Below are 814,156 nucleotides of genomic sequence, written 5' to 3'. Positions count from 1 at the left end.
ACCAACTTATGTTTCTATAGTTTACAAATAGTGTCTTTTGACCCTAATAAGCTATTTTACTTTAATAAAAATATCTTCTGTTTGCCTCATGTGATTTTCACATAGGAATCTGTATTCCCCATTGTCTATCCCTTTCTGCTCAGACAGCTTCTTCTACTGCTCCAGGGTCAGTGCCCATGGGAAGGGGCCCCTGACTGGGATTTTAGACATTGTCAGATGCAGCCCATGTATTTGCATGTGGGGAAACTGCGGCTTGGAGCTGTAGAGAGGCAGCTGGCTCTTGTTCTTAGGTAGTTTTGATGTGGCTTTCTCTAGATCACTTGCAGCTCCAAAGCTGCACACAAGTGCCTGAAGTGAGCCAGGTTTCCCATCAGCCCAGTGGAGGCTCCAGGGCCTGTGCCTGCCTACCTGCCTCTGGGAGGGGGCTCTGGGGCTGAGGAAAGGCAGTGACTGCAGGCCTGAGGCCCATGACCCTCAGGGGTGGAACAGAGAGGAGGGGTGGCCCCCATCATGGCAGGGTGGTCTCTCTGAGACTCCTGCTCTGTGGCCACTCTAGCTTCAAAGGCTGCTCCAGGCTCCCAGGGTCGCTGGAGGCTGCAACTCTCCTTCGCAGGTGTCGGGGGCGTCTACTGGCCCAGGGTGGAAGAAGGCCTTGTTCTTGGCTGTGTGACCTGCAGCACATCCTTTTCCCTCTCTGGTTCCTTATCTGTCAAATGAAGGAACGTGTGTCCTTATGAGCATTTACTGCACTCGCCAGGCCCTGTTCTTGCTCCTACATAACTGGCAAGGAGATGGGGTTCAGAGAGCTGAGGGATGAGGGGAACAAGGATTTGAACCCACATCTTCCATGGTAGTAGTTTTTGACTGCTATGCTGCACGTGTTGTTAATCTGTTAGGACCCTGGACCCTGCCAGTGAACATGCATGATGAAAATGTTTTGATGAATCTCCTAATTGTAAGCTAAAGGCTAGAAAGTTTGGCTTTAGACCTCTTTCCTTTCCTTGGTTTTTCTTTCCTTCCCATTCCTAGTTCCCAGCTGCCTCTAGGAAAGACCCCACTGTCCCTCCCAGTGTTGGGAGTCTTTCATTCTCTCTTTTCCGCGTGTTCAACAGTTACTTCTTCAACAAGAATATATCCATTATCTATGTTGCGTGTTGCTGGGAACTTGAGATGCAACTGCTAACAGAACAGGCGGTCCCTGTGGACATGGAAGTTTGAGTTTCTACGGAACATGGTCAGGTAAAGACGCAGGTACAGTCTGGTGCTGCGGGGGCAGGAGTGGGTGAGGAGGGGAAACACATGCCCCCGAGTGAGAGTCACAGGGAGCAACAGGAGAGACAGAGACATGCAGAGACCGGGGGAAAGCGGGTGAGACTCACACAGAGCAAGAGACAGAATGTGAGAGATGGAGACACACAGAAACACAGGGAGGCAGAAGCATAAAAAAGACAACGCGCACACACACACGGCCAGGGAAGAAGAGGTACCATCCAAATGGAAACACAGAGGCAGAGACCCAGAGAGAGAGAATGAGAGGGCGAGAGTGTAAGACAGAGCAAGAGTCATTCCTGGCAGAGGATGGGTCAGCATGGCGGTTCAGATGCAAAGCTTTAGAGTCAGCAGAAGCTTTAGAGTCAGGAGACTTCAAGTCTGAACTCAGGAAGGGTAATCACTTGGGTTTGAGGAGTCTCTTCCCCTCTCAGAGCCAGTGCCCTGATCTGTAAAATATGGATGATGCACCACATCTGTGAGCTTGTGGAGATGAACATGAGAAGGCCCTAAAACAGAAGGCAGCCGCTTCAGGCCCCAGGAGTCAGGCACGGCCTGGCAGAAGCGGCCTGCAGCATGAGACACTCTGAGTCTCTGGTGGTGGGTGCTGGTGCTGGAGATGTCCTGACTGCGTGCAGGCTCGAGGGACTGGAGTGTGTGTGGACAGAAGGTCTCTGTCCCGGGGTCTTGTCTGGGCCAGGAGGTACACCTAGGACCTCTTTTCTTTTTTAAAAAACATTAGATCTTGGATAAGTAGAACCTCATTTCTGAAGGATGCCCCAAGTGGAGCCATCTGGCAGGGCCTGGTTTCACCTGTGGCCACTTAGCTGCTCTCTATTTGGCACAATGTGTTGAAATCCCTTTTTCTTTCCTCCTCCCTCGGAGGGGGTGGAAGGCATGAGTTTCAGGAGCTTACTTCCTGCTTTCAGAGTAGGGCCTCTTCTTGGTTTCGACTCTGTGCACACCAGGGAATGTGGGCTTTGGTAAGCGTGTGTGTAAGTGTTGACATGACTAAGGAATCTCCCATGTGGGCTCATCTGATTGACAAGTCCTGTGGGGTAGCCTTAGCAGATATTATTGTGTGCACTGTCTCTGCCTGTTGTATACAATGGTCACTTTCTCAATTTGTGGGTGGCACACGCCAAACACTCCACGTGGTGCCTGTGCATAGTGAGTAGTTTACTGGGGGGAATGAATATTATCATCTTATTCCCTTTATATAGATAAGCTGAAGCTCAAGAGACGTTAAGGAAGTCAATGAAGTTCTCCAGGCTTGGATTCTATCACGCAGGATTGTGTTTGGTTCCAGGTGACAGCAAAATGACTACAGTGGCTTAACCAAAGAGTGGACTACTTTGCTCACATAACCACAGGTCCAGAGGCTGTTTTTCCAGGGCTAGCACAGCAGCTCCCTGGTGCCCAAGTATTGCTGTCTTCCTGTTCTTCCATCCTTAGCATGTTGTGAGACAGATGCTCCATAGGTATTCTGGTATCCCCACAACAGGATGAAAAGGAAGGAGAGGGGAAGGTGGACAGTGCCTGTGACAGGAAAGCAAAACCTTTTCAGAAATCCCTAGTAGAGCACCCTCTACATTCTCACCGTGCTCCAGCTGCAAGTGAGTTGGGGCAGATGAATACTTTTACTTGGGCATGCTGCTGCTCCAAACAAACTCCGAAAGAAGGGGAGAATGAACATTAGCTGGGCAACTACCAATGAGGCCACAGTGGAAAGTCCTTGTAGCCTTATGTCTCCAAATGCCATGTGGCTTCCTTTCCACCACTCAGCTTGGACTTTGCTTTCTTGGATCCAAAAGTCCAGGTCTTTTTGGTCCATTCTCTAGCATCTGCCCTGTAGGTTATTTTGGCTGGATACTGACTGTATGCAGGGCTTCTTGTCAGTGAGTGCTAAGGATGCTCCCTGTGCACTTGGCGTCTACGGAGGGGATGCAGAGTGGGGGCTCAGAATAGGGCTGGGCAAGGAAGGCTTCCTCTCACAATTGCACTCCAGCCTTCTTCCTTGCTCTGTTTGGCATCAACAGTGGATGTCCCTATTGCAGGATAAATGAGAAATCCTAAGCCATGGAGACCTTTAGGAGCCTATTGCTGAGGCTTTAGTGGCGGCTCATTTATCAGCTGTGGAAGTTTTCCTGAAGCACTGATTGAAAAGACCTGTCAGCTGCAAGATTTATGAACTTTATCTCAAGAATGACCCATCTGTGCAGCACCATCAATCTTTCTGAGCCACAAACTGGAGGGTGGAGGTGGGAGAGATTTGGTGTTGGCCTCTTGGAGGCAATTTTCCCAACTCCCTTGTCCTCTTGCCCTCCAGCACGTCCTCACATTTAATGACAGCCCATCCAGTGGTGTCCTCAGCTGAGCTGAGCTGAAGGAGGTCACAGAAATGATGTGAACAGGCTTGCTGCCAAGGGGCTGTCCCAGCTCTGTGTCCCCCAGGTGTGGGCCTGACGCTAGCCTTGGCACAGAGTAGGGAGGGAGGAATATCTGGGCTGGAGGGGCTTGGGCCTTGCCCTGCATCTCATAAGGAGGATGTGAAGCAGCATGGAGAGGGTGGAGTGAGAACCGGAAGATCTAGTCTCAAAACATCATTTGACGATAGGGCACAATGGTTAAGGGCACGGGCTCTGCATTGGACAGTGTGGATTTAAATCTCTGTCTGTGAATTACTAGTAGTGTGACACTGGTGACAAAAGGCCCTCCCAGGACAAATAGGTCCGCACAGGCAGCGCACTCCAAGGGTGAGGAAGCCCGCACTCTAGGGGAGCTAACAGCCCCCTGCGGGCCTTTCTCTTGTTCTGGACCTCACCTCCACCTGCAAGCAGCAGCCTGGATCTGAGGTGAGAGTGTGCAGGCGAAGGCTGAGGCTTCATAGGGCTTTCCAAATATATTTTCCAGCCACAGATCCATCATTTTAATGTAACCCAGACCTCCTATTTGAATGATTAACTAAGGAACTGTCTGTCCTGATGCCAGCAACTGCTGCAGAGTCCAGATAAGGATGCCCATAAAACCATCTCTAGGCAGCCAGATGAGGCTTTATGCATGTCCTAGAAAGGGTAGTTTGATTTCTAGCAGCTTCTAGCAGAAATTTTCTATCTGGATCTGGGAAACTGCTAGGCACCAGGAGCCTGTGAACACAGGCGGGCCAGCCCCAGGTGGCTCCGGAGGCCCATGTGGAGATGGGTGGGGTGAATGAGAGAATTAGGCTTTGCTGTAATGCCAGCTATACATCACGGGGTGCCAAAGTGAACTCCAGAACTCTGGGGTGGTGTCATGGAGCCCTCCCACTGCCAGCCTGGGGGACTCTTGTCCACTGTGAAGCCCTGGGCGGGAGCTACCCCCTTTCTGAAGCAGACCCTAGCTAGCTGCCGCCTTCTCTGAGCTGCTTCTGCACTTTGCATGTGTCATGCATGCACTGCATATTTTTGAGTGCTTCATGAGTGTTGGGCTCTGTGCCAGCTCTAGAGATAGGATGTAAATCAGAGGATCCCTGTCCTCATGGGGTTCATGTCATGTTGTGGAACAAAGTCATCAACAGGGAATTACAATATGGTTTGGTAAGCATAAGGGTTAGGGAGTGAAGGGGCCTGTGGAAGCACTGAGAGAGTCAGGGCAAGTGTCCTGGTGGCAGTGATGACAAACTGAGTTGTAATTTTGGATGAATGATGGGTGTCTACCAGGTGAGGGGATAGATGTAGGTGTTAGGGAGGAAGGAGGAAGGAATTCCAAGTGCAGAGGCCTGGTGGCTAGAGAGACGGCCTTTATGGGAAAGCACAAACACTTCAGTGTGGCTGAATCGTAGTGAATGAGGAGAACATGTGGAGAGAGATGTGGCCGGAGAGTGGGCAGGGCCCATGTCACAAAAGGACTTGAAATCATGGTGAGGAGGTGACCCTCTGTCTTGAGGTCAATGAGGGAACATCAAAAGTGTCTAAGATTGGGTATCCGAAGAAACAGACTCTGAGATGCTGAGATTTTCATGCAGAATGTTATTGGTTAGTGCTTTTGGCAATAACACCCATGAAGGGGTGAGGGAAGCAGGAGAGGGCAGAGGGTGAAGAAGCTGCAGCAGAGGCCCTAGAAAATCCCATGGGGAGCTCTGGAGTTGGATGGCCTTTCAGTGTTGTTCTGAGTTGACACAAGGGAGACAACCCTTTGTATCTTTGCAAAATTAGTGATTGACACCAAAAGTCCAGGCAGCCAAAGAAAAAATAGGTAAATTAGATTTCATCAAAATTAAAAAATTCAGTGCTTCAAACGATACCATCAATAAAGTAAAAAGGAAACCCACAGAATGGGAGAAAATATTTGCAAATCATATATCTGATAAGGGTGTAGTATCCATAAATATAAATAATTCTTACAACGCAACAGTTAAAAGATAAATAACCCAATTAAAATAGGCAAAGGATTTAATTTCCAAAGAAGATATTCAAATGGCCAATAAGCACATGAAAAGATGCTCAACATCATTAGCCATCAGGAAAATGCAAATGAAAACTACAGTGAGATGGCACTTCGCACCGCTTAGGATGGCTGTAATAAAAAAGACAATAACAAATATTGGCAAGGATATGGAGGCATTGTAATCCTCATACATTGCTAGTGGGAAAATAATATGGTGTACCTTCTTTGGAAAATGGACTGGCAGTTCTGCAAAAAGTTAAATGTAGAGTTACCATAGGGCCCAGCAATTCCACTCCTAGGTATATACCTAAGGAAACTGAAAACGTGACCACACAGAAACTTGTATGTGACTTTTAATAGCAGCATTACCTATCATAGCCCCAAAGTGGAAAAAAAGAAAACCCCTACATGTTCATCAGCTGATGAACGGATGAATGAAATGTCATATATTTACAGAGTGGAATATTATTTGGCATGAAAAGGAATGAAGTTGTGATACATGCTGCCATAAGGGGGAACCTTGAAAACATGCTCAGTAAAAGAAGTCAGACACAGGAGGCCACATGGTTCATGCATCCATTTATATGGAAATCCAGAACAGGTAAATCCATAGAGAGAGCAAGTAGATTAGAAGTTGCCGGGGGCTGAGGGGAGGGGGATAGGGTGTGGCTGCTAATGGGCTTGGGGTATCTGGGATATCTTTCTGGGGTGATGAAAATGTTCTGGAGATAGTGATGACAGTTGCACAACTTTGTGAATATACCCAAACTCACTGAATTGTAATTTAAAAGGGTGCATTTTTATGGCATGGAAATGATGACTTAAATAAAAAACAGTCAGTGAATGTGCATCCCCCCACCCTCGAACCCCACAGGTCATATAACTGGGTGAGGCAGCTCCCTTTGGCAGAGGGCGGTTTCTGGAGAGGAGCTCATCTGTGAGCATTAGCAGATGAACACTGTAAGCAGGCCAGAGGGGTGAGTGCCTTTGGGGATGTGGGTTACACACCACTGCATCCACTGCTTTATGGGTAGAAGTAGCACAGTCAGATTGTCGCTTTAGCATGTGACTCCCATGACAACCCTAAGAGGCAGGCATTATTATCTCCCCTTTAAATGAGTGAATCAAAGCCCCAAGAGGTTAAATAGCTTGCACAGGGGCTTGGCAACTAGTGACGATTTGGACAGGAATGTGAACTCGTGTCTAGCTCAGATTGGAGGCCATGTTCCTTATGATTCTGAGCAACTTTGTGTTCACTCATTCACAGATTTGTTTCCCCTGAAAGATTAATTGGCATCTACTACAGATGCTGTTCCACTGTGAACGTTCGGCGCTAGTATTCTCCCAAGCCACAGGAAAAAATTAATGGAAGAAACAGCATTTCCTCATTTTTAATCTTTTTTTGATGCAAATTTTTGCTTAGACTTTGACAACTTGTTTCTACTAAAATATAGTATCAGAAGGCATCTTATTTGTCAAAAATATTGTAAACTTATCTTCATCAATATTTCAGTTTCCTGTCGGATGTTCCCACACCTAAACACATTCCCTTGACAATCTGGGGAGAGTTATGGATTTCAATCATTGAAGCCAGGGCTGATGGAGATACAATTTCACTGCCCTTTTCCCCAGGCTTCTTCATGAGGCTGCGTCACTGTGGCTGATGGAGAATCGAGGATGTTATCCTTGACATATATGCCGCCGACTCACTCCCCTGTCAGACCTGCTCTTTCCAAAGTCCCATATTGGTGCCTTTTGGATACACCCTGGCTAGGGGTAGGGGAGCAGAGGGTGTTGTCAGGGGCATCTGAGATGCTTTTGGTAGATTCTTCTCCATATGAGGGAGGGTGGGAGAAGGTGCATGGGTTGGAGCTGTTTAGCAGGGAGACAGAGTGAGCACCTGGAAAGGCACTTTTCAGATAACAGGACTATGGGGGTGATTTTCAAGATGCCCCCATGTGAGGAAGGAAGGACCCACACATGTTGCTCTGCTTACTTACTGTCGCCTGAAGTTTCATCCTTAGAGCTCAGCCATGGAGGATGTTGATGCTAGTAAAATGAAAACACCCCTGCTGCCCAGGTTACAGCCTCAGTGGTTATTCCCATCTTGGTGTGAATGCCCAAGCACATTTCCACAGTGGGGGAAGCAAAGGGCACTGAGGACTTGAGTGGTAGCCAAGAGAGCAGGGAGGGGAAAACTGGGGGCGAAAGAGCAAAGTAGTAAAGAGGGCTCTGGGAGTGCAGTGTCTAGTTATGAGCCTGGTTCTGAGTGTGACCCTGAGCACAGTCTCTCTGAGTTTGCTACCTCATCTTTGAAGTAGAGGTAATAATAGTTCTTACCTTGTTGGGTTGTTGGAAGGATTAAATGAGATAATACATATTTGGCAGGCATACATGAAAATATAGTCATATGAGCAGAGAAAAATGCAGTCTCTAATAGTGTTCTAATTTGTCTCACAAGTTTCCCACTTACTGGCTTGTGGGAAGGGAAACTTTTCAATTTTTGTCTAATCTGGTAAACGTAGACTTGGTTCTTGCCTAGTCAGGGCTCAGTTGCAGAGAGAGAGACATATAGCAGGATATTTAGTGGCTTATGAAGTTGTTGGAGAGGTAAAGAAACACACTTGTAGGCTGCCATGGCTCTCAAAGCTATACTGCTGAATTAGGGTGCCAGGGGTGTGCCGCCTCTGCCCCAGGCAGGAACCTGCAGAACTAGAAACAGCTCCTGTCCCCACCTTTGCCACAGTCTACACTAGGAACATGGGCACTCCACAGATCCTCAGTGCCCACTCTCTGTTTCGCTTCCATGCATCTGAGTAGCAGAAGCTAAACTGCATTCAGAAACCCTCGCTGCAAATGAGTCTGGAAATGTAGTTTTTAGCTTTCTAGCCTCTTGGTAATAGGAGCGGGGTAGAAAGCCTGTGGAACTATCAGTCCTCATTGTTTGCTACATTCCTCCCATGTGGCTGCTCAACATCTGCACACACCCTTCTTCCCATGCGCCTAAACAACTATGGTGAGAACTGGCTCCTTCCTAGCCTGGTACAGCTATCCTCTGTGAAAATTAAAACATGCTTACCCTTCTTCCACAAAGGGAAAGCTTCAAATGTCATCAGTCACTGCATCTCTAGGTGGCATTATCCCTCCTCTAGTTTAGTGACAATTCTGCCTTAATATCATATAACCTGAAGCCTAAATGTGAAATTAACCATAGTATATGCTATGCAAAGTAGAAAAAAGGAGAGAAAGAGGGGAATTGAGGTCTGTGTGTATGTATATTGTATAACATGCCTATATACTCACATATCTGTTGGTTTTTGTGGTATAACAAAGTGCTCCGAAACTTACTGGCTTGAAGCAATCACTGATTATTTCTCACCATTCTGAGGATTGGCTGGGCAGTTCTCTTGGTCTGATGTGGCTCGGTTGATCTCTGCTGGGCTTGCTCATGCATCTGTCATCAGCCAGCACATCAGCTAATGGCTGGATGATGTAGGATCACTCAAATATCTGGTGGTTGGCAGGTTATTGGAGAGGGCATCTCATCTCCCAGCAGGTTAGCTCAGGCTTTTTCACATGGCAGTCTTGGGGTCAAGCTCCAATGTGGAAACACTTTTAGAGCCTTTGTTTATGTTGCATTTGCTACTGTCCCATTGGCCGAAGCAAGCCACATGGCCAGCCCAGACTCAAGGTATGGAGAAAGACTCCATCTTTCATTGGGAGGTAAAGAATTAATGGACATCTTAACCATCTCCCATAATATGTGTGTACAAGACAGACCATATGTGGGGCCATCAAATAAGTCTCAATAAATTTTAAAAAGCTGAAGTCATACAGAATACTTTCTCTGACCACAATGGAATTAAACTGGAAATCAATAGCAATAGTATATCTAAAAAAAAAAAAAAAAAAAAAAGAAACCCAAATATTTGGAAATTAAACCAAAGTCCTCATAAGTCCTCATCAAGGTTTGGGGAGGTTGATAGGGACCTGTTTTCACTTTTCCTTATCCCCATCTGGTCTTAATTTTTTCACAAGGATGGCAAAGAGTTAGGAAATTTGTCAGATAATGGTTCTTTATTCTCTCAGGCACAAACTGTTGCCACATTTGCTGATGAAAAAAGTTTTTTTTTGCTTGAACTCGGGAGGCAGAGGTTGTGGTGAGCCGAGATTGCACCACTGCACTCCATCCTGGGCAACAGAGTGAGACTCTGTCTCAAAAAAAAAAAAAAAAAGTTTTTTTTTCTAAGGACTGCCTTGATCAAAGTGGCTATTTGTTAAGATGGCTTTCATCATATTCCAATTGTTCAAACTCTGTTTTCCATCTTCTGCTGATTGGCTCTAAGCATTGGGCCATCCTCCTCCTGACCTCAGTGCTCTCCTCAGGCCACCCTCTTTGCTGTCGCAACTGTTAAGCAGAATGTGGTTATTATTACTGGTTTTCCTAAGTGTCTGGAGAACTGGCACAGACTCTACTGATATAAAAAACATATCAAGAAGCCTCTGGTATCCTATTCTGAGCCTAAGGCACACATCACTCACTAATCGACGATGACACTGGCTTACTGACCCCTGCAAGACAAGGCACCAGGCCGCCCCTGCCAGTCAGTTGGAGTTGGCACCAGGGATGAAACTGATTTGCCCTTTCAGTTTTAAGCACTTGCCCTTGGGTTTTTCTGTCTGGTGCAAATATGATATATTGTGCTGATGTTCCAGATGTTGGAGGCTGAGGTTTGAAATGTTGTATACTAGGAATACGCTACACCTGTTCTAAGTGCATGAAATTGACTACATGCAACAGTGAAACAAGTTATGGCTCTTTCCTCCAACCCCGGTCCCTGTAACAGTGTAAAATTTGCAATTTTTTTTCAAGTTGGAAATTTAAAAAAAATACCCTGTGTAGTGCTATGTGAGCAGACCTAACATTAAGCCATCTGTGCCCTCCCTTGAGCCGTCTTCCCCCTTTATTTCCAGATCTTAGGGACATCCTAGAAGCTTTTTTGTCTTCCTGTAAAGAGGATCTCAAAGATTTTAATAGTCAGTTCTGCCCTGCAACATGGGAAAATACCTTACTTGCACACCAGAGGCCCCTGTTTGATTTAGAAGTACAAATAGTTTAACAGCTACCAGCTCTTGAATTTCTTCTGTGTGCCAGGCACTCCCCTGAATAATTTATCTGCACCAGCTCACTTACTCCTCGTAACAGTCCTGAGCACCTGGTATTAGCATCCCCATAGTGCTCATGATGAAATGGCTCAGAATGGTCAAGTAACTTGTCCAAAATTGCATGCTAGTAAAAAATGGAGTTAGGATTGGAATCCAGGTCTGTCTGGCATCAGAACCTTGATTAGTCCTCTCCTCGGTCTCTCCCTCAGGGGATGTGATGCTCTTTGTTTTGGGGCTTTTATGCTCCTCTGCCTTTTTTCCTGCTTTCTCCCTACGTTTTACTTGCACTAAATCAGATGCTTTTCAATCTCAATCCCAATCTCTCTTTCGCACCCTCCATGCCCCCCACCTGCTGCCTGCCTCTGCTAGTCTGCAAATGTTAGGCATCCCTCAGGTAGGGACAACGTCTTTCATCCCAGGCACCCAGCTTAAAACACAGGAGTCCTGGAGCAAGGAGATTTGCCTGAGAAATAAGCAAATGTCCCTTCTGGAGAGCAAAATTTGAAAGAGGCAGAGGAGCTCAGCAGAGCAGGGGAGGAATGGGCACGGAAGAGCTGGTAGCAGCAAAGTCAAGTTGCACTGACCTCACCAGCTTCGGGCCTTAGACTGAGAGATTTATTCATTGTTTACTCACTGGACTCGGGTATCCCTTGATGACTAAGACTTGCCTCTAGCAGTCACATGTAGAGTGGGGAGAAAGTCAGGTACACACGGAAGCCTGCAGCTGCTGAAGAGTGAGAGGCTGGCATGTGAGGAAAGAGACTTCTCTTTGGGGCTGCATCCTTTGGGTGCCGGGTCATACTGAAGCTTCAGGCCATGCTCTGCATCTTTTCTCACTGCTCTCTGTTTGGCTAGTTGCAAAGACCAACAACCCCTTCCCCTATCCCTTTTGAGGCTCAGATCAATTATTAAATATCAGGAGGTAAGTGCTACTCACTGCCTGGTAAGAAGCTGCCCATCACAACCCAAATCCTGTAAGCCAGGGAGTCTGTGTACCTGACTTTTGGTTTAGAACCCACACTGAGCATTCCTGTGTGTTTTCTCCATCTGCAGTGTCTTACAATTCATGGAAACATTTTACCTGAGGGTCTGGCCCTTAGGTGTCAATAGCTGTACTTTGGTTTCAACTGCTTGGGATGAAGAGGCATCACCTCATGCTGCTCAATCACTATGATGTGTCCCTGTGTTTTAGATCAGACTATCTCATACATATCCTTAACTGTAAAGAAAAAATATCTCCAGCCTTTCCACATGTTGTGCTGGGACAGAAATGTAATTTTCTTTGGAAGAACCTTGGTGATGATTTGCCCAAATCCCTGGCCTGGTAGAAGTTGGCTCTGGAGGAACCCTGTCAGCTGTCTCTCTCCTTCCCCGGCAAGTTCCATCTCCTGCCTTTTCCCGCCTTCAGCCTTCTGGGATCCAACACACATGGATTTGCCTCTGGGTCTATTCTATGTACAGACACCAAACCAAATGGGAAAGCTTCATCCCACCTAACTGGGCCTTACTGGAGAAGAGAAAGAAGTGCTGCAGTTTCTCGTGATCCTGATGGTCTGATTTCCTTGAGGCCCCTGAGAGAGGTTGGTTTTGACTTCTTAGGTGTTGACCAGGCTTTTTCTGTTAGTGTTAGACCTTGAGACTTAGTATTAGCACATAATATTAGACCTGGGCCCGGGAGCAAATTGCAGTGTTTTTTTTTTTTTTTGCCTGCTTGCTTGGCATGTAATAATATTAGACCTGGACCCATGTGTTCCATCCCGTTGGAGCATGCTGACTATGGGACTGGCAGCAGGGGCGTCTGCCTCACTATCTCTGCCTCTCATACAAACCCTGTGCTGACAATTCCACATTGTTTTTGTAGAAGCGCTGCCTCAAAATGGTAGGAGAGAGGCAGAGTGCTCCCAAAGTCTCAGCATAATTTGGTTTTATTACAAGGGTTTTCATTTTGATGGCAACATTATTCTTTTCACGGAAGAAATTATCTTCAAATTATTTAATCTCACTCTTTTTTCTCTGGGGATACTTTGGGGTATATTGCTGCAGTCTTTATAGATTGCTGGAAAGTAGCTAGCCTGTCTATCGTTTTAATCATTATCACAGGCCCACATTTGGAGGGGAATAAAGTCTCTTGTTACCACAGAGACATTTGGTCCCTGAAATAATCCTGAAATATCTGTGCTTTCCAGAGTAGAAGCATTTAGCATCTTTTATTTCTCCAAAGGAAAATATTATCAAGCTAGGAAGAGCTGAAGATTTCGGTCAAGGAAGGTTAGGAAAGAGATTGACTCCACCATCTTTCTGGGGTAATGTGTTACCGTGAGATGCAGATCCTGGGCAGAATATTCATTTTAATTTTGCTGTGGCCTAGGAAGCCTTACAAAATCATAATAGTAGTTGTTGATAATAGTAAATCAGCCAGATAAGCTGGGATCTGGAGAAGAAGACCCCTTAGGGGTAAGTGGTAGGGCTCAATCTGATGAAATCAGGACAGGTGGCACCATGGTCCCCAGCTTCCAGCCCAGAAGCAGCCCTGGAAGGGAATACAAGGTGAGGGAGGGTTCCAAGTGAGGCTGAGGCCAAGGCTGCTTGAGTCTCATTGGCTTCTTGAGCCAGCATCAGGAGCTGAGCAATCCCAGACCTTTGTGCCCTCCTGGAGGGTAGGCACTTTGTGGAAACCTGTGCCTCCTGGTCAGGTGAGTATCAGGTGGTCTGAGGAAAGATCTGGGGACTGCTGCTGTGGATTAATCAGGGGGAATCCTAGGAGAGTGGACCAGGGCACCCTACAGACCCATAGAGACAGGAACACAAGGCATAGGTGGCCACTCCAGTTAGCTGCCCTCAAAGTAGCTCTCAAATTCCTGAGGTTGGAATGCCCTTCCCAGACACATTCGTTTACCTGGCTCAGGCAGCCCCACTTCCTGGCAGCCTCTGCTTTTGACCCTCCTTCCCTAGCAACGTTGATTGCTACCTCCTTTGTGTCCCTAAGGGACCTTGTGCCGACCCTTGGTGAGGTACCTCCACCCTCAAATGCAATCATCTGTTCATGATGGCATGCTTGTCTGTCCCTAGAAGACTGTGAGATCTTTGAGGACAGAGCCTAGCATAATTTCTGGCCCAAGATATGGACTTCATAAATGAATGACAAAGTGCTCACTGGCACGCTCCATATAGAAAGACACAGAGGGTGTGAAACAATGGCGTATGCGCTGGATCAGGGCTTGATTCCTGGAGCAGTCCTCACTGACTGTGTAGCCTTGAGTAAGCCACTTCACCTTTCCGAGACTCTATTTCCACGTCTGTTGCATAGAAAGGGTGATCCTGAAGGCCTGAGGCTCCCGTACTGGTCAGGTGGAGGGATGGTGCTTAGCCCCATCCTGCGTATGGATGTGGGTACAGCTGCCCCCAGAAAGGCCTCCTGGCAGGGCTGACATGGTCAACTTCGTTCTCCCAGATGGATGGACCATCTTCCAGGGTGGAAGGTGTGATGCCGGCTGACACAGCCTGCTGGGTGCCAGGCTTTACATGCATCATCTCCTCCATTCCTTGCAACAGCCTCACGCAGTGATTTCCACATCACAGATGGGAAAACTCAGACTCAGAAACAGGAAGTGCTTTTCTCAAGATTCTTAAGGCTGTAATCCTGGTAGTCTGACTCCAGGACCTTGCTCTTAACCATGGTGCTCCACTGCCTTTCTGTGCCTTAGAGGAACCTGGGGATCAGTGAGACCATGCCAGGGTAGACCTGCCCTCCAAAGGCTTGAAGTGGAGGGTAATGAAGTCTGCCCTAGAGACAGGTGGAGAGGGGAAGGGAGAGCCGTCACCGTTAGTCCTGGATTCGGGGTTCTCAGGGTCTTCCCCTTCTGAGAGCTACACTCCAATGGCCTCAGGGGCCCAGGACCTGAACCCTTGACCTTTAGCTCTGTAGCTGTTTCTCTCTGTTTTACAGCCCAGCAGGCAACAGGAGGCTTGCTGTCTGCCAGGGACAGAAGTAAGAACCATCATTCTCATTCTCATTGCTGAAGAGGGAACTGTCAGCCCTTCCCTCATCCCTCCGCCCCCCTCAGCTGGCTTAGCCAACAATATCTGAGAGATGGCCCAGGGGGCCCAGTAGGAGGCTTAGCAAAGTGGCTAGAATGTGGCTCAGAAGTCAGGCAGACCTGGGGCTCGAGTCCTAACTGAGTCACTCATGAGTTGCTTCACTTTTCTGAGTCTCAGATCCTTCACCTGGTATACAAGGCTTATTTGAAATGTTGCTCTGGCTTTCAATAGCTGCTCAATAAATTATAGTTGTTATCATCATTAGTAGCCCTGGGGTGGATGTGGGGGTGAGAGAACCGGGGGCTGCTCTGTGAAGCATGAGTGGAGGTGCGCTTATGGAGGGCTCGGGGCTGCCATGAGGGCTTAGCCTCAGCTGTTGGCTCCATCGGGCATGGCACCTCCTGTAGGTAGAGTTATTGCTGCCTTTTCTTTTCTGAACTCAAGCATTTGATAAGGGCAAATGTGTTCGTGGATCCTGCCTAGAAAAGTTGATTTGAGAGGAGATAAAGGATGGCACTTAGAAATGACTGGATATATATTTCTGACAGTATCAGGATTTTTATTTAATTAGAAAACATTTATTTCCCACTTATAAGTGAGAACATATGGTATTTGGTTTTTTGCTTCTGCATTAGTTCACTTAGGGTAATGGTTTCCAGTTGTGTCCATGTTGCTGCAAAGGACGGGATTTCATTCTTATGGCCGCATAGTATTCCATGGTGTATATATAACATATTTTCTTTATCCAATCCACCACTGATGGGCACCTGGGTTGATTTCACATCTCCCTAAAGATGGGAACAATAGACACTGGGGAATATAAGAGAGGGGGTTGGGGACAAGGGTGGAAAAACTACCCACTGGATTCTATGCTCACTGCCTGGGTGATGGGTTCATTCATATTCCAAACCTCAGCATCATGCATTTGTAACAAACCTGCTTATGAACCCCCTGATTCTAAACAAAGTTAAAGAACAAACAAAAAAAAAAAAAAAAAAAAAAGAAAGAAAAAAGAGAGAAAGAAAGTATTTATTTGGGATTTGGGCTGGGTTTGGGCTGGATTTCCCTGCCTCTTGATATCTTGTTTCTCCCTTTTGTGAAGCACTTTGATGACATACATCTTTTCCCATCCACCAAGGGAGGGAGGTTTGTTTTCACCTGTTTTCCTCTCAGGGGTGCACCTCCTTCCCCTGCCCCAGGGAGCTCTGGTTGGGGACAGCCACTTAGCTGTCAGTGGGGAAGGGGCCCACATCGGGGAGAGAGCTGGGGAAGCAGCTGCCCTTGGCTTTTTCCAGTATAGGGTAGTGGTGTTTGGAGAGGCTGAGGCCTCAGGAATGTCATTCCTAGAACTCAATGTTGGGCCGTTGCCCCCAGAGCTATGCAAGGTCTAGATGAGAAGGTGTTGGGCTCCAGCTCTTCTCTGTCCTATTTGCTACTCCCCCTCCCCAATCCCCACCAAAAATGTCACCAGACTTTTTTGCATAGCTCACCACCACCTCAATCTACCATCCTCTCCAGGCCACCCTCCACTCCTACCTGGATGAAAGCATTAGCCTCATAACTCGTCTCTCTGCATCCAGCTTCCCACAGCCCTCATCCATCCTCTGCACAACAGCCAGTGTGACCTTTCCAAAATGGAAAACTGCTCCTGTCTCTTGCCAGCTTAGTGACTTGCCATGGTACCTGACACATTAAAAAAAAACCACTCCAAACACAGCCCCCAGAGCTCTTTGTGCTCAGGTCCTGTGTCTCTTAGGCCCATCTCCTCCTACCCACCTTGCAACAACCTTCCATCTGCCACCCCAGCCTTCCTCCAGCACTCAGACCTCAGGGCTTTGCCTATGCTCTTCCTCTGCCCTGTGATGTTTTCTCACCCCCACTCTCCCTTAGCTCCATGAACTCCTACTCACCTTTCATGTTTCTGCTTAAATGTCTTAAGTTAGGCCTTGCATGACCCCATCAAACTAAATCAGATTTCTTCATCAAATACTCTCACAATTTGCTTTTCCTTCATGGCATCCATCACAGTCATTAATGACATATATTTTGAAGTTGCTTTATGCAGGGTCTCTCCCTAACAGACTGTGGGCTCCGGGAGAATGTGTTGCATAGAGACTGGTGCACAGTAGGTGCTCAAGATTGTTTACTGAGTGAATGAATGGAAGTTTCTCTTTTTTCTCTACATTGAGCCTACCTCTTAGGACTTTCTCTGGAGATGATTCCCTTGTATGTTTTGAACCTTGTGAATTTTGACTGTACAGTAAATTGATGCTCAGGAAAGAAGACGCTCACGTTGACTACTACCCACCCCACGTCCCTATTCATTTCTGATCCTCGGCAAGGGTCGTGCTACTTTTCCCGGTGTTGTGTGCAGGCCTCCCTGCTTTTCTTGGAGCATGGTCACAGGAATGTGTGAATATCCTCCCGGAGCTCAGTGTGATCCACCATTCTTCCATTGAAGAGTTTCCTGTCCTTCTGCCATATGGACACACGGGCTTTTCATCACGCCTTTGGTGAGCACCAGGCACAGTGCCAGGCCCTGGAGGGAGTCGTTACAAGTGTAAGCTGTCAGGTCAGAGAAACCTGGATATGACTCCTGAATCCATCACTTACTAGTGGTGTGAGATTAGGCCAGTTAAAACCTCTCATCCTCAGTTTTCTCATCTGTAAAACAGGGATAATAATAGTGCTTAAAGCATGGCATTGTGGAGAGGACTGAAAGCGGCAGGCCATGGAAAGCACTCAGGACAGTGCTTGGCACATGGTAAGGTGCACAGATGGTAGCTGCTGCTGCTGTTATTAATGTCAGGAAAGGGAAATTAACATTGGTCAGGCCGACACTTCCATAAATCCTCTCCGCAGTGTGACTTGGTCTCTGGTACTGTGGGTTCCTGCTGGGAGGAGTGGAGGGCCGAGGCAGGTGGGCTGTGGAGAGGCACACAGAAATCTGGTGGCCCTGTGGGACTCTCAGGAAGTTTGTTCTGGTTGTGTGTATGGGGGCCTCCCACTCAGCATATGGGGCTGCTTGGCTGGGAGCCGCATTTCCATGGGAATCCACGGGCTAGTGGGTCTGAGCTGTGTGCTGAGATCTGTGGGATATTTTATTTGGAGAGAGACAGAAGAAACTTCCATTAGGTTTCTTGCTTCTCAGAAGACACCTCTCCTTGGTCTCGGAGGGCTTCAGACAGGGGGGTTGGCCCCACACAACAGCGAGTGAGCTGGTAGGGGTGGCATAAAGGTGAACATGGGTCCCCTCCACTGCGTGGTGGAGGCAGCTTCTTTCCATTTCTTGAAATCACAGATTCCTAGAGGTAAATGGGAAGTGAGGGATCATTAAGTTCAATCCTGCAATTTCATACATGAAGAAACTGAAACCCAAGCGAGCCATTCTGCTTCGCTGTGACTCAGTTTCCTGATCTGTAGACTAGGGACATGAACATCTCCTTTGCAGACTGGTGTGAGGATTTGGTGTATGCAGTCCTTGGCTTGCAGCAGGTGCCCAGGCAATTTCACTTCCTTCCTCTGTGCATGCCACTCCCACATTCTGCTAGGTTTCTCTTACCGAATGGAGGTGACAGGTAGATTTCTGTAGGGATTTCCAATATAATTTATTTTTATTATTTTTTATTTATTTTATTTTTTGAGTTGGAGTCTCGCTCTGTCACCCAGGCTGGAGTGCAGTGGGGTGATATTGGCTCAGTGTAGGCCTTGCTTCCCGGGTTCAAGCGATTCTCTTGCCTCAGCCTCTCGAGTAGCTGGGACCACAGGCACACGCCACCACGCCTGGCTAATTTTTGTATCAATATCATTTTCATATGTGCATAATGGACAGCTTTAGCCCTGCAACCACAAAACCTAAATTTGAATCCTTGCCGTGGTACTATTGGGGAAAAATATCCTCAAATTGGACAAATCGCAGGACGTCTTGGGAACTTGGCTTCCACATCTAACTGGAGAACATCGGCTCCTTTCCCTCACAGGGCTGGTACAGAGCTTGGGTAAAATCATGTACATTAAAGGGCCTGCAATATCTAAAATGCCCAGAAAGCGGAAGGCACCATCCTTTCTGCTTATCTATGTTGTCTCTTCCATGCCCTAACATGGATTTTTCTGTGAGAGGAACGAGGTCTTCAGGATTGAGCTGTGCGTGGGAGTATGAGTTGGAGTTTGATCTGGTTCTTTGAGTGAGTCTACAAGTATGTACAGGTCATGAGCTGGTCTAATTGATTCCCACCTGCAAGTTATCTTCCCCTTTCTTTTCCCTTTTTCCTAATTTGTATGAAAGCTGGGCCTTCTGTCCTGTATGTTGCTTCTGGTGGTGATCTATATAACCAAGAGTGAGCAGCTGCTGAACTGGCTGGAAATAATCCCAGACTTACTGGATGAGAGCATTACAATCTGATCCTAATTCACAAGACTAAGGGTTGAATTCCATTGCAGAGGAGTCAAATCTCTGGTTTATTTACAGGAAAAAGGGGCAATTTAATCTGATGCATGTAATGAGGTTTTTTTTTTTTTGAAAACAGCAATGGTAATTGTATCTTTCTCATGTATAGTTAATTGCATCTTTTAATATTTTCCCTCTAATGACATTTATTCTTTTATCTTCCAGGCATCTTTAGTAAATTCGTGTCTTTTTTCTCATTAATATGTGTATTAATCCTCAAACATTTATTGTGCTTCATCAGTAAGGTCAGAGGATGAACAGAAATTTGGATTTTCAGCAATTAAAGCTACAGCCAGGTCAGATCACAAAATATAGGATTTCAGTCTGCTGATGGCTTCATTGCCCAGCATTGGTTCTGGGGATCAAGAAGCTGGCAGTGAAGAACAATTCAAGGTCAGTTTTCTTTCTGACTGTTGGGGCATTTTCAGCTCACTGCCTGGGGCACTGGGGATGTCTGAGGTGCGATCTTGCTGGCTTCGATACACATGTATCCTAAGAAGCATGTTCCTGAGAGAACTAGTCTCAGTCTCTATAACAAGTTAGGGTTTAGGATTCAAAAGCAATTATTTTAGAATCTTGTTCTCTTGCCAAGTCTTCTTGAAGCTCTAATACCTAGTTTCTTCATAGGTAAGATGGAAATTAATAACATTAGTAATAATAATGAGAATTCTCATTTATTGAATACTATGAGCCAGACTAGGCATTTCACATAAATTACCTCATTTGATCCTCATATGAACCCAAAAAGAGAGGTGCTAATTGTGTTCCTTTTTTAATAGATGAGAGAATTTGGGCACAGAGAAGGTAATCAATTAGCTTACTCAAGGACACATGGACAGTGAGAGGCAGGTCTGGAGTGATCATCGGGTAATGAATAAGCCCTGAATTGGGAACGGAGACTTGGATTTCAGCCTCGATTATCTCCTTCTAATTCTGTGACTGTGGAAGTCACCCAACTTCTCTGGGTTTCAGGGTTTGTTTTGGGGTTGTTTTTGTTGTTGTTTGCTTGTAAATGGAAAACATGCTTGGAAAAAATGGACTTAAGCACTATTTTAGCTCTGACATTCTGGAATACTGAGAAATTCTGCTGAGAATAAAAAGGGCCACTAAAGCGAGCTGAATAGAATTCTCTCCCATGCAGAACACTCCAGATGGCCTTGATTTCTAGTGGTGACACCTCTATGCCAGTGCCTGTGATTACTTTGCAGCAAAGTTCCTACCAGGCTCCGAGCAGTTCTCAGCCATCTCACACTCCAAGCCCCTTGAACATTGCCCTCAATTTCGCAGTTTCTCCTCATGTGCCCTGAAGCCCAGGCTGCACGTAAACAACCAGTCCAAGAAGAATAATTCTGCTTCTTGGGATTGAGGAGTGTATTCATTTTCTGTAATTCTTTGTAGCAGAGTGAGCATACATTATAGAGTTCAAGTGTTTTGAAAATAAGCTGTGAAGAATTGTTATCTGCTGAAAGAACTGGCAGTTTGTCAACGTTCAGCAGCTGCAGGGCTGAGTGACTCTGGGCAGTGTATGCTGTCAGTGCTGACCCCAGGGAAGTATGAGCAGAGGAGGAGGGGACAAGGAAGGGAGTTCTCCTCAATCTCTCAAAGAGAAAAACAATTTAGCTGTTGGAGGTGTGAGAGGACTTTTACAAGAGCCTGAAAGAAGCTATGTCAATTGTGACACATAAGTCCTAATTTGCAGCAAGATATAAAAGTAAAATTATAAAAACGCTGGTACAACTCAATCTTATCATCTTGACCTACCTGCTGTTCTCATCCAGCCCTTAGAACTCATTTGCTTGTATCAACACTAACAAATCTCAGTATCCTTGATAAACTTTTTACTTTCCTTCAGCAATTTTGTAGTTCATATTTCAGTTATGTTGAAAAATAAAACAGAAGCCTTCTTTTTCGTTTTGCTAATTGATCTTTCAGTGGTGTCTGCTTTTGAAATAGCCTGTTTTTTCCTCTCTCTCTCTTTCTCCTCCTCCACCTTTTCCTGCTTTCCTTCTCTCCCGCCACTGCCTTTCTTTTATATATATTTAGAATTCTTGGAAGAGGTTGCTCAGTTATCATTGATCTCTCAGGTTAGGAGTGGTTGGCAAGCAGGACCAGAACCATGGACAGTACCACACACGCGCTTGCTTCTCCAGATGCACCATTCTGTTTAATTAAAACGCATTTAATGGCATCACCTTAGGGCAAGATTGAAACCTGTAGAAAAAGTTTATATACTCATTTAGAAGCTACAGAACTGAAAGTGGACTAATATGTCTCTTGTTGTTCTAGGAAAGAAAATGTTTTATTCCTAGGAGCCTAACAACTCCAGACAAAATTTGTGTCAGAAAGTTGCTAGTTGTTAGCAGGGAATGAGGATCCTGTGACAGCTGGTAAGATTAAGAAGGAAGAAAAAGCCAGAGTTGACTTTGATTGGAAGTTTTGGGACCAGATTTGGGGCTGTGTATTCCTCCGTGGAGACTAGTGAGGGGTTTGTCTAGGGATCTTGGTCAGCCTGCCTGAGATGGAGACATCTGACAGTTGTAGGAGTTATGGATGAGAAACTGGGGTATGTTTTGTTCTCACAGGAATAGAGTATCAAATGACATGCAAATGACATGCAAATTGGCTGCCACTATTTTGCTGCCATTAGCTAATGTAGTTTAAAGGATGTCACAGAGCTAGGAGAGTAATAATCTAAGTATCAGGAACATCACCTAGAATAAGGGATAATTCAATAGGGTAGAGCACATTTTCCCAAATAGCCACGATTAGGGGAGGCCCTCTGTTGAGGAATGAAGGTTGAGATCCTTTGCTGCTCAGAGGATCTGGTCCTGGAATTAATAGTAATGTAGAAAGGGACAGAGATCTTATGAGGTTCATGTAACATTAGAGATTCAGAAGTATTTAAATATGATTTTATTTATTTTGTGGCGTGTGATACATGCAATTACATAATATAAAACTTAAAATGTGCAAAAGATGTTGTGATGTTTTTATTGTCATGCAGGAACATTTAATTTTGGCTATTTGAATTTGTTAAATTTGTTCTTTTATATCTTGCTTTTGTGTCATTTTAAAAAACCTTTGACTTTAAGATTATAAAAGTAAAAAAATTATAAAAATATATATTGCCATATACTTTGTCTAGCACTTTTATGGTTTTATATTTTTAAATGTTATTATGAAAAATTTCAAGTAGCTCTCTCTTTCCTGTTTGCAGCCATCTACTTCTCCTAACCAGAGGTAACTGTAGTTATAAATTTTTCATGAATCCTAAAATATACTATGCACATAAAAGTGTACACCTACCATATTTCTCCCTCTTTGTACACAAGTAATAGCCTACTGTATACCCTTTCTTTTTCAATTAACATAATGCAACTTTCTTTTTCAATTAACAAAATGTCTTAGAGGTAATTTTATGTCAGTACACATCAAGTTGCCCCATTCTTTACAGATTTCAAAGACTTTTAGGATATGTGATTCTATTCAAGCTTTGTACCAGCCCTGTTCCATAAGTAGACAGACATTTCTGTGTTACAGATGAAGAAAACTGATTTACCAAGAAGTTCTGTGACTTGCCCAATTCTTATTTTCTCCAATAGTGATGGGCAGGATGCAGACTCAGGTCCTGTGGTTCCAGTGCTAACGCTCTTCTTTCACTACACACAAACATTGTAGTGAGTATTCCTCTAAAAAGCTCCCTGTCAACTTCTTCTGGTAGAATTGAATTATCCAGTTTTCATTTGTCTTTATTTTATCCATATCTAGATTGGTAGCAATTTTATTTCAGTATATTTTACATATAATTCTACCATGCTCAGGTTTCCCTTGTTGCTAAGTCAGCTGTCTGTTGAACTCATTCCCCTTTGTCATATTTCTCTGAGTGTTTTTATGTTTTTTTCCCTTTATCTTTGGTGTTCTGTGCTTTCACTATATCACGTTTTAAGGTGTGTGTGTGTGTGTGTGTTTTTAAATCGTATTCTTCTTGGGATTTGTTGGGCTTTCTGTGGATTGGTGTCTTTTATGTGTTCTGGAAAATCCTCTCCAAACTTTGCCTCTGACTCATTTTCTCTTCTTTCCTACTTTTGGAACTCTGGTTAAACATGTTAGATTTTTTTCACTCTACTTCCTTGTCTCTTTGTTTTTGTAATAGATTTTATTGGGGTATAATTCACATACCATACAATTTTTAAAAGATACAATTAGATGGTTTCTTAGTATGTCCAGAGTTGTAAAACCATCATGGCAATTAATTTTAGAGCTTTTAATCACCTAACAAAGAAACCTCATGTCCTTTAGCTATCATATCCCAATTTCCCAACTTACCTAACCCTAAATAACCACCAGTCTACTTTCTGTCTTTATATATTTGTCTGTTCTGGACATTTAATATAAATAAGATTATATAATATGTGCTCTTTTATGAGCAGCTTCTTTCACTTAGCATAATGTCTTTAAGATTCATCCATGTTTGGATGTATCAGTACTTCCTTCCTTTTAATGACTGAATACTATTCCATTTTAAGGATATACCACATTTTGTTTATCCATCCATCAGTTGATGGGCATATAGGTTTTTCCCCCCACTATTTGGCCATGCTGCTATAAATATTCATGTAAAAGTTTTTGTATGGACACACATTTTCGTTTCTATTAGGTGTATACCTAGGAGTAGAATTACAGGAATGGTAACCATACATTTAACTTTTTGAAAAACTTCTAGATGGTTTTCCATAGCGGTTGCACCATCTTACATTCCCACCAGAAATATATGAGAGTTTTTATTTCTTCACATCCTCACCAACCTTGTTATTATCTGACTTTTTGATTATAGCTGTTCAACTGGGTATAAAATGATATCCCATGGCGATTTCAGTTTGCATTTACCTGATGATTAACAATGCTGAGCTTCTTTTTAAATGTGCTGACTGGCCATCTTCTTTGGAGAAACATCTATTCAGAATTTTTGCCCATTTTGACTGAGTTATTTGTTTTCTTAAAAAATTATTAAATGTGTTTTTATATATTTTGGATATAAGTTTCCCATCAGATACAGTTTGCAAATATTTTCTCCCATTCCTTGGATTGGTTGTCTCTCTCTTTCTTGATAGTGTCCTCTGAAGTAAAAATGTTTTTGAAGAAGCCCAATGCCTATTATTATTATTATTTTTTGAGACAGGGTCTTGCTCTGTAGCTCAGGCTGGAGTGCAGTGGCACGATCACGGCTCACTGCAGCCTTGACCTCCTGGGCTCAAGCAGTTTTCCTGTCTCAGCCTCCCAAGTAGCTGGGACTACAGGCATGCACCACCATGCCCAACTAAATTTTAAATTTTTTGTAGAGATGGCATCTCGCCATGTTGCCCGGGCTAGTCTTGAACTCCTGAGTTTAAGTGATCCTCCCTCCTTGGCTTTCCAAAGTGCTGGGATCACAGGCATGAGCTGCTGTGCCTAGCCTAACTTTTCTTCTTTTATATCTAGCATGTTTGGTGTCATATCTAAGAATCCATTGCCTAATCCAATGTCATGAAGATTTACCCCTATGTTTTCTTCTAATAATTTTATAGTCTTGGCTCTCACATTTAGATATTTGATCCATTTCGAGTTATTTTTTGCATATGATGTGAAATAAGACTCCAACTTCATTCTTTTGCATTGGTCATTCGGTTGACCCGGCACTATTTGTTGAAAATATTATTCTTTCCCCATTGAGTTGTCACAGATCCTTGTTGAAAACTAATTGATCATAAACATATGGATTTATTTTTAGACTCTCAATTCTATTCTATTGATCTATATATGTCTGTCCTTATGCCAGTAATACACGATCGTGATTACTGTAGCTTTGTAGTATGTTTTGAAATCAAGAAGTGTGAGTCCTCCAATTTCATTCCTCTTTTTCAAGAGGGTTTTGACTATTCTGGGTCTCTTATATATGAATTTTAAGATCATGTTGTCAATTTCTAAAAAGAAGCCATCTGGAAGTTTGATAAAAATTGCACTGAATTTGTAGATCAATTTGTGGGAGTCTTGCCATCTTAACAACATAAAGTCTCCTGCTCCATGAACTGGGAATGTCTTTTCATTTATTTAGATCTTGATTTCTTCCAACAATGATTTATAGTTTTTGGAGTATAAGTTTTGTACTTCTTTTGTTAAACTTATTCCTAAATATTTTATTCTTTTTGATGCTATTTTAAATGGAATTTTGTTTGTAATTTCACTTTTGGACTGTTCATTGCTAATGTGTAGAAATACAATTAAGGTTTTATATTGATTTTATATTCTGCAACCTTACAGAACTCATTTATCAGTTCTAGAATTTTTTAGTGGATTCCTTAGGATTTTCTACGTTTAAGATCATATAATCTGCGAATATAGTTTTAGTTCTTCCTTTACAATCTGGATGTCTTTTAATTCACTTTCTTTCCTTATTTCTCTGTCTAGGACATCTGACACAATGTTGAACAAAAGTGGTGAAACTGGATACCCTTTTGTTGTTTCTGGTCTTAGGAAGAAAGCATACAGTTCTTGTACCATTAAGTATGAGGCTAGCTGTGGGTTTTTTGAAGATGCCCTTTAGCATTTTGAAGATTTTCCCTTCCATTCATAATTTGTTGAAGGTTTTTATTTTAATCATGAAAAGCTGTTGGATGTTGCCAAATGCATTTCCTGCATCTATTGAGATAATCGTATAGTGTTTGTTTTTTAATTCTGTTGATATGGTATAATACATCAATTATTTCCATATATTAAATATCCTTCTTGTCTTCTTCCCATATTTTCCATCTTATTATTCCACTTATATTTTATTGTAATGTGTGCCTCCCAACTAAAATATGAGCCTGATGAAGGTAGAGACTGCATCTTGAAATTGATTCTTGGTTTTCAGGTGGGAGATCTTTGTGGATCTTGAAATATGTGAACCCACTAAACAGCCACCTGGCAAAATACCACTAAGAATAATGGAGAGAAAAACTAAGTTGGATTGAGGTGTGTATTTCTGGGTAGTCACTGGGGCTCAATCACCAGGGAGGTCTCTTTTCCTTACAGACAAGTCTTCAAGCAAATAATTCAAATTTGTGCCTCAGCAAAATGACAAACCGTAGACTTCAGAGTCACTCTTGGATCTCATAAATTTCCAGTGCTACATTCTCTGGGGCCACAGGCCACTCATGTTCATCCCTATGGTACCTGGCATGTTTGGAGGAAAACAATTATTTGTTCATTTTATTAGGACCGTGTTCCATGCACTAAGCAGCGGGTTAAGTTCCGAGGTGATGGAAATGCATGAAATATGGCCTTTGCTTCAAGGAGCTCAGAATCATTGGAGGTAGAAGACACTTAAAATACAGGTGAAAGTGCTATGGTGGTGCAAACGCAGAGGAGGAGAGAGGATGAGGCTTCCCGTAGCAAGTGAGGTCTGAGTTTCCCCTTTCTCACCTCCACTCCATCTCCTGGTCCAAGTCACCATCCTCTCTCTCCTGGAATGATAATAATGTAGGAGCCTTCTAACTGACCTCCCTGCTTTTCCCTGCTACCTGTGCCATTCATTTTCAGTAGAGCATCCAGAGTGGTCCTTGAAAAGCTTAAGTCTTCTCATAGTTATGGCCCACACTGACTGCCTATCCTTCCACAGTTAGAGCCCTATTTGCTGCCATGGTTTACAAGTTCCTACCTGATCTGGTCTTCTACTATGTCTCTGACCTTTTTTACACTTTCACTTTTGATAATACCACTGCACACCCTAATTTCCTTGCTGGTCTGCAACCACATCTCCACCTGGGGTCTTTCCTTTTTTGCCTTCCTCTTCCCGGAATCAATCTTCCCCAGATAGTACTCCTTCATGCTCCCTCGGCCTCTGTGCAAAGCCCTTGTGAAGAAGGCCTTCTCTGATGTCTCTGTAGAAACTGAAAGACTATTTCTCTCACTCCCTCTCTGCCTGAATCTGCTTTTTCTCTATACCACTCATTCATTTGTTGATGGTCTGTCTTTCCAGACTAGAATGTAAGTTCCACGAGATCAGATATTTTTGCCCACTTGATTGATTATTGTTACTCCCATTGCCTGGCATGTTTCCTTGCACATCAAATATTTGCTGACCAGCTTAATGCACTGACATCCTGGAGGCTGAGTAGGAGGCACTTAGGATGAAGAAATGGTCTGGAATATGGGATAGATCGGGTGTTCATCGAACTGAATGATTTATTTTCCCCACATGTAAGGGTTGATTTTTGGACTAGATGGTTGCTGATGTCTATTTTCATCAACTCATGGTACCTCAAAATGGCAATTTTGGAACCTAAAGTGGACCAAGGGTCTATGTGAAGGACGCTGACAGCTTTTAGCAATCTGAAGGTGGAGGCATGCCTGAAGACACCACAACACATTTCCAGGCAGTGAACATGGTTCCTGAAACTGCAGCTGGTCATGGAAGCCACCCAGCACCAGTTCTGAAAGCATCTGGTTCTCTCATCTCAAGAACAACCCTTGCACCAAACCCCAAAGCTCAAATGTAATAAGAGGCTTCCTTAGCATAATGTATTATTAACAGCCACTGGCTATTGAGTGCTTCCCTTGTGCCGTACTCAGTGCTGGGAGCTTAACACAGTTCTCTCTTTTAATCCTTTGAGTTATGTATTGATATCATCTTCATTTTACAGATGAATAAACAGAAGCTCAAAAGATGTTTATTATTTGCCTAGGGCCATGTGGCTGGCAAGTAGCTAAACCAGTATGTTTTAATTCCAGTCCACTAGAGTCTAAAACTCATGTTCTTGGCGACATTGTATATCCCCAGATCAGCCACCTGCAACAGATATATTACTTCTGAGGGTAAGAACACATTCCTGCAGTTTCTCTGCTTTTCTGCCTTTGGAAACACGGAGAGAAAGGTCTGGCTGGAGGACCCATGAAACAGCAGGGAAGAAAGAGGGAGGTGGAGAGCCATGGAGACGACTGGAGAGAATGCTATTGTACAGGAGATGTTGGACTCTATGTATGTATCACAAGCTAATTAGGAGAACAGATTAAGCTGCTTTGGTGTCAAAATAGCTGTGGGGAAAACAACCTTAATAGCAGGTTGCAGATGAAAGAAAATGAAATGAGAGAGAAATGAGGAACATTTTAAAAGAAAACAATCAGGCTGGAGGGAATGGAGAGAGGAGAATAAAATAGTGTATTTTAAAATTAAATAAATTGGCATGGAGTGACTTATGCAAGTCTGGTGAGTGACAGTGGAAGAGAGTCTAGTCTCACAGTTTCCTTAGCCTCAGTGTTTGCCATGTTCAAAGCCCCACAGTTTCTAGGGTACAGGAGACAGAAGAAGGAAGATAGTAGGCAATTTGAAGTGAATCACCCAAGAACAACTTCAGGGATCAGAGTGTGCTCTTTCCCTGCTCATTCTCAGCCTGGCCACTCCCTAAGATTCTGCCCTGTTTCCCTCTTCTCATTCCTCCCAGTGAGATCCCTGGTCATTCTATCCCTCTCATGAATCACCATCACTTAGTGGATGGCTCTCAGATCCAGGTCTCCAGCCCAGATGGACCTCCTGAGTTCCCTAGCTTTTGCCTACCCCATCCTGCACTATCTCACCTAACACATCAAAAAGAAAACTCATCTCCCTCTCCATGTGCCCTTCTCAGCACATGGTACCACCATCCACCCAATTACCTGTGCCAGAAAACTGGGAATTTTCTTGACTCTTCTCTCTCTCGTATACCCATCAGTCAGTCACTGCATTCTGTTGCCTCTACTTTCTACATTTATCTCTAATCAGGTCAACATTTCTCTTTACCTTACTGCCACTGTCCTGGTCATCACTTATATGTACAACTGCAGTAGCCCAAAGAATTGTTCTGCTCCATTCTTCCCACTTCCCAATCCATTCCCCACACAGCAGCCTAAGTGGTCCTTCCAGACTAAATCTAATCATGTCACCTTCCTTCCTGAAAACCTTCAATGTTCCTTTTCTTTTCCGGTTATCTATTGCTACATAAGAAAAGACCCTAAAACTCAGTGACTTAAAACAACCATTTTATTATCTTTTATAATTTGTGGGTTAGGAATTTAGGCAGGGCTCAGCTGGGTGACTATTCTGTTCCATGGGGCATCAACAGAGTCAGTTAGTGGTATTCAGCTGGTAATCGGCTTCACTCACAAATATGGCACTTTGTGGGGAAGGTCAGAAGGCTAGCCTCAGCTGGGGCTGTCAGCCGGAGCTCATACATGTGGCCCCTGCAGCATGGTGGTCTTAGGGTGGTTGGTCTTTTTGCATGGTGGCTCATGGCTCCACAAGTGTGAGCTCTAGGGAACAAAGTGTAAGGTGCAGGGTGTTTTATGGCCTAGCCTCAGAAGTCATGTAGCACCATTTCCATACTACACTATTGGTTGAAGCAGTTACAAGCCTGCTGAGTTTCAAGGAGAGGGGATATAGACAGGACCTCTCAGTGGGAGAAATGTCAAGGAATTTGCAGCCATGTCTTCTGACCACCCTCAGGGTAAAGAATGGCCTCTGTAGCATGGTATGTGTGGCCCTTCATGGGCTGGCTCCTGCTGATCTCCTTCCTGCCCAATATTCACAAATTCATTGCATTTTATGCTCCAAGGCTCCATCCATCCTTAGTTACTTACAACTCTTTAAGTAGTCTGAGCTCTCTTGAACTGTTGGACTCCTTTCTCTGTTTAGAATGACCTTCTCACTCTGTATTCATTTGACAAAATTCTATTCCCATTCAAGTCTCAGCTTAAGTGCTACTCCTTGTAGGGAGCTTTCTGTGAATCAGTCCAGGTTAGATAATTTCCCAGGTGGTCAAATAATACTCATTACACAGTATTGTAACTGCTTGTTTAACAGCCTACATCTGTCACGAAACTGAAAGTTGTTAGAGGGTAAGACTATTACTATTCATCTCTTTCTCAGAATTTAACACAAGATCTGGCACATATCAATTGCTCAATAGATGTTTATTGAATCCCTTACCCTCTCTGTGTCTCAGTTTCCTCATTTTTAAGTTGAGCAGGTTGATTAACAGTTGGGATGGCAACTAGGTTTATTTTATGTGCGGTTGTCTCATTCAGTTACTTAGCATAGAACTGGAAAGAATTCTGAAGTTATTACTGGATTCGTCAAGAAAGAAGATGGTGATCCATTAGTGATGTCTACCATGGGCACAGCAGAGGGAAGAGGCAGCATGTATGCTGTGCATTTGACACACCTAGATTAGATCACCTCCAGGGCTTCTCCAGCATTAAATGTCTGTACATAGTTCTGTCTATATCACATTTATCTAGAATCCCACACTGTAAGAACTGGGAGTGTCCCATGGTATCACTCAGTCCAATGTCTTCATTGCATAGATGAGAAAACTAAGACTCAGAGGGAATTAATTCACCTGGATGTCAGAACCTGAGTACGAGGACAGATCTAAATTGAATTAATTTGCACTTACCTAAGCCAAGCAGGAATAGAGGGTTATTATATAATAGATGCTAATCTCAGCTCAATATTTATTCTCCTTTACCTACTCTGAGGTATCAGACAACTTGGAAATAGAACAAACTGGGTTTTAATCCTGGGCACAATCACTCACTAGCTGTGTGTTCTTGAGGAAATTACTTGACTTTTCTAAATTTCAGTTTCCTTTTCTGTAAATTGTGGATAATATCTACTGTATAGGTGAGACAATTGTAGGGAGAACACTTTTCACGTTTCTGGAACACAGTAAGGACTCAAATGTTAGCTATTGCTACTAGTAGTAGTAGTATGGCCACCTCTGGTATTATCACTAAGCTTTTTACCTGGCTTACTCCCTAATGCTAGCACAGAGACCCAAGCAGTGCGGGTTGCAAGGCACTGGTTATCTGGACTCTCAGGAGTGACTTGGTACTTTGTTAAGGAAAATTTAAAGAATCCATTTTCCCCAACCAAAATGCTTTGAAACTGAATGCAGTGACAAACTGTGGCTTGCTCCTGGGAAATGTTTCTAGACCACTATCAGAGCAGCCACATTTTCAATCAGGATTTCTATAAAGGAGAAAGGGTAGCTCATCTAACAGGCCAGATGCTTGATCAGATCTAAATAGTTTTGTCTTTAGGAAAGAGAGGGAAGAAATGGTAAAAGTCAATAGAAAACAATTGACTTCAGACAAATACATATATCTATCTCAACCAGAGGGGATAGGATCAGAGTCTCCCAGTGTTTGGGGTTTTTCACCAAAAGTTGAATACGAATGAATTAAGGTGAGCTGACTATAAAGTTTAAAAAATAAATAGTTTGGGGAAAATCAATAGAAGGTGATTATTGTAGAGGCCTGGCATAGGAGTGAGGACTTGGGGAGCAGCAGGGAATGGTTAAGTGTTAATCTGATTTGGGGAGGGCTAATGCATGAAGCTCTCCAGGCAACAATGACAAATGCACTTCTGATCATCTCCATATTAAATTTAGTATCAAGGAGGGGGACTTCTCTCTCTTCAGTTTCACAGGAATGTGATTAACATGGATATGAAAAAAGTTAAAGGAAACAGAATTTGATTTGAACTTCATACCTATTTCAGTGTGAAAATTAAGATGTATTTGTAGGGTTTTAGTGGATAAGTTTACAGGGATTCTAAATTATGATTATACCAATTCCATCTTGTACTTTTCTTCCTCCCTTTCCCGTTTCCTGGAGGTGTAAGTCTGCTGAGAATCAAGCAGAAGGAAGAAAAAGCCAGCCCAGCTGAGGGCGAGCCTTGCTAGGATGGGGAGGAAAACCATTTTGGGAACACAGCAGGGTGAAGGATCTCAGGCTGGTTGTCGACAGGGGAAATGGACCCCTTGGTTTACCCTGAACCCTGAATGGGCACTCTGAATTTGGAATAAGAGAGTTGGACACAAGAAGGAGGTTCTCTACAGTAATTCTAAATTTGATGGTCAACAGTTGGCTTTAGTGCTGACATGTAATAGGCTGCAATTCCATTGATAGCGGTCCCGGTGGCACAACTCTGAATTTTCTTCTTCCTGCAGTCACTCTCCCTCACCTTTTGAGTAAAAGGTTTAGGATTCAAAGGCTGATAACGTAAATGGCTGCCTATGGGCATCTGCACCTGGGAAGAACTCTTCCCACCGAACAGAAACACACCATCAGTGACAGTCCCCAGAGGGTAGTGCAGGGTTTGCATGCTAAGATTCTCTCCCTCAATTTTCACCTTTTTGGGGCATAGTGAAGGAAAAAAGGGGCAGAAGAAATCTGGAGCTCCTCCCATTTTGACAGTGAAGGCGCCAGCAGCTTTCCTGCCTTGCGTTTTGAACACAGGCTGTGCTTTGTGGCTGTCCTGCTATGGTTTTTCAGATTTACTTTTTATAAGAGGTACCTTCTTGGAGTGTGCTTACACATTTATCCCCTTTAGGGATAGGCTTTCTTTGAACATGTTCTACCTTTAGTAAGTAATTTAAGGAACACAGATCATTGGTCTGGCTATACATTAGAAAACAGTGTAATTAAAGGGATGGATTTAATTGAGAAATTGACTCAGAGCTCAATTTAGCATCATCATCCAGGCCAGGCAGGGTCAGGCTGACGTCAGTGGGAGTCTGGCTGCCTCAGGAGTTGGGGACAGAGCTTGCTTGATTAAGGTGTTTCCTGGCAAATGAAATTAAGCCTAATGATTTTCAATGAAAGGGACTGCTAATTGGGGAGGCAGTGCTGCTTAATTGGGATCATCTGCAGGTAATTAAAGGCTTCCATCTGATGGCCTTCCCTGCTTACGACTCTGGGAGGTTAAGATAATGTGAGTGATACAGACGTTTTCAGTCCCCTGTGCAGAACCTCTCCCTTTGACAGAGGGCTGAGGCAACCCAACTAGGGTACCTTTCTAGTCCTTGGAAAATAGTGCTTAGAGTGATGTCTTCTATAGACCCTCAGAAGCCTGGGTGAGTTTAGTTCTCTGGAGCAAAGCTGCTGCCAGGGAGTCTGTGAGCTCCCTGGAAAGGGGAAAAAAGGCAATGAGGTTACATGGCATGCCAAGGAGGTGCCCTGTGTTTTGGTTTTGACACCCTGACCTCAGAGACCTTTGTGTCATGTAACTCTGGCTGAGTAGGACATAAAGTTGACAATCTGATCTTCTGTAGAGATAGGTATCCTGCCCCATGTGGGAAGGAAGTCCTAGTATAAAACACTCTGAATTAGGAGTTGAGAAAACTGATTTCTAGTTCCAAATGTACTGCCAATTGGCACTGTGACTCTTTCTCTTTAAGCCCCAGTTTTCTCATCTATAAAATGGTAATGGTTATACCTAACTATGGACTATGTAAATATCCTTTCATCTAGGTATCGGGTAAGGCCTGGGGAAGGATGAAATTTTAATCTGTGTTTTTTTTTTTTTTTGAGACAGAGCCTTGCTCTGTCGCCCAGGCTGGAGTGCAGTGGCGCGATCTTGGCTCACTGCAAGCTCCGCCTCCCGGGTTCACGCCATTCTCCTGCCTCAGCCTCCCAAGTAGCTGGGACTACAGGCGCCTGCCACCATGCCTGGCTAATTTTTTGTATTTTTAGTAGAGATGGGGTTTCACCGTGTTAGCCAAGACGGTCTCGATCTCCTGACCTCATGATCCGCCCACCTCGGCCTCCCAAAGTGCTGGGATTACAGGCGTGAGCCACTGCGCCTGGCCTTTAGTCTGTGTTTTATGGAACTTAGTCTAGTGGGGAAGACAGACCTGTAAACTAACAATTGCCTTTTGGTGTTACAAGCCGTACTGGGCAATAGAGGAAGAGGTCAGTCATCAGAGAAGGCTTCAGAAAGAAGGGAACATGAAGTGAGTTTTTCAAGAGAAGAAGTTTTATGACTGGATGAGGCAGTTGGAGAAGGTATGCCAGGCAGAGAGAACAGGGTGTGCAAAGACACAGGCATGCAAACTCTAGGGCACATTCTCGGGGATTGTCCCTGGTGGTGCATTTCTGCTGGGTGGGAAGGATGTGAGTTGTGGGGAAGGAGAAGAAAGGGGAGGAAATGAGGCAGTGGCGGTCACAAGTGACAGATCATAAAAGGTCATGTATGCTACTTAGGGAACTTGCTTGGGCTCTCTCTAATAGGCAATTGGTGGTCACCAAAGAGTGTTAAATGTAGGAGTGACAGGTCAGAACTGAGTTTGAGAAAAGCCACTGATAGAAGTGTGCTCCCAGGCTGGGCACGGTGGCTCACACCTGTAATCCCAGCACTGTGGGAGGCTGAGGTGGGTGGATCATCTGAGGTCAGGGGTTCAAGGCCAGCTTGGCCAAGATGGCAAAACCCTGTCTCTACTAAAAATACAAAAATTAGTTAGGCATGTCACATGCCTGTAGTCCCAGCTACTTGGGAGGCTGAGCCAGGAGAATTGCTTGAACCTGGGAGGCAGAGGCTGCAGTGAGCTGAGATCGCACTACTGCACTCTAGCCTGGGTGATAGAGCAAGACTCTGTCTCAAAAAAAAAAAAAAAAAAGAAAAAGTGTGCTCCCACACTCTGAAGAGAGAGGCTCCCTGGGATCTGACTTTCCAAAGGAAACTTTGGGGAGGCTTTGGACTCCCCACCTAGTTTCATCGGATAAGAGGAGTGAGATAGGACCAGAATTTGGGGCATCTGGCCTCCCCAGGAGGCTTAGAAAAGAGAGCTCTGGCAACAGGCAGGAACCCAGCCCAGCTCTTGAGTTTCAATGGCTTTTGAAAAACATGCGATGAAAAGCAGCCGAGACTGGAAGGACAAAGGTGAGCTGGAGCCGTGGGTAATTGCAGCTTTCACTGGGACTGCCATCTCATGTTCTCTCCTTTCGTACCTGGCAGTTTGGGTAATAGGCAGAGCATTCATGTTGCAATGGATAAGGTAGGGTCCCATTTCCAATTTTTTTGAAAAGCTGTTCCCAAGAGTTGGGTCACCTTAAAGACTCAGTATCAACTGTTGGTGCCAGTGCAGTCTCTTGGGACTAAAGCTATTACCTTCTAACCCCATCAAAAAGCATCTTCAGTGTTGAAGTTTTTTGAAGTGTTCAGCTATGATTCTCTACAAAGTACCTTTTTGAATAGCTCCTGTGCAAAGTATGAGTTAACGGGGCTGAGATAAACTAGATGGGGTATTTCTTGCTTTTCCATCTGAAACCTGAACTGATCCACACCTCCTCTTTTTTTCTTTTTTCTTTTTTTTTTTTTTGAGATAGAGTCTTGCTCTGTTGCTCAGGTTGGAGTGCAGTGGTGTGATCTTGGCTCACTGCAACCACCTCCGCCTCCTGGGTTCAAGTGATTCTCCTGCCTCAGCCTCCCAAGTAGCTGGGATTACAGGCGCCCATCACTACACCCAGCTAATTTTTGTATTTTTAGTGGAGATGAGGTTTCACCATGTTGGCCAGGCTGGTCTCAAACTCCTGACCTCAAGAGATCTGCCCACCTTGGCCTCCTAAAGTGCTGGGATTACAGGTGTGAGCCACCACGCCTGGCCCTCTTCTTAACTCTTACAGCATTGACTATCTGTACCACCCCTCAGCAAAGAATGCCCTAGGCCAAGAGTCAAATGTATGTGTGTGTTCGTGGGAAGAGGACTGCTGGGCACATTTTCAGAATTCTCATTCCAAAGAGCAAGTTCAATTTCTTTCAACTTGTTTTGTTGTTTCCATTTGACATCCTGGGTTAAAAGAACCGGATTAGAACAAGAGTGTGAAAGGGCCTTTTCTTCAGCGGAAATCACAGGATGACCTACCTCTTTCCTCAAGCCCCTAGAGGGCAGGAGCCTGTGTTTTCTCCACATTGTTGGGCGGAGTACCCATTAGTTCTTTAGGACAAACTTTACACCATTGACCACGTGAAACTGATTCACCCAGGGTGTGTGTTTGTCTTATTACCTTGGTACACTCTTGCTGGATGAATGAATGAATGTACTTTATTCTAGGAAGGTGTTTCCCAAAAGGGAAACATAGGAGCTGTGCTTTAAGATATATGCCCACACATCTCCAAGCCTTTGAAAGAGCTGTCCTACATAAGCACCTTCTCACTGTGCTTCAGACAAAGCCCAGCCTCTTTACCATGGCCCAGCCTCTGTGGACTCTGTGGCCTCGTCTAGCTCTCCTGGCCCCGTTCTTGCTCTGTTTCAGCTGCACAAACCACTTGTCATAATCCCATTCCAGTGACACAGTACAGATGGTTCCTTTGACTGGGAGGTTCTTTTCTTCCATGTCCAGGTTAATTCCTAGTCATCTTTTAGCTGGCCGTGGGGAGGCCTTCTCTGACCCCTAATCTACATTAGGTTCCCTTTCTATTCTCTGTCATCAATCCCCATACTCTTACATCCCTTATTAAAATGTGTCCTTCCATATTTATGTGTGAGATTATTGGCTTAGCCACTCTCCATGTCTAGACTCTAAACTCACATGGGCTGCACCTTGTTCTGTCTTAGTCGCCACTAAATTATAGTGCTCTGTACAGGGCCTGGCATATAGTGGGTGCTTAACATATGTCTTTGAGGAAATGAATAAGATGTTGACTCTTAGTTCAGTGTAGCAACCAAGGTGGCCAAAACTGGGAAGCATTAGCTACAGTGCATACAAGCCTAGGTCGGGCCCATCCTAGGAACAATGATGGCCACAATGCTTCTAGAACTTTCCTGCCTCTACCCAATAGGGGCTATTGGAGCAGAGCAAAGAGGTTCATGCCAGGATCTCAATGCTTCTGACTCAGAAGTAGTTCTGTATTTGCTTTTCTCATCCTTTGACTCCTGAAGTACCCTTGGTACTTTTTTCTCTCTTTGAAGGGTTTGGTGGTCTGATGGGCTGGGAGCCCGTATGGGGATGGAGGAGGGATGAGCTTGTTTGGCCAGATTGGAGGCTGGCAAAACAGTTTTCTTAGCACGGTGTCTGTTGATGAAATACCTGGAGCCAGTTGTGAGAGGTTATTAATCTCAATTAAATCTGATTATGACATGATTGGATTTGGAAAGAGACTGTCCAAGTCAAGTCTGGCCCTCTTGATGTTTACTTAATGGCAGGATCATATCACACAGACTGGTGTCCACGTCGGACAGAAGGAGAGCCTCTGACACCTCCAGGAAAGAGGGTCCGGGTGTTGTGGATATTCAGGTCCCCAGCCCCAGAAGGCTTCACAGATTGTAGGAGTCTAATTGCTGCTGGCTTCTTGGTGAGATGTGACACTTATTTTGGGAAGTTTATTAATCATTACAGTTATGGAATTATTACCTTGAAAAATACCACTTTCATTATCTTCCCAAGAAGGATGTATTGGTAGAGGACTTGGTCCTCAGCATTAAGCCAGAAAAGCAAGCTGGCACCAGTAACTTCCCAGGTTCTGCTGAAAGCCAGATGGATTCCTGAAGAGACAGGAATATTGGCCTGACCTGGTGGGCTGATAAGGGCTGCAGCTGTTGAACACCATGGCTCAGCCTGCTGTTATCATAGGACACAATGAATGGGTCATTAGCTTGTAGGCCAGACTGGCTGGGCCAACTGTGAAACTGTTAGGTGCCAGCCTGGACTCAGAACTGCAGAGGGCTGGGGAGCGATTAGCTACTGAGTGCTAGAAAAATGTTAACAGATGAATCGCTGCCTTTGTACAGAACATGTGCCTGAAAGTACAGGTGAAAATCAAATAGGTCCAAGTTGAACAATAGACTTATGTGTTATAAGGGAGTCTGTTTTCAGAGAACAGGAAGGATCACAAAAAATTTAACATATTTAAGCATTTAAACATTATTGATAATAGTATGGTAGTGCGTCATGTATGTTATTTCAAAAAATAAAACTTACTTTTATTAAAGTAATATATGTTCATACATTAAAAACTCACAATGAGCTGTAGCAGTCAAGAGTCCTAACCCTCATCATTTTCAGTCCTCTCCAGGGTCCACTACTTTCAACATCTTTAATATTTCTTTAGAAACTTACCTCCATATTTGTAAATAATATGCTACTACTGCTATTTCTTGACTCACTCATTTTGGACATTATTGAATTCTTGTTAGAGTATGGGTAGGTTTAGGATCCTTATACACACTCCCTTCTATTTACCTACCCCTACCTCACTGCCTCTTCCCCAGTAAAATGACATAATGTATTTTGGTTGAATTAGGAGTCTATGGTTACATTGGTATGATGACGATTGTTCATTGATAAGCCAGGTAAAGTACTACAGTTGTTTTCTTTCTTTGAGAATTTTTATTTTGTTTTTTATTTTTACTTGGTTTTTATTGAGAATTTTTATTTGGTTTTTATTTTCTAGAGTTAATGTCTTTTTCTATTTTTTACTCCCAGACCTTTTGTTACATACCTTTTTTTCATTAGACATTGTCACATTTCTATCAGTTTTTCTTTTGGCAAACTACATATCAATATTCTATAAATTTTGTGTTATTGTTTTCCTCCTGGAGTCCCCCTCCTTGGAAATTTCCATCTTCCTGCTTCTGACTTGTACTGATTGTTCTATAGCTGATATGGATTGGCTGTGTGTCCCTACCCAAATCTCATCTTGTAGCTCCCATTATTCCCATGTGTTGTGGGAGGGACCTGGTGAGAGGTGACTGAATCATGGGGGCGGGTCTTTGCTGTGCTGTTCTTGTGATAGTGAATGGGTCTCACGAGATCTGATGGATTTAAAAACAAGAGTTTCTCTGCACAAGCTCTCTCTTTGTCTGCCACCATCCATGTAAGACATGACTTGCTCCTCCTTGCCTTCCACCATGATTGTGAGGCTTACCCAGCCACGTGGAACTGTAAGTTCAGTTGAACCTATTTCTTTTGTAAATTGCCCAGTTTCAGGTATGTCTTAATCAGCAGCATGAAAACAGACAAATACACTAGGCGTTCATCACTTGGGAACACTGTAGCTTTTCTGCTTTAGATTCTCTGCTAAAGTTATGAGTTTGTTCAAGTTTGAAATGTTTCCATTTACTCTCAACTGCAGAGGGCTGGGGAATGATAGTTTTGGTGGTTATAAAATCTCAGGTTTAAACATTCACTCGAAAGCAGTGTCCCATTGTCTTCTGCACCCCATGTCCAATTCTCACCTCTTCTTTGGTCTCTCTTTCTAGAAAAGTGGAAACTAGGCAAAAACAACTTTCAGGAAAAATTCTTTATCTTTGTCTTCCAAATCTTCCATTGAATTTTTCTATTTGAGCTATCTTATTTTTAATTTTAAAGTTCTTTCCTGAACTCTGTTCCCTTAAAAAAGATAGGATCCTATTCTGGTTTCTTGGATGTAGTATCTTATTTTTTTATTAAAAATTTAGGAATTTACTTCTCTTTATTAGTTCATTTTTTTTCTGGTTCTTTCCCTTTTTCCTGTTTTGCTTTTTCTTTCACATTGGAGGGATTCCTCAAATATTAAGTGATCCTGCTTGCTGTTAATATCTAACACTATGGTTTTTAAAGGCTCTTTGGCAGGTAGGTATGTGTGTGCATGTGTGTATGTGTAAGAGAGAGAGAGACTGGTCAATTATTAGGCTTCACTGTAGTAATACCAGGCAAATATAAGAATCTGGCCATCTTTTCTATGGATAAAAATCATCTTGTCTGTAGCCTAGGGGAAAAATGCCTTATTCTCAGCTTTCTGGGAGTGCAGCAGAAGAATGGGGACTGCAGGCTTTAAATTAACCTCCCGTTATCTCTAGTATGCCTGATGGTTTGAGTCCAGAGCCTCTCTTCTCTAATTTCTCCAAAGAATAAACCTTTGGTTTCTTTGGGAGTAAGGTGGATGGAATTAGTCACTGGGCTGTGTGGAGTTGGAGAGGAAATCTTGGGGCATAGTACTTCTGTATGTCGACTTTCGATAAGTCCTGTTTTCAGCATTGTGCCTCCCATTCCCAACCTTCTGTCTGTTGTTGCATATAGAAACTTAAGTCTTGAAGCTTTCTGGAAGGTGTCGAGGGAAGAATTAGCTTGTTTATTATAGCGATCTCCATTTTGTGGGCACATTGGCAGTAGCTTCCTCTGCTCTGCTGTGTAAATTACCAACCCTGCATTTATTTGCTGTATTCCTAGTTTGTAGAATATATATATATATATTTTCGAGACGGAGTCTGTCTGGACTGTCAGCCAGGTTGGAGTGCAGTGGCATGATCTCGGCTCACTGCAAGCTCTGCCTCCTGGGTTCACACCATTCTTCTCCTGCCTCAGCCTCCTGAGTAGCTGGGACTATAGGCATCCGCCACCATGCCTGGCTATTTTTTTCTATTTTTTAGTGGAGACGGGGTTTCACCATGTTAGCCAGGATGGTCTCGATCTCCTGACCTCGTGATCCGCCTGCCTCGGCCTCCCAAAGTGCTGGGATTACAGGCGTGAGCCACCGCGCCCGGCCTTGTAGAAATTTTTCATTCACTGTTATCTCCTCTCTCACTCTCTTTTCCTTTGGTTATTTATACTTAAAATTATTTTACTTTCAGGCCGGGCGCGGTGGCTGACGCCTGTAATCCCAGCACTTTGGGAGGCCGAGGCGGGCGGATCACGAGGTCGGGGATTGAGACCAGCGTGGCCAACACGGTGAAACCCCGTCTCTATTAAAAATACAAAAAATTAGCCGGCGAGGTGGTGGGCGCCTGTGGTCCCAGCTACTCGGGAGGCTGAGGCAGGAGAATGGCGTGAACCCGGGAGGCGGAGCTTGCAGTGAGTCGAGACCACCTATGCACTCCAGCCTGGACGATAGTCAAGAGAGACTCAGTCTCAAAAAAAAAAAAAAAAAAAAAAATTTACTATCATTTTAGTGGGATTTTCAGAAGAAGAAGAGACAAATGCTTGTGGTCAAATTTTTAAAAAATATTTTTGTTTATTTTTCAAAAATTACACATGTAGTTGACTGGGTTAGGTCCAGCAAGTACTATTCTGCTTTTGTATCGTCAAATAAACTTTATCTTTTTCTAAACTGTACAGTGCTTATATGCTGTTTTTCCTCTAGTAATAGGTCTTTGGTTTTATCCGCCTATAATCTAATATTAAAGAGTTGGTAAAAATAAGGAACAACACACAAATATAGTAAAGCTAACAAAACTGAACTGCTGTTTGGGGAACAAGGCCACCCAGTAATAACTTGAAATGTTTGTCCATTAGTTAGGAAAGTCTACCTTTGGAGAACAAAGAACAGATTAGAAATGATCATGTATAAGATACAAAAGTTAGACGTGGCATTTATTTTTATTTTTATTTTTATTTTTTTGAGACGGAGTCTCGCTCTGTCACCCAGGCTGGAGTGCAGTGGCCGGATCTCGGCTCACTGCAAGCTCCACCTCCCGGGTTTACGCCATTCTCCTGCCTCAGCCTCCGGAGTAGCTGGGACTACAGGCGCCCGCCACCTCGCCCGGCTAGTTTTTTGTATTTTTTTTAGTAGAGACGGGTTTCACCGGGTTAGCCAGGATGGTCTCGATCTCCTGACCTCGTGATCCACCCGTCTCGGCCTCCCAAAGTGCTGGGATTACAGGCTTGAGCCACCGCGCCCGGCCAGACGTGGACATTAAGGGCTATTAGTAGACAAAACTAATGAGGTTTCCTATTGTGCTTCTCCCCACCTGCCTTCACTTTCAGTGTGTCTACAGGACGCCAGCAACCCACTAGCTCGAACTCCTTTCATCCTTCAGCACCCAGCCCAGACAGTTCTGCCACTGAAAACCTTCTCTCTTTGATCCTGGCAAGGCAAATTTCTCTGCAGATACTTTGCTCTTGCTTTGGTTTCCAAATGTCCTTTTGTGAACTGGTGTGATGAAATTTCTCTGGTCTTTGGAAAAATTAGAAAAATAAGGAAATGTAAACTGTGTATTTGTGTGCGTTGTGGATATACACATGATGTGAAGTGCCAACTCTTTTTTTCTGGTGAGGAAATTCATTATGAAACTTCATTATGAAACTGTCCTTTATTTTTTATTCTTAGATAATAAGGAAATGTCTTTCACAAAATAGTGATGTTAGTAAATAGTAGACAAACAAATGTTTGCTTGGCAAAATAACAGGTTGTAAACATCAGAAGCCTAGCTTTGAATTAGGGGACTAGAATATCACATGGGAGCAGTCAGCGCAATAAACCACCTGATACAGCTTGGCTGTGTCCCCACCCAAATCTCATCTTGAATTGTAGCTCCCATAATCCCCATGTGTCATGAGACGGACCTGGTGGGAGGTAATTGAATCATGGGAGTGGGTCTTTCCCTTGCTGTTCTTGTGATAGTGAATAAGTCTCATGAGACCTGATGGTTTTATAAAGGGCAGTTCCTTCCACATGCTGTCTTGCCTGCCACCATGTAAGACGTGTCTTTGCTCCTCCTTTGCCTTCTGCCATGATTGTGAGGCCTCCCCAGCCATGTGGAACTGTGAATCCATTAACCCTTTTTTCTTTATAAATTACTCAGTCTCAGGTATGTCTTTATTAGCAGCATGAGAACAGACAAATACACCACCTATGGAATTAGCTACATACTTTGCACTTAGTCTTTGCCTTTCTTACAGCAAATATCTCTGCCATGAATTCTCATTCCTATGCTGAGTGTGTAGGGTCTTCAGAAGACACTCAGCACACCCCTGGAAATTAACGGATAAACTTATCACATTCCCTGGCTGCTGGGTTAAGCTTATGAGCTTGCTTTCAAGGGGTTGGAATTACTTGTATGGGACTCAGGTCTTTCTGTTAATATCATTGTTGTGTGTTTGGTGCCAGGGCACTTCCCTGCCTTTCCATTCCGCCTGCAGCTTTTATAGGAAGGCCAGCCCCAGCTTGGCAGCATCCCAGGGACCAAAATTCTTCCAGTACTTCCTCTTCCTTCCTCCTCAGCATGACCTACATCCTTCCCTTGCCTCTCCCACTTAAGCGAGTTCCTTAAGGGACCCTGTTTGATTCATCACCACATCTTTACTCTCTTCTGGCAACCAGCCCAATGCCTGGAACACAGTAGACACTCAGTCAATGTCTATAGAATGAATAGTAAAGAATCATGCCTAGAAATTTCACAGTACATATAATTTGCAGGTGCCTCCATGCTTTCATCATTTACTAGAAAAAACAAATGAACACTGAGGACTTTGTAAATCACAAATCCTAAGAAATTCATGGATGACCCTGTGTAAGAATTTGTGAACCTCTTAAAATTATGTGAAAAATCTTGTGTTTGGTTGAAGAATGTGCATTTTTCTGGGGAAAATAATTTTCATGACTACACCTTTAAAAGGTTAAGAGCAATCAAAGAAAATGAGGCTTGGACCTATGCACAAATATACCTGAATATACATTCTAAGATGGGAAGTGCTGTATCGATACAAGAAATTGTTATTATTGTCTTCGGGAGTCTTGCTTTGGATTACCTGACCTTCTGCCTTGACCACATTTTTTTCGTCATTGCCATCCTTGTTGGAAACTCTATAGCTTTGGGGTCTAGCATTTTACCACTGGAAATGAAGCCTGGAATTTTAGAGTCAGAGTCACCGAGCTTATTACGTGAACCTAAAGCTCCAGGTGACTCAGAAAGATTTTTAGGTTAATAACTAACTGGATTGGGTAGAGTGTTTTGTTTCACAAACATGATCATAATTTGCTCTTATTTACTTTTAAATATAAATGATTATTCAGTAGTTTTTCCTCCTTTTTAAATGGGCTCTTGAAAACATTGCTTTAATGAAATATAAAACTTAAAAACAGCTGTAGTGTTGGTACGTAATGATTGAAGTGTAATTAAGAGTTGTAATTATTCCCAATTAGGCATTTGGAATGCCAAAGTAGGAGCTCTAATCAGCTCACTGTGCAAGGGAGGATCAGACTTGAAACAGGGACAGGTTATGGGGTGGGGAGGGGTTGACTTAGGGACCCCCAAGCATCGAATTGAAGAGGTCTGGTCATGGGATGGGACATCTAGGGATTGATTCCTCATGTGTGGTGGGACTGTAGAGGGAAGGAAGGCCCCAGCCTTCTCAGGTTTAAGGAGGGAAGAAAGCCCTGCTCAAGGGAAGGTGCTTCTGATGAATATTTCCTTGGACTTCTAAGCCTTAATTACTCCAGATCAGACAGACACTCTGGAATAACTTCCTTCCCTTATGAAAATGTAAGTCACTTGAAGGCATATCGGGGGCCAGAAACTCCATCCTCTGTAGTCCACAGGGACACCATGACCTGGTGTCATCTCCAAGGCTGCCAGCTTTCCCCACTCCCACCATTTTGTGCTGCCTTACCCTCACCTGCCTTCTCCAAGGCTCCACTAGAAACCTTTCCCCACCTTCTTTTCACAGTTAATATGACAAGGGTTCTGTACTCCCATGGCCCTTGGGCCTCCCATGGGCCAAAAGGAGTAGGAAACTCCATTACCTACCTATGCTTCCTCTAGGAAACTTGGTGTAGATCAGAAAATGTGGTGGTGACTTCCCACTTCTGCTCTGGTTATGAGTCTCCCTAGGGACAAGGGAGGCTGCAGAACCTTTTTCTGCTGTGAGCTCATGAATGATCCCAACTTATGACTTGATGACGTGGAATTAACATGGGCAGCAATGGCTTAATGCCTGTATCATTCGGCTTGTGAGGATGGTCCTGCTGATGTTGTTATTTTCCTTGAACCCTGCTCCTGGATGACGACAGTGCCTGGACCAGGGTGGAGGAGGAGGCAGGTCTGAGAAATGGCATGCCTGACAGAGTCATCAGCTGGGAGTGCAGGCACATGTTGCAGAGTCATGGTGGGATATGGCTGGAAAGGTCCCTTACAACCAGCTCACACTAGTAGGCTTTGACACTTGGGTTTTACTTACCAATGTGGGTTAATATGGGCTCACTGGAGGATTTTGAATAAAGGAAGGACCTGGCCAGAGTTGGGCTTTGGAAGATTTGTCAGGCATCCTGTTTGGGGGTGTTGATAGGTGTGGGGAGCCTGGAAGCAGAGAGATGTACTGGAGACCGATGTTCAGTCCAGGGAACGGTGGTGATGAACTGGGAGCAGGCTGACCATGGGAATGGCACGGGAGGGCCATGGGCTGATAGGTTAATGGGTAGGGTATGGGGAATAGCAATAGAGGAGCCCAGGTACCTAGCAGGATGGCACAGGGGAGTAAGGAGGAGGGGGCCAGGTAGAAAAGTCAGGGTTGGGATATTTTGAACTTAGATAATTGGAAGGATTAAAAGAGAGAGGTTAGGGGGGATGTGAGACTGTTTGGGAACAAGAGCAGGAAGAGACTGAGTTTGGGATGAGTCATATTGTTTGAGAGAATGTCCATTTGGAAATGTCCAACCAGCATGAGGAGTATGGGAGCTGGGTTGGCGCCTCTGGGTTGGGAGAGTGCCCAGTGAAAATGCAAGATGATGAGGACCAAGTCCCTTGCATGGGGGTGGGGGGTGACTATGTGAACCCAGAGCCAGGAAAGAGCCAGGGGAAAAATACATCTGCTGGCAAAGCCAATGGCTTTCTTGGGACCTTCATCCTTAAGGACTGGAGCAGCTTGGATTGGGTCTGTGGACTCACTGTGACTCTGGTCTGTTGAGGGCATGAAAGGAGGCTCCCATGCTGGTTAGTAAGCTCTGACCCCAGAACTGGGCAGATCTGAGTTCTAATCCCGTTGTACACTTCTAGCTGTACAGCATTGGCTAACTTATTTAACCTTCAGGATGTCAATTTTCTTATCTGTAAAATAGGACCTGCCTCAAAGATCTTGCAGCAAATATTTACTGAGCACTTTTGGTGCGCTAAGCATGGTGGGTTTACAGAGATGAGATGTGACATCTCTGCCTTCAAGCCATTCACCACCTAAAGGAGAGACAGAACGCCAAACACAGTAAAATGTGGTGGATGCTACAGAGCCTGGACCAGGGAGGGTTAGGAGCTTGTGGGAGGGCCATCAAAACTGGACTCGTGTGTGTGTGTGTGTGTGTGTGTCGGGGGTGGGAGAGGAAGTTTCCTGGAGGGAATGTTGCAGATAAATTTTGAAGATTAAGTAGAAGTCAGGCCAAATGCTTCTCAACCTCGGCTGCCCATGAGGAACTCCCTGGGAGTCAGGGTTCCACCTTGACCACCTTGACCAATTAAATCAGGATCTCGGAGTGGGAGTTGAGGGGTGGGTTGGATAGGGCCCAGGCATTGTTATAATTTTAAGGCACGCTTGTAATTCTCATGTGCAGCTAAGACAGAAAACAACTGAATTAGCCAATGGGGGAATGAGGAAGAGAAAGTGAATCCTACGGGAAAGAGTGCTATGTATGAAATCTCAGACGGGCAAGAAGAAAAGATTCAGAGGGACGGTAGAAATTCATTTAGCATATGGTTTTAAAAACTGGAGTTCATGGTTTGTTAGTGAGTCATGAAACTGATTTACCATGTCATGACCTGCTTTAAAAAACAAATAGAATGGATGGAACTGAAAATATCAGGGTACACGGTACATAGTAAAGATCACTGTTTCCAGAAACTTTTGTTTCACAAACGCATGTGGGTATGTGCCCAGGGCCCTGCAAAATGTACCTCTTGCCCTGGGCACAGTCACAGGCTTCTGGGAATGTCGGCTCAGCTGGACTGAGTGCAGGAGTTGGGCGGTGATGGGGAGGTGATGAGGACTGGGCTGTGAAAGGCACTTGGGCTCTGTCCCTAGAAGAGGGAGGAGCCTTTGAAGGGTTTTTAACAGACAGCAACAAGGTCACCTCTGCATTTCAGAGCCATCCCTCACCTAGAGCGCAGCCCGCAGGAGGAAGAGAGGCTGTGGCTGTGCGATGGCCGCAAGGGAGGTGATCAGGTGTGACTGGCAGCAGCTTAGGGAAGGAGTGGAGGGGACACAACAGGAGGACACTGGGGCTGATGGATGGACCTCGACCTCTGTCCTCATCTTTCCATTATTATTATTATTATTATTATTTTTTTTTTTTTGAGACAGAGACTCACTCTGTCACCCAGATTGGAGTGTGGTGGCATAATCTTGGCTCACTGCAACCTCCGCCTTCCAGGTTCAAGTGATTCTCCTACCTCAGCCTCCTGAGCAGCTGGGATTACAGGAGACCACCACCAAACCCAGCTAATTTTTGTATTTTGTTAGTAGAGACGGAGTTTCACCATGTTGGCCAGGCTGGTCTCAAATTTCTGACTTCAAGTGATCCACCCACCTCCACCTCCCAAAGTGCTGGGATTACAGGCATGAGCCACCGCGCCCGGCCTGTCTTTGCCTTATTGCTCTTTCTGTGGCAAGTCCCTCGGTCTCTAGCCAAGGCACAGACAGTACCTCCGGTCAATCACAAGGGCTTGATTTACAACCTCAGTAGCATTTTTCTCTCATCTCTCTACCCGCTTTCTGTCTCCATCTGGGGAGCTCAGCATCACTTCAATGACTCAAGCAGGAGGGAAAGAAACCTCCGGAATCTTTCTTTAAACGAAGGCTTTTTTTTTGGGCTTCCTGCTCCCCTAGATGCAAAAATAGCAGAACAGATGTAACTAATGCTTTAAGAGAAAATTTCCTTTGAGCTGATATCAAACATAAATGTTGGGCCCTGATGGGGATGTTCAGAAAGTTCTAGGTTGGAAAACACTCCATTTTATCTCATTTAAGGATGAACACTCTGTGGGCTCTCTCTTAACAGCAGGATTTGTGGGGCCTTTGTGGTGCTAGAGGCTCAGATGAGGGGTGGGAGAAGTCAAGCTACAACCTTCCTCTGCATCTCCCTCCTGGGCTATGTACTGGGGATAAAAGAAGAATAACAGGCAGCACCTGCTGTGAGCACACTTGTAGTGAGTGAGTGGCACCACCAGCCACCATGAGCCACCTCCTATAGCCCCTCCCCACCTGGGCCACCCTGGCCCCCTTGCTGTTCCTGCCATACCCACCCCTGCCTTAGGGGTTTCATTTCTGCTCTTCCCTCTGCTTGGAAGTGTCCTCCCCCAGATCTTCACAAACGTCTCTACTCATGTGCCACACTTCCTGCAGGTGGCCTTTTCTGACCACCAAGATAGATTTTTCTTCCAATTTTTAAAAATTTGAGTCAGGGCCTTGCTGTGTTGCCCAGGCTGGAGTGCAGTGGTGTGTCCACGGTTCGTTACAGCCTCAAACTCCTGGGCTCAAGCAATCTTCTCACTTCAGCCTCCCGAGTAGATAAGACTAAGGGTACATGCCACCACGCCTGGCTAATTAAAAAAAATTTTTTTTTTTTTTGTAGAAATGCGAACACACTGTGTTACCCAGGCTGGTGTGGAACTCCTAGCTTCCCAAAGTGTTGAGATCACAGGCGTGAGCCACCATGCCCAGCCTCTTCCAGAACTTTTTCTCTCTCATCTTGCTTTAATTTTCTTCAATTGCCCCGGCCCCTACCTAATATAATCCATTTGTTAGTTTTTGGTGGTCTTTTCCCTCAACTAGAGGGAGAGATCCATGAAGGCAGGGACCATGTCTGTCCAGGTCTGCCTCGTTCACTGCTGTGTCCCTTGTGCTGGAACATGTGCACGTGCAGTGTATGTGGCGTGAGGCAACTGGTGCTGAATAAATATTTCTTTAATGAATGGATGGTAGATGTGGGCGTCACTGATGGATTGACACATTCATTCTGCATTCAACCATGTGTGAAACACCGTGCTTGCTGGTGAAGGAGGTTTGGGAAGTTTGGTTCATGTCCTGGGGCTTTTGTGGGAGACAGTCACTTGTGGTGTGACACCACATGGTTTTGTACCCAAGTATCTTCCCCTGGGGCTGTGATACAGTTTGGTTCTGGGTCCCCACCCAAATCTCATCTCGAATTGTAATCCCTATAATCTCCATGTGTCACAGGAGGGACCTGGTGGGAGGTGATTGGATCATGGGGGTGGTTCCCCCCATGCTGTTCTTGTGATAATGAGTGAGTTCTCATGAGACCTGATGGTTTTATAAGTGTTTGACAGTTCCTCCATCACATGCTCTCACCTGCCGCCATGTAAGATATGCCTGCTTTCCCTTCCAACATGATTGTAAGTTTTCTGAGGCCTCTCCAGGCATGCAGAACTGTGAGTCAATTAAATCTCTTTTCTCTATAAATTACCCAGTCTCAGGCAGTTCTTTATAGCAGTGTGAAAATGGACTAATACAGGCTGGGACTTTGCTCAGAAGGCACCCTACTTCCCTTGGGGCTTCCAGATGGTTTTTTTTTTTTTTTTTTTTTTTTTTTTTGAGACGGAGTCTCGCTCTGTGCCCGAGGCTGGAGTGCAGTGGCGCAATCTTGGCTCACTGAAAGCTCTGCCTCCCAGGTTCACGCCATTCTCCTGCCTCAGCCTCCTGAGTGGCTGGACTACAGGCGCCCGCCACAGTGCCCGGCTAATTTTTTGTATTTTTAGTAGAGACGGGGTTTCACCGTGTTAGCCAGGATGGTCTCGATCTCCTGACCTTGTGATCCGCCCGCCTCGGCCTCCCAAAGTGCTAGGATTACAGGCGTGAGCCACCGCGCCCGGCCCCAGATGGGTTTTAGTGGTTTGTCCTGGGGGACTGACAATAGGAGTCCACGTCCATGCTGAAATCAATATGTAAGTTACATCTGAATAGGCACTGTGGTTTTGTAAGCACATATACCACCAGGCTCAGATCTGGGACTCAGCTGCACGCCACTCCTTGTTCCTGGAGCCTGTGTTGCATCCTTCTTCCCGTGTGTTCTCAATGCCTCCCTCCTCTGCACTGAGGCCGAAATCTCTACTTCCTTTCTTTGTTCCTTCTGTCATCCTTTCAGCTGGATTTGAGGCTGATGGGAGTTTCAGGTCACAAACTCAGAGGTGTAATGTGTCTCATTTTCTGTAAATCTGAGTCCCCATCCCACCAGGCTGGCAGAAACTTGGGCTCAGCCATTCTTGGGTACTGCCTCTCCTCAGGCAGTGCCAACGGCTTGGAAAGCCTCTGCCATTGGCCACTGAGCTGCCATCCTTCTAGCCACATGGTCCCCTAGGTCTGAGTTCCTGCTGTTTCTTCCCACACTGGGGCCCTGAGCCTCCTGTCCACTCTGCCTACTGCGTAGGGGTGGCCATTCCCACTGCACACCATGTGTGTTACAAAGAGAAACAGGAGGCCTTGTCGGTGCCCTCAGAGATCAGCCTGTGTAGCTGCAAGTCACAAAGCTCTACATGTAAAAAGGACAGGCAGCAGATTATGTGTTAAAAAGACCAAAGGTGGCTAGGCGTGGTGGCTCATGCCTGTAATTGCAGCACTTTAGGAGGCTGAGGCGGGTGGATCACGAGGTCAGGAGATGAAGACCATCCTGGCCAACAGGGTGAAACCCCGTCTCTACTGAAAATACAAAAATTAGCTGGGCATGGTGGCACGTGTCTATAATCCCAGCTACTTGGAAGGCTGAGGCAGGAGAATTGCCTGAACCAGGGAGTTGGAGGTTGCAGTGAGCTGAGTCGTGCCACTGCACTCCAGCCTGGTGACAGAGTGAGACTCTGTCTCAAAAAAAAAAAAAAAAAAAAAGGCCAAAGACTCCAGCAGTTGGGAGGAAAGTGAGGGTGGGGAGGGTTGGAGAGATGGTGGAGGGCACCTTGCAGGGAGACAATGGTAAACCTGCATTTGGAGAGAGGGCTGATTTGAGGGTTTTTGTGTGGGTGTTGGGGAGTTTTGTATGAGGGATGAGGAGAACTTAATCCCCATCCCCCATACAAAACCCAGCCAGCCAACTCCACAGCCAATATGAGGTGAATCTGCTGAAAGAAAGAACCAACCTGACCTATTGAACTCTGAAGAACTTGAAAAGTGTGCTTGGCTATTTCTGCATCAGTATTCTCCCCCCTGCTGCCAGCCAGGCCTGACAAAGTTGGGTTTGAGATGCTGCATCTCTGGATGGCTTTGCCTCTCTTTATAACAATGTGTGGCTTTGAAATGTAATATAACAAGTTCGCCTGTCACAGGCCTGAGCAGTTCCTCAGCTGTCGCCCCCAGCTCTGCTTCTGCTGCAAAGGGGCCACATTAGAATCCAACCCTGGAGAAAATGAATCTGGAGTTTGTGGAAGATGGCAGGTGCTTTTTATAGCTTTCAATGGATTTTGAGTGGTGCACAGAACTGACAAACCACCTCTCGAGGCAACGGCTCCTCTGGACACAGTGTTTTGAAAAGGATTCAATTCCACTTAAATGATGACATTTTAAGTATTTTTTTTCCACATTCTGTACCCCCTGTCTTCCTTTTTCTTTTCTGTAGGAAGAGTGTAGTGTGAATTAAAATTGCCTGGGAAAATCTAGGCATAAATATTAAAATGTTTGGCTGCTGGTTAAAGGAAATTTATGTTTGCAATTTCCCACTGTTGCAGAAGCTTGCTTTTATTTTTAGCGGAGGTTGTTATCCCCAACTTCAGAAGATGTTCTTCTTGGTGTTTCTCCCTCTTTCTCTACAATCCCTCTGTCCTGCTCTGCCACACCTCTGTGTCTGGAGGTCTTGGAAACAAGTGGCCATCATCTACAAAGCAGGGGAGCAACATTTGAATGGCCATAGGGTCCTGCAAGTAATCAAATATTGGAAAGGGAAGCTGCTGCCCCGCCAGCTGTTGGTCATCTCAAGGACGCAGAGCTGAGGGTGGGGGAAGGCCTCAGAGTTTTCATCCAGATTGTAAGGTGAAATTTCTTGAATTTTAAATGTGGGTAACTAAAAAACAACCCCACTATGTGGCTGAATAAAACACACTCATCAGATCCAGCCCTGAGGCTACCAGTTGGCAGCCGCTGCCATAGATGCATTAGGCCAGTTATGGCATCTTATCACACAGTGATAAGTCCAAGTTATCCACCAGCATAAGGAGTTCTCTCGACGCCTGCAGACCTGCTTGGCCGGCAGCTGCCTCTTTAGGGATAGTTTTAGTTTGAAAGAATAACTTTGTGGCATGGAAGAAAGAGCCTCAGCTCTTGTACTTTTGTTCAAGTTCTGCAACTTCTGGGGCCAAGTGACCTTGAGCAAGTTGCTTGAACCTCGTGGGTCTTAGTTCCTCTAATCTTTTAAATAAGAAAAATTATATCTGAATTACCTACTAGGTTTCTTTCAAGGCAAAAGGATCACATCAGTAACCATGACTGGAAAAGTGCTGATACCAATTGCTGTTCTTGTTTTGAGTGGCCAGCATGTGGTGGGAGGGAGTTGTGAACCTGAAAAGATGCCTACTCCATGCCTGTCCAAGTTCCAGCCTGGTTCTTAGTTCTGGCCTAAACCCAAGGGAAGTGAGGCTTTCTGTCTGTAGCAACATGATTTCCCAAAGCCATCGTGGCACAGAAGGCAGAGTAGGGACAGGCAGGCGGGAAGCAGGGGCACCTCGGACCCTGCCCCACCTCACCTGGCTCTGTGGCTCAGAGTATCTTGAAGAACTGCGTCTTTACCAGTTTGTTTAAATAGAACATTTAAACACAGAAACATGATCTAGGATAGTGTTTCCCAAACTGCTGTTCTAAGGCACACTACTCTCTAGGATGCTGAAGGAGAGGAGAACAGGATTTCACACTCAGCTAAGCTGGGAAACATCGCATTAAAGTTAAACAGGTTTCTTTCTTGCAGGACTGTGAGTTCTTTTTTTCTTATGCAAATGCATACTGTGAGGTGAGAGCTCACCATATTTCTCAAACTTTTACTTACAAGCTCTCATTGGCATTTCATTAAGAGGCAGTGTGGGTAATGCTGACCTAGGTTAGTTCATGCATTTCTTCTCTCCACAGAATTTTGTTGCATGTCACTTGAGTACTGGCGGATAAATGAGCCAAAGTCGACCTATTCTTGGCCCTGCCCTCCTCACATTGACAGTCTAGTGGGGGAGGCAAGCAATAAACCAAGTAAGCACACACTTAGTGTAGAGTCACGGCAGGAGAGAGCCCGTGTGGGAGGAGTGTGGTGCCCTGGGGGTTCTGCCCCTCTGTGTGGGTGTCCTGGAAGGAGGGAACACTTTAGAGGATGCAGAGGCCTGAGCCAACCTTGAGAGGCCAGAGCCAGGAGGTGTGGGTGGACAGAAGTCAGTGTGTCCATAGCCCTGGGAATGAGGGCTGGGGATGTGTGTGGGAGGCTGGAGAGGCAGCAGGGCTTGGCCACAGGAAGGATTTTGGCCTTTATCCTGAGGGTAGTGGGATCTCCAGAATCTCTCTTTGGAGGGAGAGGGGAGGCAGAGCAAGAATATTGTTTTTGTTTAGATTTTGGGGTAACTTGTCAGGGAACTGATGGAGACTATGGGGGAGGCACTAAAGCTTCCCTAAGCCATGACTTGGTGTGGCCATTGGCTGACATCTTTGGGCTGCTGGGGCGGCTGGGGAATGTCTGCACAAGGGATGCCCCCTTTTTGCTGCCCCAGTTGCAGGATGCCTTTACAGACGGAGCACATAGATGACAAATAAACGCCGGCTGTTTAGAGCAGCACTGAATGTTTTGCTCTGTCTTGTTACGTGACCTGTGGGTGCAGTCAGCTTTCCACACAGAGGTACTGTTTCCCGGGAAGGATGCTCCTGCCTGCTGGGAAACTAGTGCTGGGACAGCCAGGTCACAGTATGGTTTTTCTTGCCCCTGTTTGCTCTGGAATCAAGAATGTGTTGATTGTGTCTCCCTGAGGACTAATATCCCCCTGAATTTCATGTTACTCAGCCAGTGCAGCGTGGAATGCCCTCCATGTGTTCATGCTTCATTCCATGAATATTTATTGAATGTCTTGCCAAGCATGGGAGATAGGAGAATGAACAAGTTAGGCAAGACCCCTGCTCTTACGCAGCTCTTCTACTAGTGGGAGACAGACCATGAAACAAGATTGCCAAAGGTGAAGGGCCCCTTCCTAGTTCAGGGGCTTCAGGGAAGGTTTCCAGAGGAAATGCTATCTAGGGTGAAGAATGAGTACACACTAGCCGGGTGAAATGAGGGGTGAGAGAAGAGTTCCTGGAGAAGAAGGAAGATCAGACACTTCTAGAGGTGAGAGAATGGGGCTTGTGCAAGACTAAGGGGAGGCTGGGTGCGGAGGCTCATGCCTGTAATCCCAGCACTTTGGGAGGCCAAGGTGGGTGGATTATCTGAGGTTAGTAGTTTGAGACCAGCCTGACCAACATGGTGAAACCCTATCTCTACTAAAAATACAAAAAATTTAGCTGGGCATAGTGGCAGATGCCTGTAATCGCAGCTTCTTGGGAGGCTGAGGCAGAAGAATTGCTTAAACCTGGGAGGCAGAGGTTGCAGTGAGCTGAGATTCTGCACTACACTCCAACCTGGGTGACAGAGTAAGACTATCTCAAAAAAAAAAAAAAAAAAAAAAAGGTAAAGAGAGATTCAGTGTGGCTGCAGCATGGGTGCAAGGTGAGGTGAGGAAACTTTGTAAGATTTCCACTTTCCTTGCTCTCCTGGAGAATGTGTGGGGGCGTCCTGAGTAGTCTTGGTGGCAATTGTCCAGTGCAGTCATCCTGAGCACACTAAGTCCTATTCACAGCAAACTAAGCTGTGCTTCTCAGCCGACGGCACCCACAGGTCAAGTAACAAGACAGAGCAAAACATTCAGTACTGCTCTAAACAGCCAGTGTTTGTCATTCTATGTGCTCCATCTGTAAAGGTCTCCTGCAACTGGGGCAGCAAAAAGGAGGATCCCATGTGCAGACATTCCCCAGCCGCCCCAGCAGCCCAAAGATGTCAGGCAATATGACGTCAGGCAATACGGCCTATATGAGGGGTTGTGACACTGGTGATGTCAGAAGTCACAGGAAGTAATTATTGCAAACTCTTGCAGCATGCTTACTGCTAAGAAGCCTTTGCATGGATGTCCTGAGTCCTGCACCCGTGAATTGACATAACTGCAATGACAAGGAATGGCTTTTTGTCATTTAATGAAAGGAATGGGGGATAGCAGAGCTATATTGGCTGCAGTGACCTTTCACGGTAGGCAGAGAAATGCCAGTGTTGAAACAATTATCTCAAGTGCCCGCGGGTACCAGCTTCCTGTTGATAACATGTGCTAATTACATTGAAGAATTTAGGGCAGATGTTGTGTCTAGAATTAATTGGCCTGCAGAAAGGCCGGGCCTGGCTCAAGACCAGAAGGAAAGATATCAGCCTCTTTCAGCGCTGAGTGTGTGGGGCAGCTTCACCCTCTGGCTTCCTCCTTTCGTGACTTCGGATGAGGTTCCTCTCTCCTCCAGTCGCTGTGCTTTATTGTGCTCTCTTAACCTTTTCAGTGAACCAAAAATCTGACTGGCCAACCACTCACCCGTTTTTCTGTTTATAGTCTTCCAGACCTGCAGGGGAGGAATCAGTGGCCAGTTAATCAAAATACTCTATGCGGAAAAGGTCAGCATGGTGGGGCCCCTGTAATATATTTCCCTAGAATGGGAGGTATTAGCATTCTGCCTCTGCATGCCTTTCTGGATTACCCAAGTCAAACCCTGTGGTCAGGAAATTGCATCAGTCCTGTGGGTTCCTGATGGCTATGATTTTAATTAGAGAGAGGAATGGTGCCAAGTCTGATCAAGTTGTTCTTTCCTCCTACTGGACCACTGTTATTGGGAAAGGTGGGCAGCGGTGATGGGAGATGCTCAGTGATTTCCCTGCTGAGAGCACCCAGTCCCTCCTCTGGACTCTCTTCTTTTCCAACAGCTCATTACAAGTGTAAGTGCTGATGACAATATTAATTAGCCTTTAGCCGGGCTGCTTTGCACCAAGCCCTGTGCCAAGCATTTCACGTGCACCATCTCATGGAATCTCTGTTACAGCCATGTGAGTTTATTATGCTTCTTTGTGAGACAGGGAAACAGAAGGCCAGAAAGTATAACTAACATGCTTAGGCCACCCAGCTAGTAAGCAGGAGCCAGGATTTGAACTCAGAGAGTTTGACTCCAGAGTCACTTTGTATCAGTCCCCTATCCCTACCAGATCCTGAGTTCCATGAGGACAGGGATGGCGGCATGCTGTTTTGTTTACCCCATGCCTTGGCTCCTAATAGACGCCAAATACAAAGGGTGGGGGTGCTCACAAGGCACTTGTCAAGTAAATAAATGAACTTAACACCCAAAACTTGTATGAGTGTGAGAGCAGGAGAAGTCGTCCGGAATCAGGTTCATACCCTTTCACCCGCTTTTGTGTGTTTTACAGACAGGATCTGGAGGGATGGCGTGAGGGCCCAGGCATAGTGCTGGTGAGTGGTTTGCTGTTCTTAAAGAATCCAGTGGGCCGGGCGCGGCGGCTCACGCCTGTAATCCCAGCACTTTGGGAGGCCGAGGCGGGTGGATCACAAGGTCAAGGATTTGAGACCAGCCTGGCCAACATGATGAAACCCTGTCTCTCCTAAAAATACACAAATTAGCCGGGTGTGGTGGCACATGCCTGCAGTCCCAGCTACTCAGGAGGCTGACGCAGGAGAATGGCGTGAACCCGGGAGGCAAAGGATGCAGTGAGCCTAGACTGTGTGTGTCATTGCATGCTAGCCTGGGCCATAGAGCAAGACTCCATCCAAAATAATAATAATAATAAATCCAGTGAAAACTGCTGTGGTTGTCAAGTACACTCACTTCTGAGAAATAAAGACATTGTTGCCATTGAAGGTAATCGTGGGCCATTTGGTATCATTTCTTATTTTCCAAAATCTTTAGCATTGAAAACTCTAATCTGTAATAGTCAGCTAACCAAAAATAGAAGAAAACTCTAGACATCTTCATTTACTTTTCAGATATCTTTAGAGAATTTTGTCCTCCAAGTGAGTGGTGGGATGGGGTGGGGGCAGGACGCACCTGCAAATGTCTCCGTTACTGAACTCAGCACATTGATTTTCTGCAGTGAATGTCTCTTATTTTTATTGTAGAAAGCTATTTCATTTAGAAAAATTTAAATTATATAAACAAAACAGAAAGACAAGAAGAATACAGTAAATAAAAGTCCCTCGAAAACCAACCACCCAGAGCTAACTAGTAATTTGGTGAACATCTTTCCAGAATTTGTGTGTGTATAAAACACAATTTTAAAGAGAGTAAAGTACTGTAAATACTCTTGTGCAATCTGCTCCCCTCTCTCCTCATTTAATATACCGTGGCGATCTTTCCATATCAATGGAAATATGATATGATATGATGCTCTATTATTCTTTTTAATGGCTATATAGGACTCTATTGTGTGGCTGTTTCATGATTGATCCATCCCTTATAATGTACACTTATCCACATTCATGTGGCACTATAATTATCCATTTAATCATTTGTCTGTCCCTCTATGCTGTGAGTTCATTGAAAACAGGGACACAGCTAAACCCACGGGCATTCAATAGGTGTCCTATAGATGTTTGCATGTATAGATGGGTGGATGAGTGAGTGAGAAGGAGAGGAAGAGGCTTTGTTTGGTCATTGCTGTGGATGGTTTCTGGCTCAACCTGTCTGAGTGACAGCCTATTAACCCAGGGCTGGAGGAGGCATTTTAGTGATTATATAGCTGGAGGGCTCTTGTTCTTTTGGTGCTATGAGGAAGTATTTCTGACACCAATCAGATTAATTCCTGATCTTCCTGAAGGGAAGTCCTTGGTTTCTTGACCCTGTGGGTTACTTTCCATGCAGCTGCAGCCACTCTTCTGCTCATCTCTTTCAAAGGCGCATTGGCTGTCCAGGAGAAAATGCCTCTTACACATTCTGGGAAACTGGAATTGGCTTTTTGTGGGGAGTTGAGGGACAGTGTCAGGGATAATGGTCTCTCTCTCTCTCTCTCTCTCTCTCTCTCTCTCATGTTTTAGAGTTCTGTGCTGGATGCTTAACCCGATTCCAGGGATACAGAAGGTGCTGGAAAGTAAAAAGAAAATAAAACCTCCAAGATCACTAAGTGAAAATAAAATTAACATCCCAGAGGCCTGCTTCTGGGGACAGTGAAAGGTAGAGTCAAGCTGGGGATTCTTAACCTCAGACACAGCAGTGGGAGGCACACAGATGGCCTTCACAGGGTCCATAGCTATTGTTAGATTCTCACAGTGTTTTGAGACCCCAAATATGTTTAGAGCCCTGTTTGTAAAGGAAAAGCAAAGTAAATACTGGAGCCTCATTTTCCTTATCTATAAAATGGAGCAATAGCTACTACCTTACAGAATTGGGTGAGGATTGATAAAATAAGATATTTAGAGTGCCTGATTCAGGGGCATGGGAAATGGCTACTATTACTGATGCTTACAGGGTAATGCAGTGTGACTTTCTCTGCTCCAGGGGTGACTGTCTAGTCCAGCATCACTGTGTGTGTGTGTGTGCGCGCGCGTGCACATGTATGAGTGTGTGTGCGTGTAATGGGCTATAACCAGAGATGTGCTTTAGCAGTTGCTGTAGTCTAAATGTTTGTGGCCCCCCCACCTGCCCACCCCTTCATATGCTGAAACCTAATTCCCAATGTGGTGTTATTAGGAACTGAGACCTTGGGGGAGGTGATTAAGTCATGAGGGTGGAGCCCTCATGAATGGAATTACTGCCGTGATAGAAGAGGGCTGGGGAGCTTGGTTGCCCTTTCTGCTGTGTGGGAACAGATAGAAGATGCCATCAGTGGAGACTCCTCACCCAGCACCAAATCTGCTGGCACCTTGATCTTGAACTTCCCCAGCCTCTGGAACTGTGAGTAATACATTTCTGTTGTTTACCTATTACTCAGTCTAGGATATTTTGTTACAGCAGCCCAAAGGATTAAGACAGCAGCCTTGCTCTGACGGAGTGTTGGTCCAATGGACCAGAGAGAGAGACAGAGAGAAAGACTGGAGCCCAGGTAGAGGTTGTCTCATTGTCCCGATGTGAGCCTGGCGGTGCTGAGGATGGAAGACGAGAGAAGAAAAGAGGAAAAGCCCATTAGGACTTGGTGACTAGAGGTGGAGTTGAGAGAGAGGATCAAGAGAAAAAGGGGTAGTGGTGGAGAGGTTTGTAGGAAGAATTCAGTTTTCTCCTATTGGGTTTGAGGAGAGGTAGACTAGCGGAAATCTAGCAAAAATACAGGTCTCAGAAACATAATCACTTCGAGCCCATTTAGTTCTTTATTTGCATGAATTGCAGTTTATGGGGATTTTTGGATTTTAGCTAAAAGAAGGGGGCTGGCTTCTGGTAGAGGGAGAACCTGGAGCAGAGGGAGAAGGAAGGGTGATGGAAGGGATGCCCTGTTGTCCCAGCCCAGTCCCTCAGTGTGATGGTGAAAATGCTTAAGGAGAGAAGCTGAAGTTGCCATTTTTGCAAAGGACCCCATAAGTCATGGAGCTGCTGAGGGATGCCCTGTCCCCACGCGACAGAGTGATGCAGAGTCAGGGCAAGGGGATTTTCCACTTGGGTATAGAAGACAGAATGAGTCTGTAAGCACTGGAGGTGTCAGGAGAGGCACTTTTTTTTTGAAATAGAGTCTCACTCTGTTGCCCAGGCTAGAGTGCAATGGCACAATCTTGGCTCACTGCAACCTCTGCCTCCTGGGTTAAAGTGATTCTTCTGCCTCAGCCTCCCGAGTAGCTGGGATTACAGGCATGAGCCAGCACGCCCACTAATTTTTGTACTTTTAGTAGAGATGGGGTTTCACCATGTTGGCCAGACTGGTCTTAAACTTCTGACCTCAGATGATCCAACTGCCTCGGCCTCCCAAAGTGCTGAGATTACCGGCGTGAGCCACCGTGCCACACCAGGAGAGGCACTTTTGGAGTGGATGTTGGCATATGTTGATGTATTTGTGATGGGTACTATCAGAAGCAACAGAAATGAGACTCTCTTGTTGAGTGTAGGGGAGAATGTAGATAAGGCAAAGGAAAGATGGCTGATCCTGCATAGTGATCACAGATGATAGATAGGCTTATGAGCCAAGGGACACTCCTTGGGACTGTTAGGAGATGGAGGATCTCCAAGGACCGGAGGACTTTTGTAAGTGCATAGGGCAAGAGTAGGGAATCTGTTTTTAAGGTCAACGTGCCTTCATTTCCATCTATAGACTGGAGAGACCGGGGAATTTTTGGATAATGAAAGTATCTCCCTGAATGTTGGATTCAAGGAAACTCAATTCAAGAGTTTGTAGACTCAACTGATAATTTTTCCCCCAGCTTTCAGTATCAGCCAGACCTTTGGGTCTTTCTCTCTCTCTCTCTCTCCCCCGCCTCCTTCCTTCCCTCCCTCTCCAACCCTCTCCAGCAAGAATCTGCATCTCAGTCTGGGTCTTGGCAAAGAAAAGCCAGCAAATCAAAAGAACTGAAGTTCTTGATTAGAATTCCAGTTTTTTCAAGCCCACGGCTGTAGACCCATCTCTTGGGACCTCATCACCTCGCAGTTTGCTCTTGTGTGAGTGTTCCTTTGTAAGGTGACTCTGTGGGTAGAAATATCTAGAAGCCCTCTGTTGAGAAGGGGCCATTCATTTCCCAGCCTACCACATGATGCTTGAGCTCCAAAAGGCCTTCTGGGCAGAGCCGCCTGGTCAGCTCTGAGATCCACTGAGTGTGTTTCAACAACTGTCACCAATTTCCAACAACTCAGGGGCTGAACTTAGAGCCTGTGGCTAGATTCTTGGGTCTCCCCTTTCATTCTCTCAGTGTATCCACCTTTTGCTGTCACCCACCCATGAGGCTAGTTCTCACTTTCCATTGTCTTCCATGATTATTCCCCATCTTCCCCAAAGAGGAATAAGATGTGGTTCCAAGGGGGCAGAGTTTTCAGCTTTTAGGCCAGAGATGAGGCATGGGCTTGCCAGGTCCCAGTCTCTCTCTCTCTTTTTCATTTTCTTTTTTTTAAGTTAAAAAATTATTTACTTTTTAAATTTTGTGGGTACATAGTAGGTATATATTTATGAGGTACATAAGATGTTTTGATACAAGCGTGCGATGAATAATAATCACATCATGGAGAATGGGGTATCCATCCCCACAAGCCTTTATCCTTTGTGTTACACACAATCCAATTATACTCTTTTGGTTATTTAAAAATGTGCAATTAAGTTATTATTGACTATAGTCACTCTGTTGTGCTATCAAATAGTAGGTCTTATTCATTCTTTCTAACTAGTTTTTTTTGTATCCATCAACCATCTCTACCCCTGTCTCTTTTTGGTCACACCATACCTGGTGCCCAGTGTCTGATGGGAGTCTCACACCTGTCTCCCAGTTCTCCTGGGCAGAACCCCCTGCTGTCACCCTCCTTGACTTCAAACGGATGCCGCGTTGTCACAGGGCCCTGAGCTTTGCTGGGTGGTAGTGGGTGCTCACATGACCATCTTCTGTTGTAACACCTATTAGATTCCACATCTTTCCTAAACTTGTTTATGGTGTCCAATGCCACCACTTAATGGTAATAGGTTCTACATGCACCTAACATTGTCAAGGAACTTATTTATTTCACAGAAAAAAACTTTTCTACTTTAACAACTCTTTTTGGATGGAAATATTTTAAGATTATATTATAAACTTCCTTGCCTTTATGATCAGAGTATTGATTATATTAGTAGGAACAATTTTTATTAATCCTGTGGTAAGACATATGTATTTCCCTCCCTCCAAAAATCTGTGTTCCATGGGGCTGGGCTTTTCTAGTTCTGCACCTGCTCATTTTTACTCTCCTCCCGTGCCCTCTCATTTTTACTTTTTTACTTGCCTTGCCCTCTCATTTTTACTTTTTTACTCTTTTAAAAAATGTTGGTGCAGTGCGGTGGCTCACACCTGTAATCCCAGCACTTTGAGAGGCCGAGACAGGGGGATCACTTGAGGTCAGGAGTTTGAGACCAGCCTGGCCAATATGGTGAAACTTTGGCTCTACTAAAAATACAGAAATTAGCTGGGTATGATGGCATGCCACTGTAGTCCCAGCTACCTGGGGGGCTGAGGCATGAGAATCTCTTGAACTCAGGAGGCTGAGGTTGCAGTGAGCCAAGATCATACCACTGCACTATAGCCTGGGTGAGAGAGTGAGACTCTGTCTCAAAAAAAAAAAAAAAAAAAAAGTTTAAAATTTTCCGATTGTATCATGAGGTCAGGAGTTTAAGCCTAACCGAGATGGTGAAACCCCATCTCTACTAAAAATACAAAAAATTAGCCAGGCATGGTGGTGGGAACCTGTAATCCCAGCTACTTGGGAGGCTGAGGCAGAGAATTGCTTGAACCTGGGAGGCAGAGGTTGCAGTGAGCCAAGATCACGCCATTGCACTCTAGACTGGGTAACAGAGAGAAACTCCGTCTCAAAAAAAAAAATTTTTTTTCTGATTGTAATAAACACATTTACCTAGAAAATAGAAAGATACAAACAAATATGGAGAAGAAAATACAAACAAGTATGAAGAATAAGCATTTTTCCATCTAATTCTTCCCTCCTCCCTTCCTCATTACACATATGTATGAAAATTCAATCATACTGAATATATATTAATATATATTTCATATTATTGAGCTACTTTACAAAATGATTGAATAGAGTTTTATCATAAGATGTACAATTTTAATTTACCTCATCTCTCATGATTTAACATTCAGGCAATTTGAATTTTTAAAACTAATTAAATGTGTGATGAATATTTGTGGGTATTTTATCCTTATTTTTAATTTTTTTTAAAAGATAGATGCTTAGATTTGAGATTAATTTGATCACATTCTAGAGTTTTGCTTTGTTTTTTTTTTTAAGCCCAATTTCACTGACTGACCATACCAATTGTTGCTGATAGCAACATCCCTCCTCTTCTCATACATTGCTTGTGAGAGTGTAAAATGGTACAACCTCTTTTTTTTTTTTTTTTTTGAGACAGAGTCTCGCGCTGTGTCACCCAGGCTGGAGTGCAGTGGCGCGATCTCGGCTCACTGCAAGCTCCGCCTCCCAGGTTCACGCCATTCTCCTGCCTCAGCCTCCGAGTAGCTGGGACTACAGGCGCCCGCCACCACGCCCGGCTAGTTTTTTGTATTTTTAGTAGAGACGGGGTTTCACCATGTTAGCCAGGATGGTCTCGATCTCCTGACCTCGTGATCCACCTGCCTCGGCCTCCCAAAGTGCTGGGATTACAGGCTTGAGCCACCGCGCCCGGCCGGTACAACCTCTTTAGAAAAGAGTTTGACAGTGTCTCCAAAAGTTGGCTTATCATATGACCCACTCCTAGGTACTAACCCAAAAAGAGAGGAAATATATGTCCTCAGAAAGACTTTTACATAACTGCTAACAGCAGCTTTACTGTAATAGGCAAAAATTAGAAGAAACCCAAATTTCATCAATGGATAAATAGATAAACTGCAATGTATTAATAGAATGGAATACTACTCAGCAATAAAGAGCAATCAACTATTTTTATGTGCAACAACATAGGTGAATTCCAAAATCATTTTGCTGGGTGAGAGAAACCAGACAAAAAAGGAGAATACACTGTGTGATTCTGTTTATATAAAGCTCAAAAAATGCAAACTAATCTAGAGTGACAGAAAGCATAGCAATAGTTGTCTAGGGATGGAAGAGTGGGAAGAAGTGGTGCAGAGGGTTTACAACAGTGCTCAAGGAATATTTTGAGTGATAAACATGTTTGCTATCTGGATTGTGGTGATGGTTTCATAGGGGTACATATATATATATATCAGAATTTATCAAATAATACACTTAGGTATAGTTTATTATATGCCAATTATATTTTGATAAAGCTAGTTCTTAAAAAGATATTGTTGCATTTGGCCATTTGTTTTCTAGGAAAGTAGTAGTTAATATTCCAACTAGGACTGTGTAAATCCCTTCTCACCAGATTGATGCTATTAAGTTTTATAATTTTTGAGCATCTGTGATCAATCAAATAGGTAAAAAACTGATATACATATTAAGGCTATTAACCCTTATGCTTATGTTTATTTTGTATACCTTCCCTCCAGTTTATGGTTTTAATTTTTATGGAGAATTTGTGATACACAGGAATTGTAAAAAGTTACAAGGTTAAATCAATTGAGCATTTCTTTTATGTTTTTCTGCCTTCCTAATGTGCAACTTTTAATTTTGGAAAAAGGATTAGTCAAGTATCTTAAAATTTCTCTTTAAACAAGAGTGAATGAGGCTGCAGTGTAGAACTGTGATTTGTTTTCCCACATAGTAGTATGTGTGAGTTTGGTGACAACTGTTTAAGCCCTTTCAAGATCATTGTTTTCTAAGTTTATTGTGTTGAAATACTCTTTTTAGTGTTAAAAAATTGTAGGCCTCCATATGATAGTGATTATACTTTTAGGGTCTGTTGATGGAGAATATATACTGACCCAAAAACTCCTACATATTCAGTTGCTTTTAAAAATGAATTTGCTAAGCCAATGTCTAGAAGGGTTTTTCTGACGTTATCTTCTAGAGGTTTTATGGTTTCAGGTCTTAGATTTAAGTCTCTGATCCATCTTGAGTTGACTTTTGCATAAGGTGAGATATGAGGATCCAGTTTCCTTCTTCTTTATGTGGCTTGCCAATTATCCTAGCACCATTTGTTAAATAGGATATCCTTTCCCCACTTTACGTTTTTGTTTGCTTTGTCAAAGATCAGTTGGCTGTAAGCATTTGGCTTTATTTCTGGGCTCTCTATTCTGTCCATTCATTGGTCTGTGTGCCTATTTTTATACCAGTACTATGCTGTTTTGGTGACTATGGCCTTATAGTATAGTTTGAAGTAGGGTAATGTGATGACTCCTGATTTGTTCTTTTTGCTTAGTCTTGCTTTGGTTATACAGGCTCTTTTTTGGTTCCATATGAATTTTAGGATTGTTTTTTCTAATTCTGTGAATAATGATAATGGTATTTTGATGGGAATTGCACTGAATATATATTGCTTTTGGCAGTATGGTCATTTTCATAATATTGATTCTACCCATCCATGAGCATGGGATGTGTTTCCATTTGTTTGTGTCACTTATGATTTCTTTCAGTGGTATTTCATAGTTTTCCTTTAGAAGTCTTTCACCTCCTTGGCTAGGTATATTCCTAAGTATTTTATTGTTTTGCAAGTATTATAAAAGGGGTTGGGTTCTTGATTTGATTCTCAGCTTGGTCACTGTCAGTGTATAGCAGGGCTACTGATTTTTGTACATTGATTTTGTATCCTGAAACTACTGAATTCATTCATCAGATCTAGGAGCTTTCTGGAGGAGTCTTTAGGGCTTTCTAGGTATACAATCATATCATCGGCAAACAGCAACGGTTTGACTTCCTCTTCACTGATTTGGATGCCCTGTATTTCTTTCTCTTGTCTGATTGCTTTGTCTAGGACTTCCAGTACTATGTTGAATAGAAATGGTGAAAATGGGCATCCCTGTCTTGTTCCCATTCTCAAGGAGAGTGCTCTCAAGTTTTCCTCATTCAATGTAATGTTGGCTGTGGGTTTGTCATAGATGGCTTTTAGTATCTTAAGATACGTCCCTTCTATGCAGATTTTTGTGAGGGTCTTAATGGTAAAGGGATGCTGAGTTTTGTCAAATGCTTCATGACCAAGAACCCAAAAGCAAGTGCAACAAAAACAAAGATAAATAGATGGGACTTAATTAAACTAAAAAACTTCTGCACAGCAAAAGAAATAATCAGAAAACAGACAACTCACAGAGTAGAAGAAGATCTTCACAAGCTATGCATCTAACAAAGGACTGATATCCAGAATCTACAAGGAACTCAAAGAAATCAGCAAGAAAAAAGCAAATAATCTAATCAAAAGTGGACTAAGGACATGAACAGATGATTCTCAAGATATACAGATGGCCAACAAACATATGAAAAAATGCTCAGCATCGCTAATGATCAGGGAAATACAAATCAAAACCACAATGTAATGCCACCTCACTCCTGCAAAAATGGCCATAATTAAAAAAATTTAAAAAAATAGATGCTGGTGTGGATGTGGTAAAAAGGGAACACTTTTACACTGCTGGTGGGAATGTAAACTAGTACAACCACTGTGGGAAACAGTATGGAGACTTTTTAAGGAACTAAAAATAGATTTACCATTCGATCCAGCAATCCCACTACTGGGCATCTACCCAGAGAAAAAGAAGTCATATGAAAAAGACATTTGCACACTCATGTTTATAGCAGCACAATTCACAATTGCAAAAATATAGAACCAGCAAATGCACATCAATCAATGAGTGGACACAGGAAATGTTGTATATACATACAATGGAATACTACTCAACCATAAAAAGGAATAAAATAATTGTTGTTGCATTTGCAACAACCTGGATGGAGTTGGAGACCATTATTCTTTTCTTTCTTTTTTAAAAAAATATAATTTAAGTTCTGGGATACATGTGCAGAACGTGCAGATTTGTTAAATAGGTACACATGTGCCATGGTGATTTGCTGCACTCATCAACCTGTCACCTACATTAGGTATTTCTCCTAATGCTATCCCTCCCCAGCCCCCACCCCCTGACAGGCCCTGGTGTGTGATGTTCCCCTCCCTGTGTCCATGGGTTCTCTCATTCGACCCCCACTTATGAGTGAGAACATACAGTGTTTGGTTTTCTGTTCCTGTATTACTTTGCTGAGAATGATGGTTTCCAGCTTCATCTATGTCCCTGCAAAGGATATGAACTCATCTTTTTGATGGCTGCATAGTATTCCATGGTGTATATGTGCCACATTTTCTTTATCCAGTCTATCATTGATGGGCATTTGGGTTGGTTCCAAGTCTTTGCTATTGTGAAAAGTGCCGCAATAAACATAAGTGTGCATGTGTCTTTATAGTAGAATGATTTATAATCATTTGGGTATATACCCAGTAATGGGATTGCTGGGTCAAATGGTATTTCTGGTTCTAGATCCTTAAGGAATCACTACACTGTCTTCCACGATGGTTGAACTAATTTACACTCCCACTAACAGTGTGAAAGCATTCCTATTTCTCCACATCCTCTCCAGCATCTGTTGTTTCCTGACTTTTTAAAATGATTATCATTTTAAGTGGCATAAGCTTGTATCTCGTTGTGGTTTTGATTTGCATTTCTCTAATGATCAGTGATGATGAGCTTTTTTTCAGACATTTGTTGGCCGCATAAATGTCTTCTTTTGAGAAGTGTCTGTTCATAGCCTTTGCCCACTTTGTGATGGGATTGTTTTTTCCTTGTAAATTTGTTTGAGTTCTTTGTAGATTCTGGATATTAGCCCCTTGTCAGATGGGTAGATTGCAAAAATTTTCTCCCATTCTGTAGGTTGCCTGTTCACTCTGATGATAGTTTCTTTTGCTGTGCAGAAGCTCTCTAGTTTAATTAGATCCCATTTGTCAATTTTGGCTTTTGTTGACATTGCTTTTGGTGTTTTAGTCATGAAGTCTTTGCCTATGCCTACGTCCTGAATGGTACTGCCTATGCCTACGTCCTGAATGGTACTTCTAGGGTTTTTATAGTTTTAGATCTTACGTTTAAGTCTTTAATCCTTCTTGAGTTAATTTTTGTATAAGGTGTAAGGAAGGAGTCCAGTTTCAGTTTTCTGCATATGGCTAGCCAGTTTTCCTAACACCATTTATTAAATAGGGAATCCTTTCCCCCTTGCTTGTTTTTGTCAGATTTGTCAAAGATCAGATGGTTGTAGATGTGTGGTGTTATTTCTGAGGCCTCTGTTCTGTTCCATTGGTCTATAGATCTGTTTTGGTACCAGTACCATGCTGTTTTGGTTACTTGTAGTATAGTTTGAAGTCAGGTAGCATGATGCTTCCAGCTTTGTTCTTTTTGCTTAGAATTGTCTTGGCTATATGGGTTCTTTTTTGGTTCCACATGAAATTTAAAGTAGTTTTTTCCAATTCTGTGAAGAAAGTCAGTGGTAGCTTGATGGGGATAGCATTGAATCTATAAATTACTTTGGGCATTTTCACAATATTGATTATTCCTGTCCATGAGCATGGAATGTTTTCCCATTTGTTTGTGTCCTCTCTTATTTCCTTGAGCAGTGGTTTGTAGTTCTCCTTGAAGAGGTCTTTCATATCCCTTGTAAGTTGTATTCCTAGGTATTTTATTCACTTTGTAGCAATTCTGAATGGGAATTCACTCATGATTTAGCTCTCTGTTGGTCTATTATTGGTGTATAGGAATGCTTGTGATTTCTGAATATTGATTTTGTATCCTGAGACTTTGCTGAAGTTGCTTATCAGCTTAAAGAGATTCTGGGCTGAGATGATGGGGTTTTCTAAATATACAGTCATGTCATCTGCAAACAGAGACAATTTGACTTCCTCTCTTCCTGTTTGAATACTCTTTATTTCTTTCTCTTGCCTGATTGCCCTGGCCAGAACTTCCAATACTATGTTGAATAGGAGTGGGGAGTGAGGGCATTCTTGTTTTGTGCTGGTTTTCAAAGGGAGTGGTTCCAGCTTTTGCCCATTCAGTATGATATTGGCTGTGGGTCTGTCATAAATAGCTCTTATTATTTTGAGATACATTCCGTCAATACCTAGTTTATTGAGAGTTTTTAGCATGAAGGGGTGTTGAATTTTATTGAAGGCCTTTTCTGCATCTATTGAGATAATAATGTAATCATGTAGTTTTTGTCATTGGTTCTGTTTATGTGATGGATTAAATTTATTGATTTGTGTATGTTGAACCAGCCTTGCATCCCAGGGACGAAGCCAACTTGATTGTGGTGGATAAGCTTTTTGATGTGCTGCTGGATTCGGTTTGCCAATATTTTCTTGAGGATTTTTGCATCGATGTTCTTCCGGGATATTGGCCTGAAATTTTCTTTTTTTGTTGTGTCTCTGCCAGGTTTTGGTATCAGGATGATGCTGACCTCATAAAATGAGTTAGGGAGGATTCTCTCTTTTTCTATTGTTTGGAATAGTTTCAGAAGGAATGGTACCAGCTCCTCTTTGTACCTCTGGTAGAATTCAGCTGTGAATCCATCTGGTACTGTGCTTTTTTTGGCTGGTAGGCTATTAATTATTGCCTCATTTTCAGAACTTGCTATTGGTCTATTCAGGGATTCGACTTCTTCGTGGGTTAGTCTTGGGAGGGTGTAGGTGTCCAGGAATTTATCCATTTTTTTTCTATATTTTCTAGTTTATTTTCGTAGAGGTGTTTATAGTATTCTCTGATGGTAGTTTGTGTTTCTGTGGGATCAGTAGTGATATCCCCTTTATCATTTTGTATTGTGTATATTTGATTCTTTTCTCTTTTCTTCTTTATTAGTCTGGCTAGTGGTCTATCTATTTTTTTAATCTTTTCAAGAAATCAGCTCCTGGACTCATTAATTTTTTGAAGGATCTTTTGTGTCTCCATCTCCATCAGTTCTGCTCTGATCTTATTCATTTCTTGTCTTCTGCTAGCTTTTGAATTTGTTTGCTCTTGCTTCTCTAGTTCTTTTAATTGAGATGTTAGGGTGTTGATTTTAGATCTTTCCCACTTTCTCCTGTGGGCATTTAGTGCTATGAATTTCCCTCTAAATGCTGCTTTAGCTGTGTCCCAGAGATTCTGGTACATTGTGTCTTTGTTCTCATCAGTTTCAAATAACTTATTTATTCCTGCCTTAATTTCGTTATTTATCCAGTAGTCATTCAGGAGCAGATTGTTCAGTTTCCATGTAGTTGTGTGGTTTTGAGTGAGCTTCTTAATTCTGAGTTCTAATTTGCACTGTGGTCTGAGACTGTTTGGTATGATTTCTGTTCTGCATTTGCTGAGGAGTGTTTTACTTCCAATTATGTGGTCAATTTTAGAATAAGTGTGATGTGGTGTTGAGAATAATGTATATTCTGTTGATTTGGGGTGGAGAGTTCTGTAGATGTCTATTAGGTCCATTTGGTCCAGAGCTGAGTTCAAGTCTTGAATATCCTTATTAATTTTCTGTCTCGTTGATCTAATATTGACAGTGTGGTGTTAAAGTCTCCCACTATTATTGTGTGGGAGTCTAAGTCTTTTTGTAGGTTAGAGACCATTATTCTAAGTGAAATAACTCAGGAATGGGAAACCTATGTTTTCACTTATAAGTGAGAGCTAAGCTATGAGGATGCAAAGGCCTAAGAATGGTACAATGGACTTTGGGGACTTGGGGGGAAGCATAGGAGTGGGGTGAGGGATAAAAGAAGACACATTGGGTGCAATGTAGTGATAGGTGCACCAACATCTCAGAAATCACCACTGAATAGCTTACCCCTGTTTCTTAGAAGCCTATTGAAATAAAAATATTTAAAAAATGAATTTGCATTGTAATAATCACCACAGTACTTACATACATTTTGGGAAATGGTGTACCTGTGTGTGAAATACATATTCTGTCTACAAATTTGGTGTGCCTGAGGATGCTTGATCCCCTGTAATAATTTCAAGGCCTTTCAGGTTTGGGAACGCACCCTGGGAACCACACCTTTCTAGGTAGAGCTGAGACTCAGGTATTTTCCCTTTGCTGAAACCTGTCCCTTCCTGTAGACTACTTTCAGCTGCGAATTGTGGGGATGTGGGTTTGGGGCTTCCAGGAAGCCTGAATTTGGTGTAAGTGGGAGTATTCACAGGCTTTTAAAAACTTTTGTCTCCAACCTACCTTTTTCAGTTATGAAGGAGCATCTTATTCAAGAGTCCTGAGTGTGGGTGAAAAAGATATTAATTATACCCTTCTCATTTTCTTTCCAAAAGGGAATGTCTTTACCCATAACAATCAGCATATGGCTTTTTCCTTGTTCCTTTGTCATTTTCTCTCAGGGGACTGGAAGCATGCCTGTTTTAATGAGATAACATGTGAACTGCCCAGCACAGGGTCTGACTATAGTTCATGCTCAACAAATCTTTGTTCTTCTCTCCTTCCTTCTTCTATTTGATAGCAGGTTCCAAGCTCACATGCAAATTGAGCATTGATCTCACAGCAAATATGTTTTGGCTTAGTGATGAGTCCACTGAAAAGGAGAAAGTTATTTAAATTATTGAAAAACCTTAATCCATAAGTTCACATAAATGTTGTTTTGAACTAATAGTTTTAGGCACTTAGGCTCCTGTGTTCCATCTTATGGGTGGTTAATGTCTCTTGGTGTTACATACCAGGCGAAATCTCTCTTGCTGTCACATACTTTAAAAATTCAGGCATTTGAAATTTTCTTTTTGTTAAACTTGCAGTGGAGTATTGGATTCCTTGGTTCATTTTAAAAAAAGCCCTTTATCAAAATGTTAAGCTTGGTTAATTTGCATAAAATATTTCTTCTGCAATTTATTCCCTATTACTTTTGAAGCACAAATTGCCTCTGCTGCAGCGTGGAGTGCTTGTGATGGCACTCAAGCTATTAGGGCGTTCAGTTCTAGGAATGAACAAGTCTCAGGTTTGAAGCTCAAGGAGACAAATTGGAATCTTGTCTCACTTTCTTGGGTGATCTGAGTTGATTTGAATAAGGAAAGAAAGAAAAGGAAGCCAGGCTTGCAAGGAGAGGGTTCAAAGGCCTAGGCTAAGATTATAGAATGGTGTGGATAGAAGCTGGGATTGGTTTTGTGCTCACACGTTCTCAGGGAGCACAGGAAGAGGAAGAAAAGCCTTGGGGATATCTCCAGAAAGAAGCTCAGTGACAAATCTAATGGGCATTTACAGTGGAATTCCCCTGCTTTCCATTAGCCCAGAATCAACTCTACATTCAAACAGGGAGTCAGAGTAGCTGGTGGATATCAATGCTGAAGGAAATAAACAAGCTTCAGCACAGCAAGCAGGCTGTTGGGAAACCAGAGGCTGAGAGACTGTCCTGGGGCTTGAGTGACAGGAGCCTTGATGGTTCTGCCTTTGCCCAGAGACAACCCACCTCAAACCCGGGTTTGATGCTTTCTATGCAGGGCAGCAGAGGGGAGCCTTTCTGCACTTGCTGACAACCCCTCCTTTAAGGCGAAGCTACTCAGCCTGAAAAACACTGACATTCACAAATAGCAGATGGGCAGGCCATAATTAGGCAGTTGCTGGCTCCTCTCACTCCACTTTTCTTAGAAAGGGGAAAACTCACAGAAAAGTGGGGGAGGGTTCCCTGCTGAGGAGAGGTCTTTCCTTTGCACACAGGAGTTTCTTCCTGACTCACCCTAGGCTTTTCTCTGAAAGTTCAGGAAAAGCTAATGTTAGTAGGAACAAATTTGGTGAAAGGTGGGATTCGTGTGCAAGGAGATGGGTTATTTTTAGACCGGTGTAATTAAAGATCCATTTATGTCTGAGCATCCTTAAACAGACAAATATAAAACTCATGAATACCAAATTCTATTTGGGTAAGTGGCTGGAAGCACACACACATTTGCACATATGCACACTCTAAGCTTGTCTCTGTCTGTTCACCTAGAAATAAAGGCCACCACCCATCTCGGCTCAGGGCTAATGAATTTTGAGCCTCGCTTCTTAGGGCTACAATAAAGAATTCTTCAACTCTATGTTTAGATAGGAAATCAGAGCTGATAGAGGACATCAGTGCTGAAGGAAATGCCGAGAATCAGAGTAGGTGGTGGATGCTGAAGGGAATAAACAAGCTTCAGGACACCAAGCAGGCTTTGGGAAACTAGAGGTTGAGAGACTTTGGGGTTTTAGTGACAGAGGCCGTCATAGCCCGGCCTTTGCCCAGAAACACCCGCCTCAAAATCAAGTGTCCTGTTCTCTCAGATTTTGAAAGTCTGGTTCTCTTGCAGCCTGAAACCGGAGATGATCTGAGATCAATATTGACAAGGGAGAGACCAACATTTCTTCTGAATTGCTTTTCTCCTGGGACTTAAATGTTCACAACCTAAAAACAAAGAAGTCAATGATTGACAGCTATTGAAAAACAGTTTGTTTTTCACTTAAAAATACTTAAAAAATAAGAAAAAACACAAATTCCCAATCTCATAAAAGCCCAGCCAGTCTAGAAAATGGGGAAAACTTCCATTTTCAATAACTTAGTGGTAGTGAGAGAAAGGCCACTGATATAGACTTTCTCCACATCAGAGATATCACACATCTCCATAACACATCAGAGATAATCATGTGAAATTACTGCAATCATGTTGTTTTCCAAGCAAGTGGGTACAGGTAGATCTTTGGATTTCAAATGTGCTGGAGTTTAACGACCATATCTTTTGCCACAGAATCCAGCAGAGGCCCCTCTCCCTTTTTCCCTCTCTCCTCCGAATGCCACACACACAGGCACATGTTCTACACAAATCCATTCTATCCTGTCTGGTGTTTATACCCCTGTGATGCAGCATCTGAAGGAGAGAGAAAGCAACCAGGGGAGCCATAACTCTGGGTGTCACTGAATCACAGAGGGGATACATAGGACAGTGGAAGTGCCAGGGACTATGGGAGAGAGTGGACATGTCCTCCTAGAGTTTTCTCATCAAGGACTTGAATGAAGATAGAGAGTATCTTCTCAGCAACAGAGATGGGAGAGATGGCCAGTATGTTGAATGACAGGTTCAGGGGTCAAAGAGAGCTCGACTAGAGGGAGCGGAAGCCTGGAATTCAACAAGGCAAAAGCTAAGGGGGAAAAGGTAAGGCCTAAACTAACAAGGGCACCAACACGGAGTGGAGGAGGAAGGACTTAGCCTGTATGGATGTGATTTGGGGTTGTAGGTGATTGAGAGGACATTCTAAGTCAACAGTGGGATGTGGGATGCAGGGAAGTAAAGTGATCTTTGGCTCCTTCATTAGAGGTCTGACTGGAGTGGAGGAGCTGACAACCCTCTTCCATTGTGGTATGGACACATTGGAGCATCCTACTCAGGTCAGGATCCCCCAGTGAGAATGCACAGAAAACTGGAGTGTGTTGGAGGAGGGTCCAGGCCCTTGGAGGAACTGGAAACCCTACCAATGAGAGGGGAAGGCATTGAGCTTATTTGATCCAGAGAATTGAGGGCTGTTGAGTTTATTGTAAAGTATCTGCAGGACTGACCTATGAAAGAGGGATTTAATTTGTTCTGAGTGGTCTAATGCAGGGGTCATCAAGCTATGGTCTGCTTCCTGGTTTTGTAAATAAGGTTTTAGTGGAGCACAGCCATGCTATTTTATATATTGCTTATGGGTACTTTCATGCTGCAATACTAGAGTTGAATAGTTGCCAGAGAGACCATATGGTCCATAAAACCTAAAATATTTACTATCTTATTCTTTTCAAAGGAAAGTGTGCTGACCCCAGGTCTAATATATGGGAATAAGGTCTGATTTAGAGGAGTTGATGGTGAATATTTTAAGAAGGCATATTTTACTCAATAAAAGGAAGAAAAGTTAAATTTAAGGTATTAGTTGAAGGTAAGAGTTGAGCTACCTTCTTGGTGGGATTGAATTAGAGGCAATTCAACCTTTAGTGGGTGTTTGGTCTTAGTGGCCTTTGACTGTTCTCCAGTTTTGGGCATTTCTGATTCACTGCCTTGTGAAGTTACTTAAGTTACTTTTGGTTTATTTTCTGATTAACAAATATGATCACCTCTATTCTTCCCTACCCTCCTCTCCTTACACACAGAACTAACATCTTACTCTGATTTGTAACTCCTGCCATGGCTAAGGTAAGTCTGCCCTGCACTCTCTTCAAGTATGTTTATAATGAGAATTCTAAGAGGGTCCCCTTTTAGTGTTTCACCTACAAAGATGTCCATAGGCAGGCAATTCAGGGGCAGTATTATAACAACAATCTAGGGAGGTGGTATGGATTAGAAATAGTATAGGTCTTAGAGCCAGTCTTAGGTTTTAATCTCAACTCTACCATTTACTGTGATGTTGAAAAAGCTTCATTCATTCATTCATTCATTCATTCCTTTATTCATTCAATGTGTATTGGATACCTACTATGTGTCAGGCACTATTTAAGGCACTTATGATATGTTAGTGAACAAAGGAGTAAAAATTCCTTCCACCTGGGAGCTTATAGTCTTCCAGTGGAGACAGATAATAAATATAGTAAATATGGAAATTATGTAATATGTTGGAAGATGATTAGTACTATGGAAAAATAGAAAATAGAGCAGGATAAGAATATTTGGAAACTGAGGTTTACGGTTTAGAAAAAAATCAGGATTCCTTCACCTCCTTTTAGTCTTTGATTAAATTTCACTTTCTCAATGAGGTAGTCTATCCTGACCTTAAACAGTGAATCAATAAAATACCTGCTCTGCCATTGGCCTCCCCCAACCTGTAGAAGGAATCCCATCCTTCTAACTTCTCATACCAAAACCCTGTAGTTATCCTTAAATCCTGTCTTTCTCTCACATTCCCTGTCCAATCTGTCATTAATCTTTTCAGCTCCCCACCATTTCTCCTGCTATCACTGCGGCCTAAGCCATTATCATCTCCTACCAGGATTTCTACAGTAGCCTCCTAACTAATCTCCCTACCGCTGCCCTTGCCCCCAGTCATAGGTTGAATGCCCCCCCAAAAGATATATCCACATCGAAACCCCTGTAACCTGTGAATATGACCTTATTTGCAAAAGACATTTATACTGTCTATCCTGACCTCCTCCTTGAGAAAGTGAAATTTAACCAAAGACTAGAACGAGGTGAAGGAATTGGCCACCCAGACCTCAGGAGAAGATCAGGGCATTAAGGTGGGGTCATCACTGGTGTGTTCAAGGAACAGCAAGGAGACTAGTGTGGCTGGAGTGGAGGGGCAGGAGGGAAAGCAGTGGGGGAGGAAATCAGAGAGGAAACAGGGGGAGAGTGGGAGCAGATTCCTCAGGGCTTCGCACATACTTTGTCTTTTACTCTGAATGAAATGGGAAGACGTTGTAGGAGCTTCCATTATGAATAAGGGAGTGGATCTGACTTTTGATTCAACAGAATCTTCTGCCTGCTAGTTGAGATTAGATGATAGGGGCGTGTATTTGTTTTCAGCAGCTGCCAAAACAAATGACCACAAACGGGGTGGTTTAAGACATCAGAAATTTATTCTCACAGTTCTGGAGGCTAGGGGTCTGGTCAAGGTGTTGGCAGAGGTGTACTCCCTCTGGGGCTGTATTAGTCAGGATTCTCCAGAGAAACAGAACTAATAGGGTGTGTGTATGTGTGTGTGTGTGTGTGTGTGTGTGTGTGTGTGTTTATATATGTACGTAGACAGTCCCTGACTTACAGTGGTTTGACTTAATAACTTTTTGACTTCACAATGGTGTGAAAGTGACACACATTCAGTAGAAACCTACTTTGAATTTTGATCTTTTCAATAAATCACATGAGATATTCAATACTTTTTTATAAAATAGTCTTTGTGTTAGCTGATTTTGCCCAATAGCAGGCTGATGTAAATGTTCTGAGCACATTTAAGGAAGGCTAGGCTAATCTATGATGTTCAGTACGTTAGGTATCTTACATGCATTTTTGACTTACAATATTTTCCATGTACAATGGATTTATTGGGTTATAACTCTGCCCAAATTGAGTCAGCCTCTGTGTATGTATGTGTACACACACACACATGCACGGGCGCACACACACACACATATGTAGAGATTTGTTATAAGGAAATGGTTCACATAATTTTGGAGGCTGAGAGGTCCTAAGATCTGCAGTTGGCAAGCTGGAGACCCAGAAGAGCCAATGTGTAGCTCCAGCACCAGTCCAAAGGCCTGAAAGCCAGGAGATCTGATGGCGTACGGTCCAGTCCAAAAGCAGGCAACCTTGAGATTGGGAAGAGCCAATGTTTCTGTTTGAGTCCAAAGGCAGGGAAAGACCAGTGTCTCGGCTCAATCAGTCAAGCAGGAGGAGTTCTCTTACTGGGGGAGGGTCAGCCTTTTTGTTCTATTGAGGCCTTCGATTGATTGGCAGAGACCCTCTCACATTAGGGAGAGCAATCTGCTTTACTCTTCTACTGATTTAAGTGTTACTCTCATCCAAAACACCCTCACCAGACACACAGAGTAATGTTGACAAAAACCTGGGCACCCTTGGCCCAGTCAAGTTGCCACGTAAAAGTAACCATCACAGGGACTCTAGGAGAGAACTTGTTCTTTGCCTTTTCTAGTGAGTAGTGACTCCAGATAGTCCTTGGTTTGTGGCTGCATAATTCCAATCTCTGGTGCTGTCTTCACATGCCATCCTCTCTCTCAAATCTCCCTCAACCCTACTTCTATGGGGACGCTTGTCATTGGATTTAGCCCACTCAGATAATTCAGCATGATCTCATCTTGAGATTCTCAATTATATCTGCAAAAACGTCTTGTGCAAATAAGGTCATATTCACAGGTTACAGGGGTTTAGATGTGGATGTATCTTTCTGGGGCCATTCAACCTATGACTGGGGGCAAGGGCAGCGGTAGGGAGATTGGTTAGGACACTACTGCAGAAATCCTGGCAGGAGATGATAATGACTTAGGCCAGAGTGATAGCAGGAGAAATGGTGGGTTGGATGGGGAGTGTGAGAGAAAGACAGGATTCAAGGATAACTCCAAGGTTTCGGTATGAGAAGTTAGAAGGATGGGATTCCTTCTATGGGTTGGGGGAGGCCAGTGGTGGAGCAGGTTTTTGATTGATTCACAGTTTAAATTATTTTTTGGTGGCGCAGATCCAGAGTTCAGTTTTGGGCATATTAAGTTTGGAGTGTGTTAGGCATTCAAGTGGAGCTATTAAGCACGCAGTGGGATTTACAAGTCTGAAAACTGAGAGGAGACATCTAGACTGGAGATGTGAATTTGGGAATTGTCTGTGTAGGAAAGGTATCTTAAAGCCTCATGACAAAGTTTCTTAACCTCAAGGAATAAAAATGCAATTATGTGGAAAGGTGTGTGGAATCCAGTTTGTCTGGGAAGGGCGAGTCCCAGGCTCATCTGGGGTGATACCCTTTAGTCCTTGCTACTCCTGGGACTTGCTACTCCTGCACTGACATCACCTGGGAGCTTGTCAGAAATGCAGAAGTTCAGACCCCCCACCCCACAGCATCAGAACATGCACAGTACAAGATCCCAGGTGTTTTCAAGGCATGTTGAAGTTTGAGAAGTGCCATTCTCATCAGTACAATTGCTCACCTCACTTTCAGTGTTTGCGGGATGGGCTTAATTTAAATTTTCTGGGAACACTCATTTAGAATGTCTGCTAGAGTGAAACAAAGGATTAGGGAAAATTCTACGGGAAAGGGCAGACACCTCATTATCTAAAAGGTGTCCCCAGAGGTCCCGCAAGGTGCATCAGCCTCAGGGGAAAGCAAGTGCGAAGGTGCAGGTGAATGGGGATCCTCGCTTGTTGACCATTTGACTCTTCGTACCAGTTTTCACAGCCCAAGAGTCCTTGTGATATTTCTTCTCTTTCTCCAACCTCCTCTCACCACCTGCTGATACAATAATTGCAAATTTTACAGTCCTTAGAGGATCTGGGGGCGCCTCAGGTACATGAATTTTTTTTTAACAGATAGAATGTGATTTCTCTAAAAGTCTTAAAACATGTATTTTAGAAGGTGAGTCTATCTTTTTCCCTCTGTTCAGTAAGGTTTGTACGAAAATAATCTATAAATCCTTGTGTGTGTAGGTGAATAGACTAATTTTAGGAGATACTCTCTCCTGGGGAATGGCTTACAGCCTGAGGACAGAGATACTGATGTAATTCATCTTAACCCATGATTTGAGAAATCCACTTTCAAATATTTGCTTTATGAGGATTTTGAGAATAGGTATGTCTTGTTTTATATGATAAGCCCATTTCAGAAGACTTCTCATGAACTCCAACTTCTAGAAGCCGAGTCACATTTCTCTATTAACTAATGTGATCATTTCAGAGACACTTTGCCCTCATTTCTGAGTGAGGCACAAGCAGAACTTATCTCAGCTTGGGAATAGGGTGACCAACTGTCCTTGTCTGTGACTGAGAGGTTTCCTGGGATAAGGACCCTTTAAAAAATAGACAATACTTTTAGAGTAGTTTTAGGTTCCCAGCATAAATGAACAGAAAGTACACAGACTTCCTATATTACCTCCTTTCCTACACATGCACAACCTCCTCCACTATCAACAATCACCACAGAGGGAACATGTGCTACAATCAATGAACCTACTTTGACATGTTATTATCACCCCAAATCCACAGTTTACATCAGGGTTGGTGTTGTATATTCTATGGTTTTGGACAAATGTATAATGACATGCATCCACCATTATAGTATCATACAGAATAGTTTCAGTGCTCTAACAATCCTCTGTGTGCCACTCGTTTTTCCCTCCTTTCTCCCAAATCCCTGACGACCAGTGATCTTTTTACTGTCTCCATGGATTTGCCTTTTCCAGAATGTTATATAGTTAGAATTGTATAGTATATAGCCTTTTAAGATTGGCTTCTTTTACTTAGTAATAGGCATTGAAATTTCCTCTATGTCTTTTCCTGGATTGATAAGCTCATTTCTTTTTAGTGCTGAATAATATTCCATTGTCTGGATGTATCACTGCACTGCTTACTTATACATTCGTCTACTGAAGGATATCTTGTTTGCTTCCAAGGTTTGGCAATTATGAATAAAGCTGCCATAAACATCCATGTACAGATTTTTGTGTAGACATAAATTTTCAACTTATTTGAGTAAATACATATGAGCATGATTGCTGGATCCTACGGTAACAGTATATAAGAAATTGCTGAACTGTCTTCCAAAGTGGCTGTAACATTTTGCATTCCCATTGGCAATGAATTAAAATTCTTGTGGCTTCATATCCTCACCAGTATTTGGTATTGTCAGTGTTTGGAATTTTGGCCATTCTAATAGGTGTGTAGAGGTGTTTCATTGTTGTTTTAATTTGCAATTTCCTAGTGACATTTGATGCATCTTTTTATATATTGATTTGCCATCTGTGTATCATCTTTGGTGAGGTATCTGTTCAGGTCTTTTTATTTTTTATCAGGTTATTTGTTTTCATACTGCTAAGTTTTACAAGTTCTTTGTAAATTTTGGATTAAAAGTTCTATATTAGATACGTCTTTTGCAAATACTTTTCTCGTGTGGTTTGTCTTCTCATTCTCTTGATCATGTCTTTCATAGAAGAGAAATTTTTTATTGTAAGGAAATGTAGCTTATCAATTATTTCTTTCATAGATTGTGCCTTTGGTATTGTGTCCAAAAAGTCATTACCAAGATTATCTAGATTTTCTCCTGTTATCTTCAAATAGTTTTATAATTTTGCAGTTTATACTTAGGTGTATGATCCGTTCTGAGTAAATTTTTGTGAAGGTTGTAAGGTCTGTGTCTAGATTCATCTTTTTGCATGTAGATGTCTGGTTCTTCCATCCACATTTGTTAAAATGTCTATATTTTCTCCATTGTATTGACTTTACCTCTTTGTCAAAGATAAGTTAACTATATATCTATGGGCCTATTTTTCAGCTCTCTCTGTTCCATTGATCTATTTGTCTAATCTTTCACCAATACCACACTGTCTTGAATACTATACCTTTATAGTAAGTTTATAAAAAGTCCAAACTTGGTTATTTTAAAATTGCATATATTTGAAGTGTACAATGTGATGTTTTGATATAGTTATCTTGATATACATACACATTGTGAAGCAATTACTATGGTTAGGCAAATTATATGCTCATTGTCCCATATAGTTACTGTGTGTGTGTGTGTGTGTGTGTGTGTTATGTGTGTGTTAAGAGTGCCTAAAATCTACTCTCTTGGCAAATTACCAGTATATAGTATATAATATAATATTATTAACTATAGTCCTTATGTTATACACCACATCTTTTAAACTTACTCATCCTCCATGACTGCAACCCACCCCTCCATCCACCTTTTTAGTTTTTTTTTTTTTTTTTGTATATGTAACCACTTTATTGAAGTTTGATTGACATACACAAAGCTGTTTGGATATATGGTGGATATGTTAAATTGCTTGAATATAGGAATCACTTTACTATGTGTGTATGTGTATCTATCTATCTATCTATCTATCAATCATCTATCTATCTCAAGATCACTACAGTCACGTGCTGTATAATGACATTTTGGTCAACAGTGAATAACATATACAACAGTGGTCCCGTAAGATTATAATGGAGCTGAAAACTTCCTATCACCTAGTGAAGTCATAGCTGTCATAATGCCTTGACTTTGTAGCTACCATAAAGTTGTAGCACAGCACATTATATGTTTTAGGTGATGCCGGTGTAAACAAACTTACTGTGTGCTGCCAGTTGTACAAAAGTATGGAACATACAGTTAGGTTCAGTATATAATATTTGATGATGATAATAAATGACTATGTTAGTGGTTTATGTACTTACTATACTACACTTTTTATTGGTATTTTAGTGTACTCCTTCCAGTTATGAAAAGATAGCTAACTATAAAACAGCCTCAGGCAGATCCTTCAAGACATATTAGAAGAAGGCATTGTTATCATAGAGAAGGCTGCTCCATGTGTGTTATTGCCTCTGAAGACCTTTCCGTGGGACAAGATATGCAGGTGGAAGACAGCGATATTGGTCATGGTGGAGGAATTACCCTGTGTATGTTTGTGTCATAGTTTAAAAGTTTTAAAAGTTTACAAAAAACTAAAAAATTCTAAAAATAGAAAAAAGCTTATAGAATAAAGACAAAAAGAATAAGGCTGTAAAATGTGTTTGTATTTTAAGTTGTTATCACAAAAGAGTTAAAACATGAAAAAAACTTAAAAGTTGATAAAATAAAAATGTTACAGTAAGCTAAGGTTAATTTATTGAAAAAAGAAAAAACTTAAAAAATAAATTTAGCATGGCATAAATGTGTTGATAAAATCTACAGTAGTGTATAGTAATGTCCTAAGCCTTCACATTCACTCACCAGTCACTCATTGACTCACCCAGAGCAAATTCCAGTCCTGCAGCTCCATTCATGGTTTGTGCTCTATACAATTGTACCAGTTTTCATCTTTTGTATTTTTTTTTTTTTTACTGTACCATTTTTATGTTTGGATATCTTTAGATATACAAATCTTATCATTATGTTATGGTTGCCTGTAGTATTCAGTACAGTAACATGCTATCCAGGTTTGTAGCCTAGGAGCTATAGACTATACCATAGAGCCTAGATGTATATAGTAGGCTATACCATTTAGATTTGTGTAAGTACACTCTATAATGTTCTCACAATGATAAATCGCCTAATGATGCATTTCTCAGAACAAGTCCCCATTGTCAGGTGACACATGACTGTATATCAAAACATCATGTTGTTCACCTTAAATATATACAGTAAAAGAAAGAACAAAGTTGGAGGACTGACCTGGCCTAACTTCAAGACTTACTATAAAGGTATAGTATTCAATTCAAGACAGTGTGGTATTGGTGGAAGAACAGACAAATAGATCAATGGAACAGAAGGGAGAGCTCAGAATATGGACCCATATAAATGTAGTTAACTGATCTCTGATAATACGAATGAATATATATATATATATATGTGTATATATATATTTATTTTATTTTATTTTATTTTATTTTTTGAGACGGAGTCTCGCTCTGTCGCCCAGGCTGGAGTGCAGTGGCGCGATGTCCACTCACTGCAAGCTTCGCCTCCCGGGTTCACGCCATTCTCCTGCCTCAGCCTCCCGTGTAGCTGGGACTACAGGCGCCCACCACCACGCCCGGCTAATTTTTGTATTTTTAGTAGAGACAGGGTTTCGCTGTGTTAGCCAGGATGGTCTCGATCTCCTGACCTCGTGATCCTCCAGTCTCCGCCTCCCAAAGTGCTGGGATTACAGGCGTGAGCCACCGCGCCCGGCCAAAAAATATGTATTTAATGTATACAGACTTGATGGGTTTGAAGATAAGCATACACATGGGAAACCATCACCACAATCAATGCCATAAACATATGCATCACCTCCAAAAGTTTCTTCCTACCCTCTTTATTATTATAATTATTATTTATGATAAAAATACTTAACATCAAATCTACCCTCTTAGTAAATTCTTTTTTTTTTTTTTTTTTAGACGGGGTCTCCCTTTTTTTTCCCAGCCTGGATTGCGTTGGGGCGATCTCGGCTCACTGCAAGCTCCGCCCCCCGGGTTCACGCCATTCTCCCGCCTCAGCCTCCCAAGTAGCTGGGACTATAGGCGCCCGCTACCGCGCCCGGCTAGTTTTTTGTATTTTTAGTAGAGACGGGGTTTCACCATGTTAGCCAGGGATAGTCTCGATCTCCTGACCTTGTGATCCACCCGCCTCGGCCTCCCAAAGTGCTGGGATTACAGGCTTGAGCCACCGCGCCCGGCCCCCTCTTAGTAAATTCTTAAGTCTATAATACAGTATTGTTAACTTTAGGCACGATGTCTTTTTTTGTTTTTGTTTTTGAGACAGAGTCTTGCTGTGTTGCCCAGGCTGGAGTGCAGTGGTGGTATGATCTTGGCTCACTGCAACCTTTGCCTCCCAGGTTCAAGCTATCCTCATGCCTCAGCCTCCCTTGTAGCTGGGATTACAGGAACGCACCATTGCGCCTGGCTAATTTTTGTATATTCAGTAGAGACAGGGTTTCATCATGTTGGCCAGGCTGGTCTTGAACTCCTGGACTCAAGTGATCCACCCCCACTAGGCCTCCCAAAGTGCCAAGATTACAGGTATGAGCCACTTTGCCTAGCCATGATGTCTTTTAATTGGTGTGTTTGGATCACTGACATTTAAAGTAATTGTTGATATAGTTGGATAAATATCTACCATTTTTTGTTACTGTTTTTCTATTTATTCCCTTTGTTCTTTGTTCCTATTTGTCTTCCATTATTTTTCTACCTTTCTTGGTTTTAATTGAGCATTTTATGTGACTCTACTGTCTTTTTTTAAGCATGTCCATCATATGCTAAGAAGCGTATACTTTTAAATTTTTAAGTGGTTGGTGTATAGTTTGCAATATACATTTACAATGAATCCAAGTTCATTTTCAGATAATACTATATTGCTTCCCGGGTAATGCTAGTACCTTATAATAACAAAATACTCATATCCTCCCTCCCATCTCTTGCATCATTGCTGTTATTCATTTCACTTATGCATAAGCTGTAATCCTTGCTAACATGATTGCTATTATTATTTTGAACAAACTGTTATTTGTTAGGTCAATTAAGAATGAGAAAATAAGAGACTTTAATTTACTTTCAATTTTTCCTTCTCTAATGTTCTTTCTTTTTAAATGTAAATCTGAGTTTCTGGTCTTTATAATTTTCTTCTTTGAAGAGGTTTTAGTATTTCTTACAAGGCAGGTGTACTAGTAACGAATTTTCTTAATTTTTGCTTTTCTAAGAAAGTCTTTATTTCTCCTTTACTTTTGAAGGATAATTTCACAGAATATGGAACTCTAGGTTGGTGAGTTTTTTTTTCTTAACATTTTAAATATTTCATCCCATTATCTTCTTGCTTGAATGTTTTCCGAAGAGTCAGATGGAATTCATATCTTTGCTCCTCTAGAGGTAAGGATTTTTTTTCTTCTTTGGTTTCTTAAGAGTTTTTCATCTTTGGTTTTCTGCGGTTTAAATTTAAGGCTCATGCCTGTAATACCAGCACTTTGGGAGGCTGAAGTGGCAAAATTGCTTGAGCCCAGGAGTTTGAGACTAGCCTGGGCAACATGGCGAAACTCTGGCTAATTTTTGTATTTGTTTATCGAGACAAAAATGACAAAAATTAGCCAGGGGTGGTGGCATGTGTCTGTCGCTCAGCTACTCAAGAGGCTGAGGTGGGAGGATTGCTTGAGCCCAGGAGGTTGAGGTTGAGGCTACAGTGAGTGGTGATTGCCCAGCCTGGATGACAGACCCTCAAAAAATAAAATAAAATAAAATAAAACAAAAATAAATAAATAAAAAAAATAAGAAGAAAATAAAAGAGAGAAACTAAATGTCCAGTGTGGTTTTTTTTTTTTTTTGGCATTTGTCTTGCTTGGTGTTCTCTGTGGTTTGGTGTCTGACAGTAATTTTGGGGAAATTCTCAGTCATTATTGCTTCAAATATTGCTTCTGTTCCCTTTCCTTCTTTCTTCTTCTGGTATTCTCATCACACATGTGTTATTACATCATTGGTAGTTGTCCCACAGTTTTTGGATATTCTGTATTGCTTTTTTTCAGTCTTTTTTCTCTTTGATTTTCAGTTTTAAAATTTCTAGTGACATATCCTCAAGCTCAAAGGTTCTTTCCTCAGCCATGTCCAGTCTACAAAAGAACCCATGGGAGGTATTTTTCATGTCTGTTACAGTGGTTTTTATTTTATTTTTTATTATTTTTAGAGGTAGGTTCTTGCTCTGTAGCCTAGGCTAGAGTGCAGTGGCGCAGTCATAGCTCACTGCAGCCTCAAACTCTGGAGCTGAAGCAGTCCTCCCGCCTAGCCTCCCAAGTAGCTGGGACTACTGGCACACACCACAATGCCTGGCTAATTTTAAAAACGTTTTTGTAGAGATAGGGTCTCACTATGTTGCCCAGGCTGGTCTTGAACTCCTGGCTTCAAGCAATCCTCCCTCTTCGGCATCCCAAAGTGCTGGGATTGCAGGTGTGAGCCCCTCCCCTGTGCCTCGCCTGTTAGTAAGAATGCATTTATTTCTAGCATTTCTGTTTGGTTCTTTCCTAGAATTACCATCTCTCTGCTTATGTTACTCATCTGTTCTTGCATGTTGTCTATTTTTTCCATTAGAATCCTTATTGTATAAATCATAGTCGTCTTAAACTCTTGTCTGATAGTTCCAACCATCCTGCCACACCTGACTTTGGTTCTGACACTTGTTCAGTCTCTTCAAATTGTGGTTTTGGCCTTTTAGTGTGCCTTGCAATTTTTTTCTTAATAGCCACACCTGGATGTAGGGAACTCTGGTAAATGGGCATTTAGATGTGTGGTGGTGAGGTGTTGACTAGGGGAGGTGCTCTATAGTCCTATAATTGGGTTGTGGTCTTTTAGTGAGCCTGTGCCCCTGGATTGTGACCTTCATAATGTTCTCCAATGTTCCCTGTCCCCGACCTTGTGCGGGACAGGATGGTCAGAGATGGCCCGAGTTGTGTATTCTCCTTCCCCCACAAGGAAGGCCACAGTGGGATGCAGTTGGGTATTTCCTTTCCCCAGTTAACCTGGACTCTGATACAACCCTGATAGGTTAAGCTCTGCTAAAATAGTTTGTCTTGCGGGCAGGCCTTATTAAGAAGGACAGAATTCCCTGGTGTATTTCAAAATGGCTGCTTTCCCCCTCTTTCTGCCGTAAGCATGAGGGGATTTTTCTCCTGCCTTCCCTGTGAGAAACTGGTAGACTTCTAGAGATAAGAGTCACAGGAGTGTGAGGGCCTCTCTATAACTGGGGCCCCCTGTAATTTTTAACTCTCAGGCTTGTCCACCCTGAGCCTCTAGCAATTCATCAATTACAGTTCAGGTCGTCCTACTGCAGTACTGGTTCCCACAGAAGTTTCTGCTCATGGGCTTCTGCTCTGGTACGTTGTGATTTTCTGTCTCTGCCTCTCTGTATGTCCAACTTTTGGGGCAGTGGTTTTCCCCATGAACCTCCCTTTTCTGATGAATCTGAGAAGAATGATTAATTTTTCAGTTCGTTTAGCTTTTTACTAAGACAGGGTGATGACTTCCAAACTCCTTACATGTCGGATCAGAAACTGGAAGTCAGATACGGGCCTTGCCATACTAAAATGGGTACAGTTCTTGGAAAACCAGAATGGTTGATCACTGTAATTGGGAGTAAAAATTTCCTGGATCCCGTCTGAGTTCAAGTGAACCCCCTGGGAAATGGAATTCAGTGTGTTGGAGCCTTAGTTTCCTTTGGGTGAAATGAGAGAAGGTTGACATTGGGCTTCCTTCTATCTACTTTTAAGTTTGTTGGATCTGATTTTCTTATGCTGGCTTTTCTTAAAGCAAGACATTTCTGGACTTAAACTAGTGGAGACTACTTGCTAGGGGACAAAACCTAATTCTCTTGTTAAACATTCTTATCCTTGGCTTGGAATAATCATGGTTTGGAAGGCACAGTGACCCTTTGCTCTCAAAGGGCCTGCCTGCTGTTTTCACCCATTACAACATTTGTCACACAGCAGGGAGGTTTTGCCCTTTAACATCACCTATTTCAAAACAGAACAATTTTGGTAGGTATGGACTTAGGATATTCTGCCCTTTTTGTTTGAACTTGACTGAAAGGATCTGAAGTAGAGGTAGGAGCAGGGCAGGGGTATGGTGTGAAGGCCTGGCCCAGCCTATTAACCGAGGACACAATTCTTGCAGGTTGGCCTCTGATTTACTTCTTTCCAAATGCCTTTCAGCCTCTGTTATCTCCAATTATTCCATGATCTCTGATTTGCCCAGCAACATAATCAGAAACATTGAGTGCGTCATTATCTTCCAAAGTCCACAGCAGAGAAATAGCTAAGACAATTTTTATGAAATTGTAATGTGCCCACTTGAACGCAAACCCTAATTTCCTGAAGTCTAGCTGTAGTTTGAAGAATTGCCTGATTTTTAAAAGTTGAATTTCGCTGTCAGAGAGGCTGCCTATACTTACTGCCAGCATTGTTATTTATCTTTATGTATTTTAGTCTTAGCTCTTGAGTATAAAAAGCTCTCTCCTTCCTTCCCTTCCAAGAGTTGAGTTTCAACTGCGTGACTAGATTGTACAATTTTGCCCAGGCTTAAGGCTTCGCAGGGAAATGGAACATGCTGCTGTCTCATTGTTTCTTCTGGCAAAGGATAGATTTTCCCAGTGGCAAATAGATATGGGGAGAGGTCGATTCTAAAAGGTAGAATGGGCCTTAAGAGGTCTTCTGCTCCAGCTCTTTGCTCCCTGGCAGAATTACATTTGAACCATTCCAGGTAGAAAAGGGGGTGTCACAATGTCCCTTGAGAATCATTTCATTCCCAAAAGAGTCTTGTGGAAGGTCTTTAATTTCAAGCCAAGTCATCCACAACTGCAGAGGACAACACTACATAACAGGTATGGTTTTAAGTACTGGGATATAGCAGTAAGCAAGATAGGTGAATAAATAAGAAAATCAGTAATACTATCAAGAGAATAGAACAGGGACATGTGGTAGAAAGGCCTAGGGATGCAGTGAGGGTTATAGACCTTGAAAGGAAATGGGTCAGGAGAGGTTGGGTGAAGTATGTGGTCATATTTAAAATGAGGTCTGGATGACAGTCATTTAGATTCTATCCCATAGACAACCAGGAACCAGCAAAGATTTCTCAAATGGGTGAACACAGTATGATGTAATCAATAATCCATAATCATACCTGGATAAGCATATATGTCTTATTTTTTAGAAGAAGCTCAGCCTGGCCAACAGGGCAAAACCCTATCTCTACTAAAAAAAAAAAAAAAAAAAAAAAAAAATTAGGCGAGCGCCTGTAACCCCAGCTACTTGGGAGGCTGAGGCACGAGAATTGCTTGAACCTGGGAGGTGGAGGTTGCAGTGAACTGAGACTGTGCCAGCCTGGGTGACAGAGCAAGACTCCATCTCAAAAAAAGGAAGAACCTCCGTGAAGTAACTATTATTCCCATTTTACATGCAAACATTAAGATTCAGAGGCCTCAGTGATCTTGTGCCGGAGAGGACCGACAGTCTCATTCGTTTTGATGAGCAATGTGGAGACCCCTTTCCTTTTCTCATTCCCTTCCGTTCCCCAAGGCCACACAGGTAGTCTAAGGAACTGGCTCTTTTCCACATGTTGTCTGTTTGACCTTGGGTCAGTCATCTTTGGAATGAATTTGCCTATCTATAGATGGATGAGGTGCCCTCGAGAGGCCTCACAGACTTCAAATATTTTGAGCATGGAATTCATCCTTACATACACTCTTTTTAGGCCCAAGGGAAGCAAGATGTGTGTGTGTGTGGGACTTCTGGCTCTTTTTATGAGTTGAGGGATGGTAAAACAGGGAGCCATTTCCTCTCCCCTGTGACCTGGAGGGAGAACCACAGAACACACCGGGGTCCTTGCCAGCCTACTTTGGGGGTGTTCAGCTGCTTTTGAGACCCCACATTCCATCTGGTCCTTATAATAAATGGGTGCACACACGTGTATCTCCCCCTTTACCACCATCCTCATGATAGTGGACTTAACACTGACCTATTAGGTTGTTTATTATGAGGTGAGGAGTAAAAACAATCTTTGTTAATTTCTCAAAAAGTAGGTCAAACATTCCGAATCTGTTATCGTGTTATTTAATCTTCAGATATTAACTCCCATCTATTCTGCAACCTCCCCTGGGGAGTTTGCAATGAGAAGGGATGTTTTATAGCCTGAAGTGTGTGTTTGATGATCTCTGCCTCATTAAATTGGAATAGAACCCGTCATTTGTTCTTCTAATAGACACTTAAACAACACACCATATATTAGCACTGTTTGTTACAGTTTCTCTTTGAGATACCTAAGCAGTCAGAAAGAAGCCAAGGTCTTTACCCCCGCTCAACCTTCCCCCACCCGAATGCCCTGGCCATTTCTGGGACTGTTAACAATAGATGTTAGGACGTCCTGCCCCTCCTCCACAGGGCAATGGCTCTATTTTTTTGTGGTGAGGGGAGGTTGGTGATGACTTCAACAATTGTTTTGTGGTAAAATACATGTAATAAAATATGTACCATCTTAACCATTTTTAAGGGTTCAGTTCAGTGGGATTAAGTACATTTATATTGTTGTGCAGCCATCACCACCATTCACCTACTGTACTTTCTCATCTCGCAAACCCAAAATTAGATACCCTTTGAACATTAACTCATCCTTCCCTCCTCTCCCCCATCTCCCCAGCAACCACCATCTTACTTTCTGTCTCTATGAATCTGGCTACTTTAGGTACCTGTTGGGAGTGGAATTTGTCCTTCTCTCACTGGCTTCTTATTTCACTCAGCATAATGTTCTCAACGTTCATCCATGTCATAGCCTGTGTCAGAATTTCCTTCTTGTTTGGGCTGGGCGCGGTGGCTCACGCCTGTAATCCCAGCACTTTGGAAGGCCAAGGTGGGCAGATCACTTGAGGTCAGTGTTTGAGACCAGCCTGGCCAATGTGATGAAACCCTGTCTCTACGAAAAATACAAAAAAATTAGCTAGGCGTGGTGGCACATGCTGTAATCTCAGCTACTTGTGGGGCTGAGGCATGAGAATTGCTTGAACCTGGGAGGCAGAGGTTAGAGTGAGCTGAGATCATGCCACTGCATTCCAGCCTGGGCCACAGAGTGGGACTCTGTCTCAAAAAAAAAAAAAAAAAAATTCCCTCCCTTTTTTAGGGCTGAGCAGTATTCTATTCAATGTATAGACTAGTTTTGTTTCTCCACTCCTCAGTTAATGGATACTTGGTTTGCATCCGTCTTTTGGTTATTGTGAATAAATGAGGATGGCCTGAATGTGGGTGTACAAGGATCTGAGTTCCTGTTTTCTTTTCTTTTTTCCTTCCTTCCTTCTTTCCTTTCTTTCTCTTTCTTTCTTTCTTTCTTTCTTTCTTTCTTTCTTTCTTTCTTTCTTTCTTTCTTTCTTTCTTTCTTTCTTTCTTTCTCTTTCTTTCTTTCTTTCTTTCTTTCTTTCTTTCTTTCTTTCTTTCTTTCTTTCTTTCTTTCTTTCTTTCTTTCTTTCTTTCTTTCTTTCTCTCTCTCCTTCCCTCTTGCCTGCCTGCCTGCCTGCCTTCCTTCCTTCTTTCCTTCCTTCCTTCCTTCCTTCCTTCTCCTTCCTTCCTTCTTTTCTTTTCTTTTTTACTTTTCTTTTCTTTCAGCAGAGTCTCACTCTGTCACTTAGGCTGAAATGTAGTGGCATGATTATAGCTCACTGCAACCTCTGCCTCCTGAGTTTAAGGGACTGTCGTGTCTCAGCCTCCCGAGTAGCTGGGACTACAGGTGCCCTCCACCATGCCCGGCTCATTTTTGTGTTTTTAGCAGAGATGGGGTTTTGCCATGCTGGCCAGGCTGGTCTTGAACTCCTGGCTTCAAGTGATCTGCCTGCTTCGGCCTCCCAAAGTGCTGGGATTACAGACGTGAGCCATTGCGCCTGGCCCTGAGTTCCTGATTTCTTCTTTTGGTTGAATACCCAGAAGTGGAATTGCTGGATCATATGGTAGTTCTATTTTTAATTTTTTGAGGAAATGCCATACCGTTTTCCACAGGAGCTCCACCATTTTACTGAATCTATGTATAATTATTTTTATTGTTTAAATTCTAATGATATATAATTCATTATACATTCAAATATTTTACAGAAAAATTTCCTTTACCTTAAAATATTCTTTATGTTTCCTTTGGATCCTTGTCAGTAGGTCTCCTTTTGGAGTCATCCTTGACTTGTCTTTTTTCCCCCTATATCCAACATTCAAAGAATGAGGAAATTCTGTCAACTTGGTCTTCAAAATATATCCAGGATCCCATCAATTCTTATCACTTCCACTTGCCTGACTTGCCAGTCTGCTCTCCCCAGAGCAGCTGGAACAGTCTTTCTAAAACCTGTCAGATCATGCCATTCCTCAGCTTGAAATTCTCCTAAGGTCTTCCGCATTTCATAAAACCAAAGGCCTTACCATGGCTGCATGGCCCTTCCATCCTTGTGCCTCCCAAACTCGCCTCCCATCATCCCTGCCTTTCCTGAGCTTGCCTCCATCATCCCTGCCCCTCCTTGATCCTGTTCTCCCATCATCCTAGCCGGACCCGGAGTTTCCGATCTCGAGCCTGATCTGGAGTTTTCGATTATCTCGAAAGTTTCGGACCACGAGGACCTTTGAACGTCTCTCGACCTTTGATCTGAGCGATCCTTTGTTCCCCGACCCGGAGTCGATTATCTCTTTGTTTTCCGGATCTGGCTCGATTATCCTTGCTCGACCTCGTCGATTATCCTCTCGGTGGTTTCCGACAGCCGATTATTCTTTGTTTTCCGGACAGCCGATTATCCTTGTTCTCGGATTGTTTGATTATCTCTTTGTTTTTCGGACTTTGTCTTGATTATCTTTGTTTTGACGATCTGTTTTTCCGGATCTTGTCTTGTTTAAGCGATTCCCGGAGTTTTTCGAACGGTTTATTCGCCCGGATTTACTTACGTCTTTAATTTTTCCGGACCTCGATTATCTCTCGAGCGCTGATCTCGATGTCTCTCGCTCTGGATCCGAGCTGACGGTTTTTCCGGAAGATTGTTTTTCCGATCTGAGCCGATTATCTCGATCTCGAAACTTCGAAGCGATTTCTTCCGATCTCCGGAAAGTGCCGACGAGATCTTTGAAGTGCTGCCTGATCTTTGTTTGATCGTGAGTTTTTCCGGATCTTTTGACCGAGAGATCTTCTGGATTTTTCTGACCTGACGAGCCGGATCTTATTTCTCGAAGACGGAGTTTTTCGGATCTTTGTCTTGTTTTTTGAAGCGAGTGAGATCTTTGTTTTTATTTTTCTGGATCTTTGAGCGAGATCTTTATTTCGGATCTTTGAGTTCGCGCGGAGTTTTTCTGATCTTGTTTTCGACTGCATCTTCCTGTAATTTGCCCCATTATCCCTGCCCTCCTGAACTCGCCTGTCATTATCCCTGCCCCTCCTCCTGAACTCACCTCCCATCATCTCTGCCCCTTCTGAACTCACCTCCCATCATCCCTGCTTCTCCTGCAGCCACACGGGTGTTCTGGCTGCTTCTGGAACACCCAGGTGTGTCCTTTCTCATCTTTGTACTCAATGTCTCCTCCCCTGGGGCACTTTCACTTCCACCTTCTCCCCTACCCCAGCTGCATGGCAGGGTCCCACCTTCACTTCCTCTGTTCAAATATTACCTTCTCAAATAGGCCTTTCCAGACCACCCTATTTGAACGTTTAAACTAGCACCCTCCCCACTCACTCCCATCCTCAACCCTGCTTGATTTTCTTCACAGTCCTTAGCTCCACCAGTCACATTTACCTGTCTCCCATCTCCACCACAAGGTAAACGCCATAAGAAATATACCCTTTTCTGTTTTGTTCATTTTGTATCCCAGAACCCTAGCAAGGGCTGGTGTATCTAGGAATTCCTACCTAGTCCTTGAATGCATGTTCATACGTGCATTTCGTATAGTAGTGATAAACTCTTAAAAGGCTCTGGAGTCAAATTTCCTAGTTTCTGAAATGGGTTCCAGTTTAATTACTTTGAATATTTTGCTTAAGCTAAACCTCAGTTTCCTCATGTGAAAAATGGGGACAAATAATAACACCTCCCTCATAGAGTTATACCTGAGGATTCAATCAGATAATCTATGTAATGTGCTAGTTGCTACATCTGCAAATGATAGGTGATCAAAAAAGTTATTTTGTTGTAATTGATGTTATTCTTTTGATTTCTGCATTTTTTTTTTGCTTGATCTTGTTTCATGTGCACAACAGCAAATATCATGTTTTAGGGCTATATGATCTGCATTCTAATGGTTTGTGACACCTGGCTTAGCCATTCCCCAGGTAGATGATTATGGGCTTTTTTTTCCCATTATAAATAGTGCTGTGACCAGCTCCTTTGTACACCCTGTAAATGTGTACTTTTTGTTCATCCTTGTTAAATATAAACTGTTTGGGATGCTGTCTTTTATTTGGCTTGCTGGATGAAAGGCTTGGAGGTGGTCATGTGTCCTTTCTCCACTTGGCTGACCCAGCACCCCCGGCCCACTTCCAATGACACCAGCTGGACACAGTGCTACTGCTTATGGCTTTTCTGGTTGAAGTGGAGGCTGATGAAGGGCAGGAGTTTTTCTGTGGAGGAACATGACATAGAGGAAAGGGAACAGGCTCTGTGACTAGGCAGACCTGGGGTAGAATAACAGTGCTGATGTTTCCTAGCTGTAGGATCTTAGTCAAGTTATGTAACCTCTTTCAACTTCAGTTTCCTTGCTTAACACAGAAAACTGAGATGACCTACCTGAAAGCGTTGCTGTGAGGACTTCAGATCCCATTTGAAGCACGTTTGGTATAGCGCCTGGCACACGAGAGGTGCATAGACAGTGTCTGCTGTCATTATTGCTATTTTTCTTTGTAGGGAGATAGTCTCTGCCCTACAGGACACTGGTTAATGGGGGAGGGTAGGTAAAATGTTAAGGTCGAATGATAACATTGCCACTCAGTCTCATGGAAATGCAGGTCTGTCTAGTGTCTTTGTGCATTGGAAGATAGGTTCGGCCCTGCAACTTCCCCTTCTAGAAGATGCTCTGACTTGGTTTAAACACCATCAGTGAAAAAAGCTTTCTTTCCCATCTAGCCTGACCCTTCATTTCATGGCGTTCATCATGTAAACGCTTGAGGCTGGTGCCATCAGGGGCTTTGCCCGAGATGACTGAACTGGTTGGCTCTGGCCTGAAAACACAGATCCTGGCACCTCCAGTCTGGCTGCCTCCTCTGTTAGAATAAATCTGCAATTGTAACCCCAGAAGAATGATGCAAGTCTTTCTCCCTGTATTTTTCTCTTCTCTTTTTAAAAATGCCATTTATTTTAGAGCCGAGAGAACATTCAAAGTCTGAGTTAGAGGTTTCAAATGTGTGATGCCTGGGGAAGGGGGCTGGTGGGACACCTGATGGCTCTGGGAAGAGATGCGATTTGTAAATCTTGTTGAGATCTGAGGTGAGAGGGAAGACTAGACACACGAGAGAGAGAGGGAGAGAAGATAATTAAAACAGCGACAAAGATAGGATTATTTATAATGGTACAACAGAGTGAGTGAATTCAGACATGGACCTGGGTTCTGAGATTGCAAATAAGATGTATATATATACTCCAGTTGAAGCTGACTTAAGCAAAGACAAACTAAATGGAATGTGTTGACAAATGTACCTGGCTGCTCACCTTCCCCCTCAGCTCTGATTTTCTCTCTGCTGGCCTTGTTCAACATCTCCTCCAAGAAGGGCAGGATGGCCACCTTTGACTCCTGGCTGTCATCTTAGCATCATCAGTGAAAAGACACCTCTTTCCTACTAATTCCAATGAAAGCCCTATAATTGAGCCACACTGGCCTGGCTTGGGTCATGTGCCCATCCTGAACCAATGACTGTGGCCAGGAGAATCATATGCTTGTTGGGCAGGCTGGGCCATTTGTCCAGCTTGGGAGGCACCTGCCTTCCTGCGTCATATGGGCTGAGGGAGGGCAGGAGGGGCCCCTCATAGGAAAATCAGAGCATGTTTAGCAGAAGAAAAAGCAAAGAATACCGGGCAGGCAGAAGTCTCAGGTCTCTGCTCCATTTATTATGTGCTGATATTTACTCATCTGAACATTTGCCTTTATGCAAATGAAGGGTGCCCCATGAATGGCTTGTGTCAGGTGAATAAACCCAGTCTTCATAAGAATAAAAATATAATGTATCACCTTTTGTAATTTTCTTACAACCTTTGTACACACCACAAGTAGGGGGATTGTACATGACTATTGAATTTGAGTTCAATAAAAGATTTGTACCTCCTGAATTACACTTCCACACACAAGATAGGATACATTAACTTAATTACTGTTGGATTCAATAACATAGGCCATTGCCCTGGGAATTTATTTTGTGTTATACTCAGAGAGAGAAACTAGGCATCATTTCTAAAGGCAGTCAATTTCCAATTATCCATGCTAATGGAAGAACACAGCATGTGGAGACTCTAAATACAGTTTCTGTTTGGTTTAGGGAGTGGACATGATTTTTTATTTATCTACCTGAGTTATTTGTCTTGCTTGGGCTTAGGAAATGTTAAAAAGAGTTTGCATTATCTGGGTCTATACTTTCTTCTTTTTCCCTTAGTTTACAAAATGTGAAGTGTATTTTATTATTTGGATTAAAAATTTTCATTTTGAACTAATTTTAGACTTATGTAATAGTTGTACAAATAATATAGTTTCCTTATACTCCTCACTCAGCTTAGCTTAATGTTAACATCATATGTAACCATAGTACAAAGCCAGAAACTAACATTGGTACGACACTATAAACTATAGACTTTATTTGAATTTCACCCATTTTCTACCAATGCCCCTTTTCTGTTCCATAATCCCACATTTAGTTGTTATTTCACTTTAGTCTCCTCCAATTTTTGACTGTTTCTCAGTTTGTCTTATTTTTTATGATCTTGACACTTTTGAAGAATACTGATCGGTTATTTTGCGGAATGCCTCCAGTTTGGGTTTGTCTGATGTTTTCTCATGCTTGGAATGAGGTGGGCATTTTTGGCAGGAACACTAAGGAAGTATCCTCTGTGAATTGTATTAAGAGGTTCATGATGTCAGCATGTCTTATTATTGGTGATTTTGACCTTCATCCCTTGGTTAAGGTGGTTTCTGCACCGTTTCTCCACAATAAAATTACTATCCTTCCTTTTATAATTAACAAATATCTTCGGGGAAATACTTTGAGACCATGCAAGTCCTGTGTTTCTTCAAACTGTCACCTGCTAATTTTACCATCCATTGATAGATCTTGTCTGCAACAGCTACTGTAGTGTTTGCCTAATGATGATTTTCTATTTCCCTTTTTCCTTCTACATTTATTAATTAGAATTCTACTGTAAGGAAGAACTGTCCTTTCTTCGCTATTTGTATGTTTATTTATTCTGTGGGTTAAATCCAATACTATCATTATTTTTTTTTTCCAAAATTTTTCTAGCTTTGATCATTAGGAGCTCCTTTAGTTTGGATTCTATTCTTTTATTTCTTTATTCAATAGACTTCACTTATTTAGAGTAGTTTTAAGTTAACAGCAACATTGAGCAGAAGGCATTGATACTTCCCACCTACTCCCTGGTCCCCCCACATGCACAGACTCTCCTGTTATCGACATCCCCTGCCAGAGTGGTACATTTGTTACAATTGATGAATCTACATTGACATCATCTAAAATCCATAGACATGATGTTTCAGTGGGTGCAGTACATTCTATGGGTTTAGACAAAGTCTAATGACATGTAGCCGTCATTACAGTATCATACAAAGTAGTTTCTCTGCCCTAAAATGCTCTGTGCTCGGCTTATTCTTAACTCTCTACCCTCTGTTTTCTGGACACCACTGATCTTTTTACCATTTCCATAGATTTGCCTTTTCCAGGGTATTGTATAGTTGAAATATCGTGCAATCTGTAGCCTTGTTTCAGCCTGGCTTCTTTTGATTAGTAATATGCATTTAAGTTTCCTCCATGTCTCTTCACAGCTTGACAGTTCATTTCTTTTCAGTACTGAATAATACTCCATTGTTTTGACATACCACAGTTTGTTTATCTAGACCTTATTCTTTTGACAAATCCACATCCTTTGTGAGCATTTTCTGACTTTCTATCACCAAAAAGTGTTCCAGCTTTATCTCATATTTTTCCTGCTTTAGCACTGAAATCAAGCACTTTTCAAGGAACCCTAGTTCTTTTAATTGAATAGTGCTTAGAATAGAATAGTGCTTTGAAACCAAGACCTAGGGACTGGGTATTCTTATTGATCCTGGGTTGCATTTGTTCTAGACCCTCTCCATAGAGCTAGGAAATACATGTATTTTACTAATCCGTACATATATACCATCTATATTTCTTGCACCATGGTTTGATGAAAGGAGTGGCCATGGTTGCAGAGATAAAAACTATGTATGGTCCCAACAATATGTGTTCCCTTATCCTAAGGCTAATTTAGCTACTGCCACAGCTGAATGTTCCATCTGCCAGAAACAGAGACCATTGCTGAGCCCTTGTGTATCAGACCTCTTCCAACTTGGAATGGGCAATGTTTTGTTCTGACTGGGATTGACATGTATTCAGGGGTCAGCTTTGCCTTTCCTGCCCACAGTGTCTCAGCCAGCACCACTATGCTAGGGACCAAATCGGTGTCTGATCTACTGGCATGGGATACCACATTACATTGCCTTTTATGGCAAGGAAGGTATAGCAGAGAGAACATACCATGAGATCCACTGATCTTTTTAAAAACTATACCATCTGAAAGTTGCTGGCCTGGTTAAGGATTGAAACAGCCTCTTGAAGATATAACTGAGGTACTAGTTTAGAGATGATATTCTGCAAGGATGGGGCAAGGCTAAAGGATCCTTTAGGGTGAATAGACACCTTAAACCAATAGACATTAGATGGTGCTGTGTCCCTAGTAGACAGAATACACGAGTCAGAGAATCAAGGGGTGGAAGAAAGAGTACCCCTGCTCATCCTCATACCCCTCCACCCTGGCAGCCATCAGCCAATGCCAGGGGGAAACAAAAGACCAACCCCTCAAAGGGCACCAAGAAGGGGCACCAGCTCTGTGTTTCTGAGCTCCCTGGGGACCGGATGGAAGTGGTCTCCAGCAGAGATCACACCTTTGCTTGGCTTTCTTCCCCTGAACTTGTCTGCTTCCCTTGCTGTCCTTCTCAGAGCATGCTCTCAATCAATCACTTCCTCAAGAATCCTTGTCTCAGGCTCTGCTTCTAGAGGGATATTGCTAATTGGTCATTTTTACTCAATTAATGTCATACTTTCCCAGCTCTTAAATATTCTCAAATAATAAGATTTCTAATGGCCACATGATGTTCTATTATATGAATATAGTTTATTGAACCAATCTGATTCTAGACATTTAGGTTATTCCTGAGCTTTCACTATTATAAATAATTTAGAGAAGAACATAATTGTTGCTAAGCCTTTGTAAACGTTCTTAATTATCTTTCAGATTAAATTCCTATGGGTGAAGTTACAAAGTCATGGGTCACAAACATTTTATGGCTCTTAACATAAATGTCAAGAACCTTGGCCTCCAAGAGGACTGTACCAGTTTATGAGCCCACAAAGACAGCAACTTTTTTTTCATTTTCGCCAGCCCAGAGAATAATGGTTTTTAAAAGTATCTGCAAATTTGACTGGTGACTTATTATCTCAATGTGTTTTACTTTGGTTACTGGGCAGTTTGGTTATTTATATTTCTTTGGTGAATTGTGTATTTAAGACTTTTGCCCATTTTCCCAGTGACGTATTTTCCTCATTAATTTTTTTCTCTTTTTTTTTTTTTTTTTTTTTTTTTTTTTTTTTTTTTTTTTTTTTTTTTTTTTTTTTTTTTTTTTTTGGAGACAGAGTCTCACTCTGTTACCCAGGCTGGAGTGCAGTGGTGTGATCTCAGCTCACTACAATTGAGTTCAAGAAGTTCTCCTGCCTCAGCCTCCCCAGTAGCTGAGGCTATAGGCATGGGCTAATTCTTTGTATTTTTAGTAGCCACGAGGTTTCCCCATGTTGGCCAGGCTGCTCTTGAACTCCTGAACTCATGTGATCTGCTCACCTCAGCCTCCCAAAGTGTTGGGATTATAGGCGTGAGCCAATGCGCCTGGCCCCTCATTAATTTCTTTGAGCCTTTTTTTGGTAATTGATTGAAAGTACAGGGAACTTTCAAGTTTAGATGTAAAGGGCACCACACAGCTTTTCACAGAGTGCAACAACAGGGTAGAAGTACAATGGCCCTGTCCCTTCATTTTGCAAGAGAAGAAACTGAGTCCTAGGAACGTCCAGGGAAATCTGGCATTGATTGAGCCAGGCCTCTTGACTCCCAACAGAGTTCTCCCTCCACCATCTTTGTCAGAGTGAGGGCTAAGAGTTGACAGAATAACAGCCACTATTGCCAATCCAACATTAATCGTGCACTTAGTATGTGTCATATTTGGTGCAAAGCACTCTATGTATATGATCTAATCTTCTCAAAACCCTGATAGGTATGTGCTATTATGACTACCACTTTACAAATAAGGAAACTGAGGCACAGAGAGGGTGAAAATCGTGTAGAGGTCATCCATGCTAGGAACCCTTTGGAAGAAGAAAAAGAACAGTCCCCATGGTTGTGCCCTAACATAGTCACAGCTTGTCCCTGGTGCGGTTCTTTTCCTCTTCCCTTCCCCCCTGCTAAAGTCATTCTGTGCACCCAATTCTGTAACTTGCTTTTCTTTCACTCTATGTTTCATGTTGCTTCATGGATTTTATAGCCATCATTTTAATGCCCTGCATAATATTCCTTTGTTGAGCAGATGCTAAATTCTTGAATTTAGTGTACTCCCACTGAAGATGTTGGGAGAATTTCTGGGGACCCCTGCTGTCTCCCCTGCAGTTCTCCCTGGCTTGATAATTCCCTTTTCACTTCATGCCTTGAGTGAAATGATACAAATTTAACTTGCAAATTGCCCAAGGATGTCTTTCATAGTTGGAGGCGTCTGTAAATTTTATGCAAATATGTGTGCAGCCAGGCGAATTCTTTCCAATGCTTTGACCTTAAGAAAAATCTGGTGGAGATGAGTGTGTAAATGGTTAAAATTTCTTCTCTGAGCCTCAGTTTCTCAGTCTATAAAGGGGTGAACTAACCTGCTTGTGTAAGCCGCATGTGTGAAACTTTAAGGAAAAATTACATGGTATGGAATTATGAAATCCTATCAATTTAAGGGGTACAAGTACAGTTTTATTACATGTATGTATCGTATAGTGGTGAAGTCTGGGCTTTTAGTGTAACCATCACCTGATTCTTGTAGCTTGTACCCATTAAATAATTTCTCATCCCTTACGCTCCTCCCACTCTTCTAAATCTCCAGTGACTATTGTTCCACACTCTATGTCCATGTGTACACCCTGTTTAGCTCCCAGCCGTAAGTGAGAATATGCAGTTCTTGAGTTTCTGCTTCTGAGTTGTTTCACTTAAGATCATGGCCTCCATTTCCATCCATGTTGCTTCAAAAGACATGATTTTATTCCTTTTTAAGGCTGAATAATATTCCATTCTGTGTGTGTGTGTGTGTGTGTGTGTGTGTATGCACCACATTTTCTTTAATCATCTGTTGATGAACACTCGGGTTGATTCCATATCTTTGCTTGAATAGACGTTTCTCCAAAGAAGGCCTACAAATGTCCAACAGATGTATGGAAAGATGCTCATTGTCACCAGTCATCAGGGAAAGGCAAATGAAAATCACAAGGAGATATCATCCTACACCTGTCAAAATGGCTATTACAAAAAAACCAAAAAAGACAAGTGTTGGTGAGGATGAGGAGAAACTGAAACCCCTGTACACTGTTGGTGGGAATGCAAAATGGTGTAGCCGCTGTGGAAAACAGCATGGAGATTTCTCAGAAAACTGAAAATAGAACTACCATATGATCCAGCAATTCCACTTCTGAGTATTTTTCCAAGAGAATTGAAATCAGGGTCTCAAAGAGATATTAGCCTTCCTGTGTTCATTGAAGCCTTATTCACAAGATATGGAAACAACTTAATGTTCATGGACAAGTAAATAAAGAAAATGTGACATATATATATATGTCACACACACACACACGTATATACACTGCATGATTCTTCTTATATGAGGTATCTAAAATAGTCAAACTCGTCGAAGCAGAGAGTGGAGTGGCAGTTGCGAAGGGCAGGTGGAAGGGGGAGATGGAAGTTGCTAATCAACAGGTATAACATTTCAGTTATGCAAGATGAATAAATTCTAGAAATCTGCACAACATTGGGCCTATAAATGACAATATTTAAGCATTTTACACTTAAAAATCTGTTAAGGGAGTACGTCTCATGTTAAGAGTTTTTAGCATTAATAATAATAATAATACTGATGCCTTTACAATGTTGTTCATTCCTGGGTGTTTGAGCCAGTTCAATTTAGTGTGCAGAACCTTGCTGACCCATCTGTATTCCGTTTTGGAAGTTTTGGTAGGAAATATTTACAGGAAGTATGGTTTTGCTTCATGCCAGCTCAGTGGGTGGTTTTGGAATCCCTTTTGAGTAAGTTAACACTCCAGTGAGATGGGGCTTCTCAGGGGGCGCAGCAAACAAGTTGGGTTCATTTCGTTGTGTTTCCCGGGCCCTTCTGGCTGTGTGGGACTCCTCCAGCTCCAGTTTTGCTCTCTGGTTTGCATCCCAGCTTGAAAGCCATTTGGGGCACTTGTTCCTCAAGGAACTCCATTTTGCTCCCAGTCCTGGGATCCTCGGTGAGCTGGAGCCTCTTTCAGCACCCTTGTCCTGTGGGGCACAGCCACACTCTGTTGACTCAGCACTCACCATCTTCTATTCCCCAAGGCGTGAGCCCGCATTGCACCCACACTGTGCAGTCCTTCTAAAGGCAGCCATCTGGCACTGACCCTGAGAGGAAAGGAGGGCCCTGCCAGCCTATCCCAGAGCTTCGCAGTGTGCGTGGAGCCTGATGCCAACATGTGGTTGCATTTCTCTTTGTAAATGAATACAAAGCTAATGAGAAAAAGAAAAAGAACCTGGACTGCCTTTCTGAGTAAGGAAAAGAAAACTGTCTTCAAGTCTCAGATGGCTTGTTATTCAGCCAACAGAGATCAGGTGTGTACATATTTTCCATCAGACTATGAAGCGCATAAGGCTTGCACATCAAGGGAAATGCCGTGGGTTCCATGGGCGGTGGCAGCAGTGTGCCTGAGTGCTGTAGTGGGTCATAGTGGGAGCTTTCACGTCAAGCAGTCCCCGGCTCTTCTTCCATTTACTCACTGAGTCATCTGGGATAAGGGATCTCTCAGCTCTGGGACTCAGGCTTTTGTTTTTAACACGAGGCTTCTCACAGTGCCTATTTCATGGGGGATTGTCAGGAGGATTACATCAGATAACACACAGGACTATAGTGTCTGACATGCCGTAAGTGCTCATGCATGTCAGCCCATGTTGTTAGTCTTGTGGGCCTCATAATTTTTTCCTCTGTAGTCAGGGCTTGAGCATCCTCTTCTCTGTTTCTGAGTAGTTGCTTTGCCATTAGTTTTCTGGTATTTGTTTTCATTTCGTTGTGAGGTATTCATTTGCTTAAAATCAATTCCTCCTAAGGTGGGTTGTCCATACACCATGGCTCTGCATAGAGGAAAGAAAGCAAGAAGGCATATGTGTGTGTGTGTCTGTTGGTGGTGGGGGCGGGTGTGGGAAACGGCTGTGAGGGACGCAGGGAGATGGAGTGAGCCTGGCTCTGCTGAATACATATAATCAATGGGTGAAATCGACGTGTTCGCAAAAGTTACAAGCCCTGCTGGGTGAGCTGCTTTCAATGGTGTCAAGAAATGCATTTATTTCATTACTCCTCTTCTTGGGACGAGGAATTTTTCCAACATCATCTTCAAACCACAGCAGAAGAACCTGGGAGTGGGAAGGTCATGTAATTCCCTCACTGTCCCTACTTTCTATCCAAGGGGTGTTTGGGGGTTAAAATATTCAACATAAACCTTGGAGCTTCTCTGCTTCAAAGAAGGGAAGGAAACAAATACATTGAGCTATGAGTATTTATTAATTCACTCAATATTTATTGTGTACTTATGTCCCTTTTTTTCAGCACTATGGGTTCAGCAGCGAATGAGACAGACCCAGACCCGGACCCTGCCTTTGTGCTGCTGAATGTCAGGTGGGAAGATGACATCAAGCAACTGTGCAGCTGTCATGAGTGCAAAGTTGTGAGGGTCAGGGATGACTTTTCTGAGGACTTGCAGAAGTTGTGGCCAGAAGGGTGAGTGAGGCTGTCCAGGAGAAGAGGGGACAGGGAGGAGAGCATCTCAGCAGGAGGGAGCCCTGCAGGAAAGGACCTGAGTGGAGGGGGCAGGATGCTGGTGACCAGAGCATGAGGGGCAGGAACATCCAGGACAGAAAGAGCTAGAGGCCCCTGGGCTTAGCAGGATGCACCGGGAGTCATGGGGCAGTGCCTGGCCTTTGTCCTGAGGGCACAGGAAGGGAAGTAAGTAGAGAAAAGTGATATTTACCCTGAGAGAGGACCACTCTGGCTCCTGTGTGGATAATGAATGACCATAGGTGAGCTGAGAGAGGGAGACACTTATAAGGACTCTGTGGTGTGCAGGTGGCATGTGGTGGGAAGTAGAGTCTAGAGGTACAGCAGTGGGGAGTGGGTGGAGCTGAAAGGAGTGAAAGGGAGATTGACAGATGAGTGAGTCACTGAAAGTGGGGGCTGAGAAGGAGGGCAGAAGGACACTAGGGTCTGGGTGGGGTGGGAAGTGGTTTCCCCAATGTGGGGACACAGGAAAGAGGGTAGGTTTAATGGGGAGGATGCAGCTCAGATGTTCAATTTTGGACACACTGAATTCAGAGAGTGCCAATGAGACAGCGAAATGGAGATGCCATGTAGCAGGTAGATATATGAGTTTGCAGCTAAAAATAAATCTGTGTTGATGATAAGGTATTATAGGCACCTCTTTTATTGGATGGAGCCCAATGGGTGATTTGATTCTTGCCCGCATAGCATCATGAACAGAGGGCAGTGGGTACACCTAGAACTTTCTGCAAGTAGGTCCATCTTTCTCTCACTCTCTGTGACCTTCAGCAATTTATCTAGCCTTTCTGGGCTCCCCTAGCCTCAGCATAAAATGGTGATAGTTATGTCTGCTTCTGACTACCAGTAGCACTTGTTTGAGGATCCATTAAACTGAAAATAAAACATGTGGGTCTCGTAGAAATAAGAACTATGTTAAAACAAGGAGTTATTATAGTTGTGCATAAGCCAATGAAAAACAGAAATACAGCCCCAAGGCTCAGTATTGATTTTGGTCCCAGGTGCTTCCCGCGGCCGAATAAATCTGCCATTTCTCCCCTCGAGTGCTGGCTGAGCTGATGGCAGGTCTCCAGCTCCCAGTCTCCTTGCCCCTGCTCCAAGGTTATGTCCTTCCTTGGCTCAGGCCAGATCCAGCATGCCCACACCTGCCCGGGCTCCTCTGGTCACCCTTCCCATGCAGGGGATGGTTATGGGGAAGATTCTAGTTGTAAGTTGGAGCATGACTAACAGCAGATGCTCTCTGATTAAACTGGGGACAGGTCTTAAGGAAAGTGGAACTTGGATCTGCAAAACAAGGAATTTAAGGAGGACAAAGGAATGGCCCTAGACAGGGTTTTCATACTTCAGGATGCATTAAGGGTTATGGAACTTGCTTCATTCATTGAACCACTGGATAAATATTTATTGAGGGCCCACTGAATGCCAGGTTCCGAGATTAGCCCAGGGATACAGGAGTGAAAAAGACAGTGTTTGCCCTCTTGGAATTAATATTCAAACTGAGGAAGAGAGATATAATAAACAAAGGAGTAAAACACTCTTGAAGGACTGAACAATCAGATACAACAAGAGAGAACACTGATGTGGCTGGGAAGGAAGTGTCTATCTTAGAGGGTGTGGTCAGGGAAGGCTTCAATGAAGTGGTGACATTTGAGTGAGACCTGACAGCTAAGAAGGAGTTGCCTTGTGAAGAGCAGGGAAAGGAACACTGTGGTCAGAGAGCCTGGCCAGAAGAGAGGACCTGCGGGGCCCAAGCTTGCTAAGTTTGAGGACCATGAGAAGAAATGTGGCTAGAATCTAGGGAATGAAGGGCAGAAGTAAGGGACCAGATGGTACAAAGTTTTATGAGTAATGGGAGGGAATGTGAATTTTTGTTTTACTGTCATGGCAAGCTATTGAAAGGTTTTATGCAAGGGAGTGATTTCTATTTTAAAAAGATTGCTACATATATACAATGGAGTACTATTCGGTCATAAAAAGAATGAGATCCTGTCATTTGCAACAACATGGATGGAACTGGATATCATTATGTCAAGTGAAATAAGCCAGGCATGGAAAGACAAATGTCACACGTTCTCATTTATTTGTGGGATCTAAAAATCAAAATAATTGAACTTATGGACATAGAGAGTAGAAGGATGGTTACCAGAAGCTGGGAAGGGTAGTGGAGGGTTGCGGAGAAGGCAGGGATGGTTAATGGGTCCAAAAAAATAGAAAGAATGAATAAGACATAGTATGTGATAGCACAACAGGGTGACTATAGTCAATAAGTTAATTGTACATTTAAAAATAACTAACAGAATGTAATCGGATGGCTTGTAACACAAAGGATAAATGCTTGAGGGGATGGATACCCAATTCTACGTGCTGTGATTGTTATGCATTGCATGCCTGTATCAAACATCTCCTGTACACCATACCCCATAAATACAAACACCTACTATGTATGCACAAAAATTTTAAAAAGAGAAGCCTCTCTTAAAAGATTGCTCTGACCTGAGTAGATGATGGGTTGCAAGGGAAAGGAAAGAATCAAGGAAACCAGCCAAGAAGCACCACAGTTCTCCGGGTGAGAAGTGATGGTCTTGTGGACTTGGGAGAGTCTGTGGAAGTTGGGTGAAGTGGGTGGCTCCAGGGGATGTTCGAAAGTGGAATGGACCCCCCTTGCTGATGGATGGGAGGTGAGGGGTGAGGAGATGGATGAACTGGAGATGGCTTGCGGGGTTCTGACTTAAGCAGCCATGTGGATGAGGATACATTCACTGTAACAGGGATGAACGGAAAACACAGATGCATGGAGGACATCCAGACTTCTGTTTTGGCCTGGTCACAGGTCTGACGTGCCCATGGGGCATTGAGGAGATGTAAAGTATGAAGCTGGAGGTGCAGTCGGAAGTCATTGGAATTTCCGGGCTGGAAGCGTACCTGGAGGATCTCAGCATACGAATGGACTTGGGACCTGGGGAAAGGGTTTTGGGGGAAAGAGAAGAGGGATAGGTCTGAGCCCCAAGAAACCCTGGAATATCAGCAGGAATGACGGGGGAGGAAGCAGGAAAGCCAGGAGGGTTAGAGCCACGGGAGCCAAAAGAGACTGCTCAGAGGCCACACCGGCGAGGATCGAGGGTACCCACTGGGTCTGGTGACTTGGAGGAGGCTGCTGATGGTGACAAGTCATTTCAGTTAGTGAGGATGAAAGGCAGATTGGAGTGGGTTGAAGAATGAGTTGGAGGTGAGGAGGCAAAAGTGACATTTAGGGACAACTCCTTGGAGAGATTTTGCTATCACACTGGGCAGATAAATGGGGAAGTGCTGCTTACTTGGGTTTCTACGAACATAAGAAACAGTCTCTTCATCATTTCTAAACCTCTCTCCCACTCTGATGCACCCACCCACAGCATTCCATGATAAAATAAACCGTGGATGATGTGCAGTCCCCAACATAGTAGCTGTGACTCCACTCCTTTTTCTCCTTTTTGAGAAAGTTTCTAGGAATGCAAATCAGTCAGAGTAATGTTGGGAAAACCACAGATCTGCTGACTTCCACACATTCGACTATTACATGTAACCAAATTATTTGTAGCACAACTTATTATTGACCACACCATACACTATTGTTGGCATGCTGGCTGCGACGTGTTGTTGTTCCAGACATGGTTGGGTGGCATTCATTCATTAAATCATTCATTCATTTGTCAAATATTTTCTGAGCATTAACAGTGTGTCAAGAGCTTGTACTCTGGGCACTGGGAGAAGTGGTGAACAAGACAAACATAGCCTCTGCCCTCAGGAGCTCTAGCCAGGTGGGGAGGCAGACAGAGTAAGTGATATCAATTGAGCTTACGGCCAGAGAAGCACTGTGTTCTCAAAGACAGCATCACTGTGGGTGCTGGCCTGGTCCACAGGCGTAGCAAGAGTCTCTCTGAAGAAGTGAGGATGAATAAGCAGAGAGCAGAATTAATGAGACTTGTGCTGGGACTGGGTGTGGACAGAAGCCCAGGCAGAAGTGAATACCCAGGAGTGGAGGGAGGCCATTTCCACTGGGGTCAGGGCCAGCCCGTCCAGAAGGTCTGAGAAGGAGGAGAGAGTGGGGTGAGAGGGAGGGTCCAGACGTGCAGGGCCTGGGGGCTCAGGCCGGGATATTGGTCTTTATCAGGAAAGCATTGTGAAGAATTTTGTGTTGAGGGGAGAAGGGTGATGGGATGGTCAGACTTGTTTTGAAAGAGCGCTCAGGTGTCTGGGGAATGGGGTGTAGTCGTACAGAGAAAGGTGATAGGCCAGTGTCACCTGTATACAGGCAGGGGAAGGCATTAAGTCCCTTCCAGCCCTATTTCACCAAACATTGCTGGGTATTTGGAAAGGGGGTGGGGGATGGGGCAGGACCAGCTTCCCACTTCTCAGTGTTCTGTCCCTGTAGCCTGATCTGTTTTTCCTCTCTCCCCTCCCTCCCGCCTAGGGGAACCCGACATATTAGTGCTGGGGCCGGTTCTCAAGGGGCAGGACGGTGGTAAGCATGGCATAGGGCGCGGGAGTGCAGAGATGCAGGTGGGTGCATGACTTGGGATGGGCAGTGCAGATATTCACTTATCCAGGGAATGGCAGGACAGTGGTTCTCAAACTTTGCTGTGCATAAAAAACGCCTGGGGAGCTCATTAAAAGTGCAGACTTGGAGGCTTTCCTAAGGAATGCTGACTCAGCAAGTGGGGCCAGCGGGGCAGGAATCTTCATTTTTAAGACGCTCGCTTCTCTCTCCACCCAGGTGATTTTGATCTAGATAACCCGATGGCCTTCCTTTTGAGAATGCTTCCATGCGGGCCTGCGTCTTGGCCTCATATCCTCATATCCTCAGTCCCCTTTTCTGTCTCGCACCAGCCTGGGCCTGAAAGCTGATTTCAGCCCTGCATTAGGATGTGAATGACCACGTTCCGGGCTGAGGCGGCCGGGCTGTCGGGCCGGCAGCGCGCGGCCGCCAGGGGGCGCCAGAGCCTTGGCTCGCGCGCTCGGCCTCCTCCGCCCGCGGACGCCGCGCCCGAGCCAGCGAGCGAGCGGAGCACAGAGCTGCGGGCTCACAAAGCGGCCAGACGCGCGGCGGCGGCGGGTGGCAGGAGCGCAGGGACGCGAGCCCGCGATCAGCCTTTCGGGCGACCGTGCCGCGGGAGCTCGAGCAACTCGGACGCGGGGACCCGGGCCGGCCCCAAGGTACGTGCCCAGCGGAACCCCGCGCCCCAACTTGGAGTAGTTGGGACCTCCCCGCGGCCGCCTAGGGGGCTGGCAGGGTCAGGGCCTGGGGTTACCTCCGTGTGCCCTTCTTACCCCCGAGACCGCAGGGCGCGCGAGGGAGACCTTTCCCTTAGCTGTGGTCGGGAACCCCCCAGCTGCTGGCAGTCCCCACCCCGCTTGCCGGAGCTCGGGTGCTGCTGGAGCCCTGTTCTCCCCTCCCCTGCCCCAAAGCTATGTGCACCGTCTGTGGGAGTGTGGCTTGCGGACCCGGGCTCCCCGCTTCTGGGGAGGGGTACCAAGCCCCTGATAGGAAGGCGGCATCTGTGGGACACTCGGAGAATAGGCGAGAGGGGTCCCCTGTAGTTGGACGGCAGCCTCGGATTCGTGACGCAGCCTCCTCGTTCGTAGCTTAGTCCCCCATTCGTGAGAGGGGTCCCTGGGTCCAGAGGCGCGACAGGCGTCCCAGGTGCGCGAGCGCAGCCCGTCCCCGCTGCGGGGTCCCCTCCTCTGGGCTGGGGCGCTGGGACGCCTGGGTACCTGGGGCTCGCGGCCGCCCGCCCTCCCCGCTCACCGCCCCGCGCGCCCTGCCCCGCAGATGCCGGCAATCGCGGTGCTGGCGGCGGCCGCCGCGGCGTGGTGCTTTCTCCAAGTCGAGAGCCGGCACCTGGACGCGCTCGCCGGAGGCGCGGGCCCCAACCACGGCAATTTCCTAGACAATGACCAGTGGCTGAGCACCGTCTCCCAGTACGACCGGGACAAGTACTGGAACCGCTTTCGAGACGTGAGTACCTGCGCCACCCGGCCCTGGGGGGCGCGGAGCCTCTCGGAGGGGACCCCTGAAACGGGGTTGGTGTGTGTGTGTGGGGGGGCAGGTGGGCATCTCCCGTGGGGGCTGGTTGGTCCCTGCTTCCTGGGCACGGTCTTGCCTGAAAGGAACTTTAAAGAGAACTTCGAAGGCTCCATGCGCTTACCTGTTACCTGTGGGCCAGGTGTGTGCATTTGTAGGGCTGCGGGAAGTGACTGCACTAAAATACTGCACAGATCACCAGCAGCTGTGGAGAAAGAGGTTCTCTGAGCTTCCGACTTCTAACCGTGATGGTAGACTTTGCCTAGCTTCCGAGAAGACCGCCCCAGGGCAGCGGTGGCGTGGACCATCTCTAGGGTGTGTCAGGAGAATCCCTGCTGGAGAGGTTGGGTCTGGGAGTGGTCCCAGCTATTTATGGGGGAGTCAGGGGTTGCATGTCTGTGTGTGTGTGTGTGGGGGGGGCGGTCATGGCAATGGGCTTGATAATATACAGGGAAGGTGGAGTGGTTTGACCCTCGGAGTCTTGAAACAGGAACAGCTAGCCTGTGCAGTTGGTCCCCTGACCTGAAAGGGACCCTGGGTGGCAGCGCATTGCTCTTTCGAGGGAGCCCTGGGAGTGGAGAAAGTTACTCTCGGACACCCAGAAGCACACTTGCGGCCTGTTTCTGCCCCAAGGCTGGCTGCCACTCCCCAGGTGTGCCCCAGGGATGTGCGGCAAGAGGCATCTGGTGCAGTCTTTCCAGCAGATGGCATCTCCTCCGTTCTGTGGGCGCCTCTGCCAGCTTCTTCAAGGACTGCCCCAGCTGGCCAGGGCCTTCCCCTTCTAGGTGACTTGGAAGTACCATATTTTATGGTACTTAACATTAGGAATTCCTGTTTCTGAGAAGCCTTAAATATTGTAAAAGTGCCCAAGGCTTAACAGTAAAAAAGGAAAAAAGCTTTAATGTTCAAATGCACTGTTTCTTTTTGTTTCTGATCAGTTTTGGTGTTAAATTAATATTTTTAGCAGCATGTGTTTTTAAAAAATGATAATTTGACCTATACCACAGACCTCCTTGTTAATGTCATGGGGCATGGTTTACAGACTCTTTGAGGTGGAATATGTATGGGGGTCAACTTCCTCCACTGGACTCCTCTAAGCTCTGCTCTCAGTATCTGCAGGCCTTGCAGTGATGGGGGATTTGAGAAATGGAATGAATTGCAGATGTTTCCGTACACTTTCTAAAGAGCACCCTCTCCAGATCCCTATCCAGAGGAGATGCACTCATAGCTTCGTGTGGGGGCTAATCACTCTCCTCTCTGTTCCTCCTCTTCCTCTTTCTAGTTGATATTGGACTGCTTCTCTTGGAAAGGGGATTTCAAACACTTTCAATGAATAGCCACAGTTTTTTGGGGCTTTTAATCAAAATTGTAATTTCATTAAAATTTTTAATTGATATATAATAACTGTTAGGGTCTTACTTTTGCAGTAGATATGCCCCCTACTTTCCTCCCCTACACCAGTGAGATTCTTCCCGTTCATTGCCCCGTTCCTGACCTACTCCTTTAACTGCTCAGATCTGAGAATCCTGCATTGATTACCTTTGCCTGTGGGTGAAAAAGATGCCCAAACCATGAAGAATTCACCTGGGGCAGAGATAATTTTGCTTTTTGTTTTGTTTTGCTTTTACTTTTCTATGGTTATGTTTTAGATAGAGTTGAGGAGCAGGGCAGTTGCTTGACTTTGCTAGAGGTGGAAGAATTGAGCCAGGATTAGAAGTGCAGGGCCACCTCTGTAGATGCCTTGGTGCTCCTGGCAGCTGGACTGGGTTGAAAACACTTGTGCTTGTTGGATCTTTGGATTATGGAAAGGTTTACCATGCTTTCATGCCTGTTCAAGATTTTCTAGTCTCAGTGTATCATAAGCATGATATTCTGAATTCCTGCTTAGCTTTAATTTTTTAAAAATTGGGCTTCTCTTCATTTCCCATCTTTCTTATGGATGGTGGTGACATTTTTAGATCTTTGAATCAGTGTGTTTCCAAACCTGACTGAGGATGAAGCTCACCTGAAGTGCTTGTTAAATTATAGCATCCATGGTCCTCCCCTGGAGAATCTGACTTTACCTTTCTGGGGTGAGTGCAGGGAATCCATATTTTAAGCAAACATACTAGGTTATTATTATGATGTTTAGGAAATACTGCCTTTAGATAGTGTATAAATGTCCAAGACATAACAAAAAGAAAAGCTTTTATGTCCCAGTACACTATTGTTTTTTTTGTTTGTTTTTGGAGCAGTTTTAGACATTACACTAATATTTTTAGCAGCATATATTTAAAAAATGATAATTTAATCCAGCATGCCATTAAAACATCTAAAAATGTTCAAAAAATATCCCAAACATCTTCAACAATCACCCATTTTAAATGCTGTATGGAGTCACCTGACACTAACAGTGGCTCAGACATAGTTTAATGTCATTAACCTCCAAAGTGTTGTAGAACTCAGACCAGACACACTTTTAGGGCAAGTCCCTGGAATAATCACAAAGCCTGAGCCTGGGAACATGGGGTAAGAATTTGCTTTCTATAGAAACCTACTATTCAGTGGGCAATTGATAAAGCCTGAGCTAGTCTTGCAGTTGCTCAGCCAGCTTAATCATTTTCACTGAGCCAAGCCTTGCTTGAGGTCGACAAAGCCCCAGCTTCTTTGCTATTTCTTTGGTTGTTTTGTTGAAGCTACTGATAACTTTGAAAGGCTGTGTCCCACAATTATTGTTATGATGCCTGTCAATTTTTGGAACTGATTGTGAAAGAGAACTTGTGGCTTTCCTCCTGACTTGTCTGTTTTTTGGACTTGGGGGAGAGAGATTCAGATGTGATTTTTGAACCTTGGAAATGGAAAACTAAGGGCCGTTGTTAGAGAGTTGATTGTAACCCTTGGTTGTTGTTACAGGGTCAACTTTGAAATGAATATGACAGTGGGGTGTGTGTGCCATCTCCCTGTTGGGTGTGCTGTGACATTGCCAGAGGTGACCTGGCAACCTCTACTTATCTTGAAAACTGTCCTATTGCTCTAGATATATAAATACTTATTGTCCCCTTATTTTTAGAAGTAAAGTATTCAGAACAACTCCATGGTTTATTCCCTGGAGTTACGGATCCAGGACAAATAGAACAACATTCAGATGATTGCCCCTAAATGTATTTGTGGTCTGTTAGTTTCGTCATTCTTCTTTTATAAACACGAGCTATTGGGAAGTTTTGGCCAGGCGGAGGCCCGGACTTTTGTACACAATGTTAAGGAGGCGATGAAGAAGCAGATGTCTGTATTAAGTTGTTCAATAATTTTCCATCTTTAGCCGACATGCATTTAACTCCTTCACGGCTTGAGGTTGAGGAATCAAGATGCCACAACCATTCTCCTAATTTTTCTGAATCTGATTTGGCTTTGGCTTTCCATGACCATTACTGTAAGGAAATTTTCCTCTGTTCATTTGTACATTCATGCATTCCAACAAATATTTATCTACCATTGGCTAGGCATTGGGTTATAGGAGTGAACAAGATAAATACGTGTAATGTCTTCTTTCATGTAACCTCTTGCCTGCTAGAGGAAATTCTTCAATGTATGGTATGCTGTCATAGACTTCTTATTCTGTTTTCTTTAAAAAAATTTTTTTTTTCTAGAAACATAATACAGTCTGGTTGTAACTGAAAGATTAAAACGTTGCAGAAATCGGTAATAGCTAACATTTATGGAGTACCGAGTGTGCCAGACACTGTTTAAGCTACTTTCCACATATTATCTCACTTAATATTCATAACAGTCCTATGAGAGAAGTACACTTATTATCATCTCCTATTTTCTGGGAGGTTAAGTCTCTTGATCAAAATTAGAGCTGAGATGTGGAGGAGCTGGGGCTGGAACCATGCCATCTGACTCTAGGCTCTCTCTGTACCACAGCCAATCAGGAGTTGAGTGGATTTGGGGTGCAAGCCTCCACTGATAGCACATTACAAGTTTTTCCTGCTTTATGAATGAGGGCAATCCATGAATAACCTTAGGTTAAGACCAAGTGGGATGGGAAGTCAGGTGGACACAATGTACTGTTGGGGTCATGTCAGAGCTTATCTTCTCCTAATAATGAGCTGCTGATTTGATTAAAATACTATTGTTGCTTACACCATACATGACATTTTCTTTCTTTTGCACACATGAAACCCTGACATTTAACTTTAGGATAATTACCTTTAGCGGGCCTGAAGAATCAGAAGTGTTGCCTTGGCTGGCATTTATCTTACTGTGGAGTGACCTGAGTGTGTAATTCTAAGAAGAGCACAAGGACCAACTTCTGTTCTTTTTCCTTCTGGCACATGCTCTGTGGGATTTGGTGGTCTTTGTAGCAGAGCTGGGGTGGCAGCAAGCATCTGATCTGCTCATTTGATCTTAATATATCCGCTATAATGAGTTTCAAGGGCAAGTGGAGCCTATTGATAAAACAGTGGCTGGCTCAGTCAGTGGGGCTGGTGACAGAAGAGGTGGTATGGCTTAGTGGATCAGTCATTAATCTGTCACCACGGAAACTCAGCCCGTAATCGAGAGTAGCAGAAAATCATTTTGATTAAACAGGTTCAAGGAGACTTAAATGAGTTTGTGATCCTGACTGTCTTTAATGAACCCACTATCTTAAATCCCCTGTACTAGCTGACCATTGATAGAAATAATTATTTCACAGGGATCATTATAAAGGGACAGTTTAAAAGTTGATAGGCCTAAGAGCCTTGATGTCTTCTCTGTCCTTACCGTCAGTGTGCCCTTGCCAGAGAAAAGCTAAGTCTTTTTAGATGGCAGAACTCCTTGCCCCAGTTGGCCTTCCCAGGCCTCTCCGTGATACTTCAGCAGGACTGTATCACTGGGAGGATAAGTGCTCTCCTATGTTCTGATGAGGCCAGTTTCAAAACTAAGAAGTGGCTCCAAATGGATAATGAACCCATAGTACTTGCCTAGAGGAGTGGGACCTCATCATTCACTCAATCACTTTGTTACTTGAGGAGACAAAATAATGTTAGTAATTAAATAATGTGTCATAATTTCTTATTGATTGACTCAATATAATGTGTTTCAAACCAAACAAAATATCTAAACACAAGAACATTCAGGATGACTCATTTTACCTTTCTGTGGTGAGGTGACTGCCTGTGTTCCTTGGAAAATTCAGAAGACCCAGACTTACACTTGGTCTTATCTCTCCAGGTGAGATAGTTACAAACAAAATAAATTTCCTCTAAGAGATTATGTAATTCACTTAAGGTTACAAGTATTTGTCCATCATGTTTCATTCAGTGTGAGATGCCACCAATGGTGAGATGCACCATTTTAATGAACCGTCAAGGAGTAAGACAGTGCCTGGTGTGAAGAGTTTAATAGACCTCTGGATAAAGCTGGAATTCCAAAGGGCTACACCGTCTGTGTAGAGGTAAACAAGAAATAAACTCACCACTAAGGGAAGGGGCCACAGCAAGGCTACTTGCCTCTCTCCACTCTGCATTGGTGGATGGAGAGAAAAGATATGCTCCAAGCAACTGAGCAGGCTGGCACTCTTGCAGGTTTCTAGTCTACATGCACACTCTCATTGTGCCCTCCCCCTATAAAAAACTTACACAGTTCATTTAACTTAAAACAATCTCAGATTATTTATCATCTCTGAGCCTCTGACTCCTCATTTGTTAAGAAGTGATGATAATATTCCTTTGGTGAAACTCTAGATTGCAAGTGGTTGAAATGTGGTCCAAGCTGGCTTAAATGGAAGAGAAAACATATTCACTTGTATAACTAAAAATTCTAATAAGCTGTGGTTTATTTAAGGCTGGATCCAGGGGCTCAAGTTACATCATAGGACTAGGGGTTTGTGTGTGTCTTATTCTGTCTCCCTGCTCTTATGTTGGTTTTGTGCTCAGGCTGTTTGGTTCCATGTAGTGGCTCATGGCAACTGCAAATCTGCATCATCATAGTTTTCATGTTCTCAATAGTGCCAACAGTAGTCCCAGAACTGAGACTTGTCAGATTTCCCAGTGTTAGGCACCTATTCCTCTGTCAATCACTTTGGCTAAGTTGGTAGAGTATGCTGATTGTCCAAGACTGGATTATATGCCCAGGGCTGGGGCCTAGGGCTAGAGTGGCGGAGGTGGTTTCATTGGATCCCACTGTTGATGGATGGTAGAAGGGTAATTTCTCAAGGGGAAATGGATGCCTGTTGGGCAGACATCAACAGATGTCCACTGTGTTGACCAAGCTTATGGGTTTAGCATGAAGAGTAAATTGGTTAATGCAGGTGAAGCTCTTAGCACAATGCCTGGAGTCATATATACTCAGCAAGTGGAGGCTATTCTTTTTATTAATGTCAACAACTCCTATAGTACTGTTATGCCATATTCCTCGATTTATAGTTGTATATATCTACATTTTAGCTTATTTATTAGTTGGATGCCTCTTGAAGAACCTAAGTCTTGTCATGCCTCACACACAGCAGGTGGCCAGTAAGCATTTTGTTGACTTGAATTGCCTCCTGAGCAAACCTCTTGGATGAACCTGAGGAAGGAAAGCTTTTACGAGCATACTAGGCACATTTGTTTATAGTCTTTCAGAGGTGGAAATTCTCAGGGTCACACATATTGAAAAAGTGTTTTTTAGTCTAACTCCTATCTCTAAGTCAGGACCTCACCCCTTTGTAATGCCTTTTAAGATACACCATTGTATATAGCTTGGTGTCCTCACACCTTTACAACACAGAGCCCCACTCAGAAAGCTGCTCATTGAGTGTTAGAACGAATGAATGGCTGAGTGCACCAGGCCAGAACTTTCCACACCTCTGGCAAGTGGAGGGGTTCACTGCAGAGGGCTGTCATGGCAGAGTGAGTCATACTAGCTTTGAATGTGTATGTCTCACTCTATTAGTAATTGACAATGATGATGGATACTAACAAATGCAGTGCGGTTGAGAGGCAGAGGGAACCCAGCAGGGAAATGCAACCTCCCTCGCAATTCCAGCACAATCCCTGATTCCGTGAAAAGCTCTTTGAGGCTGAGTCATATTGTGGTGTAAGTGCCCACTCTTAACCTGAGATCAAGCTTAGGTCTTTGGCTAGAGCATCAGTTTCCTCTTCTGTAAAACTGGAATGGTGATACTTGCACTGTGAGGCTCTGGTGGAGGACTGGGTAAGCACGTGGCACAAAGTAGGTGCTTGTGATCTTTGAGTGGCTGGTGTATCTATTTTAATTCATAATGATCTATAATCATTTAATTTAAGGGAGCTTACTTCTTGTCTGGCTTGTGAGTGTGAGTTGTTGGCACTCAGCTCTAGATACTGCTTTCTGTCTCTTAGAAACATGTTGGGGGAGTTAGTTCCATGATCCTGAGCCTGTCTTCACTCCATTTCTTGCCAGTCTGGAAGGCTGTGTGAAGTTCCATATGGCCCATTCTTTGTTATTTTCCAGTTGTAGCTCCTGGCACAGAAGATCTTGCTATCATATTTCACATTCTTGCTGGACCTCCTCCCCGAAACTGGCAACTCACATCATGAAGTATCTGGGAGGGGGTTTGTGCGCAACTGTGCCTGAAATCCGAGTTACGCGAAGGGTGCCCCTAGGAGCTCTGTTATGCAACCAAGCACTACTTGGTGTCACTTCAATATTAAGCTCTGAGCCAGTTGCCTCCAGCTCGTCTCGAGAGGTAGAAACCTCATCTTGTCCTGCCAGAGTGGTCCCAGGCAGGCTTTATGGGCACCAGGGGATGGAATCCATTTTGAGACAAATGATCCAACCAGCCTGTGTATTACTGCGGCGTTCTCAGCACCCTCTGTACCTCTGGTGCCCATAATTTGGTCTTGATTTTGCATCACATTGGCATCACTATACTTGGGGAAGTTCTTGCAGGGTCTAGCACATGCTTCTTGGCACTCAGGCTGTCCCCAAGCTCCAGATTTGGCGTTACAACCAAAGGAGAATACTAGTAGGATTAGCCAGACCTTTGATCCTTCTCTCCAAAGACCCAGTTCTTGCATTCCAGATCATTACAGGTCATCAGAAGGTCTGTCATTCACTACAGCCCAAGCAGGTTGGTTGTGGCTTAGGAGAAACCCAGCGATAACAGTTAATGCAGGTAGGGTAATTTGTTGTCACACAAATATTCTTCCACTGCCAGCTATGTGCCAGGCCTCTGCTAGGTGCTGGGTGAAGAAGATAGACACGTTTATACCTTCCTGGTGTTTATGGTCTAGTGTGGTAGACAAATAATCACAAAATAATCATTTAGGTTCCTTTGAGAAAAGCGCTACAAGGCAGAGGCACCGATGCTCTCAAAATATGTCATGGGAAAGGGGAAGAGGAACCCATTAACCTTTTTGGCTGGGGACTGCTTCTCTGGGAAGGACATTGAAGCTGAGCCCTGCAGGAGGATGGCAGTGAACCAGGCGAGGAGAGGCCATGGGAAGAGCGGCTCCAAAGGCCTTGAGGTGGGAAAGACCTTGATGTGTTTTCATCAGATGCCTTGGCCCTAGGGTTCCCTTAAGTAGCAAGCTTTCTCCTAGTGTATTTTAAAGCACACTTCACATGTTTTCAACTTAACACACATTTGGGGGCAGGGGAATGAGTCAACTGCAAAAAGTGAGGCTCACAGATGGCCCAAGTACTTGGAAGAATGGCCTGTTCTTTTCCTCCCCTCTTTGTGCCTCACACTGCCATCTTCTGCAGCCATCTCTATTGTATAAACATCCATCACCCTGGTCCCCCACTTAATCCTTCCTACCTCTGGTGTCCGTAGTCTGGAAGTTTCTCCTTCCCTGTGTGGTCAAGTGTCCTGGGCTTTAGAGCTCCTACAGTTCCCACTGCTGTTTAGAAGTAAGAAGACCATAGTGTTTCTGGGACAGAGTGGTGATCTATGGAGTTTATATTTTAAAAATGAGACATGGGGCTTCTCCTTCCCCTCCTCCCCTCCACTGTCGCTTTGAGATTAAAGATGAAAAGCAAGACATCCCCACTGACGGATCAGCGTAGCGGCAGAGATGGACACGCGTGCGGTTACTTCAGCACCATATGGGGAGTGTGTGGATAGCATGTGCACCTTCTTGCCTTTGGGTCTGAGTCCGCCTAGCGTTCCTATGACAGACATGAGGGTAATGATTTCTTTTTGGGGAAGATGAAAGATGCATTCACAGACTGGTGATGTGAATTATTGGAGGTTCTTTTAGAAGGGTATTGCTAAGATCCAAGTTAACTTGATTGGGTAGCTTTTCTCATGGTTTTATGAAAGTATACCCTCTCACTTGATCCTTAAAAACACACTTTTCTCTGGGGAAAGGGAGGAAGGGAGGACATATTATACAAGGATTTGTAATGCTTCCCAAACCCTTCCTGTGTGATCTGGGACACACCACACTCCAGAGGGCACCGTCAACATTCCCCAGCAGAATTATGTGGTGGGTGGGTAGGCATTTATGTAAAGTCCGTCGGCGCCTGTGATTGGAGCAGGGAAGCAGAAGTTACTGCAGGTGTTCCAGGCAATCTTTGCACAAATAAAACATGGAGAAAACAAACATGCAGAGAGCAGGGCCTCCACTTTCTATTTCAGATGTACTTGTTCTGTCCTGCCATGCAGATGGAGTCACACTCTAACTCAAATCTGAGAGGCCTGGCCAAGGCAAAGAGAAAAGATGCCCAGAGCGGTCTGTTAGAGTGGCATTCTCAGACTAACATCTTTACAGTCTTGAGAAATCACTGTCAGGGTATATTTAAAATGCAGATTTCATCCTCCTAGTCCAGAGCATAGTCTTTAGCAGGTCAAAGGTGGCACCCAGGAACCTGCATTTTAAATAAGCAGTCCAGGTGATTCTTTTTTTTTTTGAGACAGAGTCTCGCTCTCTCGCCCAGGCTGGAGTGCAGTGGCGCAATCTCAGCTCACTGCAACCTCTGCTGCCTGGGTACAAATGATTCTCCTGCCTCAGACTCCCAAGTAGCTGGGACTACAGTCATGCACCACCATGCCCAGCTAATTTTTGTATTTTTAGTAGAGACAGGGTTTTGCCGCATTGGCCAGGCTGGTCTCAAACTCCTGACCTCAAGTGATCTGCCCGCCTTGGCTTCTCAAAGTGCTGGGGTTACAGGCATGAGCCACTGGTCTCGGCCTAGTCCAGGTGATTCTGATATAGGTAGTTCTCAGACTGTATTTTTAGGAAAATCCTAGAGAATTGTTATTCATCCCAAATAGCCAACACCATTTAGCTGCAATGAATAATAACATTTTAGACAAAATGAGCATTTTATTTTGAAGACTTGCAATAGATTAATATGAGTGCAGTATTTTCCCCTTATGCCAACAGGGCTACCATTCACAGCAGAAAAAATGGTCTTGTTTTCCAATATGTGACTCTACATAGGCCTTAGCAACAACTATTGTCATGAGGTTTTCCTGGAATGGAGTAACATTTGGGTCTTGATTGGCTGCCAGGGCCCAGGGATGCTTGCAAACATGAGCACAGTGGAATTGATGTAGGACCTTCTACATGACAGAATTCCAGGGGATCATCTCAGCATATTTGTCTCCAAAAGGCCTGATTCTAGCTAACTCTGGCCTGACTTTATATCTTCTCTAACACAACTGATGTGTTTTCTGGACAGATGAAATGAAGGAAATTGACTCTGACATTGGTTTTAGTTTATAGTGAAAATAGTATTGAAACTGAAGTGGTGTTAAGGGTATGTAACAAACAAGGAATGGTGGATGTAATAAAGAATGTTTACTCTTGGGCACTGAGATGCAGATACTGATAGTCGGAACCACAGAGGGAGTCTGAGACACGGGGGCTGGATGGTGACATTACCTGATACTCTTTTTTTGGTGTAGTCAATTCTTTTCTTGGTTGGCCAGATTTTTTATTTTTTGAAAGATCAGAAGGCATCCACTCCCCTGCCCCCCCGCCCAAAAAAAAAAAAGGACTCATCAAAGTTTAGAAAATTTATGAGCGTCAACCAGACTTGGCAGTATTCCTCATTCTGAAGTCATTCTATTCCTACTGAACAAACTCTCAAATGTTCTTTACCCCAGCTTCTTGAATTTCCTTTAATTAATGGTAAATTCATGGCACCTAAAATTGATTAAAAAAAAAATATTGCCAAGAGGAAGAAAATAGTTAAATCTGTTGGACAGACTTATGTGACTATTTGGGGGCCTTTCCATTGTTCCACTGTTAGGGGAATATGGGGAATTTCTGGATCTTTTCATGCTTATTGGACATGATGATTCCCTGTGACTTCTGTGGACATGGTTGGCTGGTATCAGCACTTTCATCTGGCCAAGGCCTCACTTCCCATCTGAGTCAGCCAGCCTTGTCATGACTCTGGACCTGGTCTGGAGCCTTTGTCCAGCCACCTGGAATGAGGCCTGCATCACTTCCAATGAATAAGACAGTCAAATGCTATCCATAGCAAACATAAAATAATACTGTATTTACTTTTAGAGAAATTGTGAGATTTTTACATGCCAGAATTGTTGGTTTAAAAATTCCTATATCAGAAAGACCTTTTCATGTGTTTTTTGGAATATTTTGTTTCTTTCCATGGCCATCCAGGTCCTAGATATTTGCCTTTTTAGAAACCAGATCCTGGTGCACTGATTCAGTAGGTTTTGTTTATTCATGCATTCATACCAAAGATACTTATTGACCAGGCTACCATGTACCAGGCACTGTGCTGTGCACTTAGGATGTAGCAGAGGGGAAACAAACATGATTCCTGTCCCCTGGTCAGGCTGCAGGCTTTCTATTTGCGACAAAGGGAAGAGAAAGAGGTGCTTGGAAGTCAGGGAAACCTGTTGCGAATTTTTCTGCAAAGAAAAGGGCCTGCTCTGCAAATGGCCCAGAGCCGTTCTGGCAAGCGGGGCTTCCAGAGGCGTTGTCCTTCTTGTGATCCAGGGCCCTGTCTCTGAATCTTTCTGGTGTTCAGGTCACTTCAGCTTGCCTCAGCTCTTCCTGGCATACATGGGCAACCTCTGTCATTTTACCTAATTTTATGAGTGCAGACACTGCCCACAGGCCAACCTGAAGGTGCTGGCCTGTACAATCAAGGTGGAGAGTTCAGATAAGACAGAACTTGTGTGTGCATACATGCCGAGGTGTGGTGAATTTAGCCTTGTCAGGGCTGTTGGTCGAGGGCTGTAGTGAATGGAGAGAGAATTATGGAGAACACACCCTGCCCTTAGCAGCCCTGGATTGGTAGGGAGTGTGTTTTATTGGAGCACAGTGTACCGAGATCGAAAGGTGCACATTATAAATGTCCCACTTGATGCAGTTTCTCAAAGTGAACACACCCAAACAACCAGATCAGGAAACAGAATATTACCAGCATCTTCGAAGACCGTTTCATGCCCCTAGCGGTCACTGACTTTTAACACCATAGATGTGTTTTGACCATTTTCTTACTTGTATAAATGGAATAAATATATACTTTTAAATGTCTGGCTTCTTTTTTTTCCAACATTAAATTTGTTATACTTTTTTTTGTTTTTGTTTTTTTAAATTTTTCATTGCTGTATAAATATTCCACAATTTATTTTGTTGAAATATATTTGTTACATTGTTATATAACAATATATTGTTGAAGGGCAGTTAGTTTCCAGTTTTTGCTTATTACATAATAGCGCTCTCTGAAGCATGTCTTTTGGTGAACTCATGTACACATTTTTCTCAGGTACACACCTAGGTGTGGGAATCCACTGGTCACCATTAAGATAGGTGAGTGTTTAACTTAAAGAGATGCAGTTAACTAGTTTTCCAAAGTGGTTATGGCAATTACTCTTTCATTCATATGTAGAGGTTCACTGGGAGCAACATCTTTTGTTTTGCTGATTGAGAAATTAAAAAGAGAAATCCTATAATCTAGCCCATACATCCAATTCAACAAAAACGTATCAACTACGTGTCAGACATTTGCCTACCCTTATGAAAATTATGTTCCAGTTGAGGGAGAAAAGCAACACAGTTAAAGATACAATGATTGGTTTTAAGTGCTAGGGACAAAGATACCCTAGTATAGAAAGAATATAGAGGGGATATATTTATGCTCTAATGGTGGGTCTTCCATTATTCTTTTGGCTTTACAGTGTTCTTTTCCCAATTTCAAGAAATAGATAATTTTTAAAAAAGAACTATTCACAATAGCAAAGACTTGGAATCAACCCAAATGTCCATCAGTGACAGACTGGATTAAGAAAATGTGGCACATATACACCATGGAATACTATGCAGCCATAAAAAAGGATGAGTTTGTGTCCTTTGTAGGGACATGGATGCAGCTGGAAACCATCATTCTTAGCAAACTATCACAAGAACAGAAAACCAAACACCGCATGTTCTCACTCATAGGTGGGAACTGAACAATGAGAACACTTGGACTCGGGAAGGGGAACATCACACACCGGGGCCTATCATGGGGAGGGGGGAGGGATTGCATTGGGAGTTATACCTGATGTAAATGACGAGTTGATGGGTGCTGACGAGTTGATGGGTGCAGCACAGCAACATGGCACAAGCATACATATGTAACAAACTTGCACGTTATGCACATGTACCCTAGAACTTAAAGTATAATAATAAAAAATTTAAGAAAAAAAGATACAGAAAAGTGAAATTACTTCCCTCCAAAATGCACTCACCTTGAATACTTTTTAGGAAGGGTCTATTTGCCTCAAGTAGACTTTTGAATACGTAAGTTTTTATTTTCATGGTTAATATCATGCTGCTTATATGATTTGGTGCTGTCTTTTTTCATGTAACAACACAACATAAACATTTTAGTATGGTACTATTCTTTGTAAATGACATTTTAATGGTGTTTTTGAGTCCAGTGAGTGTAGATGCTACAATATACTAAACTAAGGTATCTGATGGTAGGCAATTGATTGTTTCTATTTTTTCCTTATTCTAAATAATTGTGTGATGAATATTTTTGGTTATATGAGTCTTTCCACATTTACAATGATTTCCTTTTGGTATATTTCCAGAAGTAGCAATGCTCGGTGTGCCGGCGCGTGTATTTTAAAGGGCGTTGATGTATGTTATCATGTGGTACCGATTCTACCCCTGGAACTGTAGAATGTGTGTTTTATTGCAACGTTTCCAATGGTGGGTGTCAGTGAATTTTGGTAAAGAAGAAGAATTTGATGGAAACATGGCATGCCAGGTTATGTGCAAGTACTAAATCAGCACAGGTAAGGTGATGCATGATCATCAGAGTCCCGATTGGGAGGAATGTTTTTCTGATCCCACTTGAGTTTTGTTAGGGAAACAGGTGTGAGAGCCCACAGCTCACCCAGAACTGGGGAGCAGAAGCTGCTGCCCTTCCTCATGCTTGTGCCTGGCCTTGGGAATGCTTTGCAGGGCCTATTCTCTGAAGAGCCCTTTGAACTGGTTGTGGGGATATTAATGAATCCCAGCCTTGTTCCTAATTAGGAGCAGGAGCAGATGCTCCAAGCTGGATTTTAAGTGAAATTGCTGCTGACGGATGCCCTGCTCCTGGTGCAATGTATAGATGTTTCAATGCCCTTGTGGTGGATGAGGGTGAGAGGAGATCATTAAAACCCAAGTCCATTCCCACCACAGTGGTAAAGTGGTTTTTCCTGTCGAATACAGACAAGGCTTGGGCCCGCATCTCAGTCTTCATTTGTGTTCAAGACATCTACTTGATTTTCATTACCCAGGTTTTCCTCCCACCGCAGGCGTGTCTGGTGCACTCACCTCAGAGAGCAGGCAGGGAGAAGGGTTTCCCCGGGTGCTGTCTCAACATCATGAATGAGACAGAAAACACAACCGTTCTCTCGGTCTGTATCAGCTCTTTGGGACTTCTCTGCAGGCCTAGGGCAGTGATTCCTAGCCAGGAGATTTTGCCCCTAGAAGACTTTTGGCCCTGTCTGGAGACATTTTTGGTGCCATACTGGTTGGAGAGTGTGCCACTGGCATCCAGTGAGTAGAAACCATGGGTGCTGCTAAACAGCCTACAATGAACAGGGCAACCTCCCTCCAACCCAAAATAAATTGTCACTAGGGTCAAGGCTGAGAAATTCTGGCCTAGAGATACAGTTGCTCCTTTTACAATTATTTTTTAATGTGAGATATAGTCCAGGTGGATGAAGGTAAGATTGTTGTTTATTTGAGAAATACATGTGCCAGGTACTCTCCTAGGATCTGGGACACAGGGCTCCTCTTGTTTGTGACGTTTTGACTTTTCCAGAGCCAAGAGAAGGGAGGGCTAACTGAACAAATACATTATTTTTTATCTTTTATTTTTATTTTTGAGATGGAGTCTCGCTCTTGTTGTCCAGGCTGGAGTGCAATGGCGTGATCTTGGCTCACTGAACTGTCCGCCTTCCAGGTTCAAGTGATTCTTTTGTCCCAGCCTCCTGAGTAACTGGGATTACAGGTGCCCACCACTACACCTGCCTGATTTTTGTATTTTTAGAGGAGACAGAGTTTCACCATGTTAGCCAGTCTGGTGTCAAGCTCCTGACCTCAGGTGGTCCGCCCGCCTCGGCCTTCCAAAGTGCTGGGATTATGGGTGTGAGTCACCGTGCCTGGCCTAAATACATTACTTTTTATATCTCAAGGAAGTTTGACAGATTATTACATCTAATCAGGTATAATAAAGACTATGATTTTTATTATTTTTGCCAAGATAAATGGCCACTGGGAGATGTTGTTTATTTACCTATGAGTTACAGTAAATTGGCTGCACTGTGAATCAGAGAGCCCGTTTGATTTCGTTACTCTGAGGAGTAGGAAAATGCAGCATAAAAGTATTGCTCTTCCCCAAGAGAACTGACAGTCTCCAGATGGATGGGCTGGGTATTCTCCCTTGATTCTTGTTTCTACGCACATCTTGGGTAGTATCTGTTATTTCCAACAAGATGATCCTTGTTCACAGCTTGCTTCTTTTTCATCTGCTGCATGGCAAATTTTAATGACCCGGTCCCCTGAATTCTATAGCAGTGACAGCCAATGCCACATGGCTGGGTACTGGGGAGCATGTTCCTCACCCTGGTTCCTGTTTGGTCAGTTTGAGGCACACCTGGATTGTGAATTCCTGTGTTCCAGGCCTTGGCTCCTGTATTGTGGCATCTAGAAGCCTCTCTAGATGGTCAATATACATTTGAGGCTGTGCTGGGAGAGCGTTTTCTCTTTCCCTGTATAATTCTAGTATTTCTGCTTTGGGGTGGGAAAGGGGACACTGTCCATAACAAAGTGATCAAGCCCACCAGCCTCTTGGAGGATGTCTGATCACGTCTCTACTTCTGGTTCAAGTCATCTGTGAGTTCACATCAAGTCCATAGGATAGTGGAGATGGGGAACAAATGCCTCTGCTCTATTTGGATGTTTCTGCAGCTGCTGCTCATGGGTGTGAAGTCTTAGTCCAGCATTATGTGGTGTATGTACCATGTGGCCCATCCCATGGCTGGCAGAGAGAGTTCCCTTGGGCATTTTCTGCAGTTTCCCCTTCCCTCCCCTGCCCTTTATTCTGTATCCCTCCTGAAATCCTCCCAATTTCTATCCCCGATGTCCAGCCTGGGTTGCTATCTCTGCCCTGGCCAGTCACTTGCCAGGTAAAGGTCAGATGTCTTAGGCATAGGTAGGAGTATGGGAGAAAAAGTCTTTTGGGTCCAGTCTGAAAGGCCCGTTTCCCTTTAAATATTAACTTCCTGCCAGTATAACTCCTGAGCAATTCTAAGCTAAAGTGTATCTTTCTCCTTTCCAGTCTTGAGTTGAAAAGTCCAAAGGCCTACTGAGCTCTTTGGCATACTTTAGGGGGAATGGAAGACAGAGAAGAAAACCTGTAGTGTCATAGCCATAGTCTGCTCCCTTACCGCAGCTTGGCAGGACCCCATCCTTTGAGGTGCTCACACAGACCTGTAGCTGACATTGCTACTCCATGACTCGTCATCCGACAAGGGACCTTGACACTCCAGGGAATCTTCCGGAGTAACCTTTTAAGATACTTGTTATAGTTTTAAAATCTTTCCCCTCCATTCCCTTCCCCACTACAGAGTTAGTGTTCATGTGAAATGCATGTAAGACTGACCAGCAGAATGGTTGAGCCTCTGCAGAAATAACACAGATGTTGATGCATAGGCAAGAAACGCAGTTTGTGTTTTATGGGACAAGGGAAGCAGATAATAATTTTCTTCCCATATTTTTGATTTAGTAAAATTTTGAGCTTGAGAGATGCTAGATTGTCTTAATTACTGAATACTTGTGTGCTAGGCATGGTACCAGGCCGGGGGTGTGAAATTCAAGACTAAATCTTGGCTCTAAGGAGCTAAGACTATACTTGGATAAACAGGTAAATAGTTGTAACACAAGTGGATGTGAGGGAAGCATAGGACATCAAGGGAGCCTCAGGGAGGGTCATGCGATCCCAGTGGAGAGGTCAGAGAGGCTTGCAGAGAGAAGGCATCTGCTCTGAATTGTGAAATGCCTTTTGGAGAAGTATCAGAGGAAGAGGGCAAGGGGGAGAATGATGTGGAGAGTCTGTCACCCAAATAAACCCCAGAGCCTCACACAGCCAGGGCTTTGCTTAAAGTTCCATTCACAGATGCACATCCACCAGCCAAAGGAATTCGAGAGGAGTTTCAGTTTTTACTTCAAGTAAACAATATTAAAGAATACTCAAAATCATAACCCACAGTGAAGGTTCTCCAGAGCTCTGTCTTCCTCTTCCTCCTCTTCCTCTTCCCTCCTCATTCTTTTGGTCCCTTTGTGTGCTCAGGAGTCTCTTTTATGACAACAGCATAAAACTCTTCTCCTTAGCCAGGAGGTATTTGCCTCTCCGGTTAAATACTTCCCACTTTCCCCTGGCTTCTTAGGTGCTCTTCTACCCTCCTGACTTCCAGGCTAGAAATAGATAAAACGGTTCTTTAGAGGGCATGGGGTGGGTGATACGGAGTGGGGAGAAGTTGGGGAAGCTTGACATCTTAATAAGTCTCCTCCCTGTCACACTCATGGGCCATTTGGCCGTTCAGTGCCCATCCTCTCAGTAATGATAGTTGGGCTCTTTCTTGGACACATTATTTTCAGGCATCCTAATCTCTCTTTCCCAGTGGGTGTACCCTCTCTGTGCAGAGCAAAACAACTCTATGTCCAAAAGAAGCAGGAAGGCCACATAATAGGATTAGCATGTCACAGTCAGTAGAGCCGATTAGAACTAATTGTCTTGGGGCACTATTGATTGTCTTTTGGAAATTATTTCAGTAATACGAGTGAATGAGTGTGTGTGTGTGTGTGTGTGTGTGTGTGTGTGAGAAGGAGAGCAACGTGAACAGCTGCAGCTTTCTAAGACCAGTCATAAACACATGTCCTTGTTTACCAAACATGTATGGGCAGCCAGCGTATTGAAGAATTTCAGCTTGGGAAATAAACACGAGGCAGTTTTGTTTATTTTTAATTGCTGCTTTCCCTTAATAACATCTTGGCAGATTGCATCGTTTTCTATCATTTTTAGCCTTAAAACTAAGTCCAGTTGAGTTTACAACTTCCATCTTACATCAGATTTGAGGTTTTCTCTTCCTCTTCCCCTGCACAGTCTTGACTTGTGGCTTGAGGAGTCTGAGTGGGGATGAATGTCTGATTGATTATTTAACCTTTTTCCTCCCAGGCTTGCCATCAAGGTGTGCCCTCTAGAGGACCAGGCAGGGGACTTGCCTACTATATAATTTCTTGATGCAGTGGTTTGAATCTAGGTCAACCTCTTCCTTCCTATTCCACTTTTATCAGTTAGGATGGGTTAAATTATGCTGTGGTAACCAATAACTCCATATTAATCACACTTTTGCTTAAAATAACAAAGGTTTATTTCTTCTCATGCTACACATCTCTCATGGATTGGTAGGGGCTCTGATCTGCGTTGTCCCAGGACACCAGGCTGATGAAGGCTCCATCTCTGTGCATTCACAATCACTGTGCAAGAGGAAGAGTGTGCTCTGGGGCCTTGCATTAGCAATTCAGTGCATCTTCTTAGAGGTGATGCCATTTTTGAGAGCAAGGTAGGTCACATGGACAGACCCCCCATCAATGGGCCAGTTAAAGGTGATGCTATCATGTGCCTAGGAGGTGGAGAAGTCACATGCTTGGCCAGTGGTATTAATACTGTCCCAAGGGCATCTCCTCCTGGAGATCTATCCTGCAGCCTTATGCTACTAAAGTCCTCTCACCTGTAGGTGGTCCTCATGGGTGGATATACATGCAGCAGCTCCAGCTGAGCTACTGTTTGTGATGCTCCCTAAACTCTCTTTCCTTGCTCTACTAACCCATGGGGACAGAGACTTCCCTAATGCTGCCTCTTCTCTCAATTTGGCTAGACCTCTTGAATTCCCTTTTCTCTATTCAGTTAGTCACAGGACAGATAAGCAAGCTCACTGCCTGAGAAAAAGCCCAAGTGGGGAAACAAATCTTCTCTTGTTGCTGGTGCTCTAGTTTTTGAGCAGTTCTCCTATCTAATATACCCTTACATGGCACTTGAATTGGGAACACACCTCAGTGGGAAAACCTGGTAAACCTTGCGTGTCCCCAAAGGCTGGTGACCGCCACCTTCTGCCTTTGGTTTTCTTCTCATACAGGTGAGGGGAGCAGGGAGGGCTGGTGTGGAGTAATGGTAGGGGTTAGTTCTTTCTACCCCTTTTATGAAGCTCTCTGGGTAAGAATTGTTCTTTCACATCTGAAAGCTTGTTGCCTGCCCCCCTACCCCTATCTTCCTTATCGTTATTATTTTTAGAATTGTCAGGAATTTGGTGTTGAACTTTGGTCTTAGTCAAATTTGGGTTGGGGGTGGTGGTGAATACAAAGTTCCATTTAAAAAATACAGTCTAGATATAAGAGACCTAACTCTCTGCTTGGAAACATAGTAGTTTATTGATAAATAGAAAATCTTACTAATGTATACCAATTTAAAATTCCTTTAGATTTGTGGCCTAGCTTATTTTGGTGGAACTTTTACTGAACGCAAATTTCTTTTTCTGTTCAAATCTACTAGGGACTGGGGAGAAAGCTTGTTTAATTTCTAAAAACAAACATTTTTTTGGGTCATTTAGTTTATGTTGCATTTAAAGTAAAACTAGTGATTATTTCAAATCTGAATGTCTCTGACATGTGGGACTTGGATGTGATTTTTACTTTAAATCCAGTAATTTCTCCCCTTTTTGGGGATACCAATGCCAGGCTTGTCTCCTGGAGACTTTGAATCTTGTCGCAAGGGATTTTGTCTCAGGCCCTCAGGCTTGGTTATCTGATCTGTTGGTGGGTGACTCCAGCTCACTAATCTTTGCTCTAGCAATAATAACAGCTGGCATTTATTATGACTTAGCCTGTGCCAGGTGCTATTCTAAGATGGCCTTGTCACTGTTTTCCTCTGTGTTTATCCGTCCTTCCATGCTTGTGTACATCTACACATGTACTGGACTTCTATCCAAGCCTTACACATAGCCTGTTAAATCTTCCTGGTTCTGCTAGAAGATCCTATTACCTCCGTTTTATACCTGAGGAACCTGAAACACAGGATGAGGAGGTGACTTGCCCAAGTAGAAGAGCTAAGGAAAAGAAGGGGCGCTTAAATCTGGGTTTGACCCCAAACCTGCATTCTCCAGCATGCTGTGTTGCTGAATGAAGTCCACTTCATTCTGTTCCCTGGCTCGGCAGCCAGCAAGTTGACAGAAACCAGGACCTTTTCAGCTTCCTTACATGAAGCCAAGTGTCCCTCTTTCCAGAGTCAGCAGGATATGCTGATGTGTGGGAGCTGCTTTTGTCAGCTTTTTACAGTGGTCCTTAGCTTCAGGTGCTGTCTGAGCTGACAGGTGGAGCTTAGCAAGGGGTGCTCTGTTGAAAAGAGGCTCTGTTTTCCCCCTCAGATGTGATCATTCCCTGGAGAATAAGTGGGGAAGCGTCACAGTCCAGTGGACATTGACCTACTCTAGCTGCTGTTAGGGGTTGTCAGCAGGTTGACAGGTTTGCTTTGATATCTTAGCCAGCAGGCTGGCCCCCTCTGCTTCCCTGCAAGTTATACTGAGAAATGCTTCGGAAGCTAGAGATGCAAGTTGGCTATATCCAAACTGAGTGGTCTGCAAGTGTCTTCCCAACCTTGAAGCTGATGAGAAAGACATCTGGATCGTGCCTCTCCAGAATTCTCTGCAAGGGCCTTCCCAGTCCCACTTACAACACTAAATTCACTACTTAAAACAAAAAACAAAACATAACATAAACCTCACTTTTTGAGAGAATTAATCAGAAGGAAAACCTGTAATCCTGTTGCCCCAAGATAGCTGTATTGCTCTATGCATTTATATATTCACACATATACAATTTTAAATGAAATCATGAGTTGTATATGCCCCCTTCATTTTAAAATGCTACATAAACATCTTTCTGGGTCATGGCATGTACTTTGACCATGACTGCCTAGTATTTCTTTGGGTGGATAGTCCAATAATTTATTTAAATAAGGCTTTTTAAAACATTTGGACTGTTTTCAGTTTTTCCCTATTATAACAATGTTGTGATGAACATTTTCGGTGATTAAATCTTTGTTCATCTTTATTATTTCCTTGGGATACATTTTTAGTAAAAGCACTGCTGAATTGCTGGGAAATAAGAATATGTATATATATATATATATATATATATATATATATATATATTTTTTTTTTTTTGAGACAGAGTCTCATTCTGTTGTCCAGGCTGGAGTGCAGTGCCACTATCCCAGCTCACAGCAACCTCCGCCTCCCAGGTTCAAGCGATCTTTCCACCTCAGCCTCCCAAGTAGCTGGGATTACAGGCACCTGCCTCCGTGCCTGGCTGATTTTTATATTTTTAGTAGAGATGGAGTTTTACCATATTGGCCAGGCTGGTGTTGAACTTCTCACCTCAAGTAATTCACTTGCCTCAGCCTCCCAAAGTGCTGGGATTACAGGCGTGAGCCACCGTGTCCGGCCAGAAATCTAAGACTTCTGATGTGTTTTGCTGAGCTGCACACCTGCTCTTCCCCACTCAGCCTGAGAAGGTCATGTTTCATGATACCAAGGACATCGCTGACACCCCTAGAAAATGTTAAAGTCCTCTCCCTTAAGGTCTCAAAGTTCTTAGTTCTTTCACTGACCTATTCCTTCCACCTTCTAGATCTCCATTTTTCTCTTCTAAAACACAATGCTGACTTTCTTTAAGTACATAATACCTATGCATGGTTTGAAATATTTCGAAAAGGATACAGCGAATGTACTTGCTCCCACCTCTGTTTCTTATCTGCCCTGTTTTGTTCTCTGCTTCTCTTTGCTACCTGCCGTAGGTCACCATCTTTATTAGTTTCTTACACAGTCTTCCAGAAATTGCGTATGTGCATATAAGCAACTGTATAATTTGGGGCCTACCAGAGAGTGGAGGGTGGGAGGAAGGAGAGAATCAGGAAAAATAACTGTTGGGCACTAGGCTTAATACCTGGATGATGAGATAATCCGTACAGCAAACCCCCATGACATGAGTTTACCTATGTAACAAACCTGTGCATGTACCCTTGAACTCAAAAGTTAAAAAAAACCCTATAACTTGCCCCCTCCCCAACATTTTACCCCAAAGTAGGAGTCTATACATGCTGTTCTCTAGCCTGCCTTTTTAAACATAAAATAAAGAAACTTTAAAAGTAATCAGAACAGAGACAACATCTTCATCTTTTTTATGTTTAAAGACCCCCTAAGCTGAGTTTGGTGGCTCATACTATAATCCCAGCACTTTGGGAGGTTAAGGCAGGAGGATTGTTTGAGGCCAGGAGTTCAAGACCAGCCTGGGTTACATAATGAGACCCCCCATCTTTACAAAAATAAAATTAGCCAGCATGGTGTGCTTATAGTCACAGCTACTCATGAGGCTGAGGCAGGAGGATGGCTTGAGCCCAGGAGTTCAAGGCTGCAGTGAGCCATGGTTGTGCCACAGCCCTCCAGCCTGGACAACAGAGTGAAACCTTCTCTCTAAATAAATAAATAAATAAATAAAGACACTTTAGGTGATATATTAATTATCTTATGTTTTCAGTAACAAAATTATCAGACCCAGGAAATTTAATATAATAGTGATATCAAGTTTGCATTAAAATGTCTTTAGCCAGAACCTTGTTGAAAAACATTTTCTCTTACTTTCCAAAAGCATTGTATATAACTGTGTTTTTCTTCCATTCCAGCGTCTGTGAGATATTGCATTTGGTTGTTATGTCACCTTTGATCTAGAAAAGAGAAGAGTACTGCTACCATTTGGGGGAGAGGGGGGTCCTTCAGGATACTATTATTTTTCAAGGGTTCAGGCAGGTTGTCGTGTTGAATGTCACCCCATCTGTACTTGTCTGGTTGCTTCTTCACGATTGGACTCTGATCAGACACTTTGCCAGGAAGATCACAGCAGTGCTGGGCTGTATTATACTTCCCGCTGTATCACATAAGATGTCATGCCGCCTGGTCTCACTGTTGGGGATCCTTAGTTTGATCACTTGGTTAAGGGAGTGTCTGTCGGCTAGTTCAGTGTAAAGGCACCCTGTTTCCTTTGTATCCAATAAATAATCTGTGAGATGGAAGTTTGAGACCATGTGAATATCCTGTTCTTCAACAGCCTTTTACCCAAAGACTTTAGCATGCATTAATGGTCCTTTTGCTGTAGTATTACATTGCAAAGTGATGATTTTCCAAAATTACCCACATTTTTTTCACTAGTATTTTTTTTAGTAAAGAAGAGCTCTCTCCCACCTTGTTAATAACACTGTGGACTCCTGGATTTTCTTTCAGTTCATTCACACCGATTACCATTCAGTGTGTTGTCATGGACATCACTGTGCCTATTGATACACTAATTGTCCCAAATCTGACCATGGGAGCCCTTTCAAACTTGCTTTTCTGTTCTTTTGAGCACTCACTTACTTTCTGGCATAATAAGATATTCTAGGCTTATCTTGCATTTCCCCAGTCCTGGAATCAGATCCAAAGAATCCTGGTTCCTTCTAATGAAGATTGGTGTTTACAAACCAAGATCTGGGGGCTGGGTGTGCAGATTGCTATCAGGACTTGTCATTACTTTGAGCCACTTTAAGTGCGCAGAGGCAGGAATGCTATAAATTATGAGCTCTTATCGATACTTTCAGTGTAAATCAAACACCATACCATTAGACTCCATAAAATAGGCTCTTTATTTTTCCCACAGTGAGAACCCTGATTCCAACTAATATCAATACATTTACTTATTTATTTTATTCTATGATGTATGCAAGAGTCTAGGAATTACCATACTGTTAATACAACAGACCTACCAAAAGTTAATACAAAAGACCTACCAAAGTTCAAAATTTCTTTTTTTTCTTTTATTTTTCCATAAGTTATTGGGGTATAGGTGGTATTTGGTTATGTAACTTCTTTAGTGGTGATTTGTGAGATCCTGGTGCACCCATCACTGCTGCAGTATACACTGCACCATATATGTAGTCTTTTATCCCTTACTGCCCTCTCACTCTTCCCCCCAAGTCCCCAAAGTCACATTGTACCATTCTTATGCCTTTGTGTCCTCATAGCTTAGCTCCCACATATCAATGAGAACATGCTATATTTGGTTTTCCATTCCTGAGTTACTTCACTTAGAATAATAGTCTCCAATTTCATCCAGGTCACTGCAAGTGCTGTTAATTCATTCCTTTTTATGGCTGCATAGTATTCCATTGTAAAGAAACCACAGTTTATTTATCCACTCATTGATTGATGGGCATTTGGCTTTATTAAAATTGTTGAAGTGAGGTTATCCTAACAGTGTGGAGAAAATAATTCGGGTGCTGTAGAAAGTCAGCTCTTTTTGTTCTTGCAGTATATCCCAGTAAAGGTTTAAAGGAGTAGTATTTTGAAAATTACTTGGACCAATTCTTATTTTTAAAGTGATTTTGTTTCTATGTTAATATATGATTAGGTTTTCTTATTGCTGTTTATATTCAACTTTAGCTTTGTTCATCACTTTAAAATTTCTTGAAAATATAAAACATTTATGTTCAAAATCAAAACTATATGGAGAGGAATAGAAATCTTACTCCCTGTTACCGTCCTTCTCACCCCGTTCCTCCTACCCGCTGTGGGAACCATTTCCAGTAGCTGCTAGTTTATTATTTCTGTGTTTGTTTCTACAAAAACAAGCATGTATATTTGTATGTTTTGTTTCCTCTTCTCTCATGTGTATACATGTATACCTGTTTACTTTTGGACTTTGCTGTTTTCCACTTAACAATACATGGAAACAGCTTATAGCAGTTCATCAAGATCTTTCTCACTCTTTCATATGGCTGCAGAATTTTTTCCATTGTGTGGATTTATAGTAGTTTATTCAGCCAGTCTCCTATGGGTGCACATTTAGGTTGCTTTATTCATGAGGGTGAGTGAATAACCTTGTGCATCTGTTGTTTCATATTTGCAGAGGTGTATATCTTTGGGGGTAAATTCCTAGAAGGGGAATCGCTAGGACACAGCAGAAGCATATGCAGGTCTGTCAGCAATTGCCAAATCCCTCTCCACGGGGCTGAATCATTTTGCACTTTAACCGGCAACATAGAACAGTGCTTGGCTCCCTACAGCCTTGCCAACAGAATATGTGATGAAGCATTTGGACTTCTGCAAGCAGGATAGGTGAGAAATGGTATCATGGTGTAGTTTTAATTGGCATTTCTTTTATTATGAGTGAAGCAGAGCATCTTCTTTTTAGGAATTTTGTCCATTTTTCTATTGGGTCCTAATTCTTTTTCTTTTTGAAAGTTGCAAAGTATTCCATTGTCTGAATGTACTTTGATTTATTTACCTTGTCTCCTATTGGTGGAAACTGGGGTTGTTCCCTATGTTATGCTGTTAAAAACAATGCTGTAATGAATAATCTTAGGGAAGCCTCATTTCACTCGTGTGCACCTGTACTTGTAGGTTACATTCCAGAAATGAATTTGTTTGGTCCAAGGGTATATACATTAGTTATGTTAATGAATGTTGCCAAATTACACTCCCCTTCCATGGGTTGCCCCAGTTAAAGCCCCCACCAGCAGCACACCTGAGTGGCTATTTTCTCCCAACTGACTGACTGATTTCCTGATAGGAAAACATGTGATCTCAGTGAAATGCTAGTTTGCACTGAGCGTTTTTTTTGTTTTTGTTTTTGTTTTGTACACTTAAGACATTCTTTAAAGGTTTGAGCCCCCTTTTTCCTGGCAGAATCCCTTCTTCCTGGATGAGGTGGTGATGGGAGAGTCAAAGAGAAGATAGTATGATGGGGATTACTCCTGTCTGACCAGAAACTCTGCCTCTGGAGAATCAGCCGCAGACTGAAGTGCTCATCAAGTCTCCCTGTTCCTAAGGTCCACTCCAAGTGTGGACAGGGTCTGCTGGCAGCACTGAGCCAGGGCCCCGGGCATGTCCTCCCATGAATTCATGGCAGTGAGTCTTTGGCAAGTCACCTTCCAGATGAATTCCTTAGTAGAGAGAGAGTCTGACTCTGGAATCACAGTTTGTGACTTGAGGAATGTTTTCATCCATCTTATTTCTGCTCACCCTTGTCAGTTGCTCTGTTCTCCTCTCCTGCCCAATCTACCTGGGTGAAGTTACTCTGCCCTATTATTTTCCATGCCCTCAGTTCCCATGGGTATGTGATTACCTCTTCGCTGATTGCAAGGCTGTGGAGTTCCCTGATCACCTTGTTCTCAGCCTCTTATTTCCCTGCTGAGAAGTGGAGAGAGTGATGGGGCCCCTCCCGCTCTTGGGAGACGCTCCTTTTCTGGCTGCCGAGACCTTGCCATCCTAGGCGTGGTGCACTTTGCTGTGGTCCTGATCCGCTGACTGCTGGCCTCCAGGAGCCATCATTATTTATGCTGGGTAGGAAAGGACTGCTTCTGGGCTTTCACATTACTTTAGAATAGTCACCAGGGGCCTGCAGTTTCCAGCAATGTTTGTTAGCCACACTATGTCAGAAAAAGCAGTGGTGATGGATCTTTCTCTTGATTCTGGCAAATGTAGATGCACAAATAGGAATAGTGGCTACTACTGACTGATAATTTACTATGGGCTGAGCACGTTACTTGTATTCCATTTAACCTTTGCAGCAACTGAATGAAGTAGGTGCCATCATCATCTCCATTTTTACAGAGAAGGAAGCTGCCCAAATCCTCACAGCTATTGGGTGTCAAAGCAAAAACAAACAAACAAACAAAAACACAAGTAATTTAACTTTGGGGAGTATTATGATTTGGTGGGGATGGCAGCAAAATCTGCCATCTAATTATGTAAAACATAAATTTCGCTTATTGAGCCTATGTCGTCTGACTAGATCAGCCAAGGATCACCCTGTATGGCTCTGGGGACCTCAGCTTGGATAGGAGAGTTGGACAGAGCTAAGTCCTGCACAGACCAGGTGGAGCTGTTGATCAATAATGCCAACATTTAGTGAGCGTTTACTGTATGCCAAGTTCTGGGCTGAGCACTTTGTGCAATTAACTCGTATTACTCTCACAACAACCCTATGAAAAAGGAACTGTTTTCCCCCCAATTTACATTTACACGTAAGAAGACTGAGGCCCTGGACACTAACCATGTTCCCCAAGGTTGGATGACTCACCACTAGAGAGTCATGATTCAGACCTGGCTGATCTGCCTCCGGTTACCCACGCTCCTAGCTCCCATGCTACACTGCTTCCTGTGAGGCTGGGGAAATTCCGCCAGACGCCGGGCAGCTTCCTCCAGGCAGATTCTCCCTTTTAGTACTGGAGAGAAGGCAACCAAAATTTTTTGCTGTTTACTGTTTGGTGAACCAGTGACCAGTGATTTTAAGAAGCAGATTTCCTCTCTGGCTTCGGTGGGCTTGGTACCAAGTCACTCTCCATGGGCTGCAGAGTGCATGGCTCTTACATGAGCCACCAGACTACACTTGGAGATGGTTAACCACTTCAGGGCATGGTGGGGTCTCGAGGGCACCATGCTCAGCAGCTGCACCTTCAGAAGCCTTTCCAGATGTCCCTGTAGCCTCCTCTACCTCTGTCTGGGTTTGGACTTCTTATTAATACTATCATCACAGTGTGGGGACAGCCTCACCTTCCACACTGTGCCCGTGGATAAGACAAACAGCATAGCTCTTATCTCAGAAGGCCAATGCCAGGATGGCTGACTGAGCTTGACTGACCTCTTTTCATAACAATACCTTGCATTTCTCTTTAAATTTTTCTTGATCAATCAGCAAAAATTTAAAAGCATGTTCTCAGTGTCACAGGGAGACACAGAGACACTGCTCTTGTGGAACATATTGTTTAACTGAGGATGCACCCACAAATCCGTCCACAATAAAGGGCCGAATACATTTCACTGTGGATGGAAATCCATAAGGCAGAGCCCGGGTGAGTGCCACAAACATCATGCAGGCCATCTGTGGCCTCAGTGGAGCAGGAGATTACTGTGGCCTAGAGTCTTTCTAAGGGAGGTGGAGCTTCAAGGGTAGGAGATAACTTATAGTAGCAGCATCATGGAGTGAAGAGTGTTCTAGGTCCTGAAAGGTTTTCACCACCAGCCTGTGGGTCCCGGATGGGAATGTCAAGTTTGGGCTGCTCTCAAAGCCCACCTCATAGCAGCATAGTCAATAGTGGAGCATGACTGAGTAGTGTCCACAGCCGCCGCCCATGAAATAGCCTCTTGGGTAGGGGTGGCCAATGAAGGCATTTCCATGTAGCAGCTCATCCATATCACCAGCCCACCCCCATGACGGAGGTCCATGACAAGACAGTTCTGAGCCATCAGGAGCATTTACTCAAGGAGAATGGGACATGTATATCACAGTCTTTCCAAAGTATGTTGCACTGAACTTTAATCCCATGAGAATAAATGATTCCCTGGAGAAGTACATAATATACTCCCTTTAGATATGTGTAGTACATATTAGTTTTTTAAGGGCTCTAAGATGTTCTGTAGTTAAAGAAACCTATTTAACTTTTCAATCCATTGTTTTCCAAGCTTACTGACTATGGGATCTCCCTACTTTTTTGTATAACTCTTATTAATATTCATAACAGTCAGGGTTTGTGCCTTAAACAAAAAACTTTGGAAATAGTGAGATACTATATTTCTGAAAGATTTCCATGGCAAAAGCACTTAACTGCTAAAAAGCTGTTGTATTTAAAGGTTCCATCTCTTGGAGGATTGAATAACAGAGTTGTTCCTGGCCGGTTCTGGAAAGCTGACTACATATTCGTGTTTCCTTCCTGAGTTAAAATGTTAAGTTCCTTGAGGGCAAGCAATGAAATCCTAACATCTTTTGTATCAAGCCCACAGCTTTCTCAGCACTGACTATGTAATAGCTATTCAATAATTACGTGCTAATTGATTGATTGAAGGCGTTTGTTAAAGGCCAAAGAGTTAATTAGTTGATGCTGGAATCCAGTTCTTTCAACTTCCAGCCAGAGGCTTGTTTTGTCAGCCCACAAACTCTAAATTTAGGGCCCTCCAGCTTCCTACAGTTTACCAAAACTATTTTAAAAGGTTAACTCTTTTATTAAGTAGTTTTCTGCAGGCCCATCATTCCTGACTCCCCTACCCCCATTATCATGGGCCTTAATTGTGATGAGGTGGGTGAAAGGACAGTTGTCGGCATGTGTGTGTGAGTTGGGGGAAACGGCCCTTCTTTCTCAGTTTTATCTCACTACAGCTTCTTGACCCAGGAAAGCATGTAACTGTGAACATGCTGCTTCATTCTCCCTGTGGCTTTTACTTTGGGAATTCGATCCTGAAAGTGGGGCTGAAGGCAGGCTTTTCCCATAGCTGATTTTCAGCTGACACTCAATTTTTGAGCATAATAAAACTGTGTTACCAGTTCCCCAAATTTCCACTGCATTATTATTATGTATGTATTGGCTGCTGACAGTGAACTTGGGGGTTTCACAGCATCAGTAGAAAAGATGGTTCTTTTTCAATAGGATTACAATGTAGGCCATTTGCCATAAGTATATCAGCCCAGGTTAATGTGTCTGTAATGAGCAACTGTTAATTTCTTTCCCTGTACAAATGTATCAGATTTCAGATGTATTGAAATGTGTCCTTTTATGGCTGGTACTTGAACCTGCAGCTTGCTGGTAAGCAGGAGAAAGCTCTGGGCAGAATTCAAATGCCTTGCAGCAAAGTTCTTTAAACATCCACTGGTCTGTGTCTGGTTCTGGGTTTATTCATAAAGCACAGCAATCAAAAGAAAAGCATCTTTGAGTGTTTCAGTTTGCCTCTGCCATGTACTGGCATCCCTCTGTTCTTTTGAACTCCAGGAGTCACTAAGTAGCATTACTTATGTAAAAACTGATTGAATTTAAAGAAATGGAATAAGGAGTCTTCATTGTTCTGAGTGAGTGTCTTTTGGTTAGCAGCAATCCATTGTAGTGAGATCTGATTTTGGTTAGGGACAGTGTGTCCTATTGTATAAAGCTGTTTTAATGGAAAAATTATTAAAATAATTCTAAGCCCTGAAGGCATTGGAGGTTTTAAAAGTGTGGAGGATTGAGACCAAAGGGGATTTTATTAACTCTGTTTATCTGGATGTTTGTAGATCTAACCTGAACCATGGAGGGCCAATTTGCCTGAATTACATTGTTGAATTTAATTTAGTTGAGAACAAGGGCCAATTAGAAACGTTTCTATTTGATGTTGCTTGGGCACATATCTCCTCCACCCTTCCATTTGCTGAGCCCCTGCCATGTGCAAGACACTTTCAACCTCACAGTCTTCATAAACTCTATTCCCTTTGTGTCTGAAATGCTGTCTCTTTACCAGCCCTGCCCTTTACCTGGTAAACTCTTCCTCATCCTTTTTGTCTCAGCCTGACTCTCTTCCTTAGGGAAGCCTTACTTGAATACCAAGCAGGTCACATTCTTCCTGCGGTGTTATCAGATGTACTTTTTCTTCATTACCCTTGTCATGCCTTTAAGTCAATGATTTGTTTTATTTCTTTAATATCTGTTTCCTCTGCTACGTTATATGTGTCATGAGAGCAGAGGTGTGTCTGTTTTCTTTAATATGTTTTCAAGGCTCTTGCACAGTGCTTGGCACCAAGTAGGTACTTAAATAGTTGTTGAAAGAAGGAAAGAGTTGGAAGCTCATTGTGAAGATTTTGGTTTTTCAGATTGCAATAGGTACACCTCTAAGAACGTCCCCAAATATTCTCACCTGACATTTATGCCCTTGTGTAGTCCTCTCTCCCTGAGTATAGGCTGGACCTAGTGACTCATTTCTAACCAGTAGAATATTGCAAAAGTATAGGATGTCACTTCTGAAATTAGGTTACAGAGAACTTGGCTTCCAACTTGTGTGCCCTCTCTCACTCCCTTCTTTGCCCACTCTGATGGAGGCCAGTGGCTATGCTGTAAGCTACCCTACCAGAGGCCTAGGCCATGTGGCAAGGAACTGGAAACTTCTAGTTGCCAGCCAGTGAGGAGCTGAGGCTGTCAGCCTAGTTGTCCCTGAGTTCCTGAATCCTGCCAACAACCACGTGAGTGGAGTTTGAGGTGGCTCCTCCCTCCATCCAAGCTTCCCATGAAACCTTGGCAGATCCCTTGATTGCAGCCTGTAGAAACCTTGAGGCAGAGGCACTGAGCAAAACTGTGCTCAGATTCCTGACTCAGAGAAATTGAGATCATTAATGCTCACTATTTTAAGCTACTAATTTTGGGGGCAATTTGTTATGAAACCATAGATAACTCATACACAGATTTTTCTCTATTAGGTTATTAGCTATAAATGATGCTCATGGAAACTTAATACAGGTGAGGTCTTGTGCTAAACACTTAAGATGCACACACTTACCTGTTCCTCACATTAACTCTGTGTAAGTTCCATTATCTCCATTTCACAGATGAGAAAAATGAGGCAAAGGGAGATTGAGTAACTTGTCTAAGTCCTTGGCAGAGCACTGGGAGTATGATCCTGGAGTCTGTTTTACCCATCAATCTAAAGGTAGACTATGACTTGTAATTGCTTTGGACTCCTTCCTCACCTAAAGACCAGGGCTCCTGACTTTTTGAGCTTCCAGCACTCAGTGCAAGTAAGTTGTTCAACTATTCAGTATGAAGATTTGGGCAGTGGCTCAGCTTGGACCCTGTCTCTTTAAGGAGCTGAAATAAGCCCCTTTAGGAGGGATCCAGCTGTTGTTTTATTTAGGCATGACCCTCTTAATACCCTAGGAATTAGCATGCTTAGTGTGGAAACCCAGAAAGAAATTCTGGTCAGCCACTCCACTTGTGTCCAAGAATAAAATCCAATCAGGAACACAAAAGATGGTGGCTTTTGGAATAAAATGAGCAGCATCCACTGTGATTACAGCTTGTTTTCAACTTCTGCAAGATGAAATTAAATCGAGTAATTGTTTGCACATTTAACCACATGACTCTGATTTGTCTGAGGCAGATTGTGGCATTGTGAATATTTAAACCAGTAATAAAGTCTTTAAGCTTATGTTCCATTTTATCTCATTTATTTGTAGATCTTAAAATGTAATGAACAGAATGTGAGATGTTTGGGGGAAGAGACAAATGTTGTGTACTATCACTGTGGATTTAGGTTATGAGGTTCTAAGACCTTGTGCTATAATTTTGTATGCATTGTGATTCTGAGCCCTGCATTCTGGAATGTATGTTCTTCCTTAGAAATATTGGAAGACCAAGACGCTTTTGTTGTCTATTTTTCTGTTCTTTGGTGTGATTCTATATCTCTTGCCTCAGAATTGATTTTTGGCAACTTCTTGAGTACTGTGGGGTTGCATGATAATTGCTTACCCAAATAGATTTGTTTTGAGTGATTGCCAAATAACCCGGCATATACAGATACAGATTGCAAATAAGTGTTGGGTATAAAATGTGTCTTGATTGTGTGACTACTTGAAATGTTGCATCAGATCAGACCTTGTATTGCAGAGATATGCCTGTGTATCTAGTAGCAAAAACCCCTGGCAGTTCAACAGAAATTTTCCAGCTAAACAAGAATCAAGTTGGGGCTCTCAGGAAAAGATGAGTTTATAATTTTTAGAAATTATAAGCTTACATATTAGTCTTAATGTTGTTATGACAAGGAATTTGGGTGGAACTTGGATTTTATATTCCAAGGCTTTGCTTTGCCCATGGTGTTCAGCTGTCATGATTTTAATTTTTTAAAAGCTGTCATGATTTTAATTTTTTTAAAGCTGTCATGATTTTGGCAGCTTTCTGATGTTGGAGTTGTTTTCTAACCTCAATGAGATCACAAGCAAATTAAGTAAGTATGTTTGATTTGGTAGTCTCTTCAACAATCTAAATTTGGAGAAATGTGTTCACTTATTTTGAGATCTTATATCTTCTTTGTTGAGGTATTTTATGAATATAACCAAAATTGATGGCCTTGGGTGCTTATTGGTTACTTCTAATTCAGTCGTGAATCCTGGACTCTGGTGTTATCTGGCACTCCCTTCCTCTGCACTGGCTTCTATAGCGTTGTTCTCTCAAGGTTCTCTGCACGGTCTCTCTGATACCTTTGGCGCTGTCTTTTTGTCTAGGTCATGTTGTTTCTCCCAACCTTTAAATATTGGTGATTCTCCAGGGTCCTGTCCTCAGACCTCTTTGCACCTTACTAATCTCTCCTGGATAATTTAATCCACTGGGAATGCTTTTGCTGCCACATATATGCCCACACTCCAATACATGTCTCCAGTCCAGGTTGTTCTCCTAGGTTCAAGATATTACTCCTTCCTTTGCCCAGCAACCTCTCCACTTGGATGGCCCCTCCACCTTGTCACCCCACAGTCAGCACGTGCAGACCTGAGTTCCTCTTTCTTCTAGACCTGCTCCTTTTCCTCTTGCTTCTCATTGTGGTGAGTGGCATTGCCATTCATCCTGTCACCTAGACTGGCAGTCTGTTGCTATCTACCACCCCACCGCACCCCACCCCACCCAGGCCTGACCATTTGATGTCCTCAGTTGCTCTCAAACCCATCTTCACTGGCTTCTTATCAGTCTCTTAGTTTAGGCCCATACCGTTTCTTGCCACACTATCTTTTCCATATTCTTAATTTTTTTAAATTATAATTTTTAATTTTTTGGGTATATAGTAGGTATATATATATATTTGTGGGGTACATGAAATATTTTGATACAGGAATGCAATGTGTAATCATCATGTCACAAAAAATTGAGTATCCATCCCTTCAAGCCTTTGTTTATTTATTTATTTATTTATTTGAGACAAGGTCTTGCTCTGTCACTAAGGCTGGGGTGCAGTGGCATGATCATGGCTCACTGCAGCCTTAACCTCCTGGGCTCAAGTGATTCTCTTGCCTCAGCCCCCCACCAAGTAGCTGGGACTACAGGCATGTACCATCACACCTGGATAATTTTTGTATTTTTTTTTTTTTAAGAGATGGAGCTTTGCCATGTTTCCCAGGCTAGTCTCAAACTCCTGGGATCAAGTGATCTGCCCTCCTTGGCCTCCCAAGGTGCTGGGATTACAGGCATGAGCCACCGTGCCTGGCCCTCTCAAGCGTTTATCCTTTGTGTCACAAACAATCCAGTTACATTCTTTTAGTCATTTTTTATTTTTTGAGATGGAATCTTGCTCTGTCGCCCAGGATGGAGTGCAGTGGCGTGATCTTGGCTTGCTCCAACCTCTGCCTCCCGAGTTCAAGCGATTTTCCTGCCTCAGTCTCCAGAGTAGCTGGGGCTACAGGTGCACGCCACTGTGCCCAGTCAATTTTTCTATTTTCAGTAGAGACGGGGTTTCGCCATGTTGGCCAAGCTGGTCTCGAACTCCTGACCTTGTGATCCGCCCACCTCGGCCTCTCAAAGTGCTGGGATTACAGGCATGAGCCACCACGCCCAGCCTCTTTTAGTTATTTTTAAACGTACAATTAAATTATTATTGGCTATAGTCCCCCTGCTATGCTATCAAATACTAGGTCTTATTTATTCTATTTTTTTTTGTACCCAGTAACCACCCTCACCTCCCTCCTCCCAACCCCCACCCCCCCACTACCCTTGCCAGTCTCTGGTAACCATCTTTCTACTTTCTATCTCCATGAGTTCAATGGTTTTGATTTTTAGATCCCACAAATAAGTGAGAACATGTGATGTTTGTCTTTCTGTTTTCTGTGCCTGGCTTATTTCACTTAACATAATGATCTCCAGTTCCATCCATCTTGTTGCAAATGACAGAATCTCATTCTTTTTTATGGCTGAATAGGACTCCGTTATGTATATGTACCGCATGTTGATGGGCGCTTAGGTTGCTTCCAAATCTAGGCTATTGTGAGCAGGGCAACAAACATGGGAGTGTTGAATCTCTTTAAAATACTGATTTCCTTTCTTTTGGGTATATACCCAGTAGTGGAGCACATCACCTTTAAGCCACCTTCCATATGGATCTTGCTCTGAGCTCCATATTTCTGAAACCCAAATCTGATCTTATCACATTCCTGCTTAACATGCTTCAGTGGTGACTCCTCGTTGTCCGCAGTACTAAGTCCAAATTTTTACTGTGGCCCATGAGGCCCCTGAATGATTTGGCTCCTGCTCATCCCTTTAGCCTCATCCTTTTCCACTCCCTGAATGGTACCGAAACTATCAGCACTTGTTGAAGCTGGAATGAACTTGCTGTTCTCAGTGAAGCCCTCCCTGTTCCTTCTAGTGAATTTTTGGTTTTGTATTTGGCTCCTAGCCTCTTTGTTCATCTCTCTGAGATAATATTCAGCATGCTACATTCTGACATATGGACTTGTTTCTCCTCATCCCTTTCTTTGCAGACTCTCTTAACCTTTTAAGAGCAATTTATCTGAAATAAGAGCAATTAATGACAATAGTTTACATTTATTAAGCCCCTGCTTAACGGTCTAGACACCATTCTAAGTGCTTTGCAGGTATTTTCTCACTTCATACTCACAGTAGCTTCATGCCATCAATACCACTATAATCCTCATTTTTTCAGATAAGGAAACCAATGCACAGGCAAGGTAACTTGCCCTGGGTCATACAGGTGGGAAGTGGTGGAGCTAGGGTTGCAAGCCTGGCAGTCTGACCACGAACCTGCCCCTTAGCCAGTGCACGATCCAGCTGCCCAGTGTCTGTGGCTTGCAGGAATTAGTCTGACCTGAGGAAACCTTTCTCACCTCGGAGTGTGAGCCACGGCCTTGTCTGTGTCCAGCTGCAGTGAAACTTTGGGCTGAATGCCTGACTGGTTGGAAGCTCCAGGCTCTGGCTGCTGCCAGAGGAATAACAGATGTGGTTCCTGCCTTTGGGGTCTTTCTGGATCCTGGCTGTCAAGGAGAAATGTGTATGCTAGAAACAATGGGAAATTCTACCAGTGAAAAATAAGGGAAAATAAAGTGGCTGTAAGGGTGTGAGGTTTGCCCAGATGGGGCCTCCTGGTGTCCCTGGCCCAGAGGCTAAGCACAGGGGACCATCAGGACCTTCCCACTTCCTCTTGCTCCAGGCTTTAAGTGCCAGCAGGTGCAGGCACAGATTGGGCGTTAACCCCTTCAGCAGAGTCAGAGGGTCATGGCTCGAGTCCTCATTTGGCCTTTTATCTGGGGCTCTGGATGAGTCTCCTTGTCGTCCTGAACCTCAGTTTCTTCATCTGGTGATGTTAACAGTGGCTTCATGGGGAGTTTGAGGATCACAAGAGATAATGAGATGTGAAAGTGCTTTGTGAGTAATCAAATGCTACATAAATGGTGGTAGTTTTTATTATTAGATCATAGAGAGGTTTGCTGGAAGATATTTCTGATTTATCTGAGTTTCAGTTATTGTCTCTCTATCTCGTTAGTACCAGTAAGTGAGACTTGGGGGCATTTTGCTGTTTCTAGGTTAGGAAGAAATTTTCTTAAAAGGCAGCTCTGCTTTTCATAAAGCCTCATTAGAGCCCAGAGACAGGGGCAGAACAAAAACGCAGGCCCTGGAGCACACTGTGACTTGCAGCCTAAGCTTTCCAGGAGACTCTCATTTCAATCACAGTGGAATGCCAGTGATCTTACCCTTGTCTCTCCCGCCCTTAAGTCCACGGTTATGGGAGTTTTATTAGCAACACTGACAGCATTTCAAGGGGCTGCCCCCAAAAGCTGCTTCATTAATGAAGACATTTCTGGAAGTATCCTCTCTCGCTGACTGTGAGTTCAGCCGGTTCCCCGTGGCTTTTCCTCCATTTGATGTGAGCATGCACAATACCCAGCTACCAGTGTCTTGGATGCAGATGGTTTAAAAGAAACTAGAAACTCTGTAGCTGCAGTCTCTTTAAGATCTGCCTGAGCATCACATACCCTTAAACAGATTTTCTACCCAGGGAGGTAAAGTTTCATGGATCTCCCAAGACACCGACTAATTAATTATTCCATTCATTTAACAAAAATGTATTGAGCACTAATGTGCCAGGCACATTTATAGATCCTGGAGAGACAGACTTGAGCAAGATGGAAGAGGTCCCTGCTCTCCTGAGTTTTATATTCTAATAGGGCCATGGACAACAAACCAACCATGTACATATATTAGAATCTCTGATAGAGCTATGTCCAGAGAAGAAGACATGACGGGGAGATGTGACACGTGTGATATGCCTCCTTGGAGGCACAAAAGTTAAATAAGAGCAGCCAGGAAGACCTTGCAGAAAGTTGAGTGGAGGCAGCTGGGTTAAGATCTGGGGAGAGGCATTCTGGTTGAGGGAGCAGCAATGCAGATACCCAGAGGTGGGAATGAATATGGTGTGTTTGAGGAATAAAAGAAGGATGTCTAGAGTGCATTCAGTGGGCAGCAGTGTGGTAGAATTGATAGGTAGAGCTTTGTGGATCATACAGGGCTATGTAGATCAGTGTAAGGAATTGGATTGTATTTGATGTTAGAGATCACCTTCTCTACTCATCAAGTTTAAGTGCAACAAGTAGAAACTCAGAGTGGATTTGCTTGGAGAGTCTTTGTAACTCCATGTTACTTGCCTCTCTACTAGAGACAGTCACCATTGTCCTCTCTGTCTGTCCAGTATTCATCCTGGAGCCTGGCCTGCGTCTGCTGGCTGCTGGACCAGCTTACTTCAATGTCTCCTGTAGGGTTGGGGCACAGGAGGAGGGCAGGGAGCGGCTGCTGAGCTCTACTCCTCGGCTCTTCTGTGTCCCCTAAGTGCATTAAACAGGCTGGTCCTCATCCTGTACCTTGACCTGGAAGACTCTCCTTGGAGGCCTCATATCCTAAGGGCTTACTCCCCTGCCATGAAGATTGTTAAGCATATAGGGGTGGAGATTTTCAGAGGAGTCCTGGTTGGTAGACTCCTCACCTCGCAGATGCAGAAGCCAGATCTCCCAGACTTCTTGAGCCTTTGCTTATTCTCCAGCACAAACCTTCTCCACACTGACCATCTGTGCCTGATTCATTTGTCTTTCCTATTTTCCTTAAATGTACCTGCTCAGGTGCTTTAAAAACTAATTCAGTTCAGTGAATTGAATCCACACCTCTTAGCTTGGATTTCAAGACCCTTTACCATTTAGTCCTACTTATTGCCCCATCCTTCTCGCTCATACTTCTACACAGATTCTCTCCCATACCGTACATGTTTACCCACAATCTGTAAATACCACTGTCCTGTCTGCATCTGTACATGCCAAACCCCTTCTCCTAACGTACCTTTTCCATTATCCTGGCACTCCAGGAACACCTTCAATTTCCAGTTCAAATCTGCCCCTCTGGGCAGCCTTCTCCAATTGCTTTAATTCATGAGGATCTTTCACATACCTCTGAATAGCTTTAGTGCTTACAGTCTTTGTAATGGCCTCACCATGTAGTTATTTTACCTTTTTATCTCCTCCAGTGTACCGTCAGCTCCTGGAGCGCAGAGCACTTGCTTTATTGATGGTGTCGATAAAAGCCTCAGAGATGGTGAGGATCTGTGAACAGGCTTGGAACCACATGCACCTCCTTCAGGTCAGGGTGGGAGTATATTCCCCATGAAATAGTTTAGAAAGATGGAGTAGCATTGCTTAAATTTCTTGGTGTTCCGGTCAGCAATTCAGATAGTTTCCAAAAGAAGCCCCTGGCTGCAATAATTCCCCGCGACTCCAGCTGTGAGCAATGAATTAAAGAAAAAGCCTTGCATTAGCCTCTACCTCTTTGTAGAAGGCAAGGACATCCTGCCCTTGGAACCACCTCTTCATTGTTGGGAAATTCCCCTAAGGCTTGGAGTTGGGAGTTGCCGATTTTTGTCTTATGGGGAAGGTCAGCTCTGGAGATGGGTGGACCTGGTCACAGAGACTGTCTTGTTGCTTCTGGCATTGATTTGATAAATGTTCTTTGTCTCAGTCTTGAGGATGCTTCCCCTGCCCTTAACTTCAATAATAGGTCTTGTTTTTAGCTCACAGGAGACTACATGACACGTACACCACACCCACTCAGTTTGAGCAAAAGCAGGCCCCTGTCTGGTTCAACCTGTAGTCACCACACACTCACTTGATATAGGGCATTGGACTAGGGCTGCTGGCCTCACTGCACCACCTGACCACATGGAATTGTGTGTGCAGCTTCACTGGGAAATGGTAAGATACAGCCAGACTTTCCTTCCTGTCTGTTTTCCTGTTGGTAAACATCATTCCAACTTAGCACAACCAAATTGGTAACCCATCTTTACGAGCTTAGAAGATGGTAAAACCACCCGAAAACAGTTGCTTCTAGTATTTGTTTTGACATTAGTGTTTCTATAGTATTTTATTTTAGCTGGAGGTCTAATCCATGTATTGTCATTTGATGCTCAAGTGCTTCCCTTATGCCCACAGAGCACATGTGTTTTCTCAAAGGGACAATGTGATACACCCAAGAATGTTGGATGTTTTCTTGCCTTTATTGGTAAAGGCAAACTAACAACAACAACAACAACAACAACAACAAATGGAACTCTTACTCCAGGAGAAATTTAGTTGGAGCAAAATGAGATAATTGAAGAATAGTAATGTTTCTTAAATTTAAAACACATGAGTTTTTACCATATCTTACCATGAAAACTTGACTGAAGGTCAAGATTCACTGACTTTCTCAGGAAGAGTGAATTATTTTGCAAAGTTAAGGAATCTAGGGGCTAAAGATGTTGTCCCATGCAGTATTTAATACTTTCTGTATTTTAAAAATTTGTTTCTCTTATTACAAAAACAATAGTAACATATGTTCATTGTAGAAAATTTAGAAAATAGTGTCAACTCTTGTTTTTTTTTTTTTTTTTTTCTAAGACTCTTCCAGGCTGGTCAAGAGAACCTGATTATGGAGCCAGGTTTGGAAATGATGACCAAAGCTTGCGGTGTCTTCAGGAGCATTTGCTGGCCAGTCCATATGTCTGAAACATATGTCACAAGAAAGTGACACTGGTGTCTGTTTATGTGGGTTCTTCACCAGGTCCTCTCTCCCATAGCCTGTTTCCTCTGAAGTGTGCTTCTCTGACTTATCGAGAAGAGTTCAGCCTAACCTAAAATGAGAGCTTACTGGAATGATGATGTTGTGGTCCATAAATAAATCACGTCTCTTCAAAAGACACCTCAACATTCCTTTAAGTCTCTGCTTGTATTTCCTAGCAGTGCACTGGCTGCCATTGTTTTCTTTATTTTTAATAACCACAAAACAGAATTGAGTCATTTCTGTGGGTTTTCTCATTTTGTGTCCTTCGGTTTATCCCCCATATGCAGCTCCCACTTTGTTTAAAACTGAAGGAGAGTTATCTTGTTCGAGGAACAAATTCCCTTTTATCATCCTCTGGGATAATTAGACAAGCCAATATGTTCTTGTTGAAATTAAAAGGAATGTAGTAATTCTGTGAAGGTAGGCTCAGTGCTTTTTAATCTTTGCATCTCCAGTGCCTTTCATGCTATTTGGCACATAGTAGGTACTCAAACAAGGCTAGCTAAATTACTGATTTTAAACACCAACACATCCTTATTAGCTTATCTCATTGAAAGAGGACTGTCACACTGATACCTCTAGGGGCACCTTTTCACAAGTACTGTCCTGCCTGTGCAGCCTAATGGAGCAGCCTTGTCTAGAAGGAATAGTCAATCCAGAGTATGAGATTTGAAAGGCTCCATGATTCTTGGTATGGTGAAAACAAAAATCTCGAAAAGTGACATTGAGTCTGAAAGCTGCTCATGCTCTCCTACTGCCCCACACTGATGTTATTCATCAGTCTCCTCAAGCCTAGGAGCATTATATTCTGCTCAAACTCATCCTGCATGGATGGACTTTATCTAAATTCTAATCCATGCCAGCAGTGCTTCCACTTTATATCATTCTGATCCAACCCATTCATGTCTATTTTCTCTTTGATCTTCCTCTGAAAAATTTATAAGGACCTCTGCAGGTATCTGCGTATGTGTGGGTTTCTGCTCAAAACCAGCCACATGTGAAAATCCTTCTTCTTGATAGTGAAGCCTCATCTTAGCTAGTGATTTCTCTATCTGATGAGTTGTTTTCAAATTTCAATTTATTCTCTACTGAATGTCAAGCTAAACTGAGAGCCCCAGACCATTAAGTAGGATAACTATTTGAAAACATGAATTGGCCAAACAACTTGCAGACTTACTTCAGATTTACTGAATAGTTTCTTGAAACAAAGCTTAATATACCCACTAGCAGAGGTATAGTAGTTGGTAGTATGTATTAATAATGAATTTCTTCTGTAGGTGTCAAGCTATCTTGTATTGAATTAGCCTGTTTGGTATTACGATTATAGTCTTATAGATAAAATCTATATACATTTCCCTTTGGTTCTAGGTGACTAGTTATTGTTTCAGTCCACCATGGTATCTATTACAGACTTCTGTCATAGTCCCTACAGACAATCACTTTACTGGTTATGGGTTCTTTCCTTCATCATTCATTATTACCTCCTTGAGGACAAAGACTTTTCCCTTTCATATACATTCCCAGTGGTGATAATTGTGACAGAACATAATACCATTTAGTAAGTGTTCATTGATTGAATAAATACATCAAAAATTCTAATTAAGCCGATGGGTCAAAAACACCCTTGGGTCATTGGATATAAAGATACAATCTGGGATCAGGGGTTACCAAGATTCTTTAGCATTTAATATAGTTAGAGAATTAGAAGGTATAAAGGGCACATTTCTTCTCAGTTTGCCAAAAGGAGAGAAGAAATCATTGTATTTGTAAGTATTAAAAGTATGTACAAACAGCTCCATGAATTATGATGCATGAGTTATTGGTTATGTTAGTTTTGTAATAATACAGAATCCTGTTTCTCCTCCTGTTGAAAGCTGTGAGCACTGGATTGAGCAGGAATCTCCTGAGAAATAGGAGAAGCAACTGGGGGGTGGTGATAATTAAACACTGTGGACAGCTACAGAAGTTTCTCAGATTCAGGCTGTGGCCCCTCATATGAGCAGTCTCGCTTATTAAATTGGACTAGGAAAAGAAATTAGTCTCTGAATTCTTTTCCTCCTTCTCCTCCTTCTTTTTCTCCTTTCTTCCTTCTCCTCCTCCTCTTTTCTTCTTGCTCCTCCTCTTTAGAGATAGGGTCTTACTCTGTTGCCCAAGGTGGAGTGCAGTGGCGTGATCAAAGCTCACTGTAACCTTGGGCCCTTGGGCTCAAGTGATCCTTCTGCTTCACCTCCCTTGTAGCTAGGTGTGCACCACTACACCCAGCTATTTTTTTTATTTCTACTTTTTGCAGAGGTGGAGTTTTGTTATGTTGCCTAGGCTGGTCTAGAACTTTTGGACTCAAGTGATCCTCCCACCTTGACCTCTCAAAGTGCTAGGATTACAGGTGTGAGCCACTGTGCCCAGAAAGTCTCTGAATCTTAAGTCATGAAGAAAGCTGGTGGCTGGCAGGAAGGAATGATTCCATTTTAAGAGAAGATCCTCTAAGAGTGTCAGATCCCCAGGGCTGCAGGTATTACAGACAAGGAGCAACCTGTTGCTATAGACCACATCAGCACAGATACCCATGGTAAATTGTTGCTATTATTCCAGGCCATCTGAGGGTTATGACTTTGACTGACTGCTGTCTCTTTAGCATTGTCTTTATTTAGGCTCCAAGAAGCAGCTATTCTTCTCATATACCCTGTTAGACCAGCCTGGGCCCTGTCTCCTAGGAGACATGCTCGATATTCTGAGAGAAACTATCTTAGTTTGATTCAGGAAGGCTGGTGTCTACAGGGTGCCCTGGAAACAAAACCATCTGTAAAGAAGGATCTTTACTTCTTGATGAGTTACTGTGAGACTCCGAGTAAGTCCCTCCACCTTTTCTGGCCTCAGATAACTTTATTGTCCTTTAAATAAGGTGGTATGTGTAAATAGACCAAGATCCTTTGAGGAAACATGCTCCTGAAGATGAAAGTGAAGTAACATTATCACAATGATAAATGGGTGCATTATCTTGTGTAAGGTACGAAGTCTTGTTACAGCCTCAAAACGTGGCCCCATTTCTCCACAATTCCTAGCTAAGTGAACTAATAACCCAAAGGTTTGAGAATTGAACATGTATCTGAAGAAGCTTAGCCTTTAAGACAATGGAGGTCTTGTTTGGTGATAAATTTACTTTGGAAAAGAGAGACCATTTTCTCATGTATTATTTTCTCTTGGTAAAAAACAATGGAACAGATAGATAGATATATGCTTCATATTCAAGTGTTCCAAATTATGCATGACAGCTTTCCAAAAAGCTGGCATCTAAAAGCAACTCCCCTTTTGCATATATATGATTTGACAGCATTCTTGGTCTTGGATTGTATAAGAGCTGTCATTTATTGCTGTGATTCAACAATTGTGATTAATTGTTCAAGGGCCTTCATTGTCCTTTGCCAAAACAAAATTAAGGGAAAACAACGTTCTCATCATGCCAATCATGTAACTTTAATGTTTATTTATCCTTCCATAGAGGAATCAATATCCTATTTTTGAATGAGAATACAAATCACTGTGAGCCTCTCTCAAACACTGCTGGAATAAATCATTTTGAATTCTTCTAGGGGACTCACCTCATTACCTTAGCAAGTTATATCTCATTGTTCACCCCTTCCCTCCAGACTCAGCAGATTTTGAGGGACTTGTATGGATCTATAGGGATGTGGACTTTCCTTTAGGGTCTTTTGGTTATGTAAAAGAGATTTTAAATGCTCTTTCATGTGAATGTTATTGAACCACCTTAAGCAGGAGCTCACTGATCCTCTGAATGTGTTTCTCATTCTTCTAGGTATTTTTGGGGAGATCCTTGCACTGACTTGTAACCCACCCTGTGGTTGCCAGAGTTGGTGTAGGGGTGGCTGTCCTCTTAAGTCTGGCTTTCTGTCTGTTGTTGAGCTCTCATTAATACCCATCTAGGCCCAGGTTTTGCTTGTTAGATGAGCCACCTTAAGTTGTATGAGCTGGGCTACACTAACAGAGGCAACAATTCTATTTTATCCTGTGGAGATTTATCTTCACTATTCTCACCAATGCTATTCTTGAATGCAATATATGGACTCTGAAATCTTGTTTTTCTTACTTTTTCTTTCTGATCCCAAGTAGTATCTGTCTTTTTTTCTTGATAATGACATCCTTGTACATCATAATGTTTGTCTTTAGGGAGCATGGCATGAATTTGCATTCATCCATGCACAAATAGCTACATTTAGTTTGGAGAAGTGAAACCCAGGGGAGAAAGGGACTCCACTACAGTCACATTAGACCTCTAAGACCTTGATTTTTCATTTACTTTTAATTTTCTGTACCCCCTGTACCCCCACAGAACAGGGAAATAAGAAACACACAAGGACACCGTGATCATGTCTCACTCTACCCCTTAAACTGCATCACTGTTGTAGCATAGATACCTATGGGGCAGTGGTAATACGCATCTCAGCAGTGCTACTTGGAACTGTCCGTGGTCCTGATAGTCTTATTAAGAAAACTATTCTTGAACAAGAGTGCAGCCTTGGATGGAATGAAACCTTTTGCCCCCTGAAATTAACGCTCTAGATTCCCATGGCTGGGTTTTGCCATAATGAATGAAATAGAAAATTGGGGATGATTGTTTCACTAGATTGAGCCAAAATAATGGTTTTAGCTTTCAGTGCCTTGATATTTTGGGTCCAAGTTTTCTTGGTCTTAGACATTGGAAGAATTTCTTACTACTGGGCTGTTTTTGGTAGATAAAGCTCGTGTTTTCATTTTTTCTTTCCTGTAGCTACCCAAGAGTATCACAGAGAGCACACAGGGAATTGACAATTATTTTTAATGAGAGGTGTATGTTGAAGCAGCTTCTTACTCTGAATTTCCTGCACTGCTTTTTAGTGGAATCAGGTAGTTTGAAATGTGCTTCTGGTACCGTTTGCATTGACAGTGAATTTCATAACCACTTTCTGGAAGGACCAAATGGGCCTTTTTTAGTTTTATTTCAGAAGTATGCCTGATTTTTTCTAAGCAAACCTAGTAGTTGTGACATTTGGGGAAAACACAGCTCTCTAATATTTGCCTGTGGTTTGAATGAGGTGAAGAACATGATAAAGTGGAAAAGGACTTAAAAGTCAAGTAATGTTCATCTTCTCTTTTTCTAAAACTCAGATTTATGGACTTGAAGATGTCCTGGATTCTTAGGGTGCTAGTGCCCTAGAAAATTCTTAGGAAACAAGGCAGTACTTTTTTCTCCACCCAGGTAGCTCTGCCACTTTGATACTAGCACCAGGACCCAAAGTGATATTGAATTTAATGTATATTTCTTCAGAATTTATATCTGGGCGGTGGAGGAAACAGACATAGGATAGATAATTGCCCATGTGCCAAGGGTACCATGTAAGCAGAGAGGGAAACTATAGTTTTTGCATTTGAAATGCAAGTAATCAAAATACAAGTACCATTGTGAGTCAGAACTATGCTTTGGGGATTTGTTTTTGTTGTTTGTTTTCTCACTAAGAATCATTACATAAGGTATTAGATGAGACATGTCACCTATGCACATTACAATTTCAATTTTTAGGGTGTCTGTTAGACACATCCAAATTAAAAAGATGACTTCTTTCAAAACTGTTGTGTTATAAACCTTGAATCAGACTCACTTTTCTTCTTTACTAAGTGGCAGTAGGTAATAGCCAATGGAAATGGGGAAAAAGATAACTAAATCATTTGGAATGTGGTAAGCCCCACCCTTTCAAAATGACAGCTTCATAATGACTTGGCAAAACACTCCATTTTCATATTTTCTTAGTATGTGCAGCAACAAGCCAGCAGAATTGGTATAAAAAATACATATCATTGGCAAAAAGCTCATCTAATCATAATATCATTTTGATGCAAAACAAAGAGCATGTGATGGCGAAGTTATATACCACAAATGTAAATAATTAAATTTTGGCTTGTTTTACAAAACATACTTTCAAGGTTTTCTACGTGGTTAGTGGCCTAAAGTATGTAGTTGTTATATGGATTGAACATCCCAAATCCAATATCTGAAACACTGGAAAATCCAAAACATTTTGGCCATCAACCTGATGCTCAAAGGAAATACTCACTGGGGCATTTTGGATTTTCAAATTTGAGATGTTTAACCAAGGTCAGTATATAATGCATGTATTGCAGAATATGGAAAAAATCCAAAATCTAAAACACTACTGGTCCCGAGCATTTTAGGTAAGGGAAACTCAACCTTTAGTGTCTAAAATTACCCTAATTTGTAGAACTCAAAAGCATACGTGCTTGCTTACTGAGCTAAAAAGTTATAGGACTGGCTGAAGGATACAAATGTAAATGGGTGAAGCAAATCAATGGATTCTGCTGGCAGCATCTTATAGAAGCCAGAATTAGTGTGCTGCGATAGGATTAAGATTTCAAGTGGAGGCATAAAATGTGTGTGCAGGACCAAACACAATCTGAATGGGCTAAATCCATTTTTTATTTCTACATAGATCAAGGGAATGAGATTTACCAAGATGATGCTTGTTAAATATTCAAATGAGAGCTGGGTTTCTGTGGTGTTGCAGGGAAAGCACATTAGCTGGATTAGTGCAGATCTTTCATATTACTTTGAGGTAGATTTCTAGAGTCTGTTTATGCTTAATGTAATTCTTCTGTTTGTGTTTATTGTCACTAAAAAAAGAAGAAAAGGAGATGACAGATGTCCTGCAAAATTGAATACATTGTAAAAAGCACTGTGATAGCATTGAGTTCATCCCTGCTAAGGCTGAGACGTGAGCTTGGGGCAACATTGAAACTGTGTATTGTGACAGTGACATTGAAAAAAATTCTGCATTGTGCAGGAGTGTTTGGGGGTAAGCAGAGATGGAATGATCAAGCATGGCTTCTGGCTGCAAGGAGCACGCAGTATAAAAGAATCGTGTATACCTCAGAAGGGGAAAACTGTTCTGTTTTAGACTAAGGGTCAAGGAGGGAGAGGTATTCACCCTGTGGCCTGTGGCTTACCTGAAAAGTTTGAGTCCTGGGTAGGGTGGGTCTGTTCCTAGACTGGGCCAGGTGTGGGGATTATCAGTGGCTTCAGAGCAACTGAACTGCTATACTGGGAGAGACTTAGGATCTTTGAGCAAGAGAATGCTATGATTGCTCTTGCGTTGGTGGAATTTACCTGGCTTGGATGGGCAGGGCAGGTGAGCTATTGAGGAGTCTGGAAGAGAGGACACTGGTCGGGAGGGTATTTTAGTAGTTTGGGTGAGGGAGAGAGATGGAGCAGCCACAGTGAGAATGGATGGGATGACATGGATGCAGCATGGAAACAGAATTGGCAACATCTAACAGCTTTCAGATGCAGAGGGCTAGTGAGGGGAGAGAGCCTATGACTTCATGCCCAGGTAATAGGAAAGATAATGGTGCTGTTATCAGGAAAAAAGAGGGAGAACAGTTTTGAAAGAAGCTGAATGTTGTGAAATTTGGAGCTAACGACTGTCTACATAATTTTCAGGGCCTGGAAAAAAGTGAAATGTCAAGCCTCTTGTTAAAAAGTTACTAAGAATTTCAAGATGGCAATAGCAGAGCGTGGCCCTTCTAAGCATGGGCCCTTTGTGAATGCACAGGTCACACATCCATGAAGTCAGCCCTGATTGGGCTGGAGGTGCTGAGATGCATGTACACCCCACACCTTTCCTGGGGAGATGCACCTGCCCCCATTTTTGGAATGCTAAAGTTAAAAACTCAGAGCAGATTTGCATGCACTGGTGTAGGATGCCACAGAGTGGTGACCAGGGCTGAAAAGGACAAGAATCACAGCAATCTTTGAGTGGAACCAAACCCACTCTATCCCAGTGGGCTAACAGCTATCATTACCAAGGGTGATAAATTCCCTAGAACAGATGTGGAGACACAAGTCCTCTGATAGTTGTCATCAATTGCAATTTGAGTGAAAACTATTAAAGTTAAGAAGAAAGGTCCTCCATCTTGCCCTTCCCCACCCCAGCATCTCACTCCCCCAAGGGTATAGCTTGAAGATTCCCTGGGCTTTTTTGCATTGAGGAAGGAAGATCCTGTGCTTTTTGGGAGGTATCTACCATGTGTTTTTGGACACACTCTTCTAGAGAGTTTTTAAATGAATGCAATCTTGTTTAATTTTTAAAAATTAATGGTTCATTTATTTCTTATTTACTTTTTGTTTCCTTTCATTTTCTTTCTTTCTTTTTTTTTTAGACAGCCTCTCACTTTGTTGCTGAGGCTGGAGTGCAGTGGCTATGATCATAGCTCACTGCAGCCTGGGCTCAAGTGATCCTCCTACCTCAGCCTCCTGAGTAGCTGGGACTACAGGCATCTGCGACTACACCTGGCTATTTGTTTCATTTTTTTTTCGTAGCGATGGGGTTCTACTGTGTTACCTAGGGTGGTCTGGAACTCCTGGGCTCAAGCCATCCTCCTACCTCGGCCTCCGTTAGTGCTGGGATTACAGGCATGAGCCACTGTGGTAGGCCCCTTGTTTAATTTTAGACATGGGTTTTGCCTTGTTTTACAGATAAAGAAACAGGAACTTAGAGAGGCAAGAGGCTCTGAAATTTGACAGTTACTACTTGGCAGAACCCATCTCTGTGATGCTGCCTCTCTTTGCTGGCCATGGAAACACAGACAATCAGAATGCTTAAGATTGAAAAAACACAGTTTTAGCAGAGCTAATGTTAAAAGTACTTTCTGAGGAAACTAACTGGTTGTTTTATTTAGGGCTGAGAGGAGAGACGTGGGGTGGAGCAGAGGATATTTTTGAGTCAAAATTATTATACATGTCTCTGACACATGGCCCAAGAGTGCCTGTATCTGCTCAAGGAGACTGTCTCTCTTTTTGTGCCACTGGGCAGAAGGCATTGGGCCCTTGGGTCAGTTGAGAAGAAATCATTTTCTACTTTGCAACTGTGACCAGCCAGCAGGCTGGAAAGAGTGCCAGGTCCTGCAGCTGTCCCGGGGGCTGAAGCCAAGCATCTCCTTCCTGGCTTCTTAGCAGTTCTGATGCCTTGAAGAAGGGCCTTGAGGGTAGGGAGATCACTGGAAGACTATGGAAGAGAGGTGACACCTGAATGAAGAGTGCTGTCTCCCTTCCCTGGCACCCCGCTGACAACTCTGTGGAAATCAGGTGTCAGGCCAGATTCCTGCTGAAGGGCAGACCTTCTTCTCTCAGGCAGGGCTTTTCTGATAGGGCCCTGCCCCACGGGAGGAGGGAAGTTGGGAGGGCACAGAAAGTAGAGCAGGTGCCAAGTGCGGGATGTCTCTGTACAAAGTGTCTGCTAACTCTGAGAAAGATGGAGCAACGGAGAACCTGATGCTTTGGAGTTTGAAATCATCATTGAATTAATTCTGAATGAATGGTTCAAATTGATTGATGGGGAAAAATGTCTTTGATATGCTGCTGTTTATACATGCAAGTTCAAGGAAATTTTACTGTAAAGTTAAAAAAAAATCTGATTATTTGTCACTCATACATTCTTACCTGTATTTGAATTCCATTTAGTGGCTACACCTAACGAAAAGAAATCACTGAGTCCTGGCCCCTGTAGTAGGTGTTTGGAGATCCCTGGGGTTGCATTTCACAGTGGAATTCTATCCAATCCTCCTTACCCTAAGAGCCCCAAAGAAACAACCAGATTTCTAATCAGATGATGGTTGGTTGAAGGAGGGTGACCCTAACTTGCTCTCAGATTGCGTGCCCTCTGTAGTACGAACATGAGGTGAGGTGTGGTTCTGACTGAGATACCAGTAAGTGGGCATGTATTTTATTTTTATTTTTGAGATGATGTCTTACTCTTGTCACCCAGGCTGGAGTGCAATGGCATGATCTTGGCTCACTGCAACCACTGCCTCCAGGGTTCAAGTGATTCTCCTGCCTCAGCCTCCTGAGTAGCTGGGATTACAAGCGCCTGCCATCAAGCCGGCTAATTTTTGTATTTTTAAGTAGAGGTGGGGTTTCACCATGTTGGCCAGGCTGGTCTCAAACTCCTGACCTCAGGTGATCTGCTTGCCTTGGTCTCCCAAAGTGTTGGGATTACAGGCGTGAGCCACTGTGCCCAGCTGTATTTAGTTTTTAATACCAATACTTAATGCCTATTTGATGTTGGAGACGGAATAATATATATTATGGAAAGCCAGGCATCAAGCCCCTGGGCTTTTGAATATAGCCGGATTATATCACCTACCTTGAGGTTGCCGATGTTTTTGGCTGGCTTTATAGGGGCAGATTAAATTTATTTGGGAATTTTCTTGCAGGCAGAGATGGAATCCTGGTCATTTCTCTTATAGGTATGGTGATAGGTTCACAGATGCCTGAACAGGTGAGTAGGGGGGTTTAGGGAGGCGTTCCCCACTTCTGGCTTGCAGATCCCTGGGAGAGGTGGGAGGTATGGTGATGGTGGTGGGTCATGTGTTGTGGGGGATGATTTCAAGCTGGTGAATCCATGTGTTTGCCAAGCTTTGCCTATTACATGTGTGCGATTGAGTGTAATATAATACTGATTTATTTCAAAACACCTCTGATTTGCCGGTAGCTTTTTGTCACAGTGTACCTATTTTAATTAAGGTTTTTCCAGATATTGAAGGGAGTCTCCTCAGACAGAAACAGAACAAGTAGAGGACCCCTGGTTTAGGGAAAAGCTGCATCCCTGCTACTGGGTCATGCTCTTGTCTGTGCATCCAGGGACATACATTATGAAGCACACGTGACAGTCCTTTAGTGTGGACACTCTTCGCCTCTGCTGGTGAAGGCCTTTCTCAGCTGTTGCCCTCCTTTGCTCCACATTAGGCAAGAAGGAGCAATAATTTATGTTAGGAAACAATGAAAAACGTTAGGCTGACCTTTTGTTCAAAATAGGCATTTCTGCTTATGAGAATCTGCTTATAAGAATTATCTCCATATCTGTACTCCCCTATTCATAGCAGCATTAACCACAACAGCCAAGAAGTGGAAGCAATCCAAGAGTGCGCTGATGGATTGATGGGTAAAGAAAATGCAGTGTATACATACAAATGGGATATTTTTCAACTTTAAAGGCAAGGACATTCTATCACATGCTACAACATGGATGGATGTTGAAGACATAATGCTAAATGAAATAATCCAGTCACAAAAAGACAACTACAGTGTAATTCCACTTTATGCAGTATCTAAAGTAGTCAAACACATAGAAACAGAAAGTAGGATGGTCATTGCCAAGAGCTGCGGGGAAGGGAAATGGGGTATAGTTTAATGAGTATAGGGTTTCAGTTTTGCAAGATGAAAAATTTCTGGTGATGGGTTGCACAACAATGGGAATATACTTAACAGTATCGAACTGTACACTTAAAAATGTTTACAATGGTCAATTTTATGTTCTGTTTTTAAAATTACAATAAAAAGAATCATTGCATTTTCTAGTTTCTAAGCCATGTTGATTTGTGCCCGTCTTGTCTTTTCCATGGTGTTGGCACCTTCCCAATTTTCTCATACTGTGCATCTCACATACCTTCCTCCTATGGGAATTCCTCAGAATGCAGGTTAGACTTGTTCTGGGATCTCTCACCTGTGGGATCCTGCTGAGACCAAAGGGAAGACTGCCTTTGCCTCTGGGCCCCTGCCATGGTGGGTGTCTACTCTTCATGTCTCCTAGCATCTATAATCTGTTTCTTCCTGGCCCAGCAGCTCTCTGGAGATCTGTGTCATTTTCTGCAGCTGCATTGATTAGTTGCATCATTAGGTTTACTTTAATTGCAGTGACTCTGCTGTTAACGATTTATACAAGGTACAGCAGGAAAAAAGTCTTTGGGTGCTTCTTTCTCCCCCAAAGATAAAATGTAACCATTTTCCCATGTCATTTGAATTTTTATTGTTAATAAATGCCTGGCACTGTTTTTTTTTGGTGTGATGTTTAAGTCCAAGGGGATATGTGGAGCCTGCATATACATAATTTAATGCAGGGCATAGAATTTTAGTGCTGGAAGGGATTCCTGAGAGCTTTAATTTCAACTTCCTTTTTTTTTTTTTTTTTAATAGGGGAGGAATTTGGGGCCCTGATTAGGGAAGTATTTAATGGCAAAACTGGAATCAGGCTTAGGTCACAGTTTGTATTGTGTGCTCTATTTCTTGATGCATCCCCTTGGAATTTATAAAACTATATCTAGTTCCAGGGATCTGAACACCATTCATTTTAGAGCATAATATATCTATTAGCTTGAAGTGATTGTATGTCCAGTCTGTCAGCAGTGAGAAGTGGCTGTACCTTTTACAAATTCTTCAGACCATGTCTGAAGTCCTATGTCAGTTGCCTTCTCTTTACCCCAGATAAGTGCTTCTGGTGCCATGTGCAAAAGTCACCTTTTGAACTTAATGCTTCCAAAGAGTTGGCTATTAGAGGATTGCTGGATTAAATAGTTTTGAAAATGGAAAAGTTCTTCTATAACGTGACAAAAATCATCCTTGAATTAACCTTTCTTGGGAAATAATGTTTGCATTCACCTTTGACTCCCTCTTCCCTTTCCTCATTTAAACTTGTATGATACTCTTCAGGGACCTTATACATTACTTCCTGCGAGATTATAAGCTTCCTAAGCCTCCCTGTTGCCTCTGAGTGCCCAGCACATGGAAGAGAGTTTTAATTTTTTTTTTCGTCTTAATCTGGCTGTACTGAATTTAAGTAGACCGTTCATAGGATTGAAGGAAAAGTATGATCACAAATAAAATACAGCTTGCTAATGCAATGTGAATATCATTTTGTAACCAGTTAGAATTAGCCACACCCAGTTTCATGGGGAGGTGAAATTTGGTCTCAGTTCTGAAGAATGGGCAGATAATTTGTGAAGATAATTTTAGTAGAGGAAAAATAGCATACCCAGGAAGAAGGGAACATAGAGAAGGGGGAGTGGAGGAGAAAACGCAATATCTAGGGTGGAGGTGGGCAGTGGACTTTCCTTTTGGAGTGTTTACTTGGCTCGTGTGAGCCCTGATACTCTTCCTCATTCTCCACCATTTGTAGTCGTGGGCTCCTCCATGGCCATTCTGTCTGGAAGCATCCTGCCAGATATCTACATTTGATTGAGCTAGGGACAGGCCCCTAACCCAAGATCAGAGTCTCTTTCCTGAGTATTTGGACTAGGAGCTGGGAGAGGAACTTAGGTAGCTGGATTTGTGTCATGTGAGCTTGGGAGCTGGGAGGTAGATAACCTGGTACCTGCCAGGAGGCTGGACAACCAGAAGAGAATGGTCAGCAGAAGATGATTTTCCAGTCCTTAGGGCCTTGCCTGGTTGTAGGGCCTGGCCAAAGGCCTGCCTGCACATCCATGTCAATATTCTTGTGGCTGCGGCATAGATTCTCTGCAGGTCCCCACTCTCCTCTGGGGAGAAGTGAAGATGACTATATTACTTGCATCTAAGAGTGTTAAGAATAAAGGGAGTCTCAGGAAGCAGAACGAGTCCTGGCTGTATCTCAGGAGCTTGTTGCTTGGTGTTGATCCCCTTGGAGGCCAGGTCTAGTGGCTTGCTTGGTCTTAGTGTGCCTGGGTCAGTCTGTTCTCTCTGCTGTGACTTAGCACCTCTGGCCATTCTGAGCTCAGCACCTGAGAGAGGGGATCATTGGTTGGAAGCTTATGTATATCTGGTAAAGCTTGGACACCTACACTGCATTCTGCACCCAATCCTATTGTGACACCAGGCAGAGCCCCTGTGATCCATGCTCAGGCACTTGAGAGGGTGAGTGAAGGAGCCAGGGTGCTCCAAGGAGCAGAAAGACATCACAGGGAAGGTGATGTAGGGTTGGATGTAGGAACCTGCCTTGTGGACAGGGGGAACAGGGGGAGCATCTAGGCAGAGGTAGCAGGATGTGGGAAGAGCAGATGGGGAAGAGCATGACACAGGGGATGCAGGGAGAAGTCCAGAGCAGATGGCATTTGAGAGAGAAAGGGAGCTGTGGTTGCCCTCACAGGTGGAAGTTAGGTCACAAAGTGCCTTTGGAGCCTGGCCTAGGCTCACTCTTCATAGGTAGGATGACTGTACATCTCACTGTGTCATGGTTTATGCCTGTTATCCTGGTACAATGATGAACAGTGCCCCTCTTTCACTCCCAAAAGTGCCCAGGTTTGATAAGAAATGATATGTTTGTCCTAATTTTAGATGATGGGACCTGATGAAGGATTTTAAACAACAAAGGGACAGGGTGAGATTTCAAGTTAGGGAGATGATTCAGGAGGCAGGGGAGAGGATGGAGGGACAAGAACATGCCTGGAGGTCAGATTAGAGAGAAGGGCCTGAGCAAAGCGGTGGTAATACAATGGGGAAAGACAGTGCTCATGTGAAAGCTAGCAAGGAGGTACAGACCACAGCCCTTGGTGAACCCATGGCTGTCTGGAGAGGGCACGAGTGAGGGTAGCTGAATAAGGGCATGCTTTGGCAGGGGTGCAGTTGAAGTTTGTTTTAGGTCTATGGTTTGGGGTCATGGGGAGGCCGGACAAGGAGTCAAGTGTGGACCTGAAAGTAGTGGTCTGGGGCCCAGGAGAGAAGACTGCCCTGGGACAGACATCTGCAAGTCATTTGGTTGTAGGTGAAAACTGGATCCATCAGTGTGGATGCTACTGTTCAGGGGAAGTGGTGTCACGGAAGAAGAGAAAATGAAAGACTAATCCTTTGTTTAGGGATACAAGTGTTTAAGGAAAAGGCAAGAAGAAATGAGTGCTCACAAAGTACATTGAGAAGGATTAAGGAGAGAAGGAGAAGACCTAAGGGCATGGCAGGGTAGTTGTTACCATGAACTGGAGGTCTCCTATGACTCACATACTATGCTGAGAACTCCAGGTCCCTCACTTTGCAAATCTGCAGCAGTTTTGCAGGTGGGTGGAATTAGCCATGACTTAGGGGCTCAGAGTTTAAATAACATGTCCAAGTTTAGCTGTCCAGCCAATGTGGCAGACCTATTTTTTGTTTTGTTTTTATCAAAGTCCATGTTCTTTTCCACCCCATGGGAATGGTGGTAGTAGCAGAGATGGAGGCTCCAGAGTCCAGAAAAGCTCCTCCTTTAGGGGACCTCAGCAACTTAGGCAGGTGTCAAATTGGAGGAACTTGAGCATTACAGGTGCCAGTGAGAGGGAGGCCCGCTGGGTTCATTTCTCCGTTGGCCCCACTGAGCAGGTCACATGACAGAGACCTGGACAAGAAGGCTGTTTAAAATGGAACATGAAAAACAATGCCAGGGATTTAATTGCACCATGAATTGTGGCCAGAAAAGGAACCTAGCAACAAACTCATTTTCTGTTGGGCACAAGGCACAGAGGATCTACTATAATTATTTCTGTTTTTTCCCTTGTTGGCACGTGCCTCCCTATTTAATATTTCCTTCCTTGAGTGTACATAGTGGATCAGTTTTTATCTAAGGTACTGTTGTTAGAATTGTCTAGCTACGTTGTAAACAGTTTGTGGCATCCTCAGTTAGTGTGAATGTAGACACACACCTGAATCTGGCATTTATGGAGCACCTACTCTGTGTGCAAGGTAGTGTACTTCAGTGTTGTACATGCACTATCTTACTTAATTCTTGCCACAACCATGTGAGTTAGGTAATATTATCATCGTCATTTTACCAGTGCAGAAACAATACTAAAGGAAGTTAGCAATTTGTACAAGATCCCATGGCTAATAAATGGCAAATTGGGGATTTGAATCCAATTGTCTCTGGCCTTCCCAGTTACTCTCTACATCTTCTCTGGGCTGGTGTCTTACCAAGTCAGAACCTCCTTGGCCTGCATCTTTTTTTTTTTTTCCCCCCTGAACTATAATTGTTCTTGAAGACTCGTAAGGGCTAGCATGACTATTTAAAAAGTAACTGGTTGAATGACCCCAAACATTTCAAACAACCCACGTAGAGGCCTTAGTCTGCAGTTGGACTAGCTGAGGTCTTGGGATTAGCTGAAGTCCCAGGAGGAGTGGATCAAGATCTGCCAGAATGTCATCAGTAAGTGAACATTCCAGGCCTGTCACTGACAGACTTTGTTCTTTTTGCCTCTTTAGAAGTGGAAGGAGGCTGTTTCTGAGACTCAAGAAATTGTGATGCTATCAAACACCGTGTGGCCTTTAGGGGTGGCTCTGGTGCCTTTATTATTGCAGGTGACATGCTTTCTGACTCTGTTGGGGGTTCTGCACCTGCCTAGTTGTGAGTAGGTAACTGCTCATCCCCAGAGAGCTGGAGTGAGTGTCATTTTAAAAGCCAACGTCTTACTACATAGACAGAAACATTCCCTCTGTTTGAGATCTCTTGCTTATGGATTTTCTTTTGTTACCAGAGTGGGTCTGTGCTCTTTTGCTAGTGAATTACCCAGGAGTCAATGGCCCATGCACAATGGATTGGTGTTGCCATCCATGCAGCATAAGACACAGCTGCCAGCCCTGTGTGACTGGGACCCAAGGGTCAGAGCCTCTGAAGTGATTACAAAGCTCTGCCATTAGCCATTTTTTCCTTTCCCTTCCTGTATGCCAGGGAGCCCTGCAAATATGCATTTGCTCATTTGCCTGTGGTGAGCAGTGGTTTAAGCCTGGCGGGTGGCTAAGATGGCTGATTTGATTTATCTTACTAAATAGTATGATTTGATAAAAGTCGGAATCATAGACTTAAAGCCGGAAGGAACCTTGGTCCAGTCCCAGCGGAGAACACCAAGGCTGCAGAAAGGTGGCGATTTCCTTGGCTAGGTCTTGAGGAGACTCCGAGGTGACAGCTGAGGCAGCGGCCCTCTGCCTTGTCCCCTGGTGATTTTTCTCTGCTACCACTTCAGATGTCTCCATGGCAAATGCTTCCAAGGCTGGTCCTGTTGCCTAAGAAAATTGGAAAAGAAGATTATAAAGAGATTGGAGAAACCTCATCAGTTTCCCTGTAGCTGTTGGTGAGTTTCTTCTCAGCCACTGTAATGTTGAACATCGGATTGTGACTCACCTATTTCTATCCAGAATCACAGGAAGAGTTGTGACGAATGTTCAGTCACCTGCAGACAAGTGAATGAGCATCAGTTGTCATATTAGAAAACTCCTTTATTCTTCAGGTTATTAAAGAACTATTACTGCCCTCCAACAGTCATGTAATAAGTGAAGCCTCCTGAAGCTGAATGGCAGCAATAAGTGCCTCATTTGCACCTAAGGATTCACTTGCTCTCTCAGCAAGATCTGGGTCAATAGACATTATTTTCATAAGACATTCATCTTTCTTTACTCATATTAGACAGGCTTATTTTTTCAGGAACTTGCTTTTGAAGCAGTAGGCTTTGGGGAAAAAATAAAACTGGCAGATTATAAGAATAAAAGCTTAAATCAAATTTAGATATAAAAAATAAAATATAACTTCCAGGGAACCAAATCACGACACCATTTCCATTTATATCAACACTTCACCATAATGTGGTTTAGACTCAAAATTTGGTTCTGAGTTCTGTAAGATGATTGCTCATAGCAAAGGTACAGTTATACCCACTGGATGGTGCTTAAGTTGGAGAGATCATTTTAAAAAGATCATGAACAGCAAGTGGCAGGGGTTAACCCTTGACATAATCAGATTTCACTTACGAGAATTTGTCATGTAATCATTCCTGTAGCTCTTGGCTTTGCTCTTTAACGAACATCCCTCCAAAGCTATCTGTACATATTCTTCCCTACAATTACATTCTTGGGCCATGCAAACTTATTTCTTCCCTCCCTTTCTCTCTTCTTCCTTTGTCTTTTCTTTTTCCTTCCTTCTCTATTTTCTAGGAGCTTTTCTCAAGTTTATCTTTCAACTCTCTATTAAGTTTTCCATGTCTGTGAATATACACAAATATAGAAATGTAACTTTCCAAGCCTTTTTCCTTTTGTCTTTCCAGATGTTGTTTTATTTTATCATATTATTACTACTTCACGGTTACTATCCTTTCTTATCTCTCTAAAGATATTCATGGTAATTTTAAAAAAGTTTTTTCTCCCTCCCCGCAGAGTTTTTTCCTCCAGGGTTCTTACTTTCTTTTCCCCTCTGTTTTGATCTCCATTTTCCCATGAAAGGCTTTCCTCCGATGTCTGATAATATTCAGTTGTTGGTTCATCTGTAAGAGGGACTACAAAGCTGTTTGGAGGCTTTGATGTGTGGGTGGGGCTAGTCGACTCTGAGCTTCACTGTAGGGTGATCTGGCTGGGCTGTTTGATTAAGAATCAGAGTTGGTATCTTTAGGTCTTTCCTCTTAGGCTTCTCAGACTCCTCAGAGAAGATGCTTATCATCTCCCACCTGTAGAGTGAAGGGCCAGCTGCCATTTTTACTGGAAGCCTGCGAGGATGAGAAGGTTGTGTTTGTGTGTGGTGGAGTGTGTGTCTTGGCATCTCCCTTTAATACTCCTAATTTAAATGAGGTACCACAGCCTTAAACCTATGCCCTCAATGAACAGATCCTGTGATATACCAGTTAATAAACCTGCTGTATTTTGCCATGGGAGAGAAGGAGCAGGCAGCTCTGTTGTACAGTGGCAGAGGAGGTCTAGGGGCCTGACTGCTTGTTGATCACAATTGCAATGAATTCTTCTTACTTTAACCCTTTCACCCCCTACCTCTGGAGGAATCTATTAATATAGCATGAGCTCCTCAGCCTTTTGGGACTCCCAGTGTTAAATGGATCAGTCCTTAGCTGTCCCTGTGCTAGTTTACACTTCAGTGTCCTCAGATCAGCAGAGACTTTAATGAGTGAGGAAGCCCAGGGCAAGAGAAGGGAAGTAGCTTGTCTGTCCTCACAGAACTAGTTAGGCCAGAAGCTGGCTTAGAAACTGGGTCTTTTGACTTTTCCTCCAGCATTGAAACTATCCTGTGTACTTCACCACTGTGTCACAGCCACACCGACATGCAACATCCTCATCCTCTGTCCCTTCATCCCCCGTCCTCCCCTTCTGTTTCATGTGACTGCCACACTAATCCTATGAGTTAGGCTTGATTATCTTGATTTTACAAATAAGGAAACTGAAACTCAGATGGTATGATTTGCTTGTGGCCACAGAGCTATTTAGTGGTAGAGCCAGTGTCTGACTCCAAAGTGTGCTTTACTGATGCATTGTACCCTCTTAAGTCACGTGTTGAGCTGTTGAGCCTTGCCTAAAGAAACCAAAGTTTCTGAAAACTTTACTTACTTTTATCATGGACTTTTACAGCTGACTTGACTTGGAAAACATAAGTAATGGCTATTTTCCTTGTGATTAGAGAGTCTGTCTAGTCTACCTCCTACTGCTCTCTCTGCAATTCAGCAGCCTGCCTGCCAGTTCATTTGGACTGAGAAGAGATGCTCCCTTCCTTTTCAAACCTATGGGTGGGAATTCAGACAGACATGTCATCAGGTTCAGCTTGGTGGCGTGTGTGTGTGTGTGTGTGCATGTGTGCATATGCAAATATCTCCAAATGAAATTTTAGAAATGAAGTTTTCTTACAAAGGCACACAGTGGTGATAGATCGGTCAACACATTCTAAGAGGCAAATTGGTTGTAGACATTCCCTCCCAGGGCAGGACTGGGTTCACTGATTTGAGGACTTGTATTTCTCCTTTGGGTTGTTTAGGAGGTGCACTGAGGAGCTGCTTGGCTTGGGTTTTCTCTGTTCCCTGTAGTCTTCCCTCTGTTAGGCAAAGTGTTACCCTGGGGCATTCCTCTCCCTTTCCCACATCCCATTAATCTGCAAGTCCTCTCATTTTATCTTTAATTATATTAATCCAAATATGTCTTGAACTCATCTACTCCCATCTCTCCTTGAGGGCAGACCGCCATCATCTTCTGCCTGGACCCATGCAGGAGCCCCCAGTTCCTGGTCTCCCTCCCTGCTCCCTACTTCTTCCCCCACTGCCCCCTTCCCTCTCCCTCCCTTTTTCTCTTCTCTTTAAAAAAGCTCATAATGTATTCAACCTAAAAAAGGAAGAAATTCTGACATATGCTAAAACATGGGTGAAGCTTGGGGCCATTATGCTAAGTGAAATGAGCCAGTCACAAACAGACAAATACTGTTAGGATTCTACTTAGATACTTAGAGTAGTCAGAATCACAGAAACAGAAATTAAGGTGGCAGTTTGTGGGGACTGGATGGGGAGAGGGAATGAGGGGTTACTGTTTGATGAGTATAAATTTCGGTTTCTCAAGATGAAAAAGTTCTGGAGATTGGCTTCAGTGAATTGACTTTGCACTACTGAACTGTAGACTTAGAAATGGTTACTATAGTTTACAATAATCTGTACATTTCAAAAGAGCTAGAAGAGAATAATCTGAATGTTTCTAGCATATGTAAATAACAAGTATATAAGGTGGTAGATACCCCAAGTACACTCATTTGATCTTTACAAATTATATGAATGTGTTAAATTATCACATGTATTCCATAGGTTTGTACATCTATTGTGTATCAATTAAAAATTGTTTTAAAAAGGTTAAGATGGGCAAGTTAATGTATATTTTGCCACAATTTAAAAAAACTACAGGATTTCTTTTAGAAGTGATAAAAATGTTCTAAAATCCATTGTGGTGATAGTTGCACAACTCTACTAAAACCTATTGAATTGTGCACTTTAATTGGGTGAATTGTATGGTATACGATGATGATCTCAATAAAGTTGCTTAAAAAAACTTAATCTCTTATTGCATACCCGCTTTTTAATATCCATCAGGGCTGACCTCTGTCTCCTCTGTGCTCCTCTGCAGGGACTCAGAGATGGTTTTCATGAGGAGATATCTCTGTCTTGGCTCAGCTTCAAAGGCTAGTCATTCTGTCCCAAACTGAAGTTCCCTAGAAGGACTTTGGCTTGGTTGTACGCACCTCTTGGGATGAGATGGAGGGTCAGGAGTGGCGGGAGAGTGTACCATGATGGCAGAACTATCAGAGGTAGTTGTGTGATTATTTTAAGATGATTTTTTATTCTTTGAAAATATAAAATTGGCACTGAGCATGAAAGAACAACTGTGAGTCTGTTACACAATGTAGCCCACCCAGTTCTGTCCTGATACTAGGGCTTTTGGACCCATTTGTCATTCATTCATTCCGGAAACGCTGGGCCCTCTCTGTCAGACCCTAAAGAGAGACAGGCATGTCTTTCATGATGTGGTGTTGAAATTCAGGCATACAATCTCAGACTTTCTTTGCTTGGTGTAGTTTACTTAGGAGTAAAAATGTATAAAACACACAGGAATAGCATAACAGGAAATGTTGCAGAATCCATATGAGGAAAATCACAAAAATTTACTGACTGACATAAAAAGAGACTTCAATAAATGGAGATGTGTGCTGCCAGTTTCTCTCTGTGTGATAAAGATGTCAGTTCTTTCCAAAGTAATGTATCATTTCACCCCATTCTAATCAGCATCTCAGCTGGGGTTTTCTTTTTCTTTTTTTGGATTGTGTCAAATTATTCTCAAATATGAATATGCTGGCTGGAATTGCTAAAAAATTTTTGGAAATGATGCATAATAGGAGAGATTTGCATTTCCAGATATAAAACGTACTCAAATGATGCTAATTAAGACCACGTGGTTATTATTGCAGGAACATGCCAGTAAGTGGAACAGAATAGTCTAGAAACAGAGCCTAATGTGAAAGAGGGTTTAGTGCATGATGGAGGGAAAGGATGAATTATTTAATATATTCTAAGTTACTACTTGGAAAAAATATGATTAGAGCCTTTCCTCACCCTATATACCAAAATAAATTTTGGTTTGATGCAAAAATTTTAATAATAAACGAAAAGTAGGAAAAATTGTGGGTAACTCTGACATTAGGGAAGTCAACAGAAACAAAATATCACCAGAGGAAGAAGACTCATTTCTCCATATAAAATTTATATATATATATATATATATATATTTTTTTTTTTTTTTTTGAGACAGAGTCTCACTCTGTCACCTAGGCTGGAGTGCAGTGTGGAATTCTGGCTAACCGCAACCTCCACCTCCTGGGTTCAAGCAATTCTCCCTGCCTCAGCCCCCTGAGTAGCTGGGATTACAGGCATGCGCCACCACGCTCGACCAATTTTTGTATGTTTTAGTAGAGACTGGGTTTCACCATGTTGCCCAGGCTGGTCTTGAACTACTGACCTCAGGTGATCTGCCCGCCTCAGCATCCCAAAATGCTGGGATTACAGGTATAAGCCACCACACCCAGCCAAAATTAGTGTTTTAATAAGTAAAAAAAACTCCCCCAAGAAATTAAAACTAAGATGTTGGTAAAAAAAAATCTAAGAAAAACACACGCAACAAAGCATTAATTTTGTTAGTATATAAATAAGAACAATACTAAAACCTTAGTGGGAAAATTGGTGATGGGTGTAAGATGGCAATTCACAGAAGAAATACAAATAGCTAATAAACACGAAAAAAATCTTAAACCTTTCAATGCCTCCCACTTTACTTAAAGAAATACATTTTATAGGATGGCTTATATGTGCCCCTTAAGAAAATCATGTTTTCAAAGAACCCTTAATATCCTAAGGAAATGAGTTTAATATGAAGCAGAAACAACAGGATACAAAATAATGTATCAAAAATCTGTAAAACAAAGAGAAACATACAGAAAATTGGTAAGACATTCACTGAAAGTTAAGTAATACTCTTGGAAAGGAAAGAAGAGAGTTTTAAATTTGAGCTATTTATTACACCATTGGTAGAAATGTAGATTGGTGTATAACTTTTAGATAAAGCAGTTTGGCAGGTCTTATTAGGAACTTTAATGAGTCAATGAATGCCATCTGAAGAGTTTATTTTTGAGAATTCCTCTTAAGGAATTAATTAGAGATGCAATCATAGGTTTACCTATGTGAATGTAAGTCAGTTTATTGATGAAAGTTTAAAAATTGGGAACAAGCTATAAATCCAGCAATGATAGGTTACTGAAAGAAATTAAGTTAAATGCACTTGATGTCATGTTAATGATAGAACAAGATGTAAGATTATAAATATAACATGTCCACATTGTGGTAAAAGTATGTAAGCATAGAAATGACATTGGAAGTAAGGAGAGCTAAATGCTAACTGTGATCATACATGGTTAGTGGGATTGTTGGAAATTTTAATTCTCTGTGTTTCTTTATATGTTTTCCATATTTTCTTCTTTGAACATTTATTACTTTTATAATCAGAATCTTGTCTTCATAGAATACTTAGTATTTAAGCAAACAGTTCATTGATATTTCAGGAATTATACAAATTCTCTAGGCTGCTGATATTTACCAGTTAACATTCTTTAGAAATGGAGAAGGGAAATCTTTTTCTCAATCACTTTTAAGGATTTGTACCTACTTCCTTGAGATCTAATATAGTTTGAGTGTGAGACCTGAAAGGTAATAGTAGGAGAGTTCCCATTTATCCTGCAGATCTATCAAAGATCATTGGAATGGGGGATGTGTTTTAGGAGTTGAAGTAAATTCTATTGTGAAGGACTGAAGATCAATATAGAAATGTCTCTTTTTTTTTTCCAAATGACAGCTGAGGAAGAAAGATAGATCATTACTCACTGCCTATTTGGAGGCTGTTCATGAACTGCTTTTAAAAACCAGTGCTCGGTTCAGCAATTTTGCCATGTCTTCAGATGGCCAGTTTTGGTGGATCTATTTAATTAGATTTAAACATGGCATCTGTAGCCCCAGTAAATTCAAGTAATTAAGCTTCATGATTTCTTGTGTGTTATAAATGTCACTAAAATTGCTGTTGCAGAACAGATTATTTCTTTGGTAATTGCAATTTTTGTCATGAATTGTTTCATCACTTATAGTGATTAGAACTTAGAAATAATTCCTTAAAATGGTCCTCAATTGAATACATGTTTGTTTGCTTTTTTTGTTTTTAAATTGGGTCTCCTTGTCCATTTTTTTCTCCTCAATTATTTGTGCTAGTGTACTTGCCTTCCATATAGAAAAGGACATGGAAAATGCTTTCAAAGGGCACAAGGCCCAGAGTTAGAGTTGTCCTGGGAGGGTAGCCTCAGTGTTTCTTTAGAAGGGAAGCTCTGTTCTAGTTGGTTTGATTCCATCTGGGAGCATGCATGATATAGGTTTTTGGGAGGTCAGGACTGGCCTGTGGTGTCCATGAATAACCAAAGGCCTTTTGAGATGTTCGCCTGTTTGCTATGTTCCTCCATCTCTTGGGAAGTAGCCTAAACAATAGTAACACCAAAGAGGTGGTTTTGGCGGCCAAACGGGGCCTGCCTCTCCTGATCATCAATGCTAGACATCTGTAGAGATTCTACAGATCCTCCAATCTGCTGGTCAATGATTGAAATGACAATTTTGACAACTTGATGTGTGCTAAGAGAGTCCTAGGTGCTGCGGATGCAAACACATCTTTATCTCCCGCCCTCCTCCATGAAATGAATATGTTGACTTCCCTGCCTGGTGACTGGCTGTTGTCTTTTCTGTTCACCCTAATGTACAGTTCCCTCCAACCAAACAAGAAGCTCTGCTGTCTCTGCTCACATTGCTGCTATTTCTACCTGGAATCATCTACAATGCTCCTTCTGTTTCAGCAGTAAAGGTTCTGATTTTTCAAGTCCAGCTCCATTTCCATCTCTTCTTTGGAACTTTTATCAAACTCCAAAGCCAGAAGCAGTGACTCTGCTTTCTGAAGATTCTGCATTTGTCTTCAAGGCAGGTGCTACATCTTACCTTGTAGTGTGGCTATTTGTGAACATCTTTTTTTTCTCACAGAGTTGGAGACGGAGTCTCGCTCTGTCGCCCAGGCTGGAGTGCAGTGGCCGGATCTCAGCTCACTGCAAGCTCCGCCTCCCGGGTTCCCGCCATTCTCCTGCCTCAGCCTCCCGAGTAGCTGGGACTACAGGCGCCCACAACCGCGCCCGGCTAATTTTTTGTATTTTTAGTAGAGACGAGGTTTCACCGTGGTCTCGATCTCCTGACCTTGTGATCCGCCCGTCTCGGCCTCCCAAAGTGCTGGGATTACAGGCGTGAGCCACCGCGTCCGGCCATTTGTGAACATCTTTTTGCTTTCCACAGGGCAGGAAACCATTTGACTTACCTTTGGTTTCCTAGAGAAAGAAGTAAATATGCTTGTTTGCTGTATGGATGAAATGCCTTTTAGATATGTTGATCTAGGACAAATATGCAATGGGGGCAAGCACTTCAGCATTTGACCCAGGGTTGTACCCAGCCAGTTGTATTGTCTGACAACTTACTGTGTTACTGAAAACTCAATAAGATGATAATATCAGTATTAGGCTCAGTAATGCAGGTCATCATTTTGTTTCATTTTTATTTTAAAAATGTATTTAAAAATGCAATAAAATATAACATAAAAATCACTATTTTAATCTGTGAACTTCTATGGCATTAGGTATATTCACATTGTAGTGCAACCATCACCACTGTCTAGCTCCAGAATTTTTTTCGTCTTGCATAATGGAAACACTGTTCTCCTTTTCTCCCAGCCCCAGGCAACCACCATTCTACTTGCTGTCTCTATGAATAGTCTGACTACTCTAGTTGCCTCACATAAGTCAAGCAGGTATTATAATAGCATCTGTCTTTGTGGGTCTGGTTTATTTCACTTAGCATTATGTCTTCAGAGTTCATTCACGGTGTGCCATATGTCAGAATTTCCTTTTTTTTTTTTTTTTTTTTTTTGAGACGGAGTCTCGCTCTGTCGCCCAGGCTGGAGTGCAGTGGCCGGATCTCAGCTCACTGCAAGCTCCACCTCCCGGGTTTACGCCATTCTCCTGCCTCAGCCTCCCGAGTAGCTGGGACTACAGGCGCCCGCCACCTCGCCTGGCTAAGTTTTCGTATTTTTTAGTAGAGACGGGGTTTCACCGTGTCAGCCAGGATGGTCTTGATCTCCTGACCTCGTGATCCGCCCGTCTCGGCCTCCCAAAGTGCTGGGATTACAGGCTTGAGCCACCGCGCCCGGCCTAGAATTTCCTTTTTTAAGGGTGAATAATATTTCATTGTATTATATACTCCATTTAAAAAAAATCTTTTCACGGGTCAGTGGACACTTGGGTTGTTTCTACCTTTTGGTTATTGTGAATAATCCTGCCGTTAGCATGGGCATACAGATATCATCTCAGGTCCCTGCTTTCAATTCTTTTGGGTACATATCCAGAAGTGGAATTGCTGAGTTACATGGTAATTCTATGTTTATCTTTTTGAGGAACCTCAGTGCTGTTTTTCTATAGCAGCTGCATCATTTTACGCTCCCATCAGTGGTGCACAATTTTTCCATATCCTCACCAACACTTGTTATTTTCTGGGTTCGTTTTTGTTTTATGTAATAACCATCCTAAGGGGTGTGAAGTGGTATCTTATTATGGTTTTGATTTGCATTTCCTTAATGATTATGGTTATTATCTTTTCATGTGCTTATTGGCTGTGGTTTATCATTTGAGTAGTTATTTAACTAGACATTGCACAAAAACTCTTTACATGCACTGTCTTAGTCCATTTTGTGTTGCTGTGATAGAATACCCAAGACTGGGCAATTTATAAAGAAAAGAGGTTTATTTAGCTCATGGTTCTTCAGGCTGGGAAGTTCAATGGCATGGCCTTGGTTTCTGGTGAGAGCTTTTAAGCTGCATCATAACATAGTGAGAAGGTCAAAGGGGAAGTAGACACATGCAAAGAGACAAAAAAACCCAAGGGACATCCTCGGTTTGTAACTATCCACTCTTGCAGGAACTAATTCATTTTCCTTGAGAAATAATCCAGTCTTGCCAGAGGAAGAACTTACTCACTACCTCCAGAATGGCACCAAGCCACCCACCAGGGTGAGACCCTCATGACCCAAACACTCCCCACTGTATCCCACCTCCCAACATCACCACACTGGGGATCAAATTTCAACATGAGTTTTGGTAGGGGCAAACAAACCATATCCAAATCATGGCATATACCGTGTCACTTATTCCTAACAGCAAACCTGTGAAAAAGGCAGTTATAGTATATTCATTTCATGGAAGATGGAAACAGAACTCTGGGCAGTTAAATAACTTGTCCAGCCCATGCAGCCAGTGAGTGACTGAGCTGGTACACAAACCCGAGTGTGTCTAGTTCAAAGGCTGTGAGCCTAATCATCTCCTGAAGCATGCATTCCAAGATTGTTTGACTGTAGGTAACAGAAAACCTCTCCTACACTGGTTTAAAGAATGAGGAGTTTGTTTTTCTTACTTAATAACTAGTCTGAAGGGATATAGCTGCTGTCCTTGCCTCATTAGCTCAACAACAACAGAGCTAACATTTGATTCTCTAGGTATTTCCCTTATGGCTCCCTCATTGCTTCCTTTTGTGGGGTGGCTGTTACAGCCCCAAACATTACATCTGTGGTGAAGATGGGGAGAAGAAATAAGGGCCAAAGTAGCTTGGACTGTCTTTATAAAAAATTAAAGCAAAAGCATTCGTAGAAGCCTCTGAACAGATTTCTATAGACATTGCTGTGGCCAGAACTAGATCATGTCATGACCCCTCAGTGTAAAGGAGGCAAGTGGGTGGATGACTCTGCCATCTGTGTAGTGAAAGGCAGCAAGGGAAAAGGTGTTTGCAGTGGCGTTTGCGCAGCCACTCAACAGTCAGTTATGGTATACATTTCTAGAGGAATCCATGGTTTATTTTTCCTTAATTAGAATTCTAAAACCAAAATGAGAGTGATTAAGTTCCCCTGCTGCATTTTAACTGGAAACAAATTTTATGTCAAAATCTTCTCCAACCAAGGAAGGCATATACAAAGATAATGAAAATACCAGGAGAGGTGGATAAAAGGTTTAAGTCCAAATCACTTAGTAGATTGTAAAGGACTATGCAAATTTAGTTTTGCTAGGCTGGGAGCTTCCTGGGGCAGAGGCCGTGTCTCATCATTGCGGAATCCCCAGGGTCTAGCACAGGGCCTGGAACACCATGGGCAAAATAAATAGGCGGTTACAGAACTGGCTGAAGCATCGTTTTAATAGCCAGTGGTAGAAAAGCTTCCAGGACACACGGCTGTCCTGGATGAGGGAAGGAGAAGCTGTCTTTGAATTGCTGAGTATGAGCTGGGGTGATGGATAGTCTTTTTGCCCACCTGTGAATAGAGCTTTTGGTATATTCTATAATAATGCTATAGGTAGGTTTAAATCAAAATTTAAATTCCAAGAAAATACACTGCTGGCAGAAATCAGCCAGCAATGTCATCTTTTTAAGATGGATCACCTGCCATGTGGCTCTGTGTGCTAGAATGTTGAACACACCTCTGTGTAGAAAGATTAGTATCATTTATTTATCATCCTCATCAAACGCTGTTTACTGGCTGCCTGGGGGAACAGCAACTGCTCAATATGAAATGCTCTTCTGCCTTCCCAAGTACTTGCTATTCTGGCCTGGGTCGAGGTGGACACACAGGAATTGAAGACACACTTCACAAGCTGTCCTAGAAACAGCCACATCCCTAGAGAGACCTCTAGTCTGAGAGACCACTCAGGCCAGATTCTACACCAATCATAGTGTACACATCACCTTGCTTAATTTCTGCCACAGTGTTGTGAGGCTTAAGTGGTCAGTCCATCCAGGATTTGAATAGAGATCTTTGGTCTCCACAGTTTAGGTTTTCTCTTCTCTTTTGAATTATAGATGGATTGATCTCTTGGGTCTAGAGTGACTTCATTGTCAGTATGGGCTAAGGATTGAACTGTGGATTAAGAGTCCAGGGTTTAAACCACAGCTCTGCCAAAGAAGACAAGGCTTTGGGAAATCCCCTTTCCTTTTCTAGGCCTCAGTTTATTCTTCTCAGTTTATGTGGGCATGCTGAATGTGCTAAGCCAAATCATACTTACTGAGTGCCTCCTATGTGCTAGGGAGTGCACTGGCACTGAGGCCATTGTACTGAGCATGTTGAACTTGTTTCTGCCTTCATGGAGCTTACATTCAGCAGATGTGACAGCCATTAAACAAATACCCAAGTAAGTATTAATTACAGTGGTGCTAAGTGCTGTAAATGAAAGCATAATACAATGAGAGACCTGATATAACGGGGGTGGGGGTGAGCTGGAAACACTTCACAGAGAAAGTTTTGCCTTAAACAGAGATGAAGGGTACATATGAGTTTTCTGTGGGATTATGTTTTGCGGGATATGTGATCCCAAGAGGCAGAATCACAAATCTATTTCCAGAGACAGAGCAGCCTTAGAAAGTAGAATCCTGCTGCATTTCAGGAACTGAAAGGAGACCAATCTGTGGAAACAGAATGAATAGGAGAAAAGCAGAAAGACTGCTGGAAGAGTAGGCAGGGCCCAGATCTTCACAGCATCATGAAAACCATGTGGAGATTTTGGTATTTATCCAAAGAATAAAGGGAAACCACTCAAGGTAGGGCAAGAGTACCATGATCAGATGTAAGTCTATAAAGGATCACTCTTCTTGCAGGATGAAAAGAGGTTGGGGAAGAACAAGGGCACCCAGGTTGGAGGGAGTTCCATCGGTCCATGTGAGAGAGCTGTTATTGGCTTGGATGATGGCAGCAGTGGAGATGGAGAGAAGCTGAAGGGCTTGAGAGAAACTCAGGAGGCAGAATGGATAGGATTTGGTGTTTTACTTTAAGGTGGAGGAATTAGGAAGTAGGAGGTGTTAGGACAACTCCCATGATTGTGGTTGTCTGTCTTTGGGAGTGGTGGGCTGGGGCCAGTGAGGAGAGCCAGAGGGGACCCACAGTTTGGCAGCAGGACATTGAGGGAGAACTTATGCCTAACAGGGATGAACTACTGCTTCTTTAAAGCTTATCTGAGGGAGAACACAACATTTCCATTCAGTGAGTAGACAGAGTCTACAAATTTTCCAGGGAAAGATGCAGAATGAAAATGGTTGACACAAACAGTGAAAGGAGCTTAGATTCCATGAGGTCCAGCAAACCATGAGTAACTCCAGGAAGAATCGAGGGAGTTGCCTTGAAGGACAGGTTGGGGACTGGCTCTTCCATGGCCATCTCTCCTGATTGGTTGGCTGTGATTGCCTCTCAACTGGGCTCCCTGCCTTTCCATTTTCCCCACATGACTCTCCTAGTGATGTGACTATGTCTCAGAAACCTCTTGCTTAAGAGGTTAAAAGCCTGAATGAAGGTTCTTTGTTGTGTAAAGGATACAGTCTACCCTCTCAGTCTCTCTCCTACTACTGTCCTCTCCACTTTCTCCTTCCTTCACACATTCTAACTTGTTTTTAACCTCAGTCCAGCCAGGTTACGAAGAGACTGGTATGTCTACAGTAGCCCCAGGGAGTCAGGGAGTGACTTGTGCTGGGTCATGGCTTGGCTTATCCATAGAAAGAGCTGAAGTGGACAGAAATGGAAAACTTCTGGGTTCTACTGTGCAGGTACAAGTAAAGGGAGCTTACTCCTGGCACAGCAGTACCTTTGAGCATGGAAACAGGACTTGGCCAGGGTAACATGACTTGCTGAGTAACCAAAGTTACTGCCTTTTATGGTTAAGACAAGTTGTTTCTGGGTTCTGACCCAGAGTGGAGTAGTAGGGAGATCACAGTTCTGAGATCTTTGGCCTGGTAGGCATCTTACTCCATGGGGGATTCTGTGATCACCAAGCTCTGGATGCACCTTTGTAAGAAAACAAGGGAGACCACAGAGAACTCAGCCCTTGCCCATGCCCTTGGCTTCTTCCTAACCCTGGCCCTGCTTAGTTGCTTCTTCCATAGTAAATGAAAAAAACTGTGTTTTTATGGGGACATTGGTGAGATAGATGAGCACAGCCCACACTGCTTTTGGGCCCAAGCATAGAAGTATCAACCAGTGTTGGGGGAAAAGGCTTCTTTCCACTTCCGCAGTGAACGCAGTGCTTTTAGTAAAGGTAATACTAGCTGCCATAGGAGAGAAATCCCAGCACCTCAGTGGGTTAGTGGAGGGTTCTGCTTCTTGGCATCATTCAGGGACCTAGGCTATTGGGGGCAGCTGCTCCCTCTGAGTCTGCTGGCAAATGGGGAAAGAATATGAGAAGGCATACCCACTTCTTAACTATTTGACCTGGAAGTGACACATATTATTTCTAGTCACTTCATTAGCAAGAATTAGTCATATGGTCCCACCTACATGCAGAGGGGTCTGGGAAATGAAGTCCTTGGCTTGGCAGCTGCTTTCCAGCAGTGCGTCTACTCTGGAAGGAGAATATGAATGGTTGGTGGACCTCTCACTCTCTGTGCCACACACAGCAATATTGTGATGCACCTTATGAGAGTCCCTTGGCATCTGTGACCCCTGGCAGAGATGTCAGCACTCTCAGGGTGTTGTGTGGGTAGGACTGAGCAATGGGGGTGCCGGATTGGGAAGGATTTCTTGTGAACTCTTGTTTTCACTTCTGGGGACTCCCAGAAATAACTGGGTGGCACTTCTGGTAGCAGGAGTTCTTACATCATGTTGAGACAGTCACCCAGAGGTTAGAGAAAGGCCTATAGGCTAATGATGTTTGAGGAAACTCAGGTCACATGTAATAAGAATTTTTTCTTATTTTCAGAGTTTTTCTAGGGAAGATGATTCACATTTGTTCCATAGAACTATCCTACAAATGTAGGAGAATAACTCACCAGGCTGCCCTTGTTTGAAGTATGTTTTGAAAACATGCCATTTGTCTTGACTCTTATCTGGCACTCAAAAGACAAACCTCTGATGTGTGTTGAGCTCAGCATGAGGGGCCCTCCTTGTGTAGATGTCTGGCTCTTGATCGTAGATACTCCCGTCACATGTGAATATGTAAGTGGACATTCTGACTTATAAATCAGTCTTACATTTGTTTCAGAAGGAATGAGTCAGTTCTTAAGCTCATCTACACTGGAAAACTGAGCATCAGTATTGCTTCAGGTAACTTTTCAAAGCTCAGCCCTAAAGAGCCCTCATTTCTTTTGCTGATGTCATTTGGTATCCGTGCCTGAGTAAGAGTTCCTGAAAAGCTGTGCGTTCACATTGGGTGTCCAGAATTCTCATTGCCTCCCTCTGCATTTGGGAGTAAGCAGTTGATAATCTTATCACCAATGGACTGCAGTTGATATGTAAAAAAGTTATGCCATGGTATATATAGATTAAAAATAACAGTCGGCCGGGCGCGGTGGCTCAAGCCTGTAATCCCAGCACTTTGGGAGGCCGAGATGGGCGGATCACAAGGTCAGGAGAACGAGACCATCCTGGCTAACACGGTGAAACCCCGTCTCTACTAAAAAATAATAATAAAAAAAAACCAAAAACTAGCCGGGCGTGGTGGCGGGCGCCTGCAGTCCCAGCTACTCTTGGGAGGCTGAGGCAGGAGAATGGCGTAAACCCGGGAGGCAGAGCTTGCAGTGAGCTGAGATCCGGCCACTGCACTCCAGCCTGGGCGACAGAGCAAGACTCCATCTCAAAAAAAAAAAAAAAAAAAACAAAAAACCAAAAACAGTCAAACAACAGCAGTGATGATAGACAGCTAACACTAATTGATCACTTAACTGTTGGTCAGGCATATGAACTGTGTGGTACTTTATAAGCTAGGTACTGTTGTCATGTCTATTTTATGGATGCAAAAACTATAGCAATCCTTCAAAGGTTGTATTGTAGAGATGTGGCCAAGCCAGGATTGGAGCCCAGTTGTTGGGTGTAGTACCTAATTTCTGGGATAGACACTAAGCTAGAATGAGTTGGTGTACTTCTGGCAACCTTTTTTTTTTTTTTTTTTTTTTAAATGTACCCTTAACAATATAGAAGACGGAATGTATACCCCAAAGAGGTTTGAGGGTTTGGGGAGTTTAACTAGAAGCATCTATTGCTGTGGGAAATGTCTTTTTAAACATCTTAATTCATTTTGTGAATATTGCTGTCTATTCTATAATACAGTGTGACTCTTTTACCATGAAAACATTTTCATTTTATCCTTTTTAAATTCCCATGTAAAATTGACACTCCAGAAAATATACACCATGTTATTTTGTGGCTTGCTGTACTCTCTGGTAAAATGCAGGGCACCGATAGAGGTAAGCAGGTCCCAGCTTGAGAAGCTTTGATATATGGTTTGCTAAACCAGAGGTTGTGGATGTGTGATCAGTATCCAGACACTGGCATGCAAACGCGGATATCTGGACAAACTTCAGTTCTCTGCTTCAGAAAATGCATGTGGTATTCTTTTTTTTTTTTTTGGAGATGCATTTGGCAGCAGAATTCCAGGTAATTCTTTTTTGGAGGGCAGGTTGTGGAGGATGTTTGATGTGACACAGATGAAAAGCCACACATGGGAGCAGGAGATAATGTACAGTAGGATATATCTTTGTTGAATATTCTCTCATGTCTCCAGGATCATGGTTTTTTGCCATACCAATACTTTATGGGAATCCAGAAAATAAACAACTGGAGCAGATCAATAAGTACATTAGTAATAAATGTATCTCCACTAGGTAAGGCCATCCATTGTACTAAGCCCAATCTTAAGTGTTGGTTTAAAATATTAGCCTTGTGAAAGCATTTAAAAAATAGTCAGTAGAAACAAGGGACGGACTGAAATCTTTATTATTTGTAACTGTGTTGTTTTTATTTATGAATGTAGACAAAGCCTTTGGTAAACTTCTAGAATGGGAAGCTTGTATTGATAACAGGGAAGACTGCTTTTTAAAAGACTGATTTTATTGAGGAATAACTTAAATGCAGTAAAATGCATCCATTTAAAGTATACAGTTTGAGATTTAACAAATGTATTCACGCATGTAAATACCACCACCATCAAGATTTAGAACATTTTTATTACCCAGACTTTCCTCATGCCCCTTTATACTCAGTCCTTCAGTCCCAGGAGACCTCTCATCTACTTTCTGTCACCATAGATACATTTTACGTATAAGTGGAATCATATAGTATGTAATCTTACTATCCGGCTTCTTTCCCTTAGCACAATCTTTTTTAGATTTGTCCATGTTCTTGTGTATATTGGTAATTCTTTGTTATTGTTGACTACTTTCCATTGTATAGATATAACTTGTTTATCCATTCACTGTTGATGGACATCTGGATTGTTTCCAGCTTGAGACTATTATGAGTAGGGTTGTCATGAGCATTCACGTACAAAGCTTTTGTTTGCCATGAGCATTCATGGCAATGAATGCTTTTACTTCTATTGGGTAAATAACTAGGAGTGGAATTGCTGGGTCATATTTACAGACCAGTGGAACAAAATAGAGTGTCCAGAAATAGACTCACACATACATGGTCAGTTGAAGTTTTGTTTGTTTTTAGAGATAAGGTCTTGCTCTGTCACCCAGGCTGGAGTGCAGTGGCATGATCATAACTTGCTGCAGCCTCAAACTCCTGGGATGAAGTGATCCTCCACCTCAACCTCCTGAGTAGCTAGGACTATAGGTGCATGCCACCATGCCTGGCTAATTTAAAAGTGTTTTTTAGAAATGTGCCTTTGCTGTGTTTCCCAGGCTGTTCTGAAACTCCTTCACTTAAAACAATCCTCCTGTTGTGGCCTCCCAAAAGACTGAGATTACAGGTGTGCGCCACCATGCCTGGCTTATTTTGTTTGTTTTTACGAAGATGTCAAGGTGTAAATCACTGGCGAAAAGGATAGACTTTCTTTTTTTTTTATTTATTTTTATTTTTTTATTTTTTTAATTTATTTATTATTATTATACTGTAAGTTGTAGGGTACATGTGCATAACGTGCAGGTTTGTTACATATGTATACTTGTGCCTTGTTGGTGTGCTGCACCCATCAACTCGTCATTTACATCAGGTATAACTCCCAATGCAATCCCTCCCCCCTCCCCCCTCCCCATGATAGGCCCCGGTGTGTGATGTTCCCCTTCCCGAGTCCAAGTGATCTCATTGTTCAGTTCCCACCTATGAGTGAGAACATGCGGTGTTTGGTTTTCTGTTCTTGTGATAGTTTGCTAAGAATGATGGATTCCAGCTGCATCCATGTCCCTACAAAGGACACAAACTCATCCTTTTTTATGGCTGCATAGTATTCCATGGTGTATATGTGCCACATTTTCTTAATCCAATCTGTCACTGATGGACATTTGGGTTGATTCCAAGTCTTTGCTATTGTGAATAGTGCTGCAATAAACATACGTGTGCATGTGTCTTTAGAGCAGCATAATTTATAATCCTTTGGGTATATACCCAGTAATGGGATGGCTGGGTCATATGGTACATCTAGTTCTAGATCCTTGAGGAATCGCCATACTGTTTTCCATAATGGTTGAACTAGTTTACAATCTCACCAACAGTGTAAAAGTGTTCCTATTTCTCCACATCCTCTCCAGCACCTGTTGTTTCCTGACTTTTTAATGATCGCCATTCTAACTGGTGTGAGATGGTATCTCATTGTGGTTTTGATTTGCATTTCTCTGATGGCCAGTGATGATGAGCATTTTTTCATGTGTTTGTTGGCTGTATGAATGTCTTCTTTTGAGAAATGTCTATTCATATCCTTTGCCCACTTTTTGATGGGGTTGTTTGTTTTTTTCTTGTAAATTTGTTTGAGTTCTTTGTAGGTTCTGGATATGAGCCCTTTGTCATGTGAGTAGATTGCAAAAATTTTCTCCCATTCTGTAGGTTGCCTGTTCACTCTGATGGTAGTTTCTTTTGCTGTGCAGAAGCTCTTTAGTTTAATGAGATCCCATTTGTCAATTTTAGCTTTTGCTGCCGTTGCTTTTGGTGTTTTAGACATGAAGTCTTTGCCCATGCCTATGTCCTGAATGGTACTACCTAGGTTTTCCTCTAGGATTTTTATGGTATTAGGTCTAACATTTAAGTCTCTAATCCATCTTGAATTAATTTTCGTATAAGGAGTAAGGAAAGGATCCAGTTTCAGCTTTCTACTTATGGCTAGCCAATTTTCCCAGCACCATTTATTAAATACGGAATCCTTTCCCCATTTCTTGTTTCTCTCAGGTTTGTCAAAGATCAGATGGCTGTAGATGTGTGGTATTATTTCTGAGGACTCTGTTCTGTTCCATTGGTCTATATCTCTGTTTTGGTACCAGTACCATGCTGTTTTGGTTACTGTAGCCTTGTAGTATAGTTTGAAGTCAGGTAGCGTGATGCCTCCAGCTTTGTTCTTTTGACTTAGGATTGTCTTGGAGATGCGGGCTCTTTTTTGGTTCCATATGAACTTTAAAGCAGTTTTTTCCAATTCTGTGAAGAAACTCATTGGTAGCTTGATGGGGATGGCATTGAATCTATAAATTACCTTGGGCAGTATGGCCATTTTCACGATATTGATTCTTCCTATCCATGAGCATGGTATGTTCTTCCATTTGTTTGTGTCCTCTTTTATTTCAGTGAGCAGTGGTTTGTAGTTCTCCTTGAAGAGGTCCTTTACATCCCTTGTAAGTTGGATTCCTAGGTATTTGATTCTCTTTGAAGCAATTGTGAATGGAAGTTCATTCATGATTTGGCTCTCTGTTTGTCTGTTACTGGTGTATAAGAATGCTTGTGATTTTTGCACATTAATTTTGTATCCTGAGACTTTGCTGAAGTTGCTTATCAGCTTAAGGAGATTTTGGGCTGAGACAATGGGGTTTTCTAAATATACAATCATGTCATCTGCAAACAGGGACAATTTGACTTCTTCTTTTCCTAACTGAATACCCCTGATTTCTTTCTCTTGCCTAATTGCCCTAGCCAGAACTTCCAACACTATGTTGAATAGGAGTGGTGAGAGAGGGCATCCCTGTCTTGTGCCAGTTTTCAAAGGGAATTTTTCCAGTTTTTGCCCATTCAGTATGATATTGGCTGTGGGTTTGTCATAAATAGCTCTTATTATTTTGAGGTACGTTCCATCAATACCGAATTTATTGAGCGTTTTTAGCATGAAGGGCTGTTGAATTTTGTCAAAAGCCTTTTCTGCATCTATTGAGATAACCATGTGGTTCTTGTCTTTGGTTCTGTTTATATGCTGGATTATGTTTATTGATTTGCGAATGTTGAACCAGCCTTGCATCCCAGGGATGAAGCCCACTTGATCATGGTGGATAAGCTTTTTGATGTGTTGCTGAATCCGGTTTGCCAGTATTTTATTGAGGATTTTTGCATCGATGTTCATCAGGGATATTGGTCTAAAATTCTCTTTTTTTGTTGTATCTCTGCCAGGCTTTGGTATCAGGATGATGTTGGCCTCATAAAATGAGTTAGGGAGGATTCCCTCTTTTTCTATTGATTGGAATAGTTTCAGAAGGAATGGTACCAACTCCTCCTTGTACCTCTGGTAGAATTCAGCTGTGAATCCATCTGGTCCTGGACTTTTTTTGGTTGGTAGGCTATTAATTGTTGCCTCAATTTCAGAGCCTGCTATTGGTCTATTCAGGGATTCAACTTCTTCCTGGTTTAGTCTTGGAAGAGTGTAAGTGTCCAGGAAATTATCCATTTCTTCTAGATTTTCCAGTTTATTTGCGTAGAGGTGTTTATAGTATTCTCTAAGGATAGACTTTCAACAAATATTGCTGGAACAACCAGGTATCTGTATGAAAAAAAAAAGAATCTTCACTCATACCTCAAAACATATACAAAAATGAACTTGAAATGGGTTATATACACTTGAACATCAGAGTAAAATGTAAAACTATAAAACTTCTAAAAAAATCTTCATTAACTTGGAGTAGGCAAAGATTTGTTAGACAGGACTCAAAAAGCATACTCATATGAGAAAAAAAACTGAACTTCATTAACATTAAGAACTTGGGCTCTTAGAAAGTCCCCATTAAGAAAATGAAAAGATGAGACACCTGATGGGAGAAAATATTTTATGTACACACATGTGCATATAAACATGCATGTACACATACATGTATCTATATATGTGGATATGTACATGTATGACAAAGGACTTATACCCAAAATATATAAAGAAATATTACAACTTCATAATGAGAGGACAATTCAATAAGGAGATGGGCAAAATATTTGAACAAAAGCTTCACAAAAAGAGATCTATAAGTGGCCAGTGGGCACATAAAAAGATGTTCAAAATTTGTACTGATCATGGAAATGCAAATTAAAATCACAAGAAGATACTATTTCACCTTCATGATAGTGGCTAACATTTAAAAGTTTGGCAATACTTGGTGCTGGTGGGGATGTTGAAGTCTCATCGATTGTTGCTGAGAGTGTAAAATGCTACACTTGCTTTGGAAAAGTGTTTGGCAGTTTCTTATTAATATTATTTTTGATAGCCTTCTGATTTGTTCTTAGTTACAGTTACATCCTCCACTATATCTTTTATTTCCCCCAGTTTTATGGCTCTTTGGGGACGGCAGTGGGTTTTCTCAAGTTCCATTATTATCTTTGAGTAGGGTTATATAAGGCTATCACTTTTGCTCCTCTGCTTAACTAAAGGTAACATCCAAGAAAGTGATAGGTATATTTAAAAAGACAATTACTGTAAGAAAAGCAGCTAATATATATAACTAATGTTGATTCTGAGAACCCATGTAGTTACCATTTCCAGAGTTTTTTATATCTTTGTGTAGATCCAGGTTTCCATCTGGTATAATATTTACTCTGCCTGAAGCATTTAATTTTTCTTTTCAGAGGCGCAGATCTGCTGGTGATGAATTCTCTAAGGTTTTGTATGTCCGAAAAAGTCTTTATTGCAACTTTTGAAAGACATTTTTGCTGAGTATAGAATTTTATGTTGACAGGTTTTTTTTTTTCCCCTCCAGTACTTAAAGATGTTGCTTTTCTGTCTTGCTAGGGTTGTTTTCAGAAAGAAATGTGTTCTTTTCCTTTTCTCTTGTCCTCTGTAACATGTCTATTTTTCCTCTGGCTGATTTTAAGGTTTTGTGACTTCTTCTCTTTATGACTAGTTTGGAGCAATTTGATATGAGCCTTTGTATCCTTTTCTTCCTGTTTCCTGTGCTTGAGGTTCATTGAGATTCTTGGATCTGGGGGTTTACAGTTTTTATCTGCTTAGGTTTCTGAGAACTAACAAGGTGATTTGAGCTTTTGGGATATTCAGGAAGATATGATTTCTCAGGGTTGCCAAGGTAACAGTGCCAGCTAATGTATTTTCATTCAATTAAGTTAGCAGGTAAGTAAGTGGATATAGATCAGCAAAAGTTTCTCTTTTTTTCCCCCAGAAACCTTAAATGAGCTTGCCACCAGACTCTTGGTTAAGAAAATAAGGACCTTCATTTTAATTTTTATTCATCTGGGCAATTGACCAGGTAGAGATTTCCCATTTGTGGCTTTTTGGCTCAGTGCTTATTGGAATCACACTTCTGGAATGTGGTGAAGAATTCCTCTGAACCAGGGAACTGCCTGTTTACCCCATTATGGGGGTCGAGCAGTTTTCATTATTCTTCACAATGGAGGGAGAGGGAAGGACCTGGCTGTCATCTTGACCTCATCCCAGAGGACCCTTCCTACCACCTTTGGGTGCATGTCCCTCAACCTTGGGCCTATGTAACTCACAGTAAGCTTCATAACCACTGGTCTTCAAACATATGGCTTGTGTTTCTTCTCCTCCCTCACAAATCCTATTTAAACAGTCAGCCCAGAGAATTACCTGTAGCACTGATTCAGCTCACAAATATTTGTGTGCTTGTAATAGGAAGGGATTGCTTTTTGTGATCGGAATCTCAAACTGTTTGGGCTCTTCTCTATTTGTCTCACCTTCCTCCCTAATTCAGGAACTATTCATAAATCTCTATTTACACATTTATCCTGAAATACGGTTTTCTCATCAATTTTAAATTTAATCCCCCAAATGGCTTGTATCCTTTAAGTAGGACTTATAAATATTATCCTGTATCTCCTCTTCTGGCTTACTTATAACTGTGCTAGTTCCTAAATTGGAATGCTTTCCTGGTCCTAATTGAATGTTCATTTGTGGATTCAGGCCAAATTCAGATTCAGGGAGGTCTTTGATGGAACAAGCTTTGATCAGCAAAGATATAGCACCTAAGGGACAGGATGTAATATCCTCCAGTTAGTAAGGGGGGCGGGCGGGGACATACTTGGGATTATCTATGACTTTTTTTAGCTTCCAAATGTGCGGCTTTTGAAACTCTAGTCCTTAGGTGCTAAAATATAAAGTCTTGGAAAATATTTTTCATACCTTCCAGAAACACAGAGTGCTTATTTCAGGAATTAATGAAAATGTAAATCTCTGTTATTTTATTTCCTGGCAATGTAATTAATAGGTGGATACATGGTCACATCCCAATTTAGTAAAATTTCTCCGGCAATAAATCATGACCAGAAGGGTATTTTCAATGTTTTGCCACCAGCAAGTGAATGTCTTCCATTTAATATGGGGAAATGTAAACAGAGCAAGCATTCCTGTTTCTTCAGGCTTTAAAATCATTAATAAAGATGTCTTTACTGTAGAAGGGAAGGGTGGTGAGCAGTCACATTTTTATTATTCTACTGAATAAGTGAATTTACCCAACACATAAATTAGCAAATACATTTTTTTCCCTGTAGCACATGTTGACATTTTCCTGCAGATGGCTCGGCAGAAGGGGAAGCTCGAAAGGTGGTTGGTGACAAAGGACAGGCATGTGTGGTCACCATCTTTTGCCACTCAGAGACACTGGCCTGCTCACCCCTCTCACCCAGCCAGCGTACTTGCTGGGAGGGGAAGCTTTGTGACTGTAGACACTGTAGTGAAGAATGCAGGAGGAATAGGAAGTAAGTAGAATCTGTCTGATCCCTAAGAATTATATTTTTGCTCTTCTGTATTAAAATTGTTCATATGGTTGCAAGTAGGACAAAACATTTTTTGTGTATGTTTTCTTTCCATTTGGAATCATTTACCAATCACGGTTTGTCTATAGATGATATTTTTTTGAGCCAACAGTTGGAAGACAGGTTATTTGACCTGTAAGTGCTCATATGTTTGTTTCAGGAGAACAGGTGGGTGGAGGGAGGGTAATCTCTGTTTTAAAAAAGTACGTGTGGGGCTGAGGAAATTCAGATTCTTGTCATGCACATACCTGGTAGAACCCTTGTGATAGACAAACTAGTTGTTGATGGGAACCGTTAGGGGCTCAGTATGAACAGTTTGGTACTTCTTGATTATGAGAGATAAACGTTTAATTGGGTATTTGAGACTGAAGTTTGTATAGAGGCAGAAGCCTTCCAAATAGAGTTGTGACATCACATTACACCCTGAGGTGACACAGGGCATGGTACTGCTCCCTCCGAAGGTTGTGCCTTCAGAGAAGCCAGGAGTGTAGCTCAGGTCTTGGTCTGAGGGCTGTGATTTATGCTCAGATGGGATGGAGTTCATTCCAGGAGCTGTGAAGGAGTAGATGTGACTGAGATCTTCCAGGAAGGCAGGACAAGATCAGGGGGAAACTACCCTAGTAAGTGAATAGAAGTCCCATTCATCTATCCACTCAGCTGTTAATTATCTGCTTATTATTATTATTATTAAAACTGTTTAATACCAAAGCCAATTTTGAAATAAGAGAAGTTGGTAAAATCGTAGATTATAGTGCACGTGTGTGTGTGTTTTTTTGTTTTTGCTCACGATTTTAAAAATTTAGCTTGTCATCAGTGAAAGAAAATTAGTGTTTATGCATTTTTATATTTTCTTCCATGAGTTTATATTTAGAATGCAGTATAATTCTGGGGGAAAAAAAACCCAAAATAGACTAAGAGTCAATGAGAAGCAAAGTATAGCTCTTCATTCAGCAGAGTTGACTGAGGAGAAAAGAATTTTGAGCTACTGTCCTCATTTCTAAGATGAGGTAATAGTGATATTTACCTCATAGAGAACTAAATGAGGTTATGACTGTAAGTTTTTGATACAGCACCTCCGAAAATTACTTTTAAGATTTTATAAAAATAGCATTAAATGTTACATGTTGTTTTTTAAAGGTACCTTCCCCCCCCCCCCCCACCACTTAACACTAGATTTGGGACAGCTTTCTCTGTTAGAACATAGTGATCTAGTCAGATAATCAGAGTACACTTGGACTCTCATTTATCTTCCAAGTCTTCTGTTGAAGGAAATTTAGGTCTCCTGCACTTGTCTTGTCTCACAGAGCAGTAGAGAACATTCCTGCACATTTATTTTGCTTTATTTATTTATTTGCTTTGAAGAATAACATCTCTGTCACTTGTTCTTGAGGCCTGTGAAGGGCAACACAGTGCCTGCCTTGGATCACAGGCCCTGGTGAAGACTCCGCTGAAGTTCCCTGGCATCTTCTGAGGTGGGAATTGGAGTCGATACTGTTCTCTTTCTGTCTGAGGGACTGCTTCTCTTTCTGAGCTACAGTAGCTCTGAGTGGGTCAACCTGGTTCCTTTCATTTGGCCTAGGAATGATGTTTCCCAGACAGTGACTTTGTGCTTCCCTTGTGTCCCTCCCTAAACCAAAGTGGACAGCTATGCCGTTGTTTTCTCGTTCATTGACGTTTCAAGATGACACATTTTACTTGGGAAACATCTACCCATACTTAGCCATCTCCCATGAGTTGCCTTTTTCAGGCCTGTCAGCTGTAGAAGGGAAGTTCAGCTAATGTTTCACTGTGGCTAAACTTCCGTAGGGTTGCCAGATGTTCATTTTGGCATAATGCACTCCAGCTGGCAGAAACTGGGTGCCGACAGGAGCTCTATACCTGCCCCTTGTCAGTGAGGTCCTGAGGTAGAAGGGGCCTGCAGAGTGCAGACCTGCGCTCTGACATATTAGAGATTTTGTCTGAGCGGAGTGGGGCTTGTGGGCCTGGAAAATAATTGTCTGGTGAGAGAAGTAATACATGAGGTCACTGTTGCATTGGGCTCATGCAGTCCATCTCCATGACAGGTGACTCTTCCCCTCAACTCTTCACAGTGTGGGCGGATTGTTTATCTGGAGTCGGAGGGCTCTGCATCAGAGTCCTAGAGTGTCTCTCTCCCCCATTCTTTCTCCTTGGCTGCTGTGATAGCCACGCGGCCCTTTTCTTTACTGCATAGATGAGGGCTAGGAAGTGCAGTGGAAAAACATATTCAACCTTTTCCTTTTCAAGGTCTAAATAGATTTTTAAATTTTTTGGAGAGGGTTGAAGCTATGGGATGAAGTGAAATTTTGGTGTTTGGGAGAACTGTCGTTATCCATTGCATTTATTTAACTTCCTGCACTTTGCCATGCTCTCATTTGCAGGATGGGAGCCTCCCAAGGCCCTGGTGAGATAAACAGCCCCAGAAGTTGTTAACCCCATTTTACAGAAGATAAAGTGAGGCCCTTGAGGGGAGGTGGCATATCTAAAAACATACAGCTGGGAAGTGGCAGAGTGGAAAGAAGCCCGTGGTCTCTTTGCTTCCAGTCCAGGGTGCATTCCATAACATCACATTGGTTACTCAGAGGGATTGTCTTCAAATGCCAATAGTATTATGTCTTTAATGTTCTCGAAATTTGGGGCTCCTTGTTAACTTCAGAGTGACACCCAAACTCTTAACATGCCCGACAAGGTCCTTGGTGATTTGGCCCTGCCTCTCCCTCCATCCTCCTCACTGGTGCTCTCCCCTTCTTCAGGTCTTTGCTGTAATCCTACAGAACACCCTCCATCTTGCCTCCTGCTTGTAACTATGCTCATCTCTCTACGTGTCCTCATTCTGTGGATAATTAGTACCCATCCTATAGGCCTCAGCTCAGAGCTCCCTCTATCTGGGAAGTCTTGGCTAGATCCCAGACTGGGTTAAATAGTTCCAGTTGCTCACACCGCACCCTACTCCATTGTATTGTGATGAGATTGTAAGGGGAGGGACTGCACCTGTCCTTTTCCCCACTGTATCTTCATTAGGGCCCAGTACAGTGCCTCCATAAGAGGGTGCCAAGTAAAGACCTTCTGGCTGGAACCCATGCTGCCACTGGTCCTGAGAAGCATGGGCATTTGTGACTTGCTTCTGGAGTTTATCCAAAGCAGGACACTAGGAAACATACTTTCCTGAGGTCCCCAAACTTGATGTGCTCATCTGCAAGGCTTGGTGCTCTTCTCAAGGTGGTATTTCTGTCTTTTCTGTGGCTTGAATCCCCTTCTTCTTCCCACTGCATTGCTGCCTATCTCTTCATCTGGGCCTCCTTGGAGGGAAAGCAGGTCTCCTTTGTGCATGGGATGTCTCTGACTGTGCTGGGTGGTGTCCATCAGAGAGCTGGCGTGGCACACTCCCCTCTGAACTCGAGCTCATGCTCACAGGTGTGAATCTTGCCTACTATTTGTGGTATGCCCTAGGCAAAGAGAGCTGTCCAGTGGTGTGGGGCATAGTCTCTATTTAATACTTGTTGACTTTATTAAAATGCAGGGATATCTTCTGGGCCAGTTATCCAATGGGCACAGAACGGAACTTGTTTGGAATAATGAAACCAATAACAGAACCTGACAGCCGTGATCCATGCGGTCAATGAGATGGTTATCAACAAGCAGCCTTTCCCTGGCTTCCTGCAGCCAGCCTGCTCATAACATCTTAAAAAGGCTCTGTTGTCTTGATAAACCTACATGGTCATCAGTTTCCAAGGGCTGGTTCCCCTTAACATCGTGATCAGTTCTTAAAATTAATTATCATCAGGAACAAGTCAAATGATACCTCAGAAAGATCCTTTTAAACACTAACAGGCACTGTAGTGGAGTGTCTAGATAAGGGAAAATAGATCAGCTGGAAGATGTAATAAACCAGCAGAGCACCTTGATTAAGTGCCTGTGAATGCCGAATATCAGGAGCATGATAATAACGGCATAAAATGGGAAGGCTTTCAAAGATAATAAGGTCTGCGGTGTGATGATTTGGGAAGTGTGAAGCTGAGGGAGAAAGTGAAGTTTTCAGGGCTTGAGGAGACAGCTGGGACCCAGGCCAGCTATGTGGTGGCAGTGGGTGGCTCATGGGGGACCATTGCTAGACCATATCTGATGTGCCTGGGCATCCCTTCCCACCACCGCAGTGCTCAGCCCTGGCCTGAAGCATAGGAGGTACCTGGTAAATGCTAAACCAAGCTAAACTGAATTTCCATTCAACATAGTTTCCCCAAGGGCTAGACGTCTATTTTGCTCAGCACTTAGTAGTGAGCCTAGCATTTAATAGCTGTCAAATGATGGAAGGCATGGAGTTCTGGTATGCATATCCTTCTAACCTAACAGAGAAACATATGAATGTCAAAACCAAAAAACAAAACTAACTTTCCCAACCCAATCACTGTGGGCACAATAGCTAGTCTTCCACGGCAGCTGCCATGTGCCTCTTACCCATCATGCGCCAAGTAGTGCTAATTTATCATGTGTTAAAATGCTATTAAGCCTAATTTTATTTAATCCTTATGGGCAACCCTAAGAGATGGGTACTATCATTATGCCATTTTACAGAAAGTGACACACAGCTGGCACATGGCAGATTTGAGATGTGAACCCAGGCTGTCTGACTCTAGATCCCGTGCTCTGAGATGCTAGGCCAGACTTCCTTCTCCAGATTTCCTTTAGCCCAGCACTCTTCAGCCTGATCCCATGGCAGCCTCCCTTTCCACCTGCATGCTGCCTGTGGATCTGCAATTCCTCAAACCCATGGCTTTGGTTCAGCCCACCTGCCTAGGGTTATGAAGCTTATGTCTCCTATGAAGGGTATAACAAATAAGATTGGTACAGACACTTTCAGTGCTTCTAACAGTATTGCCTCCTTCCAGGCTTTTCATAAAGAAAGGGAAAACCCCCTTTGAGGATGGGGAGGTGGGGACCATGTCTGGTGCTCCTGGATGGAGTTAGGGGTGGGTGGTCATGACACTTTGGAGATCGTATGGGGGACTGGAGGTGGCCTGGATTCCTTCAGACTTGGAAGTTCTTTTCCTGGAGTCTGATAGGCTGTGCTCTACAATGTGTGTTTGGGGAAGCGGTTTGGGAGGGAGATGGGACTGACCTTCGTGAAACATAAATTGAGCACCAGGCACAGTGCTGAGGGCTGTCTTCCCACTCACCCAGTGAGGAAAGTAGAGTTATCCTTTCATTTTTTTGGTTGAGGAAACTGAGGCTCACAGAGGCTAAGAAGCATGGGCAAGGCCATGCAGCTAGTAAGTGGTGGAGCTGGGCTGCTCCTGGTCTATCTCAAGTTCTTTCCTTGGCATCTTGTTCTGATTTCCAGGGGAATTGGCTTTTGGTGGAGGCTGGTGTCCTTTGCCATGACAACATTAGAAAATGAGCTGCAGGTGACCTTAAGAGTTATGCAGTTAAAAAAAAAATAAAGTAAATGGGGTCCTGAGAGGGTAAATATGTTCCTTTCATGTTGGCCATAGCTAGGAGCTTAAGGCTGTTCCCCTTTCCCCTTACTTTTTCTCAAGAATGGGCTTGGATTAGAGACAAAGATAAGCTTTTTATCCCTGAGAAGGAGGGCAAGGACTGATGTGTTTCAAGGGCACTTAGGAGGTATTGCATGCTAGAGGTGGCACTGGCAAGGCAGGAATGATCACAGCAAGGGGCTGTGGTGTTTCTTCTTCTGCCTCAGTCTACTGGGCATCATGGTTGAGCCCATGTGAGAGGAAACCTGTCACTGTCTGTCTCTCTCCCCTCCACATCCCACTCCCGACTATCTGATGGTGAGACCATATGACTCACCATTCATGGTGGGGTTGGGGGACACCCAGCCTCTTCTGTCTTCTAAAATGTATGGGGAGTGCCAGGGACACAGCACTGAATAACACAGCCAAGGTCTTTTTTCTCACGGGCCTTATGGGCTAGTAGAGCTAACAGACAGACATTAAGCCAGAAAACAAATAAATCATCTATTTTCAGGTAAGGGTAAGTGTTGTGAAGGAAATAAGTCAAGATGAAGTGAAAAAAATCTTCCAGGGAGATGGAATATTATCTACGAAGAGTCCCAGGTGGTGCAGAGCTTGGCCTGTTGCAGGGGCTGCAAGGAGGCCCTTGTGCCTGGAGCCAAGTGAGCAGTGGGGGTGGGAGCAGGAGAGGAAGCCAGGAGGCATAGACCCTGCAGGGCCTTGTGGCTTGGAAGCAGGACTGGGATGTCATTCTAGGCACAGGGGAAAGCACCAATGGGTTTTAATCTAGGAAATGATGTGACCTGACATAGGTTTGAGATGTTCCCTGTCTCTCTGGCTCTGCTGATAGGTGCATAGTGGCTTATGTTTTCTTACAGAGCAGAAAGACTTGAGGTTCTCTTTTGTGTTGGGGGGAGAATGAGATTTTTATGTTAGCCTGGGTGATCAGCTTTTTCTCTATGGTCTAGTCTGAATCACTGGCATTTTATGTTGGGGTCTGGACTCAAGAATGTAGTGTTTTGTGCTGATTTTGTCTTACATATATTTTTTACAGGGACCTTGAGAAAGGGAATATGGGCTCAGGCAGGATTTATGCATTCCTGGGTCACTACCAAATGCTACCATCGAATAGTTTCCTAAACTGATCACCACTCCCCCTTCTCAGGTACACCAAGCTAGTGAGTGACTGCAGGAACCCTGGGGTCCTGTGTCTTCAGGAAGGCTTGATTTTTATAACATCCTGCCCTCTGGGTTAAGCCTGTTAGTGCTGCTCTTTTTCTGCCTCTTGTCTCTTCGCAAGTTTCTCCCCAGTTGTGAAATGCAGCTTAAAGAGCACAGCGTTGTCACATTTCCCTAGAGAAAAAAGATCAATTGCTCTAAAATTGCCCATTCTCCTTGGACAGCAGTGGTTTAAAGTGACAGCTGGGGAGTTGAAGTAAAAATCTTATATCTGTTTTTTCCAGACCATGAAATTATGTCCTGCTCCAGTACATATTTCACTGATGTAATTTAGCTCTTAATTCTTTCTGAGTTTATTTCAGCCATGTTTTAGCAGCATCCCAGGATGCTGTTAATGCCTCACAGGGGTTAAAGGCAAGACCTTAGTTCAAGACCCAGCTTGGCCACTCACTTACTTTTTGACCTTAGGCAGACTTCTTTCTCCTGCGAGTGTCAGTGTCCTCAATATAAAATTATTATAATGGTAGAAGCTAATGGAAGTGAACATTCATATTAGTCTATTGAAGCACTTGCTTGAATAATTCATTGAGTCCTCTTAACAGTCCTATGTGGCAAATGCTATTATTATTTCCATTTTACAGGTGTGAACACTGGGGTGAGGTTCAGTTACTAGCCCAGTGCCACTCACCAAGAAATTAGAGGAGCTGGGATCTAAAGCCAGAGTCTGTTCCTGGCCCCTAACTAGAGCTATCCATAGAACCTCTCTCTGAGGGCTGCTGTGACACTTACATGGAAAAATGTGTGTATTGCACTTATTACAGTGCCTGGCACATAGTCAGTGTTCTTCTCTAGTTCTGAAGGGTTGCCCTCTTGGAAGACTTCTAAGTAGAAGGGCAGAAGCTTTGAATCCAAATGGGCTTTCTGCTGATGGTGACAGTTCTTTGGCATCCAGTGCTCAAGATGGACTACATGTTAAGTCATTAGATGTTGACAAGGTAAGGCTGTCTGAAAATTGGTGTTCTGCCCATACCCCCAGGCCCATTGGTTGCCTTCAATATTGTGGGCATGCATCTACTCCTGCCTGGCCTTACTGCTCCTGTGGGAGTCCTCACTCATTGATACACACCTCAGTCCTAGAATTAATCTCTTCCTTCTGATGACTTTGGCACCTACAGGATTTGGCACTGGCATCAAGCACTAGGGGCTGACACCACTTTTATGCATCCCTAGGTATGACTGTCCTGGTGAGAGGCTGCCCCTGTCTGGATGCCTGACTCCTGGGCTTTAAGTATCTGATAGTGGTGAGCCTCTGTAGGAGGCTGGGCTTCTCTAGCAGGGAGCCTACAGCTTCTCATTTTGACTCCCTAGGAATTGGGACATCCTCTCAGCTGGACTATCACAGCAACCTGGAGAGCCACAGCTTGTCCAGGGACTCTGAATCAAGGTGTGACAGAGCCAGGCTGCCTTCCAGCCAGTCTTCTGTTTCCCCTCAGTTTGTGGGCCAAATAGGTGAACAGAGGAGAGCTGGAGACTCGGCCATTGCAGGAAGCCTGTGGGATGGTTCTGTTTGCCTGGTCTGAGTTCCCAGATGGTGTGGCGAAGATGTACTGTTGATCCACAGCACAGCTCTGAGGGGCCCTGCTTCCTTTTCTAACCACAAAGAACATCCTCTTAAATTAGGAATGGAAATATTTGGCTAGACTGGGAAAGGAATTAGCCAACCTTTTCTCTTTCCCTTGCCCTCTGCAATTTAGATGTTGTTGGTGGGTTTGTTCTTCTTGGTGCTTCTCACTTGTGTAGCTGGAGGCAATCTGGAGCTCAGATGGATTCGGGAAGGAGAAACAAGAAGAGCCCTCTTTGGCCCAGTAGGGATCTGTCTGCCGGTCCTTGGCTTATTCATGGTGACAGAGGTGGGACGGTGAAGGGAGTGCCTGGCATTCAGCCCTGGGCTACTTACAGGAGGACCCTCGTTTCTGTCTGGAAAAGAGGATGCAGGAGAAATGGGCAGCCAGCTTTATCTCCTGCCTCTGGCCCTTCTCCCAGGAAGTGCACCCCAAGCTCTCTCCCTTCAGAGACCTAATAACTTGCAGTTGAGCCGATTTATGGGACTAAGATAAGCTCATTATGTGAGTTGTCAGTAATTATATGAATTGATGAGGGGATTCCCCTGTTCCTTCTCTTTGATGCTTGCAAAATCATTTCAGGTTGATTTCAATTTCTTGACCTAAATAGTGATGAATTTAGACATTAGCTTCTTTTAGTTCAGAATAACTTCTGATCTCGGCACCTATTGCTTTGCAACAAGCTTGTCTTAGGTGGGGTTTCTCAGGAAATTTTCTGGCACTATGGGTGACCAAAGACTCCCTGCATCTTTGATATGGTTGTGTTGTCTTTGTTTTCCTAATTGCTAAATATTTATTAAGAGCATCACCTGGGAGGACTTCAGCCTGCTGGCTCCCGGTATGAATGTTTGCTGCATTGGCAGCCAGATTCAAATGGAACGATGGAGTATTTTTAAACATAAAAACTAATAAGCACCTGGAAACATAACTTTGTGGGTAGTACTGAGGCAGTATATTTCTTTATATATTAGTAGGCTAGTTTTTCAGTGATTCATCAAACTAATTAGCACAGAAGCACCAGAGGTGTCAAACCCATGGGTTAACTCTGGCTTGATGTGTTTTGTTTGGCCTGTACCAACGATATTTAAAATGTTATTTTAGGCCAGGTGCGGTGCCTCATGCCTGTAATCTCAGCACTTTGGGAGGTTGAGGCAGACATATCACAAGGTCAGGAGTTTGAGACCAGCGTAGCCAACCTACAACATAGTGAAACCCCATCTCTACTAAAAATACAAACAAATAAACAATAAATAAATTAGCTGGGTGTGGTGACAGGGCCTGTAATCCCAGCTACTGGGGAGGCTGAGGCAGGCAGGAGAATAGCTTGAACCCAGGAGACAGAGTTTACAGTGAGCTGAGATCGCACCATTGCACTCCAGCCTGGGTGACAGTGCGAGACTCCATCTCAAAAAAAAAAAAAAAAAGTTATTTTGAATTAGTTGTTAACATTAAAAAAATAGAAGATGACATCTAAAAACATCTATAAATCCATACATCTGGATTGCCTGATCCTCTGGGAAAATCCTCAGACTTGAGCACACCAGCCCATGATCTCTTTTGGAGACAGTTGGCTGTCGTAGCAGCTGCCCCTTCCAACGGGGCTGGTGTGCACTTGCCATCCAGCTTTTTTCTGTTTCTACCTGATCTTCTTTATTTCATTTATCAGTTTGTCCTCCTATGGGCATTTGAATTGGTGACTTCAGCACCAGAGCAGTGAGTGTGGATATGCTCAGTGAGTTATTGCCTGTCAATCCTGGCCTGAGCTAACGTCTCTGGTCGGGATTGACACAAACACCTACCAGCAGGCCTGTCTGTCTCACCTTTGCGTCCTCCTTGTTCCTCCCAACCCAAGTCTATGCTCAGCACAGAAGTCAGACTGCACCTTTGAAAATGTAAGTCAGAGTGTATCACTCCTCTGCTCCAAACCTTGCTATGGGCTCCCATTTCTCTCAGAGGAAAAGCCAAAGTACCCACCTCGTCTCACAGGCTGTGATGACAGGCCTCCTGTTACCTCTCCAAGCTGGCCGCCCCCTTCCCCTCCCCTCCCCCTCCCCTCCCCCTCCCCCTCCCCCTTCCCCTCCCCCTCCTCTCTGCCTTACTTGCTCTGTTCCAACCACACCAGCCCCCTTGCTGTTTTTTGAACAAGCCAGACCTTAGGGCCTGTGCCCATGCTGCCTGGAATGCCCTCTAGATATCTGCTTGGCCAATTCTCTCACTTCCTTACCAATGAGGCCTCCCCTCACCATCCCATTTACTACTACAACCTGGCCACACCCTACCCCCTGCATTTTTCAGCCCCTCAGCCTGCTGTACACTTTCGTTTTTCCATAGCATTTATTCCCTTGTAATATATTAGATGCTTTTTAAAAATCATGTCTCTTATTTTCCACTTCTGTCTGCTAGAATGTGAATTTGATGATGGCAAGGATTTTTTTGTTTGTTTACCATTTTATCCCAAGCATCTTGAGGCATGCCTGGCACAGAGTGGGTATTAATAAATATGTGTTGTTGGATGTTCCTGTTTTCTGAGTGCTTCCAGGTGCTCAACCACTAAAATGATGGGAATTGGGGGTTGTCTTTCTATCTGGGTGAACACTGCCCAGCAGGGAGGCTCAGCAGAGGCAGTGCAGTGTCACTGTTCTCAGGTGGAGGTGTGAGCGCCGGAATCCTAGCAGTTTTCCTTGATCATCTTCCATAGTGGTCTCCTTGCTCTTCTATCTCTTTCTCTGTAAATGGGAATTAAGGTGCCAGCATATCTGTCAAACAGAGCAAGGTGGAAATGGAGAAGGAGGGAAGGCAGGTGAAGGGATAAGTTTAGGTGGTTCAAGTTCTGAAGTCATCAGCTGTGTGACCTTTGGCACATTTCTGAGCATCAGTTTTACCATCTATGAGATGAACCTGTTGTTTCAGAGAATTCTCTGAGGTTTCTCACAACTCTGTAAGCCATCAATGGTTCTAAGAAGGTCCTGACCCACACTGACTGTATTTCACATTTAGCAGGAGAAACTTTAAGTAAAATTATTTGTGCCTCTCATCTGTACTGTGTAGGATCCGTAATTGTTTCCTAAATCTAAATCAATGCTATTAAAAACATACTTTTTCTTATTTTCAGATTTCATTAGAAATTCCATTTTGGGTTCAGATATTTTCCCCCCACTCAGTGAAATATGACATGATTTCAAAGAGCTGCTTTACTGGGCTGTGGTTTTAATATCCCTTCTGGGAAGGCAGGGAGCAGGTTGAGGTCTGACATCCGGGGGCTGCTTTTGCAACCCCAGCATTTACCCTGTTGTGTGTAATTAATGGAGTTGTTGAGATTTTCACCACCATTCTTACTAAGAGAATTAATTTCAGTCAAAGATGAAATAATATAGGCCAACTATTGCCTCGGCCAAGTGGCACAAAACACATCTCATTCCCACTCCAAATGGTTGTCAATAAAAAATGACATTTAAAAATGCTGACTAAATTCAAGTCTGTGAAATGCTTTCTTCCATAATTTAAATTCATTTTTGGGAAGATGTGCAAGTCTATTTTGCTATAATGCCTATCAGCATGTTAACCTCCGATGAACTAGAGTATCTACAGTGGTTGTACCTTTTCCCGAAAGCTTTTCCAAGAGAAACCTAACAGCTTCTACGGAAACGAATGAAAACTCCTCTGACTCAGGGGAACTGAAATAAATGGGCCTATTTTCTTCAAGACACGACAGGTTTGCGCTTGTAACCTGTCTTCCCTGGCTTTTTGGTGCTGGCCTGAAGGTGAAATCTTCGTGAACAGATGGGGCTCCCTGTTGCTCCTTGAGAGGGCGATGGAATGCCTCTGAGGTAACACTAATAAATGCTTCATTTCAAAGTGCCTCTTTCTTCCCAGAGAAACATGAGACTAAAATCCTGATATCTTAGGCAAAATAGAAGCCTTTCTTGAGTAAAAACACCTTTAACTTTCCCCTAAAAGAAAGAGGTGTAGGGACCCAAGGAGAGGTGAGTGAGAGAGAAGGTGTGGGGAATTGGTGCACATCACACGTACACGTATCATGAGCAGATTTTCCTTGGTGCAAGCTGTTTGACCTTGAGAAAATTATATAACTTCTTTGACCCTCCATTTCCCAACCTTTCTTTTTGAGTCAGGATCTCACTGTGTCACCCAGGGTGGAATGCAGTGGAGAGATCATGCTCACTGTAACCTCAAACTCCTGGGCTCAAGTGATCCTCTTGCTTCATCCTTCCAAGTAGTTGAGACTAGAGGTGTGTGCCACCATGCCCAGTGAATTTTTTTAAACTTGATTTTTTTTTTTTTTGTAGAGATGTGGTCTTGCTATATTGCCCAAGCTGGTCTCGAACTCCTGGCCTTAACTGATCCTGCTGCTTCAACCTCCCAAAGTGCTGGGATTACAGGCATGAGCCACTGTATCCAGCCATCATTTCCTAGCTTTAAGATGAGAATGTTAATAGTGCCTGCTGCATAGGGTCAATCTGAGGACTAAATAGGATGATGCATATAAAACTAGCACATGATAAGCACTTAGTAAATTTTAGCTTTTATTAGCTATCATTTTGCTAAGTTTTCCTCTGCCCCCCACAAGACTCTTCCTTGTCCCTGTTGGAATGATGGAAAGATAAACTCTTTAAGTACTATTACTTTTCCTCCAGCTGAAGTGCTTCCATGAGTGGGACCTGGTGTACACCTCTCTTGATGACCTAGTCCAGCATTACCCCACTGCTGGAACCATCAGGGATGACCCCTGGTTTCTAGCTTCTGGTTTTATGTTGGATATGGTACAAGGATGCTCGATAGCCCCTGTTGAGAGACAGGCCCTCTCTATGCACTGGCCCCATACTTGTCCACTGACCCTGGCTTTGGCAAAGGCAGGACATGAAGGGGTAGGCTGGAAAGGGGTTTCCAGCGGGTGCTCTGCTGGGTAAATCTGAAAGTGGCTGTGGAAGAGCTGCCCTCTGGGTAGTGGGAACTACCCCTGATTTGTCTGTAGCTTGGCCTTTTCTTTCTCTGATCCACACTTTTCCTCCCTCCTTGCCAGTTGTTCTTTGGACCATCTGTGTTTGGGTGTTTGCCCATGCAACATTGAGCTCCTTGGCTGGGAGAAGTGCTTAAGTCTTCTCAAGAGCCCTCTAAAGTTCTGAGTGCTGTGTGTGCTGAGGGCCCTGCAAGGACCATTTGATGGCCACTGTGCTGACCACGCTGCCACAGTACTCCATAAAACCCTGAAGACTAGTTAGGTAGAGAGCTCTTCCACTTGGTTCCTCAAAGCAGGAGTAATATAATCCAAGGCACTTTTTTCTAGGAAATACAGTGTAGCTTGCAGATTTGTTGTGCCAACTAGGTGGGGTGAACAGGGAGAGATGAGACCTCTTTCAGGTGTAGGTGTGGGTAGGGACTCTACATAGATTCCTGGAAGACTTCAGTGGTCTCCTCTCTACCTGTGGATGTTCCCATACAGAGCTGGCTTGAGCTCCTTCTCTGTGAAGACTCCTATAGACTTTCTCTAAGTCATTTGCATTTGTCCTGGGGACCTGCAGAGTCTGCATAGGCTGTCTTGGTACAGTCTCTGTTTGTGGTGACAGGCAACAAGAATCAGCCTGTATGAGATTGTGCTTGGAACCCTGTCCTCTTCCACACTGTGGTCTGGCAATCACTCGAGCTGGCCAGAAGCTACAATGACCATAGCCTTGTGATGCACAGGCTGCCTGTAGAGGGGCAAGAAGACCCCAGTCAACTTAAAGCCCTTGTGTGTAAGCCAGGCTTTTGCAGATGAATCAGCTTATCTGCAGTCTGATGGATGAGACCTAAGCAGAAAACTTTGAGATTAAAAAGCATTCTGTGTTTATTTTCAGGAAATGTTGACCTCAGAGATAGCAAGTCCAGAAAAGAAGTTAAACTCTCTCAGAGTTAACAAGCCTAGTGGTTTCTTTATTCTCACAATGTCCCCACCTTTTCCCTGCCAACGCTGTCAAATGGTGGAGTTTGCCTGTCTGTCCTCTGTTAAGGTACAGTGGTTGAACAGGAGGGCTCTGAAGAGAGACTTCCTAAGTTCACTTACTATTTCTTTAAAAAAAATCTTTTTTACAATTAAAAGCAGTCTACATTACATCAATTTTAAAAATATAGTTTGAAAAGGTCAACTTTTAATCACTGCACAAAGCTTTCCTCTGCTGTTGGTGGGGTCTCTCTTTATAATGCAAAGTCTGGTCTATACTGGTCTTTGGGGTTCACCCATATCACTTGGCTGGGAGCTTTGGTGGTGGTGGTGAACCTCTGCATGGAATAAATGTTTTCGATGATGGAGACAAAGTCACAGGTTTTTTTTTTTTTTTTTTTTGAATACTTAAAGAGGCAATATGGTGATAGTTTCAAGAGTATATACTTATTTGCAAACTCACCAAGTCATATAGTCATATGCATTAAATACTGACAGCTTTTTGTATGTCAGACATACCTCAATAAAGCATTTACAACAACAACAAACAATAAAGAGGCAATATAGCCCAGCAGTGAAGAAACTGTGCTCTGGATATCCCCTAGTAGGTTTATTAGAATTAAATGAGCTCATGCCTGCAAAAACTTGACACGTACAATGCCTAGTCCTCAGTATTAGTTATTAAGGTTACTAGGTTTCCTTGATGTCCCCACTCCTGACATATTTCAAACCTTTTCTGGCATTGCTTTTGGCACCCTACATAGGCTACTGTGACTCGAAAAGTAGAACTTTCAGGAAAAATAAAAGGCATGTTAAAATATAAATGTGAAGTGCCTGTCTTTTGGGTGGCATGCATTGTCTCCTTGCCTTTCATTGCACAAGCTTTAGGATGGTGTCATTTGTATGCAGATGGTCCTCCCCACTCCTATTCATTTGGCCCTCTTCAATTCTCCCTAGTTGCTTGCAGTGTCAGGTTTTGGGAAAATCCAATTGGCGTGGTGCATGCTGTATACCTATTGGGTTGGTCTCTGCCCTGTTTTGTGGGCTGCACATTATGGTAGGCTGGTGCATTTGGCATCTTCCATAAAGTATTTTTCATGCAGTTTGTTCATTTGCAGGAATAAACAAGTGCTATAGTATTAGATTTTATCGATCATTTAACTAGGAAGAAATTATGGAAATATTATCCATAAAATCACCATAAAACCTTGTTAATCTGCCAAATTTTCAAATTAGAGAACCAATTAGATTTGTTGAGTATTTGTTTAGCTGTGGTCTCTGGGTGACTCCTGCTTTATTTACTCTCATAATTCCCCCAAAGATTTGTTTCTCTCTTCCTTAGAGAAGAATGTGTTCTGCATATCCTATCAGAAGCTGCTTGAAGATTGAGTCAGAGATAAATTAAGCAAATATTTCAGATTTGTTACTATATTTTTGTGAACCATATAAGTTAATGATCCAAGGCCAGATACACTGCTTAATGCCAGATACAATCACGTAACATTCTGCTTTTCCTGGGGAAGCTGAGGATGGATTGCAGTTCAGGTTTCTCTGGCCCATCTCCCAGGGTGATGGGAATCTGCCTCATGCCACTTTATCTTGGACTGAACACTTAGTCTCTAGGCACCAATTATTTCAAAGGCACAAATTATTGTCATGGTGCTAACTCATTGCAACCCATCAGCTAACGAGGCTTCCTCACTAAGGTTTACACATGCTCAGAAATGGCAGGCAGGCTGGCGGGCAGGCCTCATGGAAGTGTTGTGGGCCAGTGGAATAGGCTCAGGTGTCAGTGATATTGGCAGCCTCCTGTATGGTATGGCTGGCTGATTAGACGGTGTCCTGGGTAATCTCTCCAGGCTATTGAGAATTGACCCTACCATTGCCATTCTAGTAGTTCATCTTCTTTCTTTTAGGTTCTGATGATTCTCTTTGGGAAATTTTCTTCAAACATTCACTTGATAAATATTTACTGAGCATCAAGTATATGCTGGGTGTAGTGCTGGCATCTCTGGACAGGAGGGTGGGTGTGTCCAAGGTTTCCTGGGGGAGCGATGTTTGAGCTGAGTCTTGAATATGTGAGAGCCAGCTGAAATGACTCAGGCTCCTTGCAGCCCTGAGTAGTGTTACTCCCACTTGATGGAGAAGGACGTGAATCTCAGCGAGGGTAAGTGACTTGCTCAAGGTCAAGAGCTAGTAAGTGAACTTAGGAAGTCTCTTTTCAGAGCTCACATGCTTAACCACTGTTCTTTAACAGAGGACAGACAGGCAAAATCCACAATTTGACCCAGTGTTGGCAAGGAAAAGGGGGAGACAGTTGTGAGGAGTGAGAGGACAATTAATAAACCTGACCTCCAGGGCTGCCTCTATGAGAGGAGGGGAGCTTGGGGTGAAGAGAAGGACAGACTTGATCTCTGTCCTTAAGGTTTTAAGGAGTTTTTGATTCAGTTGGGAAGGTAAGGCTGGAAAGCTCTGTTTGACAGAAGTAGAAACTATGATCACATGCACAGCCCAGACATCGATCTCCAGACGACAGCAAGCGGTCCATAACCTCTGGCATCCACACATACCCAGTCCTCAAACATCGAGGAGGAGTGGGCGTGGCTCCACTCACTTCTTGGACTAGCTCTTGCTAGGTGGGATGCCATTGCTGTTCTAGAGGGTCATTCATGGAGCTCCCTGCATCCCACTTCTGGATGAGTTCTTTGGTAAGGCTCTGACTCTTTGGCCTGGCATCATGGTGGGATCATGGAGCAGGGTGTTTAACTTTTGGACCAAGAATCTGGAAGTCTCCATTCTGATCCTGCCTCAATTGCTCACTTACCAAGTGACCTTGGGTATCTTGCCCAACATCTCTGGGCCCTGTTTCAAGTAATATGACAAGGTAAATAGGTGTTGATGGTTGCAAAAGTTTTTTTAAGTGTTCAACATATAAAAGCATAAGGCTCTTTGGAGAGCAAGTTCTTAGTGTTATATTTTTTAGAAGGGGGATAGATGGCCACTGAGACACCCTCTCTTGGGTGGCAGTGAATTGGTTCAGCCACATGTCAAGTCCAGATAAGTCACTCAATGCATATGAGATTAATAAATGTACTACTTTGGACAACTACTTAATGTCTCTGGGTTTTTTCCCCTGACTATGAAATGAGGAGGCTGAGTTTTACCTCATAGGGTCATTAGGGAAATTAAATGAGACAGTGCATAAATGGCTCCTGAAGCAGAGTAGATAACCAGAGAATGTTCATCGCCTTCCTCTAATCACAACCTAGATGTGTGCTCGTAGGGAGCTGCAGGTGCAGCAGGTGCACCAGGCAGGGGTCTACAATCTCATGTCTAATCCAGTGTTTCCCAGAATTGTGGTACCCCAGTCCTGATTCCTGCCACATTTTCAGACACCTGAATTAATGTAAAAATATTTTAAAAAATCAATTCCTCTTTCCCCCTAACTTAGTTTTAAGGGATAATCCATTTGAAGCCACAGGTTTAATACACTTTCATGTAAATTATTTAAATAAAAATATATGTATATGTTCTAAAGTCCGTAGTCATATCATACTTTGAAAAACACTGTGCTAGTCAAATGCCTTTGAGATGCTTGTCATGCTTGCTGGTGGTGTTTCCTCTGTTCCTTCTCATTAAGAAATACTCAAGGAATTTTGGAGATACGTTAGTGGAAGGAATTTTTTATCCCAGGAAACCTGAGGAACAGAACTGGCTAAATTTCAGTGAGGAACCCTAAATCCAGTTTGGTGTCTGGGTTCTGAGGCTTAAAATCTCCATCTGTCTCTAGAGAGTGGAACCCAAGAGCCCCAACTGAGGCAGTCCTTCAAAAAGCTGCAAAATATTGAGTAATATTATTGGCTGCAAGGAAATGTAACTTATGTTGGAGAGATATTCAGAGTTATGAATGGGTGCCATTAGTATGCAGTTGTAGCCTTTCTATTTGTATTGGTGTGGGGGAGGGGGCGGTTTGGGATCTTTCTGGGAGGAAAATAAACAAATGACCTTGGTTAGCTATTCCTATCTAGGCTTTTCTCAGAGGGTAAGTACACATGCAGGATAGAATCCCACCCAGGATAAACAGCATGCTTTGGACTGGCCTGCTGAGCTTACCTCCTTACCTCTCAAGAATACAGCTCCATGCCTTGCAGGAACTGACTTGTATCTCTTCCAAGCTGCAATGCAGGAACATTATTTCTGCTCCATCAACCACCTCACCTCACCATAGCCCTGCCTTCTCCTTTTTTCCAGGGCACACATAATGTAGCAGCTGCCTGCAGTTTGGCTGGTAGCTGGGTGATTATGTTAGTTATTAAACACAGTCAACTGGGAATGAGTCACCAGGTGTCAAGTCCCAGATCTGGTGTGGATGAGATGTGGGGAAGATTCACAGGCCTGATAAAGTGTCCTCCTGTTTACCACTTTGTTCCCTGATGGAGACCAGCTCATCCCAGACCAGTGAAAATGTATCCTGTTTGTCAAGACTGCGCTTTCATTCCCTTCTGAAGAGAAATGTGGTTTTAATTCCAAAGATCAGGCGGGATGGCTTGTGTTCATATGGCTGATAAATCATTTTAAAGAAAATTACTTTGGCATGCCTGACATTTGTATGAATTGCTGATGAATTAGAGGAATGTATCCAGATCACGTCAGAAATTTTTTACCCTTACAAAACGTTGTGGTCTGCGGGAAACAAACTCCAGTAAAGCTATAAAGCTATCTGACCATCCTTCCAAGCTGCAGAAATGCAGTGTTCTGGGACCATGTCATTGGCATACACATGCCACATGCTGGGCAGCCTACAAGGAAGAGAAGACCCCAGAGTAGAAATGAGGAGGTCTGGGTTTGGTCCCAGCTCTGCCCATTGGCCACCATGCACCAATGGGCAGAAGTCATTTGGTCTTGCTGGACCCCAGCTTTGCTGAGTCATTGACTCCAATTCTGATCAAAGCTTTACCCTTTCCCTGAGAAACATGTACATATCCAAAAGTATTTTTCACACAGTACCAGGGCTTGGTGGACCCTGTGAAGTCCATCCATGGGTCTCAGGTTAAGGACCCAAGACTTAATGAGCCTTATAGACTCACTCTGCTCTAGAGACTATCTTAAAACCCTATTACACTTTATAACACTTCGCTCATGGAAGAAACAAGAGCTGGCTCTTGGAGCTGACTTTCTCTTTCTTGTGGTCTCTGCCTCCTGGTTCAGCTCAGGGAACATTTATTGAGCACTTATTGCATGTAAGGCACTGGTTCAGATGGGAGAGTTGCAAAGATGAATGAGATTCATACCCAGCCTTTAAAGGGTATAGCCTGTGGGAGGCTGTACATGTGGTCACCAGCACTAATGCTGATGAAGGCTATAAGGCATGGTGGCAGCAACACTGGAGGAAAGGTCAAGGTTTGAGACCTGATTCCAGCTCTGTGATGAATTATAATGCTGTCCTTTGTGATCCTAAGCAACTCACTGTGCCTCACTTTCTTCAAATGTATGACAATTTTAGGACTTTCTCTGTTTCAGAATTATCATAAAATTCAGAGATGCTTCCAGCCTGGGTGACAGAGCGAGACTCCATCTCAAAAAAAAAAAAAAATTCAGAGATGCTAGTGAATTAATTTTTAAAAGTTGACATTAATTACTATGGGACTGTGTAGTGTGTAGCGTGTAAAACTCTTAATAAAGAGTTTTACGGTCTACTGGTGGAGATAAAGATCCACCAGTAAAATGTACAACTCTTAATATCAGGAGTTTTTATCTAAAAAATTAAAAATGTAAGAATGAATGACACTAAAAAAGTAAATAAAAATGCAAGAATGAATGACAGTGCACACCAAGGGTTCAGAGAAGGAAGCATTGCCTGGGGTTTGGCTGACTGAGAAAGCCTTTGCCTGGAATCCAGGGGCTTTCATTTTGAAGGATTTATTACATTACTCTTATTACTTTATTATATAAGTCTTCCATGTTAACTGTAGAAAAATATAAAATACTTATTAAAAAAAAAACCCTAAAACACAACTCATCATTTGAGCACCTGGAGATAACCACTTTTTACCATTTGGTGCGAACCCTCTAGATCTGTGGATGCATGCACTTGCATGGACATTCATTCACTTAATAGTGTTTATTATGAGTCTACAATGTTCCTGGCCTTTACTTAGGCACTTAAGTTTATTATGTTAAACAAAGCAGATATGGTTTCTTAAGGACATTGTCTGCTAGGCTGGGAAACAGCCTAGCATTGGTTGAACAATTATTAGAAATATATAATTGCAGCCATGTCACCTCCTATGAACATGAGCACACATACACAGTTGCGACCATGTTATTGCTCTGCTGTCTGTGATCTTCCCTTTCTAATGTGCTGTGAACTTTTCTTGATGTCACTTGATGTGTGTATCAGCTATCTGTTGCAAATCAACCAGCCACTGAAACACACAACAATAAGCATTTATGTCCGTAGTTAGCTAGGGTTGACTCACCTTGGCTGGTCTCTGTGCATCCACTGGCTGTCAGCTGATGCAGGATGGCCTTGGCTGGGGCAACTCCATGTGTCTCATCTCCCAGCAGCGATCTCAGGCTTGTTCTCATGGTGATGGCTGAGGCAAAGGAGCAGTAGCTGAAACACTCCAGTGTTTTTTCAAGCTTCTGCTTGTGTCCTATCTGTTGACAAGTCACACGGATGGGCTCAATGGCAGAGTGTAAGGCCTCTGCAAGGTGACCTGGCTAAGAGTGTACATACAGGACGGGGTGAAGAATTGGGACCCCGAATGCAATTGATCTACTGTAATATACATCCTCATTGCCCTTCTTGCTTGCTGCCCAAAATTCTGTCATGTGCATATAGATGCAGGGGGTGTGGGGAGGAATTTTAAGACAAAGGATATGTATTGGCAAAGATGTGGAGAAAGCACTGGATATTGGGGCTGAGTCTGCCCATTTGCTATGAGAAGAGGAGAGTCACGGGGCATCATGTTAGGAGAAGGAGGCTGGACTTTTCTTGTCAGTAATGGGGGATGATACAATAAGGGTAGGGCCTCAAAAAGTACATCTAAGAATGATAATTGGCACATCTTTGGGTGAACAGAGGCTGGAGAAAGGGAACCAAGTCACTATGTATTGGAATAATTCAAGTATAGGCCTGGGGTAGAAGGAAATGGAAAGGAAGGGATGCACCAAAGCAATCAGATTAATAATTGCAGCTTTCATTAATGGATTTCTTACTGTATGCTGGCCAAACTCATTGTGTTTACCTGTAATCCTCAGAACAGTACTCGTATTATCCCCTTTTACAGATAAGGAAACAGAGCATAGCAATTAAACAGCTTGTCTAAGGTCACACAGACACCTTGTGTCTGTGCTGGGTGTGAGCCCAGGCAGTCTGTTTCCAGAGCCCGAACCCTTCACTGTAACTCCAGAGATCACCCCTGGGGGCAGCACATACCACTGAGTGAGATTTGCTAAGACTTGGTAATCGTTGATGGAAGAAAAGAGGAACAGAGACAAGTTATAGAAATAACTGAGCATTGCAGTCATAGGAGTCATACTTTGGACAGAAGTAGGAAAGGTAGATAAAAGTCAAGTCGTGGGCTGGCGTTAGGGATTGTAAAGTTGCTGATGTTGGATATGCATTGGGCAGTTGGATGTCTATGGACTAGGGGTGCAAGCAGTGGTAAAGCCATGGACTTGGGGGATCTGGGAAATATAAAGAGCAGGGAGGGCTGGTAATGGGGGCTTGAGGCCAGTGTACACTTAGGAACAGAAAGTTGAGCCAGTGAAGGAGTAACCTGAAAGGTAGGTGGAAATTGTGGATAGAATTAACTTACACTAAAGGAGAAGAGTTTCAAGGTGGAGGAATGGGGTATGGTCAAGAGTGGGAAAAGCCACGAGGAAGAAAACTGAGAAGAGTTCTAGGATTTGGCAGTGTGGAGGTCAGTGAAGGTGTTGGAGAGGGCAGTTTTACGGAGCTGTGGCAATAGAAGGCAGGTTGCATAGCTGCCTGGAGGGCAGTATGTGAGTGTCAGATTTAGAGCCTGCACTCAGGGAGTTTGGCAGCCAAGCCCAGGACCTTTGTTTGGGGCAACAGGGCTAGGGGAGAAGGCTGCCTGTGCCATAGAGACTGGGAGTTCAAGAGGATGCAGTTGGGGATGATTGAGGATGCTGGAGAGAGGGGCCTGATTGCAGGAGCAGATCCCAGGGCATACATGAAAAATGCAGACCAGGAACCAACTGAGGAGGAGGAATTGACCATGGAGGGGAGGAGGGAGAGACTTGTGGAAGGACCTGGGGAGGCACCGAGTGAATCAGGGGTTTGGTGGGGCTGGGAGAAAAGGATAAGCCCCATTCTGTCACGGGGCAGTCACCATTGCTGTTTTTGCAGTTATAGCTTCTCACACAGGAGCTAGAGGGTCTTCTGAAAATAAAACGATTCTTGATCTCTCTCCCTTGCCCTCAGGATGAAGTCTGTTCTCCCTAAAGTGGCCTGTATTGCTGGGTGCCCTTCATTTTGGGGTTCCTGGTGGTTCTTCAGCCTCATCCAGCCACTCCTTCCTTCAATACTCCCGCCAGCACACGTATGCTTATTGCTGCACTATTCACAATAGCAAAACTTGGAACCAACCCAAATGTCCATCAGTGATAGACCGGATAAAGAAAATGTGGCATATATATATATAATGGAATACTATGCAACCATAAAAAGGATGAGTTCATGTCCTTTGCAGGGATATGTATGAAGCTGGAAACCATCATTCTCAGGAAACTAACACAGGAACAGAAAACCAGACACCACATGTTCTCACTCATAAGTGGGAATTGAACAACGAGTACAATGTTCCTGTGTCCCAGGGACACAGGGAGGAGAACATCACACACCAGGTCCTGTTGGGAGGTGGGGGGCAAGGGGAGGGAGGGCATTAGGACAAATACCTAATGCACGCAGGGCTTAAAAGCTAGATGACGGGTTGATGGGTACAGCAAACCACCTTGGCACATGTATACCTATGTAATAAACCTGCATGTTCTGCACATGTATCCCAGAACTTAAAGTATGTATGTGTGTGTATATATATATTTATACACACTCCCGCCAGCCCTGTTCCATTTGCCACACCCACCACCAGCTACTCCCTAACTGTAGGCCTTGGTCCGGACAGTTGACCTCTGGCTTCTTTCCTGAACTCCTCTGGAAAGTGCTGGCCCTGACACCATGCCTTGCTGGCAGTAGGGGCTCACAACAGCTTTTCTGAAGGCAATTGAGACAGACCATGTCAACGTGCAGAGGGAAACCCTTTTTGCCTCTTGTAGTTGAGAACATCTATGAAGGTGGAGATTTCTCTGGTGTTTCTCTCAACCTCTTTGTATGCTCACCAGGAGAACCATTGTGTATTTTTCAAGCCCAAGCAGCTGTCCTCTGCCAGCCAGTCCCCTTTTCTCTTAATAAAAACGGAAATAGAATGGGCAAAGCAGACCTCACAAGGACCTTCTTCCTCAAGACAAATAGCTGGTATTCCTATTAAAATGGTAATTTCCTTTATTTAAAAAGGCAGATGTGGTCAAATTAAGCTAATCTAATTTGCAATTTTTCATTAAAAATATGTATGAATTAGGCTGGGAGGCTGTTCAGGTCCCAGGGGTCATTGCGTTAGCAGCCATGGGAACAAACGTCCTTTATTTGCTTATAGATACATATGGCTTCCAGGCAAGCATGATTTCCCCACATTGACTTCTCCATGACCTTGTTTCAGACCACAGGGGATTTTTGACTGCCAAGTTGTCTTGTATTTTGCCCTTTTTATTAAATAGAAAATCCCCAAGTCGCCCCAGGTTGCAGAGTCCCTTCTAGAGAGAAGAGGAGAAAGGGTTTCCTTTAGTAGGAACATAGGACAAAGACATGGTAATTTTTATGTCAGAGCAAGAAAGACTGTGAAGTTCTGCTTGAACCTGGGTGGAGGTAGAGATCCTCACTCACCCACATACATGGACCAGAGTGGACAGGACACGGTGGGTGGAGTAGGATGTGGGGGTTGGTATCCCTGCATGCTGAATATGCCCTTGACAGTCTCACATCACAGAATTAGTTGATATTGTCAGTAGCCTAGGATTTTCCCCATAAAATGCCATCAAGCATGTCTGAAACCTGTATGTACCCATCAGAACCTTAAAGAGACACCACAGCTAAGCGCATGGAACCTGAGATGTTGTGGCCCACTGGTTTTTCTTCCACGCTGCAGCCATGAGGGACTTGATTCAGATCTGTCCCTTAGCATCTCGGAGGCCTGGATGTGAACACCAGCTCTGCCTCTTGCAGCTTTGTGGCTCTCGGTCTGTGAAATGGGGATGTCGCTGTGCTGAGGACGGACCCGCAAGTGCTCCATGGAAGCTCAGCACATGATGGTAGTCAGGAGCAGTGGCTCTTGCCGTCACCACCACTTTGGATTGCTCATCACTTCATCAAGTGTTGGGACCACGTGTCAAATCCACAAAGTCAGGGGACCCTCCTGCTTCTGGTTCACCTCAGCAATGACATCTTGAACCCTGATAAAGGATGTTTGGTGCAGTGATGCATTGTACTGTCAAAAACTTAATACAAATCTGAGTAATATTAGACAGTGGGGATTTAAACATTTAGGATCCACAAAGGCAGGCAGTCCCCAACAGAGGACAGAGCATATCAGCTCCTCAGGGGACAGACAGGACCAGGGCAGGGTGTTCTTGTAAGTCTAGAAAGCTCTTGGCCCTTCTGGTAGTCTTGTGCAGCACTAGAGCTTGTGAGGAATTGGAGATGCTTCTGTGCTATTTTAAAGAGGGCTGTTATACTTGGAACTTATGTATCTTATTTGGATGATCATTTGTAAGCCTGTGATAAAAACCATCTCCCAGGAAGTGTGTGGCAGTGTGCTTTATTTGTACCTCTTGCATCCTGTCTTGATTGGTCTTTGGAATGAGCCTTAGGTGTTTTGCTGTAGTTGGCCTATTTTCTTGCCTACCTAAATTATGCCAATTTGTGCAAAGTGCTGTATATAATGACAAGTGAATGGTCTGTGGCAAATTCTCTCTTCTGCAACCCTTTTCTTGTCAGTGTCACAGCTGTGAGTGTTGGCAAGATCCCCCAGATAGATTTTCTTTTCCTCTTAAATGTTTGTCTAAAATTAATTTTGACTGTTTTGAAGAGGTTGCTGAGCAGTTGCGGTGTTTTGTAGAACAGAATCTGGAGCCCTGGCAGAGGCGCTAAAAGCTTCTAGTTTGGTATGATGTGTGAATGCCACATCCAGAAACTGGGTCCACATCTGTGGAGAGCTGGAAGATGAGAGTGGTCATCCATGCTGTTGAGCTAAACTGGAGGGGTGCCTCTGGGTCTGGGGCCCTACATGCCATTATACCATGTGGACTTCAATGAGAGGTTGAAGTCCTTGAAGGGCAGGAGATGGTATGGGTCATCATAGACCCACATACTCTAGACATCTGGCTGCATATCAGGAAAAATAGAGCATAGTTTTGTGACCTTGCTTTTGTTATACAGTGTCTTGTAAATTCAACATCATTTTGCTCCCTGCCACCAACATACCCCTTACCCTAGAGATGCCATCAGAGAACACAAGAACTTGGCACAATTTTTGAAAGAGTATCTGTTTTCAGTGGGGTTTCTTGGTCTGCCATGTGCTTATATAGTTTGCGTGCTTTCAGTTAGCATCTAGCACAATGCTGTTACCCAGGAGATGAAACTCTCATCCACTTAGTAAATACTAGTTAAATGTGTGTGTGAACAGACTCTTCATATCTGTTGATTGGATTTCATATTATAAATATTTCCTCTGTGCCATCTGACAAATCATTTTGGTGTTAACTGTTCCTATTTTATCCTTTAAATGCACTTTTAATTGACCCTGGATGGACAAGGTAGGACTTAGTTCAATAGCCTTTATGGGAATGGGAAACCTGGATTCTATTCTCAGCACTGTCTCTTTCTCTGTGTGACTTTTTCTTATTGTATGAAGACTGCATCTTACTCATTTGTGTATCCTCAAAAGCAGGGGTTATAAACTATATATAGCCCACTGCCTTTTATTTGTTAAATAGACTTTTTTTTTTTAGCAGTTTTAAATTTACAGCAAAAATGAGAGGAAAGTACAGAGATTTCCCATATAGCCCGTGCTGTAACACCTACACAGCCTGAGCTATTATCAACATCCCTGCAAGTCACACATTTGTTACAGTTGATGAACCTACACTGACACATCATTATCATCCAATGACTATAGTTTACATTACTACAGTCACTCTTGGTGTTGTGCATTTTATGGGTTTGGACACGTGCATACTGACATGTATCCATCATTATATTAATAGTATCCTACAGACTAGTTTCACTGCCCTAAAAATCCCCTGTGCTCTACAGTATTGTAAGCCTTTGCACACTGGCTTCTTTCATTTAGAAATATGCATTTGAAGTTCCTCCATGTCTTTTCATGGCTTGATAGCTCATTTCTTTTTAGTGCTGAAAAATATCCCATTGTCTGGATATACCACAGTTTACCTATTCACCTACTGAAAGATATCTTGGTTGCTTCCAAGTTTTGGCAATTATGAATAAAGCTGCTGTAAACATCCATGTGCTGGTTTTTGTGTGGATATAAATTTTCAACTCCTTTGGAAAAATACCAAGGAGAAAGCACTTGTGCTAGATTATGTGGTGAGAATGTGTTTACTTATATGAGAAACCACCAAATGGTCTTCCAAAGTGGCTGTACCATTTTGCAGTTCCACCAGCAATGAATGAGAGTTCCTGTCAGCATTTGGTGGTGTTAGTGTTCTGGATTTTGGCCATTCTAATAGGTGTGTAGTGGGATCTCATTGTTGTTTTATTTATATTAAAACACATTTAATAACATGATGTGAAACATCTTTTCATAGGCTTATTTGCCACCTGTATGTCTTTTGTAAAGTGTCTGTTAAGGTCTTTGACTTATTTTTTTAAATCAAGTTGTTTGTTTTCTTAGTGTTGAGTTTTAAGAGTTCTTTGTATATTTTGGATTACAGTGCTTTGCCAGATATGTCTTGCACATATTTTTCCCCCCAGTCTGTGGCTTGTCTTTTAATTTTCTTGACAATGTCTTTTGTGCAGCAGAAATTTTTAAGTTTAATGAGGTCCAGCTTATCGATTCTTTCTTTCATGGATTCTGTCTCTGGTGTCATATCTAAAAAGTCATCATCAAACCCAAGGCCATCTAGATTTTCTCCTATGTTATCTTCTAGGGGTTTTGCAGTTTTGTATTTTTCACATAGGTCTGTGATCCATTTTGAGTTAATTTTTGCGAAAGGTGTAAAGTCTGATTTTTTTCTTTGCTTGTAAATGTCCAATTTTTCTAGCACTATTTGTTGAAAAGACTACCTTTTACCCATTTGCTTCCTTGTCAAAGATCAGTTGACTATATCTATGTGGGTCTATTTCTAGGTTCTCTGTTCTGTGTTGTCTTGATTATGGAAGCTTTATAATAAGTCTCAAAGTTGAGTAATGTCAGTCCTCTGACTTTGTTCTTCAATATTGCATTATATATTCAGAGTCTTTGGCCTCTTCATGTAAATTTTAGAATCAGTGTGTCAATATCCACAAAATAACCTGTGGGAGTTTGATTAGGATTGCATTAAATCTCCAGATCGAGTTGGGAAATACTGACATCTTGATAATATTGAGTCTTCCTATCCATGAACATGGAATGTCTCTCAATTTAATTCTTTGATTTCTTTCATCAGAGTTTTGTAGTTTTCCTCATATAGATCTTATACTTTTTAAAGATTATACTGGAGTATTTCATTTATTTGGGTGCTAATATAAATGATATTGTGCTTTTAATTTCAAATTCCGCTTGTTCACTGCTGGCAAATAGGAAAGCAATTGACTTTTGTATATTAACCTTGTATCCTGCCACCTTGCTGTAATTGCTTATTAGCCACCACCTGCTTTTGTAAATAAAATTGTATTGGAGTATGGCCATTCTCATTTGTTTACATGTTGTCTGTTGCAGCTTTCATGCAGAAGAGTTGAGTATTTGCAACAGAGACCATATGGCCCAGAAAGCCTAAAATATTTACTATTTGGCCCTTGACAGAAAAAGTTTGCTGATCCCTGCTCAAGAGCATTCAGAAGGCATTTAGCAGATGGTAGGAACCTGGCAGAGTATGTGTTCAGTGAATGCCTGTAGAATGGATGAATGAGTTGGTTTATTAATCTGCGGGTGGGGTGTTCACTCCTAGGAGATGTGGAGGAGGTAAGGTTGTGGGCTCAATCCCAACACTACCTCTAAGAACCAGAAGTCTGTGCAGGAGCATGGATGGTGATCTGACACCTCCGTTGGACTGTGAGGAGGAGTGGCTGTTGGTGTTCATTTATTTAGTTATTAGACATTTATTTAACAAAATAATTCCCAAACACAATAATAAATCATTATTCTAGTTGTGGACCATGTACTATTTGCTGGTTACTCTTTGGTGCTACATATGCAATGTCTGAAGTGTTTTTAACATTCCTACAAAGCTGGTCATATTCCTGTTTTACAGATGGCAATGGTGAGGCTTAGACATTGATTTACACATCTGACATCACATTATTACAATACAGCAGAGCCAGTTTCCAAGCATGGGTCTATCTGATGCAGGAGCCCATGATCTTGCCACTGAGACCACGGGCCTTTATATGTACCACATTTTTAATAGTACTGAGGAGGTGGATATCAACAAGCATGGTTCCTGCTCTTAAGATGATTGTGATCTAGAGTGGAAGTCTGAATTGCCTCAAATTCTTTTTGGAATGAGATATTAGGAAGGCTTCCTGGAGAGGGAGATGAAGATTATGACTGTGATAAAAGCAACATGTAATGTTTATTATTTACCATGTGCCTGATACTGTGCAAAGCATGTTGCAGACATTATCTCTTTTAATCTAAATAACTCCATGTGATTATGTGATAGACACTGCAGGGCTGAATTATGTACCACGCCTGCTCTCCCCACCCCATCCTGCAGTAGTTATGTTCCAGTCATCATGCCCAGTACCTGTGAATGTGACTTTATTTAGAAAGAGGGTCTTCGCAGATGTAATTAAGTTGGAAATTTTGAGATGATATCATCCTAGGTTTAGGGTAGACACTAAATCCAATGATTAGTTGTCCTTAAAAGAGAAAGGAAAGGGATATGTGACACACAGAGACACAGAGGGGAAGGCCATGTGCAATCGGAGGGAGAGATTGGAGTTTTTCTGCCACAACCAAGGAATGTCAGGTGCCACTAGAAACTGGAAGAGGTAGGAAAGAATTCTCCCCTAGGAACTTCAGAGGGACTCTACTGGGCACATTGATTGTGAACTTCTGGCCTCCAGGAAAACAAAAACAAAAACATATATATATATATATATGTGTGTGTGTGTGTGTGTGTGTGTGTGTGTGTGTGTGTGTATGCATGTATATGCCACCAAGTCTGTGTTAATTTGTGATGGCAACCACAGAAAACAATTATTACCCTACCCAGGGAAGTTTCATTAGTTGTCCATGATGGCATACCTGGTGAGTGCTAGAGCTTTGAATTGAAGCTAGAGCTTTGATAGGGTAGTCTACTTTAGATTGCTAGAGCAGGGTTGGGTTTCAGATGTGATGGAACCTGATTAACAAAATGTTGTGGGCAGAATCCCACTGGGCAACTCTGCCTGTCAATTCTAAGTGAGCATTTGTGCTTATTCCTCAGAGGCCTTGTTCCCGCCACAAAGGGCAAATGCCCCTCTGCCTCCTGTGTAGAGAGGCCCAGGTGGAATCCCCATAGGGAGCTTGCTGGGCCATATGTCCATGCTGTGCTGACAGTCCTTGTGCCTGGAACAGAGCCCACGTGGTCTGTGCCAGCTAGGGACTCAGAGGGCAGCCTTGAAAAATGTGGCCTGGAGCTGTATTGGGCATTTGAGGCACAGTCTATGGACATAGCAGGAGGAAGAGGCCTCCATGCTTGGTCTAGGGGGTGGGGAAAACATTGTGTGCCTTTTTGTGGTCCTTGAAAGAACAATGACCTTGGTTGGGCTGATGAGGAGGGAGCCAGTGCTGAGTTTTACCGGGAGCTTCATTTTAAATTGCAAATGATTCAGGACTCCCCAAGGGGGAAAAAGAGGTGGAATAGACCCCAATGCCTGAAGGAGTGAAAGTGTGTCCTGAGAGCTGCAGCTGTGGAAAGGCTGTCGATGCAAGGATGGTCTGGGCCTACAGGGACCTCACAGTTAACTGTTTCTTGAACTTCCCCCATCAATCATTTCCATGCCAATCAGTAGCTGTGTCTATTTGGCCAAAGCCTGTGCCACTGCCCTCTTCATTCTTAGACTGCCTTGGTTTATCTCACTGCAGCTCCATCTTAACTAGCTAGAGGGAAGGAGGAAGTTACCCTGAGTAGGTCACCTTGCAAGTCCAGCCTTTCACATAGGCTGGCTGCATTCTTGGGGGTAAGGATCATTATTAGCTTCTAAAGGCTTCCTGCAAATCTGTGTCCATCCCTTCTTCATGGGGAACAGACATAGTTGAAACTCAGCCAGTCAGTTAACTGCTAGTGTGGTTGGAAAGACCAACTCATCAGGCCAGTAGTAGATACCAAGGGCTGGGTGGGTCAGGATGTGGGGAGGGGAAGGGCAAATGGAGCTGCCATTTGTTGAGTCCTGCCAAGTGCCAGACAGTATGCTAAGATTTTTTTTTTTTCCTGATTTTCTTAAACTTAAGTATCACAGCAGCTCTTTGAGATAAATTTTCCTGTCTCAATTTTATAGGTAGGAAAAAGGGTTTGAGGGCTTAACTCTTAAGTGACTAATCTAAGGACTCACAGTAAATGGCAGTGATGGGATTTGAACCTGGAGTCTTTCTAACTCCAAAGGCCACGCCCTTACCTACTGCTTCTGAGGCACGAGATGCAGACCAGACAGGGCCCTCAGGGGGCTGCTTGGTGCTGGCTCTTCTATGTGGAGATTGTGGAAAGGGACTGGAAAAACAGAGGCCATTTTTTACTTATTTCATCATTTTAACCAGTTCTGGCCCAGCAACTAATCAAATTTCTGAGAACTTGTCAAATCACATGCTTTCATTTTAAGGTGAATATGTTTAAGCTCCTTTCTCCCACTGGGTAATGTTATGCATTCTCTCCTCCTGGGCATGTGATATGGTTTGGATTTGTGTCTGCTCCAAAATCTCATGTCAAATTGGAGGAGGAGCTTGGTTGGAGGTGATTGGCTTATGGGGGTGGATTTCCCCCATGCTGTTTTCATGATAGTGAGTGACTTCTCATAATATCTGATAGTTTAAAAGTGTGTGGTACTTCCCCCTTTACTCTCTCTCCTGCTACCATGTGAAGAAGGTCCTTGTTTCCCCTTCACCTTCTGCCGTGATTGTGAGTTTCCTGAGGCCTCCCAGTCATGCTTCCTGTTAAGTCTATAGAACAGGGAGTCAATTAGACCTCTTTTCTTCATAAATTACCTAGTGTCAGATAGTTCTTTATATCAGTGTGAAAATGGACTAATACATAAAATTGGTATCAGCACTGCTATAGAGATACCTGAAAATGTGGAAGTGACTTTTTAACTGGGTAACAGGCAGAGGTTGGAAGAGTTTGGAGGGCTCAGAAGAAGAAAGGAAGATGTGGGAAAGTTTGGAACTTCCTAGAGACTTGTTGAATGGCTTTGCCCAAAACGCAAATAGTGATATGGACAGTGATGTCCAGGCTGAGGTGGTCTCAAATGGAGATGAGGAACCTGCTGGGAACTAGAGCAAAGGTCACTCTTGCTATGCTTTAGCAAAGAGACTGGTGGCATTTTGCCCCTACCCTAGAGATCTGTGGAACTTAAGAGAGATGATGATTTAGAATATCTGGGGGAGGAAATTTCTAAGCAGCAAAACATTCAAGATGTGACCTGGTTGTTTCTAAATGTATATGCTCGTATGTGTGAACAAATAGATTATCTGAAACTGGAACTAATATTTAAAAGGGAAGCAGAGCATAAAAGTTTGGAAAATTTGCAGCCCAGTCATGTGGTAGAAAAGAAAAATCCATTTTCTGTGGAGAAATTCAAGTCTGCTGCAGAAATTCGCATAAGAGGAGCTGAATGTTAATAGCCAAGACAATGGAGAAAATGCCTCAAAGGCATTTCAGATACCTTTGTGGCAGCCCCTCCCATTACAGGCCCAGAGGTCTAGGAGGAAAAAATGATTTTGTGGGCCAGGCCCAGGGCCCAGCTGTTCTGTGCAGCCTTAGGACATGACGCCCTGCATCCCAGCTATTCCAGCTCTGGCCATGGCTAAAAGGGCCAAGGTACAGCTCAGACCATTGCTCCAGAGGGTACAATCCCTAAGCATTGGTGGCTTCCATGTGGTGTTGAGCCCGTGGGTATGCAGAAGACAAGAGTTGATGTTTGAGAAGCTCTGTCTAGATTTCAGAGGATGTATGGACTTGCGTGGATGTTTAGGCAGAAGTCTGCTGCAGGGGTGGAGCCCTCATGGAGAACCTCTACTAGGGCAGTACAGAGGGGAAACATAGGATTGAAGCCTCCACACAGAATCCCCACTGGGACACTGCCTAATGGAGCTATGAAAAGAGGGCTACCATCTACCAGACCCCAGGATGGTAGATTCATGAACAGCTTGCACTGTGCTCCTAGAAAAGTCACAGGCACTCAATGCCAGCCTGTGGAAGCAGCTGTGGGGACTGTACCCTGCAGACCTGCCCAAGGCCTTGGGAACCCACCCCTTGCATCAGTGTGGCCTGGATGTGAGACATGGAGTCAAAGGACATTATTTTGGAGCTTTAAGATGTAATTACTGCCCTGCTCAGTTTTGGACTTGAATGGGGCCTGCAGCCCCTTTGTTTTGGCCAATTTCCCCCATTTGGAATGGCAGCATTTACCCAATGCCTGTACTCCTGTTATGTCTTGGAAGTACATAACTTGTATGTGATTTTACAGGCTCTTAGTGGGTGATGATACTTTGGACTTTGAGTTAATGCTGAAATGAGTTAAGACTGGGGGACTGTTTAGAAGGGATAATTGTATTTTACAATGTGGCCTGGGTTGTATTGCAGGGCTCCCAGGGGAGCTGAAGAGGCTCAAGAAAGGACATGAGATTTGGAAGGGGCCAGGGGTGGAATAATATGGTTTAGATTTTTGTCTCTGCCCAAATCTCATGTTGAATTGGAGGAGGGGCCAGGTGGGAGGTGATTGGATTGTAGGGACGGGTTTCCTTCCTGCCATTCTCACAATAGTGAGTAAATTCTCATGAGATCTGATGGTTTAAAAGTGTTTGGCACCTCCCTCCTCGCTCTCTCTCCTGCCACCATGTGAAGATGGTTTCCCTTCACCTTCTGCCATGATTGTAAGTTTCCTAATGCTTCCTAGTCATGCTTCCTTTTAAGCCCATGGAACTGTGAGTCAATTAAACCTCTTTTCTTCATAAATCACCCAATCTCAGGTAATTCTTCATAGCAGTGTGAAAATGGACTGATTCAGCATTCCTCTTCCTAAGCAAGAGACTTTTTCAGAAGCTCACACTCATACATTGGATACACACAGATCATTTTATTACCTCCTGTCTCCTTTCTATTGCACAGGAAATGTACTTAGAAGCTATTGTGGTGACTACACCAATAAAGCAATTACATTAATGAGTTTTCTGTTGTGTTACATTCATTTTTAACTTTGGATGTTGTCTAACCTGTCACATCACCTTTCCCCCAGCCCCCACTATCTCTACTCCTGCCTGTGCCCTTAGTGAGTCCTTTTGGTGGTAGGCAGATATATTACACCATAGATGGAGCGTGATTCACACACACAGCGTTTGCTCCACCAAGCTGTCAGTCTGGCGTTTATTGGGTGTGGGTCTCAGGGAGTTGCTATATGAATATCTTAGAGGGAAAAAAGGAGAATGATGAATGCTTGGAAAGCTCTTTCCTGACATTCTAATTCTTACCCAGTAAGTGTTAAAGTGGCAATGTTTAGTTTGATGATTCACTCTGTGTAGGGGAATTGGTTTTAGTGCTGTCACCACTGGGGCTCATGAATTGATCCACCCCTAAGGTCTGCATGAGTTGAGAGATGAGTTTATTTGGACTTTGGAAAGAGAAGATAGTTTTAAGCCCCATTCACCTTACAGCTTCTATTGTCATATCAAGCCCTGGCTGGTGACTGGTGTGGTGGCACCGCCAAGCATATCTTGGCTCATCAGAGCAAAATCTCACATTCAAGTCACATGCTGATTTCATGTATGATTTATGGCTGTTAAGCCAAAGACATGAGTAAAGTTTAAAATCATTGGCTTGTCTTGTGTGATTTTTAAGTAGCTCCCAAATCCCTCTGGTCAGCAATGAATGTTGCTTAGGAGCATTTGCAGGGTGTTTAGGAGTGGTGCGGTGGCGGGGGGGTATTAAGAGACCTTGTTACTTGAGCAGTATCTTTTTGAACATTAAACCTTCCTTTTTTGTTAAAGCCACAGGATGGCTCAGAAATGCATTCGCATATTACCCAGGATTTTTTTTTCTTTTCAGTAAAGATAAATCTGTATATGTTTGATCTCTCATGTTTGAAGGAGATTAAAATAGAATCATTATGATGAAACTCTTTTCAAATGGTTATTCTGTCTTTGCTGTGATGGAAAGCTAGAATAAGTTTTCATTCTGGTGGCTTCAAAACATGATCCTGACATTATCAGTTCCATGCAGGGCCAAGGCGGGAGATGTTTGGGGGATTGTGGGGTAGGGGTAGGGTGGCACGTGCTCCTTGGCCCACAGTAGTTTATAGCATCCCCCCATCCCTGTAGACATGCCTTTGAGGTTAGATGGTGATGGGAGAGTGTTTAGGTCTCTCTTAGGCTCTTGGAGAAGAGGGTGGCTTGGGTTGCACTGCAGGGCTCCCAGGGGAGATGAAGAGGCTCAAGATATAGTCTTAGTTGTATGAAAGGCAAGCCTTTCAAACAGCCAACCCCGTGGAGCCCTGGGAAGTGGCTCAGGGTACAGCAGTGATTTCCCGGGTCTGGCTCCATGGCTATCTCCAAGGCTAGCAGTTTGCCTTTCTGGTGCCTTTCTACCCCTCTGCTGCTGCTTTCTTCTCTCTCTCTAGCTACTGACACATTCTTCAAGCCCCACTTCAAACTCCCCACAAGGAAACTGAGTTGCTGCAAGTATCCTGTTGCTAGCTAGTCTATATAAAACAGCCTTTGCCTCAGGCACCAAGCCCTGGTCTGGCTTCTTTAGGCCAGGCATGTTTGCCTGGTACCAAGCATGCTGACCTATGACCATGGAACTTTGTCCAGCTTATTTACTCAAAAAGAAAACCGTCAGTGTGTAGCTCTTTGCATCATCTCAGGCTCTCCTCTGGCTCAGGTGGGGTTTCCAACCTCGTTCCCATGAAGGGCCTTTGGGTTCGTTAGGGTATCTAGCTCAGAGACTGCAGCCATCCATGCGTGAGACAAGTTACCACCATTTAACTCAACCTTCAAGGTGGTTTTTCAACATCAACTGGCCTGTCCACAGTGTACGGAGCTGAAGTCACTATGCCTGTCCTACCTGTATCCCCAATGCCACTTCTTTCTTCCCTCCTACTAGACCTGTTCTCTCCATTCTTCTTCTAGCTGTAAAACTGTGAGAACTCAAGCATCTGAGTCTCCCTGACATAGCAATTCTCATGCAGAACAAAGCTAAGAAATGGAAGGGAAGGCCAGGCGCGGTGGCTCACGCCTGTAATCCCAGCACTTTGGGAGGCCGAGGCAGGTGGATCACCTGAGGTTGGGAGTTCGAGACCAGCCTGACCAACATGGAGAAACCCCCTTTCTACTAAAAATACAAAAGTAGCCGGACGTGGTGGTACATGCCTGTAATCCCAGCTACTCAGGAGACTGAGGCAGGAGAATCACTTGAACCCGGTAGGCGGAGATTGCGGTGAGCCAAGATTGCACCATTGCACTCCAGCCTGGGCAACAAGAGCAAACTCTGTCTCAAAAAAAAAAAAAAAAAAAAAAGAAAAGGAAGAAGTGATTGTATTGTATTTCTGCCAGCTCTGTCTCCTGCTTTGCATTTAGGCTTGCCTGATTTCTTTTAGACCCTGTTTGATTTCTCTTTAGGACAAGAAATTCCATTCAGGACTGATTTGATTAATTTGTTGATCTTGGAACCCGTCCATTGTAGAGAATGTCAAGGGGTTTCTTCTGAACACATTGTAAGAGAATCTGGAATCCTCCTACACCTGGTGGTCATGCAGGAGTATAAGAAGTGACCCCCTCCCACAATTTATCTGTCAGTTTTTTGTATTGCTTATGTCTTGCCTTCTTCCAAAAACTTAATTTATTATTCCACAAGTAGTACATGTTCCTTGTAGATGAAAAAAAAAATAACAGGAACAAATTGTTCCTTGATACTTGGAGAGTAAGACATCACACGTTAAAATATTTTTCTAAAGTTAAATCAACTTTAAGCATAGCTTGCTGAGATAGACAAGAAGCCCAGTATCAGGCGTTCCTCAAGGCTTCTTCCCTTGAGAGGAGGAATTTATAAGACTCAGGAGGAAGAGGGGATGACCAGGAGGCTCTGCAGGCCCTAGCACTGAGTGCTCCTGTCTCAGTGGTACCTCCCTGTCCTTCTCCACATTAAATTTCTACCCTATCAGAGTCCTGTATTGCAGAGGCGTCAGGCTCTCCCTAAGGGAGGCCCCATAAGCTCATTCATTCCTACCTTGCCCAGTAACCTGTGTGGGGCCATTTCCTGATACAGTGCTTGAAGCACATACCTTCATCTCTCCTATTTGGAAATGCTGGTACAATTAATTTGCCTTATTGGGCCAACAAACTGAAGACAAAACATTGGAGGAGGACTTATCCACTGCCCGTTGTTTCCTCCCTCACTTTTGGAAACCCACAAATAATAATGTTTACTCTTTTGTGGAGCAAGGAGAGTCCAGACCTTAGGGAGTTCAAAGCTGGCCTTTCCTTCATGAGTTAGGAAGCAAAGTGCCATATTGCAGCAAAAACAGATGAACAGAAGATACCAGTAAAATTCTTAATGTACCATTTTAATGTATTGGTACATAAAAAGAAGTCACAAGTCACCCATGGTTCTTCCAGTCATACTTAACAGCTGTTAATATTTTGTTGTTGACTTAATCTTTTTTTCTATGTATCTGTATAGAGGTGTACCAGAAAGGTTGGAGACAGCTTTTGCAGAGTCAGTATATCGCAGTATTTAAAGAAGAAACTGACACAAAGAGAAAAAACCAAGGGCCTGAAAATAAGTCCAGGAGTTACTTTTCCTATAAGGCTTATTCTTTTCCCTCAGCTCCAGAAGGGGTTTTTCATGAAAAAAAGTCTACAAGGAGCTAAAAAGTGAAACCTCTGTTTGTATGGTGGATATAATTCTCCTTTTAAAAGGCCCCCCCCTCTGCCCCCATCCCAGGGGAGCTCTATGGCTGAGGACCTCGTAATTGCTGAACTGCATTTCAAATCAGAGTGTAATTGTGATCAAACCAAGTGACTCTCATTACTCCTTTGCCTCTTGCATCAAAACCACTTACATTGACACCACACTCAGCCTGTGATTCTTGGCAGGCTGGCTTCCCTTTTAATAGGCAGGGTTGCACAAGAGGGCGGGGTAGCTGGTGCCATCTGCAGGAGGAAGGTGGTAGGTGGTGAGAGGTGCTTGTGCTGCTCTCTTCTTGGAACCAGAAATACTCAGGGCTCTGGGTTGCTTTCTGGGAGTGTAGCTAGGTGGGTCCCTGGGCTTTTATTCTAGGCCCCACCTGTCCCCAGACCTGGAAATAATTAGAGGCAAGTGTGCCTGCAGTTGTCTACTGTGTGGTGAAAGCCTGGTGGGCTGTTGGCTTCCTTTTGTCATGTATGCCCATTTTACTTCATGTACTTGGTTGTTGAGATAGCCAGCAACAGTTTTATTACGTTCAGTGGTTTTGAGTTTCTCATGGTGCCTTTTTAAAAGGCCTGACGCTCCTAGGCACAGAGGAAGGGAACGTTCTTCTAAGCCCCTTTGAAGTGGCAGGCATGGACTTTGTTCTCTGCACACACGTCTTCTGAGAATCAAGCTGTGGATCTCCCCAGCAGGGTGCAGTGGGGTAACTGGAGGTCATGCGTAGCCTGTGCAGACTTGGAGCACAAAGCTCCTGTTAGCTGGTTCCATTGCTCAAGTGTTCTATTGTCGATGCTGAATTTCTGTTTTGGAATTTAAAAAATTCTTATTTTTAGTTTTTTATAATGAGGAGACACAATTGCTCTCTTTCTTAAATGTCTGGCCTCATTCTTACCTAACAGTGGAATCCTGGATTACATAATTTACTGAGATATTTTTGAGTTTTTATTTTACATTTCTATCGAGGTATAATACATGTACAGAAAAAGTACACAGATCTTAAGTGTACATCTCAGTAAATGTTTACCTCTAAATACTCCTTTGTAACCTTATCACCTTATCCAGATGAAGATATAAAGCACTTCCAGCACTTCCAAAGGCCCTCTAGTGCCCTTCCCAGACAGTGCTCCCTTCCCAAGGGTAATGACAGTTCTAACTTATCACCAACTGTTCATTTTGCCTGTTTTTGAATTTGATATAAAATGAATTCATCCAGAATATATTCTTCTGTATCTGCCTTCTTTCATTCATTATGTCTATGGGATTACCATGCTGTTGTGTCTAGAAGTAGTTGTTTGTCATTGCTGTGTTTTATTCCTTTTTGTGAATTTATTACCACAATGTATCTGTTCTACTGTTGATTGGACATTTTACTTCTTGACATTTTTTAAAGCTTGGCTTATCAAAAACCATCTTTTGATGTTGGCCGTCATTTATTCCAATGATTTAAAAAAAATTAGCAGTGGATCTTTCTTTTTTTCCAAAGGAAATGTCATGTAGAGTCCATTCATAGAAAACAGATAAAATGTGAACTGCTGCAACTGAGATGGGGGAGGGTGGCTTGGAGCCCCTAGCCTCTCTGCTTTTTCTTATTCCCATATGATGGCCCTTAGGTGAAGCAGTTTAGCTTGTTGGTTCAGACCTGGCTTCTGGAGTTGGGCTGCCTGCCTAGTTTCTCTTTGCTGTACATTCTTGAACAAATTACTTAACCTCACTTTCCTTATCTGTGAGATGGAGTTTTTTTTTTTTTTCTTTTAATAATCCTCAAAGAAAACATTAAGGAAAGCAGTGCAAGGAAAGCACTGCATGCTGTGTTCCACTCATCAAGGGTGTCATAAATGGTGTGGTGAGTGCTGCTGTCATCACTGTAGTCAGTGTCATTTTCTGCAGAGTCCTAGCACTCCCTGGGGCACCATCAGAAAGCCATGGATTCATGGCAGTAGCAGAATCACAGCCTTCACTGTCCCTCCACTCCGTGAAGATGTGACATGCCACAGCGTGTTGGAATGCCTCTGAGGCCCTCCTCCCTGCTAGGGCAGGAACCCGTGGGCAGCAGGTGCATCGCTCATCATGAGACTGGCAGAAGGCTGGCACTCTCCTGATGAGTGGAACTGGACCCCCCAGAGCCCTACTTCTCAGACCCATTTTTCACTATGTACCTGGGCTTGGTGGGACTATTGAGTCTGCTAAATAAAGACTGCCTGGGGCTTCATCTTTGTGACAGGATGTCCTTGTGGCATGAATCCAGAAAGAGGTTAGGATGTGAAGAATGGAGCCCCTTTTAGGCTTTTATTCTACCCTGGTTTCCAGCCAAATTGGTCTTTTGGAGTCAGGCCCAGGCCCATGTGTTGCTGGAAGGATTAGATATTACTATTATTACTGTTTGTAATAACAATAGATGACAATTATTTAGTGCATGCAATCTCCATTAGATGTGTTATTTAATCTTCCTGACAGCCCTATGAGATAGGTACAGTTACATGTGTTGATCTGCCCACCGGGCACCTCCCCATTTTAACTAGAATTAAATTCCATGAGGGAGAGATTTTTTTTTCTTTTCTTAACTGTTGTATCCCCAGAAGCTAAAACAGTGTGGGCTCAATAAATATGTGTAAAAATGAATGAATAATTCTTTCTATTAAAGAAGAAGAATTTAGGGGCTCAGACCAGTTAAATGACTCACCCAACATCACACTGCTAGTAAGAGGCCGAGCCAGGTCTGTTTGATTCTGAGCTCCTGCTGGTAACTGTCCTCCTGTACAAGAGTTGGAGGGGAGACCCCTCCTGAAAGGATGGGATGAGAGAGAGGGATTTTACCTTGAGCTCAGTGTTTGTATGTACCTGTGATAATGAGACCAGCATGCTGCAGAGTACACATGGGACGTGCCACCTGACGTCCAGGTGGGGTCGTTCAGGACCCTCACCTGCATGGGTCCAGGTCTTTGCTGCCCCCAGACAGTCTGACAGGGCAGAGGACTTGGCGATGGGCCCTTCATCAGGATTCTGCAGGCACTGGGCAGATATTCCTGTCCTGGATCCTTCTACAGGGATACTGCAGGGGAATTGATGGGGCAGGAGATGAAATCCACCATTGTCTGACAGAGGTCTTAGATCAGTCCTGTGCTTAGGGCAATGACCGTTCATACTTGGGGATTTTCATCCCCTTTCTTTTTAAACTCTAGGTATTCCCAGTAGGAAACTGCCTGTTGATCATGTTAATCTTAGGGAGACTTTTCAAGCCATTTGATTTTTTTTTTCCTGACATCAATATTATAGTTTTATTATAGTAACAAATAGTTGTTACAGTGAGACCTACACACATATACAGAATTATATTTAAATTCATATAGAATATTTACATTTTTAAGTTATACTTTTGAAATTAGAAGAAGTACAGTTTAATTTTGATAACAAAGAAATATATATAAGACAAAAATAGACAAGAGTTAACAATAAAAACACAACTATCTTGTTATATAACATGTGGAAACTTTTTGTCAGAAAGCTACATCTTCTTAATCTGATTGTCCACGTCATTAAAATATGGATGATTCAGTGCCATTTTGCCAGAAATTCGTTTGGCTGGATCATAGATTAACATTTTCGAGAGCAAATCCAAGCCATTTTCATCCAAGTTTTTGACGTGGGATGCTAGGCTTCCTGGTTTCCATTTGGGAAATGTATTCTTATAGTCCTGTAAAGATTCCACTTTTGGCCACACTTCATTGTTGGGAGTGCCCAAAGCTCTGAAAATCCTGAAGAGTTGATCAATTTCTGAATCCCCATGGAAAAGTGGTTTTTTAGTTGCTAGTTCAGCAAATATGGTGCGTATCCTCCAAATGTCAACTGGAGTTGAGTAACGAGCTGACCCCAGCAATACTTCTGGAGATCTGTACCAGAGTGTTACTACCTCATGTGTATATACTCTAATAGGTATTCCGAAAGCTCTGGCAAGGCCCAAATCAGCCAGTTTAATTGTTCCTTTGTCATCAGTCAAGAGATTTTGAGGTTTTAAGTCTCTGTGAAGAACTCTTCTAGAGTGACAGAACACAATCCCCTGTAGGATTTGGTATAAATAACTCTTAACGAGTGAAGAATCCATGTACTGACCAGGAGGGATAGAATCCAAGTATTTCTTCAGATGTATGGAAAGAAACTCGAAGATGAGATATAACCTGGAATCCTGCGTAAGCATATCCTGAAGACTGACTATATTTGGATGACGAAGTTCTTTTAATAGAGAAATTTCCCGAATTGCAGTACTAGGAACCCCTTCCTCTTCACTTTCTAGTCTGATTTTTTTCATGGCTACCACTTGACCTGTAGTTTTGTGTCTACCCTTATACACAACTCCATAGGTACCTTCTCCAGTTTTCTCTATTTTGGTATAATCTTCCATAGTTAGTCAATGGGTATAGCAGATCCTGGCTTATTATCCCGCGGTGGCCACAGCGGCAGCTACCACAACCATGTCGCTCTCCGCTCAACTTCCAAGAGCCAGCTTTGAAGCCAAGTGCCGCCATTTGATTTTTAAATGCACTTTTACTCACAGTACAGTTGGCAGCAGGTAATTACCATTAGGCCTGTCTTAGTGTGTTTTGTGCTGCTATGACAGAATACTTGAGACTGGGTAATTTACAATGAATAGAAGCTTCTATGGCTCAAAGTTCTGAAGATTGGGAAGTCCAAGATCCGGGGGTCTAAATGTGGTAAGGTCCGTCCTGCTGCATCATCACATGGTGAAAGGTGGAAGGGCAAGAGAGCATACACAGAGAGAACAAGAGAGGGAACTCACAGCCTCAAGCCTTTTTAGAATTGGCATTAATCCATTCATGAGGGCGGACATATTCAAACCATAGCAATGTCATCATACCACAAACTGTAGCTGCAAAGAGTTCCTCTCCGCCATCATTTCTACATCCTTGGAGGAAGAACTGAAGATTTATGAGATGCAGGCAGAAGAACTGAAGATTTATGAGATGCAGGCAGAGAGTGGCTGCTCACCTCCAGGCCTTTTTTTGCTTGGTGCTTATCCTTTCTTTATCTCCATTTAAGTGTGTGTGTACCCATTCCCACTTAAGTATGTATTATCGCCTCTTCTATTCCATATTGTTCTGTGCTTAGCGTTGTCATTTTCTGGTATTTTACTTTGGAATTCTTACCAAATTGTATTTAATCTCTGTAACACGCTCTTTACCCTTTCTTGAAATTTCTGACACAGTGTTGGACCCTTTTTTGTGTGTGACAGTTTTAGAATTACCCTCTGACGTCAGTTGGGTTGAAAAAGTGCTTGTCTCCTCTTAGCCGTTTCTTACCCTGGGGTCGTTTTTAGCAAGTTTTAGTGATGGTGCCTTGCCAAGATATTTTCTTTAAAAGTTACAGTGTAGGTGTCTCCTTATACTTTCCCTCAGCATGCAGGAAGGGGTTTGCATCCAATCCTTATAAGGAAAGATCAAGCTTCTATTGCTCAGGGAGGGTATTGGTTGGCAGAATGTGGGGTTCAGTGGATTCAGCAAATGAGACACTGAAGAGCACAGTAGTTAGGAGCTTGGCTGCGGACACGGACTGTCTGGGTCCACGGGAGGAACTGATGAAGATTCTTCCTGTTGTTTTATCATTCTTGAGACCTACACAGTCCAGTACAGTAACCACCAGGCTCGTGTGGCTACTCAGCAGCTGAAACTGGGCTAGCCCACAGTGGGATGCGCTGGGAGTGTAAAACACCAAGATTTCAATGCCTTAGGATGAAAGATCATTAATATTTTAAAATATGGATGGCATGTTGAAAAAATACTTTGGGTTAAATAAAATATTAGAATTAATGTTCCCTGTTTTTGCTTTGTAGTGTGACTGCCAGAAATTCAAATTATATATGTGGTTCACATTGTGGTTGACGTTATATTTCTATTAGATAGTGCTGATCTCACCTGAGGATAGTAACAGCCCCTTCCTTCTTCATGGGTTGCTGTGAGGGTTAAATGGGTGAATAGATGAATGGTGTTTAATTTGGTACTCAGCATATAGTAAGTATTTACAAAGCCTTAGACAATCATTGTTGACGTTATCGTCATCATCTTATCATCCAGGGTGGAAACCTAAGCTAAGAGGAGAAAGTTTGGATGTGGAGACATCTGGATTGTGGTTTGAGGTAAACTTATCAACCTCTTAAGAGGTTGTTTATGATTTGGGGCTCTCTGGTGTTATAAGTAATCCTTATCCCCTTGGCTCCTCTTTTATATTGGTAATGGAAGGCTGTGTATACAGTTCATGGTAAATCCTGTTACCTAAAGGGATGGCTGCTCACTGCAAAATGCTTTGTAGAATCCCCAGAGGCTTATTTATTTGCCAAGCTACTTTGGCTCTTGCAATGGAGTGAAAAATCAGGTTTTCATGAAGCCAGTTATAAATAGCTAACCTTTGGGAAGGGCTTACCATATGCCTAGCACTACGCTAAGTGCTTGCCATGTATTTCTTTATTTAATGCTCACAGTAGCCCTCCAAGGCAAGCGCTGGCCCCACCAGTTTAAGTGGAGAGAAGCAGAACTTAGCATAAGTAACATCTTGCAGCCAGGACGTGAGGGAGCTGGGACTTGAATCTAGGTTGGTCTGATTCTCAAGTTGTGGCACTATTCATTCTGCCTCCTTGGAACTCAAAAAGCAAGTCTTTTAATCAGGAAACCTTATGCAGCACACTGGGTATTTCAGAATGTCTGAGACACTGGAGAGGGCATAAGCCTGAAGGCATAAGCCCAGAAAATGGCTGAGTCCTCAGGCCAGGGTTGAACTGGGTTCTGGAACCAGAGTGGAGTACATGGTGGCCATGGGCAGGTGTGGCCAGGTACTGTGACCAGCAGTGAGAACAGCACAGCCCTGGTCTCAGGCTGTTCCTTTGTGTCAGCCAGGCAGATTTTATAGGATGCATTCATGGACCTGAGGCCCATCCACCTGAGAGGCTTTCCCAAGACCCTGGAGAGGCAGAGATGCTTGACAAATGCATTAACTTTGCCAACGCTGCTTAAAGGAGGTATGTGATATAACATTTCCAAAGGCACAGTGTTTTCCTGGAGCAATCTCAGTACAGCTAAAACTCTAATGACTGCATGTGTCAGAAAAGGAGTTTCTTTTTCACTTAGGCCTGATGTAAATTCACTGGTGACTTTACCATGTTAGCTAAATTCCAGGAAAGATACATGTGACTGGGTTGGGTGTTTCTGTTGCCGCGGGACATTGAATGATGCATTCTTTAATGAGCGAGTGTCACTCATTGGAGCAGCTGCCTTTCAGGGAGCCTTTCTCTTGAATAGAAGAATTCTATTTAGTATCCCAGTTATGTCCTCTTTGACCCCCTTTCAGTCAAAATATGCAAGGTTTTTTCCTCACCTCTTGACATCCAACGCCCGTTAGAGCCTTATTAGCATTTGTTCTCATTGATGTTCATTGCATTTTAAATCTGGCAGGGACGTGATTAAGAGGTGGAAAATCAGTGGACTTGGTCGGCGTGTGACTGTCTGATCGTGGCATGATGACCAGCTCAGCATTTAATCACATCTCTGTTTTCAGTTTCCTTTTATACCCGTGGAGGGAAAAAGTTCAATTCTCAGTTATGCTCTGGCTGGCAGAGGTAGGCAGTGGGTGAGAGGGGTGCAGAATCGGTTGGTCCTGAGTGTGCTGAGAGGCAGGCTAGGTCCTAGGAGACGAATTCTACCTACCATTCACCCTAGGCACCATCCTTGCATCACTCGCTACCAGAATAAGCGGGCCAGCTGGGCTTATTCTTATAAGGAGGTGTACCTGTGGGATCCCAGTAAATCACTGCACTCATCCTGTGGGGTTGGCGGTTGCTATGGATAGAATTGTGTCCCTCCGAAGTTCCTTTGTTGAAGCTGTCACCCCCAGTGTGATATTTGGAGATGGGGCCTTTGGGAGATGTTTAGGTTTAGATTAGGTCATGGGGGTGTGGACTTCATGATGGGATTAGTGTCCTTATAAGCGGAGACATCAGAGACCTTGCTTCCTCTTTCTCTCAGTCATACGAGGGTACAGCAAGGAGGCAGCCATCTGCAAGCCAGGAAGAGTGCCCTCACCAGGGAACTTAATTGGCCAGCACCTTGATCTCAGATTTGCAGCCTCCAGAACTGTGAGAAGTAAATTCCTGTTGTTTAGACCACCCACTCTGATGTATTTTGTTACGGAAACCTGAGCTAAGACAGTGGTCCTAGTTCCAGTTCATGACTTTGGGAAGCTTACATAAGTTCCCAATGAGTAAGTGGCACACCCAGGTCAATCTAGGGGCAACAGCCGGTCTCTCTGGCACTTCTCCACCCCTGTATGGATATTGCCTGTTGGGGTTTTGCTTATATATGTTCTCCTCAGGAGGATCTCTTAGCCCTGTCATTATTTTTGGGTCCCTTGCAAAGCCATGTGTAGAGTAGACATTGAATAGACAACAGCACAGTGAATGAATGAATATGACAGCCTGGGACAGAAACCAACCAAGGGAAGAGGTAGATAGATGGAGGAAGCCACAAAGTCACTCACCTTTTCCTTTCACTCATGTCTTATATATGAGTTTGCATGAATAAGAATTCCCAGAGAAGTTTCCTCTGCTGTCCAAACACCTGCCCACCTGTCAGGGAGCATTGCCTTTGTCTTCAGGAGCAGCTCTGAAGGGTCTCAAACTGTTCTTTCCCACATAGGTCTAACTCAGCCTACTTGTTGGCTCAACTGACACCACCCTGGTGGGAGTCCAAACCTCTGCTTCCATCTGAGCACCAGGCTGGATGGGAAAGAATGAGTTAAAGCCTGCAAGTATGAGTCTGTTGTGCAGAGCAGCATCTAGGTCATTCCTTCAACACAAAAGAAATGAAATACAGCTCGCCTAGCTGCAGCTTGCTGCATGAACCCCGCTGCTCTGTGCAGAATAATACCAGGCGGGCATGAGGCCATTTTAATAAGATACAGCAAGATTAATAAGCGAGCAGACCACATGTTCCTCTGGAACACATAGTCCTGTATGCAGTCGTGAAGGAGACACATGGGAGATGTGGAAGCGGTGGGGACAGGGCTGTGGGGAAGGGAGGGGGAGGCACAGGGCCAGCAGCCCCAGACCAAAGCCAGCCCAAGACACTTCCTGGGAGGAAGGGCCGCATGATGACAGGGGTCCTAAACTTGGGTCCAGGATGGGTTTCTAGCAATCTGAAGATGCCCTGAAGCTGTGTGTGCAATGCTGCGTGTGTACCCCTCTAGCCTAGCGGGCTGTATTTAGGGCTGCACAGGGCCTTTGCCTGTGCCCTCCTCCCTGCCTGAATCAGCCTCTCCCATGGCTGCCTAGTTAGATCCCACTCTGCCTCCAGGTCTCACTTGCTTGTGGAAACCTTTCCAGACCCCCAAAACAGGTCACAGGTGCCCATTGTTCCCTCTCAGGACCCTGTGCTCCTTTTCTTTGTGGCATGGTCCAGTTGTCATTGTACCTTAACTTGTAACCCTCCTCCCCATGTCTTTTGCCCACTTGGGTTATTCTGCTTCACTAAGTAAACCGGATTTCCCTGGCTGTTTGTTCATATGTTCCTGCCTGGAAACAACTCTTCCAGCCCTGGCTCAACATCATCTGGTTCAAAAGCCACAATTAGCTGACCACAATCTTTGTGACTGTTAGGTACACATGTTTGAGGGGGAGTGTGGTTGGATTAATTTGGGCTAGTGAGTATATCTTCTAGGATCAGGGTTAATCTAATGGAAACTGCTTTGAAGAGAGGGTCATGTGATAGTGAAACTGCCTTTTGGGGGCAGTTGGATAGTATAAGTGGGATGAGGAAGCCTGGTGTGGAGAGCACGTGGGCTGGTATTTCCACTGTAGTTTCCTAACTAGAGGTGGACCTGAGCCCCCTTTGCCCTCGCCTTGGCTACAGCCCTTTTCCTGCATCCAAAGCAGTAGCTCCTCTGACTTTGGGGGCAGGGATGTGCACTTTATGTTAGCATCCCAAGAACTTGGCCCAGTTATTGGCAGGTAGTTGGTGCCTAAATGGTGTTGGTTCCAACATGAAAGAGAAGAGGCATCGGGGGATTTCCAGACTGTTTAGCCTGAGCTGCTTTGTCGGGATGTGTGGTTTATATGGGTCAGCATGAAAGACTGCCGGCAAAGAAAAACAGGGAGCTAGAAGGAGCTCAACATGGGATAGCCGTGGGGAATATAGATCACATGGGTTGGCACTTTTGTTCTATTCACTGCATGCCTGCTTTCGAATTTAATGTTCCTGAGGCATGTCTCAAATTGAGTTATTTATATTTTTTTCATTAAGTTGTAAACTTCTTACAGAAAAGGGTCCCCCAGGTGCCTTATCTGGGGCCTTGATCCCCTGGAGCTGTTCTAGAAATACTCAGTGACTTGGTTTCTGTAAACCTGAACTTCATATTCTTCTGTGCACCGTGCTCAACAGTGCTGCTGCTTTTTGAGACAGGTTGACTGCAGGGGTGGGTGTGACTGTTCAGGGATGTTAAAGACTTATGGGGAGTCTGGGCCAGGGCTCCTCTTGTCAGTCATGCATTTTGTACCAGTTGTTGCCACCTGGTGATTGTCAGCGTTTCACTTCGAGTAGTAAAGGAAGGGCATCAGCTTAGGCAGGAAAGCCGTTGATGGAGGCAAAGCAGAACTGTAAGCACTCAGTCCCCTGAATCCAGGGCTTATATGAAGCCAGTGTAATCCAGATACTTCACGTACTTTAAGATATGTGAACAGGTGAATTGACGAAACAAATGAAAACACTGGAAGCACAGAATCACTGGCATTTGACTCAGTTGTCACAGTGCACTCTCTGTCTCCTTCTCATCTCTGGCTCAGCAATTTGAGCAGTCTAAGGCCTTGTGTTTAAAAATTGCAACCACAGTTGTTTGTTATTCTTCTCAGTTACTTGGTCTGATACTTTTCTTGTTTTGCTGACAACTGGTCCACACTTAGCTGGGGCATCCATCCCCCTTTCTGTCACCATCTCTTAGAGGCATATGCTTTTCCCTCTGGTTCTGACTTTCACAAGGCCGGTGAGAGACTCCCTTGCCCCACCTATTTTGACTAAACTCCTACTTAATCACTTATGTCTTGGCAGGACTCAAAGACCTTCCCATTCGAAGCAGCTAAGCTATTCTGACAAGCAGTTGGTTATTGTTAAATGGCATTAACTCACATCACCTGAATGTAGTCCTATACCATAGGGGGTGGGGTGGGGCAGGACTCCAGCTTTGACCTCCTAGGCCAGTTTGGTGGAAGGATTTAGGGCACAGATGTTGGAGTCCAACCGGCCCCTGCTCCCAGCCTGCTCTGTCACATTTTGGTGGGGTGGTCACAGGGAAGTTTGTCTTTTCTTGTCTGAAAAATGAAGATAACACCTGCTTCCTAGGGTTTTTGTGGGGATTAAACAAGATCTTCTATCTTTACATGAGTTAGCGTGATGCCTGGTACTGAGTGTTCAGTAAATGTAGCTATTTACTGGTATTATTATCTAGTTTATAGATTTTGATAAGACAGCTCCAAATTTTCTATTTTGAAAACATCAAAATTGTCATGTTTCCTATGTGACATCCTGGATCTTGATGAGGTTGAACAGTGCTGTCTTATTCTTGGAGCACTGGGGGAGTATTCTTGGAGAAGATTCAGTGAAATTCTTGACTAAAGTGCAAAAATCCCAGAGTTTTGTCTGTTTCCTGCTCACTGAACTTCACGGCAAAGAGCTCTTCTGGGAACCTGTCCCCTGTCCCTGCCTCCCATGGCACTGATTGGGAGTCCATGCCATGCTCAGAGCTTTTGCTGCATCCTTTTGGGCAATTCATGAGGATTTGCATTTTTCCAGTGCTGCCAGAAGTTTTGGTACTGTACTTTTGTGCGCCGTTGTGTGTAAGTGGTGCTACAGAATATTTAATAAGGTCAAACATAATACATGTTTGAAAACTGTGTAAGTTGAGTTAGGAAAACAGCTTTGATTGCATGAGTAATATTTAAAGTGCCTGTTAAAAATATAGCAACTTTTCTATCAATAATAGAAAACCTTCTGAGCTCTGGAGAGATTTTTAAAGCAAGATCCAGTGGCTCTTGCCCGTCTTGGTGAAAGTTTTCCATTAAACAGATGATTCATATTACGAGAGTGGAATGATTAACATGAATTATGGGGAAATTATTCTAAGACTTGAGTGTCTGATTTATGAATGGATTAGGAGGCAGATTGCTTCACAATTGTTTTATTAAAAGGGAGAATTTTAGCTGACTAACCAAGACCCTCCAGAAAGAGGGTTTGCCCAAGATTGGTGTTCCTTTGAGGGCCAATTTCTCAGGGTCCTTTATTTAAAGAGGGAAACTTACTTCTAGGGAAGAGCGGCTACCTGCTTCTGTCAGTTCTGGAGTCGACTCTAGAATTCCTCCCAAACCTGACTCAATTAGAAAGGCTTGAGAAAGCCAGAACTGCCCCTTGTGGGGTGAACCTTTGCATCCTGGGCATGTGCCAGAGAGCTGGGAAGAAACCAACTGAATTCAAGTTGGTCAGAGATTCCCATGTGGATGGACAGAATGGCTGAGGCTCCCCTCCCTTGTTTACTGGCCCCAGCACTGCTTTCAGGAAGGTCTTAGTGGAGATCCCTGGACTGAGAACTGCAGCCTGGGAGGAGAGGGGATGACCGAGCAGTGGAGCAGCTGTGGCAAGCTGGGTGTTCTGCAGAGGCATCCCACAAGCTTGGGTTGGTATCCTCACCAGAAGTATGACCTGAGGCCCTACTGTGTGCCAGCACCTATGCTGGGCACTTGGACATGAGTCCTCCCTGTGAGGAGCTCACATTCCATCTGGGACAGCAAATGAGATGATAGTGTCCTGCAGTGAGCACGAAGGAGCAGTTTACATGCAACTAAGTCACCTGATCCTAATGGCACCTCTTTGAGGGAGGCACTATTATTAGCCCCATGTTACAAATGAGGGGCCTTTAGACCACATGGTAATAAGTGACAGAACCTCAGCTAGGACACAGCTTTGGCTAATTCCAAGTCTTGGCTCTTAAATCCTGCTCTATCCTCGGTATAAAATGGTAGCTAATGCTGTGGTGTCATAAGCACTGAGTACTGGGCACTGTCCCACTGTATAGGCTCAGGAGGGGCAGGTTCAGATTTTGCCCTTTTTTATACAGTCCCCCTGTAGTTGTTTGTTAGGGAAATGGGTGAATTGCCCTTGTCTTAGGTGGGGAAGCTATAGATGGAGGCAAAGCAGAACTATAGATGCTCCTGTCTCCTGGATTCAGGTATCACCAGGGCTGTGGGACCCTCATGCAAAAAGCTCTTTGTTCTGCAGCCTTGTGATTATCTACCTCATCCAAAGGCTGTGTGAAAATGACTCAGTTTTTCTTTGGCTTTGTGCAGATTCTTCTATCAGGTCATTTAGGTTTCCATTGGCAGACAAATCACTCGTAATTTGAGTGTTAAGCCCCATGGTGCCTGGCACATGGCAGCTGCAAGAAACATCACCCCGCTCCCCAACATCCTTATCTCTAGCTTCGAGGTTGATGAAGCAGCCACAGGTGGGCAGATGGTGCTTAGGTATTAGGGAAAACTGCTTACGAATCTCGGTATTTAACCTCTGTCCTTCTCCAGTAAGGCAGCCTCTGTCAGAAAGGCCTGTGAAGGGGCAGGCTGGGTGTTCACTCCCCCATGTGATGGAGGTTAATAAGATCAGAGTTTACTTAGAATCAGAAGCAGGAGATGAATGGGTGCGGGAAATAAGCAGCAGGGCTGGGCTGGGGCAGGTTCAGGGCCCTGGGATCTCAGGCTGTTTATGTAGAGATAGGTAAACAGAAGATGCGCCTGCACCTCTCCGCTCACTTTTACTGCCATCCACATGCTTCCTGCAGAGAAGGGCCTCCCAGGCCCATTCTGAGCATGGATTTGTGCAACTCAAGTCTGTCCCCAGTGACCGGCTTACCCAGGCTGGTTCTGCAGGACACCTGTACCTTGCTTCCAGTGCTAGACTTCTTTAATTGGGGGGTTCTTTGCAAAATAAGTCCCATTTTCCTTTCACTGAGGTTATTTCAAAAAGTCTCTATTTCTGTTTATCCCCCTGTATTTATTTTGCACCTGGTATCTGCCTGGTGCTGAGAATATGATGATGGATAAGACAACTCTAGTCCCTGCCCTCCAACCCTACATTGTCTTCTGACAGCTCTAGGACAGTAAGGATTCTTAACCTTTGTGTACAGGTGAGGTAGCTGAGCCTTTTAGAGCAGGTTGGTCACTTACCCAAGGTGATGCAGAGCTGTGATTCCAATCCAGGTCTTTCTGTCTTCAGGTTCTATGCTCTTAACCATGAAGCTGAATTGTGACTCAGTACAGTGAATTTCTGGTAGAGCTTCTCAGGCTGCAGTTTGTTTCTTGGCCTCTGCACTTGGGACTTATGGATGCGTAAGCCAATATTTACAAGTTCTGAGTGGGGTCACTTCTTAGTAGTGTCCTGTGTAGAGCATAAATCCTTTTGTAAAGAAATGAGGTATATTTGGCTGGGCGCGGTGGCTCAAGCCTGTAATCCCAGCACTTTGGGAGGCCGAGACGGGCAGATCACGAGGTCAGGAGATCGAGACCATCCTGGCTAACACAGTGAAACCCCGTCTCTACTAAAAAATACAAAAAAAAAAACTAGCCTGGCGAGGTGGCGGGCGCCTGTAGTCCCAGCTACTCGGGAGGCTGAGGCAGGAGAATGGCGTAAACCCAGGAGGTGGAGCTTGCAGTGAGCCGAGATCACGCCACTGCACTGCAGCCTGGGCGACAGAGCGAGACTCTGTCTCAAAAAAAAAAAAAAAAAAAGAAATGAGGTATATTTAATGCATGTGTGTGTTGTGAGTTTTTGGCATCCCTGGACCTATTTTATTCTGTTGGGGACATACTTGTACTGGGGAGAGAGAGCTAGGTAGGTACTTGTGGGGTAGATGCCCATCTCAAATTATGAACTTTGGAAGGCAAAGTCTGGATCTTATTCATCCTTGATCTCCCATACTTAGCCTGATACTTGCACAAAGATGTGCTCAGTATGTGTTCACCTGGTAAAGGAGGATTGATTACTGTCATGAGGGCCTCTGAGGCTGAATTACCTCATGAAAAAGTGTGTCCCCTTTGGAGTCAAACTGACCTAGGGTTGAGTTGAGCCTTGCCACCTTTTGACAGTATAGCCTGGCAAGCGATTTAATCTCCCTGAGTCTCAGTTTCCCCACTTGAGGATTGTGGGAATTAAATTAGTGCTAAGTCAGGAGCTTAGTACAATGCCTGCCCATGTTAAGCCAGGGGATGCAAACTATGGCCCTCAGGCCAAATCTGCCCTGTCTGTTTTTATAGAGGTTTATTTAAATGCAACCATGCTCATTCTTTTATGTATTATCTATAGCTGCCTTTGCACTACAATGGCAGAGTTGAGGAGAGGTCAAATGGCTCACAAATATTTGGAGAATATTTACTACCTGGCCCTTTACATTGAAAGTTTGCTGGCTGGACGTGGTGGCTTACGCCTGTAATCCCAGCACTTTGGGAGGCCAAGGAGGGTGGATCACAAGGTCAGGAGATTGAGACCATCCTGGCTAACACGGTGAAACCCCATCTCTATTTAAAAAAAAAAAAAAAAAAAATAGCCGGGCGTGGTGGAGGGCGCCTGTGGTCCCAGCTACTCAGGAAGCTGAGGCAGGAGAATGGTGTGAACCCCGGAGGAGGAGCTTGCAGTGAGTGAGTGGAGATCGCGCCACTGCACTCCAGCCTGGGTGACAGAGTGAGACTCCGTCTCCAAAAAAAAAGGTTGCTGACGTCTGTGTTAAGTCGTTAATAAATGATAAGCTGCAGTGGTTATTGCAATATTCTCATTATCTATAATTTCACCACCTCCCTTCTAACCCTTAAATAAGTCACTTTTAAAGCAATGACCTTCTTCTGTACTTTTGAGTTTTGGGAGGAACTTCTCAGTGCTTGATGAACATGTTTGTGCTTCCCTTGGTTTTGGTCTTGATGGCTCTGAAGATTTGGGTGGAATTCTTTCCCGGCCGTTTTCTTCTGGTCTCTTGATCCCTCATAGTTTTGGATCTGTCCTCAAAAGGTGGCATTTCTTCCACCTTCATCTCTGAACAACTCTCCTTACTGAATGGCTGGGGCTGAGAGGAACACTTAAGGGGGAAGCTCGCTGTAAAATCATTGTGTTTGAGGATCCCTCATGCTTCTGGGAAATCGGGAGAGACAGGAGCTCCTAAACTCTGGGAACATGAACTCACCCAGGGTCTTCACTTCTTCCCCGAGTCTCTCTGCCCTGTTTTTATAGGTGAAAACCTCGTAAAACGTGAAGGCAAGTTTTTTCTCAGTAATTTCCTTTTTAAAAATGTAATCTTATTTTTGAATCATAAATGTAATCTATGCAATTTGTGGAAACATGGGAAATGAAGGCAACGGCAACAATTCAACTCTTACCACCCAGATAACCACTATTAGCATTTTTTAGTATATTTCCTTCCAGATTCCTAATCATGTGTAAATGTTTACATAATTGAAATCACATTGTTTAAATAATTTTATTTCCTGCATTTTTACTTATGCCATAAAGCATTTCCTCTAGTGTCCGATATTCTTTAAAACCACAATTTTTACCTATGCGTGTACACGTGCTTCCCATGCATCCACTCACTCAACAGGTATTTCCTTAGTGCCTCTTATATCCCAGACCCTGTGAGGTGACTCTGATACAGTGGTGAGTAAAGTTGACCTTATCTCTCCCTCTACAGAGCTCACAGTCTAGTAGGGCATATAGAGAGATAATTAATCATTGTAACATTGTCATAGCTCAGGCTGCTATAACAAAATACCATAGACTGGATGGCTTAAACAAAAGACACTTATTTCTCACAGTTCTGGAGGCTAGAAGGTTCAAGGTCAAGGTGCTGGCAGATTCAGTTCTTGGTGAGGCCCTCTTCCTCAGTTGCAGATGGCTGACTTCTCGCTGTGTCCTCACGTGGAGAAGAGAGGAGGCTCTGGGATCTCTTCCTCTTGTAAGGATGCAAATCCCTTCATGGGGCACCACCCTCATGACCTCATCTAAGCCTAATTACTTCCCAAACACTTCACCTCCAAATATCATCACTTCACCTCCAAATATCATCACATTAGGGGCTAGGGTTCTTTTTCAACATGTGAGTTTAGGGGGGAACCCAAACATTCAATCCATAATAGACATCATATGATAATGCTCTAATGGGAAGTTGAGGATATGTAGAAACACGTACAGAAGGGACCCATCAGTTCACTTGAAGTGTTGAGGGAAGGCTTCCCAGAGGAAGCCAGTCCCAGTTTCTGAGTCATCTCTTTGGAGGAAGCTTGAGAAACCCTGATCTACCAGCTTTCTTTGGGATGGTAGACAGTCTTCTGAGAAATGTGTGCCTAAATGGGATGGAAGGAAAGAAATTAGTAGTTACTGTGAGTGGTGGAACCCCAAATATCCCTGTGCTGTATTGTTATCAAGACTATCTTCCTAAAATAAAGCACTTTAGAAATGAAGTGAGGCACTGCAGAGATCACAGTGCACAGACTCATTTGGAAATGATGTACTTATTCCTGATATGGGAGGCGATGTTGCAGAGAGATTCACCTCCATTGACTTAAGGGCACATCCTAGGAAGGGTAGTATTTGGAAGTACTCTTGACTTTTGAAGGTTCACCAGCACTGTTGTGAGATCCCAGATCTTGTCTGCCTTCTGCTGACTTTAGGGATGCTCAAGGTCCATGTGGGTCCAGATGACTCTTGGATTAATGTGGACAAGACTGTGTGCCTTTGTAAGATATGAGGTGACACATTTTAGCAAGGGCAAAACTCAAACCCAACACTCTTCCCAAGTCCTGAGCACATAAGGCCTGCCTTCTTCCTTTTGCCTTGTTACCTGTGCGTTTGTTTTTATGTTTCCTGTGAGGAATGACACGGGGAGAGGTGGCTGTTGTGGCAAACTGATTGCATATTGGATCTTGCATATTTATGTTTGACAGCTGACCTGGGCTTAGACTTGTGCATCTGCAACAAGAGACTAATGGCACCAGTTGCTCTTGGTCTTAAATCTTCTCTTAGTGGTTGAAATATAAGTTGGCCCTCTTTATTACTTGGGTGATCAGGAGATGGAATTGGTCAGGGACTCCCTTGTGGAGATTTAATAGTATATTTGTCACCATGAGGATCTCTGAAGTTGCTTCAGGACAAATCTGTGGACCACAGCCACCTCCCAGCAGTGGATAGGTAACCACATAGATGTGCAAGTGATGTAGATAAAGCTCCGTGCTATATTATGTCCATCCTAGAGTGAAAAAAAACCCAGTTCAGGAAATATACCTGCCTATGTATTTCTTCTTGACTTTTTATCTTTATCCAATTTGGGCAAGCATATAAAAATGCTGACTGCATTTGCTCCTTAGTGTGGACTGCAGTGCTTTATAAAAAAAGTAAAAATGACTTTTCATTAGCAAAGGCCTGCAAGCAAGGCAGAAACACAATTTGCATTTCTTTACCTTCGTCTGTAAAATGTGAGGGTTAGCACTAGCCTGTAGGGTTAGCTATTAGGATTAAATTAGAGAACACGTGTGCTAACCTACTGCCTGCCCTGTCGTAGGTACTCAATAAATGGAAGCTATTATTTTTATTGATATAATAGCTAATTTTGATTCAGGATTCAAAGTGCTTTATATGTGTTAACTCTCTTAATTGATTTTGTATGCTCTGGATCAAACATATTTTGGTGTTTAATCAGAGAGGGAGGTGATGATGAGAATGCCTTGTATCTTGCTCCCCTTCCTGTGGGCAACTGCTTTCCTAGCGATGAACGGCCAGAGAAAGGTCTTACAACCAAATGAGAGTATCATGCAAATTTCTAGTTCAATCCCTAGATTGCTTTCTAAGATACAGTCATACTACTGTGAAATGATCCAAAGTTTTATTCTTAAGAGGGTCTTGTGCCCCAGTTAGAGGGAGAATTCTTACTTCATATGGACATGATGCTCAAAAGATTGCTCCTAATATAGGTCTTATTTCACAGACTCCCCAGTGGGCTCGATTTATTTAGACTCCCTTTGAGGCTAACTGGCTGTGATAGACAATTTTTAGCCTTCATCCCAGAAATGATGCCTTAAGAAGCTGTGCTCTGTTCTATACTGCAGGCTTTGTGATGAGTTCATACTTTCAGTACCATCCAAAAGTGCCTATTAAATTGGAGTTCAGGGTACCTAGATTCTCGATTTGATCATGTAAGTCTTGAAATTTTGTCCAGGAGGCATAGAAAAACCCTTCAAAGTTTTGATTGTTTAATCTGTTTGAACACAGTCTTAGGGGTTAGCCAAAGAATATCAAACTCTGATATAAACAGTTTATAAAAAACCAACAGAAAATGTCTCTTAGATGCACAGCCACCTGGAACATTCCAGGTTTGCAGGAAAATGCTGAAGACCTGTTGGATAGGTTCAATTTCTTATAATGGTTGGTGGAAAGATATGGCTGTCTGGGGAGGTATTACAAGGGCAGGAAGTTTATCTCCCCTTTCCTCTTCCTCTTTCCCTTCCCCTCCTCCTTGCCCCCTCCTGCACCTCCTCCCTTCCCTCCTTCCTTTCCTTCCTTTCTTCCTGCATGAAGGTAATAAGAGCCAAATGTGTTGTACAGATCAGGGGCAAGAGATGCCCTGGGTCAAGGCTGTGTCCTCTTCTGTGAGTTGCACGGTGGTGTTGGATGAACATCACCTGTTGAGGATGCTTGGCAGGTATGAAGGATGGTGGAGAGACTTTTTGGCCTTGGGAAAGTGACTGGTTTGTTCAGTCATTGCTCAGTGATGTGTCTCATGGACACATAGCAGCCACAAAACACCTTTACTCTACCCCTCCTCCCTAAGCAGGCTGGTTGGGTCACTTGGTGCTCTCCGATTTCTGCATAGAAAAGCCTTCAGGATTTGCAGTGACTGGTATAGCCCTCAGGAAGGAAATGGGACTCCAGAAGTCCTTGTCGGAAGGCAAAGTTTCTGTTTTTTTTTTTTTTTCCACATCTGTGTCTCAGGGTGAGGTGAGCCTAGCAATGATTTCTTGATTCCTAGGAAGATCCATAAGGTTTAAATGGAATGGTACCTTTGGGTAATGATATTTTATTCTGATGAAAGGTGGATTATTAACAGAAGGTAAGAAGAGGGGATTATAAGGGTTCCAATTATTCTGTTGCGACAGCATGAGACAATTTCCATTTCCTTCCAACTTCACAAAGATTGTATGAGAATCATTTGTCACAAATGGAAACACACTGAACTCTTTAAAGGAAATATGTAGTCTATATTCAGCCTTTCCCAGCAGTACAAGCTGGGTTGCATCATGATCCTTAAAGCCTTTGTGTATACTCACCTGCTTGCCATCCCCCATATGTGCATGTGGGTGTAACATGTCTGTCTGGCAAACTCCTACTTATTCTTCATGACCCAGTCAGGCATCTCTTTTCTCTGTGCAGCCTTCCCTGACCCTCTCCTTCCACAAGCAGAGCTGATCATGAACTCCTTTATATTCCCACTGACCTTGAACATGTATTTATTATGGTTCTCATTCCCATATCCCCCAATCGGTTCTCATTCTCACATCCCCCAGTGCCTCATACTGTGCCTAGAACAAAGTGTGCATCAGGGCTAATTTGTTTTGTAGTGGTTTGTTTGCATGAGCACCTACCCTTCTGGTCCCTAACAACAGAGAACATGTTCTACTCACCCCTTTGTCCTTGGTGCCTGAATCATAATTATAGTTGTTCAATTTTGATTAGCTGAATGGATGGATTTAGCACAGTGGCCTAAGAAGAGGATGGACTAGGGTAAGATAGCAAACTCTATGAGTGGTCCTCTCGTTGGATTCTGTTGTAAGCTCTAATACCCTGTTCAGGGGAGTTTCTATAGGGAAGATGGAGCCATGGGAGAGCAGAAACCAGTTCTTTGTATAGACGTGAGAGAAAGGAAGGGAGTCTCTGCTAATGGCCAGGTCAGCAGTAGGCCAAGTTTCCCCTTGTGTTCCTGGGAGACAGGAGAAGCTCCTGTAAAGAAGGTGCCCTATAGCTATATTAAGGTGGAGCTTGGCTCTAGGATCTGGGGCTGGGAGAGGAAACATAGTGAGTAGCTGGCCCCTTGGTTGGTCTGCACACCTCTCTAAATATAAATATAAATATAAATATATAAAAATATATATGTATATAAATATATATGTGTATAGATATATATTTTTTTGAGACAGTCTTGCTCTGTTGCCCAGAATGGAGTGCAGTGGTGTGATCTCAGCTCATTACAACCTCTGCTTCATGGGTTCAAGTGATTCTCATGCCTCATCCTCCTAAGTAGCTGGGATTACAGGCATGTGCCATGATGCTTGGCTAATTTCTTGTATTTTAGTAGAGATGGGGTTTTGCCATGTTGGCCAGGCTGGTCTCAAACTCTTGGCCCCCAAGTGATATATCCACCAGGGACTCCCAAAGAGCTGGGATTACAGGCCTGAACCACCACACCCCACCTCTAAAATGGTTTTTGGTGGAGATAAATGGAATCCATCTGCTTGGGTTCCTGGCAAATAAAATGACAACAGCAACAAAAGAGCACTCTCCGCTTACTAACGTGATGCTGGGCAAATGCCCACTTCCCTTTTAGATTTCCCACTAAGTTTCCTAAATGTCCAGATGGCAATTTGCGGGTGAATAATTTATACCAAGATCTCTTATGCATTATGCAGTACAGATTTAAATTACAAATTGACCTCACTTGGCAGTCAACTTAGTAATAAGTGCGCTTTGTGGTGGTGGGCTTGATAGGCTAGCCTGGGGCCGAGTTAGAGTTAGGCAAATGGAATTGGCGTGGTCAGCCTAATCCAGCCTGCACTGATAAGGCAGAGCAGGTGTAAAGAGGTCCCAGAGCTTGGTGCGCTTTGACTCAGCTGAACCCACCCTCTAAGGGTGAGCTCAGGGCAGGGCCATTTAGGCACCTCAGTTACTGTCTCAGGAGTACACAGGTTCCTTCCAACAGGAGGGTAGTGGAAGTGACAGCTGGAAGAACTGAGCCTCTCCCCAAGTCTATGGCTTCCCAGGAGGAGCAGGTTCTGCTTCTCCAGCAGGATGTGTCCAAGATGGTTGAGCTACCAGGCTGGAGTCTGCTCCACTGGGTCTGTTGTGTTCAACAACTGCTGCCTGAGCATTCTTGTCTCTGTGAGGGAGGCATGCAGGTCTCCATCTGGAGGCTGGGCTATGATCTGAGCCAGAAAAGGAGAGGGGGAGGCATGAGGGCAAGAAAAGCTATCAGAGAAGAGTGGTGTGGGGGGTGTTGTGGATAACATCTGGAACGGCTCAGGTCTGGTGAGCTCATGTCTGGTGAACTGGGTGAAAAAGGTGTGGCAGGAATGCTGAGACAATCCAGCACCTCTCCAGGATGGTCATTGCAAATACTCATGGTGCCCAGCCCCACACCAAACCCTCATCCTGGATTACTTCACTGACTCCTCATGACTGCTCTTTGAGATGATACTATCCTGTTCTCCCGTTTTAGAGGTGAGAACTAAAACTTGAAGTCAGGATTGGGTGTGGCGGCTCGTTCCCTGTAATCTCAGCACTTTGGGAGGCTGAGGTGGGAGGATCACTTGAGGCCAAGGCATCAAGACCAGCTTGGTTAACATAGTGAGACCCTGCCTCTACAAAAAATAAATTAGCTGGGTGTGGTGGCACATACCTGTAGTCCAAGCTACTCTAGAGGCTGAGGCAGGAGGATCACTTGAGCCCAAGAGTTTGAAGTTGCAGTGAGCCATGATCGTGCCACTGCACTTCAGCCTGGATGGCAAGAGTGAGACCAAAACTCTTAAAAACAGACTGGATGCAGTGACTCACACCTGTAATCCTTGCACTTTGGGAGGCTGAGGTGGGCAGATTGCCTGAGCTTAGGAGTTCAAGACCAGCCTGGGCAACATGGTGAAACCCCGTCTCTAATACAAAAAATTAGCCAGGCATGGTGGTGCTTGCCTGTATCCTATCTACTTGGGAAGCTGAGGCATGAGAATCACTTGAACCCAGGAGGCAGAGGTTGCAGTGAGCTGAGATTGCGCCACTGCACTCTAGCCTAGTAGACAGAGAGAGATGCCTTTTCAAAAAACAGAAAACAAAACTTAGAGTGAGCCACTTACCTAACGTGATACAGTCAGTAAGTGATACTTGGAAGCAGATTGTTCCTTCTAGGGGCCAATCCTTTCCTGGGTGGTGGGATACAGCAGGGAATGAGAAACACAGCTCTGTCCTCAGGAAGGTTACATTTTGGTGGCTGAGACACAAAGCAGTCAATAAATAAATAGTGATGTGGGGGGTGTTGTTGTGTTGTGGGTAACATCTGGAATGGCTCAGGTCTTTGACACAAACTGGGTGAAAGAGGTGTGGCAGGAATGCTGAGACAATCCAGCACCTCTCCAAGATGGTCATTGCAAACACTCATCATCTTCCCACCTCATTCCACATCTGCAGCTGATGGCCAGGCCCTTGCTCTTAAACTTTATGCTCTATGGATTGATTAGACAGTCTGTTCCACAAATATTGATAGAAAGCCTATGGTGTGTAAAACTGTCTGCACCATGAGAGATGTGCTCAGGAGCAGATACACTCAGTCCTGAGTTCCAGGAGCTCACAGTTGGGGGTGGCAGAGAGAAGTCGAGTATGCAGGTTACACAGGGCAGGATGTGGCTGGGGAGAGACTGAGGAGGTTGCCTGGGGGGGTCAAGGGAGGGTACAACATCATCCTGGGGAATCTTGGAGAGGCCTCAGTGGGAGCCAGGTTTGAGGTATTCTTGAGGAGTGGGGAGAGGACCCATGAGGGCAGGGCCTCAAAGGGCAGAAATCCACAGCAAGCATTCTGGGAAGATTTGGCTGGAATGAAGGACGTAAGCAGAGGAATGAATACAGTAGACTAGGAAGGGAGAGGTCAGGAGCAGTGATCGGTGCTTAGTGTGGTGAGGGCTGGGGAGCCACCACTGGGTTTCCTGCATCAGTGGGTTAAGAAACACCCTTCAGGATGAGTGTGGGGATGGCGTTAGTAAGTGGAAAGATGTTGCAGTCAGGGAGATCTGATTTCAGAGCCCCTGAGAGTCGGAACGTGAGTGAAAATGGTGGCAGTGGAAAGGAAAGGGCAGATGTGAGTTTCCCACTTTTGGCAGACATCAGGAAGTGAAGCTGGTGATGCTGTTGGGGAGGGAAGACGTGGTGTTTAGCTTTGTTATGTGGTGCTGGGGAGGCCAGCAAGTGTCTATAGAGGGAGGGTGTGGCTAAGGAATGGAAACTTAGGTGTTACCCTTCTGGAAGTGGATGGGTCTGCCAGGGAGAGACTGGGGACAGGAAATTGAAGAGGGGATGCCTCGGCTTGCCCCTGCTGAACCTCCCATCTAGGAAGGAGTTCCAGGTCATGAATGTGTGCTGGCTGTGTTCTGAGACTCTTGATTTGTTTGTACATCACTGCAGTCCCTATTGGTCAGAGTGTAAAGTTAGTTTCCTGGAGGGACCTGGCAGCAGCTTCAGAATTTGAATGGACTGAGTAATTAGTCTCTGTTGAGGGTGCCACTTCAACTGATCAGGAGCTCTCTGTTATCTGAGCAGAGACATTTATTTCTGATGTGTAAACATAACCCATCCCGAGGTGTGTGGTGGCAGGTGTGGGGCCAGAAGAGGCTTTGTGATTGGGCTGTGTGTCTGGTTCTTCAAGGAGGCAGCAGTGGGCTCCCTTAGCCTGTGTCACAATTTATTTTTATTGATCGATTGATTGATTGAATCAGGATTTTTCTCTGTCATCCAGGCTGGAGTGCAGTGGTGTGATCTCTGCTCGCTGCAGCCCCGAATTCATGGGCTAAAGCCATCCTCCCACCTCAGCCTCCCGAGTAGTTGGGACTACAGGCATACACCACCACAACCAGCTAATTTTTGTATTTTTTTTGTAGAGATGGGGTTTCGCCATATTGCCCAGGCTGGTCTCTAACTTTTGGGCTCTATCGATTCGCCCACATCAGTCTTCCAAAGTGCTGAGATTACAGGAGTGAGCCACCACACCTGGCTCCTGTGTCACTTTTAGGAAAGGGTTCTGAAAGGTGTTTCCTCTCTGTCCTCTGTCAGTTTGTCATCTCTGACTTGACCAGTACTGCAGTAGTACTTGGTAAATCCAGAACTACAAAGATGACAGCCATCAAAAGGACTTTGTATGTTTTTGCAAATATAGAAAATAATTGTATGTGTCTGAGAGAGAAAAGAATATGGAGAAGGGTCACTGCAATGTCCACCTTCTGCAACCATACATGAAACATCACCCACTCTTTCCCTATCTTTGTTTTGAACTAGAGAAGTTATTTCACTAGCATTTGCAAGAGATGACAAATTCTCCTTGGCTATAGCTTATCAAGGTCTCTGACTGAATGGTTCTGGCTGCCTTTTCAGGTTATTTCTGACTTAAGTGCCTCCTCCTCCTCCACCCCCTCCACCCTTTCCTCTTTCTCCCCCTTTCTCCTCCCTCCTCTCCTCCCTCTTTCTTCCTCCTCTTTTCCTCCTCCTGTGTCTTTCCACTGTGACTTCTTGCTGAGCTCTTATATGAGCTGTGCCAGGCCCTCTACTAGCTCTGTAACAGATGTGGTTTAATCCTTCCAGGGAAGGATAGTCATATGCAAAAAAAGATTGATAACAGCTTGGTGAAAAAGATAAAAAATTCTTTAGCAATCACGTGCCCAAGAATGCCGCATCCTCAGCAGTCACCGTCTTATAACCACCTTGAGGTGAGACACGGTGCGCCTTATTTGTTTTTCTGCCCCCACAATAGTTGACTGTATAAGGGGCTTGTTAAATATTTAATGAGTGATTAACAGAGATGCCTTTGTGGATGAAATTTAGTTCTGTGCCTTGAGGAAGAACATCTAGTCTATTAAAATATTTACTGGCATGGTAATAACAATGATAGTAACTGCCGCTGGTTGGCGGCCTGCCGTATATCAGCTGTCATTCTGGATATTTCTCCACAATTTTCTCAAGCCTTCTAAACAGCCTGGCAAGTCTGGATTTTACTCATGAGGGAGAAGAGAAGTTAAGAGATTTGCTCCAGGTCACACAGCCAATACACTGTAGAGAGGATTCCAACCTTATCCTGTCTGATTCCAGAGCTGGAGCCCTTTGAATCTCTCTCCACATCCTTGTTTACGGATTGATCTTAATGTCTTTTAGAACCTCCACAAAAGTAGCTTCTCATGCAGGTTCTTCACTGTGCCATCTAGAGCAAGGCTGATGAGAGGCTGAGCTGGGATTCATGCACCTCCATGCCCATCCTTTAATTTTGGTTTACATGGGCCCTACTCCCATCATGGTTATATGTCTGTTCTGATGTACATGACAACATTATGTGTCCTTTTTGTGTTTTAAAGGGTGCTATCTTAAAGGATGCATGAAAGATGGTGATATTTGAAACTTTGAGTTACCATATAATTGTGGCAATGTACTGCCCTTGGTTGTGGTCAAAACATACAACTATCTTGGCTACAAATTTACAGCACTGGACGTCAGGCACTTTACAAGGCAGGCACTTTGCACTTTGAAACAGAACTGGGAGGGCCTGGAGAGTAAGATCCAGGAGTTTTCTCCCGTTCTGGGAATAGAAAATGCAATATTCCTTGGATTCTGTCTAACCCTACATTCCTCTCCTTGTCAGGAGGAGGTGAACAACAAGGGGATTGTGGTTTCCAGGAGGACCCTTGGAATCAGCAGAATGACAACGAGAATATCTCCCGTAGAGGGTGCTTCCCGCTAATCAGCTGTAGTTGTCACAACCACCTAACAAGAAAGAGGGCATTGTGTTTCCATTTTATCAACGAGGAGCCTGAGTGGCCAAGCACTTTGGGCAGCTGCAGACAGCCGTGAGTGGCACTGTCAGCAGATGTGGCTGAGCTCTTTCTAAAGGACCATCTGCTCTGGTGGGAGATGGGGATCCAGTGCAGATGGTCTGCCTTTCCAACCCAGCATCCTGCTTCTCTGGTGCTCTTGTCTTCGTCCAGATTCTTCTGGCTGTTGGGCTATCTCAAGTGCCCATGGTCCTTGGTGGGTCAGGATTGTTTTTATAACTGCTCTCCAAAACAGATGTGGCATTTGCCGAACCTGCCACTGAGCCCTAGTTGGACACTGTGACTACCTACACTCAGCTGAGTCATGATAGAATCATGAATGAAATATGTCCTTCATGTGAAACACATGGGAAGCATGCATGTTGATAAAATAGAAACTCATGTCCCTTGAAAACTGATCAAACTTGATCTTAGTATAGTAGTACTTCCATGTCCACTTTGATGCTACATTACACACACACACACACACACACACACACACACAGACACACAACCCTATATGATTCCTGCTTTTTGAAGAAGGGGTCCCACACTTTCATTTTGTGTTAGGCCCCACAGATTCATCTTGCAGCTGAGGATTTCTTCCGCTGAAACCAGGAGGATGAGGAATCATGAACTAGAAAGAGCCCTGCCCTCAGCCCTGCCCCTGAGACCAACAAATGGGAGAAGCCATGTGTGTGCACTCTTTTGGATGATTGCAGCTGAGTCCAACCTTCTAGCCATTTCTCCTGCACTCACTCCTACAGGTGCCAGACATGGGAGTGAAGCAGTGTTGTACCCTCCAGATGAGTTCATCCCTCTCCGAGATGAACCTCCTGAAGCCTTGCTCAGCCAAGCCTTACCACAGAATTGTGAGAGAAAATAAGTGGCAGTTGTTGTAAGTTACTAATTTTTGGGGTAGTTAGTTACACAGTAATAGATAACTGGGACAGTGTAATTAGACCAGTGACATTTCCCTTCAGACCTTCTTTTCCCTTGGCTTCACTGAGGTTGCCCTTCTGGGTTTTCTGCACCTTATGGGCAGCTCCTCTTCTCAGCTCTCCTTCTGTCCATAGCATTGTAACTTTTCTGGGGGCAGCCTCATTGCTGTCTGTGGCTTGAGCCATGCCATCCACACCAGCGCCTGACTCTCAAGCATCTGCTTCTGTTTGAACTGCTAATGGAACATGTCTCTTAGCTCTATATCTCTTGGGCAAATTTTCCTTCTGATCTTAGCACCTAAGCATTCATAGATAGCTCACTCTCAATAGGCTGAGAACGGGGCTTAACGTCCCCCTTTCCCTCCACGTTATGGCTTGAATTTTATCCTCCCAAAAAAGAGATGTTGAAGTCCTCATCCCCGGCACCTCAGATTTTGGAAATAGTCTTTAGAGAGGTAATCAGGTTACTCTGAGATCATTAGGGTGGGCCCTTAATCCCGTACAACTGGTGTCTTTATGAAAAGGGGAAATTTGGACACAGAGACAGACATGCAGAGAGAGAAGAGTGTGAAGACACAGAAACACCATGTGAAGATGAAGGCAGAGATCTGGGTGATGCATCTACAAGCCAAGGGATGCCAAAGATGAGCAAACCACTGGAAGCCAGGAGAGTGGCGTGGAACAGATTCTTCCTCCTGGCCTCAGAAGGAACCAACCCTGCCCACCTCCGTCTTGGGCTTCTGGCTTTCAAATCTGTGAGACAATAACTTCTGTGCTAAGCCACACAGTTTTTGGTCATCTGTGTGCCTACTCTAGGAGACGAAGATACTCCCCTATACCATTTACGCTGTAAGCTTGATCTTCCTCCTCTAGCCCTGGTCTCAGCAAGTCATTCCCCAATATCTCTACTTGCTCAAGCTGGAAACCTGAATCTTCAGTCTCAAGAACTGGGCTGGCTTGAAGTTAGGCACTCAATAATATTGACTCTTTAAATAGATGCCTTCAAATATTGCAGGTCTTTGGGCCATTATAGCTACTACCCTGAGGATGTACAGAATTGGAATTAAAGAGAGATGCAAACCCCAAACATCTTTTATATCCATCCCATCCCTCTGTACTTGAGGTTTCCTGGGAGAAACTATTGATTTCTTCTTGCAGCCATGGGGAAGGCATCTATTGAGAGCCACATATATGTAAATAAGGACTCAGCAGCTTGCCTGCCTTTCAATTCTTCAGAGAACTATTGATTTTGAGTTGGGAGAGTTACCTAAAAGTTCTCTTTTGACCAGTTTCTCTGTCACTGTGTAAGAGCAGCACCAGTGTGTTGAGTCAAACAGTGTGATCTTTGTAACCGATCTCGTAGGTTTGGCTGAGCTCTTTGGACGGCTCAGGGCAAGGAGGGCAGTGTTAGAGCTGTATTGATCTGCAGTGGGTTATTGAAGTTGTTGCAAATGCTTATCTCTATTTTTTCTCATTCAGTGATATTGAAATCACCAGTCTGCAGAATTAAGAGTCAGGTTTCCAAAGATACGTTGTGCTATTTTTCTCTAGACGGTGATTTGAACAAGTCTGTGTGCTCCATCCTTTCAGAGCATCTGGACTACCCTTGGCAACAGAGGAGCAATATAATTGTTGCAATTTTATTTTATATTGTAACTACTTCAACATATTTCTGATACTTGGTCTATGCATTTTTTTTGCAAAGAAATTATAGTTGTGTGTTGAAGCCCTGAGCAGGGCACAAAGACATCAAAGTCAGCTATAATCATAAAAAGCACATGCAAATATTTCACATAAATAATTCACAGTTAAGCACAGGCGCTATGCCCTGCCCTCCCTCCCCCAACCCCTCTGGGATTGCAGCAAGTAGCAATTTGTTTAGCTTTGGTAAAGGGCACAAAATCACCAAGTTTAGATGTTCTATTTTGGTCAGGCACTTGCTGTATGGATTTGATTTAGGACAATAATCAACTTCATAAATGGATAAATATTTGTCAGTCAGGTCTGAATTGTAAGGGATCGTGCTAATTTTGTATACATTGTCAGTGTCATTATCCCCTGTGAATATTGTCCCGATGAAACTATTACTTGAACCCCAAATTACTGAATGTCCACTTCCAACCTGTTTACCTTCTTAATTTGTTCATTCTGTAAAAATTTACTGAGTGCCAACAAACATGTGTGAGGCTTGGGCTTGGTGCTAGGGATACTTAGTGAACAAGACAAACTTGGCCCTGCTGTCTCTGGGCAGCAAAGTCCAGTCTGTATACACCAGGTGTGGCCCACAGCCCAGCAGCAGCAGCATCACCTGAGAGCGGGATAGAAACGCAGCAATCCAGGCCCTGCTGCTGACCTACTGACTCAGAATGTGCAGTTTAACAAGATGGCCAGGTGATTCCTGTTCCTATAGAAGAGGACATACATATTCAACAAGTTATTCAAATATGGTGTGAAAATGCTCAGGAAGGGCATGTGTAGGGCATTCTGAGAGGAGCCATCAGGTTCCACCTGTGCCAGAGGAGGAGCGGCTCTGGGGAGGCTTCGAAGCAAGAGACTGTTTTTTTTTTTTGGTTGTTTGTTTGTTTGTTTGATTGGTTTTTTGTTTTGAGATGGAGTCTTGCTCTGTTGTCCAGGCTGGCGTGTAGTGGTGCCATCTTGGCTCACTGCAACCTTCGCCTCCTTGGTTCTAAGTGATCTTCCTGCGTCTGCCTCTTGAGTAGCTGAGATTAACAGGTGCGTGCCACCAGGCCCGGCCAACTTTTGTATTTTTAGTGGAGATGGGGTTTCACCATGTTGGCCAGGCTGGTCTTGAACTCCTGATCTCAGGTGATCTGCCTCCCAAAACTCTGGGATTACAGACATGAGCCACCACGTCTGGCCTAAGAAGCTGTTTGAGTTGATACTGGAAGGACAAAGAAGCATGAACCAGGCAGAGACGGGTGGTTGTGTGAGATCTCACGTTCCAGGCAGTGTGCCTAAACTTTGATGCATGAGAAATTACACCCTGTTAGAGGAATTACAATCTCTCAGCTCACAGCACTAAGGGGCAACATGGGAGGCAGAGAGGGGCTTCAGGTCCCAAAACAAGAAGTTTGAACTTTCCCCAGGTGGTCACAAGGAGCCATTGAGGCATTTAAACATTATTTGATTTGAAAACATGATTGGACTGAAAAAAAATCACTTCAGCTACGATGTGGGAGATGGGTTGGTGCAAGGGAGGGTGGAGGGCTAGCCAGGATACAGAGGACAGGCCTGAACCAAGGTAATGATGCTGCAGGGGAGGTAAGTGGTGCCTTTGAGATATCTTTAGGAGGCAGAACTGGAAGGACCCTGGAGTGGGGAAGGTAACAGTCAAGGGAGAGACCCATTAGGAGGTGCCACTGGCTGGTATCCTGCAGAAGGTCTGAGTAACTTTTTCTGACTCTCACATTCTAGAGTCTACCCCACTAGGCATATGCCATGTGGATTTGGGGCTATTTTTCCATTCCCCTCTTTATCAGATCATCAGTTTTTTGAAGACAGGGCTCGCATATTGCACATTTTTGTTTGACTTACAGTGTCTAACACTGGGCCTGGCACACAGTGCTATCAGGAGTTGTCTTTTAGAGCTGCGAACCCCTTTTCAGGAGAACATTGGTGTAAGGAGGCAAGCCTTGGAGAATTGTCTGGAAAACCATGTTTCCGTTTCTTTTAAATTTGAATGACACCTTCTGTTTGTATGGCGCTTTACCGTTCAGACATCATTTTCATCACCACCACCTCATTTGCATTCCTCCTGTTCACCCTCTGTGCAGCTTTAGAAAAGGTTGTGCATTCACAGCTCAATGTTAATCAAGGGCTGATTATCTCGGTCTTTTTCTCCTCCCTGTTCTGACTTCCTGCCTTTTGACTTGGGAGTTATAGCTGGAAGCAGGTTGGGGTCAGACAAGGCAGAGTTGAGTCAAATAAATCCTATCCATTTAAATTAGCCATTCAGGAGAAAGGACAGGTGGAGGAGGGATGCAGGGAAGGAGGGAGAGCAAGCTCCTGTTCTGTGACCCCAGCTTCCAGGTGCCCGGCTCATGAGGGCAGGAGGAGCCCACAGGGAATTGCAACTTCCCAGCCTTCCTGGGCTTCGCATTCTTTGGGGTCTATTCTGTTGTGTGCTGGGAGAGGAAGCCAAAGGGCATTTGGTGCGGGAGAAAGGAGAGTTGAGGCCTTACCAAAATTGCCTCTTGAGAGGGAGCCTGTGCAAAGTAAGACAGGGGCCTTGGGTGGGCCACACCTGAGTTTGAATCCTGACTCAGCTACTCTTTAGCCCCATGGCCTTGGACAGCTGCTTTGCTTCTCCGAGTCTATTTTTTCTAATAAGATGGCAGCGATAAGCCCTGTCACACAGGTGTGCCAGGCCCAGATGAGGCAGAAGTGAGTGCTCTTTGGTGCCCCCAGTGTCTGGTGGAGTGCCTGCATTAATGCTGAGACATTTATGTCTATCTGGCAGCCTTCCCTTCCCTGCCTTTGTAGAGATGAAGCTCCTTAAGATCTGGGAGGGCATCATGCTGTAAGTAATTTCTATATAGAGTGTTAGGGTCCTCAACCTTAATGTGCAAAATTTTCATCCAGCAGTTTGTTACACATTCCTGGGCTCAGCTCCTAGAAAGAGTGATTGGTCCAGAATGGCTCCCAGTTGATGTTTTATAGGGACCACATTTTGGGAAAGTTTGGAATAGAGCCAGAGCTAAAGAGCCACTTAGGGTGTTTGCTAAAAATACAGATTGTCAACCCTGCTCCAGACCAACTGCGTGGGACTCTCCGGAGGGAAAGCCTGTATTTTTAGCAAGCCCTAGGTGATTCTTGGATGAAGCAAGTTTGGTTAACACTGAGCTGTGGAATCCAAGTAATGCCCAGAGTAAATATTCTGCAGGGGTATTCACTGCAACAGGTGCAAGCAGTTGGGATGTGTTTCAAAGGCAGACATAGGCTCACCCCATAAACAGGAACAGCTCATCAGGGAAGGGATTCTGAAGTATTCACTATTGGGACTGAGTGGGCACAGCATTGCAAGGTCTCAAATTCTAGAAACTGGTCATTTACAGGCAGTCATATTCTTTGCTAAAATGAGGCTATGGAACTAGATGACTTTAGTCCTTCCAGCTCTGAAATCACTTGGCTCCAAACAATTCCATGTAAGTTACATTAGGCAGAGATGAATATTTGTTAGAAGGGTGCCCCAATGTCTGGTGTTTGCATTCTTTTTAAATATTGATCTATATTGTGTGAGTTTATTCACTTTCTGTATTTAGTTCATGTTTCTGCTTACCTGTGATTGTATTTTCGTGGGGAAGTAGAGCATGTGTGGTTCGGTGAGACTCTGCCTAAGAACCTTCTATAAAGCTTTTGTTACCCGAGCTAACAGCACTGCTACCTGGTGGTATCTTTTGGAATTGCAAGCCCATCATTTTGAAAATACAGGAAACACTTGCATCAAAATCCCTTGGGGAAGGGGGAACAGTTTTTTTTTTTTTTTTTTTTAAATGGCAAATTCCCATTTCAGACCAACTGAAACAATCTCTGTGTGTAAAATCCAGAAACTTGTATTTACACTAAATACTTTATGTGAACCTTATGCCCAGTGTTGTTGAAAACCATTACTTGACAGCAGGGTTTCTGCCAAACCTTGGCAGTATTGGCTTTTGGATTGGAAAATTCCCTGTTGCAGGCAGCTGTCCTGCACAGTATAGGATGGTTAGCAGCATCCCTGACCTCTGCCCACTAAATGTCAGTGGCATTGCCCCCTCCCCATGTGTGAAAATCAGAATTATCTCCAGATATTGGCAAATGTCCCCTAGGGGGCAAAATCACTTTTGCTTAAGAACTGCTGCCCTGAGGTGTGCTGTGAACATCTACCCCATTTCAATGACAGCAAGTGCCACAGGGCCACTAAAAGTTAAGATGTGACACCTGTCTTCACAGAAGGTTATTCATGCAAATGTGAAATGACTTCGGACTTGTAAGTAGAACAAAACATTCTGGCTTTATGACCTTTGTTTTGATTTTTAAATAGTCATCAAGGAAAGCCATATAGGATGGACTGAAATTAAGGACTCCCCACACTTGAGCATGGGCCACCCTGTGCCTTTCTCAGGTGACTATTTCAGCTCAGACTCCTGGTGCATGGGAGCCTCTCGGGAGGGATCAGGAGAGAGAAGTGTGACTTCTTTTCTCCCAGAATCCCTCTGCAATAATTACATTCTATTAGGTTTTTCCATTGTGGGAAGGGGCTGTTTATTGTGTGAATTATATTTTTGTACAGAAAACTTATTCCCAGAAGGTTACAGACAATATTCAATATGAGGAAGTGAGTTCACTGGGCATTCCTGTGGACCCTAGCCTGGTTAAATGAAACTTGCTGAGCCTGTTCTATGACGGGGAGCTGAAGTCTGTATGGCACCTGGTATGGCTTTCCCAGAGGTGACCTCTTGGACTCAACACTTCCACTGGAAGTCAGTTAACTGGGGGGAGTGTCAATACCCCCACGGCACCTTACAGGCTTTCTGATCTTCTCATGCTGGGACAGAGGGCCCCACACAGGAATAGCCAAATGCCAGGGAACCTGTTGCAGGATGAATCCTTGAGTATCGTAGAAGGGATTGACTACTTGTTCCCTGAAAGTAGAGGATTGGGATTGACCCTAAGCAGGAACTGTGTGAATATGTTTCCTGTTGGACCTGGGATTTCATACAACAGGGCTGGGAGGCTGAGCTTCACAGGTGGCTGTGATGGTTGCTGGAGTCAGGGCAGCTGAGTGGGTTGGAAGCAGTGAGGTGCTTGCTTTCTGCAAGGCTCTTCCATGGGTCCTCTGTACAGCTCTGGGGAAGCTCCTGCCCTTCTTGGGGCCCTTCTTCCACTGTTGAGTGGGAGTGTCGAGCTTGGACATCTCCAGGGCACTGAAAGTGGCATCACTGTGTGGATGGACCTTGTGGGGAGAAGAGCTCACCTTTGCACCTCTTCTGCTCTGGTTGAGCCTAGACAGGAGGGTCCTCAGTAGGGAGGGGAAGGAAATGCTATGTGTTTTTTGACCTCAGTATAACTTATCGTTCCCTTCTGAAGGTCTGCAGGTCTGGCTAGTCTCTGCATAAGCATGAACACTGGACAGGGGACAGCCAACCCTCCCAGACCTCCCCTTTGTGACTCAGGCCCCTGCGGCTTCCTCTGACACCTGTGGGGGTGGACAAGTGTCGGGATGTACTTGCACTTGATTGAAGGCCTTCTGCTCAAAGACAGTGACCCAGCAGCCTTCTGATGCCTGAAAGCCTGCTTTGGGAGTACAGTTCTTTTGGTTCAGCACTTGATCTGGCATCAGATCATTTATCTAGCATTAGTCATTACATTTTGGTGTGAATGCGGTTCAGCTCATTTCCTGAGATCATATTTCACTGGGAAAGGAGAATATAGATATTGTACTTCTAAGGGGGTCAGGTAAGAACAAAGTGGAACAAAGAGCCAGGAGGAACAAAAAGGACACCGAACTTAGAGACCAGAACTGACAAAAGAAGTTTCTACTCTCTGGTGTTGCCAAAGGGCAAGGTTCGGTTCTCTGACTCCTTCCTCAACCACAGGTAATTTTCTGTGAATAACGGAGCATCTTCCATTTCAGCCTGCTCTCCTCTTCTAGTCTGAAACTCTAGCCAGATTTCTTTGTTTTAAATAACCTGTGAAGACCCTCGTTTTCTTCCAGGAGCCTACTGTCTTTGTCATTCTACACCACTATTGTTCACACTTCTGCCTGACATTCTGCTAGTGGAAATCGACTTCATTTGCTCCTGAATGGGTAGGAAAGAGGTCATGGAAATTCCTCTTGAGATAACAAGTCTTACCACCCTCCATGGACACAGCAGAGATTGGCTGGGCTACCAGATGAATTTTTTATTTATATTTTCAATTATTCATAGTGACCAGTTCCATGGGGTGAGCAGAAAGAAATGCCCAAGACAAGATTTTTTTTTTTAAGTGACATAAAGAATACAATGCCTTTCAGATTTTTAATTTTATTTTCTTCCATTGGAAGAGATTCTTACTCTGAAGGAAACCTGGCAGTTCTGTACTGGTGCATCAGGGCAGTGGCATACCTGGCAAGGAGGGCCAAGGTGAGGCTGGGATTGCATCTCCACCGTAGGTCTAGCTCAGACACGATCCTCCACAGAGGTGTCTTTCTGAAGTGCTCTCTGTGGAACACCATCCATCAAAACGCTCTTTGCTGAGAGTTTGATCACATACATGTTTGCAAGGCTTTGCTCATTTCCTGGAGTTGGGCAGGCCTGTGTACCCACACACCACAGCCCTGGCACTCTCTGGCAAGTCACTGAGCACAGTCACATGGGAAAGGATCAGAGAAGTCCTGCAATAGAGAAAACAGTTTGCCAGCTTTCAAAGCACTCATTCTCAGCTAATTTGGCTACAAAAGCATTTGTTTTCTTCCCGTGACACATTATTAGAAGGAACAAGTTTTTAGAGATGTTTTGCCGTATGAAATGATTTCCTCCTGGGATTAGCTGTTACCCACATCATTGTAAACATGGAGTTTTTGCACACCGATTTGAGTGACTGGCACAGGATGCCGGGAAGTGTCCTCTACTCTCAGCAGGATGGCCAGGGCCGTATCTCTCCTATTCAGGGGTGTAGCCTGAGGGTCTACCACAGTGTCTGACACATAGAAGCTCAGTAAAAACTCATGGAACAAATGAGTGAATAAGAGAAGTTTTGTTTAAAAAATGTAGTAGTCCTGTAAAGCTCTTAGTTCACACACGTCCTCTGCGCTAGTAGGCACAATCTCAAAAGCCAAGCGACATATTTCATTTTGCTTTTATTTTTTGCTATCATTTTTTCAAACCTGAGACACAATTGCATCCCTGAGGCCTAAGCCATCTTCCTTGGCAGCGTCCTGATTTTCTTTGTACAGTGAGACACCTGTTCGATTTGCTGGGTTTTCTTGACACTTATGAAGAGTAAAGTCTCTGGGAACAGGTTTTGTTTATTCTGAGCAGATCTTAAAATATAACTACATTTATACTATGCCTGCAAGGCACTCTGAGCAAACACACACTTTAGGAGAGGATAGAACTTGTTTCTTATCTCTGAGACCTTGCCTTGCAGAGCATAAAGTTTCTGCCAAGTGCATGCAGAACATAATGCTTGAAGTTGTTCCCCCTTGAGGAGACTGTGACCTGGATGGCAAAGCCAGTTCATGAATAGAGACAGTGAAGAGAGCATCACACATGGGCATGTTGACTTCAGAGTCGTGGAGTGCCAGAGGGACCAGGCCTATGGTCCCATGGAGGGGTGGGCAGAATATGAGGGCTCTGATGTCAGGCCTGGATATGAGTCCCAGATGCTGCAGTTATTAGCTCTAGGATCTTGGGCAAGTCAGACAGCCACTGTGGGCCTCAATCTTCTTCTTCTTTTTTTTTTTTTTTTTCCGAGATGGAGTCTACTCTATCACCAAGGCTGGCATGCATTGGTGTGATCTCGGCTCACTGCAACCTCCGCCTCCCAGGTTCAAGTGATTTTCCTGCCTCAGCCCCCTGAGTAACTGGGATTAAAGACATACACCACCATGCCCAGCTAAGTTTTGTATTTTTAGTAGAGACCAGTTTTTGCCATGTTGGCCAGGCTGGTCTAGAACTCTGACCTTAAGTGATCCACCCACCTTGGCCTCCCAAAGTGCTGGGATTACACGCATGAGCCACCGTGACTGGCCTCAGCCTTCTTACAAGTAAAACTGAAGTAAGATCTGCCGACTCCCTGACCACCTCACTTAATTCTTACAACCTGGTGAGGGGTACTACACTTATTCTTATTTCACAGATGCAGAACTGAAGGCTCAGATAGGTAAAATGTCTTGCTTTAGGTCATAGTTAGGAAGTGGCAAGGTGGATCAGGAATCCAGTCAACTCTGGCTGTTCTGAAGCCTCAGAATGTGGCACTAATTATTATCCAGCATTCTTTCTCAGTGAAGACCTGTTTACTGGGGAGCTCCAGGAAGGGGTCAGAAGGAAGGGCTCAGCAGAAAAGTTCAGGCGGCCAATGTCAGGTAATGATGCATTGCACCTGTGCAGTGGAGGAGAGTGTGCCATCCAACTGTTCCAGTTCCCCTTTCTTGAAACTGGGATCAAGATCTCCTTCAGTGATGACAGCTGGAGACTGAAAGGCCCCTGTCTGCCTTCTCTGGTGTGTGTTTTAATCAAGTGTTTTTCCTTTGAAATAGTAAAGTAGAATTTATGAGGTGCTTTCACACCATGCTCTAGAGACCATGGCCCTTGTAAATATCACATTCCCACTCACCTGGAAGGATGAGACGACTAGGAAATCAGAAGCTGGCACGTGCAGGAGCACACATCACATCTGAGCTGGACCCCGTGGGCAGACCTCAGGCTCTCAGGCTTAGAGGGTGATGTCCCCAGGTTAGGAGCCCTCATCCCAGGGGCTTCCAATTTGCTTTCAGTCCCAGCCACTTCTTCAGAGCATTTTCTATAGTCTACAGTGAATCAGGGCTCCTGGCTTAGAAGTAGAATCATGGTTCACCAAGCATAATCTGGGTGTCTCTGCTTGCTCCCCCAAAACCTCTTGCTAGCCATGAATACCCTTGCTACATGTACCTGTCTGGTATCTTCCAGTGTCATGAGACAGAATACTTATTTCAAACTGATTTTAAAAAAAGGAGCTTCAAGACACTACCAAGAATTCAAGAGATAGTTCTGGTTTTCGGTTTAGCTTGATGCAGAGGCTCATAAATGCCATTGGAACCTGGGTTCCCCCTTCCCGTATCTGAGCTCTGTTCTCTGTGCATTAGGTCTTTCCTTGGGCAGGCTGTCCTCATGGGGTGAGCTGGTTGCAGCAGGGCCAGTCTTACAGGCCCTTACATTTACATTTGGTAGAAAATGTCTTTCAGCCATTCCGGTGAGCATCTCATTACATTTCCCTGTCCAAGGAAAATGTGCCCATCCATGGACCAATCACCTTGGCCAGGAAAATGCAGTGCATTAGTTGACTGAGGTTTGAGTCACATGCTTCATCCTGGAACTGGGGGGAAGTCACAAAGCCAAGGACTAAATGTAGGGGACAGCTGGTTTCCCAAAGGAACCTATAGAAAGGGAGATGGATGCTGGTGGCTGTGATGTAAAATTTATTACTTCCCTTAGAGCTCTTTGATCCTCTGGTCACTGGCTGTGTGCTGGGGTTATATGTGCTGTGTGGGGAGAGTCTGGTGTACACTTCTGACTATATTACAAAGCAGACACGTATGTGTGCCCTGGCCATGTGCTAATGCTGATGTGACAACTTACACTTAAGTTGGTGGCGATATTATAGTTACCATTTATTGAGTCCGTCCCACATGTCAGGCATTGTCGGTCCCTTTGATGCACAATCTCTGACTTAATCTTTGAAATAACAATACGGAGGAGTGTCACTAGTTCCAACCTACAGATAGAGAAACAGACTCAGAGAGGTAAAATGCCTTCAAGATCATATTGTTAATTAGTGGAGAGGCCACGATGAGAAGTCATTCAGGTCTAGTGGCCAGAGTGTATTCTTGCTACCAAATCACTCTCCCGCTCCTGTGGACATACTTATTTGAAAGAGAATCAGATGTTTATTAATCCTTCTTCAATGACAAGGAGAAACTGAAAAACGTCTTTGTTTAGGAGGGTCAGAGCTTGATGCAGTTGTAAACTGAATTCTCTGTGTGTGTGAATTCTCTGTGTGTGTGTGAATATATACACTTGTATACGTGCTATTACAAAAATGGAGAAAGTTGAATCTCTGGTGTTAGTGTGAATTGATACTTGCTCCTTGTTTTTAGCTGAATGGATGCTGAAGCTGATGTTGCTTCTCTGATCCTGTAACTTGAGTTATTCGGTGCCTGTAGTCAGAATGTCCAGAAGTGGAGGATGTTGTGAAGTCTGAGACTACAACTTTGGTAGACTTATTATTTTCATGGTACGTGATACAGAAAGGAAGATGCCATCAAGTCTCCTGGGTCAGTAGGGGTACCTAGGAGGTGGAGTGAGAAGGCCACATAGGAAATATGTGTTTAAGGAGCTCCAGTGGAAATGTGTTTTGGTCATTGGAAATGTTAGCTGCGGGATGTTCACCCTTGCAGACAAAACTACTTCTTTAGCCTGATACGCAAAGCTTTCTCCCTCGTAGTCCCATCCTATAGCTCTGCAAATAGGCTTGATGTATCTGCCGAATGGGGTTTTACCTGCTCCTTGTAGATACACTGTACTTTTTTGCTTCTGCCTTGGTTTATGTAACTTCTTGAGCCTGTGCCTAGAATTACTTTTTGCAAAAGGTAGCTGCCCATCAAATATTTATACACCCATGAGTTAATTCAGCAGGTATTAGTTGAGATTCCGCTGTGTCAGGTGCTGTTCTAGGTACATGGGATGCAGTGGTTAGTAAGGGAGACAGTGTCCCTGGTCTTTGCCCTGGGGGAGCTCTCATTCTGACCTCCACTGAGTGAATCATTCACTCTGGAGGCTCTGCTGGGCCTCCAGCCTGGACACCTGCCCTAGGAGCCCTTTTCTTAGGAACTTGCACTTGAAGCTCTCTTGGCCTCCAATCCTGAAAAAATGTTTAATTCCTCTGGCTGTCCTTTTGCTAATGCCTCCAGGCAGAGAGCCCAGGGAAGTATTTCCTATTTTCAGAGAGGAGTTTATTTTGTAGGTTCTTTATCCAAGCCTCCTTTGGATGTAAGTCACAAAGACTCATTCAGGCTAGAAGGAGCAGTAGTCAGGAGGCAGAAAGGGTAGTTTATGCAGCCTGGTTGCTGACCTCACAGAGACTGTTACCAGGAGCTAGAGAGTTAAGAGGTCTAAGAAAGCAACTCTTGGTCTCTTCTCTCTCTGTTCTCTGCTTTTCTGCTCTGCATTGCTCTTTCCTGAGCCTGGATTTACCTGCTTTACCAGGTACATTGGCGGCAAATGTCTGTCACACAGCTCTGGAATTTATAGAGCCTTATTTCAGATTGCCAGTGGAGAGCAATAGTCCTGTAAATTCCCGTTCCTGATGTCAGAGGAGAGAATAATTGGGTCAGCTGTGCTGCCCACAGCTCCAGCAGCTGTGATCTGAAAGGGGATGGTGGGTTCTGGAATGCAAACCGGGCTGCAGGGCCTGTCCCTGTGATAGACAGAGGTCAATCGTAGAAAAATGCTGATGAGCTAAGGATACCACCCTCAAGCTTTCCTCCTGAGCCAGTCAACTTGCTGTCTGCTCAGTTTAGGATCCTTCTCCAAACCAGCAAACTGCGGGATTGGCCTCAGCTGACCCTTGTCCTCAATCTTAACACCAAGGATGGAGAAACTCCTGTTAGCGTGGGTGGAGAGTATTCATTATTTTAGAAAATTCTGTAAGTACTGTAAAGTACCTAGAGATCCAGTGTGTGATATTAATTTTGAAGGAGAGAAAATCATTAGCTAGGGTCAGTGAATCCTCTGTTATGGTAAGACTGTGTATTCCAAGAAAATAAAGAGCCTTTCTCACAGGGGGAAGAAAAGAAGCATTTGTACAGATAGGCTGTGTTCTAGATTGGCGACGGGCACAGGGTTCATGCTGTATAATGTAGTTCAGGTCCTGTCACCTGTATTTGATTGACTTGAACACGTTGAAAATTGTTCCAGTGTGTTAACGGGGGACTGGTATATGTGCACGTGCAATATGCAAGTTAATTAATGTTTGCTTTCCCTGTGCAAGGCCTGACCCTTTCTGGGGACACATACAGTGGGCCTGATGAGGGGAGGGGGGTGTGCTTACTTGAAGAGGGAGGCCTTAAATCTTTCAGGTCCTTGAGTTTCACAGTAGCCATTAAGTGTCTGCTCAACTGCAGGGACCGTAAGCAGCGTCGTCTCAAACTTGGCTTTTTAACTCTTCAGCTATGTACTCTTGGCCAATTATTTCATAGGTGCATTACTAAATTACAGCATCAAATTTTGATGATGAAAGCAAGTGCATATTCATGATAAAAATTTGGAATATACAGGAAACATAAAGAAGAAAGTGAAAAGCACCTGTCATTCCATCACATAGAGAACAATTACTATAAACATTTTGGCACATTGCTTTCTCTTATTCCTCTGAAGCCAATGTGTGCATGATGCATTTTTTTAAAAAATAGCATATGATTTAATATCTGGTATTCTGTGTTTTTTAACCTGTATTTCCCCATATCGTTAACTACTCAATGGATGTATCTCTTTTACAGTTTTATTCATGTGTAATTTAATTTCATAGCATTTGCCCATTTTAAGTACACACTTAATGCATTTTAATAAAATTGCAAGTTTTGCAACTATACCACAATCCAGTTTGGGAACATTTCCACTGTCTTCCCAAATTCCCTGAGATCTCACTTGTACCCTAACCTCAGGCAACTGCTGGTCTGCCTTCTGTCTCTGTAAATGTGCCGTCTGTGGACATGTCATGGGGTGAAATCTCTCCACACGTGGTTTTTGGCATTTGGCTTCTTTTTCTGAGCATCACTAATGGTATCCCCCTTAGTGAGGGGTGCGCCCTTGGGTGCAACACAAAAGTGCAAATATCATACCAGCGGTCAGTTTAAATGTTCTTAGAGACCCACCTGTTTTCAGTGCGTTGGGAACCACAGTCTGAAGGCTGTGAGCATCTCTCCCGTCAGAGAAAGGCAAGACAGCCAAGGTGTCTGTCCTTGGGCCGGAGGGCAGCGATTACAAATGTTAGCAGGACTGTGAGGAGAAAATGAGGCATCTGTGTCAGCATCTCTCTGACCTCAACAGGGGACCTCATCTTAGAGCCTGGGTTACTGCTTCATTCTGAACCAAAGACTGTGTTACAGCTATTGATTTTTACCGTGAAGGTTATCTTTGAAACCACAAGGCCAGAAAAACATTGCTTTGGAGAGAATGTGTAGCACCAGAGGAAGAAGCACAGGAAGGCGATCTGCGACCAGGCCCTCCCACACTCCTGGAATTGAAACACTTTTGCTCTCCGTTTGCACTAGCTAATTAGAGAGACCTGTCTCAAGCCATTTACTTTCTTGCAGGGAGCTTAAAGGACTCCCCAAACATCTTGCTGGAATGTTTACAGCCTGTCTGCCTTCAGACAGGTGGAAATGATATAGTTCCTTTTGGCTGGAACCCTGTTCATATATTTGAAAGAGGAAAGCTTTTGAAAAGTCACCTCTTCTGTTCATCTCAGCAGAAAAGAAACTTGTTTGGACGCTCATACACTTTGTCAGCTGGAGTTCAAGTTATGTATCTGCATTGTTTTGAGGCAAGTCTGTCTCATGGAATCTGTGCACTCTTGTGAAGACAGCGAATTTTGTATAACTCACAGCACAAGAGCCAGGCAGAAACAGGGAGGGAGAGAGGAATGCCTCCATTGGCAGAGACCCCCAGAGAGTAGGACTCCACGGGGACCTGATGGGGCACCCTTTAAACTCCCTTGTCAAGATGGAAACTACCAAACCTTCATGTTCACAGTGATTCATTGGACATGAAGTTTGTATAGCCTCCAACTCCTGATTGTTTTTGTCTGTCTTTTTTTTTTGTTAAGTAGTAGTAGAGGTCACTGAGATTCATCTCCCGACAAACAGACACATCTATTTGGAAAAATCTCACACTTCTATTTAGTGCTCCCAGAAATCTTTATGTATTTATAGATTTAATGTGCATATGCCAGTGTTCCTGAGAAATGTAAGTTCTCGGCTTTGACCAGATTACAGTTATACTGTTTGTTTCCAACAACTTGGGTGCCTGGCATACAGCACATCCTTGCCAAGTACCACTGCCTGAGCACTTGAATACTGAAGGATCTCTTACTCTCTTGGCCTGCAAATAAGAGTTTCTCACTTGTGCCTTGAGATCCTGTGTGTTTCTTTTTTATCAAAACATCCTCAGGCCTGGACTTATCAGGAAGACCAGAGCAGATGTCCATGGATGAGACCAGGGAGGCTTCTCCATGTCCCTGATTGGTCCCTAGTGGTGGCCAACGTGGGGTTCTCAACCTGGGGAAGGGCCCAGTGTCCGCTGGAGGTCTTGTGGCCTCCTGACTTGGCTCCCTCCTCCTCAACTCTTTCCCCAGTGCCTCCTGAGCTGTTTCCCAAGCTTTCTAGAACATCGTGTTCACTGTGTGACTCCTTTATCCAAAAGCCTGCAGTGTTTTCCCTTTGCCTATAGAATCCAGACCTAACTCTCGAGCCTTAACATGTATTTCTAGCTGCTGCTTCCTAGTTCTCTCAAATTATTGTCCTACACAGCTTTGTACACTTAGGCCCTTTTGCCTGGTGGGCTCAGTGATGACTTTTCTTTAATGTGCATCAGATTCACCCGAGCGTGTGATAAAAACTAGACTCCCAGGCCCAACTCCCGGGGCTCTGCTAGCAGGTGGGGAGTTGACCAACACCCCAGGTGGTACTGATGGAAGTGGGTTGTCGCCACACTTATGCTGCTCTGGCTGTTGACATCTATCGATCTGTGCCACTTTTTAGAGCGTGATTGAAGTCCATTTTCCCTGGGTAACCTCCCCTCTCCCTCTTGGACTCACCCTTGTTTTTGTGGCACTCATTATTTGTGATACTCACTTTGCACTTAGCCTATTTTGCCTTGGACCATGATTTAAATGTTTGTTATAAATGTATTTTTTTCAGCGGACATCTGTCTATCTGTCCGCCTCTCTAGACAACACAGTCGCTTCTCGGCCTTTTGGATAAGATCAAGTGTAGTATCTACACACATACAGACATATATATGAAAGCACTTTCTATTTGCATGGCACGGTATCATGTGAAAACACTTTTGTGTGTATTCTTTAGCTCCTGCAGAGCAGAACCTTTGCTATCTGCACAAAATGTGGCACATCCCCTTCCTCCAGCCCGTAGAAGTGGAGAAGGATCCATGGTGCTGGCCAGCCAGTTGCTGTAGTAATCATACAGGACCTGTTGAGATAAGCAATGCTTGTTCTTTCAAGCTTTCAACAAGTGTCACCGACTGCTGGTTTTGTGCTAGGTGCTCTGTTGGGTGCTGGGTGCAGAGCTAAATGGTGGATGAAGCACACAGAGTTTTCGGGCTGGGGGAAGATGAGCGATGAACCTAAGTAGAAAAATCACTAATCATGATATTACTGTGAGGCACCAAACAGGGCTGGAGTCTTAAATAATGGGCAGGAAGCCTTCTCAGAAGAGGGGACTTGTAAGCTCAGGTCAAAGGGAGAGGCAGAGTCTTGTGAAGAGAGCCGGGGGAGTGTCACAGACAGAGGGAAGGATGGGGATCCCAGGAGGAAAAGAGCATGAAGAGCTGGGTGCCTGGGGAGGTTGGAGTGGAGAGCTGGGGATGGGAGCCTAGGCAGGGCCAGAGAGGGGAACAAGAGCCAGAGTGACCACCTGGGGCCTCGCAGGCCTTGCTGAGGAGTTTCTATCACTGGCTTTCAGGTGTGTGTGTTACTTTGGATGTGGGGGAGTGATGTGATCTGGGTTAGTAGAACTTGAATCTGTAAAAAATGGCTCTATTTCAACAAGTCAGATGAAATCAGGGTGGAACTTGAAGGTCAGTGATGGGTCTGGGGAGCATTCTGTTTGCCTGGGATGTGCTGTGGCAGGTTGATATGGTTTGGATTTTTGTCCCCTCCAAATCTCATGTTGAAATGTAATTCCCAGGGTTGGAGATGGGGCCTGGTGGGAGGTGATTGGATCATGGGAGTGGATCCCTCCCCAGTGGCTTAGCATCATCCCCTTGGTGATGGGTGAGTTCTTGCTCAGTTAGTTCACCAAGATCTGGTTGTTTAGAAGCATCTGGGACCTCTCCTTTCTCTCTGTCTTGCTCCCTCTCTCACCATGTGACATGCCTATTCCTTCATGAGTAAAAGCCCCCAGAGGGCTCATCGGAAGCTGAGCAGATGCTGGCACCATGCTCATACAGCCTGCAGAACTATGAGCCAATTAAACTTTTCTTCACAAATTACCCAGCCTCAGGTGTTTCTTTATAGCAATGCAAGAACAGCCCAACACACAGGGCTTTTGGAGTCATCTTCTCTCTTGTGGGCCCTGGTCAGGGTCTGATTGTGGTGCTGCACGGCCTGGGAATGAGTTAGGTCTTCTTGGCCACACTTTGGCAGGTCTTCCAGTTGCAGGGATTCAGAAGACTCTGGAGTTGGAAGACGTCTTATGGATCCCTTTGCTCACCTTCCTTATTTGAGAGATGACAAGGCAGATTCAGGGGAGGCAACTCACCTGGGACCTACGGTTGCAGCCTTGCCAGTCACGTTGGTGCTCCTTATTCTGACACAGAGGAAAAAACAGTCCCTTCGCCTTAGAGGAGCATGAACACTGCTGTGCAGCTGAGTGAAGAGCAGGCCTCCTTTGAACCTCTTGGGAATCACAGTGGATGCCCAGGAAGTACAGAGAGGCTAGGAATGTGAATCCTAGCTCCACCACCATTTGCTGATTACATGACTTTTGGAAAGTCATTTAACATCTCTCTGGCCTCCTCCTGTAAAATGATAGTACATAATACATACCTTGCAGAGATGTCAGGTGGATTAAATGGTATAATGTGCATAGTACTTATCACAGTACCTGATATAACAGGTGCTCAATAAATGGAATGCTGAAAATACCTATGGCTGAATAATGCTTGGCATGTGTGACTTCCTTAGATGAAAGCTATAATTATCAGGTGAATGTGGGACTAGGAAGATCTTCGCAAAGATTCACACAGGTCCTTCCTGGCAAACTGAGGGAGGTTTGGTAGAGTGAATTAGAACACTGAGCTCATGTAGGCATGGCCTCGTCTCTTCATCTCCTCATTCTATGTCTGGTACATAGTAGTTTGTCAATATGTATTCGTTGAGTTGCGTGAGTGGGTATTTTTACTATCAAGAACTTAAAGCAATTTACATACCTAAGTATCAGCCTTGCATTCACATTCACTTTTAGTTTTTGCTTCTAGCTTTCTCTGTGAATTTGACAATGCATCTGGTGTTAGGTTTGGAGCAGGTTCATGTCCTGTGGTCTGAGAGATACATGGCTTTAAAATAAATGCTGATGCATTTAAGGAGTGAATTAAACTGGCTTTATCCTCATCTAAAGAGGTAGTGTCAGTTTGCATTTTGGCTGAAGCTGGTGGAATGCAGGAGGATTGTGGTAGGTATGTAGCCCTCACCATAAAAGCTGCTCACCACTGACAATTGCAATTATAGTTTCCATCCCCACAGTGTCTGGGGGGGTCTCTGATTCAGCCAGCCAAAGGTACTGAGCGGAGATAGAGGGCAGTGAAGTGGCAGGAACATAAATATTATGAATTGGGCCCATAGGTCATCTCTTAGCTCCTGCGCTTTGGGCAGCTCGTCGTGATGAAAGAGCTAATTTTCAGGAGTGGTGGCCTGGTGGGAGGCCTGGCAGAGCAGAGTGAGGTCTCAGGTCTGCTTCCCATGGGACATACAATAATGGCTGATCTGGCTCCAGCTCATGACAGTTAGTTCCCACAGAGCCTAGTTTGAGGACTAGGGCAGTCTGTCTTGTAAATGAGAGAGAGACAGGAACTACAAAGAAGGTTCCGACCCCAAAATAGTATTTCCTTCTACCATTTGTTCAGTCTCCTTCAGCTCCTTACCTAGATTCATTTAGGTGAGGAGACCTGTGTGTGCTATGCTGAGTGAGCCATGCGTATGGCTTCTCGAGCTTGCACTATGGGATAGTGTGTGTGCGCAAAGGGATGTGGTGCATTAGAGGAGCCAAGAAGACAATAATGCAGAAAGGTTCTGCAGAGGCATGAGGGCACACCATTCCCCTGTGTTCCCTTCTCCCTCCCCACTACATCCCATGCTTTGCATCAGTTCCCATTTTATTTTCACAGCAGCGCTTTTTTAGGTTGGACATTCCTCTAAAATTTAGTTTTAAACACTGGGTTATTGCATGCTTAGTGTCCAAATGACCCATAAAAAATTTTCTACTGTTAACGAAGGCTTCAGATGGATTTCTGTGATGCATGGCATCTGTATTAGGGTTCTCCAGAGCAAAGGAAACAAAAGGAGATATTAGGAGATACAGACAGATGTATATGTGTATATATAGATGTATATACATAAATAGATTTATTATAAGGAAGTGGTTCATGTGACTATGGAGATTGAGCAAGCAGGAGACGCAAGAGAACCAACGGTGTAAATCCCAGTCTAAGGTTTGGTAGGCCCAAGGCCCAAAAAGAGCCTATTTTTCAGTTCCAGTCTGAAGTCAGGAAAAGACTAATGCCCCAGCTCACAGTTACGCAAGAGAAGCTCCCTCTTCCCTAGCCTTTTTCTATTCAGGTTTTCAACGGACTTGATGCGGCCCACCCACGTTGGAGAGGGCCAGTCGGCTTTACTCAGTCCACTGACTCAAATGTGAATCTCATCCAGATACACCTTCACAGACACAGCCACAATCATGTTTCACAAAATGTCTGGGCACCCCATGACCCAGTCGATTTGACACATAAAATTAACCATCACAGCATCCGAAGGCTGGGGTGGGGTGGTGAAAGCACGCCAATTGTTTCTGACTTTATATACCATTTGCAATTCCCAAAAGGGTTGCAGGTAGCAAAAGCAGATTTAAAAGATCCCATGGTATACGGAGACACTGTCGTTTAGAAGTAGTGATGCAGATGGCTTGGGTTGGTGGTGTGGTTCTGCGGCGTACTAATTGTGCTATCCTGGCATGTCTCCTAGCCTCTCTAAGCTTCAGCTATCTCAGCAGGAAAGTGCGAATGAGAATAGCACCTGCTCCTTAGGATTGTTTTGAGGAGAAAATTAAACAATTCATGTAAAACACTTAGCATTGTGCCTTGGCCTGTAGCACACTGGCTGCTGTTATAGCTGTATTCTGCATTGAGAAGGGGGGCAGTGACTAGCGTCAGTATTAAGTGAACACTATGGGCCTGGCACAGCGTTAAATGCTTTGTCTGTGTGAACTCCCTTCTGGCCTGTCTGCTCAAGAGCTAGGTTCAGGTCTTAGTATCTGACTTGCTCTCTCCCCCGAAGACCACACGGATCATATTTTCTCTTCTGGGTTTTTTTCTTTTGTCTTTTAAATGAGAGGAGATTTATTTCTTTGGGGAGGGCATAAGTCATCCTTGTGAACTTTCACTCTTCCCAGTCCATCCTCTTCCTGCCATCCCTGTCCCCAGAGTACAGATGAGGATGGAGATATGGCCTGGGAACCTGAGGTCCCTGACCCGGGGACTTCAGTAAGTTTGCCATCTATCTGGGTGAGATTTACAGATTCTGCAGAATCACGTGGTTGCCCTTCCAGTGGATTACTGGCACAGATTTATTGGTCAGTCCAATCATTTTGCACAATTTGTTCTCCAATTACTGGCAAAGAGGAGTTCAGCTCTCAGTGGGATGTCAGGCGGCAGAAAAGGCTGTGATGAGCTGCTGCTGTTTCCACCCTAAATGGCTTCACAGGTGGGCGTGGACCATGATGGTTAATTCTGCAGTGTGATCTTAAGAATCTGAGGGGTCTCTGTAGGAACAGTGTATACATTTTTTCCCCTTGCTGTGGCTTTTTTCCACTGTTTCTTTGGCTTGAGGATCTGGACTATTTCCCATGTTAGGAAGGCCCATTCTAGAACAGGCGAATGGGCATGCCTTTCCAGCAGCTCATGCATATGTGTGGCAGGACTTGTCTATGATTTTGGTTCATTTTCTTCACTGTGACCCTAGGAGCTGTGTGTTTTTATTATTTTCTACCTTACAGATGAGGAAACAGACGCACAACCTGGTTATTTGCTTTGTCTGAGGTTACACAGCTTGTGTGTAAAAATTAAGGCTATAGTTCAAGAATGTACTGGCCTATTGGAACAGGAAACATCAAGACACCATTTAAAGAGTCATGAAAGGCTGGGCATCTTCCTGTTTTCTGGAAGATTGAAACCAAATGTTTCAACCACTGGTGTCTCAGTTTCCCTGATGGCAAAATAGACATGGTTGTATTGATTTCTGCCAGTGCCATGGGGATATTTAACACTTCATTATGTTATACTTAAGAATGTATTTTCTTATTTGTTCTTGTGAGTTGTTTATAAGATTATAAAATAAATCTGTATTTTTTATATTAGAAAAAGTAAAAGTTACTAAAAACTGTGAGTTATATATTTTTGGTAACATCAGTTTTCATGATTGGGATACATCCAATGATAATAGCTACAGCTGGCACTTACTATGGGGAAGGCAGCATTTTAGGTGATTAACTCATGAGATCTTTAAAGCTACCCTGTGCAGTAGGTGCACCTGCCGTTCCCATTTGACAATAGGCAAGTGGTGGAGCGGGGACAGGAAATCAGTCGGATTCGAAGTGTATGCTCTTCACCACAGTGCTCTCTCCCTACCCTCATCAGGAAGCGTAACTCCTGGGCTTTTCAAAAAGTTCTGTTTAAGTCACTGATTAATGAACATTTTTGTTTTTTTAGAATTTAAGGGAAGTGTATTCAGAGTGAGGCTCTTTTGGATAATGTCAGAAATAATGAGTTTTAGTGTAGTATGTATCAAAATACACCCCACTTGAGGACATCCTGAGAGAAATTACTTGCTTGATGTTTCGCAGTGGGTGTAAACACAGTGGAATGATAGATGAGACAAATTCAGGTAATCTCCAGATTAAAATTCCAAACAGTCAAATAGTATTTTTCTGGGAAAGGTTGAATCTCCTGATAAGCTCCAAATTATATTCCCACCTTATTTGAGAATATGTGTTGGCAGGTTTAACAAGATCTTGGCACATTCTAATTTGAGATTTATTACAAGATGTGTGCATGTTTAATAGGGCCTTAATTATTCATATCCACATCTTCCTGACAGTAACTTCCTTCAGCTGTAGATAAATTCCTGGCACATTGGGGAATATTGGCTTTTGCTGTTAAAAAGATCCAGTGAAAGAAAAATCAAATGCATATGCAAGAAATTACCCAGGGCAACCAGCTCCACTCAGGCTGGAGCTTGTCCCTCGTATGGGATTGCCAACCAAGCTCTTCTGTGCTCCTGGACTAGGGAGCAACCTGGTGGAATGGAAGGAGCTCAGGTTCTGAAGGTAGGCTCACCTGAGGTCAATTCCGGTTATAGCCTAAGAATCGAATGCCTTTGGCCTGATTTCTTAAAGTCTGCAGGATCTAGATTTTTTGCATGCAAAAGTAGGTACCTAATGCCTCCTTTAAAGGGTTGATGTGAGGATAAATGGAAACATCTGTCAACTGGGAGGGGTGCAGTGTATGGTACAGGGAGTACTGAGTGGGAGCTGCTTTTTTTCATTTCCTCTTCCCTTGTCATCAGTGCTTTGAGTCCATCTATGGATATGACACAATGGTAATTCTCTTTTATGGAAATAAAGGGAATATGGTAAGAAGTACTGGTCGAAATGTAGGGAAACAGGTGCTCCCCGATGCTGTTCATGACTGTGAATTGGCGCAGCCCTTTTAGAGGTCGACCTGTTGATATCAATCAAAACCAAAAGGCCTGAGGGCCTTTGCACTTGCTGTTTCCTTTGCCTGGAATGCGTTACTCACATGTCTGTGTGGCTTTCTCTTTATTTTAGACCTTGGCGCAAATATGACTTAGAGAAGTCATAGCTGATTGCCCCGTGTAAACTGCCACTGCCCATCGCTCTGTGGATTGCTTATGCCACTGTTTTCTCCATAGCTCTTAATATTTCCTGGTATTAACATATCCATGTGTGAGTTTGTCTGTCCATCTCCCCCACAAATGAGAGGTCTGAGAGAGCAGGGGCCTTTGATTTGCTCCTTTCTGTGTACCCAGCTCTGAGAGCCTCCCAAATTGCTGGAATTACAGGTGTGAGCCACCGTACCTGGTCAAAATTTTCTCTTTTCTTAAGGTTGACTAATATTCTTGTGTATTTGTACACCATATCTTATCCATTCATCCATAGATGAACACTTGGGTTGTTTCTACCTCTTAGCTTTTATAGATCATGCTGCACTGGATCTGGGAATGCAAATATCCCTTTGAGATCTCGATTTTAATTATTTTGGGTAGATATTTGGAAGTGGGATTGCTGCATCATGTGGTAGTTCTCTTTTTAATTTTTCGAGGACCCTCTATACTGTTTTCCTTAATGGTTGTGCTAATTTACACTCTCTGATAATATGTGAGAGATTCCTTTGCCCCACACCCTTACCAACACTTATCTTTTGTTTTTGGTGATAGTCATTCCAGCAGGTGTGAGGAAATATCATATTGTGGTTTTAACTTGCATTTCCCTGAGTATTAGTGATGTTGAGTATTTTTTTTTCCCACACATGTTGGCCATTTGTATGTCTTCTTTGAGAAATGTCTATTTCAGGTTCTTTGCCCATTTTAAAAATTGGGTTGTTTTCTTGCTGTTGAGTTATTTGAGTTCTTGATATATTTTGGATATTAATCTCTTCTAAAGTATTGTTTGTAAACATTTTCTCCCCTTCTCTTGAGCCCATGTCATGTCAATGTTTGTTTCATATATTTGTCTCCTCTAATGTTAGGTGCAAACATAATTATAATTGGTATGTCTTCCTGGTGAATTGACCCTTTTATCAATATATAAGGTTCTTATTTGTCTCTTATGACAGTTTTTGACTTAAAGTCTATTTTGTATGAAATACATATGACCACCATGTTCTCCTTTGGTTACTTTTTGTGTGGAATATCTTTTTCCATCCTTTTACTTCCATCCTGTGTGTGTCCTAAAATCTAAAATAAGCAAAGAGTCTCATCTTCTTTTAAAAAAAAATCCATTAAACTACTCTATGTCTTTTGATTTGGGAATGTAATTCAGTTTCATTGAAAGTAATTACTGATAGGGAAGGACTTACTATTGCCTTTTTGCTATGGCTTGAATATGTTTCCAGAAATGCGCATGTTAAAAACTTAATCCCCAGTGCAGCAGTGTCTGGAGGTGGGGCCTAATGAGAGGTTATTAGCCATAAGAATGGAGTGAATGAATTAACACTGTTATTGCAAGAGTGGGTTTGTTATAAAAGAGAGAGTTCATCCTCATTTTACTCTTTATCTTGCTCTTCTACTATGTGATTCCTTTCACCATGATTCCTTTTACCATGTTATGACACAGCAAGAAGGCCCTTACCAGATGCTGGTCCCTCAATATTGGACTTCCCAGCCTCTGGAACTGTGAGAAAATAAATTCCTGTTCATTATAAATTGCCCAGTCTCAGGTTTCCTGTGATACTAAAATGGGCTAAATTGCACTTTGTTTTCTGACTGTCTCCTAGTGTTTTTGTTCCTTTTTCCCTTTTTCCTTGTTTTGATTTTTTTTTTTTGGTAAAGATATGCTTTGATTCCTTTCTCATTTTCATTTATGCATCTTACGTAGGTTTTGTGGTTACATGGGGCTTATTTTACAGTTGTAATACCTATTTTAAGCCAAAATCAACTTAGCTTCAGTCACATACAAAAATTCTACTCTTTGACTTCTTCCCTCTGTTTTGTTATTTTCACAAATTACATCTTTTGTATTGTGCATCCATTAACATATCTTTATAGTTATTTTTGTACTTTTGTCTTTTAACTTCTATGCCAGAAATAAGTGATTAATCTACCATTGTTAGAGTATTACAATATTCTGTATTTGTAGTATTTATATATTTACCTTTACCAGTGAGTTTTTTTTTTTTTTTTCTTGAGTCAGCGTCTCACTCTGATGCCCAGGCTGGAGTGCAGTGGCACAATCATGGCTGACTGCAGCCTTGACTTCCTGGGATCAGGTTATTCTCTTACCGCAGTCTCCCAAGTAGCTGGGACTACAGGTATTGTGCCAACATGCCCGGCTAATTTTTGTATTTTTTTGTCAGAATGGGGTTTTGCTATGTTGCCCAGGCTGGTCTCGAACTCCTGGGTTCATTGCCCTACTCAACCAATGAGCTTTATACTTCTATATGCTTTTATGTTGCTGACCAGTGTCCTTTCTTTTAGCATTCTTTCTTTTCAACTTGAAGGACTCCATTTAGCTTTTCTTGTAAGGCGGGTCTAGTGGTGATAAATTTTATCAGCTTTTGTTTATCTAGGAAAGCCTTTAATTTTTCTTAATTTTTGAAAAAGACACGGGAATCTGGATTGACAGTTTTCTTTTCGTTTCCTTTCTTTTTTTTTCTTTTTGAGACAGAGTCTCACTTTGTTGCCCAGGCTAGGGTGCAGTGGCATGATGTTGGCTCACTGCAACCTCTGCCACCAGGGTTCAAGCGATTTTCCTGCCTCACCCTCCTGAGTAGCTGGATTACAGTCACCTGCCACCATGTCTGGCTAATTTGTTGTACTTTTTTAGTAGAGATGGAATTTCACCATCTTGGATAGGCTGGTCTTGAACTCCTGACCTCGTGATCCACCCACCTCGGCCTGCCAAAGTGCTGGGATTACAGGCATGAGTCACTGCCCTGGCCCTTTTTTTTCTTTTTTAATCACTTTGAATGTATCATCCCACTCCCTTTTGGCCTGCAAGGTTTCTGCTGATATATACACTGATAGTCTCATGGAGACTCCTTTGTATGTGATGAATTACGTTTTTCTTGCTTTCAAAATTCTCTCTTTGCCTAACTTTTGACAGCTTGATTATAATGTATCTCAGTGTGGAAATTTTTGGGTATGTTCTGGTTGAGATCTATTTGGCTTCTTGGATTTGGATGTTCATTTCCTTTACCAGAGCCATTATTTCATACAAGCTTTCTGCCCCTTTGTCTGTCTTTCCTTCTTCTGGAACACTATAATATACCTATTGGCCTTTATGGTGTCCCATTGTAGGTCCTTTAGGTTTTCTTCACTTTTTCTTTTTGGTTGGTGTTTCTATGACTGAATAATTTCCAGTGACCTGTCTCTGAGTTTGCTGATTCTGTGTTGTTTAAACAGTTTTGCCCTTGAATTATTCTAGTGAAATTTCCAACTTAGTTATTGTGTTCTTCAGCTCACAAATTTCTTTGGTTAAAAAGTACTCTTTTTCCTTTTATAGACACCCTCATTTGTTTATTCACAATTTTCCTGAGCTTGTTAAGCATCTTTATGGTGGTTATTTTCAATTGCTTATGAGATAGTTCGTATAAGTCTGTTTCTTTAGGACCAATTTCTGGATATTTTTATTTTGTAACTTTGACTGGGCTGTGTTTCCCCATAACTTTGTGAGCCTTATAATTTTGTGTTGGGATTTGCACATTTGAAAACACAACCACATTTCCTAGTCCTTGTGGTTTTTCTTATAGGGAAAGACCTTCAGCAGTCAGCCCAGCTAGAGATTCTAAGCATCTCTTAACCCTTTTTGGGGGAGAAATCTTTTCTAGGCTTGTGTGTGTAATTTCCCATTTAGAGAGATTTGCTGGTCTCTTTTTCGGGTGCTTGTAGCCTCTTGCTCCCTCTGGTGTCTGTATGAGGTATTTCAGGTTTTCTGGCACTTTTTCTGGCATTGAACTCTTTTCTGTTCTCTGGCTCCCAGGTATCCAAAGTTTTCTGAGTCTGCCAGCACTCTAAGTCAGGCAAAACAAAAACCACTCCCTCTGGCAGTCCTTGAAAAGCCAGAACACAATATATACATTCCACCCTTCCTTTCCCTCCCAGTGGAGAAGCCATGAGTTGGGTGCTTTCTGCAAATTGTGGCAAGCTGTGCTGGTGTCTCTGGGTGATACTAAAAGTTCTCTGGTGCTGCCACAGCTTCTGAGCTCTCTTTTGTTCTCTGTGGATCCCAGGCATCCAAGGTATGTCAGTTTCCCATCAGCACTCTGAATCAGGCAGGACAGAAACCAGTCCCTTGGACAGTTCCCTGAAAAACTGGAACATTGGAAGTATTTCAATTTCTTCAATTTTCCTCCCATGAGAGAATCCACAAGTTGGACTCTTCCTTTTGATCATGAGCTGTGCTGGCTTGGGAGAAGGATTGATAGAGTTGGAATAAAATAGCATTTTGTTACCCATTTCAGTGTAGCAGTTCTTGATTTTGAGCTTGGCTGGGGTACTGTGACTTCCTAACTGATTTCTGGAGTTCTCATAAAGGTTTTTTGGATCATGTGTTGTTGTTAAAGCTGGTGTTTCCGTTGGGAAATGAGCTCTCGGGTTTCCTTTTCTACTGTCTTGCTGATGCTACTTCAATAAGAAGTATAGTTTTATGGCATTGCATAAAATTGTATCCTAGCATCACTCTACTGAAAACATAACTAGTTTTATCATTGATGCCTTCCAATAAACCATTTACAAGTATTAAAAGGACTTGCTCTTGGAGAGATGTCAGTGTGTTAGTTACAGTGAACAATAAGCATATTGGAAAAATGTGTTGGATGAAAGAAAAGGGTAATGAATGGCTTTAAATTAATAGATATTTCACCTCAAGCTATCCATGGAGTATTGCTTGTAAATCAATTAAAGGCCAAAGGAAATATTCATCATTGAATTCTATGGGTTTTTACCTAGAAAAATTTCCCTCAAAATCCAGTTTCCCTGGAAATCTGTGAATCCTCAGTTCTCTGATGAGAAGCAGCTTAAAATTCAGCTGGGTAGTTTTTGTGATGTCTCAAACAGGCTCCATAGCCTTCGTGATATATAGTCTTGGAATTTGTGTGTGCCTCCTCTTTTCTCTGAGGGCAGAGATTGGACAAACTTGAACTGCTGATATAGAGAAAGTGACTTACGTTTTTTAGCTTTCAACTGCATTGCTTGGCAAATTTTAGGGGCTAAAGCATGAATTGTATGCTCTGGATAGAATGGCAACTATTAAACGTCTTCTTTCACTGAGCAAGTCTGTGAATGAATGAACTTTGATTTCCTGCAGAGACGCAGGTGAATTGGTCAGTAAATCCACATTATTGAGTGTCTCTGCCCTCAGCAGCATGTCGTGGGATTAGGAAAAATTTTATCTCGACCAAGAGAAAAGTTTAAGGAGGGCCTGCTCTGTGCTGTCTCATATATGCCCTAGTTTTTAGAGTCTTAGCTTTCTCCCCAAACACCCTACTTGCAAAGAAGGGAAAATTAAACAATAGGCAATACTTGTTTCATCTTTGAATTCCCATTAATCAAGGGGTAGTCTCCTAGTAACATCCTGGATCTGTTTCTATTTCCACTTCAAACCCACTTGGCCATCTAAACAATTATCTGGCTCACCATCCACCAGAACCCTAGTTACAGGGAGAGGAATCTCGAGCACTCTTACCTTTTCTCAAGGTACTGAGAGGGGTTCCCAGGAGACTGGGCTGAGAAGACAGACAAAGCCCCTCATTATGATCAGGTGGTCCCTCAGTGCTGCTACCTGGAAATAGGAATTCTGCTTGACATTCCAGACAATAGAGCCATGCCTTTTTTAAAAATTATTTACGGACAGCCTTTTCTTTCTTCTCAGGTAGTCGACAGCTAGCAATTTAAATGAGCTGGGTTTATGGATGGCTGCAGAAATCCTCTTTACTCAAACCCAGTATCTATCCATCAGCTACTGTGCAGCACTTTACCATGGAGGCAGCGGGGGGACAGCTCATCAGAATCGCCCCAGTGGAATGTTATGATAGGAAAAAAGAGGAATAGATTACATATTTATGTGGTCTTTGAAAATGCAGTGGGACAGGAAGATTGCTTGTAACGTATGCAGTTACATTAAATGACTATTAACCTTCACTGGTTGTGGATGTCTGGCGAATACATTTGTGCCTGTGTATGTTGTGTGGCTTGAAAAATTAATGAGACTTTTAAAATAATCAAATTAAAAGTATTTGTTACTCCAGGTTCTGGTGAGCTATCAAAACAAAACTGGGTACAGCTTACAAAAATAAAGTGTCTGCTGAGAAGAATAAAAATATGAATTGTGGGGGGAAATTGACAGCTATGTGGATCTTGGAAACTAGTTTCATCTGATGGAGTAAAAGAAGAGAAAATATGCCCATCGTGACTAGTTTTATTTGTAGATTATGGTTAGTGAATTCTCTCTTTTGTCATGAATACATCACATTCTGGAGGAAGGAGGTGGCCTTGCAGTAATGTTTTATTTTTGTGGATGCCAGATTTTTCTTCAACCTGTTGACCTGTAGAGTTGACTTGTCCGACATGGTGAAGAACGGTACCTGCTGAGCTGAGCCTCCATTTCCTGAAACAGGGTGTGTCCAAGAGGTTTTTTTTGACAAGGATGTTTTAACTATGCTGTATACACCATTAGAATTTCAGTTTTGTTTTTAAACATTCCCATCTGACTGGAGCTTCCCTCCATCCTTTCCTGAAACTCACTTATTCCTGATCTGCTGAAGCCCATGTTCTCTCCAGTGTCCAGGATTGCACAAAAACAGCAACAATATAGGTCAGGGACGAATCCCCTGGAGCCCCTGAAGGTTAGAGACCACCAGATCTCACCACCCTTACTCCATGGCCAGGAGATAGGAGGAACAAGGAAGAAAAGGCTTCCAGCAATTTCACTGTAGGACCTAAAAGCAGAGGCTCTTTCTGCTTCTTGACTGAACATTTCTTACAAAGCCCTCTGTGCTTACATAGCTGTAGTGAAAACTGGGGAGGGAGACAAGGGCTGTAGTTGGTGACCAGAAACTCTCCCCCAGGATACCCGCACTCACCTCTGCCAAAAGACATGTTCCTCTGCCTCAGTCAAGCAGTAAAATCAAGGAGCAGCCATGCTGTGCCCAGAGGCCCTTGGAAGAAGGTAGGCTGCTTGATCTTCCTAGCTGAGTGGCCATTCAGAGCTCTTATCAGCTTGGAAAAAAGAGTAATCCTCAAAAGGATTCACAGGTTCACCTGAGGCACCATGGGGACTCTGGTTCTTAAATGAATCTCCTCCAAAGGCAGGTAGATTTGTTCTCCAGTGGGCCCACGCTGAACACAGAAACGGTGTTATTCTAATTGTTAAATAAGAAAAATGACATGTTGTGAGTTAGGCTAATTGATCTGCAGAATTCTGGTTTCCTGCAATTTAAGACTCTGTCCTGGGCATGAATGAAATATTCAGAGGGCAGAGGAGCTAGAGATGAAAACTGCAGGGAAAAAAGTAGTTAGAATAAGGTTTAACTTGTACAGTTCTGAATTCCAGGGATTTAAAAGTAAAGGCATCCAAAAATGCTCCTGCTGCCAAGGCCAGGTTGTCAATAATAAACTGTGAGCCATAAGCCCTGGGTGTGGGCCTGGAAGCTAGCAGAGAGAGGATTCAAACTGGCAGGTTCTCTAGCTCTCAGCTTTAGCTCTTCAGGGCTGAAACTTTGCTCTGAATTCCTTGAATCACATGGTATCAAGGACCAAGAGGGAGGGCTCACGTCATAGCTGAAAGAAAGGACAACTCCAAGTGCTCAGGAAAGACAAAGTTCTTTATTGAAAATAAGAGGATTGTCTCTAGCTAGTCGCTGTGGTTTGATTGCATCGCCTCGAAAATTCGGGTGTTGCTCATTGGATAGCATTCAGAGGTGGGTCCTTTGAGAGGTGATTTGAGGGCACCTTCCTTCATGAACAGGATTATGACTCTTATAAAAGAGGCTTCACACAGCAGCATTTGGCTCTTAGTCCTTCCACCATGTGAGCACACAGTGTTCCTCCCCTCTGGACGGTACATCCCTCCTTGGATGCCAAAGGTTATCACTTCGATCTTGGATATCCCAGCTTCCAGAACTGTGAGATACGAGTTTCTGTCCTTTATAAATGACCCAAGTCTCAGGTATTTTGTCATAGCACAAGTGGACTACCAGCCAAGCCTTCAACAACTAGCAGCTCGCCTCTCAGAAGGCAGTCTGCTTTCCAGTGGCCCTGGCATAACCTGGGAGCCATCGGAAAGGCTGAGTCTCCAGCACCCCGCCCCCCAACCCCCCACCCTGCCCAGGACCTACTGAGTCAAAATCTGTATTTTAACAAGATCTCCTGGGGATTCATAGGCACCATGAAGTCCGAGAAACAGAGAGGGATGGATGAGTTGTCTATATCATTTCAGCAGATCTTCATGGGAACCTACAGCCCGGTCGCCTTGCTAGTGCTGGACACAGCGGGAGGAGACAGACACTGTGCCTAGTCTCAGGAAGCTAACTGTCCAGAGGAGAAGATGGCAAATAATGATCATGAAATGATCTCAAAGGGGTGTTTGTGAGAGCCTTGAGCCATCAGTGCAGCAGGAGGCCACTCGATGTGCTCTGGTGGCAAGTGTCCTGGCATGGAGGTCTCCTTTCTCTCCTGTGTAAAACAGAGGCATAGAAGGTAAAGTGCTCAGTTGCTCTTAGCTACTGTTTCTCATGTATCAAAGTGGAGATAGTGGGGCGTGGCGGGGGGGATGGGATGCCAAATTTGCTTCACAAGGCTGCTAAGTTATTCACCAAAAGTTTGCTGAACCTGTATTCTATACCCATCGCCATACGTGGTTCAGGGTGGAAGACAGCTCCTTGGAACTCATAGCCTCATGAGAATGACAGATGAGATGGAGAGGGAATTACAGTTCCATGGAGTACAGCCCCATAGAATATGAAATGCAGAGAGACACTGAGGATTAGTGTTGAGTTCTGTCCATGGTGAATCTTGGAAGGCTTCCTAGTGGAAGAAGATGGATTTTTAGCTAAGACAGTGAAACTAGTCATTGACGTGGTTCTGGTTCTAGCTTTTGCCTTTTTTTTTCTCTGTCAGAGCTACATCAGGTCATTGATAAACTCAGGTAGAGGAGAGTAGGGACCTGTGGGGATTGGCAGGGGTGAGCAGACAGGTGAGGGTTCCTATTTTAGAGAAGCTACAGGATTTGGTGCATACCGAAGCTGGCTTTGGTGCATACAGCAACTCTTTCAAATGTTCCTGAAGACAACTCATTTCTGCTGGGTATTTAGACTGAACTGGTGGTGCATGTAGGTGGACAGACAGTTTTAAATGCTACTATCTCAGTAAAGCCAATTAAAGACATGGAAATGGCTGGGGTTGTCCTGAGAGCCTAATTTATGGAGCACCTACTTGGTGCTGAGCTCAGGATGAGAGGCAGTGGAGGAATAAAGAGAACATGGAAAACGTGGTCCATGTGCTCCAAAACCTTTAAATATGGCAGGATCCCATATGTCCTCTTAAATAGAGCCAGGCAGTAAACCAATAGCTAAGGACTGTAGCTGTGGATAAACAACAGACACGTGACAAATACTGATACTGGCTACTTTTCATAGAGAACAGTGTGTTCCTGGCACTCTGCTGGGTGCTTTATAGATGGCATTGCTATTTAATTTTTAAAAAATCCCCAAAGTAGGTTTTATTATCTCTGTTGTACAGGTGAGGAAAATGAGACTCAGAAAGCTTGTCATTGGAAGGACTGGGGTTGCAGTGCAGGTTTGTTAGGTGCCAAGTCCTGTCTTCTTTCTATGGAATCATGTATCACTTGTAAATCAAGCCCATGGAAGCTGGTGGAGGTACTAGAGTGCAGAGGTGGTAGCGTTTGTGGGGCTGGAGTTTGGAGACCTTTGAACTGATACTAGAAAGTAAGAATTGTCCAGTATCATGTGAGAGAATGTTTTCTGGTCCTTATTCACTGATGAGCAGTGATGTGCCTGGTTGCCTTGTTAATTAAAATGAGCCAAGGAAAGGAAATGAGATGGGCACTGCTTGTCCTCAGAGGCTGTCAGGCTGGGGAGAAATGGAGGGTTAACTGAGATAAAGCCCTTGGGCAGGAAAGCCTACAGGATAGAGCTCAGAGCTTGAGGCCAAACTGAATTGAGATGATCTAGAGACAAGGAGCTCTGAGAGGGTGATGGGAGGAGAGCTTGGATGTCTGCAGGTGGGTGTGGTGCAGGACCATCTGGGAACACAAAAAGCAGGCTCTAGCCAGTCTCCTTATCTCCCTGTTGTGAGAGTCTGTCAGTTCGCTGCTGCTGTCTTCTGTGGGAAGCATTTATAAGGGGGTTCTTCATTTCCCCCAGGATGTGGAGCCTTGCAGTATATGATCAGAAAGAGCTAGGTAGGAAAATGGTTCCTTTTCCTGTCGTGCAAGACTTCAATGCCTCTGTAAATGCCCTTGGTCCAAGGAGCTCTGGAAGAACTATAGGTAGCAGCTGGGTAGGGTAGGGTGGCCTCCTGGCCAAGCAGTGGGTTGTAGCTTGGATAGACTTGGATGATTGTTTTCCCCAGAGCATCTATATTTGTGCAAAGTAGCAATATGTTCTGGTAGCTTAGAAGAATGGGGTCAGGTTCATTTTAAGAGGAGGTAGGAGGGAGGCTGGAGCCTGTGACTCTCCTACGGATCCATTCTGGGGCTGTTGGTGTCCTTCCTTTGGGTGGGTGTCCCAGGTGCCCGGCCTGTGTCCTGATGATTTCCTGAGACTACCCCTTGCAGCAGGTAAGACACTTTCTGCAGCAAGATGCTGGGCTTTACTTTTCCTCTCTTTAGTCTTGTTGTCCTGTCAGTGTCTGCCTCTTCTGTGCCCACACCTCATCCCTACTTCCAACTAAATGATCGTAGTGTCCTATCAATAAGGCTAATAGGATTAATGAGTATAGCAGGGACTGGTTTATGTGTTGCTCCAAAAGTATAATGCTTTATGTTTATTAAAACACACACATCTCCACTGGGCTCTCAGGAGAGACTCTAGCTGTGGGAATTTCAGGCACTGTTGGGAATGGATGGTAGGGACACATTTTGGTCCAGGTAACTTAACCCCACCCTCTGTTACCCCAAGTAGGTGGCATTGTGTTCTCCTCCTGGGTCCAGCCTTCCTTTTTCTGTAGGAGCTGCAAGGGGAAGACAGCAACCCAGGATGCTCCTGGTTGGGATTCATGTTTACCTGACAGTAGGAAAAGGGCCTGTCTCCGGTTTACTGTGGTCTGGTGGTAGCTGTCATCCTTCAGATCCATGCAGAAGTGGGCATTCCTCCTCCAGGGGCATTTAGTCTTCAAAGAAGTCCTCCTAACACAAAGGAATCTCCTGCTGGTGGACAGTTTACCAGATGGGGATGGTGGGAGAGAGATGGAAGTAGGATTTTAGGGCAGAGAGAGCATCTCTTCTCAGAACCTCTACACACAGCCCCTGTGGGTGCTTTTGTGCCCACTGTACCCTACTCACTGTGTGCTTGAAGGGTGGGCCTGCTGCTCCTGAAAGAGCACACATTCCAACCTAAACCACCCCAGATTCCTGACAGCTGTGGGCTCCTACATTGGCACTTCTTGGAATAATATAATGTATAACCCAGCGTCTGAATTTAAATTGAGAGAAAACAAAAAGATAAAAAATAAAATACAACAACCAAAATTCTGGGCCTTCCTCACTGGTGTGGTGACAAAGGGTTTTGACTGTTTATGGCATGGTTTTCCTGAAGGCCTCAGCGATTTTTTGCTTTATTCTCCAACCCTCCTGGAGGAGGTCGCTTTCATTTGAGTGCTGTGGGGATGAGATCAAGCAAATCTGTGATCCTCTGAGGTCCCAAGCCTGGGCCAGACCCTGGAGTCTGGAACCTGTGACATCCCTTCCCTCTCCACCTCACCTGACAGCAGGCTGCCTGGGACCAGGCGTGGTAAGCTCTTTCAGGCCAGCTCTGCTGCTAGGGATTTAAGGGAGTTGAGTTTGAATATTGAGCCATCCCCTAGGGGGTTTCCAGGCATTTTTTTTGAAAAGAGATGTGTCTAGGATCTCTTTGAAAAAGAAGTATCTGAAACAATTGGCATATTAATAGAGCTACGTACCAGGGAATGAAAGTGTCTCCACATTTTCAAATACCTGGGTACCTGATTTTTCTAGTTTGGGGATAGAAATGGAAGACTAACTTTTGTCAGACAGTAAAGCCTAATTAATTCAGGCGAGCTAAGTAAATTCGGGCATAGGCATACACTGTGATGCTAGGCAGCCACTAAAATGATGCTGTAGAATATTTAATGATGTGAAGCAAAGTTCATGCTTTATTAAGTGTAAAAAGCAGGTTACAAAGGACTAGGTACAGACTTATCCTATTCTCTCATAATTAGAAAACAAGATACAAAAAGACTGACTAGGCAGACATCAAAATGTTAACAGTGATTCTTCCTAGGAGTTCTGCTTTCAGGTGATTATTTTAAAATTTTTACATATTTATATATTTTTCAGTGTATACATGGTATTTATCAAAAGAAGAAAAGTCAATAAAAGCGTACACATGTGCTTATGTGTGTGTAAAGGTTAGACTGAAGGAAAAGAGCGGAGTAGTTTGAAAGTATTTAAAATTACGTTGGACACATTACTTATGCTCGCAGATGAAGAAACCGAGGTTCAGCAGAGTGGGAATAACCTTATCTGTTATACATGCTTGTTGTAATTATGGAAGAAGAACATTTGTAAGGTATCCAAGACAGCGGTAAGTTTTAATACTCTCCAGGTGGTTTTAATATGCAGTCCAGATTGAAAACCAAACATTAGCATGGTGGCTTGGGAACAGACACAAATTTACAGTCACCCTCCTTCCCGCCCCTCAAGAGAATGTAGGGAGGTGCTTAGCACATAGTAGGTGGCTGGAAGATTCTTCTTTTTTTCCTGGGATCTGTACTTTTGTTCTGGTTAAAATTAAAGCATGACATTCTGAAGCCAAGGGGGAAAAGAGACAACTTTGTATTTGTCCCTTTTGGATTATCTCTGTTTGTTAAACCAACACTTAGAGGCTCTACCTTGTGGCCCGAGCTCCTAGTACCCATTTGGAAACGTGTGCTTTTTAAGAGGAAAACAGCATAGATTTTCAGACTGGCCTGTAGGAGGTTTGCTCTTGAATGAGAGAAGGGTTCCCCAAAGCCTGTTCTCTCACAGAGGGTGCCTATGTTAGGGACTTGAGCAGTCTTTCTGTTCCTTTCTCATGAGAGTCAATTTTAAAGTTGTGTGTTACCTGCATCTGGGGGAGGTAGCTTTTTCTTCTGTTAAGCATCATAGCTTCTCATTTCCTGGGTAGCTTTTGCAGTTTTACATGGATGTTAGTCAGTAGAAAATAGCCAGTAAATGTTCTCCAAATTATTAATTCATTAATAACTGCATTAAACCCTTGCAGCTTTGCAGCAATTAATGATGAGGTCCATCTTCCATTGAAACTGTCATTTTCAGATGCAGATTCCCACTCTGTTTGAGTGGAACAGGGCAGATATAGGAAAAATGCCAATGAGTTGTTGGATGACAGGGCTGGAGATTTTTGTGCAAATTCTTTCGTCACAGAAAGCAAGCTCCGCAGAGGCCAGCTCATCAAATATATGTTGCTATTTTGATGATTAATGATTCTGGCATGTTGATCCACCCTACTTTCTTCAAAACAATTATTTCAACTGTAGTCTCCTCTGGGGAATGGCTTCTTATGGCTAATAAATCAGTAGACGATATAAAATTCTTAAATGAGGACGACACTAGCATGGTTCCACCTGGATGCCATTATGCTGTGGTGTTTATAATTACAGCCAGGTCTGCTTGCTTTTTTCCTGAGCTCAGAAAAGCTTGGTGCCATTCATTTAAATGGGAGAGACAGGAACTTATATTTATAGAGACTGCCCATGCTGGGAGCTGTGTTAAGCACTTTGTGCATACGTTTTCTCATTTTATCCTTATAAGACTCCTTTTGAGGAAGGTAATGTCTTTTCTATCCTACAGAACTGGCTCAGAGAGGCTCAGTAACTTGGCTGAGACATACAGCTAGTGAGTGGTGCCACCTGAATTGGAAGAATCACAGGATCCTGGCTTAAAAGTCTATGTTCTCTTTAGACTCTTGTGCCTCGGGAGTTATTATACAAAGAGGCAAGCATTTTTGAGTGGGGTCCTTGGTGACTAGATTAATGATGTATATGTGGAAAAAGAGACATTAAGTAACAACTATTTACAGAATGCCTATGACATGGGATATGTCAGACCCTCTTGGGAAAGTAGAACCTATAAATTGAATGGGGGATACTCACTGTTTGGGCACCTGCTACTTGGGAGACATGATACTAGGAGCTTCATAGATACTTTCTTATTTAATCCTCAGGATCATTCTATGTGATAAGTGTCTGTAGCCTTAACTCAGAGCTCAGTGAAGATAAGTAATCTGCACACATACACACGGATTTTACGTGGCAGGACCAGGATTTGGGCTCGTTTTTGAGTTTGTTATTAACAGATAATTACGGTGAGTGAGAATCAGGTTACAGCACACTTAACCCATGACAGAGGATCAAAGTACTCACCAGACACATAGGTTGTGTTTAGTGCATGTCCCAAGAGGAAGGGAGCAGGCACTAGGTGGAGAATACCAGTGCCTGGCTGAGAAGGTGGGCAAGGCTTCAGGAGGACGGGAGGTTTGGTTTGGTTCCTAGGGAGCTGGAGGGGGCTCCTGAAGCAGGTGGTGAGGACAAAGACCTGGAGACCAGGCTGTGGTGGCCAAGAGGAGCCCACTGAGGAGGTGCCTGGCATCTGGGACCCTGAGCAGGAATTCCAGGAACTCTTTGCCTTTCTTCTTATCCACACACTTTTCCTGTGGGCTCTCTGCTGCCTCTTTCCTTGTGCTGGGAACCGGTTTGGAAAGCTGTGCCCCTTAGGAATCTCTCAGTGTTGCAGAGGAGAAAGAAAGATGGCGATGATGTATGCATCCTTCACTTCACATCAAAGCTCTATCTACTTTTAGATGACTTTTTCCCCAAAATGCAATGGGCCTTTATTTTTTTTGTCCTGATATGACAGCAATTCCCGCTCATTACAGAAGAATCAAACTCTTTAGAAAAGCACAAAGAAGGGGGAAAAAAAAATTCCAGCATCTCGCCACCTGGAGGTAACCACAGTCAAAATGTTGTGTATATTTCTCCAGTCATTTTTTTAAGTGTGTAAATGTGCACACTTCTCAACATCTGCTCTCTGGGTATAGCACTGTTTCACTGTCTTCTGGTTCTCTTCACCATAACCCTCAGTCATCTTTATACATCAGTATGTTTAGCTATGTATCATTGTTTCTAATGGCTGCTGAGTACTCCATAGGATGGTTGTATAAAAATTCTTCTTTAGATGGTGTGTCTGTCAGGATCCAATCAGGATCACATTAGATGTTTTTGTTGTTGTTGTTGTTGTTTTTGAGACGGAGTCTGGCTCTGTCGCCCAGGCTGGAATGCAGTGGCCGGATCTCAGCTCACTGCAAGCTCCGCCTCCCGGGTTTACACCATTCTCCTGCCTCAGCCTCCCGAGTAGCTGGGACTACAGCACCCACCACCTCACCCGGCTAGTTTTTTGTATTTTTTTTAGTAGAAACGGGGTTTCACCGGGTTAGCCAGGATGGTCTTGATCTCCTGACCTCGTGATCCGCCCATCTCGGCCTCCCAAAGTGCTGGGATTACAGACTTGAGCCACTGCACCCAGCCCACATTAGATGTTTTAAATGGAGAATATTTTATACCGGGAATTGGTTACACAGGAGATGAAAGAGCTGAGAGCAGCAAGAAATTGCTACCACCCCTGGGCTAGGGGTCACATGGGAGGAGGCAGTGACAATACCAGAGGCCAGGAGCCAGGGCCTTCTGGTAGGAGCTGGAACCGCAGATGCGCTGTCCTCTGGAACCGGGGCCCTGGGAGAGATGCATGGCCCTGCTCTCTCACTGCTGAGGTGCCCCTCAAAGCAGGGCAAGCTGGGGAGAAATGCCCTGGCTTCTGGTTTCCTACCTCCCAACATTCCATCTGGGCCTCCCACTGGACAAAGCTGCCTTGCTGCAGCCAGAGGTCAAAGGAGTATGAGAAATGCTTTTGTCTCTGATACAGAGCAGAGGCAGAGCCAGGAATTGTTCTGAGATCAAACAGGCAGATGACTGGTAAGGATGAGAATCAGTCAACTTAGTCCAAAGGCTCTTTGTGTGTTTGAAAAATCTTGGTAGAATTAATGAGATATCTTTTTATACTTTTGTGTGCCCTGCACTGACTGAAGTCCAGTTGGGAACACAAAGAACTATAGGACATGGCTCCTGCTCTATAGTAAAGTTCAATAGGGGAGACAATAGGAACACTAACAACACCTGCTGTTTATTGAGCATTTACTAACTGCCAGACACTGTGCTCAGCCCTTTGTGTATATCATCATTTTAATCTTCATGGCTCATAGCATCACGTTCATTTCTTTTGGACATTTACCTTGTTTTGTCATTATGGAAATGCATACCTGGTTTAGTGTAGGATGTGTTCCTGGAAACAAAGGTGCTCACTGAGTCAGCACTATGCAAGGTCATGACACTTGAGCCTCTGCAGCACAGCATTCTAGTCTTCAGATGTTGGCAGTCACCCTTCCAGGCAAAGTCCCATGTCAGGCATCCATCTTTGCCTATTATACTCCCAATTTCTGACAGCTGCAGGGCAGTCCATCCAGGCTGCAGCAGTTTTTATGATGTCCTCTCTAAGTCACCAGGGTGGTCCCCAATGACTAAAAGACTGCTCGCCTTTGCTCTATGTTCTGTAGGTTTTTATCTGGGAAACTGGCATTTTAGCATCATGTGCCAGATTCTTCCATTGCTAGACAACTTTTGCAAACCATTATGAGTGTTACCCACAATGGGTAAAAACCGTGTACCAGAACACAAAATAAATGGTGAGAAGAGAAGCTTCAGCATAGTGCATCAGAATTGAATTGGCTCAGGACGGTGTGGCAGAGTGTGTTGGCTGAGAGCTTTAGCTGTATGGTGGGGCTGTGTTTTTTCTCCCTGGCTGAGAGCATAAATAGTTCTTGGAGAAAAATAGGTAAATTTCAAAACTGTGCCATTGTGGCTTGTGTGTATGTATGTTTGGTAGTTAGAAATGATTTTGGAGACAGCAGTTAAGTGGCCGGGCTTTTCCATTGGCAAAGGCCTGCCTCCAGCTTTGTCCCATGAGAATAAAGATCATGTCTTGCTTTTGCACATAATTGTATCTTTATCTCCTACTGTGTGGAAACTTAACAAATATTTATTGGGGATTGGATATGTACACTACCATATAAACAATCCTCATTTTACAGGCAAGGGCATTGAGGCTCAAATAGGTTAAACAACTAGCAAGGACTAGAGTTGGGTAAGGGTGGAGTTTGATACCAGGATGGGCCTGCCGGAGGGTTCTGTGTGTGCTTAGTGCATTCTAAGACCACTGGATTTTCCAGAGAGAGCAGTAAGCACAGAGATTGCAGTCGTTCAAACATGGGTGCACCCAGATTTTTTGGGCCTAAAGCTTGTATGACATAGTGGCCTTCTTTATAAAAAATCCCCACATAATTATATATCCACAGTTAGGAGTAAAATTATGTATTGTTTAGGCTGATAAATAATCACAAAATTATAAACTTTAAAAAGCTTATGCACATTACAAACATGGTCCAGTCTGGAAAAAAAACAAAAAAAACAAAACAGATTTACATTGTGAATTAACTGCCCAACACACCTTTATAATAAAATTTCCCCATATGTTATGTTTTTTGCTGTATACTTTTTGGTTGTATCTTTATATGACGTCAATTTTGTAACCTTCCTCTACTGAGAGATTGAAAAGTTAATTCAGTCTTTCCTCTAGCATGGCTGAGGAAATTTGTTTTTTATTTTTGATAACTGGATGAAGAAAACACACAACTTCCTACACAGATGTCCCCTGCTCACTGCTTGTAATACTGCTTCCCTCAGGCACAGAACTCTAATTAATTCTGTGTCATGTGACTCCCACCCAGAAATAGAGGAACAAAGCATGAGCATTTGTGATTGTACATGGTGCATTATCGGAGACACTCCTGTTGGATGAGAACTTCCATTTTAAACAGGCAGCAATGAGCATCAAACCCCCGTGGTGGTTATACGTGTCTGATTACTGGCAGGTTGTGCCGCAGGTTGGATTCTGGCTCTGTAGGTTTCAGAACTTGTTTCTCCTCCACTTTCCTGGACTTCCAGTACTGTGCACTGTACAATGTGTTCCTCTTGTCACATGACTTCTGGCCCCATGTCTTAAGTGTTACTGTGAGTTCCTGAAAGCCATTTCCACACCATGGTGACTAGCAGTAATTCTAACTATACATAGAAGTGACCACCAACTACACAGTCCACCCTACTGAATCCTCCCTGAATACATCCTACCCCTTTGCTGGATTCCAGTGCTACCTGGAACAAGGTGAGATAGAAAGAGAGAGGTCTTAACTAATTGTTGTTAAAAGATCTTACTTTTGCACATTTTATGCAAACATATATCCCTGTGAATGCATTGCTAGGGCCTGCCCCGAGGTTTTGGAAGGAGCATGCACAAGAAGGAGACCTGAGGCTCTCTCAACCTCATAGCGTGGCTGCCTCCAGCTCAGGGGAACTCTGGCTGTCTTGAGTGAAGAAGTTTGCATGGATGAACTGGAGTTGAGCTGGGTGTGAAGGTGGTAGGACTGGGTGCAGCCTAAATGAGGAGGCGTGTTTTTACAGTGGAGATCATAATTAAACGGCCAGTAAGCTGTGAGGACAAGGAGATGGTGTAGATTAAATGGTAAGAATGGCCATCCTGAAACCCATCTGTGTTGTTGATTACAGCAGAGCGGCTGACATTCATGGAGTACTTCTGGTAGCCGGGTGAGTTTCTCCAGCCCTATCTCAGTGAGTCTCCAGGCCATGCATTCAACTGTGGCTTCCAAAAAGATATTAACTCTTAACCTCTGGCATCTATGAATGTGACCACCTTTGGAAATGCGGTCTTTACAGATGTAATCAAGTTAGGATAAGATAAGCAGGATGGGGCCAAATCTTATACGGCGGACATCTTTATAAAGGGAGAAGAGACATGAGGCACAGACACGTGGGGTGAGAGTGCTGTTCAAGGCCGAGGGTGAAGTGCTGCCTTCAGGCAAACACCCAGGATGGCTGACAACCACTAGATGCTTATCATGTGGTAAGCATGAGTTTGGTGGGTCATTATGTGTTATGTAAGGAGAGAGTTTACTAATAGCGTAAAGACATAAGCCTGAATAAGGGCTGCAGCAAATTCGAGGGTGGTTAATAAAATTAGAATGATGAGTGTAATTGAAGCTATGGATAATTAACAGTTGAAGCTAGGAAGGGGCCAGGAGAGGGTTCTCCCCTACAGCTTTCAGACGGAACATGGCTCTGCCAACACTTTGATTTTGGATTTCCAGCCTCTGAAACCAAGAGAGTAAGTTTGTGGTGTTTAAGCCCATGGTTTATGGTGCTTTGTTTTAGTGGCCTTAGGAAACTGATGCGTGCTCCCCTGCAGAACGTACAAGGTAGGTGCAGTGATAGCCTCCACTGGCAGAGGAGGAAGCTGAGATACAGGTTAAGTGACTTGTTGATGTTACACGCCACTCATGGTAGAGTCTGGACAGCGCCTCCACCCTCTCTGGAGAGAGGCCCTTCTGGTGGTATTCACGTGGTACATGGGCTGCTGGTCCAGAGCAGCAGGAGTCTTTCTCCTCAATTGACAAAGACAATCTGCCTTGCTCACCCGGTGGGGAGAAGCTGCCTCCCTTATGAAACCTGCTGGTTTCCCGTGTCGGAGACCTCACCAGGGCACCTTCTGTGGCACATTCTTAATTTCCTCTTCCCATAGAAGTCCTATTCCTGACTGCCCCACACATTCTGCAATTCCTGTCCCCAGCCCCACACAACTCAGCTTACATCTCAGCCGGCACACTTCAAACTGATAAACTTGGCAAAGCACATGCCCTTCATTTGAGGGCCTTCTGGAAGCCTGAGCGGAAAAGCAGCTGGGGCAGGGCTTGTGAGCTGCTGTTTACACAGGTTTATTGGCAAGCCTGTGTGTTCCAGGGTCTCGGTCAGGTGCTGTGGGAATGCAGAGATAAACAGAACATTGCTCCTTTCCCTACCTTGAGTATTACATGTGGGTTCAAGCCTTTGAGCATCAAAATCTAGTTTCTTATGGATGTAAAATTTTGACTGTGGTTATCTCCAGGTGATGAGGTGGTGGATTTTTTCCCCCTTCTTTGTGCTTTTCTGAAGAATTTGATTCTTCTGTAATGAGTAGGAATTGCTTTTATAACAGAAACAAACAAACAACAAAAGCCCACTGCATTTTGGGGAAAAAGTCATCTAAAGGTAGATAGATCTTCAGTGAGAGGTGAAGGATGCCTACATCATCATCATCTTTCTTTCTCCTCTGCAACACTGAGAGACTCCTAAGGGGGAAAGCTTTCCAAACCGGTTCCTGGCACAAGGAGAAGGGGCAGCAGGGAACCCACAGGAAAAGAGAGTGAGTACAAAGAAAGGAGAAGGGTAAAGAGTTGCTGGAATTCCTGCTCAGGGTCCCAGGCGTCACGCACCTTCTCTGTGGGCCCCTCCTGGCTGCCCCAGCCTGGTCTCCAGGACTTTGTCCTCACCACCTGCTTCAGGAGCCCCCTCCAGCTCCCTAGGAACCAAACCAAACCTCCTCTCCTCCTGAAGCCTTGCCCACCTTCTCAGCCAGGCGTTGTTGTTCTCCACCCAGTGCCTGCTCCTTTCCTCTTGGGACAAGTACTAAACACAGCCTATGCGTCTGCTGAATACATTGATCCTCTGTCATGGGTTGAGCATGCTGTGACCTGATTCTCAATTGCTGTAATTACTTGTTAATAACAAACTCAAAAATGAGTCCAAATCCTGGTTCTGCCACATAAAATCTGTGTGTGTATGTATGCAGATTACTTATCTTCACTGAGCTCTGAGTTAAGGCTACAGAGACTGATCACGTAGAATAATCATAAGCATTAAGTAAGAAAATGTAGGTGAGGCATCTAGTATCTTGCCTCCCAAGTAGCAGGTGCTTGAGCAGTGGCCACCCCTCCCCGCACCTTATAGGTCTCGCTTTCCCAAGAGGGTCTGACATATCCCATGTCATAGGCATTCTGTAAATAGTTGTTACTTAATGTCTCTTTTTTCCACATACACATCATTAATCTAGTCACCAAGGACCCCACTCAAAAATGCTTGCTTCTTTGTACAGTAACCCCAGAGACACAAAAAGCCTTAAAAAAAGTACACACTTTCAAATCAGGGTCCTGTGATTCTTCCAATTCAGGTTGCACCGCTCACTAGCTGTATGTCTCAGCCAAGTACTAAACCTCTCTGAGTCGGATTTGTAAGATGGAAATGACATTACCTTCCTCAAAAGGATTCTTATGAAGATTGAATAATAAAATATACTGCTAGTATTTATTGAGCACCTACTTTGTGCCAGCCTTGTATCTGTTCCAGACCTGAAAATACTATTGTGGAAATGAATGGAGCAACCCCAGCTTTGTAACTCCCCAAGACTGAGACAGCAGTGGGAAGCAAAAGATGCACTATTTTGAGTTTCTTAACGTTGAGTCAGGAACGCCTAGTGGATGCAGAGTTCAAGGATGTTTTGGAAGGTGTACCTTACTCCTGAAATTATTTATAACATATATGTATGTGTATATATGTTTATTTCCATGGGAGAAGAAATATAGTTGGGTTAGAGTTTTAATGCCATCTAAAACTGATTTTATTTATTTATTTGTGAGATGGAGTCTCGCTCTGTCTCCCAGTCTAGAGTGCAGTGCTGCAATCTCGGCTCACTGCAAGCTCTGCCTCCCGGGTTCACGCCATTCTCCTGCCTCAGCCTCCTGAGTAGCTGGGACTACAGGTGCCCACCACCATGCCTGGCTAAATTTTTTTTCTTTTTTTCTTTTCGTATTTTTAGTAGAGATAGTATTTCACCATGTTAGTCAGATTGGTCTCGATCTCCTGACCTCATGATCTGCCTGCCTTGGCCTCCCAAAGTGCCTCCTGACCTCATGATCTGCCTGCCTTGGCCTCCCAAAGTGCCAGGATTACAGGCGTGAGCCACCGCACCCAGACTAAAACTGATTTAAAGGAGCTTCAATGTTAATTCCTCGTGTAAAGCAAAGGAATCGCCGACAATATGCATGTTCTCCTACAATTTATCATTCAAAACTATTTAATATATAATTTGATTTTCTCTTTCCCTTTACATTCTGATTCTAAAACATCTCGTTTCTGTAGAGTGGACCAACCTGAATTTCTGGACAACTGTTTATAGGTTCTGCAATATTATTTGGCAGTAAGTTCAGGTTGTTTATAAGATGCCTCTTCAAGAACCAATTTCATTTTATAATGGTTGAAAGCACATTGTTTTAGAAGCGCCATGACCCTCAGCATTATGGGCCACCTGGAGTGGGCTTGTGGATGTCAGTCATCATACTCAAAGCTCTTGCCATCCTCCCAGTATTTAAATTATTCATTGATGACTCTGGAGCAGCACTGTTTAGAGAAAATTTGTGAATATGGAGTTGTCATAATAGAAAACCTGAAATCAGCTGGCTTTTCATTATTCTCTAAATTGTCTCTGCTTGTGTACAGGAAATTTTGTGAGGCATAGAATCATCTTGCCAGTATTAGTTGAGTAGACTGTGTCATAGTTCTTCCTTCTGTGCCCTGAGTAGTCCTTGCCCAAAATGAGAACACACTCAAAAAAAAAAAAAAAAAAAGATAGTGACGAAATGCTTAATGAGTATGTTTGCTGGTAGTTCCTGAAGATCACAACCAGAGTTCATACCCTAGAAACAGGAGATGCGAAGATACTGCTTTAGTATTGACTGACTCTTCTAGAGGAGACCAAGGGGAACTGATGGTGGAGATGGAAGGAAGGTTTATGTGGAGCTGTTCATGCTTCTGAAGGAGTTCACAACTAGTGTTGGCAGGGAATGGTGCTACCTGCATCCTGCCCAAAATAGTTCCTCATGGCTGCTCCCAGGTGCACAAATATTATTGTCATGATGCCTCTTAGTTGGTAAGCTGCTTTGAGTAATATCAATGACAAATAGGTCCAGGACAGCCAAGGGCATCTGCTGGGATCTGCTCTTTGATCAGGCTGGAGGAGAAGATCCTGCAGGTGTGAGTAGAACAGAGGTATTCCCCCTTTCCTGGGAAGGGGGAGAAGGTCCCCTCTATAGACCCTGGGCATTCCTACTGGGAGCTACAAGGCTGTAAAAGAATTCTTAATCCCAACGGAGGCATGGACAAAGAGTCTAAGGGGTCAGTTAAGAGGCTAGAAGATTCCCAGGGATGTCTCTGTTTCTTCCCTGTTTGGCTAAGGATGAGCCTCTTCCTCTATTAAGACTTCATGGTCTTAGACTGGACTCCTAAAGAAGCCTGTTCTCTTTGAGGAACAAACCCAGTGGCCACCAGACCTGGGATGGAATGGACCCTTGTGAGAAGAGAGCTGCACTTGGCACAATCTGTGTTCATGGGGCTTTCTGTGTGAGGGTGCCCTCCACTCACTGTGGCACGGAGCTGCTGGAGGTCAAGCTGAGAGCTGTGTTACAACTGGGTTTCAGAATTTGAGGACACAGTTAAGAACTTCTAGAACAACTGAAAAGGGAGGGGAAGACATTTCAGAAAGGGAGGAACCACAGAAGGGGAGCACTAAAATCATTGTAAACTCTATCCATATTATTGGTATCCCTCTGAATTCACATGAATGGGTGAAACTCCAAGGTTCCCAGCAAAAAGCAACAGGAAAAGTCTGGAAGAACTGAGCAGTTTCAGCTGTGGCTCAATGCAGGGGAGACAGTTTGAACTTGGAGTCTAGCCACATTAACTGCCTATTGGAACACAAAAATAAAAATTAGACTCTGTGTGGCCAACAGTATGTTCTATACAATACAGATCACTCAGCATGCAAAGAAACAGGAGTGTTTAAGTCATGGTTATGAGACAATTAGATGAAACTGACCCTGAGATGATCCAGATGTGAGAATTAGGAGACAAGTACTTCAAAACAATGTTATAAATATGCTCAAAGACCTAAAGGAAGTAGGAGACATAATACACAAACTGGAGATTCTAAGCAGAAAAATGGAAACTATTTTAAAAATGAAAATTCTCTCTGAAATGAAAATTTTATCAGATGGAGTCAAGAGTAGATTGGAAATGGCAGAAGAAAAAGTCACTGAATCTAGACTTACATGAATAAAAACTTATCCAATCTGAAAAAGAGAAAAAAATAGAGAAAAAAGTCGAGTATCAGGGTCCTCCAGGACAATATAAAGTGGTCTAATATATGTGTAATAGGAATCCCAGAGAAAGAAGAGGAAAGTGGGACAGAAAAAATATTTGAAGAAATAATGACCTAACATTTCCTAAAACTGGTGAAAACATTAATTTATAGATACAGCAAGCTCAGCAAACTCAAAGAAGAATATATACAAATAAATCTGCACTTAGGTATATCATAGCCAATATGCTAAGAACCAAAAGAAAGAGAAATTTTTAAAGTAGCCAGAGAGGGCAGAAAGATACATTATTTGTAGTGAGAATAATGATATTTTAAAAACCTGACTCCTTATTAGAAATAATGGAGACCGGATAACAATGGAACAAAATATTTTAAATTTAAATTTACTTAGAACATTAAAACCTGCCAACTCTTAAATCTGCATTAAGCAAAAATATTCATAAAAAATGAAGGTAAAATATTTTCAGATAAAAGCAGAAAATTTGTCACCAGCAAAACTATACTGTAGGATATGCTAAAGGAAATTCTTCAGGCTAAAAGACAGTTGGACCAGATGGCAACATGAATCTACAGGAATGAATGAAATATACGTATTTTACATGTAAAGATAAATTTATATATAAATATAAATGTATATGGGACTATATATGTATATATTTTTCTTCTTGGTTTATTTAAAAGACAGCAATTTGGAACAAAAACTTAAAAACTTTATTGGATTTGTAATGGGTATAGTGTATAAACCCAATATATATTATATAATATGTGCATATATATTCATGTATATGAACATCAGCAACGGCCTGTAGGAACAGGATGTGGGGAGGGGATGAATAGAATTATTGTGTTTCCTACATTAAGTGGTGCAACAGGAACTCTGCCTAGACTGTTTTAATTAAGGGTACATATTGTGATCATCATCATCAATTACTAAAAAAAAGTAAAAGATGTAGCCAAAATAGACAGTGTAAGAATTAAAATGGTAGGCTAAAAATATTCAATTAAATGAAAGGAAATGAGAATTAGAACAGATGGAACAAATAGAAAACAAATAGGAATATATCAGACCTAAATCCAACCATCTCAATGATTATATTAGATGTAAATAAACATTCATGTAAAAATCAGAGATTGTCAGACTAGATTGAAAGGGAGGACACCTAAATGTTGTCTACAAGAGGCTTACTTGAAATATAGAGGAATGGGTAGGTTGAAAGTTAAAAGGTGGAGAAATATATACCATGCAAACTGTAAGAATAAGAAAACTTGAGTGACAATAGTAATATCAGACAATAGACCTTGAAACAAGGCATATTAACCAAGATAAAGAGAGGCAGTTCATAAGAATAAGAGAGTCAGTTCACCCAGAAAACCTAACAGTCATCAATATGTATGTACCTAGTAACAGAACTTCAAATTATTTGAACAAAACCAGACAAGTATAGGAAGAAATAAACAGATTCTCCCTTGTAGCTGGAGATTTCAATACTCGTCTCTCAGCAATTGATGGAACAATCAGATTAAAAATTGGTAAGAATACAGAAGATCTTAAAAACGCAACCAACCATCTTGACCTAATTGATTTTTGTAGAACAGTCCACCCAAAAGAAGAATTTACTTATTTTTAATAAGTGCTTGCGGAATATTTGCCAAGAGAAACCATTCTGTGTCATAAACAAGCCCCACATTTCAAACCATGGAAATGTTACAAAGTTTGTTTTCCGACCACACTGGAATTGAATTAGAAATTAGTATCAATACAATATCAACAAATTCCGAAATAAATGGAAATTAAACGTGCTCTCAGGAGACCCCATTCTGGTGTCCAACGCAAGACAACCTGCCCTCAGGGTGGGGTATGGTCAGCCCATCACAGAGGAGAAGCAGCCGACATTCACTGGGTCCTCACTGCACACATAGCACTGTTAAAAAGTACCTTAGATGCAATAACTCATGTAATCTTCATACCACTGTTCCTGTTTGCGAGGTGAGAAGAATGAGGCTCAGAAAGTTTGAGTGACTTGCCCACAGTTTCACAGCTAGTGGGTGGGTGAGCTGAGGTTGGGGCCACGTCTGTCTGATTCCAGAGACAGACTTCTCTGGGCCACAGTAAAATATGGCCTTTGAATCATGTTTGTATGGTCACATTTCCTGTCTTGATGAGATTTTCAAACTGTACCATACTCTTTCTGATGAAAATATGTCCATTCCTACCCAGTTTGTACTTTCTCCTATCATTTTCCTCCTTCTGTTAAAATTAAGTGTGCACAGAAGTCTGCCCTGTGCACCTCGACTGAAGACATTCACTGACCTCCTAGATCTTGGGGAGATAACTTCTGACCATCCTTGGTCTGCTCATGTCTGTGCCCTACCAGGTCTCCCCAGGCTCTCACTGACTTTCTTCCTGCCTTTGTCCCACCTCCCCACCCTGTTCCTCGAGGATTTGAATGCTCACTGCAGGCCAGGCCCTCTGCTAGGCCAGAAGGGACCCCTCCTCTCACAAAATAGAGGCACAACTCATAGTCTCCTTAAAACATAGTCTGATACTTATCATTGTTAAAACAATTCATGCCTGCCGTAGAAAAGCATAAAGGAAGAAATCTCTCTTATCACTAAGAGGCAGCTACCCTTAAGATTTTTTTTTTTATATTTGCTTCCACTGTGTTTTTGTTGTGCATGCTTAACAAAAATCTCAATGTTTTTCAGTTATAATTTCATAAAACTTTCTCACTATTTCAGATTCTTTGGAAGCATCTTTTCTAATGTATCATGATACACTGTTGAGTGAATGAATAATCAGTTATTCCAAAGGAGACGCATTCTGAGGATGGTCTTAATTAAAGGGGGATAAGTAGACACATACACCCTTATTTGTATAAAAATATACATGTATGTGTGTATTCGCACACATAAAGATATGCACACATACATGTATGTGTGTGTATATACATCCCTCTTTAATTGAAGCTTAACTTCAAGAAAAGGCAAAAAGAAAATATACATATTATGTTTATATACATATACACATATGTATCTATTGCATGTGTGTGTATGTGTTGTGTGTTTGTACATATATATACACATAGATACTCCTGTCTGTCTCTTCTTGAGGTTCACTCAAGCTAAAATTCTTTAAGCAAAGTACATTGCAGTTCATTGGGGTTAACTGTGCCTCTCTCCCCCTTTTGCAGGAGGGCTTGGGTAGCCTGGTCTCAGGAAGCCTGCTGCGGAGGTCTCTGCTATTCCATACGTGTGCTTCTTCAAATCCCAAGTCCCCAGCCCCCCACCTGTGTGAGCCTGTGTCAAGATTCTGCATAGTGTTAAATGTACCTTTTAACCTGTTTCTCTGGGATGATGAATTATGCTAGTCAGGACATCTCCACCAGTCCTTCCAGAGGAGAGCCCTAAACTGCGATTTATCGGTACTTGTCACAGATGAGTGCTATTTACTTATGAGGCCTGCATTAGTGCCAGGTCAGTGGGAAAGCCTTTCCGTCCCCTGATTCACTGGGCAGCACTTGTCCAACATTAATGTTCATAGACAGAGCCAGGAGCACAATTTCGCAGCCTGGATGCTCCTTTAGTTCACGTTCAGTCGGCCATGCCATGCTTTGCAGTCACCCGTCCCAGCTTCTCCATTACTTGGACACCCAGCCTTGCTGCTTTGCTCATCACTCGTGACTAGAAATGATGTCCTTTAATGCAACCTGAGTCCCGAGTTTGAATGCAGGTTCCCCCTGCGTGACTTGGTGATATTTGAGAAAGGCACGCATATTGCCTTTCTGTGCTTTAGTTTCCTCAGCTTCTGACTTAGTCTGTTCAGGCCATGGTAACAACAATACCATATGCTGGGTGGCTTGTAAACAACAGATACTTATTTCTCATGGTCTGGAAGCTGGGAAGTCCAAGATCCAGGCACTGGCAGATTCATCATCTGGCGAGGGCCCATTCCTCATAGATGCTGTTTTCTCACTGTGTCCTTCTGTGGCAGAAGGGATGTGGGGTCTCTTCAGGGCCTCTTTTATGAGGGCACTAATTCCATTCACGAGGCCTGTGCCCTCACAACCTAATCACCTCCTGAAGACTCGACCTCCTAACACCTCACAATGGGGGTTAGGTTTCAACATAAAAATCTGGGGGAGACACAAACATTCAGCCCATGGCAACTTCATAACAGGAATAAGAGTAAACTCCCCCTTACTGAGTTGTTCAGAAGATTCAGTAAGGTGATACCTGAGGGAAAACACTGTAAAATGAAGTAGTATACCATGTGTATTTATTATTTTAATATATGATATAACTCCACCGATATTTGATTTACATAAATCAGAAACCACACCTGATAATACATATTTTTTTTTCCAGTAAAAAAGTATTAACTAAACTTGCTTGGTCAGTGAAGTGAGTGTGCCCTTAACTTCCTGATGCCAGCATTATAAACAGTGTAGTTGCCTTTATTGGGGGAAAAATATCACGTGGCTACGTTAGCAAATACTGAGTCCTTTAATTCGTAGCTTTCAATGCAATTGTAAAATTGTCAGAAATGATAAAGTTCTATTTTTCTTAAATGAAATAAGTGGAGACTTGTTCATTGGCTGGCCCTGCGGTGAGCTCCTGGATCCAACAGTTTTGATGAAATGTAGACATGCTCATCTCTGTTTCCAGGGAATATTAGCTCTGTGCCGCTGGTGGCGGAGCTCTAAAGAGGAAGAGTGGCAAGTAGGGTGGATATAAGGTGACCTTTCGTGGAGGCAGTGACTTTTAGGGCAACACAGTGACCACTGAGTAGCATTATGTGAAAGACATGTCAATTTGTGACTGCAGGGGACATAGTTTATTGTAGAATGTTAGGGAAGTACAGAAAAGCATAAAGAACAAAAAACAGCTGTATTGCAGCCATGCAGGTGAACTTTGGTTGTATATCTAGGTATTTATTCAGGGTATTTGTGCGGTATCTCCTGTGGGTCAAGTGCTGGGATGCATCAGTGACCAGAATGAAATTCCTGCCCTCATGCAGCTGGTGTCCTAGAGGGAGTGGAGGAAGACAGGCAATAAACGAGTGATGAATCCTACAGAGAAAAATAAAGGGAGAAAGGCAGTGACAGAAGTAGGAGCTCACGGGGGTGGAAAGAGGAGTCCGGTCTTCTTTAATAGCTAGTGAAGGAAGGATTCATTTGTAAAGGGCAGTTGGGCAGAGATCTCAAGAAAGAGGGAGTAAACTATGTGGATATCTGCAGGAAAAGCATTTCAGATAAGAAAACAGCAAGTGCAAAGGCCCTGAGGCAAGAATGTGCCTGAAATGTTGCTGCAGCCACAGATCAGAGTGACTGGAGCAGAGTGAACCAGAGGGGAGAGCTGGAAAGTAGGAGAAGCAATAGGGTCAAATCTTGCCCCTGGAACATCTTCCCTTCTCCGTGGGATGCTGTCTTTATTTATGTATAGAGCCCCGCATAGGAATGCCAGCTGATATGTGGAAAACAATGGAAAATGTCAGTTGGAGATAAAGGAGGTGACAACTTCCACGGCCTTGGCCTTTGTGTTTTCAGTTGAGCTCATCTCCACGGATGCAGTGTATGGTGATGGAGACAGCATGGGTGTTGGAATTGTAGGACTTGTGTTCAGCTCTTGACTGTGTCATGGCCAGCCCTGCATCCTTGGGCAGATCACTTAGCTTCTTGGAGCCTCAGTTTCTTCACCTATAAAAAGTAACTAATACAGAGTTCTTGAGAGACTTATAATGCATAGTGTGTACTCAGTCCAAGCCATTTTGCCTATATCTATTGATATAGGGAATTGCTGTAGTTTTTCTCATGATGGAAAGAAATATGGTCCAGTACAGCTAACTCTCAATTATTTTTTCTTAGATGCTGCTGTTTCATGTAGAACCATATGGTTCGATAAAGAAGCCAAAAGACACATGTGGCCATTTAAATTTAAATTCATTGAAATTAAATAAAATTAAATGCTCAATTCCTCAGTCATACTAGTGATATTTCAAGCGGTCAGTAGCCCAAGTGGCTACTGTTTTGGGCAGTGCAGAACAGAGACCATTTCCAGCATCACTGAAAGTTCTTTTTTTTTTTTTTTGAAATGGAGTCTCACTGTGTTGCCCAGGCTGAAGTGCAGTGCCGTGATCTCGGCTCACTGCAAGCTCTGCCTCCCGGGTTCACACCATTCTCCTGTCTCAGTCTCCTGAGTAGCTGGGACTATAGGTGCCTGCCACCACACCTGGCTAATTTTTTTGCATTTTTAGTAGAGACAGGGTTTCACCATGTTAGCGAGGATGGTCTCGATCTCCTGACCTCGTGATCCGCCCGCCTCGGCCTCCCAAAGTGCTGGGATTACAGGCATGAGCCACTGTGCCCGGTGCATCACTGAAAGTTTTATTGGATGGTGCTGCCCTACAGCAAGTGTCAAGCTTTGGCTTATTCCGAGCTCTTGTCCGTGTATAGGGAAAGCGGTATTACCTTTCTTTATGGTAGCGTTCATGATTCGTAGCAGGAGGACAGTCACGTTGGGGAGTGTGTGGCAAGGTGGGATTTCAGAGCCCCATGACAGGTTTTCTGAATCAGAATTTCTGTGGGCAAGGCCCAGGGATCTGCCTCTTTAACCACTTCTTCTGTGATTCTGATGCGGGCTAAAGTTTGAGATTTGAAGCTCTAGAGGGCATTGTCAGAATTTATTAAGGCATGTAGCCCATCCTAAAATGCTCAGATGATGCAAGCTACAGAATTGCAGAATATTAGTACTAATTGTGTATTGCTTTGGTGGATCACTTCCCTTCATCATGGTCCACTTGAGATTAAACTAATTTGTTGGGCTCTGTGAACTCCCCTGGAGATAGCATTTCATGTGCTCTAATAAAAGCTGCCAACATGTTATTTGTGCTTTCAAAATATTCCTGAAATAAATGGTGTTGTGTGTTGGTTTATTAGATTTATTTAAAGAAATAAGCCCAATACCCAATGGCCTACAATGTACCTCGAAAAAAAATTCAACAAACCAACCGCAGTGGCCACAGTTTTCTTAAAAGAATGTGCCAGATGGGCACTGGCCACAGGGGATTACTAGACCAAGAAGATAAACAAGATTAAAATGGAATTATTTCTCATTCCAAATCAGGATTTTCCGCCGTGTTTGCAGCAGCGACTCTGAGGGAAATGTGGCCTGCAAAGAGTTTACCGTCATGGTGCCAGTTGTTTGTTTGTCCAGTGATAAATCAGTGGATTTATGGATTTAATTTCCTCTTATTGCCAACTCCCTTCCTATCTGAAGATACGAATTTAAAAGTTAGGGTGTGTATCTACAGGTAGTAAAATACCATTTTGTTCTTTCTCAGTGGCTGAATCCTGTATGGAATGAAAATCACAGGAAAATCTTGTTAAAGATGCGTCAATGCATTACGCTGCAGAGATTCATGTGCAGGAGACTAGCTGGCTATGCACTAGTTCTGTCCTGGGAAGGGCTTCGTTCTAACAGTTGCTTTCTCTGGAAGGTGATGGGTGATGTGACTCAATCTTTTCAGATCGCGTCCACCCCCGTGGTGGCTGCCCCAGCATTTTGGTCTGGCTCCTCCAACTTTTTTTTTTTTTAACCATACCAGTGAATGGACAGCATACGGTTTTCCTAGGAAACCAAGCTCCTTCCTTTTCTGGATGCTGAGCAACACTTTTAGGGGTTTAGCTTAGGGTAGTTCCCATTTGAAACTCTCCTCAAGGGTAATTAAAACTGTTCAGCTTCACCCCCCTGTAGTCTGCAGTTTCTTGCTTTGGAAAATGTTCCTCCCTCATACCTCGTCTAGAGACCTCTACTGTGTTAGGATTCTCATGGTTACACATGAATGAAATTGAGTTCAGCATGGCTTACATACAAAGCCAAGTTATTGTTCCCTGTAATTTGAAAGTTCATTGTTGGATTTCAGGCATGGCTGCATCCAGGCTTGCCCTCGCTTTCTCCTCTCTCTTGGCTGTAGCTCCTTTGGCACATTGGATTTATCCTCAGAGATGCTTTTATCACGTGACTGGGAAGATCTTCTCTGGCAGTTCCAAGCCAACCTCTTCCTAACAGGGCCATGTGGAGAGAGAACCCTTTCCCTCTGGCATCCACATGCAAACAGGAAGGATTTTTACCAAGCTGTGAAGGTCATGCATCCATTCCTTGATGCATTGCTGTGGCAAGGAGGGTGAGCTCACAGTGGCCAGCCTGGCTGGGGATGTGGTCAGCCATGCCTGGACCTTAGGTAAATGGTTTGCTTAGAAGAAGAGGGAAGCCTGTGGGACAGACAAAACAGGTCCTCTCTACCACTCCAGGCAGGGCATGTCCAAGCCTCCCATCAGCTTTCGTTTGCATGGAGTTCTCATAGCTCAGCTTACTCCTCTCCTTGCTGGAGGGAGCTTCGTTCTTATTTGCTGCATTTGGTTCTAGCGTGGGCCTATCAAGCAATCTTATGGGTGTGAACTCCTCTGCCTACACCTGACCTCGGTGATGGTGGCCTCCTGGATTTGCCATGGAGACCCCACGATGTCAGGGCCTGTTCTGATTCTGGTTTGTAGGACCTGGGAGACCTTACTGACCTTTCAGGTGAAGGAGTTACACACTTGCAACCTGCCTGTGCCCCTCGCTGGCTGTGTGAAGTTAACTTTTCTGAGCCTCACATTTTTCATCTTTCAAATAGGGCCAGTAATCCTAGCTATATTAGAAGACTGTTGCGAGAATTAAGTCAAATTTGGGACAGAGAGCTTGCTTAGCCTGTTGCCTGGCATGTGGTCAGTGCCCATCCCTGGTGGCTCTGCTCCTCCAGTGTCCGTCTTCTCTCTTCCAGTGGCTGGCATGCATGCTTCTGCTGAGGCAGATGGATGGATTTCCTGTTCTAAAGATAGCTAGGTAGTTCAGGGAGGTGGTCAGTTGTGCTGTTAAGCATGTGGGCTCTGGATCAAGACTACCCAGGTGAATCTAGGCTCTGGCTCTTACCAGCTGTGTGTCCTCAGGCCAACCCCCAAATCTTCTGTGCTTAGTTACTTCACTTGAGAAATAAAATAGGGAGTAATGAGGATTACATCAATTGAGATGTTTTATGCACTTGGAATGATACCAGTACTTAGTGCGTGATCGATATGTTAATTACTACTTGTGCCAACGCTAGGCTTCCCTTGCGCCTTTCTGGCTTTCCAGACCTGTCAGAGTTGAGACTAGACATGAGCCCCGCTTCTCCCTGACTGTGGGATGTACGCCTTCAGCAGTTCACCTGATATTAGGAAACCTATCCATTCTGCCATGTGAAGGTTTCCCTGGAAATACCTTTTTCTGGCTCAGAGTATTTCTTTATTTACAACTAAGCAGTGGCCCATGTCAATCATATCAAGACATCAGAATAGCCTGTTTCTGTTTCACTTATTTCTCAAACCTTTATTAAAGTGTGATATGCATGTGTGCAAAGTACATAAATAGAATTTACTTACCACAAAGTGAGTACACCCATGTAACCATCCCTGATTTCAAGACACAGAATATTACTGTTACTCCAAAAGCCTCGCTCATGCTCCCCTAATCGTATTCTCCTGACTCCTTTCACCTCCCTTCTTTCCAGAGGATCCTCTGTTGTAACTTTTCATCATATGTTAGTTTTGCCCTTTTTTGAACTTTATATAGACGGATAGATTAACTCACACAGTTTATATTCTTCTATGTCTGGCCTTTTGTCAATCATTGTTATGTAGGTAATATTATCTCTGGTAATGCATAGCAGTTTTTTTTTGTGTGTGTGTAAAATTCCATTATGTGAACATACCACAATGTCCATTGGATTAATACTCCTGGTGGATATGAGTTTTTTCAAGTGAGGGTTGACTATTTCTGTTTATGAACATTCCTGAACATTGAGGTCCTTTTGTATTCCTGTACTCATTTCCACTGGGTAAAATCCTAGGGTTGGAGTTGCTGGACTGTGAGGTTCATGTGTTTATCTTCAGCTCCTATTGCCAAACAGTTTTCTGAAGCAGCTGTACCACTTTAGTGCTGCCCTCCTGCCAGCAGTGTGCAGGAGTTCCAGTTGCTCCACATCTTTTCTTATGCTCGGTATGGCCATTATCTTTTAGTTTTTAGGCATTCTGGTATATTTTGGCCTATGGGTATCCTATTTTGTAAAGTACCTATTCCTACCTCCTGTGTCTTATTTTTAATTGGATTATCTGTCTTTTTCTTATTGATTCGTGTAAGTTCTATATGCAAGTCATTTTTTTTTTTTTTTTTTTTTTTTTTTTTTTTGAGACGGAGTCTCCCTCTGTTGCCCAGGCTGGGAGGCAGTGGCTTGATCTTGGCTCACTGCAAGCTCCGCCTCCCCGGGTTCACACCATTCTCCTGCCTCAGCCTCCCGAGTAGCTGGGACTACAGGCGCCCACCACCACGCCCGGCTACTTTTTTTTGTATTTTTAGTGGAGACGGGATTTTACCATGTTAGCCAGGATGGTCTTGATCTCCTAACCTCGTGATCTGCCAGTCTCAGCCTCCCAAAGTGCCAGGATTACAGGTGTGAGCCACCGCGCCCAGCCTGTTGGTTTTAAATGATGCAAGTATCTTCTCTCTCACAATGTGGCTTGACTTTTCACTCTCTTTTTGGTGTTTTTTTGAGGTGGGAGATGCTTTATGAATTTTATTCTTTGCATGCTCATTCCCTTACACATTTTAAAGCAAGATCTGGGAAAATGTGGTTTTCTTCCTCTTGTTGAGCAGGATATACAGCTCTACATGGCATTGTTCTAGCTTCAACCAACACTTCTCTAGCTGGGAAACTTGTCTTTTGCCCCTGAATTGCTGCTGCTTTATGATAAAAAATAACCACTTTCTCTCACCTTTGCCTCTGGCTTACATGTTAGACCTCTTTTTAAAAGACTCTAAGTCACTGACTTGTTGGACCATATTTTAGACGATGGAACCAGATGTGCCGTGTTTTAAAGAAAAGCAACAAGCCAATTGAGTATTTCCTTTAACCATTTTCCCCTAAAAATGGTTATATGATGAGCAGGCCTTGGAAAGAAAAAAAGGAGGTAAGGGTTAAAATACATATAATTTATAGTCATTTATTAAACAATAGTATTACTTGTAATGAGCATTCATCAATCCTTTAGCTAAGCACATGACATGGAGAAACTCATTGTGACTTGGTAAACTCTATGAAGCTTGCCTCATTAATAACCTCATTTCATAGATTGGATAAGTGAGGTTCAGTTTCTAAGGTTACGTAGTCCATAATCTTGTTGAAGCCAAGACTCAAGCTAGGTTCTGTTGGACCCCATAGCTCAGTACTCTACTGCACTGCTCTGCTGGTGAGGATGTATCCTTGCTTTTTGCAGTTTGCATTAAGCTAATCAAACCACATTTCAGGCTTTCTGCTATGAATAGTTTGGTACTGTGGAAAAATTGGGCAGCTTCTCCTTCCCCAGTTCTCTATCACAGAAATAAGTCAATGAAGTCGACTGTCATCTTAGTGGCTTTTCAAGTTGTTTACTAAAACATCATTCCAGATGGCATTGTGTCCTATTCCCCTGGTAGTTAGGAGAGCCTGGAGGTTCTGGATAAACCATGAGGGACTTCGATAACCTGGCTTAGAATTCTGTATGTAAAAATCATTGTGAGTCCAGATTTTCCATCTAAATGTAGCCTGGTGTCCAGGCTTGGCAGCAAATGACTGCCAGGTCTCAGGAGATGCTAGTGATTTGATTCTCTGGCTGCTTCTGGACCCTCTCTGTATTCATTGGTTAAAGACCCTGGCTTTATACCCCACTGGCCAATTGTTCACAAGTAAGAGGGATTCAAAGTAGAGAGTGAGAATTGGCTGTGACTGGGAAGATAGGGCCTTTAGAAGGGGAAGCATTGTGTAGGATTCAGGACACTGTGCTGGTCTTTCTGTGTTGTGGGCAGCTTATTGTCGAGATCTGGGACACAGTCAGGATTGGGTATGTCCAAGGGTTCCAAGTCTCTTAGGTTCTTGGCTTATGTTTGGAAAGGAGTAATAGGTATGCTGCCATTAGTTGTTCTTTCAAAAGTCAGTAGCAGTGTGCACTGAGCCACAGACTTTACCAAAATTGAGATAGAAGCTGCCTTTACATTGTGGAGTTGTGTGCATCGAAGGAGAAAATCACACAGAAGCTGAGGACTGCGCCTGGCTCCCTGTTGCTGAGTGAAGCACCATCAATGCTCTTGGGACCATAACAGTGGTGAAGTTAAGTCTCTCTGGGATTGTTACAGCTCACTTATTTGTCATTTGGAGGGAACTCTTGCTGCTTCCCTTCTCTCTTTAACCAGAGGGTCTTTTCTTATTGTGCTTCTTCTTGATTATTGATTACCTCTTGCAATGGGACTTCCCTTTGCATTTAACTAGAAAATAGTATTTTCTCAATTTTATGGCTTGTGACTTCTACCCGCCCATTGCTTCTCTCCCCATGTAGGTACTGCCTAAAGCACAAACAGCTGTTTTCTGGGTAATTTTCCACATTGCATTTAGCAGTAGTGAAGGGCTCTGGGAATGATTGCCCTAGCCTGAACCAGCCGTCCATAGACACAACTACAATGGCAGCATAAAGATTGGCTGTTTAGGGAGTTCAGAGCTTAGTAATTGCGGGGAGCAATTTGCTTTCTCTCTTCACTAGTGTCTGTCTAGAGACAATTGCAGAAACTTTTAGAGACATCTGAGAAAATCTTGTCCTTGGAGTTGGAGATTAAAAATGGAAAGTGTAGTTTCTTCCATTTGTTAACTAGTCCCTATCAATTTCACTAAATTTTTGCCCTCTGCAATCTCAGGGAGATGATTCTGAGTATATTTTTTTCCAGTTGGGTAGGATTGGGGAGACCAGAAGCCTCAAGGGTGCTTAAGGACCCTTTCCCAGCACTGTCACTGCAAGGAAGTCTCATCAAGTCCTGAGGCAGGAGCACACCTCTGTGTGGAGGCGCTTCTGGCAGTGTTTGGTTTAGTTTGCCTCCTGCAAGTTATGACCAGAAGGTCTGAGTCCAGGAGGAAAGGCATGATGAGCAGGACATACGGTCGGTCTTGGGACTGGACCCCGGCTGTCTTCTGACAGGGAGCTTTAGGGCAGAAACAATTTGCACCATGGCAGCCAAGTGGGGACTTGTATGTCCCTATAATGCTTGGGTGATGACCTTGGAGGCCGTGGTCTGAAGAACTGTGGGCTGGGAGCTTGCAGGACCAGCTGAAGAGCAGTGTGACCCTGGGTGCTGCCTATTTTTCTTCCAGGTTCACAGTGTGTTTTTGTTAAGGATGGCACTTGTAGAATATAAACATCAAGAAATTAGGGAAATTCTCCAGCACCTCCTGTCGCCTTTTAGTAAGCTCTTGTAAAGTGATCACTAAGAGAGCCAATAATTGTTGAACTGAGTAGAATTTGTGTAACTCTTCCTTTAAAGTACCTATTTTCCACTGTTGTCTTTTGAGATAATGACGTATGTTAATTCATACTGTGCGTGAAACAGTGGTCTGTTTGTCTTCTTACTGGAAAATTCTATCCTAAGGTTGTTGGCAGGGGGAACTTGGTTCTCTTTGTGGCCGAGACTTGGTACCTGGGTCCCTGTCACTGGCTTCACCCACCACTCACCTGCTCTGCGATTTGATACACTCAGACTCTATTCTATCTCCCTTTGCTGTTCTAGGCTGCAGTCTCCCCTGGATTTTGGTGAGGCTGGTCCTCCCTCATTCTGCCTCCCTGGGAGGTACACTAACAGGGCTGCTGCAGCCACCATGGCCCTGGTAAGAAATAGAAGGAAGGGCCCCTCTGGGTGAGTGCAGACCTGCTCCAGGGTGCTTGGTTACTGTGTGCAGTGCAGATGGAATTTCAGCCTTCGTTAGTTTCCTGACCTGGCATTCTTGTGCAGTGAGTGACCTGTACAACCATCCATGGCAGCCCTGTGGACTCAGGGCAAGGGCAACACATAGATGTTCAAGAAACATTCGTTCCCTACATCCTTCTTACTCATAGTATAAATTCACTCTTCTGAGAAGAGAATTGCCAAATTTAGAATGTTTTTGAGGCCATGTGATATAGTGGGAAGTGTCTGACCTTTAAAAACGAATGGACCTAGATTTAGATCCTGCCTGGCTTTGTACTTTGACACCTAGCCAAGTGTGTGAACTCAAGCAGGTTCCCTAACATCTCCGCACCTCATTCCCTTTATCTTTAAAATGGTAAAAACAGCACCGGCCACCTAGGGTGGTGAAGAACATTAAGAGATGTAGTCTATTTAGAGCAGGATGGACAAACTCAGCCTACAGCCTGCTCCAGCTGAGACCATCTTGTTTAGAATAATTTTTAAAGGAGGGGTTAAAAAGAAGACGAATGTGTGACAGAGTCTGTATATGGCCTGCAAAACCTAAACTATTTACTATTTGGCCCTTTATAGAAAAAAAAAAAAAAGCATTGTGCTGACCCCCACTTTGGAGGGTGAGCCCTGCCTGGCACAGAGTAGTGGCTCTGCATGTGGTATTCTCCCCTCTTACACATATCTCCCTAGGGCTCTTCCATGCCTGAAGAATTGGTGCAAAGGCTTCCATTACCAAGATCACACACAAAGGTCAAAGCGAGCCTGAAATGCAGATCTATTCAAAATGGAATGCCACGGCTGCCCCTGTTTCATGTCTTTTTCCTATCTTTAAGTGGAAACCTCACTGAGGACCTTCTGCGCTCATAGTTACCACAGATGTGAGTGGCTCTTGATAATTTCTAATAAATAACTATGTTTAAGCTGAATATGAGTGGGCCATTTTTCTGATGGTCTTTAAACTGGTTATTTATTTTCTTGGAGAAATATAACCCAAAATGGTTTGGTAATGAACTGCTGCTGTTGTTAGGGGACTTGTTCACATTATGGTGAGGGAGATTTATGTTCCCAGGTAGATTTTAGCTGTGAAAGATTCAGGAATAATGTGGTCCTCTAAAGAGCAGAGAGACAATGTTAATAAGCGCAAAAGGTCTGTGTTGCTGTGGTTGAGCATGTGTTCATAATTTATTTAATATTTTCTCCAGTTCTGTCATCAGGTATAATCATTGTGTGGAAGAAGAATGCAAAGACCAGCAGGAAGGCAAGCAATGACCAAAATCAAATTTGCATCTAATTTTAGTGAAGCAGGCCCCAGGTTTCTTAACGTGTGTGTGTTTGCCAGTAACCTGCTTGGCTGTTGGGTCCGATCTGTGCTTGTGCTGCTGCTGGGGACAGAGGCACTTTAGTCTGGGGCAATTCACATATCGGACTGTGGGCTGATGCACATTAGCGAGTTGGTCTCCATACATTGAAAACTGGTCCTCCCCGGAACCTGTGTAAACAAATGCTGTATCAGCAAGACTCCTGCTTTATCCTCTGCCCACTGCCCATCTCTACCCAGGAGCCATGCAGAGGTCCAGTGTCATAGCGAGGTTGGTGTTGGGCCAGCTGTTCCATCATCCTGTAGTTCCCAGAACTTCCCTTAAGTCACAGAACTTGCCACTTCTTTGAACTTACCCCTCCTTTCTCAAAGAGGAATCATTTGCACACAGGTGTTAGTGAGCCCGGTGGAATTCACTAAATATTTTGGGAGGACACTTAAGAACTAGCAGAGACCAGGCACAGTGGCTCAGGCCTGTAATCCCAGCACTATGGGAGGCCAAGGTGGGCAGATCACTTGAGGTCAGGAGATTGAGACCAGCCTGGCCAACACAGTGAAACCCTGTCTCCACCAAAAAATACAAAATTAGCCAGGTGTAGTGATGTGTACCTGTAGCCCCAGCTACTTGGGAGGCTGAGATGGGTCTTAACCTCACACACTCCACAACAGACACTCTCAAAATTTGTAATTAAACGTGTATTTTCTCCTTTCATGAGGTCACTCCGCCACCTGAGGGCCCTTCCCATTGACTGGCTTTCTCCTGATCTTACTGTAGTGCAGAGCCAGACCCAGCACCTTCCTCGTCCTTCCGTCCCCTTTCTTCCAGATGTCTCTTAGGATTTCAGTTCTTCCCTCTCTACTCCCTGTGTTCACTCATATTTCGGCACAGGAAGCTCAGTTTCCCTGGGCTTTATCAAGGGTGGTCCTTTTCCTTCAAAAGAGTGTTAGTTGCCAAGATGAGTCATAATTTCTCCATGTAGCAGCTTTGATTCAACTAATACCTGTTCTGAGTCTCTGCTAGTTGCATGAGTCTGAGTCGGGTGCAGCAGAGTTCACCCTTTGGGAGCTGATGGTCTAGAACTTGGTGGACCCTGTAGCCAATTTGGGGTGGTAGGCTATCGTGGTGCACAGAAAGAGCAGTTGGACAGAGCCAGATTTGAATGCTGGCTCTTGTGTTTCCTGCCTTGTGTCACCTGGAACAGGTTATGTAACTGAGCCATAGTTTCCTTAGCTACAAAATGTAGAGGCCACCACTATGCTTGCAAAGTCGTTGTGATGATATTGTGGAATAATCTATGTAAAGCGCAGAGCGTGGTGCTTGGCAGGCCATGGATGTTCAGTAAACATTCATTTGCTTCCCATTGTAGGTGGAACACAGGCTCAAGTTGCAGTTTCTTGGTTTCCCCTTAGAAAATGGCAAGGTACCATTACCTCCCCTAGGACTTTGGTCCTTGCTCTGCTGCCCACTGGGTCTATTTCAGGTCTGTAGTAGAAAATATTTTCACATTGACTATGCTCGTTTTCTTGGTCACTGTCTCTTCCTTGAATGCCATTTGCAAAATATTTTCATTCCCTTTTACCTCTACACTAGTTCTTTTTGTTTTGTTTTGTTTTGTTTTTGAGACAGGGTTTTACTCTGTCACCCAGACTGGAGTGCAGTGGCATGATCTCGGCTCACTTCAACCTCCACCTCCTGGGTTCAAGTGGTTCTCCTGTCTCAGCCTCCCAAGAAGCTGGGACTACAGGTGCACATCACCACACCTGGCTAATTTTTGTATTTTTTGGTAGAGACAGGGTTTCACTGTGTTGGCCAGGCTGGTCTCAATTTCCAGCCTCAAGTGGTCTGCCCACCTCAGCCTCCCATAGTGCTGGAATTACAGGCCTGAGCCACCACGCCTGGTCTCTGCTAGTTCTTAAGTGTCTCACCTTTCATCCTTTCCTGACTGAGGCCGACAGGCATGCCATAAATTCAGGAGGCAGACACTCTGGTAGAAGTTTGTCACTTCAGGCTTGGATCCCTTATAACATGTGAGTGATCTGGGAGCTGTTATAGTCTCTTGATCAGACTCTGAGGAAGGATCCAGGAGCAAGTGTTGAGGAGCAAAGGTAGGGAAGAAGATCATGAGGACACAGAAGCCCCACTGGGAGGTAGAGGTAAAGCAGGTAGGTCTGTAATCCCAGCACTTTGGGAGGCCGAGGTAGGCAGATCATGAGGTCAAGAGATCAAGACCATCCTGGCTAACATGGTGAAACCCCATCTCTACTACACACACACACACACACACACACACACACACACACACAAATTAGCTGGGTGTGGTGGCAGGTGCCTGGAGTCCCAGCTACTCAGGAGGCTGAGGCAGGAGAATGGCATGAACCTGAGAGGTGGAGCTTGCAGTGAGCCAAGATTGTGCCACAGCACTCCAGCCTGGGTGACAGAGTGAGACTTCGTCTCAAAAAAAAAAAAAGGTACCCACCCATTTGGAGGGAGCCCCGTCCCCAAGGAAATGTGGCAGGTGCCTCAGTGGACCAGATTTAACATGAGGAACTGAGCCTCACATCCTTACCTGAGGGCATCCCAGCCTGTGCCCCTGTAGATGCCCACATCTGCACTGCACACTTGCAGTTGGATTGTGAAGTGGCTTTTTCACGAGTTCTGTATCTATCCAGAGCGTAAAAGGTCTACGCACCTAATGCATCTGCAGTCAGTTCTTGGCACTTTTCTGGGCAGCTTTAGTCAAATGGGAACCCCTGGGATTTTAGAGCCCACTTCAGAGAGGAGCTGGAGTCTAGTGCAGTATTTCTGAGTTTTCTCCTTTGGTGCTTGGTCTGGCACTAGGCACTGCTGAGTCAAAAGTGGATGATACCATAGCCTCTGAGGAGGCCGAGTCTCTCCATGGCCGAGTCTCCTCCATGGGAGGAAGAAACTAGAGATTTCCTCTGGCCCAAATGATGTTGGGGAGTCCCAGCATCATTTGGAAGCTAAAGAAGGGACTTTTAATGGCTGACTTAGAACCTGGCAGCTTTTCTCCAAACAAACATTTCTGTTTGCATTATCACCTTATTATGAAGGCATCACCTCCTTCCTGCTGGGTCTGTTCCTACTGATAGCAGGAGTGTGGGCCCATCAGGAGCTGATGTAGACGTTCCCAGGCAGGACGCCTGCAGACAGCTGGATGGACTGCAGTGGCAGTCAATAGATAATGAGAAATCCATCACACATGCGTGTTTGCTTGCAGCTCCGAGCCACATGTGTTAAGCTGTGAGTAATGTGATTACTTAAGTGGCATTTTATTTACACTTTTGCACAGAGCAGTGGCTGCCGCTTTTCCAATGCAGCTATCACCCAGATTTGATTTTTAAAAATCTCCTCAGAGTCGTAATGGCAGCATCACAAATATACTAATCCAGAGGAAACTGATGGTAAAGTTTGAAAACTCTGTTATCAGCTTAAGACAGAGGATATACTGGGGTCAACTACAAAATATAGTTACCATTTCTTGGTGCATCCTATGTGCTGGGTGTTTGGCATATAAGTCTCAAATAATCCTCCCGTTAACCCCGACAGAGGAGGCACCATTGCCTTCATTTTCAGATGAGGAAACTGAAGCCTAGGAAGGTTAAATGTTTGTCCAGAGTCACTTAGGCAATGGCAATAGAAACATCAAGAAAAGTTACCAGTTAAAAAACTGCCATAGCTGTTTATATATTTCATGTTTTAGACCAGGAAGCAGAACTGTTGATTTTAGCTCCAGGCTGGGCTGAGAGCTGAGTTTTGTGAACAGAGGTGTGAGAAACGGACATCCGAGGCTGTGATGGGCAGCTCGACAATAACCCACACAGCGTTGTTCCCAAATAATGCCAGCAGGCAGCCCTGACAAGGTGCCTTCAGTTCTAGCTGTGACTTGTGTGTCTCGCTGATAAATTAGATAAGAGAGCTCAGCCCCGAATGCTTGAATAAATCGAACCACAATTTGGATATTTTGCAGGAGCTGTCACTGCCTTGTGGGTAAACATGATTTCTGGGGCTTTCTCCTGCATATTTCTGGCATGGGCCATGGGCTATGTGTTGGTGGGCGAGCTGAGGGTCACTCCTTGCTTATTTCAGATCTTTCATTTCTTAATAGGGTAGCAGAAATGCCAGGACAAAAGAAATAAATGAATGGGTGACACTATTTGCCATCCCAGAAACAGGCTAATTATAAGGGTTTGTGGTTCTATTCAGCTGCCTGGAAACATTCCTGGACTTTATCCATGATCATGGCCCAAGAAACTCTTCATTTTTACTTCTCACGTCTGGGATGTAGATACTTTTCTCAGAGTCTATGCCACTGGTGTACATGGACTTTATACTGCAGATTTTAGTGCTGTGTGAATTCATGTAAAAATGATTTTACTTTTCTGGGGTACAGTTTCCCAGATTATAATGTTAGGGTGATGATGTCTTCCTTATACCTACTCCAGAGGACTTTAAATGAATGAGTCAATGATTGAAATAATAAATAAATGAATGAATATATAGACAATATATGAATTTAAGAAGTAATCCGTGTTTTGTTTTAAGTGAAAAGTAGTAAAGTAGAAACAGGAAGAAACCCTTCATTTTCCCATAACCATTGTTACCATTTTTATTTTTCTCTAATCCTTTTCTGTATTCCCTTCTCTTCTTCTTACAGTGGGTCACGGGCACTAGGTAAGGATGGTTGAGGCTTCCAGCACGTTGGTGGAGGTGACTGTTCTTCCTTTGCAGGCCTCTGAGCCCTGGGAGGAGGGGATTGGTGCACTGGGGCTGTGTTTATGAGGTGGATGAAATAATCACTGTGGCATCTTTAGTCTTCTTTCTTATTGTTTTTCTGTTTTCTTCTCATGTCTTCCTATGTAACTTTCCCCTAAGAGTCTTCAACTTGCAGGAGAACATAATTTTGCCAAAGGATTTGGTCTTGGTAATTTGTTTAAGAGATTCTGTTTTAGTAGTTCTGGGCATCATGAGAAAAATCCGACTGGAATCTTTCTTTAATATTCATAAGTTATTTAGCAGGAAAGGGGTTTTTAAAGATCTAGGACATCATTACTGTTTGTGTTCGTGTTAGGTCCTTACAATTTGGAAGCAAAAATGAAAAGAAAAGCAAAAGCAGCTTATTGCTTTAGTCTGCCTTGAATTCTTTCAGTGCATTCCAGTCCTTGCTAGTCTGAAAATTGCTCCTACTTTATTTACACAGAGCTTTTAGGCATATTTGATTTATCATTTGACATGTTTAGAATCACAGAATGTTAGGACTGGAAGGGACTTGCAATGTTATTAACATTCCTATTGTTTCTCCAAATAATAAATGAAAAGAAAACATAAAAGTATTCCATGGTTTCTGCCAGCTAAGTGCTCCCTACAAGAAATAAATATGTCCTTGTTGATGTGTATTTTTTTTTTATCATATAAATGATCTTACCTGATAATTTTACCCTGGAGAGGTTTTATTTTAAAAGCTGGGAATCAGGGGACCCTGGTTGTTCCTCTTCCCCTTCTCCAGTCCCCTGCAAACTAGAATGGGACCTTTCAAAGTTTGAGTGACAGCCAGAGGCCAGGAATCATGATCCCTGGCTGTGGGGCGGGGGGGGACCTCCAGGGTCCTGGTTTCATGGGCACATGGCATGGCCCTATGGGCTCACGTTCAGAGGGAAAGACATTTAATTATTTAACAAAGGAAAGGTACAGAAAGCTCTCAGTATTTCTCTTTAGGAGGGAAAGCGGGCAGGCAGAAGACTAGTTGGTTTTAATTATGCTTCCTAATGACTCACACATGTCCATAACAGGTGGCAAAACTTGCTGCTGGATTGGAAGAGTCAGGGTGTGGGCTTGCTTCTTGTCTCTTGGGTGGCATAGACACAGTGTCATGGCTCAGCCTTCCAGCTAAAGTGGAGGGATTGTAATTATCATTTGCATTATCCCTGGCAGCCAGCTGCAGTAGCTACAGAGTTTCCTAGTGACAGAGCAAAGGGCAGACTGAGAGGTGCAGGAGACCCTGAGTAGAGCTGCCAGTGTCTGTCGTTGTCTCTTCTCTGTCGTTGCACCTGGGCTCATGCTTCATGGCCTTTTGTCGTAGCTTAGAGCTGCTGCGGCAAAGACTGCATGCTCGTGCACCTGCCAGATCCCCTGAACGCAATGTCCTCTCTCGCGCCACTATGTGTTCCTCCTCTGGAAAACTGTCCTTCAAGAGCTAGCCTCAGTGGTCCTTCCTCAGTAGAATCTTCCCTGGTTCTCTGGAATAATTTGTGGCTTCTTCCTCTGTGTACCCATAGCTAATTTTTCTAAGTGATAGTTACCAGGTCATATGCTTAATCTGCTTACATTTCTTGTTACTTCTCCTCTGGCTAGACCATGGGTTTCATGAGGGTAAGGGCAGTTGTTAGTCTTCACTGGTGTCCTTAGTTTCAGCTGGGCTCCCTCTAATTTGTCCCACACAGAGAGAGTGGAGTATGCTTTAGAAAATACGAGTTTCGTGGGGTCACCCTCCAAATAAGCCCTCCAGGGGCTCCCCAATGCTTATAGGTTAAATCTGGATGTGTCATTGGGCATTGAGATCCTAGAGCCTTTGATCTCCATTTCTTTCCCAGCCTTAGCCTCACTCTGTTTCTGTGGGTGCCCAGGCCCTAAATAAGCGGGACCAGATCATAGCATTCCCCCTGGGGGGAAGCAGGACTGCCAGTTGTTCATGGCGTAGACTAGTACATGGATCCTCAATAGTGCGGTCCGGACTACTATCTGGGGACTCATGTGCATTACTCTTGTCCTAAAGACAATTCTCTTGTAGGTTCTCTGGACCATCCATCTTGTCCACATGACATCAGTACATCATCTCTCTGTCCAAGGGGCCAGCTGAACAAGTTATGAAGAGTGGATCCTGGCTGAAGTGCCTTGTGGTCATCTGTTTCTATCAGGCATCTTTCCATCAGTACTGGGGAGGAGAAATTGTGTTAAAACAATTACAGAGTTGCATCAGTGCCTGTTGGGTAACAGGCAGCGTGGCTCAGGTCTCCTTGACCCTGCAGCCTTTGGGAGTGTGGGTTCTGTGGAGAGCCTTCAGTCAATCTCAGAGGACTGTTCTACCCACATGGTGGGCCCTGGTGTCAGCAGTGGCTGTTGCTCAGAGAGGGGATGCCTGCTCTTCTCCATGGAAGCCTTGTTGGTGAGTTTACAGGAAAACTGTGGCTCAGGAATGTGGGTCCCTTTGTGGCAGTCTTGCCTACTCTGGTTACCTCTTACCATGGGGAAAATGTCACTTCCAAAATTGCAAATTTCAAAGAAGAATTGAACAGGACAGGCTTGGAGTAGACAAAGACTTGGACTGAATTTATTTCTGGGACTTTTGTGAGGAGTATTTGTTGTATAAGTTGATCCAAAGGCTGGAGCCTCAGGACACAAGGCTGCAAGGTGGCAGCTAGGACAGTCTTAGGGACACAGTGAAAGGAGTTTTATTGCTTTCTTTCCCAGATGTTCCTTGGAAGAGAAGCTGCTGAATGGCAGGGCTGGGAGAAGCCGTAGCAGCCCTCACTTTGCAGCTAAAGAAAACTTCATGCCAAGCCTGCAGCCGTAGTTTTCCGGAGAGATGATTGATGCTAAAACCACTACATCCTCTGCGTGGTGCTTTGATGTTGGTGTTGGATGTTTCACTTTGCACAGGGCCACCGGGAGTGCTGGTGGTAAACAGGTGTGAGTGCTCAGTTCAGGGCACACAAAGGCAGGAGACTCCTGTGCATCTCGTGCCAGCCTGCGCTTGAGGCTGCTATGTTTGGGGCCGAAGGCCATGATTCTTCCCAGAAAACCATCTTAGTGAGGCTGGGCCTGAGGGTAGGGGTGGATCAGGAATCTAGGGTGTCCTGCCTGCTTTCTTGGGGCAGACACACGATAGATAGACTGCCGTCCACTTACTTAGAAACCTTGTGAGGCAGGTGTTTTCATCCCCCATTTCACAGATAGGAAAGCTGAGGCTTCAGACATAATGAGAGTCCTGGTAGTAGTAGTAGTGAGAATCTCTTGAGAGGCCTCTGATCTGTGCCCTCACCTCCCATTTCTTGGTATCTCCTGTATCACGGTGCATCTCCACAGGGCAGGCAGCCTCATGCCTTCTCTCCAGGGTCTCTGGTGTTCACATTGATGCTGCTGATGCCACGACTTCAGTCGGTCCCTCTGAGGTCTCTGACTTCCTGCAACAATTGAAGCAGTAGTACATAGTGGTTACAGCATGATCTTTGAAGTCAGGCAAAAATGGAGTTCAAATCCTGGTTCTGCTTCTCACTAGCTGTGGGAACTTGTATAGTACTTTTCTCTCTCTAAGCTTCAGTTTCCACAACTATAACATTGAGATGCTTGTCTCAGATGGTTATTGCAAGAGTTGCTCATGCCTGTAATCCCAGCACTTTGGGAGGCTGAGGCAGGATCACATGAGGCTAGGAGTTTAAGACCAGCCAGGGCAATATAGCAAGACCCCATCTCTAAAAAAAAAAAAAATTAAAAATTGGCTGGGCATGGTGGTGTACACCTGTAATCTTAACTACTTGGGAGGATGAGGCAGGAGGATCACTTGAGCTCAGGAGTTCCAGGTTACAGTGACCTACAATTGTGCCACTGCACTTCAGCTTAAGTGACGGCAAGACCCTGTCTCTTAAAAAAAAAAAAAAAGTGGTAGCTGCTGTTATTACTACGACGATTACTATTAATATTACTATTACTTTGATGTTTTGATTTGGGCTTTGATTTGATGCAAGTCCTAAATCTTGTATCAGATTTTGGCTCAGCTGTAGTGTTCCAAATCATGAAGTCCTCTTGGTCCCTGAGGAGACTCAGGGCATTAGGGGATGTGGGGTGGGGCCATTGGGCAGAGGTCTACCTGTCCTCCTCCTATGGAACCTGGTTGATCCCTCAGAGACCTTCCATTGTCATCCCCATTGGTTTCCAGTTTGCTGTTACTGCCCCAGTCAGTCACTAAAAGGGAGTTATCTATTTTACCCTCCTCAGAAACCTCCAGGTCACAGTACCATCAGTTTTGAGACAAAGGGGAAGAAGTTGCAGAGCTGCAGTGCAAGATACTGGCATACAAAACCAGCAGAGGTTGGATCATTGTCTTATTTGTTCAGTAGATGTTAGAGTACCTGGTGCCAAATGAATGCTGTGCTGAGGTTTGGCAGTGAGGCCACCCAGCCCCTGGCCCTAGGGACTGCCATCTGTGTGGCTGAGTTGCAGAGGAGTAGTCAGCTTCTATAGTGTGAGCAGTTCGGTGCTCTGTTCCGGCAGCCCAGGGGCTGCAGATCACACAGCAGCGGTGCCTCAAGTGCAGAGGGATTGGAGACAAGGAAGGCTTCCCATGAGAAGAAGTGTCTAAACTGGGATTTGATAGGGGAGTTAATGTTAGCAAAAGAAGGGTGAGGAGGAGTGTTTCAGGCACAGAAGGAATAGCACGGACAGAGTTTCAGGGAACGAAGAGAGCATGGGCTGCTGAAGGATTAAAACGTAGTTCATTGGTGGCTCGAATGGAACACGTAAGCTAGAGTGTAGCCATAAGGGGACTACAAGGCTCAGCAGGTGCTGGGGCACAGAGGTCCTGTGAGCTGGGCTGGTGGGCTTGGCCTTGACCTGGGAGCCCCTCCAGCATTTTAAGCAGGGGGATGATGTGACCAGAACATCCCTTTAGAAGGTCACTATTGAGGCAGTGTGAACAGCCAGGGCAGGGCTCAGGGGAGGCAGGGAGGCTGGTTAGGGCATGTGGCCATGTTGTGAGGAGAAACTGTGGAGGCCTGACCCATGGCAGAGGAGAGGGGAGATGTGAGAGAGACCCAGGAGTGCAAGTGAAGAGGACTTCGTTGTTGCCTGAACAGCCGGCGGCCTGGGTTCTTGCCTTGGCAGCAGGTGGACAGAGGTGCTATCTACCAAGCTGGAGACTCTTACAGCAGCAGACCCTGAGAGTGGTAGGTGGATACAACTCTGGAAAGCTCCAGAAGCTGGGGGAGAAGGCCCCTGATGTTCTGTACCTGGTTTGTTATCCATGGTGGGCCTGGCCTTCCCTCAGTCACCTCAGTCACTGTGATTTAGTGTGTGGCTTCCTATGGAGGCTGCACATTAGAATCACCTGGAGAGCTTTTAAAAAATCCCAGTGTAGAGGCTACACTCCAGCCACTGAATCAGCACCTCCTGCGCTGGGCCAGGCATCAGTGTTTGAAAAGCCCCACAGCATCCCCAGCCATCAGCCAAGGTGGAAACCACTGCTCCTGCCAATCCCTGTGTTTGTCACCTCCCAGAGAGGATAAGTGGGGAGGGATGGTGAGGTGGTAGTTAATAGCTGGTGTTTTATTCTCTAGAAGGTGGCATCTGGATGTTCATGGAGGCCTGCCAGCTATGGCGGGGGAAGGGTGCAGGCATTCTCAGAAAGATGGCTGGACCTAATTAATTTGGAATTTGTGATACTCGGACAAGGCTGGGCCTCAGGCCAGTATAATTTGTACTTTCTTGGAAATGAAGGTTTACATGCTATAAGCTATAAGATGGCAATGGCTTTGTTTGGTGTGCCAAGGAGACATACCCTTTCAGGGTTCCTCCATCTGTTTTCTACATGTAAATTAATGATTACACAGAAATTTTGCCTGTTCAGAGCAGGTTCAGGTCCCTTATCAGGATATAGTTAATCATAATTGAAACTTTAATTAATTTGTGTACACTTACATGATAGGTAATACCTTTCAGTGGTTTAAAATACCACACTCAACGTACAAATAGGCCCAATGGTGTAAGTATTATCTTTTTTAATAGATGGAGTCTATTTAATAGATGGGGGTGACCAAATCTTAGATAGTAGGAGTCTGCTCTTTACACAAAATATGCCTGTAGCTCAAGTTTTCAAATTTCATTGATTTTTAAAAAATCTCTCTTCATACGTGAGACTAATAAAATTACATGCATTTAAATATTTCATAATTATTTTTTCCAGTTGCAATTGGTTTCCCTTCACTTGGGCCTAATTGGCAAGATTCAAATACGCAAGAATTGCATTATTGAAATTTAAAACATATCCATAAAGACTAATGTTTCTCTCAATGTTCCTGGGATATCCCCCTACCATAAACTTCAGGAAATGGACATGAAAGTGTGTACCTCTTATTTATTCTATGTGCCAGATATAGAGCCCTTTGCATCATTATTGCAAGTCATTGTGACCATCCTTCAAGGTAGGTGCAAGTGGTCTTGTTTTATGGATAAGGAAATTGGCTCATAGAAGCTGAGTAGACTGTGCAAGGCCGAATAGCTGGTGAGTGCTAGAGCCAGAATTTCAACCCACATCTGCGTCAAAGCCTGCCCTATTTATGGTATCTTTTCTGCCTTTAACTCCCTCCTGCTGACCTATTCTTTTCCTTCCTAGATACTGAGAAGGCTGCTCTTGGTTAGCTCCATTTGTTAATTTTGCTAATAAAGTCAAGGTTGTGGATGGTTTTGAGTCTGAGGAGATAACACATGTCTTGGCCAGAGTACAAATGGAGCATCATATGCCCATTCATATCTCCAGAAAAAAAGCCCAAACACAGAGCATATTTTGGGGAAGAAACCTCAGACTCAGTTCTTTCCTTTGGGAAAAGAACAAGCCAGTGGGTTACTTCTCTCTACCCCAGCTTGGATGGACTGACCGAGACAGACAGAAAGTCCCCAAGAAGAGGGAGCTCTTTCTGTTGGTGATGATCCTTGAGTCAGCTAGAGGAGCAATGACAATACTATTCATTTTACATATTTCCTAGGAACATAAATCCATATCTTTCTCAGTTTTGAGGACCACTCAAGCTATTTTGAAACTGCAAGGCAAAGGAATTTCTTTGCAGAAATGTAGAAGGTATACTGCTCTTGGTCTCGGATGTCATCTTGGGGTTTTTATTGAATTTTGCCCTTTGGACCAATGTCACAGGCAATTACTCATTTGAAATTCTCGTGGATGGTAATCATGGCTGAGTGTTTGGATTTAATCATGATTTTGCTAGCTGTTCGGCAGCAATGACATAGATCACTACAGCACACTCAGATTTCTTCCCACTTCAGTTATTCTACCCCATAACCTCATGTCCTTTCCCATGAACTCAGTGAATTGTTGGGACCTTTTCAAAGGAATGATGGTAGGTGACTTAAGGGAGCATATCTGGATGACCTTTCTAATGGTATGATAATTTGAAAATTTGATGCAATTATCAAAAATGTATACATTTCTTCCTATTGTTTGATATGATTCTTTTATTTTTTTCTCATTTATAATGCTTTCGTACTCAGGAAGTTGAGGTAGGTTTTTGATTTTTCAACTGTGTGTAGACATAGCATCAAAGTAGTTGCCAAATAAAATGTAAATTTCATTCTAAATCTGAAATCTCAGTAGTAAATATTTGTTTTAGTTCAGTGAACCAGTACCACACACATTTATTTTTCATTGGTATATCCAAGGGATGCAATTTATCAAATGCATATAAACAGTCCATTTGCTGCTTTATCTTTTCTCATTAGTTACAGTACAAGTATGATTGTCAGTTATTATCTGTGTTTTACTGGTGGGTTATTTATTGAAAGAGCAGAGCAACTGACATTGTTATTTTCTGAATCATTTTGTCTAAGACCTGCAGGACTTTAAACCAAATGTCAGGCCAATTTATCAAAGAATTGCTCTATTCAGGGTGAAGGTCATTTAGAGTATGTGCATCAACATATACCCACCTGTATTTACACACACCAGTAATAGTTATGGGAATTTCACAGGGTTACAGAGATGTTAATAAAAGTGGAACCACTTTCTTATATTTGATGTGATTTAGCAAGGATTTACTGTGTGCTGTTGAGTGATACCTTAGGGGATGGTGCAGGTGAGTAAGACCCATCCCTGCTCAGAAGCAGCCTAGGCCCGTGTGTGTGTGCGTGTGTGTGTGTGTGTGTGTGTGTGTGTGTGTGTGTGGGGGGGGGGGGGGGGGGTGGGGGTGGGTGGGGGGGTGGGGGGGGGGGGGTGGGGGAGGGGGGGGGGGGGGTTGGTGGGGGTGATTTGTGCACACGGAAATGTATTAATGCAGACAACTCGCAGGCCCTGTTGTACAGAGTTCTCACGAGTGATAACTTTGGATGGAAGGCCCAGAAGCCTGAAGTCACTGCCCAAGCTGGGTGAGTTCATTCAGAAGGATTCTCACTGAGGCTCCTCACCAGAGATGGGGAGCAGACAAACAGCAAATTATTTGCCCAGAGATGTGAATGAAAACAGCTCAGAGGTAGGGTAGTTATGTGTGAAGCTAGCTCCTTTCTTTCTTTCTTTTTTTTTTGAGACGGAGTCTGTCTGTCGCCCAGGCTGGAGTGCAGTGGCGCGATCTCAGCTCACTGCAAGCTCCGCCTCCCGGGTTCACGCCATTCTCCTGGCTCAGCCTCCCAAGTAGCTGGGATTACAGGCGCCCGCCATCATGCCCGGCTGATTTTTTGTATTTTTGGTAGAGATGGGGTTTCACTGTGTGAGCCTGGATGGTCTCGATCTTCTGACCTCGTGATCCACCCGCCTGGGCCTCCCAAAGTGCTGGGATTACAGACGTGAGCCACTGTGCCTGGCCACTAGCTCGTTTCTTAATAAATGGAGTGTTTTGTACCTTATAATAGTGGGATTAGCAGAGATTTCCATTGCACACAAAATTACAGGCAAATGTCACATTATATAACGGATGCGTTTACATAATGGTCTGGAAATCTCACTTTTCTGGTAACTTCTATTAACATTTTTGGGGACGTTTCTCCCACCCACCAACCAGACCTTCTTCCTATTCCCCCTAGTCAAGTAGTGTGAAGATAAATGGAACCAGTTTGCACTGAATCCTCTTGAGAGCAACTGGCTACAGTCCCTTCATTGATCTCTTTCTAAAGGTTGCAGTTTTGGTAAAGCGGGGTCTGCCTCCATCTGGGATCTACAAACTCAGTTCTGATCCACTTGGCCTTGCAGGGAAGTGCTTCTCCATTTTGTGTGTATCTGCAATTGGCTCACAGACAACTCCAAAGTGACTGCCTGCCCTCCTTTTAATTTGCTTCCTTCAGTTTATGTCTCTATTGCTCCCTCCTGGTCAAGACAAATGAGGCTCCCATTTATTTTCTAGGCTGATAATTTGTATTAATATTATCTCAGGTAATCATCAGATGAAACGGCAGGGTTCAAACAGCTTAGCTAAAATATGTATGAAGGAGAAATGATCTGTTTCAGGAGAACTAAATGTGTTTGATCTGTAGCATCTGAAGCTGTAGTATGTAATAAATTACATTATCATCTTCATAATTGGGTGCCAAGGCAATTGGGTTTCCATTTGGTTCTGCCACCCCATCTTTGCCTCAGAGTCAGCTTTGACATTCCTTGGAGATTAAACAGGCACCTCTTGAAAGGCAAATCCCTGGGGAATATTTGAGCTAAATTGCATCAGTCATTTTGGGGCTGTGGTATAGTAAAAGAAAATTCAGGTTCTTATTCAAAATGGGCTGGAACCATAGGCTGTCATCATCCATGATGAAGAGACTTAATCACCCAAATTATAGCAAGAATATTTTGTCATTTCATATTAAGCAAACTTAATTATTTCTTTGGAAGATGCATTATAGAGTGGAATATATGCTCTTGGCATATTTATGTGTATGAAAAACATGTAATATATCATAACAAATATATCTTTAATAGTATATATTAAATATAAAATGTGTATATATGTATATGTAAAACATATTTTCTTTTTCATTGATGCTTATCAGAACCGAATATCTCTAAAGCATTAATAGTTAAATTCCTTTTTGACTATTGAGTTAGAAATATTAGAATTTCTTGATGGCACTCAGCCATCGAGTGCCAATAATTTCACAGGTTTCAATACTATGTGAGTGGAGTATTTACTAATTAGATAAATGGAGAAATATAGTTTTATCTTTGTTGATCAGCTGTAGAAAATAAAACAATAACTGGAGCCTTATTTGCTATCAGTCTCTGTTTCCTCCTCTCCCACTAACACCAACCCTCCTCCTTTATCCTGGACATAGATTATTTGTCACTTTCTTACCATGATCTTTACAGTGACTTTTAAAACATTAATTAATTAATTAATTTTGAGACAGAGTCTTGCTCTGTCTCACCCAGGCTGGAGTGCAATGGTACGATCTTGGCTCACTGCAGCCTCTGCTTCCCTGGTTCAAGCGGTTCTCCTGTCTCAGCCTCTCGGGTAGCTGGGACTACAGGCATATGCCACCACACCTAGCTAGTTTTGTATTTTTAGTAGAGATATGGTTTCACTATGTTGACCAGGCTGGTCACAAACTCCTGACGTCAGGTAATCCACCCACCTCTGCCTCCCAAAGTGCTGGGATTACAGGTGTGAGCCACTGCACCTGGCCATGTCAACTTTTCATGAGAGTTCCTGCTGCCCTGGAATACTGTGTGATTCTAGACCTAAGTCAATATGCTTAAGTTTGGGCCTCTGTTTACATTTATAGGTTCTTTCAGGTTTTAACAATCCCTAAAAAAGGGTTGAATAATATTCATTTATGAAATGCTACAGTGAAATGGCATCAGTCTTTCTTCATATGGGTTAGTCAGAATTTACAGCAAGACTGTTCTCTGTCCTGTCCAGAAGATGCCTGATATAATTACATTCTTCAGTGTAGCCCATAAAATACACATGTAGTAACACTGCCATCCTTCATTCCTCAACTTGTGAAATGCATTAATGGGAGCTATTGAACTTAATAAATGACTGTATTTAGATATGCATCTTTCTATTTGGGTTTATGTTTTAAAAATTAACTGTTGCTGGGCTCCTTGCAAGTCTTTATAAAAGCTTTATCATTAGATGACAAAATTGCCACTCAAGAGGCTAACTCAGATAGATATGCCTTACCTGACAAGTTTGATCTATCCAGTATGTCTTTCACCACAGTTTGAATTTTAACAAGCCGTAACTTTATGGGGCCAGAGGGAAGGTCAGAGGCAAGGGTTGTTAATGCACGTTATCAGCTTCAGGGCTTAAGTCTGGGGCCTACACAGCACTGGGGTAGTGCTGGGGCAGACACACTACTTGCCAGGGTAGAAGTGATAGAATTATCGACAGCATAGCAAGTCATGGGTCTCTTCATTTCAGGACAATGTAAAATAGATACGATATGTTTTTATTTAGATATAAAATAAGATTTTTTTTAAAAGCCTGGCTCTGCCACCTGGGTCTTAGGCCCTGGAGAAATGCCCAGCCTTGGTATTGGTGGGGTATTGGTTCAGGACCACTGACAGCTATCCTGATGTCCTTTGAGCACCCTAATCGTTAAGTGGATCTCAGGGATGAACAAATTTTCAGGAGGTGAAGCTCTAGAAGAGCCATTCTTTTCTTTTTTGTCTTTTATCTTTGACTTTCTCCACTTGAGTTTGGACTGTGCCTTACCAGAATTTTCTCAGCCTGCTTGTACTCACCGTGTGTGGAAGCCCTTGAACCTAGCTAGGACAGTGTGCAAGAGTGATCATGGATGCTGCAGCACTTATTCCCTGACACAAACTGCAGCAGTGGCTGCTAAGAGACCCCTCCCCCATGCTCAGTGACCATACCCGAAGTGGGCTCTGGTGCCTAGAGTCCTTCACATGTGTTCATGATCTTGGCCCCTGATTTGAGGTTTCCTCTCTCAGCTGCAGCCAAAGCAGTGACACCCAAGGTTTTATCAGCTCTGGCTCATTGGTTTTTGCTTTGGCAATCCACTTTCCTGAGGCAGGGCAAAAGTAATCAGATGCAGAGAATCATTTTTCTTCCCTGCTTGGCCTGGCTGGGCAAGGGGTTGTTTGAAGGACTCATTTTGCATAATGAGTTTTCACTCAAGGTGTACTTTCACATTTTGGCAGCAATTAGGCAGTATTGTTACATTTGCAATGGGTTTTAAATATTCTAATGCAGATAGCTACTTTTGGAGGCCTTATACTTAAAACTGTGATTTTCCCCAAGAAATACGTAAAAATGGTAATTATAGTTAACCTGAAAAAGTGGCAAGGTCCAGAAGAGTGCTTCAAATTCCATCCATGTTATAAAGTATGTTGAAATCATTAGGGAATATCCAGTTCTTGAGACTTGCTCAAACCTTTCTTTGACATCAAAGAGAATGTGGCTTGTGAAATTAAAGTTAAAGGAACTTGTCTTTCGTTTCAGCCCTTCCCTATTGGACACACAGCCTAAGCTTCCAAGGGCTTTATCTATTAGAACAGCATGTTCAAGTAGAAAACATTTCACAAGATTCCACATTGCCATTAGATATGATGCCATCCTCTGTATGTGGAGAGAGGATTGATAAACCACAGTTGGAAGGATGAACGGTTTGATCCTTTTTTTCTCCACTGGTGAGAATGAGTTCATCTTGGGTTATCTCTTCTCTTGGCCTTGAGAATAGCAGAAAATGTTGGTAACATGGTTGTCTAAGGCTAAGAACACTTTGGTCATCAAACCTAGAAATTGGGTGCTAAATTTCCTATCTACCATCCAACCTTTAACTTAAAATCATTTAACAGTGGCTGCCGAATTTCTGACAGCACAATTCCAGAAGTTTGGGATTGTATTTAAAATTATAAATGGGGAAAGATATTGCAGAGATTGTTTTAAATTTTCTCAGTGATATTTCATGGTAAAGAGCTCAAAGACTCCCTAACCAGATGGGTGAGAAGGCTAGTTATTCTATAAAATTAAAGCCAGAGCAAAGTGGGCAATTCTTTGAAACTAAAAATAATTTAGTGCTGAATCCTCTGGATCCAGAGGAAGCTGTTTACTTCTTAATGCTTTGGAAGATGGAATCACTGGCCAAGAAACAATATGTTCTGATTTTACTCTAAATCTAGTTTCCTAAAATCTATTTAAGGGCTTAGGTGAACTCAACAAGGATATTATAAAGCTATATAATTGAATGACACTGAGGCTGATAAAATTCACAGGAGATCGTGTCAGAGATAAACTGCATCAGAACACAGCATGGACAATAATTTAAACTAATTGTGCACTTTGATGTAAATTAGCTTTTCCAGAAGAGATACTGAGGCTTCATTTTGGACAGCTTTCTGAAACTGCAGCGTGCAGACTGCCTGCCAAAAACACACATAGCAATTGAGTATTAACTACAAAGGGACAAATCCTTAAAGATGATATGGGGATAATGCGCATGGGTGACACCTCTTCAACTTGCAAGCTGTTCAGTTTTGCTGATACAGTGGGTGTGCTGGGGAACAATGGGGTCAAAGGGTGCTGACAGGGAGAATAAAGGGAGTACACGGTGGCTGTTAGCAAGGAAAGGGTTATTAGGAGTGGGGAAGAAGTTAACATAGCTATGAAGAATTGAGGGATTGAGATCCTTGCAATTTTAAAGTAATGAATTGCCTAGCCTCAGAGCATAAATTGATGCAAACCAAATGCAAGAAAGACATGGTTATGAAGAGACCAGATTGGCCAGCCTTTGTTTTTTCATCTTTCTACACCCAGAACAAATGGTATTAAGCTAAATGTACGCCTTTGGTTAATTCTAACATTTGGAAGGCCGTCTCTTTTTAGGTTTTGTGAGTATTGAAAAACTGGAACTGTGCACCACAAGATGCATGTCTCTATGTAAAAGAAATGTTGACAGTTGAATTATCAGCTGTTACAAACACAGAGGCTTAATCATAACTGAGAGCAGCAAGGCATCACCTATAGTATAATTGATAGCAAATACACCTTGCACTTAGAAGGTGTCTGGGTTTATATGTCAAACTAAGAAGAGCAGCGCTGTTTCCATACTGGGCTGAAATGTTTTTACTGTTCCCAGTATTTAATACACACAGTTTGAAAGACAGGAATTTGAAAAGGAAATTGATATTTTTTATTACACATTAATGCATGTTTTGGGAAAAATTTCTAAGCTTTCAGTGTTTTCCTTTGTGTTTTGGGAGGTGAAAAGGAAGGCAGGTTTTTATGCAGTTATGTGAGAAGCTTTTTGAACTCTAACCTTTGTTTTCTATTTTTTCCTTATATAGGATGATTATTTCAGAAACTGGAATCCCAACAAGCCCTTTGACCAAGGTAATGGATGCAATACTTCTTGCTGTATAGTCTGTGGTAAATGTGGTTTCATTTTTCCTTCCTTGCATGCTGAGTTAATGTTCCCACAAAGGCCAGCTAGCTGTGTTATTTTATTGACTTCAGGGACTGAATTGACTGGGGTGATAGAAATTATTTTATCAAATTGGTTATTTGTCTGAGGTTATGTCTAGGGCTGATTTAAACAATTTCTTTTAATTGGCTTGACCAGTATAATCATTGATTGGTTTTGTTTAAAAAAAAAAAAAAGTGAAATCTGATTATCATATTAACATGGTGAACTGTGGGGCCGAATGCAGTGCTTTCATTCATGAAACAGACTGTACCTGGAGATGCTGCCCTAATTCACACGAACCATAAAGATGAAACTTTCTTTCTAGAAAAAGGTTAATCCTGGGAGACTTTCAAGGGTACTGCGATTTTATTTGTTAAATAACTTCTTCATGGTTTCTAAATAGAAGCCTGTTTCAGTGTCAGCTTGGGTTTAAGCATGGCCCACAGAAGGCTTTCTGCACCCCCATCCCCCCAGCAAGCAGCAAACCAGTCTCTCATGATAGCTGTTGTGAATCACTAACAGTGTCCTCCTGTGAGTTATTTAAGACACTGTGAGGACCTGCCATGAATCACATCCCTTCCCCTGTTGTTCCATGTGTGGTGCTGTTGAAAGTGATGGTAGATTGCACTTCATATGTTTATATGCAATTAATGCCAGAACACAATGAAATGGTATTACCTACCACATCTCAAAGTGTTCATGCTTCTGAGAATCAGCTTCAGTTCTGTAACATGAGTATTTGATGTGATCATGATGGTCAACTTGACATGAAGAAATCGAGGGAGGCATTGATATGTAATGTGGAGGAAGGTGCTCCTTTCTGCCCTCTGCTTTGTCAGTTTAATGGGTCACTACCTCTGGATTCTGGTTGTCTCATAAGCAAAATTAGTATTAAAATTTCCATATATACATTTATCATATGCCTTGAAGTAGTGTAACATTTTTTTCATTCATGCATGCTTGCATTCTCAAACATTTATTGAGCTTTCGCTGTATGCACAAGCACCAAGCCAGGTACTAGGGATAGAGCAAAAATGGTGTGTTGCCTACCCTACAGGAGCTCAGAGTGGGGAGTAGGGAAATAAATCAGTCAACAATTGTGGTGGGATCTGTTAATGGCTGTGATGCAGGTGTGTTCAGGGAAGCATGTGAATCTACAAATGGAGAACTGTATGTGTTTATGTAAAGGGCAAGGTGTCCAGCAAAACCTTCCTTTGGAGGCTTTGTCTGGACTATACACGTCTTAGCAGCCTTAGAGTGGTAACAGAATTACTCCTTTACAATTCTAACAATGACTGAATCATCACAATGATTCACCCAAAAGCATATGAAGGCATTTGTAATTTAGCTTAGAAATGTTTTATTAAAAGTGATCAAAAATTTTAAAACTTTTTAATAGGATAAAACTTTATGAAGAATATTTGTAGTTAAAGAGCAAGAAATTGCCTGTCTGTGCCTGATAAACAAGCCCTTCTGCAAACAACCCTACCAGGCTTTTGCTTGCAAAGGTAACTCAACTGACAGTCGCTGTGAACTTATTCTTTTTAGCTAAGAACTAGAAATAGGTTCTTGTGCTATAAGGATCAAATGTTGCCTAAATAACTGCAAAAATTACTCTTTGCTGAAGCTTGCACATGAATGCAAACACTCCCGAGGGAAGACATTTTTGCTTTTACTAATGCACTTTGGAGAAGGAATACATCAAGGTAGGTGTCATTTGCCACTTGGGATATAAATGATAGCTTCCCTTGGTTTGGGAGTTAACACAGAAATTTTGAGAACCACAAAATCACCGTCTTTAACCCTGAGTATATAAACAGTCCAAACAAGGATTTTTGTCTCCTAGAAGTGATGGCAGCTATATTCAGCAGAGCCCCATCCTGTTCTCTTTTTCTAGTTCTGCAGGTTTGAAAACTGGGTCTGCTCAGATTAACCCTCCCAGAAAACCTTATGACTTTATGGGATATAATCAAGGACCTTAACTGAGTAGCCCCACTTTGTACCTCAGGGGTAGCTGCTGTTGGCTATTTATATACAGAACCATGAGGAGCACAGGCAGAGCCGAGAATAGCCTTCACTTAAAATATCAGCCCCAGCAGATGTCATCAATTACATTGTGTGCGGCTCAATAAAAATGGGAGGTTACTCTAACAGTGCTGACACCACTCGGTGAAATATAAACCACAGGCATGGAAGATGTAGAGCATTTCATCTTTTCAGAAAATAGGAGAATTACTGAACTCCAGTGGAAGATGACAGCGAAAGAGGAGTCATTTCCTCTCCTGAGCTGAAAAAAAGAATCAAACATAGTTAAAATGGATTTGTGGTTGGGGGAAAGTTTTAGTTTGTAGAAATAGACTTGTTGAAGTGTGTCTTCAGAATTTCAGATGACAAATATGGTTTAGGATGAGGATGGAAGGGGCTTCATGATGGAGGTGGGTGTGGAGTAGGCTTGGAATGTAGAGGGACAGGAGGGGAAGGAAGGCCCAGCACAGGGAATTCTGGTAATAGTGTAGTCAGAAAGGTGGATTTGAAATGGATTGAGGGGACATTCCATACCAATCTGCCAAGTTTGAACTTTGTTTTCTTGGCAGTGGGGTGCCATAGAAAGTCTTTGGGCAGGCGAGTGACATGATGAGGGCAGTATTTTAGAGGATTTGGTTTGGTGACTCAACAGCTATAATTAGGAACCCAAAACATACTTGCTAAATGATGTCACTCCTCTAAGACTCGGGTAACTTCTTCATGGCATCATTCATTGCCTTGGAGCCCTGGGCTCTGGCTGTCACCAGTGGTCAGCCTTATTAATTCAGCTCTCCAGCTTGACCTCTGAAATGCCCATGCAGCTTCTGATTGTCGTGTTGTTGTGGTGAATAGTTAGAAGACTCAAAGTATTCAAGAAATAGTTACTTAGCCGTAATTGCTCTCTCTGCTTAAAGATATTTACTAAACTTTGAACAACAGGGCTTCATGGAGCAAGTGCTATCATCATGTAATTGACTCTAAGGTAGTTAGAAGAAAAGTATCTCACCTGGTGCTCTCCAATGATGAGACTCAGGATGTCTTTAACTTATCTTTAAGTGAATCATTAATGCTCTGTCAGTGGAGTATAATGGCCATCAACTTCAGACTTTTCTAAGAATTCTTCCTGAGATTAGGGTAAAGTGGCATAAGTAGCATATCCTTTTGTCTTGTAATGATTTAATGCCAAATCTCCTCACAGAAAGGATGGACAGGAGTTCAGAATTGACGGCAATGATTAACTCAGGTGAGAAATTTCCCTTGTGAAGTCCGCAAAGACAGACGCCCTGCAGACAGAGTTGGGCAGGCTGCATAGTTTGAGAGAGCCATGGGCCAGTGCAAATGGATTTCTTATCTTGCGTAGTCAGGAGAAACGAAGGCCCCTGGATGGACCTTCAGAGAGCTGACTGAGGCTGCAGAGCTCTAGGGTGATTCCAGAGCTTTTGGCTGCCTCTGCCACTTTGCCCTGCCAGCACCTTCCCTTAACTGGCTCCTGACAAACTCGGGACTGCATATGAGGTTAGTGCTTCTCAGTGGGGATCTGGGTCAGCAAGATGCTACCCCAGGAAAACCACTGATGGTCAAATAAGGGACACACATATACCCTCATCTCTTGGAGATTCACAGTGCTCATTATCAACTTAAAAACTTTGAGGCATCTTTCAGTAAAGAAGACCATTTAACCTATCATTTTCCAAATTTGCCTGTGACCATATTTTCAATTTTTTCCACTACACGCCTATCGGATTCTCAGAGGAGGTAATGTATTTGGCATGATACACTTTGGTAAGTGCAGTCTAGGGTCCTAGGGTTAGGAGTCAGATTCTCCAAGTTTAGAATTTGACTCTGTCAGTTACTAGCTGTGTGATCCTGGGCAAGTAGCTTAACTTTTCTGATTCTAAACCTTCCTACCTGGAAATGGCAATAATGATAAGTACTTTCAATGATAGCACTGAGAAGATGAAGCAAATTAATATGCCTGGCATATAGGGAGTGCTTGACAAGTGATCAGCAAGTCATTGATTGTTTTCATTCTCTTCCTATTTAGCAGCCTCTCCTAGTGGCTTTCTTCCCACTCCATTCTGGTTTTATTCCCTTCTCCTTTTGTTCCTCTGGTGGCCTTCCAAGTTGTGATGCTCTGAAGCTCTCGGAGCTACACAGTGACTCGTCTTAACTAGTGGTGGGTCATCCTACTGGTACACTTCAGATCCCCATTATTGGAGCTGAAGAGGTTCAGGCTCTTAATGTGTTCATTCCTTCCTTCATTCTATAAGCAGTTACCAAATGCCTGATGTTTAAACACACTGAACTGGATAATAGGGATGACACTAAGGAAGACCTCTCTTGGGGGACACTCCCAGTTATCAATCCTAAGAGACACCCATCCAAGGTTCTACTGGGGGTAGGGAAGTGAGGAGGGTCGATCTGGGTAACAGGGAAATGCTTAATATGTCAAGTGTTTATACAGGTGACATAGGTCAGTTTTAGTTGAGGTGATGCTTTTTGCTACGCCCTGGCCTTATGCAGTCTGTGCCTTTGGTATGTGGACCAGGCTCCCTGATGCTGTACAACCAACACTTGCTGGTAACAGTTACCTTCAATGCAAATAATAAAGGTATTGTCACAAAGATTGTCTCTTTTGCCTTTAAGTGAGATGACTTGATGAGGGTCTGGAGGGGAATGAAAGATAGAATTTATTGAACCACAAAGCTGTTGTAAAAATAAAATAAAGGTAATGCTTTGGGGATTCATTGAATAGGGGGTGAACATACAGCGAAGTGAATTCTAACAAGATGTTTCAAAGCTTCCTGACTAGTTCTTTTAGAAGAAGAAAATGGAAACTTCTTTATAGTACTTCTGTTGAACAAAAGGATTTTTTGTGCACTGGAGGGTTGGGAAGGTAATTTATGTATATAACCACTGTACTACTTTAGAATAAAATTCTGATTGCATGAAGATGTCTCAAAGTGATGAAACACTAACAGGTTCTCTGCTGGAGCCACGGTGCACTCAGGAAAGAATCCCCCAATTTATTTGCCTATGAAGTTCCACTTGAGGAGACAAGCCTCTGTAGGACAAATGGCTGAAGAGATTTAGCATGGAACTTTCCTGAGACAAGTGGGTTCCTTTAAAGTGGAATAAATGAACGTTTTAGATAAAGTGTATAGACATTGGTTTTAAAGATGATGCTTTTTATTCTGGAGTGAATACTAATCATTCTTCCAGAGCAGACTGGCTGTAGATAAACCTCAGATGTTGCTGGTGATCTTCAAAGCAGCATGTGAACTTGTAGAAATTGATCTCCAGATAAAAATAAAACTCAGAGAGTCAGGGGCCCCTTTCACTCATGCTGTTCTCGGAATAGAAGAAAAGAAAGACCTCGCCCTTTGACTTCCAGTCTATTATACCAAGATCCGGACAAACTCAAATCCTGACCAAAGCCCTGAACTATTTTGAGGCAAAAATTCTAAAACTCAAAGGGAGGGAGTTCTTCTCGTGTTCTAGCTGTTTCTGGAACCGCAGCCCAGTGGATTATCACAGCATTTGTGTTTCGCCAAGGTCTTAAAGGGTGCCTGGGGAGTCAAGGTTGCTTATTTCTAAAAATCTTCTATAGAAGGGGAGTTTTCCTTCTCTAGATTAATCTGAAAATTTACATAATAGGCTTAATAGAAATCTTAAGTCCCCATAGCTTTCTTCTTAATGTGGAGTTTAGCCTCACCCCAAAAGAACTTCTGATTAGCATTTATAGGGCCTTGAAAGTTTTTCAGTTTTTTAAAGAATTTGTTCACCTTATCTGATCCCTGGAGCTGTGAATTTTCAGAGGCAGCTGGCCTCGTTTGTGGGAAGCATCTTAATACTTTTCTCCTGGCTCCCTCATGTTTGGTCTGCTTGGTTTCTCCCTCTCACCACTGCCTTTTCCACATAATTAGGAATATGCTTTCCCCAACGGCAACTACTCCTCTTATTCACATTAACCTACTCTCTGCCCCAGACGTGCACACTCAGCTCCAGCCTAATTAGCCTCTTCCCACTGCCATCTTTTCTTCTGTTTCTTGATTGTGACAATAAGATAGTTCTATTTTAAAACATGTTTTTGGAGTATTGATTTTTAAACATTCTAATTCAGTACTCTAGGGAAGAAACAGAAAGCTATTAATTCAAATATTAGTGTGCTCCTACTTTAACCCAGTCTCTCTGCCTTGATGTTTGATGAAATTGAATGTTTTCTCTTTTGTCTTTGTCTGCTTTTGCCTGTTTGCTTATTTTAGAGAATAAAACATCAGCTACAAAATTTGAATCTCATGGGTGCCCCTTCTTTCCCATTTTCTTTTCTCTAAAGGTGACCATATCATTAATTTGCTTTTCTGTTCATGTCCTCATGTTTTTATGTCATGTAAATATATACAGGCAATGTTACATTATATGTTTTGCAGTAGAAATTAATGTTTCCCTCTCTAATCTGTTTATTCCACTTAACATTGCTTTTGAGATACCTTTTTTGATAGTTGTCGATATAATGAATTCTTTTATGTTGTATTATTCTATTGTATTAATATATCACAATTAATTAAATTATTCACCCACTGATGGATGTTTCTCTTGACTCCATCTGTTTTGCTATTGAGGCTGCTTTTTCTTAGTATTTTTAAATGCAAATTTCTTGGCCTGAAGAATGTGGGATGCCAGGAGGAGGGCTGAGGTGGGACATGGCTCTACCACTGTTAAAATATGCAACTTTGGGCAAATCACATGTCCTTTCTGGACTTTAGTTCACCCATCTCTGAAATAAAGAGGGTAGATGAGATAGTTGCTGAAGTCCGTGGGAGCTATGGTAGTTAAGTTCAGGCAGAATAGTTTTCTATATATGTTTTCTCATAAAGGAAAAATGAAAAATTTGAAGCATGATGCTCTTATTTCAAAGGTTACAGTTTAGCTAATGAGTTATGAATATACTGTAACCAAAATAAAACCAATGGAATTAAATGGACCTTTTAACCATCAGGGGTGGAGAGGGCTCAGAATAAAAAGCAAAAAAGGCCAAAGAAGTCTCTTCCTACAGAATCCTATGGGACACTGAGTTGTGGAGGAAAGAGCAAGAGTTGAAAGCGCTGAAATCAAATTTTGCCTCTCCCATAAGCTTACTGTATACATTTGAGTAATTTGACTTATCTAGCCTTTGTTTTCTTTTCTTTTCTTTTCTTTCTTTTTTTTTACTTTCATGTGTCTTTATTTTTCATCTCTTTTCAGTGTTTTATTATTATTATAATTTAAGTTCTGGGGTACATGTGCAGAACATGCAGGTTTGTTACATAGGTAAACGTGTGCCATGGTGGTTTGCTGCAACCATCAGCTTGTCATCTACATTAGGTATTTCTCCTAATGCTATCCCTCCCCTAGCTCCCCATCCCCCAACAGTCTCCAGTGTGTGATGTTCCCCTCCCTGTGTTCATATGTTCTCATTGTTCAACTCCCACTTATGAGTGAGAACATGAAGTGTTTGGTTTTCTGTTCCTGTGTTAGTTTGCTGAGAATGATGGTTTCCAGCTTCATCCATGTCCCTGCAAAGGACATGAGCTCATCCTTTTTATGGCTGTATGGTATTCTGTGGTGTACATGTGCCACATTTTCTTTATCCAATCTATCATTGACGGGCATTTGGGTTGGTTCCACGTCTTTGTTACTGTGAACAGTGTCACAATAAACATATGTGTGCATGTGTCTTTATAGTAGAATGATTTATAAGCCTTTGTTTTCTTATCTGTAGAGTGCCTCTAATCATAGCTGTCTGGTAGGCCATTTGTGGAGAGATCATATTTTCAAAGGGCCAAGGAGTGGGTATGTGGTATATTCTCTACAAAGAGCGTTTCTTCCTGCTCAGTCAGTTCTGCCAGGAACTGTGTAGGTTCCATTTCCTCACCGGGTGCTGGGGTCAGCTGTGAGTTTGTGTTCTGGCTTCACTTTGACTTCATAAAGAGCTCTCAGGACTCTGTGCCCCTAAAACCAAGGAGCAAAAGCCATTCTGGGTTGTGTTCCACCCTTTGGAAGGAATCGTAGTGAATGATGAAGGGTGGTAAAATTCTCCCTGCAATTATGGGGCACTACAGCTTTCTAATACTGTGTTGAAGAGGTTCTTTCAGCATGAACGAATCCATTTTAAAGACATGTTTATTACCTTTCCCCAAACTCATAAAATGTGGTGTTAGTTTTATAAAAGGGGAAAAAACCTTCCTGTTAATCCACCTGCTAGAACAACAGTCCCTGAATTAATTATATTGTATTTGTTGAGTCCTAATGAACCAGCCTTGGTTTGGGAAAATTCTCAATAGGGAAAAAAATGTCAGCTGAATTTTAAAATCAATCAATAATGCTGTTAAATTTTTCTCATTTGAGAACGTAGAACGGATTATTGCATTTTCCCAATCAGGTGATGGCTGCTTGGAGAAAAACGTGCAGGCATCACCTGCGTTCTCTATACCTTTCAGGCCCGAGATGGGGGTTTTGTTTTGTTAAACTCCTCAATTGTACTATGTAGCAATTAACTGCTGGAAACCTGTTAAATGTTCATTCTGCTCCGGAAACCATGCCTGATGAAAGGCAATGTGGTATAGTGGAAAGGCCCTGGGGCTTTGCAGTCTCAGAGAATGAGTTCATTTCCTAGCTTTTCCCTCTAATAGCTGTATGTAGCTAAGTGGGTGCCTCAGTTTTCTTATCTGTAACATAGAAATTATGACATTTATTACACATGTGGCATGAGGGGTAAAACTCCTGATTCAATCTCATAATGAACATGAGAAAGGCAAGGAAGCTTTGGCAGGAGATAGAGTACTGCTATCTTCTTCTGGTGTTTCATATTGGGAAGGATCTTAGCGGTTTTTGATGTCTCTGCCTATTCCACCAGGATGTGACCTCACTGATCAGTTAATCACTGAATCAAGAACTCACAGATCCCCTAGGAGGTATGTGTTGGTCACAGGCAGGACTGTGGAGGGGAGTGTGACAGTGCTCTCCTCAGGGGGCTTGTGGTCTACAGAGCCAAGAGACACACATGAAATAAAGTCACTCAGAAGATGTGTTTGAGGTGCCCTGACGGAAGCTGGGAGAGTTGGGGCTCAGGCCAGGGATTAGTCCTTCCTGTTTGAAGGTTAGGAAAAGGATCCTAGAAGAGGTGACCTGGGGTCCTTTCTGAAGATGGGCAGGCGTTTAGAGGTAGAGAGGAAGGGTAGCATCTGGTGGGGAGAAATATTTTCTGATAGCTGATTGCTCAGTGCTGCAGAAGTGAAATCTGATCATGCTTTGGTCCTTTGGGGCTTCCGTTCTAATACCATAGGCCAGGTGGCCTACAAACAGTAGAAATTTATTTCTTACAGTTCTGGAGGCGAGAAGTTGGAGAGGAGGGTGCCAGCATGGTTGGGTGCTGGTGAGGGCCCTCTTCCAGGTTGTGGATGGCCATCTTCTTGTGTCCTCATGTTGGGGGGAAGAGAGCTCAAGAACTCTCTGGGGTTCCTTTGATAACGGCACTAATCACATTCAAGAGGGTTCACCCTCATGACCTAATCACCACCCACAGGCCCTACCTCTAATGCCACCACATTGGAGAAAGGATTTCAACACATAAATTTTGGGGGGACACAAATATTCAGTTCATTGCAGATAGGATGCTGCTTTTAAAAATACTTTTGTTAAGAGATATGAAAGAAATGTCAACCATTACTTTAGTAGGCTGTTTCATTTTTTCCCTTTGTCTCAAGTCTCATTCTGCTGGGCACCTTGAAACACCCAGAGCAGGACTGTAGATAGCAAGGTGGGCCTGATGCAGTAACCCTGGGAGTGGTGGGACTGGGACAAACTAGCACCCATGCCACCGGCAGAGAGCAGCCCTGACCCAGCTCTAGCTGATGATGGTTATGAGGGCTTGGGTCAGCATTGTAAGGACTACGGATTGCTCAAAAAGAGCTGGAAATGAAGATTTGTTTTTGTGTGTGAAACCAAATTCTTCAGTCCTGGAAAATCAATTATTAAAAAAATACAGCAAGAGGGTAGATGTGCCTTTGGGTTGTTTGTGGCTTCTCTTCTTGTCTTTTGCTTGTGGCGTGCGTGCGATGGAGGTTGATCCGTCCTTGGGGTCCCTCTGACTTGGTGCAGCTGCATGGCCCTTGGGGTGGAGGCAGTGCCTCGCAGAGCTGGGGACAGTCTGCCTGAGCGGAAGTTGTCTTTGTTGGGACTGTGCTCAGAGACCACAGGAGGCCTGCAGTGGTTTGAATGTGTCCCCCCACAAGCCTGTGTGGGAAATCTAATCCCCAGTGCAACAGTGTTGAGAGGTGGGGCGTAGGGGAGCTGTTTAGGTCATGAGGGCTCCACCCTCACGAATGGAGCCGTGCCTATCTATTATAAAAGGACTTGAGGCTGTGAGTCTGACCTCTTGCCCTCTGTCACCATGTGACACCTGCCAACATGTCCTGAGGCAACAAGACGGCCTTCACCAGATGCAGACCCTTGATCTTGGACTTCTCAGACTCCAGAACCATAAGCCAAATACATTTCTGTTTGTTGTAAATTACCCAGTCTGTGATACTCTATTATAGCAGCACACAATGGACCAGTACAAGGCCTAAAGCCACTTGTAATAAGCATGAGAGCCTGAATTGCTACTTCTGTGCGGCCTCTATCACCTGGAGATGGACTGGTTTAGCCTTTAAAAGAGGGAAACAGAGCCCATGCCCTCATACATGCACACATGCACAAGTCTCATACTCAAAAATCCATACAGAATATGGTGCCATCATGATTTAGAAACATGCCAGTTCCCAAAGAACAAAAGTGGAACTCATGTGATCTCAAGAGTGATGATGTGAGGTGCTGAGTTTCCTTGCTGTCAGGAGGGTGTGGGTAGTTCCATGGGCACCGGCAGCCTGGCCAGGAGGAACTGCTTAGCAGAGGATGGGTGCTGTGTACAGTAGATGGTCCTGCACTGCTCGTCTTTTTCTTTGGCTCCAAAATTCATGGTAGAAAGGGCTATAGAAGGTGGAAAATGTCAGTTGTAGTCATTGCCAAGTCAAGACAATCCCTAATTAGGTGAAAAATTGTCCTCCGAGCCCATTGGAGCCACTGTGACATTTAGGTCCTAAATTTGCCCAGGGTTGTACCACTCTCAGAGCCTTGCCCTGAACTCTGCTCTAGCTCCCCTCTCCCTTCCTAACTTCAATACATGGTGATCAGTGCACTCGAGTTCTCCTGCTGCCTTCACTTCACGTCCATGAATGCTCACTTTCCCTGCAGGAACTTATTTGAACTGTCACTCAGTGGTCCTTGGATCTGTAACCAAATACATGATAACCTGTTATGTCTTTTTGTTTTTGTCTTTGCCTCATTCACCAAAAAGCAACTTGTAGGCATGTATGTGTCAAGTGATAACACGAATAGATGAAAATGTTTGAGTGTAAGAAAAAAAACTTAGTGTAAGTAAATTAAAGGCGTAGCAAAGCCTTGCTATGTATGCTGTTACTCCATCACATGCCCAGTCAGTTTCTGTACACTTCTGTAACTGGGCTCAGAGCTTCCTAACAAAGCAAAGAAGGACACACAGAGCAGCACTATGTTTCCACGATGTGTAAATAAGGCAGATATTCAGGAGAATTACAGGTATTTATAGTAGTGAGGCCAGAGATGCTTTCCTCCTGTGGGTTCTCAGAAAGGGGTTTATCAGGGTGGACCATATTCCCGCCAGTATCTGGCAGTGAATACCCCAGTAAGCTTTTATGATTACTTCATCCAAGATCTTTCAGTATACAATGATGCTTAGTGCCAAAGTACAGTCCTATAAATCAACTCAATAATTCAGAGTGCACTGAATTCTATAGGGCTGGCTTACTACATGGACGAAATCGACAATATCAGGAAGAATGGTCGGCCTGCATCGCCATCAGGGAATACTCTGATTGTTTTGTTGCTGGTAACTGATTAGCATTGGGAACAGAGAGTTCTGGGCTTTTCCTGGCAGGAACAAGGAGTTCAGATGATCTGTGCTGCCAATTAATGGAAGCATATGGTTCTTCTCTCTTCAGCCAAGTGGGAGGCAGAGCCAGTCTTGTTGGTTAGACATTCAGAATCCAAACCAGAGCTTTGATGCCTGACTGCATAGTTACCTTCCTCCATGGTAACACTGTAGATTAGTTCGACCCCACAGGCAAATGAGGGATTAAGAATGTCAGCATTCTTCCCTATAGGCCACCAGGACCAAGGGCAGTGTTATGTGGAGCTTTGCAGTGTAGTGTGGACTTTACGTGGGTGGAAATGCTTTCCTTGCACACATACGCTCATATTTACATCTATTTCTCAAATGTGTGTGGATGCTGATGTGATCAATAAAATCCACATCTTATTTAAAGACATTAGCAAATCCATATTAGATCTTGTCGTTATACAATTCTCAGCAACTAACAGAACGATTAGCATGATAGCTATCTTTGGAGGAGTCAAGGGGAGGTGGAGTTTATAAATTTTTTTTTTGACAGTGGAAAGGGTTCCTCATGGTGGAAGAATTTGGGCACATTACTACAGTGCATACATGCAGGAGTTTCATTTTGTAATGTTTTCAAGCAGGTATTATGAAACAGTCATAAAAAATACCGATAGAAACTGACAGAATGCCTAATTTTAAGCCACATCTCTTTGCGGTGACCCTGCTAAGATAAAATTATTTGTAGGAGAAAAATATACCCTTGGGAAAAATATAATTTTTGGATATAAGCCATGTAAATGTTGACAAGCATCTAATAATTATGATTTTTGCTTTTAGCGAGGTCGATCCTGAGTTGTTCTATCAGTGATTAGGCAGGAGAAGAAATTCCCAGTTTGTAATGATAAAATTATACCGCCAGATTAAGAGTGAGCATCCATCATTCTGTTCTCATAGCAAGGCACAGATTCCTTCACCCAGAAATTGTTTTGAGCACTTTATGAGTAGTTTTAAAAGCGGGGGTAGCATGGTGAGACACCTAGAACTGGGGGCAGCCTCAACATAAGCTGGTGCAGTGTGTGGACATTTGAACTCCTTTGGACGTAATGGCCATACCTGGATATTTGTAGGCTGCTCATAGGGAGTTGAGGATTCTATTTGGTTCCAAAGGGTAGCCCTGGAATTAGTGGGTGGGAGTTGCAAAGAGATGGCTTTGGCTCAATCCAAGTATGCATTTTCATATCCCAAGCTGTGTGAGGATAAGGTAGACTGCTATGGTGGAGACTGAGCCACCGTTCCTGGATGTGTACATGTAAGAGTAGAGAGCCACATGGCTGGTTTGATGTAGGGGGAATTAGACATTGGACAAGGACGGAGACACTATTGAGATTGTTTCTGACCTTGAGTTTAGGCAGTTCTGTGATAAGGCAGGTCTGTTGAGAGGTGATAATTTATTTTATACAATGACTCCCCATAGAATTTCCTCAAATAGCCTGTCTAATTGATATGTCTGAGGTAGATTCAGTTTACCAAAGTTATGTCTATGCAGCTTTACAAAAATATCTAATAAATAAATTAGGTCAATCTTTTACAATTGAAGCTTCATTCATTGCAAATACAAGGGAGTAAGAAAGAAAAGTGGCAGAATTACTGGATGTTCCTAGTAAGGTAACCTGCCCACTCATTATAGAGCTTCAGTTTCATGAATTTAGAACTAACCTATTGCTCTGAGTGGATTCTATTGTCTTTGGTAAGAAAAGCAGGGGAATAAATGACGTTGGTGCCCCATTTTGTCTATTCAGAGCTATAGACGCAGGCACACATTTTCAAATGCAGTGTGACTTCTCCCTGTGAGGCTCATGAAGAGGGATTGTTGTCATCTAGAAAAGGAAGTGCTTTTGCCTGACATTCAGGTGCTTGGGGAGGCAAGTAGCAGGTGAGTAAAGAATGGCATAGGAAGTCATTGTCTTTACAGAGTAACCACTGACGATCTGGAAGGGGTAGGTTAGATCCCTACAAGTCCCTACCCATGTCCCTACCAGTGTGCTGTTGTCCAGCTTCGAAGCATGGAGCCATATCCACAGATCCCATGCCACAGCCCCAGAGGGCTTGCTCTTAGGAATTTCTGCCCTTCTGACTTAGCTCATGTTGTTTGAGAATTGAAGTGCATGCCAGATTAATTGTAGTTTTGTTAGTGTAGGAAGTAACGACTTCTTACATTTTTAGAACATTATGCTATCTCAGACACCAAAGAAAAAGGCCCTACCACTCTCAGATGAAGAGGCATTATGATGTGTTTGGAAACTATGTGCCTAGTGTTTATATCTGGTCAACACTGAGCTGGCCTGCTCTGGAAGAGAAAGGGGAAGAACTGTTTGTGTCTCCAGGGATGTTCAGGCTGAAGTATGACAGGGCAGGGATCAGTCAGGAAAGATAATGCCTGACATTAGGTAACTCATGCTCTAGGAACTTTTGTGTACAATATTCTCAGTGGCTGCTGTGTGATCATGACTGTCATCCACATTTTTCTCCTTTGCTCTGTATTGCTCTATATGTCTACCATTTTTCTTAGAACCATGCTTTCCTCCATGGGTTTGATTCTTCAAATGTGCCAAATGGAAAATTATCCTGCTGGTATATATTTCCAGATAGCATGGGGGGAGGTGGGAGAATTGTAATTAAGAAAGTGAATCAGGCCGGGTGTGGTGGCTCATGCTTGTAATCACAGCACTTTGGGAGGCCGAGGCAGGTGGATCACCTGAGGTCAGGAGTTTGAGACCAGTCTGGACAACATGGTGAAACCCTGTCTCTATTAAAAATACAGAAATTAGCTGGGTGTGGTGGCAGGCACCTGTAATCCCAGCTACTCAGGAGGCTGAGGCAGGAGAATTGCTTGAACCTGGGAGGCAGAGGTTACAGTGAGTCGAGATCATGCCACTGCACTCCAGCCTGGGTGACAGAGTAAGACTCTGTCTCAAGAAAAAAAAAAAAAAAATGAATTAGAGCTCTCCTCTTGGTTATGTAGCTGTTCCTTTAAGAGCTCACTATATTATAATAATTAGCACACAGTTTGCCCCACAAGGATCTGCACATATTCTCTTTCCCCGGCTTAGCATATTTCTGGCCCCTTCCTGTGTCCTCTCCAACTCATTCTTGAGGTGTTGGTTTGCATGTTACTAACTCACGGAGCTTTCTCTGATTGACCATAGACTAGATTAGACCACCGTCGCCTAATACGCCATGCTTTGTGTTGTTACACAATTGTAATTTAATAATTTTAAAGAATGATTTGCTACTCGTCTTTGGCTAGACTGTGCTTTCCCTGGGACCAGGCTTACATCTTTATATCTATCTTGTGCCCTGCTGTATTTCCAGGGTCCAGCATAGGACTGGATGCAAAGTAAATGCTGAGTTAATAGCTGTTGAATAAATAATAATTACCACTTATTGAGCACCTGCTGCATGCCTGTACTGCTACTTCTCTTGACAATGTTTGTGTGTGTGCACGTGTACACAATCTTGAGTGCTGATCACTCTATAAAGAAAGCATGATTGCACCAATTTTACCACTGAGAAACTGGGTTCAAATCCTGAGATCCCTCAGCAGCTTTTAAAAGGCGTCAAAAAATTCATATGTGGTCATCTGGAAAAGTATCTTTGGTATGATAAGTATAGAAAAGCAAATAGGCCAGGAACAGTAGGACTCATGCCTATAATCCAAGCACTTTGGGAGCCCTAGGCAGGCAGATTGTGAGGTCAGGAGGTCAAGACCAGCCTGGCCAACATGGTGAAACCACATCTCTACTAAAAATACAAAAATTAGCTGGATGCGGTGGCAAGCGCCTGTAATCGCAGCTACTTGGGAGGCTGAGGCAGGAGAATTGCTTGAACCCAGGAGGTGAAGGTTGCGGTGAGCCGAGATTGCGCCAGTGCACTCCAGCCTGGGCAACACAGCAAGATTCTGTCTTGAAGAAAAAAAAAATCAAATAATATGTCTAATATGATTCTAATTATGTCAAAGTGTTTATGTATGTATATATCTGACAAATGCTTGTGTTTGCATATAAAATACCTGAATCAGTACCAAATTGTAATGTAGTATCTCTGAGGAATGGGCTGAGAGGGGTAGGAGGAATTTACTTTTTGCTTCATAATTTTTTTATGCTGTCTATCTAAACATTTTACTGTGAGCTCTCTTACTCTTTAAATAAGAAGCAAAGGGGGAAAAAAGGAGTCTGGGCCAAGCTTAACCAGTTGGTGTGGTGGCCGAGAGGGATTTGAACCCTGGTCCATCTGGCTCTGAAGGTTGTGTTCTGTTCTTGACCCCCTTTATGTATCTAGGACAGTGGTTCTCAGCTGGGGAGATTTTGCCCGTCAGGGGATACTTGGCAAAGTCTAAACATTTTTGGTTGTCATAATTTGGAGAGCAGGGGCTGCTACTGGCTTCTGGAGAGCAGAGGCTGGGGATGCTGCTCAACACCCTCCACTGCATAGGACAGCCCCACAGCAGTGACCTCATGTCAGCAGGCAGAGGCTGAGCAGCCCTCTTCTAGGGAGGTTGCCTATCTTCGGGTAAGGAAATGGTGGCTCAATTAAGTCAGTGTATAGGGCAGAAATCAGCAAATTTATTTTTGTGAAAGGTCAGATAACAAATATTTTTGGCCTTTGGGGTCCATATGTGTTGCAACAACCCAATTTGGCCTCACAGAGGGAAGCTGCCATTATAATATGCAAATGAGTGGGTGTGGCTACGTTTTAATAAAATTTTATCTGTGGAAACTGAAATTTGAATTTCATAAAATTTTCATGTGTTATGAAATATTGTTTTAAGTTTTTCACCTACCTTAAAATGTAAAAATAATTCTTAACTCATAGGTTATATAAAACAGGTGGCAGGCCAGATTTAGCTGTGGGCCATAGATTATTAACCCCTGATTTATGGTCACCTGGAATCAAGGTTCCAATCCAAGTGTGTCTCCTGAACCAGGTTTTAATCTCTGCTTTAGTGCTCCATAAAAATTTCTCCATCAATACATAATTTTTATAATGTAGTATTCTGTGTGGTATACTTCTGAAATACTGTTATTTATTTAACCATGATTCCATTGTGGGATTTATTTCTAGTTTTTGGTTATTACCAAAAATAGTTCATTCAATATGCTGTAATTAAATCTATCATGCATCTATAAAAATTCTGTAAGTTCCTAGAAGTGAAGCCACTGCATCAAAGGAAATGTGCATTTTTGATTATTAATGTTTTTCTTACGTTAAATCTCAAGCAAATTATTTGCCTGAGCCATGAATGTCCACAAAGAATGGCATGGCTGATGGGAAGACTGACTCCTTCCTGCCTCCTTTAATGCTTCCAGTTGTCTGTTGTTTTCTGTTTGGTGAGAAAATAGATTGTGTTTCATCTTCAAAAGAGTTTGTAGAGAATTAGTACATGGTGACACTAAGGTTTTGGGCTCCAAATCTCATCATGATCTTTGACATCTGTTTAAAGAAAAAGTCACCTTTTCTTTGATAACATAAGAAATGTTTTCTGGGCCTCCTTGGCCAAGATTCTTAGATGGGGAAGCAACAATGCTTTGTGAAAACCATAATCTCTGTAAATGATTCTCAAAGCCTAAGGGAGGATTGTAAATAGCTTATACATCAATTGATGTCTACTGATTTTGACCACTGACTATATTCCAGCTTCTCCACTAAGCCCTCTATATGAATCATCTCTTTGAATGTGCATGATAAACATGTAAGACTGGTACTATTCTCTTCCCTATCTGTGTGGATAGGGAAACTGAGGTTCAGAGAGGCCCAGGGTCAGAGAACGAGGAAATGGTAGGGCTAGGCTTCGAACACAGCTGACTTCAAAACTCTGTTTTTGATCACTAGTCATCTCAAAATTTTGTAAGTATTAATTTACTGCATGATAGAGATCAATGAATTGTTCTGAGGGAGCCACAGAAGTAGCTGTTGCTTCTGCTTTCTGCTTCACAGCTAGACATGGAAAAAACAGGTGTTTCTGTCAGACTGAGTTTTGAGGACAGGATAGTGGGTCACTTACACTTATATGACCCAAGTACAGAAAGGTGCTCAACAAATGTTGACTAACTGAACAAATCAATGAATGAATTTAACACATACACATAAAATAGAAGATGTATTAAGGCTTTATAATATCAGGGGCTAAGTAGTAGGGTATAAAGATTAAGATGCTATAGATTTTTAAGGGAAAAGAGGGCTTAGAAAGTATATTCTTCTCTATATTCCCTCACTTAGTAATGAGATCAAAAGAATAGTAAATTTTATTTTTAATATGTTAAAAGTTTGTTGGTAGCTAATCCTTCACCTCTAAGTTATGTGTAGGGAAATAGGTAAGAACAGTTAACCCAAAGCCTTTTGCATCTAAACTTTTATCTAAAACTGCTGTATTTTAGATAAGTTTGTTTGTCTCAACCAAAGCTCATGTTGAAATTTGATCCCCAATGTTTCGATGTTGGGAGGTGGGGCCTAATGAGAGGGGTTTGGGTTTTGGGGGCAGATCCCTCATGAGTATCTTGGTGCTTTTACCCAGGTAGTGAGTTCTTGTGAGACTGATTAGTTCTCATGGAAATGGATTAGTTCCTGCAACAGTGGGTTGTTATGAAGCCAGGCCACCCCCTCAGGTTTTCCTCTCTTCCCCTTTGACCCCCTCTGCCATGTCATGATGCAGCAGGAAAGCCCTCACCAGACTCTAGGGCCATGCCCTTGAACTAAGCCTGTAGAACCTTGAACTCAATAAACTTTGCTTTATAAATTACCCAGTCTCAGGCATTCTTTTATAGCAACACCAAATAGACTACAAGATAAGCAGGTTTTCTTAAGTGCTCTGCAAATCTATTTGGTGATAATTGGTTGTGTAGCTGGGGTCCAGAAGAGGTGTATGTTGTGTTTTCTGCACTATGGTTAATTATGGATACATAAGCAGAAGAGAGATTGCAAAGAAGTTACACAATTTGCATTAATTCCATAATCGTAGGGTGATATGGGTACTCACCATAGCAAGGCCATCATTTCTGTGTGGCTGGTAGTACCTGAATCAAGGGGGAGTCTAAACCTTGTATGTTTGCCACTGACCTGCACCAGGACTGAGTGACCTAGAGGAGCTCCTCCAGCTCTCGGTGCAAGAACTGAGCTTGCTACTTGCCAGGCCCTGGGCGAGGCACCCATTTTCATCTCCAGCTTCCCTTCACAGTGCCCTCCTCTGCCCTTCGTCACTCTGGCACATGGGCCTTTTATCTGTGCCTTGTTCATAGCCTCTGCCTGCCATGTTCTGCCTTCACTCCGTGGTTTCTTCTTTATCCTGGTTGATGTCTCTTCATCCTTCAGACAGTTTTGCAGGTTGAATGAACTTCAACTTTAGATGTCCTCCAAACTGCAGGGTTGTGGTACAGTAGTGTCCTGAAGACATGTGAGGATATGTGCTGTAATGCTGATCCTGGGCTCCACCCACGGAGATTAGATTCAGCAGGTCTGGGATGGGGCTTCTGATTTAGGTGATCTAAAGACCCACCTGAAGAACCAGTGTAGTAGAAGCTCCAGGCATGTGACTCAGTGCAGCTGCCAGAAACTCACTCTGTGATTTTCAGCTTGTTTTGGGGTTCTTGCTTCTACCCTTCATGTGCCACAGCCACATGTTGGGCAAGGTTGCTTGGACAATTTTAGGTTGAATGTGTGACAGAATGAGATCTAGAGTAGTGGGTGGAAGTGGTCATTCATGGCAGATTCCAAGGGTGAAGACCCCCTCAGGTCACACTGTCCTTACCCATGTCAGGGCCATGTCAAATTTAGAGTCCATCATTACAAAGTGAATAGCAAAGTTGGAGATATGAGAAGCAGTGAAATGTGGAGATGGCAGTGGAAGCTCTGGAAGCCTTGATGGAAAGTTGAACTGAGGATGTTTAATTTAGGAAAAAGCCAATGTAGTAAGGGGGAATAGGAGAAAATATGTTCTATTTGATTCCAGGAGGTAGAACTAGTCTTAATGGATGTAGGTTATAGGGAGGTCAACTTTATCTTGATAGAAGGAAATGTCATATCATAATGACAATAGTAATAGATGGCAGACAGTTTACTGGTCACATTATAGATAGTGTCTCTAAGATTTACAGCATCACTGTAAATGGTTACTATTACCCCAGCTTTACAGATGATGGAACCGAGTCTCAGAGGTAATTAAAAAGGTTGCTAAGGGTACACAGTGATTAAGTGGGTAGTGACAATTCAAATATTGGTCAGATTCACTTTAAAACTTGAAGTGTGTCCACTCTGCTGTTTCAGTAAGTAGAGTTGACTATAATGATGGGCTGTTTATAGGGGGATTGACATCCCATCACTAACTGTTCAAGTAGGACATAGAGGACAACTAAGAAATCCAGAGAGAAACCTTTCCCAAAGATGCTCCTAGTCCCGTTAATAGGTATTAATAGCTATTATATGCATGCATGCTGGTCAGAGAAGCTGGGTCAACATTAGTTTAAACATTAATTAGACATCTTTCTTGCTGGACTTCACAAAGCCTTTTATATGTTAATAGACAGCATATACAGTGATTCCCAAACTTATTTAATCATGGATCCCATTCTTAAATAATATCTCAAGACCAGTTTTTTTTTTTTAAACAAATGCAGCTGTGAGAAAATTCACGCTGCAGAGAATTCATGATTGGGCCATCTGACCATACATCCTTGAGGTTTGAGGTTGTGGATGTCTCTGTGATTCAATTCCAGAACGCTCTGTGCACTTTTGCAAAGCGGGAGCTCTCCATGCCTGGGCACTTTCATCTGGAACTTGTGCTTTTCTGACTCCTACTAAGTTCTTGATGCTTTTATTGCCCTCAATTTTGCTTTCATTTTTAAGGAGCAATATTGAATGTTTAATGAATTCCCTCCTCTGCTACGTCCTTAACTATTGATTAGAACCAACAATTGGCATAATAATCATTTGAGGTATAATTATTTCTTATAAATGTTATATGAGTACTAGGAAGTGGCCTTGTAAAGTTCCAGAAAGTCATAGAAAGATACACTTACATCTATGTGTTTCTAAAACCAATTATTTTTCTAAAATTACTTTTCGCATTGGCTATTAAGTTGAAAAGATGATTGATTTTTTTTAATACTGGCATCAAGGAGAATCCTAGTGAAATATGATGTGTTTACTATTAATTATGTTAGCTCTCACCTGGCAGCTTAATGCCAGTAATATTTATTTTCTCTTTTTAGTGGGACACGTGGTCATGTTCACTAATACCTTAATTTTGTGGAGGATCGGAGTGGGAGGGAGAGAGTCATTATCTTTTTTATTCAAATCTGTAGAGGATTGTTTTGTGTTACTCAGAGTTTAAAATCAACCTTTGAAATTTTCATCCATTTCTATGAGCAATTTTCTCTTATTAGGTAGAGGTAAACTTTGTCCTGGACATAATAAAATTAGTATTTAAAAACCAACAAAGATCTTTGAAAGAGTTTGCCCTCCCCACTCTGTAGGGGTTTTGATCTTTGGTTCTTATGTTGGAGGGCACTAGGCCAAGGTGACAGAAACTGGCATGATAGAGCACATCGCGTGGGAAAAAGGGCACCCAGGTACCAGCAGGCGCCCAGCACCTTGCCTTATGGAGTTATTTGCAGTCATAGATAGGGTTGGTAGTCCCAGTTCCTTTTTTTTTCTGGGTGTGAGCTCTTTCCATTAAGGGTGGAACAAAATCTTGATGGTCAGTGTCAAGTGGGACTCTGTTGTCTGGCGGGATGCTACTAAATTAAGGCCCACAGATTTCACATTCTTTTGACTTCAAATTCAAAATTGATTACTGTGTTTTATAGTTCTTCTGTCGGAAATTAATTTTCCATGTTGGTATTATGGTTTTTTGGAAGCATCTAGGATTCAGCTTCAATGTATGCAGTTTCTTTTTAGTTGCCTCAAAAATGGTTTTTTCCCCCTTCAAACTCTGTTATGTGTTTTTCTTTCTAAATATCTTCATTTTGAAAATGGCATAGTGGAAGCCACAGGCTCACAGTTACCTGAAAGACAGTGTGTTTCCCAGAGCAGTCTCTCCAAGTCCCAGCATAAATCTGAATTTTCTACACACTGAATTTTGGAGGTTTGATTTTTGTGGATCCCTGTGCCACTAGCAGACTCTTTAAGTCCCTGACTTTGTGTTTTTGAGTACCTGTATCAAACGTAATATAGTCTCTTTATAGGCAACATGTTATTTTTATGTGCCTTTCTTTATTACACATGATACAAAACCATCTCTGACATTTTTTACACTCACTGAATTTTTATTAGAGTTATATCTTTCATCAATAATAACCTAAGCTGTAACACTCTTCTCTGGAATATTTACTGAGATTGCCACCACTGTTGGGAAAGAGGGCTGTTGCCACCTTATTAGAAATAGTTTCATCCTCGTTGCTTTTATCTGGTTAAGTAATCCTTTAATCCCTGTTCATTGCCATAGATCCTGACTCTCCTTGCCAGTGCTGTTAATGCAAGCCTGCAGAACAGTGTGGTGGGTGAGATTGGCCTGCTAGTTTATCAGTTTCGAGTCATTATGGAATCATTAGTTCTGGTGGCTGCAGTGATTAGAACTGGAGGTCTCATACCTGAGGCTAGCCGTGTTCATTCATAATAAGGGATTTAGCAGATATTTATGCAAGCAGAAAATTGAATCAGCAGCACCATCAGTGTCTTAAATTATGGCATTTTTCCTGCAGAATTCTGTGAAATGTAATAGTAGATTTGGACAGAATCATTTTTTACGTGGATTAGTTTAGGGTCTTTTGGTAACACAGAAAGGTAGGAGGTTTTCTACATGAGTAAGTCTTCCATTATCTTAGAGACTTTAAATCAGTTTGTTCTGGATGGTACCCATATGTGAATACAGCAGTTCGCATTTAAATACTCACCTTTTTTTCTATTAATTTCAGAAAATCATCTTCTTGATGATGTCTTTGGTCTTGGAAAGTGAAACTGAAAACACATGAAAATAGAAAGACTCTGATACTGAATTTAAAATTTAAAATACTAGCCTGCCTTTGACATTTGGGTGAGTTTCATTGTAATTTTAAGAGATTAAAAAATAGCCGCTGATTATGTGGCGTCTTAAGACCTCAGCGTGCTTTTCCCCAGGTATTAGCTGTTAAGAGAAAGGAAACATGGGACTCAAGAATGAGCTAAGGAAAAATCAGTGGCTCAGTTGTAGGTAGGATGAGGCACTTCCCAGGACACGTTTAGATAACATTTTCTTAAAAATCATCCCGGAAAAGATCACATTCCTTTCAGTTTTTAATCTTTTTATTGAATGTAGTTTTTAAATAAGGAATAAATGCAGTTGGTTCAGGAATGAAAACAGAAAGAAGTACAGTAAAAATTCTCTTTGTGCATAATTTTCTCATCCTATAACCACTGTTATTAGTTTCTTATGTATTCTTCCAGAGGAATTTTAATACACACAGTAGTTAAGCATGTGTATGTATATCCTCTTTCTCCAAGACATATGAACATGTTATATACAATGTTCTCCACTCCGCTTTTTGCAAATAATATGTCTTAGAGATCTTTCTGTGTTTGTGCATAGAGATAATTATTAACTTTTTTATTCTTCTACAACTCTACAGTTTTTTGGGAGTTGGGGGAAAAGGGTTTTACCCTGTCACCCAGACTGGAGTGCAGTGGTGAAATCACAGCTCACTACAGCCTCAACCTCCTGGGCTCACGTGATTCTCCCACCTTAGCCTTCTGCGTAGCTGGGACTACAGGCGTGCATCACGATGTCTGGCTAATTTTTAAAATTTTTTTGGTAGAGACAAGTGTATTAGTCCATTTTCATACTGCTATGAAGAAATGCCTGAGACTAGGTAATTTATAAAGAAAAAGAGGTCTTAGGGACTTACAGTTTCACATGGCTAGGGAGGCCTCACGATCATGGCAGAAGGTGAAGGGGAACAAAGGCAAGTCTTACATGGTGGCAGGCACCAGAGTGCGTGCTAGGGAACTGTTCTTTAAAAAACCATCAGATCTCATGAGACTTATTTACTATCATGAGAACAGCACAGGAAAAACCCCACCCTCATAATTCAATTACCTCCCACAGGGTCCCTCCCATGACGTGGGGATTATGGGAGCTACAATTCAAGATGAGATTTGGGTGAGTACACAGCCAAACCATATTAGTGGGGTTTTGCCATGTCCCCCAGACTGGTCTTGAACTCAGGAGCTGAAGAAGTCTGCCTGCCTCAGACTCCTGAAGTGCTGGGATTACAGGTGGGAGCCACCATGCTGGCCTGTATGGGTCTTTAGTGTTTAAATAGACCATAATTGATTCAACCTATCCTCTGCTAATGAGTCTTTGAATTGTTTCCAGTATTTTACTATCATAAGCAGTTCTGGAATGAATAATTTTGTATATATGTCATTTCATAACATCATGTGCCAGTTCTTCAAGATGCTAAATTCCCAGAAGGGGAGTTGTTGGGTCAGAAGATGTATGCATTTTTAATTTTGATGGCTATTGGCAAATTGTCCCCATTCCATAATGGTCAATGTCTTAGTCTGTTTGTGCTCTTATAACAGAATACAACAGACTGGGTAATATATAATGAACAGAAATTTATTGGCTCATGGTTCTATAGGCAGGGAAGTTCAAGATCAGGGGTTAGCATCTAGTGAGGCCTTCTTGCTGTGCCATCCCGTGGCTGAAGGGCAAAAGGGGTGACAGAGAGCAAGAGATCAAACTTAAAGACTGGAATCCTTTTATAATTGACATTCATCATTCATGAGGGTGGAGCTCTCATGACCTAAACATCTTTCACTGGGCCCCACCTCCCAACACTGTTGCATTGGGGATTAAATTTCCAATACACGATTTCTGGGGGACACATCCAAACCATAGCAGTCAGTATTTGGGAATAATTGTTTCCAACCAGCCTTGGCAGTAAGTATGTCTATTCATAGCCTTTGCCCATCTTTCAGATGGGTCCTTGGTCTTTTACTTGTTAACTTCCGGAAGCTCTTTATATAGAGAGATATTAGCCTCTTACCTGTAGTTGAATCAATTTCCTGTGGTTGTATTTGTCTTTTGACTTTGCTTATGTATACTACTAAGTAAGAGTTTCATTGTTTTGTGTTCATATTTATTTACCTTGAATTTTATGGCTTCTGGATTTTCAGGTATGTCTTAAAGGCCTTTTCCACTTTGAGGTTAATAAGAGATTTTTCTAGTTTTTATCCCATTATTTTTAAAATTTAACTTTGCCCCCCCATACCCCGCCGCTTTCATGGGACTTTCCCATCATTATTCATTTGGAATTTATTTTGGTACGTGATGTCGGATATAGAAACAACTTTATTCTTTAGATGCTATCGAGTTGTCCTTATGTCACTAGTTGAATATAGATTTTTTTTTTTTTGTCCACTGATTTGAGATGCCATCTTCACTATTTACTGAAGTATTTCCATTTGTATTTGGATTAGTTTCTGGACTTTGTATTTAGATCTATTTGTTTGTCTTATAGTCACATTCCAGTACCAGTACCACACTATTTAATCATTGCTCAGTAATGTTACACTGTCTGATAGGCTTGTCCTTCCTCGTGACTTTTCTCTTTCAGAGTCTCCTCTTTTTTTTTTTTTTTTTGGATAATCCTATATTTTTCTAAATGTACTTAAGGATAAACTTGTATAATCTCCAAACTAATAACAAGGTTATCATTAGGAGAGCATTACATTTACAAATTTCCTTAAGGAGTGTTGACAGCTCTGTGAGTTTGTCTTCCTGTCTGATATGATTTGTATAGATATCCCCACCCAGATCTCATGTTGAATTGTAATCCTCAGCGTTGGAGGTGGCATCTGATGGGAGGTGTTGGGATCACTGGGGCGTAGCCCTCATGAATGGTTTAGTCTATTCTCTTGATGATAAGTGAGCTCTCACTCTGAGTTCTGGTAAGATCTGGTCATTTAAAAATGTGTGGCATCTCCTCCCACCTTGCTCCATTCTTGCCATGTCATGTGCCTGCTCCCCTTTGCTTTCTGTCATGATTGGAAGTTTCCTGAAGCTTCCCCAGAAGCAGATGCCACTATGCTTCCCAGATAGCCTGCAGAACCTTGAGCGAACCCAATCTCTTTTCTTATAAATTACCACAGTCTCAGATATTTCTTTATAGCAATGCAAGAATGGTTTAATACACTTTCCAAGAACGTGGTATGTCTTCTGATTTGTTCAAGTTTTCTTCTGTGTCCTTCAGAAGAGCTTTAAAGTTTTATTCTTACAGCTCTGGCTTATTTAGTCAATTCCTTGGTATTTTATTTCATGTGTGCTATATTACATGGAATTTTCTCTTCACATCGGTCTGCTACTTGATGGAAGTTTGCATAGGAAGCTATGGATATTTGCAAGTCAGTTTTGTATTTTGCTAGCTTTCTGAGCTGTCTTGGGTTAATTATAGTTTTTTAGCTTGTTCTTTTAGACTTTCTAAGTATATAATCAACTTGTTTTTAAAAAGTCCTAGATTTAAGTACTCCTTACCATTTTTATACCTTTTTAGGTTTTTCCTAGTTTCCCTTATTCAATGTAAGATAACAATGATGGTAGTGAACTCCCTTGTCTTATTTTGATCTTGATTTTTCTTGGCTGTTAAAGGGAAAGACTTTTTGTCTATAGACATAACACTTTTAATACAAAATGTCTGAATTTTTTTTTTTTTTCCACACCAAGCAATCCTCTGATTCTCTGTGGACATTAACTGGGTGTCCTCCAGTTCAGTTCAATTCTGACACTATCCACTTGGAGTTGGTGTCAGATCCCACAAGTTAAAGGACTCAGTCCTACAAGACTGCCCCCCACTTCAGATGCCAGTTACAAACCTCATACATCCGATGACTGACTATACGTTCAAGAGTTCCCACAACTCCCATCTCATGTTTAATACATATAATGGGTCACAGTGCCAGGTAAATACTTAAAACACAGGTAAATACTGTGCTTATTTATTACTGGTTTGTTATAAAGGATATAAATGAAAGTCCAGATGAAGAGGTACATAGGGCAAGGGTCTAGAATGATCTCGGGTACAGGAGTTTCTCTCCCTGTGGAGTTGGGGTGCGTCACCTTCCTAGCATGTGGATGCATTCAACAACTCAGAACCTCATCAAATCCTGTTGTTTAGGGTTTTTATAGAGGCTTTGTTTTGTTGGCATCGTTGATCAAATTAATGGTCGTTGGTGATTAGGTCATTCTCTAGCCCCTCTCCTCTCCCTGAAAATTGGGGATTAGGGCTGCAAGTTAAAATCCTTTAATCACATGGTTGGTTCCTCTGGAAACCAGCCCCCATCCTTCAGGAGTCACCTCATTAGCATAAACTCATATGGGGTTAAAAGGGTCTTACTGTGAATACCAAAAGATGCTTCTCTCCCATGTATCACTCACATTCCAAGGGTTTTAGGAGCTCTGTGCCACAAACCAGGAATGAAGACCAAATGTATATTTCTTACTATATCCCACTATTAATCACTTTTTAGCCTTTTTGCTAAGATCAAGTGTATATCTCACTATCACACAGGTATTTTAATGTTGCCCCATTAAATGTGATCTTAGCTTTGTAGTTGAGAAAAATATATTTTATCATGTTAAGCAAGTATATATTTGTTCCTATTTTATTGAGTATTTTTGTTGTTATCAAGAGTGGTTGAATTTTGCTCAGTACTTCTTCAGAATCTTTGGAATGGTTACATGATTTTCCTCGAGCTCTATTAATATTCACTGGTTTGATGGATTTACTGATATTGTTCAACATTTGCCTCTCTTGTATAAACTCTATTTGGTCATGACATACTATTCTTTTATTGTGCTTCTTGATTCTATGTGGTAATTTTTTTTGCTTTGCTTTTCATGAATGAGATTCATTTTGAGTTGCCTTTTATGTGTAGCACTTATTTTAAAGAACTTACATTTAGTTTTTCTGTGAAAGAGTGTTTTCTAAATAATTTCACATTGTGAGCAAGATTGTAAGGAGCATGTTTAGCATAAAGGAACAAGTGGTTTCAAGGACTGCAGTGTGTTCATGTATTGAGTGCAAATTTCAGCCAGTAGTGAAAATAGGGTTTGTCTCTTTGGGGAGGCATATTATGGAAAATAATTTGTTAACACTTCATTAGTGCTACTAAGACCTACTGATAACAGTCATTAGTTAATTGAAGTAATTGTTTAGTTTAATATAAGTAGCTTGGGTTTACATATATTAGTTCATTTTAATTCTCTCTACAGCCCTGCGAGGAATTGATTTCAACTCATAGAAGAGAAAGCTTATTTTGAAGAGGTGAACCAGTCTTGCCCAAGATCACACAGCTGTAAAGGGAGAATCACACTTTAAAGCTAGATCTCCTTCATCCCAGTGTCCATATTCTCAACCACCATGATGTATTGCTTTCAAAATACATTTGAGTTTTTGTAGGTAATTTGAGGTTACAAAAACCTGTTTCCTGAAGCAGTGCCTTCAAGTGTAACCCCCAGACCAGCAGCATCTGCATCCCCTGGAACCTTGTTAGATTCCCACAACCCAACCAGATCTACTGCAGCAGGAACTCAGGGAATGAGGGCCAACAATCTGTGTTTTAATAAGCCCTGCAGGTGATCCTCACATACACTAAAGCTCAAGAACCAGTGCCTTAGAGACTGCATCCTCTTCTTCCCTTCTCCTGTCTGAATTGTAGGAGTTATTAACATGTTGACTCTTTGAATAAGGGCAAAATATTCTTTCTTCTTTCCAGAAATAAAGCTAATTATTTGTTTAACACCATACATCTTGTTCACAAAAGGGAGTATTTGCTGAGCTTAGCTCCCTGTGAAACTTGTGAGAATTAAACGTTCCTGTGAGTAATGTCACTAAAGCATCATTTACTCAGAGCCTCAGTCCAGGCAGAGGTCTTAAACAAACTGATTAGACTTCATTTTAGGAGTGAAAGCAGTTCACAGATGTGTACATTTTCCATGTATGGCCTGTCTGTGGAATGTTCCTTCCTGGGACTAAGTAAAATGGGGGGCTTTGAGGGGAGGGCCTAGCACCCTTAGTCCTCTGCCTCCCAGAGAGGCACACACTGCCACTGTTCAATTCACTGAATGAGTGAATGCTGGGAGTGGGAGCTCATGCTGGGCTGCCCGCTTGACCTCATCTGCACACAGTGCCACCAAATGGAGGAAATAACGATAATTCACTTAACCTGAAAGGCAATTAATGATTTCCATGCAATTGCCAGTTACTTGCCCTTCCCTTCCGGTGCAGAATTCATTCCATTGGCATCGCTGATTTATAAAAGGCAGACTGCTAGCAAGCTAATTGGGTGAAGTCATTATAGAGGGCAGTGTGGCTGTGAGCTGGAGCAGTGCTAAAGTGGTTTTCGATAACATGCCTCTCATCCCTGCATTGGTCCTCACCCCAGAGTAATTAGATCTGAATGGTGTTGGTTGGGGGCTGTGAGGGTGCTACGGGATTACCAGTGACCAAGTATAGTTTGCTGAAACGAGCTCTTCATTATATTAAGGTATCTTGTCCAGTTCAGGAAACTCCCAGGCCTGACATATTTCTGTGCTCAGTAGATGTTTTCCTGCTGTGCATCTATGTGTGTGACCAGTGGGGAATCGATAAGGGAAAGGAACCAGTTTTTAGGGTCTGCAGGGTGTGTACTTGTATGAGCTGATTCTAAACGATTCCCTCCCCAATCCAGGTCAGATATGACCACAGCCCCAGTCTACATCTCTGTGCCTCAGGACCTAAGGGCTGGAGACTAGGTTTGGTAGAACTCAAAGAAGCCTGGGCAAGAATACTCTTATGTACATCTATGCACAGCCTGCCTCTAACATTTGTGGGGCCTACAGGGAGAATTTAAGCAGAGGCTCACATACCTCCTGTCTAAATAACTAAATTATAAATCAGGCTAACCCACTGTTAAACAGTAACATGTGTTCTTTCCTCCTTCCTTGGCAAGTTAACCATGATAATGCTTGGGGTGTGGCTGCATGAAAAGAGCTCCCGTTCGCTGACCACCATTGGCTTCATCCTACTCCATGAAGGGCCTGGTGTGCATGCTGGCAGGCAGCCAGCAACGTGCTGATCGTAACCCCCTCCTCACTGCAAACCACTGCCCTGTGGCCTCTCCTGGGCCTAGAGGGCCCTCACTGGCAGCTCAGGCCACCTCAAAAGGATAGACCTGGAGGATAGGCCAGATAGCCGTGGAAGGTGGCTCAGGGCCATTTGGCCAGAAAATTCTGGGATCTCAGGGACCAAGGACATGGGCTGGAAAGGCAAAGCATGAGCTCTGGCTGGACTTTTTTTCTAAGCCCTACAGAATCCCCACCACCCTGGGAGGGACACAGTCAGATGAGGCACAGAGTGGAGGCTCTTCCTGCCTGTGTCTGAGCATGATGATGGACTTGCGAAATGTTAGCATAGTTTCATTTCTCCGTACTCCTAGTGGTCATAGCTGTACTACTCTTATGTATAAACACACACACTTTGTAGTTCTCACTTGTCTGTCATACTGTGGCACCCACACCCAGATACCTGTTGAAAATCTTCACACAGACCAGTGTTTTCACACAGACATATGCATCTACCTGTTCACACAAGTATGTATACCCACCAGCACTTCACTTGTATTCATGCCTCCAAACGTAGGCATCTTTCTGCCCATACTCATTTCTCTAACATATAGCCACACTTTATCTGGGCATGTTTTCCTTGTCAGCGCCTGTGATCATTGGTATTACCAGGAGTCAGGTTGAAACTAGTGGTTGAAATAAGGCGTGAAGGTTTTGGGTGCAGTTATTTTACAGAGGTTCTACTTATGGCTCATGAGTGGGTAATGAATACCAGCCACATTGCTTTTCCTGATGACCATAAGGTAATCTGAACATAACACCCATTTACCCTGTCTCTCTAGGTGATACACTCCCTCTCAAGGTTTACACTTGCCATCCAACGGGTCAGAGGACTTGGCCATGGCTCCCTGGCCTGGATATTTTAGGAGCAGTATTCAGCATTCCTTACAACATCCTACATCAAAAAACCCATGCAGGAAAGACTAAGTGATGCTAGATCTTCCTGGGAGCTTCAGCTCCCACTTTGCCAGTGATTCAGCCCCAAATATCTGGTGCCCAGGTCATTGCCCACTAGAAGGAGCAGGCACAAAGCATGTACTTGGTTTGGTCATTTTAGTAGCAGTACTGTCTCTGAGATGAAATAATATGTGCTCAGTGAGGCACTTCCAGGTCAGCAATATTTAGGCAAAAATGCTTTAATGTCAGTGTTGTAAGATGTTCATCTCTCTGATGAGCGATTTTTGTTGGAAGAATGTTTGGTATTTAGTAATTTCTTGTCAAACCTAAGAAACACATTAGTACATCACTAATTAATTAAACTCCAGACTTCGATCAGTTGGTGAACATGGTGTTTTTCAGGCTGCCTCTCTGTAAATCCATGATTTCCCCTTTCCCTACTCTTCTTTGGGGGCAAGTCACTAACCCCAGCCCAGCCTCAAGGGGAGGAGGGTAGGAATTAAGGTCTGTTTCCTGTAGGGACCAGCATCTACATATATTATTTAGAATTGTATTGAAAGAAATCTTTCACTCACCCTAACTTTTAAAAAGATATAATGGGATTTGATGTGATTTATGGCCTGGACAAGATGGTATAGACTTGTTTCTTTCTGCTCTTCTCTGTTAAATATGATGATAAACGCTGGAAATAGCACAAGAGGCAACCAAAAGATAATGATGAAAGTGGCAAGAAGAAGGTGAGATGGTTTGGGAGTCCAGTGCTGGACAGGCAATGCAGCAGCAGGGCATCTTTGTACTCCCCTTGCCCAGCAGGAGAAGGTGGCCCAGGCATGGTGTTTCCTGACCCACCACCCAGCAGAAGAAAGCAGCCCCTGCAGGGTAAGAGGCTGAACCCAGCACCTGGGTAAGAGGCTAAGGGAAATACTGGCCTCCCTGCTGGGCCTGAGAATCCTACTGAGAGAGACCACAGTGTCTGGGGGCCATCAGCAGAACAGGCCCCACAGTGAGTGGCCTGGTATGGGAAGCCTCTTTATCCCTGTGAGCCCAAGACTCCTTTTCCCTACCCAGAGACACTGGGCAGCTGGGGACACTGGCAGAGGACACTCAGGATGTCTTCTCATCCTCATGGGCCTCAGACTGTCCTTTCCAGCCAGATGACACCAGATGGCCTAGTTGGAGGAAACCCTTTGCCTTGAAGAATGAGGCAAGAATGTCTGCTCTCACCACTCTTATTCATCATAGTACTGGAAATTGTGGTCACTGCAGTAAGGCAAGAAAACAAAATAAAAGGCACCAGAAGAAATAAAGCTGCGCCTATTGGCAGATGACATGGTTGTGTAGTAAATCCCAAGGAATTTTTTTTAATAGGAAATAAATCCTCCTAGAATCAGTAAGTGAGATCAGCAAAGTCACAGGATACAAGATCAATAACAAAAAAGAAAAAAAAGTGAATATGTTCATACTAACAATGAATATGTGAAAATTGAAGTTAATATCATAATTACTCCAAAGAAAAAGAAATATTTAGATGCACACTTAAGACAATCCCCAGGTCATGGACTAGTAGTGGTCCATGGTCTATTAGGAACTGGACTACACAGCAGGGGGTGAGCAGCAGGTGAGCAAGCAAAGCTTTATCTGTATTTACAGTCGCTCCCCATTGCTTGCATTACCACCTGAGCTCCACCTCCTGTCAGATCAGCAGCAGCATTAGATTCTCATAGGAGGTTGAACACTGTTGTGAACTGCACATGTGAGGGATCTAGGTTGTGTGCTCCTTATGAGGATCTAATGCCTGATGATCTGTCACTGTCTCCCGTCACCCCCAGATGGAACCATCTAGATTCAGGAAAGTAAGCTCAGAGCTCCCACTGATTCTACATTATGGTGAGTTGTATAATTGTTTCATACATATGTAATAATAGAAATAAAGTATACAATAAATATAATGTACTTGAATCATCTGGAAACCATCCCTGCCTGTCCCTCCCCTGGTCCCTGGAAAAACTGTCTCCCATGAAACCAGTCCCTGGTGCCAAACAGGTTGAGGACTGCTGATATTTAGGATCGGTATTCTGAATATTATCAAACACTGATGCAGGTCTAGAACAGTGTCCAAGTGGGCAAATATGATGAGCAGGACTGGGATCTGCCACAGTATGTTCCATGTAGCCTAAGACAAAGATCTTCCCTCCATCCATGATAGTGCAGAATAACACATCTATTTCAATTGACAAATACAAATTGTGTTATACTTACAGTAAAAAAAAAAAACACTGATGATAGAAATCAAAGAAGACCTGAATGAATAGAAAGACATATGTTGTTTATGGATTTGGAGACTTAACATGGTAAAGATGTTCATTTTCTCCAAATTGATATACAGGTTCAATGAAATTCCTATCAAAATTGCAGCAAGGTTTTTTGTAAACACGGATAAGGTTATTCTGAAAATTTATATGGAAAGGCACAGACCCTAGAATAGCTAAAGTGATTTTGACAAAGAAGAATAAAGTAGGAGGAATCACTCTACCTGATTTTAAGGCTTACTATATAGCTACAGTAATCAAGACAGTGTGGTACTGGCAGGGGGATAGACACATGGATTCGTGGAACAGAATAGATAACCCAGAAATAGAGCCAGGTAAATATGCTCAACTGCTTTTTGACAGAGGTGCCATTCAAGGGAGAAAAGACAGCCTTTCGAATAAGTGGTGCAGGAGCAGCTAGACATTCATAGGCAAAGAAACGAATCTGGACTGAAGCCTCATCCATAGACAGAAATTCACTCAAAATGTGTCATGAACTTAAATGTAAAATTTAAAACTATACAACTTTTAGGAAAAAAACATTAAAAATCTTCAGGATTTAGGGCTAGACAAAGAATTCAGACTTGACACCAAAAACCTGATTCATAAAAGGAAAGTTTGGTAAACTGGACTTATTAAAAAATTTAAAAAAAAAAAAACTTGTGCTGGGTGAAAAACTCTGTTAAGTTAAAAGACAAACTATACTGGAAAGTATTTGCAAATCACATATCTTACAGAGGGCGAGTGTTGAGAATACGTAAAGAACTCTTAAAACTCAAGAGTGAAGAAACAAGCCAATTTGAGATAAGTAAAAGACATGAAGAGACATTCACCAAGGAGAATATACAGATGGCATATAAGAACATGAAATGATGTTCACCATCATCAGGGAAATGCAAGTTAAAGTATAACAATGGTATACCACTAGACACCTATCAGAATGGCTAAACTGAAAAATAGTGGCAACACCCAGTGCTGGCAAGGTTGTGGAGAAACTGAATCACTCATACGTACCTGGTGGGAATGTAAAGTGACACAGTCACTGTGGAATACTAGTACCATAGAGTACAGCAATTGCACTCTTGGGCATTTATCCCAGAGAAATGAAAATGTATATTCATGTAAGAACCTGCACATGAATGTTTATAGCAGCTTTGTTTATAATAGCTACAATCTGGAATCAGGCCAGAGGTCCTTCAGTGAGTGAGTGGCTAAACCAACTATAGCATATCCAAACCATGGAATAGTACTTTGCAATAGTAAAGGAATGCACTGCTGATACATGTGACATCCTGGGTGAATCTCCAGGAAATTTTGCTGAGTGAAAAGTCAGTCCCCAAAATGTTATAGACTGTGTAGTTATATAATATTTTTGAAATGCCCACATTTTAGAAATGGAGAAAAGATTGGTAGTTGCCAGGGGTTAGGGATAGTAGGGGATCAAGGGGGCAGGGTCAGCAGGAAGGTGGGTATGTTATAAAAGGGTGACACTAGCCAGGTGCAGTGGCTCACGCCTTAATCCCAGCACTTTGGGAGGCTGAGACAGGTCTTGATCACCTGAGGACAGGAGTTTGAGACCAGCCTGGCCAAGATGGTGACACCCTGTCTCTACTAAAAATACAAAAATTAGCTGGTTGTGGTGGTGCATGCCTGTAATCTCAGCTACTCAGGAGGCTGAAGCAGGAGAATCACTTGAACCTGGGAAGGTGGAGGTTACAGTGAGCCGAGATCACATCATTGTACTCCATCCTGAGGGACAAGAGTGAGACTCCATCTCCAAAAAAAAAAAAAAAAAAAAAAAAAAGAGGGTGACACCAGGGATCCTTGTGCTGATGGAACTGTTTTGTATTTGACCATGGTAGTGGATACAGGAAGGTATACATGTGATGGAATTATGTGGAACTAGGCATACATACACACACACACGCAAATAGTGTGAGTACAGTTGAGAAAATCTGAATAAAATTGAATTTTATCCATCAATATCCTGATTGTGATATTGTACTTAGTTTTACAAGAAGTCACTTTCTGAGTAGGTTGGGTAAAGGAAAATGGGATGTCTCTGAATTATTTCTTACAACTGCGTATGAATCCATAATGATCTCAATAAAAAATTCAGTAAAAATATGATGTGATTAGGCTTACTATATTTTGAAAGTATTAAAAATGATCAAACTGGTCCTACTATAATATTTTCAGAAAAGAATATAGAAAAGGACTAAACAATGTGACATCTGAAATTCCTATCCCCAAAGTTGGTAGATACATAGGAAATAATTTAATACATATCAGCTTAATTCTGATGTTATATATTTTTTAAAATGAAGTTTTACTTTTCTTCTTAAAGAAGTAGTAAAGATTCATTGTGTTTAAAATTTCCAAATAAGCACAAATAATAAAATAAACATTACCTATGAGTATTTGCTTTTTAATAGACAGCCCAGGCTGTGGTGTTTTGTTTTGCTCTCACTTGTTCCTTCTGTCATTCATTTTGCAGGAAGCTGACGGCACGATTTTTCTTTCCAAGGAGAATCCTCAAGTCCTTGGGTGTGAATGTCTTTGACTTGCTGGGTCTGTCTTTCTGCAGGGATGCTATTGGTTTGAGACAAGGCTCTTGCACAAAGTTTAAGAAGTTAGCTACCCAAGAGACTATAACCAAACATGCATCTTATGTGCGCTCAGTGGCTCTGAGTTGATATTAGGTGGTTGCCAGTAGATGTTTGCATATAAAGAAAGATGGGGAGAGCTTAGTTTCCAGAATATCCAATCTTGTCTCTGACTAGCCCCTTTTGTTAAGAGTGGAGCATGGGCGAGTCTTGCATTGCCTTTCCTTCAGAGGTCAAAGGCTGCCTTCATTGTCTACTACTCTACAGCAGGGGTCCCCTACCCATGGGCTGCACAGCAGGAGGTGAGCAGCCGGGCGAGTGAGCCTTACTGCCTGAGCTCTGCCTCCTGTCAGATCAGCTGCGGCATTAGATTCTCATAGGAGTACGAACCCTATTGTGAGCTGTACATGTGAGGGACCTAGGTTGTGCGCTCCTTATGAGAATCTAATGCCTGATGATCTGAGCTGGAACGGTTTCATCCTGAAACCATCTCTGTGCACCCCTTTTCCCCCACCCCACCTCCTGGTCTGTGGAAAAATTTGCTTCCACGAAACCAGTCCCTGGTGCCAAAAAGGCTGGGGACTGCACTCTGCAGCACAGTGACAAGGCTGCTCTTAGCTTAATACATCTCTCATCTGAGCCCCCTGTTATGGACATCTGTTGTTTGGTTTGACCAGACCTTAGCCATCCACCTTTCTAGCAGATGTGTCTCTCCTCTTGCCTAATCTTGTGATTCAAGTGAGAGTGTCATCTTCGCATAGAGTCTGTCTCCTGATCAAAAGGCGTGACTGGGGGCCTGAGAGCTACCAGAGGTGTCTCTAGGACCTGGTACTGGGCTAGCCCCTGGTACCAGTCATCCTTGAGACCAGCCCTGCTTTTAGCTCTTTGTTTTGATGAGCTAGGGAGGTGTGTTCCTTGGCTGAGCTAGTTCACATTGAGTTTGCTTCACATGCATTCACATGTCCCAATTCACACTTTCGCCAGGATCAACATACATTATTTTCTTTTCTTCTCCCCTTTATCTTACTGTTCTTAACTATAAATGGAAAGGCAAAAATCAGTTCATCATTTGATTGTGTCTGTAAGTTTCCTGCTGTATCCCAGACAAGGTGGGTTTAAGATTCCCATTGCATGTCTAGTGGGGATGATGCTTTTCCAGGAACAGCTCCAGTCTGACCACAAATTCCCCCAATCAGAATTTAAGAAGGCCTGGCGTGGGCAGCCCTGGTTGCTCCCAGCACCTGTATTTGCAGTGCATGAGCTCATCTGGTTACTGAAAGCCACCCAGGGTAAGTTCTAACAAGTTCATGAATCAAGACCAATGCGGGATTGCAGAAGTATATTTAGATTGTTCCTAAATTCTGACATGCTCCAAGGTAAATTCATTATTTGGGTAAGAGCTACTATGTAGTAATTAAACTGAAAATATTATATTTGTACATGCTTTCTGCCCCTCAGCAAAACATATTTAAAATGTTCTTGGGGGTGATTTTTAAAATTTTGTAATTTTGTACTGCAATTCCACCTAAGTAACATTCAAGCAATATTTTGAGAAGATGATTAGTTTTTTTTTCTTTCTTTCTTTCTTTCTTTTTTTTCTTTCTTTCTTTTTTTTTATTTGTTTTGAGGCAGATTCTGTGTCACCCAGGCTGGAGTGCAGTGGCCAGATCTCTGCTCACTGCAACCTTTGCCTCCTGGGTTCAAATGATTCTCATGCCTCAGCCTCCCAAGTAACTGGGACTATAGGCACACACCACCACACCCAGCTAAATTTTTTGTATTTTTAGTAGAGATGGAGTTTCACCATGTTGGCCAGGCTGGTCTCAAATTCCTGGCCTCAAGTGATCCACCCACTTCAGCCTCCCAAAGTGCTGGCATTACAGGCATGAGCCACTGCATCTGGCTGATGATTAGTTTTTTAAGTCTCATAGTGGGTGGGTCTTGGAAAGAAGTCCTTTTGTGATTCACTTCTGTGTTCAGTCTGAAGTCTCACTTGGTTGGTTAAGGCTTACCCTGTGGCTTGGGAGCCATCTTTACAAACTGTGTACAGTGACAGCCTCCTTGATCATTCATGTTGGCTGAAGCCCTCTCTGCAGTTGTACCAACCATGTATGATGTATGAGTACTGGGGCTTCAGTCATTCAGGGATGCTCAAGTCAACTGGCATTGGTCAGAAAGCCATGTATTCCTGTTTACAGATAAATGAAGAGGAGAAAATGCAAAGAAAAAGAAACAGGTTTTGTTTGCTCATCATTGCATATTTGGGCTCATTCGCTTTATTAAAGAAAGGGTATTTACACTTTTTCTGCATTGGATATGGATGAGGAAATGTCCAGATCACAGAGTTTTGTGGTTCTTCTTCATAGATGTATCTGTCTCACATGAGGCCCCAAGGAATAGGACAAGAAAGATTCAGAGGAGGGAAGGGTCTAAGAGGCACAAGCTTATGGCACAAATCTGCTTTGGTGGTCTGTAGGCGGAGTTACTGGCACTGTTGGCTGTTCCCTTTGTTCCTATGATAACTTGCCCTCATCTTTGTTTGCAAAGCCCCAGGGTCTGATCTGAAGCTATGACCTTTCTTCGAAGAGAATTATTGAATATGCGTTATTCCCTGTGTTTCCTTACTGTATAGACTTTGCTGTGTAATAAGCTTTGTTCTTTTCACCAGAGTAGAAGGCTTTTAGGCTCCTTTGCAATTCTCAATGCCTGGTAGTGAGTTGGGCAAGAGATGCCAAATTCTCAAAGACTTATCTGTTTCGAGCATACCAGAGCCAGAGGATTATCAGGATTTCATGACCCTCTGATCATGATGTGCTTTAAATCCTAATTCGGTGACCAGTTCAGCTCATGCTTTCAAATTTCTTTTTCGTAAGCAGCAAAATCTACTTTTCTTCCAAATGAACTCTCACCTAAAACATAGTACATAAAATGGATTAAGGTACAGTTTCTAAGACTGGCCTACTCCTTGCTTTCTACAATGGATGTTGAAGCACTTCCTTGCAACCTCAGGATTTCGGGGTCCATGCTTTGAGGAGTATTGCCGTTGCACTGCCTTAAAACTGAGGGAAAAGTACTGTAGTTCACAAAAGACAGAAAGGTCCTGGAGTAGGGTCTTCTGATTCCCTGCATGCTTTGAACTTCATTTCTTGCAGCTTCTCTGGAGCCCCTGTTTTGTCCCCTAGTCACAAACCTTGTTAGAAATCATTAGTCAAAATTCCTCATTTTGCAGATGGATAACAGAGGGAGTTGAAAGAGGGAGTTGTCAGAGCTAGCTATCCATGCATTCATTTATAAATATTTGTTGAGCACCTGTTGTATCATGTCTTTTATTAGGTACTTTATTAGATATGGCTCTTGGCCTCACAAAGCTTATAATCTGAATACGAATAATTATCAGCAACATGATTGCTGGGTATAAGATACTACAGGGCACACAGTAGTTATACTTAAACTGAATGAAGGACAGGTAGAAAATAAACATCTAGAGAAAGCAGGGGAGGGCCATCTTCCAGGCAGAGGGAACAACCTGTGCAAAGGCCCAGAGATGGGCAAGTCCTGAGCCTGTGGGTAGGGGTTCCCTAGGGTGTAGAGAGTGAGACCAGAGGCGATTGGAAGCTGTGAAAATGAGAGTCTGATCGTATGGGGTTCATCAGCCATGTTGAGGGGTTTGGACTTAACCCTGAAGGAGGTAGGGGGTGGTTTGAAGTGGGTAAAGCACAGTGGAAGATGAGGTGGCCTCTGGGGGCTTCCATGGCATTAAAGACCCAGCCTGCATGCATGGCACTTTGCAATCTAGCATCACTTACTGAGAATAAATGTGGATGCCTTTGCAGCATGATGCTTCAGCCCTCGGGGCAAGGAGATCAAGCCACAACGTGTGTGGTAAACAGATTAATTTGGTCAATAGTTTAATTCTGGCAGCAGCTGAATGACATTATAAAGAATGCAGTGGCATTTCTACTGGAAATGTCTGCCATCATTTTCTTCATGACATGAGGAAATAAAGGCTTCCCAACTCCAGAATAAATTAGCATGAAAGATGCCCATCAATCTCCCTGTGAAGAATCATTGTGCTGCAGAATTGCTTTAACACAGAGGAGGAAGAGATGATAATTGAGCAGGAGGGTGTGCAGTTCACTGATAGTCTTGTTTCAAAAAACCCACCTCTTTTCAGGGTTTAGGTTGGGTATGGATGTCCCTGTTAGGTTGTGGCCTTGCATCAGCCCAACAGTCCAAGATCCAGGAGCCTGGTAAGGCTGGCTTCAAGTGGAAAGAAGGCTGCCTGCACCAGGAGACTTCGCTGAGGTGAGACCTCCTAGTGTCCTCGGGGGCTGGACTCCTGGTTCTGAGCATCTCACAAGAAGCTTTTGTTTCCACATATTCCTTTCTCAGTTCTTGAAGTTGGCTTCTCTTTCTCCTTTCTTTAGCACAGTGGTCCTCAAAATGTGATTCCTGTACCAACAGTATTAGACATGTCAATTTTGCGGCTCCACCTCAGACATGCTGAATCAGCACCTCTGATGACAGAGTCAGAAACCTGTGTTTTCACAAGCCTTCCAGGTGATTCTAAAGGATGCTCAAGTGAAGAACCACTGCTACATCAAATGTGTATGTTGAGGCATTGTGTGGCGTGCCCTAGCATTTGAGAGTGCGGAAGGTCTAAGTTAGTGTTTGAGTATGGGTGAACATGTTGGATCCATTTAGGGAAGGTTCTGTGTGGGGAAATAGTTGTAGGTAACACCTGAGTAGGGGTTGAGTGAAACTTGAAAGTTCTTTAATACCCATTAGTACTTAATGAAGACATTGATGACAATAGCTAACAATTTTGTGTGTGTACTGTGTGACAGTTACTTTACCAAGCTTTGTAAACATTATCCTATTTTATTTCTGCAGAAACCTCTATGAGGTAGTTGCATTTACTGTCTCCATTTTTCATAATGACTAAAAGTGAGGCTCAGAGCAGTTAATTCGTTCAAGATCATCCAACCAGAAAATGGTAGAGATGGAACCTGAGCCCAGGTCTGCACTTGGCCATTGAAGTCTAACTCTTGTCATGCTCTGCTCTTGTACTGGCTTTTCTGGGGATGGCCCATTTCAGGAGCACCTGGGTTTCCTATGTGTGGCCCTTGGGCTGGCTTGGTGGATGTATTTCAATATGTAGTCCTGCAAAGAGATTGAGCATGAAGGGCTTTCATGCTCTCGGGGAGAACGGTGCTTAATCTTCTCTCCAAGAGTAACTTTAGAAGCATAAACAGGAACCAAGAAAATGAAGTGAGCTATTTTACACTTGAAATGTACCGCAAGTGAATGACTGCCTATTAAATTGGGCTGGACCTGTGCTTCCAGCCCCCTGTGATTGAAGCCATTAAAACATAGACCTGGAGTGCGGGAGGAAGCCTGGCTAATTGTCTTCCCAGGTCATTGTAGCAGCCTGTGAGAAGGACAAGGCTCCCTTGCTGCCTGCGGGTCTCCCTGGGGATTTTCTTCTTGTTATTAAACAGTTAGAAGTAACAATTTTTTTTAACTGGGAAGAGGAATCTGGCAGAGGCTTAGACACCTTCATGAAGCCATGTGTATGAGGTTTCCGTTTTATTAAGTTCAATAGAGTTAGCTTCTGAATTTCAGCTTGCTACTTTCAGGTTGATCGGTGATGCTTTTTCAAGTTCCTACCTGGTTGTGAAATCTGCATGTAGGTAGGTACTTTGGGAATCAGGTATGAACTGGCATTTTGATTTCACAGCAGTTTCCTTTCCCAGCTAACATTCTTTAAGGATTTCTGTTTGGCTGTTTTCTCCTTATGGACCCCAACTTTGGAGTCTGTACCTTGAAGGCATGTCACTTACTCCAAGGAAGAACCTGGCTAAATGTAAATTAAGTCACAACGTATGTGTATACCCTGCCTACATGGCAAGCAATCCTCTGTCTGTTGAGTGTCTTACCATTTTCCAGATTTATATTGGAGACATCCAGTGACGGACTGTATTTCCCTATGATTTCTCCTTCCTAATAAGCTTGTAGACAAGTTCCAGTAATATATTAAGCTGAGAGCTTTTCTTGTTAATTTCCCTGTAGAAAAGTTGTGGCAAAGCCACAGGGAGGCTGAACTTAACAAACAGTGCTGAGCTATGCTGTTCTTCTTTGCAAAGAATCAGCCTCTCCCTTGGAGAGTAAGTTTGTTTAGCATCTTTTATAATGTTAGAGTGTTGCAGGAAGTTGGAATCTCCGCGGCATCATTAGTTAGGGGAAAAACACCTCAGAAGCAAACTTCATGAAATGACTCTTAACCATTCTCTTATTATTTAGTAGGTGCGTGCACTAAAGTGATTCCCACTTTTTCTGATTTAACTTTTTCATAAACTTTATTTTGTGTGTTATGAACTGATGCCCACAAATGACCCTTTTGTTCACTAACTTATATTTTTTTCAGGTGTTCCTGAGTAGATAGGGACCCTGGCAGGGCATGTCAGCTAACAGTTCATGTTTTTGGCAAGATCATTACCTTTGCTTGTACAAACTTACATGTTTGAGCAAGTTTTTGAACTTTTAGAATTTGTTTTTGCTCATTATTTTATCAACATGTGATCAAATGAGAATAATTTCATCTCACTGTTGAAAATATGTGTTGAAACCTGGGTCTCATAAATGTGGAGATAACATTGGGAGTCATTAAGCATGCCCCAAATGGCGAATCATTAGTCTCAAATGGATGGACCCTGGAATTAAGACAGCCAACTACGTATTCAATTGTGAGGAAAGAGGAAAATAAAGGGCACAAATGAAATGCTGAAAATGTGTCATCAAAGATGATATTTCAAAAGCTGAGTTATTAGGCATTTCATGCTGTTTTAATACGTAGGGAACAGACAGGGAACAGACAATCCCCCATAGATAGACCTGTTGTTTCATTGTCATGCTTTTTACTTTACTTTTTTTTTTTTGCATGTTATAGCACATTATGTACAGGCTGCCTTGGGTTATAGGGGCTACCCCTTTAATTTGTCATCAGAAGTTCATTTTTCTCACATCATGATTGTGAGAAAAGTGACTAATTAATTGATGGAAATGGTGGTCTGTTCCTGTTTCCATCCTCAGTCTCTTCCTGCCCAGTTGTTATCTCCTTTCCCTGCTTTATTTTTGCCACAGCATGGACACTTGCTGTTTATCATCTGTATGCCACCGGTAGACTCTTAGCTCCATACAAGTAGGGAGTTTTGTCATTCTAGATCAGCGTGTCTCAACAGTTGTTTTCATTATCACTACCCTAAGAAGACTTTAGATTTTTTTTTTCCTAATTGCCTCTCCCCTTTCTGAAATTTAAAGCCATTAATATGCCATGTATCTGTTTAGATGTTATTTGTATATCTATGCCTTATATGTAAAAAGAAGTGTAAGATTTTGTTTTCATCCGTCAAAAACCAGTTTTCACTCCCTTGAGGGACAGTGTGGCCCCCTTTGAGAAAGTACATTCTAGACCTAGTATCAGGAGTACATGGAGCACAGTAGGTGCTCAATTAATTTGTGTTGAATTAATTTGACTTACCCAGGATGTCTGTCTTTATGAAAATGGTTAAACCCACACATAAATGATGTGCTTGCAGTTTTCAAGCATCTATTTTTAGAACTTCATTGTCTTTTTTTTTTCTTTTTTCAGTAGAGGCCAAACAAATGTTGACTAACCACTTGACAGATATGTGAAGGGGGTCTCCCTCTTACAGTTGTATTAAATCCGTGCTCTTCTTTTAAGAGTCGGTGATTATCCAGGAGAGATAATGCTTTAATTGAGGGTCTTATTTAAATCTATAGATAATTATCCCTGATGATTTATGTATACACAGAAAGCCAATGCACAAATTTACTAAATGTTCCTATTAGCTACTAGTGTTAGCCTTTGTTCCCACTTAAGATCTGATACTGAACCTGAACTGTTTGGTGACGGAGCCCCTGACAGTATTTTGCTTGGCCCCAGTAATGGCCCTACCCAAAGAGAGGTTCCCCCCACCTACTCTGAAGTAAGGGTGGGAATCAAATAGAAGCACTTAAACAGATATTCTTAGTATGCTCTGGATTTGCCCAGGCAGCCTGCGTGTTTTTAGATCCCTTGATACTCTGGAGCTACTTTGTCCTCTCTCCTGATGGCCTGTGTATGTGACATGATAAAAGCCAGAGTTTTTAGTACATTAAATAAAACAAGAAAACTCAAGGCTTCATGCTGTCCTGTGTGATGGGAATATTAATAAAAGCATGACAATTGGTGTGTTAAAGAAGCCAGACACCAGGAAGACCTTTTCAGATGGAGTCTGATCAAGGCTTTCTCATCAGACAGAAACAAACCCAATGCCTGAGCCTTGTGGAGGGTGGGTGCTGCTTCCCTGAGATGCCGTGGGCAGAATAACTGGTTGTATACATTCCCAGAAGGAGAAGTATTCATTCATCATTTTCATCATTGCCTTGTTTCTCCATAGAAATATTTCAGATGTTAATTTTCTTGGAAGAGAAGATTGACATTCACACTTACTTTTATTTCAACAATTAAAGAAAAATAATGAATATTCATGCCAAGAAAATGAATTTAGTTACAGTCTAAACAGATATCATAATGAATGGTTCTGATAGTTGTATCCTCATGGCTGTAATAATACAGTTAAGTTCCTAAAATTGGAATCTATTGTCATCTCAGTCATTGACTGAAACTGAAAATATCTCATCGAAGATGTATAAAAGTGTTGGTTATTAGGAATTTCATGCTGTTGTCAACACCTGGAGATGAAGCAACCTTCCTTATAACATATATATTTGTTGAAGTTTTTATTTGCTTTGTTGGTACAGATTCCTTGAAACAAGACCTTTGTGTGTCATATATATTGCCTTGTAATAATTTTCATTTTAGGGGGGTTAGGCATGCTGCATCTTCTAGCGCTTTTTTACAGCTGGATGCACGTGTCAGTTTCTGATATGGGCCTGGACTTTTATAACATGAAGCCATGTGCTTTTCTTAGTAACTATAACTCATTGGTCATTTACCTTAGGATGGACAGACATTTAAAAGATGGGATTTTTGGGAGGTGCTGAAATCAGACATTTAAAATGGAAATTTCCAAGGCAACAGGCTATTTAGAGGAAACTTGTGAATCCTTTTAAAATTGGAATGCCTCCCTCATTTATGTTTCTACATAGATATTTGGTTTTTATATTCCAGTTTTTCTCAAAGTGAGACATACCTGTTTAAGCAGATGTATTTCTGCTGGCCATGTTTCTGTGGCTATTGGCTTACTGTGGTGGAGTGTTAAATGAGTGATTCTAAGAATAATTGCAAAGATGCTTTGAAAACATGGATATAAAGTCAAACATCTTAATAAAAGTTGGGGGACTTTTTCACTAGACTTTCTTTTGAATGTTAACATTTTCTGCTTTGGAACTGTGTGTGTGCCCGAGAGAGGCTGAGGATTCAATATGGAGACTAGCAAACTTCACTTATTCACTCTCTTACCTACCTATTTGTTGACATATCCTCTTTGTGACCATTTGCTCAGTGCCTGCCAAGCAGTGATTCCTCTCTAAGGTGAAACAGATGACTGTGACTCAGTCATTGCCCTTCGTGTCCTCGCCGTTTAGAGAAACCCAACAATTACACTAGAGGGCAGTGGAGTTCACAGTGGTTACTCAGACCTGGGTGATGTTGGCCAAATTATTACATACTATGTGATGTGGTTTGTTCCTCTGTAAAGTGGGGTTAAAATACAAACAACCTCACAGGGCTTCTTGAGGATTAAGTAATCTAAATCCATGTAAAGTACAGTGCCTTGCATGTGATAATACTTAGAAAATGATGATCCATTCATGGCTTCACAGCCAGTGCTATAGAGAGTGACTCAAAACGCATCCTGGGGGGCACTGCCAGTCAGAGCGACTCAAGTAAAAGGATTGGTTATGTGCATGCCCCCCAAAATGAGAGAAGGTCTTTCTCTTTTTCCACAGATTTAATTGAAACAGTGCTTTTGGAAATGAGGAGTTGTCAATATGGGACGTGGAGGACATGATTTTGAGGTCGTTTGGTTTTGTTCTGCACTGCTCTGTCTCTGTGCTCTCCGTCTTCCTTCCTCTCAAACATGGGTTCTTGCTGCTTTATCTAGAAACACCACCCTCCTGGTGGTGCAACTGACCCCACTAGATGGAGGGCGTGGTGTCTAGATACCCTGGGCTATCCTTTCAGAATCTGCTTCTGGGGCAGATGGAGTACTGGGTGAGTTGCCCAGGGCTTAGAGTCTAGACAAAGAGAATCCTGAAGGCCATGGCTCTAGACAGGTTCACATTTTCTAATTACTTCTTTAGGACCTGTTCACTCTAAGGAGGCAAAGCAGCTCTAAAAGACACCATGGAGGCTCTATAACATCATCATGTCTCTCCAGGAAAAATGGTCACCTAGGTTATCTTCAGTGAAGTAGACTAGGGGCCCAGCCAGGGCCAAGACCTCAGTTTCCTAAGCACTCAACACAGCCTGGACAGACATACGTTCAATGAATACTTTGATCACGATGAGCTCTAGAACAATGGGCAAAGGGACTGTGCCATTTATTGCTTCTCCACACATCTGTGTGTTTTCTGGCAATAAGGTATACTTTCTCATGAAATTTGACCTGGAGTTTTGTTTGGTGGTATTTTGAGCTGCTATTCATTTGGAGGAAAAAACCCATGATTCTTAATTGCTGTAATTTTACCTTCATGAATTCAGAAATGTGAGTCCTGGAATAGTGAATCCCCTTTTAAAAAGAAACATATTTGCAGCAATGCCAATTCCTGGCTCATTAGGCCCGTTTTAGCGGCAGAGATGTCTGGCTTTCCCTGGGGCAGACCCTGCTAAGTGTTGGGACACTCTTACATTTTCCAACCCCTCTGCCTCCACTGAATTCCACCTCTCACAAGGAAGAGTTAACATTTAATGAAAGGTCCCTTTGACACCCACTGCCAGAATCCTGATTACTTACCACTCTGCAAATACTTTTAGATGAGTGATTTTTGTCATCTTAGCATCATTAATTCAGGTTCACACAAAGAACACAGTATATTTGTGTAAACAGGCCACTGGACAAATTAAGAGGGTGATGCTAGCATTTCCTGTGTGCAGACTTGGCAGCCGTCGTCTATTTGGAGAGATTCCAGGTGAGATCCTAGGGAAGAGAGATTTGTGTAAAACAGGTTTCTTCTCATATGCCTCCTTAAGGTTCCCCCTTGCAGGGCTTACAATAAAAGAATGCCTTGGTGGGGACCCTGCATTTTGTCTGTCCCACTTTGGCCTGCTTGGAGCCAGCCTGGGCACTGTATTTTTCCTTGTTGATTATTTTCTTTCATATCACCATGCCGCCTCTGCCCAGGCACCTGGCAGCTAGTTACCTTTGGTGGTATTGTCTGGTATGGTGGTCTGATGAGAAGGAGCTCCTCCTTGGGCAGGTTTGGGACCACCTGTGCTTGTTGTACACCTTACATGTAGGGGAAGAATCTGACTGGCTACTATAGGACTGAATTCTGGCAAGTCGCTTCTGCTGTGTCTCAGGAATGAGACCAGTGGCTCATTTGTTTGATGTAGCTGAGTCATACAACTTGTCAATTTTCCCAGCAAAGCTTGAATAAAATCTAGTCTTTCCAGAAGGATTAAATAAGTGGCATCGTTGTTCTTTTGCTTAATTCACAAGTTTTTTGGGATTCCAACTTCAAATATTAGTTACCTTGAAACAAAGTTAATTTCTCAGCTTTACAAATTGTTCACTTCAATCAGAACAAAGCAGGAATGCTGTTTTACAATGGCCATTAATTGGATAACTTGTAATGTCCAAGACCCACGTGTTAGGGCTGGATTTAGAGCAGTCTCCTCTGGCACCTGATAATGTGGTCATCTTTGGTATATCTTATATTATTTCTCTCTGGTCAGTTAGAAAAGGCACTGTTCTTTGCATAGGGAGATCTTACCATCAACCCATTAGACTGAAAGTCAAGAGACCAAGATTCTAGTTCCAACCCTGTCACTAACAAGCTGTGTTTCCTTAAACAAATTACACCCCTCTGATGGGATTCTGTTATCCCAGAGATGAAGATCAAGGATCGAGCTTCATCTTGAACTCTGATTAGTTAGAAATGGATTAGTGGTCACAAGTCAATGGGGAAGAATTCTGTAATTGATTAGCCATGTCTGCCTTAGGGGAGGAAAGGGTGAGTGCTGGCAATCTTGAGCTGGGTCTTGCCGAATCTCCTTCACCTTCTGACCATCTATACCTATGTAGTAATATAGATGGGTGAGGTTGGGTAAGTAAGATAGTGCAGTATAATGGATAGGAGTAGGGTTGGAGCCACACAGCCTGATTTCTATTCCAGCTTATCACTTATTAACCGTGATACCTTGGATATATTGCTTAGGTTCTCAGAGCTATAATTTCCTCATCAGTAAAAGGAGAATGTTACATCTTACCACAAAAGATTGCTATGACTGAGTCAGGCGTTTCAAGTACTTTGCGTAGTAGATGATCAGTAAAAATGTTATCAAGCTGTTCTTACTAATATAAGAAGTACAGTGAATACTTCCTTCTGTAACAGTGGCTGACTTTGCCAAGCAGTTTTTTACTTCAAACCACAGTGTGGTACCGACATTTGGATGTGGATGGCAACCTCTAAGCAGCCCAGAGGCGTATTATGTCCCATCCCTGAAGAGGAAATCCCATGTTTAGAATCAGAGCATTTGAGCTGGAAGCAATCGCAGAGTCCATGTTTTACAGATCAGAAACAGAAGCTGTGGTGGGGAAGGCTCTAGTCCAGTGTCCCTGGGTGGAGGCAAGGCAAAGTGGGGCCTGTTCTCAGACTCTAGCACATTGTTGAGCTCTGTCTCTTTCCCCTCGGCTTAGTGCTGCCCAGCCCAGGGGCCTCTGCAAGGAGAGGAGTTGCTGCTGGATGAGATGGTGCTCTCTCAGTGCTTCTACAACCATGGGCTCTGGGGAGTGATTTAGATAGAGGTAAAATGCTGCTTTGTCACTAGGAGCATGTTTATTTATTCATTATGTTTGAAAAGAGACTCCAGTACAGGAAAGAAATTCTTCAGTCAACTGAGTTTTGTTGTCTTTGTTGGTTTATCTTGATTCCTTGTGGCTTCTCATGGGCCTCCCTGTCTTGTTCTCTGTTCCCAGTGTCAAGTCTGAGCTCTCTACTCCCTTCTCCTGACCTAGGCCTTCAGAAAATTGCCTCCTAACCCACCTCCTGCCTCTGGGATCCTCTCCTTGTCCTCAAGCCTCCTAATGCCTGCCTTATGCCTGTTTTAAAGCATGACTTTTGCCCACTTCTTTCCATTGTGATTTCCTAGTTATCCTGAAAGTCAGCCAAAAGATCACCTCTTTTACGCCTTTCCCAGTGATAGTTTCACCACACCCCACCGCCCCCCCCGACCTCTGATTCCTCCAGGTAGAGTTGGGTGGTGTTTTATTCTCCCCTGCTCTCATTCTCTCATTTCATACTTGCTTATTTTACTAACATATTGCATGAGCCTTTCTTTTTTTTTCCCCTGACAAAGTCTCCTTCTTTCGCCCAGGCTAGAGTGCAGTGGTGTGATTTTGGCTTACTGCAGTCTCTGCCTCCCGGGTTCGAACGATTCCCCCACCTCAGACTCCTGAGTATCTGGGACTACAGGCATGCACCACCACACCTGGCTAATTTTTATATTTTCAGTAGAGATGGGGTTTTACCATGTTGGCCAGGCTGGTCTCGAACTTGTGACCTCAAGTGATCCACCCGCCTTGGCCTCCCAAAGTGCTGGGACTAGAGGCACGAGCCACCGCTCCTGGCCTTATTGCATGATCCTTGAAAGAAATATTGCTATGTTATACAATTTTTATTTGCTATCACTAGCATAATAGCTGCCCTGGGTGAGTATTTTATAAATGTTTGGATGTTGAGCCATAACAACTGTTTGTTGCATGCTTTCTATGGGCCCTGTGCTCTGCAGGGCCATATATAAGCATCTCATTTGATTATCTTGAGACCCCTGCTTAAGATAGCCTTCACCTGCTGAATATGTCGCCCATTCTGTCTGAGTCCCTCCTGTCATTTAGGGTCTACCTCAGTGCCCCCTTTCCCTGCCATGCCATGGATTGCCTGGTCATCCTCACTCACTCCAGAACTCATGTCATAGGGAGCATTACATGATGAGCCATCCTTTCATTGTACATTTGGTAAGCCCCCTGGATCATTTGCTGTATAAAAGAGGGGCCAGGCTTTGACTTTGAACCTGGATGGAACCGTAGTTCTGCCACAGTTTGACCTTGGGCCAGCCACTAATCTCTTTAAACCCTAGTTTCTTTATCTCTAGAATAGGTAGTTACATGGTCCTAAGAACTTTAGCATAGAATCTGAGGATTAACCTCTGAAATGAACCCTTATGCATCAGATCAAAAATGTGCAGTTATCCTAAAGATACCTTGTGGTTCCTGAATCTACAAAAATTGGCAAACTCAGAGCTTTACCAAAACTTTCTACCACAAACTGCTCATGGTAGGGGAACATGAACCCTATTGCTGGGAGGTTTGGGGTATGGCCTGAAGCAATCTTTCATAAACCTTAAATTTCTTTGAAGTCTTAGGTTTCATCTTAAAAACTCATACACATTTTGAATTCTGCTTCTTAACATATCTGTGTTTATTTTGGTATGAAAAATGTGTAAAATTATCATCCAGTAAAATTTACATTCCAGGAAGGTGCTGTCATCACAACTGTTCTAATTCTCACTGAAGACGAGACATTTTAGTGCCGTGGCTTTTCCTCTTGTCCCTCAAAGCTTAGTTGATGTAAGTCTTCTCTAGGTGGGAGGGCAGAATCTGATGATAAGGACCCAGCAGAGCACCGTTCTTCCTTTCCTGGTCTGAAGGCCAGACCTGTGTAGAGGGTGATTTCACCAAGTGGGTGAGGCTGCCTAGAAGACATTTTACCTCATTGCCCGGGTGCAAACCAGATTCTTAACATTAATTTGGAAGGAATATACCTGTTTTCTATAGAGGTAGAAAACATCCTTCTCATATTTCTTAGATGTGAAAACCTACAGAAAGTTTGGTTCTTGGCACATGGTAAGCGTTCAGAAATACTGTTTTCTCCAACTGAAATTATAGACCCTGCCACCTACCCACCCACACTAGCCAATATTTATCCAGTATCTTTTGTGGGCAAGACTTTATCTTTCATTTATTGAGTCACAGTGTGTGTGTGTGCTTAGGACATGGTATGCCTTTGGTCTGCACCTAATTAAGGAGTAAATATTAACTTTTCCCTTGTAATGGTTACATTGAGCTTTTGCTTAAAAAATTGGGGGTAGGATTTGTGAATTAAAAAATTTGCATAGGAGTGGAATATTTCTACAACAAACTGATCATGATGTAATATACTCTAAATTCTGCCTCATGTCATCTCTACTCATTCAGGTACTTTCTTTAAAATTCAGCTCTAATATAGTTTCCTGACCACATGAGGCCCCACTATCTCTTGCTCATTCCCCCTTATCTCTTCTCATTTGTATCCTGACACTGGCACATGGTATGTGAGGTATTGTTTCTGTTTATCTTTTCATGCCTGTGTCTTATTATTTATCCCAATTGGTTTGAAGGTATAGGCCACAGCTACTAATACATGCTTATTCAATCAGTCATCTGACATCGTTGTTGTTGTTGAGTGATTGCAATGTGCCACAAGTCTGCTTGGCTGTAGAGAAATACTGGTGAAGCAGATAAACATGATCCTTTCTTTCTAAATGAATGATGGAGCCACATGCTTCTGCAAGGGCGGATTCAGCCCTATAGAAGTAACATCACTTTCTGGTTTCGGGATTTTTTTTATTGTGCCTCGGCAATGGTACTCTCGGGAGTACCATTTGTGTATTTGATTTAGACAAACTTGGGTTTCAATTCTGGCTGCACCACTTGCCAACTCTGTGACTTTAGCCAACATATATCTCTCCTCCAAGCTTCAGTTTTTTTCATTTGCAAAATAGAAATTAAAATAATCTCTTTTTTATAGGTTGGGGAGGTAAGTTGAGATAGTACAATGTCTAGTTCATAGCAATAAGTAACAGTAATTTGGTTAACTATTTACTGTCATTTGGAAATATTTTCACTCTTATGTGTTTGGTCCTGGACTAAGTATTATGCTAAATATTAAGGAATATTATGATGACAAAGGTCATTGCACTTGAGTTTTGGTTGCAGTTTTCTTTGGTCTAAGTTTCCTAGTGTTCTTATAAATTAAATGCAGACATGAACAGATGCACATTGGTTTTGTTGTTGTTGTTGTTGGCAGAACTTCTGTTGACGCTGTTCTTGCTTCAAGAACACAATGAATTAAAATGACGAGACCAGGGCAAGATTTGGTTCCAGGGCCTTGCTGTATACAACAGCAACCCCAGATGGCAGGAAGGTTATTATCAACACAGTAATAACCATTCTCCCAGGTGTGTGCGTGCTGCGCCATTCTATTGGAGTCTCACTCAGACTCCAAGAAGGAAGTATTGTTCCTCTGTTTCACAGATGGGAAACTAGAGGCTCATTAAGATACTGAATTAGCTTGGAGCATGTGGTCATTGAGTGGTGAAGACAGGACTGGAACCAGGTCTCCAGATTCCTAATCTAGTGCTCTTGTGAGCATGGTGGTTAGAGACAGACCCTAGCCTTGTCACCCACTTGTGTAATGTGACTTGAGTTTGTTTCTTCTTCTGTAAAAGGAGGATAACAATGGCACTTACTCGAGGGAGGTTTGATAGCACAAAAAGAGAATATAATTGCTCTGCACAGAGCTTGGCTCATCAAGTCTAAAAATATGAATTCTGGATAGTGTTGTTGTCAGTATAGTCAGTGTGCAGAATCTATGAGACTCTCTGGGTGTGAGGTCTGTGTCTGCACTTACTTGTTATGTGACCTCGGGTTAGTTGCTTATCCTCTCTAAGCCTCAGATTCCTCGTGAGTAAATGGGGATAGTTGTAATGAACACGTGCTCAGTAAATAGCAAGTGCTCAGTAAAGGGTAGTTATCACTACGATGGTGCTGGGGTGGATGATTTCACTTGATTTCTCCACTCTTTTTCCCCTCATGAAGAATGAAACCCATGACTTTGCCCCAGATTATCACCATTTATGGTCTCCAGCTGCTGCAGTGGCCTTTCTCCTTCCTGAAAGGATCCACAGTGATTTGCATAGGCCTCTGCAGTGCATTGAAACCAAGACTCATTGCCTTGACCTCCCCTAGACCTGGCTGAGCACCTACCCCCTGGTCAGCAGCAGCTTGAGTCTGGGAGGTCAGAGGCTGAGCTTGGGGTTGTGTTTACCCCACTGTCCCCACATTTCTATTTCAACAGACTGTGCAGCATCTTTGTCCAGCCAACCACTTGAGGTTGTTATCCACATGCAAGAAGTGAGCCTTTTGCTGGGCGCAGTGGCTCACGGCTGTAATCCCAGCACTTTGGGAGGCCGAGGTGGATGGATCACGAGGTCAAGAGATCAAGACCATCCTGGCTAACACGGTGAAACCCCGTCTCTACTAAAAAGACAAAAAATTAGCCGGGTGTGGTGGTGGGCGCCTGTAGTCCCAGCTACTCATGAGGCTGAGGCAGGAGAATGGCGTGAACCCGGGAGGCGGAGGTTGCAGCGAGCCGAGATAGCGCCACTGCACTCCAGCCTGGGTAACAGAGTGAGACTCCGTCTCAAAAAAACAAACCAAAACAAAACAAAAAAAGAAGTGAGCCTCTGACACTGTCTACTGCAAGGAAGCTCAGCTTCAGGGTGAAGCAATCTGGCAACACACAAAATACAAATTGAGGAAATTCTGGAAATGCAGTTTGAAAGGACTAAGGCTCCTTGCCTTTGGCGCAGGGCATCTAGGTCAGTCATGGAGTGAAAAAGTAACCATAGGGCTTTTTACCTGACCAAGATAAGATTGTTAATCAGGCACTATGCAGGCAAATCAGGCCAGGGTTGGTGCACAATTCCTGCTGTCTGCTTCTGTCCAGCAGAATCCATAGTGGCTGCCCCATAGTATATGTTCAGCTTATATTTGTTGAATGAATAAAATTAATCCTGAAAGAATTATGCTTTAAAGGGATTCTAAGAAATTGCACCATCATTCATGTATTAGTTACAATATATTGCATACTTATTATGTGCCAGGCACTGGGCGAAACACTTTCTGATTGTCCCTGATTTTTAGTCTGAAACATTAAAAAAAAAAACAAAACTGTTTTTTCTCTCTCACACACTCAGCACACTCAATACAGAATATTTCACCTTTAGTCACCACAATATGTGAAGATTTCTCCCCACCAACACCTGATTCTCCAGCAGACACTAACTGGATGTCCTATGTTTAACTTAATTCTGACACTGTCTACCTGGAGTTGCCGTCGGATCCCACAGGTTAATGGCTCACTCCCACAAGATGGACCCCCCTTTGGATGCCAGTCATAAGCCCCAGGTTGTGACCTGTGCTTCTGACTGATTGGCTGTAAATTGGGGTTCCCATAACCTCTTCTCAGCTTTGATTAATTTGCTAGACCTGCTCATGGAACTCAGGGAACCACTTTACTCTCATTTACCCATTTATTATACAGGATATTACAAAGGGTACAGATGAACAGCCAGGTAAGGAAATGCATAGGACAAGCTGTGTGGAAGGGGGCAGGGCTTCCACGTCCTCTTGGGGTGCACCACCCTTTTGGATTGTGTCAACAATCCAAAAGTTCTCTGAACCCTGCTTTTGTGGGTTTTATGGAAGCTTCATTACGTAGGCATGATTGATTACATCATTGGCCATTGGTGATCAACTCAACCTGCAGCCCTTCTCCCCAGCCGAGAGGTTGGGGTAGAACTGAAAGTCCCAACCCTCTATTCATACCTTGGTCTTTCTGGTGACCAGTCCCCATCTTGAAGCTATCTTGGGGCCCCCAAATGCCAGTCAACTCATTAGCATAGAAAGACACTCATCACTCCAGAGATTCCAAGGGTTTTAGGAACTGCCTGCTAGAAGCCAGGGTCAAAGACCAAATAGTAGAACAAAACGTTCCATATCTATAGAATCTTTCTATACCCTTATCCGTAAGAGTTTTAGGAGCTTTGTCTCAGAAACCAGAGCAGAGACCAAATATGTACTTCTTCTTATATCACAATATCACAGTAACATCCCTATTGAAATAGGTGCCCTGTATTTTGTAGTTGTAGGACCTAAGCCTCACAGGTACTTAAAGACTTGCTCAAGGTCATACAGCTAGGGGGTAGCTGCGATAGAAATCTGAGATCTGTTTGACTCTGAAGATCCTGCTCTTAACTTCTATGCACCAATGGGATCCAGGATAGTAGGGGCTAAAGTGTGGAACTGTGTTTCTTTACCTCCCTGGACCTCTGTTTCTTCATCTTCAAAGAAATAGCATTAGATGGGGGCTTTGGAGGTTTCTCTTAGAACTATCATTTTCAGTCTTCTTGCTCTGTGGGCATCAGGTATATGAGGGGCTGAGTTCTGACCCCAGCTCGTCTCCCTGCTGCTGGTGTGTTGGCTGCTGAGAATGACAACTGTGTTTCCATATTGTTTTGGCTCATTACAGAGAATTATAACTGATTGGCTTTTGGACAGAGTACTGGGGGAATGAACAACCTTCGAATTGAGCCTATGGACTCCAGTGATGTCATGCGGCCAAGTTTACTGACAATTTTGGGTCTAGATATCTCTCTTCCCTAACTGGCATAAAGCCGGACTGGGGAGAATACACATAACAGAATTAGAAGATGAGAGCAGTGTAGTGGAGCACTGGGCAAACCTTCCCCTCCATCCCAGCTGCCCCTGTGTGCCTTGCCTGGTGACTGGGTTATATAGAGAATGACAGCTCTGGGACTCACAATGATGACTTACTGGTAAAGGCTCACCTTCACCTCTTCAGATGTCCCCTAGTCCCAGACCATGTATCTGACCTGTATTACAAATATGCCTTTTATTATGTCCCTCCTGAACCTTCATGAGTTAATAAAAAGGATTGGTAGGAGGCTTTTAAATAATGGAATGAAATGACTCTTAAATAAAACCGATTATTCTAAAGCATTTCAAAAACAAATGCACATGTTTGTTGTGTATTCATTCTCAGTTCTCCAAAGACTAAGACGTGATATTGCCTTAAGGGTTCCTTAGATAAATAATGTATCCAGTTCTAGCCTGGGAAATATTAAGAAAGCAAGGAAGTTCTCTGCTTCTTTAGTTGGCATTTTAAGTGTTTCTTTGAGATGAATTCATATAAAACTTGGCCCGGTTTCTTTTTCCTGTTCTAAGGAAGGAGGGTGTGTAAGAAGAAGGGAAACTGACAGAGCATGGAATGAAATTGAAATTCATTTAGCTGATATTATACAACCGACATCTCCTCATCATTTTGCTCAATCGTCCTATGTATAACAGGGTGAAGTGTCACCCTGAAATTTTATAGAATTGGAAATACAAGGAGAAGAAGGGACCACTCCGGATCTTATGTTTGGTCCCAACTTGCAGTTCTGGCTTTGTAACAAAAAATCAATATCAAATCTAGTTGTGTTGGCAAATACACAAGTTTGAAGAGACTATAGTGGAACATCGAGAGCACTGAAAGTACTTGGGTCTTAATGCCCAAGAGCATAAATATGGATTTATTACCTTTGGTGTTTGAGGAAGTTTATATTTCTCTATACTTCTGTGGTTTTATATTTGTATACCAAGTGTATTGTGTGCCTCTTTTAAAACTTGATCCCAGTAACCACATGCTAATCAACTGTATGAATCAATTTTCTACCTTCTAATATGATGTAACTTTCCTGGCCATTGTTAGGTGAAAGGGTTGGCTTCTTGTTTTGTCCTAATTTGACTGACACTGAGACGGAATTCTCAGGAGGGCCATAATGGAGGCAGAGTGCAGTCTAGCAATATGTGGTTAGTCTGATTCAGTCAAGCCCAGTGACTTCTCATCTGTCACAGAAGCCACTCTCGAGGTTCTTGGCTCAACAAATTATTATGAAAATGGTTTCACATTTACTGCCAATGGTAATGTTGCCTGCATCCAACTTTGGGAAGGATATTTACGGTGTTTCTATTAGTTTGAGTCATATCAGAGCAAAATCAAACTACCTCCACATCTACTTGCGTTTAGAAGCAATTCATTTATAGCATGCAGGTCATGCAATGCTGGCTCTGACGTGGCCTGGTTATTTAGGGTTTTGGCAGCCTTAATAGCTTCGAATTACCCAACAGAAAATATATTTTGGAGATAGGAAATAGTAAAAACAGTCTTTGTGAGTAATTCCTACCATGGTGTGGGATTTGATATTGAAAGGGAAAAAGATTGTTGCTGCCACATTCAAGAGGCTACATATAGAACTTTTTTTTTTTTTTTTTTTTTTAAAGATGTCTCATTAGGTTGAAGGGTAGAAATAACATTTGTTGAGTGTTACATTTTCTTTGAATTCTTACAACACTTCTATAAAACAAGCACTTAATTATCCCAGTTCTACAAATGAGGAAATGAAGGTCAAAAGGGGCTAGGAGACTTGCTGTTGGGTGATTGTTTCATCAAGAAGGAATGAAACTGGGTTTTACAGTCAGACAGAGCTAACTCCACATCCTATGCTCCTTCCTTTACTCCATAAAACTAGAATTCTGCTTGGTTTTATTTTTTTTAAATAATTTCAACTTTTATTTTAGAATCGGGGTACATATGCAGGTTTGTTACCTGGATATAGTGTGTGATGCTGAGGTTTGGGGTACACTTGATCCCATCACCCAGGTACTGATATAGTATCCAATATTTTGTTTATGGGTCCTTGCCCCATTTCTCCCTCCCCGCCTGTAGCTGTCTCCACTCTCTATTGTTGCCATCTTTGTATCCATGAGTACCCACTGTTTAGCCCCCACTTATAAGTGAGAACTTGCAGTATTTGGTTTTCTCTTCCTGCATTAATTTGCTTCGGATAATGGCCTCCAGCTGCATCCATGCTGCTGCAAAATATGTGATTTCATTCTTTTTAAGGGCTGCATAGTATTTCATGGTGTATATGTACCACATTTTCTTTATCCAATCCACTGAATTTCAGATATGAAACGGTGTTTTGGATGGCATGGTCTCTTTAGGGAAGCAGAATTCAGTCTTTCTCCTATCTATGAGTTGTGTGGCCTTTCTTAACACCTCTCAGGCTTCATCTCCTCATCTGTAAAAACAAGGACAACATCCTCAAGTTCACACAGTCATCCATATTATAATAATTATGGGGCAAAAGTTACTGAGGTGAGCATATCCACAGAGCTCCCTGCTCTACCATCCAACAAAGAGAATCCTATAATTGCCAGCCTTTTCTTGTTTTTCTTTCCTTCTATTCATAAATAGAAAAAAAAAAATGGTTGGGAGAGAGGTTAAGTCAGTCAAAATAATTGGGGGCAAAGAAAAAAAATACATTTAAATTGGGATTATTTTGGGAGTGCACATAGTGAGGCTGGCTCTTTTGTGGATGTGAGGGAGAAGAATGGGAGAGGGAGGGATTTTGATTAATGTTGCTGGGGACTGTATGTTTAGAACCTTTTAAAATGCCTTCCAGGGACAGTAAAGGATGAAATTTCTTTTTTTTTTTAAGTTGATAAATAAATGAGCTGTGCTCTGATTGTAAACCATGTAGGACTGTGGACTCATAGGGTATGATAATAATTAAAAATAAGAATCAATGGCAATAGTAACTCACAGGAACCACAAGTAGCATTGGTGGAGCATGAGCAGAGCAGGCCCAGGGCTGAGACTTTACGTGCATCCTCTTATTTAACCTTCCAGCACCCCAGAAGCATCTAGCACAGGGCCCAGCACATCACATGTGCTCAGTAAATATCGGTTCCTGACCCCTGTCTTTTGTCCGTGAATCACATTGCCACCTCCTCCACTGTCTCTGTTCCTGCTACAGGGCTCTATTAGGTCCACCCACAGTGGTGTCTCCATTTACCATCTCACACTGGCAGAGGAGGCAACCCAGGGGACCTATTGCTACCTGCAGGTAAAGCATATGGAAACCCAGGGTAGTGCTGCAACCGATGCCTATATCTCTTCCTGCAGTTAGAAAAAGTTTGATTGAAAAAATTCATGGAGGAAATATTTGTGCACCTGTAAATCATTTATTCACCATCCCTTCTACTACATAATACTAAATCAAGAGAATGCAGGTGCTGGTGTGTTGGTTCCAACTTATAACAGCCCCCCACTGGAAAGGCTCCCTGCTGGTGGGCCTGTTCCAGGCCTGCAGGTGCTCCTTCTGGACAGCTGGGGTTGTCAGTGACCTTGGCAGAGTGATAATAGTGCTGGCTGGTCACAGGCATGGAAGGAACTCATCAGACAGGCCACTCTGGGTTCCTTACCTAGATACCAGAGGACCTGGGCAAGAGGACATTCTGGAGACCTGAGACTGGACCTGGGAGAATCTATGTTACTCAGGGCCAAGGACTGCACTTTTATATACAGGTGTATTTACATACACATTCAGGGGCAAGCATGCCCTACTCTCATATTTTTCATAGGCTGGTGCCTCTGTGGTTGGGCATGTGTCCTCTGGAATCACCTGGCTGAGTTCAGATCTGGGGTCTGCCACTTCATCATCATCATGTCCCTTTGACAAGTCTTTAAATCTCTCTGGTTCTGTTTCCTTGACTGTAAAATGGGCTTGATACTTGTCCTGTCTTTATGAAGCATTTGAGGATTAAATCAAGCAACCCAAATACATTACATAAGATGTTGCCTAGAACATAGATAATGCTTAATAAATGTCAGCTATGATGATATTTACGTGAAGTTTCTCCTGTTTAAATTAAATATGCTGTTGTAACATATTAAAAGGAACTTTAATTTGTAGGATTACAATTAGCATTTCCTAAATACACCTACTGATACCTCACAGGAGCCCTAAGGAGCAGTTGGTTGATACAGGTGAAGAAACACACACACGGTGGGACAAGTCTCTTGCTTCTTGCGCCCCTGCTAGTAAATTGCAGGGCCAAGAATTCCACTGAGTCATGGCCCCTTTTCTCCCACTCAGTCGTGTACCCTTTTAAAATCATTTCACCTTGTTGGCTTTTTCATATGCTAAGGACTCTTCCATTTCTCTTTCTGTGTTTGGCAGGTTCCTGTAACTTGAAAGCTGTATAGAGACAGGCAGGTAAACCCAGTGTGGGTGGCCTAGGAGGCCAGCATGGCCTCGGGGGCAGGAAGCTCCAGAGGCTTGGAGGGAATTCTCAGACCACTCTGTGGCTTTGTGTTTGCACTCTCAGAAGCCCTTTTCTTTAACCTAACCTTAAGTGTGCTTCCACTTAGCGGTTATTATTGGCTTCTTGGAATCCAGCCCAGTGTGGCAGCCTTAACAAGGATGTTGAGTAGGTTTCTGAGCACAGCTAATGGTTCTTGTAGAGGAATTGAAACGAATGATACATATTGAATCTTGCTTTTGAGTTCTTGTGCTGCAGGATAGTGTGAGGGTTACCAGTGTGTTTTCTGGTCTGCCTGCCTGCCTGGCTTCTCACCCTGGCTTTGCCATTGTAGATGTTTGGCCTTGGGCATTGTATGTTGACCTCTCTTTGTGTCTAAATGTTCTCATCCATTCAGTGGTGGCAATGATAGTGTCTTTCTCATAGGGCTTTGGTGAGGACTAGATGAATTAATTTATACAGAGTGCTTGGAACTGTGCCGAGTACATATAAGTGCTATGCAAAATTCAGTTGTTCCTTTTCTCTTTTATTCCACTGTTTCTCTCCCCAGTGACCAGCTCAGGCTATTCTGGCACAGAGATGCTCTTCAGTCTGTTTATAACAAGTAAGAAATGTTGTTTGACCTTCAGTAGTGGCTGTGACTTGATCATATATCTTCTCTCAAACTGAGTCCAAGAGGTGTGTTTCAGGATCTGAGGACACAGGGACACCTGCAATCACAGCAGCAGCTGGGAGAGCCACTGCATCCCAAGTGCATAGTTCCACTGTCTCCTTTCCTGCCACCCCACTCAGACAATTCATCACTGCCGTGAGCAGAGCCTTTTTCATCTCACGGAGTCATAGGGTGAAAGCCATCTACCAGGTTGTGTAGTCCAGTCATTCATTTCTTGTAAATTGTTGACTTGTCCCTGCTTGAACACTCTCAGGCCTGGGAAACTCACTACCCACAGGGCATGCAGCTCTTTAGAGAGCATGGCAGCTTCCTTTCACTGACGTGCAATTGGCTGCCTCATATTTCCCATTCATGGCTTTTCTTTTTTTTTTTTTTTTTTTGAGACGGAGTCTCGCTCTGTCGCCCAGGCTGGAGTGCAGTGGCCGGATCATGGCTTTTCTTTTCATTCTGAAACCATGTAGAGAAACATCCACATCTCACTTTACTCCTTGACAACACTTGAATAATTCATTCTTACCAAGTACCGTGCCAAATTCTGTGCTACATAGCGACAACATGGCAGTGAATGAACTTGCTCTTGTGAAGCCTGTAGTCTAGTGGGGAGATCAACAGGTAAACAAGCAAAAGGAGCATCAACTTCAGCAAACTTGTAAAGAAACAAATGGGGTACGGTGATAGGGAATAAATCATCTTCTTTGGAGTCATTGGGATTATCACTTCCTAGGAGAAAATCTTTTAGCTGTATCTTGATGACAAAGAGGGAGCCAGGCAAGCAAAGGGAGCAAAGGGTGGTGGAGTTGGCCCTTCATGCAGGCGAAACAACTTGCACATGGCCTTGAGGTGGGAACAAGCTGAGCGTGCTCGAGGGGCAGAGGTGGGTGCTTCTAGGATGTATAGAGTCAGGGGAAAAGAGCAGGATATGAGATTGCAGGGGTCAGTGGAGGTCAATTGGAATATGGACTTTATTCCAAAAGCAGAATGACGCTGCTCAAGGGTTTGAAGCAGAGAAGTCTGGCTGTTGGATGGAGACTGGTGGGGTTGGAAGTGGAGAGGTCTGTTACAAGCTGCTTGTAATATTGGAGGTGAGTGGATGATGGCCTAGGGGCAAGTGCTAGAAGTGCAAGAGTGAAGGGGGAGGCTTGGGGGTATGTTTTAGAGGTAGAATCTATGGTACAGCGTGATGGGCTAAACAAAGGGAATGAGGGAAATGAGGTAAAATTAAGGATGGCTCTTAGATTTCTACCTTGACAGTTAGGTGGGGGAGGGTGCCATTTATTGAAGGGTCCTGGAAACCAACTGATATGTTTCCCTCTTTCCAATCTGCTGCCTCGGTTTTCCATCAGAGCTGAGTCATTTCAGCTGAGACAGTGCACGCTCCCAGACACAGAGTGGGGATACGTGAAGCATTGTAGGTTTTGTTCCATCAGGTTTACAAAACTCTCTTCTATTTTTAAGCTGTTTTACTATTGGCTGAATATCACTACAAATATTCTGCACAAAATAAAAAAATAATATTAGCATCTAATGTTTATTAAGCGAGGGCTAAAGACTTTGTAGGCATGATATTGACTGATGCCTCATAACAAACCAAGAGTTAGAAGTAGTTATTTCCATGTTACCGAGGAGTAAAACAAGGCTAGAGCTGGTTGGGTAACCAGCCCAAGGCCACCAAGCAAATGCAGAGTGCAGGACAAATCCAGATCTGTCAGAATCCAGAGCCCCAGCGCTTATCCACTATCCAGAGTTACTCTGTGTGTTGCCAACATTCCATGTTTAGGGAGAATTCAACATTTCCCCTCCCTTTGGAAGTGGCAGCACATCTACATTGCTAATCCACATTACTTAAGAGGGATTTTCCATAATGTCCTCCAATCAGCTTGATTAATTGATGAAGGAGAGACGGTTATGCAAGAGTGACATTGCTCCCAATCTAAGTAGTTTCTTGTTTACATGTGCAACGTTAGAAAGCACCCTGTAAATCAAAAAAAGTTGTAAGCGGATAAAGCAAATAACTTCTGTTGATGACTTGGTGAGATACTTTAAATTCATTTACACGGCCCCATATGCCAAGTTCTTGAGGATTACAGAGAGAAAATGATTTTCTCATTTAGCTTAAGCACACATTACCCTTCAGGTAAACATGGTAATGTCATCCTAAGGAAAAAAGTGTAAATAGCAGTAATGATAAGGAAATCATATAGTGAACATCGGTAATTAGAAGCAGCTCCCTGAGACTTCCCCAGGGAGTTAATGGTAAGCTGCTCAGGCTTGGAGCCACTCATCGCCCTTTTCATTTCATGAGATGAATGACATGTCTTTAGCCTTGCCACCCTAATTTGGGGAAATGTTCTCATCACACCTGGGTGGTGGTGCTGAAGCTCTCGTGAACCTTATCAGTGAAGATCTCACATCAGGTGCCACTTTTTCCCTCGATGATGAGGCTCAGCTCATCACCTGGGGGCTGGGACACACTAGATCGTCTGCCGACTGTCAATGGCCAAGCCCAGAAAAGTGTTTGAAATTTATCAACCATGTCCATGGTGTCAGTTACCACATTTAGGGCATTAAAAGACAGGCAGTCATCAGTTAGTTACTTGGTAAACCAAGGTAATCATTAGCCTAAATGAAGTTTCATTAAGGGTAATGTACTCATTAAGCACAAAATGGCTTGAAAAAGCTGAACTATCATCATTTCTTAGAATAACTCAAACCTTGGATAGGAAGGTTGACTTTCACCTTTGTGCAACAAGCAATCAACATTTAATTAGTCGAGTGCTTTGGTTTGTTGATTAGAATGCATCAAGGATGTGAATATGTATGATGTTCTTAAAGCAACATATTCAGATCAGCCGCAGCTTTTCTGAAGCTACTTGTCCAGCGAGTTTAAAAGGCTTACAATGAATATGGATGCTAGTGATTATTTATAGAAGAACTCTTCTATTCCCATCCTTAGCCTTTACAAAGTTATTTTTGAGTTTACTGTGACCTGATTTTTAATTCCAGGAAAAGAATGCTTTGCTGTTATTTTCCTTTTCAAACCAGAGTTCGTCAAATGAAGGAGATGTTTCAGTCTGTGAACACCTAATTCGTTTACAAACTGAGGAAATGACTTTTGAACTCAAAGCCTCTAAGTGCTATTCAACACAATTTTTACTCACTGGTTCTCCTGGAGGCATTTATGCATGCTAGGAACACCAAGAAATTGATGTCATGTACATTTGTGTATGTACATTTCCACATACAGCTATATGAGGATGGATAAAACTGGGCCTCAAATGGAGTGGAATGCCTGCTTGTCCTGGGCATTTGTCTGGCTTCTCTGGTTTGTCATGTTGCATGAAACCTTCTGGGTTTTTATTTCCAACACAAGAAAAACATTCAAAAAATTGCGTATTAGCAGTATATTCACAAGCAAGTGTTTTATCCAGATTTTGAACAAGTAGACAAACCATACCTTCCCCCATGACTTCTTTCTTTCAGTTTTTCCTTTTCATCATTCTATTCCTAGCCTTTCCTGTGTTGGGATTGGAAGTGGTGAGGATTTGCTACAGCTCCATGAGTCTGGGTTGTCCCTAGAGGCTGAGTCATAAGAATGGGATCAGTATGATTGGGAAACGATTGCATCCAATGATGCAAAGCCCATGCTCTGCTCAGATGGTTGGCCACGTATTGTTCCTTAGCAGCCTTGAACATCCCTGTGGGTTGGAGTGTTCAGGCACAGGCTGCAAAGCGAGTGGGCTGTGAGCCTTGGTACCAGTGCCACATCTGGGCCTTGGTTGGATTGAGAGTTTTGTGGCTTGCTGAGATGCTGTTCAATGTGTATTTGTCACATGGATTTTGTTTTCTCCTTTTATTTTCCCTTCCATGGAATAGAGCTGAGTGTATTTTTAGTATAGACCCCTCAGAGTTGATAGAGCATTGGTATGAAAATGATGAAGAAGAGACAGTGTGTACCATTTATTGCAACCTTTATCCAAATTGGGATTAAGCAGTCTTTCTCAATGTGGTGCAGAATTATCTTTGTTTTTTCTTTCCATTTTCCTAGGAGAAAGCTTATATTGCCTTAATTGTTCAAATGAAGTATGCACATGAGGTATTTTCCAATGTTAACATTGGCGTTGGTACCAGGGCTTGGATTACGTCCCAATCTGGGCATCTCTGGGATTTAGTTAATAAGGTTCTGTTTATATTAGCAGTGAGAATATTAAAATTCTCCCCCAAACAGCTGGAAATGTTACAGTGGCTTTGTTTCTGAAGCATAACAGGAATGAAGCACATTATTAATTTGGAAACAGGTAGGTAGAGCAGTCCTTCTCCCCCACTAGAATTAAGTGATGAGAATGAGTATTTGTGAAATTGACTGAATGGTCTTTGGGGGATGCTTATTAAAATCCTAACATCATTCCAGAGTTTTGTAGTGGATTCATTATCAGCTGTAATCTTATTAGGACTGTTTTGTTTTGTAATCAACATTCCATCCATGGAGCCCCTAGATGGGCAGCATGCTTCTCTGCTGGTCCAGCCCTTCTGGTTTCTTTTGTTCTGATGAATTAATTCCTCTCCTTTTCTGTCAATCAGATCCTTCACTCAATGCGAGACATTGCCTTGCTGATGCCTTTGCCTTCCTGGGACGGCTCAACAGGACAGTTGCCTTGATGTCTGCATTGTTTCTTATTTTTGTTGTTTTCTTTCTCCAAGAAAACCACATTCTAAAGATGCCAGTGGACAACTCTGTGACTGTGTTGTAAAACAGAGTGGGGCTTGCTAAGTAGATCCAGGGTCTCTTCACAGTGTCACTGGCCCAACTTTTCAATTCATACTCACAGTGTCATAAACAGAAGCCTTATTCTAGAATGAGCTCTGGGTTCCAATTCCAACCTCAGGAGGTTTCTAAATTACTCAAAGCCTCCGTTTCCTTGTTTATAGAAGAGAATTCCGACAAATACCTAATGCATGAGGGGCTTAAAACCTAGATGGCAGGTTGATAGGTGCAGCAAACCATCATGGCACATGTATACCTGTGTAACCTGCACATTCAGCACATGTATCATGTATCCCAAAACTTAAAATAAAAAATAAAAATAAAAAAATTAAAATTGAAAAAAAGAGGGATTCGAATTTGTAAATTCATCCATTTACTCCCATTGACTGAATGAATAGTAAGTACCTATTATGTGCCAAACACCGTTCTAGCAACAGCAAACAGACAGGAATGCCTGTCTTTCTGGAGCATAGATGCTGGTGAGGCAGACAGTCAGCAATCAGGCTAAATCAGTAAAACACAGAGTCTGGTAGTGTAAGTGTCAAGGAGAAAAAGTAAGGCAGGGAAGTGGGGGTATAAAGTGAGGAGTTGACATTTTATTTTTTGTTCATTTTAGGAGGTTTGATATTTCAGTTGGGGCCAGAGAAAGGCCTCACTGAGAAGCTGCCAATAAGCAAAGACCAGAAAGAAGTGAGGAGGCAGGGACATTGGGGAGAGGGAAGCAGCAGGTCCAGAGAGACCCAAAAGGGTGCATCTGGCGTGTCTGAGGAACCACAGGGACATCTGGTGGAGACTGGAGGGGGATGAGAATATTCGACAATGAGAACAGAGAAGCCATGGGGCCATGACTAATACAGAAGGACTCTTCACTTTGATATGATGGGATCACAGACTAAATGGAGGAAGCGGGGAGACCACTTACAAGCTGCTGCTCTAGCGCAGGCTCAGGGTGCTAGGGGCTTGGGCCTGAGTGGTGGTGCCAGAGGCGAGAAGATGCTGCTGAGTTCTGGCTGTGTTTTGGTGAGTTTGCTGCTGGAGTCTAGAGGGAGCTGGCAGCAGGAGGTGCTGGTTTTCAGAGAAGGATGGGCGTTCATTTCAGGACGTGTTAGAGGCTTCTGTGTTGATGGTTGAGTCTATTGGTCTGAATGTCAGGGGACGGACCCAGGTTGGGCATGTAAAAGCTTTGGGAGTCATCAGCTTATAGTTGGTATTTAGCACCATGAGGTGAGATGCATCACCTAGGCAGAGAAGCAGGGGCCTAATGACTAAAAACTGGGTTCTCTGACATTCTGAAGTTGGAAAAATGAGAAGATAGTAGTAGAAGAGGCTGAGAGGAAATGGCTAGAAAGGTGAAGGAAACTCATGAGAATGTGGTGTCCTAGAAGCAAAATAAATGTTCAAGGAGGAGGAGGAGGAGATCATTGGGGTTTAATGCAGCTGACGGGTCAGGGGAAGCAAAGACTCAGAGCTCATGAGCTTTCAGTAGTGGCCACAGAGAGCTGAGCACCATCCTGGTTAACTTTGTGCTCAACAAACTAGGTCTGTTGTGACTCATGCAACCCAGGAGGCTCTTTTCTAACTAGCCCAAACTCCAGAGAACCTATGCAGAGAACAAAAACCACAGCTGAGAAGGGGATCCATGAGGTGAGGGAGGGTCATTGCTGGCCCGAGTGGTATTGATGATATTGGAGGCATGTGTCAGACTGATGCCTTGTTCTTCTGAACACAGGGGTCATTGTATCAATGTGCAGGCTGGTTCTAAGACAGGCAGCTGTCATCCCAATAAGGTGGCAGCACCCTGTGTTCTCCTGGATCACAATGTGGCAGGATCCGCTGACTCAGGCTCTGAGGAAGATGACTTTTTCCTCCTTAAAAGCTCAGTAAACAGTGAAAAAGTTAATGGACAGAACAGTGAACTAGAATCCACAAGTCAGAAATAAATCTTGATAGTCATTGGTAGGTCTTTGACAAACGGTTATGGCAGCATCACATAAAGGATTGTTCTCTAGATGGTGCTGGGAGATTTTACAGATAATTTAAGGTGGATTTTGCAAATGCTTTAAGGTAGCATCCCATGCTACCTACCAAAATACATTTATTCAGTTGTTTAGTATTTATTCAGAAGAGTTATGTATAAAAATTTAGAACACATAATAGAAGACATGGTTGAGTTTTCATCTAACCATAAAGACAATAGATCTTAAAACAAGTTTGGATACACTAAAATTAAAACCTGTAAAAAATAAAACAACACGCAAAACAAATTAAAAATGTTGCCACAAATAAGTCAAGGAGATGCTAGCCATAATATATAAAAAGCATTTACAAATTAATAAAAGTATTAAAATCTTACTAGATAAATAGACAAAGAGCAAAAAATTTCATAGACTATAGATAAACAATTAGCATGAAAAAGTTCAACCTCATTAGCATTCAGAGAAGTGAAAAATGAAACAAGATACAATCTTTCTATTATTAGCCAGTATTTTTTGAAAAGATAGTGCTGACTTTCCTTTCTCCCTTTGACAGCTGTTTATCCAGTCCCTCAATATGGCAAGCACTATGCTAAAAAGCATGGAGGTATAAATTCTGGAAAGCAATTAGCCATATATTGAGAATTTTAAAAAATACATATGTTTTGTTAAACAGTAATTTATCCTTTCAGAGTCTCTTCTAAGGAAATGAAATTAGGGCAAAGACATATGGAGAAATACATTCATTGCAGCATTATTTATAAAACCAATATTTAATAAAACATTTGTTGGTGAAATGTTATGATGGATTGATTTTGGTACTTTTATAGAATAGAATATATGAAACTTTTTTACATTTGTTTTTAAACAATTATGACATAAAAAAGTGAAAAGGTCAGAATATGACAAAGTTTATATCATATGACCCCAATTTCATAACAGAAAAATATTGATGTCAATATAAGGAAAAAACCACTCTATTATGTCTATGGTGGGGGTGGTATTACACATTATTTGCCTGTCTTATTTTTGTACAATTCTGACTTTAAAAAATTTTACTGGTAGCAGTGAGAAGGATGATTATAATAATATTTATGTAGTCCTCACAGTTGTCAGGTACTGTATCAGGAACTTTATATAGATTGTCTTGTTTAATTTCCACAGCTAGGGTATAAATTGGGAAATACTATGATAGCTATTTAGTAAATGTAGAGACTGAACTCTAGTAGGTAAGTAACTTGCCCATGGTCAAACAGCTGTTAGGAAGTGGAACTAGATTTGAACCCATTTAATGGCTTCTTATCTCCTATTCCACATTACCTCTCAATGAAAATGTATTACTGTGATAAGTCAGAAAAAAAGAAACCTAAAAAATTTTTAAAGGAATACAATGTGTTACCAAAGTTGATTCTTAGGCTTGTTAATTTTTTAGAGAAGTAGTATGAAGATTTTTCTCTTCTAATGGCAACTAGAATTTGAATTTCCTGTGGCAGGCATGTCACACACATTATCCTTTTCAATCCTCACGCAGCCTTGGCAGGTAGACATTGTGATTCTTAACCTGACCTTGTTGTGCGTGGGAAAACTGACCCAAAGTGGCACAGTGACTTGTCCGTGGTCACATAGCCAGTGCACTGCAGAGCTGGAATTCATGGTTCTGCTTCCTTTCAAAGTGGAATCCATAGTTCAGCTCCCTCATCCCTCTTCTCCTCCCAGAGTATCTCGATCTTCCTCAGCCATATCTTTTTAATGGAGCAAAACAAGCAGTCGCCAGCAGCTTGCTCAGGACAGTCATTTGTTCTGATGTGACAGGGCCCTGAAGCTCCTGGACATATGAGTTCCAGAGCAGGTTTTGGTTGTATGAATGGAGAGATTCATGTCTAAATGAATTCTGGAGACTTCACAGAACCAGTGAGCCTCCCACAGTCATCCAAAGAGTGTAAGATCCTGATCATGATGTCAAGATTAAGGTGATGGTCCTCAGGTGGGTATCCTGGCTCACAGGGGACTTTGGTTAACCTCTTTGCCTGGATTTCTTCAACTGCTCTGAGGTGGCTAGGTTATTTTCTTTGCTGGATGTCAATTTTATTGAAGCTAGATGTGGATCCTGTCATGAAACTAGACCAGCTATTGCAAGCCCCTTGATGCCAGGATTTTCTGATTCAACAAATATTTACTAAGCTCATATTGTGCAGGGAGCACCGTGAAGAGTACTGGTGACATGATGATAAAAACAAGCATAGTTCTTGCCCTCCAGGAGCTTATAGTTCAGTAGGCAAATATTAAACAAATGATCACATAAATAAATGTAAGTTTTAAACAGTGGTATGTGCCAAGTAGAGGTACACAGTGCTCCAGAAGTTTATAAAAGGAAGATCTGACGTAGTTGGAGGCAGTCAGGGAATGCTTCCTTGAGGAAGTGGCATTCGAGCTGAGACTTGAAGGAGATAAATAAGTTAAAGCAGAGAAGGAAGAGCATTGCAGCCAGTGATATCACATGTTTAAATACTCTGTGATGGAAGGCAGTAGATGAGAGGGGTCAAAGAAGACCAGTTGCAGAGAGTAGGGAAAGCCTGGTGAGATGCCACGGAGGGACCAGCTGAAGCCAGATGGCCCAGGGCCATGCACCTTGTGGAGTACTGTCCTCATCCTAGTGGCAATGGGAACCCACCGAAAGGTTTTCAGGCAGATGCAGAGGGCTAGGCAACAGATTTACGTTTTGAAAAGTGCTCTCTGGCTGCCATGTGGGGAATGGGTTGGGCAGGGAGAGCTGGGATTTGAAGTCTGCAGTTGGGAGATTGTTGCTGTACATTAGTCTTAGGTTGCATTAGAAAGGAGCTGGTGCTGGAGATGCTGGCAGGTAGATGAACTCAGAGTGGGTGAGGGGTGTCAGAGGGCCTGAGGGCCTGAGGCAGTGATCTATGAGGTAATGGGTAGCAAAAGCGGGTCTTCTATTTCTTGAGATCCTTCACAGCATTTCACATTGCCCTGGGCACATTGTAGATGCTAGTTTGATTGACTGGTGCTCTTGGGTGACCTGAGAGAGTTATTCTCTTCTCTCTTAGTCTTCCACATGCCCAGGGTGAGGTATCTTAGTGACTCTGGGGGCCATACTTTGTGATAGTAGCTCTAAGAGACTTGTGGGGTGCACACAATTCTGCATATTTACTACCACCTAGAGTGCTGGCATCTGCATCCCTGTCTTGGCCCAGCCTATTCCAGCCATCCTGGAGGGATGTTCCCCTGGTGCTGCCAACCAATCATGTACTCATACCTACCTTTGTGTTTCCTGCTGCAAGAGCCTGCCTGGGCTGAGTCACCTGCCTTGAAGTAGGTAGTCTGGGTGATGACTGACATAAAGTTTCCAAATCTGGAGCTGTGGGCCACCCTCACATCATGCCATGTCCATTGGCAGCAGTCCAAGCTCAAGGCTGGCCTACTGTAGCCTGTGGCCAAGTAGGGTGGCCATCATGCCTGAGCCCCATCCTTCATCCACTGCCCCAGCTCCCACATCTTCCTCTGCTTAGTGAGGCAGTAGTGGTGTCAGGGCTGGAACTCAGAACTCATTTTATGGCTGCCTGCATGCTTTGTTAAGATATCTTCAAACACACATACACACACACACACACACACACACACACACACACACAATTAATGTTAAGCAAAACCACAGCCTTGAAATTGTCTTTGTAAATGTCTGTGAGATTCTGGTGAACTGCCCACTGCTCATCAAGCAAAGTGGCAGGTAAGTATCTGTGAGAGAGGCTTCCATGGAACCCAAACCACTAAATGGGCAGAGGCTCCTAAAAATTGGAAAGAGAATCAAAGTGGAAGCGAGTGGAGGGAGTTCGAAACCTGTCTGCATATGTTGGTTATGCTTTCGGTGAACAGGCATTAAAAGGACAGGCCAAACGAGCTTATTTAGTTTGGTTTAAGAGGGTCATTTTACACTGTTAGAGTGAGAAGAAAACAAAAGAAGTGATGGATGACCCCTTTGCTGTGTAGTGAATTCAATTAGTGATGGGGGTCTGGTTGTTCTTTCTCCCTGACTCACGTGTTGGATGTGGAGGGAATCAGAACCACATTGAAGACAGAGTGGCTGCTCTCAGCATTTTGTTTTCATTGTGGTTAAACCTGTGAAATCTGACCAGGCAGGACCAGGGTCATTTGTGGTGCTGTGCATGGTGGTGGCATCCTTTATCCGAAGGCTCTGACCAAAAGTGGGCATGTAGCTGCTGGCTCAGGGCTTATGGGAGGCTCAGATGGGAACTTTCACTGAGTGTTCGTGGACCTGGAGAGAAGAGTGCTCAGTGAATGCTCTGGGGTAGAGGGTGGAGCCATGGGGTGATCACTGCCCTCCCAGAAGGAAATCAGGTGGGGTCTGGTATGGGGAGCAGGAGTCTGGTCCCCGGGAAAGAAAAGGATGTGAGAGGAGGGGAGGAAGACTTGGCTATGCTCTGTCAGCTCCTAGAGGGCAGGGCTTTCCATGTCATGCTTCTATCTGCCCAGCATAGGGTGGCACAGGGCTGAGTCCTGAAAGAGCAAAGACCAGTGCTCTTGCCTGGCCCACAATTCTCAGCTCTTGGCACTTTCCACCTGCCACTCTGCTTCGAGGAAACTGAATTGCTGCAGTTCTGCTAACAGGCTGCACGTTCTGTCACTCCTGCACCCTTGTACAAGCTGTTCCCTTTTTCTGAAACGCTCTTTCACTTCTTTGACTAATGCCCTGACCCCACCACACAGTCAATACCTCATTAACAAAAGTGATCAAGGCCACCATGCTACTCTGTCCCCTCATGATGAGCTATTGAATCTGCAAAGCATGAAGGAAGAAAAATTGCTATTGTAGCCATCTGTTTTTCCACCTGTGGGTGATACTGTTTGGAATGGCTGGCCCAGGCTCTCCCTGCCTTCTGCAAGCAGCCCAGGAATTAAATAAGCAATGAAATCCTTTCCCATTCTGCCCAACAGAGTGAGGTGTACATTATTTTTTCATAGGATGAAGGGAAGAAGCTGTGTAGGGGGCTTCAGAGCTGCCTCTAGGGGAGGAGAGCTGACCCTGGGCCATTTTGGGGCTAGGGTAGCCTGATAGATTATCTACATGATTGCCACGTCGTGTCTCACCCATTCTAATTTCCACACTATTAAATCTGCCTTTCCTAACATATCCTTAAAGGGGAAATAAATTACCAGCACCCTGTACCTATAGCCCTCCATGTTATTACCGCTAATGTAACTTCTCAGGAGCAGCCAGGCGCTGTTCATATTTCCTAGTCATTTGCACCCCCAAAGCCATATTGAGCTACTGAGTATTCATGGACACCATTCAGACTTCCCATTTTTCTCTGCTGGTTGTACCCAAAGGTTTGAGGGCAGAATGAAGCAAGGGCTAGCTGCATTACTTGGGGCTTCAGCTCTGCCCTTTCCATCCCTTCTTTAATTGGATTATTTCATCAGAGGCAGGCACCAGGCATGACTTATAAAATAATTCTCATGATATTCTATGGTGATTGCCCATTATGAGTCTGGGAGATGTCTGTATCTCACTTAATTTACTAGAGAATGGTGCTGGGGGTGGTTGGTTCTGATCTATCCCTGGAATGGTTGAATGTTTCTTCTCCACTGCTTTCTGCCTGCTCCAGGGCCTCCATCACCCAGTCACTATAGCCAGAAAACTGGACATCAAAATTCCTTCTCCCCTTCCATCACTTTCTACCTCTCCTTAACGTCCCAATCAATCCCCAAGGCTTTGGGTCACCTTCCAGGCATATCCCAGGTCTCTTTACTTCTCACTGTCTCTTGCCTGGACCTCCTAATTGCAGCAACCTCCTAATTGGTCTACCCCTTCCTCTACCTCTTAGGACTTCCTAATGTAACATGACCCTCTTAAACCTCCTAGTTGCAGCAACCTCCTAATAGGTATACTTCTTCTAGTCCTTCCCCTTCCCCTCCAGTCTCTTTGCCACACAGACATCAGGGTGATACTTTCTTCTCTGTTTAAAAATGCAACTTTTTATCTACCTACCAGCATTAATATAGCCCTATCAGCTTCAGAGCTTTTACTTCCAAAAACAAAGCATCAGAGATTTGTCAGTGAGGACCCTAGTATATCTTTTCCAGATCTCATTCTCTCCTTGCCTCCCTAGAAGTACTTACAATCCTGAATTTGGTATTTTTCATGCCCATGTATATGTTTTTACTATGATCTGTAAGTAAACATTACATACTATTATTTTCCGTGTATTAAACCCCGTACAAATGGTATCACACTGTTTTTTTCCTTAGCATAGTCTTGAGGTTTTTCCATGTTGTTGGTTCATGCAGTTCTAGCTCATTCACTTTAGCTGCTGGGCCGTAGTCTATTGTGTATACAATTATTTATTTGTCCATCTTTCTGTTGATGGATATTGAGTCATCTTTGCAAAGTATGAATCACGTCATGTTTCTCCTTTGTTTACAGCCCTTCAGTGCCCTGGTTAGGAGGCTATGCAGGATACGTGGCCTTGTTTGCCCCTGCCCATGCTGGGGACTGCACAGCCCACACAGGCAGATGCCAGGGAGGCAGCCTCAGGAGTGGGAAAAATCCTTCTAATGTAGGCTAACTCTGTGCCTTTCCGTATTCCCACCTAGCAGTGACTGTTCTTGGTGCATGACTAACAAATAACACTGGACTCTGCCATGTTGAACTTTAGGTCTTGGGAGCTGGGTTTATGCTGATTTGCCAGGCTTTCATGTGTGTGAGGCTTTTCTGCACAGCTCATTCCTCCCTCCATCTCTCCATGCAGCACACAGCCCTGGGAAGGCGACTCTCTGAGCTTGTTTTTCTTTTCTACGATTTTTTTTTTTTTTTTTTTGGAGATGAAGTCTTGCTCTGTTGCTCAGGCTGGAGTGCAGTGGTGCAATCCTGGCTCAACCTCCACCTCCCAGGTTCAAGCAATTCTCCTGCCTCAGCCTCCCGAGTAGCTGGAACTACAGGTGCACACTGCCACGCCCAGCTAATTTTTTTTTTGTTTTTTAGTAGATACGAGGTTTCACCGTGTTGACCAGGCTGGTCTTGAACTCCTGAGCTCAGGCAATCTGCGTGCCTCAGCCTCCCAAAGTGTTAGGATTACAGGTGTGAGCCACTGTGCCTGGCCGCTTGTTTTTCATACTGCTTACTTTTTCATTATCTCTTTCCTGTATCTTTTCCATAAGGACAGATGGTGAGTTTGTTGGAATGTAGCATACAGACATTGGGAATTTTCTGGAGCTGAGCACCTTAGTTTTAAGACTCGTAGACTTTAGGTATTATTTTCCCCCAATCCCCACACATTAATGTCTCCAGTTACCTTGGCCAAAGGCAGTGAAGGTCATCAGAGGCGTACATGGCACATAGAATGTGCCATTTTCTATAATGAAAAAGTAGCTCCAAGCCTGTTTTACCTGATAGGCCATTGGTATTGTCTGTATTTTGGAAGAGTATGATTGATCTATTGATCCAATATTGACTACAGGTCACATATTGCAGTTTTGAGAAAGAAATTTATGATTCATGCAAAGGTTTTGAGGCACTGGATGAAACCTACTTTATTTCAAACCAAAGTTTATATGTTCAAAGTCCAAGTACATTAGACTTCTCAGCTAAGCCCTAGGGTATGGGCTGTGTCTTAGAGTCTACTGATACAGAATTGCCATCATACAGCAGGCCTTCTCTGGAAACCAGTGGGTATGGGATCCTGTGGTTTGCTTAGCAAAGATTATGAAAAAAAGAGAATGGAGAAGAAATGCATATTAACTAAAGACTTACTGTGGGCTTTGAAAGTTATGTGTTAACTTATTTATTCTTCATAAAACCCATGTGTGGGGAAGTTTTATGTTTCTTGTTTTACAGAAGAGGAAACACTCAGAGAGGTTAAGTAACTTGCTCAAGATCCCAGTCAAGAAGAGTTAGAATCTTCTTTCTCCCATATCCTGTAGTTTCTGGCCCTCTGTAGTTTCTAGCTGGGAAAATAAGACAGAAGAATTAATGGAGAAGAGAATAGAAGAAAGCCAGGAACATTCTATATCCCCAGATACAAAGGGTAGACACAGACAGGAAGGTCTTTCGAAGGTTGCTTCTCCTTGTCTGGGACAGACTTATTTCCTAAGGCTCTGAAACAGGTGGACCTCAAAATGAGTTCTCCTTGGTTTGCTCAGAAAATATACATAAACCTGTATTCATTGCCAGTGTCTGGGTTAGACACCAGCCCTGCTCAATCTTGACCTCAGTCTCATGGAGGAATGGGGAAGAAGGCTGCAGATGAAAAGGAGCTCTGAGGAGGCAAGTGGTTTGTCAGGCTTTCCTGGAATGTGACATGTGACCTGAAGGACCTGAAGGCTGGTAGACAGGGTGGGAAAAGGATTTCAGGAGAGGGAGAACAGTATGACAAAGGTTCCAAAGTTTAGGGAGCACAGAGTACAGGCATTCCTTAGAGATACTGTGGGTTTGCTCCCAAACCATTCCACTAAAGTGAATATTGCAATAAAGTGAGTCACACACATTTTTTACTTCCCAGTTATATTTACACTATCCCAAACAGTAGGATTATATCTTAAAAATCAATGTGCATACCTTAGTTTAAAAATATTTTATTGCTAAAAAATGCTAACCATCATCTGAGCCTTCAGAGAGTCATTGTCTTTTTGCTGGTGGAGAGTCTTGCTTCAGTGTTGATGGCTGCTGACTGATCAGATTGGTGGTTGCTAAATGTTGGGGTGGCTGTGGCAGATGTTAAAAATAATACAACAATGAATTTTGCCACATTGATTGACTCTTTCACAAAAGAATTCTCTGTAGCATGCTATGCTGTTTCATAGCATTTTACCCACAGTAGAACTTCTTTCAAAATTAGTCAATCCTCTCAAACTTTGCTATTGTTTAATCAACTAAGTTTATGGAGTATTCTAAATTCTTTGTGGTCATTTCAACAATGCTCACAGCCTCTTCACCAGCAGTAGATTCCATCTCAATAAACCACTTTCTTTTCTCATCCATAGGAAGCAACTCCTCATCTGTTCAAGTTTTATTAAGAAATTATAGTAATTCAGCCACATCTTCAGGCTGCACTTCTAATTCTAGTTCTCTTGCTATTTCCTCCACATCTGTAGTTGCTTCCTATAATGAAGTCTTGTACCTCTCAAAGTCATCCATGAGCATTAAAGTCAACTTCTTCCAAATATCTGTTAAAGTTGATATTTTTACTTGCTCCTGTAAATCTCTAATGTATTTAATGGCATCTGGAATTATGAATCATTTTCAGAAGGTTTTCAATTTACTTTGCCCAGATCCATCAGGAGAATCACTATCTATGGTAGCTATAGCTTTATGAAATATATTTCTTAAATAATAAGGCTTGAGCCGGGCGCGGTGGCTCACGCCTGTAATCCTAGCACTTTGGGAGGCCGAGGCGGGCGGATCACAAGGTCAGGAGATCGAGACCACGGTGAAACCCCGTCTCTACTAAAAATACAAAAAATTAGCCGGGCGCGGTAGTGGGCGCCTGTAGTCCCAGCTACTCAGGAGGCTGAGGCAGGAGAATGGCGTGAACCCGGGAGGCGGAGCTTGCAGTGAGCCGAGATCGCGCCACTGCACTCCAGCCTGGGGGACACAGCGAGACTCCGTCTCAAAAAAAAAAAAAAAAAAAAAAAGGCTTGAAAGTCAAATTACCTCTTGATCATGGCCTACAGAAAGGATGTTGTATTAGCAGACCTGAAAACATTAATCTCCTATATATTTTCATCAAAGCTCTTGAATGACCAGATGCATTGTGAATGAGCAGTAATATTTCAAAGGGATCTTTTTTTTTCTGAGTGGTAGGTATCTTAACAGTAGTAAACCATGCTGTAAACAGAGGTGCTGTCATCTGGGCTTTGTTGTTCCATTTCTGGAGTACAGGCAGAGTAGCTTTAGTGTCATTCTTAAGGACCCTATGTTTTCTGGAATGGTAAATGAGCACTGGCTTCAACTTAAAGTTACCAGCTGCATTAGCTCCTAACAAGAGGGTCAGCCTGTCCTTTGAAACTTGAAAGCCAGGCATTGACTTCTCCTCTCTAGCTATGAAAGTCCAACATGGCTGCTGCTTCCATTAGAAAGCTGTTTTGACTACATTGAAAATCTGTCATTGAGTGTAGCCACCTTCATCAATTCTCTTACCTAGATCTTCTGGATAACTTGCAGCTTCTCCATCACCACTTGTTGCTTCACCTTGCACTTTTATGTTACAGAGATGGCTTCTTTCTTTAAACCTCATGAACCAACCTCTGCTAGCTTCAAACTTTTCTTTTGAAATGTCCTCATCTCTCTCAGCCTTCAAAGAACTGAAGAGAATTTGGGCCTTGCTCTGGACTAGGTTTTGGCTTAAGGAAGGTTTTGGCTGGTTTGATTTTCTATCCAGAGCACTGAAACTTTCTCCATACCAGCAATAAGGCTGTTTTGCTTTTCTATAATTTGTGTGTTCACTGGAGTAGCACTTTTAATTTCCTTCAATCACTTTTCCTTTGTATTCACAACTCGGCTAAATGTTTGGCACAAGACGCCTAGCTATTAGCCTGTCTCGGCTTTCGACATGCTTTCTTCACCAAGCTTAATCATTTATAGCTTTTGATTTAAAGTGAGAGATGTTGGACTCTTCCTTTCACTTGAACACTTACAGCCCATTGTAGTGTTATTAATTGGCCTAATTTCAATATTGTTTTGTCTTAGAGAATAGGGAGGCCTGAGGAGAGGGAAAGAGATGGGGGAGGGGCCGGTCAACGGACCAGTCAGAATACACAAAACATTTGTTGATGAAGTTCACCATCTTATATATGTGTGGTTCATAGTGCCCCAAAACAAATATAATAGTAGCATCAAAGATCACTGATCACAGAGCACCCTAACACATACAATAATAATGACAAAGCTTAAAATATTTCAAGAATTACCAAGATGTGACGCAGAGACACAAAGTGGGCACATGCTGTTTGAAAAATGATGCCAATAGACTTGCTCAACTCAGGGTTGCCACAAACCTTCAACTTGTAAAATATGCAAGATCTGAGAAGTTCAATAAGCAAAGCACCATAAGATAAGATATGCTGTACAGGCAGAAAGATAGGGAAGAATGGGGCCACATACATGGGATCTTGGATGGCATAATAAGAGCTCCCACCCTTTCTTCTGCTGTGATTCACCTGACCCAGGATGTCCTGTGGATTTGCCTGGGCTGATGCTCACCTAATACGATTGTATCTCCTCTTCTCTACACCGCTGCTAAGCAAGAGATGTGCTCTTACCAGACAGCATTATATTTCATTATATTTGCTCCAAGGGGTGGAAAGATAACCTTCTAAAAACTCCTGTTCTTAAGCCATTGTTACTTCCACTAATTTATGCTAACTAATTACTTGGCTATCTCATAATGGATCATAACCCTCCCATGTGTCAGGACATCACTACTGGTAGCTTTTTGAGGGCATCTGCAGGGAAATCACTGAGAGTTGTTGAGGGGAAGCAGCACGAATAGCTTTATCATTTTCTTTTTTAGGTTCCTACATAACTATATACAGATTTCTCCTATTAATATACTGAATTTTAATGGTTCCTGTCTTGTTTAGCAGTGACAGCCACCAGGAGCACGCCCAGAGTGAGTGTACCATTTTGTCCATAGTGCCCAGCACAGTGCCTGGTACACACTGGGTGCTCCATGCATGTATGAGTTACAGTTGCGTTGGGGGTAGGTAACAATGGCAAATGGGAGGGAGATTTCGCTTGAACCCAGCAACATCTCAATAAGGAGATATTTGCTATAGATGAGAAATTATGATAGGTTGCTGCAGAAGGGGTCTGATTGGAGTGGTAACTAGAGGGTAGAAGGGTGAATTTAGATGTGGGGAGAGAAAGAACGACACTCTAAATGGCGAAGTTTCTGGCATTGTTAACTAGACAAGGAATGCAGAAAGAAGAGATGAACACGGAAAGAGAAAGCATGAGGAAGACACTGGCCCCAGCTTGCTGCTCTGTTTCCAGTGAATCACCCTGGGGAGGAGGAGAAGCAGGCTGTTGACAGATGGGCTTGGACCTCAGGGTTGAGGTCGGGCCTAGAGAAATGTCTGGGAGTCGTCAGCATGAGGCTGGTGTTTGCAGCCGTGGAGTGGGCGGCATGCTGCACTATCCTTTCAGGGAGTGGGAGAGAGGGAGAACCTAGGACAGAACCCCAAGGAACAGCGAAGCATAGGGAATAACAAGAGGGATGAGAGTTTACAGAGAGACCAAGAAGCTGCCAGAGAGGTGGGACGTGGACTGGATGGGGCAATGTCACAATATCACAGAAACTACAGGGAGTAACATGTTTATGAGGGAGGGAGACATGATCGGGGCCAAGCGGTGCTCAGAGAGAGGCCAGATGAAGACTCTGATGTGGACTTTGGAGTTAATGGACCAATGGTCATTGGTCCTCTGGTGAGAACAGTTTTGTGAAGTGGAGTGACAGGGACGGAAGCCAAGGGGAGGAGGCGAGGCAGTGAAGACAGTAGCTGTACACTGGATGGAGACTGGCACCTAGCTCACTGCCTTGTCCCTCCCCAAGCTGGACGCTTGGGAATCCTGAGATAATTGAAAGGAATGCAGAGAACACCTGACTCACAGACTGGAGGTCTTGGCTCCACGTGGGTCAGAGAGCCCTTACATAAATCCGACCCAGCAAATGAGATTTCATAAAGACACAGTAACTGTTGCGTCCTCCTAAGCCTCATGTCTTCTGTCCCTTTCCCATTGCCTTGTGAAGCTGGAGGAAGGTTACTGATGTTATCTTGTCTAGTTTGGTCCAGGGCTTTGAAGATGTTTGCTTTGAGTGGAATTGGGTCCTTCCAAGCTAATGCTGGTAACAGTGGATGAAATCCAAAACAGATGGCTGAGCAGGAGCAGTTCTAGCCCTTGTGTCATGGTCTAGCCATTAATGCAACCCCCCTATACCCCAAACAGGGGCCTGTGCAACGGGAAGGGTGGCTCATAAAAGTGTTCTGCTCAATTTAGCATGTCTCCGTGGTCATGTACTGATCATGTACATGATCTCAATGATCATCAGTACTACTTCTCCACCAACTCCTTCAAGAAGGTTGTTTGTAAAAGGACAATGAGAGAGGAAATGAAGGGGGATATGGAACTGAGAGTTGTTAAAGATAGGGTGACTCAAGTCTATTCAGCTGTCCCACCTCCAGATCTGGATTTTCAGGAGGCTTTGTGCTTGTGAGGACAGGAACTTTTTTGGATTCCCAATAATCATCTCTGTTCTGTGGCACAGATAAATTTGGTCTCAAAGGGAATTTGTTTCCGTACGCTGCCTTTCCCACTTCTGCCCCTTTAGAAGACTTCGTTTCTCATGGCTTATCAGGATGGAGCACTCTATTTTGTTACTGCCTGTCTTGTAGCAATACCACATTCATTTTGTTTTCAATTACCAAGATGTACTTTGAAAGGCCTTATCTAGCAGAGGCACAGCTTGCATCTTCCCTGTGCAGTATTTCTCTGTGGTCCTGCAGGGGCCTCCTTAGGTGCCAGCCTGGCTCACATCTGTTTTCTGCCCCTTGGTGAGACAGCCTCCTCTCGGCACCCTGGCACCATGGTACTGTGATAGTCCATCACCTAATCTCATACTCATCCAACCATGTTCTCTGCATTCCTTCTGAAGATTTTATTTATTTCTTTATTTTATTAAGACTTAGGAGCCTCAGAGGGCCCTAGATGGAAAAGTGATTGCTACAAAGCTGTCAGGTATTAAAGTCATACAAGTGTAGCTAATTCGTCTGTTTCTATTTCCTGAATTAAAAAGAGAAACGCAACAAATTAAACTAATTGCTGAGATTCCTTTGGTGTTAGAGGCAAGCCATCTGTGTGAGGAGTTCAGGGTCCTGCCTTAGCTCATGACCTGCAGCTGTACTCTGGTGACAGTCAGGTGGTGGGGGGCAGCTGGTGGCTATCTTCTGGTGGCAAGGGCTTCAGGGAAGATGGCCTCAGCCTTGGAGCAAGTAAATTTGAAATGAATGGAGTGGAACCTGTGTAATCCCTTCATAGACCTCCAAAGGAAAGAGAATAAGAAATAAAAATATCTCTGGCCACTCAGGATATAAGACAGGCAGTTTCTTTTCTGTTTCACCTTCTCCATCTCTTCTTCCCTTCCCCTCTCCCAACTGACCCTTTCCATTTTCTCCTCTCTCTGCCCTGACTTCACCCTGTTCCTCCCTTTGTTTGTCATTTCATTCATTCACTCTGCCCCATTTGCTGTGCTGGGTGCTGGATACAGTGGTCAAGAAGACAGATAAGATAGTTCCAAGTGTGGTTAAGTTCTGCGCAGGGAATCAGCAGGTGTCGGTGATGGAGCATGACAGGGAGAGTGTGTTGAGGAGTGGCATCTCTGAGGTAGGGGCATGGGGATGAGAAGGAGCCAAGCTTGAGAACATTCGAGGGGAAGGGCTCAGAGGGAGCTGCAATTCCAAGGCCTCCTAGAGAAGCATTGAGAGCAGGGGTCAGGAAGGAGAGAAGGCATTGAGGGTGGGGGTTAGGAGGGGTGATGGAGGAGTTGGAGAGAGGCTGAGATGCATGCACCTGTTTCAGATCCACATGAAGAAGTCCGTTGTCTTGTGCTCTGTGCCTTCCATCCTCATCCCCTGAGCTGGGTTGTGATGTGGCTGATCCAATACTCTGCACTGGGCTGTGAAGGGCAAGTTGCCCCTTGTGATTTCATCGACCCATGGGTGTTGATTTTACTTGAAACTCTGCAGAGCTCCGGCCAGAACCTCTGCTACTTGCCCAACAGCTTAGGGAGGGTTGTCTTTACCTTCTCCCAAATGGAGAAGCTTGGCCCATGCTGGGCAGCAGATTCCAGGAGCTGATGGGACATTCTGGGGCAAGGACAGACCCAACAATCTGAGTCAAGAGTAACGTGTGTGGGGCCAGGGGAGAGAAGGCTTCCTGTGGCTGGATGCTAGGATCTGTCCAAGAGAGGAGCTGAGATTCCCCTGCACCAGCCTTGTGCCTCATTGGCTTCCTCTGACTCTGGTTATCGGAATCATGTCTGCTTATGCTTATTTAGCTAGCCTCCTAAACACAGCTGTATGCCCTTGGGAGAAAGCTGAATCTCAGATGCTCACTGGCAAAAGCCTACTTTACATGATCATTGAGGAAAGCAAATCTATACTTAAAAATTGGTAAAATTTGTTCTTGTCCTGGAGAATGTTCCTGCTTGTGGAGGACTAAATCCTAAGGCCATACCTTAGCAATTGCTGCTGACAATCATAATAGCACAGAAGCAGTCAATAATGTTGGGCATCATCCACTGTGCTAAGTGTGTTGGCCGGATTGTCTCCTATGTGATAGATAATAGTCACAGTTCTGTGTTATAAATAAAGAGAGCTAAAGCATAGAGGGAGCTGGATGACTTGCTCAAAGTCACCCTCCCAAGAAAGAATAGAGCTGGAAATTTACTCCAGGCAGTCTAATTCTCTACCTCTATGCCTTCCTGCCTGCCGATGAGGAGTTCCTGAGAGGCTAAGCAACTTGCCAGCGTCTACACAGCCAGTGAGGGCTGGAAACTGGACTCACAGTCTTTCCAGAGACTGAGGCTCTCTCAGCCTTCCCTGGGCTCCCTCTGACCTGTAGCAGTGACTACCAGGTTTAACCCCTAGACCGGTGCCAAACAGGCTGCAAAAGTCCCCTGGAGAACTTAAAAGTACAGAATCTTGGTCGCTACCACCAAGATTCTAATTTCAGGAGGTGAGATATAGGAATCAATATTTTGTTGTGAAGTCAGGTTTGAGAACCACTGACCCAAACACTTACACTGTTATTTCCTTGAATAAACTTTCTACCCTGATCTCTCTTCATCCTCTTTAAGGCTAATAACTTTCTACACAGGGAACCAAGGTTTGCAGGCCAGGATGTCTTCCATGCCCCTTTTATAGACCTTTTTCCTGACTTTCATCTTTGTTGAATTAGCCATTCCTCTTTCTGTGACCCCATGCAGGTTGCTTCACACCATGTGCGGACCTTAGCGCCTGCTCATTCTTCTTTGCCAAATGTGATTGGGGATGAGTACTTTTTAATCTTTTTATTCATAGTGTCTGCCACATAGTGAGTATACATAAAGATTAATGAGATTGATGGATGCTTGGAAGGATATATTTACATGTAACCAAATGGCCTGCATTTGCATGTGGAGTTACCTGTTTCTTCCTGGTAGAGACTATAGGGGATGTATATGAGGTTCTCATGCTTCAATTATTGCTCTTCACATAGAGAACACCAGTGTGGGTGCCTTGTACCTAATGAACGCACTAGGAATTGTTTTTCAAATTGTGGGTGTGGCTCTGCACTAACCCATCCACATTCCTTTACCAGGCCTCCATGGAGATTGGTGACCTGGGCCTGAAAGGCAGGTGGCCAGAGCTGTGGGCATGTGGGTCTAGAGGGGAGGAGAGCTTCAGCTCAGGAGCTTAGCCTGATGGTACTGTGGCCACTTCTATTGAGCAAGTGAAGACCTTCAGCTTGGGGACTCTTTTTTTTTTTGAGGTGGAGTCTCACTCTACTGCCCAGGCTGGAGTGCAGTGGCAGATCTAGGCTCACTGCAAGCTCCGCCTCCTGGGTTCACGCCATTCTCCTGCCTCAGCCTCCCGAGTAGCTGGGACTATAGGCACACACCACCACGCTGGACTAATTTTTTTTTTTTTGTATTTTTAGTAGAGTCAGGGTTTCACCGTGTTAGCCAGGATGTTCTCGATCTCCTGACCTTTTGATCCGCCTGCCTCAGCCTCCCAAAGTGCTGGGATTACAGGCTTGAGCCACCACACCTGACCTAGCTTAGGGACTCTTGACTGAGCACCTGCAGCAGGCCAGCACCCTGTGCTGGCCAGAGGGATGAGTCAGACCATCTCTGCCCTCAAGGAGTTCACAGTCTGGCAGGCAAACCCAGAAGAAGAACTCTTGACCCCAGAGGTTTAGTGTAAGGAGGGAGGTCACTCAGACAAGGGCCCTGAAATCCAGTCAGGAATGTGGGGTGAATCCAGGCTGTCTCTATGTGACCTCTAGCCAGTTAAGCTCTCTGGTCTCCCTCGTTGTAAAGAAGGGATTATAATAGTATATACTTGGTGTATACCGATAGGAAACACTGGCAAATATCTGTTGAATAACCAAGAGCTGAGACATTGTTTAGGAAAAGCTTCCCAGAAAAGGAGATATCTGAATTTTGTTTTGAGGAATGAGTAAAATTTAGCCAGGGGAAGGGTGTTTCAGATGGAGGGCACTGCAGGAGCAAAGGCCCAGTGGTGTGGAGGTAGATGAGGGAAGCTACTGGCAGTTCATTTATTATCTAGACATTAAGTTTTAGGTGAGGAAAATCACAGCTGATGAGGGCCAGAGAGGTGGGTCCTACTAGGCAATTTAAACTTTATTCCAGAATTGATGGTATCCATTGAAGGATGCAGGGCAAAAAAGTGGCACGATTGAGCCTGCACACTTTACACAGTCTCTATAAGAAAGACACCCTGATCTCTTTAGCTGTGCATTGATCAAGCTGGGGATCTGCTCCTGTAGGCCTACTGCTGCAAAACTATTTGCAGATTATTTTATTCATGTCCCTTTTAGCTACCAGTGGAGGTTCGGCAGAAGAGTGCCTTGGGGCCTGGACCACTGGGAGCATGTCAACTTCATGGCCAGGTCCTGTCTACCATGCCCTGCAGTCTCCTGGGGAATGAAAGGGAATCATCAAGCAAATCCTAATCAGATTTCCCAGGCAGGCATCTGCCCAGCCCGATTTAGATTATCATACATTATCCTCAGCTCAGAGAACTGGTGATGGTGGCAAGATTAGCTCACACTTTGCATTTGCCCTGGGAGTTTACACAGCAGCAAGCCTGTTTGTCAGCTAATGCTCCAAAGTTTCTAGCCCCTGTGGGGATCCTGTTTCCAGCTCTGTTTAATGTTTAATTCAAATGCAGCAAATGAGAGGGGCAGAGCTGATGGCAAGCTATAGACTTCTGGGCTTGGGAAACTGGCCATGGGGCCCCTCCAAGTCTAGCCCTGTGACTGTTTCTCCCATTCCCTGAATCCAGCCTAGAATTTTCATTTCTGAGGCAGAAATTTGAGAGAGCCTCATTTTGTGAGCAGAACCACAGCCCCCTGTTGATTGGTGCTTCTAGTCCAACCTAGTCCTCATTGCTTATAGAATGAAGGACCCTAAAGCAGATACCCTTGTGTCACTACCTTCCTCAGAAACTGACAGTAGCTCTCACTGATTATGGACTAAAGTCCAAACTTAATAGCCCAGTGCTTCATGTTCTATCTGCAGACTAGACCCTTGTACACCACCCCTCCACCTTCCTCTCCTGCCTGTGTTTGCTCATGCTGCCGCTTCTCATTGCTACCTGTTGGAAATCTTGTATGTTCTTCGGTGCCCAACTTGATACTATTCCTTCCATCGGGCCTTTTCGCTTTTGTTAGTCTGCATCCTTGTTTCCCATTTGGTGTTTTAGGACTGCTGTTAGAGTCGTCTGTGAGGTTGGAACTCCAGACTAGAAGGTCCTTGAACTGATGATCTTGGTGTCACCTTTATCCCCCATCTTTCTGCCTGGTGTGCAGCCCAAGACCTCACAGGCAGCTCATGATATGTGTATAAGATTGGATTCGATTCCAAGCAAAGCTGGCCAAGCCATCCACTTATCACCCATCATTGCAGTTTTTCATTGTGAGGACCAGGAGAATGAACAGCCCCTTCATGGCCTTTCTGTGTTGTTCCACTATCCCAGTGCCTAAACCCTGGGGGTTTCTATTTTGAGACTGTTTGTCAGAGACTAGGAAGGAAAACGCTGAAGAGGGGAAATGAGGCCTCCTCACAGCTCTGACCTGGATATTCTAGAATTGGCTCACCTGGTTTTCTTTTAACTAAACAGTGGGGGTTCTTGGCCATAGCTGGAGGTGTCCTTGAGGTGGTGAAGGAAACTGTCCCAAGGAATAAAATGACCCCCTAGTACAGGTCACTGTCAGTCCTGAGTCTCTTAGTAGCAGGGTCTTTGAGAACTAGAACTCACTGGTTTCAGTTTAGAAAGCTGGAAATTTCTTTGAATTTCGTGTTTCCTCCTGTGAAATGGGATACTAATGTCTAGCTCAGAGTCATTGAGGAATAAGAGAATTCAGGTGATGTGTCTGATGCTTCAGAGAGTCAACTATTTCTTCTTTGTCACCTACCCGCCCCACCCCAGTCATTGTCCCCTTATCTAAACCCACTGAGGGTGGAGTTACAAACATTATTTTACAAAATGTAAACTTTAATACTGGCCTCTTACACCTGCATCTTTTTGCTGTACAAAGCATATTACTCTCGGCTCAACAAGTGCTTGCATGTGTTGTGTGCCTGGTGCTCCTGGCCAGCCATGCCGTGCAGGTAGGTACAGAGATGATTAGGAGGCAGGTGCTAGAGGGGTGGAGAGCCGATGCCTGCCTCTGCCAGATCCGGGTAGATCCCCATTCAGCTACTCAATGGCTGTGTGACCCTGGGCAAGTGGCTTAACCTTTCTGAGTCTCTTCACTGTAAGGTTGAGATGCTAGCAGTCACATGGTAGTGTTATTCTGAGGATGAAAGGAGATACCTCCTCTGGTGCTCTGTTGCCTGGCATCAGTGAGGGCACAGTGATGTGAGCAGTGGTAAGGTGGGAGGGACTGGGGCCTGGTCTTCAAGGAGCACATGGTACAAAGCGGTAGAAGACCTCATCTATGTTTAATCCTCAGAAAAGCCCCAGGAAGTTGGTAGGGACAGTCTTATTAATCCCCCCATCTTTTGTTTTAAGTGAAGTCAGGGGCCTGCCCCAAGTCTCATGGCTGGCAAGTCATTAAGTGGGGCTTGCAGCAGGTCTTATGCCTCATACTCTTGGCTACCCAACTTAGGAATGAGCTCCCCTCAATCTCTGCTAGAGCTAGAGCAAGGCAAACAATCTGTCATTGTGCTAGGCAGGATTGAGGCTGCTACCGGGGGGAATTTCTGGTCAAAAAGGTGGTTAAACAAAAAGGTGTCATGAGTGGGTGATGGGACCCCTTCCCCTAAGAAAAGAGTGGTTCCCGGGTGCCTAGGGTGCTCTGATAAAGCAGAGAGGAAATTGGATGACCCCTGAAAGTCTGCCAGCCCTGGGAGCCTGTAATTCACCCTGTGTGACAACTTAAATGTGTAAGTTAACTAATTGGTAGCATTATGTCCTATTAAGGGAGAGCAAATGGCTATGCCTTTTCTGAGACAAAATCAGAGCTGAAATCAAATGCTCTCAGAGGAATTCAGAGCTGGTTCCTTTATTTTTAGATCAAATTGGGAAAAGGGGACAGATATTTTGTTTTGTTTTGTTTTTTTTCACTGGATATGGGTAGAAACCAGTCCCTTTATTTTTATTAACCCACTATAGATGTAGTTCTTAGCAGACTGGGGATGGATTCTGCCTTTTTGTGCAGTCCTAGTTTTGTAATAAAGCTTATTTTTGATATTGGAGGAAAAATAACATCAGAGTTTAAATAGCCTGAATGGCCTTAGAAATACTCTGTAGTCAGTCATGTATTAGCCAGGAAATGGAGGAAGTCACCATTCCCTACCCAACACACCATTGTTTTCTGAGCACCTGCTCTTCTGGGTCAGGCACTGTGCTAGTGCTTGGGGGTGTGGAGGGACTCTTAGCCATTTATTAAGGTTATGCTGTACTACCCAGGGAAGATAGTGGTTTACACAGTAGAAAAGATCACTGCTCTTGTGGATGTGCCTTCTACTGGGAGAGAGAAACCAAGTGTCTCTGGTGGGCCAGCCCAGATGCAGGTCACTGGTAGTCTTAGTCTCAACAAACCTGCATTTACTTCTGCCCCCTTCCCACTTGAGGGTGCAGGATTGGTGTGAGGGTGGCCCCAGAGGAAGGGGAGTTGGTTGGGCTGGTACTAGGCTGTCATTTGTTTTTCCTTCTTCCCCCGCAGACTCTGTAGAGAAAGAAACTTCAGCATTTAAGTTCAGTTCTTGCTCTAGTATTCAGTCATGCAAAATGTTGAGTCACTTGGCCTCTCTGAGCATCAGTCTCCTTAAATGCAAGGTGTGGATAAAGATGCTTCCTCATGGGAAGTTGTAAGGATGGATTGCAATCATGTGCCCAGTGCCCACCAGACATCACAAATGTGAGGTTTTCTCTCTTTGCCCGCTAAGAAGGTGCTGCCCCAACAGTGGTACTCATGTTGAGAACTGGAATTGTTGGGAAATTCTTTCTCTTGTTCCACAAAGTGTGTGTTTACCATGTGCCAAGCACAGGGGATTGAGAGGTAAATAGACAGACAAATTTCCCTTACTCATGGAACTCACGTTCTAGCAGGGGAATCAATGTGAAATAACCAAACATGTATTGGCCAATTTTAGGGCAGTGTCTTGGTGAAGCAGCAGGATGATCTGGGAGGCCTCTTGGAGGAAGTGTTGCTCGCATTGATCTGGACAGTGAGATGGGCTGGGGGTGAAATGGCCTCAGAGATTCATCTTTTCTCTGCTTGCCTGCCAGGGCTTTGGAGGAGATTTCCTGAAGGAAGCCAGTGTAAGGCCCATTTTCCTCTCAACCTGTGGTCCTTGAGGTCCTTCCACGTCCCTTGTCGTCACCTTTTCCTAGCTATGCTGCCTCTATTTAGGACAGGCGGGCATGGGGACTTCCCCAACTTTCATCTCTCAGTCCCTACTTGGAAAGATTTTTGGTTGATTCCCTGTCTTTCCCCACCCACTCTCCCCCTAGAGATCTCCTTTCCCTCCCACTCCTCATTTCTCTCGACTGGATCACACCAAAGACATTTCTTAAAAAGACTCTTCAAAGTGAATGCTTGAGGCTCCCCTTCCTCTTATCTTTGAGTCCAACAGCATTTTTGCGGAGGAATACTTTTTTTTTTTTAATGTGCGTTAATGGTTAAAGGGAGGTTTAAATTTTGTTGTCTCAGAAAATTCCATTTTCTTTTTCCTCCTTTCCAAACCACCCCCCTCCAACCTCCTGAAGCCCCTTTTCCTGAAGCATGTATTCTGATCTTATCTTCTCTTTGCCACACCTGCATGATTCCCACCTCTTCTTTTTTTCTGCTTTCCTCCCTGGTTTTCCCTTGCCCTCACTTTCTCTGTCCCCAAGCCAGACTCCCTGAGCTCTTTAACCCGGCTGTTGCCAAGGGCTGTTTTCTAAGTGAGGGGCCTCTGGTCTCCTCCAGCCCCAGACTCCTTTGAAGATGCCTTTGATAACCTGGGGATGGCCCCCAGCAGACCTGTACCGCAGGACACCTATTTGCCCACTGGCTGAAGTTGCCCTGATTTCAAAGAAAGCAAATGTTGTCTTTAACTTCACATGGTAGATTTTCTCTGGGAGGAATTTCTGCAGCTACTAAGAAAAAAGTACACCCAGCATTCATTATTGAGGGGGAGATGCTGCTCTGTGAGGTCATTCATTCATCTCTTTTCCCTGAGCATACTGTATCCCATCTTCTGTTAATTAATTCCTTTCGTGTCCAGGGATTTACTCTTGTCTGTAAGTCACAGTCCCAGTTTTTGGGTGTTACTGAAATTTTTCTGGCAGGGGAGGACATGATCTGAACTCTCAAAGAAAGCAAATGAATTAGTGGATTGTGGTTGTACTCTTATGTACTCAGACCTAGTCACCGCCCCTCTGCCTGCCCTGACCAGACCTCCACCACCACAAATGCCAATTAGGAGAATATTGTAAGAAGAGAAACCAGGGCTTTAGGATTCTTTTGGCATCAATTGTTGCTGCATTTCATCAACTAGATACCAATTATTAGCTCCATATGCAGTTTATTAGCATCATTTTTCTTTTCTATCCATGCCAGCCTTAAGCCTGTCTGTTCCCTGCAGTTGATTTGTATTGATGAGAACATGAATTTGAATTGTTGCCTTTTCTGATGAAGGGTTCATCTTTCTAAGGACTTAACAAGTATGACAGGTTCTTAGAGTCATTTTTAATTACAGATGAATAAAATTGAATAAAATGTACCTTTCTAGTAAGGTAAATATATATACACTTGTGTGTATATACACACGTACCTGCATACACATACACACACATATACACACGCATACACACACACACACAAGTTGTGGTGGGGGAGATTTTTGTAAGCATTAGAAGCCTGTCAGGATCCTGAGTCTCTCCATTAGAGCATCTCAAGTTCACTTTAGCAGGGTCTAAATATCCTCCAGGACATCTAAGGGTCTTCCCTGCTTCTAGGGGATCTGCCAACTCATGGCACCACCCCCTTGCTATTGCATTCACTGCCAAGAGAATGTCTACCTGTGAACGTGTTCAAGATGACCTTGATGGAAAATGCTGAAGGGGGTTGAGGACCTACTGGCCACTTGTGTGATTAAGGAACAAAGTCTTTCTTACTTGAAGACAGATAAAACATCATTGTGGGATTTGCTTGGTGCTTTTCATCTTAGGAGCTTTTATGAGCAAGAGCATTGGTAGTTTTAATGGCTGTTGCCTTAGATTAATTCAGTCATTAGGAAAATAAAGTAAAAGTTTATATTGTTGGCATTCTTCTGGGTTTGATATCCAGGTCTAGAAGTTTCTTTCTATAGCATTACAGTTAGCAGTTAGCATAAGTGTAGTCAAAAATACATGTGGGCAGTGCAAGCCTCCTGCCTTTACTATTATTGTAGAAAAGTTTTTATTGTGAAACTTGAACAAATTATACATTTTTCCCAAGAAGTCACTGCCTATTGCTTGCCATAAACATGTATTTGCATGTGCTGAGGTGTATCCACATGCACATGTCTAAATGGATGGTGGTGGAGGAGATTGGTGGGGCTGGGTGGGATGGTTTAGTAGCTTTTCTGAGTACATTCTATATGCCAGGTACTCTGCAAAAACACTTTACGTGGATTGGTTGCTTTATTATTTGACATCCTAGTGAGAAGTGAAATAGCTATAATTGTTTTTCTACTTCGAAGATAAACTGAAGCCAAGTGACTTATCCAAGGTCACGAAGCTAGTAAACGGTGAAGCTGGGATTAGAACCCAAAGCCTGAGCTTTTAACTATTAAGCTATATTGACTGACAATAACACTTAATAGAACAATCCAGCAATTCCAGGAACTGGCAGGTCAAATCATAACCAACATGTATTATTAGTCTCCCACTGTACCATTCCCTAGCACAACTGTATGCTTTGCCCCTAAGCGGCTTACATGCAAATTATAGACATACAACTTTTTTACTTATCAAGGGATTGAATCAGCTCTAATCATGCCACTATTTTACTCAAAAGCCTCACTGGCCTCCTACCTATCCAACCCACCAGTGCTTCAGTGGTGGCCTCCGGTCCTTTGATCACGTGGTTTTACTACCCACAGTTTCTACGTGTCTTGTACTACCCATTTTCCAGGGCCCACTCCTAACACCATCTTTTCCATAAGGCTTCATGCCTGGTGCAGGTAGTAATTTCTCCCTCTTCATAACTCATTTCCATAGTAGTTTGTCATTTTTCTCTCTTGTGACATTTGGCACCTTTCTTTTAATAGTTTTATAAACTCCTTGAGGGCAGGACTGAACTGTAGATTTCTACAGAATGAGCGAGAGTGGTTCTGCCAAGGTGTGTGGTGGTCGGGTCCACGGGTTTGGGCCTGTAATGCTACACAGAACATCAAGAAGGTGGTGGCGGCCTCAGCCTCTAGCAAGGTTTTATTCCTTGAGTGAGGGGTGCTCCATGGGGCATATGGAGCCTTTATGCCATCACCCCTTCCCATGGGTTCTGGACCCCTCTTTTCTGTCTCAGTCATTCATTAGAGAACACTGGGGCTGGTGAAGAGCCAGGACTTCCCTGACACCAAACCAGAATAGTGTTTCTTCCCTAATCAATACCAACCTGTGGGTTCTTGGGCCTGCCAGTGAACTGGCTTTGGAACAAAATATCTGATTAAGACAAATGCTCCCTTTTGGAATGGGGACTGTCCTTTTTATCTTTGCCCCATGGATGCAGACACCTGGGTCCGGGATGAGAGGATAAACAAGCCCAGGCACTGGGGTGCACTGCTCATGTGTCAGGACCGCTGACTGCAAAGGACAGCTCGGACATGGTGTAAAGGAGAGCAACAGATTTGGTTGTGGAGTTGGAAATTAGGGCATGTATGAAAAATAATTAGAAATTGTAGCCTCAGGAAAAGAAGCCTGCAGGGAGATCTAGTAATTGTCTTGAAGCATATGAAAGCCAATTTTACCACTGAGTTAGGTCAGCTTGTCTCTTCGCCATGGAGGGGAGAGAAGTATGTTTAAGCTTGGAGAGGAAGGATTGCAGCTAAATGTGCAGTTGTTACCTGCTGGCATGAGCTGTCACCAAAGTGCTTGCATCGAAGTTGCAGAAAGAGTTCCTCTTTACAGGAGGAAAGCTTAGGCAAAAACAGGGAGCTGTCTTAGATATGTCTTAAGCTTCCTCTTGTCCCCTGGGCCTGCTCATTTGATTTAAATGTGAAAAGTACCACAATATGTACATGAGAGTAAGCATGACGTGACATTACTTGGTTAGGTTAGACACAGATGCTTTTGAATTTCTTAAAGCAGGTTCAGATCTCAGCTCTGCCTTTCATCAGTTGCACAAGTTTTCCTTTCTGGACCTCTATCCCTTTTATTATAAAATGTTAATTACACATACTTCATGGCATTGTTGCAAGGATTAAAGGATAACAAGGACACACAGATTTTAGTAACTGTTTAATGTATAGATGGTGCCAGGTATATAGTAGCTAGATATTTAGGAGGATAACTGTTGCTCAGACTTTTCCCTAAAGGAGTCATTACCCTCGTTAAGGAGATTTGATAAATGCAAAGATATTTGTACACTGAGCAGAGCTAGGCTGAAATTTTTAGGATCCTTAAGTTCTGACCTCATATGCCACTCAAACTAAAAACAATACTGAGCTACAAAATAAATTCAAGAAAGACGGATTTGTACTGTATCTGATGTTTGTGATCATTCTAGTCCATAGCTTGGTGGTGTTTAGTTTTTGTTTTTGAAGCATCACAGTCTTGGAAAAATATTTTTGGTACCCTAAGCACATGTTCAGGCTGCTGGTGATGAAATGGAATAGCAATTGGATCACAGCTTCAATCTCTCTTTCAGCAAACAATTCTTGAGTGCTTGATCAGTCAGCATCTTGGTTGCAAGAAACAGAAGCCAACTCTGGTTAAGAAAAAGGTGATTTATTAGGATGACAGGCTCACAGAACTACCGGGGGCTAGGACAATGAGCAGAAACTGAGGGCTCTGCTGAAGGCCATACATTGGAAAAGGTCAACTCTAAGGGCTACCATCTTGGCTGTAGTGAATTTGATCTTGAGATTTTCTTTGAGTTACTCCCTGAAGACTTGGAGGTCTGAGAAAGAGATCTCGTGTTGAGTTCAGCCCATGTACCTGCCCACAGCAATACCAGGACTCAGGTAAAAGAAATATCTGATACCTTCACTTATGAGTTGAGAGGAAAGCATCATGGAAGCTGCATTCCCACTAACACCATACACAATGGGAGACTAGGGGCAAGAAGAAAGGCAGTTAGATATTGGGTAGGGGATAAAAAAGACAGATGTTTTCTGTGCCCTTGATATGCCAGCCCTGTGAATCACTTGTGTCCTGGTCAACCATGTGCCTAGCTGGTTTGTAGTCTCTGTCTTTTGCCTGTCTGTGAATTTTCATCTTGTCTTTGCAGACAGCCTTTAGGTTCCAGGGTGCAGGGACCCTGGGTTATAAGCTTTGTACCCCCAAGTATGGCACTCAGTAAATGCCTGGTGATCAGTTGCATCCCATTTATTAGATTCTGAAGTGAGCTCACCTTCATTAGCACAGATACAGATTGGGTGTCCCTGGGGTAAGGAGTGTATTAGATACTGGCAGTATGTAGTTAAGACTAGAAACAGCCCCTTGGCCTCAAAAAAATCAGCAAATATATCTCTAGGATTGCCCACCAATTTCTAGCACTGTGTGCACTGTGGGCCTACTGTCTCTGGTGGGAAGGTTGAAAAATAAAATAAACTCATCCCTTCAATTGCTTTATTAAATAATGCACAGATGACAGTACATGAAATATTGATGCACAGAGAGCTCATCCTCCTACAGGGGAGAGGGGCCCCAGGATAATTGGTTTTTCTACATGGCAACTGAGATAGCTTGGAAATATTGTGACTCTTTCGCTCACCATATCAAGCCCTGTCTATTAATGGAGAGATAGACCCAAGTGATTCTTGTTTTCCAAATCCTCATTATCTTGCCATCACTGAGGTATCAAAATGAATGGAAGGGCACAGGAAAATCCTGGCATTTTCATATAAACCAGCTTGCAAGATCAGGCACTTTCTGTGGGGTGAGCTTGAGAACCATTCTGACCATCTTTTTAAAACTTGGTAGAATCTTGTTTTGTTATTTGTCTGTCTGGAAGATTTAGAAATGTTGTGAGTTGGGTGTTGAGGGCCAGGGCTGCATTGTTTGGTGGAAGGGGTTTAAATGAAATAATTGTTGACTTTCTTGTATGACAACCTGCATTCAAAGGCCAGGTGCTCAGGCCATTCACTGGCCACAGAAGCAAATTGTCCATGGTGGTTTCATATGTAAGATGAACAGGACAGAAACAGCTGCTCTGGTCCTTTCAGTGGAATTTTAAGTCACAGTAATCTTTATAACTGGAGGCACACAGATAGCATATGTTTATTAGAAAGGTACGAGGGTACCGATGTTGCCCTCTCAGATATGAATGGCAATTCACACTAGCACTAGTTTCTCTTTGTAGGAATTGTTAGTTGTGGGATATGTTAGTAGGGAGATGAGTTCTGCCGGTCAAAAAACAGTCATTGTCATTGAATGCCTATTTTGTGCCAGCGTGAGATTTTTCTCTCTTGTCTTTATTTTATTATTATTATTTTTACTTTTGGTCAATTGTAATTTTTTTTCCAACAACTACTTGGGTCTGAGAATAAATTGAAGATGTCTGCATATAAATGGTTTTTAGTTGCTTAAAAACCGGTGGGTAGAGTTTCCTTGATCCAGCAGACATTTACAGAGGCCACAGTTCCAGCTGGGTCCTGACCCGCCACATTGGTAGCATGGCTGGCCCTTTCATGTGGTCACTTCAAGAAGGTTTCTTCCCAGTTAAACTCAGCAAAGGTTGATTGAGTGCCAGCTCTGTATCAGGCACCATGGAAGTCAGTGGGGGCATAGATATGAGCAAGATCCACCCTCTGTCCCCAAGGAGCTCACCATCAGGGAGAAAGATATGCAGGAATGGCAGAGAGGACCACACGCCTTCCCGTGTGTGTGGAATTGAATATGGGTTATAGGAGGCTGTCCAGACATGAGCATGAATTCAGAGGTAGGCCCGACGGGAGAAGAGCAGATTGTCAGGACACAGTCTGGTGATGAGCAGGTAGTCTCGGGTGCATCGAGGATGCTTGCTCTCTCCAAAGGCTTGCCTATGTTTGAGTTCCTCTGGAGGCTCTTCCTCTTCACTCTACAGGACACTCTCCCCACTGGGAACCCCTAAAACATGTGTATTTATATCCCTGCTGTGGGGACAGTCTCTCACCTGGTTCACTGTGGACATGGTCTCAGAGCACAGTGATTAAGGATAAGGGCTTTGCAGTCACCCACAGGAGGCCCCAAGTCGCAGCCTATGACTCTGTGCACTCAGGTGAGTCTCATAGCCTCTCTGAGCTTTAGTTTCCTTATCTTTAAAATGATAATAGTAGTAGCACCTGCATTAATCATCTTGGGCTGCTGCAACAAAATACCATATCATGAGTGGCTTAAACAACAGAAATTTATTTTCTCATAGTTCTGGAGGCTGAAAGTCTTGAGATCAGGGAGGCAGCATAATTAGCTTCTGGGGAGCGCCCTCTTCTTGGCTTGCAGGCAACTTGCCTTCTTACAGTGCTTACACATGACCTTCTGTTGGCATCCACACACACACACACACACACACACAGAGAGAGAGAGAGAGAGAGAGAGAGAGAGAAATAACAAGCTCATTGGTGTCTCTCTTATTCTTATAAGAGCACTGGTGTGATCATGGGAGCTCTACTTCATGACCTCATCTAACCCTTATAGCCCAAAGGCCCCATCTCCAAATATTGTCACATTAGGGGCCAGGGACTTTAACATACACATTTTGGGAGGGACAGAATTCATTCCATAGCAGCACCTGCTTCATTTGGTTGCTTCTAGATAATGCTTGTGGAGTGCTTGGCCCAGTGCCTGGTATGCGATAGGTGCACTCAGCCCTGTGTGTCCAAGGGTTCTGCATTCCCAAACTCAACCAACCATGAATCAAAAATATTAGAAAACAAAAATAATAGTACAATGGTTAAAATACAAAAACAATATAACAACTATTTACATAGCATTTACATTGTGTCATAGTAATTTAGAGATGATTTAAAGCGAACAGGTGGATTATGGAGGTTATATGCAAAAACTACATCATTTTATTATGTCAGGGACTTGAGCATCTGTAGATTTTGGTATCTGCATGGCTCCTGGAACCAATCCCTCCTGGATACTGAAGGACAATATTACTCTGTGAATGTTAACTTCTGTAGTTGCATGGGTATATCTCTTTTCCCTGTAAAATTATGAGATACTTATTTGTGGCTTTCTACCGGAAATGATTGCTACAATGAAGATGTGGGTGAAGGGAGAAAGACCAGAGATTTTGGATTCAGAATAGTAGCTTTGAATCTTGGCCTGGCTGTGTCCTCGCCACATGCTCTGGAGCAGTGGTCAAAACTCTGAACCTCAGCTTTTCCGACTAGTAAAATGAGAACAACACATCTTACTTCCCAGACTTCTGATGAGGACTAAATGAGATCATCCATGTGAAAACACCTGTGTTTTCTGATGCATAGTGGGTGTTCTCTAAATGTTGGTGGGATGAGGTTTGTCGGTAAAGTATTCATTGATTTGGCACAGTTAATTGACTTGTGGTCTTAACTCCTAGGTTGCTCTGACTCTCCTGCCCTTGATGTGGGCATCTAGATCCAGTGGGTGTGTGCCTGGGCAGATAGGCATTTGGTGAAATTTTTAAAAATTAATTTTTAATTTTGTGGGGTGCATAGCAGGTATATATATTTGTTGGGTACATGAGATATTTTGATACAGGCATGCAATGTGTAATAATCACATGGGGATAAATGGGGTATCTATCATCTTAGGCACTTATCCTTTGTGTTACAAACAATCCAATTATGCTCTTTTAGTTATTTTAAATGTATAATTAATTTTTTGACAGTAGTCACCTTTTTGTTCTAGCAAATATTAGGTCTTATTCATTCTTTCTAACATTTTTGTGCCTATTTACCATCCCCACTTCCTCCCAACCCCTCACAACACTTTCCAGCCTTTGGTAACCATCCATCTATTCTCTATATCCATACATTCAATTGTTTTAAAGTTTAGCTTCCACAAATAAGAACATGCAAAATTTGTCTTTCTGTGCCCAGCCAATTCCCTTAGTGTAATGACCATCCTTGTTGTTGCAAATGACAAGATCTCATTCCTTTTTATGGCTGAATAGTACTCCATTGTGGCCATGTACCATGTTTTCTTTATTCATTCATCTGTCGATGGACACTTAGGTTGCTTTCAAATCTTGGCTATTGTGAATAATGCTGCGATAAACATGAGAGTGCAGATATCTCTTCAGTATACTGATTTCCTCTTTTATATACCTAGAAGTGGAATTGCTGGATAATAGTGTAGCTCTATTTTTAGTTTCTTGAGGAACCTCCAAACTGTTATCCATAGTGATTGCACTAATTCACATTCCTACCAACAGTATACTAGCGTTTCCTTTTCTTCACAACCTCACCAGCATTTATTGGAAAAAAGCCATCTTAACTAGAGTGAGGTGGTATCTCATTGTAGTTTTGATTTGCATTTCTCTGATGATCAGTGATGTTGAGCACCTTTTTATATACCTGCTTGCCATTTGTATAGTCTTCTTTTGAGAAATGTCTATTCAGACCTTTTGCCTATTTTTCAATTAGATTATTAGATTTTTTCCTCTAGAGTTGTTTGACCTCCTTATATATTTTGGTTATTAATCCCTTTATCACATGGGTAGTTTGCAAATATTTTCTCCCATTCTGTGGGTTGTCTCTTCACTTTGTTGATAGTTTTCTTTGCTGTTCAGAAGCTTTTTAACTTCATGTGATCCCATATGTCCAGTTTTGCTTTGGCTGCCTGTGCTTACTCAAGAAAGTTTTGCTCAGTCCAATGTCCTGGAGACTTTCCCCTAACGTTTTCTCCTAGTAGTTTCATAGTTTGTGGTATTAGATTTAAACCTTTAATCAATTTTGATTTGATTTTTCTATATGGTGAGAGATAGGTGTCTAGTTTCATTCTTCTGTATATGGATATCCAGTTTTCTCAATGCCGTGTATTGAAGAGACTATCCTTTCCCCAATGTATGTCTTCTCTCTTTTTTCTTAGTCAGTCTGGCTAAAGATTTGTCAATTTTGTTTATCTTTTCAGAAAAATCAACATTTTGTGTCATTTATCTTTTGTTTTCTTTGTTTCAGTTTCATTTATTTCTGCTCTGATCTTTAGTATTTCTTTTCTTCTAGTAAATTTGGGTTTGGTTTGCTCTTGCTTTTGTAATTCTTTAAGATGCATTGTTAGGTTGTCGTTTGAAGTTTTTCTTCTTTTTGATGTAGGCACTTAAAGCTATAGAATTCCCCCTTAGTACTGCTTTTGCTGTATCCCATGGCTATACCCATAGGTATAAGTATGTTCCATTTCCCTTATCATTTGTTTCAAGAAATTTTTCAGTTTTCTTCTTAATTTCTTCATTGATCCACTGGTCATTCAGGATCGTATTGTTTAATTTCCATGTGTTTGCATAATTTCCAAAATTCTTCTTGTTATTAATTCCTGGTTTTATTCCATTGTGGTCAGAGATGACGCTTGATATTATTTCAATTTTTTTGAATGTTTCAAGATTTGTTTTGTGACCTAAAAAAAAAGGTCCATCCTTGAGAATGACCTAAGTGCTGAAGAAAATAATGTGTATTCTGCAGCCATTGGATGAAATGTTCTGTAAGTATCTACTAGATTCATTTGGTCTATAGTGCAGATTAAGTCCTGTGTTTCTTTGTTAATTTTCTGTCTGGAAGATCTGTCTAGTGCTGAAAGTGGGGTGTTGAAGTCCCCAGCTATTATTGTATTGGGTCTGTCTCTTTTTTTAGATCAAATGTTTGCTTTATATATCTGGGTGCTCCAGTTTTGGGTACAAATACATTTATAATTGTTATATCCTCTTATTGAATTAACCCTTTTATCATTATATAATGACCTTCTTGGTTTCTTCTTATGGTTTTTATCTTAAAAATCAATTTCACCTAATATAAGAATTGCTGTTCCTGCTCTTGTATGGTTTCCATGGCATGAAGTATCTTTTTCCATCCCTTTATTTTCAGTCTATGTGTGTCTTTATAGGTGAAATGTGTTTCCTGTAGGCAACAGATCTTTCAGTGTTTTTTTTTTGTTTTTTTTTTTTGTTTTTTTAATCCATTCAGCCACTCTATGACTTTTTACTGGAGAGTTGAGTTCACTTACTTTCAATGTTATTATTGATAAATAAAGACTTCCTTTTGCCATTTTGCTATTTGCTTCCTGGTTGTTTTGTGGCCAGCCTTCTCTTCCTTGTTTCCTTCCTTTCTGTCTTCCTTTAAGTGAAGGTGATTTTCTCTGGTGATATGACTTAATTTCTTGTCTTTTGGTTTTTGTGTATTCATCATATGTTTTTTATTTGAGGTTACAAAGAGGCTTGCAAATACTATCTTATAAGCCATCATTTTAAGGTGATAACAACTTACTGCTTGCATAAGCAAACAAATAAACAAAAAAAACTAAGACTCTACACTATAACTTTGTCCCCCAGCTTTTTTGTTTCTATTTGTATCTTATTATATTGTCTGTGTCTTCAAAAGTTGTAGTTATTATTTTTGATTCATTAACCTTTTAGTCTTTCTGTTTAAGATAAGTAGTTTACATACCACAGTTTCAGCATGATAATATTCTGTGTTTTTCTGTATATTTACTATTGCCAGTGAATTTTGTACCTTCAGGTGGCGTCTTATTGCTCATTAATGTCTTTTTTTTCCTGATTGAAGTACTCCCTTTAGCATTTCTTGTAGGAAAGGTCTGGTGTTGATGAAATCCCTCAGCTTTTGTCTATCTGGGAATGTCTTTATTTCATTTTTGTGTTTGAAGGATATTTTCACCAGATATACTTTTCTAGGGTAAAAGTTTTTTCCTTCAACTCTTTAAATATGCCATGCCATTCTCTCCTGGCCTATAAGGTTTCCACTGAAAAGTTTGCTGCCAGACACATTGGAACTCCATTGTATGTTATTTGTTGCTTTTCTTGTGCTGCGTTTAGGATCATCTCTTTATCCTTGGCCTTTGGGAGTTTTATTATTAGATGCCCTGAGGTAGTCTTCCTTGGATTTAATCTGCTTGGTGTTCTGTAACCTTCTTGTACTTAGATATTGATATTTTTCTCTAGGTTTGGGAAGTTCTCTGTTATTATCACTTTGAATGAACTTTCTACTCCTATCTCTTTCTCTACTTCCTCTTTAAGGCAAATAACTCTTGGATGTGCCCTTTTGAGGCTATGTTTTAGATCTTTATGTGTGCTTTATTGTTTTTTATTCTTTTTTCTTTTGTGTTTTCACTGTGTGTTTTCAAATAGACTGTCTTCAAGCTCACTAATTCTTCTGTTTGATCAATTCTGCTATTAAAAGACTCTGATGGGCCGGGCGCGGTGGCTCAAGCCTGTAATCCCAGCACTTTGGGAGGCCGAGACGGGTGGATCACAAGGTCAGGAGATCGAGACCATCCTGGCTAACATGGTGAAACCCTGTCTCTACTAAAAAATACAAAAAAAAAACTAGCCGGGCGTGATGGCGAGCACCTGTAGTCCCAGCTACTCGGGAGGCTGAGGCAGGAGAATGGCCTAAACCCGGGAGGTGGAGCTTGCAGTGAGCTGAGATCCAGCCACTGCACTCCAGCCTGGGCAACAGAGCAAGACTCCGTCTCAAAAAAAAAAAAAAGACTCTGATGCATTCTTTAGTAAGCCAATTGCATTTTTAAACTCAGAATTTCTGCTTGATTCTTTTAAATTATTTCAATCTCTTTGTTAAATTTATCAAATAGAATTCTGAATTCCTTCTCTGCTTTATTCTGAATTTCTTTGAGTTTCCTTAACATTTTCAATTATCTGTCTGAAAGGTCACATATTTCTGTTTCTCCAGGATCGGTCCCTGGTGACTTATTTAGTTCATTTGGTAAGGTCATGTTTTCCTGGATCATCATGATAACTGTAGATGTCCATTTGTGTCTGGGCATTGAAAAATTAGGTATTTATTACAGTCTTTGCAGTCTGGGCTTGTTTGTGCCCATCCTTCTTGGGAAGGCTTTTCAGGTATTTGCAAAGACTTGGGTGTTGTGATAAACTGTATCTCCTTTAGGGGGACACCTCAAGCTCAATCATGCTGTGGTTCTTGTAGACTGATAGAGGTACCACCTTGATGGTCTTGGACAAGATCTAGAATTCTCTGGATTAGCAGGTGGAGACCCTTGTTCTCTTCCCTTACTTTCTCCCAAACAAACAGAGTTTCTCTTTCTGTTCTGAGCCATGTGGAGGTGGGGGTGGAGTGACATAAACATCCTTGTGGCCACCACCCCTAGGACCACACTGGGTTGGATGTGAAGCCAGCACAGTACTGGTTCTTGCCCAAGGCTTACTATAACCACTTCCTGGCTATGGCTTATGTTTGCTCAAAGTCCTGGGCCTCCACAATCAGCAGATAGCAAAGCCAGCCAGGTCTGTGTCTTTCCCTTCAGGGTGGTGAGTTCCCCCAGGCCCTAGGCAGGTCCAGAGGTACCATCTGGGAGCCAGGGACTAGAGTCAAAAATCTTAGAAGTTTTCCTAGTGTTCTATTTTACTGCATCTGAGTTGGCGGTCAGACCACAAGGCACGGCCCTTCTCACTCTTCCCTCCCTTTTCCAAAGGTAGAACAGCCTCACCCCATTGCCACCACCATCACAGGCTCACAGGGAGTACTGCCAGGCTACCGTTGATGTTCCCTTAAGGCCCAGGGGCTCTGTAGTCAGTTTGTGGTAAAGGCTGCCATGCCTGGGACTCATCCTTCAGGGCAGTGGGCTCCCCTTTGGCCCAGAGCAGGTCCAGAAATGCTGTCCAAGAGCCACGACCTGGAAGCAGGGATTCCAAGAGCCCACTTGGCACTCTCTCCCACTGTGGCCAAGCTGGTACCTAAGGTACAAGAGAAAGTCCCCTGAATCTCTCACTGTAACCACCTCAGCTGGGATTGTACTGGGTCTCTCCTGAAGCCTGCACATCCTAGAATCTCACCTAAGGCCCACAGTGAGCTACCTGGATATCACTGCTGGTGATTCAGGACCCAAGGGCTCTATATTCAGCAGGTGATGGATCTTTCCAGGACTGGGCCTTCCCTTCAAGACAGTGGGTTTCCTTCTGGCCCAGGATGCATCTATGTCTAGAAGTGTCGTCTGAGAGCCGCAGCCTGGAATGGAAGCCTTCCGACTGACTGGTGCCCTATCCTGCTGTGGCTGAGCTTGATGAGATTCTTGATAGGGATAAGGAAAAAAAAAAAAAGACAAACTTAATCTGGTGGAGAAGTAATGACTAGATCAAATATTCTCATAGAAAAATGGGTTATTTTGAATGTTCTTGGTCCCATTAACAAAATTTAATCTAGTGGTGAGAATTTATGTGGCAGCAAGTGATCTGTCTTGCCTGGTGGTGCTCAAAAGTGCAAATGAACTCTTCATATAATCTCTCTGCTTTCAGAGTTTAACAGCATATAAGCATTTACATTTCAAACAAGGCGGTCCTTACTCCGGTGTGTAAAATATATGGTCTGCTAACAATTTAAATTTTCTGAGAAGCTACTTTAAACAGAAAGAAATATGAGCAATATATACAATTAAGATAGGTGTTTGTGTGATGTGAGATCTTATAGAGAAACTGTAGCTGTGCCTTGGTAAAGGAACAGGGAAATTGAGGGTCACATGTTGTCCTGGAGTAGCTGCCATACTGACTGATGGATCTTAGCTCCAAAAACTTAGGAAATCTTCGTGCCATCTAGCCTGGTCACTAAGAGAATAGGCCTTGAAGGCTGACAGACCTGAGGGTGAGTTCCTCTAACTTGGACTAATTATTTTATGTCATCAAACCCAAGTTTTTGCATCTATAAACTGGGATAATGATACCTACTTCAAAAGATTGTTAGTGAGATGGTAAGATAGCATCCTGCACATACACTTACGTCCAGGAAGTGTTGGCTGATGTTATTACTCTTCTTTCGTTGCCTAGTAGTGAACTAGTTAGTGACCTGTGGAATTTTTAGAGCCTGAAGTAAAATGTCACATCATCCTAAAATAGCTTCTATAAAGGTACTTAGGGAATTTTCCCACTGAGGTCTTTGAGCCCAGGAGGGTACCAGATGTATCTTAGACTTCTGTTTATCTTTGCTACCTTTCCCTGGCAGCCATGCTGCCTCTCTTGCATATATCACTAGAAAGTAAGTCCTGTGGCAGCACGGGCTTTTTCTTCCCCATTTACTGCTGTATTTCCAGCACTGAAACCAGTGCTTGGTATATAGTAGGTGCTAAATACATTATTTGTTGTTGAATACATTTACTGGCTTCTCACTTCCCATCTCTCTTAATTAATTTAAAGGCCAGTGGTAGTTTTTGGAGCAATGTTTCCTCTTCACTTTTCATTAAGATCAGCATGATACAGTAGGCAGAACACTGGGCTGGGGTATGAGGCCAGAGTTCCAGTTTCAGCTCTGCAGCTAACTTGCTTAAGAACCTTGGAAAAGTCAGCCTTCCCTTTCTGCTCCTCCATTCCCAAATAGCATCACAAGGAAATGGTTTATATTATTTCTGAAAGACCCTTCCAGTGCTGATGTGGAGTAAGTAGGCTCTCAGGAGATTCTTTAGGGACATGTCTCAGTTTCCTGTCCTCTTTTTTTATGTCTCCAATAACTGCCAGGTTCACTTATTTCCTTCTTGTCTCCCATACAGAAATCACTGTAGCTCCATAGGAGTTTTTAAACAATAGCTTCTCCCAGCACATCTTGTATATCGAAGCTAGGATTTGTCAACCTCGGAACTATAGACATTTGGGCCACATAATTCTTTGTTGTAGGGGAGGAGGCTGCCTTGTACATTGTAGAATGTTTAGCACCATCCTGGCCTCCACCCACTAAATGCCAGTAGCATCGCCTGCACCTCTGCACACAGTTGTGACAAGCAAAAACGTTTTTAGACGTTACTAAATGTCTACTGAGGCAGGGAGAGGGAAAAATCATCCCTGATTTAGGCACACATTCTTTCATACTCTTATTTCAGAAAGCGTTATAAGGCCAGGTGCAGTGGCTCCCACCTGTAATCCCAGCACTTTGGGAGGCCAAGGTGGGAGGATCACCTGAGGTCAGGAGTTCAAGACTGGCCTGGCCAACATGGTGAAACCCTGCCTCTACTAAAAATACAAAAAATTAGCCCGGTATGGTGGTGCATGCCTGTAGTCCCAGCTAGTTGGGAGAATGAGGTAGGAGAATTGCTTGAATTCTGGAGGTGGAGGTTGCAGTGAGCCGAGATCCCAGCATTGTACTCCAGCCTGGGCAACAGAGCCAAGACTCCACCTCAAGAAGAAAGAGAAAGAAAGAAAAAAAAGAAAGAAAGAAAAAAAAGAAAGGAAGGAAGGAAGGAAGGAGGGAAGGAAGGAAAGGATTATAAGAAGAAGGAAGGTTTCGTCGGGAGACTAGAACAAATGGGAATGGTACATTGATAAGGGGCATCTTTTTCCCCTAGGGAGGGAGGAAAAGAAAGAAAGAAAAACAACTTTCTTACCAGCTTGGTAAGTAAAGTAAAGATATAAAGCTAGCCCAAATATTTTGTTGGGGACCTGAATTCACACTGAGATAATTCTATGTATAATGTATCACCAAAGATGAGAATAGGGAGTGACAACTTTTAGATCTTACCCAGAATATGACAGCTATTGTATCTTATTCTTACATAATGGAAATTGGATAGCTGTGGCATTGAATACTTGATGAAAAAGATAAGTTTTAAAAATCTTCCATCTTGCTCACATCTTAGATGCAGGCAAATCCTGGATTTTTGAATACAAAAACAGTTTGGAGACGGCAACATTTTCAGTGTAGCCAGGATGTTATCAAGCATGAGTTTATTATAAACTTGTTAATAACATTTCGTCAGCAAAAGTATGGTACTGGCTGCTCTGAGTGAAGTAAAAATGTTTATATAAGATAGGAGCTCACAATTTGTTACAAGAAAGACAAAAACCAAGGAAGCATAACTCAAAATATAAATCATAAAAATTGTGTAGATGAAAGCAATGATGATTTTATAGCATAAGCAATTACTGCCATTGGAGCCCAAAGAAACTCAAGTGTGGGGTCATGTTGGCAACCCAGGTAGTCAGCCTCACTTGGAGAGAGAGTTTAGAGGCTCCTGGGTAACATGGGATGCCCTGAGTATAGTTTGTGTAAAGCATTAGGTTTATTTTTTTTTAGTCCACTTCTTTTTTTAAAAAAAATTTATTATTATTTCAATAGCTTTTGGGATACATGAAGTTTTTGGCTGAATCAATGAATGAATGGATAGATTATATAGTAATATGGTAATAAAACAATTCAAGGATGCCCACTCTTATGATTTCTCTTCAACGTAGTACTGGAAGTCCTAGCCAGTGCAGTCAGACAAGAGAAAGAAATAAAGGGCAGCCAAATACAGAGGAAGTCAAACTGTCACTGTTTGCCGATTATGTGGTTGTATACCTAGAAAACCCTAAAGACTCATCCACAAAGCTCCTTGAACTGGTAAATGAATTCAACAAAGTTTCCAGATACAAGGTTAATGTACACAAATCAGTATCTCTTCTATACACCAACAGCAACCAAGTGGAGAATCAAATCAAGAACTCAACCCCTTTTACAATAACTACAAAACAAAAACAAACAAAAAAAAAACTTAGGAATATAACTAACCAAGGAGTCAAAAGACCTCCACAAGGAAAACTACCAAACTCTGCTGAAAGAAATTACAGATGACACAAACAAATGGAAACATATCCCATGCTCATGCTCATGAACGGGTAGAATAAATATTGTGAAAATAACCATACTGCCAAAAGCAATCCACAAATTCAATGAAATCTCCATCAAGACACCATCATCATTCTTCACAGAACTAGAAAAAAAAATTCTGAAATTCATATGGAATCCAAATAGAGTCCGCATAGCCAAAGCAAGACTGAGCAAAAAGAGCACATCTGGAGGCATCACACTACCTGGTTTCAAACTATGCTATAAGGCCATCATCACCAAAACAGCATAGTAGTGGTATAAAAATAGGCACATAGACCAATGGAACAGAATAGAGAACCCAGAAATAAACCCAAATACTTACAGCCAACTGATCTTCGACAAAGCAGACAAAATCATGAAGTGGAGAAAGGACACCCTTTTCCATAAATGGTGCTGGAGTAATTGGCTACCCACATGTAGGAGAATGAAACTGGATCCTCATCTCTCACCTTATAAAAAATCAACTCAAGATCAATTAAGGATTTAAACCTAATACCTGAAACTATAAAAATTCTAGAAGATAATGTTGGAAAAACCCTTCTAGATATTGGCTTAGGCAAGGATTTCATGACCAAGAACCCAAAAGCAAATGCAACAAAAGCAAAGATAAATAGCTGGGACCTAATTAAACCAAGGAGTTTTGCGTGGCAAAAGGAACAATCAGCAGAGTAAACAGAACCCACCAAGTGGGAGAAAATCTTCAGAATCTGACATCTGACAAAGGACTAATATCCACAATCTACAGTGAACTCAAACAAATCAGTAAGAAAAAACAATCCCATGAAAAAGTGGGCTAAGGATATGAATAGACAGTTCTCAAAAGAAGATATACAAATGGCCAACAAACATATGAAAAAATGTTCAACGTCACTAATGACCAGGGAAATGCAAATCAAAATCACAATGAGATACCACCTCACTCCTGCAAGAATTGCCATAATCAAAAACAAAAAACAAAAAACAAACAAACAAACAAAAAACCAGTAGATGTTGCTGTGGATGCAGTGAACAGGGAACACTTCTACACTGCTGGCGGGAATGTAAACTAGTACAGCCACTATGGAAAACAGTGTAGAGTTTCCTTAAACAGCTAAAAATGTAACTACCATTTGATCCAGCAATCCCACTACTGAGTATCTACCCAGAGGAAAAGAAGTCATTATTCGAAAAAGATACTTGCACATGCATGTTTATAGTGGCACAATTCACAAAGGCAAAATCGTGAAACCAATCCAAATGTCCATCAATCAATGAATGGATAAAGAAACTGTGAGATATATATATATATCTCATATATATCTCTCTCTATATATATCTCTCATATATATATCTATATATATATATCTCATATATATCTATATATATATCTCATATCTATATCTATATATATATATAATGGAATATATATATATAATGGAATACTATGCAGCCACAAAAGGGAAGGAATTAACAGCATTTACAGTGACCTGGATGAGACTGGAGACTGTTATTATAAGTGAAGTAACTCAGGAATGGAAAACCAAATATTGTATGTTCTCACTGATATGTGGGAGCTAAGCTATGAGGCCACAAAGGCATAAGAATGATACAATGGACTTTGGGGACTTGGGAAGAGTGGGAAGGGGGTGAGGGATAAAAGACTACAAATATGGTGCAGTGTACACTGCTCGGGTGAAGGGTGCACCAAAATCTCACAAATCACCACTAAAGAACTTACTCATGTTACCATACACCACCAGTCCCCCAGTAACTTATGGAAAAAAAAAGACTTATTTACCTCCTTATGTTCACCAAGGCAAAGAAAACATGCCAGATGTCCAATAAAAATATAGACATGGGTTGGCAAAAAATTTAAAGTAAAAATAGAAATAAATGGCTTCAAGGGACTCAAGACCTCAGCGGAGGAAGTAATTGCAGATGTGGTAGAAAGAGAACTAGAATTAAAAGTGGACAGTTCATAATTGCAAAGATATGGAACCAACCTAAGCGCGCATTGACCAATGAGTAGGCAAAGAAAATGTGGTATATATACACCACAGAATACTACTCAGCCATTAAAAAAAAAATTGTGCCTTTTGCAGCAACTTTGTTGAAGCAAAGTGAAGTAACTTGGGAACAGGAAGCCAAATACTGCGTGTTCTAACTCATAAGTGGGAGCTAAACTATGGGTATGCAAAGGCATAGAGTGATATGTTGGACTTTGGAGACTCAGAAGTGGGAGGCTGGCATTGGGGCTGGCTGGTGGGGGTGAAGGATAAAAAAACTACATATTGGGTACAGTGTATGCTACTCAGGTGATGGGTGTACTAAAATCTCAGAAAGCATTGGGTTTTTTGATGATCCTAATTAGCTTTTCTTGGAGATTTGTGAGACAACATATACTTGACATTGTCAACTCTAAGGTATTTATTCTATGGCCTAGAATATTTAAAGTAGAAGTGATCCCATTTTAAGAAATCTGTATTTTCTTGCCTTATGTAACTCCTTCTGATGTTGATATTCTTTGAAGTATTTTTCCACTTCCAAATTACCCATTCTCTAGGAATATTGTATCTCCATCAAAGAAAGGAGGGGCAAGAAAGACTATGGGTGGGCTCTTTGCTTCCTGAGATAAGCCTTCCCTCCCTGGGCCATAGTTGATTTGGTCAAGGGGAGCATCTGATTCCTGCTGGACCAGTCAGGTATACCTGATCATTTAGACTGAGAATTTAGATTTGGGAATAAGAGCATGTCAGTCTCTTCCTGTTATTGGAGCTGGGAGCCATGGGCAGCCATATTTCCCCTGTGGATCCTGGAGAAGCCACATGAGAAATTGGCAATTTGCCATCTCTTTAGGAGATCCCTTCCTTTGCAGACCAGGTCATTCACCTCATCCCTGTGAAATGGATGAGATTTGCTCAGAGGCCTTCTCACACCCCCAACCTGTCCTTTCTCCATGGTCCCTCCCTTGTCATGGTGCCCCCTGAGACTCCTTCCCTTCTGTGGCACAGTCACTGCCCCCTTTCCAGATGTACTTTGTGGAGTGTTCTGTGTACATTTCATGACACCCATTCCAGTGATATACATAGTATTTTTCATCTCCAGGGAGCAGCTTTCTGTGGGCTGTGGTGTTGAGGAGAATCAACTCACCCTAATCACTCAGAGCCTTCCCAGTAGTAAGGTTCAGTGTGCTAACTTGCCCAGATGTTGGCTGCATTTCAACTGACGTGTTCCATGTCCCAAAACTGGTTTCTAACCAGAGACCGTTTTGAAGTTCTCTGCAGAGTATGAGCCTATATTGCCAAGGAGTTCTTTGAACGTTAGCAACAGAATGTGACTCAGCTGTCACAGGAAGGGTATCCAAAGCTCCCAGAGGCTGCCAAAGCCTGGAAATCCCCAGCTTGGAAATGTGAAAGGACTAAGGGGAGGCCAAAGGGCTAGGCAACAGGAACCCCAGTCTAATCATTGCCAGTGTCCCCTCTGCCCTGGGGCTCCTCCTTCACATTGCAGAGTCTCTGGACAGTCATTGGGATGGAATCACCAGGATGGGGAGAGGCAGGATCAGCTGGCCACATCTGTCTTTTTAGTGGGGAGTGGGCATTTGGGACCCCACATCACAAAAATGCCCATAAAGTTTTGTGTGCAAGTTTTTTTTCTCTGTGTGTGTGTGGTTTCTTTTTTTTGAGACGGAATCTCCTTCTTGCTGCCCAGGCTGGAGTGCAGTGGCACAATCTCTGCTCACTGCAACCTCCGGCCTCAACCTCACTGATTCTCCGGCCTCAACCTCCCAAGTAACTGGGATTACAGGCAAGCACCACCACACCTGGCTAATTTTTTGGTATTTTTAGTAGAGACGGGGTTCACCACGTTAGCCAGGCTGGTTTCGATCTCCTGACCTCAGGTGATCCACCTGCCTCGGCCTCCTGAAGTGCTGGGATTACAGGTGTGAGCCACTGCACCTGGCCCCATATGCAAATTTTAAACCATCTAAAAACTGTTACCAGACCCAGCACTTTGGGAGGCTGAGATGGGCGGATCACAAGGTCAGGAGATCGAGACCATCCTGGCTAACACAGTGAAACCCCGTCTCTACTTAAAAAAAAATACAAAAAACTAGCCGGGCGACATGGCGGGTGCCTGTAGTCCCAGCTACTCGGGAGGCTGAGGCAGGAGAATGGCGTAAACCCGGGAGGCAGAGCTTGCAGTGAGCTGAGATCCGGCCACTGCACTCCAGCCTGGGCGACAGAGCCAGACTCCGTCTCAAAAAAAAAAAAAAAAAAAAAAAAAAAAAAACTGTTACCAGAATCCTAGTGACCAACCTTTCATCCATAGGAGTTTCTGTTCATTCATATCATTTCAGAGATTAGTGCCTGGGGAATGGGATTGGAACCAAGTGATTAACAAAACACTCTATGGAGAGAGAAATCATGTAGAAGGCTTCCTCACTTGCCAGCTTTTGGATACATGGTGGTAAAGACCCAGCCCGGCAAAAGCACCGGGAGGAGGAGGTCCCTTTCTTGCTCTGGGAGTCACCTCTGGAATCCAACAGCATTTAGACAGCACACTTGAGACTGAAAGAAAAAAGCAGAGTCCAGCCTAGTAGGAGGGGAAAATTTTCCAGGACAGAGGATTGCTAAATTAATTACTCAGATGCAAAAAAATTCAAAGGAAGAATAATTAGACAGCCTATTAAGCTAAAAAAGAAGTTATCATGTTGTCTGCCACACAATGAAGTACCAAGGACTGGGAACTGCTTTTAAACTACAGAAAACTAATCCTCCTGGAGCATTCCCATCCAAGTTGTCTTGGGAGTCTTTGGAATTTGAGCAGTGTGGTTGTTTATTTTATGAAGAAAAGATGTGTTCTTATGGAGCTCTAGGTAGTGCAAACACCAGTGCCGGTGGGACCAAGCGGCAATTCATGTAAAAGTGCAGGAGGGAGGAAGGGACCCGGGCAGCGGAGTGTAAAGGGGGAGAAGGAAATGATAACAGGAAAGAGGCAGCCATGGGGGAGTGCAAGCCCAAGTGTGGCCAGATCTTTCTATTAAAAATAACCCCAAAATTTATGATAGATTTTTGTGTGATATTCCTTAATTTCTTACTGCTAGCCACTTATTTTAAAAGCACTATATGGGCTGGTCACCACATACCTGTGGGCTTATTGGTGCAGGAGGGCTCTGGATCCATTTGTGTTTGAATTCTTCCTTGTCCCTTCTAGCTCCAGGTGCTTGAGCAAATTCTGGGTCTTCTCTCAACAAGTTTCTCTGTTACCTTGGCTATAGAATGAGGATGAAGGGAACACCTGGCTCATGGTTTTACTGTACAGATTCCTTGAGGTCATATACACCAGGCACCTACCAGATACCTTTCACAGGCCTGCAATTACCTGAGCACAGGAATAGGCCCTCCCTTTTCAACATGTATATTCATCACGCCAAATGATGTAGTAGTAGGTGCTCAGTGAAGGTCAGTGCTTCACACACACATGAATTATTGGATATCAAACTACTTCAGAATAAACTCTATTCTCCTATTAATTTCCCTTTTGAGGTCAAAAGGTGATGGGTTGCTATGGCAATGTGTTCTCATGAGGAATTATGCCCCAGGATATGAATATGCAAACTCTGCTGAGATAGAGAAGGATGGTTTGAGGAGTCTTTGGAATTTAAGCATTGTGGTTGTTTATTTTATTCATGACCCTTGGAAGCCAGAACAGCAGAGGCCAGCTTCACAGGGCAGACCACGTTCACATGTCACCTCATTTTTGCAGCAATACTTGGTGCAAAAGTATTATATTGCTACAGGCCCTTCTCACTCTCAGAGCTCAGAGGCACTTACCCTGCTCCCCCAGGACCTGAGGAGCCAGGAATGCACCCCAGAGGCCCCTCACATTGTGGTGCTACCCTATCTGGTGATGCTATGTGGTTTTGACTTACTCTATCCCTTAATGCTACTGCCTGAAACAGGAGTGAACGTAGTCTGAAAAGTTGTCAACTTGCCATTTAGAAATCGGTGGAAATCAGTGACCTGCTTCATCAGTCTGAGTTGAAAATTCTAGATGTTGACTTGGCTTCCAATGAGAGAAACTTTTCAGGAGGGAGCAAGGCCGCCCAGCGGGTCTGCCCTGTAACAGGGCTTTGAACAGGCATCAAGGGCCTCTTGCCCTTGTTGATTGGACAGGGCCCACAAAGAGACCAGACGGAGCCTTTGTTTGTCAGAGAAAGGAACACACTAGGGAGATTTGTTGCCCATTTAAAAAATGATTGGGCATGAAATGGATACTGTTTGAATTACACAGACACACATCTTCTCATTAGCTTTTACAGGATCACAAAAAAGCCTGATGGCTGGTTTAGTCCCAGCCAGTGGGAAGTGGTGCCAAAAATCTCTGTTACACATTTGCATGGGGAAGGAGTATTTGGAGAAAGGGTATCCCCGTATTTCATCTCCTTTCTGCTGTTGATGGAGTGCCACGTATCAGTTTCCAGCGTGACCTCACTGAGTGGAGGGTGTTAAACCATCCTTTCACCTTTCCCCACATTGGCTAACTGGACAACAGTGGAGGGAGGTGATCAGTCTTCTGATTGGGGGAGTTGTGAGAGTGGAGTGCAGGCCCATTAAGATGGGGACTCACCAGCAGGGGACAGGGGACTGCTGTGGATAGCATGGCCATTCTGGCACCAGGGGCAGCTCACAGGAGGTCTCCTGGGAAATAGAGATTAGAGGCAACAGAATTTCAGGACTGTAATTTGGCTTAAAGATGACCTGCTGGAGAAACCTGAAGAGGAAAAGGGGCCCAGTTTGGGCTGCTGCACCTGAAAGGAATGCTTAAAAGGGATCATGTGGGAAAGAGTTGAAACTAATGCTTACTGAGGACTTGCAGAGATCAATGTTAAGCAATTTGACACATTGTCTCACCCAGTCCTCCTGACCACCATATCAGGGAGATGTTACCACTCCTCTTTAAAGCTCAGAGAAACTATGTAACTTGTCCAACCTCACACAGCACACAGCATGCAAGGAGCTAAGCTCAGATTTGGAACTGGCTATGTCTGAAGCCCACAGTTCATTCTCCTTTGGCCCTTCCACATAATTTCTATCATACATGTTGGTGATTTGCTTATAGGAGTAAAGACCGTGACTAGGAAGTTGGCGATCTGGGTTCTCTGCAGATTGTTCACCTTTAGCTTTGGCACTGAGCAATGGTCACTCAAGAACCCTGTGTTGAAGCAGCCCCTTGGGTCTGTGAGGGCATTATGATAATCATAAAGCTGGGTACAGATCTGGAGCAAGGCCAGTCCACTGTTGCTGATGAACCTCAGTTAGACTTCAACATGTTCATCAGATATCTGGAGACTCATTGCACCAACAATGCACACGCTGATGTGAGAACCCATCTTTCTAAAGATACTTCCTGGTCCTGGTTCAATAGTGTGTCCTTGGAAAAGTCATGAGATCTATTGCTACCTGTTTCTTTATCCAACACTCCAAGGCCATTTCCCATCCTGGGGCCCTTGCAGTCCCTCTCCTGGGATTGCACTGTTCCTCAGCAGATCTTCAAAACACTGGCTCCCTCTTGTCAGATCATGGCTTAAATGTCACCTCCTCAGAGGTATTCCCTGACCACTTAATCCAGAGTGACCATCTAGGAGCTCTCTATTATATCACTCTTAAAATGTGCTGCTTAGGTCTTATCATTATCTCATGTTTTCTCGTTACCTCTCTTCCGTGTCTATTTCTTCTTTCCTCTCCCTGCGTTCTTTCTTTTCTTTTTTTGTTTTTGAGACAGAGTCTTGCTCTGTCACCCAGGCTGGAGTGCAGTGGCATGATCATGGCTCACTGCAGCCTTGACTTCCTGGGCTCAAGGGATCCTCCCACCTCTGCCTCCTGAGTAGTTGAGACTACAGGCATGTGCCACCATGCCTGGCTAATTTTTTTTCAAAAAATTTTGTAGAGACAGGGTTTTGCTATGTTGCCCAGGCTGGTCTTGAACTCCTGGACTCAAGCAATGCTCCCTCTTTAGTCTCACAAGGTGCTGGGATTACAGACATGAGCCACAGTGCCTGGCCTCTTTGTCCTCCCCTCGTTTCTTTCTTATCACCTCTCTACTAGGTCATAAGTTCCTTAAGAGCTAGGACTTTGTCTGTCTTAAGCATCTCTGAATTCTCAATGGTTATAATAGTACTTGACATATAAAATGAGTTTCATAAATGTTTGTTGAATTGACAAATTGAAGCCTTCCCTACATTAAAAATGAGTGTTTTTATTCTCTGAAACAAAAAACCAATAAAAGAAAAGTGAGTGTATTGGTCTGGAAATACTCCAGGGATTCTCACAGCTCTGAATTTTTGTGACCTGGAAATCTTAAGTTATTAGATCCACCCAGAGATGCCCCTTGCACAGAGTTTTTCAGCATTAACTGAACATGTCCTTTACAGCAGACACATATCAGGGGACTTGGGATTCAGAAATAGTGAGCAAAACTTGGCCCCTGGCCTCACAGAGCAGGCTAGAGTAGTGGTTAAGACCAAGGACCTGGGCTCAGCAATAGTTATTGAACTCCTATGATATTCCAGACACTGTGTTAGGTGAGAAGCGGCATGTGGCAGTGAAGAGGATAGACAGTGTCTTTAGTCTCTTGGAGCTTCAACTGGATTTACTAGACTTACAGTTCAACCCCAGACTGGCCACTTACTAGTTGAATTATCTCTGGCAAATTTTAATTCTTTCTTTTGGCCTCCCAAGGTGGTGTAAGAATGGAATGGTATTTTGTATTGGACAGTGCAGTCAAGACTCAAGAGACACGGAAGCACCTCAAATGTTTCAAGGTTTGTGGGTTGTCCATATAAATTAAGGCAGGGTAAATATTGGACGATAAGGAGAATATTGGCAGGAAATGGGAACTGTATTCTGGAAGGGAAGTTTCAAGCCAGACTGTAGAAGACAGTCATGAGGCTCCTTTAAAAGAAAAAATTAGAATCCTTAACTTTAACAAAAACTAGAATGTCAACAACCCCTCTGGTGGAAATAATTTTGCAGCCATTATAGTAGCCAAAGATGATTTTCTTTCTGCTCTGTCTTACCTGTTAGGTGATCAGTATTTATTGCTATAGAACAAAAAAAGAAAGATTTTGCCCTTTGTGTTTGTTTTATGCTTGTCTTAGGAAACCCCATAGGTCCTTTTCCATTACTTATTGTTGCAACTATCTTCCATGTGCAGTTAAGCCCTGTTTTATGTTTTATATTAGCATGATAGCCCTTATCTTAGCCAATGTAAGGGAAGTGATTAGCTATTGAGTGGCGCATTGGTGGAGAGAGAGGTGGGAAAGAGCTGGTTGCGAGCAAGGCAGGAACTGAGAATTGTTTAGCTTATTTAGATGCATTGATGAAGTATTTTAGCCGTGACTGAATAGCACAGGACACACACACAAAAACAGAGAAACAACAAGAATACATAAGACTTAAGTTATATGGCACTTGCCAATTCCGATAGTGGGGGATGCAACCATTTTTCTCCCAGCTTGAGGTGGTTTCTAATAGTAGATGCCCCAAGAAACCTCAGCTCCAATCAACACTAATTTTGTCATGATTGCTTCAATGTTATCAGTTGAGGAATGAAATTTAACAACCTTGGGAACCACCCTAAGGAAGCAGAAATGAACCTGCTCTAATTGGAGAAAGAAAGGGCTTGGAAATGAATAGTCTTCAAATATCCATTTACACAGCCAAGTGTTTCTGAAAAATTAACAGTGAGAGGGATGAAAGTAGTAACAGCTTTAATTTTAATATATCTGGGGAACTGCAAATGCTTTGTAGCTCATTTAAATACCTCACCCAGTGCTTGGCATTTACAAGGCTCTCAAACAAGCTTTGAACTTTATAGGGTCAGTTCTCTGAAAACCTCTAGGACCTTTCACCCGTGGGATTGAGATTCCAGGGAGGAGATGGTATGGAAATCTGTTTCAGGGGGCATGGGATACATTTTCAATTAGTCAGATTTAATAGGAGCTGCTTTCTGGTCCTGCGAGAATAAAGAATTTGCTTATGAGAGTTCTTTGTGTGTACTTTTACTGGTATTGATTTTCTATCTCACATAACAGTACCCTGGAGAGCTTACCACTTCATTCTAGGACCCTTTAAACTTGTTCAATACTTTCAACACTGCTCAAACTTTCCTACCAAAGAGCTCCTAAGGATAAGTAAGAGCAAATACCTATTTTGAGGTTCAGGGGGCAGAATCCACTGTGAGATGTACGTTCTTGAAGTCTCTTCTATACAAGTGTATATACATTTTCCTTTCCATTCCATAGTAGATCGGTGATTGCCTTAACATAAATAAGTTCTAGCCAGGCTCAGTGGCTCAAGCCTCTAATTCCCACACTTCGGGAGACTGACATTGGTGGACTGCTTGAGGCCAGGAGTTTGAGACCAGCCTGGACAACATAGCCAGATCCTGCCTCTACAGCAACAACAACAACAAAATTACAAAATACAAAATATAAGTTTTAGATTACCTACTACCGTCTAGTAAAATAGATGCTGCAGGGAGATTCAATATAGATTTGCATTCTCCTTGGCATATCATATAGTCTGAGAAGCAAGGATTAGGTTGGATTATGGGAACACAAGAGAAAGAAGAAGTGACCAGGCTGTGCTAGATGCATATGGTGTAGGGCTACCTGTTTCCCTTCCTTTAGTTGATTTTTAGACTTGTTGAGAGATGACCTCACCAGAGTGCTCCACTGAAGCTCTGTTCCATAGGCTGCTATACTGCAGAAGTGACCTCTTCATCTGAGGCTCTGAGAGGTGATTTGAGATCCCTGTTTCCAATCTGGGGTAGGCTTTCCCTACAGACTTTCCTGTTCTGGTTTCAATTAACACCTGTCACTGCCAGGCTCTGTAGGAGAGGGCAGAAGACATTCACGGGCTGAAGATCAGAGAGCACCAACCTTATACACCACACTTGCCTTGCTGAGCCCTGCCTGCCCATTTGTCGGCAACATACCCCTTGCCGCCAACTTCCCTGGACTCCTGTCTGCTTGGATCAACAATATTTGCCAGATTCTGTTTCCCTAACCAAGCTCTTCTTTTTTTCTAGCCTCTTACCAACAGTGCTGGAATGTAGGCCCTTAGGATACTTTAACAATTAAACTCTGTGACTCTTTAATAGTGACATTTCAAAGCCCAAAAAGCATCTCTTAAAACAAAAAGAGCACGAGCATAGGTTTGTGTACAAGGCTCTGTTGTGTGAACCTAGTGCCCAGAACTTAGGAGACGAAGAGGATTTTCATCCTTTATCCCCAGCCCTTACTATCTGTGGGTAGAGACAAGGCAGAGGGCTGTACTAGAGAGGCATGAGCTACCTGGTTGTTGTAGGGTGGTTCATCAGTGGTGTGGATGTGGTTAGTCAGCAGAAGTTTTCAGGACAAAGTGGACGCCATGCTTGATGTTGAAAAGCTTTAATGTTTCTTCTTACAGAGTTTACCATTTTGAGATTAGAAAGAGTGAACAGAATTATGGCTCCAGGATCTTGTATTTCTGAGGTGTCCAGGGTCCCTTGCCCTTAGTGGACATCCATTTTCTGTATTTTAGGAGCAAGGTAAAAAGAGGTGGTAAGAGCCATGAAGATAATAAATGAGTGTGAACTGTGCGCCAGGCCCTGTGCTAGACAACCTTCATGTGTTATCCCATCAGATCCTCACAACATCTCAGTAAAGTGGATCTGTTTGCCTGCAACTGAATCCTAAAGAGTTAAGTAACCCATCAAGATATCTCACAGGCAAGAAGTGGGACAGCTGCCTCTCTCCTCTCAAACTTCCATCTCTCCCAGCCAAATGCTTGGGTTCTTATCTTCTAGGTACACTAAAAATTTGGCAGAAATTCTTGGAGTTGCTGAGTTTCCCAATCCTTACATAATCAACAACCATGGCTACTGAATAATGTCAGAATAATCAGAACCAAAAGAGTTAATTCTCTGGATGTCTTTGGCCTGGGGAAAGCTCCATGTTTTTATAGAAATTTTAATTGCATTAAAGTGAAGCATAGGTACAAAAGACAGACTTTATGAGCCACAGTGATCTTTTAAGTATACTTTTTTCCAGGAAATATTTGATTTTTACTATGCTTTTTATGCCCTCTTATTCTCTTAGGTTATAGAATTGGTTCTTTTGTATTTTGAGTAAATCTCTCTCGTTTGTTCATAAATGTCTTATGAATAATTTATGTCAATTATAATGAAATAGAACCCAAGTACCTTTACTATTATAGCATTTTAATAAATTCTTGCCATTGTGATGGATGAGAAGGTAAAGACTTCTCTGTGGATGATATCTTTTTCTCTACTTATAGGCAAGGCCATTCTCAGCTCCTGTTGCCCACACTGCCCTGTCCCATGCTGCACCAGGCTTCATGCATCTCCCCATTAGCAGTGTGGAACATACACACACTTCACAGAAACCTCTCACAGAAGGAAACACAGTTAGTTCACCTGGTCCTGTTGTTTCTTAAGTCAGAGGGAGTTAAGTTCACAGGACAGCAGCATTGCCTTTAAAAGCAGCTTGCACTTTTGTATTCATTATAAAAGTAATACAAGCTTATTAAGATAACCAACAATTTGGCTTTGATTTCTGATAGCTCAATCTTTTTTCACAGGAAGGCTTTTTTTATGAGGTCTTCTGGGTAACATGAATCTTGGGGAAGGTGGACAGAGGGGTGTGGTACATTGCTAATTGACACTTTAATCATTGCCTTTATCCCCATCACAAGTTATTTTCATTAGTGGTTTAGTGACTTCAAGTATCAGCCTTGATGTGAGACTCACCAAGATTAAAATCCAGGCTCACTGACTGTGTGACCACAAACAGACTTAACATTTCTCTGTCAGTTACCAGTTGGTAAATTAAGAATGATCTGATCTCTGTATCCATTTCTTTGTTGTTGAATTAGGATAATAGTACATTATTCTATAGTTGGTGGTTGTCATTGTCTCTATGTCAGCCCCCTAATTAGGTGACAGAGTATGTAATATTCTCCCTCCCTTTCCTTTCTATTTTATCCCCCCTCTCCTTCTACTTCCTCTCCCCACTCCCACCCCACTTTCAAAGGGAAATCAATTTCTTGATGGAAATGCTGAGTGAGGGTCCTTGTCAGAGCAGCTGGGGAGCAGGGAAAATGTGAGATGACAGCTTTGAGAAGGGAGGCTTGGCTGCCCAGGCTAATAAAATTTTGTGGTCGTTGGTTTTATGACTCACATTTCCACAGCTGCTCTGGCAGACCCCTCTTAACGCCTTCTTTTCTAATGATCAGGACGTGTAAATTACCATGTTGGGCTTATCAGTGGTTGCTCATAATGTCTTGCTTTGCATGTGAGCAGAGGGGCCAAGCTCTTCCCAGCCACTCTCAGTAGTGGGTAGTCCTTAACTCCTTCATCTCAGAGACAAATGCCAAGATTTCCCAGGGCTGGTCACCTGCTCTGAACGCTGGCCACGGTCATGGCTTGTCATTGTCTCCTTGCTGCACACAGGATTTGAGATAGAGGGCAATCAGGAGAAACTGAGGGCCCTGGTCTGGGAGTGGGGCGGAGGCTGTGGCTGTGGCTATGGGGAGAGGAAGGGTAGGGAAGGGAAAGGCACTTCCTTTGGAGGAAGGCAGGTCTGGTTCTGAGTAGTGGCTTTGCCGTCAAGGCTTTATGGTGCTGGGAAGTTACTTTACCGTTTCAAACTGGTTTTCTCATCTTCAACTTGCCTTTTCACTTAATTTATCATAAATATCTACCTATGTTACCAAATATGGATCTGCTAGTTTCTGTAAAATAGCTGCATGACGTTTAAAATATGTATTATGTAATTAACTAAACCATTTCCCTACAGTTGGCGTTCTGGATTGAATGTTTTTGTCCCCCTCAAATTCCCATGTTGAAGCTCCAATTCCTAGGGTGTCTGTATCTGGAGAGGGGGCCTCTAAGAAAGTAATTAAGGTTAAAAGAGGTCCAAAGGGTGGAGCCCTGAGCTGATAGGATAAGTGTCCTTATAAGAAGAGACACAGAGAGAGCTGACTCTCTCTCTCTCCAAGTGCTTGCATCGAGGAAAAACCATGTAAGCATGTAGCAAAAAGCTGGCTGTCTGCAAGCCAGGAAGAGAGCCCTCCTAGAACCTCACCTTACCGGCACCCTGATCTCAGACTTCCAGTCACCAGCACTGTGGGAAAATAAATTTCTGTTGTTTAAGCCCCCAGTCTGTGGTACTTTTGTTATGGCTGCCCGAGCAGACTAACACAGATGGACATTCAAATGGTTGTAATTTCCCCTTATTATAGATTATTAAGATGAACACTTTTGCCTAATATGTTCACTTGCTGGATCATAGGATGTTTCTTTTTTCCCTTTTTGCTTGTTATAATTTTTATATGTACCAAAATGGTGAGAGGATACCATAAACTTCTATACACCCATCTACCTACATTTAACAGTTGTTATCATTTAAGGGCACAAGCAAAAAATTGGCCCCCCAAAAAGGCTGTTATCAGTTTATAACCCACTCCCCGACCACACACACACACACACACACACACACACACACACACACACACATAAATAATGTAACAGAGAACATGCTTTTAGCTTTGACACAGAAAGAAGTCCCCAGGCCTTCAGTTTAAAGGGGAAAGAAAAGGTCTCTTCCCAGGAGGGCTATCTTTGGTCAAACTCATCTTTTTATCCTCTGCCTATTTGTCTCTGTCTGTCCCGTGTCGCTCCCCACAGATTCCCCAATCCTTAAATGCAGGAGTCCGATCTTGGTGTCACTCTGCTCTCTGCCCTATCCAGGCACATGACCAATAGGTCCTTTATTTGTCCTGGGAGAACTTGGCCAGCCCCTTGAATACGAAAGGAAAGAATGGTGAGGAGGCTTTCCAAGCTGCCATTCTTCCCTGGTTACAGCAAAGATTGTATGGGCAGAATCTTCTGTTTTATATTCTGAGAGACTCTGTCGTCAGCTGGTGAACAAGCCTCTCTGGAGACGCGGGAGGCAAGATGCATACACGGGTTACCATGGGGACAGACAAGCTGCCATAAATGTTCCTGCTCTTAGCTTGAGCTTGACGAGGTTTTCACAGTTTGGAGTAATTTCTTTGTCAGTCGTCCATTAAGTCACTCCTAATGAATCACTGGGAGTGTCTGCTCTTCACATGAACCTTGGGTTAGCATGACTCAGGCAGAGAGCAGTCTTAAAAGCAACAGCGAGACAACAGGCCATCTTTAACTGGTGGACTTTTTGCAAATCGAGGGGCCTCTGACCTGAGGAAGATTCTGGAAGTCACCAGAGTGGGCCAGGAGTTCATGCTGCTGTTTTAGATTAATCGTTTGCTTACTGGTCTCAGCCAGGAGGCTTGTGCCTCCCAGAATCCTGTGTGGCTTGATGTTCCTGGGGAGAGGGAGGAAGGAGGTTCCTGGCAGGAGAAAAGGGGTTCTAAGAGGACCACTGGGCCCTCCAGCCCTGACATCCTCTGTCATTTGGAGGACAAGAATATATGTAGTGTGTCTGTTCTTACTAAGTGCCACTTTCTACATAAAATACATATTTAGGGTTCCCTCTTCCTTCCCCTCTCCCCCGACTTTAGTCTGGTCACAGGTTCTTGCATGCTGGGTTGAAGGCATGGTGGAACTCAAAGGCCCTGGCTCCCCAGCATGGTCCCTGTGGCTCCAAGGCCCTTCAGGACCAGGCTCAGCCGCCTCTCCAGCCTTTTTACTCACTGGCCTGCTCCAACCTCTGCCAGCCCGATGAAACACTTGGATTCCTTAAGCCTGCCACAAACTTTCTTACCCCTGGAAAGACAGCTTCCTGTTATCTGGAGTCTTCTTCCTCATCCTATTATCTGGTTTGAACCTACTTTTCCACAGATGTCAGTCTGTTCAGGAATTCTCACATGACCCCCTGAAAGGCTGAATTAGGTACCTCACCTGTCCCCCATAGAACTCTCCTCTCAACAGTGCTCAACAGTGAACCCCTGGAGAGCTGGAAGGATATCTTTTTGCTCACCTCTTTGTATTCACCTTTAGCCTGCAGAAAGATGCTTCACACTGAATGATACTCTGTAAATGTTAATTGAATAAACACAAATATGTGTGATTTCCCCCAGGTGAGGAACCCTTTGGGCCAACCCATAAAATGGAACCTTCTTCTCATCTCAGCATCTCTGAGATGGTATCAAGCTCTACTGTGCTAGGTGTCATGACCCTTTGCCAATTAGCCTACAAGATGTGCTCAAGGAGAGCGCAAAGGCTTGATTCAGGATTTTAAAATCAATGTAGCTAATTAAAACAATAACTTGTTGAACTGAAAAACAAGTTCAGAAACAATTAAGATAATTAAAATATCACCACCTTAATTGAGACCAAGTAGTGAGCTTAAAAATAAAGTTAATCAAAAAAAAAAAAAGTTACATGAAACTAGTAATTAACTGGCTTTTGAATTCAGTACTTTACAGCTTACAAATCTCTTTAAATCATTCTTGGTTTGTTCCTTGAGAAGAGTTTCTGTAAAAAGTCATTCTGGAAAAAATAATTGGATATGTGCTGGGTGCCAGTTGACTCTTGAATACTTCTGCATATAGGTGGGAAAGATAAAATTAACCTTTGGTGGGCACCTGCTCTGTGCTAGGGACGCTGTCCTGATTGGGTCCACAGGAGTCCTGCAGGTTTCGTGATAGAAGAGGTAGAGAGGACACAGGGCTTTGTCACCCTCTGGGGATGTCTGCATCCCGTCACTCCTCGTATGCAGAGAGAGATTGAAACTTAGAGCAAGGTCCCCAAGAAATCAGTAGCACCATGACAAGGAAACTTTGAACCCTGCTCAGGGCTGTCACGCTCAGCTGTCTCTCCTACCTTCTCACCTGCAGTTTCCCCTACTTATTAAAAGGCCTCTCAAATGCCACTTATTATTCGGATCTCTTATCCTTCTCTTTACAAAGTGCAGCCGCAGTCCTTTACAGTACTGGTGCTGGGTGCCTTTCAGGAGCATCCGTCACCCTGAGCGTTGAGGCTGCTAGGAAAAACGTATTTGGGAGGCCTGCGTTTAAATGGAAATGACACACTCCTCATCCCCTTTCAATCCCAGTGTTGCTGTTTTTCAAAAACAAAATGCGGCGAGGTGATGAAACAAACACTGACAGCTTGATTTGTTACTGTTTTGTTGCTCTGTGAAGTTCATTTACTCTAAATAATTTGCATACAAGTTTGAAGTATTCAGACCCTAGTAATTGATTTTTAGCAGACTTGATTTCTGTATGCAAATTGTTAAGTATGTGTAGGGAGTTTAATAACGAACAGTTTTTATTTATTAGTATTTTGGGTTGGAGGTTTTTGGTTTTCAAAGAAATGTTAGCTTCCAGAAGTGGAGGGTGGTCTACAGGAGTTAGCCCAAGGCAGGGTGACAGATGGCAAGACTATAGGAACAAAATTGACCAGACCATGGTTCCTTTGACTCAGTTGGAGGATGGCTGCATTCACAGGTGGTAGGCTGAGGGCTCAGGTGTCCAGAGCTGGGCACCCCACCCTCTGGGGGAAGATCAGAGCTGGTGACCTCATCCTGTGGGGTGTACTGAGAGGGAATCATGGACCATCCTCTGCAGCACCAGATCACCTGGCTGCCCCCTCCTTTTACCCAGTAAGTCTCATTCTGCCCCAAAAGCCTCTCAAGAATATGGTGCACTTGGACCCTTGGTGTGAGGTAAGTCCCCCAGTCAGCTTTTTAAAGAAGATAGTAGGAGATTCTCATGCTTTGAGCATACCCTGGTGAAGAATTTGGGTTCTGGAGTCACAGCCCAGGTTTGTTCTGCATCTCTCATTAGCAATTTATTTTTAAGACCTGCACATTAATAGCAGCTACCTCCTTTGATAGCTATGAAAATTAAATGTGGTAATCCAATCAGAGGGCTTAGTTCACTGCCTGTATGTCAAAAGCACTCGGTGAGTGTTAACTATGGTTCTTTGTTACTATGAAAACTCATTATTTACTCTGGGAACAAAAGACAAACACAAACAACTTAATAAAGACATATGAAGTGTTTAGCATGTTCCAGGTCTGTTCTAAGTACTTACAGATATTAACTCATTAAATGTTCATGACAACCACCATGCAATAGCAGGTGCTGTTTTTATCCCCGTTTTCACAGAAGAGGAAAGTGAGGTATAGCAAGGTTAACAAGCAGCAGAGGCAGGGTTCAGTCCCAGAAGCTACACCGCCCTGAAGTCTGTGCTGTTCCCGGCTCTGCTCAGCTGATTCATGATCCTTGTGATTGCACTGTCGGTTGAGACCACCCGGGGGGCAGTGTGGCACGTTAACAAAGTTGGCTGCAGAGGCAAAAATAAGCTCAAATTCTGCCACAAAACTTGTCAGGTAGTACTGCAGATTTTGACACCCATCACCCTAGGCCAGCCTGTTTTTCTCCATCTCTGACATCCACTCAAGTGAAAATCTCAAGTTCTCTGCTGCAGCACTTGGCATGTATTGGGGGAAATACCTCATCTGGTAACTATGACTGAGGCTGCCAGTGGTCTAGTCCCCAAGTTTCTTGAGATCTATAAATGTCTTCATCCTGTGGCATGTGGAAGTGTGAGAATGGGCAATGAAGGACTGACATGTCCTGCTAAGCTGTTCAAGCCCCAGAAACGCCACTGGGTGTTGTGTGTTCAGGACCCTTGAGAAATTTTCATCATTACTGGTCATCTGGTAATCATTCTTAATTGTTGACTCAATTTTGGATGATTCTTGGAGAACGAGTCAAAGTTGGCTGAGCTGTAGTCCCAGGTTTGGCGTGGGGTGGCAGTGCCCTGGGCTGAGACCACACCAGCCTCCTGGCTTCTCATGCAGACATCCCCAGGAACCAAGAGTTCCACTTAGGACCAGGAAGCTCTTGCTGCAAGTTTCTGGAAGGCCCAGCCTTGGAAGACTCTGAAGGTAGACACAGGGCCCTGCCACCTGCCTTGCAGAGGTTGCCTTCAGCTTAAGAGCTCTGAGTGAATGAACACTTTGTCCCTGGGGCTCAAATCAGCCTCTTTTATCTCACAGCCTATTTCTCTCTGCTAAGATCCAAGTATCAGAGCCACATCCCTTGGGGAGTAGACTCTACCAGGTGACTCCCCTAGGACTGGGCCTTGGGTCTTGTTACTTTCCAGATGGGCCTGAGAATGCAGCCTGGCTTCTGTTTACAGCTGCTGAAGCTGCAGCAGTGGAGGGAGCCAGCTAAGCTGTTCAAGTAGCAGAAATACCTTTGGATGTTGTGTGTTCAGGACTCTTGAGAAATTCTCAGCAGGCATCTGAAGAAAGTAGCGTGCAGATTCTGGGCCTGAGCAGGAAGAGAGGAACGGTGACGTCCTCTACATGCTGAGGAGTCAGGATGGCTAAGAGTCCATGATTGAGGGCTCTGTGACATTTCTTTATGTTTGTTTTGGTTTGGTTTTTTGACCATGTCATTTCTTGTAGAAGTTTTGCTGTACCTGCTCAGGATACCAATTTGTTTAACCAAATGTTTGCATGGGGAGGACATGGGGAGACATCACCTTCCCTGACTGTGGAGAGCAGTTATGAAAGATTTACTACTTAATAGTCTTTAGGCCCCAGAGCTGGAAGATGGCACAATTGCTTTTGTTTTGTAGAGAATTCCCCGAGGCCTCTTCTGTGCCAATGATGAGCATGTGCACCTCAGCATGCAGAGTGCTGATTAGCCGAGGGCCTGCTGCTCAGCCTATTCCAGGAAATGTTGCAATATATGAACTGCTGTCTTTGGAGACCCTTTCTGGAGTTACTTGTTTGAATCAACTCCCCCCACCCCCTCCCGTCTCATTACTACCTCCCCACAAACCACACTTAATAGTCAGATTGAGTATCTTATGATTGCCCGAACATGCCTCCCTGCACTCGCTGTGCCGGTTCACTCTGCCTGGATTGCTTTTTCTATCTTTGCTTTTCAAAATCCTGCCCATCCTTCAAGATCCAATTCACATATTAATGCTTCACCAATCCTTGCCCTAGAAATTGATCTCCATTTTTCTCTTGAGCTCTGTTATCATTTTATATGCCCGTCATGGTCCTTATCTAATTCTGCCTTGCACAATAAATATTTATGTGTAAGCTTTCCCCTCCCTGGTACATTGTAACTTTGCACAGCACAAACTGTCTCATACATCGTGAAGTTCTTCAAAAACTTAAAATAGGTTGTTTATGCACATAGTTAGTGTTTATTGAATGGAAGCAAAAAACTCTGTCCTCAAGGACTTTTTATAGGAAATGAGTAAACTTTGGCATGAATGAAGTCATAAAAAGCAACACCAGATTCATAACCAAAGAGGTAAAAGTAGCTCTTGTTTCTTGGATCACATAAAATTTGAAAGGATTTTTTAAAAGTAATTCCTGCCTGAGCTGAAGATGCTGAAACTCCCAGAGCACAAAGGAATTGCTCCCCTGATGTTGAGGAAGAATGTGTGATATACACAGAATTTCCCCAGGCTTGGGCTTTCATTCTGTTCCCCTCCAGCCTCAGAGAACAGCACCGAGGGCAAACACATGGTTGGTTTATTTTCTACCTGTTTATTTAAGTAGAAATGGAAATTAAGGCCGGGTGCAGTGGCTCAGGTCTGTACTTCCAGCACTTTGGGAGGTCGAGGCAGGTGGATCACCTGAAGTCAGGAGTTTGAGACCAGCCTGGCCAACATGGTGAAACTCCATCTCTATTAAAAATACAAAGATTAGCCGGGTGTGGTGGTGAGCGCCTGTAGTCCCAGCTACTTTGGGAGGCTGAGGCAGGAAAATCGCTTGAACCCGGGAAGGGGAGGTTGCAGTGAGCTGAGATCGCACCACTGTCCACCAGCCTGGGCGACACAGCAAGACTCCATCTCAACCAAAAAAAAAAAGAAAAATTAAATGTCCCTGGAGGTCCTAACCCCGCCCTCCTTCTTGTTTTTGCCTCAGCCCTGGACCCATCCAAGGACCCCTGCCTGAAGGTGAAATGTAGCCCTCACAAAGTGTGTGTGACCCAGGACTACCAGACCGCCCTGTGTGTCAGTCGTAAGCACCTGCTCCCCAGGTAAGGCAGGAAGGCTGGGGGCTGGGGGCTGGGGGCTGGGGACTGGGAGGCATTCTGCAGCTGGCAGATCTAAGGGTTTCCAGTCTTTGATGTGGGGATATGGGGAGGGGAGAGCATAGTATTAGGGTCGCCATTTGTATGGTGTTTCGTGCCTGTACTCCGACTATGATAGGAATCTCAGTTCTCAAACACAGGTTTACAAAGAATGTCCATCTTTATTTCCTTTAAATCTGCTTCATTTTGACTCTGAGTCCGGATCTGCACAGATGAGGAGAAAATTCCTTCTTGGTCATTATTGGGACCTTTCTTCTCCCAGAGTGATGCCACGACCCAGGAAACTTACAACTAAGAAAACAGGGGCAAGTGTTTAGTCTCCTGGTTGCACAGACAGCCTCACTGTGATGATTCTTCGAGGTCCCTTGAGGCTCAAGAACTCTCTGCTTCCATGTCTCCATCGGATGTAGCATCTTTGCCAGCCTTGGTTTTTGGGTCCTGCTTTCTCAGGACCACCACACCACCATTCCTTCTGGGAACATGCTATTTCCTCAGGGTACAGCCCCTGATATCCTCTTTTCCCCAGCCCAGGGGGAAGTGTCCCCCGTCTTCTTCAGGGTCCTTAAAGTCATTGCTCTTTCCCCTAACTCCAGTCCCAGCATCATCTATTCAGTGGGTTCAGGCTTTCACAAATGATGGATGCAGCCTTTCAATTCAGACTGCTCCTTCCTTCGGTCCTGTAAAAATACCTGAAGCATGAAAGCAAACAAATATACACATGGAAACGGGCTTTCTTTAAGAAGGGAGTCGGATGGGGCAGGGATGAGAGGAAGGCAATTTCAGTGCATATTCTGCATTTCTCCCTGTACTGCCTGTACAATTGAGAGGTGTCACAATGGGGCTTTTACCCGTGTCCATTTCCCAAGGGGGTAATATGCTTTGCCGCTCACCTGCACTGCACCATGACCTTAGGCAAATAAAGCAACCTTTCTGAATATAGATAAAGATTCCCACTTAAATCTGCTCCCCACCGAGAACTTTTGCTCTATATCTCCAGCTTCAGCTGGGACCATGCAGAATGGGTCCTATCCCCTCCCTCTGTTCCTGAAGTCCAAACAATGCTGGTCCCCTTGGCTGTTCCTCTTGGGGTATGTTTTAATTTCCCTCAATCTTGTAAATGGTTCCCTCTGGATGTGCCTGGGGAGCCCCTGCCCTCTGAAATCATGGTCGGGCAGAGAAATGGTGCTCCTGACATAAGGTGAGCATCTAGAGCAGCCCCCACCCCACACCCCTCTGGCCTCTCTAAGCCTGGCACCTGCAGCAATAGACCTCGCCTCCAGGGCCATCTTGCTCTGGGTCACTGTCAAGGTTATTTTTAAAATAATCAGACTTTGTCTCTACAAGAGCAAGATGCAAGGTATCATAATGTGCTTTTCTCTGTCCCCAGACTGAACTGTTTTCCTGGTGGTAAAGCTAGATTGCATCCCTGAAAGACTTCAGCCTGTGCCAGCATTGTGCTCAGCACTGTTTCCTTGAGTTTTTTCAGCCATTTTGTAAATTTGGTATTTATTTTGTCTCTGCTTTCCAAAGAGAGGACTGAAGCTAGTGAGGCATTAGTAATTTGTTTGCAAGCAGCAGCATGATTCAAACCCAGGATTGTCTGCCTCCAAAGTTCATGGTTTTCACTACTACAATATGTTGATGTCTTCATTTTACCTGTTATTGTCTGCTCATCCATTCAATGACATTCAACTAAAAGGTATTGAGGCTTTAGGCACTAAGGCTCCAGAGGTAAACAAGAGACTCTATTCCTACCCCCAAGGAAAGTCAAGTTCATTGGGGAGTTGTATGTAAAAAAATATTTTTGGGGGGATTTATTATTTGAAGTTCCTTTTAAGGTATATATTATCTGAGAAAACTAGCGTAGAATCTCCTGCTGCATGCAATGTCTTTCTTCTCAGATGGAGGGAAGATGTGGCCATATTAATTAAAAATACCCAAATACCCTTTGGGATGGTGCTCTAGGTTGTTTAGCCATGTGTGTTGGGTGTGTGTGTGTGTGTGTGTGTAAGTGTCAGATGGGGAGTCCATTGCATGTTTCCTCCTACAATGCAGAATATAGCCCTTTCTGGAAGTGTTAGACAAGACATTTTTAGTTTTAAACTCAAATCGGTTTGAGACCTACTCAGCAACCTCATTGATATTCATGCATATCCAGGTGTAAATGGTGTTTTTCTGGGCATGCCATGATTCTGTGTTGGAAGCACCAACACTGTTGTGCTTGTGTTGAAAATTGTAATCCTCATCTTTCACATCTTCTGGTGACCACAAAATTACAGTGGCTAAGAGCATGGATTTGGGAAGGAGACCCATCTGGGCTCAATTCCCAGGTTGGCTATTTCCTTTTTCAAGTGGCCTTGGCAAGTTACTTCATCTTTCTGAATTTGTGCTTCTTTATCTGTTAAATAGGTTTAATGTCAGTGCTTCTACCATTCCTCTTTTTCATTTGCTGGAACACATCCTCTAGTAATTCTTACAGGGAGGGTTTATGGGTGATAAATTTTATGAATCCTTGCAGAGTATTGTGTGTGTGTGTTTGAGTGTTCAATAAAATGATGGTGTGTAAAGTAAATAGTCTAGTGTCAAATAATGACAGCTGTTCGTACAATTACTGAAACAATTATGGTAATAGTTATTATTGTCTACTTCATTTCGGAAGGTCAGCCAGAAATCTCCAGAGTTGCAAGTTACTGACTACAAAGTAACTCACTACAGGTGCCTTGGTCCCTACCCAGTTTGATTGTGCCTGCCTCTGCAGTTTCTGCAAGAGGAAGCCTTTGCGGTTTAGTGTGAGGATGACAGCATCATTTCTGCTGCCCCCTTTACAGTTCACAGCAGGTGTAGACTAAGAAGATGATGGGATTTCTGATAATTGGACCCATCGATTCATTGGAAAAAGCCCAAAGAGGAGGTGCTGGCTGAGATGGCATGCCCACTCCTTTATCAAGGTCTGGGAGGCAGCCTGGCTCAGGAAGCCCCTGAGTGTATTTGCTGTGGTTGTATGTCCAGCCTTTCTTCTCTTCCTCTTAGAGGCTGAATTACTCAGCCCACGATATCAGTTGAGTGCATACCTCTTCGAAGGGTCTTGGACACCTTCCCAGAAGAAACATCTGTCCTTCCACATTATACTCCAGGGGTCCCCTCTGACCAGGGAAACCATGTTGACAACTCTATTTATTCATCAATCAGGGAAGTAATCTTTCTCTCTGTGAAACATCTGTAGGCAATCTCACCAGCCAAGCTGGCCTCTGCAGCAGCTCAAGAGGCAAATCTCACCTGCCAGACAGTCAGGAGTGCACACAGAGAGGCAGCCAGGCCAGCCGTTAGCTGATTATGAGGCTCCAGACTCAGGCTATCTTTGCAAGCAGATCAAGACAGAAGGACAGTGAGCACATCAGTGAGAGAATTTCATTAGCTTTCCTTGCCTGCGGAGATTGAGTGAGCAGAGGAGCTGTTTGACACACACATCTGTGACTGCAGTGTGTCAGGGCCGGCAGGCAAGCAATTTCAGTGGGGGGCCAAGCAAGGCAGCCAGCCCTCCCCTGCTGGAATTCTTCTCCTTGATTAGGGTGGCATTTGTATTTGGTTTCAGGTAAACTCACATTCTCTTTGGAGAATTCTCTTTGGAAATTCTTTGTTTCACACCTTCCCGCTGTTAAGCAATATTGAGTGGGGTTGCAGGGGACAGATTTTTGTAGTATGTTCATCTTTCAGGTTCTCTAAAGGGGCCGGTTATGCACAAAAGAGCAATGTGAAGACCGCTGGGAGTCAGGAAGCCTTCTCGTAGGTTACTTTAAAATAATTTTGAATTAGTTTGGTGTGATGATAGTTGATGCTTGTTATAGAAAACATTAAAAGTAGAGAAAGAAAAAGAAACAAGAAATAGGCAATGGTCACACTATCTAAAAATTAATTAAAATATTGCAGAATATTTTCTTCCACTCTTCCATCATGAGTTTTTTCTATTGGTGTGTTTTTGTCAAAACGGATCAAGTGGTTCCTATATTGTATATAAAAATTTCTATTACGCCTTCTTTAGTTAATTTTTTAAGTGAGTATTTTGGTAATACTACAAATTATTGGCAGATATAATTTTTTTTGAGACAGTGTCATCTGGGTGAAGGGCGGTGGTATGATCATACCAAGCTCACTGTCACCTTGAACTCCTGGGCTCAAGCAATATAGATATATATTTTAATCATTATATAACATACTATACAAAAAATAACTTGAAATGAGTCATAGACCTAAATATAAGAGCTTAGGCTTTTTTAGAAGTCTTGGAAGAGGCTTAGAAGAAAACATAAGAGTTATGACCTTGAGTTTGACTAAGATTTCTTAAGTAGGACACAAAAAGCCTGAATGGTAATGCAAAAAGAAAAGCAACAAATTAGACTTCATCACTGGTCTTCTAAAGATACTTTTACGAAAATGAAAAAGACAAGTCACTCTGAGAGAAAATATTTGCAAAACATGAACAACAAAAGATTTGATTCTAAAATATAATGAAAGCATATGTGCATTTAAAGACTCCCTCCTGCGTGTTCATATCAGCTTTATGTGTGATAGATAAAAACTGTGAAACAACCTTAATGTCAACAAGAGGTGAGAGAGTAGACAGATTGTGGTCTATCTCATAATGGATTACTATTCAGCAGTAAATAGAAATAGGCTATTGATACATCCAACATAATGGATGAATCTGGTAACAATTAGGCAGAGTGAAAGAAGACAAACCTCCCACACAAAGAGGGAGATACTGTACAATTTCCATTTACATGAAATTTTAGAGAACACAGACCAATCTGTGATGACAGAAAACAGGTTATTTGTCCTCAGAGCAGTGATCATTGAGTGCCTAAGCATTCTGTAAGGCTCGATCATAAAGTAGACCCTTTGGAAGACATTTAAGTCACACTCTGGTCTTAGATGCCCAGGATCCCGTTGGTGAATGGGGTTGTTTGCGGAAGAAGGGTTTTTATTACAACATTGTACTATTCTTCCTGACTTAGGTTTTAGAAACATTCTCATAGGCATTCTTAAGAAAAATGTTCTCTTAGGGGACAGGGGGATAAACAGAAAGTCCTCAGGCCTGCAGAGGGTTCTGCCCTCAGGGATTTTCTGCTAGTCTGCATGGCTGGTTCTGATTTATTGTCCTGTGGGGTGGGAGATCGTGAGGCAGAGGGTGGAGGTTTCCCTACAGAGCGCTGAACATTGATTTTACCTCTCTGTTGCCATTGATTTTCATCTGGAGAATGGAAAATTGAAGCATTTGTTTTAAGCCTTCCAGACAAGCCACATTCTCAAATTCTGCAAGTGTATTGTGAATGGGAGGGAGGGATGTCAGGATGGAACTTACAATATCTAAGTATACCCTTCAAGCCTTTGGGGAGCAGTGGGAACTAATCTGTTTTTAAATAAGGAGCAGACATGGCCCGACTTCCCAATGGGCTGGGCCTCTCTAATGTAATGGCCCTTTATCTCCGCTTCTTAACTATCTGGAATAACAACTAATTCTCCACACCAGCAAAGAATTCAGATCCAGTCGAGGCTCTCGATACAGTAGACCGATCTGAGAGCTTTCTGTCTTTTATGTGAACTTGAAAAAAAGAATCAAAGTGTTCGAGGTCAGAGAGAAGTACATCACAGAATGTGCCTCAAATACCAAACTCTCAGAGGAGATTTGAAAGGATGACGGTTATTTCATCTCAGTTTTGTTTTACAACAAAGCACTGCCTCCTGCTACAGGGGCTCTGAACTGGTTGATTATACATACACATAGCTGTCGAGGTTTGGAAGACACGTGGCCTTGCAGGAGGTGGGTAATTCCTGGGTGTCTGGATGGCTTTCTGGCACTTCACAAGTCAAGGCATTGCCAGCGACCAAAGAGTGATTGTGTCCATATTCATTACTATGATTTTATATTTAGGTAGCTTATGCCCCTTCTCCAAGTGGCTCATGCATTGCTTGGGGGTTCTCCTTTAAGCTCAGAGGATCTTCATTTACTGTGTTCTGGGTCTGGATAGGGTGCCAATGAGAGCTTGGTGCTATATCCCTACACTGATTGTGGAATTAATGCAAGGAGTTTTGGGTTTCCCTCTTCCAAATCAGTCATCTTTGTAAACAGAAACATCATCACTGCGATCTATTGTTTTGCAAATAAATACCACTGGACAGTAAAGAAGATGAGACAGAAAGTGGCTGGCTCAAGGATGCTACTTACTGACCACCTGTCTTGTGTTAGGCACCCTTTGCAGGAGGAATCTTACTGACTTCTCACAACAGTCTGCTAGGTTGGTATTATAATACCCATTTTACAGATGGGATTGTTGAAGTTCTATAAATAACTGTCCTAATTGGACACTGCCAGTAAGGGGAAGATTAGGAACCACGGTGGAGGTCAGTGCACTTCCAGATTCCATGCCCATTGCCTGTGCTGTGCAGCCTCCTCTGCTGTGGAGTCATGGGGCAAGCTCCCAGGAGCCTGACAGGCATTTCCCTTAGTGATAACTGCCCCTCCCCCGCCCCAGCCTATCTGCTCCTGGCCCTAGAGGTGCTGCTATACAGATGCCTGGGACCTTCTCTCCCGTCCTTGCCCCTTGCAAAGCAACTAGTCCGTGTCCTGGTGTTAAACCTGTTTCTTCTTTCTGTGCCCAAAGCAATAATTCTGAAAAAAGCAAAGCATTTTTCCCCTTCTTGGCTTTTCCGAAAGTAATCATTCAAACCACATGTCACTTAAACATAGAGATATTTAATTACTTTAAACCCACAAGCCCCTCTCTTCTTTCTTTTAAACAGCAGAAGCACTTTATGGCTGTGCTCAGGGTAAGGACCCAGCTGCTTGTGGAGCCTTCACTGAACAAGATTTTATAACTCAAGCCACTTAACTCCTCTGTTCCTTTGTTTTTCTCTCTGAAACGAAGACTATTGATTAGATGATCTTAATGACGAGCAGCAGAGAGTAAAAAGCAATTCATAATGGAGATGTGAATAATTATGTGGAATTTTTAGTCCCTTGGATTAAGGAACAGAATGAGAGGCAGATCCTGCACATTGTCAGGCAAATTTGCTAGGCTAGTTTTACAAATACAAATTTTTTTTTTTTTTTTTTTTGAGATGGAGTCTTGCTCTGTCGCCCAGGCTGGAGTGCAGTGGTGCAGTCTTGGCTCACTGCAACCTCCGCCTCCCAGGTTTGAGCGATTCTCCTGCCTCAGCCTCCCGGGTAAGTGGGACTACAGGCACGTGTCACCACGCCTGGCTAATTTTTTTTGTATTTTTAGTAGAGATGAGGTTTCACTGTGTTAGCCAGGATGGTCTCTATCTCCTGACCTTGTGATCTGCCTGCTTCAGCCTCCCAAAGTGCTGGGATTACAGGTGTGAGCCACTGCACCCGGCCTAAAAATACATTTTAAAAATAGCAAAAGAAAACTACCAGTAAAATGTGTCACACTCACCTTGTTCTGCCTTGTTTTCCCATTTTTCATTTAAGCCATCTTTGTAAACAGTGAAAGCTCATTTAAGCTTTCAGTGCCATCTGAAGTTGGGGGTAGGTGGGGCAGGTTTACCTGGCAAGGTCGACCAGTGAGACTCCTACCCTCTGCCTGACCTGGTAGTTTCTAGATGTACCCTCAAGAACCAGAGACTCTGCCCTGGGAGCTTGTCATCTCCCCTCCAGGCTGTACTTGCTGGAAAACAAATAAACGAACAAACAACAACAACGACAACAAAAAACGCTTCCAGAAGGGGCAGTTCATATTTTCCATTGACCCCAAAGCACTGGATCACCATCTTTTTTGAGCCATGATTTATCTGTAGGAGATGGAGAATGTTTTATGGTTGAATTCCCAGGATGTGCACATGCTCAGATGCTAATAAGTCAAGTGTCTGTGAAGCTGGGAATGGCAGGGCCAGGGATTGATTAACTATGCCCTCTGATTTCCTACCTCCATTTCCAGTAAAATGGCATTAAGTACGCTGCCCTTCTCTGCGGTTCTGCCCAGAATGATGGGGCTGCAGTTGCTGTATTTATTGGTGTCCTTGCTTATTAAAGAATGTACATATTGGTGTATTTCCTGCATCGAATTTCAGCGGATTAGAAAAAGGAGGTTGAGGTAGGTGTGCCTATTTTGAATAGATAATTACTAGCTGTGATTTCCACTAGGGATCAGGACTTGCTGGGCAGCATGCAGGCGTGAACTGCTATATGAGCACATCTCTCCCTAAACATTGAGAAAATAACACACCTGAGCCCCCCTGCAATTCACTAAAGATGTTAAATTGCCCATCTTGAGTAAAAATTCTAGCAAGCTCTGGAGACTTTTTTTTTTTTTTGTGACAGAGTCTTGCTCTGTCGCCCAGGCTGAAGTGCAATGGCATGATATTAGCTCATGGCAAGCTCCGCTTCCTGGGTTCACGCCATTCTCCTGCCTCAGCCTCCCGAGTAGCTGGGACTACAGGCACCCGCTACCACGCCTGGCTAATTTTTTATATTTTTTAGTAGAGACAGGGTTTCATCATGTTAGCCAGGATGGTCTCGATCTCCTGACCTCGTGATCCTCCCGTCTTGGCCTCCCAAAGTGCTGGGGTTACAGGCATGAGCCACCGCGCCCGGCCGGAGATAATTTTTAGTATACAGGTAGACCAGAGCCTGTGTGGCCTCAAAAGATGTCATCTTTTTTTAATTTATTTTTTTGAGATGGAGTCTTGCTCTATTGCCCAGGCTGGAGTGCAGTGGCATGATCTTGGCTCACTGCAACCTCCACCTCCTGGGTTCAGGAGATTCCCCTGCCTCAGCCTCCCAAGTAGCTGGAACTACAGGCATGTGCCACCATGCCTGGCTAATTTTTGTATTTTTAGTAAAGGTGGGGTTTCACCATGTTGGCCAGGATGGTCTCGATCTCCTGACCTCGTGATCCGCCGCCTCAACCTCCCACAGTGCTGGGATTACAGGCGTGAGCCACCACGTTCAGCCGATATCATCTTCTTTTATAAAAGTTATGAGATTGAACTTTCCCACTTTTACTTCATTTTAATTTTTCTTTAATCACTTTCCTTCTCCTTTGTTATTAATAAATCCACTGTCACTTACTTGCTGTTCTGCCAAAACTCATCAAGATCCAAACCCAGAGGTTTTCAGTTTAGACATTTTATATCAGATTAATCCAACCAATGAACCGTGGAAAACATTCTTTATGGATATGAGCCACCACAGTAGGACCCATCTGGGGCACTGACCTTGTGGGTTCTGGGCCGGAAAATGGACTTAGGATGATTTAGATGGACATTCCAGGCTATCTTCAGAAGGACTTTTGTTTTAAATAGAATGTTCTCAAGCTAATGTTCTGTCTTTAATGTTCCTCATGGAGAGAGGGTACACAGGGCAGGCCCTCTGTACACAGAGGGACAGGAGAGATGAAAGTTAATTAGTTTGGGGACCTTGGCACCTTTCCAAGGCACTCTTTTAAATGAGGTTTTTCATGCATATGCATTGAACCCAATGTTGCTGTGTTGCCAAGTAATGAGAAGTTCTTCTCTCAGCCTGCCTTGTCCATTGATGCATCCACAGCTGGAGGTGCTGTGGTGTCATGCTTCCCAGTGAACTTCAAGTCCAGCTTGGGAATGGTGACATTGACCTGAAGGAAAGGAGGAGACCTGGCTCAAACTTTCCATTGTTGTGAGGAATTCCCAAGTGGACAGCAAAGTGACAGGGGACCCTCTGGCCTGGAGCTAGATTCCTTTTCTTGGCAGGCACCAGGGGAGGGCATCTCTGAATATGGTGACAGTGATGAAATGCTTTAGAGCTTGAGTCCTTCCTGTAGTTGCTTCAGCAGGACTAGCTCAGAAAACTGCTCACGTGCATGCTCTGGTGATGCTGGGTTATGGGTCATTATTTCAGATCCCACTAAGTTGAAGTTTGTCATAATTTCTTTATTCAACAAATATTTATGAGTGCCTTCCATTTGCCAGACACTGTGTTATATGTTTGGAGTTTTGTGGTGAGTGGGCATGGTCTACCCATGTGGAGATTAAAGTCTGTTGAAAGAGACAGATGAAAAAAAATTAAATATCTAATAAACTGTGATAAGATTAAGGAGGATAAGAGTGGAGTGGTTTAAGAATCACTGCCTCTGCAGGGGGCAAAGGTAAAACCACCTTTGGAAAGATTATGACAGCGAGGGAGGTCTAGCATGGGTGACTCCCTCTTGCCTCTAGCTTCACAGGCTGGCTGTCTTCGCTTGGTCCTGGACACAGGTCAAACCAACCATGGGAAAAATTTAGTTTATAGTTAAACTTTGAAAGAAGGATGACGGGGGAAAGAGTAGAGGGGAAGTTCCCTCTTTAAAATGATCCCTTTCCTTGCTCGGGGACCAAAACCACCTTTGTGAGTCTAATGAAAAGCCACAAGATTAGGATTACGGGAGGGGTCTGAATTCGGCTAACATGTAGGTATAGCTAAACAATAACCAGCCATTGTCTACCAGCTTACCTTTCTCTAATCCCTTGCTGCTCAGGAGTCACGTGACCAGAGGTCACAAGATTTGTGACTTTCCCTATTCTATCTATTGCTCCTATAGGTAACACCACTATTGTAGAACCTAAGATTGATCTTTTGAGATATTTTTCAGATCTGCGCATGCAAGCATCTGACTGACTCCACCTGGACCTGGGACTCATGACTCAACCGGTCCTGTGGCCTCTACCCTGAGGAGGACTGAATGCATGGGAACCGTTTTTCACAGCCCTATGATTTTATCCCCCATCAATCAGTGGCACCCATTCCCTAGGCCCCTGCCCACCCGATTATCCATAAAATCCCTAGTCTCTGAATTCTCAGGGAGGCTGATTTGAGCAAGAAAACTCCTGTCCGACCACTTGGCTAGCTCCGCATTAAACTCTTTCTCTTCTGTAATATCACAGTCTCGGTGAACTGGTTTTTCCTGTGTAGCAGGCAAGAAGAACCTATCAGGCAACTACAAAGGGGTAGGTGCCAGCAAGGCAGAGAGGAGGGGAAGTGTTCTCAGTGGAGGGAACAGCCTCTGCAAAGGCCCTGAGTCAGGGAAGAAGAGAAGGAGCTTGATGTCCAAAAGAAAGTGAGAAAGGGGAGGCCTGTGCTGCAGGAAAGAGGTGACTAAGGGCGTGTGGATACCTGAGGCTGGAAAGAAAGGCAGGGCTAGATTCTGCAATACCTTGAAGACCATGAGGACATGTGCAGCTCTCAGACCAGGTATGATGGGATGTTTTGTGTGACTTTCAGTTGGAGAGTGATAGAATTGTGTGGTTTAGGGTGGACTGTATTTCCTTAAATTCTTATTCTTTAAAGCAGACTTTTGTCCCACATGAGAGAATCTAGAGGGTTAGATTCGTACCACATGAGAGAATCTAGAGGGTGTGCATTAAAAATCCTAAAGATATCCTGATTGAGCTTGTAGACTAGTAGAGGAGGTTAAGAATGTGAATGTGTGTAATCTAATCTAGAAGATAGAAAATCCCATGAAATAAATTGGAAGTTCTAAGAAGGAAGCAAGCACTTCCAGCTGCAGTTGGGGTTGAGGGAGGGGTGAACTCAGATAAGGAGCATTACTTAGTAGTGTTTATTAGTATTTACTAGTGTTTAAGAGCATATGAGGACACTGGCTCAGACCCACTGGGACATGCTTAATGTTGACACCTGTTAAATGGCAGAGCTGGGGGACCAGGGCCGTGCTGCCCCAAACCCATCTTCTGTGTAAGAGCCACTCTGCCCTCAAGCTGCTTCCTGCACCAAAGCTCCGTTTCCTTCTAAAATGATTACTTGAAACTCTACATTGTGGTATTTTTATAAGGAAAGCAGTGAGCTTAGTATCAGTACATAGTAGGCACCCAATAAATTTAGTCTTTCATCTGAACCTCTAGTTCCTCAGGAAACAAATCAGATGGAGGAACAATCCTTACTAACCTCACAGAGGTTTTCAGGCTCATATGTGCAAAGGGCCCTGCTATTTTTAATGTTCTGGGTGGTGTCAGTTGTTATCTTAGTCCATTTGGGTTGCTATAACAGGACACTATAGACTGGGTGGCTTATAAACAAATTTATTTCTTACAGTTCTGGAGGCTCGAAAATCCAAGATCAAGGTACTGTCAGATTCTATGTCTGGTGAGAACCTACTTCCTGTTTTGTAGACAGCTGTCTTTTTGCTGTGTTTTCACATGACAGAAGAATCCAGGAATATCTCTGGGGCCTCTGCTATGAGGTCACCAATGCTATTCATGAGAGCTCCACTCTCATGACCTAATTACTTTCCAAAGGTTCCACTTCCAAATATCCTCACATTGGGGATTAGGTTTCAACATAGTAATTTTGGGGAGATGCAAACATTGTCCATAGCATTCTTCTTCTGACCCCCACTAAATTCATGTCCCTTTCACATGCAAAATATATTCATTCTATCTCAATAACCTTAAAAGTCTTAATTCATTCCAACATCAACTTTAAAGTCTGAAGTCCAAACTCTCATCTGAATATCATCTAAATCCAATAGGAATGAGATTCAAGATACTGTTCATCCCGAGGCAAATTGCTCTCCAGCTGTCAACCTGTGAAACCAACATGCTATGTGGTTCCAAAATATAATGGTGGGATAGGTGTAGGATTACCATCCCAAAAGGGAGAAATAGAAAAGAAGAAAGGGATAACGGGCCCCAAGTAAGTCAAAACTTCAAAAGGGCAAATAGTAGTAAACCTTAACTACTTAATCTTAAATAAAAGATTATTGAAGAATAATCTTTTGTGACTTGATATTCTGCCCTTCAGGTCCACTGGGCAGAGTTCCTCCCTTCCAGACCCACTGGGGTAGGGGTACTGCCTTCCAGGCCCACTGGAATGAGAGTCTCACCTTCTGTACCCATTGAGATAACTGTGTTGTCCCCACAGCTTGCCAGGCAGGGGTTGGGCCCCTGATGGCTCCAGGTAGCCCTGTCGCCCTGTAATGTCTCTGGTTCTTGCAACCATAGCTCCCTTGGGCTGGAATCATCCACTGGTAGCTCTGCTGGTGTGGAGCTGTTGGAGTAGGTGGGTGTTGCCCAAATGGGGTCTTTCTGAATGGGGTCTTTCTGTGGTGGCCTCGTAGTACTCACTGTGGCTCTTGTACTTGGGGCCTGTGATGGGTAGAGCAGCCCTGATGATTTCTGAATTGCTCTTTCCTTGTCTTTGATGATAGCTCTTGGCTTTTGTTTAGGTCACTGACTAATCTCACCATTGTGCTGAATAGTGCCTGGCTTGTGTTGAGAGGACTGACCCATACTGATCTCCTTTATACATTGTCACTTTATCAGACCCTTAGCATTCTCTCCAGAACATGTTTTCTCATTCTTTACAACATGAATAGGCCGAGAGCTTTCTAAATCCTTAAGTTCTGCCTCCCTGTTGATGAACAATCTCATCTTTGAGTCATTTTACTAAAAGCAATCAGAAGGAGCCAGGCCACTTCTTGAACACTGTGCTTAGATATTTCCTCAGCCAAATATCCGGTTTAATTGCTTGCAAGTTCTACCTTCCACAGACACTAGGAGATGAATACAATTCAGCCAAGTTTCTTCCACTTTCTAACAAAGGTGGCCTTTCTTCTTCTTTTTTTTTTTTTGAGATGGAGTTTCACTCTTGTTGCCCAGGCTGGAGTGCAGTGGTGCGATCTCAGCTCACTGCAGCCTCCGCCTCCCAGGTTCAAGTGATTCTCCTGCCTCAGCCTCCTGAGTAGCTTAGATTACAGGCATGCAACACCATGACCAGCTCATTTTGTATTTTTAATAGAGATGGGGTTTCTCCATGTCTGTCAGGCTGGTCTCGAACTCCCGACCTCCACCCACCTTGGCCTGCCAAAGTTCTGGGATTACAGGTGTGAGCCACTGCGCCTGACCACCTGTAGTTTCTAGTAATATATCCCTCATTTATGCCTGAGTCCTCATCAGAGTAACCTTTGCTATCTTAGTATGTTTGTGTTGCTGTAAAGGAATACCTGAGGTTGGGTAATTTATAAAGAAAAGAGATATATTTGGCTCATGGTTCTGCAGGCTGTACAAGAAGCATGGTGCAGCATCTGCTTCTGATGAGGACTTCAGGAAGTGTCCACTCATGGTGGAAGGCAAAGGGGAGCAGCATCACATGGCAAGAGTGAAAGCAAGAGAGAAAGTGGAGGGAGGTCCCAGGCTCTTTTTAACAATTATTTCTCATGGACATGAAAAAAGCAAGAACTCACCACTCACTCATTACAGTGAGAATGGCACCCAGCCAGCCATTCATGAGGGATTTGCTCCATGACCCAACACCTTCCATTAGGCTCCACCTGCAACATTGGGGATCAAACTTCAACATGAGATTTGGGGGGGACAGATATTCAAACTATATTACTGTCCAATTTCTACCAATATTCTGTTCAGGATTACTTAGGTATTCTCTAAGGTGATCAAAGCTTTCTCTACAGGTCTCTCCTTTTCTTTCTGGGCGCTCACCAGAATAGCCATAAAGATCCTTTCATGACAATATAGGTTCTTTCCAGCATGCACATTCAGACTCTTTCAGCCTCTGTCCATTGCCCTGTTTCAAAGCTGCTTTTCGTTTTTAGGCACTTGTCACTGCAGCACCCCACTTCTCAGTACCAATTTTTCATCTTATCGTGTTTAGGGCTGCTATGCAAAAATACCAGAAACTGACTGATAAACAACAGAAATTTATTTCTCATAGTTCTGAAGGCTAGGAAGTTCCAGGTCAAGGCACTGGCAGACTCTGTGTCTGGTGAAGTCCCTTTTTACTAGGACATTTTTTCACTGTGTCCTCACATTGTGGGAACAGCTAGCCAGCTCTCTGTGGTCTCTTTTATAAGGGTACTAATCCCTTTGTGAGAGGTGAGTTAATGACTTAATCACCCCCCGCAAAGGCCCCACCTCCTAATACCATCACCTTAGGGGTTAGGATTTTGATATACAGATTTTTGGGGAGACACAAACATTTGATCTACAGCAGTTGTTGCTTTTCTCTACTGGCTGAACGAATACTCCATTGCTTGTTTTGCTCTTACCACTCACTTACAATGCCCAGATTCCCTCTAGAGTATCAGCCCTAGCAGGGTATGACTAGTTCACTCTTGTATCCCTTGTGCCTAGCTCAGGCCTTGGCACACTGCAGGTGTTCATGGCATATTTAATGGATGAATGAATAAGTTAAATCAAGAAAGGACCTGGGGGTGCAGGGCCAGGCTGGTGCACTTAATGGAAGCTGTGTTAGGTCAGCCAAGTTGCAAAGTGATGCTTAGAGTAAGAGTTAGGGCTGTTAATACCATTGAGAGAAGTGAGTATATCCTATTTCCTTTTGTTTGCTGCATAGAACCTATCACATTCCTGGGTACACGGAAAATACTCCGAGTGTGTCTATGAAACTCCCCAGGGAAACTGGAGGTAATGTGTCAATCTGCTGTGAAAGTGGCCCTGTTCTTGAGAAAGAGCAACATACCTAGACTCTGCACCCTGCCCAACCTGGTAGCCTGCTTATTTAGGGCCTCATCTCTTTGCCTTCCTCTCTCTGTGCCAAGTGACTACACACATCTAAAGTCAACTCTCCTCTGCAGCTGCAGGCTTGGCCTTAGTGGCGAGAGGATGCCATCCATCTCATTGGCCCCGGGAGTCTCTCAGAGCTGCAGTTCCGTGTTCTTCAGAGTGCTGCAGAATGGCCTTGGTTCTGCCTCAAGGAAGTAAAACAGGAGAGAGACGGGTATTGAGTGTCCACGCTGCTGACCGTCTCAGTGAGGGCCTGCATGGCTCTTCACTGCTCCTGAGCCCCGAGGCTCTTCCATGCCTGGCCTAGGTGTATCCTTAAGGACTGCCTCAGCCATGAGGCTTGTAGTCTCCAGAATCTCTTCTCTCTGAGGTCTGATTCCTCTCCCCTTGGTCCACAGGATTCACCCATGTTGCCCTTCAGAATAGGAGGCAGCAAGGCTGCCTGAGGCCCGTGTTGCCCACACAGCCAGAAATAAGCCTGGGGAAGCAGCAGGCGGCATCCTCATGGGTTCACTTTCTGTCCTGGGGAGAAGCAGAGAAGAGGGGCTTGGTGGTGAGCTGTTCAACCCTGAGAGGGGCTCAGACCCACAGCTGCTGCTCTCTGCCATGTGGGAGCCCAGGATACACCTACAAACTAATTGAAATATGCTGCAAACTAATTGAAATGTGTGATTTCCCTCCAGTCTACCTGGTCTCCAACTTGAGCAGTTTCTCCTTGCACCATTTTCTTCATCTTGTGTTACGTGGGAAAGTTGGCTTGTTGCTCTTTATGGTTCTGTGATTACCTACAGATCTTTGGTGGTATTTCCAAATCCTTTGCATCGGAGCGGTTCTCAGAGCAATACCTGGTGGGAATAGGCAGAGCGGAGTCTTGGGGTCATGAAGTCGTGCTCCTTCAGGGTGCTGACATTGGGGATGCAAATTGGTGTCACATTTCCGGTGGGTATCTTGACCTCCTTGATTCTTTGATTCCACTTTGGTGGATCTATCTCAAGGAAGTAAATAGACATTCACACACAGGTTTATATACAGGGATGTTCAGTGTGATTCAGGATGTTCAGTGATGACAAGGTGAAATAAATGGAAACATCCCCTTCCTCTAGGTGATTTCTGCTTGAACTCTGGCAGTATTGGGAGCCTCCCTACCAACTTTCTGAGGCAGCTTTCCTGTGTGGACTGCTCTTCTGTGATGTTTGAGTTATCTTCCTTAGGTCGAGTCAAAAGGCTTTTTCTTGATAACTTCAACACAGTCCAGGTAGAATCGGTTCTATCTGGTTCTGCTGTGGAACAGCATTGGGACACATTGGCTTACCACTCCCTGTGCTGACACAGTTTTGAGCATCTTGTCTCTACGTGAGGGGCAGTTGAGTACCCAGCTGTATTGCCCAAAGTGGCCAGTGATAAACGGCTATGTATGAGTGGCTGGGAATACAGGGCAAATGTGTGTGGAGGTGGAGGCTATCTGAGACCTTCTCAGAGAGGGCTGCTACTTGAGTTCACCCTTGGGAAGGGATGGGGCATTCTGGCAGAAGACAAGTGTTGGAGAAAACACAAGGCCTGGGGAGCTAGCCAGAGTTCTTGACTACCAATCCAGAGAATGTCCTACCAGCGAGGGCCACATAGGAGAGAAGGAGCTTCTCTGGGGCTCTGTCTACTCTCCTCCGACACTGACTGTGAAAAAACTTCTGAAGCAGGGGATAAGTAATGGTGTGCATCTGGCTGTACCAGCCTCCTGTAGCAGTTTTGTGAATGACCCACCACTAATGTCTTATGGGGAATGGTGTTCAGCCTAAGCTCCTCAAATGCCATGTCTCGATCAGGATCTAGCCTGTCTCTGTGTCTGTCCTGGCATCATGTCCCTGAAGACACTTCTGCTTCATTCTACTGACTTGCTCCTTCTTAAGGGAGATCACACCCAGCCCTCCCAGGACAGGGGGCTTTGCTGCTGGTGACCAGAAAACAATTACAGGTGTTTTCTCTCCTATGGGCACATCCCATGATAATTAACTGCCCTCAAGGAATGTAAGCAAGTGTTTTCCAAGATTAGAACAGTGAAGCTGACAGTGGAATTACATATGCTTGCGCCAGCCTTTGTATGCACACCTGAGCCTACAATTAGCTGGAATCTGTGCTTCCCCAGCTGGTCTGGCTCCTCATGTGAAGAAGCAGGATTATGAATGCTCAGGACGGAGATACCAAATGAAGTTCTCAGCCCTGGGTTTGCTTGATGAATATTTGCTTTTTTCCAATTAGTGTGTCCATTGCTAAAGATTTCCTCTAAGGTCTCAGGGATAGAGATGCACCTCTCTTTACTGGGCCAATGAAAAAAGAAAAGCAGCAAAACAATACATCAAACCCAAATGCCAAAGGTCAGTGGACAAAAGGAACAATTTCTTTTCTGACCCTTGTTAGTAAGAAATGGATTTTTAAAACAGAGTACATCACTGTTATCCTAAGGGAATAAAAAAAAGCTCAACTGTTCATTTACATTTCCCTAATAGCTTGCAATTAAACTGCTGCTTGGCACTTTTCCTTAGCAAAGCAGAATTTTAGTCAGAGCCTGAGAGTGCCTCTGTGTGTGTGTGTGTGCGCGCGTGTGCGTGCGTGTAAACTGCTTTTGTGTGCAGGTCCCAGGGGCCTTGCTTGTTCAACAACTGAACTTTGAGGTAAAACCCCACTGGTGTCTGCCTTACAGACACCCTTAGTGTTACTGGCTGTGCTCTGTCACTTTCTTAATGGCAAGTGCAGACTGCAGTCTCATCCCAGTTAGTGGACTTTACCTGGTCATATCACCCTGTTAGTCTTCATGATCTGGTCAGGAAACACGGAGGATATTGTGAGTTTAATGCTGGAAGTAGGTTTGACTAGTATCCTTGAACATTATATATTTTTATATATATATATACACACACACACACATATAATACATTATATAATAACATAGTATTATATATTACATATAATAACATACTAATAATTATATATAACAATTATATATCATATATATTTGAAACCAAATATTTATATAATATAATAATAGGGATAATAAGGATATTAGTATTTCTATTTTATATATGTATATAAAATACATATATATACACACACATGTATATGATGTCCAGGAATACTAGTATCCCTATTTTATAAATATATATATGAAATTAAATATATAATATATAATTATATATAGTATATAATTAAAGTCACTATATGTAATATAGAATAATGTTATATGTAATATAGAATATATTATATATAATATATAATAGTACATATTATATATTTAAATATATGATATAAAAATGTGGTTTCACTTATAGGGAAACGTTGATTCAAGTAATGTTCCAAAATGTGTGAACCACCAGAGATGTGGATTGTGATCTGGCAAGTTCATTTTCTTCTTACTGTTTTCCCATTGGCCACATAATTTGCTCCTGGCATATTTAAATATAGCCTGGCTCATGGGATTCCTGAAATTAATAGCAAATGTCTTGCCATATAAATATTTTGTTGGAAAAGTTAGCAGTCTGTGATCTTTAATGTCTCAAAATAAGAATAAGAACAAAAATAGTTAAGGTAACACCTTTTCTGAGTAAATTTAGCTGTTCAGAGAAATTAAATATCATTATGCTTAATAATCATCCCATTTAGTGTATGTTATGGTACGTACATTTAATGCAGTGCTAGCAGTATCTTTGAATTTGTTGCTCAATTTCTGGCACATTATAGGTAATTAATAAGTGTTTGTTGAAAAAGTAAAGACTTTGTAGAATCCTAACACATTTGGAATGTTTATACCTTCAGCTTTGATAGCTTTGCTTAAACAGGTCCTCAAAATATTAAGGTGGAAATTTAATTCAGATAGGATTGATCTCATCTCTTCATCTCCACTGAACTTTTGAGGACAGTCAGGAAGCTTTTATCTAGGTGAACTCCTTTCTTCAGCCTCCTTCCTGCACTTGGGAGATCTTTCTTTGATTGTGACAACGTTGGTTTCTTTAAGCATTGCTATAGAAATGTGAGACTGGCGGACAGGTGTGAGTCCAGCAGCGTATGTGTCTTCAGAAATTCTGAAAATGCATTTCCTTTTTAGATTTTGAACGATTTAGATCAGCAATACACGGTCGTAAGAGAACTGAGCAACAGAAAGGCATATAGAGTAACAAAGCAGCAGTTCTGTTTCATGTCCTCAATCCTACTTTACTTGAGGGTGTGTTACACATTTGGTGTGTGCCTCTTTACTCATTTTCAATTTATTTGCACCTACACATAAAGTGTTTTTGGAAATTCTCATTTGCGGCTGTTTAGTCCTCTCTCATCTATGAAAACTAGATTCTCCTCAGCTGCCTTGGCCATTATGCAGTCCAGGTGAGAGGTACATCATGGAGTCCCAAGTTGAAATGAACCACAGTCTAGAGTTCGACATTCGGGTACACCAGAGAGATGTTCATGCTTTTGGAATTGCATGCATACCAGATACGTATCCTTCTGGTGGGCCTGATTCTGCTCTAAGACTTTTAAAATGTGCACTTTTCCTAGGAGTTTTGAAGGTGCTTGAGAAACCTGGCTTGGGGCTGGTTTGGGAAGCATGCCCTGGGATGATGGCTCTCTACTTCTTCTGGGGCCTGCTTGTCTCTCCTGATATGAGCAAGTCTTGACCTGGATGTGTGGAGACCCTGACTCTCGTTATCTGGGCCAGGCAAGATGGGAGGAAGCACATAAATGTGTTGGCATTCCTGTGGTTGACCTCCCAGCTTGAATCAATGGATGCCCTCCACCCTGATGCTGGGGGTTCATCTTGTGAGTATGGGTCCTTCCCATCGCCCCAGGTCTGCTTTCCCATGAAATCTCCCCAACTCACCCCTTCCCTAAGATTCTAATGCTCTTCCTTGATTTTTCTCCCTCTTGGGAATGTTGGGAGGAGGAGATGGACAGATCACATAAAGGGCTTGAAAGAATGCCTGGTACATTACAGGAGCTGGACACATGTTATGTGAACTATTATGGGTAATAGTAACAGCGTTAGCAGCAGCGGCATAATAAGGCCGCAATAAATGTTTAGCTGCTGTTATTTTTATTATTACATATTTGTCCTTTTAAATTTCAAGTTTCTGTAAACAGCAAGTCTTTTGCACCATTGCCTGCCCAGTAGCACTTGGGATACCCTCAGGCGCACAGGAGTCACTCTCTTCAGTTCTCTTTGCCTTATTAGGAAAATTGGACTCTTTGGACATGATCTCGTGTCTGGGATCTTCTTCATTTGGAACAGGAGGGAGACATGTGAGCCCACATACCCCACGATGAAAAATATCTCTCGTGGGAATCTCTTTCATTTGTAAATGACACAGGCCATTATGCTCTTCCTGTATAATTTTATGACTTAGCATAATGACTCAAATAACCCTAACAACAGAGGAATTACAGCATCATTTTATATGACAGATTATTTCAATGGTTAACATGTTTTTCATTTCAATTAACATTCATTATTTTGTCTCTGGTTCAAAATAGCCACTATGTTAACTATCTGCTTTAGAAGCAATTAGTTTTGATTTGGCAAACAAATTCAGTATTATTTCTGAATAGGAAATTTGATAGTAACATGAAAGTAAAATGCATGTAATCCTTCTGTGCCAGGAAACACTCTTATTGGAGAGGGATCGTTCTCTGGTGGGTTCTTCATCCCTTTGAGCTGACAGGTCTCTGTCTTAGAGATGTGATAAGAGAACAAAGACAGGAGAGAAAAGAAGGTCCAGTTACTAGGACTGGTTATGTAAGCCTCATTTTTTCCCATCTGTAAAATGGGGTTATTAATAGCATTTACCCTCAGAGTAGTTGCTATGCGTGAGGAATCAGGGAGATGCGTTCAGGGCAATTAGACCAGCATGTAGTAGCCACATGAAACAAGTGGAGTGCTGCTGCTGGTCTTCACTATCTGGAATTGCTTTACTCCTTCAGCAGCTGTTCATATGCAGAGCAAAAACAGTTTTATCTAAAGTTATACAAACATGGTAGATGGCAGAGTGTACTGAGTAAAATGAATGGCCCTCCTTCAGTGACTGAAAGAAAAAGTCAGCAATTCTCATGTTTTTAGCAGCTACTTTCCCCATTATTAAAATATTTTTGACACAGATTGTTGAATTTCATTCAGCAGGATTATGTCAGGAAATTTACACCTGTACATGTATTTATTGCTAAAAAAAATTACTCTGTCTTGCCACCTGCTTGCTGTGGGGCCTGGCTGTGGTCCCATTATGCCATGGTCAAGTGAAAGGCTGGGTCACATTGATGTCATCAAGGACTCCCTTGGTGTCACCTGTGGGGGAGGTAGCAGGGTGTGGGTTGGTGAGGGTGGGGATATCTCAGTGGGGTCCAGTCTAAAGCAAGAGTGGGAAACACTGAGGTATAGAGTTGAAGGTTAAGGTTGATATTCCCAGGAACCAGGACAGGAGCACCTTGAAGAGAGGGTTTATGACGTGGGCAGTCCGTCTTGCTTGTAGCTGTTGCCATCTTAAAAGAGTGTGCTTATAGTTCTGTCAGCCACTCATGGAGAGTTGTTCTTGTGAATAAGATGAATGTGAATAGATTTGTTTCAATAGTATATTTTATAAAAATCCTCTGAGTGGGGTTCCAAAGAATTGTTTCATAGCAAAGTAAGTCTTCAATTTGACAATGTCAATATGTGATTCTGGGCAGTACTGTTAACTTGTTAGAGGATCCAATTGTTATGTTAATTGAGTACTACCCAATAATGCTGGATGACAGTTTCCAGTGTTTGAATTTTTGCTCTAGGCTGCATGTCTTTATAAATACTACTAAACTTAGTATTTCTTGCTTGTATAAAAAAACACATAAAATATTGTGAGAAATATAGAAAAACATGATTTCAGCATTCTGATTTATCATTCCTGAATCCTGAAGATTAATATCTGCTGACAATTTGGAACCACATCATCAGAGGCCCTCACGCAGCTTTGGAAACTGTCTGACTTCTAGACAGAAGAGTGTGGGAATCCTTAGTCCGCTGATGCACAGGGGAGCTCCCTCCACCCATTTCTCAGTTGTTTCTAGAGTTTTGTGGGGTTTTTTGCTGAATGTTTTTTTTTTCATAGTCTGAATCAGGATTTCTGGAAACAAGAGCCTGTTGAATTCTTGTTGCTTAAAATAACACACCATTTTTGTCTTTGCCATAGTGCTAACATTTTCCAGAAATAAAAGGAGAACGTTCTAAAGGTCCAAAACAATATGTTCACTTATTGACTGAGTAGGATCATGTGCCAAGTATTGCCCATATTTCTAAGTATGGAAGCACCAACATGATTAAGGCCCAGTCACCTCCCTTAAGGAGTACATAGTATATTGAGGAAGAAAGACACCAAAAGAACTTTCACGTTGTAGTGAATGCCACAGTTGGGACTGAACAGGTTATAATGTTGGAAAAACAATATCATGGTTAACTACTTGGGATGAAGTTTACAGGGTCAGCAAGACTTCACAGAAAGCAATGGATTTGAAGCTTGAACAAGGAATAGACATTGTTATGCAGATGAAAAATAATTGTCCAGTCGTATAGACTTGAATTTGCATGACACGTGGAAGAGACACTTAAGTGTTAGATATGGCTGGCTGGAGATAGAACTTAATAGGACTGCATGGTAGGGAAAACTGGTGTGAGCAGGAAGAGGGAGGTATCCAGCATGGGCTTCCCAGGCTTTTAGCCTGGGTGTGCCCCATGTCCTGTTGGAATAATAATAACCTCTTAACCTTTTGTCAAGTTAAATCAAGGTGCTTGCTTGGAAATTAGAGAGCCCAATCAGAAGTGGTCACAAGGCTTTGATGGAGTGGGAGTGCAGCCAACCTGCCTGTGGAGGGGCCTAGGAGGCTTTCTGAGGAACTGATATTTTAGGCAAGCGGCGGAGAAAGGTGGATGAGGGGAGAAATGTGGGTCAAGGAAAACCCACATGATGGCACATAGGAAAGAGCTGGCTCTGGGAAACAGCTGAGAGTGGCTGGAGCAAAAATTGGTGTTGGTCGTGGTTAGTGTGCATGTGTTTGTTGGGGAGGGGAGACAGAATTTTGTTCTTGTTGCCCAGGCTGGAGTGCAGTGGCATGATCTTGGCTCACTGCAACCTCCGCCTGCCGGGTTCAAGTGATTCTCCTGTCTCAGCCTCCCGAGTAGCTGGGATTACAGGCGCCCACCACCACACCCAGCTAATTTTTTGTATTTTTAGTAGAGACGGGGTTTCACTGTGTTGGCCAGGCTGGTCTCGAACTCCTGACCTCAGGCGATCCACCCGCCTCAGCCTCCCAAAGTGCTAGGATTTTAGGCGTGAGCCACTGTACCCAGCTGAAGATGGCGGTGTTAAGCATGAGAATCACATGATCAGATTTGTACCTAACAATCATTCCTCTGCTTCACAAACATAATGCTGGGAATTTGAGTATACTTTTAAAAAAAGATGGAGAATACACAGTTGAACAAAAAGGAATAAGAAATGCCAGTGATCTATTGATTATCTGTCTTCTTGCCATCGTGGAGGGCTTGAGGGTTGGAATTTTGTGTGTGGTGCCATCAGCCTGCAGGAGATGTGGCTGCCCCTTGGTACCAGCTGGGCTGGGGTAGATTTAGGGTTCGCTGGCCAATGAGAAGGCTGGCAGAACCTGCCGCTCAGACTAAATTGTTGTGTCACCCCAACTGACAAATAACTGTGACATTGGGCATAGCAATCTCATCAAGATACCTTCATTGGATTTCACTCTTCATTGACTCAAGAATGGAAATATCTCGAGTTAAAAATCTTAGTCCCTTGCCTTGACTGGGTTAGTTATTTTTTATGATTTGCACTGAATTGTGGGGATTAAAATACACAATAGCCAGGGAAGTTCAACTTCCTTGGGCTCACATATACTTGTACATAACTTTACATACTTGGCCTCTGGAAAGAGACTTCAGAATCATGTGCCATCTCCACTAGAGTCCTACCTTGTGGAGGTAAGCAACAGCTGAGTTTGCCCCCATCTAACAGGTATTCTTGTTTCATTAGAATTGAGAGCATTCAGAATGGCTTGGCCTTTGTGCCCAGAGCCCCCAGGGTGTCCTAGGAGAAGTCAAAGATGGTTTTACCTGGGCATAATTCATAACCACCTGATATCAAGTACATCCAGCTTGCTCCTCTGCAGGTATAGAGCCAGGAGCAATGTTTCAAAGGAGTATTATTTATAAAACTGAAGCATGGTAATGAAAGTACAGATGCCAAAACAGGGGATGAAAATAGTCCCAGACTGATGCAGGTTTCCTGAACAACTTCCATTCAACAAATATAGATAATGTAACTTTGCCCTATTTCTCGGTGACACTGGGAAAGTCACTTCCTCTCTGTGTCTCTGGTTCCTTACCTAGAAAATAAAGTTGTTGAAGGAGAGTAGTTTTAAGGTGTTTTCTGGTTCTGACATTCTGTGATTTTGCGATTAACTATTGAGATACCACTGCAGTGGTCAGCACATAGGGACCCCCTCCCCACCACCCCACAGGGATAGCATTCGGGATGCACCAGGCCCTCTGATAGGCACCAATCAGCCTCACCTCCTTGCCTCCCCTTAATGAATTTACTTTAATGGTGAAGTTCAGGTCCAGTGATAAAGATGATTTGTCATTAACTGGTGATTGATAGCTGGTTCCATCTTTTCTTCAAAGCCATTGGTTCAGTGTTTACGTCTTCCTCCCCTGACTTTGACTAAGCTCCCTCAGGCTTTTTTTCCTCTAGGGCATCATTGTACATGGTTATGTCTGCTGCAGCAAAGCTGCCCACTCTTTGGACTTTATAGCCCTTTTCTGGGAACTCATAACAAGAATTGCTTCAGCTGTAGACATGCACACTGGGGACTGACCCAGGGGCAGGGCTGCCAGATGCCAGAACTTATTTCTGCATTTGCTGATTCATTATCAGTGTCAGACAATCTGCTGTGTGAATGACGATAAATGTCTGGTGTTCTGCTGAAGGAATCATGTACCCTAAGATTAACCCTATGCTGACAGCCCGCTCATTCTCCACAAGGAGTCCCACCCGCCATCCCTTTACCAGTAGCCTAGAACAAATCCTGAAAGAGTAACGTATGTTTGACGAAGGATAATAGGAAACCTCATGTCCGTGTAATTTATAAATGGAAATAATAGACTTTAAAAAATCCCAGAGGGCAAAGCCAAGGTGAGCAGCAGCTGTGAAAACAGTGAGGTGTTGGAGAGACGACCCCAAATGACACACATATGGGTGCCCTCAAAGAATTTTCAAGCTGGTAATCTAGGTTGGGCTGAGATGCGCTAAAGAAGAGAGACACATCCCTGGACACTCTCTACAGCTGCGTGGATGCCATCCCAAGTCTAGCTACTGATCAGCCCCGTGACTTCAGGCAAGACTCTGGCTCTCATCGAGTTTCCGTTTTCCCCACTAGTAAGACAAGCAAGTTGAACAAGCAAGGTGATTTCAAGGGACACGCATAAGACTTTCTTCTCTGGTTCTGTAGTTAGACAGGCTCAGCCCTGTAGCCTGCCCAGCCTAGGATCTCTGGGGGGCCCCACGTGCTGTGCTGTGGGTACCTGTTGATCCTCTCTGATATCACCTTCAAAGGTTGTTCCCCAAACAGACCTTTTTCCTCCTCCTGCCTGCCCCAAATTGCTAGAGTACCTTTGAATTAGAATAAGAACCAAATTAACGGTGCTCTTGGCTTCATGCATCTTTCTTTCTTGCTTACTTTCCTTCATTTGGAAGAGGGTAGGTTACCCTAGATACCAAACCTGAATTCCTGAGGACTGGAGATTCATTCCACACCTGGTAGAAAATATTTCCTTCTTCCGCTTCCATGAATTTTTTTGAAAATAAAATGCTGTTTCAAGCCTGGGGACTGAGGATTAATCACATTTCTATGGTTTGGTAATTTCATCCTCCATGTGGGGGCAAGTAATAATTGTAGTAATGGCTACCATTTTGACTGCTTCCTATTTTGCAGGCACTCTGCTGAGTACTTCAGGTACATCAGCTCATTTAATCTTTATAACATCCACTTGAAGTCAATTCTATTTTCCTTCATTTTACTAATGAGGAAACTGAGATTTGTGCCATTAAATACCTTGCCAAGGTCGCACTGTGAGTGAATGACAGAGCTGAGATTTGAACTTGTACTTTCTGACTCCAGAGCCCAAGCTCTAACCATCATGCAGGAAGGCCAGTGCCAAACATTTCAAAGGCACAGTAATTGCCTGATTGATGGGCCATCCAGAGACCGGTATCCTTCAACCAAAACTCGGCCCCAGGCCCTGGGAGTCGCTCCAAGTGGTTTGCTGGGAGAATAGCTTTGGCTAAGAGAGGAAGGGTGGCAGTAACTGCAGGCCTTTATTTCAGTGGTTTATGATATAGTGATGGGGTTCCTTCCGTGGACATAAGCCATCCTAATAGCATCATTTATCATTATGACAAAGGTTAGAATCGGGGGAAACTTGAGCTGGAATGAAAGAGTAGAATTCTGATTATTTTAACAGTTGAAAGTGACATCACCTCAGAGCCTCTATCAAATGGCAAATTGGAAGCTGGACTGAAATTACTTTAAAATATATCCAGAGATAGTTTTCTACAGCTGTGATAAAGTCTTTCAGTTGTGTTCGGAGGTGTGCTTTTGTCTAAAGCACTCATTGAGATGCCTGTGCGTCATCCACACAAAAGGCTGCCTGTGAGCCCCAGGAGAGTCTCAGACTTTGGGGTGCTGTTCTCTGGGCATCTGTGATATGCCACATATGGTATTGGGGCTGATTAAGCCATATTCCCTCACTTGTTTTTTTCTGTGTGTTGTAAAAATCTTCCCATGTCAGTAGTCATGTTTTCAATGGCTACATTGTTTTCCTCAGTCCATCTGGTTTGTTGAATCTATGCTTCTGGGACAAAATCCTCTGCTTCCTATCAATGAGTTGGAGCAAATGGAAGTGCTGGCAAAGGCCCTCAGGATCCCTCGGCCTGGTTGGGTAGTCCTTTATTTATTTGGCCTTTTATTCTGGGAACCTAGAGGAAAGACTCATAGCGTCTAGAACTTCAACTAATTTATCCCCTTTTTTTCTCATCTTTAGGCAAAAGAAGGGGAACGTGGCCCACAAACACTGGGTTGGACCTTCGAATTTGGTCAAGTGCAAGCCCTGTCCTGTGGCACAGTCAGCCATGGTCTGCGGCTCGGATGGCCACTCCTACACATCCAAGGTTGGCTTTCTTGTCTTTTTTTGTCATTAAAAATACTTCATGTCAGCTTGTTCTAACATGTCTCTGTGCCAAAACTGGGGCTTGGGAAGTGTGGTGGGCTCCAGGCCTTGCCCTTCAGAAGCTGCTGCATGAACAGACTCAGAGATGTTCTCTGGCCATGGAGACAAATAAAAGCAAAATAAAAATATTCTATCCTGTGTAACTGGGCTGATTGAAGGGTAAGAAGAAAGGATGATTCTGAGAGTGGCGTGTAATCCTGAAGTTAATCTAGACAAGCTTCCTGGAGAAGGTGGGATAGCCAGCTGTTCAAAAGAGGCAAGTCACATAGCTCGGCTGATGGGGAGCAAACTGGTAAGGGAGGCTCAGGATGCTGCCTTGTGCCAGTGCAGCGGAAGGAAGGGGTGTGATGTCAGTGTACACCTAATCCACACTTACTGCACATCTTGAATGCATCTGCCCTGCACAGGCCCCAAATAAGGCACTGTTCTTTTCTAAGGGGGTGCCTCAGGGATTCACAGCCTAATAGGGGTAGGGACAAGTGTGTGACAGGTCATTTTAACTCAAACCAACAAAAAGAAAATGATTTCATAGAAAAAGGGGCTGGGATAAAATATGTCTATTTATATTTATTGGAGGGATGAGGAAAGGCTTTGTTTCTGTTGGAAGGATGAGGAAAAGCCTCTTCTAGAGGGGCATTTCACCTAAGCCAATAATAGGATTTACAGGCAGGGAGGCAGGGGTTATGGAAGTAGAGAAAGGAGGTGATAATTTGTTCTTGGAACTCTCTTTGGGTGAAGCATGGCCATTTGTGTTTGAGAATGGGTACTGTTTTACCAGGATAATGGGACTCTCTTTGGGTGAAGTATGGCCGTTTGTGTTTGAGAATGGGTACCGTTTTACCAGGATAATGAACTAAAGGGAAACCATAGAATTGATGGGAGTTTGTTTCTTCATTTTCATATCCTAAAACCACCCCCTGAGGGTTTCAACACTGTGGTAGACACAAAGGAGCCAGCATATGGGTGCGTGTGTCAAGGTTTTCTGTAAGACATGGTGGGTGGAAGTAGAGCTCTTGCCCTCCCCATCTCCTCCAGCCAGAGCTACACCATTTTCATCTGTCTTCCTGTTTTTCTGTGTGAGGTTTAACTTGCAGAGTGGAGTCCGTGACTAAAGAGAGTTGCTGTAGGGGACATCGTGGTGATGGTTCTTGGGCCTTTCTGCTGGGACCTCCTCGTCGCCATGCTCCCACTGCACAGACAATTGGCAACTTCTATTCCCTGTGATCCCCTCACCACCTTGACCCTCACACCATGGAGATGTCACAGGCCCACGATGATCCTCACTGCTTGCTGTCCTCAGAGACTTATCAGGGTTATTTAGAGGCTGTGACCACTTTTCCCTACTGATTTTGTGATGCGTGGGTCATATATCCTTAGGATTTTGTCCACTAATAGTTGAGTTTTATCCTCCCAGGTGTTCACATTGTTCTAACAAAGGAGAAGAAAAGTGTGTTTCTTACAAACAGGAAAGTGGAAAAGTACATATGTCTGGCTTGTACTCAGACCCGTGGAATCTGCTTTAGGATTCAATAGCGTATTCATTGTTTGATTGGTTCCTTGGTTCATTCAATAGACATTTGAGCCATTTCTAGTGCCAGGCACTGTACTAGGTGCTGGGGAAATTTATAATATAGTGGGAATAAAAGAGTTGGCTCTTCTTCATGGCCAGACTCAGGAATCCTTAACTCTGTAACTCCAGACCTGTGCTGTGGGTTAGAAATTCTTTGTCTAAGATTATAGCCTTTCTCAATAGCCATAGCCCATCTCAGCTCAATTAAACCCACACTTCCCCATCCCCTTGCTCTTTTTAGCCACTAATAGATTCAATATTTTTGATAGTTTGTAGTAATAGGACTTGCTTTTGACACTCCAGCCATGTCTGGAATGGTGGATTTAAAGGGGACACTGATAAGTCATTTCTACCCCCCCCAATTGCCAAAGGCAGATCAGGCCATCACTGCCTTTCCCTTAGGGCGCAGATGCTAGGTGTGTAAACAGTCATCTGGAGATGCTGTTAAAATGCAGATTCTGAGATGACGGGGTCTGACATCTGCACTTCTAGCAGTTTCCCAGGTGATGGCCAAGCTGCTGGTCCACAGATCACACTTTTAGTAGCGAGGATGTCAGTGTTTATAGGACCCTTCTAATAGGTCTCCCTGCCTCCAGTCTGCCCCTCCTGCTACCCCAAAGTCCATTTCCACATATCCAAAGAGGGGGAATTTTTGTAATAAAAGTCTGTGTGTCTCCTGTGCTAAAAATGCTTGGCGAGCTCTCCCTTGCTACTAGAACTGAGCTCAGGCTCTATTGTTATTAACAGGGCCCTCCAGAGCCTGCCCCCTTTTACTCCAGGTCACTCATCATAGAAAGAATCTTTCAATGATTTGTTCAGCAGCTCTTATTGAATACTTGCAGTTGTTGTACGCACTGTGCAAAATATGGGGTAGGGGCAGTAAGGGACTAAGACAGGCACCATTCCTGCTCACTTGGAGGTTACCATCTGGTAGGGGACACAGAAATAGGTAACCAAGCAAATAAATATGTAATTTCGAATTTTAGTAAGCGCTACAAAGCACAGTTCTGAGACAGAGGTTAGAGAGAGACTTGCTTTATAGGGGATGGTGATCTGGGAAGCTGTCTCTGAGGGGGTGTCCTTTAAACTAAGAGTGGAGGAGTAGAATGTTCCAGATAGAGAAAATAGCATGGGCCAGTGCAGTAAGGCAATGTGAGGTGTTTGAAGAACCGTGAGGATGCCCCTGTGGAGAGACACGAGATGAGGAAGAGAGGGAGGATATCGAAGCCGTCTAAGCAGGGACACTTAGCCAGCCTGGAAGATGAGAAGATGATCTGGCAATTCCAGGCTTGAGGGATACTCGGTATTGTAATTGCCTTAAGAATGTGAGATCCCAGAGGCAGAGACCTTTTGTGGTGGCTGCTCAGGCATGGGGTGCAGTACCTAGTGGCTGCTCAGAAAATATCATTACCAAGAGAGGAGCCAAAAAAGAGTCTAGCTGAGAAGGAATGGGGAGATTCCAGTACACATAACTCAACTTGGATTTGAGTCAATGGGGTGGAGAGAGCTTTGCAATAGAAAAAAACAAGCCATCCCTATCCTGGGCCAAACTGCTTAGCTGAAAACCCAACCTGGGGCTCTGGCAGAGACTTAGCAGCTCCTTGCAATGTTTCTCTCTTTGTGAAGATCCTGTTTGTGGTGTTCAAATTATTCCCTCCAGCTCTGGAGCAAACTGATCCTCAGCCTGAGACTGGAGATGAGCCATGAGATGTCTGAGTGCTCAGGACCGTTTGGGCAAGTGGCGTATTGTACATCAAACCCCGGTACAAACCTGCTCACTGACCTCCGTCTCTCATTCACAGAAGGAGCTTAAAATGCCAGCTCCCTGTGAACCTTGAGCTGCAAAGAACAGTGGTAACCTGTCAGAATGGCTGAAATGCTGTCAGTTGCCCAGAGAATAGCTCTGGAAATGTTCGCTGGTCAAAGCCTCCTGGTAGTTTGGGCAGGAAAGTTGACTTTTTGGATATGGGAAGGCTGCCTGCTTACAGGTACTTAATAGCTTGCTTGAGAGTCAGGATTAGGATTGAGGAGACCCCTTTGCAATGACTCCTTATTCTTCATAAGAGGAGTGGCATGTACATACTGCTGGGCCTGGCCCTTAGACCTTCCCAAACAGCATCCTGATGTTCTTTTGGTGTCTTTAAGTTCCTGAACCAGCCTGACCAACTTCTCAGTTTCCCAGACCTGCTGAACCCCTTTCCTGGGGTGGAAGAAGATGTCTAGAGCCCTCTTACCAAAGGTTGTAGTATTCTTCTCCCATATTCCATACAGGATATACCGAAGCCCCAAAAGACAAGGATAGTGGGAGTTTCACACCCATGGTCTCCTGCCTGGGTATCTGTGATCTATTCACTTCTATTGGATGTTAAAGGGAAAAGAGTGGTGGGAGGGGCACTGCAGCAGTGGGAAATGGCATGGGTGTTTATTCTTGGCATTAGTGTGCTGGTCTTCTGTCTTATGTGAACATCTAGAAGTTTGTGTTTTCTCTTTCTTAATGTAGTGGGGCAAATATTACTTAATCCGAAGCTGTGCATTGATTACTGAAGACTTCTGAAGCAGAGGACAATTCTAGACCCCTGAGGCTTCCTTCCAAGAGGGCTATTTCAGTCTGGTTGGATTGACTACTGGAGTGTTTTAGACATTGCTCCTAAATACATGGCCACTTATTTATGGAGGTTCAAAAAGATGATTTAGTCTCCCAGACAAAGCTGTTGGAGACCACCAGTAGATGCAGATGCTCAAGTAATAAGAGTGAATTAGTTAACTGTAAAGGAGCAAATGACTTCCCATCCCATGGAGTTAGAACCTTTTTTGGATCATTGGTGTCAGGAAACAAAGGACAGATGAAACCATGATGCATGTGTAGCTGGAGGTGATTCAATGTCATTAAGTCAAAAATCATAAAAATTAGTTTTGGCAAAAATATATTACTGCCCCTGTCCCATCATCACCAGGGAAACCCACACTCCATAATACATAGTCACACTTCTCCAGGTGAATTGTTTACTCCTTCAAGACGGGTTCCACGGCTGTGGGAGCATCACTGGCACAGCTGGAGGAAGAAACCTGAGCATCTTCCTGTCCTTGATGCTGGTATCTGTCCTTGCGTTTCATCAAACGAGCTTTCCTTCTGCTTCTGGGTCCCCAGTAGTCAGAGGTTCCTAGAAGTGGGGGATGCATTGAGGAGTCTTTGTCTGCAGCAGGCCTCTTCTGTTGCCCTGATACCAGGGACACCACTCAGAGCTGTGTGACTCCCCCAGGATCAAAGATAAAGTACACAGGAAGGCACAGAGTCTTGAGATGAAGGGATATGAGATGTTACATGGCAATAAATGTTTATTCAGACGCTATAAAGCATAATGCATAAAAGATAAGGTACAGAAGGGCACTACAGGGAATTGACAAATGGAAGGCCAACAGTGCAGCTGCTTTGAGAGTGTGATATAGACTCTGACCCTCGCTTGGCTTCCAGGATCACCCTAGTAATTTCTTAACTACTCTTGATACTACATTTTTATGGCAAGGAAGACTGAAGTAAATTTCTGAATTTATTGAATTCAGAAATTCAATAAATATGTATTGAGTTCTTTTCTCCTCTGTACCATACACTGTGTTAAATACTAGGGATATGGCAAAAGACAAAATAGACAAAGCCCCAGTTTTCACGGAACTTACAAGGAAGATAGACAAATTGAAAAGCAGTCTCCTTTCATTAGAATAGGTGTTTAGATAAGGGACATTTGGGAAGCTGCAGGAACACAGAGCAAGGCCACTTCAACCAGTTTGGATGTAGAAGGAGTCTTCTTTGGGGAAGCGATAGTTCAGGTGAGATCTTAAGACTGGAAAAGTCAACTAGAGTAAGAGCTGGGGGCACAGGAGCTCATTCAGTCAGGGAGGAGGGAGTCGAAGAGGTGAGAGAAAGCATGGCACCTTGAAGGAGCTGGTGACTGTCAGTGTGGCCAGGTCTCATGTGAGGTAGGGAAAGGGGTTCACTAGCTGTAGAAATGAGGCTAGAAAAGTCACCAAGGGCCACATTTTGCAGGGGCCACATGAAGGGGTTTGGACTTTACCTGAAGAGTACTGGGGAACCTACCAAAGGTTTATATTTTTGAGTATGCTTACAGTGGCTGCAGGGTGGGCATGGTTGGGGCAGGATTGGAGGCAGGGTGACTATGAGAAGCCTCCTGGAATCATCTAGGCCTGGTGTGAGGGAGGCCTGGATTTGCAGAGAAGGTACAGGGATGGATAGAAAACCATCTAAAAAGGTATTTAGGAAGCTATAGCTGGTCTTAGCAACTATTTGAATTTCAGATATAGAGTCATTACAGCTCTGAGCCCAGGAAGACTTTACCTTCTTCATCTTAGCAGGACTTGCAAGGTCCTCTTGCCTGCAGCTTTGTGGTTTTGTCCTGGACCATCTGGGAGCCCAGCACTTCTGGAATCCTTTCCTTTCTTTTCTGTTATCAGCATAGAAAGAGGAAAGCTTGCTGGGGGCCTGATTGCCAGCTTTTAATTCTGTCTGCTGGAAGAGAAGCACTGATGCTGCTGACTGGACCCTGGGTAGCCCAGGCTTCACCCAGGTGGGCAGTCCCAGGCTTTCTCTCTCTGGAGAAGAGAGCTGCTTTAGAAAATGGGAGGAGATCTGGTGAGGAACTGGGCTCCTGGGAGCTCAGAAAGGAGCAGAGGAGGAGGTTGCTACTGCTCCAGGTCCTGGCCGTGGTTGGGATGGGGAGGGGTTCTCATTGTCAGGCCTCCTTTGATAGGACTGTATGGACGTCTCTCATCTGGGCCCACCTGACTGAAGCTCAGATGTCAGGGCTGACTGCTCACTTCCCAGCACTGGGCCTTGTCTTTGAGGAGAGGGCTCACCATGCACCCACCACCACTGTGAATCTTGAGAGCCAGCACCGTTCTCTGGCATCAGCTTGGCTGTTGGTAACTGGCGACCAAGCAGGCAAACACCCGTCTGCTGTCACTCCCCTCTCCCTGACATTCTCTTCCTTAATTGCTGTTAAACAATTAGCAAATGGCTCATTTATGTCTCGACACAGAAGAGAGATGCAGAGTTAAGAGCTGCTGTGGAGGAAAATGTTTCTCTTCCCTTCTGCCTGCGCACGTGAGGGAGTGGAGAGAGCACTTGCTTTACAGGGTTGGCATTTCTTTCAGCATATTGTCGCTGCAGATTATATTTTTTTTTCAGAGGCATCTTAATAGTTTCCAACAATTGCTACCTTGTAAAGGTCATGTTTGAAGTTCTTGGCAAGTAGAGTCTGTATTGGCCCACATTTCCGAACAACAGGCTATTCTCAGGGTTGGAGCAAATCAGGGGTGTGGATGTGTAAGACTTCTCAAGATGGCTTTAAGCTCAGCATGACTTCTTTGTTTCCCACAGGCTTTTATGACCTTGTGACCATGTCAGGCATAGGAGGTTTTTATGTGTGGTTACTTTTCTTTTACGCAGAGTTGAGACTGTTGGTGTTTTCAGGAGTGTTTTTTCTGCTCCCACCAGACCTGTGGGTTGAAAATTGGCTTTACTTGCAAATGGCTTATTGGTGATGGCCTTGCTTCTGAATAAGCAGAAAATAAAATTATTGGAAACTGAAGGCAAAAGATTGCACTTGCACATGTTGTGCATCGACAGGCTGGAACACAATGGCAATAGCAATGGCATTAAGGATGAGAGAAGCAGCAGCTGCAATTAGGCAAGTCACTGGGTGTTCCCATCTGTGCAGCACTGAGGGGAGATGAGAAGTTAAAATTCTGATTTCATCTATGTCTACTCTTGGGTGGGAAAAAGAGACTTGTGCAGATAGACCGCAGTGGACACCAACAGTCCAATAAGGCAGTGGTCCCCAACCTTTTTGGCACATGGACCAGTTTCCTAGAAGACATTTTTCCCCCTGGGCCATGGCAGGGGATAGTTTGGGGATGATTCAAACACATTACATTTATTGTGTACTTCATTTCTATTATTATTGCATTGTAATACACAATGTTGTATAATTATTTTGTTGTAATGAAATTAATTATACAACTCACCATAATGTAACATCAGCAGAAGCCCTGAACTTGTTTTCCTGCAACTAGATGGTCCCATCTGGGGGTGATGGGAGATAGTGACAGATCTCCAGGCATTAGATTTTTATAAAGAGCATGCAACCTAGATCCCTTGCATGTGCAGTTCACAGTAGGGTTCTCACTCCTATGAGAATCTAATGCTGCCGCTGATGTGACAGGAGGTGGAGCTCAGGCAGTAATGCTCGCTTGCCCACTGCTTATTTCCTGCTGTGGGCCAGTTCCTAGCAGACCACAGACCAGTCGCTGTCCATGGTCTTGGGGATGGGGACCCTGCAATAAGGCATTTGGGTGGTAGATTTTATTATTTTGATTTTGTTTGTATTAGTCCATTATCTCACTGCTATAAAGAAATACCTGAGACTGGGTAATTTATTTTTAAAAAAGAGGTTTAATTGACTTATGGTTCTGAAGGCTGTACAGGCTTCTGCTTCTGGGGAGGCCTCAGGAAATTTATAATCATGGTGGAAGGTGAAGTGGAAGCAGGCCCTCTTTATGGCAGGAGCAGGAGGAAGAGAGAGCGATGAGGAAGATGCCACACACTTTTGAACAACCAGCTCTCCTGAGAACTCTTACCATGAAAACCGCACCAAAGTAGGGATCAACCCCCATGGTCCAATCACCTCCCACCAGCCCCACCTCCAACACTGGGGATTACAATTCAACATGAGATTTGGGTGGGGACACAGATCCAGACCATATCACTGTTGCTTAGAAAAAGCCAACAAATGAAGTGGTATGTGTTTGGAGAAGTACTCAGTGGCATCTAACCAACTCCATGCGATTTTGCTTTATACATTCAACAATTTGAGGGTTAGGGACAAACACTCAGTGTCAGATGCCTCAATTTTGCCTTTTTCACTCAGTCCTTACTCATTTTCAACCTTTTTTCCTCAGCCAAATATCATTTAATAAAAAGAGCTAGTTTACATGATGTGAAAATCCTCAACTATTAGTTTAAATAGAGTTCATGCCCTAGTTTTGTTAGAATCATCCTCTTTTCTGATTTTCGGGGCTTTTGGAAGGAGCACTTTGGAATGATAGTTAAAATATTAATGGTGCATTAGGATATAGGTTGTAGCTGCCATAACAAAAACCCAAATGAAACAGAGGCTTATAATTGGATTACATTTTAGCTCTTGCTCCTGTAAACATTTACCAAGGTAAGCAGCCCAAGGCTGATGTGCAGCCTCCAGACTGGCGACGACCAGGATCTTTTTAGCCTGCTGTCATTCTCAGTAATTGGAGTTGTTGAGCTTCTGTCTCTGGGTCCAGGATGGCTGCTACATCCAGCCAGTAGGATGGAGGAAAAGAAAGGGGGCACAATTGCAAAGCCACCAGTGTTACTTCTGTTTACATCCCACTTGCTAGAATTTAATCATAAGTCCACTGCAAGCTTCAAGGGAGGCTGGGGAATGTCATTTTTATTATAGGCAACGATGTATCCAGCCAAAATAGGAAAGTTACATTTTTAAAAGAAGGACAAAACCGGGCATGGTGGCTCATACTTGTAAACCCAGCACTTGGGGAGGCCAAGGTGGGTGGATAACCTGAGGTCAGGAATTTGAGTCTACTCAACATGGTGCAACTCTGTCTCTACTAAAAATACAAAAGATAAGCCGGGCGTGGTAGTGGACGCCTGTAATCTCAGCTACTCGGGAGGCTGAGGCAGGAGAATCCCTTGAACCCGGGAGGCAGAGGTTGCAGTGAGCAGAGATCACGCTATTGCGCTATAGCCTGGGCAACAGAGCAAGATTCTGTCAAAAAAAAAAAAAAAAAAAAGGAGAACAGAGTAGATATCCAGCAGTCACTACCACAGTGATATTTAAATAATAATAACAATAACAACAGAAAAATAGTAATTATTGAGCATATTAAGTACTATCACATTGTGCTAAGTGCTACAGTATTCTTTATTTTATTTTCTGTATTATTTCATCTAGCTCTCACAGTAAACCTATAAGGTAGGTACTATTGTCAGTCCTAAATTGAAAATGAGAAAACTGAAGCTATACAACTTTTTTTGAGGTCAATATGGCTAGTAAGTAGCAGAGTAGATATTTGAACCCTGGTCTGTCTGACTCAAGAGCCACCGTTTTTACTTCCACAAGTGAAAAACCATCTGAAAAGTAATGTAAAATACTAGTTGTAATATCAGAATGCTTTTGATTTTAATGACAGAAACATGACTCAACCCAAAAAAGGACACTTACTGGCATAAAAGACTAGAAAGCATATTGGGGTAGCCAGGCCTTAGAGAAAGAAGGAAACTTTCAGTGTTGCCACCACTCTGTTTCTTTTCATCTCTCATCTTTGTTTGCTTCTACTTGTATTTATTCTGCAAAGAGGCTTTCTTCCCTCAGCAGAGAATAGGGATTTTCATAGCCCCAGATTCACTTGCTCCCAGCCTAGAAACACCAAAGAAATTTACTTATGTTTTAACCCTGGCAAAAGATTCCAACTAGCTCATTTTGAATCATGTGTCCTTCCCTTAATTAAATATTATATCCAGGCTGATATGGCCCTGTAGTTGGCCTACTCTGGTCACATGAACCTCTTCATCCCAACATTCACTGTGAATAAGAGTTAAGATTTTTTTCAGCAGAAGAAGTGGGAGGAAAAGAGTTTATACTGCATGAATTAAATTTAATAAGTAGTGTACCACCCAGTCACCTTTTTAAATATTAACTATATTAGCCTCATTAAATGCCTGAGCCGGATGACCCTGGTTTGAGCTGGTAAGAATGTATTAAGGCATATTGTGTTTCTAGGAATGGCAGGCATAGAGGGACATGCAAGGCAAGTTTTTATCCCAGACATGATTTTTAGTTGAAGAGAAAGTTCATCTACGGGAACGTGATCTAGTGTCATTTTAATTCAGGATGCTTTTAAACCATTTGGCCTAATGCTTTAATACTTTCTTCTGATCATGGGACACATCTGTCCTCAGTTCTCCCAGCATTTATTTCTTCTTAGAACGTGCCAAGATAACACAGTCTTTCTGGCTCCTGAAGATAAACTTTCAGGCAAAATGGTTATCGTGACATTTTCAGAAAGCACAGATGTTCAGACATCGTCCATTGTGAAAATACATCCACGGAATTTACACAGACTACTTAAGCATGCAGATTAGTCATGAAGTTAGAGCAGAAGGAAGCAATTCAACTAATTATTGTACCACTTATTTCTATGTTCTATATGCAAACATGCATTTAACCAAGATTTGAAGAATAAGTTTTCGTTTCTTCTTCTCAAATGCCCTGAGTAGAATGCCATGTAATGCATTCTACTCATTTGTTAGTGCTTTTGTTAAAAACACATTAGGAAGAATACCTTCTTGTTGTCAGTTCTGTTGAATGCACAATTAAGCCATTTGATAAAGCAATTACCTGAACACAAAGATGCTTGGCCTCACTTCATCAGGAGATGAAATTAAGGATTAGGTAAAATTGCACAGCACACAATATCTCTGCCTACCAATCCTTTAAAAGACAGAAAGGTCCCTGGCCAGAATGAATAGACACAGTGCTATAAGCCTAATTAAATCATTGCAAACAACTTTAATTAAGTTCATGATCATGTCGCTTTTGTTTTTCTTTAAAAGAGACAAACAAAATATTCCCTTGCTGACATTCTGCTCAAATGAGTATGGTTACACTTCTTCACATTTTCCAAGAGAACATTTCAGTGCCAGGATATAGGTCGTGCTCAGAGAAGCTGATCTTATTTTGTAAGCCCTAGGCTGGGGCCTGTGTGTTATATGAGGGAATTAAGGAATATTAACTGGGTTGAAACTTACCATGAGTTGTTGCCATAATTGCATATTGAAGGAAATGTCTTTAACGATGCTCTTATTTTTACCAAAGCAATTTTTTTGTTTCCCTTTTGCAAACAAATGAAACATTTGGGAATCTTTGTATACCATGAACAGAACAGAAATGCTTCTTCCTTTGGACAATGGTGTGCTTCTTGAGCTGCTAGGTTCTGTCCAGGAAGGTTCTCAGAACAGCAAACCTCCAGTAGTAGGAAAGGCCCTGGGTACAAAAGAGCGAGTTTTCCCCAGTTCTCATCCAAAGGCAGTAAGGACAGCTTTTGAATCCAAAGCTCCCCAAAGTCAGGCTGTACAACAGCAGGCAGGCAAGAAACTTGGGTGCTATAGGCACCTGGTGACCCCAAACAGTTTGGTCAGATTGAGCTCATTAGAAGTATTTCTTTGCTTTCTCTTCTCCAGCAGAGAGACCAAAAGATGATATGTATCAGTGAGGGTGGGGTGCCCCAAAGGTGGCTCTGATCAAGATTCACTACATCACGCATGTTGTCTTCTACCATTTTCCGCTGGAAGCTGTCTAGGCCAGCCACCTGGCTTCTCTTTATAGGAAACCAATGCACAACCCAACTGCCAGGTACCAAACGAGGGACGAGGAGAGGTGGGATAGAGAGAATGCATCAATTGTTTTTGGCAATTTAATGCACTATGATGATCCCTCACCCACATCTAGCCCTACAAAAAAGGAGGAACCATTTTCCTGGGATTTTAACTGTAAGGCTTAGCCTAAGCACCATCTCCTCAGTGAACCCTCCTGAGCCCTTCATGCCAAATTAGACCATTTCTTTCATGTAAACTTTAACAACACTCCATATATACTTCTGCTGGAGCACTGATTCCATCACATTGGAAATGTTGTACATGTGGGGAAATCCAGCTGTATGATGGACTAGAGACCCTGAAAACTCTCTGATACTGAACTCCTAGTTATAATGCAGACATTATTTTAATAATTGAGCTTGCAAGGTGTAAGGGAAATCCCTGGTTGTAGGGAGACAGGAGCACTGAAACCTAGACAGAATCCTGACCAGGACTCTGGTGGGTGGGGAGGTAGAGAAGCTACCTCAAGAGGTTTTGAAGTAACAGCTGCATGCTCCAGTGCAACAGTATGCAGCTGTTGCTCCCACACCTCTTGATTAGCTTGACTGGCTCCTTTCCATTGACTGGAGACAATGCCTTAAGTCCTAACATAGTGAGAAGTTGGAGCTGAAACCACAAACATAAATCCAAATCCTTCAGTGGATTCACCCTGAGTTAAAGGGTGGGAGATTTTATATATATAATATATAGATTATATATTACATATATATTATATATTATATATAACATATAGGATATGTTATATATTATATTTTATATGGTATATATAATATATAACATATAGTACATATAATATATAAATATATAATATATAAATGTATGTATTTATATACCATTGTGTATATATACTATATATAATGGTGTATATATGATATATATAGTATAACATTTGGTATACTATATATTATATATGCACACATACATATATATACACATACATACACACATGTACATATATATACATATGTGTGTGTGTATATTTATATACACACACACCTATTTTAAAAAAATCTGTTAGTAAAACAGGGCAAAAGAACACTTGCCGGTTTCAGCTTGGACTCTGGTTAGAGAGAGAAAAGATCCCTGGTGAAACTTTTGTAACAGAGAGCTTGCATTCACTCAGGGCAAAGGTGTTACACAAAACATTTAAAGACACGTATAGGACCCAGACATAAACCAATCAGAAAAATTAGTGACAAAAACTGCAATTACTTTTGCCCCAACCTCATATGTCCATTATACCTCAATAGAGCTGTTTAAAAAGTATATATATTAAATCTGAAACCTGTGGAGTGTGCCCAGAGATCAGCACATTCTTCCATTCACCACGTTTGTTTCTGCGTTTCTCATTTCTGATGCTGGTGTCCTCCATCATTTAGTAAGATCCTGCTTTGTTCTCTCATCTAGGCTGAGGAATGTCAGAAAATGGAGGTGACACTTTTCAAATGTTTTTCCCGTGAAATATTGAAAGATAAAAAAGGTGTGGGCACCCCGAACACTCAATCACTCTGGACTCTCCTTTCCCGAAGAAAGTCTGTGCTTGAAGCATGTCCTGGATTTTACCATCCCTTTGGGAACAAAGCCTGGCTCTCATTTATTGGTGTTGCCCTTCTTCCCCGCCTTTGAGAAGAGGTCTCGGGGGCTGAGCAGCAGCCGGAGGAGCCAACCAGGTTGCAGAGTAGGTCTCCTGAGGTGGCCCATGGAGCCTGTGGAGCCAGTGGCATTTCAGAGAAAGTCTGCTTTGGTGGGAGGAACAGTTCAGACTCATGGTATAGCAAGAATAAACTACTCAAAGTCTCTAAGTATCTGGGAGACAAGACTTGATGGTCGGTGCAGGTGAGGGAAGAGCAATGTGTTTGACATGGCCTCTGAGACTGACGTGACAAACTTTCAGCCATGTAGGTGATGGGAACAAGGGAGGTTGTACCTGTGAAGGTTATGGGTTGGGAGAGGCCACTTTGTCTTCTGACTGCAGGTGTTCAGGCTCCATCCACCGATTCCATGCTCAGACCTTTAGTCCACAGAGTTGGATGAGGCCGCAGACTTTTCTGGCACCTGCTTTGGGATCCTCTTCCGGGGTGGTCCCTTTAAAGTCATCTAACCCACCCACCCTTTGCCAGGCCCCTGCTAGGTGACTGGTCCTGTGTCCAGGTTGCTGCCTGGTTCTGAGGAAGTCACATATGTAAATGTAGATGGTTTCACAGGTCAGCCAGGTGAGGGGAGTACTGGAAGTAGAGCGAGGGTGAGGTACTGTGGGGGGAAAGAGGAGGGCTGGGTGTAGCAGTGTCAGGGTTCAGAGCTTGTCCTTGGCTTGTTAGATATGTGATCTTGAGCAAATTACCTAATCTTCCTATGGTCCAGTTTCCTTGTCCATAAAATGGACATAATAATACTTGTCTGGAAGGGTTTTTGTGAGAATTGAGTTATTACATATTAAATTCATCTAACAGTATCTGTCATTGATAAGCCATTTATCAGTACTCATGTATTATTAATTACCCCCTCCCCAAGGAAGTCTGAAGGATCTTTTGTAGCACACCAGTCCTCCCCCTAGCTCTATTGACCCAGCTTTTACATTGCACCTTCCATTTGCTTCAGAAAGCCTTCTCTGCCTTCTGCTCTCGGGTAGGTGGGATTGCACCATGTTCTGCCCGATGGTGGTGGTAATGGCAGCAGGCACCTCTGGTTGAGGGCAGACTCTTTAGCAGGCACTGGCTGGGGCCAGGCTTTTCTTACTTATTATTGATCCTGTGGCAGCACCCAACGTGGCAGATGCAGTGGTAGTCGGGTCCGTTTTTGTACATTTTGCCAACATGTAGTGAGCATTAGGCCTCAGCAGGTTCGGGTTAGTTTTCGTTAGTGAAATTGGAAGAATCTTACATAGACTGTGAGGCTCCAATAGGAAGTGAATAAAAGCCTGCCCAGCATTGCAAGGGGGAATGTTTTTGCATACTCAGTTGTTCTCCTGGCTCTCTATGACATCCCCTTATTCCCATTCCACCATATATCCATTTGTCCAGTGCTTGCTCAGCTCCTCTGACATGCTCAGTCTGTGTACAGGATGCTGAGGCAGATGAATTGAGCTGGTTGCATTTGCTAGGGCCTGGGAATGGTTATTTGGGCTTTGCTGGAATTTCTAAGCCATGACTCACATCTCTGTCAGACAGGGTTGTGTTGGAAGACTAAGTGACCAATAACTTTGGTTGCTGGGATGCCCATTCCTGTACTGGAACCTTCTCAGGTCTGCCAAATGTGCAAGGGAGTCAGAAAACTGGGCTTAAAACTGCTTCTGCTGGGCAAGGCTCCCTCCCTAATAAATTAAGCAAAAGCAGCTCCTCTATTCACAAGGCCAGAGACCAGGGTCTGCTCCTCAGTGGCCAGCTTCACCTCCCTTGACCTGGGCATCATACTCCAGCTCCTCCATGTGTGTAAGTAGGTGTGATTTACATGAACACTAGTACTGATACTGCACTACTGTCTGCTGTGTGCCACCTGCCATACTGTGCACATAACATGACGTTACATGCCAGTCTCGAAAGATGGGTGCTACTGCAAAACCTCTTCTTCAGATAACACAGAGAGGGAGACTCAGTTATTAATGCTCCTGTGCTCCCTTGGCTCGTAGGTGGAGGAGCCAGGCTTCAACACATCACCCTGACTCATAGAGTCCAGACAGCCAAGCATCCTCCACACTGCAAAAGCCACTATGACAGAACGACACCAATTCACACTAACCTGGGAGGGGTTGGATTCAGTTAACAATGGCAAGAAGACTGGATTTTAAATGTATTTACATAATTTTTAAAACATTTTTAAAAAAATACTATGACTACAGACGTCGGGTCTGTTAATACTGCCTTGGCAAATGAGCACAAACGATGACTTGGGTTGGCTCATCGATTTCTTGGATACAACTCTGTGCTATGATGATTTATTTTCAAGTATGACAAGCAGCCTCTTTTCCTGAGTAGTTGAGATGTTCCTATTGCGGTTGTGCCTGCATTAATTTCTCCCTTTGAGTGGACCCTTTCTTTCCTAAACTCCTGACTTTATGATCCCAAGCCTAGCCCAGGATGGCATTTCACTGAGCAGAGGGGTCTGAGTGTTGGTGGGGTGAGGTAGAGGATTTGGCTCCATAGACCATAACTGACCCCATTGGTGCTGCCTCTCTGCATGTTACCATCTCCCAAGTACCTCACTCAGAAGTGGTTGTCATGGAAACCTGTTTTTTTTTCTTTTTTGTCTTGGGGAGGGTCACTGTTTTATTACAGCTACCTGGAAAGAGTGGAGTGCCCAGCTACAGCAGATGAGTATAGCATCTGCTGAGCAATTTCAGGGACGGCTGCAGCAGTATGCTATTCTTGGGGGGCTGAGGATGGGGTGGACCACATGGTACCTCTCAGGGAAGCCGCTGTGTATACCACCCCATTATCGTATCCTATAAACAAAGCGCTTCTGTCACTCTCCTTTGGTGCTGTCAATCTCCCGAAATCTATTCTCCTTGATGACCCCGCCCCATCAATGAGGGAGGCTCCCTCCTTCCCCCTGCCCACCCACCCATCGACCCAGATTCTTCTGTGCTACTAGAAGCTGGTGCTGTGGGGAGGGAATGAGGGTTCCTGAGGTTACTTGGTTTTCACAGCTCACAGGTTTTCTTGATTGCATGTTTTGTAGATCCACATTTTTATCCCTGTAGCTGTCAATTTTTTGACCTGCTATTTCAGTCACTCAAAACAGTATTACTTTATTGCTTTGGAATTTCTAGGACTTTTTTCCTTCCTAAGGTTTCCATTAACCTGGGGATAATACTGGCTAATGATAAGAATGGAGAACCACAGCTGGCTTTACTGAGCTGCTTGCCAGCCTGGCTGTCATAGGAGTAGTGCTGGTGGGCCCACGTGCAGTGTGTACTCTGTGCCAGGTTCTGCTCTGGGAGTTTGCTGCTCACCATTATATCTGGTCCTTACAGCCACCTGGGGATGCACAATTCTGTTTTCATTTTTACAGAAGAGGTAACCAATACTCACAAAAAGGTTGCTCCTTGCCTAAGATAACACAGCCATAAATGACAGAAGTGGAATCTCAACCTAGACTTAGCTGAACCCAAACAGTTTTGGTCTTTGGTGAATACAGGCATACGTCATTTTATTGCACGTTCTTTTATTGTGCTTTGCAGATACTGGGTTTTTTTTTTTTTGTTTTTTTGTTTTTTTACAAATTGGAGGTTTGTGGCAGCCCCACATTAAACAAGTCTGTTGGTACTAGTTATTCAACAATGTGTGCTCACTTCATGTCCCTGTGTCATACTTTGGTAATTCTCACAATATTTCAAACTTTACAAATTATTATTATATTTGTTATGGTGATCTGGGATTACTGCTTTCTGATGTTATTGAAATTGTTTGGGGGCATCATAAACCACTCCAATACAAGATGATGAAATTAATTGATAAACGTGGTATGTGTTCTGACTGCTCCACTAACCAGCCTTTCCCTTGTCTCCCTCCCTCTCCATGGGCATCCCTGTTCCTTATGACACAACAGTATTGAAATTAAGCTAATTAATAACACTGTAGTGGCCTCTAAGTGTTCAGGTGGAAGGAAGAGTGACATGACTCTCACTTTAAATCAAAAGTTAGAAATGATCGTGCTTAGTGACAAAGGCATATTGAAAGCTGAGATGGGCCAGAGCCAGGCCTCTTGTGCCAAGCCAAGTTGTAAGTGCAAATGAAAAGTTCTTGGAGGAAATTAAAAGTGTTACTCCAGTGAACATCTCAATGATAACAGAGGAGACAGCCTTATTGCTGGTATGGATAAAGTTTGAGGGGTCTGGATAGAAGGCAAATCAGCCACAACATTCTCTTAAGCCACAACCTAATCCAAAATTATCTCACCAATTCTATGAAGGCTAAAAGAAGTGAGGAAGTTGCAGAAGAAAAGTTTGATGCTAGCAGAGGTTGGTTTATGAGGTTTAAGAGAAGAAACTGTTTCCATAACAGAAAAGTGCAAGATGAAGCAGCAAGTGCTGATGTAGAAGCTGCAGCAAGTTATCCAGAAGCTCTAGTCAAGAGAATGTATGAAGGTAGCTACACTAAACAACAAATTTTCAATATATATGAAACGGCCTCCTATTAGAAGAAGATACCATCTAGGACTTGCATAGCCAAAGAGGAGAAGTCAATGCCTGGCTTCAAAGCATAGGCTGACTTTTTTATTAGGGGCGAATGCAGCTGGTGACTTTAAGTTGAAGCCATTGCTCATTTGCCATTTCCCAAATCCTAGGACCCTTAAGATGTAAGGTAAATCTACTCTGCCCATGCTCTATAAATGGAACAACAAAGCCTAGAGGACAGCACATCCGTTTACTGCATGGTTTATAGAATATTTTAAGCCCATTGTTGAGATAGCTACTGTGCAGAAAAAAAGATTCCTTTCAAAATATTATCACTCATTAACAATGTACGGAGTCACCCAAGAGTTCTGATGGAGATGTACAAGGAGATTAATGTGTTTAATGCCTGCTAACATAATATCTACTCTGCAGCCAAAATTATTAAGGGCTAATTTTTTTACTTTCAATTCGTATTATTTAAGAAATATATTTCATGGCTGGGCACAGTGGCTCGCACCTGTAATCCCAGCACTTTGGGAGGCCGAGGTGGGCAGATCACGAGGTCAGGAGATCAAGAGCATCCTGGCTACCACGATGAAACCCCATCTCTATTAAAAAACAGAAAAAATTAGCCGGGCATGGTGGTGGGTGCCTGTAGTCTCAGCCACTTGGGAGGTTGAGGCAGGAGAATGGTGTGAACCTGGGAGGCGGGGCTTGCAGCGAGCCAAGATCCCAGGATCGTGCCATTGCACTCCAGCCTGGGCGACAGAGCAAGACTCTGTCTCAAAAAAAAAAAAAAAAAAAAAAGAAATACATTTCATAAGGCTGTAGCTACCATAGATAGTAGTTCCTCTCTCTGATGGATCTGGGCAAAGCAAATTGAAAACTTTCTGGAAAGGGTTCACAGTCTAGACACCGTTAACATTTGTGATTCATGAGAGGAGGTCAAACTATCAGCATTAACAGAAGTTTGAGAGGAGTTGATTCCAACCCTCATGGATGACTTTGAGGGGTTCAAGACTTCAGTGGAGGAAGTAATTGCGGATGTAAGTAGACATAACAAGACAACTGAAATTAGAAGTGGAGCCTCAAGATGTAACTGAATTGCTGCAATCTCAGTATAAAACTTGAGCAGATAAGGAGTTGCCTCTTATGGATGAGGAAGGAAAGTCATTTCTACAGATGGAATCTCCTCATGGTGAAGATGCTGTGAGCATTGTTGAAATGACAACAAAAGATTTAGAATATTCTGTGAACTTAGTTGATAAAGCAGTGACAGAGTTTGAGAGGACTAACTCTAGTTTTTAAAGAAGCTTTACTTTGGGTAAAATGCTATCAAGTAGCACCACATGCTACAGAGAAATTTTTGTGAAAGGAAGAGTCCATCAATGCAGCAAACTTTATTGTCTTATTTTCAGGAATTATAGCCACCTTAATCTTCAGCAGCCATCACCCTTATCAGTCGGCAGTCATCAATATCAGGGCAAGACCCTCCACCAGCAAAAAGATCATGACTTGCTGAAGGCTCAGGTGATGGTTAGCATTTTTTAGTAGTAAAGTATTTTTAAATCAAGGCATGTACATTATTTTTAGACCTAATGCTATTGCATACTTAATAGACTGTGTTATAGTGTTAACATAACTTTTATAGGTACCAGGAAGCCAAAAAGTTTGAGTAAATCACTTTATTGTAATATTTGCTTCATTGTGGTTGTCTGGAACTGAACCCACAATACTTCTGAGGTTTGCCTGTACTTGAATTTTATAAAGTATTAAACTCTCCTGGTTTAATAGTGGCGAATAGGAATAGCATGGTGCATATGTAGAGTAGATTTTGAGTGGGCTACTTGAACAATCCACCCTGATGTCTGGTTGGCATCTCACATTCAATGTGTCCAAAATAGAGCTCCTGATTCTCCTTGGTCCCCAGTGTTTCCCCCAATCTGCTAATGACTCTATTCTGTATCCAGTGACTCAGGTCAAAAACTCTGGAGTCATCTTTGACTATTCATTTTCTCTCATTTTCTTCAACCAATCCTTAGCAAGCCTTGTCTTCTCCTCTAAACTATATCCTGATTTTGCCCACTTAACACCGTTGCTACTCCTTAAACACTGGTGAGAGCCCCAGGGACATTTCATGGTCTCATTACTGGTTTCTGTTTCCATCAGTGTTTGCCTGTAGTCTATTCTTCACAGAGCAGCTGAGTGATCATTGAAACAGCCTATTCTTTTCCCCTCACTTACAAGTGGTGTCCTCACCCTGCTCCCTCAGGTTCTCTATGATCTGACCTCTGTCTTACCATGTTTTTCTCTCCATGACTCCGCTCCAGTCACTTCGGTGGCTTTTCTGCCTCCAGTGTGCTGAGCTCATTTCATGTCAGCATTTTGAACATCCCGTTCCCTCTGCCTGCATGCTATTTCCATAGACTGTCATGGGACTGGCTCCTTCTCCTCATCCCCATCTTAGCTGGAAGGTTATCTCCTCAGAGAGACCCTCTCTGACCACCACACAACAGAGCTGTCTTCCCCTCAGTTACTTTCTAGCCTACTGCTCTGCTTTCTTCATACCAATTACTTGTGTCTGAAATCTCTTATTTCGCTTGCTACTCAAGACTGTATGCTCCATAAAGGCAGGGTCCATGTCTATCTTTTTTCCTATTGAGTTTCTACGATGGGGCCTAGCATATGGTAGATGCTCAGTAAACACTGTGAATAAAAAATTAAATGATTAAAGTGCTATAGTTCTCATAATGTGCCAGAAAAGCTGCTGGATGGACCACTGGATCTCTCCAGGGCTGAGAGAGACCCTGCCCTTCTTCAGCCCCCCGTGAGGATGCTAGCCTCTTCTAATTGCTCTTTCAGGATCCCAGAGAGACAAAGAGAACACAGGATTGTGACGCTTAATACAGAAATGCTGCTGACTGCTGCTACAATTTAAATGTCCTCTCTAAAACACATATTGAAACTTAATCGCCAATGTGGCAGATATTGGGAGGTGGGGCCTTTAAGAGGTAACTGGATCATCCAGACTCTGTCCTAATGAGTATTTTAAAGGGTTAATGTTTTATTGGGTTAATGGATTAATGAGTTATCATGGGAGGGGAACTACTGGCTTTATAAGAAGAGGAAGAGAGACTTGAGCTGACATATTAATTTGCTCGGGTCCCTGGCCATGCCCTAGACAGAGTCCCCACCAGCAAAAAGGCTCATAGCAGATAAGCCCCCTCAACCCAGGACTTCTCAGCCTCCGTGACTGTGAGAAGTAAATTCCTTTCCTTTATAAATTACCCAGTTTCAGCAACAGAAAATGGACTACTACAACTGCCCAAACACTGATGTGTGCAAGCGTGAGTGCTGGAAAGAGGCACTGTGCTCATCCATCCATCCATTCATCGATCTTTTCTCCTGTTCGTCAGGAAAGGACTGGGTGCTCGTTCCTCTCTAGGCACAGGATATACAAAAATGTACTAGGCAACGTCCTTGTCCTCATGGAATTCCCAGTTCAGGAGGGGAGATGTATTGAATGGCTTGAGAAAAGTGGGTGTGTATCATGTGGGCACACAGTAAGAGAACGTCTGACCTCACCTGGGTATCAGGGAGGGCCTCTTGAGGAGGTAATGACTGAGCTGCATAAGGGAAATGTGAAGAAGGGCCTCTGGCAGAAGCGCCAGTGGGGCCAGCCCTGGACACCCTGCCCTCCCCTTCACACACCTGCGGCACACTTCTCCTCCTGTAAATCTCAGCCCCTTGGTCACTTCCTCAGGAATGCCTTCCCTGAGGGCCAACCAGCTCAGGGTTCTCTTGTTACACATCTCAACAGCACCATGTACCTTTTTTTCCTTAGCATTTGCCATAGTTATAGATTAATTTTGTATTCGTAAGATTATTTAACATCTCTGTACTCCAGTAAACTATGAACATGGAATATGAACCACGTTTGTTTGTGGTTCACTGCTTTATCCTCAGGATCTTGTACAATCCCTGGCACAGAGAAATTAATGGACACTTGGGTATAGGAAGGTGGGTGGAGTGGCAGGAAGTATGGGGGCAGATAGGGCTGGAGAGGTGAGCAGGGGACAGATCAGGAAGGTCTCTGTGGCCCACTAAGGGACTTGACAGGAAAATAATGGAAATGTGAGTTTATTGTGTTTATAAGGAACTGACATAATTGAGCACTTTGGGGATTCTTTCTAGTCTTGGTGGATGAAATAGCTTCATGAGTAAATATTATAAAGAATCTGTAAGAGCAGATGAGCTCCCATATGCAAAGAGTTTTCAGTTATGGAAAGAGGGGCTAATAAACTTCAATTCACCATCCAGTGTCCTCTGTGTACCTTGGTTCCAGGCTTTGTGCCCAGCTCTGGGAATGCCTGAGATGAATAATTCAAGCTCCCCTGCCTGGAGGCGCTCTCCATTTGAAGGGGAGGGCCAATCTGTGATCCTCCAACAGACTGACAGTGAGAAAATTTGAACTGCTGAAGCTGTGGGAGGCTCAGAGAGCCTGAGAGCCAAGGGGAGTGGCAATTAAATTAAATGTGGCTGTCAAGTGAACTGTTATTTTTATTTGTCCTTACCTAGAAACCAAAACATAAATGTAAAGGCTGCCAGTGGGCACCGCTCTCAGTAGACATGAGCACAGGTCTTCTCCAAATACATCCCAGGGAATGCTGCCTGGCGTTGATGTCATGATGAAGGATAGTGTCTCAGCTTCGTCTACAGCGAGGGTTTTATTTGACTAGCATAACCTTTGGGGTTGTCTTCTTATCCTGGCTTTGGTGGTTTTGCTAGAGCCTTCTCTTTATATTCACAGCACCTACTACTGTGCCTAGCGGCTAGTAGGTGCTCAGTAAATGTTGGTGGAAGGGTGGGATGGAGCAGGGAAGAGATAGTCCTTGGGAGAATAGGAGAAATGACCTACTGGCTGTCCAGATTGAAAGCAGAGTTCCCATGTTTGTAGAGAAGCTGGCTGATTTGTGACACATGTCTTTGCACCCCCTTTAGCCAACTCTCCTGTGCTTGTATCTTCATCCTCCTCAGCTCCCCTTTGCCTCCTGGCCATTGAACACAGAGGATCCTGTGGCCCCATTTTCATTTCTCTTGTGCTACCTTTTTTTCCTGGGTCCTGGCTCAGTTCCATGGCTGAATTAGTATGCAAAGAGATGGGGGTGGAGAGGAGAGGGCTTTAGACTGGAATTTGAAACTGAGCCAGAGAATACTGAAAGAAAGAGAAAACGCTTCATGACTGCAGGTGCCTGAGAGTCTCAGGAGAATCAAGTTGCATCTTGTCAAAGCCCCTTGCTGAAAAACCCAGAGGAACAAAGAGATTTTCCTTTTACAGAATCTGCCCATTCTGTTTGTGCCATGACCCTTTATCCTCTTGAAGCTTGGGGACTGTGGGATATTTGAGAGGTGTTTCATACTTTTGGGATAAAACTTTACGTCACAATCAAGCTTGACTGAATTCTGCTCTTTCATTAACTTCAGCCAGCAAAGGTACCTGCTGAGTTTGGGTCCCCATGCCTGGCTGTGAGGTGAGGGGTGTGGAGATGGCTGGACACAGGCCCTGTCCTTGAGGAGCTGACAGTCCTAGCTATCTCTTGTCTTATGCTGGCTGGACAGTGAGCACCACTCCAGTGGAAGGTTGGTTGTTCCCTGAACAGTCCATGCTTGTGTGCCAGATGCCTATGATCTGCAGAGAGGAAGGCCTGGATATGGCTGGAGGCAGAGCCCAGGGTAAAAATCCCTCTTACAGAGCAAGAAAAGAGAGGTGTTCTGGTATTCGCAGATGTGTCTGTTGGCTAATTGCTTCTTGGTGGGAAGTTTAGAAATTACATAGCAGTTTTGTTGACAAAGGATGAACTTTAAGTTGCTGTTTTGCAAAAAATTACTTGTTCGTTCTTGAGGCAGGCTCAACCCTTCCTTATTGGAATAGAACCTTAAATTAGCAGCTTGTCTTGCGTGGGATTTGCTTTTTGTTAGAGAAAGTATTGCTTCCATTTCTGTTGTTCTAAATGATGGGCCATCTCCAAGTTGATTCCATATCTCCATGTAGTCCCAACCAAATCAGGGAGCAAAAATGCCAAGTATCTAGTGTTAGATCCTAGTGCTTACGCCTGGCCTGGTTATTTGAGGAGGGAAATGCTGTAGCCTGCCAGTGGCCTCTGTGGCCTTCCTGGCTCATCTCTCAGTGTATTTCAGAAGAGGCCCTTTTCTTTATTCCAGATCAAACTGTGCAGCTATCTTTGATAGTTATAAAGGCCTCGAACCCAGAGCTTCACAAAATGTGTTTAGAAATGTAAATTTCTAAAAATGTATTCTCAATTAAGAATACATTTCTAATTTTGTTACTCAAAATCAGTGTAGATTTAGTGTTTCTGTTTCAGCATGAGATGGTGCATCTGATGGGACTTTGCAGTTGAGGGGACCTATGATTTTAGTAGAGACATTAAAGTTTCATCTGCTTTATGTGGCTTCTAAACATCAGCCTCCTAGTGACTCCAGGCACTGGTAGGCATGGCTGCACTAGGTCACTGAGGAGATGCTGAGGGGCAGCAGCACAGTTCCCCAGGTCCTAGGTACAGAGAAGAGCTTGCTGGTGCCCCACTGCCCTCAGGTCACTGGCTCCAAGGCCCTCTGCCATCATGTTGTAGCAGGTGTGGGAGGAGGAGGAGGAGGGTGGCCACATCCTGCTAGTTATTATGTTGGCCATGACAGCTACTACATTCAATATGAGACAGGAGCTGTCACCACAATTTTGAGCCTGGGAGCACCTTCCCTAGAAGGACTAACCAGAAAATCAGAAAATGCTGTTGAGACACGGTGGCTTTTGAAGTTTTGTTGTTGTTGTTGTTGTTGTTTTGTTTTGTTTCAGTTTAATTCAGAGGCAGTGTCAAAGATTTTGACACTCATGAGCAGGGACAAAGAGGGGGATGGGAAACCAGAAGGGCGGCACTGTGTGGGCCCCACCAGGCACAAGCCCCCTCGTCCTCCCCTTTCACCTGCATTTCTGTGCTAGCTCCCCGTTCTAGTCCCTCCTCCATTCTCTTGCTCAGTCCCGGTGCTCTCCTGGCTTCTTCTCTTGGCATGTCGACTTTGCTTCTCCTTTGCTTGAGAACCCACAGTAGAAGGTTCATCCTTCTCACAAGACCAGGCTCCAAATTAGATTCTAAACCTCTTTCTTAATCTCTTTGCTTCTGATCTCCCCCATACATCATTCTTTCCAAATTTTTCAGAACCTTGCACCAAGTTGCAAATTCACCTGGAAGATTTCTCCCCACAATGGCTTTCCATCTTTCAATTCCCATGGTACTTAAGGTCCCTTGCCATGGTTCACCATGGACTTGTTATCAATGTGGCATCATATGCTAATTGATCCATTTGTTGATCTACTTGAAATCTCTTTAAGGGCAGGGACTCTGACCTTGCTACCTTTTTTGTGTATTTCTCAAAATACCTACTCCAGCAACACAAAGATGATAGGCATGAAAAGCTAATGATATCTGGAGGACTGGGGGTGATGGTGGGTGAGACGAGGGGCAGGAGGATGAGCAAACTTTCTCTCAGAGGTTGATAGATTTGGCATCCTGATAATGTTCTTTTTATCTTTCTTTGCAAATGCCTGGGAGCAAGTCGATCAGGTGATTTGTATCCAAAAGTAGAAACAAGCCCATATGGGAGATAGACATCGTTCATCTTTCAAGTATGTGAGAAATTGCTGAGCAAAGGAAAACATACAACCGGGTCACATTGATAAAACCAATGCAGTTATGAAGTTAAGGTTTACCCGACAACTATGCAGGGGAAGGATGTGTCACTGCTCTGAGACTTCAGTCACATTTTGTGAGAGGTTTGTAGGAATAGAAGCTGTAACCACTCCCTGGAGAGGCACCCAGATTAGTCCTTGAGGCAGGATGTTCTGGTGGCTGATGAAGGCCTGGAGGGAAGCCTAGAGCCCATCTAGTCCAACCTCCTGTGGTCCCTACTCCCTGACCCCCAACAGTCTTCACATATGTGGAAACTGGACCTGAGAAGCTGGGTCATTGTCTAAGCACAGACTGGAACCCAAGTCTCCCCACTTCCACCTAAGAGCTTTACATGAGAAAGTGATAGATGCTTCTGGGCACCAACAGGCTTAGAGAAAGCATGTAGTGTCGGCAGTCCTTTGTTACAGAAATCCTGGGTGGGAAGTTCCTAGATACAGCCACCCCTGTGTTTCCCTTGGTTTACACACTTTTTTCTTTCTTCCTGCCTGCTTCCTGACCTCGTTTCTGAACCTTCTTAGTGTTCTCTCTCTCATGGGGCTTGGAAAATCTTCCCTAAAACCTCTGAAAGAATCTAGTGGAGGCTGGGCTCCTTACCTCAGTGTCTTCTGTACACAAGGTCCTGGTGCTCCCCAGGGCCCTGCCCTGGGACACATACTACAGTATTCACTGGAAGAGATGCTGCCGGTGGCTGCCTCACAGAGAGGCCAAGTCTCCAGCCCTCCCTGCCATGCAGAGGCCCCAAGTTGCAGGATTTTTGAGGGTGAGAGACCTCGAGGAGGTAGCTCTTTTAGTGAACTTGATGACATGAATAACAGTATTAATGATGGTGATAATAGTGATAAAACGGCTACTGTATATTGAGTGCTGCCCAATGCTAAGCGTTTTACTTCTGTGATCTCACTTAGTACATAGCCCAAAGATGTCAGTGGGACTAGTTCTCTTTTTCGAGGAAGATGTTGAAGCGCAGAGAGATATACTGACTTGTTTGAGTTCATGCAGCTGAGCCCGAGCCCAGACCTATTCCTCCGGCAGTCAGCCCCTCCAGATGCAGCTGCACACGTGGCCTTCACCTTGAGGGAGGAAGGGGGCTCACCTAGTGACACCTCCCTGCTGCAGTTCATCAGATGGGAGGGAAAGAAAAAAAAACTGTGCCTGGCTCCCTTCACCATTCCCTGTAGGAAGCTTTTCTGGTGGCTTTTTATTGTATCGATTTGATTCATTTCAGCAAATATCTAAAGGATTTCTCTAGTTGCTGGGGAAATGACAGCTTGTTACATAGCAAGAGCAGTTGATTGGAACTCAGAAAACATTAGTCAAGTCTCAGCTGTATCTTGTATTATCCCGGTGACCTTGGGCAAATCTTGTGACTTCTGTGAGTCTTGGTTTCGCCATCCATCAGACGCAGCTGGCTTCCTAGGTCCCTTAAAAGCTTCCTGCACAGGGAATAACTTAGTAGAAGGGAGGGCACTTTATTAAGAATAAGGCGTAGTAGAAAGCTAGGTGTTTCTTTTCCCTATTATTAACTCAAAACATGCCCATTAAAATTTAAGCTTTCTGGGATCAGGAATTGGGTCTGCCATAATCCTGCTCAGCTGGTAGCTTCAGTGACTGGTGACATCAGGCACGTGACAGGGGCTGCATAGACATTGCTTGCAAGACCTACTCAATGGGTGCAGGAATGGTGGAGGCAGTGAGTGCCTTATGCATAGTCATTCCAACTGGGCATATAGAGCCCCAGCCAACCACCTCCCGAGAAGGCCTTTATTCAATTTGGGTTCTGTAGACGACGCTCTGCCTTCTAGAGGATGATTTTGCCCACCTTCAGAGTAAACAAAGAGCCTGTGCCCTCATGTTTGAGTCTTTCTTTCATGACCTCCTCCCTGAGGGCTGCTGAGTGCTGCTCAGCCCTGGGCTGGGTACGGTGTCTTCCCAGCAGAGATACTGCTGCTATCCTTGCCCAGTTTCTAGCCCCATCTAGGTGGGGGCTGGAACATGGAAGGTAAGCCCTTGACATCTTGTAGCCTGTGGGGTGGCTTACTTTGTCCCTAAGTGAAACTTTGTGACTGGGCAGTGTAGGATGCAGTGAGAGATGCAGGGAGGGGCAGAAGGAAGGAGCCCCAGAGCTCAGGCAGAAGGTCTGGCTCCTTAGTGAGGGTCAGGTGTGCTCTGCCTCCGAGCATCAAATTAACCCAGTGAGAAAAGGGAGATGGGTCAGATGGGGAGTCCCTGTGCTAAATACTCTATGAGCGTTTTTAATTTCATTTGTCTTAAAACAGCATTTGAAATAAGTACTATTACCTCTGGTCTATAGACGGGAGAACCAGGACTCAACTATGATGTTGCCGAAAACATTGTAGGTCTGTCAGTCTGTCACTGCACAGCCCATGACTCCAGCCTGAAAAACACTGTTGGGGCAGGGAGGAAGGGCTTTTGCCTTAGGTGAGGAGGTAAACAGAAACAATGGTGAGATATGGTTTTCCACCCATCAAACTGGCAAGCAGTTTAAGAACCAAGCATACTTACCTTAGAGGTTTATCAAGAAGATCAGATGAGCTAATGGATGCAAAGCTCAACTTACTACTCAGTTTCTGTCATCGTCATCACTGTTAGGCGTTTACTTCAGGAATGACTGTCCGGGAGTGGAGCTGGCCTTTTCCTTTGTTGTGGGTGTAGATCTGGCTTGATCTTCCTTCATTCCCTTGCAAAAGGTGAGTGTTCTTCCTCCCCAGTGTGGAGACCCAAACTGTTCTGTGTTTTCCAGGAACCTGGTCTCTCTCTAAAGCCATCTCCCCACAGGCCTCTCTCTCAGTCCCTGCTTCCTCCTGAAAGAGGCATGACCGGCAGCTCTACGTGCAGGTGGTGAGTGGGATCTTCTCACTGGGGCTGAGCTGCTGCTTGGGGAAATGTCACTTTCTGCTCTTGCCTCGCAAATGCCTCAGATCTGTGGTTGGTGATGGCCCTAAATTTAAATCATGGCTTTTCCTTTCTAGTAACACAGAGGTCCTTTCTGATAGCTACCCTCATGCCTGCTTCATGCTGTGCTGTCCTTGTCACTGGCCTTGTGAGTGTAGGGTGGGCCAGGTGGGGCATCTCTGGACAGCCCCAGTAGTGCCACTTAGGGAACCCTCCGACCCTGAGGTGCCTTGCCACCTCTGCACGTGGCTTGTTACTCTCAGCGCTGAAAGTTCTTTCATTTAGAATCATGTATTTAGTTGTCTTCTAGATACATGGGACATGGGACATTTTTCTTTTCAACTTTAACACATTTTATTGCTTTGTTCTGATTATAAATCCAAACAATGTGTGTGATGGTGCAATTTTTTTTTTGTTTGCTTTGTATAAATCTCTTGCCTTCTGATGATGATGGATCCCAAAGTGAGTGCTTTGCTTCCTTAGAGGGATAGGGGTGTAAGGACCCCGAGGAAAAGCATTTGGAGTGGTGTAGTGGGCTTGGCATGGAAAGGTAAAGGCAGGCCTAGGCAGGCCTGAGTCAGTGGCAGCTGAGAGGACTTTCAGTGGAGATTAAAGGATCTAATAGAGATTCTTTTCTTTTCTTTTTTTTTTAAGGTTTGGTAAGGTGCTGTGGTTTAACCTTCTCCTTTGTGGCCCTATGAAATATTTAGCAGAGCATTCCTTTTTCACTAATGTGTCTTAGGACTTTTGGTGAGGGAATCAAAGAGTATTAGATGCATCCCTCTCTAATAGTGGTTTCCCAATGTCCCCGCCACACTCAACTTACTTGGCCTCATTTCCATCCCTTGTGTGTTTCCTGTGCCCTAGAAATGCCCCTGGCTGGCACTGGTGCTCAAGTCTCTACCCTGCTGGAGCTCAGTCTGGCAGGGGGGAAGAAAGACGTTTTCCATGCCATGGCCCTAGGTTGAAATGGGAAGTTATGGGCAGTGCACTGCCCTGGCCATGCAATTCCCGCACCACTCTGCAGCTTCTGAGGTGTGTCCTGCTGCTCAGGGATACCCTTAGCAAGCAGGAGGAGGCAGGGCCAGCTTGTGGGGATGGAATTTACTGCATCTTTGTGGGCGATAAGTAAAATGACTTAGGCACTCTGGGCACAGTTTCAGAAGTGAGATGGAGGCACCATAACAGCCCTAGCTTCCTGAGTCTGCATGGCGTGGAGGTGGGGCTGGCAGAGGAGGATGAGCACTTACTCTGCACTGGCACTGAGCTGAACTCTCATCATGATCCTGGCTAACCCTTGTAACACAAAGAGGCAGGCGCCATTATTATCCCCATTTTACAGATGTAAAAACTAAGTCTCAAAGCTGTAAGTGACAGGCTCAAGGTCATAGAGTGGGCAGGCAAGAGCTGGGATTGGAGACCAGGTTTGTCTGCCTCCACATTCTTTCCTCTCGGTGATATTGCCTTGCTCCAGAGCCCAGTAGGATTCTTACCACATTGTAGCTCACTCCTGTCACACTGGAGGGACAGAAGCCTGGCAAATTTCCCCAAAGTCAAGGCGTTAAGAATGCCCATTCCCTCCATAGGCTGGGTATTCGGGGCGATGTGTGTCTCAAATATAACCTGCGGTTTCCAGCTCTCACATAGCAAGTATTCAGTGTCTGGCATTGTGCCAAGTACTTCATACACATTGTTTTATTTCATTTTTTTTCCAATACCTGGCTTTCGTCTCTAGAATGTAAGCCCCAAGCTGACAGCAGCCTTGCCTGTTTTGTTTACCATTGTATCCCTAGCAACCAGAGCACTGCCTGGCCCATAATAGGTGCTCAACAAATACCAGGTTGAATAAATGGAGTGCCACTGCCTATTGAGGGAGGCATCATGGTTTCCCCTATTTTACAGATCAGAAAGCTAAAGCACAGGAGGGTTAATTGAGTTCCTCGGAGCTTGTAAGGCTGGAGCCAGGGAAGATTTGAATCCAGGTTAGTTTGTTTAGAGCCTCTGCTTTCACCACTCTGCTCTTCTGCGGAGTCAGCAATGCGGCTCCCAAGGATTTGAGTAGCTGATGTGTTGGCTTCCCTGTGAGCTCACAGTGACATCCTCTTAAGGCAGTGAAGGAAAGGAGATAATTGATGAGCTTAATTATCTGTGGCAATGACATGACGAGGGCACCGCAACGTGAGTGCTCGTTATTACTTTGCAGTGCAGAATTCCCTGAAACGGGAGCACACATATTGCAACAGGCACCATGAGACAGGAGCCGTTCTATTTTGTTCATGGGGTCCCTCCCCCCTCCCCGCCCCAGAGCTTGGTGTTAGCCTGTTTGAGAAACCACTCAGCTGTATGAAACACAGATTATGTTAGATGGAGAGCAACTAGCTTCCTGGAGATCGCAGTTGGCCTTCGTTAATGAATTTTGGCCTGATTAACGCAGGATTCGGACTGACATCAAAATATGCAAGTGGAAACTTGGTAGGGGTGGGAGGAGACTAGTTAGAACTTTCTAACTTTGAAATCAGGGGAGGAGAAGGCTCGTGCAGACTTGGAGCTGAGGACTGAATATGTAATGAGCTCTCGGGTCTTTGAAGCTGCCCCACTTTGCTTAGGCCGCTGTAGACCGAGGCCCAGCTCAGACTCTGGGGCCTTCTTGGCTCTGTTCCATGCCCAAGCATACAGTCTAAGGCTGATTGACCCTCAAAAGCTGTGCCAACTGCTTCTCTTGCATCTCTTTTCCTAAAAACCTGGATGATTGTCATGCATCCTCATCCAATGTCACCATTCCCTGAAATCTTCACAAGGACTTTCAGAGGTGTCTTGTCCCTGAATGCCTGCCTCTGTATCACAGGGTTTGTGTTCTCACCCCTCCTGTCTACACCCATGCCAACGGATTCTCCGTGGATCTTTCTCCATAAGCATCCCCACCCACCTGGTTAGGCTTGTGGCATCTTATCCCAATAGCTTGTTGCAAGTAGCTGGCATGTCTCTCCTCCCTTTGTCCACATGGGCTGGCTTCCTGGCTCTAGATCTGCTTCTTTCTGTGCACACCAAGAAGTTACCCAGATATTTGCCTTCCCACATCAGATGTCTGCATCCCACCCAGCCTTGTGAGTTTGTGTGCTCAAATCATGACCATCTCAGGATCACTGGGGCTATAGTTCTGGCCTCAAAAGTAAATAGAAAAGGAGAGTGGGGTCTGCATGGACCATGTGACTTGGGCGTTTCTGGCCATGGAGCAAGTGGTGGGAGCAATCAGCACACAACTTGCCTCGCAAGGCAGAATGGTCACCAGGGCAGGCCTGGTGGGGCACCTGGCCTAGCCAGCTCTCCTTTCATCAGACTCTGGGAGAAATGAGATCAGACATGTTCCAGAAAAACTGTGTAATCAAAAGACAGGAAAAATGACAGTCTTTGTCCAGCCCTCAATCATTTTCACACCTCAGCTCCATCATCAGAGAATGGACTCTTGCAAGGGCATTTTATTACTTAAACGTATTTTTCACAGAGGTGATGCCAAGCAAAGAAAATCCTCTTTGAGTTATATGGCTTTTTCGTTCAGCACTACAGCGTCTTTCATCTCTAAGCAGTAAAATCAGGCAGTAATTCAAAGTTTAAGTTACTGTTTCATTTAAAAAATATCACTTAATCTTGTTGCATTTGGTCAAAATTCTGCTTTGGCATTTTTGGTCACCTTTATCTGTGGTTTCGTTTCTGTTGGCTCTTATGGACATACGCTAGCTTTATTCAGAAAGATATTTGGGGTTTATTTTCTAGAGAAAATGAGAAAGGAGAGAGGAAGAAATTGGGCTGAAGTACGAAAGTAAAGCAGGCTGAATGGCTGGTGGTGGGTATCTTATGTCAGCCCAAGGTGAGATTTTAATGGCTTTTTTTGACCTTGGGAAGTGTCAGCTTTGGACAGAAATTGGTGGATATGCTTAGCTAGTATCTGTTTTTCCATTTTCAGAGTACACTGGGGGCAACTATGAATGGAATACTGCCTCCCTATCACTTTTAAAATCTGCTATTATTCTTTGTCCATCTGCATTTCTTCTCCCTTATCTGTGAAGTCTCTGTAGGTAAGTGAGGAGAGGTGTCTTTAGGCAGAGGGTCTAAGAGAGGTCACTGCTTCAGAAACTAAGGCTCAGGAGCCTGCCCTCTACAGTGTGTTAGTTATGACAAAGAAACACAGACAACATGAGAAGGGCAGACCCCAGGCCTGGAACGGCCCTCAGAAGGCTGATCTGCAGAGATGTCCGGGTGCAGGAGACGCAGCCCCCCTGCTGAGGGATCAGAACAGAGCAGCTGGCTTCACTATTGTCTGAACTCTGAATGATAAAGTACCTATGAAGCCTGCACCCTTGGGAGTTCAGAATCAGTACAGAATTGGTTTGAAGTTGCAAAAGAGGCCATTACTGAGCTGCTTTGTAGCAGTTACAGATCTGATGTAGACCTCTGTTCACTCCGACCTTCCTTTTTATTAGTGACGTGGTCATCTCACCTGTGCCTTCTGGTGGCTGTGAAGTGTTCTCTCTGATATAGCGACTTAGATTTTCTGTAGTTTTCGTTACTCTTTTCACCAAGAAACTTGTTCCTTCTTGGTGACAGGTGTGGCAGGGCTTTGTGGGGCTTGATTTCTATCTCATTCATTCATTCTTTTATTCAAGAAATAATTAAAGGACACCTACTGTGTGCTGGCTGTGTTCTGCATGCCTGGGGTGCACCTGGGAAGGAGAAAACCAGGATCTCCACCCCTTGCTTCAGTGAGATCATGGCAGGGGTCCTATAGAGACATCTGGGAGGGACACTGTAACTGAGCGTGCACTCCCTTGGTATAGTTCTCAGAGAATTCCCTACCATTTGTGTGACTTGGCTTTGTTTGGAAGATAATGGTTCCTGCAGGTACCATGAGCAGACACAGAAGACCATTGTCAGCACAGTCCTGAACACTGTGAAAACACGTGACATGAGCAAACATCAGAAAACATTTTGACTTGAGACTACATAATTAACCTCTCAAGAGCACAGACTTGAGAGTCACATAGTCTGGATTTGGACTCAGGCTTCGCAACTTAGCGCTGGCTTTCATTGGCCAAACGACATCTGTGAGCCTCCGTTTCTTCATGTGTAAGACAGATGTTGTTATCATTTTTATCATATAGGGGCTGGGGTGAAAATTAAAGGAGGAAATATAGGTAAAATGTTTAGCACAATGCCAGGTTCATGATTAGTTATATTAAACCTTATATACATTATGAAGACTCAGAAGCCATTTCTACCAGCACTGTGAAGAACAGAAATATACTTAGTGCTCGTATCTGTATTATGAAGAATCCATAGACATATGACACAAATATCCTGAAGTCTAGCAGCTAAATTATAGTTGGGAAGAAAATATTAGAGGGTAAGAGGAAACCAGAAGAGCAGGCATGGGACTGTGTGTGGTTGAGTGGGGTGGGCTGGAAATGTCACTGGAGCCAGGGGGGCTCTGCGGGAGGAGGAGTGGTCAGGGTAGTGTCCAGAGGAGGACACGCCTGGGTGGGGAAGGTTTGGGATGGAAAAGGAAAGAGGTATTCAGATGAGGGCAACATCAGAGTGAAGCAGGGACAGGGAGGAGGGAGAAGACACCTATTGAAGGATTGTTGCATGTTGAAGAGTCAGGGCAGTGTTGTTGAAGAAGCAGCATCAGTACCAGATGGTGACCAGCATCAAAAGGGAGGACTTGAGCTTTGATCAGGGCTTGAGAGGGAAAGGTTAGTTTGAGATCTTTGGTACGACATTCCACTAAGTGGGGGGAATCAGATGGGATGGTAGGAGAGACAGTCAGAGCTTTGCACCTGTTGGACTGTGACAGTCCAGATGCTACTCATGGAGCCAAGGAGTATCAAAGCCTGGAGATGGATAGTGAGAGATGACTTCATTTGGCCAAGTGCTTTGGAGATGACAACAGAGCTGTGTTGATTGCTCAGCAGGTGGTTAGATGGGTGGGGCTGTCCCTCCATCCTCCTGCCCATGCATCTATATAGCTGTCCAACATTTATTTAGTACATACTCTTTTTTAGATTCTTTTCTAGGCACTGGGGCTAACCAAGTGAATTAAAACCTAGTCTTCATGGAGTTCATAAGAGAGAGAGGCAAGAAAGCTGTCATTGAAGTACAGGGCAAAAGACAGAGTGTTAGAGGCGGGCAGGTGCTAGAAGTACTCAGGGATACCTACTGCAGGCTCTGGGGGGAACTGTAGACAAAGCAAAGCATCCAAGAGGAAGCCTCGAGGGACATGGCCAAGGAGACAGAGCGGGAGTGAGCATGGTCTGCAAGCTGGGTCACAGTAAGCATGTGTTTGGAGAGACATAAGAGATGTGGGTGGAGAGATATGTGGGGTACAGATCTCGGGGGACCTTTTCTGCTGGGCTAAAAATCTTTACTTTGGCCGGGCGCGGTGGCTCAAGCCTGTAATCCCAGCACTTTGGGAGGCCGAGGCGGGCAGATCACGAGGTCAGGAGATCGAGACCATCCTGGCTAACACGGTGAAACCCCGTCTCTACTAAAAAAAAATACAAAAAACTAGCCAGGCGAGGTAGCAGGCGCCTGTAGTCCCAGCTACTCGGGAGGCTGAGGCAGGAGAATGGCGTGAACCCGGGAGGCGGAGCTTGCAGTGAGCCGAGATCCTGCCACTGCACTCCAGCCCGGGCGGCAGAGAGAGACTCTGTCTCAAAAAAAAAAAAAAAAAAAAATCTTTACTTTTTGTCTGAGGATAGCAGGATACAAGGAATGATTGTAAGCTGGGGTAGGGTGTCACAAACACATTTGCATTTTACAGAGATCACTCTGGCGTGGAGAAGCTATTGGAGGAAGAGAAGAATGAATGTGGGCTTTGGGGGATGGAAGAAGGAGCAAAGATTAATTGTCTACCATGTGCCAGGAATGCTGCCAGGCAGGTGCCACCTCAACTTGCCCTCTACCTCCGGTGAACTCAGTCTGTGGAGTAAACTGCCCCAGCCAGTGGGGAACAGACAGCATGGAGAGGAGGCTTAGTGTGGGCTGGGTCCTCTCCAAGGAAACCAGGACAGCTGGAGAGACAGGCATCTCGAGGGCATTTATAGCTGCAGACATTTTCATTTTAAGCAGGTGCCAGCACCTCAGAACATCCTTTTCCTTTCTCCTAGCGCTGCCTGAGCCCACATATCCTGGCTGGGGGAGAGACCTGTGAACAAGGTCTCTGCTCCCACATTGCCTCTTGCACCTCCCAGGTCTCTCTGGGATGTTTTGTGCTTTTTTCTATACTTGAAGCATCTCTGTTCTTCTTGTATTCTTTCTTTTCTTCCATCGTCTCCTCTGCCATGCCTCCTCTACGACTTTCTTTTCTTGCTGCCTCCTTCTTACATTCTTATTTGTATTCTTTCCTTTCTTACCCTTTTTTCCTTCTCATCTGTAAAATGAAAGTGATAGTCTCCAACTTCCTAGAGTTTCTGGGAAGATGATGAATTTATTTCAGCAAGCTCTTCCTGTCCACTTTCGAGGTACAGCTTATCTGTGGCCTTGGGGTGTATGAGCATGGACAGCTCTCTCAAGGAACTTGCATCAGATGGGAGTCAAAGGCCAGATCCTATGAACAGAACTGTCTTCTGAGGCCCTGGCTGGGCCACTCTGGACTGCTTGGGAGAGCTCTGATGATCACACTTGACAGTTAATCTGTTAGCTAGGAATAGCTGCAGGCCTTTACGCCTCCAGGAGAGGCTAAGTCTGGCTGCTGTCAGCTTCTGGAACACAGAAGGTGGCCACATCACCTGATTCAGGTCTGTGAGCTGATCAGCTTCATTTCTGTAAGTTGGATTAGCTAATTGCAACATGTTAAAGTGGCTTTGAATAACGTCACTATCACTAGGGACAAGTCACAGTTGACAAGCAAGGGTTGTATTTGGCTGACTCCATTTCTTCCCTGCAGGTCAGCACCATACAGCCGCCAGCAGGGCACTTCCTGTTCTCTCTCCCTTTCCCCAGCTCTCTCATAATTTCCCTCTCCTTTCTGTCTTCCTAGGATGCCTGTAAAGGCTTTGCCAAACCCCTCACTGTTGTAGAAGTCTGTGAGTCATTACACATAGCACTGGACTAGGGAGAAGTGAAGGGGTTGGATTAAAAATTAAATCTGCAGGGGCAGGGCGCGGTGGCTCATGCCTATAATCCCAGCACTTTGGGAGGCCGAGGCAGGTGGATCATGAGGTCGGGAGATCAAGACCATCCTGGCTAACACACAGTGAAACCCTGTCTCTACTAAAAATACAAAAAAATTAGCCAGGCATGGTGGCGGGCACCTGTAGTCCCAGCTACTCGGAAGGCTGAGGCAAGTGTATGGCATGAACCCGGGAGGCGGAGCTTGCAGTGAGCTGAGATCATGCCACTGCACTCCAGCCTGGGCGACAGAGCGAAACTCTGTCTCAAAAAAAAAAAAAAAAAAATCTGTTACTTATTCACCCTGTGTCCCCAAGGCAGTCATTTACTTTCTCTAGTTTCAGTTTCTTAATCTATAGAATGAATGTATTAACACCTGCTCTCACATAGGGTTACATAAGGTATATCCCATAAATAAACAAAAAATGTATTAGACACAGATGGTCCCTGACTTACAATGGCTCAACTGAAAACGGTATGACTTTAGGATGGTGCAAAGGAGATACAAATTTAGTAGAAACTGTACTTGGCTACCCTTCAACATTTTTTTTTTTTTACTTTCAGTGCAGTATTCAATCAATTACATGAGCTGTCCTACCTTTTATTATTAAATAGGCTTTATCTTAGATAATTTTGCCCCACAGTAGGCTAATGCGAGTGTTCTGAGTACACTGAAGGTAGGCTAGGCTAAGCTATGATGTTTGGTAGGTTAGACGTATTAAATGCACTTTCAGTTTCTGACAGTTTTACCTTAAGATGGGTTTATTGAGATGTAACCCCATAGTAAGTTGAGGAGCACCTGTACTTGTGATATGCTAGGCTCTAGTCAAAGATACCTATTTCCTTCAAGACGTAGATATATGTAAACAGATAAGCACTGTCCAGTGGTGAGTGCAATGAGAGAATTGTCCTGGGGCACAGAGGCAGGAGCCTGAGAAAAGCTTTCCTGGAGGAAAGGCACCGCAGCCCAGCTGGGAAGAGGGGAGGGCTGCAGCTGGCCCGACTGTGGGCCTTCACTGAGAGCCCTTCGGGTCTGGGCTCTCTGCTGCATCCAGGCCTTGCCTGGTGAGGCTGTGCATGGTCCCACCTCTCTGATGTACACCAGGCTGTCCTCCCTCCATGGGGTCAGCCATCTCCTAGAGAGGATGACAGGCCCAGGAACTTCAAGTCCTTCTTCATCTGCACTATTCTCCAAAATCCCAGATAAGTAAAAAATCCCACAGAAATTTAAAATGTCAAAATAGTGTCCAGTCCTAAGAAAATCCAAGGCAGAGGAGAAAACAGGGAAAAGGCCCAGAAGTGAGAACAGTGGAGGTGAGCCAAGGCAGCTCCTCTTGCGTGTAGCTGGGGAACTTAAAGCAGGGACCAAGGGCCTGCCGGGAGTGGGCCTGCACATGCAGGGCAGGGCAGGGCTGCACTCCTCTCCACGGTGCCGGACAACACGATGTGTTGCCTGGAGGATGGCAAGACTCTCCACTGGTTTTGTTACACAGTTTAGAGAAACTTTATTCAGGCTTGCCTCTAAAACCAAGCCTGTGACAATCTGTACGTGAAGTGGACTGAAACTTACCTCCTCACTCACTGGAAAAGGGTTCGCTAAATCACTGACAAGATAAACAAGGTGAGAAAATGAGCAAAGCTAATTGCTGATATCAATCAAGAGAATTTTGTGCTTTAGGAAAACCTCAATCACTTGTTCCTTTAACAAATCCTTACTGAAGGTCAGCTCTTTGCCGGGTGTAAGCCAGCCTGGGTACAGCAGGAAATAGGATCCAGTCCCTGCCCCCCTGAGAGCCGCCCTCTAGCGGGAGCTGCAGGAGGGACAGTAATTGCAACAGCTGAGAGTGGCAAGCCACTGACGAGGGAGGAGTTTAGGGAGAGAAAAGAGGAGTGGTTTCTGGGAAGAGTTCTCCTAGCACCACTGGGCAAAGCAAGTTAAATTTTCTTCCCCTGTCTATTAGTTTAATAATTATTCAATGTACAGAGCATTTAAAGAATAATGCAATGAATACTGTATACCCATCATTAAGATTTGACAGTTGTTGCAGTAGCTCACATCTGTAATCCTAGCATTTTGGGAGGATGAGGCGGGCAGATCCATTGAGGTCGGGAGTTTGAGACCAGCCTGGCCAACATGGTGAAACCCGTCTCTACTAAAAATACAAAAATTAGCCGGGCGTGATGGCAGGTGCCTGTAATCCCAGCTACTAGGGAGGCTGAGGCAGGAGAATCGCTTGAACCTGGGAGGCAGAGGTTGCAGTGAATCAAAATCAGGTCACTGCACTCCAGCCTGGGCAACAAGAGAGAAACTCAGTCTCAAAACACAATCTAAACAAAAATATTTGGCAGTTGTTAGTATTTTGGCACATTCATGTACTCTTGCTTTCTGTATATACATACACACTTTCCCCTGAACTAGTTAGGATTTGCAGCATTGTGACACCTCACCCCTAAGAAAAGGGGCATTCTCTTATATAACCACCTTAACCTTAGTAGGTATTATTATACCTATAAGAACATTCCATAATATCACCTAGCATATAGTTCACATTAACATCACAGAAATTATTGCCAAAATGTTTGTATAATAATGTGTCTTGTATAATTATTAGTCAAGGTTCAATTAACTTTTGCTCATTTCATTTGTTTCTGATTTTTAATTTATTTTAATTAGAAATGATTACTCTAGTATGATAATCCACTCGCCCCAGGTTTGTTTTGTTTGCTTTTAGAGTTCAGACTGTTATAAAATGTCCTCAATTTTGGATTTGTCTGTTTCCTAATGCATAGACTTGGGTTCAACCTTTTTAATATCAGTGCCTCACAGGTGCTACTGTGTATTTTCTTTTGTTGCATATTAGGAGGCACATGCCAGCCCGTCCCCTGCCAGTGGTATTAGCTTGGACCCTTGGTCCCTTTGTTAAGGAGTGACTGCCATTTGTTTTATTGAAAGTGTGCGTTTTCTTCTTTGTATAATAATAGCAATGCTGTAAGGAGACATTTTGAGACTGTGTGAATGTTTCATTCTCTAATAACTTTCACCCAAAATTTTTAGCAAACATTAAATGGTCCTTTTCTGATTCAATTAATTACATGAGGAGTTTCAAAATGGTGACTTTCTAACTCTAGCCTTTCTTTTAAATTTTGTAGCTGCTATTCTCTTGTAAAAAAAAAAAAAAAGCATTTTCCTCTTTTATATTTTTAGCAGCTTGGTCTTAAAGAAGTTTAAGGCTCTGATGTATTTGGAAGTCTTAACTCATAGAAGTGTGTGTGTACCACACAGAGGGAAAGAGAGACTGAGAGAATGCAAGACTGTGCCCTGGGCCACATACAGGCCAACCATCAGTTCCGCTGCGATGGTCCTTTCCACTCTCCTTATCCCTCTCCAGCTTCCTCACTGTTTTTCAAGTGTAGTCAGAATCTTCTACCCTGGGCCTTTGTGCTTCCTTTTTCCCAGACCCTCCTTCCCCAGAGAGCTGCATGGCTGACTTTATTCTGTTCTCTGCTCAGAGGTCATCTTTCCAGAAGATTTACTGATCACACCATGCAATACACCATTCCCTCTCCTTTATTCCATCTCTTTCTCTCTTTTGTTTAATTCCTTGACTCTCACCAATGCCTGCCATGTGAACTTCATGGAAACAGGCCTTTGTCCCACTGGTTCTACACCTAGACCAGGGTCTGGCCCATAGTAGATGCTCAGTGAATATGTGTTAAATGCAGAAAGGAACACATGTATTTATAGATGTTCAATAAGGTTCTAAATGAGACCAAAGACTTTCCCTTGTTTCTGTGCATAGCTTCTTCCAGATGACCACTGAGCCACTCAAGCCCTGTGCAGAAATGGGTGGTTATTCTCCCGTCAGCCGGGAACAGCATGTTGGCATCTGACTGCTGCAGTCAGCAGTCGCTCACTTCCCGCCCAATTATTAAAGCCGGCAAAGCCTCAGGATTGCTCCCCCCACCTACTGTGACATGATTTTGGGCAAATAAAAACAAATCAGAATTCATCAACTGTGAACAAAATTGTCAACTGTGAACTGTCAACAGTCTGGCTTAAAAAATGGATGATGGGTTGATGAAATACAGTGGAGAAAGCAATTTGAATAAAATGTTAAAAATAATACCCAAAGCATGCGAGGCAGAGCAGAGTGTGGTAGAGAAATGTACTTGGTTAAGACCTGTGTGAGCAATGAACCAGAAAGAGGTTGTTAGCTGTGCTTTACAAATCATAGAAGAGAAAGATTTACTGGCCATTTGCAGGAAAACATTCACTCATTCCAACCAATGTATTAGCGTGTTATGCAAAATGGAAGGAAAGATTGGTTGGAAAATCTCCTAGCACATTTATGTTTAAGTAGGTCAACATTTTGAATGTATCTGCCCGTTCATGTCATCATTGGCTCTCGCCGCTTCTTCTCTCTGCAGTGATAAGGGCAGGCATTTCTGTTTCAGCAGGTCAAGGGTCTAGAATCCTCAGGGGTTTGTATTTATAATAATATTCTGTGTTTATATGAGCATGGGTTCTAGTATCATGTTTAAAAGTCCTTAACTTATTTCCTAGTTTCTCAACTCTCCTCCTTTAGAGAGTTAGAGTTAATTATTTATTTGACTGCTTCATCATAAAATCAATATAAAGGTTTGAATTTTTAATAGTTCCTCTTCTCTGGGCATGCGTCACAACTGATACAATTTGGCCAAGTTCTTTAGGTCCAACTGCTCATATCCTGAGGCTGCTGTTTCATAGTTTTTGTTTTGTTTCTTTCCAGCAGAGCTGAGCCATCTTGGCACAAAGATCTGTGCTTTATAAACCTAAGACAAAGTGTCTTCATTCCTTAAAGTCTCTCTCTTTTTAAAAAATCTGGATGGCAAGTATATTAATTTGTTAGTGCTACTATAACAAAGTGCCAGAAACTAGGTGCTTAAAAAACTGAGATTTATAGTCTTTACATAGAGTCCTCTGCGTGAAGCTGGAATGGTGATCAGGTTTTGGCTTCTGTATCTGTTCTTCCCTAGAAAGAACCTGGGAGAAGGGAGGAGGGAGGATGAGGGAAAGTGATAGGAAGGGTAACTTCAAGGGTGAGAATTAGAGAAGTGTTGTGGGAAGAGAACATCTGTGGGAGGCCGTGGGCTTGGGAGCAGAGCTTCGCACTCTCAACCCTGCATGGAGGGCTCTCCCCACACTCGCTGGGCTCGCTCATGGAGTTTTCTGGGAAGTGTGGTTCTAGCTTGGTTATCACCTCCATAGGAGCCTATAAACATTGTTTTATATTTTATCATAAAGTCTTTGATACATAAAAATGTATGTATTATTTATAGAAGTTGTCAAGCTTAGTAACAGAACAAAAGCCTCAGAATCTAATGCTTACTTTATAAAATAAAACACGATCAGTGTTTGTGATGCTTCCTTTGGGCTCCTCTCTGACCAATCCTGCTGCCTCCCCTGGGGAGGTGACCCCTATCTTCATGGTATTTGTCATGGTCCCCTCCCCTGCCAGGTTTTAAGGGAACTTTTACCACATGTATATGTATCTCTAAATAGCCTGTTTTGAGCTTTATAAAAAATGGAATTATGGCTGGATATGGTGGCTCTTGCCTGTAATTGTAGCATTTCAGGAGGCTGGGGTGGGAGGATGGCTTGAGCCCAGGAGTTTGAGACCAGCCTGGGCAATATAGTGAGACCCCATCTCTACAAAACATTTAAAAAAAAATAGCTAAGCATGGTGGCACATGCCTGTAGTCCCAGCTATTCATGAAGCTGAGGCAGGAGGATTACTTGAGCTCAGGAGTTCAAGACTGCAGTGAGCTATGATTATGCCTCTGCACTCTAGTCAGGGTGACAGAGTGAGACCCAGTCTCCTAAAAAAAAAAAAAAAAAAGAAATTATACAGCCTTTTGGGCTTCATTGAAATGCCACATATTGTCCTGAAAGGTAAAAACAAACAAACAAACAAACAAACAAACAAACCAGATCTGTGCCCTTGAACTTGGATTTTCACTGATGCAGATAAAAGTACTGTTTTCTCTGGTGGTGTCTTTCTGTAGCTAGGGAGGAGACTGGGCTGCCTGCAGAGATGGCCACCAGGACTGGACAGGAGAGGGGATGCTGCAGGCCAGCCGAGAAAGTGGAGTTCCAGGAATTACAGTCCACAGGGCCTGCAGTCATGGCAAGGCCACCCAGAGAGGCTCATACTCCAGTGATAGGCTGGGGTGAGCAGGGAGGCTGAGGGTCAGAGTACTGAATGTGGAGCTCAAAGAGGCATCTCAGGGTGTAGACATGGGTAAAGGATGGTTTAGGATGAATATGTTGAGTACTGAGCTCCAGCACTTCCCTCCTTGTGCAGGCAGATTGGTAAGCACCCAGGGATTGGAACAGAGGTCCAGAGCAGCAAAGTGAATCGTGGTTCCCTTCTTTCTGCCTTTGTCATTCAGCAGCTGTTTATTGAACACCTACTCTATGCCAGGGCTCTGTGTATGTCATATCATGTCAAGGATAAAACAGTAACTAAAACCTTTTCTTGCTGTTAAGGCCTTCATGGTCTAGTAGGAAGTAAGTCATTCTGTTGGTCAGGGTTTTCTAAGTTATACTGTAATAACAAATAATCCCCAAACATCATTGACTTATTATGATAAACCCTATTTCCGTGTTCACATTGTGTGTTAGCTGTGGCTCTGTTCAGAACACTTCAACTCTGTTTCATGTTCTCTGCCTTCTGGGTCTTGGGCAAAAGGGAGCAGCCCTTATCTGGCACATCATTTTCATGGTAGAGAAGAGCAAGAGACATGGTGAAACCAGTGATTCTTGACATGTCTGCTCAAACCTGGCTTGCATCCTTCCTACTAACCACCACTGGTTAGAGTGAGCATGCAGCTAGAGCTGGTGGGAAAGTTGACTCTCCTACGGGGAGGTGCTGCTGCAAGACACAGGGCCTGGAGCAGAAGTGTGGATTCCTCCCTCAGAGAGAGAAGAGAATGGGGTGGAGAGGGGGAATCTCACAGTCTGTCACAGATACAATCAGGCAGTAATAGCAATAGCATGATAAGGCTTTATGATAAATAAAGGTAATAATTTTGACTTTATAAAATAAATGGACACATAAAAATATATTTTCCCCCCTAAATTAGCTTTAAGGATTCTGTTAATGAGCCGGAGAACCACTAGTCTGAAACAGAGGATTGTTCCAGAGAACTAGCCCAGAAGAGGCGGAGGAGGCAGCAGGCCAGTCATGGCAGCTGTGTCCAGCTGTGGGCACGTGCACAGACACTGTGCTGAGTGAAAGGAAGCTCCTCATGCTAGTGACCTGCCTGCTGCCTTCCCAGCATTCCACTCAGCTCACCTTCAGTCCACGTGCTGTCTGTAGGCACACCCCATACCTGAGGGCCTCTTTTGCACGCCATCCCTACAGAGACATATGCCCTGCCTCATCTCAGAGTCACATCCACATGGCTTTACAAGGACACACTCTTCTTTGCTTCATCAGCTCAGTTGATGTGTGAGATGTGGGCAATGACTTGTTTTTGTATAGCTCCCTCAACACCTGCTGCCATGCTGGGCACGTATTAGGCACCGAACACATATGCACGAGAGGGAGTTTTGTGTCAAGAGGAAGCCAGCACTCTGTAGGTTTGCTCTGTTGCCCTCTCCCTGAACAGGCAGCCAGCAACTATATGGGTGGTCATTGGAGTGACACAGGAGTGACTTCAGTACATTTAGAACCAGGTTTAAAGTACTCTTTCCCTCCGTTTCTAATCGGTATAGGGACTGAATAGCTTGTCCTCTCACAATGAGCCAGTATTTATCTGCACTCATGTGTGTGGCTTTGCAAATGCTAGTGGACTTTTTTCAAAGGTATGCATTTGTGTTTTCCAAGGGCACGGACTGTATCTCCTCTTTTCTTTCATTTAAAAGATTCCCCATGGCACCTGATAAGAGCTGCACGCACAGTGGGTGCTCGTTAAATTTCACCTATCTCTTTTTCCTTTGAACCTCCACCAGATACGCATGTGGTCCTCGGCCCGTGGGTCTTTGCAGAGGACCGATTACACACCGGCCTTGATCTTGAGAAATTTACAGACAAAAAAGGAGTAAACTCTCAGACAACACAGATCCAGGCCAATAGCAAAGTTGCATAATTAGCCACACACAGTTCAGTATGGGATGTCTGTATTCTGAAGCCCCATCTACACAGTGTTGTGGAATGCATTAAGTGCTTGGCCCTGAGCTTTGTGATCTTTTGCAAGTTATTCAACCTGAGTCTCAATTTCTTCTTCCATAATGTAGGAATAATAAAAATGCTGATAATTGTTGCGGTCTTTTGCACCTACTAATAACATTCCTGTCTCCTGCCTGTGTTCTGAGAATTCATTGAGACTTAAGAGTAAAGAGCTGATAGAAAAATGACTAAAATATTACCATTGCTACTGATAAAGGGTTGACAAGAGAATGTGGATTATGGGCTTCTAATATTTAATCCTAGAATTAGGTAACCATTTCCATGGCAGTCACAAGCTAGTTAGACCACAGGCATCCTCTGGTGGGGCAAGACCTGTAGAAACTTAGGTTTTGGACAATGGAAGCAAGAGCATTCACTCCTTATTGCTCCCAAGGGGAAGGGCTGAGCCTCAGATTACCATACAGACTTACTAAAGGGATTGTTCCTCTTCCCTCTCGGGAAGAGCATGTGAGCAGGCTGAGAGGGACCGGGAGTGGTATTCCAGCAGTGCTGCCTCCACACAGGAGGGGTGTGGACAAGATGCCTCAAAGTAAATGGAGGGGGTTCCTGGACCACATAGGACTCTACTGATGTTAAGTTTCATATTAATAATTTTATTTTCGAAATAGTGACAGTAGGGTTTACCATCACTAAAGGAAGTCTTCTAGGCCTTCCACAGTGTTTTTAGAAGTTATCCTCTGCATTTGGTAAAATATAAAAGGCTATTTCTTATTCAGTATTCTGTAATTGAGACCTCTACTTGAGGCGGACCTCTCCCTGCTTTGTCTGCTTTTGTGAAGCAAAGGGCACTGAAAGGAGGTGGAGTAGGGGGTCTGTTGTGGCTGCATTCTTAAGACCTGTTGTGTCTCTCTTTTGCAGTGCAAGTTGGAGTTCCATGCTTGTTCTACTGGCAAAAGCCTCACCACCCTCTGTGACGGGCCCTGTCCGTGTCTCCCAGAGCCTGAGCCACCAAAGCACAAGGCAGAAAGGAGTGGTGAGTGGGGGTCTCCTCCAGAACATTCCTGGGCGGGAATGGGGGCGTCACGGAGGGTTGATGTGGCCGAGCTCTGTCCTAGGCACCAGGAAAAAACTGGAGAAATGAGCAGACAGGACAAGTAAGTACTCCAGATTTAGGGACCCTAAACTGACTTGCCTTCAACTACCATTACAAAGAAGAACAAGAGCCTTTGAAAATAATCCTGTTAGACCAGGATATCCACTAGGTTCTTTCTTTCAGAGGTCATAATCGCTTATGGTGTGGGAGGAGTATGTTTTTCAGCATCTAAGACCAGGACCGGCCCTGGGGTACATCTTGGTCTTTCTTGAACTCGAATCTTTCGAATCCTTTGAACTTCTCAAGGCCAAATATCAAAACAGAGACTGCAGAGATGTCACCACAGTGGAGAGAGTTCTCTCCTAAAGTATTTCCTTATTAATATATTCTGCTTGTAAGGCAGCACAGAGCCAGGGGACAGATGAAAGAGAATACCTCCCTAGGGGTAGCTGCTTCTCTTCCATGGCTGAGAGGGGCAGGAAAGGTTGGGCTCATTTGGATGTTTTCATGATGGAGAAAGAAATGTTGTCCCACTGGTCTCAGCCTCTTTTTGAGCCTTCCTTGGTAAGACCGAAGATAGACGTTTGAATTTGCCTTCTGTGGAATTGGGCTTTCTCAGCTGTAACTCATTTCTCTGTGTGTGTGTGCGTGTGTGTGTGTATGCTTATGTTTTTAAATCTAGGAGTGATTTGTAATGGAGTGGAATGAATGTGGTGTGAGTGTTTATCTATTTGACTCTTTGTAAGCCATGTTGTCTTTTCCAGGGCAAATAGATGATGAAGATTTCAAATCTAAATGTGATCATGGTGACTTCAGGAATATTGTGTTTAAAGGCTCTTTAGAAGGTTTAAGTCAGGATGTGGAAGGATGCTGTAAACCATGAAACACTGTGATGATAAATAATCTCCAGTGATTATTCTTGATTTCTAAAAAGCTAATCTTATTGCGGTTAGGCCTGATTCACTTAGTTATAAATGCAGTAATAAAAGTTAACTGATATACATAAGCCTCTTTGTAGTCTGGTCAGAAAATCTAAAGCCATGTGGTGTTAAGCAACTACATAGCCCAGAAAATTAACTTCTGTTAGAGATTTCTTAAAAATCTTAGGAAATTTCAGAAACCTCTCTTACTCTATGTATATTATTTATTGCTTTTATTCTGAGGCTAGGAAACCAAACTAAGAAAGTCATTGCCAGCCAGGTGTGGTGGCTCACACCTGTAATCCCAGCACTTTGGGAGACCGAGGTGGGTGGATAACTGGAGGTCAGGAGTTCAAGGCCAACCTGGCCAAAATGATGAAACCCCGTCTCTACCAAAAATACAAAAATCAGCCAGGCATGGTGACTGGCGCCTGTAGTCCCAGCTACTCAGGGGGCTGAGGCAGGAGAATCGCTTGAACTCGGGAGGTGGAGGTTGCAGTGAGTCAAGATCACGTCACTGTACTTTAACCTGGGCAACAGAACGAGACTCCATCTCAAAAATAAATAAATAAATAAAAGAATGCCATTGCCACTGTTTTGCCTGTAACATCTATAAATGGGGGTGAAGGCATCTCTCCTTAAAAGAGATGGCCTCCAAGTCTGCCATTATAAGGTAACAGTCCAAGTTTCTGGGAAGGCCTCATGATTTTGCAAATAAAGAACAACACTTGTTTCTTAATGATGTGCTTCATATGTAAGCAGATGAGATTGACACTCCAGGTGTGGCCTTGACTGTGCCATCCATTTGTTCAATTATTTATGTGTAAAAATGCGAACAGATTCTTACTGAATCTATACAAGTAACCCCATTGCCATTAAAAGTAAAGAGACTCAGACAAAGTTATTCCTGAATTCTGAAAGGTCAGTGAGCACACGATTACCATTTAAAAATCTTTCATTTCAAAATGCTTACAAAAGCACAGACTACTAAGTTAATAATGAGAGAAAGATCAGGAAAAAACAGTAAAAACTACATGATATCAGAAAATAAAACATTAAAAATAATACCAACAATATTACAAAACAACTGAAATTCTATTTCCTCATCAGTTCCTTCAGTCCAATATAATTATTTTTGCTCCACCAGATATTGAGTCAACAGTGTGCTTTTATGAACACCCTTTGGAAGTTGTCTAAGAAATATAACCTCAGAAGCCTGCACCAATGAGTCTGTTACTTGAAGTGTCAGTAGTTCAAACTTGGTACGATTCTTTCCATGAGGTTCTAAGACTGTCCTTCCTTGTTAAAGATCTCATTTCTAGGCTCTGACTTAGAGCAGAGTTTTCATGTAAGCATGAGGGGAAGCAGAAGCTACCTGTTGGTGGTAGTTAATTTATGACAGTACCAACAGTATCCTAATGCAGGAGAAAATAATCACCTATTAGGGTAGCACGTTTAACTATCTAATATGGATTTTTTTTTTTTTTTTTGAGATGAAATCTTGCTCTGTCACCCATGCTGGAGCGCAGTGGTGTGTGATCTCGGCTCACTGCAACCTCTGCCTCCGAGGTTCAAGCGATTCTCCTGCCTCAGCTTCCCAAGTAGCTGGGACTGCAGGTGCCCACCATGATGCCCAGCTAATTTTTTATATTTTTAGTAGAGATGAGGTTTCATCATGTTGGCCAGGCTGGTCTTGAACTCCTGACCTCATGTGATCTGCCCACCTCGGCCTCCCAAAGTGCTGGAATTACAGGTGTGAGCTACGAGGCCTGGCCAAACTATCTAATATGGATTTGACAGTGTTTTCCTATTGGATAAGAACACATTCGGGGGAGTGAGGGCATTGATAAATTCCCAGAGTCATTCTGTGAAATGAAACACTTAAGTAATAATGCCTTACCTGGACAAAATTGAGCAAGGGGAGGCTGACCTTTTCCTTTGATTTGACACCTCTTTCCATGCAGCTCTCACAATAATTTGTGACAGTCAACAGGGCTGACCTGAGGTGGTGGCAGTTCAAATGAAGAGGAGGGCATGAGTACAAGGGAGAGATCAGAGGTGAAATAAAAGGCAACTTTCAGTTGGCAACTTAGCTGTGGAGAGAGGGAGGAAGAGGAGGTGAGCATACAGTCTTCCTCCCCTTACCTGTCAGCAGCCTTTTCCAGAAGCTGCAGGCAGTGGGCGTGGTGTCCACAGGCAGTCCTGGCCTCTGAGTCACATTATGGCTCTCGACCGTGGGAGGAGCTGTCTTATTTCTGTGCCTATTGCAGAAATGAGAGTTTACAGTCTTATAAATGCAGGTCCATAAAAACTGTGGCAATACACACACGTGCACGTGCGCACACACATGCACACACACACACAAACTGTTGTGTTGATATTTTATTTTCAAACTTACCTCTATTTGGAACCTCATTTCTGAGGTGAAACCTTTATAAAGCCACCCCCAGGTCAGTTCTGTTAATGCAGGGCTGTACCTGAATTCCAGGAAGTAGAGGTGGGCTGAGGGCTTATGAGCAGCAGTGTGGGTGGGAGGCTTTTCCTGGTGTTTTCTCTTTCTTTGGGATCCATCCACTTAGATGGAGTTCTTAACATCTTCAGTTAGGCCAGTGGTGTTCATTCTCACTGTGTCTGCCGAGAGACCTGTGCACCTTGTCCACTAAGGTCATGGTGAATCCTCTTTCTTCTCTGTTAAACTCCTCTGGTTTTACTAGCCCTCTCAGCTGCTTCTTGGCCCTATTCGGGGCACAGAAAACTTGAGGAGGCCCTTCTGTGGTTTTCTGGCATCAAGAAAGACTGTGGTAAGGTTGCTGCCTCAAGCCTTCTCTTCATGGATCTGTTTCGTTAGACCAAGATATGCACTAGGTTCTTTTAGAGGTGACTGGCAACCATTTCTACTCAATGCCGAGCTCAGTTTTATGAGGCTTGCCTTAAATTGGCTTTCAAGCTGGTATCCAAACACAGGTCCTCTTTACTGCCAGGGTTTCCCACCTGTCTCAGGTTTCAGAATCACCTCTTCCCAGCCTAGGGTCCAGAACTGGGTGAGAGATGGGGAGAATTATGGAGAGCAGAATCCGACACTCGCCTGCATGATCTTCTCCTTCTCAGAGGTTTACTTCTTGTAGCCCCACTTTGGTGAACACTGGATGTCAGCATGGAGGATGTATGAGGCTGGTCTAACTCACTGTCTTCCAATCTCCTAGTGTGCTCTGCTTCTCTGCCTCTTCCAGCCTTTGGTCTTTTGAGTTATAACATATCCAGCTCTGGCAAATCAGAAGTCTCTTGTCTCACCTTCAAGTTTCATATGTTGGTTTTTTTTTTTTTTTTTTTCCAGAAGTCAAAGCCAAGTGGATGATTTTTTTTTTTTGTTCTCTTTGTTTATCTGGCATCTCTCCTTTGGCATGTCCCCTGAAGAGATGGTGGAAGGTGGTACCATCCTTTAAAATTTCTGAATATTTCCTACGACACCTCTAAATTACCTCCTGACATGGGCAGGTGACTTCATTGCCTTATCTCTCTCCTCTCCATAAAGTCAGTCCACCCTCAAGAGTATGAAGCAATGGTTATCCACAAAAACAAAAAATAAATAAAGGAAAACACAGTTTAAAAGAGGGAGATGAAATTGAAATCTCTGTGTTGAGCCTGGGGTTCTGTGCATTTTTTCTGAGTCTTTTCAGGAAAGGTCTCTCCCAGTTTCTCTTGGTATTTTTTAGGACCCAACTGTCAGCCCGATCAGCAAAGTCACTTTTTAGCTCTGACCTGAATTCTTCAGCTCCAGGGCATTGCTGATGCTTTTTCTTCAGTACTCAGTGAAAACCAGGAGGAAAGTATGAGGTGCTGTCTTTATTATTATTATTATTATTATTGTTATCATTATTATTTATAATGCTTGAAAATCTGAAGAGGAAATAGAGGTCTCTCAAAAGTGGAGGCTTTAAGGTAGATTTTTCAGCTAGCCCATACTCCACCTCTTCTGAACCTGGACATCTGCTCGCCTTGCCCCACTTCCCCTGTTTCAGGGACATAAACCATTCCCTTCCAGCCTGAGCACAGCAGCCCCATTCCCTGCACCTCATCTGAGGAAGGATTTGGAGCTTCCTCTTCCCTGAGGTGAGGACTTGGCAGGGTCGTAGGATTTTGGATCAAGAAGGGTCTCACTTATCCCATATCACACCACGTTGAGGAGTCTTCTTTGTTCCTCCAAGGTGCTGCAGCTTTCCCCATAGGGACCAGAGGAAGGCCAAATGGGTGGGGCCTCAGACCTTCCCCAGAATGACTCCATTCTTACACTTTACCACTTAGATTACATCTGTGGGAAGAGTTTGACCACCACTGGTCTTTATTCAGTCCACATTCACCAGAAGAGAACCCTGGAGGCTCACTGAGAAAAGACCCTTGTGTGCCGTCAGCTGACAGCTCACCTGACCCTGGGTCTAGTGAGTTTGTTCCTATCACGTGTGGGTACATCCTCGGTCACAGTCAGCAGCATCTTTAGCCTGAAGATGGTGGCAGGTCTGTATGGTGGGAGTTAAGTTTCATTTCTCCTGGGTCTGAAGTCACTTGCCCACGTATTACAGTATTAACCATCAGGCGGAGAATGCCACCACACTCCCAAACCAGCAAGGTTTAGAATGGCATCCTACAGACGCTCTCCCACCCGCCCCCTCCACTCTATCTCTAGAAGAGGAAACAGAACAGAACACTCTCCAAGGACAGCTCCTTTTCTTCTGTTGGCACAGATTAGATTAGAAGGGATGTGGCTCCAGCCTAAGAAATTATGGAGAAGGCTGTGGAACTGTTACCCCCATACTGGCCTGACATGAGCTGAGAGGTAGGAGCAGGATGGGGGCAGGTTTGGTGCAGGAGGGGAGGAAAGAGAACTGCAAATTTTTCCAACAGGGCGTGCTAAAGAGGAAATAACAACTTCCCTCCAGCTGAGCTATTTAGAACAGTAGAAAAATAGTCTACAGTGATCTTCTTTTCTCAAACGGTGTTTTCAACCCGAGGGCTAGATTCTGGGGGAAACTGTCTTGGGTTGACAAACGGTTGTCCAATTCCATTACTTATCACAAGTGGAGCTGGAAAAATGTGTATAAAAGGGAACAGGAGGCAGTACAAAAGAGAATGGGGTAAGGAGTTCCTCCTAGCTGTAATGTCTCAATGGAAAATTCCTGAAAGAATCCTGCTGCAGAGGCTCCTAGAAAAATGGAGATTTATCTTTGCATCCAGGAAAGAACACTTTTCTTTAATGCCCATTGTGTAAGAGAGTGAAAGCCTTGGGCTTGCAAACTTGCAATTTAAAAGCAGTTTATACTAACGTTTCTGTACCTATTCAGCTTCATTCACTTGCCATTCAGTACTACATTCGGGTCAGAAATTAAGCACATAAAGGAATATTTAATTTTTAGGGCCTTGTTATTCTCAATGTCATGACCTTAAAAAAAAAGCTTGAGAATTAAATTGGCAACTGCATCAAAGAAGAAAAACTCATTTGTCAGGACTCTGAGGTAACTGCTGACTTTGACTTTGATCTCAGATTCTCCCTCTTCTGTGAGTTCAACTCTGGGAAAGTGCGCCACAGGTTTTCCTGGTCCTCTGAAGTCTATTTGATAGCAAGTGATTGGGGAAAGCTAAAGGTGAACAGAGAAAGAAGGATAAGCTGAGGCAAAGGGTAGCGGGGGTCGGAACCAGAGTTCAGTGAATGGGATAGAGGTTTGTGCTGGAGATTAATGGCTTTGATAGTTTGCCCAGACAGCACTCTTCTCCTGCCCTTACTGTTTTTTTGTTTTTGTTTTTTAATTTACAAAATTAATATACATTCTTTTTTTTAACTTTTAGTTTTAGGGGTATAAGTGCAGGTTGGTTCTATAGATAAATTGCATGTCGTGAGGGTTTGGTGTACAGATTATTTCATCTCCCAGATAATAAGCATACCCAGTAGGTAATTTTTTGATCCTCACCCTCCTCCCACACTCAACCTTCAGTTAGGCCCTGGTATCTAGTGTTCCCTTCTTTGTGTCCATGCGTACTCAGTGTTTAGCTCCCATTTATAAGTAAGATAATGCTGCGTTTGGTTTTCTGTTCTTGCATGAGTTTGCTTAGGATAATGGCCTCCAGCTCCATCCATGTTGCTGCAAAGGATATGATCTCATTCTTTTTTATGGCTATGTGGTATTCCATGGTATATGTGTACCGCATTTTATTTATGCAGTTTACCTCCGATGGGCTTTTAGGTTGGTTCCATGTCTTTGCTATTGTGAATAGTGCTGTGATGAACAGACGCATGCAGGTGTCTTTATGGTAGAACAATTTATGTTCCTTTGGGTATATACCCAATAATGGGAGTGTTGGGTCAAATGGTAGTTCTGTTTTAAATTATTTGAGAAATTGCCAAACAGCTTTCCACAGTGGCTGAACTAATTTACAGTCCCACCAGTAGTATATAAATCTTCCCTTTTCTCTGCAGCCTTGTCAGCATCTGTTATTTTTTGACTTTTTAATAACAGCCATTCCAACTCATGTGAGATGGTATCTCGTTGTCGTTTTGATATGTGTTTCTCTAATGATTAGTGATGCTGAGCATTTTTTCATATGCTTGTTGGCCATATATATGTTTTCTTTTGAAAAATGTTCATGTCCCTTGCCCATTTTTAAGGGGGTTGTTTGTTTTTTACTTGTTAATTTAAGTTCCTTATAGATTGTGGCTATTAGACCTTTGTCAGATGCATAATTTGCAAATATTTTCTCCCATTCTGTGGGTTGTCTATTTACTCTGTTGATGTCTATTTACTCTCTTTTGCTGTGCAGAAGTTCTTTAGTTTAATGAGGTCCCATTTGTCAATTTTTGTTTTTGTTGCAATTGTTTTTGGCATCTTTCTCATAAAATCTTTGCCAAGGTCTATGTCTAGAATGGCATTTCTTAAGTTTTCTGGGAAAAGTTTTATAGTTTTAGGTTTTACATTTAAGTCTTTAATCCATCTTTCCAGTTTGGTTATTTTTATTTTCTTTTTTTGCATATGCCTTCAATTATTTTTATATGCATATAATAATTTTTTAACTTTACTCACCCATAATTGGGATTATAGTCTACATAATGTTTTGCACCCTGCCTTTTATATATCATACGTATATTTTCATGTAAGTACATGTAGACCTGTCTATGTATGCGCGTATTTGTCTATCACCAGCTAACCTGCCTACCTGCTTCCTCGAACTCCAGACTTAAATATGTAATGACTACTTAGCATTTCCACTTGGATGCCGCTAGGCATATCAAGCTTAATGTCCCAAAACAAACTCCCAATCTTCTCCTGAAATCTGCTCTGTTGTCCTGCAGTGTTTGCTATTTTAATTAACTGCAACTCTATACTTCCATTTGCTGAATTAAAAGCCAGAAAACAAAAATATACCAACCTTCTTTTTCTCTTACATGCCACATGTAACTTATCAGCAAATCATATTGGTTCCACTTGCAAACATAGTTTCAAACATAACCACTTCTTACCACCTCCACAGAGGAACCATCCCAGAGGTTTAAGACATCCTTGTCTTGTATTGTAATAGCTTCCTAATTGATCTCCTGGTCCTTACCTTCTTTTCTTTGCACACGGTAGTCCAACTGATGCTGTAAAATGTAAATCAGATTATGTAATCCCCTGTTCAAGACACTCCATCTTGTTAAGATTAAGAGGAAAAGTTAAAGTCCTTTCAGTGACCTGCAGGGCAACATAATCTGGTCCTCTGTTACGTGTCTGTCCCCATCTTTTGCTGCTCTGACACTTGTGTGCTCAGCTCCAGGCACACAGGTCTTCCTGGGGCTCCCCAAATGTGCCCTTCAAACCACTGCCTCAGGGCTTGGCACTGACTATCCCGTTGGCCAGGACCCTCTTCCCCAGACATCCACGGGGCCATTCCATCTTTAAATCTTTGCACAAATGTCACCTTCTCAGGAAACCTTCCCCCGAACTTCCTACCTACCTTCTCCTATTTATTTTTCTCCATATCATTTATCACCTTCTAATATATTAGTTTACCTACCGTTTTTGTTTATTATCTTGCCCAAGTAAAATGGAAGTTACAGGAAGTATTTTTGTCTAGATTCTTGATGACTGACAAATATCAAATGAATCTACCTCATTCTTTTTAAAATGTTGTCCACTGTACATATGTACCATAATATACAAAGTTTAAAATAGTAAACAGATGATTTATGGCACAGGATAGTCTGTACAAGGCGCTTAATTTGTGAATTGTGCTAAGCACTTTATACTTATGTTTAATCCCTCTAACAGTCAAATAATGTTATTTCCTTTGCTGGTGAGAAAATTGAGATTTGGATCTGCTCAGTACCTTGCCTAAGGCCACACAGATAATAGATGACAGAACAGGGATCTGAAGCCTTTTCTGGAACTTGTGTTCTTACCCTTACATTATACTGTGTTCTTAACCTAAATTCAATGTCCATTGAAAGGTCAGGCTTCCTTTGAAAAAATAAAAAATGCACACCCCACTCTTCCACACATGTGTCCATCTACACACTTTAAGCTAAATTTTCCCATGCTTTCAGTACTCAGAGAATATAGCCCTTTACTGAGATCACAGCCCTCACTGACGGGATTTTTCCAAAGTGAAAGAATTAATGTCCTCACACATTTTCTCCTCTCTTTTTCTCAAGCAGGCTTAGCGCTCTGAAGTTTATCAAAACACTAGCACGGGCTCATTGTTCACCACCATATTATGTTTTTCTGATAGCCACAAGTTTCCAACCTAGCTCTTAAAGATAAAAATTTATTTGTAATCTGCCTTGAGGTTGACTGCTCTTCCACTGCCCTGCTATCTATTACTGTGAAAAGAAAAGATAGCATTACAATAAAAAATAAATTGAAATTATCACCAGAAGAAAGTAAGTGGCTTGCACCCCACAAAGCAGGCTGCTTAGTGAAATGTTAGTAGGCCTCTTTCCTAGATCCAAGTGGTGGGAGCTAGGCCTTTGACAGGGCAGAGAGCAAAGAAAGGTGTGGCACCAGTCCAACAGGTGTAGTGAGAATCAAATGAGCTCAATTTTAGCTATAAAAGTAGAGTTACAGTTCACAAAATACAACTTTTATCATCATTGTCATATCAATGATGATGATACTGTGTTTGAGAACCCAAAGTGGCCATTACACATAAAGCAGGAATGTCACTTTGATGATTTAACTTGAGGAATATATAATGATGCCAGATAAATCTCAGAATCAATAGCTGGTTGAATGTATAGTGATAGATGTTCAGATTGGTGAGAGCTGCAACAAAAACACAACCAACCATCCAGATCTCTCCTTATTCCAAAGAGACTGAAGTATAAAAGGGAGCTGAGAGATGTGCTCAAATCACAAAGAAGTAATTAGAGTAAAACCTTGTATTCCTCTCCTAGTCCCAGAAGGGTGACCTCCAAGGCCCTCCTGCTTGAAAAGAGTGAGCAGAGCTCTATGACAAGAGAAGAGACCTGCTGACACAGTAGGAGATCTGGTTATGAATCTTATTATTTCAAGACTTAGAATGAGCTTAAAGCAGCAATAACTTTAGAACAATTTAGGGGAAGTACTGGGAGGTTGAGGAACAGTGATATTAGGAGAGAGGAGACCATAGGTCTGCAGAATATGTGAAGCCCTCCTTTCAAGTTTCCCAGTGATGTAGTAGCAGGTCTTCCTGGAGGCAGGTCATTCATGTTTGCATAAATTTTACCGTGTAGAAGGATCTTGAATGAACAAACCCAGCCCACCTGTTGCATACCAGTTGGTGGTAGGGGAAGGGTCTCAAGAAAGTAGTTATGTGTGCCTGTCTCCTCTCACCCTGGCCAAGAGAGCACCAATTTATTCTGGGCTCCTTGGCGTTACTATGTTTGGTCCAAGCTTGAGTCTCCTAAATGGCTGTTACCACCAAGTCATGTGTGGAAGTGGAGTGAGGCTGACAACCAAGTAGATCCCCTGGGCTTCACTCAAAAATGGATGTGATCATAGCCCCAGCTTCAGAAATTACATAGGCAAGGGATACTGATGTTGTGAAGCCAGATTTAGAAGTTGAATGTCAAAGACCAGAAAATTGGTGCTGATAAGGGATTTGATTAGAATTCTGATCATGTACCAGTGCACCGGGCCAAGAAATACTCCCAAAAATGACTTGCAAAAAAACTAAGTTAAAAAAAAATAAAAGCCCTTTTTTATGAGGGCTACTAATCCTATGGAACTACCTCTGAGAAGTATTGCAGAGGCTGAAGAGGCCTAAATCTCCCTCCCTGTATCTCCCAAAATCTTAGAATTTAGGATATTATATCCTAAGCCAGGCTAGTCACCACGGAGTTTTAGCACTCCAGGACAGTAGCTTGGAGTGGATGGCATCATGTCCCCTTAGTCCCTTGACCTGATCTAAATCCAAATCTCAGTCTATGGCCTGGTTCCTTTAGGGTGGGGTGCTGCTGGTTCTCCCCAGCCTCCAGGATCTGGTATCCATACTTCCCAGAGACCCCCTGTGCCCCACCACCACGTGGTTGGGTGGCTGCAGCAGCATCCCCTCACCTGCCAGGCTCCTGCCTGTGATTCACACCTGCCAGCCTGTCTTCTCCACCAGGGTCTTCAGCTCCAGCTTTTCCTACAACCCGTTGGCTGCTGTGTGTACCATGCCCAGGAAAGTGCATGGCACAGATTAGGCTGACTTCAATCATTTGTGGAATGAAGTAACTGAGCAAATGTATAGGGTCTTACTGTTTTCCAGGCACATTTATGTACTTGAGATTTTGGTGGTCCCAGCCCTTGGAAAAGTTGGGTTTTGTAGGTGGCTTAGGTCCCAAAGTCGAAGAGGCAGGTTCTTCCACCTGAAGGTACTTGTCTATGGCCTTCCCTACATGGGTCATTCTGGGGCATGACCTCAGGCTAACAGGTAACTGCTGTGCATTTCTGGCTCCTCTGCACTGGGAAGATTCCATCATCCGAAGCAAGCTCAGGCAATTCTGTTCTCTCCCTACAGCCTACCTCCCTGACTTGAGAGAAGGGCTCAAGGTGTCTCAAGAAGGAAATATTTTTGCCTTGATGACAGAGGTGTAGCATCATGTGGTATAGAACATTCTGTTTAGTGTTTCCTTGGGCTCTTGTGGGAACACAGAACATTTATAGCCAGAGGAGGGAGTATCTGGAGATTACGAGCTTTGTTCTCATTTGAGTGAAGAGCTTCTGTTGCAAGAATTATACATAGCTCTGTGTTGTGAAATAGTTGGATTAAAATCTGATTACCACTGTGCCCAGGAAGAAACTTGCCTATTTGGGGAAAGTATAGTGAGTTAAAATAACACAGATCTGTTACGTCGTGTACCTTGCTTCTCCAGGCCTCTGAGCTATATTTAAAATTTAAAGCTTAAAGCAGTACCCCCAGAGGGTTTTTTTTTTTGCCCTAAAATTTAGGGCAGTGACTGGGTCTGTTGGTAGTGATTAATGTATCTTCATCCATTCAGCCATCCATCCATCCAGCTGGCATGTATTCAGTGCCTGTTCTATGCCCAGGTCCTATGCTGTTTCTCCCCTAAGTGGGATAACAAGAACTCTTAGGACCAGATACATCCACAGTGTGTTGCTCATGGGTCTGCATATGGAGCTCAGTTATGTCTCAGGGTAATAACTGTGTCGAGCTGAGCTGTTTTCCATGTCTTTATAGAGCAGAGTTTATAAGTCCAGGACTCCAATAATTTTTTATTGCTTTCTGAGTACGTTTCTGTAATTTTGATGTAGTACCATCATGGTCTCTGTGGTCAGAAGAGCTAGGCTTCATTTCATGTGGTTGAAACAAGGAAACCTACTTAAAAATACAGGTGATTCTATTACATTTGGGACCTTATGTACTGGCATTGTAAACTCATTAGACTGTGACCTCCTCGAAAGCAGGGATTATGTCTAATTTATCTTTACATCCCCAGCATAGGGTCTGTCGAATGCATGGTCACCACTAAGTGTAAATATTAATTTGTGATATATCTGTTACACATTAGAGCAATATTTAATAAATATCTAGATTGAATTTAGCATGTTTCTACTTCCTGTCTGTTATGAGTTGTTTATTCTCCATATGGTGGAGACTGACCTTCTTCTTGGTTTACTCCAAGACTTCTGATTCAAGATGGCCTCTAAAGTCTCTGGGGGGCTTTCCGTGATAACCACATTGACTCCTTTGTCCTCTGGGGCCCTGTGCACCTGGTTTGTTGCCTCCTTGTCCATGAGCAGCAGCTAAGGGACATCACAGTGTGGCCTCTGCCACATGTGCCGCCTTTGCTTTCTGTCTTCTACAGGAAAGCTCCTGTTCCCCTGACCTTCCATGAGCCTAACTCTGTATCTTCAAGGTTTAGGCAAACTTGTTTGCACTTCTCTATTATTTGCCTTCAATTTTATATGATGAGACTTGTTGAGAGGGAGTGTTATACGCTAGAAAATGCATTGCCTGTGGAACCAGGCAATTGTAAAGTTGAATTCTAGCCCCAGAACTTGCTAGCTGTGTGGCTTTGGGCAAACTATTTAACTTCTCTGAGTCTCAGTTTTCTCATCTGTAAAAACAGAGATAGGCCTATCTTGAGAGGTTATTAGAATGAAACAAATTAATTGAGATAATTATGAAAGTGGCTGGTTCTAAAAGGTGCTCAATGAATATCATTTTCCTTCTTTTTTTTTTTTTTTTTTTTTTTTTGAGATGGAGTCTCACTCTGTCGCCCAGACTGGAGTGCAGTGGCCGGATCTCAGCTCACTGCAAGCTCCGCCTCCCGGGTTTACGCCATTCTCCTGCCTCAGCCTCCCGAGTAGCTGGGACTACAGGCGCCCGCCACCTCGCCCGGCTAGTTTTTTGTATTTTTAGTAGAGACGGGGTTTCACCGTATTAGCCAGGATGGTCTCGATCTCCTGACCTCGTGATCCACCCGTCTCGGCCTCCCAAAGTGCTGGGATTACAGGCTTGAGCCACCGCGCCCGGCCTCCTTCTTTTTTTTTAACGTGTGTGCGCGCGCGCACACACACACAAGCACACCCATTAACATGGATCTGCTCTTTGTACAATTTGACAATACTGGCCTTCCAAAAGACCTTAGAATTCTAGAATTCATCTTGCAGACATGTAGCAGAGCCACTGTTAGTTGTCTAGCCCATAGCCATTTGATGCTGGTTTTCTTTGAGGAAGAATAAGCTCACCTGCATTCTTATTTTCCCAGTCTCTTCCAGCCGAGGGGGTGGCCCTGTGATTCAGTTCTGGCCTGTGAAATGCAAGTAAAGTCTTCTAGAGATTTCTAAGAAAGCTTTTGCTTTTATAACAAACAGGAACGGGCAGAACTCGTGCTGTGTTTTATCCTTGCAGAGGTGTGAGTGGAGCTGCAGCAGCCCTTTTGTAGCCGCAAGATGCCAAACATAAGGCTTCAAACCCACCCCCCACCCATTAAGGATGACTGAGCTAAAGCCCAGAAAGAACCTGAGTCCCCAGTGGCACTATGGAGTAGCTGAAGCAACATTGTGACTGCCTTTCTTCTGATTTCTTGTGTCACAAAGTAAATCCCCATGAATTTATGCCACTGTTAACTAAGCTTTCTTATTTGCAGCTGAACACATTTTCTAATGGACATAGAGCACATCCTTTTTTACAGGCAGTATTGGTGAAAGGTCAGAAGTTGCCAAGCTGTCAGGAACAATGGCAACTTGGTATCTAGGGAAGGAAGAGACCAGAGATGGCCTCAGGAGCCATCTCTGGTTTACTCCAAGACTTCTGATTCAAGTTGGCCTCTACATTCCCTGGGTGGTTTTCTTGTTGGCTTTCTATGATAACCACAACTGACTACTTTGCCCTCTGGCACCCTGTGCACCTTAGTTTGTTGCCTCTTTGTCCATGAGCAGCAGCTAAAGGACATCACAGTGTGGCTCAGAGGTCATGGGATACTTGTCTCAGGAGCATGCAGTTCCTAGAACTAGCTAAAGGGCTTCGAATGTCCTGGAGAGGGAATATTTGACCTATGGTTACAAATCATGTGTTGCTCATCCCTTGTAAAGACTGACAAGGGAGCAGAAAAATTGTCCCGTGGTACAAGCCAGCAGGGCATGCTGGACCAGAATACCCTGTGCCTGCAGTTGAGCAGAAGGAACCACCCAACTGGAGAAGACAGGTATGTGATGGAAGACAGGAGACATAGGCTCATTTAAGATAAGCGTTAAAAAAAACCATAGGAGTTATGCATATTTATTATGAACACTTAAAAATACTGCAAAATACAAAGAATAAATTTTAAAATTACCCAGCCTCCCAAACTGAATATAATAAAATACTATTTAAAAATCTTTACTTCTAGCTTAATAATACTTAATAATATTCCCATATCATCAATTATTATTTTAAAACCCGATTTTTAATGGCTGCATGGTGTTTAATTCTGTGAAAGTACTGTAATTATTGTAACTAGTACTTTATTATTGAACATTTAGCTTCTCTAATTTTTAGTTATAAATACTGCTTTTATGGACAACAATGTATATTAATTTTGCACACAGTTATTTTCATGGGATGCATTTTTAGCAGTAGAATTTCTGGGTAAAATGGTTTGTATACTGTAAGTCTTCTGTTACATACTAACAGAAATTCTTTCAGAAAAGATGTCCCACAAGTGATGTGTAGGAATGCCTAGTCAGAGGACCACTATCATCTTTGGATACTATAATTTTTAAAAGAATTTTTCCACTTTGTGAGTTAAGAAAAAGGTAGCTTTCTTAGCAGGGATTTGGTTTAACAGTATGTGATTGACACTCCTGTCCCTAAATAACAGTGGTTTAAACAAAAGAGGGTGTATTTCATTTTCACATAAAATGAGTCAAGTGGTAGGAAGTCCAGGGCTTGTATGAGGCAACCTTAATCATGAGGGAACCAGGCTCCACTCTTGTTGCTCAAACAAGTCAGCCTCATGGTCCAAGATGTCTGCTAGAGCTCCACCCTCTCCAGCTTTAGTCCAGTCAGTGGGAAAAATTGAAGAGCAAAGAAGGGCACCCCTTTCTTTCGAGCAGACCTCTGTGAATTTGGATACAGTTCTGCTTATATCTCAATGGCCATCTCAGTCTGAATTTAGTCTGAGTATAGTCACATGATCCTACCTAGATGCTGGGGAGTACAGAGTTTTCAGGTCGAAAGCAGTAAGCCAGCTGAAAATCAAAGTTCTTATTACTAGGCAGAAGAATGGATTTTGGGAGACAATTATCTGACTCCTATGCATTTTGATTTCCTACTTCTTTGATCATACTGGAGGTTTAAGGTGTGTATGTGTGCGTGCATGCTATTTTTAATTATTTTTTAAACGCCCCATATCCTCTATGATTTCCCTTTTAGGATGCCGACTTTTTTTCTCAATAATTTCTCAGGTGATTCTTTTATATTCTTAATTTGATGTGAATTATTCATATATAGTTCACTTTTCCCCCAATATGTCATTTGTCTTTAACAGTGCTTTCTGATGAACTAAGATTTTGAGGTTTTTATCCATTCAGGTCCATCATTCTTTTGTTTTAGAATTTCTGGCATTAATGTATGTTTAGAAATTTCTCTCTTACTCTGAGACCAGATAAAATTTTACTTATGTTTCTATTTTGTTCTGTCATGGCTTGAATTTTTCATGTTTGATACGTTAGGCCAGTAGCATTCAAACAAGAAGAAATCATTTCTACGGTAAGCCAGTACTCAAAGCTTTCACCAGGCAGCACCCTTACTCTGTAAGACATGCCCTATTTTCTTTTCTCTGCTATCATTCCTCATGTTTGAGAAAGATTTTTTGAGGAGCCATTCATAGATTGCAACTTGTAGTTGGAAAAGTACTACTAATAATCAGTCTAATACTTTTTGGAATATAATAGGAAAACTGAAACTATATATTTTGTGTGTTTTAAATAGCCAGTTCAAAAAATGATTTTTACTCAATTCATCTTTCATCGAACAAGTTATCCTCTTTTTCATATTTTTTCATGGGTATCCTTATGTATTCTCTCCTATGATATTCAAAATCACTTTGAAAACTTTAAAGAAATGATATTTAGATTGGATTTACAAAGTGATTGGAGAAGAACTGATAACTTTCGAGTTAAGTTGTTCCATCTGGAAATGTGGCACACATCTCTCCAAGCCTCCTTAGAAAACGTCTGCAGTTCTCTTTCAGAATATGGGAGTATTTCTCATTACATTTATGACTAGAGAGTCAATGTTTGAGATTGCTTTTTGGGAATGAAATCTGTTTTCCATTTTTGTTAAAATGACTATTTCTTTCAAATAGGAAATCTTGATTCTGACAGTTTTTAGTTTATCATTTTGGATTTTCTTTAGAAAATTATATCATCTGCAGATAATGGGCATTTTTATCTTCCTCTCCAAAGTACATTTTAAGAAATAGTCATTTATTTATGTCTCACTATTGCTGGACACTCTGTACCTTATGTATGTTTCCATGTAATAGTCCTGAAAGTCCAGTGTTGGGAGGGACTATGATCTCCATTTTAAACACAAGAAAATATACCTTTAAAAATTCAAATTTCTCCAAGTCACCCATCTGGCAAATGGCAGAACCAAGATTTGAACTCAGATTATTCTTACTCTTACACCTGGGCTTTTAAGTACTTCATTGTACTATCTATATGTATGTTACGTTTCTTTTTTATGTGTGTCTTAATGCTTTGGTTAAAACTTTCACAGTAAAGTGAATAATACTTTGCTAAGAAGTCCCTGGTATGGTAATTTCCGATGTTGCTGGGGCATAAATGGGAATCAAGGCTGTGAAGGCCTTTGCACACACCATCCTTCTAAGATTGGTCTGGTGAACTCCTGATGCATCACTTAGAGAGAACTCTCCTCACTTTCTTGGCTTGGTCAATTCTTGGTCATTCTTCATACTTAGAACACTGTGTTCTCCTTCTCTTCAGCAACTGGTATCCAATAAAGCTCTACTATATCCCAAAGTCATTAATTTAATGTTAATTTTTTCACATAAACTATTTTAGAAAATTTTTAGATTTACAGAAATATTGCAAAGATAGTAGAGAGAGTTCCCAGATACCCTGCACCCATTTTTCTCTATTATTAACATCTTACATTGGTATGGTACATTTGTCACAATTAACAAATATCAATACATTATAATCAACTGAAGTCCATGTTTTAATTCATATTTCCTTAGTTTTTACCTAATTTCCTTTTCCTTTTCCAGGATCTCATCCTGGACACCACATTGCGTTTAGTCATCATGTCGTCTTAGGCTTTGCTAACATTTTCCTTGTTTTGGATGACCTTGAAAGTTTGGAGTACTGGTCGGTTACTTTCTAAAATGTCCCTCAATTAGGATTTGTTCCATGTTGGTCTAATGATTAGAGTAGGGTTATGAGTTTTGGGGAAGAACCCCCAAGATCCACAGAGGAATCAGCACAAGTGTCATTGTCATCCTATGAAATCATAGGTACATGCTTATCTATATGACTTATCACCATTGATGCAAACCTTGATCACTTGGCTGAGGTAGTGTTTGTCAGGCTTCTCTACTGCAAGGGTACTAATTTTACCCCATTTCTATACTATACTCTTTGGAAGAAGTTACTATGCATAGCCCACACTTAAGGAGTAGGTATTTAATGTTCCATCTCCTTATGTAGATGCTTCAGGGTAGAGTGTCTATATAAATTATTTGAAATATAATCATCAAATATCATTATTTGAATTTTTTTGCATGAGAGATTTATCTTTTACCCCATTTATTTGTTTCTTAAAGCATGTATTAATATTTATATAATGTGGACTCATGGATATATATTTTGTACTGGAGATTTTAATCCAATACTAACTATTAATCTAATACTGAGATTTTACATTTCAAATTGTTCCAGCTTTGGCCATTTGGCACTTTTTCTGTTGGTTTTGTGTCCCTTTGACATACCCTCACTGTGGTGTATTTTATTTACCTACTCTTGAACACTTCTGTAATTTCTGGCACTATAAAATATCCAGGCTCATCTTATGTGTTTCGTATCCTATCTGTAGAATCAGCCACTTCCACAAACGGACCTGGCTCTTTTTATTGTAGAATGGAATTAGAAACCAAGATCCTAGCACTCAGTGTGCTCACTACTTCTGGAATGTTGTTGTTGTTCTGCACTCTCATTTGACAGAGCAAGGGAATATGTATGTGTATACTAATCTATATGTGTGTGTGTATATAAATGTATGTACATATATAAATTATTCTATATGTATCCATATGTATCTAAGCTAAATACAAGTTTATGCTAATGTTTCCAACTCATTACCATATTGTTATAGCTTCCTCCCCTTGCTTATCTGTAATTCTCCACTCCAACAGTGGGAAACTTGGCTCCCACCATCCACTATCCATTTACTTAATTCTTCAATCCCAGTATCAAAATTATTAACCCCTATTTCCATGGGAAACAACTTTATCAACTACAGTTCAGTGCTTATGTATAGGCTGTTTGCTGATAATCTCCACTCATTTCCAAAGCTACACAGATCAGCACCTTTATAATACATTTAGATTACTGTGTCACATTCTGCATTACATCCTAGGATCCCCTGGCCTCCTAAATGATTTTTTAAAAATTCACATACATTAAGGTTCACTCTGTGCTGTGAAGTTCTGTAGGTTCTCACTAATTCATAATGTCATGTATCTGCCCTTATTGTATCATGACAAATTACTCTAAAAATATTCTCTGTGCTTCATCTTTTCAACTACTCCCCTTTCCCTACTTCAAAACCCTAGGAACCACTGATCTGTTTACCTTCTCTACAGTTTTGCCTTTTCCAGAATGTCATATAAATGGCATATAAATGCATTACATAGCCTTGTTTTTTTTTTTTTTTTTTTTTTTTTGAGACAGAGTCTTGCTCTGTCGCCCAGGCTGGAGTACAGTGGCGCGATCTCTGCTCACTGCAAGCTCCGCCTCCTGGGTTCATGCCATTCTCCTGCCTCAGTCTCCCTAGAAGCTGGGACTACAGGTGCCTGCCACCATGCCCGGCTAATTTTTTTTGTATTTTTAGTAGAGACGGGGTTTCACCGTGTTCGCCAGGATGGTCTCGATCTCCTGACCTCGTGATCCACCTGCCTTGGCCTCCCAGAGTGCTGGGATTACAGGCATGAGCCACCGTGCCTGACCTACATAGCCTTTTTATACTGGCTTCTTTCACTTGACAATATTCATTTAAGATTCATCTAGGTCTTTTTGTAGTTTAATAGCTCATTTATCTTTTATCACTGAATAGTATTCCATATATGGATGTTTATCCATTCACATATTGAAGGGCATCTTGGTTGCTTCCAGTTTTGGTGATTATGAATAAAGCTGATATAAACATTGGAGTTCAACTTTTTGTGTTACCATAATTTTTCCAATCAGGTGGGTAAATACTTAGGAATACTATTACTAACTCGTATATAAGATATTTAGTTTTCAAAGAAATGGAAAACTGTCTTGCAAAGTGGCTGTACCATTTTGCATTTCCAGCAGCAATAAATCAAAGTTTCTGTTGCTTTGCATCATTGTCAGCAATTGGTATTGTCAGTTGTTTTGGATTTTAGACACTATAATAGGTATGTGGTGATATGGTATTATTCTTTGAATTTGTATTTCCCTATGAAAAATGATGTTCATAAGCTTTTCATATGGTTATTTTCTATCATATGTGGTGAAGTGTTTGTTTCCATGTTTTGTACATTTTTAAAGTTGGGTTGTTTATGTTGTTGAATTTTAAGAGCATTTGTATTTTGGATACACGTCTTTTATCAGCTATGTGTTTTGCAAATATTTTTGTTGAGGCTGTGGCTTGCTTTTTGGTTCTCTTAACAGTGTCATTCACAGAGTATAAGTTTTTAATTTTAATAAAGTCCAACTTTCTATTTTTTCTTTTATAGGTTGTGATTTTGGTTCAGCACCAAACTCAAGATCACATAGATTTTTTTCCCCATGTTTTCTTCTAGATGTTTTATAGTTTAGTAATTTACAGTTAGACCTATCGTCCATTTTGAGTTAATTTTTGTGTAAGGTAGATGGTCTCTGACTAGGTTCATTCTTTTGCATTTGAATATCTATTCCAGCACCATTTATTGAAATGACTATCCTTTCCTTGCTTTCATGCCTTTTTAAAAAATCCATTGGCTATATCTCATTTCTCTATTCTGTTCCATTAATCTGTTTATTTTTTTCACCACAACCATGCTGCCTTTACTATTGCAGCCTTATAGTAAGTTGTGAAATCTGGTAATATGAGACCTCATATTTTGTTTCTCTTCTTCAAATGCTCTTTTAAAAAAATGTAATTAAAAAATGTTTTAAATATATATGGTTCCTAGCCTTTTTGCCTGATACATGTACATTGTCTGGGCAATCTAGTGCTGGCCAAGTACACAGTAGGCCCTCCTTTATCACTTGCTGACTGCTTTCAAGGACAGTAGGAACAATTTCCTTGGCCCATGAGTTCAGCAGATGGTTGGGCATGACCATCTTGATGGGCCATTGTGCCTCAGCATCTCTCATGGGATGACAGATTCTTATGGTTCCCAAAAGAAAATTGATTCCTAGTGCTGATGATTAATACAGAGAGATGTGAAATTGATTGTTCTTAACAACTACAATAAAAAAGTTTTGGGATGAACTGGAGCTCATAGTTGAATGGGAATTAGAACATCAAACATACCATACAGAAACAAAAGAAGCGGTTTATGCAATAGATTTAGCTAAGGCTTCAGCTGATGCAGAAACTTCTCTGGTCGCTTTTATGGTCTGTCATATGGCAAATTGGGTATTGCTAAATGTCTCAGGCAGTATTTGTCCCTTATGTATTTTGTAGGTCTATATTTACAGAATGTTTTTCCACCTGTCTTTCCTTGCTCCCAGATATGCTTGGAGATTGTCTCCAGCACTTGTCTCCTCTCTACAAGGCCTATGCATGCTTTGTGATGAATTCATAGCCACAGTGCAGTGCTTGGGCAAAAAGACATATGCCCAATGTGGATTGGCAGCAGATGGTGCTCATCAGAATGCATTGAACAGTAATCCAAGCCCTCATGAAGTGCTAGCTTGCTGTTAACACCATCCTTCCCACCTCTTCGGATTGCTGGGTGGGCCCACTTCAGCTGGAAGCCAATTCATACTGACGGTCCTTTTTGCTCCAGGCTTACAGCCCAGTCTCTGCTGGCATCACCACCTAGTGGGCACTGGGAAGCTGCTGGACACAGCCAGAGCAGAGAAACAAGTGCAGGAGGAACAACAAAGGCCTAAGTGACAATCTGGCTGTGCATGACAGCTCCGCATTAACCTTCAGAGAAGCTCTCCTGGGAGGTAGCCTTGGCAGACTCCAACCAGCAGCTGGTTTTATTATTATTCAAAGTATGGGAGCAATGAATGGGTTGCCTGCAGGGATATTTGGTCGTAACCTAACCTTAGGAAAGCTACCATAGAGGGAAGCTGTTGTTCAGGTGAAGAGCTAGGTGCCTGTATACCTGTGAATACCCAGCATTGCCCTGGGTGCATAGAAGGTTCCCTTTGATGGGGCTGCTCTGTTCTTCTCTTTCAGGACCTGCTCAATGTGGTGGCTTAGTAGAAGTTAATAGCAGTTTTGGGTTTATAGGCCAAATCGTACACAGGGCTCTGATGCCAGGGCTACTCCTTCCTCTAGGCCATCATTAGCAAAACCTTTCCTCCTGATGGTGTGGGCCCTGCCCATGGGGGTGTGGGACCTGTTGCATGGATGAGCTGGTTTGTAGGAGAGCCAGAGAGGTGGCAGGTAGCAGGTGAGGTACCTTGTAATCTGAATTTCCATCTTCCAACTTGAGTCTTCTGCAAAGGCCAGCATACAGGGTGGAATAATATTGAGGAAAAGTAGTAACTGAAATTCAAGTACTCAGTGGATCATTAGCATGAACATGGACATTGAGGTCCTCAAGGATCAAGATCCATACTTTATTTTGTCTACACATGTCTCAAGTTTACCTCTGTTCTCCTAGGGCTTCAGGTATAGGCAGAATGTCCCTGTTGAAAAAAAAAAAAAAAATGATGTGTGGCAGGCAGAAAGGCAGAGTGATAAAGTCTCTTTCTAGATTCAACTTCTACTAGTTAAATCACTTTTAGCAAATCCTTTACCTATTGAATTCATGCCTTCATTGGAAGAATGGAGATAAGAATAACAATACCTGATTGTGGAGTTGTTTTGAGGTTTTAATGAAATGATCAAAATAAAGCACTTGGAATGGGATCCAGCTTATAATAAGTGACATTATTACCACCACCACCACCATCACCATCTACACCTCTACACCGTTATTAGCAATAGGAAGGTCCATATGTAACAGCATTCTTTCCACCCCCTGTTGTCAGCTCTCTGCATTAAATAAAAATCAGAAAACCCTTTTTGGTTCCTACTATATGCCGGACATATAATAGGAACCTGAAGTAGGACATACTGAAGGATACAGACATGCATACACAGTTTCTGCTCTCATAGAGCTTATACCTTCTAGGGGTAAAACTTGATAAATTTATTAAATTCATTAATAAATATAAAAACAAGCAGTGCAATTTGTGATTATTAATTGCTTGGAAAACCGAAGTAATAGCATCCATCTGATTTCAAACAGCCCTGACCCATGAGTTCTTTCCTTGGCTCATGTCATTGTCAATCTGTGACCAAAAAATACATTTCTATAAAAAGTGATGAGAGCCAGAGAGGACACGAAAGTAAATTAAAGCCACTGCAAAGCTCCTCACCAATTTTTTGTTGTTGTTCTGGCATTAAGTAGTTATTCCCTTTGCCCTTCTCTGCCGCCTTCCTTTTCTATCTCTTAAATCCCTCCATTCCATACCTCTCTTCTTCACTTTCAAACCGCCCGGTCAGTTGAAATCTTGGCACTTAAAATATTTCTGCAGGAGGAAGGGTAAAGGGGCAGAAGATGTCTACTGGGATCTTCATCCCTTCCCAGTCCTGGTTCTGGACATTGTCAGGTACCTGCTCCTTTCCTGCCAGATACCAGCATCCTATATCCAGGGAAGCTTCACTGGAGTGAAGGGGTAGGGGGAGTGTTCAGAGGTCTGGTTTCCCTTAAGACAGAGTAATATGACATCCAGTAAGGTCTTTCATGAGTCCCAGACTTTGGTGACAAAAGCATGGATCTACATAGCTTCTTAAACTGTCTTGTCCTCTATGTCAGCAGAGGAGAGGAATCATTCAGTGGCATTTCTTTCTGTAGTCCATGAGGCTTTTGCCTCATATTACCCCAGAACAAGCTCACAGGAGAGATAGCTCCACCCTCAGGCAAGGGCATACATCTCAACCCCTCTTGCAGTTAGGTCGAAAGGTCTGTTGTTCCCTAATACCTAGTTTCCCAAAGGGATTTTTCTATTCTATGACAAATCTGATATGGCCTCTGCCACTAACTCCCATTTATGTGATCATTAAAATATGTAAATGCAGCTACTGGCTGCATTCCACCCGTATGAATGAGACCAGCACCCCTGGGTCACCTCTCCCTGCTCAGCTGTGCCACAGTCTCAAACATCAGGGGTAAGCAACTGGAGTTTCTGAGACTTCATTTCTAGGTCTGTTATTCCCAATACATATTTATGGATCAGGAAACTTTTTTTTAGGTTAGGGACTCCCACGAGTTCAAAGAGTACAGCTCACCCCAGAGAAATCTGCAAGTGAGGCTAAGGGAGTATATGTATGCTGATCTTGCTCCTCTCTGATCTTAGTTGGAGAGGACAGTGGTGATTGTACATTTTCTTATCCTAAACCACTTAGATGTTAGGCATTTATTATGGCAGCTACTGTTACCTTAACAAAATACAAAATGAATTCAAAGAGTGTTTGTTGAACACCTGTTATAAGACAAGTGTACTAAAAGTTGGGAGCCTAACAAGGAAGACTACAGAGGAAGGTTTGCTCTCATAGAGCTAGAATTCCAAGGCAGCACTTAATTCATCTATCTAGTATGTGTGGTACCCATGTGTTCTGTCCATCATAGGCTAGCCACAGGGGATGAGGGCTACATTGTTATGTGCCTCCGTTTCCCAGTACCTATTCCCATCTAGTAAGATCTCTGTCTAGCATCTAGTAAGTGCTTGAAAATACTGTTGATGATGCCATGACTTGGATCAGAGGCTCCTCCTTCTGGTTCTTGGGGAGGCATGAGCTCCTGTCTTTCTCTCTAAGTAGGGGAGAAGGGTGCCTTGGGTTCAAGTATACAGAATGTACCATCTGAAATTAGCTTTATTTTTCATTGTCTCATAGAAAAAGGAGCTTAAGCTCTAATTGCCACTATCGGAGCCAGAGCACCTGCTGGTTCTAGCGCCGCCTCCATTAGTGTGCAGCCACTTTCTTTCTCTCTCCCAGGGCTGCCAGGCTGGTAATCTGAGAGGGAAATGACTTCTGGCTGGGGGGTGGATGGGAGTCATTGTTCCTAACTGCTCACCGTGTCTATCACTGTCTCACCTCTCCTTCTGAGGAGAGAAATCAATAGCATTTTAAATGTTTTGGTAAGTAAGTGTTTATGAAGCAGGTTCCCAAGGGCTTAGCCTGGGGGCAGTGCTTAGGGCAGCAGGAAATGCCTGGAGCAGAAAAAGCCTTGGAGGTGGAGGGGCCTCCCTCCCATCACATTGTGGCCTTACTGTCCTGTGAAGTGACTGCCTCAGTGCCTGGGCTCTTTGAACTGCGAAATGAGTCGGCATGCTTGTGAGGGTCTGAGAGAATGGCAGTCACTCATTTATTCATTGATTTACCCATTTATTCCATGACACAAATTCTGAGCACTGTGTTCAGTGCTGGACATGCCTTCCCTGCCCTCAGCTTCTTGTTTGCAGGGCAGATAAACAAACAGGTTTATAGTTTTATATTGTACAACATGAAGGAAGGAAAGTAGAGCTTAGGGAGGAGGACGCAGGAGCAAATGGGATCTTCCTGGATGGAAGAGAAGGAAGTCTTCATATGTCTTGCCATTGACTATTCCTCACTTGCAAACTTTCTCTAAGAGCTGCTGATTGTTTAAAAAAAAAAAAAAAAAAAGGGTCAGGGGATGGGCAAGGCAGAGAAATCCAGAACGATGTGATCAACTCCCCTGCTCAGAGTTACTGGATTGATAAGGGTTAATTAGAAAAAGAATTGATGTTTGCCAGAGCTGTTACCCAGCAGGTATTAGCTTCTTTCTTCTCCAAGAAAACAGATGCACTACCCTTTAACCCACCACCCTTGACTGTTGCTCAGCCCTTTTTTGCTGTCAGGGACATATGATTTCCTATGCAAGCCCGGCTGTCTCCCACCTCCCCTGCAGTAGTTCTCAGGACACCTCCTTTCTGCTGGTTTCCGTCTCCTCACTCTCATCCTTGTGGGGAGCTCCACGAGGGCAGCTCCATCTCTGCCTCAATCCCTGCTTAATCCCCAGCATGGAGCACTGGGCTGACACATAGAAGGAGTCTGAGCAGAGAGACGGTGTAACCCTGCTCCCATCCTGGCATTGGTCTCTCCTTTCCCCACTGCCTGTGTTCAGCTTAGCCAAGAGAGAAGGCGAGTTGAGTAGTCTCCTGGGCACCGTGGGGTGAGGACTTGTTAGCAGACACATGCTCCCCACCACAGCCCCAGCGTGGGTTAGGCACAGCCCCAGCGTGGGTTAGGCACAGTCCCAGCAAAGGTTGGCTATGATTCATTCTTGTGACAAGGGAGGGCATGAGCATGCAGTTACCTCAGGATCATGCTTCTTCTCCATGGAGTCTCAGACTGGAAGCCCCACCCTGAGGGATGGTCTGGCAGACAGGCCATTCTCGAAGGGCAGCAGCCGGCAGTCCCAGGTGAGCATTCTCCCTGGTTATAGCTTGCACCTTGTCGTCTCCCTTGCTAATTCACCCTCTTCCAGCTTTGTCGTCCTTTCCATCTACCCTTCCTTTGGAAAAACAGCCACCTTGCAGAGAGGTACAGTGTCTGTGCCTTTTCCTTGCAAACAGGAGTCTCTGCCCAGAAATGGCTTCCTGAAAGCAGTGAAGACCCTATATCTTCCCCAGGGATTCTGTGATTCAGACTGACAGCTGCCATCCGCTGGGGGAGCCGTGGGGACTGACAGTCACCACTCTGGTATTGGTATGACTAGCTGTGCTCCTCGGCTGCCTGCTTTCTCCCTCTCCTCCTTCAGGCAGAGGGAGAGAAAAAAGAAGTTGCAGCACAGACACCTGCAGAAATAGCACTAATTTGGCCTGATTTAAATTCAGGTGCTAACTTGTGGCAGTCCTGTGAATGCCAGGCTCGGGCCCTGAGGATTTGCTTGTGGTCTCACTCATAGGGAAGGCGTGCATCTGACAGAACGACTTAGCCACAGCCAACCCCCAGCAGTGGAACCCACTCTGGAGGCAGCCAGTGCCCCCTCCCGCCCCCACCAAGGCTGGGCAGGCCTACACCTGGACCCCTCTGGGCCACCCACATGTGCCCTTTTGTGCTCTCCAATTTTCCTCTTAGACACGTTTTGTCAATTGGAAAAGGCGGCTGCTGTAATCCGTCCCACTGTCCACACCAGCCTGGCCCCAGTGCCACATCCGCGTGCCCTGTCTCAACTGTTGATCTGTTTCTGTCATCACCACATGGCTCCTCTTTGGACTGAGGAACAAGTACAAGGTGCCATGAAAGAGAAGAGCACAGCCTCATAGTTCACTCTGGAGCCCCGCAGACCTAGGTTTGATTCCTAGTTCTGCTACCTCCTAGGCTTGGGATGGACAAATCATTTAACCTCTCTGAGACAACCCGAGTTTTCTCTCCCATAAAACGGGCTTATTGATAATGCTGAGCCCATGGAGTGTGACAAAGCCAGGAGATGATGTCTGTGAAATATTTTATATAGGGCTTGGAATACAGTGAGTGCACCATCATGCCATCTGCCATCATCACAGCTATGGGTGCAAGGGGTTCTTATGACCAACAGCTGCCTGTGGGGACTGACAGCTCTGCCTCAGGGAATGCCATCTCTTGGCTCACCGTAGGGGTATCATGAGAAGCTGCATGAGGTCATCTTGGTGAAGTGTCTCCAACAAGTTTGACACCTGGTAAGACCCCACCAATAATCTCAGTAAGTGGTGGAGATTGCCCCCTCGCCACTGTACACGGTACTCACACAGCATTCTTCACCCTCCATTGAAAAGCTTGGTTTCATTTGTCTCTCTCCTTAGGTCAAGAGCTCCTTGAGGGCAGGGACTAACTGCATGGTAGACCCTGAGCAGCCTGTCCTCCAGGGCAGGAGAGAATGCAGCACATGTCTATTGCAGTCCAAGTCATTCACCTGCTAAATATTTGACAGGGAAGCCCTGAGTGCCTACTTCTTCCTGATTTAGCTGCACTGAGGCTGTGGGGCCGAGTTCTTGTGCATCTCTTCTTCTCAGGAACAGGAAGAAGAGTCCCTTTACTCCTGGTAAACTGCCTTCCTTTTTCCTGTTGCCGCTTCTCTGCCTGTTCCATCCTCAGCCTTCAAATCCATTAGGGTATCTTCTATATTGAACACCTCCTTACCATGATGCTTCTGAGTTCATCGTGAAGAACATACTGACTGCCTCCCTTTTCTCATCACCTGCCCCCACCACAGCAACCCTGATGGCTAAATCCTCAGCTACTTTCTCTCTGTAGATTTTGGGGATGTTGACCACCTCCTTACTTCTGCAAACTCTTCTCCTTTCGCCTTAGCTGATTGCTGGGCTTCCTCACCCTTGGGTTTCTCGTGAGTACTGTCATTTTCTGTACTGCGGGAGCCCACACTTCTGTTCACTTACACTACCTCGTGCCTTTTTCTGGCACCATCATCTCTCAGCTTCACCGCTGCAGTGCCTGCTCACAGGCTTTCTTGCCTGTTCTTTCCTCCTTCCCACTACCCTGTTCCCCAGCCCCAAATTAATCTTTTAAAATCACGACTTATGGAATAGTCATTCATCCCTTTTGGTATAACCAGGCTCATTCTCATTGTCCCGTGGACATGACTAGACCTTTGCCTATGCTGTTCCCAAACCCGAGAATCCTCTTTTCTTTGTCAATTCACGAAGCCACGCTAACCTACTGGGATTTCTCCTCTGGGATGAGACATGTTTATCTGTTTGTTTGTGGCGAGGATCTTTCTCATTGGTACTCACAGTGAGTCAGCAAACATGAACTGAGCTTCTAACTAATGTATCTTGCTGTTCAGAAGTTTCTAGTGGGTTTGAGGAGATGGTCAGATGTAGAGAATGCCAAAAAAGAAATGGCATTCCTGGCTGGGGAATATACACACACACACACACACACACACACATATATACACACACACATATATATATTGTGTGTGTGTGTGCATGTATGTATATTGTAAACTCCTCTTTGATAGTTCACCCACAAGCTAGAACTGTATGTATACCATACGTTTGTTAATCATTCTTGCCACTGTCATTTTCACCACCCACTTAATTCTTGATGATGATAAAAAGAGTTTTTCTGAGATAAAGCTTAGGCTTTGAGGACTTGATATTAATTCCCTGGATGGCATCCACCCTTAAAAAATAGGGTCTGCTAATTCCTGATAGTTGCATGGTACAGGCTGTGAGTGTTTTGTGTGTGTTAGAAGGAATGTGTTAAAACGGAATCTCTTCGAAACGAGACCCAAAACATGGCCCATCTTGCTGTAGTTATGCCATGTATAATTTACAAGCAAGAATGTGCTTTCATAATTCTGGGGAAAACACTTACAAAACAAAACTCTTCATTACTGTACATATTATAATTTTTAAAACTCTTTGGGAAGAATTAGAATTACAAACATATAGTAGCTGCTAGGTTTTCCCATTGGGGGATGTTTACATCTAGAGAAATGGCATAATTACATTTGATGTTTTTGAAGTCCGCTGGGTTATGTTAACTCAGAGAAATTCAACATGAGAGTCAGTGAATTTTGGAAATTGACACTGGTTCAGGGCAGACCTAGCTTTAGTTTAATGGAAAGAATTCTGCTTTTGAAATGAGGGAACTGGGTGTGAGGTGGTATTTAATAAGTAGAAAGCATTGGATGTATTGTTTCTTCTCTTTCCAAGTCAGGGATACTGTGGGGCACAAAAGGAGTTAGGAAATGGTACAAAGTCCCACACAAATTTGAGCGGTTATTGTCAGTTTTATTTGTGAGACTTAAATGCTATTTTAAAAAATTATAAAATATGTATTATTGAATATGTGGGAAATATTATTTTAATGTAGAGAAAAATACAGAAAATGTGGATTTGTAAAACAAAACAAATGATTTTATAGGTAGTGCCTTGGAACCTACTTTTCTGACTTTAAGATATATCACAGACTCCCCTCAAATCAGTTTCCTGAGGAATTGATTTTAAAGGGCTGCATAGCATTCTGTCATAGGATGTATTTAACTAGTTTCCAGGTTTAAGTTGTTTGACTTTTTTTTTTTTTTGCTATTCAAAATCTTTTGTTAGCATTATTACAGATAGGCTTTTGTCCACATCTTTGATAGGATAAATGGCTAAAATGAAATTACACATCAAAGGTATGAATAACTTTAGGTGTTTTAATCCATCCATACTACCAACTTATCTGTGCCCAAAAATGCCCTACCAACTCATACTCCCATGTTCTGGTCATTTGCCAACATATTTTCTGATCCTGAGTTGTTAAAAAGACACAGAATTTTTTTAAGTGTTTCTTAGTTGCTCAACCTCCCCGCAAAATCGATTCCTATTTTAATTTGTATTGCTTTGGTTACTTGTGAGGTTGAACCTTTTTTCTTTTTTGTTTGGCAAGCTGCAGTCCTTTCTTTGTAAATTGCCATTTGTGTCCTTTGTACTTAGAGGCCTTGTTCAACACCTCTGCTCTTGCATCGAATTGCCACTGTGTAGTCACTAATGGTTCATTAAGCTGTGTTATGTCCTCTTGGATCAGACCTTTAAACTGCTCATCTGTCCAAAAATAAATGTTTGTTGGATAAATGCTAAATGAATCATAATGCAGTAACTTGGATGGCCATAGGGCCAAAAGCTAATGGCTGTTATCCCCAGGAATGGCAGTGTATTACTTCATCCATCACTCTACCAGATATATATTTTTAAGTGTGCCAGGCTATGTATTAGGCTTTAGTTCCTGCTTTCAAGAATGTTGGTCTAAAGAAGAGTTTATAATACAGTGTGTGAACTCATGAAAGAAAATCCTTTTGAACAGAAGTCCGTCTTAGAGAGGGGGCATTTTTGACCCATGGAAAGTGCTCATGCTTTCACGAACTAGCAGAAGCCTCCCAGCCCACATGATTTCTAAAGCATGTGTCTCTTTCCTCCCTGCATGTTTCCTTGGGGAGGCAAATTTGAGCAACAAACAGATGATCAAATCCAGTTTGTAGTAAACAAAACGGAACCTCCTCTAGTACCCTTTCTTCTTCATATTATTATTAAATAGAGAAGGGGTCTCACTATGTTGTCCAGGCTGGTCATGAACTCTTGGCCTCAAACTATCCTTCTGCCTCAGCCCCCCAAAGTGCTGGGATTTTAGGCATGAGCCACCATGCCTAGCTCTCTAGTACCCTTTCTGTAGAAGCTAATAAATTTGGTTTCTTCTTGGCTTTTGCCATGACCCTAGCATGATCTCTGGCTTCCCTGGCAAAGTTGGAGTTGCACGTATGAGGACTTTGAGGCCAAGTCGACCCAGGGCGTAATCCCAGCTCTTCCACTAAAAAGTCTTGGGCTCCTTACCTTCTCTAGGTCTCAGTTCTCTATTATTTAAAATGGATAAATAAATTTCTGCACAAGGGTTTTTGTAAGGATCGGTCAATGTGATGATTTAAATTATTATTATTAATCAAGTCATATAAGTTTATCATTAAGGGAGCATATAGCTGGTTGGTTATGACAGAAGATTGTACAAGGTGGCCTTTTCTTTGACAAATTCACTACAGCCTGGATCTGTCTGGATCTTAGTTTTTACAGATCTGAAACTTGATTTTATTTTTACATTGAGAGTGGCTCAATCTCTTAGGGATGAGGTCACATGAACCAAGTTCTCAAAAGACTGTTCTATAAACCTAAACAAAGATAGCTTATCAAGTCTGGACAGTTGTTAAATAGATGGAGACCGGAATACTCCCATCCTAGGCCAGTTTTACTCTCAGGGTATGGCTCACTCAGAGCCAGCTTGCAATTCGTGCTTGTTAGGTGAGCTGGGAATTACAGCAAGGGGACTCAGTTGGTCATAAGCAGGCAGCCCCCCACCCCCACCCTGGCTAAGATAGCTTGGTGACCTTGGCTGCTTTTAAGTTTAGTCTTGCTTACATGACCATCCATGGACTGAGGTCCCAGCCCCTTGGGAGAGGGCTTCAAAGGGCACCTCCAGTGCTTGCCTCTCAAGCTCTCATTTTCTTCTTGGTTCTACAATGACCACTTTTTTCTTTTTTCTTATTTGACACATTGTCTGGATGTGTCAATGTCTTGAAACTGGCTTAGTTCCCACTAAGTCTTGCTCTCATTCTGGGGTTGAGCCACAGGGAGAGATTTTGCATGTGTTCACTTGCCCATTGGTTCTGTCATTCACTTCTCTGAGGTCAGTCTCATTTCCAGAGAGTCCTAGAGTAGGTAGGTAGGAGGTTTATACCTCTCTGATCTCTCTACCCCAGGACCCATCTGCAAACTTCCTACCTTAAGCAATGGTCTGGAATATGAAGCCCAACCCCAGGGCTAACATCCCCAACAACACACACATTCTGTCTCAGTGTCTCCGGGGAGCTGGAAGCAAGCTCGTGGAACTCCTGCTGCTCCAAGGGGCCACTGAACATGTTTGTAAACATGCTCAAAGCTACCAGCCCTGTGTTGCTGTGCTAGAGAATACCTTTTTCCAGTGAACCTTCTCTCCAGATCCTGTATTCTGTCATTTAGAGTGTGCAAGTGGTAGTCCTATGAATTACATTTCCTCTGGGACATAGCATTTTGCCCAGTGAGAGTCTGTCTGAGGTGACTTTTCTACTCCATTTCACGTGGCCAGAGAGCATGTGTCCTCAAACTGTAATTTCCACTCCTTCAGCCCTTCACCTGTGTCCCTGGGGAAGCAGCTTGCATCCCACAGAGGAGATTCACCACTCTAACAGCTGGATGCTTTAATGTGTCAGAGTCACCTGACTTAAAGAGAGGAGCACAGGAGGTGTGGGTACCCCAAGGCAGAAAATGCCCTCCCTCTTAGTTATACCATTTTGGAGCAGGGAGGGGAGAGGTTGGCTTACTGAAATCTGAAGGACACAGCAGCTTGGGGGTGGTAAGTATATTCTGACCACAGAGCTTCATAGACATCCACTCTCCCTGCTGCCCACCTTATGGTTCACCCCGGGGTTCTCATCAGTTCCTTGCCCAGCAGGCTTTTCAGCAGTGCAGCTATAAGGTCTCTAGTGAGGTTTGGCTTCCTGCCTGCTTTTGTGCAAGAGAGAATGAGGGGTGCAAAAGGGGTGGTGAGTATGGGGGCAGGAGGCGGGACGGCAGCCAGACTGACTGCTGATGAGCTCTGCAAGGGGGTTGATGGAAGACGCCTCCCCATGCCTGGAGAGACCTACTCTGTTAAAATACCCTTTTACCAAACCCTTCAGTTAGTATGTATCTGCTAGTAGCCACATATGGATATTGAGTGTTTATGGCTATTAAAATGAATTAACATTAAATAAAACTAAAAGCTTAATTCCTTGGTCACACTAGCCACATTTCAAGTACTCAATAGCCCACACATGGTTAATGGCTGCCACATCAGATACTGATGATATAGGGCATTTCTATAGTCACCAAAGTTATATTGGATAGCACTGCTCTGGGACAGGGCAGGGGATTACTGGCTCTACAAAAGAAGCCGCTTTGGGATTCCATTAGCACTAGAAGATTTTTATAAGCATTGAATTCATATAAAGCTGATCTAACAGCTTCTGATGGCTACATTATTTGTATAAATCGGGGCCTGCTTTTCTCTGAAGGCACTATCTCTGTGTCATCTCTCCTTCCCCCTAGCAAAAAATCAAGTTCAAAGCATGGAAAGAGCTTGAGAAAGTCTCAGCCATGTGAAGCAGGGTCCCAGAATTCTCAGTCTCTCACAGGAATTCTTGCTACTGTCACCTTTAGGTGATATTTGTCCTCTAGGTATTTTGACCCAAGTTCCTGATTTAGTCATCAGAGTTGGAGTTTTTCAGAAAATAAAACAATCACAAAAATACATGAGTTTAATTATTTTAGAATGAAGATTTTATTCATTCATTTGAAGGATATTTACTGAATGCCTGCTTGTATCAGGGCCCAGATTCACCAGCACCTGACACAGGTCCTGGAACATAATAGATATTCAATAAATATTTATCAGATGAATGAATAAATTACCCTAAAACAAGTCCACCAAGCCATCCAGCCTGCTCTTCCTTTTTGTTTCCTGTGAAAGTTGTGGAGGTCCTTGGCCCAGCAACTCAGACCAGCACCTGGGAAGCAGCTTTGGATTGACTGTGCTCCAGGCTTGGTTGGATTCTTCTGGCTGTTGAAGCCTGTTCTGTATTTTAATGTAGTTGTGCTAGCGTTCTCCAGAGAAACAGAACCAATGGAGGGTGTGTGTGTGGACAGAAAAAGGGAGAGGGAGAGGGAAATTGTATTTAAGGAATTGACTCATGCAGTTATAGCAGCTGGAAAGTCCAAAATCTGCAGGGTGGGCTGGCAGGCTGGAGACCCAGGGAAGAGTTGATGCTGCAATTCAAGCCCAAAGACAATCTGCTGGCAGAATTCCCCCTCCTTTTCAGAAGAGGTCAGTCTTTTTCTCTTAAAGCCTTCAAATAATTGGATGAGGCCCAGTGACATTATGGAGGGTCATCTGCTTTATTCAGTCTGCTGCTTTATTCAGTCTACTGACTTAAATGTTAATCTAATCTCCAAAAATACCTTCAGAGAAACATCTAGAATAATGTTTGACCTACCATCTGGATACTATGGCCTCAGCCACATTGACACATAAAATTAACTGCTCTGGTATTCTTGTCTTGCCTACCCTTGGTGGCGATGAGTTGCAACTGAAGGAGACCCATTTCCTGACCATGCTGAGTGGTTGTTTTTCCTTGTCTGGTTCTTTCTCCAGCCTGGTCCTACTCCATCCCTGTGGAGAGCTAGATGACCTCAGGTATATAGAATTTAGATTCTTACAGACATGTTTCTCTGCATGCCTTCCTTCTATTTAATGATAGTTTTCATCATTCCTCAAAGCCAGCCTCCTCACTTGTTTGTATAAGTCCTTAGGCCCAATTTTCCTTGGCAATGTATTCCTGAGTGGGGGTAACACCTCCCCAGCTGCCTTGACTAGTTTCTTCTCCTTCCTGCAGCTAGAAGGAGGCTCATGATGGACTGGAAATATCACAGGTTTGGACTCAGATTTAGATTTCAACCTCGGTTTTATTGCTGGCTGACCTCTCAGAATCTCAGCTATCTCATCTGTAAAATGGTATGCCAGTTTATTTCATGGTACCCTTTGTATTACTTTTCATTCAGTTTTAGAATTTACTCCTGATCTCTTTGTTTTTCCTTATTTGTTTTGTTTTGCTTTGCTTTTAAAAACAGGTTCTGCTATGTTAGCTAGAACGAGTGATCCTCCTACCTCACCCACCTCAGCTTTCCAGTACCTAGGACTACAGGCGTGAGCCACTACACCCAGTTGCTTCTTTGTTTTTGAGGACAGGAATTATGTTTTATTTACCATTGTGTAAATATAACAGCCAGAATGCATGATGCTCATGAAATATCTGTCTATTAAATGTTAAATGATTGTATTAGAAGGGATATGGGCAGAGGTAATGTATGTAGCAGGTGCTTCAAGTGTAGGATTCTTTCCCACTGTTGCTGGCTTGCTGTTAATGTCCCTTTTCCAGGCCTTATCTCACCTGCGATGCTGCCAGTCTTTTTGGGAAAAATTTCATTGTGCTCTGGCAGCATCACAAGTGAGATAAGGCCTGGAAAAGGGATCTACCTTAACATGAGATCTACCTTCTTTTTAAGTATACAATACATTATCGTTGACTATAGTTACAATGTTGTACAACAGATCTCTAGTGGTTATTCATCTTAATTGAAACTTTATGCCCTTTGATTAATAATGCCCCATTTTCTCCTCCCCCTGGCAACTGCTGTTCCACTCTTTGATGATATCCATTTGACTGTTTTCAGTACCTCATATAAGTGGACATGCAGTATGTATCCTTCTGTGACTGGTTTACTTCACTTAGCATAATGTCCTCAAGATTCATCCATGTTGCCACATTATGAGATTTCCTTCTTTTTAAGGCTGAATAATATTCCATTATATGTACATACCACATTTTATTTTTCCATTCATCTGTTCATGGGCATTTAAGTTATTTCCACATCTTGGATCTTATGAACAGTGCTGCAGTGAGCATGGGAGTGTTGTCTCTTTGAGATCCTGATTTCTATTCCTTTGGATAAATACCCAGAAGTGGGATTGCTGGAGCGTATGGCAGATGCCTCCAGTCTTATCTCAACTACATGGTAGAGATGACTGACATATCATGACATCAGTGGGTATTCAATTTTTTTTTTATTTTCCTGGTCTAGCTTTGTGGTTCTCCTACTTTTTTTTTTTTTTTTTTTTAACATGTCAGATGGCTCCCTTCCTAGTAATTGCTCTATACAACAGGAAATTATTTTTAATGATTCAGATGTTTGAATGTAAGAGCCACAGAGGGGTAGATAGCAGTAAGCAGGGCATTTTCTCCCATGTTCTGCATTGTTAGTTTAAATATTTCAATAGGTCAAAGGTTGGCACTCCTTTTATTCTAAAAACCTGGTGAGATATTATTAATCACAGCAAAGTTTAAGAATCCCAGCTTTACATCAGTGTTATATTTAACAAAAAATGAGCAGTCAGTTGTAACCACCACCCCCCCTCAAACTGGTGCAATTTAGTGCTTATGGAATTTATCCGTCTGACAGATCAGCAGCCGAACATAATTTTAATTACACCTGTCACCCTTGGCCGCACTCTCTCATTCTGTGCTAACCTTATCAGGGTAGCAGTACCTGTGCTGCTGGGTTTTGCTGTTCAAAAGCCAAAGTTTTCTTCTGTGTCATTTAAGGAACTGCCTGGCACTAGAATTTCAGAGAGAAGCTACCTTATTAATATAAAGTGACTTAACAGGAAGTACAAGCTATTAGGTTGCATGTCTAAGAAGATCTTCTGCAGACTTCCTGAAATAGCAAAGGATGCAAGTGTTAAAGTTAGCAAAAAAAAAAAAAAAAAAAAAAAAAAATACTATATTGACACTTGCTAATTAGATCCAATTTCACCATGTAGCCTGCTATGGTTATGTGAATTTTACTACCTTTATTTGCACTGTGCTATAGAAGCAGTTCTTGCTAATGATACACTCAGTGTTTTTGCGGGGAGGAGTCTTTTAAAAGAGACAAATCAGCTTGGCTGTCCTTCATTTCTGTGAGAGCAGAAAGGAAGGGACAAAGGAAGAACATCACTTAGGCTGACAAAAATTGGCATTTCCTCTCTTGTGATAATTAGGGTATTGAACATGTCTGGGCATCGCATTGCAGATGGAAGAATGCCTTCCTCGTGGCACCTTCTGTCCGTCGGTAGCACAATTTGATTCTCATTTCCTCATCTATTCTTCTAGCCCCAGTCTGGTATATAAGTCACACTTTTCATGTCACTTTTCTAGGAGCATGTTTTATGTGTTGCAGACTTTAGAAGTACGGCAATAGTTAGCCTATCACACCCTGCCTTCAAATCTGTCCCTATGCCTGCCAAGCAATGGCTACCAGAATGTGTCTTCAAGATGTCACTTTAGGGGTACTGAATCCTCTAGCCAAAACCCAGTCCCTACTCTCTGCTGGGGAGCTGGTTGGAAGTGAAGCCAGCCCTTCTCTTTCTATTGAGGTCTATGTTTTACATTACCAAAATAAGTCACTTTATCCAACTTAGTGACCAAGTGCTCTCAATGCTTACTAAGAGATTTACTATATACCAAAGTTCTAAGTACTATATATGTTAATTCATTTAATTGAATCCTCTTAAAAGCCCTGTAAGATAGATACTATTCTTAGTCCCATTCTTAAGATGAAGACATTGAGGCAAAGAAAGCATACAAGTTGTCCCAGGTAACAAAGATAGCAAGAAGCTATCTTTGCTATCTCAAAGCTATCTTTGCCAACCTCAGGCAGTCAAAAGCTCTAGCATTTATGCCCGTATCCACTATACTGTGCTGCCTCTCTTATTTGCTAGGCTTTGCTGCCTGGGAATCAGAACCAAGATTAAGGAATAGGAAAGAAAGAATAAACTCAGAGAAAAGTAAAACCAAGTGGTCCCTCATGTGAGTTGCAGACACAATTGATGTGTTCTCAGCCAATGAGCAGTGGAAAATTCTATCTATGGCCCATATAGGAATGGAAGAGGTCTGGAAGAGAACACTGGCCACCCAAATGCCGGCCCCAACAACAGTAATACCAATGTCAATAGCTGCCCTTTGTTGTTTACTGTATATGATCTGACTTTCATGTGATATATCCTATGCTTGAAAACCCTTGAGACATGTAAATTGATATAAATCTACACTTATTTTTCACTTAGGGAAATTGAAGCTCACAGAGCTTAACCAGGCACACAGCTATTTAGTAGCAGGGCTTCATTGCACATCCTGGGCTTCTGGCATGAGTGTAATATTCTATACCCTCTTTCCTCTATTTGCCTTAAGGGAGCTTAAAATCATAGTTTGTTTGAGTTATCTCTTGCTGTGTAACAAACTGCCCCAATCTTGGTGACAAGATAATAACAAATTATTGATCGTCAGTATCTATGATGGTTCTTCAGGTCAACTGGGGTGGTTTGCCCTTGGGGTCTCTTATGTGGTTGCAGGCCTGGGACTGGAGTCATATTAAAAGCATTCTTCCATGTTTGGCATTGAAACTGGCTGTCAGCTAGTACGTCAGTTGGGGCTGTTGGCTGGAACACCCACTTGTGGTCTCTTGGGCTTCCTCAGAGCTTGGCAGCTAGATTCCCAGGGCAAGTGCCCAGAGACAGGCAGAGCTAGCAATGTGGTATGGAAGGGAGAAGGTGAGGTTGAGGGGAAGCTCTATCACCTTTAATGACCTAGACTGGCATGTCATAGTGCATCAGTCCTTCCATACTCTGTAGGTTGGTCACAAAGCTCTGTCCAAGTGAAAGGAGGGGACAGAGAGACGCCATCTCTATAAGCAAGTGTGTCAAGGTCACATTATAAAGAAGAGCATATTTTGAAAATATAATCTGCCACAGTTTTTTTGAAAACTTTGTTTTCTTTTAGAGCTAAAACTTCTGCATCAAACAAACATTTGTCAGCATAGATCTTTCTCTTTAAACTCATTATTGATATCAACTCTTTTCTCAGTGAAACATATGGGTATTAAAAAAATCAACTGCATCTTGAGCAGTACCAATCAATGCAAAATATTGTCATCTTCGTCCCAAGCAAAGCATAATTTAGAGTAATTCCAAGGATGTTGAACAACCAGAATAATCTGTAGAATAACTACATTCCATTTTGGAGTTTTCGAGTTCACAGAAAGATGTTCCCTCATGGCTGCCAGATTATTGTGAATACAGTTAAATTCAGAACTACCTTAATGAAACATTTATAGCTAGTATATTCATTTTTAATTTGTTAGAATTTTTATTTAATATAAAATAGGTAATGTTTTAAATCTATGAAATGTGTGTAAGGGATAAACAGTAACCATACAAAGAAAGAACACCAGTAGCTTCGATTATTGCCATTAACTTTCAAGTTGCCTTGTGTCACCTCCTAACCCTATCGTCTCTCTTCCCTACTTTGTGGTAACTATCATATTGACTTCTGTGTTTATTGCTACTTTAATTTTTTATAGTTTGGCACATATTTGCATCCCTTAATGATATTTTGTTCAGTTTTGCTTGCTTTAGAATATTTTTGTAGTTGGAATCATATCGTATTCTTTCACTTACTGCTGCATTCCCAAAACTTATCTATGCTGCTGCATGTAGCTAAATTTCAATCACATTTGCTGTTATATAGTATTCAACATTGTAAACAAGAACACATACGTTTGATGGGCATTTCTTTTTTCCAGTTTTCCCTATCATAAACAATGCTGATATTAACATTCTTACACTTCTCTGGGTATACATGTACAAACGATTTTATGCAGGGTGTATACCTAGGAATGAAATTATTGAGGAATAACAAATGCTTATTTTCAACTTTATAAGAAATGGCAAATCGTATTCCACAGTCATTGTTCCATTTATGCTTGTGCCATGAGTACATGAAAGTTCTCGTTATTTCACATACTCACCAAAACTTCTTTTCTATTTGTGTAGGTTGTTTTTAACTTTTGCCAACCTGGTGTGTATGAAATGGGATCTTTGTGGTTTTCTTTGGCATTGATGGGCATCTTTTCTTATATTTATTGGTCATTCTGGCTTTCTCATTTATTAAGTCCCTGTTCATGTCTCTTGTTGATTTTTGTATTGGGTTGTCTTTTAAAAAATTTATTTATAGAATTATTCTTCTATTCTAGACACTAACCTTTTTTCAGTTGTGTGCTCCAAATATCCTCTCCCAGTTTGTAGGCTGCTTCTTTTTACTCTTTGTAGTGTCTTTTAATACAAAGAAATTGTTAATTTTATACCATCCAATTTTTTAATCTTTTGGGTCCTTCTTTAAAAATCCTTTCCTACCTTACTTGAAAAATCCTTCCCTATCTTGAAGTCATAAACATATTCTATTTTATTTTCTTCTGAATATCTTTTGTATTAAGTACATACATTTTAGGAAGACTCTGCATTCCTGGTGATGTGAACCTCTCTTATTGTGTTTTGATTCTGTTTTCAGTAGTCTTTTTGAATTTTGATAATTAAGAATTCTGATATTAAAAGTCTGATAATATAGCTACTGCCACTCTCTTAGTATGTGCCTAGAATATCTTTTTAAAAATTTATCCTTTTATATTAAATATTTCTTTATCCTTTTGTCTTGGTTGTCTGGTAACAGCAATCAGATAGGTTTTTTTTTTTTCATTCTGGTATAATTTAACCCACATAGATTGTGGAAATTCCACTCTTTTATTAATATTTTCTGCTTTTTATCCCTTCCTTTTTTTTAATTTTGGAATTTTTTTCCTGTTTTTTTTTTTTTTTTTTTAATGCTCATCAGTCTTGAAGATAAACACCCTATTCCTATTCTCTTAGTTTGTAATCCAGAGATTTTGGCATGCATACTTTACTTATCAGAGCCTAAACTTAATCCGTATCTCTGCCTTCCTCCCAGACAATACAAGGAAGAATCTTAGGATACTTTAGCTCTAACTTATATGGCATCATTGATATGGGTGTGTGTTTTACATTTTCTAACTTCCAAGATATTATTATTTTATATAGTTTATGTTTTGCTTGGTTTTACCTACATATTTTCCTTTTTCTTTGTCTATCATTCCTTTTTGCACTTCAGCAGTCCTGTCTGCAGGCACTTTTCTTCTGTCTGAAGTACAGTATATTTTAATGGAAATTCCTATAACGAGGGTCTGTTTGTTGCAAAATATCTATTTTTTGTTTGTCTCACAATGTCTTTATTTTCCTGTCATTCTAAGTAAAATCTAGGCAAATAGCAATCATTGAAAATTCAGAAAAGATTGAGGCACAATGATGATCTTTACCGCATTGTTTATGAGAGACAAAAACAAAAGCACAGTGAAAAACCTACATATTCAACAATAGGGGAGCGGTTAGCTATACAGATATGAGATCATATTTTACAGCCATAAATTATGTTTTAAAAGGTAATGTGATCGTATAGGAATACACTCACAATACTAAGTGAAAAAGAGCAAGGCACTAAACTGTATGTATAACATGATACACACATACCCACAAATATCCTGAGAAAAAAATAGGAAAGGTATAACAAAAGGTTAAAATTATGTCTCAGGTGTTGAAGTAATAGGTGATTTGATTTTCATTGTTATACTTTTTGATATTTTATAAAATTTCTGCACAAGCAAGTGTAGCATTTATAACTAAAAACCAGTAATTTATTTTACAAATTGCCCATTATCAAAATGATTTTAAGGAAGATTGGATTGTTTGCATTCACATCTGACCCCAGCAGTGTATGAGTAGCAGTTATATTTTTAATGTCTGCCAATTTTATATGTGTACTATACTATTTTATTATTTCCATTTACTTTTTTATTACTATTGAAGTGAAACACGTGTGTGTGTGTGTGTGTGTGTGTGTGTGTGTATTTATTGGCTATTTGTATTTCTTCTCACTCTAGAGCATTTGCTCATTGCCTTTGTCAATTTTTCAATTACATTCTTAATGGTCTTGCTATTGATTTGAAAGAACTTTTTATATATGAAGAATATTGACTCTGCCTTTTTCCAAACTGTTTTCCAGCTTGTCTTGTAACATCATTTATAGTAACTTAGTTGTTTCTTTTTAAAAATTTTAGAAATGATTCAGGTATACGTTTTGAAAAAAAGGAGAGGAATAATTACAGGCAAGGTAAAATACATACTCAGAAAAGATCCTAATATGCATTTGTATAATAAGGAGAGAAAAAGCAAATAAAATATGCCTCTAAAACAAATTTCAGAGAAAGAAGAAAGAGAGGGGCAGAGCATTCCTCTAGAGTTTTTAACTAATAGGGAGAAAGGGTGATTTGCCTCATCAGTCATTCCTCTGTGAATGTACATATCCATACTTTTGTATCAATATCTTCAGTGGTTATCATGTACCTTCCTGAGGGTTATAATAATTCATCATCACTATGTGAGATATCTGAGGGAGGGGACAAGGTGAGAGGAAAGGAAGGCATCAGCAAATTAATATATGTTAATTACTATTAAGATACTATTAATATATGTAGGGTAATGATGTATAAGTATTATAGTAGGAATTAACCCAGTGATGGTTCCACATTGACCAGAGTCCTGAGGTTTAGACCTGTGTCCACTTCTTCTTCTATGTCACCTGACTGCCCCCCACTTAGTCATATCTTCTGCAGAATAAACCCCTTTTCTCTTCTACACCAGAGTTTTTCAACCTGGGCGCTCTTGCCATTTTGGGTGGGATGATTTTTCTGTGGCGGGGGCTGTTCTATGCATTGTAAGATGTTAACAACATCCCTGGCCTCTACCCACAAGACGGTGGTAGCACTGTTCCAGTTATGATGGACAAAAGTGTCTCCACACATTACCAAATGTCCCCTCGGGGGCACAATTGGCCCCTGTTGAGAATCACTGTTCCAGGCTAAAGCTGACACAGGGAAATGACTGCTAGAGGTTTCCTTCTAAGCTTTGGGGACTTTTTGATTGAATTGTAATTTGGAGAAGTTTCTTGCTTGATTTGCTTGGATGGAATTGTGGCTGGTTGCCCATAGGCTCTCTTCCACAGTGTGGGGCAATAGCGAGTCTTTTAATGAACATAAACCTTTCATTTTTATACTCGATTTTATAATTTCTTTTTTAATTTTTCCTTTGTGGCTACACAGACCCCCTCTTTATTCATCTTTTAATAATTGGTACTGTTAATTGTTTTTATCCTAATCATTTAATGCCTGTAAAACTTACATTGATGTGTTTTGTTAGGTGAAGTTTTAACTTTTTGTAACTTTTTTCTTTTAAAATAACAAATATAATGATGCCACTGGTTGAATAATTCTATTATGATGTCCTTTAAGATATTCATTATGTTTTTTTTTTTTTTTTTAGTGTGTAACAGTACTTTATTTGTTTTTTTTTTTTTTTAATTTATTTATTATTATTATACTTTAAGTTGTAGGGTACATGTGCATAACATGTAGGTTTGTTACATATGTATACTTGTGCCATGTTAGTCTGCTGCACCCATCAACTCGTCATTTACATCAGGTATAACTCCCAATGCAATCCCTCCCCCCTCCCCCCTCCCCATGATAGGCCCCGGTGTGTGATGTTCCCCTTCCTGAGTCCAAGTGATCTCGTTGTTCAGTTCCCACCTATGAGTGAGAACATGCGGTGTTTGGTTTTCTGTTCTTGTGATAGTTTGCTAAGAATGATGGTTTCCAGCTGCATCCATGTCCCTACAAAGGACGCAAACTCATCCTTTTTTATGGCTGCATAGTATTCCATGGTGTATATGTGCCACATTTTCTTAATCCAATCTGTCACTGATGGACATTTGGGTTGATTCCAAGTCTTTGCTATTGTGAATAGTGCTGCAATAAACATACGTGTGCATGTGTCTTTATAGCAGCATAATTTATAATCCTTTGGGTATATCCCCAGTAATGGGATGGCTGGGTCATATGGTACATCTAGTTCTAGATCCTTGAGGAATCGCCATACTGTTTTCCATAATGGTTGAACTAGTTTACAATCCCACCAACAGTGTAAAAGTGTTCCTATTTCTCCACATCCTCTCCAGCACCTGTTGTTTCCTGACTTTTTAATGATCGCCATTCTAACTGGTGTGAGATGGTATCTCATTGTGGTTTTGATTTGCATTTCTCTGATGGCCAGTGATGATGAGCATTTTTTCATATGTCTGTTGGCTGTATGAATGTCCTCTTTTGAGAAATGTCTGTTCATATCCTTTGCCCACTTTTTGATGGGGTTGTTTGTTTTTTTCTTGTAAATTTGTTGGAGTTCTTTGTAGGTTCTGGATATTAGCCCTTTGTCAGATGAGTAGATTGCAAAAATTTTCTCCCATTCTGTAGGTTGCCTGTTCACTCTGATGGTAGTTTCTTTTGCTGTGCAGAAGCTCTTTAGTTTAATTAGATCCCATTTGTCAATTTTAGCTTTTGCTGCCGTTGCTTTTGGTGTTTTAGACATGAAGTCTTTGCCCATGCCTATGTCCTGAATGGTACTACCTAGGTTTTCCTCTAGGGTTTTTATGGTATTAGGTCTAACATTTAAGTCTCTAATCCATCTTGAATTAATTTTCGTATAAGGAGTAAGGAAAGGATCCAGTTTCAGCTTTCTACTTATGGCTAGCCAATTTTCCCAGCACCATTTATTAAATAGGGAATCCTTTCCCCATTTCTTGTTTTTCTCAGGTTTGTCAAAGATCAGATGGCTGTAGATGTGTGGTATTATTTCTGAGGACTCTGTTCTGTTCCATTGGTCTATATCTCTGTTTTGGTACCAGTACCATGCTGTTTTGGTTACTGTAGCCTTGTAGTATAGTTTGAAGTCAGGTAGCGTGATGCCTCCAGCTTTGTTCTTTTGACTTAGGATTGTCTTGGAGATGCGGGCTCTTTTTTGGTTCCATATGAACTTTAAAGCAGTTTTTTCCAATTCTGTGAAGAAACTCATTGGTAGCTTGATGGGGATGGCATTGAATCTATAAATTACCTTGGGCAGTATGGCCATTTTCACGATATTGATTCTTCCTATCCATGAGCATGGTATGTTCTTCCATTTGTTTGTGTCCTCTTTTATTTCACTGAGCAGTGGTTTGTAGTTCTCCTTGAAGAGGTCCTTTACATCCCTTGTAAGTTGGATTCCTAGGTATTTGATTCTCTTTGAAGCAATTGTGAATGGAAGTTCATTCATGATTTGGCTCTGTGTTTGTCTGTTATTGGTGTATAAGAATGCTTGTGATTTTTGCACATTAATTTTGTATCCTGAGACTTTGCTGAAGTTGCTTATCAGCTTAAGGAGATTTTGGGCTGAGACAATGGGGTTTTCTAAATATACAATCATGTCATCTGCAAACAGGGACAATTTGACTTCTTCTTTTCCTAACTGAATACCCCTGATTTCTTTCTCTTGCCTAATTGCCCTAGCCAGAACTTCCAACACTATGTTGAATAGGAGTGGTGAGAGAGGGCATCCCTGTCTTGTGCCAGTTTTCAAAGGGAATTTTTCCAGTTTTTGCCCATTCAGTATGATATTGGCTGTGGGTTTGTCATAAATAGCTCTTATTATTTTGAGGTACGTTCCATCAATACCGAATTTATTGAGCGTTTTTAGCATGAAGGGCTGTTGAATTTTGTCAAAAGCCTTTTCTGCATCTATTGAGATAACCATGTGGTTCTTGTCTTTGGTTCTGTTTATATGCTGGATTATGTTTATTGATTTGCGAATGTTGAACCAGCCTTGCATCCCAGGGATGAAGCCCACTTGATCATGGTGGATAAGCTTTTTGATGTGTTGTTGAATCCGGTTTGCCAGTATTTTATTGAGGATTTTTGCATCGATGTTCATCAGGGATATTGGTCTAAAATTCTCTTTTTTTGTTGTGTCTCTGCCAGGCTTTGGTATCAGGATGATGTTGGCCTCATAAAATGAGTTAGGGAGGATTCCCTCTTTTTCTATTGATTGGAATAGTTTCAGAAGGAATGGTACCAACTCCTCCTTATACCTCTGGTAGAATTCAGCTGTGAATCCATCTGGTCCTGGACTTTTTTTGGTTGGTAGGCTATTAATTATTGCCTCAATTTCAGAGCCTACTATTGGTCTATTCAGGGATTCAACTTCTTCCTGGTTTAGTCTTGGAAGAGTGTAAGTGTCCAGGAAATTATCCATTTCTTCTAGGTTTTCCAGTTTATTTGCGTAGAGGTGTTTATAGTATTCTCTGATGGTAGTTTGTATTTCTGTGGGGTCGGTGGTGATATCCCCTTTATCATTTTTAATTGCGTCGATTTGATTCTTCTCTCTTTTCTTCTTTATTAGTCTTGCTAGTGGTCTGTCAATTTTGTTGATCTTTTCAAAAAACCAACTCCTGGATTCATTGATTTTTTGGAGGGTTTTTTGTGTCTCTATCTCCTTCAGTTCTGCTCTGATCTTAGTTATTTCTTGCCTTCTGCTAGCTTTCGAATGTGTTTGCTCTTGCTTCTCTAGTTCTTTTAATTGCGATGTTAGAGTGTCAATTTTTGATCTTTCCTGCTTTCTCTTGTGGGCATTTAGTGCTATAAATTTCCCTCTGCACACTGCTTTAAATGTGTCCCAGAGATTCTGGTATGTTGTATCTTTGTTCTCATTGGTTTCAAAGAACATCTTTATTTCTGCCTTCATTTCGTTATGTACCCAGTAGTCATTCAGGAGCAGGTTGTTCAGTTTCCATGTAGTTGAGCGGTTTTGATTGAGTTTCTCAGTCCTGAGTTCTAGTTTGATTGCACTGTGGTCTGAGAGACAGTTTGTTATAATTTCTGTTCTTGTACATTTGCTGAGGAGTGCTTTACTTCCAATTATATGGTCAATTTTGGAGTAAGTACGATGTGGTGCTGAGAAGAATGTATATTCTGTTGATTTGGGGTGGAGAGTTCTATAGATGTCTATTAGGTCTGCTTGCTGCAGAGATGAGTTCAATTCCTGGACATCCTTGTTAACTTTCTGTCTCGTTGATCTGTCTAATGTTGACAGTGGAGTGTTGAAGTCTCCCATTATTATTGTATGGGAGTCTAAGTCTCTTTGTAAGTCTCTAAGGACTTGCTTTATGAATCTGGGTGCTCCTGTATTGGGTGCATATATATTTAGGATAGTTAGCTCTTCCTGTTGAATTGATCCCTTGACCATTATGTAATGGCCTTCTTTGTCTCTTTTGATCTTTGATGGTTTAAAGTCTGTTTTATCAGAGACTAGGATTGCAACCCCTGCTTTTTTTTGTTCTCCATTTGCTTGGTAAATCTTCCTCCATCCCTTTATTTTGAGCCTATGTATGTCTCTGCGTGTGAGATGGGGCTCCTGAATACAGCAGACTGATGGGTCTTGACTCTTTATCCAGTTTGCCAGTCTGTGTCTCTTAATTGGAGCATTTAGTCCATTTACATTTAAGGTTAAGATTGTTATGTGTGATCTTGATCCTGCCATTATGATATTAACTGGTTATTTTGCTCATTAGTTGATATAGTTTCTTCCTAGCCTCGATGGTCTTTACATTTTGGCATGTTTTTGAGATGGCTGGTACCGGTTGTTCCTTTCCATGTTTAGTACTTCCTTCAGGGTCTCTTGTAAGGCAGGCCTAGTGGTGACAAAATCTCTAAGCATTTGCTTATCTGTAAAGGATTTTATTTCTCCTTCACTTATGAAACTTAGTTTGGCTGGATATGAAATTCTGGGTTTAAAATTCTTTTCTTTAAGAATGTTGAATATTGGCCCCCACTCTCTTCTGGCTTGGAGAGTTTCTGCCGAGAGATCTGCTGTGAGTCTGATGGGCTTCCCTTTGTGGGTAACCCGACCTTTCTCTCTGGCTGCCCTTAAGATTTTTTCCTTCATTTCAACTTTGGTGAATCTGGCAATTATGTGTCTTGGAGTTGCTCTTCTCAAGGAGTATCTTTGTGGCGTTCTCTGTATTTCCTGGATTTGAATGTTGGCCTGCCCTACTAGGTTGGGGAAGTTCTCCTGGATGATATCCTGAAGAGTGTTTTCCAACTTGGTTCCATTTTCCCCCTCACTTTCAGGCACCTCAATCAGACGGAGATTTGGTCTTTTTACATAATCCCATACTTCTTGCAGGCTTTGTTCATTTCTTTTTCTTCTTTTTTCTTTTGGTTTCTCTTCTCGCTTCATTTCATTCATTTGATCCTCAATCGCTGATACTCTTTCTTCCAGTTGATCGAGTCGGTTACTGAAGCTTGTGCATTTGTCACGTATTTCTCGTGTCATGCTTTTCATCTCTTTCATTTCGTTTATGACCTTCTCTGCATTAATTAGTCTAGCCGTCAATTCTTCCACTTTTTTTTCAAGATTTTTAGTTTCTTTGCGCTGGGTACGTAATTCCTCCTTTAGCTCTAAGAAATTTGATGGACTGAAGCCTTCTTCTCTCATCTCGTCAAAGTCATTTTCCGTCCAGCTTTGATCCGTTGCTGGCGATGAGCTGCGCTCCTTTGCCGGGGGAGATGTGCTCTTATTTTTTGAATTTCCAGCTTTTCTGCCCTGCTTTTTCCCCATCTTTGTGGTTTTATCTGCCTCTGGTCTTTGATGATGGTGATGTACTGATGGGGTTTTGGTGTAGGTGTCCTTCCTGTTTGATAGTTTTCCTTCTAACAGTCAGGACCCTCAGCTGTTGGTCTGTTGGAGATTGCTTGAGGTCCACTCCAGACCCTGTTTGCCTGGGTATCAGCAGCAGAGGCTGCAGAAGATAGAATATTTCTGAACAGCGAGTGTACCTGTCTGATTCTTGCTTTGGAAGCTTCCTCTCAGGGGTATACTCCACCCTGTGAGGTGTGGGGTGTCAGACTGCCCCTAGTGGGGGATGTCTCCCAGTTAGGCTACTCAGGGGTCAGGGACCCACTTGAGCAGGCAGTCTGTCCCTTCTCAGATCTCAGCCTCCGTGTTGGGAGATCCACTGCTCTCTTCAAAGCTGTCAGACAGAGTCGTTTGCGTCTGCAGAGTTTTCTGCTGCTTTGTTGTTGTTGTTGTTGTTGTTGTGTAGCTGTGCCCTGTCCCCAGAGGTGGAGTCTACAGAGACAGGCAGGTTTCCTTGAGCTGCTGTGAGCTCCACCCAGTTGGAGCTTCCCAGCAGCTTTGTTTACCTACTTAAGCCTCAGCAATGGCGGGCGCCCCTCCCCCAGCCTCGCTGCTGCCTTGCCGGTAGATCACAGACTGCTGTGCTAGCAATGAGGGAGGCTCCGTGGGCGTGGGACCCTCCCGGCCAGGTGTGGGATATGATCTCCTGGTGTGCCTGTTTGCTTAAAGCGCAATATTGGGGTGGGAGTTACCCGATTTTCCAGGTGTTGTGTGTCTCAGTTCCCCTGGCTAGGAAAAGGGATTCCCTTCCCCCTTGCGCTTCCCAGGTGAGGCGATGCCTCGCCCTGCTTCAGCTCTCGCTGGTCGGGCTGCAGCAGCTGACCAGCACCGATCGTCCGGCACTCCCCAGTGAGATGAACCCAGTACCTCAGTTGAAAATGCAGAAATCACCGGTCTTCTGTGTCGCTGGCGCTGGGAGTTGGAGACTGGAGCTGTTCCTATTCGGCCATCTTGCTCCGCCCCCTCATTATGTTATGACCTTTTCAGAGTCATATATTCTGTTTTGTGGTTCTGTCTAAAGAATCTTGCAATATTATAGCTTTTTAATTATTAGAGCAAAGATGCTACTTAGCTATTATTTGTTTACATATATTCATAGCTAGGTGTTGAGAATAATGTAATTCAAACATTTTTATTCTTGTTTTCTTTTATGACTTTGTAAGTCATTTAAATTTCCCCTTGGAATTTGGCTCAGAAAAGAAGCAAGAACACCAGCCTCAGCTTCTTAATTGGTCACCAATAGCAACTGTGTACAAACCTCCTACCAAGTCAAGGTACTGCTGTAAGAGAGACAGAAATGTAATGCTGGCTATAGTTGCCAAAGCCTTGTAGTCTGGTAGGGAGGCAGACTCAAATCTAGAAGACTCATGTGCTGCCTCCTGTGGCTGAGTTGACTATTTAATTCCCCGCTCTGTGGGAGCTGAGGTCCTCCCTTCACATAAGCAGCAGGGAGCCTTGAGAGCTCCTGCCTCAGCGGGTCATGTGATACCAGCTAGAAGAACAGGGGAGGAGAACTGTGGGGGCCACAGCATGCTGCAGGGCCTCCAGGACTTCCCATTCAGAAGGAGGAGCCTCAGCACTCCAGCCTCCACATGTGCTTGAGCACATAGGAGTGGCCCAACACCTGTACTCAAAACAAAGCTCCATCATTCCTGGCTTCTCCTTCTTTACTCCCCACCAGGTTCCACTCCTTGGACCTCCCTCAGGGCCGTCTCACAGCATTGTGAATGTGAGGCCATAGCAGGCTGCTGTTTTTGATTGTTTTGCTCTCTTAAAATACAGCAAATAGTTTTGGTCCTAGGCAGCCTCATTTGATGCTTGGGCAACCTTTCTCTGCCCTAACTCAAACACCAAGTTGGGTTGTTTGTTTCTTACCAGAAGTCTATAAAAATATACCACGTCCCCATGGTCAAAATTGTGCAAGAATTAGATGACTTCTTCATGTTTTTACTGTTAGACACCGGTTGGTGTTAAGATGACCTGTTTGAAATTTCCAAGTTCTTATAATCTGGATTCTTTTAGTACAAGCCTGTTTCCCACAGAAAATTTATTGTTCGGTATAGAATTTATTTTCTAGGTCTTCTTATTTGGGAAATGCTGTTTGAATGTGAACTTATGAATGTATTATCTATTCAGCTCCTCACTTGCAAAGAGTTCTAAGTGGGTAAGGCAGAGAGTGAGTGTTCTACGGATGTCTGGCTTGTTAAATACTCACTTCATGCTGTGCTCATGCTTGAGGTATTGCATGACCTTCATTTATTCTGCATGACAATGTATGAGGTCGGAATATTATTTTTACCACTATTCACATGAGTGAAATCTCAGAGCTCACAAGGATAGCATAGCAGTTTGGAAGAGATGTTCATGTTTGTGAAGGTCCAGAGATAGGAATGCGTGGGGGTTTGTTAGTGGTCTGATTTTGTGATGAAAAGCGGCCTTTTTTCCAGTGGGGCATTGACACCGTGATTCCATCACCCTTATCTCCCCTAGACCTTCTCCTTCCGCAGTGAAGTTGACCTGCCTAACTCTAGCCATTTCAGTAGGAGTATCCTTCAGACTCCAAATCTTGGAACCACAGTATGGAATGATTTTTCTCCTCCTTTCCTCCACACTTCTCTGCGCTGGTTAGGTTCCCTTCAAAGCCATCTGTCATTGGGTTCAGTGTCACGTGCTTCGGTGCTAGAGCCTTTTAAAATGGCATCCTGACCTGGGGGTATTAAAAGCAGTCCCATTCTGTGCCCACTCCCCCTGATCTGCCCCATGCCTCCAGAGGGGCAGGCCACAGACATGTCTCAGAACAAATCTGTCACCTTGGGAGGATTTGCATGCAGAAGGGCACGATGGGATTTCCCCCTCTGTAGTCTATTATATGGGCATGTGTACACACAAACAGACCCCATTTTCTGCTATGCTGAGAAATGTCAAAGGGTGACAACATCAGAAGCAGGACCTCTTAGGGCTCTTGACTATGCTTCCCAAATTCCTTCAGGCTCCTATTTGGGGAAGGAGAACCTTGTGGGAAAATGTGCCCTGAATGTGAGTGTGAATGTGAATGCTACCGGCACTAGTGTCTGAATCTCTGCTTTGCTATCTCTCTCTCTCTATCTATCTATCTTTTGAGACAGAGTCTTGCTCTGTCACCCAGGCTGGAGTACAGTGGCGCAATCTTGGCTCACTGCAAGCTCTGCCTCCCTGGTTCAGGCCATTCTCCTGCCTCAGCCTCCCGAGTAGCTGGGACTACAGGCACCTGCCACCATGCCTGGCTATTTTTTTTTTTTTTTTTTTTTTTTTGTATTTTTAGTAGAGACGGGGTTTCACTATGTTAGCCAGGATGGTCTCGATCTCCTGACCTCGTGATCCGCCCGTCTCAGCCTCCCAAAGTGCTGGGATTACAGGCGTGGGCCACTGTGCCCGGCCTGCTCTGCTCTTTAAAAAGCAGACCAATTTTACTTTCCCAAGACTAATGTGATAACCATGCTACAAATTCTTCTCCACAGCTACTTAAGCCACCTCTTGGCAAAAGTAGAAAAATGAGGTTTTAGAATTTGCTTTTACCCAAAGACACTTTTTGAATTAGTTTCACAGGAAAGAATCTGTCTATTCTGGAGAAGTCACCTCCAAATGGGCTTGACCTTTGTCTGTTCACCCTGCCAAGTTTTCTCGGTAAGACGCCCACTGTGTACAGACTGTCAGATAAATGGGTGGTTTCTGCTGGAGTCATTGGGGGTTTTCACATCATTACACAAGATTAAAAAAACAAAACAAAACAAATACAAGATGATATATGCTGACCCTCTCAGGAATTTGTTCTTGTCAGGATTCTAATATCCCTTGAGATAGAAAATTGGATTAATGAGTCTTAGCTATGTACATATTCCATTATGGGTGATAAGCTCAGGTATATTGACACAGAAAGTCCCTCTTGCAGATAGATCTGAGAGACCCACGAGGGTCTCTCTCTTCTTCCTCTATCCTGGATACTTACAATCTGGGCATAGCAGGCTTAACTAGCTTGTAAATTATGTCTAAGGGCACTTTTAAAACAAAACTCCAAATCTTGATGCCGTAAGATTTCCACTCCCGGACTAGCAAAGGTATGTGTGTGAACATGAATGTCTTTAGGCCATAGCCCCGCTTGGCACCACATGGCCAAGGAAAATAGGCTCAGTGAGTGTCTTAGGCTGTTTTTGCATTGCTATAAAGAAGTACCTCTGAGACTGGGTAATTTATAGAGAAAGAGGTTTACTTGGCTCATGGTTCTGTGGGCTATACAGGAAGCATAGTGCTGGCATTTGCTTCTGGGGAGGCCTTGGAAAGCATTTTACTCGTAATATAAGATGAAGTGGGATCAAGCACATCCCATGGAAAAAACCAGAATAAATCAAGAAAAGCGGGGGTGTGGGAGGAGGGAGAAGAGAGGTGCCACACACTTTTAAATGACCAGATCTTGCAAGAAGTCCATATCATGAAGACAGCCCAAAGCCATGAGGGATACACCTCCATGATCCAAACACCTCCCACCAGGCCCCGTTGTCAGCACTGGGGATTGCAATTCAACACAGATTTGGGCAAGGACAAATATCCAAACTATATCAACAAGGAAGGAGATAGTCAGAGCCATCTCTGCTACCCTGATGCGCCCCACTGTTTCCACTACCTGCAGATCTCTGCTGACCCAGCTCCCAAGGCAAGCTCTCAAAAAAACTGTAACTCCTGGTGATAACACTCTTAGCAATACTAGCAGTAGATGCAGTGAAAAAGAGAAGCATTTCGTATTTCACAAAGTATTTTGACTGGAATTTATGTCTACAGATCCAGGTATCCCATGTCTAGAGAGAGTACAAATATTTCTGCTTCATTTAGTTGAATTCTGAAAGTATTTATGGGGGATGCAGAGAGGAAAAATTCATTAGTTTCACAGGTGTTAGAGAATGAGAATTTCTGGAGGGAGAGGTGGGCATTTGGACTACACATAGATCGTAGATATGAATAAAAAAATGTTTTCTAGGCAAACAATTCCCAGACTGGGTTCCTCAGAGCTGCAAGCTACCAATTATGTCCTGTACACAAAAAATGTGTGGTCATGTAAATTGGGGAACCTCCAGGTTAAGCAAATTTAAATAAACTCTTTAACACGAGGCTGCAGTCCAAGTCAACAAAGTAAGTTTGCCAAGCGAATGTTACCATGAAAGACTTTTCAGGAAATATCCATATACTCGAGACTCTGAGATAAGCTGTTCTGATCTCTAGCAATCTTTTCTGAGTCTCATTGGAGTGTTTTTGTCTTATACCATATATATTCAAGATCTTAGGCCAAAAAGAAACTTTAAAAAAAGTCACAAAATGATGGATACAATGTTAATTGTAGAAAATTAGAAAACATCTGTAGGCAAAAGGCGAAAAAGAACCATGCTTGTCTCATGCAACAGACTCATTGTTAACCTTTTATTATATACCTTCCCCGTCTCTCTTTCTCTCTCTTTCTTTCTCCCTTTCTCCCTCCCATTCACTCCACACATCCACATTATTCATTTCATGTTACAAAAGTGAGGTCAAACTATAGATGCTTTTGTAAGCTGCTTTTTTCCATTTAATGTATCATAAACATTTTCCATGTCATAATATTATCCTTTGGCATAATTTTTAATGCCGTCTTAGTTTTCCAACATATTTATGAACCGCAATTTAACCCCTAATATTAGACATTATTTCTAGGTTATTTTTTTCTGTGATAAGCCTTATAGTTGTAAGAGCACAACAACATCTTTGCACCCACCTGTGCTTATTCGACTTAAGTCTTACAGAAAATCTAATGGGTCGTAATTTTCAGTGTTTGTCCCTCATCTTGAGGCAGAACCCTAATTAGAATTACCTCTTGGATCATCAGAAACATGCCTCTAACTATTAGATTAACTGTTATAGAACCTTCTGGCTGAGGGGATGGGACCTGGAATCAGACAGCCTTGGAGCAAACTTTGACCCTACTATATATTTCACTGAATTTGAGTTGGTTATGTCACTTCCCCAAACCTCAGTCTCCACAGCTATAAAATGGGAATGATAATAGTGCCTGCCTCAAAGAGTTGTGAGAATTAATGAGTCTCTTGGAATTGTGTTTGTGGGGGAGGATGGCAGGGAGAAGAAAGGGAAGAATTATGTACCGAGACCAACATAATCTCTGTATGCCCAAAGTGCTTCTTTCTTCAGCTCATCCTCATTTTCTGGCAATTAGAACCTCTTTAAATGGTGAGAATGCAGGATACAACAGGACAGACATGACTGTGGCCATGATCTGAATGTGACTCCCAGTTCTACCACTTATTAGCTCCTCGACTTAGACATGCTTTATAACTTCTTCAGGTTCACAGTCTGGAAAACGGATATGAATTAAAATCCCTGCCTCATGGAGAGTTCGTGTGCTGATTCAATGAGATCACATTTGGGTGTCTAGTATCTGTCCTACAACAAGCAGTCAGTGGCAGCTGGATAAAAGTCACTTGAAATAATAATTTCAGTGGATTTTCTCCAGGATTAAATGGAAAAAGCAATACATGAAGGCAAAGTGCTAACATAGTTATTGACAACAGTAGATGTTTAATATGTGGCAGCTCTCGGGACTCCTGGTGTTGTTGATGAACACGACAAGCTGAACTGCACTGGTGCCACTTGGACCCTTGCAGTCAACTGTTGGCAGTTTGAGCACTGCAAGCTAGTGGACCCCTTAGGTGCAGCACCTGCAGACAAATGAACCATCTTGACTTTGGTCTACAAATTGGAAACTACTTACACCCAAGTACTCTAATTTGACTTGTCTAGGAGTTTTAAAGTCTGTAACGGTGCCTTACAAGGTTACTCTTCTGGGGTGATATTTTTAATTACATTATCAATGCAATTTATTGCTGATGCAGTAGATGGGACTGAGGCAACAGGACCTGGTGGAGAATGGAAAAGATATGTAGTAAATTTCAGGGATGCTTTAACCATTGCAATGCTTTGTGAACACAAGGCATGTCTAGAATTCTGTCTCTGGGCTTCAGGAGAAAAACATGCTGGGAAATTGTATAAAGCATGAGGAGTCACTGTGGAATTCAGTCTGAAACGTACAACCTCATCACACTATGAATTTAATCTCTAGACACGTTATGGGCTATAATTCCTGGGAGTCCTTAGAGATGCCGTAATACCACCTAAAATTAACCCTGTTCAAATTCTTGTTTGTGCCTGTGCTCCACATTATAAACCATTATTTTCCATTCATATCCGAGCTCAACTGTTCTCACAAACCAGTAATTCTGTATTCCTTTCAGAATGACTCGATTGCACTAAAGTTTCTTTGGAAGGTATCTTTGTTTTCTTCAATGCTCTGAAGTGTGAAGTCTATATAATTTGCTAAATGCATCCATGTTTACATATGCATAAGCCAGTTACCTCCAAATCACCATCTCCTGCCTGCGCTATTGGCTGGATGCTTAAAGAAAATGAAGCTTAATTTTCTGTAAGCAGCATTCCATGGTTTTCAAATAAGCTTGTGGAGACACAGATAAACTAAATTACTTAGTGTTAACTATCTAGACAGGAATGAGAAGCCAGTGCAAAACAAGCCAGGTGTGCAATCGTTCTAGCATCCCTCAATCACAATAGGTGAAGAAACATGAAAATGATATTCCAGGGACCTCAGGCTGCTGCCAAGCTAAGCTGAGGTTTGAGGTGTTATCAGGGTGGGATAGCAACAATCTATAAACCCAGAGACCCAATTTTGGCATATGGAACCTGGTAATTCCTGTTCTCAGGCAAGGGATGTTGGCGTGATATCTGTGGTAGAAGAATTAGGTCATATTTTTCATAAATTAGTCAGCATGGGTGAACTTAAGAGCACAGATTTGAGTTATTTTGTCCTGGTGTCAAATGCTCACTTTGGCCTTTATGTGTGTGCTGGCGAGAGAGCTGGAGGCTGGAGTGAGCAAGCCCCCTAGCCTGTTTAGGGACCTTGGTATTCTCAGGTGTGTAGTAGAGATCATAGTGTCACCCTCCCAGGGCATCCTGAGGCTTCACTGAGACAATGTATGTCCTTTTATCTATGCTACATCATAGTGTCCCACACACATGCATTTCTCCCTGCCCCTCTCTTCCCCTCAAGTCCATTTTCTGTTTGGCTGGAAGTTATCCCTCTCCATGGTGGCTCTATCTCTCCATAACATCCTCAAAGGTATATGCTGGCCCTGACCTGTTTGGCATGTTTATTCCTGGTGCTCTTACGGTAATTGGAGCAGCGTTTTCACCTAAGTATTCACATTCTTCCCTTTATACCTCCTGTAAACACATATTGATGCCGACTTTTGGCCAGGTGCTCTACTGGGAACTCGGGTGAGTATAGATGTGACTACTGCAGAATTCTTACTGCGTCTGACATCAGAGTCCAAAAGAGACAGCAGGTTGTGATACGGCATGGAAAAGTGGAACTGCATGAATAGGGCGCTGGGGACACCCCACGGAGGGGGAAGTAGACTCTTCTTGGATGCGTGTTGGGAGAAGATTCCCCAGGTGAACACATATTTGAACGAAACCTTGGTTCTCCAGGAATGAGGATTCTGAGAGAGAGAGGGCCTGTGTCTTCCTTGTTAAAATTCCACCAACACAGTGGAGGGAAAGCATTCTCCTTTTACAAATTAGGAGAGGGGAGACCAAGCACCAGGCAAGGGCTGAGTCTTAATCATCTTTGTATCCCCCAGAGTGTCTGACTTAGGGAGTGCTGGAATTGAATTTAGACCTGCCCAAGGTCACAGGGCACAAGGGAGAACAGCACACAGATTGTGTTGATTAAAAAATCCTGCATTTAGGAATTATTTTCTCCCTTTTGGTTTAAAAGAAAAATGTTAGTTTGTAGCATGAGAACAAATGAATTGGTGCAAACTGTCTTGGGTTATAGCTAACAAGTCTCTTACGTTCATTTCACTCAAGCTTTCTCCCACCTCAGGGCTACTACCCTGCACTGCCTTTGCTCACTCACTTATATGTATTTATATTCTGTGTATGCTTGAAGAGGCTCTTGATGCACATAGAAACAAATGCAAATGCAGATTATCTCTCTCCCTTTTAACACATATATAGCATAGAATATACACTATTCTGCACTTTAAGTTGACTTCTCTTGGAGATCTTTGCATCTCATACAAGTAGCTTTATAGTTTTCCACTGGTGGATATACTATAACTGATTTAACCATGGACATTTGAATGTTTCCAGCCTTTTGCTATTTCAAATAATGCTGTTATGGATAGCCTTATACATGCAACTTCTAATGTATTTACATGCATATCCGTAGGTGTTAGTCCCAAAGTGAAAATTTGGGGTCAAAATATCTAGCAACCTTTCTGAATCACTTTGCCATTGTTATATTTCTTATAAAACTCAATATAGAGTTAGGCTTCTCTTTGTGACCTGGTCTGAAAATAAAATCTTATTCTTTTGAGAGGTGAATTTTAACTCATTTAGATTTATTGAAGTAAAAAGTTATGTTTAGTCAGCTCTGTTATTTTTCCATATTTTCCTTTATGTTTTTAAATATTGTGTTGTAGGGCATGTGTGTGTATCATTCTTCTGATATTCAGGAATGTTCTCACTTAAAACAGTGTGATAAAATTAATATGATTCTTCTCTCTCTTCCCTTCTCCCCCAGTTTAGCCTCCTCTTCATTTCTCCTGACACTCGATCATAGTTGATATGATCATCCTCTTAGGGTTTAACCTTTGTTCAGTGAAATATGTTCAATCTTATATTACTCAGCTTCTAATTCTGTCATTTGACTCCAACTATTATGTTTAAGGCAATCAGTAAACTTGTTGTACTTTGCATCTTCTTTTTCCCTTCCCCTCTTTGTTGTTGTTGTTTGTATCATTTCGTCATTGTCAGGACATGTAGCATTTGCCTTCTTATCTGTCACTCCAGTCTCCATAGTTGTCTAGAGTTCTCTAGTATTTCCTTTGGAAGGGCTCATGAGAACAATAGTTCCTGGTTAACTGTACAGAACTGGTTTTCTGTAGTATTTATGATTGATAGAGAGCACAATTTGATGTAAAATCCTTGGTTCAACTTTCTTTTCTTGGCTGTTTTAAGGATAATGTTCTATTGACTTCCTCCTTTGAATATTGCTGTGCTGAAATCTGAGGACAGACTTATTCCTTTTTTCTCTCATAAGTTACTTGGATATCTTTTCTGCTACTGTGTGGATATGTGTGTGTGTGTGTGTGTGTATATATATATATAAATAAAAAATACTTATATATATATATATATAAAATACTTTAAGTTCTGGGATACATGTACGGAACAGGTATACATGTGCCATGGTGGTTTGCTGCACCCATCAACCTGTCATCTACATTAGGTATTTCTCCTAATGCTATCCTTCCCCTTGCCCCCCACCCCCTGATAAGCCCCAGTGTGTGATGTTGCCTTCCCTGTCCCCATATGTTCCCATTTTTCAACTCCCACTTATGAGTGAGAACATACAGTGTTTGGTTTTCTGTTCCTGTGTTAGTTTGCTGAGAATGATGGTTTCCAGCTTCATCCATGTCCCCACAAAGGACATGAACTCATCCTTTTTGATGGCTGCATAGTATTCCGTGGTGTATATGTGACATATTTTCTTTTGCAGTCTATCACTGATGGACATTTGGGTTGGTTCCAAGTCTTTGCTATTGTGAATAGTGCCACAATAAACATACATGTGCCTGTGTCTTTATAGTAGAATGATTTATAATCCTTTGGGTATATACTCAGTAATGAGATTGCTGGGTCAAATGGTATTTCTAGTTCTAAATCCTTGAGGAATTGCCAAATTATCCTTCACAATGATTGAATTACCAACAGTGTAAAAGTGTTCCTGTTTCTCCACATCCTCTCCAGCATCTTTTGTTTCCTGACTTTTTAATGAGCACCATTCTAACTGGCATGAGATGGTATCTCATTATGGTTTTGATTTGCATTTCTCTAATGACCAGTGATGATGAGCTTTTTTCATGTTTTTTGGCCACATAAATGTCTTCCTTTGAAAACTGTTCATATCCTTTGCCGACTTTTTAATGGGGTTTTTCCTCATAAATTTGTTTATGTTTCTTTTAGATGCTGGATATTAGCCCTTTGTCAGATTGATAGATTGCAAACATTTTCTCCCATTCTGTAGATTTCCCATTCACTCTGATGATAGGTTTTTTGGTTTGTGTTTTGTTTTTTTTTTGTTTTTGTTTTTTTTTGCTGAGCAGAAGCTCTTTAGTTTAATTAGATCCCAGTTGTCAATTTTGGCTTTTGTTGCAATTGCTTTTGATGTTTTAGTCATGAAGTCTTTGCCCATGCCTATGTCCTGAATGGTATTGCCTAGGTTTTCTTCTAGGGTTTTTATGGTTTTAGGTCTTATATTTAAATCTTTAATTCATTTTGAGTTAATTTTTGTATAAGGTATAAGAAAAGGGTCCAACTTTCTGAGTATGGCTAGCCAGTTTTCCCAGCACCATTTATTAAATAGGGAATCCTTTCCCCACTGCTTGTTTTTGGTGGTTCAACATATGCAAATCAATAAACATAATCCATCACATAAAGAGAACCACTGACAAAAACCACATGATTATCTCAATAGATGCAGAAAAGGCCTTAAATAAAATTCAACAACACTTCATACTAAAAGCACTCAATAAACTAGGTATTGATGGAACATATCTCAAAATAATAAGAGCTATTTATGACAAACCCACAGAAAATATCATACTGGATGGGCAAAAGCTGGAAGCATTCCCTTTGGAAACTGGCATAAGACAAGGATGCCCTATCTCACCACTTGTATTCAACACAGTATTGGAAATTCTACCCAGGCAATTAGGCAAGAGAAAGAAAAAAAGGGTATTCAAATAGGCAGAGAGGAAGTCAAATTGTCTGTTTGCAGATTACATGATTGTATATTTAGAAAACCCCATCATCTCATCGCCAAATCTCCTTAAGCTGATAAGCAACTTCAGCAAAGTCACAGGATACAAAATCAATGTGCAAAAATCACAAGCATTCAAATATACAATAATAGCCAAATCATGAGCAAACTCCCATTCACAATTGCTACAAAGAGAATAAAATACCCAGGAATACAACTTACAAGGGATGTGAAGTATCTCTTCAAGGAGAACTATAAACCTCTGCTCAAGGGATTAAGAGAGGACACAAACAAATGAAAGAACATTCCATGCTCATGGATAAGAAGAACAAATATCGTGAAAATAGCCATACTGCCCAAAGTAATTTATAGATTCAATACCATCCCCATCAAGCTACCAATGACTTTCTTCATAGAATTAGAAAAAACTACTTTAAATTTCATATGGAACCAAAAAAGAGCCCATATAGCCACGACAATCCTAAGCAAAAAGAACAAAGCTGGGAGCATCATGCTACCTGACTTCAAACTATACTACAAGGTTACAGTAACCAAAACAGCATGTTACTGGTACCAAAACAGACATATAGACCAATGGAACGGAACAGAGGCCTCAGAAATAACACCACACATCTACAACCATCTGATCTTTGACAAACCTGATATTTCTTCACTTTTAAAACCCAGTAACTCTATTTAGGTAGATCTTAGTATTGACCGTTCTTGGTCCATTTTCCCTAGCTTATGCTGTGCCTTTTAAACATGTAAATTCAACCCTTATTTCTGGAGTGGTTTAATGAATTGTATTTTAAGTTATGTCCTGTTTCATTGTTGTCTTTTGTTTCTTCAGAGGCTTCAGTTATCCACATATAGGGTTTCCTTTGCCTCTTCTCTCTAGTTGTATGTTACTCTGTAACCTTCTGTAATTCCTTCTTTATTTCCTCTTTATATTGTTCACTCTTCTCATTTCTGGCATCCTTCTCTCTTGTATTTTTCCACAGTGTCTGTTCTCCCTTGTGCTTCTCCACTTTGGCTTCATTTTCCCCTAGGTTCTAAATGCTTCCATGCCATTTCCTCATTGACTCCTTATCTCTCCCCTGAGTTCTTGAATACTGCTTTGTTGTCTTTCTTTACAAAGGTGATTGTTTCATTTTAATCCATGGTTTTACACTTGGCCTACATGCTCATCTTCTCCATCTTTCTGCTAAGTGTTCTGTGGTAAGTTTTACTATTTTTCTTTCTTTCAAAACCTAGAACATAGATGCAATGCTGCTCTTTTGCAACTCATTTTAAAAATCAACTTGCCAGCCCCTTAAAAAAAGCTATTATTGGAATAAGTTAGATGTTACTGGCCTACCTATTCAAAAGGATGCCCTGCAGATGGAAGGGGAAGAACCAGGCTATCTTTATAGATTCACACTCCAAAGGCACTTGCTTCAGGGATTTACCAGTGACAGATGGCCCCCTATAAAAATGGCTCCTCTGTATGGTCCTGTCTTTTCTGTTTCTATGAAACAGATCAGGTCCAGGGTTTCTCTTACCAGCTGTGCTCACTCTGTCTCTAATTTTTTTTTTTTTTTTTTGCCAGACCCAAGTTGTACTTTATGGTGAGCCTCTTGCTTACAGGAAAAATAATTTTGCAGACCCCTTCTGAGATCTGCTGCCTCTAGGCCACTTTGCTCTTTTCTTCCTTCCCTTGTTTTACTTTCCTGTGCAGCTTCTGTTTAATCTGTGCACTCTCCCTTCTTCCAGATCCCTTAGTTCTTGCTGAACAAGAAGTCTATCACTTCAGAAGGAGCTCTTTGCCTATAGGAAGTCTATTTTTGCTGGGTCATTGTGTTTTTATTGGTCCACCTGAACCTTTTAACTTCCATCTGGGTGGCCTCTGTTGTACTGTTCAAGCCTGGGGATATATCTCCTAGTTTTACTGAAAATAAAATTTAGGGTTTTCTTCCTGGGTACATTGTTGTTTACATATGACATTCAGGAGGGGAAGAGAGAAATTACTAGCTATGTCATGCTGCATTGTTAGATACTGGATCTCTAAATAGGCAATTTAGATCAAATACAGCAGTTTTACTAGAAATAGAGATAATAATAATAGCAAACATTTCATCACTGTGCTGGTCACATGATCCTCTCTGAGCCCAGAGGAGGTCACTTGAGGCTTGAATGCCAGCTACTTTTCATGCCAAGTCACTATACCTAATCATGCCCTCAGGAGAAGGGGAGATGATTGAGAGAGTTGCATGACCTGAAGGGTGAGAAGAGTAGTAAGCCATACACCCAAACAAGCAGGATTTGGAATAGCCTAAAATGCCTTTATGGTTTCAAGAGGTAGTTTGTCTCTAGATCCTCATTTATCTATCTTCCTCCTTCATCAGCTTGTTCACTGGAAGCACTATAATGCAGGTGTACTGCTGCATCTGGTCCAGGCATCTCCAGGATTATTCTGTTCTGGTCTCAATTCCAAGTGGGAATTTTCAACTCCAGCTCAATGTCCACCATCTTACCTTAGACTCTGGCACCCTTGGAGATGTTGCTGGACCTTTGTTGCAGGAAAGAGTCAATGCTACCACCCTTCCATCAGTACATATCCCCATGGCACCATCCACTCTAAACCAGGGCAATGGTGGAGTAGTGGGGGGGGGGGGGAATTAAGAGGAACTCATGGTTCTCTGCATTCATTTTAAGTCTATGCCTGATCCTCCCCATGTAATCTGTGAATGAAAGTGTACCAATGTTCTCCTCCCACTCCCAAATGAAAGAGCCACTCCTAGGTTCCAGACACCTCCTAAGATTCCTATCACCTTCAGGATCTGATCTCAAATCCCAAGCTTGGTCCTCTACCAATTGTGGCTTTCTGCTCCATTAAATAACAATTTAAGTTGTTTAAGTGTAAAAACATACATGCATATTTTGATACTTTTGGGATTTAAAAATATAGAAACTAAAATTTTTCAATAATACTTAGATTTGGTTTTTGAATTTGAGCAGATCAAACTGGACACAAATTGCTCATTAGAAATACAGACTTGTATATACCCTAAAAAGACATCTTCTGTCAACAACCTCTTACAGATATAAGTTCATATATCAGCCCTGGAACAAGCAGTGCTACCTTTGTCAGAAGTCATCCCTTGAGATGTATATATGCATGTATATTATGAAATATAGTGGAATAGCTTAAAAAGATATGCAGAACATATATGCATATTTATACAACTTATGATTTATTTATTTATTTTTGAGATGGAGTCTCATTCTGTCACCCAGGCTGGAGTGCAGTGGTGCCATCTTGGCTCACTGCAACCTCCGCCTCCTGGGTTCAAGTGATTCTCCTGCCTCAGTCACCTGAGTAGCTGGGATTACAGGCGTGTGCCACCATGCCTGGCTAATTTTTTGTATTTTGAGTAGAGACAAAGTTTCACCATGTTGGCCAGGCTAGTCTCGAACTCCTGGCCTCAGGTGATCTACCCTCCGCAGCCTTCTAAAGTGCTGGGACTACAGGCATGGGCCACTGCACCTGGCCCCAACTTATGATTTTATATACGTTGATGATTTAGAAATGGTATACTTAATTTGAGCAGAGCATTAAAAAATCACTTTATTCAAAGTGGGCTCCTCATTATTTCTAAGGCCTGCCTAGAATGTCTTCTTCCTAAGTCCTCCCTGCATATGAGCCTCAGCTCAATTCTTGCCTTCTCCAGGAAGCCTTCACTGACTGCTATTGGCCAGTTGAGCTTATACATTAACAAAAGGCAAAATGACTCTCAGACACTCAGTCTGGCTCTCCACAGTGGGAAAGCCCATGAAGGAATTAGGCATCATCACCTAGCCCCTTTCCCAGGACTCTGTTCTTCCCCTCCCCCCAACGGCTCTCTCAGTAGTCCAGGTTGAGCCTGTTTTGCACCCCCATCTCAGAGCATTTGCCATTGCTGATTTTAGGTGAGAACAGCAGTTGTCATTTCTGCAGCTTAGTCTTTATTAGTTGAGGGCCTAAAAAGTCTGGTTGGCCATGAAATCCTTCAGTAAAACTGCTGGTATGATGCTGCTAATCGATTTCAGGTCTCCCATGTAGGAAAATGCTCACCCACTGGCTAGGGAACACAATTAAAGCCAGACTTGGCATTTTAAACCAATATTTTACATATTCAATAATTTTTTTTTTTTTTGCCCCAGAGCGTGAAAATGGCTGTGGATTTTATCAGAAGCCTTAAAAGCTTATTTTGTCTAGCTAACTTCCCTGATCTAGATTATTCAGGGAGAAAAAAAATAAGCGTTATTCCACTCATGCACATTTACAGATGTTATACAAGTTCTAAATGTGTTTCTTTTTCCACATGAAAGATTATCATTAGAATCAAGGGAAACATTAAAGTCTCCTCAAATCAGCTTACCTAGAATAGTCTTAATGGGTTTAATAGGGAAATTTATCCATCTTTGCTTGTAGATTGTAGCATTAATTAGTATAACTCATCTTTTTCCAAGTTTAATGTCAGTATTTTAAACTCTTCCAAAGATTGCTTTTTAAAGACTTTATTAGCAAGTTCCTGAATAATGACACCTAATTCCTTTGCTCATGCCTGTTTTTACATAAAATGATGCATTCTCTAAGGATAAGAGAACACGCATATATATTGATGTTTTAGGCAGTGAAAAGTAAAAGCTGGAATTACATATAACGCAATTTAATTTGAGCAGGCATAACCTGGCTCAAAGATCTCTGTTAGATGATCTCCAATTAGAAAGGCAATTCACCTTGTATATGTTTTTTAAATCCCCTCAGTAAGCTCCTATTGTGTTTTCTATTACAAAACTGCTTATGGCAAGGAGCCTATTATCTATCAGCCTCTCAAGGGTAAGTGTTCCCAGCCTCTGATGTTCTTTGGAAGAGACTAAATAGTGGCTGCCTGTCAGTATTTGAAAGCAAAATGCTCACCACAATCATTATTCCCATTTTACAGATGAAAAAGCAGGGGATCAGAGAAGAGCAGGAGCTTGCGTGAAGAGCAATAACTTGTACACTGAGGGCTGTGAGAGCTGGAAGTCTGAGGGAGTGTCGGTCCCAACCTTGCACTCAAGTGCATGATCTGTATCTTGTGGGGGAGGTGCTCAGCATGCCTAGTGGAAGAGCAGACACAGATGCCTTTGGGGAAAATGGGGTTGTCACAGATGAGCAGATGAGTGAACCTCTAGTTGAGAGAGCTGGGCTTGAATTCTAGTTTTGCCATTTACCATCCGTAGGACTTGGGAGATATCATCCACCTTCTCTGAAAAGCAGTAGAAAAGATTCCTATCTTGCTGGATGGCTTCATGTGGTGGTTTCGTGTGAAAACATCACATGCATGATCTTGATTCCCATACTTTTCTATTTGATGGATCACCATGCTGCTCTGGGTCCACAAACACAAATCAGATCACAGCCAACAGCTACTGAGTATGGCCTGGCGCTACCACACGGCAAGCCTGGTGCTGAGCACTTAAGTGCATTCTATTATAGTTTCATTCTCCCCGTGATCCTAATACTAGTTCTGTTATCACCTTCATTCTAGAGATGAGGAAACTGAAGATTAAAAAGTAACATGTCCATAGTCTCAGTGAGGATGGCACCACTGGGATCTGCATTCAGCCCTGTCTGACTCCAGAGTCTACTTTTTGTTTTTATCTTTTATTTATTTTTTGAGATGGAGTTTCCCTTTGTCTTCTAGGCTGGAGTGCAGTGGCATGATCTTGGCTCACTGTAAACTCAGCCTTCACAGTAGCTGGGATTACAGGTGCCTGCCACCACGCCCAGATGATTTTTGTATTTTTAGTAGAGACAGGGTTTCACCATGTTGGCCAGGCTGGTCTCAAACTCCTGACCTCAAGTGATTCGGTCTCCCAAAGTGCTGGGATTACAGGCATGAGCCGCCATGCTTTTAAGCTTTTAAGGCAGAATGACTGTGTGAAGCAGAATCAACCTTCACCTGTTTGCATTCAAGTTTATTGGGGCCCATGTTCCTAAGGGAATTGTAGACTCACTCTTTCTCCACATTCATGCTCCCATGGCATGCAGCATCTTCTCCTTGGTGTTCCTACACATTTTTTCCAGCACTGGGGCACCTTCTCTTTACTTAGATATTGAATGACAGGAGGGACCTGGTCCTTGTTGGTGAGGAGGAGCCTACCGTCCTGTACTGGGAGACAGAAACTTGCTGTTGAAGGCGTCCAGCAGCCTGAGAACACCATGATGCAGGGAAAAGACCCAACCCAGGCAAGGCAGTTCAGGAAGGCACCCTTGTGTTTGCTTGAACCCAGACTCTGGAAAGTATTATTTCATCTCAACTCATCTCTGCTCTAAGGAAGGCTCAGCTGGACCTTCTACAGGAGCTACTAATTGCAAACACTCTGAGCACATTGATCCAGGGCTGCTCTGATTAAGTAATTATTCACAACAGCACCTAGGAGGGCTGAAGGAGATTAGTTTGAAAGAATCAGCATCAGGTCTCCATTTCTGAGAGGCCTCCCAGCCTGCTCCCAAAGAGAACTTGAGTTTCGCCCAACTCCTTAATCACCTTTGGAGGCACTAAAGTTTAAATTAAATTCTGATTGTCTTCATATTCACTTCTGCTAAAGCCCTGAGATTGCATTGGTGAGGTTTGCCTGAGAGAGGGGGGCTGGTCCTGTGACAGAAGGGGAGGAGTGGGGTAGGGTTATTTTTATCCTTTGGTTCTTTAGCTGAAAGATTCCATGCATTACAAGAATATACCAGTAATTGGTTCTCCAGCAGAGGTTTACAGATATTCTCTGATGCCTGTGTGTCAGATTTGCCATTTTCGGACATCCCCAATTGGGTGTTCAAATGTGGCTTCAGTTAGGATTTCTAACAGAGACACGCTCACTCACACTTGCTCGCTACTTCTTACTCTATTAGATAGTAACACTATAGCTTTGAATAAAGGATTTCTATCCTGTCTCCCTTTCCATTTTTTATCTCATCTCCCAAATGTTTTTTATCTCATGATTGTTTCCTTGTCTTCCCCTTTTTTGTCAAATCCTCAGAAAGGGCTTTTTAGACTGTCATTCAGCCCCTGAAGTCATCAATGAGCTGAGACCAGCATGGAACGCCAGTTATAGCCTTTGGGAGCATTTTTCAAAGACGCTTGTATTTCCTAGCTCCTGTCTCTCCACTTTCAAAACCAATACCTATTTTGAAACTTCCTCACTAGCTCTTCACTAGCCCCTGGCTTTGTCTGAGGGAAGACACAGGGGCCAGGGAGAAGGGGACAATGGGGTCCCAGGGTACAGGCAGAGCCAGACCACTGGCACTCATCCAGGTAAGAAGCAATCCCTCTTTCCTCCAAAGACTACTGTCTGGGGAGTCTAACTGCCACATAAGCAAATACTAATAACTTAGAGCTCCCCTTCCCCCTTACAACCCCACCAAGGCTGCAGTAACCCTGGAGCAGCTTCTCTGTGCTACAGTATTGGCAACAGTGCCTCCTTCTCCCTCCCATCAGCTGCGTTCCTCATGCTGCACTCCAAGCTTTGTTTTAACACTGTCTGCATTCAAATCCAGTCTAGCTTAAAGCCCTTTAAAGCTCCATGCCTTGGGTGGAGGGGGCAAAGGTGGCCAGGTGGAGAGCGATCACATTTTCTTCCCAGGGCTATGTACTTTCCATGGAGACTGAATGTGCCTTATTTACACTTGCTTATTGCATTTTGTTCATATTTTCCAAACAGACAGGAAAAGTCCACCGGGAGAGCACCAAATTACCTGGGCCCTTCTCTGCCTGAGTGCTGTGCTTTCCTGGGGGAGGGAGCTGTCTTTTTCCACATTTTGGAGTAATGTGCAATGGCACTATACTTTTCTCTAATGAAGCCCCAGTGGCCACATGTGACACAGGCAGCAGGCTGTTTGCAGTTCTTCCAAAAGACCATTGTTCTCACACCAAAGCTGACAAAGGCGAGAGCCTACTTGCTTTCCCTCTATCCTATATTGCTCAGCTAGCTACCTCACCTGCATCATTGGCAGAGCTTCCTACACAAGGCAAGGCCTGACATTTTGATTTTTTTCAACCCAGAGTATGGACGAAGTATATGAATTGTTAGGTTAGTATTCACTGCCCACAAGACCAACATACCCAGGAAGTAAGTCCTGCATATGAGGATGGCCCAGCAAGATGACAGCCCGATTCAAATCCTGTCTCTTCCACTTAATAGTTATTCGACGCCGGGAGTCTGTGATCTATTGTTCATTCATTTAAAATATACTTACGGTGATAAATATATTTTTGAACAACTGTTACATACCACCTTAGAGCAAGTGCTAAGAATACAGGTGTGGGAAAGTCAGACCAATCTCCCAATCCTGGAACTTATCCACAGCAGACAGATATTGCAACCTATATTTCTTGGACTTCTACTGACCCGCCTGTAAAATAAGGAGAGATGTTATTCTTTATATCACAAGCATCTCCTCAGGCTTAAAAAAAAGCATAACCATAAAATTCTAACATATTATGCAGACAGTTGAGATATGAGAAGGGGAATATAAATTTATTGAGTTCCTGCTATATGCCAGTAGCTGTGAGCTATGTTTTACTAATATTGTCTCATCGTATTCCATGTAGTGATGCTATGAGCTAAGTTTTATTACACCATTTTGCAGATGGAAAAATTGAAGTTTACAAAAGGCAGTAAAAGGGTGATTGTATTCAGTCAGTAGGTGTGTATTGAGAACTTTCTTCATGCCAGGAACTGACCGTGTTAGATGCTGGGTCCTTAGTGCTGGGCAGAGTCAGGGCATGTTTTATGTTGTTACGATCTAGGGGAGAAATGGGCACTGAATGAGATGGGTGTTATGAATGCCATCAGAGAAACAAGGCATTAGGAGCACAGAAAAGGGAAAACTCAAGTTTGAGGAGTAGGGAAGTCCTCTAAGAAAATGTCACTCTAAAGCCGAGATCTGATGGAGGAATTGGCATTACAAAGGCAGTGGGAAGAGGTGTTTGTTTCCCAGTGAAAGAGTGTGTCGGAAGGGCAGTAAGGCCAGAGCATGAAGGTTGAGGAGGAATAGATATAGAAGAGAGATTCAGTTTTTCAGTGAGTGTGTCCTGCAGGCCATTTAGCTCACATTATGGAGTTTGGACTTAACCTACAGAATAACTGGAGCCTCTGATGTGTCTCAAGCAGGAGGGTGACTTGATCAAATGCCCGTTTTAGAAAGATCACTTTGGTTGCTGGATGGAGAAGGGAACATGGTGGGGAGGGGACAAGATGGGAGACCGATTAGGAGCCTGTTCCAGTTATCCTGGTGGGAGCTAGTGGTAGCATTGGAGACTAGAATAGAGGCAGTGGAGATAAGAAGGAGTGAACTTTTTCACTGTGAACCAGGACAATTTCCAAGTGTTTGCCCTGAGAATATGAGTATCTGCTGGTACTGTTTTCTGACAATGGGAAGAAGCAGATATGAGGCCAGGGAGTGGATTCCAGAGACGTGGCTCACACACCAGCCCTGTTGGAGCAGATGGAGATTGTGTAAAAATGATACGCCACAACCTGTAGAAACAGGAGGGCAAGTGGGGAAACATCATTGAGAAGTAGTGTGTCTGGAGTTGGCTCCTTCCATTGGGTTCGTGGTCTCGCTGACTTCAAGAATGAAGCCATGGACCTTTGCGGTGAGTGTTACAGCTCTTAAAGATGGCATGGACCCAAAGAGTGAGCAGTAGCAAGGTTTATTGTTAAGAGCAAAAGAACAAAGCTTCCACAGTGTGGAAGGGGAACTGAGCGGGTTGCTGCTGCTGGCTGGGTTGGCTAGCTTTTATTCCTTTATTTGTCCCCTCCCATGTTCTGTTTCTGTCCCATCAGAGTGTCCTTTTTTCAATCCTCCCTGTGATAGGCTACTTTTAGGATCCTGCCAATTGGTGCATTTTACAATCCCCTTGCTAGCTACAGAGTGCTGATTGGTGCATTTTATAATCCTCTTGCTAGCTACAGAGTGCTGATTGGTACGTTTTTACAGAGCACTGATTGGTGCCTTTTACAATCCCCTTGCTAGCTACAGAGCACTGATTGGTGCCTTTTACAATCCCCTTGCTAGCTACAGAGCACTGATTGGTGCATTTTACAATCCTCTTGTAAAACAGAAAAGTTCTCCAAGTCCCCACTCGACTCACAAAGTCTAGCTGGCTTCACCTCTCAGTAGGATGCTGAGGAGAGAACTTGGGAGCACAAGAGCAATGAAAAGCAAGCTGAAACCAGAATGGAGGGTGGAGGGAAGGTAATTGAAAATGGGAGAATTAGAGGGCTAGCTGGCATATGTCCACCCAGGAGGGTAAGGAGAGCACAAAAAAGCCGGTCTTGGTCTTCGTGATTAATCCAAATCCTCTCCCAAGAAAGCACTGTCTTTTCCTCTGAAGAGTCTGATACTGGTAGCCCAAGTGCCATGCTCCTCTCGCCAGGACCCCTCTCTAGAAATTGCCGGGATTGCCACAGGGTAGAATGCCAGAATGGCACCAGAATAGCAGGAGGATGTATGACTATATTTTTTACCCCACAAACATTACTTTTCCCTAGGAATGTACTAAGTGTGTGGGATGTGTCCTCCAGTCCCCCGCTCACACCTTTATTGGGGGCGGTGATGAGCGCCTTAAAAGGCGGGCACTTTTCTCCCATCACCGGCCTGTGTGTTGTGGCTGGAATACCAAATCTGAACAAATAGCCCTCTGCAGGCTGTTGCCTTTGATTATTTCCTTCTTTGGGATGTATCAAGCTCCAGGCAATCTGTGCCTGACTTTCTTCTCATAAGGACCATTTGGTTGAAGAGGCTGTGAGTGAACGGGGCCCAGTAATTGAGAGCCTCCTCTCTCCATTTCGGGTTTCTGATCTCTCTCGACCCACGCCAGTGGCTCCCTGCTAGTGGACTTGTCCCTGAGTGACAGATTCATTCTTTCAGGATTCCAGTGCCTGATCCTATCAGACATCCAAGGCTTGTGTACTTTGGGGAGCCTGTGGAAAATCCAGCAGTCTTGTAAGGATACAGATTACCTGCACGTCTGTCAGGATTTAGTTAAACACGACTGACTAATTTATCTTGAAGCATGAGATTTCCTCCGCACATTGACTTGGCAATTTTCTCTGTTCAGAGAACATTTAGAATAGATGGTGTGCATGGCAATAGAGAAAAAATAGAGGCTATTAATTTCCCATTTTCAAATGTTAAATTGACTATGGAGTGCACAACCTATTTCCCTTAGAAAAACGGGCCACATTCTGTCCTGCTTAGAGCAGGGCGGTGTCAGAAAAGTGAACAGCTAGGTTCACAAGGTTCTGAGTTGGGGCCAATAAGCGTGTCCTGAGAATCTGCCTTGGCATCTGGGCTAAGCCAGGATTCTCCACCTTCATAACAATAACTACCTTCCCTACTATTTGGGAGCATGACTTAGCAAGAGATTCTGGTTCCTGGTTTGTGGGGGCTTATCTTCTTTCTCAGCTCATCTTAAACAGCTGAAGGGAAGAAGTATGGGAACAAACTTGGATGGCAGAATATCATGATGATGCTCCAGAAAGTTCGCTCAAAATGATCGCTAACCTGATTCAGTGCTGCCCAGCATGACAGCCTGCTGTGGTGGTAAGATTCTGCATCTGTGCTGCCCAGTGTGGAGGTCACTAGCTGTGTGGGGCTGTTGAATGCAGTGGTGCAACTGAGGAACTATCTATTAGATTTTCTAAAATTTTTATTTTTGAGACTGAGTTTCTGCTCTTGTTGCCTAGGCTGGAGTGCAGAGGCACAATCTCAGCTCACCACAACCTCTGCCTCCCAGGTTCAAGCGATTCTCCTGCCTCAGCCTCCCAAGTAGCTGGGATCACAGGCATGCACCACCATGACTGGCTAATTTTGTATTTTGAGCAGAGACAGGGTTTTACCATGTTGGCCAGGCTGGTCTAGACCTCCTGACCTCAGGTGATCCACTGCCTCCCAAAGTGCTGGGATTACAGGCGTGAGCCACCACACCTGGCCTAAATTTTAATTAATGTAAATAGCCATATATGGCTAATGGCAGCTTACTAGATAACACAAGCATCTATTTTTACTTATTTCCTATGTGGCTAAAGCCAGTTGTGTGTAGGTGGATTTGTTGTTGGTTTTCTGAATGCTGTGATGCTAGCCCTAATGTTAACTATAACTCTTTAGTTTAAAAATAGCGATAGCAATAATAAAATCATAGGTGGCACATACTGAGTAATTACCATATATCATGTACTTTGCTAAGAACTTTATATACATTGTCTGATTTATAGTTATGTAACCATATTATCCCAAGTTTTACAGATAAGGAAGCCGAGGTGCTGGAGGCTCACTGACTTGTCTGAGGTCACCCAGCCAGTGAGTGGCAAAGCTGGGATTCATTCCAGCCAGCGTGACTCCTGAGAAGTTATTCTTTGCTGCCTGTCGAGACATTTCTCAGTGCTGTTTCCTGGCTGGTGTTTTAAAATACAGCCAAACCCTGGTTATTAAAAGCAAGGCAGTGTTTTAAGGTCATTAAAAACTGGGGTATAAACACTGGACACTCAATCATTCCATGCTTTGCAGAGTGTAGAGTCTGGATCCTACCTGGACAGAAGGCAGTGTCGTAAATGAGAGTCCTCAGGTTGCAGAGAACCAGTCAGGGCCTGGTCACCTTTCTTTTAATATGGAGGGTGGAGAAAGACCTTTTCTGCCTGAGCTCTGGGAAGCTGGGTTCTCCGTCAAGCCCTAGGGTGAGAAATGGGCTTGCCTGATAAGCACATGCAGATGCGAAAAATGAGGACAGGATCTGCGTGGTATTATTTTCTTCTGGAGAAGTTTCACCTTGTCCTTTGCAAGGCAGGCCGATGGGGGTTGATCACCTTAATTCAATCAGGGCCTGCATTGATTGAAGGCTAGCTTGGAGTTTTGGTGAGACTGTGTCTACTCCTTTTTCATCACTGTCCCTATGGCTTCCAATGAAGACCCCAGGGATTCCCCCAGGCTCCCTCTGCACTGGTAGGTTCTGAGCCCTAATCTGTGTCTCTTGAGCACCATGAGATATTCAGAACTTGACTGTGCCTTGTAACAGCATTTGTGCTTAACTGCTTAGCAGCCTGCTCCTGTAGCTTTAGAATTTGGGAGAAGTTACAGATGTGGAGTTCTGTTCTTTGTCCCTTTTTACTCATTGGAATTTTGGCTCCTCAGATCTTTAATTTGTCTCTCCAGATGCTAACGGCCCCAAATGTATTGCTGGGTTCTCTGGGTCTTGGTAGCGGCCTACTGCCTGGACCCTTTGCAGGTTTTCTCAGTACCAAGAATTAGTGTATGCCCTGAGGGAAGAGGGAGGGGCTAGGGAAAGTCAACTCCTTTCTCTGCACCATTTTTAATCCTTTGGGATTTCTTTCCTCAAGTTTTAGCACTCTACAAGACCTTCAAATAGCTTGCACCTACCTACTCACCTGCCCACCCATCCATCTGTCTGGATTTTCTTGTTCTCAGGAGTGTCTGCCCCAGTGATTCTGTCTTACCCTAAGAAATGAGCTAAATAGTTATAGATGGGCTGAAAGGACTCTTTCATGGAGAAGGCATCCATTTGTTTATAGTGGAAAGTCAAGAATGAGACCATTGGAAGGCTAGCAAAACAGGCCCAATCCCCAAAACCAAACCTTGGGCTAAAACAAAATTGGGAGTCTGCTATTAATAGGATCTTTTGGTGTCCTAAGCAGCCTCTCTAAGAGCATTAGCTGTGCCTAGGTGTTAATCTCTTGACATGAGTTTCGTGGAAAATGTAATCTACTCTGGCAAAACTGCAAGAGCAAGCTTTATGCAGTTAGCAAAAGTGATCTGTGATCGTCTTCAGAGGATGCTGCACAATTATGAGACCGCCACAGCCTGCTTTCACAGCACAGAGGCCATCTAAATTCAAGTTCTGAACAATGGCTGCTTGTCCTGGGGGTCTAGGCTCTCTTTTTGTCCCACTCTTTGTGCTAACAGCATCTTTGGGGTGTTTTCCACGTGAGGTAACAGTTATATCATGGTTGGATAGAAAGTTTTGCTTTGAACATGGCTTTGCCAGTAGCCCTACACACAGAGGGCAGAAAGCCCCCAGACCCATTGCCTGTTCTGTTTGCTTTTCTCTAGCCTGTACAGACAAGGAGTTGCGGAACCTTGCCTCCCGGCTGAAGGACTGGTTTGGAGCTCTTCACGAGGACGCGAACAGAGTCATCAAGCCGACCAGCTCCAACACAGCCCAAGGCAGTAAGGCCATTTTACTTTTGCTCATTTATTTCATTTTAAATATCACGTTTCCTCAACTTATTAGACAGTGATTTAGGGTTAGCAATATCATTTGGGGGGTGAAAAACACCCACTACCTTAAATATATACTTTGACTTTATGTCCCAATCTCAAAAAAGTTGGATTAAGAAATGTTTAGTATAGGCATTTTGAAAAAAATATATGATCTCACCATTTTAATGACCGTGAGCATGCTGTGGTACCTACTTTGAGGTTTTCTTCGGTGTCATATATGAAACTGTGTGTGTGTTTATAATTACAAAGTTTGGATCATACTTTCCAGACTGTTTTATGATTGTTTACCATGTAGAAATGTGACCATCTTTTCATATTGTGAATTGTATTCTGCTGATAGCTACACAGAATCCCAGTTTATGGAGATAACAATTTACTTAATTTGATCTTTATTTTGGGACACTGAGGTTGTTGCCCATGTTAGGCTAATAGAAGTAACACTGTAGCAAACATATTTGGTGCTATGTCTTTTTGTACAACAGTCAGACTGCACATTGTCTTCCACAGAAACTCCCAGATAGGTGTCCCCTCTCCCCATCCATAACATGCAAATTGCTCAAGGAGCCTCCCCCCAGCATCAGGTGATGAGTTGGCAGAGACCATACTCAGCTTTGTCATAAGTTGCAGAGAACACTGAGAGTGGGTCCTCACATTTGCACGTCGATGGAGTCTCTTTGATGCCTTAATTCAAAGGCAGTTAGGGATAGGCTGCTCCACGCTGTGGCCAATGAGCACAGAATAGATTACTAAACACAATTATTTGATATATGTAGTTTGGACGCAGCCTTTTCTATTTAGCCATTCTGATATTATTTGGTCAAAATATAAAAACACATCATTTAAAACAGCATTTCACCTGATCCCATGCTTGTTTGGAATTTCTGAAAGTAATGCTCCTGGGTTGAATGTAGTAAGTAAGAAGTTAGAGTAGCAACTGTTGAGATTCTGAGTTTGACTAGCATCTGTTTTTCAGCCAAAACAAAAATGATCTCCTTAATTTTTAGTTATTTTTGGCTGCTCATAGAGATATCAGTGGAGAACATCAATCCAGGGGACAATTATTTTAATAGTTGGGATCTTTTACCTTAAGGAAAAAATAGCTTTTAAGTGTCCCCAAAGTGGTTCTTGGTGGCTGGGTCTGTTGGAAAAGCAAAATAAGATTTTTTTCCCCTGGATCCACTAGGAGCAGCCTGACCCTTGGGTTTTCTGAACAACCTTTCAACAAAGAGTAGATTGATGTGAGGAGAGCAGCTGCTTGCAGCCTCCAGTCTCTGGAGATTTCTCCAAAAGACCTGCCTTTTCCCAGAAGCAAATTGAGTCCCCTACGAGGCTTTTAGGTTTGATATCCTGAAGCAACTGGAGTGAAGGGAATGTTAAAGAATGATACTTGGCTAGCCCAGAAGGCCAGAGGAGTGAGCTGCATTTGAGTCTAGGAGTTCTGAAGGGGAAACCCTGGAACCCTGCTTGGTCCTGCACTCTTGGGGCCAACAAGAAGGGCTGCTGTCCTTTCCCCTGCATGACAGGCAGCCACAGATGTCAAGATGCAGGCACCCATTTTCTAGTAGTGGTGGGGTGGGCTGGGCTTGACTTTTTGACTACCGCCCAACCAGATTGGCACTTCTTTTTGCTGACCAGTCAGCAGTAAACTCCTCTTGCCTTATGTATTAAAATATCGATATCCTATAAAATTGATGCATAGTATGTAAAATATTGTATACAAAAGCATAGAGCTGGGTAGTGCCAAAGTAAAGTATCTCCTCTCATTCAGCAGCCCCTGAGGACAGCATCGTCAAAGACTACTGACAATCATGACATTCGGTCAAACAAGGGGCCACGTTATGTCCCATAGCCTCTTTTCTGAAAAAAAAAGGGGGGGGTATTTTAAAATGTGTTCTAAGATATTGAATAAATTTAAAAATGGAAAGATTTTATGTTTAAAGCAATAGAGTTTACAATAGCTAGAAAACTCCTCCCAACATTTTTTTTTTTTTAAATTGAGCACTATATGCCTGTCATGCCTGAAGCTGCTGAAGGGCACAAGACAGTCTTTCCCCTAAGGGAGCTAATAGTCTGATTAACAAGCACGGACAATGAGGGGAAGCATAGGGTTGTAAGAGAGCTCAGAGGAGGAGATGCTGTACTTATTTTACTGGCTTCTGGACAGTGAAGACTTTTCTGCAAAGATGCTGCTTTAAAAAGAGTGGGTACACGGCTGGGTGTGGTGGCTCACATCTGTAATCCCAGCACTTTGGGAGGCTGAGATGGGCAGATCACGAGGTCAGAAGATAGAGACCATCCTGGCTAACATGGTGAAACCCCATCTCTACTAAAAATACAAAAAATTAGCCGGGCATGGTGATGGGCGCCTGTAGTCCCAGCCACTTGGGAGGCTGAGGTAGGAGAATGGCGTGAACCCGGGAGGTGGAGCTTGCAGAGAGCGGAGATTGTGCCACTGCACTCCAGCCTGGGCAATAGAGTGAGACTCCGTCTCAAAAAAAAAAAGAGTGGGTGCACTTTACCGTATTCTACATTTCACTAAGAAAGGGTTCCTAGTGATGCACATAGGAACTTAATGACCAGGCTGTGGGCAACTGACCCCATCAGGCCCCCCTTGCACTGCCCATCCCTAAACATGACACTCTACGCCAACCCGATGGCCTCAGGACAGGAAGATCAAGTCAGGCAGAAGGCTAGCAGAGGAGTCATTGAGAATATGTAGATTCTGGATTAAGCTTGCTGGGGTCTGAATCTCCATTCTACAATTGTATGACCTGGAGTCTTATTTTTTTCATCTGTTCATCTGTACCGTGGAAATGATATAGCACCATTTCATAGGACTGTTACAAGGATTCAATGAGAAAATTAAGTACAAAGTGCTTAGAAGCATGCTTTCTATATAGCAACAGACATTCACTTTTATCATTGGTATTCCAGAAAAATACAACTAGCCCTAGAAATCCAGTTTGTGGAATAACCTGAGATTGCATGGCACCTTTGATTCTGAAAAACGATGAGTTTTAAATCTGGGGCATGTCTACAGTAGACTCAATATCCTGAGTATTGAGCTAAGTGTTATTATTTTAGTGCATACACTTTCCATTGTGGAAACAAATAATTCTTTAAGAAAACAACTTCTTCTCCCCCAGGGAAATAAGAAAGAAATTATTGTCTGAGTTGATTTGGATTCCATTTCATGGATCTCCTTAGGGGATTGCAGAAGAGAAGAGTGGGGAACAGAGGCAGGCACCTGGCTTGTTTTGCCATTAATGTTCAGACTGCTTGGATTGAAAGGGCCTCTGGGATGCAATCGGTGCTTCTGGATTATGCTATATTGTTTCATTTCACTGCTATCCTTTTAAAAATATTTTATTTTGGTTTTCCAATATTTTTTGAAATATAAAAGCATAGTTTTTGGTACCACAAGCTATACCTCTCACTCACCATGTTTCTATTATTTCTTTCAGGCATACCCCATTTTAAGCAAATGAAAACACAGATTTATGTCACAGACACGTTAATGTTGGGGATTTTTTCCCCTTTAGAACATATTTTCCTCAAATGATGACTTTTAAACCATTTCACTTAAAAACAACACAAGAAAACACAAAATATTCTAGAGAACCACTAACTCTGTATGTGGGGAGGGAAACAGCCTCAGGAGGGGAGTCGGGTGGGCCTTGGCATCTTCTTGGGGCAGGAAGCTAGGGAGTGAGCAGGGAGGGAAGCACCAGGTTTGGTGGCAGCTGAGATGTGCCTTTTGCTTGGCAGGGTTTGACACTAGCATCCTGCCCATCTGCAAGGACTCCCTGGGCTGGATGTTCAACAAGTTGGACATGAACTATGACCTCCTGCTTGACCATTCGGAGATCAATGCCATCTACCTGGATAAGTACGAGCCCTGTATCAAGCCTCTTTTCAACTCTTGTGACTCCTTCAAGGATGGCAAGCTGTCTAACAATGAGTGGTGCTACTGCTTCCAGAAGCCTGGAGGTAAGGTGGGATGGAGGGGTGGGGTCCCTAGCCCAGGGCAGCCTTGCTGGAGCAGAGGAGGACTGCATATGTCTATGAAGTGGGCAGAGAGCCACAGCCAGAGAATAAATAATTCATTCCATTTAATGCCAGGCCCAAAGTCTCATTTCTTCCAGTTTATTTCTGCTTTTAATGTGGTATACGAGAAAACCCAAGAGTATTAATCAAGGAGTCAGTTACTTCTGTCTGTTCCTTCCTTTGGGGAAGTCTCTCAACTGTCTGTTTTTTTCCTCTATAAAATGGGTATGGAAACCTTCACTACACAATCCTCTCAATGTAGAACATACCTTACAAACGTAAGAGACAATGAATATCATTCTCATTGAGAAAGTCACTTGTCAGTTTCTCTAGGATAAGTTCAGATTTATACTAAGTGTCCTAGAGAAGGATATTTTGGTTATAAATAAACTCCAGCTAATGAAAAAAAGAGACAAGATTTGGAAAATAGAAGAAAAGATACTGGGATATTTCATATAACCCAAAGTCAGACAGGTCGGCCTGCTGGGGGATTCAGAGTAGGGACAGGTAGCCAGTGGCAGATGCTCTGACTTTACCTCCCTCTGCCTGGGGGGTGCACCTGAGTATGGCAGTCACAGTTAATGGGACCAGCAGAGACTGGCCCACATCGGGAGAACATACAACTACAGGCATAGCTGGCACATCTCACTGCCAGGAAAGGAGGATGGCTGCTAATATGAAAATATTTAAGTTACGGATGCATAGACAATACACACACAACAAAAACGTGAGCATTCAGTGAAAGCTAAGTGCGTGTGCATGAGATTTCAAGATATGTTCTTAAAATTACTAGTCAAAAGGCATGTGCCTTTTAAAATTTGAGCAATATTTCCCATTTGACCTCACCTCCAAAGAGGTTGTAACAATTTTTACTTTCACCAAACATATATGAGAATACCTATTCTCTATGGCATTACCAAGCTTCTTGATTTATGAGTTAGGTTGAACATCTGTACATATGAAACATTCTTGAAATGTCTATATGTTCTTTGTATATTGTTTCCATCAGGTTCTTGTGTGTTTGTTTTTTAAGGAAATTGGAAATTTTCTGGTCATAGGTATTGTAAATATTTTTTCCCAAATTACAGTTCATGCATTTTTGTTAGGGAGAAATTTTAAGATAGCCAAGCTTCTCTATATTTTATGGCTTCTAAGAAGCCATAAATCTTAGAAAGGTATTTCTCACTTTATCTCTTATGTTTCCTTCATAAGAGGAAAACTTTTGTTGTTCACTTAAATTCTGTATTACACAGTCAAGTAGGCTCCCAGCCTCCCTGGAGATGGTCATCCAGTTGCTATACATATTAAATATAGATATTTAATTATATATAATATATAAATATATTTTATATATTTAATTATATATAATATATATTTTATATATTTAATATATAGCTATATTATATATTTATATTTATATATTTATATAATATAGCTATATATTAAATATATAGCTATATATAATATAAATTTAGATCTATTGATCTATATTTAGATCTCTATTATGATCTGTATTTAGATCTATCTATAGATCTATTGCTGAATACTCTGCTCTTACTGTTAATCAGTTTTAGACTTTTAAATCACAGTTGTTTTATGATATGTTTTAGAATCATCCTTTGCTGCCATTAATGTTTTTCTAGAATTTTCCTGGATATTAGTATGTTTCTTTCCATTAGTATGTTTCTTTCCCTCTGTGAACTTTAGCATTAGTTTATCCAATTAAAAACAATTCCTATTGGTAATTTTTAAGTATCAGGCAAAATTAGATTGATCAAATAAAAATCAATAGCAGTATAATATGGAATCATTTTGTTTTAGAACAAGATCTATCAACCAGTGGTGTTACATTTTTAAATTTTGTTCTAACAATTATACTTCCCTTGTATTTTTTATTGTTACCATTGTAAATGAAACAGGGTTTTTTTTTTTGCATTATATTCCCTCCCTGGTGGTTGTTTCAACATTAATTTTGTTCCCAACCACCTTACTAAAATCTCGTTTTGTTTATAAGTTATTCTGGTCAGTTTGCTTAGATTTTTCAGGTGTGCAATCATACCATCTGCAAATAATTTTTCTCTTCATTTTCAATTCTTATACCTCATTTCTCTTTTCTAATTACATTTGTTAGTACCTAAAATCAATGTTAAAATAATGACCATTTAAAAATTTTAGTCGTGTAAATACTTGTAGTGATTCTCAGCATTAGGCCTAGTGGTAGTTTCGGGTTTGAGTTCATATTGTAACATCTGATTTTTAGCCTGGTTTCCTTACAACACAGAGCCTGTGTGTTAATGCTTTTCCTGGAGGTAACAGTGCCAGAGCTGGCCACATGGGACGTCTCAGGATAGACTGCCCTTACTCTTGCAGTTGCTAAAAGCCAGAACCCCTACCTGTGGCACAGCATCCAGGAAATGCTACCTTTTATAATCCAGATGAAATTTGCTTCTCCTTTCCTTTGATGTTTTCAGTTGATATATTTCTCCTTTACTCTGAAAGCATCTTAAAACAAGAAGTCAACAAAATGTATTTTACAAGCAGTTTCTCTCATGGAACAAGCAGCAAGACCAGGTAGCATTGTGCAGTCTACAGGGTAAGAGTTGTAAATAGTTGCTTAGATACTTTATATGCAAGTGTGGGGCCTGCAGAAAGAGGCAGTATCAGCCAAAGATAAGAGCTCAGAGAATCAGAACTCCTTTGCCAAGGACAGGAGAACCATGAACAAATAGCAGAACTCCCAGAGCCACAAGGTCTGCCAAGGCAAATTATGGTAAAACTCTGAAGAATTTTTGCTTGGAATGAAACTAACTTCTTTTCTATGACATGTATTTTGTTGCTGAGGACCCAGAGGCTGGGACAGGTGAAGAGACTTGCTCAAAGTATTCAGCTAGGAGGTAGCAGAGCCTAAAGTCTCATCACTGCCTCGCCAGATCTCTTCTGTGTCTTCATATTGTCCTTCAAAGCATGTGTTTTACTTTGCTGGGGGTAGTGAGCCATGAGGTCTGAAGTAACCATTCCTATCCATCCTTTTCTACAGCAAAACCTAGGCTATATAAGTATTTGTCACCTTTGGTTGGTTCGTCTGTGGATTCAGAACACTTCCCCACTAATATTACTTGCTTCCTGATAGAAAGGAAAAAGTCTATTATACCACCTATTAGATACTTGGTATTTGCTTGAGTTGGTGCTAGAAAGAAAAATTTATATACAATGTAAGTAGCCCCCAAATACTATTTTAAGTGCATTGTGGTATGAGGTTTGTTTTTTAATTAGTAACACTAATGGCCCAAATTTGTTTTGTTGCATAGTAGTAACAGCATATGGAACAATTCCACTCCCAGGTGTGTCATTGTCTACATTTCACATCAAGAGTGAAGTCAATCATTAGCGATTATACTCCATACCATCTGGAAGCTGACTTTCAGAAATTATTTTTTAGGTCTCCCTTGCCAGAATGAAATGAACAGAATTCAGAAGCTGAGCAAGGGGAAAAGCCTGTTGGGTAAGTACAATTTCTTGCCACTCATTTACCAACAACTAATTAAACCAGCCATGTCCCTTGTAATGATCAGCATGGCAATGGTTATTCAATTAGGGCTAGTGTTTCATGAAAGAAATGCCTTGTTTTACCCCAGGCAGCTGGACATAAACAGAGGATTGCCTGGTTGAGAACTGCTATGTGTTCTTTCGGCAGGAAGAGTGGTTGGCCAGGGCTGGAGTCTAGCACCTTCTCCACTGCTAACCTCCTCCCTGATCTTAGGCTAAAACAAATCTTGGCTTTTTCTTTCTAAGTAAGATCATTGAATGGTGCTCTCAAGTGCTCTTTCCAGTGCTAAAACTATCAAGTCTAAAAATTACAGCATTTCCTCTATTCCCCAGATAGGGTTGTCTGTTGAAGGAGGCAGATGAGCTGTACTCTCTTCAGAATTTATCAGACAGGGTTGAATGACATGCATGTGCTTAAACCTATTTCTACCTTCACCTAATCCCTCCAGGAAAGTGTGCAGGCTCTTTGGACACCACGGAAGCAAGTGGGTTGAGTGAATATGTGTTCCCCTAACATGCACATCTTGCAGGCCTCTCAAAGTGTCCCTGTTAGCTCCAAGCCTGCCTTCTCCAGCACGTGGAGGAAGTCCTGGCACTTGTCATAGAAACATTGGCCATTCTCATTGGTTTTCTGAAGAAAGGAAGAGCCTGCTTTGCTTTCCTTGCTTTTAAAAAAAAGAAGTGTCAGCTGAAACACAGTAATACAGAATTATTCCTGTGAAGCATTCAGAGGCAGGTGCATTCCCCAAGCAGCCTGCCATTTCAGAAGTTTCTCTATTCATTTGAAGGAAATGAATAGAGAAGGAAATGGGCAAGTTTTCTTGCAGATTGTCAAATGTAGGCAGTCTATGAATTCCGGTGATTTCTTCTCAGGATTTTTTGAGCGATTTCAAAATGCATGTAGACTTCCCCAAAGTTGTCATGATTTTGAACTCTTTGGGCCTACATTCTTCTGCTGAGTAAAAGGACGTAAAGATATATTTCTGGTCTGAAGGCAAAGTGGCTGGATCCCTCCTCCATAGGTTTTTCCAGTGCAAGGACTTGTGTTTATGGATCTCATTTCTCCATGTGGATATTATTTTGAGTGACGTACCTATGATCCACAGGTAGTTGAAGAATTAGTACATTGCTGTTTATTAAAACATTCTTTTCATGCAGTATAGATATCTTATACATTGCCTCATTGGTAAGGGTCACCTGTGATAAGAAGTCTCATTTACCCCAGTGCACATGAATGAAATGCCTACCTTTCTCTGAAACCCCATTTTGTTTTAAAGCTTGCTTTATCGATTTCCTACTTACGGAGATTACTCCAGCTGACTCAGAAAAAATGTCATTTGCTTACAAATTCTTTATTCAGGGGTATACGGAGTCACATAAATAAAACAAATTATTATCAGCTATAATGATCACATTGTAGATTTAGAGCAGCACCTACTTCTTACCAACCCAGGAGCTCAGCCCATTTTTTTTTTTTTTTTTTTTTTTTTTGATCCAAAGAGGAGCCAGCTCTCTACATGTTCTCTTTCTTTGCAGTCCTTGATTATCTGTTCACAAATCTCTTTTTGGGCTACTGACAGCATCTACATTTTCTTTTTTATCTACTGCTCTTTGAAAACTAGGGATAACATGCAATGGCATACACTCCTTAATGAGAGGGTGGGCACCACTAAGCCTCTAACTGTGGCATCAGCAGCCTTTCCTAAGTGATAGATATGGTGTTTCATGGTCTCATTTAATGTCTGAGAATATGGTCATCTTGGTATAGCCTGGTGAGTAGCATGTTCTAGACTAGACCCTAGAGTCAGCTGGGTCTGGGTTTAAGTCTTGATTCAATAAGTCTTGATTCAAAATAGGAGCAATCTGTCCCTCCCATGCCACGCTTTTATTCTGGGATTGTTCCACTAAATAAAAGGCAAATTTGAAAATGTGAGCAAGCTCACAAAAATCAGAAAATTAGGGCATAGAAAGATACAGTGGTAGGCAGGAACCTCTGTTTTCAGGAGGCTGATGTAGATGGTGTTACCACCCAGATTATCTTCCATAGAAGATGCACACTCTCATGAAACACACACACCCTGTAAGGAAAACCAAAACTAAAAACTGTTGTAAATAAAGATTACCCACAGTACGATGAGAGTCAGGCTGACATCAGACTTACTGTTGGCAACACTGACTTAAGAGAAAATACTGTCTTCAAAGTGCCGAGGGGAAATAACTGTGAACCTACAATTTTAAATTTATCCCAATGATCATTCAAGTGTGATGCCAGAGATACTCTGAAACCATTTACTAGCCACAGACTCACTTAAATATCACTAAAGGGTTTATTCTACCAAACAACAAATGATCCCAGAAAGAATTATTCAGATGCAATAATGAAAAAGAAATGACATGCTGCTAACTGTAAATAAAGAAGACCAATAAAATAGTTTTATAGCAACCTAGAATTAAAGTTCCAGACAATTGGGGGAAGTGAGAAAAAGGTAGTAAGAATGTGTTAAGCTTCTAGTTTGTTCATGGAAAAAAATATATATATATATAAATATATATATAGACTAAATGTAGATTTCTTGATTTCCATAGAAGGCAGGAAAAATGGTAAGTAGGAAACAGATATGGTGGCAGAAATTCTGTAATCACAATAAATGTGAACAGGCCAAAAATATTATTATTGATTAGTATTTTAAAGGAGAGTTACAACAAAAATAATTCCACAGAAAGTTGAAATTAAATGAGGGTAAATACTCTTTTTTAAACAACATTAATATCTGACAAAGCAAATCTGTTTTTTACAATGCAATCATCTTGCTGAAATATCTCTTTTACTATATTTTGCCACCAGTTGCTGTATAGACATGCCTTGCTTAGTGACAGGGACAGGTCCTCAGAAATGTGTCATTAGGTGACTTTATCATTGTGTAAACATCATAGAGTGTACTCACACAAACCTAGATGGTGTAGCCTATTGCTCCTAGGTACAAACCTGTACATTATTTTATTGTACTGAATACTACAGGCAATTATAACACCATGGGAATCATTTTTATATCTGAACACAGAAAAAGATTAGTAAAAATATGGTGTTGTAATGTTATGGAACCACTGCCACATACACAGTCTATTGACTAAAACGTCACTATGTGGCACATGACTATACTCATAACTTAAAATGGAATAGAGCTGTAAGGGAGAATTATATCCACAGTGGTCTTCAGAAACTTTGACATTTTCTTCTTGAAACTTACAGTTCAAGTAGACAAAGACTTGTTAGCATTCACACTTACATATGTATTCCTGAATCTAGGCATTGAATGTAGTCTTTCAAACATCTGCCACAGACCATACCACAAAAGCAAATTCAACAAATTTCAAATAAATGATCACAGATCAAACTTACTGGCCACGACACAATAACAATAGAAGTAAAATATGAGATTACTAAACCCCCATACATTTGGTTTCGTGAATACATATTGATCAAATATGAAGTAAAGTAAAATATACAAAATATCTAGAAATGAATGAAAATGAAAGCATGGTATACAAAATACATGGGAAGCAACTAAAGTGAAACTTCATAGCTTCAAATGCATTTATAAAAGAAGATCAAAATGAAATTCACTAGATTTAACTTAAACTATAGGAACAACACAATTTTCTGAACAAACTAATGAAATAGACAAACATTTGACAATATGAAGAAGTGAAAAGGCTCAAATAGTGTCATGAATTCAAAAGTGGGATTTAAGCTCATAGAAGAATACTGTAAACTTGTGGTTCTCAAACTTTAGTGTGTACCAGAATTAGCTGGAGGATTAAATAAAGGAACAGATTGCTGAGCCCCACTCTCTAAACCTCAGGTGGGGCCCAAGAACTTGCATTTCTAAGAGGTTTCCAGGTGGTGCCACTGCTGCTTGTCCTGGAACCTCACTTTGAGAACCACTGCTATAAGTCAATTTTTAACAATTATGAAAACCTAGTTGAAATGGATACTATCAGTTACCAAATTTTGGTAATAGAAGACCCAAGTAAATCAAAACTAGGAAATTAATCAAAATGCTACTTTCATCCCTCAAAATGGGCACCAGGCTCAAGATATTTTTATGGGCAAATTCTTCAAAAGAGAGATTCTCATAAAAAAAAATCTAGAGCTTACCTGAATCATTTTATGAATTAGGAACTTCAATAGAAACAATGCAGAAAACACCAAAACAAAATTATATGCCTCAATCACTGTATTAGTCCATTTTCACACTGCTATGAAGACATACCCGAGACTGGGGTAATTTATAAAGAAAAAGAGGCTTAATGGACTCACAGTTCCACATGGCTGGGGAGGCCTCACAGTCATGGCAGAAGGAAAGAGAGCGTGTACAGGGGAACTGCCCTTTACAAAACCATCAGATCTTGTGAGACTTATTGACTATCATTAGAACAGCATGGGAAAAACCCACCCCCATGATTCAATTACCTCCCACAGGGTCCCTCACACAACACGAGGGGATTATGAGAGCTACAATTCAACATGAGACTTGGGTGGGGACACACAGTCAAACCATATCAATCACTTAGTAACATACTTGTAAATTTGTGCCACTAGCAATCCATCTTGTTAAAAGTATATAAAGCATAAAAAAACATGATTTTCTCATGTTAAAAATATAATTAATAAGAGTAGTACCCATTCAAGGTTTAAAGGGAAAAATTAGAACTAATCAAAGAAGGAATTTTGCTTAACCTTGGGCAAATTGTTTAACTCCAGTTTATCACTTTTTTTTTTTTTTTTTTTTTGCCTGTAAACAGCGAGATAGTAATAGCAACACCTTATGGTGATATTGGCATGGCTTGATGAAATAATGCAAGTAAAGCACTTAGCTATTATTACCTCTTTCTTAGAGGCTAGAAGACAGTGACAAGGAATAGCTTGGAACTGTGTGATCCACAGACTGGTGTTATTCATGGAACATTTGTTACTAGTCAGCACCAAGTGCAGTAGTTAATGCATATAAAAAGTTTTGTAACAATTTCACAGTCACTTTATGTGGTTGGGCAAAGTATTGGTAATGCTGGACTTGACAGTTACTAGTGGATGCCTTGGGAAGATTAATTTTCCTAGACATCAGTTTCATATTAAAAAGTAATGATGGTACGTATCTCTTAGAGTTGTGGGAATAAGAGATTCTGCAAACATACATATGTAAGCATATATACACATACATATGTAAGCATGGTTCAGGTCAGTGCCCAGAATAGAAGTGTTCAATACATGAGAGCTATTATCGTTCCCATTTAAACACTGACATCCTTAGAGCTCATTGCATTTGGTCCTCTAAAGGTTAAGGGCCCTGTAATTTGACTAATAGCCAACCATCCCCATCCTCTGCTGCTGGCCCTGCAGCAGATATTCTGACATATGAGCCCTCTTCCCTGTGTTGAGGGGCATTAACCCCGAGTATCTCTACATGTCTCTGATTAAAGTTGCACCTTTTGTTCCCCCAGGGGCCTTCATACCTCGGTGTAACGAGGAGGGCTATTACAAAGCCACACAGTGCCACGGCAGCACGGGGCAATGCTGGTGTGTGGACAAATATGGGAATGAGTTGGCTGGCTCCAGGAAACAGGGTGCTGTGAGCTGTGGTGAGTAAGGCCTCCTGCATCAGCCCCACAACGACCTGGGTGGCCTCTGGGTCCTCACTGTGTAAGGATCTCTGCAGAAGAATGTCGAGAGGTAACTCCAGTCTACATTAAGTTTATAATAGAGGCATAGTAACCCTGAAATCACATGAGCTCACATGTAGCTAGCTTGGCAAGTGACAGGAACTCACTATGAACAGAGAAGAGAGTTAGACAGAACTGCTGTAGGCAAAGAGCAACTTAGGCTGCCTTCATTTCTCATTTAGGGTTGTAAACATCCTGGGAAGGTAGGAGCGTCTCAAGAATTCTAGGGCTCTTATGAGAACACAGTTTGTAATCTGTGCCCTGAAGACTCACCTCAGTGGGGCAGGGATGTTCCTGTTTTCAGAAAGTAAACTGTTTGGTTTTACCCTACAGTTAAGTTACATGCAAAGGAACCCCTGACGTGGGTCATGAGGTATAAGTGGAAACTAACCTCAACTCTTTTTTTCAATCTTTCAGAAGAGGAGCAGGAAACCTCAGGGGATTTTGGCAGTGGTGGCTCCGTGGTCCTGCTGGATGACCTAGAGGATGAACGGGAGCTGGGACCAAAGGACAAAGAGGGGAAGCTGAGGGTGCACACCCGAGCCGTGACAGAGGATGATGAGGACGAGGACGACGACAAAGAGGATGAGGTCGGGTACATATGGTAGTGCCCACAAGAAAGAGGACACAAGTTTTGCACAAAATTGCAAGTCACTTCCTATTCCTGCATTTGTATCTAAGACTCCAAGGCACCAAGGTCTCTTCTCCATTGTTGCTCTCTATACCCGACCTAAGGTTTGGAAGACAACTGCTTGTTCCCAGAGGATTCTGATTTTGCATATGTTTGTATGGGAGAAAGGGTGTTGTGTTTTGTTGTTGTTTATTTTTTGGATAGGGAAATGGCTGACTTAATTAGAGCCTCCTTCCTTCCTGTGAGATTTTTCCAACAAGCATGTGATTTATGTGGAATTCTGACAGTGCAGGGAGCCCCCACCCTCTTAAACGTCAAAGTCCCTTTTTGATTACCCACACTGGTGGTTATTACAGCATGGTTCCCAGCCTTACAGTGTCTAAGTGCTTTTCTTGTGTCCTGTAGATGTCGTGAAAAACAAAAAACACACCACACTGTACCTTTTCCCCCTGCCCCCATCACTCCCAGTGTTTATTATTAAAAATTAGTTTTTTTCACATCATTATATCCGGCTTCCTATAAACAACAGCCTTAATTCAGTCAAGACTCCCTTTGGGGAATTCATTTTATTAAAAATTGGTGTCTGGATACTTCTCTGTACATGCATAAAGACTGTGTGTGTGCCCTGCACACATACCTCTCAGAAAAAGTGTTTGGGAATCTTAAAAACTCACTTGAAAAACAATGATAAATTTGTCAGCTTATCCAGACCTGGAACAAAATTTCTAGAATAAGAAATTTGTATCAAAGTCCTTTTTTGCACTAACAGTTGGCTCTTGTAGCCTGCAAGCTGAGGAGGTCTCTTCTCTGTGCATCAGCAGAGTTACTGAAAGCCTCTGATTGAGCAAAAACCTCCGTTTGCCTAAATCACTTTTCTCGCAGAAGCCATGCGACTCCCACACGACACGGGCAGCTTCACAAGCCATCTCTTTCATTTCTGCTTGAAGCCCCCTTGGCTGCAGCAATCCTGTATGCCATAGGTTCCTTCCTTCCTTACCTACTCAAGGGCTTTTTCTAAGGTGTGCACACATATCCCCTGTTCTCTGAGAAGAGAGTACTATGGTGTTCCTTAAGAGAAGAACATTTCTAATTCTGAACTCAATGTTTTGCTTTTACTCCCTTTCTACTGACAAATCATGATAGGGCACAAAAGCTGTACAGATTTTTTCTTTAACCACTCAATCCCAAATGGAGGCCTACAAAGAACGTCATAATAGCACATGGAAGCAAACCCTGGGTTTTTAAGAGCAAATTCTGTCCCCCTCTCACTCCCCACAAATGACAAGATACTAATGAAGAAAGTTCTTCACCATACTGTTTGTTTTAACTAAACTCACTCCTCCAAATTTGGTAGGGTCATCATCCCTACATTCCTTAGGATTTCTCTCCCTATCAAGCTGGCCCAGATACCAGTACCAAACAGTAGTCTGAAGTTCCCCCATTTCCTTCAGTACCAGTCTGTAAGCTCCTGCCCCATCTGGTTTTCATCTACCAGGATGCCCTCATCAGAATCAACCATGCAAGCAAGCCTTTCTGGCCCACATATCTCTTGCCTTCCCCATCAACTTCAGCCTGTCCACACAAAAGCCACATAAACTCAAGCAGAAATATGTTCAACCAAACCATGATCACAGTGGCAGCTGACCAATTCACCATCCCAGATTGACCATTTGGATGTACCAACTCACCTTAAATTAGCACATTCCAATCCTTGCATTGGCTGAATAAAGTGGCATCATACCTACAGTTGGTCTTAGATAGGAAATGAACTACTTGATATAGCAAAGTCTGTTGGCTTTGTAAATAACCCTGAGGTTTTGTACTTACTTTCCCCATAGGAAGACAGACCATAGGCAAACTCTGTATTGGGATCTCAACTCCATCACCTTTGTTTCAATATTCTTTTCTCTCTTGAACAAAACTGAGATAATTTAGAAAACAGGTGCTTAATTGTAATAACATTACTATAAAGTATATTAAAAATCAAGACATTATAAAATCTCAGTTTAGATCACCAAAGAAAATCATTGTTACTATCTGCTTTGAGCTTAGGAAAATGTACAAGAGAACAGATTAAAATTGAAAAATTGATTTCACTTAGAAAAACTTCTAGGAACAGGGTGAACCACTGATTTTAATTTAGTGCCTAATTATCTTATGACAAGTATCAAATTAAGATGACACTTAAAGATCCTTAGCATTAACTTAATGATGGAGAAGAGTGCTCAATAGACAATTCCCAGTAAGGCAATGAGATGCCATTTTCAGAGACATTCTAAGAAGATATTTTGATTCATCAAAATATTAAATAAAAAGCCCTCATCAGACTGGAACCCCCAAATCGATGGAGCCACATTAGTAATACTTTTCATGCCTCACTTTGACATGACAGCATGAGATTTTTAAAAGATCTTTAATATTTTCCATGAGTACTAAAGATTATGAGTTACCTTATGCTTAGAAGTAGAATGTTTGCTTTCTTCGTTTTGGAAATAGTCCTCCGAAAAGTCCACTTGTACCAGTGACAAGGAGTCACTTGTACAGTGACCAAGTACACATAAAATACTGATTATAAAAATAATATGGTGATAAACTAGTCCCTTGTTTGATACAGGTATTAAGCTGAATCCTCACGAATTCACTTTTGAAAAGTTCTTAATGAACAGTTTTATTCTTATTCCATAAACAACTCTTTTAATACAATTTCCTTGGTATCCAACTTAAATCCCAGAATTTTGTTCCACCCTGCTTAGTTGTTTGCTTATGAAGGTATTCTTGTTTCTACCAATATTCTAGGCATGAGAATACGTTATTACTGAGTTGGAGGTTTTGTATCTCTTTCTCCTCCTTTATGCCCATTTTCTTACCCACAGTGGCAAATGACAATGTGTCTGTTCAGGTCTGCCCCCACCACTCATCCCAGGATGCCACTCGCATTTTTTTCTTGTTACTTGACCACGCTGTACAGTAACATCCAAGAGCCCGTTCTACAGTGGGTGGTTTTGGTCTTTTTATAACTTTTTCTCAAAGTCACTGATGTTTGTCCCTGTTACATGTATAGCATTGTAATGAGAGCTCATCAAATCCTGAGTGTCAGTTTGTTGTCCCTATTGTAGATGAAATAGTGATGTAGCAAAAACCTAGTAAATTCTGAATGCTTTTCCACGTAGACTTATCTGGAATGTGAACACAACTCTTTGGTTAATAATAAATGCTTAACTGTAGTCCTGAGTAGGTGCATTTCTGTCTGTCTCAATAAATTTTACTTTGTCTGCAACATCTGAGTGTTTGTATTTCATTGGGTGGAATGTACATTTAGCAGGTCATGTCCCACACGCAATCACTACAGTATAGTATGAACAGACACAGGGGATAGCTAATAAGGCTCTGTCGGGACTTCTGATTGTGGTGGGGAGGTCTGCCTGCCGGTGGTCTAGCCTGGCGCCTGCAGCACCTTTGGCACATACATGCCCTGTGCTACTCAGTCTAGACCATGGGTCCCCAAAACCTGGGTCACAGACCAATACCAGTCCGTGGCCTTTTAGGAACCTGGTTGCATAGCAGGGGGTGAGCAGCAGGTGAGTGAGTGAAGCTTCATCTGTATTTGCAGCCACTCTTCATCACTTGCATTACTGTCTGAGCTCTGCCTCCTGTCAGATCAGCAGTGGCATTAGATTCTCATAGGAGTGAGAACCCTATTGTGCACTGCGCATGCAAGATATATAGGTTGCATGCTCCTCATGAGAATCTAATCCCTGATGATGTGTCACTGCCTCCCATCACCCCCAGATGGGACTATCTAGTTGCAGGAAAACAAGCTCAGAGCTTCTATTGATTCTACGTTATGGTGAGTTATATAATCATTTCATTATATATTACAATGTAATAATAATAGAAATAAAGTACACAATAAATGTAATGCACTTGAATCATCCTGAAACCATCTCCCTCACCCCTAGGTCCATGGAAAAATTGTCTTCCATGAAACCTGTCCCTGGTGCCAAAAAGGTTGGAGACCACTGGTCTACAACCACTCACCTGAGCCCTTCTTTTGGCTGCCTTTGCCTCTCTCAGGCTCCAGCTTTACTCCTTGCCTATCAGATTTCACTCTTGTCATCCTGTTTACAACCTTAAAGTTTTTAAACTCTGCTTATCCCTTCCCTCCCCAGCCAGTTATTCTCCAGTTCTCTGAAAAACAAACAAAAAACAACACAACTTACCTCTCTTCCCTTTATGGGGACCCTAGGGTCTCCTCTCTTTGTGAATACACCACATATTTGTCAAACATCAGAAAGCACCCAAACTGGAACAGGAATTATTTCCGTTTCCCTTCTATCCACTTTTGGGCCAATGTGTCTATGACTTAATTATACCCTGAGTGAGTAATTTCTCCATGAGCTGAGGTTGAAACTATCTTATGAATAATTCCATTCCTTTATCCTCTGGACTAAATTTTACAGACAATTTACAGATTGACAGTTCAAGAAAAGTTGCTTCATAAATCCGCAAAGTAACAGCAGGAGAACAAGGACCAATGTAAAGTCTCTGAGGTAGTTAAAGGGTACATTAAAGAGTTGTTGGCGTTTGTGAACACACTTCAAATTCCTCTCAAATCAGCAGGTAAAACCCCACATTTCTCCTAAAGTTGCACCTTCATGGATGCCATGTTAGTATGTTAAAGGCCAAGACTAACAGAAGAAGAATTGGAAGCCAATTTTCGAGCTTTGTTTATAGAGCTGAACATAAAGGTCACGGTAGTTTCTTAAAGTTCTTAGTGGTAAGATTTGCTTTGATATATTGACTTAAAGGAAGAGTTTAAAAATATTCATTCAACAAACCTTTATAGATTAATTGGTAGATTTATAGATTTCACTCTGTTGGATGGATGGATGGCACCATGGGCAGGAAACATACTCAGTTCTAGGAATATAAAAGTGAGTAATATCTGGTACCCGCTTGAAAAAGTTATTACCACCTTGAACAAGACAAGTGTAAATAATTTTTATTTTTTTATTTTTTTGAGATGGAGTCTTGCTCTGTCACCAGGCTGGAGTGCAGTGGCGCAATCCCGGCTCACTGCAACCTCTGCCTCCCAGGTTCAAGCGATTCTCCTGCCTCAGCCTCCCAGTAGTTGGGATTACAGGCATGTGCCACCGTACCTGGCTAATTTTTGTATTTTTAGTAGAGACGGGGTTTCATCATGTTGGCCAGGATAGTCTTGATCTCTTGACCTTGTGATCCACCTGCCTTGGCCTCCCAAAGTGCTGGGATTATAGGCGTGAGCCACCACGCACAGTCAATAATTCTTTTAGAAAAATAGGTTGAGGCTGGATGTGGTGGCTCACACCTGTAACTCCAGCACGTTGGGAGGCTGGGGAGGGCAGATGTCTTAAGCTCAGGAGTTTGAGACCAGCCTGGGCAACATGGTGAAATCCCATCTCCACTAAAAACACAAAAATCCGTTGGGCATGGTGGTGGGCGCCTGTAATCCTGGCTACATGGGAGGCTGAGGTAGAAGAATTGCTTGAATCCAGGGGGCAGAGGTTGCAGTGAGCCAGGATCACACCACTGAACTCCACTCTGGGCAACAGAGTGAAATTCCATCTCAAAACAACAAACAAAAAAAAAAAAACAAAAACAAAACAAAACAAAACTAGCTGGGCACAGTGGCATTTGCCTCTAGTCCCAGCTACTTCAGAAGCTGGGGTGGAAGGATCACTTGAGCCTGGGAGGTCAAGGCTGCACTGAGCCATAATCGCACCACTGCATTCCAGCCTGGGTGACAGAGTGAGATCCTGTCTTAAAAAAAAAAAAAAGGATTGACATTGTCATGATCAAAATGGGTCGATGTTGAGGGCAGTAGCTACTCAACCCTTGTTAAACTTGCCTTTCTTGGTTCTTTTTATTCATCATTCCCTGGCTTTCCTCCTGCCTCTGTAGACATTCCTTTTAGGTTTCCTGTATATTCTTTTGTTCAACCAGTTGTTAGTATGGGTGTACCTCAGATCTGCATCCCTGTCCCACTTCTACCTTTACATGCTTTCTCTGGACAATCTTATCTATGTCTACGGTTTTAAACATTTCCATTCTGAGATGCCCCCAATCTGTATCTCAAGTGTAAGTTTTGATTTCTGCTCCATTCTGAAACAATCACCTGCCATTTAGATAATTCTACTTGAATTTTTCACTGACACCTCAATTGCAAATTTTAAAAAAATCCAAATGACAGAATGAAATATATAAGAAGTATACTTATGACAATAGGAGTCAGCAAGGCTTTTCTTAAGTCCTAGCACACATGAGCCAAATGGAGAAGATGGAAAAATTTGCCTCCATCAAAATTAGTAACATAAACTTAAACAAGAGACTAAAAAAGATATAGGTGACATAAAAGAGATGGAAGATTAAGGTCTAATATATGTATATATTTTACAACTTCATAAGAAAAATACAACCCAACAGACTAATGGGCAAAAGATAAAAACAAGCAATTTACAGAAGACACTAATGGCAGTGAAACTATATCTGATCTTATCCATGATCAGAGAAATACAAATTAAAGAAGAATCTTGATCACATCAAGTATTGATGAGTGTGCAGGGTAAGGAGCCCTCTCGTATGCTGTACAGTCAGAGGAGCCATGTGGAGGGTAATTTGGCAACAGCTCCAAAAATAAGAATGTACACCCTAGGACTTACTAAGTCCACTTCTCCATAACTACTTCTGGAAAAACAAAAATTATACTAATTTATAAAGTTATATGTAAAAGTATATCCATTTGTTAGAACAGGAAACTTGGAAAAAGCTAAATACTAATCAGTGGTGACATTGGGTGAGTCAAAACTGTGGAATACTATGTAGCAATTAAAAAGAATAAAGTAACTTCTATACACTGACTTGGAAAAACCCATAAAATATTGGTTGTATGGGGAAAAATCAGATGACATATAAAGTATAAAATATGTAAGTTAGATATCTAAAAACTGATACTCTCCATTTTCTTAGTGTAGGTGTGGAAATTTACAGAACAAGTCCTGAAAAGATACACATCAACCTGTTAGGAGTGGTAACCTCTGAGGGAAGAACTGGGATTGGGGCAGGTGGCCAATGAGGACATCAACCTCATCTCTAAGTTTCACTTTTTAAAAAGATTATGAAGCAATACACCATAATGTCTTGTGGGATTTAAAAATTAATGATATAAAAATAAGTCAGGTTCCTCTTTAAACTGGCTGTTCCAACAGCCCTTAGCTTCAGAAATGGTACCACTATGCCATTATCTCCCAGTCTCAACCTGTAACAAGTCACTAAATTCTGTTGATTCCTCTAAATATCTATTCCTCTCTATCCTACCACCATTGCCATGGTTCTGACCATTGTCATTTGTCTTAACAGTCCAAGGAGTTTCTTAACTAGTGACCCTGCTTCATCCTTGCCTAACTCTAATCTATCCCACATGCGACTGCTGCTGGAGTCATTTATTCTCAAAGGCAAATCTGATCATATCATTGCCTACTTAATTTCAAGGTTTCCTGTCATCTTCAGGCCCAAATCTGAACTAACTGCCTTGGCAAACAGCCTCTTTTGTAATTGATCCTTTGCACTTCTTCATTCCCTTATATTTATATTCCTCACTTCTCAAGTGCTTTTTCCCAAGTATCTCCACTCTTCTCAAGCTTCTGCCAGTGCTCCTGCTGGTTTATTTACTGGCATTATTCCTCCTCTATAAATCCTTCTAGATTACTCCCCAAACCAGGGATTCCTTCTTTTTCTAGCACCCTATGTGTGTCTGTCAATATAGCACTTGGCCACTTCCCATCTTCAATTCTCTCATCAAACATGAGTCCTTTGAAAGCAAGACATGTTGCAAAATGGTTGACTATGGACGTTCCAAGCCTTCATTCTCCCCACAGAAACACCAAAAAAACAAACAAAAACCAAATCAAAACTGGTTAAAATAACCTTAAAGGAGCTCTGTAAAATATGTTAAAGGTCTACAGCAACAAAGTCAACACTTGATCAAGAGAAGGTCACATTCATAATAGTAGGTCTTCTCTGTTTTCTCTGGTTCAAAGGAGGTCCTTGGTCTGGAGGAGGTGGCAGCTCAGTTACTGAACCAGAGGGAACAGAGAACATGTTATTTGCAAAGTTTTAACTTGTCTGGAGGCTTCCTAAAGGGCTAGTCTCTGTTTCACCTAACTTGAATCTCAGGTTGAGAAAAGCAATGGACACTATCCATCAAAGCTCCAGGAGGACTACAGGCCTGCAGATGCCTGGGGCAAGAGGTTTTGGTAGAGGCATATAATATGTCATCTAAGGCTCTGAAGAGAAGCTGGGTTAAAATTCTCTGTAAAGCAGCCATGCACATGGAAAAATAAAAAGGCACACACAGGCCCAAGCAAGATATATACTCAGGCCCAGTGCATGAGAACACTTTAAGATCTCACCATGGGCTGATCGTGAAACTCAGACTTGCCTAGTTAATTAGCAAAGGACTGCCCTGGAACAGTGAAAGTCTGCAAAGACTGAAAGAGATGGATGTTTTTTCAAATGCTCAATTTGTAACAAAAAATTGCAGGGTATACAATGCAACAGAAAAACATAGCCCATTCAAAGGAAAAAAGCAAGGTGGCAAAAATTTTCCCTGAAGAAGCATAGGACCTACTAGACAAAGACTTTAAAACAACTATTTTTTTTATATATATATATACACACACACATACACACACACACACATTTATATATACACACATACATACACACACACACACACACACACATACGCTTAAAGAGCTAAAGGAGCCAGGCATGGAGGTACATGTCTATACTCCCAGCTACTTGGGAGGCTGAGGTGGGACGACTGCTTGAGCTCAGGAGTTTGAGACTGCAGTGAGCCCTGATCACCACTGCTCTGCAGCCTGGGTGACAATGAGACCTTTTCTCAAAAAAAAAAAAAAAAAAAAAAGCTAGAGGAAAACATGGACCAAAAACTCAAGGAGATAAGAAAAATGATATATGAATAAAATAAAAATATGAACAAAGAGACATAAATTATAAAAAGGAAGTAGGCCAGGTGTGGTGGCTCATGCCTGTAATCCCAGTATATTGGGAGGCCAAGGCGGGTGGATAACTTGAGGTCAGGAGTTTGAGACCAGCCTGGCCAACATGGTGAAACCCCATCTCTGCTAATAATATAAAATTAGTGAGTGTGGTAGTGCACTCTTGTAATCCCAGCTACTCGGGAGGCTGAGGCAGGAGAATTGCTTGAATCTGGGAGGCAGAGGTTGCAGTGAGCCAAGATTGAACAACTGCACTCCAGCCTAGGCAACAAGAGTGAGATTCCATCTCAAAAAAAAAAAAAAAAAAAAAAAAAAACCACCCAAAAAAACCCAGCAAGTATTAGACATTCTGCAGCTGAAAAATACAGTAACTGAATTTATGAATTCACTAGGAGAGTTTAACAGTATATTTGAGCAGGTAGAGGAAAGAATCCAGAAAACTTGTAGATAGGACATTTGAAATTAACAAGTCTGAGAAACAGAAAGAAAAAAGAAGAAAAGCAAGTAGAACTTAAGGAACTTCTGGGACATCATAAGATGGACCAATATGCACATTAAAAGCAGATTCCAGAAGAAGAGATAAAGGTTTACAGGGATTACTTGTGAAAAATTAGAGCTGAAAATGTCTCAAGTTTGAGGAGACACCTAACATTACAAATCCAAACAGCTCAGTGAACTTTAAGTGAGATAAACCCAAAGAGATCCACACCAAAATACATTATAATTAAACTGTTGAAAGCCAAAGCCAAAGAGAGAATCTTGAAAGTAGCAAGGGAGAAATGATTCATCAAATACAAAGAATCCTCAGTAAATTATAAGCTGATTTTTCAGTAGAAACCTTGGAGACCAGAAAGGAATGAAATATTTGAAGTGCTGAAAGAAAAAAAAATTTGTCTGCCAAGAATTCTCTACCCAATACAAATGTACTTCAAAAATGAGGGAGAAATTAATACATTCCTAGGTAAATTCCAAAGCTAATGGATTTCTGTACCACTAGACCTGCCCTATAAAAAAATGCTAAATGGAGTCCTTCAAGTTGAAATGAAAGGATGCTGAACAGTAACTCAGAGCCATACAAAGATATAATTTCCTTAAAGGTAAAGGTAAAGGTAAATATATAGTCAAATATAAAAACCAATATTATTGTAATTTTGGTTCATAATAGTTTTCAACTTCTATGGGATTTAAAATGCAAATAAAAAATAATTATAAATCTAGGTTAATGTGTACACAATATATAAAGATGTAATTTGTAACAATAACAAAGTTGAGGGGGGTGGAGCTGTAAAGGAGTAGAATTTTTGTATACAGTTGAAGTTTGCCGAGACCAGCTCTGTCAGGGACACCCTAGCCCAGCAACACTAGAGGAATTAAAGACACACACACAGAAATATAGAGGTGTGAAGTGGGAAATCAGGGGTCTCACAGCCTTCAGAGCTGAGAGCCCTGAACAGAGATTTACCTACATATTTATTAACAGCAAACCAGTCATTAGCATTGTTTCTATAGATATTAAATTAACTAAAAGTATCCCTTATGGGAAACGAATTGGTGGGCCGAATTAAAGGAATAGGTTGGGCTAGTTAACTACAGCAGGAACATGTCCTTAAGGCATAAATTGCTCATGCTATCATTTGTGGCTAAAGAATGCCTTTAAGCGGTTTTCCGGCCTGGGCGGGCCAGGTATTCCTTGCCCTCATTCCTGTAAACCCACAACCTTCAAGCTTGGGCGTTAGGGCTATTATGAACACGTTGCAGTTGCTGCAGAGATTTTGTTTATGGTCAGCTTTGGGGCCAGTTTATGGCCAGATTTTGGGGGGCTTGCTCCCAACAAAGTTATTACCAATTTAAAATAGATTGTTATAAATTTATTTATTATTTATTTATTTTTGAGATGGAATCTCGCTGTGTCACCCAGGCTGGAGTGCAGTGGCGCGATCTTGGCTCACTGCAAGCTCTGCCTCCTGGGTTCATGCCATTCTCCTGCCTCAGCCTCCCTAGTAGCTGGGACTACAGGCACCCACCACCATGCTTGGCTAATTTTTTGTATTTTCAGTAGAGATGGGGTTTCACCGTGTTAGCCAGGATGGTCTCGATCTCCTGACCTCATGATCCGCCTGCCTTGGCCTCCCAAAGTGCTGAGATTACAGGCGTGAGCAACCACACCAGGCCTGTTATAATTTTAAGATGTAATTTTCATAGTAACCACAAATAAAATATCTATAGAATATACACAAATGGAAATGAGAAGGGAATCAAGACATGTGACTACAAAATAAATCAACTAAATCTGGCCCGGTGTGGTGGCTTACACCTGTAATCCCAGCACTTTGGGAAGCCGAAACGGGTGGATCCCCTGAGGTCAGGACTTCGAGACCAGCCTGATCAACATGGTGAAACCCGTTTCTACTAAAATTACAAAAATTAGCTGGGCGTAGTGGTATATGCCTGTAATGCCAGCTACTCAGGAGGCTGAGGCAGCAGAATCACTTGAACGCAGGGGGCAGATATTGCAGTGAACTGGGGTCTTGCCGCTGCACTCCAGCCTGGGCAACAGCGAGACTCTGACCAAAACACACACACACACACACACACTCCGAAGGAAGGCAGTAATGGAGACATGAGGGGGGAAAAACTATAAGACACACAGAAAACAACAAGATGGCAAGAGTAAGCTTTTTCCTATTAATAATTACTTTAAAGAGACTAAACTTTTTAGTCAAAAGGTATAGATTGGTAGAATGGATAAACAAAAATATGATCTAACTCTTTGCCCTCAACAAGATGCTCTGCTTTATATCTAAGGACACAAATGGTCAAAAATGAAAGAACAGAAAAAGATTTTTCCTGTAAATATTATTATTAACCAAAAGAGAACAGGGATGGATATATTATTATACAAAATGAAGTTGACATTAAAAATGATTACAAGAGACCAGGAAGGACATTGTCTAATGTCAAAAGGTCAATTCACCAAGACAACATAACAATTATAGACATGTATACACCCTAAATCATAGTTCTAAAACACACACAGCAAACAGACTTGGAGAAATAGCTCTACAATAATAGTTGGAGACTTCAACCCCACTTCTAGACAGAAGATCAATGAGGAAATAGAGGACTTGAACAACATTATAAACCAATTGGACCTAATAGACATACACAGAACACTTCTCTCAACAACAGTAGAATATGCATTTTTCCCAAATGTATATGAAACATTTTCTAAGATAGACCACATATTATGCCATGAAACAAGTCTTCTTAAGACGTTAAGTTGTATGTATTTAAAAAGACAGAAATCACACAAAGTATTTTTTTCTAAACACAGTTGAATGAAACTAGAAACCAATAACAAAAGGAAAACTAGAAAATGTACAAATGTGTGAACCTATAGCCATACCACCCTGAACACACCCAATCTCATCTGATCTCCAAAGCTAAACAGGGTTGGGCCTAGTTGGTACTTGGATGAGGAAACTTACAAATGTGGGAAAATTAAATAACACACTCCTAAACAACCAGTAGGTGAAAAAATAAATCACAAAGAAAACTAGGGAATATCTTGAGACAAATAAAATGAAAATAAATAAACCAACACTTGTGGGGTGCAGCAATACCAGTACCAGGAAAGAGAAACTTACAGCTCTGAATGTTTACATTGAAAAAGAAGAACAATCTCAAATCAACAACCTAACTTTAAACCATAAGGAACTAGGAAAAGAAGGACAAAATAGAGCCAAAGCTAACAAAAGGAAGAAAATTACATAGATTAAGGTAGAGACAAATAAAATAGAGAATAGAGAAATAATACAGAAAAAAAGCAAAACCAAAAGTTTATTTTTTGAAAAAATGAACAAAATTGACAAAGTTTTAATTAATTGACTAAGAAAAAAGAGACGATTTACATTACTCAAAACAGAAAGTGGGAGGTCCTCTACTGATTATATACTAATAAGAAGGATTATAAGAGAATGCTATGAAAAACTGTATGCCAACAAGTTGGATAATCTAGGTAAATAGATAAAATGAAAAAAACTTCTAGAAATGCACAACCTACCAAGACTGACTCATGAAGAAATAGAAAATCAAAATAGACTCGTAACTAATAAGGAGACACAATCAGTAGTCAAAAACTTTCCAACAAACAAACTATGGACCAGAAAGCTTCACTAGTGAATTCAAACAATTAAAGAAGAAATAACACCAGTCCTTCTCAAATTCTTCACAGAATACTTCCTAAGTAATTTTATAAGGCCAGTATTACCTTGAAACCAAAGCCAAAGATGCTACAAGAAAACTACAGACCAGTATCAATAATATTCTTGTAAAAATCTTCAATACTAGCCAGCTAAATTCAGCAGTATATTTAAAAAATTATTAACCATGCCAAAGTGGAATCTATTCCTGGAATGTCAGGTTGTTCAACATACAAAGCTCAATGGTAATACCATACCTGGCATTAGCAGTGAAGAATAAACAATAACACATGATTATCTCAACTGATTTGACAAATTCAACACCTTTTCATGATAAAAATACCCTAGAAATAGAAGAAAACTATTTAATAAAGCCTATATGTGAAAAGCATTTAGCTAACATCATACTCAATAGTAAAAGACTGAAAGCTTCTCGTTTGTGATCATAAAAACAAGACAAGGATTCTGCTTTCACTACTCTTATTCAATATAGTATTTGAAGTTCTAGACAGAGTAATCAGGCAAGAAAAATAAAATCATCCAAATTAGAAAGGAAAAAGTAAAATTAACTCTGTTTGCAGATGACATAATCTCACATATATAAAAGCCTAAATATTTCACACACAGAAAAACTTAGAATAAATGAATTCAGCAAAGTTTCAGGATACAAAATTGACAGACAAAAATCAGCTGTATTTCTAAAGAACGACGAAACTCCAAAAATGGAATTAAGAAAACAATTCCTTTCACTATAGCAACAAAAAAAGTAAAATATTTAGGAAAAAACTTAATAAAGGTAGCAAAAGACGTGTACAATGAAAACTATAAAATATTGCTGAAAGTAATTAAAGACATAGATAATGGATAAACATCCAGTGTTCATAGAAGACTTCATAGTATTAAGATGTTTCTGAAAGTGATTTACAGGTTCAAAACAAATCCCTATAAATATTCCAATGATTTTTTTTTTTTTTTTTTTTTTTTTTGCAGAAATAGAAAAACCCATCCCAAAATTCACATGGAATCTCAAGAGGCCCTGGATAGCCATAACTATCTTGGAAAAGAAGAACAAAGTTGAAGACCTTACACTTCCTGATTTCAAAACCTACTACAAAACTGTGATAATCAAAAGGGTGGTAATGGCATAAAGACAGACATATAGATAAATGGAATAAAGAGCCAAGAAATGAACTCTCATATATACGGTCAAATGATTTTCAGTGAGGGTTCCACTTTCCATGCAATGAGGAAAGAATAGTCTTTTAAACTAATTGTGCTGGAAAAACTGGATATCCTTTGCAAAATAATGAAATTGGATCCTTACCTTATACCATATATACAAATCAACTCCAAAAAGGATCAAAGACCTAAATGTAAGAGCTAAAACTATAAAACTCTTAGGAGAAAAAAAAATACTTGAAGACATTGGATTTGGCAGTGGTTTCTTTTTGACACCAAAAGCACAGGCAACAAAAGAAAAAATCGATAAATTGAACTTAATGAAAATTAAACCCTTTTGTACAAAAGAAACTATGAACAGAATGAAAACGCAAATCATAGAAGTGGAAAAATATATGCAAATACTATATCTATAAGGGATTAATATTGATAATATATTTTTAAAACTCTTATAACTCAGCAAAAAACAACCTGATTTTTAAAATGGGCAAAAGACTTACTTGAATAGACATTTTTCCAAAGAATATGTATGAATGATCATTAAGCACACACACAAAATGCTCAACATCACCAATCGTTAGGGAAATACAAATCCAACCACTTTACACCATTTAGGATGGCTATTTCCAAATAAATAAATAACAAGGATGTGGAGAAACTGGGAACCTTGTGGATTGCTGGTAGGAATGTAAAATAGGACAGCCATTGCAGAAGACAGAACGGCAGTTCCTCAAAAACGTAAATATAAAATCCCAATATGATCGAGTAATTTCCCTCCTACTTATTTATCCAGAAAATTGGAAACAGGCTTGAACAGATACTTGTACACCAATATTCATAGCAATATTTTGCACAGTAGCGAAGAAACGGTAACCCAAATGTTCATTAATGGATGAATGGATAAAGAAAATGTGGTCAATATATACAATGAAATATTTTTCAGCCTTCAAAAGGAAATTCTGTTACAGGCTACAACATAGATGAAGCTTGAACATACTATGCTAAATGAAATAAGCCAACGTCCAAGGACAAATACTGTATGATTCCACTTACCTGAGGTAACTGGAGTAGTCAAATTCACAGAGATAGAAAGTAGAATAGTGGTTGCCGGGGGTTGGGGAAAACAGAATATGGGGAGTCAGTATTTTATGGATACAGAGTTTCAGTCTGGAATAATAAGGGGAAAGATAACAGTGATGGTTGCACAAAAATGTGAATGTACTTAATCCCATTGAACCATACATTTAAAATGATAAAAATAGAAAATTTTGTTACATATATTTTAGTACAGTTAAAAAAAATCCTGCTCTTATTCCTCAATGTTCAACACATGGTAGATGAGCAATTACTATCTGTTGAATGAACAATGAACATAGTAAATAGCAACAGAAACAAGGAAAACTGACCAATTAATTCTGCCTGGACATATTTTTAAAAAGAAACTTCATAGAAACAATGACATCTGATCAATACTTTTATACACATAGAATTTTTCATCAGTTCACACAAGTTGAATTTATAAATTATTGAGGAATAATTTTTTAGTATAAAGTCCACCCATTTGAGGTGTGACCTTTTTGAAATTTACTGAATTGTTAACCACAGCACATCTAATGTTAGAATATTTCCATTTCTCCAAAAAGAAACCTCATGCCCAGCTATACAGTCCTTTCCCCTTCCCATGCTGAGCCCCAGGTAACTGTCAAACTATTTTCTTTCTCTATGGATTTGCCTTTTTTGAACATTTCATAAAATAGAATTATACTCTATGTAGTGTAATGTATAGATCCAAGATTCATGTAGATCCAAGATGACAAATCTACAATGTCAAGTTTCTACTGTCCAAAAGTTCAAATATCACAAACTCAAATGGTAATCCTGGTGCCAATGATTTGTAAAGGTTTTCAACCATGGGTCTTGAGACTCTAAACGACTGACAGAACATGCTCTCCAAATCAGAGGGCAGTTCTCTTTTCCTGACATTCCTGTTGTTTTTACTATTTTATTCCACTATTCTTAGTTTTACTATTCACTGTTTCCTTTTTTTGTTTGTTTGTTTTTTTGTTTTTTTGAGACGGAGTCTCGCTCTGTCACCCAGGCTGGAGTGCAGTGGCACGACCTCGGCTCACTGCAAGCTCCGCCTCCCGGGTTCACGCCATTCTCCTGCCTCAGCCTCCCGAGTAGCTGGGACTACAGGCACCCGCCACCACGCCCGGCTAATTTTTTGTGTTTTTAGTAGAGATGGGGTTTCACCATGTTAGCCAGGATGGTCTCCATCTCCTGACCTCGTGATCCACGCGCCTCAGCCTTCCAAAGTGCTGGGATTACAGGCGTGAGCCACTGTGCCCGGCCTCTTTTTTTTTTTTTTTTTTTAAAGGACTTAGAGACCATTTGATTATATATAACAAGAATATTTTCTTCATACTTATTTTTCACCAATTTGACCTCTATTTCTATAACTCCAAGCTTAATTTTAAAAAGCTAATCACATTCTGGCAAAACAATGAGACACATTAAAACTAAATCTTAGTTTTTATGAAAATTCTGGCCAGTCCTTAAAATAGGGACCTTGGTAATGCTGTTTCCATGGCTTGTAGATTGGAGGCTCAAGGCAGCTTTCACTCACCTCCTGATCATCTGTGACCATCTTCAAAAACAAATGAATGCATCAACATTAACAGTCTACTTGGTGGTTCACACTCTTCTCCCATGGAGAAGAACACTGATTGGAGGCAGCTTTGCAAGCTAGGAAAAGCAACAACGCCTTAATGTGAAACTATGCTATGAGAATACTGTGTCACAAGTAGATGTAGTTCAGTCTCTGCATAGAGTTTGTCATGGGGGAACTGGTGCAGGAGTGAATTAGGATGAAAGGGAAATAACATTAACAACCATCATTAGAGGCCAAGACTGCTTACCTACAACTACATTATCTTGTAGAAGTCTCACCACAGTTCTATAGGTAGATACAATGTCTCATTCCACTTTACAGAGAAGTTATGCCACTTGTCTAAAGTCACACAGTTAATAAATGGCAGAGTGAGGATTTGAACTTTGCACGGGCAATCACCAAAGCCGACATTCTTAACTGCTATGCTGTGGGGCTATGTGATCTGACTTAAAAAAATAAAAGCAAACCACCACGGCACATGTATAACTATGTAACAAACCTGCACATTCTGCACATGTATCCAAGAACTTAAAGGATAATTAAAAACATAAAATAAATTTAAAAAAGGTAACTACATATACACATCCCTCCACCCATCTGTACACAAAGCATACCACTCTGGACCTCGAGGAAAAATCCAGTAATACATCAATTCACAATATTTATCATTTACCAGGTACCCAGCACTATTTGAGGAAGAAATCAGACCCTGTCCTTAAAGAATTACTGATTTCTGCACTGGAGAGAGCAGAAGATGGAGAGCTAGGCATTCTGCACACAGTGTTGAGTGAATAGGCTAGTCTGATTATAAGCCCTGTTGGGTAAGAATTCCACTGGCTCTCTGATTCCTTAGACAATTTCCTTCCCTTTCTGGGCCTCACGTTCCTCACCTGTGAGATAGATGGGCTGTCCCTGAGGTCCTACGATTCTGTGCTCACTGACAGTCTGTGCTCTTTGCTTTCTGTATGACACCATTTCTGCACATCAAACCCTCACCCCTGGGCTTTTCCCTGATTTCCGTGGCTTCAAGCACAACGAAGCCCCACATATTTCTTAAACACCCAGCTGTACTATGTGGAGTAGCTTTCTCTTATAAATGAGGATGAATTAAGATGAATTTTGTTTGGGGAATTGCTTTACACTTTAATCACACACTGCCCTCCCCTCTCTCGCTGATTTTAGCCTCCCTATGGTTTCTCAAAGTTCGAGTCTCAACTTCCTACAGCACTTAGTGCCTCATTCGCCACAAACTGCCATATTTCACCTGTGGCTGAGTGAAGAATTCATTTCATTTCACTGTTCAGTCTCAATAGCACAAGCATATATTCAGGGCTGACGTATTTTCATTATGGAAAAGCAAAGCTCTCAAACAGACGCTGCCCATAGGGATTAATGAGGGGAATAGTTATTTATTCTGCTGCTTGACATTTCGTGCAGAATAATTCCCAAGTTATTTTATACTTTAACAAATAGTTCACGAACAAAGGAACTTAGCATTTTGGATAAGCATTAAACTAGGATTTAGGAGCTGGCTAACATTAACCAATAGAAATGAAGCCACTTTCCAGAATCACATTTAATGTAAGGATATTACCTAATGTCACAGCCAGCTGGCCACAGGAGATAGTCATTATTGACACCAGACAGCACCACCTGCCCTAGAAACCAACCACAACAATCACTCCTAGAGAACTCTAAGGATACCCTGTAGTCTCTTACCCCAACACAAAATCTCTGGCCTATGGATTCAGTCAACTGCCTTTGTTAGCATGAAATATACTGGCCCATTTTTGGTCAAAAGCCCATGACTTTTTGCCACATAAATAACACATAAACTCCCTCTACAATTTCTCTGTGTATGCAAAGCCTACCTCCATCACCCTTGACCTCCTTTTCCATGTTAATCTTTTTTTCTCAATCAGCTTCACTTTTATCCTACAGTCATTTCTCTGTTTCTGGAATATCTCCTCTGTTTCCCCATCTCAAGCCATGTGCTTGGTGGAAGCACCTGCATCAGCACTGATATCTTCCAGGTGATATGTTAGCTATCGCACATGGCCCCCTCAATTGTCGAAAAAGGCCACTTCTCTAGACCCCACAAAAGCATAGCCTGGGCCTTTTAGCTGGTTTGGATGCTCAATAAAATTCTTTTTTAAATGAAAAGAACGGAAATAGCCCAGGATCAATCATGGACTAGAACCTCCAGTAATATTCCAAGGCTCAGAAAAATTCCTGTGAACTCATCTACTCAACAAATATTTATTTTTCCCCATCTTTACTGTATTCATTGATGGGGTTTCCCCCATCCTACCACATGTGACATTCATAGTAGAGAGAATTTCCCAATTCCGGGTCCATGTCTGAGGGTACTGCAGTTGCTAGATCCGGGATACCCAGTATTGTTGCTTTTACTTCATTGTTCTGATCTGCAGCCCGTCTCCTTTGAGGTTCTCTGATGGCACTTGGGCCTGCCCCTTCTGAGCGGAGATTGAAGAAAAAGGGGGACGTTACTTCCAAAACCCCACCCTCTCCAAGTTGCTCTCAGGTTATCTCAGGCCACAAAACTCCCAGTGAGCCAGAATAAGGCCTAAACTCTTATGGACAAAACTCCCATGGGTTCCCCAGGGAATTTGAACCTGCCTCTCTTCCCATCACCCAAGCTTATGACCAAGTGAATTCTCCAGAGCACCTACTTGGTACTAGGGCCAGCACAATCACTAGGTCCAGGATATTCAATGAGGAGTATGGGTAGTGATAAAAACCTCAGGTTATGGGAGTTAGATAATTCAAGTGACCTCAATGTTTGGTAGCAGAACTGATAAGAAGCTCATTATGTTTCAAAATATTGAATAAAATTAATGTACTTCACTGATAGCTCAACCACCAAATATAGATATAAATATAAATGTCCCAATTAGTAAAGGAAAAAACAACAAGCTTGCAAAAATCCACAAGGTTAAGCTAATTTTAGAACTAGCTTTTGCCCCAGAGTATCTGCTAATCTTTTGGTGGTTTCTGTCTTTGTTTTAATAGTCTGTGGGTTCAGGAGACAGTAGACAAAGCCTAGGCCACAGAAGTAAGTATACAGGTGGTCTCAGAAACTTCTGGAAAGCCAAGACCTTCAAAAGACAATGACCTCAGTGAATGGATTTTTTTAAAAACAGGAAAGTTGGGGTAAAGGAGTACATATGCTGATCTTGGCCTTGGTGTCATATAAAATAGAATACAAATAAAAAACATTTCCCATGAGAATTTTTACACAATCTGCATTCATGTGGGTTTGAGGGAAGAATTTATATTATCTATGTGGTTCAAAAACCCAAGAAGAAAATTGAATTTAATGTGTCCCTAGCAGAATTAAACACAAATCTTCTCTGGGGAATAGCTGAAAAACTGATCCCAAATGTAAACATAAGATATAGAAAACATGGGGAAATAATTTTAAAATATGAAATATAAAGTGAGAAGGTCCAATATAAGTATAATTGAAGTTTCAGAAGAATATAGGAAGTAGGGTAAAATCAATATTTAAAGAGGTATTGGGTTACAATTTTCCAGAATTAATGAAAGCCACCAATCTTTAGACCCAGGAAGCCCAAGAAATTCCAATTAAAATAAATAAAAGTAAATTTATTTATAGACCTATCAGAGTCTGTAGAACATTAAAGACAAAGAAAAATCCTTAAAAGCAGCCAGAAATAGAAGATGAATTACCTTTACCCTTTACAGAAATAACAATTAGATAGCTGGCTCTCAAACTTAAGTGGGCAGTAGAATCACTGGGAGGACTTTTAAGAACACATTTCTGAACCCCAACTACAAAGTCTGGGTTCAGTAAATCTGGAATAAGATTTTTAAAAGTTGCATTTCAAAAAAGCTCCAAAGTGATACTGATGCGGCTTGTCTAAGAACCACTTTTGAAAATCACTGAAATAGAGTGATATTTGCATTATAGAGAGCAATACTGGAAAACAAAAGACATTAAGAATGATATCTGTAAAGTACCAAGTAAAAAATGTCACTGTCAATCTAGAATTGATACTTGGGGAAACAAACTATCTTTCAAGAACATATGCAAAATAAAGATATTGTTGGACAAAAATTGAGAATTTAAAGCAGACTTTCACTGAAATAACTTCAAGAATATGTGCTTCAGGAGGAAGAAAAATTATTTCAGAAGGAAGACTCAAGATGGAAAAAGAAATAGGGAAGCAAACAAAGCGGAAAATTTAAACTAATATTGATTATGGAAAACAAAAACATTACTTTCTAATCTGAAGGGCTGTAAAAATGAATTTAGAATTAACACTGTATCATACAAAAGCATACAGATCAATATTGGAATGATCAGATTTAAAACAGATTCTTATTTTGTGTGAGGAAAAACCATACATTTATTACACTTAGACTCATTAAATTATAAATATTAAAAATTTCACTTCATTCACTATAACAATGGTAACAACATATAACACCAAATTAGTTGAGGGGAATGTATGGAATGAGAGGAAAAGAATAGTCCAAAGGAATTTGTGAAAATAAAAAAATAAGATAATAGAAAATCTTTACTTATTTTAATAAATATGAACCTTTATTTTTCTTTTAATATTTAATTCATTAAATAAGAAGCCTATTACATGTTAATATCAATAGCACTTTATAAAAATAAGTATATATTTCAAAACAATAATGAGAAGAGTGGCAATGTTCTATACTTGTGCAAATCTCTTATGTTCAACTTAATAGAAGACAGCTGGATTGTCATATCTGTTTCTGCATTCAATCTGTTGCAATATGTTGTGCTAGTTGAAGTACATAAAGAGAATCCAACTTCACATAGATGTGAGGCTGAAGAAGGAAGAATCTTTTATACTCTCTAAAAGAGTCTTTGTGATCTCCAGGGGTCCTTGGATCACACTTTAACAATTACTACACTAAAAAGTTTCCAGTTGCAAGATTGCAAACTAAACATGTGTACCAATCTTCTGCATCCTATGCCAAACTGAAACAAGTTACAGACAATACATTAAAATAAAAATGTATGGCTGTACCAAAAAAAAAAAAAAAAAATTCAGTATAGGCTGAGTGCAGTAGCTCATACTTGTAATCCCAGCACTTTAGGAGGAACGAGGCAGAGGATGACTTGAGGCCAGGAGGTTGAGGCCACAGTCAGCCATGATCATGCCACTGCACTCCAACTTCGGCAACAGAGTGAGACCCTGCCTCCCTCACACCCACCCATAAAGAAAAGAAAACTAGATATTTGTGCATCTGAGGACAGGGAAATTCCTCGAAGGAGAATTCTATCATAAACAATTGAAAATGTCATTTTTAAAAGTCCCATGCATTGAGGTGGTGGATGTCAGAACCTGAAGGTGATCCAGAAGCAACAAATAGGGTGCTAAGTTGAGATACTCCAAGCAGATAAAATCTTGCGCATCACTCCTCAGGGCCCAGGCTGCAGCCATAGGGGTGGGGGTAGGGATGGAGGGTTGGTATCTGCAAGTGGGAACTGAAATCAAAGAGGCAGGACATTGCTTCCAGGGCCAGGAGAAACATAGGGTGCTCACCAAATGCCAGCTACTACTCAACTCATTCAATCCACCCTTGCCCATTCTTACCAGACACATTTCATCCAAAATAGTAACACCTGCTAAAGTCTCATAGTGTAGACATACTGGATAGTGGAAATTTTAACAGGAAATTTCAAGCACCGAGATGAACACACAATAAAAAAGTCATCAAATATAGGAGGAAATTTGACACCATGGAAGAAGCAAACTCAACTAATGGCAGAATTTATATACAAAGACAAAGAATTAGTATTAGAAATAAGAATATGATTTTTTAAAAAGATAATTTACATACTTAGAAAATCTTCAAAATATATTATTACCTTCTTAGAATGAAAAATATAAGCTAGAGGGGAAAAATGCTCAATAGATGTACTGAAACATCAAATAAATACTAAAAAGGAAAAATATTAATTAACTGGAAAATTGAGTAAGGAATTTTTCCAAAATACAGCCAAAGGAGTAACCAGGTGAAAATAAGGAAAGTAAGTTAGTAAATGTAAAGGAGAGATCTAAAAACAAACAAGTTTGTAATGGAAGTTCTGGAGAGAGTGAGAATTGATAATGAAGGGAGAGCAATGAGAGAAGAAAGAATAGCCAAGAACTAAAGACGGGCCCAAGTCTTCAGTTTAAGAGACCGTTAATTGTCAAGTAAGATAATGTCAAGGCTACATGTAAAACTCTAAAATATGCTGGAAACTCATAATAACTACACATGAATAAATCAGATTGATGCAAGAGACTAGATATACAAACAGACAATGGCCAGGCCATATATAAAAATAGAACTCTGACTCACAATCTGCAGCAACCAGCTCAGGAAGTCAATCCATAATCTGTGGTAAACAGCCCAGGAAACCAGTCTGCTATTTCCAAGTCAGACTTGTAGGGTGTCAGATCTCTACTTCTATCAAAAATCCAGGAAACTAAACAATAATACCTGTGATAATTGTCCCCAGGCAGGACTTTATTAATAACTGACAGCTTTCCTAATTTTGTACCTACTTTTGTACAACAGAGGACCAATTAGGTAAAGTCAAATACTTACCCCTAACTAAGGACATAGAATGCTCTGTTTCTCGTTAGCCTGCCTGCAGCTTCCCCATGCCAATAGCCTCCAATAGGGCATACCTGAAGCCTTCCCTTTATTCACTATAAAGCTTTACCATTCCTCTGCCTGCCACTGAGTCTCTGCCAAGCATGAATGATGGTGGCTGACTCCCTTGCTATGGCAGGCTCTGAATAAACCATGCTGGGTTATTCTCATTTGGTTGGTCTTCATTCATTTCCATAGTTATTGTGGAGGCTCCACAGAGCCCCTGTCTGCACTGTGCACTGCGCAGACCCCAGCCTTCAGCCAAGTGCACTATTCACGAAGGCCCCTCATGCCTTGCTGCTTGTGGCTTATGAATCCTGTGATGCTGCACCCTGGGCATGAACTCTGCTCTCTTTGTGTTGAGTTTCTTGGCTATTTATTCTCAGTTTAGTCATTGGCTTTGTTATTGGTTCCTATTTGTTTGGCATACTTGTTTGAATCAGGTCATCTCTTTTCATCTCCCATGCCTTTTTTTTTTTTTTTTTTTTTTTTTTTGCTATTTTTTGTGTTACCGTTTTGTGTCGTGCTGTCTAAAAGTGTTACTTGTCAAAAGAAGGAGAATCCTAGGGCAGAACATGGGCAAAGGTCTTATTGGCCTGTTGTTCAAGCTGGCCTCACAGGCAGGGAAGTTTTCAGATCTTGTTGGACTGGTATCCATTGGACAAACTTTGCTGTGGGTCACCAATGAAACCAGATGAGGTTCTTCTTCTATCCTGAATTTGTCTCCTGAGAGCTTGGCTTTGATCCAGAGGGAATGTTATTTCTGGTTTTCCACCAGCCAGGGGCACAGACTCTAGGGTCTATGTTCAGAGGCAGCCAACTGTCAGGTTGTGGACCTGAGACACGAAGTGCACAGCATTACATTCCTACTAACTATCACCAGCTCGCATGGGGTTCTCTAAGTCTAAATTCTCTCCTGTATCTGGAAAAATCCCTGCTTCTTGTATGTAATCTGATTACAATCCTAATTCTTGTCTCTCTCTATCTCTCTAAATGGCATAACTTCAGAAGGTGACTTAGGTCTTCAGTGCCACTCTGGGGAACACTGAATTTGAATAAAATAGTTGGGGAGGCACCTAAGAAAAGAAAAGGAGTAAGATTCTACAAGCTCCATGGGTAACATTTCTTTTTTTTTTTTCTTTCTTTCCGCCTTTTTTTTTTTTTTTTTTTTTTTTTTGAGACAGAGTCTCGCTGTGTCGCCCAGGCTGGAGTGCAGTGGAACAACCCTGGCTCACTGCAAGGGTAGCATTTCTTGATTGGTGTTCAGGGACCTCCAAACAAAACTCTGAAGTAAAAATTACATCACGGAAAAAGTCTCTAGCTAATGCTAAAGGGCAACTTGACAAAGTTAAGCAAGAACAAACTAGACTTATTTCCCTAGTAAATCCTCCCCCCAGTCCTTATCCTCCAGGTGCTAGCTCTTCTAGAAACTGCCTCCCTTCCCATCGCCCAAGCTTACAACCAAATGAATTCTCCAAAGCACCTACTGGGTGCTATGGACAGCACAATCACTAGGTCCAGGATAATCAATGAGGAGTATGGGTAGGGATAAGAACCTCAGGTCAGGGGGGTTAGACAGTTCAAGTGACCTCAATGTCTTCCTCTTATGCTGCTGATCTCTCTCCTTCCGCACCTCCTACCTCTTCTTCCCTTTGTCCAGCCTCCATACCTTTCCCAACAACTTTCCTAAAACCCCCAGATGCCAGTTGCCTATAAGGACCCATTCCTCTCATGAGCCAGTCATGCAGGCAACTGTAGAACTTAAGCCTTGAACTTGAGCTCCTTCAAGAGCTGCACCTAAAGATTTCCCTAAACCCAAACAAGACCAGCAAATATACAATAGCAAAGACTTGGAACCAACCCAAATGTCCATCAATGACAGACTGGATTAAGAAAATGTGGCACATATGGAATACTACGCAGCCATAAAAAAGGATGAGTTAGTGTCCTTTGTAGGGACATGGATGCAGCTGGAAACCAACATTCTCAGCAAACTATTGCAAGAACAGAAAACCAAACACTGCATGTTCTCACTCATAGGTGGGAACTGAACAATGAGATCACTTGGACACAGGAAGGGGAACATCACACACTGGTATCTGTTGTGGGGTGGAGGGAGTGGGGAGGGATAGCATTAGGAGATACACCTAATGTAAATGACGAGTTAATAGGTGCAGCACACCAACATGGCACATGTACACATATGTAACAAACCTGCATGTTGTGCACATGTACCCTAGAACATAAAGTATAATAAAAAAATTCATAGTAGAATTTGGAATTATTTTGGGTACATATGACCTAGGGTTACCTGACCTATATCAACTTGTACACACGTTGGTCCAAACCTCAGATACTAAATCCTAACTGGCAAAAGCTAATTGGGCTGACCCAGAAAGCGATCTACAGGATCCTTCTTTCCATAACAAACGTGAGGGTCAAAAACAGGCCAGAAAATTAGGTCAACCTCTCATAAAAAGCCATACCTGAAACATTAACAGTAAAAATTGATAGAACCACAATTCAATCATGCAAATAGGCACAAAAGATGAAACTATAGATTGCTCAAGGTACAGTATGAAATACTTTCTGACGTCTCTTGGGAGATAAAGAAGGTGCTGTTGTGATAGCAGCCCTTTCATCTCACTTTGTCGATGGAGTTAAACCTGACGTTAAAGACCTAATGTGAAAGTAGACATTAGAATGGGAAACCACCCCATTAGCTAAACTCTAATACCTGACAGAACATTTTGCCAGGGCTTCAGGACAAAAGTGAGACAAGCTCTAAAGTAAATTTATGGGACTATAGATTAAACAGCTAGGTAGTCCATTCCCCAACCAACAACCTGCTGACAAGGACACATGTAGATACTGTTAACAGAAGGAACACTGGAAAAAGATGAACCCATCTTGTAAAAGAAAAACCAAGACAAAGAAACATCCCTCAATTTGGATCAATGAATGCATTCCAAGGAATGAAAAAGCATTCAATATCTTGTCATACCCTCAAACACTCAAAGTAAATTAACTATGAATACAGTCATGCTAATCAATTCCTAGTTCAACTCATACTAAAAAAGATATGTGTGCCACTTTTTCTGCATTATACCTTGTTACCTTCCTTAACTTCTTCCTCAGAGTAAACTTACAACATATGTGGGAGGTATTTCTTTTTTTTTTTTTTTTTTTTTGTATTATTATACTTTAAGTTGTAGAATTTACATGTGCTTAACATGTGGAGTTTGTTATCACGTATACTTGTGCCATGTTAGTCTGCTGCACCCATCAGCTCGTCATTTACATCAGGTATAACTCCCAATGCAATCCCTCCCCCCTCCCCCTCCCACTTGATAGGCCCGATTATTGTAGTGTTCCCTTCCTGAGTCCAAGTGATCTCGTTGTTCAGTTCCACCTATGAGTGAGAGCAATGGGTGTTGGTTTTCTGTTCATGCTTGTGATAGTTTGCTAAGAATGATGGTTTCCAGCTGCATCCATGTCCTACAAGGGCATAAACTCTATCTATACATGGCTGCATAGTATTCCATGGTGTATATGTGCCACATTTCTCCATCAATCATGCTGATGGACATTTGGGTTGATTCAAATCTTTGCTTTTCTCATTAATGGCGATAGTGCCAATAAAACATACGTGTGCATGTGTCTTTATAGCAGCATGGCGAATTTTATAATCGCCCTTTGGGTATATCCCCAGTAATGGGATGGCTGGGTCATATGGTACATCTAGTTCTAGATCCTTGAGGAATCGCCATACTGTTTTCACATAATGGTTGAACTAGTTTACAATCCCACCAACAGTGTAAAAGAAAGTGTTCCTGACTTCTCCACATCCTCTCCAGCACCTGTTGTTTCTGACTTTTTAATGATAGCCATTCTAACTGGTGTAGGATGGTATCTCATTGTAGTTTTTGATTTGCATTTCTCTGATGGCCAGTGATGATGAGCATTTTTTTTCATATGGCTGTATGAATGTCCTCTTTTTGAAATGTCTGTTCATATCCTTTGCCCACTTTTTGAGTGGGGTTGTTTGTTTTTTTCTTGTAAATTTGTTGGAGTTCTTTGTAGGTTCTATGGATATTAGCCCTTTGTCCAGATGAGTAGATTGCAAAATTTTCTCCCATTCTCTCCTGCTGGGGATTTACCTGTTCACTCTGATGGTAGTTTCTTTTGCTGTGCAGAAGCTCTTTAGTTTAGTGGATCCCATTTGTCAATTTGGCTTTTGCTGCCGTTGCTTTTTGGTGTTTTAGACGCTTGAAGTCTTTGCCCATTACCTATGTCCTGAATGGTACTACCACCCTAGGTTTTCCTCTAGGATTTTTATGGTATTAGGTCTAACATTTAAGTCTCTAATCCATCTTGAATTAATTTCACATTATAAAGGAGTAAGAAGGATCCAGTTTCAGCACTTTCTACAGTGGCTAGCCAATTTTTCCCAGCACCATTTATTAAATGAGGAATCCTTTCCCCATTTCTTGTTTTTTCTCAGGTTTGTCAAAGATCAGATGGCTGTAGATGTGTAGTATTATTTCTGAGGCTCCTGTTCTGTTCCATTAGTCTATATCTCTGTTTGGTACCAGTACCATGCCTGTTTTAGTTACTGCCAGCTTGTGGAAGTATAGTTGAGGAGTCGGGTAGCGTGATGCCTCCAGCTTTTATTCTTTTGACTTAAGTTGTCTTGGGAATCGGGGCTCTTTTTGGTTGCCCATATGAACTTTAAAAGCAGTTTTCAATTCTGTGAAGAAACTCATTGGTAGCAGTGGGGTGGCATTTGAATCTATAAAATTACCTTGGGCAGTATGGCCATTTCGATATTGATTCTTCTATCCACCGCCGGTATGGTATCTTCTTCCATTTGTTTGTAATGCCTCTTTTATTTCACTGAGCAGTGGTTTGTAAGTTCTCCTTAGAGGTCCTTTTACATCCTTATGATTTAAGTTCCTAGGTATTTTCTTCTCTGTGAAGCAATTGTGAATGGGGAAGTTCATTCCTTGATTTGGCTCTGTGTTGTCTGTTATTGGTGTGTATACCTAAGAATGCTTGAGATTTTTGCACATTGTTTTGTATCCTGGACTTTGCTGAAATTTTAACTTATCAAGCTTAAGGAGATTTTGGGCTTTGAGACAATTAGGGTTTTCTAATGTATACAATCATGTCATCACCCGAAACAGGACAATTTGACTTCTTCTTTTCCCCAACTGAATACCCCTGATTTCTTTCTCTTGCCCTAGTGCCTAGCCAGAACTTCAATATGTTGAATAGGAGTGGTGAGAGGGCATCCCCTATCTTGTGCCAGTTTCAAAGGGAATTTTTCCAGTTTTGCCCATTCAATTATGATATTGCGGCTGTGGGTTTGTCATAAATAGCTCTTATTATTTTGAGGTCGTTCCATCAATACCGAATTTATTGACGTTTTTTAGCATGAAGGAGCTGTTGAATTTTGTCAAAAGCCTTTTCTGCATCTATTGAGATAATCATGTGGTTCTTGTCTTTGGTTCTGTTTATATGGATTGTGTTTATTGATTCTGTGAATGTTAGACCAGCCTTGCATCAGGATGAAACCCACTTGATCATGGTGGATAAGCTTTTTGATGTGTTGTTGAATCCGGTTTGCCAGTATTTATTGAGGATTTTACACGCTCGATGTTCATCAGGGATATTGGTCTAAAATTCTCTTTTTGTTATGTCTGCCAGGCTTTGGTATCAGGATTGATGTTGGCCTCATAAAATGAGTTAGGGAGGATTCCCTCTTTTTCGTGATTGGGAATAGTTTCAGAAGGAATGGTACAACTCCTCCTTATACCTCTGGTAGAGTCAGCTGTGAATCCATCAGTCCCTGGACTTTTTTTGGTTGTGAGCTATTAGCTGACGCCTCAATTTCAGAGCCTACTATTGGTCTATTCAGGGATTCAACTTCTTCCTGGACTTTAGTCTTGGAAAGAGTGTGAATTGTCAGGGAAATTATCCATTTCTTCTAGGTTTTCAGTTTATTTGCGTAGAGGTGTTTATAGTATTCTCTGATGGTAGTTTGTATTTCTGTAGGGTCGGTGAGTGATATCCTTTATCATTTTTAATTCGTCGATTTGATTCTTCTCTCTTTTCTTCTTTATTAGTCTTGCTAGTGGTCTGTCAATTTGTTGATCTTTTCAAAAACCAACTCCTGGATTCATTGATTTTTTGGAGGGTTTTTACATTGTCTCTATCTCCTTCAGTTCTGCTCTGATCTTGAATTGGTATTTCTTGCCTTCTGCTAGCTTTGGAATGGTTGCTCTTGCTTCTCTAGTTCTTTTAATTGCGATGTTAGGTGTCAATTTTGATCTTCCTGCTTTCTCTTGTGGGCATTTAGTGCTATATAGAATTTCCCTCTGCACACTGCTTTTAAATGTGTCCCAGAGATTCTGGTATGTTATCTTTGTTCTCATTGGTTTCAAATTCATCTTTATTTCTCTTCATTTCGTTATGTACCCAGTAGTCATTCAGGAGCAGGTTGTTCAGATTTCCATGTAGTTGAGCGGTTTTGATTGAGTTTCTTGAATCCTGAGTTCTAGTTTGATTTACTGTAGTCTGAGACAGTTTATTTATCAATTCTGTTCTTGTACATTTTACTAGAGAGTGCTTTGCCCCAATTATGGTCAATTTTACTGCTGATGAAAAGTCTTGATGTGGTCTGAGAAGAATATGCTTTGATTTTGGGGTGGAAGGTTATATAGATGTCTGTGGAGTCTGCTTGCTGCAAAGTGATTCAATTTCTGGGGCCATACCTTGTTAACTTTCTGTCTCGTTGATCTGTCTAATGTTGACGGTGGGTGTTGAAGTCTCCCATTGTGTGTATGGGAGTCTAAGTCTCTGTAAAGTCTCTAAGGACTTGCTTTATGAATCTGGGTGCTCCTGTATTGGGTGCATATATATTTAGGATAGTTAGCTCTTCCTGTTGAATTGATCCCTTGACCGTTATGTAATAGCCTTCTTTGTCTCTTTTGATCTTTGATGGTTTTTAAAGTCCTGTTTTATCAGAGACTAGGATTGCAACCCTGCTTTTTTGTTCTCCATTTGTAGTAAATCTTCCTCCATCCCACTTCTATTTGGAAAGCCTATGTATGTCCTCGTGTGAGATGGGGCTCCCACAGTGTCACAACAGACTGATGGAGTCTTGACTCTTTATCCAGGTTGCCAGTCTGTGTCTTTTCATTTAGAGCATTTAGTCCCATTTTACATTGCCAAGTTAAGGTGGTATGTGTGAACTTGATCTGCCATTCATGATATTAACTGGTTTATTTTATAATTAAGTTGTTCTGCAGTTTCTTCTAACCTCGATGGTCTTTACATTTGGCGTATTTTGGCTGGTACCAGTTGTTCCTTTCCATGTTGAGTGCTTCCTTGGTCTCCTCTGGAGCCAGGCCTAGTGTTGACAAAATCTCTAAGCATTTGCTTATCTATGAGATTTTATTTCTCGGCCTTCACTTATGAAACTTAGTTTGGCTGGATATGAATTCTGGGTTTAAAATTCTTTCTTTAAGAATGTTGAATGTGTGGCCCCCACTCTCTTCTGGCTTGGAGGTTTCTGCGAGAGAGATCTGCTGTGAGTCTGATGGGCTTCCCTTTGTCCAGGTAACCTGACCTTTCTCTCTGGCTGCCCTTAAGATTTTTCCCTTCATTTCAACTTTGGTGAATCTGGCAATTATGTGTGCAGGAGTTGCTCTTCTCCGAGGGGTATAAGTTCTCTGTATTCCCTGGATTTGAATGTTGGCCCTGCCCTACTGGGTTGGGAAGTTCTCCTGGATGATATCCTGAAGAGTGTTTTCCAACTTGGTTTCATTTTCCCCCTCACTGAGCACCCCAATCGGACGTAGATTTGGTCTTTTACACCAATCCCATACTTCTTGCAGGCTTTGTTCATTTCTTTTTCTTCTTTTTTCTTTTTGGTTTCTCTTCTGCGCTTCATTTCATTCACATTTTGATCCTCAATGGCTGATATAACTTTCTTCCAGTTGATGCGGTCGGTTACTGAAGCTTGTGCATTTGTCCGCGTATTTCTCGTGTCATGGTTTCATCTCTTTCATTTCGTTTATGACCTTCTCTGCATTAATTAGTCTGGCATTCGTTCTTCCTTTTTTCAAGATTTTTTAGTTTCTCTTTCTGCGCTGGAGTCGTAATTCCTCCACAGCTCTCAGAATTCGATGGACCTGAAGCCTTCCTTCCTCTCATCTAAATCCAAGTCATTTTTCCGTCCAGCTTTGATCCGTTGCTGGCGGAGTGACTCGCGCTCCTTTGCAGGGGAGATGTGCTCTTATTTTGAATTTCAGCTTTTCACCCCATACTTTTCTGCTTAACATGGGACATCACTCTGGTCGTGAGCAGGTGGTGAGTATGGTGGGGACAGGCCTGGCATCTGGTTTTCCTTCTAACAGTCCAGGACCCTCAGCTATGAGTCTGTTAGGTGCCAGAGATCCTCCAGACCCTGTTGCCTGGGTATCAGCAGCAGAGGCTGCAGAAAGATAGAATATTTCTGAACAGCCAGGTGTACCTGTCTGATTCTTGCTTTGGAAGCTTCCTCTCAGGGAATTGCTCCTCCACCCTGTGAGGTGTGGGGGTGTCAGACTGCCCTAGTGGGGATGTCTCCCAGTTAGGCTACTCAGGGGGTCAGGGACCCCTTGAGCTGAGCAGTCTCTGTCCGTTCTCAGATCTCAGCCTCCCGTGTTCCAGGAGATCCACTGCTCTCTCTTCAGAAAGCTGTCGAGGCAAAGTGGATTTAGCGTCTGCAGAGTTTTCTGCTGCTTTGTTGTTATTTGTTGTTGTTGTTGTGTGGCTGTGCCTGTCCCCAGAGGTGGAGTCTACCACAGAGACAGGCAGGTTTCAGCCAGAGCTGCTGTGAGGCTCCACCAGTTGGAGCTTCCCAGCAGCTTTGTTTACCCTACTTAAGCCTCAGCAGTGGCTGACCCCTCCCCAGCCTCGCTGCTGCTTGCTGGTAGATCCACAGACTGCTGTGCTAGCAATGAGGGAGCTCCGTGGGCGATGGGACCCTCCCGGCCAGGTGTGGGATATGATCTCCTGGTGTGCCTGTTTGCCAGCACCCAATATTGGGGTGGGGAGTGCAGATTTTCCCAGGTGTTGTGTGTCTCGGATTCCCCTGGCTGGAAAAGGATTCCCTTCCCCTTGCTTCCCAGGTGAGGCGATGCCTCGCCCTGCTTCGCTCTGGCTAGTGGGCTGCAGCAGCTGACCCTTTCGATCGTCCCACCGGCACTCCCCAGTGAGATGAACCCCAGTACCTCGAGTTGAAATGCAGAAATCACGGTCTTCTGTGTGGCTGGCTGGGAGTTGGAGACTGGAGGACATCCTATTAAATGCATCTTGGTGTTTTAGAGCAGCACCTCAGGTTTTCCCCATCTCCCAGCTCTTAACCTAACCCTTGTGTCTTCGACTGAAAAGCATTCCTTCCTGCTCTGTGATACCACCCCTGCAAATTTAACAGAAAGATTACTTTGCAAATGGAACTTCAGTGATTAAAAGCATGCCAGGAGGACTATTTCTTGAGGTTCCAGAGAACTCCTCTGTTTATAGTCAAGTTGTGTCTGCTCTGGATATGCCATTGCTTCTCCCATTACATTTAATACATACCACAGAAAAGTGACACTCTATGGGCAAAAATTTTACTGATATAGGCAAAATAATCAGAGCAGAACCTATAAAAATTACAGATAGAGTCTATCAAACCATTACATAAACTTCCCTAATATTCCTTGAACTCAGACACAGGTAAGGGATCAAATCTATAGTTACAAGCCTTGTATCTCAAGGTCTTCTCATATCCTGCATTAGCCCTGTAACACATCTGTCCTGTGAGTAAAGAACCCAAACAGATGACGATGTCAATTTGCTCAAGACTTCAAGGCCATTGGCAAAATTGTTATTCCTCACTTTCCAGAAATACCCCAACCCACGCAATTCCTCTAGAAGCCACCTGCTTACCTGCAGTGAATCTTTGCTCTACCTTTTTCAGTGTGCCTCTAGACTAGGAGAGTCAATACATTTTTGCCTTTTCCTGAGAAGGACAACATTCTATCTAGACAGTCATGCCTCAGGGGGTTACTGAAGCCCTTTCTTACTTTTCCCAGGTCCTCAAACAAGACTTAAAAAATCTGGGAGTGGTTGGCAAGATGGCCAAATAGGAAAAGCTCTGCTCTGCAGCTCCCAGCGAGATCAACACAGAAGGTGGGTGATTTCTGCACTTCCAACTGAAGTACCTGGCACATCTCATTGGGACTGGTTAGACAGTGGGTGCAGCCCACTGAGGGTGAGAAGAAGCTGGGTGGGGCGTTGCCTTACCCAGGAAGCACAAATGGTCGAGGAACTCCCTCCCCTAGCCAAGGGAAGCTGTGAGGGACTGTGCTGTGAGGTACAGTGCACTCTGGCCTAGATACTATGCTTTTCCCATGGTCTTTGCAACCCAGGGGCCAGGAGATTCCCTCCAGCGCCCACATCACATGGGCCCTGGTTTTCAAACACAAAACTTGGCAGTCATTTGGGCAGACACTGAGCTAGCTGAAGGAGTTTCTTTTCACACCCCATTGGTGACTGGAATGCCAGCAAGACAGAACCGTTTACTCCCCTGGAAAGGGAGCTGAAGCCAGAGAGCCAAGTGGTCTAGCTCAGTGGATCCCACCCCCACAGAGCCCAGCAAACTAAGATCCACTGACTTGGAATTCTCTTTGCTAGCACAGCAGTCTGAAGTTGACCTGGGATGCTTCACTTTGGTGGGGGGAGGGGCATCTGCCATTACTGAGACTTGAGTAGGGAGTTTTCCCCGCAGTGTAAACAAAGCCTTAAGGAAGTTCGAACTGGGCGAAGCCCACTGCATCTTGGCAAAGCCGCTGTAGCCCAGACTCCTCTCTAGATTCCTCCTCTTGAGGCAGGGCATCTCTGAAAGAAAGGCAGCAGCCCCAGTCAGGGGCTTATAGATAAAACTCCCATCTCCCTGAGACAGAGCACCTGGGGGCAGGGGTAGCTATAAGTGCAACTTCAGCAGACTTAAATGTTCCTGCCTGCCAACTCTGAGGAGAGCAGCGGATCCCCCGGCACAGTGCTGGAGCACTGCTAAGGGACAGACTGCCTCCTCAAGTGGGTCCCTGATCCCTGTGCCTCTTGACTGGGAGACACAGCAGGGTCTACAGACACCTCATACAGGAGAGCTCCAGCTGGCATCTAGCAGGTACCCCTCGGGGATGAACCTTCCAGGGAAAGGAACAGGCAGCAATCTTTGCTGTTCTGCAGCCTCCACTGGTGATACCCAGGCAGACAGGGTCTGGAGTGGACCTCCAGCAAACTTCAGCAGACCTGCAGCAGAGGAGCCTGAGTGTTAGAAGGAAAACTAACAAACAGAAAGGAATAGTATCAACATCAACAAAAAGGATGTCCACACCAAAACCCCATCTGAAGGTCACCAACATCAAACACCAAAGGTATATAAGTCCATGAAGATGGGGAAAAACCAGTGCAAAAAGACTGAAAACTGCAAAAAACAGAACGCCTCTTCTCCTCCAAAGGATCACAACTCCTCACCAGCAAGGGAACAAAACTGGACAGAGAATACGTTTGATGAATTGACAGAAGTAGGCTTCAGAAGGTGGATAATAACAAACTCCTCCCAGTGCAAGGAAGCTAAGAACCTTGAAAAAAATTAGAGGAATTGCTAACTAGAATAACCAGTTTAGAGAAGAACATTAATGACCTGATGGAGCTGAAAAACAGCACAAGAACATCATGAAGCATACACAAGTATCAATAGCTGAATTGATCAAGCAGAAGAAAGGATATCAGAGGTTACAGATCAACTTAATGAAATAAAGCATGAAGACAAGATTAGAGAAAAAATAGTGAAAAGGAATGAACAAAGCCTCCAAGAAATATGGGGCTATGTGAAAAGACCAAACCTACCTTTGATTGTTGTACCTGAAAGTAACGAGAAGAATGGAGCCAAGCAGGAAAACACTCTTCAGGGTATTATTCAGGAGAACTTCCCCAACCTATCAAGACAGGCCAACATTCAAATTCAGGAAATACAGAGACCACCACAAAGATCCTCCTCAAGAAGAGCAATCCAGAGACACGTAATTGTCAGATTCACCAAGGTTGAAATGAAGGAAACAATGTTAAGAGCAGCCATAGAGAAAAGTCAGGTTAACCACAAAGGGAAGCCCATCAGACTAACAGTGGATCTCTCTGCAGAAACTCTACAAGCCAGAAGAGAGTGGGGGCCAATATTCAACATTCTTAAAGAGAATAATTTTCAACCTAGAATTTCATATCCAGCCAAACTAGGCTTCATAAGCGAAGAAAAAAATAAAATCCTTTATAGACAAGCAAATGCTGAGAGATTTTTGTCACCACCAGGCCTGTCTTACAAGAAGCAATAAACATGGAAAGGAACAATTGGTACTAGCAACTGCAAAAACATACAAAATTGTAAAGACCATAAACACTATGAAGAAACTGCATGAAACAATGGGCAAAATAACCAGCTAGCATCATAATGACAGGATCAAATTCAGACATAACAATATTAACCTTAAATGTAAATGGGCTAAATGCCCCAACTAAAAGACACAGGCAGGCAAATTGGATAATGAATCAAGACCCACTGGTGTGCTGTATTCAGGAGACCCATTTCACATGCAAAAACACACATAGGGTCAAAATAAAGGGATGGAGGAAGATTTACCAAGCAAATGGAAAGAAAAAAAAAAAAAAACAGAGGTTGCAATCCTAGTCTCTGATAAAACAGACTTTAAATCAACAAAGATCAAAAAAGACAAAGAAGGGCATTACATAATGGTAAAGGGATCAATGCAACAAGAAGAGCCAACTATCCTAAATACATAGGCACCCAATACAGAAGGACATAGATTCATAAAGCAAGTTCTTAGAGACCTACGAAGAGACTTACACTCCCACACAATAATAGTGGGAGACTTTAAAGCCCCACTTTCAATATTAGACAGATCAATGAGACAAAATTAACAAAGATATCCAGGACTTGAACTCAGCTCTGGAACAAGCAGACCTAATAGACATCTGCAGAACTCTCCACCCCAAGACAAAAGAATATACATTCTTCTCAGCACTACATCACACTTTCTAAAATTGATCAGATAATTGGAAGTAAAACACTCCTCAGCAAATGCAAAAGAATGGAAATCATAACAAACAGTCTCTTAGATCACAGTGCAATCAAATTAGAACTCAGGATTAAGAAACTGCACAACTATATGGAAACTGAACAACCTGGTCCTGAATGACTATTGCGTAAATAATGAAAATAAGGCAGAAATAAAGAAGTTATTTGAAACCAATGAGAACAAAGACACAACATACCAGAATCTCTGGGACACAGCTAAAGCAGTGTTTAGAGGGAAATTTATAGCACTAAATTCCCACAAGACAAATCAAGAAAGATCTAAAATAAACACCCTAGCATCACAATTAAAAGAACTAGAGAAGCAAAAGCAAACAAATTCAAAAGCTAGCAGAAGACAAGAAATAACTAAGATCAGAGCAGAACTGAAGGAGATAAATACACCAAAAACCCTGCAAAAAAAGCAGTGAATCCAGGAGCTAGTTTTTTGAAAAGATCAACAAAATAGATAGACTGCTAGCCAGACTAATAAAGAAGAAGAAAGAGAAGAATCAAATAGATGCAATAAAAAATAATAAAGGGGTTATTATCATTGATCTCACAGATATACAAACTACCATCAGAGAATACTATAAACACCTCTATGCAAATACACTAGAAAATCTAGAAGAAATGGATAAATTCCTGGAAACATACATCCTCCCAAGTCTAACCCAGGAAGAAGTCGAATCCCTGAATAACAATAAGAAGTTCTGAAATTGAGGCAGTAATTAATAGCCTACCAACCAAAGAAAGTCCAGGACCAGATGATTAACAGCCGAATTCTACCAGAGGTACAAAGAGGAGCTTGTATCATTCCTTCTAAAACTATTCCAAACAATAGAAAAAGAGTGACTCCTTACTAACTCATTTTATGAGGACAGCATCATCCTGATACCAAAGCCTGGCAGAGACAAACCAAAAAAGAAAATTTCAGGCCAATATCCCTGATGAACATTGATGTGAAAATCCTCAATAAAATACTGGCAAACTGAATCCAGCAGCACATCAAAAAGCTTATCCACTATGATCAAGTTGGCTTCATCCATGGGATACAAGGCTGGTTCAACATATGCAAATTGATAAACGTAATCCATCACATAAACAGACCCAATGACAAAAACCACACGATTATCTCAATAGATGCAGAAAAGACCTTCAATAAAATTTAACACCCCTTCATGCTAAAACCTCTCAATAAACTAGGTATTGATAGAACATATCTCAAAATAATAAGAGCTATTTATGACAAGCCCACAGCCAATATCATAATGAATGGGCAAAAACTGGAAACATTCTCTTTGAACACTGGCACAAGGGAAGCATGCCCTCTCTCACCACTCCTATTCAAAATAGTGTTGGAAGTTCTGGCCAGAGCAATCAGAAAAGAGAAAGAAATAAAGTGTATTCAGATAGGAAGAGAGGAAGTCAAATTGTCCGTTTGCAGATGACATGATTGTATATTTGGAAAACCCCAACATCTCAGCCCAAAATCTCCTTAAGGTGATAAGTAACTTCAGCAAAGTCTCAGGATACAAAACCAATGTGGAAAAATCACAAGCATTTCTATACACCAATAATAGACAAACAGAGAGCTGAATCATGAGTGAACTCCCATTCACATTTGCTTCAAAGAGAATAAAATACCTAGGAATACAACTTACAAGGGATGTGAAGGACCTCTTCAAGGAGAACTACAAACCACTGCTCAAGGAAATAAGAGAGGACACAAATGGAAAAACATTCTATCCTGATAAGTAGGAAGAATCAATATCATGAAAATGGCCATACTACCCAAAGTTATTTATAGATTCAATGCTATTCCCATCAAGCTTCCATTGACTTTCTTCACAGATTTAGAAAAAAAACTAAATTTCACATGGAACCAAAAAAGAGCCCACATAGCCAAGAAAATCCTAAGCAAAAGAACAAAGCTGGAGGCATCACGCTGACTTCAAACTGTACTACAAGGCTACAGTAATCAAAACAGCATGGTACTGGTACCAAAACAGATATACAGACCAACGGACAGAAAAGAGGCCTCAGAAATAACACCACACATCTACAACCATCTGATCTTTGACGAACCTAATACAAACAAGCATTAGGAAAAGAATTCCCTATTTAATAAATGGTGTTAGGAAAACTGGCTAGCCATACGCAGAAAACTGAAACTGGACCCCTTCCTTACACCTTATATAAAAATTAACTCAAGATGGGTTAAAGACTTAAACGTAAGACCCCAAACCATAAAAATGCTAGAAGAAAACCTAGGCAACACCATTCAAGACATAGGCATGGGCAAAGACTTCATGACTAAAACACCAAAAGCAATTGCAACAAAAGCCAAAATTGACAAATGGGATCTAATGAAAGAGCTTCTATACAGCCAAATAAACTATCATCATAGTGAACAGGCAGCCTACAGAATGGGAGAAAATTTTTGCAATCTACCCATCTGACAAAGAGCTAATATCCAGAATCTACATAGAACTTAAGCAAAAATACAAGAAAAAAAAAATCAAAAATTGTGTGAAGGATATGAACAGACAACTTCTCAGAAGACAACATTTATGTGAACAACAAACATGAAAAACAGCTCATCATCACTGGTCACTAGAGAAATGCAAATCAAAACCATAATGAGATACCCTCTCATGCCAGTTAAAACTGGTGATCATTAAAAAGTCAGAAAACAACAGATGCTGGAGAGGATGTGGAGAAATAGGAATGCTTTTACTATTGGTGGGAGTGTAAATTAGTTCAATCACTGTGGAAGACAGTGTGGTGATTCCTCAAGGACCTAGAACCAGAAATGCCATTTGACCCAGCAATCCTATTACTGGTTATATACCCAAAGGATTATAAATCATTCTACTCTAAAGACACATGCACATGTATGTTTATTCCAGCACTATTCACAATATCAAAGACTTGGAACCAATCCAAATGCCCATCAATGATAGACTGGATAAAGAAAATGTGGCATATATACACCATGGAATACTATGCAGCCATAAAAAAGGATGAGTTTGTGTCCTTTGTAGGGACATGGATATAGCTGGAAATCATCAGTCTCAGCAAACTAACACAGGAACAGAAAACCAAACACCGCATGTTCTCACTCATAAGTGGGAGTTGAACAATGAGAACACATGGATCTAGGGAGGAGAACATCATACACCAGGGCCTGTCAGGGGGTGGGGGAGGGGTAGCATTAGGATAAATACCTACTGTAGATGATGGGTTGATGGGTGCAGCAAACCACCACAGCACATGTATACCTATGTAAAAAACCTGCACACTCTACACATATATCCCAGAACTTAAAGTATAATAAAATATTAAAAAATAAAAAAGATCTAAATGTATCTTGTGATTCAGTTCTAATATGCTATGTAGATATCTCTTTTCTGAGAACAAGAAATACTATAAAAAGATTCCATTTACTTGCTCTGTCTTAGAAAATGGACTTAAAGTTTCAAAAGATAAATTACAATTTTTCCTGAATAGTTTATTGAATAGGGCACAAGAGGGGAAAAACTGTTAGACTGAAGGCTATTCAAACGTGCTCTAGATGTCTTACAAACTACAATAGAAAGGATTTGTAGGTTTAAGTGGCTATTGCAGACAATGGGTGCCAAATTTTCCTGAGATTGCAAAACCTTTTTACGAATAAATCCTCAGGAACAGTCTTCTGCTCTGAAAGCCCAAACAGGAGCAGGACTTCTGGAACCTGGAGAAGGTTTTTCAATTGCCTCCTTTTCTAGGTGTCTCTAACTAAACCAACAACAACAAAAACCAAAAAGCATTTCATTTATTTGCACATGAGTGATTGGGACAAGTCCTTTGGGTTTTAACTGCATCATCAGTAGACCCAGGGGCAAAAGTTCATCCCCCTTGTCTGAGGACCACAGCCTCTATTGCAAACTTAGTGATGTTTCTGCTGAACTGGTTCTAGGCTCCCTGCTTGACCTCAGAGTTCCTCACACAGTACAGACATTACTGAGGACACACAGCACTTTTCAACCATCTGATTAACCTCTTACAAGATGCTATTACTCCCTACCTCTCACATGGGTTATTCCCCGCAACAAAACCTAAACCCTGTCACTCTCCTGCCCTACAAGAAGATGGGGAGCTGAACCTCAGGATTATCTTTTCTTAATTAGGGAACCCTTGGTAATTCAATCAGATTTAACAGAGACTCATATTGAGAACCATGACCTCATAATCTTTGTTGATGGATCATACCTCAAAATGTTAGTAGTGGAAGGTATCCAAGTCACAAGGCACCAAAATATGTTAATAGTGGCAAATAAGTACTGGCCTGCAGCAACCTCAGTTCTTACCTCCTCAGAAGAAAGAATTCGACTTCGGGGCTTAAGGTGGAAGGAGGGACTGAGGAAAGTTTAAGAGCAGGAGAGAAAATTTATTAAAAAGCTTTAGAACAGGAATGAAAGGAAGGAAAGTACACTTGGAAGAGAGCCAAGTGGGCAACTTGAAAGACAAGTGCACCGTTTGAGCTTTTTGAGTTGGGGTTTCATATGTTGGCATACTTCTGGGTCTTGCGTCACTCCTACCAACTCCTAAGACCTTATTGCGAAGCTGCTAATCATCAGTTTCAGGTGCTTTGTATCCATTAGGAGACGGTCTTTCCCTAGTGCCAGCTGGTACCAATTATTTCTTTAGAGCGACAGTTAACACTGCCTGACCATCACTGAATGGTCACCTGACACTCCTGGAGTGTGTTGGGTGGTGGGGAGCCCTTTTATGCCCTGCTCATACCTGACTAGTTACTTACTGTAACAAAAACTGAATCTGGAGGTTATCGAGCAAGATATTCCATCACTGATCCAAGCGCTCCTTTAGAATACAGTCCTCTGAGGAAAAGGCATCCCAGGTGGCAGAATTTATTGCACCTACTGGAGTTTGTCAACTAGCCAAAGACCAGAGAATAGACGTATATACAGATAGCAGGGGTACTCTAGAGTAGTACATGACTTTTGGATGCTTTGGAAACAAAGAGGGTCTCTCACCTCCCTGGAACCTCCATCAAAAGTGGACAGCAAGTTAAGAGACATTTAGTTATATTCCTACTTCCTAGAGAGGTCACTGTTATAAAGGTTGAAGCCCAGGTAAAAAGATAGCATAGAAGTTAAAGGCAATGTAGCAGCAGGTCATCATGCCGCTGGGCAAGTGGCTTTAGTCAAGGTTATGATCCTCTCTAAACCTTCCAAGGATACATTTCTGATCAAGGGATTCAAAATGGCCATTATAAAATTGCAACACAACAAACATCAAAAACAGCGATTTAGTTTTACAAGAAGCACATCTGAAATAAAGTGACATAGGAAAGTTGGAAGTAAAGGGATGGAAATGCACACATGAGGCAAGTAACAACAAGAAAGTTAATTGCTATATGATGAAGCAGAATAGAAGGCAAAAAATAAAATAGATTTTATAAGGATTAAAGAAAAACTGACTTTACTCATGGAGAGTCCTACCTTGTTTCAGGATGTAGGATAATCTGCTGGAGTGTTTTTCTCAATGTCTGCTCCCCCGTTGGCTTTGGATTTACTGGCTTGACACTGGGTCTTCCCTTTGCCCTGCTCCCCAGAGAAAATCCACTTCTTGTGCTTCTCCTATCTTATTCCACTGTTATTTTTTCTTAACACTTGCTGCAAAGCAGAGCAATGTTCTCTGATCTTCTGGTTAAGCCTCAGTTGTGGGCAATCCCTGAGCACCTGTCTCAAGGGGGTGTGGTCTTACCCTCCTGCAGACTTGTGCTGGGGTACTCTTCCTGCCTTTCTCTCAGGGATAGAAAATGTTTTCCTTTTCTCCATGCCCAGCTGCAATGAATTGCTTCCAGCTTCTTAAGGCTACAGTTTTTTATTGTGCTTCCTTCTGAAGATCAACGCTTTTATTTGAAAGGGGCGATGGGTCTCCATGAAGTTTCAGCAGGGGCTAAAGCTAAAGTAAGCCAAACACCTGAGGGAAATTGCACTGTAAGAGTTTGCAAACCTCTGTTTCTGTGGCTCCCAAGAAATTCACACTCTTATGGCCCATATCCAGCCTTTAGGAATTCCTTAAAAGTTTCTATATGAACCTTCTTATGCACTTACATGGTGTTTGGTATTCTGCATCAGATAAGCAGCTGTCCTGGTCCTGTTTCTCTCTGTAGGCACTTGTCTCTCTCCAGGAACAATGCTGAAATTTACTGAGTCTCGTGCTCCCAGCAGACAGCAATAGTTAAGTTCTTCGATTATTTGGTGTTTCAGGAAAGGACATCACAAAGAACCACCCTTCCCAATATGACTCAGCTAAAACTTGCTGTCCACTCTTTGTCATGACTGGCATAAGACTTTTGTGTTTACCTGAGACAGGGTCAAACACAGATCTTTTTTCCCCCCTTTTGCTTGAACCTGTTGATAAGCCAGATATAGAGCTTTTCCCTTTCGAATGGGAATGAGTAGCTAAAGTTAGAACTGTTTGTTTCCCTGAAACCTGGTAGACATACAAATAAACACCTCTAGTTCAACAACGTGACTGAGACTTCCCATAATTGCAAAATGATCCCCTCTGTAAATCACGCCCAGCTGTAAGTTATCTACTGCTCCCTAAAATGTCCAGGATGAAACCACGTTGCTGAGATACTCTGATCTTTGAATCCAAGGTGTTCTTCTATTACAATAGTCTAAATATAATCATCTCCTTAATTGTCTGGTGCATTTTGTCTTCAACACTAGATTTCAGGTTAGTTATTTGCCCTGTGACCTCAGTTCTCTGAAAGTTCAAGAAAAGTTGCTTATTTACATTTTTTGAACTTTTTTCATGCTGTAAGTGTGGGAACAATACTGCTTTCTACTCTTTGTATCTCTGAGCTGAAACTGAGTCTTGATTCTCTTATTTACCACTTCCAGAATAAAGAGGGTGTTCCCTAGTATCTTGCAAAAGTGACCAATCAGGTATTTTTTGTTGCTGTTGTTGTTGTTGTTTTTGGCAGTACTATTACGAACTAAAGGATATTAACATTTTAAGGTTTTCAACATTTTAAGGTTTTCAATCTGTTGCAGTCATTCTTTTAAAAATCATTATTTTCCCAGCTTTAGAGAGTGGGAGTCCCTTCAAATTGGTCTTTTAAATCTTTGACACAACTCAAGTAGTCTTTGATAGCTTCTTTGCTTTCTGCATAACAGGATGTTCTAGTCTTATTCTATGTTTTTCCCACACTAGATCTAGAATCAGCCATTTCTCTAGGAGGCCTTTGTTCATTTAAGTAGGAAATAGCATTTAAAGACTATAATCTGGCCTCTAGTAGTATTTTAACTCTGTTTGAGACAGAGTCTAGCTCTGTCACCAAGGCTGGAGTTTAGTGGCACAATCTCGGCTCACTACAACCTCCGCCTCCCAGGTTCAAGCAATTCTCCTGCTTCAGCCTCCCAAGTAGCTTGGATTACAGCCATGATGCCCAGCTAATTTTTATATTTTTAGTAAAGATGGGGTTTCACCATGTTGGTCAGGCTGATCTCGAGCTCCTGACCTCAAGTGATCCACTTGCCTCGGCCTCCCAAAATGCTGAGATTACAGGCATAAGCCACCACACTGGCCCCATTTTAACTATATGAAAAAATAATTCATGTATTTTCTTAAAAATATGAAAATAATAACATTACTCATAGTATTGTATTAATGAAATGAAGTAAAGTGTATAATCAAGACTTACTAAGGGCTAGCTTTTTCATTTGTTTAAAAAATATTTTTTGAGCACAAGTTTTAAGCTAGACATGTTCTAGGCTCTGGGGATAGATGTAGGAGGTGGGGGAGGAGAAAGAAGTCAAAACCTTTGCCCACATGGCATTTACATTCTAGTGGAGGGAGGAAAATAATACTAAAATAATAAAATAAATAGTATATCAGGCAATATGTGGTATGAAGAAAACTAAAGCAATGAAGGGGCTAAGGGAGTGCTATTGTTATTTTTAGTAATACTATTGTTATATGACTAATAAGGAAGGAATGAATCAAATTTCCATATATATATCTATATATGTATCTATATATAGCTGTATCACCCCAGGCAATACAGTTGGGAAGGTAAATCTAATTTATGGAAGCAAAAATCTATTTTCAATGTTCTATGAGGCCTCCTTATTTAAATAGATTATAAATAAGTCATTGTGTAAGGCCTGCATATTATCCTCCTCCTAAACCACATCCAGGTGTCCATTTCTCCAATGAACTTGGTTCATGGTAATATCTTGTTTCTCCAATGAACTCAGTTCCTGATAATATCCAAAGATATTATTATTAATATCCAAAGATATGACCACAAACTGAGTTCATTGGAGAAATGGACAACCGCATTTTGTTGGTATCTGGAGATAAGGCCCATGTGTGCTCTGCTCCCACGCTGGCAGATACAGGAGGCACAGAGCATATCAACGATCCTCCTCTGGATGTGTGATAGTACATATAAAATTCTATTATGATCCTTCCTTCCCAATAAAGGTGAAGTGGCCAATAGAAAGATCTATCCTTTTAAGAGGTAATAATCCCTCAGCTCTGCCTCCTCATTCCCACTGATGGGTCCTTAGAGACCCTCCAGCTCCTCTTGAAAACACTTTGAAGGGGACTATTGCACCTAAGTACAGGAAGTTTTTATTTTAATGTCTATTGACATATCACCAAAGAACCAAATAAAAACATTTTATTTGGTGATACTTTCTTAAGGCAACAACTATTTGTGAAAAACATTTAGGTGCCAGGGATGAATGACAGCCCCAACCACATTTCCAATGTATCCGCATAAGAAATAAGAACATTGCTGCCTGAATGCTATAAAGTATTTTTATGAAGCTCTAAATTCTGTTGGTGTATAGTAAACCAGGCACTAGAGACAAATTTCCAAGATTGCGTATATATCAATATAATAGACAGCCCAATCTATTTCTAGGGTAATCGTTGTATATATCTTAAAGATACATTTTTATTATAAATGAGATTTATACTATATGAACAGCATTACAAAGTGACTGCTCAATGGTATGGCATCAACTTTTTTAGATTATTATTCAGAGTTGGTACTGTAGATTAGTGTCTTCAGCATGCTATTGCTTTGGGTACCAGGTCATCCTAAAATCCCCAAAGTCTTGATGATTAGATTGTTAAATCTCTTAAAAATCTTCTTAGATGCTTTTGAAAATGGTAGAGACACATAAAGCCTGCACTAAAGATGTTCTGGGTTTAATCCTCTGCCTTACTTATTTGCCATGGCAAAACATGGCTCGTATACCAAGAAACCAGAATCTATGGGTGACATTTCAGTCTCTGAAATGTGTGAAGCATGTGCCTGTTGTTTCCAACATGTATTCTTCTGCCCACTAGACTGTGGACTTCTCAAAGTTTGTGCTGTGTCTTATTTATCTCTTTGTCCCTAATACTTGACTGGCACACCATAGTAGGGACATACCCAGAGCCTCGCATACAACATAGTAGGGATCAAGAAGTAAATTGAATAAATGAATATTGGTTTCATTCATTTGAGCTCTTATTAAACTTCCTTCCTACAAATTCCACCCTTTCAACACATTTCCTGCTTCAAAGGATTTGAACTCTGGGTCTTACACCAGAGTCTCTGGATAGCTGAGGCAAAAACATGGAAGCTTGCACAGGAGGGGCACTCACATTTCACCCTGCAGACTGGAGAGTTCAAAGCATTGAGACTGATTACTTGAATCTCTCCTGCACAAAACATGGTCTTTCTGACCGCCAAGATTTTGACCATGCTATTATCTCCACTAACATGCCCTTTCCCTCCATCCTCCAGGAAGTTTTCTCAGGTAGCATTTATCTTACAGATAAATTGTTGAGAGGCTGAAGTCAGATAAAAACACACTAGCAGATGCTTGGCACAGTAAACTCGAATTTCTTTCTCGCTGCCACAGACCGTACTCCTTCTGCAACCTGAGGCACTGAATCTTGGCCTCACAGTTCAGCTCATGGGTAAATACTGTTGCATATTGACCAGGAATTTTCTCTTCCATGTCTCTCTGGTCTCCCCAGCTGGGTCCTTAGAAGGTCATGCTTTATTTATCCCTTATGCATTAGCCAGCATTCTCCAGAGGGACAGAACTAGTAAGATATATGTACTTATAAAAGGGAGTTTATCAGGGAGAACTGGTTCACATGATTACAAGATGAAACCCCAGGATAGGTCATCTGCAAGCTGGGAAAAGCAAGAAGCCAGTAGCATGGCTCAATGTCCAAAAGCCTCAAAACCATGAAAGCTAACAGTGCAGCCATCAGTCTGAGGCCTAAGGCACAAGAACCCCCAGGAGGCTGCTGGTGTAAGACCCAGAGTCCAAAGGCCAAACTAACCTGGAATCTGATGTCCAAGGGTAGGAGGAGAGGAAGACTGGAGACTCTGCAAGCAACCCTGTCCCCCTTTTCCTGCCTGCTTTGTTCTTGTACTGGCAGCTGATTGAATGATGCCCACCCACAATGAGGGTGAGTCTTCCTCTCCTAGTCCACTGACTCAAATGTCAATCTCCTCTGGCAATACCTTTTCTGGGTATATACCAAGACACATCCAGAAGCAATACTTTACTAGCCATCTGGCCATTTCTCAATTCAGTCAAGTTGACACCTAATATTAACCATCACACCTTGTGTTCATTCTAACATCTAGAACATAGTAAGACACCTGGGAGAAACTCAATAAATGTTAGCTAGCCAGTTTTCTCCTCTGTTGGGCTCTCTTCTCCCCTTTTTTTGTGGTGCATGCTTTTGTGAGGGTTGTATTTTTGTCCTTACCTCATTGCCTTGCTTACTCTGTGACTCTGCCTCTCTTGGCCACAGCAAACTGGACCAAGAGTAGAACATTCACCCATGTTCATTATACATCTCCTAGGGATGTATAAATAAGAGATAACCCAGAAGTCTCTAGATAGCTGAGGCAAAAACATGAAAAATTGCCCAAGTGGGGTACCCACATTTCACCCTGCAGACTGGAGAGTCAAAGCTGTTGTTACCCAATTTGCCAGTCTATGTCTTTTAATTGGGGTATTTAGCCGATTTGCATTTAAGGTTAATATTGTTATGTATGATTTGATCCTGTCATTATGATGCTAGCTGATTATTTTGCCAGTTAGTTGATACAGTTTCTTCATAATGTCAATGGTCTTTACAATTTGGTATGTTTTTGCAGTGCCTGGTACTAGTTGTTCCTCTCCATGTTTAGTGCTTACTTCAGGAGCTCTTGTAAGGCAGGCCTGCTGGTGACAAAATCTCTCAGCATTTGCTTGTTTGTAAAAGATTTTATTTCTCCTTCACTTATGAAGCTTAGTTTGGCTGGATATGAAATTCTGGGTTGAACTTTTTTTTGTTTGAGAATGTTGAAGATTGGCCCCCACTCTCTTCTGGCATGTAGGGCTTCTGCCAAGAGATCTGCTGTTAATCTGATGGGCTTCCCTTTGTGGGTGACCCAAACTTTCTCTCTGGCTACCCTTAATATTTTTCCCTTCATTTCAACCTTGGTGAATCTGACGATTATGTCTTAGAGTTGCTCTTCTCGAGAAGTATCTTTGTGGTGTTCTCTGTATTTCCTGAATTTGAATGTTGGCCTGTCTTGATAGATGGGGAAGTTCTCCTGGATAATATGCTGAAGTGTGTTTTCCAGCTGGTTCCATTCTCTCCCTCACTTTCAGGTAAACAAATCAAACGTAGATTTGGTCTTTTCACATAGTCCCATATTTCTTGGAGGCTTTGTTCATTTCTTTTCACTATTTTTCTCTAACCTTGTCTTCTTACTTTATTTCATTAAGCTGATCTTCAATCTCTGATATCCTTTCTTCTGCTTGATCAATTCAGCTATTGATACTTGTGTATGTTTCATGAAGTTCTCATGCTGTGTTTTTCAGCTCCATCAAGTCATTAATGTTCTTCTCTAAACTGGTTATTCTAGTTAGCAATTCCTCTAATCTTTTTTCAAAGTTCGTAGCTTTCTTGAATTGGGTTAGAAAAGCTCTGTTATCGCGAAATAGTTTATTACTCACCTTCTGAAGCCTACTTCTGTCAATTCATCAAACTCATTCTCCATCCAGTTTTGTTTTCTTGCTGGGGAGGAGTTGTGATCCTTTGGAGGAGAAGAGGCATTCTGGTTTTTGAAATTTTCAGCCTTTTTGTGCTGGTTTCTTCCCATCTTCGTGAATTTATCTACTTTTGGTCTTTGATGTTGGTGACCTTCGGATGGGGTCTCTGAATGGACGTCAAGACCCATCAGTGTGCTGTATTCAGGAGACCCATGTAACATGTAAAGACACACATAGGCTCAAAATAAAGGAATGGAGGAAGATTTACCAAGCAAAACAAAAACAAAAACAAAAACAAACAAAAAAAGGGGTTGCAATCCTAGTCTCTGATAAAACAGACTTTAAATCAACAGAGATCAAAAAGGACAAAGAAGGGCATTACATAATGGTAAAGGGATCAATGCAACAAGAAGAGCTAACTATCCTAAATATATATGCACCCAATAAAGGAACACCCAGATTCATAAAGCAAGTTCTTAGAGACCTACAAAGAGACTTAGACTGCCACACAATAATAGTGGGAGACTTTAACACCCCACTCTCAATATTAGACAGATCAACGAGTCAGAAAATTAACAAGTATATCCAGGACTTGAACTCAGCTCTGGAACAAGCAGACCTAATAGACATCTACAGAATTCTCCATCCCAAATCAACAGAATATACATTCTTCTCAGCACCATGTCACACTTATTCTAAAATGGACCACAAAATTAGAAGTAAAACACTCCTCAGCAAACGCAAAAGAATGGAAATCATACCAGTCTCTCAGACCACAGTGCAATCAGATCAGAACTCAGGATTAAGAAAGTCACCCAGAACTGCACAACTACGTGGAGACTGAACAACCTACTTCTGAATGACTACTGGGTAAATAATGTAATTAAGGTAGAAATAAAGATGTTCTTTGAAACCAATGAGAACAAAGACACAATGTACCAGAATATCTGGGAAACAGCTGAAGCAGTGTTTAAAGGGCAATTTGTAGCACTAAATTGCCACAAGAGAAAGCAGGAAAGATCTAAAATCGACACCCTAACATCACAATTAAAAGAGCTAGAGAAGCAAGAGCAAACAAATTAAAAAGCTAGCAGAAGACAAGAGATAACTAAGATCAGAGCAGAACTGAAAGAGTTAGGGACATGAAAAACCTTTAAAAAAATCGATGAATCCAGGAGATGGTTTTTTGAAAAGATCAACTAAATAGACAGATCACCAGCCAGACTGATAAAGAATAAAAGAGAGAAGAATCAAATAGATGCAATAAAAAATGATAAAGGGGGCCGGGCACGGTGGCTCAAGCCTGTAATCCCAGCACTTTGGGAGGCCGAGACGGGCGGATCACGAGGTCAGGAGATCGAGACCATCCTGGCTGACACGGTGAAACCCCGTCTCTACTAAAAAATACAAAAAACTAGCCGGGCGAGGTGGCGGGCGCCTGTAGTCCCAGCTACTCGGGAGGCTGAGGCAGGAGAATGGCGTGAACCCGGGAGGCGGAGCTTGCAGTGAGCTGAGATCCGGCCACTGCGCCCCAGCCTGGGCGGCAGAGCGAGACTCCGTCTCAAAAAAAAAAAAAGAAAAAAAAAATGATAAAGGGGATATCACCACTGATCCCACAGAAATACAAACTACCGTCAGAGAATTCTATAAGCACCTCTATGCAAATAAACTAGAAAATCTGGAAGAAGTGGATAAATTCCTAGACACATAAACCCTCCCAAGACTAAACCAGGAAGAAGTCAAATCCCTGAATAGACCAATAACGAGTTCTGGAACTGAGGCAGTAATTAATAGCCTACCAACCAAAAAAGTCCAGGACCAGACGATTCATAGCCGAATTCTACCAGAGGTACAAAGGGGAGCTGGTATTATTCATTTTGAAACTATTCCAAACAATAGAAAAAGAGGGAATCCTCCCTAGCTCATTTTATGAGGCCAGCATAATTCTGATACCCAAACCTGGCAGAGACACAACAACCCAAAAAAAAGAAAAAAAGAAAATTTGAAGCCAATATCCCTGATGAACCTGGATGCGAAAATCCTCAAGAAAATACTGGCAAACTGAATCCAGCAGCACATCAAAAAGCTTATCCACCACGATGAAGTTGGCTTCATCCCTGGGATGCAAGGCTGGTTCAACATACATGAATCAATAAATGTAATCCATCACATAAACAGGAACAATGACAAAAACCACATGTCAATAGATGCAGAAAAGGCCTTCAACAAAATTCAACAGTGCTTCATGCTAAAAACTCTCAATAAACTAGGTATTGATGGAATGTACCTCAAAATAATAAAAGCTATTTATGACAAACCCACAGCCAATATCATACTGAATGGGCAAAACCAGGAAGCATTCCCTTTGAAAACCAGCACAAGACAAGGATACCCTTTCTCACCCCTCCTATTCAACATAATATTGGAAGTTCTGGCCAGAGCAATCAGGCAAGAGAAAGAAATAAAGGGTATTCAACTAGGAAAAGAAGAAGTCAAATTGTCTCTGTTTGCAGATGACATGATTGTATATTTAGAAAATCCCAGCATCTCAGTCCAAAATCTCCTTAAGCTGATAAGCAACTTCAGCAAAGTCTCAGGATACAAAATCAATGTGCAAAAATCACAGGCATTTCTATACACCAATATCAAACAAACAGAGAGCTGAATCACTCCCATTCCCAGTTGCCACAAAGAGAATAAAATACCTTGGAATACAACTTACAAGGGATATGAAGGACCTCTTCAAGGAGAACTACAAACCACTGCTCAAGGAAATAAGAGAGGATACAAACAAATGGAAAAACATTCCATGCTCATTGATAGAAATAATCAATATAGTGAAAATGGCCATACTGCCCAAAGTAATTTATAGTTTCAATGCTATCCCCATCAAGCTACCAATGACTTTCCTCACAGAATTGGAAAAAACTACTTTAAATTTCATATGGAATCATAAAAGAGCCCGCATAGCCAAGACAATTCTAAGCAAAAAGAACAAAGCTGGAGGCATCATGCTACCTGACTTCAAACTATATTACAAGGCTAAAGTAACAAAAACAGCATGGTACTGGTACCAAAACAGATATATAGACCAATGGAACAGAACAGAGGCCTCTGAAATAACACCACACATCTACAACCAACTGATCTTTGACAAAACTGACAAAAACAAGCAATAGGGAAATGATTCCCTATTTAATAAATGGTGTTGGGAAAACTGACTAGCCATATGCAAAACACTAAAACTGGACCCCTTCCTTACACCTTATACAAAATTTAACTCAAGATGGATTAAGGGGTTAAATGTAACACCTAAAACCATGAAAACCCTAGAAGAAAACTTAGGCAATACCATTAAGGACATAGGTATAGGCAAAGACTTCATGACTACAACACCAAAAACAATGGCAACAAAAGCCAATATTGACAAATGGGATCTAATTAAACTAAAGAGCTTCTGCACAGAAAAACAAACTATCATCAGTGTGAACAGGCAACCTACAGAATGAGAGAAAATTTTTGCAATCTATCCATCTGACAATGGGCTAATATCCAGAATCTACAGATAAACAAATTTACAAGAAAACAAACAACCCCATCAATAAGTGGGTGAAGGACATGGACAGACACTTCTCAAAAGAAGACATTTATACAGCCAACGAAGATATGAAAGAAAGCCCATAATCACTGGTCATTAGAGAAATGCAAATCAAAACCACAGTGAGATACCATCTCATACCAGTTAGAATGGCGATCATTAAAAAGTCAGGAAACAGCAGATGCTGGAGAGGATGTGTAGAAATAGGAACATTTTTCACTGTTGGTGGGAGTGTAAATTAGTTCAATCATTGTGGAAGACAGTGTGCTGGTTCCTCAAGGAACTAGAACTAGAAATGCCATTTGACCAGCAATCCCATTACTGGATATATACCCAAAGGATTATAAATCATTGTACTATAAAGACACGGGCACATGTATGTTTATTGCAACACTATTCACAATAGCAAAGACTTGGAACCAACCCAAATGCCCATCGATGATAGACTGGATAAAGCAAATGTGACTCACATACACCATGGAATACTATGCAGCCATACAAAAGGATGAGTTCATGTCCTTTGCAGGGACATGGATGAAGCTGGAAACCATCATTCTTAGCAAACTAATACAGGAACTGAAAACCAAACACCGCATGTTCTCACCCGTAAGTGGGAATTTAACATAGAGAACACATGGACATGGTGGGGAGAACATCACACACCAGGGCCTGTCAGGAGGTGGGGGGCTGGGGGAGGGATAGCATTAGGAGATACACCTAATGTAAATGACAAGTTAATGGGTGCAGCATACCAACCTGGCACATGTATACATATGTAACAAACCTGCACGTTGTGTACATGTACCCTAGAACTTAAAGTGTAATAAATAAATAAATAAACAAACAAACTAGTTCAAAGGCACAAGTAACCCAGCATTTTTCCCTCGGTGGGCCAAGGGTTGAAAGCAGGAAAGAATGTTGAGACAGAAGAAGGAAGAAAAGCTGGATCTCTTCATTTTCCTTATACTCGTAGCTATTCCTTTTTCTCCCCTCCGGGTATCACAATCTGTTTGGGCTGCCATAACAAAATAACATATACTGGGTGGCATCAACAACAGAAATTGATTTTTCCCACAGTTCTGGAGGTTGCAAGTCCAGAATCAGGGAGCCAGTGTGTTCAGGTTCTCGTGAGGGCTCCTTTCCCAGCTTGCAGGTGACCACCTTCTTGCTGTGTGCTCACATGGTGCCTTTCTGTTGTGGGTTCAGGGAAAAGAGATAGAGAGATTGAGATTTTATAAGGCCACCAATCCTACCAGATTAAGATCTGATACGATCCTATGCCCTTATGAACATATTTAACCTTCATTATTTCCTAAGAGCCCTATCTCCAAATATAGTCATATCGGGGGTTAGGGCTTCAACATATGAATTTGGGGAAGACACCATTTTGTACACAGCTCTGCAGTTTGAGAGCTTGGGCAGGGGGTGGTAGGGAAAGAACAAAGTGAGTGTATCTCTCCTCTTTACCACAGTCATAAATAAACATCAGACGGGAGATAGATGCAAATTCAGGAAAGAGCAAGATATCATCGCTATCCCAGGAGGGAAGAGGCTGTTACATTTCAAATTATTAAAGATTCAACCACATGCACAGAATAAATGTATCTCATTTAGGTCTTGAAGTTTTCTGCCTTTATTCTTATTTAATTAGAGCATTTGCTATGTAAAGATCTCATATTTTTGTGAGACGTATCATCAGCAAATTTAACTCCAGAAGAAAAGTAATTAATTTCAGAAGTAGAGGCTGTCAGTCAGTTACACCTTAGCATAAACCATCCTACTTGTGAGCGGCCACAGCCTTTGGGGGTTTTTCCTGCTACTTCTGTTTCAGTTCCTGGGCTAAGTACAAGGCATGAACTGTGCTGAAATGGTGCTTATATTGGTTTGAAGTCTTATGGATATTGATGTAATCTAAATGAACCTGGTAGAAATGGCCAGTTTACACCCCCTACACACACACACACAGGGATACACACAATGTTTTTGGTTCTAACCTTGACATTTGCTTACATTAGTCATCAGGCTTGGTAATCAAAAGCCTTAGAACTTCAGGTAAAATAACCACAGCAATGAGTAGTAAGCAAAAGCTTTATTCTGAATGTTGAATACAATGAAAGAATTTTTCCGTTTGTAGGAGATGAGGATACAGTGTTGCTTGTTTGAGGGACTGATAGGATAATTATATTAGCAGATTAATTTATGACAATGTACCTATGTATTCTGGGAATAAATCCAGTTAGTTGTGGTGAATTATTCTTTCTAAATGCTGCTGGATTGTGTTTGTTAACATTTTATTTAAGGGTTTTTCTTTTTAATCTACCAGCCTGAAGGTTGGGTGTGTGTTGCACAATCACCAGTTTTTAGTCAGATTAGGGAAAGCATCAGCGTGAGGCTGCTTTGTAAAATGTCAGGAAATTTGAAGAGTACCACGATGAATGAACACGGTTTTTGACAGTCTGATGGTCCTGTGTTGTGGGGGTGGGAACAGGAGTCAGCCAAGGACCTGATCTTCTCAGTTGCACTCGTGTATTTGCATGTCTCTGATGACCTCATCTGTGCAGCTCCTCCCTATCATCTCCTCTCACAGCACACAGCTCATTCCCCTGCAGAACACGTCACACTTTGTATTAATAGCTATATACTAATTGGTTTGTTTACCTGTTTTTCTGTCCCTCATTGACTTTATGCTTCATAAGGGCAAACCCTTGTTCATTTCATTCACCAAAATGTTACACAGTACCTAGCATACTGCCTGAACCAAAGTAGGAAGTCAAGAAATAATTATGGAATAAATGGTAGATGTTAGGCAAGATTCAGCTTAACTAAGATAAACTATATCACTGTGCTATTAATAGAATATAAGGAATTTATAATACTACTAATAATTTTAATACTTACAATACCTAATACAATGCCTACACATCACTTCACTTGGATTTGACACAGCACTTGGTGTGCAACAAATTCAAGTTTTTTTCTTTTTGGGACTTTATGAATTTCTTTTCCCAAGTATTTTTGATCTGTGCTTGGTTGAATCCACAGATGCAGAACCCATAGGTATGGAGGGCCATTTGTATACTATATACTAAAAGCATTGTATACTAATAAGTTGATATATGTTCTTCAATGTAATCCCTCCAAAAAGCCCTATAAAGAAGGCTCACTAACCTCAAATAATTTACTTGAAGTCACCAGGTTAGTAAGCTAGGATTTGAACCCAGATCTTTCAGAGGCTTCAAAGCCTGTGTTCTTTACAACCATGAAAAATTGTTTTCTTCCTAAAACAAGTTGCAGCAGAGAACTAAGCTCAGTACATTTTCACTAATGTGAGGCCACATCTTGGTTTATTCATTCCAAATGTGAGGTTCCTTGGGCCAATGTTACATTAACATTTAGAAGGATTTTCACTATATATAATGAAACTACTGTTGCATGTAGAATAAATATGATTGTTTAAATGCCTAAGGAACTTCATTTAAAATGCAACATTCATCACAAGAAAATAATCCTCCTTCTCCTGCCTTTGTTCATGACAATGTGCCTTGAAAGGCAAAGAGAAAGGGGTGGGGCCTCCTTCCCTCCAACCAGTCCCAGGTCCAGAGCCTGGCAGGTAGGGGCCAGAGGTTGCAGAACTGTGATTCCAGTAATGGTGGGAGCTCAGTGGAGAAGGGGTGGAGGACTCGGGTTTTTAGCACAATGGTGACCAGAAGCCCACTCCTGCATTTCTCCCTCCTAAGACGGCCCTCCCCATCTTGTATATCAGCGATTAGCTTGGGCCACCTCAAGAAAAGAGTAATTCTGTGGCAGATACATTAATGATTTTTTTCTACTTTGGGGTTGAAAAGGAGAGGGGCTTGGAAAATGAGGATGGTCTGTGCAGGCAGATTGGATGGAGTTGATTCATGCAGCAATTATTTATTGAGCAATTACTATATGCTTGGAGATGGGGATGCAATCAGGGATGAAACTCAGTAGAGTAGGAGCATCCAATAAATTATTATTTTTATTAAGTACACTTATAACAGGGGCTAAGACGCAAAAATCAAGAGTGCTCTGTGGAGGTAATCTGGCCGCCTTCTACACTTGGGCTGAGGACAGAACTCACTTTAGATTAGTGACATTTACACTAAAGCTTGAAAGAAGAGTAGTGGGTAGTTGTTACCCATAGGGTAGATAGTACCAGAACTCTATGCAAGGAGATCATTATGGGCAAATTCTCTGGAGAAGGAAAGAAGTGAGGCCAAAACAAAGCGCAGTGTTGGAGATGGTTTTGCTGTAGCAGGAGTAAAACCAGGGTGCGAGGCAGGAGGCATTGGCAGAGGCTGGATCACTCAGAGCCTTCCAGATCCTACAGAAGACCATGACTATCAAAAGCAGTGGGCAGCCAATGACAGGGTTTGACCAATGGAGTGACATGGCCAGATGTCATGGGCACCCAATGACAGGGTTTGAGCAATGGAGTGACATGGCCAGATGAGGCCAGAACCTCATTCTTTGCAGTGAGGAGAACAAGCTGGAAGGGGCAAGGTGGGTGTTTGAGACAAGGTCATATTTCACTTTAGAGAGAGATGACAATAGTAGGTGGTGAGAAATAAAGATGGAGAGAAAAGGGAGGGTTTGTAATTCATTTTGGGAATGAAATTGCCAGTTGCTGGTATCTGATTGGATATGGGAGGAGAGAAACATGGAGGTATAAAAGGTGATGTCCAGCATTCCCACTTGAGCAAGTAATTGGGTAGATAGAGATGCCATTGTTGAGACAGGAACACTAGGAAGGGGAGAACTGCAAGGAAATAGCAAGACCTCATTTTGACTGTGTTTTGTTTGAAAAACTTGAGACATCTTGTAGACCTCTGGATATATTTATCTGGACTTTAGAAGTAAGGAAGGTCTGAACTGGAAAGTTAAATTCATTTTAGTACAACAAATACTGAATATTTACTCTCAGCCAAGCATCATGCTGGGACCAGGGAACTTCCTCATCTTGCCCAGAGAGAATTAAAACTAAGCATGAGACCATATCCTGAAAACATCAAAAGTGAGATATGCACACACTACAATGGAAAGGGCCCTACAGGGCCCTACAACTCACAATGAATTGTGACCAGCAGTGGGGAGAGGAGAGAGAAAAAATGAGTACGGGGAAAGGAATCCAGGGAAGTTCCATGGAAGAGGCAGAAGTTGGTCCAAGCCTCAAAGGTTGAGAAGGGCAAAGTGCAAAGGAGTAGAAGGCACTCCAGGCAGGAAGAAAATTCTGAGCCAGGGCATGGTGTAAGTGCAGAGGAGATAAAGGACACAATGCCCTGTCTAAAGGGCACAGGGAAGATAGGAAGTAAGGCTGGAAAAATGTGCTAGACCCAGTGTCCAAGACCTCAGGTGAGATCAGAGAGTTTGGATTTTAGGACATCTAGTGACTTCCAGCACTTACAGCTCATCAGAATGGCTTGGGGGGGATGATTAAAGTTTATATTCCCAGATTCCAACCATCGAAATTCAGATTCTATAATTGTAGGGTGAAAATTAGAGACCCCAGGAGGTTCTTGCAGAGCAAATCTGGAAACTGCCACGTGAGAACTGCTCATATCTATGATAGGAACCAAAAGTCCATGACTGCTCTAGCAGTCTACCTCTACCAAGTGGAACCATGCAGTATTTGTCTTTTAGTTCACTTATCAGACTCAAGCATGAGATATTCTCCAGGTTCATCCATGTTGTACTATATATCAGAATTCCCTTCCTTTTTAAGAATGGATAGTATTCTATTATATGTATACACCACATTTTGTTTTTCTACTCATCCATCAGTGGACACTTAGGTTGCTTCCATCTTTTGGCTATTGTTAATGATGCTGCTATAAACATGTGTGTACATGTGGGAGTCTTTAAACAACTCAGGTTGCACGTTAGACCATCCAAATCCAATGAGACCCAGGCATCAGTATTTTTAAAACTTTCCAGGTAGTTCTGATATGCAGCCAAGGAGGCGGGGGACCACCATGTAAAAGGAAGTTGTTCACAGTGGAAGCTGAGAAAAGAAAAATGGAGGCACCTGCATCTTGGTTCCCCTTCCCTCTTTTCCTGCCAAGGTCTTCTTGCAGACATACTTCTACCCAGGACAGAAAATGACACCTTTGAGGTGAGCCCTTGGGATGGGGTAAAAGGCAGCGCATGGGGTGGCAATTCCTTAAATTCTTTCATTGTTCAACTGAATTGTATGGCAGGGACATGAGGTACATGTTAAGGGCAATTGTCTTTTCTTTTCTTTCTTTTTCTTTTTTTCTAATTTCAACTTTTATTTTAGATTCAGGGAATGCATATGCAGGTTTGTTACATGGGTATATGGTGTGACATTGAGGCTTGGAGTACAAGTAATTCTGTCACCTAGGTAGTAAGTATAGTACCCAATAGATAGTTTTTTAGCCCTTCCTCCTTTCCCTCTCTCCCTCCTGTAGTTGTCCCCAGCATCTATTGTTCCCATCCATGTGTTTCCCAATGCTTAGTTATCACCTATATGTAAGAATGTGTGGTATTTCGTTTTCTGTTTCTGTTTTAATTTTCTTAGGATAATGGCCTCCAGCTGCATCCATGTTGCTGCAAAGGACACGATTTCATCCTTTTTATGGCTGCATAATATTCCATGTTGTATATGTACCATATTTTCTTTATCCAGTCCACTGTTGATGTGCACCTAGGTTGATTCCATGTCTTTGCTACTGTAAATAGCATGGCAATGAATATATGAATCCATGTGCCTTTTTGGTAGAACAATTTGTTTTCCTTTGGGTACATACCCAGTAATTGTATTGCTGGGTCAGATGGTAGTCCTGTTTTAAGTTCTTTGAGAAATCTCCAAACTGCTTTCCACAGTGGCTGAACTAATTTACACTCCCACCAACAGTGAATAAATATTCCCTTCTTTTTGCAGCCTTGCCAGCATCTGTTATTTTTTGACTTTTTAATAATGGTAATGGCAATTTTCAAGTGATTTGATTTGCCTAGGTGATTTTTATTCTAAACAGCCTTAACCTGGTCCTTGGTTTCCAGGACATCTATGACCCAAGATTGCGAAACTAGATGTTGCTGGTGCAGGTTTCATGGGAAAGGGACCCAGTTTCACAAAGCTTGCTTTCCTACAGCAGCCGTGCTGAGGTTTCAGGCTAGGAGGAAGAAAGAGGGCTAGACAGGGAAGGCAGAAGCCGCTGTAGAAATGCTGCCCTGGGTTACCATAGAGAAGTTTCTGAAGGTGGCTGCTCGGAATGAGAACGCCTAAATGCAAACGTGAGATCAAAGAAACCTGGAAGGGTTTGCAAGCAGTCCTGGAGAGGACAGAGGTGAATACAGGTTAGTTATTTTATAACCTACTGAAGGCTTCCTAGATGGACAACTGTTGCTGATAGGGCTCCCAATCCATTCTAATGAAGTACACACCACTTCAGTGGAAGACTAATAATTCACTCTGACTATGATGGTATAGACACAACTGCTATATAGCTAGGGAACTAAGTTTTAAATTCTCCATTTTTCCTTTTTTTTTTTTTTTTTTTTGAGACGGAGTCTCCCTCTGTCACCCAGGCTGTAGTGCAGTGAAGCCATCTCGGCTCACTGCAAGCTCCGCCTCCCGGGTTCACACCATTCTCCTGCCTCAGCCTCCCGAGTAGCTGGGACTACCGGCGCCTGCTACCACGCCTGGCTAATTTTTTTGTAGTTTTAGTAGAGACGGGGTTTCACCGTGTTAGCCGGGATGGTCTCGATCTCCTGATCTCCTGATCCGCCCACCTCGGCCTCCTAAAGTGCTGGGATTACAGGCGTGAGCCACCGTGCCCGGCCCAGTATTTTCAATGTAATAGTTCTACTTGGGAGGAATTTGTCTTTCCTAAGTAATTTTGGAAAAGTTCAGTTGTGTTTAATAAGGAATTATAAATCAACTAGTCTTATATTATTTTGTGCTCACGTGATTATGTTGAGTTAATCCCTCATATATAATCAAGAAATAAATTTTCCCCAATTGCTTTTTAAAAAATGATCACTACACAGCCCAATGCTCCAACTCCCATATTTATATGAAGGTGAGAGAGAAAACGGATCAATATTTATAATTTGCTACAAACACAGTGACTTCTGTCAAGACACAGGCAGAAAAGGGTAAAGTACAGTAAAGTACAGAGAGGTAAAGACTGCCTGAGAATGAACTTGCTGCATCTCAAAAATCTACAGAGAAAAGCAATGAACCAGAGCTACATTAAAGAAAAAATATATCCTTCCAAACCAGGCGCAGAGTTGGAAGATGGCTAGACCAGGGAGAAAAGCATAAATCCAATGGGAGAAGAACAGCATACAAATGGCCTAATTCAAACTCCATGCATAAATACAGCATCCTAAATAGTACAGGCTAGTCGTTGATATCCAGGTCCTGAAGTCCTCCAGACCTAGGATTAAGCCCCTGCTCTGTCACTTAACAGATCTTGGGAACGTTGTGCTCTCTCAACCTCAGTGCTCTCATCTGTAAAATGGTATAACAGCGCCTATCATTCAAGGACGTGTGAATTTGAATGGGTTAATTCATGTGAAGTACTTGTACTGAGGGGTGGTCTGTTCCCAAATGACTCTCAGAGGAGGCTGAGATTTCCTTCTCTGGGACCTGCTGGGTGCAGGTTTTTGGTCTTGATAAGAGAAGAAAAATGCTGTTTTTGTTTCATTCTACACTTCCATTTCCTAGTATTTTAAAGATGCTCAACCTCATTCCTAAGATAAATGCAAACTAAACTACCCTTAAATACCATTTTTCACCCATGATATTGGCTAACATCCTAAAGTTTGATAACACTCTTGGATGTAGAGGCTGTGAAGAATCAGGTCCTCTCAGACTGCTGACTTGAATGTAAATTGGTATAACCACTACAAGGGTGATTGGCAATATGTCAAAACTACAAATGCACAGACCCTTGGACTATGTACAATGTTAGTCACTAAAGAAAATTTTTCTAAAATCAAAAGCCTAGAAATAACTCCAATGTCTATCAATGAGGCCATTCAATTAAATTATGTTTCATCCCTCTGATAAAATACTTTGTACCTGAATATAGTTCTTTTTGTGTTCATATGAGAGTTCTCCAAGATATATTTTAAATTACAAAATAAAGATGCAGATGAATATGTGTAATATGCTACATTTTGTGTCATAAAAAGGAAGTAAACATGAATATCTATTCACATTTGTCTTGAATAACCATAAAGAAATTTTAAGGCTGGGTGCAGTGATTCACACCTGTAATCCCAGTGCTTTAGGAGGCCCAGGTGGGATTGCTTGAGCTCAAGAGTTTGAGACCAGGGGCAACATAGTGAAACCTCATCTCTCCAAAATTTTTTTAAAAATACAAACTAGCTGGGCATGGTGGTGTGCACCTGTAGTTCTAGCTACTTAGGAGGCTGAGGTGGGAGGACTGCTTGAACCCAGGAGGTCAAGACTGTAGTGAGTCATGATTTTACCATTGCACTCCAGCCTGGATGACAGAGCAAGACACTGTGTCAAAAATAAAATATTTATACCTTTTTATTCTTTTAAAGTTTCAAATCATGCAAATTGAATTCTTATCAAAAGTTAGTCAAGTAATAATTTTAAAATTTAATTTTGTAGAGTCAAAGTGTTCTGTGGTCAGCTTTGTGGGAGTAAACCTAGTCTTGCTAGAGTTATCAAGGCCCACTCTCTGTTTATTAAAAGATATTTTTCATATATTTTTTATGCTTGTGTCCCAAACCTTGTTTACTTTGAGAGAAGTAAAACAAGTACTGCTTTCCCTGGAAGAAGGCAGGATTGCTCCTCAGATGGGGATAGAACAGTGCACAGAATAAACCTACTTCCTGACCATGTCTCTGCCTGTAGCTACTTGACTTTAACCTTGGTTGGACAAGTTGCCTTCTTTGCCTGCATGCCTCAGTTTACCATATCATAAACTAAAGATGTTACTCTAGAATATTTTCCTTTCAGTTATTCAATTTTAACATGAATAACAATGACACATGCCAGTGCCCTTCTCTACTTAACCTCTCACATTTCCTTCAATTTCCTGACCACATTCTTCCTTTTTCAAACATTTAATAAGTATCTATTATGTGCCTGGCATGGTGCTAGGTGCTTTGGAATTCAAAGATGAAAGACCAAGTCCCTGCTATCAAAGAGCTCATGGTCTAGGGAAGGAGAAAGGCAAAAGACAATTATAATACAGAGGGAAAGTTCCATGATCAACCACATCCTACCCACAAAGCTCTCAGAAATGAAGAATGCCAATATGACCCAGAAAAGTGTAGAGTCCCTTGGCTGTTACACTGTCTCTATGAGTAATATATTTACTTATTTCCCCCATAATCCAAGTGTTCCTGCTGCCTTACAGTAGGAACAGTAAGGGCATCCTTGGCTCATTGCCCTTACTGTTTGGCTGTTTCTTGGGGAAATTTATCCTTTCCTTTCACTTCCTTTCTGGATTTATCCTGGAACCCCATAACTGGTCTTCACATCTACCATTTCTTCTTAATCCAGTCTATCATATATGCACTTGCTAGGCAAGTACGCCTAACATACTTCATTCCATTTAGTCTCCTGAACGATCAATCTCTGAATATGAAGGTGGTAAATGAACAAAATGCATGGCAAGATGTGCTGTCTGGTATCTGGCTAATCAGAGCCCTCCTCTGTGACATTTCCACAGATCTTCTACACAATGACACATGACGAATGGTGGCCCCATGCCCAGACATTCTAAAATCTGGAGACACTTCTTTAAAAAAAAAAAAAAAGGGGTCTTGCTTGCTTCATTGACCAGGCTGGAGTGTAGTGGTGCAATCTCAGCTCACTACAAACTTCACCTACTGGGCTCAAGCGATTCTCGTGCCTCAGTCTCATGAGTAGCTGGGATTTTAGATGCCCAACACCATGCCCGGCTAATTTTTGTATTTTTAGTGAAATGGGGTTTTGCCATGTTGGCTAGGCTGGTATGGAACTCCTGGCCTCAAGTGATATGCCTACCTCAGCCTCCCAAAATGTTGGGATTACAGGTGTGAGCCACCGCACCCAGCCATGAGACACCTCCTTAACATCCAAAAAAGATATCTGTTTCATCTAAATTTAGTGATACACATTTTATTGTATTCTAGGTATATCACATGTGTGGTAGTTCTTTATTAACTAGTATATTTGATTAACCTGGAAACCCCATTTCATGACTTCAAAAGCCAAGTTTATCCTACTTAATTAATATTTTTGCTCCATAAACAGTGTTTAAGATTGTAGATTTGTATATTTTGTCAATGGAAAAACAAAATTGTGATTTTAAAGATCACAGATTTATTGTAACACCTTATATAAAATTTCTATTAAGTTGTTACCTTCCCCTCAAAAAAAATTCAACAATGGATAAATAACAACTAAATAATCACTAAAAACAAATCCACACAGACTAGAATAAATATCAGTGTAATCACCTGTTCAGGAAAAAATGCAAAACAGTTGGGCAAATTGCTTAGCAGATTATGCAATGGGTGTTTGGGAATTTTAAATGTGTCTCAATGGAAGCACAAATATTTATCTTTTCTATTTCTCAGTATAATGTATAGTCAATAAACATTTTCCTCTAATGTACGAGCCACCTGTGGTATCACTCATTGGAATTTAATTCATTTGCAAATCCTTTCCCACTGTCTTGTAATTATTTGCTTCTAACCTGACAATTGGGGTCCAAATGCGATAAAATATATTTTCTCCTTTTATACTTTGGACAGTGCCCAGTGTACCTCAGTGTCCTGCCGGGCACCCAAAACACTTACTCAACATAGAGAAATAAAAACAAATCATTTCACCAGAAAGCTCAGAGAACCACAGAATTTAAAAAGCAAGCAGGACCATGGCTCTATCTTCATTTTCCAGAATTTTCCTTAGTGGAGAATATTAAAATGTCCATTCAAAACCACTCTTAGGAAACGAGGCTACTTTTTTTTCTCTTGAGACAGAGTTTCGCTCTTGTCGCTCAGACTGGAGTGCAGTGGTGTGATCTCAGATCACTGCAACCTCCACCTCCCGGGTTCAAGCGATTCTCCTGCCTTAGCTTCCCAAGTAGCTGGGATTACAGGTGCCTGCCACCATGCCTGGCTAATTTTTTTATTTTTAGTAGACACAGAGTTTCACCATATTAGCCAGGCTAGTCTTGAATTCCTGACCTCAGGTGATCCATCCTCCTCGGCCTCCCTAAGTGGTGGGATTACAGGCGTGAGCCACCATGCCTAGCAGAGGCTACTTTTAAATGTCAAAATTGTAAGTTACTGTTTAGTTTTCAGTTCCCTATATTAGCCTTTGTGTCCCCATCTTTGAGATTAGAACCTTGTGAATTATCCCTTGGACAGTGCTTCTGGCACTGATGCATGCTTAGGGGGCTCCTCACTCCCCAGGAGGTTTGCTTTGCCCCTCTGCCGACCTGGGCTGGTAGGAGCCTCTTGGTGCTCTGCCCAGGCAGAGCATTGGAGGTGCAGGGTCAGCGCCTTCTCTGGCTACTTTCCCTCTCTCTGCTGAAGGTGATTTGATGAGAGAGGAGTCCTGTCCTCTGGCAGAGATCAGTGTTCATGCTTCTGATGTCCCAAATCTTCCATGTTGGCCACTTACTTTACTCATAATTCCTAACCTGCATATACTCCTGAAGCACATGGGACATACATCTGGCTTACAATTGTCTTGTGTGTCTCATTCTGCTTGAGCCAGCAGGGCCTGGCTGCCTACTTTTATTCACCTCACTGGAATCCAGAATGATAAAAGTTTGTTCTGTGTTCGAGTGTTTCTAGAATATTAATACTGTAATATTCTTCATGAGATTTGTCTTACTACCCACGCACCCTTCATAAAATCATCCAGACCTGGACAATAGTAAAACAGGTATTTGGGCAATTATTCCTGTGCCTGTTCAATTTCTTCTTTTTACATCCCACTCAACACTATTATGTAGCAGCAAAAGAGCCAATCCATGGTTTCTCACTGCCAAAGTCTTCTGCCTCCTTTTAAATGTCTTTATGAAAGTCCCTGGTCATATTTACAATTTTTTACAACATATCAAAATAGATGAAACTAACTTGTTTTTCCTTTTTGAGTCATGCCCAGGTCTGAACTTAACTAGGTGACTTAGGGATGTGATACATTCATGCTTGGAAAATAACTGCTGATTCAGTTTAGAAGGTCACGGAGCAAGGCTAATGCTCTTGCCTAATCTCCAGCTTCATCAGTTTCCATACCCCTGAAAACAATGTACTCCAGCTAGATACAATATATTCAGCAGAATGGTAAAAATCTCTCTCATTTCCAGGTGTTTGCAAGGGCTATTCCCCTTGACTTAAACACCTCCTCTGCCCCTTCCCTATTGCTTGTCAAACTCTCCCCTCCTCATCTGTGACTTCTGAGCATAGTCATTTGTTTTTCCATGAAGCCTCTCCAAATCACACCCCTAAACTGGGTATAGTAAGATCTACCGCACATTGTTATTGCTTAGCTGTTTCCTTTACTAGAACTATAATCTATGGGCCTCATGCTGTGCCTGTCTTGCTCCCCAATAGTGTGCCCAGTGCTTAGTACACTGCCTGACATGTAGCAAGCCACAAAATGAAGATTGGAGGACAAATGGATGAATGGATAGATGAATAAATGAATGAACAAGTATACCATACCACTATGTGCCTGATTATGATTTAGTCAGTATCTAGGATAAGTCACATCTATTAGCATTGTCAAGGAAATATATATAGAACATCTGTTGAGTGAAAAAAGCTAGTTCTTCAAAAAAAAAAAAAAAAACTAGTTATAGCCAAGTATAGAAATTTTAATTTTTAGAGAGAGAGAAAGCATGAACTATCTGAAAGATGTTTATCAAAATGTTAATTCACATCAGGATAGGGAAACTGGGGGACATTTTATTTTTACTTTCTTCTTTATACGTTTCCATAATGCTTGAATATCTAATATGAGTATAAATCCTGTTTATATTAACTCTGTCACTAAACAAAGCTACTAATTTGGAAAAGATAAACAAATGCACACATTTGTGTTTTGTTCTTCTGAAGGCTGCAGGATAGAAGTGCAGCTGTCTGAGATCCAGAACCATAAGAGGGTAGCAGCATTGATCAGAGCTTTAGCCACAAGACGGGGTGTGCAAGCCTATGGGGTGTACAGGAAGTAGCATTTACATGGAATGTCTGGAAAGAAAGGGGTCTTCACATGCCCAAAACACTCTTCTTAATTAAGAGTTTGTTTTTCTCATATCTGCAGGAGATTTCTGAGAGTTTCAATTAAAAACACCAAGAAATCAAGATGAAAACAATGACTGTTTCCTATTGTTTGGTAGTCCTTTTTATTGTCTGAAAAATATATAATATCCCAGAGGTGATATCGCAACAGCTATTGTTTACATTTTTAGCCTTTTGCTTTCTCCATATCACCATGCTCAAAATAAAATGCAGATAATCCTGTCTGTGACTGGATCCTGGAATTGAGCTCTGGAATCTGGTCTGTGTAACCCGGCACACTAGGCTATGGCCGACTTTGCATTTGCAGCACCTTCTCACTGGCAATAAGAAAGCTAACAATCACCAAATACGATGGAGACTGTGGAAATTCACCCATTGTGTAACCACAAAAGGAAAAAGGAAGGCAAAAAGAAAACCTAGCTGTGCATTAAAAGGGCAATAGCTAAATAAAGTTTACTGCTATCCTGTTATGGAAAATGAAATAGGAATTTAAAAGAATGAGCCAAAACTCTCTTACCAACATGGGGAAATACCCAGGACATATTGTTGAGTGTGAAAAGCAAATTGCAGCATAAAACATATTGATGGTTCTATTTATAAAACAAACACACACACAGAGATTCATGGTACTATATCTCTTTTACAGAAACATATGTATGTAAGTGCATAGCAAATTCTGGAAGGACACACTAAATTGAAAATGTGCTACTTTTGAGTAGAATAGCAGAGCCTTGAGTGAGAACAAGGATTGAGATGAAATTGAGTTTAGTATTATTTAAATTATTTGAAATGTTTAAGGAGAATATATGTATATATTTATAAACAAAAATTAATTTTTACAATTAAATAGCATTTTTAAATGCCTTAATATTATCTAGCACAAAGTACAGATCAAAAAATGGTAGTTGCTTTTATTATTAAAAAAAAAAATCAAGTAGTGTTGATTTAATTAGCCTTAAGGTGCTAAATACATTGCCAGAATTGGCTTATGTGTGTTACGGATATGTATTAAGGGAGATATTTTATTTGCCCATTTATGTACTTTTAAATCCAGGTAGAAGAGAAGAAAGAGAAAGAGATAATATAAGATTAGGCAGTGATGTTATCAGTAAAGCAAACTGCCTCCAAGCCTCTTAAAGAACATACGTTTCTACCGCAGTCTTAGCAAAGTCACATTCCATTTTTGCATCCCTCTTAATGGGCCATAGAGACTGAAAGAGTATTTTAAATATTCCATTCACTTCCCAAAGGAGCCGATATGACATTTCCACAGAAAAGAAACTTACACCGTATTACCTCTTAGAAGTATATAAGCTCACGACTGTACAATTTGATAATTGAGAAATCCAATTGGCTCTCTCTGAGGCAGGGAAAATGGATTTGAGAGGAGATGGAATTTGGGCAATGACTTTCAGGCAGCCCAGTCAATAGCTCTAAGAGGCCAGACTGATTGCAAGCAAGGAGTAAGCAAGGAGGTGGAGAGGGGATGGGAGTAGATAGAGAGAAGCCAGGCTTCTGGTTGGTTGCCTCTTGCTGCTCTGCTGCAAAGCCCCTGAGGAAACTGATTCAGCTTCTTTCCTGCTGAGTCCCTGCATCCAAATATTTCCATTTCTCCAGGATAACATTCCCCAGGCCTTGAGTGCTTTCACCCTGAGAGGTCAGGATAAATTATGACATGGTGGCTCATGTAATTTGTTGTGTATAATAATCAAGACACTGAACTGTGCAAATATTTTTTTCTTAAATAAATTGAGATTCATGGTTAAGTTTTAACAATATCTTGCTCATCTGTCTTTTAATTTGCTTCTTGAGTGGGTGATAAAGTTCTACTATCTGTCTCATCTATACTGTATACTTGAGGTCTGGAAAAGGCTGAGAACTTCTGATACAGAGAACAATGTGAAGTTCTCTCCTGTCTTAGTCCATTTTGTGTTGCTATAAAGGAATACCTGGGCTGGGTCATTTATAAAGAAAACAAGATTAATTTGGCTCATGATTTTGATGACTTGAAAAGTTCAGAACTGGGCATCTGTATCTGGGGAGGGCCTCAGGCTGCTGCCACATGGTGGAAGGGGAAGGGGAGCTGCTGTGTGCAGAGATCACGTGGGCAGAGAGGAGGCAAGAGAAAGTAGGAGGGGTGGGGTGGGCAGACTCTTTTTAACAACCAGGTCTTCTAGGAACTAATAGGGAGGGCATTAAGTGATTCACGAGTGATCTGCCCCCATGACCCAAACACCTTCTGTTAGGTTCTACCTCCAACACTGGGGATCAAATTTCAACATGAGGTACGGAGAAGACAAATGTCTAAACCATAGCACCTCGTAACTTGATAATCTATCTGTTCTGAGGCAAAGCAGACCATGAATCATATCCTGACTAGCTGTGAAACCTTGAGCAAGTAGTAAAAGCTATCTGAGGTTTAGCTCCTTCTCTGTCCAACATGGGCCTTGAGGCAGCCCTGGTAGAACATGGTGGGCACTCAATATTTAGTTGTTCCTGCCCTGTGGTAGGCATGCCCAATTGGACCCACGGAGCAACCCCTTGTCTGCCCACATTTTGCTCCTATTTCTCAGATGGCTCAGTAAATCATTGCTTAATAAACTCCAGTGCTTTTTATGTTTTTATTTCTCAGCGTGAATTTCATGGTGGGTTCTTCCTATCTTCCTCTAAATTCTATACCGTCCTGATTAATTCTCCTGTCTTATTTCTGTAAGACTATATAAACTGTTTTTACTGGGGAACATTGGTGACAAGGGTCTGAAAGGGTTCCCCCTTATGGGACATGAGGTTCTAATTACGAGGCTTGACTCACGCCCTGTTGAATATACCTGAAACTCAATAACTGTCCAAATAGTCAGTGTAGATATATGTCTTGGGTCCACTTTGTGGCACTAGCTCAGAAGACCAACGTATCCGGGAACTCTGGCTAGGAGAGGCAGTTTGATCATGTTGCCTATATCCTAATGTCAGAAATAAGAAAATTTATTGGTGAAATATTTTTATCATGTGGAGCAGTAGGGCAGTCTGGATCCTGACCCACTGCCATTGGATTCCACCCCTCCCTATCTCCCTGATGGAATCCCAAAAGAGAACTTCCACTTCTAGGCATGATGGAATAAAACAACCTCCCTCTCCTAGAGAAAACCAGTACTAATCCTGGATATGATACAAAACCCTAGTGCCTAACGGTCCTCGAAAGTAAACAAAAGCAGACAGACTAGTGGTGAGTGTATGTTAGTTTAGATGAGGGAGCCACGGAGCTGTATAAATAAGTTTCCACCTCTGAGGCGTTTAGCCTAAGGCTAAGCTGAATACACAGAGGCAGACAGGGTTGCATGAAAAAACCTGTAATCTTTCCAGCCTGGGGAACCAGAAAAGTAAAGTTGGGCAATTGAGCTGGGTGCTGAAGAGAAGAGTGAGAGACCCTCAAAAGAGAAGAAAAGCCAGATAGGAGATCCCCAAACTCTGCCTACCCACATCTCTGTATAACCCCTAAACTATTCAGGCATGGAACAGATTTAGAGCAGCTAAGCTGAAGACAAAATGTCTTCTTTAAGACCAAAGCTGCTGCCTGAGAAATAGAATTTGCAAATTCAAGCTCAGCCAAGAAAAATTATCTGCTGAAACAAAGAACAAAGGAAGCAACACCCATTGGGTTAAAAACAAACAGACAAACCCTCAAAACCCAAGATTCCTAAATCCTCCTAACTTAACATTCATAATGTTCAGGATATAATCTGAAATTACCTGACATTCAAAGAATTAAAAAGATGGGCTGGGTTTGGTGGCTCATGCCTGTAATTCCAGCACTCAAGGGTGCAGGCAAGAGGATCACTTGAGGCCAGGAGTTTGAGATAAGACTGGGAAACATATTGAGAGTCATTGTTTCTACTTAAAAAAAAAGAAGAAGAAGGAGAAAGGGGAAGGGGAAGGGGAAAGGGAAAAAGAAGAAGAAGGAGAAGGAGAAGGAGAAGAAGAGGAGGAGGAGGAGAGGAGGAGCAGGGGAGAAGGAGGATGGGGAGGAAGAGAAAGAAGAAAGAAGGAAGGAGGGAGAAGGAAGGAGGAAGGAGGAAGAAGAAGAAGAAGAAGAAGAAGAAGAACAACAACAACAACAACAACAAATTAGTCAGGTGTGATGGTACCAACTTATATTCCCAGCTACTCAGGAAGCCATGCTTAGCTGAAACAGGAGGATGGCTTGAGCCTAGGACTTTGAGGCTACTGTGAGCTATGATTGCGCCACTGCACTCCAGCCTGGGAGACAGAGTGAGACCCTGTTTCAAAACACAAAAACAAAACCAGAAACAAACAAACAAAGAGGATGGAGCACATTCTCAAGATAAAATAGTAATTGAGTCCTAGCCTGAAATGAACTAAATGTTGAAAGTAACATACAAGGATTCTAAAGTAACTATCATAACTATTCTTAAAAAGTAAACCCAATCATATTTTCAATAAAGGAAAATCTCAGCAGAGAAATCTAGATAATAAAGCAATGAAAACTATAGAACTGAAATATATAATCTCAAAACTTAAAATAAAAATTCATAGGATGGACTTAATAGCCAAATGGACATAATGGAGATAAAAGTAAACTCAAAGAAAAAGGAACAGAAATTATACAAGGTGAAAGAGAAAGAAGAAATATTAAAAACAAAATGAACAAAATATGTGGATCTGTTAGATAACATTATATCAAACAGTAAACATACATATATTTGAAATGCCATAGGAGAAGAGAGAGTAAAAATGCAGAGAAAATATTTAAAGTAAATAATAATAATGATAAAATAACAAATAAAATCCCTGGTATATAGACATTAAACAATACAGTTCTAAATAATCTTCTGAAAAAGGAAATCACACAAGAAATTGGAAAATATTTGAACTGAGTGATAATAAAAATATGATATCAAAAGTTTTGAGTTGAAGGCAATGCTTAGAGGGAATGTTGTAAGTTCATAAGGTTATATTAAAAAAGAAAGAACTTAAACTGATGATCTAAACTTCTATCTTAAAAATCTAGAAAAAGAAAAGCAAATTAAACATAAAGTAATCAGACAAAATGAGATAAAGATAAGAACAGTTAATAAAATAGAAAATAACAATAAAGAAAAAAGAAATCAAAGCTTGTTCTTTGAGATCAATAAAACTGATAAAATTTCTAGCCAGAATTATCAAGAAATAAAGTAGAAGAGTAAAAAGGGAGATATCACTACAGAGCCTTCAAATATTAAGCAGATAATAAGATAATATGAGAAACTTTATGACAATAAATTTTATAATCTAGACAAAATGGAAAAATTTCCTGAAAGACACAAATTGCCAAAACTGACCCAAGAAGAAACAGAAAACTTTAACAGATTTAACTCACTTAAGAAAATTGAATTTTGTAATGTAAAACTTTCCTGAAGACAAAAAACTCCTGGCCCCAGTTGTTTGGTTGGTGAATTCTATCCAATATTTAAGGAAGAAAGAATATTAATCTCTCTGGAAAATCAGAAGAGGAGGAATACCAATCAAGTTAATTTATTAAAAAATCAATCAGTACAATTTATTATATTAGTACAAAAGAGAAAAAACCACAAAATTATTTCAACAGACACAGATACCTCCCATCCCTTAATTTAATATTCTTTTATGGTAAAAGCTTTCCACAAACAGGGAGCAAAAGAGAATTGTCTAAACCTAATCAAGGGCATCCATATAAAACCTATAGACAACAGTGCAGGGCTTAATGATACCTTCTTAAAATAATAAACAAGGCAAAGATTGTGTCACCAATTTAACACTGTACTGAAGGTCCAAGCCAGTGCAATACAGCAAGATAATTAGATAAATGGCAGATTGAAGAGGAAGAAGTAAAACTCTTATTGGCAGACATGATTAGGTATGAAGAAAACTTTACAGACTGCCAAGTGGCCAAACAGTACTTTTGATAGCCTCATTGGAACCGGGAGACAAAAGTTTTGTACAAGGTCTGCCAAGGAAGTGGATTCTGCCTGATAAATCTTCTGTGCTCAAGGTTAGACTTCTAAAGGGCTTCACCCTAGGAAAAATGACAAATGAGACCTAGACAAGCTGTCACAGAACTTCAGCTCAGCTTCAAATATTTCAGTCCCAAAAATTGGTTTAAAAGGCTCTGTATTACTAGCATCACTAGAAAGTTGGCAGAGACAAAAATCAATTCTTTCTGAAGGAAGATATCATCTTAGCTTTCACATTATCTCTACACTTTTTGTGTATGCAATTACTGACATCCAGTAAAAAAAATAACCAGGCTCATGAGAAAATGAATAAGAGCATATAGAAATAACAGACAATATGGAGACACCCACAGAAGCTCCACATAGCAAATTTTAAAATAATTATGCTTACTATATACTTGAGGATTAAAAAAAAGTATGTGAGTTTTTACAGAGAATTAGAAACTAAAAAAAGTAACATATTTGCAAAAGAATCATATAAAAATTATAGAACTGAAGAAGCTGAATTTAAGAATTCAAATGGATGGGTTTAAAAAATTAGACATATTGAAAGAGAGAATTAGTGTGCTAGGATTTAGGATAAAATAATATATTAGTAATAAAACACTAGGAGACGTAAAGGTAGAAGACACAGAAAAGAGGGAAAGAGACAAAAAAAAGGACAGTTAGATGGTCTATCATACATGCAACTGAGGTTCCTAAATAAAAGGAGAGACGAATGGAACAGAAGCAACATTTGAAGAGAAAATGACTGAGAATTTTCCAAAGCCAATGAGACATTGAAACTTAGATTCAAAAGGCACTATGAGCCTCAATCATGATAAACTGAAATCCATACATATACATATATTAGTAAAACTTCTGAGAAAAAAAAGAGAAAAGTCTAAAAAGCAGCCAGAATTAAAAACAAACAAAACATTAACCTTTATACAAGCAACAATTAGACTGAGAGCTGACTTTAAGAACAACAAAAAAAGAAAGAAGAAAATAACTGAAGTACTAGCTTCCAGATACCAAAAGGAATACAGAGCAAATGAAAATGGTAAACATATGTATAAAAATAATAAATATTAAGTGCAATAAAAATAGCTTTTACAGCAAAAAAAAGAGTAGAGATTGCAATTCTAGTCTCTGACAAAACAGACTTTAAAACAGCAAAGATCAAAAAAGAAAAAAAAGGACATTACATAATGGTAAAGTGATCAATTCAACAAGAAGAGCTAGAGCTAACTAGCCTAAATATATATGCACCCAATACAGGAGCACTCAGATACATAAAACAAGTTCTTAGAAACTTACAAAGAGACTTAGGCTCCCACTCAATAATATTGGGAGATTTTTAACACCTCACTGTCAATATTAGACAGATTAATGAGACAGAAAATGAACAAGGATATCCAGAACTTGAACTCAGTGCTGGACCAAGCAGACCTAATAGACATCTACAGAACTCTCCACCCTAAATCAATAGAATATACATTCTTCTCAGTAGCACGTGGTACTTATTCTAAAATCAAACACATAATTGGAAGTAAACCACTCCTCAGCAAATGCAAAATAACTGAAATCATAATAAACAGTCTTTTGGACCATAGTGCAATCAAATTAGAACTCATGATTAAGAAATTCACTCAAAACCACACAATTACATGGAAATTAAACAACCTGCTCCTGAACGGCTTTTGGGTAAATAAGGAAACTAAGGCAGAAATCAAGAAGTTCTTTGAAACCAGTGAGAACAAAGAGACAACATACTAGAATCTCTGGGACACAGTTAAAGCAGTGTTAAGAGGCAAATTTATAGCACTAAGTGCCCACATCAGAAAGCTATTAAGCTCTTAAATCAACATCCTAACATCACAATTAAAAGAGCTAGATAAGCAAAAGCAAACTGATCAAAAAACTAGCAGAAGACAAGAAATAATTAAGATCAGGGCAGAATTGAAAGAGAGACCCAAAAAACCCTCCAAAAAAAAAAAAAAATCGATGAATCCAGGAGCTGTTTTTTGGAAAAAATTAACAAAATAGATAGACTGCTAGCTAGACTAATAAAGAAAAAAAGAGAGAAGAATCAAATAGACACAATAACAAATGATAAAGAGGATATCATCACTGACCCCATAGAAATACAAACTACTATCAGAGAATACTATAAACACCTTTAAGTGAATAAACTAGAAAATCTAGAAGAAATGGATAAATTTCTGGATATATACACTCTCCCAACACTAAACCAGGAAAAAGTCAAATCCCTGAATAGACCAATGACAAGTTATGAAATTGAGGCAGTAATTAATAGCTTACCAACCAAAGAAAAGCCCAGGACCAGACAGATTCACAGCCAAATTCTACCAGAGGTACAAAGAGGAGATGGTACCATTCCTTCTGCAACTATTCCAAACAGTTGAAAAGGAGGGACTCCTCCCAAGCTCATTTTATGAAGACAGCATCATCCTGATACCAAAACAGAAACACAACAAAAAAAGAAAACTTCAGACCAATATTCCAATCAACATCGATGGAAAAATCCTCAATAAAATACTAACAAACTGAATCCAGCAGCACATCAAAAAGCTTATCCACCACAATGAATTCTGCTTCATCTCTGGGATGCAAGGCTGGTTCAACACACGCAAATCAATAAACATAATCCATCACATAAACAGAACCAAAAACCACATCGTTATCTCAATAGATGCAGAAAAGGCCTTTGATAAAATCCAACATCCCTTTCTGTTAAAAAGTCTCAATACACTAGGAACTGATGGAACATATCTCAAAATAATAAAAGCTATTTATGACAAATCCACAGCCAATATAATACTGAATGGGCAAAAGCTGGAAGCATTCCCTTTGAAAACCAGTACAAGACAAGGATGCCCTCTCTCACCACTCCTATTCAACATCGTATTGGAAGTTCTGGCCAGGGCAATCAGGCAAGAGAAAGAAATAAAGAGTATTCAAATAGGAAGAAAGGAAGTCAAATTATCTCGGCTTACAGATGACATGATTATGTATTTAGAAAACCCTGTCATCTCAGCCCCAAAACTCCTTAAGCTGATAAGCAATTTCAGCAAAGTCTCAGGATACAAAATCGATGTACAAAAATCACAAGCATTCCTTTACACCAACAATAGACAAGCAAAGAGCCAAATCATCAATGAACTATCATTCACAATTGCTACAAAGAGAATAAGATACCTAGGAATACATCTAACAAGGGACATGAAGGACCTCTTCAAAGAGAACTACAAACCACTGCTAAAGGAAATAAGAGATGAAACAAACAAATGGAAAAATATTCCATCCTCATGGATGGAATATCATGAAAATGGCCATACTGTCCAAGTAATTTATAGATTCAATGCTGTTCCTATCAAACTGCCATTGACATTCTTCACAGAATTAGAAAAAAACTACTTTAAATTGCATATGGAATCAAAGAAGACCCCGTATAGCCAAGACAATCCTAAGCAAAAAGAACAAAGCTGGAGGCATCATGCTACCTGACTTCAAACTATACTACGAGGCTACCATAACCAAAACAGCATGGTGCTTATACAAAAACAGATATATAGACCAATGGAATAGAACAGAGATCTTAGAAATAATACCACACATCTACAACCATCTGATCTTCAACAAACCTGACAAAGACAAGAAATGGGGAAAGAATCTCCTATTCAATAAATGGTGCTGGGAAAACTGCCTAGCCATATGCAGAAAACTGAAACTGGACCCCTTCTTTATGCCTTACACAAAAATTAACTCAAGATGGATTAAAGACTTAAATGTGAAACCCAAAACCATAAAAACCCTAGAAGAAAATCTAGGCAATACCATTCAGGACATAGGCATGAACCAACACTTCATGAATAAAACACCAAAAGCAATTTCAACAAAAAGCAAAATTGACAAATGAAATCTAACTGAACTAAAGAGCCTCTGCACAGCAAAAGAAACTATCATCAGAGTGAACAGGCAACCTAAAGAATAGGAGAAAATTTTTGCAATCTACCCATCTGACAAAGGCCTAATATCTAGAATTTTCTAGGAACCAAAACAAATTTACAAGAAAAAATCAAACAACCCCATCAAAAAGCGGGCAAAGGATATGAACAGACACTTCTCAAAATAAGACATTTACATGGCCAACAAACATATGAAAAATAAGCTCAACATCACTGATCATTACAGAAATACACATCAAAACCACAATAAGATACCATCTTACACCAGGCAGAATGGTGATATTAAAAAGTAAAGAAAGAATAGATGCTGGTGAGGCTGTGGAGAAACACTTTTCCACCGTTGGTGGGAATGCAAATTAGTTCAACCATTGTGGAAGACAGTATGACGATTCATCAAGAGTCTAGAACCAGAAATACCATTTGACCCAATAATCCTGTTACTGGGTATATAACCAAAGTAATATAAATCATTCTACTATAAAGACACATGCACATGTATGTATATTACAGCACTATTTACAATACAAAGACATGGAACCAAACCAAATCCCCATCAATGATAGACTGGATAAGGAAAATGTGGTACGTATATACCATGGAATACTATGCATCCATGAAAAGGAATAAGATCATGTCCTTTGCAAGGACATGGATGAAGCTGGAAGCCATCGTTGTCAGCAAACTAGCACAGGAAGAGAAAACAAAACACTGCATGTTCTCACTCATAAGTGGAGTTGAAAAATGAGAGCACACAGACACTGGGAGGGGAACAACACACACCAGGCCTGTTGGGGGGTGGGAGTAAGGGGAGGGAACTTAGAGCACAGGTCAATAGGTACAGCAAACCACCATGGCACACATATACCTATCTAACAAACCCGCAAGTGCTGCACATGTATCCCAGAATGTAAAGTAAAATTTTAAAAAATAGATATTATGTGTTAAAATATATATAAATGAAAATTCAAGATAAGAGAATTAGAGTTTATATAGCCCTTGAATTGTTAAAGAAGTTGTAATGTTAGATCTGGATGCATGTTATAATCTCTAAGTGAATAACTAAAACATGAATAAATAATGAAAGGTAGCTTAATTGAAAAATCGTAAAAAAGAAAAAAAAAAGGAAATAAAAATATGTAACCCAAAAGAAATCAAGAAAGAGAAAAAAGAAAAAATGTAGAACTGTCAGGATAAACAGAAAATATTAAAACTCAAATGTAATAGGAATGTTCTTAATTACAAATGGATTTAAATATTCAATTAACAGAAAGATTGACATAGTGGATTAGGAAGGAAAAAATCAAACTATATCCTATTTGCAAAAGATTCACATAAAATATAAAGACATAGACAGGTTGAAAAGTAAAGTGATGGGATATGATATCCCATGAAAACACTAACCAAGACAAGTTAATCTAATTATATTAACATCAAAGTAGACTTTAAAGCAAAAAATCTTACCGGAGATAAAGAAGTGATTTTAATAAAATAAAATAGTTCAATTTACTAAGAATATGTGACAGTTTTAAATCTGACTATATCTAGTATCATAGTTTCATTTTTTAAAATAAGGAGCAAAAAATCTGGCAAAATAGTCAAATTCACAATTATATAAAGTAATAATTTTAATATGTGATAAACAAAGATTTGAATAACAGGTTATTCAACCTGACTTATTGGACATATAAAAGCATTGCATACGTGGACTAACAGAAGTTGACCATATCCTGGGCTAAAATGTAGTCTCATCAAATTCCAAAGATTGGGCCTGGTGCAGTGGCTCATACCTGTAATCCCAGCATTTTGGGAGACTGAGGCAGAAGCATAGCTTGAGACCAGAAATTTGAGACCAGCCTGGGCAACATAGTGAGACCCTATCTCAACAACGACAACAAATTAACTGGGCATGGTGGTGTCAGCCTGTAGCCCTAGCTATTGGGGAGGTTGAGGTGGGAGGATTGCTTAAGCTCAGGAATTCAAGGCTGCAGTGAGCTATGACTGGGCCACAGCACAATAGCCTGGGTGACAGAGCAAGACCTTGTCTCTATATAAAAACAACAACAACAACAACAACAACAACAAAATTCCAAAGATTGAAGTCATATAAAATATATTCTCTGTCCATAATGCAATTAAGTTAGAAATTGATAACAAAATGAAAACTCCAAAGTCCCTAATTATTTGGAAATTAATAAATACTTCTCTAAAAAACTCCATGAGTCAATCTGCAATTGATATTAGAAAATATTTTAACTGAATTATAAGAAAATATTACACATGGAAATATTACATATAAAAACCCATGGAATGAAAGCCATGCTGAAAAGAAAATTTAGAGCTTCGTGTGTTTATTGGAAAATTTTAAAGTCTGGGAAGAATCAGTAAGTTTAAACCCATCTAACAATGTTGGGGAAAAACTAAGGTATTAAAACCAAAAAGACTTTTTAAAAGAAAAACAAAAAGGAAGTACATAAAAAGAATAGAAAAGCTGAAATGTTACATGACAAAATAGGCTCAAAGTTGAACGTTGGCTTTTTAACAAAATTAATAAAATTGACAAGTTTCTTGTGAGATCAAGTTTTAAAATTGCCTAATAAAGAACATGACTAAAGAAGATACACATCAGTGTACATCCTGCAGATGTTAAAAAGATAAGTTACATTATTATGAATTTATTTTAATTTTTAGTAAGCTAAAATTTAGATGAAATGAGAAATTATTAGAAAATACATCCTAAAACTAATATGAGAAGTGGGAAATTTGAATAGCTTATATTCATTAAAGAAATTGAATCTATAAGATCTTACTACAAAGAAGCCTCTGAGAATTCTACCAAATATTTAAGGAAGAAATATCATTAATCTTACATAAAGTGCTTCAGCCATTGGGAAAAAAAATAACTTTCCAAATCTTTTTATGAGCCCAGGATAACTATACAATCAAAACATAAAGTAACCTTAAGAATAGAATATTATTTAATTGAAGCCAATATCATTCATGAACATAGATACAAAAGTTATAAGTGAAATATTAGCCAACCACCTTCAGTCATATGTTAAAAAGACTATTTCTCTTTTAAATTTTTTAAAAGTGATACCAAATAGATGTACACAGTCTGTAATCCCAGCGCTTTTAGGAGGCTGAGGTGGGTGGATCACCTGAGGTCAGGAGTTCAAGAACAGCCTTGCCAACACAGTGAAGCCCCATCTCTACTAAAAATACAAAAAAAAAAAAAAATTAGCCAGACATGGTGGAAGGCGCCTGCAATCCCAGCTACCAAGGAGGCTGAAACAGGAGAGTCATTTGAACTTAGGAGGTAGAGATCGCAGTGAGCCCAGATTGAACCACTGGACTCCAGCCTGGGCAACAGAGTGAGACTCTGTCTCAAAAACAAACAAACAAACAAAAAAAGATGTACATATTTTCAGGATACATGTGATAATAAATTTACATAATTTGAAAAAATCAAATCAGGAAAATTGGGATATCCATCACCTTAAATTTGTGCCTTTTCTTTATGCTATAAAAATTCAAATTATTATCTTGTTGCTATTTTGAAATATTGTAAATTATTGTCATCCTACTGATCTATCAAACAGTAGGTCTTATTTCCTCTATCAAACTGTAAGTTTGTACCCATTTATATACCTCTTTTCATTTTTCCTCATCTGTATCTTCCCAGCCTTTTATAACTACCAATCTACTTTCTATATTTCACGAACCAGTTGGGTTGATTCTTGGAATGTAGGCTTGGTTTTACATTAGAAAAAAAAATCAATGTAATTTCCTACATTAACAACAACAAAAAAGATCATTATATGATTGTCTCAGTAGATACAGTGAAAGCAGTTAATTAAATTCAATATCCATTTATGATTTTTAAAATATCTTAGGAAATTAAGAATAGAAGAAGTCTATTAACCTGAAATGTGATATTTACAAATAACTTATAGCAAACAATCAACTAAGTGGTGTAATACTAAAAGATTTCCCTGTGAGGTCACAAACTAGAATGGATGCTCACTATTGTCACTTCTAATCAACCTTGCAGTGGAAGTTTTAGCAAATGCAGTGAAAGAAATTTAAAATAAACACAAACATTCAAGGATTGAAAAGGTAGAAAACTTCCATTAACAAAACTGCCATTAATTATAGAGATAATTATATTTGTAAAAGATTCAAAGTAATCTATAGAAGAATTATTAGAATTAATAACTAAGTTTCAAAAAGATTGTTCCGTACAAGATCAGAATATGAGCATTTATTACATTTCTATATGCCCATTAGTAAATGAAATTTAAAGGTATGGTTACAATAACCTTAAAATAATCAAATACCTAGGAATAACCTATGTGAAAGAACTTCACACAGAAAACCGTAAAATATTATTTAAAGGAATTAAAGAAGATCTAATTAAAATGAGGAACGTGCCACATTCACAGGTTTGAAAACTCAGGACTCTATGGACGTCTTCTCTCCCCAGATTTGATCTATAAATTTAAAGAAATTCCAATCAAGAGCCCACCAGATTTATGTTGTATGTGTGTGCATGGGTAATTCAACAAACTGATCCTGAAACAGAGAGAAATACAAGGGGCCAAGAAAAGTCAAGATATCTTTGGAGAAGAAAATGAAAAAAACAGGCTCTACTGGATATTAAGATCTACTATAAAGCTACATTGTAATTTTTACAATGCAGGATTGAAACCTAGGAGAGACAAATAAATCAATGGACTACAACAGAAAGCTCAGAAACAGAACCATACACACATGAACATGTGATTAATGGAAAAGGTGACACTGCAGAGGAGTGAGAAATCAATGACTTTTTAACAAATGGTACTAGAACTACTGGCTATCTAGTTCAGGAAATACTTGACCTCGTCTCCCACATATATAAAAGTCAATCTTGGGAGGATGGTAGACCTAAAATCTGAAAGGCAAAATAGTAAAGCTTGTAGAAAATAACGGGAAAATTTTCTTATAACCTCAGGGCATAGAAAGGTTTCTTAACCAAAAACCAAAAATGCTAACCACAAAGAAAAAAATTGATAATTTTTACCACATTAAAAGTAGGGACTTTTACCATCAGAATACACTCTTATGGGAATGAAAAGGCAAAGTCACAAAGTGTGAGAAGGTATTTATATTCCAATAACTGACAAACTGTATCCAGAATATGCAAAGAGTTCTTATAAATAAATAAAACAAAATGCTAATTAAAATATAGAGAGATTTAAGCAGGTAATTCACAAAAGAAGTTATGCAAATGACTAAAAGCCACAAAAAGTGCTTAACTGCATTAGTAATAAGGAAAGCATAAATTTAAAGCACAAAGAGATACTAGTGTTCATTTACTAGAATTGCACACAACAATGAAAACAAACCACTTCTACACATAACAATATGGATGAATCTCATGAACATAATATTGAGCAAAAGAAATCAGACAAATAATTATACACACTGCATAATTCCATTTTTAAAGATCTTAAATACAGGCAATTCTAAACTGCAGCTTATGGGGATAAAACTTAACTGATAAAACTATAAAGAAAAGTAAGGACTGTCAACTATTAAAGTCAGGCTAGTAGTTTTCTTTTTGGGAGTGATGGTGGTAATGGGAAAGATTAGGCAAAAACCTACCGGGGAACTTCTGGGCTGCTGCCAATATTCTATTTTCTGACCTGGGTATTTGTTATGTGTTTGTTTTATGATAATATATTTTTATATTTTTCTGTATGTCTGTTACATTTCACAATGAGTAACTTAAAAAGAGTGAGGGGAACATCCTTCTTTCTTACTTCCTTGGTGGAGGATCAGGGTTACTCAGTATGAATGGCAGAGGGAAAACTGGGTTCTAGACCATCATGGTGATGCCAAGTCAGCCCTGGACCATATACCTCTGAACTGCTTCTACACTACAGAGAAACCAGTTTCAATCTCATTTAAGTCACTCTTGGGAATTTATGTTTCTTGCAGCCAATCTAATCCTAACTTCTACAAGGTAAGAGTTGGAATTAATGCAACTTACACCTAGAAAACACCTATTATATATTTGACCCAATGCTTGGTTCCAGGTAGAGCAAGAGGAACACGTAGACAATGAAGGATTGAGAAAAGGTAAGACACCCTAGATCCCTGGATGGGCTAAATGCTTCTCTCTGATCTCTTAAATCCCATGATTAGAATTGGACAAAAGTCAATTTTTTATTTCTGAGAATAATTTAGATCAGCTGCCAAGTCTCCAGGGTAGTTGCTACCAACAACCACCACCCCCACACAGGTTTCCCTTGTCCCATGGAAGGCTGATCTATGGTCATTGCCAAATAGTAAACATGTTTTTAATAAAATTAGACCAGCTCTTTGTTTAAAAGGAACTTTGGGGCCTTTTCAATTGTCCTTGGGCCCAAGCACAGTCAGACTAGGAAGATTTATTTTTCAGAACTGAGCTACATTTAGCTTTCTATGTAGGGCACAGGGTCTTGAACTGAGCACTAAGCAGAAGCAGGGACGGGTCATTCTCATTCCCAGAATTGGATTGAGCCCAGGTTATTTTAAAGCAAGCTATGAAGCAAATCAAAGTTGTTTTTAAATACATAAATCCAATAAGCCAGCTGGACTCAGGACTAGACCTATATCTTTTCTAGAATTATTCAACCAGAAAATAAAAATATTCCCTAAACTGAACCTGAATTGAATTGTACTGTTTTTGCATTTGGTTCAAGTCCTGGGATTTTGGTAGGAGGGGACAGCCGTGTGTTTGTGCAGGGGGAGCTCAGGTCTGGAGTCTGTCGGCAGGGCAGAAGGTTCTATGAGCCTGCTTGTGTTTGCAATGTAAAACAAAACCTTGTTGGGGTGTGACATGCAGGAGCTCTGGCTGCAGATAGCAATTCAGCCACTGAAGGGACAGATGACCTATATTTGTCTGTAGAGACTTGGCATTTGCTGTTGAATCAGTCCTTGAGAAATCAGCTATGGTCCAGGGAAAACTGCAGAGAGTTTGGACTTGTGCTTAATTCTCTCCAAGATGGACAGCCTACCTGGCAGGTATGATTTGTTACACAGAGAATGCAATGTTTTCTTCTCCAAACACACTCCTCAGGCATAGCAAAGAAAGCATTGTACCTCTCCAAACACTCTACAGAAGTTGTGGAGTTTGATCAAGGGAAGGTTTCACCAGCACAGACACTCCCGCTCAGAACACAATGTATTGTAATGCAAATGAATTCAATCCTTCATGGGGAATCCGGAGATTTTCAAAGAGGTACAAGAGGAGGGAACAAATAGCTGCTCAAAGAAAACTATAGAAATAAAGCAAAGCAGTGTCACAATATCTTGTCCCTGTGAGCCTCGGAGCTGCCTAAAATCAGAAATAACTGATTCACGCCGCACCAGGGCTTCAAAGGAGGAAACCGATGTTGAGGCCCCTGTCCCACCCACCAAAATCATAAAGATCAGAGTGAAAAGGAATCTGGGGTTGGTGTCTTGAGCTCCTAATGATGTCAGTATTGGTGATGGTTCTGAACAGCCACCATTTACACATGGATCAATTTATATTACACCTTATAGTATAGTAAGCACTGAGGGTGTAATTGGAAAAGAAAAATATGTGGTATCATTTTCCTCTAGAATTGCATCCTCTAGTGGGGAATGCCAGACAGCAATGGTTGAAGAATCAAATTTTTCAGGCCCCAGAGTTTTCCCAGATTTGTCCCTAACTTTTAGACTGCTGAGATGAATTACCTAATGAAGCTGTGAAGAAAGAAAGCATTAGGATGCCTCAGTGGCCAAAGGCCATGTCCTAATCTCATCTTGTAGCTCTAAAGATAGAAAAAGACAGTGAGAAAGTTGCCATATCACTTCCTTGCTTAAAACCCCTTGATGGTTTCTGATCTTCTTTGGATCAAGTCTGCAGTCTTCAGTTTCCTTCCGAAGGCCCGCACCATCTGGTGCCTGCCTGTGCCTCCAGCCTGGTCACCCTTTGTTTCCCCTCAACAACACAAGCTTGGTCTCAGCTTGCCGTGGTTCTGTCCACCCCAGGACCTTTGTACCTGTCATTTCCTCTGCCTTTTGGCTGGACAAATCTCTCTAATTCTCAAAGCACAGCTTTACTGTCACTTCACTGGGAGGCCCCTTATCCACATATTCCAGATCAAGTTTCTGGTCCATCTGCCCATTGACTTCTTTATACTGCTTTCCCAGCACTTAGCATGATTTTAATTATAAGAATACTGTGTAATTATTTGTAAGCCACATTTCCTGCTGGGTTGTAAGCTTTGTTAGGTCAGAGTTTGCATCTATTTTAACTTAACACTCTATCCCACCTCTAGCATGGTGCCTGGCTCATAGTCATAAAAGTGGCTAACATTTGTTTGGGTACTTGCCACCTTCTTCATGCATGAACCTAATTAATCCTCATAATCACCCATGAAATAAATGCTATTGGTATGCTTGCTTTGCAGATGGGGATTTGGAGGAATGGTGAGGTTAAATAACTTGCCCAAGGTGACCCAGCCAGTAAATAGCAAGAATTCGAATCTAGATAGTAGAGCTCCAGAGCTTGTGGTCTTAGCAACTGTATTGTAGTGGCTCAAGAAGGGTTTGTCAAATGAATACGTTTATAAAGAAATGAATGCAATTGGGTTTACATGGCGTTCATGAGACTAATTGACCAAGGAGTGGCAAGAGTGTGAGGTGTGTTTTCTCTCTGCCTGTTACATACGCTAACATTTATTTAGTATTTATTACAAGCCCATTCCCTTGTTTTGCTGATAAGGAAACTGATGCTTAGAATATTTAGTAACAGGCCATACAACTAACAAGTAGTTGAATTTGGATTTCAACCTTTCACACTGTATTACGCTGCCTCCCACATAAAATTGGGAATAACAAATGTCTATAAAAATGAAGAGAGAGCGCCACACTTGTGGATTTTAATCACGTGCACCCAGACACACAAAGCCCTTTCAAATGAAAGCAAAGTGGATGGGATTTAGATTCTTTTCTCTCTTTCCTTTGGAATTCAACCCAAGTAAGGTATAGAAAATGACCGTGGATGACAGCTGGGATCTTGCACTGGCAGACAAAGAATCTTTTTCTTCACATTTAGACATAAACACTTGCATTTCAGACTAGGAGACTTATAGCTAGCAGACAGCCATCTGCTTTTGCTAGGTCCTAGCTGGCTCCCCAAATCCTTACCTCTCTTCTACCAATTGCTCAATCTGGCTATCCTGGCCCCAAGTATTATTAACTATGGTCCTTGGAGTATTAACTGTGGTTTGAGGACTTGAAGGAGCATCAGTCAGCCCTTGTGAAGTTGACAGAATTCACCTTTGTAGGCAGTCAGGTTCTGACCTTGGGCACTGGTTTGATGGCTCCTTCATTCACCCAGTGAACAGTAACTGAGCACCTATTACATGGCAGGTCACATGCAGAGTGTTAGAGCTATAACAGTGAACAAAAACAAGGATGCTGTCACCATGACACAGGCTGCCTCCTCCAGCAAATGAGAAGCTGACATAAAGCAACTGGTCACAAAATTAATTATATCATTATGGCACAAGGTGATGTAAAATGCCACCAGATGATGCCTTCCCTGCTCCAACTGGTTATTTGCATGTCCCTACCCCCACCAGTGCCCAATTATAGGAGGCAAGCTCGCAGCTGACAGTCAGAGAGGTTGTGTCCTTCATCTTCTAAATGAGAAGAAATATATTTCCTGGGGCCAGATTCTCCCAGTCGATACCAAGTAGAAAATAAAGCATAACTGGTTTAGTGGGGTGGCGGTGGGGGGCGGGGGGTAGTTATTTGCCACCAAGACAGAAGGAATAAAAGGACTGGGAAAGAGAGGAGAGGAACTTTGCAGAAAGTCAAGAAGGGATTTCCAGAGAATGTTCTCGACAGTTTTGGAGTGGCTATTAATACAAGGTCTAGTACCCACTTTTTGATGGGAGTTTCCTTAGCAGAAACCCTTAGGGAGCTGGACAGAGCAGCAGAGGTGGTAGGGCGGCAGAGGGAGAAAGCAGATGGCAAAGCTTACTCAATCCCTGCAAGCTTAAGCTAGCATGGCAGACTCCTGTGGGTCTGGACCAGGGAGCAGCTGGCTGTCCTATGACAAGGTACACATTGAGTACACCTTGCAGAACAAAGGCCAAGGCAGAGAGGCTAACGGAGGCGGGTGGAATCTTCCATGCCTCCAGTTCCAGGAGGATACAGAAGGGGTATTCGGGGCACCAATAGAAAGACAGTCTCCCTCTACCTGTCTACCCTTTCTGCTTGTTGTTCCTCAAGATACCTGGAATCAGTAAGCGTGTGTGCATCTGTGGGAACCCTGGAGGGAAAACTCTGAATGGTGGGTAGTTCCCAAATACTGACAGGATGTAAATTTGACTCAATACCTGGGAGAGACTTTTAAACTAAAAGTGACCAAAACACAATAAATTGAACTGAATATAGTCTGTCAGACTAAATTTAATTTTTTCTTTGCCAGGCAGAGGGATGAGGGATTATCTGAGCCAGCTCTTCCCTGACCTGTAAGCCAGCACTTACCCCACTGAGCCCAGCCCCATCCTCCTCCTCCAGCCCTTGCTGCTGCCACCATGGGTCCAGCACTGGCCAGCTGTGGGAACCACCACAGGAGAATAAGACTTTGGGTCTCTGTCCTTACAATCAACTTAATCCTGGCATGTGCCAGAAGCAGAAGCTATGGGAAGAAGAGAGCAAACAAAACTCTAGGAAACAGTTTATGCCTCTGAGCCTGCAGACTCAAAGATGCAGTTTACAACAGAAATTGCAAAAAAATTTCCAATGTTTCTTCTTCAGAGTGAAATAAGAGCTCTCTTCTGCTTAAGAGAATGCTTGCATTTCTGATTTTCCTGAGGATACTTATAGAATAGAACTAGCCGATCAGGGATGGGACAGCATGTCCACTGAGCAGGGAGAATACAACCTGGTAATTCATTTCTGTAAGACTTCTTGCTTAGGGATTGCAAAGTCCTCTTACAACTAATACCTTGTCATAAAAATGACTATAGGATCCCCGATGGCCAGGTCCAATAAACTATAGAAATGAAAACAAAACTTCAATGTTCCCTTGTTTCCAGGTTTTTCTGCAGAGGAAAGAGAAAGGGAGGGAAGGGGGGAAGAGAGAGAGGAAGAAAGAGAGGGAGGGTAATGGAGGGGAAGACAGAGGTGTATGTGAGAGAGAGGGGAGTTGAGGAAGGGAAAACAATGCAGAATATAGGATTTAATTATAAATTCAGGTTTTCTCACCAAAACTGGGGTATTTCTGGAGGCCCAATTTTATGACCATAATGGAACATTATTACCACTACTAATAACAATATTTCTGTTAGAAAAACAAAGCTATAAGTAGCCTAACTTTCCATCAGTAGGAGGCTGGTTGAGTCAATTATGGTAGCATAATACTATGTACTTACCATATTAATGTGCTGTTTTGGATAACATGTAGCTCTTCAAAATAATGAGTTGATTTATAATATTGACCCAAGAGAGATATTTGTGAAAGTAGAAAAAGTAACTTTAAGGACATTATGATTTCATTTTTGTAAAACAACAACAAAAACAATACATATGAACTTAGGGAAAACAGTCTCTGATGTTTACATGTGTATTCCTGTGAGTAAAGAGAAAGGTGTGGGGGATCCCCAGGAAACTTACCATTGGATACCTCGGGAGAGTGGAGGAGGTACTGGAAAGGAGGAAGAGAAAATTGAGATTTTCTTTGCACTCCTCTGTATCATTTGAGTTGCCACAATGCACACAGATTACTGGAATCTCACTTAAAAAGAATAAAACCATTAGAAACATTATATTGCTTAGCATATAAAGTAGCAAATAGTACTAAGGGGTAATAGAAAGCACTGTCTTTGTAGCCTATTATGTGTCATATCCATTGCTAAGTGCTTCATATACACTCTTCCTTGCATCTTACAACAGCCTTATGCTCACATTTTACAGGCTCAGAAATGCTAAGTTGCCTGAATTTGCACCACACTTTCCTGACATAGTTGAGGTCTGAACCCAGGTCAGGCCAACTACATAATCCCTGGGGAGAGGGATACAGCTAGAGGGCTTCTAGGTAACAAGAGGTCCAACACAAGGGCTCTGTACAGGAGTATCAGGTGGTGGTGAGCAATTTCCACTGTACCCAGTGACAGGGCAGGAACTGTGACAGCTGTGAGCTGGACCCAGGGTTAGAATAGCTTCCCTGGCATATCAAATTTTAATAACTCAATTCTCATGACTGGGCTCAGCTGAGCAAGCTGCTATTACCCATCAGCTTCTACACAGTATTTCCCTGGAACAGGTTGTTTGGAACATCTTATGTCTGGAAGCATTTTATCATCGATGAGACTTAACCAAGATGCATTCAAATTGTCTAGCCCACTTTCCCATGCCCATGGGCAGGGAAATTAAGGGTATTCAGGTCTAGCCAGCGTGTGGAGTTAGGCAGTCAGGTCTTATTAATGTGGAGTTTTGTGACAATTTAGTATAAGCTTCGCTGAAATTTGCTTCTGCAACATCTGTAGATAAAAAATTTGCCAGATTTCTTGATAAACAAGGAAACAGACAAGTAAGGATAGGAAACATTTAATCTACTTGAGAGATTTAAGTGTTTTTCTGTTGTTGTTATTGTTGTTTTATTTGTAAAGAACTTAAGCATGGTGTCTGCCCGAAAATGCCAGTTCCTAAATAGTTATTATTAATGGTGAAAGCAGATTCAGCAAGATCTAGGTCATAACTTTTTAGAAATAGCCAAGTAACTATACCTGCTTTAAAACTGTAGTCTATTTCTCCAACAATGTTATTTCCTTAAATAACTAGACATGCTCCCATCAGCATTGGGGATGTCCTGACATATTATCTCTGAGACTGAAAACACCAAGTGTCCAAATCTTTCTTGCAGTTTATTCATTTTTCAGATGACCGTGTTTATCAGTTTAGAACTTAGCTTGAGAACTTTAGATTTCTCTGTTTCTACAGGCCAGCAGATGTAAGCTGCACACCGTCTCAAAAAGAAGAAATGCCTTCTATTTCCATGGAAAAGATTTGCTTGTTCCTCCTTTTTTAAGTCTCCCCTGTGTTTCGAAACCACATCTCTTGCCGTTCCAGTTTTTGTGGTCTCTGTTTTCTAGTCTCCAAGATTGTTCCCACTCTCCTTTTAAAGTGATCACTCCATTTCATCCCTCTGCAATTTACAGATGGGAGAAGAGCAGTCCACATCTGCAGTCTCCATTTCCTAGTCACTATTTCTTTCTCTGTCTTTAGTCCCTACCATCGACAGAAACTGCTCTCTCAAAGATCATGAATGACATTCTACCAGCAAATGTGGTGACCTTTTCTCAGTCTTCATGCTGCTTGCCCTTTCTGAGTGTCTCACGCTATGGACCACCTCCTCTGCCTTTATGGAAAATTCATTTTTGTTTCCATTATCCTGCAATTTCTTTCTTCTTTCTTTGGTTCTGGATGTGGTTTTTGTTCCCTTTCTTTGCTTTCACTTGCTCCCTCACTCCCTTAAATATAAACATTTTCAAGTTCTACTTTCTTCTGGTGGTGGTGGTGGGGGGATTATGTCTCATCTTCTTTTTTGACTATAAGTGCATCTTTGTGGATGAGTTCCAAATCTATAGTAAAATCAAGTCCTGCCTTTCTAATTAAATTCCACCATGCCAAGTGCACACATTTCATTCTCAGTCTGTTCTTTTTTCTAGTGGCATTATACTACCTTCTCGAGTGACAGGGCTTGATATCTTGGGATTATCTTTAAACTACTCCCTTCTTCCCTTCCCTTCCATCCTAACAGTAAGTGAGCCCTGTTGGTTCTGACTGTGAAATATCTATCACAAACTAGAGCTTGGCAGTTCTTTCAGAAGTGACTTAGGATAAACTCAACCATCCTGAGCCTCAGTTTCCTAACCCTTGCCACATAGATCATGGCAGATACAGTTCAGGTGTTGTTAAGGGTTGATAGCCCCGCTATTAAAGCACCGAGAGACTGGTACTTTACTACTTTGAGTAGATGCTTTGAGTTGTTTATTTTATTTTGTTCTGTAGAGGTGGCGTCTTCCTATGTTGCCCAGGCTGGTCTCTAACTCCTGGGCTCAAGCAATCTTCTTGCCTCAGCCTCCTGGATTGCTGGGATTACAGGTGTGAGCCACTACAGCCAGCTACTTTTAGTTGTTCTTGCTATAATCACTACAGATGATTCTTGTTATTCACAGTGGTTATGTTCTATAAAGTTGCCACAGACACTAAATTAGTGAATACTGAACCATTGGTTCTAGGGAAACACAGGACTAGGTTCCTATAAACCTATGATCACAACATTATCGTTGAGCAATCAGTATGTAACTTTGTTTTATGTGTGTTTCTATTTAAAGACAATATACTTTGCTGATTCATGGACATTGGGCTTATAGCCAATAACATTATAATTTGTGCTTGAATGAAGCTTATCTAACACACATACTTTCTCCATAAGGCACATCAGAGCCTTTTTGCACTAAAGAAAACTAGACAGCACTTGAATATTATGCTTGGGGTCATTTTAAACAGTTAAATCACCAATAAAATGCACAAAAATGCAAAAAACCATGGCACTGTTAAATAGACCACAAAAAGGACACTTGTTTATGGCATGAGAGGTGAAACAGCAAGGCAGAGTGTATTAATTCATTTTCACACTGCTATAGAAAAACTGCCTGAGACTGGGTAATTTAGAAAATAAAGAGGTTTAATTGACTCACAGTTGTGTATGGCTGGGGAGGCCTCAGGAAACTTACAATCATGATGAAAGGCAAAGGGGAAGCAGGTACCTTGTATACAAGGTAACAAGAGGAAGAATGAATGCAGGAAGAGCTACCAAACACTTGTAAAATCATCAGCTCTAATGAGAATTCACTCACTATCATGAGAACAGCATAGGGGAAATCACCCCCATGATTGAATTACCTCTACCTGGTCTCTCCTTTGACACATGGGGATTATGAGGATTTTGAAAATTATAATTCAACATGAGATTTTGGGTGGGGGCACAGCCAAACTATATCACAGAATGTCACTTTGCTGCAGCTCAGCTGGGAGTGTGAGTATTGGGCAACTCAAATTTTCTGATCCTCTGCGCATGCCTGTAAATAGCAGTGAAAACACCCTGAGTATTGATTTTGAGGTTACAAATAAATTGTAACCAGTAGGTGAATTGACAAATATGAAATCTGTGAATAACGAAATTCAACTATGCATTTTCCTTCTTTTACCTGATACACTTGCCCTCACTGAAGCCTTGGCTTCCCTTTGCCTAAATTTACTGCAGCAACTCTCCTGAACTATTTTTCTCCCCCAGCCTCCCACTTTCCATGCCCATCTTATACTCCCCATTATCTGTGCCTGAATTCAAGGTTCTGGCTGACGGGAATTCTCTTTACATTTCTCCCTGTCTGCCTAGCTCCATCTCTATGAATAATACTCTTATCAGCTGCCATGTCATAAATGTATCATTTTAAACAAAACCACTTACGTTCATTTTCCTAATTTCTAGAATGAACTGATGGTTTTCAGCCTGCCTAATTTATAGGATTTTTGTGAAGATCATGTAAAATAGTAATTCTCAAATTTTCATGTGAACAAAAATCACTGGGGAAATGGGCCAGAAAGGGAAGAGAAATAACTTAGAAATTCAGATTTCTGAGGCCTCACCTCAGAGATTCTGACTCAGTAGATTAAAATCAGTCCCAGTCCTACTTTCAACAATATTGTGAGATGTTTCTCGGATCACACTTTAAGAAGCACTGGTAAGTCAACAGATGTGAAAATGTTTTGTAAGCTAGCTACCTTCCTCCACCAGAAAAATAGCAAATGAGCACCTACTATGTGTTGCTCAGTGGTGAGCAAGGGATGTCACAGCGAAAGGGACAGAAAAGCAAACTCAAAAAAGAGATGAGAAAGGATGACTAGTATGTTTTTGTTAATGCTGTTTTTTCATAAGAATATCATAAAAAGAAGCCAAACTTCTACAAAGAAAACAAATAGGCAAGTGCCGAGATCCCAGAAACAAGTGTGCAACTAAAACCCAAAATCAAGCTCAAATGCTCCTTCCACCATCCACCTTCTGTGAAAATGGTTTGCATGCACCTTCTTTGTGTCCTATTGGCTAGAACTCTCCTTGAGGACAAGGAGCTAACAGTTTGTGTGTCTCCACAGATCACATTGTGGGCATTGTACCTGATGTGTACTCAGCAGAGGTTTGAATGGTTACTTTGTTTACACATGTGTCAGTTGGAAAATAGCTCCTATTCAACACAATTAGATATATGGGCATGTAAAAAATAGCCAGTTAATAACTTCTTATTGTTTAGTAAACTTGTAGTCAGGGATGGCCACTAGCCACTCAAAGAGGCAGGTAAGGAAAGGAAAAGAGAAAAGATAGACATATATAAAAATGCTCACTGTGTGGCAGCCATTGTGCTCACACTTCTGTCACCAGCACTGTGACTCTAGTTAATGCAACAAAATCATTAATGAAATACTTTATAACTTTTCTGCTAAATATTCAAAAGCCAAAGTGTATTTTATTCTTACAGCATATCACAATTCAGACTAGCCACATTTCAGGGGCTCAATAGCCATGTATAGCATGTGGCTACTGTGTTGGACAGCACACCTCTAGCAGAGGGAACAAATGGATTTAAGTGAACTGATTTAGCCAGGAAAACACATGGGCCTGGGTTTAACTGTTAAAAATATTTTCGGGTGAAGAAACCAAACCCTTGTTATTCAGTATTCGGATGCTGCAATGTTAAGTCATTGTTCTTCAAGGGAGCAAGGCTGAAGATATTTTATCCTAAACTCAGGCTTTTTCTTGAGTCATTACTTTTGAAACATAAAATTAAGATACATACAAGTCCAAAGGAAACCAATGATATTGAGATTTTTTTGCAAAATATTAAAAAAGAAACTTAAAGAGATAATATGACAGTATAGGTGCTTCTTTATTGTTGCATTAAATAATTAGGACAAAAGCATATTTGCAAGACTAATAATAATAACTACCATAATTTTAAAGAAATAATAAACATAAATAGTAATATAAAAGCTTGTAATATGAAATGATATGGGTTTTCTATTGGTGGCAAAGTCACAGGTGCTACAAATGATGGTTTACTACCTACGTTTATAACTGAAGGAAAATTTAATTTGTAGCTAGACCTTAGTGAAAATAAAGATGTAGTTTTCCTCCACACAAGATCATGGGCAGCCTTAATTCTGTCCATGGATCTTCTGGTACCCAAGTTTAGAATAAGTTCTAGGTAGAGGTACTTGGATAAGTGACCCAGCAATTCAACTTCACAGAGACTCCTTTTTGTTCTTTATAAAGACACGTAACCCTCCAGTCTATCTCTGCTTTGCACTTTAATTTTTACTCACTGGTATTTAAGAAAATTTTTAGAAAGTCCCATTGAAACCAGTTTCTTTTGAGCCTACTTTGTTTAATTGTCTACTAAGTACAATTAAACAAAGATCTTCTGCTTTCTACTTGAGATAAAAAATTAACAATTAACTGACTTTATTTTGTTTTTATTTTTGTCATTTTTAATTTTTTAATTTAATTAGTATTTTTATTTCTATAAATTTATGGGGTACAAGTGCGATTTTGTTACATGCATAGATTTCATAGTGATGAAGTCAGGGCTTTTAGGGTACCCATCACCTGAATAATGTATGTTATAAGCATTAAATAATTTCTCATCATCCACCCCCTTCTCACCCCCTCACCATTCCAAGTCTCTACTGTTTATTATTCCACACTCTATGTTCATATGTACACATTTAGTTCCCACTTATAAGCAAAATCGTGCAATATTTGTCTTCTTGTATCTGATTTATTTCACTTAAGATAATGATCCCCAGTTCCATTCATTTTGCTGCAAAAGACATCATATCATCATTTTTATGGCTAAATAGTATTCCATTGTGTGTATATATGTATATTATATATGTATATATACCACTTTATTCAGCCATATGTTGATGGACACTTAATGTCAACATATATGTATATTATATATGTATACGTACCACTTTTTTCAGCCATATGTTGATGAGCACTTAACATCAACATATGTTAAGATTGATTTCATACGTTTGCTATTGAGAATAGTGCTGCAATAAACATATGAGTATAGGTATCTTTTTGATATACTGATTTATTTTTCTTTTGGTAGATATACAGTAGTGAGATTGCTGGATCCAACAGTAGTTCTATTTTACCTCTCTGAGAAATCTCCATACTATTTTCCATTGAGGTTGTACAAATTTACACTTCTACCAAACAGTGTATGAGTTCTCTCTTCTCCACACCTTCACCAACATATAGTTTTTGTCTTTTTAATAATAGTCATTATGACTGGTATAAAATGATATCTCATTGTAGTTTTAATTTGTACTTCTCTGAGGATTAGTGATGTTGAACATTTTTATATACCTGTTGGTCATTTATATGTCTTCTTTTGAAAAATGTCTATTTATGTCATTTGCCCACTTTTAAAGAATGGGATTATTTGTGGTTTTTCATTGAGTTGTTTGAGTTCCTTGTGAATTCTGAATATTAGTCCCCTGTTGGATTCATAGTTTACAAATATATTCTCTCATTCTGCAGGCTGCCTGTTCCCTCTGTTGATTATTTCTTTTGCTGTGCAGAAGCATTTTAGTATAATTAAGTCCCATTTGTCTATTTTTGTTTTTGTTGCCTGTGTTTTTAAGGTCTTAGTCATAGATTCTTTGCCTAGACCAATGTACAGAAGAGTTTTTCTCCATTTTTTCTCGTATTTTTATAGTTGTAAGTCTTTTTTTTTTTTTGAGACGGAGTCTCGCTCTGTAGCCCAGGCTGGAGTGCAGTGGCCGGATCTCAGCTCACTGCAAGCTCCGCCTCCCGGGTTCACGCCATTCTCCGGCCTCAGCCTCCCGAGTAGCTGGGACTACAGGCGCCCGCCACCTCGCCCGGCTATTTTTTGTATTTCTTAGTAGAGACGGGGTTTCACCGTGTTAGCCAGGATGGTCTCGATCTCCTGACCTCGTGATCCGCCCATCTCGGCCTCCCAAAGTGCTGGGATTACAGGCTTGAGCCACCGCGCCCGGCCTATAGTTGTAAGTCTTACATTGAAGTCTTTTATCCATCTTGAGTTGATTTTTGCATATAGTGAGAGACAGGGATCCAATTTCACTCTTCTGCCTATGGAAATCCATTTTTCCCAGCACCGTTTATAGAAAAGTGCCCTTTCACCCATGTATGTTCTTGTCAACTTTATCAAAGACTAGCTGGCTGTAAATATGTGGCCTTATTCCTAGATTCTATTCTCTCTTTTGTTTCATTGATCTATGTGTCTATTTTTATACCAGTACCATGCTGTTTGGGTTATTACAGCCTCATAGTATATAATTTGAAGCCAGACAATGTGATGCCTCCAGCTTTGTTCCTTTTGCTTAAGATCGCTTTGGCAATTAAGGCTCTTTTTTGGTTCCCTACTAATTTTAGGATTGTTTTTCTAATTTTGTGGAAAATGACTTTGGTATTTTGATAGGAGCTGCATTGAATCTGTAGATTGCTTTGGGCAGTATGTGCATGTTAATGATGTTGATTCTTCTGATTCATAGTCATGGGATGTTTTTCTATTTGCTTGTGTCATCTATTATTTCTTTCATCAGTGTTTTGTAGTTTTATTTGTAGAGATCTTTCACTTCCTTGATTAAATATATTCCAAAGTATTTTATTTTATTTTTTTGTAGCTATTTTAACTGGGATTGGCTCCTAGATTTAATTCTCAGCTAGGTCATTATTTGGTGTATAGAAATGCTACTGATTCTTGGGCCTGGCACGGTGGCTCACGTCTGTAATCCCAGCACTTTGGGAGGCTGAGGGGGGTGGATCACGAGGTCAGGAGTTCAAGACAAGCCTGACCAACATGGTGAAATCCTGTCTCTAAAAAAAAAAATGCAAAAATGAGTTGGGTGCAGTGGTCTATACCTGTAGTCCCAGCTACTTGGGAGTCTGAGGCAGGAGAATTGCTTGAACTCAGGAAGTGGAGGTTGCAGTGAGTGGAGATTGCACCACTGCACTCCAGCCTGGGTGACAGAGTGAGACTCTGTCTCAAAATAAATAAATAAAGAAAGAAAAGAAAAGAAAACAACAACAACAAAAAAACCAAAACAACAACAATAAAAAACAGCTACTGATTCATGTACATTGTTTTTTGTATTGTAAACCTTTACCAAGTTCATTTATCAAGTCTAAGAGTTTTTTTGGGGTGGAGTCTTTAGGTTTTTCTAGCTATAAGATCACATCTTCAGTGAACAGGGGTAATCTGACTTCCTTTTTTCCAATTTTGATGCCTTTTATTTCTTTCTCTTGCTTGATTCCTTTGGCTAGAACTTCTAGCTCTATGTTGAATAGGAGTGGTGAAAGTGGGCATTCTTGTCCTCTTCCAATTCTTAGAAAATATACTTTCAACTTTTCCCCATTTGGCATGATGTTGGCAGTGGTTTTGTCATATATGGCCATTATTACTTTGAGGTATGTTCCTTCTGTGCCTAGTTTTTTAAGTGCTTTTATCATGAAGGGATGCTGAATTTTATCAAATGCTTTTTCTGCATCTACTGAGATGATTATATGATTTTTCTCCTTAAATCTGTTTATGTGATGTATCACATTGTTTTATTTGCATATGTTGAACCATCCTTGCATCCCTGGTATAAAACACACTTGATCGTGGTGTATCATCATTTTGATGTGCAGTTGGATTTGATTTGCTAGTTTCTTCTTTTCTGTTCTTTTCTTTTCTTTTTTGAGGATTTTGGCTGATGATCATCAAGGATATTGGTCTGTAGTTTTCTTGTTTTGTCCTTGTCTGGTTTTGGTATCAAGGTAATACTAACCTCATAGAATGAGTTGGGGAGAATTCTTTATTCCTGAATTTTTTGGAACAGTTTCATGAGGATTGGTATTAGCTTTTTGTATGTTTGATAGAATTTGTCTGTGAATCCATTTGATCCTGGGCTTTTCTTTTTTGGGAGATTTTTCTATTATTACTGATTCAATATTTTTACTCATTATTGGTTTGTTCAGGTTTTCCATTTCTTCCTGGTTCAATCTTGGGAGGCTGTATATTTCCGGGAATTTATTTCCTCTAGGCTTTCTAGTTTGTGAGTATATAGTTGTTCATAATAGTCTATGATGATGTTTTGTGTTTCTGTGGTATTAATTGTAATGCTTCCTTTTTCATTCTTGTTTTATTTGGATCTTCACTCTTCCTTGGTTAGCCTAGCTAGAAGTTAATCAAGTTTTAAAATCTTTTTGAAGAAGCAGCTTTTTGTTTTGTCAATCCTTTGTATTGTGTTTTTGCCCTCTATTTCATTAGTTCTGTTTTGATTTTTATTTTTTCTTCCTTCGGATTTGGCTTATTCTTGATTTCCTAATTTATTGACGTGTGATGTTAGGTTGTTAATTTGTATTCTTTCCACTTTTTTATTTATTGTTATAAGTGTCTCTCTTCACACTGTTTTTGCTGTATCCTACAGGTTTTGGTATGTTGTGTTTCCATTTTCATTTATTTCAATTTTTAAAAAATTTCCATCTTAATTTCTTCGTTGACTCAATGATCATTCATGATCAGGAGCATGTTGTTCAATTTCCATGTATTTGTATAGTTTCTGACATTGCTTGTGGTATTGACATCTGGTTTTATTCTACTGCGGTCTGAGAATATACCTGATATAACTTCTATTTTTTAAAAGTTTGTTGAGACTTGTTTTTTGGTGTATCATGTAGTCTGTCTTGGAGAATGTACTTTGTGCTGATGCAAAGAATGTATATCCTGCAGTTGTTAGGTAAAATGTTCTGTAAATGTCTTTAAGATCCATTTGGCTTTAAGTCTGATTTAAGTCCAATGTTTCTTTGCTGATTTTTTTTATCCTGATAATCTAATGCTGTGACTGGGGTTTTGAAACCCCCACTATTACTGTATTACTGTTGATCTCTTTCTTTAGGTCTAGTAATATTTGTTTTTATGAATCTGAGTGCTCCAGTGGTAGATGTATATATATTTAGAATTGTTATATCTCCTTGCTGAATTTATCCCTTTATTATTATTTGATGACCTTCATTTTTTTGGCTATTTTTGATTTAAAGTTTAAAGCATAAAGATATAAGCATAGCTACTGTTGATCACTTATGATTTCCATTTGCATGGAATATCTTTTTTCACCCCTTTACTTTCAATCTATAAGTCTTTACAGCTAAGATTAGTTTCTTGTAAGAACCATATAGTTGGACTGTGTTTTGTTATTGATTCCACCAGTGTATATATTTTAAGTGGAGCACACATAGGCCATTAATGTTCAAGGTTAATATTGATATGTGAGGTTTCGTTTCTGTCATATTGTTAATTGTTTTCTAGTTGGGTTATAAATTGTTTGTTTCTTTTTCTTTGTCACCTTATATATTAAACAAATAAAATATATTCAATGTAGAGAAACAAAAGAAGCTATCAACAAAAAAGAAAATTAATGCACTATAGACATAAATACCATTAATATTTTGATGCATACCCTTTGAGACAAATAAAAATGTATCTGGTATGTACACAGGAAAATATGTAGATATTTATTTTTAAAATAAAATGAGATGGTATTGTATATACTCTCCTGTAACCTACTTTTTTGCACTTAAAACGTCATAGGCATCTCTGTATGTCAAAAAATATTTGATACCATTTTTTAATGTCAGGATGGCTGAATTCCATTGTATAACTGTGATATAATTTAACAAATTCCCTTCTTAGACTTTTAAGTTGTTTCATTTTTTTATAAGTAAAACGATACTTAACAGTAAGCAAGTATTTCATTTTCAAACTTTCTATTAAATTTAGATGACCCTTTCTTTCTCAAAAAAAAAAAAAAAAAGAACATAACATCCCCCATCTCATAAGATTATTGGAAATATTAAATGAGATGAAGTACATAAATTACTTGGCACAGATCCTTTCATGTAATAAATATGCAGTGGAAATTAGCTATTTTATAATTTAATTTTTGTTATTATAGTACCTCTTATCTGAAATACTTTGGACCAGAGAAATATTTGATTTGAATTTTTTTGAATTTTGGAATATTTAAAGACTATATGCCAGCTAAACAATCCTTATCTAAAAAATCCAAAATCTGAAATAATCCGATGAGCATTTCCCTTGAGTATCATGTTGGTACTCAAAATGTTTCAAATTTTGGAACATTTTGAATTTCAGATTTTTGTGTTAAGGATGTTTAACCTGTATTTCATAGGGTAGCTTTCTAAGTATGAAATTTCTAGATCAAAAGGTATAGTCAAATTTGAAATGTGATGCCAAAGTTTGACCTAGAAATATTGTTTCCAAACATCCATGAATGAATGTAAATATCTATTTCCCTTTTCACTGTTGATTTTAAAATCTTTGCCATTTTGCTATGCCTTTGACATCATCACTAGGGGAGTTGAATACTTTGTATACACTTATTGGCTATTTTAATTTCTTTTAAAAATTATTTATCCCCCTATTTGTCCTTTGTCATATGTTGTAATTTTTTTTCAGTTTTAAAATCTTCCCTTTTAGCTTTATCTACAACATCTTTTTTTGGAGAAACTTTAGAAATAATTTAATGCTTATAGTTTCACCTATTCGCACTTCACCTTTTTGTTGGGTTCATTTTTCGGAGTCACACTGGGAAATATCGCTTTGTTTCAATTTTATAACGTATTAGAATTTCTTTAAGTAATTTTATCATATAGATGTTTATATATAAACTTTTAACTCATCGGGAAATTATTTTGATGTATTACATTAAGCATAAAATTAGGTTAAAATTAATAGCCGCTTGAACTAAAGTAATTGCTACATAGGTAGATTCTTTGCAACAAAGAAATGTTTAAGAATTTGTAAAAATTCTGTTTAAAGTACATTTCAAAGAAGTAGATTTGATTATACTTTATTCGCTTACATTTTGACTTCCTAGTTCACAGTGGTAGGGAGGAGGGGTTACGTTAGACAGAATATTGTTAATTAATCCTTCCCATTCCCTAAGTAGTAATTACCACCCAACCTTTATGGGTACTTTATTTTCTTTTCCTTCATTTCTCTCCTAATCACCTTTATATTTCTAGCTTTGTCTTAAGCCTCCACTGATATCATCAAGGAGAATGAAACAGGAATAGCATAATAGCTAAAATAGCAAGACGAAGTTGGGCACTTTTGCTAGTAGTGTTGATTTTTTTTTTCTAACACATCAAAATATAGCCCTATGTGAAAACACTGACTTTGTAGAGATGATTGGTTCTTCAAAAGCAGAATGGTACCATTGATTTATTTTGCATGATGTCTTGGTTATAGGTAAATATTTTATGATATTGGAATATGGAAAGCATGAATCCACCCAAGTGTTTAACATGAGATAATTTATTTTTACTTTTCTTGTCCCCATTTCCTGTGGCAATATTCTGTTTAATTCAATCAGAACTTTGTATCCTTACGATATGTAGAGCACCAGCTTCACTGAGACAGTGCTTGAAGAAGATTGGCACAGATAGCAGCTCCTCTTGTCAGAAATGGAATCAGACTCCTCTTATATAGGAGATACTAAATTGGCATGGTGGGCTGAATGACAGCAAGGCTGAAGGAAAGCTATTTAGACAGAAAAGGCACCTCAAAAAGGCACTGTATTGACCAAGAAGATATCTAAGATGTCAAAAGGTGATAGTAAAAGGAAGTATGGGTTCCTACATTCCTTGTAGAAACTCACTCAAAACCAAGTTAGTTTCCTCACCAACCCAGAATTGAGAGGAACAACCAGAGAAATGTCTTGCTTCCCCAAGGTCTTTTGAAAGGCACATTTAAAGCTATGCATATGTGCCTATCGACTGCACTTTACATGTCTAAACTGTCTATGTCATTGGGTCTTCTACCTCAACAGGTAACTTCATCTGTGAACACTGGGGCGATTTCAACTGAGCAACCACTATTACAGACAGAGCTAAGCCTGCTAGAAGTAACTATTTATCAGTCATCTGCTAATGACATCCAAGCCATGTATCATACATTCAAACTTCAGGTGGAGTAGTAGAGAGCTATTTAGAAAATCTAACTCTGTCCTCCTAGTCACACTTCTTTGATTTGTATAAGACATTCCCCTGCAACCCTGCCTCCAACCTGCTTTCCTTTAAATAAGGTGAAGAACAAGAAGAATTGCTTACTACCCCAGTTCTCATAAAAACAAGTTAGTTCTTATATCAAAGCTATGACAGAGTCCAATGTCTAGAACGTATCCAAGATTCCTGAGTCCTGTGATCTACCGTCAAACCTCCATCCCACTGCTAACCTTCACTGGAGAATGCCATGTGCATACAGGCTTGAGTTCTCTGGCATTGAATGTATTTATTGGTATGTTCAACAAGTGATGGGAGGAAAACTACAAACCAGGTATATAAATTTAAAATGTAGGAGGAGATGGTGACAGCCAGAGAATAAATGATATACTCTAGTACAAACCAGGTATATAAATTTAAAATGTAGGAGGAGACGGTGACAGCCAGAGAATAAATGATATACTCTAGTATCTCGAACCCTCTTCCTTTTAACTTACCCTTTTCTGAGGGGATGGCTCCCAGGGGGCAATATCTATATATTCTGATCGGAAGGTGGGGAGGGGTGAGAGGAGGTCTAAAGCTACATTTGTCAAAACTAAGAAAATGTTCCCTGTGCACATCCAAGATGGAGAGGGGCAAGTGGAGACTAAAAGAGTAGCTCAGCCTTTTCTACCATTGGCTGCTTCTAAAATCACATCTCCCCAACCCACACAGTGCAGACCACTCTGGTGTGCAATCGTCAGAGTATCACTTCTTGGTCGGACACTGGTCAGACACTTTAACTGGAATCAAATTACCCTTCAGTGAATGCAGAATTGGTTTCATTTTCTCAGGCCCACTCCTGACCTCATGATCCGCCTACCTTGGCCTCCCAAAGTGCTAGGATTACAGGCGTGAGCGACCACACCTGACCAAGACAGGCTCTCATTCTTTTGCCCAGGCTGCAGTGTAATGGCATGACCACACCTCACTGAAACCTCAGAGGGTTTCCTTGTATTTCTTTTTGCTCATGCCCTACTTTCAAAGGCCCAGCTTATGTCCTACCTCTTCCAGGAAACCTTCCTTGGCAGGCTGAGATCTCAATCCTAAAATTCCAGAGTCCCTATAATCCGAATTGCTTTTCTTGGTACCACAGTAGAAGAGACTGTGTATCTCATAAGCTCCATGCTTCCTGTCCTCTACCTTACTGTTTGAAGTATATATATGAAATTCTCAAAAACACATGTGATCATGGCTCCTTGACCTAGTACAGTCTACAAAATCCTGAACCAAACTCATAATGTCTTCTTCCCTCTGAGACCTCAACTCCAGAGTAGGCTAGAAATAAATTGATGCACTTGCTTTGAAGTCCAACACCAGGCACAACGGTGATCCCCAGTGCTACCCATACCCAAGAATCAGTAAACTATTTAATCTTTCTAAGTCTTAGTTCCCTGATGTTAAAATATGAGTAATTATAGTCCCTATCACATGAAATGTAAGATATAAATGCACAAATACAGTGCTTGGTTCAGTAAAATGTGAACTGTTGTTATTTTCCTCCTCCCTCTACTTTTTACTTTCTACCACTCTCCAACATTTTCCTCATCTATTTTTACTGAAACACAGTCTCTATTGATACTTACTACTTTCCACTTTCCTTTCTTTCTGTCACTTAATTATATGTGACATTCCTACAAGACTATAACCAGGCCTACTATGGGCATGACCCTAATCCAGTTTTAGCACCTATCCCACTCCCCCTTTCCCCTGCCTTGCATGGCGTATACTGGTATGAATACATGAATGAATGAACGATTACCTATGACTTTTAAAAACTGGTACCTGCTTTAATACGTGTTTGTATCAAAGTTGGCTCTTTTTCTGTCTGCCCACATCGGTGATCTTGGTGTTTTGAGGACAGGGACTGTCAGGGTAATTGGTTTTGCACCACAGAGCATGCAAAAAGTCCTAATTGATGATGACATTTTAGTAGTCAACAACAGTTGAAGTCAGAAAGGATTTTTTCTTTTTTGCATCATCCTTATGTTTAATGAAACATTCGATCCTCCTCTTTAGGAGTTTTATTTTCTAATTTCCCCCAATTGCATTTCCAGTTTCTACATGTTGCTTGTCTCATGGTGACAGTCTCAGGCATTTTCCCAAATGCTAATGATACAAAGGATGAATGATAGTGTGGGTAAATTGCTGTGGAACTACGCTTTTGAAAAGATAAAAAGAACAAGAAATGGGACTTCTCTAGTTTCTGTTCAATTTCAATAACACATTTCTTATTCGCTGCCTTTGTTTTTACTCTGTGGGTATTTAAATTTTAGCAAACTGAGTAGTTTCTCCCAGAGAACTACCAACTGAGCATTTTTCAACTATGGCAAACAGGATTTTTCTCATACGAAGCAGACTATGTTATTACTAAGAATAATTGAAAACACACTTGAATTGTTGAGTTGGTTCCCAAAGTGGATTTTACTTGCAGAGAACATGGAAAAATGAGACTGATTGAAGTGAGCCCCATTCTTAGCACCAGGCTCTATTTCCAGCATATTTCTGGTCTCCCCTACCCTCCTTCAATCCATAGTCCATTGTTGTTGTCAGAGTGTTTTCTAAAATGCACTTCTGATAACATTGTTCCTCTCCTAATACCTGATTATGGCTCTTCTTTACTTTCTGTATAAAAGCAAACTTTTTCCCTCCCCAGGCTTAGCTACTACTCTTATCAAAGTGTACTGTAGTCTTCCTGGCCTTTGGAAGTTTGTGTATGTGTACCTATTGTCTAGAACCTAGAAGAAACTCTTTATATGCCTTCCTAGACCTCACCCAAGTTACCTTGCATTCTCTTGACTTCTGTTCATCTCTCAGAATTTTACCTGGATGTCACTCCTACCAGGTAGTCTTCCATAACTCCCAGCTGGTTTAGGGGCACCTCTCTGATTATACAGCCCCATATACCTCTAACACCATAACCATACCATAGCCTTGGTAGTCTTTCTCTACTTGATGTCCCTCAGTAGACTGCTCAGGTGAGATGGTTGTCTCATTCACAACCGTCCTGTAGGGTCCATCATAATGAATGCCTCACATATTTTTTAACATGATGATATATTAGGGATAAAAAGGAAGACCTAATAAATATTAGGATCCTTAGTTCATTTTGCTGAGGCTAGATTCAGGCATTTAGCTTATATTTCATTTGAACTTGAATACTTCATGAGATGTTTCCCCAACTACAACAAAAGGGACTGCTGAGCTGACCCTTCAGAAGCCTCCTGTGGGGCCTGCCTGCAATAGGTAATATATATTTACTGTTAGCTATGCGAATCTTACTTCTCTATGAATAGTTTCTCTCTCAATGGTGTGTCTAGAAATGATTAATAGAGTTTGAGCACCTAGTTCCTAGTTATTTTTGCAACTAGGATAAAACATGATACAAAACAAGTTTAAATTATAACGGCAGATTTTCTTGACCAAGAGACTTGTGAACTTTAGGAGAATTTGCATAGGAAGATGATCAAATATTGTGTTTTAGCTAGGGATCTAACAGGCAAATGAAGTATATGTCATTTTTTGGCTTCCATGGTGGATCGCCACCTTGACATAGTAAAAGCCATCAATGTGGTCACACTTGGCCACCTAAGTCAAAGTTGTTACAATGCCCAGGACAATATTCCACACAAATGTAAGGACTTATCCAATCAATAGGTTCCAATAGAGTCTTAACACTTGTAGAATTCAGTTTGGTGCTCAAGATCTCTTTTTTTTTACGGAGTCTGGCTCTGTAGCCCAGGCTGGAGTGCAGTGGCGAGATCTCAGCTCACTGCAAGCTCCACCTCCCGGGTTCCCGCCATTCTCCTGCCTCAGTCTCCCGAGCAGCTGGGACTACAGGCGCCCGCCACCTCGCCTGGCTAGTTTGTTGTATTTTTTAGTAGAGACGGGGTTTCACCGGGTTAGCCAGGATGGTCTCGATCTCTTGACCTTGTGATCCGCCCGCCTCGGCCTCCCAAAGTGCTGGGATTACAGGCTTGAGCCACTGCGCCCGGCCTGGTGCTCAAGATTTCTAAAGCAACAGCTGGACCAGAAGAAGCTGTTAGAAGAGTTAGGATCAGCTCACAACAATTATCCACTTAATGTGGCATTTATCTGAAACACTAACTCTGTGCAAGGTCATTTAGATTAACCCCCATTTATTTCATGAACACTTTCCTAAAACTAGAAATAGTCATAAAGATAATAATTTATTGCAAGCATAATCAATTTAAGAAAAATAATTAGCATGCGCCATTATTGTAGGGGAATATTAGCTGTCCATAAAACATATGCTCAAATGTGTTTCTTGTTTCCCTTGGAAGAGATTAGTTACATATGGTTTATATGGTATGCCTCTTGCAGATGTGGATACTTAAAAAAATTATGAACTAGCATTATTAATCTTTTTGTGAATAACAAAAGAATTAATTGAGAGCTTCATTATCATAGATGATAGAGGTTTTAGATGATAATGGCATTTTATTTCAAAAGTTCATCAAAGAGAGGATTTTAATTGTGAAGCTTGACTAATCATGACCACTTCAACTCTTGATAATTATGTATCAAGATGGAAGTTTTTAATGAGTCTTCTTGAGATTAGGGGTACATTCTGCCATTGTGCATTTGACACAGAAAAAAATGTTACAAATTCTAACTGAAAAAATGTCAAAAACCTACTTCTAAACATACTTATTCTAAAAATGTATTCTGAGTTTAGATTAGAAGTATATGAGCTGAGAGACAGTATTGTTAGAATGTTTTTCAGCAGTTGAGAGGGAACAGTCATGGGGACAACTTCAATAATTAGCTTAAAAAAAGGCACTGACAAATCTTTTGTTCAAGGAGTTGCCTTATAACTCAAAGCAAAGGGGTTAAGGTACATGTGAGAGGATTCCAAATGCCCATCCACTAGGTAGACCCACTAAGAAAATGTTTTGCTGTGAGTTTTATTGTTCCTCAAACTCTCCATGACAGATGACTTAGGAGAGCAAGTTCCTTCTTTTTTTCAGTATAATTAAATAGGTGGCATTAATGGCTGATATCTAACATCTATGAGGCTATACAAGTGTCCCTCTATGAGTCAGCTGCTTCTGGGGCTGGTATAGCCTTCAGAGCTGAAGTCGGATGAGGAAGACACTGACTTCCTTGCAAACTAATGACCTCTTTCTCCCTTTACTTTCACTTTGATTCTGATGTAAACACAGTTAATTGGGAAACTGATCTGCTATTAGAAAAACTTTCTTTTATAGGTGGCATTTCTAAAATGGGACTCAAGAAGGGAAGTTACTTCTTTTTTATAGAAGAAAACAAAAGCTCAAAAAGTGTGAAGAATTAGAGAGTTCTAGGCCTTCTCTCAACCTTTTCCTAGGATCCCACCAGTTCCCTGAGTGCCATCAGCATTTCAATAGTGGAATATAATTTCCGGTCAACAACATTCTCAACTAAGTATAACCAAGTCACACATCAAAAGAAATTTAGGATATATTCAGAAGCCAACTGAATTCCAAGACATATCATTGGAGCATACTTTTATTTTCTCATGGAACTTTTATCGGGACCATCCTGAACCAACAGCCCTTCCCAAACCTTAGTTTCCAGAACTGAAGACAGCAATTTGGGATCATACAACACACTATTTCCTTTAAATAGCAGACAGCCCTCTGGGCAAGACTAAGAACCTGAGATGTAAAGATCCTATGTAGGTAAAATAATCTCTGTTAGCTAATGAGTGAAGCAAATCTACCCAAGGGCTGACATAGGAAAATATCAACTGATTACATAAAAGGAGAAAAAAAAAATGCATTGCAGGTTCAAACTCCTTGCCTGAGCTATGTTTGCATGAGGGTGGAAAGGGGTGATTAAAACTCATTTAAAACCATCTGGGGAAGATGCAGAGTCTTCTGCCCTGTATTAGTCAGGCTTCTTCAGAGAAATAGAACAAATAAGATTTATATATTAATATAAAGTCATATAATTTATATATTAATATAAATATATTAATATAAAGAGATTTCTTATGAAGGTTTTTGTTCATGCAATTATAGAGGCCAAGAAGTCCCATGGTCTGCTGTCTGCAAGCTGAAGACCCAGAAAAGCCAGTGATGTGGCTCCAGCCCAAGCCCAACCCAAAGGCTTGAGAACCAGGAGTCAAAGATGTAAGGCTTGGTCTGAGTCTGGAGGCCTGAGAACCAGGAGTGCTAATGTCCAAGGGCAGGAGAAGAAGGATTGCTCAGCTCAGGCAGAAAGAGCAGATTTCCTTTCCTCTGCCTTTTTGTTCTATGTTGGCCCTCAGTGGATTGGATGATGCTCACCCCCATAGTGAAGGCAGATCTTCTTTACTCAGTCTATTGATTCAAATGCTCATCTCTTCTGGAAACACCCACATAGACATACCCAGAAATAATGCTTGCCAGCCATCTGGGCAACCGTGAGCCCAGTCAAGTTGACATAAAATTATCCATCACATGCCCCATCGCTGTTTTTAGCCATAGTTGCCAGAGGGGACAGAGGTGTCATGTTTTGGGCAAAGACTGATAAATACTTTTACTAGGAAAAGGATGATAAGCCCAATTTGAATTGGACAATAAAGTAGACCCTGAGTTTTTGTGCAAGTTGGAAAAGAAACAGGGCCAATGTCAGGAAATCCAATTTCAGGAAGCAAAGCAAGTATGTGAGATGGCCCTGCTCAGAAAATAGGGTGTGCAGTAAATTTAGACAACATGGGCGTAGTGCTGAGGCCACAGTTAAAATGAAAGAAAATAGGCACATATTTGCTTGTCTGTGCAGTTTCTCACTCTCTGCAGGAAGGACAGATAGGCTCAGAGCTGTAAAGTCAACAGCTCAAGAATGTACCATTTTGTGGTGATTCTAACAAATCTACATCTATTTGGTCCTCATAAATTATGTTAGTTCACTCAGACATACATGAATGCAGCCAGCCTATAAAAGAAGCCTGTGTGCTCACTCTTCCCCCTTCTGATTCCTGCCCTTCCTCCCCACCACACAAAGATGCTGGTCTCAGACTGATCACTCTAAGATCTCTGTTTCTCCCTTCCTGCTCTATCCTCACTTCTGTTAGCTGTTTGAGATCCTCTTGACTCCCAGTGTGTCTGGAGTATCCTTTTCCATTCTGACCCAGCAGCCATCAGCCTCTTCCCCACACAGCTTCCCCCATACTGATATCATACCTCTGAAACCAACATCGAGTTTCTTGCAGCAATATTTGCAATACTGGCTTCTTGGCCTTGTTTTTGGTCCCCCTCTCAGTTTGGCTCTGTCTCTGGCCTTACACTTTCTTCTCTAACTCTGATCCCACAGTGATCAGAGTTCTTATATTTTACTCAGACTGACTATAGCTGAGTTAATATTCTCTTAATATCCAGCTTTGACACAGGATATAGTCTTATCCCTGGCACGCACAGAGTAGACACACGATAAGTATTGGTTGAAATATTGCTAAATAAAGCAGGTGACTGAATATTGCCACTGGTTGTTTCTGGACTGCTGGTTGATCTTATAGACTTACAGATTTATCTCATTTATTTATCCTCAATTAGGGCTTTGTTAATCAATCTATCTCAAAACCATATTAGTTGCATGGTTAAGCCTAAGATGAGCACAATTTATCCATTGGTGAATGAGAACAGATTGAATTAGCTAAATATGGTTGGATTAAATTAGCTGCAAAATAGAAGAGCTTTTGTCATTTGGGTTTAGTTGTTATCCCTTGAAATCACTGGATGTTCTAGGCCAAGACCTTACCTGAGCCACCAATGTGATTGAGCACCAAATAACTGCCATTCACGAGCAGGTAATACGTTACATGGGCCTCAAGAGAGAAATCTCACAGCTGAAAGATAAGCCTCGTTTTGGCCATTTTACAGATAAGAAAAAGCCAAGAGGTGAAGTGACTTCTCTGATATAACTAGACAAGCAGACAGACGCTGGGGCCTGAATTCAAACTGAGGTCTGGATAATTCCAAAGATCATATTCTTTTTATATTTCCATTTAGAGTTTCCTCATTATGGTCCAGGTACAGAGTAGACACCCAGAATTCAAAACCTAAAAAAAAAAAAAAAAAATCAGAGCTCTAGGTCCCAAGGAACTCATAGCCCAGTAGGAAAAAAGATGGGCAGATGGCCAGAAATGGGCAGCCAGTCACAAGGTGGGAGGTGGTCCACTGCAGGGAAGAAGCTCAAGGATGGTTACTAAACACACACAGCCCAGCGAGCTCCTTCAAAGATACCAACCGGGAGTGAGCTTTAATGCTCCCTGTCTTTTGCTGTCCCCATCCTGGCTTTCCCTTCTTTCTGCTCTACCAGTCAAAGCCTCAGGATCTCATTCATGACAGCTGTCAGAGGCCACAACATTCCCTACTGGTTGATTTCCATTTACTCACTTATTTATTTGGCTCTCTGCTTCCCCCTGCTCAATCATAGGTGTGGTTGAGATTCATTTTACTTCCTCCAAATCCCTTGACTTCCTGCTAGCTTCTCTGACCCTCGAGTAACATAAACAGCTGCAGAAATGGCACCAGTGATTTCTCACACCTGGGCTTCCTCCATCACCTGAGTCAGCATGGATCATAAAGTTCTAGATCTCAAATTTGATTGATTATTTTTCTTTCCTCTTAAGTGCTACACCATTAAAGTCATTTTATAATCCTCCAATTCCACCATGAGCAAGGATGCTCATGTCCTGTGCCCAGGTCTGCCAGTCACCAGGGAAATTTGATTAGTGTGCAGGGAACTAGGTAGGGGGAGCAGTAGGAGAGTACTCAAAGAAGTCATCCAGATCCTTCTTCTCAGGGATTAAAGGGAGGACATGATGGAATAATTTAAGGACACAGGCAGAACCGAAGTAAATGTTAGAATGGTTGGAAGTGATTAGATGATGATAAAATTCTCCTTGAATACTTGCTACTGAGTATCATCACAGTAACATTGTTAGGTGTTTTTTTCCCATTTTATAGATGAAAAAACTGAGTCTGAGAATTAATGAGCCTAAGGTATATAGCTTATATGTGGCAAAGCCAGTTTTCAAACCTAAGTCCACCAGAATCCTGCTGTTAGTCCCACTGCACCATGCTGCAAAGAAGAAAGATGAACAGCTGGGCCTGCTAGGTAGGAGTTTAGGAGGGAGATAAGAGGGGACAGCATGAAGCTGGAGTGTGCAGCTGTGCTCGGGAGACTGTCCTGAGGGATAGGCAGGGCATCTGGGCTTCAGAAGAAGAGGTGTAAGCTGCAGCAGGAGGGAAGCAGGGGTTGCAGTCAAGGATCAGAAATACCTTCCCCCTTGAAGGGCTCAGCTCCCTTTTCCTTTTGCACAGAGGATGAGAGGACATGAAGGCCTGAATCCTCTGGTGGGCGTAATGCCTGGCTACACAGCACTCATGCTGAGGCCCTGAAAAGATGAACTGCCTTGGACAGACTGTGAGAGCAATGAGTAAAATCCAGCTCTCATTTCCATCCACTGGAACTCAGACCTCATCAAACGCCCACAACAGTTTTAAAGAGAATGTTAGTTACAATCCAGAGCTAATTAAAACTTTCCATAAAATGACTCTTTAAAATTTAAGTGGCCTTGAATGCTAACAGCCCAGGCTTGTCTCTAACTGCAGAAATATTATTAACACATTAGCATAGCAATACCAGCCATTGAATTTGCTCGGCAATTTCGAAATAATGATGTTTTGAGTGTTTCCAGCTGAAATGGTGTGTCCCTTTCAATTCTGACCTAGCAGCCATCAGCCTCCTCCCTCCACTGCTTCCCCCATACTGATGTCATCCCTCTGAGACCAACATCGAGTTTCTTGCAGCAATATTTGCAACTGCCCAGGGCTCCTGGGTTTAGTTCTACTCTGATGCCTATCTGCTTAGTTTGGACTTTTTATTTTCACCTCCCCTTGAAAACACAGACTATGTTCATGTGGATTACACTGTATGTAAGTTGAGGGTATAAAATGCACCAAGCTCATTTCTGTCCCTTAGAGGCTCTGGGACTTTAGAACAAGTTATTAGGACATTATGGCTACTAATGACAATAATTGTTAACATTTGTTGAGCACTTACTATGTGCCAAGCACAATTTACATACATTACCCAAATTCCCCCAACAAACCTCATTTTTATTTATTCTGTTTAACAAACAGCTATAAAGTACTCACTACAACACTCAGTATGTGCCAGACACTATTGTGTTTTATGTACATTCACAACTTAATCCTTATAACAATCTCAACAAAGCAGATATAAGTTATTATTTCCATTTTACAGATGAGTGAACTCGGATGCAGATGGATTAAGTAACTAGAGATTTAGTGAGCAAAGTAACACGACCAATAAGTATAACAATGAAACAATGCCAGGGTTCAAAACCATGGACTCAGACTCCAGAATCCATATCCTTACTGTACACCACCAGTCTTCCAAATTGAGCATGCTTTGGAATCACCTAGAAGGCTCATGGAAACATAAATGACTGGGTCCTAACTACCCCCTCCTCCACCATGCCCAGTTTTGATTCTGTAGTTGGGCCTGAGAATATGCATTTCTAAAAAGTTGCTAGGTGATGTTGATGCTGCTGTTTGAGACTGCTCTAGACTGTGTTCTAATATTCCAATTATCTCCCTTATTACAACTGAGGAGACTGAGTCTCAGGTTAACTAAATTACCCAAAACTACATAGCGCAGAAGTAGCTGAACTGCACTTTGGTTGTTCTAAAATACACAAAACACCCTGAATCTCAGTTTCCCCATCTTGATAATGGGGATATGAATATCACCTAACTTACAAACTTGTTAATACTAGCCAAAGAAATTAACATTATAGACTATGGCATGTAGCAAGTGCTGAGTGCTTGCTTGTATCCTGAAAAACCCTGTATACTGTATCGCCAAATAAAAGTTAAATTGTGTTGAATCCATCCAATTGCTCAGAAACAAACTTTTGCTGTTGTTGTTGTCCAGATGCTCCTGACATCTCTAGGTTCGCCTTCCCTTTAGTGCCCAAATATCAAATGTCTGAACAGGCCTTTCCCTTCTAGAGTCCAAGTTCCCAGAGCTGTCATGTTCTCTAACTGCTGGGAGACACTATTACAATTTTATAACGTATGAATAGCACCTTATGGAGTTGGCGGTGTGGCAGCGGGCTGGTATTTAAATCTTCGTTTTTGTTTGTCTTTTTCCTTAGATCCAGAATAAGAATAAATCAAATTTCCTCTTACTTCCAGTCTGGGGCCTGCCTCTTGATGCTGTTATATACAGAGATAAGTTAATACACTTAAAAGTTTAGTTCTCCATTGCCTCAGCCTTGACAATTTTGCATAAACAAAATATTCTTGTATTCTCCCCCACCCCTCTATAATACAAAGGCAAAGCAAAACAAACAAACAAAAAACTCTGCTTTCAAAATTGGGTCTAAGCATTCATGTCAAGGGAGGAAAAAGGCTGAGAAACACTTTGATTTAACAATCTCACTTCTAAGGATTTACCCTGAAGATTGATTCTCAATAATATTAAAACCACTCATATGAGCAATATTATTCATTGAAGAGTTATTTATTATAGCAAAATATTAGAATGAATGAAATGTCTAGTCATAAAATACTGTTGGTGTTTTCATACGGTGAAATGATATGCATCTGTAGAAATAAATAAGGATGATATTTGCGAAATGATCTGTCATAATTTCCAGAATATGTATCTTTAAGTGAAAAGAAGCACAATGCAAAAAATTATATATAGTATTTTACTGTTTATGTTAAAATAAATTTCCTTGGTGTTTGCCCAAAGGAGCTGAAAACTTATGTCCACACAAGAACTTGCAAATGGATGTTTAAAGCAGGTTTATTTATAACTGCCAAAATTTAGAAAGAACCTAGATGTCCTTCAGTAGGCAAATGGGTAAGTCAACTATGGTACATCCAGACAATGGAGTATTATTAAGTGTTTAAAAAAAAAAAAGAAAAAGAAAAAAAACAAGCATCAAGGCATGAAAAGATACAGAGGAACCTTAAATGCATAATATTCACTAAAGAAACCAATCTGAAAAGGTTACATATTTTATGATTCCAACTACATGGCATTCTGGAAAAGATAAAACTATGAAGACAGTAGAAAGATTAGTGGTTTCCAGGAGTTGGAGGTGGAGGGGATGAATAGGCAGAGCATGTAAAAGTGTTAGAGCAGTGAAAACACTCCATAAGATACTATAATGGTGGACACATATCATTATACACTTGTCCAAAACCATAGAAAGTAAAACACCAAGAGTGAACCCTAATGCAAACTATAGACTTTGAATGATTATAATGTGTTCACCAATTTTAACAAATAAACCATTCTGATGAGGATGTTGATACTGAGGGATGTTGCATGTGTAGGGGCAGTGGATATATGGGAAATCTCGCTATCATTGTATCATTCTCTCAATTTTGCTGTGAGCCCAAAACTGCTCTAAACAATTAAATACTTTTAAAGAATCCAGAGAATTTAAAAAATAATGAGTGTGCGTGCGTGCGTGTGTGTGTGTGTGTGTGTGTGTGTGTGTGCTATTTTGCAAAAAGAAACACAGGAAGAATAAACCAGAAACCAATAAAATTAGTTACCTAATGTCTTAGTCCATTTGTGCTGCTATAAAGGAATACCTAGGCTGGAAAATTTATAAAGAAAATACATTTGTTTGGCTAATGGTTCTCCAGGCTGCATAAAAAGCATGGCGCCAGCATCTGCTTCTGTTGAGGTCCTCAGACTCCTTCTACTCATGGTGGAAGGTGAATGGGAGCCAGAATGTGCAGGGATCATATGGTGAAAGAGGAAGCAAGAAAGAGCAGGGAGAGACACCAGTCTCTTTTTGACAATCAGCTCTTGAGGAAACTAATAGCATGAGAACTCCCTCACCCCCACCACCCAAGGAGGGCATTAATCTATTCATGAGGGATCTATTCCCATGACCCAAACACTTCCCATTAAGCCCACCACCAACATTGAGAATCAAATTTCAACATGAAATTTGGAGGGGTCAAATAAACCTTACTGTAACAAGTAACTAGTAATGTACGAGAATGGGTAGGAATACAGTACAGGAGTGACGGAAGAAATTGGAGTCTTTCCAAGTATATCCTTTTTCTAGTTTTCTTTTGATTCCATGTTAATGTTTCACATATGCTAAATAATAAAAATAAATTAATAAAGATGGAGGAAAGCTAAAAAGAAATTTACACACAGACTATTGATCCTATGTTAATATCAAATAGCTATCAAAAGCATAGAAAAGAAAACCAGGATTTGTCCAAGTAACTCTTGAATATATCACTAGACACAATTGCTGAGATTTATTTTAAGGACAAAAAGAACAACAAAGAAACCTTGAACTCTATTTAGAAGATTTGTTTTGATAGTAGTATTGGAGTAGTAACTTTGAAAGCACTAATCATTGTATTGTGAACTTGAGCAATGAGTAACTATATTGATACTGAGAACCTGAGTTCTCATTATGCCTATTTACAGACTATTCATTCTCATTGTACAAGAAGGAATATACAAATATAAAATGCAGAAATTCAATGGAGAAAAAATAGCCATTTCAACAAATGGTACTGGAACAATTGAATATCAAAATTCAAAAAAATCTAGAAATGACCACTTAAATAAATGAACTTAAATAAATGAACTGTAGACCTAAATATAAATTGCAAAATTATACAGCTTCTAGAGGAAAATACAGAAGAAAATCTAGGTGACCTTGGGTTTGGTGATTAGAGGTAATAAAAAAGCATGATCCATGAAAGAAAAAATTTGATAAGTTGTAAAAAAGTTAAAATCTTTTACTCTGTGAAAGACACCATTAAAAGAATGAAGGCCAGGCATGGTGGCTCATGCCTGTAATCCCAGCAGTTTGGGAGGCCATGGTGGGCAGATCACGAGGTCAGGAGATCGAGACCATCCCGGCCAACATGGTAAAACCCTGTCTCTTCCGAAAAAAAAAAAAAAATTAACTGGGCCTGGTGGTGCACCTGTAGTCCCAGCTACTCTGGAGGCTGAGGCAGGAGACTTGCTTGAACCCAGGAGGCAGAGGTTGCAGTGAGCTGAGATCGCACAACTGCACTCCAGCCTGGGTGACAGAGTGAGACTCCATCTCAAAAAAAAAAAAAAAAGTAAAGATAGCAACGGACTGGGAGAAAACATTTACAAAACACGTGTGTGATAAAGGACTTACATCCAAAATGCAAATACACTTGAAGCTCAACAATAGGAAAACAAACAACACAATTTAAAAATGGGCAAAAGATCTGGGGCTGGGCATAGTGGCTCATGCTTGTAATCCCAGCACTTTGGGAGGCCGAGGTGGGTGGATCACCTGAAGTCAGGAGTTTGAGACCAGCCTGGCCAACATGATGAAAAAAAAAAAAGATCTGAATAGACACATCATCAAAGAAGATATTCAGATAAAAAATAACCATGTGAAAAAAATTCAAAATTATTTGTCATCAAGGAACTTTACATTAAACCAATGAGATACTACAACACACCTACTTAAATGGCAAACAAACAACCCCAAAAAGAAAACCTGGTCAAGCAGCAAAAGTTCTCATTCATTACTGATGGGGACGAAAAATGTCATGTTGGAAAACAGTTTGTCAATGTTTTACAAAGCTAAACATAGTCTTACCATATAATTCAGCCATCATCTTCCTATTTAAAGACTTATTGCCACAGAAAATCTTGCAAGCAAGTGTTTACTGCAGCTTTATTCATAATCAACAAACACTGGAAGCCACAAAGAGGTCATTCAATAGGTGAATAGATATTTATTCACTGATTAAAAAGAGATGAGCTATCAAGCCACAAAAGGCTACGGATAGACTTTAAATGCATATTGCTAAGTGAAAGAAGTCAGTCTGAAAAGACCACACACTGTATGATTCCAATTACATGATATTCTGAAAAAGACAAACTATATAGAGGTAGTAACAGATTCACGGTTCGGGGGAGGGGTAGAGGGTTAAACAGGTGAAACACAACAGATCTTTAGGATAATACAACTATTCTGCATGATACTATAATGTTAGATACATGACATTATTTTCAAAGTTTATAGAATTTTATAGCACAAAGAGAGAACTTTAATGTAGACAAACAAACAAACAAAAAACATTAGGAGCTCCAGGAATCCCAGGAAGGAATTCAGACTGTGATAAGAGACTGATTGTTATCACAAATATAAAAAACTACAGCACTGAAGGGGGTAGAATAGGTAATGACCCATGTAACTTTAGTCTAGAAGTAAAGTCTGTAAGACTAAAGTCAAAAGGGACTCAAATAAGCACTGTATGCTGTTTGATAAAATTGTTTCTTATGGGGAACAGATTAATAATCCAGATACTGCTACACATGTATACTGCAACTTAGCAATTAAGTAAATGTACAGTAGAAGCGTGGGAGCCAGGTTCCTCACTGTTAAAGAAGGGGGCTACAGATAAGCAAGGGGTTATAGATAAGCATGGAATGGTCCCTGTGGCAACTCATTACAGTTGGAGACATCAGTATGAATTTATATTTAGCTTAATACAGATACAGAAATATTTATGGATAAATGTATATTCATAATTTAGTATATACGTATGTATTTCCTTGTTCTGGTAGCAGCGAGGGGCTAAGAAAAACAGCATCCCAGCAGCAATGAACACACCTAGAATCCAGATCTTGGTCTATAATACAATTACAGGAACCTTTAAAAAGAACCAGGATTCCTTGGAAAAATGGCTGATTACAGTATTGGGGCAGGAAACAAACAAGATGAGCCTCGAGCATCTTGTAATATCATAAAGTAAGGAAGTGCTTAAAACTTAAAAGAAACTTACAATGATGGGTTTATGTCAGAGGAACAGAGGGACACAGAACCCAACTGCAAGAACTTCTAATGGTCAAAGCCGGAACAATTTGAACAACAAAATACAGTAGTATTGGGTTATAACCCAAAGTGTAACATAAATATCCATAAGTCCACACTGAAAATGACTAAATAAATAATTGATGGAGAAGAAACAAATGTCCCTTTCAAAAGAATTCCAAGTGAATCATGTAGATACTCCATTCTTTTTAATCATTAGTGATGTATGCAAACAACTTTCAAATACATTTTGACATCAAAGTCAGGCAATTCACTTGGAAGAACATTATAACGAAAACCACTGAATTTTTGTAGTAAGATGTTTAATGTCAACTTTGATTATGGGAATACTTTACATCTCACACAAAGAAAGCACTGGTACTTAGAAACTTAAGAAAATTACTAGAACTGTTAAGACTGAGGTGAAGAATTGGTACAGCCTTCCACAGTTTCAAAGAGGTAATGATAGATACTTGTCCTCCTGGCAATATCAAATGCAGTTTCTTCCAAGTTGTTTTTCAGCCCTGGCTTGATGTAACAACTCACCAGGAGGAGTTCTAGGATATCCTTGCTGTCTCTGTTCCCAGCAGCAAGATGCAAGGGGGCCAAGAGGCCTTTTGTTTGGGCATTGATATCTGCATCATGCTGCAGTAAGAAAGAAGCCACTTGTATTATTCTACTTACAAGCACTGTGCACGGGCGTGCAGCCATCCACAGTCACTGCATGAGCATCTGCTCCCTGCGCAATGAGCTCCTGGACAATATCTAAGTGTCCACTGTAGGCTGCACGATGAAGAGGGGTATACTCATCTTCATCTCTAGTGTTCACATGAGCGACCTTTTCAGAAAGTAATCTCCGCACTGTAGTAAGCCGATTTTTTTCAGCAGCCCAAAGAAACAATTTGCTTGGGTCTTTTTCCCTTTTTTTTTTTTCTTGCAACTGATACCACTCTTCATTTTTTTCATCTTGCTCCTTGTCTTCATCAGAACTGCCTACCCAAAGACTTTGAGTACCAGTAGGAATAAGGTGTCCATATGTTTCCAAAAATTCAAGTTGGTTACAATGTTCAGAAAAATCCAAGGAATTCCCTTGGTCTGGTATTCCATCATTATTTCCTTTTTCTTTTTCCTTTTTTACTACTATTCTAAATTAAAAGCATTTCAAATGCCAGGGTATAAATAACCTTTCTAGAGATGAATTATGACTGCTTTATTCATCAAGATCTGACAGAAGGGAAAATAGCCACCGTGCATCTCACTTCCGGGAGCATTTTTTTAAACAAACTTTTATTATTATACTTTAAGTTCTGGGGTACATGTGCAGAATGTGCAGGTTTGTTCCATAGGTATACATGTGCCATGGTGGTTTGCTGCACCCATCAACCCCTGACCCACACTAGGTATTTCTCCCAATGCTATCCCTCCCCTTGCCCCCCACCCCCCAACAGGCCCCAGTGTGTGATGTTCCCCTCCCTGTGTCCATGTGTTCTCATTGTTCAACTTCCACTTATGAGTGAGAACACGTGGTGTTTGGTTTTCTGTTTTTGTGTTAGTTTGCTGAGAATGATGGTTTCCATACTCCATTCTTAAGAAGGGGAGCATAAATCTGTACTCTTTAATTGTAGGCTTCTCATAGTGACGTCCTTTCAAAGAGTACAGCATGGAAATGAAGGAAGGAGGGAAAGAGTAACTTTACAGTGAAGAAACCCAACAAAACACCCATGGCCAGGTGATCAGGGCCAACATCAGCAGTGAGAAACCATGTTGATAAAATGTGATGAAAATGGCACTTTACCTCTGTGGTTTTCCCCCCAAAGCCCACAATCTCAGTCTAATTGTGAGGAAAGATAACAGACAGATCCAATTTGAGAGGCATCCTACAAAATATCTGACCAGTATTCAAAACTGTCAAGGTCATCAAAAACGAGAAAAGCAAGAGAAGTTTTCATAGCTAAGAGGATCCTAAAGGGACATGATGTGAGTGTAAGGTAGTATCTTGGATAGGATCCTGGGACAGCAAAAGGACATAAGGAAAAACTAAGCAAATCTGAGTAACTATAAACTTTCAGTTATTAAAAATATGGTCTCAATGTTGGTTCATTAATTGTAACAAAAGTTAAGTGGCTAATAAGGGAAACTGGGTGTGGGGTATACCAGAACTCTGTATACGGTCTTAATTTTTTTGTACACCTGTAACTGTTCTGAAAAAATAAACTCTATTGGGAAAAAAAGTTCCCCTGGTTTTGATTCCATTTATGTAGAGATTTGGGTCTTGTCTGCAATATGATTCTTCATTCAGTTCCTTACTCTTTGAACTATTTCCCTTTCTTGTCCCACATTGTTCTGCTTCTGCCACACTGATTCCATCACTGGGCAGTTCTAGCAGCTTAGAAACCCTATTATTGTGCTCATTTATTCATGGTTTCTGCCCTCGTAGAACAACATAGAATGAGTTTGCAGCCACAAAGCAGTTCTTCAGTCATTCAAGGATACTACTTTCATGAAGCCGTCCTCCCAGGATTAAAATTAGGTAAATGCCCTCCCCATTCCTCATGTGGTGCCATTTCTGAATACTTCACTACCCTGGACACTTTCCTATGAATATTTATGTTTGCTAAAATGAGGAACCTAGATCTAAATATGTTTTCCCTGTTGTATTCCAATCAGAATTAAGCATAATAGCATAATATCATTTTTAAAATTATATTTCCTTTTACCGACTGCTTAAAATACATATTATATCATTCTGGTTTTAGACCTCCATTTCAAGAAGGTGAGCTAAATATAATTAAGTTTCCTTTACGCATGCTCCCACTGTCATTAAATGCACCCCATTGATGAAATTTCAAACAATTCATTTAAATTCCCTACCTCATTCAGTTGTTCTCACTGTTTGAAATCAACAACTGTTTTTGACTGACTTTCTGAATGAACTAACACTTTCCTCAGTCCTTATTGTATACAAAATTTTACACTTATGCCAAGGATGCATAATAAACACACTCAAATACATGTCTTCTGTTCAGCAATGGGCTTTATGTTGATTAGTAAAATCATAGCTCTCTCAAACAGGATATATCTCAATAGTACTTTTCCCAGAGGGGTTAGCTGAGGTATAAAATAGTGAATCAGTACCAAGGAATTTGGTGGCATGAAGTCTTAGGTTTTCATGCTGAGCGTAAAACCAAACATAGCAATAAAATAAAATGGTGATAGCATAACTCCCAGGGGAATATAGAAATTATAGTGCTCAGATATGAAAGCTGGAATTAGTTGCTACCTTTTTGTGTTCCAGAGTAAACCTTTCTGAACATTGCAGAGAAGTGATTTGGGACTTCCAATGTTTGGAAAGATGTCTTTACCCATTTGGATGATGTTTCTTTCAGGATTTGGCAATCTGTCCTATCCCTGACTCTCTCCTTGGGAAGAGTGTGGTGAGTATAAGTGTAAGGGTACAGCATCAGCTAAGAATTTCTGAACGTACTCAGTGAAGGCGCATATATATCTGTTGAGTCACTTGTTCGACAGCCCAACTTCCTGTTTTTTCCCCCCTTCAACTCCACATGGATCCCAGGTTTCCCCTTTCTTCTGAGCCTGTTGCCCTCATTGATATTTTTGGCTTTTCCTCATGACCCAAAACCTTCTGTTTGGTTGTTTGATGTTATTCACTAGGTCTGTTTATTAGAGTCTGCCATATATTTGCCTCTCCTGATAGTATATGGATAAATAAAATGTTAAAAAATCACTTGTGTGGCAATGGTTTTGAGGATGGAGCCATGTCCTGCATTTCTTGCTTTTTCCTCTTACATCAGCACTCCAAGGACACTGAAATATGGATGTACTCAGTGGTCCTTTTAAATCTACCAATGGATACAGCCTAAAAGCTGACCTAGGCCAAGTCCACTTAAGCCCCCCAAAATAAAGTTGATTCATTCAGAAGCAAAATCAATTTCATTTGATTGCACTCTCAGAGCTGAGTGTCCAGAAAAATGCTTGTGCTTGAAAGAACTGACCAAATGTTGGATTTGGCACAGTTGGTGGCAAATCCAGTTTTATCTTTCTCCTCTATGCATGAGTAGGGGGAGAGAAAGATTTGTCTGTCCTTTTATAAACAGTTTGAAAGCAAAATGAGGCTGGCTATTTATGCTGCTGGGAATCTTGCTTGGTTCAGAGATTTAGAATTAGTTTTGTGGTGTTTGACAGCTTATACATCTCTGTCTAAGCTTGTGGTAACTGAAGTTGCCCAGTGGGAGGAAGGTTAAGTTGTCTTTCTGAACAGCTTCCAGTCATCCTTCTTTGCAGACCCAGAGGCAGCTCTGGTGGTTCAAAAAGAACAAATAATTTCATCCCCCAGGAGGAAGCACTGCTTGAGAGCAATAACTGCATTTTCTACCCCATCAGAGCTTATCTGTACACTTGGGATAGCGCTGACTGTATTTAGCATGCACCATAATCGTGGTGTGGTCCAGTGATGTCTCTGCTAGTCCTTCCTCAAACATTGGTGTTTCCAAGAAGCAAGCTCTCAGAGTTAGTATCCATTCCTCCCCTTTTGGGTGGGGAGCCTGCTGTGTAACCATCACTGTCTCCCCTGGCCAACCTCCAACAGGGTATGATTTTGCTTCCCTTTTGGAAAGGTATTCCCAGAAATTAGGATTGCAAGCCAGAAGGCCCCTGAGCAAATGGATTGGAAGTTTCAGAAGTTTTGATTGTTGCTGAGATTTGTTTCCATGTCTTAGTCAAAGAAATTTGGGGTGGCAAATTGATTTCATTTGCGTGTCAATTCAGATCAATTGGTATGCACAGAAGAACTGTGTGGAGAGACTCTCAGGACATGTCTTATCTCTGGTGTTGAGTAAAAATAGAGCCTGACTGTTTAGAGATAGCTGTCTGGAGTGGGAGGCAGCCCCACTGAGGCACTGGGTTTGAGTGCCTCAGAGTTGTCAACAAAGGGATGCAACAATTGTGGAGCATTCTATACATACCTAGTACTGTTCCAAGTGCACGGAGGAGCTCTGACATAGAAGAAAATACAGTTATTGCTCTCAAAAAGAGTATACATGGAACAGGGTGATAGTGGTATTATTGGGCTCTGTGATGAGATTTATCACTGTCCCTTCTTAACACAAGAACACATACACACATACTTAAAAACATAAATGGAGGGGCATCTGCCATTACTGACGCTTCAGTAGGCAGTTTTCTGGTCACAGTGTAAACAAAGCCGCTGGGAAGTTCAGACTGGGCGGAGCCCATCCGCAGTGACACAAAGCTGCTGCAGCCAGACTGCCACTCTAGATTCCTCCTCTCTGGGCAGGGCATCTCTGAAAGAAATGCAGCAGCCCCAATTGGGGGCTTGTAGAAAAAATCCCATCTCCCTGGGACACAGCATCTGGGGGAAGGGGTAGATGTGGGTACAGTTTCAGCAGACTTAAACGTTCCTGCCTGCTGGCTCTGAAGAGAGCAGCGGATCTCCCATCACAGTGCTGGAGCTCTGCTAAGCGACAGACTGCCTCCTCAAGTGGGTCCCTGACCCGCATGCCTCCTGATGGGAGACACCTCCCAGCAGGGGTTGACAGACACCTCATACAGGAGAGCTCCTGCAGGCATCTGGCAGGTGCCCCTCTGGGATGGAGCTTCCAGAGGAAGGAGTGGGCAGCAATCTTTGCTGTTCTGCAGCATCCGCTGGTGATACCCAAGCATACAGGGTCTGGAGCGGACCCCCAGCAAATCCAGCAGACCTGCAGAAGAGGGGCCTGACTGTTAGAAGGAAAACTAACAAACAGAAAGCAGTAGCATCAACATCAACAAAAAGGATGACCACGCAAAAACCCTATCTGAAGGTCACCAATATTAAAGACCAAAGACAGACAAATCCACAAAGATGAGGAAAAACCAGCACAAGAAGGCTGAAAATTCCCCAAACCAGAATGCCTCTTCTCCTCCAAAGGATCACAACCCCTCATCAGCAAGGGAACAAAACTAGATGGAGAATGAGTTTGACAAATTGACAGAAGCAGGCTTCAGAAGGTAGGTAATAACAAACTCCTCTGAGCTAACAGAGCATGTTGTTACAAGGCAGCTAAGAAGAGCTGCTTTGCAGCTAAGAACCTTGATAAAAGGTTACGGGAACTGCTAACTAGAATAACCAGGGTACATAAATGACCTGATGGAGCTGAAAAACACACCACGAGAGCTTCGTGAAGCATACACAAGTATCAATAGCCAAACTGATCAAGTGGAAGAAAGGATATCAGATTGAAGATCAACTTAATGAAATAAAGTGTGACGACAAGACTAGAGAAAAAGTAACAAAAATGAATGAAGAAAAGCCTCCAAGAAATATGGGACTATGTGAAAAGACCAAACCTATGTTTGATTGGTGTACCTGAAAGTGATGGGGAGATTGGAACTAAGTTGAAAAACACACTTCAGGATATTATCCGGGAGAACTTCCCAACCTAGCAAGACAGGCAAACATTCAAATTCAGGAAATACAGAGAAAACCACAAAGATACCCCTTGAGAAGCGCAACCCCAAGACACATAATTCTCAGATTCACCAAGGTTCAAATGAAGGAAAAATGTTAAGGGCAGCCAGAGAGAAAGGCCGGGTTACCCCAAGGGAAGCCCACTAGACTAATAGCAGCTCTCTCTGCAGAAACCCTATAAGCCAGAAGAGATGATTCTTAAAGAAATGAATTAAACATTCTTAAAGAAATGAATTTTCAACCCAGAATATCATATCCTGCCAAACTAAGCTTCATAAGTGAAGGAGAAATAAAATCTTTTACAGACAAGCAAATGCTGAGTGATTTTGTTACCATGAGGCCTGCCTTACAAGAACTCCTGAAGGAAGCGCTAAATATGGAAAGGAAAAACTGGTACCAGTCTCTGCAAAAACATACCAAAATGTAAAAAGATCATTGACACTATGAAGAAATGGTATCAACTAATGGGCAAAATAACCACCTAACATCATAATGACAGGATCAAATTCACACATAACAATATTTAACATTAAATGTAAATAGGCTAAATGTCCTAATATAAAGACACAGCCTGGCAAATTGGATAAAGAGTCAAGACCCATCAGTGTGCTGTATTCAGGAGACCCATCTCATGTACAAAGACACATATAGGCTCAAAATAAAGGGATGGAGGAAGATTTACCAAGCAAATGGAAAGCAAAACAAAACAAAAAAAAAAAAAGTAAGGGTTGCAATCCTAGTCTACGATAAAACAGATTTTAAATGAACAAAGATCAAAAAAGACAAAGAAGGGCATTACATAATGATAAAGGAATTAATGCAACAAGAAGAGCTAACTATCCTAAATATATATGCACCCAATATAGGAGCACCCAGTTTCACAAAGCAAGTTCTTAGAGACCTACAAACAGACTTAGACTCCCACACAACAATAGTGGGAGATTTAATACTCCACTGTCAATATTAGACAGATGAATGAGACAGAAAATTTAAAAAATGATATTCAGGACTTGAACTCAGCTCTGGACCAAGCAGAACTAATAGACATCAACAGAACTCTCCACCCCAAATCAACAGAATATACATTCTTCTCAGCACCACATCACACTTATTCTAAAATTTACCACATAATTGGAGGCTAAACACTCCTAAGGAAATGTAAAGGAATGGATATCATAACAAACATCTCTCAAATCACAGTGCAGTCAAATTAGAACTCAAGACTAAGAAACTCATTCAAAACCGCACAACTACATGGAAACTGAACAACCTGCTCCTGAATGACTACTGGGTAAATAACGAAATTAAGACAGAAATAAATAACTTCTTTGAAACCAATGAGAACAAAGACACAACATATCAGAACCTCTGAGACACAGCTAAAGCAGTGTGTAGAGGGAAATTTATAACACTAAGTGCCCACAGGAGAAAGTGGGAAAGATCTAAAATTGACACCCTAACATCACAATTAAAAGAACTAGAGAAGTTAGAGCAAACAAATTCAAAAGCTAACAGAAGATAAGAAATAACTAGGGTTAGAGCTGAACTGAAGGAGATAGAGACACGAAAAACTTTACAAAAAAATCAATGAATCTAGGAGCTGGTTTTCTGAAAAAATTAACAAAATAGATTCGCTAGCCAGACTAATAAAGAAGACAAGAGAGAAGAATCAAATAGATGCAATAAAGAATGATAAATGGGGTATCACCACTGATCCCACAGAAATACAACCTACCATCAGAGAATACCATAAACACCTCTACACAAATAAACTAGAAAATATAGAAGAAATGGATAAATTCCTGGACATATACACCATCCCAAAACTAAACCAGGAAGAAGTTGAATCCCTGAATACACCAATAACAAGTTCTGAAATTAAGGTAGTAATGAATAGCCTACCAACCAAAAAGAGGCCAGGACCAGACAGATTCACCGCTGAATTCTGCCAGAGGTACAAAGAGGAGCAGGTACCATTCCTTCTGAAACTATTCCAAACAATAGAAAAAGAGGGAATCCTCCCTAACTCATTTTATGAGGCCAGCATCATCCTGATACCAAAACCTGGCAAAGACACAACAAAAAAAGAAAATTTCAGGCCAATATCCCTGATGAACACTGATGTGAAAATCCTCAATAAAATACTGGCAAACTGAATCCAGCAGCACATTAAAAAGCTTATCCACCATAATCAAGTCGGCTTCATCCCGGAGATGCAAGGCTGGCTCAACATATGCTAATCAATAAACGTAAACCATCACATAAACAGAAACAATGACAAAAACCACATGATTACCTCAATAGATGCAGAAAAGGCCTTCGATAAAATTCAACAACACTCTATGCTAAAAACACTCAATAAACTAGTTATTGATGGAACGTATCTCAAAATAATAAGAGCTATTTATGGCAAACCCACAGCTAATACCATAGTGAATGAGCAAAACCAGGAAGCATTCCCTTTGAAAACTGGCACAAGACAAGGATGCCCTATCCCACCACTCCTATTCAACATAGTATCGGAAGCTCTGGCCAGAGCAATCAAGCAAGAGAAAGAAATAAAGGGTATTTAAATAGGAAGTGAGGAAGTAAAATTATCTGTTTGCAGATGACATGATTGTATATTTAGAAAACCCCCATCATCTCAGCCCAAAAACTCTTTAAGCTGATAAGCAACTTCTGCAAAGTCTTGGGATAAAAAATCAATGTGCAAAAATCACAAGCATTCCTATACACCAATAATAGACCAACAAAGAGCTGAATCATGAGTGAGTTCCCATTTACAATTGCTACAAAGAGAATAAAATACCTAGGAATACAACTTACAAGGGATGTGAAGGACCTCTTTAAGGAGAACTACAAACCACTGCTCAAGGAAATAAGAGAGGACACGAACAAATGGAAAAACTTTCCATGCTCACGGATAGGAAGAATCAATATTGTGAAAATGGCCATACTGCCCAAAATAATTTATAGATTCAATGCTATTCCCATCAAGCTACCATTGACATTCTTCACAGGATTAGAAAAAACTACCTCAAATTTCGTATGGAACCAAAAAAGAGTCTGTATAGCCAAGACAATCCTAAGCAAAAAGGACAAAGCTGGAGGCATCACACTACCTGACTTCAAACTATACTGCAAGGATACAGTAACAAAAACAGCTTGATATTGGTACCAAAACAGATATACAGACCAATGGAACAAAATAGAGGCCTTGGAAATAACGCCACACATCTACAGCCATCTGATCTTTGACAAACCTGACAACAAGCAATGGGGAAAGGATTCCCTATTTAATCAATGGTGCTGGGAAAACTGGCTAGGCATATGCAGAAAACAGAAACTGGACCCCTTCTTTACACCTTATACAAAAATTAACTCAAGATGGATTAAAGATTCAAACATAAGACCTAAAACAATAAAAACCCTAGAAGAAAACCTAGGCAGTGCCATTCAGGACACAGGCATGGGCAAAGACTTCATGACTAAAACACCAAAAGCAATTGCAATAAAAACCAAAATTCAAAAGTGGGATCTAATTCAACTAAAGAGCTTCTGCTTAGCAAAAGAAACTATCATCAGAGTGAACAGGCAACCTACAGAATGGGAGAAAATTTTTGCAATCCATCCATCTGACAAATGGCTAATATCCAGAATCTACAAGGAACTTAAACAAATTTACAAGAAAAAAACAAACAACCCCATCGAAAAGTGGGTGAATGATATGAACAGACACTTCTCAAAAGAAGACATCTATGTGACCAAAAAACATACGAAAAAAAATGCTCATCATCACTCGTCATTAGAGAAATGCAAATCTAAACCACAACGAGATACTATCTCAAACCAGTTAGAATGGCGATCATTAGAAAGCCAGGAAAGGCCAGGCATGGTGGCTCATGCCTGTAATCTCAGCACTTTGGGAGGTCAAGGCAGGCAGATCACAAGGTCAAGAGATCGAGACCATCCTGGCCAACACGGTGAAACCCTGTATCTACTAAAAATACAAAAATTAGCTGGGTGTGGTAGCACATGCCTGTAGTCCCATCTACTCAGGAGGCTGAGGCAGGAGAATCTCTTGAACCTGGGAGGCAGAAGTTGCAATGAGCTGAGATTGTGCCACTGTACTCCAGCCTGGTGACAGAATGAGGCTCTGTCTCAATAATAATAATAATAGTAATAATAATAATAAAGTCAGGAAACAACAGATGCTGAAGAGGATGTGAAGATATAGGAATGCTTTTACACTATTGATGGGAGTGTAAATTAGTTCAACTGTTGTGGAAGACAGTGTGGAGATTCCTTAAGGATCCAGAACTAGAAATACCATTTGACCCAGTAATCCCATTACTGGGTATGTACCCAAAGGATTATAAATCATTCTACTATAAAGACACATGCATACGTATGTTTACTGCAGCACTATTCACAATAGCAAAGACTTGGAACCAACCCAAATGCCCATCAATGATAGACTGGATAAAAAAAATGTGGCACATACATACCATGGAATACTATGCAGCCATAATGAGTTCATGTCCTCTGCAGGGACATGGATGAAGCTAGAAACCATCATTCTCAGCAAACTAACACAGGAACAGAAAACCAAACACTGCATGTTCTCACTAGTAAGTGGGAGTTGAACAATGAGAACATATTGGCACAGGGAGGGGAACATCACATACTAGGGCCTGTTATGGGGTAGGGGGCAAGGAGAGGGATAGCATTAGGAGAAATACCTAATGTAGATGAAGGGTTGATAGGTGCAGCAAACCACTATGGCACATGTATACTTATGTAGCAAACCTGCATGTTCTGCATATGTATCCCAGAACTTAAAGTATAATAAAAAAAAGAAACAATGTATTATATTGAGGTATATGAAAGACACAGAAAAATGTACAAGTAGTAAGTGTACAACTTCATATTTTTTTATTGTGGTAAGAACACTTAACATGAGTTAGCACTTAACCGTCCTCTTAACAAATTTTTAAATGTACACTACATTATTATGAACTCTAGGTGCAATGCTACACATTATATCTCTAGTGCTTATTCATCTTCCTTGACTGAAACTTTCTGACTGCTAATTAGCAACTCTATTTCTCTCTCCTTCTAGGGACTGGCAACCACTATTCTACTTTTTGATTCCATGAATTTGACTCTTTTAGACACCTAATACAAATGATATCATGCCATATTTGCCCTTTACTGACTGGTTTCACTTAGCAAATGTCCTCCAGGTTCATCCATTTTGTTACAGATAGTGGGATTTCAAGAAAAACCACAAATGTTTTGCATTGAATTCTGTATGGTTCCTCTACTATAAAAAAACGCTCTAGTTTCCAGTGCTTCTCAAACATAAATATGCGTACAAATCACCTGGGGAACAGATTCTATTTTGGTTGGCATGGGCTTGTGCCTGGGATTAGGCTTTTCTAGCATGTTCCCTGGTGATGCCCATGCTGCTGATCCATGACCCACACTGCAGAGTAAACTTCTAAACTCTCAAACGGCTTCACATCTCTCTTGAGATACAGACATAGCTTAACATGGGCTTACAAGGTCTTTGCATGATTTCATTGCCATCTAACACAACAGCTTTTTTTCTTCGCTCCATGACTTTCTGTGCTCTTCTCGGACACTGAATTTGGCCTTTGTTAAGTCCTTTCTACTAGTCAAGCTCTGCTCACCTCAGTGCCTCAGATGCTGTTCATTCTGTCTGGAAAAATCTGTCACCATCTTTTCTCCTAGATACATTTTACTCATGCTTTGAATCTCAGCTCTAACACCACTTCAACAGGACAACTCCCTGACTGCTCTGACTAGAATACTCATCTTTATTATCTATTCTCATAGCAGAGGACATTTTTACCTTCAACTTTGGTTATGATTGGTGTAAGTTCTATCAGGGGAGGGATCTTGTTTGTTTTTATTCACCATTATATTCCTAGAACTTAACATACCATTTCTCGCATCAATTCCTAGACTTTGCTTTTCTTGGAAACGCCAATCCTTAGAGTAAGTTTTTCAGAAAAGAAGAAGCCCCTGACCCTCTAAACTGCCCCGTTTGGGCACCAGGCTGTGGGCAGGAGGTGAGATAAGGTTTAGGGTGTCCATTGCTTTGTGAGAAACTGACTGTGAGATAGAACTTGGGTTTGTGTTATTTCAGAATCCTATTGCTGTTCTTTATCTATCCTTTCAAGCTTCACAGGACTGAGGACATGATCCCATTCTGCTTTACATCAGTTTCCTGTAGGCTTATATAACTTCCCTCCAAACCCTATCTCACTACTGAACAAGAAGTTCTTTCTGAACAGAAATTAGATCTTCCCTTATTTTTGCTATGTAAGCCTTGTTCACAGAGAAATTTAATAACGTATGAGGTTAAATCAAATCTGGAAACATTTATAGGAAAACGGGTTCATGGGAGAGCAGAGTTTGGCCCATTAGTATCTTCCCTGGGATGGCTAGGATAACATAGTGATAATTTACCCTGCAGATATGTGAGTCACATAAAATGTCATGTTTCCCTTTTTGCATTGGATGTTGGAAAGTCTAGCATCAAGTTCTGTCCAAGTGTATCATGCTTTAAGATAAGAATTTGTTAAGCCATTTCAACTTCTTTTCAGATAAAGTAAGGGTAGAGAAATGTATTGCAAATATTTAATGAGATGCCTATTAATGCTCATGATGTATTAGGAGCTCAACACATGTTAATTCTAATTCTATTTAAAAAGCTAAGTAATATTACCCTCCATTTTAAGATAAGCAAATAGAATGCCTATATAATTTACCCAAAGTTATAGGCCTAAACTCTGGTCTAGACAAAGAAACTGGGGCTCAGAGAGGATACATAACTTGTTCAACTTTACTCAGCTGATTAGTGAGGGTCGTATTCTTCTAGGGCTGCTATAACAATTACGACCACAAACTTGGTGCCTCAAAACCACAGAAACTTACTCTTTCCCAGTTCTGGAGGCTGGAGTCCAAAACAGGTGTTGGTGGGGCCATGCTCCCTCTGAAGCCTCTGGGAAAGACTCCTTCCTCGCCTCTTCCAGACTTCTCATGGCTCATGGCTGCATCTTTCTCATCTCTGCCTTTGTCTTCACATGGTCTTCTACCTTGTGTGTGTCTCTGTGAGCCTCTCCTCTTCTTATAAGAATATCAGTCATTGGTATAACCCACCCTAATTCACTATGACCTCATCTCAACTAATTGCTATTTCCAAACTAAATCCTATTTCCAAATAAGTTCACAGTTTGAGGTTTTGAGTGGACATGAATTTTGGGGGTACACTATTCAACTCGCCACAGTGACTGAGCTAGGACTGTAAGTTAGAACTAACTCAAGGCCATGTTCTTTATACTACACCAAACTAACTACCTCTGCCTACGTTATCATTGCCATGATGCTTCACAACTGACTGATCCCTATGGGAAAGGCGGCACTGGCTGATTCTAAATTTAATTTGGCAGTTTCTCTTAAAAGTGGACTGGTGGTTAATTTGAATGGAAGAATTGCTGAATGGTCAGTTTAGAGAAGATGTAATTAGTGGATTAGGGTTAAAGTAGAATTACGTTTTGAGAAGCCAGATGTTCAGATAATTGGGTTGACTAGATAGAGTTGGGTTTAGTTGACATGGAATTTCTACCCTCACAGCAACAGCCTCTTCATCCATATTTTCCCTTTTCCCAGCTTCCAAACCCCATTGTTGAGAAAAGTGCTTACTTTGCAAAATACCTCCTCTCTTGCAGGGGTGGGCAAAGCTGTTTCCCAATCACTTTTTGATCGTAACATTATTCTGAAAATTACATCTCATTCAGCATGATATTTTAATGAGTCTTTATCTGTTCTAGTTAAGTCAATTTGGTGCTGAGCTAATGAAATACAGGAACGGGGTGAGATGGCCCTCAGAGATATTGGATATCTTCATAACTCTATGGCTTAGAACAGCAGTTCCCTTAGCTGCTCTGTTCAGCCCAGTCATGAGAAATTGCAATTCTGAGACTACCTCTGGGCATGTTCTTTTCTAGGTGTGATTTCCCCATATACTTTATTGTGGTGGCAAATATTGTGGGGTAGGGGGAAGGTAGTTGTACATAAGACTCTTTACCCAGGGCCTAGATAAATTAGCCATATTAGAGGGCAAGAGGAACCAAGCTTCCTCAAGAGGCAGGCTGGATGGGACATGTGACAGGAACCTGGATCCAGTTAAGAAGGAAGGCAAGGGGGAAGGAGAGAAGACCACCTGGCCATTTCCTGGGCTAGACGGCAGGGAGGCAGCCTTGGGAGAAGAGCATTGCCCACTGATGGTTTGAAGGTCAACTAAGGAGGTTAACCTGCTCAGTCTACCAACCATCTCTCCTCTTGAACCCCATCCCCAACAGAAAAACCTCCTTCTTCTTGGCCCTGATGGTGACCTCAGTTCTTCATGGTGACTGATTCCTCTCCTTGGTGACTTAATTTCCACTGTGCCTGATTTCTTCTGTGATTCTTCACCTTTGAGGATATTTTATTATTGCTAAGGCTTGGCACTTCTTCTATGAGGCTTATCAACCATTTTTACTTTCCTGCAAATGTGAGACCCTTGAAAGAATTTTCTGATAAGAAAAGGGTCCAACACTTTTCTTATCAGAAATTTCTTTCAAGGATCTCACATTTATAGGAAAGTGGAAAGCACGTGACCTTTGCTTCTAAATAGGAAACCTTTTGACACAGGGAGTCAAATACTGGTTTCAACAATATTGTTAGAGGTTAGGGAGAGTTTCTCAAGAAGTGCAGAAAGAAGGAAAAAAAAAGAATAAAATCAAGAAAGAGAAGAAAGGAAAGAGAAAAAGAGGGAGGGGGAGAAGGAAGAGGGAGGAATTAAAAAGCCTGGGTCCTCTGAATAACTTTGGCAGCATCTAAGCATGATTACCAAGCACATTGGCAATTTCTTGTAGAACAAACACATTGCAAGAGATAATTAGAGATAAGACTTTGTATTCTAAGGTTAGAGAAACCTTGATTTAAATCTAGGCCTTTCTCCTTTATAAATGTGTAAATTTGGAAAGTCATTTGACTTTGCAGAGTTCTGCTTCTTCACTTGGAAAGTAAGGATACTGAAAACCACCTAACAGGCTTTTGGAGAAGATTCAGTGAATGCCTAATGAATATAGTGGCCAGCACAGTGCCAGGATAAATGCCACATCCATGTTGCCTTTTATTATTTGTACAAAGTAGTGTGCAGCAGAGCTGGAAGCAGTTTGAGATGACCCCCACAGGCAGTGCTTGTTTCCCTTGGAAGGGTCCAGCACAGGTTCAAAGCACAGGCTTAAGGGCTAGTCCTGTGTTTCTCGCATGGCTGGTTGGCTTCTGTCTCTGAAGCCTTGCTTCTATTGTCCCAAGGATTTACAAGTTTCCTTCAGTGCCTTCAGTTCCTTCTTCCGCATACGTTCACAGTGGGGAATGCCTAACAGGGCTGTCTGTGCAATGGGCAGGGACCTCGCTGGGAAGGTAGATTCTCTAACACTCTTGAAGTTCTCCAGTAGCTCCAGTGCTCCAGGTCGTGGCAGCATTACCCCCCGCTCAACTCACCGGCTTCTCCTGGGCTTGTTTATTCTAGGCTTTTTGTAGTCTTGCCTGCTGCCTCCACACAGCCTTGCTTCTTGAATATGAAGTGCTGCTGGTTTGGATTTGAGATGACAAGCCAGGTGAAGCTGAGTGGATCCTGTTTGTTTGAGCCAGTGTTGTGCATGCAGGTCAGAGGGTGGACAAAGCATTGGTTTGAAAAGTGGCCGCCTTTCTCTTTTTCTAAAACTACTTGCATTTCTTAAGCCCGGCCTCAGAGGGACTCGAAACATTCTTCTTTACAGACCCCATCAGTGATTTGTGAGAGCATTTGTCCTAGATTTACTCAGTTCTGCAGCTGAAAAATGTAGCAGGCAGAAAGCTAACTTTGGAAGAGTTGGAGGGCTTACCCCCTGACACCAGCACACATTTTCTCTCCTAGCTGAGGACCAATTATATAAAGGACCATATGGAAAAACTTCAATGGAAAAGAAATAAAATATGTCTAAGCTCACACTCAGCTGGCCAAGAGGGGCCTACTGTAGCCAGGGGATAAATTAAATATTGACAAGACAAGAAGATCGCTCAGTGAAAGGGGAGTGCCGCGGGACTTGGCGCTCAGGACTGCTGAGTTCATCCATAGCTTTGTCCAGCATCACTTTTTGACCTTGGGTAAAAAGGTTGCTTGATTTCCTTGGGCCTCAGTTTCTTCGTATATAAAGGAGAAGAATGTACCTGACAATCTAAGTCCCTTATCGTGTAGATATACTGCAAGGCAGAAGCAATGATGCAGCTGGCCAGAGAAACACAGATAAGAATGAGATTTGTGTTCAGAGTGACCTTGTTTTAGATATAACATTCCTAAAAATTTGTGTATTTGTAAAACATATTTAACATAAACTTAGGAAACTCAGTTTTTAAAGAACTAGTCCTTGGCTGGGCACAGTGGCTCATACCTGTAATTCCAGCACTTTGGGAGGATGAGGTGGGAGAATCTCTTGAGGCCAGGAGTTCAAAACCAGCCTGGGCAACCTAGCAAGACTCTGTCTCTACAAATAATAATCATAATCATAATCATAATTTAAAAATTAGCCAGGTATGGTGGCATGTCCTATAGTTCCAGCTACTCAGGAGACTGAGGTGGGAGTATTGCTTAAACACAGGAATTCAAGGTTACAGTGAGGTATGATCACACTGCACTCCAGCCTGGGTGACAGAGTGAGACTCCATCTCAAAAAAAAAAAAAAAAAAATTAGTTTTTAAGTTCAAAATTGTTTCTTAAGTAGAGGCACCTGGCAATGGGCACATGCCTTTTCTGGTGGAGAATATACAGAAGCCTGAATTGGCTTAGTAGCAGAACACTGAGGTTCACAGCACTCATGCACAAATCCAAAGGAGTATTCATGAAAAGATGGATTACTTTCATCAGACAAGTGTCTTAGAGATTTATAGTAAGAGATATATATCCACCAACATCAGTGCCTATTTAAGGACACTTATTGAAAGGACACAAGCCTCAAAGACACCCATCGGTGAAGCACTATGTACAGCCATGGAGTCCCTGTCTCTGAATGTCTGGACCTTTCGTCCTTGTCCTCATCCACCACATGGAGTTCCCCAGCTCCTCTCTGATATGAGCTCCACTCTCCCCACCATCTGGCCACCTCTGCCCACCCCACCTCCTCTTCTCACTTTGGTTGCTGTGTGGCTTTGCTTTTGGGGGCACTGGGCCTAACCCTGACTCTTCATGTGGCCTTTCAATTCCAGAACCCTAACAAGACTGATTTGGCCTCTGTGGCATTGAAATTCTCAGGAGAGGGAATTCAATTCATTCCTGGTAGAGCAGTGACTTGAATTGCCAGCTGGTTGCTGGGGTGCCACCCTCTCATGGTTGCACAGGCTGTGGGTGAATGGAGAGAATTCCCAGAGAACAGGGCTATAGGCAGAATAGTCACCACAAAACTCAGTCACGCTCATCAGGAAAAATACAGCATGTACCACAGAAACACTTAGAACCACTTGTTTGCTTTCCAACCTTCTGGTCTACCCATCCCTTTTCAAGAGACACAGAGTGAAAACTCTGGTCTAGAGTAATCTAAGACTGGAGTAATAATGAGTCTAGGACTTTCTATTGCACTTCTAGGTCTCCGATCTCATTTATCAAATAGGGTAAAACCCACACACTCAATCTCTAGGAACTATTCAGAGACCAAAGAGACATACAAACTTCTTGTCTTTTTTGCCATCTCCTGAAGCCATACATCATTTTCAAACAAAGAACCACCTCCTTATTTCCACATTAAGAAAAAGGCACAAAATGTTATCAATTCAATAAACTTTTATGATTGGCCTACTACTTAATGGTAATGGAGAACCAGGCAATTAACAGATTTCCATGGACCTGGTGAAGCAGACAGGTGCACAGGGAATTCCAACTCAGGCAGTGATCATGATATTATACATTTGTGTGGTGATGTCACATTGCTCCTCTCACAGAGCTTCCACAGAGCCCACGGAAGCAGTGTCTGCTCGAAATATAGCCAAACACGAACAGAGGCAGGCTTGAAGATGAAGACAAAGACGAGAGAGTTCATTTTACCCAGTTTTCCCCACAAGCTCCATCTGTCCTCAACACATGGTATTCTTCCTCCCAACACCCACATGCAGCCTTATCCCTCCCTGAAAACTCACCCATAGTGGTAACATATCTTCTGCAGACTTAGATGTTATAACAAAAATAATTTCACTGGAATGGATAACCTCTCAGATCCATTCCACCCCTGAGATACTGGGTTTCTCTGGTCATTATCTGTGTTTACAGGAGAGGTGCATTTCCTCCATTGTTTATCTATTTTTGAGGAACCCAACTTCTAAGTTATCTTTGCTGGCTTATTTTTTTTTCCTTAAAAAAATAAAATAAAATTGAAGTGCCAGTGTTCACCTTGATAAACTAAAAAAGAAAGCTTCTCCCACTCCCTTCCCTTTCTTTTCTCTATTGCGATTTACCATATCAGTGGTATAGAAAGAGCACCTGCTGAAGTCTGTGCTCATATCCACGAAGAATATGAACAAGCAGCTGATCTCTTCTTATTGCAACTTAGAGAAAATAGAATGATACATTTAATACCTTTGGGGAAGGAACATATGTGAAACAGTCCTACACTTTGTAACATGTAAACTTCTTATTCTCCAATTAGCCATTTGATAGAGAAAATGCTAATTTATTTATATTTTAATTTATTAATAATGTGTTAATTTATTGCAGTGTTGCCTTTGAAAAAGGAGTTATTTATTTATCCAACAAATATTTGTTGGGTGCCCTCTGTGGGCCTAGCGCAGTGTTCGGCCTCAGGGGTGCCACAGTATGTAATACATAGTCACTGCCTTCCAGCAGCTAGTAGAGAAAAGACAGTTTGAATGAATAATTATGATAAAGATGAGAGGAGTGGAAGCACACGGTGTTAAGGAAACACACAGTAGGGAAAGGAGCTTATAAACTAATTAGGACCTAATTATCTAAGTGGTGTGCAAGTGTGTGTGTGGTTAGGGAGAAATGGAGGAAGGTACTTCATTGGTTTTCTCTACTTTGTACATAAGAATTTTTTTCAATTTATTCAGGTGTGTCTATTCAGTTCAGTCATTGAAATAGCACAGTGCTCAGTGGGTTTAATCAACTTGGGATTGTCTGAAAATAGGGTTGCTTGAGAGTGACAGAGAATAACAATTTATTGAGAATGACCACACTGTGGATCAATTAGATTAGGTTCACCTGCCTTATGGTTTAAAAAAGAGCAGGGTGAGGAAGCAATACTGGCAGCTTGAACAAGATGGAAGTTTCTTCCTCATATAAAAGTACAGAGTGGGGTGGGTTGAGCACTCCAGAGCCGGCATGGCACTTCATTGCATCAGGCAACCAGACTCCTATCATCTTGGCTTGTCTTGTCATCCTTAGCACATGGATTCCTTGTCATGGCCCCAAATGCTTGAGCTCCAGCCATCCTGGCCACACACTCCAGGCAGCTGGAAGGAAGAGAAGGATGGGCTGAAGCCCCATCCCTTTAGGAACACCTTGCTTAACACTTCTCTCATCCCATTGGCTGAAACTTAGTGACATGCCACGTGACTGCAAAGGAAGCTGGGAAATCCAGTCTTTACCCTAGAGGACCATGCGTGCAGTTAAAAATGTGGGGTTTTATTGCTAAAGAAGAAGAGGAGAGCAGAGATTGAAAACAAACAGCACTCTGTCACATTCTGTGCTGAAGACTACAGAAGGTTTGCTGCATAGAGACGATACCAACAAATTATAATGACCCTTTATAGCTCTACTATGTTCCTCCTCATTAAGGGACTCATGAATACCCTTCCCCTGGGTAGCTGAGGGATTAATTCCTGTAGACTCTGAATTTGTCTCTCTTTGACCAACATTGTTCTTGTTTGCCCACAGTGGGATGTCTAATTCTCACCTTAGGACCGCTGTTACTGACCTCAGTGTGTTTTAAAAAATGTTTCTTTAAAAAATATTATAAGGCAATGTATGTTTATTGTATAAAATTTTATAAAATTCAGAAAAATATGAAGAAGAAAGGATTCCAACCATAATCTCACTATCACAGATACTTTCTATTAATATAATTACATAATATAAATGTTTAGAAGCATATTTCTTCAGTCCTTTTTTTAACCTTTTACTAAACATTTAAAAAATAATACATAGTATATCATTTAGGTAAAAGATTCAAGTGATACATACATATACAGGGTAAAACATGAAAGTTGTCCCACAGCATCCTTTACTTTGACTCATTCATTTATCTAAACATTCAAAAATACTGAGTTTTAATTATAGAGTTATAGCAGTAATTATGACAGATGTATACCTCTCCTTAAGGAACTTACCTTCTAGAATGATACAAAGACCACTTATGAGAGGGAAAAAAGATGAGATAGAGAGGGTTCCTTCAGGTATGGGTGGTGGTGATGCTTTTGCCAGTCACAGAAAGCCTAGGGACTCTAACCAAACATCCAGAGGCACAATTTGACTCAGCCATTTGAATGACATTATCAAAGAACTAGATGCTTGCTCCAATTTTTGGCTTAGCTACCTCAGCATTGGTACTGTTCTCAGGTGGGCTCCATTCTCCCTGACATGAGATACCCTCCAGCAATAGCTAGGACTGCAACTTTTCTCATTCCTAGCCATTACCTCATGAACCCTACAAACCATAGAATGAAATTTCTACTTGAACTGACTTGGCCCATTCCTAAATCAATAGTTATAGCCAGAAAGATGGAATACATTGATTGACTTAAGCTAGTTATGACCCACTCTGGGAACTCAACATGGAATTAGTCCTACCAAAGCCACTTGACAAGGAAAACTGTGGTCCATTAAGGAAGAGGAGCAGGAAAATTGTTGCTATGCGGTGGAGATGGATGGCTGACTAATAATCACTATATGAGTAACTTGACGCTTCATGGATGAGAAGGAGGCAGACTCCTGAAGAGTCAAAGGAAATGTGCTTAAAAAAAGAAAAAGGTTCCGTGAGTTGGGAGAGAGGCTGGCATATTCAAAAAGATTAGAAAGCCAGAATTGCTGGGTGAGAGAGAGAGGTGAGACATTGTGATGGTCATCCTTCCAGTCATGTTTCTATGTAAAACAAATATTTTTGCTTTTTCTACATATAATGAAAATCATATTCTATGAATTGTTTTCAGACTGGCCTTTCTCACTGACAAAGAAAAATGCCTATCAATCTTGCACATGTACCCTTAAACCTAAAATAAGAGTTAAATAAAAGAAAAATGCCATGCAAATATTTCGTGTCCGTACATAAAGATTTATCATGTTCTTTCTGAAGGCAGTGGTTTATGTGTATCAACAGTTTTTTTGAACTATTCTTCTAGTGATGGATATTCTTCCCAATGCTTTTCCATGAATCTTGAAGAAAATACATCTTCCTGAGAAAAAATTCTGAGATACAGATTTTCTGGATTAAGGAATGTGCATATTTAAAGCACTGGTAATACTTCCAAGTTAACCTCAAAATGACTTTGCAATGAATACACCAAACAAGAGTATATGAGTGTCTGTTTCCTTAACAACAACACTGAATATGATCAATATGTTTAATTATTTCCAATCTAATGAATAAAAAATGTGAGCTAATTGTTGATTTAATTTTCATTTCCCTGATTACTAGTCAAGTTGAACAACTTTTCATATGTTTATAGTCTGTCGGCATTTCTTTTCATGTTAATTGCCTATCTCTATTCTTTCTCAATTTTTCATTTTTTGGCATTTATAGCTTTTATATATTCTGAATATTAATCCTGCCTATAATTTGTGTGATAAACATTTTCTCTTAGTGTGTTGCTTATTTTTTCCCCAAATTTCATTAAGAAAAATTTCAAATACTCAGCAATTTTTTAAAATGTTGCTTATTTTTTTTTAACTTTTCTTATGCCTTTTGTATACAGAGTTTAAATTTATTTTACACATCTGTGAACAGCTTTTTTTTTTCAAACTTCTGACATTTTGTATTCTACCTAGGAAGACTTAACTGACTCCAAAGCCATCAATATATTCTTGTTTATTTTCATCTAGTATTATCATTGTATTGAATACAGCATTCTTTAGCCCATCTCAGTTATATTTTGCTGCTGGGAACAGAGAGTTGGGACACATCTAGTTTTATTAAATCAATGACGTTGGGACAACTAGTTATCCATTTGAAGGGAAAATAGACCATTCTTTTTCTTTCCATGTGAAATTCAATCTGTTCCCTAAGCTAAATTTCTGTATCTACTTGGAAACATTTCTGTATCCTCTGTTTTATTCTAATGATCTATTTATTAATTTCTCCACCAATAACACACTGTTTCAATTACTTTTATCATAGATTTTTGTTAGGTCAAGTACATTAGTCACTTCTCTGTCAACAGTTTTTTCTTTCTTTTTTAGGTTTCTCTTCCTTATAAACTTTATAACCAGAAGGGTTATAAAGCTCTCTAAAGGGAATGTATTGGGTCTGCACTCTCCAGTGATTATGTCATCCCTGAGGGCTCAGTATCCTTCTGCTCTCTACAGCAAAGAAAGGGTAACATCTTAGAGTCTGATAGAAATAATCACTTCCTCTCAGGTGGAGACTAGAGAGAGCGACCCTATTAGGCTGAGCCTTGGCACCATGACATCTTCTGCACAGCCTCTGGGACTTGTTCAAGATAAAAAGAGCTGCTGGAGTCTTGCAGTTTCATCTTTCCATGCCCAATACTGTATATCTCTGCTGCTTCACAGGATCACAAATGAGGGTCACAAATATGGACACTCAATTGGTAATAAAAATCATGTACTCCTATCCCCATTTGCTAACTTGCTCTGAGTCTAGTTCCTTTGGACATTTAGTTTTGAATAAGTGGTATGGAGGAATTTGTAAGAACTTGCCCTTTCCCATGATCTGCCCCCCGTCTCCTTCTAAGTTGCCGATATGGTTTAGCTGTGTCCCCACTCAAATCTCATCTTGAATTGTAGCTCCCAAAATTCTCATGTACTGTGGGAGGGTCTTGGTAGAAGATAATTGAATGATGGGGGCTGTTTCCCCCACACTGTTCTTGTGGAAATATATAAGTCTCATGAGATCTGATAGTTTTATAAGGGAAAACTCCATTCACTTGAGTCTCATTCTCTCTTGTCTACCATCATGTAAGACGTCCTTTGCTCTTCCGCCATGATTGTGAGGCCTCCCCAGCCACGTGGAACTGTGAGTCCATTAAACCTCTTTTTCTACATAAATTACCCAGTCTCTGGTATGTCTTTATCAGCAGCAGGAAAATGGACTAATACAGTTGCGTACCTGATTTTGTTTTCATCATTTATTCCCTTCCCAGATCTTATACAATGTTCAGCTTTGGGATGCATATATAATACTCTCCCCTTGCCCATATTAACCTAATGCTATAACAAAACTGTATGTATATATGTAAATCTTTAACCATCAGGAAAACACGGAGAATATTATAACTAAGGAATAGGGCCTTATAATTTTTCTGTAATAGGACAGTGCTGCCTACTTGAACAACTTCCACAATACAAGCCATAACTGCTCACCTAGTGAACAACAGAGAAGACAAAGTCATCAGAGTCAGAGGGATAGACATCTTGGCCTTTTGGACTACATCCCCACCCAGATTCTTCAAGTGATTGTAATGACTCAATCTAATGAAATAAAAGATAATTTCAAGAGAATACAAAGGCCCTTTGTGAAATAGATAGCATAAATAAAAAACAATCACAACTTCTAGAAATCGAGGACACATTTAGAAAAATGCAATTTGCACTGGAAAGTCTCAGCAATAAAATCAAACTAGCAGAAGAAAGAACTTCAGAGCTCAAAGATAAGGCTTTCAGATTAACCCAATCCATCAAAGACAAAGAAAAAAGAATTTTTAAAAATGAACAAAGGATCCAAGAAGTTTAGGACTATGTTAAGCATCCAAACCTAAGAGTAATTGGTATTCCTGAGGAAGAAGAAAAATCTAAAAGCTTGGAAAACATGCTTGAAGAAATAATTGAGGAAAATTTCCCCAGCCTTGCTAGAGATCTAGATTTCCAAATACAAGAAGCTCAACGAACACCTGGGAAATGCATGTCAAAAAGATAATCACCTAGGCAAATAGTCATAAGGTTATCTAAAGTCAAGATGAAGGAATTAATCTTAGGAGCTATGAGGCAAAAGCACCAGGTAACCTATAAAGGAAAACCTATTGGAGTAATAGCAGATTTCTCAGCAGAAACCCTACAAGCTAGAAGGGATTGGGGTCCTATTTTTAGCCTCCTTAAACAAAACAATATCAGCCAAGAATTTTGTATACAGCAAAACTAAGCTTTATAAACAAAGGAAGGATAAAGTCTTTTCCAGACAAACAAATGCTGAGAGAATTCGCCACTACCAAGCCAGCACTACAAGAACTGCTAAAAGCATCTCTAAATGTTGAAACACATCCTCAAAATACACTAAAGTTGAACCTCCTTAAAGCATGAATCTCGCAGGACCTACATAGCAATAGAACAATGAAAAATAAACAAGGTATTCAGGCAAGAAATAGTACAATGAATAGAATGGTGCCTCACATCTCAGTACTAATATTGAATGTAAATAATGGAAGAATGGATAAGAACTTATCAACCAAGTTTCTGCTGTCTTCAGGAGACTCACCTAACACATAAGGACTCACATAAACTTAAGGTAAAGTGGTGGAAAAAGATATTTCATGCAAATGTACACCAAAAGTGAGCAGGAGTAGCTATGCTTACATCAGAAAAACAAACTTTAAACCAATAGCAGTTAAAAAAGGCAAAGAGGGATATTATATGATGATAAAAGGACTGGTACAACAGGAAAATATCACAATCTTAAATATATATGTGCCTAACACTGGTGCTCCTAAGTTTATAAAACAATTACTACTAGGCCAAAGAAATGAAATAGACAGCAACACAATAACAGTGGAGGACTTCAATACTCCACTGACAGCACTAGACAGGTCATCAAGACAGAAAGTCAACAAAGAAACAATGGTCTTCACACCCTAGGCCAGGTGTGGTGGCTCGCACCTGTAATCGCAGCACTTTGGGAGGTCAAGGCAGGTGGATCATGAGGTCAGGAGTCCAAGACCAGCCTAGCTAAGATGGTGAAACCTTGTCTCTACTAAATATGCAAAAAATTAGCCAGGCGTGGTGGTGAGCACCTGTAGTCCCAGCCACTCAGGAGGCTGAGGCAGAGAATTGCTTGAACCTGGGAGTCAGAGGTTGCAGTGAGCCAAGATTGCACCACTGCACTCCAGCCTGGGTGATACAGTGAGACTCCATCTCAAAAAACGAAAATAAAAACAAACAAAAAAACTATATCCTAGAACAAATGGACTTAACAGATTTTTATAGAAAATTCTACCCAACAACTGCAGAATATACATTCTATTCATTAGTACATGGAAAATTCTTCAAGATAGACCATATCATAAGGCACAAAACAAGTCTCAGTAAATTTAAGAAAATCGAAATTATATCAAGTACTCTCTCAGAGCACAGTGGAATAAAATTGGAAATTAACTCCCAAAGGAACCCTCAAAACCATGGAAATTAAATAACCTGCTCCTGAATGATCTTCGGGTCAACAATGAAATCAAGATGGAAATTTAAAATTTCTTTGAACTGAACTATAATAGTGACACAATCTATCAAAACCTCTGGGATACAGCAAAAGTGGTGCTAAGAGCAAAGTTCATAACTTTAAATGCCTACATCAAAAAGTGTGAAAGAGCACACAAATAGACAATCGAAGGTCACACCTCTTGGAACTGGAGAAACAAGACCCATCCCAAACCAGACCCAGCAGAAGAAAATAACAAAGATCAGAGCAGAATTAAAGGAAATTGAAACAGGAAAATACAAAAGATAAATGAAAGAAAAAGCTGGTTCTCTGAAAAGATAAATAAAATTGATAGACCATTAGTGAGAGTAACCAAGAAGAGGGAATATCCAAATAAGTACAATTAAAAAAAACAGGAGATATTACTACTGATACCCCAGAAATACAAAAGATTATTCAAGGCTACTATGAACACCTTTACACGCATAAATTGGAAAACCTGGAGGAGATGGAAACATTCTGGACATATACAACCCTCCTAAATTATACCAACCAAGGAAAATATACCAACTCTAAACAGACCAATAACAAGCAGCAAGATTGAAATAACTAAAAAATTGCCAACAAAAATAAGTCCAGGACCAGATGAATTCACAGCTAAATTCTATCAGACATTCAAAGAAGAATTGGTACCAATCCTATTGACACTATTCCATGGTGTCAATAGAGAGAGAGGGAATCCTCCCTAAATCATTCTATGAAGACAGTATCACCCTAATACCAAAACCAGGGAAGAAAATAGAAAGAAAGAGAGAAAGAAAGAAAGAGAGAAAGAGAGAAAGAGAAAAAGAGAGGAAGGAAGGAAGGAAGGAAGGAAGGAAGGAAGGAAGGAAGGAAGGACTGCAGACCAATACCCCTGATGAACTTAGATGTAAAAACCCTCAACAAAATACTAGCTAACTGAATCCAACAGCATATCAAAAGGATAATCCACCATGATCAAGTGGGTTTCATACCAGGGATACAATGACAGTTTAATATCTGCAAGTCAATAAATGTGATACACCACATAAACAGAATTAAAAACAAAAATCATATGATCATCTCAAAAGCATTTGACAAAATCCAGCATCCCTTTATGATTAAAACCCTCAGCAAAATCGGCATAGAAGGGACATACCTTAAGGTAATAAAAGCCAACTATGACAAACCCACAGCCAACATTATCCTGAATGGGGAAAAGTTGAAAGCATTCCCCTTGAGAACTGGAACAAGACAAGGATGCCCATTTTCACCACTTCTATTCAACACAGTACCAGAAGTTCTAGCAAGAGCAATCAGACAAGAGAACGAAATCAAGGGCATCCAAATTGGTAAAGAGGAAGTCAAACTGTTGCTGTTTGCTGAAGATATGACCATATACCTAGAAAGCCCTAAAGACTCATCCAAAAAAACTCATAGAACTGATAAATTAACTCAGCAAAGTTTCCAGATACAAAATTAATATACAAAAATAAGTTGTTCTGCTATACATCAACAGTGACCATGCTGAGAATCAAATCAAGAACTCAACCCCTTTAAAATAGCTGCAAAAAAAAAAAAAAAAAAAAAAAAAAACACTTATGAATATACCTAAACAAGGAGGTAAACGACCTCTACAAGGAAAACTGTAAAACACTGCTGAAAGAAATCATAGATGACATGAACAAATGGAAGCACATCTGATGCTCATGAATGGGTAGAATCAATATCATGAAAGTGACCATGCTGCCAAAAGCATTATACAAATTCAATGCAATTCCCATCAAAATACCACCATCATTCTTCACAGAATGAAGAACGGTTCTTCATATAGAACCAAGAAAGAGCCTACACAGACAAAGCAAGACTAAGCAAAAAGAACAAATGTGGAGGCATCACGTTAACTGATTTCAAACTATAAGGCCATAGTCACCAAAACAGCATGGTACTTGTATAAAAATGGGCACATAGACCAATGGAACAGAATAGAGAACCCAGAAATAAAGCCAAATACTTATAGCTAACTGATCTTCGGCAAAACAAATAAAAACATAAAGTGGGGAAAGGATATCCTTTTTAACAAAGGTGCTGGGATAACTGGCAAGCCACATAAAAAGAATGAAACTGGATCCTCATCTCTCAACTTACACAAAAATCAACTCAAGATGGATTAAAGACTTAAATCTAAGACCTAAAACCGTAAAGATTCTAGAAGATAATATCAGAAAACCCTTCTAGACATTGACTTAGGCAAAGGCTTCCTGACCAAGAACTCAAAAGCAAATGAAGCAAAAGCAGAGATAAATAGCTGGAACATAATTGAACTAAAAAGCTTCTGCACAGCAAAAGAAATAATCCCAAACAGACAATGCATAGAGTGGAAGAAAATCTCACAATCTGTACATTTGACAAAGGACTAATATCCAGAACCTACAAAGAACTCAAACAAATCAGCCAGATAAAAACAAACAATGCCATCAAAAAACGGGCTAAGGATATGAATAGACAATTCTTCAAAAGAAGATACACAAATGGCTAACAAGCATATGGAAAAATCATCAATATCATTAATTATCAGGGAAATGCAAATCAAAATCACCTCACTCCTGCAAGAATGGCCACAATCAAAAAATCAAAAAATAAAAGATGTTGGCAGGGATGCAATGAAAGGGGAACACTTTTACACCATTGGTGGGAGTGTATACTAGTACAACCCCTATGGAAAACAGTGTGGAGATTCCATAAAGAACAAAAATTAGATCTACCATTTGATCCAGCAATCCCACTACTAGGTATCTACACAGAAGAAAAAGAAGTCATTATAGGAAAAAGATACTTATACATGCAAGTTTATAGCAGCACAATTTGCAATTGCAAAAATATAAAGCCAGCCCAAAAACCCATCAATCAACGAGTGGATAAAGAAAATGTGATGTCTCACACTTATATATACGTAAATATAATAGCTATATAATAGATATATATGTGTGAGATATATATATATATATATATGCCCTGTACCATGGAATACTACTCGGCCATAAAAAGGAATGAAATAATGACATTTGCAGCAATCTGGATGAAATTAGAGACGATTATTTTAAATTAAGTAACTCAGGAATGGAAAACCAAACATTGTATGTTCTTGCTCATATGTGCGAGCTAAGCTATAAGGACACTAAGGCATAAGAATGATACATTGGACTTTGGGGATACTGGGTAAAGGGTGGGAGAGATATAAGGGATAAGACTACACATTGGGTACAGTGTACACTGCTTGGGTGATGGGTGCACCAAAAATCTCAGAAATAACCACTAAAGAACTCATTCATGTAACAAAACACTGCTTGTTCTCCAAAAGCCTATTGCAATAAAAAATAAATTTAAAAAGTCAATTGAGTTTAAATAGTTGAACTCTGAATTTGAGTGATCTCCAGACCACCCAAATTGTATTTCAGGTAGTGAGTAATAAATCCCATAAACTAGCGCAAGGAATCAGACCTCACAGGTGGGGACATGACTTTAGATTGAAGCTCCCTAAAATTGGATGGGAGTCTGATTGTGCACAGATCTTGGTGTGAAGCAGGCTGCAATCCCATATGCCTAATCCTTCTTCCCACTATGATGAGAGACTTTAGATGAAGTCCAGGAACAAGGACCCCAGTGTCAGATTGCCTGGATTCAAACTCTGGCTCCACCCTGTACCATCAGAGTCACTTTGGACAAGTTAGTTAAACTCTCGGGGTCTCAGTGTCCTCATCTGAAAAACAGAATAATTACACCTATCTTACAGAGGTTTTGTGAAGACCAAGTTAACTTGCCATATGTAGAATGTTTAGGACAGTACCTTATTCATAGTAAAATTTTAGGTTAATGGTAAATTAATGTTAGCTATCCTTCCATAATTATCACTCTGGACAGGTCACAGGACTTGCCCTGTGAATTTCTCTCTATAATATACAGTGCCAGCATTTGGCTCCCAGAGTGCAATGATGCAATGCTGACGTCCTGTCACTTGTCTTTTCTATCAGAGGTGCACTGTGATCCAGGCAGGTGTTAGGATCCCATTAAATGTTCCTGCACAGCAAACACTACAAATGGCTCACTCATAGACCACAGGTGGTGATTGGTTTAGGACACACGGAGAACTGATTAAGCTAGAAACAAATAGAGATTCTGTGCAGATGAGTCCTGCAAATACCACATCCACACCAGTAGCTCAGATGGCAGGAGGCTCTGAGATGAGAGGGATAGAATGTCACACATTTTCCAAGGCAGTAGGAGCCTTTAGTTCAGCTGAATTACAGTGATGCCAGAATCTTCTACAGACTGGCTGTCTCAGTGTGGCTATCACTGCTTTCAAAATCTCCTGGTCACGTTTCCATTACAATAATGCAGTTGCTAATTTCTTTGCTCTCTCAAGCTGAAATCCTGCATAATTTTCTCAATCTCTAATTGCTTTTCCGATTTGATTCTGTAAAATAACAGGAAGATTTCTATTGTGCTACCAGAATTAGAAAAGTAAGGCAGAATCACTCAGTTGTAGAATGCACTCCAGTTCAGCCCTGATGTAGCTGTGTTTTCCCTAGGGGCCATGGGAGCACACAGTCAGCCATAGCAGCATTCCCTGGGCTCCAACATAGAACTTCAGAGCTACAAAGTTAGCCCAGTGCTGTGCACCTCCAGGGGGTGACTTGTCATAGTGAAGCATGGAGAGCCTCCCAAATGGCCACTTGAATCCCAATTTGTGTGTGTTTTCATGTCACCCCGCAGGTTTTTTGTGAAGGTCCTGCCTTGAAAGCCTTTCTCTCATCTTCTTTCTGCATTATCATTTCCTCATTCACCCTTTGATTCCTTTCCCAAATGCCACCTGAGGGATAATAAGCCTTGTTAACTCTTTTAAGGGCTTGCATTAAACATCTGATGGATATAAATTTGGTAGTGGTGGTGGTGGAATGGGGTAATGGAGTAGGAAACAGGACTTTTGTCTGTTTTTACTCACTGATGTATCCTGGTACTTAGAACAGGACCTGGCACGATGCAGGTGATACTTACTGCTGAATTATGAATGAATTAATTAATGAGTGATTTACACAGATTAAGGACTTTACACAGATTATCACACTAAATCCTACAAGCATCTTACAAAGTATTATAATCATCTCCATTTTATAAAGGAGGAAACTGAGGCTTAGCAAAACTAATCTACCCACAATCATACAGTCAGCAATTGGTGTTGACAGCCCTCAAATCAAAGCGATCTGGTTCCAGAACCCTACTCTGAACCGCTAACTACCCAGCCACGTGCCTACACTCCTGACCCTTCAGCTATGCTGCGTCTGTGTTCTACTCTGCACCTGTGCTGACCGAGTACACAGGACTGATCATGCTGAATTCCAACTGGCTGTTTATCTGTGTAACTTGAATCACAGGGACATGTGCTTCACCTGCTCTCCTGTCAGGATATGGCCCCATCTATGGGTTCCCCAGTTGATGCCACCATTGTGGTCACAGAGGACATTGTTCTAGCCTTGTCCACTTCCCCTGAGAAAGAGACCCACCCTTCCCACCCTTCCCTGCAGTAGGGCATGGGTCAGGCTCTAACTTGGAAAGTTTACCAAAGTTTCAAGACTTATGACAAAGAAGTATAATAAAGTGTAATAAAGAGGAATAGCATTCAAGTCAGGCAAGCTTCATCCCACTATTTTGTTTATTCATTACTAAGTGACTTCCTTGTGGCAGGGTACTCTTATACTAGGATACCTCCTTGTCTCAGAATCAGGCCAGATGGACCCTGAAAGAGAGGGACATTTTTGCCTCACCCCAATCTAAAGCCTGCCTTCTAAATCATTTATTGCCCAGGATAATGGACAGCATATGTTTTCAATCCCTCCAGGAAGAATGCCATCACCAGACTGACCCTAAGGGACTAAGCTGAAAATCATACAAGAAATCAACATCAATAGATCCCAGAGTTGGGGTTACTGAATTTCAAGAAGAATCTGTGATCCATCCTTCAGGTGGGACACAAACAGTCCAGTGCAGCAGGACCACATGAGCCCAGACCGACTCTTTTCCAGACTACCCTCAGCCTTAATGCCTCATTGTCCATAAGTATCTCACAGTGGCTGCAAGTCCCTTGAGAGCTGTGACTTATTCACCCATCTTCCCTGTGCCTAGCCCAGCACCTAGCACATCATTCTCTTCAAAGGCTGGTTGTGGCAAGCCAAATGCCCGTTGTCTCTATCCTGCCGCTTTGATATGGTTTTACCTCTGAGCTCTGGAAAACATTAGCTTTCTGCAGCAAAACATCTGTGGACTCAGCAACCTGGAGCCAGTGGAATCAATCTGAACATTTCAAGCCCTGGAGAGAAAAGCCTTTTTTTTTTATGTTGCCCTGAGGGTAGGTGCCAGGCATACCCTGGGATTCTGGACATAAGGTATAGGACAAGATGCACAAAAGTCAGGATTAGTAGAGCTCAGGTTTCATCTTCTTTTCATGGTCTGTGTTGACACAACAAATAGTGGCTCTCAGACAGAATTATCCAAAGATGTGACAGAGGCAGAGGCACATGCAAGTAAACAGACAGGCTCAGTGTGAAACTCTGAGTTCTCTGCCAGTTAGTTCATTCAGGGCTATCTGGGGACCTGCCCTGATTTGTGTAAAGGGAAGAGGCCAGTATGGTCAACAGCCTAGTACTGTCTGTGAATTCTTTAATCCATTTGGCTTACACAGGCACTATCCAAAAAATTACAAGGGAGAATGGGGAAAACAGTTTGCTTTAGCAGAAAAATAGTTAGAAAAATAATTATGGGAATATAGCCAACTTGAGACTCTTCTATATATATTTACTTATATGATGCTTTATTGACATAAGAGCCATCAGAAGGTGTTATGGGTTGAATTTTATCCCCCCTCTAAACTAGGCTAGGCTTTAAGCTGATATGATTGGTGTCATCATAAGAAAGGGAAACTTGGACACAGAGACATGCATAGAGGGAAGATGATGTGAAGAGACACAGGGAGAAGATGGCTGTCTATAAGCCAATGAGATTGGTCTGGAACAGATTCTCCCTCACAGCCCCACAAGGAGAACCAATCCTTCTGAAGTCTTGATTTTGGACTTCTAGCTCCAGAACTATGAGATGAAAAAGTTTTGTGTTTAAGCCTCCCAGCCTGTGGTCCTCTTACAGTAGCCCTAGCAAACTGATACAAAAGGCATCTGGGTATTGGTAGTTTGTGTTATATACCTGCTGCCAATCCTGATGGTGGCCTGACCTCTGCTTAAGTGTTGTGACTTTCTTATAACATCACCAATGAGGGGCACCTCCTGGCTCCTAAGGCCTGAGGATTGTTCACACTCAAGGCACAATTGGAAAAGGCCAATAAACCCTGAGCATGCAATCAAATCCAAACATGGGCAGTCTTCTCTAGATTTGTATTTTGACAAGTCTCTGACAGAAGACTCAACACAACTAGACCGGGGTGGACTGGCTGCCCAGTTTTGGCACTGCCTTTGCTAATATATTCACTTGAGTTTCTATAGGCTGATCTATAAAGGCTGACTTAGTGGCTGGTCGTACTCTTGGGTTGACCACACATGAAGCGCTTGCTGCCAGTCCAAGACTGTATCCACACCAGGGACCTGGCCCTCCAGGAGTGTCCAATGCTCTAAAAATGCCAATCACTGCATTTATTTTTGTGAACTAAATTAAAGCTGAATTAGGAAAAGGGATGTCCAGACATGTTTGCTGACAGTAGGGAAGAATTCCTTGGAAAGAATGAAACTGCAAAAGAGAGAGGGATTACTGATATGATTAAAGGCATATGAGGAAAGATTGGCCTGGCAAGGATATTTGCCATTTATTGAAGCCTCCTGGATGCCAGACCACATCCTACTGCTTTATATCTACCACAACGGTCTCATAAAATCCCCATAAAATATGTATTATTGCCATCATTTTTCAGAGGTGAAAACTGAGATGCATACAGATTCAATAGTATGCTCAAGATCATACAGCAGGTAAGTATGAGTAAACCAAAAACATCCGTTCATTCTATTAGGCTACTTTCCTTGGACTAAAACATCCCTCTGTTCCTTTCCCCTGAGTTAGTAGGAATGGAAGTAGGGCTAGGTGATTTTGCCCTTCATCACCTTCTCTCTGATACTGTAGATTGTTCCCTGCCTACCTTCCACTCTGCTCTGTGCCCAGGAACTTGATCTCTGTGTGTTGCTTCAATGGGCTCCCTTGCCTGCTGGCTTCTGTTTGAGGTCAGCCAATGGAAGTCACCTGCAGGAGACCAGATGACAGGAGGAGAGTTACGTTGGTGTTTATCTCCTTGCCTCCCTCTCTGCTGAGTTCCCCGGGTTGGCTGTGTGCCTTGAACCCAGGCTACAGTTTCCATCAGGTGGCCCTCTCCATAGAGCTCTTTCTCTGGGTTCCACTAACATCACGTCCGTTGTAGTACTGGAGTACTGCATCATCCCTAGCTTTTTCTGTAAGCCCAGTCCACGTCTTTGTTAAAAAAGTGTACAGTACTCATGCTGAATGATGTTGTGGACCACTTTGAGTTACATAGCCAAAGATTTAAAGTAGAACAAATTGATCTGGCTTCTGGATGTGTTAACCTGAGAACAGGAATAGACAATGTGTACCAAGAGCCTGCAAGGGTAGAAGGAAACAGAGATGAGCTCAGAGATGCCTAAGGGTCTCTAGTCTAGCAGTGGAGGCAGATGTGGAAGGAGCTGGCCACGCCATAGTATGTCAGGCATTAGACCAGAGCTCTGCCCACGATGTGGCAGATAACCTGGAAGGCATGTGACTGGGCGGGGGGCTTCAGGTTCTGGGTGCTTTCGCTTTCATATGTAGGTCTCCCATATCTAGGTTTCTCTAGAGTGTGTGGGAAAAAACTCTGGAGTCTGTGCCTCAGTCATTCAAATAGATCCTGTGGTTCTGGGGTCTGGCCTGAGAGAAGGCATGTGCCTGACAAGATTTAATGGTGTCCCCAGCTGACACTAATAGTGTGTTCACTGTACTCTTAGATATTATTTTTGCTAAGCACTTGGAAAGTCCTTAATCCTGCCCTGCCAATCAACCTCCCTTTCTTCGAGGCCCCAGAGGGACAGAGGAATATGGGAAAATGCCTGGCAAAAATAAAATATAACAAATAAAACAGTATGTTATCAACTGTGGTATTTCCTTCCAGCCCCAAAGCAGAGAACTCTAGTCAGCTGGTAAACACGTTTTTCTTAAGATAGTTAGGCCTAATGAACTTCAGACCGAGGATTGATCCAATGCAAACCCATCTGCTACAGGAGGGATGTAACCAGAGAGAAGTGGTAGCAGACGAACGGGTTTGGGTTCCAGTACTTAGTTCAGAGCTGTCCTGGACCTCAGTGGAGGCAGATGTCCTGGGCTAGCCCGTCTAGCAGGAGAAATAGAGGACAGCCAGAGAGAAAAAGATGTTGTCTGGATAGGTCTGCTTCCCTCTGCCACCAAAACGGAAGACATAAAATCGATGCAGGAATAGAAAACCAAATTCCACATGTTCTCATTTATAAGTGGGAGCTAAGCATTGGGAACACGCAGACACAAAGATGAGAACAATAGACACTGTGGACTACTAAATTGGGGATGGGGAAAGGGGTGAAAGTGGAAAAGCTGACTCTCAGGTACTATGCTGACTCCCTGGGTGACAGGATCATTCATACTCCAAACTCCAGTGACACACTATTTACCCATGTAACAAACCTACACATGTGCCCCGTGAACCTAAAATAAAAGTTGAAAGAAAAAATAAAAAAAGAATTGTGCTGTGTGACAACCCTTTAACTCATAGTTATTCTACTCACGGAGGCCTTAGAATCCACGTTAGCATTCTTCTTTCTTGGGAGGAGTGAGCAGGAGAGAAGCACGGGGCTTCCTAAGGACCTGTGGCCCTTCCTTTGTGCTGTGACTGAGTAGCTCATGACCGTCTGATCCTCCTGCAATAACAGCTAAACTGGACAAAGCATCAAACCCGACGATCTGTGGGCACAGGAGACTGGAGACTGAGCACCAACAGGCAGATTCTGGAACGGGGATGACACTCAGAACAAAGGAATGGTGTGGTGTGAGACTGCAGTTTGTATGGGGTTTTTGACTCCAGAGCAAACTGAAATCTGCATTCTGCAGGGCGGCTAAAAGTCTGCTAGAAACACCGTATTCTCTCTGATCCGAAAAACTAGATGTCTGAGTTTAAGGTCACCACACGTACCGGAAAGTGAGGGAGCAATCCCTGAATGGAGCGAACCAGAGAAAGAGGGCCCCCAATTTTGCATATAAACTCTGCCAAGTCTCTGCGTGAGCCCTGCACCATGTACACCCAGAAGAGACTCCAGGAAAGCTTAGGCTCATTGCCAAAGAGACAAAGCTTGTAGTCTGAGTTTAATCAATTGCATTATCTTCTGGGGATAGGGAGGAAGTACTCTTCAGGCTATGACCAGGATAAAACATAATCAGTCTCCCAAATGTAACATTCACAAGTTCCAAGACACAATCCCAAACCACAAATGAGTAACTAGCAATATCTGACCTAAAAGCCTGGGCCTCTTGCTTCATTAGAGATGGTAGGTGCAGCTGTTCTCAAAGTGGGGGGTTCCCTGGGATCCTTTCAGGGTCCATGAGGTCAAACTATTTTTATAATAATGCTAAGTTGTTATTTGCCTTTTTCTTTTTCATTTTCTTGCAAGTGTACAGTGGAGTTTTCCATAAGCTATATATATGATATATGATGTTAAAACAGACTGAATATAAAAGTAGTTATGAGAATCCAGCTCTCTTCTATTAAACTAGATATTGAAGAGGTTTGCAAAACTGTGAAACTATGCTATTTTTCTTATAACTTTTTTAAACCTAATTTGGAAAGTCTAGTTGTTTTTCATAAACAAGATGAGCTTATCTTAAATAAGTTAATAACATATTTTTTAAATTTCTAAACTTTCATTTCTAATGTGGTAAATATAACTATTACCCATATAAACAAAAATTCTTAGAGATCCCAGGTAAGTTCAAAGAGGATACGTGGTTCTGGGACCACAGAATCTGAGAATTGCTGGTATGAGGCAGTTATTCTCAAACTTCAGCATACATCAGAGTCACCTGGGCAGCCTGTCAAAACAGGTTGCTGGGCCCTATCTCCAGAGTTTCTGATGGAGAAGGCCTGTGTAAGGCTTAAACATATTCATTTCTAACAAACTCCCAGCTGATGCTGATCCAGGACCCTCACAGGTGTAAGAGATGTGTGTGTAGGACAGACCCCCCCCCAACCCCCTTGCAGCACCAAGGCATTTATTTCCCAGCTGCCTCAACTGCTAGGTGGCTCACAGCTGAGTCTGTCTTTAAGCATTGCTCTGGGAAGAAGGGGTTTCCTTGTCCAGTGCTACACCTCCTCAGGGATCCATGTTACATCACACTCAGCGACTGAGTGATGTGGGCACACAAAGGCCCAGCCTCTTTGCCTCCATGTGTGATGATTCTGAAAAGCCCTTTCAGCTTTGGCGCTCCCCTGGGATCAGCTGGGGTCCTCTTTTCAGGTACATCTCAGTTCAACATCTCCCCCTGCCCAGTCCTGCTTCCTTCATTCCCTCAGAGGTGTTCCCAATAACATTCTCTAATAAATACAAATCTCCATGGCAGAGTTCCCCACACCCCTGAGAACTTAATCTGCAACAAATGTTGAAAGCATGGGACTGCTTTGTATCCTTCATAGTCCCCAGTCTTTCTTTTTATTTTATTTTATTTTTAATTTTTTAAAAATTTTCCATAAGTTATTGGGATACAGGTGATATTTGGTTACATGAGTAAGTTCTTTAGCGGTGATTTGTGAGATTTTGGTGCACCCTTCACCTGAGCAGTATACACTGCACCATATTTGTAGTCTTTTATCCCTCACTCCCCTCCCACTCTTCCTCCCAAGTCCCCAAAGTCCATTGTATCATTCTTATGCCTTTGCTTCCTCGGAGCTTAGCTCTGATGTTTGGTTTTCCATTTCTGAGTTACTTCACTTAGAATAATAGTCTCCAGTCTCATCCAGGTCACTGCAAATGCTGTTAATTCATTCCTTTTTATGGCTGTGTAGTATTCTGTCATAAATATATACCATAGTTTCTTTATCCACTTGTTGATTGATGGGCATTTGTGTTGGTTCCACGATTTTGCTATTGTGAATTGTGCCACTATAAACATGTGTGTGCAAGTATATTTTTTGAATAATGACTTCTTTTCCTCTGGGTAGATACCTAGTAGTGGGATTGCTGGACCAAGTGGTAGTTCTACTTTTAGTTCTTTAAGGAATCTCCACACTGTTTTCCATAGTGGCTATACTAGTTTACATTCCCACTAGCAGTGTCAAAGTGTTCCCTGTTCACTGCATCCACACCAACATCTACTGTTTTTGTATTTTTTGATTAGGCCCATTCTTGCAGGAGTAAGGTGGTATCACATTGTGGTTTTGATTTGCATTCCCGATCATTACTGATGTTGAACATTTTTTCATATGTTTCTTGGCCATTTGTACGCCTTCTTTTAAGAATTGTCTATTCATGTCTGTAGGCCGCTTTTTCATGGGGTTATTTTTTTCTTGCTGATTTGAGTTCATTGTAGCTTCTGGATAGTAGTCCTTTGTCAGATGTATAGATTAAGAAGATTTTTTTTCCCAATCTTTGGGTTGTTTGTTTGCTGACTGTTCCTTTTGCCATGAAAAAGCTCTTTAGTTTAATTATGTCCCAGCTATTTATCTTTGTTTTTATTGCATTTGCTTTGGGTTCTTGGTCATGAAACCCTTGCTTAAGCCAATATCTAGAAGGGTTTTTCCAATGTTATCTTCTAGAATTTTTATAGTTTCAAGTCTTAGATTTAAGTCTTTAATCCATCTTGAGTTGATTTTTGTTTAAGGCGAGAGATGAGGGACCAGTTTCATTCTCCTACATATGACTTGCCAATTATCCCAGCATTATTTGTTGAAAAGAGTGTCCTTTCCACACTTTATGTTTTTGTTTGCTTTGTTGAAGATCAGTTGGCTGTAAGTGCTTGAGTTTATTTCTGGGTTCTCTATTCTGTTCCATTGGTCTATGTGCCTATTTTTATACCAGTATCATGCTGTTTTGGTGATGATGGCCTTACAGTATAGTTTGAAATCAGGTAGTGTGATGCCTCCAGATTTGTTCTTTTTGCTTAGTCTTGCTTTGGCTATGAGGGCTCTTTTTTGGTTCTATATGATTTTAGAATTGTTTTCTCAATTCTGTGAAGAATGATGGTGATAGTCCCCAGTCTTTCTGATGGGCAGAGTGGCAGTTCTTCTGCTGGCCAGACTGCTTTGCTTTTGCTTGTGTCTGGACAAGTTTGAAGTTCAAGTCTCCAGTACTGAGCATGTGGCTTCTCCTGTAAAGCATCCCCACTGGTGTGCAGGGTCCTGGAAAGATGTTGAGGGGAAATGATCTGGGTTTAGTCATCCTGACAATGGGCTGCTGGAGCTGACTCATGCCTGCTCACAGTGCTCACTATTCTATTTTTAGGAATTCACCAAGCTGAGTGTTAAACACAGTGATATTACAAATTAAATTATATAAAGTTACAATTAATTAGATCATATAAGTATATAAATATATAATTAAATATGAAACAAATTATAGTTTTAAAAGGTAATGTGCACTCAAAGCTTATCATTTCCTAATTATTTGACTACATTTTAACTATATTCTTAGGATTATTGACATCTATTGTATCTGTGTAATGAAAATGGTATGTGATGGTGCACCACACAGATACAAAAGATATTAATAACCTTAAGAAAATAGATAATAGGAAAGGTAGTCAAATAATTAGAAAAAAAAGCAGGCCAAGTATTTAGAAGATAAAAGAGTTGCTAACCTCTGGGAAAACAGTCAATAAGGGACTGAGTTGATATCTTTCCCATCCCAGCTCAGAAGCTTCCCGTTTTCCTGAGCCAAGAGACCATTGGAGCCTATTCCATTTCTTTTAGCTCTTAGCTGATGGCAACGCTATGCCTTCTCCACTGGTGTGGATGGAATTCTGACTTTCTCATTTATTTATCTGGTCCTATCTATGCTTATATTCTGATATCAACTGTGTGCTGAGCATTGGAATAGAGAAGACATGTCCTTGTCCTTGGGCAGTTCAAGTCTAACAGAAAATACAGACATGTGTAAAAGAAATGAAATACGTACACATCTAAGTAAAAAGAAAACCACATAAATATCTATTGAATAGAACCCCTGGAAACATCAGATAAGTGATTGCCTATTAGGAGAATTTCACAGAACTGAGAAGACACAAGCAATGTCTGTGTGGAACAGCTGAGATCAGCCAGGTAGGCCAATGATGCCAGTTGGAAAGAACATTATATGCAAAGCCATGTCAACAATTCAGGGTATAGCTTTTGGTCATGGGGACTGTGCAGAGCTGCCTACACTCTCCTCTGGTTGTTGAAGACCACATGTTATCCTATCAGCATTAAGTCTGCTGGCATCAGAGAAAGGCCAGCTGGCTTACATGGGAATCACAGCCCTGACTAAGGCTGTGCTCACATGCTATTATAATCCCCTAAGCTAATTGGACACTATTTCTATATTCGTGTGCTCCTGCAGCTTTGTAGGATGATTCAGAGATTTTATGATTAATCTCATATTGGAAAGGGCACCTGCGGAACCACTTCTCTGAAAATCTTCCAATGACAAGATTTTCTCATTGTTGGTGATGGTTTAGACAGACTTGCTGGATGGAAGGTGTTGGCAAGGCATCAGATGACCTGTAACTTTTGCTGTCGGACTCCCGAATCACATCTAGTGCTGGTCCACTGACCTTGATCTTAGAATAATTGATTTGGATGAACTAAAATCCTGGCAAAAGTCCTAGAATCTTCAGCAGCTTGTGCTAAAGAGTTGTTTTCCATTTCCTGTACAGCAAAAGGGAGCTTGCTGTGGTATTGAAATCAGGACATAGCACAAGTCCCTCTAGACCCCTTTGTAACCATAGCGTCCAGCTTTTTCTCTGGAACCAAAAGGCTTCACTGAGCAGCCAAGAGCAATGAGGATGTTAGACTCTTCAGGCAAATGAAAGTGGTCTCTCTGTCCCATTACTGGGGAAGATTGACAAGTTCTAATTGGCGGGCGCTAAGCCTTTCAAATATACCATGTCATAATCAACCTGTTCGCATTTCTGTCTCTCTGGCAAGACTGCCAGCTCTTTGAGGGCAAAGACTGGTTTTAATTTATCTATGGGATTCCAGGTGTTAAATGCTTGGGTGGGTGCATGGATGAAAGAATGGATGGATAGACAGATGATTAATCTTGCCCTATAGAACTTAGAGTAAAAAATTTAAGTAACTTACAAAATGTTCATTAAACAGTTAACTATGTACAAGAAACTTTTCTAAGTCTTCTTTATGGATTATTTTATTTGATCTTCATAGCATTCCTATGAGAAATATATTATTAACTTGTCTATTTACAAATGAGAAGTCTTATTTTTAAAAGATTAGTCACTTTCTCAAGATTACTTTTCTCACAGGATCACTTTCACTTTCTCAATTCACTTTCTCAAGATTAATGAGAGGTTCAGGATCATTTTTTCAGACTCCAGAGTCCTGATTCTGAAACATGGTTGAGTAAGGGAAATAACCTAGTGCCCAGGCATTGAGGAGAGGTAGGGAATGGAGAGGCTGGGGCAGTGAGAGAATGCTTCTTGGGGAAAATGGAATCAAAACTGAAGTCTACAGGGTAGTTACAATGTAAACAACTGCAAAGGGGATGGGAAAATGCTCCAGAAGGGAGGGTAGAGTGGGCGAAAGCTTGTTGGGATTGTGATGGTCTGTGCCAGGCTGTGAGAAGATGAAAAAAGGAGGGGACTGGAGGGGTAGTCTGCAGCCAAATGTGTCTCTGAACCAACCTTCCTCCATTGCCTTTTTCCTGGAACTTGTCCATTAAGCTGAAAGAAGATGTCAGTCTTGTAACTTACTTCCTTCATGAGCAGGTCTGGGTCTCTTGCATGACTTAGACCAAGCGAGTAAGTAAAGCAGAAATGCCCACATTCATACCAGGCTGGCACTGGAGTTACTTCATCTGAGAAAGCTGCCTGCTGCCTGCTACCTATGGCTTAGCCAGCCTTGCTTGAAGTCTCCACAGAGGCTACCATTGGCATTGTGAGAGGCAAAGAAAATAGGCTGAGTCAGAGGCAGATTTGCAAGTAAGCAGGAAGCCCCTTAGAACCCTTGCCAAGAGGAACTGCAGTACTTAGCGTTCAATTAGACAGCATAAAAGAAGAGGGCACTCGGAGTAAGTTATAGGGCAATTGAAAGCTGCTCCATTATGTTTGAAAATGGGACATAGAGTATTCCTCATTTCAGATTACAAGGTCAGGGTGTCAAATGGGATCATCAGTGCAGATATTGAAGACTCTGTGAAAGGGTGGTGATAATCAATAGTTATAATGGAGGCTTACATGCTAGGCAATGTGCCAGGCACTCCATATGTGTCATCTAATTAAATTCTTACAACAGTTCTGTGAGGATATAGAGATTCAGAAAGGTTAATTGACTTGCCTAAAACCATCCAGCTTTTAAGTTGTTGAGTCATATTTGAAAGCCAATTCCATCAGGCTCCAAGAGCTTTGCATTGTAATTGCTTCTGCAAAAATATTCCAAATATTCTCCTCCTGAGAATAAAAGTATGATCTACTTCAGTGAAAACCAAATGTCCCAACAATTAGCACTATGAGAACACTCTAGACCTAGAGTCATGCGAATCATGGGGTGTTAGAAAGGTTATTAGACCAGTTATTAGAAGACCTGAAATACGGTTTTTAGACCTTTTGATGAGTACCTAAATGACTCTTCTTAAACTTAGAGGGAGAATATGTAAAGGAGTTATCATAGTGACTAGCTTGCAGTGAATGTGTAATAGATGTACCTTCTTGTTATTGTTTGAAACACTAAATGTTGCTTAAAGACTTCCAGAAATGACTTTATGGTTGGAAGCCACAATACTAGACAATCTCTAAAGTCCTTTCTAGTTCTAAAAGTTTGATTCTTTCTGCTTTCTCCATCCCTATCTTCAAGGTTTTCCTAGAAACTTTTGAACCTGCATTAAAGTATAAAGCTCAATCCTAATCCTCCTATTTAGAGGCACCATAGTTGACATCAAATATATTTTCTTCTGATCGATTTTCTTTTGTGTTTTTACATAATAAATATTATTGTGCATAACAAACTTCTATCATGTTTTCTTCATTTAACTTTTTTATTGTATTTTTTCCACATCCTTAAATTTTTTTCCTCAATATTACTTTCAATGACCGAAGAATAATCTGTCATTTGGATATTTCTAAGATATTGGTCAGTTAGCTTGTTTATAACATTTAGCTAAAAGAAATAATGCTTCAATTAATATCTTTGTATAATAAATCATAGCATTTAAAATTATTTCCTAAAGGCAGAGACTTTGAATTGAAGAAGAAATTGCCATGCTTTTATACAAGTTATCCGAGTTCTTGACTTATGAGTCATTTTGCCAATTGAAGCTATTTCTTCAAGCATTATTTTAAAGACAGATGTGTGGATGGTACATTTATTTAACATATGTGTACCTGAGAGTATTTTCCTGTTGCTTTCACATATGAATTATTGTATTCTATTGTTATCCCCTCAAAACCATTTCTCTCTTTTTCTCTATAACTTGGTATCACAGAGGAAAAGTGTATTGTCAAACAGATATACATTTCTTTACAGGTCATTTGTGGATCATCTGAAAGGATGCTTATAGAATTTTATTTTTACTTATAATTAAAATATTCCATTTTAGATTTACATTTAGATTTGGGTCATTTTCTTTGATTCTATCTGAGAATGTAGTAAGATTTCTCACCCTAATATCTTCCTATTAAAATTCTCCTTAAAAAAACTGTGCAGAATGTTCTTCAATTATGTTCTCCATTATTGATTCAATATTAATGATTCTGGATTTTTCCTTAGAAATTCATGTAATTATTAGGTGGAATGTTTAGTCTCTGTTTTCTCTCTATATATCATCACTCACATTTTAATATTTATCCCATTCCTCTAATTATTAAACACACTTTAAAGTTTGTCGTTTGTATCACTAAACTGAATTTTTCTGCCACTTCTGATCTTTAATGCCTCCAATATAGATTTAATTCTGTACTTTTGGTTTACAGAAAATCTACATTTTATTTTTTCTTCCATCTTATTATGTTATCTGTTCAGTTTAGGTTTTCCTAGAAACTTTTGAAACTGCATTAAAGCATTTTAACTGCATTTTAACCTTGTGGAATTCTGTTTCTGTTCCAGAGAGGTCACACCTCGTAGCATCTTCTTAAATATACAAACAATTTTCTAAACTCCTTTTCTGATCCCTGTAGTAAATTATCTTCAAAGATTTGCTATTCCTCTGCATCTTCACAATAAAATAGCTTTTCACCAATCCTGTAGAATATTCTAATGGATCCCATAATGTTTTTGCTCTCGTGTGCTTGAATAAATGTGCTTTATGCAGAGTCAAAGTTTGCTATGCGTTATTAATCATTGAGGCCTTTGAATTCTGGTAAACACTTTTCTCATATTTTATAGACAAAGAACAAAATGGTACACACAGTTCCTAGCCCAATTTCTTGTTTCCACTGGGCACTCAACCTATGTGGAAAAAAATACTGAGTGCCGGGTGCATGTAGCCCCCACCTCATCCCCACAGACATACTCACTGTATATACTCCCCTCCCCTATATGTCTTGCTTTGTTGTTTTCTCAGGGGTTATGTATATGGGTAATGTAAAATTTACTGAAAGAAGTGTGTATTGAGAGTGCACTAAAGAAGTAAGAAGCCATATTTTGTCTGCCAAAAAGAATGACATCCATGTAGTTGAGAGCCATTGCTCCATTTTCTTGGATGTGTTTCTCAACCAGATTGATGGTGATGAACACAGGTTCTACCTATTTATTTTAGGGCAAGAGTTTTTCATAGGTGAATTAGTAAAAATACAAGAAAAGTTGTGTCTAAGGCTACAGCAAGATATAATCTTAAGCCAGAAGCAATATTCTAGGAACCAAATGTCTGCCTCACTTTCTTGGGTCACAGGAGCTAAATTAATTTACTCTAGGCTGTGTTTAAGATTAGAAGCTAGTTTTGCTGGTATAACTTCCTTTTTCTTCTTGTCTTCATCAACATCTTTCACCATCATGTCTTCTTCATTTTTCTAAGTAGCTCTCTCTTTCATTTAAAATTTTCACTTCTTTCCTTTGAAGTCAAACATTCCTTTTAGTAGAATGAATTCTATGCAATAATAAAGAGATCTTTCTGTAGCAATGAGATGTGAAAATAATCATTTTCTTCTACATGTCTCTAATTTACACAACATAGATACCATCAATTTCTAATGCACTGGATAGTTATGCTTAATTATTTTTTACATCATTTCCCACTAATGTGTTTAGGGGAAGTGATTACTGGAGATGTGATTGAAGTACTAGAAATCCATTTGGGAGACAGATGGTTCATCTCAATCCAAGAGCTCAATCCATCAGTAGGAAAATATAATCATGCCCCAGGTGAGATAGTAGATGTGTGAAATGCCATGTTTGTGTGTGTTCAACACACGTGCAGGCATGTGGTTTTATAGGTCATTGGTTATGACTCTGTGTGGATATAGGACCTGTATAAAGAGTTTAAGATTCATTAAAATAGTATACACTCTGAAGTGACAAATTTTATAGTTCTCTGAATGTACAATGTTCCCTTTAGTGACTTTCTACATTTTGAGATGTAATGATCATTCAGAGTTTATTATCATCTAAATGAATACGGGGAGTTGGTAGAACTTTGCAATTGTCTTTCACCACTGCTAATATCTGCCACTGGGGGCAGAAATAGAAGTTGTAGGAAGAGGAATAAATGCCTAAACTCACTTCTCTCTCTCCTTCCTAACTCACTCCTGTTTTCTCCTATCTCTCTTCCCTACAATGTGGCAAAACTGTTCTCAAGGATTCTTGCTTCCTTCTCCACTTTAATCTTTCTGCTTTCTTCCATTAAATACTCAGAGCAGGTTTCCCTTCTTACCCATTGGGAAATCTTCCTCCCTTCACTTAAATTCCATCTCTTTTTTAAAAAAAACCTGTGCTGTCATTGGACCAAATTCTAACCTTAGATATCCTCTCCCTTTCTGCCCAAACCAAATAATCCAGAAGATAGGAGTAAAGGTGAGTGCAAACATCTTTGTAAGTATGAACTGTAAAGTTATGAAAAATGACATCTCAGAACCTCCAAAAAGTTTTAGAATGTTATATATGGTATGCTGCCAGATTATTGACATTCATGAAAAACCTCTTCATCTCCCCAAATGTAAATAATAATAATAGTTTATTGAGAGTCTATTATGTGCCAAGCATAAGCTTAGGCTTGGAATTCAATGATGAATTAGATGTAATCCCTTTCCTGTAGGAGCTTTCTGCACAGAGGTACTCCTAGGCACTCAAAATAAGAAATAGCAACATAATGTAGTCCTAAGATCACTCATGGGAGTACCAATAGAGGAGTCATGTGATGGTTAATTTTAGGTGTCAACTTGACTGAATTAAGGGATACTCAGATAGCTGGTAAAGCATTCTGTGTATGTTTGTGTGGGGGTTTCTGAAAGAGATTGACATTTGAATCGGTAGACTGAGTAAGAAAGATCTGCCCTCACCAAGTGTGAACAGGCACCATCCAATCCATTAAGGGACCAGATAGAACAAAAAGGCAGAGGAAAACTGAATTTGTTTTCTCTTTTTGAGCTGGGACTCTCATCTTCTGCTCTTGGATATCGGAACTCAAGATTCTCTCCCCTTTGAACTCTGGAACTTGCACCAATCCCTCCCCCAACCAAATTGGCCTTGAACTGAGAGTTATACATTCAGCTCTCCTAGTTCTTTGGCCTTCTGACTTGGACTGAGCGAGGCTACTGGCTTCCCTGATTTTCCAGCTTGCAGATTGAATAATGTGGGACTGCTTAGCCTCCAAAATTATGTGAGCCAATTCCCATAATAAATACCCATAGGTAGATAGATATAGATATAGATAGAGATAGATAGATATAGAGATAGATGATAGATAGATAGATAGATAGATAGATAGATAGATAGATAGATAGATATAAATTTTTGAGATACGGTCTGGTTCTGTTGCCCAGGCTGGAGTGCAGTGGTGCAATCTTGGCTTACTGTAACCGCCACAGGATCAGGTTCAAGGATCTCCCACCTCCACCTCAGCCTCCTCCTAAGTAGCTGGGACTTATGGCACATGCCACCATGTCATTAATTTTGTATGTTTTTGTAAATATGGGGTTTTTCCATGTTGCCCAAGCTGGTCTCAAGTTCCTGAGCTCAGTGATACAATCCACCTCAGCCTCCTAAAGTGCTGGAATTACAGGGTGAGCCATGGCATCTGGCCCCCTCTCACATATTGATATCTATTATCTGTATCTGTGTGTGTGTGTGTGTGTGTGTGTGTGTGTGTGTGTGTCCTATTGGTTCTGTTTCTTTGGAGAACCTTGACTAATACAAGTGATTATATCTGGAGATTTGGGAAAAAAATATCCTGGAAACGTGACCTGCTAGTTGGATTTTAAAGAGTGAGAGGGATTGGTAGGTTGAGTAAAATAATGAATAAACTCTTATGCAGAAGAAAGAGTAGGTACAAAACTTTGGTGGTATTAAAGAGCAGAGCACATTTGGGTGAAGGTATCTTAGTCCATTTTGTGCTGCTATAGCAGAATATTTGAGACTGGGTATTTTATAAATGACAGAAATGTATTTCTTACAATTCTAGAGACTAGGAAGTCCAAGATCATGCCATTGGCAGGTTCAGTCTCTGGTTCCAAGATGGCATTAGGTTGCTGCAAAAGTGATTGCAAGTTTTGTCATTGGAAGTAATGACAAAAACCGCAATTACTTTTGCACCAAACTTATACCTCGTTGCCGTATCTGCTGAAGGGGAGGAACATTGCGTTCTCACATAGCAGAAGATCAAAAGAGAGTGAATTTACTTCTTTTATAGCTTCTATAGTAGCATTAATTATTCATGAGGACTCTGCCCTCATACCTAAACACCACCAATTAGGTCCCACCTCCCAACACTGTTGCACTGGGGATTAAGTTTCCAACATGTGAATTTGTGGAGACACATTCAGACCATAGCAGAAGGCAGGAAGTTCACTGTAACTGGATCACACAGTATTACAAGGAGATGCAGGAAGCAAAAAGGCATAACACGAAGCTGGGAAAGTGGGTAGAAGCTTCATTTTGAAGGTAGCATAAGGTATGTGAAGGCTTTTATCTTCTAGATGGTGGTGAACCACTGGTGGGCTTTGAGAAGGGATGTGAAAGGATCCAACTTTTATCTTAGAAAGCTCGTACAGAATGTAGTATGCAGAGTAAGGGTGAGTTGGGTATGGAGATGTGACCCTGGGGGAAGGAATCCTGATCAGAACACTATGGCCATGGTCCATCCAAGAAAGAAGCTCAGATCACAGCAAGGGATAGATGACTTCAGAGAACACAAACATTCTCCGTTCAGCTAAAACTATAATATATCAACATCATCCAAGGAACAAAACGTAAAAATGTCGAGAAGTTGTTTCTAATCTTTTCTGATATGCTCAACTCTACTGAGCTCTAAAAGGAAATTTTGCATTCGGTTCTATTTCTCCGTTTGCATTTTATTGTTGTCTGCAGTAGTGAGAACTACACTAGAAAATATCTGCAGTGGTTTCCACCTAAAACAGCTTAACATCTTACTTTATTATGGCTCCCTTTTCACTTTGAAACAAGTTGGTCTGTGTGGCTAAATCTGCCAAATGGAGAACCCCAGTGAGCCCCTTGGAAAACAGTTCCCTATGCCAAACACCAGTTTAATATTCCTTCAGTGGAAGGTGTCTCTCTGAGGGAAACCATCTAAAAAATTGTCAGCCTCCTCTTGAGACCATTTCTGTTTTGTTTCTGAAACAAATTATGGGCCAGCAGTGCCCTCACCTGGCATCTTGAAATCATAGAGTGACATTCCTATTTTCAAGCACAGAGGAGGATTTTTATAGAAATAAGCTGTCGGTAGTATTAGTTCTCTCTCCTTGAAGACCCAAACTAATGAGTTACTTGGGGCCACAAGTTGTGGCTGAAATGGGGATCAAGGAGAAGGCTATTTTTCCATGGTCAATGTAAAGGAGGCAATTGAAGTATTCAACAAAACAAACAAACAGACAAACAAACCTGAATTTGTTGTCTGAAGCTGAGTCCAAATGTCGGCATTGCTTCTCACCTCGGCTGTGACCCTGGCAGGTCATATTCCTTTTGCTCACCTTATGGAACCCTTGTAAGCATTAGATGCAAGAATGTATCTGAAAGCATCTGTACATGGCAAATGTTCAATTTATGTCATATAAAAACCTGAAATTTCCCTAAAGGACTGTAGTTGATACAAATTTTCTAGAAAGAAAGAAAAAAAAAAAGAATCTGCTAGCAAATACCAAGAGCTATAAACGTGTATGGGCCTTTCAAGCCAATAACTACACTTTTAGAACTTATCGTAGGAAAATTAACTGAATGTATAAAATGTATGCACAAAAGATGTTCATTATGGTGATATGTATAATAAAATTTGGAAGTAATGCCAAAGCGAATATCTAAGAAACTAGAGAAATGGTTAAATTGACTTGCTATGTCTATGCCACATATTGATGCTGCCATTTAAAAACAAAGTTTCAAGAAAATTTTAATTATATAAAAATATGATGTTAGAAGACCAGGCTGTATATTATATCAACTATATTATAAGAGATGTAAATAAAACAAATAGAAAAAATCTTTGAAATAAAAAATTAGATGATATCAAGTAATGGTAAAGATATGGGGAAAATGGGTACTTTCACATATTTCTAATAGAAGTGAAAATTTAAAATACTCTGGACAGCCTGTTTGATAAATTTGTTAAAGTAAAAAAATATATAAATGCATATGATAGAAAAAGTTTCATCTGAGCACAAAAATATGCATAAAGATATTCACCAACATCTTGTTATAATAGTGAAAAATCAGAAACAGCTTGCTTGTCCACCCATATTGAAATGATTAAATGAATTATGATGTGTGTGTTTGGACAGACCACGTGATTCTGTGGGAGCAATCAACATATAAATCATGATGCCTTAAAAAAACAATAAAAATTTTCTCACACTGTAGTGAAAGTAACTAATCACACTTCAGCTGGGGCTCAGCTGCCTCATCCTTAAGATCCAGACAGAACTGCACTGTCCCACATGGTAGCTACTAGCCACATGGAGCTATTGAGCCCTTGAAATGTATCTAGTCCGAATTGATAAACACTGTAAGTGTAAGATATGTACTGTATTTCAAAGGCTGAGTATAAAAGTGTAAAATATCTCCTTAATAGTTTTTCGTGTTGAATGCATGTTGAAATAATAGTTTGGGTATATTGGATAAATAAAATCCATTATTAAGATTAATTTTGCCTGTGTTTAACATTTTTTAAATGCAACTTACAGAACACTTAAAATTAAATAACAGCTTAGATTATATTTTTTACTAGGCAGTGCTGGTTGAGAATGCCACTAGTCACAACAGCAAGTGAAAAGAGAAAGATGAAGCATGTGTCACCTCTTAAAGCTTTTGCCTGGGAGTGACATATGGGACATGGGTTTATGTCTCCTTGACCAAAGGCAATCATACTGGCAACCTGAATTTAGTAGAGTGGGACGCTCCCATCCTACTGTGTTCCCAGAGACAGAGAGAGAGAGAGAACTAGGACATTGGAGAGCAGCCCTCCTATCAACCACACTGTGGACACAAGGTATTAAAATAATGTTAGGTCTCTACATGTTGATGTGAAAAGAGTCCAAGACAAATCATTGAGTAAAAAAGCAAGTTATTTAACAATACATATTGTATCACACTGTTTACAAAACACACGCCCACACAGGCAGAACAAAATTGCACCTATTATGAGGGCATATATTATACAGGTAACAAACTAAAAAATGTCTGGAAGATGTATGCTAAATTTAAAGCAATGGTTACCTCTTTGTAGGGGAGAGGTTGCTTTATCTTTAATGTTCGAATATCAGACAATGAAAGTGAAGTGTGTTTGGGCTGTTTGGGCTGGATATCTTCTGTCTGCCCCTCTGGTTGAACTCTTTACCCTCCCTGACCCTGTCCTATGCCCAGGGGTGTAGGCTGCATAAATGGGCTGCAGCCTTGATTGCTGGTTTCTGATGTATCTGGTCAGAGAAAGCCACTGGTAGGGAAGGGGAAGAGTGAGGATGAGGCATGTATTCTCCTTCCAATGATGTTGCACCACCTCCTCTCACTGTCAGGAAGTGGTCCCTACACAGTTCTCTCTGTCTTGGGTTCTGACCATTGTCTTCTCCCACTCAGGCTCCAGGTGGCAATGTCATCCCCACTAATACCAAACCCTAGGTGCTGCACTATCTCTTGTGGTTTCCTTACATTCCATCCAGTCTCTTATAAATAGGAAGTTTACTAAACTCTCTTCAAGTTGCTCAACTTTAAAATATCCTGTACTTTTGCTGGGACTGTGAGTAACGCATTTTAAAATGAAGAAAAAAATCACAGAAGAAAAAAAAAAAACCTTGACCAAATTATGACAAAAAATGACAAGATTGTTTGCCTCACCATTTTTGGCATCAGGATTATCTGTATTTTCTGTGCTGTTGTACTTCTTTGTGGTTACTAAGTATCTCTATAATAAATATTACGTTTACAATTCATTTAAAAAGTAAAAGTCTAAAATGAAAAAAAAAACAAAAAAACAAAACAAAAAAAAAAAAACACAAGTAAATGAAGTTACTCTAAAAGTGAATTTGAGGTCCTAATAAATTCTTTGCTTAAGCCAGTGTCCAGAAGAGATTTTCCTGAGCTTTCTTCTAGGAATTTATAGTTTGAGGTTTCAAGTTTAAGTCTTTAATCCATCTGCATGTGGCAGATGGATTAAATAGTCATCTGCATATGGCTAGCCAGTTTTCTCAACATCATTCATTGAATAGGGAGTCCTTTCCAATGCTTATTTTGGTCGACTTTGTCAAAGATCAGTTAGTTGTAGGTGTGTGGCTTTATTTATGGTTCTCTATTCTGTTCCATTAATCTCAGTGTCTATTTCTGTATCAGCACAGTGCTGTTTTGGTTACTATAGCCTTGTAGTACAGTTTGAAGTTGGGTAATATGATGCCTCTGGCTTTTCTTCTTTTTGCTGAGGATTGCTTTGGCTACTCATGGTTCCACATGAATTGTAGAATTCATTTTTTATGATTCTGTGAAAGTTGACCTTGGTAATCTAATACAGAATCTAATGATTCTGTATGTTGTTTCGGGCAATATAGACATCTTAATGATATTGATTCTTCTAATCCATGAGCATGGAATATTTTTTCCATTTGTTTGTTTTATCTCTGACTTCTTTAAGGAGTGTTTTGTAGTTCTCCTTGTAAAGATCTTTCACTTCCTTGGTAGATGTATTCGTAGGTTTTTGTTTGTTTGTTTGTTTTGAGATGGAGTCTTGCTCTGTCGCCCAGGCTGGAGTGCAGTGGCACGATCTCAGCTCACTGCAAGCTCCGCCTCCTGGATTCACGCCATTCTCCTGCCTCAACCTCCCAAGTAGCTGGGACTACAGGCACCCACCATCATACCTGGGTAATTTTTTGCATTTTTAGTAGAGACGGAGTTTCACCGTGTTAGCCAGGATGGTCTCGATCTCCTGACCTCGTGATCCACCCTCCTCGGCCTCCCAAAGTGCTGGGATTACAGGCGTGAGCCACCGCGCCCGGCTGCCTTTTTTTTTTTTTTTTTTTTTTTTTTTTTTTTTTTGTGGCTTTTGTAAATGGAATTGAGTTCTTGATTTGGTTCTCAGCTTGAACATTATTGATGTATAGAAATGCTACTAATTTTGTGCATTGATTTTATATCCTGAAACTTTATTGAAGTCATTTATCTGGTCTAGGAGTCTTTTCGAGGAATCTTTAGGGTCTTCTAGGTAAAGTATCATATCATCAGCAAACAGATTATTTGACTTCATTATTTCCTATTTGGATGTCTTCTATTTGTTTATTTTGCCCGATTGCCCTGGTTAGGACTTTCAGTACTACGCTGAATAGAAGTGGTGAGAGTGGACATCCTTGTCTTGTTCCCGTTCTTTGGGAGAATGCTTCCAGTTTTTGCCCATTTGGTACGACATTAGCTGTGTATTTGTTATAGATGGCTCTCATTATTTTGAGGCCTCAAAAGCAAACACAACAAAAATAAAAATTGACAACTGGGACTTAATTAAACTAAAGGACTTCTGCACAGCAAAAGAAACTATCAACAGAGTAAACAATCTACAAAATGGAAGAAAATATTTGCAAATTATGCATCCAACAAAGGACTAATTTACAGAATCTATAAGAAACTTAAACCAATCAACAAGAAAAAATAAATAACCCCATTAAAAAGTGGACAAAACACACAAGCAGACACTTGAAGACATACATGTGGCTGAAACACATGAAAAAATGCTCATCATCACTAAATTATCAGAGAGATACAAATTAAAACATGGTGCAATACCATCTTACACAAGCCAGAATGGCTATTATTAAAAAGTAAAAAAAACAAAAGCAGACATTGGCAAGGATGTGGAGAAAAGGGCATGCTTATACACTGTTTATCGTTTAGCCCTGGTGGAAAGCAGTATGGAGATTTATCAAATAACTAAAAATAGAAATGCCATTTAACTCAGCAATCCCACCACTGGTTACGTGCCCAAAGGAAAAGAAACTGTTCTACCAAAAAGACATCTGCACTCAAATGTTTATCACAGCACTATTCATAATAGCATAGTCATAGAATCAACATAGGTGACTATCAATGGTGGAATGGATAAAGAAAATGTAGTACATATACACCATGGAATACTATGCAGCCATAAAAAAGAATGAAGTCATGTCCTTTGCAGAAACATGGATGCAGCTACAAGTCATTATCCTAAGTGAAATAACTCAGAAACAGAAAATCAAATACTGCATGTTTTAACTTACAAGTGGGAGCTAAACAATGGGCACATATGGACATAAACATGGAAATAATTGACACTGGGAACTATGGGAAGAGACAGGGGAGTAGAGGGGCAAGGGTAGAAAAGCTACCTATTGGGTACTGCGTTCACTATTCAGGTAACGGATTCAATAGAAGCCCCAACCCCAGTGTCATACAATGCATCCATGTAACAAAGCTACACCTGTACTCCCTGACTCTATTCTCTGCTTGTGACCTTACAACCCATTGCTAACAGCACCACTGCTTTGCTCTCATCGTGGCAGGGCAGCTTCCTGACTTGTGAGTGGACTCTGATACATCATCCCACAAGGACAGGCTGAGGAGTCCCAGTGTGAGAGATCTCAGATTTCAGCGTAAGTAATGACAGAGCACTACTTCCCATGGCACACTGAGCCAAAACACACCTGCCAAGTCCCTCTGTTGAGACAGTTAGATTTTTCAAGAACCAGAACTACAAAAATTACCTTTACTGGCCTATGTGAAACAAGGGTTCTTCCCACCCACGAGTAACATTTGTTTAATTTCTTCATTCACTTACATTACTGAGTCATGCACTGCCAATGTCTACCAGAGCACACATGGTGATTTCCACATGCAATAAGACAAAGAAGCAAGGCAAACCAGGGATAGGCATTGTTCCTTTCTTTAAGGCTGTGTGTTCCATTCCTTAATTATATCATCCGTAGCACATGAGGTTGGCAGCAGCCAGGAGAAGAGAACCAGCACACCAAGGAGGGCAAAGTGACTGAATTAATTAATCCATCCCTAAATAAATGTTATCTTATAGTAGTGGTTCTCTACCAGGCACAATTTTTCCTCTCTACATATGGCAATGTCTGGAGACACTTTTTGTTGTCTCGACTGGGAGAGGGGCTTCAGCTGGCATCTAGTGGGTAGAGGTCAGAGATGTTGTTAACCATCTTTTTTTAAAATTTTTTTCTTTTTGAGACGGAGTCTCACTCTGTTGCCCAGTCTGAAGTGCAGTGGTATGATCTCCACTCACTGCAACCTCCACCTCCCAGGTTCAAGTGATCCTCCTGCCTCAGCCCCCCTAGTAGCTGGGATTACAGGCAAGCGCCACCATGCCCAGCTAATTTTTGTATTTTTTTATAGACGGGGTTTTGCCATGTTGGCCAGGCTGGTCTCGAACTCCTGACCTCAGGTGATCCACCCGCCTCGACCTCCCAAAGTGCCGGGATTATAGGTGTGAGCCACTGCACCCAGCCTGTTGCTAACCATCTTGCAATGCACAGGGCAGCCCCCACAAGAAACTTCCTAGCCCAAATGTCAGTAGTACCCAGGTTGAGAAACCCTGCCTTAGGGCAATGGATAGACACCACCGGTTAGTCTCCTAGGAGCACTTGAGGTTTCAGAAGAAATTGGAGCTGCCCAGGACAAGGCCCAGCCTCATGCACTCACCTGATTTTCTGGGACGGGTGTTGGTACAGCTTAGGGTTAGATATTTTGATAAAAGCTAGTCTTCCTCCTTAGCTCAAGAAAGCCAATTTTGTGTGCATTATTATCTGAATGGAACTCTTATTAGTAGATCTGATTGGCCCAGATAATGTCTGATTTGATTAGAACTTTTCTGTTATCTTAATTGTAACTGCTTCCAAACTAAACACAGACTTCAGGTCCAGGGGACCTTTGAATCTCACCAAAGCTCATCTTCGAATCACAGCTTTTCAAATGAGGATATGGCCTGGACTGAGGGTGATTTCTGAGGAGGAGTCTCGGGAAGCAGGGTCTGCTGGGATAGTTATATTAGGGACATGGGTTCAAGTCTAGACTCACCCTCTTACTGGCTGTGTAGCCAAGAGCAATGCACTCTCTGAGCTACGGTTTTATTTTTTATAAAATAGAAATAACAGCTTCTGTATTGGGTAGTAGTACAGTACACAGAGTAGTATCTCCATACATGGGAGTATGCTATTATTATTAGTGGTGAGAGTGATATAATCAGTTAATCAGCCACTTGACTCCTATAGGTATGTCCACCTCAGACTATCTCTTAGCTTTTGTAACAAAGCAGGTTTGCCAGGATGTTCTAAGTTAAGTCAATGTAATTGAATTCCAGCTCCTTCTTTGTGCCAAATGCTAAGAGTAAAGTAGTGAACCTGCTGGGCTTGGCCCTGCTACATGGAGCTTGCTCTTTCTTGATGTGGCCTTACCTCTGTGCCTCCTCATCACAGTCAGAGGCAGCAGATGCAGGGGTCAATCCCTCTCCTTTTGTCTCCAAATCCAAATCCATTTCCCTCAACCACGCCATGTACTAAGTGCCATACATTTGACTTGGTATTTTCTATACATTCTCTTTTCACCTGTTTGGGCTTTACAGTGAGATAGATACGGGTGTGGTATGAATCTCTTACTCTGCTACCCAATGTTTTATCTTCAAACAATGGTTGAAACCTGTTAAACACAATGTTTCTGGCACATGGCAAGCCCTCATAAATACGAGTCATGTTTCTGTTCCTTCATCAAGTGCCCATCGTCCAGATGTGACCCTGTGGCACCATGAAGGCAGGGACCATACTTGTTTTGTTACTGTGAGAGTTCCCAGTCCCAGCATGGTGCCTGGTGGTCAGTGTTTACTGAATGAGTGCAAAGCCAAGACCCATGAGCTGGGCTATGACTACAGGGTTCAAGTTTTTGTGATTCCACACTGTCTCTCTGGGAGTCCCCAAGTAACCCCATGGGGAGACAGAGGATCCAACAAACTATAGCAACTAAATAGGTTGCTAGCCACTCTTTCAGCCCATGGGCTTCTAAGATACGATCTCAGAGTTTAGGTGGGAGAGGAGTTCACAATATTGCCTCGGCTCTGTTGATGAAGGGGCTTTTATATTATTGATCCTGTGCTGCCATTAACTTCAGCACTGGTTTAAGAGAAGAGGAACTTCTGAAATGTTAAGATCAGAAAGAAGGGAAAGAGAATGAACCAGCCAGAGAGACAGGAAAGGAGTCCAAGTGGGAGGACACAGAGTAGGATGCTATTTGATAATTTCTGATCTATCTTTGCCTCTACCGTGTTTCTGCTGCATAGCTCTTTGCTTTAGCATCGAAGTGCCTCAGGCTTCTCACCTAGAGGATGTATAATATAATTTCTACTTTATCATTCCAAATAATGTTTACAAGTTTGCAGGGCACTCCATAGATGTGAAGGTGGAAGATTCAAAAGTGCTTGAAACAGGAATGATGAAGGCATATTAATGTACGTGATAAGCATTTAATGATCACCTACTATGTGTCAGGTGCTGTGCCAGGCACACAGAGACTAGTAAGATATTGTCCTTGCCCTCAAAGGACTTCCTGTTGAACAATTTTCATTTAAAATGCAGACACTGACAGCAGAGATTACTATGTACAACCTCAACATCCTCTCTGCAAACTGCCACCAGGAAAGATAATGAACATCACACTGAAGTCACAGCTGAAAAGTTCCAGAACCAACCACCCCGATAGAGAAGTTTGGCATGTGCTGCAAGACAGTTGAACTTTCCTTGCCTTTTCATAAAAAATATTTTAATTCTACAGAAAAAGTAACAATAAAATGGGTGACAACTAGGAGTACCAAGATCTGCTCAGCTTGATTTCTTTGGGCTTTTCTACTTCAGTCACTTGGAGAGCGAGAGTGCCCTGGAAGTACCAGCCTTGTACTTTGCAGAGAGGGCTGAGAGGCAAGCAGGGGTCAGGCTGTGGAAGTGTGGCCTGGTGCAGAAGGGCAGGGCCCTGTCCTACTGGGCTCCAAGGGAGAACAGTGCTTTGAGGCTACTAGGCTATGAAAATCAAGTCCATCCACTCTATCTGCAGAAGTTCACTTTCTGAAGGAAAGGTAGTTCAATCTAAATTAACAAGATTATCTAAAGGAGGAGATGAGCCAATGGAAGAAGAAAAATCGGTTTCGTGTAGAAAGATGTAGATTCTGATCTGACCCTAGTAATTAGCAGATGTGTACTTGAGCAAATTATGTAACCATTTAGAAATCTGGGGTGCCTGTAAATGGGATTATCAGCAACAACAGATCTCAAAGGATTGTAAAAGGATGATCCAGTACCTGATCAAGGTACGTACTCAATCAGAAGTACTTTTTTCTTTTTCCCTTCACTTTTAATTCATAAATAAAAATTGTATACATCACGTGCAAAGTGATGTTTTGAAATATACATACATTGTGGGAAGATTAAATCAAGCTAATTCACATATGCATTACCTCACATACTTATCATTCTTTTGTGGTGAGAACAGTTAAAACCTACTTTCTTAGCAATTTTCAAGAATGCAGTATGTTGTTATTAACTATAGTCAGCATGTGTACAATGTATCTCTTGAACTTATTCCTCCTATCTAACAGAAATTTTGTGTCCTCAAATCAACATATCCCCAACTCCAAAGAAGTTATTTCTTAAAAGATATTCAACTTTATTATGTCTAAATTCCTACCTATGAAAATTTAAATTGATGACTAGATATCAACAGCATAAAGTTTTATTAAACAAACAGATAAGCATATGTTTAGTGAGAGAATTGTCTACAGCAGAGGAAGGGCTCCCAAATTACTTCATAACAGAGTCCTGTCTTCCAAGTTCCAATCCTGCCTGTACAAACACAATCCCCTTCACACTATTACTCCATTTGGTAGGCACATATTTCTGAAAATGAAAAACAAACAGAAACTCTGACAGAGCTGTAGTTATCATATTTTGCATACTAGTGACATACAAATTCAGAATTCATGTGATTAAAAATAGTCAGTGACTACTTTGACATGATCCACAGAAGCGTCATTGGATTTACACCTGGTCACCTCTGAGATACCCCAAATACTCCCACTCATTGCTGCTTCTTATGGGAATCCGTTCCAGAAAATCATTTTTCTTGGAAAAGCTATATACCAGCAACCTGTCCCCAGATGCAAGAGATCTCTTGAATCACAAGATTAGAGTGGCCACAGAAGAATAACATAACTTACTAGATTGTTCAAGCCACCTAAATGTGAAATAACAGAGGAGATACTATACAGTAGCACCTTATCCCTGCTCCCCTTTCCCCATATCCATGCCACTTATAAGGACCCTCAGGCCCCTGCTCTTAAAAGAGCACCAGCCTAGGAGTCAGCAAATATGCTTAGATAGTGTGTCGTTACTAGAGGAAAATTATAAATTAAGATAATAATAAACCTAAAAATTAAAATCACTTATTTTTTCCACTCAGAAAAAATAAAAAGAATTTTGTTGAATATAATCTAACAATTTATTTAATGTAATTAGAATCTGGAAAGAAATGCTGTTGATAACTTAAAGAAATTTTTTTTAAATGAAATCTCCCTCTGTTACCCAGGCTGGCGTGCAGTGGTATGATCTTGGCTTACTGCAGCCTCTGCCTCCTGGGTTCAGGCGATTCTCCTTCCCTCACCTCCCGAGTAGCTGGGATTACAGGCGTGCACCATCACACTGGCTAATTTTTGTACTTTTAGTAGAGAGGGGGTTTCACCATGTTGGCCAGGCTGGTCTTGAACTCCTGATCTCAGGTGACCTGCCCACCTCAGCCTCCTAAAATGCTGGTATTACAGGAATGAGCCACTGTGCCCAGCCAATAACTTGAAATTTTTGACCTAATAAACTGTTTATAGCTTTTCAAGTCTATGTATTTACTTTTTAATTTTATAATACTGTTTTCTAATGTATCACAGTTTAGCAAACCACTTTTTGTTAGACAGTAAGGCAATTTCCAGGTTTTCACTATTGTATCCAATGCTATCGTGAACACTTTTTTTGTAGGTAAATCTTTTTACTTTTTTACACATTCTTAAGCATTTTGTTAGGATAAGTTACTGGAAGTAGAATTCCTGGGCCAAAGACTATGTAAATGTTGATGAGTTTTAATGCAGATTAGCACTTTGTCCTTCAGAAACTGATTGCATGAGTTTATGCCCAGTCTTCTCCATCCTCATTGTTTAAACAAAAGCTTAGTTGTAGTACAACATACATGCAAAAGAGTGAGCAAATCTTAAATGTACATTTTGTCAAAAAGTGAACTCAACTGTGAAACAGGAACACAGATTATTAACGGAGACAGAACATCACCAGCAACTCAGAAGCCCCTCATGTTCCTCTGTCATTACCCTCTTCTACCAGCATAAAACCACGATTCTGACTTCTAAGATCATAGGTAAGATAGGTAAGTTTGGCTGGGCTTGGTGGCTCATGCCTGTAATCTCAGCACTTTGGGAGTCCGAGACAGGTGGATCACTAGGTTATGAGTTTGACACCAGCCTGGCCAAGATGGTGAAACTCCATGTCTACTAAAAATACAAAAATTATCTGGGTGTGGTGGCATGCACCTGTAATTCCACCTACTCAGAAGGCTGAGGCAGAAGAATCACTTGAACCCGGGAGGTAGAGGTTGCAGTGAGTCGAGATCACGCCACTGCACCTCTAGCCTGGGCAACAGAGCAAGACTCTGTCTAAAAAAAAAAAACAAAACAAAAAGGTAAATTTTCCAGTTTTTCTGCTTTATAGACTTGGAATCACATGGTATGCATTTTTTGGCCTGGCTTCTTTTGCTCAATATTTTTGTTTTGAGATTCATCCTTGTGTTGCATATAATTATTCATATGAATTTTCTTAGTTGTCTAGACTCCATTGTGTGAAAATGGTGATATGCCATAAATTATCCATTGTATTATTAGTATACAATGTTGGTGAGTTATTTATACTTTTTGGCTCTTAAGAATAATGTGGCTGTATGTACATTCTTGCATGTTTTTGGTGAAGATATTTCACATTTTTTCTGTATATACAAAAAAAGTTATAGGTACTGTTAAAGAGTTTTTCTAAAGAGTCATTCCAATCTAGACTTCCACCTTCAGCATGTGAGAGTTCAGTGGTTCCTGTCCTTGCTAAGATTTGATATAATCAGTCATTTTTATTTCAAGCATTCTGGTAGGTATGTAGTAAAACCACATTGTAATTTTAATTTGCATTTCCCTGATAAGTAATGAGGTTAATAATCTTTAAATATATGTTTTGGCCATTTGTCATGTTGCTGTAAATGATAGGATTTTATTCCTTTTATGATTGAATAGTATTCCATTGTGTGTACACACCACATTTTCTTTATGCATTCATCTGTTGATGGATACTTAGGTTGGTTTCATATCTTGGCTACTGTGAACAGTGCTGTGATATTGTGAATAGTGCTACAATAAATAAGGGAGTACAAATAGATATCTCTTCAATATACCAATTTATTTTCTTTTGGCTCTGTACCCAGCAGTAGGATTGCTGGATCATATATTAGTTCTATTTTTAGTTTTCTGGGGAATCTCCATACTGTTTTCCATAATGGTTGTATTAATTTACATCCCCACAGTGTGTGAGTTCCCCTTTCTCTGAATCTTCACAGACATCTGGTTTTGTGTGTGTGTATGTGTCTCTTTTATAATAGCCAATTTAATTGAGGTGAGATAATACCTCATTGTGGTTTTGATTTGCATTTTCTGGATGATCAGTAATGTTGAATATTTTTTAAAATACCTGTTGGCCATTTGTATGTCTTCCTTTAATAAATGCCTATTTTGATTCTTTGCCCATTTTAAAAATTGGCTATTTTGGGTTTTGCTATTGAGTTGAGTTCCTTATATATTCTGATTATTAATCCCTTGACAAATGGAGAGTTTGCAAATATTTTCCCATAGCTGCATAACATTCCATAGTGTTAATATAATACCATTTATTTTTATTGATTTTTATAAGTTTATTATGTGCTTAGGTGTGGCTTTCTTTGTACTTACTTTGGGTTTGTAGAGCTTCTGGTGTATGTGGCTTAATTTCTTTCATGAATTTTGGAAAATTCTCAGACATTGACTCTTCAAATACTACTTTCAATCCATCCTTTTCATCTCAACTTCTCAGACTCAAAAAGTACGTATATATTGTGTGCTCTTTTCTGTGTTTTGCATTATTTTATTTCTCTGTGCTTCAGTCTAGATATGTTTTGATCTATATTCCAGTTTATTAACTCTCTCTTTAACTACATCACATTTTGAGGGGTATTTTTCACTTTTAAAATTTCTGTTGAATTCTTTCTCATGTTTTAAAGTTATTCACTCTAAGTCTTCATTTGGTCTCTTAACTCTTTGAATACATTAATAATGACTGTTAAAATTCCTATCTCATAACTCTAATATCTAGATCTCCCATGGAACTATTTCTATTGTTTGGTTGACTTTTGGGGTCATATCTCATATTCTGTTTTGTCTGGTTAATCTTGATTGAGTATGAGGCTTGTGTTCAAAAACTTTAGAGATCACGTGAGGATCTGTATGATGTTCTTCTCCAGAGAGGATTTACTATTACTTATGACAGGCTGATAGCCTAGATGCACATTAACCTAGTGCAATTATGGATTGAGCTTCATTCTTGGCGAAGACTAGACTAATCTAGTGTAAGGCCTTGAGGGTAGGGATCTCAGTTGAAACTCTGGAATATTTGTCAGGGTCGCTCCTCCTTGCCCGTCTCTGAAATAAGATGCTCCCCCCATCTCATGACACTGATGAATATCTCTGCTTAGGTTCTCAGCTTCTCATTTCTGGCTCTCTGCTCATCTCTTCATCTTTGCCACTGCTTTCCAGTCTCCAAATGTTTTAGAGAGGATGCCTTGGCAAATGTTGTGATTACGTCTCTAGGCTTCCAGTCTCTTGGAAATCTTAGGTTTCTCAAGTTTTCATTACCTCTATAACTCTCTGATACCTTCAGACAGATTAATTTTCAAGTACTTTTTGCAACTTTTGGAGACTAAAAAAAATATATCTGCAAGGTTAAATAAATTAGCCAGTGTTGTATGGCTGGAAGTGTACAATGGGATTAGAACTCACACCTGTAAAACAGGATAATGATAGGAACTGCCTCAGAGGTTCATGCAACAGCTATTTACTGAGCACATTTTGTGTGCTAAGTAGGGTAAGTTTACAGGCATATCATGTGATACATCCATCCCTTCAAGCCATTCACCACCTAGAGCAGAGAGAGATAGAAGAGCAAATATACTAAAATGTGGTGAATGTGATAGAGACTGTACCAGGGAGAGCTAGAAGCTTGTGAACTCATGAGTTTGTGTTTGTGTGTGTGTGTGCACACGTGCACGCACGTGTGTGTGTGTGTTTTGGGGGTGGGAGAGAATGTTTCCTGGAGGGGATGTTGCAAATAAATTTTGAAGATTGAGTAAGAGTGAGGTCAAGTGTTTCTCAATTCTGGCTGCCCATGAGAAAACACCCGGGAGTCAGGGCTTCACCCTGACCAATTAAATCAGAATCACAGAGTAGGGGTTGAGGGGTGGGTTGGAAGGAGACCAGGCATTAGTATATTTTTAAGACATCCTGTGTGATTCTAATGTGCAGGCAAGGTAGGAAACAATTTGTGATGATAATACTGAGTGTCAACTTGATTGGATTGAAAGATGCAAAATATTGATCCTAGGTGTGTCTGTGAGGGTGTTGCCAAAGATAAACATTTGAGTCAGTGGGTTGGAAAAGACAGACCCACCCTTAGTCTGGGTGGGCACCTTCTAATCAGCTGCCAGCGCAGCCAGGATATTAAGCAGGCAGAAAACTATGAAAAGGCTAGACTGGCTTAGCCTTCCAGACTACATCTTTCTCCCACACTGGATGTTTCCTGCCCTTGAACACCGGACTCCAAGTTCTTCAGCTTTGGTATTCGGACTGGCTTCCTTGCTCCTTAGCTTGCAGGTGGCCTATTGTGGGACCATCTGATCATGTGAGTTAATACTACTTGATAAACTTCATATATATATATATATATATATCCTATTAGTTCTGTCCCTCTAGAGAACCTTAATAAACAACTGAAGTAGCCAAAGGAGGAGTGGAGAAGAGAAAGTGAATCCTACCAGAAAGAGTGGCATGTGTGAAATCTCAGAGAGGCAAGAGGAAAAGATTCAAAGGTACTGCAGAAATCAGTTTGGTATATGGTTTTACAAACTGAAGTTCATGGTTTCTTAGTGAGTCATGAAACCCATTTTGTATGTCATGACCAGCTTTAAAAAACACTTAGAATGAATAGAATTGGAAATATCAGGGCATGTGGTACATAGTAAAGATCACTATTTCCAGAAACTTTTGTTTCACAAACACATGTGAATGTGTGCCCTGGGCCCTGCAAAACATGCTTCTTGCTGTGGGCATGGTTGCATGCCCACAACTTTTCTGAGAATCTTGTGTATGAAGGGGGGAAAAGCAACTAGCCCACTAAGCAGGTATGAAAGGGCAGTAATTGGGACAGAATTGCTTTGTGACTACACCCTATTGAATTCTGCTCTTTCAACAGCATGTGTGCATACCTATAGCAATGAGATAAATATACAATAACAAAAACAACATGATTAATATTTCAACAAATTACCCTGCCATTTATTCATTGATTGGTTTATTCAACAAATAGTGACTTAACACCTAACATGTTTCAAACTCTATCCAAAGCACTTGGAATACAGTTGTAAGCGAGAGGGACCTTGTTTTTTCCTCTCTCCTGGAGGATATAAAGGAGCTTAGGTACAAAGTTTGAATTAAGAACCCTGGCTGTGAAGTCAGAGGTGCAAATTTCTGCCCTCAGGGACTTCAGAGGAAAGGATCTAACTTAGGGAACAAATAGTGTAAATTGTTTTCTCCAATATTTTACAATGAAATGAACGAGGTGATTAATCATTGCTGTGCTGTTTCTAATTTTGGCTGACTGAGCAAGCCTTTTACTCTCTCATCTTCAATTTGACACCTATACAAAAGTCGTTGATGTTCACTAGATTATCTTTTTAAAAAATTATTATTAAGTGATAATATTTTGGAATCTGTGACTCTATAATTAGTGGTAAGAAGGCATTTCCAGGTTCAACACATTCTTAACACTGAGACACTAGAGGGCAGTAAAACCACACACATGAAACAATGCACGCTTCAGGGCTTATCACCATGAAAAGGTTTTTGCTAAGTTGCATGCTTTCTTGCTGTTCAGGTTGATTCTGCTGTGAATACCAGGCATGGATTTTCTTCATCACTTATATCTCTGACACAGGTCAATTTCACAACCATCTTATTGCTCTCAATCCTCATTGCAGTGAGTGTTTTCATAATTAAAATTTAGAACTCTTGATTTGAAAATAGAATGTATAGTCAGTCCTTTATGTCCATGGTTCTGCATCTGCGGATTCTACTAATGAAGGATCTAAAATATCTGGAAAAAAACAATGAAAAATAACCATATAGCAATGAAAGTAACACAAATAAAAACAACACAGTATAACAACTATTTCTATCATTTACATTGTATTAGGTATCATAAGTAATCTAGGACTGATTTAAAAGATACGGGAGAATGTGCGTAGGTTATATGTAACATCCCCAGATTTTGGTATCTGCTCATGGAGGTTCCGAGAACCAATACCCCACGGATATGAAAGGAGGCCTCTAATATCTGAAATTGTGACTATCCTGCAAAATTCTTGCCGTGAGATTGTTATAACTAAGAACGTTTTGTATTTGATCAAACCCCTTCTGATTCAACTCATGTACCAACCAAGTCAGACTGGAAATAAGCAAACTTTCATATTGTGCACCAGATATTTGTTTGTGTCGAGGTGACGGGGAGAGTGTATGGAATAAAAACATCCTTTGCTGATATCAGGATGATCTGACGTGCTGCATTGTGCTGTCAGCCAGCACCCTGGTGGTTACACAGCTGAGGCTGGGAACCTCAGTGCAAGCATGAAGCAAGAAATCAGAAACCAGAGGAAGTCCTGGGAGTTCGGAACAACGAGAAGCTCTTTTTTTCTCTGTTGAAAGAACAGGGAGTGCAGGAGCAGACTTCAAATACAACTGACATGATTTTGATTTCATAACAAGGGAGACAGTCCCTGATCTTGAGGCATGAATTGCCAGTCAGAGGCTTATATCATTGATCAACAGGATGCAACTTTCCAAGCCCAGCCTACTCAGTTTATAGATCGGTTTATATGTGGAGCTCACAGAGGGGTGGTCTCGCATAAAGTCTCACAGCGAACCTACAAGGCCATTCCTATTGCAAGTCTTGGTTTAAGATGATAATTCCTTAGACTGAAAGTTTAGGTTTAAGGAATAAGTAATTTAGGGCCCTCAGTTGGTATCCAGATTGTTGGTGGCATTGTTCCCAGAATGTGTTAAAGTGGTACAGTCAAACATAGGATAGTACAATTTCTGGCTGACTATGATTTTGAGACTGGGAAATCATGATGCTCCTAGAACAAATCGTCAGACAAGGGTCTTTGCCCAGTAGGTCAGCTTCTTTTCTTGTGTATTCCAATTCTTCCAACACTCCAGAAAATTTGGTGGTCATTGAGAGAGGCTGTTAGGCTTCTATGTGACCAAGTCTTAACCCT

General features: G+C 42.1%; 1 protein-coding gene and 2 pseudogenes across 3 annotated transcripts; 1 reads left to right on the top strand and 2 right to left on the bottom strand.

Annotated features, from left to right (window-relative positions):
* Window positions 1-108,414: 108,414 nt before the first annotated feature.
* On the top strand, window positions 108,415-632,650 carry SPOCK1 (SPARC (osteonectin), cwcv and kazal like domains proteoglycan 1). Of its 2 annotated transcripts, XM_009209151.3 has the most exons (12): window positions 108,415-108,578; window positions 109,195-109,380; window positions 331,285-331,293; window positions 338,027-338,072; window positions 465,958-466,072; window positions 493,764-493,890; window positions 540,064-540,178; window positions 615,258-615,374; window positions 619,197-619,418; window positions 622,915-622,977; window positions 628,524-628,661; window positions 629,160-632,650. In XM_009209151.3, the coding sequence occupies exons 2-12, from the start codon at window positions 109,195-109,197 to the stop codon at window positions 629,348-629,350; spliced, it is 1,329 nt and encodes a 442-aa protein (XP_009207415.1). In that variant the 5' UTR covers window positions 108,415-108,578; the 3' UTR covers window positions 629,351-632,650. The 2 variants fall into 2 exon arrangements, with proteins under 2 accessions (XP_009207415.1, XP_009207416.1); XM_009209152.3 differs by lacking the exon at window positions 331,285-331,293.
* On the bottom strand, window positions 231,372-232,641 carry LOC101010111 (annotated as a pseudogene). Its single transcript, XR_648507.4, has one exon. The product of XR_648507.4 is annotated as a cyclin-dependent kinase 1 pseudogene (transcript).
* A 113,268-nt stretch (window positions 632,651-745,918) lies between the features above and the next one.
* On the bottom strand, window positions 745,919-748,507 carry LOC101011778 (annotated as a pseudogene).
* Between the last annotated feature and the right edge of the window lie 65,649 nt (window positions 748,508-814,156).

This window comes from Papio anubis, chromosome 5, assembly GCF_008728515.1.
Source record: "Papio anubis isolate 15944 chromosome 5, Panubis1.0, whole genome shotgun sequence".
NCBI classification, from domain to species: domain Eukaryota; kingdom Metazoa; phylum Chordata; class Mammalia; order Primates; family Cercopithecidae; genus Papio; species Papio anubis.
This window is presented reverse-complemented; position numbering and strand designations above follow the sequence as displayed.

Bases quoted from the DNA above. Each gene is read 5' to 3' on its own strand.
- SPOCK1 (XM_009209151.3), top strand. From the start codon at position 109,195: ATGCCGGCAATCGCGGTGCTGGCGGCGGCCGCCGCGGCGTGGTGCTTT. The intron at 615,375-619,196 runs GTAAGGCCATTT...TTTGCTTGGCAG, and splicing joins CTCCAACACAGCCCAAGGCA to GGTTTGACACTAGCATCCTG. The intron at 622,978-628,523 runs GTAAGTACAATT...TTGTTCCCCCAG, and splicing joins CAAGGGGAAAAGCCTGTTGG to GGGCCTTCATACCTCGGTGT.